At 37.5% G+C, this 1,153,433-nt stretch overlaps 1 protein-coding gene and 2 pseudogenes across 2 annotated transcripts; 2 read left to right on the top strand and 1 right to left on the bottom strand.

Annotated features, from left to right (window-relative positions):
* The first annotated feature begins 212,537 nt into the window (after window positions 1-212,537).
* Window positions 212,538-973,792, top strand: CNTNAP5 (contactin associated protein family member 5). Of its 2 annotated transcripts, none has more exons than XM_063097434.1 (24): window positions 212,538-212,619; window positions 382,394-382,498; window positions 402,021-402,214; window positions 538,844-538,991; window positions 564,683-564,886; window positions 575,114-575,298; window positions 593,680-593,820; window positions 621,326-621,590; window positions 638,114-638,263; window positions 641,134-641,305; window positions 675,421-675,527; window positions 709,364-709,483; window positions 733,435-733,635; window positions 824,270-824,426; window positions 839,122-839,249; window positions 839,427-839,597; window positions 847,892-848,110; window positions 862,356-862,595; window positions 869,455-869,679; window positions 920,361-920,491; window positions 928,668-928,755; window positions 963,941-964,159; window positions 970,554-970,625; window positions 973,596-973,792. In XM_063097434.1, the coding sequence occupies exons 1-24, from the start codon at window positions 212,538-212,540 to the stop codon at window positions 973,790-973,792; spliced, it is 3,921 nt and encodes a 1,306-aa protein (XP_062953504.1). The 2 variants fall into 2 exon arrangements, with proteins under 2 accessions (XP_062953504.1, XP_062953494.1); XM_063097424.1 differs by having other exon boundaries at window positions 593,680-593,823.
* On the top strand, window positions 575,381-576,098 carry LOC134387786 (transcription initiation factor TFIID subunit 13-like; annotated as a pseudogene).
* A 120,033-nt stretch (window positions 973,793-1,093,825) lies between the features above and the next one.
* Window positions 1,093,826-1,095,133, bottom strand: LOC134367437 (zinc finger and SCAN domain-containing protein 4-like; annotated as a pseudogene).
* Window positions 1,095,134-1,153,433: the final 58,300 nt, after the last annotated feature.

The following is a 1,153,433-nucleotide window of genomic DNA, read 5'->3' as shown; positions in this document are numbered from 1 at the left end:
TTTTTGAGAAATTTGTATCAATATTTATAAAGGATATAGGAGTGTAGTTTTCTTTTTTTGTAATGTCTTTGTCTGGCTTTGACATCTGTTTATGTTGACCTCATAGATGAGTCAGAAAGTATTTCATCCCATACAATTCTCTGGAAGAGTTTAAGAAGGACTTATACTACTATTTTAAATATTTGATAGAATTTACTAGTGAAGCCATCTGGTTCAAAGCTTTTCTTTTTTGGGAGAATTTTGATTACTGATTCAAATACCTTATTAGTTATAGACATGTTTAGATTTTTTACTTCTTCATGATTTGCTTTTAATAGTTTGTGATTTTCTGTGGATTTGTCCATTTTATTTAGGATATCAAAATTGTTGGGGTAAAATTGTTCCTAGTATGTTCTTAGGATACTTAGTAAGATCAGTAGGTAATGCACTCACTTTCATTTCCAATTTTAGAAATTTGAATATACTACTTTTATTTTTTTCTTAGTCAATTTCACTAAAGTTTTGTCAATATTTTTGATCTTTTAAAAGAACCAACTTTTGGTTTTATTTTCTATTGTTTTTCTAATCTATTTCATTTATCTCTGGTCTTACTGTTTGTTTTTCTGCTACCTTTATATTTATTCTTTTTTTAGTTCATTCAGGTGTAAAATTAAATTATTGATGAGATATTTCTTTTTTAATGTATATGTTTAGAGTTATAAATTTCCTTCTTATCACTGCTCTTATAACATTCATAAATTTTGATATGTTGTGTTTTTATTTTCACTTGTCTCAGTGCATATTCTAATTTTCCTTGTTATTCCTTCTTTGACCAATTGGTTGTTTAAGGTATGTTATTTAATTTCCACATATTTGTGAATTGTCCATTTTACTTCTGATTATTGATTTCTAGCTTCATTCCATGTGGTCTCAAAAGATATCTTGTAACATTTTTATCTTTTTAAACATTTTGAGACTTGTTTTGTGGCTTAACATATGGTTTATATGCAGAATGCCCATTGTGCACTTAAAAAAAAAAGGTATATTCTATCATTGCCAAATGTAGTGTTTCACATATGTCTGCTAGGTCTACTTTGTTCATAATCTTCTTCAGTCCTCTATTTACTTATTAGATCTTCTTAGATCCTCTGTCTATATATTCTATGTATTATTGAAAGTGGCATATTGAAGTTTCTAACTATTATTATAAAACTGTCTATTTTTCCCTTCAAATCTATCAATTTTTTCTTTATATATTTTGGTGCTCTAATATTCTATGCATATGTGCTTATAATTGTTATATCTTCTTAATGAATTATACTCTTAACAATATATAATGTCTTCTGTTTTATCTTTTAAAAATATTAATTCTGTCTGATATTAGTATACAAACCTAATCTCTCTTTTGTTTACTATTTACATGGAATATCTTTGTGTGTCCCTTAATTTTAGACTATATGTCTTATGGACAGTAGGTGGTTAGACCATGAGAAGTTGTGTATTCCACCAGTCTTTGCATTTTCATTGGATGGTTCAATCCACTTACATTTCAAGTAATTGCTGATAAAAAAAAAGGAATTACATTTGTCATTTTGCTATTTTTTGTATGTATTACAGATTTTTGCCTTTTATTTCCTTCATTACTGCCCTTTATTAGAGTTTAGTTAATTTTTTGTAGTGACACATTTTGATTCCCTTCTCATTTTATTTTGTTGATATTTTAGATATTTTATTCTGGCTACTCTGAGGTTTATATATAACATCCAAAAACTATAACAATCTAATTTGAATTGATGCTAACTTAGCTGTAATTGCATAAAATAATGTACTCCTATTCAGCTGTATTTTTCACTCCTTTATGCTATTTGTGTCACAGTTACATCTTTATATGTGTCCTATAATATATACTTATAATTGTTTGTTATGTATTTGTATTGCAAATTTTATAGAAAATAATAAGCATTGTTACAAAGCAAAATTGCATAATATTCACTTTTTATTTGCTTATGTATTTACTTTTATTATAGGACATCTTTCTACAGCTTTGAGTTGCTGTCTAGCCTCTTTTCATCTCAACTGATGGATTCCCCTTAGCATTTCTATAGGGCAGGTGTAGTGGTAAGATGAACTCTTACAGCTTGTATTTCTTTGAGGATATCATAATTTCTCCTCCAGTTTTGAAGGGCAATTATGTGAGACATAGAATTCTCAGTGACTTTTAAAAAAACAATTTTAATATATCATTCCACTACCATTTTGACTCCAAAATTTCTGATGAAAAATTGGCTGGTAGTGTTGATTCTTTTTCTTTGATATTCAACAGTTTAATTATAATGTGTCTTCATGTATCCTAGAGTTCATTCTACTAGGAGTTTGTGGAGCATCTTGAATTTGTTGATTCATGTATTTCATATAATTTGGGAATTTTTCAGCCATTATTTTTAAAAATATTCTTCTGTCTTTTTTATCTCTCCCTTTTATTTATGGGATTCCAACAATGCATATAGTCGTCTGCTATATGTAATTCCACAGGTCCCTTAGGCTCTCTTCATTTTTCTTCATTCTTTTTCCTTTCTGCATATCAGGCTTGGTGATTTCAATTATCCTATCTTTATGTTTGCTGATTCTTTCTTCTGTTTGTTCAAATCTTATTTTTAACTCCTTTTACATATTTTCCATTTCAGTTGTTACACTTTTAAGTTCAGAAAAAAATTAGCTCCTTTTCATCATTCTTTTTTAGTTGAAACATAATTGAATGTACATATTTCTGGGGTACAGAGTAGAATATCAATACCTGTGTACAATACATGATGATCAAATCAGAATAATTAGTATATTCATCATTATAAAACATAATCATTCTTGTGTCCAGTAACCAATTTCTTACTAAACCTTCTCCCTCTCTCCCACCTCTAGTAACCACAGTTCTGTTCTCTCCTTTTGAAAGTTCAATGTATTATTGTGATTGTTTTTTCTTTCTTTCTTTTATTTTCTTTCTTACTTTTCTGTTTGTTTGTTTGTTTGTTTGTTTGTTTGTTTGTTTATTAGTTGCCATTTATGAATGAGGAAATGTGATATTTCTCTTTCTGTGCCTGGCTTATTTCACTTAGCATAATTTTCTCCAAGCTCATCCATATTGCTGCAAATGGCAGAATTTCACTGTTTTTGATGGTTCAGTAGTATTCCTGTGTGTATACACACAACATTTTCCTTATGTGGTTGTCCAGTGATAGGCTTTTTGTTGGTTCCAACTCTTGTCATAAACATGGAAATGCGGGTATCCCTTCAGCATGATGAATTCCATTCCATTGTGTATATACCCAGTACTGAAATTATTGCATTGAATAGTAGTGTTATCTGTAATCGTTTGAGAAACCACTATACTGTTCTCCATAATGGCTGTGCTAGTTTGCAGTCCCACCAACAGTGTAGGAGGATTCTTCTTTCTCCACATCCTTGTCAGCATTTGTTTTTCTCTGTCTTTTTAATAATAGCTGGTATAACTGGATATATCAGTGTGGTTTTGATTTGTATTTCCCTGATAATTAGTGATACTGAGCATTTTTTCATGTACCTGGTGGCAATTTGTAAGTCTTCCTTTGAGAAATGTCTAAAAAATTTTTTTAACCGTTAAGTTGTTTGAATTTCTTATATATTCTGGATATTAATCCCTAGTCAGATGTATATTTTGCAAATATTTTCTCCTATTATGTAGGTTGTCTTGATTATCTCCTTTGCTGTGAAGAAGCTTTTTAGTTTGATATAATTCCATTTGTTTATTGTTTCTTCCATTGCCTGTGCTTTTGAGGTCCTATTCATTAATTCTTTTCCAAGTCCTACATCATAAATTCTTTCTTATAGGAGTTTTATAGTTTCAGATCTTATATTTAAATCTTCAATCCATTCTGAGTTGATTTTGGTATATGGTGAGAGGTAGGAGTCTAGTTTCATTTTTCAACACATGAATCCAATTTTCTCAGCACCATTAATGAAGAGGTTGCCCATTCCCCAATGTGTGTTCTTGGTGCCTTTGTTGAAGATCAGTTGCCTATGGATATGCTTATTGATTTCTGGGTTCCCAGTCTCTTCCACTGGTTTGCATGTCTGTTTCTATGCCAATACTATGCTGTTTTTTAGCTTTGTAGTATAATTTGAAGTTAGATAGTCTAATGCCTCTGTCTTTACTTATTTCACTAAGGATTGCTTTGGCTATTTAGGGTCCATTGTTATTCCATATGAATGTCAAAATTATTTCTTCTATTTCTGTGAAGAATGCCATTGGTATTTTGATGAGGATCGCATTGAATCTGTAGATTGCTTTGGGTAGTGTGAACATTTTCACAACATTAATTCTTCCTATCCATGAGTATGGAATGTCTTCCCATCTTTTGATATCCTCTTGAATTGCTTTCAGTAGGGAATTGTGGTTCTAATTATAGAGATCTTTCATCTCCTTGGTTAAATTTATTCCTAGATATTTTATTTATTTATTTTGGGGGACCTATTGTAAATGGGCTTGCTTTCTTGATTTTTTTTTTTCTGCTGGTTCATTGCTGGAGTACAGAAATGCTACTTCTTTTTGCATGTTTTTTAGTTACCCTAGCTAATTGTTTGTGTATTTTGTTTATCTTCTCAGAAAAACAACTTTTTGTTTCATTTATTATTTTTTGTGTCTTTTATTTAAGTTTCCTCTGCTCTAATTATTTCTTTCCATCTACTAATTTGGGGATTGAATTCTTCTTCTATTTGAGATTTTTTTTTTTTTTTGAAGTCTTCACCCTTTAGGTATGAGCAGTAACTTATTTATTGCTGTAAACTTCCTTCTTATCATTTCTTTTGCAGTATCCCAGAGGTTTTGGTATGATGTGTCTTTATTTTCATTAGTTTCAAGATTTTTTTTTTTCCGATTTCCTGTTTCTTTCTTCTCTGATCCATAGGTTGTTCAGGAGCATGTTGCTTAATTTTCATGTGTTTGTATAGTTTCCAAGGTTTCTCTTGTTATTGATTTCTAGTTTTAATCTGTTGTGGTCTGAAAAGATACTTGAAATTATTTCAATTTTTAATAATTTGTTGAGACTCGATTTGTGACCTAACATGTGGTCTATCCTGGAGAATATTCCACGTGCTGATGAGAAGAATGTATATTCCATAGTTGTTGTATAAAATGTTCTGTAGATGTCTGAAAAGTCCAGTTTGCCTAAAGTGTAGTTTAAATGCTGTGTTTCTCTGTTAATTTGTTGTCTAAATGATCTGTTTAATGTTGACAGAGGGGTGGTGACGTCCCTAACTGTTGCTGTATTGGGATCTATCTCTCTCTTTAGTTCTAATAGTGTTCGCTTTGTATATCTTGGTGCTCTGATGTTGGATGCATACATATTTGATTGTTGTATCCTCCTGCTGGATAGATCCTTTTATCATTATGTAATGAGCTTCTTTGTCTCTTTTTGTAGATTTTTGTATAAAGTCTATTTTATCTGATATAAGAATATCCACTCCTGCTCATTTTTGGTTTCCATTTGTGTTTTATATCATTTTCCATCCCTTCACATTTAGTCTGTGTGAGCATTTACAGGTGAGAGGAGTTACTTGTGTGCAGCATATAGTTGACCATAGTTTTTTAATACATTCAGCTAGTCTGTGTCTTTTGAATGGGGAATTCAATCCATTTACATTTAAGATTATTATTGAAAGGTATTTTCTTACTCCTGGCATTTTATTGATTTTGTATGATTGTTTTAAATATCTTTTGTTTCTTTTTTCCCTTTTATTGTTTGTCTTAGGTGTTTGTTAGTTTTTTTAAAATGGTAAGATATAATCTATTTCTCTTTCTTATTGGCATATCTGCTCTACTAGTGGGTTTTGTTCTTTCTTGTGTATTCATGGTGGTGATTATTGTTATTTGGATTCCAGATGCAGTACTCCCTTGAAGATTTCTTGCAGGGCTGGTCATGTGGTGGTGAACTCCCAACTTTTGTTTGTCTGACAAATATACTATTTTCCTTCATTTTTGAAGTATAGCCTTTCTGAGTACAGTACTATTGCTTGACAGTTTTTTGTTAGTTTTTTTTGTTGTTTGTTTGGTTGGTTTTTTTTGTTCGTTGACTATATCATCTAATTGTCTCCTGGCCTGAAAGATTTCTGCCAGGAAATCTGCTATTAATCTGAAGGAGGCTCCCTTATAGATAACTTGACTCTCCTCTTTTGCTGTTTACAGAATTCTGTCTTTGTCCTTTACTTTTGACAGTTTGACTACCATGTGCCTCGGTGAGGAAATTTTTGGATTGAATCTGATTGGGGATCTTTGAACCTCTTGAATCTGAAAGTCCATATCTTTCCTAATACTTGGCAAGATTTCTGCTATTATTTTGTTGAATAGGTTTTCCATGCCTTTTCTTTTCTCCTCTTCTGTAACACCCCATAAGTTGGACAATTTGCATGCTCAAGGTCCTCTGAGAGCTCTTTCAGGTTTTCTTCATTTAAAAAAAAATTCTTTTTCTCTTTCATTCTTTTTCTTTTGTCCACCTGGGTTATTTCAAAAACCGTCTTCAAGGTTAGCAATTTTCTTCTGCTTGCTCTAGCCTGTTGTTTAAACTTTCCATTGTATTTTCTATTCACTGAATGAGTCCTTCAGTTCCAGTTATTCTGCTATGTTCTTCTTAAAGGTATCTATCTCTTTATAAAGTTCCTTCTTCTGATCCTTGTTTTTTTTGTTTTTGTTTTTTCATTTTGTTGTGTCAGCTATCTGAGGTTTCTTGTATCTCCTTGAGTTTCCTTAAGATTGCTGCTTGAAATTTCTTTTCAAGCATTTCATAGGTTTCCCGTTGTTTAGGGTCTGGTAATGTAGAATATTGCATTCCTTTGGTGGTGTTCTGCTTTCTCATTTTTTTTCAAATTTCTAGTAGCCCTACATTGATGCCTGGACATCTAGTTGAGCAGTTGTTTCTTCTCATACTCAGGAGTGGCTTTTGAGAAGAGACAGATTCCATCCTGTGGATGTGTATTATATTGACCATTGAGTAGTGTGTTTTAATTTTGGTTCTGGGTAGATGTAATTGTGTAGTCTATGTGTGGTTACTTTGACCATATTCAATGTTAGATTTGTCAGTGAGTGTCACATTGCTTAGGCACTGAGGTACTCAGTAGTTCCTTGCTGAAGTAGGTGACACTGGGAAGGGGTTGTCAAGGTTGTAGGTGAGATCTCAATCTCTTGGGAGAAGTGCCTGTGTGCCCGCCCTGTCACTCCTTGACTGAGGTGGGTGGTCCAGAGCAGCCTCATTGTCACACTGCCTAGTGTTTTGTGACCCTAATAGGTGCTCTGAAGTGGTCTGAAGGTCCTTAGCTTAAATGCATGACCCCAGGCAGAGTTCCTAGGGGATGGGATTAGGACTTTAGGCTTTGAGAGGTGCTCAGTAGCCCCTTCACTACAGTAGGTGACTTAATAGTTTCACTGAGGCTCTGGGCAGATCCCTGTACCTCCAAGGGAGGTGTTGAGGTACTTCATAGCTTTGCTGTTGAAGTAGGTGACACTGAATGGGGTCAGTGCATTCGTGTGGGGGGGCCTGTGCATTCAGCAGGGACACTGGGATGGTCTGCAGCAGCACTGTTGAAGTGGTGCACTCTGGGCAAGGTGTTAGCAGTTTTGGGTGAGACCCTTCACCTCTAAGAATCATGCTCAGGTCCTCTACAGCTGTGCAGCTGGAGTGGTCACTATGGGCAAGGCTGCTATGGTTGTGAACAGGTCCCTGTAACCCTAGAAGTGTTATTGGGACACTCTGGATCTGCTCAACTTTGGGGGTAGGGGGGCTGCCCTGCATTAGTATGCTGGGGGTGTGAATGGACTACTGTATCCCCAAGAGAGATGTCGCACCCCTCTGAGGTCCCCTTGCTGGGGCATGCAGCTCTAGTTGGGATCACTGATGCTTTGGGAGTGCCCAAGAGAGTCATAAAAGTCCTCCTCTATCTCTTGTGACTGCATGAATTGCAAGGGCCCCTCACCAAAGAAGGTAGTGTTTCCGGCAGTCGCTATATACCCTGCACTTTTCTGACTCTGTAAAGTGTGTGTGCCAACCCCTTCCATCCTTAGGGTGGCATCCTCAGTGGACTGGACTGCCTATTCCCAGGGCACAGGACACAATGTTGGCTCAAAGTCTGGGCAACCTGGTGCAATCATGTGGCCACAGGGGAGTGAAACTGCTGCATTGGACCATCTGTTCCCAAGGCACAGGGCCAAAATCAGATCGAGGTTGTTGGAACCAAAACTGGTCTCAAGCTTACTGCAGCAGTCTGAGACCCAAGGAGTGGGAAAAGCTCTGCTTGTGTCCCTCTCCAAGCCAACACAGCTGTGTGTGTCCACAGCAGTTCCCCACACTGAGTATATGGCTGCAAGGGCTGCACAGACTCCTGCGTGTGCTGAGTTGCTGGTCTCCTGACCTTCCTGTGGTCAGAAACTCTGCTCCGGTTTGGGGCTGGGGGAGTGATAGTGACTGAGGATTATTTTGCTGTCTTTGTGACTATCCTGAGTTACTGTACTCACCAGTCTCCACTGCTCCCTCCATGTGTTCCAGCTCTCTTATTTTCCTTGTCCAAGTGCAGCTGCATATTCAATGCATTCTCCATCTCTGTGAGAGAGACAAGCAATGTCTCCTTCTAGTTGGCCATCTTGCTCCTGACTTCTCCTTTGTATAGTTTTTATCTCTTCATTGACAATCTTATTTTTTCCATTTGTTATTCTGTCTTTGTATATGTCTTCATGCAGCTCTTAGAGCATCTTTAATACAGTTTTTAATTTTTTTTTTTATAGTTACTGCAATGTCTCAGCTTTCTCAGGTACATTTTCTTCTGATTTAATTTATCTCTTTGGGCCAAATTTTCTTCTTTCTCTGCATATGTTGTGATTTCTTTTTGTTGAAAACTGGACATTTGAATCTCACAATGAGATAACTCTGGAGATCATGTTCTCCTTGTACCCCGGGGTTTGCTGTTTTGTTTATTGTTTTAGGGTGTCTCTGTGTCAAGTTCAGCCTGAGGTAAAAGCTTAAGTTCTTCTGAGTTATTTTCTTGAGGCTGTGTGTTTTCTGCAGCACACACAGTGGCTTTCTAAAAGCTCTGCATACATCTTTGATATATTTTTTTTAATGAATACCAAAACAGGTGTGGCTCCATAAAATCCACTGGAAGCCACTTTAGCTTCTGTGGATTGACATAGTGGCAGCCAACCTCTGTGCCTTTACTTTTATAATCAAGAGGAATGTGCCATCAGAGCCCAGAACCTGGATATTTGGAGGACGTCTTTATTACTCATGGTGTCTCCAACAAACTACACCAGAATTATGGTTGCTATTCCCACATTTGTCTACCATAGGGCTGTGGGTTGGGGAATGAGTAGTTACTACCATGCTGAAGGCTGAAATTGACCAATATCAACCACAATTTCCCAACCATGCTTTTCCCTTGGAAAATGCCAGCACTCAAACAGAATCCATAGTTCCAAAATGGCCACTTTGGATAGTGTCTGTCTGTGTAAATTATTACTTTGATGTTTCTGTGGGAGAATGAGAATTTGGAGATTCCTGATATGCCATTTTTCTCTTTGCTCACTTTTGAATTTTTCAGATTTCTGCTCAACTACTATCTTATTAAAGAGATCTTCCCTGAAAATTATAAAATAATAACACATACTCTCCCTGGACATGTATGCCCCTATGCTGCTTTTTCTTTCTTACACTAGTCCTCCCTTGCATACTTGTCTATTTATGTATTTATTATTGCTGCCTTCTCTAAAATGAATATTTCATGTGAGCAGTGACATCCTTTCTTTTAACACCACCATAAAGGCAAAGCCCAGGAGAGGGCCTGATGCTCTCTGAGTGCTCAACAAAGATCAGGCCTGGGACACATACCCTTGCTTTTTCTCAACTGCATATGTTCAGGTAAAATAAGTTCATTTCCCTTTTATTTCTCTATTCAGTAGACACCAATTTTCACTCTTTCTAGTTCAATTTCTTCACCTATGTATTGACTTTCAAGTTTAATTCAGGGGATTGGAGCCAGAGCTTAAGCTGTAATTTTTAAATTTAACATTGTGAGAGTTATCAATTGCTTGCTCATCAGTGCGTAAAGTTGATATTTTAAACTTCATTTCATTTGACAAAACTTATCATCTTAAACTTACAGTGAATTCTTACTAAACCAGAAGATATTAAAAACCCAGGGAAATGATAATGAAGAATCTGTTGATTAATATGGATATTCAATATTGTTTGTTAGCACTAGTCAATGTAATTAGAGAAAAAAGAAAATGAGTTCTAAATGTTGATAAGAGACAGTTATCACTAATTTCCATTGTTATAATTGCAATCTATACTATTCAAGACATTAAACTATAATCTATTAAAACTAATGAATGTTTAATAAATTACCAGGATATAAAACAAATGAAAATCAAAGGCTCTCCTATTGAAATAATCAATAACTTTTTTTTAATCATTATACTATGTAGTTGATTTTTCTGAGGCTCTTTACCAGTTCCTCCTTTCCCCCCTCATGTCCCCCTTTCCCACCCCCCGCAACATCGTGTCTTTTCTCTTATCTTAACAAGTTCAAGGAATTATTTGATTGTTCTGTCTTTTTTTTTCCTATTTATTTTGTTTATTTATTTATTTATTTTTATTAGTTTCCACACATAAGTGAGGACATGTGGTATTTCTCTTTCTGTACCTGGCTTATGTCACTTAACATAATTTTCTCTAAGTTCATCCATGTTGCTATAAATGAAAGTATTCTGTTCTTTTTTTACAGCAGACTAGTATTTCATTGTGTAGATATACCACTTTTCCTTATCCATTTGTCCAGTGATGGGCATTTAGGCTGGTTCCAACTCTTGGCTATTGTAAATAGAGCCACAATAAACATGGGAGTGCAGGTATCCCTTTGACATGATGATTTCCATTCCTCTGAGTATATACTCAGCAGTGAGATAGCTAGGTCATATTATAGATCTGTCTGCCATTGAGCAATCTCCATACTATTTTCCATAATGGCTGCATCATTTTATAGTCCCACCAACAGTGTGGGAGGGTTCCCTTTTCTCTGCATCCTTGCTGGCATTTATTATTATCAGTCTTTTGGATATTATCGGGACTAACTGGAGTGAGATGAATCAATAAGAATTTTTAACTTCAAAAGGACACAATTTATAATAAATTAAAAATTATAAGTATTAACAAGCATTCCAAATTAAGTCTAAGGAACTGCTAAACACCAAAAAAAAAAAGAGAACTTAATAAGTGGAATAGTAATGTTTTTACATGAGAAGACTCAATATAAAAATGTTAATTATTCCAAGAAAACCTATAAATTTATATAATCACATTAAAATCTTTGTAGCATTCATTTATAAAATTTGCATAATTATTTATGTAAAACTATTCAATTTTTTAAGTAAAAAAATAAAGAACAGACTAGAAATAAATAAAAAAAATAGAACAGACTAGAAAGTCTAAGATATGCAGAATTGGTTACATAATAATGATGGCATTTCTAATTAATGGCAAATAGATATACTTTTTAATATATATTATTGGGGTATTTAACTAAATATTTATAAAACAAATTTAAATCCTTAACTTACATCATTTTCAAAATAAATGGCAGATGGGTTAAAATCTAATGTTAAAAACAGATTTATAAAAGCATCAGAAAAATTTAGTATATTGCATTGAGCTTTAGGACTAGTAAGATCTTAGCAAGCAAGACAAAAACCCAGATGACATGAAGAAAATAATCAGATATTTGACAATATAAAAAAACTAAAAGAGCTGAGCAGCAAGAATCACAATAAATAAAATGAAAAAGCAAGCCACATACTGAAAGTTGATGCTTTCTACTTATACAGCTAACAGGTAATTAATATCTGAAATTTATAAAAGAATTACACAAATAAAACAAAAAGACAAATCCCTCAAAATTAATGGACAATGAATAAAAACTAACCATTCATAAGACATACATATGACCAATGAAAGTGTGAAAAGATGCCTAACTTCATTAGCAATTAAAGAAAAGTAAATTAAAATAATAAAGTCTATCAGAATTGGAAAAAAAAATTGAATTTGATAATTTGAGTATTGCCATGGAAATAAGGAGACAGAGTGGCTATTTTTATAAATTGTATGTGCAGAGGAAAAAAAATAGTTTAGCATTTGGATTTTTAAATATGCATAGCCTTTGACTCAGAAATTCTGTTTTTCAGAGTGCATTCTGGAAATATGTATGCAGATGAACATAAATGTATTGTGTGTTGTTGTACTGTTTGTCACAGTGAAATTGGAAATAATCTAAGTGAGAATAAACTGAACATAGTAAAACATATTACAACATAGCTGTTATTAGAAATAATATGAAATCATTGAAAGGAATTAAGTCTGTATGTATAGACACAGAAAGTTAGATGAGATTAATGTTAAAAAAAAAAAGCAGTGGTAATACAATACAGATACCAACATCCCATATGTGCCTAGAACAAAAAAGTTTGGAAAGATACAGTCCTAATTATTAAGAGTAGTTACCTCTAAAGTTAGTGTTGGCAGAGAGGGAATGATAATGAGAAAATAGAAAGAGCGCTGAAGGAAAATTATTACTTTTGTTCTACATTCTTCTGTATCATTTGGAATTCTTACTATAAGCATGTATTAGTTCTTTAATTAAAATAAAAAATCTCAATAATTATAAATCAACACTACGTAGTAATAAATATAAACTGAGTAGTGGGAAAAGACAGAGGAGGTCTCAAACTAGTAGAAAAGAAATTCTCAGAAAAGTTTACTGAAAGGTAAAAGCAGAGGGGAAATGTTCTCTGGAAGGCCTGTGCTTTGGAAATGGTTTTCAAGTCATTGCTAGTTATTGTGCTTATTCAATACCCATAGATGAGTATCTCTTAAGTTCCCACTTGCCTGTGTCCTTGCACTTTATCAGAAATTTCTGCATGACAATCCAGAATTTGTCTGTAAGTGTGTGTGTGTCCATAAATTTAAGAATTAGAGATTTAAAAAAGGTATGTTGCTTATTTATTACTTATTATTTCAAGACATTGATTAGGCAGAACCTCTTTGACCTGTATCTCTCCACCTGACTAGCACTGAGGCCTGGTGGTATTTATTTGCAATATAAACTATGGATATTATACAACAAAGGAATTATGTTTCCTTTAGATATGTAACAATTGCTAAAGTGGTTTTGGGTCATTCTGGAAAACCTGAAATCCCTTTGTCTCCATTATATGTGTATTTTTTTTCCCTCTAAGGCCTTTTAGTCTGTACTTGTGAGATTGACTACCAACAGCTCTCCCCAGGTATATTTATTGAATTTAAGAGTTTCATTTTGTTGCCAGACATGTTGCAATTGTGAAGAATGGCAAGAGATAATAGAATACAAATAGAACCAACCTGATTGTGACATCTCTGGAAATGTTTTCCATGGGCCTTAAATTTGAATCTGGGCTTCATTTCAGTCTTAGTGTTGATAGAACAATGAAACACAGATCTTACTAGACAAGGAAAATACTACTCAAATCATCAGGTAGGTGTGTGGCAGGTGGCCGTAAAGGAGTTTGAACTCAATAAATCTAAAAATTCATGCAAAGGGGGAGGCAGGGAGCCTCAGAACATTATTGTCTTAAATGGCATCTGTTCATTTTGCCAACCGCTAAAGGTAAGTTCAAAGCTCTATGACTCTTGAAATAGCTGAAAACACAAGATTTTTCATTTATTTTAGATAAATCCAAGCTAAAAGTGCTGTCTGTCTCTAAAAATCAGTTTCTAACCAAAACTGCTTCTTCATGGCTTAAAAGGGGTTGGTTACAGTGATGCCTTTTTAGTTAAACATTTCTTAAAGAATTAGCATATAAAAATTATGTAGTAGCTGGGAAAATAATAATTCATTTTGCATATCATAGAGATGGGAACACCAACACACATTAGAGGTTGTGTGGCTTGCCTAGAGCCATGGCATATTGGTGGGGGAACTGGGACTAATCCTCAGAATGCTGTGTCTCAAACTCCAGGGCTTTCTTTGGAACCAGCCTGGTTTATCATATCAAAACCTGAAGTTCAGAACTCATTGCCAGATTAGGAGGGACGGGAAGGCTTTATATGAAACAAAGCAATGAACTGAGAAGAAAGAAGACAGAGAGGAAGGGATGTAGATATAAAGGGGAAAATGAGAGTCAGAAAATATGATAAAATTAAAGGAAGGGATCGAAACTAAAAGTAAATCACTTATTAGGTATTATTATGACAATTGACAGAATATAAAGGCTCAAGCACCATTCCTTAATCTGCAATTCACTCCAAAAAACTGTATTCAAGACCCCAGAAAAGAAGACAGACTGCAATCATTTTTCATTCAAATCAATATCATTAAGCATTTCCAAATAATTCAACTTAGTTTTTATAACATAAAAAAGTTAAAAAAAAAAAAAAAGAGAGGAAAGAAAAGAAAGACGTCTGTTCCATACTGCACTCATTTGAAATTTGCTCATGTTATATTTAATTAAATTATGTAAAGCACACACATTTTGGAAACAAGCACAGTTAGTAGGAGCAGAATTGTGTAGCCATGTTTGATAGGAATTTATTAGCAGGGAGTATTCAGGATGCTGTTACCATCGGTCTGTGAGGTTTATGGAGTGTAGATTAATTCAGTGTATTATTAAGCAGAAGTCAGTTCAGAGAGCTTCTCCTGTAAATGGCCAATGACAACAGCTTGCCCTTTTAGCTCTAGCTCTCTGAAATTGTGCTGGAAATGAACTCAGTTGGGAGGCATTCCCCTAAGCGATTTAAAAGAAAGGATTTAGAACTCTCAAATGTATGCTGACTGTGAATAAACTCTCTTCTGAATCCAGAATGGAGAATTTTCTCCTGTAGATAAGATTCCTCAGTGGGGGCAACCCCATCTTCCACCAGCCAGGCAGAGTAATTCAGGAGCACCATAAACACACAGCTAAGACTGTATAATCTAACCATGACATTCTTTCATAAGATATCTGTAAGGCAGGAACCAAGATTTTAATAATGTTTTCCTCCATGTGAAAGCCAATGTCGCTTAATCAGATACAAGGTAAGTTTCCTGAAATTATTCTTTTGATTTTTCGGGCATGCTTGGTGACAGAAAACATAAATTTGATAGAAATTAGCTGAAAGTTTCAGAATGAAGTATGTAAAAAACAATATTTTTCAGAATCTGATTACTACGGCCAAATATATGTGTGTGTCTGTATACACATGCATGTGTACATGTGCATATGTCTGTGTGCACATGGGTGTGTGTCCATTTTTTATTACACCCCACTGTGTAATAATCTGAAGAAGCTAATCAGTAATTGGGGAAGATATTCGTTATATAAAAATATTAGTTAAACATTTGAAATAAAAAGTTCCTCAGTGTGTAGGTAATGTTTGATTGAAATGCAGTTTTCTAGGCCCACATCAGTTTAAACAATTTGAAACCAATGCATGTACCTAATCTTGCCTAGCCATCCACGGCACATATAATTGAGGGAAAATAAAGCTCACTGAGGACACATCTCCATGCAAGATTTTGCCTAGACCCTTCTTACTTTGCTTCTAATGTTTTTGTTCTCTGATTCAGTCCCACTCTGAATTTGAGTAAGATTATTATTCATCTACTAATCATTGAGGTCCAAATACTGTATTAAATAAGAAAGTTATATATATCTTTTAATTTTAAAGTTTTTTTGAGGTATGCCTTATTTTCTAGATTAAAAAGAAAAACGTAACTTGCATGTCGCACACAACCATGACTGAAACCAATTTCTGCTAAGTCTAAAACTTGTGGTTTCCCAGATCTTTACTCTCCGTAATTTAGATGCACGTGAGTAACTTACCTCAATGCCAGCCTCCTGGAAGAGAACACCCTTGCTCTATTTCTATCTTGCTTGGTCTAAAATGTTCTACCTCTACAGAACTGGAGTAGTAAAATATCGAATATATCTGCAATTTCAAATAAATAAAAAAGCTATGTGAATCATGAGACTTTCCTTTTCTGTGCTGTATAATAGACACAGATAAATTCTTTGCTATTGGTGATCCTGCTATGTGTAGGGATGTGCCATGAAAAGGCCACATCATGATGTTTTCATATGAATTATACTAAAATATTATACTCAAGTTGGTGTTCCAAGTTATGTGTCCTGTGGATCCCAAAATGGTAGCTCTATCTACAACTTATGCAAAATAATTTATCAGAGGTAAAGGGATTAATGGTATACATTGGATAAACACTTATCCCTTCATTTAACATTCAACAAATACGTATGGCTATCTACCAATTTAGGCATGTTTTCATGTCTGGGGGTTTAGTGTTGCTTATATTAAGGTTCCTCCCAATCCCGGAAGCCATGCTGGTTAAAAGTTAAATTAAAAGATAAGACTCAAGAAAATAAAAGTATGTCCATTAGTTTCCTTTAGTTCTGGTACAAGAGCAGTCTCGTATTTCTTTTCAGTCTCCATATTAGTGTTTAACAATATAGTTAGTGAGTGATTGGCTATTATCTTGTCTGAAAGCAGATGATTTCAGAATTTAAGCTTTTCTGCTGTTGATAAATGGATTGATTTTACATTATCACGGAGGTTTAGGCATTTCTCTTTATTCACTGTCTATATATTGTTCCTTAACATATTTACTAAATATTCTCTATGTCAGGCATTGCATTTGCTACTGGATATGCATTCTTAATTAAGAGTAATCTTCCTTCTTCTCATAAAAAATAAAATAGCATAGAAGGTTTCAGTTCTACTACATTGGAGATTATCTTTTTTGTGCTGGAAAGAAAAAGCTAGACAAACTGAAAATCACTGACATTTCTTGGACCAATCAGAGAACTGATATTGCAGGTGAACTTTCACCTAAAAATAGGAAGAGAAAAGTTGAATCTTGAGTGCCATAGCTGAGATCTGCTTACTGGGAACATAAACTGCTGAAGAGCCATAAACTGATAGAAATCCTTTAATGGTGATTTTTCCTAGTTGCTGGAAGCCCACTGTGGCCTAATGTGAGAATGAAAAAGTTCTGGGGGCTGTACTCTTATGCGGACCCCCACACTTTTGGGGGCTTTACTTCGAGACTGCCCATCAAGTTCTCACCATGATCTGAGAAAGATGCACTCCAGGCTGGCAGAGGCGGGCAGTGGTAGAAGGAGGAAGGATAATAAATATGAAATATACCCATTGCCTTTTTCTTAACAAAGAAATATTCTCCAAGAGGAAAAATAAACTTTGTCAGAACCTTTTCCTTCTTAATGGAAGGCCATTCATCCCACTCCAGCCCCCTCTAGTCATCTTGTCTTACATAAAATGATGGAGATACATAGTCCAGAGGGATTAGGAATTCAGAGAAATAGATTGGAAATGATGCAGTCAGGTCAAGGAACACAAAGCAAGGGAGAGAACATTTCAACACTGGAGAAAAACTTGTCAAGTTTAAGGGCCCTGAGACACAAGTTGTTTTAGAATACTCTCCTCCCCCACGTCTTACCATGACCCCAACAGAGCTGTAGTAAATATAACAATGGGTTACAGCAGAAAGAGGTGCAAGATGCAGAATCTCTGTGAGAAGAAGTACTTAGGAAAGACTGGAATCAAGAGGGGAAATAAAACAAACAAAAAAACCCCCAAAAAAACCCAGTACATTAGAGGAGTGGGAAGCTTCTGTCACCTACAACTACAGCAAACATTAAACACAGCCCAAGTCCAAGCCCAGATTATCATATATCCTCACACTAAAGGCCTCTGTTTACTTCAGTTGAGATACATGATACACATGTCTGGCTTTTAACAAAATTTTATGAGGCATGTTAAAAGGCAAAAAACAAAACAAAACAAAACAAAATGCAGTGCAAAGAGAAAAAGCAAGCAACAAAGCTAAATTCAGCTATGACACGTCTTGGAATTATCAAACAGGGAATTCAAAACAATTGTAAGTAATTTCCTAAAGGTTCTAATGGAAAAAAAATAGACATCAAAAAGGATAAATAGTTGATGTAATTCTAAGAGAGACTAAAAAAATGTTAAAAATAACTAAAACAAAAACATTGCAATAGAAATGAAAATCCCATTTGATGGGTTTATCATGGCCATGTAAAATATCATTAGACTTAAAGATAGGTCAGTAGAAACTTCCCCAAATCGAATGCAAAGAAACAAACCAAACACTATTGGGAGAAATAAAAAAAGAAAAGAAAAAACAGAACAGAACATCTAAGAACTGTGTGGCAATTTCCTAAAGTGCAATAAATACATGACTTGATACCAGAAATACAAGAAAGAGAGAACAAAACAGAAGAAATATTTGAAGTAATTGTAGCTCAGAATTTTCCAAAATTAATGATAGACCCAAACTACTAGATCTAGGAAACTCAGAGAACACCAACAGGGGTAAATCCCAAAGAAACAAAACACACACACACACACAAAACACCATGATGTATTCAAACTGCAGGAAAAAATAAAGAGAAAATCTTCAAGGAAGTCAGAGGGGGAGAAAAACACCTTACTTAGAGAGGAACAAAGCGTTGGGATTCAGAGGCTGTTACCCCAAAAGATGCTAGAATAAAGCAGCAGCCTCAAGGTCTCTCTGACCTTGACACAACCCATCCAGACACACGCATTCCTGCCTCTCAGTTCTCTGTCTCTCTCCAAAGCACAGAATGGAGCTGTTGCCTTATTTATCTAACATCCATACCCACCAAATAAGAAAACAATGACTTCTAGTCCTTTCCTTCAGTTTTCAATAACTTATCTCATCACAGGAAGAAAGACTGAAGTCTGTCAGCACACCTGGACAGACTTTTGTCACAAGCCACTGTCTTCTGTTTTGTTCCCATTCAGTATTTTGAAGTGAATTGTTTGCCAGTCACTGTTTGCTCTGTGGACCAAAATAGACTTTGTCCCAGGATGGTGTATGTTCTCCAGGCCCATTAAGTTCCCATGCAAATAATTTACTCATAAACCTCCATTCCCTTCCTCTACAAAGAAGGGTATATAAGCATCTGAACCTCATTTGGTTATTGGGTGATCATTTTACAATTCTCCAGTGCTATGCATATTGAAATAAAATTAGTTATGCTTTTTCTCCTAATTAGTCTCTTATCATTGATTTTTAGTGAACCTTCAGGGGATGAAAGGGAAGTCTTCCCTTGACCCCTACAAATGATAAGACCAAGAAGAGAAGGAAGTGGAACATTGACATGCTGACAGGAAAACAAACAAATACTAACCTAGAATTTGTACCCAGCAATAGTATCTTTCAAAAGTAAAAGAGAAAAAAAGACACTCTCTGACAATAACAAGGAAAACCAAAATCCTAAGGAAATTTACCAGCACTAGACCTTCCTTTCAAGAAATAGTAATAGAAATTATTCAGGCTAAAGAAAAATGATATAGGTTAGAAACTCAATCTAAGTAAAAAAAAAAAGAACGTCAGAAACAATAATTGAAGAGAAAACAAATATTTTATTTTTCATTTTCTTAATTTATCTAAAAGGCTACTTTAAAAAAAAGTAATAATAATAAAAATATATTGAAAGATTATAGCTATCAATGTATGAATTTGCTAGGGCTATCATCACAGAATACCTTAAACTGAGAGACTTATATAACAGAAATTTATTTTCTCACAGTTCCAGAGACTAGAAGTTCAAGCTCAAGGTATCAGCAGATTTATTTCCTCCTAAGACTTCTTTCCTTGTCTTGCAGATGAGCAACTACTGTCTGTGTTCTCACATGGCTTCTTCTCTATGTGAGTGCATTCCTGCTGTCTTTCTGTATATTCTAGTCTCTTCTTATAAGGATACTGACTAGTGGATTACTACTGGATTACGGCTCACCCTAATGGCTTCATTTTAACTCAATTACCTCTTTAAAGGACTTATCATCAAATACAGTCGCATTCTGAAGTACTGGGGGTTAGGGCTTCAACATATGAAGTTATTCAATTCATATGAATTTTGGATTCAGTTATTCAGACAATTCAGTCCATAACAAATATGTAGAGTTAGTCAAACGAATGAGAAAAATAAAATTCATGAGATGGAGAGATTGAGAATTCTCTGTTACAAGCTATTGTACTACACAGATAGTACTTTATTATTATCTAAAGATAGATTTACACTAGCAAAAAAAAGGGGATCCATTATAAACTCTAGGTCAAACACTAACTTTAAAAAAAAAATCATTAAAACATTTAAAAGAAGTATGTGATATTTTAAGAAAGGAGATAGAAATGGAACCATGCAAATGCTGAAAACCAGAGGAAAAACAGAAAAAAACAAATGCTACACATAGAAAACAGTAAAAATAAATAAATAAATAAATAAATAAATAAATAAATAAATAAACTATATCAATAATAGCTTCAAATGTGAAGGCTTTACAACAATTAAAAGATAGATTTTAAGAGAAGATAAAAAAGTAAGATTCAAGTACATTTTTTTTTAACAAGGTACCATCTTAAATATAAAGACACAGATATGTTAAAAGTAAAAGGGTGAAGAAAGATATAACATGCTAACATTAATCCAAAGAACAGGAGTGTACATATATTAATTTCAGACAAAGCAGAGTTCAGAGCAAGGAAAATTACCAGGGATAAAGAGGATATTACATAATGATAAAGAGATCAACTATAAGAGGAAATGACAATCCTAAATGTGTCTTCACCAAACAACAAAGAGTCAAAATATATGAGGCAAGAACTGCTAAAGTTGCAAGGAGAAATAAAAAAGAAAATTATGTTTGGGAACTTTAACACACCTCTTTCAGTAATTGTTAGACCAAGAAGGCAGAAAATCAGTAAGGATATAGCTGACCTGTGTGTCATTATTGATCAACTTGATCTAATTGGCATTGTAGAATACTTGATTCAATAAAAGCAGTACTGAGTGCACATTCTTCACAAACTCACACGGAACATTCACAGAGACAGACAATCTTCTGGACTGTAAAAACACACGTGAAATTTTAAAAGAATATAAATCACACACTATGTTTTCAGACCACTATGGAATTAAACTGAAAATTATTAACAGAAAGATAGCTGAAACATTTGCCCCAAATTTGGAGATAAAATAACACAATTCAAAATAGCACATGGGTCAAAGAAAAGGTTTTTTTAAAAAGTGAAAAATAACATGAAGTTAATTAACATGAGAATATAATTTACCAAATTTGTGGGATTCAGTGAGAGCAGTTCTCAGAGAGAAATTTGCAGCATTAAGTATATATATATATATATATATTAGAAAAGAAGAAAATTTAAAAGCAAGAATCTAAGCTTCTACTTTAGGAAACTGGAAATAGAAGAATTTAAGCTGAAAGCAAACAGGAGAAAAGAAATGATAAAAACTAAATGAGAAATCAATTAATGAAAACACAGACACAATATTGAAAATCAACAAAACCAAAGTTCATTTTAAAAGATCATTAAAATTGATAAATCTCTTTCCAGGGAAGCATGGAAGGAAAAAAGAAAGATGATACAAAAATCACCAATATCAGAAATAAAATATGGGTAATCACTACTGATCCCATAAAAATTAAAAAGATAAAAAAACCAATGGTATGAATAAATCTGTGCATCCAAATTTGATAACTTAGGTGGAATGGACAAATTTCTTGAAAGACACAAATTGCCAATACTCATAAAAAGAAATGGGTAACATGAATAGGCCTGTATCTATTACAGAAACAGATGAGGAATAAGGCAAACTGTCCTGTTGCATCATTCCTGTTCAACATCATATTGGAAGTCCTAGCAATTGCAATAAGATGAGAAAAGGACATAAATGGTAAAAAAATATATATATAGGTATTATATCTTTACTCACAGATAGTATGATTTTCTACATGGAAAATCCTAAAGAATCAGCAATAAATATGCCTAGAACTAATAAGAAAGTATAGTGGGGTAGTAACATACAACATTAATATCCAAAAGTTAATTGTTTTCCTGTATAGTAGCAATGAATGATTAGAATTTGAAGTTAAAATAGAAAGAACTATAATAGCAACAGATAAATGAATATTTAGCCATAAATATAACAAAATATGTATAGGGTCTATTTGCAGAAAAACTATAAACACTTCTGATAAATCGAAGAGAATTTAATTAGATGGGAAGATATGTGGTCACAAAGATATGTGGGAAGATAAGGGTCAATATTGTTAAGATTTCAGTTCTTTCAAACTTGTTATATAGATTTTATGCAATCCTAATCAAAATCCCAACAATCTGTTTTGTAGCTGTTGACTGTACTAAGTAAAGTATAAGGAAATACAAGTTAACAATTCTGATACTGCTATACATATGTAATGTAATTAAATAATTCAGTAAACAATAACATTAAAGGTATGTCAAATGGACAAAGGAGCCAAGTGAAAGAATTCCAAACGGCCAAAGCTGAAACTTTTTGAGCAACGAAATTAGTGATGTAGCATAGAATTACAATCCAAAGTATCAAGTAGATATCCATAAATCCATACTGATATAAACAAATGACTGAATAAATAGCAAACGAGAGAAGAGACAAACTCCCATTAGGAAGAATCCCAAATAATTTATGTAGACATTCCACTTTCAAGGAAAGAGAGCATATCTCTCTGCTCTTTAAGCATGGGCTGCACGTAGTGACTTCCTTCTAAAGAATAGAGTTGGGAAAGGGAAAAAATTAGTAACTGCACAATTGAGAAACTTGGCAAATACAACCTCATCCAGGTGATAAGGCTTAACATAAACAGTGATACATTATGTTGATAGTACGTACCCTTGATACATGATGAAAATGACACCCTACTTCTGTGGTCTTCCCCCAAAATGGATAACTCCAGCCTAATAACAAAAAAAGTATCAGACAAATCCCAGGTGAGAGACATTCTACAACACACCTGACCATTAATCCTCAAATCTTCAAGGTCATCAAAAACCAGGAAAGTCTGAGAAATGCTCATAGCCAATAAACTAAGAATACTTAAGACTAAATGTAATGTGGTATCCTGAATGGGATCCTAGAACAGAAAAAGTACAATAGGTATAAAACTAAGTAAATCTGAATAAAGTATAACATTAGTTAATAATAATGCACCCAGGGCCGACCCCGTGGCGCACTCGGGAGAGTGCGGCGCTGGGAGCGCTGCAGCGCTCCCGCCACGGGTTCGGATCCTATACAGGGATGGCCGGTGCGCTCACTGGCTGAGTGCGGTGTGGCCGGTCACAAAAAAGACCAAAAAATAAAAAAATAAAAAAATAAAAAAAAAATAATAATGCACCCAAATTGCCCTATTAATGGTAACAAAAGCACCTTACTAATGTAAGATGTTAATATGTAGAACCAGGTGTGGGGAATATAGGAAACTGAACAAATTTATCACTAGAATACCTACCCTATAGGAAATATTAATATGTTCTTTAGGGAGAAGGAAATATGTAGGTCAGAAACTTGGGTCTATGTAAAAAAAGAAAAAGCATCAAGAAGGAATAAATGAAAATAAAAGAAAATATTTTGTTTCTTTTCTCCATTGATGTAAAATCTAGTAAAGAAACAAACACTGCACAACACAAAGTTTAAAGCCCATAGATAAATATTTAGTTATTAATTTGGCTAAGTTTCATGGGATTGGGGGGCGGTGGGAAACCCAGGGCCCTGTAGTGAGCAAAAGAATTGAGAATTATATGGTAAAATATTTTAGCTTCATAGTATTGACCTCCCCCTTACTTCAGGTTCTCCATGTTTCTTCTCTAATGCACTTTGATTTTTCTTCCAAAAAATACTTTTAAAAGCTCATGAAAGATTTTGTATTATCTTTTAATTCTATTTTTCTTTCTTTTTTTTTTTTCAAAGATGACCGGTAAGGGGATCTCAACCCTTGACTTGGTGTTGTCAGCACCACGCTCAGCCAGTGAGTGAACCAGCCATCCCTATATAGGATCCGAACCCGTGGCCTTGGTGTTATCAGCACCGCTCTCTCCAGAGTGAGCCACAGGCCGGCCCCTTAATTCTATTTTTCAACTAACTTTTTGAAGTACCCTCGTATATGAAATTTATCAGCTTTTAGTATTATCCATAATGATGTTACTCATAAAATAATTACATAAATAAAACTGACAAAGGCTTAGATTTGCAAAAGCAAAATGTTTCATAAATGAAAAACTAACTGAAGAAACATATTGGTAAAATTGCAAACTGCAATCATTGCCCACCCAAAACTAGACTTAATTGAAATAACCAAGCAAAATAAAAGAACTAGACATGGTAAGAAATGTTACTAGCTAAAAATGAAGAGACAGATCAAGACATGATAGTAAAATTTAGAACTGCAAATTTTTACTCAGAAAAATTAGATTTGATAGAAATAATTACCACAAAATAATAAAAATAATGTCAGAGCTATGAAAGATATAATTTCATTAGGGGAAAAGCCTGATTTAATGAATCTAATTTTGTGTATAAAATGCTTGCTATAAAGAACTGAGCATGACAAAAAAAAATTAGTAAAATATAAATAAAATACTAAAAATAAATATAGTTTAATAGAATTATGGGAAAATTAATAAAGTAATTGATGTTAACAGAATTTATTCTAGGTAATATTCTTATAAAAATAACCAATTTTAGTAACATTTTGACAAAAATCTATTAAAAATATTTGTGAAGCTTAGAAATATGAATGCCAAATTTACACCCCAGGTCTTGAAAATAACTATTCATTAAACAAACAAAAAGAAATTTTTACTGAGCATATATTAAAATTAAAACTGTGCTAGGTGCTAGACACTTGGTATTTAAAATAAGCACATAATATTCCATAATATTATTCATCCTTTAAAAAGAAAGAAATCTTGTCATTTGTGACAACCTGGATTAGGTTAAGTAAAATAAATCAAGCACAGAAAGACAAATACAGCATGATGTCACTTACACATGGAATCTACAAAAGATGAACTGCAGAAGTGCAGAGTAGAATAGTGGTTACCAGGGTCTGAAAGCAGGAAGATGGGGGGTAGTTTGAGGAGATATTAGTCAAAGAATAAAAAATTTTAGTTAAATGAAATACCAAGTGATCTCTTGGGTGATGGTATGACTATAATTAATAATGTAGTCTTGAAAATGTTATTTTTTTGTTTTTGACTATATATATTCATGGGGTATAGAGTTGACTGTCAGTATTTGTGTACAGTATGTGATGATCAAATCAATATTGTTAGCATTACAAATTGTAATTATTCCTTTTGTCCCTTACACAATTACTCCCTATCCTCCTTTCCTCCCCCTTTCCAACCTGTAATAACTATAGGTCTGTTATCTCCTTCTGAAAGTTCAATATTTTGTTGTGGCCTTTCTTTCTCCTTCCTTCCTTCCTTCCTTCCTTCCTTCCTTCCTTCCTTCCTTCCTTCCTTCCTTCCTTCCTTCCTTCCTTCCTTCCTTCCTTCCTTCCTTCCTTCCTTCCTTCCTTCCTTCCTTCCTTTCTTCCCCACTATGAATGAGGACATGTGGTATTTCTCTTTCTGTGCCTGGATTATTTCACTTAACATAATTTTCTCCAAGAAAATTGCTAAGAGTAGATTTTAAGTATTCTTACCACGAAAAAAAGATAAAGTATGTGTAAAAATATATATGTCAATCAGTTCTCTTTAGCCATTTCACAAGGTATACATATTTCAAAACAGCATTTGTACATAATAAGTATATACAATTTTTATTAATCAATTAAAACTAACAGATAAAGATATTGCAGAACAAAATTTTTAAAAAAGAAAGAAAAAAAGAAAACAGGCATTATACCTGTCCTCATGAAGCTTAAGATTTATTGGGGGAAATTGGCATTTAAGAGGTAAAACAATAAAAACAATTTTAATAAACACTATAATTAAAAGGGTGGCAAATCCTATATATAAAAAAATAATACACAATGAGAAAAGTTGAGTAGACTTTAGGTGAGAAGGCATTAAGAATTGTCATGAAAAGCTTCACTGAGGAAGGAGTAGATATGTGAGGGATAAGGAGTTAGTTAAAAGAAGATTTTTTAAAAAAGGTTCCAAGCTGTATTAGTCTGTATCTGTTGCTTATAACAAAATACACAGAACTGAGAAGTTTGTAAAGAAAACAAAGTCTATTGTTTAAGGTTTTGGAGAAGTACACTCTGCAGGGACATCTGATGAGGGTCTTCTTTCTTGGTGACTTTAGTGATGTTGGGGTATCAAATTGTGAAATGACAGAGCAGAGAGAGAGAGAGAGAGAGAGAGAGAGAGAGAGAGAGATTCTCTTCTCTCTTCTTTTAAAGCCCTCAGATCCATGCCCCTGACCACCATTTTTAATCCATCCATGATGGCATGGTCCCATAATCCAGTCACCTCTTCAAGGCTCCACCCTTCAGTTACCTTAACAGGATTTTCCACCCTCCTAACAGTCACAGTTTGCACCAAGTTTCTAATACATAAAACTTGGGGGACATAATTCAAGCTTCAGTAAGTTTTGGGGGACATAATTCAGTCCACTACATTCTGCCCCTGGCCCCCCAACACTCGTGTCTTTTCACATGCAAATACATTCATTTCATCCCCAAACTCTTAACTTGTTTCAAATCACAAGTCCAAAGTTTAAAGTCCCATTTGTGAAATTAAAAACAAGTTATCTACTTCCAAGATACAATGATGGGACAAACATAGGGTATGCATTCCCATTCCAAAAGGAAGAAATAGGCCAAAAGAAAGGTGTAATAGTCCCAAACAAGTCCAAAACCCAATCATTAAATCTCAAAACTGGCAAATCATGTACCTTGAGTCCATGTTCCTTGTTCTCTGAGTGCTGGTGTGAAGGTTGGGTCCCCATGTCCTCAGGCATCTCAGCTTCTATGGCTTTCCTGGTCTGAGCTGGCATTGCATGCTGGTAACTCTACAGGTCTGGGGTCTTTGTGGAGGTCCTGCTCTGATGACTCCACTAGGCATGGTGCTGTTGGGGTTTCTCTGCTACAACTCTGACCCCATATTTCTGCTTGGCATTGCTCCAGTGAAGGCTGTCTGCAGTGACTTCATTCCTGCAACAGATCTCTTCCTGGGCCCCCAGAAGTTTTCATACATCCTTTGAAATCAGGGTGGAGGCTCTCAAGCCTTCCCATCTCTGGCATTCTGCGAGCCTGCAGACCTAACACCATGTAGATGCTGCCAAAGCTTCACTCTTGTATTTGCTGAAGCTGCAGGTCCAGCCACACCTGGGGCCAATTTAGCCACAGCTGGAGCAGCCAAAGCAGCTGGAATGGTGGTGCTGGAAGCAGTTTCCTGAGGTGACCCTGGGCAGCGGGCCCATGGTTGGTGCCTCAGGCTTGTTCGCCAAGACCATTTTGTCTCCTGAGGCCTTTGGGCCTGAAATGGAAGGGTTGGCCCCAGAGGTTCTACAATGCCTTCAGGGCATTTTTCTCCTTCTCTTCATAAACCCTTTCCTTTGTACTAATCTTCTTAGCATCACTGCATTTTTCTTCTGAAAATGCTCTCTACTTCTCTACCATATGGCCAGGTTGCAAATTTTCCAAGTCTTCGAACTCTGCTTCCCTTTTAAATTCTGGCTTTACGCCGTCGCTTTGCCACCATAAATCAGTGCAGCCATGCAGCTTCCTTATTGCTTTGCTGCTTAGAAATTTCTTCTGCAAAATACTCTGGTTAACAACTCTGAAGTTCCAACTCAACAAAGTCCTAAGGCATGGACACAATGCAGCCAAATTCCTCACCAGTTCATAGCAAGATCGATCTTTTCCCCAAGTTCCAGTAAGTCTCTTCCCATTTACATCTGAGATCTTCTCAGAATGGCCTTTAGAGTCCATATTTCTGTCAGCATGCTGCTCACCACTATGCAATCAGTCTCTAAGATATTCCAAACTTTCCCCGGTTTTCTTGTCTTCTCGGCTTTTTCTAGCCTGTTCCTCCAAATTCTTCCAACCTCTCCTAAATGCCCAGCTCTAAAGCTCCTTTCACATTTTCAAGTATTTGTTATAAGAACACCTCAGTTCTCTGGTACCAATTCTCTGTATTAGTCCGTTTCTGTTGCTTCTAATAAAATACACAGAACTGGGTAATTTGTAAAGAAAACAAAATGTATTGCTTACAGTTTCAAAATGTGGGAAGTCCACAGTGTACAGAACAGAGCTGGTGAAGGTCTTCTTTGGTGTTGACTTCAGTGACAGTGGGGTATCACATTGTGAAATGGTGGAGCAGAGAGAGCAGAGAAAGACAGATTCTCGTCTCTCTTCTTTTAAAGCCCTCAGAACCACGCCCCTGACCACTGTTTTTGATCCATTCACTACAGCGTGGTACTGCAGTCCAATCACCTCTTCAAGGCTCCATCCTTCAATCACCATAACAGGATTTTCCACCTTCTTAACAGTCACAGTGGGGATCAAGTTTCTGCTACATAAAACTTGGAGGACACAATTCAAGCTTCAGTGAGTTTTAGGGGGACATAATTCGATCCACTACACAAGCCAAAAGAATAGCATATTTGAAAACCTAGAAGAAGGAAATATCTTACCACGTTTGAGCCAAAAAGGTCCATGTGATTTCAGAGTGGTGAGGAAAAACCCATGAGATGGAGCTGGAGAGTAATGCCAAACATTGGACTTACCTGGTGGTGCTGGGCATAACAAGAAGTGCAGGGATTACAAATTATGACTGGAGATAAAAATCTAACGAACTCAGGTTTGAGCAGAAATGTTAATGGAGGTAGGAGTGGGAAGATATTAGAAGTTGAAGACATTTGGATGGAGAATTAAAGTTTGGACATGTTAAATAGGACATGCCTGCATGATATACAAATGGGTTTGCAACTGAGTATCAGTCTGTAGTTTGGAAAAAAATCTGCAGTTACATATAATTTTAGTGCTATGGGCATGTGGGTGGTGTTAAAAGCCAGAGGAATAAATATCTGAGGGAGTAAAAAAGGATGAGAAGAGAATTGAGGGAGAAGGACCAAAAGAGACTGAGAAAATGGCTAAAGCAGCATCAAGGAAACCAACAAAACACATTTTCAAGGTACAGAATGTGGGCAACTATGACAAATACTGCTGAGACTTGATAAAGTTTATGTAGAAGCAATAATGAGGAAAGACCCATAGTCTTAACAATAGTCTTAACAATAGCTACTTTCAGATATGTGGGGGATTTTTTAGCCTTTTTCTGTGATAAATAACAATTACCATTTTAACCATTTCAAATATGCAATTCAATGTCATAAAGTACATTTACATTGTGGTACAACCGTCACCACTATGCATTTCCAGGACTTTTTCATCATCATAAAGTAAAACTCTGTACACACTTAACTTCCAATTATTCCCTTCCCCAACCCCTGGTAACCACTATTCTATTTTCAGTCTCTATAAATTTGACTACTCTGGGTGCATCACATAACTGAGCTAATATCATATCTGTCCTTTCGTGCCTGACTTATTTCACTTAGAATACTGTCTTCAAGATTCACCGATGGTGTAGCATGTATCAGAATTTCATTCCTTCTTAGGCTGAATATTTTTTCATTATTTGCATTATTTGCATATACCACATTTTGGTTATCCATTATTCTGTTGGTAGACAATTGGGTTCGTCCCATCTTTTGGCTATTGTAAATAATGCTGCTATGAACCTTCATATGCAAGTATCTATTTGAGTCCTTGCTTTCAATTATATTGGGTACATACTTTAGTGGATTAAATTATATCCCCCCAAAACTCACTGAAGCTTGAATCGTGTCTCTCAAGTTTTATGTATTAGAAACTTGGCCCCCACTGTGACTGTTAAGAGGGTGGGAAATCCTATTATGGTAATTGAAAGGTGGAGGCTTGAAGAGGTAATTAGATTGTAGGACCATGCCATAGTGAATGGATTAAAAATGGTGGTCAGGAGCATGGTTTGGAGGGTTTTAAAAGGGAAGTAAAAGAGGAGGTTAGTCTCCCTCTGCTTCCATCATCTTGCAATGTGAGACCCCTCGGTCATTGTCACCACCACCAGATGTTTTTCTTGGACTTTGGACTTCTGAGCCTCCGAGACTGTAAGCAATAAACTTTGTTTCTTTATAAAATACCCAGTTCCTTGTATTTTGTTATAAGCAACAGAAATGGGCTAATACAGAAAATTGGTACCAGAGAAGTAAGGTGTTGCTTATAACAAATATTTGAAAATGTGGGAACAGCTTTGGAACTGGGTGTTGAGGAGAGGCTGGAGGAATTTAAAGGAGCAGGTTAGAAAAAGACTAGATGCTGGTGAAGTTTAGAAGGCAAGAAAACCAGGGAAAATTTGCAATGTTTTAGAGACTGGTCAAATGGTGGTGACCAGAATGCTTATGGAAATATGGACTGTAAATACCATTCCAAGGAGGTCTCATATAGAAATAAGAAGGATTTTTTTGGAAACTGGGACAAAGATCACCTTTACTATGAACTGGCAAGGAACTTGGCTGCATTCTGTCCATGACCTAGGACTTTGTGAAAGTTGGAACTTAAGAGTTATTAACCAGAGTATTTGGCAGAAGAAATTTCTAAGCACCAAAGCATTAAGGAAGGTGCATGGCTACTTGTAGCAGACTATGCTGAGTTATGGCAGAAAAGGCATGAATTAAAGCCAGAATTTATAATTCAAAAGAAAGCAGAGGGCAAACAATTGGAAAACTTTCAGCCTGGCCACAAAAGCTATGGTATAGTCCAGGGGCCCTTTACTAAGGAGATGAGTACAGAAGAAAGGGATTGTCAAGAGAAGGGAATAAAGGCACTGAAGGCATTGCAGAAGCCTCTTGAGCCAACCCTTTCATTTCAGGCCCAAAGGCCAGGGAGACAAAATAGTCTTAGAGAACAGGCCAGAGGGACCTTCATGGGCTTGTTGCCCAGGGCTACCAGGGATGCTGCTCCCCACACCAGCACTCTAACTGCTTTGGCTGCTCCATCCATGGCTAAATTGGCCTCCAGTGTGGCTGGACCCACAGCTTTGGTAGATACACACTGGAAGCCTTGGCAGAGTTCACGTGATGTTAGGTCTTCAGGTTCGTAGAATGCCAGAGCTGGGAATGCTTGAGAGGCTCCACCCTGATTTCAAAGGATGTAGGGAAAAGTCTTGCAGCTCAGCAAGAGATCTGTTGCAGGGTGGAGTTACCACAGACAGCCTTCACTAGAGCGATGCCTAGTGGAAACATGGGGTCAGATAAACCTCAACAGAGAAACTCCAACAGCACCATGCCTAGTGGAGCAATGACAGTGGGACCACCACAGAGACCCCAGACCTGTGGAGCTACCAGAGTGGAACAACAGCCTGGGAGAGCTGAAGCATCAACCGAGACCAGGAAAGCCATAGTTACAGACTTGCCTGAGGACTTGGGGACCCAACCCTCAAACCAGGAGCAGAGAAGGTTGAACATAGAATCAAGGTACCTGATTTGCCAGCTTTGAGATTTAATTCCTGCCCTGCTGGGTTTTGTACTTGTTTGGGACCTGTTACCCCTTTCTTTTAAACTATTTCTCTTTTTTTCGAATGGGAATTTGTACCCTATGCTTGTCCTATCATTGTATCTTGGAAGTAGATAACTTTTTTTTAATTCGAAGATGGATCTTTGAACTTTGAACTTCTGAGTTGAAACAAGTTGAGACTTTGGGGATGAAATAAATGTATTTGTACGTGAAAAGGACATGAGTTTTAGGGGGCTAAGGGCAGAATGTAGTGGATTGAATTATGTCCCCCCAATACTCACTGAGGCTGGAATTGTGTCCCCCAAATTTTATGTATTACAACCTTGGCCCCCACTGTGACTGTTGAGAAGGTGGTAATCCTTTTATGGTAATTGAAAGGTGGAGCTGTGTAGAAGTGATTAGATTATAGGACTGTGTAGTAGTGAATGGATTAAAAATAGTCGTCAGGGGCATGGTTTGGAGGGTTTTAAAAGGAATGTGAATGAAGAGGTTAGTCTCTCTCTGCTTTCCCTGCTTACAGAATCTTGCAATGTGATACCCTTGGGTCACTGTCACCATCACCCGATGTGTTCCTTGGACTTTGGACTTCTGAGCCTCCATAACTGTAAGCAATAAGTTTTGTTTTCTTTAAAAAATACCCAGTTCCACATATTTTATTATAAGCAACAGAAACAAACTAATACATGTACCTAGAAGTGGAACTTCTGAATTAAATGGTAATTCTATGTTTAATTTTTGAGGAACTGCCAAACTGTTTGCCGGAGTGGCTGCCCTCTTTTACATTCCCACCAGCAATGCAAAAGGATTCTGATTTTTCCACATCCTTACCAACATTTGTTATTTCCTGTTTTGTTTTGGTTTTTGATAACAGCCACCGTAATGGTTAAGAAATGGTACCTTGTAGTTTTGATTGCATTTCTATAATGATTAGTGATACTGAGGACTCTTTTCATGTGCTTTGTGGTCATTCATATAAATCCTTTGGAGAAATGTCTATTCAAGTCCAGGCCCATTTTTTAATTGTTTTTTTTTTAATTGCTGTTGTATAAATTGTTTATATATTCAGAATAGTAACTCCTTATCAGATATATGATTTACAAATATTTTCTCCCATTGTGTGGGGTACATTTTCAGTCTGCTTACAGTATCTTTTGGTGCAAAAAAGTTTTTAATTTTGATGAAGACAATTTATTCAATTTTTTCTTATGTTAGTTGTGTTGTCTGATCCAAAAAATTATTACAAAAATCAGTCTTATGAAGCTTTTCCCCTTTGTTTTCTTTTAAGAGTTTTAGAGTTTCAGATCTCACTTTTAGCTATTTGATCTGTATTAAATGAATGTGTAAATATGGGTCAAACTTAATTCTTTTTCATGTGGATATTTAGTTTTCACAGCACTATTTCTGGAAAATACTGTCCCTTTCCCATTAAAATATTGGCACTATTGTCAAAAATAATTTTATGATACATTTGAGGGTTTATTTCTGAGCTCTCTGTTCTATTTTATTGGTACGTAGATCTGGCATTATGCCAGTACTACACTGCTTTTACTACTATAGATTTTTAGTAAGTTTTAAAATAAGAACTGTGAGTCTTACAACTTGATTCTTCTTTTCTAAGACTATTTCCACTACTTATGGACCTTTGAGATTCCATATGGATTTCAGGATGAGTTTCTCTATTTCTGAAAAGTCTTCATTGAGATTTTGATAGAGAGTGAAACCATAGGTTGCTTTTGGTAGTACTGTCATCTTAACAGTGTTAAGTCTTCCAGTCCATGAATATGATGTCTTCCCATTTGCCTATATCCTCTTGCATTTCTTTTGGCAATATTTTGTAATTTTCAGTGTACAGTCTTTCATCTCCTTAGTTAAAATCATTGCAAAGTATTTTCTATTTGATGCTATTATTGTAAGTAAGATTTTTTTTAAAAACTTCCTTTTTGGTATACTCATTGTATCTGTATGGAAATGTGGCTGATATTTTGAGTAATGATTTTGTATTCTGCAAATTTGATGTTTGTTCACTAGCTCGAATATTTTTTTTTAGAATCTTTAAAGTTTTCTACATACAAAATCATGCTATCTACAGAGAAAATTTTACTTTCCTTCCAAATTGGATGCCTTTTATTTCTTACTGTTGTCTAATTGCTACAGCTAGAAATTCCAATACTGTTCTTATTAGAATTGGCATGCAGGCATTTTTGTCCTGATACCGATCTTAGGACAAAACTTTAGTCTTTCACTATTGAAAGACTATGGCATTTGCTATGAGTTTTTTATAGTCTTTTTATGTTGCAGGAGTTTCCCTTTGGTCTTAGCTTGTTGAGTATTTTAATAATGAAACGTGTTCTATTTTCTTAAATGCTGTTTCTGAATCTGTTGAGACGATCCTGTTGTTTGTTTGTATTGTTGTAAGGTTTATATATTTATTTATTTTTTCCCTTTATTCTGTTAATGTGATGAAAATCAATAGATTTTCTCGTGGTAAACCATCTTTGCATTGTAGAAATAAACCCAACTTGGCCATGGCGTATAATTCTTTTAATATGCTGATGAATATGGTTTGTTAACATTTTGTTGAAGACTTTCACATTGGTATTTATTATAGATATTGGTCTGTACTTTTCTCACAATGTTTTTGTCTGTATTCAGTATTCAGTACAGTGCTGTCCTCATATAATGAATTAGAAATTCTTTCTTCCTCTGCAATTTTCCAGAATAATTTGAGCAATATTTGTGCAAATTCTTCTTTTAATGTTTGGTACAATTCACCAGTGAAGCTACCTAGTCCAGGGATTTTCCTTTTTGGCAGGTTTTTGATTATTGATTTTATCTCACTTCTGGTTACAAGTCTATTCTTATTTTCTATTTCTTTATGATTCAGTCTTTGTAAGGTTTTACATTTCTAGGAATTTGTCCATTTCATTTAGGTTATTCAATTTGTTTTTGTAGAATGTATTATAGTACTCTTCTATAATATATATATTTTAATATATATATATATATTTTTGGTAGTAATATTCTCACTTGTAGTCCCAAGTTTAGAAATTTGAGTACTTTTTTTTTTTTCTTAGTCATTCTCACTAACATTTGCCAATTTAGTTTATTTTTTTAAAGGACCAACCTCTGGTTTCCTTGATTTTTTCTACTTTCTGTTTTACTTATCTCTGCTCTAATCTCTATTATTTTCTTCCTTCTGCTATTTTGAGTTTACATTGATACTATTTTTCTACTTTCTTAAGGTATAAAGTTAGGTTTCTAAATTGAGATATTTCTTCTTTTTTAACATAAAAAAATTGCTGCTATGCATTTTCTTCTTAGCACTGCTTTCTCTGAATATAATATGTGGTGCTTTTATTTTCATTTGTCAGAAGGAGTTTTCTTATTTCTCCTATAATTGCTTCTTTGACCCAGTGGTGGTTTAAGAATATGTTGTGTTTAATTTCCACATATTAAAAAAAAATATCCTAGTATTTCTACAGTTATTGATTTCAGTTTTATGTCATTGTGATGTAAAAGGATACTTTATATAATATTAATCCTTTAAAATTTGTTAAGACATTTTTTGCATAATATATGGTGAATACTAGACAATAATCCACACTCACTTGAGAAAAAAAATGTGCTTTCTGCTGTTGCTTGGCATTGCGGTCTGTATGTATATATCAGATCCACTTGGTTTATAGTATGGTTCAAGTCCTCTATTTTCTTATTGATCTTCTGTAGGATTGTTCTATTCAGTAAAGAAAGAGGTCTGTTGAAATCTGCAACTATTATTGTTGAGCTGACAATTTCTCCCTTCAATTCTGTCAATCTGTGCTTCGTATAAATTTATTTTCACATTCTAATGTTGAGCTCATATATGTTCATAATTCTTACATCTTATTAGTTAATGGCTCTTTTATCAATATGTAATGTCCTTCTTTGTTTCTTGTAATAGATTTCGACTTAGTGTCTAATTTGCCTATTACTATAGACACCCAAATGTGAGCACATGCTCTCATTGTCTCTCTATTTTTGTTATTATTTTTATAGAATGTCTTTTCTCCATTCTTTCAATTTTAACCTGTTAATGTCTTAGATCTAAAGTGAGTATCTTCTAGACAGTATATAGTTGAAGTGTTTTTTATTTAATCATTTTAAATCCTTTTCACCCATAAAAGTCTTTTTTTAAAAAATTTCCAATGTGTTACCCCTTTGGCCTTAGGCAGTATTATATACAAGCCATCATAGCCCAGTAATTTGGCAGTAAATTCAAATATTAATTCCCTCTTTTTATTTTTATTTTTTAAAACTTTTATTGATTATATACAAAAGCCTTTGTTTTAGACGTTTAATCCATTTACATTTAAAGTAACTAAAACTAAGAAAGAATTTACTTTTGCAATTTTGTTATTTTTGCTTGTTTTTTTATCCCTCATTTTTTAAATTATGTATACAGTTTTATGTGTATAGTTGACTTTTTGTATTGGCATGTTTTGATTCCCTTCTTGTTTCTTTTTGTGTATATTGTATTGATAATTTATTTGTGCTTACTATAGGGATTGCATTACTATTCTAAAGTTATAGTAATCTAATTTTAATTGATAATAACCTAATTTCAGTTTCATGGAAACATTGCTATATAGCTCTGTCCCCCACTATAATGTTAATGCGCTAATTACATATTTTTACATTGTGTACTAACATATAATTATAATTATTTTTATGAATTTATATTTTAAATACTGTAGAAAATAGAGTTAAAAATAAAAATTACAATAATATTGGCTTTTATATTTTCTTATTTATTTATGTTTACCAGAGATTTTTATATCTTCATGCAGGTTCATGTTACTATCTAACATCCTTTCATTTTGTCCTTAAGATCTCCCTTTAACATTTTTTTGCAGAGCAGATCTAGAGTTTAAACTCCATCAGCTTTTGTTTATTTGGGAATGTCTTGATTTCTCCTTCTTTTTTTAGGGGAATTTATTTTTCATTTTATTTTTTTATTTTAACATTCACTTGTACATATTTGAGGGGTACAGTGTGTTGTTTCGATACATGCATAGGCTGCACAATGATTCAATTAGGGTAGATAGCATAGCTTTGTACCTGTTAGTCATGTTTTCCTTAATATAGAAATATTTGGTGACTTTTTTCCCCACTACTTTAAATATATCATCCCACTTTCATAAGTCCTTAGCAATTTTTGCCAAGAAATATGTTTATTATCTTGTTGAGGATCTCTTAATCATGACAAGCCACTTCTCTCTTGCTGCTTTCAATCTTATTTCTTTATATTTGCCTTTTGACTGTTTGGTTATAAAACACCTCAATGTGGATTTCTTTGTGATTGTCCTACTTGGATTTCATAAATCATCTTATATCTGTAGATTCATGTCTTTCTTCAAATTTGGGATGTTTTCATTCTATATTTCTTAAAGTAATCTCTCTACCCCTGTCTCTTATCTCCCTCTGGAACTTTTGTAATGCACGTATTGGTCTACTTGATGGTGGCCCACAAGTCTCTTGGCTTTGTTCACTTTATTTTTTCCTTTCTGTTTTCAGTCTCAATACTTTTGATTGTCCTGTCCTCTGGTTTACTGATTCTGTTTTCTGCCTGCACAAATACACTATTAAACTTCTCTACTAAATTTTTCAATTTAATTGTACTTTTTGGCTCCAGAATTTCTACTTGAATTTATCATCTGTATTTCTTTTCTGATATTCTCATTTTTCTCATGTTGTTTTTCTAATTTCCTTTAGTTCTTTATCTATGTTTTCTTATAGTTCTTTTGGTACATTTAAGATAGTTGTTTTAAGCTCTTTATCTAGTATGTTTGATATTTGTAATTTATCCAGAATGGTTCCTAACAATTTATTTTGTTCTTTTGAATGGACAATGTTTTTCTATTTTTTTTTATATGCCTCATGATTCTTTTGAATGAAAATTGGGCATTTAAGAAAACAGCTTTCTTTTCTAGTTTTTGCAGCCTGGCTTTGTACCAGGGCAGTGCATCACTGATTAGCATGGCATACTCTGAGCCTAAAGATCAGACCACCATAAATGTGTGAAGCATTCTCAGATCTTTTCTGAGCATGTGACTTGGCTGGGTCTGCATGTAACTTTCTCAGTTCTCTGTTATACATGACAATTTTGAAATGACTTAATTTTACAAAGAGTCTCACCCCAGCTCTTCCTCAGTACCTTAGATGGTCAATTGTATGCTCCAACATTATCTCTTGCCTCAGGTAAATGTGGGTCTGTAGTTACCTCACAGCTTTCATGACCACTGGGCACTGCTTTTCCTTGCCTGAGATCTGAGTTAGATGAGACAGAGACCTATCCTTCAGACAACCCCAAGATAGGTTAGAATGTTGCAAATAATGACTGTTCTGCTCTCTCCAGTCCAAGAAAGAGAAATTGGAATTGAACTGCTGCCTCATCCTGACCAAGGACACATTGCACCACAAAGGGAAGGGGATAGGGAAAGGGTGAGTAAAAATGCCATGCAATTTCCTATTATTTTTAAAATGGTCTTTTCTTAATTGGTCAATTGCTTGTTTGCTATAAACCTTTGACTGTTTTCCAGAGATCTTATATAGTTAGTTCATGTAGTTTTTGGTCATTTTTGATGTCTTTATGAGGGGAAGAGCTTGGATCTTCCTAGTCAGCCATTTTGCTGACATGTATCATTTAGCAATAATTATAATCAAGACATTGTGCAGAAACGTGTTGCTGCTGCTGGTGTGTGTGTGTGTGTGTGTGTGTGTGTGTGTGTGCATGCGTGCACGCGCATGTGCTGTTCCTATTAAAAGCATATGTTGAATTCCAACAAATTTTTTTCTATAAGTGGTAAATCTTCTGATCCTTTTGTGCTTCTCTTTGTTGAAATATTGTAATATCAGTTGGTTCAAGTCAATAACCATTTATTGAGCACCAGATAAGTGTCCAGGCATTGCACTGAGAACTAACTATAGAAAGAGAAATAGGATAGAATTAGTATCTAAACATCGTCACAGTGTAATGGTGATACAGCTAGCTCAACACTGTTTACTGTAGTTTAAAAGTTACCATGTAAAAATAACATATAGGAGGTGAAGGTGGGGGATAATAAAGAAGCCATTGTATCACATTATATATGTCATTGTATATAGGGATGTCAGGAAATATTCCCAGAGAAGACAATACTTGAGCCAATTTTTAATATAAATAGTAGTTTTTTGGGAAGAGAATCAAAAAACTGTTAGTGTCTGCAGGAAAAAAAAAAAAAAAACATTATAAAGGTGCATTCTTTTGACAGCCTTGTTGAATCTGAAGAGATTCATTCATTCATTCATTCATTTAACAAGTGTTTACTGAGTTGTTAGCAGGTTTCAGGCACTGCCCTAATTTCTGGGAATGCAGTACTAGAAAACACACAGTATACAACCTTACAAAAGTCAAACTTCATTTGGATAGGAGATGAAAGTTATTTATGAGGTTCTATTTTGGTAATCAGTAAAGTCTTTGTTGAGTAAGTAACATTAGAACAACATCTTATGAGAAATGAAGAAATAAGCTGTGTAAATATCTAGGGATTTATGATCTCTTACCGATGGGACCATAACGGTGGCAATTTTGTAGGTGAAGCATACTTGGCTAATTAAAGAAACAACAAAAATTCCAGTGTGCTTGAGTATTGGAAAAAGTGGAAGAAAATGAGGTCACTGAAGTAAACAGATTTTTTAGCACTTTATTAGCCATCGTAAGATTTTTCAGTAACAGTCTTAAAGTAGATAATAGTAGTGTCATAGGACAGAACAACAGAATGGAAAAATAGTGGTGATTCAAGGAGAAAAGAGTTAGACAGAAACCACATGGCAAAGAGTGGGCAGCTGGGAGTCATTCTGAATTCTATTCTGGATTTTAAACACCCCCCCCAAATAAATATATACATATAAATGTATATTTATATATGAATATACACAGAAAGTGGCAGCACTCAAAGACAACTTGAGAGGGTAGCTTTCACCTCCCCAAATCTCTATGAACACTCCAAAACCATCTCTTACCAGGATGAAGCTTTAAGTGTCCTTGCTATATAATTTTGGCTTCAAAGCTAACCTCTAACTGCACAATTCAACTAGATTGTCACCTCTTAAATCTTTGGATGGAAATTCTTGGTCTGGCATTTGTTTTACTGTGAATCCAAGTAAGAAATGTCAAGGACTTGAGAAATGAACCAATATGAACAAAGTACACGGTCAGGATACCTGCCAAGCAGGGATACCAGAAGAAGTAAGAATTTTGTTATTGGAAGATCCCCCAAAATATTATTTTAGTTTGAATGAGTTTTAATTTTATTTATTTTTGGAGGGGGAGAGTAGGATGTTATAATATTTTCAGTGTTTGTGGCATCTTCAGTTCTTCTATTGGTCTGATATGTGAGTAATAATTGGGACTTACGATGGGGGGAAGCAAAAGATTTAAGTGATTCCGTGAGTACAGAATGGATAATGCCTGTGTTTAGAATAAGATATTCTTGAAGAATATAAAGAGAAAAGTTATACATTCCTTAGATTACCAGATAGAAGGAAAAGAAAATGCCTGCTAGAGGAATTAACCTAAAGCAACTGACCCATATTGATGTGCCTAGGAATACCGTTGAAAAAAATATTTTAAGAGTGTAAGAAAAAAATGTTCAAGCAGTTTGGGACATTCTGGGTTGAGCAAAGTTGTTCAGGTTTCTTTACATAATTTCTTATGGAAGATGCTTCTCAGATCTGTCCATGCACTAATCCTCAATGTGAACAGAGTGTAGCAGATAGCCTCGCCCCTGGTGATAGGATCATCATCCTCTTGTCCTTGGAATATTCATTAGCAGTGAAAGCATTGACTGCAATGTCTAGTGTGAGAAACTTGGAACTGGTGTTTTCTTCAGAAATAGATGGCTAGTTTTACCTTGTCAATCCTCTATAAAGATGATGATTTCCTTGAAAAAGACTCTCCCCAGGGCTATTTACACTAATTTCTTATGTTAGTTTTTCTAAAACTTAGCATTTATTAACTGATTTTGTATATTTCTAGCAGTTAAAGAAGGCTGAAATTGCATATTTTACTAAGAATCCTGACTTTTGCACAAGCTGCTTGCCTCCGTGTTTGTGCACACATGCAGACAGATGAAATATCTGTGATTTATGAAAACACATCTCAGTGTCATTTTAAGTTGGTCATGGTCATTAATCACCTGAGTTATAAGTAAGTAAATGCATTTGTTAATTTGTTTGAAGAATTAGAATTTTTATTAGTGTTCTAGTATAATTGCTACCTGGTAAATATTTAGATTTCTTTTTAATTCTCTGGTATCCAAGAGTTCTTACTTCCCTATAACATAGAAAGAGGGGAAAAAATGATACTAGTGTCTTTTGTCTTGCCTTGGAGAAGTGCTAAAAAAGAAAGAAAGAGAGAGACAAAAGAAAATATTGAAGAACCACTAATTTATATTTGACACAAAAATGGCTGTGTATTAGCAATCCTGGGGGTTTATTTCTGAAATTCAGCGAGCTGTATCCCAATACCCTTATTGAAAGTAGCCATACCCATCTTTTTTGTTACCATCTATATTCTTACCATTTTTTCTTTCTCATCAATGTACGTTCCTACAATTTGGTTTTTAAATTAATTTATTTACCCATTTATTAACTATCATATCTCCCAATAAAGTAAACTTCATAAAGACAGGGATGATGTCATGTTTAGCACTAAATCCCCAGTGCCCAGAACAGTGCACAGGATAGAAAATAATATATATTTGCATGAAGAATAAAAGGGAAGGAGGGAGAGAAGAAAGAAAAGAATGAAAGAAACATAGGGAGAAAGAGTAGAAGACAAAAGAAAGGAAGGAACGCAAGGAAAAAAGGAATGAGGGCAAACATCTTGAACATCTTATACTTCTTTGTGCACTTAATAATTCCCAGCATAGAAATTAGTACAGTGATTTTCATATATAAGCCACTCAGAAAATATTTTTCCATTGATTGAATAAAAGCAGAAACTGCCCAACTGCTTCTAGACTGACAACCTATCAACAACAACCTGGGAGCAAAACTTCAGGATTGTGCCCATCATTTCTCTTTTGCATTCTGTGTTCAGCATGTGCCATCTCTGTACACCTATGGTTCCCTTGCCCTTTGCCCTCCATTCCTACTGCTATCGTTCTCTTCTAGGCCTCCTTGCATGGAGTCAGCCCTAGAGAAATAACCTCCTAACAATTATTTCTTCTTTCTCAAAATCCTGTCCAATTAATCTTCCTTAAGACAGATAATTGATGCCTACCCCAAAGTAAATAAATAAGTAAAACAATTCAAAGGTCCTCAATTATATTCAGAACAAGGCTGAATCTTATTATCCTCACATTATCATTGACTCTGTCACAAAACTTCCCCACCAGCTTTTCTACTTGATTTCTTACTCGTATTGGTAAAGCCTGTGGGCATGGGATAGAGACTAAAGGGGGAAAAAATTCTCTGAGTCCATGAGGTCTTGAGCAAATTAATCACATTTCCTGTGCCTCATTTTTTTACATAAATAAAATGTAGATAAGAAGAGTACCTTTGTTACGTACTTGTTGCAATGATTACGTGCTACAAAAACATGGCTTCCTGGGTTCAAAATCCAGCCTCTCCATATTTACTGTGTAATTTGTATAATTTTGGCAAGTTTCCTAACCTCTCTTTGCCTCAGTTTCTCAGATGTCAAATGGGGATAGTACCTGCTTCATAGTATTTTTACAGGATTAAATGAGTTAAAAGTTTTAAGAATCCTAATACACATAGTTATGTTTACATATGAATATTTGTAATATACGTTCACTGTTAGATGAACTCTCCTATTTAAAAAAAAGAGTTTTACTAGATTTTCCCTTGGCTGCTTCTTTTGCTCATAAGTTATTATCATTATTATTATTATTTTACTGAAGGCCTCCTCTGATACTGCCATCTATGAACATCCTCTGCACTCTGCAGGGATCCTCCATAAAGCCTTTCCTGGTCCCTTATTGGAGTCCTGCTCTCTCTCTACCAATCATAATTTCTCTCTTCTTTAAGATTCTAACCACATGTTGTTGTCTCACAGTATTACTCTTGCCATTAACACGTTATTTAATAATCATTCCTAATTAATTGAGACTTACTTTTTGCAGGCTCTATACTTTTGTTATATAGACAAATAATTTTTAAATTGTGACTACAATGTGACATCAATAAGATGACAGACTGGGAAGCTCTAGGAATTTGGTCCTCCAAGAAAACAGCAGCAACTAAAGATTAGCTAAAATAACTTTATAGAAGGTCTGTAAATCAGTCAAAGATCTGCAGCAACCAAGCAGATGCCCAATAAAAAAAAAAAGTCATGATTTTTTATGTAGAAAACCCTAAAGTTTTACATAAAAAGGAAAATGTTAGAACTAATAAATGAATTCTGGAAAGATACAAGATATAAAATCAATACACCAATATCAATTGCCTTTCCATATGCTAACAGTGAGCAATCTGAAAAGCAAAGTGTAAAAACAATTTCACTAACTATAGCATCAAAAAGAATAAAATATTTCAGAAAAAAAACTTAAGCAAGGAGGAAAAAGGCTTGTACACTAAAACCTAAAAAAAAAAAATATTGCTGAAAGAAATCAGAGGATATACCATTAAATAGAACAATACTCCATGTTCCTGGATTGAAATACTTGAAATTGGTAAGATGTCAGTACTATCCAAAGCAATCTGTAGATTCAGTGATAAGCCTGTCAAAATCCCAACAACATTTATTTTTGATGAAATAGAAAAATCTATTCTAACATTTATGTGGAATCTCAAGGGACCCTGAATAGCCAAAACGATCTTTTTTTTAAAAAAAGAAAGACTTGGAGTCCTTATGCCTCTGAATTTCTAAACTTACTATGAAGCTACAGAAGTCAAAACAGTGTGGTACTGGCATAAAGGCAGACATGCAAACCAATGGAATAGCATAAGCAATCCAGAAAAAAAGCCTCATGTATATGAACAAATGATTCTCATCAAAAGCCCAAGACCATACAATGCTAAATGACCAGTCTTTTTAATAAATGATGCTGGAAAAACTGAGTATTCTCGTACAAAATAGTTAGGTTGGGCCCTTAATTTACTTCATATATAAAAATTAACTTAAAATTGACCAAAGACCTAAATGTAAGAGGTGAAACTACAAAACTCTTAATAAAACATAGAGGAAGATCTTTATGACGTTTGATTTGTTAATGATTTCTTGAACGTGACACCAAAGACAAACAGGACTTTCTCAAAAAAAAAAAAAAAATGTGTGTCAAATGACAATATCAACAGATTAAAAAGGCAACCAAAAGAACTTGAGAAAATATTTTCAAATCACATATCTGATAAGGGATTGATATCCAAATTATATAGATAACTCCTTAAGCTTAACAAAAACAATGACAAATAAAACCAAAATAACCCAATTCAAAAATGGGCAAAGAGCTTAAATAGGCATTTCTTCATAAAAAGTTATATGAATGGTCAATAAGCACATGAAAAGATGTTTAATATAACTAATAATTAGACAAATGCAAATCAAAAAAACAATGAGATTCCACTTTACACCCAGTAAAATGGATCACAATTATCATACTAAACCAAATAGACAAAAAAATAAAATAAAATAAATAACAGAAAATAACAAGTTTTGATAAAGATGTGAAGGAATTGGCACCTTTGTGCATTTCTGGTTAAAATGAAAAATGGTGTAGCTCCTTTGGAAAACTGTTTGGTGGTTCCTCATAAAATTAAACACAGAATTACCATATGTTCAGCATTTCCACTTCTGTGTACATACGCAAAAGAACTGGAGACAAGCACTCAAACAGGTATTTGCTCACTCAAGTTTATAGCAGCGTATTTTTAATAAACAAAACATGGAAGCAATCCTAGTGTCCATTTACAAATGAATGAATAAACAAAACACAAACAATGGATTTTATTCAACCTTAAAATGTAATGAAATTCTGATATATGCTACGATATGAAGGGACCTTGAAAAAATCATACTAAGTGAAATAAGCCAGTCACAAAGGGACAAATATTTTGTGATTCTCCTTATATGAAAGATTTAAAGTAGCAAAATCATATAGATAAGAAATAGAATGGTGGTTGTCAGGGCATGACAAGGAGGGAAATGGGCTGTTATTTTTTAATGAGTACAATATTTTAGTTTCGGAAGATGAAAATATTCTGGAAATAGATGTTGGTGATGGTTGCACAACAATGTGAACACATTTAATACCACTGAACTTTACACTTAAAACCAGTTAAAATGGCAAATTGTATGTTATGTATATTTTACCATAACAAATACCACAACCTGAAAAGGTAACTACTGTAAGGAGCATTATAATTGAGTAAAAGTTGCAAACTCACACACCCTCAGGGACTGGATGATGGAAAACAGTAGAATAGTAAGGATTATGTTACAGCTGGAGAACAGATTTCTCTCTTCATAGCATCGGAATTGATATAAGTACACACCATATCAGCTTAACAAAATAAGACAGTGCACTATATTTAACTAACAAGCCTTAAGTTTAAGACCCTAGTGTAGACTAAAGCGTAAAAAACAAAATAAAAAGGAAAGAGATTAGTTGCAGAAGAAAACCTGTAGCTAGCAATGCCAATGCTAAACACATTCAGCAGAGGGAATGTAGCTCCTCTAGGTGGGAGGCAAGTTTTTCCAGTCAGGCTGGGCCCCACTACAGTGTCCTACAGTAATGTCTCATCCTGCTGCTCTCTGCATCTGGTACAATGCAGAGCAGTCTTTTACTAGATATCAGGTAATATGTATTAAATATATATATTGGATTCTCTCTGCTCAATCACTTCTTGGCATCTGTGCCTGATTCAATCCCTCAACAGCTCATTCTGCTTCTCAGAAGCTAAAGGCCTAAGCTCTAAATTGACAATTCCCCAAATCGCTCTGAAATCCTTTAATGTGCGAATGGTCCAGCATAAACTCTTTTCTGTCTTGCTCTATTCCGGGCTCACATGGACAGCCCTGTGGGGTTAATAATATGTGACATGAAGTGACACTTTTCTTCCCAGTGTTTATAGTTAAAGGGTCATTGTGTAAAAGCAGTACAAATAAACTCACAGGGATAAAAGTCAGTTATGAACAGAGTTGTACTATTATTCATTCCATTCTATCAAATTTTAAGCAAATTTCTACCTATTTCCTTGTCTATTAATAAAGAAAATTATAGAACTCCATCTACAGTTGACTCTTAACGACACTGCCACTTAAAATGTGTTGATTAGCCCATTGTGGAAAGGACCTTAGCAATCCTGCCTCCTGTCTGCTTCAGGAAAAAGTGGCAAGGCTGCCATGTGGCTGTTTTAAGTGATTTCCAAGAGGTGTGCTTAATAGTTTTCTTCCCTTGCTCTTATTTATTATCATTTTGGTGAAATAGGATGTACTGTAATCCTCCCCTATTTCACCTTGCCCACCAGAATTAATATCAAATGCATTTCTTGATTAGATATTTCTGGATTAGATCCACAGCTCTTTGGGGCTTTTTGGAGGGTTCATTCCTGGAGAAAGTTCCACTTCCCTTAACACTGTGCTTACTTATTCCCATTACATTGTCAGAATTTTGATTCAAACAAGGGGTAGTCTGAGCTTGTAGACACTGCTTTGCTTTGCACTGAGTGCTTGGATAGGTTTTCAGTATCATCTGTCATCCTTTTTTGTGTTCTTGATGCCTAATTTTCTAATTCATACCAATATAGTTCTTAACAATCTATAGTTCTTGTAAATGCATTCATATCTTAAGAAGAGAAGAAGTGCAGAATGTAAACACTTCATGTTCAGGATTAAAGACAACATAAATTTGGAATGATTTAAGAGAGGAAAAGCCTTGAAAACGTAACAGGTGAAAGCTGGCCTCGTTCCTTCAGAAGCCAATGTGGTTTAAATATTAGTTTTGGCTTCAGACTATTAGGGGTTAACTCACAGAGTTAATATTTCTAGCTGTGTGACTTTGGGAATGTTGATTATCTTCTCTGTGCCTTACCTTCATTATCTATAAAATAGGGTCATAACAATAGTAACTGCATTAAATCATGTGCTATAAGAGACCAATGAGTCAATTTACATAAAATACATAAAAGGGTATTTGAAAGAAAATAAGAATAAATTTTACCTACAGCCATCAAGTATAGTTTGAAACCAAGCAGACTTGGTTAAAATCTCAAATCTTCTACCTACTTATTTAACAGATAGAGCCTCAGTTTTCTCATCTAAAAAAAAAAGACAAGAAGGTAAGATAAGGAGTCATGAAATAATGTACATAAAAATCTTATTACAGTGGTGGGCATCTAATATGGAATAGCTTTTGATAAATGTGATGATAATACATTTAAAATGAGGCTGGTATAAAGTCAGAACTAAATGTAAGGTTCCCTCTGTCCCTGATCTCCTAACCTCCCACTCGCCCAATGCATTCAATCTGTATAAAAGATGTGATAAATAGAATGAAAAGCAGAACCATTTGACCTGGATTGGCTAAGATGTTTTGTGCTTCAAAATCAACCCACTTTTGAAATTAACAACGGTAATAGTCATCATTTACTAAACATCCTCTTACTGCATCACACGTCATTATGGTGTGTGGTTGTGTCCTAGAAACCTATTATTGCATAATAATCACTGCTTATTTTCTGGTGTGGAAACAAAGGCTCAGACAGTGAACATGCATAGACCACACAGATAATGCCTGGCAGACCCTGGATGTGAAGAGAAGTGACCATACTTTTCATGACACCTGCCCCCAAACTAAAGGAAATGACCTCTGTGAATGTTATGGGTACTTAGGTTTTTATAAATTCTATATTCATTTTTATGCCCCACAGAGTCTTTCTCTAAATTGTTCTCAAATATTGAGACTATTAAAAATAAAAAAGGGAGACAAATTTTATTCTGAAATACAAGCAGAATACCTAGGAAGCAAATTAGCCTATTTAATGAAATGGTGCCTGAGAACAGGCCATAGAACCATCCTGGGCTGGTAATTATGTTGGGAACTGCCAGCTTTCTTTAAGCAAATAGACTGGTTGATGATTATAAAATCATGGCAAGCTCAAAGAAAATTACCCCTGCTGAACAGTTAAAAAAAGACCCCTGAACTGGGCCTCTCCACTCTTAAATATCTGAGGTTGTAGAGAAAATAGCAGCATGCATAATAATATTTTTTCTTTCTAATACTGAGATCCACTGAGGGAGTGAATAATACATAAATTACTGACAGCCCCCTTCATATACTAAGGAGGACTAGGTTGTGATTTTTTTAAAAAATTACAGCCATAAATGATGCCTGAAAACAACTGTAATCTTTGATTAAAAAATAAATAAAATTAAATACAATTTAAAAAATAGTTTTCTCTAGGAATACTTCTCTGGCTTGTCTCTGTATAAACTTCAAAATGCCCCTTTAACTAACAATGCAAGGGGAAAAGATCAAGTTTTAGATACTAATACATAGAAAAATCAGACCTGTTCTGCAAAAGGTTCTTCAGTGTTTGTGTCTATCTAATTGTATTTGTGACCACCCACCTTTAAATTTGGTCAATTGGTAAAATGTATTCAACACCAGCATAGTTCAGTTCAACCACCATTCAGCTTTGACTCTTCTGTCAGGCACCTGCTATTCTTTTCAGCACCGAAGATTCCACAAAGATTATGATGTCATCCTCAACCTCAGGAAGCTGACAGACTGGTCTAGTGAAACCTTTAGTCTGATAGGAATAAGTGTGAAGATTTCCCTTCCACCTGATGTTTGCTTTAGTGAAGGAATATGGAAATAGTTGTAGACCAGTTCTGGTATCAGGACAGGCTGTTGAGATGACCTAGAATTTTATATTGTAGTGTTAATATTCATTTTCTTCTTGTGCTTAGGTCATGTACGTAGGTCTTGGAAAAACTTGGAATGGCTGATGGCAACTGAGGAAATTAATTCATCTGATAAGCTTTTAAAACACATTACAGCCTTTATGAAACATTGCCAAAATTATAATGAAATAGAGAAACTCTGATGTCAGTGTCCCCAACATTACAGTCTAGATAGGTATTGTCACACCACATTCCTAACTTCTATGTATTCCCAGCAATGTTGTAGTTCTATATTCATCCTTTGATGAAAGTGGTTCTTGTTTCTGCTGATTTCATGACTTCTGTTTCAGCTCAAGATTAGGTTCCCAGTAACCCCTTTCCAATCAGCCCTGCTTTTAGCTTCTTTTAATTGCTACAAAACTCCACTGAACATTTGGGGATGTGGAAAGATTAAATTGCAACAATGCAAACAACTTTAAATTGAATATTAGACATATCTACAGTTAAAAATTCACTCTCATTTCCCAAATTGAGACTCCAGATTCTTGCACATCCTCCTCTCTCCTTCAGTGATTTAATCTTCTCAATGAACCCCCATGCTCTGGTATCTGTTTATTTCTGATGCAGATTGTTTTTTTTTTTTAATATTAGTCTTTCTCCCTTTCTTTGCATATGCAGAAGATAATTTAGGCACATAGAGTTACATAGTTACATTCTTTCCCACAAGAACTACTTAATGATATTTCTAAAAGAAAGAGAAATTCTGGGCATTAATTTTAAGATGATATATGGTTTTACTATTCTACAATATGTGAATAAACAAATGATTTAACAATAGAAATAACATATATACCTTGTCTCCCAGATGGACTCTGTATTTCTTGTGAATGAGATTCATATTTTAAACTTCTCTGAATATCTTATCTTATTGAATATAGCACCTTAAACATACTACTGATGAAAAGCAAAGAACGTTCTGCATGCTAAGTGAGCATATGTTGCACTTTTTGTTGAAGCAGCAGAATGTAGGTGGTAGAATTCTATACAGAAAAAAAAAGACTTTGAATTTAGCTTATTGCAGGAATTTGGGATAAACCATTTAACTATTCTGAGCTTCAGTGTTTTCATCCACCAAACTGGTTTTATATGTCACAGGAATGTTGTGAAAATCAAATTAAGTAAATAATCTAAATCTGATTATGTTGTTTTCTTTTCCTTCACACACAGTCTTAGGAATTAAAAAAAAAAAAAAAGGTACAGAATGAAAAGATTTAGTGCTCTCCATGTCCATTATTCAAATGTAAAGGGAAGCTGCCAGTCAGTTGACAGAGTCTGAGTGTTGTGTCTCAGTTGCTCTTCAACCTACTTGGCTTAGTTTCCAGCAGACAATAGTGCATTGACTATGTTTCCAGCCTTTCCAAACTTGACGCTTTAGCATCTGCCCTGCATGCACATGTCAGACACGCTTCATCTTGGGACAACTCAAGAAAATGCTGGCATGGTCAGGCCTTGACCTCCTGCCTCCCTCATCACCTCCTCCCTACCTTGGGAGCAGTTGTCATCCTGGAGCCACACTTTTCAAATGCAAAGCAACCATTCCATATCCCTGACTGCCTCCCGTACTGGGCTCTCAAACTCTGGGCCACCATCCCTCTGCCCTAATCACCCCAGGGCCAGATACCAGACAACTTGAGACAGTCCCTGTGTTCCGGAGCCCATTGCAAGTATTGAAACTAGCTAATCCCAAGTCAGCCGACCCTTCCTTGCCTGTTTCTTACAGCAAATTAACACAATAAGCACTCCTGCCTATGCTTTTTCCTCATTCCTTCTGCCTCCTGACTGACCCTCGCGTGTCCCCCGTGTGGCCCCGCATGATGTGGTGTGCCCCTTCCTCTCGGGAACTGAGACAAAGAATCTTTTTCAATGAAAGTCATCTCCTGAACTGTTGACCTGACTATACCTCAAATTTTGTATAAATACACTATATTTTAAGACAGCATAATTCAGTGAGATGTCAGTGGGAGCATCTGATTCGTACTGTCCATAAATCCAATTGGTCTAAGTTGACTTTTTCTCTTAGCTAGAGTTCTGAAAAAGGATTAGATTGGTCTATAGTTAGCTAGTTTATCTAATTTAAGACAAACTGTCAATATTTGCTCTCGCTGTAACTTAATATTGTTGTATTTATTATTTTTGAATATGTAATCAACATACAAATTCTCATGGAACTCAAAACCAGGGGACAAAACAAACAAACAAGAAACATCTCACAAAGAGATAATAGAAGTAAGTTTTTAGTGTTCTATGACACAATGGGGTGAATATAGTTAACAATAATTTATTGTATTTTGAAAATAGCTAGAAGAGAGGATTTCAAATGTTTCTATCACAAAGAAATGACAAATGTTTGAGACAATATGTAAGCTGATTAATTACTCTGATTCGACCATTACTCACTGGGTATATATATATATATATGTATTGAAATATCACTCTGTTCCCCATAAATATGCACAAATAGTATGTGTTAATTAAAAATTTAAAAAATTATATAATCTGACAAATATATGTAAATTGACATCTGTGAGAACTGCTACAAAGAGTCATGAGATATATAATAAAGTTTTAGCTGTGGTTTGGTGGGTCAGGGAAGCTTCCCTGTGGAAGTGAGACCTGAACTGAAAGCTGAAGGATGAGTAGGAGTGAATGGTGAGGAGGCGTCTCACTTTCCTGTGGGGATGGCAGACCCGAGAGTGGCAAAGAGTCTCCCTGCTTCTCCCTCATCACCCACGAAGAAGCCAGAGAACATGTACATGTTTTTAAAACCCACAGAACTCCTCAACTTGTATAGTTTTGATCTGACATTTAATAATAAAGACACACTTATACCAATTACCAAGCAATGGCTCATGCTAATTATGTTCTGAAATAAAAATATGTAAGTTAATGGTAATAGAATAGTATCGTACTAAAGTTGAGGATGGAACTCATAGGAAATAGAGTAAAATATTTTGTCATGTACTGAAGAGACTTTACAGTGCATGCCATATATGCTCAGTGGGTGGTGACACCTTGTTCATCGATTCATCCATCTGTGAAATATGTACTGAGCAGCTCCTAAGTTACAGAGGCACAGGATGCAATGAAGAGTCAGATTTCCTGTGCTGAAGCATTTGCAGCACAGCTAAAGATACAGAAAAAGAGACACATATTTCAGCTTAAGGAAAACTCTACATAAAGGATCTTTGAGGAGACTCAAGGAGGAAAATTATATCAGACAAGGAGAGTCCCGATGGGCTTTCTGAAGGAAAAGACACTGAAAAGGAGCCTTAAAGAGTAAAATGGTGTTATTCACTTTGAGATTCTTGACACACCTAACACTTGCACAAGGGAGACTGGCGAAGAATACAAGCAAGTGAGAAGACCATGAATATCTTTTAAAGAAACTTTTATATAATTTAATAATCAAAATCTGAGCTGGGTAGCAACTCATTCTTTGTTTCATAGATGACGGTTTGTTGAGCTTTAGAGGGGTCAGGTGACTTGCTAAGGGCTACATAACTAATTAGTTCCTTAGCTAGAGCCAGACTCTGCCTCCTGACTACACAGCATGTGGCAGGAACTGGAGCCATACAGGGAAAGTGGCAGTGGCTGTAATACAATGGTGAGATATTTCAGGGACATGTTCTCATCTTGGAGTTTTTTTCAAGTCTTTGTGCTGCCAAATGTGTTTGAAAATAGATTTGTTTCCCTGTCCCCATGTATCCTCGAAAGGTTATCCTGCAATTGACCCCACTAGGAAAATCCTACAAGTAACAGGAACACATCACTGCAAAGAAGCCAGCTCACCTATGGGGTTACTCAACAGAGAAATCAAAACTTTAAATCAAGGTCAGAAGGATTTTTTAAAAGGCCAGAAACTTAGACAACCACTATTCTATCTTGACTTGTTAGTTTCTTCTTTCCGTAACATATGTTAGCATAATAGAGAAACATTGAAAAAAAAAAGTTGGTTTTTTGTTTGTTTGCTTTTTTTCATTTTGTGCCTAAGGAGCCCATGAACAGCCTGTAAAACCGTCTTAATTTTGTTAGCTGGGACTTCAAAAGAGCTAAGGCAAGTGCTTTTGATAATGCATGATTGTCCCTTACCTACAGAGCACTTGCCTTTGCTCTTACCAGGTAATGTATTCACTCAGAAAATAGTCATTGAGCGTTTACCATAAGTCTTTCCCATCATGTTACCATTTGAGAGATTCCATGGTTCTTGTTCATTGGGAGCTTAATCTCTTTTACGATTGGAGACAGAAAAAAGTAGAAGAACCACCTTTTAATCTATGAAACCTCCCACCAGGGTCAGCCCTGTCTTATAATTCCTATAGGTTTTAGCTCATGTGTCACTTCCTCTTTTCTTGGCCTGGTCTTCCCCAAATAGGTCAAGTGCTCTTCCTCTTTGCTTCAGCATAACTCTGTACTTATTTCAATTACAGCACTGACCACTTCACATTGGGATCATAAGTTTATTTGTCTTTCTCCCCCATTAGGTTGCAAATTTTGGAGGTTAAGGACTATATTTTATTTGTCTCTGCATTCTAAGAATATGGAACATCATAAATATCCAGGCAATGTTGAAATAATAATGATAAAAAACAAACACATTCCAAGCAGATGTACGTTTCATAGGGGTGGGGCTCATGTCATGTTTATGTATGCGTCTAAGAGAATTCTGAACATGACACGGAGGAACAATAAATTTCATAAACAAATGTGAATGAATAGAAAGTAAACTGAGGGGGTTATAATTAACAATAAAAAAGGAAGATATCAAAGTGAACTAAAAAGAAAGAAAGAAAGATAGAATGTGTATAGATAATGAGAAAGCATTAGCTGGGCCTTGGAAGACCCTGAATTTGGGACAGGGATAGAAGGGGCAGAAACTTCAAATAAGAGACTTTTGTAAAGACACATTAGTGAGAATGAATGTAGCATGTTTAAAGAGAGGTTGATTAGAATATTGTCACGTGGGTGGGTAAGTCCAGTCAAACCTACACAAGATTCACAAGCCATAATAACTTACAGGCATTTGGAAGTATCTGACAAGAAACATCAAGTAAATACAGATTAATCCTCCAACTTTAATCAATCAAGCACAGTTATTGCCTAGTGAGGCAATGATAAGCTTCTACAACAATCTTCAGATGATGGTAATGTTTAATTTCCCAATTAATGCTAACCAGAGATTACAGATTTGCTAATGATAGTGCATTCGCATTCAGTAAGACTTACCAATGTACAAAAATCGCAGTTTATATTTTTTTCTGGCAATATCTAAAAATACATTAGGTCTTGTGAACATTACTCAATTTGATGCTGACATTTTAGCCCAACATTTAACTTCTGTTAAAGTCAATTAAACAAATTTATCAAACTGGAATATTTAGATCTTGTCTATTCATGACTATAATATCAGATAAAGTATCTTGAAAAATATAGGAAATACCTTCCTCCAGAAAAACCAGCATCTGTCTTGGAATTAGATAGGTTTTCTTTCAAATATCTGCATTATGACTTACTATCTCAGAAGATATTTGACATTCATGACCCTGATTTTATTCTGTAAATACCTACCTTGCAATGCCTACCTCAAAGGATTGCTGTTAAAATTAAGAAAAAAAAAATATATAGTATTGTTGAGTACAGTATCTGGAATACACTGGATACCAATAAATGCTATTGTATATTATAAATTCATTTATTTATTGCCATTTATGTATTCATTTATTCATTTACTTAAATATATTTTGTGTGGTAACTATTTGTGTTTGGTTCTACTGTGTATGCTACTGATATATCAGTGCATAAAACAGACAAAAATCCCTACATTTATTTGCCTATATTCTGCTAGGTAGAAGGAGAAGAAAAAAGTATCAATTAAATAAAGAAGTCAAATGCATAGTCTCTAAAATAAATGATATTTGCTAGGGAGATAAATGTATGGAGCAGGGAAGCAGATAGGGAGTATCAGAGGTAGAGGAATTACAATTTTAAATAATGTAGACAGGGAGTGACTCCACTCACTAAATGACGACACTGTGTCCAGACTTTTAAGAGGATGAAGGAGGGAGTCATTCAGGTGTCTGAGAGTCAGAGAGCATGCCAGTCAGAGGACAGAGCAAGTGCAACAGGCTTGAGGTGGAGCTGGCCTGGCACAGCCAAGGCCAGCAAGGGAATGGCAAGGTTGGAGCAGAGAAATGTAGGGAGAGCTAAAGATGAACTCAGAGAGGGACTGGGGCCAGCCATTAAAAAAAAATGAATGACTTCAGCTTTATTTCTGAGTGACATGGGAAGAAAGAAGGGAATTGAGCAGAGAGATAACATGATCTGACATCTGACATTTTTTAATAAGGTATTTCTGACTACCCTGTGAAAACAGACTGCATATGAGCAGAAACAACCTGAAAGGTGTTCGATTTAATGCATCGCAGATACATTAGCTGTGGAGTCTGAAAGGAAGAGTAATGTCAAGGATAGCGCTAGGTCTTTGAACTAAATCACTAGAGGAATGGAGTTGCCTTAAGAGGTGCAGACACTCCTCAACTTATGATGGGGTAATGTCTCCGTAAACCCATAGCTCTAAAAGGATAATATCATAAGTTTAAAATGTGTTTAATACACCTAACCTACCAAACACCATACCTTAGCCTAGCCTACCTTAAATGTGTTCACCACACTGATATTAGGGTACAGTTAGGCAAAAGCATCTAACACAATGCCTATATTATAATAATGTATTGAATACTGGACACAGATGGGTGTTTTGTAGACACAGTGGGATGTGAATACACAAAATGATATACAAAGAATGCCAGCAACACAGGACAGTGTAGAATATCAGTTGTTCACCCTCATATCCCATGACTGACCAGGAGCTACAGCTCCAGCATCATGAAAGATCATCATTCCACATATCCCTGCCCCAGGAAAAGATCAAAATTCAAATTCCAAAGTAAAGTTCCTACTGAATGTGTATCACCTTTGCACTGTCGTGAAGTTGAAAAATCGTAAGTCAAACCGTAGTAAGTCCGATACTATCTATATACAGAAGACAGTGGAAAGAGCTATCATGCCCTCCACAGGCTGTGCTTCCCCAAGAAAATGTGGATTCCTCAAAGGCTGTGCCGTGTCTACATTCCTCTGTGTCTTCAACAGGCACAGAAAAAACTGTTGGTCTCTTGTAGCCAGGGGCCAATAAATACTTGAACGGGAAGGGAAGTAACCTTTGTTATAGCCTGTCTGTGTCACCATGCTGTTAGACATTTGACATGCGTTATTTCATTTAATGTTGGGAGGGCTTTGTGACATCAGTTTTATTCTTAAGAAAAACTCAAGAGTTCGAGTAGTCTGTCTACATTTTCCACTGAAATTGCCTGTGACCTCTGGCATCCAAAGCAAAAGATGTTATGATTAATGCACCCCACATCTGTAGGATCAAAACTTCTTATTTTGAGCCCTAGGAGTCTGAATTTTTAACCAGGAAATATGATTCTAATGCGCACTAAAGTTTTAGAATGACTACTCCAAAGCATAACTGGCTGATGGATAAGTAAATAGGAATGAGGTGGTAGAACTCATCGATCCTTTGTGATAACTATAATTGTATTCCATCACTGCTATAGTTCTAGCCATTATTTTATTTACACTTCAAAATTTAGATATGTAAGTCCATAGAACAGATCTACACATAGCTGCTTACTTTACTACTAACAAGATGTGTAAACACAAGTAAATTTAATTTCTCCCTGAATAAGAACAAATTATATATATTAGTCTTGTTGAGAGGATTATATGTAAAACATTGAAACCATACCTCTGTTTACAGATGGGAAAAAATAATTGGCTTACCAGAATATGCTTTTCTTTTGGGGGAAAAAACACTTAAACGCACAGGTAAATCTGCTCTTGATGTCATTCTATAACAACAAGTACTTAAAAGGGTAAAATTAGTAGTTTTTTTTTTTTTTTTTCTAATTTGAAGTAACCAAAATTTCCGACTAATTTCAACCCAAGAGTAGGTATATGTTTTCCTTTAAAAAAACATCAGAATTAAGGATTAACTTTTGAGAGAAAAAGAATTTAATCCATGATAAAGAAACAGATGGTAATTATTACTTAAATAAAATAAAAATAGAGGAGCTATGTTAGTGCTGTTATTCAGACTTTTGTTAATCACTCCCTGTCTGCTACCCACCATGCTCACTTGTTTTGTAAATTAAAAAAACATAGGCCTATCCTGGCTGTGGATTTAGCTCTGCAAACAATCTAGATAGTTTTGATAAAGTTAGGGGTTTAAGAAAATCCTTGCAATATGCTCAGCCATGGCAGTCTGATATTGGAAGTTTGAGTACAGCCTGTGCCTGTGGCCTCTACTTCTAGAGTCAGATCAAGCTTCAGTGGTGTTTTAAGTCCTTCCCTGTGCATCAAGTTCCCACTAAGCTAGGCCTTTATTTATTTACTAAGGTAGAGTTTTCTAATTTGTATTCTCAGGCACACCAGCTCCAGATGATGCTCTGAGGTCAGGAGAGTATAGGAAGTATGTTTTCTATTAGAGTATACCATGTGCTTTAGCAAAACGAAGGGTCTGAGACATCCTGCAATAAATAAATACGTTTAATTTTGTTTAATCTAATGTTACTAGTCTTATTATACCTCAGAACCGTTTTGTCACCCAACACTGCAATGAAACTGGGTATCATAAAGCACACTTGGGAAGCACTGTTGTTCTTAGCTTAATTTGTAGGTAACTCTGACCATAAGTGTCAGCAGGTTTGCTTGAGTATATACAACTACCATATCAGTTCACACTTCCAAGAGTTCCCCAAGTATTTATTCTCAAGAACTGTGAGTTCTATAAACTTTTAACACGGCTTGTCCTCACTAATCCTAGTATGTTACAGACACTCTGGTAGACATGGGCTACTATACAGAACATTATCTCTCAGCAACTCTCAACGATGGAGAATACAAACAGTTAACGATTTCAGTGGAGGTGAAGTTTAATTTGAATAATGCATGTAAAGACCACAGGTGAGTGCTGCAGGTTGGCATATTCTCCACAGTCATTTTCTCCCCTTTCTTATGCCCTTAATACTGGGAAATCCATGTAAGGCGGCAATAGAAAGGCAGACATCAAGACCATGTCTTGGTGAGAACTTGGGACCAACTCCCAAACATGTATTTATGAAAAATAAGCAGGCAGGAACTCAAGTCCAGAGGTGGGTACAAAGTGGTAAGTAGATTCAGGAGCAAAGATGTGAGCATAACAGTGTAGTCCCGAAGAGGACTGGGGGTAGCAGGGTGGGAATAGAAAAGAAGCCCCATCCTCCTCAACTCTTATCCCCCAGTCCCAGAGAAATGAGACTCCCAGGCAGGGAAATTAGTAAGTGAAAGCAGAGAAATGGTTTTGTGAAAAATGTAGCAATGTTCATGGGTTTTAGTGCCAGGAAAAGCAGTTGTCCACCTACTGAAGTGAGAGGAAAACATCAGTGAGTGATGCACAGGAGGTGACCTGATATGTAGACCCTGGCTACTGACTTACCACTTCCCAAATCAGACTCATTTCTGGGAAAGAACTCCAAGTATGAAACCAAAGGGGATCCAGACAGCTGTAAGTCAATTCTCCCAAGGCCAATTTGCTGATATTTCTTAGGCCTCAATGGCCAGCATCGGCACAACCAGGTTAAACAACTTTCCACCCTCTTCCCCCTTGCCCCTCCCAATCTCATGTTAATCAATTTTCCACCCCCATCCCCTTGCCTTTTGAGAACAACCAGAATTTGTGCAAAACAGTTTCTTATGCAAAAATGACCACTCAATGCCCTTCCACTAAGTCAAAACCTTATAAAACTTTTTTAGTCTGTACAGAGATAGGAGCTGATCTGATTCAGTCTCCTCTCCACGTTAGTGGAATAAAGCTTTTGGGCTGAAATAGTGCCTGGCCCAGGGCTCTCTCTCCCCTTTCTCCATCTCGCCAAACCTAACAATATTGATTTGCTGAACATATAAATTGGCTTCATGACCAATGTCTGGCAACCTGTCAGGGAGAAAGAGAACTTCAAACTCCGTCCAGAACAATGGGCTCCAACCTATTAGTCTATAAGCCTGAAGTGGAAGTGGTGAAGGTTATGAGGAGAATCAGGAATAAAAGCAGCATCTTGTAACGCCCCGGAGCAATCACCTCGGGCTGATCTCCACTCTTTCTCCCTAGAAGTCCTGGGCTCAGATATACTCTTGCATACACACACACACACACACATCCTTGGAAACCGAACCGGGACCTTGTTGCTGCTCCTTTGGGTAGAATCCTGTGGTAGCTTTGGGGCAAACTGACCCAAATAGCTTTTAATATACTGTCCAGTAAAGGGGTTATGTGGCAACCTAGTCATTTGAGTAATTATTTTCAGTCAACTAATTTTGGCAAAGTGTTCTGCTTCCATCAAAGTGGGGAGGTCAAAGAAATCTTTCTATGCACTTCCCAATTTTTCTTTTTCTTTTTTCAGGGCGTGTTATGATATAAACAAATAGTAGCCATTGGAGAAGTCTGTTTGCTTGGTTGGCAGAATAAATGTGATTTGACAGTAATAGATTTCAATAATTCTCTCTTCCGGTAGGGCCCAGGTAGAAGATGACTAGCTGCTCCCATCTTCCTAAATTTCCCTACTTTTGTGGTCTACTCAGACATCTTATTGTCACTGATGTGTCTGTGTTAACATTTTTCTTTCTCTTTTCCTCTGTTTCAAATGCTGATTTATTTGTTAAGATGACATAAAGAAATATGGATGATTAAACTAGTTTGTGTTAGGCATGAATGACTCAACTCATTTGATGTACCAATGGATGAATATCACATCTTAATGAAAACCTTCCTGCTAATGATAATAATAGTAAAGAATGTCATCTGCGAATGGGGCAGAAAGTACATGCCTGCCTAGAGTTTTCCATAGTGTATTAATGAACTCTATTTAAGTATCTGTCTTTTGTCCAACTCTGCACAGCTGATATGAAATTTGAGGTAACTTTAAAGGAAAAGAGAGTGGGAGAAAGAGAAATTTGTGTCCAGAATGATCTACATAATTGCTTCAATTCTTTTTACTTTGGATCCTTTTCTCATAACTGGCTGTACTAAGCAAAACTTCTGCAAGAAGCAGAGTAGCAATTTTAACAGAACAGTGGAACTCTAAGAAGTACAGCTAATGCAGAAGCCATATGAAAATAAAGAGCTGTGAGTTTCAATTGTTGCGAAACTAATGCTGCATCCTTATGTCAGAAACGCTAATCAAGTTAAGAGCATCCAGTTCATTTTTCATTTTTTTTCCTTAAGTAACCAAATTAGTCACCCATACAATATTAAATCTCTTGTTCACTTTCCATAAAATGATTTTCTTTATTTTGGAAAAGAAGTTGCTGAAATTAAACAGAGAGTGACACTTAAAGTTACAACTAGTTTTCTTGTAAATGGATGCCTTGATACAGCATATATTTTCCCTTAAATGCAATTGGCCTCACACATATCATATTTCCTGCAGTAAATTTAGTTTTGGTACTCAAAACATAGACATTTCTGCAAATTTTATCGTCCCATATTATCCACTGTAATTTTCTGTCTTTTTGAAGGTTCATTCACTTTGCTAGAAAAGGGTCAAATGAATTGGTTATCCTCTTGCTTATTTAAGTGTGAGTATGAATTTGTGTTGGATAGTTAACAGAGAAGCTGAATTAGAGTTGGGCCAGATTTAGGACCATGCCTCCGCATCACTAAGCTAAATTGGGTTCTAATTCATTGGCTATCACTAAGAGCACCAGAGATTAAGGGAAAGGAGATGATGTGTATAGCAGAGGAGGAAGCTATGCTTCTTGTAATGCAGCCTTGAGATAGACGAGAAAGTTTACATACCGGCTTGTGCTGCTAATAGAGGGCAGGAGGCCGACCTGACTATTACAAAAATGTAGTAGAGAGTAAGCATTCTTTTTGCATTGCTGCATGCTGGGGGTTCATCCTGGAGGGAAGGGTGGCTAGGTAACCCTGCATTTCAGATAAGAAAACAGGATTGCTGCTCTGAGTCTGCTTTTAGTGTGTCATTTCCAATAATGCAAGCAAAAGAAAGACATAAATTTGCACTGCATGTTTATGATTAGTTTCCAAATTACTCTATCTCTGAGGCTATACTTCCTGAGAGAGGAAGGAATGGTTAGTTTTTAGGAGAATTTCATACAAGCTGTTGTTCCAGGGAGCATGACAACTATCTAGATAATGCCTATTTGTTGACTTGAATGCGCATATCTATCATGTTTAAGCATCTCTCTTGGACAGTACAGTACATAGTGCTGCTTTTGGTCTCTTTTTAAAATTTGTTCTTAATGCTTTATGAACCCATCTGATGTATTCTTTCCTTAGGTATTTTAACATCGCTATATAAGCTGCAGCCAAGTAGCTGTTTCTATCCTTTCAGGAAATGCCGACCCTTCCTAGGTATGAGAAAACAGTAATACTTTAATAAATGGCAACAGTATTTTCTTTATCACCTACTTGCTTTCCCACATGTTGCCTTCAGTGATCAGAGTCCTCTAGTGTCTAAACAACATTATAGATACACAGATCACCAGTGCTGTCAGAGCTGCCAAACCCATTGGCAGACTAGATGGTGGTTCCAGTTAGATACTGAAGTTTAATAAATAACATCACACACTGCCCACTGACCTCATAAAAGCATCCAATATCATTACAAGCCTTTCATTTGGCAACTTCTAAGCAGGGTTGGCTGCCATGAGAAGTTCACTGAGAACCTTAGGCTGTTAGATTATTCTGGAAAATTTTATCCACAACTGGCATCTTATAAAACTGCACAAACCACAGCTGGGGCCATCTGAGCCTCAGCACCCCTTTTATTCATCTCCAGTTGGCTTGTCAGCATACCTCTGGTGAAGTGTTTCCTTCTCCCAGTGCTGAAATCCTTTAACTGTCAGCAGATGACAACTTACGAGTGTTTCTGCAAGACTACTTATGTTTTTCTACATACCTTTTCTATTTCAAAATGATTTTTGTTATCTGTTTCATCCTTCTTTTCTATCTCCTGTCATGGGAGATAAACATGGGAGCCCCCAGTTTAACTGGGGTTCCAAGACAGCCAGCAACCCCACTCTAATGAAAAAAAAAAAAGAGGATCTGGATGTGGGTGTTTATGGTGCTCCTTTCACAGGATAGTTCTTTTACCTGGGGGCAGCCTGATACCTAGTTGTATGACCCTTGACCAGTTCCCTCAGTAAGAATCTTGTCTATACTGGCAGATGCCCTTATGGCTTTTGTCTGACCTGTTTTCAGTTTATGCCCACTTGACCATCACTCTGGTTCTGGGAGGTGACATTATGTTCTCTCTGGCATTCTGGGGAAAACCTGGCCTGGGGCATTCCCTCGTTCTTCAGATAGAAGACACAAATTCAATACACTATCACAACAGAAAACTAGTTCAATGATTTATTACATATAGATCCTGGGCAGGGAGGAAGTAAAAATTTGGAAGGGCAGTCCTCCAACCCCAGATCATATGAGTCATGGATGAAGCATCAGGTAGGGAATAAGAGAGAGAGAAACAGAGACAGAAAGAGAGACAGAGACACAGAGAGACAGAAAGAGAGGGACAGAGACAGAGACAGGGAGACAGAGACAGAAAGAGAGGGAGGGAAGGAGGAAGGGAGGCAACTAGCAGTATATATAAAGGAATAGGGTGTGGGTCACTTCAAGTTCATAGGCAAATTCCTGAATGGTCCATTTGGGGGGAAAGCTGGAGCCCAGTTTGCTAGGAAGGGGGAAGTCCCTCTAAGTTCTTATCTCTGGCCACTGGTTTGAGCCATTTGGGTGTGATGTAGAACCAGAAACTGTGTCAAGGGTGACTGAGCCCTGCTTCTGGTGTGAGAAAGTTGAATTTGTATTCAAAATGGATGCTGAGGCAACAAAAAATTATAAGAATTCACTGTATCTCCTCCCCTCTGCTTTTTTTTAATGCTTCTCTTCATTTTTAACTTAAATTTAATACGCACCTACTCTGCATTTATTAATCCAGGAGGTTTACAATCTGTTGCAAATTCCCTTCTATTTTAGAGCAAATGCCCCTCTTCCTTTTAAGGTGAGACTTAAAAGTTCAAAGCAGGTGCCATTTCTTCTGAAAAGTGTATTCTGAACTTTGTAGCCGACGTGGATCCTCCCTTTCTGTGCAATCAGAAACCATATGCTGACCTCTCCCTTCAGCAAACTCTAAGAGAGTTGCCATTTTCTTTTCCACTGCTGAATTCACTCACCTCTGTTCTTTTTGAAAAAAAAGTGGCTGCCTTTGGTCATTCCTGTTCCTCACAGAGCATTAGGCACATAGTGAGTTCTTAATAAATATTTATTAAATTACTGAACACACACACACACACACACACACACACACATGTACACACACACTTGGTTTCTGATTCCTCTCTACCCTTTTCCAAGATCTTGCTGACTGAATTATTTCCTACCTGTGCTTTGAATGCCCCATCTTCCTACCATCTTTTAAATACAAATGTGGTTAATCTTCCTCATTTTAAAATACTTTTTTCTTGACTCTGATAATAACTCAAAATGTCCTACATTGTGCGGACCAATAATTTGTTGTTGTTGTCTGTAATTTATCACCTCTAATTCACCATTCTACTCTAGTGGTTCTCAAAGTGTGGTCCCCAGATCGGTATCATCAGCATCCCCTGTGAACTTGTTAAAATGCAAGTTCTTTACTTCCACCCAAGAACTAGTGGATCAGAACCTTAGGTGGGATCCAGCCATCTGTGTTTGATAAGCCCTCCCAGTCACACCAATGTGTGCTCATGTTTGAGAGATACTGTTCTTCTTGAATTGATTTTCTCAAGGAGGTTTGAGACTCTGACTTATTCGAAATACAACTTTTTCATTCTCCTCCTAATGGATATTTATTAAAAATTTTATCTTATTTTATTTTATTTTATTTTATTTTATTCCTTTTTTTTGAATTATCAATATAAAATTTTTTTTTTAATTTTTATTTTTTAATTTTATTTTGTCGATATACATTGTGGCTGATTATTGCTCCCCATCACCAAAACCTCCCTCCCTCCTCCCTCCCTCCCTCCCCCCCAACAATGTCCTTTCTGTTTGCTTGTCGTATCAACTTCAAATAATTGTAGTTGTTATATCTTCTTCCCCCCCCCGGTTTGTGTGTGTGTGTGTGTGAATTTATATATTAATTTTTAGCTCCCTCCAATAAGTGAGAACATGTGGTATTTCTCTTTCTGTGCCTGACTTGTTTCACTTAATATAATTCTCTCAAGGTCCATCCATGTTGTTGCAAATGGCAGTATTTCATTCGTTTTTATAGCTGAGTAGTATTCCATTGTGTAGATGTACCACATTTTCCGTATCCACTCATCTGATGATGGGCATTTGGGCTGGTTCCAACTCTTGGCTATTGTAAAGAGTGCTGCGATGAACATTGGGGAACAGGTATACCTTCGACTTGATGATTTCCATTCCTCTGGGTATATTCCCAACAGTGGGATAGCTGGGTCGTATGGTAGATCTATCTGCAATTGTTTGAGGAACCTCCATACCATTTTCCATAGAGGCTGCACCATTTTGCAGTCCCACCAACAATGTATGAGAGTTCCTTTTTCTCCACAGCCTCGCCAGCATTTATCGTTCAGAGTCTTTTGGATTTTAGCCATCCTAACTGGGGTTAGATGGTATCTCAATGTGGTTTTGATTTGCATTTCCCGGATGCTGAGTGATGTTGAACACTTTTTCATATGTCTGTTAGCCATTTGTATATCTTCCTTAGAGAAATGCCTACTTAGCTCTTTTGCCCATTTTTTAATTGGGTTGCTTGTTTTCTTCTTGTAAAGTTGTTTGAGTTCCTTATATATTCTGGATATTAATCCTTTGTCAGATATATATTAAATCTCAATGATGAGGCACTCACTACAAACCATGCTTATGACATACAGCTAAAATAGTATTTAGAGAAAAAAAAGTATACGATTAATTGATACTATTAAATGAAAGACTGATTATAGAAGGTTATAGAAGATTTGAACAATCCTATCATGAAGCTTTATATAGCATGGATAGAGGCAACCATATAGCATAGATGTGGACCTAACCAACTATTATAAATTATACATTCTTTTCAAGTGCAGAAGGAGTATCAGTCATGTACATTAAATATGTATTATGTCACAAAGAAAATCTGGAAAAAAAACCAGAATGAATATTATACAGATTTTATTTTCATATCACAATGAAGCAAAATTAGAAACCAGGAATAGGTTTACCTAAATATTTAGAAATTTAAAGCCACTGTAAACACTTATGGAGAAAAATATAAATAATCCCCAATGAACAGAGCTGTTCCACTCAGGGGTGCCAAGGACACCAGACTGAAGAGCAGTGCAAAAGAATGGTCAGAAATAGAAACAGGAAGTACAGACAACATTTATGATTTGTTTAACTTCAAAATAACAAAAGAACATTTAAATCACTTAGTCATAAAAATCGAGTCACTTATAAGGGAAAAAAACAAGTATAGTCTGCCAGAAGGAAGTGAAAGGAAGACAGTGTGGTAGGCAAATAACGGTCCCAGTCAATTTTGCATTGATAAATGACATGACAGACATAATTTAATGTGTAATCTGTGAATGTAGGCTGTGTGCATGCCCGTTTTTTTTTTTTTTTGAGAGAGAAAGAAAAGAGAAAGAACGAAAGAAGGAAGGAAGGAAGGAAGGAAGGAAAGAAAGAAGGAAGAAAGAAAGAAATGACAGGAGAGAAGGAGAGAAGGAAAGAAGGAAAGAAAGAGAGAAAGAAAGAAAATTTAACCAACATAAACAGCGATGGTAAAAGGGCTGTCTTAACTGCAGATGACATGAAGCCACATTTCCAAATATCTATGAACTTTTATTTATTTATATATTTATTTCTCCAGAGAATTTTTTTTTGTAGAAATTTATTTATTTTTTAATTGAAATGTATTGATTGTACGTATTTATGGAGTACAGAGTTATATTTCAATACATGTATACAATCCGTAATGATCAAATCAGGGTATACAGCAAATTCATCATTGCAAAGTTTCTTTGTGATGAGAACATTTGAGCTGCTTTCTTCTATCCATTTGAGGACACACAATAAATTATTGTTAATTACATATGGCTAACACTACTATAGACTTTTAGAACTTATTTTTTCTGACTAGCTGTAATTTTATTTTTATTAATCAGCCTCTTACTATCCCTCCTCCTCCTCCCCTTTCCAGCCTCTACTAACCACAGTTCTATTCTCTTCTAAAAGTTTAACTTTTTTTTTTAATATTTCCCATATGAGTAAGAACATGTAGTATTTATCTTTCTGTGTCTGACTTATTTCACATAACATAATGTCTTCCAGGTTCATCCATGTTGCCACATGACAGCATTTCATTCTTTCTCATGGCTGAGTAGTATTCTATCATGTGTATATATACCACATTTCCTTTATCCATTCATCTGTTGATTGGCATCTAGGTTGATTCCATATCTTGGCTACTGTAAATAGTTCCACAATAAACATGGGGATGCAGATATCTATTAAGTATGCTAACTTATTTTCCATTGGATAAATACCCAGCAGTGAGATTACTGGTCATATGGCAGTTCTCTTTTTAGTTTTTTGAGGAATCTCCATACAGTTTTCCATAATGGCTATACTAATTGACATTTCCATCAACAGTGTATAAGAATTCCCCTTTCTCCGCATCCTCCCTAGCACTTGTTATTTTTTGTCTTTTTGATAATAGCCATTCTAAATGGGGTGAGATAATATCTCATTGCGGCTTTGATTTGCCTTTCCCTGATGATTAGTGAAGTTCAGCATTTCTCCATGTACCCATTGGCCATTTGTATGTCTTCTTTTGAAAAATGTCTATTCAGATTATTTGCCCACTTTTTAATTAGATTATTTGAGGCTTTGCTTTTTTGTTTGTTTTTTGCTATTGAGGTTTTTAAGTTTCTTGTATATTCTGGATATTAATTCCTTGTCAAATGAATAGTTTGTAAATATTTTCTCCCATTCTACTGGTTGCCTCTTTGTGCTGTGGATTGATCTTTTGGTGTGCAGAAACTTTTTAGTTTTATGTAGTCCCATTTGTCCATTTTTGCTTTTAGTGCCTGTCCTTTAGAAGTAGCCTACATAAAATTTTTGCCCACCCCAATGTCTTGCAGTGTTTCTCCTATGTTTTATTCTAGTAGTGTTGTAATTTTATGTCTTCCATTTAAGTTTTTAAACCTTTATGAGTTGATTTGGTAAATGGTGAGAGACAGTGTCTAGTATCTTTTTTCTGAATATGGATATCCAGTTTTCCCAGCACCATTTATTAAAGAGGCTGTCCTCTCCCCAGTGTATGTTTTTGTAAACTTTGTCAAAGATCAGTTGGCTGTAGACACATAGATTTTTATTTCTGGGTTCTCTACTCTGTGTCATTGTCTGTTTTTATGCCACTACCATTTTGTTGTGGTTATTATAGTTTTACAGTAGATTTTGAAATCAGGTTGTGTACTGCCTCCAGCTTTGTTCTTTTTGCTCAGGATTACTTTGGTTATTTGGGGTCTTTTTTTGTTCCATATGAATTTTAGGATGTTTTTTCTATTTCTGTGAAGAATGTCATTGGTATTTTGATAGGAATTGCATTGAGTCTTTAGAACATCTTGGCTAGTATGGTAATTTTGACAGTATTAATTATCACAATTCATGAATGTGGAATTCCTTTCCATTTGTGTGTGTGTGTGTGTGTGTGCATGTGTGTGTGTTCTTTAATTTCTTTCATCAGTGTGTTCTTGATTTTATTATAGACATATTTCACCTTCTTGGTTAAATTTATTCATAGGTATTTTATTTTATTATTTTATTTTATTTTATTTTATTATTTTTTGTAGCTATTATAAATGGGAACACTTTCCTGATTTCTTTTCCCACTACTTCATTACTGTTGTGTAGAAACACTACTGATATGTGTATGTTGATTTTGTATCCTGCAACTTAACTAAATTCAATTACCAGTTCTACAAGTTTTTGGTGGAGTCTTTATATTTTTTATACATAAGATCATGCTATGTGCAAACAGGGACAATTTGACTTCCTCCTTTAGAATTTATATTTCCTTCATTTCTTTCTTTTGCCTAATTGCTACAGTGAGAACTTTCAGTACTATGTTAAACAAGAGCAGTGAGAGTGGGATCAATGTCTTGCTCCTGTTCTTAAAGGAAAAGCTTTCAACGTTTCCTGTCGAAGATGATGTTAGCTGTAGGTTTGTCATATATGACATTTACTGTGTTGTGGTACATTCCTTCTATACCTAATTCATTGAGAGTTTTAAATCATAAAGAAATATCAAATTTTATCAAATTTGAGATGCATCTATTGAGATGATCATATGGTTTTTTTTCTTTCATTTTGTTGATGTGGTAAATCACATTTATTGATTTGCATATGTTGAATCATCCTGCATCCCTATGGTAAATACTACTTGATCATGGTGTATAATCTTTCTGATGTGCTGTTGAATACTGTCTGCTGGTATTTTGTTGAGAATTTTTGCATCTTTATTTATCAGGGAAATTGGCCTGAAGTTTTCTTTTTTTGTTGTGTCCTTGTCTGATTTTGTGTCTGGGTGATACTAACCTTGTAGAATGAGTTCGGGAGAATATATTCTGCTTTGATTTTTTGGAATAGTTGAGAAGAACTGGTATTAAATCTTTTTAAAAGTTTGGTAGAATTCAGCAGTGAAGCCATCTGGCTTTTCTTTATTGGGAGACTGCTGATCAGTGTTTCAATCTCATTACTCATTATTGGTCTTTTCAGGTTTTCTATTTCTTCTTGGTTCAGTCTCGGTACGTTGCATATCTCCAAAAATTTATCCATTTCTCCAGGTTTTTCAATTTGTCAGCCTATAGTTGTTCATAATAGACCCCAATAGTTCTTTGTATTTCTATGGTATCAGTTGTAATGTCTCCTTTTGCTTTTCTGATTTTCATTATTTGGGTCTTATCTCTATTTTTCTTAGTTATTCTAGCTAATGGTTTGTAAATTTTGTTTATCTTTTGCAAGAAGCCAATTTTTCATTTCATTGATCTTTTGTAACATTTTTATTTATTTATTTATTTGTTTGTTTGTTTGTTTGTTTGTTTATTTATTTATTTATTTATTTATTTATTTATTTATTTATTTATTTATTGTTATTTCATTTAGTTCTACTCTAATCTTTATTATTTCTTTTCATCTACTAATTTTGGAATTGGATTTTTCCTGCTTTTCTAGTTCCTTGAGGCACAATGCCATGTGGTTTATTTGAAATCTGTCTACTTTTTGGTGTAAGAGCATATTGCAACATGCTTTCCTCTTAGCATGGCTTTTTCAATATCCACTAGGTTTTGGTTTTCATTTGATTCAAGAAAATTTTTGATTTGCAACTTAATTTCTTCTTTGACCCATTGGTCATTCAGGAATATGTTGTTTAATTTCCACGTATTCTATAGTTTCCAAAGTTTTCCTTGTTAGTAATTTCTAGATTTATTCCCTTGTTGTTGGAAAAGATGCTAGATATGATTTCAATTTTTAAAAATGTGCTGAGGCTTAATTTGTGGCCAAACATGTGCTGTATCCTGGAGAATGATCCATGTGCTGATGAGAAGAATATGTATTCTGACATTGGATGAAAATGTCTATCAGTCCATTTAGTCTATGGTGCAGTTTAAATCCAATGTTTCTTGACTGGTGTTCTTGCCTAGATTATCTGTTCAATATTGAGTGAGAGATGCTGAGGTCCCAAACTATTCCTGCACTGGGATCTATTTCTCCCTTAAACCTAATAATATTTGCTTTATATATCTGAGTGCTCCAGTGGTGAGTGCACATATAATTATTATATTCTCTTCATGAATTGATCCTTTTATCAGTATATAATGTTCTTCCTTGTCTCTTTTTATATATTTTAGTTTTAAAACTATTTTCTCCAATATAATTATAGCTACTTGTGCTAGTTTTGGGTTTCCATTTGCATGGACTATCTTTTTCCATTCCTCACCATTAGTCTATGTGAGTCTTTATAGGTGAAGTGAGTTTCTTGAAAGCAGTGTCTAGTTGGATCTTGTGTGTGTGGTTTTTTTTTTTTTTTTTTTAATGCACTTAAACAGCCAACATCTTTTAAACAGGGAATTTAATCCATTTATATTCAGGATTGTTTTTAATGGTATAGAGCCTTATTCCAGACATTTTGTTAATTTTCTATGGTTGTTTTATATATCTTTTGTTTCTTTCTTATTTATTGTTCATTATTTGATTTTTTTTTTGTGGTAATAAGATAACATATCCTTCTTTTTATCATTTGTGTAGATACTCTACCAGTGAGTTTTATTCTTTCATGTACTATCATCATTGTCAGTATCATTCCTATGCTTCCAAATGTAGAACTCCCTTAAGGATTTTTTTGTAGGGCCATTCGAGTGGTGATGAATTTTCAGTTTTTGTTTCTCTGGGAAAGACATTATTTCTCCTTAACTTAAGGATAGCTTTACTGAGCATGGTATTCTGGGCAGGCAGTGTTTGTCCTTCATAACTTTGAATATATCATCTTACTCTCTCCTGGCCTGTAAGGTTTTTGCTGAGAAATCTGCTGTTAGTCTGATGGGGATTCTCTTTTAGGTCATTTGGCACTTTTCTCTTGCTGTTTTTAGAATTCTCTCTTTGTATTTTACTATTGATAATTTTATTACAATGTGTTTTGGAGAAGACCTTTTTTGGATTAAATGTGTTTGGAGATCTTTGAGCCTCTTGAGTCTGGGAGTACATATCTCTACCAATACTTGGGAAATGTTTGGCTATTACTTCATTAAACAGGTTTTCAATGCCTTTTCCCTTCTCTTTCTTTTCTGAAACACCCATAATATGGATGTTTGTGGGCTGAAAGTTGTTCCATAGATCTTGTAAGCTTCTTCATTTTTTTTTAATTCTTTGTTCTTTTTCTTCGTCTGACTGGGTTATTTCAAATGTCTGTCTTCATGTTCACAAAATCTTTCTTCTGGGCCGGGCCCGTGGCGCACTCGGGAGAGTGCGGCGCTGGGAGCGCGGCAACGCTCCCGTCGTGGGTTCGGATCCTATATAGGAATGGCCGGTGCACTCACTGGCTGAGTGCCGGTCACGAAAAAGACAAAAAAAAAAAATCTTTCTTCTGCTTGACCTAGCCTGTTGCTTAAGCTCTCAGTTGGAATTTTTTTCAATTAATGAATTCTTTAGCTCCAAGATTTCTGCTTAGTTCTTTATACACACACACACACACACACACACACACACACACACACACACACACACACACACATGTTGGGCATCTCTGGTGGCTGCATGGGACCCCAACAGGTTTTTCCTTTCCCTAGAGGGTTTGGGCCAAAGGGATTGCCCTTTTCTCCTGCCGCAGGATGCAGGGAAAAAAGAGATTCCAAGAGATGGGTGAGCAGGCCTCTGCTCTCCCAGATAGGGAACAAACACACATACATGCAGCGGGGGTTCTGTCAGGCAGTTCCGTTTATTGTAAAACAAAAGATCATATTTATATGCTTAGCAGGTGGGGATTTCCAAGCTTAGGCCATTCCTTGAAAAAGTCAAATGTGCACGTGACTTGCCTCTCTATGCTTAGCCCTCCCCCTTAACTTCCCTTGGGTGCCACCTTTTATCTGTTTAGGCCATCTGTTGCTTTTGCTTAGAAAAAGGGCACGGTCAGTCACACACACACACACACACACACACACACACACACACACACACACACACACATACATACATATATGTATATATATACTTTTTTTCCAACATATATATATATATATAATCTGTTGAATTTATCCTTAGGTCATGAATTGATTTTCTGATTTTGTTGTGTTGTCTACCTGGATTTTATGTCTCTTGATCTCTTGTCGAGTTTCCTTAAGATTATTATTTGGAATTCCTTTTCAGGCATGTCATAGGTTCTTTTTCTTTGGGGTCTGGAACTAAACAATTATTGGATTTTTTGGGGGGGTGATGTTTTCTTGTTTTTTCATACTTCTCTTATATCTGTGTTGATATCTAGGCTTCTGATGGAACACTTGCTTCTTCTAATTCTCTACAGGAGATTTTGAAGTGAGAGACTCTTTTCTTTAGATGTTTTCTATAATGTCAGTCAGGTACTGTGTTTTAGATTTGGCTCTAGGTGTGTATAGCAGTGTAGTCTCCACGTGATTTCTTCTACTGTATTCAACATTGGAGTTGTTTGTGCATTCCTCTGTGGCCCAAATACTGGGGAGCTTACCAACTTGTTTCTGGAGTGAGCAACACTGGGTTGAGTTTCTGGGGTCATGAAAAAGCTTTCAGGCTCTTGGAAGAAACCTTGTGGTGTTCTGCAGTTCCTCAGGTGCAATGGGCCTTGAGTAGGCCCACTAGTGCCCCAGCCAGGAGTCTGTGTCCCTGATAGAGGCATCTGTGGTTCTCTGAAGTTCCTCAACTTAAATGAGCAATCTTGAGCAGAATTGCTGGGGCCATGGGTAGGAACTTGGAGTTTGAGGGAGAGAAGGAGGCATTAAGCAGTTCCTCAGCTAAAGTGTATGACTCTGACTGGTGTCACTGTGGCTTTGGGAAGGGCCCCACAACCCCAACAGAGATGCTGGAGTTCTCTGTTGCTCCTCAGCTAAAATTTGGCATGTCTTGGTGTGGCTGTTGAAGCCACCACCAGGATCTTGGACTCCTGAGAGAGACACTTAAGTTCTTTCCAGCCCTTCAGTTGCAGTGAATGACTCTGGGCCAGGTCACTGTGGCAATGGATGGGACTCTGTGCTCCTAAGGGTGCTCTGCAGCTGCTCACCTGGAGGGAGCCAGTCTAGGCAAGGCTGCTATGATTGTGGGTGGGTCCCTATGGCCCCAAGAGTGATGCTAGGAAACTCTCTAACTTCTTAGCTGAATGGGAAACTCTGAGAAAGTTTTCCAGGTCATAATCAGGGACCCTCTGCCCCTAAGAGAGATGCTTGGCAGTTCTGGAGCTTCAACAATGAAGTGGGCTGCTCTGGGTAAAGTCACTGTGGTCATAGGCAGGGCCATTTATCCTCAAAAATGACACGGGGTTTCTCTGCAGCTCATCAGCTGTATTGGGCCCCTCTGGTTATGGTCACTAGTGTGGTGGTCAGGATCCTGAACCCCCAAGAGATGTGATGGGTCACTCTGCATCTCCTCAGCTTGAGTGGCCACTCAGGATAAGGTTGCTGAGATTGTAGGCAGAACACTGCACTCCCACAAGAAACCCTGGCATACTCTCTAGCTTCACTGTTTGAGTGGGCTGCTCTGAGCAAGGTTGCTGCATCATGGGTGGGACCTTACACCCCCAAGAGAAATTCTGGGTTGCTGTGCAGCTCTTCAGCTAGAGTGAGCCATTCTGGGTGATGTCATCAGGGCTGTGGACAGGCCCCTGCACCTGTAAGAGAGACACTGGGTTGCTCTGCAGCTCCTCAGCTGGAGTGGGCCACCCTGTGCAAGGTAGCTGAGGTTGTGAGTGGGCTTCTGTGACTCCAAGAAGGATGCTACGTTTCTCTTTAGCTCCACAGCTGAAGCAGATAACCCTGGGCAGCTTTGCTGGAGATACAGATGGAACTCAGTGCCCCTGAGAGAGGTGCACAGGTACTTTACAGTTTCCTGTCTGGTGTAAGTGGCTCTGGGCAGGTTTTCTGGAGCCATAGTGGGACTCTCTGTCCCTGGGAGAAGTGAACAAGTGCTCCAGTGAAAAGATCAGGGCATCTGGTGGTGGCTAGAGACCCCAATCAGTCAGCTTGCTGGCTCCAGAAAGTGTGAACCCCCTCTTTCCTGGGGGTGATCTCCACACTACACTGGACTGCCTATTCCTAGTGGTGCAGGGTGCCACGTGGGCTCAGTGTCAGAGTCACAGTGTGATGAGGGGGCCTTAGGGCTGTGGAGATGCTGGGGCTATTTGGCACCAGGGCAAAATGTACTCTCATGTTGGCTCCAATCCCCAAATTGTGATGTCCTATGACAACACAGGACCCAGGGGATGAGGGGGCTCAGTGTGAACTTTCTCTGTGGATTAATGCTGTTGTGTGGACTTCCAGCACCTGTCAACACTGGTCTCGTGGCCTACAAGTGCTGTACAGCTCTCTTGTAGCTTGGATTGCAGGCATCCATGGCACAAGCAGGAGCTGTTCAGATTCTCCTTGCCTACCTACAGTAAGAAGTTTATCCTGGCTCTAAGACAATCTTGGTTGGGTGCTTCACTTTTCTTTCTATGCTACCATCACGAGATTCTGAAACTCAGAGGCTCTTCCTCTCTCTTTTGCTGAATTTTTCATTGTTTCCCAACAGCTTTCTTCAATGTGTGATTATCAAATAGTTGTTCTGAATCTTCTTTGTGATAGTAGTGAGAGCTGGGCACCTCTAGTTGTCCACCTATAACCAAAACAGAGAGAGAGAGAGAGAGAGAGAGAGACAGAGACAGAGACAGAGACAGAGAGAGAGACAGAGAGAGAGAGAATTTTAAAGATCAATTTCTTTAAATGGTTTTGGGACTTTTGACCTAAAAATGCTAACAGCTCAACTTCTGGTAATACAGAGCTCCATGGACTTTTAAATGACCCAAGACATTTATCTTCAATCAAGTTTTTTAAAATATAAAGACAATATGCAGACAATACTAATAATGCAAGAACTCAAGGAATATTCCACATGTGATCCATTTTTATAATAGCTTTAGTGTAATGAACTGAGATAAGAAATATAAAAACCCAAATAAATGACTGAGGAAGAAAAAAGTCATGATAAAAAAACAGACAACAACAATAAAAACAACAACAAAAAACTGATAGTAAAGTGTTAATATTCTGAGATACTGAAATCAGAGTAAAACCATCTGGTAATAACAGTCACACAAAATAACACAAATATGCTCATCTCTAACAGTATTAATATTTTTTGAATTAGTTAATAAAAAGTGAAGGTCAGAAGATTGAAGAGTTGAGAAAGCTTATGTTAACTTATTTGTTCATTTCAAAGTAGAGTGAAAATTGTTAAATGTAAAATTGAAGCAGAGGTAAGGTGATATCATTGTAAATGTTAAATGGTTTCCATAGTAAATTTTTAATCAAAATGATGTTTAAAAAATCAATATATCTAAATTGTTTAAATATTTACCTAATTTGAATAATTTTTTGAATTTTATCTTTATTTTTCTGTTATATTCAAGTAAAAATAAATGCAGTGATTTACACTGAGTGGTACAATTTTATTCCATTTTATAAAAGTATTTCTAACTAACTATTAAGCTATTTATGAATATTTAAATGTCTTTCAGTATATATTCATAAAAAGATTTTTAAAATATTGATATGTTTATATTAGATGAAGAAAATGTTTCCCTCTTTTTTTGTACTTTTCAATACTATTGAGTTTTTTTAATAAGAGGAAGAAGTCACTTTTATAAAACTATATTACTTAATGCTTATTAGAAATAATATGTTTACTGTAAAATAAATTTTGAAGACTCCAAGGAAGAGAATACAGGCTTTCTGTATTCATTCCACTTGAAACCCAGTTTATTTTCTTGGCAAATCTTTAGCTTCCTTCCACCATCCTCAGTGTAGAGCTAAAGTAGCCTTTCACATCAAAGGCAAGGCTGTCAAACCCATCTCCTCTGGGCACTGAAATGTGTCAATCAGCATTGAGTTGGTAAATTCAGAATGCGTTATTCAAGTGAGGGCATAGCTACAAAATTTCTTCCACTGATTTCTTTGAAACAAAACAGGGATGCCTCTTACATAAGTGAGTTATGGATATTTAGGAGATGAGCTAATACTGGCAGGGAAGAAAGAAGGCTCATGCAAGGTTCTGATCCAAAGAACTGAAGGTGATGGTACAGAAGTACAAGGCTGTCAAATGGCAATAGGAAGTGCAGGCTTAGGAAGCTCTCATGACTGGCACTATAAATCAGAAACTATAGGACAAGGGACTCTCCAAAGTAGTCTGAGTGGTTTGTGGGATTGGCATGGGTGGAAACATCTCCAAAGGCCACTGGCATGAGCAAGCATCACAGGATGTTATTATTTCCTAGTTAGTAGCTTCTCTTCAATAGACATTAGAGGACTACACCATATGTGCATGTTAGAAATCATCTGATGAAGACTATGATTTGTAGCCATGCAGACAACGTGAAATAGATGTGTATAGTTACCACATATAAATAGATATCAGTAGGCAGTAATTGTATTTTTACCAGAAATTTTAAATATGAGTCTATTACGTTTCTTCCTGTAGTGTTGTATATAATAGTTTTAATATTTCCTTCAAGTTTTGTGGATCTGTGTCATGATAATCAAAGTAAAAGGCACGAATGCATATTTTATTCCATTAAGTATCAAGTATGAAGGAGTTTCAGGACCCTTGGGTATTGACTGAAAGTTCACATATACTAAGAAATCAGAATGATAGAATCACAACTGGTGAAGCAAAAAGTTTCCCAGATAATGCTCTTATACACGTTAAAGTTATACAAACAATTATCAAAGGAAGTTATTTGTTTAGTCTGCATTTATTCCTTTATCAATCATCTTCACATTTTGCAATATTTCTTGCTGTTTAGTAATTTTGGCCCCCCAAATAATGGCAGCAAGTGACAGCACCAGGTGGGGGAGCAAACATGGCCTTGGTGGGAAGAAAAAAAAGTGAACTGAATTCAAATTCCACCACTTAATGGCTGTGTGACCTTGTGCAAAAAAGTCATCTTTTGTGTTACACTTTCCTGGGTAGCAATATGAGTAATAACACCTATTTCATATAGAGGTATGAGAATAATAGGGGGCAAAGCATGCAAAGAATTTAGGATGTGGTTAAATGCTTATAAGTGGCACCTACTAGTGTTGCAATAAACTGCAGAAAAGTAGTATTTGGAAAGTTTTGTGTCTGTAAAGGTTATATGATTTGACATCCCAAAATGCTTACCAATTTTAACATTTTTTATTAGCTTCCTCACTTCATTAGCATATGTAGTGCTTTTGGCACATGCTGCTATTTCTTAGGTAGAGCATTTGCTTGCAGCTTATTTGGCTGACATTTTCAGTTATATCTTAACTATGATTACGCATTCTGTCCCCAAAGTATTAAGTACTCAAAAGCACACTCTTTTTATTTTTTTCATGAAGCAGACATGAATATTATTGCACAGTTGTTGATGACACAAAACAGTCATCAATATGGTTTACTCTTCTAATTTAAATAAGCTATGTGTACTGGCTCAGATTCAACTAGACAAATCTCCATTTCAAGCCCCTAACCTTAAAACAATTTGGATGAAGAGTAAAGCATGGATTGGGACATGTATTCTTCCTGCTTGCAACTTCTTGCCAATTTTAACTTGTCTTACACTTTAAACACCAATGCTCCGACTCAATATCTTACAGTTTTTAAAAATACTCATGTGTGAGTCAATGTGTTAAGTGATTTATACACATTAACATGTTCAATGTTTAACATCAACCTTGTAAGGTTATTATAAGTATGACTGTTTTACAATGAGAAAATGGAGGCTCAGTGGGTTTACCTAAATTTTTCAGTTCTTGCACAGCTAGAAAGTGGCAGAGCTAGACTTTAAATTCAGGTCTTCCTGACTCCCAGACCCAGGGTTTTGATGGCACATAGCATTGCAATCACATGGTTACTAAAAAACTGTTTAGTTTTGCTTTGTTTATGTAACTTTGCATACAAATACCCTTCACTAACTTGCCATTGCCTACTAGATAACAGTCACATGTCTAGATCATTCGCAATCTTAACCCAAAATTGTTTCAGCTTAATAACTGGCTACATCATGGAGGTCAACCTGCATTCTAACAAGGCCATCTCATTCACTCTCTAGCAAGTACCTGGGATCCTTAACTTACTCAAGATTCTTCCATTAAAGGAGAAAAATGTGTTAAACCAAATTTATCCCAAGGCAGGATGATTTCAGATGATGTCACAAAGAAAAGTGATAGTTTGATATAATCCCATTTGTTTATTTATTCTTTTGTCATCTGTGCTTTGAGGGTCTTACTCATAAAGTATTTGCCCAGTCCTGCTCCCTGTAGTGTTTCTCCTATGTTTTCCTTGAAGAGTTTTATAGTTTCAGGTCTTATACTTAAGTCATTCATCTATTTTGAGTTGATTTTGGTATATGCTGAGAGGTACAGGTCTAGATTCATTCTGCTGCAAATGGATGTCCAGTTTTCCCAGCACCATTTCTTGAAGAGACAGTCCTTTCACCAATTTATGCTCTTGTTGCCTTTGCCAAAGATCAGTTGGCTATAAGTTTGTGGGTTGGCTTTTGGGTTCTCTATTCTGTACCATTGGTCCAGGTGTTTCTATTTATGTCAATACCATGCTGTTTTGCTTGCTATAACGTTGTAGTACAATTCTGAAGTTAAGTAGTGTTATATCACTGGCTTTATTTTTTTTTTTTAATTTTTATTTTTTGCTCAAGATTTCTTTGCCTATTCAGGGTCTTTTGTTTTCCTTATGAATGTTAGGGTTGCTTTTTCTATTTCTGTGAAGAATGCCATTGGTAATTTGATGGGGATTGCATTGACTCTCTGGATTGCTTTGGGTGGTATAGACATTTTCATAATGTTAATTCTTCTAATCCAAGAGCATGGGATGTCTTTCCATCTTTTTGTGTCCTCTTTAATTTCTTTCAACAGTGATTGATAGTTTTTGTCGTAGAGATCTTTCATCTCCACAGTTAAATTTGTTCCTAGGTATTTTATTTTTTTGGTGACTATTATAAACGGTCCTTGATTTCTGCTTTTCCTAGTTCAGTGTTGGAGTATACAAATGCTACTGATTTGTGCATATTTGTTTTGTATTCTGTAACTTTACTGAAATTGTTTATCAACTCTAAGAGTTTTTTTGTAGAATCTTTAGGTTTTGTATTAAAGGATCATGTCATCAGCAAACAGAGACAATTTGACTTTGTCTTTCTTGATCTGGAGGCCCTTTATTTCTTTCTCTTCCCTGATTGCTCTGGCTAGTACCTTCAATATTATGTTAAATAGGAGTGGTGAGAGTGGGCATCCTTGTCCTGTTCCTGTTCTGAAGAGAAACGCTTTAAGCTTTTCCCTGTTCAGGATGATATTTGTGGTGGCTTTTATTGTGTAGACATTTTCCTTCTGTACCTAATTTGCTGAGAGTCTTTATCATGAAGAGATGTTGAATTTTGTCAAATGCTTTCTCTGCAACTGTTAAGATAATGATACGGGTCTTGACTCTGATTCTGTTGATGGGATAGGTGTATCACATTTATTGACTTGCATATTTTGAACCATCCTTGCATCCCTGATATGAATCTCACTTGTTTGCAGTATATAATTTTTTGGATGTGCTGCTGTATTCTATTTGCTAATATTTTATTGATAATTTTTGTGTCTATGTTCATCAAAGATATTGACCTGTAGTTTTCTTTTTCTGATGTATCTTTGTATGGTTTTGGTATCATGGTGATACCAGCCTCATAGAATGAGTTTGGGAGAATGGCCTCTGTTTCAACTTTTTGGAATAGTTTAAAGAGAACTGATATTAATTCCTCTATAAAGATTTGGTAGAATTTAGCTATAAAGCCATCCAGTTTATGGCTTTCCTTTATTGGGAGACAGCTGATTACTGCTTCAATCTTGTGTGTTATTGAGTCTGTTCAGGTTTTCTATGACTTCTTGGTTTAGTCTTGGTAGTTTGCTTTTGTCTGGAAACATATCCATTTCCCCCAGATTTTCAAATTTGTCAGTGTATATTTGTTTAAAATAGTCTCTAAATTTGTGTTTGTGTGGTGTTGGTTGTACTGTCTCGTTTTTCATTTCTAATTTTTGTTACTTGGTCTTCTCTCTTCCTTTTATATTAAGTTCAGCCAATGGTTTGTCTATTTTGTTTATCTTCTGAAAAAAACAACTTTTTGTTTCATTGATTGTTTGTATTATTTTGGGTTCTCTATTTTGTTTAGTTCTCTCTGATCTTATTTATTTCTTTCCACTTAAAAACTTTGAAATTGGATTGTTCGTGTTTTTCTAGTTCTTTGAGGTGTAGCATTATGTCATTTGATATATTTCTGTTCTTTTGATGTAAGCATTTATTGCAATAAACCTCTCTTAGTACTGTTTCTGCAGCATGCCTTAGGTTTTGGTATGATGTGTCTTCATTTTCATCAGTTTTGAGAATTTTTGGGATTTCCTGTTTAATTTCTTCTCAGACCCATATGTCATTCAGGAGCATGTTGTTTAATTTCCATGCATTTGTATAGCTTTCAGAGTTTCACTTGTTACTAATTTCTGGTGTTAATCTGTTTTGGTCTGAGGCTTGATTTGTGACCTAACATGTGGTCTAGACTGGAGAATGTTCCATGTGCTAACGAGAAGAATGTATATTCTGTGGTTGTTGGATGAAATGTTATGTAGATATCTGCCAAGTCCAATTGTTCTAAATTGTGGTTTAAAAACTTTATTGCTCTGTTGATTTGTTTCCCAGATGATCTGTCCAATGTTGAGAGAGGGGTATTCAGTTCCCCAAGTACTATCATATTTGGGTCTATCTCTTTCCTTAGGTCTAATAATGTTTGCTTTATACATCTGGGTGCTGCAGCATTGGATACATATATATTTATGATTGTTATGTCTTCTTGCTGTATAGACAAGTGGCCTTCTGTGTCTGTTTTTATAGTTTTTTTGTTTAAAGTCTATTTTATCCAATATAAGAATAGCTACTCCTGCTCATTTATTATTTCCATTTGTGTGACATATCTCTTTCCATCACTTCATTCTTAGTCTGTCTGTCTCTTTACAGGTGAGGTGAGTCTTTTGTAGCCAGCATGTAGTTGTACCTAGCTTTTAGCCAGGCCATGTCTTTTGAGTGGGGAATTTAATACCTTTACATTTAGTGTTGTTAATGATAGGTATTATGTTACTTCTGTCATTTTTTTTTTCATTTGAATGTTTTAAGTATCATTTGTTACTTTCTTTCCCTTTTATTGTTTGTCTTCTGTGTTTGTTGGTTTTTGGAGTTGCTAAGACACAATTTTTCTTCTCATTTGCATTTTGTTCTACCAGTTGGTTTTGTTCATTTTGGTGTATTTTTGATGGTGATTATCATTTTTCAGATTCTGGGTGTAGGACTCCCTTAAGGATTTAATGCAAGGCTTGTTGTGTAGTGGTGAATGCTTGTAGTTTTTGTTTGTCTGAGAAATACACTATTTCCCCTTCATTTCTGAATAATAGCTTTGCTGCGTATAGTATTCTTGGTTAGCTGTTTTTTTTTATTTTAATTTTTATTATTCTTTTTTCCTTTTCTTTTCTTTTAATATTTTGAATATATCATCCCATTCTCTTCTGGCCTATAGAGTTTCTGTCGAGAAGTCTGCTGTTAGTGTAATGGGGACTCCGTTTTAGGTGACTTGACACTTTTCTGTTGCTGTTGTTAGGATTCTCTCTTAGTCTGTGTTGTGCCATTTTGACTATAATGTGCCTCAGAGAGGACCATTTTGAGTTAAATCTGTTTGAGGATCTTTGAGCTTCCTGACTCTGAAGTTCCCTGTTTCTCCCTATGCCTGGGAAATTTTCCATTATTATTTCATTGAATATGTTCTGAATGTCTTTTCATTTCTCTTTCTCCTCAGGAATACCCATGATTTGGATGTTTGTAGACTTAGAGTTGTTTGCTATCTCTTTTAGATTTTCTTCATTTTGTAAAATTATTTTTTTGTCCACCTGAGTTAATTTGAAGAGACTATTTTCAAGATCAGCAATTCTTTTTTTGCTTGCTTTAGTCTGATGCCTAAGCTCTCAATTGTGTTTTTGTTTTGTTCAATGACTCCTTTAGTTTTATGAGTTCTGCTGCATTCTTTTTTAAAGTATTAATCTCTTTGTAAATTTCCTCCTTTTTGTTCAGTTTGTTGTGTTTTCCAACTATGTCTTCCTTTATCTCTTTGAGTTTCCTTAAGATTTTTACTCAGAACTCCTTTTCAGTTATTTCAAGGGTTTCTTGCTCTTTGGGGTCTTGTACTTTAGAGTTATTGTATTCCTTTGGGGCCTCATATTTTCTTTCTTTTTTTTTTTTTCATTTGTAGTTTTCTTTTCTCAATGTTGATGTCTAGTCATCTGGTAGAGCAGCTCTTCTATTATTCTCCTTCCCTGGACTCCATTGGTGACCCTCCCTGTCAATCCAGTCAACTAATTGATGGTCTGCTCACACATTAGCTGTGACTACTGTGGCTGCTGTTGTGGTAACAGGCCACCTTTGCAGCAGCAGTGCTTGTGCAGCTGAACATGGTGGACTTCCTCTGTGGAAGTGGTGGCAGCACGGATGGCTGCAACTGCCTCTCTGGTGTCTGTGGTGTCTGCAGCAGCAATGAGGTTAGCTTGTGAGGGCAGCAGGGGCACCAGCAGCTGAAATTGCCTTCCTTATATCTGAAGTATTCTTGGAGACAGCAGGGTTACTTCATGGTGGCAGCAATGGTGTCAGAGGATGCAGCCTCCTCCCTCATGTTGGTGGAGTCTTCAGCTGTGGTGACTGGCAATCTGCAGGATTGCTGCTATGCAAGGAGCTGTTCTGCAATGGGCAATATTTCTGGGGAGAGACAATGGCTCCAGCAACTGTGGTGGAGATGGCAGTAGACTCATGCCAATTTTTTCTCTTGTTTTAGGTTGTTAGGAGTGTTTGCCCTTCCAGGCCAGAAGCAGAGTCCGAGGCAGCTTTTCCTATAGAAGTTTCTCTCCAAATTGCCAGGGCTGTGTACCCCTGGGAGTGAATCAGGCTTCTTCTTGCCTCAGTGTGAGACCATGGCCAAGAACTTCTGTTTCCTCCCTGTCAGATAAAGTTTTCCCATGAAAGTTCTCACTCACATCCAAAGCTCCTTCCTGGTTTTGGCCTGTCTTTTTAGATTACTTATGACTGAATCTTTTTCTGTATTAATGTAGTTTGTGGGAGTCCACAAACTTGTCTTGGGAAAAGTGGTACAAGTATGAGTGTTTCTTCTGAGAGTGTCCCTGGCTCTCACCATGAAATGATAGATTTTGAATCCATTTTCCTCCCAAAGCTCATGTGGAAACATGATCCCCAATGTGGCAGTGTTGGGAGTGTTTGGGTTATGGGGGTAGATCCCTCATGAACAGATGAATGGGCTGGTGGGGAGGTGGGTAGTGAGTTAGTTCTCACTCTGTTAGTTCCCATGAGAGCTGGTTGTTTAAAGGATACTGGCACCTCTCCCCTCTCTCTCTTACATCGTCTTGCCATGTGATCTGCTTGTACCTGTGGTTTGGCCTGACATTTTCCTCCATGAGTAGAAGTAGCCTAAGGCCCATGCTCATTGCAGCTGTCCCAGAATTGTAAGCCAAATAAACCTCTGTTCTTTATAAATTACCCAATCTCCAGTATTCTGTTACAGCAACACAAAAATTGGCTAATACAAGATCACTAAAGAGAACCCAGACTCCTCCTGCAGTACTCCTTTCCCTTTCGCCAAACTGCAGAGTGGCTCTAATTTTGTTAAATTAACTCCTGAATTTTTGAAATGAAGAAGACAGTGAAAATACAGGAGGAAGCAGGTCAATGTGGTAAAGTCAGGGATGGATAAGAGTTTTGCAGGAATATTGTGAAAAGCAGCCCAGGAAAATCTGCATTCTCTGTAAGAACTCCTTATTTGACATTTAGAATGTATTAGCTTTACATTGATAAAAGTAATCTGATTTCTAAAAGTTTACAAAAAGGGTTTTGTGTGTGTGTGTGTGTGAAATTATGTCTTTTCTATGAAGAAATAGAAATAAAATACTTATAATTTGAAATTGCACTTGGTTGTATGAAGCATAAAAATTAAAAATTAAATTTTTAAACTTTTAGCTTGATACCACATTACCATTGCACTTGCCCACTCTAGTGAACTCTTTTAATAGGCTTAATATACATTTCTGTTATTCCAAATCATTTCGAAATGCATATTTTGTTTGCATGCTTTTTACATTTATATAAATAGTGTATTGTTGCATAGCACATTTTCTCAGTGGTTTTATTAATCACTTAGATTTTAAGATTTATCCATATTTCTATGTGTACACCTAATCTAATGCTTTCAATCAATGCATAAAAGAAATTTTCATCTGTTCATTCTCCTGGTGCTGGCCACATGGTTTCTCACAGTTCTTATTTCATGTACATAACATTGCAATTAACATTTTTTGTATATATTCCTTTATGAACCTGTGTGAAAACTTATTTTAGGTATATATACAATAATATATTTGAGATTCATACCCAGGACTGTAATTTTTAAGTCAAAATATATGCATGTATTTAACATGATCATCAGTTCCTGCCAGGACAGCTGCTCCAGCTCGTATTCCCTGTAGCACTAAAGGAAGGTTTCTGTATCCTCCATTACTGTAAACACTTGGCTTTATCCAACTTTCTAGTCTTTGCCAGATTAATAGGTGTAAGCTGGTGTTTTAAAGGGGTTTTAATGTTAGACAGTGTTATTTTAGCTGTTGTGATACTTTTTGACTGATTTATGTGGATTGCAGCTTTTTAAGTACTCCAAACCTATACTTACATGTAGATTAAAGCAAACAAAGACTATACCAATTGAGAGGAAGATATGTCTTCATTCAACTTTTTTGTTTGTTTGTATTTTGGTTTGGAACACTAGAGAAGATAAAAGTCATGAACTCATGAGGCCACCTGAAAGCTTAGCTCAGTGGTTCTCAACCCTACAATGAATGATACACTTTTGTAATCAATGTTTCATATTCCCCTTTTACTATTTTGAAATAGAACTTATAGATAACCTAATTTATCAACACAATGTTTTTTTAAAAAATATTGCTCCAAGAGTAAAATAGAGGAAAAACAAAAGGAATGCAATTTATAATAAAATAATACACTTTCAATATGTAAATTACCAAGCAGTTCCATAATAGAAGATACAAAGAAATAAATATTTATATCTGAACATAGACTCATAATGAATGCAAAAGCTATAGAAGCTGCCTGAAACAGATGTATTTTATTAGCAATTCAAATATTACATCATTGCTGCTCATGATGTGCCTTTCCAATAGAGTGGACAATACTTGCTAGAATTTATAACAAAGAAGGAACGCCTTGCCTCAATTTATAGGTTAGTTGCATTTCTGAAAAATTCAATAATATTAGAACCCAGCCAAAAAGTATATATATTTTATTTAAATGTAAAATGGAAATAGATTCCAGGATCGACATTTTTGAACAAGTTTTTCCCCTTGCGTTAATTTCTAATAAGATACCTGAAAATGAAGCAGAATGCAGGGAAATTAATTTTACACCAGTCTCCCATGCTGTACAATGTTTATCTTTGCCCATGAAACACCAGCAGCACACCCTTAAACAAAACATCCTGTGGACTTGGAAAAACCACTGTCTTGGACAAATGATCTTTGACACCAAATCTAAACAGAATATCATTGTTTTTAATACAGTGAAGTATTTTAATATAATAAGTCACTAATCAGTTACTGGTTAACGAGTTGAAGCTGAATGAATACCAACTTTTAATTGCTCAGTTCAATTAAATCACATACATAAAACCATGGTTTATGTACATATATATTTTGAAGAATGGAAAAAATTGGCAAAGCCAGGGTGGATCTCCCTCTCAATATCTATGGCAGAGGCAGTAATTGCCAAGAATAGAACACAGAGGTTTTTTATCTTGTTGGGTTTGGATCCAGTCTTGATTCTCTGGCTAGTAGTATAAAATTAATGAAGTTACCCAACTTTTCTAAGCCTCTAACAAAACTTTGAAGACTGGGTTATTGATACTTGCTACACAGCATTGCTGTTTAGCACAAATAAAATAATATATGTACGTACCATCATACCCCAGAGTAGGCAGTCAGTGAATGTCAGTGTACTTCCAATGATGGATGACATTCCTGCAAATGGACCTCGAGTCTCTGACTGTAGAAATTGTGTTTTTCATGCCTTTGTCTCCGTAAGTACACAAGAAATTCTGTTGATTGATCAACTTCTGATTACAGAAGGACAGAATCAGTTAAAGTAAAATCTGCTTTAGAAACTTTAATTTATGGTAGAGCAAATCAGAAAAACACAAGTTAGTGAGAGGAAATATTTAGATTTAAAGAAGGCCAATGAAACTTTTTGGGTATTGGGGTTAAGTCTTTTCTCCCTGATTTATTTTGTAACATTCTGTCAATCTTAGTATGGCAAAATAAATCCAGTTTCATGCTTGATGTCTGATACCATTTGATACACCACACAAGGATGTTGTTTTTAAGTGCTGAATGTATATGTATTTGTGTATTGGGCAGGGCACATTTAAGTGCAGTTCTCTATTTAACTTTATGATGAGTGTGAAGGTTAATTCTAGGTATCAACTTGGTTAGATGAAGGAATGCTGAGAAACCCGGTAAAGCAACCTTTTTAGGTGTGTCCATGAGGGTGTTTCCAGCAGAGATTAGTATGAGAGTCTGAGTGGATTGGGTGGGAAAGACCCACCTTCAATGCAGGTGGGAACCACCCAAGCCACTGGGGGTTGAGAGAGAACAAAGACAGAGGAAAGAGGTGAAGCTCTCTCTCAATCTGCTGGAGCTGGGATACACTCTTCTCTCCTGTCCGTGGACATGAGAGATCAAGACTCTTCAGCTTTTGGGTTCCAGAACCTACACCAAGGACACCATCAGCTTCCCTGGTTTTGAGGCCTGTGGACTTGGGCTGAGCCACACTACTGGCATCCAGTTTATAGACGGCCTATTGTGGAACTTTTCTTCATAGTCACGTGAGCTAATTCCCCTAATAAATCCTTGTCATATAATTGTAACGTATCCTATTGATTCTGTCTCTCTAGAGAATCCTGACTAACACAATGAGCTTTAGATTCTTAAAGTATTTTAGGTCTACTATCTCCTTAATGTGGATGCTGTTCTGGTGTGCTACCTAAAAGTAGATTTTTTTAAAGTAATCACTTGATCTGTCATTTATCATTTATCATATGAAGATGGTCCTAATGTTAGTTTCCAAAAATTCTTTTTGAGAAACCACTCTCGCACAGAAACTACATTTTGATATTTACCTACGTTGTCTTTTAAACAATGAATACATTTTGCAGAAATAGAAGCAGACCCAGAAAGCACATGGACCCTTTAAATAAGTCCTGCAATCTATTGTTGTTGATGAGATACAATATCATAAAGAAAGTACTTACATTCAATTTTCCCTTTGGGAACTGAGGACAATAGCAAGTTTCTCAAAGCACTTATTTAGAGGTTGGAGATCCCTAGGTGAACAGGTAGTAGAAGAGTAAGGCATTATTACTGGAGCACACTGGCTTTTATCTCTTAAAAGGACAGGCTGATCTTTGCCTCTTGTATCCCTGTAGCTGGGCCCAATGAAATGGAGGAGGAGGGCAGGAGGGCGCCAGTGAACAAGTGTGGGGAAGGGAGATGGGCACAGAGAGATGAAAAGAAACTGAAAACTCAAAAGCTTCTTTCCAGAGTAAAAAACAAGAGGCTTATTGCCAACAGACAAATTTCTGAATAGATTTGATGCTCTTTTATCTTGCTGTTGCTTTTCAAAAGTTGAAAGTGTTTGGGGGCAGACACAGCTGTCTGCACCAAGACATTCTGTTTGTTTTAACAGAATGCTGCATTCGAAGTCTCCTAAACAGCAAGAGTTCAGATGACCTTCTGCCTTCACCTGGAGCAGAAAATAATCCAGTCTCACACCTCCATTGCTGCCAAAGTATGTGACTAATTACAGGAGAGGGTTTCTGGGAAGAGGCCAAATGTAACTGAAAATTAGAGAGATAGAGAGGATATTAAGGGCCTGAAATCTGGATAAAGATGTCATGTTGCCAAAGAAATAGGGTGCAATAGGACTAGAGTTGTCACAATGGTAAAGAATAAAAATGGAATGGACCATTGAACTGGTAAATAGGAATGACAAATTTAGAGAAGTCAGGTTAAGCAGACTTTGGGTCAGGGAAGTTTTAATGGATCTGTTGAAATAATTAAGATCAGGAGGACCAGGAAAAACAAAATGAGAGAGAGAGAAATAGAATTTTATCTCTCTACAGATGGATAGATCCTCTTCTAAGCCATTCATTTAAATCAGTTCAGTGGTTTTCAAAATGTTGTCTCTGTCTGAAACACATGGGCATTTCCTGGGTACTTGGCATAAATGTAAATTCTTGGGCTACACTCCAGACCTAGAGTCAGAGCTTCTGGGGGTGGGATCCAGAAATCTGGGCTTTAACAAATCTTTAGAAGATCCTGATGTGCCCTTATACCTGAGATCCTCAGTGTTAGCTTATGACATCTTCACAACAGCTGCAAGCTGAGTATTGTTAAACTTGACTTTGAAGCAAACCTAGTGAGACTAGGGAACCGTGAGAGGTAGCAGCAGGGCTGATATTCACACCCAGATCTGTCTGACTTCCCAACCTGCTTCTTGTCTGATTTTTTTTTCCAATAAGCACTATGAGTATCTAGTAAGAATGTTAAGAAGAAAACAGGTATATACTGAATCAGGCAAGATATGAATGTTCTGTAAATAGTCAATAAGGATTAGACAAGGAGAAAAAAAAAGAACAAAGCAGCAAGGGTTTTAAGATCTGACAAACGGTTCAATTAGAATTGGTTATCTAAGTACTGAGCCAAAAGATTGGAGTAGGTTACCCACGGCAAACAGTTGGATACTGAGCCAAATGCCCTTCCAAGCTAGGGTCTCTCTGGTTAGAGCAATGATTTTCACTGTGCCCTGGACCAACAGCATCCATATCCCTTGGGAAATTGTTAGAAATGCACATTCTGGGCCCAAGAATCAGCAACTCTAGTGAGGCTGAACAGTCTCTACTTTAGTGGACCACTGAGTTGATTGAAATGCACATTAAAGTGAGGGAACAACTGAGTAGAGGTAAAATTGGTCTTCAAGGGAGTATGAATGAGACAGTCAATGGCGTAATTAGTAATAATAGGCTTGCGTGATTGGGGAACATGGAGAGTAAGGCAGTCTATAACATGAAGACAGGGGAAGGAAGAATGAGAAACAGACAGAGGAGCCAGAGAAGAAGAGGAGGAAGAGCTGCAGGTGGATCCCAAGTCTTCCTTTCCTTGGGCGTCTTCTTTTTGCTTGATCAATGCAAACTACATGTCAACGGGTGATTTACTCACTGCTGGTGAAGCAGTTAATGGTGGTGTAATTTTGTTCTTAGTAAGATATTGTACTCTTATTATTTCATGTATTTAACAGAGCTTGAAATTAACACTGTCACCAGAGCGAGACTCATTGATGTCACCTCCAGCCCCTGGCAGAAAATGTCCTCTTCCAGAGGGGAGAAGCAGCCTACTGCTCTTGTATCTGTGGTGACACTTTCAGGGTAGCTGTGTGATAGAATCAGAAAAAATTAGTTTCCTAGGATCATTATCATTTTTGTTAACAGTGCTTGATTGTCAAGGTCTGTAATAACCTTTTTATTTTTTTTTTAGTTTGTGAGTTTATTTTTCTGGTTAGTGAGATTTGTTTTAGAAAAGAACCATGTCTGATGGTCTCACACACTATCAAGCAAAATAAATTTAGAACTCCAACCTGGAACTCTTTTTATATATTCAGATGGGGACACTTTCCCCACAATGCTAGCCCTGATGCCAGGTCACTTTTCCATGGGAGAGGTCATGTGAAATGAGAGGCAAGGCATTTAGCACCTGCAAACATAGGTCTTCAGCCTGTTTACAAACTACACTGCTCTGGAGAAATTTCTTGACCTCTTTAAACCTCTCTTGTCTCCTATGTAAATTGAGAATAAAGAAACCTAATGCAATACTCACTTGTGGGAGTTAAACATGATAAATGTGAACAGACAAATATAATAATAATGTTTACTGAGCACCTACACTGCACTAAATATATATTTTATTCAAATTATATTTAGTTTTTACCCAATAAAGTCTCTAACATTCCCACTGTCATAACTTTAACTGCAGAGAAGAATAAACAATCCCACAACAATCTAGGGTAGAGACGGAGTCCGATGTGGCCGGCATTACGTTTGTATGAAAACATGTATTTTTTGTTGATTTTTAGGGGAATTTTAAATGTAATTCTAGAACAGAATTATGTTTGATTTTATTATATATATGGATATTTATATACAAATTTTATATATGTTTATAATTCTTATGTTTTATATTTTATTATATATATTTATATACTTAAAAAAATACTTATTTCAAGTAAATAAGTAACTAGAGATGTGCTACCTTTATCCCAAGACTTCAGTAATGACTCAAAGATTGTGAATGACACTGACTGGACAGCAGAGCACGTCTCTCCTGCCAGGGACTAGGCTCCAGTGCTGTGTTTGCAATGTCGCGTGGGATGTTCATAATGATCTCATGCGGTAGGACCTACTGTCATCCCACTTTAGAGCTGAAGAAACTGTGCTTAAGAGGTTAAGTAAACTTCCCCACAGTTACTAAGCCTTGAAAGGTGTCAGGACTTGAACCCAGATTGCCTGCTGATAGTCTCTGACCTCTACTTCACCTCTCAGTGGAGATTTTATCCTCCCTTATTTCTTTCCTCTCCTTTGTGTGTCTATTTCTAACCTGATTTCTAAATTGTTTTTCAAAATCTTTCCACATTCTCTATTCTCATTACTTCACCTTTTGTTTAGGATATCCTCACTTGGCAATGCGTTGCAAATAAGAAAGAAATTATTATAACGTGAGTGTTTCTGTAATTAATGGCTAAGGTCAAATCCACTTCTGAAGAAATAGCAAATGACTAGATAAGTAATTAACAGTAAATCGAGCACCATGATAAACATTTTCCACATAAAAAGGCCTTCAATTATTGTTTATTGAATTTAATAAAAGCTGCAAATTAAGAAAGTTAGCAAACTCATTTAGTCATCTTAGAAGAAACTTCCATATTGAATTCTCATGGTAACTGATTATCACCCAAATAGATTTTTTAAAATAAATTTCCTCAAATTTCTTCTGTTGACCCGGGCTGCCAATATAATTTATTTAATTTTATATAACCTGAATCTAATAAAATTGTCTATTTTTTACAATCATTCCACACAAGGTATTTACAAATTTAGACTGATAAATGAACAAGTTAGTTAAATGAGTAGGGTTTGAGGCAGAGTTGGCATATTTAGCAAATAAAAATAAGAAACATTCAGTTAAACTTGTCTTTTACATAAATAATGATTTTTTTAACATAAGCAATATATTTATTTGAGACATTTTTGTATAAAATATTATTTATTGTTTATCTGGAATTCAAATATAACTTGGGGTTCTGTGTTTACCTGGAAACCCTAGGTTGGGGATGTTTATACTCATTCCCTTTTCTAGTTTTTATAGAGTTGTAAAAGTGTTCAGAAAAGAGCACAGTCTACTGAGGTTTCTTACCCATGGTCTGAAAACCACAGAGTCTCAGGCACCTTACACAAAACTAATGAGGTTCTGAGACTCTTGTATGGAAAGCATTTTTCCGAAAGAAAATTATGTACCTCATCAGACATATTTTCCACTCAGAGAGCAATAGTTTTCTCATTTAAGTCTGCCTGTCAGGGAATATTTTGAATGCAGTGATATTTTTAATATCATATTTCACTCAAGGATTTCAAAGTACTTTATAAATAATTACATTATTAATGCCTCTGTGACCCCTGTGAAGTAGCTAGGGGGAATGTATTATTTATAATCACATTGTGGATGGAGAAACTGAGATAAAGAAACTCTTAGTGGTTTGGTCAAGGTCAGGGAATAAAGCCCTGGTGATGCTGAGTACGGAGCTCAAAATCAGTGAGCAGTGCGGTTCTGCACTCTTAGAGCATGGGGGTTTTCATCAGGGATACAACTTGGTCAGACTTTTAAAAAGAGGGCAGCTATAATTACAATAAACTGTAATTATTTTTATGTCCTTCTTTTCCTGTCACTGCTATCTCTCCTGCCCCACTTTTCACATCCCTCAACCTGGCGAGTCTCATGTGTATGAGATGTCACGTGGCATGTGGAAGAGGAGATGAAGTGTTTACTGCAGGACACTAGAAGAATTAGAGTCTGGTCCTGATTTGACTCAGAGGAGCTGGATGACCTCAGGAGACACTGAGTGAGAGCTTAAAGGATGCAGGTATTGGAGCCAAAGTTAGTTTCTATACCAGTCTTGTCACTTCACTATATACATACCCTGAGATATACCCTGACAAAGCCTCCCAAAGTCTCCCAGCTTCAGGGTTCATTTCTCTATTATAAAGATATTAATAGTAATCTGACATGTTGTGCTATTGTAAATGCTATTCATAAAACTCTTAGCAAATCATGAGTGCATATTTTGAGCAAAAAGTGTACTATCTAATATTGTGTATAATTTCTTGTTTCTGGTTCTTGGTGTTATGGGGGAAAAAAAAGATGGGATTAGGATCAAATGATTTCAGAGATCTTCTCTGCTTTAAGATGACATGATTTGATGGATTGGGAGCTTTGAAAAAATTACTGAGGGTCACCATAAAATGGCGCCCAGGCTTATAGGCCAACTCTTAAACAGGCTTCAATTACATGGGTCCTCACTTTATGCACGATGTTGCTGCTACTGATCATACACGTGTCGGGTACAGATAACATGATTTTACACATACATAATGACCCTCTGGTAGCTGGAGATTTATTTCTAGGTTTAAATAGAATCCTTTTATTTCTCGCAAAAAAAGCCCTCATGTCATGGTATTTGCATTCAAGATATTGCTGTGAAAAGCAGGTATCTCTGCCTAGCACCAATTTTGCTGCATGCTGGGTAACAAAAGAATAGTCCTGGACTTTGGAGTTAGACATTCCTTTGACCTTGAGTGGGATTGTTAACTTCTCTGCACCTGAGTCACTTTATATGTAAAATAATGGTAGTTAGACCTAATACATAAGTTTGTCATATCAATTAAATGGCATAGTTAAAAAGTGCCTTTTTCAGTTAATCTCCAGTTTAGTTAAATTTTTTGACAGATTGAAGCTGGAACATCTCATTACAGTGTGTGTCCTTCTAACTGCAGGTCTTTACAGCGTGGTCCACAGTAAAAGAAATACAGAAGTATATTTTTAAAAGGTTAATTCATTCATTCATAAAAAATTTCTCTTTTTCTCTTAAAAATAATACAAGTGTGTTGTTACAAAGAGAACATTTTGCTTAGATTAATTAAAATGTTCTATTCTCTTTTCTTAACAATTCAGCATATGGAAGAATTCTTATTTGATAGGGTATTTCATTTTTCCTTTTACTATTAGTTTATTAATCTTCCTCCCACCATCTGAAATATCAGCTCAATTTACAGTGATATACCAACTGAGAAAAAGAGATTGCTATGGGTTGAATGTGTCCCCAAAAAGTTCCAATGTGTTGGAAACTTGATCCCCATGGTAACAGTGTTAACAGGACGGGAAATTGATTATGGTATTTGAAAACTGGGACCTTTGGGAAGTGAATGGGTCATGAGGACTATGCCCTTGTGAATGAGTTAATCCATTAATGGAGTAATGAGTTAATAGTTCAATGGGTTAGCAGGGAGTAGACTGGTGGCTTTATAAGGAGAGTGAGTGAGCACATTAAATCTCTCTCGCCATGCTCAACATGTGATAATCTGCATTGCCACAGGGCTCTGCAGAGAGTCCTCCTAAATAAGAAGGCCATCACCAGACGCACCCCTCAACCTTGAACATCCTAGCCTTCAAAACTGTAAAAAATAAATTACATTGATTTATAAATTACCCAGTTTCAGGTATTCTAAGTGACAGAAAACTGACTAATACAAAGATAAAATAGGAAACCACAAAACTGGTAGCAAGTTTACACACACACAGACTGGATTAAGAGAAAACCTTACAGTGAAACTGCACATTCTTTTATGTAAACGGCTTACCAAATCCCCAAATAACGACTCACCTTTCAAACTGCATTTCTGCGATAAACATTGGGGAACAGGTATACCTTCGACTTGATGATTTCCATTCCTCTGGGTATATTCCCAACAGTGGGAGAGCTGGGTCGTATGGTAGATCTATCTGCAATTGTTTGAGGAACCTCCATACCATTTTCCACAGAGGCTGCACCATTTTGCAGTCGCAGCACTCTTTACAATAGCCAAGAGTTGGAACCAGCCCAAATGCCCATCATCAGATGAGTGGATACGGAAAATGTGGTACATCTACACAATGGAATACTACTCAGCTATAAAAACGAATGAAATAATGCCATTTGCAACAACATGGATGGACCTTGAGAGAATTATATTAAGTGAAACAAGTCAGGCACAGAAAGAGAAATACCACATGTTCTCACTTATTGGTGGGAGCTAAAAATTAATATATAAATTCACACACACACACACACACACACACACACACACTCTCACACACACACACACACACACACACACACACACACAAAACCGGGGGGGGGGGAGAAGATATAACAACCACAATTATTTGAAGTTGATACGACAAGCAAACAGAAAGGACATTGTTGGGGGGGAGGGGGGGAGGGAGAAGGGAGGGAGGTCTTGGTGATGGGGAGCAATAATCAGCTACAATGTATATCGACAAAATAAAATTAAAAAAATAAAAATAAAAATAAAAAATAAATAAAAATTAAAAAAAACAAACTGCATTTCTGTAATCTCAGGATAGCTTTGATCATGCTATTTTACATCTATCATGTCCCATAGAACTCTAATCTCCTGGCAGAGGGTATTATTGTTAATCAAGGCAGCAAAACACAAGGTCAAAGAGGATGATCGTCTTCCCTGTTGCACTACAAAGGTGCACTGGCTACATCCCCATCCCTCACCTGCCCTTCCCTGGTTGGCTTCCTTGCTGCGGTATCCAGGTCCTATCCCTCAGCCCAGCCCTACCTAACACTGCATCCACCCACCTCGCTTTCTTCCCTGCTGTTCTCTTTTCTCATCCAATAAACTGCCAGGACTGCCTTAACATGGCATGCTGGCTCAGGCCTCTGTGCCTCTGCTTGTGCCATTGTCTCATTTCAGAACATCCGTCCCTTTGACACTTCATCTCCTCTGTGCCTTCTCTACTCAAATTTTTCTGCTACTTTAGATCCTCACCTGGACCTTCCCAGGCTGGTCTAGCACCATTTCTCCTGTAACCTGTGACTCATGACCCCTCCAACAGAGCACCTATCACACTGACTGCCCACGCACTGAGGAAGGTCATGGCTGTCAGGGACATATATATATATATATATTTTTTAATTTTTGAATTCCCAGTGCATGGCACATAAGTGCTAAATATCAGTTGAATGAATGAGCAAATGGGTAAATGGTTGGATAATGAATAGAGATATTTATTGATGTCTTTCCCGAGAATCCTCAAAATGAATCTGTAGGATGACCAGATGAAGAGGCCCTTTTGTGAAGAGCTTGGACCTACAGAGGGAGAGCCTGCAGCATTATGCTTTAATGAATCAAAATGATCTCTCTCAGGAGCCTGAGTGTTAAGACATACAAAGATAGCAAATGTGATGTTGGAGGCACAAACCAGAAAAAATACATAGGGAAAAGGCAGTAGGGTGTGTGCCGTGAATTATGATAAATCATTTGCAGATAAATATACCTGCCTCACAGGATCATTGCAAAAATTAAAGAAATCAGTGCATATTAAGCACTTAGAATGATACCTGGCTCTTAAGAAGCAAACTGTGAAGATTAAAAATAGCAATAATTAGTATATGTGTTATTTAGAATAACAAAACTACACAGAGTTCTGTGAAGACATGCTAACTCTATGCCTGAATTTCCATTCCACTGTATAATCTGCATTGATTTACTGGTCTATTCATTCAAAACATCCATTTGCCACATACATATTGGGTGCCCATGATATCCCAAGCACTCTTCTTGGCATTTTTTTTCTCCTTTTGTCATAAGCTTTCATTGACTGTATTTATTTTTTTAATCTCTCTAGTCTCAGGTAGAAGAATGAATGAGTACAGAATGTTCACCATAATCAACACTTTTTTTTCCTTTCATATCTACATATATACTAGCTTAAACAAGTCTCAGATCCCCTATGAACATTCTGTGTGTAAGTCTCCCAAAAGGCTCCTAATTTTCCCAAAGGTGCTAGTAGACTTTCTGACATCTCCAGGGCCCTTCCCTGAGTAAGATTTCAGTATCTGAGTGAAAACAGAATCAAACTGGGTCCAAGATGTGTGTGACACTTTTTGAATATTAATTGACAAACTTGTATTATTTTCTACTATATGTAGGCAATTCTTTAGGTGCAAGAAATAAAAAGATAAATAAAAATAAATCCAAGGTTGAAGGAGCTCAGTTATAAAAACTATGATAAAACAATGACGAAACATCCATTATACACAGAAGCATAAGCTGTGAGGGGAAAAAAAAAATGAGGGGTGGGAAAGGGACACCTAATGGTAGGGAAAGGAGAAGGTCAAAGATATCTTTCTAAAATGGCAATAGCTAAGATGAGTTTTGTAAAGAGAATCAATGTCAATGAGATAACTAAAGGAGTGGGTAAGGAAAGGAGTAGTTTTCAGACAGAAAAAAATAATGTTTTTGAAAGCAAAAGATATAAAACAGTAAAATGTACCCAAGTGATTATACATACATATTTTAGACTTGCTTAAATGTAATATAAAATACTGTAAGGTGCAGCTATCCTTGTATATTATACAAATCAATTTACAAAAGTTAAAGCTTCAATGGGATATATTTTGATGTGTAAAGTCCAAATTCTTTGATGAAGCAATTTAGCTTTTTATAACTTGACTCCTTCTTATCTCTCTATCTTCATACTCCCTCTTTCCTAACTGTAGTCTTTAGTTTAGGTGTTGGCACATTTTTTTTCCCATAAAGGGCCAAAGAGCAAATATTTTGGGTTTGGTGGCTCATGCCATCTCTTTCACAGCTACTCAACTCTGTTGTTCTGTGAAAGCAGCCATAGGCAATACACAAACACATGGGCATGGCTATATTCTAATAAAACTTTATTAATATACACAGACATTTAAATTTCATGAGATCTCCATATATTATGAATTATTATTATTCTTTTGATTTTTTTTCAATTATTTGAAAATGTGGAAAACTTTATTAGCTCACAAGCCATCAAAAAACAGGCTGTAAGAAGTTTTAGGTATAATATTTTTTATGCTCATTTTTGGTGCCTGGTGGGAGCAGGGGTCCGAACCCATGCCCTCAACTTTGCTGTAAAAAATAATGTATAGAGTTATACAATGTTCATGGATTAAATCACTTAATATTATAAAGATGTCAATTGTTCTGTAGAGTAAATATAAATTCAATGCCAATCCAATAAATGTAAGCCAGGTTTTTTGTTTTTGGAACTAAAATTCTCATGGAAGAGTGATGTTAAAATTCATATGGAAAAATCAAGGGACAGGAACAGACAAGGTAATTTTGAAGAACTGTATGGAAACAAGGCTTTCCCTACCAAATACAAGACATATATTAAAGTTACAAAGGACAACCAGGCAAGCAATAGAGCCAGCTGCCCAGGATCTTGATACAGGAGCTGTGGGCCTTTGCCCCACCCTATCCCACTCCCCCCCCCCAGTGGCAACATCTTAGAATGTACTTATTAGCCATGCGTATTACTGTGGGGTGTGACTTATCTGATCATGCCCTTCAGCAAATTTCTGCTTAGATTCCTCTAATTCATTTTTGAGAGTTCTTTTTGCATTAGGAATGTAAATCTTTGAGTGTTAAATTTATTCCTTATCAACTGACTTCAAATTTATGTTTTCCTTTGTTTCTATGTTGAGAAAATAATTTTCCATCTAAACATTAAATAAGAAAAATTGCATCTCAAAAAAAATAAATAAAAAACAGGCAGTGAGCTGGCTTTGGCTCTAAGACACAGTTTCTTACCCTCTTACAGCAAGTCATTATAACTTAGTTGAGGGCAGGAGCAGGAGTATAACTGCATGGGATTTACTCCTGACTTGGCCACTGTATTAAATGTATGGCCTTGAACTAACTAGAGAAAGCTTAATTAGCTTGCTCAAGGTCATTCCCTGTAGGTGATAGAGAGTCATTTAAAGATTTTAAACAGTGGAATAATCTGATCTGCCTTTTAGAAAAGTTATTATGACTGGATTGTGAATCTTAGATCAGAACAGGTCAGTTGGATAAAGAGAGTAGTAAGGAAGAGTTATAGAATAAGTTCTATTTATTTAGTTTCCTCATTGTTAGATCTTAAATATGAATACATCACATTTAATTGTTATGTATCTTTACTAAACTGCTTTTTTTCTAATATCAGTTGCAATCATAATGTATTTCCCATTACAAAGTAATTAAAGGTCAGCAGTATATGATGACCTTGTCAGTATCATGTTTGACAGAAATGAATTTAGAACCTGAAGATAGGAATGCCTTTGTAAAGTGTTTTTTTACAGGAACACAGACCATCTGTTTCCTTCGGTGATACAGTATCTTGGTCCACAATATGGTTCCACATGAATAATGGAGATTAGTTTTTACAAGCCAGCTTTACCTGTTGCAGCAATGAGTAATAACCCCATGGCCAACCTTGCTTATAAAAAGACAGAAAATGTGTGAAAATAATTTTGTCTCTGAGTGAGATGAATCCAAATTTTGCATGTTAGATTAAAGTCAACATAAGCATAAGGCATGGAGTTTAGAGCTGCTTGTGGTGTTGTGTGAGGGAAAGAGTGTGAACATTGGAGAATGCATGGCTGGGTTGGAAACCAGTTCTAAAATATGCTTTTAATGTGGCCTTAGTCAAATCATTTAGCATCTCTAAGCCTTCATTTCATCTCTATAAAATGAAGATAATTACACATACTTTATAGTATTTGGGTGAAGATTAGTCACTTTACATGCATAAGGTCAAGAATATGGTAAACTACCTAGTACTCAATAATGTATTAATGTATTCAGTAAAATTATTTTTGGAATAATCTCTCTCTCTCTCTCTCTCTCCCCCTCTCTACCTCTCTACCTGTCTATCTCTCTACCTCTCTCTCTATCTCTCTATCTCTCTATCTTTCTCTCTCCTCTGTTTCCCGCTTCTCTTCCTTTTTCTGTCTGTAAAAGGCCATTAAACTTCAGAACCCTTTAAGACTCAGATCTAGGTTAGTATTATTTTTAATCTGTGTGCTAACTCTAGGAGATACTGTTTGTGCCCATGGTATCAAATAATATCTATAACCTCTCTCTATCTATATCTTCTCTCATATATTGTGAGATGACTCACAATATGTGTCATTAACACATATGTCATTTTGTGCTCTAAAACTAAAGCTAAGTGACATCATGACAACTCTCTTTGAATGACTAATCTGACCGTTTATCCTCAAGCCTGGTATTTTCCCTGTGCTTTCTATTGTGTTGTCATTTTACTATCTGTTACACTTTAGCCTAGGCACCTCCTGCTCTCTCGTCCCACATAACTCACCTGCCATCAAGGTTCATCAATTTTCCCCTTAAAATATTTCTTCCTGCCAGAGTTTTTTAACCTTGATGCCACTGATGCTTTGGGATGGATAATTCTTCGTTGTGGGGGGCTGTCTTGCATTGTGAGATGCTTTGCATCACCTCTGGCCTCTGCCCACTAGATGCCAGTAGCACCCTACCACCTTGTTCTGACACACAAAAAATTGTTCCAGATATTGTCAAATGTTTTGGGGTGGGAGTAAAGAGCAAAATTGCTCCCAGTTGAGAACCACAATCCATCTATTTCTGCTCACATCATCTTGATCATATAGACCAAGATTTTATGTTCTCCACTTGGGTGGATAAAATATAAAGTATTTTATATTTTATAAAAGGACACCCACTATGGTCCTCTTTCTCACCATCTGACACTGTGAAGCAGTAGCTTGGTGATTCGGAGTGTGAGTGCTGAAGTCAGCTGCGGTCTGCTCCGTCTTATGTTCATTATGCCATCTTGGACAAGAGAATGACCCTTCTTAAATGTCCTCTTCTTTACAATGGGGATGACAAGGTAAACCTCACGGGGCTGTTGTGAGTATCAAATGTATAATGCATTCATGGCGCTGAGAACAGTACCTGGCACAGTGTATAAACTCAATGAATATGGAGTTATAGTAGCCAGAATGGTCTTTTGAAAACAAAATCCAATAATATCAACTTTTGGCTAGAAAAAAAGCTTCAATTATCTATTTATTTTACTTGACAATTTGTAATTATGCATACTTATGGGGTACAATCTGATGTTTTGCTACGTATGTATGTTGTCTAACGGTTGGGTCAGGGTAGTTAATGTGTCCATCACCTCATGCATTTATCATTTCTTTGTGGCAAAAACATTCAAATTTGTTTTCTGTAGCTGTTATGTAATATACAAAACTTAACCGTTAACCATAGTCACGCTGTTGTGCAACAGAACAGCAGAATTTATTTCTCTTATCTAATTGTAATTTATACTTATTGGCCAACCTTTTCCTGTTTTCCTTCTCCTTCTTTCCTCCCCAATTTCTGGTAACCACTGTTATACTCTGTCTCTATAATATCAACTTTTTTTTTTTTTTAGATTCTACATATGAGTGAGGTCACGTGGTATTTATCTTTATGTGCCTGACCTACTTCACTTAACATAATGACCTCCATGTCCATCTATGTCACTGCAAAGGACAGGATTTCATTCTTTTTGTGGCAAAATAGTATTTTGTTATGTATATATACCACATTTTTTTTTAATCTGTCTAGACAATTAGGTTGATTCCATATCTTGTCCATTGTAAATTGTGCTGCAATAAACATGGGATCACAGCTATTTCTTCAACATACTGACTTCATTATCTTTAGATATGTATACCCAGTAGTGGGATTATTAGATGATGTGGTAGTTTTATTTTTAATTTTTTGAGGAATCTCCATGCTGTTTTCCATAATGGCTGTACTAGCCTACATCCCAACAACAGAATGCAAGTATTCCCTTTCTCCACATCCTTGCTACTTGCTTTCTTCTGTCTTTTTGATAACAGCCATTTTAACTTAAGTGAGATTGTATCTCATTGTTGTTTTGATTTGCGTTTCCCTGATGATTAGTGATATTGAGCATTTTTTAATTTGCCTGTTGTCCATCTGTATGTCTCCTTTTAAGAAATGTCTATTAAGATCCTTTACCCACTTCATACACACGTGCGTGCACACACACACACACACACACACATTGCTGTTGAATTGTTTAAATTCCTTATATATTCTTGATATTAATCACTTGTTGGTTGAATAGTCTGCAAATATTTTTTCCCATTCTGTAGGATGTCTCTTCACTCTGTTAATAGTTTCCTTTGATGTGCAAAAGCTTTTTAGTTTGATGTAACCTAACTTCTATATTTTTGCTTTTACTGCTTGTGCTTTTAGAGTCTTATTTAAAAAATCCTTGTCCAGCCCCTTATTGTGGATAATTTTCTCTATGGTTTCTTCTAAGAGTTTCATAGTTTTGGTTTTAAAGTAAAATTTTTAATTCATTTTGAGTTGAGTTTCATATATGGAGAGAACCAGGGTGAAGTCTTATTCTACTGCAATAGATATCCAGTTTTTCCAGCACCATCTGTTGAAGAGACTGTCTTTTCCCCCACATGTATTCTTAACACCTTTGTCAAAGATCAGTTGTCTGTAGGTCTATGAATTTATTTTTGGGCTCTCTATTCTGTTCTCATATTCTGTGCTGATCTATGTGTCTGATTTTATGCCAGTATCATGCTGTTTTGATTTCTATAGTTTTGTAGTATAATTTGATTATAATATAGTATAATCGAGTAGTCTAATATGTTCAGCTTTGTTCATTTTTCTCAGGATTGTTTATTATCTATGGTCTTTTTTGGTCCTGTATAATTTTAGGATTGTTTGTTCTATTTCAGTGAAGAATGTCATTGGTATTTTGATAAGGATTGCATTAAATCTGTTGATTGCTTTGGGTGGAGTAGCCATTCTAACAATATTGAATCTTTTAATCTGTGAGTATGGGAAATCTTTCCATTTATTTATGTCCCTTTCAATTTCCTTCTTCAAAGTTTTGTAGTTTGCCTTACAGAAGTCTTTCACCTCTACAGGTTTATTTCTAGATATCTTATTTTTTTCTAGTTATTGTAAAAGGAATTGTTTTCTCGATTTTTTTTCCCAGATAGTTTGCTATTGGTATATAGAAATGCTACTGACTTTTGTATGTTGATTTTGTATCCTGCAACTTTACTGAATTTGTTTATTAGTTATAGCAGATTTTTGTGGAGTCTTAAGGGGTTTCTATATAGATCATGTCATCTGCAAACAGGGACAGTTTGACTTCTTTCTTTCCAATATTTAAGCCTTTCTTTCTCTTGTCTAATTGCTCTGTTAGGACTTCGAGTACTATGTCAAATAGAAGTGGGGTAAGTTGGCATCCTTGTCTTGTTCCTGATCTAAGAGGGAAAGCTATCAGCTTTTCCATATTCACTATAATGTTAGCTGTGAGTTTGTCATGTATGGCCTTTATTGTACTGAGATACATACCTAGTATACCTAGTTTGTTAGAAGTTTCTATTATAAAGGAATGTTGAATTTTGTCAAGTGCTTTTTTTTTACATCAATTAAAATGATTCTATAGTTTTTGTCTTTTTTTCTGTTAATGTGATGTATTACATTTATTGATTTGGTTTTAACATAAAGAGTCTTATAGTTGTAATAAATGATTTTAAGATGATAACAACTTAAATTTGGTCTCATGAAAACACTCTAGACCCTCCCTTTACCAAATTATAATTTTGTTTCCTTAATCTATGTTTGTAGCTATTGTATATTCCTTAGCCACTAATTTTAACTGTTGTTGCTTTTTGATGATTTTCACTTTAAATCTTCCTACTAGAGTAATGAAGGATTTACATAGCACTGTTACCTCACTGGGGTGTTCTTGAGTTTGAATTATGAATTCACCACTATAGAGACTTTTATGAATTTTTTTATGTTTTTATGATAGCAATTATCATCTGTTTATTTCCTATTGTAACAGTTCCTTAAACATTTCTTGTAAAGCTGGTCCAGTAGTGATGAATCCCCTCAGGTTTTGTGTGTATGGGAAGGTCTTTATCCTTCATTTATGAAGGATCACTTTGCTAGATAAAGTACTCTTGGCTAACATATTTTTCTTTCTCCACTTTGAATATGTCATCCAATCCTCTCCTGGCCTGAAAGAATTCTGTTGACATACCTGCTGATAGTCTAATGGAGATTTCCTTATACATGCCCTGACACTTTTCTCTTGAAGTTTTTAGAATTCTTTTTTTTTTTTCTTTTATTTTGACAGTTTGAATATAATGTGCCCTGGAGAGGATATTTTTGAATTGAGTCCTACTGGGGACCTTTGAGCTTCCTGAATCTGAAAGTCTGTATCTTTCCCACTGCTTGGGAAGTTTATAGCTATTATTTTTTTTAAATAGGTTTTCTTCTCTTTGAGGAACACCTATTATTCTAACATTTGTTCACTTAATGCTGTCCCATACGTCTCATAGGTTTGCATCATTCTTTTTCATTTTTTTTCCTTTTCCCCTCTTACTGGGCAATTTCGAAAGAACTGTCTTCAAGTTCAGAAATTTTCTTTTCTGCTTCATCTAATCTGTTGTTCAAGCTCTTAATTTTACTTTTTTTATTTTGTTAATTGAAGCCTACAGCTCCAAGATCTCTGCTTGGTTGCTTTTATGATATCTATCTCTGTTAAATTTCTCATTCAGATCATGAATTGTTTTTCTCATTTCATTGAATTATTTGTCTGTATTCTCTTGTATCTCATTGAGTTTCATGAAGATACTTATTTAAAATTCCTTTACAGGTATATTATAACTCTTTTTCTTTGGCATCTGTTTCTAGGGAATTATTGTATTCCTTTGGGATGTCACGTTTCCTTGATTTTTCATATTTTTCTTTTGTGTGTCCCTATTTTGATACCTGCACATCTAATGAAGTAGTTACTTTTCCCAAATCTATGGAGAAGATTACATAAAAATTACTTTTTCCTGTATGTGAGACTAAGTGTTTTTGTCAGATATGTTGCATTGGCTTTGTTTTGGGGTGAACACAGTAGTGTATTCTCTGTGCAGTTTCTTTGGTTGTAATCCTCTTCTGTTACTGATGTCTGCAAATGCCTCAGAGGTCTAGACTATGGGAATTTGTGCCAATACTGGCTCTATTTTGAGACTCTGGGCTGGCTGATGGGCCAGGAGTGTATGGGCCCAGAGGGCCAACTGGCTGTTTGGTAGTCCCTTTGAGGTGCAGAATTGCTGCCTGACAGGCTAGGAATTGGCACATAGCTCTGGGGTTATCTCTCTTAGGGGGAGGTATTCTGCCTGACCAGCTTTGGGGTTGAAAATGATGTACCTGGGTACAGAGCAGGAAGGTCAAGTGGCTCTGCAGAGGCCTTTCAGAGGAATGCATGCCACTGCATGGCCAGAAGCTTGTGTATACAGGTGTAACAGGGTCAGGTAGTTCTACGGAGGCCTGCCAGAGAAGGTAAAGCCACTACCTGATATGCTCTTAAGAAGGGAGCAGGTGTGCATAGGTGTAGCAGGGCCTGACAGCTCTGTGGAGGGATGGCAGATCAGCTGTTGAGCCCAGAGCTCTCCTCAGTGAAACTTTCAAAAGCTTCAATTTGATTACTCTTAAGATAAAAAAAAAAAAAAAAAAATGTAGGATTCCTGACAGGGTGTGCCTGGCATCATCCCTGTTCATTCCCTTAATCTTCTGTTGTACAAACCTCCATCCTGATACCTGCAATCCAAATACCTTGTTTTTGTTTGTGCTGCTTCATTTTTATCCATAATATGTGTAACATGAATCCTTTCGGCCCCATGTCTTTGTGCCTATTGTTGTCTCAGAAATTCCCTTTCCTCCCCTAGCCCTATTATACTCCTTGACTAGATATCCTCTACTCTTTCTCAGCTTTTGGTCCAATCACCACTTCTGCAGAAGAGCCTTATCTGGCTTCTATGGCTTGATTAATTACTTCTATTTTATCAGTCGATAGCACCTCGTACTTATTTTAAACATTAATTAATTTGCTATCATTTGTTTTGTGTGATTCTTCGTTAAGTGTGCACTTTCTCCACTTGACTGTAAATTCTTTGAGAGCAAAACTTTTTAGTGGTGGTAGTGGTGCTGCAAACTTTTTCTTTTTATTTTCTTTTAGTTTTGCTGACTATTAGATCCATATGTAATGTAATTCTGGACTGACATTTAGTAAATAATTCATGTTATATGAAGATATATAAATAGTTTTTATAGCTAATTAAACAACTTTGTAGATATTAGGTTAATGTATGTTGATTTGCAACAAGGATAGATGTCTTTGCTGTTTCCTGAACAAGCAACAAATTAGAAAAAGGCTTATGTGCAGGAAGTTTATCCAAGGATACTTTTTCCAGCCACTATGGGCAACTATGTCTAGATCCTACCAGGAACCATATAGAAGGAAGCTTCAGTTAAAGCAGCTGAGAATTGTCTACCCAGAGAAAAGAAAAGAAGGGTATATATCTACCAGCTCTTATTATTCTTGCTCAAGGGTCCACTACATGGGTGATAACTTCCTTGCACTTGGATTTTTTCACATGCTTTAAAGAAGCTGAGCAGATGTCTGTGGACTTTCCATGTGGCAAAGTCAGAGAAATCCCAGGACAGACAGTGAAAGCTGAGGAGCAAATACTGATGTTTAATAATTTTAATTTATATATCAGGACTTCTAGTGAAGTAAGTCATACATTTTGTATAATTACTGGTTATCTGCTTGCTCATATAATCAACTTTTTCAGCTGAGTTTCTTGTCTTTTCTATTCACAATTTTAGGCGGTCTTTTGTAGAGTAATGGTGTGATACCTCTGTCTCTCATCTTTTCCTAATATAGTCAAGTCTGATAGTATGTTCTTTACATATCGTTCATTTCTCTTACTTCTTATACAAAGACAATGAAATAATTATATTTTTTACTCTAATAATTTTAATTAAGATTTATTATCTTTTTAATGCAAATTTTTGGTCTACTTAGAATTTACCATTGTCCATCTAGGCAATGCATGAGGGATTCAATGACACAGTTCCTCCTCATCCTCACTGTCCTTGCACTGTTTTTTTGTTTGTTTGTTTGTTTTGTTTTGTTTTTAGCCATTCTTATAGATGTGTAGTGATATCTCATCATTGTCTGAATTTGCATTTCCTTATGGCTAAGAATGTTAAAAAATCTTTTCATGTGCTTATTTACATCTATATATTCTGTTCAACAAAATGTGGGGCTTTCTTTTTTCTCTCTGTTTCTTTATTTTTCTTTTTTAACTGTTAAATTTGAGGGTTCTTTATAAATTCTAGCTACTAGTTTTTTGCTGAATATGTTGTTTGCAAATACTTTTCCCAGTCTATAGTTTGTTGTCCATTTTGCAGGTCTTAAACAGAGCAGATATTTTAACTTTTTATGAGTTTTAATCTACCAAATTTTCCTTTTGTATATCTTGTTCTCCCCTTTTCTGGAAGTACTCTCTCCATTTTGTCATTTAGATTCTTATCTACCACCTCAAAATACAAGATGTAACTCATAAATGCCTATTACTTATTATGAAGACCTAACGAAGTTTTATTTTGTTTCCCTTGCTTGTTATATTAATCAGGATTCTCCAGAGAAAGAGAACAGAACCAATAGGAGATAGATAGATAGATAGATAGATAGATAGATAGATAGATAGATAGATAGATAGATAGATAGATGGATGGATGGACGGACGGATAGATGATAGATAGATAGATAGATAGATAGATAGATAGATAGATAGATAGATAGATAGATAGATAGATGATAGATAGACAGACAGATAGATAAACAGATGCATATTAATTTCTTATAAGAATTGGCTAATGAGATTATGAAGGCCAAGAAATCCTGCAGTATGCGGTCTGGCCATCTGCAAGCTGGAGACCCAAGAAAGCTTGTAGTGTAAATTCCAGTCCAAGTTATGAAAGTCTGAGAACCTGGAGTCCAAATGATGTAAATCCCAGTTAGAAGACAGGTGAAGGTCTATGTAGCAGCTCAAGATGTCAGGCTGGGAGAACAAATTCGCCATTCCTCCATCTTTTCTGTTCTATGCGGGCCCTCAACAGATTGGACGATGCTCACCTACACTGGGGAAGGCAATCTTCCTTACTTTTCTACCAATTTAAAAACTAATCTCTTCCTAAAAGACTCACACAGACACACCCAGAAATAATGCTTAACCAAATGCCTTGGCACTGCAGCCAAGTTGATTTCACTAACCATCACATGTTTGACAATAAAAAAAAGCCCATCTATAAACAATCTAAAGATTCATTAAGATAGTCTCTTCCTAGGAATTCCACACAATTGTAGGGCAAAGAGCTCAAACAACCCTTAGCTATTACTACTCAATCACAGGCATAAGGATAAGCACAAGGGGAAAAAAAAAGAGATATTGTATCTTACATATCCTGCTTTTAAATGAAAAAAATAATATTTGTTTGCTATATAACTTTCTATTCTTTTATTTTCAACCAACTTATATCCTTTATTTGAAGTGAATTTCTTGTAGAAAGTATATCTTTGGATAATTTTATTTAATCCACTGCCAATCTGTGTTTTTTGACTTGTGTGTGTCTATGTAAATGTGTGTGTGTGTGTGTATGTATGTTATATATAAATTTTTCATGTATCAGAGGTTAATTTAGCTTTTTAATATTTGTCTTTTGATTATTTTCTATGTTTTTCCTTCTCTGTTTTTCTTTTCTCACTTTTCTGTGAGTTATAAGAACTTTTTTTTATGGATTCCATTTTGATTTACTTGTAGTATTATAGTTTTCTTAAGTAATTTTATAATAGTCATGTAGATATTAAGTGGGTGATTTACTTAATACAAAGTATAGACATTTAGAGTAAAAAGATTACTCCTAAGATAAATTATTCAAAAAAGGAATCTATTTCATTAGATTCAAGGGTTAGAATTTTATACTCTTCCAACATTTTACCTTAGAATCAAATATGATCTAGTATGTGAATGGAATAATCATAGTATTAATCTCCTATTTGATGAAATACTAGAAATTAAGATGAATAAAAAGAAACAGAATGAATAGAGGATTCATTTTTCCTCCCAAAGGATATATAAGCTAACACCAAAAATAAAATATAAATGGGCTTTGAGAACTCTAGGGCAGTTCCAGAGGTGTTAACAACTTGAAGATGATAAGTACTAGATTTGAAAGAGAAAACTCCACAGTAGACATTGTTAGAAATGAAGGGAGACTAACATGAAGGAGAATTAAACTGAAACTTGTCATTAGATGGCAGAAAAGAATAGCAAAGGAGAAGGAGAAACTGTGGCTGGAGTTGAATAGGATTGGAGAGTCAGGGAAAAATTGCTTAAGCCCAGTTGTCAAAGGTAAAGTGCAGAGAAGCAATGGCTTTAAAACTGAAGTCAAGCTGTACTGTATAGTTTTTGGTTTCTTTGATTTAATTGCATTTACGTGAGAAAAAGATTAGTCTTTCTTTTTTCTTTTTTGTTAATTTTAGTATCTTGACTTACTTTTCTGCCACACTCACAATTCTTTTTGGCTCTTATAATAAAACGTCTCTAAAAAGTATTCTCTACTTTTCTACTTGCAGTTTTCAAACAAAATATGCTTCTCTCTCTCTCTCTCTTTCTTTTGCTTACTTTCACTCTTTCTCTCATATGGGCCTCCACTTGCTCCAGCACCATTTCTTGAAAAGGTATCCTTTCTCTTTTGAATTCTTTTTTGTAGCTTTGTCAAAAATCAGTTGAGCATATTTATGTGGGTTTATTTCTCAGCTTTCTGTTCTGTTTCATTCATTTACATTTCTCTCCCTCCACCAACACTACACTGCTTTGATTAGTCTAGATAAATACTAGACATTGAATAAGGGTAGAGTGATTTTTCCTACTTTATGTATTTTTTTATTTGTTTTAGTTGTTCTATTATCTTTGTCTTTGCATGTAAACTTTAGAATGAACTTGTTTTTGTTTCCAAAAGAAAAACAACTTCCTAGGATTTTAGTAGAAATTAAATTAAACCTATAGATAACATTGTAGAGAATTAATATCTTTATTATGCTGAGTCATTCAGTCATGAATATGATGACTTTCCATTTATTTAGGTCTTCTTTTATCTCTTTCATCAGCATTTTGTAATTTTTAGCATACATATTCGATGGGTGTTTTGTTAAGTGTTTACCTAGGCCTAGGTATTTTTTTTTTTTTTTTTTTGGTAAGGGATGAAAGTAGCATTAAGTTTCTAATTTTGGTTTCCACCAATTTATTTTTAGTATATAGACATGCAACTGATTTCTGTGTGTTGATGTTGGATCCTGTGACTTTGCTAAACTCACCTGTTAATTCTGGGATTTTGTTTGTTTTATAGATTTGTTTATATTTTCCAAGTAGACAATCGTGCAATCTACAAATAGACAGACTTTTTTTTTTTTAATCTGTTTTTCAATTTGTATGCCTTTATTTATTTCTTGGTATCATACTACGTTGGCTAGAACTTCCAGTACCACGTTGAATAAAGTGGGGAGAGCAGACATCCTTTTCTTGTTTTCAATTTTAGAGGATAAGAATCCAGTCTTTCACTATTAAGCAGGAAGATAGATTTTTTGGAGATACTCTTCAGAAAGTTGAGGCAATTACTTTATATTCCTAATTTGCTGAGAATTTTTATTATAAATAGGTTTTGAGTTTTGTCAAACGTTTTCTCTGCATTAATTGATGTGATCACATGATGTTTCTTCTTTTGTCTGAAAATTAGTTTATTTGAGTTCTCTGCCATAAAATAACCTTATATTAACACAATTTTTGAAAAATATGTTCACTGTTAAGAAAATTATTTGTTAACCTTTTTTTCCTTAGGGTAAAGATTTCATTTAGTTGTGTGTTGGCTTCTATTCTTTATAATAAGAAGCCAGTTATTATTTCATTTTTGTTCTTCTGGATGAAAAGTATCCATACCCTCAGCTAATTTTCAGATTTTCATTTGATCTTAGATTTTGAGAAGTTTATCTCTGATGTACCTTGGTGTGGTTTTCTTTGTATTTATATTGGTTGGAGTCTGTTGTGCTTCTCGTATCTTTGGGTTAATTTTATTGTTTTATAAAAATCCTAATCCCTTTCACATCTCCTATAGAGACTCCAATTATACATGTACTAGACCATTTAATTAAATTTTCTGTCACAAGTATCAGATGGTCTGTTAATTTTTTTTAAAATTTACTTTTATCTCTGCATTACAGTTCCCTGATCCTTTCGTTCTCTGTCCAGTCTGCTATACAACCCATCAAATAACTTCTTCATTTCTGATGTATTTTTAGTTTTAGACTTTCCATTTGCTTGCTTTTTGTAGTTTCCCTTGTGTTGCTAAGATTTCTTATCTGGTTATTTATATCATCTACTTTTTCTTTTTCCAATTGCTTTTTTTTATAATATATTTATTTTAAAGCCTTCAACCATCTGCTGACTTGCTTGTCTAGTGAGGATCTTGAATTCTTCAGGAGGACTTCGCTTCATTTTATTTTCTTGTATCTGAGTCTTTGCTGTGCTGGTGCCACAAAAAAATGGCCCATGAAAAATAATATAGTGATTTTTACTGACTCATGCTGCAATTGGGGTGCCTCAGAATTCTAATTTCTCACACGAGGCTTCACATGGCCATTAAGTCTAAGCTTAAGTTAGGGTTTTCTTCTTTATCTCTTCAAGCTCTTTACATAGAGATAAAATTATTCCTGGGTCTCTAGTCTTTTAGGGAGATGCTATCCTTTTCTGAGTTTAGTTCACTTATTTCTCTTTGTGTCTTTTGATTTGTCATTAGGTATCTTGTTGCTGTTGTTATAAAGATCAGTGTGCCAGTCTTTTGCAAATCTTACAAGCTAATTAGATGAAGAAAGGTCCATGGTGATATCTTTAATTAAAAGTCTTACCACATTATTCTTCTCAAGTCTCCTCCTGGCTTATTATCTTCTCTAAGCCAAAACCAGAGTCTTTAGAGTGGCCTTCAAAACCAAACAGAACTGGCCTTCTATTAACTATCTGATTTTATCTATGTCTAGTATGTCCACTAAATGCCTTGCTATTTCTCTAATACATTAGGCTCATTCCAACTTCTTTATGTGTATTGTTCCTTCTTGTAGGGATGCTCTTCCCCACTACCAACATGAATTGTCTGTCTGTTTGTTTGTTTTTTAATTTTTTAACAAAACAAAACAAAACAAAATGTAATAGCCACAAAAAGAAAAAAAAATTTTTTAAATAAGAAAAAAGAAAAAAAGAGAAGGAAGGAAGGAAGGAGAGAGAGAGAAAGAGAGAGAGAAGAAAGAAAGAAAGAAAGAAAGAAAGAAAGAAAGAAAGAAAGAAAGAAAGAAAGAAAGAAAGAAAGAAAGAAAGAAAGAAAGAAAGAAAGAAAGAAAGAAAGAAAAAGAAAGAGAAAGAAAGATAGAACCTTCTCACAGTAACTTTTTCTGGCCACACTATTGAAAATTGCACCTTCACCGATTTCAGATATATTTGCTCTCCTCTTTCCCTTCTTTCTTTTTTTCCATAACAATTATTATCCTCTTACCTAAAGTGGTATGATGTATGTGGTGTGTGTGTGTGTGTTCTACTAATTTATTATCTCTTTCTTCCCAATTAAATGTGAGCTTCATACATGCAGGAATTTTTGGCTTTTTTGTTCATTGATTTATCTTCAACAAAGCTAGCACATATTAGATATTCAATAGATATTGTAAAAGAAACATAAAAATTAAAACAACATTTGAACACATGATAGTCTCTCTTCATGTCTTACTTATTAAAACATACTTAGGGATTTGTGACCACTGAGAGAAGCCTGAGTTTTAGATAAGGCATTACGAAGGAAGAAATCCTGGTTAACTTGACAAGTTAAACGTTTTACCAATATTACAGTTACTGAATTCTATTCACCTGGTTTATATGTGTAGCAATACACTTCCTTAGAAATTCTAGGAATACTAAGGAGATTAATGAGGTACGATCTAAAATATTTGCTCCTGAGAAATGTGCTATGTATATGCCTGTGCAATTCTCACTGAAATAAGTTATGAAGCTACATAAGCAAGATATACAATTGATTTGTGAGGAAAACTTAAACAGATTTTGTTTTTAAACCTAATGTGTAGAAAAACAGAAGAGAGGGAAATAATCTTAGTAATTTTTCTCAGACTTCACAACATTAAACCTGTAGGACAACATGAACTATTTGAAAGCATTAATTCCCTGTCTCTGTGTTTTGCCGCTTTTAATTTGATTGTCTCTGCCTGGATTGCCTGCCCATCTTGTCTCTCCATGTGACAGATGCTGGCTGGATCTGGTTTTAGAGCTCCCTGGGCTGCAGGGCAGAGCTCAGGGAGTATGGTCTTTGGCATGTCAGTCCTGCCTTATGATCCAAGTTCCACAACTTAGTGCTGTGGGAATTCTTTGCACCTCAGTTTTCTCATCTAAAAAGTGTGTGATTATTGGTCTCACATGGCTAACATGTGGATTAGAAAAAGCAGGAGTGAAGAACTGTGCACATAATAGGGACACAGATGATGGTAGCTAGTACTGTGATGAACGTTTTCTAAAGGGACCTGTGCTTTGAATTAGTATCAGAAGACTCCATGGAGACTGAACATGCAAAGACTGGTGATACAGCTTCTCCAACTTTTGAAAGACTACTGAGCTTTGGGAACATGCTGGAGAGATTTTATATAAAGTCTGATATACAAAATATTTAATGTATATTTGTTGAATTGAACTAACAGTGAAAATATGAGCTAAAAATTTGGGCATATTTTAAAAAATAATAATCTCAAATAAACTATTTTTACTCATTGAAGTGTTTATGTAAGATATATATGATACATATGCAGTAATTTATTAAACAATTTTAGCCTGAATGCATTGTGCATCTTGTATCAATTGAAAAAAAATCATGTACTTATTAGTTAACATTTGCTGCATTTGCCAGGTTCTTTTATGCACTCAAATGAATAGAAAACATCAAAGCAGCCCAACTCTGTGTGATGGAAGGAGAGGAGAGCACACCTGAAGGGTCAGAAACGACGAGGAGGGAAAGCAGGCTGTTTCAAGTTGATGTGCACACAAGACACATGTTTGTTTGCAAATAGGAAAACTGAGTACGAATGTAAAAATATATACAACTATGCTTCCCAAATACATTTATCATTTCCAGTTGTCTTTGTAATAACCCTATGGAATGGGTTCTATTATTATCCTCATTTTACAAATAAGGAAACTGAGGAACAGAAAAGTTAAATTATTTGTCCCAGTTCACATAGCTGGTAAGTGGTAGAACTAGTTACAAACTTAAAGCAGCCTCACTCCACACCTTTAAGGATGAAGCTTTGCATTTATGAGTATCTGTGTGCTCATATTTTAATCCCTTAGAATAATGCATAAAGTGGTATACTTACTCTTAATGTGTCAATATTCCACAAACCATGATTATGGGGTAGCATTTCCAGGAAGTATTCACCTTTGGACATAGAAGTTGGAGAAAGATTGACCATTAAATTCCTTTCTGTGAGATTGACAGTATTCATTAACATATTGATGTCCTGAGAATACTGCAATAAAAAGAAAACACTTAACTTTAATAGTTAAGTAAACAAACTTTCTCAGATATAGAAATAACATGTTTTTCCTTTGCACATCTGTCAAAAGCCCTTGAAATGGTATCCCCTTAACACCACCTTGAGAATTGTGAATTGAGGTCGTTCTCAAATTAAGACCCAGGGGTGATGCCAACAAATTTCCTTCTACAGAAAGACTCAGTATGCTAATAACCTTGTGGTGCCAGTTTGTGTCTTCATTAACTTCAGAAATTTCTTGACACAGTTTCTGACATAGTCCTCATGCAGATGACATTTTTTGTTTTGTTCTTTGGTTTGTTTGTTTTTTCCAATACTGATCAACCTAGGGAACTTTAGCATGCAGGCTTATGGTATTACAGTAAAACACTTCCAATTAAGTAAACACCATCCCAAGCATTTCTTATCCAGAAGTCTTTTTAAAAAGGTTGCAAATTAAATATTTAATATTTGACATGTTTTAAGATTCCTGGTTGAAAATTCTAAAGAAAAAAAAATTGAAGCTCAAAACTAAATCAGCTTTTTATCTTTTTGTTTCATTATATATATTTTGTTTTATTTTAAAAATATTTAATTGCATTCTTTCTGTCTGTCAAAGAGTGGCACAGCATATGTGCATACATGCACACACATATGACATAAAAATTTGCAATGTTGCTTGGAGATCATGTTGCTTGTTGCAAGTTGAGAAATTTTTGTAACAAAGTTCTGGTAATTTATCACTCCTCTGCTTTTTAGCTAAGATCAAGTGCAAAGTTCTGGTAATCTTATTTATTTATTTATTTATTTATTTATTTGTTTGTTTGTTTAATTATTTTTAGGTTGGTTTCTAACTGGAGAAAAACAGAGTATTTAGAGGCACAGTCTAAGCCAAGTCATCAGCCTTCTTTTTTATTCTTGCAGCTTCTTCTTGAAAATAAGACAGCCAGGTCAGATCCTAAGTATGATCTTGTGAGCTCAAATGTGCTCAAATGAACGGGAATCACAAAACAGCCCAACTCTATCTGAAGAAAAGGGAGCAAGGCACACCTGAAAAGATAGTTGGAAGGGAAGTGATGAGGATGGAATCAGGCTGTGACAAGTTGATGTGCACACTAGACACATGTTCATGTGAGAAGCCGATGAGAATCGAAACATGAGAAAATGTGCAGCAACGGTTTCAGAATACTGCTTTGGTCCCTGGGAAAGTCTCCTTTCATCTCAGTTGCTCAGGTTCTTCATCTGTAAAATGGGCTTTAACATTTTGATTCTGCTTTTAGCTTTATAGCTTGAGCTAATGAACTCCTCCTCATATGTATGCATGGCATATAACCCAGTTCTTTCCAAAGATTTTTAGGTAACTTACTCAAAATGTGAACAGTTAAGAAAAAATAAATTTTGAAAATGAAAACAATATTCAGGACAAAATATTAAGATAAAACCACTAAGCACCTAGAAGCACATGCATACACTAGCGCCTCTCTGGTGCTTAGGGAAAGAAAGGTATTTTTGGTGTCAATCTGTACAATAAACCCTGTGTGGCTGCACACTTTGTACTGGTAACAGCAGGGATGCAGAGTATGACTGTGTGTCATATCTATGTGGATAGTTCTCTCAACCTCTATTCTTTTACTATCATCATAAACATATGTTGCAGCTTTGATGACATCTCTACAGTTAATATCCTAAAGACAAGATATTCAAAATGGCTATTTCTAATAACACTGAGAGAAAAAAGTCAAGTATATATTTTAGTCATTGCTGTTTTTCAAGGTACACATGTTACTTTCTCTGGCCTTCTGCCTCCAAAAATATTAGTATCTGTTTATTGTTCAAATAAATGCAGAGAGCATAACCTCTTCCAGCCCAAAGTTTCTGATTTGGAGGAAAATGAATTGTCTGATTTTAAATACTATTATTTACACTGAAGAGAATACACTGAAGTGACTGTCATAGCTTAATACACTCTCTAATACTCATGCTCAGTAGGAAATGTGTTTTCCACACTCCCTCTTTTAGTAGAGAAGGTGTAGTAGAAAGAACATTCCACCTGCTAGCCTTATGACTCTGATCTTTACATGTCTGATCTCACTGTGCTCATCAGTATAAAAAAATCAATGATGTCTGACTTGCATACATAGTGGTGATTAATAATGAATTTATTTTATCCATTTAAAATTATTTACTAGATTGTTACTATTGTAAGTACCAAGTTAGGCATTAAATCAGATATGGAAAAATATGGTTATTATCTAGTGATAACATTCATGAATCCTGTAAAATAGCTTTTAAATAGTGTTTATTGTCATTATTGCACAGAGAAAATGCTTATATTTTAACAACAAAAAAGGAATATAGTAGGTATTAAGTCTGAATATGTGTGGAAGGCTATGTTGATTACTAATGGAATGTGTCCTCTGCCTTCCACACTTTTCTCATCTGCTTACTGGTATTTGGAGGGATATGTGTCAGAGTCTCTGTAGGTACAATTTACTTGAAATGTAAGAATCTGTATAAGGGAAGCCCCTGATATTTTATTTTCTGCTATGATTTATCTGAATTGTGCACATTTATTCGTAAAAATTCAGGTGGCATTGTGCAAGGCAATCTGATATATACAGCAAAATTACAGAATTTATTTCATATCCTTGTTTGATGGACCAGATGTAAATCCTTAAAATGTTAATTATGAGGTACTATAAAATTACTAATTTGTACAGAGCATTGAATGCAGTACCAAAGGAGGCCCTCTCCAGGCAGACTATAATTACAGAATGACTTCCCCTCTGAATTGAAATTTTTTTTTAAGTCCTCCCTTCCTATGACTAGATGCAGCCTTGACCAGGGCACACAGCTCAGGGAGCTAGCATGTGCTGGATGTCAGCCCCTACTCATTCCCTTGGCTAGGCATCTTTGGACAAGTCTCAAACCACAGGAGAGTATGGTGCCACAAGAATCAAATCCAGTGTAGCAAAAGATTTATTAGAAAAGTAGTAAGGCAATATTGTCCTTAAGATATTCAGAAAAGCTCCTATTAGGCTGGTTTTGTTTGTTTGTTTCTTTGTTTGTTTCCCCAAGAAGGCTTGCTTTATGAAAGATGAAGAAAGAGCAAGTTCATTTTGAAGGATAGGAAGGACTTACATAGGTGGAAAAAGTCATAATGATATTGTTAATTGTGTAGCTGAAACAGGCTGAACAAAAGTAAGAGGAACAGAGAGAGAAATTTGTGAGAACAGCTGGTAAAAGCATTTGGTCGGAACTGATGTTTTGAGAGTGAGAGAAGATAAGGCTGTAAATGCAGCTGGGTGCCAGCTGACAGAGGACTTTGAATATTAGAAAAAAGGATTTAAACTCTCTCCTTTAGGCAACAGAAAATCATTGAAACATTTTGAGAAAATGATTGATATAATTAGAAAGAATAACTTTAGAAAATAGTGCAATGCAAAGACTTTTTCCCCCCATTAAAGTGGAAATTAGTAATGTATGGTTGTTATGGAGAAACGTAAAATTGCAGATAAGTAAATAAAACTACCTCTGATTAAACTACATAGAGATAATGATTTAATGTACTTAAATCTAGATTCATTCTATGCATATAAAATGTGTATATTGCAAAATGGAGTCACAGCATGCATATTTTTGAAATGTTTTGTCATTTAACTACATAATATAGACTTATAATTCAATAAGAAACAGTAGCTTTAAACTTTAATGCACACCTGTTCTAACTCCATAGACATTACACATACACTATACACACACATATGCGCTTGTGTATAAAATATAAATAAAAACAATATAAATGTAAATCTTCATTTGGACACAAGATACAATAGAAGTTCAAAACAAAGAAGGTTAAAATCATGAAAACAAGCAAAATTATCAGAATTTATTAAAGAAAATGGGTAAAGGAAACCCCCCAAAATAATGGGTTTGAAACAAAAAGTAAAAATAATTATAAATATAACTGATATTTGGTAATCAAAATAAGATTGTTTTTTGTATTTGTGTGATATATGACTGGTATTTTGATAGGAACTGTACTGACTGTAGATTTCTTTGGGTAGTATGACATTTTAACAATATTAATTCTCCAGTTCATGAGCATGGAATAACTTTCCATTTATCTCTATCTTTTTTAACTTCTTTCATGTGTACATCACACTGTACCCCATGTTAGTCAGTTTTCTGTTGCTTATAACATAATTCCTGAAACTGAGTAATTTATAAAGAAAAGAAATTGACTTCTTACAACTCTGGAGACTGGGAAGTCCAAGTTCCAGGAGACACTGTCTACTATTCATGGTCTACTCCCATGATAACCCACTCATCCATTAACCCATTAATCCATACATAGCCTAATCCAATCATGAGGCCATGTCTCTGATGATCCAATCACTTCTTAAAGGCCCCATCTTTCAAATATCATAATGGAATTAACCTCTCAATACTGTTGCAATGGGGATTAAGTTTTAACGTTAGTTTGGAAGAATTCAAACAATGGCAAACCTTATAAATATACACAATTACTATTTGTCAATTAAAAAAATAAAAAAGAAATAAAAAGAAATTATAAATAATTTCAAATAAATACATAAACTAGATGAAAATGTCAGCTTATATGAATGTATAAGATTTATAAAACCATACAAATTATTCTAAATCCATTAGAGAAAATAAATCTACAGTAAAAATCATCACAAAATACTAGAATGTTTTATAAGCAAGTATTAGTAAACTGTCTAGAAGGCAATAATTCCTATATTAGAAGAATTTGTTTTCAGAGAAACAAATAATTAATATTTGTTTATTAAACATATTCACTTGCTTAATAAATGAAAGAGAACAGCTAACAAACTTTATAAAGATAAAATAATACTGAAATCAAACAAAATAAGAAGACAAAAAATAAACGAGATCAATTCTCTTTCTGAAAAAAAAATTGATAATAATGAATTATAATAATAGTGAACACTTATAGCACTTCGCCTATATTAATTTATTTAATTTTCAAAAATCTATTTTAAGTTAGGTGTGATTAATTTACATTTTGTGTAGAAAAGACCTGAGTTTTAAAAAGATTAAATACCTTTGTTCATGATCCCACTTACTTGTGAAAGAACCATATCTCAAATTAGGTGATCCAGTCAAAATAATCAGTGCGTATAAACTCATCAGCCTGTGCTCATTTCACCTCCATATCAAATAAAATATGGTAAATAAAACACAATAATATATTTAAATAAAAAAATTAATTAATAAATAAGGTTTATCCCTAGTATACAATGCATTTCAACACATAATATTCTATTAATGAAATACATCTTATTAACAAATTGCAAGATAAAATGTAATAATATCAATAGATGAACATAAACCACTTTAATATCCATAATAGCATCATATTTAATGGTGCAACACTAAAATCTTTCCCTCTATACTCAAGAACAACAGTAGGATGGCCACTCTTGCTACCTCTATTTAATATGTTAGTGCAAGGTCTAGCCAGGGCAATTATTCAGAAAAAGAAATAAAACACTGAGATTGGAAGGAAAGAAATAAAACTGTCTCTATTTGCAGGTGATATGTTTTATTTGCAGAAAGTACTAAGAAATGCACAAAAACTTTAGAGCTAATAAGTGAGTTTAGCAAGGTTGCAGGATATGAGATCAATGTACAAAATCAATTATCATAATTGTAGATACTGGCAGTGAACAATGTGAAAAATGACATTAAGAATAATTTATTTACAATAGCATAGATGAATAAATTATATAGAAATAAATTTAACAAAAGAAGTACATGACTTGTGGAATGAAGACTACAAAATATAATAGAAAGACATTAAAGAAGCACTAAACAAAAGGAACCACATACTATGTTGATGTATTGCAAAATATAAAATTGTTAAAATAAATTCTTTCCAAATTGATTTATATATTTGACATAATTCCTATTAAAACCCAGCTGGGCATTTTTTTTTTTTTTTAGAAGTGGATAAATCCTGAAATTTATATGTGAATGCAAGGGGACAGCCAAAATAATGTTGAAAAAGAAGAACAAAATTGACTTGGGTGAGTGAACTGGCCATCCCTATATAGAGATCCGAACCCGTGGCCTTGGTGTTATCAGCACCACACTCTCCCGAGTGAGCCACAGGCCGGCCCTAGAAGAACAAAATTGGAAGAGTCACACCTCTTGAGTTTAAAACTTACTGCAATGCTACCGCTGTCAAGTTACGGGAATAAGATCAAACAAATAGATTAGTTAAATAAAAATGAGTGTCCAGCAATAAAAGCATAATTTATGGGCAACTGATTTTTGACATGTGTGTCGGGGCAATTCAATGGAAGAAATAATGGTCATTTCAATAAATTTTACTCAGGCAACTATACATCCTCAGGCAAAAGAATGAAGTTGGACTCCTCCTTCACACCATATATTTATATTAAAAACAAAGCAAAACAAAAAAAAACCTCTCACAATTTACCCATAACCTAAACATAAGAGCTAAAACTATAAAACTCTTAGAATAAAAGATTCATGTATTTGTGGCCTTGAATTAGGTAATGGTTTCTTTAGATATATATGACAAGTAATCCAAAACATACAAAAGAAAAATATATAAACTGAATTTAGTCAAAATTAGAAACTTTAGGGCATCAAAGTACAATCTCAAGAATGTAAAACACACACACAGAGAAAGTAAGAAAATATTTGCAATTTCTATATCAGATGAGTCTAATATCCAGAGTATACTAAGAATCTTTAAAACTTAACAGGCAAGACAACAACAACCCAATTTAATATTGGGTAAAGATACAGAAATGGGAATTAAACACATGAGAGCGTGTTCAATGTCACAAATAACCGTGGAAGTGCTAATCAAAACCACAATGAGATTTCAGTACACACCAATTAAAATGTCTATAATCAATAATTCAATTAATAACAAATGTGGTGGGTTAAATTTGATCCCCAAAAGTTCATGTGTTGGAAACCTGATCCGGAATGTATCAGTGTTAAGAGGGTGGGAAATCCGATTACAATATTTGATATTTGAAAGGTAAGGCCTTTGAGAGGTGATTAGATCATGAGGACTATGCCCTTATGAATGGATTAATCGATTCCTGGAGTAATGAGTTAACATGGGTGTGCACTAGTGGCTTTACAAGAAGAGCATAGAAGAGCTCTCCATGTGATGCCGTGTGTCACCACGGGATTCTGTAGCAAGTTCCCACCCAGTAGAAGGCTCTCACAAGATGCACATACTGGATCATGGATTTCTCAGCCTGCAAACCTGCAAGAAATAAACTCCTCATTACACATTACCCAGTTTTTTTTTAAATTTATTAAGAATATTCATGAAATACAAAGCTAATTGTCACCCCTCGTGCCCATGATGTGAGGGCCAGATTCATACTGGGGGCATACCCATTGCCAGAAATTACTTTTGTACCCATCCAAATGTCCCCCAACCTCCCTCCCCATTCCACCTCCCCCCCCACTCTGCTTTGTAGCCCTAGGAATGTTCCCTCTCTCTGTAAGACCACGGCACTACTGTGATCTTTCTTTCTTTCCTTCCTTTCTCTCTTAGCTCCCACATATGAGTGAGCACATGTGGTATTTGTGTATTACATCATGAGCAACAGAAACAAGCTAATACAACAAGTGTTGGCAAGGATGTAGAGAAACTGAAACCCTCATATATGGCTTTTTGGAATATAAAATAGTGTGGCTCCTCTTTAAAACAATTTGGCAATTTCTTAAAAATTTAAATATTAAATTACCACATGAATCAACAATTTCTATCCTAGGTATATGTTCAAGACAATTGAAAAATAAAATATGCTCATATGAAAACATATATGTGTGTGTGTGTGTGTGTATGTATGTGTATGTGTGTCTGTTTGTGTTTATATATATATACAAATATATGAACTGAGAAATAAATAGATAAACAAAATGGGGTATATCCATATCATATAATACTTATTCAGGCATTAAACAATGTATATACACACACACACATAGACACATGCTACACATAGATTAATTTTAAACATTATAATAAGTAAAGGAAGCCAGACATAAAAAGTTACATATAATATAATTTTATTTATATAAATTCCATTTATATGACTTGATCATCATAGATAGATCTAAGAGTCAGAAAACCAGATTGGTGGTTGGCACAAGCTGGGGAAGGGGTAAATGAGGAATAACTACTAGTACTTTTGGGGGGGACCTGGGAGAAGGGGATGATGAAAATGTCATGGGCATTAAGTAGTGGGGATAGTCATACAATTTGTGAATAAACTAAAAACAACAACACTTTACACTTTTAAAAGAGTGAATTTTGTGGTGTGTGAATAATATGTCAATTCAAAAAGACACCAAATGTAAATGTGAAGTATGATCCTGGAATGGACCCTGGATCTGAAAGTTAAATTGCTCTAAAGGACATTATTGGGACAATTGACCAAACTTAAATAAAATCTTTACATTAGATATATTGATATATTAGTATTGCATCAACGTTAAATTTTCTGTTTTGTGATAATTTGGAGAATTCCCCATTGAAGTACTTAGTGTTGAAAGGTCTAGTGTTCGTACTTACTCTCTAATGCTTCAGAGAGAATAACAAATTAAATATGGTAAAATGTCAACAATTGCTGAATCTGGGTGGTGAAAGGTATAAAAAAAGTCTTCTGGTTTTTGTTTTGTTTTGTTTTTGTCACTTTTATTTTTTAAAATGTTGCAAAATAAAAATGCTTGCCATAAAATCAGAAGACAAGTGAAGGGGAAAACAAAACAAAACAAACAAATAACAGCATGAAGGCAAGTCCAATCCATCTAACGGCATATGGATGTGGTCCTTTCTAAAAGGAGAAGTTAAATTCAATGATTCTTTGAGGTTGCTTGAAGCTTTCTCAGCCTGCTATTAACAGTGAATTTATAACCTGTCAGATTAGCTATTGAAAAAAACAATTCTCACTATCCTGTGGGGGTAGGGAAAAAAAAAGCACATTGACATTTATGTGATGAACTCACAAAATTCATTTCACTATCCATGTTTGGATTTATTTGTTTACATTAATGGACTTTTAAAAAGACATGACAATTTTGTGATTCTGAGGAGCTTCAATCAAAGTTTAAGATAAATAAAAAGAATTATGAAATGATAAAATATTATCATTAAATATTGATGCAGAAATTGTGTTTACATTTCCTGGCATTGCTTCGTTTTACATATTATTAGTGGTGTTTCTGAATACCAAATATTAATATGCTATTTTCAAATCTCAGGGTTTTTTTTATTTCTATGATTTATTAGATGATTGTTGACCTAGCTTTAAACTTGAATTTTTCACTGCTACATGATATTAGCTATTCTGAATTTGAGTTTGTCTTAAAGCCAACATAAATTGGAGATGATACTAAAATAATTCATTTTTATCCATACCCAGATTGGGGGGGGGGGCGAAGCCTAATTATTCTCTTGCTTTTTCCAGTATCTCTCTTCTGTTGAAAGATATCTTAAAGCCAGGGCATTGTATTAACACTAAGCTACAAGAGACCAGTATTACCCTTCCATGCCCAGCACCTTTGAGTCATCAGCTCTTACTCTTGCATGTGTTTTTGCTACCACAACAGGGAGTCTGCTTTTGCCTTTCCTGCGCTCCATTTTTCCCATTTCTTCTCCATGTTATAAACTTGTTTCCCATGGAAGGCCTTAGGATACTCATAATAGTTAAGACTTATGTGTTTAATATGCTAGGTGCTACGTTAAGCATTACATCATTTGATTCCAATAAACATTATTTATGTGATTCGCACTAAAATTTGGTGAAGCAGGTGGACTTCTAGTTCTGTCAAGATAGAAAAGAGTCCTCACTCTTTGCAACTAAAAAGCCCTGAGAGCATAAAATAACAAACAAGCAGTGGAAGTCTCTGAAAGTTGGGAAGAGGCAGGCATGCTGCTGAGAGACTTAAGGAATAGCATGACTGTGACTTCCCTGTGTCTCTTTATTGCCCATCTGGGCACTGCATATGCTTCTGATTCTGAACCCTCAACAGACACATACCAGAAAAGCTCCAAGAAAGCCTGTCACCCCCAGCAGAAGGGCCAAGAAAACTAACAACACGAATGAGAAAAGAACATCAATGGATGCCAGCACTGAGATTTATCAGATATTGAATTATGTGATAAGAATTTTAAAGCAGCTATCATAAAAATGTTTCACCAAGCAATTAAAAATAAAACATATTAAAAATTAGAATATCCCAGCAAAGATATAATAAGTATAAAAAACAACAAAAATGGAAACTATAGAACTGAGAAATGCAATACCTGAGATTAAAAAAAAAAAAAAAATCACTGAATGTGTTCAATTGTAGACTGATGATGATAGAGGATAGATTCAGTGAACTGCAGGAGAGACAAGTAGAATTTATGAAATCTGAACAACATAGAGAAAATATACTGGAAAATAAACTAACAGATTCTTAGGTACCTGTAGGGCAGTGGGGAAAAATAAAAGCTATTTTTATATTATTAGATTTCCAGGAGGGGAGAGAGCGAGTAGGACTAAAAAAGCATTCAAAGAAACAATGCCTTAACTTTCCAAATTTGCAAAAGAGATTTAAGTGGCTGAATGAACCAAAAATAGAATAAGACAAGCATCCTACACTATACATTGCATACATTCCATACATTCTACACTATACATCATACATACATTATAATCAAATGTCTACAAACTAAGGACAAAGACAAATGTTGAAAGCAGTCAAAGAGAAACGACACGTTATTTACAGGGCAACAAGAAGAAAAAGTTGAGTAAGAATGGATTTCTCATTTGAAACCAGGGAGGCCAGAAGTGATAGTTTTATATGTTGCAAAACTATTTTTTCATAAATGAAGTAAAAATAAAGATATTCTTAGATAAAAGAAAACTGTGAGATTCTGTTGCTAGCAAACTACCCTTAAAGAATGGCTGATAAAATTTCCTTTAAGAGGAAAAGAAAATAGCAGAAGATGGCTTGGAACTTCAGAAAGAAAGGAAGGATATGTAAATGGGTAGAAATGGAGGTAAATAAAATACACAATCTTACTTCTCACTAGTTTTTAGAATAATATTTGAAGGTTAAAGAAAAAAATTATAAACCCATCTAATATGGACTTTAATATATGTTGAAGAAATACTTAAGACAATTATATTTTTAAAATTTGGAGAGTAAATGCATTTAAATAAAAGTAAGTTTTCTATAGTTGAAGTGCAAAAACTTTGATACCAGTACACTGTGGTAAGCTATGCATAGATATCATTATTCATATAGCAACCAGAAGAAAACTACAAAGCAATATACCAAAGAAAAAATCAAACCAAAACAAACAAACAAACAAAAAATACTGAGTAAATCAAGATAGAATCCCTAAAAAAGCCCTTATAACTCACAAAAATGTAAGAAAAGAGAAATGAAGAAGGAAAAACATAAAATAATCCAAAGACACGTAATAAAATGCCAAATTAAGCTCTTATAATCAATAATTTATATATACACACACACACACATATATACAGAGAGACATGCATACCAGTCATAAAGCACAGATTGTCAGTGGATTAAATAAAATTATCCTAAGATATACTTTCTATAAAAAAATCACTTCAAATAAAGTATATAGATAGGTTGAGAATAAAATAATAGAAAATCATATAGCACACAGACATTATTTTTTGAATAAAAGTAGGAGCTCTCTATATATTAATTTTAATAATATAGACTTCAGAGGAAAGAAAAAAATTACTACAAAGAAAGAAATCACGTAATGATAAAGTATCAATCCAACAGGAAGACATAAAAATCCTAAATGTGCATACTCCAAAACCACATCAGAATCTCAAAATAGCAAAACCTAAAAGAGCTGAAAGAAATAGACAAATCTACAATTGTGGTTGGAGAAGTCAAGACCCTGCTCTCTGCAAATGATAAACTAGTAGACAGAAAATCAGCCAGGACATAGAAAACCTGAATGATATAATAATCCAACAGGATCTAATTGACACATAGAACACTCCATCTAACAAGAACAAAATGCACATTTTTTTTCAAGAGACCATGTAGCATTCACCAAGATAGACCATATCGTGTACCATAAAACAAACCTCAACAAATTTCAATTAATTGAAATCACACAGAGTATGTTTTTACCGGAGTAGAATAAAATTCAAAATGAATAAGAGACAGACAACAGGAAGATCTCTACACATGTGGCAATTAAGCAGCACATTTCTAAATAATCTATAATCAAAGAGGAAGTTTCGAAGCAAATATAAAAATTATTTAGAATTGAGTGTAAAATAAAAATATAATGTATCAGAAAATGTGAGATTAGCTAAGAAGTACCAAAAGGAAATTTTATAGCCCTAAATGATTACATTAGAATATGAAAAAGTCTCACACCAATAATCTAAACTAAAAAGGGTAGGGAGAAAGGGGGACAGTGAGAAGTTGGTTAATGGATCCAAAATTGCAGCTACACAGAAGGAATAAGATCTAGTGTTCTATAGCACTGAAGGTTGACTATAATTAACGATAATTTAATGTACGGTTTCAATTAGCTAGAAGAGAGAACTTTGAATATTCTCAATGGAAAGAAATGATAAATATTTGATATAATTTTTTAAAAATCAGTTGCTTCCAGGGTTTCAGGGGAGGAAGGAAGGGATGAATAGGTAGAGTGCAGAGGACTCTTAGAGCAACGAAACTATTCTGTATGACACTATAATGGTGAACACATGATATTATGCATTTGTCAAAAGCCACAGGACTGTGCAACCCAAAGAGGGAACACTAATGCAAAATTAAGTTAATAATAATATATCGATATTGGTTCAAAATTGTAGCAAATGTAGTACACTAGTACAACATGTTAATAATAGGAGAAACTGTATGTGTTGGTGGGGTTGGTATGAGAACTAGCTATACTTTCAACTCAATTTCTTTGTAAACCAAAAACTGCTATAAAAATAAAGTCTGCCACTTAAAAAAAAGAAAACAAAAGAAAAAAATTAGAAAAAATTAGAAAAAGAAAATAAACCCAGAGCAATAAGGCAGGAAATAATAAAGATAACAACAAAAATCAATGAAATTGAAAAAGGACAGCAATGGAGAAAAATCAAAGTAACAGAAAGCTGGTTTTTCAAAAGAATGGATAAAGTTGATAAGCTTTTAGATAAACTGACCAAGAAAAATAGAAACACAAATTATAAATATCAGGAATAAAACTGGGATACCATTGCAGATCTTATAGCCAGTAAAAGGATAGTAACACAACATTATGAACAACTTTATGTTCATAAATTAAAGAACTTAGAAGAAATAAACCAAATTCCTCAAAAACTTTAAAGTGCAAGAACTAAAACCAAAATGCAATAGAAAACCTAAATCATCTTATACCCACATCAAAAAACTTGTTTAAAATTTAAAACTTCTAAAAAAATATTTAATCCGTAAGTTTTTCCAGGAAAACTTTACAAAACACTTAAAGAAGAATTAATACCATTGTTTTGCAATCTCTTCCAGAAAGGAAGAGGAAGAAATAGAAAAAGGAAGAACTACATCCCAAATCATTTTATGAAGTGGTTATTATTTTGATACCCAAATCAGGTAAAGACAGTACCTCCCCCCAAAAAACAAAAACACTCAGCAACAACAAATTACTACAGATCAATATTCCTCATAGATGAAGAAATTCTCAACAAAATATTAGCAAATTTAATCTAGCAATGTATAAAATAAATTATACGTTACGACCAAGTGGGATTTATTTCAGTTATTCTAGCTAGACTGGCTTAACATTCAAATACCAATCAATGCAACACACTATATAAACAGGCTAAAGCATAGAAATTATATGATGATAGCAATTAAGGCAAAAGCATTTTACAAAATTCAAAACTCATTTGTCTGAAAACTCATAGCAAACTAATCATGAAAGAAAATGCCAAACTGATAAAGAACATTTACAAAAAAATCCTACAGCTTACATTACACTTAATAGTGAAAGTCTGAATGTTTTTGCTCTGATTAAGAAGTCAAGGACACATTACTCTTTTTAACAAAGTGTAGAAGCTCTAGCCACTGCAATAAGGCAAAATAAATAAATAAATAAAAGGAGTAAATGTTGGAAATGAATAAAACTATCCTTCTTTGCAGATAATATGATTATTTATACTGAGATCTAAGGGAATCTAACAACAAAAACCCCTAGGACTAATAGAGTTCAGCAAGGTCAATTGTTATGACTTGTTTGTTTATCATTAGTAGTGGTGTTAGCATATATGTTCTTTTTTAGTATATAGAAATGCAATCAACATATGGAAACTCAAATTAAAAATAAAATATCACATCATTCCAAAGAAAATTAAATTAAAAAAAATAGAATATATATGCTAAACCTGTAGTTGGGTATAGTGATAAAAAGATAACAGGAATGATCCTAGTGGTGATGAAATTGTTTTGTGCTTTCACTGTATTAATATCAGTATTCGGGATGTGATATTTTATTGTTGTTTTGCAAGATGTTACCATCGGTGGAAACTGTATATATTAGTTTGCTAGGTCTACCATAACAAAATGAAACAGACTAGGTGGCTTAAACAACGGGATATTTATTTTCTCATAGTTCTGGAGGCTACAAGGCCAAGATCAAGATATTGGCGGGTTTTATCAGAGGGCTCTCTCCTTGACTTGCTAATGGCTATCTTTTCCTTCTGTCTTCAGGGATGTTTCCTCTATGTGTGTGTCCTAATCTTCTTAGAAGAACATGAGTCAGATTGGATTATGGCCAACCAATATGACCTCATTTTACCATAATTATCTACTTAAAGGCCCTATCTTCAAATACAGTTACATTCTGAGGTATTGCAGGTTAGGACTTTAATGCATGAATTTTGGGGAGACACAATTCATCCCACAACACTGGGTAAAGGGTATATGCACTTTTATATAAATTATTTTCTGTATTATTTCTTATAAGTGCATGTGAATCTATAGTTATCTCAAAATAAATAGCTTAATTTAAAACTTATTGTCTTATTTTAATTATTAAAATAATAATTAAATTTTATAAATTTTATAATTAATAATTATAAAAATTCTTGTCTTAATTTAAAAATGTCACTAAAAATGACATTATTATCATCTTCATTGTACTAAGAAAATAACTGAAGACCAGAGCATATCAACTACTCCCAGGCATTGCAAGGTAGCAACAGAGCTAGGCCTCTAATAAATTTATTTAATCCAAGTATCTAATGAGTATCTGTTGTGTCAAGTGATATACAAGTTTTTAAGATAGAGAGATAAATTGAATATAAGTACCAGTGATAATTATTTTAATGCTCAAGTTGACTGGGCCATGGGTGCCCAGACATTTGGTCAAACATTCTGAGTGTGTCTGTGAGGGTGTCTTAAGATGAGATTAACATATAAATTGGTAAACCGAGTAAAGCAGTTTGCCCTCCCTGATGTAGGTATTCCTCATCCAATCAGTTGAAGGCCAGAATAGAACAAAAAGGTTGACACTCTCCTGAGTAAGAGAGAATTTTTCTTGCCCTCTGGCCTTTGGACTCTCTCTCCTGGGCTTCCAGCTTGCCAGCTCATCCTGCAGATCATGGGACTTCCCAGCCTCCATAATCATATGAGACAATTCTTTATAATAAATATCTTTGTATACATACTATATATGTGTGTGTGTGTGTGTGTGTGTGTGTGTGTGTGTGTGTGTGTGTGTGTGTGTGTATAGTGTATATATACATACTATATATATATGTAACTGCAGACTATACATAATATACTACATATATGTAGATAGAGAAATAGAGAGAGAATCAAATATATATCACATCAGGGTACTTCAAAAAATTCATAAAAATATTTGTAGTGTCTTTTAATTCCATTTTTCCAGCTTTCTGAAGTACCCTCGTGTGTGTGTGTGTGTGTGTGTGTGTGTGTGTGTGTGTGTGTGTGTGTGTTTGCAATATTGTACATACCTTATTGGTATTGGTTCTGTTTCTCTACAGAACCCTCAATAATACAGTAGCCATACCATTCTTCTCAAATTTGGGAGACCCAGTCCTCTTGGGGCTATCCATGTCTGATGAAACACACCTGGGCAGTTGAGTGGTATCATCTTTTACAGCTGTGCTGAAAGTGTTTCATAAGGGTTGGCTGCCAAAGGTAACTACATGCTACTATTGAGTGTTTTGGGCATCTGAAGACCATCTTTCTTTTCTAGCCACTGATATATTTTGGTTATTGTATTAGTCTGTTTTGTGTTGCTATAACAGAATGCCTGAGACTGGGTAATTTATAAAGAACAGAGGTTTATTTGGGTTATGATTCTGGGACAGCTGCATCTGGTGTGGGCCTCAGGCTGCTTCTACTCATGTTGGAAAGTGGCAGGTAGTCCGTGGGTACAAGCAAATTACACAGCTAGAGGAAGTGAGAGCCACGCTCCTTTTAAACAATCAGCTCTTGTGGGAACTAATAAAGTGAGAACTCACTCACTACCCCCATCCATTCATGAAGGATACACCCCTCAAACAGCTTTCAACACTGCCACATTGGGGATCAGATTTTCACATGGGTTCTGGGAAGACAATGCATCCAAACTCCATCAGTTATAAAAACAAGAAAATTGTTGGTCTCAATTTCAGTTCCATGTGGCATGACTGCCTTGATAATTGCTAGATGTTATTCCCCCTCAAGTAAAGTTTTTTCAAGTTAGGTTTTCTAGAAGTGAGTTGCCAATGTTCCCCAAAGTCCTGTGATGAGCAAGGTAGAGGCTGGATAGGCACCCATGATGGCATGACACTATGGAACCAAGCACTGTAAGCAGACATGCACGTAAGGACTGAATAGCACACTCATCCTTTCGCAGCTGCTTTTTCAATTGAGCCTCCCAGTAACTATAGTGCATGCCTTACATCATCCCTATAACATTCTTCAACTAGGAGACACACTGACTCTTTCATCAGAGTTACGACTACTCCCTTTATTATTCAAGCATGCATTTAAAGCAGAATGGCAGAGTTCTTTGATTATACTGAGGGAACCAAACTCTTTAGTATACATTTAACGAACCAAGTCAACAATCTCATTTAGAAGTCTCCAGAGGCAGTCAAATAGTTGAGTAGATAATTATTTGCTTTTCCCTTAGCAATCAAAATTGCCATCATTCAGAGATTCCTGGTTTAGGATGAATGAATATTGATATTAGTCGCTACAATGTCACCATATTATTAATAATCACGTTTTGTGTGCTGGAGATGGACCATACTTGGAGTTTATGAGTTGTGCTGATAAAAACACAGAGTGGGGGTGGAATGGGGACCTGGACATTTGCTTATAAAGTGTGACTGTCCAGGATACAGTCTATGAATACTAGAGCAGTAGATTAGGATTCAGAAAACAGGAGTTATTGTAAGTGTAACTGTGGGAGTAGCCTCTCTCACTGTGCCTTCATTTTTTTCTTCTGCCAAAAAGTGATAATTCCTAGAATTGCCTCCTATCTGATTGCTCTGCTTTTAATTTGGTTCTGGCCCTAAGCTCAATTCACCTTCTACACTCTGTTAGACAATGAATTCTTTAAGAAAAGAATCAGCAAATGATTTCAAATATACAAATACTGGAAGCAATATGAGGCAGATATAATATAGGTTTTTATTTTATCATATAAGAAATAGATAGATGAAATCCTCTTTTTTTCCTCCCATTCTTCCCAGAAAAAGCATGCTTCGAAGTTGGCATGCATCATCTATATGCATGAATCTATATAATTTCACTCTGTATACAAGTTTCCACAATAAGTATACAATTGTTTGGTATGTTTTAAAACTTGCAGTCATGGCAGCTTTCTCTACATGTTCTTCTGCATATTCCTTTCTCTGATATTTTTAATATATATTTTTAGAGATATTTGCATTTTTCTCTGTCTGATATGCTAGTCCTATCATGTAAATATCTGTATAAAATTACTCAGTTGTTCCCTTTCTCACAACGTAAAATTAAGTCTGTCAAGCATCGCAAAAAAGCTTTAAGAACAGCCCCTTTCTGTTTGTCCACAGCTCATTTCTTCCCACTCCCCTGTTCCAGCCCTGAACTGTAGCCCTCTAGAATGAATCATGAAGTTGCCATGCTAAGACTTCTCACAGCCTCTCATTCATATGTCACTCTTTGTTTCTCCCAGACCTCTACCCTTCCTTTCTCCTTTATTACCTGCCTAATTCTCCTTTGCTTTCAAACATCTTTAGTAGGCTAGTCCCCTACAAATCCTCCTGCCATGTGCCCTGAGTTATAGCATATCCCATACCTTTGTCCAATTCTTTGTCTCACTGGGCAATGATCATCAGATTTTGCAATCCAAGTGTAAGCTTTATAAGAACATAAATTATATAAATTATATCTATATCATTGTCCCTAAGACATATGAGGTGCTGAAAAATATTTTATAAATGAGTAAATGTTCTTTCTTTCCCAATGTATATGGTTAAGTCAAAGAGTAACTAAAGCAATGGAAGTGGAATTACTTTGAGGGGCACAACGTTCAATACAAATACAGGGTCATTACAAAGCCATTCTCCTATGGTCAGTGGCCAAAATACTAATATTGCTGAGATTATGTGTCCTTACTGCATTGTGTGGAAATTATTATTATTATTATTTTTTTATTCTCCACAACCCATGCTATCAATAGTGTTACAAAAGTATGCCCAGGATGAGTAACGTGTCTGCAATGATGCTTTATAGCTGCACTGTGTTATCACTCATGGACTCATTGACTGTGAGAGTAGTCCTGGAAGTTGGCAACATTTTGTTCTACTTTAAATTAAAATAGTGCTAGACATCATGTGATTCTGATTGGATACAAATTTATGAGATAATGATCAGTTATTTTGTCTCACTTATTGGTTATAAATCTTGTAATGTTCCCAAATTACTCTCATTAATTACTAAAAAAAAAAAAAAAAAAAAAAAAAAAAAAATAGAAAGATATTTAAATCCCAAACTACACAACCTACAACCATCTGGAATTTTGGGAAAACTGTAGAACGCTTACATTTTCCCTAGCTAATTTTATAGCTGGCCAATGTTTTGGGTCTTTGTGATTTGCAATCAGTCCCCCTACCAACCACTTCCCTCCCTCCTAATCGACACACTTCATTTTTCCAATGCTTACTTCTTATTCCATATGAGATTTAATTTCATACTTTTAAACATGTGTGTCATATTCATTGTGGCCCTTTTGCACAGATTACTTCTCCCATCAAATTGCTCCTTTTTCTCTCACTGGCATCCCTCTTTAAACTTATGCTGTCATCTATTTAATTAAAATATTGTTGTACTAGTTATGAAGCTCCTGTCTCAACTTCAAACCCACTCTTCTATTGTCTGTTGTGTGATGCTGGAGCTGACACTCAAAACTACATTTCTGCTTTGTCAATAGCTCCATTTGTCTCTGACAATAAAGGGATGTGGAGATACCCTGTTTCCTGTTCCTGTAAGGAGCACACCAGCCTTGACTCTTCAATTTGGTGGCTGTTGTTCATAAAACAAACAAACAAAAAAGTGATTGTTCAATTCAATTTTCAGTATTTCCAATATTTGTAGAACTAATGTCATTGTGTCCATTCAGAGGTCCGCCTTCTCAGAGGTTCCATCACCATCGGACTCTTCAAAGACACTGGACACATTCTTAGAAATGGTCAAAACTTACATAATCCCAGCTTCTCCACTTTGTTTTGCCAGCCTGGCTCCTGCCTGGACCCTGCTTGATAGGGAAATTGGTAACAGGAGTAGTCTCAGGGAATGGACCCTCAAAGATGAGATTCAGGGATTGGCTTAATGTGGAACTACACCAACTATTTCTATGAAGAGCCTGACAGAAACTATTTTTAGCTTTGTGGGCCATGAGTTCACCATAACAACTACTCAACTCTGTTGTTATCATATGAAAGAAGTAATAGACAATATGTAAACAGGTGGACATGGCTAGATTTGGCCCCTAGGTTACCTTTTGTAAACCCTAAGTAATGGAAGGTAAAGTCTGGAGACAGTTACTTTAGGCCTGGGTCAGGTGCTAACAGGACAAGTTCTTTGTCTATGAGGAAGTTACACGAAGACCCCTGACATCGAGTTCCTCCTCTCAAGAAGTAGGCCATTGTTATCAAGTATTTCAAATCTATTCTCAATCTCTGTAATTCTTTGAATCTAAGAATTTTTCATTTAACTTCATTATGTATCCTTGAGTAAAGCTGGCATAAAAATCAGTTGTGGCAATGGAATGACAGCATGAGTAGCTTCTTGACCTGCTCCCTGAGTGAAACTGGTAAAAATCTTTAAAAAAAACAACTATGTAAGGCTTCTGGATATAGTCTTGAGAGTAAACAGCAACAAAGACCACAAGAGAAATTTTGGAAACTCATAAATATGTGGAAATTGGAAAACACATACCTAAATAATAAATGGGTCAAAGAAAAAATCAAAATAACAATAATAAAATATACTCTGAGATAAATTAAAATGAAGACACAACATCTCAAAATTTATGAGATGCAGCTAAATCAGTGCTCAGGGGGAAATTTATAGCTATAAATGATCGTGGTAAAAAAGATAAAAGATCTCAAACCAATAACATAAAAGTTCACCTTAAGATACTGAGAAGAAAAAGAACAAGATAAACCTAAAGCAAGCAGATAGAAGAAAATAATAAAAATTAGAGGAAAAATTAATGGAATAGAAAATAGATTTTTTAAAAAAAGAGAGAAAAATCAGTGAAATCAAAGCTGTTTCTTTGAAAATATCAACAAAATTGACAAACCTTTAGCTGTACTGACTAGAAAAAAAAATTGAGAAGACTCAGGTAACTACAGACAAGGAATTACCTGGATTTAATCATCATGCATTGTAGATATGTATTGAAATGTAACTCTGTACTTCATAAATATGCACAATCAATATATGTCAATTAAAAAATAAATTTTAAAAAGTTAAATAAAGTTAAAAAATGAAAGAGGAGGCATTATTAATGATCTTATAAAAATAAAAAGAATTATAAAGAAATACTCTGTAACATTGTATAGTATAATTTAGATAACTTATATGAAATGGATAAATTACTAGAAATACATTACTGAAACTGACTCAAAAGGAAATAGACAATATTTATGAACTGATAAAAAGTAAAGAGATGTATTCATAATATTAATTTTTAGGAAACTACACATGAGGGATTTGTGGGGCAAAGAAGAGAAGCCCAGGTCCAGATGGTTTCACTGCTGAATTCTTCCAAACATTTACAAAATAATTAATACTAATTCCTCATAACGTCTTAGAAAAAATAAAAAAGGAGCAAATGTTTGCCAAGTTCTTCAGTTAGGCTGTTATTACCTTGATATCAAAACCAGACAAAGACATCACAAAAAAAGAAAACAAAACACCACTATGGTTTATGAGTTTAGGTGAAAAATTATCAACAAAACATTAATGAAATAAATCTCTCAGCACATAAAAAAAAAAAAATGTACACCATGACCAAGTAGGCTTTATTCAAGAAAAGTAAAATTCTTTAACATTTGAAAACTAATTTTGCAATATACAAAAGTCTGTGATCAATAGAATACAAAACAAAAACTACATGATTTTCTCAATAAATTCAGAAAAGCCATTTGACTAAATCTACTACACTTTCAGGATAAAACTATCAACAAACTAGAAGGAGAGGGGAACTTCCTTAACCTGATAAACAAACAAACAAAACACTGTAAACATGATACTTAATGGTGAAAGACTGGATGCTTTCTTTCATAAGTTTAGAAACAAAACAAGGATGTCTGATCTCAATATTTGTTTGAACTTTGTGCTAGATATCAGAACCAAGGAAATAAGGGAATAAAAAGAACTAAAAGGTATCTAAACTGGAAAAAGAAAAAGTAAAACTATCTCTATTCATAGATGACATAATCTTGTATGCAGAAAATTCTAAGGAAGCCACCAAAAATCTATAGAACTAAGAAATTAGTTCAGAAAGTTTGCAGGATACAACGTCAGTATACAAATACCAGTTGTGTTTGTATAAACTTGCAGTGAATAATCTGATAGGAAATTTAAGAAAACAATTTCATTTACACTAGTATTAAGATAATAAATAAGAATATATTTTACAAAAGAAGTAAAAAAATAATTATACTCTGAAAACTATAATATTTTTTAAAAAGATATTTAAAAATATCTAAATAGAAATAAACTATATGATATTCATGTTTCAGAAGACTTAACATTGGTAAGATGGCCATACTCTTCAACTGATCTACAGATTCAATGTGACACCCATCAGAATCCTAGATGCCTTCTTTGTAGAAATTTACAGGCTGAGTATTGAGCCTGGAAATAAACCCTGACAATTTATATTTTATAAGGGTGCCAAGACCATTCAGTGGGGAAAGAATAATCTTTTCAACTAATGGTGTTGTAACAACTGGGCAGTCACAAGCAAATGAAAGAAGTTGGACCCTCTCTTCACACTTTATAAGAAATTAACTCAAATAGATCAAAGACCAAAATCAGTAAAATAAAGAGATAAATCTATTATACACAGAAGAAATTATAGTGGTTAATAATCATGACCATTTGCAGCCATTACGGAGAACGGTATGGAGTTTCCATGAACAACTACAGATAGAACTACCATAATAGCCAGCAATTTCAGTGCTGGATATATATCCAAAGGAATGGAAATTAATATGTCGATGAGATACCTGCACTCCCATGTTTATCACAACTCTATTTGGAAAAGCCAAGAGTTGAAACCAAGCTAAATGTCCATTGTTGGATGACTGTATAAGGAAAATGTGATATACACAATGGAATACTACTCTGCCATAAAAAAGAATGAAATTCTGCCATTTGCAGCAACATGGTGAGCTAAGAGACAATCATGTTAAGTGAAATAAGCCAGGCACAGGAAGAGAAATACTGCATGTCCTCACTCATAAGTGGGAGCTAAAAAATAAACAAATAAAAAAAAAAGTTTCAACAATCACAATAATACATTGAACTTTCAAAAAGAGAGAATAGAACTAAGGTTACCAGAAGTGGGAAGAGGAAAGTGAGAGGTAAGGGAGGAATTGGGAAAGAGCCACAAAAAATGATTACATCATATAATGTTGAATATACCAATTATCCTGATTTGAGCATCACATATTGCACACAGGTAATGATACTCAACTCAGTACCCCACAGATATGTGCAACCAACTACATTACAATCTAAAAAAATGAAACACATTTAATCTCTGAACATAAAGGGTAATATCATTGAAGATAATTTGACTACTGTTACTCAGTAGGAGCATTTGTTTCTTGATTTTTTTATTATTGCTATTTTTGTGTTTGGATGAATAAATTTATCTTCAAAAAAAAATCAGGGAACCAGAAAAAGGAGGTAGAATTTTTAGTTTTTACATTTTTACATTTTAAAAATTAATTTAATTTTTGATTGACAGATAAAAATTGTATACCTATATTTGTGATGTACAACATGATCTTTTGATATATTCGTATATTGTGGAGTGGCTAAATCAAGCTAATTAACATATGCATTACTGTGGGGTACCGAATAAGCAAGTTGACAAAGTCCCTACTATTCTAGGGAAGCTAGCAAGGCTGGCATCCCTTTTGCCTACATTCCCCTTCTCCCTCCTTTGAGGTCTGACCTGTGATTGAACCCAGGACTCTGGAACCTTTGTAAATGAGAAACTTATGTTCTTATTTTTTTGATAAGTAGTTTGCTATGAGTCTTCAAGCACCATGGCAGCTGAAAATGTTTTGTTCTATAAATAGCTTGGTAGCAGATATAATTGATTTAATCAATGTGATTTGTTATTTTCACTGGCTTATAAAAAGGAACCTAAAATAAACTAAGATGCCTCACAGGTCAGCAGCCTGCAAAGTCCTCCCAATCCCATAAAATAAATCATGTCTTTCTTCATTTCCCACTGTCTCCCCTCAGGGTATTGGTTGACAACACATTACCTCATATGCTTATCATTTATTTATGGCAAAAACTTAAAATCTACTCTGAGCAATTTTCAAGTATATAATACATTGTTAATAAGTATATTCTCCATGCTGTGCAGTAGATCTCCTGTATTAATTCTTCCTGTCTAACTGAAATTTATCCTTTGACCAACATCTCCCCTACCCAATCTCCCTAAGAAAGTGGAATTTTTGTAATGAGATATCAAATTTTCACAATGAAAACACTCATAAAACGAAAGGGAAAGCGTACATAACATAGGGAAGCAGACCCTGGTCATTAGACAAGGAAAGCTCTTATTTATTTTTTAACTATGAAATCTCTTCAGATTTAATATTTAGAATTTTTAAGGCTATGCATAGCTACTCTAAGAAGGCCTGTTGTCTGTGAATAAAAGAGTATTCTTTGACAAATCAAATTTCTTCATTACTTCTTTGCTAGTTCCCTTCTATTTATTGAAGACTGGAAGGATGAGTTGAAAAGGGATCTATGTTTCAAATGGAAAGATTTTGACACAAAAGGAAAAAGTACAAGAATATGGAAAATAAATGACCAAAGGAATCAACGTATGTATTTATAGTCTTTGGATATCTCTGTATCAACCAGATGGTTGTAAACTTGCAAAACAGTGTATGTCAGTGTGTAGGTTTTAAAACATGATTCAAGCAAACCATAAATAAATAAATAAATAAATAGATAGATAGATAAATAGATAAATAAATAAACAAACAAACAAACAAAGCATGACCTTTGATTCGGCAATGGATTCTTAGATATGACACCAAAAGCAGAAGAAACAAGAAAAAGTAAACAAATTGAACATCATTAAATTTAAAGCTTTTGTGTTTCAAAGAACATTATCAAGAAAGTGAAAATAACAAAGTACAGAATGGAAGATGATACTTTCAAAATCATATATCTAGTAAGGAATTTGTATCTAGAATATGTGAAGAACTCATACAACTCAATAATAAAAAGACAAACCAATTTAAATAATATGCAAAAGAGATCCAAATAGATATTTCTCCCAAAAAGATATACAAATGGCCAAGAAACACATAAAATGATGTTAGAGATTATCAGACAGCAGGAAAGTGCAAATCAAAACCACAATGATATACCACTTCACACTCACTAAGAGGGCTGGAATCAAAAAGTCAGATAATAAGTATTGGCAAGAATGCAGAGAAATCAAAACCCTTGTTTTACTGCTGGTTGAAATGTAGAATGTGCAGCCATATTTTCAAGCTGCTGGCAGTTCCTCAGACAATTGAATGTGGAGTTACCACATAACCCAGCAATTCCCCTCCTAGAAAATTCACTTCCCAAGAGAAATCAAAACACATGTTCACTCAAAAACTTTTACTCAAGTGATTATAGCAGTGTTATGAATAATAGCCAAAAGATGGAAACAAATCAAATGTTCACTAACTAATGAATAGATTTTAAAATGTGGTATATCCATAAAATGGAATATTATTTGCCAATAGAAAAGATGGAATACAGATACCTGTGACATTTTTTTATATAATTGTTTATGCGTGTTTATGGGGTACAAAGCTGGCAGTCATCACTTGTGCCCAAGATGTGATGATCAGATCAATACTCTCAGTATGCCCATTACTCCAAACAGCAATATTCCCTGTGTCAACCACACAATTCCTCCCCAAACTCCCTCGCCCTCCACCCCTGCACCCCTCCACCCCCAGCAACTCTAGGTATGATCTCTCCCTCTGAAAGTCCAAAATGCCCCTGTGATCATTCTTTCTTTCCTTCTTTCTCTCTTAGCTCCCACTTATGAGTGAAGACATGATATTATTGTCTCTGTGCCTGGATTATTTCACTTAACGTAATTTTCTCCAAGCTCATCCATGTTGCTGAAAATAGCAGAATTTCATTCTTTTTTTATGTCTGAGTAGTATTCCATAATGTATATATACCACATTTTCCTTATCTAGTCATCCATAAGTGGGCATTTAGGTTGATTCCATGTCTTGGCTATTGTAAATAGAGCTGTGATGAACATGGGAGTGCAGGTACCTCTTTGATGTGATGATTTCCCATACGGTGTATCAGTCCATTTTTGTGTTGCTATAACAGAATACTTGAGACTGGGTAATTTATAAAAAGAAGTTTATTTGGCTTACAATTCTGGGACAGCAGTGTCTGGTGCAAGCCTCAGGCTGCTTCTATTCGTGGCAGAAAATGGCACACAGGTACAAACATATCACATGGAGAGACAAAGCAAATGAGAAAGAAAGGGGAGGGGTCAGGGTCTTTTAAACTACCAGCTCTCATGGGAAGTAATAAAGTGAGAACTCACTCACTACCCACATGCCCCAGGAAGGTCATTAATCCATTCATGGGTGATCTGCCCCCATAACGCAAACAACTCCCAACACTGCCACATTGGGGATCAGATTTCCACATGAGTTTTGAGGAGACAACACATTCAAGCTCTATCATATGGGTATAGAGCTAGAAGTGTGATTGCTGAATCATATGGTAGATCTATCTGTAGTTGTGTGAGAAACATCCATATGGTTTTCCATAGTTGTTGTACTAATTTACAGTCCCACCAACAGTGTAGGAGTGTTCCCCTCTCTCCATATCCTCGCCAGCATTTGTTATTCTCAGTCTTTTTGGTTGTAGCCAATCTAACTTGGGTGAGATGATATATCAATGTGGTTTTAATTTGCATTTCTCTAATAACAAGTGATGTTGGACATGTTTATTTTTATGTACTTGTTGTCTAGGTGAATGTCTTCCTTCAAAAAATGTCTATTTGGCTCCTTTGCCCATTTTTTAATTAGGTTATTTGGTTTTTTCCTGGTTGTTTGATTTCCTTGTATATTCTGGATATTAATCCCTTGTCAAATGTATAGTTTGCAAATATTTTCTCCCTTTCTGTAGATTGTTGTTGCATTCTGCTGATAGTTTCCTTTGCTGTGCAGAAACTTTTTAGTTTGATGTAGTCCCATTTATTTATTTATTTTCCTTTTGCTGCCTGTGTTTTGGTGTCATATTCCTAAACCATTTGCTTGGTCCTAGTTCCTGAAGTTTTCCCCCTATGTTTTCCATAAGTAGTTTTGTAGTTTCTGGTCTTATATTTAAGTCTTTAGTCCATTTTGAGTTGATTTTGGTATATGGTAAGAGGTACAGATCTAGCTTAATTCTTCTGCATACAGATGTCCAATTTTCTCAGTACCATTTATTGAAGAGGCAGTATTTTTTCCATTGCATGCTCTTGATGCCTTTGTTGAAGATCAGTGAGCTGTAAGTCTGTGGGTTGAGTTCTGGGTTCTCTATTCTGTTCCACAGGTCCATGTGTCTGTTTTTATGACAGTACCATGCTGTTTTGTTTACTACCATTTTATAGCATAGTTTGAAGTCAAGTTGTGCTGTGCTTACAGTTTTTTAATGTATTTATTTGCTCAGGATTGCTTTGCCTATTCAGGTTCTTTTTTGCTATATATGAATGTCAGAATTGTTTTTCTATTTATATTAAGAATGCCATTGTATTTTGACAGGGATTGCATTAAAACTGTAGACCACTTTGGGAGATATGGACATTTTCACAATGTTGATTTTTTCCAATCAAAGAGCATGGAATGTCATTCCATCTTGTTGTGTCTTCTTTTCTATCTTTCTGTATTGATTTGTAGTATTTATTGTACAGATCTTACACCTCCTTGGTTAAATTGATTCCTAAGTATTTTATTTTTTTTAGTGACTATTGTAAATTGGCTGAATTTCTTGACTTCTCTTTCTGTTAGTTTGTTATTGGAGAATACAAACACAACTGATTTTTTTTGTCATTGATTTTATATCCTACAACATAACTGAAATTATTACTCAGCTCTAAGAGTTTTTTGGTAGTGTGTTTAATGTTTACTATAAATAGGATCATGCCATTCTGCAAACAGGACAGTTTGACTTCATCTTTTCTAGTCTGGGTGCCCTTAATTTCTTTCTCTTGCCTGATTGCTTTGGCTAGTATTTCTAACACAATGTTATGTAGGAGTAGTAAAAGTGGGCATCCTTGTCTTGTTATTGCTCTTAAGAAAAAAGCCTTTAGTTTTTCCCCATTCAGAATGATATTGGCACTGGGCTTACTGTAAATGGTTTTTATTGTGATGAGATATTTTCATTCTATAACTACTCTGCTGAAAGTCTTTATCATGAAAATATGTTGACTTTTGTCAAATAGTTTTTTTATTCTTGATTTTGTTGATATTGTATATCATATATTTTAACTTGCATATGTTGAACCATCCTTGCATACCTGGGATGAATCCCACTTGATCATAATGTATAATATTTTTGATGTGTTTTCATATTCTGATTACTAGTATTTTGTTGAGGATTTTTTGCATCTATGTTCATAAGAGCTATTGGCTTATAGTTTTCTTTTTCTGTTGTACCTTTGCCTGGTTTGGGTATCAGGGTGATGCTACCCTCATAGAATGAGCTTGAGAGAGTGGCCTCATTTCAACTTTTTTGAGTACCTTGAAGAGAATTGATATTAAATCCTCTGTAGAGTTTTCATAGAATTCAGCAGCAAAACCATCTAGTCCTGGGCTTTTCTTTGTTGGGGTATATCTTATTACTGCTTCAATCTCTTTTCTTATTATTGGTCTGTTCACGTTTTCTGTATCTTTGTGGCTTAATCTTGGTAGTTTGTATGTTTCCAGAAATGTATTCATTTTCTCCAGGTTTTCAAATATGCTGTTGTGGAGTTGTTTGTAATAGTCTCTAATGATTTTTTGTATTTCTGTGGTATCAGCTGAAATGTCTTCTTTTTAATTTCTAATTTTTGTTTTTTGGGTCTTCTCACGTTTTTTTGTTTGTTTTTGGTTAACATAGCTAATGGTTCTCAATTTTGTTCATCTTCTCAAAAAAGCAAATTTTTGTTTTGTTGATCTTTTCTGTCATTCTTATTTAGTTCTGGTCTGGTCTTAATTATTTATTTCCATCTGCTAACTTTGGTATTGAATTGTTCTTATTTTTTCTAGTTCTTTGAGGTGTAGCTTTAGCTTCTTTATCTGAAATCTTTCTATTTTTTTTTGTGTGTGTGATGTAAGCATTTATTGCTGTAAACTTCCCATTTAGCATTGTTTTTGCAGTATCCACAGGTTTTGATATGATTTGTCTTTATTTTCATTGTTTTCTAGTAGTTTTTTGATGTCCTGTTTAATTTCTTCTTGGACCTACAGCTCATTCAGGACACTGTTGTTTAATTTCCATGTGTTTGTATAAAGTCCTGAATTTTTCTTGTTGTTAATTTCTAGTTTTAAGCCATTGTGGTCTCAAAAGATACTTGAGATGGTTTAAATTTTTTCAGTTATATAGACTTGCTTTGTGAACTAACTTGTGGTCTGTATTGAAGAATGTTCTATATGCTGATGAGAATAATGTATGTTCTGTAGTTGTTGGATAAATTGTTCTGTAGATATCTGCCAGGTCCAATTGCTCTAAAGTACTTTACATCCTTTGTTTCTCTGCTTATTTGTTGCCTGGATGATCTGTCCAATGATGAGAGATGGGTGATCAGGTCCCCCACTCTTATTGTATTAGGATTCATCTCTTTCTTTAGATTTAATAGTCATTGCTTTATATATCTTCATGGATGTTACTGTGGTAGCCAGTTATCCATGCAGTAGTAGAAGCTGTGGTGGTGGCTATTGTGGACCACCTCCATGGAAGCTGTGTGAGGCCTCCTCCAGTAGTGGCAGGGCAGGTTCCTGCCTTCTGTGTGGGTGGGGCAAGGGGGTGGTGGCAGGTGCCCACCTACATGTGACATTTGGATGAAACTTGAAACACTATATTAAGTAAAAGAAGACAGACACAAAAAGTCACCTATTGTATTATTCCATTTCTATGAAATTCCAGAATAGGCAAATGTATAGATAAAGAAAGTACATTGGTGGTTGTTTAGAAGTAGTACAAGGTGAGGTAACAGGGTTGACAGCTAAAGGATATTTTGTTATAATGAAAAATACTCTAAAATTGACTGTGGTGATTGGTATACATCTCTGTGAATATACTGAAAAATCATTGAATCATGCACTTTAAATGGGTGAATTGTATGGCATGTAAATTACATATCAATAAAGCTGTTAAACAAAAAATACAGCTATGATGCAAATCTAGGCAGGGCCTAAGCAAATTGAGTCATCTTAAATTATTGCACATTGTTTAACTGATATGGTTAGTGTAGTCTCTGAATTCAGTTGATTTTTGCAGTTCAGAAGAATCAAAGAGGTAGGGGTTGAGGGTTTCTAGGAGGTGTCATTTTGATCCGCTTAAGGAATATTTGATCTTCACGGTGGTTGATAAGAACAGGGATTGAGGACAGAAGTGCCTGCTTTTTGACTTGTGGAATTTAAAATACCTAATAGCATGGGTTTCTTGGCTTCTGTTGCACGAAATGAGGAACCCTGGCCCATTTAAGTGGGTGAGATGCAGAGATCTTCAGGCTCAGGACCTTTTGCACAGCAAGGCTGTGTGACCCACCAGAGGGCATGCTGGCTGCTGTGCCCACCTTCTCCTTTTAATCAGAAACCACTATTTTCTGTGCCCTCACAGCACCTGAACTTTCATGGTAGTCACCTACCTGTTACTTGTAATAGACTGAAATATTTGTGAGATCTTGTGTGTTAACTCTTATTTCTCCCTGGGAGCTAGATAAATAAAACTGTTCACTTTGCTGCTCTTCCCTATTTGCATCTCCACTCTGTTGGCCATTCCCATTGACTTTGACTTGAGTTATCAACTGGTTTGCTCTGGGCTTAAATTTTCCTCCAACTCAGTAATATTTGGGCAGTGGATCTATTCTAAAAACCGAATTGGTGCATAAAGTCCACTCTGAGATATTTCAGCCAAACTCTGCAATATAAAGCAGTGGGAGCCAGCAGACTTGAAGGACAGGTCCCTGGCCTTGGTGATTGCCTCTGCAGTACTAAGGAGAATCATAGGCTCATGGAAGGCTCTTGATGAATGTGTGATGGACAGAACTGAGATTGTATTGAATACTTGACAAAAACAGTAGGAGAGTTGTTTGGGGGCAAGCAGGCAGGTGTCAACAGGATGCCAGAGTGCCACAATACAGCTGCACTGCATCATTACATCAACAGATAAACATGACTGTGGTACACCAGGATGTAACTACAAAACCATTCCCAGGCTAAGCCGCTTGCTGTGTTTAGTTTTTCTCAAACATTAGACTTATCTGTAATTGCAGGAATCCATATTTGAGACATTTTACTTTGTTACATCTCAACATTAATTTCTTCTGTTGTGGAGTCCTGGATTGCATAGCTATGGGCATTTTAAAAATCAATCCATAAATGAATAAAAATGCTGACTTTTTTTAAAATATGGAGATTGCTTTTATCATTAAAGAATATGTATTTTGTCTCAAATGCTTCCAAACTAGGGAAATAGCCTGTGGGGGTATACTGGGACTTGGGTTGCTTTATTCTTTTTTTCCCCCACCAAATTACAATAAATTACAATAAATGAGAAATTGATGAAGTAATTCATTAAGCATCAAGTCTGAAATTCCAAATGTTCCCTGTGACTATGAATTCAAATCCTATTCAATCTATTTTATTAATTTATTTTATTCAATCATTAATATAGGAAGGGTTATTAAGATTATCACCATTTATAAATTATTACCACTATTTACTAGCTTAGTAAACTTGAGAAGTTGCTAAATTTTTTGTATTTCAGTTGCTTAATCTGTAATATGGAAAGACAAATATGACCCTCTGCATAAGGTAGTTGTGTGAATTAAATGGAGAACAAAGATAAAGCATTTAGCACAATTTCTACCACATGTCAACCATTCATTATATGTAAGCTGCCATTATCATCATTTCTTGAGAAAATGTCAAAAAGGGACTCCACAAATTTTATATTCTTAACAAATATGTATATTCCTTTTTTAATGAACTGCTAGTGATTACAGTGGGTGGGAGGCCACAGGGTGCTGTGATTATGGATGCTGACTTTAGAATCAGGCAAAGCTGGGGTCAGATCCTGGCTCTGCAACTTCTGTATAAATGAAGATGTATTACTGTTAACTCCCTGAAGTCCAGTCTTCCAAGATTAAGATGTGGATAGTATATAATTTTAAATTTGTAGAATTCATGGTATATTTAAAGCATTTAGCATAATGCTCAATTCTCAGGACTTTCCCAATAAATAGTAGTCTATCTTTGCACGTGAGGCCTTTTTACAACTGAGACTTTTTTAAGGTCACAAGAATTTTTCAAACTGTAATTCACATTGTGCATGTGCAAGGCTGTCATTTTACAGCATCACATAGCCATTGTGATACACAAGTGTGAAGGTGTGGTCAAGGACCCGGACCTCCTGGCTTTTGTTTCTTGACTTATTCCATTAAAAACCTGTCCTATACACCCCTTGCAAAAGGGCAGATGGTTTTTCATAACTTCCTGTACACTCATAGCAATCAAAGACATTCAGTTTGGAGAAAATTCATTCACACTTGCTCACAAATATCTCTCACCCATATACATGAGCGATTGATGCAAATATTTAGCCAGCTTCATTGAGAGTAAAAATACCCTTTGAGAAAAAAATTGTTACTACTAATGATGAACTGCCATTCCCATTCTTGGTGATCATGATATAGCTTTTTGCTTTGTTTTGTTATAGGGTCCAATTACAGCAGAGAACAAAGATCTGGATTCAGTCAGTGATGAAAAGTGGGGATTCATGGTGAAAGATGGGAAGAAGACAAGGAGAGCTACCTCTAAGACTCCCACTCACTCATTTAGCTATATATTTACAGTTAAACATATATTTAGTGAAAGAACAAGTCAATCAATCTGGATAACAACTAAAATGGTTTATTTTTATTTGCTTAGCATTCAGATTGGCAGTATATTATTAAGGGAATCCTCAAAAGATCTGGTAAGTCTCCCATGGCTGAAGTTGTGAGGTCAGTTTAAGAAATGCTTTGGAAATCAGGTCCTAGAAAACAGGCTCACCCTTACGGTGGAGTGGTCAGTATCATACATTTGCCTGATAGTCCTCAGTAATGAAGGTCCCTGTTTGTTTACAAAGCAAAACTGCAATGATGGGGTATAATTTTGTAGCCTGCTTTTTGTACTTAAGTTTTCATGGCTATTCTCTTCAAGTAAAGCAGTCACCTTGGAAGACCAAATTAAAATTCTGTGGCTATAAAAGGAAGACTCCATAATGTGCACTAATGTCCATTCATCTCAAACATAATTTTTTTCCATCAAGTCGTATACTTTCTACTTACTGTTGTTTGATTGAAATAAGTAATTAAGGTGCAATTGTTACCAAAATGGTCATAAAATCACATTAATGTCCCTGTTTCAGCATTCTATCTGTCTTGGGACATGAGGTGAGATAGAGATGATATAAACTCTATCAAAGAAAACTGGCAATATGAGTTTATGCTGAATGAAAGTAAGTTTTCTCAAACACTAAAATATATATATATATCCTTCCCCCAAAATGAATGCAAAAATTAAATAATATGTAATATGTAAACATTCCTGATATTCTGTACATGTTATAAATATTAAAGTAAGTGATGATTAAATTCTTTTGAGGAAATAAAAATGATTTTCCAAACTAAGATGAAGTTGTTTGAATACCTTGAGGCCAAATTGATTGCATTTGAAACTGTATTAGTAATAGTATAATGATAGTGATAATAACACCAATAGTAATAATTAGGTGCTAGACATTTCTTTAAATGTTTAATGTGTATTATCACTTTTAATCTTTATGACAATCCAACAACCCAAAGCGGCAGGTATTATCCTTATTCTCACCTTTCAGATGAGAAAGTCTTAGCAGATGTAGGTTAACTGACTTGCCCAGCATCACACAGTTCTTAGCAGCAGAGCCAGAGTTACAATTCAGGCAATCACACTTTATAGTGTCTCCTTTTACCCATCGTGCCGTTTGTATCAATCAGGGCAGGCTAAATTGTGCTTCACTTGGCTCAGAATCTGAGTGGATTGAAGCAATACATATTTCTCACTCAAAGTATATATTCATTCCAGGGCAGGCAGGGGGTCTGCTCTACAAAAGCCTCACTCAGGGCCTTCACCATCTTGAATTGCTTGCCATAAAAATGAGAAGAGAGTGTAGGAAATAGAACATTGGCTTTAATCCCACCCAGATTTGACAAATATCATGTCAGCTTACATGACCAAACCAAGTCACCTGGACATGCCCACTGTCTAGACAGTGTCAAATATAAATTCACCGTGTCTCTGGTATGAGAATAATTGAAATATTGGTAAAAAGCCCTACTAACTTCCACACTAGGAATTAAAAACACACACATATACAAAGGTATTTCATGCATGTGTATGCACACACAGACCCATTCTAAAGCTTTCTGTATATTATGCCAACATATAGAAGCAAGCTGAAAATTTCAGCCAACCATACTTTCTTTATTCCTTCCTTTCTTCCTTCCTCCCTCCCTTTTTTCTTTCCTTCCTTCCTTCCTTCTTATTTCCTTCTATTTCTTTCTTTCTAACAAATTAATCTTTATTGAGGATCAATTTTGTGCTAGTTACTTTGAGAACTGTATGGTAAACTACTGATACAGGATGCCTTTTTTCTAAACATAAATTTGGCCATGCAACAGGTCAAATCCCTTTAGTATGAAGTATAAGAAGTCTAACATCAAACTCCGATATTCAAATTGGTCTGTAACTTGTTAGCTATATCCTGCTAAAGAGCATTATAAATTGATTTTTCACTTTGGTCTACAGATACTCAAAGATATTAAAATAATTGAATACACTTGTCCATTTTCATTCACATAGAAGCATTAAATTTTCTTCTTGCCCATTTTTAAAGCAAATATACTTTTTCGTTACATATCATCTTCATGTACCAGGTGTCAATTTCCTGATAGCTCCAAGTTTTCAATCTCTTCTTTAACTACTTTAAGGAATGTCTAACCTATGAAATAGGCTCTGAGAAAAACCCAGCACACCACCAAATATTTCTGGGGATTTGTGAGGAAGGAATAAATAATTATATTCTTCCAGGGAACTTCTTACTGTAAATTGCTGCCTTAGATTTTTTGGTCTTTTGTTTGTTTGTTTCACTTATTTCCAATATGCCTTTAAGTCCAAATATGGTCCACCACACTGGCTCCTTTTCCATACTCACCCCTAAATACTAAATATAACACTCAGGAATGTTCTAGAAATTTACTGAAAATATATGTTAAAAACAGTATGGCACATCAGAAAATGATATTGTTTTATTTTTATTGGATTTTTGTTTGTTATTATTTTTGTTGTTGGCACTGGAGAACAGAGCTCTATAAGCAAGTAAATGATACTTAAAACTAAATCTTAGACCAGAGCGTTCATGAAAGCCTTTTGGGCGCTCTAACTTCTGCGAATTCTTCACTAGCCATCCCTGCATGAGGAGCACTGATTATCATCTTGTCATTGGATGGCTTCTTCATTCTCTCCTCCTCATCTAGCCATTGCCCTTAACCTACCCCAGTCCTTTCCCCAAACTTCTTTCTGAAGTGGAGAAGTTGTGCCTCATCGTGGTTTCAGTGTCTCCGCCCAGAACACATACTGAAGAATCTTCACTTTCCTATCGCAACACAGCTTCTCCAAGTGTTTTCCTAAACAAACAGCCAAATTCTTTGGAAAGGAATTAGCTCCTTCCCTAGAAGAGAGAGGGACATACAGTCGACTTTTATTTTATATAGATTAAAGATGGTTAAATGGTGATTGGAAATAATGAAACTAAGGCTTACGGCAATGTTTTAACATAATTTTTGAGAAACTCAGAAACATAAAAAAGTGTCATATTGTATAGAAACAACACAGAATTTAACTATTCCAACATGTAATGAACTCTGATATTTTCAATTTCGTTTCATTTTTTATATATTGTTGTGAACATTAAATTGATTTTACAGCCACTAATGGGTTGTATACCTGCAGTTTAGAAAACACTGACTTAAGGAGGTTAAACGAATTAGCTGAAATCAAAGAGCTACTCTGTGTTGCACACAACTCCAACTCTAGTTTGCCCAAATTTAAAATCTATGTGAGAACTATTAAAAACATGAAAGAAAAAGTGTGTCTTCTCCAGGAGATGAACAGTGTATTCATAAGTCTGCAGGAGTTCTCAGTTGACAGAGAAGTAAAGACGCAGCATCCACCTTTCACCCACAGCTGCTCAGGCCTGCCTGTGAAGGTGACTCGATTCCCATTGATAAGAGAAAGCAGACTCAGTGAGGCAGTTAACTTTGAAGATGTTTTTCTTCAACCACTGTTTTAAGGCATTTTGATAAAACTCAACACTGTCTTTAGAACTGTGATCCTTGCACAGTAGCTCATTAGGGCTGTGTGAGTTTTAATAAAAGTGGGAAGAACTGCACAGTTTACTTAACGGGGAAAGTTTAATGCCCTGTCAAGTACATAGAGCAGATTTTTTTTTTCTTAGAATTCCATTAGAACTGAACCAATATTGGATAAAGTACACACACACACACACACACACACACACACACACACATACACATATTACTACCTCACAGACACAGAAATATGATATATGAAGATATTTTATCACCAGTCTCCAAATAGTAAAAAGAAGTGGGACAGGCATAGAATGGGGGAAAATATTTAGGAGGAAAATAGCAAATAGCACTAGCTCCTGTGCCTTGTCCATACTTTAAGCTAAGAGCTACTTCTAGAGCCTGGCTCTCACACTGACAGAGGAAACACATGCATCTGGAGATTAAAAAGAAGACTCCAGATTCACCTGAATGTCTCCACTGTACTGTCACTGAAGGATAAAGGTCCACCTGTAGTAGCTCTCTGTCTTGGGTGATACATTATCTGACTCTGACATGGAATGGTGCTTAAGTCACAAAGAATGGTCCCCATTCTAACATTGGACTCAAGGCAACATGAGTACCAATAGGCAAGGACAGGTAACAGATGGGATAGGTGAGAGATCTTGAAGATATTCATATATATTTCATAATATTTCAAATGTAAATAATAGATTTTTCTATGTCCTTTTTTCTCTTCACAATAAAACAAGAGAGACACAACAGGTCATCTCACAAGACTCCTCAACTGATATTTGAATTTATTCTACTACATTATCCCCAAACAACTAACCAACTATATGTGGTGAAGGACTCCCACTGTTAAAAATAAATAAATAAAACATTTTCAATCTTTTGTGAATTGACACTTTTAAAAATAAAACTTGAATGTTGGGTTAATGTTGACTTCTTTAAAAATTTCTAAACACTTTATTTTTTTCTACTTGGACTGGCAATAAAATTTTACAGCACTGGTCTAATTGGCATTTGAATACCCCCAACGTTACTACAAAGATTATTCTACCTGGAGACAATTCATTGCATTTTCTGAACTGACACAGTGAGAATGAGTCAGGCGTTCAGCTGGTTGATGAAGAAACAGAGATGACTGAGCGTGGAGGCGCTCTCAGCCCAGCTCTGAAAGGTCGGGGTCTGGTGAAGGCTTCCCAGACGGGAGGGTCCAGAGCAGAGTCCTGAGGGAGGAAAGGGGATTACCCAGTGTGACAGGAAGAGAAAGGCTGATGTGAGTAGAACAAAGAGCATGATTAAACATATGAAAATATAAACAAGTACTCAGAAAACTGTAAGGAGTAAAATTTTATTACCAGTCTAAGATAAGCATAGAAAAAGTACAAAAAATGTGTAGAAATTTTTAAAGAAGTGGACATTAGCCCAACATTTGTTTTACCTTAAAAAGTATCAATTAACAAAAGATTGAAAATGTTTTATTTATTTTTAACAGTGGGAGTCCTTCACCAGATATAGTTTGATAGTTAATAATATAGGTGGTCCTTCACCTCATATAGTTTGATAGTTTGATAACAAGAGTTTACGGTGCTCTCTCTCTCTTTATTTCTCTCTTTTTCTTCATTTTATCTGATATACCTTCATACTGGTCTCTCTGTAGCTTCTACTCATTGGTCCTAGGTATACCTGTGGAGACTAATATAAGTTAGGGACTTTTTTATTAACAGTGGCCAGAAGAAAGAAAGAAACACACACACACACACACACACACACACGTGTGTGTGTGTGTGTGTGTGTGTATATATATATATAGAGAGAGAGAGAGAGAAAAGAAAGAGAGGAGATGAATTTGTGGACTTTTATAGAGCTTGGAATTTGTCCAGCTGATCTGATTCAGATCATAAAGCACTGGGACACCCAGACTAATCTCTGCCTTAGCAAACAAATTAAAGTTAATGATTATTTTATGTATCTGTCCTATTTGCCTAAAGGTATTAGAGATCATCAGCATATCAAGTTAGGGTTTTCAGAGAACTTGGATGTTCACGTGAAAAGTAGAAAACCACGGTGAGGACAGTAAAACGATGTGGCAAGTAAAAGTGTCAACTCAGGCATTCTCTGTCAATATGCCAATTATTAGAGAATATTTTTAGTTATACACATGGAATTTTTATCTCTGTATGTTTGCTGTGCTCATTGCTTTTTAGTTCAAAATAAGCCTTAAAGTCAAACATCTTTGTATAAATAAGTAAGACTCAAATTATGTTACTTCATGATAATAATTAACTAGGGTTTGTAGTGTACTTACTGTCTTCCTGGCACTATGCTAGTCCCTTTACACACCTAATCTGATTTAAACCCCAAATAGTCAGTGCCAGGCTCAGTTTACAGCTGAGTACTCGGGCTCAGTGTAGTAAAGCAGTGGCAGAGTGGCACAGCTCTTAGAGGATAGCGATAAATTTTGAACCTGAGTGTGTCTGTTCCCAAACTCCATTTGCTATTCACTAACTACATATCAAGACAATCTAAAGAGGATTTTTTTAAAAAAATGAAAACCAATAAGCACATTGGATAATTTACCTTAAAAAGAGAGATGAGGCTTAGCCTTACTTAGCAGCCTAAGAAGATCGGTGCCCGGAAAGTTCTCCAGATATCCAAGGTGGCGAAGGTTTTCTTACCAACATAATTTAAAGCTAAATATACTGAGAAAGGAGAGCAACTTGGATTTTTTTTTCTTTTTAGAAACATGGAGGTTGGGAAATATATTTACGTTAACTTCTTTTCACTCACCTCTTCCTTCCATCCTGGTGGCCAGCTTGGCAAAAGTTTATCTTTGGCTGTGTGCATTTCTGAACACATTATGTTCTACTGTAGCAGCACCAGACTTTAAGTACTGTATTTTGGTAGTGAAAGAGGTAATGAAGAAAGAGAAGAAGGAAGAGAGGAAAAGAGGAAAAGAGGAAGGAAGGAAGGAAGGAAGGAAGGAAGGAAGGAAGGAAGGAAGGAAGGAAGGAAGGAAGGAAGGAAGGAAGGAAGGAGCAGAAAGGTAACACCACAAACAAAAAGCCCTTTTAATACTAGACAGTGGAATTAGCAAAGAATTATGCTGCCATACTGTTCTTATTATAAAACATACAGATTTCTAAAAACATCCTAATTACTGGGAGAATTTCTTTATTTGAAAACTTCTTTTCATTTTGTTAGTGTAAATGCTGAATATATCTGTTTCTTTTTGTGTATTAACACATACACATAGATTATGTAGTATAATGTAGGAGATATATCCTGGCTATAAGGTCCATTCAAGCATCTTGTAGATCCAGCACTATGTGTTACTTAGCAATATGATGCAACCTGGCCCAGGAATTTCCAACCCTAGTCCAGACATTTCCAGGAGACAAAGCCACCTAAGTACAGGTGCAACTTTCACAAACTTTAAAACAGATCTTATCCTTACAAGAATAGCTTAAATTTCCTCTGTGAAAGAAACACCTGGTAACTGACCTTGACTGAATACAGGTATAAAAAAAGGGGAAGGATCCTCCAAACTCTGAGACTGGTCTCTGGATGAAGACCCTCCAGGTCAGTAGGTCATCTGAGCCCTGATTGTATCTGTCCCATGACACCAGGCTGCTCCTGCTATCCATCTTGTATGAGAGCTGCCAGAATCAGCTGCAAGAGCTTCAGACAGTATCTAAGACTCATCTTTAATGCCAATCGGACCAAGTAGCAGAAGTTACCCATAGGGAAGCTAGTTAACTAAGACCATCCAAACCCTGGTGGATGTGTGTTCACTGAACACGTCACCTCACCATAATCTAGTAAAGTACTTTTAGAGAACAGTACAGTTAGCAAATCTTTTATCAAAATCATGTGAAGAACTGAAATTGATTGTTCAGACTAGCACCATCTAGCCTTTATTCCCTAATCATTGTTTTCCAGAATTGACAAAGACATTAAGAAGCTCTTAGATGACTTCCCCCTGGAACCAGCAGTGATTAATTCTATGGCACCTGACCAGTCGCCACCTTCTCTCAACCTGGAGTCCAGGGCAACAAGTACTTTGTTCTTGGAAGCACACCAAAACGTTACTAGATAACCCCAATTATTAGAAAGAATATACTTGTTACATGCTGCGTGTCTCCCTAAAATTTCCATCTATGGAATGTGCCCCCGAGCAAAACAAAGAGGTCAACCTCCCCCACGCTCACCCAGGACAAGGCTCTTTAAGTTTTTTCTTATTTTGTTAAAAATACATTCAGCAATGTCCCTTCTCTATTTTCACGGGTAATTTTTGGGTAGCTTAAATTTTGTTAGTGTTCTAAATAGATAAGTGTTACCTTTACGATAAAAAGTTTAAAGTCGCCCAGATGAGAGGCATCAAAGCAGGAGCCTATATCTGAAATAAAGACTCAAGCGGGAGTAATTATGAGCTCCTTACACATCTCTAGTTTTCCTGTGTGGCTAGTTAACAATAAACTACTGACCTTTAATTTAACTCACTATTACTGTTTTATTTTAAAACATTCTTACTGTTTTCTTAATCCATGAGTAAAATATATTTTTAAAGAAGAATTTGAAAATGTCAAAAAACATTAGCTTTGCACTAATAAAGAAAGAATGTATTTCAGGATATATGGTTTCGGTTCTATACCTATATATTTTAGGTTTTTAAAAAACTGGGTCATATGACACATGTTTTCAAATCCCTTTTGAAAAGATGTGTGTGTGTGTGTGTGTGTGTATAATTTTTAAAAAATTTTTTTTAATTTTTTTTTTTTTAACCTATGACACCTACTATGTACTATCATGTAGCTTCTATTTATCAGGATTATTTACTTGACTTTCAAGATTTACGTGGGACAGTGTGTAGGTTGGAATAAGGAAAGACAATCTTAAAGAGTTTGGTAAATAAACTTTTGTCACCTTATCCTCTTGATTCACAACATGTTTTTACAACCTTTCAACATATTCTCTTTCTCTTTCTCTCTCATACTCTCACTCCCACCTTTGCATTTCTATATCCAATGAATTTTTATTTTTTTAATTTTATGATTTAATTGTGCATATTTGTGGGGTACAGCGTGTTGTTTCAATACATGCAAAAACTGCACAATGATTCACTTAGAGTAGTTACCATCATTTTGTACCCGTTGATCCATATCAAATGGTTCAATTATGGGGGTCATAGTCTTTCATGATCTGGTGTACTAACTTGATTAAATAGTTGCTCTTTTGAAGAAACTTTAAGAGCTCTTAAAACTTTAATACAAGTGCAAGTTGTTTAAAGACTTTAACTTCAACATATGAGTGATATCATGCAGTATTTGTCTTTTTAAAAAAACTAGTTCTCATAGAAGTAGTGAATAGAATAGTGGTTGAGGGGTGGGCCTGGGGGGATGGGAAGTGGTAGACTAATAGGTACAAAACTGTGCTGTCTATCCTAACTAAATCGTTTTGCAGTATGTGCATGTATTGAAAAAACACAATGCATTGCACAAATATGTACAAATAAATGTTAAAATAAGACTTTAGGTTGCTTTTATTGTTTTAAATCTGGCTGAAATCCATTCCTCTCAAAACAGATTGAATTCTTTTTTTACTATTTTCTAGTTGTAGAAAAATAAACGTTGCAGTAAATTTCTCATAGTTTCAATGATGGCTCATTCTCACTTTAGCAGGCTTTTCCTCAGTGATTGATCTTTCTGAGGTAAGGAAGGCAGTGGCTCTTTGAGGAGAGAGAAAATAAACAAAATGAATGAGCAAATTATATAGCATGTTTAAGGACATAAGTGCTAAGGAGAGAAATAGGAAAAATATCAGATGCAGATAAGGAGTTTTAGAGATAAAATGGTTTTCAAATTTATACAGATGATCAAGGAAAGTCCTTTAAGAAGGTTATGTCTGGGCAATGATTTGAAAGTTGGGAAGGAATTAGCTTTGTAAATATCTAAAAGAAGAACATTCTAGGCAGATGAAAGCACAGGTGCAAAGGCCCTGAGGCACTGGTATTCTTGGCCCATCTGTCCTAGGACCAGCAGGGAGGTGAGTGTGACAAGTGGATGAGCCAGAGAGAGAGTGTTAGTAGGAGATGTGTTTGAAGATATTCCAGGGCACCAGAAATGTGGAGTCTTTGGGCCATTGTGAAGAATCTAATTTTACCGTGAGTGACATGGGGACCTATTTCAGCATTTTCACAGAAGAGTGACACATTTAATTTCTATCTTAAATGAATCATTTTCACAGCTGTGTTAAAGGGTGGCAAGGATAGGAGAACTGATTTAAAATAAGACACTTTTGTGATAGTACAGATGAGAGCTGATAGTGATTTAGAACAACAGGGATAGCAGAGGAGATGATGAAAAGTGGTTGGAATGTGGACCTGTTTGTAAAACAGAACCAGCAGGATGTCTGATGGATTGCATATGACGTGTGAAGGAAATGGAGGGCTGAGCAGGGTCAAGAAATACAGCTAAGACTCTCCTAGCTTCACTACTCTCTTCTGAGGTACATGTAAACCCTTATCCTTTATTAACTGGGGAGCTAAGGCTTAAAATGTAACACAGACAAAGCACAGTAGTCATAGAATGTCATAAACACAGTGGAACATACAAATTACTCACGGTCCTTTATTTTACAGATATAAAAAATAAAGCCCAAAGAAGCAAACCCAATTCCCCTGAATGCTTTATGTTCTTCTCACTACTTATTTTTTAAGTAAACATGTATTAAGTAGAACATACACACAGAAACATATACAAATTGTAAGTGTAGGTGAGATGATGTCCACAACACCTCACATTAAGCCCCTCATCCTGCCTCTTGGTGACTATATTCCCTCCGTTATAATGAGTGCCCTCTGGTCTTCTAAAACCATAGAATTTGCCTGTTTGGGGACTTAAAAAAATAACATCACATGGTATGTCTTTTCATGCAACATTCATTGTTTTCATGAGATTCATATGTTGTAAAGTGTGGTTAGATACATTTTTCATTGCAATAGACCGTTCCATTGTATGCACATACAAGATATTAATCCAGTTGATTGCTGACAAATATTTGAATTGTTCTCTCTCTCTCTCTCTCTCGTGGTTAGTGCTACTATAAATATTCTTGCACATGTTTAATGAATTACTTTTTATTTCTTACGTGGGGTTATATGATGGTATCAATGTAGCTTTCATCTGTCTTCCAATAGCACAATCGTTCCACAAATACATTGTTACTTTATGATTTGGCTTTAGCGTGTGATTCCCCACAACATTAATCAGCTACATTTTATGAAAACAAAAATTTATGTTGCTTTCAAAAATGTGACTTCTGCCAACTCTCTTGTTCTTACTGATTCTCTAAAAGGTGGCAGAATGCTGTTCTTACATAAAAATAATTGGCAGCTACAGAAGATTAAGAAACATATGAGTCCCAAAAGGAGTGGTTTAGCTATTCAGGCTTGGATATGAATTAAAGAATATGGAGGATCAAATACTATTAATCCAAATGAAGATGTTCATTAAAAATAACAGAAATAGTATGGTAAAAAACATAATAATAGCAGTAATAATACAGGCTGTAATTTTATAGAGATAGGTAGCATAGCATAGTGGTTAACAGAATAGGATCTGGATCCAAACTGCTTGATTTAGAATCAACTCTGCCACTTTCTATCTACATGACCTTGCTCTACCTCAGTTTTCCGACCTGTCAAGTGGGAAGAATAATATACCTATTTCAGAGGCTATAGATTGTGAGGTAACATATGAAGGATCAAGAACTGTATTAGAAACATAGTAAGCACTATGCATGTATCATCAAAATCATTGTTACTATTTTTGAGTGCGTACATAGACTATTTCTAATTATTCTTTTCTCAAAACAGCTATAACTAGCCCTAAACTTACATAAAATATCTCTTTTTTTTTTCTGATTTCTAATTCTCTAGTCTTCTGTGCTTAATATGGTTCCTTTTTTAAAAAAAAATGTGCATTTTATCTCATATGTAGTTAATTCTCCCTTTTGATTGCCTCTCTTTATTGGGTACTTTTATTTATCTTATCTCAGTGCATCAAGGGCAAATCTCAATGGAAATATTTCATTGCCATTTTAGAGATTCAGTTATGAAGGCCTACAAAAGCTAAATAAGTTATCCAAAGCTTTACAGCATAAGTAGTCATGTTGGCATGTTCTTTTCTGTAAGCCCAGTGGTCTTCTGCCATTTCTTGCTACCTGCTGTGGCTTAATGGAAAAATTCAATCTTCAGCGGAGTCAGCTATTATGAGCTAGTTTTAATAGGGCTTACTCTGGGTTGGTTGAATACAGATGTTCTAGATCATCATTTCTATACTACATCAATAACAAAGCTTGCCTCTCTTGTCAGTCCAAATTTTGATTTCTAATTTTAGTTATTTTGAGATGCCATAACTGGCAGAGAATTGGTGGAAGAAAACAAATAAAGTAATGCATATAATGGAATAAATATTTCTGTCTTTTCTGTGCAGGACTTTTAGGCTACACTGAAGCTCATTTTAGTTATAATTTAAAAATAGTTAATAGTAAATTGCCAATTCTCGTAAAGACTGAGTAAGCATACACCAATGTTCCTCTCCCACTAAATACAACTAAAAACCTAAACAGAATTCATGGTGAAGCTATCTGAGAAAATGATAGCAGAGGCACTGGAGGAGAAAATGAGATTTTTAACTATCACTAAATTAGCAGTAAGTTTTCCCTTTTTTTCTTTTCTTTCTTCTTCTTCTTTTTTTTTTTTTTCCCTAGTGCAATAGTCAGAAATGGTCACTGGGTGTGGGCAGAAAAAACTTCAAATGTATCTCTGTATTTCTGGTACAAGCAATGAGAAAGGAGCATCTATAGGGCAAAATAACAGAGGAAAGTTCATTAATTTTGATGTTTTTGTTGTTTTTCTCTCCAAACCCCATCTCCAGGAAATCTGGCAGTGGCACAAAAGCAGCAGCAACTGGAAAGACACCTAAAATTTCAGGGGATGAGTATCTATAGTATCAAAAGCGTGGGGAAATTCCCATGCTTTCTTTTTTTTTTTCCTCTCTCTCTCTCCTATCTTCTTGTCATTTGGCCCCAGAGACAGACATGGTCAAAGAAAGTTTGTAACTGAACAAAGAGAATATGCCCTGGTTTTGTTGTCAGAAGATCAAAAGGAGAATCCTCTGGGTTCAATAAAGTGTCAGAGATATTGGAATGTATCTCAAAAAAATAATATCATAAATATATAATAATATTGTATATGAGTTTCTGAGATCATCCCAAATCTGTTCATGCATGGCTCTAAACAACATATCAAATGCTTTGGGAATTGAATGAAAGCATTGACCACTACCCGCATCCCAGACTGGCCATTGAGTGGTGGATTCAGAAAAGATGTGAATAGAACTGTAAAAGCCTTCAAAACTGACTTGACATTAGATCCACAGTTCTCAGGTGTGTAGAAACTTGGCTGGTGAACATAATATGGTCAATTGTCTCCTAAAACATGAAGATCAACATCCTTAACAAGACCCCGAGACTCATAATATAGTATCCAAAATGCCCAGATGTAGTTCAGAACTTCTCAACATACGAAGGAGCATGGAATTCTAACATCTTGCAAGGGAAAAAAAAGTCAATTGATGTCAACTCTAAGGTGATAGAGATGTCAAAATTATCAGAGAAAGATTTTAAAGAGGCTATTATTAACATGATCTGAGAAGTAAGGGTAAATACTTAGGAAACAAAAGTATAGACAATCTCAGAAGATGGGAAATACATTAAAAAATGAAAAAATTATAAATAGCAGACATAATTCCTCAATTACAAAAAATAAATCACTGGATGGGCTCAATGGCAGATAGTGATAACAGAGGAAAGAGTTACTCAACATGAAGATACATGAAAGAACTAACAGATGTAAGGATAATAGAAATTATCCAGCCTGAAAAACAAAGAAAAAAAATTTTTAAAAAAATAAATAAAAGTGCCTCAGTGACCTGTGAGATAAAACTAAAGATCTAACTAACATTGATGTTATCAGAGTACAAGAAGGAGAAAAGAAAGAGCATAACATGAAAATAGAAGATAAATTAAAAAAAAAGAAGAAGAAGAAAGAATAATGGCTGGAAAAATTTGCAAAATGTTTAAATTAAAGGATACAGGAATCTCAGAAAAACATAAACAGGATGAATTAAAAAATATCCATTCTGTGATACATCATAATTAATCTGCTACAGACTTTATTAAAAATCAGGAAAGAATATTGAAATCAGCTAGAGAAATAAAGACTTAGTTATAGAGAAAACTATTTAATGATCGCGGACTTAAAAAAAAAAAAAAAGGCCAGGGAAGACAAAAAACATAAAATATCATTTATAAAGTGCTGAAAGTAAAGAGCTGCCAACTCAGAACCTATATCCACCAAAATATCCTTTAAAAATGAAGGTGTAATAAAGAAGTTCTTAGGCGAGGAAAAACTGATAAAATTTCTCAGCAGCAGACTTTCTCTAAAAGAAATACCAAAGGATGTTGCTCACATGAAAGGGAAATTATATCAAATGGAATCTTGAAACTTCCAGACATGAAGGAAGAGTGACAGAGTGTTAAATAATTGGCTAAGTATAAATAGATTAGTTTTCTCCTCTTAAATTCTGTAAAATATGTAAGCAAAATTATTCCATCGTCTGATAGGTTTTTTTTGTGTGTGTGTGTGTGTGTGTGTGTACATAGACATAATACAAATGGCAAGTACAACAGAATGATAATCTTTCTGCATTTCATCTATATTTTACTTGAAATGATAAAATATAATTTCTAAGTAGACTGTGAAATATTAAGTCTGTAAATTGTAATCTCAAGAAAAACCAGTAAAATACTACACAGGAGTAAAGTAAAAAACATAATAGGTAAACTGAGTGAAAATCTGTGGAAAAAGAAACAGGGGAAACAGAGAAAACAAATAATAACATGAAATACAAGTGTCTTTCATGTAATACACCAAAGGTCAGGCATATTACAGCCCATTTCAAAATATGTGGGTGTCCTAAGCTCAGACTTCCTCACCTATAAACAACCACTGCCCATGCATCACAGTCATCTTTTCTTTTTCATGTTTCCCTGTAGCAATTGGGGCTTGAAAAACTGATATAAAAATGCTATACTGCTATTTCTGTGAGATATGAATTGTCTTTTGTCTCTGAGCCAAGAGTTTAGTGTCCTCTATCAACATCCATGGAAGTAATAGTAGGTTAAATATTAACTTCTAAGCGAACAAAATCTCTGACACTCACAGATCTTGACATAAAGTAACAACATTAGTATGAAACAAAGTATACATCAGACCAAAGAAAGTTACCAAGAATAAAAAGGCATATTACATAATAATAAATGTGTCAATTCACCAACAGGCATGCCAATCCTAAAGAGCTTATACACCTAATAAGAGAGCCTGAAAATACTTGAAGCAAAAATGATAAAACTAAAAAGAAAATAAACAAATCCTCAAATATAGTTGGAGACACCAAGATTCTTCTCTTACTAATAAATATAACAAGTAGACAGAATATCAAAAATGATATATAGGAATCAAAAAACACTACCAAACAAATGGAATCTAACTGACATTCATAGAACACTCTATATAACAATAGCAAAACACAAATCATTTTCAAGTGTACATAAAACTTCCATAAAGATAAATGTCATCATTGGTTATTAAACTAGCATTAATAAATTTTAAACACTTGAAATAAACATTCAGATATATTGCCTGATTATAATAAAATTCAGTTGGAAATTAAAAAGAGAAAGAGTAGTAGAAAATCCACAAATATTTGGATACGAAACAACATATATCGGTATAATCTATTGACCAAAAAGGAAGTCTCAATGGAGATTAGAAAATATTTTTAACCAAACAATAATGAAAATATAATATAAATTTCTGAGATACAACTCAAGCAGTTCTTAGAGGGAAATGTATAGCGTTGCATTATTAAATTAAAAAATAAATGAACAATAAAAACTTCCACCTTAGGAAATTAGAAAGAGAAAAGTTAAATGAACCCAAAGCAAGCAGAAGTAAGGAAGGAATGAAATAATGAAAATAAAAATGTAGAAAAATCAATACAATACAATCAATACAATACAGAAGAAGGAAGATACAAATTACAATGCAGAGAATAGTACTGGGGACAGTAAAGACATTGACAGTATCCCACCGTGACTCTAACCTGGACAATTTGAATGAAATGGAGTAATTTCTTAGATGACTCAAACTACCATGACTTACTCAAGAAGGAATAAATAACAAAGATAACCCTGTTATGCATTTTAAAACTTAAATATCTAGTTAAAATTCTTCACATTAAAAAAACTTTAGAAACAGATGTTTTCACTGAAATATTCTAATAATATTAAAATAATAAATAATAACAATCCTTTACAAACTCTCCCAGGAAATAGAAAAGGAAGCTATACTTTCTAAATCATTTTAGAAGGCCACGAATACCCTGATACATAAACCAAACAAGATAGTACAAGAAAACAAAATCATACAAGAATGTCCCTCATAAAAATAGATGTAAAAATCTTTAAAAAGTGTTAGCAAGTTGAATGTACAATAATGTATTGTAACTAAATGGAGTTTATTAAAGAATTGTAAGGCTGTTTCAACATTCACAAACAATTCAATAGCTTGAAACAGAGTCAAATCTCCCAAACTCATTCTATGAAGCAAACATCACCCTGATACCAAAACCAGGTAAAGATACAACTAAAAAAGAAAACTACAGGCCATTATCCTTAATCTAGTGATTGATGCAAAACCTAGACCACAAAGAAACTAGGCTAAGAGACAGAAACAAATCTGAAAAGTTTTCCTACTATATGATTTCACATAGATGACATTTTCAAAAAGATAAAACTATGGAGAACAGATTAGTAGCTGCCAGCAGTTAAGGCTGGGGAAAGGATGCAACACAAAAGGAGCATGAGGGAGTTTGGGGGAAGAAAGGACTGTACTGCTTCCCAGTTGTGGTGGTTACACTATCCCATACAGGTGTTCAAATTCATAGTGTATGCACCAAAAAAGAAAGTCAACTGTATTTCATGTAAATTTAAAACCTCAAAGTGGAAAAGTAAAAAAACAAAGCAAACCTAAGTTGTTATAGACATATAGGCAAAAATAAATCCAAGAATGACAAATTTATTTATAGCTAGTGACCATATTATCTAATATGAAATTTTGAGTCTCTTTAGAGTACAGTGTAAAGATATCAATCTACTGGAGATTGCCAAAGGTACAGTTTTTCTTTTTTTTTTCTTCCAAATTTTATTTTATTTTGTCAATATACAATGTGGTTGATTATTGTTGCCAGTTACCAAAACCTCCCTCCCTCCTCCCTCTCCGTCCTCCCTCCCGACAATGTTCTTTCTGTTCACTTGTACCAACTTCAAGGAATTGTAATTGTTGTGTCTTCTTCCCTCCCCTCCCCGATTTTTTTGTGTATTTGTTTATTTATTTATTTTTAGCTCCCACAAATAAGTGAAAACGTGATATTTCTCTTTTTGTGCCTGACTTGTTTCACTTAATATAATTCTCTCTATGTCCATCCATGTTGTTGTGAATGGCAGTCTTTCATTCTTTTTTTTACAGCATAGTATTCCATTGTGTAGATATACCACATTTTCCATATCCACTCATCTGACGATGGACATTTGGGCTGGTTCCAAATCTTGGCTATTGTAAAGAGTGCTGCGATTAACATTGGGGAACAGGTGTACCTTCGACTTGATGATTTCCATTCCCCTAGGTATATTCCCAGCAGTGGGATAGCTGGGTCATATGGTAGATCTATCTGCAATTGTTTGAGGAACTTCCATACCATTTTCTATAGAGGCTGCACCATTTTGCAGTCCCACTAACAATGTATGAGAGTTCCTTTTTCTCCACAACCTAACCAGCATTTATTGTTCACAGTCTTTGGGATATTAGCCATCCTAACTGGGGTGAGATGGTATCTCAGTGTGCTTTTGATTTGCATTTCCCGAATGCTGAGTGATGTTGAGCATTTTTTCATATGTCTGTTGGCCATTCGTATATCTCCTTTGAGAAATGCCTATTTAGCTCTTTTGCCCATTTTTTAATTGGGTTCCTTGTTTTTTTTCTTGTAAAGTTGTTTGAGTTTCTTGTATATTCTGGATATTAATCCTTTGTCAGAAGTATATTTTGCAAATATTTTCTCCCACTCTGTTGGTTGTCTTTTAACTTTGTTAATTGTTTCTTTTGTTGTGCAGAAGCTTTTTAGTTTGATATAATCCCATTTGTTTATTTTTTCTTTGGTTGCCCATGCTTTTGGTGTCATATTCATGAAGTATGTGTCCATTCCTATGTCCTGAAGTGGTTCTCCTACGTTTTCTTTAAGAATTTTTATTGTTTCAGTGTGTATATTTAATTCTTTAATCCACTTGAGTTGACTTTAGTATATGGTGAAAGGTATGGGTCTAGTTTCATTCTCCTGCATATTGATATCCAGTTCTCCCAGCACCATTTGCTGAAGAGGTGGTCTCTTCTACATTGTATAGGCTTGGTGCTTTTGTCAAAGATCAGATGGCAGTAAGTGTGTGGGCTGATTTCTGGATTCTCTATTCTATTCCATTGATCAGTGTGTCTGTTTTTATGCCAGTACCATACTGTTTTGGTTATTATAGCTTTGTAGTATAGTTTAAAGTCAGGTAGTGTTATGCCTCCAGCTTAATTTTTTTTTTTTTTTTTTTTTTTTTTTTTGCTCAGCATTGCTTTGGCTGTGTGTGGTCTTTTATTATTCCATATAAATGTCTGGATAGTTTTTTTTTTTTTATCCATTTCTGAAAAAAATATCATTGGAATTTTGATGGGGATTGTGTTGAATCTGTAGATCACTTTGGATACTATGGATATTTTCACAATGTTGATTCTTCCAATCCAAGAGCATGAGATACCTTGCCATCTTCTTGTATCCTCTCAATTTCTCTCAGCAGTAGTTTCTAGTTCTCATTATAGAGATTTTTCACATCCTTGGTTAACTCAATTCCTAAGTATTTTATTTTTTTGGTGGCTATTGTAAATGGGCAAGCTTTCTTGATTTCTCTTTCTGCATGTTCACTATTGGAGAATAGAAATGCAACTGATTTTTGTGTGTTGATTTTGTATCCTGCTACTTTGCTGAAATCATTTATCAACTCCAAGAGTTTTTTTGTAGAGGCTTTAGGCTGTTCGATATATAGGATCATGTCATCTGGAAACAGGGACAGTCTGTCTTCAACTTTTCCAATCTGGATGCCCTTTATTTCCTTCTCTTCTCTGATTGCTCTGGCTAGTACTTCCAACACTATGTTGAATAGGAGTGGTGAGAGTGGGCATCCTTGTCTAGTTCCTTTTCTTAAAGGAAAAGCTTTCAGCTTTTCCCCATTCAGAATGATATTGGCAGTGAGTTTTATCAAAATGGCTGTAATTAGGTTGAGATAAGTTCCATCTATATGTAACTTATAGAGGGTCTTTGTCATGAATGAATGTTGAATATTATCAAATGCTTTTTCATCATCTATAGAGATGATTATATGGTCCTTGTGTTTGATTTTATTGATATGGTGTATCACATTTATTGATTTGTGTATGTTGAACCAACCTTGCATCCCTGGGATGAATCCCACCTGATCGTGGTGAATGATTTTACATATGTGTTGCTGTATTCTGTTAGCTAGTATTTATTGAGGATTTTTGCTGAGAATTTTTCCATCTATATTCATCAAGGATAATGGCCTGTAGTTTTCTTTTTTTGTTGTATCTTTACCTGGTTTTAATATCAGGGTGATTTTTGCTTCATAGAATGAGTCTGGGAGATTTGCCTCTGTTTCAGTCCTTTGGAATAGTTTGTAGAGAATTGGTGTCAATTCCTCTTTGAATGTTTGGTAAAATTCTGCTGTGAATCCATGTGGCCCTGGGCCTTTCTTTGTTGGGAGCCTTCTGATAACAGCTTCAATCTCTTTTATTGTTATTGGTCTGCTCAGATTTTGTACATCTTCTTGGCTTAGTTTTGGTAGTTTGTGTTTGTCCAGAAATTTATCCATTTCTTCCAGATTTTCAAATTTGTTGACATATAGTTGTTTATAGTAGTCTCAAATGATTCCTTGTATTTCAGATGTATCAGTTGTAAAATCACCTTTTTCATTTCTAATTTTTGTTATTTGGGTCTTCTCTCTTCTTTTTTTAGTTAGCCATGCTAATGGTTTGTCAATTTTATTTATCTTTTCAAAAAACCAACTTTTTGATTCATTGATCTTTTGTATCATTTTTGGGGTTTCAATTTCATTAAGTTCTGCTCTGATCTTAATGATTTCTTTCCATCTACTATCTTCGGGTTTGGATTGTTCTTGTTTTTCTAGTTCTTTAAGGTGAAGTATTAGGTTGTTCACTTGCCATCTTTCCATTCTTCTGAAGTGAGCATTTAATGTGATAAATTTCCCCCCTTAGAACTGCTTTTGCAGTATCCCACAGGTTTTGGTATGATGTATCATTGTTTTCATTAGTTTCAATAATTTTTTTGATTTCCTGTTTGATTTCTTCTTGGACCTATATGTCATTAAGAAGAATGCTGTTTAATTTCCATTTGTTTGTATAGTTTCTAGAATTTTGTTTTCTATTGATTTCTAATTTTAATCCATTGTGGTCTGAAAAAATACATGGGATAGTTCCATTTTTTTGGAATTATTTTTAAGACCTTTTTGGGTTGAATACATTTGGGAATCTTGGAGCTTCCTGAATCTGAAGATCTGTGTGTTTTCCAGTAACTGGAAAGTTTTCTGCCACTTTTTTGTTGAATATGTTTTCAATGCAATCTCCTTTTTCCTCCCTTTTTGGAATTCACATGACTTGGATATTTGAGCACTTAAGGTTGTCTGATATCTCTCTCAGATTTTCTTCAATGCCTTTAATTCTTTTTTCTTTTCTTTCTTTTTTTTTTTTTTTTTTTTTTTTTTTTTTTTTTGTCTGCTTGTGTTATTTCAAACAGCCCATATTCAAGGTCAGAAGTTCTCTCTTCTACTTCTTCAAGCCTGCTGGTTAAACTCTCTGTTGTGTTTTTTATTTCACTGAATAAATTCTTCACTTAGGCAAGCTGAGCTACATTCTTTTTCAGGGCATTGATTTCCTTGTACATTTCTTCTTTCAGGTCCTGTATACTTTTCCTCGGTTCATCATGTTGTTTAGTTGAGTTTTCTTGTATCTCATTCAGTTTCCTTAGAATTATCACTTGAAATTCCTTGTCAGACATTTGAAGGGCTTCTTGTTCTAGAGGATCTATAGCTTGACAGTTATTACACTTTGGTGGTGTACTTTCTTGATTTTTCATATTTCTGGTATCTTTCCTTTTATGTTTAGTCATTGTGGCAGGGGATTTCACAGTCCACTGGTTTGACACTATTGTCTGGCTAGGATGTTGCTGGGGTTGCCAATTTGGTATGGCTACCTCAGTGTCTGCTCAGTTGGCCACTAGTGCCTTGTGTGTGTGTTGCCTCAGGTTCGGACTGTCCGGGGAGCCACCTCTCTGGTCAGCATGCACTCGCCCAGGCTGCTGGGTTGTGTGACGGCACCCCAGGGCATGTGGTCTCTGTGGAGCTTCCGCCTCCCCTGCTGGACATCTCCCTGCTCCGTGAGCACTGGGTTGGGCTGGGGATGGAGCTGGGTGGAGGCAGTGAGGCCTACCTGCTGGATCACATGGCAGCACCACAGGGTGTGTGGTCTCTGTGGAGCTTCCACCTACCCTTGGAACTAGAAATTTGAATGGTGCTTTCTAAAGAATCTTCTTGATGTGGTAGATTTATCCATCTTTTCTTGCTCTTGGGAATGCACAGTGCACTCTGGCAGCTTAGAAAATTCTGTATCTGGAGACTCAGAGAACCCAAACAAGGCAAAACTTTCACTGCGAGTGCCCAGGTCGTGCAGTCAGTGAACTGGCGTCTCCGAACTTTTGGCCCATCTGGGGCTTCATCTATTTCTACCTCTGTGGGACCCCCCCAGGTTGCTTCCCTCCATGCATTCCTCTAGTCCTCTAGTTTTTCCAACTATAATATACTTTCAGTTGCTTATAGGGCCTGAAGACCTGAGGTAAGTTGGAATGGCAATGCTAGCCATAAAGACATTGGCACACTGAGTACACTTGTGAAAACATCTACAACTCTTATTGCAGAAACCCTGTTATGAACAAGATAATGATAGAGGCTTTGGGGAAAAGAGACGATACCATCAGCTGAACTCTTACTAGAAGATGGTCTTGAACTACTACATAAAATCCCTTAGTCTTAGCTTCTCCCTTTTACTGACAGTAGTAACAGCTTCACTGAGCTGTTGGGAAGATAACATTTAATCTATACAAAGTGCTTAGAACAGTTCCTGGAATATGGTGAGATACATTATGTGTTAGCTATTACAGTAAGCTGAATAATGGTTTGTCAAATATACCCACATCCTAAGTTCCAGCACCTAGGAATACACTACCTTACATGGCAAAAGGGACTTTGCAGATGTTAAGGGTCTTCAGATTATCCTGAACTATCCAAATGGTCCTCAGATAATGTAAAGGGCTCTTCCATATAAGTGAAAGAAGGATGCAGGAAAGTCAGTGTGAGAACCAGCAAGAGTTTTAAAGATGCTATGAGTTGACATTGAAGATGAAGGAAGGCACAATGGACAAAGAAATGAAGGAGGCCTCTGGAAGCTGGAAAAAGCAAGGAAATTAAATATCCTTTAGAGCCTCCAGAAGGAGTGCAGCCCTGTTGACACCTGGACTTCAGTCTGGTGAAACTTATTTCATATTTGTGAATATCAGAACTGTAAAATAATAAATTTGTGATGTTTTATTTTATTTTATTAGTCATATTTTTACATTCTATGATGTTGTTGTAGAGCAGTTGGGAGGGAGGTAGAGAGGGAAGGGGGAAGGAAATGGGATGGAAGAATGAGGAAGGAGGAGGGGTGGGATTGAGGCCTGTGGCACCCCCAATATTTCCACAGGGGAGAATGGGGGGCTTCCAGTGGTGGCTTGGTCATTGCTGGGCTGGGTGCAGATGTCAGGGGGGTGTGGCAAAAGCCCTCAACTCCCACCATCCCAGCTCGAGAATGTGGGGCCCTTCTTGCTGCAGCTTGGTGGTCATCACTGGGCTGGTTGTGTGTGTTGCGGGGGGCATGGCCAAGGCCCAACGCCCCTACATCACCCTGGCTCAGGAGAGCCCAGGGCACTTCCTGCAGTGGCACAGTGGTCAACCCTGGTGTGGTTGTACTTGTTGAGGGGGTGGGGCCGAGCCCCTCAGCCCCCACCCTTGGGAATGGATGCGGGTGTCAGGGGGCATGGCTAAGGCCCATGGTCCTCCCCGCTTTCTGGCTTGGTAGCCTAGGGAACTTCTGGTCCTCAGTGTTACAGGTGTTCTTTGGTGAAATTAGACCTTTACTAGTTAATATCAAACTTTGGCTCTGGTTATGGGTATTTTGTTCTATGGGTATTTCAGTTCTATGTTGGATTATTTGCTGTTCCCACCACTCAAACTCTGTGCTGGAACTAATTTGTTGTCCTTTGCTTACTTCTAAAATGAGGAACCTTCCTATGGGGACCAGTACTTGAACTCTGTGGTTGAGCTAAATTGCTACTTTTCAGCTGATTCCCTACTTTTTTCTGTACTTTATGTGCAGCTCAGGTTTTAATGGTTGACTTTATAGGTACTTCCGGTTCTAGTAAAATCTGGTGCACCTGGTTTGTGTAGAAACACTGGTCTGGGCCTGAGTCTTTTCATCAAACTTCTCCCCATGCAATTCTATATTCCTGACCAGTCTCTTCTGAGTGGTCCTGCACTGATTGGGGGGCAGATCAGCTGTCCTTGCTATGCCCGAGTGTTCTGCTGGTGGGCCCTTCTCCCCCACCGCCCCTGCTGCAAACACTTCCCTTGGGATGGGCCATGCTCTGGCCCTTTGTGATGACTCACTGGTCTTGGAGTAGCTCATTTTTTTTCAGTTGTTGTGGCTCCGCATTCCTATGTGGACCCATGGGAGCCCTGTTAGTGATCTTGCTGGCCTGGGGGCCAACAAGGCCCTCTTCTCCCCTGCCACCTCCAAGCAACTCCATCTGAAGAGCACAGCTGAGGCTTTTGCCAGCTCCTGCTCCATGCACTCAGCAGCTCCAGCCTGGATGTGGCTGGGATTCAAAAGGTCACAGTGTTTTTTTTTTTCTTTCTCTCGTCATGGCTTTTCCTGCCTCCATGCACTCCATAGGTCTCTCCTCCCCTTCCCCTGAGCTCTAGCAGCCCCAACTTGACTGTCTTTGCTTTTTTATAGTTGTAAATTGGTTGACTTGTGGGAGAGAGTAATGCTGGAAACAGTTTATTCTGCTATGTGGACCAGAAGTCCAAATTTGTGTTGTTTTAAACCACTAAATTTGTTGTAATATGTTACAGCACCAATAGGGAACTCATACAATTATTTAAAGCAAATAAGTTCTTTCTCATTTTACTTCAGTTTATAAAATTGGTATTCTACCACTTTCTAGACACTCTTTCAAATTCCTTATTATCTTTCTTACAGAAAATAGAAGTTTAGAGATCATCCATAAGTACACTCTGTGTGGAGGATAGAAATTTATGCTCTGGAGTTGGCCAAACCAGGATTGAAATCCTGACTCCAACATTTATCATTCCTGTCATTGGAACATGTTGCCTGACTTTGTGTGTGCCTCTTTCCTCATAAACAACATGGGATTAAACAATTGCCTGCCTCATAAGGTTGTTGTAAAAAGTAAGTAAAATATTGCCACAAGTCCTGAGTGGCAATGGAGTATTAGTGGTCATTAAATGAGAACTATTAATATTAGTGGTTATCCAAAACCTTCACTTTAAAGATGAAACTGAAGCCCAGAGAAGGCAAAAGTCTTAACCAAGTCAAATGGCCAGTTTCTAGCATATGCAAGTCTAGATCTACATCATTTTATTTCAAGTCAACTGAAAGCTCTTTGTGTGGTTGACTTTCTGAATATCTTTATTTTCTTTTTTCCTAAGGAAACTTTGAGGAGATAGGGAATGTGTAGTCTAGAAGGCTATGGATCCTAAATGTCTTCTTGCAGAAATCATTATTCTGGACTCTCACTGAAAATTCACATTTCCCTTTTCCAATTTCCTTTATCGTGTAAAAAAGTGTTCTTTTCAAAGTATCCTTTTCAAATCTCAATTAAAAATGAACTCCAAGTGAACTAATTCCTTTCCACTTACAAAAATAATGGTCTCCTATTTTCTTCATCTTCAAATGCCTTCTTCTGAAGTTAAATGAGTCAAATGTTAAATGAGAACAAAATAATTCTCAGGTATGGAATTATGCTTCTCTAAACCTCTTTAAATGAAGAGGCAACAGATTGAATAGGGAGCAGGCCCAGTTAGACCAGGATTCACTGCTATTTGCCACCTGGTGGACATTGGCTCTCACTGCAAAATAATCTCAAATTCTTGCTTTTGAAGAATCTCTGATTAATAACCCTAGCTGCTTGATTGTGTTTTCTGCCAGTGAGGAGAGATCTAAGGATAGGAGGACAGACTGACAGTTATAAGTGTGCTGCAATATTAAAAAATCTATATTCAGTTAGCAATTAGTTCCCTAGCAGATACAATGTGTGAAGTATTCTCAAAAAGAGAGCCTAAATGCTACCCAATGGATCACTATCACTAAACCTGCATTTCCAATGGCTTTAAGTAGAAATGTTCCTTGTGAATACTTTTTTCAGAAACTGTTTATATCCTCCAATGGTGCCACAGCCCTCAGTGTCTATATATTTCAATTTTCTTAAACAGACACAAACAGCCCCTTCCATAACCTAACTCTTCTTTCTACATCTATCTCCATCTTTGATCATTTTCTAATACTTTTCATGTATATTATTTGCTCTAACTGTACTGTATGATTTGTAATTACCTGCTGTGGACTGAGTATTGTGTTCCCCAAAATTCATATGTTAAAACCCTAATCCCAAATGTGATGGGATGTATTTGGAGGTGGGGCCTTTGGAAGGTGATTAGGTCTTGTGAGTGAGCTCTCATAGGGGATTAGTGACTTTAGAAGAGACATAATTTGTTTTCTCTTTACCTCTCTTCACCAAGCGACAATACAGCAAGAAAATGTACATCTGCAAACCAGGAGCCAAATCAGTCAGCCTTGATCTTATATTTCCCAACCTCCAAATCTCTGAGAAATAAATGTCTATTGTTTAAGCTACCTGACCTATGGTATGCTGTTACAGCAGCTCGAGCTAAGACATTACCTGGATGTGCCATGCTGTCACTGTCCCTGCTTTCTTTCCTCTGTGTGTGCTAGTCCCTCTTTCATGGGATGCCCTTTTCTCCACTTTTTTTAGATGTTATATTTTATTTAACCCAAAATGTTTTTCCCCATGCTATCAATAGGCCAAAAAAAAAAAAAAAGTATTTTATATCTTCTTTTTCAGACTGCATTTTCAAAATTCAATATATATTTTATACTTATAGCCCATTTCAATTTAATTAAAACTTTAGTTCTCAGTCATCAGCCATATTTCAAATGCTCAGTGGCCACATGTGACTGAAGCCTCCCTTAGTGGACAGTACAGCACTGCAGGATCCTGAACAGATTCACCCTAACACAGCCATTACTTATGCAGAGATGATAACTGCCTTAAAAAAGTGGCAATAATGTTTCCAGTGCTAAAAGAATTATATCATTCAAATGAAGCATTTTAGGGGTGCTTTGGTAGATTAAAAGGGCCCCTAAGCTAGAACAATATCTTTTTTACTATTTAAATCCCTTGCTTTTATTTCTGGCTATTTTCTATAAATTTTTCCACTCAATTCATTGTATTTGGGCGGGGGGACAGAAAACAGATCCTGACCCTGCAGTCTGGTCTGGAGGGCCCTTCCATGCACCACACCCTCGGATACTATACCCAGATCAATTATCTTGTGTCCTAATTGCCTGTTTGCTTGACTGTCCCTTCCATTTCATTGTGTGCTCTTTGAAGACAGGGACTATACCTTCCTTCTCTGTATTCCCATTGGCATTGTCATCCCTGGCGTAGAGTTATGCTAATAACTATTTATTTAATGAATAGATTAGGCTCTTTCAGCAGAGCTTAGTCAGGTACCAGTCACTAAAAAAATTGTCCAGTTGAATATGATTTGAGGACCACTGAGAGGAAAATGCTTCTGCCTTGCCCCTCAAACTCTATCTGATTCGATCTATCATATTTATTGAGGGTACACTTTGGGATTTTATCTTACAATATGTCTTTAAAGCATTTTTGTCACATCCGTTAAAATCCCAACCTCTTTGGATGGGGTGTGCTTTGAGATGTTATTGGTTATTGGCAAATGTCCTTATAAACAGTCACAGCCAGTGGAACATAAAATCCTTTGGGAGCAAAACAACATGGAGAGGAGAAACTCAAATATCTTGGAAAGAACAGGATAAGCAAAAGAAAAGCAAAAATAGGAAAGTAGTAAAAATGGGTATTTCTAATACCTCAGCTTTGCCTAGCAATAGGTCTACTCCTTGTTCAAGGACCTAACGTAGATATTTTGTTAAACATACAGATATTTATTCAGTTAGAGCTGAATGCAAATCCAAGTTCTGCCATTTCTTAACTCTGTGACTGAGAGAAAGTTATTTATAGTCTCTGAGCTTCATCTTTCCTGGCAGAAAAAAAGGGGACACAGCAATGAATCTTGGAGGGATGTTTAGGGGCATGATATATGCATGATGTGTTTCTTACACCATGCTGGAGACACAGTAGGAACTCAATACATGGTACAATAAAAATCCCTTCTGCACTGTGCTCAAGGCTGTCCATGATCTGGCAGCAATCTACTTATCCAATATTTTGTCCAAATTCTTGCCAACAATAAATGTTAATATCTATTCCCTGCATGTATTTTAGGTATGTGACCACTGTGATTTTCTACATGAAATTCCCATGTCAAAAGTGCTGAGCAGATCACTCTCATGCCTTCCAAATAACAATGGATTGTCGGTAGATTTTAGAGAAAGTGTGGTGATTGGGGTGTTCATTGTGTTTTGGGGTGAGGAAACAGGAACATATCCATATCATTTTGATTTTGGAAACCATATAGTTCACCACCTAAAATGTCTGCCTAAAATACATGCACAGAAAGTTTAGTATACTTCACACTTATTGGATGTCTTCTGTGTACTAGGCTTGGAGCTGCTTTGTCCCTCATCTCTGTCATTACAGGAGGGGAGTTAGCAGTTAAAAATTATGTTAGGTTTTTCTGCAACATCTTTCAATCTCACATGATTTAACTTCTGAATAAAGTTTAACAGCATGCCCAGCCTCAGCACAGGGGTATATCTATTGCTCAAAAGAGACAAACTACATTCCAAGAAACTCTGATATCAACAACAGGAAAAGAATGCCTCAGAAGTTTCATTACAACTGCCAGATATAAGGCTCAAGCACAGAAATTCTACAAGAGTCTTGCTTTATTTGTTAAGAAATCTTCTGATGTAGTTTGGTTTGGCTTGAGTTTGAACTCAGAGGTCATAATACACTGGTCCACCTCAAAATCAAATACAAGTCAATCAAAAATTATCTTTGGTCTGCAGTGTGGGCAGTTGCTAGGGAGGTTTGATGGGGATGTAGTTAAGTCAAAGATGTCTTCCAAGTTGCCTCCATTTCCCCAATGTAATGAATTATGTCCCCCCAAACTCACTGAAGCTTAATTGTGTTCCCCAAGCTTTATGTATTAGAAACTCAGCCCCCACTGTGGTTTTAAGAGGGTGGGAAATCCTATTATGGTAATTGAAAGGTGGAGCTTAAAAGAGATAATTAAATTGTAGGACCATGCCATAGTGAATGGATTAAAAATGGTGGTCAGGGGCATGGTTCTGAGGGCTTTAAAAGAAGAGGAGAGTCTGTTCTCTCTCTCTCTCTCTCTCTGCTCTCTTTACTTCCTCCATCTTGCAGTGTGAGACTTCTGGGTCATAACCAGATGGACTTTGGACTTCCCAGCCTCAGAAACTGTAAGCGATAAATTTCACTTTCTTATAAATCAACCAGTTCAGTGTACTTTGGTATAAGCAAAAAAAGGACTAATACAGAAAACTGGTACCAGAGAAGTGGGGTGTTGCTTATGACAAATACTTGAGAATGTGGAAGCAGCTTTAGAACTGGGTGTTGGGCAAAGTAGGAGTAGTTTGCAGGACTCAGAAGAAGACAAAAAGACAAGGGAAAGTTTGGAATGTCTTAGAGACTGGTTACTTTGTGGTGAGCAGAATGCTGATAGAAATATGGACTGTAAAGACCATTCTAAGGAAGTCTCAGATAGAAATCAGAAGGAGTTTATCGGAAACTGGGGCAAAGATTACCCTTGCTGTGAACTGGTAAGGAATTTGGGTGTGGTGTGTCCATGCCCTAGGACTTTGTGTAAATTAGAACTTAGGAGTTCTGAACCAGAACATTTGGTGGAAGAAATTTCTAATCTGTAAGGCATTAAGGAAGCTGCATGACTACTCGTAACAACCTATGCTGATTTATGACAGAAAATCCATGAGGTAAAGCCAGAATTTAAAAGGGAAGCAGAGTGTAAAGATTTGGAAAATTTGCAGCCTGGCCATGTGGCAGAGAACCAGAGAGAATTTTCAGAAGAAAAATTCAGTGGTGTTAAGAAGATTACCACAAAAGTATGGGATTATCAAGAGAATGGGAAATGGGCCCTGAAGGCATTGCAGAAGCCTCTGGGGCCCACCCTTCCATTTCAGGCCCAAAGGCCTAGGGAGACAGGATGGTCGTAGGAAAAGGCCTGAGGTGCCTTGCATGGACTTGCTGCCCAGGACAACCTTGGGAAGATGCTTCCAGCACCAGCACCCCAGCTGCTCTGGCTGCCCCAGCTGTGGCCCCAGGTGTGGCTGGGCCTGCACTTTGGAAAATACAAGCTGAAAGTCTTGGCAGCATCCATATGTTGTTAGGTCTGCAGGCTCACAAAATTCTAGAGCTGTAGAGGCTTGGGAGCCTCCATCCTGATTTCAGAGTATATATAGAAAAGTCTGAGGGCCCAGGAAGAGATCTGTCACAGTTGTGGAGTCACCACAGACACCTTCACTAGAGCAATGCTGAGTGGAAACATGGGGTCAGAGTTGCAGCAGAGAAACCTCATCAGCATCATGTCTAGTGGAGCCATGAGAGCAGGACCACCATGGAGACCCCAGACCTGTGGAGCTACCAGTGTGCAATGCTAGCCTGAGAGTGCTAAAGCATCACCTGAGACCAGGAAAGCCATAGGAGTGGAACTGCCAGAGGACTTGGGGAACCAACTCCCACACCAGCATGCAGAGGATGTCGAACATGGAGTCAAGTTACATGATTCACCAGCTTTCAGATTTAATGGCTGCCCTGCTGGGTTTTGGATTTGTTTGGGACATGTTAACCCTTTATTTTGGCCTATTTCTCTTTTGGAATGGGAATATGTACCCTATGTTTGTCCCACCATTGTATATTGGAAGTAGATAACTTGTTTTGAGCTTCACAGATGGGACTTTGAACTTTGGACCTTTGAGTTGAAACAAGTTAAGACTTTGGGGACAAAATGAATGTATTTGTATGTGAAAAGGACAAGAGTTTTGGGGGGCCAGGGGTGGGATGTAGTGGATTGAATTATGGCCCCCCAAAACTCACTGAAGCCTAATTGTGTTCCCCAAGCTTTATGTATTAGAAACTTAGCCCCCACTGTGACTTTTAAGAGGATGGGAAATCCTATTACAGTAATTGAAAGGTGGAGCTTTAAAGAAGTGATTAAATTGTAGGACCATACCATAATGATTGGATTAAAAATGGTGGTCAGGGCATGGTTCTGAGGGCTTTAAAAGAAGAGGAGAGTCTGTCTTTCTCTCTCTCTCTGCTCTCTCTGCTTCCACCATCTGACAATGTGAGATGCCTGGGTCACTGTTGCCACCACCAGATGGACCTTGGACTTCCTGCCTGGGAAACCGTAAGGGATAAATTTCATTTTCTTTATAAATTACCCAGTTCTGAGTATTTTGTTATAAGCAACAGAAATGGACTAATACACCCAACACAACTGAAAAAGGACATCTCTACGCATAGCACCTACTTAGCCCATTTGGGGTGTTCACCTCCTCAGGGTTCTGTACTACAATTATTGTTCTAGGATAATAGCCACATGACGGTGTAGACACATCCTTTTCCATCATTTATGATACTAATTAAAGAAATAGTTCACTAGCAACAACTGTTTCTCAGCTTCAGCAGGATTTTGGCTACCATTGCCTTTAGGATTTGCTAAGGAACTTTCTAGCTTCTGAGTCATCTTTGGATAGTATAAGAAGAATACCTTACAAAGAGACAGATAAGACAGCTGAGGAAATCATCAATCAGAGCTACATAATCTGTATCAGAATTTACTGAGTTCATATAAAAATATAAAGATATCTCTTCTTAAAATTCCAGTACTTAAGACATGTACACACACACTCATGCCTTCATGTGGAAACGTATTTGGAAATCCTATGTTTGGCATGTTATACAATATTAGATGCATCTCTAGAAACAACCCTGAGTCCCCTGTGTGGCTAAGTGCTACTACTATTAATTATTTTTTTATCATTCTATTCCTTCCTCTATTAAAAAACAACACATTATATTTAAATTATTATTTATTTTAGTGTAAATCTGTATATGTTCTCAATTTTTGAGATCATGTGCTATGTTTTATTCACCTGAAGTTTCCCTCAGCAAATCACACAGTATTTGGCATACAGGTTGTGCTCAAGAAATATAACTAAAAATGTAAGTAAAAAATAAACTCAAAGTTGAATACATGTTAGAGACATTAACTACTGACAAAAATTTGAGGACAAAGTAATCAGTGTGGGATGATATTGGAAAGGTTACACAAAGGAGTTGAGAATAGGTAGGCTATTAAGGATTTGTAAGAAATTTAAATTTACCCAGTGCCATTTTTAATCATTGATTCATCCATTCACTCAAACACACACACACACACACGCACACACACACACAATTTCTTTCTTGTGTCAAATCTCATAGTGATTTCTGGGGTTAAAGCAATGAATAAGAAAGGCTTTTGAGGACAGGAATGTGTCCTCAAGGAAGGTATAATCTAACCATTTTATCTGCTAGTAATGACATATTAATTTAAATGAATTTCTATTTTTAAAAAAATCCTGAAGAGGAAAAAATATTACTGTCAATTAATAAGTTAGAGCACTAAAACCTGGGGAGTTTAAGTAATATAGCTTATATCTAAAAAGGAGCAAATCTGGTACTCAGACCCAAGACTGTCCCACCCGAAGTCGTTTATCTTTTCTACTGCATCATATTGTTTTCCATAAACAGGAAATGTTGGGTAGGTAAAAGGAACTGAACTGTAGGATGGTGAGAAACATTCCTTTTCTATAATGAAGTGCATAATGGCAAGGACCAATATGGTTTCAGGTGTGATACATTAGGGATCTACTTATTGGCCACTCTGAGCAGCTCCCCCTCTGAGTGGCCAATTTAGGCGCCAAAGCAGTTAAAAATAGGTTCTCTAGACATTTTCCTTTGCTCTCGCTCCAGGAGCTGACCACATCCCCTCTCCTCGCCCCCAATTAGTTCTCGATAAAAAAGCACTTTGGCTATCAGCCATTTTTAGAACCAGGGAAGCAGACTTCAGACCCAGCCTGAGTATAATTCCAAAAACATCCTCATAAGCAGAATGATGTAGAGAGGATAATACTGGCCGGATGGAGAGAGGCTATCTGACAGCATCCTCCACCGTTCATTTCCCATTAGTAACAACGCAGCCAGTTTTCCTGGGCCCGCTCCAACCTGCTAATAGGTGTTCTCTGGGGATGAGCGGGGCCACTGCAGAAGCATCTATGAATCTGGACATTGTTTCTAACAACCTCTTCCTCTGGCTGAGAGGAACCCCTACAGAGCACGTATGGACCAGAGTATTGTTTCTAATAAAGCAGGACCCTACAGAGTTCTAAGCTCTGGGTGACTTCTCCATCCAAATGGAAGAATTCCAGCTTCTTGTCCCTTCTGCCTTCTGTGTTCTCCATAAATGAGGGCATTTACTACGTCATTCCTAGTTCTCTTCTGTTTTCCATTTAAACACTCTCTTTATTAGAGGCACAAGCAATTAATTTAATTCAAAGGTTAACACCAGAGCAATCTAATCTTTCCTCCCCCTCTTCTTATCTGATTTATCCAGGGTTGTAGCTTACATTAGAATCACAGAGAAGGAAAAAGGGAGAAAGCATCAGACCAGTTTTATAACTAGATAAATCAAAGCACAGTTGGGGAGGGCTTAGTATAGTGAATAGAACACTGCATTTTGAGTTGAGATTTTTAGATTTATAACTCAGCAAGACTCTTATCATGATGTTATTTTAGGTAAGTCCCTTACTCTCTCTAGAGTTCAGTTTTCTGATCTGTTGAACAAATGGGATTTTTCGAACTTGAGTGATTATGAGAATCACATGAGATACTTGTAAAAGATAAAGATTTCCGAGACCCTTCTCAGATGTACTAAATCTGAATCTTGAAAGAAGACGAGATCACCCCCAGATGTTGCTTATAGCCAGAGAAGTTTGGAATACTCTGGGTAAATGGGTCCTATTGTCTTGTCCAGCCTTGGCATATTATCCATATCTGACTGTGATTATGAAGCACTATCACATCTGGGTTGCAGATAAACCCACAATAGAGGGTTCAGTATTTTTCTAAAACTCCTTTAAAAGTACCATAATATAACCAAGACATGGTCAGCACTAAACAACCCTGAGAAGCCAAACAACTTTATTTCATATATTGCCCAGACTTCCCTTTGTTTGTTTCTTCTCTGACTCTGCTCCTGTCCTCCATAGTCAAGGTATTTTTTAGTCCATGTGTGAGGAAAATGGAGTCGGTATGGTCAGGCCCCCTCACCTCATATCTGGCTGGGTATGATTCAGCACATCCATTGTAAACAAGTTATATAAGAGTGGTGTAACTGCACATGTGTGCCCATATACTCCTTGGCTTTCTGCCACTATTGCGTGCTTTTGGTATAAAAGATAATGGCTCTGAACTGCTGGCCAGCAGAGCTCACTTCACAATAAAGCATTTCTACCCTGCCATTGGCTGCCAGAATCTTTTTCCAATACCTGATTCATGACCATCGCAGGACAGGGCAGAGGGGTCTGTGAACCAGCCTGACACCATGCTAGTCTTTGCCTTATCTAGACTGACCATCATGTGTGCTAAAAACACTAGTACTTCATCCATCTCTCCTCTTCTGTCCCCTAAAAAACTATTCTCCACTTTATCTCACTAGACAGTGTCTGACAACCTATTTACATTAATGAGTTAATGACTAGATTTGGCATAAACTTATTTCTTTAGGCAGAGTATTTACATTTTAACTAGAGATGTCACTTAAACTTAGCAGAAAGATGTTGTTTAAAATGTTGGATTTTGAACACTGTGTGAAGTATAGCATGGAGGTATGTGGGGCCAATAGGTTGCTTCTGACACACTAAATCACATTACACCATTATGGAAGAAAGGGCATTAATGGGGTTTTATTTTTTAAAACTTTGATGTATATAGAAGATTTATCTCCCAGGCTAAAAGTCTCTCTGCTTCACACACATGAAAAGAAATTTTGCAAATTTAATCAAAAATCCATTTAGTTCTTTCTGATATTACTTACCAAGTTATTCTTTTACCTCAGTTAGGAGCATCTGTGAACCTTAGCTTTTACTGACAATGAAGTCTGATTTCTCCTGGTGCAAATCTACGAATAAATTAGAACCTTATGAAATATGTGCATCTTTAAAAAGTTTAGGAAAGAAATATAATTATGTCAAAACCACACCACAGGTAACCACATTTGAAAATAATATAGTGCAATTTTTTCCTATAAAGCTGAGTGGACACACTTGATTTTTTAAATAATGTTTGCAACATTTAAACCAAATGCTTGAGGATATCCGTGTGTGCAGAATGGAAAACAGTTGACGAATCATATTACTGGAAGAGGCAAAATTTAGAGAAAAATATTTTCATCAGGATTCATCCTACTAAGTTCACATAAAACCGGAATAGAAAGGCCAAGCACAGCTGTTTGGTTCTATAAAGAAATGCATAGTGGCTCAGAGCCCAGGTTCAGCTTACAGACTTCCTGAGTTGGAATGGAGGTGTAACCATCTTTAAACTGTGAGTTACTGGACAATTTAATAAATCCTTAATGCCTTAGTTTCCTCATTTATTAAAAAGAGTATAAAAATATCACCTGTTCAATAGGATTTATAAAAAGAATACCTGAGATCATGCTTATAACAGCTTAGAGTAATGCCCTGTCACCTAGTTGCAACTTAATGTTACTGACAAGTGTTTTTATCATTACTCGATGTTCTTCTTACCCATACAGTTTACTAACTGAGGGCAATGCTGGCAAACACAAGCTCTTAATTCCTGTCTATTTCTTTGGTCCAAATCAAGATCAGGATCGTTACAACATGCCAGATCATAAAGTAAAGTCTTGGGAATCCTTTTTGCTGCAAACATTTAGACCTGGCCAGAGTCCTGTCCTGAGACACCTATTCCAGGCTTCCCCTTCCATCACATCAGTCCAGGATGGCAGAATCCTTCTTGGTCTTCCCTCTAGCTCTCTGCAAAGCAAGAGGAGAAGCTCCAGGGGAAGAGCAAGAAAACTTTCTCCTTGTCCACCATATTTTCCACCAATGAAAAACATGGATGGACATTTTCACTGGTGGTTCAGTTGTGACATTTTACTCTTTGCATGTCTATTTCTCCTTCTTGCCTATTGATTTTAAAGTGAGTGAATGAGCGTGTCCCTTGTTAAGTCAATAACTATCGAGAACCAACTTTGTGATAAGCACCATCCTAGAGACTGAATATTAATCGACAAAAAGAACAAATAGGGCACTTATAGTCAAGAGAGAAAATATATATTTCTCAAAAAATACGTATGTCTAAATAATTACAAGTGTGGGCCGGCCCGTGGCTCACTCGGGAGAGTGTGGTGCTGATAACACCAAGGCCACGGGTTCAGATCCCATATAGGGATGGCCAGTTAGCTCACTGGGTGAGCATGGTGCTGACAACACCAAGACAAGGGTTAAGATCCCCTTACCGGTCATCTATAAAAAATAAATAAATAAATACAAATAATAATAATAATAATTATTATAAGTGTGATCAGTACTACAAAAAAAAAGTAGAGGGGTTATTTTAGGTTATATAGTCAAGGACCCCTCATAAATTCAAGGAGTTTGAGAACAGAATACGTAAGTGGGACTTGTAAAAGACAAGTTGGTGTTAGACATATTAAAATAAAGAGAAAAGTCATTCTATTCAGAGGAAAAGAATATATAAGAAAGCCTTATGAAAGAGGACATAGCAATCAAAATAATTACACATAGAAGGTATTGCAGATGGAAGAGAAGCAGGGTCAGCCCATTTGTGGCATGAGACGCCATGTGAAAGAGTTGAATTTTTCATGACGGCAGTGGAAAATCATTGAAAAGTTTTTACTAAGGTAATTAAAATTTCAGAATTGTGTTTCTAAGAGCTCACTTTGTCTATACTATAGAGAAGTGCCTGGCAAGGGGACAAGTGAATCTATTTAGGAGGCTACTTAAATAGAACATGTAAATTTTTAGGGTGGCTCAGACTGAGGCATATAAGAGAAGGTGAAAAAAAGTCCATGGTTTCCAGAAATATATAGAAATTAGAACTGATAAGATGTGTGTGGGAAAGGGGGAGTGGAGGAAGTTCTGGACTGAAAAACTCAGTAGAGGTTATTGTTTCCTTGCAGTAGGAAACATCAAAGTAAGATAACTGGGACAGGTTGAGTTTGAGTTTTCTCTACTGCATCTAAATGAAGATATTGGACAGGAAGCTGAGTATGTGGGTCTGCAGTTCAGAGGAGTGGTCTTGGCTTAAAACATGATTTTCATCTTCAAAATCATCAGAGTATATGAATTCCCTAGGGAAAGACTGCACAGTGAAAAAATAAAAGAAATGTCAAATATGCAATTTGCTATCAGCAAAGCAGAAAGAAATGAATAGTTTATAGAATCCAAGAACAAAGAGTTATCCATAAAAAAAAAAAAAGAATTGTTGAGTCTTCAATGCTTATGAGAGCCAAGTACATCGAGGATCAGCAGTGCTCAATTGTTTTACCATCATGGAGGCATTGATGACCATATTCAGAGCAATTTTTATAGCTTGCTGTGAGTTGACATGTAAATGGGAAGTAAAAAATCTAGACAGTAAATCTGGAGAATTTTTTTATGTTCTATGAAAAACAGGAGAAAGAGTATGGTACTTAGATGGAGAATTGGGATCAAGGTAATGTATGTTTGAGATTCTAAACATATAACCATATTTAAAATCTGAAGGAGAGGATTTAGTATAAAGGGAAAAGAAAGAAGTTAATACATATCTGAGGGTTTATAAGAAAATAAAATGAACTAAAGAAATGAAAGGATTTTGTTTAATTGGGGAGAAGTGTATCCTCACATGCTTCATTTTACTAGGATAGGAGAAGATAAGGGTACATTAAATTTCTAGTAAAAGTTTTCAGATTCTTCTCTGCAGCTTTCCACTGTCATGGTTTGAGTGAGTGTGGGGCATGTAACTTGTCTTTTTGTTTCATTGGTCTCTGAAACACAATCATCTACATCTACACCCACTATAGAGACAATTGCAAATCATCCTGAGATCCCAAAATTTGACCTTGATGTCCTGGTTGGATATATTCTTGAGCTGTCTCACTTGATAAAGAATTGAATGTGTTCTCTTCTAGAAAATACTAGAAAGTAACTGTGTTGGTTGTCTTTTCACTCTTCTAATTGATTTCTGTGTAGAAGCTTTTTTAGTTTGATATAATCCCACTTGTTTATTTTTCCTTCTCTTGCCTGTGTTTTGGGGGTCATATTCATAAAGTCTGTGCCCAGACCTACTTCCTAAAGTGTTCCCCCCAGGTTTACTTTTAGGATTTTTATACTTTGAGGTGGTATATTTAATTTTTTAATCAATTTTGAGTTGATTTGGGTATATGGTGAGGGGTATGGGTCTAGCTTCATTCTTCAACATATAAATGCCCATTTTTCTAGCACCATTTGTCAAAGAGGCAGTCTTTTCCTCAGTGTGTGTTCTTGATGCCTTCTGTTCTATTGGTCCATGTGTTTTTTTTTTTTTTTTTTTATGTCAGTACCCTTCTGTTTTGGTTACTATAGCTTTACAGTATAGTTTGAAGTCAGGTAACTTATGTTTCCACCTTTATTTTTTTTTTGCTCAGGATTGCTTTGTCTATTCAGGGTTTTTTGTTGTTCTATATGCACGTTAGGATTGTGTTTTCCATTACTGTGAAGAATGTCTTTGGTACTTTGGTGAGGATTGTGTTGAATTTGCAGATCACTTTAGGTTGTATGGACATTTTCACAATGTTAATTCTTCCAATACAAGAGCATGGAAAATCTTTCCATTTTCTTGTGTACTCTCCAATTTCTCTCTACAGGGATTTGTAGTTCTAATCATAGAGTTCTTTCACATCCTCAGTTAAGTTTATTCCTAAGTATTTTATTTTTTTTGGTAACTATAGTAAATGGGCTAGCTTTCTTGATTTCTTTTCTGCTAGTTTATTGTTGGAGTATAACAGTGCTACTGATTTTTCATGTTGCTTTGTATCCCACAACTTTGCTGAAATCTTTGGTGAAATCTTAAGAGTTTTTTGTAGAGTCTTTAGGTTTTTCTATATAGAGAGTCTTGTCATCTGTAAACAGGGTAATTTGATTTCATCTTTTCCAGCTTGGATGCCCTTTATTTCTTTCTCTTCTCTGATTGTCCTGGTTAGTATGTGCAATACTATGTTGTATAGGAGTGGTGAGAGTGAGCATCCTTGTCTTGTTCCTCTTCTTAAGGGAAAAACTTTCAATTTTCCCCATTCAGGCTGATATCGGTAGTGGGTTTCTCACATATTGCTTTAATTATGTTGAAATACTTTCCTTCTATACCTAATCTGTTGGGAGTCTTTATCATAAAAGGATATTGAATTTTGTCATATGTTTTTTCAATGTCTATTGAGATAATTGCATGGTTTTTGCCCTTGATTTTGTTGATATGGTGTATCACATTTGTTTACTTGCACATGTTGAACCATCCTTGCATCCCCAGGATTAATCTCACTTGATTTTAGCATATAACTTTATGGATGTGTTGCTAAATTCTATTTGCTAATATTTTATTAAGGATTTTTGCATCTATATTCATCAAAGACATTGACCTGTAGTTTTCTTTTTTTGTTGTATCTTTGCATATTTGTCTGGTTTGGGTATCAGGGTGATGTTTGCCTCATAGGATGAGTTTGAGAGAATGGCCTCTGTTTCAATTTTTTGGAATAGATTGTAGAGAATTGCTATTAATTCTTCTTTAAAGATTTGGTAGAATTCGGCAGTGAAGCCATCTGGTCTTGAGCTTTTCTTTTTTGGGAGAGTGCTGATTATAGCTACAACATCTTTGATTGTTGTTGGTCTTTTCAGGTTTCCAATGTTTTCTTGGTTCAGTCCTGGCAGTTTGTGTGCGTACAGAAATTTGTTCATTTTCTTCAGGATTTCAAATTTTTGGCTTATAGTTGTTTATAATAGTTTCTAGTGAATCTTTGTATTTCCGTGGTATCGGTTGTAATGTCTCCTTTTTCATTTCTGTTTTTTATTTGGGTCTTCTCTCTCTCTCTCTCTCTCTCTCTCTCTCTCTCTGTCTTTCTCTCTTTTTTTTTTTTTTTTGCTTAGCCTCACTAATGGCTTGTCTATTTTGTTTATCTTCTCAAAAAACAAAACACAGCTTTTTGTTTCATTGATCTTTTATATTGTTCTTTGGGTTTCTAGTTCATTTAGTTCTCTTCTGATCTTAATTATTCCTTCCTGTCTACTAACTTGGGGATGGATTTCCCTTGTTTTACTAGTTCTTTGAAGTGAAGTGTTAGGTTGCTAATTTGTAATCTTTCAATTCTACTGAAGTAAGCATTTATTGCAATACACTTCCATCTTAGTATTGCTTCTGCAGTATCCCACAGCTTTTGGAATGATGCATCATTATTTTCATTAGTTTCAAAAATTTTATGAATTCCTGTTTAATTTATTCTTAAATGCATATGTCATTCAGTAGAATGTTGTTTAATTTCCATGTATTTGTATAGTTTCCAGAGTTTTGTTTGTTGTTGATTTGTAGTTTTAATCCATTGCAGTCTGAAAAAACATGAAATAATTTCAATATTTTTTAAATTTGTCAAAACTTGATTTGTGACCTAACATGTGATCTATCTTGGAGAATGCTCCATGTACTGATGAGAAGAATGTATATTCCATCGTTGTTGAATGAAATGTTCTGTAGATGTCTGCCAAGTCCAATTAGTGTAAAGTGTTGCTTAGATCCTGTGTTTTTCTTCTTATTATTTTTGTTTAGCTGATCTATCCAATGTTGAGAGTGGGGTGTTCACGTCCCCTACTGTTATGGGATTTGGGTCTATTACTTTCTTTATGTCTAATAGTGTTTGGTTTATATTTCTGGCTGCTCTGATGTTGGGAGCATATATATTTGTGATTGTTATGTCTTCTTGCTGGATAGATCCTTTCATCATTATACAGTGGCCTTCTTTATCTCTTTTTGTGTTTTTTTGGTTTAAAGTCTATTTTATCATCAGGTATATGAACAGCTACTTCAGCTCATTTTTGGTTTCTATTTGCTTGATTTTTTTTTTCATTCTTTCACCCTTAGCCTGTGTGTGTCCTTACAGATGTGGTGAGTCTCTTGAAAGCAGCATGTTTGGGGCCTATTTTTTTTAATCCAATCAGCCTATATGTGTCTTTTAAGTGTGGAATTTAATCCCCTTACATTAAGAGTTGTAATTGAAATGTGTTGATTTATTCTTGGCATTTTATGATTTTTGTTTGAATGTTTTAAATATCTTTTGTTCATTTATTTCCATTTTACTGTTTGTCTTCTGTGTTTGTTGGTTTCTCAAAGTGGCAGATAAAATTCTTTTTCCTTTATTGCTTGCATTTTTGTTTTACTGGTGTGTTGTGTTCCTTCTTGAGTATTCATGGTAGTGATAGTTGTTTATCAAGTATCAGGCATAGTACTCCATTGAGAACTTCTTGTAGAGCTGGTCATGTAATGGTGAACTCCCACAGTTTTTGTTTGTCTGAGAAACGTACTATTTGTCCTTCATTTCAGAAGGATAGCTGTGATGGGTACAGCATTCTTGGCTGGCAAATTTTGTCTTTTAGTATTTTGAATATATCATCCCATTCTTTTCTGGGTTTTAGGGTTTTGTTGAAATATCAGCTGTTAGTTTGATGGGGCTTCCTTACAGGTTACTTGACACTTTTCTCTCACAGCTTTTAAGAGTCTGTCTTTGTCTTCAAGCTTTGCAAATTTGACTATAATGTGTCTTGGAGAGGACCCTTTTGAGTTGAATTTGTTTGGGGATCTTTGAGCCTCCTGGATCTGAAGATCTGTATCTCTCCCTACACCTGGGCAGTTTTCCACTATTATTTTGTCAAATATGTTTTCAATGGCTGCCTTTTTCATTTTCCTCCCCTTCTGGAATACCCATGATTCAGATATTTGAGTGCTTAAGGTTGCCTGCTATCTTTCCTAGATTTTCTTTATTTTTTAATTTTTTTGTTGTTGTTGTTTGCCTGAGTTATTTAGAAAAGGCTTTCTTCAAGATCAGAAATTCTTTCTTCTGCTTGTTCTGGCCAGCTCTTTAAGCTCTCTGTTGTGTTTTTCACTTTATTAAAAGAATCCTTCAGCTCCACAAGCTCTGCTACATTCTTTTTTAGGGCATTAATTTCTTTGTGCATTTTCTCCTTCAGGTCTTGGATACTTTTTCTCATTATGTTTTGTCATCTAACTGAGTCTTCTTGTATCTTACTGAGTTTCCTTAGAATTGTTGCTTGAAATCTTTTTCAGCATTTCAAGGACTTCCTGTTCTATAGGAGCTGGTATTTGAGAATTATTATATTCCTTGGTGGTGCCATATTTTCTTTTTTTTATATTTCTAGTATCTGTACTTTGGTGTTTAGTCATCTGATAGAGAAGTTGCTTTTTCTCATACTCTAGAGTGGGGTTTGCAGAGACGGAGTGCCTCTTGTGGATGTGTTTTATAATGATGATCGAATGTGGTGTTTTAATATTGGTTCCAGGTAGATGCAGTAGTGTAGTCTTTATGTAGGTGCTTTGGCATAATTTGGTGGTGGAGTTATGTGAGAGTGCCTCTGTGGCTTAGTCCCTGGAACACTTAGAATTTCTTTGCTGAGTTTGGTGACCCTATGTTGGTTCATCAGGACATGGGCAAGCTCTCAAATTGTGGGGGGTAGCACCTTGGAGTCTCATCAGGTTATGGTGGATGTTCTTGGGTGGGACTGTTGGCACTATGTATAGCTCACTCTGACCCTGAGGGGTGCACTGGGGTATACTAGTGCTCCTCGATTTTAATAGGTGACTCTGGGTGTGTTTTCTCTTTTTACTTTCCTTTTCCCCTAAGCTCCACTGTTGACTGTCCTACTGTCTATGCTGATGAGTGGTCACCAGGTACCTTATTGCTGGAGACCAGCTCCGCAGGATTCTTTGGCCCAGAATAGGTGGTGTGGATTCGGTGAAAAGGAAGAAATGGACCACAGATGTCTAGTGCAAGTGAGGACAATAACCACATGAATCTTGCTTTATTTATATATTTTTTTACTTAATCCTCTACGTAATGATTTATCTTTAATCAAAACATTTTTATTTTGTTTCTATTGAAAAGGAAAGGTCAAAATCTCCCAAAGTACTAATGCTCTGACAAAAATATCTACTCATTCATCAGTAGTTCACCCCGAAGTCTGTGGCTTGTGGCCAGGAACTATACAATAGCAGCATGCTTGGCTTTAAAACGTCAGACTTTCACTCTGAATCATAAACCTTAACCTTCTTAGCTTACAATTTAGCCCCTTTTTAATCTTACTTATACTTACTACACTTAATTTTAATAACATTGATTAGTTATGGTTAAAAAATTAATTTTGGTTATACTCTATATTGATCATTTTAATTTATAATCAAAATCACAATGTTTATACCTTTTATTTCCCTGCCAATAGACTCCGGGAACAGCACAGGGGACAAAGTGAAAAGTTAAATGATCCTACTCAAACTAACAAAAACACACTATATCATTCTTATTATTACTAGGGAAACAACATGTTCTTGGTAAATCAAGTGAAACTGTGGGAGTGGGGAGAAACAAAGAAATCTGTAACTGGTTGATGATCAAATAACTGTAAACACCACTACACTCTGACCCACCACCTCCCTGGGGGATATGGATAGAAATCCAACATAATAACTTCATACCACACATACAAGAGTATGACCACAGCCACAATGGGTCCATGCACACATCACTAACAGGAAAGGTCAGTAGCAAAATTAAATCAAGCCAACCTATACCGGGAACATGCATCAAAAACACCTCTAATACTGACAATGCTTTTTAAATAAGCCAAAAGTTTAGGCTGTTTAATTCTGCGAAGCCTTGTCAAACAACCAAAGGTGAACAAACAGGAAATTCCACAGAGCCGTGTCACACACACAGTACCACCTTGCAGCCTGTTGAACAAGGGATATCACTCCTCAGGCTCTTATGTCATTCCCTATAGCAAGATGGCTCTCAACACCTTATGAGGTATTGCTGACTGCTGTTATGGTAGTGAGCCATCCTTGTGGCAGTAGTTGCTGTAGTGGTGGCTGTCATGGGCCACTCATTCCATACTTGTGTCTGCAGAAGTGACGGGGAGTATTGCTGATGGCACAGTTTCCTGTCTCTCTGGTGGGGCCTCTGTGGTGGCTGGGAGGGTCTCTCAGGGACAGTGCTCTACATTTACTTTCTTGTCTGCCACTCCTTCTACTCGCCTTTCCATTTGAAGATAGTTTATTAGAAAGCTATAGCCTTAATTGTTTTGCTTGTGCCAATTCAGTGGAAAAGTTGAACCTGATTTTTGCCCTGCAATATCTTTATCTCTTGGGAAGTTGTAGCAAGGGATGTGAATGCTATACCTATCTGATTGTTGTCAGGAAGCTGAGTTTAAATTAGCCCCTTTCTCTCAAAGTTCTCTCAATTTTATTTCCCAGTCTTTAGAATCTCACAGATATCTACTCTTCCAATATTATAAAACTGAATCTCTCAAATCACTCTATTCTTTTTTGTTTCTGCCTGACACCTGACCAATTCTTTCCTGAGCTTGTGTATTGTGATACCTTCTCAAATGCACCCTGAAAATATTAGTCCCCATGTGGCATTTATCAACTCATATATGGATCATTAAAAATGCTTCTTAACTTCTCTCCTAGCAAGTAATCTCTCCTGTTGTTAAGGCAGCTTCCAGCATTCTACCAAGTTAAGATCCTGAAAGCACAATTCTGATAACATTTATTTTTAAAAAATACCTTCATATATAACAAAAAGAGCACTTGTATATTGAATACCATTCTGTGCCAGACATAGTTTTATGTGTTAACTCATGTAACTCATCCAGCAATGAGTTAAATAATCAACCCATTCAATTCACAAGGATATCAGACATAAAGAGGTTGTCCAACTTTTTTGGACAGCAATAACTAGCAGAACTAGCCTTTTGGAAATGGGCTGCCTTGATTCCAAAGCATTACATCTCATCATCTCATCTCATTCCATTCTTACCTATGAAAGAGTTAAAATGATGAATATAATATGTAAACTCAAAGCAATTAAACCAACTTGAGTCCTGTGAATGGTTCAGATTTTGCGCTCTGCAGATAAGGTTTGTCTGAATTAAAATGTCTCAGTCCCAGGAACCTTGGTGTCCTTAAGAAGTCACTGAAATTTAACACATCTTCTAGATATATTTAGAAAGTCATATTGTAGGCTTTTTTTATTTCCAAGTTTTTTTTTTCATTTTCTCCTTAATAGAATCCCGCAAAGGATAAATATGGGTGAAATGAGGAAAACCTCCTTCAATTGCAAAAATGACAAGGACACCACACCTCACCCTACAACTTGGTAAGCAGAGTATGAAAAGAGTAACTGAAGGAACAGATAGAAATAACACTTTTGTTTTGTTTTATCTTTTGTTTCTTTTTGCTTTTGTTTTCAATGCAGCTATTTTGTCTTACTCTTCTTTCTCATTTCTTAATTCACTCTGTGATATATTTAGATTTTGTTTAAACAGGCAATACTGTTGTTTAGAACACTGAATTCACACTCTTCCTTTTCCAGTTCCTTCATACTTCTAGAAAAAAACATTGCTTAAAGCTGACATTATATGTTTTAGATCTTAAGGTACTCTAGCTTATCTTCTGAATTTAATCTCTCACTGGCTATCTTTCATAATAAAATACTCAGTAAAATTGAAAAGTAGTCAGTCAATCTGTGCTCATTGTGTCTTAAATAGAGTAGGCATGTGATGTTTATGAAAGGAACAGATAAAATAGTATGAGCTATGATTTTCTTAGTTATCACAGCATTTTGGCCACTCAACCTTTTTTTGCAACTGGTAACAATGGGCCATTTCAGATTTGTTAAAAAATGTATTTTTCAGTTTGTAAAATAATATACAATAGTTATTGATATTATGGAAAAGTCAATAAACTAAAAACATACCATCACTAAAGACAAATACTTCCAGATTTCATGTTCATATATTGAAACAGCTGTGTACATATACCACACATATAATTTTGCATCACGATTTTCTTAAAAATACAAAGAGGCATTTCTAATATCTTTGTAAATATTGTTAATGACTATCATGTTCTGTCTGATCCATCAAACCTTAATTTACTGAATCAATCTGCTATAGTTGAGCATTTATCTGGCTTTAAAATTCCTTTGGTATAAATATAAATGTGTCATTAATATCTTTCTAGTGTATTTTTCTTGGAATCTATCCCCAAAATTGAGATACCTGCGTCAAAGTTTAGTGATGCTTTTATGACTTCAAGTATACATTGTGAGATTGCTTTCCAAAATGATCATAAAATTTAAAAATTTCAACAGTGAATGACTGGTGTTTGTCTCACTATAGCAAATGTTGGAATTGATTGAAGCAAATGACTTCTTTTATTGATGACTAGTTTATTGTAAGCACTAATTCTGTATTTAGCGCTTCATTAACTGCTGCTATTTTTAAAGGTACTCACAGATACGTTATTTTATACATTCTGCTACCCTGGGTTGTTCCTTCTTCCTCTATCCCATCTGGTCTCATCTGCAGATGAGCCCCTCTGCACCATCATGCAGACAAATTCACCTCCCCTATTGCACTGGGACAGGCCAAAGATCTCTAGCTAGCTACCTTTTTTTTTCTGTCAAACACATCCACTATGACGAGTTCTACTAGATCTTTTTAGAATTGTGTCTAGGGCCATACTGATATCAAATACTGATGAGAGCCTAGACAGTCCTTTAAATTACTGGGCTGATTTATTCATGTTACAGAAGGAGAAAACTGAGGAAGGGATCTGCAACAGATTCATGATCACCCAGAAGGCTGCCTCGTATTTATCACTGTTACTAAACCTAGATTGTAAGTGAAGGAGGCAAAGCAAAAGCCCACATGTGTGTCCCACTCATGGCAGATCTGTCTTCTTTGGTCACATGTTGTTATTGTGAAATTCTTCACCATAAACATGCAGTGAAATCTCACTTCTACCTCTCAGTTCTCACAAGAGGTTATCTAAGTTGTGGGCTGATTTCATATTATTAGCCGGTGATAATTAGAATATCAGCATTTTAATTCATTTAGTCATGATTAGTGGCTTTCTTTTGCTCTATGATCTCCATTGCTACATTCTTAAGTTATTTTTTTAGAGTTGGATATAACAACACTACAGAAACTTTTCTAAAGGGAAAATCCCTCAATGCTTCTATTCCAGTATGTCTATTTAAATGTTTGTTTATTCCCATTATTTGTCCATAAGTATACAGAATGTACATATTGCTATTGTTTTGAATCCAAATTGTATGCTAATTTTTTCTTAGCATGACATAAAATATTTAAGTCCACATTTTCTCCATAATTATGATTGATAATTGTTGCATAAGATTTAATTGCTATGTACATACAAAATTTGCCAACCCATGATATTGAATGGGCAGACTATTTTAATACTTTACTCTTAAAAACAAAGCTGAAATGAACATTCTTGTGCACTTTTAAGATTTTGTATTTATGTCCCTTATGATAATCTTCTATATAGAGAAATGTCCCTGTGATCATTTCTCAAGACAGACATCGCAATGTATGAGTACTTTGGCAATTCTTGATGTGTATGTCATAATAATCTTTCCAGAAGACAGTGTATTCCCACTGTTTTCATTTAATTAATTAACAAATATTAATTGTGTATATTTATGGGGTGCAATGTGGTGTTTTATAGTAAAACAATAATAAAATTATTGTTATACTTATAGAGATGTCTAAAACTGCATTATGATTAATCCATTTTGTTGTATGTTTTAAAGTTTCCAGCTTTGTAGAATAATAAGGAAAGCAAATTAGCCAGGTACTAATGCAACACAAGCCCCTGTACTGAGATACAGTTTGGAGGAATAGTTGGTATGTGGTTCCTATCCTCAGAAAACCCTTAATGGAGGCAAATAAGCCAAAATTCAGTCTCTTTTTTCCAGTTCTAAAAGGAAAAATGGAAAAGAATCAGATCAAACTGGAGCTTTAAGTCAGGTCAGAGCTACAAAGGGGTTTCTGGTTTTCTCCTTTCCTCATTTTCACCAAACTAATCCCCAAGCTGGAAATGATTCAGAAGAGAAAACCACCCAAACCATGTGTTTCTCTAACCTCTCAAATTCTGAGCACAATCTGCTGGAGAATACCTGATAAGGATATAAATGTTATTGTGAAACAACAGACATTCTCTTGATGAAGTTGCTAGATCTAGTGAAAACCTCAGATCTTGCCAATTTGTTCACAACTACATGCACAGCCTGTTATGCCCTGTAGTGGATTTTGAATAAAACATTTCCATGCACGTGGCACCACTGAATATGATCTTTTAACCTTTCTGTGCCCAGAAATGTTAAAAGATTATATGTGCCTATTTAGAATATGTGCCTATTTAGAATTCTCTAAGGGTGTTAACCATTGTGGAATTTACTGACAATAAGTGACTAGTTCTTGTGTCAAAGGACTTTTCTTAAGCCACTTCAGGTAAAAAGAATGGTTCATCTAATTATAATCAAAGTGAAAATATCTGCAGGTTGCTCTTTAGAGTTTGACATCTCTTCAAAGAAGTGACTTGACTGCAAAATCATTTGTATTTGGCCAATATCTCTACGTGTTGCTTCAGGAATTTAAGAAGTTAAGAGAAACAATGGTTGGAATTACTCTGCCTTCTAAGCCCCTCCCTGAACTAACCAAATAGTGGGCCCTGCTCTCTTCTGGGCTAAAACTATACATAAGCATATTTCAAAGGGAGAAAACCAAAAATGTGATTGCAAATAATCAGGAGTTAAGACATTTAAGAATACTTTTATATCCTTATTCCTACACACTAACAGTAATATGTATAGTCTTTTCTAAGTATAAATATGAAAATGTCCCTACTTCAGATTAACATTTTGTCTCCTGCACTTAATTCTCCTTTCTGATTAACCAAAATATAGACAATATAGACACATTCACTATGTAATCGTCTCATTGTGTCTGTATGCATACCATGCACACATTTATTCTAGTGTACCAGAATGTCCCAATTTTCTCCAACATATGGCATCCGGACTCATAACTTTGAGCCTTTACTTTTCCCTGGAATTCCCTGCTTTGCTTCTGTGCTAAATAAATTCTTATTCATCAGCTCTGGATTCACCAAAAGTTAGTCCTACTGAGTTTCAGGCAGACAGAGTCCATTTCCTCCTGCTGTAGCTTCTCTTAGTTTATTCCTCATTTATTATATGAGGGTACTTCAAAAAGTTTGTGGAAAAGTAATATTAAAAGATAATATGAATCTTTCCCATGAACTTTTTGAAATAGCCTCATATATTCTGTTGTTTTGTGCCTGCCTCATAATCCACATGTGGGAACATCTTAAAGACAGGAATCATATCTTACTCATTGTATAGTCAGTGCAACTATCACTGGATCTGTCAACTGGTAGGTGTTCAAAATTTTTGGTGAAAGTATAAACTCAAAATTGTTTGACTACTCCTATCCACAGGCTAAACCCACAGCAGAAGGTTCAGAATAATATCAGTGATAGAGTCCCCAGGGCTCTATAATACGCTGTGAACATCAAACAAGTCTGTGGAAATTGCCCAAAGAGAAAATAAGTGTAATGCCTTTATCAATATCCCATGATATGTTGCTGTTAGAATTAACCCACATGTGCAGAAGAGGATGTAATTTCATGTCATGATTGCAAGTCTTGATAATTGTAGCCAACTAACCCACATTCCTAAATCAGTACAAGTGAGGAAATGTGATCTTTGGTAAATCAAACCAAAGTTACCAAAGTCTTTAATTTTTTCTTAGTTACAACACATTATTAAGTGATATCATCTTTCCCTGTTTGCCTCTAACCCATTTGGTCTGGGCTTACTTTATTTTCCTTTTAATAGCAGAACAAATGTCAGTGTGGAGTTATGGAATGGTTCAAAGATGGTGAGTTGAAATAATTAAAATCTGCACACCCACTCCCCTATGAAAAGTTTCATCAAGATTAAATGGGACACGGCCCAGCAGCCACTCAGGTGAGCCAAGAGAGACCAGACCCCGTGGCACTGGGGTCCTGTCCAAGGCCCCGGGGTGGGGGGAAGAGAAGTGTACACAGCCCAGCAGTGGCTGAGGCGAGCCTAGACCAGAGACTTGTGGCACCGGTGTTTCAGTCTAAGGCCCCGAGGGGGAAGGGAAGTCCACACAGCCCAGCAGCCACTGAGGTGAGACAAGATCAGACCCTTGCGGCACCTGCACTGGGGCTCAGTCTAAGACCTGTATGGAAGCACACACAACCCAGCAGCCACCAAGGTGAGCCAAGACCTGCATAGCACCAGAATCCAGTCTAAGTCCCTGAGGTGGAAGGGAAGTACACACAGCCCAGCAGTCACTGAGGTGAGCTGAGACCTGCACAGCACCAGGGGCTCAGTCTACAGCCACAAAAAGCTAGAACAGGATCCAAGGTGGTGTAATATAAATACTGCCACACCTTCTGTCAACACGAGGATGGTTCAGCACCACAGTAGCAGCCAGGGCCACTCTACAGGCAAGCTGCCACTCACTTGACTACATTGACATAAGAAGAGTCACCAGTAGGGCCTGCAAATACAGGAGGAAGTCTTTATCCTCATAGCCAACCCCAGAGTAATAGAAGAAGCAAGTCCTACCAGAGGACCAAATATCAATGAAAAAATACTAGAACTACAAACAAAAAAGAAGATATGACACCACCAACGGAATACAGTAATGCTCAAATTCAATACCCCATAGAACAGGGAATACTTGAAATGTCTGAAAAAGAATTTGGAGTAATGATTGTAAGAAAGCTTGAAGAAATAAAAGAAGAATCAATTAGAGAACACAAGGAAACAAGAAAAAATATCCAGAATATGAAGGAGTAAATTTACAAACAGATTAATACCTTAAAAGAGAATGCAGCAGAACTCCTAGAAATGAAAGATTCACTTATCGAAATAAAAAACAACAGAGAGCTTAAGCAGCAGGATAGAGTAGGCAGAGGAAAGAATTTCAGATCTCAAAGATGGTCTTTTCAAAATAACACAGGCAGACAAAAAGGAAAAGAAAAAAATAATTAAAAATAATGAAGAAAATCTAAGAGAGAGAGCAGACAACCTCAAGTGCTCTAATATCTGAATTGTAGGTATTCCAGAAGGGGATGAGGAAGGAAAAGGTATTGAAGACCTATTCAAGGAAACAATGACAGAAAACCTCCCGGGGATAGAGAGAGATGCAGACCTTCAGATCCTGGAAGATGAAAGGTCCCCAAAGAGATTCAATCCAAAGAAAAGATCTTCTCCAAGACACATTATAGTCAGATTTGGAAAGCTCAAAGACAAAAAGAGAATTCTAAAAGCAGCAAGAGAAAAGTGCCAAGTCACCTACAAAGGAACCCCTATCAGACTAACAGCAGACTTCTCAACTGAAACCCTACAGGCCAGAAGAAAGTGAAATGATATATCCAAAACACAAAAAGAAAAAAATTGCCAGCCAAGAATTCTTTACCCAGCAAGGCTCTCCTTCAGAAATGAGGGAGAAATAGTGTATCTCCCAGGCAAACAAAAATTGTGGGAGTTCACCACCACACAAGCAGCCCTGCAAGAAATTCTCAACGGAGTCCTTCATCTGGAATCTGAATAATGAATGTCACTATCACAGATACACAAGAAAGAGCAAAACCTGCCATTAAAACAAAAATGCCAGTGAGAAAGAGCAAGAAGCTAAATCATGCCACCTCAAATATCCAACTAACATTGAAGAAGAGAAATAAAAGGGGAAGTAATGATCAAAAGATATTTAAAGCATCTAAACAAAAAGCAATTAAATTAAAGGAATTAAACAATATCTGTCAATAACCACCATAAATGTGAATGGATTAAACTCCCCATTCAAAAGGCAAATTGACTGATCAGATTAAAAAACTAGACCTAAGTATGTGCTGTCTTTAAGAGAACCATCTCACATATAGAGACACACATAGAATAAAAATGAAGGGATGGAAAAAGATATACCATGCAAATGGAAACCAAAAATAAGTAGGAGTAGCTATTTTTATATTGGAGAAAATAGACTTTAAACCAAAAAACATAAAAAGAGACAATGAAAGCCACTATATAATGCTAAAAGGATCAATACAGCTAGAAGACACAACAATTATAAATATATATGCACCCAATACCAGAGCACCCAGATATATAAAGCAAACACTCTTACACCTAAAGAAAGAAATAGGCCCTAATACATTAATAATGGGTGACCTGAAAACCCCTCTCTCAGCATGGGACAGATCTTCCATGCAACAAATCAACAAAGAGACACAAAATTTAAACTACATGTTAGACAAACTGGATCTGGCAGATATATACAGACCATTTCATCCAGCAACTAAAGAATACAGTTCCTTCTCATCAGCTCATGGAACATTCTTCAGGATAGACCACATATAAGGTCACAAATCTAGCCTCATTAAATTTTTAAAAATTGAAATCTTTCCAAGTATCTTTTGAGACCACAATGGACTAAAATTGGAAATTAATAATAAGCAAAAATATTGGAAACTATACAAATACATGGAAACTAAGTAATAGGCTCCTGAATGACCTATGGGTCCAAGAAGAAATTAAACAGGAAATCAAAAATTTCTAGAAACTAATGAAAATAAAGATACATTATACCAAAACTTGTGGGATACTGCAAAAGCAGTACTAAGAAGCAGATTTATTGAAATAAATGTTTACATCAAAAGAATGGAAAGACTTCAAATAAACAGCCAAGAACAACACCTCAAAGAACTTGAAAAAGAACAACAATACAAACCTAAAGGTAGTAGATGGAAAGAAATAATTAAGATCAGAGTAAAGTTACATGAAATAGAGACACAAAAAACAATAGAAAAGATCAAGAAAACAAAAAGTTGGTTTTTTGAGAAGATAAATAAAAGACAAGCCCTTAGCTAGGTTAACAAAAAAAAATAAAATAAAATAAAAATAAAGGAAGAGAGAAGACCCAAATAACAAAAATCAGAAATGAAAAAGGAGACATTACAACTGATACCACGGATATGCAAAGAATCATTAGAGACTATTATAAACAACTGTATGACAACAAATATGAAAATCTGGAAGATTTGGATAAGTTTCTAGACACATACAAACTACAAAGACTGAACCAAGAAGAGATAGAAAACTTGAGCAGACCAATAACAAGAAAGGAGATTAAAGCAGTGATTAGCAATCTTCCAACAAAGAAAATTCTGGGTCCAGATGGCTTTACAGCTTAATTCTATCAACTTTTAAAGAGAAGTTAATACCAATTCTCCTCAAACTGTTCCAAACAATGGAAACAGAAGCTTCTCTCCCAAACTCATTCTATGAGGCCAACATAACTCTGACACAAAAAGCCAGATAAAGGCACAACAAAAAAAGAAAATTACAGGCCAATATCCTTGCTGAACCTAGATGCAAAAACACTCAACAAAATATTAGCAATTAGAATAAGCAACATATTAAAAAAATTATACACTATGATCAAGTGAGATTTATCCCAGGGATGCAAGGATGTTTCAACATATGAAAGTCAATAAATGTGATACATCACATCAACAAACTCAAGGACAAAGACCACATGATTATCTCAATAGATGCTGAAAAAAGCATTTGACGAAATTTAACATCCTTCATGATAAAGACTCCTAACAAATTAGATATAGAAGGAAAATATCTCAACACAATAAAAGCCATTTATGACAAGTCCACTGTCAGTATCATTCTGAATGGGGAAAAACTGAGGGCCTTTCTCTTAAGAACAGGAACAAGAAAAGGATACCCACTCTCACCACTTCTATTTAACATAGTACTGAAGGTACTAGCCAGAGGAATCAGGCAAGAGAAAGAAATAAAGGGAATCCAGATTGGAAAAGACAAAGTCAAAATTTCTCTATTTGCAGATGACATGATACTATATATGGAAAAACCTAAGGACTCTATCAGAAAACTCCTACAGCTGGTTAATAACTTCAGTAACATTGCAGGATACAAAATAAATGCCCCCAAATCAGTTGCATTTACATACTCAAATAGTGAACTACCAGAAAGAGAAATAAAGAAAGAAAGCCCATTTACAATTGTCATGAAAAAAAAAAAAAAAAAAAAACTTAGGGATCAATTTAACCAAGGAGGTGAAATACCTCTACAATGAGAACTACAAACCACTTCTGAAAGAAATTAAAGAAGGCACAGAAAGATGGAAAGATATTTCATGCTCTTGGATTGGAAGAATTAACATTGTGAAAATGTCTATATACTACCCAAAGTGATCTATAGATTCAATGCAATCCCCATCAAAATACCAATGACATTCTTCATGGAAATGCAAAAAAACACTCTTACCCTTCATATGGAACAACAGAAGACCCTGAATAGCCAAAGCAATCCTGAGCAAAAAAAATAAAGCCGGAAGCATAACATTACTTGACTTCAAATTATACTACAAAGCTATTTCAACCAAAACAGCATAGTACTGGTATAAAAATAGACATTCAGACCAGTGGAATAGAATTGAGAACCTAGAAATCACCCCTCAGGCTTATAGCCATCTGATATTGGAAAAAGGCAACAAAAATCTACATTGGAGGAAAGTGGTGCTGGGAAAACTGGATATCCATATGCAGAAGAATGAAACTAAATATGCACCTATCAAAATACACCAAAATCAACTCAAAATGGATTAAAGACTTAAGTGTAAGACCTGAAACTGTAACATTACTAAGGGAAAATATAGGTGAAACACTTCAGCAACTAGGTTTGGGAACAGACTTTATGAACATGAGCCCAAAAGCACAAGCAGTAAAAGAAAAATTAAACAAATGGGACTATATCAAACCAAAAAGCATCTGCACAGCAAAGGAAACAACCAACAGAGTGAAATGACAACCTACAGAGTGGGCGAAAAATTTTTGCTAACTATGCATCTGACAAGGGATTAATATCCATAATATACAAGGAACACAAGCAATTATACAGCAAATAAACAAATATCATGATTAAAAAATGGGCAAAGGAGCTGAATAGACATTTTTCAAAGGAAGACATACAGATGGCCAACAGGTACATGAAAAAATGCTCAACATCAGTAGTCATCAAGGAAATGCAAATTAAAACTACACTGAGATACCACCTCACCACAGTTAGACTGGCTATAGTCAAAAAGATGGTGAGTAACAAATGCTAGCAAGGGTATGGAGAGAAGAGAACTCTCCTACACTGTTGCTGGGACTGTAAATTAGTATAATCACTATTATGGAGGTTTCTCAAACAATTACAGATGGATCTTCCACATGATCCAGCAATCCCATTTCTGGGTATATACCCAGAGGAATGGAAATCATCATTTCGAAGGGATACCTGCACTCCCATATTCATGGCAACTCTGTTTACGGTAGCCAAGATAGGGAACCAACTTAAATGTCCATCGATGGACGATTGGATAAGAAAACTGTGGTATATACACGCCATGGAATACTACTCTGCCATAGAAAAGAATGAAATACTCCCATTTGCAACAACATGGATGAACCTGGAGAAACTTAATGATGAGTGAAATAAGCAAAGCACAGAGAGATAAATACCGCATGTGCTCACTCATATGTGGGAGCTAAGAGAGAAAGAAGGAAGGAAAGAAAGACCATAGTAGTGCGTTAGACTTCCAGAGGGAGGGAGCATTCCTTGGGCTACAAAGTGGAGCTGAGGAGAAAGGGGGTGGGAGAGGGAGGTTGGGGATATTTGGATGGGGGACACAATGTATAAATGCAATTTGTGGTAATGTGTATGCTGTCCCTCATATCACGGGCATGAACAGTGACAATCAGCTTCGTGTCTAATGAATATTCATAACCAATAAAAAAAATAAATAAATGCAATAATAAATAAAGATTAAATTGGATACACATTTTTTCATGCACACCCTTCCTCCAAAAGCTAATGAATCCCATAAATCCCATAAATCTGAAGTTGCACACTGGTAATTTATAGACTCTTGCTGAATCTAATTCTCATTTTCTCCCAATGAAAAACTGATAGAAATCCAAGTTGTGAATTTTGAAATCCATTGATCAGATTTTCTGACAAATAGGAAAAGATGGAAATACCATTTTATTAGAATTCCAGGAGTATATCAAAAACATTTTTAAAACACCGACTAAAGTTTCTCCATCCTCAGCATTGCCATGGACAAACGCTTACTGGAGTTGTAAAGGAGAGATGATGCTTTTCTAAACTAGAGATACCATCATACCAAAGAAAGGGTTATTCATGGGAGATGAGGACAGAGTTGGCAAATTCTGGAGATTAAATATTCTTGAGAAATATTTGTTTAGTAAATTTAATACCAAACTTTTGAGTTTCGGCAACTACAATTCTGACTTTCTTCAATCTGTAATCATTTGACAATGAGAGGTGATACTTTTTACTTTTGTTCCAAGGTCCTCTTTGTTTTCCATCTGTCTTTTTCCCCTTATAAAATTTTAAGACGGGCTTTATTGTGCCTACTCGTTTTGGTTGTATTGAAAACAAATTCTCTTGGAGGATGAGGTACTGTCATTCGGATTCAAAAACTTGTTATAATTCTTCAGAAAATAGGCATTGTGTACCAGAAACCAATTGCCAGACAAATGTCAAACACATAAAAAAAAAAAATTGCATTGGCCACATTCTGAATGTCTTGTTTCTCCAAAGGGAATATGATTATCTTTAATATAGATAATGAGTATGATCTTGCTCTACCTATGGAGCTTTGTTATCTGAGAGGCTGTAAATAGTTCCAACCAAGACATGCTGAGAGATGAGGAATTACATTTAATGACACCAAACTACTAATAACAAGAGGCATTCAGTGAGTGCTTCAAGCCCTAAGCATTACATTTAATTTACCTCACCTCTAATTTTCACAACACTTTGTGATTGGCTGTCATCCCATTTTACAGATAAAAATAATTTAAATAATTTGCCTTCCATAGCATACACTTAAAGTGAGGTGAAAACTTAATATGTGCCCAATATTTTGAACACCAGATCTCAAATCCATAACCTGTTATTTCTTTGAGTAAAGTTTAGAAACACTTAAAGTGAAAACAGATGTTGAATGGAGAAGTAACACACTATCTCAGTGTAACTACTAATGCATCTATGAGAATTGGAAATTTATCTGATTAGAAATGACCTGACTGACATTTGGAGCCAAAGAAAAATAAAATATAAAACCACTAACCACTTCTCTCCTTAAAAAAAAAAAAAAACGCAACCCTCCAATACCTTATGCTTCCCACTACAATAAATATAAATATAAAATCCTTCATAATTGTTGGAAAGTCTGACTCTCTGCTAAATCACCTGTTCATTTGGAGGCCAGTAGGAATTCTGGTTGTCTTCCTTCTAGCCATTTTACGTCCTCTCCAAGGTGATTAAACACACAAACACACCATCCCCCACCCATCTTTCTCAGCTCACCTCATAAGTCATTTTTCCTAGGAATCTTTCCTAACCCCAAGACAAGGTCAAGGTCTTTTTCAGGTGTGAGTTCCTAGCATCTTGGAGTTGTACTTGCTCCATGCAATGCAATTGTAATAAGTTGTCTAACCGGGACAAAACATATTAAAATCATGAATATTCATGTACTTTCACGGTGGTTCTCCTTCTCTGCCTGACAACTGTCTGGACTTTCTTGTATTGATCCAAGTGCTGGGTGAGTCAGAGAACTAGAGAAACTGTAGGAGTTTATGGCCATAGAAGGAGAGACGAGAGAGAGAAAGAAAATTATTAAGTAAATGGGGCAAAATATTTAGAAAAAGTGTTTAAAGTAAAAGGTATATGGGAGTTCTTTATACTATTTTTGCAACTTTTCTATAAGATTGGAAGTATGTGATAATAAATACTAAAATGTTAGCATGCATGAAAACATGCAGTACTACTGAGCTGCAGGAGTTTTTTGAAGGTAACAAAGACCGATCAATCATCAGTAATTTCCAGAGATCAGAGAACTTCTCTATGATATTTTATGTTTTAAAGGAAGTGAAATGAGTAATAATTTGAAGATTCAAATTCAGTTTACTCAGCAAAAATGGTTTCAACCCACTTTAATTAGCATTGCTAAGTCTACATAAACAGTCTGTATTTTCTAAAACTTCAGAGGTTATTTTGTTAATCTACTTATCCTGCAGTATCAGCACGTCAACTGGTCTTGATAAAAAATTCTGAATTGATGAGTGAACCATCCTATGTCCTCTATTGTACAGTCCTTCTGTACCTTATATTCTGTTCTAGTATTGCTCTTGGTAGAGTATACCAGGAATCAAAAAACCTTCTGTAAAGAGTCAGATAGTAAATAATTTAGGCTTTGCAGACCATATAGTTTTTGTGGAAACTTCTGAACTCCACAATTGTGGTGAAAAAACAGTTATTGATAATACAAACACATTACTGTGGCTGTGTTAAAAAACAAACAAAAAACTTTATTTATGAGCACCGAAATTTGCATATCATGTAGTTTCCATGTGTCACAAGATATTATTCTTTGCTTGATTCTTTCCAACCACTAAACAGCGTAAAAACCATTCGTAGGTGTGTGCCGTACAAAATCAAGCAGCAGGCTAGTTTCGGCTTGTAGGCCAAGGTTTCCTGATGCCTTGTTTATATCATTTTTATTTATTTATTTTTTGTTTGTATACCAATCCATTTTCTTAAATTGTATAAAGCTTGAGAGCAAATACCGTGTAACCCTAGCATCTTGTTATGCATTGCCAGATTTATACTAGGATCACTAATAAAAAAAAATCTTATGTGAATTCCACTTTAATGAATTCTCATAATAAATTCTTATTGTAAACTTCCCTATTTTAACAATTTTAAATGGAAAATTTCCTAGGTCATATTTATATATTATTTGGCCTTTAAAATAAAGTTTCCTTTATTCCAGAACAAAGGAAAGCATAGTAAGTTTCCCTGCTATTTGAAGGCATTCTTTCTTCTATGCTATGCCATGACCTCCTCCAAAGCACAGATTATGCCTAATTAGGTTAGTACCTGTAGTGCCTCTAACAGGAGTAGCACAGAGAAGGTACTCAGTAAATAGTGATTAAAATGACATGAAAAAAATATAAGTAAAAATGGGCTATCCAGAAAAAATATATAGGATAAATGTCTGTATCTCTAACTCTGAATTTTTTTTTCTAAATTGTATAGCTTCAAATGATTTTAAAAATTCTAAATATTCCATTGTAAGAGGTTGGTGTCATATTTATTTTTAATAATAATAAGAATAACTGAGGTAATAAATTCTATTCAATATGTTGGATTACAAATTTTTATTATTCTTGGTCTTACAGGACTTCTTAATAGAAGCAACGTCAGGGATATAAGCAAAAATTTTAAATAAGTCATCAACAGACTTGTTTTTCTGTTTCTGTTCTTTCTCCTGCATCCGCTCTTCATCTACCCCCAAATGAGCAATAGCTCAGCAATCTATGAAGTTTCCCACACTGCTGCTTCAAATCTGCGCTGCAGTTTTTTCTTCCTACTAGTCAACACACCCCCTGCTGGCTCTAGGCTAACATTCTTTCCACCTTATTAAAAATGCCAATAGAAAGCAAATTATAGATATTTTTCACTATGTTTTCTAAGCTGATTTCAATGCAAAAGGCAGAAAAGGACATTAATGCTAGAAGTTAAGTTACACAATAGAAAAATCCCTTGAAATCAGCTCTTTCTCCTTTCAAATAATTTATTTCCTGAAAAATACACCTTCAGAAAATATTATAATTTTGTAGAAGGGTTTTCATAATAGTAGCTATCACAGATCTCATGTTCAGATGTTAGCCTGACTTACTTAACGATCAGGTGTGCCCCTGGGACAGAACAGATACCTGCTGTTCTTCATTAATTTTCTTTAACAAACTTAGTAATAGCACAATGTTTGTGGAGACAGCTATTCCCTGAGAGACAAAGCAGGACATCAGTAACCCAAAAGAGATTATTTTTTAATAGAAGTCAAATTGTTAGTCATATTTGAGCTCAAAGAAGCAGATTAAAAATACACACAGAGACACAAGGTTTAGTAGATTTATTTTATTTCTGAGCAAGTGGGATACTGAGCAATGACATGATTAGCCAAGATTCTGGAATCAGAAAGTACAGATTTGAATCCTTGTACTTCTACTTAATAACTTTGTGGTTTGCGCATGTTACTTAAATTTCAGGAATCTCAATTCCTCATGTGCCAAATGTAGCTAATAATACTGACTTTAGAATTTTGTCATGAATTCTAAAAAAGAAAACAAAGTCAAAATGCTTACTGCAGGGTGATATTTAACAAACATTATTCTATTTTCCTCTAGAAAACCTAATTAGCAGTGACTTAAACAATAGAGGTATTTATTGCTCCAGAGCAAAAAATAATTCAACGCAGTGATTAAGAATCAGAAAATATCTTTGTTTTTTGCCATCTCAACATCCTAGACATCTCCTCATGTTTCTAAATTGGCTAGTGTATTTACAAACCTCATGCCCTCATGAGATACTGTCCATGCGATGAGGAAAACTGCAGGGATTACAGGCTTTTTGTGCACACTCTTCTCCCTTTTCCCAGAGAAGAACATGTCTTCTTCCCCTTGAGTGTTATTGGTTAGAATTGGGACACACAGCAAGCATCAGATAATCACTCCAAAAGGGGAAAGCAATTGCCATGGCAGGTTTGCTCCAATCATGATTCCTTCACCAGCCTGCTTTGCAATCAAGAAAGAAGTTGAAATTGGCTGTTGATCGGGAAACCGGTAATATCTGCTGCTTTTATGGACTTGAAAAATGTAGGATTGAGTTGTTCCTCTCCTATAAGCACTCATTCCTTATGTTTGTATGTCATCGTCACATCTAAAAATCATGGAGCGTGTGAGAATCTTGAAGACAGAACCAGGTCATCTACAACATCTACTTAAACAGAAGCAAATGATACAAATCTAGGCACATTTGTGTTGCTCAATAAGTTAATGTTGGTTGATTGAATTATTGTGATGCTTTTGAGTAATGAATTATGCATATGTTCTTAGAATGAGTAATCTTTTTAGATGTTTATATTTATTTTTACTCCAAGTATAAATTGGCAAATAAAGTGAATGAGAAATTCAGTAGTTATGGGCTGAATAAACTGTCTTCTTTGGGCTAGGACACAGCATTTACAAGTTTTGTCTGTCTAACAAAAGTATTGTTGTATGTATGATTCTATTGAATATGCATAGAGTCCAAGGCTAGGAATTATCATATTTCACAATTTACAGGTGTGGAAACTGATTCTCAAAGAGATCATGTTATACACTCCAGGTCTCATGCTAGTAAGCTTCAAGGCCAAGACTAATACTCAGGATTTCTGATTCTAAGTTTGGAACTCTTTTCGTTAAATTACTCCAAACAGGTTTCTTCAAAAATGTGATATATATTACAAATGACCTCTTGGTGATTATAGACAGGAGTTCCTTCAGAGAGAGCTAAAGATAACTGAAGATGACATATTATTTTCATTTGCATTTCTGGATGTGGCATGGCTGAGTTTGCACAAATGTGATTATATAAATATTTTAGAGGGTTAACTCATCCTCCCAAAAATAAATTCAAATATTTGAGAAATATAAGACTAGAAGAATAAACTATCAAGATATTATCTCAAACTGCATTTCCATTGATTTTACGTATAGTTGATGTCTTGATTTCCAAGGTATATAAGAATAAATGCCCTCAAAGTTGCTTCTGCATTCTGGGGCAAGGAGCACATTGTGGGGTGGCCATAATCACTTAAAGAGCTGTCAAAGCCTTTCATATACAACATTATTCAGACATCAAATATTTCTTGAAAACATACTGTGTATGCTGAAGACTCAAAGTTAAATGCTAATCAAGAAACCACTCTTGAGAAACCAGTAAGAGTTAGGGAAACATATGTGAGCAGGAATGTTACACAAACATCACTCCTTTGGTGGTAATCAAAAGAGACCTGAAGAGAGAGGTGTTAGCTGAATTTAGACTGGAAAATTCCCTAGCTGGAAGAAGTCCTTGAAAGATGGAAAGAGCAGTATCTGTAAACAGTAAGGCACATGACCAGCTGAGAATCACGCATACCAAGCAGATGTATTGTTCTATTGGCAGGTGGTAGATGACAGAAGATGACTATTTTGATATCAAGAATGAGTATTGTGGTGACAAAATTGAGTTTGAGTTAGAACTAAGAGAGAGAAGTAGTGGGGTGAGGCTCAAGTAAATATTCTTCAAAATGTGGCTGAAGTCTATAGGCCTTAAAATGAAAGTCCACTCTTCTGCAAAAGTAGAATTCTGCCTTCATTAACCCAAGACTTGGTTTTTTTGTTAGGGCAAATACACTTGACCTGAATAACAAGTTTCACAGCCCAGGGTGACTCAAATCCCTTTACCACCAAAAAGGAAAAATAACTGATTCATTACGCCAACTGAAACTTTTCTTTCCCAGAGGGAGCAATCTTTGTCAATTTAAAAACTCCAAGAATATTTATAAGAGATATCTGGCACATTATCACATGCTAATTTGCATTGTTACCTTAACATTTTAATGTGTTTACATCTTATTTTGCTAAATCATTTTTTTGCTCTATGAGAGCAGGAATTTATTTTCTATTCTCTACACAGTAGCATATTACTAGCCACCTACTATAAAGAAAAAAAATAAGGAAAATGAAAACATAAAGAAAAAAAAAGTATGAAAGGAAAAATAATTAACCCAACTTTTTTGCTGCATAAGTATTTTGATAAACTCTATTTTGAACTTATGTGTGGCAATAGAGGTCATCTTTAGTCATTATAACAAATCAAACATAATATGTGAAGTAAAAATAATCCAAAAGTACTGATATTCAAAACACAATAGCCTACTGTGATCATATGTGAACTACTCCTATACATCCCAGGCAATCATATGTTATAGTAACTTTTACTTACAAGGTTTCTAAAGATAAAGGAATAGGATGGGAGGTTTTCATTTTCTGTGCCCTATCAGTTGGGACCATTAATTCTGTGTAATATTTAACACAGACTAAACACTCCTTCTGTATGCCTCACAGGAGGATTACAAATTCAAAGGTGAGCCACTTGTTGAATATTTGAAGGTTGAGATTCCATTTCATGAATGATTCCAATTATTATTAAATATTGGAACTCTGCATTTAGATATCCATATACGGAGATGTCCATTAAGAGGAAAGAAGTGGAGGTGCTCCAGGAAAAATCAAAGGGACAATGAAACACAATTCTACCTATTTTATGTTTTAATTTTGAGAGTCCAGATATAAGTTTGGCTTGAAAAGATATCCAGATTTATCATTTTACAATATAGATGTTTTAGGGTTTCAATTATCTATTTTTCCCCATTCCTTATTAGTATTCAACCTGCTCTATCTATGCAGAACCTTTAAGCCTCTTCAAAACAGGGTGTTCTGCAAATATGAAGTTAGTATTTTATATGGAGTCACATGGGAAGTAAAGGGAGATTATTCAGCTTTATCTGCACCATTTGAAAGGTGGGTTTATCAGGCTAAAAGCTTTACAAAAGAATTTCAATTGGTAAATATCAATCTGGCTGAAAATAGCTTCAATGGTGATTAATATTCCACTGATAATAAAAAACTTGCTGGCAAAATGCCCCCAGAAGATGGCATTGTTTACACTGTTGTCTGAGATGAACAGCTGTTTACCCCTCACTACATTCAGAGCTGCAGTATTCTTACTGAAATGTTAACAAATCTTACACAAATGTCTGCCATTTAAGACTCAAAGTTGCTCTGAGAACAGGTGTGTTTGAGAGAGAGAAAAAAGCTACAACTGTAAATAGAACTTTAAATTAGGTGCAATTTCTATACTATACACTGGGTCCATATATGGACATCTAAATGCAGAGTTCTGATATTTACTAATAATTTGAAGATCGTTCACAGTTTAGTGGCTTCATAATAAAAAATTTTCCTGCCTTTTGATATATATTTGAAGCAAATTTTACTGGCACAAATGATTCATTTAAAGTCATTCTACCATAAAACGAAGCCAACATCTTCTATAATTTTTGAGATATTTTATTTAACTAAACATTTTTCTTTGGAGAGATGTAGAAGGTGGGATGATAGAGCAGGCCATTAAGCTCAGTGACTAAAGACCTGTGTTTTCTGGCTGTCATTTTCTTATTTGGAAAAAAAAAAGAGGTCTTAAACTGTTGATAAGAATATGAAACTAGGGGAAATCTCACACACTGCTACTTGGGGGAAGAGGGGAATAAATTAGTACCCCCCCATTTTATAGAATAACTGTAAATACCTAGCAAAGATAAATATAAGCATCTCCAACAATCCAGAAATTCTACTCCTAAGTATATATGTGAGTAAAACTAAGAGGTACAAGATTGCATTTATTTAGGGGAAAAATTTCTGGAAACAACGTAAAAGGGATAATGGATAAATTTTGGCATATTTACAAAACTAAATACAATACAGCAGTTAAAATAAAAGAACTGGTATTTTATGTATCTAATTGCATACATTTTAAAAATATAATATTAAGTAAAATACAAGATGCAAAACAAATTAGTATGATACCACTTATATGTTGGTTAAAAAGAACCAAAGTAATACTACGTGTTATTGAGGGATGTAAATATGTGTGGTAAAAGTATAAAAACATTATGTATAGGAATGATATACACAAAGTCAATTAAATGTTTATTTCTAGGTATGATGGGAGATAACTGGGATCAGACAAGAATGCAAAAGGGGCTTAAATTATATCTGTAATGTTTTATATCATTTTAAAATGTCTAAGTGTTACATACACTTAGAACATACAAAGCTAAATAATGGTTCATGATATTTCCTACAGACTTTTATGGTTAAACTAATTAGATAGGTGTTGGGTCAGCTTGGGATCCTCAAAAGCCAGGAGTTTGGTGGCAGCCTCTCTGGGCCCTTGGTAGAAGAAAAAGGCAAGTCTAAGCAGCTGGACTTTGAACCACAGCCCCTTCCTCTCTCCAGCCTCTGCCAAAATGGCAGCTCCTTAGGTCACCTCAGCTTTGATATTTTGTGATTCACTGTTCCCCGGGTATAGCTTTTCCCCCCACAACTAAAGCATCTGTTGGGTTAAGCCTTCCCATTGCTCAAGAATCTAGTGACTTACATAATTATTTTCAGTTAGAAGCTTAGAGAGAAGAGGGTCATTTACTTACAACTGGGAGGGCCTTCAGAATTCTTTCTTCTCTAGTGAATAATGGGGCCACTAATCCAGTTGTTATTCAAGTCTCTTTTAGTATTCCAGTGGCGTGAGTTCAGCTCTAACCAAGCCACAAAAAACAAGATAAACCTCAGGAATCATGCATAAGCTGCCTGAAACCTAGCCCAATCTGCAATAGTTATTGAACCAGCAGCTGATGACCAAGGGTTGTCAGGAATCTACAGTGTGTAATAAGTCCGCATAATTGCTACTGTTGGGAGTGGGGAGGGAGATATCAACTTCCTCTGAAGTGGGTAGAGTCTATCAACCCAAACTTGATTGTAAGCTTCACATGGGAGAAATCATCATGGTCCCTCACTTTGTTAAGGTTTGACAGCTTCCTGACAGCTTCTCACAAAAACAAAATAAATTGATTTACGGAAAAGCAGGAGAGTCTCCAGATATAGACTAGAAGCCAAAGATAGAACCAGGGTTTCTCATAGGGATCCTATAGGAAATAGTAGTAACAACAACAACAACAACAACAACAACAACGACAGCAAAAGCCTTCTTTCCCTCTTTATAAATTTAAATCCTTCCAGAGGAGCCCTCAGATTTTGAATCTTATAAGCCAACCCAGGCTTGCACCCTGACTCTCATCACCACGCATATTTGTCTGTCCCTCTCTCCCTTTTCCTCGGATGCCTGTGAACCACCTTGGCTCTGGAACCCAAAGCACCAGCACAGAGCACCTTGCAGTACTTGCCCTAAGCAACGCGCCCACAGCCAGGAGAGAGACACAGACGTGAAAGAATGAGCGATGGGAATAGAGTGCGGGGTCGGGAAAGCAGGGGAGCGGACATAATACTAAACCGCTAATTCAGAAATCCCAATAATATCAATACTCATCAGCCTTCCCTACTAAGGAGCAAATGCAGAAGAAATTAAATAGCATAATTCAAGCCCTGCCTCTCTCACCCTTCCGAAGGGGCAGGGGAGAAGGTATCTCGTTAGCTCATTACAAAGCTTTCCATGGGAAATTCCCTCTTCCTAATGCGTTCTGTCTTCCAACTCCTTTTTGCATTTCTTCGGCAGCGTTCTTCGAAAATCTGTTTTAAATTTCAATGCCTCTACTCGTTTCTCAAACGGGGAGAAGGGAGGAGGACGGAGAGAGGGAGGACAGGGCGGAGAGAGAGAGAATTTCCTTCCCCTTTCCCTTTCCCTCCCAGGTAGCTAAAGCACACCGCAGCAGCAAGGCTGCTGGGGAGGAAACTCGCCAGAGCGGGGCGAAGACCCGCCCAGGCCGCTCTTATAGGCGAGCGCGGGGCGGGCCTGGCCGGGGGCGGTGCCGCGCGGCCCTGCTCGCCTATAAGGAGCTGTCCGCCTCCCGGGTGCTGATTCCAGCTCTCGCGCCCGAAGAGCTGGATCCGGCTGTCCACCGAGCTCGGCGCACGTCTTTGCAATTGGGTTTGGATTTGCACCTTTAAGGAGGGAGGAAGAGCAGGAAGAGGGGGGCAAGGAAGGCGAGTACAGCGAGCGGCAGTTGCGGGGACTGTAGCCTCAGCCGCAGCTCCGGAGAAACCCCTCCCCACCCCCCACGGTTTCGGTGGAGTGTCTGGGCGCGGGATGGAGTGAGAGAGAGAGCGCCTCTCCAAGGGGGGTGGGAGGGGGCCAGGCGGTGCGGAGGAGAGAGAGAGAGAGAAGAAGCCGCCGCGGCTGGCGCCTGCGAAATTGGGATTCGATTGGGAGGGACCGCTCACTCGGGGAAATGGATTCTGTACCACAGCTGACCGGCGTTTTGACTTTGCTGTTCTCCGGCTTGTGGCATTTAGGATTAACAGCGACGAATTGTGAGTACCAAGAGCTGGGGGCGGGTAGGTGAGGTGGAAAATGACAGCATTCAGGAAGACATTCAACTGTCCAAGCGAACTCAATTGTGTCTGCTCTGGGCAGAGAAAACGGGGAAAAAATGCTGATTGGTGTGGTTCCATCACTCCAACCCTCGCAAAAGTTAGCAGAGCTCGAATGAGCCAGCCCTGCTGGATTTCCTGACCCTCTGCCAGAATCGCAAAGTTCGGGGGAGAAGGGAAGGTTCTTTTTCCTTAGCCTCCTGCAGGCTCCGCGTTCTATTTCTGCCTGATTTCAGCCAGAGCTTTTCCCGAGAAGAGCCCCCAATCGGATAGTATGCACTGGGAGCTGAGATTCCAGGGAAAGAGAAGCTCCCAACCACCGACCGCGCTAGATGACAGCCGCTCATCTCTGAATGCGGCTGCCTCAGATTTGCAGTATGTCCAGAGCCCCACAGTACATGGCTTTCCCCTCTGCCCTATGCAGAAGGCTCCAGCTGGGGTATCTTGCAACCAATGGGCATCGGTTTAACAGGATTGGGAGTTTTGGCCTAAGAGTCATGGCCCAGTGTAGTCAACCACAAGATCAATGGCTGCCCTTATTACAGAGGAAGAGCTTTCATGCCCACTCCACCCCCAAAATATTTTTCCCGAACGAACACAAAATGAGTATGCACTAAGTGTGCAAGTCTGTCGTCCAAGCTCAAACCTCAGCAAGTGCAGGGCATTTAATTTAATAGGCAAGAAGGCTGGACACCCGGGGATCCGCCACCTGCACTATGTATTTAAAGAACCCAGTTCGTCAAACTTGAATAAATTGCTAGAGCAATCAGAGGTTCAAGCTCAATTGCTCAGCTGCCTCTGTAGGCAGAGGAGGGGAAGTTTTTCCAGCTCTGGGAACTCCTAAATGAGAAAAAAATGCAATTAAGCCATCTGTGTTGTTTCCAAAGATGGTTTATCAAAATCCTCAAGTTTCTGGGCTTGCTCCCCTACCCCCAATTCCTGCCATGAACCTCAGACATATTACCCATATTAAAACAGTTTTATTTTATGTTTTGTAATCTGAACTATCACTGGAAGAAGAAGGCAGGAAGACTACTTACTACTCAGTTGTCTTTCTACCTCATCCTTCATACCCCCTTAAGTTTAAGAGGACTTTGAGTATCTCTTCCCAGGGAAGACAATTGGACAAAGGTTATTTACTGGAAACAGTCCAAGGCAGAACCAGAGTTTCTATCTGTGATTGGATGGTTTGTAAGTCCAGAATTAGTTAGTGCTAATGCCTTATAAAGATTTTATTAAAGTTTATATTTTAGAGGAGGTCTGAAGAGGTCAACCTCTCTAAAAGGAAGATCCAAAAAACCTTAGTTTAGAAATTATTTCGGGGAATATGTAGGGGCAGGCTAGACCCTGATATTTATTTTGTTTTTCTTTTCTTTTTTTCTTCCTCCTCCTCCTTCCTATCTCCTTCTCTTTCTCCTGTGAAAGTGTTCCCATGGTGCTTTAGAAAAAGATCTAAGTGGTTAGTAAGAGGAAATTTGGCTTGGTGCTGAGTTAGTTTATCCACCTTGTAGAACACTAGGGGTCAGTGTTGTCCTGATGATGCAAAGGTGTGGCAGCAAACTAGCTGTGTTTTCCCCTTAGCACATTTACCTACCCGAAGAGAGTGAATACTTTGAAATTCACAAAGATGGGGGTAAGGAACAAAAATAAAATAGATAGAACACACTCCAGAGGATTATGATTTGAGCTTCCTCATGCAGCACTTTAAGAGCTAGAAAAGCAAGTTTTAGAATGGCATTTTTTAAAATTAATTGAATTATGGTTAATATGTTTTAATAATGCTCATAAAACTTAAATGGCATGAATTTAAGACTCTTGCTTATCATTACTGATGCAGTAGTAAAGCTAATTCTGAACATTTAAAATGAAACTGTGATAATGAGCTTTAGTATTTCATCACTGACAGTTTAATTTCTCCATTTCCAATCAACATTTCAATTGAGTGCATGCTGCTTGCTAAATATTTTGGGGTCAATGTTCTTAAGGAGTAATGACAAATGTCTATTATGCTTTATAAGATGTATTAACTCAGTGAACAATAGGATTGCAGCAGAAAATTACTTCTGAAATCAGTGGTCTTCATTACTAGTGATACAGAATCTCTAATGGAAAAAAAAGGATTACCATTCTACAATTCTTCTAGATTTCTATTTCTCACACTATTTGTTGAACATACAGAGCTTACATTCACTGTTTATCTATACTGTATTAATATTTTATGCATATATTAAGGAATAGCAATTTACTCTTAAATAGTCATTTTTTTTTAGTTTACTTGGAGAAATTATATTTTTCAAGATTATATTTCCTGTATTTTAAAATAATATCTATGTCATTTGTGACAGTAGCCTTGAAAATGAATTATTTACCCAAGATGTTTCATGGTATATAGTTATACCTGTGGACTTTGTTCAAGTAAAAATAACTTTTAATTATTTCCATTATTCCTATAATACTTTGTTGTTATTGTTATTTCTGTGTGGGATGTGTGTGTATGTATGCGTGTGCATTTAATTTTCTCATAATCTGACCAAAACTTAGGCATTTATTTCTAAGAGAAAAATAAATGCTTACCCAATTAGATTTTATAAGTTTCTAATTAAACAAAATTAAAGTCAGTCTAGAAAGACCAGCTACACTATAGACATTATGAATCTGTGCAGAGAACATAATTATCTACTAGTAATAAAAACTCCAGAATTCCCCTATTCTAGATTTTCAGGATATTAAATAGCTACAACACTTCCTTTGGGTTTACCCTGAGGGAATTAGTTAATTTCAAATGTAGATATAATAGGCCAATGTTAAATGAAAAACCATTTTCCATATAATATCAATTCCTTTAACACAAAAAGAAGCAACGTGAATTGATAGTTGGTTAAAGTGAAACCAGTTGTTAGAAGAGCCAAGGAGTTCTAGTCCTAGCTTTGCCACAGCTAAGGGTTCAATTAACCATCAGGTTATTTAACCTTCCATTTCTCAGGCTTGGGTATAAAACAACAGTTGAGAAACATATTTACTCCAAAACAAGACAGTAGCTAACTATGTTACTTAGGAAATTCTTCAAATATTAGGTATGGTGAAAGACTGTTATAATAGAATAACTTGCATTCAGAAGATTGTAGGAATACATGGGACAAATATAGGGTCACTATTCACTTTACTTTTAACAATAAACTATGGCACATGATTATAAAGACTTTTAATTTTGATTAATCAATCACAGTGAATGATCTCCAAGCACCTTATCTAAGTTTGTTTCTACGCATTAGTTCACACAGATACAGCCTTGAGAGAGGAATCCAAAGCTCTTTATTGCAGCCCTTTCATCACACAGAGAATTTAATCTAAGATATATGAGAATGTCAATCTTTATTTGAAGAATTTTCAAATAAAGAGATGCAGTATACCTTGAGTTTTCTGAAGTGTATGTGCAAACCTAATCAATGGGTAACATTATAAATAGTCAAAGATCAAGTTGACCTTTTTTTTTCAGCAGGAAAGTGTCTGTGGTATACTTTTTGTGCCACTTATACTAAGCAGAAGTAAAGGAAGCACTATAATGCTCATTTGAAAGAATCTTAAAGATTTTCCCATTGTTGAATTGGCTTACCTGTGGCAGTCCATGTGAACTCCCTTCCCTTTCTCTTCATATAGCTCCCCATCTCCAAACCAGATTGGTATTTCCACAACTGGAAAGTGTAAATTAAACATTAGATTAGCAATTTCCACAAAAGGGACCAGAATTATGAGAAAATAAGTTTTCATATGAATAGCCTTAATTCTTCCTCCTTTATTCTTGTTCTAATGAAGGACTGCCATCAAAATTGCAGCTTTCTTTTTCTCTGTTCCCCTGCCCAGTTGCATTTGATTTCTTTATTGGTTTCAGTTTTCGTTTGTTGAATTGCTTCACTTTTCAGTGTGTATTTGTTACAAAACAAATTACTGTGAAATCACTCGAAATGTTCTTAAACCTTCAGTTGGTGTTCCAAAGTCTTTTAATTCATATGCCAGAACTCTCCTGAAATATGGACTGTATATATAGTGCCAATTATCCTCATCAGTTAGGAAGGTGGGGAAAGGATCTAGTAACCTGAAAGGTCAGAAGACAACGGTTATTCCCTCAATAGGACTTTAATGAGATGTTTCAGTGTACTCATTTGGAGCCAATAATGAAATTTTAGTTCATAAGAGAAGCTATCTTCATTCATCAGAACTCTGCCACTTTCTGGATAGTGAACTTGTAAGGATTACTTTTTATCCTGATGATCTTGGTTTAGTAAATGAAGGAATAGGGTAAAATTATTATTAAGGTCCTATCTACTTGTAATGTGTTTTTGTCTTTAACTGCTGATGTTGCCTATTGGTCATTCTATTTGGATACTTTTGGGATGACTGTACTTCAAAACTGTAAAGCAATTATAATTAGAATAACAACATAATAAGGTTTTAGCTCCTACCAACTGCTATGCACTTTATATCTCTCAGTTCATGTACTGTGTTCACATAATTTAGCAAGGCAGTATATCTAGGTAGATTTTTGCAGATCTAGATTACAGATGAATAATTTAAGGTTAATAGGAGTTAATGATTTTCCCAAGATCACAAAGCTAAACAATGAAAAAAAAATCAGGATTTGGACTTGTACCTGTCTATCTTTAAAGACCAAACTCTTTGCAAGATATGTAATTCATTCCAATGCATTTCTTCAGACTCTGTGTATAAGCATGTGTGGAAATTTGAAATGGGTTCTCTATGGTTAATTTCTGTATCTGTACCTATAGCAAAGAGCATGTGGGTAGTAGTTCTCACCAGAGACAACTCCTATGTCATACCTTAACAACAACAACAAAAAATGGGTGAGGGTAGCTAAATTTAATACAAATGCTAAACATTACAAGTGCCAAAGATAAGAGTCCTTATATATGGATGAGCACCTGATTCCTTATTTTTCTTTTGTAAGTTTGGATTTTAAAAACTTGATAAGGAGAGAACAAGCCTTGATAAAGACTTGTGAATCTTCCTCCCACATTTACACAAACATATAGCAATAACATGAAAGGCACCTCTGTTAACATCATGTCTTGTAATTCTCTAGATGTCAGAACAAGAAATGTTAATTAAATTCCAATTAAATACTCCATGTCCAAGCACAGAGCTGGCCCTGATCTGGCTCTGCTTTATACTCTAAACTTCATCTCAACCACTCCTCCAATACAACTTTACGGAACTCCTTTACATTCCAAAAATAAGCCATGTTCTCTGACATCTTCTTATATTTATTTGCATAAGCTGCTTGCTTGGTGTAGAGTTCTCTTTCCCATTTTTAATATTCCCTCACTTTCTCCCAACTACACACACACGCACACACACAAATTTTCCCAAGGCTGGATCAAAGTGTCTCTGTACATTACATTTTCATAGCACTTCTTATAATCCTTGTCTCCCCAACTAGGATGCAAAGTTACCTGGTGATCATATTTCATTTGAATGTCTATATCCAGTGCCTAAAACTCTGGGCACATGAATGGATGAGAGAATTAATGAATGGTTTCCTACTAAGAATTTTCACATCTAAACTAAAGTCCTTTCACGGACCTATCACCAGAGTCTTTTAAATTTTATTTCTTTAATATTTATTTTTGTAAACTAATAAGAATTACTTATTAATGTTTTGGAAATGCCAAGAAGATGTCAGCTGTTAAATGAAAGAGCAGAAGTTCATATCACTTCATTGGATGTGAGAGCTGAAGAATGGTCCTTACACCTATAAAAGCCTGCATATCTCAATGACTTCACTTTGGAAATAATGTTATTTATGTGTCACATGGCCTTTTGTTCCTAAAAGTGAAAGCTTCTCTGTCCATCTGACCTCAGTACCTAGTTGGAGCTAATTTTATTAACTTTCTTTATGCAATTTTAATGAGTGTTTCCTGTATACTCTAAAAAATACATAAGCACATTGTTATAAAAATTTTCTATAGCCCAGAGTTAAGCATAAAAAGAAGTTTGGATTATGTTCAGTAGTGTTTTAGTATTAAATTCCTGAAAAAATCTTTTTTGCTGTTGTTATTTTATTGCAAACCTACAAATTACCCTCATAACATGATTCTGAGACTCCCACAACATCTTTTTAAGCTATGGTCAAGAGAAGATTTCAGTGTTAATAGTTTGTGTGTGTTACTCATTTGAAAAAGTTGTTGAGGAAAGGAGCCCCAACTGTAAGTTCACTTTCCTAAACTCAAGTTTTTCTACAATGCTGGAGAAATAATGAGGAGTAAGAAGATATAGTCTATGACTTCATGGAAACGTGAATACTCACTAGCCAGAAAAATACATTATTAATAATGTCTGAGTGATAAATGCTATAATAAAGATAAGGACAGATTTCAATGTAAAGCACAGAATGAGCTTCTCAAACTGGCTGGGCATCAAGGTATGGCCTTTGAGGAAAATGAAATTTAAGCTAGGGCTTAAACAAAGTCAGATTTCACTAGCTGGAGAAATAGAGAGAGGTTTATTGCTTGGCATAGGGATAGAAGAAGAAGCTAGAGAAGCAGGTAAGTATGGGAGTCTTTATTTTTATTTTTAAATCTGTGAAGATTCATTGAACATTTTTGTATGTTTAATTGTCATAATCAGATTTTTGTTTTATAAAAATCACTCTGTAAAGGATAGACTGGAATAAGCCAAGACTTGTGGTAAGAAAACCAGTTGAGATGATTGCAGTAACTCAGGTGATAATTGGTAAGGGCCTAAACAAGGATGTTTAGAGTCTGCAAAGGTCACACAACATCAGAAAGAAAATAATGGCCAAGTAAATTCAATACATGGGATATATAAGCTCATAAACTCACAGAAGGAACAGATTTCTGGTTAAAATGTATTCATAGCTGCTTCCATTGTTTTTGACAAATGAGAGCTATAGATACTAGAAAAGGTGCTCTGTTCTCTGAAATGAAGTTCTTCTCTGGGAATACCAAACAGCCATATTTTCAGTGCAGTATACTTCATATTTGCATGGCATTGTATAGCACATGTTGTCTTTATCCATCATCCTGATGCATCTTCTGGTCTGTAAATTATGCTGGATTTGTCAGCAGAGCGAGAACTAGTCATTAAGGAATGTGTAATTAAACCTCAACATCCCAGTTCTCCTTCTCCCTCTGAAAGGGAGGTAAACCAGCGATCATTGTTTCCACTATCAGTGGCTGCTCAGTGGAAAGAGAAACAAGGGGACATTGAGTGTGCCACAATGATTTGCTGTTGTTGGTAACTGATTTGCTAGTGTAAATTCCATGTTTCTCCATTTCTAATTGCTTTTGTGCATATTCTTGGTCTTTGATTAATGCCATCTGTTCACTGGATCAGTTGAATTGATTGAGTTTTAAAGGATGACAATGTTAATGTTGTGGAGAGAAGGAAAATGAAGGGAAATGCCAGAATATTGCTCATGATGTATATAATTTTTAACTATCCACCTCTGGAAGAAAAATATCTCTCTGAAGACAGTCCAAAGCAAATAGTGGTTCTAAAGAAATTTGCCTAACAGGCAGATGTTTTGTAGGTGTTAGTCTAGGTCATCATTTGCTGAATATGTTTGTCCAGTTCTATATCTCTCTTTCCCTACCTCCCTTTCTCTTGTCTTTACTTCCTCTCTTTCTCTCCCTTTTCTCTATCATGTTGCCAAATAGTTTGTGTTTTACCATTGGCTTTTCCATGAGCTCATGACTGCATTAAGGATTTAAGAGGAGGGGAATAAAATGTCTGCTGACTTCCAGTGCTGCCTTCCTAAATTACGTGGTCACAGTAGCCAAACGTGAAACTTCCCAACAAAGCCTGTTACCAGTGCAGGCCTGCCAGAGATCTGACATGCACAGAGCACTCAGGAAAGCCCACTTGATTTCAACACCCCCACCCATCTGTCCCCAAATAACTCATCTGCCAATTCAATTAATCCCCTGAATCCGTAAATATGGGGGACAAAAATAAAAGCCTTTAAATTCATAGAGATAAGCTTTAGGACACAGAGCCCCACTGAGAGAGAAATGGCAGGAATGCACATCTATACTGAACTGTACCTGACTGAGAGAAGCAGACTCTTTCCAGAAGTGATAGTTTATAGAAGAAGTTATAGAAAGTTTATAGAAGAGATAGTGCTGACTATCTAGAGGAGGAAAAGAGAATGTTCTGAGTTGGCAAAAGGCAAAGAATAGAAATGCACAAATGCTCAAAATGTCCAAGGCAAGTGTTGCCAACTTCCTGTTTTTGCCCAGGCTGACACCCCGCCCCCCCACCCCCCACATCACAAGGCTGAAAGTGCAGCAGATGGGCAAGGGGAGATGGTAAAGAACAATGGGAAGGACATAGGTCACACAGTTCTGAATTGACTTAATTCTCCCTCAGTGAATATTTTTTTATGGATACCAAAATGGACATTGCATAGGCAATGTAAGTATAACAAGAGTTATCTGTATAAAATGCATATGGTGTGGGCATCTAATAATTATACCTGTTATTATAATTATTAATGAATCTCAACAGATTCTCTCATAATCACTTATAATAGAAAGTAGGGCAAAAACAACCTATTTCCATTTTCAAGCATAGAATGGCCCAATTCCCCTTCATCTGGGTAATCAGAGAGCTGAGTAACTGTTAAGACAAATTGAAACTTGTTCTCATTTTAACTCCTATGCCAAAGGGACTGTGAGCAGAGTCTACCTCCATATAACAGAGAAATGTGACTGTTCTGGATTCCTCACTTGGTTCCTTTGCTCTGTCATAGTCCAGTCACTGTGTCCAGGCTTTGTCCGGTGAACCTGCTCACTGAGAAACTCACAAAGGGATCCTCATAAGACAGTCTGAGAAAAAAACATCATATAGATGAGTAAAGAGCATATCTCCTCCAGAAAACTGAGCAGGCCCCTGGAGAAAATGTCAGCATTACAGAATAAGGATCCTTGAACAGACCTTAAGACAATCGTGAGCCTGGACAGAGGTATATGTAATGTATTTAAAGTTCCCTAAGACTGCCATGTGCTGGAGATTCAGGCAGATGGAAGTAGAATCAGAAATTTGGGGAGAGCAGTATTGCCCTTCTGTGTACTGCTGAAGTCTGACTTGGGTGAATAAATAGAAAAGTGGTTTTACGTTCCTGTTGATTTGGGGTTAAGAATTAGGTGCTGGTACCGTAATTGATGAATTATAAAGGCTTACTCCATCCGCAATACCTCATTTATTCATTCACTGATTCCACAAATAACTATGAAATGCCTACTGTTCATCCACTTCTCTGTATATTCATGAAAAGATTTTGTTCATGACAAAACTGTTGGGAAGGACTAGGTTTGCAGTCCACATAGCTGCAGAGGAAACAACACCAAAATATCAATTCAAAACAAAGTCATGGCACTGTGACACCCACGCCATCCCTCGCCACCTCATTCTCTCTCGATGTGTTAAGCATTTCTTTCCCCCTTTCCTGAGTCTTTTCTCTCTGCTTCCTTATCTGCAGTGTTCTTTCCTTTCACTCCAACTTTCCTCCTTTTTGTTCTTCTTTCCTTTTCTCTTTCTTCTTCCTTTCTCTCTTCCCCATATCAGTCTTTCCTTTCTATCTCCTTTCCCTTACTTTGTCTGTTTTAATTAACTTTTCCTTAATGACTTCTTTTTACATTTTATGGCCTAAACTAATGCTTTTCAAACTTTTCCACTGATGCGCTGCTCACTGGAAAAATAGAGTACATGAGAACCCAGGGGATTCTGAGAGCTCAGCTTCAAGTGGCCACTGAAGCATGAAATTTCTTGAATTTTATCTTAAACACTCAAGCAAATTTGCATTCAGCTTCATATTATATCCATGTTTATATTATCATTAAAAATATTTCACCCAAATCTCCAATTAAACTTGGTGAACCAAATTTATTAACTTAACTCATGACAGAGGGCTGCATACCCAGGGACACAGGCTTAAGCTTTTTGGCTCTTTCTTCCTATTTGTGCTTTCCAGGATTCCTATATCAAAGAGAATAACTTCACTGTTTCTCTCCTCATCTCAGAACAGGTTGCTTCATTTCCTATTATCAACTGTTACTGATCTAAGAAATGCAGATAATGATTAATCTATTGATGAGAAGTGTAAAAGACTTATCAATTAACAGGAGGAAAGGGAACCGTCCAGCCTGCTTAGCGAGCAGAAATAGAGATTTTTGGAGGGGCTGTCAGTAAAAAACAAAAATCCCTAGGTCCACCTTATGTCTGTGCAGCCTCCACTACCTTCACCTGGAAGTGTTCTGCCATTTTAATGAGGTTTACCTTTGAGTGAATGAGCTCTGTCAGGTAACAGGATTGGGATCAACGAGGGCAGATTCTTTCTGATTAGAGACAGACTGAAACCACCAGGATATTAAAAGAGAGATTAATGCCTCTCATTCTACAACAATCAGGAACCTTTTGACACAATCAAATGAAATGAAACCAGCAGATTGGAATGTTGGAACAGTGGAGATTATAGATAAAATTAAGTCATATGTTCCTTCCTTGGCAGGGTTTCAAACCTATACGCCATGCCAAGCTTTGGTACTTGCTGAGGTTTTATTCTATTCCTTGCCACCGTCCTGTGGAACAGTTGTTTTTCTCCCCATTCTAGAGTGAGAATATACTAGCTTGGATGATTATGTAATTTACCTAAGATCAAATAGCTAGTAGGCAGTCACACTGGGATTTTAATTCACTTTTCCCTGACTCCAAAATTTATACTTTTTAAAACTTTATCTGCTGTTTTGTTGAACCCACTGCTAAAGGCTGATCTATTCTTAAACATGAGAAGTTCACCCTTGCAGAGCAAGTCCTACTCTCCGATCCAGGGTGAGAATAGCCTTTATATGTCTAGACCCACAAAATCTGCCCCGGTGTACAGGCCATTTTATTCTAACCTCACAGACAGTCCCTTCCCCATATCTAGAAATTACTATGGCAACCAGTTCCTATAGGTCTAACATTACTCATTTCTGTATTACTCATTAAAGCTCCCCATCAACTCTTCTTGTCCAAGCTCTATGCCTGCTACTAACAGCCTTGTGAATTCCATGATAGGTGCCCAGTATAAATGTGTCTATTCCTGTTTTGTGCACACTAGAGATCCTTCTTCCAAAGTGCGGTGTTTTCATCACTACATTCTATTGCATCACCACTAGACTTTGTTAGATGGATGTTCTTTTTTTGTGTGTTTTTCAATTTTGCACTCCCATGTTCATTGCAGCATTATTCATAATGGTCAAGTCATGGAGTCAGCCTGAGTGTCCATCAACAGATAAATTAGTAAATTGTATGTGGTATGTATACAACAGAATATGCATCCTTGTAAAAGAAGGAAACCCTTTCATTTGTAACAACGTAGATGAACCTGGAGGACATTATGCTGAGTGAAACAAGCCATGCACAGAAAGACAAATACCATATGACCTCAGTTATACGTGGAATATGAGAAAGTCAAACTCGTAGAAGCAGAAAGTAGAATGGGTGATGCCAGGGACTGGAGTTGTGGGGATGATGGGGAGACATTGGCCAAAGGGTTTGAAGTTTCATTTAGACAGGAAAAAGAAGTTCTGAAGATCTATTGTATGGTACAGTGACTATAGTTAACAATAATGTATTGTATAACTAAAAATTGATGAGAGGAGGTTTTGAATTTTTTACCAAAAAATATGAGTTGATGGATATGTTAACAAGTTTTCAATCATTTCACATATATACATATATCAAAACAGCATGTCATATATTTTCCAATTAATTAATTAATTAATTAATTAATAGAAATTGGTGCTGATGAGAAAAACCCTATTCATGATACTTAGATCACAGTTTCAAACAAAGCAAAGATTTCAAACAAGGATGGCATTCAGATCTGTGCTCTGTCTTTGGGTTGCAAGGTTTATCCTCAAATCCAGGACTTAACCTCCTTTCACCCAGCAGGGATAGACAGGAGGGTAAGTTTGACAAGTGTGTACCCAATACCATTATGCTTTACTACTGACTGGGGACTGTGATGAGCACCTGCCCTTCTGGCCTCAGAACATTCACCTGGTAGAGGAGGACCAGCATTAATAGCAACTTGCTTTCATTATCAACTGTATGGAAAGCCAGATCAGTAAATTGTTATTATTAAATAACATGAGTTTGTCCCTTCAGCTGGGGTTTTGCTTGGTTTAGTTGTGATGTCTGTCTTTGTGTCTCCTGTGTCCTCTTTTTCAGCTATTGCCTTGACCCAGTGGACCTTCTTCCTTAGTTTTAGAGAAGCTATGTAATTTGTTCAGTGTCCAGTGCTCTACAGTCTTGCCTTTCTACTCCTGTCAAAGGCTGTTATCAAGAAAGAACATAGAATGTCCAGAAGTTGTTCACACTGAGGCAATTAATAAATGCTATGTTCTAGCTCTCTAAAAGAATTAGCATTTTGGGGAGGAGAAGTGGTGTATTAGTGGCTACAAAAATAAGCTATCTATCCTAGGTGAGTCAATGTGTAGTATATGCACATATTGAAACAACAACTGTACCCCAGAAATATGTACAAATAAATACTTTTAAAAAGTTTAAGAAAAGGATTAGCATTTCAAAGAATAAGGCCTTAAATATTTGAACTTTAGTTTAGGAGGAGAAATTTTGGTTTCCTCAATGAAATCTTACATAAAATTTTAGTATATAAAATAAATTGCAAGGAGAGCTGCTCTGGAGAAATCAGGAAGACAAGGCCCAGTATTCCCTCTCATTCTTTATGTAGGTGCCGTGTGAAGACCCCTTCCTTACTCTTACTTGTAGGCATCTCTGCATTCATAACTTCTTGCAAAAGTGATTAGGCATAAGAAGATTTCGAGGAAGAATGAGGCTGTCACCCTTCCTCAATCATGGTCAGTGCCTCACGTGTGTGCAACAGGGCCACCCTGGGTGCCCACCACCTGTGTCTGCCTGCATTCGTTCATGAACTGATGTCCAGGTCACTAAGTATTTTAAATATTACTTCTGCCCTGACTCATATTAAGTAAACAGGTACTTATTTTCAACCCATCCTAAATCTGGTTACTCTTGCTGCTATTTTATGTGAGTGTCGGGCAAGACAATCTTATTGACATTTACCGATTTGAAAAGAAGGTAGCTTGTCAAAAAATTGCCTGCTCACTTTGATCTCCATAGTTCATAGTCAATAACTAGTTTTATTTCAAAGAATTATTTTGTGAAAGTCTTTGAATTATCCACCTCTGTTCTAGACATTCCCTTGGGACCTCCTCAAAAAAAGGGATCTCATGTTAGCTGTGATTAAATTGTCTGTGTATAGCACAGTGAATGGCAAAATAACTATTTGATAAATTGGAGCCACAGACAGGTGAAACGAAATGCAAGCACAAACACGGGCAGCAGGCTGGCATTAGGGACAGTGTAAGGGCAACCCTTGAATGTTGGCACACAGGCCAGTGCACCCTGCACAGTCCAGTGCACCCTGCACAGTCCTGTGCCTCTATCTCCTAACTGTTATGAAAGACATGGACTGTTGTACTCCATCAGTGAAGTCCTCTCAGTGTTTCTTAATGCAAATTAATGCAAATTAACATGAGCAGAAGTAATGGAAATATATAAATGAAACAAAATTGTTGCAAATCAAAATTCAGTTTTGGTTTCTGATTCTGGTTGGACTGCTGATTTTAATCACATTCTTGAGTGTTTGCTTAGAGTTCCATCACCAGAATATCCTTGTATTTAGATGTACATTATGCTCACATATGAAAATCACATCCCCTCTCCCAGTAAATCCCAAATGCTCTTGATCTGTATATTTAATTAAATTTAATATAATAAATAATTTAATGATTTATTCTAGTATATTCTATTTAATACATTATTTAAAATAATTTACAATGGCATATACATGCAGATAAGCATGCACACATTTGATTTATTATTAGTTTTCTTTCATGGTTAATATACCTGGTAGAATTGTACATGAGTATATCCTCTATGTAAACCGTTTGCTCTGGTGACTGTCAAGATTTATTATCCCCCAAGGTCAATATTGACTTGGGTGTCATCTTTGTGAATATTTACCTCTCTAGATAATGAATTTAAATTGGCATTTGGATAGAAATTAATAACTATTTATTTTCTGAAATCAAATGCATTTCACCAAGAAGGTGGATAAATGCTGTTGGAAGGTATGCAGCATGTTTCTCTGTGGCTGCTCTGTTTCAGGGTGGAGTTCAATAAGCATCCTTTGTGTTCTGATTTACTGTGGTTATTTTTATAGCTCTTTCACTTGTTTCTTTTGCCTAATGGACTGAATGTGAACTTCAAATATATTCAGCTTGACATTTCAGTAACGTAATCAGGAGATAGTGATATGTGAGCATATGGATAATAAGTCCACATTGGTTTAATGAGCACCTTGGCCTTGGAATTTATTTACTCAAGCCAAGATACCATTACCTGAGAAACACAAAGCTCCTTTAACAATGATATAACCAAATGAAGAATACAGGAAGAGACATAAAATTACAAAGTAGTTCCTTTGGTTTTGAGATATTGACTCATTGTTTTGGTATAACCTTACAGCATGTCATGTGTCTCGGAAGTATGGTCTGTGTGGCTGTGTGTTTGTGTGTGTATGTGTGTGTATTTGTAATGGTTCTCACTTCTTTACTTCTTTATTAGCAGAAGTCAGTGCCACAAGGTTTTGAGTTTTTGGTAGACATCTTTTAATATATCAAATCAGGTTGAAATTCTTTCTAAAACTGTGAGTCCACAATAGAAATATTTCCTCTTGTTCTTGTCATCACTGTTATATCCATTTTGGTTACTGAGTGTATATATATACACTGAGCAATGTTCCAGCTTAAAAAGAACTGATAAGACATTTAAATAAAAGTATAACAGTGACAGGTGCTCTATGTTATGTATGTATGGAATGCATATATGCTTTTCTATACAAATTTCACACACATTGCATTCTTGGTTTTGTTCTTTACGAACAAGATGGTCTAGTTTAGCTGTCACCTCAGCAAATCTTTTCCCAGCTATTAATCATCTGATAAAGAACTAGCCTTGGGAAAGAATATCATAATTAAACACAGACTGTGGCTAAGTAGTCAAGGGAATGAACCATCGTGAAAATTCATTAGTAAAGTTAATCCAAGAAATATCTAAGTAAATGAAACAAAATCAATTCAAGGGGCAAATGTATAACTTTAGTGACGTTCTCACCTTTGTTGATACATTGTTTGGAGTAAAGATTTCTGTGTTTTTTGAAAAAATATCAATTTTCTTTGGCAAATTCGATTTCAATTATTGGGTTCTTATAGTTAAAGGTTTGTGGTTTTATTGGGAAAAGATATCAATTTGTGTATGGGAAAATAAAAATACCTCATTTGATGGCCAATGAAAGTTCTATTTTATACACTATTCCATCCTTATCTCAGGTTTGAAACTGATGCCAACATGGCACAACTGCTTTGTGGTGCCAGGAAGATTTGATTCCTAGAGGAAGCCAAAGACATCAGCAGGTTTCTTTGTCCATTATTTGCATGTGATTGGGCATACATCTTATGTACAGCACATATATGCACTCATTGTCAGTCATTTCAGTTTATATTTCCCTTTTAAAAATAAATTGAACTGGTATGGTTAGATCTGTGGATTTCAAATCGAAGTGATTTTTGTCCCAGAGGACATGGCAATGTCTGGAGACATTTTTCATTGTCACAAATGGGAGTTTGCTACTGTCATCTAATGGGTAGAGGCCAGGGATGTTGGAATGTAACATCCCACAATGCCCACAGAAGGAAGGCTTTCCTTCACCACAGATACTTTTCTAGCCCAAAATGTCATGATAGCCAAGGTTTTAAAAGCTAGTTTAGATTAACAGTCATTTATCTTTTGTCATGTGTGACTTAAAATTTAAAAAAAGAAATTTTCTCCCAACATCTAGTTATGCAGAAAGAACTTTTTTTATTGAAATAACTGATTGCACATATTGGTGGGGTACAGCATTGAATATCAATACCTGTGTGAAATATGTGATGCTCAAATAAGGATAATTAGTATATTCGACCTTATACATTGTAATCGTTTTTCGTGGGCTTTTACCAATTTCTCACTAACCCTCCTGACCCCCCCTCCCCGCCCCCATTCCCACCTCTGGTGGTCTCAGTCCTGTTCTCTCCCTTTGGAAGTTTTACAAATTATTGTGATTGTTGTATCTTTCTTTTATTTATTTATTTAATTATTTTTAGCTCCCACTTGTGAGTGAGGACATGCAGTATTTCTGTTTTTGTTCCAAGCTTATTTCACTTAATGTAATTTTCTCTAAGTTCATCCATGTTGCCACTATGAATGGCAGAATTTCACTCTTTTTTTTTTATGGCAGAGTAGTATTCCATTGTGTGAATATACCACATTTTCCTTATCCAGTGGTCCATCAATGGACATTTAGGTTGGTTCCTACTCTTAGCTATTGTAAGTAGAGCTGCAATGAACATGGGGGTGAAGGTATCTCTTCCACATGATGATTTCCATTCTTTGGGTACACACCCAGAACTGGGAATATCTGCTTTTTTAAAAAGGCAGGCTATAAAATTAGAAGTCAAAGGCTGCAGAGTTAGAAATGGGACCTTCGAAATTATGTAGTCTGGTCGTAACCTGCTGCCTTAATTTGTTTTGTGTTGCTATAACAGAATACCACAGACTGTGTGATTTATAAGGAAAAGGAATTTCTTTCTTACAATTCTGGATAATGGGAAGCCCAAGGTCAAGGGACTCACATCTGATGAGGCCATTCTTGCTATGTCATTCTGTGGCAGAAGGAGGAAGAGCTAGAGAGTGCATGAGAACAAGGGAGGGCAGAACTCTCTCTTATACCAAATCCACTCTCATGATAATGAGCCCTCTCCAGAAATAATGACATTAATTCATTTACAAAGACAGAACCCTCATGATCTAATCACCTATTAAAGGTCCACCTCTCAGCATTGTTGCATTGGGGGGTAAGTTTCCAACACATGAATTCTGGGGGACACATTCAAGTCAAAGGATCTGCATAACCTACATAAGTCTCCACATTCCTGAAAAGCATTTCAGACAGTTGATTACTACATTCTATATAACTTTCTTTCTTTCTTTTTTTTTTTGTCTTTTTTGTGACCGGCCACACCATGCTCACCCAGTGAGTGCACCGGTCATCCCTATATAGGATCCGAACCCGCGGCGGGAGCTGCTGTGCTCCCAGCGCCGCACTCTCCCGAGTGCGCCATGGGGTCGGCCCTCTATATAACTTTCTAAGTGTAGAAATATGACCTTAGAGGACAGAAGACTTCCTCAACCAAAATTATAATTAATAGGATATTCTTTCTTCCACTGTACCCAAGTCTGCCTCCAAGTATCACCAAACCACTCTCATTAGTTCTGCATACTGTAGCATCTCAAACCAAGTTTCTTCTCTCTTCATTATGATTCTTCTGCAAATAACTAAGGACAGTCATTATCTTTCTCTAGATCTTCATATCTCTTTCTGAATTTTCCATGTAACACAGTTCCTTTGCTTTCAACTCCCCATCATCATGTTCCCTTATTTTTTACATAGTTTGCTTTGTCAATATTGTGCTTAAAATATGATGTCCAATATAGAATGAAATGTTGATGTGTTCTCAACAAACTGTGGGGGCCACAGTGTGATCATAGTAAGAAAAACTGAGTTAGAGAGGAGATTCAGTGGGGTAATATAGCAACATAAACCCTGAAGTCCTCAATGAATCGAGGTAGATTGCACCAAAGAATTGTGTGGCCAAAAGGCTATTAATGTCTCTCCTTTCTCCTCCTCATTCAACTGACATAAATGCATCCCCTCACTTCGCTCAAGGATACCCAGCAAAATTTCATCTAGGGTTTTCTCCTAAAACTATGAGCGAACTATGAACTCTCATCTTACCTCTGTCTACATAAACCTTTTCCATGTACCAGTTCTAGTTCTCTCCTCTCTAGTTTTAATTAATATTGCTTTCCTGTAAACTGTTAAAGCCTATGCAATGTATATCACATCTCTAAGTCCTTATTTATATAATACCATTTACTGACCTATATTTTTCTTTTCATTCACAACTTGTCCAACTGCAATTGAATGTGAAGAATTACATTTCAAACAGTCTCTGTCTATAGTAACAGGAGCTATTGTTATTTACTGCCTACTGTGTGCCAGATCTTATACATTACTGCTAATTCACCCCACAACCCTACATGATTAATCTCATTACTCTTACATGTTAGATGAAGAAACATCTATTTAGAGTAGCTAAGTAATTTGCCCAAGTCCATGAAAGTATTAAATGATTGACCTTAAATTCAACCCTGGTATCTGATTCCAAAACACTGTGTCCTTTGCATTGAGGAGAATATTTTATATCCACATAAGCAGCTGAACTCCTACCAGGTTCTTAAGATATGATTCTGGTTGATTAGATGAAATTGCAACCATTTTATAAGTATATTTTGAGCACTACTTCGAAAGCAGGAACAGATCTTAACTTTCCGTAAAGGAAAACATTCAGCTGTTGAGTGTAAATTGTGGCTGTTTTTCATAGTGGAAGGCAGAGTCTTCAGATCTGGGGGTTGTACCTTCCTGAGGCCATCTTTAAGGAGATGATGGTTTATACTGGCCCCTCGTCAGTAGTTCCCCTGTGTACTTTTACTCTTGATTGAAGGTTTCATAAAGCCATATGGCTGCTGGTATCTCTTCAACTGTCATGATAGTAGATGCTGTGAAGTGATCGTAGCATGTGTGGGGCATAGATCCTTCAGGTGACCTTATATTAGAACCCAGGCTTCTCAGTTGTAGTTATGGTACCACCTTCACCATGGAAGGAAGCAGTGTTAATGCAGAAACACGCACACACACACACACACACACACACACACACACACACACACACACACACACACATCAATAAACAAGGCCTATCTTTCTAGGGAATCGATTTCATTCACAGGTTGAAAAATGCACTTTCTTTTAATATTAAAGAAAATGCAGATATATCCCAGAGTAAAATAGAAAATATCATATAATTTTCTAGTAAAATATGAGATTTCAAACATTTCTCTGGCTTCAAAATGTGTCCCCAGAAGCTTGAGGTTAATGAGTTTACTATTCTCTAACTTAGGGACTTCTTAGGAAAAAAAAACTCATGAAAAGTAGCCCCAAATTAATTTCTATGGGCTTAGGTCAAGTCTTTCAGCAGGCCCTCTAGTTGAAAATGTCTTTCTCCAAACTACTGTTTTCTTTAAGTCTGTTACTAGATAGTGTCACAACATAGAATGATGTTATATTTGTGCATGTCTTAAGCCTTAACACCCTCTAATAAAACAATGCAGTATGTGGGCAATAATAACACTCATCTTTCTTTTTATTCTAAAACCAATTTTTAGGTAATGTCTATTATTGGCTTTATGTGTTGGGGGAGAAAGTGAAATGAGGTGATCTTGACAGAAGGCCCATTCCTGCCCCCGCACACCACCCCACCCTTCCCAAATTTCTTAAAGAAAGTCCTATGCTAGCACTACCTTAGGACTCTTAAGGATTTCCACTTTGTGTTTAGGAGGTACTGTGAATCTCCTGAAATTGTCCACAGATCACTGCATATACGTGTTCATCTTTGCAATTTTCTTTGATAAAGGTCATTATATTTTACCTGATTTCCAAAACACATCCATGGCCCAGAAAAGACGATGAAGAATAGCTCTGAGAGCTTCATTACCCTGAACGTCCTCAGGGAGGAGGAGGGGACAACCCTATTCTAGATGCTGGCAAATGTGTATGAGCAGCATCTCCTTTTCTAGCTCCTGACCGTGTAGGTATGAGTTCTGGGGGGCTAAAAACAGTGAGAAGAAGTCCCCCAAAGGAGAAAATTCGTATAGAATGTAAAAGACAAGGACAAGAAAGAGAAACTTGGGAGATTTTATAATTTTGCCAGTGGCCATGTATGCACATTGCAAACAATTTGGAATTAATAGGAATGGGCATTTTTATTAAAAAGAGGAGAGGTATTTTTTTTTTAATTTTTAAAATTATTTAGAGCCTGTCCCTTTGTCCTTTCTTCCCCCTTCCCCGCCATCTCTTCACAGAAGAGAAAAAGACAGACAAGAACAGCTTAATATCTAGAATTTGCAAGTCTCTGAATATCTACCTGAAAACAGCTGCTTCCTACTGAGAAACCACTGAACCTTAATCATTTCCGTCACATCAGAAGAAACATGGCTGAGGGATCCATTTTTTCCTTCAAATGTCAGGTGCCCACAGCAATTAACTAAACACACTCCTTCCAGGTCAAGTTACAGGATGAGGCACATTTCATACAAGAATAGAAGACAATCGGGTTGTTAATGCTAAGGGGACGTTCTAGAGAGAGAGATGGAAAAGGATTTCACAACTGGTGTGCCTCAATATTCCCAGAGTAATCCTTTGCCTTAGTCAGAGAAAACCAAGAAATGAGGTGGAGGTTGGGCTGGGGAGGTAAAAGTAGCCTTGGGCACACATTTCTCACTAGGTTAACACAGTTCTCACCAGAACAGACTTTAAAATCTTCAATTTTAAGAAATTCCTTTGATACTGAAATCTCAAAACTCCCGAAGACTGAGCTTTGAAAGAGCAGCTTGCTTAAATCATCCATCCTCAGTATCTACATTGGCCTGAGAATTGAGTGCTTACTATATGAGAGCAATAGCAAGACCAAGGAAAATGATGAGGAAGGCCTAGTGTTGAGTTATTTATATTTATTAGCACAGTAATCTTCATAGTCATCCTATGTGGTAAGGATACATTGATCCCTAGTTTACAGATAAGGAAACAGAGGCACAGAGGGGTGAAGTCACTAGCCTAAGGTTACCTAGCAGGAAAGTGGAAATAGCTCAAAGAGTCTGGCTCCAGGGCTCCCGGTCTTCATGTCAGGTCATTGTCATGACCTTCATTTGACAGAGGAGAAAGTGCTATTGGGACAGGTGAAGAAACCTACCCAAGGCTTATCACTGGCATACATAGAGCTTGGCTTTGACCTAGCCCTGTCTGACTACACATGGCTTTCCCCATTCAATGTCACTTCACATAACCAGAATCTTGCATGCCATCATATTGGGATTCACCCAGGGGGGACACTGGTCCCTAACTCTGGTGCCTGAACCCAATCAAGTAGTAAGACTGCTGCCTAGTCTATTGCTCTGGATACAATCCATGCCTCATGTCACAGCCTTCAAGCTATGTAGTTTTCCCCTTTACCCCTGGTACATGCAAGTGCAATCAGTGACTCTGCTCTAAAAGGCATAAGGTATAGACTCCTTACACAGAAATGTAAAGTCTTCCCCAAGCTAGCCCCTGCCTCCCTTGTCAGCCCTATCTTTCCATGCACTCCATGCATATTTATCAAGGGCCTATTACATGAAGACAGTGTGCAGTGGTGGCTGAGAGCCAGCACTGTCCTCATGACACTTAAAGGCCAGTATGAGGGCGACCCAGGGAGTGTTGTGTTGTGTCTCATGCTGTCATTGTTTTCATGCTCTCTCTCTAGAGAATGCATGCACACACACACACACACACACACACACACACACACACGCACAGAAGACTTCTCCTTTAGTTATCTCAGTCATATCTATTCCCAAGGATGTACTGAAACTTTCACTTTTCTCTTCTATTTGGTTCCGTTTCTCTATGTTACTAACACATTCATTCTTCTGTCTGTGTTATAATTTTCTTGTCCTATGCATTTCTCTAATCTTCCCCCAGTTGGCTGCTCCTTGAAGTTCGAGCCACTTACCCATTTTTGTTGTTCCCGTTAAACTGCTGCATGGAGTAACGAGGGCATGATTTAGAGAGTCAAGCAGAACTGGCATCAAATACTTGCTCTACTTTAAGCATATAACCTTGGAAAACCTCTTAACCACCATTTTTCCTGTCAATAAACTGTGAGTTCTTTTCTTCCTGATAGTCTTGAGCACATTCCTGCCAGATGAATGTCGCTTCACAGTTCTTCTTTCCTTTGTCTCTGCATTTAGTAAGTGTTCAGTAAAGTTTTATTGGTTCTTCCTAAGGTATTAACTGAGATTTAAAGTCATAATACTCTTGTTTGCCTGTGATTTCTATTTGGGGCTTTGTTAGGTAGGTTGGGGATTAAGGGATCCATGGACATGCAGGGGTGGTCTATGAATTTGCTTAGATTGTTTGCAAAATTGTTTGTGTGTCCTGTTGTATTCATCATACTTTTAAAGGGCTACAAGTTCAAAAATGACAAGGTTATTAAGTCTTTATCTTTGTTTTTGTAATTATGTTTTCTTTTTAGGCAGCCTTTTATTTCCTCTTTAAACTGATTCACTGAGATAGAAGTGCTGGCAATATGTATGAACAGACACAGAGCTGGTGATACATGGCAAAACCAGTTATTTTGGTCCCAAAGAATCTAAATCATTTTGGATGGCCTAATATGCCTACCAAAATTAACATAATGTTCTTAAATAATATCACTAAGGCAATATTTATGCACATTTATTTTTATGAGCATTATGTAAAATGTTGCATAAAATCAAATACAAGTTTGCTTTTTTCCTTTAATGGCATGGTTTCTCCAAGCTTTTCATATATTTATGTGCATAGGAAAAATCTCTTACACCAGGAAGGAATAGTATTTCCCCCATTTATGTAGCCAAACATCTCATTAGCCAGGACTGTTGTTCTACAGAGGTCATTTTGGAAATAATAATTTGAGGCCATTTTGATTTAGCACTGCTAGTGTCCCTGTGATCCCCTTTCTCTGGTGCCACCACAAGCCTCTGGATTTTTGTCTTTTTATTCTCTTTGAACGTGCTGCAGTGAAGTTGAAGGGAATGTAGTAGAATATTTATTGCCCTCAAGGAACCCTCACCTTCCTCCTCTTCTTTGGAGGCATACTATGCCAAAGAGTCAGGAAGGTGTAGTGCCATATCGGCATTCCAAGAGACGAGCAGAAGCGGTGGTAGATTGTGTCTAAGTCTCAAAGCTAATGTTTTCACAAAGAATGACTCTGTGCTTTATTTTCACCCTGAACAATCAAAAGTCTGGTGTATAACTTCAACTTTCCAGTGTACAGATCCTGTTATACTTCCTGTTGGAGGAAAACATAATAATAAAAACATACCAATTTAGGGGTTAATTGAATCTGAGTTTAAATGCAGGTTCTATCTCTCACTAGCCTTGTGACCCCCTGAGCTTGTTTCCCTATCTGTAATATGATGATAATAACACCTATCCCTTATGATTAAGGAGAAGGTTAAAGGAACTAACTTTTATGTTATACCTGTCATAGGATGATTGGGCTGGTGTAACAAATTACAGTAGAGTGGGTAGCTTGCAAATAATAGACATTTAACTTTCACAGTTCTGGAACCTAGGAAGAACAGGATCAAAGCACCAGGAAATTCAGTGTCTGATAAGGACCCACTTCTTGGTTCATAGGCAGAAATTTTTTTTGCTGTAACTTCACGTGGCAGAAGGAGTAAGGGAGTTCTCTGGGGTCTCTTACAAGAACGTTAATGCCCTCATAAGAAGGGTTCACTCTCAGGAGCTAATAATCCTCTAAAGGTGCTACCTTCTAATATTGTCACCTTGGGGGTTAGGATTTCAATGCAAATTTTGTTGTTTTACAAACATTCAGATCATAAGAATACCTTGAGCATAGTGCTTAACATCTGATAGGTACTCACACAATGATAGGTGCTCTTAATACAATTGCTATTATTAAGAATAAAGAAATAACTAGATTTTATTAGCAAAATCTTAGGAAGGCAGGGAGATGGAGGTATCACAATGACAAGTAACTATACCTCTGTGCTTTCTGGAGCTGTCCTAATTTCAAATTCCCCAGTGCCTGTTGTCTCTTACTCTCTGTTTCTTCCTGTGTTGCCTGCTCTTTCTCCTGATGTGGGGCTTTTGACACACTGGCAGGAAAGCATAGCAGTTTGGACACCTGGTTTCTCTAGAATTCTAGGATAGCACTGTACTTTGATGAAGAATACTTCTGACTCAATTTCAATTTCTCTGAAATATCAATCTCGCAAACTGTCTGCAGCTTTGATTACTCTTAGCATACTCTGCTCCAGGCACTGGCAAGTAATTTATAGGAGGGCCCAGTGCAGAGACACACACTCTCTTCAAATTGCGTTAGTTTTGCATGAAATAGGCACTGGGAGAACATCTCTAATGCTTAATCTTAAGCATATGGAGAATTCTCCCTGACTATAGCATGTTAAATGTTCATGGTTAAAACCTAAAAGAGAAGCACACTCGATCTTTCAGTTAATCTAACATTATAGATAGCTGAGGTGGGATAGGATCAGAGATCATGATGTGTGACAAAATCTTTCCTGGTGGTATTACAGTCTATTTGTGCATCTGCAATAGTTTGAGGACTTAAAAAAAAAAAGTTTGAGGTCCTAAAAATTACAAAACCTAGCTTCCTTTCCATCTCATCTCTCCTCTCCTAAGAACAAACACACACAAACACAGTTTTCAGAAATAAAAACAATATGTCCCATCAGATGCAAACAGGTGATCTAAGGTGTAATTTTTTCCAGACAACGATCTGATGTAAAGACTCCTTCCTAGTAGAAGCCATTATGAAAAAGCCTTCATTTGTTTATCCCAGAGTACGTGGTGCTGCCATTTACATCTAAGGGAACATGTTATTAGCAAGGGCAACATTAGGGTGGTACCAATCACCCACATGTATTGAAAATCATTGTGTGTCTAGTACTATGTTAGAAATTATGGACATTTAAAATGGCATACAATACGTGCATTGATCTTAATGAAACTTACATCTCTTAAAGAAGCTAAGCATAATTTTAGCATTAAATTATGTATGTACTTTGTAACAGGGGAGCAAGAGGCATTAAAAAGAGGGGTTACACAGATCTGAGGTTGATTCCAACCCAAATAATGTGCATATACCCACCTAGCCCCAGTTTTTGCATTTGCAAAATGGCACTAACAATGTTCATCTCAGAGAGCTTTCATGGAGGTCAAACGAAACATCCAATTTCCCTGCCCAACACATAGTATTCACTCAAAAATGCTAGGGCTATTTTCTTTCCTTTTCTTTTCTTAGGGCATTTATTTAGCTACGTGAAGTGGAAGAAGGCTTTTCAAGTTATCTGTGATAAAGACCACTCCCTCCCAAACCCCTCTCTCTAGCCCTATCAATCAAATATCAATACTTTTGTAAAACACAAGATAAATTACGAGAAAAGTAGAAGGAAAAAAAGAAAACACAAGCGGACTTTTTATTATTAGATTTAACATAGATAAAATTATGCATCCAGATTGCTACATGTTTCTAAGAGCTTCCTCTCACATTCTGCACCTATTATCCTGAACAGATTACAAAGGGTCCCTCGGCCCATAGTAGTCTGCAGATTACATTTGGAGTAGCATCAACTGGAAGACAGTGATATGGTTCTTAAATTTAATCTGATTAAGTATAGAACTCATTGAGTTCCTCTACTAGAAACCTTTACTTCAAACCAGTATCAACAGAAAGTCCAACTACCATCTACAAATGATAATAAAAAACTGACCCAAAGAAGTCATCATACACGCAGCCATCAATGATATGAGCAGGGGCGTACTCAGACAAGAGCTAATAAGACACAGCACCAAGATGAAGGAATTATAGGCAGTTTGGACATTTATCATATTCCCTCTCAGACCAGGGAACTAGTATTTATAGTAGATAGAAGGTGGAAATTAATGGAAGAATTTTGCAGTGCAGAACATTAAGTGTTTTACAGATTTCTATGCCAAAGTTTCCATCTGGTAATTATTAAATCCTTTTTGCTTTCTAGAGGGGTGGAGATCAACAGGCTTGTAGTCTGAGCTTCCACCTCCTGCTGCAACTTTCACCTCAATTCAGGAGGATGTATATAAAATGCACACCTGTCCATGTCACTCCTCGTTATGCAGCACAGAAGGCCATTGGCCTGGCTCTGGCTGACCTCTCTGAACTCAGCTTTTCTTCCCAGCTTTGCAATTAGCCCTGAATTTTATGTTCCAATTGTTCTGAACTCTTGGCAGTTCCCAGCCTACACTTCACTGTTTAATACTTTTGTGTCTCCCTTTGTTCATGCAGTTTGTTCTGCTTAGCCAGGCACCAACCCCTCCTTGCCTGGCTGACTTCTAGTTATCCTTCAAGAATTAGTTTGGAAAGTCCTCCAGAATCTCTTCCCTGGCCCTCCCTCCTGTAGGCTGGGCTAGACATCCCTGCCCTGCATGCCCATACATTCCTCTGCGTGCTTTGACCACTGAACCGACCATGTTATTCTGAAACCATCTGTTTGTCCTCCTTTCTTATTCATCAGCAAATGCCCAATAAATGTTTGAGAACTGACCATAACTGAGGTAGCTGTCTGGGCTGTGTTGAGAGACACTGAAGAACAGACCTGCATACTGATAAGCAAAAAACAAAATTTTTGATGAAAATTTGGCTGAAGCAAAGCACAATAAAAAATCAGCAGATTCACCCATCAGTGAAACAAGAAATGTATATTCAGGGTAATCACTGTATGTACCACTTCTACCTCTTTGCCGTGGTTCCCTTTTGATATAAACTTAGTACTTGTACGTGTATGGGCAGCCAGTTGAGCACCATCAGTCTTTAGGGCAAAGGTCTTCACTTTGGATAGGCAAAGAATATGAAAGAGATGAGGCCTGGTCTAGAATAATAGGCAGAACATGAAGTTTAGAGTGGAATTTGGCCTTGCTACTTGTAAGCTTCACAAGCTATTGACCTTTCTGAGTCTTCCTTCCCTCAGCCGAAAAAAAAAACCAAAACCAAAAAGTACAACATGATAGTAACCTACGTCACAGGATTATTTTGAGGGTTAAATGGCATGATTTACATAAACACCTGGTACAATGTCAGGCACAATAAATGGTTGCTATTATGATCAGAGGCAGCTATTTATTTTCCATGTAAAAGCTTGTTTAATGTTACTCTGCTTTTTAATTTCTCACAACCTAATGCTGAATTGCCAGGAAGTAAAATTTGAAGGAATAAACTCTAGAAGGCCCCTTACTCATCTTAAAACCAGCCCTAGAAATTATAACAAACATCTGATCTTAGGAAGTGTTTCTTAGCCTGTCTCCTATGATAAAGACAATGGAAAATCTGAGTTTTTCCAGACTGTGGCAGGCTGTGGAACCCATACTGAGGAATTAGGATGAAACAAAATAAAGCCAAGGGAAGATGTCAAAATGATTTACTAGAGTACAGTGACTTCATATCGGCATTAGAGAGCAATGCAGATCAGACAAGGATTACTTATCATGGTTACAGAGCTTGAAGCACTTCAACTAGCTTACAAGAACACTAAAGAAGCTAAGCAGAGAGCCAAAGAAATTCCTCAATTTGAGCATAAACAAGATGTGTGCCCATTACCATTTCCTGAGAAACTGTGTGCTCTTGGGTTTTTATCCAGATGTTTGGGTTGGCTGTTGCTATATATTTGGGAGAAGGGAGGGTATAGGCAGTTAGGGAATGGGAAAATGCGTATAGTTTTTACAGGAATATGATGGGGAAAAATTAAGCACTGATAAAAACATTAAAAAGCACATTAGAACTGATGTATTAGGGTCCCTGGCCTCATGGAATCTTGTGTCTCTGCCTTCAGCAAAGGTGAACCTAGGGTTATGCTTCAAAAAAGAGCCAGGGTCCCTACAAACTGTTCACTTAGAGCAGCCATCAATGTCACTGCTCCACTCTAATAGCCCGGGTGAAAGTAACTGGAGGTAAGACCTACCAAAAAAAAAAAAAAAAAAAAAAAAGAGGACAGAAAGCATAAGGAAGTAGGAAAATAAAAAAGAAATTTGGAGTTTTATTGCTGCTCAAACGCCAGATTTACTGCAGCAGGTACCTTGGCAGCTCATGACTACTCTTTTCATAGCCCTGAGAGCTACGGAAACTATACAACACACAGCACGCAAGCCCTTTCCTGTTGTTCCTTAGTGAAATCGCCTTTTTTTCACCTGCCCTGGGTGAAAGAAATACCTGCTTTTTCTATTTTCCTTTCTGCAATAGCCCAAGAATTTGTCCCTTGAATTCGAAAAATCATTCCTGCCATTATGACAAACAGCAGTTCTTTCTGTACAGAGGGTCTCTCATTAGAAAGTTAATGTTGATGAATTTCCACAAATAATGTCCCTGAGACAGTTTATAGACTGGAACCAAATGGGTGGGAATGTGAGCTCTGACCCCTCTGCTTCCCACCTGAATGAACTTGGCTGGAATAGACAGAAAATTCCCTGTGTGGAGTGCATGAAGGTTTAACAGACTGTATGGAGATCTCTTTCCAACACAGAGAAGGAGTCAACCAAATGTTCCCCTTCCCCTGAAATAATGAGAAACGGGATATGAATATTCGTAGGTGTAAGGAAGGACGCCAAGGTAAGCCAATGGTGACTTCCTGCTTTTAAAACAGTTGACAGAGGAGGAAGTCTATCTTCTTTATCTAGAGTGGAGTTCTTTCCAGAGACTAAGACTCGTCTAACTCTACGCTCCACCATCGCACAACAGTATCCCTCTCCTCCCCCTCATCTCCTTCAACATCTCCATGCCAAGTTACAGCCTTTGGATAACGCTTTTTCATATTTTCTGTTTTCTCTTTCCTCTTGGCAAGTTCTCACCCTCTTCTCTAATAGCCTACATCCTGCTCAACTTTCACAGTTCACTCCAAGCCTCAAATATTTCTTTAATCCTCCCCATTATGTTCCAGCCCAGTGATTCCTAACCAGTGCTGTATGATCACACACATTGTCAAAAGTTGACATCAGGTTTTCTCATAAGTTACTGAGAGTTATCCAGCTATGGAAACTGAGAATATTCTGTTTCCTTCGTCCCCACTCTGAGCTGGACGATTTAAGCTACCTGGCGGGGTTTCTATATGACCTTGGTCACCTACCATTCCAACATCCTCAAAGGTGTTATTTCAACTTTCATTTCATTGAAGTCCCTCTTTTACCACTAGGCCCCATTAGTTTCACCAAATGTCTCCTAGAGAGATAGAAGCCATCTACCCAGCAGGACCTTCCCAAACTCATCCTCTCCCCATCTAATAACATATTTTTTCTGTCCTCAATTCATTCTTATTCAACATCCCCATATCCACTTATCTACACTGGAAAATCCTGTGTATTAGTCAGGGTTCTCCAGAGAGAAAGAACTAATAGGATGGATAAATAGACAGATAGACAAAAAGATAAATAGACAGACATAGAGATAGATAGAGATAAAATAGGTATAGGTATATGAGGAGGTATTATTAGGAGAATTGGCTCATGCAGTTATGGAGGCTAAGAAGTCCCACCAAAGGCTGTCTGCAAGCTGGAAACCTTTGAATTTTAATAGCATGGCTCAGTCCAAGTCTGAAGACCTGAGAACCTATGGGCCTACTGATGTAAGTCCTAGAGTGCAAAGGCTGGAGAGCCTGAAGTTCTGATGTCCAAGGAGAAGAATAGTGTATCTCAGCTCCAAAAGAGAGACCAATCTGTATTTCCTCTGTTTTTGTTCTATTGGACCCCCCACCTGACTGGATGGTGACACCACCCCCACCACCAATGAGGGCAGATCCTCTGCACTCAGTCTAGTCAGACTCACATGCCAATTTCCTCTGAAAACACCCTCATAAATGCACCCCAAAATAATGCTTTTCTGTTTTTCTAGGCATTCCTTAATCCAGTCAAGTTGACATCTAAATTTAAAGATTACACCCCGTCACTGTCTCCCCTGCACCTCAACTACTCCCTCTCTGCTGGCTCTTTCTCCTTGATTTGAAGCACACTTTTTTTTCCCTTTTTTAATTTTATATCTCTTCATCTCATATTACATTTCCTTTGCTTTCAAAGACAAGGTTTTGGAAAGAATTATTAACATGTAGTTCTATCTTTCCTCCTCTTACATACTCTTTCACTTCTTGGATATGAATACACTGAAATTTTTCTCACTTAAGTTTCTAGGGAGGCAGCCTGTGATAGAGAAACAGTCACAAGTTTCCAGGCTAAGTAGAAGTAAGCCTGAAATCGACCTTTTCCTGTCACTAGCCATGTGAACTTCGATGATTTAACAAATCCCTTTTGTGTCTCATCTTCCATAATAACGGAGTAACTGTCCCTGCTGAGTAGTCATGGTGAGAATACAAAATGATATCATACATCAGGTGGAACTTAGAGGCCATTGGACACTTTGAGTCTTTATAAATCTGCCATTCCAATAGCATTTTCACAGTAAGATAAGTTCCTCTTTTTTTGGCATTCACTTTGCTCTTGCTTTTAGTGATGCCTCTCTCTCCTAATTTTCCTCCTGCCTTTTTCTGGTTATCCCTTCTTGATTTTTTTTCAAGTTACTGTCTTCTCCCAAAACCTATGTTCTCCAAAATTCTGTTGTTGTCTTTGTTTTCTTTGCTTTTTCGTGTTCTTTGACATCCAGACTCTGATGTTAGCTATCAGAAATCGATATGAAGTGATAATTACTCAATTCCCATATCAACATGTTGAGCTCTATTACACCAGCTGACATCACCATTGGGAAGGAGCAGGCACAGAATGTCCATTCTGAGCATATCACTTTCACCAGTCAAGCTCCCACATTCTCCTGCACTCTCTTCCTGTATAACAGCACTATTTTCTGGGAGTCATCTTTGATTCTTTCATCTTCCTTACCCCTATACCTAATAAATTAACAAGTTCATTCTTAATTTATGCATCTATCATTTCTTAATCAGATTATGGCAATAGCTTACTAAGGAGTCACTCTGCCTCTTTTTTTGTGTGTCTAATCCAATGTACAACTTACTTTACCAGATTGAATCTTTAAATAGACAAACATGGCCGGCTCTCCAAGTTAAAATATTTTCAGTAGTTCTTACTCGGCAGTGTTTTTTAGGATTGTGACCCTGTGACTAACAGAAGTGAAAGAGCCCAGAGAGATTTTTTAAAATGCTGATTTTCAGACATCAACTCAGACCTTCTAAGTAGGAATCTCTTGACTGAGTGATGCTTATGCACACCGAAATTTGAGAACATCTAACAGCAGAATAAAGACCAAATTATATAGAATGTGATATAAGTCTTTGCATAATCTAGCTTTGACTGCCTCTGCAATCTCCTCGCCAACCATTCTGCCATATGACTCCCATGCCTGTCTCAGGATCTGGTTCTTCAAGCCATCATGCTTTTGTACAGCATCAACGTTCTTCCACTCCTTATTCACCTACACCTCTTGTTCATCCTTCTAACAATAGCTCACACTAATTCATCTCTCCCTTAGTATGGCTTCCCTGGGACTCTTAACTCACCACCCTTCCAGTCTGAGATAGATCCATCTTCCGTGCTTTCACAGATTGAAGAGCATCAGTAGGTCCCAGATCTTTTCCTCCCTGTGCTATCTACAAGTCAAGCATATTGTTGTACACATCTCACAGTCTTTAGTTGTTTGTTAATTTGCCTATAATTCTCACCAGCTTAGGAGCTTCATAACTCTTAAAAAAGATGCATGGCAGATATTAGGTGCTCAAATATTATTTGTTAATGGAAGAATTATCTCTCTTTAAATCACTATGTCTACCACCTATCTCCTATGGACTAAATTTTCTCCATCAATAACATTCCAAAATTCAAGTGCTAACCTTTTATGGAATGTTTTTATTCTCATGTCCAGTCTTCCTACTTCTAAGCAAATGCTTCTTCTAGCTGTTTCCTGCTGATCCAATCTGCCAGGGATATTTAATTGGCCTCATGCCTAATTCCCCTGGTATTCTGTAAGGCAAATTATTGTCCCACCTATTTTGGTGAAGGAATTATTTCTTGCCATGCAGGTTTTTTTTTTTTTTTTTAAGTTACTGGGGTAAAATTATTATGAACAATATAATTGACAACAATGTTATTGAAATTTTAGCTACCAATATACTTACTGTTCCTTGCTTATATTTTAAGTCTTGGAAATAAAATGTATTTTCAATAATACTATTGTATTTTTTATTTAATAGGTTTATTATCTTCTCTCACATTAAGCAGTAAAAGTTGTCCTTAGAAGTATTATAAAAATTTTCAAAAACTAATGGACTCATTAGATCTGTTTGTATTTTAAAGACACAACTATAAATTGGCTTCACCACTTATTGAATTGATATATATACATCGCATTTCTGTGAGCAATGAGTAAAATAACAGAAGACCTCCAGTCATATGAATGTCCTCAGAAAGTTGTGTGTTTGCTTTTTCTCCCCCAAGACAAGCTGTGAGCTACACTGGAATGAGCACAGCTTTTCAATTCAAACTGAGCAAGTTTAGGTGCTGGTCTATAACTTATTTGCTATGTGATCATGCATAGGGTACTCCTGACCCTCAGGTTTTCTGTCTATAAAATGGACATAATGACATGAACTTTGCAAGGCTGGGGTAGTAGAGTCAAAATAATCTGTAGTGCCTATTATGATACTTGGCATCTAATAAATACATTTCCTGGGTGTTTTATTTGTTTGTCTTTTTGTTTGTCTTTTATCTACTGTCTGTCATGGTGAGAAGCAGATTTGCTTTTCATAGAGCCATTACAAAGGGGTTGAGAAACCCCTATTCTCATCTATCAGGCATGTTTCCATCAGCGTTGAATATCTTCTGTCTGGCTTCATTGTAAAATTATTCAATATCTGTGTGACTCTAGACTTCTTAACAAGGAGGTGAGTTCCTTAGGGCAAGTGTCTGTGAATGCCGATACAGAGTATGTTCAGTAAATAAAAATGTCTGATGGATACAGTAAAAATGCTGGCATGGCATTATGTAAGGGAAGCAGCATTATGCTTGGGATAATAATTTTCCTTCTCACAAGCATAGTTTCCTTGAAATGATGAGGTTATAAATAAAAATGCTTCAAATCTTTTCTGATTCTAGTAGTTCATGATTTGTAAGACTTTTTCTGTAGTTGGCTGATGTCCACAACCTCTAAAGCTTGACACATACGTGTAGCTTACTAGACTTTTATTTTACTGTGTCTAGAGTGGCCCCTTTACCTTTTCAGGATTTGCTCCTTTGAAATTGATGACTCAACAGAGCTCAAAGTGGAATTAAAAGCTGAGAGCTCCCTGTATCCACTTGCTGTACCAGAAATCCACCCTCTATGAAGACATCTGTCATGATTAATCAGGCTAAGCAATTTTCAATAAGGAAAGCATAAGTGAGTTTGTTTTGCTGCAAAAATCTGCCCTGATCACATTAATTTAGAAGGTAGCTGGAGGTGGCAACTTACCAGGTAAAAACAGATTGAGGGACCTATGAAATTACTCAGATGCTCATGGGCAACTCCTCCTGCGATTTGCAGGAGGGCCTACACTTAACATCTGAGAAGAAGAGTTACAGACAAGTCCTGTCAGAAATCACAAACTCAGGTAGTTGAAAGCCTGAACTGCATGTAACCTATTTATGGGTACACCTGTGTGTGTTCCTGCATTCTGAGCCTACACAGGTGTGGAAGGGGCTGCCAGTGGTTTACAAAGAGAATGCAATTTGGCACTTGGCAGACTTTAGTTTGGATCTTGGATCTGCCGCTTACTGGTGTGTGAGCTTCTCCAAGTCACTTCATCTCCGTTTCCACATCTAAAAACTAGAAATGATAAGCTATGTTTCACAGAATTATTATAAGGATTAAGTGAGAGAGAATCCTTTCACATGTATTTGCTAAAAAGAAAAATCGTCACATTTCTCACTCTTCTTGGTAAATACCTAGGTAAGAAGCCTTAACAAGCATTTAAAAATTTGTTATAAAATTATCTGCCTCATAATTTTTCAGTTTAGGAGATTATTACCATGGCAATTTTGCTCCTTTGGTTAAAGCAAGAAATCTCATTGTTAAAATGCAACCTTCTCATTGGGGAGAGATAACATATTACATCATAAGCATTAAATTCAGGTAAACTTTTGGAGGGTCACATACTATGTGCCAGGCACTGTGTTTTGTGTCTATGAATGAGCATTCCAACACCTCATTTGAGTGGCCTTCTCAAAGGCTTGACCTTAGAGAAAGGAAAGTATAATGACAGGAGAAGTAAGGACATATTAGTAATTTAGGGGATTCTCTGGATGCTGTTCCAAAAATTGAGGCTCAAAAAATCTGGAGACATTCCTCATGTGGAACAGTGTGGGTAGCAAGATTTATCTTTGTTTCATTTCAGGTTTTGCTTGGACTGGCCTGTGAGGTATGTATGTCGTATGTAGCTCTATATACCTCCAGATTATGAATTCATCAAGTAAAAGAAAAATTTCTTTATATCTGTGTATTGCCAGTGGATAGCACAAAGTAAGTTCTCTATAAATATTTGTTAAATTAGGTCAAAGTGAGACTTTATATAGAAGAAGATTCCAACAGAGATCTGAAGATCTTTATCTACTTTAGAAAGTAAAAACCACAGCTGTGCATAGTATTTCTAAGAAATTTTACCAACAAGTTCTTATCCACAACTTGTAGATTGGGTTCTTTTGATTCATTTTTGGTATGGTTTCCCCTGATATGATTGTCACAGATGTTTCCGAAAGCCAAGGGATTGAGGTCCAAATTTTTCCTCTTAGAACTTAAGGCCTTTTAAATCAGACTCTCCCCTCTTTAGAAAAACTCTCTTCCAGTCATCCTGATATCTGTGTCTACGCTGTGATTGCAGGTACCCATAGTTCATGCTGTTCCTCTGTGCAGAAGGGCCGGCTCCCCACGCCACCCCCGCCCCCCGCCCCCAGCCAAGCCTAGCCAGTTGCTCCCCTTTAGCCACAGGTAGTTTCAGTTCTTCCAGGGAGTAGCTCCTTATACCATGACAGCCAACCCAGCTCTCTGTCCTCCACCTGTACCTAACCAGCCCCGTGCCATCTAACATTTCCTTAATTGATTGTTCTCTAATTGATTTGTACACAGCAGCTGTACCTCTCCAAATAGATTGGAAACCAATAATGCCTACCTGTGGAACTGTGGTGAGGATTAAATGAGGTAACAAATGAGATAAAGACTAGCTCAATCAATATGGGTTTTGATCACTCTCTTTCTTTTCCTTCTCTAACTCTTCCCATAGAGTCTTAATCTAGACTTTTGGAGATCATTTATTTCAATGTAGATGAGGAAGTATGTTTTACACCAATGCTTCTTGCAATGTTTCACATTATAGAACACACAGAAAATGTAAATATCAGCACAGCCCCCATAGAAAAAAAGGAGAAGTCTGCTCTTGGTCATAAGCTACTGGGACAGAGCCTTGGTCCCTGCTTTTCTACTCAAGAACTAGAAGTACCAATGCCTTGGTCCTTCTGTGACCCATTGGTGGCACATTGACTGCTCAAGCATCTTGGCAGCTGAAAGTAGTATCTACCTGACAAAGAACTTTGCTGTCAGTCTTGCTGGCTTTTACCTTAGTTTGAATTGCTGCCTTCCTCTGTGACCAATGAACCTTTGTTTTGCTTTCCTAAAGAAATTGTGGAAAGTAAGCCTAAACTCTTACTCTTATGAAAAATATTCCTCACATTAAAAATGACCAAGAAGCTCTCAAAGTGCTCTCAAGGTTCTCCTCCTTTTCCTGGAGTTTGGAATCCCATAATTATTCCAGAATCCCACAGTTACTACAAAACCCCAGTTACTCCAGAATTTCACTATTACTCTAGATTCCCACCATTACCCCAAATCCCACAGCTACTCCAGAACCCCACAGTTACTCCAGCATCTCACAGTTAATAGAAAACTCCAATTACTTCAGAACATCACAGGTACTTCAGAACTCACAGCTACTCCAGCATGCCTTATCAAATTTAGTTTTCAGACCTCTCACCTCCCTCGCTCATTCTCCTCCCAGCATTTACTGTGCATAGTGCTTTCTCATCTTCTCAACTAGAGAGAAAATATCATGAAGAAAAGAAATTATTACATTGTCCGAAAGTGCACATGGCACTGTAGTAACTCATGATTGGTCATGATTAATGAGCACCATACATGATTCATTAGTTTTCTACATCTATTATAACAATCATCACAAACTTGATGACTTAATAGTACAAATTTTTGATCTTACAGTTCTGTAGATCAGAAGTCTGACTTAGGTCTCGTAGTGGGGATGAAATCAAGGTGTCATCTGAACTATATTTCTTCTGGAAGCTCTAGGGGAGAATCCATTTCTGCCTTTTCCAGATACTAGAAGATGATTGTGCTCCTTTGTTCATGGCTACATCCCCAACTTCAAGGCCAACAGCATTGGGCTGAGTCCTATTTGCACTGTCGTCCCTCTGGCTCTTTCTCTTCTCCCTTTTCCACTTATTAGCACTCTTGCAATTATACTGGACCAACCCAGGTAACCTAGGATTGTCTCATTTCAAGTTACCTGATTAGCAACCTTAATTTCATCCACAAACTTAATTCCCCTTTGCCACATATCCTAATATATTCAGAGGTTCTTGGTAATAGAATTTTGGTGGTCACCATTCTGCTTACCATATACAGAAACTGCATAGTACATTGGATCCACCAATTAAATGATTTAATATGAATAAAAGACTCAGCACAGTGTGTAGTAAATAATTAGTACTTAATAAATATAGTTTTATCATTACCAATGTGTGTTTCTTTCATTAAATATATCCAGTTTCTTTATTACAAGCAAAATTGGAGCATGGTCCCTTCTACACAAGGTAGACATTGAGAATAAAGTGGGATGCTATACAATGAGAGAATAGTAATGTAGATAACAATTACTGAGGTCCACTGAGTGGTTTTCATTTTCTAGGCACTGTTTTCAGCACTATATATACATTAACTCCTCTACATCTTACAACAATCCTATGATATAGGTATCATTATTATCCCTATTTAGTAGAAGAAAAAGAGGCACAGAGAGTTTAAGTATTTTACCCAAAGTGTTACACCTGAATTCTAACCAACACTGGTTGTCTCTTAAATACAACTGGATGAATGAATGTCTGTATGAATGAATGAGTAAATGATTGAGGGCACTGATCATTTACTGATTGGGAGCACTGATGAGCAAAACTAAATGTGAACACATCTGAGCATCATTTTATTGCTGATAGGGCAGGTATGTCTTACAGAAAGTTCATATGTGGAGATTCAGAAATATACTTAAGATGAAATGGGGCTTTCCAATCAAATTCCCTCAAGTTACCTGGGAAGTCTGTCAGCCTCTCAGAGCTATAATTTCTCACCTGAAGACTTTGACCTCAGACAAAAAGATTAACAACCAAGTCAAACTTCTCATGGTATTTTTTGACTGGGAATCAGATGCCGGAAAGAATATGAAGATTGATCTGACCCAACAGTTTATGAACTAAGTTGACATCAGTTCAAGCCTTGTCTGAGTGAACCCTCTGAGAGGTCTGGGACTGCCAGGGCCACTCTGCTTTGCCACTTCTACTAAGATCTGAGGACATTTCCCTTTCGGTTTTTTGTTTTGTTTTGTTTTGTTTTCCTGAAAATTATATGCTGTTTCCATCTGAAATGCATGCATTAAAACGCCAAGGAAGCCGAGCATAAAACAATGTCAGGTGTGTCTCTTCCTGAGATCCTCCCTGACTGGGCCCTATGGAACAAGGCAGTATTTGCTTTGTTACCGCATTTTCCCTTCAAAGGTGGAAAAATATTTTCTAAAGTAGGGAAGCTTAACTATTATCTTTAATCCATCACTTTTTTTCCCCTACATGAATCTTTCAAAATTTGATTTTGTTTTTGATCAAATTTTCAGTAATCCTTTTAGTTTATATTTACTCTCTGACAAGTATTCATCATTTTATTTTTTCTGATAGAAGATACTCTGACCCTAAATCTATGAGAAAAAGATAATGGGTAGGAAATGGGATTTAGAATGCTTGTTAATTCCCGTATCTTCAAGGCATGTTACTGGCCACTTTATTAGAAGAAGACCCTGGGAAGGATGTTCTACTGGTGCTTTCTTCTTCCAGAAAATGGTACCTACCAAAAAATGAAGTAAAACTTTCCATGGCTATAAGAGTTTGTAATTAGCTTGTAAATCTAACATATGCATACAATTTGACAAATAAGAAAACTAGCTCATGGCTATCCAACTAAATAATATCAGAGTTGGGTTTAGAATGCAATTCATGAATTCACTCTCCCCAGTATATCCAAATTTAACTCAGTATCTCCTCTTTATAACCTGTTCTTTTTCTCCTGAGTTTCTATCTTAATTAGTAACACTATCATCCTAGATCAAGCACACTGAAAAACTCAAAACTCTCCTTTTTCCCTCCCTCCCTCTCCACCACCCTCATATCAAGTTAACATGGATCTGGTTGATTCTAGCTCTGAAATACCTCTCATACTCATCCCTTGCTCTATCTGCTGCTGCCTATTCCAGGGCTTTTTCATCTCTTATTTTGGCTGTTTCCACAGCTTCCTAAAGGACTTAGTACCTTCAGGGTTACCTCATCACTTAATTTCAGCTACAATGTTGTCCAGTACTTATTTTTGTCTTTTTTATTGCAGATTTGATTATGCTGTATATTTGTACCTCAAATTCTGTTTAATATTTATAAGTTATATCTCAAGATCCTCATTCTGCATGCAAGATGCTTCATGATTTGATTTACACTTACACCTACTCCCATCCCATTATGACCACCTGTGTTAGTTCATCTCTGTTGTTTATAACAAAATAGCTGGAACTGGTAAATTTGTAAGAAATGAAACTTATTGCTTACAGTTTCTTAGGCTAGAAAGCCCAAGACACATATCTGTTGATGGCAGCAGTGACCCAGGGGTCTCACATTACAAGATGGTGGAAGCAGAGAGAGAAAAACTCTTCATTTGCTTTCATTTTAAAGCTTTCAGAACCATGCCCCTGACCACCATTATTAATCCACTCACTACTACATGGTCCTACAATCTAGTCACCTCTTGAGGTCCCCACCTTCCAATTACCATAATAGGATTTCCCAACCTCAACACTTACTGTGGGGATTTAAGCTTCAATGAGTTTGGGGGGACATCCAATCTATAGCACCACCCATGAATAAGTAAGGCAATTTGTTTGCACAGGCCTGTGTATCCTTTCCCACCCTCACAATCTACTCCTCTGCACCTTTGTTATACCCTTTCCCTTGGCTTGGGTGCTGTTCTCCATCTTTGCAAGACTACCTCTTATTCTTCTACTTCTTAAAATTGAACTCAGAAGTTCTATCCTCAGGAAGCTGTCTCTGATTCCAGTATGGTCTATATACCTCCCCTCTGTGATTTCCCAGAACTGTGTATACAATGTATATTGGGGGAAATAATGTCTGTTTGTTTTTGTTGTTGTTGTTTAATTCCACACAGGGCCTGAAAAAATAATATAGCCAAATGATGAGCTCAGAAGTAGTAATTTATGAACTCGTAGAAATCACAACACATAGCAAACAGTCATTTAACACTGAATTTGGAGCTAGAAGATAGTTACAATTTCCAGCTGTCACATCTGGTGATATCATCTTAGGTTAATTTATGCACAGCTCTATGTGTCATTTTACCCTTCCATAAAATGGGAATGTTGATGTAGAAAATTTTGAAGGTTCCTCACAACTTTAATATTCTATGATTTTAAATTCTACAATTCTGAATGAAATTATTCCAAAAGTATTTACTGAAACTTTTTTTATGCTTAGCATTGCCAGCCACAAAATAAGAAAGTCTGGTCCATGTTTTTACTAAGTTATGATTTGGAAAGAGAAGTTTAAGATACAGGAAACACTAAATGAGAATTATAAAAGCAATGCAACTGTATTTGACATATAGTACTTAACACATATTTCTAATATTCAGCAAATACTTCTCAAGTTCCTCTATATGCCAGGCTCTATGGTAAGTTCCTGGAATAAAAAGAATAAAAAAGGCAAAGTTGCTATCTAGGATCTATTAAGGCAAATCATTTCCAGGACTGATAATAAACATGGAGCTAAAGCAAGATTCAGATTTCAACAAGAAAATGATTCCATCAAAGCACCATTACACGGGATTTACATGGCATACACATGGGCACAGAACATCTCATCTTAGGTGATTAGTTTAAGGCAAGCATGGTATTTCCATACTGAGTGCTAGAGATTTGTTCAGAGATGCCCATTTTCCATATGCCTATTGGGCCGACGAGATGCAGAGCAAAATTTTCTCAGAAAAAGAAGTCAGGCTCTTTCTCTTGCTGGAAATGACAAAAAAAAAAAAAAAAAAACACATTGTTCCCACTACTACAGACAACGATCTTATAAACACACACAAAACCAGACTTAAGATAAAGCTGGTGCTTGTAGAAAGCAGAGAAGTGTGGAAAGAAACTAAATCCTTGATGATACAACGGAGTGGCTAAATCAGCTACCCCAAAGCCTATTGTTCTTTTAGGCTTCCTGATATCTGGGATACAATATTCTTGCAGCTGAATCTGGGCTTTTACTACTTAGAACAGAAAGAATACAGCTGATACTGACTTCACATATGTATTAAAAGCTGAGAATCAAGAGAATTATCTGACGGAGATCAATAGTTGTAGGATTACCATAATTTCAGGCATGACCAGAAAGGACCAGGCAAGGATCCATAGCCCTTCTTTACCTCATTCACAGCGTCTAATCAATCACAAATCCTGTCAATCTTATGGCCTTAATGCATCTTACATACTTCTCTCCATTTCTATTTACACCAACCAGTCCAAGCCACCTTCTTTGCATACCAAGATTGCAATTGCAGGTTTCTAACTGGTCTCCTACATCCATCCACTTTTCACTCCTCTTTTTTATTCTCTATCATACAAATCTTATATTATCATTTTTTGATTTAAAGGGCATCGTCAATGATAGCTCAATGCTCTTTGATAAAGTAAAAACATCACAAAATGACTTACAAAGGTGTCGATAATTAGGTTTATGATTACCTTTCCCATATTATTATTGACAGTTCCACTACACTACTGTGACTAGACTCTGGGATTTAGCCATTCTGAATTTCCTTGAAATCCTCCTAATGCATGTATGCTCTTACATGGCTTAAGGCCTTCATACATGACTTTCACACTGCCAGGAACGCCATTCCCGCATGTCAATCTACTCCTATTATCCTTCAGTTTCCAGCTACTGCATCACTTTCTGTGGAAAGTCTCTTTTGACTCTACTGTAGATTGCTCCCTACTGCTAGAAGCTCCCATAATCCTTCTGTACTAACCTTATTACACTCTAGTATAACTATTTGTCTGATTATTTTTCTTCATTATTGTACATTCTTGTCTGTCTTGTTCACTATTATGCTCTCTTAGTGCTTATTTATAGTGGATACTCCATACCTATCAAAGAGCTGAATTATACAAGGCCACAGAGAATTAGGCAGACACCCTTAAAAAAGGAGCCTGGTTAGGGCAGATACAGACACTGATGATAAAATAAAAGTGGCTAGAATTTGGGCAGAAGAATAGCAATTAATTACTGAATATTCTGTCCTAAGATTAAGCAAACAAATGGCCAGAGATTGAAGTAGATGGTTAAGAAGCTAATAAGCTGGACTAGCATTCAAAAAACCACAGACACAGCACTGGTACTGCCCCTAATCCAGACCTTGAGCTGTGTGGTTCTTCCTGATGATTCCAATTAGTCCAGCCTAGTCCTTGTACTATGTAAGGGTAATTTATTTAACCTCATTATGAGGGTATAAAGAATAGCAGATCTGCTCATGATTAAAGACGAACCAATGGAGAAATGAATGAGCCACACAGAACTAAGGTCAGATGCCAGCTCCACTAAGTTCAAACTCAGTTACTTTGGTCAAGTTTCTACATCCCCGTGTTCCTGTTTCCACATCTTGAAAGCAGAGCTGATATTAATTTTTTAAAGGGTTGTATAAAACCAGGCTTTATATGCAGAAGAGCAGCTATAATGCCTGAAAGAGTGAAACTTGTCTTATCATACCACAGAAGATCCAGATTTAGAACACTGGAAGAATAGCAGTACCAACTAGCAGAAATAGGAATTCTAGTGCTGAGCAATAGCCACCTTCTCTCATGGTTGGTGTTTGCAGTTTAACATGGTTGAGCTACAGTCCACAAACTAGATGACTCATAATCAAAAGTAAAAAATCCAATTTAGTTCACAGTATTGATACTAATGTTAGTCTCCATCTGGAGTTTTATCAGCTTAAAGTCCATCTGCTTCATAAAGCTAAAAAAGGATGATGTATTCACAGTCTTGTTTTGGTCTCAAATTGAGAAATACTTTCTGAAGCTATTAACAGTAAGTGGATATGCTCTCGAGGTACAATATCAAAGCAGCCAGTGAAGCAATCAGAGGAATTTCTCCCTGTTCCATCCTGTTTCAGTGCTTAGGTTCAGGAAATCTCCACTCAGCTATCACTGGGTATTGGTGTGGTGGTGTCTGCATCTGTGTGTGTAGGGGGGTGGGGTGGCAGGTGAGGTGCAGCATGAGAAAGACAGTAATTCTTCTTTTTCCTAATACCTTGAAGAGGGTTATGGATATTAATAATCAAATTGTGGAATGCTTCTGTTTAATCCAAATGATTTCACTTTAGCCTTGAGCAAAACCAAAGCCCAGATTACTCTTGTAGTAAAAGTAACACAGAGGAGAAATCTAGGATTTCTGACCATGTGGTATGCTTCCATATTGAAGGTCCCTAAAACAATGATAGTATTATATTTTCTCCTAAGGGATGAGGGACTTGGCTACCTAGAAGAATACATGCCATATTATTCAATGCTCAGATGCAGTTGATCAAATGGGATATCATTAGCTTAATAACGGTTTTCAAAGGTGAAAAGAAGTCTTCAGTAGGTTAAATATGCATACCCTAACCTCCAAACATTACAATGTGGAATTCAGTTTGTCTTAGTTTTGACAAAATGTGATAATTTTCTAAGACAGCAGCCTTGTTTTATTCAAATCTGTGTCCCAAATGCTTTGTACTGTGTGGTACTCAATAAATGTTTGTGGATTTGGACTCACCTAACAAGCAAAAAGATACTTGGGATAACATGCAAAATCTAGGAGTGTAGTGTATTATTGCCCTATGGCTCCTTTAACAAATTATCTCAAACTCAGTGGCTCAAAAAGAACAGAAATGTATTCTATCACAGTTCTGGAGGCCAGAAGTTTGAAATCAGTACCTCAAGTCAGATTAAAAGTGTTGGCAAAGATATGCTCCTGGAGGATCTAGAAGAGAATCTGTCTCTTGACTCTTCCAGCTTCTGGAAGCTGCCAGCATTCCTGACCTGTGTCCATATGATTCCCATCTCTACCTCTGTGATCATATTGCCACCTCCTCTTCCACATTTAAAACCTCCCTCTTGCCTTCCTCTTATAAAGATGAATGTAATTTCATTTAGGTCGCACCCAGACAATCCAGGATAATGTCCCCATGTCACCATCAATAAGCTAATCGCATCTGCAAAGACCTTTTTTGCCATATAAGGTAAATTTTTAGCTTCCAGAAATTAGGTCATGGGTATCTTTTGGCGGGAGGAGGTGGCCAGGCATGGCATTTTCAGCCAACTGTTAAGAGTATATAAATTCAACCACAGCTTTTAATCATAGATTGTGCTTTTTAGAAAAAGTATTAAGAGAGAGAAGAGTGAAGGTGTGGTAGAGACTATTATTCAAAATATCCTTTTCTCAACAGAGCTTTGGTGTTTATCAAAATAAGGACTATTAATTTTCCTATAGTCAGACTGATTTAAAAGCTTCAGTGACTCAATATTATTCAATTTCATTATTTGAAATAAGAACCCTACATCTACATTTATCTATAAATAAACTTGCTGGGTATAATCTGGGTATAGACAAACAGTCTATGTAAATGGAGAATTTGAAAAAAAAAATGTATATATATATATAAAACATCCCTTGACATTCGGTAACTCTCATAGGTATGGATCCCTAGGATTTTTCTTTTTGGGGGAGCAGATGGCCAGTATGCGGATGCAAACTTAAACCTTAGATCCCTAGGATTTTTAAACAGGGCTTACTATTCATGATCTATATTTCTCAGTAGAGAATGAGGAGTGGGGGATGGTTAAAGCAGGGATCTGTAAATTTCACTATGCATGTCTAGTATTTACAACAACTATCTTGACATCCGATCTATCAATTATTATGGTTTTATGCAAACTTTGATATTCTTATTTTTTATTAATATTCCTAAGCCTCGTTCACTGTGAGGAAAGCATGGTGCTATCCACTTAACACAGTTTGTCTCATTTGATCTTCATGGCAAAGCAGGAATTTCTCCCTTTATCTGTACAAGCTGAAACTGCACAAAGAAAACTCAAAAATCAACAGGAAAAATTGCAATTGTTTCATGACTTTTAATATCAAACATTAGAAATGTTCTTAAAGTTGGTGATGAATGTACAGGGATGAAAATATAGTAGAACTAATATTTATTTAGTACACTCCAATTTAAGCATATTAGAAACACTGAGAATTAAACTTACCTAAAGTTGTTTGATCAGTGCTCACCTTCTTCTTGTCATATGATTTTCAATACGGGGCAGACATCTTTTCTAAGCCTTGGCGAATTGTCGTACTCCTTTCTAAGTTGGGATCAGCTTCTAACATTTTATCCTTTGCACTTTAAATGTCATAAAATATCTCTGAGAATCCCTTTAATATAAAGTTGTTTGCCATCCTTGGTAACTCTGAGACATTGTCAACTTTCTAGTCACAACCACTTTCCTCGTTTGTGTTGATAAGTTCATCTTCACTAGGTTGCTATGGCTGCATGTCTACAGCCTCTTGAATGGCAGTAAGGTCACCATTCCCAAGATCATTTGTTTCTTTGAAAACTTTATTTGCCTTCAATTTTAATCTCAATTCTAGCTTCATCACTTTTCTTTTTTTTTTTTTTTTTTTTTTTTTGGTGTACTTTGATCTTTGTTTCCTAGTTCTTTTTCTCAGTTATTGATTTTCGTAAAACATCAAATAAATTTACCACCTAGACACAAGGAAGTAACAAAACTACACACTTTTCTGTCTGTGCAGAAACTGAATAGCAGATGCACAGTGACTGATCACTGAGAAACTTTGGAAGAAGTGATGAGATTGGCCACTGACAATGTTATGCATCTGTTATTTATGTGGTGATTTGTGAACTGAAAAGCTAGTAGCAGAATTTTTACTTTATGAAATTATTCACAGTGAATATGCCAGGGTAACTGAAATTTGAACCATATTGTTGGAGGATGTTACTATTTAACTAAACTGTGGTAAATAAAATTTGTGCATCTTGGAAATGTGCAAAGTGAGGACTGCCTGTACCATAAGGTAAGAGCTATTATTTTGCCCATTTTACCAAAAATAAAATTGAGATGGATTAGGATTAAATGATTTACCCAAGGTATTAAGTGGTAAAGCCCATTTTAAAATTCAGGCAGTCTTGCTCTAGATACCACAGCTTAAACTTCACACTCTTTGGCTTCAGGATGGGCCCCAGAGCCTGTCTGCTGATCTTAGTCCACCATACTTCTTGGGGAGGATAGTTCACTGTTAAACAGGTCTAGTTCAGCAAGGACCCTACCTTCTGCTGACATCAGAGCCTCCAGTTTCTCAATTTTCTTGAGGCTCAGTTTCCTTTTCCAAGAAGAATAACAAACTTAAATATTAGAGCTCAGAAAGTAATTACTCATTTGTTCAAAATGTTGGTGCTGGAGTTGGGACCAGCAAAATAAAAAAGAAATCATCCTAGGTAGGAGACCTATAGACCTGCCTGTGAAGGCCAGCTCCAACATCTACCACCTCTGCGACTTAGGGCAAGGCTGAGCAATTCAGTACCTCAAAGTACTTTCTTATAAAATAAGGAAAAGCTCTAACTCTCATTATTACTATCAGTGAGGATAAAAAGATAGTTAAAGTGTCTGGCACACATCAGGCTCAAGCAAAAATCAGGTCTTATTCTTAGTGTTTGGAGGAATGAGACACAGTGATTTGATCAATTATACCTAAAGATTTTTGCTGTTGTTTATCTATCTATCTATCTATCTATCTATCTATCTATCTATCTATCTATCTATCTATCATCTATCTATCTATCTATCTGTTTATTTATTTATCTGTTTATTGCATCCAGAAGTCTTTTATAGTGTCTCCTGCTCCCTGTGCTCCAATCACTGTTGTGAGCAAGGTAACAGACCAATTTACCAACTACACCCTGGGTAACATGTTTCCCAATGAGTCCCAATATGTTCCCTTCAATTTGACAGGTGTAGCCAGAGAATTGTAATTACAACTCTGAATCTTGTTTGGAAGGTGATCCTTGGCAATATGTTGTTCTCCTAAGCCAAGCTGTGTGATAAACCAGAGATAATCTCTCAAATTTAAATTCCAGCTCAGTTTCCTGATATTTGTGGTTTCAAAAATTACTAGGAGGTCTCTCTTAAGAACATCCTATGTACCTGTGGTTCCTTAACAGTTTCTGATCAACTAAGCACATAGGCAAGGATATGTTGACACAGGCCAGTTCTTGCCTCCAAAAATATTTGCTATAGGAACCCTTACCTTTTATCATTTAGGGTCATACTTCGAAACCCTTCCCCTTATTATTTGACCTTTTATTTGTGTTTAGTTTTCTCTGAATGTCGTCATGCCTTGGTTTTGGACTGGTCCTCTTAACTCTCTTTTTCTCTTATTAAACATATGGGTAAATGAAATTTAGGTCTCTGATGTCAGCTTTACAGAAAGTAGGTAGAATCAGGCAATATTCTCTCTGGTTTGTAATAAACTTGACTTAAATAAACTTTCAGGAGTGAGGAAGTTGTCTCTCCTCTAAAGAGCTTAAACTAGTAACTATTCCTGCGGGATACAGGACCACAGAATACAGTGAGGGCATTTGGGCGTGGTTCTCATTTTCTTATACTACCTACTGCAAGGCTGCATGGAGGGCTGAGGAAGCAAAGACAATTAAGTCTAATGTATTATTTGTTGAGTTAATGTAAACAACGTATGCCAACTCCAAAAACCAAATATTAGAAAATACAAAGAAAAAAAAGTAAAGAAAATGCCAAACCAAACCTAGAATTCTACCCTTGAAAGGGCAACTACTCTTTACATTGTAGTATGCAACAATCAAATTGTGTTTTCTTATGATTATACGTGCATTTATTCATGTAGATGATATGTTTACAAATAGGATCATGGTTCACATATTGAATGACCGACTATTGTTTTTATACAATAATAGGTTTTGAACATCTTTCTATACCTGTAAACATATTTTTTTTTATGGGTTTGCAACAGTTGTAACAGACACACTGATTCTTTTGTACACATCCGTAATTATACCCTTCAGATAAACTTCTAGGGAAAAACCTGGATTAATGTCTATAAAAATAATTTAGCTGCACATACGTATGGACTGGCTTGGGTTTGAATTTCAATTCCCCCAGGAACTAGCAGTGTGATATTAGCTCTCAGTTTTGAATTATGTTTTGGCACAAACACATTGGCTTTACCCTTCAAAAGATCATTTTCATACTATGATAGAATCTTCGATTTGGAACAATTTTTGATTTTTGAATATCACTTATATAGTAGGCATTCCACTAGAGAAAGAATATACTTCTGAATCTAATCCCCCCAACCAGTGTTATGTCACTTTTGTATCTTTTAATTCATATTAGTCTGATAGCAAAGACTGAGACAAGAAATTGGGTGCAGGTAGTTTATTTGTGTGACGACACCAGGAAGTAGAAGTCAGGGTGGGATAGAGTGATATAGGGAAGGAGAAAATGTCAACATAAGCCCAATAGAATCTGAAGGCAGCAGGGATTCTTTTGTGTAGGACCTCCAGGAAAAGTGGAAAATAATTTCCAGATTTGTCTTCTCCAAGGATAGGAAGCTGGGAGATTTATTCACTGGCTAAAGCTGTTTCCTTGTACAATAATTTCTCTGAATGAATATAGTTGAATCTAGCAGCTCCGAGAGCTTCAGAAAAGACAGGGCTGGATGCAGAAATGAGACTCCATCACTGTGAGTCTGGGCTCAGATGAAACTGTCCATTGCAATATGACTGAAATCGTAAGTCAGAAAAAGGTATATGATTTGAGGCAGCAGAAACACCTGCTATTTTGGGGAGGATAATTTGACCTCAGAAAGATTAAATAATTTGCCTGAGAACACGCAGTCAGTAATTACCAGATCCAGGCTTCAAACTCAGGTCTTCTGGCTGCAACACCTATCCCACCACACCACACTGCCTCCAAGAAATCACCCTATACTTTCATGGAAGATCCCAGCATTCTGCTCTCCTCCATAGCTGCTTGGGCATAGCACGGTAGCTTGTCCTGTGTATGGCTTGCATAACCTCCATCAACCTCTAAGTCCCCTATAATCTCAGAGTTGGACATAGGGGCTGCATCCTTTTTAACTTTTGCAACTCCTAATCCCCACTTCACAAAGGCAGTGAACTTGTGCGTTTTGAGTCAAGCCGTATATTGCAATTTACTGACATGTTGTGAAATCAGTTAATTGGATCTTGACTAGCATTTAAAATAATGAAATAGATGATCAAAAAATATCAAAAACTGTATGATTTTTATCACTTTATCGAAGGAAAAAATATTATTTACTTTATGCATATGTATGTGTGTATATTTGTGTGTGTACTGAGTCTCTACAAGGAATTTATTTCATATCATGGGTCATGAATAAGAAATTTTGAAAGTCACTGACTCATAGTTTTAAATGTAAGATCCAAAATGTCCAAAATGCCTGGGCTCAAATTCCAGCTCCACCACATACCAGCCAGATACATTTCAGTCTTCCTATCAGTAAAACATAACTAACCTCGAGAGCTGTTGAGAAGAATAAATTACTACACGTAGACATTCCAGAACATTGCCTAGCACATTGAGATCACTTAGTAAATATTACATATTATTGTACATATATAATCAATCTATGAAGTATAAAGTTTGTAATTTTTATTCAGTCTGGAATAACATAGAAGAAAATCAACAGCATGTTCAAGAATTTGAAATGGCATATTATGGGGATTGAATTAAAATAAAAATTTCCTGCAATTTTCTTTGTGTTCTCTCTCAACTGCCCATCACTAGCCAGTGTTCTAGCTCTACAAACACAGTATTCATCATTTTGAACTGTGAATGTCTTAGGAAAATTAATGCAAAATGTTTACATTAGTAAGCTAAATTTCGTTCAAAAATATGCATTTTATTCAGTAGTTTGACAGTTAAATGAGCTGTATAATATGGTCTTTATTCCATAAATAGTCTTGCGGTCTAAACAAATGACTTTCTCATTGCCAGAAACTAAGACAGTATTCGCATACCTTCCAGCTCAGAAAGAACACTGTAAGCTGAGCTTTGTGATGGTGGCAGTGACTTTGGACTACTGTATGACCATGGGGTGTGTTCTGTTTATGTAACCCAGAGTAGTCATTCCAGAATTGATTGCTCATAAATTAATGCAGGGGAACATTGAAAATTATTTTCCAGTTGCGTTGGGCAAATTGCTTAGGAAACACTGAGAGTATCTCTAATTCATCCTGTGAAAAACGCTCCTAGAAAGTGACACTGGATCCAAAGAAAAGTAATTTTGAGAGTACCTGGACTAGAATTTGCTGACTGCTTTTTCTTGGTTGGAACTAAATCCATTGCAATTATTTTTAGTACATCTGCAGCAATTACACAATAAGTTGATTTCTTCCACTCCTTCAGAAATGACCCTGAGATTCTGGAACAACAGGAAAAAATCTAAGAGAGCACTTTTTCCAGAGTCACAACCATAATAGCAGCTCTTTTCCCAGCGTCCTCCATACATTTTTTTTTTTTTTTTTTTTTTCTGACCGGTAAGGGGATCACAACCCTCGGCACGGTGTGGTCTGCACCACGCTCAGCCAGTGAGCGCACCGGCCATCCCTACATAGGATCCGAACCCGCAGCCCCGGCACTACCAGCCCCGCACTCTCCTGAGCGAGTCACGGGGCTGGCCCTCCATACATTTTTTTAATATCTGATTGACCAGTTCTATTGATAAATAGGCATTTGTCTCTAGTAAAAATTCATAGTTGCATCCATAAACAGCCTTCAAAATGGTTTTAGTCATGAACTACTTATACTATTATTTACTTATATTCTTCTTTAAAACTCTGTCTTTTTAGAAATTACGATATTTAGTAGAGGATGTGTATATCCTACTATGAGTAAAATTTTGTGTTGCTAGATGTACCAGTTTTTTTTTTCTAACACACATTTAAATGAGAAAATAATAATATGAAATACATTCGTTCTTATACCAACTAAAATCATCCATGAAAAGCACACTTAGGGAAACACTATAAGTAAGAGAAAATAAGCCTCTATTTGCCTCACCTAACAGCCCTTCAAACACAAGTACCTGCTAATACTTCTCTTCTCCGGACTAAATCCATAATTTTCCTAACTGTTTCTTATATGAAACGATTCCTGACTGTGCTCCATCCTGACTTTGTTTGTCAAAGTAGCTTTCATAATGTGGAAGTTTCTCTAAGGTATTAATTTCTTACTTGGTTCTGGAAAATGGAAGAACTTCCCTACAGCTTCCTTTCTCTTTCTCTTTCTTTCTTTCTTTCTTTCTTTCTTTCTTTCTTTCTTTCTTTCTTTCTTTCTTTCTTTCTTTCTTTCTTTCTTTCTTTCTTTCTTTCTTTCTCTCTCTCTCTCTCTCTCTCTCTCTCTCTCTCTCTCTCTCCCTCCCTCCCTCCCTCCCTCCCTCCCTCCCTCCCTCTCTCTCTTTCTTTCTGTTTCTTTCTTTCATACATTCATTTTATTTTTTTATTTTTTTATTTTCCTTTTTCTTTTTTTTTGGAGGCTGGCTGGTATGTGGACCTGAACCCTTGAACTTGGTATTATAATACCACACTCTACCCTACTTGGCTATCCTGCCAGCCCTACAGCTTCCTATCTAGATCCATAGGCTTAAGGGCTCTCTTCTGATGAGTGTGAATGGATCAGCTGTATGATCGGAATTTCTTACGGTGCTTGAGCTTTCTCTTTATCTTTCTTCAATAAGGGATAGGGAAGTGAGAATTTGTCTTTATATAAAGACACTGGGCAAATATCAAACACAGTTTTTTTCCAAGGAGGTCTAGCATAAGGCAAATGTCCCACCCATTCCCTATTTCAATTACATTTTTAATTTTGAGATCATTGTAGATTACATGCAAGAAATAATACAGAGGTTTTACCAAGTTTTCCCAATGGCAACATCTTGCAAAGCTGTAGTACAAAATCACAACCAGGATAATGACATTAATATAGCTAAAATATAGAAAATTTCTGTCATCTCAAGTTCCCCCATATTTACCTTTTATAGTGAGTTCCCTTCTAACCTCTACTCCTGGCAACCACTAAACTATTCTCCATCCCATAATTTTTGTCAGGTAATGAATGTTATATAAATGGAATCATACAATATTTAACCTTTAGGATTGGCTTTTATCACTTAGCATAATTCTCTGGAGATTCATTCAGTTGCTTATATCAACTCCTTTTTCATTCATTCCTTTCCTTTTTAAATTCATTCCTTATTGTGGCTGAGTAGTTTTGTGGTATGGGTGTGCCACAGTTTGTTTAACCATTCACTTGTCAAAGAAGAAATGGGTTGTTTTCAGTTTGGAGCTATTACAAATAAAGATGATAAAAAAATTATGTATAGGTTTTCTGTATGACCATAATTTTTTATTTCCCTGAAGTAAATGTCAAGGTGAACAATTGCTGGGTCTTGGAAGAGGCATGCATACTTGTTTAAGAACCTGCCAGACTTAATTCCAGATGTCTGCATCATTCTACATTCACACCAGCAATGTGTGAATGGTCCAGTTTCTCCACATCCTGGAGAGCATTTGGTGTTGTAACTATTTTTTTTTTTTTAGATGTTCTGATAGCTACGTAGTGATATCTCCTCATGGCTTTAATTTGCATTTCCCTACTGGATGATGATGTTTACCTTATTTCATGTGCTTAGTTGCCATCTGAACATCTCACTTAGTAAAAGATCTCTTTATGTCTTTTGCCCATTTTCAATTCTATTGTTTACTTACTGTTGAGCTTCAAGAGTTACTTATATATACTAGATACTGGTCATTTGTTGGATATGTCATTCAAAAATATTTTCTCCCAATCTGTAACATGTTTTTCAATCCCATGAATAGGGCTTTTTATAGAGCAAAGTTTTTAATTTGGATAAAGTCCAATTTATCTTTATAGATTATGCACTCTGTCTACTTGCAGATGCCAAAGATTATCTGCCATATTTAATTTTTTTCTTGAAAGACTTACAGTTTTAAAAAATTATCTTTCCTTCACGGAATTGCTTTTGAGCCTTCGTCAAAACTCAGTTGGCGTGTTTGTGTGGATCTGTTTCTGAGTTTTCTTTCTGTTCCATTGATCTATATGTCTACTCCTCCACTAATACTACACAGTCTTGAGCAATGTAGCTGTAAAAGTCTTTAAATCAGGTAAACTGATTTTCTTTCTTTTCCCCCTTCCATCCTTCTTTCCTGCTTTTCTCCTTTCTTTCTTTGTTCTTTTTTCCAAAATTGTTTTAGTTATTTGGGTTCTTTGTGACAAAATTCAGCATCCTTCATGATAAAGAGAAAATTAGGTATATAAAAAAGTATCTCAACACAATAAAAGCCATGTTTTTCACTCTGTTGATTGTTTTCTATGCAGAAGCTTTTCAGTTTGATATAGTCCCATTTGTTTATTTTTTTTCTTTTGTTGCTTGAGCTTTCAGACTCATGTTCATAAAGTCTGTGCCAAGACCTAGTTCCTGAAGTGTATCACCTATATTTAGCCTTAGTAATTTTACAGTTTCAGGTCTTATACTTAAGTCTTTCATCCACTTTGAGTTGATTTCAGTATATGGTGAGAGGTGCATATGTAGTTTCATTCTTCTGCATATGGATATCCAATTTTCCCAGCACCACTTATTGAAGAAGCAGTCTTTTCCCCAATGTTGATTTTTGTTGTCTTTGTCTAATATCAGATGGTTGTAAGCCTGAGGGTTGATTTCTGGGTTCCCAGTTCTGCTTCACTGGTGTGTCTATTTTTGTGCTAGTGCCATGCTGTTTTGGTTACTACAGATTTGTAGTATAATTTGAAGCTTCTGCACAGCAAAGGAAACAATCAACAGAGTGAAATGACAACCTACAGAGTGGGAAAAAAGCTAACTGTGCATTCAACAAAGGGATTAATATCCATAATATACGAGGAACTCAAGTAATTACACAGTAAAAAAACAAATAACCCAATTTAAAAAGGGGCGAAGGAGCTGCATAGACATTTTTCAAAGGAAGAAATACAAATGGCCAATAGGCACATGAAAAAATGCTCAACATGACTAGTCATCAGGGAAATGCAAATTAAAACTACATTGTGATACCACCTCACCCCAGTTAGACTGGTGATAATAAAAAAGATGGTGAATAACAAATGCTGGTGAGGATGTGGAGAGAAGGGAATGCTTATGCACTGTTGGTGGGACAGTAAATTTGTACAACTACTATTGAAAACATTATGGAGGTTTCTCAAACAACTACAAATAGATCTATCATATGATCCAGCAATCCCACTTCTTGGTACATACCCAGAAGAATGGAAATCATCATGTCAAAGGGATACCTGCACTCCCATGTTCATGACAGCTCTGTTTACAATAGCCAAGACATGGAACCAACCTAAATGTCCATCGATGGATGACTGGATAAAGAAACTGTGGTATATATACACCATGGAATACTACTCTGCCATAAAAAAGAAATTCTCCCATTTGCAACAGCATGGATGAGCTTGGAGAAACTTATGTTGAGTGAAATAAGCAAAGCACAGAGGGACAAATAATGTGTGTACTCACTCATAATTGAGAGCTAAGAGATAAAGAAGGAAAGAAAGAAATATCACAGTGGTATGTTGGACTTGCAGAGGGAGAGACATACCTAGGAATACAAAGTGGAGTGGGGAAATGGGGAATGAGGAGGGAGATTGGGGATAATTGGGTGGGGGACACAGGGTACAATCCAAATTGTGGTAATGGGCATGCTGCAACTATGGATGTGGACTTCACATCTAGGGCATGATGGGGGACAATCAGCTTTGTATCTCATGAATATTCATAACCAATTTTTAAAAAGCCATATACAACAAACCTACTACCAGTATCATCCTGAATCAGGAAACGCTTTCAGCTTTTCCATTAAGAACAGGAACAAGACAAGTATGCTCATACTCACAACTCTGATATAACATAGTATTGGAAATACTAGCCAGAGCATCAAGAAAGACAGAGAAATAAAGGTTATCCAGATTGGAAAAGACAAAGTGTAACTGTCCCTGTTTGCAGATGACATGATCTTACATATAGAAAAATCTAAAGTATCTACAAAAAGGCTTGTAGAGCTGATAAATGATTTTAGAAATGTTACAGGCTACAAAATCAACATACAAAAATCAGTAGCTTTTTAATCCTCCCACAGCAAACTAGCAGAAAAATGAAATCAAGAAATCAAGCCCATTTTCAATAATATTTTTCAACCAAAAAAATAAAATACCTAAGAATAAACTTAACCAAATAGGTGAAAGATCTCTACAATGAGAACTACAAATCACTACTAAAAGAAATTAAAGAGGACACAAAAATATGGAAAGGCATTCCATGTTCTTGGATTGGAAGAATAAACATTGTGAAAACATAGTACTGCACAAAGTGATCTGCAGATTCAATGCAATCCCCATCAAAATACCAATGACATTATTCACAGAAATAGAAAAAAAAAATCCTAAAATTTATGTGGAACAACCGAAAATGTCAAATCTTGAGCAAAAGAAAATAAATAAATAAAACTGGAGGCATAACACTACCAGACTTCAAATTATACTACAAAACTATAGTAACCAAATCAGCATGGTACTGGCATAAAAACAGACACTCAGTTCAGTGGAACAGAATACAGAACCCAGAAATAAACCCGCATACTTACAGCCAACTGATCTTTGACAAAAGCAACAAGATCATACATTGGGGAAAAGACTGCCACTTCAATGAATGGTGCTGGGAAAAATGGGCATCCATATGTAGAAGAATGAAATTAGATCTGCGCGTCTTGCCATATAACAAAGCGACTCAAAATTGATTAAAGACTTAAATATAAGACCTGAAACTATAAGACTTTTAAAAGAAAACATATGGGAAACACATCAGGAAGCAGGACTGGGTGAAGACTTTATGAACAAGACTCTAAAGGCATGGGTAACAAAATGATAAATAAACAATTAGGATTATATCAAATTAAAAAGCTTCTTCAAAGCAAAAGAAACAGTTAATAGAACAAAAAGACACCTACAGAATGGGAGAAAATATTTGCAAACTATGCATCAGATATGCATCTGATATGCATCCAGAATATACAAAGAACTCAAACTACTTAACAGTAAAAAAAACAAGTAAACTGTTCAAAAAATTGACATAGGAGCTAAATATACATTTCTCAAAGGAAGACATACAAATGACCAGCAGACACATGAAAAAATGCTCAACATCACTAAGCATCAGGGAAATGCAAGTCAAAACTACATTGAGATATAATCTCACCCCAGTTAGACTAGTCATTATCAAAGAGAATAACAAATGCTGGTGAGTAACAAATGATTCAGAGAGAGAGGAATCCTGCTACACTGTTAGGGGGACTGTAAATTAGTGCAGCCATTATGGAAAATGGTATGGAGTTTTCTCAAACAGCTACAGATTGCACTGCCATATGATCCAGCAATCCCACTACTGAATATATATTTGAAGGAATAGAAATCATCATGTTGAAGGAATACCTACACTCCCATCTTTACTGCAGCTCTATTTACAATAGACAAGAATAGGAACCAATCTAAAAACGTCCATTGATGGATGACTGGATAAGGAAATGTATTACACATACACGGTGGAATACTACTCTGCCATGACAAAGATTGAAATTCTGCCATTCTCAGCAACATAGATGGACTTAGACAAAATTATTTTAAATGAAATAAGCCGGGCACAGAAAGAAAAATACTGTATGTCCTTTCTATGTAAATTTTAGAATAGTCTTGTCTGTATGCAAAAATACCTTGTTGGGAAATTGATAAGAACAGTTAAATCTGTTGTTCTGCATGAAATTCTATCAACTTAGTTGGTAACTACTGTCCCCAGCAACTGAGAGGCCTGGACAAAGAGCATCAGCAGGGGACATACCTTTATTGGTCCCTTAGGGGTTTCCCTGCCTTCACGGTTTGGACTGCAGCATGGCTTCAATGACAAAAATTGCATTATGAAAGTTTAAGTTTTAGAACTTACAGACCTTGAGGGATACACAGCATGCCCAGAGGAGACCGCACACACATGGAGGTCAGAGATTGCAGAGAGCGGGGCGGGGGGGGGGGGGGGGGGGGGGGGGGGGGTCCATAGGCCAACGATGTTAATGATGTTAATGGGTCTAGAATACCATCTAAACAGCTTCCCCACAGGGAGCCTTAAGTGGTGGGTTTGAAAAAAGCAAGCACTAGTTCCAAGAGGTCATGCTGAGACTGAGAGGTGGTCACTTTAGGTTCATGGGAAAATGTCTGAATGGTTTCCTTAAAGGAAGATGAGGGAGAGCTGGGAGCCCAGCCTGCTAGAGTAGAAAGATGCCTCTAAAAGTCTTTATGTCCGGCCACCATCTGGAGCTACTGAAGCAGGGCACAGTACTGCAAACTATGTTAAAAGTGACTGGGCCTTGTTTCTGTTATGAGAAAATTAAACTTTTATTTTATTTTTTTGATGGCTGGCCAGTATAGGGATCCAAAACTTTGACCTTGGTGTTATAACATCTCACTCTAACCAAATGGGCAACCAGTCAGCCCTTAAACTTATATTTTAAAATGTATGTTGAGGCAGCATAAGATTATAAGCACTCATTACACCTGTATATCAATTTGGAAGAATTAACATCTGTACTATATTGAACTTTTCAATCCATGAATAGTGTGGATCTGATATTTGATTTCTTTTATTGGTGTTTTGTAGTTTTTAGGGTATAAGTCCTGTCTATGTTTTGTTTAGATTGTGTCCTAACTACTAATTTTTTGAGTAATTGTAAATGTTATTTTTTTCATATGTGTTCATTTCTAGCATATTTTTTTAAAATGATATTTTTATGTTTATCTTGAATTCTGTGACTTGGTGGAGCTCACTTATTAATTTTAGGAGTTTTTTTTTTGTAGACTCTTGCCTCGTTGCACTGGCTATAATTTCCAGACATTTTTGCTTTGTCTCCCATCTTAAGAGGAAAGCAATCAGTTTTTCATAATTAACTATAATATTAGCCATAGATTTTGCAGATGCTTTTATTGAGTTGAGAGAATTTCCATCCAATTTTAGTTTTGAGAATTTTTATCCTGAATGGGTGTTGAATTTATCAAATGCTTTTACTGCATTGCTGATATTATCATTTTTTTTTCTTTAGTCTGTTAATTTGGTGGTTCACCCTGAATGATCTATGTACAATTATTTTTATATATTGCAGAATTATATCTTCAAATACTTTCTTAAGGATTTTTGCATCTGTATTCATAAAGGAAATGAGGGAAAATATATCTTTATTAGGTGAATTATAAAGTACTCTCCCCTTCTTTTTACAAGAAAAATTGTTTAGAATTTGTGACAATTTTTCTTTAACTGTTTGGCAGAATTTTCCAGTGAAACCATATGAGCCTGGAGACTTGCTTTTTGGGGAAGTTTTAAAAATTATGAATTAAGTTCCTTAATAGTTATAGGACTATCTAGGTGACATATTTTATGTTTGTTGAGTTGTGATATCTTGTGTTTTTTAGAAATTGATCATTCCATCAAGGTTTTAAATTCATGAGGTACAGTTGTTTGTAGTATTCTCTTATTAGCCTTTTGATATCTGTGGTGATATTTCCTTTTTCATTTCTGATATTGGTTCTCCTCTCTTTTGTCAGGTTTGCTAGAGTTTTGTCAATTTTATTGATTTTCTCAAAGAACCAGGTCTTTGCTTCATTGAGTTTTTTTCTGTATTTTTCTTCCAATTTTATTAATTCATTCCTTCCTCTTCCCCTCACTTCTGCTTCCTTTGCTCTCCTTTTTCTAAGGTACTGAGTTTGGATCTTACATTTTTGAGTTGAACTTTTTTTTAGAGCCGGCAGTTGGTCCTGTAGATTTTGCTCTTAACATTACTTTACACAAGTGCAGCAAATTTTGATATGTTGTATTTTCAATCAATTCAATGTATTTTTGATGGCCCTTGAGCCTTCCTCTTTAACCCAATGGATTATTTAGAAGTATCTAATTGATTTCCAAGTGTTTGTAGATTTTTCTATTTCATTCTGTTATTGACAAGTGATGTTATTCCATTGTGGTCAAAGAACACACAATACTTGCTTTCAATTATTTAAAGTTTCTTAAGGTGTGTTTCATGGCCCAATATTTGGTCTATTGTGATATATATTCAGTGGGAACCTGAAACGATTGTATATTTGGCTGTGGTTGGGTAGAGCGCTGGTTGACGGTCTTGCTGAGTTCTTCTGTATCCTTGCTAATATTCTTTCTAGTTGTTCTATCAGTTACTTAAGGAATAACACTTAAGTCCCCAAGTGTAATTGTGCATTTGTTTATTTCTCCTTTCAGTTCTGTCAGTGTTTATTTCAGATATTTTGTAGTTGTGTCATTTGGTGTATACATTTTTATGATTGTTGTGTCTCCTTTGTGTATTGACCCTTTTGTCATCATATGATGTCCCTCTCTGGTTCTTATAATTTTCATCGCTCTGAAGTTCTACTTTATCTGATATCAATATAGCCACTTTTGTTTTCCTTTGATTAATGCTTCCATAATATATCTTTTTCTCTCCTCTTACTTTCTACCTTCTATTTTGTTGTATGTGTAGTCAGGTTCTTGTAAACAGCATGTGTTGGATCATAGTTTATAATCCACCCTGATGATTCCTTTGTTTTAATTGGTGTGTTTAGACCATTTATATTTCATTTCAGTATTGAAATATTAGGATTTAACATTTAATGTTTTGTTTTCTGTGTGTTTTATCTGTTTTTTTTTTCTTTCTTCTCTGTTTACTTTTTATTTCCTACTTATGGATTACTTAAACATTTAGTTAGAAGTCCATTTTGATTTATCTATAGTGCTTTTGAGTGCATCTCTTTACATAGCTTTTTTAGTGGTTGCCAGGTATTACATTATCTATAAGTAACTTCACAGTCTACTGATGTTATGATTTTATCAGTTTGAATGAAGTATAGAAATCTTACTTCTTTGAGTGTTCCTTTACCCTCCCCATTTTGTAACATAATTGTTTTAAACATGAGGGTACTTCAGAAAGTTCATAGAAATTTTTTTTTATCTTTTGATCTATTTTTTCACAAGCTTTTTGAAGTACTCTCATATCTCCTCTTTAGACATTTAGAACCATATTAGATGGTGTTGTAATTTTTGCCTCAAGTGTCAAACATAATTTTAAAAACTCAAGAAAATAAGAAAATCTTATTTTACCTACCCATATTTTTGCTTACTGTGTTCTTTCTTTCTTCTTGATGTTCCAAGGTGTCTTCTTTTATCATTTATTTCGATTTATATAACATAATACAGCCATTGTTTTAGGGTAAGTCTGCTAGTGACAAGTTCTCTTAGTTTTCCTTCACCTGAAAATGTCTTTATTTAGTCTCCATTCTTGAAGGGGATTTTTGCTGGGTAAAGGGTTGTGGTTGACAGTTTTTTTTCTTAAATGCATTAAAAATATGCTACTTCCTTTCTGACCTTCATGGTTTCTCATGAGAAACACACTATCTCTCTGCCTTTTCTCCTTTATGGGTCAGGTGTTATATTTCTCTGACTGCTTTCAAATTTTCTTTGTCTTTAACTTTCAGAAATTTAATTATGATGCTTTTGGTATGGATTTCTTTGGTTCTATTCTATCTAGGGTTTAGTTAGCTTCTGGTATCTGTGGGTTTATGTTTTCTGTCAAATATGGGAAGTTTTCAACCATTATTTAAGTTCTTTATTAGCCCCATTCTTTTTCTCCTCTTTTTCTGGGACTCTGATGACACACATTTTAAATCTTTTGCTATAGCTCTAATAATTTTTTTCAGTCTATTTTCTCTGTGTTTTTCAGATTAGGAATGTTTTATAATTCTATCTTCCAGTTTTCTGACCCTTTCTTTTATCCCTTTTCTCTGCTGTAAAGCCTAGCTGCTGAGATTTTTAGTTAAATTATTTAGTTTTAATATTTTTATTTGATTCTTCTTTATATCTTTTATTTATTTGTTTATACCAATTCTTTGCTAAGGCTCTCTAATTTTTCATTTGTTTCAAGGGTGTTCATAATTGATACTTGAAGCATTTTATCATGGCTGCTTTTGTTTAATTTTGTGTTTATTTTTATTTGATTATACATATTTGTGGGGTATAATTGACTATCAGTATTTGTGTACAATATGTGATGATCAAATCAGGATAGTTGGTATATTCATCATTATAAAACGCACCCATTCTTTGTGTCCATTAACCAACTTCTCCCTAACCTTCCCTTTTACCCCTCCCCCACTCCAATCATGGCTGCTTTTCAATCTCGGTCAGATAATTCTAATATCTGTCATCTTGGCACTGTCTTTTTTTTTTTTTTTTTTTCCGTATTTCATTTATGTTCTTCTTAGTTCTCTGTATAGGAGGGGCTTTGAATTCAAACTTAGATATTTTTATATTATATTAAGATACTCTGGAGCTTATTTAAATCCTCTGTTTAAGTTGGCTTTTTGTTTTTAATATTGTTCTTGAAGTCAAAGCTAGCAGGACCACCTCATAACTTCCACAGAGATATTAGAAATCCAGGTTTTCTACTCAACCTCAATTGGCACCCAACTGGTGGGCGCCCCTTTGCTGCTGAGCATGGGTAGGAATTCTGTCTCCTCATGTAGCCTCCACTGAAACAGTGGGATGGATGGTGGGGGGGGTTCTCATTACCTCATTACTGCCAGTGGAGGGAAGTCCTGACTCCGTACTTGGCCTTCTTTGATACCACACAAGTGCCTCATCACAGTCTCATGTGGGTGGAAGTCCAGGCTCCCCACTCAGTCTTTGCATGGGGGAGATGGAGCCACAGTGTTTTCTGTGCTGTTTGGCCAGACAAAGCAGTTATTGTCTGTAAGTTTTCTCACTTGCTAGGTTGCTCTTTCACTGGCCCTTTGCCTATGGAAGATAGGCTTGTGTTGGAAATTTGGAACTTTTGTTTTTTTGTTCTACCCCCATTGGCATTTCCAGACTTCCAGTTTTTTCAGCTCTAAGTTTGGAATATAAGAGGCAAAAAGAAAACTCAGGGCACTCACCACATTGCCCTTCGTCAGGTCACAAGTTCCCTCGACAGTTTACTATGTTCTCACTAATTTTTAGTCTTCTTATGCTGGCTTTAATTATAATGTCCAGGATTTTCATTTGTACTTAGAGTAATATGGAAAAGCTTGTCTACTCCATACTCTCAAAAGCTTAAGTCTTCCTCTTTTTTTAAGTATAAGAGGAGAAAACAAACATTTTTGTTTAACTACTACACACTGGGCATTTGACTTGGAACATCTCATTTCTTCTTTTTACTGCTCTCCTAGTATTTTCCCAGCTTCACAAATGAGGTGTTCAGGCCTCAGGAAGTTTAAGAAACTCAGATTATACAGATGGAACATGAAGGAGTTAAAATTTTGGGGCAACATGTGACTAACTTACCAGCCCCAATATGCTTTGTACCTTTCTCCAGTGCTCTCTGATATTTTCAAGTAGCAAAATCTTTGCAAAACAGTTTAAGGGAAATAATTTCCAAATGTTAGAGAAACTGTGTGAAGTCTGTTAGAGGAGGTATTGTTTATCAAAATTACAGAATTTGAGAACAAAAAAAATTACCGAAAAGGTAATAATTTGGACTCAAAATATGTCTTCCAGTCCACATCTTGCTTTATGCTGCACTTTCTGATACAATAGAAGGACAACTAATTAACCTATTTTTTACTGATCACATGCTAGTTGAGCACAGCTCTAAAATGGTAACAGTGTTGTCAAGGAGGAAAATGCTTAGAATGCCCTAACCCCACCATTTTTTCAGCCTTCTTAGCTCATTCATGCTTCGAATCTCAGCCTCCAGGATGTGCAGCATTCCTCATACCGCTACAATGTCTCTGTAAGTCTGTCTTACCTCGAGAGTGGGGTAACTGAGGAAAACACTAAATCTTTTCATTTTTATATTCCTAGCACCTGTATCAGCCATTACATAGTAAGGCCTTGAGGAACAATATGGGGTAAAAATACAGATGAGGAAAAGTAAATATAATCAAAAAACAGTATTATCTTATATTTGTGATAAAGTATTTCCTGATTGAGAAATCCTTTATTTTGCAAAAATATTGAAAAAGAACTTAGGATGAATATAAAATTACAGAAATTATCAGTCTTGGCATGCTCTAACTTTTTTTCTGAACTTTCTCAGAAGAGAGAGAGAGAGAGAGAGAGAGAGAGAGAGAGAGAGAGAGAGAGAATTAATTTGGGTGAGGATATTTGTTTTTCTTCAATAAATATGAATAAAGATATAAAGATACTGGCCAGGTGCCAAACACACACACACACACACACACACACACACACACACACACACACACACACGAATAAACAGAAGTTGCTTGCAAAGCACTGCCTGAGGGTAAATTTTACCAGGATACCATGTTGATTAGTTTAGCTGGGGTTGAAGGCAAAACCTTTGGTTTCCCCCATTATCTATGAGACAATAATCAATCAATGTTAAATATTTATTGATTAATTCCTGTATGTTTAACAAAACTCTGCAGGCTAAAGTAACTAAAGAAAAGTAAATACATACTCTTCTTTTATGTTACATATGTCGTACTTGAAATACACTGTTTTTATGGAAGAAATAATGAGAAAAGATACAAGACTACAGGAGTAGGGTATGGCTTGTGTAGGCTATATTATACATCACAGTGGTAACTTTAGAAAGAGAAGAAGGAAATGGGCATTGATGTCTATGATGGATTAGCCATTATTTGAGGCACTTCCCTATGTTATCCTTCAGAAAAACCTTTTAAAATAGACATTATTAATCCCAATTTTTACATACGAGAAATCTGAGACTTTGAGAGACTTGCTTAATGCTACAAACTAACTGAAGGAAGTAGGACTCAAAGGGAGTTTGAAACAAAATCTGTGCTCAGTCAAATACATCGAGCCCATTGTACTAAATAACCAGTAAGAATATAATAAATAATATTGTGTTTTAGTTCTTAAAAGAAGAGAAGAAAAATGAGAGGGAAGAGAAGAAACCATGGAGGAGTGTGGAGATTAAAGGTGTGTAGGGTTTGAATGCATGCAGAAAAGAAAATGTGAGGCCTGGAGAGAGGCACACAGAGATCCCCAAATAGGGAGGGCAGACTAGTCTGCTCAGGAAAGAGACAAAACGGAAAATAAATGAAGCCCCACCCTGTAGGTAGAGTGACATAATGAGTAGGGGAGCATATGCAAGATCTGATAATAGGCAGAATGGATCAGAATAAGAACGTGATTTTAGTACAGAAGAGCAACTTGGGTCTGAGGCAGTACGTTTAGGCCTGGATTTAATAAAGGTGGTGAAAGAGGAGGAGCTGATGCCCTGATACTCCCCAGATCTGGGTGGTGGATGCAGTGTGAGGGAAGGAGAGGGATGACTTGCAGAGCTCAAACTGGGGTGACTGCTAAACCCCGGAAAGAAACATGGTAGGGAAGAAACCTGCAGCTGTGGCCTTGAAGTTTGTGACTCTGGGAATGTTATTTCACCACTCTGAACCTCAGTCTCATCATCAGGAAAATGGGAAATGTGTGACCTGCTCCACAGGGTTGCCAGGAAAATTAAATGAGGTAAAAAGTGTACAGCCTCTGGCCCATCATAGGCTCCCGATAACTGTGAGTTTCTATCCCTGGGTGAATGGCACTGCCTTTCAAAGGGAGAAAGAAGCACGGATGAGTGGAAAGATGAGTTCAACACGGAAGCCTGAACGCGTGTTTGTGTACAGATCCTACACACATTTGGAGGAAGACATTTGATCTGGACCCTAAAACACAACAGGGATCCCCAGTCCGTGCAGTCAGAAAACAAACTCTGTGCTCTGAGATTCTTAGGTAAAAACAGCTCAGATCTGTCTGTGCCTGAGATACTGCAGATGGCTCCTGCTGAGCCAGCTGGCTGAATTGAAAACCCAAAGTAGGTCAAATATGCCCTACCTGAAATTCCTAGAGAATATGGAGCCTTCTGCTTTGCATATGGTATGTACCTGGCCTTTGTAGCATTGTTGTGCCAATCTGGGCTAGTGCCCTTTTGAATTTAGGTGGATGGTATTCCCTACATCACTTTTGATGCCTCCTGATCTTTTCATATGTTTTTTGAGCACCTTCTCCGTTTTTGAACCCCACTATCTCTTTCTGGGCTTTACAACTGTTGCATTACAATAATAGATTATATTACACCCATTATATGGGGAGACCAAGTAACATACAGGGAAGTTAACAAATTTATTTGCGTTCAAGAGACTGTCAGAGCTATGGAACTGTGGAGGAAATTGATATATTAAAAAGACTACTGTCATTAACTACTGTGAGGGCTGGCAAACCTTGCAAAGGATCAGAGGGGAATGTCGCGGGCTCTTCAGGCTATATACCATCCCTGTTACTACTTCTCCTCCTCCTACACCTTCTTTTTCCTTTACAACTCTTTAATAACTAAAAAGTCTTCTCAGCTTCCAGGCTTTACAAACACAGTCCGCAAGTCAAATTTTGCCCAAAGACTATAGTTTGCAAACTCTCAATTAGTTCAATCCTTTCATTGTATAGAGGAGGGGACAAAAAGGCAGATAGGTTTAGTGAGGTGCCCAGGGCTGCCAGCTAGAGAGTGGAGCTGTAGAGCTGGGCTACTCTTCAGGTTTTCTTACACACATTATCCTCCTCACCATAGTTCAATTTCATGGATTCTTTTTAAATGTGGGAAGTAACTTCTTATCTATGTAAAGTCCAACATGGGCCATGCAAAGGGCCATGAAGACTAGGGTACAAAGGCTTGACCCCCAATCTGCACCCCTCTGTATCACTCACTTATTTATAATTTTATACACTACCTTCATCCTCAGAGTGTTTGAGGTGGTGTACAAAAGTACAAATAACCCACAATAATTAAATAAATAATGCAATCACGTAAAACAGGGAATGGTTAACTGTAGGTTGTGAATTTTGCCTTGAGCTTTCTAGTGTTCAGTACAGAGGTCTGCAGTTAGTCACAAAAGCCAGTGGGCATAAGTTTAAAAAGAATCAGCTGTTCATTGAGACATGCATTTTTGTAGCCTTGAGACCTGGAAGACAGTTCTCCAGGGGCTCCATGTGAATAGGGCACTGTATGACAAAGTGACTCAGCTCCACAACTAACCTGGGTGTGATCACAGGAACCTGGGGGGTCACTCAGATTCTGGGAAATCCTAGTTCTTTTGAACATTTTGAAGAGCTTGATTCTCTATGCTCATACTAGATGTCAGTGCCTTTATTTCATGACTTTAACTTTTAGATCTGACAGCTGCAGGGCACAGCACTCCCTGCCCTCTGACCTCTAGCCTCACAGTGGCTAAAAGTTTGAGATAAAGAGAAAGGAGCTAGGGCAGGAGGTGACATCAAGAGCTCACCTCTCTGGCGGTATGACCTAAGCCTGTCCCATTCTTCCTCTGTCCTCATGCTCCAGACCAGGCCAGGCCAGCTCCCAAGGGCAGGGAGGGGTGACAAAACCTGGCCCAGGCAGTGGCCTTAAAAACTCATGTTATTTTTTCTTTAAATTTCCAAAGGCTCTATGCACAGTAAGTACACAGTGGCAGTGGACTTCTTGTCCATTCTGCCCTGACGTCTGCCCATCCCCAACATGGCTGAGGTTTCCAAAGTTTGAGGTCAGAATTTATTGAAGTTTTCATGTACAACTTGGTGGCTGCTTGTCATTCTGTTGACTGATGAGGTGGCTGGCCCAAGATACACAACAGGAAGTGTCTGCGTCCTCCTCCTCTCCATCTCCATCCTGACCTAACATACTTTCCTCCTTCCCTGGCCTGCTTCCTCCTGAAGGAAGATTTTCCTGTTTTTTTCTTTGTTCTGCTTTCTCAACCTCAGTGCATGCAGGCCCTGCTGATTCCTTGTCCTGACTCATGTTACTAGTCATTCAGGGCCTCCCTGCTCTCTAAGCCCTCATTTTTCAAAGACTGCCTTTTTACTCCATCTGCTCTTAGGACCATAGTCCTTATTTTGTTTTCTAGATCTGGATATTTTTCTGCTTTCTGTAAGGTCCACCCCTCAAGTTATGTGGTGCACATACACTGGGAATGGTAACGGGGATCAGCCTTTCATTCAGCGGGTATTAATTGAGCATAACTGGGTCCTGGAATAAAATGGCCAACATGACAAGAACTAGTGATCCTCTTCAAATTACAGACAGCATTATCCACTGAAGTATTTTCAGTCCTGTACATTTAATCATACACCTTATCAAAGTAGTGAAATAATAGACATCTGACTTCTGTTTCCATTTCTACAACCCACACTTTTTTGGGGGGTAGTTTGTATCCCTCTGTCTTCATTAAACATCTGGTCTTGTAATCTTCCAACAACCTTTCATCATATTTCTAGGGATATTTGCAGTATAACTTTATTTACACTCATAGAATGAAAGATGTAACCTCTTGCAAACATAATCCTTGTCAATGGTGGGAATAGGATTGGAGAAAGGAAGCACTTTAGCATAGCACAAATCCAGTTTATGTAAATGGCTGGATTTTACAAGGTCTTTATTTTGTTCATGTTTTTTATTACATAACTATTATTATATAAGAATCTGTGCTGTTTACTGGTTCTAAGGAACTAGACAAGCCTGTATTGAAATCTTATTCTGGTACATTCTTGCTATTTGACTTTGGCAAGTCTCTTGATCTTTCTAATCCCCCGTGTCCTTATCTGTGAAATGGGAAATCAAAATCACTACCTGAGAGCTTGTGGTGATGAATAGTAAATATGCATGAAGCCTCTAGAATAGGCTAGCATGTGATCAGTGTTCGGTAAACAATCCCCATTCTGACTTCTGTCAGTAGATTTTTGACCTGCATTTTGAAGGAATGGTGACTGATGAAACACTGGCACCTCAGTACTGATTTGGTGTGAGATGAATGCTTATGATTTGCAGTAAATGCCTGAATATGAATGATTAGACACTAGATCTTTCAGGTTTGTCTATAACATGATGGGATCTTTTTTTCTTTTAGGAGGAATGCGCACCCAGAGTCACATTTAAAATTATAGTACTTGTGACATTGTTAAGGTAAAACACAACAAAATCACCTAGCAAATCTCTAGTTACAAGTTTTTGTTTCCACACTGTTTCTAATATTGATACTTGGGTATAAGATAGGGAAAACACACATGGATTATATTCAACAGTAATAACACTTCATCTGCATGTCAGCTTGATGGGGGTGAAAATAAAGACGTTTATTTCAGCTCATTATTATCCTGCATGACTTGTATTATTGATATCACAGCCTCAGTGCTCCAAACCAAGTTTGGAAATTTGCAGATGTTACTAAATTGTGGGGAACAACAAATAATGAGGCACAATGCATCTGATGGAGGAGAGATTTGCTTGTTTGGGCACCTCAGTCTAATAGAGACCTAATGGATGGCAGATACAGTTGGTACAGGTAAATGTTGAATAATCAGTTTTGAAACACAGACTAAAGAAAAGGAATGCCTAATGAATTGGAAGTGCTTTAGTACAGTGAATGGAAGAAGGTTGGTGAGTGGTGAGTTATTAGAGGGAATGGTCTGAAAGTGCAAACTCAAATTGTTTCTTCTTAGCAGAGAAGGGCAGAAGTGGTCACCAGAAGTAAGTCACACTTTCCAGGAATCAGTATGTCAGAGAGCTGAAGGAGTGGAGAATTTGGCGTCAGCCCAACAGGCATTTAATTTCTCCTCTTTCATTTTTCAAACTTGTATGATTTGGGACAATTCAATTGATCTATCTGAATCCCATTTCCTTCATCCAAAAATGGAAATAGTATTTGCTAGGATGGTTGAAAAGGTGGTCTCAGGTGAACACTGAATAAAGATCCCTGAAGTGAGAGGGCATCACCCACATTGGAGATGGCATAGATTTCTACACGTATTAGAGCAATGTTCTTGATAGATAGACCTGAAGCTTCATTTTTGTTTGTTTGTTTTAGTCAATAAATTAAAAATCATTTCTAATATATGGAGGAAAAATAAGTTGAGAAAGAAGTCCTTTTTTTCTAAATTAACAAAGGCACTATAGAAACTGGTGGGAGCCCTGAAAGTTACATAGTTCAAGGCATGCATAGTGCCAGGACGTGCTCAGTGTGGGGGCCAGTACAGGCATAAGAGGGGCACTAGCTTTGATGGTGACTCCCCCAAGATAAATGTTTCCCACCTGATAAGAAATGGCTACCTCACCAGGGATTAGTGTGAGCCTATGGAACAGCACAGGGGAAATTAACCCATTGAGGGCCATAGGAATAATCAGCCAGTGTGCACACTGCCCTTCTGGATTCCTGTAGGATGATACTTCAATTTACCTATCTGGCTCTTTCCCTGGAGTGTGAACTTCTGAAGGGCTGGGAGCAAATCTCACTGTCCCTGTTTCCACTTGGTACATTGTTCCTGAATGAGTAGTGAACTCTTCTCTCTTCTGCTGCCTCTCATTGAGGTCATTGTCATATTTCTAGGGTTAGTTCTTTTATTTGCCATTTTCTTTTCATTTTCATACGAATGTTTTTTTCTTCTATTTTTTATTTTTAGCCAACATTTATTGAATGTATACTGGGTGACAGTGATTGTAATAAACACTTGTAATTCTTTTCTTTTTTTAATCTTTAAAACAACTTTATAAGCTAAACACCATTAGTCCCATTTTCTGGGTGAGTAAAGTGATGCTTAGTTAGAAAAACCATAACTGGACCAACATCACATAGTAAGCAGACAGCAAAGCAGAGATTCAAAACTAAGTCTACCTGCCTCTGAACTCCTCTTAAACTCTACTCTTAGAGATCCTTCTCAGGGTTGCCCTGAGTATTCTTCCCCATCCTACTCTGAAAAGTTATGCTGATATTTTCCCATTTTATTTGGTATACACATACTCAAAATATTTACACCTCACTTAGTTTTATTCCATCATGTAACTCGCACATAAATCCAATATCCTTGCCCTGTGAGTATTCAACACTCACTGGTTGTCTTTTGTTCTGATTTTGCTTATATGAATAACCTACCCAATTAACCTGAACTTGCTCACACTATATATCTGCCCATCAAAACTTATCCAAAAGGCCATGTGGGGGCCCTGCTGGAAGGAATTATAGGGAAACCTCTTTAAGCAAGAGTTATGCCTGAGAAAATAGAGTTTGATTCCATCACTCTCATGCAAAAATTTCCAATAGCTCCTTCTTACCAATTTAATTGACTCCATTGCTTTCATCTGAGGGTCCATTCATTCAGGGGATTTAGACACCCTTATCAAGCATATTTCTTTCATACACAAACTCTTTTGCGTGGCCCTCACATATCTATGTCCCTGATTAGCCTACACACTTTTCAGGGATATGAAGCATATCATATTCATTCTAGTGAACCATTTGGTGAACTGTATTCAGTAGCTCTGGGCAAGTTGTTTTCCTTTCTGTGACCCAAATAAGCCAAATCTTTTTATTTATTCACATTATTTTTCTAACTGGACTGTCTCTTCACCTCTCTGTTGTCCAAACATGATGCATTCCCTAATAATAACTAGAATTTTGGCATTATTTTAGAGCTTAGGAAGAATATCCACATATATTGTCTCATCTGATTCTCACAATGTCCCTATAAAAAATGTGTTAAGCATTCTTATTTTTCAGATGAGACACATAGAAGCAGGCAATTTGCCCTGGGAATGCCAAACTAATGAAGGATTGGGTTAAGATTCTAACACAGATATTCCTATTCTAATGTCCATGTTTTAAAGTTCTGTCATGCTGCCTCACCTCAATTCCATCTCCACCAACAAAGCCTTTGCCCTCCTCTCAGTGTCCTCTCCACTCAATGACATCCTTTGATGACACTGAAGAGTATCTGCTTTAGTTCCCTGTCCTTGTTAGTTTATTAACAACTAAATAAGCACACAAAATAAAACAGTACGCATGTTCTGCAAATATAGATTAAAACTTCCATCCTCACCTTTGAATCAAGCCTCGCTTTAAAGACATCCCAGCATCACCATAGTCTGTGCAGTACTTAGCAGGCACCACCTTGCAATGAATGACCTGGTTCTTTGCCACTGTTTTTTTATGCTCTACCTAAAAAATAGTGAAGACAACTTCAGAAGCACAAGCCCACAGTGGGGAGTGGAAGGATCAGCACAACTTAGGGCATTAACGGCAATTAAATTTATTGAGTACTTAGTATGTACTAGAGATGGTTCTAATGATATTACATTTATTGTGTCATTCAATTCTCAAAACAAAACTAAGAGGTGATACACTCTTATTATCCTCAGTTTACAGATAAGAAAACTGAGGCACAGGTAAAAAGCTTGTCCAGGGACAAAACTAATAAGTGTTAGATCTGAAGTATATCTCCAGATAATCCTTCCTCATTATCTTTGTCTGGGATAGTTCACACCTATGGGTCTGTAGAGCACCCAGATACTCTACAGTGTCCGGATGCTTACTTATCATAATGGCCCCCTCAGTTTGTATGTGTGTCATTCACCAGGTAGTGAGATCCCTATGTCCTAGTGTCTAGCACAGCACCCGGCACATGCTAAGTGTCAAAAAGTTACAGATTGAATTATGTATCAGATCCTGAGTATGGTACTTTGAATCCAATTTTAATCTCTACATAACCACATGAGTTTAATATTATCAAGCCTACTTTACAGATGAATTAATGTAAGCACTGAGAAATAAAGTAGTATATTAAAAATTGTGTATAATAAGTGACAGCTAAATAAGTAAATGGTTGGTTCAGGATTTAAACCTAGAATTGTTCAATCTGGAATTGGTTCCTATGTCTGTATAATGTATCACACTGACGTTCTCTGCAAGAATGAGATGTCAATTAGAGTTTTAGAAACGGAGCAAAAGAGTCAAGAGTTATTATTTTTTATTCATGATTCATGATTCTTGATTCAAGATTCATGATCGTTGAATCAATGGAGATGAAAAAAAAAAAACAAAACAAAAAACAAAACAACAACAACAACAACAACAACAACAACAACAACAACAAAATAGAGTAAGAGGGCGAATTTTGAAATGGTTTAGCTAGAAAGTGATAAGGTCCATAGACCTCAGCCAAGCCTGGATCATAGGTACTGGGAAGGTAAAGGAATTCTAGAATAAATCACAAAAATGATGACGCTCAGGATTATAAAAACCATTATTACTCACATTTTTGGTCAGATACCACAACACAATGATGGTTTTAACTACTATAGTGTATATTATTATTTTTCCTTATAACAGCATGTACCATCCTTATTTATTAGAGGAGAAAATGAAGAGAAATTGTGTAACTTGCCCAAATTTACACATACTAAGTAGAAGAAGCAGACTTTAAATTCAAACCCATACTGTCTGGCTTCAGATCCCACACTTACTAACAAGAAACCTCCACTGGCTTGTTAGTGTTGACCTACAAGGAGGTGTTGACTTTTGAATATGTCAACCTGGAGAACAAAAGCTGGAAAACAGCAAAAGAATCCCTGGCAAGGGTAGGCAAAGAATGGTATAAACAGACCAGGTGGGCGTATTTGAAGGTGGCTTAGGAATTTTCACAGTGAATCCCAAGCATCTATCACCACTTCCTTTTCATATATTATTTGGCTCAGGGGTAGGTGCTGAGGAGCAAATCCAAGTAAGGATTTTCTCTGCTTATACAAAAGATCCCCAAGTTTAGTTTGAAAAGTGATTTAATTCAACTATTCACTTACTCCAGTCCTAATAAGCCTATGCACCAGAATGTCTGGAGACTGTGCCAATACTCTCCTGATGTTTAGACTAAGACAGAAACAGCAAGTCGATGTTAATAACATGGGGTACCTAAATGGCCACTCCACATTGATCACGTATTTCAGGCCTTTCTCCAAATAGAAAAGGTTGATTTTATCAGACATGTACTCTTTTAATGTGGATCAGTATTTCTGGCCTATACCAAACATAGCTTCATTGTGCGTGACTTGTCTCTCTTGGGCTGGAGGTGATGTCAGAGGTAGGGTCTGGGGGCCTGATAGTTGGCCTCAGCCCACCCAGTTCTTTAACCTGTGTCTTGACTCCACCACAGGAAAGAATTAAAGGGCAGAGTCACCGTAGAAAATGAGAACAAGTTTAATATAATAGATAAGAAAAACAGGTTCCACAGTGAGAGTGTAGCATAGCTCCAGAGACTGAGCAGGGCCCACACCAAGTTTAACACAAAAATAAGTTCAGTACAGACAGACATCAAGTCTAACACAAAAGCAAGAGAAATGCACTTAAAGTTTAGTACAAAGTGCATGCTGGCTCAAGAGAATGAGCAGCTGCTTGCTGAAAGTAAGTCCAGTACAAAGTAAAGTATACACACCTCAGCCAGAGAAGTGCAGGTTGCCTCCAGGAAAGTGAGCAACAAACCTGCCTTTGGCTGGTATTCAACTGTTATAATTTCTCTATCTAATGAATGTTGAATTAAGGGGAGGTGAGTGGGGGGTCTCCCAGTTATGTAACACTTTATCTTGCACATGCTCAGTCGGTCTCCTTTTGGAGCATGTTCATTGGTCAGATCCTATCACATGCACCAGACATATTCAAGAATATTATGTGCTCTCTATTGAGCATGTACAGCCACTGGATTTGCATAAGCCAGCCCCTTGTGGTTGCATTTTCTCCATGTTGGTGCTGAAAATAGGTCTAATCCACAACAGCAACTTTACTCTAAGGGAGAGCCCAGAAGGGGGCCTTAGACCTCAGGGAGTGGCTGAAAACCCAGAGGCATTTCCTGAACCCCGAGCATCTCATATATCAGTGGGTTTACTGACAGCTACAGCGACACTTGCCTACAGATCTTCCAGAACCCACTGCAGATGTTAGAAACAACCATGATCTTCCCATAAACTGAACAGCTAAAGACTGAGGCTTCCATATCCCCCCCCCACCTCTACCTACAGCACGTTTAAATATGAAGATTTTTAAAAGATGTGGATTTTAAAATCCACTGGATGTTAAAAAGATGTGCCCTTTGAGTTTTCTTTTGCAAATATTCAAAACAATGTCACAGGCTTAGGAACTAATCCATGTCCCTGGGGCCACTTTTTAAAGAAATGAAAAATAATAATTAAACCTCTATCTAAAATAAATGAAAAAACAACCAGCTAAAGCTGCTGAATAATAAAATAAAGATGTTTAAATCATCTTTATGGGATAATTATGTGCTGGACACTGGCTGGTTTTACAGAGCACAGGGCCAGGAGTTAAGTGGCCAGGGTCTTCATCCAAATTCTGCCACTCATTGGCCTTGTGGCCTCACCTCAGACAAACCACTCAATCTCCTTGGGGCTCAGTTTACTTGTCTGCTACAGAAAAATGATAACACTGACAGAGGTCACAGAGGCCAACCTAAAAGCAATGAGAGAGCTAACTATTTTCTGTATGTCTTTCTTTCTACTCTTATTTCATTAATTCAGATAAGAACCAACCCCCATACTCCAGTTCAGGAAAGAAGTTTCCTCTTTCTGGGGAAAGCAGGTTCCTCCATCTATGCTCCGGAACTTACCTTTCATTCTCATGGGGACATCATCTGGACTTGGAAACTTATTTAACTTTTCTGAGCATCAGTTTAATCATCTATAGATTTGGATCAAAAATATTACCTACTTCATAGGACTGTTGTGGTAATAAATGAGGTAAATCAGGTAAGGCACTTAGTACAGTGCCTGGTACATTCAAAGTACACAATAAATGGTAACTTGTATTACTTATGGCTCTTATTTCTCTACATATAACAGATACTCAAGTGTCTTTCATCTTAAATATTTATATATAGTATAAGCATAGTATATTACATACAGTTTAATATAATATATATTATGAAAATATAGTTAATCATAATATCTTATTAATTTTATTAATATATTAATAATATATTAATTATATACAGTCATGTGCCACATAAAGACATTTCAGTCAGCAACTGACCACATATATAATGGTAGACCAATTAGATCATAATGGAGATGAAAAATTCCTATCACTTAATAATGTAGGAGTCCTAACGTCCTAGCTCGATGCATTACATTTTCTATGTACAGTGACATTTTGTACAGGTTTATAGCCTGGAAGCAACAGACTATACCACACAGCCTAAGTTTATCGTAGATGACACCATATGGTTTTGTGTAAGTACACTCTATGATGCTTGAAGAAATTCCTGAAGGCTGCATTTCTCAGAACATATCCCTGTTGTTAAGCTACACATGACTGCATTATAAGTTTATATTATTATAAAGTGCATTTCACGTTTACATTTATACTTTACATATAAGATAAACAGATAGATAGGTATAGATGTAGACAGACATATAGAGGTCTTAACCTCTTTTGACTCACATTCTCTTCTAGCTACTAACTACTTTATTTCTCAACTTTCCAATTTAGCCAAACTTTTTGACCAAGTGGTCAGCTTTTACAATCTTCATTTCTCTTTCTTTTATTAAGGAAAAATACGAGTATAATAAACCCCATGCACTTATATCACACAGCTTCATCAATTATCAAGTCTTGCTTCATCTACCTCACTAACTTTCTGTTTTCTACACTATTTTGAAGCAAATTATTAGACACTGTATAACTTGTTCTTAAATGTCACTTTGTGTCATCAACAGATTTTTTTGTCTCTACTTTTTGAATTTCCATTTACTCTTCAACCTGGGAGCACATGTCCATTCTAGACACAAATGTAATGGACAAGTTCTGGTTCCTTTGTAGTTCTCTGGGGAATATTGCATAGCCACCCTTTCTCAGACATGTGATTTAACCACAACATATTCTGTCTCATTTGCCTCCATTTTATTAGAAGTTTTTTTTCTTTTTCATCAAGGTAGTTAAGGACCTCCACATTGTCAACTCCAATGGGCATTTTTCAGTCATTATACTTTCTGCAGCCTTTTGATACTTTACAGTGAAACTGAACTGGACTAACATTAACATTTAAGGTAACTAGTCTTGTTAATTTTTACTTAATTCTTTAAAATGGGAAGCATTACAGTGTAAAGCATATGACATAGTTCCTGACAGTAGTTAGTATAAAATTAACATTATTTATGTTGCTTGGTTTCCCACTTGGCTGCCATGACACCTCGCTCTAATTGTCTACTTCTAGCCCATCTACTTCTCAGCCATAGGCTATGTAAAGGTTGGTGATTCAGGCATTTGGATTCGGCCCTTATTTCTTGGTGTTCTGTATAGTTGTCTTTGGAAAGAAGATGAGAATAAAATATTACTTTGATTTTCTTGCTAGTGAATCTCTGGTAGAAGAGCCTGAGGTATTCCTACACTATATTCTTAATCCTTCACCCTACACACCAGTGTCGTTTATGTACGGTTGTCTCTGTGTATTTGTTTGGCCTCTCCCATAGGGGAGGGCAAACATAGGCAAACATTCTGCAAATGTTTGGTTACATGTCTAAGAAATTTCTAGAAATGAAATGGTGCGTCAAAACATGAACACTTGTTATTTCTCCCTCTCATTCTCCTTCTTAAGGAAATAAGTCTTATCTTTTGTTCTTATAACCCCCGTGTCTTTGCCCAAGCACCTGGAACACTGGAGTAAATTAACATTGAAACTAGATTATTTTTATATTACCTTTTGAAGCTGAGAGACCATGTGAGGAAAAATGGCAAAGACTTGTTTTTATTACTCTATAGCTGCCAAAAACACTTGTGAATGCCTGTATTAATTCTACTATCAAGTTGAAAGTCCAGAAAGATAGGGTTAGATGTATTTCATTTGGGTTAAAGAAAAGTAACCACGATTTTACCATTATCATCACCATCACACCATCCTTAGATTAACAGAATACATGTAGGTAGATATACTCATTTGCTCCTTTACATACTCATAAAATTTATTTATTAAATTTCTACTTTGCATAGGAAAACCCATTAATTGCTGTAAAAATGTTAAATGGGATTTCTTCCTGGACCTGAAAAGATCAATAAACTGGTATGAGAAACGAGATAGGTAAGCAAATAAAACAATATGTGAAAAATGCCTTAAATTAAATACAAAGAGCAACAGGTGTTTTCAGGGAGTAATCACAGTTATCAGATGTAGAAATCAGGAGAGGCTTGACAGAGTATGTATGAACTGGCCTTCAGCAGAAATAGGCAAGATGGGAGAAAGTGTGAGACTTCTTGTGTGGGCAATAGCATGAGAAAGTAGGGGATTCACGAAAGCAAAGTATGCTCGACACCAGGTGGGTATTTCTATATAATTAGATCATAAGGTCCACATGGACTGTGGTATACATTGAGTCAAGATGCAGATATTACTCAGCTTCAGACAGTCATGAGAACCATAGGAAGTACATGGAACTTGAAAGATGATGGAATATCAGCATCATGTTTTTGTAGGAGAGTGACTGATATGATATAAGAACATGGTCTGTGTATTAGTCCGTTTCTGTTGCTGATAACATAAATACCTTAAACTGGGCTCTTTATAAGAAAATGAAATTTATTGCTTATAGTTGCAAAGGCTGGGAAGTCCAAAGTATAGGGAGTACATTTGGTGAAGGCCTTGGTGGTGGTGATAGTGATCTAGGGGTCTCACATGGCAGAAAATGGTGAAGCAGAGAGCGATTAACCTCTTATGTGCTCTTATTTTAAGGCCCTCAGAACCATGCCGCTGACCACCATTATAAATCCATTCACTACTGCATGGTTCTACAATTTAATCACCTGTTCAAGGCTCCAGCTTTCAATTGCCATAATAGGTCTTCCCACCTCAACAATTAACAGTGGAGATTAAGCCTCAGTGAGGTTGGGGGATTATCCCTTCTACAGCAGTGTGTATATATATGCACGCATAAGTGTACAAAATGAATGGTAGTTTATTAGATTTAAGAGGTTGTATATATCAGAATTATTTACTATATGTTATATAGTCACATCTATGGCAAAACACAACAGTTTTCTATGATTTTGTTTTATCCTCCCCACTGCACCCCAACACAGATTGAAAATGCTGTGGGTGGGCTCTGACCGTTAATGTAAATAAGAGGCTTTAGAAATTATACACAATTCCCCAGGCCCAACATTAGCTTCACTCCATTACTTTCTCTTTCAAAAAAAGCCTAGAAGCTTACCATAGTGATAGCTTTGGTAGTTGGTAGTAGGGTTGCTGTTGTTCTTATTTTTATTTATTTTTGAGTAATTAATACATTCACATTGTACACAGTTAGAAATGTATATAAAGGTACACAGTTAAAAGTCTTTTGACATTCTTTTCCCTAGAAAACCAGATCCTCTCTCTGGGTACAACCAGTTTCCAGGTTGCTGTGTGTTCTTCAGAGATGTTCTACATATACAAGTATACATAGATGTTGCTCCCACCACTGTCCCTCTTTAACACACATGTACCAGCATACAGATGAACTGTTCTGGACCTTGGTTTTTCACTTAACAACATATTTTGGCTGTGCCCTCAGATCAATGCATAAAAACGTCATTTATTTTGAAGATGCACAGTATAAATTGTGTGGTTATAATTTCTTCAACCCATGTTCCACTAATGAACATTTAGATTGTGTCTAAACATTGTCATTAAAAATAATATTGCACTAAATAACTTTGCACATTCAACGTTTTGCAAATGTTTGAATACACGTATAAGAAATTTCTGGAAGTGGGATTGCTGAGTCAAAATATACGAGCACTTGTTATTTTCAGAGATAGTGCCAAATTGTCCACTAGAGAATTTGTACTGATACATACTCTAATCAGCAATTAAGAGTGGCTTTTTCCCCATACTCTCATGAAAACACTATTTTATTAATCTTTCTTATCTATTCTAGTCTAATTAATAAAAGCAACAGCCATCTATAGAAGATAATTCCTCCCACCTTCTACCCCCCTGCCCTCTCAACTCTTCTCCTTTTATTATCTGTATATTGTCAGTGTTTGTAGCATAGTTTGCATTTATGATACTGTTGCTCCTAACGCTCTGTATCATTTCTCAGAAAAGAAGGGTAAAATGCCTACTTTACTCAGTCATGTGTGCATTAGAAGTATGTGGGTACTTTTTAAAGTGTTCAAAATAAGTGATTCACAAATGTAGTCCTTCAGATTATATTAAAAATGGTCTATTTGTCACACAGCATGCTGCTGTTAGTTATACACCAATTTGTGGAAACCCTACAGTGGAGAACCACTTCTCCAGTGTAAATGTAACAGCAATTTCCTTAATACATTTCAGAAACCAAAAAATATTTTTTTTTTTTCTTTCTGAATTGAGTTCATAGAGCTCACGCATGTTCCTTGCAGGAGATATCCTTAGGCTCTCACTCAAGCCCACATCCTCTTTACATTCCCACCATCCTAACAAACCAGAATACTACTGAACCACCATTACACTGAAAGTATAAAATGACAACTTTTGAGAGAAGTATTAAGTGGTAGCTTATACCTTGGCAGCAAGCAAGTGGATCCCCAAAAGCACAGCAATATGAGGTAATCAGGTGCAGCTTCATGAGCTAGCAACCAGTACAGTAACACTGCTCAGAAAGATCCCTACTTGGGGACCCTTGAAATTATTAATAATTTTGTGTCTGTATTTGTGCATTGTAACTGATGTCCCACAGGACAAAGGAGTAGGCACTGGGGGCTTAGAACTTCAGCTCACAGGTGGGTTTTAAACCGCCAGCTTTTTCACCTGTTGATGTCCCAGACCCCACGTAACCTCCTCCTCCCCATCCACACAGCAACAGCAGCCACAATCCCCTCGAGGCATGGGCCTGGGCACATGCACAGGTGAGTTGGGGATGGGCACACATCCCTATGGCATCATGGGGTAAGGTATGACAGGACTGTCCTTTCCCAGGCTGGCAACACTGGGGCACACAGGCTGGTGACTTTGTGGGGGTAAGCCTCTTGCCCACTCTCAATTCAGACAACAATATTCAGATAATTGTGTCCTGTAAAAGAGGTTGCAATCCCTTATGGGTTACCCATCCTCCATGGATTGAGGAGCAGGCCTGAGAGAAGAGGAGATTGACTTCTCCAATCTGGGCCTGATGCGTCTGCTGGGTCGCTGGAGGGAGGGTAAACTGACAGCTGGGGAGTCCAACGTGTCCACTTGCTGAGTCCCAAGGTGGGCCGCCAGGTACATGTGAGGGTGTGCACTCACCAGGTCAGAATCCCCTTGCTTGACAGTGTATGACATTAAATAGCAAATAAAAAACATCATGACAGGTCAAGAGAGATACCAACATGAAAGTTAAGTATTTGTGTATGGATTTTAGCACTTTTAATGCGACTTTTTTCTGGTTTTTGAACAAGGGACCCAGATTTTTATTTTGCACTGGGCTCCTCAAATCATGTATTTGGTCCTGAAAGTAGTTCAAGTACAAGACAATCTTACTAATGGCTGTAACTATTAGGGCATAACTGTGTGACATTATAATAAGTGCTCAAAAGTACTATCATAACTTATTCTCAGAAAGCTCAGTGTGTGGAGGGTGTAGCAATCAACTTTTTAGTCGTTCACTTGCTTCAGTGGGTCATCTCATATGCAGAGCATCTCTCCAGGTTTTGATTCTTTTGCTGTCAGCTCAATGGATGCATCTTAAAACCTGTCTGTGACATCTTCCCATTAAATCGTCTGTATGTGGCATGGACTGCTTCCTTTGTACTGAGCACAGGGCTTCGTATTTAGGAGCAGGGTAGTATATAAAAAGATAGGTAAAATGCTGAATGGCGATTTCATTTTCAAGCCTATCTGTGGACTCTTGTCAATAAATTCACATGCATATATTTGGCACAATATATGGTCCTGGGAAGGAGGGAAGTTAAAATAACAGAAGCCTGTCTTTCAGGAGCTTAGAATCAATTTGGCAGCCAAACACACAGTCACAGTAAAGAAAAATAAACAAATGAAAAATAATAATAATATCCTTGGTGGCTGTCCAATGAACAGCACCATCAAAGAGCCATAGATAAAAAAAGACTGTTTACTGAATACCTGCCATAGGCAAGGCATGGTGTTAGCATTTTATATATGTGATTTATTTTTTTTATTCCACCTATCCTGAGAGAGTGCTATTGGTATTCTCATTCTACAGAAAGTAAAACTGAGGCTCAGATAGCTTAGACTGTTCCCTAGGGTCACACAATCGGTTGACATTCAAAGGCATGAGGTTATGTGACCTCAAAGTATTCTATTCTAAGAGTGTACCTCTCAAGAATAAGTCTCTCTATTTACACAGTACATTTGCCATTCAAAGGACTTTCACATCCATCACCTCCTTTGATCTTCACAGAGGCTCTTGATAGAGAGCTCACCACCAGAGAGGGGAATCGAGGACACAGAGTGGGTAAAGAGCCCAAGTTCATTATCGATGCACAAGTGTTGCTCCTCTGATCTCCCATGATCTCTACTTGTCTGGTAAATGAATGGACTGAAAAATAACTGTATAATCAAAGTGCAATTTGTCCAGGGTGGTACTGTATGAATAATTTATGTAGCATAAATACTGCTGGAAGGAGCACTTAACTAAACCCTTGATCAGATGCCTGTTATTATCTGGCTGGCAGACAACCAAAAAATGAAATGAAATTTGGGCAAATTCCATACACACTTGGGAAAGGCCACAGAGAGCAACGGAAGAACACAAAAAAGAGTGGGAAATCTTGAGAGTTTGGAGTGAATTTGGATTCCTGAGTCTGCTGGAAGCGCATTATGAATACAGGCTAAAGAGTAGCTGTATATCTAAGAATAAAATTACATGTGGTAACTGTGATTGCAGATAAACCGGAGTCTGCTTTCTGGCTGTGATATGGTGGGTGGGTTGCTTCATACATTTTCAGCCTGTCATGACTGATTCTGACATTGTTAACGATCTCAATATCACTTATACACTGATACATATGAGCTTGTTACACTGTGCATTGAGCAATTCATGGAACATAAAATTATTGATCTCTCCTAGAAACTCAAATCATTTTACCCTCATGTCAGGCTCCATAATTGATGTGGATAACTCAAAACAGTCTCCATAAAGAAGCAGCATTACTGGGACAAATCCAGGACAGGCGCAAGAAGAAACGCTAAGCATTCAAAACTCCAAGGCTCAAGGCAGATGATTCATTGGGGGGTGACATAAAATTTTCTATGACACCATGTTGTCTTTCCAGCCCCCTTCTTCACATTCATTGTACAGTGTGTCTCCCTTCCAAATAATAGCTTTTATTTCTGACTTCACAATTTCTCCACACCCAAAGCTCTGAGTCACCAGACTGTGTCTGTTCAGGACTTTTCATCATTCTGTGACCCAGCTCACTCACTGCTGTGGTGCTGGTCCAGGTCTTCACACCTCTGCCCTGGGAGACATCCCCAATGGGCAAGATGGGTTTCTGCCTAGCTAGGTATGAGAGGGTCCTATCTACGGGAGTTTGCTGGAAACTTGTGCTGCCCTCAATATAATGATAGAGTTTCATGTGTCCTCCCAAGCAAATTTTAAAATCCTTGAAGGTAAACATAGGGAGTTTTGATCCATTTGGGCTTGTTCATAAACCTGTCTTGCCAACTTGCCAAGCTGAAAGAACAAAGCAATGTGGTTCGTTGTCTGACTTCTTAAATATTCATAGAGATTACCTTCCTGACTATTAACTTTGGCTCGTCATTCTTTTATATCATTTTCCTTAGTTCTCAAAGACATTGATTTCCACTCCAGCTCCTAATACCTGTCGCAGGTTCTTGTAGCATGGACTATTTGGACATGGATATCCAGGACTGTATTGAACAAGAAACACGGCTCTCCCTCTGACCAGAAGCCCCATACTTTCATCTCACAGGCATTCTGACCAGCTCTCTTGCTCTGAGGACCAATGTTCACTGAGCTAGATTGTCACACTCCCCCTAGAGAGGACGGCAACTAGCTGCTGTGTGGTTTCTCTTACACTTTACTAGCACAGTTAGACTTAGTCTTCCTTGTATGTATCAACTGAGCTCATTCTTTGAAAGATTGCTTTCCTTTTTAATATTGATTCAATTTTATGCTCCTAAAGATAAATTCACAAAACAAAAATATTTAGTTTATTCAGTTTAATAATTTATTATAAAGTGATTACCTAGGTAATCACGTTAAGAAAGCAGGTATCATTCATGTTGAGAAAGAAAACATGGTCAGCACCCACAAGCCCCTGACTGAGTCCTCAAAACCATCACACTCCACTTAAAAGATAAACATTGCCTATACTATTGCAGTAACTATTTTCCTATTTTTCTTTGTAGTTTTACCTCTGCAGCAAGTATTCTTAAACACCATGACTTTAATTCTATAAATAGAACATATTATTTTGTGTTTACCTTCTTTCGTTAAATCTTATGTTCATTTGAGGTCCTTTCAAGTTGTTGTCTGTAGCAATAGTTTTTATTTACATTAATAATTAGGAAAATTCACACTAAGTCAAAATAAGATTCCATATGCAACAGATAGAATGCCTAAAATTTTAGAAACTGATAATGTCAAGAGTTAGAAAGGAGCTGGGGAAATGTAAGTAAATGCAGATACTCAGGAGAAAAGTTTAATACTGACTAAAATTTAAAATGTACATATCCATGTCCTATTACTCAGCAATTATACTCCTATATATGTGTATATATTTCTTCAAAATGCATGCACCTGTTCATAACAGCATTATTGATAGTAGCTAGAAACTGTAAACACTTCAAATGAATATCAACAGTAAAAAAGATAAATTATTTCATATTCATATGATGAATTATTATGTGAGATAAATTTCTGACTTTTAAAGTTTTTTCGTGTATGCACTTTTCTGTAGCCATGCTATAATTCTCACTCACTCAAAAAAAAAAAGTTTATAAAAAACCTTTATTTAACAAATTTAAATAGAAGTATTCTGTACCTCCATGCTTGGAAAATAAAATCCTAGGCCTGCTCAAGTCTTTTGCCTATTTTTCTATAGGATTATATATATGTGCGTGTGTGTGTGTGTGCACGCGTGTGTGTGTGTGTAAAAATAATTTCTACAAATAAAAAATATATGTGTGTATATCACACACACACACACACACACACACACACACACACACATTTTTTTTTTATTTCTAGAAATTATTTTTGTATCTGGATTGGAGCCCTTGGTCTATTATGCATTGCAAATATATTCTCCCATCCTATTGTATGTTTTTTCACTGTCTTAATTAACTTCAAATAGTAAATTCTTAATCTTAATAATCTCATTCAGCAGTATTTTTCTTTATAGCATCTTGTATCTTGTTTACAAAATCATAAGATATTCTATCATCTAGAAGCATTATTGTTTTTACTTTTCACATTTGTGTCTATAATTATTTTTGAACTTATGAGCAGATGATCTGTCACTTTCCATGGGGAGAGAAGGAGGTTATAGGGGGAAGTTCTCTTCTGCCCAATTATTGACACAAAGGAATCAAATAGGAGGGAAGGGATGGCAGGAACAGCAACTGGACATCATAATTTTATTTTATTTTGTCCAGGCACTTAACTCCCAGAGGTGAGCTCTGTTGTTTCCCTTTCTTTCAGTGGCTCGTCTTCTGTGCATGAAGCACCATAGATAGTTTAAGTCATAGTGATCGAGCTCTTCCTATAAGATGAACTGTTTCATTTTTACAGTAATTTAAGTGTAATTTTTTCATTTTTCATTTCATTTATGTGTAACTGTTTCATTTTTACAGTAATTTTTATGTGTGGCCCAGAACCCTTAGACATATTGGGGGTAAGGGTGTTCTACTGAGAATTATTTACTTGTCTATTAATAATTTTCAGATACTAGAGTTTTTATTACGAGTGCATTTAAAAAATATATACATATGTCTTTCATGATGAAGGTCCTCTGTGACATTCTTCCTACATAATCTTCCTTAGTTATGTGTTTCAGAGTTCCATGAGTTTCCCAGTCAAACTTCATCCTTACCTCCGTTATAGCTTGCTGACATTGAACTAGAATCCAGGGTGAAATATGGCAAGCCAGGACTCTTAAGAAAATGAAACACATTTAAAGTTTTAATCACAGATCCCTGAGTTGGTCTTTGGCATGTTTTGCCAATTTTTCCATTTTATTGCCCTTAAAACCTGAGAGGCTGAAATGCTCTCTCCCCTATTTACTTCTCTAAACAAAGCACTACAAACTAATACTGTCAACCTTATTCTCAAAAGTGTTGCTTTAGCTTAAGTTTTCTTTGTTTCCATTTGATTTTCTCACTCAGCTTTGAGAATATGTGAATCAAACCAACAATTTACATCCTCTAGGGTAGAAATCTGAGTCCTACCCTGGTCCCTTATCAAAAATGTTACCTCTCCTCATGCGTTCTAGTCCCACTTTCATACTTGATTTTTTCTATACCTATCTGCCGTACTATATATTTTATTCTATTAATGTCTCTTGCTTGTCTCTCTAAAATCTGTGGAGAAAGAAATTTGATTGTGGTTGGCCCCAGTACCTGTAACAGGGTGTAGCACAGAGCATGTGCTTGATACATTTTCCTGAAGATAATTTATGTCAATTTATAGTGAGATGCACTGACTTCTGAGTTATCCAGGCTAGCATGGGGTAAGGACTTAGGTTGAGAGATGAGGGAAAGACATGTTCAAACATCTGTAATGAACTAGACTAATTTTGTAAGTACTTGGCACAGTGCATTTTCTGATCAAATAGTACTCGTATACCAAAAAGGCCTTATTAAGAGAAATAAATTTCCTTTCATAGCAGCTACTCTTTCACAAACCCTTACAGACCTATTCTCTTGTTCTGCACTCAAGCACAAAGCTAAATTAATAACTTAGGACAGTGGTTTGCAAATGTGAATTCTGAGGCCCCACCCCAGGCTAACTAAATAAGAAACTTTGAGAGTGAGACACAGCAACGTGAGTTTCAACAAGAATTCTGCTGTATGGTCAAGTTTGAGAACAATTGGTCTATGTCTTCTTTTAAAATATAGACCACTTTTTTTTAAACTGTTTTTCTGTCAATCCTTCTAAGATGAAAAAATGAAGATCATGTGACAAATAATTTAGAATATATATATATATTTCTGTGTAAAATATGTGTATATATACACATGTAATGTGTGTGCATACATATATATACACACACACATGTTGTATACACGCACAGAGCATTTAAAAGCCAAACCTATATCCTTCAATGTTACGAAGACTGAGAGCCTTAAAAACTGCAATACCTGTCTCAGATTATCATCGGTGCAAGCTACTTGTCTTGCATTGAACTTAGAAGAGTTGACAAGTCACTCTCAGACCTGCCCTTTCCAGAGGACACCTCTATTACTCGGCAGAGTGAAGCGATGGTGAAGAGAATTCAGAAATAATGAGCCTTGTTTTTTTTAGTAAGGAAGTGACATGACAGCAAGCCATTTCACTTTGTAAACCATCATGTCCCAATCTGCTTGTAGGAATTCTGAGCTTTTGAGAGAACAGAGAGACAGCGTTTTGGAGGAAAACAAGGGCAGTGGAAGGTCAAAAAAAAATAGCTCTCTGATAGAAGCTTGTGCTTCTTAATCCACGCTGCTTGCTGCAGGACTTGTAGAGACCTGCTATGTGACATTTTGGGGAGAGAAGGAAAAGAAAGAGAACCAACATTTGCTAAGTGCCCTCTATGGGCCGCAAATTTACATGCATATCTCCTATAGTCTTCATCATAACCCACATACTAAAAATTACCTCTGCATATTAGAGAAGGGAACGAGGTTCAGAAAATCCATATAATTTGTCAAGCAACATATGTCTAGTAAATCGGGTCAGAAAGATTTAGTTCAAGTCTATCTGGTTCCAAATACTTTTATCAATATAATGCTGCATAGGACCTGGGGTAATGCACAGAGTAGGTGCTCCTCAACCAGGTTGTCCATCACCTCCAAGAGCTTAGTCTACAAAGAACAGAGAAACAAAAGAGGAAAAAAGACAGTGGAGGCAGAAAGGGGGGGGGGCATCAAATGGAAAGAAAGAAAGATGAGCTAGAAAGAACTGGTTTGGTATCCTTAGTGCATGAGAAGTAGCAGGTGAGGAAAAGGAAAAATCCCAAATCTGGCCAAATATTCCTGAAAAACTCAAGACATAAGCTCTATATTAAAAGATGGAAAGAATATTGAATAGACTTAAGAAAAGAGGGTAGCCTTAGTAAAAAAAAAACCAAAAAACTAGAGTTATAAAGAGTTTAGGAACTATCTGGTCTATACAGCTAATTTTATAGGTGAGGAAACTGGGGAGAAGAACAGTCACTCAACCTGCTCCAGACAAACAACTGAGTCATTTCAAGGGCAGAGTCTAGACTGCAGTATAGGCCTTGAGAATTCCAGGCAAGTTTTTAAACACTTCAGTGCAGTTGGGGGAAATGACATGAATGGAAGCGAAATGAGTGTGGTGTGTCTGAAAAAGTCAAAAGACAGGTCTGACATGAAAGAAAAGTAGACACCAATGGAATGGAGAAAACCATGCTGTTTATCTTGTTATAAGACCTTAAAGAAGTCCCTGGACATGCTATCACCTACACTGCAGTCTTGTTCCCAAAGATGCTTTTCTTTTTAAGGTGAAGGTATGTGGCAGTCTCTGTTGGATCTACTATCTTAAAGGTGTGGGTACTAAAGAAAGTGTCCTAATAATTGTTCACCTGTGTAGCAGATTTGGATAACTCAGATGCTCAATGTGTTTCTTGCCTTGGCTACCTTCGTCTTACTGGCAGCAGTTCTGTAGCTTGAAAGAATAGAAGCTTTTGGTGTCGGTGTCACACACACACACACACATGCACACACACAAACACATGCACAAGTACACACACAAGCACAGGCACACACATTGATTACCTTTGTTTTAAATATAATAATTTGAAATCTTTAAATAGCTTCCTCTGAGTGTCTTAACTCAGTCTCATTAGGTACAGACTGACCCTTTAAATCGCACTTCATCAATGCAAACACTTGACTAAAAAGCACACTCCCTCCACAGCTGGTCTGCTAGCACACATGTGTACATTTTTCTTCCCTGCTTTCCATATTTTAGTTCCTGAAATATTTCAGAGGTTTTCTCCTTTTTCTGTATTTTGGTTTCCTTGACGTCAGCACAGCCAAGGCAATCGAGCTGCAGGAGAGAATGCTGGGCATGATTGGTATGTCTGCAGTCAACACAATTATTGCTTATGTCTGGCTTCCAGGACTTTTATCATCATTGAGGAGGTATACAAAACTGAAAGCACATGTCTCTGGTCAAATGCTGAATTACGCTTTAAGAGAGGCTACAGATGGGGAAATTATGAGGTATTTTAAGTCATGAGATGAACCCTAGGAAATGAGCAGAAGAACTTCTTTTCCTCGTCTCCCAATTCTGCCTGAGCTATCCAATGCTCTCAACTTTTATAACCCACATCAAGACCTGAGTTTTCCCTATGCTGCAGCCCATGTTGATCTCCCCTTTATATGAACATCAGCTGAGTTTTACAATGTGTACCAAACAACTTAGCACTTAACGCTAATTAAATGAGGTTAAATAAAATCACTTCTGCAGAAGTGCCTGCTGTGAACTGCATGAGACAGATGCATGGTACTATTACCACCATTAATTAGATTAATTGGCTTTTGTGTGTTCATTTTTCCTCCTCAGCTCTTTTGAATGCTTTCTACTGGAGGTTCCATATCAGCTAATTCCTGATAGGAAGAGAGGAGATACTAAATAGCTATGGATTTATTAAAGATGGAATTAGTTGGTGGGCCAGATTCAAGACTTTTTATACACAGTGGTCTTATTTCTTCCTGCTTCCATTTTCTCCTTGAAAGTACTTACTCATTTTTGCAAAGGGAGCAATGCCAGAATATCCAGCTATATTTAGACAGCAGAAATGAAATAACTGTAACGTGATTGATAACCTTAAGTCCAGGGAAATGATATTACTAATTAAATTGTGAAACATTAGGCAGACTGTCAAGCGCAGATATATTTAAAGTCATAACAGCTCTTGCTTATTTTTAAAGTGTTTGCTTATTGAATGAGTCTGGTAAAATTGTTTCTATTTATCAGACCAAGTATACAGTGCTCATCTCCATAGTATCTGCAAGCATAACAGTCGATCTAAGATAAATCCAGGCCCGAAAGAGCGATTTCTCTTTCATCTCACATTCTCTTTTTCTCTGTAGCCTTTTTGTAAGTATGAACTTCACCTGATTTTAGAATAACAAATTCCAAACTTCACAACATGAAGAAGCAAAAGTGTGTGGTGATATAAGGTAGAAGGAAAAACCACAAGTAACAGAACTGCAATGTGCTGAGTGCCTATTTTGTGCCAGGTCTATTTCAACTTTAGGTCACTGACCTTACCAGTTCCATTTCCCAGATAAGAAAACCAAAGCACAGAGATGTTAGAAAAAAAAAAAAGAACACAAATAACCCTCACCCACTTAACAAGGGGCAGATCACTTTTGAACTGAGAGCTCTTGAATACAATGCCAGTGCTCCTTCATACAAGGCAAATTTCATTTCCTCTGAGCAAACTTTTTCTCCCATGGACTCTACCTTTACATTTATTAAAACCCTGAAATTTGATGATAAGAAAGGCTAAGGAAAAATTCTCTTACATTGAGTAGATGAAGATGTAATTCTTCTACAGAGGTGGTCACATTCAAGAGCTAAATTCTTTTAAAGAATAAATCTCTAAAGCCATTGAAAAGTGAAAGAAACACTGTAGGTTTTAGGGTTAAGCAAATCTTTTATCCCACTGCCAGGTCAGACTGAGAACTGCATGACCACAAGCACATTACTCTTCATCTGTAGGCCTCCTTATCCCCTTCTCTAAAATGGCATAATGATATCCACTTTGCTAGTGTTTAAGAAGATTGGATGGAGATAATTTTAAGATATCTACAGGAAAATAAAGGGAAGTAAAGGGAGGGGTGAAAGTAGGACTTCCCAACATTTCCAAAATTGCATTGAAGTGAGTGTTAGTGTATTCTCTGCTTAAAGATGGCCTTATATATTGCATATTGTACAAATTTTGGGAAACATAACAGGCACATCTTGCTTCAACACATGGTATTTGAACAAAATAAAATCGTGGTTTAAGATGAAAGGCACGAAAATCACATTAAACAGTATTAAGAAAGCCTTAATTGAAGCTCCCACATGATTGCTTTAAAATCTCTTTATCTTAGTTTGTTATTTTCCTATCTGATGTTGGAGGGAAAGGTGGCTGCAGCTGACCCTGTTTGCATTCCAAAAGGTTTTCTGTCACTATCACAAATGAGTAAACTGATACTGTCCCTAATCCTGAGAGCACTATACCAATCACAGTAAATTACATGCACAGAGAAAAAGAAGGGTCTTTTGGCATTAAACCCCAGACTGGAACCTTATCTTCATTCCATATGGATGTTAGCTTTCCAAATTCAAGGCCACAAGCTATTGTTGTAATTAGACTTTGAAACCCTTATTCTGATTTCTTTTCTCTGTTGACAAGGATTTGCTACTTAAAAATACAAATTGCAAATGAATCATCAGGGTCTACATCTGGTCATCTCTCATTTCTTCTCTAAGCTCCAAGAAATTGCCTGTTTTTAGTGTTGAATTTGGGTGGCTTTAAAGTGCCAACACTGATATGAGTGAAGAGAAGAGGGAGTTAGAAAGAATAGCAGACTCCTTTGTCCTTTGGCAGCTGGAGCCCTTCCCAAGATCAGTGCCCAACTACCAAATCTCTGGGCCCACCTGACCCTTAGCCTCAACTCCCACAGCTCTGCTGTTTAGTCCCTGCCTTCATCCAAGATCATCTTTCACATGGAACCTTTGGCCTAACCATTGAATGACTACATAACTTTTGAGAGTGAAAGGGATAAAATTAATTACTGTGCCTGAAAAAGATGCAAAAAACGAAACTTGGCTGGACCAGGCGGAACATCTATTCACCCCAACTATGCAAACCTACTCTCTTTTTTGGATGCACTCATACAGACCTCCGTGAATGCTTCACTGGTGGCTCCAGCATTCTCTTGGCTCTTCTAACACTACCTGTGAGCCCCAGACTCATTTTAATATTTATTTCTTTCAGTTTTATATAATTATTTTCACATACTGTGAAAATATGCCTTATTCTACCACCTAGGTTGCCAACCTTGTCATAGAGATTCTGCTTCTTTAGTGCTTAGCAATGTGCTATGGTCAGAGTAGACCTTCAAACATTGAATAAGTAAATACAGAATGTGCATCAATAAAAACTATTTGTATGGTTTTCCTATCTTTTTTAAATGGAAAGAAGGAAAATTATATTGTTATAACAGTAGCAATCCTCAGACATTTAGACTCCAGGAATAATCCCATATACATGAGTAGCAACAGCCACTTTTGAAGTTTAGTTTTTTAGAAGAATCTAAAAAATCTTAAACACATTATTTAAAGTCAACGGGGCCCCCATTTTCTGATTTGTAAATTGGGCTAAGGAAGCAGATTTTCTCCACCTTACAGCCATACTAGGATGATGCATTTGAAACCATGACCTTATTAAAATCACATTTTGTGAGAAAGGCACCTTGCTCACCCTGTGAAAGAATGTCATAAAGTGCTTCCTGCCAGGACTGTTAAGTCCTCCCAACAATCTTATATCATAGTGTATCAGTTGTGTGGCTATAACAGAATACCTGAGACTGGGTAATTTATAAAGAACAGAGTTTTATTTGGCTTATGATTCTGAGACAGCTGCATCTGGCATGGGCCTCAGGCTGCTTCTACTCATGGCAGATAACGGCAGACAGCCAACGGGTACAAGCAGATCACATGGTGAGAGGAAAGGGGTATGGCCAGGGTCTTTTAAACAACCAGCTCTCACAGGAACTAACAGAATGAGAACTCACTTAGGCCCCCCTCCCACAGGTAGAGCATTAATCCACTCATGAGGGATCTGCCCCCATGATTCAAACAGCTCCCAACACTGCCACATTGGGGATCAGATTTCCACACGAGTTTTGGCAGGGACATCACAACCAAACTCTATCGCATAGGTATTACTAACTTCATTTATGGATGAGGAAATGCAAATGGAAAGTATCTAAATAAGTTAACCAAGTTAGTCACTACCAGAGCTGGGATTTAATCTCAGGTTGATATGACTCTGCAGTCAGAAATTGAATCGCATCCTTGCTTTAGCAAATCCAATGATTTCCTGATAGGTAAGTGACTGGGATTTAATAGTTTGTGAATTAACCTCTGGATTAATTTAGCTCTGCTGGCTCCATGCAGATTCAATCCGAATGTGTTTGACAGTGTAGCTGTAAGACATTGATATTATTTCTTCATTGAGGAAGGTGCGTGTTTCTACGCAAGAGCTAAATTAAAGGCTTTAACAGGGAAAAGAGCCATGCAGGTATGTTATAAGCATTATTTTGTTTTTATATTTTTCCTTCCCACAACACAAGTTTTAGAAAGAAATAGGCCCCTTCTCTTATAAACTGCCCTTTTTAGATGAGCGAGGACAAGGACAATGCTTCACTTAGTTCTGAGTCTTGGCACTGTGCCCCTGGCATAGCAAGCAATGGCTGTGTGTGGAGAATGGATGAAAACCAAGGTCTTGGTGCTCTCCAGGTAAGACCATCAAAGCAGCATGAGCAGAAGTGTATTAATGAAAACCTATAGGGTTTATTGAATATGTTCACTCTCTTCCGAGAAAAAGGATTGCACAGTCCTGCTCTACTTTGGCAGGAAGAAAGGAGAATGTTTAAAGACACTGCACAGGCAGTGCCATTATTAGGTTTAAAGGGGACCCATTCTCAAATTGCACCTGACTAGGAAAGATGCCTTCATTCCGAAGAAACATTCAGATGTCTCCCAGGGTTACAGTCAGAAAAGATACTGCCACAGAGCTGGCATCTCAGAGAATATAAAAACGAGAGGGTGAAGTTAGAGAGACAGAGAGCAGCAGCAAGAGCCCTTCCAGGATTAGCCAAGGACTCAAGAACTATGTTCAACTATCAGGACCTGGAGGAGTAAGCAGCCATCCTAGCATGGAAAAGGCCACAGAATGAACCTCAAATGTGCCCTTACTCAGACTGGAAAATATTCGTCATTTGTCTCTCAGTGGAAAGGACTGGAGATCTGAGAAGAATCCATTGCTGCTCCTTTACTGTTTGCTGAATATAAAAATGCAGAATGTTTCATATATGGCCTGCTGCAGTGAATGGGCGTGGCCATTCTCAGAAGATTCTTCTGCTGGCTTCATAAAGTTCCGAGTTAGTGGCCTGTATTATTGTAGATAGATATTTAAGTGAGGTAAACTATGCTAACTATTGGAGTTAAGATTTTCTTGCACAGAGAAACAAATATTTTCTGTAAAATATGCTCTTACTGTGACTTACATTTATCTGGCTATATTATATAACATGCTTCCAAAGTGAGCCATCTGATTTTATCATTAGAATAATTCAGTGAGGTAAATAGAATAAACTTTATTAACTCCATTTCACAGATCAGCGACTTGGCTAATAAGTGGTAATTGTTGTCATTGCTCCTGGAGCTAGCCAAATACTCAAGCTATAGGAACACTCAATGATTGTGACACAATAATAATAATATAACAATATTACCAATGGCTAATATTTAATGAGCACTCTGTGTTAGGCACTCAGCTAAGAATCATCTCAATTTTTTCCCCTGTGAATTGGAAATATAATTACTGTCCCTGCACTTCATGAGGTTGTGCATCTAACCCAGATGCAAGAATGTGTGAGAGGGCGCCTTGGCATGTTAAACACTATTCAGTAGTGACTGTTCATTCATCAGCCTATCAGCTCTACTAATGAATTTCTCTCTGTAGCTCACCGACCCACCCACTCCTGGCACTCCCATCTGTTCTTCTTTTATCATTAACTTCTTCTCACATTTCTCTTTTTAATTCCTTAACAATACCAATATCAGGAATGATTGCAACAATGCTAATAACAGTGACTTTCTTCGACTGTGGAAGCCTGCCTGGTTTACTAAGCATTTAATATATTTGAGCAGCAAAATATCTCTGGGAAGAGGATACATCAAGTATCATAATTCTAATTTTGAAAAAGTAGTTGAGATTCAGACAGATTGACTCACCATGGTGGCAAAGAGAAATGCACCGAGATTGTTTGACTCTCCTCCATAGCTGCTTCTGCTTCCAGTGTGGCCCTTCTCTCCTCCAAGCCTCTTTTGTCCTAAAAAATACCTAGAAGAACCCCTATGTTTTCTTCAAAGATTGTTGCATCGACAGCTTCTGCAGTGCTACTTGCTGCCCTCAGGTGACGTGAGCTCCCACAGTCTGGAGTTCTCCTACAGTGATCATTTCTAGTTCTACTTATTTTTGGAGGATCCTGTCACATGATTGGGGTCAAGGGTTCATGTTGCCCTCTCCATGCAAATATTCTTCCTCTGCTTATCTCACTGGAGTCTAAGATCCAGCTCAAGTGTCTCCTCTCCTGTGAGATGCCTTTGCCAACACCCTTTTGCAGACGGCTGACCTCTTTGCATCCCTCTTGTATCTAGCACTGACTTTCCTTGAAGTACCAGCAATGCTTTCTTTCCCCTATAGTCAGTCTTCCAACTGGCAGACTACAGGATCCCTGAGAGCCAGAACAACACCTCGGTTGTATTCATGTGTTCACATTCTAGCACTCTAGATGACGAAAAATCAACCCACAGTACATTTTTTTTTAATTTTTAATTTTTTCCACAGTACATGAATGAATAATTTAAGGAAAAAACTGTTTAATCTGTTAAAGGGCAGCGTGTCTATCACTGCTGTAAAGCAGCTGTGCTCTGATGCAAACTGAAGTGGCTAGAGTAGACGTCTCTTTTTCCGTGGATCTTTAATTGCTGTTCTTTCCTGCAACATGACTAGTGTAATGTGCTCATTCTTCCTAAGTTTCACCCAAGCACATTTTGTAAATATATGTGGAGCCTGATTCTAATTTCTTTTTTTTCTTTTTTTTTTTTTTTCTGATTCTAATTTCACTCATTTATGAGGGCCAAAGTTGAGGTGTTGTTGAAGTCTAACCTCCATGCATCTATTTGTTTTTTGGTGGTTCCACATGATGATTAGTTTCCTAAACCTACACTGATTCTCTTTGTGGAGTATAGGGAAAAAATTACAAAGCTGATGAAACTGTCTCCATTAAAAGGAAAGGGGGTAACACAATTAAGAAATATTCTCCAGACTAATTAGCCCATGGAAAAAGAAAAAAAAAAAAAATACTGATAAAGCCTTGCTTGCCATTTGCATTAATGAACTTAGGTTCCAGACAGAAACTACAGGGCCTGTTAATAAAAATTAGTTTGAAAACAACATTGCAATAGGTTTTATTATATGGCAATCTCTTCTTCAGAAAGCTTTCTATTAGTAAAATACCCCCAGCAAGGGGTCTGGCACAATGCTATTTCTACCTCATAAAATCAATATTGTTTACTTCCAGTCAATAAAGCACACTATCTAATAGAACCCAATTGTGCATAGTCCTGGGGCCCGGAAGTCATGTGGATAATTGAAATGAAAGACACAGAAATACAAGTAATTGGCTGTAGTCAGTAGTCCTAATGATCCCTCCCATCCAGTGTTTTAGATATACCTGCATTCCTCAGTCTTAGCAGCCACTATTTTCTAATACTCCTCATGACCTGATGCCTTCCAAGACTCTATTTTCCCAGAGGTAATGTTACATTATAGAAAGATCACTGAGCTTTGTAATCAGATAAACTAGGCTTCAAATTGTGATTTTACCTATTCCTAGTTGTGTGATCTGAGTTTCACGACAGCATTTTGTTTTCCTCATTTATATAATGGGAATAAAAATACCTACTATACAGATTGTTGCGATAATTAAATTCGAGTGAATGGCACAGGGTATGCCAATGTGACAGCACAGCTCCATATTAATTCCCATTCCTTTTCCTAAGAAGCAGTGAGGCCCTCAACAGAAAGACAAGAGACACAAGAAGTAAGAAAGCTGAAAAACTTAAAAACAATATAATTGTTATTTGCATAAGCTGATGAATGGGCACGTTTTTCACTGCTTATTGTGTCTTATACTTGCGACATTTCTGAGAATTCGTATCAGCTGACAAACAGGGCATTTGTCAAGCCAGTTCTAGGTGAGGGCCAGGTGCATGTGCTGAAAGCAACGGGAGCTTGGCTACCAGCCTCCCACCAAAGCCAGCCGCGGGAAAGCAGAGGAACCCGGGCATCTTATACTCTTTGAGGCATCAGTCTTCCCACCTCCTTGAGGAGGATGTAAGCTTGGCTACTTCATTTACTGCGTTTCTATTATGTATGTCTGCACTGGATCAGCAATAACAGGCTTGGAGAAAGACTAGGGAAAAGAAAACAAACAAACAAAAACAAACAAACAAACAAACAAAAAATCTCAAGTCCCCTAAGAAGAACTTACATTTATTAAGAGAGTGTCTGTTTCCCTCTGATGCTGCAAATACTCCATTTCCTCTTGTGGAAATTTTAAGTTTGTCTCACCCTGTAGCTACTTTCACTGCTATTCTTTTCTCCAAGGCTGCTAAACACTGACATTTACATGAAGGTCTATGCCTCTACACACATCCACATCCATGTCAACATCTTTCTCGTCACATAAAATTAGGTGTGAAGATCTAGGTTTTGTTTGTTCATTTTTTAGTTTTATTCTAGTATGTTTACACAGACTCTGATACTTGCCTGTGTCTCTTAATTCACACTGGTCTTTGCCATATGAATTTTGTTTATTCCTTTCCATCCTCGAAAGCTAGGACAAGCACAACATCATGGAGACTTATTGATGGCCTTATATTTATTCACTGTGACATTTTCTGAACTCCTGCACAGTAGATGATTGTGGTGACAACGCACTCTAAATCCAGATGAGGAGTGAGATGAGGAGTGTTGCGATTGTGTCATGCAGCTAATCTAAGGCATGTGGTTTTTACACTTAAAGATGTTGATGCTCATCTTTCAATTAAATACAGTTCGCCCCCCCCTGTTTTTTTTTTCCCTAAGGGTGTAGTCTTGACTTGTAATCCTCTGATCCTCTCAAGGATAGGATCCATGTGTTTTCCATTACATGAATTCCCAGAACTGTAGCTGAATCAATAACAGCCTGAAAAATGGCCCAGGCCTTTATGTTTTGAGCTTCCTCATCACTGCAGCCATAGGGTGAAAACAAAGGAAAGAGGAACTAACAATAGGGGGGGAAAGTGAAATTACAGATATTCCTCAACTTATAATGGGGCTATGATCTGATAAACCCAGTGTAAGGTGAAAATATCATAAGTCAAATATGCATTTAATGCACCTAACCTACTGAACATTATAGCTTAGCCTAGTTTACCTCAAATGTACTCAGTTTATAACATACATTAGCCTACGATTGAGCAAAATCATCTAACACAAAGCCTATTTTATAACAAAGCGTCGTAAATTTCATGCAATTTATTGAATACTGTACTGAAAGTAAAAAACAGAATGAGTGGTCCAAGTCCAGTTTCTATGAAACGCATATCACTTTCACACCATCGTAAAGTCAAAAAATTATTAAGTCCAAACATCAAGTTGGGGACTGTCTGTAGTGTTATCCACAAGACTAAAGAGTGTGCTTGTATTGTGTGTCCACATGTGTATATGTACATGTGTGTGTGAAACACACAAAATCGAGTTTATATTGGAACTGACTGGTTGAAAGGCGTGGACCTCTTTTCTACACATTTCTTAAATGAATTGTCATTTTCTTTACTATCTCCCTTCACTGGGAAACCTCTAGCCATTTCAAAGAACATACTCTTCCTTGAACGTTCCCTGTGTTCTTTTGCCATCGCATATGCTGTTTTGTCCTTTGGAGATGCCCTGTCCCAACTTCTTTGGAGATTTAGGGATAACATCCTCTAAGAGGAGTATCTCCTTCTAATTTAGGCTAGATGAGGAATCCCTCCCGTGGCATCTCCTGACTCTCACTCTTTCCTTCAGCATGATTCATGTTGTTCTGTGTTCTGTGCACATGTCTGTCCTCTTTTCCAGGCCATAAGTTTCTCAAGGACTGGATGGCCCTTTCCATCACCACCTTCCACTGCCTACAGCATGGTCTGACTCAGAATCGGAATTCTATCAGTGTTTTCTGTGAATGTGAAAATGCATGAATATATAAATGAACAAAATGAAGCTGCACATTACAACTTACGATGTGTCGTTTTCTTTGCAGTTTTTTTTTTTCTTTCACATTTGCTCTCCATGTTAATTCTAACCAAATTTTACTTTATATGAATTGAAAAGGAGGGGAAAGAAAGAAAAAAAACATCCTCATTCTGGCTGGATCCACATAGGACTTGGTGTAGCGAAAACACCAGTGAAGCCTTTCGACCTCAAATAGTAATCTAAAGTAAACTCTAAGCCCATTCACTTGGATTTAATAGTTTAAAATTAAATTATAGGTGAGAAGTACAATCATAGAAAACATTCTCATTCATCAGTACTCATGCATTGAACACACACACAAGACATTGCTCTTTTGGGTGCTTTAAGAACTGAAAGATGGAATTAAAACCGGTCTCTAACTTTAAGGAGCTTACATTCTAATAAGGCTTTTTTGACTCGTGTGTATATAAATGCCGTTGCAAGGTGAAGAGGCAGTGTGAGAACATGTAGAGAATGAATGAGTTTGTACTTCCATTGAAGAGAGAGCAAAACTTGAATACGTGGAGGAATTGGTGGTCATTCTGGAGAAGAGACCATGGTATCCAGAGGGCTCTGAACCTGGAGACTGACATTGCTTGCCTGAAATTGGGAGGGTACTGGGCTGTAAGTTCAGAGGGCACACCAAAATGGTACCCTGCCCACTTTTTCTCTACCCCACATGATTCATATTGGGGAGCAACTCTGATTCATTGGAAAATTTCAGCAGTGAGCACATATCTTACCAAAATTAGTTTTTCTTGATGAAAAAAAATGAATTGAAAAGTGTTACTTCAAAGAGGAAAGTTAGAGATTATCTTGCTCTGTGTCAGCATATCACAAAGTTTGTGATCAGAGTTGGATGGGATCCAGACACTGACTGGAGACTGCACATGTCTGAGTTCTCTTCCCCTTCCCTCTACCACGCGTCCTCTCCTCTACTCATCAGCAAGCAGAGGAGAGAAGGTAGCAAGCATAAGCCAAGGCCCACCGGTTCTTAAAAACATTCGTGTTATGATTCCATATGGAGAAATTATCAGTACTTTGTTTTCATTCTGGGTTCTTAACAAGACTTCAATGTAACTGTCCTAGAGGACCTTGTGTTCTTAATGGAGCCGTATTGAAAGAAGTTTGTTTCAATGCCTCATTCACAGATGTTAAGAGACTGTGACTTTCAGAGATAAAATGCATGCCTTTTCATGAAGGCCTTAAGTTTCATTTTTTTTCTCCTGAGGGTTTCTCTAGGATTCACTATTTTATCCCTCAACTGCTACACATAGAGGCTTCATCTCTTCCAGCATGGTAAGAGCATCTAGAGCTAGACAGGAACTGTGCCCTGCGCTTAAAACCAAGTTGAAGAACTAGTCTCTGGGATTAAAAGAAAACCTATTTAATTTGATTATTGACAGAATAATAAGTGGCTCTATTATTTGTATTTAATCTCCTTGCTATGGCATGTAAGAACCCCCATGATTTGAGTTCCAGCTGCTTGCTGTCTCTCTCTCTCTCTCTCTCTCTGTCACACACACACACACACACACACACACACACTCTCACACAGCACTATCTGTCAGCACTCTAGAATTCATCATATATCTAGAATAAACAGGGCCCACCACCAGCAGCCTTTGCGTAGGAAACTCTTCTTCTCTAGAACATCCTCTGACTATTATTAGCCCTTCAGGACTCCCCTTGAGTGCTGTGTATGGAGTCCTCAGACTGGAATAGGTTCCCTTCCACTACATTTCTGCAGCTGTTCAGACTTTCTTTCATCCTGGAACTGAACCTGTGTGGTAATTATTCATTTCCTTGTTTTATTTCAGTGGGTTTTTTGTTTGTTTGTTTGTTTACACCTGTAAGAATGTGAGCCATTCAAACTTTCAAAAGCAAAGGCCATGATTTTTATCTTTAATCAGGAAACCCTCATATATTTCTAACAAAATAAATGAAATATCTAATATAAAGGCCTTCTATTTCCACTGGCACTACAAGACACACACACACCCTGTTGTTCCAAGAGTTAAAAAAACCCCTCAAGATGCCATCTGATCACCTTCATGCCATCGAACAAAGAATTATTCTCATTTGAAAGACACTAAAAACAAGAGAAGTTAAATGAAGAACACTAAATAAAGCCCGGCCCCTGAAAATCAGCAGAACTATCTGGAGCATGACCTGCCTTCCTTGGCAGCGCCTTCTCCCAGCCACCTTTCACCTCCTCAGAGGAAGAAATGAGGCATCTCAACGTGAGCTCTCAGAGATAGTACACTTGTCACATGAAGGAGGCTTCCATTGTTCATGTTCAGTGTTCTCCAGAGAGTGGCAAAGGAAACTCTGGTCTATAATTATCTACTTCCTTTGGTTTCTCATTAGAATGTGTTGTTGCTGAATAGGGATAAGTCTATTTTTGAAAATTCTGTGCTGAATCATTGTTATTAATTATAGGGAAGATTTGATGTTTTGAAGTATATTTAATGGGATTTAGAGCTTCTAATTTCATGGGAAGGATTGACGTGTGATACCTGCTGATAGTAACTGTAAATAGTATATAGGTGACAAAAATTTCCATTGCTGGGGTCCTTGCGTTTGTAGAGCAATTTTCACTGTAAAGGGCCGTTCATGAGCAATATTTTGTTTTATCTTCAGAACAGCCCATTTAAAGCAGAAGGGCAGAGGTCATCGGGCCTGCAAACAAAGAAAGAAAAATGGAGGCACAAAGAGGAGCAGACAGGTATCTGAAAGCAGGAAGTGGGTGCCAGCAATTTTGGTACTGGGCAGGTGTACTTACAGCTGGAAGCACCACTTCAGTTCAGATCTAAGCTGCTAATGCCCAGATGCCACAATGTGCCATAAATCACTCATACTGCCAAATTATGTTCAAAAAAGAGAGAAAAACCTACACAAAAGATACTCCTTTCCTGATATTTCCTGAGAGACAGGCAGGGTGCAGTAATATTAGAAAGATTTCAAGTCACATTTAATTTCTTTCAATGCTAAAGATCTCAATACCCTGGCTCTTTCACCTAGGAGTTCCACTTATAGGAGTCTGCCCTAAATAAATAAAGAAATGTGCACAGATGTATTTTTAATGCGTATATTCATCTCAGAATTATGAAAGCAAACATTTAAAAATGAACTAAATCTTCAACATTAGAAGAATACCTAAATAACTTATACTGTATCCATATGCTGAAATCTTACAAGCTGTTAAAAATCATACTTACAAAGAATATTTCACACAGTGGAAAATGTGACTTAAATTTGAGTAAATAAAGATATACCAAATTGTTAATAGTAGGTGTCTTGTAGGAATGATTTTTGTTTTCTTCTTTTTTTGTATTGGTTATAAAAGTTTTAAATAAACTTATTATTTGAGTAATAAGAAAAAAAGACATTTTAAATTTTATTTATAAAAAACAATGGTCTAAATTAATGTATTATTTTATTCAATGTGATTTATTGAGATCATCTTATGGCCAGTCACTCTTCTTAGGGACTAGAATGTAGCAGTTTCTGCCTTGGAGAGCTCACATTTGACCATAGGATTGAGGGGCTGTGGATTTGGGGGCAGGAGCACAAGGCAGACAATAAATATACCAAGTAAATGACATAGTGTTTATTTAGCAAACACATTATAATGCTTTCTCTGTGCCAGGTGCCACTCTAAGTAATAAAAAGGTAATATGAAAAGGAAAAACAAAATTGTGCAGGGCACAGTGCTTGGAGGAGAGAAAACTACAGTCTTAAAGGAGGTGATCAAAGTAGAATGCATCGAGAAGAGGATGGCATTTGAACAAAACCTTGAAGGAGATGGGAGCCTCAGCCAGGACACCATCATTATTCAAAACCTTCGGGCCAGGTTTGTTTTCAGAATTTTTTACAATTTAGAAAAGTAATTCAGTGCGTGTACTGCATATTATCTAATATCCCAGTGGAGTCTGAGGCAGTGCGCTTAATCAAACACATTAATATTTCTGTAGGGAAACATATGAGTATTCACACAAAGTGAAATAAACAAAGGGTATATTAGCCCACATTAGTTCAGGTTAGGTTTCTCCACCAAATGAACTATGGAAAAGATATTTGATTTTAGTTATTTTTGGACTTCAGAAATGAAAGTAAGGTGCTGTAAAATGGTAAGAAAGGTTATTGAAAATATGTAATTGGAAATAACACTTCATAGTTACTACCATAAGGGTTTACACATTTTGCTCCAGATGTCCTCATGACAGCCCTGCTGCTCATGGAGTGGATGGAAGGGGCTCTTACTAGCTGTGCTCAAGAGCTTTGTATAGCCAGAGGGTGAAATGGCCCAGGCTTCCTATCAGAGGGAATATGCTGCAGAGAGGTATGGGTAGGTTAGCTCTCAATGTTCCTCCACTCAAAGATACTGCAAGTCCATAAATGCATACGTGTATGGCACTGATGTCTGAATGGATATCTTAAACAGTGACTATTCCAAAGGGAGTGCACTGACACAGATAGGTTTGAGAGATGTTGACTAAAGCCAGCCCATAGCATTTGTGAGCATGATGCTGCGAAACGTGATGAACTCATTAAGTGTAAGTCAAGTCAACATCTGAGTGAGTCGAGGCTCCTGGCTACCTTGGCTTTCACCCATACTGCTCATGCCTGGCCCACTCCAAGGCCTCCCAGGTTAATAGTCTCATGTTTCCAAGAGTTAGAAGCTGCTTTATTATATTTTTATTTATTTTTCACTAAATCACTCAGGTGAACATAATTTCCAAAATTTCTAGGACATTGCATGATTTTAAATAATCTCCTTTATTTTGGGTTTACATATCCAAAATGTCAATTCAGAAAATAATTTACTTTGGGAACTCAGATTGTCATGAGGCAGGAATTAGTGTAGTTTTCCTTCCCTGCTTTATTCTTATGTCCCTTCACTGTGCCTATAACAAATCAGGCACTATATATCTATACCTATATGTCTACATCTGTATGTATATGTCTATATTTATGTACATATATGTGGAATAAATGAATATTATCAACAGTTTTCCTTGTATCAAATGAATTGAATTCCTATAAAATTGAGGATGAATATGCTTATTTAATTGTTTGTACTCCTGTTTAATCGCATGTATGGGAGTACTTCAAAAAGTTTGTGGAAGGTACTTCAAAAAGTTCATGGAAAGATTCATATTAACTTGTAATTTTATTTTCCCAAGAACTTTTTGAAATACTCTCCCATTACATATTTCTTTGGAACCCTTTAAGGTCATGAGTGTTTTATTAAATTCCCCTTCATTTGCATTCAACCTATCCAAGCCCCTCCAGTCAGTCTGCTCAAAGCCCCTGCTCCCCTCTTATCATTCTTCCAATCATCACATGTCGGGTCCCTATATTTTACATTCAATCTTGATAAATGAGTAAAGAGAGAATGTAGCCTGTTCAGACATTAAATCTTGATGATTTTTCATTACAGAGAAGAATTAGGTGAAGGAAGTGGAGGAAATTAGTTTGCTACCCTGTGAGCCAAGGTAGTATCTATGACAGAGAAAAGGAGGACAGAAAAAGATTGACTTCATTCTGATGACAGTGAAAATGGAGGCTAATATCACAAATGAGCTGGCTTAAGGGTGGCATTAAATGGATTCGGACTCTCTTTAAGATGTATAACCAGGGAAAATTGCATGATTTTCTGCATCACTTTTCCTTGGCTAAGGAATTTTCCTGAAACAGAAGGGAAAATAAAAAACACCTAACTCCTTGTTTAAGGGCCATCTCTGGTTCTGAGAGCAGGAGTGGAATGAGCAGGGAGAATCCGAGGGAGAAATAACCAGGTCCAGGCTTCCAGTGCTCCTTCCCCTTCTCTGGCCCTGACCATAAAAATAAAATTTCTAGAGTTTTCACAGAGCCAACAAACACTGAACAACTCATATCTGGCCAGGCTACCTGTGCATCATTTGTGGTTACCAAAACAATCCCCTCAGCATTGTGAGCAGCAAGAAGCAGAGTCTTCACCCTCCCAGACCATTCCTGAAGGAGTCCAGGAGGTCACGGCTCTTCATCCTTAGGCCAATGCTCCTGCAGTTTGATCCCTTCTGGCTTGAGAGTTGAAAATCCAGGGCTCTGTCTCTTGTAATATCTCTGAATTACTCAAAAAAATCTTGAACAATGGTGAATTGGGAAAGAAGGTCCTTAGTTCTATACTCTTTCAAAAATACCGTGGAAAGTAAAGGAATGAACTCTCAGTAAGAATATCTATATTTTATTCCCTATAAGGGCCTGTAAAATTTATTTCTGATAAAAAAAAAATACTAGGAACTATATGTTTGCTGTTACATCAAAACATTTACATTTGTTGGAATCTACTCTATTTAAGTCAGTATGTTAATTGTGCTTGAGATGCAGCAATGCAGAATTCTATAAAGTCCAAAGGTGTGCATGTCTCAGCTTTCATTTATTAATTTGTGCATTCTTTTACTCACTTAATCCACAGAAGTTATAGTCACAAACCAAAGTCTAGGCTGATAATGTATAAATTGGCTATTGATATGAATAATGGGAACAAATAATCTGGAGATATTAGACAATGGATTGTCTTAGTTCAGGTGGCTATAACAAAAGTAGACTGGGTGGCTTAAACAATAGACATTTACTTCTCACAGTTCTGGAGGCTGCAAGTCCAAGATCAGGGTCCTGGAAAAATCAGTGTCTACTGAGGGCCCCTTCTTGGTTTACAGATGGTTGCCTTCTCTCTATCCTTACATGGCTGAGAGAGGAAAGCGAGAAAGAGAGAGGAGAGAGAGAGAGAGAGAGAGAGAAGAAACTCTCTTATATCTCTTCTTATAAGGAGACTAATCTCATCTTGAGGGCTCCACCTTCATGACCTGATTACCTCCCAAAGGCCCCACTTTCACATACCTCACAATGGGAATAAGAGTTTCAATATTTGCATTTTGAGGGGATACAAACATCCAGTCTATAGCATGGATATTGGAGAATTATTACTCAGCTACCATTCCTTCTGAAAAGCAATGTATCCTTTTGACATATCCAAGTATATGCAGTCATTTAAAAAAAAAATGCTTATTTAATACCTACTATCTTCCCATGGCCCACACTCTGTCCTGGAGATACACAGGTGAGTAACAGAGACTGAGGATGTGAGAAGTGTCTGAGTAGATGACCTTAAATGGTCCAAGATGTGACTTCCCAGTTAAGACCTCAGAGGGGCAGAATGAGGAAGTTTCCAAGGTTGAGCATATGTCAGGGGCCCATAGGAGATAGTGCCTGCTACTGGAAGAAATCCAGAATAACAGGATCACTGAGTACAAAAGAGAAGCAATCCATGATATGGGGTGAATTGGGCTGGAGCTCAGGACGGAGAGCCTTGTGGCGAGCATCAGGAATTTGGGCTGTACCTAAAAGCAATGCCAAGCCATTGAAGATTCTAAATAGAAGAGCAACAGAAGCACATTGACCCTCCCTGTCCTCAGGTACACCTTGCTCTGCCTTCCCTCCAGGGCAACCAGCCCTTCTCTAAGCATTCTCCCAAGCAGTCTTTCAGACTTGGTAAGTACTGCTAACCTTGTCGAGAGGACTTGGAAGCCTGATGAACCAGCTTTAAAAATTAGCTCTGCTATTTACTAGTTGTGTGATTTTAGACATTACGTTCCTGAGATGTTCTTCCTTAATCGGACCACCTAATGGGCTACTAATTAAGACTATGTTTCAACACTCTAAAAATGCTTTCCTCTGTTGTAGTTGTCATATGAATTTCAATTAAATGTCTCAACTCACTAGGCTTAGGGACTTAAGTGGATTTCCAAGATGAATGCATTTTTTGAAAGAAATAAATATGTATTTCAAGCCTGCTGTGTCTGAGAGATAATTCAGTACCTAGCTCTATGGAGCTGCCTAGTGCAGATGATGATGCACCTTGTCTCCTTAGCCTAGATAATCCATATTTATACTTCTTACCAGGTGAGTGAAGATTTCAGACCCAGGGATCAATAACAATTACTGTTAGTTTAGCCTGGACATACACTGCATGTGTTCACACCAAATGTGCAAGTGTCCTCAGACATATAACAATGCATTAATTATCTGGTGAGCACCAGGCACTTACTGTTATTAAGGGAATTATAGCTTCCTAAAGAGTGGGTGAGAGGATAAGTGGGACAAGGGAAATAAATGTATTGGGCACCCTCCAAAAGTACATTGATGAATACTTCCCATATAGTGACTCAAATTAAATTTGACTGATACTATGTAAAGTGGACGATGGTAAATGCACATTACTCCTAAGGAAGTGGAGCCAGAGAAGGATAAAGCAACTTCCAGATGCGGTCTAGCTCACATAGACCAATGCACATACAGGAGAGCTGTAAAACAGGGCTTGTATGACTTTTCCATCTATGCCCCTTATGTGAGTATTCCTCCATGAAGTGACACAGCAATAAAAGTGGATAATGATTTAGCTGTTATTTTCTGAATGCATACCATATGCTAGGCACTGTTTTAAGTGTATTATATCCATTATCTCATTGCACCCCTCATATAAATCTATTTGCTAGATTCTATTATTATCCAGATTTTACAAATAAGAAAACTGAGATTCAGGCAGGTTAAGCAAAGAGCCCAGGGCCTCAGAATTAATAAGCAACAGAGCTGGGGTCACAGATCTGCTGTGCCAATGCCTTTATAACCATTCCACTTAGAAACAATATTTTAATCACTATATATGCTGTAAAAAACTTAAAACTAATATACCATTCATAGTTGAATTCAGTTAATGAGGATTAGAGAAGGTTTTGTGGAGGGATAGAGCAACAGACATAGTACTGATGGCTGGAGTGAATTCTAAGAGAAAGCAGGGTATTCCAAGAAGCAAGGCAACACAGCACACACGAGGGTGTTGGAGAAGAACATGACAGAGTTGAGGGACTATGAGAACAGACAAGCAAGAATCTAAATTTCAGTTTTTAAGAAAATAGCTGGTAATCCTATGTTATTACAGTATATACTTCTCTTCTTGGCAATCATAATTCTTCGCTAGCTTCCTATTAAAAGAAAGTTGTAACTTAGAAACAAGCAAATGAAAATCATCCTCATTCATCAATGTTTGTTGCTATGGAAACTACTAGTGAAGTTCCATTCAAAATCCTGGAATCAAGGTCATCTAGCCCTCCCTAGGGTTAGCTCTGCTTAGAATATTCTAGGAGTGATTAGCCAACCTAAGAGTACCCTTAGGCTAAGGCTGAAGGTTGAGGTCAGAATTACTGATAGAGGATTTATAAAAACTTAACTCTTCATAATGACAGTTTCAACAATTTATATCACCCACTGATTTTCTGAAGAAGGACTAAAGGATAATGACATACAGCAAAAAAATAGAAAACAAGAAAAAAATAGAGATCAAATATGGGAACAGCATGTGCAATAAATGATGCTTAATAAATATTCAAAATAATAGTCTCTAATAGCCAGAGGGGACATACAATGTTGGTTAGAGGGTGACCCGTGGGCAACAAACCATGCTGAGTTCACATCCTGATGAGGCTGTATGAGAACTGAGTGCAGTGGGGCAGCATCTAGGTCCTTATGGGCTGCAGTAACAGAGTACCACAGACTGGGTGGCTTCAGCCTCACACATTTATTTCTCACAGGTCTGGAGGCTGCAAGTCCAAGATGAAGGAACCAGCAGATTTGGTGTCTGATGAGGGCTCACTTCCTGGTCAGCTTCTCACTGTGTTCTCACATGGAGGAAGGGGTCAGGGAGTGCTCTGGGCCTCTTTGGTAGGAGCATGAATCCCATTCATGAGAACTCTACCTTCATGACCTATCATCTCCCCAAAACCACACTTTTTAATATTATCACATTGGAAATTAGGTTTCAACATATGAACTTTGGAGGGATAGAAACATTCAGTCTATAGCAGGCTGATACATAAAATTTCCAACCTTTAATGTCCTCATCTGAAGAGTAGGGATATGATGCCTCTTAGTTACAGGATTGCTCACTTGTTGGCTTCCCTTGTTATAGAGTGGGCTCCCTCAGGCTGGGATGAACTCCTTAGTTTAGATTCCCCTAGAGAAGACTCTAAGACAAGAATTCAAGTGCAAGGAGTGTGTTTGGGAGATAAAGCAATAGTTGCAGGGGCCAGAGACAGAGAAGGGATAAAGAGCATCACAAAATGGTGTTATCAGCTAATGGAGGTGGGGAAAGGAGGGATTGGACTTTATTTCCACTGGAGAAATACTGAGGGCCAGTGTAAAACTCACATCCCAGAATTATGCCTCATGTGAGGTGAGAGAGTTACCATCCATCCTGGGTTGGAGGATACTTCCAAAGAGTAATAATTTTTCTACACTTCTGTCCTGCCACGTGATAGGCAAAGAAGCCTCCCTTGAGAAGAGAAGCTTTTCAGATGAAGAAAGGCAGGTCGGGCTACAAAGTAGAGTGGGTGGAAAAAGAGAAGGGGGTTGGGGTTAATTGGGTGGGGAACACAGGATACAAATGAAATTTGTGGTAATGAGTATGCTGCCAGTATGAATCTGGTCTTCACATCTTGGGCCCAAGGGGTGGTGATCAGCTTTGTATCTCATGAATATTCATAACCAGTTAAAAAAAAGGAGGCAGGTGCTGTCATGGAAAGCCTGGTACATTGAAGTGCTACAGGGGAGGAGACATGGGTGGATACCCCCAGAGTCTGCTACACTCTCCCTAGCTCAGAGCAGAAGATCAGGCCTCTAGTGTTTACTCCATAAATATCCATCAAATGAATGACCAACAGGAGGAATGCATCCTGTGGCACTGTGTTTCTTTACTTGGTTGCACTTTACAATCAGATGGGGAGCTTTCAAATATCCTGATGTCCAGGTTCCCCTGCAAACCAATTAGATCAGTCTCTGGGGTAAGGCTCAAGTATCAGAATTTTTCAGAGCTCATCAAATAATTTCACTGTGTAGTCAGGACTGCTCTTGTGCAACTAATGCATGAATTCTTTCCACAAAATCCTTGACAGATGGCCATACAAGCCTCTTTTTGTAAATCTTCACGGGGAGGAACTTTGCTATTCTCAGAAACAAACTATTCCCTTTTTTGATGACACTAATTGTTCCAATTTTTTTTTTCCTTATACTGAGCCAAAACCTGCCTCTGTACCTTCCATCAGTCATCCTAGCTCTGCACTTTGGAACAATGCAAAATGAGTTTCTTCCATTTTCTACATGACTGACCTTTAGATATCCAAAGGCAGCAATAATACCCCAACTTGACCTTCGTTTTTACACTCTAAACACTCTCAGCTCCTTCAACAACTGCTATGCAACTTTCTATAATCATATTTGAGTTTGCCAATACCATTTTGATCTTGTGGAATTCTCGACTGAGTCTATGGCTTGTGTCTGCACACGGAAATTTACAGGGGACCCCATGTATTAATGAATAGTGTATGTGTATGTGTATGTGTGTGTGGACCCACATACACACACACATTAAGTGATGGGCCCACTTAAAGCACATGCTTTGTCTCAGCAAGAAAAAATAGGATTTTCACTCTTTCCTTCCCATCTCTCAAAATTTGTCTTTTTTAACCACCTTTATTTTTTCTCTTTTGGTTAATTTGCTTGAATATCTAAAGCCTTGCTTTGTTTTGCAGGGCAATGCAGATGTATGTTTAAAATACATAACATGGAGAGGGAAAGGGTGGAGAAGGTTTGCATCTTAGGTTTGTCACCCATCCTTTTCATGAGTACTAAGAACAGGATTCACAAACTGAAAAGAAGACAAAATAGAAATCAACATATTTACTTTTGAAAGAAAGGAAGTAAATGGCCATGGCACTTCAGGAAAAGGAATTCTTGTCTCATGAGCAGTCTACTACAAATTTGGAGGGACAGCAGCTGAGCCTTTTCTGGGTAAGTGAGATGGAGCAAGCGTTTGATACTCTCAAGACAGTGATCATGCCTGGCCACTCACATCCCACACAAAACAGGATCCCAGCTGGCTTTGCAAAGTGCTTCTAAAAGTGGGTTTGGGGGAAGACAGAGGTGTGGCACATAGTGTAACATGATCTCAGAAAACACAAATAGAATTGGCAGGTAGACACAACCAGCAATCTTGATCTTGAAATAGGATTAAAATTTTTGGACTCTTACAGTCAACTCTGAAAGAACCATGAGGAAACATTTTGGTATCCTGACAGGGCCAAGGGTGGGCAGCAGGAGGGTCAGTAGAATAACATGGGGACAAGAGGAGAGGCTTGAATAAGAGGAGGTCAGTATATCCCCAGCTCTACCACTGATCATCCGGCTGACCCTTGGAGACTGAGTGTCACTTTCGAAGTCTCAGTTTATGCACCTGTGAAGTAAATGAAAATAATCACCATCAGGTCAGTGTCCAGACATGGAACTGCTATAAGAATGCCCAGCACCAGGCCTAGATTGAAGACCCTAGTAAATGTGAGCATTTATCCTAATTGTTAAGAGTTTATAGAGCTAGGAGGTCAAGGTCAAACCCCAGTAACATAACCTAGAGAAGTCACTTACCTCTGTGCCTCAGTTTTCTCTTCTCTAAGATGAGGGTCATAAGAATACCTACCTTGTGGGGTTAGTGTGAGGATAAAATCACCTGATATATGCAGAAAAATGAAGAACTTACTTGCCCTAAAAGGAGGCACTTGGAAATAAACAGCTCATTTTCTTGGATACTGTCATAACTATGTTAGTTTTGGTAATTTTGAAAATAAAGATATCATACTGAAAATCATCAAGGGGAAATATAGAAAGAACATGAGTTCTTGATAATATTGTTAAGCCACTGAATCAAACATTCCTGGAATCAATGTCCCTTTTCTTATTGCATGAGATGATGAAGTTCCTTTTATGTTTAAGCCAATCAATTTGGACTTTTCTGTTGGTGACAACCAAAGCACCCTCGGGAGAGCATTATCCATACCATGGAGAGATTGACGGAGTTGATGAGATAGTGTACAATGTGTAGTGTTTACTTGTTTGTTCCAGATATGTTAGAGTGTTCAACAAATATAGATACCTTTATGATAGCTTTTTCTTTTCTTGTGATAAGAAGACTTCCACTTGTGCCTGTTTCAGACATAACTTTTTTGTTTTCTAGCCATGATATTGCCAGGTGTAATTCATCTTCCCAAGGTATCCCATCAGGGTAAGCATTTGGTGTATCTTTCCATTGATAGGGTGAACCTACAGGTATGGGATAAGTGTGCTAGAGGTATATAGCTTGTGGCCAGTAGCCAGCTCGCTCACTGACAAATGAAATAAGTTGCCCTCAATACCCACAGGAATCTGACAGTTCAACTCCCAACATGTCTCCTTTAAATAAGAATTCCTTAATGGTTATTGCAAATCTGAAGGAGAGAGTCTATGTGAAATGGTTTTAACAGACACTTATGTTTTATAGATTTAAATACTTGCTCTCCATAGTCTTGCCCCCCAAGGGGAACATTGCTTTTAATATTGACATTGCATATGTCTCTTGAAATATAAAACTCACTTTGTGTAAAAACATCAAGCATAGTTGGTTGTTTTCATTCACTCAGGTAAAAGAAGATTTGGGTAATCTCACTTCATGAGTTAGCACTTTGGAACTGTTCTTTTTCTTAATCAGAGGGCTGCAAACTTTTATCTAATGGATCAGATAGTAAATATCATTTGTGTTGCAGGTTATTTGGTCTCGGTCACAGCTATTCAACACTGCTGTTGTGTCAAGAAAGCCATAGGTGATGCTAAAATGAATGAGTGTGACTGTGTTCCAACAAAATCCTATTCACGAAAATGGGGGCAAGGCCAGATTTGGCCTGTGAATCATAGTTTGCCAACCCATATTCTTAATCAATGAGAAGATCCATCTGAACATTGTCCCAGTTTTGTTACTAACCAACTGTGTGATTAAGACATTTAACTTCACTGGGTTCTGTTTTCCTAATTTTAAAAATAAAAGCACTGGACAAGGTAACCCCTAAGTTTCTTTCTACAGCTAATCAATTATGTTCTGTGATTTCTGTGTGATGCTTCAAGGGTATAACTAAAAACTAAGTAAAGATGAAAAAGAAGGTTACAGTCATGTTCCAAATGCAAACACTCAATTCTGAACTTATTACCAAATATCTAGTGGCATGTCCATTTATATGAACGAATCAAGGATTCCAGGGAATTCAAAAGATAAAAAAAATGTTCATTCAAGTTTTGAAGAACTTGAGGAATAAATACATTTGAAGGAGGAGGATAAAAAGGTCTACTACCTACCAAGAGCCTTCCATACACTAAATAATGTAAATAATGTTCCTATTTTTCAAAAATATTTTATTCTTAGAAATAGACTACAGCATACTGTATTGAGAGAGAGAGAGAGAGAGACAGGGAGAGAGAGAGAGAGAGAGACAGAGAGATAAGGAATTGACTCAAATGATTATGGAGACTGAAAAGTCCCAATATCCACTGTTAGGAAGGGAGAGACTTCAGAGAGCTGATGGTATGGTTTTAGCCTGAGTCTGAAGGCCTGAGAATCAAGAGAGATGATGGTGTAGATTTTAGTTAGAGATTGAGTCTGAAGGCAAGAGAAGATAAATGTCAAGCATAGAGAGAGAGAGAGAATATTCTCTCATTCTGTCTTTTTGTTCTATTCGGGGCTTCAGCATATTAAATGAAGCCTGCCCATATTTGGGAGGTCATTCTGCTTTACTCAGCCTACCAATTCAAACATTAATCTCATCCAGAAAAACCCTCGCAGGCACATTCAGCATAATGTTTGATAAAATAGCTGGGCATCCCGTGGCCCAGTCAAGTTGACACATAAAATTAACCAACACAGGTAAATATCATTATTTCTATTTGAGAAAGCTGAGGTTGAGAGCACTTAGGAAACTGTCTCAATCATACACCAAGTAAATGGCAGATCTTTGAATCCATATCTACTAATTCCCAAAGTCATTCTGTTTTTACTCTGTTGTATTCTCTTAGGCGAGTGGAGAAGAAGACTAACATTCTCACCATGGGAATAAAAAAAATATAGTGAAGGAAAGAAATGAGTTAATATTAAGGTCAGTAAATTAACCAGCTGGACCCCTCTTGCTTCTCAATAATAAACTTTTTAACTGCAGATGCCACACACATTAGTCCACCTCTTCCTACTGCTTGCTGTCTCTGTTATTTATTTAGTTAGTTTTATTTTATTTATTTTTTTAAGTTAAGAGCAATTGACCATGGCACATGAGCAACGAGGTATAACAACTGAGCATGCAGGTGTAGAGAATGGCGGTATAATCAAATAAAACTTAAAACAGAGTTAATTTGACACACTCTTAATGATATACATAATGCAGTTTTGAGGCACGGTAATTAGGTATAAATGGTAAGCTGTTGACATAAATGACTGCAATTAGTATTGCTTCTGCACAGGCAAGCCCTGTGTTAAATTTTACATTTCTCACTTTGTTGGTTCTTTGGGATTTATAAATAGTCATCATTGTTTACAGATTTTATAACTGGAGCATGCAAGGCCTTGAAAATTCATGGCCAAAAGGCTATATTTATTTATTTTATTTTATTTGTTGCTTTTATCTTCTGTGTGTACTATGTTCTGCCAGTTGCACAAAGGGTTTGGGAATCAACTGCAAAAACCATATACGATGCAGTAGGAAAACAAATACATATACAATGATAAACAAAACAGGAGGATCAGAGGAAATACCAATGAGAAAAAGAGGTATACACCATAAAAGAAGCCAAAAATTGACTGTGCTTATTGTAGCAATGCCTAGATGATGATAACTTTTGTGAACTGAATGCCTAATACATCAATTTATTTCTAAACATCTTAATAACCCTGAAACATAGATATTCTAATTCTCATTTTATATACAGGTTCAGGGAAATGAAAATATGTTGACTAAGTTCATTTGGCCAGTAAATGAATAGAGCTGAGGTTAAAACTTGGTCTGCATGACTGTGATCTCATCATCCACTTGGAATGAGTGAAAATGAGGAAGATGATTGGGACTAGGATTTGGAGAAAATAAACTTTGAATCCCTGTCATCTAGAATTGTGAGGTAGACAGAGAGGACAGGAGAAGTTGGCAGCCTTGCATGGTCCATGCAAACATATGACACTACTAGGAACCACAGAAAGACCCTCCCAGAGACTAGTAACACTTACCAAGCACTCAGAATTTACTTAAAGATTTATTGACAGGAGGAGGTGTTTCAAAGCTGTATTAAGTATGAGGTGTCAATACCCTGGCATTGTTACATGTTCATTTTAGTGCAGACCTCTTCCTTACTTTAAAAATACATCTATACTTAAAAAAAAAAAAGAAAGAAAAATCTTAAAAGATAATGATCTCTGTGCTCATTGCAAATACAGACTAAGAAAAAAAAAATAAAAAAGAAAAGAAGAATACAAAAACAGATGGTAGCCCTAGATAATGAAAAGCTAATGGTATAATGACCTAGCACTGACCTCCCAAAATTAAAATATGAAAATTATTAAACAGACTGTGACAATCAAATTTTGGAAATCTTTTCAAAATTCACCCATGGATTCAATAGATTATTGTGGGTAATTAGAAAATGTCAAGGGTGAGACAATTTTTGAAATACATTCTTAATTGTATCTTAAGATTTCAATAATTGAGAAGACAAAGTAAACAAATAAGAATGATAAAAGGAAAGGCAGCAAATGCCCATGGCATGTGTGAGCACTGTGACGGCGAAGTTCCCTCAGCTTAGTCCTGTGTCACTCATTACCTGCAAGCCTTGGGTGGGTTACTTTCTCATCTCCTGATGTGTATTCCTCTCTGTAAAAATCCTCCATGGTAAAAGTTAAATAATGAAGTGCACTTTAAGTTCATGGTATCAAGACTGGCACATGATAAGTATTCAATAATGTTGGCTATTTTTACTAAATCATTGAATTAAGAATGCATTTACATGAGTAGTACAACACTGGAGTTGGGATGTGTAAATATGACATTAAAAGAATAACTTTTTCTAGGTAGCATGTTAGTTGCTCTTGAACCCTTTCCTTGTAAACAAATCATATTTTGAACAACAATAAAAAATGTTTAAACCTACATTTAGAGTAGTTATCCCATACTGTATATTTAATTTGTGGCAGGCATTGTACTAAGTACTTTATTGGTATTACTTCATTTAATCTTCTGAATAAAATTACGAGGTAGGTCCTCTTATCATCTACATTTTGCAGACAGTAAATCGAGACACAAAGAGGTTAAGTTACTCACCCAGTGTCTCTTAGGTAAAGGAGGCAGAGCTGGGCTCTACATGCCCACAGACCAGTGTAGCTGGTTTAACTATGGGTCAGTTTTTCTCAAGATGTCAAAAGAATGCAGATAAAACCCTGAGCATTGATTTGGAAATGATGACCCTGGTGTTAAAATTGAGGAAACATGATCCCCCACTTTATTGTCATCCTATATCCATCCACAGTGTGAAATGAAGAGTGAAAAATAGGAATCAAGAGATGGGTAAGATGATGATTATTTTTTAACTAAAATTTTATCTAAAATTAAGTGACGAGAAAAACATAAATTGTTCCCTTTTAGAACAGTAAACTAGGGACTATTTAATTACTATACATCTATGTGAATTAGTCACAATAATAATCACAATACTAGGAAACATACTGTAGAATATATTTCAAGAAATACTTCCTGTGCATGCCACTATGACTTCTTCTCTCTGCACGTCTTCTCATACCTAAATGTCACAAACCAGGATGAAATCCCAAAGATAGGCAAAGTTTGAAACCAAATTTTCTCTAAAGTAAATGATACCCCTCAAAGATGACAAAAGTTGACTTGGTAGCCTCAAGTTACTGGTGAGAGCATATCTCCAAAATATAATTTAACTATAGGCTCTTGAACCCTTACTCCTATGACCACTATAGATTTAGAATTATGAAATTTTTAATTTAGAAACAGACCATAGGGCTTATTTAGTCCCATCCATCCTCTCATTTCACAAACAGGAAAACTGAAGCCTTATAAGGGATTATGAGAAACTAATGGCAGAACCAAATCAGAGTTAACATATCCCGACCCGCAATGTTTGATATTTTGCCCACACCACACTCCCATCACATCCCCCTCCCCCATCAACTACCTCCCCAGGTTGCAATGAGGACAGTGACATGCTGCCTATAGCACTAGGAAACAGAGTATGAAAGTAGTTACTTTGTTTATGTTAAGTTCTGATCATAGGAGACCCTCAGAAGGAAAGCATCTTATCTCTCTACTGACAGTTTTCATTTACTACAAATGTCAAGATGGGATTAGCATGCTTTGAGGAGTCAGGCATGGGGGTCTGAGCCTGATCTACATGAAGACGCTTCAGGACAGAAATGCTGGTTTTCAGGGCTCTTCATTCTACATGAGTTTAAACGACAAATGTTAACCACCTTCCTCTCTTAAAGGTCAAGAAAAGCTACACTGGCTTTGCTTGGAACTCCCATTTTGAAAGCAATGTGGTTTTCTCCTTTATATCGACACTACAGAAAAGCTACTACCTTCTGCGACAGCCTTTACGATTACATGCCTCCCCCATTCTCACCTTGATATCTTCTCTTCGTCTTTCATCTTGTTTTGTTTTTTTTTACGTTAAGAAAAGGAGAAAAAAATAACATTTACTCTTCTTTCATGAAGAATAAATCTCCTTTTTCTTTTATGTTCAAGTTACTGCCTCTGCCTGCATCTTTTGAAAGAATTAAAACCTCTCCTAAAAACATTCACAGCCTGATCGTTTTCATTCTTTGTTTCAAGGTCTATGACTCTGTTCTTCACTTCACTTACTTAGCTAGAATCTAACCAAAACATTCCTTTTCTTGCATTTGTGTTTATCCCTTGTGTTTGTTTTTAGTGGATTTCAAAACATGACTGTTCTCCTTGTGTTTTTGGTCCTGAAAACATTAAAAAATGCATGCCAATTATTAGATGTGTACCTGCATCCCTGAAGTCATTCAGCCATTCACGAAAGGAGATTCGTTCATTTCAGACTTGTTCAGACACCATTGTAACTAACACAGTTGTGAACATGTCAATGCTCCTGCCTTCATGGAACTTACATTCCAGTGAGAGATACAGGATATAAAAAAAAAAATGCATAGGGCCTGGCCGGTTAGCTCAGTTGGTTGAGCATGGATCTGACAATATCAAGGTCCACAGTTTGATCTCTATACTGCCAGCCACCAAAACAAACAAACAAAAACATAAATAATAATATAATTTCAGATAGTTCTAAGTGCAAAAAGAGATATAAACTGAGGTAAGTGCAGGGACTCTATTTTACAGATGTGTATTTCTTTCTTAATAACGTCTCTTTGAGGAAGTGGTATTTGAGCAAACACCTAAACAAAGTGAGAAAGAAGAATTTGGGAGAAAAATGTTCTAAGTGGATGGGGCATACCAAGAGACTAAGACACTCTTGGTTTACTGGGGCATCTACAAGAGTGCCTAGGTGGTTGGAAAGGCAGAAAGGACAGGTAGAGGGAGAGAGGAGGTGTGGACAAAAATGGATTACACAGGGCCACATAAATCATTTGAAAGGATTTGGATTTTATTCTAAGTAACATCAGAAGCTATCAGAGGCTTTTTGAGCAGGGGTTTACATGATGCAGTTTAAACATCCTTAACCTCATCTAGGTGACACTTGGAAGTTAGACCACAGCTGGGGAAGGAGAAGGCACAGGTTTTGTCCTAAGCTACTAAGTGGGTGGGTGGATGGGTGGGGAAGCAGGTTTGTACAGGGAGAAGAAACACTGGTAAACTTTACAACATGCAGTGCAGTGAAGCAGGCCAAACACAAACACTAGAGTCAGACAGAATTTGGCCAGATCCTTGAGATGTAATCCTTACCTGAGCTGACAATATCTGTATATGTATGGATAAGGAGCTTGACCTCAACTGGGAAGCATGGACACTGTGGTCTACCCTACCGGGTGTTGGAAGCCATCACAAGGTGGTTTAAATAGAGTATCTAGCAGAGCAACAATTGTTTTTATAGTAAAAGTCAGGATCTTTTGAGTCAGATCAAGATTTGAATCGTAGCTGAACTAGGCACTTTGCTCAGTTGTGTGATTTTGTGCATTAAGTATACCCTTCGAGGTCCTTTTCCTTTCTCTGCAAAATGTGTCTAACAATGTCCATCTTATGTGATTGTTTTGAGAGGTAAAACCCTGTGTGAAAACACCTGACATAGTGGGTGCAATTTAGTAGCTGCATGATTTTGGATTGATTCCCTTAATCTCTCTTTGGCATGGTTTCTTCTCTAAAATGAAAATGTCTGATTTGTTTGTGAAAATCAAAATAGGAAACATATCTGTAGTTTTCACCAGAACGTCTGGCATGTATTTTTTTTTTTTTAAGAAAAGGAAGGTAATAGAATAATCAGCAAGAGCATCTTTCTCGCACCTCCTCTGCCCCACACATGTGAAACATAACTTAAAGATCTAGTTTCTAAATGGCTTGAGATGCTCAGCTTCATGAGTGTCTGCGATCCTCTTTCTCTGCTTTTGCCTCACTACAACCTTGAGAAGGTGGCATATTACAGGGTCTAAGACACTAGATAGAATCTGAAGTGATCTGTCCCTGCCGTTGTCACTAGCTCTCTGTCCATCTGCCCCTGGATGAGATTCATTCCCTCTCAGCACCATTACAACATTGGTGTCTTCCCTTAATTGAGTCCACACAAATGCCAGTGTCCATTTTGTTTCAGTGCGCTAGGTACTAAAACACATACAAAAATACAAAAAAAAAAAAAAAAAAGGAAAGTTGCTAATATCTTCCCTTTCTCTGGAAATGTGTATAGCTCACAGCAGGAGTCCCACACTGATGGCCCATGGGTGGCTCATGGGTGGTTGATGAGTAAAAATTGTTTATTATTATTTCTTGTATTTAAAATCAGAGATTTTCTGCATTAAAACCCTAGATCATTACCTTCTTTGCTGTTGTTGTTATAATCTTAAAATTTCACAACAATCGTATGGAGCTAATGACAGTGTACCTCTAAAATATTATTCTATTACTACAACATTCTACTTGGTAAACTATGCCTCACATCTCTCTCTCCCTCTTTGAAAACAAAAGATTTCAAATCAGTACTCAGGGACACCCCATTGTTGGTCTTCCCTCCTACCCAAAGACTGCTTTTACTTTTTATTTTTCATTTTTGTTCAAGCTTTGTCTGCTTTATTTCACTACATTAAGTTAAGCAATAAGGCAAAACAGTAACCTGTCGTTCACAGAGGTCAAGTAGTGACTCTCATTCCCAAAAGGGACCAAAATGAGTGTTTCTTCACAAATATGCATGACATTTAGCTCATTATGCCCATAAGCACTCTGAACAAAAGAAAACTTTGGTGAGTGAATCAGATCACAAATCTGAATTAACTTAACCTTAAGTTTCCAAAATTGTAGTTTCTAGTGCTAATGACTGTCTAACTCTTCTGTGGTGGACAATGACTAGCATTTAAAATCTTGCACTTGATCTACTATAAAAAAAGACAACAAATAAAAATTCTAATTGGCCAGCTGTAAGTGTTGAACTGTTTCTAAGAACACACAGAATACCAGCTTGCACTAAAACCTATCTTAAGGAAACATTAAACCAATGGCTCTGTTCTTCTGTAGGTTAATCTGGCTTCTGAAGAAAAACAAAATTCTATGATCAAAAGTGTTTTTGTGTCTGAGTCACACAACAGTAAGGAGACCCGTTACTTGAACATTATTACTTTTGGGAACAAGTAACAGGTACATGCCACAAACGCACGACGTGCAACTGTGTGTAGCCTGTGCAAATGAGTGAGCACATGAAGCTATTCTCTATTTTGATGCCCATTTCCCTCACTGGCTAATATGGAGTAGTGCTTTCACAGTAGGCTCTAGCACGTTCTCATGTTTATTGAAACCAGGCGCAATTCAATGACTGTGTGGCATCTGGCTTTTTCCACGAGGCATGTGCCCTTCATTCAGACACAACTCAACAATCCCTCTGGCTTTCACACCCAGCCTGCTCATGCATCCGTATTACTTAATGAGTATACAGAAAGCTATGAGTATGAAAACTTCGTCGACTACAAGAAATAATACGATATTGACATGAAGACTCCAAATTTCCAGATTCAATAATTCATTTTTCTGGTCGAAACATGAATGTTAAGAATACAGACAAAAATCTCAAAACAGCCCCTTGCTTGGTCTGTGGTTTGCCTGCTTTGCTTCATCACCCTTCGTTTCTATGGCTCAACATCTGTGAGTTTGCAAACAGGACACGGATTGAATTACACGGATGGTTACTCTGTTGAAAACGAATGTGCCGTAATGCTGATTAAAGAGTCACGTGAGAGATTTTATAACAATAATTATACACAGTTCTCATTAGAACCAGGAAGAACCTAAATCACATTTAATAACCTAAAGCTTGGAACTAGTTACACTTACTCACATCAGGATTTAAATACAGGGAACCCAAAAAGGAGGAAATGGACACCACTGCCCGCTAGCCTTAATTTGGTCTCTAACAGGCAGATCAGCTTCAGTTGGTTTATACTGAAGTCTTATCTGATAGAACATTTAGCCAGTTGTTGCCAGTTTTCCATTTTCCCTTGCTTTCTTATCGCCTTTAACTTTTACTTATTCTAAATGGCAGTGTCAGCTATATTATTATGCCAATAATTCAAGCTAATTAACAGAAGCTGCAAAAAGGAAGAGCTCTACTATTTTCAATTTCTGGGATTTCCTTCCATGTAGTAATGACCACCAAAGGGAACAAATGGGACATCTGGGATTTACAATTATAATAGTTATATTGCCAAAGACTATAGAGTCATCGGGAAAGATCAGGGGTCTACAGAATCCAAGAAATTCCCAAGCTGCAGACTCAGTCCACTTCTTTTGTCCTTTGACAAAACTTTCTCAAATCCCTCCCCAAGCTTTGCCTTCTCCCAATATCGAGCAAGCAGCTCAAGTCCTGCTGAGTTCCTAATTCTAGTTCTTTTATATGTTTTTCTCACTGTAGAATCATTTGTATACGGAAGCAATTTATAACCAAGGCAGCAGGGCATGGGCACTGGGAATTATCTAAGGCCTCTGCTCTACATGGTGAAATGTCAATGGACTTTTTCTTTTCTTTCTTTTTCTTTTTCTTTTTTTTTTTTGCTTATCTTGCCTCTTGAATTTATGAATATAAAAACTCTTCATTGTTCTCTTTTTTAATATTATTTTTTTGTCAATCTCCCTTAAATTCTCTAACTTAACATATTCTGTTAAACTTTGCCTCATCTTGCTCTTTCAACATAAAAGATTGCTTATCAATATTCAGAGACATCCTATTGTTGATTTTCCCTCCTACCCAAAAACTTTATTTTTAAGTGAAGTTTTAATATGTATAAAAAAAATCCATACATAGTTCAGTAAAAACTGTGGTTTCTGCTCCTTAGCACATGTTTGAGGGATGGTTTCTGTTTAATATATTTCCATATGTGGCTATAGACTTAAAACTTCAGAGATGTAAAAAGTTTCTTTCGCACTCTCGCATCCGTGTTTAGTTGGCGATTTCAACTCCACTTATCCTCGGGAGATGTCAAGTAAAAAACAAAACTTTTTTTAAAGGTTCTCACTTTTCTCAGCACTGTATAAAAATTCTCAGGGAAAAAAAGAACAAAAAAAAGTTTTCTCACTTCTTTTTAAAAGTATAAACACAAGGTAGCAGGTTTTATGTAGAGAAAGTGATTTCATGTACTCTCTCTCCAGTATTTTGAAAATAATCCCAAGAACTGGAGAACAGGTTGTCTCTTTATGTCTCCTACTAGGAGGGTCACAGAGAGCCTGTCTGGACAGGAACTTCAAGGGCAGCTGAGCTGCTTCTGTGCAGGGCCAGGGTTTCTCCGCAGTGCATCAGGGCCAGCCCAGTATGGCTTCAAGAGTCCTGGAAAGCTCACATCTACAAAGAACTACCTCCGCCTTTTGTGTGCTGGTACTTGCTACGTGAAATCTGTTGAAGAAAGACAAGGAGGATCCCAAGTGGTGCAAGGCCCAAGCAGGGAATGAGAACACATATATGTCAAAACGAAGAAAGGGAGAGATCAATGAAGGAGGAAGGAAATGTGGAGAGGAAGAGAAGAAAGCGAGCCAGGAAGAGGCACATTTCGTTCCAATTCTTCTTGTATTTTGCTGCATGTATGATCTGCGACAAGTCAGTTCCTTGCTGTGAAAGGACAGAAGAGCACCAGCCTCATAAAACTGCTGTGTGGAATAAACAAAGTCCTGCTGTGTGAAGCACATCTATAAATTAGTGAGCATGTGATAATTGGCTTCCTTTTCCTCCCCCTGATGAAGTTTTCCCACTATAAATTATTAATCCTATTAGGGAACAGGAAACTGGAGCTGTGTTTACAGTTCACAGTACAGTGTAGATGGGACTCTCTGACCATTTCCTAAAAGTTTTTATTAGGAGGGTGCCTTGGATTGAATGGACCCCCAAAACTTAATCCCCACTGTAACTGTTGAAGGTGGGGAATCCTATCATGGTAATTGAAAGGTAGGGCCTTAAAGATGTGATTAAATTGATAGTTTAATGGTGGTTGTGGGCATGGTTTTGAGGGCTTTAAGAGGAGAGCGCATGAAGAGCTCTCTCTCTCTCTGCTCTGCCATTTCCCACCATTTGAGACCCTGTGTTTATGTCACGAACACCAGTACCCTCGAGATGTATTCCTTGGACTTTGGACTTCTCAGCCTCTGAAACTGTGAGAAATAATATTTTTTCTTTCTAAATCACCCAATTCCAGGTATTTTGTCATAAGCAACAGAAACAGACTAATACAGAAGGTGAGCAGGCAAAAGGGTTTGCATAGGCCTTGGACTCCTCGAGAGTACAAGGCAAAGCTCCAAGTGAAACTTATTTCCTGACTTTCAGGATTTTCTTAGTAAGGGTTCTGTTTGATTGGCAGTGACCATGGCAAACATAAACTCTCTGTCCCTTCACCCAGATGATTCAGTTTATTGGGTAAAACGTCCTTCATCCGTTAAACATTCAGATGAGCATTGAGGGAAAACGGATCAAACCTGCCCTGATGTGGTTGGAGAAAGAAAACGGTAAATTAAGAAATAGCCTCTTGATTTTTTTCAAACATTTGCAAGAATCTCATGTTGGGATTAGAGTTGGCCTAAGTAGATAGAGCAAGAGAGGAAAGCATTTAGAGTTATTTAGCAGTGTTTATGTTGTGGGAACATTAATATATATTATCACTTTCTCTGTATAAACAGATGAAGTATAAAAAATAAAAATAGCAATGATTAATATCATTATCATTTATTGAAGCTTATTACTCACCAAAACTCAGGCTAAGCATTTATATGTCAATACAGATTGTGAACTGGGAATATGAACTATGTATGAAGCACTTTGAACTTGAGGCAGACTTAAGAAGATCGCTTCATCTGGCTTTCCCCACCCCCCGCATAGCACAGCTAAGAACCACCACAGCCCTTAGAGGGAACGCACAGGGACCCCTACTCCCTCAGTCACGATACACACTTTGGGATCAACAGGCCAGCTATTTCTATCCTCACATTGCCTCCTCTTCTTTCTTCTTTGTTCTCTCCTATGTTTGTTTCACAAGCATGTCCTCTTTCCCACTGATCTGTAAATCTTGAGGGCATAGGGTGTCGATCTCATCATTCAGAGCCCCTGCTCTTGCACAAGCACAATAAGTGGGTAGCACACAGAAAAATCATGGAGGACCCCAGCTGAGGAGGGGCTGCTCTCTCTTTTCATATTGGTTCTGGTGGCTTTGGGGCTCTTATTGGGCTGAGTTTGGGGCTGGCTCAGTGATGGTGGATATGAGGGCTATGGTCAGGAACTGAGAAGCTATTCGCTCACACAAAGGATGAATGGACCTAGAAAGAAGGATCTAATTTATCCATAGGGAAAATTAATTGTGAGGATGGTGGGAAAGCACAAAAAAGGAAAAGACTCCTTTCTGAAAGAAAACTGCAATATGAGGAAGGTTTCTGTAAACTCTTGATTTATCAGTAGAAACCACAAAGCCTTTACATTTGTTGTGAACTTCCAAGGGTCCCTGGACAAAATGTAGTGATTTACTTTTAGAAAAATAATAACTGGTAATGTAATGGTGCACTTTCAGCAAAACCAACCAGAAAAATTTCACTTCTAAGATCCAGGAAACTTAGCCCGTTAGATTTGCAATGCTTCAACAATGAAAATATAATGCCCAATTATTAATTTTTGGTTTGTTTGTTCAAGGTGCAGAACAAGGTGATGGCATATTTAGAATTCTTACTCAGACTAGGTTCCATGTGACTCTGCGGGTGATGTTAAGGAGATCCATATGACAGCAATAGTCCCTGGCTCTAGGTGCCAGGATCCTTTGAGTTGAGCTGAGGTCCAACATTTGCTACACCACATAGATCTTTCTTGTTCTTTTCTTCATGTTGGGAAAGACAGTGGGAAAAAGCCTGGCTGCAAGCAACATCAGTGTTGAGTACATCTACACCCAAGGCCAAACTGATGCTATTTTAGAGAGAGAAGAGGCAGGAAGACAGGAAAGCAGGATAACAAACCAGGACAGGTATACTAAAGGGTGACACGGAGTCTGAGGATGGGAACTGCAAGAACAGAGAGAGGCAGACAGCACATGGAGATAGTTATGAAGAAATCCACTTCCAGACTTTATGTCTGAAATATTATTATTATTATTATTATTATTATTTCCCTGAAAGGGCCTTGGGTTGGCTTCTGTTTCAGTCACCAACATAACCTTTGCTTTTCTCTCCAGGAGTTACCTTGGGAGAAGCCCTATAAGGATTTGACTTGTTCATTTGGCATGATTTAGTACCTGAGTTAGCTTTTCAGAAATCTTGCCAATATTAGCATGGTGTGCAGACACTTCTCAAATGAGTGGCGCCCTGGGACATCAGCAGAGACGCTGCTATTAAATCACACAGCAGTGTCCTCTGCCATTCTATGAAAGGCAGACAAGGGTGCTACAGCTTCTGCATGCCCTCCCCTGAGTAAACAGTGGGGCTTTTCATGGAGTGTCTGGGGTAAACTCCCTCGGTGGTGAGGTGCTTCTGGATGAGCATGTGGTAGAGAGAGTGCAGAGTCCCAGCCAGGGTGACAGCTGTGGGCTGTGTGGGCTATGGCAACTTTTCCCACTGCATGTGCTGCTACCTGCCTCTGTGAGGAAGGGTGCCTTTGGGGGGACATAGACAAGGATTGGTAAGAAGAATGCAAGAGCAGGAAAAAGGGCTGGAAGCACCCACTGATACAGATCATCAGGGAAGAGCAAATAGACAGATGAAGCGGAAAGACAGTACGTAGGGACCTCATGGCCTGTCCCTTCCAGCTATGTGACCTTGCATCAGTTACCCTGACTTCCCTAAATGTTAGCCTCATCGCTCATAAATAGGAAACTCAGCAGGCTTTTGTGGCCATGCTTTAACCCATTAGCCATTTGAGAAGACCCTTACATCCTTTTCCACCTCCTGCACTCCACCATGTCAGTTGATTTTTCCATTTCTAAGTTGCTGAGAACTACAGTAAAACCCCATATGGCTGTCACTCAGATAGAAGGTTATTGCTTTTTCAGAACAGGGATAGAGTTACAACAGGGATATAAAATGTTGGCTTCCACCAAGTAATTTCAGATTTCCTGTTGGCTCCTCTGCCCTCTGCAAATGCTCTCTTTCCCTGCCCACTGGCCTGAAGCTACCTTGTCTCCTTGAACAAGGTCAGATAAAGGAGCTGACGTGCAATTTCTGCTACTTATTAAACACGCAAATCATGGTACCCCAACTGGCCTGTTGCAAATGTCCTTGCATAATTTTGGATTGTTGGGGGCTAACGTAACAAGATCACCACAAACCCACAGCATGTAGCTAATTTAAGCTGTTCTCGAGATATTTAAAACAAAAAAAAAGTGAATAGCTTGTGATGACAGCTCCTGGATGGACACCAAGAGTTGTAAGAAGGCAGAGGAAGGATGAGATTGGCTAACTGACCGTAAGCAGGCATCACCAGAGTCCTTGGGATCATCCCGCTAGCTGAAGAGGTCCTCAGGGGCCATATTATGCACACAGTTCCTGTCATCATCTCAGATGCTTGACCTTCTCCTATCCCTGGTGCTGGGAATTTACTGTTTCTCTACAGTGGAGGCCTGTCCACTAGAGTGAAGGGCGAGGTGTCCTTGCCATACTTGGCATTCAGTAAAGGTCAAGCTTTTATGGTACATGCTACAAGTATTTACATGGGGTAAATACGGAAACAGGGCTCTCTGAGGAAAACATTCCAGAATGGTTTTCTGCGAGCCAAACTTGGTCCTCTTTTACCTTTCTTATCAGCAAGCAAATAGCAAAACTGTGACTCCTCTCCTCACTAAGATGCAAGCCAATCTCTTTCAGTTACTTTACCAGCCCTAGGCTATGTTCATCTGTGATATTCTCAAAGCCTAGCCAGAGAACCTACACATTACTGACACCAAAATACTTAATGATTGAGGAATTAATGGTTTACCAGTCCTGTTTTCTTTTCTCTATAAGGATTTGATTGAATATAGTTCTCATCTCTTTTAAACTTTCAAAGTCTCCATGTCTTTGGTGCCCATTTTAAAAACAAATTATGTAGAGGAAGGCTACAATTTCCCTCTCAAAAACAGCAGTGAAAATAGTAGGTATTCTTAAGATTACTGGTAAAGAAATGCACATTAAGATGAAAGTTATCATTAATTTGGGATAAGTCATTATTAAACAACTACAAAAATATTTATAAATTTGTCTGATGATAAAAGTAACACATGCTCAATTTGAAAGTTTATAAACTACAAAAAAAAAATTAGAACACATGAAACACCTATAATTGAGTAACTGAGTAATAGTGACTTTTAACATTTTTGATATCATGGTCTTTATATGCTGTCTGTCTCTCTCTCTCTTTCTCTCCTTCTCTCGCTCTAAATATAAATATTTATTTATATATAAATATATCACCATTCATTGAGTGTGCATATAAATATATATATATGTACGTGCATGTGTATGTATATATGTATATCTCACACAGTGGGATCTACATATACATATGTTTGTATAGAAGCTTACATATTTATAATCAATTATCCTGATTTTTTTCCCACCTTAACTTGCATTATGATCTTCCTCGTGTCATTGTTGTTCTCAAAAATGTGATTCTGAAACGTTTTTAATTTATAATAATGAAAACTCACACACTAGTTTGACAGTTCTTGAGTCCATAGGAGAGTTCACTACGTCCTTCCCATCTCCATGTCCAGGATCTCTCTCCTTTCCAATCTCGCCATTGCTCCCCACACCCCTGGTCTGAAGGAATAATTGCACTTGCCAGTGCATGCTGCCCTAGACTTCCATTAAATGAGGAACAAACGGCTGTTAAATGAGGAACAATACCCCTTGTTTCACATCTTATTATTGGGGGCCATGAATTAATTTGTGTGAATGAATGAAGGGGAAGGAAATCACCATTTACTAAGCTTGATGATGAAATGACTCTCAAAGTAGAAAGCTCAGAGCTCTGAAGCAGCCGCGCTCTGAAGGGTTTTGTGGTTTCTACACCAGGCAACATTCATGTTTGGGTAGACAGACAGCTATTTATTTCCTTCACAAATGACTGCTGGATTCTCTGTCAGAGGGTGTAATGATAAAATAGAGGTTCTGAGGTCACACAGGTCTGCACTCGAATCCTTCCTCTTACCTGAAAGGTGTGTACAGATATGTCATTTCCTCCTTTTCTATGCGTCATTTTCCTCTCGGCGTTTGAGAGAAATAAATACATGAATGTATGAGCAGTGCCTAGAATGTGCTAGATATTTTTAATCTATGTTCATTCTGTGAAAGCACATGAGCACACGCACACTCACACACACATAGACATACACTTCCCATAGAACCTCACGGCAAGGAGATGCTTGGGGTAAGTGCTATAATGTCCTTCCAATGATTGGATTAAAAATCCTTTCTACTTTCTACATTAGTTTTGTTTGTTTGTTTGTTTGTTTGTTTGTTTTATGGTTTCCTTTTCCTAACTTGTTCGTTTTCTTCAGCATTCATTTCTGTCACCACCTGAGTTACTGTATATAGTAAGCAACCGTCCTTCTTTACTAATGTTTTTCTTTCAATTGAACTCATTGTCCATGTAAAAATTAATACCCTTACCCAAGTCAGGCATCTGCTAAGATATGAAACTGATTCGTTTTTTATTCCTTACTATATATATATTTTTAATGTGTGTGTTGCTCTTCACTACACCTTATCTGCCTTCTTGATATTGTCATTCAGTTTCTAGGAGTATAAACTGAACTAAGCATTGCAGTTATAGTCTGACCAATCTGACCAAAATTTGGCAATTAATTGGCAGTTCCCACATGATGAGATCCCCTATATTAACACCAATGTCTTGCTTGATGTTACAGTGTTAGTGTGCTGTTACAAACTACTATTTATCTTGTGTTCCAATAAGACCCCTAAGTCCACTTTGGCCCATCACTCAGAAGAAGTGCTTATTCTCCATCTTTGATTTGAAATGTTGTTGTTGTAATTGTTGTTGTTGTTGTTGTTGTTGTTGTTGTTGTTGTTGTTATGGTAGTGATAGTTGATTTCTTTTTTTTTTTTTTTTTAGTTTTTTTTTTTTAGTTTTAGTTCTAATCTTCTGAGATTAGGGCCAACTTTTAAGTATCCTACATTTTTCCTTTTAAATTTTTGGTAGTTTGCTAATTGTCATAAGATTGATATATCCTGTAAACAAATGTCAGTAGAAGCAGTTTTAATAAGAAAAAGTATTTTTGAAAAAGTCATCTAAATTTCTGAGCTCTTCCAAGAAAATTGTGCAAAAATGTATCTACCACCCACCCACACCCACTCCTTATAGCACTCTACCTTCCCACAACAACCATCCTCAGCCCCTGACCTTGGCCTTGCATTCAGATGTGCTTATGCTCACTCTCTAACTTCAAGTAGATATTGGTACTGTACACAGAACAGACCAATTTTGTTTAGAGAAGTTTATGAAGGCTTTCTTTCTTTTTCTTCTTCTTTTTATTTTTTAAGTCACAAAACAATGAAGTTAAAGCATTTCATAGAGTGATTACATTATTGTCAGATGCTGCATTCTACAAAACCAGAATTGATCAACATTCAAGATGAAGATGCTTCTTTTAATTATATAAAATGTCAATCTGCAAGTTACATAGAATGGAAGGGGGACATTTTTATTCCATTTCATCCAAAGACAAATGCACTTCCAACCTCCAACTATTAAAATCCAAACCCTGTGGCTGTAGCAGGATTAATAAGACTTTGATGCATTCCTGATAGGTTTGACTTTTAGATTTCAGCAGTTAGCACCATGCCTGTGCGTGATGCTGTTCATCTGCTCATTTCTTCTCCCCTAGGACAAGGCTATTTCAGAATACACATTTTATATTTCCATCAAAACCAGGAAGAGATTCTCTGAAAAACAAATCTGGCTTTTTTTTTTTTCTACCAACATGATTTGGGTGATTCCACAGTGAATGAAAAAGATAAAAAGACATAATTTGAGAAACATTATGACTGTAAATATGGGGAAAAAAGTATTTGGTTTCTGGTCTCTTATCCAACAATTAATTTCATAAAAGAGTATTCTGGTAGCTTACAAACAATGCATGAAAATGCACAACGGTCTTTGACAAGATTTCAAAGAGCCTGTAGGGTTGAGATGATTTCCATCACAGAAAATCAATTTCCTGTAAATGGTGAAGAGGCAAAGATTTTAGGCCAACATCAGATATGGTTCTCGAGAGTCTATTTTCTGCTTGTTTTCTGGAAGCGCTTGATGGAAATTTGAAATAAATATTTTGCCCTATCATTTAATTTCTCTTCTTTTTTTACATCATCATCGGTGATATCAAAGTTAATATTTTATCTATATATTTAGACCCAGTTTTGTTCCAACAGTGCAATACAGTTAAAAAATAAATATTGGATGCTCTTTGTTTGCAATCTGAATATAAATGCTAATGAGAGTGATGAAAAGATAAGATTCAATAATAATTCCCAGTTACACACCTCCAACCCTGTGATTGGCAGGAACCAAAGCCTAAATCTACACAAATTAAAAATAAAATGAGAAGTTTAGAAATATTTAGATAAGGTTAAAATTGCATATAAATTCAAGATGAGTTTTTTAATGACTCATTATAACTGATTCCAACAATAGATAGAAATCATTTAAAGAATTATGATCAGTTTGGTAACGTGTTATGTGTAAAATTATAGTTAGGAAATGTTTCCATTTGCTCGGTTCTGGATTTCAGGAAATGAAAGTAGCCTCCCCTGATCATTCAAGCTCTGCTGTGTAAGTTATAGGAAGTGCCCTCCCCTGCCAGCTCATTTCCTCTTATTGTTCACTTTGAATGGGTCCCTCAGCTTCATTTTTGTGCATCCCTCTCCCTACAGATGCACTGAGACTGGTAAAAGCCAGCAGCTTTCATAAAGAAAAAGCTGGGTCAGAGTCACCCAAGGGCACTGTGAATTCCCCTTCTGTAAGAGAGTGTGAAGGGGAGTTTGGGAGAAGCCAGAACGTTCCTTTATCCAGGTTTACTCATTTAGACTGATACAGGAACAGAAAATAGAGCAGATCTTCTTCTTCACCATTTTAATGTCATGTTATATTTAGTTGAATTTATATATTAATTTTATGTTAATATTATATTTTATATTATGTTTTTTATAAAACCCTTGATATTTCTTTGAATAACCATAGCAACTAGTATAGTACCTTGCTTGGGGGGCTTAATAAATAATTGTGAAATGAATTAAGGTAAGGTGTGCAAGAATTCTTGTGTTCCTAAGTTCCTAAGAGTGATTTTATTATGTTTGTAAATCAAAATTCTGTTATATGGAAATTCTTTCCCTTGTACATAATCAAGCTATGGCAATATAGGATTTCACTTAGTGTATTAAGCATAATGAGGATCTTCTAGGAATAGGTATTTCCTACATGCAAATAAACTTATATCAAGTTTTCCCTTTTTTATTTTTATTTTTATTTATTTTTTATTTTTTAATTTTATTTTGATGATATACATTGTGGCTGATTATTGCTCCCCATCACCAAAACCTCCCTCCCTTCTCCCTCCCCCCTCCCCCCCAACAATGTCCTTTCTGTTTGCTTGTCGTATCAATTTCAAGTAGTTGTGGTTGTTATATCTTCTTCCCCGCCCCCCCCCGTTTTGTGTGTTTGTGTGTGTGTGTGTGTGTGTGTGTGTGTGTGTGTAAATTTATCTATTAATTTTTAGCTCCCACCAATAAGTGAGAACATGTGGTATTTCTCTTTCGGTGCCTGACTTGTTTCACTTAATATAATTCTCTCGTGGTCCATCCATGTTGTTGCAAATGGCAGTATTTCATTCGTTTTTATAACTGAGTAGTATTCCATTGTGTAGATGTACCACATTTTCCGTATCCACTCATCTGATGATGGACATTTGGGCTGGTTCCAACTCTTGGCTATTGTAAAGAGTGCTGCGATGAACATTGGGGAACAGGTATACCTTCGACTTGATGATTTCCATTCCTCTGGGTATATTCCCAGCAGTGGGATAGCTGGGTCGTATGGTAGATCTATCTGCAATTGTTTGAGGAACCTCCATACCATTTTCCATAGAGGCTGCACCATTTTGCAGTCCCACCAACAATGTATGAGAGTTCCTTTTTCTCCGCAACCTTGCCAGCATTTATCGTTCAGAGTCTTTTGGATTTTAGCCATCCTAACTGGGGTTAGATGGTATCTCAGTGTGGTTTTGATTTGCATTTTCCAGATGCTGAGTGATGTTGAGCATTTTTTCATATGTCTGTTGGCCATTTGTATATCTTCCTTAGAGAAATGCCCACTTAGCTCTTTTGCCCATTTTTTAATTGGGTTGCTTGTTTTCTTCTTGTAAAGTTGTTTGAGTTCCTTATATATTCTGGATATTAATCCTTTGTCAGATGTATATTTGGCAAATATTTTCTCCCACTCTGTTGGTTGTCTTTTAACTCTGTTAATTGTTTCTTTTGCTGTGCAGAAGCTTTTTAGTTTGATATAATCCCATTTGTTTATTTTTCCTTTGGTTGCCCATGCTTTTGGGGTCGTATTCATGAAGTCTGTGCCCAGTCCTATTTCCTGCAGTGTTTCTCCTATGTTTTCTTTAAGAAGTTTTATTGTTTCAGGGTGTATATTTAAATCCTTAATCCATTTTGAGTTGATTTTAGTATACGGTGAGAGGTATGGATCTAGTTTCATTCTCCTGCATATGGATATCCAGTTATCCCAGCACCGTTTGCTGAAGAAGCAGTCCCTTCCCCAGTGAATAGGCTTGGTGCCTTTGTCAAAGATCAGATGGCAGTAAGTGTGTGGGTTATTTCTGGATTCTCTATTCTATTCCATTGGTCAGTGTGTCTGTTTTTATGCCAGTACCATACTGTTTTGGTTATTATAGCTTTGTAGTATAGCTTAAAGTCAGGTAGTGTTATGCCTCCAGCTTTATGTTTTTTGCTGAGCATTGCTTTGGCTATGCGTGGTCTTTTATTGTTCCATATAAATGACTGGATAGTTTTTTTCCATTTCTGAGAAAAATGTCTTTGGAATTTTGATGGGGATTGCATTGAATTTGTATATCACTTTGGGTAGTATGGACATTTTCACTATGTTGATTCTTCCAATCCAAGAGCATGGGATATCTTTCCATCTTCTTGTATCCTCTCTAATTTCTCTCAGCAGTGGTTTGTAGTTCTCATTATAGAGATTTTTCACCTCCTTGGTTAACTCAATTCCTAAGTATTTTATTTTTTTGGTGGCTATTGTAAATGGGCAGGCTTTCTTGATTTCTCATTCTGCATGTTCACTATTGGAGAAAAGAAATGCTACTGATTTTTGTGTGTTGATTTTGTATCCTGCTACTGTGCTGAAATCATTTATCAATTCCATCAGTTTTTTTGTAGAGGTTTTAGGCTGTTCGATATATAGGATCATGTCATCTGCAAACAGGGACTGTTTGACTTCATCTTTTCCAATCTGGATGCCCTTTATTTCCTTCTCTTCTCTGATTGCTCTGGCTAGTACTTCCAACACTATGTTGAATAGGAGTGGTGAGAGTGGGCATCCTTGTCTAGTTCCTGTTCTTAAAGGAAAAGCTTTCAGCTTTTGCCCATTCAGGATGATATTGGCTGTGGGTTTGGCATATATGGCTTTAATTATGTTGAGATACTTTCCATCTATACCTAACTTATAGAGGGTCTTTGTCATGAATGAGTGCTGAACTTTATCAAATGCTTTTTCAGCATCTATAGAGATGATCATATGGTCCTTGTGTTTGAGTTTATTAATATGGTGTATCACATTTATTGATTTGCGTATGTTGAACCAACCTTGCATCCCTGGGATGAATCCCACTTGATCATGATGAATAATTTTTTGTATGTGTTGCTGTATTCTGTTTGCTAGTATTTTAGTGAGGATTTTTGCATCTATATTCATCAAGGATATTGGCCTGTAGTTTTCTTTTTTGGTTATATCTTTACCTGGTTTTGGTATCAGGATGATGTTTGCTTCATAGAATGAGTTTGGGAGATTTGCGTCCGTTTCAATCTTTTGGAATAGTTTGTAAAGAATCGGTGTCAATTCCTCTTTGAATGTTTGGTAAAATTCTGCTGTGAATCCATCTGGTCCTGGGCTTTTCTTTGTTGGGAGCCTTCTGATAACAGCTTCAATCTCCTTTATTTTTATTGGTCTGTTCAAATTTTCTACATCTTCATGGTTCATTTTTGAGAGCTTGTGTGTGTCCAGAAATTTATCCATCTCCTCCAGATTTTCAAATTTGTTGGCATATAGTTGTTTATAGTAGTCTCGAATGATTCCTTGTATTTCAGATGAATCAGTTGTAATATCACCTTTTTCATTTCTAATATTTGTTATTTGAGTCTTCTCTCTTCTTTTTTTTGTTAGCCATGCTAATGGTTTGTCAATTTTATTTATCTTTTCAAAAAACCAACTTTTTGATTCGTTGATCTTTTGAATTGTTTTTTGGTTTTCAATTTCATTCAGTTCTGCTCTGATCTTAATGATTTCTTTCTGTCTGCTAACTTTAGGTTTGGATTGTTCTTGTTTTTCTAGTTCTTTAAGGTGAAGTGTTAGGTTGTTCACTTAAGTTTTCCCTTTTTTAAAAAATGTTTAAAATCTTTCTAGCTAGTTACTTATCTCCCAGTATATTTTCATTGTATATCTCATGAAGATATATGATCTAGCAAACAGGTCAGGTAGGGAAGGTTTTCCAGTGAATCACATGAAAATCGTCCAGAACTAAGTGAGAAGGCCTTTCCTTACAGCCCTGGGTCTGATCTTTAGTGTGTGCATGTACTTGAGTAAGTCACTTCCTTTTATATGTGCTATTTCTTTCTTATAAAGCAAATAAAAATTATACATCTCCTTCCCACTTCATGGGCTTATGGTAAGGATCAATTAAGATTATCAAAGCACTTCAAGATGTAGAAAACACTATATGGCTTTAAGATGGTATTATTTATACAGTGGTGATGAAAGTATTCCTTATGCGGCAGACCGATTCTTAAAAACAGAGCAAGATTCTCTCTTCTCCACCTTCAATCTTGATTTAATCAGTAGCTATTCCTGGCTGTTAGATTTTTTGAGATTCAGAGTTGTTAATGGGACAGGAAGGCATGTCATGATTCTATAATGTGTTAGATAGAAAGTCATTCAAACAGCTAAGTATAGTTTGAACTTGATTCTGTAGATTTAATTATCTATAATATAGAGAACATAGGTTTAATATTATACTCTATAGGGGTATTGCTCATAGCACCAAAACATCACCCTGACATTCTCTTCAAAGAATATATGAAAAGGTAATTATTTTACACATAGTTATATACCTCTCCTTAAATGTAATAATAGGTGAAATTACAGTGTCTCATGTAACTCCCTAAATATTTCTTATAGGGAATTGATTGCTCCAATTTTATAGATGACAAAACTGAGTCTCAGAAAGGTGAAGTGACTTGCCAAAGCTCAAACAGCTGTCTGGAAACTCAAATATGACTGCATAACCAATGCACCTTGGCCTCCATTATATCTAGAAAACTTAAAGCTTGTATCAATCAAGTCAATCATGTTAACCCAGACACAAGGAAGCTTTCAAAACTACTTCATCACTGACAAATACAAGAATTATTTTTTTTTTAGTTTCGTCTCTCCTGTTCCTTAACCATCTTATGAGACCAAGTGTTCTGACTTAAGTGTTTGACAGTTACTTAGAAATGTGTTCACCAAAATTTTCTACTGCTTTTACAAGTACCAAGCATCTGCCACGTAGCTTTAAACATTCAGACTCTCACCTGTAAGTCATTCTTTGCCTCTACGGTATTATGCTTTCTCTTTGTTCATCTTCTGCCTATGTCTTTAGTACCAGTAAAGCCACCTTGACTCTGGCATCTTCTCTCCCTTCAATCAGAAGGTTTCTTTCATGTTGGTCCATACCAACGAAGTTATTTCACTATCACACCTCCAAATCTTTCATGCTTAAATTTTGCCTTCCTTACCACTATGGAACCTCTGCATGTGACATGTAGAATTTCTTTTTTATTTTCTTAACTAGCAAATAAATCAGTCAACATGGAAGACTTCCACATTTTTCTTATTCATTTTTGTAATTTGTGCCAGTTTTTCAGTATTTTGGAAAACATCACTATTACCGGGAAGCCTATTGGGTACATCAATATGATTTAGATTCTTCTCTATAGTCATTAAAATACCATATTGCTACTACTGGACATAGTGGCTAGCATTTAGTAAACATTCCATTAGCAATAGAACAAGAGAACAATGCACTTAATGAATGAAATGCATGTCTAAAAATGAAGGGTTGTTTTAAAATTCTATTTCTCTGATTCATGTTATAATGTCGGCTACAAAAAGACATGTTTTATGGTAAACTTGAAAACCTCGAATGGTTTTCCTTCTTAACTGTTTTCAATAAATAGTAAAAATGTATATTTTCCTTCTAAATATATTCATGTCTTATGAAATGCTGAAAATGAAATGCACATTCAATGTGTTGTAATCCAGTGGAATCAATTGATATTGAATTTACATCAGTGTGCTTGTGCTAGGTTGAATAGCTTCCTTTCAGAAACCATCATCCATGACACTAATAATTCCAATGAAATAGTAAACCACTGTTGATCCTTTCTCATTTGGCAAACAGATAAAACACAGTTCGTCTATTGAAACACCCCGTGGTCTCTTTTTATTGTTTATTTTAGGAAAGGTTATTTATTCATGCATTCATTCAAAATACATTTTTTAATGTAATATGCAAGGAACCTCTCAAAGATTAGGGGTAAAGAGATGAAAGATAACATTTTCCATGTCACGGTGTTCACTATTAAGGTGTGGAGGCAGATTAATAGATAATTATGACAGATTATCTTATTAGATCTCAGACAGATAAATGCACAGGTGTTACTACAAAGAGCAGAAGGGAAAACCACTCAAGCCAGGGCATTTGCTAATGGGTAAGGAGTTGCTGGTAGGGTATTGGGGCAGGGGCCGGTAGTGCTGAAGAAGCATCTGAAGAAAAACACCATGTGCAAAAACATACAGAAGACTGGCCCTGAAAACAGATGGGTTGGATTGCATTGGATTTGCATGTCTGAGAGATGGGAATGAGATAAAGCTGGAAATACATGCAGAAACTACTTCAGAAAGGATCATATATGCCTTCTCCAGCTTTGGGGAGTTGGGGAGGAGGGCTTTAAAAATAGAAGAACAGTGTGATTAGATTAGTATTTGGAAGCAGCACTCTGGTTTAAGGTTGCCAGATAAAATACAGTTAAATTTCAGATAAATAATGAATACTTGTTCTTAGTGTAAGTATGTCCCAAATCTTGCAGGTGACATAATTATTCATTGCCATTTTAAAATTCAACTTTAACTGGGCATTCCGTATTTCTGTGTTAAATTTGACAGTCTTACTCTTGTGGCAGTGTGGAGAATGAGTCGGCGTAGACAGGACAAGGCAGAAAGACCAATCTGGGAGACAAGTTATGTAATTCTGGATTCACCTTTTGAATCACAGTGGCAGTGCAACTATATTGTGCTAGAGTTCAGGTTGCAGACCACCCTATTGCCTTGGCTGAAATACAGAGAGAGAGGTACAACCTGAAGAGAAAGGCTGTCTTTAGATCTTAAGAATAAGTCAGTGCATATTTTGGAATGAACAGGAGATTTTAGTGCTTTGGGTTTTACTGGAGCAGTGGCCTTGTGATGGAGACTTATGTTAAACTAGGGAGGAGATGGCATGTCTACTCTGAAGACAGTGGGGGTAAAATAAATACCGTTGTAATAAAACCTAGAATAGAAAGAACTAATGCATTTATCTTGAGTCTCAAAGTTCTCAAACATGTACCATATTGGTGTATGTATGATTTGAACTTTTCAAATTCCTTTCACTCTCATTATTTCCTACCTGCATCACAGTGGCTTTGCGGTCATTGACCCAGGTGACAGTTTTTATCAAATTAACAGGTAAAGAAATCTACACATATTGAAGTGCTCTGCTCACCTCCACTATTAAAATGCCCTCTGCTCTTCAAATCCCAGTTGAAATCCCACATTTCCTATCAAAATTTTCACTGTCCACAATTTGCTCTCCTTGCCACTTACTATGTCAGCATTATTCAGTGCAGCACAAGGTTGCTGTCTGAGACCTTGTTTTGTTTTGCCTTGTGCATTCATAATGCCAGATGTAACCTGCAAAGGGACAAGTTCCTGCATTTCACTGGAAACTTTTATAGTGTCTTAGTGAGTACTGGGCATGTAAAAGACTACAATAAATGTTTGATTATCAGACCAGCAGTGGCAGAACCAGACAAATGAAAGCATCTGCTATCTTGATATGCAGCTCTTGCTCTTTTGGGTTATCCTCAACCCCCTATATATTTCATCCCATGTCAAACCACACAGAGGTATGTTTGAAAGCAAAGCAGACACAAAAGCTGTAGGCCCAGTACTATTTAGAGGATGCTTCATTCATCCTCGGACCTTAATGCAGGATTGAATGCAAAAGACACTAAAGAGACAGTGTCTGTGTAAACTGTACTGTGGTCACCACAGTGCAGTTTAACAGTGTGATAGAGTGAGAGGGTTTGACACCTGGCACACACGTACCCTCCCAGGATGCCCTGCTCCAATCCCTGGCTTTACTTTCACTCACTCTTGGGGGATGTGAGTTCAGTCCTCTCCAACAACTGCCTGGGTTCTGTGCTGTGCTGGGGAGGGGAGTGTGAGCAGGGTCCCTCTGTATGTCAAAGAGGTCAGTCCATCAATTGGTTAATCAGCTTCTAAGTAATGGGCAGTTGCTTGACATTTATGAATGCATTCAAATATTTATTTTATTTATTTGTTAGCATAGGACATATGTGTATACTACTGTAAATAAAATATGTGTAAATTTTATTTGCTATGTATTGTATAGAATGGTCATTTTCATGCTAACCATGCCAGTGTGTAAAGCACAATTCCTTGGAGGACTTGTTAAAACAGAGCTTGCTGGGCCTTAGAGTTTCTGATTTGATTGATCCTGAGTGGGCCAAAGAATTTGCAGTTTTAACAAGTTCCCAGGTGATTCTGATTGTGCTAATCCAAAACCACACTTTGTGAGTTCCACTGATGTAGAAAACATAGTCTTATATTTGTGTGTTTCATGCACACACTGGTTTACATATGTGGACATTTATTGTACAGTTGTATGTTTTGTTTAGAGACACATTAGTGTAAATATTCTTATCTGTATATCTACACATACATATATAAAGATATATAAATAAGATGCTTATACATGGAAACTGTTCATATATGACTATAAATGTAAATAAATGCTTATGAAAGGTTATAAATACAAAGATATAATTGTATGTGTACACACATACATGCATGTTTGTATATAGAAATATAGTTATAAGTATATTTCTAGGTTATGCTTATCCGTGTATGTATATGTATGTCAATTACCAATGTTTCCCTTTTACAACAAAAGCCTTATTAAGTCTAACATCAAATTCCATATTTTATGTTAAACTCATCATCAAAAGCAGTTAAGTGTTCCAACCTGAGGACGGAGATATCTTCATGCTGGCACTGTTAAACTTTATTATTAGGATAATCTTTCCAATTTCCCTGGAGTCTCTGACATATTTGCCATTGTTCACATATGGAAGTGCCAAATTAACCAAGCTCCACATTTTTTCCGAAGCACCACCGTCCTGTTGTAAAATCAAACTCCAACCGTTTCACTTCTTTGCCTTCCTCTAAGAGACTGTGCATTACTCCTGGCAACATTATTGAAAATGTAGTACAAACTCAGTGGGTTATGTGCTCCTGAGTCATGTCTCTTCCCTCTGCTGAAAATGTCTGCTATTTTCAAAGGCAAACTTTGTCTTTGCAGGAGGAGGAAATGTGAACCATGGGTTTGGGGCCTGCCACTTAGGAGGGCAGAGGTGGGAGCAACAGAAGCGAAAGCCCCAGGTTGAACAGATCTCATGGGATGCTCAGTACAGTAGCAGCTTCTCTCTCCCCTCAACCACTATCCTCCATTGCTCCAAAGTTCCTCAAACACAATTAGAGAGAGAGAAGAGTAACCTGGAAGAAAAAAAGAAAAGGTGGGGATACATGTGGATATGCATTGCTAGTCACTCTGTTTCACAGGCATGATCACGCTCTCTTTATATCTCGTGACACCATATTACAAATAATATTATCTTTAATGTATAACTATATTAGGTGAGGTCCAGAGTCTTTTACTATTCTGGAAGAGCCAGAATTTGAGCTAAGATCTGTCTGATTCCAAAGCTTCAATCCAGAAACTTAGATCACTGCTTTCCTAAAACAACCTGCAAGGAAGTGTTGGACAATAAATCAAAATCCCTGTGAATTTATCAAAATGCATGTGTCCCAATGGGATGAATGGAGCAGTAGGAGAGGTTCTAGTGGGCTTTTGACTTTTGAAGCAGTAAAATAAATTTAGAATATGAGGGTCGAGAGGGGAAACATATGTGGTGAGCTGTAGACATTAGCATTTCTCATATCCAAGGTGGCGGGTTGCCCAACTAGGGACCTCCTCTATGAAAATTCTGAGGTTCCTGTACTTTTACATCCACATTGTGTATCAGGGTGTCTAACCTTTGGTAAGTTCACAGCAAGCAGTCATTGAATTAGTTGCCCAGTTGGAGTTGACCATACATTAAGTTCAGCTTCCCCTCCAAGACCTCTAATGAGTAAAACTCTCTTAACAGGGGATAAGGTTTTATTTCACAATCTGTGATAAGGTTAAATGCAAATAAGGCAGAAAAGAAGAAACATATTGACTCAGCACCTGGAAGTATTAGTAATCAATGGCAGATCATCTTCTGAAATTATGGTTTATTAGAGAGGTGGAGGAGGTCACTGAAGAGCTGATCAAAGAGCAGGGGCAGGTACAGAAATGAGAGATTGAGTGGTGTCAAGCAAAATGTGCTGACCTTACTAGTTTCCTGGCATTTGGTGTTTTGAGAAGATTTTCAACAGAGGAAAGGAGAGGGGTGTCTTTTGAAGCTGAGATTCCCTGTGCACAGAAGCTTTCCTGCAGCCTCTCTTTTCAGGTGCATTGCTCTTAGCTTTTGTCACACGAGCAGAAAGGATATCAATGACTTAGTGTAAAAGACAGAGATCCTGAAGGAATGAAAAACAGTGGTAAATGAAGAGTTTTATGAGTAAGCTAAACCAGGGTTTCTAAATTGTGACTGTAATCTTTGGGGAAGTTTGAAAGTCGCCTCCTTTAACAAAACCCAACATGATTCTTGAAATTAGACAACTTAATTGAAAGATTTACTTATAAAATTTTAAAAATGAGAAAGAAATGAGGAGAGAGAGAGAGAAAAATGAGAGAGAGACAAAGTGACTTCAACACTAGCCAGATTTAAGAAGTGGCATCTGCCATTCTGTCATGCTTTGGACCTTCTGCCATGATGAAGAATGAGATTAATCATAGCCTAAGGGATTTCACATCTGGGTGTCTTAAATCTGGCTTAGGTGAATGAACCCAATACCATGAATAATGGGATTTCAGTATTATGAAGACTAAGCATTTTGTGAGTTCTTCACTGTTTCTGCCAAGCAGCCAAACTGAAATTAATCAAAATATTTAGAAAATACAGGCTCTAATTATGGGCATCTTCTAGATAATTAGAAATTGTTTCTAGTTTTAATTCTCATTGTTCAGGCAATAAATATTTATCGAGCACCTGTGTCAGGCATCCTTTTAGGTGTTAGAGATATAGCAGTAAACAAAATAAAAATTCCTGCAGTTGTGGATCTTATATTCTAAATGGAGGGAGATAATCAAAATAAATCAGTAAAATACGTAATATTCTGAATACCTAATATTGTTGAAAATCTTCATGAAGTCTCTTTGTACGCCTCATTAGCCAGTGACTCCAGGAACTACTCTGAGCCTCAATTACTGTAACTCCAGTGCTGTGGTTATAGTATTTACCTCAAAATGTGTTGAGAGTTTGATAGGAGATAATATAAGTGAAAAGAGTGTGAATGTAACTACTGAGGAGGAAAGCCATTGATAATCTACCTTAACATAATTTTATCAATCTAATTAACTCAGATTAACAAAGGAGAAAAATCCCTCTTATTTTGGGATATTTTTTGCTTTGTTTTGTTTCATTTATTTAGTAAACTGGGCAGAGGTCTGCAGCTTAAGAAGTGGCAAAACTTTTGTCAATAGATTGCTAATAAATTGCAAAACACTTTGTGGGGTCTCAGGATTGCAATTCTAAACATGTCGGTCATAATGGGTTCATCTGAAGGGCATAGGGATGCAAGTATAGGAGACTGAGTTGCACTTGCACGGGGAAGGACAGAATAGAACAGGCCGAGTTCACATGCCTGGCTTTTCATCAGCCTCCATGACAGCTTCAAATAAGTCTTTTAACTTCACTAAGCTTTTCTGCATCTGGATAATTGGAAAAATTACCAATTTTTCTGATGATTTTTAGAGACTGAGAATTGAGCCTTCTCTCTAAAGAGAAAAGAAGATACAAAACCTTCATGCTTAAATTAAAAATTACAACTTCACATGTCCTGCTAGGCAATTTTCTTAAGTACTCTTAAGGGTGAGCTTCATCTCTCTTTGTTCCATAATGTGTATATAATATAAAAAATTTATTTTTTTAGTTGTCTGAAAGGGATATGATATAAACCACTATTAGGTTAACAATTGGAAGCAATGATTTTTATGAATAAACTTCAAGGGTATTTAGAGAAGTCTGACAGTTCCTGTTTTATGAGTTAAACACAATAATGGGTAATAGCCAGTGCTCAAGGCTTTACTAGGGAGGATGGGAGTGCAGGTGCCAATTATGAACTTTCCTATATGTGAGCTGAGGACAAAATCAGCAGAGAGATTTTACCATCCTGGCCCAGTGGGGCACTTCTTAGATCAAGTACTCTAATGTTAAAATCAGACATATCCCAACCTTGTAAAAATCACTTCCTGGTAAATCAATTAATCAAAAATGTATGTGGCAAAAGAAAAAGAGTTCAATCAAGGCATTTGGGCTTCTAGAAAAGAGACATGGAAATGGAAATTTTTCACAACAATATCCACTTCTCTTAGGCTGCCTCTTCTTTATTAAAACAGGAATAAGGGCTTTATAGCAGATATCCATGTCATTACTAAGATCATATGATATATAATAAATAATACAGTTATTAACAACATGATATATGAGTACTACATATGTGTATACAGACATTAGTATATATGCATATATATATATCAAATTCCTTGGAATTCCATGTCTGTGGGTATTTTGTTCTAAGTATTTTCTACAACTTTCTTCATTTATATAAACTATTAACTATGTGTTATTTCCCTTGGCCTGGATTTTTCCACCCTTAATATTCTCTGGAAAGATACCACTCAAGGTGTTTATTTTTTATATGGTAAAGATAGATTCCTTCTCATTTATTGGATGATAGTGGTTTAAGCATGACTTTCCATGACATTTTTTATGGGAACTAAAAGTGTTAAATACATAGTTGTGCATTTTGAGGATTGTGTTTTATTTTTAATGGTGTGTTCAAAGAAAAGGCGTTTTTATAAGCAAACAGCAATCTGCACTTGTGTTTTCTGACTAAGGCCTGAAAAAGACTCTGAGTGACCATTTTATGTTACCCCTTTCCTCAAGCCATCATGTATGACCTCATTATGCACATATAATCTTTGGGGTGTGGGGGAAGACCTCTAAGGATGGGGATTCTGTGAACTGCTTTGTTGTATATCCTTCAGGGCGTGCTCGCCCCTTTGGGTTCTTGAACTTCCGCGTGCCCACAGCCCACGTATGCTTCTTTGAGAAGTTTTACTTATTTGGCATTTTTGCTAAACAAACTTCTATGAAATTTCCTCCAGGCTTTGAAAGTATTTAAGAATCTCCTAATTTATGATTAATTACAGAACCATGACATTAGAATCAATCAATATAGTGCAAACAATTAAAACATTTGTATCTCGTGTCAGCGATCCTAAACCAAGACCTTTTCTATGTTCCATCACTTACTTACCTCTACTCCCCCCATCCCAGTGCCAGTCAGAAATTACATAATCTCAGCTTTAGTCTACTTCACCATGGTTTATAACTTTACAAAGTTTAGTACATCGAACTGTCATGTGATTGTTCTTTCATTTGGGATAATTGAGCTTACACAAAATCCACTTTTTAAAGTTAATCTCTTCAATTAAAAAATATAAAGACAACAGATTGATAGGAAATAATCTTACTATGATTTAGCTCAAATGTTCCATTTTACCATTAGAGAAATGCAGTAAAAAGGAAAATAACTTGGCTGAAGTCACAAGGCTTGTAGGGGAAACAAGGATTAAAACTTGAGTCTCTTCTTTCTGGGCTTAATACCACTACACAATTTTGGTCTTTAATTAATTTTGGTTAAAAAAAAAAAAAAAAAGCAGAATCCTCCAAAGAAAAGTTACATGAGTGTACTGTTTATGAAAACTGTGTTTTTTGGCAAATGTTCATGTTGACTGAAATAGATGTCTTGGGTGAAGTCTGGTTTAACAAGTTAGTATGGGTAAATGTGATTATTAATGTGAATGTTAATTTCAATCAGCCTGAAGAACAGATACTCTACCTTTGGTATGAAGTGCCTTTATGATATTAGAATCTGGAAGTCAGTGATTGTTGAGAAAGTAGAGTTTCTGGCCTTACAGAAATCTAGAATATTTGAGGAAGTATTCCCAATAGTAACCACTATCCTGAAAAGTAATTATTGTACTTAAATGGTATTTCCAAGTTAAAAGCAGTAACAAACAGAGGTTGCATGGCATGTTTAAAGGGGATTTACCAGATTTATAAAGGCAAGAGAATTTGTATTTTTTTCTTTTAGTTTGTCTTATAACAAACTTATAACAATTTTTTTCCTGAAATAAATAAAAGGAAGTCTTAATTAGTACTTATAAATGAATAGCATTGGCTCATGTCTTTTATTCAGAATAAAAATTTTTGATGTATCCAGATGCATAATGTAAGATTATACTTATCACTAAATCAATATATTTTTATAGAGTCAAAACTAGACACAGAACTTGTTCTATTTCTTAACCCTCTAACATCTAGAATTTCCCAAGGAATAATTTTAAGCATCTGTAAATAAAAATATCCATTTGAACCATTCTTGATAATAAAATATTAACAAAATATTTTATTTCTTGTTATGCACGTGTGTATCTTGCTTGCTTTACTATATTGAAAGAGGAGTAACTTTTGTTTACAAATGAAATGAATTATTTTGAAACAGGTAGAGGAAATGGGACATTTTTATGTTCAGACAGTGAAACCTCTCAATTGGAGTGAAACTCTCATATTTATATGAGAAATAAAAGAAAAAAAAGGAAAGAGAGGGAGAAAAATTTTGTAAGCATTGGATAGTTTCCTTGGGTGTCTTGATATTAGCGGAAATATTATTTGAAGGCACTTCAGATGATGTTACCAGGAAGGGAGAAGGTTGAACTCATCTTTGGATACTTCGAGGATTGAATGTACAAGATAATGGGATTGTCAATTGTGTCCCTTGAAGGAAATAAAAGGTGAAGTAAATATGGAGCAGAAGGACGCAATTTCAACATTCTTTCATTCATTCAACAAAGAGGCACTGGATGCCCACAATTCACAAACTATAATGGAGAGCATGGTGCAGAAGGTATGGATCCTGCCCACATGAATTTGTAGTCAAGATACGGAGAGAGACAAATAAATAACTGAATATGACAGTACAATTAGGTTAGCTGACAGAGGCAATTATGCAGTATGAGAGATGACAGAGGAAAAACACCTAAAACAAGCTGACCTGACACATGGGTTTGGACATTTTTAGGGGGAAAAAATTGAAGCCCCCTTTAGCAGGCACAAAACATGGTATGGGCAGCCTGCTTCCCGTCCACTGGTCTCCAGTCACTCTCATTGGTGCCCTCTCCTGCCTTCTTTCCTGGGGAGAGTGGCTGTTACAGACTATTCTTGAAAACAATAACTACTGAGGATGTTGAGAATCTATTCAGGTTGAGAGGATGGCAGGGACTTCAAGGAAGAAAAAAACAGCATTCTAAGGTCAAGGAGGTATAAAAGAACTGGCCCATTCAGACAACTGAAAGTTATTTGATGTGGCTGGTCAAAAAAAAGGAGAAAATGGAGAGATCAGGCCAAAGAGTTTACAGGGTCACAGTTGTTATGCTAAAGATTTGAACATTTTTCTTTAAGCTAAGAGAAATCATTGATGAATTTTAACCGGAGTTACACAAAGAGAAACAAAGAATAATCTGCTAATTTGTCACTTAGGGAGAATACAAAACCTCCTTCCTTGGCATGCTTTCAGGAGCTGCTGTCTTTGTGTCTTTAGTTCTGAATGTTCCCAGATGGGCAGGTGGTGTGGGGCCTGCGGAGTTCTTCCATTCTCATGAAAATAACTCCACTGATTAAATGTCCATCAGGACACTTTCTGTTGGCCTTGCAGATCCACAGTCCATACTTCCCCTTCTCTAGCTGTAGGAGTCCAGACTTCATCAGTTGGTTTTCTTTCCCTCTGGCTTCTGTTGGGTCCATTCATGAGAGGCAGGAGGAAGAGATACAGAGGCTTGAGAAAAATGAGGTCAGAATGTTTGTTGCACATTTCATTCCTGCCCCTGCTACTGCAGTTGGCTACTTCTCCCTGGAGTACTCTGTTGTCCCTGCCTGTCTTTCACTCCAACTGCCCTTTGCAACCCTGGCTCCTCTGTCACCCCAGCACAGGAATGAAGCATGCTGACTGCGGCTGACCCAGGGTGGGCTTCCCTCCATGATCCCCACAGCTTCTTTATTCTATTCTCCTTGGTATATTTGGGAGTGCCAGCTGCTTCCTGCTGGCACTCAGACTGATATTGATGTCCAGCAGACATTTCAGACTCATCATGTCAAAACCAAACTCCACAGCACTCTCCACCTGTAGACTTTTCTACTTCATCTCAGTTGTGGCAACTCCATCTCTCCAGTTATCCAACTAAAAGCCTCAGAGTCCGCCCTGACTTCCCGCTTTTCCCTACACACCACACAAAATCCGCAGGAAATCACATGGACTCTACCTTTAAAATTCATCCAGAATCTTCTCCCTTCTCACCAGCAACTTGACTCCACTAGGGGTCAAACCATCATCATCCTTGCCCAGATTAGTGCAGTAGTGCCTTAAATGGTCCCGTCGTCCCCAATAGTCTATTCCCAACATAGCAATTGTGCGACTGCATTATAATATATAATAAATCACAACATTCCTCAGAAACGCCAATCACTGGCTCCTGTCTGAAAAGCCCAGGCCTCTACAGTGGCTGACAGGACCCTCATAATCTCACCTTAATCTCACACAGGCCTCATGTTTCACTTCTCCCTCACCCTCGGATAGCCCCATCGGCTACAACTTGCTGGACTTTTGTCCTGCTGTTCCCACGCCTGCCTGTTTCCTTAGATGGCTACCATCCTCAACTCTTGGTCAAATGTTATGGTCACAAGGAATCCTGCCCTGACCACCTAATTTAATATTGTACTTCATCTCTTGCTTTTCCCAACACTTCTCCTCCTTGTCTTGCTCTATTTTTTCTTTATTTTCTAGCATTTATCATTTTTAAGTATGCATGCTGTAGTATATTAGTTCCTTAGGGCTACCCTCATAAATTACCAAAAATTTGCTGGCTTCCAACAACAGAAATTTATCATCTTGCAGTTCTGGAGGCTAAAAGTTCAAAATCAAAGTGTCAGCAGGGATATGGCTCCTCTAAGCCTCTAGGGGAGAATCCTTCTTTGACTCTTTCAGTTTCTGGTAGGTCCAGGCCTTCCTTGGCTTGTGAAAGTTCTATTTAATTATTTATTTTTAAGGGTTATCAATATTCATGAGATACAAAGCTGATTGTCACCCCTTGTGCCCAAGATGTGAAGGCCAGATCCATACTGGCAGCATGCCCATTACTACAAATTGCAATTGTACTCCATATCCCCCACCCAGATATCCCCAACTTCCCCCTTTGTCCCCCCACCAACTCCACTTTGTATCCATAGGTATGTTCTTTCCTGCAAGTTCAACACACCACTGTGGCCTTTCTTTCCTTCCTTATTTCTCTCTTAGCTCCCACTTATGAGTGAGGACATGTGGTATTTTTCCCTCTGTGCTTTGCTTATTTCACTCAACATAAGTTTCTCCAAGTTCATCCATGTTGTTGCAAATGAGAGAATTTCATTCTTTTTTATGGCAGAGTACTATTCCATGGTGTATATATACCACAGTTTCCTTATCCAGTCACTTGTGAAAGTTTAATTCCAGTCTTAGGCTGTGTCTTCCCATGGTCTTCTCTGAGTGTATATGTCTATACATCCAAATTTCCCTCTTCCTGTAACGACCCCAGTCATACTGGATAAAGCTCCCCCCACATCCCTAATGACCTCACCTTAACTTGATTAAATCTGCAAAGATACTATTTCCAAATAAGGTCATATTCACTGGTTAGGAATTCAGACTTCACTATATCTCTTTTTGAGGGGACGCAATTCAACCTGTAACACATGGTTGGCTTATTTATTATGTTCATTGTTGTCTATCTCCACTGGCTAAGAGTTAGGATATTTGAGGGCAGGGGCACGTCTTTTTTGCTCATTGATGTATTCCAAGCATTTGGGGCTGTGTAGAAAAATAATGATTACTCAATAGATATTTGTTGAATGTAAAGAAAGTCTGAATGACAAGTTGTTTTAAGAATTAATGTGACATGGAATTTTACTCAGCATGAGGGAAAAAAAAGGTCTCTGAAGCTCGGGTTTTGCATTCAAGGACTTGAAAAGCAGACACTGTTATGATTTAGAAAGACAACAAATCACTAACCTTTCAATTGGAAAACAGTAGCGACCTGGACATGTAGGGATCCACATTTTAACTATAATGAGTTATTTTCCTTATTCCACAACCTGTTCATGAAATTTATAACTTTTATTTTAAAACTCATCTCTGTTAAATTTTCCACATCTCAGACCTGAGGCTTGACTGTTTAGCAGATGGTTGATTTGTACCTTGGGGAGGAAGTGAGAGTGGAGAGGGAGGAGATGGAGAAAGGAGGCACAGCAGGGGCTGCCAAACCTCAGCCCTGAGCAGACTTCAGCAAATAAACAGAAGTGGGACCCAGCAGGACCAGGTGTGGAGCTGGCTTTATTGCTGTCCACCAGCCCCGGGTCATAAGTGACCTAATCAACCTCAGCCTGTGTCTCTGGCAATAGCTTTGTGCCTGTTCACTACACATGGACCCATCTTTCACTCATCCCAGGCTTTGGCAGGTGCATCCAGGTCCCTTTATGGGTTCTAGGACATAGCTGCTACAACATCCCTTCATTTCAAATTAGCTCCCAACCCATCTCCTAGCCATTTTCTCCTCAGGGGTACTGAACCTTTCCAACACTTGGTACACCAGTGTGCTGTTCCCACCATCTCCAAATGACTCAACTGTGTTTTACATCAGGGAAGGCCAGCTATGGAGGAACATGAATGTGAACAACCACCTGCCATACATATTAACAAAACCCAAACGTTGTATAGACCTAAACCAGGTAGCACGTACACAGGTGTGTAGTGTGTTCAGATAACCTGATGGGGTCTGGTTTCTCTTGTTTAGAACAAGTGGTCACTTGACGAAGACATAGCCTACTTGCCCTTCATATGCTTCCTTTAGAGCCTGGCTAAAATACTTACAAATACAGTTCTGCAACAGCTAACGACATCTTGGTCAGTGATGGACTGCAAATGCCAAGGTGGTCCCATAAGATTATAATGGAGCTGGAGGTGGGTAATCAGCTATACCATCTAGGTTTGTGTACTCTATGATGTTCACAAAATGACAACATTGCCTAAGGATGTATTTCTTAGGATGTATCCTTGTTGTAAAGTGACGCATGGCCATATGCAAAAGTAGCTTACTTCAAATCAAGCCAGGTACTAATCTATATTATTCAAAAATAAAAGCATATCTATGAAAAAAAAGTTACATAGAAACATATTATTTACTTAGGTTATCACATTATAACAATTTTATAATAATAAAATAATTATAAGATATTATTACATATATTACATATAATATTATATATAATACAACTATATGTAATTGAATATAATATAATCATAATAATTATAGCTCCACTAATTCAGCATTAATCCTCCAAAAAAAAAAAAGGGTGTCTTTTCAATATCAAACACAAAGGGGAAAAATTAATGGATGGACAACATGATGGGTCCTGTGTGCAGACTTGGCCACGCTGGAGAGCTGCCTGGCAGAGAAAGCGCCAGGAGAGAGCTGGAGGACGTGGACGGTCACTCCACAAGGACTTTGCAATTCCTGTATAGAGCATGGATCTAGAGAAATTCTCACCTAGTTTCCTAGAGGAACACCCCTAAGAATGCCCATTGTAGTGCTTTCTTACGTGTTAGGGAGCTTGTGGAAGGTGTAAAATATGGTGAACTTAAACACCGGTACAGTCCGCAGACTTGCTCCATAAAGGGCCTGAGGGTAAATGCTGGCATTCTGAGCCAAAGGATTTCTCTTACACCCTCTGAGCACTGTTTGCAACATTGAAAGCAGCCTCCTAGACAAGATGCAAATGCATGGGGGTGGCTGTGATCCAATAAAATGTCATTTACAAAAACAGGCACTGGGCTGGGTTTGACCTGGACTATAGTTTGTAACCTTCTAATTCCTGTAGAAACCAATTCCGTTTAGAAAAATTCTTTAAAAATCTCAAGTACACATAGCAGGAAAAAAAAAAAAAGTTACCAAGATTAAACAAAACTGTACTATCTACTTTAAGTTAATCATTGTGCAGTATATGCATGTATTGAAATTACACACTGTACCCCATAAATATGTACAAGTAAATGGTAAATGTTAATTTAAAAAATAAAATAAACACACGTTAATCACATATGAATGATTGCTTGTGGAGAATGAGGGTAATATAAAAGGGATTAAGAGATTTTGGGGGGGAGAATAATGAAAACAAACCTAGAAATATAGAATATCGTTAACTCAAGATTTTGTACCTAGGTCCAATTTTATTTTTTCTAAACAAGGGCACAAGAGCTATGGTTTGGGATAAGGATCTTTAATTCACTCGCAATTTTTCAAGAACTGAGGTATTGTGCAGAGTGCAGCCAAATTGCCAATGATAAGTTAGAATAAAATGTGGGCCTCTGGTTTGATGATGTACCTAACTGTGGCTAGGAATCACAGGACTTTGTGCAAAGTCATTTTTAGTGCCCTTTTTTTTTTTGAAAAAATAAATGGCACCAGATAAAAATAGCAGCATTTTTTTTTTCTTGATCAGAAAATAATGATTTGAAAAATGCCCAAGGGAAGAAGAAAATTGTCAAGCTAAATGTACAATAGCTAAAATTGTTAAAGATATGACCTCTGATAGAGAAGTGGAGCTCTGTTTCATCAGAAAACCCTATCCCTTGGTGAGAAGAAGCAGGGATAAGCCTGCTGCAGATGTTAAAAGCAAGGGATTGGGGTCGATTTTGGATTCATGTCCTGGCTCTTCTACTTCAGAGTTACATGACCCTTTGCCAGACTCAATTTCCTCATGTTATAATAAGTATGATAACATCTATCTTGAAGGATTGTTTTGAGGATTAAGGGCTCAATTTTAAAAAGAAATACTCTTATCTTGGAAATCTTACTAATAATTTCCATGGTGAGCAGTTACTAGTTTCTATTGTTTTCCATTTTCCATGCAAAGATAGCATACTCACTAACCCATACCCATTAAAGAGAGCCCTCTGTTGCCACAGAAGTATGGCATATTTGATGGAATATTGCCATGTGTTGTCTTGAACCCCAAAGTATCTGAAAAGCATCCCAGTTCCTATTGTAAATCACAAAACATTTTTACAAGAGATTAATTAAAAAGAAGAGGCAATGTTAGTAAAGTAATACATGAGTTAATTAGCAAATCAGTAAAATAGAAAAGATATACACCACGGTGGTCAAGGTCGCACAGGATCACAGAGGATCCCTCGGTCTCAAAACTCATGTAATTGTCTATGACCTTTCACCTGTCTTACTCCTTCCCAGGCCCCAAGCCTTGGGGGCAGTGTTGCTTCACAGAGAGATTCTGCCCCAATCCAGTTCCCAAGTCTTCTGCCTGTGAGGCAGGCAGTAAGCACACACCTTCAGCAAAGCCTTCAAATGAAATGGTAGGTGGTCTGGATAAATGACATGTTTGCAGTGCCTCAGGTTCCTGAATCATTTCTAAATCATTTATATACTTTCATTCACACATTAAGAATTGCATATCTTCCTATTTTTTTTTATTAAGCTGCAGGTATATAAAAAAATTGTTATGTGTAAGGTATGAATAATAATAATGAATACATATCTATATGCCTTTGACCTCAATTTAGAGAAAATAATGTGCCATCATAAGGAGTATTCCTGTAGACCCCTCTCCAATCCTATTCTCTTTGCTCCCCCCTTGGAGACACCCCACATACTGATACATTTTGTGTTTATTATTACTTTGCTTTCCTTTAAAAAGGTTTTACCACCTACAATTCTACATTTATTTTCCCATGAATTTAAACATCTCATTAATAAAAAAATTCACTGTATCTTCTTACAGGACTTTTTTTCACTCAATATTTTTTTCTTAAGTTCCATTGATGCTGTTGTATGTTGCTGTAGTTTAGTTTCAGTGCTGAATGATTTTCCATTGTAATAATACACAACAGCTTATTTATCCACTCTTCTTAGTGAGTATTTGTGTTTTTAGTGGACTTTAGTTGTCTTCTATAACAAGCAGGGCCATCATGAGCAATTTTGAACATATACTAGTGCAGAGGGGAAACCGTTTGTTTAGAGCATATACCTAGCAATGGGATTTCTTGGTCAAAGGTGCTCATATCTCTAACTTTATTAACAATATCAAATCATTGTGCAAATGTCTGTATGAATTCACATTTAGCAAGCAATATGTAGATGTCTCAGTTGCACTTAATATATAGACTTTGTATTGTTGGAACTTTGTGTCTGTAAATATAGAGTGTGTAAAATGGAATTTCACTTCCATTTTAATTTTATTCTTTCTAAATACTAATAAGATTTTTTTACAGCTTCTGAGCCATTTGCACTTTTTTTTCTTTTTCTTTCTTTTTTTAAGTTTTCTTTCAGATATTTTGAATATTTTGGGGGGGGACATTGCCTTTTTCAAAAAAATCAATTTGTAGAAATTACTTATATATTCTAAATTACTATTTTTTGTTAGTTATATAGTTGCCAAAATTATCTTCCAATCTGAGGCTTGTATTTTTAGCACACACACACACACACACACACACACACACACACACACACACACACACATATAAATTAACAGAAGTTCTTAATTTTTATGTAGGGGAATTAATCTTCTATTTCCTTGATAATTTGAATTCTCTGTATTTTGTTTAGGAAATATTTTTTAGCTTAAAGTTATAAAGATATTATCTTATATTGTTTTCTAAAAATGTTACAGTTTTTCTATCTACATTTAAATCTTTAATCTGTGTGGAATGTATGTTTTTGTGTCTAGAGGAGTAGAAATATATCAAACTTCATGTATTTCCACTTGGATATTTTTTCGGCACCACTAACTATGAAGTCTACTCTTTTCCTGCTGATCTGAAGGACTAATTTTATAATAAATCAACTTTCCATATATTTCTGGGGCTGTGTCTGGTTGCTTTATTTATTGTTTTTACATTAGTAATATTCCATTCCATGCCAATACTCACACTGCCTTCATTGCTACAGATTTTTGAATAATTCGGTTTATATACAAAGATATGTTCACTCATTATCTTCTTCTACTTTAGGAATATCTCACATATTCTTAGGTCTTAACTCTTCTAAACAAACTTCAGAAGAAGCTTGTCGGAGTTAAAAAGGAAAGCAGGCAGTCAGGAAGGAAGAGAAGGAGGATGGAAAAGAAATTTAGACATGGGGTTTGGCCTGGCATGTCAATGAATTTATAGATCTTTTCAGGCAGAATTGCAATTGCAAACTACAACATTGAATCCTGCTCTCCAGGAACAAAGATTTTCTCTCTATTTATTTGCATCTTTCCAAAGGACTTTCCAAAATTTTTGATAATTTTTTCACATGTTTTACTAGATTTAAGCTAAGGTTCTTGGGCCTACTGTAAATCATCTGTTTAAAAATCATATTTTCAATTATTTGCAGCTGGTGTGCATAAACACAATTGATTTTTGTACATTGATTTTATGTGTATCAATTTGATGAACACTTTCATTTATTCAATTATCTCTATGTAGATTGTTTAGGGTTTTCTAAATATACAGTTGAATTATCCACAAATAATTAGAGTTACATATGCTTCCTGCTTTTCAGTCATCAGAAATCATCTTCCGTTATCTTGCACACTCTGGAGGCTAGGCCCTCCAATACAATGTGGAGTAAGAAATGTTTGTGGTGGAAATATTTGCCTTTTCCTAATTCTAAGGGAATACTCTAAATATTTCATCATTAAGGATGATGTTTGTTCTAGATTTGGCATAGATACCTTTGTATATCTAATTTGCTAAAAGTTTTGTCAAGAACAGATGTTTTTTTTATAGGATTTTGAATTTATCTATTAAACTAATTATATTATTTCTCTCTTTTTTTCTTTTATTTTGGTTAATATTGTTGAACAATTTCCTGATGTGAAGCTGTTCTTGTAATGTTGACTATTGCTGAATTCTCTTTAGGATTTACTCTACTTGATAAATTACTGAGCCCTCTTATTAATGTGTATTTCTTTTTGAGTCACCACTGATAGCTTACATTTTTCTCAAAATATTTTCCTTTTCTCTAGATTTTCCAATTTATTGGCACAAACTTGTTCAGACTATCCTCTCAATAACTCTTAAATGCCTCTGCATCTTCAGTCACACCTCATTCTATATTTTCTTGTAATATATAAATAAATAAATGAATAAATAAATAAATAAATAAGTAGATAAAAATACACACACACACACACACACACACACACATTTTAATTGTTGTCAAACCACTGAACATGAAATTTATCCTGATAACAAATTTTTAAATGTTTTTAATGGCACAATGTTGTACTAAAGAGCTTTAGAACTTACTCATCTTGCATCATGGAAGAGCGTTGTATCTGTTGCACAGCAACTCCCATATTTAACCTCTAACTGTATTTAGCAGCTGCAGGCACTTCTGTTCTAATTTGTATTTTTTACCTTTCTACCTGCACCCTGAACCCCTGGGACACAAATTGTCCACACTCTGGCTGCTTCTAATCTGCTTGTCTAACACCTAAATACTGAGTGAAACTTGGATGCCCTGTGGTTTTCGACCCCTCTTATGGAGCCCCCCAACCCATCCTCTGGGACATGGTCATCACCTCTGAGACCCAATAGTCCTCTGGATCCAGCAATGGGGTGTCAGCACTTCTCTCAGCATCTATTTCATCCTAAGGGCTAGGCAGTATCCTGCTATGTTTCATTTTCCCCTCTACCTGGGCTTCCCTCTCAGGAGTGCTCATAGTTGACTAGCATGGCTGAGAAATAAGAATCAATCCAGCTACTCTTCATTTTTGTGGTTTACTCAAATGTCTAGTATAAGACACGGAACCCTGAAGCACCACCCTACCTGCAGGTCACCTCATCCCCTGCTTCCCTCTCAGCCTGGACCACTCTTAGTTATGTGCACTATTTATAAACCTAGCCAAGAAAGGAGAAAACAATATTAAGGTATAACAGTTTCTAATTATTATGGAAATTGTATCAATCAATCAACTAATCAAAAAATATTTGACCATGACTGATGTTCCAGGTATAGACTACATTGCAGGACATTTTGTGATGAAAAAGAAAGGATTAATGTTCTCCCTGGGGGATTGGGGTAATGAGTGAGTTCTGGCTTTATTAGTTCCTGCAGGAGCTGGTTGTTTAAAAGACCCTGGCACCACCTCTCTCTTCTCTTCTCAATCTCTCTCTCTCTCTCTCTCTCTCTCTCTCTCTCTCTCTCTCTCTCTCTCTCTCTCTCTCTCTCTCTCTCCCCCTCCCTCCTTTCCTTCCTCCCTCCCTCTCGCCATGGGATCTGCTTGTACCCACCAGCTGCCTGCCTCTTTACACCATGAGTAGAAGCAACCTGAGGCCTGTGCCAGATGCAGCTGTCCCAGAATCATAAGCCAAATAAACCTCTGTTCTTTATAAATTACCCAGTCTCAGGTATTCTGTTACAGCAACACAAAACTGACTAATACAGTGTCTATGCTGATAATACCCTCTTTTCCTTCCTTCTACCATCCCTTTTCCTTCCAGCATGGGGCTGGGCACACTTGCCAACCTCTCTCTATGTGCTGTCACAGAGTTAGATAGATTCTAGAGGTCCCAGTGGGCTAGTGGGGCAGTTCCATGAAGTAGTAAGATGAGGGAAAGCTAGAGGAGACAGGCCACCAGTGTTCTAGGGCCTTATTGATATAAGGCACCTGAAAGCATGACCCTGAATCAGAATCTGCATCTTATCAAGGTAATTAATGTTACAATAAAGTCTGAAAAGCCCTGTTCCAGAGAGTGCCCATGCCCTAGGAAACCAAAAGTAGGTTCCTGATATAGTAATAGGGGATAGAAGCCAGGTAGATGCTGGAATGGAGTGAAGTATTAAAGAAAGTTGACCATAGTAGGAATTTAATCAGGAGCCACCACTTTTGAAGTCACAGGTTATAGGCAGGGAAAAAAAAGACTGTGCAGTTCAAATATCAATAGATATCAAACATGAGCAAACAACTGAATTTTTCCAACATTTCATTTTTCAAATAGATTCGGTCCAAGTCTGTATGGCAAATATAATGTTTAGTATCAAGTGGTGTGCATTCACATTTTCCTGGTACGCTAAATTTACTCCCAAGTTAAAATCCATTTAAAGAAACCATAATCCTTCCTAACACATCATACAGATTTTAAGGAACTAGACTCTGTGACCCAGTTCATCAAAATGCACTTGAAAAATTCTGTCTGGAACTCTTAGACCAATGCTTCGCTTTAAAGGTTTTATTTTCTTCATTCCGTCTTTTTTCTTCCAAGGCTTGACTCCTAACCACTTGAGATAGAGCTAAAGCTGACAGAGAAAGTGAAAATCCTCTGCCTTCTTTCTTGCCTGGAGGAAATGCTTGGCAGGAGATTTCTGAGCTGCGCTGTCATCAAAGCTAAACTTAACCTTGTTCAGGGAAAGAACCCTTAACTTTCAAACCAACTCCTTGTCAGGACCATTCAACTTGCAAAGTACAATGTTGGGGGGATAAAAAAGGGAGAAAAAAATAGCAATGAACGCATTTCAGTTTGAGGTTATTGAGACTTGAAATGATGACTTCTCATGTTTTGCAATGACATTAAAGTTAAATGTCTTCATTCACAGCCACTTACCACTCCCTTCATCTCCATTAATCTTTGCTCACAGTTTTGAAATACACCACTTTCTGTCTTCAGCAATGAAATGAAATTTTCCTGGGGTTATAATTGCTTTCCAGTATGTGCTTTCTCATGTTATTTGATTGCTAAAGATTTTCTCCAAAATGGAAGATATTTAGTGAATACAACACAATGTATTTTCCTGCTATTTTTAATCTGTTCATGCATAATTTGAAGGGTTGGATGAAGGAAAATGGAAATTGAGCTCATCTGACCGTGACAGATTTGAAAACTCAGAATACAACTTAAACTTTATTGATGCTTTTAAATTACAGCACTCAATACCTGGACACGTCCATATAATATTCATAGCATTTTATATCTTCATAGCTACAGTCAACGTTTGCTTAAGAATCACAATAGTAATTCAGAATGAACATTAGAATATTTTATAAGAAAAAGTAGAACATACTGAAGCATTTTGCCTGGAATAAGGTTTTATTTTTAGCTTGTCCCCCAAAAATCCTTATCTAAAGGCCTGAAATGTCCCAAAAATTATATTCGAGTGCCTGGTAGGTCATTTCATAGAGTCCTGTAGGATCCTATCAGATATCATATGGGTATACTCTCTGGATCACAGAGCAATTGTTGTAATGGACTGTCTGTTGGAACCCACTCTCTCTCTGTTTTCTGAAATGCAAACCTTCTTCAGTGTGCAGAGTCTTAACAAATGGTCCACCACAGTTTAATCAAGTACATTATAGCCAGGATTTTTTATTGAGTTTTATAAAAAGTAGCATTTCCGTGTAATGCATTAAAATCTTTCTAGTGCCTTAGCTTGGATACATTTTGTAAGAATAATAACATATGAAAGAATGTCAAAAACAAAAGAGGTGGGCTTGGGATTTAACCCTGAGCTTGGCCCAATTCCCACCCTTTCAGAGAGGAAAAGGTATGTTAAAAAGAGAATAAATACATAAGGCAGAGCCATCCATCATGAATCAAAAGGAACCAGATGGTGAGTGGGGACCACCCATGCCAGTTTATTGGCCACCCCAGCCAGCAAATAGCTCTTGTCCCCAAAATATAGAAATCCAGGCCAAGAGAGGTCTAGTGATAAATTGGGGGTTGGGGAGAGGCAACAGCTGGTAACTGAAATTGTTTTCACTTCTCAACTTTAAGATCAAACTTATGCACTCTCTAAACATCATTTCCTTACTCAAAAGTATTTACAGAGGCATACAGGATAATCATAATTATATTATAGTTACCATTAATTGAGCATTTTTTTGTGCCAAAGACTGTTCTCTCTGCTGATCATTCATGACAATACTATTTGTCATGATCCCCCTGTGGAGAATAGGCATCATCAGCTTCATTTTCCAGGGAGGGACAGTGCAGCACAGAGAAGGGAATGGATTTGATGAAATTTACCAAACCAGTCAGGTGAACAGCCCAATGTACAAGCAGGGTGATGGGACCCACAGCTGTGAGATTTTCATTCTATTTCATATATTCACACCTGCCGTAGCTTGAGCAATCATCAGACTTCAAGGGCGTACATAATCAGGCTCTTCTCCATATTTTCAGGTGTCTCTCCAACTCTCTCAGAGCCTTAGTTTCTTTACCTTCCAAATGAGAGGGTGTTGAAGACTGGAATAAGCACTTTGGAGGAAAGATGTCTTTTTACCTTCCCAGATGATACTGTGTGACCTTGATACCTCTGCCTCCTCATCTGTCATCTGGTCACCATCATGGCTGTCCTATCTGCCTGAGATGATTTTTACAAAGCTCAAACAACGAAGGCATTTGGAAATTGCATACATATGAGGAATGGCAATGATGACCTCATCAATATTCCCTTCAAGCTCTCACAGTTTTGCTCTCACTTCCCTTTGGGATTCTGGTAAACAAGTCTCTTTACCGTTGTTGACAATTCCCATTTTAGCAAGCTTCCCCGTACCTACCTAGATTATTAGTCCCAATTTAAGTCTGCACTTCCCTTATTGAAACTTCTACTTAATAGATAATTATTGAGCAACTGCTCCATTATCATCACTGTGAAAGACAATGAAGGTAGGAAGATGAGTAACACAAGGTCCCTGCACTCAAAGGTGCATGACATCATCTTCAAAACAAATGCCCATCACTGAGTTTGTCCTCCTCGTGCAAGTGAAGTATGAGACACAAAAGGCCCCAAGATGGGAAAGGTTCTTTTGCCTGGACAAATCAAGACATGCTTCTGGGAGTATTTGCATCTGTGCAGTGAGTCTGAGTTGATGGTTGGGCAAAAGGAATGTGATGTGAGGGCATTCAAGACAGCCGAATGTGGAGGGGCTCAGCAGTGTGGCACAGCATGCCCATAAATTTGTCAATAAGTTGACAAGTCTGAGCACAGACTGAGAAATATGGAGTGTCAGAAGATAAAATAACCAAAAGTCAGATCATGGAATCATGGAAGCAGGATTTTATTCTTTCGGCATAGAGAACTAGTTACTGCCTTAAGTCAAGGTTATCTTTCATTTTTCCTGAATATAGAACTCATTGCTCACCTGTCTTTGGACAATTGCAATTAAGAATGAATCACCTTATAATGACTTATGACTTGCTATCTGGTCATACACACACACACACACACACACACACACACACACATATAGATTTTTGTCTCATGACACTACTTATATCTATCTAAAAGAAAGATGAAGAGCTTTAACTTTGATTTGGAAGTAATTTAAATTTATGGCCATTCATCACCTCTTTTTTGCTTGATTTAAAGATTTGTTAATTATAGAAACTAATTTGTGAACTCTCCAGTTCTCTGGGATAACAAAATAGATAGTCAATGAAACTAGAAGTCTTGATATAATCATTCTTACCTCCCTTTCAGTTCACCAGGTCATGATGATTCTGATACCATATAACTAAATTCCCTTACTTTCTCTCTGTCTCATTCCAACTGCAATTGTTTTAGTTCAGGCCTTTATTATTTCTTTTTTAGTATTTCTACATCCCCTACTGGATCTTCCTGCCACCAGTCTTTTGTCCTATTCCCTTCCCCACCCCAGACATGCATGCACACACACATATGCTCTATTTGACACACCGAAATCAGAGCAAACGTTATAAAATACAAATTGATGTGATTCTCTTGCCCAAAGCAGTCTTTCCCTTGTTTTTTTGTTTGTTTGTTTATTTTTAAGCTTATGATCTAAATATTTTTAGAACTTATGATCTAAATATTTTTAGAGCTTATCATCTAAAATTACAAACACAGCAGGCCCTATTTTCATACGTAAGAACTAGAAAGGAATCCAGATATTTTTTACAGTCTGCTACCCCACCTGCCTCATCCCTTTTAATATTATATAAGAGTCATGCTTCCTAGTCTCCTTAAGATTCACCAGACTGTGAACCAGATTGCATGATGCCTGGAACATTGTGCTGAAGAAATGTTTGTTGAATATAAGAAAAAATATGATAAAACTTAGGAAGTGTATTGTGTTTGGTCTTGGAGCATAGGTAATGCATAAACAGAAAAGTTCTTACTACAGAATTATCCTGTGAATTCTGAACAGATGACAAAAGAAAAAGTTTTAACACCGTCTGGATGGGAAAATTCTGAAAGATATAGTAGAGGCTACAAGGAATATTATTTTCCAAAGACAGTGGTTGGAACAATAGATGATGACCATGAATCTAAGGAATAGAAAATGATAGAAAGTAAAAGGAACTAACCTGTATCCAGTTATATGCCAATCACTGGATTAGATATTTTACATGAATTGTCTCTTTTTGTTCTAACAACAGGCCTGTATATTGTTATTACCTACATTATACATAGAGAAAACTGAGATTAAATAATTTCCCAAAGGACATACATAAGTCAGGATCTGAATTCAGACTGGGCTGGATTCCAATGTCTGAGCTCTTTCCAAATATACTACACCTTTCAGCACACACACACACACACACACACACACACACACACACACACACACACACCCACACACACACACACACACACACCCCGGAAGCCAGATTATAAACTTGAAGGACCATTCTTTCTGTCTCTGGGCTGTCATTATTTTCTCAACTACAAAGATCAATACAGATCAATGTTTGCTCGAATTAATATGTGTTTATCCCATCCATTCATAAACTGTTGCTGTTGACCTCACAGGTTGTGATAGCAATCAGCTAGCCAGTCCACGACTCAAGAATATTTTTAAATCATGCATTTTCCTAAATTCCAATGAGCAGATTGATGACACACAAAGATCTTCGTGTTTCTTTTACACTATCCCTAGACCTCTGCAAATGTGTAAATGTGTATGGATTGATTGAGCTGCACTTTAATATCATGGTTTCCTGAGTAACCAGGATTTTCGGTGTAATTTAGAACCACTAAACATAGGGTCATGATTACTATGGAAAATTCAGCCCATTGCATTAAAAAAGAATACATATCTACTGAGAAAGACAGCCCCAGAAGAGAAATTCTCAACTGAACTGACAATCTTTACAATTCTTCAGTTGTCTCCTATCCCTCATTTTAATATCCTATGAATAATCATTTCAACAATCTACTTTTTTAAAGTAAAAAGACATCATTTATAATTTTTAATTTTAAAAAAATTTTGTCTTCCATATTTTTCCCATGTTTCCAATCTTAACTTTCTGTATCATCCCATTTATTCATTTATTTAGCTTTGCTAAAAAAACAATACATTCTGAATCTGATTTGACAAAGTACTTTGTAACCATGGGTGTGTGTGTGTGTGTGTGTGTGTGTGGTATGAAATGTTAATTGGTGAAAATGAGGAGTGCAGGGGTATATAGAAGCAGAGTTAAATGTAGAATTATTTTGAGTATGTAAATTTTTATTTTTTCGAAGATCTGTTTTTTTCTTAGTCTTTTAAAAAATTCTCCAAAGTAATCTAGCCACCAAGTTTAGCCCCTCTTATTCCAGACATTTTCAATCCCTTTCATCTATGGATCTTACCTTTTCTGCCTCATATGATAAAAAGTTTAATATTTTCTAGCTAATCCAATTAAGCTATGAAGCACCATTCATAATCCTAAAGGTTTAATATTTGAGTTTAGACACTGGGAGGGATGCTTTTGGAGACATGGTCCTTAGCGTTCTGACCAAAGCTGATCCCAGCAACAGGTCCTTTATCCCAACCTCTGCCTGGTGGACCTCACTTTTGACTCTGACCAATATGCAGCACCATCAAAGACACCCTGACTTTATGTTTAGCAGGGACCTATCATGGGCAAAGAACTCCCTCTTTGCTCTTTTATCTTCATAATGCTACCAGGAGGAAACATGTTGAAAGCAGGGTTTTAGAAAGGATGGTAGAGCCTGATGGTAAACTAACTGAGAAGACCATTACAAAAATCACAGATGATATTTGAAAAGACTGAACTAGAATCAAATTGTGGAAAAGAAAAAAAAAAAAGAGTGTAAATCTCAGAGATATTTCTAAGGAAGAAAATGAACAAAACATAATAGGACTTGTGTTTTTTATCCTTTAACTCAAAAAAGATTCATTGAAATTTTATATGCAGTCTCAGATACTAAGTCCTAGGATTAAAAAAAAAAAAAAAAAAAAAAAAAAAAAAAAAAGCCCTGCTTGGCATAACCCTTTATATTCCCCACATCTTAGCAGAGTATGTGTCTCACACGTGAAGGGCTTAAGAAACATTTGTTGGATTAGGTTAAGTCATTGATAAATTGGGTTAAAGGATAGAAAAGGAAAACAATAAAATCAAACAGTCCATTGTGAACAAAATCAAAGCAAAACAAAATAAAATCAGTGACAGTCTGGGAAAAAAATTTGGGGAGCTGAGCAATTTAGGGAAGGCTATTTCAGGGCCATTGAATTTGGGTTGTTAGACATCAATTTACAGGTGTTCTTGAAAATCCAAGAAGAGAAGAGCTATGTTCAAATGAGACAGTCAAGTAGGAGATCAGCTCTTGTAAGTCCATGATACAGACTTGCCATCTTTTTAGGAATTGGAAGCATGTTTTGAGAAGGTGACATGCAGAAAGATTCACACTGACCTGGGTTCACAGCCCAGTTTAGATACTGACTAGCCTGTGAAATGGACAAAGAAACTTGTAGAGTCCTCATCAGTAAAATAAGAATGATAGTCTCCTTCTTGCAGTTGTTGCAGTGACTGCCAACAACTTAGACGGAGAGCTGCACCAGGAAGCTCCCAAAGAAGTGTGGCTGCTGCTGCTAGCTTCTTGTTATACTTTTTGGGTTCACTCATAATGCAATTAATCCTAGCTAGCCATTTATGAGTGAAGGTTAGTAACTTCAAATCAAATCTGTCCTAAAATCTTGAACAGAATCATTTTAAAGCCTGGAATGAATCCCAGAGCCCTCTTGTTAATCCGTAGACAAGACTAACCTCTCTTCTGTATATTCCTGCATCCTTCTGTGGCTGCGTTTATCCATCACTAGTCACTATCACAGTGCAGTAAGTGGTGTTATGTCCATTTCCACCATGTTTGGGGAATTTGCCATAATCTCTTTGACTGTCCTTAAAGCCTGATAGAAAATCTGATACCCAGATGTGTTCATTAAAGTGTGTTGTTGATGGAAAAAAATAAGCAATAACTCCTGCTGTTTTAAAGTTGAAGAATCTGAAATACAGAAAGGTAACATGAGAGTACATTCACAGTGCAGAAGAGGAGGGCCAGGACTCCTGAATCTCAGGCCAGTTGTCCTTTGCACATAAATGTTCATAAACATAAGGAACTTTTAAAAAATATGAATTATCTTTCAATTCAGAGTAGATGCTTGGCATCTTCAACTCAAGGTCGATGTCTTTGACTTTATTCTGTTTTCGCACTGCAAAGAGAAAAACAATGAATATCTAGCAGGTGACCAAAAACCCAAGTACTGTATTAATTTGGAGATGGATGTCAGAATAGAGAGGACTTGACCTTCTTTTCATGACTCATTTTAGAGAGCAATGTTTTCTGTGTCTGCTCATTACTAAGTAATTTATCTTTTAGGGTTTCATGGCAGAGAAGGAGGATAAGGTCAGATTTAAGAGTAATATTGTAGTATTTATTTTTGTTGTTTGCTAAGTGAAATGATAGGTAGCAAGGGGAAAAATAAACGAGGCTAAAAACATGAGTTGTCACTTGTAAGCACCATTGTAGGCACTTCACAAAATACACGCTTTATGTCTTTTGAACAAAGTAGGCCATTAAGTGTGCAATACTAAGAGGAATTTTATCTCACCTATAAATACGACTGAATCTTTTAAGCTCCAAATCCCCATATACAGACAATTTACTGTGGTAATCAAGACGATGCATGCAATTTAACTTCAGTACCATCTGTAACTCTGTTGGTATTTTAATAATAATGAATAAAAATATATGTTGGCAACAAAAAAGTGTTACTTAAAGTAGAATCATCTTAAAGAGTCAATGATAATTTCTTAGAAGCTGCAGAAATGCCATATTTACTCAAAATTCTCTTTAGTGCCTTTACCTTTTAATTAATGTGAAAGAAGACCTTTAGTATTTAACTGCACACATTTATTGAAGAACAATTATCCCCACTTCTTCACATTAAAAGTATCAGACAAAATGCTCGAGTATCCATGTAAATGTTAATAAGAACATGAACGATTTTAAAAATTATTTTTCTTCTTACCTTTTTTCTTTGTTCTTCCTTTTTTGTTTGTTTGACATTTTGGCGGGGGTAAGAGAGAGTGTTGAAGAAGAGATAAAGAAGGCAAGAAAAAATAGAAAAGAAATTTAAATTCTATTAAAAGTTATAGACTATTCTCTATTAATGTTTTCCTGTTGTCTAGGAAATAAAACTATGTCCTTCCTTTTGCAGGAAAAAAAATCATCCATTGAAACAATTATTATGAATAACATAACTATTGGTCACCTGCCTTATGCAGAACTGGCAGTAACTGACCTGGTGGTCACCAGCAGCTAGTGAGGAAACCTGAGTTTTGGTCCAGGTTGGTCCACTAATTAACTGAACAGCCCTGGTGGTCCTGCCATCTCCTTAAGTCCCCATGTCCTCATTTGTAAATGAAGGGCTGGCATTCCACAATTTCAGAGGTTACTTCTAGTTCTAAAATCTTCTTAGACTATGAATGTAAGGTTAAGTAATTTGCAAATGGGACTGGGATTGTTTAAATAGCTGTTGAATGGCATGAACTAGGTGCTTTGGTCACTCCCATAGGTGTGGATTTTTATCTACATGGACAGGGGGTGGGCCAGACGGTGGCCTTTATGTTACAAAAAACCCATAAAGATGACAGTAAAGTTATTAGTTGAAGAAAAATGGAGACTTATGAATCACATGTAAATAGGGTTTGCATTTTAACAGCCTTTTAATTCATCTGATTTTTGCAACAACTCTTTCAGAAAAAAGTCCCATGAAGGAGCTTTTGAAGAGCTCACTTTGAAAATACTTTACTAGGGCAACACATCCGTGAAGTCTGGTTCACTCCTGGAAACGTTTCTCACTACCGTCTGTTGGAAGTTGTGTGTCCCCTTGGAAGCGGACATGAAAGAAGGCTGAGTTCAGGCCCTCAGCACTTGTTTCCCTAAACTTCACACATGCCTTTCCACATGCCCTGATTTCTTCAGCCTTTTCTTTTTTCCATATTAAACACAGATAAACATTCACACACACTTTTGGAGGAACTGAGTGATGGACTCAGCATGGTGCAGACATTGTCAGAGGCTGCGATGCGAGCGAAGCCTGAAATTGAAGGACAGCACGGTTTGTCGACTGAAGCCTGCAGGAGCAGTGGAGCAGATGGCGTTCCTTTTCCTTCCTTCCCAGCCATGTGTTCTGTGTGAGGTCGACCCCATCTCTGCAAGACTGCCAGCTGTAGAGGCGAGGTTGGCCTGCGATGCCATCCTCACACACCTGTCTTCACCTCTTCCACTTCCCCTCCTCTTTTTCTCCTGCTCATCTGGCTGATCATAAACCTTTAGTGCAAAAGAGCTAACTGGGACACCAATTCCTGGGCAAGTGTTGTGGCAAAGAAACCAAGATCCCAGAAATAAAATTGTTAAAACACTTGCTCTCAATTGCAGCAGATAGTACCAGAAATTTATGTACTGCATTCTCTTTTCATTCTGGGCTTTATATTTTAAAGGGGGGCTTATTTTTTTCCCCATCTATTCTTGTTTTGTTTTTAAAATGATTTTATGGCTGGATATGGCAGGGATGACTATTGCAGACAATGGAAATAGAGCTTAGTGTCTTTGAATATATTATCTGGAGTCAGAGTCAAGAGAAGAAACAAATCTAGGAATCAGAATCTCCTAGCTGCAGCCCTCTTCACTATCCCAGCATGTGCGAAATCATAAAATAAAACAAAACAAAAACTGATTATTTTTCTCATTTATGCTAGAACATTCTCCTCTGCTTTAAAATAGGAAACATGTCTGAGTACACACTTTGGATTTAGAATGTTTTTATGGGCAAATCTTTGATTCCCAATGACTAAGGGATAATATGATAAGAGCTCTGGTCTGTTATCAACTTTGGTGAGGTTGTCAGAGGTCTTGACATAGAAATGGAAGAGGAAACTACCTATCTGCTCTGGGGGGGAAGGGTATCTTTCTTTCTTACTGACTTGAAACATTTCCATTTTTATCACTTCTAGGGACAGGAGATCAAAAATCCAGATAGGTCCTCCAAAAACCACTGTTAAAATACACAGAGTCTGAGGGAAAAAGTCCTTAAAAATCTTCTCTAGACCTTTCCATTCATACTGATTGTTTTTCATGATTTTGCTAATTTCCAGAGAAGAACCATTGACCCCAGAGACCAAGATTCCTCCCAGAGGAGGGAACAGTTAGTAAGGAAGATACTAATGGGCAGCTGTTCCCATGGGACCAAGGGGCCCTGGAAACTTAGTCCCCCATAAGGCCACTACTTTGTGAAGAAGGGGACCACATAGGGCTGGAGGAGATAGAAAAGATCACTAGCCTGGAAATCTGGAAGGCTGGTTACCAATCTTACTGGCTTTGATGTAACTCTGGTAAAAATCTCATAAACTTCTTCATCAGTTTATTTATTTATTTACATTGTTTTTTTTCTCAATGGTCTGTGAGCTCCTTGAGGTCTGAGACTCTATTTTACTCAAATCTAACCCCAATGTCTCTCTGAGGACAAGCACAAAGTAGGACCTTATAAATATTTGTTGAACTAAATTAAGTTTAAATAATTAGGTCACTTCTACTTTTGTTGTTCCATGATCATTTTAATAATTTACATTTTTACTCAAGGACCACTATAAGAAGAGGAGAAAAATTAAATTCCATCATTGTTTTTAGAGGGATGTGTGACTTGAATTGACTTGAAATATCTAAAGGGGTACAGCCAATTCTGCTGCAACACAACAGATGGATTTGTAAAAATAACTTGCTAATTGCATAATAAAAACTTTGTAAGAAAGGTTTGTAAAGCCGTAGGTGAAAAGTAGGGTTTAGGGACACAACACTCAAAAATGCTATAAGGACCTAATAAAAAGGATAGTACAGTTTTAGACATGTTAAATTTTTAAGAAGTATATACATACTACAATAAATATGGCACTTTACCTCGAAAAGAGCTGCAGGTTGCTTGTGGAAGTGGGTATCAGAAGGGTTCTGAGTTACTCTAAAATGGTGGAAAGAGGGTTATTTGAAATGGGAGTAGGGTTACAGCTGAAGATGTAGATGAGTCAGGTTCATAACACTGCTGTGAACTTAGATATCATGTTGCTGCCTAATGTGTGTGTGTACATGTATGTACACATGTGCATGTGTGTGCTTTATTTACTCCTGTGGGGCTCATTTTTCTGCATTCATCTGATGTTTCTTTTTAAAAAATTAATTAATTAATTTTTATTTTACATACATATGGGGTACAATGTTGATTTTCAATAATTGTGTACAATGTGTGGTGGTTAGATCAGTATAGTTAGCTTATTCATCATTACAATATGCAATCATTCTTCGTGTCTCTTGACCAATCATCTCATGTTTCTTGATGACAGAACAGGAATAAGCAAATGCGAGAGCTGCATGATGTTCAAATTGCTTCCTAATATATAAATAGTGCAAAAATTTGCCTTATCAAACAAGTGCTTTGAGGTGTGTATGCACCTCCACTCACTTGCATCTTATGCCAAAAGTAAAGACCCCCGAGTTCTGCTTTGCATTCACGAGATGACTGTACTGCTGAGGCACCATTTCTGTGATTTTTATGTCATTCCTCTTCAGTGAGAATCTGGCTCTGTTTTATGTTTGTCAAATACCTCAAAATATTTTTCAAACATTTGTGTCTGGGAAAAACTCAAAATACTCATTGCCAGTTGATTTTTTAAATACACTTAACAAACAAGAATTTAATCCTTATGTTTCTGATTAATTTTCTTGCAATTAGCTGAAATACTGTTCTCTAAGAATTTACTGGATAAACAAGCATAATCCTATGTAAGTGTTCTTTAAAATTATATCAAATAAATTCTTCCTGAAAGCTTTTATTACCATGAAGTTTACTTTGAAACTATTTCAAATTTGTTTTGAATGAGGTATGTCTAGATTTTATGAAGTTATTTTCAATATCCTGCAAGTTCAATTGTGTACAAAATGGAAAAATGGAAAATAATGTTGATACTATTATGTTGACTGATTGATTGATTGATCCTTTCTTTTCTTCCTACCTTTATTTTCTTACCATCCCATTCTCTCAACAAACTTTTATGGAAGGCAGATTATGTACCTGAATCTTTGGTAGGATTCCACAAAGAAGATACAAACACATATGCAAATTATCACAGAACATTTAGGTCACTAACTGTTTTAGTGTGTTTTGTGCTGCTATAACAAAGTAACTGACACTGGCCAATCTATAATGAACAGAAATTTATAGTGTCACAATTATGGAGGCTGTAAAGTCCAATATCTATGAACCAGCATCCGGGAAGGGCCTTCTTGCTTTGTCATCACATGGCAGAAGGTGAGAGAGTGAGAGCAACAGGGAAAGTGAGAACCCATTCCCAAAAACCTTTATTACACACCCATGAGAGTGCAGCCCTCCTGGCAAAATCACTTTTCAGGGTCCTACTTCTTAACACTGTTACAATGGCAATTTAATCTCAACATCACTTTTGGAGGAAACAAACATCCAAACCACAGCCCCAATATGCAAAGAGTGAAGGACAGGGATTGTCAGGGCACCAGTGTCAACCTGGACAGACATATATATGTTTTCAAGAACAGCATTTCTGCCCATCAACAGACTTTGTTTCACAGTTGAACATCATCAAAGAAGCCTTGGAAAGCACACTTACCACATTTAGGAAAGGCTGGAGGGGTAGCTATTAAAGTGAATATCACATTCAAGATTATACAAGATCTGGAACTATTCTCTGTTGCTTCATGGAATAGAGATGAATTATTAGAATGATTGTTTTTTCAAAAACTTTCACACAACTGGGAGTAAGACATTCTAAATTATCATATTTCTCTAGACACAATTATTATACGGGTCCTTGAGGATCAAAGATGAGAGAGGAATTAAACAATGTTCCCATGTAATAGTTTCCTTCTTATAAAATAAGCTCAGTAACAATAATTTGATGCATTGCCTAGGTAGTTGATTATAGAAATGGATGGGTAGTTGAACTTTTGAGTCACACTAACCTGGGTGAGAACTCTGGCTACACTATTTCTTTTTAGTTTTGTAACCTTAGACAACCTACTTGACAAGGAAATTATACCTGTCCATCAGGGTTGTACTGAGAATTAGATACAATAACACATGACTTTATGCAGAGCACGTAGTTAATAAATGATGGTAGTTAATGTCATGACATCTCTCTTCAAGGAATAGCTCTTGCTAATAAAATCTGGTCTCTCTCTTTCTCTCTCATCCCATCATTTTAGACAACTGTGATGACCCATTAGCATCCCTGCTTTCTCCAATGGCTTTTTCCAGTTCCTCAGACCTCACTGGTACTCATAGCCCAGCTCAACTCAACTGGAGAGTTGGTAAGTAGAGTGACCAAAATCTTAAAGCCAAGTGCCGAATAAGCACACAGTGGGTAAATGGAAAAAAGCAAACATTTTCATACACTGGGATCATGTCCCAAAGCAGGGTTCAGAAGATTTGGGAGGGGGGATAGTTAAAATCTAATGCAACCATACTCCCCATCATATAATGCACATTCAAAGTTTACTGAGTCGTATTCCTCCACCCACAGAATTCACGTTTTGCTTATCATAAGAAGCCTTTGTGAAAACTATTAAACAAACAACAACAAAAAAAACCCATTTGCTTTATTTTTACATTTCATGTATCTAACAAAAATATCTACCAAAACATATTATTATGGCAATATGTTTATGGTAATAATAAAGTTTATTAAACATTTCTGTCAATAACTTTAATTTCACCATCAAATTAATATTACTAAAATTTTTTAAAGTAAAATTCTATTCATTAAAAGTAAGAAAATACAAATAATCTGTAATCCTACTGGCTAGAGATAACTGTGGTTAAGTGTCTGGTGTGTAGTTTTACAAAGTGTGATAGATGTAAGAGTAGACACTCTCAACTAGTCTCTAATGTAAAAGGCCTTTAACAAATACTGTATAATGTCTACACAGATATGTTATCATCAGATTTGGATGTTGACTTTTATAATATATACAGAGATAGTTATAGAGAGAGATTTGAACTATTTCAATTTTTAAAGACTTTAAATATCTGATGATATTTGAATATCTGATGAATATTATAAACTTTTTTCTGGGTCAAAAAAATTGTATGCAATTTCAAGAGATCCACTGATCTATTAGAGTTCATATTAATTACTGTTGATTATATTTCCCATTGATATATTAGACCAACTGCATTAGTAGAATTTTCAATGTCAAACCATCTTTGCATTCTGGAATAAGTTCTAATTGGTTGTTGTGTTAATGATATTACTATTTTTAGATGCAAATGATTAAATTTGTTAAAACTTTAATTTATAGTTTTGAATCTCCATTAATAGTGAGATCAACTTGTAGTGTTTATTTGTATATTTGTTGTTTGTTTTGTCCTACATTTTACAGGATTTCTATTATAATGGGATAGGTAATTTAAAAGGTGACAAGCTCCATGGTTTTGTTGGGAAAGTCATTTAATACTTTTTATGGTTCTCAGAGTGTGTGAAGAGTCAGTGGAATTGTTGGGAAAGATAATTTTGCTTCCCATTTTGTTCAGATCACCATAGAACACATTGGTAGCCTGAATAGCCTAAGCTACAGAAAAACCATTGAATTCAGGGAAAAAGATATCTGAGCATTGGTGAAGAAAAACCTGCAAAAAGAATTGCATATTAGGTCCTGGGAGCGGGAATGAGGAGTTCAAAGAGGAGGATAAAGAGAAAGATACTGGGGATTGATTTTTGTGACTTGTTTTCTCCTGATAAACTGGAATAATTGAAATGGCTAAAGAAACCCCTGCAATATAAGAAAGGAATTATTGAACCACCTCCCCTCCTCCCCCCAAAAACGTCATTTATGAATACTATTCTAAAAGGAAAAAAAAAATGACTCATCAAAGACCCCAGTAGGAAAATATTAATAACAATTTTGTACTAATACTGCCTTTTGTTGAATATTCTGCCAAAAATATTCTTAAGCATTTCATCTATGTTACGGTATTTAGTTCTCAAAAAGCTGTTGTAAGGTAGGAATTATTACCTTTTACTTTCAGGAGTGGTTTCTGAGGCTCAGAGGAATTGCATAATTTCCCCAAGATCACACAGGTAAAAAAGCAGAAATGCTTGGATTTAAACTTGAAACATAAGGATACCAGAGATGGAGGGGGAGGGAGGGGGCTTGGGGCGTGATAGGTCAGGTAAAGAGCAGAAAGAAAAATCACGATTTGTAATAATGAATTTGCTAATAATACATAACAAATTAAAAACAAACAAACAAACAAGTAATCTGAATCCAAAGTTTATGCTTATAACCACCACATTACCAAGTCAATTCACAGTACAGGTTGAAGAGGTGTGTAGTAGAAAGAAAAGTGACTGGGAAACTAATCAGTGACCATTTAAATGCTTGCTATAGTACTTATAAATTGTGAGTGTTTGTGTGTCATTTACCTACTTCCAACCTCAGTTTTTACCTTTAATGTTGCCTAATAATCCCTATCTTGCAGCCTGATATGCAGATTGAGCCCAGACTTGCATACCCAAATAATCTTTCTCATTGCAGGGTAGAGAACTGGACTGGAGAGGGGAAGCCCCCTTTTCATTTCAGGAGAAAAACACAGGTTGGCAGATTTTTATACGGTCCCAAAACAGGTCTTCCAGAGACACCCAAATTGTGCAGCAGCAGAAAGCCATTACTGTCCAATAGCTCCTTGGCAGTTTCTGGGGAAACTGTATCTGATCATAGACTAGCTCCTTCCCAGATGGACAGATATTGGCTTGGTACAGATGTCTCTGCTCCAATTTATTTTAATTGTCCTGCTCCTTGGGGAATCCTGAGCCCAAGGCTAGCATGAGTGTGTGCAGAGAGGAGGTTGACTTCTCTCTCTCTCAAGTATAGTCCAAGTCAAGTTAGTTGACACATCCATCACCTCACAGATTTATCTGTGTGTGTGTGTGTGTGTGTGTGTGTGTGTGTGTGTGTGTGTGTGTGTGTGTGTGAGTGACAGAGAGAGAAAGAGAGAGAAAACATAAAATATACTCTCTTAGCAAATTGGAAGTAGAGTATTAACTATAGACACCATGCAGTATTATTTGATCCTCAGAATTTATTCATCTTATAAATGCAGATTTGTCCCTTTGACCAACATCTCTCCATTTTCTCCACTCCCGGTCCCTGACAACCACTATTCTACCCTCTGATTCTATGACTACAAACCTTTAAAATTCCACATAGAAGTGAGAGCATGCAGTATTTGTCTTTCTCTGGTTTATTTCATTTAGCATAATGCTCACCTGGTTTGTCTCTGTTGTTGCAAATGGCAAAATTTTCTTCTCTTTATGACTAGGTAATGTTCCATTGTGTATGTTTTTATCCATTCATCCATTAACATATACTTGGGTTATTTCCATGCTTGGCTGACTGTGAATAATGTTTCAATGAACATGGGAGTACAGATACCTCTTTGAGATATTTGTTTTGTTTTCTTTGGGTATATACCCAGAAGCAGGATTGCTATCTCATATGATATTTCGATTTTTAATTCTCTGAGAAAATTCCATATTGCTTTCAAAATGGCTGTACCAATTTACATTCTCACCACTAGTGCATGAGGATTCCCTTTCCTTCCCACCCACACCAGCACTTACCTCTTTCTTATTGATAAAAGCCATCCTAACAGGAGTGAGGTGATATCTCGTTGTGGCTGTGATTTGCATTTCCCTAGTGGTTAATGATGTTGAACACCTTTTCATGTACCTGTTGGCCATCTGTATGTCTTTTTTTGGAAAATGTCTATTCAAATTTTTTGCCCATGTTTTAATTGGCTTATTTGTTATTATTTGGTTGTTTGTTTTTGCTTTTGAATTGTGTGTGATCCTTATATATTTTCGATATTACCCCTTGTAAGATATATAGTTTGTAAATATTTTCTCCCATTTAATAGGTTGCCTTTTAATTTCATTAATTGTTTTCTATGCTGTACAGAAGATTTTCAGTTTGATATAATCCCACTTGTTTAAGTTTTGCTTTTGTTGCCTGTGTTATTGGTGTAATACCCCCAAAAATGTTATTTACTTTAGAAAGCAATGAGCAATCACTGTGAGTATACTGGGCACTTCTCCACTCTGCCTTTTTCAATACCCAGGGCCTTATCTCATTGTACTCTGCCTTAACTGTTCAAGTCCTAGCATGTGCTTCTTTCTAACAAACTCCTAACAGAACATAATCATGATGACCTGTTTTATTTAGCCTCATTTCCTTCTCTCCCTCAAGAGGGCATGTGAACCTGCCTTCTTTAGTTGTACCACCCAGTACCAAGCCCACGTCTCTTCTAAATGTTTAAGTGCCAGTTTTTACACACACACACACACACACACACACACACACACACACACACACACACACAAGCATCTGTTTTGAACTAAATTTAAACTCTGAAAGATTAGATACCGAGATATACATTCACTTTTTTTGATACCCTGGGGATAGTTTAAAATAGGTGAGTAATAAATACTTGTCAAAGTATGATTTTTCAATAACTTAAAAATATAGCTTACATACAAATATAGAATAAGCACATCAAAAACATTATTCAACTTGTTAAGGAGGAAAACATTAAGATAATTAAGCTAGTATTTTGAGGCACTGGGTATTCAGAGACATTTTTTGAGGAAAGAAAAAATATTAGAATAAAATTACTGGATAGATACAAAACTAGTTAATGTCTGTATTAGTCAGGGTTCTCCAGAGAAAAAGAGCCAGTGGGATGTACATAGCTATATAAGAAGATATTTATTATGGGAAGATGCTCACATGATTATGGAGACCAAGAAGTTCCACAATATGCTTTCTGCAAGCTGCAAAGTCAGGGAAGTCAGTGGTATATTTCAGTCTGAGCACAAAGGCCTGACAACTGGAAGAGTTGATGGTATAATTCTCAATCTGAAGTCAAAGGCCTGAGAATCTGGGGAGCCATTGGTGTAAGCCTCAGTGCCCAAACACCTAAGGTCTGATGTTCAAGGGCAGGAGAAGATGGATGTGCCATGACCAGAACAGATGGACAGAGAGCAAATTTACCTTTTCTCTACCTTTTTGTTCTACCTGGGCCCTCAATGGATTGGATAGTGCCTGCTCACATTTGTGAGGTCAGATCTTTTTCTTACTCAGTCCGCTGATTCAAATGCCAATCTCTTCTGGAAATGCCCTCACAGATATAACCAGAAATAACAATAACACTCTACCAACTATGTGGGTATCTCTTAAAACAGTCAGATTGTGACTTAAAATTAACCATCACAATATCGTACAGGGAAATAAAACTCGGGGATTATAGCTTCTCTGTTGGACATATATTTGTAAGTTAACATGTAACTTTACAGTATCTAAGATCTAATCAACCAAATAGCAAGACCAAGTGGCGGGTGCCTTCTGGTCAATGAAATAGTTATTGGGTGGATTTTTAAAAAATTGCTCCAGGGTGATCTTAATAGGACATACTATACTTCTAATTTTTAAACTTTGGGTAGTTTTTTCTTAACATACTTAACTCATTCGTTTATCACAGTAATTACTTCCTTTTGCTCTATGCCATTCAGCCTTTCCCACACTTGTCAAGGAGCTTCCTCATATTCTACTCAAGATGATATACAAATTGTAAAGCCTTTGACTTCCATAAAACTAAATCTGCCTCAGTAGAATTGAGTGTGCTCAATGGCTTCCTTGTGGCTCATCACTACTGAACTATTTCACGTGGATGAGATCCCACTAAAGTCCTTGGGCAACATTTAAAAATTACCTTTGGCATATATTGAACATGAATGATTAAGGAACACTTTACTCCCAGTGTGTGCTCAGAACTCAAGTATACAACATCGGACCTATACCCAGGGTGCTCAGCTGGCAAGTTTACCATGGCAGAAACCTCGATCAACTCAAAAGGTGAAAGGAACAATATAGGAAGCATGTGCTGGGCAAATGATGTCTGATGAGCTCCCTCCAACTCTGAGGAAAGCAAGTTTAATGAGTTTTGTCAATGACAAACTAATCTTTCTGAGAGAAAACATACCCTTGAAAACAGCTGTTGATCTGAGGTATTGCTGTGCCAGTCAAGATCTGGGCAATCCACCACATGACAAGGGGGATTAGATGGTTAAAGCCCAACTGAAATAGTCTCCACACTGCTATCTCATCTGTGGAAGGGATTTACCAAATGGAATTTTTGTTCTCGCACTTCCACATACCCTTCAGCCTCCATCTCATCACACACAAAGAAAATGAAAAGCAAAAAAGAGAACTAATTACTTTTGAGGGGAAAAAAAGACATAATACATTAAGCTGGGGGTCAGATCACCATTAACTTAGGTTGCCAAGTCAATCTGTATAATTGTGGCTTAGGAAGGATCTGTCTTTGTCAAATGTGATTTGTTTTGTGGCTAGAAAGCTTTTGATCCAGGCTTTAATGTCAGCTGGACTTCTGAGAAGCACTTACTGTCAGCAGGAAGCGTAGGAGCTGGTGGTTCAGCATGAAGCCGCTGAGCAAAGGGTTAGAGCTTCTTGAAAATGAGGGGAAGGATTTAAGTTACTTTATGTGATTAAAAGACTGATAGGAATAGACATCTTCAGCCCCATGGGAGGAAAAACTTGTATTTTTCTTTCCCATTTTTTTTTTCCAAATTCAGTTTGCAAACAATTGCATTTATGATTTGTTTCTTGAAATTTTAATCCTTTTCCTCACTCAATCTATTTTTTGAGATGCTTGACTGTGTAAGTTGAGATTGTGTGTTTCTAGCGTGACAATTTTGTTGCCATGGAGAATTTGATTTCTTATGTCAAGGCATTTTCAGCTTCCTGGGCTCATGGACAGATGAAGAGGATTAAAACCCTTGCCTTTTCTTTGGCATAGAATCCACGCACACACTGCCACCCCACTAGGGCAGCACTACTTACAAAATGCTGAGGACCCGTGCAGGTCTTTGGAAGTGGTTTTCAGTTTAGTGTCATGAGGCTGTCCATGGGGAGCTGGGGATTGGAAACAATGCAGGAATCAGGGTTCATTTGAAAAATTAGCATGGCATCAGCTGTCTAGGGACTTGTTCCACAGAGCCAGGGGAGAATCCTGAGAATCTAACTTTGCAGGCAACAATACAAAGTCTGTTCACTGAAAACAGCACCAGTCTCCCACCTGGATTGGTTGAGCCAGGCATGATGTGGTCATAAACTAATCTGTTTAAAAGACAGTGAGATGTGCAGAAAGTGGTCACTGGAATCTCTCCTTTCTCCTTGAAGTGCCCTTTCCTTCTTTCCAGCACCTGTACTGTCCTAGCAGCCCCAAGCATCGTAAGTATCAAGATCTCTGCTTCCTTTGTCATCTCATATTCGCCTTCGCTACTCTAAGTGTGCTCCGGGGGTGGAAACATGGACATCACCCGGCGGCTTATTAAAAATGCGGAACCTCAGCTTTTACCCAGAACTGCTGGATCAGAGCCTATACCTTAACAACTGTTGCATTTGCACATTAAAATTGAGATGCACTATTCTAGAGCACCCCTAAATCTTCTGTTCCTTTGATTTTCACCTGTATGAAAATAAATCAAATTTGGCTAAGTTATTATGGAAAAGGAACCATGTTAGTAACTTTCTCTCTATATTTTTATCATCATGCCAATACTCTAAGATACTTGGTATTATTCCCATTTTTAAAGATGAAGAAACAGACTTAGGTTAAGTCACTGGCCCAAGAATATACAGTTTGTTTTGGCAGGCCTTGGATTTAAATATATGTTTGTCTAATCCACATCAACTGTATTCATGTTGACCTGAGACCTTAATCTGAATACAGGTGTTGTTGGCATAATAGTCGCTCCTTTTGGGTAAATTTGGCATTTCAACTAGCTTTTCACCTAGGGTTGTTAGTATTTTAATCACAATGACTGGATTTTTGGATATCAAGAGAGAAAGAGATTTGTGTATCTGTGCCTCCCCAGTGCCCTGAAAATCAAATTGTGGCCTAATATGCCCGTGGAAAAAAACTAACCTTGACCTCGATATTTTAATGACGAATGCCCTAGGTCTCTTCTCTTAGGAGGACAGCTATAGATCACTAAGAAATACACAATAGAAATCTTCTGCTGTTTAGTAATAGCCTTGGGACCCTGTCTCAAATTAAGACAAACTCAGTGTGATGGTCCTTTATTCAACCAGGCTAATTGCAAAACAAAACTATGATAGGGGAGAAAGAGACGGATTGTTTGTATACTTTTGCTCATAATAATATAATGCCTCAAAAATTTAAAACATCACCATTTGGCAAAATGAAAGTCATACATCAACTCATGTACTTCACCCTTTTCTTTTTTTCCTGATGACTGGTCACTTCTTTTGAAGGTCCAAGTTGAGATTATTTCTAAGTTGCACTCCATAAAACTCTAGCTCGGTGAATCACCAATCTGCAAACAGGTGAGAGCTTCTTAATTGATCAGTGCATTGTATTTAACTTAAAACATTGTAAGTTAAAAGTATAATAATGGAATTAAGAGCAGGATTATGAGTGACTTATATTTGTCTAGTGACTGGCAATGTATTTTGCAATGTGTGTCACATCAGGAGGAAATAAGATGTGTTTGAATAGCACATTGTATGGCAGATACTCCTACCTTGCTGAACCTGGGATAGTTGGGATCTACAGTATCTGTTTACCCCTCTAGAAGAAGTCTTTCATTTAGACATTATGAAAATGTCATTAAAGAGATGAGCTAAGGATTACAGAATCCGCCAAAGGGAGTGAAAATGGTGACATATAGCAAACTCTAAAGAACCAGAAAAGAGGAGTTGATATAATCTTGCTGTTTTCTTTTATTCTTTCTCCAGAATTCCAATTTTAATGCCCCTTCTCCTATAATGATTCCTTCTTAGTTCCCCTTTTTAGTGTCTCACACTGCACTTAATTATATTCATATATGAAATTGGTTGTTTAAATGGGGACTTTAGTTTTCTAATCAATGTAAGTGTTTGATTTAAAAATAAACACATTTTATCAAAGAATCCTTATCATTTGTTTTGCTGAAGAATTCTCTCCAATGAATTTCTTCCACAAAAATGTCAATAGTAGATAGTATTCTGGCATATCTTTAGTAGTGTGCTTCTGTATATAAATAGGAAATACAGCTCACACTGCTTGAAAAAAATATTAAATTATTGAGATTAGGCACATGGAGATCCAGGGGCATCTGTACTTCTATTTCTGGGACAGGGTGGCTATAAGAGTGTTCACTCTATAATAACATACTATGCTAAACATTTATGTCTTGATATTTTTCTCAGTATCTGTTTTTTTACAATAAAAAATTAAAATAAAATTTGTTACCTAACATAAAGGGAAGTCCACTATGAGGGCGGGCTCCAGGGCTGGAAGATTCAGATCAGTAATGCCACCCTCAGTGTTAGTATCATTCTGGAGCTAACATGCCTGCCCAGCATCTCAGCCAGACACAACAACATTCTGGGAAACAAAGACACCATGGCCTCCTATGGCTTGATTTTAAGCCATCTAAGTGTAATCTCCGGAACAGCAGCATGTTAAACATTATCAAGGAACTTGATAGAAATGCATATCATCTGGACTCCTGCCAGCATATTAAATCGGAAACTCTGGAAACCTGTGTTTTGCCAAGTTCCCCATTGTGATTCTGGTGCTCACTAAAGTTTGAAAACCATTGCTTAGAGTATTGAAACTCTTCCAGAACAACCGTTATCCAAAAGACAGAAAATAACAAATGCTGGTGAAGATGTAGAGAAAGGGAAACGCTCCTACACTGTTGGTGGGACTGTAAATTAGTACAGCCATTATGGAAAACAGTATGGAGGTCCTTCAGACAACTACAGATAGATCTGCCATATGATCCAGCAATCCCACTGCTAGGTATTTGCTCAAAGGAATGAAAATCATCATGTCAAAGGGAGCCTGCACTTCTGTGTTTATCACAGCTGTATTTATAATAGCCAAGGCTGGAACCAACCTAAATGTCCATCAACAGATGACTACATAAGGAGACAATGGAATACTACTCTGCCATTAAAAAAAAAAAATGAAATTCTGCTATTCTCAGAAACATTGATGAACTTAGAGAAAATTATGCTAAGTGAAATAAGCTTGGCAAACAAAGAAAAATGCCGCATGTCCTCATTCTTAAGTGGGAACCAAAAAAATAAAGAAATAAATAAAAAAGAAAGAAAATGATATAACAATAACAATAATTAGTTGAATTTTCAAAAGGAGGGAGTGGAACTGAGGTTACCAGAGGTGGGAAAGGAGGAGGGGGAGGGGATGTTAGTGAGAAATTGGTACAAGGTCACAAAAAATGATTGCATCGTGTAAGAATAAATATAGTAATTATCCTGATTTGAGCATCATGTATTGCATGCAGGTATTGATATTCAATGCTGTACGCATGGATATGTACAATCAATTATGTTTCAATAAAAATAAAATAATAAATAAAATATATACACATTTCTCAATTAAAAAGAAAAAAAAAAAACTCCTCTAAACTCCTCCAAAACCCAAGACCCAGGACTACCCTTCTCCTGCATCACCAGCAGTTCTTCTTCCAAATCCAATAAACCATAATTTGTTCATAAATTCACTCCTGAAAGCAATCATAGTCAATGGGGATGGAATTACCGTGGTTACTTTAGATTACTGTTGTGATATGGAGTAAGAGAATAATCAGCCATGTCTGTAAATATTTGATCTGTCCCTTCTCTCTCCCTCTGGCTTTCTCTGCCACGACTTTGCTCTAACATGGCTTTAGTAAGATGGTTTTTGACTTGCATTCTACTCTCTTTTGAGCTATATTGGGTTATACTGCAAACGAGTAACTTTGATGAAGGTTTTGACTGATTCCAGAGTTCCTCTGTTGTACAAAAGTATACCGAAAATGAAACTTTTAAGGGAACATAATTAAAACCACTCATGTTTAATAATTTTGTCTTCATAGTTGTGGCACCTACAAGTTGACATATATTATCTTATTTGGAACTTAGTAGGGTAGACAGTAACCATATTATTTTTATATAAGTAGGGAAATTACTTGACCAAAGTTACAAAGGTAGAAAGTGACTCTTTTAACTCAAACACCAGACTTAAACTGGGTACTGTATTTCAAACACAAATGCTCCAAGAAACCAAATTAAATTTAGTATGTTCAATTATGTAAAAAGCAACATAGCTCATAAGAGAAAAGTTTTAAGTGGTAATGCCAACAATATAAGATCTGTAGTTTAAAATGACTCCCAATTCCACCTCTCCAATTTTCCCTTCAAAGATCGTGGGAGAGTAATTTTTTTCTCTATATGCCTAAAAACAGGAAGCCTGTTTTATCTTGCTGCTGAATCTACACTGCTTTACTCTTGGTTGGAATTCAATAATTATATATCCATTAAATAGGGTGTAGACAATCCGCTAGAATCCACTAAAAAAAACCCCTTAGGTCTGAACAGCAGATGGGTAGAGTTAGAGTGTATTGATTTGTCAAATTAAAATAGAACTGAGCTTCCACCCATTTTATAAGAAAATTCCCAAGCAGTGCTGCTCAATCCTCCAAGGATGGAAATGCTGTATAACTGTGCCCTCCAACAAGTAGCCACTAATGACACATGGCTATGGAGCATTGAACTGTGGCTAATGTGACTAGAGAACTAAATTTTTAATTTAATCTTAAGTTGAATTACATTCAAATTTAAATATCCACTATCATCTTGAAAAATTAGTTCTGAATGTTCAAGTTTTACATACATGACCTTCCCACCTACATTGCTAAAAATGCCTGGGTGTTTTTATGGATATATTAATCACTGATTAAACCTTGGTCTGCAAGGGGCATTTAAACGGGAGATATCCTCCTTAGGAATGAACTCCAAATCTTCTGACTCCCATCTGCCTTCCTTCTGATCTGCCTCACTTTTTACATAACTTCTAAATTGTGAAATGGGCGGGTAGATATCCCTTCATCCACCAGGGCCTTGATGGTTCCGGTCTTCAAAAGGAAAGATAGTTATTGACATCACAGCAAAACTGCCTGAGTAATGAGCATTCTTTGAGATAATAATATTGTACAGCTTTCTCTCTATAGACAGAGAGAGGCACACAGGTGTGTGGCCAGGTAGACATACTGTCACAGATGCTATAGGTGTCCATATCCCTGAGACTTCACTTCCGTACAGGCCAGCATCTTAGAAGTGAGGCTGAGTGTTCTTTTGAAGCTGAGCTGAGATGGGACTCCTTGCTGAAGTGATTTGGGGAGGGGGCGGGTAGTGCTTTCTGGAGACAGGGGGTGGGGGAAGAAGAATAAAGCAGGGGACAGAGCTAGCAAGAATGTAGTCTCTGCTAAAGTCTAGCTTCCATCAGATGCCAAGAGGAAGTTGGAAGTTGTAGGTTACGGACTGCACCATTAGTCAGTCAGCCTTGAGACAATGGGACCGAACTTTTGAACCAACCTCGTTATCAGTCTCACACGGGCTAAGATGGGGACAGGGAAGTGGTAGCTTCCCAGTCAAGCAGGCTTCTGTTAGGCTGAGGACAAATCTCTGGAAAATGGGAAATCTCTAGTTGTCAGCTAGCACCAGCAGCTAGGGGATAAATCCACCTGCTGACGAGGATCTGGGTGGATCCCAAGAACATCCTCCACAGAATCACTTCCAACCTCAGTAGCTACATCTTCCACTCTCTGCCCCAGGTCTTTTTCTCTGTGTTTTAGACACCAGCCTCCTCTCCAATGGCCTCTAATCAATACCTGACAAAGCTGGTGTGTAAACCCCCCCCCCCCATTTAAAAGAGATAACTCTGCACAGGTGGGATTAAGCTCCCTCACAGGAATGGTGGCTTCATTATGCACAGTGGGTTGGCTTTCTTGCCTTCTCTGTCTCATCTCCCTTATCGTCACCTGATTTCCTGAGATCACTTACCAAATGAGCTACTTGCATCCAAACCCTTATCTCATAATGACTTCCAGGGAACCCAAAACTAAGTCATATCCCAAACCACTCACCCCAGACATTGCTCATGAAACAGCCCTTAACTACGACAGCTGGATCTGATTCAGATCAAAACTCTTCCCTCCCGTATATAAATTTCCTTTCAGGAGCCCCTTTGTTCTTTTCTGCAAACTGATCTCAAACATGGACACTCTATGTTTTCCTACAGGTTTGTATCTTTTTTGAATCCTACAGGGTGTTTTGTCAAGGCCACACTTTTTCAACACCTGGGAGTCTCCTTTTCCCCAAATTAATGTGTGGATAGAAGTGTAGGAGCCCTGACCAGAGCCAGGTTGCAGTACTCAGGTTCTGTCCAGCAGCAGGATGATGTGCAGTGTTCCACCAACAACTTCCCAGACTCACAGCTTCTTGTCCAGCAACAGGTCCTGTTACACATAGAAGATAGAGCTGCAGGGAGAGGGCAGGAAATCCTCTTGAGCATTACAAACATGTTTGTGATGTTGTTATTCTTCTTACACACACTGCAGAATGTTTATGGGAGAGCCTTTTTGCTTTACTCATTACCATTACTAGGTAGCTTTGTCCCTGAAAAATCTCAGACCTTTGCTTACAGAGATTCCAACTGTGTAATAAATAAAGATCAGCTAGTAATTCCAGTCAGAATGCCAGTCATTTGTGGGAATGTGCTAGTATTTTATAGGGTCTTATGCAAGACAGGGAGAAAGATGGACCTGGGAAACTTGTTCCCCATAGGGTTTATTTTAGGGTTAAAAAAATTGGCCAGGCTGTGTGCTTAAAATAGATTAGGTGTGAAAATGCTATGTGTGGGAGGGACTATTTTAGCTCCAGTTGGTCTTGTACTAAATGTTTTTTTTTTTTTTTTTCAATGATAGTTGTGAAATATTGCTTAGTGGAGACCTGTGTATCTGTTTTGTGCCCATTTCCAAAAGGTGACATCAATCAATTCTCATTTCCCTTTCTGAGTTATAAGTGGAAATAAGTGTAGAAACTGAGGAATTTTGCCATTTTCTACCAGTTTCTCTGTTTTGTTCTTAACGCCTATCCCAGCGTGTGAAGTTTGGAATTAAGCACTGGGGATCAGCATCATGGGGTAGAGACTGAGCAGGGACTGACCAGAAGTCAGGAGACCTGGGTTTCTTGCCTTACTTTAAACTTTGCCTAGGGCCGAGCCCGTGGCGCACTTGGTAGAGTGCTGCGCTGGGAGCGCGGTGACGCTCCCGCCGCGGGTTCGGATCCTATATAGGACTGACCGGTGCACTCACTGGCTGAGTGCCGGTCACGAAAAAACGACAAAAAAAAAAAAAAAAAAAAAAAAAAAAAAAACTTTGCCTAGAATTCTTTAATAAGGATCTCTCTCTGTTTGCTTATGACTTTGGTCCCTGTTAAAACCTTGGGCAAGGACTAGAAATCAGAATAATTGGGTTGGACAGCAGTCTCCAGCCATGTAACCTGGATAAGCTAGTTGGCCCTTTGAGGCTGCTTTGTTCCCTAGCAAATGGAAATCAAAAATACTATCATTGATTTTCATAAGATCAAGCAAGACACTAAACATATTGCTAATGTGAATTATGTTTCTAGTGAGAATTTCTATTAGGAGGAAGGAGAGGACAAGAATGACAGTGATTTGCCAGTACTGTTGAGAGGCCATTTGTAGCAGAGGGAAGAGCCTGGGTGCTGGATCCAAATTTCTTAGTTTCTAATCCCCTATTTGCTGTTTACTAATTCTATGATCTTGGAAAAGCTGCCCAACCATTCTGGTTGTGGGATGGAATATATTTGAGAATTTCTCATCTAATGTAACCTCAGGAGCAAAGCTGGGTCTTGAACCAGGTCTCCTGACATATGGTTCAAGATCTCCTTATTCCACCTTTTCTCCAAAAGTCTCCAATAATGCGGTAGATAGAGCATAAAGCTTTGGGTATGCTGGAAATAAAAAAAAAAAAAAAAGACATAGCCTCCAAATAATCCAGGAGCCTGTGTTTCAAAAACTATTGAGATACTATAGATGTTATAAAAATCTGAGGTGAAATTATTTTCCATTAAATTTACTTTTTCCTTTAAATTTAAATTTCCACGAAATGTCTTTAGATTTAAACTGCAGAATTTATGGGAATTTTTGTAGTTAATAGTCATTGATATTTAAGCCACAATTACAGACATCACTGCCTTAGTTAACGTCTTCAATTTGCCAAATATATATATATATATGTGTGTGTGTGTATGTTACACTCCCAATTTAGAGAATAATTCAGGAACAGGGAGGTGGTGTGGGTGCAGTGTGTCTTTAGAGCAACTACAAATGGCATCTTCAGGCCACTCTTATCATTTGCAAAAACACATTTATTGTTTGGTGGAAGGAACAAAATGTTTTCCATAGCAACCATGGCAACCCTGGGTGTGTTGCCGATTAGCTGTAATGCAGGGAGCATCTTCAGCAGCAGGCAGAGTCCTTGGCAATTATCATCCAGATAGCATCCCTCCATTTAAGAGCTTAGGCTGAAGCTCCTGGGTTCAGAAAATTCTTAATTCGATGTGTTAATGAATGCTAACAGCAACTATTCCATTCTGATTCATTTCAAGGGGGGTAAAAGAAGGTTTTTACTGTGGGCAAAAGGGTAATGTGATTTTCTTTAGAAAAATATGAAAAAATATTTTTGGCACTAAATCTCCGTTTTTTGTTTTGATTTGGTTTGATTTGGTTTGGTTTTGGGTCAGTCTATTGTGATTTTGTTCTTTGCAAGATAAAGTTCCCTGTCCTTTTAATTTCATTATTAACATAAACTCTTATGATATGCTATTTTGAACAAATAAAAAAATAATGCTTAAGCATAACTAGGAAGTCTAGTTGTGGACTATGGATGATGAAAGAGAAATGGTTAAGACTTTAAGATTTTCATTTCAAAAACAGTGATGGTCATGCATAAAGTCCTATATTATACCACCAGCTTTCAAATTGCTGTGTATATTCTTTATGAGATAAATCATGTATGACTAATAGGATTCTTAGTTTATAAGAGAAAGACATGCTGCTAATAGAAATAATGATACATGCAAAAAGCATAAAAATATAAAATCACTCATACTTTCATCACTCAGAAGAAATCACTGTATACATTTCTTTGCTATCATGTTTCACATTGTTTGAATTGCACAGTTTTAAAAACTTTGCTTTTTTTTTTTTCACTTAAGAAGAAGGGAGCCCCATTGAAAGAAAGTGAGCCAAGATACTGGGTACCAATCAAGCTTTATTAAAGTAAAAGAATCTGCTGGGCTGCACTCAAAGTGGAAGGCAGCCCCAGGTGTGGGGGTAGGAAAGCGTATATAGGGCACCAAGGGCTGGCTGATACAATCAAGGAGGGGCATCGTGCTAATGTGGAAACTGTGATCAGGATGGAGAACTGCACCCTTGAGGAAGCAAAAGAGTTTCTGTTTAAGTCACAAGGCTTCTCGTAAAGGGAAGTGGGGAGGGGCTTGGTGCTGGAGTGGAAGACAAGGCCAGTGGCTATTTTGTGCTTATTGTGTGCACAATGGTGCTGGCCATGTCAAAAGTCCATGAAATGGACAGCAGGAGAAATTGGGTGGAAATGAAGAGGAAGTTCAGAATAATCTTGAATTTCTTGGAAATGTATGGTCTTCCCCTTCATAAGCCTCCCTGCCAGTTTAGAGAACTGTATGAAGAAGGGTGAGATGGAGAGTGTAACACATTGTGGAAGATAGAGTTGGCAATTACTGAAAATGAACATTGTAACCCATGTGTATGTATAATAAATTATCTTAAAAAAAAAAAAAGTACTTCTGAATCTGGCATCTCATAATCCCCAATTAAATCCTTCTGCCGGTGACTGACTGACTTACTGATTTTCTGGTTTTTATAAACATTTTTTTTAAGGAGTAATCTCAAATAGTTGGGTTTACTCTCATTATGTTTGAATTCTAGGTGCCACTTGCTTTAAACTTGCTGGATCTCGGTTTTCTTAATTATATAATGGGGATAAAAGTATTTACTTCACAGGATATTCTACGCATATTAAAGTAGACTAAACTACATTATCAAATAGACTCCAATATGCAATGGCTAAATCACAAAAGGTATTTAGTTCTCATTCATATTATAGGTTAGTGCAGGTGTTCAAGTAGGCAGGTACTTTCCTCCATGTGGTAATGCAGGGATCCAGAATTGTTTCATGCTGTGTATCTGCCATCATCCAAGGTCTTGTTTCCAACTGCATGTATCAGTGGAGAAGAAGCACACTGGCCTGGAAATGGCACATTTTCACTCATATTATATTGGAAAGAACTTAGCAACATAACTATAAAATCTAGAAAGCTGAAAAATGCCATTAAGCAATGCACTCACTGTAATCCTTTTACTACAGAAGAAAGAGAGAATGGATATTAATGATATATGCCTCTGTATTTGCATCTTGCAAAACATTTAATAAGACGAATTCCACAGTAGGGACCTTTTCTGCATTTGAATGCTTTCAGGGAGTATGAATAAGAAAAAAAAAAAAAAGCTACTAAGGACTATCTCTTTACTGGGATAAAGTCAACAACAACTAGCAGAATGTGAATTATGGCCAGAATAACATCCACCTTATTTCTTCTATCTCCTGTACAGTAGGATGAGAGACTCTGCAGTGAGGGCCAGGGCTCTGAAAATCTCTCAGTTCCCAAGGAAAGATCTAACTGACTACACCCAAGAATGTGGAAAAGTAGATGTTCTTACTCATAATTGGCTGTTAGGAAGGAAGGAAGGAAGGGAGAGAGGGATGGAGGGAGGGATGGAAAGAGGGAAGAAGGAAGGAACGAAGGGAAGAAAGAAAAGACCACAACAATACATCGAAACTTCAGAAGGAGAGAACAAACCTAAGGATACTAGAGATGGGGGGAGGTGGGAGGAGGTTTGGGAAGTGACAGGTCAGACAAAGGGCATAAAGAAATATCATGATTTGTAAGAATGAATATGTTAATAGTAAACTCTAAAAAATGATTTTCAATGACATAGGCTGTATGGAAAAAATTTATTGGTTAACTGGTCTAAATTAAAAATTCAATTAATTCCCCAACTTGATGCCCTGAGACGGTGGTTACTGAAGGCCTTGCTTTCATGCCATCCCTACCACGGTATAAGATGGTCTGTGATAGCTCCCACTCAGGTCTCAGAAGTTTTGTGAACTCCAGGGTCAGCGGAAGTGAGTATTCTTTATTCCTGTGTGAAATGAAAACAGAAAATTTAGGCCAAAAAACTTCCAACTAAGCGAAAGCCAATATTGATGTTCTGTAAAGGTCAAGTGTGACAAATAATAAATTCCAGGCCCAAAAGCCTTTTTTTTTTTACATCTTAGAATGCTCCTGTGTGTCAAGAACACTCAGCCATATGTGGCTGCAAGAATGTGTCAGCCTGTCTCATGTCTCTGAGATTGTGCACGTGCTTTTCCTCTGTCCTGGTTGATTTCTAACCAACTTTCCCTTTTTCTTCCTGAGATGTGGCTACACTTGCCTGTGATTTCAGCTGTACCATCACTATTTTCAGTAGGCCTTTCTGGTCACCTCCTGAGGCATTCTGTCCTTTGTGCTCTTATCATCACCTGTGTTGACTTCTTGTGAGGTTTCTTCCACATCACATTACAATTTTTTGTTCACCTCTCTCTCTGTTTAGCACCCAGCATGCTCCTAGTGCTCAGTGAACATTTGTTGAGTGAATGAATGATATACGTCAAGGGCATAGTCAGCGTTTTTTCATCTTTGTATCCATAGAAAAATATCTGACCCATGGTAGGTTGTTAGCACCTATTTGGAGAGAGAGAAGGAGCAAGGAAAAGAGGGGAGGAAATGAAAGAAGAGATAAAAGAAGGAAGGAAAGGAAGAAAGATAGAGATCAGTAGGGGAGAGTAGAAACAAGACTAGTTCATGTATATCTACAACCAAAGGCTAAAGTTGTAAGAAAGGGATAAACAAAATAAATCCACTAGCAATTCATGAGATGAAAGTCATGATGATGAGTGTGGAGCCAAGGCTAAGGCTGATGTTCTGTCAACATCTCCAATTGTAGCACTCAATCCTGTTCGTGACTCCAAATGTAAAGCTAGGCAACCATGCCAGTTGTTGGGCTCTTTTACCTGCTGGTAATCCTGCACCAACTGGGCCGATTGTTGCACTAGGGCTGGGTCTGGAGCTCCCAGAGCCCTCAAGCCCATTTACAGACTGGGTCACAAATGCTTCATATGCCAGGCTGGGTCACCAGACCCCACACACGCCAGGCTGGGTCCCCAGACCCCTTCACGCAGGTCTATGAGCTAGGAAACTGGCCAAAAGATCCTTGGAAGCTGCAGATTGGAAAGCTGGCTGCACGGGGCAAACACCCGAGGCAGATGCCCACCCGTCTGCATCACTAAAACTTCTCTCTCTCTCTCTCTCTCTCTCTCTCTGAAGAACACAAGAATAGCAACAAAACTAAAAAGATACCTTGGCGCACATGTGCACTAACTCCACACACACGCACAATTTGCTTACAAGGGATGTGCTAAAATCATACCCAACTGGACCTGAGAAGTGGGCCCTGACCAAACTATTCTATTTTCCCAACAATGAGAAAAGAAAGAAAGAAGCTTTGAGTATATAGCATTTGAAATGAGTCTTGAACAATGAGAGGGAATTTGATGGAGGTGGAGGATGGAAATTGGGTCAACAAAGTACCAGGAGGTTAAGTACAGAGACAAGGAAAGGCAGGGAATATTTGGGAGAAAGGCATCTTAGTTGAAGACTGTTTCATTTCTCTTTGACAGCTGAAAGTTGTAGCTATGGGAGACATTACTACAACTCTTTCTCCCTGGTCCTGTTCCAGGAACTGGCGGTTGGTCCCCAGCAGATTCCAATGCTCAACAGTGGCTCCAGATGGACCTGGGAAACAGGGTGGAGATTACAGCAGTGGCCACGCAGGGAAGATACGGAAGCTCTGACTGGGTTACAAGTTATAGCCTGATGTTCAGTGACACAGGACGCAACTGGAAACAGTACAAGCAAGAAGACAGCATCTGGGTAGGACATCTTTTCTCTTCTGATGAATAAAACTGAGATGTGCTAATGGTAACCAGTGAACGTTTCTGTCATTTTCCTAAATCCAGATTGTTGCTAGCTTCATAACTGTTGACAGCCCATTCAGAAATAATTAGACTATGTATAAGTCCTATCTCCAGCATGGCTTCAGTTCCTAGGGAAATCAGGATGTCTGTTGTAAAGAGTTTAGTGTTTTCACCCTTTCCTGGCAACTAGAGTAATTCTCTGACTGAACCTCAGTTCCCTCATCTATAAATAACAGAGAATTCCACCACCAAAATATGATTGTTAATGAGATTGCCTTGATATATTATCTATTTATTAATTTGTTTGTTTATTATGTGTCAATACTTCACATACCTTGTTCTAACCCAATAACTGAGTTACATACGTAACTTGATCAGAGTTGCCCAATTTGTGAATTTTAGCATAGGAATCTGCAGTCAGGTCTGACTTCAAAGCCACTGTGCTGAACTACCTAAGATTTGAAAACAATTGAAAGGGATAAAAATGCAAAACGAATATAAGATTTAGAATTATTCTGTCATTATAAACAATCTTCCAAGATTTGAAAACAATTAAAAAGTTTAAAAATACAAAATAAATGCAAAATTTAGAATTATTCTGTGTTTATAAATACAGATTGGGCGTGAAGGACAATATACAATCTTCAGCTTGGGAGTGAAGGACAGTTTGCTCCCAGTTATGAACTAGAACTTTCCTTCCCCATCTTCCACCCCACACTCTTGACCTCACTGTGTAGGTAAAAATTGTCAGCAGGTTATTACGTGAGGAAAGAAAGGAGGAGAGGCAGATAGCAAAAGTCACCTGGAGGTAGCTTCAGAAACTCATGCAACAAATAAAATAATGTGTTAGTTTATGTTACTTTTAGTTTAGGGGGAAAAAAATCACTATTTTTTTTTTTCTAAACGTGCACAAAAGGTGAAGATTTGGCAATTGATAGCATACTCTTTTCTTCTCAGAATCTCCCTAGTTGTCTCCCCTCTTTAATTAATGACAATTAAAGTTGTAAATTGCTGTTGTTTGCACATGCATATATTTGTGTTGGCCTCACTGCCTTAAAAATCTATTTTAGATTTACTGTTATTAATTAACCGCCTACCCCTCACCTGTGTTTCTAACTGAAAATAGTAGTAAACAGAAGGTTAAGATTAGTCATGACAGACAGACTTTTGAGAATATTATTGTCATCTTTTCTCTGGGTCACTTGCAATATTAGGTTGTACTATTCAGAGGGCATGCATTTTCTTCATTTTAAAAATTGTCTTTTGTGGACTGTTCTACTCTTTTCTCAATTTTGAAGCCCCTGTACATTTTTTCAGGTTTTGCTCTGGTTTGGTTTTTAGTCTGAAATGAGAAATAAGCACACCTTCCATTCTGAGGAACAATTTTAAGGTTTTATGTTGACTTTAGAGGGACAAATAGATGTGGGATTATTTGTTTTCTTTGGCATTTTCAATCAGAATTGGCTGTTTTTCAGATTGAGTTGCAGTTTTGAATTACTTTGTCTAATTTTTTTTTTTTTTTAAGCCCAAGTTTCATTTTCTTCAGGACCAAATGGTCTGCTTTTAGTGTATTCTCTGGATCCAGATGTATTTCAAGAGGTGACAATTTCTCTGGGCTGTGAACAGTTGGCACAAGGCCTCCTACTTCTTTGCCCTTGTTGGTTTATCTGTGTTTCCAAACAATGCCAAGCTCTTTAAAGGCAGGAGCCTCTCTCATATGTCCATGAAGCCCCTGTACCTAATAATATTGGACACATGCAGGGACTAATTTTTGGATGGTTATTGAAAGAACTGCAGAATTACTAGGACTGCCAGAATTGGGGGGTGGGAGGAGGAGACTACCCTCATTCCCTACCTCACACCCTTGACATTGCTAGGCAGATTAAAGATGCTGGGCTGGCAAAGAAGGAAAGGCAAGGGACCACTGTGTGCATCCAGGCAGTAAATTCCAGCTGCAGCTTCCACAAAGATGCTTACAATACCTCAGGACACTTGGGAGAGAGGCAATTTTAGGATCAGCCTCTCAGAAATCATTTGATCCAGGAACATTACAAGTTTCAGTTTAAAGAGTAAAAAGCAGTCACCTTTGGCAGGGACACTATGATAAGTCATGCACAATAATTAGGCTCAGATCTATAAAAATGGCTGTCCACTTGTATTAATATTGTGGAAACTAACGTCTACTGAACTCCTATCACATACCACATCTGTAAGCAAATGCAATTATATATATGTTTGTATGTGTTACTCTATAAAGTCTGGTGATTCAATGTTAACATCTTTGTAAACAAGAGGCTTGAGACTCACAGAGACAGACCCAAGCTCATACAACCAGAAACTGGTGAAAATTGATTGACTTTTCATGCCTTAATTTGGCAGGACTACTCTGTAAGAATAATATTGAACTCTATTATTTAATTAATGTTTCTAAATATAAAAGTAAGAAAGAACCAATAATATCTAACTGTATTTATATATGTAAATAGTGCTCAAACTTTCTGAAACTAAGACTTAGGGCATTTTACAGACACTTCACAGAAATATGTAAAATCTGCCTTGTGGCTAATATTTATTAGAACTTCTATCAGCTTATGGTCTTAGATAAAATAGATTACCTTGAGAGGTTTTCTTTTTACTTTTTATTTTTAATTTCAAATTAGAAGTAAGACTATGTATTCACCAGTGATGAGCCCTATAAACAAGATTAGAGTAATAGCCAAACAAAAGGTTTTTGTAAACCTTCTAAATTGTTCTGTTTAACTTTTTTTAAAAAGTCAGTACCTAAAAACATCAATATCAAATATTGATTTAAGGTTGGTAGAGAATCTCATGAAGGTGGATTCTCACATGGTCTTTTGCAGGTCCTCAATTTTCAGAAGATATGGAGTTTGTAATGCTTTCTTAAATTGCTTTACCAAACAATACAAACATACCACATGCCGTGGATGTGACATCAATTTACCTGCACTCAAGAAATTTATTTTATTTCTCAAAGTTCACTTTAGAACAAGAATTCTGCACACCTTTCCAGTGTGCAGGAGCAAATCTTCATGACCTAAAAATCCAATTTGGAGAGTCCCTGATCTGGCACTGAATAGAATGTTCATGAATGAGGTCAACAGGCAGCTGCTTAGCGATGCATCATGATTTATGAACAAGCCAGAGTCTCCTGCTTCACTAAATAATCGGGCATGAAGGTGTCTCAGGGACAAACTTAGCAACACTTTTTAGAATTTTAGCAGATCCAAAATCTGTTCCTGATTATTGTGTAGACTTGCAAAAACAGTACAAATATTAAGACCTAGCTCTGAGCAGCAATAATAGCCAATGCTTGGTAGAGTGAATGAACTTATTTGGAACAATGGAACCTCTTAATGAAATCCACCCAGAACCTATTACCGGTCATTTTGGAAGATATGCCAGAAGAGACACTTACTGTCCCTGTTATATCCATGAATAACCTTTCAATCCTGAGTTCTCTATATGTGAGTGAGTATACAAATCCTTCAAGAATGTATCTACATATCCTACATACAAAGTGCAGGTGTCTGAAAATGTGTTCCCTTCTATGTGCATTGCCACTTTCCTTTATTTTCTGATATTTATTACTCTTAAATGTCAGCCACATGTGTTCGCGTTTTCATACATGTCTTATTTTTAAGTCATCCACATTTCTTATGATTTTATGTAAGTGAGCCGGGATCCTTTTCATCTTCTCATACCAGACTGAAGTTACTCCATCTTTTCAATATGCTATGAAATTTCAGGGACAATTTTAGTTGTCTTTCTTTTGAGCTTTTTTTCTCTTCCCTTCACCTTTCTGGACAAATTAACTATGCTGAGTATATTAAATCTGGACACAAAATCTTTATATAAGGATCCAAAAATATTATGTGTCTTATTTCCAAAATGTTCCCTAATGGTGCTTATCATTTTGTAGCTATTTTGGCTCAACAACATATTGTACTGATGTTTCTGTTCAGTGAACTCGTGGGTACTTAATAAGTTTTTATTATGACTGGGCAAGAAACAGCTACACGGATTTTCATCCCATAGAGTAGGCTCTACTATTGGGTGTTAAAAGTGTGCTTTATTTATCTCAAAGTTAATTTCCACTGTCAGAGCCCCCAAAACACCATCACACTTCACCATGTTTCTTGGACTTGAAAGGTGATATATATCACAGTTCTCTTTCCTTTTATATACAGGAACTTAACCACAAGAAACCCACAGTGTACAGACACCAAGGAAGGGTCTTCCCTAAGTCCCCTAAGTTATTTTACATTTGATGTACAGATCCCTCTGTCAATCACATTTGGTTTTCAGGTCTTTACTGAAGCATATTGAATAAAATATGTGACTTTCCTCTGCACTTTTACACATTTATGAAAAAACACGTACAAACTCCTTCTGTAATGCAACTCCAACTCATTCCTACTTAGAGACTTTACTGCCACCTAAAAAATTTGATAATTTTTGCATTTTATTTGCGAAAATAACACAAAACAAGAACCAAAAGCAATCTGTGAGAATCCTGGATTATTTAATTTATTTTTCTCCCAAGCATTTGTCTTCTCTAAATACAATCCCTATATTATCAATGATAAGGTTAGGTCCATCTTTGTAGGATTACTTATTTTACTCATCTTTTGCAAATATAATCTAATGGGCCCCTCTTGGGTGCTGGTTCTAGATAAACAATTGCTGCTGGTGAATGCCTCCATATGAAGACATTAGCTGGTTCTGCTTTACCTACATGCTGACTCACATCTTCCAAGTCTCCATTTAATTAGTCCTTTACAATCAGCCTCTACTTGACCATATATTCCAAGATGGTACAGTTTCAATCATTCCTTATGTGATCACATGAGCAGATTTGTGAGAGGCTAAGGCCATAGTAATATGAGCCATTAGAAAAGGAAAAGAAGTTTAGAGAGGTGGGTTGTGCCTAAACCAAGAAACTATGCAAAGCTAGCGTCTATTAAAAAAAAGTGATAGCAGTTCAGAGTACAATATCCAAAAGATTGTAATGAATTTTTTTCATTGCTGCTTGTATCAATATCCCAGGATACCCAATGCAATGCAGCAGCTCCTCTTCATTTGGCATGCAATATGAGTAGGCACTCTGCTAAAGTTATGAAAGACAGTACTTAATTTTACCTTCTAACTTATCCTAATGAGTTATTTCCATTTTAAACAAGAAGAAATTGAGATTTAAAAAGTCGGGGAAACTGGCCTGCATCACATAAGTAGTAAAGCGATGGGGCCCACTTACAAACCCAGCTCTACCTGTCCATAAAGCCAATGCACCTAAATCATTACATAAGAATAGTGCTGATGAGATGAGAATTGAGAACCAATGTGCAGATAAAGGGCTAGTACAACTTGGGCTGGCATTCAGAACACATCTTTCTCAGGTGGGGAGGTAACCTGCTAAGCCAAACCAAATGGAAATTAACATCCCATTTGGACTAAACCAGCATGGTGAACCTCATGGGAAGACTTGGTGAGCATGGAGCTTCCTAGAAGGTATTCCTAACACATTTGATCCTAGTCAATTAGTTTAAGACTTTTCCTGCTAGTGGTTTTGCATTTAGAGGTGTGGACCTAAAGATGTCTACCTTCTCTACTGCAGAATGGTCTTTTGACTCTTTTAAGAACAGCTACACTTCTTTCCTTCCTTGACTTCTTTCCTTCACTTCCACAGTGTCCATACTGCCAGTAGACTGCTTCACTTTAGTCCATTGTCCCTGCATACTCAGCTGCTCTTCACCTGGCTGATTTTAAGCCCCCTCACTAGTCTATCACTCCCCTCTGAATATTCTTTATTTTACTAATGTTCAGTTTATAATTTTTTAGTTCATGATTTTTTCTCTTTCAAAAATCATGTTTCATCTCCCCATGACACATACGCCATCTAGTCTTATATAATCATTTGGCCTTTTCAATATGATGGTCTATGATTTCCTGTAGCTCTCCCGGGTCTGTCTTAGCATGAAGGACTTGCACCTGTTACCCAGCATTTTTCTCACACAGAGGTCAATTGAAACAAGGAATTATACATTTTGGTCATCAGTTCCCCAATTTCATCCTTGAGTGACCTCCAAATTCTCTGGAAGATGCTCTCCCATCTTCATGATTTAAACAGATTTATTCTGCCAATTTGGCCTAGAATATCCTGAGTATTGATCACTGTTTGATATAGTATTTTAAGCCAACCAATTTTAGAGAACAATTTGTGCATGAAAATCTCATTACCATCAACATATATCTTTTAAGCTCTCATTATACACCAAGCACTGTGCTAGATGCTAAGCATACAGAGGGGCTTAAGATGTGATCTCTCCCTTCTCTGGGTGTGCAGAACCTTTAAGGAGACAAATAAATAGCACTGCACACAGCCTATGTGTGTGTGAACAGCACACAGGGCAGTTCACATGCACAAAGCTGTCAGAGAGGGCGTGTCTGGCAGTATGTGAGTGGGAGGGACTTAGATGAGTCAAACCGGAGGGGATCATGTTTAAGTTAATTTGGCTTCTTAGCAAATACAAAAATGCTGCATGACTACAAAAAACTCAGTAAATGTGAGAAGGTAAGAAGAGAAGGGAGGAACATTCACAGCAGGAGAAATTGTATGAAGCAAAATTTTAAAAGAATATGTATAAGTTGTATTTGGGGCAAAAATAATTAATAAATTTAGATAAAAAATATCCCTGGTCAGTGATACAAGATAAATCTGAAGAGAGAGATTAGGTAGAAATTGTAGACTACTAGCACTCCATATCTTCTTTAGCTATAGACCAAAGCAAGTATGCCATTAAATGTTAGACATTTTAACAAATAATGTTTGTTAACACTTTTTCGTTTTAACACTGTTTTGATTAAATAATAAGTACCACATATATGCTATCAAATATATTTGCTAGGATTTTGTTAATAGTTCTCTCTACTGTGCTGTCACACACATATACTTACAAACTTTTAATATAGATATTAATATAGTTGGCTATTAGTTAAAATTCAGTTAGGAACTTAGCATGCCCAGAATCTTGCTGCTGATTGAATGGAGACCACCAATGCAAAAGCAATTTATCACCATGTAACAGACCAACAGAAACAAGGGGCAGAGGGAAATGTGGAGGCTCAGATGAGGGTCAGATTCCGGTTGACAACCGATTGCTCATATGACCTTGAAAATGTCACTTAACCTCTCCGTAGTAGATTTTTCTCCCCACCCCTGGCCCATTGCACCCATTCCTCCACCCTTCCTTGCTCATATTCCTTAGTTTATGGGCCGCCTTGCGTGTGGAAATACAGTGGGAAATACAAGGAGATAAACCTGGGGTTTTGCTATGGATCCAGCTGAGAACAGACTAGTAAAGGCTCTCAAAGTTCAGTATTCTCCTTGAGTCATCCCGGTGGTTCTGTCCTAAGCTCTTTCGCTGACCTTAGATGCTCTCATTGTTGGATGAAGCTCTGCAGCAAAGTGGGGAGGAAACAACTGGCCAATCAGCATTGTGAAAGCAACAGCTGGTCTTTCCCCCTTCATCAGCAGGCTTCTCCCAGCCCTTTGGCTCCTCATTTTAGCCCTTGGAAGTTCCTCACTGATACCCATCTGTTTTCCATCCTTAACGCTAGAATTTGCTGAGATGTTACAGAGAACCTCCCAACATGGGGTCTTGCCTCTTTAAGGAGTAAATGCTCTTGCTCATTTACACATGTGGCATTTAAACACATCACAGAGACAGGGAGTCAATATGTAGTCTTCGGCGTTAATATTCATATGGACACTTTGCAGGGGAGAGCAGATGTTTGCAGTCCCCTACAAACTGGTTGTATCTGTAGTGGGATAGGATCCAACAGTTGATATCAAAGTAAAGAGGATGATCTGCTTACAATTAATTCTCCTAAATCCACTGCTATTAAATTAATCTTATTGTTAAGGTACTTAGTGATTCACAAGAAACTCAACTTCTAATTGTTTTTTCAATATGTATAAACTTGTTAGGTTTTGGGGACACCTACCTTAGATTAGGAAAAATCAGAGTTAATATCTCAGCTTTAGCATGTAGCAAAGCATCAGGCTTTTAAAATATAAATATAAGGAATTATGTTAGCTAGGTATAATGACTAAGAGGAAGAGATCTTTGTAATTACTCTTTATTCATTTATTTTTTAACTACCATGTGCACATTTTTTGTTTGTTTATATTTCTTTCTTGTTGCTGTTATTTTCTTACATAGATTGTCTCAGCTTTGAAGTCTGACAGAGATTCTGTGACTACGACAGATGACTAAAACCCTAGGAGGCTTAGTTTTCTCCTTTGTAAAGTGGGTATAATGAGGGTACTTACCTCATGAGATCTGTGAAGTAGAGACGCTCAAAAATGAGCATGCATCAAAATGTCCCACAGGGACATTTTGTCCACACAGCTTGCTGGGCCCCACCTGCAGAATGTTTGACCCAGTAGGTCTGGGGTGAAGTTCAAAATTTGCATTTATAACAAAATTCCAGGTGATGCTCTTGCTGTTGATTAGGGACCTCACTCTGAGAACCATTGTGCAAACTTTAAATGCATTAATGTAAATTAATGTAAATTTAAGGAACTTTACACAGTTTTTAAAACATAAGGGGCATGGTAACTATTAAAGGCAGGTACATGTTATATACATGGTGAAGATACCCAGAGGACACTGGCTTTCAGAGTTTCCTTTTCTTATATTTTCTTTGTTTTAATTGAAACATAATTGATTGTACATTTCTGTGGGGTACAGAGTTGCATCTCAATACCTGTGTGCAATATGTAATGCTCAAATCAGGATAATTAGTTTATTCAATAGTATACAATGAGCTTTGTATACAAAAGGGAAAGCAAGTTTAATAAGTCAGCCTCTTTCTTTTTTAAAATAAACTAAATGTCTAGTGTAAAATGTAAGTTCTCTTTGTGATTATAGGCAAAGATAGTTACCTAAGCAGCCTCATTAAAGATAATAAGCCCAGAGTCTTGGTGGCAGACAGAAGAACTAGAAGGGGAGTTATTAATGCCCTCCCCCCAAAAGGACTCTGAGCCATTGTTTGATGCCTCGGGTATCTACTTGGTTTTAACCACATGGGAAGATTCCAGGCCTGGCAGGACCTTACGGAGGCAGAGGCTCTCAAGAATTAAAAACAAATATAAAGTTCAAAGGAAAGCAGGCTTCATTGAGTTTATTATTACAATAACAATTGACATTAAGAAGAAAAGCATAATATAGTAACCACAAGTTTCTATTACTGTTAAGTACAGTATAGCTTCCAGTTTTGCTGGCCTTAATGTTAATTGCAAACAAAGATAACTAATGTATAGTCAATGATCATGTGATGCTAATGAAAGTAGAGACCTCTGGCAAAATAGGACTGTGAACAGTAGTTGATCTTGTGTTTTATGTGTCTGACCAATTGCAATTGTGTATGTGGGAGAGTATGTTTCCCTGTGCCTTGTAACCAAAGGGCAGCACTGTTGTCCTGGCAGCTTTCTGAATTAGAGAGAGGAGTTGAATGATTCCACTAAATTTCTCTGTAAACTGGACTTGCCTTGAAAATAGTTATTTAATTTAGTGACTCAAGAATTTTTCAGAAATTAATTCACAAATCTATAGAAAAAGGGAAGTTATTTTTTTCCCCAAGTTATTGGAATTACAGAGAGGGAGACATAAAAATTGGGCTGGAGTTATTTTGACTTGAGCATCATAGGTGTTTTTGTGTGTACCAAGGGAGATGTACTTGCAAAAATTTGTCCTGAAGAATCATGGACCTGTAGCATCCTGTCTTATCTGATTGTAATTTAGGGTATCAAGCAGCTGTTAGGCACATTCTGCATGTAATGAATTAAGGAGGCGTCAAGATTGGAATGTGAAAATTTCTCATCATAGATAAGATAAATGCCTGAGCAGGTACACAGTGAAAGAATATGCACAAATGGGTGTATGGGTGAGAGTGTGCAGTTTTTGACCTGTCAGTCAAATGAGTGCTACAAACTTTTCCCCAGAAGCTATTTATTTTGCTTTTGCAATGATTCGGCCACATTTTTTTCTTATATGTCCCCATTTATTACACACTGCAACAATTGAGGGCCAGAGTTTTGTTAATAGGCTATGAAACAGAATAGAGAAAACTCATGAGATAAAGACCAAGCAGGTACATGAACATGTCAGCACTGTGTGTAAGCAACCCAGCTGACTGTGTGCAGTGCCTTCTGATCCACATCCACGTTCCTCTGAAGGGTGGACACTTTCTGCCGTGTGTTTCCATACCTGGGTTTCCCCAGGCCTTCCCCATCTAGCACATATTCCTGTGAGGTGTTATGTTGAGTTTCAGACATTGTCTATGTGAGTGCTGTAAGTAAACGAGGATTTAAGAATGTATGTGTGTGTGTATGGGGTAAAGACTGAGCCACAGCTTGGGAAAGACATCTGAAGCCACTGTAATAAATAGGTAATTTAAGGAAAGATCCTGTGCTTGCCAGACAAGATCTGCTCGGAGGCCAGTCATGTGACCCCCCTGCTATCAAGCTGGCTGCCCCTACACCACTCATACCTAGAAATATGAGAGCTGCGTTACTGGCGTAGGTGTGCATATGCAAGTGCACTTACAGTGACTTGTAGGTGACGACCAGCTGCTCTGCCAGCTTCTTTCTGAGACTCTCTGGGGAGAGGCAACTCTTCAGGAAGCCCTCGGATCCTGTTTCTCCTTCTTTGGCAGAGATTCTAATCTTTTGCTAATGATTTGATTATTATACACCCCTCCCCCATTCCACATAATGTGTTGGAGTTCTTTTTTTGAGATGGATTTGTCATTTAAGGAATGACATTAAATGACAACTCAATAAATGGCTTTGTCAATTTTGTGTAACGGAAGGCCGAATTATTATCTAAGAAAATGCAAATCTTTCTTTTTTTAACATTGTAGAGAGATTTTTAAAATAACTGCATAGTTACAAAAAAATTTGAGGCGTTTAAGTTTGCAAAATCAATAAGAATATCTTGCAAACTTTTTTTTTTTTTTTCCTGGAAACGTAAAACCTTACAAATGGGCTATTTAAATGTAAAGATGCGAATTAAAACTCTGATGTTTTTAGAAAGTGATCCTAGTATTTAAGCTAGAGTGGATATGTTTTCTTGATGTACACATATATATGAGTATATACATATACAAGTATATACACATATATGTTTATACATATTAGTATTTAAAGATTTATAGGTATATAGGTATTATCAGTTTAAATTATACATATCTATATTTGTAGATTTAAGTCAATTTAAATAAATATGTGGTGCATATATATGTGTGTGCATATACATATATATCTTTAAATCTCAACACGTTTCATCTTGATTTATCTTTTACCATAAAGTCCGTTCTTTCAATTTATTTATTTATTTATTTATTTATTTTTAACCACTTTCATAGCTGTTAGAAGATTTAGAAGATTGTTGCTCTATTTATTTATTAAAATTTTGATGATGGAATTATATGTCACAATAATAGTAACATAAAAATTCTTCCAAATATTGTAAGGTTTTGTTACTAATTCCCAATGTCTTACTGGAGTGTAGAAAACAAAGAGAGACAACACAGTACTTATATCTGCCTTACCCCTGCTCCTATGAACATTGACTGCATTTGGAGACCAGTAATACTGTCACAGACAATATAAGAATATAACAACCAAGCTGGGCTCTAACATTTTGCAATAGAAGTGACATCAACCTTGTCATTAAGGGACAAGAAAAGGTCATGAATTAATTCCTGTCCTCATGAAATGTATGTTAATAGGGATATGTGGAATTTGGTCTACGTATATATCAGAGGCACTGTCTGATGGGTTTGCAGATGAGGTTTTGTTTCATTTTTCTGCTTGTTTAGTATTTTCTTTTCTTTTCTTTTTCTTTTTTTTTTTTTTGGCCTGAGTCTATCTTTCAAGTACTTTAGAAACAATGGTACTAGCACACATATCGAGTGCCTACCATGAGCCACATTTGTGCTGCATGCTCTTACAAACTCAGCCCTACAAAGGAGAGGTTATCCTTACTGAAAGATGAGGCAATAGAGTTCCTGGAGTTAATTACAAGCCCAGCTTCATGATAAGTACAAGGCTGAGATTTGGAAAGGGAACATCTGAACCAAAAGCCCTTGTCCTTCCTGCTGTAAAAGACTCGTTCACAATAAATAAATCCACTACCTACTTGCAAATACAGATATGCCAGATGCTTTACTTTAAAAAGTAACAACCACAATTCTTTGAGACAATCATGAAATTTTGCTCTTTCTCAACAGTATGACCCCTGATAAAAGGACATATGAAGAATTTGTTGAGTGTATTGTTTTGTTATTCAATGACTTGTGTGGTTTCCTTATTTAAACAAACAACAAAGAAGAAGCCAAAGAAGATAATGCATTTTAGAAAGAGGTGGACACTACTTGTCAGAGTACTTGGTAGTGGACACTGAATTAATTGTTTTCCAGTTAGAACTACTTTTGTTTATGCAATAATAGATACAGTGTTGTCAGTAACCTGTAAATGAACTCTATGGATTTAGATAAGAAGATGATGGGAGAAGGAAGATTTTTTATTCAACATGGCTCAGGATTATAATGTTGCATTTTTCTCATTTAATTTAAGTATACTTAATAAAACTCTCCTTTATGAACGGATTCAGAGCATGAACTTTGGATTTAGGTAAATCTGAGTTTGAATCCCTGCTACTTATTAATCATGTCACCCTGAGCAGCTTTTTGGATCACTAAGCCTTAGAGTTCACATAAGTAAAATGTTTACAAAACCTTCATCAGTGATATAAGAATTCACTGAGGTGATCTATGTATCCCGATGTCCCGAACATATAAGAAGGGCTCATATTAGAGATAGTTGAAACCTTATTTGAATGCTGAATATGACGTCATTAGAATCCCAAAGGCACCTTTCTTCCCTTAAAGTACCTTCAAAATATCCCTGCTCTTGCTCCCTGGTGTATTTTCCTAGGCTAGTGCCTTTGCAAATTTAAATGGCCATGGAATGCGAGTGCCTGCTGGTAGGAGAAAGGGGTAAAGCCTCTGTGGCACCTGAACAGTTAAGTGTTTTCCCCTTTGGAGTGATGTGGCTCAAGAGGAGCTCAGTGTGTTCCTGGGATGGGTGAAGCATCTGCCATTTTTGTAGGTGGACATGGGTTACTAAGTAAAGTGACAGAAAATGTAAGTGGGTCTGGAAACCTAGAGGGTAAGGAGTTTAACTGTGAACAGATTTTAAGCCATTGGCATTTTGTTTAAGTCGGTTCCCAGGAGAATCATTTGAGCATAGCTGGAAAATAAAAGCTGGGGACTTGGTGGAGGATGGGATGCCATGTCAGGCATCTTGCTGAAGGCCCAGAATCTCAGGAGTCATCCATCAACATCTCTTCTTGCAGCACTAGGTGATAGCAGTGCTATTGTACGTTCATTTCAGAATGGGCTGGGTAGTCAGTCAAAAAGAGTTAGTCAAAATACTTATTTCCAAAGGGTAAGCTTTTTTTTTTTTTTGTAATTACTTTTTCACTGTAAACATAGATTCCTTAACTTCTTTCTTCTAAATAAAGATATTTTGTAGCAGAGATTCCTGTACAAGCAAATATGTTGTTGCCCAAAGGCTCAAGTAGTAGTAGATTTGGGATGCAGGAGATATATCCCAAAGAAAGGAAGAAGATAGCCAGGAGAGGCCAGGGGATAAGAGATTCTGGACCTAGAAGGGAATGGGAGTAAGGGCTCAAGAAAGATTTGGGAAGTCTTTAAGACACCACATTCAGAATCATCCCAATCTGGTGAGACTTAAAGAACATTTGCAGAGAGGCACCAAGTGCAATTAATGTAGGATTTTCAGTAAGGAATCTATGTTCTGATCCTGATCCTGTCCCTTGCTGTTATGTGTATTTTCAAAACCACTTAATCTCTCTGAGCCTCTAAGGCTGTATCTATTTCAAATGTGTGTAACCAATCCAGGCACATAACAGATAATAAATGTTGGCTTGGAATTAAATGCTACGACATTTTTAATATATACTAGCCAAGTAGGTATTGTGACAAGTCACAAAATTGTGTTGGAAAAAATACATATAACATCCCTAACTGCCCAGGAAATAACAGAAGTGCAATTAGTTTGGCCAAAGCCTAGGACTTCTGTTGAAGACGTAAGAGATAAGCCTGGATAGATATATTGGCTCAGGAAAATATCTTTCTTACACCTGTTGTTCCAGGAAAATTATTAATTGAGCCACTTCTCACTATCAAAAAATGTCTTGGTTTAAATAATAAATTATATGGTCAATGTCTTTCTAGGGGCCACCAATTCAGATTGAGCTAATTATAATTAACTCCCAAAAAAAGAAAACTAAGAAAATGCAGTATTCTTTGAGCATGTGTAACTAGAGGATGGGTAATAATATTAGTTGATGTTAGATAATGTTTACCCCAAAGTTAATTTAGGAGATAGCCAACCTTTTTTTAAACTTAAAGTTTAAGTGTGATGAAAGGGCTATCAATGGATAAAACTTTGGTTGTGAGCCTCCAGTGGTTTTATAAGCTCACGATCTTTAGAAAATTACACAACATCAGAGTGAGCACTAATGCATTTATGGGTAGAAGCCCTAACTTCTAAGGAGTTCCTACAAGAGACTTGTGAAGATCAACACAAAGGATAAGGGGGCTTATCTGCCTCAATTATTTTTTTTAAAAGACAAAATTAGATTATTTTGGAGAAAAATACCCAGTAGTATGTAGATCAGCAAATAAGAGAAGAATGTGCTTGGTTTTAAAACTCCAGAAAAACAAAGTCACTCTTTTGTTCAATGGAAGTGTATATAGAGGCTGTAAGATTAAACTCTCTTCTTTTGGTCACATTTTAACCTGTACATAGATAGTCTTCTTGTAGTGGGTTGAAAGCATCCCCACAAAACTCATGTGTACCTGGAACTTCAGAATATGACCTCATTTGTAAATAGGGTTTTCGCTGATGTAAATAGTGAATGTCTTAAGATTAAATTATCCTGGAATTAAGCTCTAAGTTCGATGACTCTTGTCCTTATCAAAAGAGAAGACACAGAGACACACAGGAAAGGATGTATAAAGAAGAAGGCAGAGACTTGAGTGACTCATCTTTAACACAAAGAATCTAAACATCTGCCAGGAGCTGCCAGAAGCTAGGAAGAGGAAAGGAAGTGTTCTTCACTAGAGCTTTCAGAGAGCATGTGGTCCTGCCAGCACTTTGATTTTGGACTCTGGCCTCCAGAACTGTGGCAGAGTAACTTTCTTTTGTTTTACACCACCCAGTTTGTGTCATTTATTATGACAACCCCAGGAAACTAATGCACTTTGTATGTTATTTAGTGTGTGGCATCTGCTATGACTCTGCAGGTAACTATGAGCTCCTCTACTGGTGTGTGGACAGCCACCATGTGCTGCAACTAGCAGCCCAAGTGCAAAAGCTTCTCGTCTTCCTCCAGCGCAGGTAGCACAAGGCCACCACTGGGCGGTACATCAATAACTGGCTATGCATATTCACATATTCACGCTTCTTTTTCTTTAAGCCTTTGCTCAGGTCACACCCTCACCTGGAATTCTCTTCGATTCTCCCATGACCCCTCAGCACACACGTCTCCACCTCTGGAAATTCTATTTTATCTTTTAAGATCCAATTCAAAAGGGCTGGCTGGTTAGCTCAGTTGGTTAGAGCACGGTGTTGGTAACACCAAGGTCAGGGCTTCAGATCCCCATACCAGCCAGCCACCAAAAATAAACAAATAAATAAATGATCCAGATTAAATCTAACCCTGGACCCACAACAACACTTCTAATTCAATTACTAGTTAATTAAAATAATTATTTTACCTCCTAATTAACTAAAAATAGAAGTGATCTTTTGCATATTTGTGCTCCCTTTCCACTTGGTTGGGTCATCTCTTAGGGCTTGAAGCAATTCTTCTCTATATTTAGTTATAATCCTTCCAAATGTTTCCTCATGTGAGCTAGTCTTGTCCATGCAACTGAATAGGGTGATTTTGGAAAACAGTGGCCAGTCTCATTTTTTATCTATATCTGTATTTCGCCTATACAGTGTAAATATCCAATAGGTATTTGTTGACTGTTTGCCCTGGCTGTCTCATTCCACTGTGATAAAACTGAAATGTTCTCTAAAATTACTTCTCCATCATTACAAATTTGACTTGAAACCATGCAATTAATGCATTTGCTGGGGATTATCTTTTGCCCGTAATTCATTAAAGCTGTCCTCATATAGCACAGATATTCACAGAAACAGCTAAATGTTAGCCCCCAAGTGAGAAAGTCATCCATGCAAATGGCCTAGCATGATGAGAATTCCCACAGCAATGCAGATCTTATTACGACTCTGCTGGGTGGCTACAGATCTAGGGTATGTGCGATGAATGAGCTAACTTGGAGAAGGCAGCCCAGAGTTGTCAGGGAAAAGAAGAGGGTGCAATTCCTCACTAATTTGTTCCCAGCAAACAATTTCCAAAGATTAGCTACATAATAGTGCCCCTAGAATATGCTCTTTGTACATGACCAAAGACCATCTGACAAGCATTTCAAAACAGTAATTGCTGGATTGGTGACACTGCTGAGGAAAGAGGGCTCATTATACTTCATTTGGAAGACTGTGAATATGTTGCATAGATGGGTTACAAGGTTGCATTTGGGCAAAAGGGCTGGACAAATATAAGATGACATTATTGTGCACCATCAGATATCTTAGACATACAGTACGTTCTCTTACCTCTCATTATTTGAAGAATTGGAAAAGATGCTGCATGTTTAAAAGTTCAAGTTCAAATTGGAGCCAGCTGTATATTTGTTACAGGAAAAATCTGATCCTGTGGTTGATATGCAATACTCCAGGAGGGCCCCCACTTAAAAGAAATCCACGAGACAAAAAGCACTATTTCAGTAAGGAAGATTTTGTAATGGTTGCCTTCTAAGACTCACGTACCTTCCTACAAGAATGCAAATATGCATCAGTGGTCATTTCACATTAAACAATCTTGAATAATTTTAAATGCATATGTCAATATCCAGTAATACTCAGAATAACTTACTATGCTTCATAATAAAAACCATTTTGATGAAACAGACAAATTCTTAGCTTTACAAGGAAATGTTAATCCGTTCCTGGAGAGACAAAGAGCTATATACTGAAATTAAATCACTACCCAATGCAAAACACATGGAATCCCTTGCCTGCAGGTCTAACTCCAGGTGAATATAACACATATCATACATGTAAGCACACACATATTACACACTCACACAAATGAAGTGCCATTTTCATATCTTAAATAACTTTGACAAATGTATGTACTGAAGAATTATGCCCTTTCAATATGTCATTTTAAAAGTATCTTAAGAGACATAGTTGTATAATTTTATTTATTTATTTTTCTGTGGGAATACATCCCAAATTGTACAATAAAATTAGAAAGGGCAAGTGATTCCATCACAAATTTCTTTAAGGCAATTTTAAAAATGAAATAGTCATTCTCAAAAGTGATGTACGTCAATGCTAATATCCATGAGGGCCATATTTATCTGATTATTTGGTTAATCTAATAACTGAAGAGGTAGTGAGTTGCCTGTGTTGGGACTCACTTAAATATGGAAGTCTTTAAAATGTCGATATCCTCCCTGCAGAAAACTCTTCAATGAAGTCCTCTCTACCCAAGCTCGCAACTATCTACCCTCCCAGAAGAATTAATCACCTTTGTATTTTCCCACTACCGTTCCATGAAGGGGACGTATCATACTGTATTGTAGTGATCTTTTTATTTGTCTCTGTCTCAAAAAAAGAGTGAGGTTTGAGAGGAGACAGGAACTATAACTTATGTAAAATATCAATAATGATTGATGATAACCATGATAAGGAACAGCAGCAGCAGCAGCAGCAGCAGCAGCAGCAGCAGCAGCAGCAGCAGCAATAGCATTTCCCCATCTCCCTACTCCTGACGCATGTACAAATCTGCCTCATTATGTCCTGAGCTCCCAGAGTCCAGGGTGGTGGCAGAGGGAGCCCCTGTCCCCAGGAGACATCCCACCTGCTGCTGCCTGCTGCAGTGTGTGCCTTGTAACGAGACCACTCTGTACTTGGGAGCTACAGGCAAAATGCTATTTCTGTAGTGACATTTTCTTCCTTGTTGGCTGTTAAAAACAGAGGCTGTTCTGGTACCAGTCCTCATGCTCTTAAATAAGAGAAAATTTTCTGTATATGTACTTGGAGGGGTGCAGGTCCAACCTAAGCAGGATTTTGAAACTGAAAGGGTCAGGGAAGTATGGGCAGATTGGACAAGTACAACTCTTAGTTTCATTATGGTTGTTGTAGCTGCTTATTAATAATTTATAAGCTACCCCATTCTAGGCAAGAGTAAGATACCTGTTTAAAGAGGTGTATAACAGAAAAGTATGGCATAAATCAATGAGAGAATAGTAGAAAAGAAGAAATAATTGTAGACAAAATAAAGCTGGTGTGAGGCTAATGCAACAAATCAGATTGAATACATAGTAGGTTTTCTTATAAGTGTTGTCTTTGCTAGTACTGCTATTGAATATAAAATACCATCACTGTGCAAATTTGGTCCCGTTTTACTTCTAAACTGTAGTCAGATTATCAAACTGGCTAGATACTTTGCAGGTCATTGAAAAGAGACTTATTTTTGTGTGTGTGTATGTGTGTGTGGAAAATATCATGAAATTTCCCTAAAGCATTCTGTGAGGCAGTAATGGGGGTTGGGGGAAAAACTGTTTACCAATGAGGGAGTGGACAAAAATACCCATACCAGGAGACCAGGAGGCAGGAGATGGAGGAGGCAGGTGGAGAGCCATGGACCACACAAGATAAAGCCCTCCTTCAAGAGATTCCTCCTGGACAGAAGCCTTTGTTTTTAAAATATACAGGACATGATCCATATGTATTTATCTTATTCACTACTAGTAAATATGTGCTAAAGGGTCCCCATGGTAAAGTTCAAGGACTGCCCCCTTGTCTCCTACCAAATAAATAAGTGTTTTCATGACTAACTTGTCTTGGTGACCCTGGCCAATTTTTTAAAGATCATACATGACTTGGAGGTTCCTTCCTGTTGACTGACACTCTTTTCTATATGAACAGTGTACCCAAAGTCCTACTGAAGGGAATAAGCAATGCCAGAAAGATACTCATGTATCTGTGAAGCCCTGGCTTCTAATCCCAGCTCCTCCATCACCAAGTCCCCTGTGCCCTTAGCCCTGTTATTTACTTCTTCCTGGCTCAATTTCTTTTTCTGTAAAATGCAAACAGCAATGTCTCTCCTGTCAAATTATTGGGGGATGGGATGGAATGAGACCAAGTCTTGTCCAAGGTAGGGGAGTAGGCTATATAAGGTGTCTGTCACACAGCAGGTGATCAACGAGTGGACTGGCCAATGGACCTTACACTTACTCATTCTGCCACATACAGGAAGATAATGTTTTCACCCCCCAGAAACCCAAATAATGGAAATCAACCTGCCCTTGAGTATCTAGTTACTCAAACCACGCATGTTGACAAGAAACTGAGTTGAATAAAAAAGTGAGTTTATTGTAACCATGTAAATTATTCAGCCTATTCTTGTAAGTAACAAGAATGATTGAGCTCTTCCTATAAAACAACTCAGAAGTAATCCTCTGGTCGAGTCTTTGAGTAAAGAAAGTGATGCCTAAATCTTCATATGCAGATATCAGTCACCATGGCCAATATGAAGATTAGGTCCCAAGATACCAGCACAAGGACCGTTGATCCCTCTGAGGCAACAAGAATGTGAACAGCCAGAGGGTCAGTCCACTCAGGGCTCCTTGGGGAATCTCAAATCAAATGTCTCAGAGATGCAGTACCTGCAGCAAGGCCATAAGGCCAGCAGCAAGACTGAATTTAGGTTGTTGGTTGGAGAGCTGAGACTCACGGGGGGTAGGATGGAATGAGACCGAGTCTTGTCCAAGGTAGGGGGCTCCTGGTTCATCACTTCCAACCATCTCCAGCAGTTTTGTGCACTTACTTCAAGGCCAGAGGCAGAGCAGATGATCAGAGAGCCAAAGGCTGCCCTAGTCATTCTTGTTAATTTGTTTACCTCCTTTATTACACTGGATTCCCCCTATAATACGGTGTGTGTCTATTTGTGCTTGTGAGTGTACGTGTAGGCAGATGTGCCTGTGTGTATGTGAGTCTCTGTGTGACTGGATGTGCATTTGGGGAAGCAACAAACCTTCTTCCTGAGGTAGTTTGTGCTGAAGGCTGCGTGTGGTGTCCATAACACAGACCTCATGAGGGATGCCAGAGTCACTGTTCTCACAAGGACTACGATTAATACCGTCCAGCCTCTCTCACAGTTCTCCAGTAGCACGGCCGTTTCTTCCACACCTATGCATGGAAGGGGCCCTGAGTAAGACTTCCACTGCACACTGCTTTGCCATGCTGAGTCCCTTACGTGAGAACTGTGTGCGTCCAGCACAGTTCATCAATGCTCGTTGGCCTTACCCCTTAGTGTCAATTTCACCTTCTGCCTCCATTAAGGTCCGGATGGATGGTGGGGCACCTCTGCACAGGCCGATTATACTAATAATGGCTCACTGGCTACCCTGATGGGGTCATTATCCCCCCTCGTGTTCACGGGGCACTAATCGCCACTTTAACATCATTGCTTCTGTCCTAATCAATCACTATCCTTTTATATCAGCCATTCTTAGAAATTCTAAAAGAGACTTTGTGCCTGTGCTTCCTGTAAACACATTCAGAGATGAAAGAACAAGGGTACGGAGGGCAATGTGCCTCAGAGAGATTATAGCAAGTTGCAGAAGAGACAGAGGGCCCTCTGGCAAGGTTTTGAGAGGCAGCGAATGAAACGAATTTGTTGGTAGAGGATCCTGACGTGAAATTGGAGCTCTTGCATGTGTATGTGTACACTCTGGCTTATCTAGGTGACAGAGGGCTGGCCTGGGAGCTTGGGACCTGTCTTCTGCTCCAGCAGCTCTGGCTGGACTACACAAAATTAATGGGCCTTCAGGTTTCTATTTGCAGCACGAGAATGGAAAAAAGAACAGTCTGTCAGGCAGGTTTTGGGTCAGTGCAAAGTCAAATATCTGAGCGGATGATCCAGTAACCACAGGGAGACAAATTGCAAAGTCCCACATGTGTCCACTGTTGACAGCCTTCTCTCTGCTCCCACCATACAGACTGTGCTTATGAGTTCAGCCTCTGGAGTCCCCAGATCAGGCTTCCCCCCATTAGCTCTGTGACTTGAGCAAGTTACTTTATCTCACCAAAGCATAGATTTCTCATCAATTAAAAGAAGAAAAATTAGACCCCATATGATTGACATATTAAGCCTTATTCCCAGAGTCTTGTACATGATCAGGGCCAGTGACATTACTTTTATCTATAGAATTGTATGCAAATTTGAGGTATCTTTCACTGTGATATCCCAGCATCACCACGCCTACTTACTAGTTAAGGTTAAGTAGGGTTTTCCAGTCTATATGACAAGAAATGACCATTTTTGAGAACTAAATCTGCATGTAATTAAATTAGATGGGTGAAATCAATCACTTAGCATTTCTGGAAACAATATCAATTTCTTTGTAGACTTCAGAAACCGATTTGGCCCGATTTGGCTCTGGGAAAGAGTTAAATTTCACCTTCCAGAAAAAAGATGAGTACCCCTCAGAATGATTTATGAATAGGTCTCTGATGCATAAAATCTCATTTTCTTTAGTGCATTTGTCAAAAGATTTCCTGATGTGTGTCTTGTGTATGACTTGGTTGGTGTAACCTCCTCAGCCTCTCATGCAGGAGGAGTAATTTTACTGCAACCCTTTCTCGACAGGTCCTGGGATGATCATATTTGAGGGATCTGTTGGTGTTCTTCCTTTAACTCCTGCACTATGAACTTTATATCATGTTTTAGTTCCCTGCATATTAATGCTTGGGTTTCATGTGCAGATGGAGTGAAGCCATAAAATTCAGCCCCTTCAGCCAATTAGGATTCTTCTGACAAGCGACACTTTGTCTTTTGTGTGCTAACAGAGGAATGGTGGAAAGACAGCATCTTGTTTGCCTTTCCAAAAATACACCCCCATAGAATAGAAATTACATACGCTTTTGCTGGCTTAAGCATAATATAGATTTATTATACAGAAAGATAGATGAGAGGGTTTTTTTTTTAACATGCTGTGAAGGCTTTAAAATTATTTACTGTCCTCATTATCATTAGGAAGCAGGCGTTATCTGATCTATCTCTCCAGGTTTTTCTTTATGGGGAAGCTCTATTTTAAGATCCATAATTTTTAAACATTGCCTGCTCTTGCATGGAATATGCACACTGCATGGGGAAGAGTGATGGCTGAGGGATGTCCCATTGACGTCCCCAAAGCGTATTTGAAAAGTTGAGAAAATGTTTTCTAACAGGATGTGAAAATTGAGTTCTGAACAAAGTGGATACTACTCAAAAGAATATTTGGAGAAGAATGACTGCCAAATTTATGTAGTATGAACATTTAAAGTAAAAATTCAAATCCTCACCTTTAGGGTTATGGTGATTAATTTCCATTCCAAATGTAACTCTTCTTATAGGCAAGAAATCCAGTAAATATTCCCCTGAGACCAACAACCCCATGAGCTGTTGGCAGAATTAATAAAGCTGTCAGGATTTCTTTGGGATATTGCATGTCTCCCTGTATGTCATTTAATTGTGAAGTGTAGACATGCATATGGCACATCAGGAAGACTAAATATATTAGTCCTTAGGGCTTCAGCTTCTGTTTCTGTACTCATTTATCAATTCTGATTAAATTAGGAGAGAGCATTTTTATCTAAAAATATATAAAATTTATGTAGTTTTCTAGGAGAATGACTTGCATTGTTTACACAGCACAAGTATCTAGGGAGAAATATATATTTTCTAATACACAGCCTTGGATAATATAAATGTTCTATATATAAGATTATGTTCACAGCTTGGGAGAATTTGGGGAAAATGCTCTTGGCAAGAAAACTGTTTTTAAGAAGAAAGAGTAGAAAACCCAGGAGCAGAGGGAAAATATAAGGCAACTTCTAGTTTCTTGCACTTTAAAATGTGCTGCTTCTAAGGCTGACTCACATCCAAGTGGGACCTCTCTCAGGAAGAGTTTGGGTTTGCAGAGAAAGGGAGCATATAGATTGAGTGTGAAAGGTGTGGTTACATCAAGATCAAGCTCAATTCTTCAAAGCAATGCTTCAGAACTAGTGCAACACATTTAGAAGGAGTTAGTCTGCCCTTTACTGTGTGAACTTGGGGCCGGACACCCACACTGGCTGAAGTTCTCTGTTTTTTGGACATATAGATAATCGGCAAAGACAGGAATGAGTCAGTGTTTTGTGACTGTGGATACCATTTTTGCTTTGAAACAGATAGGGAAGAGGACTGTATTTTAAAAAAGAGTAACAAGAAATGTGTGAGTGTTTGTTAAGTGAACATTATTAAAACTCAGATGTTGTGAGTTTTTTGTTTAGTTTTGTGTTTTTCCTTCCATCTGAGCATCAGTCTGGGGTAAGAGGTTTCTAATTTTTAGTTACTGACCAGTTAGTACATGTGCTGTGTTGTTACAGATGTTATAATATTAAATTTAAGCAGAAGATAGGTATTATAGCCATTTTGTAGATGAAAGGATTGTGGACCGTGGTTCACAGAGAAGAAGAAACCTACTTTGTGCCATACAGTGAGACAGTACTCTCCTGACAATGGGGGACCCACATACCATGTGCCTGTGTATGCAGAAATTATACATCGTGCTAAAAAACTGTTAAATGATTTGTTCTCTCCTGCTTTGTTAGCAAATATACCTTCACAACAATGCAGAAGTCTAGGGTCAATTCAGAACATGTGAACTGCCCCTATCCTTCCACCCCCTCACTCCATCCCTTTCATTATGAGGGGCTGAGCTTACGTTTGCAAATGCTGCCCACACTCCCTCCATGCCCAGGCCTTGGTCCTGTGAGTGCCCACACTAGTCCTGTGGTCTGGCCCATCTTCCTGGAAGAAGTGGGTTTAGAGACATTTGGTCAGGGAATTCTGAGGTCTCTCAGACACCCCAAAACATGGTCTAGACTCGGATGAGGGGGTGGGACGGGCTGGGAGTGGGGAGGGTATGCCCCACGGAATACTCACTGCCCGAGAAACAAGAAAAAGTGGGCCAGAGAGAGCACCCTTTAGAGCAAGGAGCCCAGCAAAACTGGTCTGAAACAAACAAACAAACAAATGAACAAATAAACAAACAAATAAATAAAAAGCAAGGAGCCCAGAAGAGGGGCCCCCTCCTACCCTGGTCTAAGGGAGATGCTACAAGCTGAAAGTAGTGATTAAAAGAAATTGAATTCAAACCAAGATCATGGTATTCAAAAGCTAGTATTTTATCTACTGTATCTTATGACTTTCTAGTCTTTTAAATGAAAATAAAAGGAAAAATAAAAATGTGAACCTGGCTACCTACCTGTTGCAGGAATCCTTTCACAGGAACAACATAAAAGACTTCAAGAATCAGGCCTCAGCTCACAACCCACAGGACCCTCTGTGCCCTTGAGAAGCGGTCACAAGTCCCAAATCAAGGCCCCCACTACACTGAGCAAAAATTAATTCTTTTAGATCTTTTTGATTTGGGCCTCAGGAGCACCCCAATACCACTTATCCACTAGTAGTGCCTAAGATAAGATATTCTGGGCTGTGCCGATTTCCCAGCTGTGCTTCCAGTGAGCGATAGCAGCTCTGGGGCACTTGTGTCTGCAATCACTGGGAAAGAGAGGCCATGATAAGAACCAGGGAGAGGGATTTTTTCACCCACAGTCTGAACACAGAAAGTGATAAGAGAGGAAGGCCTTTGCAGACTGACCACAAAAGCAAGTGCAGGCTGATCAAAAGAGAGCCCTGAATGTAAGAAGATAAGGTGGTTGCACAATTGGTAACCGGCTGTTGGATATCCATCCATTCAAGTCACTACCTTGTCCTACAGCATGCATTGGGGAAAAACATAAAAAAAAAAAATATGTACAATAAAAAATGTCTCACACTTTCCTCTGTTGAAGTAGATCAAAACATCCAGTCAGACTAAAAGAAAACAAGGTAAAAAATTGAGTCAATTGGAAAACTGGGCATTGTCTCGTCACACAGATATCCTACTTACTCAGACCATTTCTACAGATATTAATGAGAACAAACCAGTGCTGGAGTAGAGAAAACATAACAGTTCTAATATTAAACAAAAAATGTACAAGTATAAATAAGTTGCCTATAAATAATTTTAAAAAATCAGATGTTACATCACTCAGTAGGGAATGCGGTGGTGATATTTCATGTATTAGTCTGTTTCTGTTCCTTATAACAGAATACCTGAAACTGGATAACTTATAGAGAAATGAAATGTATTTCTTACAGTTCTGATCTGGGAAGTCCAAAGTCCAGCGTACACATCTGGTGAGGCCCCTCGTCTACAGCGATGCAGTGCATAACGTGGTGAGAATGGGCTGAGTAAGAGTGAGCTAACCTCCTCACTTTCTCTCTTTATAAAGTCATCAGAACCACACCCATCACTCCAGGAATGGATCAATCCATTCAGGAGTGCACAGTCCTCACAATCTAATCCCCTATTAAGGCTCCACCCTTCAAATACCATGATTGGATTTCCTGCCCTCTTAACATGGTTAAAATGGGGGTCAAGTTTCCTATGCCTGAACTGTGGGGGGACACATTTAACCCAGATCACTGCATAAAGACCAGGAGCCCCAGGTGATAAGTGCACCTTTTGAGAGATTGCAGTGAAGATGAAATGACAGAGGTCGAGTTTCCAGGTCAGGGACTGGCAGAAGGTAGGTGGGTGCTCTCCAGTCTTATTCCATACATGCTTGGGGATAGCGCAGGGTCACATCTGTTCAGCAAGCAGAACATTTCAGTTCTGCAAGTTTTGAAGGAGGGGAATGAGAGTGACTGTTGAGTGTGTGACTTGGTAATTTTTAAGTTTGTAGACTAAATGACTCTGTGTGTGCGTGCGTGCGTGTGTGTGTGTGTGTGTGTGTGTGTGTGTGTGTGTGTTTAGACCAAGGCAAAATTTTGCCACATCAAAGTTTCCTATAAAAAATGCTGTGTCAAATATTCACATTCCAAAATGCATTTAAGTGGCCATATCAAAATGACTGAACCAAAATGTCAAATATCCTTTTCCTTCACCCCATCTCTCGCTGTACAAATATGTATATTTATCACATTCTATACCCCCAGGTTTTGGTTTCAAAGATATGATTATCCATCCCACAAAAAAAAAAAAAAAGTAAAAGTAAAACTTTTCTGACTGCTGAATTGTGACAAGGAATGGGTTCTTTTTATATATAGCTATTGATCCTTGCAGCCTGGGAGCTTCTGTCTTGCTCAGAGCCACTGTCCCTATAATCATAAACAACCTCCTGTTGTACTTTACGAATATAATTGTTGAGGGTTTCACTCAAAAAAGTTTAGAAAACACCACCAGGTGACTCTAGGAAAGGGAATGATGAAAATGGATTGAATAAATCAGAGAAAACTTATGGAAGAGGTAGGCTTTAGATGGGCGTCCTTCAGAGGAGCACAGCATTTAAAATTACAGAGGAAAGAGAATAGATTGCAGAAGAGGAGAGTAACGAGAGACACAATCAAGAGTGCACGATGAGAAGGTGCGAAGGAAGTGTCGGGGGGCTGACCTTCCACAGGAGCAGTCAGGGCACGTTCAGGCCATAGGATAACAACACAGGCCATACTGTGGTCCAGGAGGCTTGGGGTGACGTGTGGCTGGTGTGCAAGAAGAGAAAGAGTCTCAGGCAAAGATGTAATGTGATGCAGGTGAAATTTGGGAAAATGCCTCCTTTAACTGCACGCAGGACTGCTGGGAGGAGAAAGAAGTGGAGTCAGGAAAATCGCATAAGGGTCTCTCTGAAGCTACAATTTTCCAGTTTCCACCTATAAGTTTCGCATCAAAAAGACATAGTAATAGTTTTCTCTTTCATTTCAATTGACTTCATGTATTTCTAAAAAAAAAGATTATTTTCTTCTGTTTAAGAAATTCCTCTTGATTTTGGTGTCAGGTTTTAATTGTGTGTGTGCGTGACATAAGCTTATTTTCTATGTCCTGCACATTTGAGACATTGCTATAGATAGCCATCATCAAAAATTAAGCAGAGAAGGAACTTATTTCTGAGATATTTTTAGTTTTCCCAATCCCTGATCTGGACTTCCAGTTTTCATTTATTTTCTTCAGTTCCGATAAGATGGATTGCTATGACTTTTGAAGGAAGTATTCTGCCAGTAAACTTTACTTTTAAATATGTTATGAAAGTGGATTGAAATGGTTTTTAATAGTAACTAGCTGTAGCCTATATATTCCAGGCATTTTTTATACAGAATGTGCTTACAGAAAGGGCATCTAAAGCCTGAGAACTTTGCAGAAACCATCTGCTCTCTCCCTCACCTCTTCGGAGATGGGCAGAAAAGAAACAGAGAGATGGCATGTTAGGCCCTGGAATTTCTGAGTCAAGATAATGGAACTCTGGCTTTATCTTGCCTAAAAGTGGCAGGAATGGGTGAATTAAATAAATTTTAATATAGCAATATTCATTAGCTTTGTACTGATGGCATTGCTTCAGTTCTCTGAGCCTGTTTCCTCTTCTGTAAAATTAGACAATAATATCTATCTTACAGGAGTATTGGAATGATTAAATGTCATGATGTATGTAAATTACCAGTCATAACATAAGTGCTGAATAAACCATACTTGTGCACTATTATTTTATTAATATTAGCCTTGTAAAAATTTGGGGGGAGAAAAGGGGATGGAGAGGAATTGGTAAAGGGGCATGAAAATCAAGTGCAATGTATTTTGAGAAGTAAAATTTTAAAAAATAAAATAAATAAATTTAAAAAGTTAAAAAATAAATAAATAAAGCTTAAAGAAAAAAAGAAACTTTTTAAAAAAGGGAAAAAATGAATTTGGAACATAACACAAAAGATTATTAGGTTCTGTTTGGGGAAGAAAATAATTCAATGCATGAATCTGCTAAAAACTATCTGTAAGTATCAACTATGCAAATGCCTAAGCCTGTAGGTCATTTCCACATGAATCTCAGCTCTCAACCTGTTCTCCAAAAGGAAGTACTGAAATAGAGAGAGAATGGTTCTATTTCTGATACTTATTAGCTGTGCAGCCTTAAGAAAGTCATTAAAATTTTTTGGCAAAGAGATCTATGAGTATTAAATAGGATATAGTGTGTAATTCACCCAGTGTAATACCTCCCACATATTAAACGCTCAGTAAGCCCTGATCCTCTGTGCTTAGCATTTCACTTGTAACATAAGAATGCCACCAGACTTGCCTAGTTATAGTGGGTGATATAGTGAAAGACACTACATATATGTGAGTTAAAATTAAAAGCAATTATCAGAGATCAGAGTCTTGATATGTAACAATGGATGAGCAATGGAAACCCTAATAGCTTGAAGAGAAAAATGAACTTCCAGATTCCCCCTTAGTGAATATATATGCTCTGCTTTATTTTATACTTAATCTGTGAGTGTTTGGGCTTCAGACTTTTTTTCCAGAGTTTTTCTCAGCTGCTGTAACTGATTTCTCCCCACCATCCTCTGACCATAAGAATTGCTGACTAGAACAACCCACTCTATTTCCTGCAGACAGAACAGGTATAAAATATGCCTCCAGGATGGATGTCAGGCTTGCCTCCTGACCCTGGAAAAGAGCAAAGGTAGAGGGTCCCTTAACTCCTGCTTGCCAAGCTGTGACCCCCAGTTCACTCCAGTGTGACTGGAGCTTGGAGCTGGGGTCTCCCCAATGAAGTCCAGAGGGAGTCAAGTGGAGGCACCACTTATAAGATTTTCTTCATAACAAAAATCTATGCTCTTTAAAAATTACTCCTTCTCTTTACAGTAACACTCTTCCAAGTTACATTACTTCTACCAATATTTTAGAGGCTGATACCGAAGCTCAAAAAGTGTAAGTAACTTGACCAAGTGTGTGTGTCCAGTTAGTGGAAGAGCTGGCGAAGGTGTACAGATATTTGTGATTCCAAACCTGTAGACTGGAGTTGGCCAAGAGAAATAGGAAGCAAGCTACATGTGCAGTTTTAAATTTTCTAGTAGCCTCATTCAAAAATAGAAAAGAAACAGTTGACTTTAATTTAATAATATATTTTATTTAAGCTAACATATCCAGATATTACTTCAATATATAACAATACAAAGTCATTAATCAGATAGTTGGCGGGGGGGGGTATATGTATTAATTCTTTAAAACTCAGTGTGAATGTTATATCAAGAGCATATCTTAATTTAGACTAGCCATATGTCAGCTGCTCAATAGCTGCATACTGGACAACCACCCCTTTTAACACCTTTCACATACAGCATCTAAGTTGTGTACCAGACTTTAATTTTCTAATGTTTGTGAAGGCATTAAGGGATCAAAAATGAGAAAAACAAAAGGTCTTCCCTTTATATATTTTCCCTGTTTTTTTCCCCAATAGTAAGTATCTAAATCTCATTATCGGAATATGTGTTCTACTACCATAAACCTCAACCACTTGGTCCAATCAGTTATAGTGGCACACTGGCTTATGAACAACAGACCCCAGGATGCTTATACTTTGACCTAAATTCTTACTTTCAAATACAGTACGAAAAAAAAATCTACAGCCTGAACCCACATTCTGCCTCATTATCTACCTGGCTCTACCATCTCTTGGCTGTTGATACCTCCTATTGTCAGATTTTTGTCTATTTCAATTTCTGACCCACTGTTTTATCTTAATCTCTGTCCTTCTTTTAATGTGTAATCCCTACTCCTCTGGCTGCCTTGCTTCTTGACCCACTGCCTCCCTTATGTTCAGAGAAAAGTACCTCTTTACCATGGATTTCCTAACATGGCATCACACAACTTCCTTGTCTTGTGGGAAGATTCTGTAGTCTTGTCCATGAGCTCTAGTATTCTTGGCAATTGTTGCTTGCTCACTGGGTGTCAGACCTGCACATCCTGCATTATCTGGCTGTTGCTACATGCCTCCCCAGTGACCTACCAAGGACTCAAGCTGTGCACCTGGTTATCAGGCTTTCTCCTCACTTGGAGTCCTCATGTGTCTTGTAGTTGCCTTGCCAAGCTGTGCTGCCAACAGAACTGTCTCCTGTCTGTCAAATGGGGAGGTTTTTGTTTTTGTTTGGGTGTGTGTTTTCCTTAATTTCAAGTGCTACGAATTTTCTCAGAAATAAGCCTAGAATCCTTATTCACCACACTTCACCCTAAAACACTCTGTACTCCTGGGAAATATTTTAAGATCCACAAAAGCCAAAGGTATATGGAACAACTTCTTAAATAAGATCTTACCCTTGAATTTAGATTTACCATGTATAATAGAATACAGGTCTGAAGTTAACAAGTACAGGAAAACTAAGAAATAAAAAGGAAAGTAAACTGATATTCCGAGCTTCAGGGCATGTCAGGCAAGCTTCTGATATGAGATGATTTAAAGACAATAGACTCTAACAGACAAGATTTTTATCTCTAATTTTAACTTAAAAGAAGTATTGACTGATCCAATTAAAAAGTAAATCAAGGAAAAGAAACTGGAGCAGCCTATCTCCCAGTTTGCATCTATGCAAATATGTCCTTTGATTTATTTAAATTATACCAGCATCTAGTAGATGTCAAAATACTTCATCAAAATTTATGCATATTTGAATGATGGGTCCAATCCAAGGAGAGGATATTTGGGTCCAAACTTTCAATATTCCCAGTTCAGAGTCTGGGTGGAAACTACTTTCCTGTTTAGTCTACTTAAATATTTTGAGAAAGTCTAAAGTTGATATTAGTTAAACATGTGACATGCCCTTTTGCTCAAAATTCATCCATGAGAAGGCATTTAGTACTATTCTTTTATGAGCTGTTCAGAGAAAATCTTAATTTGAGAGGTTATTTTTGGCCATTGCACATTTAAAAAATAATACAGACAAGTGAGTACGCACCAGGAGAGAGCACTAGAACAGTAAGCTCATTAAAACCACATCACATGAGAAAGGGTAAAAAAAAATCATAGATGTCCAGTTTGAAGGCTGTTAATCTTACATATTTGTGAGGAGATGAAATGTGGGTCCCACTGGGTCCCATGATCAGAACAAGAAGCCATAAAGAGAAGGGGAGTCAGGAAAATCAACAGAGCAGGCCACGTCCTACAGGTGATGATGCAGACATCAGATGTGGGGAGTTGAATTTAATGACCTTTATAGGTTCCTCCAGACTTGAGATTCTTTTATAAAACATTCCTCTTCCATAAACACAAGTAAAATATAAACGTTGCTTCCTGAAACCCAAACAAGGACAGACTGCTTTTAAACATGTTGGAAAAGGGATGCCTGCAAGTGGGGTGTTTGTAGTATGACCTGGGTTTGTTTTCCCACAAATAATCAGCAGTGCACATGGCACAGAAGGCAAACTTGGCCTGAGCACATTCTGCTGGTCTCATCTCGTTGTATCTGAAGGGGAGAAATCTCAGGCCCTCCTTGGCCTTTGGCAAGGAAGCTTTTATTGATTTCACTCGTCATGAGTAATCTTCAGCCAAAGGAGAGAAATCATAGAAGTCCTAGAAACTGCAAATTCTGGTCCTGAATTTGCCATATTTTCAAAATGTATGTAACAGACAAGAGCTATGCAGAACCCTAAACAGTCTATATGCTTATTCCTGTCTCCAGGAAACCTCACCATTTATTCCTTATGTAAGTGATTGGGAAAAATCAATCCTTATTAACTTTCAACTCCAAAAGTTTTACTATGTATCACTAGGTTACATTAAAATAAATATTAAGCCAACTGTTCTTTTTCATTATCATTGTAATTACCATTATCAGAAATGAGCACATCAGTTAGGAATAGGTTTTTCTGCTATCAAGTACAGTTTTAGTGGGGGGAAGGGGGTATTTGTCTTTTGCAATCAAAAATCTCCTGTCAGGGAATTCAGGGCTGGTAGAGCAGATGTCAAATAACTAACAAATGCAGGAGCTAGGATTTGAATTCAGATTCATCTGCATCCAGGGTTTGTGCATTTTCAGTTATCACCATCTTGTTATACAGAAAAGACCAGCTTCCAGAAACAGGTCATTCCATAACTGACCTCGTTACCTTCCTGCCAATACTCCTAGCAGATGGAACAGCAATATTCTCATTGTGCTAAGCTGTCGGTGCCAATTCTTCCCCTAGCAGACATTTGCAGCATCTTCACTAGATGAGAATAGTGTTAAGAAAGGTGAAGAAAATTTTAGGGTTGAGATGGCATATTTCACAAATACAGATGAATCCAACCCTTAAGTTAGATGGTGTAATTGTTAATTTTAGGTGTCAACTTCAGTAGATTGGGAAATGCATAGAAACCTGGTAAAGCATTATTGTGGGGTGTAGTCTATGAAGGTGTTTCCAGGAGAGATTAGCATGAGACCCTGAGTGGGCTGGGTGGGAAAGATCTGCCCTCAATATAGTGGGCATCCTGCAATCCATTGGAGTCCCAGAGAGAACAAAAATAGGGAAATGATGAATCTTTTGCTTCATCCACTGGAGCTGGGAGACACTCTTCTTTCCTGTTAGTGGAGTCTCTCAAAATCGAGACTCTTCTGCCTTTGGGTTCCAGCATTTATACCACTTGCACCCCCAGCTCTCAGGCCTTTAGCCTCAGACTGAGAATCCCACCATCAGCTTGCCTGGTTCTCAGGCTTCTGGACTTGGAATGAGCCACACTACCGGTATCCAGTTTGCAGACAGCTTATTTTGGGACTTAGCTTTCATAATTGCATAAGCCAATTCCCCTATTAAATCCCTTCTCATTTATTTATATACATATCCTATTGGTTCTGTCCCTCTGGAGAACCCTGACTAATACAGATTTGATAATAAGATCATCAGATTTGCCTAAAATATCTAAGATGATCAGGCCTAATAGACCCAATGCTATATTTAAGGAGAGACATTGAAAATAACAAGTTTGTAATGAGGTATAAGCAGATTCTACTCATTTAATTAATTCTCACCAAAGGAATCACAAATTATTTTCCAAGGAAAAATACTGAAAAAATGTGATAATTCAATAAAAAAGTAAAGCATTTGTTCCTACAGAGATATAATCCAAACAGATTTTTGAAAACATTTACCTTTGCCTAATTATTCATTACAGTCAACTTTATATGGAAATGACAAAATCTTAATGTCCCAGAAGGCAAATTATGTGTTTACTTATCTGTCCACAATGAAATCAAAGCCCTAGATAGGCAGTGACTTTAACATTTTTGGCAAATTAGTAGAAATTTTGAACAAACAGGCCTCATGTGGATGACTGATGCGGTATTTTTACTGAATAATCAACGGTTTAAGATGATGTAGAATAGTTTCATCAAACCCAGTTTTCTCATTCCGACCCATGTTGTCTAACTGAAAAATGGGTGACCTTTAATAAATCACCCAAAGTAAATTGGAAAGATATGCAGCCATCTTGAATTACACCGGCTTCTAGCCCAGGATTTTACCAAAGTTTTGAACAAATCTCTCTTTCTCTCCTCCTTCTTCTAATCCTCCTATTCTTTTCCCACTATTCCCTTTTTAATTATGTTCTAAACTCTTTATAAGGAAACACATACTTCCTTAAAGAATGCTTCTAACATAATTTACTATTGATAAATTTGTTTGTGTCTCAAGTTATGTAGAGTTTGTTTCTGTTCATTCCTTCACTTTTATATTCAACATTTACTGCTAGGTGTCAGTAGTTTAACATCATTCTCTCTGGAGAACTAAAAAAGACAGGGCCTGGAAGCCATGTTATTTCCTACCCCACAGCCACACAAAGCTAACACTGGGTGACCTTACATCCAGCATTTCCCAGGACAGTTCTGGTTAATGCCAATTGTCTACAGATAACTATTTATACTGACTCTTTCATCTTCATATGTTCTAATTTGGAAGATGAATTCTATGGTTTATCCATATTCCTAGTTAAAAATCATGTTTTTTTTAAGTTGGTGACCATGTCAGCCTGTCTTCCCATGTGCAATCTCCAGCAGGTTAAGAAACCTCATATCACACAAGTTGACAAGGTATTGTCATTGTTTGCATAAGGAATTGAGTTCCAACACCTACCAGAAAACAAAGTAAACACCTAAAATGTTCTGTGTCATATTAGTTTGTGTGATATACAAGGTAATGATAGGTAACATTCATTGGCTATGGACTATGTACCAGACTCTATGCTAATGGCCCTCAACTACCATCTAACCCTCAGCAACAACACTAGAGGATGGAAACATTTATCTCCATTCTCTTATCAAGGACACTGAGGTTCTGATCAGTGAAATGAGTTGCCCAGGGGACCCAAAAGTAACCTCACTGGAACTGAACTAGGGGGTGATGTGTAGGGATTCAATGTATTTAAAAAGTGCTACCCATGAATTATTCAGAATCTATTCTCACTTGGCTGTGGATAAAGTGGAGAGAATGATCCAGACTGGAAGGGTACAGGAGGAGTCATGACCATAGTATTTGATGATCTCATGTGGTTCCCCACCCTCTGGTGGAATCTGTTGGGTTTAGGGACTCATCCTAACCTTCTTCATATCCACCCACACCCCTCCTCCTTCCCTTTGGCCTCCCAAACCCTTACATATACACATTATTTCTTTGTAACAAAAAAACAATGTGTATTTAGACTTTTTCTCACACCATTGAGCCTTCTAGCATTTTCCCTCACATAAAACCCAAACATATAACTTAAACATCCATCTATCATTTGCTTGTAGAAAATTTAGTGTTCTCCCATCCATATCAGAGAATTCCTATTGCATGTATTTCAAGACCTGATTGTTGTCCTTAACTTTCATTTTCTTTTAAGTGTCCTAGCCACCTTCTCTGTGATCACTTATTGGCACAGTTTTCCTGCAACAACACTGGCACAGGCTATTTGTTGTATAGAGTGGGATTTTGCTGAAATTTTGGTGACAATGGAGAGTCATCATGGCACCAAAGCGAGACCACAAAACATTGAACATTGGGTGTCATTCACCTTATATTCATCAGCTGTCCTCCAGATCTGGATATCTCACTGGCCTCTCCCTTCGGAGGCCCAAGTTCCTTGCAAATATCATGTCTACAAATCAGGTCCCTTCTTTTATCTCACATTTTTACATGGCACCAGCTCCCTGAAAAAAAAAAAAAAGATTTTATCTAGTTTGAAACACTTCTAAAAATTACAAACAAAAATATCCCTTTGCAACAGAGCAAACATTTCACCTGAAAAGGAGAGTCATCTTTTTTGGTTAATATACCCTGGCCTTTGACTACCTTAATCTAGACCTTTATCTAGACCTTTATCTACCTTTATTCTAGACCTATAGATAGACCTTTATCTATCATAACCAAAATATTCATTAAGCTGTTTCCCTAAATAGAAGAGTAAACTCTTTCCTCTGCTGCCGCTCTGGAACAAGGAAATGCTGAAATCAGCTTTTAAAATAACAATTTTATTCTAATACTGTAAATGAATATTTAATTAATCACTAAAAATGTATTTACTGAGCACCTGTAATACTTTAGCAATGTGGGGAAGATTACAGAGTTATAAAGCAGCATGATATATGGTCCTCAAGAGGCTTTCCAGTCAGCTGAAGAGTACAAATTCTTGAAGAACAGATAAAAAGCAGAGAGAGAGTAATAAAGCTAGCTCTTTTTCTCACATTTCCTTCTTCTACCCTGTTAGAGGAAATTGGTTTGAAAATTAAAAGGAAAGAGTCTATGGAAAGAAACATGTCCTTTAAACTTTAAGTAAATTAATTGAAATGAGTTCAATGTGTATTTATTTTCCAAACCTTTATCCCTTGAGAAAGTGGTGGCAACCAGAGATTTTGCAAAAAGAGTATTTTAAGTTGCTATTCTATGAAATATTTTACTGAGCATGGTCAAAATAGAAAACATAGAATGATTAAAATAACTTTACTGTGGAAAGTTTAAGGTGTTTTTTTTTTTCCCTCAGAAAGAGATATTGTTTTGTTTTTATACACAGGGGTATTTAAAAGATTACCGTCTCTATAAAGCTGGTGTCATCCTGCAAATCAATCCCAAGGAAAAGCCAGCCAATTAGCAAATGTGGATTCTCCTGGGACCAATTAGATAGGAATAGGAGAAATGAGCTTTTGCTTTTTTCAGTAGTGGTTTCAAAACCAGCTGCAGGGGTATTGCTGACCGAGTATGGAAGCCAGATAGGACCTTTTAAGCAAGAAAGTGAAAGACATCTCTTCCAGTGCTGCTTCCCCATGCTCTGGCCAAACCAACAAACCAAGGGCTCTTTGTGGAACTAACCCAAGCACTTTTCCTTGTGCTAACATGTCATTCCTCCCAGGAGCCCTCGTGGCATTTGTCTGTAGACAGGTTATTCCTTTGCTCTCTTTCAGAACGCACATCTCCTATCCTTTCCTCTTCTCCCAGGGTGAATCAGCAGTCCCCCATGTTTGGGATGCAAAGATCTAAGGCAGTGTGGTTTTCAGGTTTTCAAGACAGAGCTGCTTTAAAGCTTATACAAATCACATATATAGGCATTCCAACAAGCATAAGCACACGATAAGGGCAAAACATATCACTGGTGGCAAAACAAAGCGTTTTGAAATCAAACGTACTTGTGTTTCAATTCCAGGTTTTTGGTACACTAGCTGTGGGCCTTGTGTCTACGATTTAGCTACTATGAGTCTCAGCCTACTTACTTTTAAAATGGGAATAACAGTGGGTTCCAAGGTTTAGAAATGATGGGTATAAAGAAGCAGATGAGGTGCTCAGTAAGCGATGGTCATATGGTTGAAATGAAAGTGATATACCTACAGGAGCTATTCTTCCTTTATTCATCTTTGAAATTGGCTGTGATGGATAATTTATGCCCTCTTTGCAAGAGTGTTCACAGCAGCCTGCTCTAACAGATGCAAATCTGTCCATCACATATACTCATAGCACCAAGTAATTCTCTGCAATTGATCACAGCTGAAATTTCCTATTTATTCACATATCTGGTTAAAATGTATCTTCTATCAGATTGTAAACTCCTTCAGGGCAGAAACTTTTTTTATTCTAGGCATGAGCAACCCTTAAGGCGCACAAAGGTGCCTAGTGTATAACTGGCACACTACAGATAACTGATAAAATCAAATCTAAAAATGAACCTTGCAAAAATACTGTCTTTCCATTTCACAGGTGAAAAGGCTGAGACTGTGAAAGAATGATTTTCCTAAAATAACATAGTTAATAAATGGACAAGTTGAGATTCATACCTAATGGTATTCTCTAGAGTTAATATCATTACTATTCAGACAGGTAACATTTTATTATCATCATCTTTTTGATAGATGAATATATAGAAGCACAGGGGATGTTAAGTAAGTTTCCCAGCCAGATGCTTACAGAGTTGGAGCTCACACCCAGGCCCCCAACTAGATGTCCAGTGCTCCTTCCCTCTAGCCTGCTTTCTGGCCACCGTGAAATCCATTCTCAAAATATTCCTTGAGCCTTAACCATACTTTGCAGGCTGCCCAGGATTTGCATGGCCCAAGCAGGAGCAATTCTCTTCCCACCTCCTTCCTGGATGAATTGGCGGAGTCAGTCCTGCCAGAGCCTTGATTTGGCCTGGGTTGGGGAGTTAGGCTCCAGATTCCACCTATTCCAACACTTTGCTGTTCTTGTTTTTTCTAGGGAGCATTTTTGCTCAACATTTCTGTCTGGCAGCCAGGACTTTTCATGATGTAGAAATGCACCTCAGGAGGCATCACAATGGAGGGTGAGAATGTGATGCTGTCAGGAGGTTAAGTAAAAGAGGTTGCACTTACCAGAAGCTCAGGAGCACAGAGGTGAGCCTTCCGACTGTAATATCTGCTGAGGCACTGTCGTGAATGCTGCAGCAGCAGAGATCCTGGCAGAAGTGCCCTTGGACCCTGGTGTGGGCTCTGTGAGTTGTGGGCTCTTGTAAGAAAGGCAGAGATGCAGGCTTCAGTCAAGCACATCAGAAATAAATTCAGGAGACAACAGGAAACCTACTCTGCCTTGACAGTATTAAATTGTGCTGAGGAAATTTGCTTTGCCTACTGAGAATGAAAGAGAGGCTGTCTTAATCTGTTTGGGCTTCTATAACAAAATACCCTTGAGTAGGTGGCTTAAATACAACCAATTTATTTCTCATAGTTCTGGAGGATGGGAAGATCAAGATCAAGGCTCCAGCAGACCTGGTATCTGGTGAGGGCTTTCTGGATCATAGATGGTGCCTTCTAGCTATGTCTTCACATGGTGAAGGGGTGAAGGAGCTCTCAGAGTCTGAAAGGGCATTAATCCCATTCACCCAAAGGCCCCACCTCCTAATACTATGATATTGGTGATTTGGTTTTAACATATGGATACCTGAGGGGACACAAACATTCAGATATCATAGCAGGAGGCTTTTGCTGTGGGCTAGACCAGATCTGGGATGCAACAATATAGCTGAACCCTTATATCAAAAAATTTTTTGGCCCATTCGTAATATATTCAAGCTATCCAACAGCTCCCACAATTTTGTGGCCATCCTGACCCCTATTCAGGAAACCCCAAGTCTTCCCATGATCAAGCACCTAAAATGGACAACTGGGAGCCTCTAGGACCCGTCTAGAAATGGGTTCCCATGCTATAATTCCAGCACCCTTGAGAGCAGACTTGTTAAAGATTTTAAATATTACTCTTGCCCCTTTTGGGACAATTAACCAAACTATTGAAATTGGCCTTATTTGCCTCCCCTTCTAGACTATAAACTTCTTGAGGGCAGGAACTGTGCTTGCTCCACTCTTTTAGCCCTAACCGTCAGCCAGCACAGAGTTTGGAACATCCTATGTTCTCCAGAAATGAAAAGATACAAACAGAATGGCTTTCAGGACAATTTGCTATTTCAAAATAGGTTAGTCGTTGCAGTATGACTATAGATACAATGGTGTGGACGTGTTTTGCTTTTCCACCAGAGACCATGACTAGTTTCAGTTTGTAAGATCTCAGGTAGTATTTGTTCTCTTTGTTGATCATTGTTATCTGAATGCTCTTGTGATACCCAAGTCAGTGCAGTTTCACTAGAGTTCCCCAGATAATTTACTTTCGTGAGCTACAGCCGCCTTGGAAGCTTTCCCTTTCCTTTGCACTCCTGGGAGTATCTGGGACATAGGATGCACTCTCTTTTCATAGAGTTATCTTAAGAAGTGAAACTAATTATATTCTATGTAATGCATACATTTTACAGTAGGAGACTAGATTATATAGAGTCACTTAAAATTTCTGGCCAATTTTTATGGCTTTCGTCTCACCTACACTTTTGGAATTTTGTTCTTCCATGTGCTTATAAATGAAATCCTGAATGTGTAGAATTTAGTAAACTGTCTCAAACATTCACACTTTGCCAGAACATCATTGAATGCAGTGTTTCATCTTTATTAAGACCTTGTTCGGGTACCTTTTCATCCAGAATAATAAAATATATTGTTTTAATACTGTTTTCATGAGTCAATACTTATTATTTATTGATCTTCCACCATACAGCAGGTGCTTTAAATACATTGCCTTTTATTTTGACAACAGTACTCCAAATTATGTATTCTTATCCTCATTTTTACCTATGAAGAAACCAAAAGCCAGAGAGATTAAATAATTTCCCCAAGGCCATCGAGCTACTAATTGGTTTTTCTGGGATTTACCTCTGGTCTGCCTGGCTCCAGCTCGCAAAGACCTTTCCCTTGGTGTTGCCAACATTCCTAATCCCCATAGACTTGTGCCTTCCTGCAGACAGCCTGCTTCCTCTGCCAGGAGGACATTCAACCTTGGGAGCAGGACTAATGTCTTCACACTTATATTCTAGAACAGTTATTCTCAAATTCTGTGGCACCTTAGAATTATCTGGGGAGCTGATAATTATGGATGTTTGAGTCCCACTTCCAGATATCCTGATTTAATTGGTCTGGAACAAGCCTGGGCATCTGGATTTTTGAAAGTTTTCTGGCAATTTGGATGTGAAGCAGAATTAGAACCACTGCTTTAGAGCAGGGCTACTCAAATTTAATATGCATTCAGATCCCTTTTGGATTTGTCACAGAGGATCCTGCTTCAATAGATCTGGGGTTGGGCTCAAGTATTTTCTTTTCCAAACAGCCACCAGTGATACCATGGTGTTGGTCCACATTGCCAGGCCCCAGAATTTCCCCCTTCTCTCTGCATAGCCGGCCCATTCTCCACCCCTCCAGTTTCCTCTTCTCCTGGGGAAAATTCCCCAGTTCACATGTTGGCACTGTGCTCTCAATGTAGCTGCTGTCTTTCAGCAGGCCCACTCAGTCATGTGAAAGCTCTGGTCTCAACTAAAACACTCTGTTAGCTGAGTGGAATAGGGGGTGGCATATAATGAAGTCCAGGTCATAAGTTCAGTGCCCAGGTTTAATGCCCATAGGGAACAGTTAGCTTTACTCCACTCAGAGCCACAGTCTCCAGCCAGCCATGGCACAGATGTGTGTGATTGGCCCTGAGGGATGTGTGCTTCAACCATCACACACAAAATACTCACCAGAAAAGCAGCCAGGGTCTGGTTCCGACTCATACACAGGCCAATAGTATCATCTTAATAGGAAATGAGAATTCAACAATGTTAGCTGTAATTGGGTGTTTACTTGTGCTGGGCACTGCACTAAAATATTTTAGAATTTTCACAGCATCCTGTGAGGTATGTAGTCTCATTATCCCCCTTAGACAGATTAGGAAAGGAGGGTTTTCACCTTCTGATAGCATGCGGCCTGTAAGTAACTTGAAATGTTGGACACTAAGAAGTATAAGTTAGGGGTGATAAATGATTTGTAGCTTTTTAGAGTTGGAAATTTTAAAAAAGTTCTAACCTGGGCCCTGTCTTGCTTCTTTTTTCTCTACATTGTCCCCTCAATTTATAGTGATGATGACTACGTCATTGATTCCTTGTGTTTTTAAGGAAGCAGGAATCAGAGTGTCCCTGTGTGAAAAGAGAAACAAAAAATAAACTGAGCAATCATGTAATATTGGAAGTATTTTACCTACATCCGATATGAACAGCAAGTTTAAAATAAACAGCAGATTTAAAATAAACTGAATACCATAATATGGGTCTGGTCCTTCTGATGTGCCCAACTTTTGGTTTGACATAAGATTCCAAGGTCATACTTCTCAGCTAGTAGCCTAGGAACTTCCCCACTCAGCATCAGGTTTAATCCTAACGGACCTGACTAGTGGAGTCTGCAATATTTCCATAGATTAAAGAAACACTAAGTTGGACATAGATGTTCCCTTTTTAGATTTTTTGTTTTGTTTTGTTTTGTTTTGTCTTGTTACTGGCCAGCATAGGAATTAAACTTTGGACCTTGATGTTATTACAACCACTAAACAACCAACTAACCATTCTAACCAACTAAACAAACAGGACAAACTTAGATGTTCTGTTTTTAAGCAAAACATTCAGGAGGAAGCTACATCTGTTTTGCTTTAGCAATCAACAATATAAACTTTTGAATTTTATGGTGAATATATTGAATATTAAATAATTTTTAAAAATGAAGAAAATTATGATTCCAGTAAGGTCTAAGGACTGTGTAACTTAGTACCAAAGACAAATTGCTAAAAATTAAGTACCAGATAAAACAAATTTTTGGAGACATTTTTTATTAGCTTTCTCTGTTTAGTTTATCAGTTATACTCTCACTCTAAATTAAACCAATCAATTACTTAGCAGGTTTTTATTGATAATTCCATATACTGGGTACCGACTTCAGCCCTGGGAATTGAAAGGGTCAGACATAAGGCCTGCCCACACAGAGATTTGGCCCTTTCTTGTAAATAAAAATTTTTATCTTATTTTTGTAATTGAATGCTTGTTTGCTTCCTGTTTAGAATGTCTTTATCCTGTTTTAATGGAAGACCTATAAACTCTGATAAATACTTTGCTTTTGAGTTAATGCCTTTCAGGGTGTTTCAGGTGATGATAAAGAATGGAACTCATGGATCCCTACAATTTTAACTAAAATACCTCTCTAAACCTCCTTCTTGCAAGTGATTTCTCACTTCCTTCTCCTGCTTTAATTATAGGAATTTTGTCACTCTCTAAAATTATTTATTTACACTTTTACATATCCTGTGCATCTTCCCTGCACTGGATGTAAGTTTTGTGGCCACAGAAGTTTCTGTCTGGAGTGGTGGCATATCAGCAAAGCCAAAAAACAGCCACTGGAAAATAGGAGACACTCAATAAATATTCCTTGATGTTCTTTGAATGAATGAATGAATTGATATTGGCCATGGATGCAATAGAAGATAATTCTGCACTAGATGAGAGGTTAAAAAAAGATGTTTTTTCAGGATCCTCTATCAAATTATAAGCTTTTAAGATTTTACAGTTCAGTTGTTTGATTAACCATAGCAACCATTCTTTGGTTCTGCTATTATATAACCGGGGTGATTATATGGCTAGTGACCCAAGGACACTGTAGTTATATAAAAAAAACACTCAGTATTGGCATTTTGTCTATTGTGTTGTGCTGTGTTTCAGTCTTTAAAGATGTCTGGTGTGTTTTTTTTTTTTTTCATCTTCTGAAGACCATCTTATTAATTATAGACAGCTTTCAATTTTATCAAGGACCCAAAGTTAACGTTCACTGAATTGCTTTAGTAAAGATTGTTTTGAAGGAAATAGATGACCAAACTTTTGTTAACAACAAACTATAGAAATGAATGTATGGAGAGTTTTCAGCTGTTAAAGAGTATGTTACAATAGATATAAAATCTGTTTCATGTAACTTAAAGGTATGGTCGATTAAAAGATTAAGTTTAAGGAACATTAAAACTGTGAGATTGTGAATACAAATTTGTCATCAGTTCCCATAATATTGAAACAAAGTCCTATTGCTTGAAGTGTAAGAAAATTGTTTTGGTTTTAGAAGAAATACAAGGAAATAAAATCCATATATTTCTAACCAATTGCTGCTTATGAAGCCACTATGTTACATTTATTCCTTTTAAATATTACTACAGTCCTGTTAAATAGGTATATCATCACCATTTTACGGATGTAGAAACTGAGAGTCAGAGATATTAAAGAGCTAATGAGAAGATGAATCTGAAATTTGAAACCAGGTATGCTTCCTGTACCATACCCTTTGCCCTCAGCAACACTGCCTCCTGTGGTATAGACTGAAATTATACACAGTAGGAGAGTGATCATTAAAGACGTTAGATGTGTATACACTTTTACACAGTAATGTGGCTTTTGATGAGGTCTACAAACATTTTATGTCTATATACAAAGATTTTATATGTGTGTGTGTGTGTGTGTGTGTGTGTGTGTGTGTGTGTGTGTGTGTGTGGTATATATGGTATATATGGTATATATATATATATACACACACACATATGGCAGCAAGATTTTATTTTCTAATTTATATTTATTCTAAATATCTATAAAAAACAAGGTGCCTTTTTGAATTTGCATTTAGAAAAATTTCCATTGAGTTTTGAGGAGGGCATCAATAAATTTTTGGTGATTGATTCCAAAGGGTGCTAACCATGCTTTCCTCAACTGTCTCTTAAGACTGCTATGAGAAGCAGAATATTAGTCTGGGTGGATCGCTGGTCTGACTCATCATGGCATATTTAAAGATAAACTACCCAAGTCAAATTCAATGTGCCTTTTACTCTTGTAGCAGTTCCTGAAACTCAATTGCTAATAGAATGCCATATTCAAATGGCATTGAGCTATTTAATGTGTTTTCCCCAGTGCTTTGAGTTTGGAAATTACTATATAAATTATTACTACAATTATTTTCCACCTTTATCTGCCAAAAGAAAGGGAAATCAATTCAGTCCACATCTCGACTGCAAGGCTATTATAAAAGATCCATTGTCTGCACCTACTCTGTACATGGATCTTTGAAATTGAACCAAGTGATGCAACATAAATTTTAGAAAAGTGATCTTCAATGCCAGATTGGCCCTGGGACAATTCGAAACATGATTTGGGGACTTCCAATTCAATTTCCATTACTCATAGGTCTTCACCTTTGTTTAGGCAGGTCCCAAATCTAATGTTCTCACCAAATAGCTCTGACATCTTCCACGGGTTACTTGACTTCTCTCTACTCAGTTTCTTTTTGTGTAAAATGGAAACTGTCCCATCTGCAATTCACTGAATGGGAATTTTGTGATTGCTGCTGGTCATAGTGGTGTCATGAGGAACCCATGAGTGTCACATGGTCCTGAACAGCAAGGTTATGTAAAACACAGAAGGGGCCCTCCTTCTGGCTCCACCTCTTACTACAGGAGTTGTAGAGGCCCTGAACCACCATTAAGATTTGGTTTTCTTTTTCTGAAAGTAGGAATAATTATAGATGTCCCCTATGGAGTTGTGGATAGAAAACAAAATAATATTGACATGTGAAGGACTTGCCACAATGACAATCATATAGCGAGTTCTTTGGGGGTGTTAGATGCAACTATGTAAAGATATAGGTGCAAACCATTTTAAATGTTTGTAATTGTTTTTATTTTGTTGATTGATATGATAAAAAACTAGGTATATACACATATTTATTTATGTATGTATTTATTATTGAAAAATTGGTAAAGAGAAAATGTAAGTGTAGACCCATAATTCTATCACTGCTATTTACTACAATTTTCAACTACTGTTAACATTTTGGTGTTTTTCTTTTTCATTTATATTAATTCTATAAGTATTTTTATAGATATAGTCATATATATTTATATAAAGTTTGACGATATCTTCTTCACACAGTAACAAAACGTAAGTACTTAATCTTACTATTACAATACTGGCAACTATTAATATTTTTATTATACTGTAAAAATAATTATACTTATGCATATTTTTCTATTTAAAAACCATATATAGTAAATTAAGTAAATTATAAGCATTTGTATTCAATAGGTCAGAGATAGCCATTATTAACACTTTAAGATATTTTCTTCTAATCTTTTTTTATGTACATAGACCTATGATTTAATCTAAAATGCTACTGATCATAAGACCTACCATTTTTTCTCAAGAATGAAAAAAATACTGCCAAATAAACACTGGTGCAATGCTTCCTCATCACTTAGAACTTTTATTTTGTATGTCTTAAATGACCCTCAAATTATATAGGCAGGCAGAGGTTTTTAATCATAGTAACATTCTAGTGCATACATAAAAAGAAAAAGATGCAAAATAAATTGAATAAAATATTCCTAAAAGTCATCCACATTCTGAGTCTGTCAATCCTGAAAACACTCTGACACATCCATGTCTATGTGTTTAACACGGTATTGTCCCCTGTGCTGCTGCTCTTCCATGCAAACAGTGTTTTTTTTTTTCAGTATTGAATCTTAGTATAATATTTCAAGGCCATTAAAACTAGAAACTAAACTCAAAAATTGTACTACCAGCACTGCATGTAATCCATATAGTGACAAAGATTTGCCTGGCTCTGCCAAAGTCTAAGAAATTTTCTCATGGCCAAGAACAATTCTATGATGGCCAACGGTGAGCTACTGACAAGAAGATGCACCCCAATTTCAGGAGTGCTGCAGTGCAGAAATACATACAAGCTAGAGTTACTGAAGAAAATAACACTGTACATAATTTTTCTCTTAGTGTGTTTTATTTAGTTTTATCTCTCTCTCTCTTTTTTTAAAATTCCTATTCAATATTAAATGGGAACATTTCCCAGTATCTTTAAAACTCATTTAAAAATTTTCTTTCATAGTATTCTGCCAAAAATCCTTAGCTTTTGAAGCTTTTAGAAAATTACAATTACTGAAAACAAAGCTTACAAACAAATATATTGAAAATTATTCCTACAAAATCAAGGGAGGGACTGGACAAATTAAATGATGAATGCTTGAATTTACACAAAACTCAATTTTAAAAATCTATAACTGCATGTTGGAATCTCTCGACTTTTGGTAAGACTTTCGATTTTTATTTAAATAAATTTATATTCAGTATCAAAAGGGAAAGAAGTTGAGAAAGCCTATAATTTTGCATAAATCTAAATCTGATAAAACATTCCAGAGAATCATAGAGGTAATTTACTTAACAAGTTTTATTGTGTAAAAATATTTATCAGAGAAAGATAATATTTCACAAATCTTTATTTGTGAAAGGAGGTTAAAACACTGCATATATAAAATATTTAGGTTTCAATATTTTTTTAATTTTATAAAATAAAAAATTAGGATTAAGAACATCCTCCATTTAGCAAGTTTTGTCTAAATTTGCTGGAAACTTCAGCACCTGTAGGGAGAGCATTTTCATATTTAAAAAAATTATGGTCTACGTAGAATAGACAAATGGACATGTCGACAATTTCCAATGTATAAGTTATAAACTCTAATTTTGAAGAAAAAATACAAGCAATTCTATATAAAAAAAATTATCATACTAATTTTTTTTTCTAAAAAATGCAACAATGAGGTGTTATAGTCAGATAGGACTAAGGCAATGATTAAAAGATATGAATAAGCAGCAATAATTATTATGTTTATTTTGTTTTTGATATTAAAATCATCCACATCAAGCTTTAAATAAAGTATTTAAATGCAGTTAATAATTGCTATTTTTGTTTTTTTAGAAATAATTTTATTTGTAAAAATTGTTTTATTAATTTTCGAAAGGTCATCATAAAAAATCAATTTGTTATTCAGTAAATAAACATTTTAAAAAATATTTTAAAATTTATTTATGCCTGAAAATAATCACTCTTATGGTGTGTAATAAGATATTTAACCCTTCCCCTACTGTAGAGAATTTAGGATGTTGCCATTTCTCCTATTGAATTTAAGAGTAAATGGGTCTCTCTTCATCTGCAATCCTGATCATTTTGTTAAGATAGATTCCAAGTAGTGAAATTTCTGAATCTTATAAAAATTTTTAAACTGAAATGCATTGAAGTCTTTTTAATGGTGCTCTCTGAATATTAAGAAATAAAAATAAAGTCCAATGCATAATCCAATGAATAATTGAAAGAATAACATTATAAAATAGGTTTTAAAAAACAACAGAAAGATCAGTAGCACCTTGTAGTAACATCATATTTAGCAAATTATGTGAATGATACCTGTGAAAATTATTTAAAAATAGTTTGTTTTTTTTTTTTTTTGGTTCAATCAATTAAATTTTAAAATCAAAGGTAGTTTCTGTATATTTGCCAGTTAACAATGTTTGGGGCATTATTCATAACTATTTCACTATCAAGGTAAAGAAGATAGAAATCTTGTCTTTAAGGGATTCTTCTGATAGTGGCTGAAATGCTATCAGAGATAAATACCCTAAATACCTACAAATGTTCTAACAGTGCACCTGAGGACAGAGCGGGGAGGTGACCTGTCCAACCTGCTGGGAAATGGAGCTGGTGACCCACTCTATATGCATGGGGTGGATTTCAAGGGAACTTCAAAAAACTTGAGAACTTGACAGTGGAGCTGAGCCTGGGAGACTGAGTAGTTTGACAGCAGAAATGAGACAGAGTATAAAAATAGAGGGACAACATAGCGCGGTGTATTTGAGGGACCGTAGTGAAGTTGATTTTAGGATACTTGGGGTTGGAGGTGGGACAGGGGTGAGTTGTTCTGGATTAAACTGGGATAAGTCTTAAGTATCCTGCTGTCAGGACTCTCTCTCATTGTATTAAATTGCCTTTCTGTAGCTAAGGCTGGCCCTTGGGCTACTATTCCAGGTAATATATCTATTCATGATATACTTATTGAGATCTTATTTTTCTGTGTACCAGAAACTGTGCAGATTCCCAGAAACAAGGCCTTGGGCACAACAGAGAAGCACAACAGCAATAAAAAAGTAAAATTATAAGGTAATTTTAATGAGAAGTGTTATGAAATAATAAAACAGGGTGAAATTTTAAAGAATGCTTGGGCTGAAGTTAGATGTAGCAATCTTCTGGATTAAGAGGTCAGGGACGGCCTCATGGAGAGGTGATCTGTGGACTGCAGCACAATGCTGAGAAGCGTTGAGCCATCTTTAATACCAGAGGAAAACTGGTCCAGGCAGCAGGAACAACAAAACAACAAGTGCAAATGCCCCAGGGCAAGACCAAGCTTGGTTGAAGAACTGAAAGAGAACCAATGCCCAAAGTTCAGGAGCAGAACAAGAATGAGAAGCCTTCAAGGAAAGCCTGAGAGATAAAGCCTGAGGGTGAAATACGTCAGGAGCTTAGAGGTCATGGTAAGGAGCTTACATTTTATGCTGAATGCTGTGGGCAGCTACTAGAAGTTTCTAGATGGAAGTAACATGATCATAAAATCTTATTTATTTTTCTGAGATAAATAATAAGTTATTCACATGTATGTGAATGTGTGAATCTGGCTCTCTCGTGGAAGGGAGTGCATGCCGCACGTTTTCATCTCAATATAAGGTATCCCTTGGTTATATTTAATATCAGGAAATATAGCTTTGTATAACACTGGAAAGTAGGGCTTGAGTGTTGTCCCCAAATCTATTTTATTCCTTTTGAATAGCTACGAAGTCCATTTTGGATTGCTTTCCACTGAGAAGGATGCTATTCTTCCTCAGGTTTCCATCCCTGGGCTCATTCTGGGCAGTGGTGGGCTGAGTCGCCAGCTGGTGTGGTGAGAGGACAGAACACAGGCTATATTAGTCCATTTTGTGTTGCTTATAACAAAATACTTGGAACCGGGTGATTTACAAAGAAAACAAAATGTATTGCTTACAGTTTCTGAGGCTGGGAAGTCCAAAGTCCATCTGGTGGTGGCGACAGTGACCCAGGGGTCTCACATTTCAAGATGGTAGAAGCAGCGAGAGCAGAGAGAGGGAGAGAGCTTCTCATTCATTCTTTTTAAAGCCCTTTAAACCACTCCCCGACCACCATTTTTCGTCTATTCCCAACTGCGAGTTCCTACAGTCTAATCACCTCTTCAAGGCCCCACCTTTCAATTATGGTAAAGGATCTCTCATCCTCTTAACAGACTCAGTGGGGCCAAGTTTCTAATACATAAAACTTAGGGGACATAATTCAAGCTTCAATGAGTTTTGGGGACACATAATTCAATCCACTACACAGGCCTGCCATGCAGAGGCCTCAGGGTCAGCCTTGTAAACTGGACTACATAATGGAGACTGACAACTTTTCTTTAAGTACATTATCATTTCAGAAAGGAGTTCATTTTCCTTCTGATCGTCCTTCTGTCGGTTTTACTTTGATTGATTTTGCCTCAGCCTTTTTTCAAGGAGGTAATCATCTGCAAGAAATGAGCCACTAAAGGAATTCTGTAGGCAAATAAAAATATCTAAAATTTGTGTGTAATCCTCTCCTGAGTAATGTGTTTGTATATTCAAATAAGGAAGTCTTGAAAAACTGCTATATACACTTACATTGCAGCTTTCTTTTCTATTCATATTTTGGTCTACTGTTTTCTACTCTTTTCTACATGTATGTTTTACTTGCATTGTTCATGTCCTATAGGCTGCTATCCACTTGATTATAATGATAATGAGCATTTATTTCCTGCCATTTGTTAAGTCGTTAATGTTTGCTGCCCAAGACAGAAAAACACCCTTGAAATCTCAATAACTTAAGGCCACAAAGATTTATTTCTCAGGTTACTGCAGATGTGATTGGGTGGCCATCCACCATCTTGTGCTGTGCCAGTTAGAACGAGCACCCTGCAGAGTTGCAACAGCAGGAGAAACAAAACAGAAGGTACACACTGGCTCTCAACTGCCCAGAAATGGCACATGACGCATGCCCTGACATTGCCCTGCGCAGATCTGGCTTCATGGCTCAGTACAATAGAGGACATGAAATGCATGGTGAACATGTTCTATATCACCACCAGCCCTTCTGTCACCAAATATCTGCTGCCCTCCCACACACATACAGTTCCACCTTTTCCTGTGCTTACACTCACTGGACGTGCTACACCATACTTTTGTCATCCATACTTTTGGCAGACATTCCAAAGCCCCATCCCATCACCGTTTCTGCTTCCAAGTCCAGTTGTATGGTACTGTTTTCATAAAGTCTGGATATGTACCTCTCTTGGTACAAAGATCTTGAATTAAAAATAAATAAAAAAATAAAAATAAAAAAATAATATCATCTCCTCTCCTCAACACCTCCTCTCCCCATACACATCTACACATATACATATGCAGTACACATCTGCACATGCACAACAAACATATCAACGCATACACATACACACATACACATCTACACATGCACATCTACATGTACACATCTACACATACACATCTACACATAAATATCTGTACATATGCATCTACACATACACATCTGCACATGCACATACACACATATGCATCTACACAAACACATATGCACATATACATCTACATATCCAGTGTGCAAAGGTGGAACATCAACAAAATAGATGCAATGGGCACTGGTATTCATTCAGTGAGGGGGAGACTGGGAAAGGGGACAGTGCCACACAGTAGTCACTGGTCTGTAGCCATTCTGCAATCCTTCTCAGCAAATGCTGCAATGCCTTCCTACCTTGGAAGACTAACGCTTGATTTACTCTGTAGGAAAACTCCTTTGTCTATCATTATCAGGACTCTCAGACCACTTTCCGGAAGGTTCTTTTTTTCCTATTACCTTCCCTGGCATCAGCAACAATGAGAATTAGGGGGTACATTCATTTTGGGACTATCCACCTTTCTCATCTCACTTCCTGCTCCCAGAAACTTCAGGCCATAAGGAATATTTTAAAGACCACATAGTAAAAGGCTTTTATGGTTCAAACTCATGGTATGTTTGGTAAAATATTTGCCTCAAAAACCTAGAGAACTTCTAGCCACTATGCTCTATGTGACAGTAACCAGTCCCAAAGTTCTTTCTGAAATGTTGATCTTCTGTCTCAGCAACCCTCCTCTGCAAGCCTTTCTCTGTCAACTTAATTGCAAAACACCTACCTGGATCTTTGCACTGAGTTGCTTTCCCTGAGAGGTTTCACTAGGTGGGCCTTTGTTATTCAAAGTCTTTGCAAAACCTCATCATATGCTTTAGCTATCTAGAGGCACTCGGTGTTTTTCCATCAGGAAGCACTCAGATTTCTGTAATCTGTCAATCCCTTTTGTTTCTGCCTTTAATTGGGCAAATTCTTTCCCGAGCTAATCTCTTTCTTCTAATCCTTGCTGAAGACTGCCAGTACTCTATTCTGGTTTTCAGTCTCTTCTCTTAATATATAAGTCTAGTGTGGATATGGTCTACCTTCCAAGTTAATGATTACACTAAATGTTTCACCACTGCCAAGCATACATCTCTTTCCAACTTTCAATAATACATCTCCCTCTTTCCAACTTTCAATATCAGACTCCTTGCCACTCATCAAAGAACCAAATAATAAATTATTAATTTATCCTTCTTCCCTCCCCCCCCCTTACTTGTTTCTTTTTGCAGAAGCATTCACTTCAAGGTACCAATTTCTATATGTTAGTCCAAGTAATTAACACTAACTGTTCACAAAAAATAAATCACAAAAATTTCATGCTAAAGGCAACAATTTATTGCTTCACATTACAGTTGGATGTGGTTGGGGCATTCCTCCTTCATCTTACAGCTTCACCTGGCCTCTAAGATCACAAAAAAACTGGTGAAGGGTAGGACTGATGAATGAAGTGTACTCGTTTGTACTCATCGTGGTCCATAAGTGAAAACCACCACTACCACTTGTGTCTACTTGCTGGAATGAGATGATGTCCCCAATCTAACCTCAAGGGTATCTGGGAAGCTTAGGGAAACACATATAATATATGGTGAGGGTTAGTTCCACGCTATTACAAATCATTTTCCTTTGTAAAACCCCTTTCATATCCATGATTTAATATTAGTTTCAACTTTCTCTCAGAAGTGAGGCAGCAAATCATGCTTCATGCAGTTTTGTGACTGAGAAAAGTGGCGTAGTGACACACCCTGTCTTTGATGACATTGGCTTCAATATCACTTTCTCTCATCTTAGGTTTAGCAAACACAGAAATCTGTTTCCTTATTCTTCAAACACTATCACCCAGCCAAAACTTTCCTACAATCATGAAGGCACATAATCACAAGGAAGCCACATAAGTCCAATAAACTATGACAAGTGCTCAGAGAACCCATACAGAGTCACCTCACTGGGTCTGTGTGGTAGGAAGGCTCTGCTGGAGGAAGGGTGAAGAAACAAGCCATGTGGAGATAGGAGAAGAGGTGTGTGGTTCCAGTCATGCAGCAGAGAGTAGAGAAGGCTCGGGAGAAGAAAAGAGCATGAGTCCTTGGTGTGATGGAGAAGGGTCATGAGGGCTGCAGTGCTGAACATGGAGGAGGCAGCATGGGACAGAACCTGCATGGGCAGCAGGAAGAGAAGGACTGGGAGTCCACATTAAAACTTTGGAGTTCATCCTGAAGACAAAAGATGTAATCAAATTATTGCCAGCAACTGTTCCATTCTTTTGCCTTCTTCCAATACACTGAAGGCTGCAGGACTTGGAAACATGTTTGGTCCTTCATTTATTTTATACAAACACACACACACACACACACACACACACACGTACATAATGTGTATATATTGTCTTGTTACATTTTCCTGCTCATTTTGGTTTCCTACCTTTAGTTCTACCTGCCACTCACACACACACTACTTCATTAAAGCAAGTGGACAGATTCTCCAGCTGCTTCTACAAAGGTAGCCAGAGGAGGAAAGGGTGCCACATGAAAAGAATGGGCTGAACAAAATAGGGCTAACCTTCTCACTTGCTCTCCATACAGAGCCATCAGAACCATGCCCATGACCACCCATTAGACCATCAACCTATTATTCCATGAATGGATCAATCCATTCACTTAGGGCAAGGTCCTCCAAATCTAATCACCTCTCAAAGGTCCTTCCTTTCAAACACCATAATTGGATTTCCCACCTTCTTAACACCATTAAAATGGGGGTCAAGTTTCCAATACGTGAACTTTTGGGGCCACATTTAACCCATAGCACCAAGGGTCACTTCCTGGAATCAACTAAAAGAGGGCAGTACCTGTTTGGACACACAGGGAGGATGTTATGGAAGATAGACAAGTAAATGTATGTATTCAGTCATGGCACACATTTCTTAATGGTGATTTTCAAGGCTAGATGATTTCGCCTTGCAAACTCTTGGACAGATGTTTATAACAGACAGATGAAGCAGCAGTTTACCAATGGCAATAGCCATAGAAATGTATGACCCTTCCCCTGAGGTTAGAAATAGTTGTTGACGTAGCTCACAGCAATCAAGACAGGTATTCAAATGAGAATCAAACAATTGCCAAAATGTCTACTTCTGTCTTCCTATAAAAGATCAACACATTAAATCTGATTGTATGTCTCAGCTATGCATGGCACTAAGTATATAGATTATCTGAAAGAATTGACAGTAGTTGAAAGGGCAGTTTCTTTGGGCTCAGTTGTTTTGAAATGGTAAGGCATGACCTAACAATTGTGACAATAATGACCTAACAGTAGTAACAACACTAATAATAATGGTAATGATAACATATTCTATTTCTGCCAGGACCTATGGTAGGTGCTAGGGATAAATAGTGAACAAGACAAACCAAGGCTCTGATTTTATAAATTGTAGCTCTAGCAACAAGAGTAATTAAGGAAATAATTAAGCAAATCATTAGAAATGTAAGTAATTTCAGTTCCTATGCTAGAAAGGAGAAGTACTTTTTGAAGAGAGAATTCATAATTTGAGCCTTGACCTAGGCTTGGGAACCAAGAAAGTCTTCTCTATAGTGGTGACATTTGTGCTATGATCTGACATATAAGTAACCACAAGGAGAAAATGGAAAAGTGAACTCAGCAAGGGAACAGACTATATGAAATCTCTGAACTAAGAAGTGCTCATTAGAATTGCAGAAGGTCAGAAGAGCCAGGCAGGTCACTTAGATTTCTGAGCTTTGGACATCCATCAAAGAATCTGACGTGGAAAGTGATATGAAGAGATATATCCACCTTTTTTATGTGTCTTTCTATCTACTGCCTTGGTTTGAATGTTCCCCCAAAATTTAGTCCCCACTTTGACAGTGTAAAGAGGGTGGGAAGTCCTATTATGGTAATTGAAAGGTGTGGCTTTGAAAAGATGATTAGATTGTAGGACTATGCCGTAGCGAATGGATTAATAATGGTGGTCAGGGGAATGGTTCTGAGAGCTTTAGAAGAAGAGGATGTAATAATTTCTCTCTGCTTCATCATTTTCTGCCATGTGAGACCCCTGGGTCACTGTCACTACCACCAAGGCCTTCAACAATATGTTGCCTGGACTTTGGATTTCGCATCCTCCAAAAAAGTAAGCAATAAATTTCATTTATAAATTACCCAGTTCCAAAAATTTTGTTATAAGCAACAAAAGTGGACTAATACCTATGTATGTGTAATTTTGGGGGGAGGCAAGATGGTACAGGGATCTGAATCCTTGATGTTAGTGTTAGCAGCACACCCTCCCAAGTGAGCATCTGGTCAGCCTGTTATATCAACTTTTATTATTTATTTATTTATGTATTCATGTATTTATGTATTTATTTATTTATTTATTGGTGGTTGTATATCCCCTTCTAAAAGTATTATTCTGGCTACAGAGTTAATAATGCACTGAGACAAGAGCATTTATGAGAAAACTAGGGACCAAACTAGTGTCAGTCAAGAAATGACAGTGACATCTCTCAGTCCATGACTCTAGATAAAATGGCCAGAGATTTTCTCATCTGCCTTCTATATTTTCAAAAGTATTCTAGAGCCCTAGGTGTCTGTCTGAAGATGACCACAGTCACTCATTCACTCATTCAACCTCCACTTATTGTGCACTGAATCTGTGCGAGGCACTGGGCTTCAGGGAGGGAATGTACTCTGAGACCAGACAACTGCATATGGCAGAATGGATGTTATTTCAAGGATAAGTAAGAGAACAATAGTCACATTGCAAAGGGCACTTAACCAGAAACTGGGGAATCAGAAAGTGTTTCACAAAAGTAATGCTGTAGATACATAGAACTGCAGGAAGAATGAAAATTAGCCAAGTGTCTCTGGTGAGTATGGACTGTTTCCTTTAAGATGTTAGTTTGAGACTTGGGAGAATTGAAGTCAAGACCCTGTCTTAGTGCATTTTCTGTTGCTGTAACTCAATACCACAGAAGGGGTGATTTATAAAAAATAGAGGTTTACATATCTCATGGTTCTGGAGGCTGGGAAGTGCAAGAGTGTCTCACTGGCATCCGGTGAGGTTCATCTTGTGTCAGAAGGTGTCACATGGTGAGAGGGCAAGAGCCTGTGCATCAGCTCAGGTCTTTCTTCTCCTTATAAAGCCACCAGTCTCATCATAGGGGACATGGTCTGATGACATTATCTCATCCTAGTTATCTCTAAAGGCCAAACATCCAATCAACGTATGAATTTTAGGATTAAGTCTCCAACACATGAAATTTGGGAGGCACATTGATACCATAGCAGACCCCAAACCCTATTTTTTTTAATTATGCCATTTTGTAGGACAAAAAAAAGATATTGTGTCTTTATGCCTTTTATTATGATATTATGTCTCATGCCTTATTTTACATCTTATTACTTGCTTAAATATGCCTCTGCTGAGTTCTTATATACTGTTTTTAATCAATCCTTATCTTTCCTGATCAAACTCATCCCTATTCCTTTTCACCCCTCCTCTTTCTTGTGTACAGATCTGTCTCTTTAGTATCTTTTATTAGTCAGAGATCACAAAAGTGCGTTTGACAGAACTACAAATCAACAGCTTAGTACAAGAAAGAACATGATTAGTTCACCTACCTGATAATTTAAGACTATACCAGTTCCAGGCAACTCTGGATACAGAAATCTAATCATGTCTTAGTTACTTGGTCTCTTTCTCCCTCCCACTATGCTCTCAGTCTCTCCCACCATTTCATTCTAATTCACTCTTTCTGGTTCTCACTTCTGCTTCACTCCCATGCAGATCTTTCCACCTGGAGGTGAGCTAGCCACAAGCAGTCCCAGGATTGCAGCCTGACAGTGTAGCAAAAACAGGAGAACATGGTCTCTTCCCCCCCACCCCCCACCAGGTAGTTCTGTGTATTCCAGAACTGAGTTCCATGGGGTCACATTCTGGTCAGAGAGTTAATGACTATAGCTGGGCTATGACCTATGTGGGCAAGCCAGACCTCAGCCATCCACATACCCTAAAAGGGGAGGGGAGTGGCATCTGCTCCACAGATGCCATGGACTGACAGTGGGTACGGTGCAGGTTATCCAGACAGTTTTGAGGTGCCCTTGCCAGAATGGGAAGGATACAGACAGCATCTGCTACACCTCCTCCAGAACATGCCTGCTCAATCTCATCACTGTGTTATTGCAAACTTGGTTTCTCATAAAACTCTATTTCTCCAATGAAGGCAGGAATGAAGAAGTTTGGCTTAATGTGGTTGCTATTTTTAAAAACCTATCATAGTCTGGGTGGCTTAAATAACAAGGCACCAGCATGGTTGGGTTCTTGGTGAGGGCTTTCTTTCTGGTTATATGGTCACATGATCTTTTCTTGCTACACGCATGCTGAGAGAGAGAGATCTTGTGTCTTCCTCTTTTATGAGGACACTAATCCTCATAATCCTCATAATCTAATCTAGCCCTAATTCACTCCCAAAGGACCCACCTCTAGACACCATTGCATTGGGTATTAGAGTTTCAACACAGCAATTTTTGAGGGACACCAACCTTTCATTCATAGCAAAGCTCTGCTTATTGAAATCACCCACATTTTCTACGTCTAGAACTTATCTTGCTGGACATTTCTTCCACCTTTAATTTTTGTCAACAGGATTCAGTATTTTATCTTGGACCTGAAATCTATAGACTTAAAGTCTTTACACTTTGACCTCAGCCATTATTTTTCTATTGGTTGTATTCTTATATCATGTGTGGGGTTCTGGTCATCCTTAGAGAGACTGGGCATTTCCCATTGGGATTATTCTGGAAAGAATAACTCCAAGTACCAGAAACCACGGACTCAGGAGGTAAGAAGACAGAGTCTTGCTTTGTGGGATGAAATGATAAAGACCAAAGATGGCTATGTGTCTGCTAAAGGACAGTGAATGCTCAGTTGCTGCGTCCTGGGTCTCAAGCAAGGAAGGAGAGACACTGGTAGGGAAGAAAATGATGCTTTAACAACCAGATTATATGATTCTTGATACTCACTACTTTCTCTGCCCTTTGGGCCTTCATAGCTTTAGGAGAGTCTTCTCTAAAACCTGGCTGGGAGCTTGTTAGAAATGCAGAATTTCAAGTCCCAGCCCAGGCCTACTGAATCAGGACCTGCGAAATATAGAAAGCTGCCAAGTGATTTGTAAAAACTTTACAATTAGAGAAACACTGCTCTGAAAATTTCAGTCTAAAGTTCACTGTGCTTCAGAGTATAGGGAGAGATTTGAGAGTCTATACTAGGCCCTATAGTATTAATGGGCATAACTCTTTAGCAAGCTCTTCCCATAAGCAAGGTGAATTTCAAGGGAGAAATGTTGGGCCTACATGAATGCCCCTTCCCTGCATGAAAAGTCTCCCTTCTTTGCCAATATTGGAAGGCTCTTTTAAAATAATGTCATATTTTCTTACATATGAGGTCAATATTAATTGTGACCTAATGGTTTCAGTGCCAGTCTTGGCCACTTGGCCACAGCTACAACTCTGCTCTGACCTCCTTTTCCCAGCCTTCCACCCTGGTTTCCAACGTGCTTAGTCATTACCTACTCAGTTAGCAGACTGAATTTATTCAGTTTCTGTTTCTTTTGGAACAGACAGCCAATCCCAGTGTCGCAAAGTAAAATGAAGTGCTAAGAATTTTATTGACTATTTTATACAACAAATGGAATTACCAGAAAGCTCAAACCAAATTAATCGAAAATTAAAGCACAGGAGATTTAAGCCAGAAACTATTTAAACAGGCTTAAAAGGTTACAAGGAAAAAAAAAAAAAGAAAAAAAAGAAACAGGATCAGCTTGTTTGAGCGATAAAATAAGAAGTTAAGCCAAACCAGGGAGAGAAAATTGCCTCTTGACCTATAGATTTATCTCCTAAATGAAGTATCAGTTGATTACTGTTTTTGCAATTAAAAAGTGAGTTCATATATAAATAAGTAGAAAAGCACCAAACTGGCAAACATCTTGTATACTGCACTGAAAAATAATTTTGTAGATTTGAAAAATTTGAAAATAGAGGTTTTGTGAAATAGGATCAGATTGAATTGGCTTCAAATCCCCTGAATCATGTGCCTGTTAGAATAAACCCAGCAAGCTGCTTCAGCTCTGAGTCAGGCTCCATATCTATAAAATGGGAATAGTAATAGAATTTATAAAGGGCTGTTCTGGAGTAAATGAGATTATTTATTTACAGAGCCTGGCATATACTGAAGATATTGAATATAGGAGAATTAGTAATATTGGCGAGGGGGGAGTTTATAGAGGTGTCATGGTAGGAGTGAGAGATTGTTTGATGCTAAGGAACATTGATTTGTCAAATCCACGTAAATTAAAAAAAAAATACCTCTATTTTCATATGTGATCTTCATAACCAACCTTTGGAGTAGGAAAGGTAGATAGTTTTCCAACTTAATAGATGCAGAAGAAACACAAGGAACAATGAGGTTAAGTGATAATTTCAGACCCTCAGCTAGTCCATTGCAGAGCTGGGGTTGAACTCCAGTTTACAGATGATGAAAGTCTGGCCTCTAACCAGAGCTCTGCCTCTTCGAAGGCTCAGCGACTCTGCATCTGATGTGCATTTTGGCTGTGTCACATGGCCCCTGCTCCTCTCCAACCAAGTTTCTCACCAAGATAGTCCAGATGTGGAAGAGAAAAGGAGCTCTGGAAAGAATCACCAGAATACCAGCTCCACAAGGCATGAGATCTTTTCTATTCCACAGATTTATCTGAAGAACCTGAAATAGTGTCTCGCATGTAGTATGAATCGGGAAATTCTTTGGGTTAACCAATAAGCATGTGCTTTTACATTATAAAGTGAAGATGGGTAGCTTATACAGTCTGTCTGCTATAGACAATATTCATCTGCAAGGGGATTTGAATCTCTTACCTTTTATGAACATTAAATATAAGCAGGTGAGTGATTCTCAAATGCTACTTTATACATAAGAATCCCCTGAGGTGCTTGTTGAAGCAGTAGATTTTTATTTCCAGCATCAGAAATGAAGTCAGCTGGTCAAGGTGGTCCCAGGACTAGCTGTTGGTGTTACTGCAGGCATTCGATGGCTACGCACTGAGATCCTCGAGTTAGATTCTAGGAGGAGGTGTGGGCTGTGTGTGTCTGTGTGCACGTACATGGGTATGCACACACATGATTGTGTGCCTGTGTGTTTTGGTGGGTGGAGAAGGAGGGAGGGAAAAGGTGCTAAGTAGGAAAGAACAGATACAAAAGGGTTGGTAAACTTTTCCCCTCTGTTACTAATGACTTTTATCTCTATCTCCCTTCTGAAGGAAAGGTCGAGATTGGCTCATATTGTAACTTCCCATTAGAATTTACCTCCCTTCTTTCCTCCACAGCCCCTTTACTGTGCCCAGACCCTCCCTTAATGAGCCCTTGGAGAACCTGAGAAAAGAAAACAGGCCTCATCAATTTCTCTAATGACGATTTTGAAGGCTTTTTTTTTTTTTAGCTTTGTATTTTTAGGTCTTTTCAAACAATGTTCCTATTAGAAGGTTGTCAAAGGCACCATGGGATTTATGTGTTCTTTCATTAAGAAAAATAGGGAATGATTTCAAGGACAGCATCAAATGTCATAAAAAGAGCTATTTTTAAAGCTATGGATGAGCACACCTAGTTTTATTACGTGGCTAGCCACATTTGCAGTTGGAGCTTGAGGCTGGCAGAAGTGTGGCTGACAGCAGCAGCCTGAAGTGTGAATCCCAAGTCTGACCAGCCCAGGCCCTGTGCAGGTGTCTAGGAAACAGTATATGTAAATATAACTTAGAAGACAAGGGTACTTCAAAAATGTTTGTGGAAAAATGTAATTAAAAGATAGTACAAATCTTTTCGTGGACTTTTTGAGGTCCCCTCGTATGTCCCTGGTAGTTAGAAAGGCATTCAACATGCAGGAGAACCTCAAGTCAGGCATATTACTTTACTGCTCTTAACAGTTTCTTCAGATGACCTTCTCCCCTCCCCCCTAAATCTATGCTGTCACTTTTCTTTGCTACCTATATTAGTTAGCTTGTGCTGCCGTAACAAAATATCATAGATTGGGTGGCTTAGACAACAGAAATTTATTTAGCCAGAGTTCTGAGAAGTTCAAGATCAAGGTGTAGGCTGATTCAGTTCCTGGTGAGTGCTCTTTCTGGCGTATAGATGGCCACCTTCTCACTGTGTCCTCACATGGTCTTTCCTCAGTGCCTGCCCTTGGTGGAGGAAGGGCCAGAGGGAGAGAGAGGAATAAAGGGAGAGAGGGAAAGAGGGAGAGGAAGAGAGGAAAAAGGGGGAGCATGGTGGGAGGGAGAGATATTTTTCTTTTGATAAGGCCACCCATCTTCCTAGATTGGGTCCACATCCTTAAAAATCTCATTTATCCCTAATTACGTCCTAAAAGTCTTATCTCCAAATATGATCACGTTGGAGGTCAAGTCTTCAACTGAACTTGAAATTCTAATTCCCCATACATTTCAGGGAAACACAGTTCAGTTCATAGTGCTACCTGATTCATAGACCTCAGACTTCAGATTCTCCAAACTAAAGTTCCCACAGGAAGAAGTAAACCACATGTACAAGTACTCCAAAGGTCACATGTGTAATTATCCAATAAAACTTGGCAAATAGGCTACTATATGATAAGTCTCTATACTAGACTCTGGGATTACCCAAATTAATAACACATGACCTCCATCCTTTTGGGATCTGACAGGGAGAGACAGACACTTAAAAAGAAAAAAAGTAACAGCAATAAAATACTAAAGATATGATTATAGAAATAGGTTCGTGGTACTGTAGGGTACAAAGGAGGGGTACCTCACTTATGACTGGAAATGAAGATTCCAGAGAGTCTTGAAATAATAGTAGAAAGAGATGTGAAGAGGAAGTGGAAGGCAGTAAACAGCCTGGTACAGTGAAGGCAAGAAACACCTGCAGAGGATTCTAGAAGCTGGATTGGAAGTGACTCGGTCAGCCGTAAAGCCAACATTTCAGGCAGGGTTGGTTTATAGAAGACTTTTATGTCTTGCTGAAGAGCAATTTCTTTGTCCTTGAAGCCTTAAGTCTATTTTAACAATAAAGTACAGTGCTTGTAATGGTAATTGGATTGAAGATGTGTGGGGTTGGAGTGAAAGGGGATTTTGCAAGTGAGTAAGAAGTTAGCATTATAATTGGTAATGATCAGTCCTTTCAATGGGGGACCATTGACTGAATAGGACTCAGGTCTCTGAATGGGCTAGAAATTACTGCGTGTGCATTTCTAGCAATGTATCAAGAACAGTTGTCATTGTTTCTCAATTAACCCTGTGCCATCATCCATATGTAAGAGTCACTTAGGCTTGTACATTCAATTCATACCAAAAATAGTCTATAAGGTAACTATTTCCAATTATTATATGATTAATCACCAGGCAGGGGTGGTTGAAAAAATTCTTTCTAAGCATCAGATCATTAAATATACTTGTAACGAAGGAGGTAAAGTTCGAGAGTATTCCTTACTGCAATAGAACTTGTTCAAGGCATAGTTCCTATATTTTAAGATCATTTGGCACTGGGCTGGTACATCAGACCAGAGACCCACCCAAGAAAGATGTGAACAGCAGCCAAATGAAAATCAAGCTTCAGGGACTCTATTTCTATTCACGGAATTACCTAGAAACCCAAAATTCAGCTTCTGCTCTCACATATCACTCTTTCTCTTTCTTAATATACATTTATTTTTGTTTTTTAACCAAAAGAGAGAGAGAGAGAGAGAGAGAGAGAGAGAGAGAAGACTGTTATTATACCCCTTCCTTCTACCCTTGGCACTTGTCAAGAATTTGAGTTTGTGCTATTGTCTGGATCATTGTTTCTGTGTCTGTGAGAATAAATGAGGATGGTACATACTTTCTAGGCAGGCTAGCCCCAAGACAGTAATTTGTAATACAACAGAGCTATGGGGCAGGCAGGGGGAGTGGTAGTGGTGGGAGGGATTCCAGAAACCTTTAAATCTAGATCATTTCTGTTCTCCATTCAGTAGTTAATGGTGTGCTTGGGACACCAAAATTATTCTTGTGGATGCACTTGGTAGTTTCCTTCATAATGTCATCTTTAGAGTTAGAGCTAAATCCCAGACTTCAATTGTTTTTCTTAATAACTGAAAATATCCTATATTATATTCCTTGTCCTTCAAAGTAGCTTTTGATTTGTTGCCCCAGTGGAACTTTTCAGAAATACTGTGGATGGATGATTTGTAGGAAAAGCTGAGATGGTGTGTATTTTCCAAGTACTTTATTCACAAGGAGTAATGTGATAATGATGCCTTGTTTTCTCAAGCTTTCAGATGTGCCGGCCTGGAGCTGGCAACATGCAATCTCGTACTACTTCATCTGAATTACTGAAATGGGGAATTTCTGTCTGCATTCTATTACTGATTTCCGTGTTTCACAACCTGCAGTTTCCTAGTCTTCAGGCGTAAAGGAAGCATAGCTCAAATTAGAAAGTGCTTTGCCAAAGCCAGTAAGAAGAGCCATTTCTCCTTGATTTGCAGTGTCTCATTTGAATCTCCATAGTGGGCCCTGAGAGACCTATATTTTGTCTTTGGGAGCAGGCACAACACAGAGTTGATTCATGACTTTAGCTGAGGGGACACATTGAGGCACCAACTGACTGAATTATTTTCATGTGGGTAAAGTATTTAGGGACTTCCTCTTGATCATGTCCAGATTCTCCCAGACCAAGCTCAGTATTCCCATTTTGATTTTTAAAATTAATAATATTTATGGGTTTGTTTTTCCATTTATAAAAGTAATACATACCCATTTTATATAATATAAAATATATAAAGGAGGAAATTAAAACCTTTCATAATCTCATCATTATTACTTTGATGTTTTAAAAGCCACCCATATATTAATGATCCAACCATCAATTCACCCATCCATCCATCCACCTGCTCCTGCATATCCTTTTTAAAAAATGAATTTAAGACAGCTTACTTTGTATTATAAAAATGAATAACATCTAATAAATAACAACAAATATATGGTTTTTAGTATCTGTGGTGATTTTTACTTTGAAAATGTTTTTTAAATGTTAAGAGAAACTTACCAGAATGTGAATTTAGTTTATGTCTGCGTATGTAATGTACACAACAGGCAAATAAATCTTTCTCTTTTGTTGCTTGGTTTTGGATTCTGTTTTGCCTGTGTTTTTCTTCCTCCATTAAAAGAAAACTTGATTATGTAATATGTATAATTGGGGGGTTGAAAGTGAACTCAGAGAACATCTGGCCCTGTGATTTTCAAATCTCAGGAGTTCCGAGGAGGTACCTCAGAGGTTGCTTTAGGCCAAGGTGGAAGCCCACAGAACAGAGATCCTCCTAGGCTATCACCAGAGTTGCTTCACTTCCCTGTTTTATAAATATTGTCAGGTTTTGCAAGATGGTGTATTTTCACATTTAGTTTAATTAATTAATTAATTTATTTTTGGTATAAAGGTTTCTCCAGCTTAAAAACAAATGTTGAAAGTGACTGACCTCGTACAACTTCTTACTCAAGTTGGTTGCCCCTCCTACAGAAGGTCTGACAGGTGACCCCTTAGATATTCCTTTATCTCCTCCAGTGATTTTCAGCTCAGCACACAAGTGCAATACCCATACTTCCAAGAGGTGGCCCAAATGGCTCAAGAAAAACCTACCCCTCCTGCCAGTGATGACCACTTTAGGAATTCTTGTGGGCCAAATGCATACATAGCCTGGCAAAAATTTTGCTGGGAGCTCTTGGGAAAGAACGATTTTCATTCTTGAGAAAAAAGAAAAGAAAACACGGCCCCTCTTTTTACCTGCTGATGTGAAGACTGAAATAACTACTGTGACTCACAACCCCAGCCTGAGGATGGGCCGGATAAAAAGGAAGGCAGAGCTGAGACAACTGCAGAGACATGGAAACAGACCCCACCTGAACCTCAACTACTCACTGCCCTACCCCACCTCACCCTCAACTATTAACTGATTTGTTTTATTACCATAATTAGTTGGGCCAGGAGTCCAGTGTTCTGCTCTATTTCTGCTAAGTGATGTAAAATGTGATCCTCACCTGTTCGAACATTCCTGAAGAGGGTAACTAACCCTGGAGTGGGTTAGGTAACCTGCTGAGTGTTGCAGAAGAGAACTGGGCTTGGGTCAGAGCACACAAATGTGATTCCATGTGAAATCAGCTAATTTTTCTCTATGCGAAGTCGCCTAATCCCTCCTCATCTCAATTACCACATTAGTGAAATGGTGATAAGTATCTACAGTATCTAAGCCATAGGATTGCTAAAAGGGTCACACTAAGCATGTAACATGCTATACAGAATCAAAGGTGGCTTTCTCATATTTGTGGTAGCTACAGAGCACTAATCAGAGCTGTCATGTAAGGAGTCGTTACTCTGTGCCAGGGTCTGCATAAATACTTCACGTCCATGCTCACACAAAACTTTATGAAGTAGCTACATGTCCTCAGTTTTATACCTGAAACTCTTAGGACCATATGTGTCTTAGAATCCAAAATGCTGTGGGTTTTAGAAAGGTTACCTGAAGCATGCACATGGTAATGTGCCGTTCCCTGCAGGGACTGGGCAGCACGCTATATCGGCACATTAATATTTCTGCCCAAGAATATGTGACTATTCTTACTAAGTGGCTTCAATTAACACCATAAATGGCCTCAGTTCATTTCAGGGCAGACTTCACCTTCAGATTAAGTTCAGGTCAGATTTTGCAACCAAATGAGTTAATGATAATGCTAATAGTAATGATAGTAATAATAACAGTAATTTTTCAAAACTTTTCAGAAATAAGAATTATAAACTGTGCTCTTATATCCTATTTCACAGATATAAAACTACAGCATGCAAAGGTTAAGCAAACTTCCACAGGTCATTCAGCTTTTCGGTGGAGAAGCTAAGACTGAATCCAGGCTGTCTGCCTCCGGAGACCAGGCTTTTAACCGCTCTGCTAACTGTCGTTTACGAAAGCTACACACCTAGGCTGCACAGTCTCCAACCTGACACTTAATACAATTATCTACATTATCTTTATAAGGAGATATTTGGAACATCAAGCCATGTTAAACAAATTTCAGCAACATGTTTTTGGAATGGAAGTATACCTTTTTCTGCTTATCCATCTTTCACAATTTCTTGTTTTTAAAATGTATTTATTAATATTATTATTTTTTTACATTCTAAGATGTTGTTCCAGAGCAGTGCAGGGGGAAGGGGGAGAGGGGAAGGCAGAAGGATATAGGGTAGGAAAAGAATGAAGTAGGGGGTTGTGGTCGAGGCCCATGGCACCCCCTCATTCCTGCAGGGGAGACCAGGGTCTTCTAGTGGTGGCTCGGTCATTGCTGGTCTGGTTGCAAATGTTGGGAGGGCGTGGTTGAGTCCCTCAGTCCCCTACTTCTCTGATTCAGGAGCCTGGGGCACTTCCTGAAGTGGCTCAGTGGTTGTTGCTGGGCTGGTTGCAGATAGGGGTGTGTGGTTGAGGCCCTCAGCCCTCTACTGCCCTAGTTCAGGAGGCTGGGGTGCTTCCAGTGGTGCCTCAGTGGTTGTCACTGGGATGGGTGTGATGGTCGGGGGGGGGTGTGGCTGAGGCCCATGGCCCTCCCTCCTCCCTGGCTTGGGAACCCAGGGGGCTTCTGGTTCTTCTATGTTTTCTAGACGTTCTATGGTCATGTTAGACCTTTACCAGTTAATATCAAAGTTTGTCTCTGATCTGTGGGTATTTTGTTCTTCCATTCAGTTCTACATTGAATTATTTACTGTTCCCACCACTTAAACTCTATACTGGAACCAATTTGTTGTCCTTTGCTTACTTCTAAAATGGGGGAACTTCCTATGAGACCAAGACTTGAGTCCTGCAGTTGAGTTAAATTGCTGCTTTGCTGCTGATTCCCTGGGGAAGGCTTTTTGGGCAGCTCAGGTTTTAATTGTTGACTTGTATGAAGTTCCAGGTCTTATGAGTTCCAGGACACCCAGGTTGTGTGGAAACTCTGATCTTCGTGTGTGTCTGAGTCTTTTCAGCAAACTGAATCCCCTGAAGTTCTGTATTCCTGACCAGTCTACACTGAGTTGTTCTGTGTTGATTGGGGGGCAGATCGGCTGTCCATGCTGTGCCTCAATGTTGCCTCAGTGGGCCTGTCTCCCCCACTGCCCATACTCCAAACACTTCCCGTGGGGCAAGCCATGTGCTGGTCCCTTGCAATGACTCGCCAACCTCTGAGTGTCTCCTTTTTTCAATAGTTTGTGGCTCCTCGTCCTATGTGGGTCCATGGGAATGCTATTAGTGGTCTTTCTGGCCTGTGGGCCATCAAGGCCCTTTTCTCCCCTGCCACCTCCTAGCAACTTCATAGGAAGGGCACAGCTATGGCTTTTGCCAGCTCTTGCCCCGTGTGCTCACTAGTTCTAACCTTAAACTGCTGGGGCTCAAAATGGTGGGAGCAGTCCTTTCTTTCTCTCAGCGTTGCTTCTTCCACCTCCATGCATTCTGTAGGTCTCTCCTCCTCTTCCCCTGAGCTCTAGCAGCCCCAGCCTGGCTGTTGTTGCTTTTTAATAGCTGTAAGTTGGTTGGTTTGTGGGAAAGAGTGATGCTGGGGATCATCTGTTTTGCCGCCTTGACTGGAAGCAGCTTTCATAATTTCCGTACAACATGTTATTTGGTCTAAAGAGAATTGTACATTTACTAAAGTCTAAGAAAACGTGGGGAGATACAAGCACAAGTACCCACTTGAAGATCATTGAGATCACTGATTTAAAATACACACACGTAATCAAATTCACACACAGACACACACGTGTATACGCCTGTAAATTTATAAAACACATGCATGTGTTTGTGTGTGTGTGCGTGATACCTCTGTGTGGCAGAGCCTGTGCTGGAGATGTCAAGCTAGCAGCATGCTAGACACAGGTAAGTGCAGAGAGCACTCACTTTTATTTAATTGTGGTGTGTGTGGTACAGTTTAGAGTTGAAGTGTGTGCAAACCTTCACAGGAAGAATGAAAAGAAGCCACCACAGGAAGTGCTTCTCGGAAGACACAGCTTTGCAGCCAGACTAGAGAGACGAGCTGAGGCTTCTCTGGAGGAAGTGAAGCCAGGAGAGGGTGTGACATCAGCAGGAAGAGCAGGCACGGGTGGATTCCAGTTCACTATCGCTGGAGTCCAACGCTGCAGGGAGGGACAGTCGACGGGGATGCGATGACAGGGAGAAGTAAACAGGGACAGATCATACAGGCCTCCTTTATTTCTCTGTTAAAGTTAATATCTGAACTTTATTTAATGTTAAGCTAGAAGCCACTGTTAAAATAAGCCTTCAATTTAAACGATATATATTTATACCACCCATTTTTATAAGGCCCTGTGTTTAAAGTATGACTTATATAATCAGTAATTCATCAAAGTATGGATGAATCTGTCACCCATTCCAGATACAGTGCATGGATTTGTGATCAAGAAATAATAAGATAATTATATCACTTGATGCTTCACAGTCAAGCTTTATCATTTTTAAGGAATGTCTAAAATTCCATTAAGTTTAATTGTTGAAGCTATTAATAAACCCAGGGAAGATTTTGAAAAACAGCACTTGCACTTTTACTTTAGTGATTCACATCATGTGTGAGAATAGAAAAAGGATCTTTATAAAATCCTTGGGCAGAATCTTTTACAATATTCTTGCCTATTCCAGTGTTAATCACTAGCTACATAGCCACTCTGTTCCCTAAGCCAGAAACATAGGAGTCTCCTTCACCTTCCACTTCCAATCAATCTGCCATTTCTACCTCCTAAATCTGTCTCCCTCTATTTCTCCCCTATCCCATTACTGCTACCGTAATTACAGAATCCACTCAGCCCATGTTGTCTGTCAAGGTTCAACTCCCCATGAAGCTTTCTCCTCTACTTAGGTGGAACTGATCTCTCCCCTCTTCAGGCCCAGGCCTGAACTTGAACCTCTCAGAACAGTTTTCAGCATGTTTTTCATTACATGTCTGTCTTGTCTGTCTTCCCTCCTGGACCATGAGGACCTGCCTTTGATAGAAGAGACTTTGCTGCGTTCACTTTTCCTTGGCACACTGTACATCATCAGCCAGTACTTGTTCAGTGATTGACAAGATACCTATAAAGGTTTCCTTACTCAGTTATTTAATACCTTAATTTCTGTAAGTGTTTCTTCTTCATTATTATTATTATTATTTAGTATGCTTATTAATACATAAGTCCAAAGCAGATCCAGTTCTTTGCTTTTGGGATTTTCAGCACATCGATAGGGTAAATGGCAAAAATGTGTATAAACAACTAATTTTCTACATGACACCAAGAAAATGAAGAGTTTCTCATTCCCCATGAGATGTATCAAAGACTTTTCTATCAGGATTCTGCCTTCTGGATACCTGAAATTCCAAACTGGGACAGCTCAAGATGGGTGCATGATCTCATATTTCAATTTAGACTTACATATACCAAGAACTTGTCTAAACTGATGTTATTCATCTTGGTAATATTGTGTGCGTGTTTGTTTGTGTGTGGGGGGGTATGTGTGTTGCTATAGACTCCTTTAAAACACTGTATAGTCATTTTTCTTTTTTCGTTTTACTATATCTCTCTCATCTTTATTCTCTAGGTCAGGGTTTCTCCACCTTGACACTATTGACATTTTGAGCCAAACAATCCCTTGCTGTGTGGGCTGCCCTGTGCATTGTAGGGTGTTTAGCAGCATCCAGGGCTTCTAGCCACTAGATACCACCCCAAGTTGTGACAACCAAAAGTGTATCCATATATTATCAAATGGCCTTTGGAGGGCAAAATTGCCCTCAAGTGAAAATAATGCTAAGGCCTAATGGATATCCTTTTATAACTCATTCCACAGTCTTATAACCACATACTAAAAGGAACACATAAGATTTTTAGTTATTCTTTTTTTATAAACCTAAATCCTATTATATCCCTTTCTCTGCTTCCTCCAAATAGATGAATATGGCACTAACTTGTTCTTTTTTAATGTTCACACAATCTTCCATGGTACAGATGTGTTACAGGCTTTTCAGCCAATCCTCCTCCCCTGTAAATGTTCACTCTGATTCTTTTTAGGTCCAAAGGTATAACGCTGCAATAAGCACCTTTGCAGTTATATGCACATGTGCCGTCACTTTTATTTCTATGGTCTACCTTCCCTGGAGTGAAATTTCTACACTGTTAAGTATGTGTCAATTTAATGAAAATGAATGTTCACAGATTGCTTTCCTAAAAGACTGTAACAGTATACATTTTCTCCAGCAATATATGAGAGTATACACTCTTTTTCCTACCTGTCCACCAGCACTAATTGTTAAGGCTCCCTTTTTAATGGGTTCAGAGTGATGTCCCATTGTCATTGTAATTTGCATTTCCCTGACTAACAGTAGTGTAGAAGAGCTGGTTTAATGGAGTATCTAACTGGAACAGCATTACTTCAGACACCTGAGGGGTCCTGCATCACAGCTCCATTGCCCACCTCTGATTTTTGAAGCAGCTGCCTTGGACACTTCTGTACAAGTTCAGATTCACCTCACCTCAAATGCATTAAAATGATGTTCTAGGCTATAAAGCTCTAACCCCTTCATTAAACAAGCTTTCCATGTACAGAAAAAAAAAAATGCAGAGGGATTTGGATATTTTATTCAGTATCATTCAGAGAAAAAAATTCTTTGCTTGTAATTAAATTTTTTTGTGTGTTTTTCCCATTTTTTATGCGGGTATTTATGTGTTGAATGTGTGTGCCCTCCAAAAAGAAAATTTGAGACATGTTCACTGGTTGACTACCCATTTCTGATGCTACATTAAGTATTCTCAGTGTTTAGGAATGTGCCCCAATGGGAAACATGCTCAATTGTGAAAGGAATGGCTGCTGGATTTAGTTGAAGGGAAAATGGAATGCTCTGTGAGGAGATTGGAGTTGCTATGCTCTGGGACCCAGATGAGCAGTCATTCTGGAGCTCTTGTGAAGTCTTTAAAGCAGCTACTGCAATATAGCTCCACGGAGGACAGGCTGGGGGAAATAGGTTTACCACGTAGCAAGGATGCAGGGGAAAGTCATCCTTGAGGCTAAAAATAAAGGAAAAGATTAGAACTTCATTTACTCTGTACTTTTACCATCTAACAAAAGGGGGGGGGGAGATTAGTTCCACTTTGGATATTTTTAATTTTTTTTTTATTGTAAAAGAGCACATGCTCATTACAGAAAGTTTGAAAACAATTTGTAATAGACATCTTGCAGTGTTGATCTAAAGATTATGTTTTTCAATCACGTGTGATTGGAAGTTGGTGGAATTGCCTTCCAGAGTCTGGTGTTAGGTTAATTGTCAGCCCCATTTTTTAATATAGTTTTTGATGTACGTTGTATCTTTTAAAATATGGAAAACAGTAAGTTGCAACAGGTCCTGCTAGAGCCTCCTATATCTGAGGCTCTAAAATTAAATCTAAAATGTGTATGTGATTTTTATAAGCTCTTTTCCTGTTGATTTATTTTCAAAACTAATATGTAAAGACAACAAATTATTCTCATTTGATAGATGGCAAACTCAGAATTTGTCATGCATTGAAAATACTGCACAGGTTAACGATTGCCTTTGTTCCCAGCTTTGTCGGAAGTCAGGTAAGCCATTCACTGACAAGTGGTAGACTGTTACAGGCTTTAAAGCTTATTATCTATAGATACTCAGGTTATTCTAAGAAATTACACTGTATCCAAATATCAGGCAGGACAGGCAGGGAAAGGGGTAAAGGGGTACAGGAGTAAAAAGATACAAAATGGGCTTTGAGAACCTGTATTAAGGCAAAATTAATAATAATCATCATCATCATAACAAATCACAGCCCTAAGTATGTTTGTAAAGTAGTTATTTAGTAGGGCTGGTTTGACCTTGTTTGGGAAGTCTCCTCTGAAAAACTGAATAGTAGATTCACCACATTATTAGCGGCTTTGTAACGACCCTCCTGTGCAGTTGGAATTTTCTGTGTACTACTTGCCTATGGCATTGAAAGCATCACTTCCTCCTGGATCATACAACCTCACCTGGTGGGACTGCAGTCTACCTGCAAACTTATGCTGCCTTGCTGAGATTCCAGGAACTCAAAATTGCTCTTTCAATAAACATTAACTGAGCATGTAATATGTGACTCGCAATGAGCTATGTGCTGTGATACATAAACATTAAGAATAAGACTATGCTCCTTCAGTGGAGGAGACAATCTTATAAACAATCTGGTAAGTTAGTGTTATTATAGGAGTTAAAGTGCAAGGCACAGAGGAGAGAATTGTCATATATGCCCAGGTGTGTCATGAACACATTCGCAGAGGAGGCACTTAATCTGGGGACAGAAGTTCTCATTAAAGTCAAGAATTTACAAAATAGAGATCTCAGGTCTGTAATTATTTTTATCTCTAGCTGCCTGATTTGATCCTAAGATTATAGGGAGGCCCCAAAACAGAATTACTTGGACTAAAGTTGATGCATAACCTCATAAACAAAAGTAATTGAAGTCTTGGTACAAGTGAGAGAATCTTGTGTCTTATGAGTCATGCCATTCAGCAGTATGTCTCTTGCATCAACCAAGCCATCTGAGGAAATCAAGAATAGCAAAGGAAGCAGGGCAGGGTTTCATGTACAGGACGGGATGGCATCTTTGCATGAGGCCCCTGGGAGGTAGAAGCACCCAGCCCATGGGGGAGGCTGTAACCTCATCTGGGTATACATCTAACACAACTTCCACAGCACCTTAGATCACAAGCTAAGGACAGGTGTGTTTTTCATCTAGCCTACTAAATCAAGCTTGCAAAACTGCCTTCTGGGGAGGCTTTGAGAATTAACTAGACTATGCCTGTCAAGAACATGATAGCTGAGGCAGGAAAGCACTACCTCATCATTGCACTGGCTCATTTGATATGCCTCCTTCAACTATTCCAGTTGAAAGTTAAAATAAAGGAAAAATACCATGGCGTGTGTGTGTGTGTGTGTGTGTGTGTGTGTGTGTGTGTGTAAAAGGAAAGATAGAGGAAAGAGGAAACAAGAGAAATTTGAGATTTTAGGAGCAAAGCAAGAAGGAGGAGAACATATTTGTGATAGGATCCGGAAGTCCAATTTGGATTTTTGAGATCTTAATTGAAAGCCTTTGAGTGGGAATGACATAAGCACACAGTTAGTGAAATACCATTTTATTCTAGCTCTAAGTAGGTTAGTTTGAAAATGAATGAAAATAGATGCAGATCATTTATTCTGTAACAGGGTGCTTTGGTCAAATATCTGCATCATTCCAAAATTTGCATGTTGAAATCCTAACCCCCAATGTGGTGGTATTAAGAGGTGGGGCCTTTGGGACGTGATTAGGTCATGGAGGTAGAGGTCTTATGAATGCGATTTGTGCCCCTACAAAAAATACCTCACAGAGCTGCCTTGCCCCTTCTGCCATGTGAGGACACAGCCAGAAGATGCTATGAACCAGGAAGAGGGGAGTCACCAGACACCTAACCTACTGGTGCCCACCTTATCTTGGATTTCCCAGCCTCCAGAACTGTCAGAAATATATTTCTGTTTTTTATAAGCCCCTGAGTTTATGATATTTTGTCATAGAAGCCAAGACAGATTAAGACAGAGCGTTTCCAGGATGAGGTGATGAGAAATTGAACTGGTATTGTGACCACTAACACGGAAAAGAAGAAGCCAATTCACAATCACATTACAGAATCCTGCAAAAGTTTTCTTGCATCAATGATGTGTCTCTGATACAGTGTGTCTCTTTAAAGTAATTTGTTTTTAATTTTTATTTTGGGGGCCTATGGTGAAACTATAAAAAGCATTCGTCTTGGAGTGAAAAACTTTGGCTGTGATCGCCAACTCCAGCACTCATTAACATAATTAAAGACACTGATCAATTCCCTTCACTGCCTGGGCCTCTATTTTCCCATGTCTAAAATGAGTAAGGGAGATGAGGCTATTTCTAAGCTTCCTTCCCAGTCAGATTTTTTATATTCCAACCATTCACATATTACAAATAAGGATAAGGATTTATAACTAGGAATGTAGCTGCCTTTACTCAAATTTATGTAGAGAAATTGAAGAAATTATGTCTGTAAACCTCCACTAGGGGGTGAGTCGTGCTGGGGGACCCCATTCTACTCAGGGCCCTCCGAAGTGAGTTGGACAGTTCAGGGCTTTGTGCAGCAGGGAGCGTGAGCATGAACCACACCAGCCAGAGGCTTAAGATTTAAGTACAGCCACGCTAGCTACAGCAATGAAAACATGAAATGGGGATAAGGAGAACAAATGCAGATAACACACAAGTAATAAGTAGGATTAAATGTTTGCAGACTGTACCAGAGTGAAGCACAGTCATGGGGGAACAGCAACAGAATGTTAAGTTTAGACACAGGAGGGTTTCTTTGTCAGTCAAGGATCATCATGAAAAATGCATCTCCAGGAAGCCTGTTCATGGAGCTTAACTTTTCTGGTAAGCTATGTGTATGGCCTGCACCTAATATGCTTCCTCCTTAAAGTTGTGCTATAATTATAAAGTTTTCAGGATAATTTTTAAAACACTAAACTTGCTTTTTGGCCAAGATCTTGGGGTGTGTGTTTGTGTGTGTCTCTGTGCAGACATGGCATAGTTGTGGGCAGAAACTCTCAATATAAAGCATAAAGGTCTTTCATATGTAGCCCCAACTGTGAGTATAAAGCCTGTGCTAGACAGAGAAGAGACTGTGAATCAATAAGAATAGTACCATATTTGAAGGAACTGTATTAAAGGAATTAAAAACACAAGCTCTGGAGGCAGATTCCATCAGAGCAGAAATCCTTGCTCTCAAATTTATTAATAGATGTGTGACCTAGTACCTGCTTCAGTTTCCTCATCCTCAAAGTGAGAATTTCACAAATATGTATCTTATGAGATTGCTGTGAGAATTAAATGTGTATCCCATGTTAAAAAAAAAAAAATAGAGCAGGGCTTGCCACATAGAATGTGCTCAAAATTGAAAGCTTTTATGCAAAAGCAGTTTTAAAGAGAAACAAAAGCAAAGTTACAGAGATTTTTTTAAAAAGTGGTATATTTTGAAGGACAAAGTATTGCTCTCTTTGTTCATATATCATATATAAGATGAGTGAGTTTTAAAAAGTTCCAACTTTAGAGTAGAAATCCCATAGAGGAAAAGCTGGTTTCTAAATTGTAGATTTGATATTTCTCATCTCTGTTCTTCAGACCAGTAGTTTTGCTTTCACCGCACCCTCCATGCTGGCATCACAGGTACTAGTTGTAATACACTGCCTCGTACGCAGAATTCTTCGTACTCATTCCATTCTTGGTCTTATCCCTGAGCTCTGTCCAAAATCTCTTTTGTTCCCTAGATTAGTTCCTTCTCCCTCCTCATATCCCAGGAGGGTGATTAAAGTCCCCTTCTTTTTATCACTCTCTTTAAATGCTTATGAGCATTGTCCCCTGGCAAGGCCAATCCTCCAAGAACGATACAGAGAAAGAAGTGTGCACTATCTGGGAGAATAAGATTTTTGCTGAAAAGTTCTAATTGTAATCTTTTATTATAGAAGTGTAAGAGAAATGCTAGGGAGGTCTGAAGAAGGAGGCTTTTCATCAGGATCACGTGAAAATAAAAAAATTCAGAGAAAAGGTAGTTGTTGAAACCAAAGGTAGTTGTTGCACATCTGGGGACAGTCAAGCCTTGGTCCTATGGAAGTGGTGGATGGGGAGGAGCTTCTGAGTGAGTAAAAAAAATACATCATGAGCAAGTCCGGGAGAGGAGTGGATGGTCACAGGGGTTATATTCACAGAAGATCTATGACCCTGTCTGTCTGAGATGTGGGGTACATGTGGAGGGACAGAATTAGTTGGGGCTAGAAAGATAAAGAAGAGGATTTTCATCTTGCTGAGTGCCTTATATATATTGAGTATCATCCAATCACACCATAACTTTGAGAGTAAATTTTACACCCATTTTGCATGAAGAAAATCCTTGGAGCATCAAAAATCTTGCTAAATTAAACATTTCTTAGTTAGAAAGTAGTGGCACTCTGACCACCTTGACCAGGAAGGAAGTGTTCTTGTACTTTATTCAATAATGAGTCACGGTAGGACTTTGACAATATTTAAGCAGGAGTGTAAGATGATTAGAGTTGTAGACAAAGAAGACAAATGCCATGGAAGTTTGTTGAGTAGGTTGCAAAAGAAAAATAGAGGCAGGAGACCGTGTGAAGAGTCATACAGTCATACAAGGATATGGTAACTGGGGCCTGAGCTAGCTTGATACTTGTGTGGAAGGAAAGTAGAGGATGACTGTGGCAAATATTTCAGAGTTATAAAGCCCTTCATCTCTAAAGCAATAATGTTCTAAAACTTTAAGCCATGGAAACTTTTGTTATGACTAGTAGGGTTTGAACACACTTATCTTCTATGATATTTTAACTGTGAAAGAATACACATTGTTACCTCCTCTGTGGTGTGATAGTCAGGCTGCTTCTAAGACATGGTTTACTGTCACTCATATTTTCATCTATTATTGTGACCCAAATAAAAACTCAGTGGAAACCAGGACAACATCATAGCAAACTCATTATCAGTTGTGTGGAGGTGGAGACCTGCTGTCATTAGCATGGGGGAGGACAGGTGCTAAACTTCTGACTTTCCTAAAGAAGAATTATACAGCAACATTTTAGACTGAACAGAAATGGAAAGAACTGTTTATGAAAATGTCAGCATTCATAAATAAAGTCATGTAGTGCATGCATTAATGATGTAGATACATATAACTCTCTTTATATGTCTGTCTTTATATTTTCATATGAAGGATTGAAGGGCATACCATCCCAAAATATGCAGCATTGGTATATTGATTATTTCAAGCTGAAAAGATTGAAGAAATTGTAGTTTCAAATGGGGCTAGCTGACCTGTCTTCCTGTATGCAGCTATTATAAAGATTCCTCTGGGAGAGGTGCTTTCCCCATACCAGGATGAGAAAATACCCTTTATCACCAGAGACTGGGAAGTGGGCTTGTAATGGACCTGACTAACAAAGTATATAAGTAAATAAATAACCTTTATCTTCCATTAGCTTCGCACACCCCATGTACCTCCTAATAACTCCCCTAGAATGTGCTTCCCCTAGCCAGAGCCCCTTTGTCTTGCCATTTCTTCACAAATTCATCATCCTTTGACTACAAAGTACACAGGCATCTTGCTACGGCTACTTTGGACTTCACTGTCTTGTGGAGATCCCCATGTACAAGTACAACTTATAAAACCTATGTGCTTTCTCTTGTTAATCTATGTTGTGTTTGTTTAGTTTCTGGATCCAGTCAAGAGCCCACATAAGAGCTAAGAAGGTTGCTGAAGGTGATCTCGCTCTCCCGTGCAAAGAGTAGCCACTATTTTTCGAAGTGTTTTTCATATCTACTGCCTAATTTGCTCATTACAACTAACTGGAGTAGAAAAGAGGAGAAAGTGAGGGCCAAAGAGTCAAAATGATCTTTCCAAGACTCTGCTAAATCTTTGTATACATCAGCTTGACCAGGTTTTCTTACTATGCTCAGCAAAATTATCCTTTCCCTTCCTGTTTCCAGCCTTTTTCCCTCCTACTCACTTACATTTACCCAATCAGCTTGAACTAGTTGCTAAAGTTGAAAAAATACCAATAAAAAAATACCAATTTGTTTGACCTTCCAGTACTCTGAAAACTGCAGAATATGAGACAACTTCCACACTCATCCAAGTGCTGGTTTTAAAACAATAGTTTGCAACACAAATAAATTCAGATCAGTTCTTTTTTTATTTTATTTTTTAATTTTAATTTTTATTGTTAGCATATTTATTAATACAAATTGTGATTTTTCTTTATGCCCTTTACCTAACCTGTCACTCCCAAACCCCCTCCCTCCCCCCATCTCTACTATTCTTAAGTTTGTTCTCTCCTTCTGAAAGTTCAATGTATTATTGTGGTCTTTTCCTCCTCCCTCCCTCCCTCCCTCCCTCCCACCCTCCTTCCCTCCTTTTCTTCCTTCTTTCCTTCCTTCTTTCCTCTCTTTCTTTCCACACAGTTATGAGTGAAAACATGCAGTATTTCTCTTTCCCTGTCTGGCTTATTTCACTTAACATAATTTTCTCCTGACTCATCCATGTTGCTGCAAATGGCAGAATTTCATTCATTTCTATGGCTGAGTAGTATTCTGTTGTGTATATTTACCACATTTTCCTTATCCAATCATCCATCAATGAACACTTAAGTTGGTTCCATATTTTGGCTATTTGTAAATAGAGCTGCAGCATTAGTAAAATTGATAGTCAGCTCTAAGAGTTTTTTGGTAGAGTCTTTAGGCTTTTCTATGTATAAGATCATGTCGTCTTCAAACAAAGACAGTTTGACTTTGTGCTTTCCAATCTGGATGACCTTTATTTCTTTCTCTTTCATGATTGCTCTGACTAGTACTTCCAATACTATGTTAAATAGGAGTGGTGAGATGGGCATCCTCATCTTGTTCCTGTTCTGAAGGGAAAAGCTGAAAGCTTTTCGGACTTTTTCGATTCAGGATGCTACTGGAAATTGCTTCATTGTAAATGGCTTTTATTGTGTCGAGGTAATTTCCTTCTATACCTAATTTGCTGAGAATCTTTACCGTGAAGTGATGTTGAATTTTGTCAAATGTTTTTTCTGCATCTCTGGAGGTAATCATATGGTTTTTGTCCTTGATTTTGTTGATGTGGTGTATGACATGTATTGACTTGCATATGTTGAAACATCCTTGAGTCTCTGGGATGAATCCCACTTGATCATGGTGTGTAATTTTTGATGTGTTGCTCTATTCTGATTGCTAATATTTTGTTGAGGATTTTTCCATCTATGTTAATCAAGGATATTGGCCTGTAATTGTCTTTTTTTGTTGCATCTTTGTCTGGTTTTGGTATCAGGGTGATGCTAGGCTCATAGAATCACTTTGGGAAAATGACTTCTGTTTCAATTTTTTGAAACAGTTTGAAGAGAAGTGATATCAATTCTTCTTTAAAAGTTTGATATAATTCAGCTGTAAGACATCCATTCTCATGCTTTTCTTTGCTGGAAGATTTCTGATTACTGCTTCAATCTCATTGCTTGTTATTGACCTGTTCAGGTTTTCTATTTCTTCTTGGGTCAGTTTTGGCAGTTTGTATGTACCCAGAAATTTATCAATTTCCTCCATGTTTCATATTTGTTGGCATACAGTTGTTTATAATAATATCTAGTGATTCTTCATATTTCTGAGGTATTAGTTCTAACGTCTCCCTTTTCAGTTCTGATTTTTGTTACTTGTGTCTTCTTTCTTTCTTTCTTTCTTTCTTTCTTTCTTTCTTTCTTTCTTTCTTTTTTTTTAGCCTAACTAATGGTTTGTCTACTTTATTTATCTTCTCAAACAACCAACTTTTTGATTCATTGATCTTTTGCATCATTTTATGGGTCTATTTCATTTAGCTCTGCTCTGATCTTAATTATTTTTTTCTGTCTACTATTTTTATCATGGGGTTGTTGTTACTTTTCCAGTTCTTTGTTATGTAGTGTTAGGGTGTTTATTTGAAATCTTTTTGTTCTTTTTAGGTAAGTGTTTATTTCAATAAACTTCCCTCTTAGTATTGCTTTTGCAGTATCTCACAGGTTTTGGTATGATGTACCTTTATTTTCATTAGTTTCAAGAAATTTTTTGATTTCCTATTTAATTTCTTCTTTGACCCATAGGTTATTGAGGAGTCTGTTGTTTACTTTCCATGCACTTTTATAGTTTCCACAGTTTTTCTTGTTATTAATTTCCAGTTTTAATCTATTGTGGTCTGAAAAGATACTTGTAATGATTTCAATTTTTTAAAACTTGCTGAGACTTGATTTGTGCCCTAACATGTGGTCTATCCTGGAGAATGTTCCACGTGTTTATGAGAAGAATGTGTGTTCTATAGTTGTTGTATCAAATGTTCTATAGATGTCTTCCAGGTTTCAATTGGTCTAAGACGTAGTTTAAATCCTGTGTATTTTTGTTAATTTGTTGCCTGAATAATCTGTCTAATGCTGAGAGAAGGGTGTTTAGGTCACCCACTATTATTGTATTAGGGTTTATCTCTTTTTTTTTTTTAGGTCTAAGAGTGTTTGCTTTATGTGTCTGTGTGCTCCAGTATTGGGTGCATACATATTTAAGACAGTTATGTCTTCTAACTGGATAGATCCATTTTTCATTATATAATGGCCTTGTCTCTTTTAATGTTTTCTTGTTTAAAGTCTATTTTATATGATGTAGGAATAGCTACTCTCCTGCTCGTTTTTGCTTTCCATTTGCATGGTATATCTTTTTCCATCCCTTTACTTTTACTTTACATGTGTCTTTATAAGTGCGGTGGGTTTCCTGAAGATAGCATATGGTTGGGTCTAGCTTTTTAATCCAGTCAGTCTATCTGTGTCTTTTGAATGGGGAATTTAATCCATTTATATTTAGGTTTGCTGTTGACAAGTATTGCTTTACTCCTGTCATTATACTGCTTTTTGTTTAGATGCTTTAAATATATTTCTTTTTTCTTTCTTTCGCTTCTATTTTTCATCTTCAATGTTAGTTGGATTTTTGAGGTGTCATGATTTAGCTTCTTTCTCTTTATCTTTGCATTTTGTTTTTTGCTCTCTCCCTTGTGTATCCATAATAGTGATTATCATTTTTATCATTCTAGATGAAGGACTCTTTTGAGTGTTTCTCACAGGGCTGGTAGCATGGCAGTGAACTCCAGTAATTTTTGTTTGTCTGGGAAATAGACTATTTCTTCCTCATTTCTGAAGTATAACCTTGCTGGTTATAGAACTCTTGGCTGGCATTTTTTTTTTTTTCTTTTGGTATTTTTAATATACCATCCCATTTTATTCTGGCTTGTAAGGTTTAAGTTGAGAAGTCTGCTGTTAGTCTGATGCAGGATCCCTTAGAGGTGACACTTTTCTCTTGCTGTTGTTAGAATTGTGTCTTTGTCTTTGAGTTTTGCCAGTTTGATCCTCTTGAATAGGATCTTTTTGGATTCAATCCATTTGAGGATCTTTGGGCTTCCTGGATCTGAAGGTTTGCATCTCTTCCTATACCTGGGAAGTTTTCTGTTATTATTTACTTAAATAGGTTTTCCACACCTTTTCTTTTTTCCTCCCTATGATTCAGCTGTTTGTGCACATGAGGCTGTCTGCTAGCTCTCTTAGATTTTCTTCATTTTTAAAAATTATTTTCTCTTTTTTTTCTGCCTGGGTTATTCAAAAAGAACATTTTCAAGGTCTGAAATTCTTTCTTCTGCTTGCTCTAGCCTGCTACTCAAGCTTTCCATTCTGTTTTTTATATCAATAAGTGAATACTTCAGTTCTAAGAGTTCTGCTACATTCTTTTTTCAGGTATTAATCTCTTTGTAAATTTCCCCCTTCATATCCTGGATATTTTTTCTTGTTTCATTGTGTTCTCTAGTTGATTCTTCTCTTACTTCTTGGAGTCTTCTTAAAATCAGTGCTCAGAATTCCTTTTTCAGACATCTCAAGGTTTACTTTCTCTATGTGGTTTGGCATTTGAGAATTACTATATTCTTTTGGTGGTGTCATATCTTCTTGTTTATTTATTTATTGTTGATGTTTGTCATCTGGTAGGACACTTGTTTCTTCTATTACTCTGGAGTGGGCTTTGAGGGGAAAGACTTTCTCTTCTCTTTGCAGGTTCTGCTGGTGACTCTTCTTGTATCAATGCAGTTGAGTGTGCACCGGGCCACCTCAGACAGTGGATAGGCCTTTCTGGAGTTCAGGTGTGGGCCAGTAGCAGTGGCAGCAGTGGCACATGGCACCAGTGCATACCTGCACTCCCACTCAGGTGGTGGCCAGGCCTCTCCAGGGCTTGGGCATGGACTGATGGTGGTGGCAGTGGCATGTGGGTTTGGAATGCACCTGGGCTCCCACTTGGGTGGTGGGCAGCAACTTCAGATCTGTTCTGAAGTGCGTTGCAAATATTTTGCCATCATAACAATGTGTTAAAGTTTGTTAGTGATTTACTTTGTAAATATTGACTAAGGTGCATTCCAGGTTATTCCAATATTATACCTAGAATGATACTCTCTTTCACTTGCTTACTTGAATTCCAATGTCTTTTCTTGGGTGGGGTTGGGGGAACCACAGCATGACAGAGAGAAAAGTGGGTAACTGCTTCATACCTCAGCACTGGGTAGCTGTCAATGATGTAGTATTATTGGCATTACTTCAAACTCATCAGCAAGGTTGTGAGTTGTGATTGTTATCATACTTTGGTTTCTTTTTCAGTTTATGCATGGATAGATTTTTAGTCTGATGGAAAGCAAGGCAGTAAAGAAAGTGAAATAGTACATCTGTATTACAAATGAGTAAGAACACTATAAACTTATCAGTTAGCGACAGTATAACACTTACAACTTCTAAATGAAATGCAAAAGGGTGATGCAGATGAAAATTTTAATAGTGTTATAGAATCAGTAATATGTTAAAATGTATAACATGTTAAAATTTCAATTCTATTGATTCTAACTTTAAAAATAAACTACCATTGCTTTCTCTTCAATGGCATCTACTTTCTTTCTTAATTAATATTAGATAAAGTGGCGAGTTAGGAAAGATCAAGACTTGATTTTAATAGCTCAAACTATATTTATTTATGAAATAGCACATTTTGAAGTTATTTTATTGCTGATTTCTCTACTCAGTGAAACACTGCTTAGTGTTTATCTTTTCATATAGCATTATATAATACAGTACTGTAATATAATAAATTTGTGTTGTTTTGAGCCACTAAGTTTGTAGTAATTTATTATAACAGCAATACGAAACTAATACAGACATCAAATCTTGAAAGATTTTTTAACTGAATGGGATCAAGGCAGCCTCCAACTCTTTAGGGGGGCATCTGACAGAAGTCAGTCTAAGGCTTTCTCCATAGTGTTTACTATTTCTCTCTCTTCCTAGTTCTTCGTAACTAAAGAACACACCAGAGTCTGAAAGAGTGAAAGGGGAGAGTGTGAGGCCTCTTGTTTGGATGGCTAATGGTTAAGGGCCGTTTACTGACTCAAAAGAAAGCCCACCCCCCACACACACCTTCATTCCTCCTCCCCCCATGCAGAAGGTCAGGTCTAAGAGCACTTCTGGCCCAAGAGGCAGAGGAGGGGAGGGCAGGGGGAGGCTTAAAGAATAGAGCAAAGAAAGCTGTGAAACTGCCCCACGTGGGATGATTCCCCAGAGGTTTTATTCTCAAATTCATTATCCGTGTACTTTTGAGGTGAGCATACCTCACCTCAAAACTGGCCCATACCTCCCAGCACGGGCACCACTCTCTGTGGGTGGTCATGTGATCCCCTTCTGCTCACATACATTCTTTGTCTACATGGTTACCTATCTGACTGGCATTTCTAATTTAACATGATGCTCCAGATGCTCATTCAGAGCTAACATTGTAGATAATGCCCTGTGTTGCCAACAGCTTAGGTGATTAAAAAGTGAATGTGTAAGTGTGTGTATGTTTACATACACACCCACACAGATATAAACACACTCATGCTTGTTTATTCTATCCCTCTTACAGTTTGACCCACAGTAGTTTACTGTATCCACTTAGTTTTTAGTATACAAACCTTACACTTGTTTTGTTAAAATGCTTCTTAATTGCTTTCATTGTTTTTTGATTATATTGTAAAACATCTCTTCAAATTTCAGTTTCAGATTGTTCATTGCTAATATATATAAAAAAACCTAAATTTCCACATAGATATAGTTTTACTTCTTTCTTTCCAATTCGGATGCATTTTATTTCATTTCTTGCCTAATTTCTCTGGCTAGAACTTCCAGTATTATGTTGAATAGAAGTGAGCTGAGTGGACATCCTTGTCTTCTTCCCAAACTTAGAAGAAAAGCTTTCTGTCTTTCATTATGAAGAATGTTGTTAGTTGTGTGTATTTTGTAGATGCCCTATATCAATGTGAATAAGTTTGAGAAATCCTTAAAGAGACTTTCTAATAATGAATCTTAGTTTTGCTGATTATTAAAAATGTGTGATTATTATATTAAATTTAGGAAATGCAGACATGTAGAAAGAACATTTTAAATCAGCCACAAATAAACTGCCTAAATAAAACCATCACTAATATTCAATCTGGTACATACCAGGAAGATGATATTAGATTTCAAGGAGGGCTCCCTAGTTTTCACTTTTGGACATAATGTTGCAAATAATAGAACTGTGCAAAGTATGTTTTTCCATTTTATGAATTATTGCCTAAAAGAAGATTTCCAGAAATGATGTTACAGAATCACAGGACATAAATATTGTGTGTGTGTGTGTGTGTGTGTGACGCTCTCTCTTATCTATCATCTATCCATATATAAAATTCTCTCTGTTTACCTATGTATGGAACTACACATTTAATGTTAAAAATTTATTTTCAAGAATTCATGTTTAAATCTATACTTCTCCCTATAATGTGTATTTTTATTTTTGATGTATTGGCACATTTTGGAATTTTTAAAAATATTTGCTGATTTAAATAGTAGATATTATATAGACCTGTTGCTTTGATTTGACATTTCTAGCTGAAAATATTAGTTTGAGCTCCATATTTTTTTGTTTGTGTGGCATTTGATTTCCTTCCTTTGCAAATTGCTGTTCACATCTTTTCTACATCTGTAGGTTTCTAGTGTTTTCTCTTACATTGTTTGATCCCTGCAGGTAGTAAAAGAAGTAAGCCTTTGTCTACCACACCTGTAAGAAAATTGATTCTTCTCAACATATTACAAATTATACTTTCAATTAAGTGGCATTTCCATCAAAATAGTCAGAATGAGAAATCACATTTATTTCAATGGTGTTTTTATTTATTAGAACACTGTGGGATTTTTTTTTTTTTTCTGTAATAGTCTTAAGAGCTCTCATGCAAACCCCAGAAACCACCCAGCCCTTTTTCATCATTGGGAATCTAATCAAGTGTAGCTGGCTTGTTCACTCACCTGTTTCACAGACTTGTGAAATAACTTCTGGCTATTTCTAAACTTAAATCCACCTTGAAAAGATGAACCTTTCATCCATCGATTGTATCGAAAGGATGAGATCATAGTTCTAAAACAAATTTGTTAGAAAGAGAAAGAATTACAGACTCTTTTAAGTAAGCGTAATACTACCAGGGAACTGGTATCTCTTTCAAATGATGACTGCTTGGAATGCTAGAATATTCATTATATTTTCTGAATACCTGTACATGTAGATTTAGAGTATTTTATGTAAATACAGATTTTTTTTTAATTTTTCATTTTTTCGTTGATCTCCACACTCATAAAATGCTGTTATTTCTTTATATTTCTTCAATAAGTTTACTCAAAGCTATTGATATTTTGCATAACACTTGAAAAACAAACTTTTGTATCTAGAGATTCTGAACAGTCGGGACTTCAGTGACTTTTTAAAAGAAAATGAAAAAAAAAATGTGTAAATTTTTTTGCTCAGTTATCTTATCTGTAATTCCTGAATCAAATTAACAGAAGTTTATTGATACATGTACGTAAGATTGTGTATTTCCCTACCCAAACACAGATGATTCAGAGTAAAATTCCTGGTCCCGGAACACACACGTCATGAAGTCTGCACATCCTAAGAGAGTAGCTCAGAGTGGCTACCTTATGGCCCCCTCTTTCATGGCCTTCTGTATCAGCAGTTTGCCTGATATTAAAAAAAAAAAAAAAATACAGAAAGCCAGGCTTTTGTGTCTCCCCAAAGAAACTACTGCCCTGCACTTCATTAGACAGGTTTTCATTTAAACTTTTCATTTTTCCAAAGACTTCAACTTACACAGGCTTATACTCTTCTGTACCATCCCCAGAGATCACCTTATCTGTACATGGCAGATAGAGTCTTTGATAGTTACATTTCTCTAGAGAAGAGAACAAGTTTTGAACATCAAACCAAGACACTCATTCCTTTGGGGGGATGGGGGAATTATTTGCTGAAATGTTGTAGAAAAGATACTTTCTAAAACCAAAGATATTCTTTGCATTCTTTACCTAACACTATACAGACCCCTGAGAATGCTCTGGTTTTAGGGGGTGATCCCTTTTAGGGCAGCCTTTTTCCTTCACCTCAGTGCCAGGGTTAAAGTCAAGACAGGAGGCAAGTATCGGGACAGCTTTTTCCATTCTGTAAGTATGCACTCTACCTTTGCTGACTGTCTACTGTTTGTCAAGTGCACCTTGTGTGGCAGGCAGGCCAGCCATCCTGGCAGTGTTCTTGCTGGCATGATAGAGCAGTTACAGGGCTTATCTGTAACATCAGCCAAGGACAGGAGAGCCAATGGAAGGTGGAAAGAGTGGTCTCCAGTTAGTATATTAAAGAAGCCCCTCTGAATGGTATTCAAAGCAAGGAGTACGTATTGTGGGTTAGGGAGTGGAGGGAGGTAGTAGTACGAAAAGATTTAGGAAGCAGAAAGAATAGGAAGAAAAGAAGAAGGGAGAATAAGAAAGAAGTGTTCCTCTACATCTACTGAGTAATCTGGCCAGGGGTAGTTAAAGGATCTGGGGCACTGTATAACAATTGTAGGGCCAAAGAATATTTTACTTCGGAATTAAAGAAGATTGATAGTCACTCATTCACTCATTTACCAAATGTCTATTATATTACTTATAATTGAATTTCTGTGATTCCATTACTGAAGCTAAAAGGCAAATACATAATTCTAAGAGTTGGTATTTACATGAAGGAGTAAAAAGGTGTACAGTTTACCATGGTAGCTATAATGACAGAGCGAAGAAACACAGAATCGATACTAAAGTTAATATTGGGAACAGGGAAAGAATTCCCAAAATAAGTGACAACTGAGCTGTACTAGTGAAGTGAAACTATCATGTTAGACTAAATTCCTAGGGAACATCACAGAACTTCTGCTTTTGAATACACAAACAGGAAAGTCACATAAGATAATTATCTGCTACAATGACCTTGCCCCATTTCACTGGATCCATCTGAAATAAACATTGCTGTGAAGATTCATTTTTTTCTACGGCATGGCGTTTTATACTGGTCATCTTGCTGAGGAGAGAATTATCAAGAGAGAAAGACGGGAATTAATATAAAGTGTATGAAGTGGTTATTACGTGTCCAACACTGCTTTACCCCTAGAGAGTCTCATTCACATGGCTGGCTATTCTCTGGATAAATGTTACAATAATTTCACACATGAGGAACAGAGCGTCAGTGAGTTAAGTAGCTTACTGAGGGTTCCTAAAGAAGGTGAGTGCCGGAGCTTTCTATGAACATAGAAGCAGTGCCTGGAAACTGAGAAATGACAGGTCTGGATGAAGATCTTTCAAAGTTCTCAAAATCCAGACATCTGCCACTAACAAGTTATACATGTTTAAAGAAGCCACATGACTTCTTTGAGATTGCATCTACAATCTGCTTTCTAAAGCAAGGATCTCTACACAAAGGCACTGTCAATATAGAGGCATAGAGGAAGTTTTACTTTATTTTTTAGCATCTACAGTGAAAACTGATTTTACCAGCGTATTTCTGAATACAAGTTTAGGCTCCAGGACCTGAATGCATATGCAGGTAAAATTACTCTGCTCATGAGACAAGAAAAAACAATTAGGTGTTGGTTTAGAGTGTGAGTAGAGGCAGCGGGATAATTGAAAGCTGAATATCCATGAATTGACCCTTCTTACAATTCCACAAATTTTTGGTAAAGTTATTGAACTCATAAATTACTTGGGTGTTTTTTTGTTTGTTTGTTTGTTTGTTTGTCTGTTTGTTTTTACAGGAAGGAAAAAACTATAAAGTGTTGGAACTTCATGCCTTGGGCAAGGTGGGGCAGAACTAGAGCAGGATGCACATGCTTATATCTTAGAGAAAGAGGAAGAAATGAGCCCTGGACCCTTGGCAGGGCCACAGAACTGGGGTGTGCCATATTGAGTTAGGTCTCCAGGCAAAGGAGAGCCCTAAGGCACACCTTGCAGAATGCTACAAAGATCCCAGTAGAAAATTGACAGGGGAGGCACATTTTCAATGTAAGCTGATACTGCTGTGAATCAATGAAACAAGGTTCAATAAGAACCCCTCATTCTCAGAGGTTTAGGATGTTGATGTGAAACTAAATTGTCTTTGACTGCTGCTTTTCCAACTTCTCACAAAAACAACAACAAAGGAAGAAGAAAAAAGATGAAGGCCATAACAGCTCCGTAAGAAAGGAGTGTTTCATTTACTCTAATGGCCCAGACCTGGAGTTATTTTTACAAATTAGGAGTCGGGTGGAGCTGGAGTATGAAATGAAATTGTAGGACCATGCCTGCTCTGCAAATAGCCATGCTATTTCCAAATTCACAGGCTCATCCTTAGACAGAGATCTGCCTGGAGATAGCATGTCCTTGGGTCAGGAATGTGATATGTATTTCACACAGAAACCTACACATCTGTCCTTTTGCAGACCTGCTTTGAGGCAGTCAGAGTCAGAGTTTGTACTATTGTCCCTCCCTCCATCTCAGTTACACAGTGCCGCAAACTCTTATGGGATTTCTCACTTCCAGAGCACTGTGGAACAGAAGCAGCAATAACTGTGCAAGCATGGAAAAAGAGAAAGAATCCAGATGTGGAACATTCTATCAGGGACTGGTAGTCTACAACAGGTAAAACCGAGATAGGGCTAGAGACAAGAATGCTCACAAAAGGGCTTTCTGGGCATTGTAGTTTTTATTGTGCTCCATTTCAAAGTGTCACAAAGATATAATGAGGACTGTGTGGTTCACATATCAGTTGAGGAGAGATACCTTTGATAAAAGTTTTGTGAACTGGAAGTGTGTCTAAGAGATACAAATGACAATATGGCATCCATCAGGCAAATGAAAACCATCTACTATTTGAGTAAGAAGAATGGTTTGTGAAAACTCCACAGGATTCCAGAAGGTGTGACCATGACAAAACTAGACATAAGTATTGAAGGGGAAACTAGGGATAAAGAGGCACTACATTGAGATGAAGGAAAAAAATGAGTATTAAATAACAAAGGATTGAAAGGAATTTATTTATTTACTATATTTTATTTATTTATTTATTTGTTTGTTTATTTAGTGGCTGGCTGGTATGGGGATCTGAACCCATGACCATGGTGTTACAAGGCTACACTCAAAGGTCTTTAAAAATGACCAGATAGCATTTATTGTCTCCTTTGCTTGAGGAAGTAAAGAATATACATAACCCTGCAGATATTTAAAACAAAGGTGAACTAAGAACACAAACACAAACAAAAATACTTTAAAAAGCTGGTTCAGAGGACACACAATTTGGAGGTATGGTGATTTGGGATCTTTAGTGATGTCTACTGACAACTCCTCAAAAACAACCAAAAACATACATTGCTTAAGGAAAGGTAAATGTATTGGACTTACTATAATAAGGGAGATCCTCACTTTGTCAGTCTTAGAAGTATCTGGAAGGCAGGGAAAGGTCTACTTAGAAGTTTCAAACCTAAACTGAGTTATTTCAATGCTAATCTTGAAAGACCAGAATACTGCTTGGAACTGGGCAGAATTTGTGACCCAAGGCCTTTGGATTGATTGTTGGACACATAGAATCAAGAACCTTGAAGTGAATCCTGATGGGCAAGCTGTTAGTCTTGATCAAAAAGCTATTTTATCCGGTTCACAGTTTTATCTCACAGAACAACTATTTCCTGGGCCAGCGCTGAGTCACTTTTGCTTATTTTGAGTACTGTTTAACACAGAGACAGAAAATTGTTAGTTTTAGTTCTCAATAGGTAATGCTGTTTTTATTTCTGACTAGATTTTTTTCTTTATTTTTCTCATTTAAAAATATGACCAGATTTTTCCATAGGGAGAGTTTTTGTCATTAATTTTGCAAACTGTAACCCCCTTTTAATTAGCAGAATAAGATCTATTGTCAGTTTAGCAGGTTCATTTCCACTGTGTCTTAGAGATAACTCTTGTTCCCTGAGTTCTTTCTTCTTTAGAAACAGCTATTCTTAAATGAAGTTCGTGTTTTCTGTGCCTTTTATCTGTAATCTGTTATGGCCAATGTCCGACGGGTAAAAGAAATTTGCCCATGAGAACCGGGTGATAGGCAAAGGAAAAGAGTTTATTTCTGGCAGCCAGGGCTACACAGGCCAATCGAGAAGCGCAGCCCGGAGTTGAAACCTCTTGCAGCTTTTATTTTTAGCTAGGCGGGAATTTTTTGCGCCTGACACAATCTAGCCAATGCAAGCAAGCCAGCCGAACATAAGCTAATTTTGTGGTTAGCCCTGTAGCCCCTTCCCACCCTGGATTCCCCATTTATTTTAGCAAGCGATTTGTACAGAAGCAGAATGCATATGTTAAGGTCAGTAGGGGTTTGGGCGTCCCTTAACAAATCTTTTTCCTGATCATTTTTAAATTTTCTGTATAATTTATGTTTTCTCCAAGAAGCCACTGATAGTTCCAAAAAATAAAAATAGACACTTAAAAATGTGTACAAAAGATGACCAGAAGATAAATGTTCCAAAGTGTTGATGAAGTTTGTTTCTCTGAAAAATGGGTCAAGTAGGTGAATTTTAAAAATCTACTGTCCTCATGTTCCATATTCGTTTAAGAAATTGGTATAATTTTTACCATATGTATAAACCCCATTATAATTCTACAAACAATATAATGAAAAGCACATGCCAGCTTTTTGGCCCTCTTTTCCTACCCTTAAATTTTACAAGTTTCCTGTTAGGGCATGGGGCAATGTGTTGGTAGAACTCACAGAGCTGGTCAGTGTGACCACAAGCATGGTCCATCTTTAGTAGAAAATCCTGCTTACTTTTAGTCCTTTTCACAGGTGAACCCAGAGGTTCAGTCTCCAACATCCTCTTGTGAAGTAAGATCTCCTGCTTCCACTTTCAAGACTGAGCTCGAAGTCATAGTAAGCAAAGCATCTGCATAAATGTATGGGTTTTACAGCCAGAGTCCATTTTTTTTTTTCCAAGTTAAGAGATCCAAACACAGAAGTGAACTTTGGAAATTTCTCATTCATATTTAATTGAAATAAAAAAAAAATTTAAAGTTGTGGATATTTAAGAGGAAGGGCGACATTTCCATGATTAGAAAGAATGATCCTGTGAGCCTTGTTTAGCCTTTGAAATATCCAGTGTCAACAGGACAGATGAAATGCCAGGATAATACATCTGCAAATGCAGTGAAAGTGATTATAATTTTCTCTCATGCATTTTATAATTCTGCAGCTGTTAAGCATAGGTGAGAATAAACAATGTTTATAGATGAAACATAGTTAAACAAATTTTCCTCTTTCCAAGTCTTGTCAGTCATACATTATGACCAGATGACGGACTCAAGATTGTTTTATGATTTTTAAACTGTCTTTATTACAATCTTTATAAAATATGATAAAATCATAACACATTCTGTAAAAGATAAAAATAAAAGATTATGTATTGCTTCCATTAAAATATGTACATATTCAATGTTTTTAGCATTTCACTTTAGAAATATACTTTGATGGATGTTGGTCTATAGAATTCCAACACCTTTAATATCATTGCCAAGAAATAGCCAAGTAATACTGAAAGAGATAAGTGTGATGTCTCTACTAAGTACTCTTGGTTTCCAGAATCTTATCTCACTGTTTGGAGTCTTATCATACATTGGACAAATCGCTCTGCTTATTTTTATATTACTCACTACCATTCCAAAGCGTAGGCTTCCACTTTTAAAATCACTGTTTACCACTTTTAGCATGTCTTCCAGCTTCTCTCCCATGGATAGGAGAGTCAGACAAAGGAGACTACTGACCACTGAACTATGAGGGAATAAATGTGATAGCTTTGCTTGTATAACTCTGCTTCACCTGCTGTCAATTTAATTATTCTCAGCCTTCCAGGCCCAGCCCTAGATTTGACCTTCTTGAGAATACATTCTGTAACTTCTCAGGTCAGCTCTTTTAGCTCCATCTACACCACACTGCTAAATAATCAATTCTATACCAAGCGAGCACATACCTCACTCAAGTAATTGCATTCTGACTTGATCTCATCTGTTCTCATGTTTCCAAATGTATGTCTCCAAACTGACTTCCCTTCTGAACTCTACACTGTAGACCTACCTACTTTCTGAACATCTCCCCTGCACCTGCAATGGCTATCCCAAACTCAACACACTTCAAACAGAATAACTCTTTCCAAATTTGCGTCTCTCTTGCTTGGCCTTTGAAACTTTAGTGGATAGCAACTCAGTCCTTCCACAGCTCTGAAACCTTAGATATATCCTGCCTCTTCTCCTACTTTCATGCCTCACAAGAATCTGTCATCTCTACCTTCAGAAATATATACAGAATCATCTATGCAGGATGATTAAGTTCCAGAGACCTAGAGTTGCACAGCTCAGTGCCTATAGTTAGCAAAACTATACTGTGCATTTAAAAAATTGTTAACTGGTTAAGTCTTATGTTAAGTGTTCTTACCAACAAAAAATCAAAAACAAATAAACAAAAAACTCCATACAAGGAAAAGGAACATGAAGAAAATTTTGGAGTTGATAGACATGTCTATACCTCGATTGTGATGATGGTTTTATGGCTGCATGCATCTGTTCAAACTCATCAAATTGATCAAACACATTAAATATATGCAGTTTTGTGTAAATCAATCATGCCTCAATAAGGCTAAGTATGAGGATACTTCAAAAAGTTCACAGGAAAATAGAATTGAAAGATAGAACAAGTCTACAAGTCTTTCCATGAACTTTCTGAAGTATACTTTCATATGCAGAGTCCCCCTAATTTTCACCTCCTCCATAATTATCCACCCTGCTGCAAGCCACTGTCACTTTTCCCATGATTATGTTCCTGCTTCTACCCTTTACCTTCTATTCTTAACACAGAAGCCAGAGGCATTCTTTCGAAGTTTAAATCAGGTTATGGCTCTTCTCTGCTTAGTGCCAGGTTGTGGCTTCCTATTGAACTCTGGGTAGCGTAGGGGCCATGGGAAAACTTCCTCTTCATTCTTGAAGTTTCACTAATAAAAATCACTGACAAATTTAGATCAATATGAAGACAAGGCATAACAATTTTTTTTTTTTAATTTAACATGGTGGGAGGGGGCAAAGCACAGGGAAGTCACATAAGAGTAATGTCCTTGAGGGCATAAATCCATTTTTTCAATTTGTACATCGATGTTTTCTAAGTGTGTGGAAGAATGTCTAGCCCAGAGTAGTTTCTCAGGGAACACTCAGTGAGTAAATGAATGGAAAAAAGAATGAACACACATGGTGATTCTTTATTTCTAAAGCAGGTGACAGGTGCCATAATGCCAGTTAATTTCCTGAGTTAAAATTTCTTGTAATACTCTGGATTCTGACAGTGACCACTTTAAGTTGAATACCAATAAGAACAAAAGGGAAAAAAAAACATAAAATCAAAAAGGGAAAGAGGAGAGAAAGAAAATTAATGGAGGATGACACAGGAGAACTTCACTTTTAAGGGTTGTGAGATGAAGCAAACAATGTGGTTGTCTTCCTGAGTTTCTCCTCATCACCCTTTTTCTTCTCACATGGTGCATAGCATATGTCAGGCAAACTGTAAATGCATACTGAACTAAACTGAAATTCTAGAAGGGACATGAATTAATCACCAACAAGCTATTGGCCTTAGAGTTGACAGAACTCTTCTTAGTGGTTATTGAACGTATTTTTTCCAAAAAATATTAGAAATCTTACTAGATAGTCTGTAAAAAAAATGCGGGGCGGGGTGTTGTTAATGGAGAATCTACAGGAAAACTACTATGGGGAATCTTTGCGTATACTTTGCCACTTCTAAGAAATGCAAATTTCACATTAACATGCTAGGGTTTGTGGATACATTTCTTTGCAGCAGTGAGGAAACTAATTTATCAAAGTTTAGCTTAGTTTGCAAAGTTGAGCGATGTTTTCCAAATGTTGGTGATGCAGAAGACACGGTATTGGAAACATTTAAACGGATGATCCTGCATGTCCCCAACAGTAATACCACAGGGATGCAGAACAAACCACACATGAAGTCCTAAGAGCTCTAGGTTTCTTTTAGAAAATTTTCCTAAGAGCTCTAGGTTTCTTTTAGAAAATTTTCCTAAGAGCTCTAGGTTTCTTTTAGAAAATTTTCCTGAGAAAGTCCTTTCTACTTTGTGGGACTCACCTTAGTTATCCCTAACGTGAAGTTAATAATTAACTTTTCCACCAAAAGGTTGTGAGGATTATATAGGTCAATGCATGTGAAAGACCCCCCAAATTCCCATCTCATAACAGGTTATTAATATAAATGGATGGTTTATCTCAAGATGCCATTCTTAAATCTTAGATTAGTCATCTTTACCAGGAACTCTTGCACTTAGCAGCCAATTATGAGAAGGTGCCTTGGAGCTAATTCAATATATTTCCTATATTCTTAATTTCAAACAGTCCCTGAGAGGCATCTTTAAGTCACCTAACTTTTTCCTTTCTGTTCAACTGCTTGTTTCTCCTGCAATTCCTGGTACATTAAGGGCATGTTTATCATTGGCTTTACTTTGGAGAGATGATCAATAGAGAGGGGACTAGCATGCGCTAGGGGTGAGACCCCATGTATTAGCTGGTTTTCTATTGCTTATAATGAAATATCTGAAATTGGGTAATTTATAAGTAAATAGGTTTATCTCTTACAGTTTTGCAGGCTGGAAAATCCACAGTCCAGAGAACATAAATTGTAAGGGCCTTTTTCTTGGTGGTGATTCTCTACAGCAACGTAGGGTGAGAATGGTATGAGCAAGAGCTTTTCATGTGCTATCCTTATAAAGCCACCAGTTTACACCCATGACAACCCCTGAAGCCATTAACATATTACTCTATGAACAGATCAATCTATTCACAAGGCCACAGGTCTCTTAAAGGCCCCCTTCCACTGCCATACTTGGGGTTTAGTTCCAACATGAACTTGGGGTGACATTCAAATTATAGCATCCCCAATTCTAATCCTGGGTCTTCCCTGTACAAACTACTTGACTTCAGGTCAGGTACTTAGCATCTCTCATCTTAGTCTCAGTACGAACCAATATCCCAGCGCTCATTCTAGGATGTTACTGACAGGCTTCAGTGGACCACAGCGTGTAAACCACCTGCCAGGGTGCCCTGCATCTCACCAAACACACGATGGAAGTACAGACTTTCTTATTTACTGTTATTAATAGTCCTTCTCTTCCTCCTCCTCCTCTTTAAACAGGTATTTCCTGGAGTCGAAATGTATTATGTTTAAAAATATGAGACCCAATCATACTCAATTCCAATTCACATTAAAATTCCCAGGCTAAGACTAATGGAGGCCACTTAGGGGCTTCCATAGGAGAAAGGATGGTATTCCAGGTGCTGTGTCCTTCAAACTTCTAAGTCTGCATCCCAGGAGATGGAAACTAACCCTAGACTGAAGCCCTGTGCCTTGGAATGTGTGTCCCCGCAAAACCTGACCTCCAATGTGGTGGTGTTAAGAGGGTAGAAAATCCTATTACGGTAGTTGAAAGGTGGGGCTTTGAAAAGGTGATTAGATTGTAGGACCATGACATAATGAATAGATCAATAGTGGTTGTCATGGGAGTGGTTCTGAGGGCTTTAAAAGGAGAGCACAAAGAATCAATCTGTCTCTGTTATGCTATTTTACAATGTGATACCCAGCCATCACTGTTGCTACCACCAAGATCTTCACCAAATGTGTGCCCTGGACTTTGGACTTCCCAGCCTCTGAAACTGTAAGCAATAAACGCTGGGGTTTTTTGTTTTGTTTTGTTTTGTTAATAAATCACCCACTTCCAGTTTTGTTATAATCATCAGAAACGGACTATTATACCCTGGATATGGAGGATATGGAGGGAACTTTCCCTAAATAGAAGCAGCAGCCTGAGCTTTGCCCAATTCTACTTCTCCTGTTGTTCTTTCAAAGACAAGCCACAGCAGCATATTTACCAGCCATTTCTTCTTTATTGGCTTGTAACTGGAGTCATAAGCAAGCCCTCAGCCATTTCATGGAAACTCTTGGGCCAGGATAGCTCTTCAAAGTTCTCCAAATTGAGAAAAGGGGGATGAACCTTACTGCAGCCATTCCCCTATACACAGACCAGTCAGGAGGCATGCCTTTGGCCAAGCAGGTTATCTTCTGCTCAGAGCAATGTCCATCGAGGGACTCAGCTGAAAGCTGCCAGCTGTCAACAGCTCATTAGCTGAGGAATGAGACCCTCAGTCCTGAGAGGGGACCTGGACTACAAGCAAAGACACCCACCCCAGGTGGACATTGTAACTGAGTCCATGTTATGTAATATACATGCTTGATGCAAAGTCAGAGAAAAGAAGAAAATAATTGCAAGTTCAGAGTGACCTCTTAGTTTGCACTTAACTCCCAAAGATAATTATTAGTTTCAGTTTGGGACTGTTGCTTCATGAACAGAGACATGTGCATTTAAACTGGTGAACACGAAATGAGGTGACCTTTGTGCAGGGAGTGGAAGGCTTGGTTTCTGTTTCCAGCCAGTTGCTCATGGTGTGACCCTATGAAAGTTGCTAGCCTCTCTGGCCTCTGTTTCACATCTGGAAGCTGTATGTTGGCATAGATTGATTTCTGAGGGCCCTGGGGTTTAAAGTGCATTCTATCTGAACTATAGAAAGGATTTGGCTCCCTGATGTGCTAGAAAATTATAAAATTCTCAAAACCTTCTAAAATGCTAACTCTTTCATTATGGCTGTTTAATGACCTTCACTCAAAGTGCAATTACTTAGGGAAAGAAATCAATTCTTGGATGGGGACTAGCAGATAATTTCTGAATGTGCTTACTATTCACTACTGTGAATCTGATCAGATATTTACTTTCCATCAAATATGTGGCACCTGCATGATGTGGAGCACACAGGGTGTCAACACTCCACACCACATGCTTTTCATATGTGTGCTTATGATTCAGTTATACACAACTATAGGTAATTTTTTTCCATATAAATTATGTTGCAAATACTGGCTAGATTCCCAGACTAGCCCATGAATTAAACTTTTAAGCTTATATTGAAACAAACAATTGCAATTATAAATAGCAAGTTTGAGTAGCACAAGGCTGAGAATTAATATAAAAGAAACACAAAAATATGCCTTTAAATATTAGCTTCTAAAACTTGATTGTAGTAAGAGATATGCAAAATAAAACTACTATGAAATGTTATTTACACTTTTCTGATTAACACACAGATCAAAACATGTCATAATACACAGTATTAGTGACGATATGAGGAGAGCCACTTAGAATGAAAATCTTTGCAACCTCTAAAGAAATCAATTTGGCAATATCTGTCAAAGTTACAAATATGTACTCTCTGACTCAGCAATTTTATTTCTAGAAATTTGTTTCAGAAATATACTTCACATGGGTAAACTCACAGAATAAATTAGTTTAGAGCCTTGTCTATAATAACAAAAGATTGGGAACAAAACAAATGTCTATCACTTACAAGAGTGAAATATAATTGGTTACACAAAGATATAAAAACAAATGAGGAAGCACCTTACATACTGATATGGAAAGACATCCAGAATTTATTAATCATTGAAAAAAGCAAGATGCAAAATATTGTATGTAGTGTATGTTGTATATAGTGTAGAAAAATTCATATGTATATTCATGTATATAGGCATAAGACATCTCTGGAAAGATACAGAAGAAACTGGGCAACATCAGCTCTGGGGAGAGAACAGCTGAGTGGCCAGAAGTTCAGGATCAGGGGAGAAATCATTAAATGAATACCCATTTAATCCTTTACAATTTTTAGCCATGTAAAATTGTCTATTTAAAACAAATAACAATTTTTAAAATAGCTTGACAGCTGGAAGTTTAAGCTAGCTGGAAGTTTAAAGAAAAGCTATTTTAATTAGAAAAGGGAAAAGAGAGGGAGAAGAAATGAGGCTGTGGAGCTCTTGGTGGGCCCCTGGCTAGGTGCACCCATGAGTTCTGGTCAGGCGCCTGGGCTGCCCCTGAGTGCTGGGGAGTGTGGGGAAAGAAGATGACTCTTGAGGAAAAGAAACAAGAGAGCTATCTGCATCCATCCAGTTGTTTGATGAGAGCCAAGGACTTGTAATTGCAGTCTTTAAGTGCCTTTGTATATTTGCATAGAAAAAAACCTTGGAGGCCACTGGGCCTAATGGAAAGAGAACTTGGGTAGCAACCCGTAGACTCTAGATCTAATTGCAAATAGTCAATTGTGTGGTTTTAGTTGAATCATCTAATCTCATGATTTTTAAGTCTGGCTACACATTGGATTTAACAAGGGAGCTTTTAAAAAATATACTCATGTGGTGGTGGCAGGGGTCGGGGGGGCACCAATTAAAACAGAATCTGTAAAGAAGAGACATTGGCATTAATATGTTTTAAAAGCTTCTCACGTTATTCCAAATCAGAGCTAGGGTTAATAACCTTTTTTTTTTTTTTTTTTTTTTTTTTTTTTGCTTCAGTTTTGTAATTTGTCAAATTGTGATTTGTAAGTATCAAACGGCATAATAGATGGGAAATGATATGTTTTAACATCATAAGGTGGTGTTCTAAGAATAAAGACAAGGTTTATAAGAGCTTACAGCAGGGCTTAGCATATAAAAAGTGTACAACAAATGTGATGTGTTTGCATATATCATATATAGGCTTTAAAAATCTCCATGAGACAAATGTAAGAAGGTCCTAATAATACCTACCACGAGTATTCTACCAGCACATGGAAACCCAGTAAACGCAGTTTCCTCAGGCTTAGTAGCAACAGCACAGAAATTTACAATCAGAGCAATCTGGGGTCAGTGCCCACAGCATGGCCAGGGGCACAGTTCAGTTTCCTCCACTATTAGGAGGCCCTAAAAATACTTACTTGGCAAGGTTGTTGGCAAGAAATAGAGACAATGCAGTTGCCCTGGAAGATTTAAAAATAATCATTACTTGCTATAATTAAAGACAATGTATAATGAATATGTAAATAATCTTAGAGATGCTAAAATAAGTATTCTGAGGGAAAAAACAGCATATAAAGAATAGAGAAGAAAAGGGATTCAAACAGTTATCAAGTAAGAAAATACTCCACAAAGGGAAAGAAATGGAAAACCAAAGCTACGTATATGAGTGTCATCCTTCATAAAGGCCAAATTTAGAGTCTGCACTGTAGAGGATGTGCTCTACAGAAAATGAAGGAAAAGCAGCACAAAGGAGAGAAAAGGCTGTGATAGCTGAAAGAAAGATAAGGGACTCTTGGTGGGTTGTGTGTCCTGAGGAAGAAGTCATCATGCATTTGGGTATTCCAGCAACCCCCACTGGAAAGTTCTTCTAGGACTTCTCAAACACAGTGACTTCCACCCCTTCTCAGAGTCACAGGGAGGACAAATAGAACTGCCAGGAGAAACCTGCATAGCCACTCTGGAGACCATGTCATCCTTGAGAGAAAACTGAACTCTCAGAGACTCAGAATATGTTGATCTCCCACCTCACACTGCAGATCAAGGGAGAGGGAACTAGGGAAATAAAGTTGGTTATGGAGTTTGAACTGTTGGTTATGGATTTAGTATTTGATTTTCCAAAATCATGGTTTAGATGCCTATAGCACCGGCACTTGGTTAGAGATTGAACGCACATCATGGGGTATGTAGAGGAGGGAAATATCTTTTTCTCTACCCATCTTAAGTTCATGGCTGAAGCCCTATAATGAAAGACAGATTAACAAGAGAAAAACATATACATTTATTTAATATAACTTTTTATGTGACAGGGGAGACTTCATAAGGAAATGAAGACCTGATGGTACAGTTAAACCTGAGTTTTTCGTTTGTTTGCCTTGTATTGTTTTATAGTAAGTTGGAAGAAGAGTGGATAGTCATGAAAAAATATGATAGTACAAAAAGGCTATGATCTAATAGGAATAAACTGTGGGAAACTTGTCAAGACTGGTTTGTTCAGATTCTTCCCTGTGGCTTCAGAGATAAAGATGCTTCTTTCCTCCAGGTATAGGGAAGGCACCTCTCACACAAGGGAAAGTTCAAAAAATCCTTACTAAGTTTTATGACCCGCTTCAGGGAAAAGGGACAGGAGGCAGGAGTGACCATCCTGCTATTGTTGTTTTCTCTAATTCCTTTAACTTAAAATATTCTAGGACAGCCCGCCCTGAATCCCATCAGGTATGGAAAGAATACAGTTGCTCTGACATCTGCAATGTTACCAGAAGTATCTTAGTCTACCAAAGTGTTGAATGAGGATTTAAAATTGCTAATTGAAGCAACTATTACATACACTAGCTTTTCCTAAAGTGTCTTCTTTGAAAACATTATTACCACAGGATTCAAAGAGCTGATATGGAACACAAGGGTTCCGTGATCCAGTAAGTTTAGAAAATGGGGTATTAAGTATTAAGTATATCAGAACCAGCTTTTATTTTCAACCACTGGGCTTCTCATAGATTTCAGCATGCTAATATGCTTTAAAGATCCCCTCAAAACAGATATAATACATGGTATTTCAAAAATTTGTGGGACTATTGCAACTGAAACACCCTTTGAGAAGTGTTTTAATAACTGGTAAAAATAAAATTGAGTAACAGTAAATGTGAGGGAAGATATGGAAGGATATAAGGAATTATATACATGATTTTAACATGTAATATGTACATCAATTTTCAGCCTGTGGGTAAGGAAGGAAGAGCAAGTGTCTACACCTTTCAGTCTCAATGATGGATTCAATAATATAGGAACTCAGCAGCACTGAGGGAGACCATGTGTCTGAAATTTTTAAATCAGACTGCAAAGGGAGATTTATATCTTATTATTGGAGGTCTATAAATTTTTCTTACTTGGTAAAATCTAACAAACAAGTTGCCTGGGAGCTATTAGTAGCTGACTTCTGACAATGAAGTGAGTCACCCTCAGCATGAAGCTGGACCTATGGACAGTAACAAGGACAGTTGCAAAGAAGTTAAATTCTTGAAGATATGGCAGAATTACTCAATCAACCTTTAAGCTCTTTCTACTTCTGGACTTACTAATATGTGAAGTATTCAATTCCCTTTTACTGAAACCAATTTGATTCAGGTTTCTGTTATTGCAGATAAAATTGTGCAAATTGGCATATCCTCCAAGAATTAATAATATGAAACTCATTAACACAGAATGGAAGATTAACTAAGTCCATAGAGATTAGAAACTTAAAAAAAAAGAAAGAAAGAATTAAATATGCATGTGAGAAAGCATGTGAGAAAGATATGCTACTCTCTGGAATCCCTTAAACCTGATTGTTTAAAGCACACTTGAGAAACTTGTCACACATGTGGAAGACAAAGACAACCAAAATTATATTCTAGAGGGAATAGACTATGATTCAAATTGAAGACAGGGATGTGGCAGTCCAAAGACAGATAACAGAACAGCCACAGATGAAAGATACTGATGTGATAGAAGTGCTTTACTGTTCTTAACATTAGCTTGGAGTCTCAGCTGAGAGAAGAACATTCGATAAATTTTTGATTTGCCTTACAGGCAACTTCTAACTCTTGGAAGGCATAAGGAAGGATGGAGAGAGAACTATTACTTCTTATACATAAGGTGTTTCTTTGTAAATTACAAACAAAGGAAGACATGTGAAAGCACTAAAACTCATCCACAGAAAGCATTCAAGCACACTTATTTAAAAGTGAGCACAATGATGAATCTAAGAAAAAAAATTATAAAGTGTAAAATTGGGAGACAGTTCAAAATGAAATTGTGATTTAAAAAATTATCAGCAGGGGAGCCTCTGGCCTTGGCCATGCCCTCCCGACACACGCAACCAGCCCAGCGAAGACCACCAAGCAGCAGCAAGAAGGGCCCCAGATTCCCAAACTGGGGTGGTGGGGAGCGAGGGCCTTTACCAAACCCCCCTAACATCTGCACCCAGCTCGGCAATGACCAAGTCACCAATAGAAGGCCCCTGGTCTCCCCTGTGGGAATGAGGGGGGGTGCCACAGGCCTCAATCCCACCCCTCCTCCTTTCTCCTACTTCCATCCATTTCCTTCCCCTTTCTTCTCTCCCCCTCCCTCCCAAATGCTCTGCAACATCATAGATTGTAAAAAAATGGTAATATTAAAAATATATATATCAGCAATAACCATGACAAATGAATTGACAAGAAGGAACTAAAGTAGTTGAAATGGTTGCATGTGCAACAATCACAACAGTTCCTTGAACATTTTAAGACAAGTGAACAGATATGATGTGGGGGGGGGAAGTGGGGGGGAAGAAGAGGAACAGGTAAGGGGTCATGAAAATCGACTATAATGTATATTGAGAAGTTAAAATTTAAAAAAAAAAGAAAAGAAATGGTTGCATGCAGAGTTCACTGATTAATTCGGATTGTAGCAAAGTATCTACAAATTATATAAAGACAGACATGTAATAAAAGATAAATAAATGCAAAAACATGGAATAGGATTATAAAAATACTATGTAAAGCCTAACATTCAGAATACTTGAGGTTTTCAAGAAAGTTCAAAGAAAAACAAAATAAAAGCAACATTTTCAATTACGATAAATACATTTTCAGTTATATCAGAAGGAACGTGAGTTTACTTCTAAGTATCTGTCTAAAGGAGGTGATTATAAATGTAAGAAAAAATGTTATACAAAGTTGTTTATTACAGTGTAATTTAAAATGGTACAATATTGAAAGAAAAGGTCTAAAGGTCTAATAATAAAGACAAGAAATTCTAATGAACACAAAAAATTATCTACTATTCTGTTACTAAATTTATATTTGTGAATAAATTTGCATGAAATTACTTTATAATATCATGTTAGATGAAAATAGCAGGATACATTAATATATATTCAGTGTAATCTCACTTTTGTGTGTATATGTATATATTTGTGCATGTGTGCACAGTAGAGATGGTATTTATCTCTGATGGTGGCATTATGGTATATTTATTCTACGATGACCCTATATTGCTTTGTAATAATGGAATTTGATACTATTTTTAAGTAAAGATAAATTTTTAACTTTAATTATAAAATTAAGTTATACTTAAATATGTTAAGAAATAATCATATTAGAGATATACTAATCAATTATATTAGGGTTAATTAATTTGCTTATTGTATTACATAGATTAAAGTAATATAAGAAGGAGAAATATGTTCTGATAGCAACCAAACAGAAAGTGTAAGTTCTGTAGTTTTCCATCAAATAGAAGGAAACTTCAAAAAGTTTATGGAAAATGGAATTAAAAGATAAAAATAAAAACCGTAGATTCTATTTTTCAACATAAGCTCCATCAAGTTCAAGACACTTTTGTAGTTATGATACCAGCTATTTAGATCATTCATAAAGAACCGAAGGAATTTAACCTGGGGGTTTAGCCATGTCAATGTATTCTTTCTTACATTGTTAACTGAGGAAAAACGGGTGCCCTTTAAAGATTTTTTTTTTAATTAGGAAACAAAAAGAAGCTGTAAGGAGTCACATCAGGACTGTAAAGTGGATGCCTAATGATTTTGCCTTGAAACTCTCATAAAATTGTCCTTGTTTAATGAGAGAAATGAGCAGGAGCATTGTCATGGTAAAGAAGAACGCTCTGGTGTAGATTTCTGGGACATTTTTCTGCTAAAGCTTTGGCTAATTTTCTCCAAACACTCTCAAAATCATCACATCTTATTGATCTTTGGCCCTTCAGAATGTCAACAGTGAAAGTGTTTTCAGCATCCTAAAAAATTGTTGCCATGACCTTTGACTGGTCTGCTTTGCTTTGACTGGACTACTTCCACCTGTTGGTAGCTATTGCTTTGACTAAGCTTTGTATTCAGGATTGTACTGGTAAAGCCATGTTTCATCTCTTGCTACAGTTTTTCAAAGAAGTACTTCAGGATCTTGATCCCAATTATTTAAAATTTTCATTGCAAGCCATGCTTTTGTCTGCAGCTGATCTAGGATCAACAGTTTTGGCACCTACCAAGCAAAAAGTTTCCTCAGTTGTAATTTTTCAGTCAGAATTGTGTAAGCTGAGCCAATTGATATGTCTATGGTGTTGGCTATTGTTTCTGTTATTAATTGTTGGTCCTCTTCAATCAGGGCATGAACATGATTAATTTTTTACCAGCAAATTGATATGGATGGTCTGCTGCTGCAGACTTCATCTTCAACATCATTTCATCCTTTCTTAAAATTAGTTATCAATTTGTAAACTGCTGATTTTTTTAGGGGTATTTTCCCTATAAAGTTTTTATGGAGGAAAACTTCAAATTTTTAAAGCATCTGTGATTTCACCAGTCTTTAACAGAATCTTCACCATCAATTTAATGTTTATTCTTTTTTCAATTTTAGCAGAATTCATGTTACTCTGATAGGGTCTCTTTTCAAACTGATGTCATATCCAACTTAGTACCTCAGACTAGATCCTATTCAGACATGTTATAACAAGGTATTATGAGTTTATTTTGGAGCAAAAAATATATTTTTTGCAATCCATGCATTTTTTTAAAAATAATACTCATTTTCCACGAACTTTTTGAAGACCTCTTGTATGATTTTCTTCAAATTGGAAAGGGTTGATCCAACATGGTCAGGAAGGTATTGCACTCTACATAGCAGGAATATTATAAAAGAAATTCTAATTGTTCTAAACGGGTTCACATCTCCTGGTCCTGTTTTCCAAACATGTCACATTTCTGAGTACTGAGTGTGCTAAAAGAAGAAGTCAATACTATTCTCCTCAGGAATTGACAACAGATGTGTTGGAATACTGGAAATGGTCCAAAATAGCTCTCATTTCCAGGAAAGTAAAAACAGTTGAATCCATAAAGTATATGCTAGTGAATGAAATATCCTAGGCAAAATTACAGAATGACTTGTTAATAAATGATGTGTGAGTGCTTAGCAAATAAAATACTGATCACTGCAAGCTAGTAAGAGGGCATCTAGAATAAATCAGACCTATTCCAATAGAAATAAGCACAACTAGTGGCAAGACTTTGGTTTCTAAACACTATTCTCCTATAAATAGAACCAGGGATTCTTGGAGAAGTGATTGGTACCAGAGCTGGGGCAGGGAGAATGCAAGATGGACCTGGATCTTCCTTTGACACACAAAAAAGTAAAGGAGCACTGAAGAAAAGATGGGGACATAACAAAAGGACACAGGAGTTAACCTAAAAGAACTTGCAAAGCTGGAACAATTTGAGAATCAAAATAAATGACCATGACCGTGTTATATTATAGCCCATAGGAAATACCAAATGATATTTATTTATAACATCCTGGTAGAAAGGAAGGAAGGAAGGAAAGAGAGAGAGAGAGAGAGAGAGAGAGAGAGAGAGAGTGGGGAGGGGAGGAAGGAAGGAAGAAAGGAAAAAGAAAGAAAGAAAAAGAGAAAGGGGAACAGCTCCTCCTTAGAGAAGAATTGTAACTAACAATAGTAAAATGAGCAATCACAGTAGAAAATTATGGAGTAAAATTGTTGCAGACAAGAATTATTCTTGGATGCTAAGATTAGTGGGTAAAATTTTGAGGAGAAACATGATATTTGCATAGTCTTAAAGTATCTTCCCAAACATATTTATTAATTACAAAGGGAAAAATAGTAACTTCATCACTAAAGTTCAGATTCCACCATCAGTAAGTGATAAAGATTAACATCACCAATAACGAAGCTTACCATCATCATGATTCCCCATCATGGTGCACAGTCAAGGGCACAATATCACTTCTGTGGCTTCTTGCCAAAAATGTATAAACTCAATCTAATCATTAAAAACACACCAGACAGACCCATGTTGAGGGGGCATTCTTATAAAATAATTGATCAGTAAGTGTTCTTTACATCTGAGGGTAATGAAGGTCAAGAAAAGACTAAAGGACTTTCGTAGATTGGAGGAAACATGACAACTAGTGCAATGTGGGATCCTGGATTGAAACCTGGAACAGAAAAGGGATAGTAATGGAGAAACTGGTAAAATGCAATAAAGCCTATAGTAGAGTTAATAGTATTACACCAGTGTAATTTCTTGGGTTTAGTAATTGTGCTTGGTTATGTAGCTGAGTGGTATACAGATTGTCTGTGTATTGTTTTCATAACATTTATGTAAGTCTAAAATTATTTGGAAGTAAAAAGCTAAAAAAAAAAAAAAAAAAAAAAGCAGATCAGTCCAGATTGACATGTTCTTGGGCATTCCGGTAGACAAAATGAAGAACTGTACTAAATAGTAACACTGATAAACTCAAAAGTGCTGACCACTCAATACTCCAAACACTTTAGTATGCTCATCACCTGGAAAAGGGTGCTCAGGAAGGAATTACAAGGTCATTTCAGACCTTGCCTGCTGATCTATGTCAGCATCAGATTAGGACGAGTATCAGACTTGTACATTTTCTTTTTAAGAAATAAAACTGGAAATAAGGAATAATATGGTAGACAGAAGAACCCAGGTCCTAAAGTTAATTGTATGAATTGAGTTAAAAAAAAAAAAAACGTATTTTAAGAAAAATAAGGGGAATTACTTCCTTTAGTTTAAAAACAACCATCTAAACTAGTACGGAAATTGAAAGATGCAGCCTACTATGAATTCAAGTGCTATAAAATTTGTGAGTGATGGCTGCCACTCATTTAACATAAATGAGGTCTCTTTATCGAAAATCTCTAATAAGGAAAATGGAGCTTTTTATATTATTCCCAAAGGCAGAAGAAGTAGGAGCAAGAATAGAAGTTACTGGGAAGTAAACGCTGGCTCAGAATAAGGCAACCCTTGTAATGGTTATTTATGAAGTTCTGAGTCCCAGGTAAATGGAAGTATTTAGGAAGAGAGGAAAGGCCATTGTTGGAGCTGATGAAGTCAAGATTCGCTGTGCTAGGGCAGCAGTTGTTTTGGGATTCCCTAAGAGTCCATCTAAACTAAAACACCAGAACACTGTGACGTTAGAGTATGCACTTTTTGTGTGTGCATGTGTGTGTGTCTATGCATGTATGTGTAATGCAAAGTTGAATGTGCTAGCAATATTATTATTTTAAAGTTCAGCATGGGGGGGGGCTATCTGGTTGCATAAATGTCTTGTTTTGAGCATGCCATCCATGCTAATATCCAATTTCTCCTACTTTTTAAGAAGATATTTACTCTGGTGTGAGGATCCACAAAGGGTCCAGATGACCTAGCCTTTTTTCTCATAAGCTTAAGAAAGTAATGAGAAATGAATAAGAGTTCGCCAATGAGTCAGGCTCCATGCCTCCAGAGAAGTGCTGGGGAAGGAGCTATTGATTTATTTTCTTCCACTCATTTCCTGTATTTAAATGGAAATATTGATATCTGTAAACAGGTTTCTCCAGGGGTTTTGGGGATTTAAAACTGTGTCTTGTATTTGAATCAAAGTAAGATTTAGATTTTTATGGCATTAAAGTAAGAAGTGTGAGGGATTAAAATAAAAGTCCCCATGAAGAAAGAAGCTGGAAAAGTCTTTGCTAATTGCCTTAAAGCTGCCTCAGAGGCAGCTACGACCAAGGCTTTGGATGATAACGCAGTAGGCAAAACTTAAGCTCACCAAACTAGATAACTAAGAAGGTAGGTATTTGCATTATGAACACCTTCTTCCACTTGAGAAGTAATTATTTAGCTTAGTGGAAGAATTTATTTTTCAAAAAGGGTCTCTCCCCATGCATTTAAAAGTTAGTATGTGGGTCACTCTTACTTAAGGAAAACAATGAGGAGTGTGAAAGATGTAGACACTGAGAATTGCGGAGAAAAATTGTTAGGAGCCGTCAATAATATCTGCAACCAAAAATGGGAATAATGTATCCTGTGATCTTGTTGAGGTATTGTTGACCTCCGTTATCACTGATATTTGTGGAATTAGTTACTCTCTGTTTACACATGAGAGAGAAAAACAGCTTCTCATGTTAGTATGCCATGGAATGAGCTCACTTAGCATATGGATTATCTTGCATAGAAAGATTGTTTCCTCTAATGCCCTATGAAAAATGGCTTCTGCTAATTTTTAAAAAACAGATTTTATTTTTTAGAACAGTTTTAAGTTCACAACAAAATTGAGCAGAAAGTACAGAGATTTTCCATAAGCCCCTGGCTCTTATGCATGTGTAGCCTCCTCTGTTGTCAACATCCTGAACCAGGTGACACATTTGTACAACTGATGAACCCACACTGGCACATCATTATCACCCAGAGCCCATAGTTTACATTAAGTATCTCTTGCTATGCTGTACCTTCTATGGGTTTGGACAAATGTGTAATGGTCTGCTGTCCTAAAATTCTCATGTGTGCCACCTATTCATCTTTTCATCCCCCCAACTGCTGGAAACCATGGGTCCTTTTACTGTCTCGATTGTTTGTCTTTCCCAGAGAGTCAAGTAATTGGAATAATACAGCACGTAGCTTTTTTAGATTGGCTCCTTTCACTTAGTGATATGCATCTAAGGTTCTTCCATGTCTTTTTATGGTTGGATATTTATGTTTTTTAGTGCTGAATGACATTTCATTGTTTGGTTGTACCACAGTTTAATTTACTATTCACCTATTGAAGGACATCTTGGTTATTTCTAAGTATAATCAATTATGAATAAAGCTGCTATAAATATCTATGTGTAGGTTTTGTGTGGACATATGTTTTCAACTCTTTTGGGTTGCTGATAATTTTGTGTTGACTTGGGCATGGCCTCCTTTGTGAAGCTTGGCAGTACCCTGGTGCTGGCCTCCCTGAGAATTCTATACTTGCGAGAGTGTCCTGCATCCAACCCTGGGATTAACTTCTTATTTATTGTAACTACAGCTTGCTAAGTGAAGTCCATGGTGAATTTGTTGGGCAGAAACGTAGATGGCATAGTGTATCCTATGGAATACCTATTCAAAGATAGGAAGAGATGGTCAAGGGACTTGAAATTTAAACACATTGTTCCTAATACCTTGGTAGTGCGAACTTTTTCCTTAAGACTACACATAAATCAGAATTAGAAAGTAAATCAAAGCCATGTTGTTGAGATATCATCTCATACCAGTTAGACTGTCCATTATCAAAAAGACAGAGAATAGCAAATGTTGGAGAGGATGCGGAGAAAGGGGAACCCTCCTCCACTGTTGGTGGGACTGTAAAATGGTGTAACCATTATGGAAAGTGGTATGGAGGTTCCTCAATCAACTACAGATAGATCTGCCATATGACCCAGCAATCCCACTGCTGGGTATATACCCAAAAGAATGGAAACCATCATGTTCAAGGGATACCTGTACTCACATATTTATTGCAGCTCTGTTTACAATAGCCAAGAGTTGGAACCAACCTAAATGTCCATTGATGGATGACTGGACAAGGGAGATGTGGTATATATACACAATGGAATGCTACTCTGCCATAAAAAAGAATGAAATTCTGCCATTTGTGGCAACATGGATGAACTTAGAGAAAATGATGTTAAGTGAAATAAGCCTGGAACAGAAAGAGAAATACCACAGTCTTCATAAGTGGGAGCTAAAACAATAAATGAAAAAAGAAAGATATAGTAATCACAATAATTCATTGAGCTCTCAAAAGAAGAGAACAGAACTGAAGCCACCAGTGGTGGGAAAGGGGGAGAAGGAAGGGGTTAGTGAGAAATTGGTACAGGGCCACAAAGTATGCTTACATTGTGTAATGTTGAATATACTAATTATTCTAATTTGAGCATCATGTACTGCACATAGGTATTGATATTCAACACTGTATCCCACAGATACATACAATCAACTATGTTCCAGTTAAAATAAAAAATTCCCTTCCAAGAGAATTAGGGCCTGTGTTACTATATTTGTTCATTTTGTGTTTGTGTTACTGTTTTTTCTTAAAAATGGTGTTCTGTCATTCTGAACACAGTTTATTTGCTATGTATATCTAGAACTCTTTTACTATTTATTAACTACTGGGATTAATGCAGATTTTGTATACATTTTAATACTTGAAGATATTATTCCAGATATCAATAGCTATAGTTTATTAAGACTAACCATGTGACAAAGATTATATTTTGGACATCATCTCATTTAATCTTAAAAACAATCTTATAAGAAAACAGAAAATCTGGGAGATAAGGAAAGTTGAGCTGGTAATGGCTGGGTTAATGGTCAAAGACAGGTTTCTCTTCCTGCAATGTTTACACTTTTTCACCATACTGGCCAATATTTATTGAATTTGCCCTTGGGGATATCGTAGAGTATAATGCCTGCATATTATGGTAGAGAGAGACAGATAATTGCTCTAATTCTCTGTAAATCTTAGGAGCTTAGACTTAGTCCATTTTCATCTCCATCAAATAAGCATAGTCTTTATAGCACTTGCCATACATAATCATGCATTTGGCACTAAATTACATACTCTTGTACTGCTTCACTGTTTTTCTTTCCATTAGTTTATATCATCTCTTTCCAAATTTGTAATAAGGATTGTATCTAATAAATCTTTCCCCTCCGCTCCCCTTCAAAGCAGTTTCCAAGCTGACAGCCAGTCAGTAAATATTCTCTGAGAGTGTACTAAGTGCAAGGCACTGTTGTAGACTCTGGGGATAGATCAGCAATCAAAACAGTGTCTGTGCCTTCAGGAAATTCATGTTTCACTGGAAACAAACATGCCAAAAACAAACAAGTAATTTTAGCTAATAAAATATGATGTACAAAAAAGTTAACAAGTGATTGATATGATAGCAAACAACCTGGAATATGGAGGAAGTGATATTTCTCTACGGCAGGGAGGGCTGGAATCTCTGAGAATGTGGCATTTGGGCTGAGACTTGACTGTTCAGAAGAGGTAGCTGTGATGGCAAGTGAGTTCTCCCCAGAAGGAACATGAAGTGTGCGGAGAATCTAACCTGAGGAACTAGCTCAGTGTGTTTAGGGGCAGATAAAAGTCCAGTGCCACTGGGTGGCTGGAGGCAAATGCACATGGCAGAGAGAATGGCAGAGAGTCAGGCAGTTTTATTTTCTGCTTGCTTTTTGTTTGTTCTTTGTTTGTAGGATGAGTGTTATCAAAGCATATTTGCATGTGCAAGTAAATGACCCACTACAAAAATAAGACTGATGATGAAGTGGGTAAGTGCAGAAGGGAAGAGTGAACAGGAGAGTTAAGATAAGCCATAAGTGTAAATAGGTTGGCCCTAGGTACTAGAGTAACACTCAGATTGGCTTTCAGCACTGGAAGGAAGGTAGCCTGTGTGCATGGATTCAGGCAGGGTAGCAGCCTGGGGAAGGGTAGATCTGTGTGGGGATGGGTAGATCTAGTCCATTTCTGCTATGTTCTAAAAATGTGAGGGAGTCATCAGCTAAGTGTGAGGGTGAGGAAGGATCATTGGAGATGTGAAGAAAGAGAAGATAGCATGGAATCATCTTCTTAGGGAGTATGAGAATGAATTTATCTAAGGAAACATCACTCAGCAGTTTTAAAAATCTAAACAACAGATTTGAGTCTCAATTTATGTCTTTTTCCAGCTTCATGGTTGTGTAAAAAACTACATAAATCCTTTAGCCTAGTTTACCCATCAATACAATTAAAATAACAATTATTGAGAACATTTGCATAAAAGCCATGAGATGTCAGGTACCTTCATATACACCCTCCAATTTAATCTGTAAAATGGGAATAATTACAACTACTAGAAGACGAGTTATTTGTAGGAACTAGATATTTATATGAAAGGATATTGCAAACTGTGAAAAACTAGGCACTTAAAATATTTTGTAGTCATTATACTTGCCCATAAATCCTACCCCAACCTATTTAGTGTTTGATTGAGTCTTAAGACTTCTTCTGGTTTAATTCCTATATCTGAAGTTTGAAATTAAGTTTGTCTTTCTTTTAAAGCAAGACAAGATACTCAACCCGAGAAAGAGTGCCATTTTTTTTTTTTTTCTTTTTATGTGTTCTTAACATTCTTCAGGTTCGGGCATTTTCTGGAAATAAAATTAGGTATATATTTTAAGATGTCAAGTTTTCAATACACTCCTGCAGACCAACTGCAAAGTTGTTCCCTTTGCTTTGATACCTTCTGCATACACATCTTCATCTAAGCTCCAAGCATCCCAGTTCCAGCCCCACATTCTTATGCCAAGGATCTCAATGGCCTTGTGCATTTCCATGTCACCTTTCGTGCAAGGAGTTTAAAGCACTTGGCAAATATTATCACTGGAGTAATAATGATAGTTCCTTAGGTTTGTATAGCTTCAGCCCTCCCTGGAGCTTACCGTCTGCATTCATATTACCTGATTTACTTTCCCATCACCATACTGAAGCAAACATTAGTATTAGACTTACAGACAGGAAAACCAAAGTCTTGAAAGTTTACAGGCTCAGCTATATCATTTACTTTTAATGTCTTCCTTCCTAACTCTCCAGCTCTAGCAATCTTTTGAGGCCCATTGCAGCTTCTCTGCACCATGAAACCTTCCCTAATAATCACAGTAATGATTGATTCTGTTTCCTATCTACTTACATCACTGATTGACAGCCCATAAACTTTAGTACGACAGTCCAGTGGGAGGCAATATGGTATGATAGCATGGAAAAAAAAAAGAAAAACACATCAGAATAAAACTTGAGTAAACCCCAGCATTTGGTAGCTGTTATTTAAAATCTCTGAGCCTCCATTTCCTTCTTTGCAAAAATTACAGGGCTATTATGAAGGTTAAGGCTGGTTTATGCAAGGTTCCTTACTAACACAGTTCCTACCATGATTAGCACCTGATGAATTATAATTCCTGAGTTATAATCAAGATCTAGTTTATCATTTGCTAATTGATTCATGTGAATATGCTTTTCTCTCCTTGATAATAAGAAGATCCTGCAGAATATGACTGATGTCACATGATAGGAACAGAAATCTTAGGTTTGACTTAGCTTACTTTCATTTTTTCACGTTTTCTAATTAATATAGCCAAGCTACACATTGTCCTTTAGGTAATGCTTTAGCTTTGATGCAAAATCTTTTTTGTGTTGTTCAGCTCTAAATGTACTGCCATTTCTCTTATTATTGCTCCTTTAATCTGTGGTTTATTGTTAGTGGTTTACTGAGTCTCCAGATGTATAATTTTAAAAAATTATTATTTTGCTATATGTATTTCATTGTATTGCACTGTGATGAAATAATACATGTCTATATGTGGTCTATATTTGGAACTTATGAGGTCTCTTTTATGACATTATGCAGGGTATGTGTTTATAACTATTCCAAGTGTGCTGGAGAAGAATGGGTTTTCTTGGTCATACCGAGTTTACATGGTCACATTGCATAAAATGTTACCTGTGCATAGAACTCAGCACTTCATCTCTCTTCTCTTTCTTATATGAAAATATATATTGATGTATTGTTGTAAGTGGAAATCTGGAAATCTACCTGAGCTGTTTTAGAGAGATTTGCTTTAATGTCCAATGTACAATAGAATACAGAAAAATGAAGTAAACTGAGGGTAACAAGGCAGGGAGAAGTAACCACTATATATATGGTCCTTATATACATGGCTTCTTAATCCTCATTTGGGAAAAGCACATTATCTTCAGTGTTAAAGATGAGGAAACTGAAGAGACTTAGAAAAGATAAGTGCATTTCCTGAAGCCCTTAATTTATTCATCTGTGATGTTGGTATTTCAATCCAATTTTAACTGAATACAAAACATATATTCTTCCTCTGACTAAGTAGACAAATAAATAAGTAGGCACACATTAAATAAACTGTGGGTTTCTTGATTTTCAGTTTTGTTCTTCCTCTGCTATTTAATTTCCTCAGTCTTACAACCCTGGCAAGGAAGAGGCAGGGATGATCTCAAAGGGAGGTGTCCCACTGTCCTTTTCTGTTCACCAGCTCTGCTTGCCTTTCTCGTCAGTAACTCCACTCCTGACAGGTGAGACTGTGGACAGGTAGAAGAATCCAGGAGAAGACAGGGATGCCATATGGATTCAGAGATGGGGCACATGCCTCACTAGCTTGAATATTTCCACAGAAGCAGCCAGCACTTAGCAAGTGATTAGAGGTCACTTTGCAAATGGCAGGTACCCAGCCATTAAGCAAGAGGTCCCCTACCTTGCCTCAGTTTTTGTCATAAGAGACATTTTACTTAGACATAAATTGAAGATATAAGTTAGTTTTATATATGTACAAGGAAAGTTAAGCTTAAAAATCAGGAAAAAAAAAAGAAAAAAACCCTGCTGGTGGTGGGTGAGGATGGTTGTTGTGCTTGTTTTCATGACAGATGCATTAATGTGTGAGGAGTAAGTATCACTACTATCAACATTAGATAAATAGTATATGTATCTGTCATTTACTGTGCCAGCCACAGTGCTGAGCACTTTCCCCGCATCATTTCTCTTTACTATTACTTCAGTCCTTGAGGTAGGATTGCTCATTATCCCTGGCACCGATGGCGCATCTAGGTCCTCCATTCTTCTCACTTATCACAATTGTGCAGTATAAGTATTTAAGTAAATTAATTTGCATTATTGACTACCTCCCCCATAAGACTATATCCTCCAGGGAAAGGGCCTGTGTCTTCTTTCTCATAATTCCATCTTCAGTCCTTGTGCAATGCTTGCCACATGAGTATACACTCAAAAGTATTTTTGGGATAGTAAATCTGCTTTTACATACCTTAAAGTAGCAAGTAAGTGGCAGAACCAGTATATAATTGCAGGCCTGCCTGAGAATCTTAACTGCTACGATAAATTAGCATGTGCTTCCTTCTTGAGCAAGAACAACATACATGTTCCTCAAGACCAGTAAAGTGTCCTGTCCCCAAACAGTGCCCTCTGAAGACTCTGGTCCCATACAAGGTCATAGTACACTCCCGATCTCTATCTCTACTTCCTTTTTTATCAGGCTCTGTGATAATGCCTTCATTCTTCCCTGACTCTTGCCTTTTGGCTATGGATTCCTACAGAGGACATCATTCACCCTGCATCTTCATATCATCTAGCAACTAGACAGCACTGATGATTGTTGAGTAAATGAATGAGTGAGTGAATAAGTGAAGAGCCTGGGGTGAGTGCACCAGGAGATGTACAGTCAGTTGACCTTGGGTATTGAGTTGCATTTCCCATAGAGTGATGGATGGTACTGCACTGTCCTTTTCTCTCACATGGTCTACTGCAACCAAATGCCTGCATCTGTGTGATAGCTGCTTAGAATTAAATGAGGCTGCAGGATGATGTTGTTTAAATGTCTCTTCCATTGTGTGAAGGTTATAGGCCAGTAAGGAGAGGAAACCCATGCCCTTAAGAGGCTTGTAATAGAGGTCTCTTCTAAATGAGGAACTAACTTTGTTTGAAAACTCAAATGACAGACTCTTCACATTAAAAATAACCTTGGAAATTGTCCAGCCCAGTTCTGAACTTCTGCAGGAGTCTCTGTTTGTGTAACATCCCTGCAGAGGCTTGGAAATGCTCAGAAAATCTGATATTGCGACCTCATCAAGCACTCTCTTTCTCCTAAGAAAAAGTTTTAGTTATTTAATTGTTCCAAACTGAATTTTTCTTACAAGAAATTCTTCCCATCTGTTCTATTTCTATAGTTTACAACTATGCAAAAGAAGATGCATCCTTCTTCAGCAACTACCTGATGGCAATTTTGATCTTCCCCCAACCCACACTTTGTGTGTTTATCTTAGTACAGCACACCTTAGTACTTTCAGTACTTCTTATGTACTCATTTCAAATATCTTCCTAGACTTGTGCCCTCTTCTGATCATGCTCTATAGCTGCTCCCCTAAAAAGGAGCCACCGCCTGCAATGGACTGAGTGTATGTGTACCCCCCAAAATTATATGCTGCCACCCTAATCCCAATGTGATGGTATTTGAAGGTGGAACCTTTGGAAGGTAATTAGATTGTGAAAGTGAAGCCCTAATGATGGAACTAGTGTCCTTAAAATAAGAGACCAGAAAGCAGGGTTTGTCTTTTTGTACCATGTGATGAGAGAGGGAGAAGATGCTGTCTTTAAATCAGGCACTTTCCGAGAACCTGACTGTGCTGGCACCGTGATCTGGAACTTCCAACCTCCAATGTCCAGGAATGTGAGAAATAAATGCTGTTTAAGCCACCTAGTTTATGGTATTTGGTTATAGCAATCAAGATAAGACCCCCCACCCCTTACCCCCACCCCATGCACTGCAGTTGTGGCATGATAAAGATAAGTACAGAGCCCAACTAGACTGTCAGCTCTTCTGCGAGGGTCAGCACAGCCATGAGTAGACTGTTTTGAATACTATGCCCCACTGCTAATTTTCTTAAAATCCATTATTTCTAATGACAATTTGTTTGTTTGTTTGTTTTAACCCCTGAATTTATACCCCAAGATCAAAATTAGTAGAACAGGGACCAGTCTCAAGTTTCTTCCACAGCCCTCCTATCTTAGCCAGAGTATCCAAGAAAATAAAGTCTGAGTCCAAAACTTTTGGGGGGAATGAAATCCCAGGAAAGCACATTGTGTGAAAAAGGGAGGGAGGCAGAGAAAAGGGGAAAGCCATTATGAAAGGGTGAGATTCCACGTTGGCCACGTCTCCTCAAAGGCTTCAGAGTGGCTTCAGGAAGCTACTGCACTTTCTAACAGTGTGTTCAGGGAATGGAAGAGAAACATTTATCCACCAACTCCATCCTTTACTGATGTGTTAACTCCCCACACATTCAGTTGAGCGTTTATGAGCACAGACTTTAGCCTTAGGCTCTGTGCCACAGGAGCAAGCAGCAAGAGATGTGTGGCTTGGGTGTGAGCCAAGGTGCTGTCAGGTTATGGCTGAGTGGACTGGAGGTCTGGGGGAGCAGCTGCTGCAGAGAGGGACCGCTGGTCTGACATGGTGGCAGACATCGGAGCAGCAACCAGAACGTTGGGAGCTGCTCCAAGTGCTGCTGTGGCTACTGGAGCAGGGGAAGTACATTGCTCCCCAGGGACCTCTGAGTGCAGCCATCGCACTCACAGGGGTTCTACCCTCCCATGTTTAGCAAAAGCCTCAGCTTCTAAGAAGCTTAGGAAGCCAGCTTCAGGTCATGCATCAATTCCCTGGGAAGGCATTCATTCCCTGAACCTTTATTCAAGGCCAGGTGTTAGGGTTATACGGTCTCAAAGCATATACTTGTATATGTTTCATAATCATGTATAGATAAGAAGTGCAAATAGGGAGTTCAAAAATCTAATAAAATACTTTGCTTGAAAAAAATGCATTGCTAAATTTGGGAGAAAAGATTGTCTGCTGGCAATATTAATACAATTTACTGTCCTCCTTTCTTAATGCCAGTTTAAAAACATTCTGCAAGGGTTTTTTTTTTTTTTTTGATGTTGATTATTTACTAATAATAAGAACATAATGCTTAGTGCCTTTTTTACTCATTTAACATTTTTCACATAGTCCCTGGAATGGTTTATTAGACTATAGGTTGTGTCTCTTATCTCCTAAAATGTTTTTGATTCTGTTTTTCAAAGTAGGACCAGTTTTGTTTTTGTCATACAAAAGACATACATATATATTTAACAAGTGTGTTGACCATTCACATAATGAAGATTCTGGTATCAGTTGCTTTGAAACAAGAAACAAGGCACTTCTGCTTTCCACAAGTAGTAGAGATGTCAGTAGATGCAAAGAAGGATCTGCATATCCTTGTTTGTATGTTGCTGTTGTTGTTGTTTTTTGAAAGAATGTATAGAGCAATAACAACAAAAACACATGGATTATCCATGGATGTGAAATCCAACCCAGTGTCTCTTACAGATAAAAATCCAGAGGTGCCCCCTAAGCATGACGAAGTATAGCGAAAGGGGTGTAGACTTGATTCAATCTTCCTATTGAAAGTCTATGTGCTAGACTCTCTTCTTGGCTCCAGATAATCCAACTGCTGATAGTTAACTCTTAGATCCTTCTCTGCCTTCCTTTTTTTCTTTTGTAATTTTTGGCTTCTCATCTGCATCCTCTAACTGACCTGTCTACCAAACAGTTTGGTAGTTAACCCTGATGACTGACTTCTGACTTTCTAAATTTGGTTACATTTCTTCCTGCAATGCAGAAAGTGTTACTTTACAGTACAGGATTCTCTTCTAAAAAGTTGTCATAGCCCACCAGTCATTGCTTCTTTCAGTGGGCCACCACCTGCCAGTCCCAATCAGCTTATGATAAATAAGACCATGGAAGACAAAGGTAAACAGAGACACACTGAAGGATACAAAAGCAGAATATAGTTGGAGGCACCTAATGGAGTAGACTAAAACACCTGGGAGATACCCGTTGTTCTAGCCGCTGAAGCAAAAGCAGCAACATGTTGTGCTGCCTACCTTTCACCTACAGGAACAGAAAAAACACATTCAGATTTGCAGTAAATTAAATACTTTTCCTGTGATTAAACTCAAGAAGGAATTATTTGGTCAAACCCTTATATAAAAACATTCAGTGTCATAATGAGCAATGCTTTAAACAGTAGTTTTACATGAGATGTGTAAATGGTGTTACATAATATATAAAAATGAAGTTCACCAATATTTTTGCACAATAATCACCCTCCATAAAGGCACAGGACTAGAATTGAGACAATTCTAAGAAGATATTTCTGCAAGGGAGACAAAAAGTATTTGTGCTAGACATTGTTTCAGAAAACTGCTTGCTCCTATAATATTCTACGTTGTCCAATGGAAAAGTTAAATTTGAAGACAAACCAGCAAGGGTTTAAATTCTGGTTCTGCATATTAATAGAGATGTGGCTTTGGACAGTTATTAAACTCCACAGGTCTATATTTTCATCAATTAGATGAATATAGAAAAGGCTACCTCACAGAGAGTTCCAAGAAAATTAACTAAAATAATACATTTCTAGTGTGTATTAAACAATCCATTACATAAAATACACAACATTTGTTAAGAAGAATGTATAAAGAGTAAGATATTTCAGAAATTTTAGATATTAGACAATAAAATATTTAGATACATTAAGTAGAATAGGAAATATAGAAAATTTAAAATGGAAAGAAGATGGATTTTTTTTTTTTAATCTTTTTCGTGACCGGTAAGGGGATCGCAACCCTTGGCTTGGTGTCCCCCACACCACGCTCAGCCAGTGAGCATACGGGCCATCCCTATATAGGATCCGAACCCGCGGCGGGAGTGTCGCTGCACTCCCAGCGCCGCACTCTCCCGAGTGCGCCACGGGGTCGGCCCAAAGAAGACGGGTTTGATCATAAAAATGGATGGAATTGCTAAAGTCATCTTGGTGAATTCAACTTATTGACCTGCTCCCGTCACTTCGTACTTGGTGTAATCCAGGCAGTAAAAATAGAAGAAAGCAGACTCCCTCGCTCATTGCCCTCAGCAAATTCCCACTTGCACTGGGCAAGTGCTTATTTGTCAGTTTACTTGACACTTTTCTTTGCAACCTCTAAGTCTTTTGTTTTAACTCTTGTGAAGAAAACTCAAACAAGACCAGTGCCTGTCTTGTTAATACAGAGCACTTGCCATTGTTACCAAAAAGAGAATAGGTGAGACCAGGCACCAGGAATGACAGGTGAAAAAAGCAAGCAGTGAGTGATCAGATGCCACTGAGGCTGACAAAGGTGGGACAGGAGCATGAACAAAGGACACAGAGCAAGGTGACTTCTCCCATCTCTGCTCTGTGCCCAGGAAATTTAAATTGAGACATAAAGATATTTATCACGGGAATCTTTAAAAGGCCCAATTAGCATTTACTATACACCAAGACTGCTTACTGTGAAGAAATGTTAGCAGGAATGAAGAACTATAAAAACTGACAAGAAAAAGGTCAAATAATCTAAACAGGATAAAACGGTATATGCTCAGCAATTACCCCGATGATGGAAAGAAATGTCTTTGACTGCCTTTAAAAAGAAAACAGTTAAAAGATTGTTAATCCTTTAAACCAGTTGTCTTTACAAATCTCTGGGTATAGGCTAGTTAAATGCAATCTCTAAATAACTCAGTAAGTAAGTTCACAAAACCAAAATCTCTTCAGTGGAGACAGAGCTTTCATGCATTTTGATAGCCTCATTGGAAATTAAGACTGAGAATTATATCATAAAGAAGTAAAGCCGTATTGAAATTTATTCATACATCCCTGACATCCCTGTCAGAATCCCTAGTTCCTGCTCTGAATAATTTGTTCAGATATGTTTCCTAAGTATGGCATTTGAATAAATCTGAGTTTTAATTTGCATTTTGTTGTTCTTTGCCAAAAGAGAAAATGAAAGAAAAAAAGAGGGAGGGAGAGAGAGAAGAAAGGAAGGAGGGAGAACAGAACCCACAGCATGCTTTGGTCAGTTTATGTTGGCCACGTGGGTCTTTGGGAATTATGGAGAAGCACTTTTGGTTTAACATTCCTCAGAACTATTCCTTAAATATATGCAGCCATAGACAGACAGTTATGCATACTGACCCCAGGACACTCTTAAAGGTTGTTTAACTGTTTAGTTTTCTGTGTAAACAATTTCCAGATATTAGATTATTTTATTTTTCTGTTACATTTGTAATCTAGGAACTTTATTGTTAGTTTCCTACTATTTAATCTAGTAATAAGCATAGGAGAACCTCGATAAGTAAGCACAGGTTTTGTTAGATTCAAATCAGTACCTATTTACTGCTGTATATGTAGAGTAACATACGGAGAGACTCCCTGTAATGTGTCATGCAGCATCTTCAGATGTCACACTTCCCTTTAATTTCCAAATGACAATTAGCCAAGCCCCCATTTTCCATGGCTACCTTGACTCCTAAATATTTCTGACAGACGCTAAGGAATGCATATCTGCTTTTCAAATCCATCTTGGCTGTTGGCGCTTTGTCTCAGTTGGGATTCCTGGCCTTTTGCTACATCAGAATCTGTTTATTCAGGTCCTGCAAGTGCATATGCAGTCCCTCTCATAATTCTCTAAAGATTAGGTGAGACTTAGCTGTAGGGTTTGGAGATAAGGAGAAGGATTGGGAATGAGTAAAAGGAAATTACAATATAGAAAAGTTTCATACTGATTATGTGTTAAAAACACTAGACCAGTGCCTATTCAGCATCTTGTGCCAGGCTACTTTGCTGGGCATCTTTCTGCTTCAACCATCACAGGACACGCTGTTGCAGAGACCCACTAAACTGCCCCTTCAGGATACTTTATACCAGAGTTCCAAAACTCTAAAACCAAGAGTGTGTACTTCTCCCAACTTACTTACTCTATGGGCTGGTGAAACAGGGGCAGAACTCCGGCTCAGACTTGCTATGGGCTTAGCCTTTATTCAGGGCAGCTATATATCCCATGGTCTCAGGCTTCAGCTCACCCAGAGAGGCATGTGACTTTACTTGGCAAACCAAGAGGCCACTGAAGTGGTGTGTTTTATTTTCCAAAAAACAAGTGTGTAATTTCTCCCTATGTATGAATGGCAAAAACACTGCCAGCTTTGAGCTAGCAGTTTGTCCTGGCTTTTAACCACCAAGATATAAAATATTCAGGGTCATTTAGACAACCCCATTACACTATGTATGGGTTATCAGTTGCATTTTACACATTTCTGTACTTAATTGTCATAGCCATTATGTGCTTTCTCTAGCCATTAATAAAAAGAGGATAAAGAGAATGTAAACAGGAGAGACAGAAATGATCCATCACCGGACCAGCACCGCAAATGCAGATCCTGACAGACAGTGGCTCAGAACACTGTGGAAAGCTTAACCCATTTTGACCCCATCTTGACAAATGGCATATTGTCAACAAGGAGGAGAAGATAAGTAATGAACATGCAATGAGGATTTACTATAGGTAGGGACTTGCTAAGTAATTTACATGAACTTTGCCTTTCATCCTTGTAACAACCCTCTGATATGCCCAGTGTTGTTATTCCCATTTAACAGAGGAGGAAACTAAAGCAAAGAGGTAAAATGACTTGACTTGCCCAGGTCCCACTGTGATGAAGACAGGATTGCAGCTCCTCTGGTTGACCTTTGCCATTTTTGTGTGTCTTTCTGAGACACATATATCCCACTTGCATGCCCAAGGTATCTGTCAATCTCAAAACAGTCTCAGTATTCCATGAAATTGTCAGGGACTTATGTCATGTAAGTCTTTTACTTACTATATATTTTTAAACTCAGCAAAATACTTAATAAGATACTCTGAATCTTATCATGTGATAAATGCTGGGGGAAAAGAGTCTTCCAACAGTTAAATTCACTCAGGAAACATAGGATCTTACAGAGGAAGCAAACATGTCCACTGATAAAGCAAAGGAAGGAACAAAAATGGAAACAGAGAGTGCTGGGGCTGGGCTGTATGAAGTCACACATTAAGCACATGTTTAATGTATAATAAAGCGGATAGTCTGAAATCATTATTTAAACTTAAGAATGAAGCAAAGTATAAACAGGGCTTGAGTGTTCCTCCACGCAGCGAGGTACAAACACATTTATCCAGCATTAATCCTCTACATTCGATACGGAGCATGCAGACCTGCCTGGTATCTCCTCATGGGAGCAGCTGGAGGGGTGATTAATGCCAGCAGTGGAAGCACCCTTGCAAACTATTGGAGCAGGCTAATCAATTCACAGTTCTAGGGGATCATCTTTATTACTGTATAAGAAATGCATTAATAAATATGTTTTAAAAAACAAATGAAATGCAGGCTACAACAAGCATTGTTGTTTTCTTTGTTTCTTTTTAACAATTTGCCAATTTACAAATAGCTTGCTATTTTAAATATACTGTCAGAGTCTTGTTTTCAATTTTGTACTTTTCCTAATGAATAGCTGTCTCTAGATGCTCCAGAAAACCATGAAAATGAGCAAAAATTCACTGAATTTTTGAGTTGAGTAAAGTTACTGGTGATGTGAACTGGAGCTGTAGCTAGATCTTTGTATATATGGACATGATATCTCTGTTAACCTGTCAACAACAACAAGAACAATAATAATAATAATTATAACAAATGCATAATATACATTTGCGGTTAAATCCAGATTCACTGACATTTTGCTCCAGGCCTTTTTGTCTTGAACTGTATCAATCTGCACAGCAAAAGTCTGGTCCTAGACTAAAATATAAAGGATGGAGAGTCATACTTGGGCTACTGACCAGGAGTTAATGTTGGACAGCACTGCATCTTCTTGAGTCTCAGACTCCTTTGTTAGGACATCACTATGTTGAAACAAACAAACAAACAAATAAATAAAAATTTAAAAACCTCTCAGGAATTTTTGTATAAAAGAAAACTTGGATGATGCTCTCGTTGATAGGAGAGGTCAGAGGAGTTCTTTGACATTGAATCTGCATAGTGAGCAAGCTTTTTCTATATTGATTCTATAATTATTTAGTTCAGGTTGGCAATTCTAAAGACCTTCTGTCCCAGTCACTTTGGGCTGTTTAAAACTCGGTGGCTTTAAACACCAGTAATTTATTTGTCACGGATCAGGAGTCGGAGAAGTCCAAGATCAACATTCTGGAAGATACAGCGTCTGGGGACCTTTGCCTGGTGTGTAGATAGATGTCTTCTCTTTTTCCCTTCACATGGTGATGAGCCCTTTACCATGAAGAAAGAGAGAGGGTCAACTATCTTCCTCTTCTTATAGAGATATGAATCCCATCATGTGAGCTCTACCCTCATGAACTGATTACTTCCCAAAGGTACCACCTCCTAATATCATGACATTAGGGGTTAGATTTTCAGTATATGAATTTGGGGGGGGGGGAGGCAGAAAAGTTCAGTCTAACACCTTCTGCCAAATATTATTTTGGGGTCATTATCACTATTATGTGACTCCAGGAACTAATAAGTGTGTGAGCATCTAATATACATAATTCATTTTACACGGTATTATCTCCATTTAATAGATGAAGAAACTAAGATTCTTAAGATGATATGAATAATCTAAGGCTATGCTTTAGACAATGAATGGTCAGAGGTGATTTTCAAGGGTACCTCCCTTCAAAGCCCAGAGGCTTCATGCTGCATCATGAAAGCCAGTGATCCATTGACACATCTTAAGGGGAATCTAGTGATAGTGAAATAAAGAATGAAAAAGTCAGTATCTTTCTAGATACATTAAAAGAACACTGATATCAGCATTCACAGTTATCTTTAGTTCAAAGGAAATAGCTTCATGATAGAAGCTGCCTGGATTAGACCAATAGTTGACTTTTTTTGTGTGCTTAATAACTGAAAACAGGAAATTTTTGTTAGTGACATCCCCTCATTTCTTTGTACTGTGGTCGATCTAAAATTCCATTGAGTTCCTGGGAACAAATACGCATTTCTCACCTTCTGTGTGCTGCAGCTTTTGCAGATGTTAGGGGTACAGAATGAATCAGGGAGATGGTCTCCAAAGGGCTTGATGTCTAGAGAGAGAGACCACTGTAAACACAGTAGCCCTTCATTATCGATGGGGAATAAGACCCAGATCGCCAGCAGATGGCTGAAAACACAGATAGTACTGAACCTGATTGCCACCAATTGAAACACATTTCTGTCATGTCTTCCTTGCACAAATTTAATACTTTATTCATCTTAACTAAGCACTTATCACACACCAGGGCTGTAACAAATTTCTTTTTCCTTCTTCACAATTTCATGGGTGGAAGATCTGTTCTTACTGTAGATCTTAGCAAAATGAGCATAGGTTTTCTTCTTATGAAGTGAAGAACTTTCACCTTTTCACTTAAAGGAAGCACGTTACAGCTTCTCTGACATATGTGAATTGCCAGCATCACTACTCTTGCAATTTGGGGCCATGATGAAGTAAAACGATGGTTCCTTGAACACAAGTTCTACGATGCCATGGCAATCAGCCTGGTAACTGAGATAGCTACTAAGTGACTAACCCCCCGGGGGCGGGTAGTGTGTCATACAGCATGGATCCACTGGACAAAGGGATGATTCACATTCCAGGTGTAGCCATACAAGATTTCATCACACTACTCAGAACAATGGTCAATTTAAAAGTTATAAATTATTTATTTTTGGAATTTTTCATTTAAGATTTTTGGACCATAGTTGATTATGGGTAACTGAAACCATGGAAAGTAAAACCGTGAATGAAGGTGGACTAATGTGCATACATTCCAGACTTTTTGTTGATGTGTTGCTATGACAGAGGAGAGAATGGGGATAAACAAGGACAGCATCACCAGTTTAAAGCAAAGAGGTTTAAAGAGATTTGGAAGAGCACGGCAGAGAACATGCTTAAAGAATGAGTTCGCTGCTGTGTTTGAGGGAACCTCTAGAAGTTTGATGTGGCAGAAGGAGGAAGACGGTAAGGAATGAAAATGCAAGAGAAGGTATGAAAAGCAGAGTGTTTTATAGTCCCTACTAAGAATTTGCACTTGATCTTCAAGGCAGTGAACTCTTGTCAGATTGATTAGACAGGAGCAACATTGGAGGCAAAATGGTTATCTGGAGGCTGTTGCAGTAACTCAGGAAAAAGATGATGCAAGTGGTGGTGGAGACGGAGGGAGGTGAACCATATTCCAGGTATTTACTAAGGTTTTCATTTACTCGGTGCCAGACCTCAGAGTTTTCAGCAAACATCCAGAGATTCTGTCTCAATTCATTAGCCAAACTGGGATCAGAAATTAATTCTCATTAGCATGTAAAAATGTTTCTTCCTTTTTTTATTCTTTTTCCCACTGTGGTTCAAATGTCCCTTTTAAAAATGTGAATGTGCATTTTCCGTAGGAAGGGTCATTGCTTGAGCTACTAAAAATTTAACGGAAAAGCATCAAAAGTCAGCTAAGAGCAGAGATGGAAAAAGGCAGAAGAGAGAAGATCACAAGAAACTTGGCCTATTATATGGTTTTGCTAAAAGCTGATACTGGGCTTGCATCTTCTTTATAGAGTGCTAGTTTGAGATCCAGATGTCAGGAAAATGAATGAATAAAAAAGACAGATGATGTCTTCTTTCATGCCCCCCTTTACAGAGAGAACTTGCTATCTCTTCAAAGGTTCCCATTTGGGGAAGTTAAATTATTTTTGGAGAAAATCTAGTACATGTCAGGTGAGTTGGGGCTTATCTGATGGTGTATACCTTGATATCTGGAAGGGAGTCTGAAAAACTCTGGGGGGAGGGGAATAAGAGTGAGGACGTCCTCGAACATTTTAGTCACCAGCTGGTCCTCATAAAACCAGCACCAAGCTTAGCCTGCTCTATGGTCAATTAAATATGAAGGACAGCTAAAAGCATGCCCCCCAGTCTGTGGGTAGCTTGTGGAATTAGCAAGCTCTTGCTGATAGGCACAGAATGCCATCAAGGAAGAAATATGGACAGTATGTGCTGCCCACTAGCTCCTTTTGATAATTTTATCTTTAGTATCATTCCAATTCCTCCTTGAACTAATGACATTTCATTAAGAAAAATTCTTAAAACTCCTATCCTTTATTTTTCCATGAAAAGCTATGAACAGTAAATTCTACTATTTCACCACTATGTTCATATTTTTAAGGAGCCCTATTCCATCAAGATCCTCCCTGAAAAAATAGCAAGACTCTATAATAATAAAAATAAATTAGGGAATGAATGCTGTGCATTATTCCTTCATTCATTGAACAAATATTTATGGGTCACCTCTCCCGCTTGTGATTCTAAGAGAAGATTCTTCTCTCTTGAAGCTTAAAGAGTCATGGCTGAGAGACACACAAGTGAATATATAGATGTTAATTTGTCAGGTGGTGATAAGTGTAGGAAGGAAAATAAAGTAGGACAGGGAGGTAAATTGTGCTGGAGAGGAGAAAATAACTGACAATATCACCTGTTAGAGACATAACAATGCACACAAACACAGGAAGGGTTGACAAGCTTGACAGTCTTTCCATCCTGATTTTCATTTTTCTCTTTGCCCCAACGCTTTATCCTGAACACACTAGTTAGTCTCTTTCTAGCTCTGGGCTCAGTGCTTTCTGCAATATCTCTCTAACTCCAGGTTCTAAATAGAAGGCCAGGCCCTCCTGTTAACTCCCATGCTCTTAGTTCCGCAGTTTATCAGCGAGAGTTGAGAAAACTTTCTATTTATTTTTCAGAAGGGCAAAGAAATTGCTTCTTTCTGCTTTAGTGGAGTGTGAAAAGTCTGATTTTGCTAAGTGGGTATTTCAGTCTTTTCCAGGCATGCACCATATGGTGGGGCTGCCATACATTGCTGGTGTTATAGCTCTAGGCACAGAGATGGAAACATAAATATATGACATGTTGTCAACAGTCACTTTATTACCCCTTATACTTAACACAGCAGAAGTCACTCAAAATTCAGAACTTCAGAACAAATGTAGCAACATCCATGGAGGAATTTGGTGTCATATGCATACACTCATTTATTTAACAAACATTTATCTTTAGATGCATAACGCCTTAAAGAGTAATTAGTGGTCTAGATCATCCAAGCCAATGAGCCATAATGCCACAATTCTATTCAGCTCTGGGTTGATATACATGATTTCTATATGAGTTTGTCATATTTTATTTTCTACTAACAAATGACCCAGACACTTACAATAATTGTCATAAGGAAGCTGACAGACTACTTGTGTCCATAAGGTTCTTATTGGTTTAGGACGAATTTTGAGGCGCTTAATTGGGAAGCTTCTGTCCAATTCAGTGACGATTGGTTGTTAAAGCTTTAAATATGCAGAGGCCAATGGTCATTTGAGGGTCCTTCATTTGTGTTTTAACATAACTTTATCAAGGCTCTTTCCTGTTGCTATAACTCTTGACATTCAATGAACTCTATTTGTGCATAAGTTACTGATGGAAGAGTTTTAATGCGAATGGTTTACAGGGGTGCACTCTAGTTCATCAAACTAGGAAAATGATGAGGAAATGGGATATAGAAGTAATCATTTTGATTGGGGAAGTGGGAGTGAAAATCCAGATGCTTTGGGGCAAGGTGCTGGTCACTCTGAGGGCACTGGTGCCTCGATTGGTACAGGCACTTAATTGAAGACATCCACCCACAACCTTTGCAGGTTACTGAGTAACTTCTGCTGGCAGTGCTACTATTTCCCATCACTGGGAATAAAATGAGATGTATGTGATAGGTTAGGATGGGGTTCCAGCAGTGTGTTTGGATACTTTATATCTGATAAAATTTGCCGAAGAAATAAATTTAATATGGGTAAATTGATAACAAAGTGGCTAATATTAGGATATTACTTTGGATTTTACTTTCTGAAGTGGCTTCCCCAGGTTTCAGGAGAATTACTAACAGCTAAGTTCAGACAGGAAAACCAGGAGCAAAATGACAAGCTGACTACTGACTGCACAAGAGCATGTGCCATAAAGATGATGCCAGGGATGGGATGAAAATGAGGAAGCACCAGTAGCCAGTTAATTGTATTTCTACTGCCAGAGACAAAGGAGAAAACAAATACATCTTCAGTTCCAGTTCCGCTACAAGAACAGAGAGAGAACACAGATTTGATAGTAATTCCTAAGAAAAGGGAAAAGGACATTAACACAAGACTGTCAACAGCACAGCTCCACCTGAGTGGGCTGCATAAGCCCATGCCCACTCAACTGGGGGGTTGAGATCAGGTGGGAATGACAGTTTTTCTATGACTTTGCCTACATTGTTCCTTTAGTCTAGAGGTCATAACCAGGCAAAGGAGGCAGGGTTGGGAGTAGTGTGGAGCAGACTCCCCTTTTGCCAACTATTAATGTACAACTAGATTCTTATATAATAGTCAGGTTATGAATAGCCTTCTAGACTAATCAAAAAACAGTTCCTATGAAATGGCAAGTCAATACACCACATATGTACTTATCATGATATAGCAGGCACTGCACTACAATCATGGAACAGTAGGAAGAAAAAATAAAATAATTCAATAGTTTTATTCTACTTTTTACTACATAAAATCTATCCTTTTAGAATTTTTCTTAGCCAGCAATAGTGACCAGTGCCTACCACCTACCTCTCTCATTTCCTTTTTTTTTTTTTTTTAGTATTTTATCAGTATACAATGTACTTGATTTTCATGTCCCTTTACCAATTCCTCCCTCCCATCTCCCTCTCCCTCTTCCCACCCATCAACATCATATCTGTTCACTTAAGTTCAAGGAATTGTGATTGTTGTGTCTTCTTCCCTGCCCTCTGCATTTGTTAATTCCATAAATAAGTGAGAACATGTGGCCTTTCTCTTTCTGTGCCTGACTTATTTCACTTAATATAATTTTTCTAAGTCCATCCATGTTGCTGCAAATGGTAGTATTTCATTCTTTTTTATAGCAGAGTAGAATTCCATTGTGTAGATATACTACATTTTCCATATCTGCTCATTTGATGATGTACACTATCTGACTTTAAACTATACTACAAAGCTATAATAACCAAAACAGCGTGGTATTGGCATAAAAACAGACACACAGATCAATGGAATAGAATAGAGAATCCAGAAATTAACCCATACACCTAAAGCCATCTGATCCTTGACAAAGGCACCAAGTCTACACACTGGGGAAGAGACTGTCTCTTCAGCAAATGGTACTGGGAACACTGGATATCCATATGCAGGAGAATGAGACTAGACCCATACCTCTTACCATATACCAAAATCAACTCAAAATGGATTGAAGAATTAAATATACACCCTGAAACAATAAAACTCCTTAAAGAAAACATAGGTGAAACACTCCAGGAAGTAGGATTGGGCACAGACTTCATGAATATGACCCCCAAAGCACAGGCAACCAAAGGAAAAATAAACAAATGGGATTATATCAAACTAAAAAGCTTCTGCACAGCAAAAGAAACAATTAACAGAGTTAAAAGACAACCAACAGAGTGGGAGAAAATATTTGAAAAATATGCATCTGAAAAGGATTAATATTCAGAATATACAATGATCTCATTTCCTTTTTAAAATGCCTGTCTGAAATTCATTTCTGCACATAACCCTGAATAGCAGTTTGGAATACTGGAGCCTCAATGGGTTTATCAATTTTAGTTTTAATTCTGTTGTTTGCATGTTAATTACCCCTTCCCCATATCTTATTATTTGTATCTTCTTAAATAAAATAAAATGCATTTCTAATTAGTTCTGGGCTGCTAGTCCCTCCTGAGCTTTTATTTGCCTCTTTTTGGGAGTAGAGCCTTTTGAATGTCATTCAGAAAAATTAAGTATGATTGGCAAATGCCTGGCATGGAGCTTGAAGGGATTAACAGGTCATTGCTTCAGAATATACTCTCACACAGAGATATTTTTACAAATGTTTTTATTGTAACATTCTCTCTCTCTCTCTCCCCCCCGTCTCTCCCTCTCCACCCTTCCCCACCCCCATAAGAGCATTGCTTGTGTTGGCAAGAACCTATCAAGTGCAATGTCATTTGAATATGTATTAGATGTAAGATTCACAACTGGTCTGGATATTTTATTTTTACCATTTTCTTAATGAGTCAACTGAGATTCAGAAAAGTTACTTTTGTTCCTTTGCTCATTTCTTCACTCTGTCATTTAGCAAGTCTAATAACAATGTGAGCTAGGTTAACATGCTGTTTGTTAATCCACTGATTTTGAAACAAATTCACAGATTTGGCTTGAGTAACTGAAATCTATTTCAACATACCTTCAAGAAATATTGTGTTTCATGCACTGGGCTAGACATTGCAGTCTAAAATAAGATACAATCTATGTCCCCAGGGAATGACAGTCCAAGTGTCTTTCTGGGGATGACAGAGCAAATTAGCAACTTGTTAGGATTAGCACCCAAAGCTCATCTCTTTTCTCTCCCACTCTATTGTTCCTCCTAAAACATACCCTTAGGCAGCATGGTGTGTTTGGCAGAACACCAGATTTGAAATAGACTCTCCCTGAGAATTGCTGATATTCCCCATTAAGGTTGCTGATGTGAAATTTGGCTATTGTACCTATTATTTCTTGCATGGACTGCAGTTTGGTAAATTAATATCATCTGCCTAGTTGCACCTAGATGCTTGCAATCTCGCTGCCAGTAAAAGTCATCAGCATGGGTTGGCTGAATAGGGCATCTTCACTGAATCCAAATAAGTCACTCTGGGAACAGCTAACTCAACCTGTCCATTAGCTCCTGTCTTATCATCACAATTTCTGCCCACTCCATTACCTGCCTAACACAGTTGGGCAAGAGCATTAGCATGTTCATTGTGACCACAGGTTCTCCCATTCATAAGCCAGAATGGTGTTTAATGTCAAGGAAGCAGTGTTGAAGGGGAAGGAACTGAAAGCTGACTTTGACACTCTCCTTTCTTCTACCTCTTGCGTACTCTTCTCCATGACCAATCATGAATATGCTCCTACTGCAATCCCCTTCTATGTGTTTTATTTTATTTTATAATATTTAGCCCATATGTGATGGAAAGTTCTTTGAGAGAAAACATGGGAGAATGAGGTTTTCTTCAAAGAGCAAATGTCACTATCTCTGTGACCATTAGAAGAAACCTGACTTTTCTAAGCCTCAAGTTTTTAACTCCAAGGAAAGAAAGGCAAACTCTTACGCTGTGTTCCTGCATAGCGATAAAATCAATGAACACTATTTTTCTATAACCTTTTGAAAAAAAAAATCAATGAACAATTTTAAGAACCATATGCATGATATTTAGTAATAAAAATATTTATCTCATTACCACTGTATAAGGCCTGTGCCCAAACTCAGTATAATACTACTCGAGATGGGGATGGAGAAAGACCAAAACCATACAAAACCCAAACTACTGAGTAGTGCGTGTGATACTGGTGAGAACTGGACAGGGAAAGTGCTGATTTCACAATGTATTCATACCATTAACCTCTCTGAGTCCCAGGGTCTCACTGGTGAGGTGGGGACACAATATCAACTGACCACACAGTTGTAAAATGTATGGCAATTTCAGAAAAGTTAAATGTGTGTGCATGCATGTGTGTGAGGAATGCCTTCTTTAGAGAGGAAGTGGGCTAAAATTGTCCTTGATGACAAGTAGGACAAAGTGAATTAATATAAACAGAGTACTGGCATGGAGGAGACCCTTGAGAATGTAGCTAAGATAGTGGCCATGGCAATTATTTGGTTGCAGAAACTTGACTTTATTTACATACGGACTTGATAATCAGAATGAAATAAAAGAATCAGTGGATTTTATTCAGAATCTCTATAAGCTAGTCTAAATTTCTGATAATTTCTTGATTAATAAACTTGATTTAGGATTTAGGATCTCACTTAACCTGTCCCAAATTAAGTTTTCCCATCATTAAAATGAAGATAATACAAATCTCTTACCTAACAAAATCAAATGAATTGATGACTTGTCTTTGCAGTCATTTTCTGCCTCACATCATTAAAAAAGTACCGACCTGATTTCTATCATCAGACCTTAGTTCCGCCTGCTCTAGAACTTTATAAGTGCAGAATGATGCAGTATGTTCTCTGGCTCCTTCGGCTCATAATAATGTATTGTTAGTGGTATCAACACTCTGTCACTTTTTATTACTGAGTAGTATTCTAGTCTATTCATATTCTGAATGTAATTTACTATTTTTATTTTTATTTTTATTTTTTTAGCTTTTGGGGGTGGAAAATTAGATTTTTAATTTTATGTCTTTCTCTTAAGTAAAAAGAACTAAAGGCATAAATTTTCCTCTAAGATTTCTTTGGTTATGTTCCACAAATTTTGAGACAATGTTTTCATCATCATTTAACTCAAACACTTTTCTAACCCTAAACAATTTTCTGATTTTAATTTCTATTAAAATTTCTTCTTTGAGGGCAGATCCATGGCTCACTTGGGAGAGTGTGGTGCTGACAACACCAAGTCAAGGGTTAAAATCCCCTTACTGGTATATAAGGAACTCAAACAACTTTACAAGAAGAAAACAAGCAACCCAATTAAAAAATGGGCAAAACAGCTAAGTAGGCATTTCTCTAAGGAAGATATACAAATGGCCAACAGACATATGAAAAAATGCTCAACATCACTCAGCATCCGGGAAATGCAAATCAAAACCACATTGAGATACCATCTAACCCCAGTTAGGATGGCTAAAATCCAAAAGACTATGAACAATAAATGCTGGCGAGGCTGCGGAGAAAAAGGAACTCTCATACATTGTTGGTGGGACTACAAAATGGTGCAGCCTCTATGGAAAATGGTATGGAGGTTCCTTAAACAATTGCAAATAGATCTACCATACTACCCAGCCATCCCACTGTTGGGAATATACCCAGAGGAATGGAAATCATCAAGTCGAAGGTATACCTGTTCCCCAATGTTTATCGCAGCACTCTTTACAATAGCCAAGAGTTGGAACCAGCCCAAATGTCCATCATCAGATGAGTGGATACGGAAAATGTGGTACATCTACACAATGGAATACTACTCAGCTATAAAAACGAATGAAATACTGCCATTTGCAACAACATGGATGGACCTTGAGAGAATTATATTAGGTGAAACAAGTCAGGCACAGAAAGAGAAATACCACATGTTCTCACTTATTGGAGGGAGCTAAAAATTAATATATAAATTCACACACACACACAAACCGGGGGGTGGGGAAGAAGATATAACAACCACAATTATTTGAAGTTGATACAACAAGCAAACAGAAAGGACAATGTTGGGGGGGAGGGGGGGAGGGAGAAGGGAGGGAGGTTTTGGTGATGGGGAGCAATAATCAGCTACAATGTATATCGACAAAATAAAATTTAAAAATAAAAATAAAAAAAATAAAAAAAATAAAAATTTTAAAAAAAAATCCCCTTACTGGTCATCTTTTTTAAAAAGAAAAAAAAAATTCTTCTTTGACCAAGCGTTATTTATATGTGTTGATTAACTTCCAAATACTTCAGGTTTTTATAGATAATTTATTATTATAGATTTATAATTTAGTATAATCATGGTAAAAGAAACCTGTATGATTTCAATTGAGACTTTGCTGTACTGAAGATGCTCGCAGTGAAGGTGCCATGTGCACTTGAAAACAACGTAGAGTCTGCAGTTACTGAGTGGAGCATTCTATGGTTGTCAATTAAGTCAATTTTACTGGTCACATTGTTTGGACCTTTTATATCCTTTCTGATTTTTGCTCTCTTGTATAATTCCATTTATTATACTTCACATCCTTTATGTTTTTGTTGACATATGTTGACATATATTTCTACATGCATTATAAACATCACAATATATTATTTTTCATTTATGAATTAACTTTTAAAATATTTAAGAAAAGAAAGAAAAACAGTTTTTTAAAAAAATATTTATCCACATATTTCCCATTTGTGGGCTTTTCATTCCTTCCTATGCACTGAAAATTCTATCTGGTACTAATTTTTTCAGCTTACGGAACTTATTTTTTGGCATTTTTTGCAGTGGAGGTCTATCAGTAACAAATTAGCTCAGGTTTTGCTTAAATGAAACTGTTTATTTTTTTATTTTGTATTTGAAGTCTGTTCCTATTAGATATAGAAGGCTAGGTTGTCAGTTTCCTACTTTTAGTATATTTTGGTCTCTATTGTTTCTACTGAGAAGTCAGTTGTCATTCTTATTGATGCTTACAGGTTATGTTCAGCAACTGAGATGGCTTTGGGTAGAATGATGGTTTTAGTACATTTAATTGGGCCTTGGAATTCAAGCACTAGGAGACTAAGAAGACATTTTCTTGCTTTTCATCCTAGCCCACAAATTCCTGCTTTGCTAAGTGTCTGATTGTCTTTTATCTTCTGGTGAATTTGGTGAGGGACTTGTTGCAGCTTTGTTTAGTTTAGACTCAATCTGCATCTACCATTAAGTGCTTTTAAGGTGATTTTAGGCTGCTAGCTCCTGGAGGCCCTGTGATCACACACTGCAAACTTTGAGGTCTCATTACTGTGAGACCTCGAGTCTGCTTGGACTTAAAACTACAAACAATATGGCTATGGGATAGCAGGACTTTGAGACTGTGAGAATGCCATCATCAACTGAGAGACAGTGAGATGTAGAAGGACTGAATAAGTTGCTTGCCCAGTGTCATACAATCATGCCTGGATGCTGACTCCTTTAAGTGAGAATCGAGAATTCTTTCACATCAGAAGATACCATATATGAGTTAAGGATGAACTCATACAAAGTATTCCCAGGTCATAAAGTAAATCCTTTTATGTGGAATTATAAAATCAGAATTAAAATATTTTTCAATATGCAGGTACATTTAGCCTACCAATTACACAGAACTCATGAGGGAGCACCCAGTAGCCCTCAGTGTGGATAAGTTCCTGTTGCACATTTGGGTTCAATAGAAGATACTACAGACCCATGGACTTTACATGCCTGGGGAGATGGGATGTGGCACAACTAATCAATAGGAAATCCTGAGTGCTGAGTGGAATGTTCTCTAGTTAGGTTGTAGAAAAACATGATATGCCTTCACTCCATCCAAAACAATGAGAAATCACCAGGACACATCCTCTTTCTTCCTTCCACAAGTATAAAAGTGTTATGGATACAAGCAGATTTAAAAAGGACCAAACTCCACAGGGAGGAGTCATTTTTAGTTGAGCGAGGTAGGGAGGGAAGCTTCATACCTGTGCCAGTTGCTAAAGTTTTGAGCAGGGATGTGGAAGAGCCACCCCACCAAATAAAGTCATTCTTTGATTGGATGAAGAAAAAATGACCAAACCTTTGACACATCTGTAGGGTTATATGTTGGGTTTGAATCTCAAGAAATTCCTCTCCAACAAGTCATTCCCTTATACAAACATTTTGCTGCAGAAGTAGCTGCCAAATAGGAAATGAGCTTCTCCCTTCTTAATAAGCCACCTCGTGATGTATAACAATAGTCATATCAATTGTCTAATCTCAGAGCTATTAGTTAGTGGGTGTTTTGTGTGTAGCAGAAATGTCAGAGATTATTCAAGATTCACAGGTATTATAAACACACAATCAAGGTTAAGGTTGGGGTCTTTGAAAATGTATTCCATTAAATAGACAAAATCCTTTTATTTGGTGTTCACTTTGGCCATTTGAGAAAGCAATGAATTGTCTTTTTATTGATTAGCTTTGATTGCATATCAGCAAGCAGGCTTTATCTATGAATACTTGAAGCTGAAAGGAAGGCAGATGATGATTCATAATGAAGCAAGCAAATGTGTGCTAGCTGACATCCTATCTGAAAGAAGAGGTATGATGGGGATGATGAAAAAGTTCTGGGTGTGGATAGTGGTAGTCATTGCATAATAATATGAATGTGCTTAATGCCTTTGAATTATACAAGGATACTCCAGAAAGTTCATGCAAAAATAGAATTAAGATGCAATAGAAATATTTCCACGAAATTTTTGAAGTCCCCTAACATACTTTAAAGTAGTTAAAATTCTAAAGTCTATGTTATGCATATTTCACTCCAATTTAAAAAAAAATAAATTACATATTAGGTATAAACCTTTGGATTCCATCTGCAGAAAAAAAAAAAAAAATACCCCAATAATCATTCATCCAAATGAAAGCTATGAAGCTTAATGTTAGTGGAATTAACATCTTCTATGCTATGTTCCTTTGCTTAAACATTGCAAGAAAATATGAAAATGAACTACATATAAATCTGAGTTGCATTGTCTCCTTCCTGTAACAGTTAACAATGAAATAGTTGAAGTATGTGAGGCTGTAGAAAGAGCATGGGCTTTGGAATAGGACAACCTTCGAACTGAATCTCAGATCAATTACTAACCAGTTGGGTGATTTGGAGATTTTTTCCCCTTACCCCTTTCACTCTCTAGCCTTCAGTATTTTATCTGTAAACTGGTGATAATGATAACAGAAAGTGCTTAGCCTAGTGGCTGGCCTCAATTAATGGTAACAATTACTTCAGTAAAACCCTTTCCTTCTAAAAGAAGATTGTCGGTTATGTCCCATTTCACAGTGATTATGAACATTAGGAACATTTAACTGTTAAGGTTTTTAGGTGTCATATCTTATGACGTGCTAAGATTGCGTTATTCATAAATGTTGGCGGGGTGGTGGTAGGAGTTTCTTAGAGAATAATGTATGAAATTTCTGAAAAAAATAGCACACATGATGCAGAATTTTCACCCAATTCGGATTTTGTTTGAAATATCTGAGAAAATTAGGATTTCCCCCTGAAGACTTCATGGAGTAATGTATATGGATTTCCATTGATGTTCCATGGTATCACTACCTCACGGGGTCTCCTTTTTCTCTGCAGACCTTTGCGGGGAACATGAATGCCGACAGCGTGGTGCACCATAAGCTACTGCACTCAGTGAGGGCCCGGTTCATTCGCTTTGTGCCGCTGCAATGGAATCCAACTGGAAAGATTGGCATGAGGGTTGAGGTCTATGGATGTTCCTATAGTAAGTATCCACACCTGCTGTTTAACAGTGTTCTGTGTTTGTGAATGGGATTCTCCAGAGTATCAGTTTATCTACACTGAGAATGACAATCATCTTAAAGTTATTTCTAGGTTTTAATAACATGTATATACATATTTAAAAATGTGTAATTCATCCCCAAAGTAGAAAAACTCTTCTATTTAGGGCTGAAGGAACTTGGAGGTGATAATATGATAAAGACGCACAAAAAGTTCAAAGCAAAAAGCTCTTGGTGTTTGAACAACCATTTCTTTTTTGCGATAAAAGAAAAATTTAAACTCAGTTCTTCCGCAGAAGTGGGGTGAGTCATTATAAAGCCTTTTCCTCTCCCCAGAGCCATGAAAGGAAAAATGTTCTCCTTCTTAACCTGTTCTAGAGGAAGAGAAGAAACATTTCAACCCAATGTAACTCATGGAATGTTTCTCTCTTGAAATCACGCTCTGGTTACATTCATCTGTGAATTGTTTGTACTGAATTTAGTGAAATAAGAAAAGCACTGAAGGATCAGTACTTCACCTTGCCCGTAAGGAAGGTTGTAAACATGGGTAGAATTGGCATTCACTCTAGAAAAAAGTCAAAATTATGCAGGGAAGCTTCCTATCCCTATAATTTTGCCCTGCAGGCTCTATATTAAAACCTAAAATTGCATCATAATAAATTGTTTTTTTGCCTTAAGAAATGATATTCTCCTGCTTATATGTGAAAACCTAATGACCCCTAATGAATACCCACATTTGTTCACTAGCATTTTCATCTAAGCTGGTTCAGAAGACTTCTGTTTTTGGTTGCTGGAGTTCCTCATGTATGACACGCTTATACCATATTCCATAGTGAGGTCAGGTGAATATCTGCATCTGAGTCATCTGAAGTGCTCTGTGAAAATGCATTTCTTTAGCTCCATCCCATATCTACTGTATTATGGTTAATGGGAATAAGGTCCCAAAAGCTGAATGTTAACAAATCTTCCATATAAACTATGGACATAGGATGTCTGCTAAAAATAAAGTCCTGCACAGTGGGGATTTACTAGTGAAATGACTGTATTTATCTTGAACAAGGATTTTCAGAAAAAAATGTATTTTAGAATGGATGCATCAACAATTCATTAGTCCCAGTGGGGGCTGCCTTCCTCTCTGACCCTTGCATCACAATGCACAGAACACCACAAGGGTGTATGCTTCCTCTCTCAGGACCTCTGCGGCATCCAGATTTTGTTGTTACCTCATCTCTTATAATAAGTTGTCACTCCTAAGAGGTTTATTTTTATTTTTTTATTGATGATGAATATTCATGAGATACAGAGCTGATCACCCTTCTGCCCATGATGTGATGGCAGATTCATACTGGCAGCATATCCATTACCACGAATTGCATTTGTACCCAGTGTCCCCCACCCAATTATCCCCAACCTTCCTCTCCCTCCCCATCTCCACTCTACTTTGTAGCCCAAGGAATGTTCTCTCCCTCTGCAAGTCCAATGCACTACTGTGGTCTTTCTTTCCTTACGTCATTTTCTCTTAGATCCCACATATGAGTGAGTACATGCAGTACTGATCCTTCAGTGCTTTTCTTATTTCACTAAACGTAAGTTTCTCCAGGCTCATCCATGTTGCAAATGGGAGTATTTTGTTCTCTTTTATGGCACAGTAGTATTCCATGGTGTGTGTGTGTGTGTGTATATATATATATATATATATATATATATATATATATATATACATACACACTACAGTTTCCTTATCCAATCATTCATCGATGGACATTTAGGTTGGTTCCATGTCTTGGCTATTGTAAACAGAGCTGCGATGAACATGGTGAACATGGGAGTGCGAGTATCTCTTTGACATGATGATTTCCATTCCTCTGGGTATATACCCAGAAGTGGGATTACTGGATTGTATGGAAGATCTATCTGTAGTTATATGAGAAATCTCCATACTATTTTCCATAGTGGTTGTGCTAATTTACATTCCCAACAGTGCAGGAGTGTTCCATTCTCTCCACACCCTTGCCAGCACTTGTTATTCACCATCTTTTTGATTATAGCCAGTCTAACTGGGGTGAGGTGGTATCTCAATGTGGTTTTAATTTGTATTTCCCTGATGACTAGCGATGTTGAGAATTTTTTCATGTGCCTTTTGGACATTTGTATGTCTTCCTCTGAAAAATGTCTATTCAGCTCCTTTGCTGATTTTTTAACTGGGTTATTTATTTATTTTTTAATGTATAATTGCTCAAGTCCCTTATATATTATGGATATTAATCCCTTGTTGGATGCATAGTTAGCAAAAATTTTCTCCTACTCTGTAAGTTGTTTTTTCACTCTGTTGATTGTTTCCTTTGCTATGAAGAAGCTTTTTAGTTTGATACAGTCCCGTTTGTTTATTTTTTTGTCTGTTACTGCTTGTGCTTTCAGGCTCATGTTCATAAAGTCTGTGCTCAGACCTAATTGCTGAAGTGTTTCACCTAAATTTTCCCTTAGTAATGTTACAGTTTCAGGCCTTATACTTAAGTCTTTAATCCATTTTTAGTTGATGTTGGTGTATGGTGAGAGGTGCATGTCTATTTTCATTCTTCTGCATATGGATATCCAGTTTTCCCAGCACCACTTGTTGAAGAAGCAATCTTTTCCCCAATGTAGACTTTTGTTGCCTTTGTCCAATATTAGATGGCTCTATGCCTGATGGGTGATTTCTGGGTTCTCAATTCTACTCCACTGGTCTAAATGTCTATTTTTATACCAGTACCATGCTGTTTTGGTTAAAATAGCTTTGTGGTATAATTTAAAGTCAGGCAGTATTATGCCTTCAGCTTTATTTTTTTCCTCCGGATTGCTTTGGCTATGAGAGGCCTTCTGTTGTTCCATATGAAGGGTAAGATTATTTTTTTTTCCATTTCTGTGAAGACTGTCATTGGTATTTTGATGGGAATTACATTGAATCTGCAGGTCACTGTGGGTGGTATAGACATTTTCACAGTATTAATTCTTTCAATCCAAGAGCATGGGATATCTTTCTATCTTTTTGTATCTTCTTTAATTTATTTCAGAAGTGGTTTTAAGTTCTCATTGTAGAGGTCTTTCACTTCCTAGGTTAAATAGATTCCCAGGTATTTTACTTTTTTCTAAACAATTGTAAATGGGCTTAATTTCTTTATATCTCTTTCTGTTAGTTCATTATTTGAGTATATAAATGCAACTGATTTAAGGGCATTTATTTTGTATCCTGCAACATTGCTGAAGTTATTAACCAGCTCTAGGAGTTTTGTGATAGTCTTTAGGTTTTTCTGTATATAGTATCATGTCTTCTACAAACAGGGAAAGTTTGACTTTGTCTTTTCCAATCTGGATTCCCTTTATTCCTTTCTCTTCCTTGATTGCTCTGGCTAGTACCTCCAGTACTATGTTAAATAGAAGTAGTGAGAGTGGGCATCCTTTTCTTTTTCCTGTTCTTAAGGGAAAGACCCTCAGTTTTTCCCTATTCAGAATGATAATGGCAGTGGACTTGTCATAAATGGCTTTTATTGTGTTGAGAAATTTTCCTTCTATACCTAATTTGTTGAGAGTCCTTATCATGAAGGTATGTTGAATTTTATTAAATGCTTTTTCAGCATCTATTGAGATAATCATATGGTCTTTGTCTTTGAGTTTGTTGATGTGATGTATCACATTTATTGATTTTCATATATTGAACCATCCTTGCATCCCTGGGATAAATCCAACTTGATCATAGTGTATATTTTTTTTAAAAATTGCTGTATTCTGATTGCTAAGATTTTGTTGAGGATATTTGCATCCAGGTTTATCAAGGACATTGGCCTGTAATTTTGGGGTTTTTTTGTTGTGTCTTAATCTGGTTTTGGTATCAGAGTTATTTTGGCCTCATAGAATGAGTCTGGAAGAGTAGCGTCTGTTTCCATTGTTTGGAACAGTTTGAGGAGAATTAGTATTAACTCCTCTTTTAAAGTTTGATAGAATTCAGCTGTAAAGCCATCCAGACCCAGCCTTTTCTTTCTTGGAAGATTGATAATTACTGCTTCAATCTCTTTGCTTGCTATTGGTCTGTTCAGGTTTTCTATCTCTTCTTGGTTCAGTCTTGGTAGTTTGTATGTGTCTAGAAAATTATCCATATCTTCCAGATTTTCATATTTGTTTTCATATAGTTGTTTACGATAGTCTCTAATGATTCTTTGAATTTCTGTGGTATCAGTTGTAATGTCTCCCTTTTCATTTCTGATTTTTGTTATTTGGGTCTTCTCTCTCTTTTTTTTTTTTGTTAACCTAGTAATGGTTTGTCTATTTTATTTATCTTCTCAAAAAACCAAGTTTTTGTTTTGTTGATTTTTTTGTTGTTTTTTGAATCTCTATTTCATTTAGTTCTGCTCTGATCTTAATTATTTCTTCCCATCTACTACCTTTAAGTTTGTATTGTGGTTGTTTTTCACGTTCTTTGAGGCATAGTGTTATGTCATTTATTTGAAGTCTTTCTGTTCTTTTGATGTAAGCATTTATTGCAATAAATCTGCCTCTTACTACTGCTTTTACAGTATCCCACAGGTTTTAGTATGATGTATCTTTATTTTCATTACTTTCTAGAAATTTTTGACTTCCTGTTTAATTTCTTCTTTGACCCATAGGTCATCCAGGAGCCTAGTATTTAGTTTCCATGTATTTGTATAGTTTCCAGCATTTTGCTTCTTATTAATTCCCAATTTATTCCATTGTGGTCTGAAAAGATACTTGGAATGATTTCAATTTTTTAAAATTTGCTGAAGCTAGATTTGTGACCTAATATGTGCTCTATCCTGGAGAATGTTCCATGAGCTGATGAAAAGAAAGCAAATTCTTTAGCTGTTGGGTGAAATGTTCTGTCTATATCTGCCAGGTCCAGTTGGTCTAATGTGTAGTTTAATTCCTGTGTCTCTTTGTTGATTTGTTGCCTGGAAGATCTGTCCCATACCGAGAGAGGGGTGTTCAGGTCACCCAATATTAACATATTAGGACCTATTTCTTTCCTTAGGGCTAAGAGTGTTTGCTTTATATATCTGGGTGCTCAAGTATTGGGTGCATATATGTTTATGATTGTATGTCTTCGAGCTAGATTGATCCTTTCATCATTATATAGTGGCCTTCTTTGTCTCTTTTTATGTTTTTTGGTTTAAAGTGTATTTAATCTGATATAAGAATAGCTACTCCTGCTTGGTTTTGGTTTCCATTTTTACATGGTATATCTTTTTCCATACCTTCACTATTAGTCTGTGTGCATCTGTATATGTAAGACAAGTCTCTTGAAGACAGCATATACTTGGGTCTAGCTTTTTAATCCGATCAGTCAATCTTTGTCTTTTGAATGGGGAGTTAAATCCATTCACATTTAGGGTGGTGACTGACAGATATTGTTTAATTCCTGTCATTTAATTGCTTTTTGTTTAGATTTTTAAATATCCTTTGATCTTTACTTCCCCTTTTATTTCTCTTCTTCAATGTTAGTTGGATCTTTGAGGTGACATGGTTTAGCTTCTTGCTATTTCTCACTGGCATTTTTCTTTTAACAGTAGGTTTTGCTCTTTCTGGTGTATCCATGGTAGTGACATTCATTATTTAGATTCCAGATGAAGGACTCCCTTGAAAATATCTTGCAGGGCTGGTCATGTGGTGGTGAACTCACAATTTTTGTTTGTCTGGGAAATACACTATTTTTCCCTCATTTCTGAAGGAGAACCTTGCTGAGTAAAGAATTCTTGGTGGGCATTTTTTAAATTTTATTTTAGTGTTTTGAATATATCCTTCTACTTTCTTCTGGCATTTAGGGTTTCAGTTGAGAAGTCTGCTGTTAGTCTGATAGGGGTTCCCTTATAAGTGACTTGACACTTTTCTCTAGTTGTTTTTAGAATTCTCTCTTTGTCTTTGAGCTTTGCATATTTGACTATAATGTGTCTTGGCAAGGGTCTTTTTGGATGTAATCTGTTTGAGGACTTTTGAGCTTCCTGGATTTGAAGGTCTGCATCTCTCCCAGAGTAGTGGGAAGTTTTCTGTTATTATCCGCTTGAATAGGTTTTCAATACCTTTTCCTTTCTCCTCCCCTTCTTCTGCAATACCCACAATTAGGATGTTGGAGTACTTGAGGTTGTGTGCTATCTCTCTTAGATTTTCCTCATTATGTTTAATTCTTTTTTCTTTTTTCTTTTTTCTTTTTCTTTTGGGTCTGCCTGTGTTATTTCAGAAAGACAATCTTCGAGATCTGAAATTCCTTCTTCTGTTTGTTCTAGACTGCTTCTTAAGCTCTCTGTTGTGTTTTATATTTCAGTAAGTGAATCTTTCATTTCCAGGAGTTCTGCTGAATTCTTTTTAAGGTATTAATCTCTTTGTAAATTTCCTCCATATTCTGGATATTTTTTCTTGTTTCCTTGTGTTCTCTAACTGAGTCCTCTTTTATTTCTTCAAGCTTTCTTAAGATCATTGCTCAGAATTCTTTTTCAGACATTTCAAGGATTCCCTGTTCTATGAGGTCTGGGATTTGAGCATTACTGTATTCCTTTGGTGGTGTCATATTTTCTTGTTTGTTTGTAGTTCTAGTATTTTTTCATTGATGTTTGGTCATCTGGTAGAGGACTTGCTCCTTTTGTTACTCTGGGGTTGGCTATGAGGATAAAGACTTCATCCTCTATTTGCAAGCTCTACTGGTGACTCTTCTTATGTTAGTGTAGTCAAGTGAGTGGCAGGTTGCTTGTAGAGTGGCCCTGGCTGCTACTGTGGTGGTGAACCATCCTTGTGTTGACAGAAGGTGTGGCAGTAGGTATGTCACACCACCTTGGCTCCTGTTCTAGCTTTTCATGGCTGTAGACTGAGCCTATGGTGCTGTGAAGGTCTCAGCTCACCTCAGTGCCTGCTGGCCTGTGTGTGCTTTCCTCTCCCCCACAGGGCCTTAGTCTGGACCCTGGTGCCACAAGGTTCTTGGCTCACCTCAGTGGTTGCTGGGCTGTGCATGCTTCCCTTCCGCCCCGGGGCCTTAGACTGAGCGCTGGTGCCACAAGTGTCTGGTCTCAAGAAGTTTATTTTTAAATACAATATGAAGTTTTCTTGCTGGACAAAAATCTTATTTATATTATTATGCCAGCTATCTGCTTTAGCCCAGCAATCCGATTACTCTTGAACATGTCCTCATAGTTTTGTTTCCTCCCAGTCTAGTCAGTTGTCCTCATTTTACATGCCCATTTTTCACCCACACTAAATGTTCACACAGAATGACTGATAGTGTTAAGTTAAATCATAGACTGTAGTGTTGGAAGACACCAGTAAGCAGCATGTTTAGGTTTTTCTAGTGATGAACCCCTTTGAGGATCTGCTGGCAGCAAAGGAACCACAACTTAGAAATATGCCCACAGTAGCATGCACATTTTTGTACAGTATTAGGAAGCTCAGAGATCTGCTAAACCCCAATTATGGAAAAAGCTAAGAGCTCCTGACTTTGAGGTTGCCCAGTCCTACTTCTCTCCATGTAGGCTCCGTGTCCAGTGCCTCCCTTAGGGAGATAAATTGCCTTCAGGTAAACATTGCCAGTGATGTGAACTTCACCACCTTGGAGAGGAGCTGAACATAGAATGTTCTTCTCTGTGATGAGCCCCAGGTGACACCCTGTAATCTTAGAGGACAAGCCCTGTTGTTTTGGTGCTTCTTTCCTTTGGGGGGAAAAAGAGAACACATCTCTCAGATTTTATCTAAAAGCAATGTTTCAGTATGTCTTCTGCATCCCTTTCAGAATCATAGACTTCTTGTTTTTACTGGATTGTTCCTATAAACATACAACCTTGCTGTATATGCTACAAAAGGAAACAATAACAACAAAACCCCCATGTCCCTGCTTAGCAGCTACCTGTACTTTTCTCCTGTGCACTGAATGGCTTCTCTTTAAAACTTGTCATCAGTTGCTGTCTCTACCTTCTCTCGTTCTTTTCCACTGCAACTCATTCCAAGCAATCTTTTGACATGGGAGGGTCAGCTTAATATGCCATATGCACCTTGGCCAGTCGATAGTCCCCAGTTATTCAGCCAAACACTAATCTAGGTGTTGCTGTGATGTGCTTGATGTCTACAATCCTTTGACTTTAAAGGAGATTATCCTGGATAATCTGGGCTGGGCCTGATTCAATCAGTTGAAAGTTTTCAAGAACAGAACTGAGATTTCCCTGAGGAAGAAGAAATTCCACCTGTGCGCTGCTTCTTCAGCTTCTGCCTGAGAGTTTACAGCCAGTGCTTCCTGATGGCCTGCCGTGTGGATTTCAGACTTTCTCAGCCAGCCTCATAGTTGCATAAGCCAAATCCTTGCAATAAATCTCTTAATATTCATAAATTTCCTAATTGTTCTGTTTCTCTGGGAGAGCCCTGACTAATGAATAATGCTCTATAGAAACAACTCCAGTCAGTATCACTGAAGACTTCCATGTAGCCGAATCCAATGGTCTCTTCTCTTTCCTCCCTGCCCTTAATTTCTCAGCAGTACTTGGTTCAAGTAGCTATTTCTACTTTCAAAAACCTAGCTTTTTCTCTTATCTCACTTGCTACCCCTTGCTCCTTTTCAGGGATTGGTCTCAGCCTTCTAGGACTTTCTATCTACACCCCATGCTTACCTGAATTTACAGAGTTCAGTGAATTTAAATATTATCTATATGTTGGTCACCCCCACATCTGTGTCTCCTGGCCTGACCTCTAAAATTATATATGCAATTGCCTACCTTATTTCTCCACTTCCAAGTATAATAAATATCTCTAATGTGACAAGAGGGGAACTCTTGCTTTCCAGCATACTCAACAACCTGCTCCTTCATGTCCTCCCTCTCTCAGTAAACGGCACCACCATCCATCTACTTGCTTAAGCAAAACCGTGGAAGGCAACCTTGGTTCCTCCTTTTCCATAACTTCTAGTCCTATACGACTATCTACAGTTCACAGTAGCTCTACCAGTTCCTTCCTCCAAAATATTTCCTAAATTCTTGTACTTCTCCCACTTTTGTGAGTAGAGCCTCTGTCGGTACTTATCTAGAGTACTTTAGCCTCCTACCAGGAGTTCCTGCTTCCATGCCACAATCTCCCCAAACCTATTTCCCACAAAGTAGCCAAAGTGATCTTTATAAATAAGAAATGAAGGCATATTATTCTTCTGACAGCTTCACTTAAAATAAAATTGAGTCTCCTTACTGGCAAGTAAAATCCCATGTTGAATGTTCCTGGCCCACCTATTCAACTACTTTTTACTTCACTCTGGACATACGAGCCTTCATGGTGTTCCTGAAATATGCAAGGCTTCTTCTCCTTCAGGGACTTTGCATTGCCCTGGGCACAGAACAACCTTTCCCCAAACTTATGTGGCTGGCTGCTTATGTCAATGTAATTTTCAATTCCAATGTCACCTCTTCACAGGAGTCTACCCTGACCATCCTTGTAAAGCACCCGTACTACTACCTGTGTGCTCACCACTAACCCATGGTTATGCGATGTGCTTTTATTTACTTTGTGGTGCCCAGAACAAAACAGACTCTCATTTGTTTGTTTTTGCTTGTTTATGGTTTGCCTCTCCAAATCTCTGCACTAGAATGTAAGTGGCATGAGACAGGCAACTTGGCTATTAAGTGCCAGCACCTAAAAGAAATAAAGAGGTATTCAATGAATATTTGTTGAATGAATGGAAACATATCAACCCAGCCTCATTCTTTCAGCCTAAGCAGCCAGGTTCTTCTGGAATTACTTGTTAATAAACCCATTGTAGTTTCTAGAGAACTGATTTTGTTGCTATGGACTTATAACTCTTTTTCTCAAAAGTCTAATAAGTTGTTAAAGATTGGTAGACATCTTTTAAAAAAATTAAAACTAGATAGAAAAAACATGTTCTAGTGGTCTACCGTAGTACTAGAAGTCTATAACTAACAATAATTAATTGTATATTTTCAAATGGCTGGAAGAAAGGAGCTCAAGTGCTCTTATCACAAAGAAATGATAAGTTTTTGCTATGATGGATGTGCTAGTTACCCTGATTTGATCATCAATCATTGTATACATGTATGGAAATATAACTCAGTACCCCTGAGATTATAAATATGTGTAATCATTACATGTCAATTAAAAAATAAAAATAAAAGTAAAGAAATCTTATAGCTCTATAATTTGTTAAAACTTAAACCTCTGCCATTTTGGAAGAATCAGCACACCCATTTATTTGTTCATTTATTTATTCACTCACTTGTTTACTCAATCAGTTGAAAACATTTATTTAGCACTTAAGATACCAAGCATCATGCACCGCTCTAGGAAAATAAGAAAATATAAGACCTTTTCCTTGGCTTTTATAAGTCCTGTATTTGTACTTTTAGGGACTTTTTTTTTATTATTGTGTTTCATCAATTCATTGTGAAATTGTTTGCCTGGTGTCTACCTCTTCTGAGTCAACTCTAAGCCTCACAAAGGCAGTGGCCAGGCCTGCCAGGTATCCCCAAGCCAGCCATGGTATTGAGCACACAGTATTCTTTCAGTAAGCATTTGTTGGATGATTGGCATTGTCGATAGTCTAGGATGGGGTAACAGGCATATAAATATAAACATGCAATAAGGGATTATATGTGCCTGATAGAAATCTATAAAGGAGGCAAAGAAGAGTTAGTAAGCAAGTGTCACTGCTGGTATGAGAAAGAGTCAGACAACATCATGTGTCTCAGCTGAGTCTCAAAATCTGAATGATCACTTCCCTGGCAGAAAGGAGCTCCAGGCAGCAGGCAGACTGGCACAAAGGGAAGCTGAGAACAAGCACATGGTTTTGTATGCTTAGTGCACAAGAGGCAAGGAAGGAAAAAGTGTTAAATGAAGTATTTGCCTCTCTCTGCTCTTGGATTTCCCATGCTGTCTATAGCTCCTTTCTGTAGCTTAAAATAGATTTTATCTGGCTTGCAGGAGAAAAGTCATTAAAAAGTATGAGATAGCCTGTACCCATTTCTAACCACTCTTGGGCTTCAATTCTTTCCTATTAAAGTTTGCCTTTCCCAATTTGGAAAGCAGTGTCCTTGTTGAAATCAAAGAAGACTGGTAATTGAGGATTTTTATTGTCTTTCAACCATATGTCAACATTACCAAGTCTGCCCTAATTGGAAGTTTTTGTTTTGTTGTATTTGGTGTTGTTTGTTTCTTTCCTCTTCTTTCTTCAAACCTGGCACACACACACACACACACACACACACACACACACACACACACACACACACACACACACACACACACACACACACACACACACACACACACACACACACACACAAATCCCATGTCTGTAGAGTTCTTTTGCAAGCCCCAGTCTCTTGGTCCCCAGTTCTTTCCTACTACCTTAGCTGCCTATCTTTAACCAAGTTTGCTCCTCATCTTTACTTACTCAGCACTTCAGTAGATGCTCTGATGTCTCCCTGCTTCCTAGACCTTTCTGAAAGGAGCAGTAACTTGTCCCTTTGAGAGCCCCTCATGGCCTTGGAAGGAGTTCACACTTCTCAAATACTTTTGTACTCTAGCCCCTCTCATTTCCTGCATCCCCTATATTTCACTTCCACTCTGTACACATGTATGGTTCCCCAAGCAGACCATGAGCTTCTCTCCCAATTCCATGTTGTCATGTCTGCTGCTGCCTTTTTCTGCAGTATCATCCTTCTCCTTCACCAGGAAACTACATGCATAAGCCAGTTCCAATATCTCCTGCTTTTAAACTCTTTCTGACCTGGGACCTTGTTATAAGGTCCCCTTTCATGTTTTATGCCTCAGTCTTAGGCCTTATCTTGTTGTATTAACATTATCTGCTGCTTCTCTGCCTAATTACCAGTCTGCTCTATAAGGCTGTAGTCATGTCCTACTTCTCCATTCCCTATGTGCTCCTGGAATTTAATAAGTGTTTTTATTATTTTTTTTTTCTTAACTTTTTGGATGCAGAAGTTAGCTATTCCTACTGATTTTTAAAAGTTTTTATTGCATAAAAAATGTACAGTATTCTCTTTAATAGGTGGCCTCCTTTCTTGTGTGTGTGTGTGTGTGTGTGTGTGTGTGTATGTGTACGTATATAGATAGTAAAATATTTGAGTTTATCAGGATGTTCCTTATACATAGGTTTCTTGAAATATCTCACTCCTTTTCTCACTAAATAATTGAGATTATTCATTGTTGCAATTTGCAAATTGAGAGTGTTTGGAGCCTTGTATGCCTATTCTAATATATTCTGTTTTAAAATCTCTCAAGTAAAAGCATGTTTCTATTTTCCCTAAGTATTTACACTTTAAAAATATTTTGTCTTTGATTACCTTCATTCCCCCTTATAAATGCCAGGATGATCTGTTCTATCTCACCAAGGTTCCTGTTGCTTTCATGTCACCAGGGCTGATATTTTGGAGTAGTCACAATGAAGTCCAGAGAAGCAGATTCCTTTTATGTACTCAGACATGACTTTGATCAAGTGGTCTGCTCTTAAAAAGATGAGCCTTCAAGCAAACATTCTTAAATTCTTTGAGCCTCCATTTCTTCATCTGTAAATGACAGTTGTACTTACCTTAAAGACTACGTATGATAATTTAAGTTATTATTGGGCCGACCCCGTGGCTCACTCGGGAGTTATTATGTATAAAGGATTACAAATGGAATCCAGAAAGGAAATATTACCCACATCCTCTGTAGACAAGGGCCCTCTCTCACATTCAGATCTCTGTCTGTTGATGTCTTCACTTCTTTGTCATAGGCACTGGCATCCCAGCTTCCTGTCACCTTCAGTTTCTCTCCTTCTGTGCCCAAGAGTGTGATAAAATGCCATCTCCCATTGCATTTTACAAAGACCAAAATGCAAGGTCCTTTATTATTAAGGTTATTAAGTTATTATTGCCAAATAATTCCATGGAGTAAAATCATTCCATGGTAAACAAAGAAAATGATTTTAACATCCTTACAGATAGTTATTTGGAAGAAGTTATACCCTTTTCTTGCTGTACGTCAAGTTCATTTTGTCCACTACAAGTCTTCCACTTGTGGATATCTGGCAGCTGAGATTGCTGTTATTTTCTCATAAGAATTATTGATGACTTTTTCCATTATAGTTTTCCTCCTGTGTCACCTCTCTTGTCAAATTGATTAGTCTTTGGCCAAACATTTCATCCTGGTTAACCAAATAAATAAAGAACACGGTTGCCGCTGTATTGTTAGGTCAAGAGGAGAAAGAGACACACTTGAAATAAAGATGTCAATACACAATTGTGTAAAAAAAAGGCATCTATTGTAAATACTGCCAGAGAAGAAAAGACGGGGAGATAAGGAGAACCATTCTGAATTGTGTTTAATGAAGACTCTTCCTGGGGGAGAGAGCCAGTATCTTCCCTGTTGGTGGTAATTTTTTCTTCATTAAAGTAGCAATTGTCATAGAAAGGCTGCCATCATTACCCACATTCTCCCGCCTGCTGTCATTTAGCACGCACAGTATTGGGCAACACACACTTCAGACCTCACAGCAATCTTCCAAGTTAGGAATTATTATTTCTATGGGTTATACAAAAAAAACAAACAAACTGAAATTTATAAAAGTGAAGTGACTTTTAGTAAAGTTAAGTAATTTGCATCCCAAGCCAAATACTTCTTCTGAGATCTAAAAATATATATTCATTTGCCTGATTGATTTCTCAATTTATTTCCCAAATAGCTCAAATTTAATATATCCCAGAGGAAACTCTTAAACAGCTTGTACCATCCAACTGCACTCGGTTCTTCCTGCAGTCTTCCGCATCTCAGTAAACATCACCAGTTGCCCAAACTGGACCTGGGGGCCTTTCTTGAAACCTCCTCTCTCCCTTACTTCCCACAGTAAATCCATTAGCAAGTTCTATCAATAACACTTAAATAAATCTTCACAAATGTGTCCTTTTCTTTTCATCTCACAGTCACCAGCCTAATTCAGTTATATCTTCTATTGCCTGAATGTTTAACTCAGCAATTCACTCTCACTCATCCCTTCTTTCAGTCCATTATCCCTGCTACAGCCAGCAGGATCATCATAAAAAACAGAGTTTAGATCCTGCTCCTGAAAAAAAACTTCTCACTGCACTTAGGAAAAGCACAGGCCCTCCAAGGTCTGGTCTCTAAATACTGCACCAGAGTCACCATCCAGCAATTGTCCCTCCCTATCTGGACATAGGCTGATTGGCCATCTGTCCTGTCTTCTATCATGCCAAGAGCTCTCCTAGCTCAAGGCTGTTTTATAAGCCCTCTGTCCAGAGTGTGATCCCCACTAATCTTCTACAGCTCAACTCTTAATCTGTCTCAGCTTTAATATCATTTTTTTTTCACAGAGAGGTGCCTATTGATTCCCAATCTAAAGAAAGTACTCTTGTTTGATTCTTGTTTTTTCTACCTTAAAACATACAATTATTTTTTTTCACAGCATTGACCACCAAATATACATAGAAAAATATATCTGTCATCTATCTATCCATCTGTCTATCTACCTAAAATAGTTATTTACAGGTGTATTTCATTGTTAATTATCTGTCTCACCTACCACATTCTGAGCTTTGTAAGGCCAAGGACCATCTACTTAGATATCCAGTACTCCGCACAGAATAAGGCCCATTTTAATCAATAGTAATTGAATTTGTCGAATGAACAACTTCCCTAAAGTTACACACTCAGGAAGCTTCTTCTGAGGCAGGGTTTGAACTCAGTTCTGTATTTTTCCCATATTCTTGGGCTTACCAGTATGTCCTGTACTGTCAAGAGATGGTATCTGAAAGTCTTTAGTCATGACATGAGGAAATTTTGTTGGAAGGAAGACATCAAAATCAATCTTTTAATACTCAGATTCTCTTTTTTTTTTTTTTTTTTTTACTCACAAGACCAAGATTAGCAACCTACAATTCCTGAGCATATGCAGCTCAGATCCTCCAGGGACAAAGTTTAGCTCTTGCCTAAGCCAAGAGCTCCTGAGCTAGCACATCTCCACTCCTCTATCCCTTACCTACGTTTGCATACCTAATTCTACATAAGAATCACTTTCAGATATATTTTTTAAAATATCTATTCTGGCCACATTTCAACTAAATCATAATCTCTGGGCAGGGTCTTTAGCATAAGTGTTTTTTGTTGTTGTTGCTTCTAGGTAATTGGAATGAAGAGTCAGAATTTAAAACTTGTCTCAAACTTGGCTTCTTATGTAACTGGGACGGTCAGCTCATTCTTAGTCTGCACTGTCACTTTTGTTTCTATGATTGCTAATCTTAAGAATTTTCAATGAAACCTGAAAACTTTTAAAGGCACTATAGAATAATGTTAAACACATGGGTTCTGAACTCAAATCACCAGAGATGGGAACTTGACTTTATCACCTATAAGTTGTACAATCTTGGGCAAATTGGGTCCTCTGTGGACACCAGGTTCTTTTTCTATGAAAAGGGAGGAAGTGCTTGCTTTATGCATGCAAGAGCTTGAAAAAGTACTTGGCATATGATAAGCACTCAAAAAGTGTTAGCTATGATCCTCATCACCTTATCAGATATTTAGGCTTGTCACCAAAATTTTCTTTGCTTCTCCTTCTCCTTCTTATTCAGGACCAAATCATACCTGCATCTCTGATGAAGGAGGTCAGCTTTTTTACACACCACCACCAGGTTCTGAAGGGCTTCAACACCTTCATCGGACCATCTGGAGACTTTAAACTATGTGGAGTTCTCTCTGGGGCTTCTATTTGAATTTCTTTAAATATGGGGAGCTAATCTTTAAAAGCATTATAAATTCTGATAAAGTAAAATGATGTGTCAGGCTTCCCAGTCTCATTAAGAATTATGACCATCTTTTTATACCTGAAGTTACCTCCTCTTCTCACAAGACCTTGTTCCAATATGGTTAATTACTGCCAAGTGGTATCATCCAAAATTCATCAGAGCTGAAATCATATTCTCCTTCCTCAAATGAATCACCTTGTCATCTCAGCTTCACTGCCCTCTTTGTTATTGTTCTCATCATTTGGGGTCATTTGTCACACATGGTAGAGGCCACCACTTGTAAATTTCATCTTTGGCATGCTGAGGAGTATATGGCTCTAACACAGGGAACTTCAGAGGGCCCAGTTCATAGGCATGCCAGCCCTAGGGGCATGGAGGGGCAGGAGGACCACAGTCAGACCTGGGGGCTTGGAGGTTCAATGTGAGCTTCAATGCCAACTTTGGATATCAGAACATTTTAGAGTTGGAAAAATGTCCCAGATCACACATTGCAATTCCTTTGTTCCACAGGTGAGGAAACAGAGTCCCAGAAATGTCATAAAATTAAGTTAATCAATGAATGGGCTCTGCCTACACTTCTTTGTCTTAGTTCATATAGGAATGGCTGAAAACTATGTACAAAGAGGTAAATACACATACATGTACAATAAAAATATGACATAAAAAACACTGCAATCTATCTTAAATCAATCACCTTTTCATAACTTTTCTGATTGACTGAGAATCTGAGAACTTCTTCAAAAGTCAATACACTTTGCTCAGTAGCCCCTCTCTGCTAGGCTTTGGAGATATGGAAATAAATAAGACAATCCCGGCTCTTTAGGAACTCAACAGATTTTCAGAAGCCACAAAAGGCAGACAAATAAATGCTAGTAAATGTGAATGTGAAAGAAACAAAATCTTTTGTAAGGCTGGCAAAGGAGAGGAGAATCCACAATAAGCAATTTTTCCCAGTGTATGGTTTGACTGACTGCATCATTCTGATTCCCTGATCTGTATGCTAATGGCGGTGATTTTACAGGAAACCTTAAAAGGGAAAATGACCTAATAGTTAGATCAACCACTTTATGCAGCAGTGGGTTTCCACACAGTGTCAGGCCTTGACTCCTACAATTTGTTTTACTTTTACCCCCTGCTGAAGTAGTAACAGGAGTGACTCTGCTGCTCCCCGTGGGCTTCCCAGAACTGAGTTCCTTAGATTGTGCCCAGGTAGAATCATTAACAAAGCGTGTTTGATCTCCCCCACACAAGAAACCATGGCAAGTCTTTTTATAGAGAAACACATCAACTAGTATTAGGGGAAAAAAAATAGAAGCTTTCTACTTCAATTTTGATGCTACTGTTTAAATGTTCATCTCTCATGGCACGAACACCCTTTCAAGGAGCAACAATTGTGTGTTGCGGCTGAAGACCACAGACAGTTGTGTGAGGCAAAGAGGCAGCTCATGATTCTCTTGTGCTGTTTCAGAATGAGGGTGCACTGCTTAACATCAGCCTCTGCCTTGACCATTCCTTTCCTTCTGTGAACTTGTGAATGAGATTTGGGAAACATTACCCTATTAACAAAACTTTTTGTTCACCTGTCTACACCTTAGTGGGAGTGATCAATTACTTCTCCCTTAGTGCCCACCTGCACCTTTTACTTGGCGTGACCATATGTGCCAGCTTGCTCTACACGGTTCTGCTCCATGCTTATTGCTCAGCTTAGTTATTTGTAGCTCCTATTTAATTCTCTCAAGTTCCTATTTGAGTAATAAGTTACAGGGACCATAATAACATTTCACCTTTTTGCACACTACTCCACCATAGTAATTCATTTACTATGTCTATGTTACTGTGTGTGAGTCCCTGGGTGGCATCTATGAACCTCAGAGATCAGCACAAGGACCAAAAAGAGTACAGCATATACCCAATACATGCCTATAAACTTAGAATTAAATAAATGAAAGGATATCTACTGGGAGTTTCCTAAAATGAATAACATTATTTTGTTGTAATCTTTGTGGTTAGTGAACAGTCCAGCTGAACCACATATTTTAAGTGTGCTCAGAAATGTCTATGCATCTAACATATCCAAAAAATCTAGACATTTTAAGAAGGCAAGTTTGACTGTCAGAGCTAAAAAAGTATATCTACTGAGGTTAGAATTGTAATTCAGTTTTGAGTGTTTTTGTTACTTTGATTGTTTTTTATGTTGTCTTCTTGAAACCTGTCCTGTTTTTTCACCCACCATCATACATAAAAATGTCAGAAATTTTGTAAGAACAGCTATTCTTAGGAGTTATCACAGTTAGCTTTGGAAACTTTCATTGTTTTTTTTTTTTTAGTTCATCTAAGGTCATCAGAGTTTCTGACAAGGCCTGGAAAAGTCGCAGAATTGGTGAGGAAATCTGTGCAAATTTGAGCTGTCTGTGGAAACCTTAGTGGTTTGTGGATTGCTAGCCAAAGCCCTTGAGTCTTCAGTGCAAGTGTCCGGTCTGAATAATAATCATTTTTCTTATATAATGTATCATGAGATAAGCTTCAAGATGTAATTGTATCGAATATCATGTTTACTGTGAACAACCAAAGAGTCTGAGTGGGACTAATTGTCTCAGGGTGAATCGATAGTTTTTTCTGTCAGCTCTGAGCCTCAGCTTCCGGGCCTGTGGGAAAACAGAGTCCTTGTCACTGGCCCACGCAATAGCCCCTTCTCAGCTCACTTGGGGATTCAAGCTCAGAATTTTTTATTCAGTGGAGACCTTTTTTTCTGCTTTGTTGACAAGCTACCATCATCCATCATATATGCCAGAATATGCCTCCAGATCTCTGTCTTTCTCAGAAAACAATCTGTGACAGCTAGGTCAGCAATTATGGGCCCAGTGGGAAGTCAGACAGCACTGGATTTTTCAGTACCACTGGGATGGAAGGAGGTGAGTGCTAGTTTAATCTTGACCTGAAAGGAGAGGTTGTGAGCTGAAGGACCTGCCCTTATCCTGGGGACTTTTGTGTTCGTGATAGGCCTATTCTTCGTATTCTAGTGAAATCTGCCAATGTATCTTCATCTTAACAAACCACAAATTGAATTGAATTGAGTTTGCAATAATGAGATCCTAAAAATCGATTTCGAGAAAGAGGGAGAAATTGTCCACTCCAGGAAGTAAATATCTAACAGCTGTGTTCTGGGTCACTGGCATTATAGATGAAATAAAGAACTCTGGGGAATGGTCGTCATGAATTAATGTCAGGAAAAACCCCAAAGGACCACATTAGAGTTTATTATCTTGGTAAGAGACAACAAAATTTGGGTAATTCCACTGAGAAAGGGTGGGATAGGAAGTCAGGATTAGAATGCAGGTTGACCATATAAGAAATCAGATGGATTTTCTAAAAAACAAAGAGCTCTGTCTAAAAAAAAAACTTATCATGCATTCTTTTTTCTTTTTTTAATTTAAATGCCTTAACAACTATTTCTCCATTGACCTCAGGGTTTCACTGAATACCATTTTATTTTATTTTCCATAGGACCCTCCATCATAATAAGACCCTTGCTTTTGGCTCCAACCTGTTTACTCCCCACTGCCCTTGGCATCCTACACTTTAGCACAGAGGTTCTCCAACCTCAGTGAGCATCAGGATCACCTGGAGGGCTCTTTAATACACCAATTGCTAAGTCCCATGCCCAGAGTTTCTTTTAATTTAAATATATATTTTTTAATTTTTAAATTTTGATTGACATATAATACTTCTACAAATTTATGGAATATAATGTAATGTTTCAATGCATGTATACATTGTATAATGATCAAATAAGGATAATTAGCATATCTATTACCTCAAACATTTATCATTTTTTTGTGGTAAGAACATTCAAGATTTTCTCTTCCAGCTATTTTGAAATATACAATACATTTCTGTTAACTATAGTCACCCTCCTGTGCAATAGGATGTCAGAAATTATTCCCTCTATTTAATTGTAACTTTATACCTGTTGACCAATATGTCTTCATTGTCCCCTCCCCTCTACCCTCCCCAGTCTGATTCCCTTGGTCTGCAGTGAGGTCCTAAACCCTGTACTTGTAACAAGCTCCCTGGCAGTGCAGCTGGTCCAGGGAGCACACTTCTAGAATCCCTGCTCCAGCAAGTCTGGTTCACTGTAGATCCTAGATTGGACCCCTTGCTCTTTCTCCTCCTTGCCTTGCACATGCAGCTCCTGCCCTCTGCTGGCAATGCCCTCCCCCCACATCTCACCTGCTTGAATTCCATTTATCCATCAGTACTCAGGAGCAGCATCTCTTACTCCTGGACACCCTCCTGACCCTCTGCCTCATCCTGGAGAGGGCTGAGCACCTCTCCTCTGGGCTTCCCCAGCACACAGCTTGCCTCCATTCAATGGATGTGGAATTGTATGTTTGCACTCTCCAGCTCAGCCCTTGAGGCCAAGCCCTCTATGGAGGCAATTCCTGACCATCCTATGCTGTATCCTGGGCCTGCCATGTTAAAGAGACCAAGTAAAGGTTTGAATACAAAAATGCATGAGTGGAGTGAGATGACAAAAATCAACTAGGGTAGAGGGTTGGATCTCAGTAGAGAAAACCAGGAGGGCATTGGACATCTGCCCTAAAGGTGCCTCCCAGGGATCTGTGTGGTTGCTCCAGCCCTCCCAAGAAGAGCCACTGCTCTGAGTGAACTCAGTCTGCAACTGAGGGGCAGGTGCAGAAGAGCAGGGGCCCCAGGGAAATTCATACCAACTTTGAAGGAAAAGAAAACTTCATATTCAACACCAGCCTTTTTTAAAATCACCATCTTCTTTCTTATATACACACTCAGACATACTCATACACACTCTCCAGAGAACATTTTATTCTCACTGTACAAAGTCATTTACATTGCACATAATCCTCACAATGATCCCCAATCTTTTATGAGGAAAATATATGGCTTCAATGTCAAACGACTTATTATTATGTGTGTGTCTTTAGGCAAGGTACATAATCTTTCTGAGCTTTGGATTCCCCATTTTACAAATGGGGAAACAATTTGGCTCTTGCAGTGCTGTTAAGAACGTTAAATAGGTAATATGTGCTAATTAGTGCCTTTTCACCCTGGGGAATGGATTGTTTCATTCAGGGAAAGAAATCTTCATGAGCGTTTTAAAGAAGTTGTGATAGAGAATAGGGAAGACATATTTGGTTTTGCTACTTATTTTCTTGGTACCCTTAAAACTCCTTCTAAGGTGATCACATACATCTCCATCTGCCAATAAAAGCCCATCTCTATGCCCTTATGCACCTTCCAACATAGTTTCTCTTTTTTTTTTCTTTTCTTTTTTTGTATTTTTAAAAGAGACTCTTTCAAAATGCTTGTACAACATGGCTAAAGATTTTGATGTCCATAACCAGACCCCATGCTACAATTAAGTTCCAAATGAGATGATCAGTACAGAGTGATTATAATATCTAATCAGAAAAAAACAACAAACAAACAAACAAAAAGAACCCCAGCATCTAATAAAATGTTTGTTTTAACAGCAACCATATAAAAATATGGGTCTGCATTACTATATTTTAAATTTGCTTTATACAAGTGAAGTTGAGGAGAATACTTTTATTTCCCTTGTGTGTGAGAGAGATATTATTCAGTTGAATAAAATTTTAATCCTTCTTAAAATCTTTAATTTTAACCTCTATTTTTCCATCTGTGAAAAGGCTGATGTACAGAAAATGTGGTATATCTACACAATGGAATACTACTCTGCTATAAAAAAGAATGAAATACTGCCATTTGCAATGACATGGATGGACCTAAAGAGAATTATATTAAGTGAAACGAGTCAGGCACAGAAAGAGAAATATCACATGTTCTCACTTATTTGTGGGAGCTAAAAATAAATAAATAAATACAAAAAAAAAAACAGGGGGGGGGAAGAAGACATATTACAATTCCTTGAAGTTGATACGACAAGCGAACAGAAAGGACATTGTTGGGAGGGAGGGGGGAGGGAGGAGGGAGGGAGGTTTCAGTGATGGGCCACAATAATCAACCACATTGCATATTGACAAAATAAAATAAAATTTGGAAGAAAAAAAAAAGAAAAGAAAAGGCTGATGTATTTCATGTGCAACTTAAATCTGCAAAGGTCGAGGGTGTGTGGTGAGTGCTCTGAGATTGGCAGGGTGTTGCTCTCAGTAGATTTTGGTGGTGTTCACAAGAAGGCTTCCACCCTCTTACCAGGCTAATTCTGTGCTCACTAAAGCGGGTGTCTCATGTCTGCACTGATGAGCATATGTGAGCAATGCAGAGACTACATCTCCAGTAGCTAAGCATGTACCTCCAGAAGGAATTAACCCTTTGAGTGTGAAGGGGCAACTGGGCTCTTAAGGGTGGAGCAGGTGATACAGCAGGAGTCAGGGGACAGTCAGGCAGCACCACCCTGAGTAATTCCTTTGGACTAATAATGGAATGAGGGGATGAAATTTCACTGAATGTCTATGCATTCCCAAGTGTGAGCTCATGTAACTTCCACAATGACTTTGTAGGGTGCGCTTCTATGAGCCTCATTGTACAGTTAGGAGAACTGAATCTCAGATAAATCAAGAAAGCTGCCTCAAGACCACTGATTAGAAAGTAGCAAAACAAGAATTGAAACCTGGGTCTGTTGAACTCCAACAATATTTTTTTGTTCCTGTTCTACCAATTGGCTCAGTTTCTTTTAGGTCTCATGACAACATGGAGATGTGCTTTCTTAGAGGTCATCAACATTTATGTCATCAATTAAGTCACTAGACTAGCCAGTAGTGTGCGGGAATAGAATGCAGACCATAACAGCTGTGACACATGGGGAGGGAGGCAACTGGACTAGAGAAAGGAAGGGGCCAAAGCTCAGGACGTGACTGAAGAACTCAGGCCTTCCTGAGGGGTTCTGTTGTCCAAGGACACCATGGTATGAGATCATAGAAAGTAGATGAATGGGGGAAATAGCAAGATGATGGATATTTTTTATATATATAATTTTTAACATAAACTTTCTTATAATGCACCCTTACAATCAGTTGTAAGTGTAAATGAGTACATTATTATGCACTATTGTAAACAGAAAGAAAGTGAGGCTCACAGTTTTGACATAAACTTGTCTCTAGAGAGGCACTCGGTCAGCAGTAGAGCTTCTGTACCAAGCAGGCTTCTCCCCTTAGCCTAATGTTGCTCCATGGGAGCAAATTTCTTCCATGTTGTTTCACTTCTATGTACATTTCAGACTCTGGGCTGGGGGCTGGTGATCCTCAGCAGGCTCAGAGTGTAGTGATGGCATGAGTGAGTGGACAGAATACACATGATTTGTGGACAGCGACTCTAACATGGAATGATGAGACAGATAGATAAGTGTGCCCACTGCTGTGGGAATAGAAAGTTTACACACTGTATCTGCCTGTGGGAGTGGGACAAATGCATCCATGAATACATATTTGAGTTATTGCTTAAAAGTCACATCTTTTGCTGTGTGTCTCAGCTTGCAGGAAATAACCACACTGAGAACCAGAGATTTTTCTGCCCATTCCTTGCTCCAGTACACTGGCTTTCTGCAGTTCTGTGGTTTTCCACACATTCTAGTGACTCTTGTCTCCCTCCCAGAGACACTGGGTCCATCTCTTTGCCTGGGTAACTCCTATATATTGTTCAAGACCAGTATCCTGCTTGTTTCCTCTAAGACACCCTCTCTGAATCTGCCCCTCTGAGCTGAGTCCATTTCCTTTGCATGTACATTACTCCCTGCTGACGAACACTGTGTGGTCGTTCTGTTCATTGCTGGGCACTAAAGCTCCTAGGACCCAGTTCTTACCACAGAGTCTGGCACAGCAACAGACTAGAAGCAATCAGAAAACAGCACAAATTCATGAAGTACACACCCTGCACACTTGGAGAATTTCAACTAGGGTGTAAGAAGCTAAAATACGGCAGAGCAGGAAACTTGAGACCAACGTGGCATCCTCTAGGCAGTAAACCATTGAATCAAAAAGTGAAAAAGCATTCTTTGGAGAGAGAAGGTAGAGTGATTGCTACTGGAGAGAACTGGTTGGGAACTCAAGGCCCTTTCGTTATCCCAATCACTGCAAATACTCCTACTACCCATTATTGATTTAACACAAACAATGTGCTAGGCCCAATGGCATCATTTTGTGTGTTATCACTTTACATGTATTAGCATATTTAATTCTCACAGCAGTCTTCTCTAATGGCTATAATTATTCCTTTTTTTTTTTTTTTCTTCTGTCTGGTAAGTGGATCGCAACCCTCGGCACAGTGTTGTCTGCGCCACGCTCAGCCAGCGAGCGCACCCGGCCATCCCTCTCCAGGATCTGAACCTGTGTCCTCGGCGCTACCAGTGCCGCACTCTACCGAGTGAGCCACGGGGCCGGCCCATTATTCCCATTTTATAGATGAGGAAATCAAGTCTCATAGAGGTAAAGTGACCCAGCTAACAAGCTGTGACTACCACAGTTTAAAATCCATGATTTATTCTATACCATGATGCTCATTATTCCAAGATTGACGACAGCTGGCTGAATGTAGGCTCCATTTGCTGGAGAAGTCCAATTCAAAGGAGAGGCATAGGTGTACTGACGGGGGTGTGGGGGTGGGGGTGGTTCTGAGAAAGGAGGGAGTTTGTGAATATCTCTGTATCTGGACAGTTTCTTTTTAATGACAAAGGAGTGATCAGTGACCTTGTAGTTAGGATCACTTTGTTATAAAAGAATAAACTGGGAAAAAGTGTTTTGAAACTAAATATAGAAAGTATGATTTCACTTATCTTTTCAGAATTTCATATTTGCAAAGGATGTGTCTGGATTATTGATCAAAAATACTTAATTTATCGTTGTGTATGCTCAAGCTAAAGACTTTCATTGCTCAGCAAATAATGAAAAATTGACTTTTTCTGGGTAGTAGATTTAAAGTAAGAATAACCCCACCCTCTCCACACACCTACTCAACATTGCCTGACCCACATAAGATGGTATATAATAAATGTTTCAAATGATACTTACTTTTCCATTATAAAAGTTTTTTTGTTTCTACTATAAAAGTAATGAAAGCTCATTTTTATAATAAAAGATAGAGAAAAGAATATGAAAATAATCTATAATAAAACCTCCCAAATAAAGTTCTTATTGGCCTTTTGGCATACATTTGTTAGATCTGATTATATCCATCTTCTATATAAGTTTATCTAAATCATGATTACTTGACCTTCTCTTTTTTACTTTGGCAATAATGAATAAGTGTTTCTGTATATAAACACTAAAATGATATCTAGCACAAGCACAGGATAAGAAAGTGATGGCAAGGATGAAATACATTTGCCCTCTTTGCACAAATACTAGGTCTCCCTTTACTGGATATTCTTTTCTGCTGAACCCAGAGGAAGCCTCAGAATCCTTCTCATCACTGGGTTCTAGGAAGGCAGTGCTATTCAACCAGAGTTTGCATAGTAAACTATATCTATTTTTTATCTCTAACCTTGAGACTGAAATGAGATCAAATGGTTCCAACTGTCAGAAGCAAATTAGTGAAAAGGATAAATCACGAGAGGTTATTACAAACCAGGCATCCGACTCAGTAAAGTCTGATGCAGATACTTGTGGTATTCTCACTCTGTCACCTCTAGCACAAGCTAGTATATCACTAATGAGAGCTTTTACTTCTTGGCTGACAATCAGTTCACTTTGACTCAGTGTGGGGTGTTTGCTTGTAAGTGAATAATTTTCCTGAGTCTAATTAGGTTGGGTCTAATCTATATCCTTCCTGTTAATACAGGACTTTGCAGATCTCAAGACCATTCCTGTGGATTAAACAACTAAGATGAGAAACTGGAACACAATCACAAGGATATGCACTGATTTTTCTTCCCTCTCTTCTCTTGTGCCCAGAATCAGACGTTGCCGACTTTGATGGCCGAAGCTCACTTCTGTATAGGTTCAATCAGAAGCTGATGAGCACTCTCAAAGATGTGATCTCCCTGAAGTTCAAGAGTATGCAAGGAGATGGGGTCCTGTTCCACGGAGAAGGTCAACGTGGAGACCACATCACCCTGGAGCTTCAGAAGGGGAGGCTCGCCCTGCACCTCAACTTGGGTAGGGTCAGGCTTTGCCTCTTTCTTTCCCACGTGCAGTGATGGGGAACTCCTTTTTGTAGCAGGTTACAATTCCTGAAACTTCCAGCAAATCAGATGGAAATGACTGGAGTGCAGTCTAGTGACATATTTTTCTTATCTGCATGGTGGTGGAAAAATACTGTGTTTTAAAATGTTTAAGCTATAGATAACATTTTTGACACAACATAATATTGGTATGTGGGGAGAGGTGCAAGCTAATCGTTATGTATTTATTTGTCTATCTGCCTGTTTATCTGTTTACTTCTATTTGTAACTCAAACTCTAAAGTAACTTTAACAGTTTAAACACAGGCATATAGTATAAGGAGGCTCGCTCACAATTTATTCTATTAGATACATTTATAAAGTTAAGTTTCAAGGGAAAAATGGAAGAGATACTTTCTAACTGCTCTTGGTTATTTTTTGGGGGGGCGGGGGTTTGAAATGTGTGAGGGTAAAATATAAGTTTCCAGGCATTATCATGACTTTTTAAGTGAAATCATGTTTCTTTAAGTTCTGTGGCTGTGCCAGAGTGAGCCCCAGACTTACCAAATGCCAGCAAATTTAGCATAGAATGCCCTCTTGCCTTCTGGACATTTAGGATGTGGGCCTCCACTGTGGGTTGGTGTCCCTCACAGCCTGCTTCACCACAGACAGGTCTGCATTTCGTCGTATCCAACTTCCTATCCTATGGAAAGAGGGAGAGGGACTCAGTTCTTTTGAGGTGATCAAAAACACTTTACATATTTTATCAATTAGCAGAAGAGAGAGAAAGAAATAAGAATGGAGGTTAGTGCAGACTTGCCTCCAAAGCCATACAACTTAGGTCTTTATTTTGAGGCATTTTTGAGGGTCTTCTAGGCACCCATTGTAAATATGGGCAGGGGTAGCAGGAAGAACCTCCAGAATTCAAAGTTCAATTCATAAAATTAACACACAATATGTGAAATTAAGTTACACCGAAGACAATTTAGAAGCAGAATCTCACTCAGAAGAGAGAAATAAGATTTGCTGTTACCTTAACTGGTTGTAGTAACATACCTAGGGAAGCAATGCACCAATGAGCTATCCAAAGGTTGGATGTACAAACACTAAACAAACTTGCATCAGTCCATTAGCTGGTCTTCAATTTTCAGGAAAGGAAAAGCTGATGAATGGAGTGTAACCTCCCAATTACAAGTGACTCACACAGCATTGTAGGTTGTGGGTGAAGTTACCATTACTTGCCAATAGTAAAGTCTACTGCTAACACTGTGGAATCTTCCAGTTACTACTATTTAGATTCCCAACTCAGATATGCCATTTCCTATCCAGAGCTTTGCAGAAGCCAGTGTTTTAAACCAGATTCTTTCATGGTATAGCATGATAAAAGTAAAATAGGTATGGTCATGAAACAGCTCTTGTTTTGATTGCAGACATGTGCAATCAAATTATGAATTTTCTGTCAATATATCTGCTATGCTATTTATTATGGGGAAAGTTCCATAACCTCTGATCCTCAGTTTCCTTATTTCTAATCTGGGGCCAATAACAACTAACTTGCAGAATATAGACATAAAAAACAGAAATATTATAATGAATTTTTATGTCATCGAATAAACACGGTTAAGTATCAAAAATAAATAGAAGTTCAATATTACTCATTTATTTATCAAACAGTGTCTGAATGTCTCACCCTGTTTTCTGCCGGTCTTTCTGAAAATAAATGGGCATATTAAGGAGACTAAGATCCGCTTCTTGCTGTAATACATAGATGGCAGAGAAAGTTTTTCTTCTTAAAGTCCATGTGCCCATATTTACAGCCATGGTCGTGATAAAGTAAAACATCACTAAAGAATGATTAAGCAATAAAAATATTTTTATTTGCATTCTAGATAGTTTGGAGATATCTTCATCTTTTTCATCTGCTTATGGAGTTCTTTCATTTCTATGAGTTTACCATAGTTAAGTGTTTACTGTACTTACCTGTTTTAAGCAGTCACCTAGGTTACCTGTTAAATAGCAAAGGTTTCTGTGTTCATCTCCTAGAGAATCACTTCCACAGATAAGTACTTTAGCCTTTCATATCTCAGTTATTGCCAGTGGATCTCTGGATGCACTAAGTAAAGGGGATCAATAATAGCCTTGATTTGCCCATCGTGGGAAATCTGTAATGTAGCTTCCACAAGGGCAAGGATAACATTTTGTCCACTGCTGTATCTCCAGCACCTAGGAGAGCACCTGCCTCAAGTAGGTACCTGAGGAAAATTGAACACATTGTAAAAGAGGTTTCCATTTCAAATTTCAGGGCCCAAAATAGATATTTTTCCCATTGGGTCAAATATCCACAAGTCTGTGCTTCTGACTCCCCCTGAGCCCCTCTCTCCTGCAATCGGGCCTTGATATTTTCAGAATATCCACAATGTGCTAGTATTCTATCCAATTCTCAAAGAAGCCCTATGAGGTAAGAAAACATTAGCCCCAATTTACGGATGTGGAATATTAGGCTCAAAGAGGGTAAAGTTCTCCAATTTATACCAATAGTGGTTGGTATAGCCACTATTAACATCTACTTATATCTAACCAATTTTGTTCTACTATTATTTTTAGATTATAAAATGCATTCCAGTTTTAGAAAACTTGAAAAAATTATAAAAAGATAAGAAAAAATACTTAAAATCCTACAAACTAGTCATCTCTTCTATTAACATTTCAGTGTATTTTAAATGTTTTTCTTAGTTATGAATATGAAATTGTTACATATTATTTAAAACACATGTTCTTTCCCTGTTACCACATAGCCTCCAACGTGAGAAGAGTTCATACCACCCATGATAGGTTTTTTGTTTGTTTGTTGTTTGTTTGTTTGTTTTAAAGAAATGAATCAGGAAGGAGAGAAAAAGAGAGAGGCAAGAGAGAGAGAGTGAGAAACCAAGTTAGTAGGCTAAGGAATGGTGCTGAGCCAATAAAGGGATGGGTTTAGTTTTTCTTTCCCCAGATGACATGGACATACCAGAAGAGTTTCCTTTAGTGACAGTTTTCCAGTGTGCAATGAGAGTTCATTACCTAATCATTGATTTAGCAATTAAGAAAACCAGGCCAAGAATGGAGGGCTTCAGCACCACAGTCAGCTACCGAACTTGGCACCTGGAGACATACACAGTGTGCTGTTCTTTTTTTCAAGTGACACTCTTTGATCACTCTCTGGTTTACCTTATCTAGTTGCTTTTACTGTGTCTGACTTGAGAAAAATCAGCTTAATGATGAAATTTAACTAGGGGATTCCCTTTTGCTTACTTTCTTATGGTAGAATGTTGATTTTTTCCAGAACTGCTATACAAAAAAGGAATTTCTTCTTTTGATTCATAAGGAAGTTAGAGAGATTCCCCTTCCCTCTTTTTACACATCTCATTCAGATTGCCTGTGGCAGTCTGCCCTATGTAGAGTTACAGCAGTCTGAACCCATGCATGCAGGTGGAGAATCAAAGAGCAGAGGCATTACGTGACTGGGGAACTGTTGTAAGAACTAAACAAGACATCAATAGTGCATACAGGTCACTCATCCTTGCAAGAGTTCCGTGCCTTTGAATTGAGGCAGAATGTTTGTGAGATCCTCAGTATATACAGCCATAATAAAGTGAGAATCCTGGAATAGAATAAACATGTGCAAAGCAAGATGTCCTTTGGAGGCCAACTATAGGGTTCAGAGGACAAAGTACTCCATTCTATGACTAACTCATCGAGATACTGGTGAAAGTTCTTCATATTCTCCAAAGAGTCAAATGAACATTTCCTTTAGCGTTTTTGAAATTCAGGCCTTGTGATAAGCCAACTCTCACAAATATAAAATGTTTATCATGTTTCTGGAATTGTGCCATACATTGTGGAAGTTTTTTTCAAGTTGCCATTTTTTGAGAGCCCACGTTTAGGGACTCTATTAAACATTTCAAAATACATTTCATTTGAATCATACAGTAATTCTATAAAGTATATCCAAACCAATTTATGGATAAAGAAACTGATGGTCAGTGATGCCCAGTAATTTCCTCAAGGTCACATAGCTGCATAGCTGTAAGACCTGGGATTAGAAATCTTTCCAATCCTACTCCAATGTCCTGACATTAATCACTAAAATGTTATAAATCTTCATAAAAGAATTATATATTAAATGCCAGGTAGTTGATATTCATGCATTAAATTGTGAGAATGATGAGATCAGGATGAGATAGGGGAGTTTAGGATTAACTTTGAGTGATCTGGAGATTTTATTATTAAGAGTTGAGGAAGATGGGCATTTTGGACAAAGTGTCAATGGGATAAATAAGGTGAACTACATTTTCCATAAATTCTGTCATTCGTGCGATAAGAATTGGTTGAACAAGTACATTAAGTACATGAGGTAAGGCACTGAGCTCTGCACTGAGGGTTAAAAATTGGATTTATCAGACCCTATTTTCAAGGAGCTTTCAGCCTAGTAAAATAATTATTTCTACTTACCTTCTGGCTTTGTAATATTAATTAAAAATGAATTAACTATGCATAATCAAAACCATAAAACATAAATGCACTAAGATAGCATTTTTTAAGATAGCAAAGTCAAAAAAGATAGATAAAAATTCAGAATCAGAGTTGAACAATAATTCCTAAACCTAGAGAGAGCTCTCATTCAGACGAGATCTGGCATGTTCAAGGTGGTATGGCCATAGACGAGAATGCTTTTACTCAACAAAATTTAGAAATTTCCTTATTAAAGACATGTATTTCATTGCCTTGGTGATACATTGAGATTTATTCTAGTTCAAGTGTCAAGTACACTGGAATCATACCGCTTCCTATTAGTTTCTTATTTTATTCAGGGGGTCTCATTTGAGTACTTAGGAGACAATTCATTAGTCCTACGTATTGCCAAACAAGTGTGGAAGGGAGTATCTTAATGACAGTGGCTAGTCTATGAAAGTAAAATGTGCCTTCTCTTTCTGCATCATGTCCTTCTTCTTTAATGCTGTCTCATTTTTCTTTTTCACAGTTTTCTGTTTTCCAATCTGTTTTTGTTTTTGTTTTTGTTTTTTCCTGATACTCTCCATTCCTACTCAGCTACAAAGCTTACATGGGTGTGTGGTGGGAAACAGATAGTAGGAACATAAGTAATGAGGGAGTATGGGAGCGTCACTTTTTCCCAGTAGTGGTAATGGAGAGAATATTAGCTTTGGAGTCAGACAAAACTGGATTGTAATTTGGGTACGTCACCTGGCTTCTTGAAGACTGACCTTTTTGCAGGGTTGTGTTCAGGAAAAATTGAAACAATGTATCTAAATTATTACCTTATGTGAGAAGCTTAATAAATACAAGTGAATACCAATATTGATAGTCTAACAAACTAAAGGTGGGAAAGTCGATTCTGAAGATGAGTTAGCAGCGGGCATCGGGAACTTCCACCTATTCTATCAATAGTAAATCAAGCCCTTTTCAAGAACGACTTTTTTTTTTCTTTTTTTGCTGACATACGGTATTAAACGAGAGAGTTCCCATCCCCTTCTCAGGCTATCTGAAATTCACAGATTGTGAACGTTAAAGTGGCACTCGTGTTTGAACTACTAAGATAAGACCCAGCAAGAAGATTTAATCAAACAAGGCATTTGGGTGAAAACACTGCAATATGCATGCTTTCAACTCAAAAATGTGAGTTCTTAGCAAGGATGAAAGAATCAGCATGTTTATCCACAGCATGTTGAAAGTGGGGGAAGGAAGATAAAAAGATGAAGTTAGGAATGTCTTGCAAACATTTCAAGCTTCCTATGAAAATTGTTATATTCCTTAGAGTCTTAGTTAATACTTACATTGTTTCATTTAAACTATATCTCAAATCACATGAAAACAAGTTTTTATTTACTTAGACATATTTTTTTCTTCTGTTTATAGCTCCAAAGTTAGCTTCTGTATAGTTTTATTGTTTTGTCTTTCATGATTGTCCATGCAGATATTTATCTTGCCTTAATAAATTAGAAACTAGCTAAAACTGGTCATTTAACCTCAAGTACCACTGGGGTAACACTTGAAATAGATATTCCAAGATAAAGAGTTTGATAATTCCTTGAGAATTAAATTTTTATTGTAATTTCTAATAATGGAGATTTCTAGATAAGACGGAATGTTTCCTAGAACCATCCTTCTTTCTTCGTAGATACAATTCTAAATGTCTTTCTTGATGAATGGCAGAAATTTAGTTTTCCTAATTTTTTAACCAAACCAAGTTCACCCAACTTGTTTTAATACAAGATACCTGAGTGTTAGCACAGAATAACTATTGCAGAGGGAAGATAAAATTCATTCATGTCTGCCCCTTTCTGGTTAACTAAAAGGTAACTTGTAATTGAGGAAATAATTTACACACATGGCTTTCAACCATATTTCAGCTATGCAGGATGAGGATTATGTTTTTAATTAACTTCACTTATTTTTATCTTTATAAAAAAAATGTTGCTTATTCTAGAATATAAAAAAAAATATTGTGGTAAACGCATTCCTGAATTGTATCTGCATATAGTGCTTGTCTGTGCCTTTTCACATAGTGGTGCTTAGTCTATATTTATACTTTTCTATTTTAATTTTATATATTTTAAATCAGTAAGGTATCAATTATTAGACATACTATTTATTAAATAATAAGTTTTATTTTATTAGAAAGGGCAGTCACTACTGAATATACACTTGAAATGATATAAGTATTTCATAAATACTATTTCAATGGCTATATAATGTTCCATCTGGTGATTCTACCTAAGTGTACTCAGGTGTTTTTTTCCCCCTCCTTCCGAATTATTGGACATTATTTCTAATTTTTAAATCACTAGCCATTAAAAATTTTTTCAGCACATTTCAGTTTGTTTTCTTGGAATAGATTTTAAGAAAGTGAATTACTAAGTAAAAAATTATGAACAAATTTTTAAGTTTCTCAACGCGTATTGACATATGTTTTTCCAGAAGATTAGTAGGATTCAATTTTTATTATCTTCAGACAATAAAAATACTGGCTCAGTAAATGAACATAAACAAGGAACAATGCTAATCCACTTTTGAGGAAAGGTCAACAAATTGTTTTAAGTATTCATAAAAACTTCATGAACTATTTTGCATAAAATCATGTGTGTTAATTAATGCTCATAGTTTCATTAAATGAAGTAGGTGCAAAGTAGTCACTATCTATTTAGGAACATGTACATTTTTATTCCCCTAAAGTCTTAAAATTATGAGGAGCAGAATTGTTGGATAAAATGACAGTTAACAAACTTTCTGAGCCAAGGTTAAGACATGGGGGGAGGAAGGGCTGACTTTATACCTTGAGGAGAGTAAGGCTGGAGTTACAGATTCTGGCTCTGCCTCCTACACTGATGATGTGTCAGTGGATACAAAGAAGATATGTCGGAAACAACCAATTTGCAAATTTACTACTTGAAGTCTCCAGATTTAAAGATCTCAATCTGTGAGAGAACCTCGGCCTAATCAATGTACAATCCACCTCATGAATTGTTTCTCCGTACATTCATAAGATATACACACTATTTCCTTCCAAAAAAAAAAAAAAAACAACATTACTCAGGGATTTAAAATTAGCCAACTTGAGGAAAATTTGGTAGTCATCTAAAAATATAAATAAGTTAGAACTGTGCTTCACACCATACAACAGAATAAATTCCAAATGAAATGAAGTAAGAAAAACTTGGGAAAATTCCTCAATTATCTCAGAAAGAGTAAAATTTTTAAACTGTCACACAAATCCAAAAGCCATAAAATAAATTAAAAAATGGTTGGATTTTTTTCAACACAAAAGTATGTGAGTGGTAAACAAACAAAAACAGAAAAGCGACATCAAGAAACAAATGAAGAATAGCAAAAAGATATTGCCAAAATTTATATTACAGACAATGGGCTAAATATAAATTAATAAAGTGAACAGAAAAAAATAGGCAAGAGATAGGAGAAGCGAGTCCAAAGCAAAGGAAATAAAAATGAAAAAAAAAAAAATTCAACTTCATTCACATACGAGAAATTCATATTAACGTTACTCTGAAATAGAATTTTTTAGCTATCAGATAGGCAAACTTTGGTTTTCTTTGTTCTGTCTTTTTAAGCGACAGGCGACCTCATGTTAACACCTTATCATTACCTGCACCCCCACCCTTCCGGTGTTCTGTCTACTTAAGCTCCTGGACGCTCCATCTGGATTCCTGCCAACCTTACTGCCAGTCTTGCCTTCTAATCAATTTCTCATACAGCTGCCAAAATAACCTCTCTTATATGTTAATCTGAATTGGTAATCTCTAATTTACTCATTCGTCAATGGCTCCCTTAAAGATAAAATATAAGCTGTATGACCTGGCGCAAAAAGTCCTGGACAGTGGGAGCCATGCCCGCGAGCTCCTGGCACTGTGATGCTGGAATCCCTCTCCACGTTCTGCCCACCTGTGAGCCCTGGGGCGGGCTTCTCCTGACCGTGTAGCCAAGCTCCTCCTTCTGGTCACAGTCAGCCTGTGGCTGCTGTAGAAGGAGGTCTTCACAGCTCCCTACACGACCTTCACAGGGCACTCTGCCCTGATGCTGTCTCCTCATACCACTGGCACACTTTTATCAGTATATTTATTATCTCCATGCTGAGACCTTCAGAGAGGGCAGAATACCTTGTAACTCTGTATACCCTTTATACATCATCTGTCATTACAACCAGCACAAATAGATCGCAATAAATTTTTAAAGAAGGAAGGAAGGAAGGAGAGAGAGAAGGAAGGAAAGGAGTGAGAGAAGTAGAGAGGGAGAGAGAAAAAAAAAGAAAAATATTTATTAACTCATTAGCATAACCCAATAAATGGTGGGAACTCAAAAGCTGTGGAACAAAAAACAATTAATAAACCAAAGAAATAAACTCACCTATTAATTCACCAGCTCTCGTTTTACACTTATAACAAGTTTGATGCCCCCACCTCGCCTTTATATGAAGCAATAAAGTGTTATTCTGTGAAGAAAATAGTGGTTTAGAGCCATAACGGAGGTGAGAGTGAGTAGCCCCCAAGGGACATGGCAGTACCTGCCTCTACAGGTCATGCTGTTGAACAGGGTCTTGTGGTTGTGCTGGGAAAAAACACAGCCTGGGAGAGAGGAGAGAGACATTTAGCTTGCAGTTATTAAGGGGACTTTATAAACAAAACATTCCCCAAATTAAAAATTTTATATATAAGTAATAATTAGTTGTTTAATTGACATTTTGCTGAGGCAAATTCTGCAATGGAAACAAACAAACAAACAAACAAAAAAACACTGTAATCTTTTGGTGGAAGGATACAGCCAGAGAAATGTGTCAATTAGAAGATGGGAAAAGAAGAGGACTTAAAAATGTACCTGTCACCTGAATCTCACATTCTCTCAGGGGAGTCTTCCAACCTCAACCTGGGCTGAATCCTCAACACATAAGACCTGTGTCATGAGCAGTAGTTGTGGTCAGAGTAAAAGGATCAAGCATACCTGGAGACCAGGGTTCAAAATAAAATTCCAGCTGCACTTTTTCTTTCTTTCTTTTCTTTTTTTTTTTTTTTTTTTTTTGGCTGCTGGTGGGTACGGTAGCACGTATGTATGCTTAATGTCACCAAACTTCAGGTTGCTTATTTGCAAAATGTAGATAATAATTTTCCCTTAGAGGATTAAAAGTGTAAGTTGTAACCTTCCTACGTAAGTGCCATTCATACAGCATGTACTCAACAAAGGCAGCTAGAATGATTCTTTCCTCCTTTGCCTTCACACACTGACTTAACTCAACATACCCACTGTCTTTGCTTATCCCAACTTTAACCTTCCTCCAAAGCACAGCTCATGATGTGCTTTCCCCACTCAACAGCTGTTCAAATTCAAGTGTGCATTATTTCTAAAAGTGAAACCCCCTATTTTCAATCTTGTTCATTTGGCCATTTGGATGTAGTTCCTTTTATTATTTTTACTTGTTCAGTTCTTGAAAACATGCCATTTCATGTCTGGAAGAGTATGTGTGCATCAGTTGAACTCAAATGGGTCCTGAAATCTGTGGGCAAAGCCTAATATTCCTGAACAAGCCCAGCACAGTTCTGCACCTGCAGAGACAATCACTCCTTACCTTTAGGATAGAGACAGCAGGACTTCCTTGGAAAACACACATTTAAGGCTGCCCTTGGGCACAGATGCTATCCTACTTTTCTCCCCCTTCACAGATGACAGCAAAGCTCGGCTCAGCAGCAGTCCCCCCTTGGCAACCCTGGGCAGTCTCCTGGACGACCAGCACTGGCACTCGGTCCTCATCGAGCGGGTGGGCAAGCAGGTGAACTTCACCGTGGACAAGCACACACAGCACATCCGGACCAAGGGCGAGGCGGATGCCTTAGACATTGACTATGAGGTGAGTAGACTCTCCCTGAAAATCCCCTGACCCATTGCTCAAGAGCAGTAAGAAAATCAGTAAATGGAGCAATGGAGAGAATATGGGGGACACTGAGGAATCTTCCCCTCCACCTGTGCCAGACAGTCTGCAAGGGGAGGAGTCCAGAGACAGAATCTGAGCAGTGAGCATCAGGAAATGCCTTGGCAGCAATGAAGTAGCCCAGAAGGTGTCAGCTAACTGTGTCAAATCAGCAAGTCTCCTTTTAGATTTTTCCCCGTTTCCTGCCTTTGTCTTTGTACAGTCTCTCGGTTACACACAGTCATTCTTTTTAAAAACAGAAAACGACTTTAATTATCCAGGGTGTTGGAAGAATAGAGAGATTATAAACAACATCTGTGGGAATTTAACAAGCCAGGGGGGCACAGTAAGTTGGTGGGCTGGTGGGCTGGCAGATAAGGAAGAAGACCCTACCTTGGGGAAGAAAATGAAGAAATTGGGTGAGATGCAGAAGGTGGACAGGTAAAAGATAGAAACCTTTTTCTAAAGAAGTACGATGTATGATGTATGGGTTTGACGATGCTCAGAATCCTTATACTGAATCAGTGGATATTTCTGAAGACCTTGTCATAGAGTTCATGACTGAGATGACTCACAAGGCAATGGCAATAGGAAGACAAGATCAAGGAAAAGTTGAAGATGACATCTTTTTGATTCAAAAGGACCCGAGGAAGTTCGCTAGTGTAAAAGACTTGCTTACTATGAATAAACAATTGAAACAAGCTAGAATAGCATTTGATGAAGCAAACTATGGATCTTGACCCCTATTGTACTAAATGAAATTTCATTATCTTCTGGAGAAACCATATATAATAGCTGTATATTTTCTACAATAAGGTTCTGATATTTAGGCATATAAATGAAAGTTTTCAGCCTTTATTTTCATGTTTTCAATTTTAGAGTGATATTTGAGCGTTTAATTGCCTGCCTTTATATGACCATAATTGAGTTACTTATTGGGTTTCAATGACCCAATTGAGTTACTTATTGGGTTTCAATAAGTTAACGTACCTTGCGAACCATGCAGTTCCTTCTGACTTTTTACCATCTAAAGGATGAAGTAGCATTTATGTGTTAGGTATATATGTGCCATTGTAAGCAATGATGTAGCTGTTTAATATGTGAAATACAAATGACATCTCTGACTTTATGATAGCTGAGAAACGTGCTTCATGCATTCTGAAGTTTTTAGACAATAGTCTGAGAGGTTATTAAAGATAGTGAACTGGTTTTTGTTTCTTTTAAGGGGATGATAATATAAGAAAATACAGTTTTTTGTAAGAATATCTATCTATCTTAGGTAAATTGTTTTAATATTCTTCAGGTAAAGAAGTGACTTTTTTTTTTTTGAGAATCTAAAAGTTTCATATGAATGGTTTTGTGTAGGAAGGCTTTTTTGATTTAAAACCTTTGGAGGCTTTTAATGTACAATTTGTTAATTTTTAAAAGAATTCTTCCCCAGATCAGATTAAAGCTTCTAAAAATAAATGTTTCAGTAGCAGGAATGGCATTGCTTAAAAGGCTGATGCCAAGATAAGCATTTGGAGTAGTATTTTATTATTTATTTGTAAATACTTGTTCATTGTGGAAATGTGTACTTGACTAATGCCATATGTGGCTATGGAAACCACTTTTGTAGTTCAGGATATACAGGTTTTGTGGGTATTTAGCTTATTGTTTTAAATTATAATTGCACTTAGCTTAAAATAAGGATTAAAAGTACATTTAAAGACATCATAGAACATTACTCTCTGTGAAACTGAACTTTTTTGTGTGCCGCTTGCAAACATTATCTATAAATCAGTATTTGGAAAAATTTTACTTTCTTAACATTTTTATACAAGGAATAAAATAAGAAAAACAGAAAAAAAAATCTATAGGAATTTAAAACCTGTACTATAGTCACTATTCTTTAGCTATCATTCTGACTCAGACTTTTGACTAATACGAGTGAGAGCTGTTTTTCTTCTGCTCTCTTGTAGCAGAGGCACAGAGAAATGAACCACCTCTGCAGTACACAGAAGGTTGCACAAAGCTCTGCAAACTGGCAGGCAAGCATTAACCATCTTTGCTAGTGGTTCAGTTCATGAAGTACATATTATGCCCCTACTCTACACCAGGTTTTGTGCTGGGCAATAAATATACAGTTTGACTGAGGCAGAGCTCCTGAGATGGAGAAGCTTACAGTCTGATAGCTGAGATAAGCCACTGCAGAACAAGGAGGTGAGTGCTGCAGAGAAGAGAAGCCCTAAGCACTTAGGGCTGAGAATATAGATATTACATGTTTATATAATAATATACTTATATAATTTATATGTTATTATTATATACAATCTTATATTCATATAATATATATTTTAATTACATATAAGCTATATATAATCATGTATTTACATAAAAGAAAGGACACTTGGCTCAACCTAGAAAAATGGAAGAAAGTTTCCAGCAGGTGATGCTGGTATGTTTTGAAAGAAGAATAAGGCCAGTTGGTGCAGAAGATCAGAAGGGCATTCCAAGGCAAACTTCATGAACTATCAAACAGTCCAGCATTTTGGGAGTTTAAAACAATAGGCCAGGAGTGGTGTGTTGGAGTCAGCTTTTATCGATTCATGAGGACTAAATGTTAGACTTTTAGGAATCTTATCAGCTGGCTGGTAAACATAGTCATTACTAAAAATTAAGTTATGTAAACTTGCAATTAAATAAAGTATTTCTAAAAGATAATAAACTTACTGAGTCTTAATTATTTTACTGTGTTACATCTATCTGGCTATCTATCTATCACCTATCTGGTATATGAGCTCTTGAGGTTTATCATGTATATTCTATCTGTGTGGTAAAAATACTCTATATAGGACTGCTACAGCACTTCTCTTCCCAATTCCATGTTCAGTGATATCCCTTTGTAACCTGAAATCCACCATAGTGGAAGTATTCACACCATAGATTTTGACAAACAATGCAAATCAGGGTTTGATTTATTGTTTTGTGCATTGTCTGTACCACAGGTCAGCAAACTACATGTCTGGCTTGTAGCCTGTGTTTCTGTGGCTTGTGGGATAATACTAATTTTAACATATTTAAAGGTTTGTAAAAGAAATAAAGGAATAAAATAAGAATATGAGACATACTGTACGTGACTACAGATAAAAGAGTTCAGAAAAAAATCAGCAAAAGCATTCTATAAGAAGCAAGTGGTTATATGACATTTTCAATAAAGATTTTGTACATTTTATTATTTTTTGTGAATTGCATGCTACACATTGCTTATATCAGTAAAATAATCTTACGCTTGTATATACACACATGCACACATACACACATACATATGTCTGTGCCTGTGTCCCACCCTGGATACCTAGTTTTTAAACCTTTATCAACACACCACTTGAGACACGAAATAGAGATCAAACACAGGAATTAGGCCAGGACCAGGTGATGGAGATGGAGGGGCATGTGAGCCATGCTGAAGAACCAAAATTACGAGAGATGAGGAGCCACTAAAGGATTTTTTGCAGGAGAGTAACATGAGTGAGTTTATGTTTTAGACTAGTAATTCTAAATGTATGGTTCAATAATTCTAAATATATGATTAGTGTCCCATGGAAACTTGTTAAAAATGAAAATACTCAAGCCCCACCCAGACCTACCGAATTAGTAACTCTGGGAGATGGTCTCAGCAATGTGCTCTTAGAAGTTTGATTCTGAGGCTCCCTGAGGACTGAGCACCACTGATTTAGAGCCGTCACCCTGAAGGTTATGTGTAGCTTGGACTAGTAGGTGGGTAGAGGGAAGGGGTTGCTGGACAGAAATAAGAAACCCTCTTAGGAGACAGTTTCAATCACCAGTGAGATAGATAATAGCAGAGTGGAGGTGGAGATGAATAATTGAAAAATTAGAAGCCTCCTTTTTTAAAAAATCACTCTTATGTGCTGTAAGAAAGATCTCTTCTTTTGATCCTAACCTTAGTTTAGTATACTGTGGATAAGATAGGCCATTCATTAACTTCAAAAACTTCTAAAAATAAGTTGTCTTTCTTTGACTCAAAATTCAAGATAACAGGGAGATTTTTCTGAGTTGTTGAAAACTGGAAATCTGTGAATATCAATTGCCCTTCTTTGTCAACTTGTTTAATTGATTGAAAAAACGAAGAGCATGCACAATATTGGAGTTGCCTCAAAGCAAAGAGATATCCTTTATGAACTTGAAGACAACAACAAAAACCCATAAAATCAATTTTAAGTCTCACCATTTCCCCAAATACTTTCCTTCTAATGTCCTAGGATTTCATTCTAAAATGCACCCTGTTGCCTGATTTAACATTTATTTGCAAAACTATGTCTGCCTTCCTATGGTCTCTTGTGTACGGACTCCCTATGAGATCACAGCTGAATGACATTAAAGTGAATGTCAGCATTTAGAGAAATGAAATGCAGTGATGTCACTCACTTTATGAAGTTGGCACCGATTTCTTCAGGGCATGCACAAATGTCTTGGTGCCTTATAAAAAGTGTTCCCTAGAAAAGAAACACCTTGAAATGTTTCTCTGGAGCAATCTCTGCTTCAGGGAAGTCAAGCCTTTTCCAGATTATGCAGCCAGCTTATTCCAATAATCATAAAAGAAGACAGATTGACTTAACACTGGTGTTAGATGTTGGCTATAGTGGAAAACAAGAGTTATGTGTCAGGAGAAGTTTCCAGCCTTTGAAGATTCACCTCAAAGGCTATGTGGAGAGAAAAGAGCATTGCAGGCAAGAGAACTGTGTTCTAACTACCACTTTACCACTGACCAGTTGTATAAAACTGGGGAATGAAAACTTCTAACTTCACTTACAAAGAAGCAAAATTAACCTCCCTGTTGGAAGGAATAGAGCTAAACAAGATATTTAAATCTAAGGTCTATTTTATCACAATGTCATATATTGATCAGGATCTAGGTTATTGATTTGCTTTCTGCCATAGGCCCATATATGAACATAGGAGATCTGGCTACCACCAACTAGAAGGAGAACTGGGTTCACCTCCTTAGTTTCCAATGACCCATTATTAGAGCATGTACTATTGCTCTAGAGCTATACCCTATTGAATTTTATATCAGAGCTAATTATAAGATGCAGACCTATCTGACTTTTCAAATTTTATCATAATGTGCTAATATTTGGTAAGAAAATGTGATATCATTCATTTCTCATCTTAAACTACCTCAAGGATATCCATTAGGCAACATGATGACGTTCTATGAGGAAACTAAGATGAAATTTGCTACACTAAGGTGCATGTAGTTGTCTGCTTCTCTTCTAGCCCAGAAGGAAAACACAGACAAGGGCTCGTAGACTCTCCTGTCAAAAAAATAAGGAGGAGAAAGGATGCAGATCCTTTACTTCTCACTGGCATGTCTTCCCTGTTCACATCACTTAACCCATGTGACTTCTCCAAAGGCTGTCAGAAAGACTGCAGCAGCTCACTTTATTTCCAGCCTGGAGCAGAAGGGTTTTAGAAAAGTGATATTTTTAGGACCTTAGTCCTTCTCTGACATCCTTGTAATCGAAGAAGTCTTTCCTTATCAAGAGTTTTCAGTGACTCTGCTTTACATAGCCATTTTATAAGCACCCAGATTGTTGAAAACATGTTTTAAAAAATATATGATTTATATGTTATCACTTCTTAGATAGGGAAAGGCATTTTACAAAATACAAAACATATTTTAATAAAAATTCTTCGTTAAAGAAAAAGCAAAATAAAAACCCCAACTAGATTAAACTAAAATCTGTAAACATTTAAAAATAAGTATGTCTTCATACATCTTTATAAGTAAAGTTTGTAGAAGTTTTAAAAGAAATGAGATCATATTTTTATAATCTAAGACTGTTGGAAGTCTTTATAAGTATGACATAAATTCCAGGAACATGAAAATAAAATATATGAAAATTTTTGTCTATGTAAATTTTTTTAAACCACATGAGATTTGGCAAAAAATAAATATATAATGATGTCATCCTTTAAATAATAACTTGGAAATGTACTTCCAAATATATCTTAATTTTATTAATAAATATAAAGTTTCTACAAATGAGCTTAAGAACAGGTAATCCAAGGGAAAAATGGGTAAAGAACATAAATATATAAAAAATACAAATGGCTTTCATATATATGAAAAGATGCTGAACTTCACTCATAAAAAACAAGGAATGCCAATTCCTGCTGCAATGATATTTTAAATTTAGATTTTTAAATTTAGAAGACCAACACATTTTAATATACCATGTTGCCAAGGATATGAAGGAACCAGAACTATTCCAAACATTGTTGTTGGCACTGTAATTAATATAATATCAAAGAAAGGGTAATATCATTCACAGTTGGAAACAAGTGCTCTTCAACCTAACAATTCTGTTTCTAGCAATTTATCTTACACCCATAAGCAAAAGTGTGCAATAGGGTATATGCTAGGAAAAATAAAATATTGGGAATTACCTCAAGATCCATCAAAAGGGATTGATTAAAAATTATGGCAGGTTCCATCTGGGAGCAGCTCTGTCTCAACGACCCAGTGACCTTGAACAGACACACATGGGCCATGCAGCCAAAGGCTCACACCGCAGCTGGTCTGAGTCTCTGAAGGATGCCCTGCAATCCTCCTGGAACAACAGAGGACAGAGGCCTGTGAGGAGCTGCTTCCAGGCCATCTCCCTCTCGCCTCCCAACCCTGTGGGAGGCTGTCATGGGACAGTTTCTCATCACCTCCCAGATTCTGATGAGGCATAGGTTTTTCTGCCCTCTCTTCTCAGAATAGAGCTGCATCATACAAAATCATTTTGCTGCAATCTAGAATTGAGTCCTCAGCAATGGGAATCCCAACAGCTAATGTCATGGTCATCTGACCCATTTTGTTTAGGTGTCATCATTTATAGTGTTTGGGACAGGGACCACAGGCAGATGGGCTTGGGCTCATCTCCCATGTGGGTGCTTGATAAATCCACACGAAAGTATAATGCACTCTTTAAAAAGAATGAGGCAGTCCTATATGTTCTGATACAGAGCCATCTCCAACATAAATTGTTAAATGGAAAGAAAAATCAATGTGCGGTGCAGTGTAAATAGTATCTGTCTTTAAAAAATAGAAAATAATATACAAACTTGAAAGCACATATAGACATAGGAATTTCTGAAAAAATACTAAAGCAACAGGTAAGACAGAATTTCAGAGAGTGGCATAAAAGGAGAAGGAAGCCTTAGTTTTATACTATATACAATCTTAACCTTTTTGAATTTTGTTAATGTACGCAAAAAAAATTTTAAGAAACTTAAGCAATAGAAAGAATCCATGATTTAAAACATAGTTCTTTCATTTACTTCTAAAATTCCATGCTCCAATTCATTTTTATTCATAGCTTTTTTTCAAAAGCACTTTCATAATATATAATTTAATTATCTTATTTTAAAAAATTGTATATCTCATCATCTCTACCCCAGCCATAGAGTTTAAGCTCATCATAAAGGTTGAGACTTTCTTTTTTTACTTACATCTATTTCTATAGAATTGTGTCTGGCACTTAAAACACACTCAATAAATCTGTTGAGTAGCTGAACAAATTTTCTTTCTGTGAATTATAAATGATTTCAATTTATGCCCTAAGAAGTTTCTAATAGGTCCCCCATACTCGGAGGTCACCTCTTGCTGCTGCCCTTACCTTTGCTTGGCATTACCTAATGGACACTTCTCTTATAATTCAAGCATGATTAAAGGACTGGCCAGATATAATAAAACTATTTATTTGATGATTAAAATAACTACAGATCATTAGGGAAACTGTTTTCCAGAATATGTGATAGTACAATTGTTATCAATCTTTTTTTTCTTTGGAAATTCATTTGCAAGCTTAAAGTAGAAGATCTACATGGAGGAAAATAAACTGAAGAGAATAAAATAAGAAAAAAAGTTAATAGATGCAAAAATAAAGTAGAAAGGAATAAAAATGGAAGAAAAAAGTGCTCCTATTTTGTGTGGCATTTTGTGATTTTGTTTAACCCCAAAGCAGCCCTGTAAGGGAGTTTATCATCTCTATATAACAAATATAAAACCAAGACAAAGAGATATTTAGGAATTCCTCAATTCCTATTCTCCAGTAGCCACGCCACCAAGTAACAGAAACAGGATTTGAGGTGAGGTCTGTGTGGCTATTAGACCAGAAATCCACCTGGTGACCAGGCTTTCGAGGCAGGGGATTCAATCCCTGGAGATATGAGCACAGACTCAGGGGCTTATCCTGGGCTCTGTCTGCATGCAAGACTTGAAATCACATTACATTTCTTCCTAGTTTTATATTTAAGATTGTTGTGAGTTGTGGACTTGCTAATTTTCTATTTCCTCAAGTTTTATAGCAGTGAAATGGGAGATAAAGACTCTTCTTAAATGTTTATTGAAGTGCACGAATTCTGTTGAATATAATCGAGGAAATATTTCAACACCAGTATTATACAAAAAAATCATTTTTATTAATACAAACTAAAGGAACAAATGATAACATATCTTGTTTTATTTTAGTTGTTCTTTGGGAGATGTAGTACATTTTAATTAGCCTGCTACTTCTAGTGGAAGAGGCTAATAAGACATTTGAAGACTGGATGAATTGGGGCTAAATTACTGTTATCAATAAAATAATATACAGTTAGCCAAGCTCCACTGGGATACTCATAGGGACTGAGGCAAGAGTACAAATAGAGACCCACATACTCTAAATCTAAATATTTAAAGAGTTGCAAATCAAGCTAAAGAACTATTGAATAAAATATGCTCTACTCCTCTCCAGATATACCTTCACAACCATGCCAAATATGTCCAGGCTCTGTCCAAGCTGCAAAAAGCTGCCCCATGGCTACCCCTGAAGAAGGCAGATGAGGGAAGAGAGCAGCGTAGATCCTCAAAGAAGTTTCAAAGCTGTTGAGGCAGGAAACTCTGGGGTGTTGTGTGAGAAAGCCACGGTCTAGAAGAGTGGTGGTCACTTTTTATGGTCACTTCCCCTTGGCTCTCAAACACCATCCTTTGCCAGGTATAATGTTATTGGAAGATAGACATAGCAGAGTTCTTTAGAATGCCAGGTCCACAGCAGTAACCCCTTTTGCCTGGGCAAATGGGGTATACTGAAGTTAGAATTTCCATTGAGATCCTTGCTTGAGTACTGAAATATACATGGTGTAACCCACTGGCCAAAGAACCTAAGGTAAAAATATTACAAATTCATTCAGAATAAAAATGATAAAATATATGTTAGATTTAGTGGGCTGTGTCAGCACCTGATATCTGTGAGTCTGTGAAAAGATACCCTAAACCATAGGCCTAGCAGTTGATCAGATTTGGACCAGCAGCCACAATGACTGCAACCATAACAATGAAAAAGATGGTCTAAATGCAGCTTCTGGTTCAAAACCTGATAGTAGATTAAGGACATAGAGTTGTCCTGTCAATGAAAATAGGAGGTGCTGATTTGTGCTGTTGAGGAAATATTGATGGCTCCTGCTGCTATAATCATGCACCACCTCTCCTTTCCTTTACCTCAAGGGCTGCAGTAGGTTCACAAAAATAGCACAAGCCAGTTTTCTGGTTTCACCTGAGGCAATGGTGCAAAGCGTGCCAGGTTGCTCAGGCAAGAATGGAAGGGTTCTGGGGATGTACAACTTTTAGTTTTAAAAATGGGAAAGTTTCAGAAAAACAGGGACGAGTTGGTCACCTTCACCTGGGCTCTGATTCTTTGAGAAGGTTATTCAATGGAGCCAGAAATAGAAGAAGCTAGAGGGAGACAGTGTGTGTCATGATGAAGACACGGGGCTCTGGACTGAAGGATGTGGAACTCCAGCTCCTCAACCTCGTGGCTGTGAGACCTCGGTCACACTAAACCTCTGTATGCCATCATTTTTCTCAGTTGTGAAGTGAAGGAAATAGTAGTATCCAACTCAAAGCTTAGAGAAAAGATAGTGAAGGCAAGCTCTAAGCATGGTACCCAATATATATATATAAATAAGTAATAAACGCTACTATTGTTATTACTAAAACAAAACCTTGGTCAAAATAGGGTGCTGAGGGTTGAACTGGAGAGGCCAAATCCAGATGAACTGTAGGGTGCACCTGTAGGGCTTCACCCAGAAGCCACAGCCAGACTGTAGGAGGAGGAATGTGGGCCTGGCCATTGGGCAGGAAGTGGGGGTGTGAATGAGTGAAAGAGCGCAGGCACTCTATTAACAGGGTGAGCAAGTGGGACCAGTGCTTTCTTTTATCCAGTATGTGGCTGTATCTGGGTAAAATGTCATTTCCTTTCTGTCCTGGGAGGGAGGGAGAGGACAATTCTCATGCAGAAATGAGGGGCACTGGGAACTTGTGAAAGAATAGATGATAGAAGCAATAATGAAGAGATAATTTGGGGCAAAAACATAATCAACTGCTGCCCCTCAATATGCAACTCCAAATTAGGGGCCAAAAAAAAAAAAATCAGGACATAATATGCACTACAAGCATCTTAAAATAATAAAGATCAGAAGTCCCAAAGATATTACAGACTGAGTCATTGATCAAGTCAAATAGTAGACCCTGGGCAAGACTTGGACTGCTCTCATTTCACTTAGCCTGTATGCTGTTTTCTTCTTTTTTAATCATTTGAATTCAGGCTAATATTTAAAAGTCAAAAGATTTCACCAGAAAGATGAGATTTCTTTACTTATTTGTAGTAGCAGAAATGTATCAACTCTTGACTAGCATTCCAGAGGCTAATGATAGGCTGCTCATCCTGAAGAACCAAAAACTTTCCATGTGGCTCAGCAAATACCTAGCCAGTGCAAGATTTAAAGGTTGAAAAGAAGACAGCAATTTGAATCCGTTTTCATACCTCTTTCGTTACAAAATGTGCTGTCAGAGTAAAAGTGAGACAAATGTTTACAAATGAGAAACTTCAAAAGTATCGGAAATTCAAGTGAGGGAATATACCCAGAAGAATGGAAATCATCAAGTCGAAGGTATACCTGTTCATCACAGCACTCTTTACAATAGCCAAGAGTTGGAACCAGCCCAAATGTCCATCATCAGATGAGTGGATATGGAAAATGTGGTACATCTACACAATGGAATACTACTCAGCTATAAAAACGAATGAAATACTGCCATTTGCAACAACATGGATGGACCTTGAGAGAATTATATGAAGTGAAACAAGTCAGGCACAGAAAGAGAAATACCACATGTTCTCACTTATTGGTGGGAGCTAAAAATTAATATATAAATTCACACACACACACACACACACACACACACACACAAACCGGGGGGGGGGAGAAGATATAACAACCACAATTATTTGAAGTTGATACGACAAGCAAACAGAAAGGACATTGTTGGGGGGGAGGGGGGGAGGGAGAAGGGAGGGAAGTTTTGGTGATGGGGAGCAATAATCAGCCACAATGTATATCGACAAAATAAAATTTTTAAAAAAAATAAATAAATAAATAAATAAATAAATAAAAATTTTAAAAAATAAAAAAAATAAAAAACAGAAAGTAGGTAATTCTTAAGAGAAAAAAAAAGAAAAAAAAAAGAAATTCAAGTGAGATAGAAAGTAGAATGCTCAAAACAGGAAGACTCCACATTTAAATGGGGCCAGAGAAAAAGCCAATAAGGGAGGAATGAACTCATTGCCATGAAAGTAACATCAAAGATGAAAAAAGAGACAAGCAAAAGCCAGACCAAAAGATGAAGAATAAGATCGAAGGAAAGAGAGTGGCAGATTCTGGAACCTCATGCATTTAACATCAAAGCAGACTTTCTTCTGGGACTCATCCCACTGGAACCCACCTGTGACAAAAGCAAATACATCAGGTGAGCAGATAAACTATGTTGTCCAAGACACTGAGACTGTGAGTGAAACTTTGAAGTCTAATACTTGGGTTTGTTGACCACTAAGATTAATGAAAGGCACATCTTGTAATTTGCCAAGACCAAGCAACCAAGGAAGGAAACAAAGAGGCTGAATTTTCAAAAAGGACAATAAGGTGAAAGTAGTTTCAGAAGAAAATTGCTAGTGCTGTTAATTTGTCCAGTACAGCAAACATGTATTTATTCTGTTGTGTTTGAATTATACCTCTTGATATTACATATTCAAAAATGAATAAGATATTATCTGCATCTTTGAGAAAATTTTAAGGGAATAATTCCAGAACATTCAACAGATGTTTATTCGGCATCTACTGTGCACTAGGCACCCTCTTAAGTACTTGGAATTTGTCAACATAAAGAACAAAGATTCCTACACTGCTGGTGCATGCTGACTATCAGAAGAAACAAGCTACAAGCAATAAATATGAAGAGTAAGCAAATTATATAGTAAGTAAGAAGATGACAAATGTTGGGAAGAACAAAAACAGATCAAGGTAAAGGGCTGGGAGTTCAAGGATGGCAGAACAAGGTGCAATTTTGGATATGTCAATCAGGGTAGGCATCATTGAGGTGAAGTCATATGAACAGGGACTTAAAGGAAACAAATGAATTTGCTGTGCTGCCTTCTGGAGAGATCTGGCTCATGGCATGGAGATACTTAGCCTGTAACAAGTGTGTAGTGTATTTAGGCCACTGTCATCACCCAGCTGAGGCCAAAATAAACCTCCTGGATATAATTTTTGCCTTCTCAATCAACCAGTGATATCTTCTTAAATATGATTATTATTTTCCTGCAGAAAATCCTTCAGTAACTTCCCATTCTTTTCAGCCCATCATTCAAAGCGCTTGGCGCATGTCTCCAACTCATCTTGCTAATTTCATTTATAACTTAAAACTCTGGTTTCCTATTCTTTTCATCAAACAAACTACTTTTATTGTTTCCTGAGGGTGGGGAGGGGATCCCTTATTTTGCCCTCTATACTTTTCTTCCCGTACTTTTCTGTAATGTCTATATTCCTAAATGTATGCCTCAAAATCCTGTGATTCTTTAAACTCCATTTCAATGGTTACTTTCTCCAGTTATTTAAAAAATCCCTTCTCCTTCTTTACTTATACAGCACAGTCTGTCCCTTTGTATTGTTCTTATCATACATTGCCTTCCAATCTGTTGGAGGATGGATTTGTCTTTCGCGACTGGCCCTACGTTTTTAGAGGAAAGAGACAGTGTGTGATTTACTCTTAATTCCACTACAGGGCCTTGAATCATTTATACCTCATGGAAAGTAGGCACTCAGCAACTACTTAGTTAATTGTTTGCACTAAAAAATTGGAAATAACTTTTGCAAGTGTTTCTGAGAGTTGATAACAAAATAATATGTATAAAAGAGCTTTTGATTAATGTTAGCTGAAAATAACTACTCAGATAATGCAGATTTTGTTTGAAAAGTTTACGGCAATTGTAAGCTGCCAATCAATGGATGAGCACACGATCTAATAGAATCTGGGTTTACAGCACTGTCTTTTACAATACTGAAGGCCTTTGGACCACTTCATACAGACTGCACCCTGAAATATATTCTCTATTGGTTAACACTGCCCTGACATGAGTGTCTGTATAGCAATTCCAGGATATGGAGGCCCTAGAGCCAGGAAGTGGCTGTTAGTTATCCAGTTATGCTGGCAGATAAATGAACTAATGGACACAGTTAAAGTAGAAAAGCCAATTTTGGGAACTTCGGGGAGAGCCAATCAGAGGCTAGCTGAAGTAAGCAGGAGAATAGCTTGAGAATGATCAATACTAAATTTTTGCAAATAACAGCTGAAATAATTTGGCTGGACCAGGTCATGCACAGCAGTGACCTTTGTATGGATAGCTTGAAAGACATAAACAGAGTTTAGAGAGAGATTTTAATTTTTATCATCAAAGTTTTGATAAATCAGATACAAATATGAATGTAAATGATCCAAGGAATATAATTATTAGTGTATAATTAATAGGTGTATACCAATTATAGCCTACAAGTGTTTGTGAAATATCTTTAAAAATCAATACTTTGTAGGAAAGAAAAATATCAATATATAAAGGAAATTTTTCCAGTCTAACTTATCTGATAAAGAACAAAATCTATAATTCAATTGTACAATTATAACCTAAAATACTCAACTACTTGAAAATCTAAAAATATAAAGCAGGTTAAAAATTTACACTCACACTCAAATGTGCATAAATGCAATTTTGTTTCTTCTCCCTAAATGGATTCAATGTTTTTCACTCTCTGTTTCCCGATGGTAGAAAAATCTAACGTTGATGATGAGTGATAACTAATCAATGCCTATGTAAAACTTACTGCTTTATTGTGTAAATATTGGATTATATTGAGGTTTTCTCTTTTTCTACTTCTTTTCTTTTCCTTGGGCAGATCTCTAGCTGGGTGGCTTGTGTATTCTCTTGCATCAGGGGAGGCATGTCATCCACTTGTCCCACCTTGAAGCATGTAGTCCTACATGGTTTGGAGCCTGAGAATCAAATGTCAGCTTCTGCTGCCAATGTTGTCTGTGGTACCTGCCATGGCCTCAGACCATGAGGTGTAGTTACTTGGACTCTCTCAGCCCTTACCACATTTCCTGAGAGCCTCAGTCCATCCACACTCTTCTTCCTGCTCTCATGGGCCTGGGGACTTTCAGCAGCCTATGTAACACTATCCTAGAGTGGCCAGGTCATTGAGAAGCAGCCCTCAGTCTCTTCTATATTGCCACTTTCCTGAGCTGTTGCTAATCTGCCTCCCCTCCAGCTGTATTGCTCTGGGCCCATGTTTAAGTTAAGACAATTCTAATAGGCTTGCAGCCCTCACTGCTATGAGAATTAGGGCTGAAGTACCTTTGCATGATTTTTAAGATCTACTTGGTGAACTCTATCCACATCCACCCAAACCTTGCTGGGTTTCAACACCCCAGAGGGAACCAGAGAGCAGGTCCCACGCTACCACATAACTCTGCTCTTCTCCTCACCAAATTTCTCCAAAAATCCTCTACCCAGACTAGAAGGAGAGATTGTTCCCCTCAATGTAATAGGAAATTACTATTTTTTTATATATACAGTATTTTCCATACTATTTGGCTTCTGAAAAAGCTCTTTCTTTTTTTCAAATATTGTCCTGAAATCAATATTTTCCTAAAACATGATTGAATGAAATAGTACATTTAAAAAAAATTTAGAAATTGTGAAAGGGGGCCAACATAAAAATAATGAAATTATCATTAAATATTTAAAACTATAAAAATTAATAAGAGTAGCAAATAATCAATTATGCATTTATTTTTACATTGAAAATTTGATTCATGCAAAAAATTCGCAAAGCAAAAATGGCTAATGTTTGAATACTGCAATAAATCAACAAAAAAGATTTTGTAAATTATCAAAAAATAACTTTATGAAATATTTGTAGAAATATGTTCATTGGTAATTTTTTGATTTCCAGAATATTTTCCAAGGTTTATGAATCACACTTATAGCAAAAGATAAAACTCATTTAGTTTTTCTCACAGACAAATATAGTTTCCACCTGAGTACTTGACAAAAGAAAACTAGAAGTCAAACTCACTTACTACTTAAAATATGAGCACATATATTTTATGGCAAATGGGACACGAGTGATTTAATAAGAGAGGATCTATTGATTTATGATCTAGTAATATAATTCTACCCATCAGTAGATTAAAAATTAGATACTCCATATTATATTACATAGATTTTTTTTGAAAAAAATCAATGGATACAAAAGTGCTCATTTTTATTTCAAAGAAAGAAAGAAAGAGTAAAATGGGAGTACAAGAATGTCTCCTTAATGTGGAGTCAGAATTAGCATTGTGTGTATTGGGAAATAGGAGTTTTTGTTTTGTTGTTATTGCGGTTATTGTTTTTTAAGCAAGGTATTATACCATTATTTTGCTTAATACTTCTTTAAAAATTTAGCTAGGTCTTAGGAAGCTTGTGGTATGACAATAAAATTTAAAAAGTATAAAAATTGATTTGAAAAAGAATAAAGTGTTTTACATATGACATATGATCAGACCCTTCACAAATTCAAAGAAATTAGCTTTAAAAAATGATTTAATATAAAAGTATATATGAGACTACTTCAAAAAGTTTGTGTAAAAATAGAATTATAAGATAAGACAAATCTTCCCATGAACTTTTTGAAGGCCACTTGTACAAGTATCCAGACAGAGAAAATAAATCAGCACCAATAGAATGAGTATATCATTTACATGAGAAAAAGTTTCATGAACATAAAAATTCCATATATAGTGCAATTTTTAAAAGCTTGAAATTCATAGGAATTAACTTAATAATTAATATGTGAACTAGGGAAAGAAAAAAATAACCTTATTTGAGGGGCTTTATCAGAATTATTTTTAAAATACAAAAAGACACTGGAGTCTTGGAAAAAACGATGAAATGTTTTTAAACATACCCATTTTTCTCCAAGTAAATATTTTAATGTATATAATCAATTATTAATCAAAATTCCAACAAGCTATTTTAAATAAAAGAATTATGAAATTAAATTTTAAAATAAAATAGATGAAAATATCAAATAATCTTCTTTTAAAAATAAATTAATAGTAAGTAAAAGTAGTTATATACCCAAAGGAATGGAAATCATCCAATTGAAGGGATACCTGCACTCCTATGTTTATTGCAACTCTATTTACAATAGCCAAGAGTTGGAACCAACCTATATATCCATCACTGAATGATTGGATAAGAAAAATGTGGTATATTTCCACAATGGAATTCTACTCTGCCATAAAAAAGAGTGAAATACTGCCATTTGCAGGAACATGAATGAATTTAGAGAAAATCATATTAAATGAAATAAGCCAGGCACACAAAGAGAAAAACTGCATGGACTCACTTCTAAGTGGAAGCTAAAAAATAAATAAATACAAAAAAGAACAAAAGACACAATAATCACAATAATATGTTAAACTTTCAAAAGAAGAGTACAGAACTGAGGTTAACAGAGGTGGGAAAGAGGGAGGGGGAGAGGGATAAGGGAGGAATTAATAAAGGACCATGAAAAATGATTGCATTGTATGATGTTGAATATACTAATTATCCTGATTTGAGCATCATATTGCACACAGGTAATGATATTCAACTCTGTACTCCACAGATATGTACAGCCAATTATGTTACAATAAAAACAAATAAATAAAAAGATTACTTTATCACCCATTGCAGTGCATTAAGAGACATTTTTTTTTTAAATAGTGTGGAAGTGTGGGAAAAAAATAAACATTTATGTTATGTTTATATTATACCAAGTAGCCCTTGGTATATCAGTAGATATTTATGTAAGGAGAAGACATTCTGACTGAGAAAACGCTTCCTCCCAAAGCATCGTGAGAGAGAGAGCAACAGAGAGAGATAGAGAGGTATCTAAACATCGATACAGTTTAAGTACCTGCTGAAGGTGACATTTCAAAATGTGAAAGTGGGGAAAAACTTAGTTACTTATTAAATAACATAACATGATTACAGAAACTATCCTTTTCTCTTGCACAATAGAAAATGTAGTCATAACAAGTCGTATATTTTTTTAGATAATATATTCATTAAAAAGTAAACTGTGTTAATATTTACTGGAATGAAAAGTGGTAAGAAAAAAACTAGTATCCATAACCTTTCCAGAAAGAACCACCATTTACAGTTCAGTGTGTTTCCTCCAGCCTATACAGTATGCACAGCTTTTTGTTGCTAATGTCATAGTTTGCATGCATTTATAACTTGCGTTTTTAAATCAACATTGCACTTATTTCTCATTTTATCACAAATGTTTAATGAGAATTATTACTGGACAGCTAAGTAGCATTGCATCATATTGATTCTTGATTATGTGTCTTACAAAATTGTACAGTACATTTGGATTATTTCCTATTTTTCATCTTTATAGACAACAGTTTGGAAATACTCTTGTTGCATAAGGTTTTCTGGGCACAATGCAGGCTTTTAAATTAGGTCTGTCTGTAGCTGAACAGAAGCATGTTTTGTTTGTACAGTAGCTTTAATATGGCCATATTCTCTAAGATGCTTGCATAAGAGATAAATATAAAGAGGTTGATTTTCTTTTTTCCTTCCTTCTGTAAATTATTGTTTAATTTAGTATTATAAAGGTTCGGAAAGGAAGTGAAAAAAATGGTTTTGTAAAATAAGCCCTTAAGAAGCAAGCAATTACAGTTATTTTTACATGAGCTAATCAGTATCCTTTTAAATGTGTAATCAAGTGGCATCTATAATTATTTGAGCCACTTGGCTCATGCATACAATTGGATCTACTGAAATGCACTTGTTTATTTTCCTCTCTCATTACTTCAGAGCTTATAACTAAGAGTTGATTTCCGTTTTTCCCTCCATAAAGCTTAGTTTTGGAGGAATTCCAGTACCAGGCAAACCAGGGACCTTTTTAAAGAAAAACTTCCATGGATGTATTGAAAACCTTTACTACAATGGAGTAAACATAATTGACCTGGCCAAGAGACGAAAGCATCAGATCTATACTGTGGTAAGTCAACCCATCTTTTTGTCTTGATGGTTTCTACCACTTTGGGGTAAGTCTTGCTTTCACTGCCCTGCCCCCACACCTCTCCATACCATGTTTATTCTGTGTTCTTCAAGGTCCCTTCAGCCTCCCAGGTGACACTGGAGAGCAGGAGGAATGGCAGATACTTAGTCAGTGTGAACTTCATTATTGGGAAAAACAAACATATTAGAGACATCCAGAGAATTCCATTTTTCTGGCTGTGGGTTGTATTTCAGCTGTGGGTTGGACTTTCAGTCTACGCTGGGCTAACATGGATTTCTTCATTATCTTTGGAAAACACAATAGGAGAATTACAGATTCTATTAAATTCTATGGGTTTGTCTACTTATTGCTGATATTAAAAGTAGCTCATTTTGAACAGGCGAGGTTAAACTTTTAGTGTTTTTTAAATTCCTTTGTAGCATTTATTACACCAGCAAATTAAGCAATTTTCTAATTAATTAGTAGTCATCTTCCCTAGTAGACCATGAGTTTCATGAGGGTCAGGGCTGTGTTTTCTTTTTTACTATTGCTGCAAAATACCTCACAGAGTGCCTTGAACATGGTAGGTGCTCAATAAAGATGTTGATGTTTCCAATTATAATTGTGGATTTGACTACTTCTCTTTCCTGTTCTATCAGTTTTTGCTTCTTACATTATTCGTCTCTGTTGCTTGGTACATACACGTTTAGAATTATCATGTGTGTCTGGTGAATTAGCCCTTTTAACATACATAATGTTCTTTGTCTCTGATGATTTTCTTTGCTCCTAAGTTTGTTTTATCTGATATGAATATAGCCACTTCTACTTTCTTTTAATTAATGTTTTCATGATATATCTTTTTACATCCTTTTGTTTTTAACCTGTTTATATCATATTTAAAGTGAGTTTCTTATAGAAAGTGTATAATTTGGTCACATTTTTAAATCCACTGTCTTTTAGTGTACTTTTAATTAGTGTCTTTTAATTCTGCCTTTTAATTAGTGTAATTAGACCACTTACATTTAATGTAATCTATGATGTATTAGGGCTTAAATGCCTGTTTACTTTTTGTTTTCTGTTTGTTCTTTGTTTTTCATTTCTCTCTTGTCTTATCTACCTTCCTTTGTGTTTCTTAAATAATTTTTATAATTCTATTTTGACTTATTTAGTGTTTGAGTATATGTCTGTGTATAGATTTGTTAATGGTTTCCTTAGGTATATTATATATATATATGTATACACACACACACACACACACACACACACACACACACATAAGTTATCACAGTTTACTGGTATAATAATTTTACAAATTTGAGTTAAGTACAGAAGCCTTACTTCATTTTATGTCCCTTTATATTCCCCTGCTTATTATTTGGATGTCTTATTATCTCCTCTCTATTTAGAATCATGTCAGATAATGTTATTTTTGTTTTATTTGAATACTTTTTCATCCCTGTCTTTTTCTCATCTCCTTCCTGAATTTCACTGAAATGAATGCTAGATTTTCTGTTACAATTTCACAAGTGTTTAATTTTCTGTCTATTTTTTCAGTCTATTTTGTATGTTGTTCAAATTATATGATTCCTTTTGTTATGTCTTCAAGTTCACTAAATATCTTCTATAGTCCCTTCATTCTGTTATTGTACCCATTTATTTTTTATGTCTGATATTGTATTTTTTCAGTCATAAAATTTTCATTCAGTTCGTCTTCATATCTTTAATTTTCTTGCTAAGACTTTCTATTTGTTATTGAGACTTTGTATTTTCTTCTTCCTTTCACATGTGTAATTGTTCCTTCAAGCACTTTTATTATAATGGCTGCTTTAAAATGTTTGTCAGGTAATTATAACATCTCTTTCATCTTAGTGTTGGCATCTATTGATTATACTTTTTCATTCAATTTGAAATATTTTGTTTGTTGGTATAAGAGAATTTGATAGAAACCTGGTATTTCAGGTATTACATTATGAATGAATCTTATTTAAACCTTCTGTTCTAACTTTTCCTCTGACACTGTCCAAGCAGGGGATAGGGGGTGTTTTCTTCAGTACAGTTAGTTGGGGATAGAAATCCGGATTCCCCATTTAGCCCCCATTGAACCTAAGAATAGAGGAGCTACTTGTCACTACCAGGTGTGTGAGAGCTCCAGCTTTCCCCTAGGTTTTCCCTGATGCCTCTCTGGCTAGGATGAGTAGGTAAGCCTTATTATTGCCCCCTGTGTGACCTCCAGCAACATTAGTGTGTGTGCTCACGGCAAGGGGTGCCTTGTTATCACTGGACTATAGTGAAAGTACTGACTGTCTACTAAGCCATCTCTGACACCATCCCTGCAGGGAATGGGTGAGATTCCTCATTACTGCTGAGTGGGGTAGAAACTCAGGCTCCCCATGTGGTCTCCACTGATACAACAGGGAGAGACTTGGTACTATCTGACAAGGATTAAATTTCAAGAGCCCTAAATTGGTCTTCCAGGTTGCAGAGATTCCCATGTTGGTCTTCTCTGAAACCACCCTGGTTAGGGTTTGGGGCACCTCATTACAGTGTGGTTAGATGGAAGTGGGGCCATAGTCTTTTCTATGATATTTGGCTTGGGTACAGCATTACTGTTATTGTATAAACATATTTCTGTCTTATTGTGTTGCTTCTTTCCTCATCCTTTGGCTAGAGAGAGCAGGCTTCTAATGGCAAGTTTAAAAAAAAAAATTGTCTGCACCACTTGGTATTTCTAGGTTGTTGATCCTTCAGCAACATGACTAGGACATATAAGGTAAAAAGAAAACCCAGACAACTCTCCACCATGATGTGGCTTGGGTCCCAAAATCTTTGCAGCTGCTCTCTATCTTCTCTGCACCATTCAGAATCTCTTTTGGTTTGTTCAATACATTATTTCAGACGTTTTAATTGTACTTAGCAGGGAGAATAGGCAAAATTATACTACTCCATATTCTCAGAATTGGAATTCCCATAAACTGACATTTAAAAATAAGTAAATACATAGGAGTAGGTCACCCTGTCATTTATAGGCAAAATCTGATTCTCTTTACAATCTGGTTGCTGAATTATCTGTATGAACTATGGTATTTAATTGACCATGTGCTTGTTTTTTTCCCTTGATAAGTGTAAACTATAATAAATAGTTTAAATTTGGGTTGTATATTAACCCATTTTTCTTACAGTTACAAGTGGATTCTAGGGTGTGAAACAGGTTAGCTTGACAGAGAAAACACACTTAGATTAAAAGTTTCCAGTGTTTTAAAAGGTTTATACCAAGTTTCTGATTCCTTCATTTTGGAAGATTTAAGATGGTTCTTTTTTTTTTTTTTTTTTTTTTTTTTGTCTTTTTCGTGACCTGCACTCAGCCAGTGAGTGCACCGGCCATTCCCATATAGGGATTCCGACGCCATTCCCATATAGGATCCGAACCCGCGGCTGGAGCGTCGCCACGCTCCCAGCACCGCACTCTCCCAAGTGCACCACGGGCTCGGCCCTAAGATGGTTCTAAGAAAGTGTTAGACCCCTGACTGGTTCTAGGAGACCCAGTGACATTACTTGTTCTTCTCTGGCTCATGTCCAAGGCGCCTGACAATTCTTTCATTACCCACATGATCTTGGGTTATCCGTCTCCTAATTAAGCCTAAGCACTGGCTTGCTAATGACATTTTTCTTGAGTCAAGAAAATGTCTCCATTTTTCTGGAGATTTGATCCATGGAAAGCACGCTCATGCCCATCGTTTTCCCAGTATTATTTTCAAAGAATATTTTGTAAGATATCAGTTCCTTTGAGTTTAAACTGTGGACCCAGAAAGCTTACTTTGGAATCATACGCTACCAGAAGTTTAGCTTAGACTAAACTTGTCATGAATGTCAAAGGGCAGCACTGTCCATCATCCTGCTAAGGGTTGGTAGAGCAAGTGGAAATACAATAAGCTCATGAAAACATTGCTCACTTCCGTTGTTCATAAACTGGGGCTTGAAAGTATGAGAGCGGAACCTTAGATATAATTAACTAAGATCCCTATGGCAATGTTAATAAAGTAAATCTACATAAATATGCATTAGAAAATATTTCTAATGATTAGATATATTAAATATAGTCACTGATTAAGCAGAGCAGAAAAGGAAAAATAAGGGACAATAAGAAGAGAAAACACGACTTTCTGAATGTTGGCAGTCTCCATCATCTTTTTTCTTTTCTATAATTAAAAATATTTTGACATTTAATTGTACATACTTGTGGGTTACAGTGTGTTGTTTCAGTATGTTCACACACTGCATAATAGTTCACTTAGGGTAGAGAGCAGTTTTCACCCATTAGTCCACCACTTTACCTTCTCTTCCCGTTACCCCCAGCCTCTGCTAACCACTGTTCCACTTTCTACTTCTATGAGAACTATTTTTTGTTTTTTAAGATGCCAAATGAGTGAGATCATGCAGTATTTGTCTTTTTGTGCCTGACTTACTTCACTTAACATGATTTTTTTTTCTAAGATAATAATTAACCTAACTTTAACAAATATTTTGATGATTTTGAAACTACTATAGCACTTACCAAGTTCCTTAAAACTTTGCCAGAATACTTTATACTTCAGGGTTTATTTGACAATGTTGTTAGTATGAGGCATAAAGAATCCATTTAACATGAATGCACTTGGAAAAAATCTCAAGAAAAGTTTTAGCGTGCACGTAGATAACCTTAGTTTTAACCTTCACAATTTAAAGGAAAAATATATATATATATATTATTTTTCTTACAAATTGCTTACATCATTCTGCTTAAATGAATATTCTTACACACACACACACACACACACACACACATACACATTTGCACACCTAGTGTATTTTTTTTTTTTTAAGAATTCCTTGTGGGAAGGAAGGGTTTGCAATATTAAATACTGAAGTACAAACTTTTATTCCTGCAGACAAGCTTAAATTTTTCCCCAAAGACATTGTATCTGCTACAAAACCAGCTTTGCTGCAAGTCACTAAGTCACTGTGGTGCTAAGTAAGGGCTTTTGGAAGGAATGGTGTTTTTATGCTTTTCCAGTATGCACAGACCTTCCTACAGTTACTGAGTCTTAGAAAGTTTAGAGTTTAGGAGATTCAAAGAATCAACAAATCGGGCAGCAGGAGTATGGTAATACCCATGAATTATAAAATGTGTTCCAATGCTCAAGGAAGCCCCAGCCTTTGCCTCATCTAGCACAAGCCTCTCCAGCAGGCTGCATTCAGGCAGCATCCCCACAGCAATCTGTCATCCCTTTCTTGTGGGACCTGCCCAACCTCTGGAGATTTAACAGCTGTTCCATGGGGATAATTCAATTTTGTCTTTATAGCTCGATTTGACTACAAGACGATCCTCCACATCCTGAAATGCAGTAAAACTAACAGCTTAAAGTAGACATAAAATATACCTCACTATTCTTCCTCAAATCCTTCATCCTATGCTAATACAGCACCATTTAATAAACAATCAGAGAGTAAATGGCTCATTGAAGTGTGTATATAGTACCTGTAATGTGGGTTATTATACAAATAATATAAGAAATATGTTGCCCTGATGATAGTTTCCCGAAAATGATTAATTTCATATCTTGCACTCCATAAGGAATGATATGTTCTTTTGAGTCACCCTTTCTGAGTATTATAGTCCCTCTCTCAGAGGCAAGGAGAGTAACATGATTGGCTGAAGTCTCACTCACTCCATTGTAGGTCTTAAAATGATTTTATTTCTTACTTAAAAGAAGAGCATAGTGGAAATGCTCGTGTTGCTTTACTTCGTCTTCAGAAGGGGACAGAAACACAAATGGCTAATAGCAAGATGATGGTTATAGAACTGGCTTTGGAGCTAATTGACTGTGTCAATTAACTTCTGTGTCTTTGTCTCTAAATAACTGAAATCAAGGAATTGAATGGGTGATGACAAATATTAATCGCATAGAATGACACTCCCAACCCCATGCCTGAAATTGCTCAACAATCACAAAATGCTTTTCCACCCATTCTACAAAGAAGCCTAATTGTCTTCTCAATGCGGTGTTCCTGGGGCCCCAGCTTGGTTGAGAGACTAACTCCCTAGGTGCCTAATCCCCACTCCACTATGGGAACTTGGGCATGTTATCAAACTTTGGTATCCTCACATATTAAATGGGGACACTTAAAGTACCTACTTTGAAGAGTTAGTGTGAGGATTAAATATGCTTGTAATGTGTTTGTCACAGTCCATTATCCACAGGAAGTACTCAATACATTGGAGATATTATTAAGTAAAACATTTACTAACCCATTCAATTGAAGTTGGCATGTAAACCAATATTTGTTGGTCATTTTAGATCAATAATTAATGAAGTCACATACAGTTTCCAAATAATAAAATAAGATGAGACATAGCTCATATTCTTTCTTGAATCTGAGATTTAGCTTATTCCCCAAATGTATAAATCATGAAATAGGTTTGGAGTAAATATACTGCAAACATATCCATGTCATTCGTTTGAAGAATTTTGATGACAAGCACAAGTCTAGCTTTGATCAAATGGTAGACTCCTTTAAAAGAAGATATTTAAAACAAGTGCGGTCTTGTGGACTTGGGTATAACAGTCATATGAATAAGTAACAACAGCAGACTTTTGTAAAATACATTGTCTTTTGTTTGCATCTCTGCTATCAGGAGACCCACCGGAGCATGACTGTTTATTTCTTGCAGTTCTGAAGCCAAGAAAACACTCACACTCAGAGATAATAGTGCACACGAGAGCATGCATGTTCATATCTGCACATGCACACCCACACATACTCAGAGTGACACCAATCTTTGCCTTACCTTCCTGTGACCGAGAAGCTCATGAAAATTGCCCAGAGACAACTCCCTATTGTCTAGTGAAGCATATAATCTCTTCAGCTTGTCCCCGGGATCATGTTTTATCTCTGTGAGTATGCTCTGTGATAAATGATACTTTCCCTTGATGGAAGGGACCATTTGAAAAAACAACTAACATATCATGTCTTCTCTCTCCACATTCCAGCTGTCTTGCACTGACACTTAGCCAGGCTGACATTCACATCACTTATGTCTATGCTGTGTGCTCCTCATACTCTGGAAAATTTATATCCAAGTTAGTAGCTTTCTGACCAGTTTCTTCCTTCCTTTCTTTGAAAAAATTAAAATTAAATATTTCAAGGTCATATAAAGAATAATGTAGCTTACTGAAAATTAAAAGATAATAAACTAGTTGTGGAATGGTCTTGTCTTAGTTCATTAGGGCAGCTGTAACAAAATGTCATGAATTAGGTGGTTGATAAACAGCAGAAATGTATTTCTCATATCCCTGAATGCTGGGAAATCATAGGCCAGAGTGCTAGCATGGGCAGGTTCTGGCGAGGTCCCCGCTCCATGTTGCAGACTGTGTCCTCACATGGTGGGAGGGTGAACAAGCTCCCTTGGTCCTATTTTATAAAGACTTTAATCCCATGACCTCATAACATCATCACCTCCTGAAAGCCTCCAACTTCTAATCACAGTGGGGGTTTGATTTTAACATATGAGTTTGGGGGTTGGGGGATACAACTTTCAGTCCATATCAGTCATCCTTTCTGAAAATTGCTTTACCTAAAATTAGTTTTATGACTTTCTAAGCTAACCAGTTCCGTTTGCTTATATGGTGAAATCACTACTTGAAGTGATCAAAGAAAACTGCTTTAGAATGTTTTTTAAAAATCTCTATGTATTTCTTAATGAAAAATTGGAATATACAGAATAGAGCACTCAACCAGCCAGAGAGGAAAACACTGTTCTCATCTAAATATGTTTCATGTTTACATTTTAAATATACATTTATATAGCATAGTGTCACCTTGTGTTGCTTCATCCCCCATGGATTTGTCACCCCACTTCCCCCGGGTGACGGAAATACAAAGGATTACTCAAAGCCCATCTCTTCCGAGCAGTGAGAGATCCCAAAGCAGTTAACTTCCCTGGGACCCTCCAGTGAGAGGCAACCCTTCCTTGGGAAATTAACCCTGAATTGGGGTTCTCTTCCTGCATTTATTTTCCAGACCAGGAAGTTACAGGAAGAGAACATAGGTGGGGTTATAGTTTAACAATATAGGCTGGTAACTTTCAGTGAAACAAGCCAGATGACATTCCAGTAAGGCTATCAACAAAGCCTCCACAAGGTCAATATTTGAAACTGCAAGTCTTTGGAAAACCAGGCCCTGTGAAGTACATATGCTTTATAGTATATTCCACAGCATAGACCATATTTTATTGATAATGCTATGTGTTGCTTTTTATAGTCAATATTTTTCTTAAAGAATTTTAATTGTCTTTAAAATTTTTATGAATAATTTATATGTCTTTATTTATAAACATCATTTAAACATTAAATCAATTCACCATAGCTCATTTAAGAATCTACTGTTTTAAAATTTGAGTTTTTTGACTTTTTATTGCCAAAAATAACATTGAGATTACAATCATGATGTAAAAATAATTTTCTGAAATTTAAAATGGATGACTAGAGGTAATGATTACTGAATGAAAGATTATGGATTTTTGACTCAACCTGTATTGTTTAGTCTGCACCAAGTTCCATGCCCACCCACAGTATATGAAAGACCCTCTTTTTTCTGCAGATTCACCTGATGCTTTCTAGTCATTTGAATATTCAAGGTCCTTTTAAAAGAGTGGGGCTAAATGAAAGTTGAAATCAACTTGAGGTGCTTTTCTTCTATGCAAAACTTCCAGCTAATGAGCTGAGCATGTTTTCTATGCTTTTCCCCCCAATAATAACAGCAATGACAGTTCCTTCATTTGCAGACATCTTGTGTCAGAGAGACATCTTACAGACAATGCCATAGATCACAGTGCTAGTGCCAGGGGGCATTAAATGGAGGGATGACTGATAGAGCTGTAGTCTATTCGTTCTTCTGTCCCTGAAACATCTGTGTGAGTCAGGCAGGGGGCAGACGTTATTATCTGCACTTTATACTAAAAGGTTCCTTATACTCAGGACTAGAGAAAGTCAATGATATATAGTCTGCGGCTGTGTCATTCGCAGTCTTCTTCCTCCTCTTCTGGAAAGCACTATACCATCAGCTTTTATTCATTTTTATTATACATCTATTTTTTCCTAGAGTCCTGAATGACTTTCATGTCAAAGTGAAGAAAAAAAAAATACAAGGCTGGACAGATCTGTGAACAGCACTGTTTACCTGGGTAATGAAGACCAATGAGATATTTCAGAAATGTTCCCTATCTCATTTGCTAATTGCCAAAGAACTCTCTCCTGGGTGTCTCTTGCAATGTAAGAGTTTGGGCAGCAGAATTCTAGCCTTTGGCAAGAGAAAGGCAGGTGGCAGGAGAGGGTGGAGTGTCTCATGGCTCTCAGAGTCTTTAGTCTCTGGTATGTGGCTGCCAGGCTCTTCCTCCTGGGTTGCAGGAGATGGCTGGGAGTCTGTATAGGGATTAAGTGCTTCCCCAGAAACACAGCCTTCTGCTTCCAGTGGCTCTTGTATTCCTCCTAGGTGAATGGAAACTTTTTTGGGGGGATTTCAAAACTGATATAATCAGCTCTTTCAATATACAGAAGTTTGTTTCTGTATATTGAAACTTCTTACCAGTGCTTCTTTACTAGGCAGGCCCAGGCTGCTCACTGTTTCTGGGGCACACTACATGCTTATCCTCTTCTCAGCCTTCTCATTCCGTGTTTCCTCTGTACCAGCTGAGCTGCCTTTCGTTCTTCTTCTCCTCTTCTCTGATCTAGCCTCAAACTAACCATCCTTCTCCAAATGCACAAGTAGGGTTCACATCCTGAAACAGGGTGATGCTCAAAACATGTTGCTCATTCTCAGAATACAGCAGCGTCCTGGAGCCCCCAAGCTGTGTTCACAAGGAAACCCTGAGTTGCTGCATTGTGGGGAGACCCTGTGGGAACTGGATGAAAGCCAGACCAGTCCAAGTTTCAGGGAGACACTAGGAGGTTGGGGCCAGTGGCTACAGAGCAAATAATGTAGAAGACTGAAAATTTTAAAAACAAAACCACCAATAGGGGTTGCTCATGTGAGTCCCCTGTGTGCCTGCCCTGCTTTGTCAACTCCAGTGATTACCAGTGCTTCCTGGAGCACACACTGGGAGGAAGTGCAGGTCCTGTCCAGGGTCTGTGGTCCATAGCAGAATCTGCACTTGAGCAGGGAAGGGAGGAGTGCTGAATGTGCTATGTCCACTGACCCTGTGCAGGTACATTCTGTGTCCCACCTTCTCCTTGGAGCCTCTCCAAACTCTCAGGCTCATAACATTTCCCTTGCTGTGAACCTTATTTATATATAACAAGGCACAACTTGAGCCATCATCACCATCAAAATACAATTATTGATCACCTACTGTGTTCACAGCAATCAATCCTCAGGCCTTCCAGCTGCTCTCCTGGCCACAGTAGATAGCCACCCTCCACTTCTCATCTCACCTGCCTTCATGGTCTGATGGGCACTTTTTGTTTGTTTCATTACCTTGATTACTTTACATGATTCTGGTTTTCTAGGATACTTCCTCTTTACTTTCACCATGCCTCTAGCTCATGCAGCCCAACACTGCCTCTGTCTACCACACCCCAGCCACTGCACTCCAATCGCAAGACTCAAACATTGTTCACAAGAGTTAAGAAAGAAAAATCACAGGTGGAGAAGGTTCAGGAAACAGTTCATCGTTCATGAAAGTGCAGCAATTTGGCGTGGGCTTTGAATAAAAGGTACCCCTAAGGCAATTTTAAGGTGATAAAAAGGTGGTCTAAGTAGGGACATGGTATATGTGAAAGCTTAAGGTGGTCACATGGGAAACAATATGTTTTATTCTAGTCTATTTCTGTGCAAAAGTAATTCCTATCACCCAAAGTATTTTATAAGTTTCACAAAAGAAACAACTTTTGTGTCACTTACAGTATTAAATATGTGATGGTCAGGAAATATACATGGGTGGAGGCACTATGTGTCGAGGAAGAGTGTGATTGTTGCAGGCAGTATAATTAAATCCCAGCATTACCACCTAGTAGATGCAGAATCTGGATGAAGTTACTTAACCTCTTCCTGCTTCAGTGTCTCCATCTGCATGGTAGCGCTAACCAAGCCTACTTTGCATTTACAGAGTGACTCCTAGTATATTATAGGCCTTGAATCACTAACAGCTAATGATATTTTCATAATTAGTTTTATTGTCCCACTCTGCTCACCATTTCTCATTGCTTGTTTCCCATGAAGACCACAGTTCTGTGAGAATCTCTATCCTGTTCTATAAATGGCCTTTTACAAGTACAGCACTGATGGTATTAGATCAGTGACTATTAATATTTTAAAGGGCACACACCCCTTTAAGAATGCAATGAAAACTATGAATACGCTTTATTTTGCATAACATTTTTGAGGTCTCCTTGATGCCCTGAAGTCTATCAGTAGACATCAGGCCAAGAACTCTGGTTTAAATTTTAGATAAGGAGAACTTTATAGATAAAATTAAACTTTTTTTTCTTTGTCTTTACAAGTTCCTAATAATATTCTGTAAGTGTTCCTTTCGAATCACCAGGACCCTGAGTAAGTAGGGACTTGACACTGGATCTTTCCATGTAGCACAGCTGGGCTGTCTTCTTAGAAACCCTTCGTTCACCTTTTGTCACAAGATTCAGAAGATATCTCTATCTGTCAAGGTTCAGATAGACATTTGTAAAGGATTTACATGTATAAAATATATGTAAAAATTATATATATAATGGTCAGAAGGTGGTTAACTACTAAAATGGGTAAAATAGGATTCTAAGGGGTCCAAAAAATAGCAAATGCAAAGAATCAGGTACTTCCTGTAGGTTGAGAGAGACAGTTAAGCAATAAGGAATAAAAAAGCTTCCCCTAACCACCTTCCTGGCTGAGATTCAGCCTTCTTCATGAGGGTGTGGTTACCAAGGGAACTTGAAGCCTGCAGGTAGCAAAGAAACTCACCAAAGAAGTAGTTCAAGCTGCGAGAAGCCAGCACTGAGTAACAATGATGGAGGACAGGAACCTGGAAGTGTCTTCTGACCCCATCACCCTGCAGTGGCCCTCTAGTGCCCCCTACTGACAAGGCCTAACATTTACCAGCTAGCAAAAGAGAACTGTTTACAGGGTCTAACTGCTTTGTTAAGGACCTCGAGAGAATTATATTAAGTGAAACAAGTCAGGCACAGAAAGAGAAATACCACATGTTCTCACTTATTGGTGGGAGCTAAAAATTAATATATAAATTTACACACACACAAAACCGGGGGGGGGGAGAAGATATAACAACCACAATTACTTGAAGTTGATACGACAAGCAAACAGAAAGGACATTGTTGGGGGGGAGGGGGGAGGGAGAAGGGAGGGAGGTTATAGTGATGGGGAGCAATAATCAGCCACAATGTATATCGACAAAATAAAATTTTTTAAAAAAATAGAAAAAAAAAAAAAGCAGGGAAAAGAAAGATAGCTTTGGAGAGAGACTCAGAAATGGATAACCGGAACAACCACTAACTGCTTTTCTTCCTTTACAAATCAAAGTTAAACCCTGGTGGCCTGGAACATCTGGAAGAGGGTTCTGGGAAGGCAAAGAGAAATGTGAATATAGGCGTGACATCAAATGTTGCCTGAGCACAGTCATAGACAACACTAGCATATCTCACAAATTCATGAAGTACAAAAATACTGTATATAAATCTAAGCTCTTGTGATTAGTAAAGTATCAATTTATTCAACCTTGTCAGGACATACATGTTCAATAAAAAATAGTGAAACTACAACTACTCTTATTTACAGGCTCACATAATTTATTACATTAGAAAGAATGTCTCATACTCAGAAAGTTTAGAACACTCTGCTGGAGGACTTGTACTTGAAGCATCCAAACAATTTACTCCCCGACATGAGGATTTATTATGTTGAAATTCTCACAAAAACTTCTTCCTCATATTTTGCCAAAAGATTTTCTTATGCAGCTTACCCTCTTCCTTTGAAATTGTTTTATTTCCCTATCATTTCTTTCTACGTTTTCTCTAATACCATAGTCCAACTCAATCACTGCACTTGTAAGTCAGCCCACTGGGTTATTCAGTCTCCCCAATGGTGGCCCGTTATTACTTCAGTTATTTTCCCTGATGCTGTAACAAGGTCCAAAATTTGCCTTGCTACAGCCAAGGAAGCAAGCCCTTTAAAGGATATTCATGTTTGTCCCTATGGCATCAATATGATCCAGTTGCTAAATATGCATCTTATCCTTAAAAATAATAATGATAGTTAAAAAATGAAAAATAACAGATTGACTGAGTCTTTGAGAAAGTACCTCTGAGGTCAAGAACAAGGCTAAACAGATGTATTTAGCCTCCATAAACTACAGCTGATGTGTTCGATAGAAATCTCATGTCCAAACAGATTTTGGGGTTAGGGCATGTTCTAAAACCCACCATTTACTCCAGTTATATGTGCCACATGTGGACACGTATAAGCAGAGTATATTTGTACAGAATACTGCAAGAACCATGGCTGAAAATTGGATCTTTATCATGGAACATTAAATGTCAGCTTCCCAAAGTGAATGGAAGATTGGACAGCTCCAGAAGTTGTCTTCGGTTTTCTAGGCAAGCTTTGGCAAATATTCTTTATTCCATGAGTGTGGGAACATATATTCTTTCAGATTGCAACAATAGCAAATACTTTTTCCGTAGGATTCCAGTAAACTAGAAAGCAGGTGAATTGAATCAGACTTTCAATTCAGTGTGATGGCTGGCAAAAAGCGCCAAGACAATCTCGACATCTCTTCTTTCATGTTTTTATTCACAAAGTTGAGTGTTTATACCAGGGTTTGGCAATCTATGGCACGTGTGGAAAATTTTCGGCTTGTGACTCAGATATGCTTGCAGCCGTCGTACCCACTATAGAAAGCATTAAGTACCCATGTTTCATAGGAGCCTTGAGATTATTAGGGCTCACACTGCTCTGGGAAAGCACAAGAATCATAGCCCTCTCACCAGTGTAACTGAACAACCAAAATATGAACCAATAAGTATCTTAAAAATAATGTTTTACTCCCATTACTTTTGGAAAAAAATAATGCTTACAGATTATCGGAAATTTGGAAACCACAGAAGAGCAGAAAGAAAAAAAAATCACCTATATTCTCATCAAACGAACTCATAAACAATACTATACAGATATGGATTTTCTGCATGATCTCACTTACAATGAAATCTAATAAAAACAAAGCTTGACTACATAGAAACATGGAGTAGAATGGTGGTTACCAGGAGTGGGGTTGAGGGATAGGGGAATGTGGAGATATCAAAAGCTACAAGGTTTCAGTTATGTAGGATAAGTAAGACTAGGGATCTAATGCTAGCACAAGGACTATAGGTAATAGCATTGTGTTGTTGCTGGAGATTCGCTAAGAGAGTAAATTTTAAGAACTTTTACCACAAAAAAGGTAACTATGTGAGATGATGGATATGTTAACTTGTTTGATTGTAATAACTATTTCACTATGTAACTGCGTATCAAAACATCCTGTTGTACACCTTAAATATTAAATCAATAAAGCATATTTTATTAAAAAAATACTATACAGATGTGGAATTTCTCGTCTTCTACTTAAAAGGACTATTTTTTGGTGTAATTGCTTTTTTCCTTGTTATCAACACTTGAATGAAAATAATAACCTACTGAACATTTAATATGTGCTAGATATACTGTCAACTGATTTTCATAATTATCTATTTTTGTCCTTGAAATAACTCTATCAAAGGGGATAAGAGTGGTTTCATTTTTTAGTTGAGAAAACTAAAGCTCAACAATACTGAAGATACATATCTAGTAAGTGACAAAACTTAGTGTCCATCCAGGGTTCTGATGCTAAATCCTTGCTTACTTAACTGCTGTGATATGCAGTGTTTTTTTTTTTTTTTTTTTTTTTGGTCGTTGGCCAGTCTGGAGATCTGAACATTTGACTTAGGTGTTGTAACACTGAGGACTGAGCTCTAACCAACTGAGCTAACCGCTGGACCTGTGATATGCTTTAATCACATTCTATATTCTGCTCTAATCACTAAATTTCTAAATTTTTACTAAAATAAAATTACATTATGAAAGTGGCAATCAGTAAATGTAGAAAAAGTGAGTGCATTTTTAATAAGAGGAGAAATGAGTAATTTGAATTTTCAGTAAGGAAGTGAGCATACTACAAATAGGAAGTACATAATAAATACTGTATTTATTTATAAGATTAAATATTATTTTTAATTTTATGTTGTGATGATTAGACTAAGAGACATTGGCAGGGTCTGATTAGCTGTGAGAAAGAATGTCTCTCCATTTAGCACTGGAGCATCCTCCAGAAGGAGTCTGATTCTCTCCATACCTAGAGATCTTCACATGTAATTAAGAGGTCCTTTGCCCAGTCTGACTTTTAGCTGCCTGGAGACAGAGAGTTAGACGATGGTGTTGGGGTGCCTTTCCCCCACTGCCCTGATTCAGCAGGGGTGGTGTGGCCTGATTAGAAAGAGCGCTGTGTGAGTGAGAAGTGGGTTCTTCATCCCACTTAGTCACGAGGTAGCTAGTGAAGTTCATCGTGTAAACTTCACCATTCACTTGTTCTTTCTGCTGCTGTCTATGACTGAGAAGGGTTTCTCTAGGTAATCTCTAAAATATCTTTCCATTCAGAGATGTCATTAAAGAGAACCATTTAAATTTCCTTTATCACTGTATTTGTAGTCTACTCAGGCTACCATAACAAGATACCACACACTGGCTTAAACATAAGGTTACTTTCCCACAGTTGCGGAGGCTGAAAGTTGAAGATGAGGGCGTTGGCAGGATTGGTTTCTCTTGAGGGTCTCTTCCTTGACTTGTAGATGGCCATCTGCTCCCTGTGTCTTCACAGTTATATAGGATTAGGGTGAACCCTAACAGCCTCTTTTTATCTGAATCACCTCTTCAAAGGTCCTATCTCCAAATACAGTCTCATTCGAAGGCACTAGGGGCTAGGGCTTCAATTCATGAAATTGGGGCAAGGGGGCACAATTCAACCCACAACAATTACTTAGAGTCTGAAAATCACTTAAAGTACTTGTATCAGCTGTCTGTGAGAACCAACCCCCACCTTCCCAAAATGAAACAAAAACATAGGACTGTCAGCCTCATGAAGTAATCAGATAGCCAGATCCTTCTATCCTCCTGCTTGGACATTCTAATTCCGTTTCTTCCATTCTGAACATTCCAATAGGCTACTGGAACTTGCAGTATTCTATTTTCATGCCAGGCTGCAGAAGAAAGGAACAGGTGAAGACAATAGGGGTATTCCTCCCAGCTGAGTCAGCTCCCTTTCAGAAGCCTTCCAGGAAATCCCATCCACTGCTTCTGCTACACCATGGCTCATGGGCCAGACTCTGTCACCTGACCACACATATCTAGAAGGGAGGTGTGGAAATGTAGTCATCCATTTGGGCACATTATTTCCTCCAATAAATCAGTGACCCACTACCAAGGAAAGCAAAAAGAATGAATTTTTAGTAGGCAACTTGGGATCTCTGCCACAATGTCTTTGAACAATAAAGGTCAGTATATGCGAGTTCTCATATAACAAGTAATACAACTTCTCAGTGTCAGAGTTGGAAAACTCAGTTCAGCCATCACCCTTATAATGGTGCACTGAACGTGAACTCTCCAATATGATAGCCACTGCCATGTTTGGCTATTGAGCATTTGAAGTAAGTATATTTAGTGCAAATTGAAATATATTTTAAGGATAAAATACATGTTAAAATTTGAACACAGTATGAAAGAAGTAGAATGATTTACACAGTAATTAATATTATTGCACAATAATTTTAATATTGATTACATGTTTAAATAGTACTTGTGTGTATTGCGTTAAATAATCCAGTATTAAAATTAAAATTAAGTTAAACTATGTCTTTTTACTTTTTTAAAAATATGGCTACCAGGAAACTTAAAACCACCTAAGTGGCATGCATTATGCTAGATTATATTTATCTATGCTCTCACCACAAATATAAATATTCCAGTAGCCAATTCTCTTTTATTTATTTTTTTTATTTTAAAATAGTTAATTGGAAAAGACTGTATACATATTCAAGGTATATAATGTAATAATCTGAAATACACATATATTGTGTACGATTATCAAAATTAAATTAATTAACCCATCATCACCATCCATTCCATACATTAGATCCTTGGAACTTATTTATCTTATAACTGAAAATTTATACCCTTTGATCAGCAGTCCAACCCCCCAGCCTGTGGCAATCACTGTTCTACTCTCTGCTTCTATCAGCTAGACTTTTTGAGATTCTATGTGTTTGTCTTTCTGTTTCTGGCTTTTTTAATTAACATAATGCCCACTAGATGCACCCGTGTTGTTGCAAATATCAGGATTTCCCTCTTTCTTATGGCTGAGTAATATTTCATTGTATATATTCATACGTACCACAATTTCTTTATCAAATCATCTGTTGAGAGACACTTAGGTCGTTTCCACTTCTGGGCTACTGTGAATAATGCTGCAATGAACGTGGGAGTGCAGATAATCTCTTTGAAATACAGATTTCATTTTCTTTAAATATCCATCCAGAAGTGAAATTGCTAGATTGTATGGTAGGTCTATTTTTAAGCTTTTTAGGAACCTCCATACTGTTTCCATAGTGGCTATGCCAATTTACGTTCCCAGCAACAGTGTACCAGGGTTCCTTTTTCTCTACATCCTTGCCAACACTTATTTGTTATCTCTTGTCTTTTGATTATAGCCATCCTAACAGGTGTGAGGTAATATCTCATTGTGATTTTAATTTGCATTTCCCTAAATGATTAATAATGTTGAACACTCTTTCTTATATGTGTTGGTCATTTATATGTCTTCTTTGGAAAAAATCTCTGTTCAAATCCGTTGCCCATGTTTTAATCATATTGTTTGTTTGTTTGTTTTCTTTTCTTTTGTGTATGTTATTGAGTTGTATAAATTCCTTGCATATTTTTAATATTAACTTTTTATCAAATATAAAATTTGCAATTATTTGCTCCCATTCTATAGGTTGCCTTTTCATTTTGATGATTGTTTCCTTTCCTGTGCAGAAGTTTTTATTCTGATATGAACTGACTTATTTATATTTTCTTTCATTGCTTGTGCTTTTGGTTTCATATCTAATAAGTCATCGCCAAAACCAAGGATCTTTTTCCTGTGTTTTCTTCTTGGAGTTTCATGGCTTCAGATCTTACATTGAGTGACATAAGATAAAGATCCAATTTCATTCTTTTGCAGGTGGATTTACACTTTTCCTAATACCATTTGTTGAAGAAACTATCCTTTCCCAATTGTGCATGGTTTTATTTCTGAGCTTTCAATTGTTTCATTGGTCTGTGTGTATCTTCTATGCCAGTACCATTCTGTTTTGATTTCTGCAGCTTTGTAATATACTTTGAAATCAGTAAGTGTGATGCCTCTAGCTTTGTCATTTTTTCTCATAATAGCCTTGGCTATTTGGGGTCTTTTGTAGTTCTGTGTGAATTTTAGGAGTTTTTTTTTTTCTATTTCTGTGAAGTTTGTCTTCAGAAATTTCATAGGAATTGTGTTAAATATGTAGATCACTTTGGGCAGTATGAACATTGTAATAATATTAATTCTTATCATCCTTGAATATGGGATATCTTTCCATTTTTCAATGCTACTATAAATGAGATGGTTTTCTTTATTCCTTTTTTAAAGGGTTTTTTGTTATTGTATAGAAACACAATTGATTTTTACATGTGGATTTGGTAGCCTGCAACTTTACTGAATTTATCTATTAGTTCTAACAGTTTTTTGGTGGAGTCTAGGATTTTCTCTGTATAAGATTATGTCATATGCAATCAGAGACAATTTTACTTCTTTCCTTATGATTTGGATTCCTTTTATTCATTTTTTACTATTTCCTTCTTGTTAGGGGCTTGGACTTTCAGTGCTTTGTTGAATACAAGTGATGAGAGTGGGTATCCTTGTCTTGTTCCTGATCTTAGATGAAAAGCTTTCAACTTTTCGATGTTGAGTATGATTTTAGCTATAGGCTTGTCTTATATAGCCTTTACTATGTTCAGGTACATTCCTTATATGCCTATATTGTTGAGAATTTTTACTAAAAATCATGCTGATTCTTTTTTTCAAATACTTTTTCTGAATCTATTGAGATGATCATATTTTATCATTTAATCTTCTAATGTGGTATATCACATTTATCATCCTTACTTCTCAGCTTCACTTTATTTAAATTCATTTAATTAGGAAAATTGTAAAATATTTAATTAGAGAGAATTAGATATGTTTCTTTCCATTTTATAAATATTATTGGTAAAATTGAGAAGCTGGTTTTATAATAGACTCATTATTGAAATGAAAATTTGCTTTATTTTCCAGGCCAGCTGGCAGTATTTGTCCTTCATTCATACTTGCCACTTTCCTAATCTTTAGCCCAAAACCAAGAAGACTGTATTATGTTTTCAGAGCTAACAACATTTACTAAAGTAAATTTAGCATTAGAAAACGACCCATATACCTGTGTGGGGGGTAAAAAGTTGTGTTGTTTATGGGCCAAGAAAAGGAGTTTGGAGAAGAAAACATACACACACACACACACACACACACACACACAATCTTCCTTTGGCCTTGCTACCAGAAGGACGTACTTTTTCATGGAATAGACACATCTCCGAAGATTGAAGTAGAAGGGACAAGTGATTCTGAAATCATTCAAGGTAGAAACCATTTAAAAGTAGTGGTCATTGGGTTTAAACCTAGCTGCTTCTATCCCTACCTGGATTAACTGTTGTTATTTCTTTCTCTCAGTAATCTACACTAATGGCCTAATAGTAATTATTAACCCTGAATATTTTTATCATGAATGTTTTCAAATGAATTCTTATATAGAAAACTATTAAACTAAAACTCTTTTTATAAAAGTTATATTTCTTCATTTTAAATATAATGGAAATAGAGAAAACTTTAACTGTGAAAATAAAAGTTGCCATAATTCCATCACCCAGAAAGAGAAGCTATTTAGCAAATTATTCTATATCTATATATTTATATGGGTGTATTTTACCGGATTTATATCTGCAACTTTTTATTTCTTTCATTTAATTTAATATTATAAGAAATTTTCATGCTTAACCATAATGATTTCTACCAAAGGTGGCAAAAGAGTATGTCTATGTATATGCCATAATTTACGTAAAATTCCTATAATTTCAAACCCAATTCTGTATTTTTATAAATAATGGTGTTCAGCATATGTGTCTTAGCCCAATTTTAGATTATTTCCTGAGAACAGATTTTTTCAAGTGAAAGTAGAGTGTCAAAAATGATTGTTAATATTTGTGAACTTCTTGATTTGCATTTCCAAATAGCTTTACATGGTATTTTGTAACAGAAATTAAAGAGTGCTCAGGATAGAGTTGCAGTTTTATCTTCCAATGTAAACTAAGAGGTTTTCAATTTAATCATTGGTCTTTTTTTTTTTTTTTTTTTAATTTCCTCACATCCTCTAACTCCCAAGGTCCTCTTCTGGGTTTTTCTGTAAGTGAAAGGCACCACTATTTGCAAAAGACAAACACTTGGGTGGAGGTGTCATCCCTAGTGCACAGTGAATAAGCACAATATACAGGGCCAGAAACTGAGACACCAACAGGCAGGGAGCCAAAACCGACTCTAAAGCCAAGGAGCTGAACCTGGCGGCTAGTAGATTCGGAAGTGCAAAAAAGAGGCAAAATCAAGAGAATCTCTGAGGCCAGAGGTGGCTTGTTGCTCTCAGTGGATCCCTGTCTGCTGGTGCCTGCAGTGGGCTGCTGCTGACATGCCAGGAGAGAGGGCCCTGTGGGAGACCATCTTGTAAACTGCCCATGTGCCATTAGTGAGGCCTTCCCTCCAGTACTAAAGACACTTCTCTCCTTCAAATGAAACCCTAAGGAGTTCCATCTCTATCCCTGAAGGCCTCCTTTGGCAGAAACAAAATGTTGCCTATGCATGTTGATGCCATGTGGCTAGTCTCCCTTAAACTCCTGAAGTGCATCCTGGCCTTCCTCCCAGTGCTTGTGTTCCCCCATCATCTCTCCCTCTTCTCAACTCCTCTTCTTTCTGTTTATCTTAACAAGCTCAAATCAAAAGGTGTTTCATGAAGACCTGTTACAATGCTTTGTTATGTGCTCTCCCAGTGACATACACGTCTCCTTCACGGCATTCGATCATAGTTGTGATGACATGTGCTGTGACCCCCATCCCACTACTGTGCAAGCCCCAGCTGGGCAGGGTCTGAGCCTGCCCCTGTCTTGAACTGTGTCCTTAGCCATGAGGACTAAGATTGACTCATATGAACTGCTTAATAGATATCTGTTGAACAAATAAATTAAAAAAATGAAGGTGCCTATCTTCCCCTAACTATGAAAAAGAACCTTAATTTTGTCCCCTATGATCTCTGAGTTTGCTAATCAAGAAGATAGTTTTAATAAACAGGGCAGTCTTTCTCCTAGATTTGCTGATAGGATGCCAGTACTGGTAGGAAAAATCAAATTAGAAAAAGTTGTACTCATTTGGAAAATCAAGAACTAGCTTTGAAATCTTTCCCCACAAATTAGATTGAATCAAGATCATTTTCCCCAGCTCCTGAGTGCTGGATTGGCTTTGTTTGATGCCTCATGATTGAAGCTCAGTCTTGCACTGCTGGCTTTATTTTTTGCTCACCAGGGTGTTGTGATGTCTGGATGATGATTAAAACCCAAACAAACACCCACAAAGAAAATGCTTTGTAAATAACTGCTCAGCACAGTAATATTACCCTTGGAAATGGTACATTTAAGAAACTCTAAAACCAGTCAAGGTAAACAGAACTTCAGGCGAGGTCTTCTGTACTTCCTTGGGGTCTTAAAAATGGTTTTCCCGTGTGACAGGACAGCTATGCCTGACATTACTTCCTCTCAAAATCTAACCAAGGGATGTACCTGGATTTCACCCTGACTACATTTGAAGAATCCCAGTAGAAGTAGACTGTCCACCCACCCTCCATCTCCTTCACCCACCCAGGCAATTCTTTCCTCTTGTTTCTGTTTTAGTCACTAGAGTAGATTCAGATTCATCCTGCCTTTAGGCATGGTCTTTTTCCAGCTGACTCCAATCTATGACCTTGGGCCATTTGTCAACAAGGAGTAGTCCCCTATTGCTGTTTTGTTCTTCCCAGGTGACTTGAGCCCAAACCAGAGTCCTACTGCTGAGCTGGTGGGCAGTGTTTGGGAGTTGAAATAAAGCCCCAGGACAAGAGAGTCAGGGAGCAGTACAGACTGATTGAGAATGAGCTACAGACCATTGATTGGCCTTGAATACTCCTCACATGGCTTTTATTTAAAGCTCCTTATTTTCAGGTGATCATTTAGAGCACAGCAGATGATAACTTTCTGGAATATTCCACAATATAGCCAAATGGGTTAAGTCACTAATATTAGGTAGTAATTTGTGTCTTTGGATAGTGAAATAAGTCCAAAAGAAAAAAATGCTCTTGCAAATCCAAAATAACTGGCTAAAGTTTGACTGGTGGAAAAATGCCCAGACATGAGAAATTCCTGTGAGCAATTAATCCTCTATGGCTCACTTTAGCCATAACCTATTGTCTATGCAGCCATCACAAGGTTGGCAAAAAAAGTAAAAATTTTAAAAGAGGGTAGAATTCTAGCAGAGAGATAAGGCAAAGGCAGCACCTAAGTGGGAAATTCCTTTGCTGCTAAGGACTAAAGTTTTCATGCACGCCAGTGACCTCAACTGAAATGAGCAAAGGATTATGTTCTATCATAGAGCTGTGAAATAGGTACAAATTAAGCCATTTGTTAAGAATATCTTTCTTCTCAATTATTCTAGTTCCTAGTCTTAGCTTAGTAAACATCGGCATGTATGCCAAGTGCTGAGACCTGGCTAAAGTACCCAATGACCAGTGAACAAACATAGAGGAGCGTTATCTCACTGTTCAATACATGTCACAGTCTGATGCATCTGTACGCACTCACATTCAGACCATTATGATGTTTCCATCATTGTGTCTGTCAGCAGAGCAGCATCTTCTGAAGTTGTTTCCACTGCAAAAAAAAAGATGTGTCAATTTGTTCTGTAGTCAAATGACAAAGACTTAAATCGTACCGAGTTCTCTCTGTCAGAAGTCTTCGGGAAGGAAAGCCCCCAACGTGATTATCCCACCCATCAGTCATGAGGAGATCATGGCAATTATGACATTACTGCAAGGTCTCCTTTTGGATGGGCCCCTCCACTACGGAGAGAAGCTTTTAGTTGAATGGGTTTTATTGGATTTCAGTCAGTGTTTGACATACCAGGTTTGGTGGCAGACGACCTGGATATGTTTGAAAGGTGGCTGCTGGTCAGAATCTGCTTTTCCTCTCATTGTTTGGTTCTGCTTTTCCTTGCGCAGGCCCTGGATCATCACACAGTTAAGCGACTGCATATAATTTCTCCCATTTTATCATCTCCAAGAATGCTTGAACCACTGTAATTCCTTTTCCAGTTCAGCATTAACCTAGCATTCTCTTTATAACGTACTTTAAGGTGCATTTCCTGGGTAGGGGAACAGGGGAATAGGAAGAATAATCAGTTAATTGATTGTCATACCCTGATAAATATGTTCAAAAACAGCAACATTGGGCTTCTTATTTTTTACATGAAATAATATTATCTTCTGCTTGTTTACTTTTCTAATATATATATAATGTGTGGGCGTGGTGCCAGTGACCAGGGGACATCAGCCAATGTAGGTGACGGCCTATCAGCAGTCAGGGGCTGTCTGCTCTTTCCCGTGTGAAGCCCACTGCACAAGCAGAGGAGACAGGAGCCATGCTTGAGCCTCCTGCTTGGCCGGATCAGCACCTCCTATCAATAGCACCTGCACATTTCTCATGAATTTGTCTACTTTTTCACCTTTTTTCCATTGCTGTTTATATTCGTCAGGGTTCTCCAGAGAAACGGAACCATGATACACACACATACACACACGCATTCATATATGTTAGAATATATCTATACATAAGTATATATATATATGAAAGAGAGAGAAATTGAAATTTATTATAGGGAATTGGCTCACTGGTCACTGGATTAAGGAGTCTGGGGAGTCCTATGATCTGCCACTTATAAGCTGAAGACCCAGGAAGGCCAGTGGTGTAACTCAGTCTGAGTTTGAAGACCTAAGAATCAGGGGAACTGATGGTGTATATCCCAGTCCAACACCTGAAGAAGATATGAGATGTTCCAGCTCAAACAGGTGGGCAGGAAACAAAACAGGGTAAATTCCTCCTTCCTCTTTTTTTTTTGTTCTACTTGGTCTTTTAATAGATAGGATGATGCCCACCCACTCTAGTGGGTATTGGTGCTTCTCCACCTGTTGTAACCTGGTGTGGCACATAGCAGCTGTGTGATGGCAACTTGAGCTGGAAATGCATTCACCTGGTGAGTTGGGTCAGATTTGGTGCAGAAGGAATTTTCCATCCCCTCATATCCCTTCTCTCTTAATTGCCCTTGGATTTACCATTGTAGAACACAGTAGGAGCATGCTTTAAAAGCAATGGAGTTTTAGACAGCTCAAGTGGCTGCATGGGGGCAAAGATAACGGAGGAAAATGTGAAGGGGATGGGGAAAGGAGTGTTGTCTATGGCTAGCCAGGGAACCCATGCAAGGACAGAGAATACAGCCAGTGCATTTCAAAGTTTCCCTGCTGCCTACTGAGCAAGGTATTGACCACCACACAAGGCTTTACCTTAACCAGTAAGAATTCCTGAAGGCATTTATCTGAAATCTTTGCTCCAGAGGTCCAGTCACGGGACCCCATAGATTCTGAGCTTCCCTGCATAGTTCTCAAGTGGTTGAGTCTGTTAATGGATGGAGACCGATGAAAGGAAGCTGCTGGACTTCTTGTCAGATGTGAGTCAACCGATCAAATAAGGAAAGAACCTCAGTTCCTTTAGTCCGCCACTGTCCCGAGGGCAACTTTCCATGACTGTTGATCCAGAGGGCACTCAGAAAAGGGCCTGGGTTGAGCTAAACTTTGGGTTTTAAATCAGCATGGGTAGAAGGTATCTTTACCACATCTTATGCCTTTGCCTTTGTCTTCATCACTACCCCCAATCATTCTGCCTTCTATCTTATACCCACATTGTAATTGTTCTACATTTTACCTTCCACACAGCTTCAAAGATTGGGTACAGCTGCACTCTTGCAAATGTGTTACCACAAGAGATGCTACTGATCTCTGGAATGGAAAAAGGGAAGAAAAGTTGCTACTACCTCCTATTTTCTCTGTAGAGCATTTGTGATTTTGCTTCCTCCAAAAGACAGCCCTGCTACCAGAGTTAGTCGGCTGTCAGTGGGGATGTTTTCATCCTTGAGAGAAAATTCACCAGAAACCCAAAAATGCTAATTAAAACAACTATGTGATACTAGAGCAAGCTGGTAGATTTTTTAAAAATAATGTCCCCCAGAGTAGAGAAGGGAGGGTCATAGATGGTGGCTGAAAGCAAACACTTCTGAGTCAGACAAGCACGGGTTTGACTCCCATTGTCACTGCCAAAGAGGCATATGGCTTTTGTTACGTTATTTATTCTGAGTCCAGTTTGCACATCCTCTAAGTGGAGAAAATAGTGCATTATAACATCGTTGTACAGAATTAACAAGATTCATATGTAAGCATTTAGCCTACTGCCTGGCACAGTGGGGTGGTAAAACTGTGGACCATTTCTTGATGGATATCAGGGGCCTTATATTTGACACGTTAATTAACTTCTGGGGATCTACCCTGAAGAGAACATCTAAACAACTATAACAAATAATTCATGCAAGAATATGCCCATAGCAACACGATTGATGATGAATCGTTAGAAATGTACTATTGGTAGAAGTTTGTTTGGGGACTGCTACTTGTTTTTACAAGACTGTCATATACAAACATGGTTGGGACCTAGGGATGTTTTTCTCCGTGAGAGGTTTTTGGATTTGAACTATTAACCTGCTCTAGGACTGACAGCTGTACTAGATATCTAACTCTGCCATCTGGTCACCTCGGTGGAAAGTTGAATTCAGGCAGCCATTCAAGCTAGAGTGTTCCCTTGTGAAATTCCTGCCTTTTTGCATCAGTGGCAATGGTTTGGGGAGATGCTCTTATAAAGGTGGCTATTTAGTGGCCTTGAAAGGAAACATTAGCAGGGAACATGATGTGTCTATGGCTATTTGAATGAGCTTACCTGAATAAGCTTACTGCATTGTTGTGGAGATTAGTGTTTGGAGCCTAAAGGAGACAAACGGTGGGGATGGAAAATATGCTGTGGATGGCTGTGGAGTTTGCAATGTAAATTTCAAATGGTTTTCATAATATAACACCTATTCACAATTGATAAGGTATTGTCAGGCTTTCTCCTTACTCTTCTATTAGAAGTGACTCCAGCACATGGCTCAGTTGGTCACATATATTCATTTCTTAATTTCCTGAATTTCCTGATGCAGAAGCTAACTCTAGTCATTCTCAGATAAACTCGGACCTGTATTTTCTTAAAGAATAATCTTCTTACTCTTCTTCCTGGCTCTAATCTATACACACTTAATAGTCCCTAAGTCCAGTACTCTCATCCACTCTCTCCCCCATGTTACTGAAAATACTCTAAGTTAAAAATACGGTCAATGTCACTTGACTGTTTCTAAAATTGAATGAAAATGGTTTAGCAAGCATTAAAAGGCTTTCAAATTCTGCTTCTCCTTGGCTTTCTAGCCTAACCTCCTTCATGCTCCCCAGCTGCACTTGCAACTTTGGAAGGACAAGTTTCCTATAATTCCCCAGGGATGCCATTTTAATTTCACCAAGGCTTTGCACACACTGTGCCTTTTGCTGCAACTGCTAGCCAGAGCATACTCGCTCCTCACCTTCCCCACTGTCTTCCGTGCAAGCATCACCTCCCTTGTGAAAGCTTTGCTTGTCTAGTTATTTCTTCTGCCAGACTCCCATGGGAGCTGGTGTCTATCTCTCTTTTAGCACATTCCACATTGTAACAAAGTTTTTCTATGTGTGTCTCTTTATAGACCATCCCAGAGCTTGGCACATAGTTTACTTGCCGTAAGTATTTATTCCATGTGTGAATGTAATTATTTTTATATCTTTGGTTCCCTAGAAAGCGTCGATGCTTCCATTCCCTCCCTTCCGGGAGTCTCAGATGGCCCTCTTTGCAGATAGCACCATGATTCTTAAAACAAGAATGGAAAAACATCTTGCAAGCCTATCTGAGCCAAGCTGACATATTTTTTCTCCCTTTTAGATCTTGCAGTTGAATTGTGGAATGATCCTGAAATTAAGGTCAGCTCCAGGTAGTTGTTTATATCAGCTGTCAGATGGCAGAATAAAAAATGGCTTTTATATGTTTGATTTTTATTGTTTTCCAGGGCAATGTCACTTTTTCCTGCTCCGAACCACAAATTGTTCCCATCACATTTGTCAACTCCAGCAGCAGTTATTTGCTGCTGCCCGGCACTCCCCAAATTGATGGGCTCTCAGTGAGTTTCCAGTTTCGAACATGGAACAGGGATGGTCTGCTTCTGTCCACAGAGCTGTCTGAGGGCTCGGGGACCCTGCTGCTGAGCCTGGAGGGCGGAATCCTGAGACTCATGATTCAGAAAATGACAGAACGCGTCGCTGAAATCCTCACAGGTACCATCTGCTGATGTCCTCTAGGTCCATCTCTTATTCAGTCAAGTCAACAAAAGTTGAGGTTCTGACCAGGACATACAGAAAACAACTACCAGGGATGTAGGGTGGCCCAGAATTCAAAAATGTACTCTAAGTCTGAAAAGGCAGCATTTATTTTTCTTATTAGGAAAAAAAATAAAACAGTGAATTCAGGATAAGCTGTGTACATATTAGCAAGTTCGTTAATTTTCTTGTCCCTCAAAAGTCTCATCAGAGAAGTGTGAATAAGAATGCCTCTCTAGGAGTATTTAACAGAATATTACAGAGCATTTGTAGAACACTCTTCTAGGTCCTTGACAGACACAGCACATGTTATATGAAATCTTCATCATGCTCACCCAAGAAAGGTATCATTTTCTACAATATAAATGAGGAAATGAAGAGTCATAGAAATAACTTCCCAAAATCACATGTTCCTAAGTGATGGAGCTTGAATTTCATCCTGAATTTGTCAGACTCTCTTGTCTCTATTTTTCTCTTAAACCACATTATCATGGTAATTTTTACAGCCCCCAAATTCTATTTCAAGTAGAAGTTAATGAGTTTTAAAAATCATTTTTTTAAAAAAATTTTCAGATATTAAGCAAATACTAGTCCCTATGGCACCTGGGTATGGCAAAACTTTTTAAAATGATCCTCAAATGGCAGAGGTTTGGGAAGCACTAACTTTTACTGCAGTGTAGTATAGATTTTCATGGATAGCAATATGGAACAGTTCTATGAACAACTCATGTTTTTCAGTACTCTGGCTCTTCCAGCTACTGTTTCTTCAATGTGGAATAGTAGAAGCTTCTGCTTCCTTCTCCATCTGTTGTCTTACTAATGTCTCCTGTCCTTCAGTCAGCAGCATGTTTACTTAGTTTACCAGTGTTCCTTGAGGTTAGGCCACATGCCGGGCATTGGGCTAGGGGCTGATAAATGCTGATAGGTCAACAAATCCTCAGAGAAATCTCCCTGAATGAACAGTCTGAATCAAATCCCCCTCTGATGTATACCCTGGGCCAACATCCATCCTGGGTTATACTACAGTACATTTTTCTTTAATTTAAATGTCTTTTTTCTCCACTGAACTTGAGTTTGTTATCCAAATAGATTAGAAAAAATTGAGATAAATAGTGAAGAATATGACTTACTAGTCAAGATCTGATCAGATTGTGGGAGAACCTCAAATCCAATAAGTGAACAAAACTGTCGGTTGAACCCCTGAAAATCGCAGAATGGCCTGGGTCTGGAAATCACAGAGGCATGTTTGAAAGTAACTCTTTTCCTTCCTATTCTGTGGTCTTGGATAAATTTCTTAACTTAAACTGGAGCATATTAGTTATCTATAGCAGCGTAACAAATTACACATTTAGTGGTTGGAAACACTATTTATTATGTCTCAGTTTCCATGAGTCAGGAATCCAGCAGCAACTTGGCTGGGTGATTCTGGCTCAGGGTCTCTCATGAGGCTGCAGTCAAGTTGTTGATGGGATTGTAGTCATCACAACGTGGGAAGATCTGCTCCCAAGCAAACTCACATGGTTGTTGGCAGGCCTCAGAAGATCCTCTTCCAAGCTCATCCTCATAGGCCTGTGCCAGAAGAGAGTGAGAAAAAGCCCCCAACACAGAAGCCACAATTTTTTTACAACTTAATATCAGAAGTGGCATCTCATCACTTCTGCAATACTTTATGTATTAAAAGTGAGTAGATAAATACAGACCGTGCTCAAGTAAGGGGCATTACAGAAGGGCATACATATTAGGAGACACAGATAATCGGGGACCATCTTCGAGGGTGCCTGTCACAGAAAGTGAAAAAAAGTTTTTACTTCACAAGACCATAATGGCAATTAAATGAGATAGCGTATCTCAAATACTTGGCAGGGTGTTGGGAATCTATTTAACAAATTTCTTTTTCTACTAAACTGATTCAAGACCTATAGCTAGAAGGGATCTCCTTCCATAGAGTCAAAAAAGTTGAGTGAATTTGTGCAGTCAGAGGATTTTTTTAAAAATTATTAGATTTCCAGTAATGGTGGTAAGTTAATCACTTAGAATTATATTATTTTTCATGTTCAGAGTTATAAATGTTAAACTTCGACCCTCCCTATTTGAAGAAGAGAAATGTAACCTGGCACTGGGTTGTGTCTCTCTAATCGGTGAGATGTTTGAGTACAGATACTTGTAAGCCTCCGGTCAAAAATGCAGTTTTAATATAGGATAAGCCCTGATGGCATTTTGCTCTAAAGAATCCAGGTGTTGTCTGTATTTTTAACCACATGTCAGTTAACAACGCGTTTATGACCAAGAAAGAGGCTGGTAAAAGCTGCCATGTTACCCAGCTACAGAAAGGGGAAAAAATCATCAGTTATTTCAAACCTGTCTCTCAAGTAAAAGGAAGTTTTAAAAACATGCAGCTCAAACTCCTGAAGCTAGTCTCAGAAAATGCTTGTATAATTCTCTCCCCCAGGAGAATTTCTTGCATTTTGGAAAATTTGAACTTCCTTAATTTTCCTTTGAAATGGATCAAGGTTTTGTGTTTTCTGGCATTTTAGTACCTTAGGGCAAGGCGGCGGGGGGGGGGGGGGGGGGGGCAGGCAAACAAAAAGAATCAAACAAACCCAATTTTTTTCTCCCTGACATTACTGAGGAAACTTGTATTCAAAGTACATGAGATTACATTAGCTTTATAAGAGATGAAAATTCCATATGAACAACAAAAAAATAACAATCGTCCTAATAATTTTTGAGAGACAGCAGGGCAACCCTTGACACATGGTATGTCATGTAAAACAGAACAGAGCAACACATTTTATTAATGGATCAGGGAATCCAGAGAGTCTAAGACTTATCTGAGACTAGTTCAGATGTTTCTGACATTCCAGATCTAAAAGAGGAGGTGGTTCCTGTGGGAAGGACAGCACATTGATACCTGGCACCTTCTCCTTGACCCCAGAGCTTCATACAGAGTGCCTGGCTCTTTGGGGGTGGGGCAGTTACTGGGGGCTCTGCATTGGTGATCCGGGATAGAAGTGCTAACTAAATGCACCCTCCAAATAGAAAGCATCTGAATTTAGTTGCTCTTGGGGATGGAGTTTCAGGAAGATGAAGGGTAACAGTGCAATCCCTTCCTTGTGTTTGTCTTTAGTTTCTATTTCTATCCTCTCCCTTTTTGAAAGACTTATCCATGTGGATGTGAGGAAAGGTTGAGGACCTCAGTTCATTGTATATGATGTGAGAGTGGAACCATCAACCGTTGCAGATCTCCTGCCAGCCAGGCATTGTGCTAGGACCCTGTTATACAGAACTGTAGAAGGGGGAAAAAAAAAAAAAACTTATGAAAGTTTATGAGTTGGTTATTATTATACCAAGACATATAGAAGGAAGTTGAGAATGAGAAATTCAAGTTAAAGTGACCAATGTCATATTCCACTTTTGGCCTTTCGTTCGGATTCCCAAGTTCACAGTCTTTTCACTGCAATATACTACTACTTATATTCATGTTTATACTCTCAGTTGTTTAAACAACTCAGATGTAAGAAACTGTGCTTTAGATGAAATACCTACAGAAAAATGTTCAATAGGCAGTTATGAAAAATAGGCTTTTTAGGATCTAAAGTTGTGTCCTTAAACATTTTACTTGATGATCTTATTTTTGGGTTAAGTGGGATTCACACCAGATGGGGAGACTTCTGGTCTATTTTAGCTAAGGTTACCTTTATAATATTATAAAGTAAAACACTTATATCTATATAGCAATACACACACACAAACACACACAAACATTCGCCAGGTATATATGACATACTTCTTTCAGACTTTTCTTTTGATGCTCAGTAGTGATTCCTCGGTAGGACTATCATCTAAGAACTAAGGCTACTAAGTGGCACAGGGTCTGTCTCAATGTGTGTCTATCTTCTTCCAAAGACTTTGCCCTGTTTTGCACAGCCTTCCCCATTCTAGTCATCCCCTGTGACTCTCGTCCCTTGTGGAAATCCAAGAGCTGCCCTGGAAAAGAGAACACTTTCAAGGAGTCTTACTGCACAGTGAACTTTGTGATTTGCCCTTTCAGGAATCAGAAAATTTATTTAGGCAGGTCTTCAATGAATAAAGAAACACCTGGTTTTCCTACTTTACACATTTCATGCATTTCACACTCTCAGTTCTTTATTGCTTCTCATGGGGCAGCATGGGCCGGGGGCACTCTCACAATGGACATGTGGTCATGAGGGTCTCCCACAATACCGTTTGTTGAGCAGTAGATACCTGCTCCATCTTTTAATGAGGAAAATGGGCCCCATTTTTAAACACTCTTAGAGAGATGCTTAGAATAAAGTTTGTATTGTCCAAACCAATCTGAATTACTAAGAAAGCAAGGCATCTCATAAAGGTAAAGGTGACCACCTGTTTTGTTTTCTCAGGAGGATTAGGGCCAAATGTTTTGAATGCGACATGTAACATTAAGTATTCTGAAGAGAAAAACGGCACCACTATAATTATTTTGAAAGTGAACTGACATTTCAATGTTATTTTTATTTTTCTGATGGAATAATACAAGGCAGTAGGAACAGGAAAAGGAGGTATGGGGCTTCAATCTTTAATTTTTTTTCTATTTCAGTGCTTCTCAAAATGTCAACTCCACACTGAAGTATGAGTCTGGGTGAAAAGTGAATCTGGGCTTTAGCAGTCAGGGCTGCAGCTTAGCTGTGCACTGGACATGAGTGTGCAGGACATGAGCAAGTCTTGTTCTATTAGATCTCACTGCCCTCTTTTGCTAAAGGGGACGGTTGGTCTAGAATCACTGTAGCCCCTTCTAGCCCTTTCTATGAGTTCTTGGAAGAAAACAGTAAGTCAACTCTGTCCCTTCAAGGAAGTTGTCAACCCAAGGGTCTTATTTTGAAAATGGCATAAGTAGCCTGCATTGGAAGTGACTGGGACCAAGCCCCTTGCCAGAGGTCATGCTTCTTAACTTACAGAATGCTGGTGCATTTTGTGAAGTAAGAAAAGCAAACTTGGCCTATTTGATATCATGATTTTTGTGAATGTGAGGCTTGGATGTCCTAGAAAGACCACACTTATGACTCTCAGTGACCAGTAAATAATTAGAAGCCAAATATCCAAATCTGAGAAGTTGTTTTTTGTTTTGGGTTTTTGTGGGGGGGGGGGGTAGTGTAACTTTCTTTAAATCACACTAGAATACTTGGTATGTGTGTGTGTCCATGTTGGTAGATGGCATTATCGGAATATATATATGGTCTTAAAACTATGTTAATAGAGGAACAGTTGTACCTACAGAAGCCATTTCATGTAGAAAGAAAAGACAGAGACATGATAAGGGTCTTTGAATACGGAACAGGCTTTCTTATAGATGAGGATTTGTGTATGTTTATTTGACTTCAGAAAGTAGAACAAAGAGCAATAAGGTCAAATGGCAGAGAGAACACTTTGAATTTTTTATTAGAGAATCTTCTACCCAGAGCTTTCTAGTTGTAGAGTACACTGCCTTGATGTCTCTAGAGGAATCAAACCCAGACTGAAATTTTCAGGATTAAAGATATAGTCTTGGCACAACTGAATGAAATCCAGGAGAGGAAGGAGGAAAATTTCAAATAAAGGGATCACAACCTGGCAGCTGGGCACTACTAAATGATTATTAGCTAAGAAGACAGAAGGTGAAAGCCAGTCCCCTGGGACATAACAGAATCCCTGTACAAAAGGAAACATGTCTAGCAAAGAGCCAGAAATCAACCACATGCTATCCAAAAGTTGAGGTAAATGGCTTTTGGAAAAGCCATCACAGGCCATCCATTTAATTCCTAGGAACAAGTAACAGTGTTCATCATATTTCCTCAACCACCTTATAATTTTCAAGTGTTGCCGTAATTTCATGAATAGCACTAGTTAGTGAGAAGGCATTCCAAAATACCAATTCAGCAGTCCATTCTCTTGGTATTAATTTTCCAAACTCGGAAGACTGCTGTGACTGTCTTGTTCTTTCTCTAGCTCAAGATATGATGAGATTCTAGAAACATAACCTTGGAGCAACAACCATAATGGATGTTTATTTGATTATTATTTGATGTTGACTGTGTTTAAATTGAATAAATCATTCTGTAGCTATGGTCAACACCACCCCACTTATTTTTAGAATTTATCTTAAATGATATTTTCTCAAGAAACTTTTCCAAGGTAGGCTAGGTGTCCTGTTCTCCAGTCTTCTAGTTCTCTTTTGTCACATTTGCCCTAAGTATGTGTACAAGGGTACTTCAGAAAGTTAGTGAAAAAAACAGAACTAAAAGATAATATAAATCTTTCCATGAACTTTTTAAAGTACTCTTGTATATATGTATGTGAGTCTTCTAGGGCTGCCATAACAAAATACCACAGACTAAGTGGCTTAAACAACAGAAATTTATTTTCTCACAGTTATGCCGGCTGGAAGTCCAAGGTCAAGGTGTGGGCAGGGCTGGTGCCTTCTGAGGGCCTCTCTCTTGGCTTGCAGATGAGCCCTGTGTCCCTATGCATGCACATGGTCTTCCCTCTGCGCATGTCTGTATCCTAATATCCTCTTCTTGAAAGCAGGCCACACACATTGAACCTCTATTTACATTAGTTACTTTTTTTAAGGCCTTGACCTTTAAATACAGCTGTATATTTAGGTATTGGTAGTTAGGACTTCACCATATAAATTTTGCAGGACACAACTCAGCTCATAACAATGTATATTAATTGTGTGTCTTTACGCTTGGTTGTTCAATGCCCTTCTCACTACTAGAAGTAAGGATCCATGGGAACAAAAACACTGACTGCCTTGCTCACCATTAGTTGCCCAAGGCCCAGGACTACACTCTGCTTACCATAGGTTCTCTACAACTATTTGCTGCATGTGTGAGCAATGGTCTGAATGAATAAATTAGTGGAGTTGACCTCCAAAGCATTTCTGAAGGATATAATTTTAACAATGAAAGAAGAGTTAGTGATTTTTTTACCTATCATGTTACAACAATTATATGCTGCAGGATGTGTCAAACCCAGGGATGAATTGTACTCAGGATAAGTACCAATTAAATAAAGGCCAGCGGGGCTCCCAGAGGTGGGGAGATGGCCTAGAGAGCTGTATCTTGCAGGAAGGAAGTACTCACCCTGATTAATACTGGTGGCCAGATGGTGATAAGCTACAGCCCTGCAATTAACAGGGCTACTCCCCAAATATTACCCTTTTTCATATAAGCCATTTGTAGCTAGCCACCATCTGCACTTCAAGTAAACATGATGGGTCTGTGAACTTCATCCTCTGCTTCAATTAAGTTGTCGTTAATGCTGCCGTGTTTTAGCTAAGATAATCATGATGAGGAAATCCCATTAGCAAGGGCAAATAAATAGATATCCATGGGCCATGACTGTTAGACCAAGCTGTCTGGTTGAGTTGAGTTAGAGTTTCAAAAGAAAGAAATATGATAAAGCACTTTGTTTCATTGAAAGCCGAGAAAGCAATTGCCTGAACTTCAGGATATCAAGCAGAGGCTGAGAATGTTTACTGAGATAGTGATCTCTTGCACATCTACAGTTTTTTTTTTTTTTTTTTAAGGCTTGAATAATGATGAAGGAAACATTTTATTTCTTAACTTACTCTTCTTTTTCTACCTCTTACTCAATCGAAGAACTGAGTTAGCAGACTTTTATTATTTCAGCAGAATACCAGTCAAATCTGCTGTCCCTTCCCTTACTCCTTTTCTATTTTCTACTTTAACAGTTTTCTCATGTAATTTGCTTTGCTTTCAATTAATTCAGGGAGTTTCTGAAGTGTCTACTCTGCACCAGTGCTATGCTTGAGTCTAGGGATAGATGTAGTACCCTCTGGGAACTCATGGGCACTGATGGGACAGCAAAGGGGCCTTTATAACACAACAGGACATGTGCTCCAGATACTGGGGAAGTACAGAGAGAAGGCTTCAAGAGGGTAAGAAAGGGATGGCTTTCTAGAGGCCAGGACAACACAGCTTGGTTCTGAAGAATGAATAGAATTTGGACAAATGAACAGCAAGGGAAAGGATGCTCCAATCAGAGAAGAGAAACAGGGGAGAACCGGAGGTGTAAGACTCCATGGGAAAGCTTAGGACGCTTGGAGCAAAGAGTGTGAAAGAGGATGGGCAGAAGATGAAGCAGGATTTTGGTCAGGGACACAAGAGTTTGAGCTGTATCTTGAAGAGCATAGGAAAATACCTCTTTGGGATTGAGCTTAATTTTAGCATGTAAATGTTTGAGCTGAGCATTCAAGTCTATATTAGAAAAATAACACCTTTACCATCATCAACAAACATTTCAAAGCTTCCTATCAGACCCTAGTGGATGGCAAATACAGATGTTCTCCACTCATATGCTGATCAAGGGTTTTCAAGATCTAGGTGACCTTGAAATATGAGTCAGGCTTTAGCAACTAGGAAAGGTTTAACCTGTGATTTATGGCCAATGCACAAGAGGGCCCTGCTGCTGACACTTGGTAGTGGAGATTCAGATGATCTGATGTTCAATCAATCAGTGAGCATTTGGACAGGGCAGAATGCTGTGCTGTCGATGCTGAGGGGGAAACCAAAACATGACTCAGCCTCTGACCCCCAGGAACTTGTAATCTCATTGGGGAGATGAGACTTACACAGACAAACTGTTAATTAATTCTACCAGGCAGTACATAATATGAACTAAATGAATAAATCAAACAGTGAATGTCACAGGAATTTAAAAGGAGAAATTGCTAAGCCCTAGTCTAGTCAAGAAAAGCTTGCTTTGTTCATTTCCTGATTTATTAACTTATTCATTCATTCAATCAATCAGTCAATCATTCAGCACTTTGTATAAGCCCTGTACTATTTTAGATGACTGGGATAGAAAGTCAAAAAGCATATGCTCACTGTCCATGTAAGTTAAGAGAGAATGCACTGAGACAAAAACTAGGCCTTGGAGGAGTGAGAGATGGATTTGGATAGTGTGGGAAGTGGAAGGGCAGCATATAGGTGAAGCAGAAGGTGGGAATAGAAGCATCAATTAGTTAAGTGTGTTTATCTGGAGCATAATGAATACACTAGTCCAACTGGAGTAGGGCATTTGTCTAGCCAGAGTTGGGCATACTGGGATATTAGGAAATATTTGGATATTGCTCTATTGGGAAATAGGTTGAGAGGACAGGTAGAGAATTGATTCCAAAAGGGATAGATCAAACTAAGCAGTGTGAGTTTCATTCTCTGGGCTCCATTACCTACTGGAGAAGAATCTTCCATGAGGTTGATAATAACCTTTCTCTTTAGATAGTTTGATCTAGCAAGGTGTGCTGTACCAGAAGGAGGCAGGAGGCTGGGAAAGGAGGGAGGCCATTATGAAAATTACCAGCTATACTGATAAAGAGTAGAATAAATGTAAAAGGGGAATTAGAAGGGTTATGTGAATTCAATCTATCATACATAGGGAAGGGTTAATAGAATTTTACAGTTAATGGATAAATGGTGTCCAAGTAAACACATAACTCAGGCTCAGACTCTAAACTGTAGCAAAGTGGTACTAGTAGTTGTAATATGCTCTTTTACAGTGTGATTGACATATTAAGAGTGCCTTATTCAATCATTTATATATTCCCTACTTTGTTCTCACAAAAATTGAAACTACCTTTGAATTGTTAAGTGAGGGTAGGTATGACAAGACATAGGAAAACAGCTGAATTGATTTACTAGGGAAGATAAAGCCTGAAAACTTCCAAGTCAAGCCAGCAAATTCCATTCTTATTTTATACATGAGGGAACAGGCTTACAAAAATTAAGAAATCTGTCTAAATTCCTAGAAATTATGAGTGGCAGTTTCTTGAGCAAAGAATAACGGGAAAATAAAGGCATCAAGGCAATCTGTTATTTCCGAGGTTGGAAATAGAGCCTTCAGGGACTCTGCTTTGGCCTAGGCTGTGTCTCCCTGCCTGTTTGGGTGTGTCTGCAATGGCCTAGTCCACTCATGATGATGCATAAGGGTCCTGGACAGCCACTCAGTTTCAAAAGTTCATCGACACCTTGAAATACAGGTTATCATCTTCCTTTTCCTTCTGTCTTCAAAGCATTAAAGAAAGACACTAAATAAGATGAAGATTGAAGTGCAAAAGTCTGTTAGACATTTGACTAGATCTTAAGAAAGAGAGAAAGAAGGAGAGAGAGAGAGAGAGAGAGCGCACATGCAAGCAAGAGCCAGAGTATGAGATCATGTCAAGGCTCTGCAATCTCAAAATTATTCTTTTAACCTGATGGTCCTCAGCCAAGGAAGATTTCCCACTCCCGCCCACCCCCAACTTCACCTCTCCCATCCTCTGCCCAGGGGACTTTTGACAATATCTGGAGACATTTTTGGTGCTGGGAGTGGGTGGTTGTTATTGATATCTACTGATCCAGGGGTGCTGCTACATATCCTACACAAGAGGTATACTACAAGACACTCCACCCCAACAAAGAGTTAGCTGGCTCAAAATATCCAGTGCCATTGTTAGGAAATCCTATTTTAACCCAAAACCTGACTCCTGTAAAAAGTCTAGACCCTCACAATATCACTTAACCTCTCTGAGTCTCCATTTCATCAAATGAGAACTATGAATTGCTGTGAGGATCTTATTACAAAAAAGTATTTTAAAAGAAATATTAGATGCTCTGTAACTATTTTTGTGTTTTATCTAGAAAAATAAAATCAAAGTAATAACAGTTGCATTGAAATCCAAGTTCAGACTTAAGTAGACATCTTAAACAAAAGTTGACTCTTACTTTAATTCTTCTTAGAAGCTAGACAATTCGGAAAAAAATAGGATCAAGGTTTGAAGTCAATATTGTTTAAAGAGAAGTTGTCTGGTGGGAATATGAACTGGTATAGCCACTTTGGAAATAGTATCATGGTTCCTCAAAGCGTTAAATATGGAGTAACCACATGACCCACCATTCCATTCCTAGGTGTGCACCTAAGAGAACTGGAAAAATTCACACACAGAAACATGTACACAAATGTTTATAGTAGCATTATTCATAGTAGTCCAAAAGTGAAAACAACCCAATATCCATCAACAGGTGAACGGATAAACAAATTGTGGTATGTCCATACAGTGAAATATTACTCATCCATTAAAAAAAGGTACCAATTCATTCTGTGTGGATTACCCTTGAACACATTATACTAAACAAGAAAAGCCAGTCACAAAATCGAACGTATAGCTTCATTTTATTTAAGTGAATAGGCAGCTCCATAAAAACAGCCAGTAGATTAGTAATTGGCCAGGGCTGGAGGTGGGGGGATGAGGAGATTGGAGGATGGTAGACAAACATTACAAGTTTTGGGGTGACAGAATGTTTTACAGTTGATTGTAGTGATCATTGCATAACTCTTAATATACTAAAAATCATTGAGTTGTACATTTTAAGTAGATGAAATGTGTAGTATGTGAATTTTATCTCAATAAAGCTGTTACCAAAAAGTGAATGCAAAGTCAAATTCAGTACCTGAAAATAAAACTTTAGAGAGCTACTGGGCCATCACAGTGATTCCGGGAGCAAAACAGGGCTGGCTTTATCGATATGGTGAGCAGAAGTAGCACAGCCAGGGTGACTGTTGCATCCCCTCGTATGCTGGCTCTGCCTCTGAGCAGCCGAATGACCCTGGGCAGCCTCTCTGGTTTTCTGTGTCAGCATCTGTAACATGAGAACAATAAACTTAACTTCTAGGATTATTATGAGAATTAGGAATTACATATTTAAAGTGCCTGGGACATTATAGTCATTCAATACTGATAGCTTTTATTATCAGCTATTTTTACAAATAGGCTATGTTTCAAAAGTTCATTTGCAAGTTTGGTTGCAAGGATGGAAACTGTCGCTTTTTTTGTATTCTTCTTTGTGGAGAAAACACTTTAAGTCTTGATTTGAGAAGCACAGAGTAGCCTATTTAACCCTCTCTCTGTAAGGAACCTTTTTTGCTAATACCCCAGGCTGAATTCTGGAGAGGAGCAATGAGGGTAACAGGGAAAAAGAAAAGAAAGTGTCCCGTCCTTCATTTCAGCTTAAACAGTTTGTTAGTTTAAAAAAAAAAAAAACGATTATACAAATTGTACACTCTCTTTCTGGAAACTGAAAATTTTAGTAATGTATAGAATAAAAAGCAAAAATAATTTGTGTTTCTATTATTCTACATCATTCTGGGTTTTTCTCTTTGTGTTAATTTTAACAAAATGGGAATTATGCAGCATATAATACTTAGCCAGAGTTTTTCACTTATTAAGATATAAGTAGCAATTTGGGACATTTTTAATATTAATGACTAAATTATATTTTATATTATAAATATAGCATATTTGATTTAGCTAACCGGCTACTATTGGAAATCTTTGTAGTTGTGAATTTCTGCTATTGTAAATAATGGTATCCTGAGCTATCTTCACTGTAAATTTTGGCTGCAGCTCTGTTACTATTTTAGGATTAAATCTTCAGAATAAGATTTATGGGAAATGAGGTATCACATCCCTACGTTTTCTGTTTCTTATTGGTATATTGCCTTCCAGAAGGAATGTGCAAACTCATACTGCCATGAGCAACACATGAAATTGCCTATTTCCCTTTATACCCACTAACACTGAGGATAACCAGTTTTTATTCTTTGCCAATGTGAGAGATGACAAATAACACCTGAGATTCCTACTAAGTTCAGAAATTTTATGTTTGTCATCAACTAACTCTCTTTCTAGAACCAAGATCCTATCTTTTAAGCCTCAGTTACTAAATCATGCAGGTGCTTAGTACCCCAAATGACCCTAAATACCATGTTCCTCTACCCCAAAGATTTTCCTCATCAAAGTGCTCCTGGTCTCAAAGGTGTTTCTTTCCTGTTCTTATTGGAAGAGTATGTTCTTTCAAAGCTATCTATCTCAGGGGGTTTTGGGAGGAAATAGAATAAATTATCTCTAATTTGCAAATAATTAATAGCACTTCAATCTGAACCTTTAAAAGAGTCTTCCTAATAACAAACCTTGAAGAATCTCTAGGGGTGTTACTTTAGGTCCATTCACAGAATGAAATAGAAAAGAATGCCTGGGTAGAAAGCTAAGGTTTTTAGAGAGGAATATGTCACTTCACATGGCTTGGAATCATCTGGGGTCAGCTTCCCTGAACTAGCCCTGCTTTTCTAGCTTCTTTTCTTTCTTTTCTGAAACCTCTAATGGAGTAGTTCTCAGTCCTGCTGCACAACTGAATCCCTGGGGATCTTTGAACTTTTCAAGGCCTGGGGCCACCCTCAGAAATCTAACTTAATTAACCTGGAGTTGGGCCTAAAAATCTATATTTTCAAAAGCTCTCCAGGTGATTCCTGCATCCAGAACTATTCTAAAAATCCTCCTCTAAAGAGCTAAGGGTTTCACACAGGGAGTGAGGACCATGCAGGAAAAGGTCAAATCAAAAGACCAAAATGAAAAGAAAAGAAAACAACCAACCAAGCACACACTTACTAAGTGATAAGTTTAAAGAGAGAGAGAGAAGAGTAGCGATGTGGAAAGGGGACAGAAAACATAAGCTCATGCTCAGGTCCTGCTAACTCACAGTGAGCAGACTCCTGCTCTCGTGCCAGACTCATCTAAAATGACTAGATGATAGATCTTTAACTAGAGGGGACACTCCTCATGGTGTCCAAATGTACTTTCTTCCCTACTGTATCTTCGATGTCTAGCAGGGTACTTAGCCCTTAATGACTTTGACCTTGTATGTTGAACTAGTTAGTACCTCCCTTTCAGCACAGTTTATAGTTTACTTGCAAATGAGGTTTCATATGTTATGCAGATATATTCAAATAAGTATACAAATGAAAGTGAAAAGAAAAAAACGTACAGTTGGCTGTGCCCCCCAAGTGACTCCAAAGGAAGTCAAACGTTCATTATTACCAGGAAACGCTTGACAGGGCCTCTACTTCATTAACCAAGTCCCTGGGTCAGGACCCATACCCTGGCCGTGTCTGAGGACAACTGCCTTTGGGAGAATGTGGGGCCACCAGGCTGAGAAGTCTTTGGGTTCTCCCCTCAACCCTAAGCAGATGTTCAGCACTGCAGCGGAGACTGTCTTCAAGGGAGCTGGCTGAAATCACAGGAGCTCCCTTACAGCTGGGCTGCTCTGAGCAGATGGGGCTTGGCTGCCCTGGTACAAGTGCAGCCTGGCGCCATGCTCCTCCCTGCGAAGCATCTCCAGCCACTCAAAAGCACAGGGCACAAGCTCTTCACTTGGCACCCTGGGAGCCTGGCAGGCCTCTGCTGTGAGTGTCACAGTGTTCTTCCCAGCTGGCTTCTTAGGGACAGCTTGGCTCTACCAAGACAAGTCTGTTTTATCTCCAAATTGGCTCTTAATCCATCCTTTGCTCTCCATTTTTGCTGCTGCTACTTTAGCTGAGACCCTATCTTTCTGTCTCCTGGGGCCTCCAGAACCATCAGTTTTGCCTCTAGCCTTGACTTTTCCCAGCTCCTATCATCTGTTCTGTGGCCAGAGGATTCTTTGAATGTACACCTCCAGTCCCATTGTTCCCATGCCAAAGACCCCTCATGGACTCCAATGTGCTAAAACAGTGATTTTCATCCCTGGGTACACATTAGAATCACCCAGGGAGGTTTTTAAAAAATGCAGATGCCATATTAGCACATTCCTAGAGATTCTGATAGAATTTGTTTGGGTAAAATGCTCTCTAGAATAATTTGTCAAAGGATATTGTTGAAGCCCCTCTGTAGCCTGGCATGTAAGGGCCCTGGGTGATGGGGTCCTCTCCCTACCTGCCTTCATATTCCTCTCTTCTGCTTCTCATTCCAGACCGTTTTTTCTTTGCACAGGCTCTCTGTCTTCTAAAACTCTTGCTCACTAACTTGCAAACTCTTGCTCATTTTCCAAAACTTCTCTCAGTTATCACCTGCCTCTTCTGTGAAACATTCTTGGGATCCTCACATGGTGTTAGTTAGGGCTTCTTTGTTCTCTGCCTATAAATTACTGTTCCACCCAAAATTGCAAGTGTTAATATTGTTTACCTGCCTTTCTGTCTGCCCCACTAGCTTGAACTCAGAAGATGGCATTTTAATCCTCTTTGCATATATCTCTTTTCAGGATAGAGACCATGGCACTCCCTAGTGCCAGGGACCATTTTGCAGTTGCTGTTCTGCCCATTGTTTTAGCCAACATCACTGCCTACTCATGACTGACATGAACTATTCTGCACAGGCTGCTGTATTAACTGGTGCAATTCTCACAACAGCCTTTTAGTACAATTGTTGTCCCCCCTTTTGCAGGGGAGGAAACTGAGGCAATAAGAAGAAAGGCAACTCAATACATAACAAGGCACAATAAATGACTGTTGAATAAAGAAAGGTTTGACTGTGTGCTCTTATCACAGACAAATCTTTGTGACCAGATGGGTTAATATAACTGTTTCCTTTAGCAGACACTCTGCAGAGACAGGATAGTGTCTTAATAGGTTATAAGCTTTTTAGAGGAAATAGTTGAAATTCTCACGACTAGTTTCCAGTGCAATTTCCTCAATATAGCAGGTAGGTCAGTAATGCAGTGAGCATCAAAGACATGCGAGAGAAAGAACAGGAGAGAGTTGAACTCTGACCATGCACCCACTATGCCCCCAAAATGCCATAGACAATTTCCTGCCTGATCTCATTTGATCTCTTTAACAATAATACAGAGTAGGGATTATAATATTTACAGATGATAAAATCAAAGCCTAGCAAAGACAGGTAAGTTATGCAACGTCACGTAATTAGTTACGGAAAAGGTTGGAATTGAGCTAGTCTGTTCCCTCTCTCCAACAGGAGACTGCCTCTGCCTTGCACATCACTGAAATCTAGCTTTCCTCATCTATGTTAAAAATAATTTACTCTTTACTCAAAGCAGAATATAAGTTGTTTGTAGAAAAGTGAGAAAACTAAAATTCCTATAACCTCCCTACCCAATGATAAAATTGCTAGGATTATTTTGAGTGGTTTTTGTTGTTGTTGTTTGTTTGCTATTTTAGTTTTTCCCTCTGCATTAACACATCAATAGATCAATTAATACATAACATGCTTTTGGCTGTAGTATACATACATTTTTATGTTTTGCTCTTTTGTTTTTAACCTGAACATATCAGAAGTGGTTTAGCAACTTAAAAAAAAAAAAGAAAGAAAGAAAGAAAGAAAGAAAGAAAGAAAGAAAGAAAGAAAGAAAGAAAGAAAGAAAGAAAGAAAGAAAGAAAGAAAGAAAGAAAGAAAGAAAGAAAGAAAAAGACAGAAAAGAAGCCTAGAATTAAGTGGTAAAAAGAGAAAGAAAGATGACTCTTGTGAAACTGCTGGAAGTTTGGCTGGAGCCAAGTGAGGAGCTAGTCCACCCTGAGAAAGCACCTGGAGCACAGCAGCTGGGAAGTGAGACCCACTTTCTCCAAACCTCCCAAAGCAATCATCTCTACACTTGCCCTTCCTGTTTCTCTTGCAGGCAGCAACTTGAATGATGGCTTGTGGCATTCAGTTAGCATCAATGCCAGAAGAAACCGTATCACTCTCACCCTGGATAATGATGCCTCATCCCCAGCTCAGGACACCACCTGGGTGCAGATTTATTCCGGAAATAGCTACTACTTTGGAGGTAAATTCTCCAGTCTTTGAGATTGAAAGTAAAGGGGAGAGGGGGGTGGGGGGGCAGGGATGGAGAATGCAGTGGACAATTATTTCACTATGATGATTCTCTTTGTCAATTGGCCATTCTCTCAGCACACACACACACACACACACACACACACACACACCCTCAAGACCAAAATAGTGAGAAGCAAAATCTCTCACAGCTGTGCAAATAGAAATTATCTAGGTCACTGCTGAGGAAGAAAAGAACTTTAGCTACAAGAGTTGCTGTTACATAACACATCCACAAGAGATTTCTGTAGCCATGCCAAACTCTATGATCACACTGGAAAGGAGAAACTCAGCTGAAAACTTGGGGAAACTGTACCAAGAGTCAGCAGTACCTACAAGAGGAAAAATCAGGAGGAAAGGCACAGCAGCATGCTCAGCCATCTAGACCACTACTCTGCCATGTTGCTTTTTTAGTTCCTTGTCCTCTTTTCCCCACACCCCTAGAGGCTATGCCCATGGAGGGGCAGGTAGAAATGGGGAGGAGCTAGGAGGTCCATGAACTTGTAGCTCCTCATGGAGTAGCCAACTGGAGAGTGTCCTCTCCAATGTTAGGTGAATCCTGGGAACCTTTCCAATGAAGAAAACACAATGGCAAACTGGTGATGGTGAAAAACATATCATCAGGCATCTACTGCATTTTTATAAATGCATATATATATATATATATATTTAGTATTTTAAAGGTATTGCTTTCATTAAAAATTAATATCTAATTTCTTAGTCAGTTGTTTATATTATAGAAACAATCTCTGAAGAGGATTTATCCTCAATGGCTGTCTGACCTTGAGCAAGACATTTAGAGTCCCTCAAGTTCCTTATCTGGAACTTGGGGAAATAAGCTCACCTTCAGAACTGCTGAGAGAATTAGATGAGACTGAGGTTTAAATGTACAGCACAGAGCCTGCTACATGGCAGTGAATGGCCGAACTGGCTTCAGCTCTTATAGGTATGGGCATGGGATGAGGTCTGGGCTACAGTTGCCAGTTCTTCTTCCATTAGGAAATTGAAGAGAAGTATTGTATAAAAGTATGCACTGCAGTCTCTTAAGTAAAATTTACAAATCCCTTTTCTCATACCAATGAAATGTGGTTACAGTTTTGAAATACCAAAGGGACTTTTCACGGGTGCAGTAGACATATTGGAATCTCCTGGGAAGGAATCAGTATGAAGCAATAGATTTGTGGTTTGATTTTAGGGTGAGAGGAAGAGCCTGTGTCCTTCACCTCAAATCTTCTCCACCTGTGCAGGTATAAAAATTTCCTTTAGAAAGGGACTGCACATTCATTCTCTGTAAATGTTTTATGTGTCTCATTTAATTCATGCAGCAACTTTGTGAGGTTGGAAATAGTATCCCCACTTAATAGATAATAAGACTGGTGTTTGTTATAATGAAATAATTTGTGAAAGCCCATAGAGCTAATAAGTAGTAGAGCAAGAATTCAAATCTGGAACTGTGTTCCTCACGGCTCACTAGTGAAAGCAAAAGAATAAGAGAAATTGTAGCATAAAGGCTGCAGAACAAGGGTCTTGGTTTCCCAGAGATGACCTCAGAGACTGTAATTTTTCATTTTATGCAATATTTTAGCAACACAGAGAGAAAAGCAATCTCAAATTTATTTCTGGAGAAAATGTTTTTGAATAATTATGGTACAATAAGCATCTGACATGCCTCAAAGGCAAAATGGCTTGCATCCCCCACGTGAGAAGTGTTCTCAGAGGTAGATTTTAAGGGGTGCTGGGCTTATGAGGCAAAGATTTATCTCTGATTTGAACAGTGTTTAAACAAACGCCCCACAGGTAGACTGTAAACTTAAGGAAGGTGAAAAATGAGTTTCAGTAATAAGAGTCAACTTACATAAATTCTCTCTACAGCTTCAATTAGAAGTTGTAGCATCTCTCTTCATTTTATGCGTGCCTGTGAGCTGTTAACCAGCTGGCGGGCTTCAGCCCAGCACTGACTGTCTATTGGAGATGGCTGAAATAATTCCCAATTATTTATGGGTTATTGCCGTGTTTTCAAGCTTGCATCCCCATATGCTCTGAACCTATTAAAACCATTGGGATGGAGTTTGTAAAGAGCAAAAGCACTCATATCCCTGTGTACTCTACTCCTGCCTTAATGTGAAGTAGATATGCTCTGGTTACAAGCTATGCTAAATCAGTGTAATGTATTTCTTTAAAAGAACACCCTTTAGAAAGGTATGGTGTTAACCTTTCATGTATGCTATTATAGCCCTATAACTACGTGCATTAAACACTTGGTTCCCTTAATGTCTGATTTGCTTTGCATATCACTTCAAAATTCCAGTTATGTTCCTGTGTGTACATTTCTCAGGAACTAAGCCTGTTAATGCCAACAATTAAACAGACAATTACTCTGCCGCCACCCTTACCCAAATCACAATTTCCTTTGAAAGTGTAATTCAGAATTGAATTGTGCATTTAGACGTGTGTTTCAAGACAGAACCAAAATTTCCCAAGTAGTTTCAATATGTGTCTTCTTTGGGATGAGTGAAAGAAGATACCATGCAAAAGAATGGCAAATAACTTACCAATAGATAGGAAAAAAATCAGAACAAGATGTTATAGTATTAGCATTCCCTTTAACACAGTTTTGTTTTCTATACACTGATTGAGTATTCCCCATTTTGTACCAATTCTGTCCCCTCCCCGAGAATACTAGGATTTACAACAAAAGTCTGTGCACTGCTATGAATGAAAAGCACCAAAATAATTAGACCTCAAGGTCTTCCATCAATAGGTCACCAAAGCAATGACTGATCTTTTCAGTATTCTTCTTCATCTCTTTTTTCTGTCCCACAGGGTGCCCTGACAATCTCACCGATTCCCAATGCTTAAATCCCATTAAGGCTTTCCAAGGCTGCATGAGGCTCATCTTTATTGATAACCAGCCCAAGGACCTCATTTCAGTTCAGCAAGGTTCCCTGGGGAATTTTAGTGATTTACACATTGATCTGTGTAGCATCAAAGACAGGTAATTATGGTCTCTTCTCCTCTGTTCTCCCACCCCCTTCCCATTCTCACTGTTCTAAATATGAGTTTTCTTAAGCAAAATTCTAATCCACTGACATTAGCCACATTAGACATAATTGAGTCGCCTAATGGAAAATATTTCTGAAAGGATTTCAGGCCCAGAGAAAAATGGTTTAAATTAGTTGAGTCTCTCTTCATGTTGACTTGCAGTAAATGGGATATGCAAATTAAATCAAAATACAAATTTGTGAAAGGATTACAATTTTATGCATAAACAACATTTGATTACTTTGAAGTTAAGAGTAAAGCAAAAAAGAGGGAGGAATTACTTCTCTCCTAAACCAATTCATTCTTTACTGGAGGGGGTGTCCTTTCTAATACAGGCAAATGAGCATTAGGCCCTCTGGGGATTCTACAACAGATATTTTGGCAGTGCCTGGCAGTAAACTATGACCACTGGGGTTGGCTGATCTTTGCTGTCACTGCCGTCACCCACTGCATCTTTGGCCCTGAGGAGGCCCTACTCTGGCTAGAGAATATCACCACTTCTACAGCACAACCTGCAAATCCAGCAGAATCTCAATTTCTTTCTCCATTTCTTCTGGGTTACGGCTCCTCTTATATTGGAAGTTTCTAGATTCAAAGACCCAATGTAGAAAAACAAAGAGGGTGGATTCTGAATTTTCAGCAAGTTTTACCAGGTTCTCCATGTTTTTTCTCCAATGTCTACTTCCTTCATTGTTCTAAATCTGCTCACTCCAGTCCAAATATCATTTACCGAATGGGTGAATAATACCTATTAAGTGCTTGCTGACGTGTTGGTGATATACAGTATCTCTCATGTTTCATAAGGGAATAAATTATTCATTATGATGAAATGAGATAAATGACCCAGAAATGCACTCTTATTTATAGGACACTTGACAGCAGCAACTTAGTCTAGCCCTGGACAATGAGGTCAAGGTTTTCAAAGGTGATGCTGAACTGAATTTTAAAAGAGGAGGCGAAGGCAGGCTTGGCCTACGGGGTGGAAATGGAGAGGAGACGGAGGGGGACTGGCAGAACACAGAATGCAAAAGGCACAGAAACAGGAGAAAGCATGGCTTGCAAGTATCTCAACAATTCAATGTATACTATTTTTTTCTTTTTTTTTTTTTTTTTTGTCTTTTTCGTGACCAATACTCAGCCAGTGAGTGCACTGGCCATTCCTATATAGGATCCGAACCCGTGGCAGGAGCGTCGCTGCGCTCCCAGCGCCGCACTCTCCTGAGTGCACCACGGGCTCAGCCCCTATTTTTTTCATTTTAAATCTCTAATATGGAGAAGCATTTTACAATTCATGGTACATAACAGTTTCACTGGCAACATTTATTTTTCTTAGTGACATAAAATTATGGTGTCTTACAATGAATGGAGCTGATAAAATATACCTCAGTAGGGATGGTGGGTAGAGCACACGGTGTGAATCTGGCTAGAGATGTGGGCAGGATCAATCATGAGGACCTTCGTGTGCCAGAGAAATATGACTCCATGATCTAGGCAAGAATCAAGGAAGGTGGTCAGATTGGCTGTAAAGCTACGGGAATATGCCAGTTGTCGGGTTGAGGCAATAGTTACATTAATTGTACAGCTAGGCATTATCATAACTAAAGCCAAAATGTATCATTATTTTAGTTATACTAAGTTTCCATTTGTGTTGTCAGGGCTAGGACTCAGACCCTTCAAACCCATTGTACAGACTGGTTCACAAACCCTTCACATGCAGGTCCGTGCTAGGTAATTGGGAAAGATCCTGGGAGCTGTTGGCAGACAACAGGAGCTCAGTCCTCTGCAGAAGCAGCAGAAGCTTACAGCAGCAGTAGCTGCAGTGGTGGTTGTCTGTCAGGGCATCACAGGAACAGTGGCTGCAGCAGCAACAGCAGTGGCTTCCCTGTGGCCCCCCAGGGGGCATCCTGGGGGTGGGGATCCCCTGGATCAGAGCCACTCTTCCTTTATACTTAAGTCCATAACCCAGGACACCTGGGTGCACATGTGCAATTACATTAGACAATAACCAAGGAATGCCTGGGTGCATGTGCATATTTACATCAAAAGTTCAGCAAGATTCTGAACATCTGAGGGGCCCTGACCATTTTCCTTCACTTTCCCTATGTTTGCATAGCAGAAAGAGTACTCAGGAAAAAGTGAGAAAGGTGGATTGGAAGAGAGCTCTTGTCCAGGGGAGCAAAGGTGAGAAGTAGCAGGTGCCCTGGCTGAGTGGCATAGAAATCAGCTTCCCAGAACATAGTCTCTGCTAAGGCTGGGAACAACCAATGTAATTTGGTGGAATTGTGCACGTTTCTCTGTTAATATCACTACACATGGGATCGTCAGCAGATCACACAGACTTCTTAGCTCTTCTGCTTCATTTTTTTTTTCTATTTGACCAGCTGGAAAAGTGTGTAATAAAATGTGTGCTTCATTACAATGTGCTTGTTTAGAGACCTCAGGATAAAAGATATTCCGGGGAATGGTTGCCACCCCTGTAGTCTTTAGTAATGGGGAGGGGAAAGCATTCTATTTCATCAGCTGGTACAGCCTTTTGCAAAGTGTGGAACAATGCAGGGAACACTTATCAATAGAGGACTCTTATGATACCTTAATTTCTAATCAAGGAAGCTCTCATTATTTTTGATTACATGAAAGTCATTGCCATTTACACTGCATCATTACTTTTGTGTAATTGTAGTCTTGTATAATTGTATTACATACAACTGTGTTTTAGTTAATTGTATAATATGGGATTGTGTTTAGTTTAGTGGGGAAATGGTACGTTTTTCTTGATTTACAGAGACAAGAAAACTGTCTCTAACAGAAGGAAAAATTGTGGCAAAAGGCTTTGCTTAATTTATTATTTTTTGAACTTATATTTCACATTTGATTGAGAGGGGAAGGGGTTAGAAGGGAAGGTGATTTGAGTTTCATGTTTTATTTTTAATTTTAAACTAAGTTCAAGAGAAAGTTAATTTCATGGTAAGTGCAAAGTTTTTGCCTTTAAGGAGTTTGCTCCTTGGTGGGGAGAGAGGGGGGAAATAGTCTGGCTGTGGTTTTCCCTATCTGTGCTTCTGTCCAAAAAATCCATGGAGGACAGCCTGAGAGTCCCTTCTTACTCCCAAACTCCTTCCTCCTGGGCTATAGGGACACAGCCTCCCTCCTTGCCTCTCAGTGGCTGTTCTGCCCGACTCCTCCCCTCTCTGCCTCAAAGTGAAGTGGGATCCAGCCCTTCCAGCTTCCCTTTCTTGCTGGCCCCAACTGGGCATCTTACACATTTCAAGGGTCTTAGTGCTGGTCACTGTGGGAAAATCAAATATGGAAAATGCAAAGTAGCCTTCATACAGGAGGCACAAATGTTCTGAAATCTTAAGAGTTTTTTCTAGCAGGGGTTCTTTCGGCAGGTCCCTTGGGGACGGTGCCTAGACTCTGGTGGCTGCTGCCCAGCTTGTACTGTTTGAAAACCACCTTTGAGACATCATCCTGAATAAAAATTGGGAGGGTCCCTTCTCAGGGATTAAAGAACTTCAATTAATTTGCATCTCAATGAGGGGCAAATTACCAAATCATCTGGCCTCTGCAAAGAAGGGAGGTAGGATAACTGGCCTTGTTTACAGCTCTGGCAGCGGGGAAAGTGTTGGCATCAGGCAGCCCCAGTGCATGACAGTCCAAGGAGGCAGAACCGAGCATTCGCAGCACAGCCCATACCCTTCCACTAGTTTTTCCAAACCTCTTGGATACAGTGTGCAGCCACTGTTCCTCTTCTGCAGGCTGACCTCCAGCCTCATGTCCCCTGCATCCCAAGCCCTCATTCTTCTTCAGTTACATCTGTCCACCCCCTTGGGCTTCAAGTAGGCAAGACACAGAATTCTCGTTGAGGAAAGTCACCATCAATAATTGCTTCATTCACAGAACTATTTTATCACACCCTCTGTGGTTCAATCTCACAGGCATTGAGTGAATAAGTGAGACTGCTTACGTATGTCTCTGAGTAGGACAAGACACTGTAGGACCTGCAGGAGCCCTGGAAGTACAGAGGCACTAATATCCCCCTTTTCTAAAAGGGGAAAACTAAGACCAAGAGATGAATGTCAGCTTTTCCAAAGTCTCACAGCATTGAAGTTGCAGTCAAGAATTGAGCATTGCCAGTGTTCTCACCCCTGCACCATCTACCAAACAGGCACCCACCTGAACATGGTAATTACTGTGTGTCAGTGGCTCTACATATGTAACCCCACCTTTTGCCTGATGAGGTAGGTTTCTCAAGTGTATGCAGTATATCATATTCTTTATGAACATTATGTGTCGAATGAGAATCCATTTAAAAGGGGGGCATTCAAAGTGGTGTGCAATGACAGGCAGGGTCTGAGTGAGGGAAGGCAGAGGTGTTTCTTCCCAGCATCCTTGCAGATGAGTCCCAGTAATTCCAGGAACCATGTCCAATACTGCATTGGTCAAGGTCCAAGGCAGGAGAGACCGATTATCAAATGCTGTCTAGGAATTTAAATAGGACATACAATCCAAGGTGTGAAGACAAACCAGAAAGGGTAAATAGAAATGCTGATGTGTAAGCTCTCTGAGGTTGGGGGCAGGGGGGAGTGAAAATTATATCTGGGGAAATTCCTGAATTCCAGTATAGGTGGCAGCGTCTTTGAGAGGCAGTAGGGCACATTTAAATCCCAGCCTACCACTCATCACCTTGAGATATGACATGTTATTTAAACTTTCATCTACATTTTTTCTTTTGCAAAACTGGTATCATAAAACCAACCTTTCCACTGAGTTAAATGAGAGAATGTTGGATGTCAGGTGCTCACTTGCATGTCTAGTGTGCCTTAGCTACTCAGTGTTCACCATGCAAATTCCCGTTGCCAAAAGCATTGCCGACTCTAGTTTCCATGTGGAGAGGAGAGACTTATGACTCCTTCTGACATCCCTCCTACTACTACCATGACATGTGACCTCCCATAGTTTCTGAAGGTGGTCCCCATAGAAATACCTCACACATCCCCTAAAATTGGCTTGCTCTGCAAAACTCCCCTTCGGCTTTGATTCCTATTTGTTCAGAGGACCTGCCCTTCCAGGTCACCAGCCACCGCCCATTAGGAAAATATCCATCAGTTTTGGTGCCAATGTTGTGGTCTTCAGATTTTCCTAAAGCTCTGGTCTCAGGGCCAGGACTAGAGTGAGCATAGAGAGTAAAATTGAAGGAGGCCCTTCCTTCCAGGCTCCTGCACCTACTGACCCCACATTTGCAGCGACCTGATTGTGAAGTCAGAGTCTTTGTCACTCAGTTCCTTCCCTGCTCCTCACTACAAACAAAGCCTCTGATGAAAATGCTTCGATTGTCAGGTGTGCCTAAATGAGGGGGTATTTTGGCTGGAGGAAAGTGGTTTTAGAACAGCTAAAGCTGCCAACAAACATGACTTGCCTTTTTATAATGAGGACAGTCACTTGCTGGCCCCACTGAAAGTTATAGCTTGATTTTTCCTTCTAGACAAATATCACAGGCTTTGGGCACTGGGGTTGCCATTGTAGTGAGAGTGACTCCAAGCCCCAACAATATCATCTACAAACCTTCACAGAGATTGATAGGCACTGATTTCGTATGGCCTTCTGGTGCCCAACTGAGGTTTCGGTGGTCAAAAGTCCCATTCTCTGCCAATTTTCCTCACATGGTGACGTTATTGGGGAGGGTCCTTGAGGTCAACTGTCTCTGGTTTTGCACAGAAGGAAATGGAAATTCCACAGAGAGTGTAAAAGCCAGAAATAGAAGCCAGGACTGTGCTCCTGGGGTCTTTACTATTGCATCCTATGGAAACTTTTTGTTCTAATCCTTTCTAAAATTAAACAACTTATTTTTTCTAAAGAGTGGATCACCTGTTGAATGTTTCATTAAGTTTCTTGCAGCCAAATAAGTTATGAAATGAAGCTTCTGCCTTTCCCCCCAACCCACATCCTTTTAAGAAAAGCATCTGCTGAACACTCTGGTCAAGATTCCTACCTTCCTGTTTCAGGGTTTGGAATGCTGTAAACACTGAAAGTGGGAACGCAGCATGTTGGATAACCTCCCATAAACAGACTCATGCTGAAAATCCACCCTTTGTGTGGGAGTGTGTTAAAAACAGTGGGTAATATAAAAAGAATATATTGCGGGGTAATACATATGTTTTAGTTCTTCTCTAAAATTGAAAGGCTTTGCACTGGGTGCCAGAAAAGCCATTGCAAGGGCAATGCCCACACAATCTGAGCTTCCAACTCTAGAGTGAGAAATGTTACAATATGCTGTTCTCCCTCCACTCGTGGGATGGGGCCAAAACCAAAACAAGATAACTTCTGCTTTTGTTTATCATTTTTGGTCTATTTCATAGAGGAAAAGAAAAAGTTATATTTTTATGTAACAGTTACTGAGCCAGCATCCTCAAAACAGTATTTAATTTAATTCTCTTCATAGTTTTCCATGGTCCACCAAAGTGGTTCTCAAAGTGTGGCCCTCACCTAACAACTTGTTAGAAATGCACTTTCTCAAGCCGGAACCCATAGCTACTAGATCAAAAACTTGGGGGCAGTGGGGCAATCTGTTTTAATAAGTTCCCCAGGTGATCCTAATGCACACTCACATATGAGGACCACTGGTTTTTCCATAATCTCATTTTACAGATAAGACCTCCAGTGCTTAGGGAGGTTCAGTAACTGCCTGAGTTCCCATGTTTAGTATTTGGGGGAGCCAGGATTCAAGTTCAGATTTTGTTGATTCCTCAATCCATATAAATATGGTGTGGCTATTGCCAAATGCCAGAGAAAGAGGAGAAATGGGCTTGGGTGGACAGACAACTCAAGGAAGTTGTCAGGAGGAACTTGAAGAGGGGGCTGGGTTTAGGGAGGTCAAACAGGGGTTTCCCAGGTGCCGTCATGCAGAGAGCATAAGGCTGGGACTGGGAAAGGGGGAGGTATGGGACATTTGTGTGTCTGGATTGGAAGGACTGCATGGCAACTGTGGGTAAAAGAGAAAGTAGCTCAGGGCCAGGGGGAACTTGCCAGCATACGAAAAAAGTTTAAAACCTCAGCAACAGGCCATAACAATAGCTAATCTTTAAGTAATGCTTCCTACTTACTGTGGGCCAAGACATTGCGTGCGTGCGTGCGTGCGTGCGTGTGTGTGTGTGTGTGTGTGTGTGTGTGTATGTTACACTGATACTCACAATAATGCTAGGAATTAGGTAATGTTATTCACTCCAGTTTACAGATAATGAAATTTTCACACAGTAGTGCTAAGTAACTTGCCTGAGGTCACACAGCCCATATGTGGCAGAGCATGGCTATAAACCAGAGAGTTGAGGTGAAGAGATCAGGCCTGTCCTTGCACTGTGAAACCTCTCACCCTGCAGTGGGGAAGCAGCGACATTCTTCAGCAGAATGTGATGTCGAAAATGACGTTTTCATGTCATGTTAAAATCACAAAAGGGGTTTTATTAAAGCAGGAAGAGAAGGGATATGGAGCACCTGGGTGCCTCAGGGTTTATCATCCTGCAGCTATTGTCACAGCCTTGTGAAGGCTTTATCTAGTTATCTGAGCTGATGAAGGAAGAGAGGAGCCTCAGAACTCGCCTGCAACAACTGTCTTGAGGAGCAGACGTTGAGCTGCCTTGGTGAGGGGCTCTCCTTCGCAACTTCTCATTTGCTTTTTAAATGAGAGCTTCCTTCCACCACCTACCCTGCACCTCTTTGTACATCAGTAGGGAAGAGGGGCTTTGGAGGAATATAAAACCTGGAATTAACTGGAATAAGTGACCTTAAACAAGTGTGTCTGTGTTCTGTTGCTAACCTCTCTCTGTGGCTATTTTTCGCAAGAAAAGTAGATCATTATCTTGATGAAATGGTACTTTTCTACCTGTGCACAAGGAAGGTCACCAAGGCACCTTTGATTCACGGAAAATACAGAGTTCCAGCCAAGCCAATGGTGGCACTTCATTCTGGCCCATCACACAGTGGTGAGAATCCTCCCCTACCTACTGCTAATCTGAAATATTGATGCTGAAAACAAAGTCAAAACAATGAGCTGGGAGAGTTATCACAAGCAGTGCTGAAGATAAGGAATTCACTCCCAGAGCTTTAGTTATGAGATTTAAGTTCAATGTGCATGTTCAGGCAGCAGTTAAGGAAACATCTGTCAAAATCTTCAGGTGCCTGGATCATCTCTCCTGAGAAAAACTGTACTAGCTAAGAAATTCAGATGGTTTAGATGACAGAGAAGCCAAGGCAATGTTTGATCTAGATGGAAACAAGAGGAAAAGGTTATGTTAGATTTTCAAATCACTTCTGTGAGGCAGAAACATTTCTAAATTAATAAGAAGAAATAGATTCCTCCTTATTGATCCCTTAACATGATCAATATCCCAATAAGCCATCATCCAAAACCCTGATATGGGCCTTTCATCTGTTCTCCACATTCTCTAAAGAGTGTTCCTTCAACATAGCCAATGTCATATTCATTTTTTCTTCATCTACATTAATGTCCACTCACTGGGCCCTTGAAGCAAATAACCTGTAGCCTTTGACACTATTTTTCTCTAGCCCCAAATTGTTTATTGATGTCTTACTGTAAGCACCATTTATGGACACATTTGGAAGAGAAAAGGAATTTAATACATTTTGAGTTAAGGGAAAAGCAGGTCTGACCTGTGATAAAAGGTTCTTGTTTCTGCAGTGAAAGCTAAATTTAAAATTAGCCCTAGGTTATTTTTATTTTGAATTAAGATATTTCACAGGAAGCTCATAGAACTCAAAGCAGGGCTCATGGGCTGTATTTTGACATGGACTTCTGCATGCTGAGCTGGACCCGTGTGCTCCTGGATCACAGGTGTGGTCAGTACCATATATACCATTCTCTTTAACTCTCACAGTTCCCAAAGGGAATATTAGCCTCCCTGGTTGGCAGACAAGGAAACCAACATTAAGATGAATTTAATAACTTGCCTCAAAATGGAATCAGACTCAGGATTTTGAGCAGTAAAGCCAATGCTGTTTACATTTTAGCTCAAATTTAAACACAGCCAGTCACTTAACCTCCCTTGTATGTCACCTCCCTTAGTTGTCAAATGGGCATCACATCGACATTTTATGATTCTAAGGTGTTAAACAAAAGCAAGGTGCTATTGTTCCTGCCTCCTTCCTGGAGTTTTGGCAAGGATCAACAGACAGCAGATGGATAAAAGTTCCTAAAGTTGAAAGCAAGAGGGACAGAAATGGATGGGGTTCTCTGTATATCAGCAGGCCAGATTTTAGAAAACCCATATTCAGGCAGAAAAGAATAACACTTCACTGAACAATTTACCTACATACGTAACCAACCTTTTTTTAGTTTTAGGACAAGTGATTCATGGTTTCACTTGATTTGAGTTAAAGATTTGAAACCTTCCTTCCAGGTATCGCTTCATCTTGAAAAGATCCCTGCAACATGATTTACTAGGCCCATTGCCAAGCCCTTTTCTCCTAACAGCTTATGTTGAAGAATATAATTTTGACTGTAATAATTAGGTAGGGGGATATCCCTGCTTTGGCTATCAAAATAATACCAGATAGGGTTCTTAAAAACCCCTGTGTTTATAGATTTGACCAAATAATTGTATTGAGAACTGCAGGACCTCACACTCTGACTTGAGAATCACATGTCAATTTCAGCACTTGTTTGCACACATACGTGTGTTTATTCATACACAGTGTAACACTATCCAGTGAGTCCTGATGCATACTTCTGGCTCCTGCTTTCTGAATGCTCATGCTCTGCTACTCTTCCTCTGTGACCACTCGTTCACCATGTCTTTTCTGAATGCCTACTGTGTGCCAGGAAAATCCAAGAGTGAAAAAGGCAGAGAGTCTTGATCTAAGGGTGCATACTGTTGCTTTCCCCTACTCTGGTCTTCTTTGTGTCTTTGGATCAGGGTTCTATTTTTTAACTCTTCATTCATCCATTCGTCTCTCATTTTGGAACATTTCTGCTGTGCCAGGTGCCAGGCAGGAGCTCAGGATATAGTTGAGTGTGAAACACAGTAGACAATCTCTGACTTCAGAAAGCTCCGTGAAAGGACACCGATCTTGACCAAATAATCATGGAAATATACATGTTCCAAATACGATGAGTGTTATGATGCAAATGAACAGAGGACTAGGAGAGAATGTGAGAAGAAGGCTGGTTAATGTTCAGGATGGGGGCAGCATGTCAGGAAAGGGGGATATTATTATCTTTAAACTCTGCAAAAGCAACTGTTCCGAGGTCCCTGTACATCTTCATTTGTGAATTTCTCAGAAGTTTGCATTGTCTAATTCATTCTACAAATCTCTGGCTAATGATTCCGATCTCAATATTCAGCCTTTATGTCCTCTGCTGAAATCACTGTTTGCTGTGGAGGCTAAAGGGCCAACATATTCAAAAGTCTGCTTTCCTTGGAGGGAAGAAACTTTCTAACTAGACTTTTAGTTAAAAACAAATTTCCCAAAATTTCCCAGAACCTGGGTACGCTGGAATTTCTCTGTCTGCCATGAATACACTTCCTTACTTTCTTCTCACCAATCCCCCTACCCCTTCCTTGACTGCCATGGTTAATGGGTTTACTTTCTAGTAATTAATTCCTAATATTATATAGGTTACACCTATACTTAGAAAAATATGAAAAAAAAAGTCTTTCTACTCAAAATTGTAAAGGTAGAAGTGATATTTCAGCTCGCAATTTGGTAAATCCTAAGAATCTGAAAGTGACAAGAAGAATATGCATTTTAAAGGTCATTCCAATTACCATGCTTACTCATGTTAAGCTGCAACTCTGGAGTTTATGTGAGAAGACCCACGCATGGGAGGAAAAGGAGAACATGTGGTTGGCAGGGACCTGAGCAAATAGTAAGGAGAGTAATACAAATTACTGTTGTTTTCAATGATATTAAATAATTCTGAGACATCTGAGAAGTACAGGAAAGCCAAGCTTTGATAAAGAACATGGCAAACCCTCACATTTCCAGAAGCCCATGATTCCATGATGCATTTTCTTCTAATCCACATTTTGCACAATTGTAAGGGGACCCACAAGAAGTGGCCCCAAGGATGAGCTGCTGTTTGCATGAAAATTTCCATTTGCAACTTCTTTGTATTTCACATCACAGTGAATTCATAACACAGCTTTTCTTGATAGATTTATTCTAAATGTAGAACCACTTTTAGAGAGGAAAATGACATAGCTGAGAACTATTCTCTTAGAGGCAGTGTGCCTGGTATCTCTCTCCCACGTCCCTGCATACATATAACTCCAGCTATTCTGAACATCAGATTCTGCATGATGAACATCAGATTCTCCAGCACATGATGAAGCCTGAGGCATTGAACACAAGGATCCAAATCCTCTAGCTTGCCTCTTGAGGTCTCCCTTGGCCTCGCCTCTCCCTTCCTATCCATCTTTATCTCCTGCTATATGAATTCATCATTCCATCCATATGCATTCACTGGGCATCCACTGTGTTCCAGAATGTATATGTACATATACGTGAGGGGTCTTCCGAAAGTTAATGGAAAGATTCTCATTATCTTATCATGCTATTTTTTCATGAACTTTTTGAAGTACCCTTGTATATAATCTCTACCTTCAAGAAGTTCAAGAGCAAGAGAGCTAGACAAGAAACAATAACAACAAAAAAAAAGCAGACATTTTCTACAGCAAGTTTATGGTGCTGAAGGGCATGAAGTTACATCCCAGCTACATTCTGAGAGGCAAGCAGAAATGAAAATTGGAATGGGAAGGGCATTCCAAAAGTGGACCACTGTCTACCCCAAAGCAGCCAGCCTCATTCCAGAATCCAGGCTCTTGTTTCTATTTTGCTTGTCCGGAGATCCCTTCCCAGTTCTATTGTCCAAATTTAGCTCATCTGTCAAAGTCTAGTTCAATACTACATACTCTCTGAAGTCTCCCTGACTGCTCACACTGATCTTTCCTTATTTCAGTGTTTCTGACACTTTCCTTCTGTGTTTCATTTAGCTCCCAACCATCATCGTTACCTATTTTGTATCTGCATTTTGCATTCCCAGAGAAAGTTCTTGATGTCTCCTGATGCATTCAGTTGGGAGCAATTATTTTTTGGGTAATTTAAACCTTTTGGACTTTAACAGCATTTGCTCTCAGTAGCTGAAGATGAACTGCATATGAAAGTTATAAAACACAACATGACTCTTGTTGGGTATAGTGCTGCCTCAAGATACGGAATGAACTTGATACCACTTAATATTTTTGTATACCCAAAACTGTAGAGACTACTGTCCAAGATTTAGGAGTTACAGCTCTTTACCTCTTTCTTATCTTGAATACTTCCCAGTGTCATTCACACCAAATATTGCTCTATGTGAACAGCAAAAGTACCTAATAAAAGCAACACTGGTGCCAGCTGTCATCGTTCACGTGGTGTTAAGTGCTCCTTCTGTAAGCACTAGCTAGCAAGAGTATTTTTGTTTAGCAAGGCCATCATAAAATTAGACAAGCAAACCATAGAAATGTATTTGAGCAATGTAGTCTATAAATAATACAGTGGAAGGAAGCACACAAGCATAATGTCCTTATTACAATCCTGTGCTTTAAGAGAAAAAATGGGGTAGCTCTGCAATAGAAGGCAAATTTGAATGGAAGGCAGCTCTAGAGAGATACGTAAAATGTCTCTGGTGGTTGTTAAAGGATGTCAGCAGTCTCTTGGTAATAAGCTCTGCAGAGGGCACTCTCTGGGTTCAGTGTGCCTCTCAGCAGCTCCTGGAGGCTGTGTTGGGAAAACTTGTGAAGTTGGCATTGTTTACCCAGCAGGAGTAGGATGAAAAAAGCTGTCACTGAAGGGTGCCAATGTGTTTGTCACCTGTGTATCTGAAAGTGAAATTATTAAAGAATAAAGGTTTCATATGAGCCCAGAAAGCAACAGTGGAATCATATACAGTCCATACTCTGTTGCAGTTAATATTTCTTCTTTCTTTCTTTCTTTTACAAAAGCGCCTGGCAGAGCCTTAAACAAGATTGCTGTTATCCATTTGGCTATCACAAACTTGCAAGTATCTTCTAACAGAGACCTGCTTCCAACTTTTGCCAAATGCCATCTAAAACTACTTTATTTAAAAAAATTATATATATATATATATATATATATATATATATATATATATATATATATATATATATATATGGTGTATTTTTTTCTTCTCTTTTGAAGTTTTCCTTTACTTGCTTCAATACTGGACTCTAACTTAAGTCACCTGAGTTTAGTAAAATTCAAGGATAAGCCAGGTTCTAAGCTATGTTTGTTTCTGCAGCTAATTATCTTGTTCAAATCTATGGAAAGCTACATTAAAATATTCAAAAATAAACTATTCTCATTTTACAGAGGAGGAGATTGAAGTTCACAGGTGTTAAATGATTTTCCCAATATTATAAATTTATACTACTTTTTATACTTTTTCCAATATTATATAGTTAGCAAAACAACTTGAGAAATAAAAAAATATATATATTGCCCTTTTAAAATTAAGCTAAACATCTCATAGATCTTAATGGATCAACTTGAAGATAATGGATGGCATCAACATAAGGCTAGGCTCTGGATCAATGCTAATATTTCTAAAGGAAGAATGTACATAAAAGCAGGTTGGTAAAAAGCTGAATCATAAATAAGGGCAATCAAATAGATAAAACTGACTGTAGCTGAAGAACTCATTTAAGACCTCTTTAATATCAGACATTTAAAAAAAGAAAAAAAAAGCCTATTCTCTAGTGCAATATCAAACAGGGCATGTTAGAGATGGCATCAGTTGCACGTGCCTTTTCTCATACTGCTGATTTCAGAGTGGATCAGAATGTTCCTCCTAAGGAATAGACACACCTTACAGTGATGTAACATAAATGTTTGCTTCAGTGAGTCAAATACTATTGGTCTAGACTGTGCCGTGGAACATTTTGTAATAATGAATATGATCTCTTTGATGCTGTTCCACATCTGGTCACTAGTGTTGACCAAGAACTTGAAATGTGGTTATTGTGATTCAGGAACTGAATTTTTAATTTTACTTAATTTCAGGAAGTTTAGATTTAGATAGCCATGTGCGGCTAGTGACTACCCAGTCGGACAGTGCAGGGCTAGTTACCCTTCTAGTACCAGTTCTCATGGATTTTCTGTTTTTCTCATCCATAGTTCAGCAACTTGGGGTTGCACTCCAGGTAAGTCTGAAGATTAGGTTTGGACCTCCCAATTCAGATCTTGTGGGGTGGATGTAATGTCCACTTTAGCAGCTCAGGCTGTGTATCGCCATGAACAATTTCTCCTATGGAGCTTCTTTTCTAAAGACATTTACATCAGAAGAAATAGGATTGTAAGTATTTGACTTAATTTCTCCAAAGATCCTGGCAGAGAAGTGGTTTAACTATTACTAGTTCACAATGTCAAAACTGTTATCATTACTTAAAAAGACAACTTACCTACGTCAAGTGTTCTTTTGCTGTTTCTGTTGACCAGTTCAAAATTACTTTCTAAATTAGGATACGTTGTACACAAACACACATTGTAATCTAAATATAGGCCATCAATAAAGTTTTGGTTTTTATATTTTTTTCTAAAATAAGACAATCTTCATTTTTTAATCCCAAATATTATAGTACATGTTAGAAATGTTAGAATTATTGATAGACCTCCAAAAACTCCTTGCCCAAATCCAAGAAATTTGGAATAAAAGGTACTGTGTCATGAGTTCACTTCCTACTGTGGTTTGATCAATCAGTCTATCAGAGTAGAGGCATAAAACCCAGAAACTCTGTGACTATCCTTGTTCTGATTTTAAGTTTACCTGACAGCTCTCCAACATTTTGCAAATCCATGAAGCTTACCTAAAGGAGAAAAACATATTGATCAGTCTGATGAAAATATTATAGCTTTCAATTTAAATGCAGAAATTGGAATTCTCGTATCACACACCAGTCTCTTATGCCATTTTCTCACACAAGTCACAATCGTGATGACTAATGCTCCTGGGAATCTGTCAGAAGTGAATTTCACGTCTTACCAGGTTGACATCCCACTTGGATCGGATGTTTTCCAAGGTAAAAACTACCTTATGGGATCTCTGTGGCCTGCTAGTTGACTTCACCTGGGTCTTTGTACTAGCACAAATGGCCTCCCACAAAGAAACACGACAGACTGCTGATGTTAACTTAGTATTCTCTTTAATACTAACGATGAGTTAAAAATAATCTGTTCAAGTTCATATGTAATGAAAATTTGGAATCTGCATTTTATCAAACACCCCAGGATATTTATGGGTCAGCCTTTTAGAAATATTTTGTCAGCAGATTAAACACAGATATTTCTTTATTGAGCTCCTCGTAACATAGTGTCATCCCAATTTTTCTTACACAGCGGGGAACTAGACTCCTAGTTCTGCCTAATGTTAATAGTATTCTGTGGACAATGATTTCCTTATTCAAATAAGTTTGAGAAATGCTGGAGTAAGAAAAGTTAAATGGGTTTCTTTACTGCAGGGTTTCTTAATGTGTGTGTGTATGTGCATTCACCAACCTGCCTACAAACTGTGCAGAAGGGGATTCACTGGAAGCATTCACAATTTCACAAATATATATGACTACGAAATTCTTTCCACAAAACTCCTCATCCACATAACACACTTTTTGAATTGCTGCCCTAACGTTAATAGTCAGAGTAGATACCAGGAAACCCCTGGGTTGTTCTTTGTTGGCAGTGGGGCACAAACTCTGGGAGGCTCTAGTGTAGACAGAGTGGTTTCTGATGGTAACATTAACAAGAACTGGAAGGTCATAAGCTGATGCTGGCCTTCACTTTCCCTGCTTCTCTACAAATACTTACCCTTTACGGTAACTTCTTATGCCTCTTTTTCCTTCTCGTTCTAGCAAGGAGGACTGTGCTTTTCATTGGCACATGCCTAGGTTTGTAGCCTGCCTTTGTAACTTCTGTGATCTTAAGTGAGCCACTTGACTTGTGAGCCTCACTTTCCTGGAGATAGTGATATTCGTCTAACAAGGTTGTTTTATTGATTAGTTGAAGTCATTGTTGCAGTAAGTTCAGCACATGTGTCTAGAGATCAACAGGAGGTAGGAACTTCATTTCACATATGTAAATGTTTGGGGGGAAAATGAACCAAGAAAAAGGAGGCAGCAGATGTATCTTTACTCCCCCCCACACACACACTCAAAGTCCCTACAGACAGCACATGGACTGAAAGTTTTTGTACCAACCTCAATTGTAGCAATGGTAGTGTCAGGCAGTACACAGACTCCATGGTAGGGTTTGGGCTCAGTGGGGAAATAGTGTAGTGATAACTGCCATAGAAGTGGGAGGAGGGAGTGAGAACAGGGGGAGCTCCAACTTTTTTCCTAACTCTGCAGGGAAAAATTAAAAACAAAATGAGAGGCGACCTCAGCCATCTGAGAACTGACTGTCAACAGGGCCTTCAATTCCAACTGAATAAAAATGTAGTTGATAAACTGTTAAAGACTGAATTTTGTGGTGTGGATTATTAATTTTGAGAATTTGTTTTTGGGATAGAACTGAAATTAATCCTAAAATGACAAGAAGGATTTTTATTAGAAGGTGAGAGACAATGAAGGCCAGGGGCTTGTGGATTCCTGTGTTACACAGGAAGCCCCTCAGAAGCCACCTGTACCTTGGTCTGTGTGATCTCCCCTTGTGTCATTATGTGGGACTGATCCTCCTTCCGCGCCCTCCATGGTTCTTTGGGAATTTTATATTCTTATATAACTTCTTACCTTGACCAGGTAGACCGATTCGTCCTTGTAGGCAAAACAGAGCCCCTTTCAGCGATTCTCAAATTTGAGATTAGAGAGAAAGGTTCTTTTCTAATAGTGGAGGCCTTAGGCTGCTGAACCCAGCAGTTGACAGCCATATTTCCTGCCACAGGGAGCAAGCTGGAATGCAGGGAGAGTGAAGACGACCCACAGAGAAAGGCAGAGGCCAGGGAGGAGCGAGCCCCCTGACAGAGGTCAAGTTCCCAGGTTAGGCACTTTCAGAGGCCCAGCTGGATCCTGTTCCCCTATTTAGAGTTGTTCAGCTCTCCCTGCATTGTGTGAGTCCATGTCTCTTTCTTTTCCTAATGGCTTAAATTAGGTTTTGACAATTTCCAGCTAAGGTTTTCATTAATATAAGACTTTTTAGTCTATGTTTTTCACACTCTTGTTAGATGCATAAGAACCTCAACAAACTGAAAGGGAAAAAATGTAATGGTGGGAATGAAAGATTCAGTGTTTTCTTTCTTGTTTGTGTTCTCCATAATCTCCACGTGCAAGTGTTGTAGTATCTTAGTTCCAGTTGGATTCAGAACCTGTTTCTAGAACAGACACAAAGTCAGGAGCCAATTAAGTTGTTGACTATACAGAATCATTAACAACAACCTGTGACTGGGCAGTGCCCTGCTGCTGAGAGTGACTCAGGTCCCCCTACCTTGCCTCTTAAGCCCCAGATGCAGATCTTCACTGAAACAAAGTGATGCCTGCTCAGTTTGCTCCAGGAAGCCAGCTTTGTTGCTCAGGTGGACAGGATATTGATGAAACTTAAATGAGCAAAAGATGAAGTGTGACTTCTCTTAGCAACTCCCATGGTTAGCAACAGAGAATGGAAATACCAGATCTGCATAGACCGGCTGAATCACAAACCAAGCTTAGTAATGTGCAGACCAAATTTCTCTCTCCATGAATTGGGGAAAAAACACCCACGTTTTAAAAATAGTAAAAAAAAAAAAAAAGAAAGAAAGAAAGAAAGAAAAGAAAAAGCACGATCTGTGTCTGTGTCACAAACCACCTACAAGTACAGATTACAATAATAATGAGTTCATACTTATTCACATTATATAATGCTCTATTAAATTCTCACAGTGATTCAGACATTTTATTTTTGTCTTGATTTTACAAATGAGGAAACTAAAAGCTCAGAAAGGTGTAAATAATTTCAGATATCACATGGCTAGAAAATGGCAAAATTGTGGTTTAAACTTGGGTCTTTCTAATCTGAAGTCTGGCTTATTTGAATGCACCCCGTCAACTCTGTGAAAGAGCTCGTGCTATATCTCTGCTGGGACAAAAGAAGATAGTCCTGGCCCAGACCTCACTATCCTAATGGAGCCTCCATGCTCAGACATGGCACCCTCAGGTATAGTTCCTAATCCTCTGGTTCTCAAACCCCAGCTCAATTTCAACTTTATTGCATGACCTTTAAAGTGAAAATTAAAGAACGTTGCAATATGCAAAATGAATCAGCATCCTGGGTAATCCAGGCCTTGCTGATGTCTGTTCGTGTTGTCCGAGGATTCTGGAGGCCATGTGAGTGATCACAGAGCAAGGGCCAGCCTGGGCAGAACTAACCTCTGCTGGAAAATAAAACCTGGAGGAAAATAAAACCTGGAGGATTCTGGATAATAAAACCTGGAAGGAGATTGATGTAACCTGTGTCCTTCTTGGCTTGTGAGTGGTTTTCCTTTCTTTTCTATTCTTTTCTTTTTTTTTTTTTATGTACTGAAATCTTTTTATTCTGAGAAATAAAATTTTAGTTCTATCCATAACATATAAGAACAATATTTGAAAATTAAATATTTCTAAACTTGGACTATGAAAACAGTAAAGTGCTTTGACCTAGTAGGTAACAGATTGCAGTGGTGCATTAGCCTCAGCATCCATTTTATTTGTCTATTCTGTTTTGGTCGCTAAATATTGAGAAAATCTTGATTCATGCGCATAAGTAGCTGCCCACTGATAAAAGTTCCGCATACCTTGCCTCGCAATAGCAGATATTTTTCAATAAGACTGATCCAGAAGCATTCAAAAGTAGGAAAATTGCTTTTTTTAAATTTCAAATTTGAGAACTGTGTACATTTCTTAAAAACATAGCAGCCAGATTAATATATAGTCAGTGCTAACACTTCCTATATTTGGTCTTATTTTGATGTCATGTTCTCCCATTCACTTGTTCTTGCATCATCATTACACAGTGGAAAGATCATGTGGCAAGCAGATGTTCCTGAGCTTGGCTGGGTTTAAGTGGATGGGGCTGTGGAGTAGAGATACCCTCCTCTCCTCCTCTCCACCTATGTGGGCCTGAGCAGACCCTATGAGACATGACTTGTGCAGTGTGACATCCTTCCCCCTGGAAAATGCCTCATAAAAATTCACAAGAATACACAGAGAAGGCGGCAGAAGATTTCCATCAGGGTATCCAAAGTTATCCAGGAGCATAAAACTACCATATTTCTAGTGCAGTGTGGTAAAATCTGAAAAGTAAAACATTTGAAAATTATACCATTTTAATTTAAAACTTACAAAGTAATTGCAAATGTTTGCAAAAAGAGACCAAAAACTAGAAAAGGAAAAATAAAATGTAAAAACCCACAATTTGCAACACCCCTGAACCATCTCCACAGAATGGTTTTTGACTGGAGTCTAGAACTTTGCTGTTCAGTGTGGTCTGGAAACTGGCAGCTTTGGCCTTACTTGGTAGCTTATTGTAAATGCAGAACCTCAGCTCAGGCTCCACTCCAGACCAAGTGTATCAGGATCTTCATTTTAATTAAAGTTTGAGAAGCACTGAGCTAAACAATAGAATTATTCACATTTACAGTGTGATCTGAGTGAAGTCCTAGAACTTAAGGATAAGACAATCATAGTAATCTGGAGGGATCTACTGTTTGTGCATTTCTGAATTAACACCAATGTTCCAATCATGGTGCCAACTGTATAATGCTAAACAAAATCATGCTGGCACAAGAAACTCAAAACCCTTTATCTAACTGTTGTGAAATAGAACAACTAGAGCCCCTCTGTAAATTGTGTGGTGTATTTTTATTCTGATGGATAACTTCTAGGCCATTGAGATAAATGGATTGATTAGAGAAATTCAATTTTACCAGATTTAATCAAAATGAACCACATTGGGCTAAGAGGGTGTTCTCTTTCTTTGTGGATTTTCTGCTACATATTATTTTTAATCAACATTTAATTATACACTTTTATGAGATACAGATTAATATTTCAATACATGTATACACTGTGTGATGATCAAATCAAGCTAATTAGCATATTTATCACCACAAACATTTATCATTTCCTTGTGATGAGAACATTTGAACTCTACTAGCCACTTGAAGATATGCAATAAATTATTGTTACTTGTGGACACCTGACAGTGCTATTGAGTACTAGAACTTATGCTTTCTGTCTAGCTGTATTCTTGTATCAGCTAACCAACCTCTCCTTCTTCCTCAGTACATACTATTTTATCATTTGGAGATAGGGGTTATTTAATTATTTATTTTGCTTCTAAAATAGCAACAACTTGCTATTAGTTTCATAGCCTCTGGTTTCTTCTCTGATTAACAATATTAGAATTGATAACACTAACAAATTCCTCTTTTTTTTAAATTTTAACTTCTCAATATACATCATAGTTGATTTTCGTGACCCTTTACCCTTTCCTCTTTCCACCTCTTTCTCCTCTCCCCCACCCACATCATATCTGTTCACTTGTCCTAACAAGTTCAAGGGATGGTTGTGATTTGTTGTGTCTTCTTCTCCCTGCAACCCTTTATTTGTTTTTGTGTTTATTTATTTATTTATTTTTAGCTCCCACAAATAAGTGAGGACATGTGGTATTTCTCTTTCTGTGCCTGACTTGTTTCACTTAATATAATTTTCTCTAAGTCCATCCATGTTGCTGTGAATGGTAGTATTTCATTCTTTTTTATAGCAGAGTAGAATTCCATTGTGTAGATATACCACAGTTTCCTTATCCACTCATCTGATGATGGACATTTGGGCTGATTCCAACTCTTAGCTGTTGTAAATAGTGCTGCAATAAACATGGGAGTACAGGAATCCCTTCAGCATGATGATTTCCATTCCTCTGGGTATATTCCCAGCAGTGGAATAGCTGGGTCATATGGTTGATCTATCTGAAATTGTTTGAGGAAACTTCATACCAGTTTCCATAAAGGCTGCACCATTTTTCAGTCCCACCAGCAGTGTAGGAGGGTTCCTTTTTCTCTGCATTCTCTCCAGCACTTACCATTCTCAGTCTTTTGGATATTAGCCATCCTGACTGGAGAAAGATGATATCTCAAAGAGGTCTTCATTTGCATTTCCCAGATGCTAAGTGATGTTGAACATTTTTTCACATGTCTGTTGGCCATTCATATACTTTCTTTTAAGAAATGCCTATTCAGCTCCTTTGCCCAGTTTTTTAATTGGATTATTTGTTTTTCTGCTGTAAAGTTGTTTTAGTTCCTTGTATATTTTGGATATTAATCCTTTGTCAGATGTGTATTTTGCAAATATTTTCTCCCACTCTGTTGGTTGTTTTTTCACTCTTTTGATTGTTTGTTTTGCTGTGCAGCTTTTTAGCTTGATATTATCCCATTTGCTTATTTTTCCTTTGGATGCCTGTGCTTTTGGAGTCATATTCATAAAGTCTGTACCCACTCCTACTTCCTGGAATGTTTTCCCTATGTTTTCTTTAAAGAGTTTTATTGTTTTAGGATGTATATTTAATTCTTTAATCCATTTTGAGTTGATTTTGGTATATGGTGAGAGATACAGGTCTAGTTTCATTCTCCTACGTATGAATATCCAGTTTTCCCAGCACCATTTGCTGAAGAGGCAGTCTGTTCCCCTGTGTGTAAACTTGGTGCCTTTTTCAAAGATCAGATGGCTATAGGTATATGGGTTGTTTTCTGGGTTCTCTATGCTATTCTATTGATCCGTGTGTCTGTTTTTCTGCTAGTAGCATGCTGTTTTGGTTATTATGTCTTTGTAATATAGTTTAAAGTCAGGTAATGTTATGCCTCCAGCTTTATTTTTATTTTTATTTATTTATTATTATTATTATTATTTATTTTATTTATTTATTTATTTATTTATTTTTTCTCAGGATTGCTTTGGCTATGCGTGGTCCTTTGTTATTCCATATAAATGTCTGGATATTTTTTTCCATATCTGAGAAAAATGTCATTGGAATTTTGATGGGGATTGCATTGAACCTGTAGATCACTTTAGGTAACATGGACATTTTCACAATGTTAATTCTTCTGATCCAAGAGCATGGGATTTCTTTCCGTCTTCTTGTGCCCTCTTTGATTTCTCTCAACAGTAGTTTGTAGCTCCCTTTGTAGAGATTTTTCCCATCATTGCTTAACTTTATTCCTAAGTATTTTATTTTATTGGTGTCTATTGTAAATGGGCTAGCTTTCTTGATTTCTTTTTCTTCATGTTCACTGTTGGAGTATAGAAATGCTGCTAATTTTTGCAGGTTGATTTTGTATTCTGCAACTTTGCTGAAATCATTTATCAACTCTAAGAGTTTTTTTGTAGAGGCTGACAAATTCCTCTTGATTCCAAATATCCTCTGCTCTAAATAACTGGTCTTTGAAGAGCACTGAATGCCTCTTGGTCATAAACTTTAGGCTTGTAGTACAGTAGAGAGATGACCTCCTCCCCTTTGCTGCTCAGTCACCATTGACAGCCAAGGAAATGGGAGAGGCATGCATGCTGTGGGTGTTCAGTGCCTGTTGAAGCCCAGCACTGTTGCTGAGAACACTGCTGTGCGCTGCAAGCTCATTTGACCATCATTGCTCATCTGTTACCTGGGGATCTTCTCTGCAACAATCCACAATTGACTCCCTGCTATGAACTAGACCCTGGAAAATTTAGGAACCTTACTTCTGACACTTTTCTTTTTATTCACTTAATTTCTTAATGTCTACATGTGCTGTAATTACAACAAATTTCAATTATAATGAAGATCCAACTGTGGGTAAAATGGGATTATGGTAATTGTGAGAATGGCGAGGCATAGAAATATGTTTCAAAAGCTTTCAGAGAAGCTATCTGACCAAAACAAGATCAATGCAGTTGGCTGCTAATTAAAGTATACAGACAAAGGAATGCAACCTAGCTGATTTTTAATGTACGAGCTTCATTAAACAGCTTACATTAGTCAGCCTGCATTTTGAGGACTATTGAAAGGTTTTGTTCTTTTGTCTCTAAGGAAAGCACATAGAAATTGAAACTGACCTTCAACTGTATAAAGAAGGGTTACAAATTCTTTAAAAGGGAGGTAACTTCATGGAGTATAAATGCATGCAGAGTCATTTATAGAGAACTATTTATCTGAACATTTGGGAATTTCAAAGGCCTGTCAATAGGTATCCTATTCACTTCAGTCTATTATGGGAAATGGAGAAGAGGGGAATTTAACAGAAAGGAAAAATTATGTCCATAAATTTTTATGTAAGAACATGGGGTACTTTTTAATGTTGGTCTATCCTTTAACAGGAGACTTCCTCTAGGTGGGTTCAAGTTGAGGATATTTTGTGGGGTTAGCATATGTCTAAACAGTGTGTGCCTAAATAACTGCAATACAGAGATAGCCACTGGGCTTATTTTCTCAGAAAAGGGACCTTTAATTTTTACAAGTGACTTTAAAATTTACACAGACCAGTAGAGGGCTATAATGAACGGTGATCATTAGGAGTGTATTACCAGATGGGCTTTGTTCCAAAAGAGAAAGGCCTCACCCATTTAATTTTATTTCCAGAGTTTAATGAGGAGGGTAGAGGTCAATCGGTTAGACCGAGGTTTAAATGCCCACTCTGATTTAACTGGTGATCTGAGAGTTCACTGAGCCTAGGGAATTGTATGCATAAAAGCAGACTCCACTACATACTTCTGTGGCTACTATGAGAACTGAGTCCAGGCCTGCCCCATAACAGGTCTGCCCCCTCACAGGTCCACTGAGCACATTTGCTGCAATACTTTTCTGTCCCCCACCTTTCCAGGCACCCTGTCCTGGCTTCATTTACCCTAACCTCTTCTCTTGTCCAGCTGGTCTCATCCCTGGGCTGAGAATGTGCCTTAGGATAGCTTGACTCTCTTTTTAGAGACCATTTCCTCACAGGATGAGTTTGTCTTTACCATTGTCTAATAGTAAAATTAAATATTTATATACAAAATAAAATATATTTCTCTCCAGTCTTATTGTAAAACCTATGAGCAACCCAGAAATACATAAGAAATATATAAAAAGTGAAACGGTGCTTCTATTCTGACAGTTAGTAACTATTAACAGATTACCAGTTTGGTCTATTTCCTTCTAGACCTTATTCTGTCTACGTAATCAATGGCAATAACAGTAAAAACTACACATTCTACTCTGCAAATTGCTTTTAGTACTTTATGGTGTATTATACATTGAAAGACTTCCCTATATCTTTACATATAGATGTATCTATTCATTTTAGTTGCCTCATAGCATATAGTATGAATATATCATCCTTTATTTAACCATTCCCAAAATTGTGGGAATGTTTTTATTTATAATTTTTAAAACCATTACCAATGATAATACTTTTGCATATATCTTAGTACATGTAAGAAAGTATTTATGGGATATTATTTCAAGAAGTGTTGGGCTGGCTGATTGTCTCAGTTGATTAGAGTACAGCCTTTTAACACCAAAGTCAAAGGTTTGGATCCCCATAACAGCAAGTCAAAACAAACAAACAACAACAACAAAAAAGTAGCATTCTAGGTCAAAGCAGATACATGGTTTAAGTCTTGGAAATGACACTCTGTCAATGGCAATGGCCCTGACATATCACATGAACAGAAAGCAGCATAACATGGAAACACCTGCAAAGCCCCTAAAGAGGCAGTGCATACCAGGAGAAGAAATGGCCAGAAAACGTAAGGAAAAGACTATTCAATATCAAAGAAATAATGCAAATAAAATTAGGTTAACACTTTTCCATAACACTTGCAAGTTAAGAAAGTATAATCAAATCTGAGTTTCCAGTTTTGAGGAAACAGATTCACCTAAATACTGCTTGGGGGAGATTAGGGAATTTGGGAGGAGAATTTGGCAAATAGATTAAACCTAAAACCTGTTCTTTTCACCAAAACTACCCTCTAAAATGACAAAGAAACAGAGGTAGAGAAACTCATATCAGTTCAGTGCTTCAGGTTGTACGAAGGGAAGTTTCTCCCAGGTCAGGCCTCCAGGCATAGTGCAGATGCTGATGGAAGAGCAGAGGCATCCCCAATGTTGCAGGTGGAGAAGGCAGGATCCAATAAAAGAACCATGAGCCAATACAAGCTGATGCAAGGGTTTGGGTCCACAAAGGGTGATTTTGTAGAACCAAAACAGACTGCTCGCAAGCTTTATTTTTGGTTTTAAAGAAGTGATATTGGATTTCTTAAAATACAAATTTAAAATCTTCATTCTGTAAGTTCTCTTTCCTTTTTTTAATTCAGCTTATAAAAACTTATTCTATTTATAGGTCTAGTAGGTTTTAGCAATCAAGTCTAACAGGCTTTTGGAAATGTTTAATCTTGTTTATGGATTTAGTTACTTAAATACCTTCAAACATTTATAACATGTTTTATTTATTTTCAAGTACTTTGATTTACTGCATTAATAATCAGAATGTCACAAATACTTATAAAACTTAAACATCCAGAAAATGAACATTTAGCATTAGTGAACTTAATTCTATGTTAGATCTTCTACTAAGGCAGATTTCAGTTTAAGGTCTATGTAAGTTATCTCACACATTTTAAAGTGAAGTTTACGAGGATCATAAATAGGCCAAATGCTCTTAAGAAATTACAAATACAAAAGAACAATTAAATTTTTCAAAGTTTTACTTCAATTGCAGGCCTGTTCAAAGATTTACTCTTGGCAAGGGAATTTTATAGGAAGAAAGATGTATTAGATAGTCCTTGTTAGACATAGTATTAAAAAAAATTAAAAATCAAAAACCCAATTAATGATTAGTAGACTCCTTCACTTCATGAAAGACTGTTTAAGGTCCTAAATAAAGTTCTTCCCAAAACTGGCAGTCAGGTGACATTGAGTCTTAGTCCTATTAAAATCCATCATAAATATGCTCAAGTATGTTTTTTAACTCAGAAATGTTAATTTCTTCCCAGAAAGATTCTAATTGCATAGTACAAAAGTTTCTGACCAAGACCAGCTCTGGGACCATTTTTCTCTTTCAGTACCCCAAATATTAATACTTCATCCAAAAATATTAATACTATCATTTTGATTATCTTAAAATTTGATATTGAATTCAGAAATCTCTAGCATTAAAAATTGCATACCTAAGGAAGATACTTAATGTGCAAAGTGATGAAGATTTGGGTGGGATCCTTGTTGGTGATTCTGGTGGAGCATCCTGGACTCTATAAGTCTATTTCAAAAACTTCATGAAAAAATAGTACTAAAAGATAACATGAATTTTTCCATGAACTTTTTAAAGTACCCTCATATGTATGGATGCTCAGTCAAAGGCTCCATAATGCCCACAGTGGGCTGGCCAAGAAGCCCTTAGTTCTGCATTCAAAGATCAAAGATGGATCCTGAATGTATTCCCCATTTGCTTAAGAGACAATTATGGACTCAACATTTTTCCATATTTGTGGTATTATTCAACTCTAAAATTTATTTTAAATGATATGCAGTACAACTTTGGATAGCTTAAATGGCTTTGTCTGGCTTGTAGTGATAAGTTATAAGGTCATTCTAATGAAAGTAGGCGGAGCCTAGAACTTTTCCTGTGTTAGTATTAAGAACAAGGAAGCGACCACATTAACTCAGATAGACTTAGAACACATAGAAAAAGTTTCTGTCATCTGAAAAGTATAAAATGCAAGAGTTGGGTAGGGGCAGGGGCCATCTTCTCAGTTACTCTATTTTAAAGATTTCACATATTAGTAGTGAAGAGGAATTCAAAATAGAAGTCAAACATTCCTTTTACACTTCAGAGAATTTATAGAATAAGTTATATATCATCATGCTAATTCTATAATAAATATACAAAAGTACTTCAAAAAGTTTGTGGAAAAATGGAATTAAGAGATAATACAAATCTTTCCTTAGACTTTTATGGCTCCCTTGTATGTTTATTCTCTAGTGTGTTTTTATTTATTCCCAATTAATCCATGTATTATATAGTTAATATTCCCTTTTTCTACCAAAATTATCTTTAATAAATCTAAACTGATAGCTCCAAGTTTTCTAAGAGGGTGTGGAATCAGTGAGGGAGCTATGTAAAGCCCACTGCCCCCTATTTTGGCAGAAGTGATGCCCTAAGATGTATGCCTAGAGATCACTTTTAAGGAGGTACACCTTCTGGCACTTGGTGGAGGGAGAATGCACAATGCTTGAGGGTACAGACTTCAGTGACATGTGCTATGGCTCACTTTCCTGGCTCTGTCACTTCATACTTGGGCAAGTTATTTACCCTCATCTAGTCTCACTCTCTTCATCTATAAAAGTGTAATACTGGTAAAGCAGCATCTCAGCTGAGAGTGTGAGCATGTTCCAAAGTTTTGTTCCATGCTTTTTGGCAAGGGAAAAGCCTTTGAGAAGGCAAAAATCAAGATTAATTCTTGAAGGAGATATTTTGTAGGAGAATAGACAGGAAAATAATGTTTGATTAAAAATTATTGGGATAGCCATAAGGGCTAGGCTAAGTTTATTGCATGTTTGAATATCTGGTTAAATGTAAAAAGAATTAAGCTGAGCTGGATGGGTACATTGAACTTCCCAGCAGACTTTTTATCTCATTAAAATCTATCAAAATTGTTTACAGATTTTATCAGGAATGGTAGGTATTTCCCAGAAGGAGCTCTGTATTAGTCTGTTTATGTTGCTTATAACAAAACACTTGGAACTGGATGATTTGTAAGAAAGTGAAATTTATTGGTTACAGTTTTGGAGGCTGGGAAGTCCACAGCCCAGGAGACTCTTATGGTGAGAATTTTCCTTGGTGGTGGCTTTACAGCAACGCAGGTGTCCCACATGGCAGAAAATGTGGAGCAGAGAGAGAGTTCCTCATGCATTCTCCTCTTGAAGCCCTCAGAATCACACCACTGATCACCATTATTAATCCATTCACTACTGCATGGTCCTGCAACTAATCACCTCTTCAAAGCCTCACCTTTCAATTGCCATAATAGGATTTTCCACCCTCAACGGTAACTGTGGGGATTTAAACTTCAGTGAGGTTGGCGGGGGGGGGGGGGGAGCATCTGATCTATAGCAAGCTTTGAGTTGCATCATATGATAGTGTGCTGCTGTTGATGCAATTTAGAAGACTATTATCTTTCTAAGTACTTAGGTGATAAACTTGTTAGTGTCCGACAGTACAGCTCAACATCCTTGTGTAATCAAAAGGAACTGCCTTGTGTACTTGCATCCCTAAACAGCCACTACAAAAGATGACATTCACAGTATCCAGCTTACTTCTCCACTTATTGAAACCTGAGTTTCTCTCTCCTCTCTCAATTGCTCCTGGCCTCAGCCTGCACAGAAGGTACTTTTCTGTGTATTTGTTTTCTCATCACTTAAAGGAACAACAAAGTGAGACTCTATGGTCTCCTCTCTTTTCCTCTCAGCTCTTATTGTTCTGCACAGGGGCAGATGGGTAATAGCAAATGAGTGAAGGCCTGCTAGGCTGTGGTTAACTGAACAGACTTAGCTAAAAGAAGGCAGTTGCATCTGCCTATTGCACCCCAGAAATGTACATTCATTCATTCATTCGCTTATTCAATCAACAACCATTTATGGAATTCCTACCCTCTTCACTACTTTGGGTATTTTAGTAAACCAAACACAACAACCAATGCCCTCACTGAGCTGACGTTATTTTGCCAAGAGACAAATGACAGATCATAAACTTAATGCGTAAGCAGAACACCCAACATGTCGGAGGGTAATATGTGCTAAATAAAAAAAAAGAAATGGGGTAAGGACAGGGTATTGGAGGTGTACAGTGGAGCTGGGGAGTGGGCCATTTGGACATCTGGGGAAGAACATTCTGGGCAAAGGGAACTTTACTAGAAAACCCTGACAAAGGAACATCCCTGGTATATTTTAGGGACAACAAGAAGGTCAACATGGATGGAGCAATTGTAGAAAAGGGAGAAAAGTAGGGACGGGTTCAGATAGTTAAGGGGGTTGAAGATAGTAAGAACTGGTAGTTCATTTTAAGGATGTTGCTTTTACCCTGATTAAAGTAGGGAGTCACTGGAGAGAGGTTTCATAGGACCTGCCTCTGGTTTTAAAAGGATCCAACCTGTTCTTTTGCTGCAAATTGACTGAGGGGTCAAAGGTGGAAGTTGGGAGAGCAGTTGGTAACAGCTGCAGTTAGTAACTGCAGCTGTTCAGGAGAGAGGTGCTGGTGGCCCAGACCAGAGCAGCGTCAGGGGAGGTGGTGAGAAGTGGTCAGATTCGGGACAGGTTCTGTAGACACAGCCAGCAGGACTTTTTCACACCTTGAATGTGGGTGTGAGAGGAGAGGACCTTCAAGTTTGGGGGCCTGGGCATTGGTAAGGATAGTGTTGCTATCAACTATGATAGTGAAAGATAAGGAGAAGGTGGATAAGGAAGAGGGACGATCAGAAAGTCAGATTTGGACCCGAAGTGTGAAGTGCATGTCTGTTAGACACCCAAAAGGAGCTGCACAACAGGCAGCTGGAGATACCAATCTGGAATTCAAGAGAGAGGACAGACTCAAAACATAAACTTGGAAGTTGCTGGTATGCAGTCATGAGATTTGTTCCAACTGTTTCTCAGTAATTTGATTTTTGTTTAAGAGAAGCCAAAAATTCATATTTCTTCTGTGAAACTTTCCAAATTAAAAACAAACTGACAGACTGCATTTTCTAGAACTATCTTGAATCCCATTGCTTTCATAACACTTTTCCTAGGCCTTATCCACTCCAGTTGGAAACTTCGTTTGGCCAATTTAGAGATAAGTTACAGAGAAATAACCACTCTGATCTTTCTCAAGGAAAACTGTGGGGGTCCTTCTGTTCTTCCTCATGCCCATTTAGATAGAGCATGCTCTGATGAAAACCTGCTTGCCAGGATGCTTGAAACTGGACTTTGATTTAAATTCTCAAAGATTTCTGCCTCTAGTCTACCAAGTGACTCAATCTCCTGGCATCCTATAAAATCCCTTTTCTACTTTGAAGCAGCATGTTTGGCCATCTCTTTTGCTGTGCATCAGCCAAAATTTTAAGAGAAATGTTTTGTTCCTTCATAAATCCTGTGAACAGTCAAACACATCACAAAACAGCAATCATGATGCCCAAACCATATACCTCTGTCAATCGAATTGTGACCACTAATTAGTCCTTGGCTCACTCTGGATGAATCTTCCCACCTTATCAATTACCTGGATGGTCTCCAGCCTCACCTAGCAATGATCATTCTCCTTTGGAAGATGTTTTGATTTGGGAAAAATTATAAATTCTTTTGTCCTGGGGACAATTTTTTTTTCTTCCAATACTAAGTCTTCTCTGTCTTTCTTCCAACCCTTTCTTCATTTCCCTTAAGTCTGTGCACATTCTGCTTCTATATAGAGGCAAAGAAGCTCCAGTGTGTCTGCCATTCTAAGTCTTTACTGGGACACATCACTGCACTGGCTTATCTGGGCTCTTGGAGAGTATAAAGAAAACTGTTGTGTCCACACTGAGAGCTTTCTTTGTTAAATATTGTGCAGCAAAGGAAGCCATATCCATCCAGATCCAGTTATATATGCAATATCATTAGGATTTTAGAAAATAGGTGGTCAGTGTGATTATTTCAGCAATTTTAGTTATGGGCCTCATACCTAAGACTGTGATGCCCTCACACTAACACACTCTGTTCAGTTCAGGGGCTCTATGCTGTTTTCTTTCTGGGTTCCTGTCTTCAGTCCTCAGTTTATGCCAAGTAGAAAAAGAAACAAAACACCAGTTAAAATGAGCTGATTAAAGAATATGGAAATTATACTCATAAAACTGCCCTTTTTAAATAAGCAAATTGAGCTTATGCATCTTTTATTTCAAGGGTCTGCTTTACAGATGAGTTTTTCTAATCACAGTGTGTGTTGAACCAAAATGAACTGAGCTCGAAGGAAGCCCTGCAAGCACTCATCCATTATTTTTCTCATTCTAGTAATATTAGATTTTCCCTTACCCAAGTCCTTTCTCCTTTCCAGAAATACCTCATTGGCTTTTGGAGTGACCATAGACAAGTGAATTTCTAATTTACATTTTTATTGGTGAATTGAGTTTATTCGCACTGCAATACAAGGTCTCTCTGAGGATTACTAAAGATGTGTTCAAAGTGCCCAGATATTTCTTGCTTTCTTCAAGTCTCCCCCTCCACATGACTGATTAGATTTGGCATTCTTCAGTTTTAGAGATACTTTAAAGTGTAGAATATAAGAAAAATGTGTTTTCGTTTATTTTTGTAATTATAGGATGCTGTTTTACAAAAAGTTTAAGATTCTATTAGTTGAAAGGAAAAGAATCCCGACTAGAACTAACCTGAATGAACTGAGACTTTTCCTGGAAAGGTCTCAGGTTATCTCACAGAATCCAATGTAGATTAAAACAGCCAGCTCTCAGGAAGTTCAAGGGTGCAACCAAATCTTCAAAACAACAGGAACCAATCACACAAATATTGTCAGGATTGTCTTCATATCTCCTTTCTGCCGCATGCTGCATGTCAGCATTTTTCTTTTTTTCTGTCTCTCTTTTACTGCAGACAAACTTTCTTCTCATGGCTAAAAACAAAAAACAACAAACAAACAAACAAACAAATAAAAAAAACTCCCCAAAACCCAGACATTTAGAACTTCTGACTTTTCTATTTTATAGCTTCAGCCACCAAAAAGAGGTTGCCCCGAACCTTCTTGGTGCTAAAACCAAAAGAATTATTCTAGGATAAGCATCTACTGGCATCGCTTTGCTAAGCTTTCTATTCCTAAAGCAATTAACATTTTGTTGGGGGAGGGCAGCAACATACCATCATTTGCTAATTATGGAATCTGAGAGAGAGAGAGAGAGAGTGTGTGCTTGTGTGTGTGTGTGTGTGTGTGTGAGAGAGAGAGGGGGGGGGAGGTGAAATGGAATGTAGAGAAATCATATAAGAACGTGGCAGTTCAGAGGGGAAAAAATATGGCAAAAGATAAACTACAGGAGAAGCAGTATTCAGAAGCAGGGAAATGCCAAGATTGCCTCCACCCCAGAACCAAGGAAAAAAAAAATGTGGGGGCAGCTGGGCATTCAAAACAATGCTAGTTTCCCAGGCTGTCCTTCAGGACATGCCTGGAGAGAGTTCCTTACTTGGATATTGTAGTAGAGGACACTGATGCTCCAATTTATGGAACTTCCCCCATAGCAGTGAGTTAGATGGAGACAAGAAGAACTCTCGGTCACCCAAATAGTAAAATAACCTGTTTCTTTTCCTATCCTGCAAGACCAGAAGATGGGGTGGGAATCAAGAGGAAGAGTAGGATGTTTGGAGCAGAAAGAGATCCACTTTTTTTTGTTTGTTTGGTTGGTTTTTGTGAACACATTCCATAGCAAAATTATGGGCTTTTCTTTTCTTTTCTTTTCTTTTTTTTTTTCTTTTCTGTTCTTTAAGCCATAGTTGAATACTATGAACACATACTTTTAGCAAACATAAGCCCTGTCAGCACAATTGTGCCTTTGCTGTGCTGAGCAGAAAATTTTTAATAGTATGCCTGAACCTATGCAGGAATATTAGTTTCTGGGCTTTGAAACACTCATTGCTGGAGGGCTTCCTACCTATATAGGACATTTAGAGTAAATCATCTTACTTTCGTTTGGCTCAGATTCTCAGTGGCTGCATGATGAGCCCATTTATTGTATTATACCAGTTCTGCAACTTCATTGCTTATGTCCTCTCCCTTTTTAAATTAATAGAATTTATTTTTCCTTTACCTTCTCAGAGTCACTGTAAAGATCAGTTTTATGGTGTGGCTTTTACTCTTATTTTTATTTACAACCTTTTTGGAGCAGTTGAGAGGTTAGCACTCAGGGTCAACAGTGTAGAGATTTAAATGGCATAGTATGAGGTGGAGAGGATTACCCAAAGCACCATGTAGTAAATGGCTGAGCTGAGATTTGAACTCAGATATATGTATGCCTAAAGTCCGTGATTTCTATCCAGAAGAAATAAGTATTGCTTTCACTTCCATTAGCCCAAGTAACTCAATATTTTTTCATTTCCACAATCTTTGAAATTTATGCAGTATTTGTTCTATTTTGTTGTAGGCATACTTCATATCTTGAATTTTAAATTAAAGAGTCCCAGTCTATTATAATCATTTTGCTCATATCATTTCTTGAAGTTTTATGATAGCCCACTAATTTTGTGCACTATAGGTTTCTTAAATAAATTTTTAATATTGGACACATATTGATTCACCATTATAAATAACATCATTGTGGATAACGTTAATTAGCATGCATAGTTTTTATATCTTGAATGATATTCTTAAGGTAGACCCATCTAGTGTGATTTCAGGTCAAATTACACAAATATTTTAGAGAGTTTTTAATGTGTGTGGTAAAAAAAAAGTTTTCAGAAGCCATATTGTTTTGACCATAGGTAGTAAAGGCCTTGTTTTAAGAATGGCATTGGCACTTTAAAAAATGATGTAATTTTCTTGCATGTTAAATGAATGGGTATTATCTTTTCAAATTTCATGTTGCCTTTGTGTCATTTAAAATAGATTCCTGGCCATTTCTCAAAAGAGAAGCATAAGGACAGTGACCTCAATTATCTACTCCTTTCCTTTTTCTTTTAAAAATGCAGAACATTTCAAAAGTGTAAAATTATAACCTTTAAATACATTCTGTTCTATAGTAAGTGAAAAACCTTACAGATTAACTTTCAAATTAACTTTAACTCAAAAAGAATTTGCCTCATTATTGGAATCCTTAATTTAAATGCTTAAATCATCTCTGAGACTTTTATTGCCCAATAGTGCATACAAGGTGGACCCAACTCTGATAAAACCATCGCATTATTTTGATGTCATTCAAAAACTGACTTAAGTATAGTAGTATAGCAAATCAATTTCCACTATTAATTCATGCAGTTGGACACAAGATATTTTTTGCTTTCCCCTCTATTTCAACTGATTCAGTTTATTTCATTTGCTTTTGCATTATCTCCTATAAGGTGTTTGCCAAACTACTGTGAACATGGAGGAAGCTGCTCCCAGTCCTGGACCACCTTCCATTGTAACTGCAGTAACACAAGCTACACTGGTGCCACCTGCCATAACTGTGAGTAGATTCATTGTTTGCCCATAGTGAAATGGGCAAAACTCCAGGAATACCATTGTTAATGTCAGGATATATTCAGCACGAGACAGGCACTTTTTATTTATTCATTCAACACATGTTTTTTGAGAGGATATTACACGTCAAACAATTTGGTGGGCACAAAGCATACGTGGATACAAGCCATATCCTTGTGGAGTTAATGATCTATCAGCAAGACAGAAAGAAGTGAGGTAATGTCAATATAGTTAGACAAGTGTTGAGGTAGAGGTAAGAGGTGGTGCTGTAGGCATGCAAGGGAGAACTATTAAGTCAATTGCATTGTCTGGATGAGATTGATGCTGCTGCTGTAAGAAGCAACCTAATGTCTCAAGGGTGTAAATAACAAGTGGCCATGACATACCTCTGTTATGTGCCCATCACACGTTGGTAGGGGGCCTTCTTCCACACTGTCCTCATTTTTGGAAGGTGAGAGAGTTTCCATCATTTGGAATGTTGTCATGGTAAGGAGAAGAAAACACAGGGAAGCATGTGCTAGCTTTTAAAAGCTTCTATCTAGAAGTAGCAAATGTTACTGCTACTCACATTCCATTGGTCAAGTAAAGTCATGTGGTCACACTCTGTTTCAGAAGGGGATAAAGTGCAATCTTACTGTGGAATGTGAGACACCAGAACCCGAGTACTGGTGATAAGTACTGATGATTACCTGTCAATCTCGGGTGTTAGGGAAACTTCAAATACAAGGCCAGAGCTCATCTGGTGGTAGGAATATGGCAGGGAACAAAAGAAAAAAGATACCCAGAAGCAAAAGAACAAATGGAGGCATAAAACATAATGTTTTTTTATAAGAAGTCTGAATTTGCAAATAGTTGTGCCTGGCTGGAGGGTGTGGATGGTGAGGAGAAGTGGTTAAGAGAGGAGGCGGAGAATGAGGCAGGCCAGAACATGCAAATAACAAGGAGTAAGGAATAGGAGATAAATTAATATGAACTCTCTTTCCCATAATGTTACCGTTTGTTGGGACCACTGAACAAAACACAGACAAAGTAGAGAAAGGCTTTCATGTAGAGAATTGTATGCCGAACTGTGAAATGGGCTCTAAGTGTGATTGAGAAAGGCACATCTGAAGGTGCTGGCTGTAGTTGTAGTTTTTATGGAAAACATAAAATTTGAAGTTGGCTTAGAAGATAGAGAGATGGGAAAAGGATCTCCTAGAAAGACAGAAGAGGCCTGGAGTTTTTCTGATGAAGACAGTGAGACAACTCAGAGGCAGATCTCTCCAGTTTTTCTTAAGTTTCTTCTGTTGCTAGACTGGCACTCAGAGACGCAGAAATGGAATGATTGATTCCAGCAGGGCTGAAATCAGACTGATCAAGGATGAACAGTGTTGATACTTCATTCTTGAAAATCTTTCAGCCATTCCATGGCCTCTTCTATGTGCTGGAATGCAGCACTCACCAGTGAAGCCCACAGAGGAGTCTAATCAAGGCAGAGAAGAGATAGTCCAATGGCCATCATGGATTGATGTTGTTATTGCTGCTAGTTGCTTGGGGAAACAAAAAACATTGTCTGGCTTTATAATAAAGTATCTTGTTTTTTTGTTGTTGTTGTTGTTGTTTTGTTTTTATTTATTTATAAATTTGAAATAGTGAAGAGAATACTAGAATGACAGATCGGATTTAAATTTTACCTAGCTCTTGTACTCCAACAAGTACATAACGCTATCACTTCAGAGCTCCTTTTTTTCACAGATCCTGTGTTTTTATTTAAGATTTCCAGTAAATATCAATTCGTAGCCTTTATGGCTAGTTCCAGAAATGCTATCCCCAAGTAAGAAGCCAAGAACAACATATCCTCGTAGAGAAACATTGTAGGGCATGCATGGGACTGTCCAGATTTCGATGGCAGTGCTCTTGCAGGAAGCTCAGTGGCCATCCATTTAAGCCAAAGCCAACCCAAATTTCAGCCAAACCATATTACAACATTCCTATAACATTTAAAGCTTATTCTGTTCACTTTCTCCAAAAGTAATTTAGCAATTTTTTGAGGAGTTCATCACCACTGATGCTGTTCTCCTTTAATTTAGTCCATCCATCAAGCTAAAAATAGATTTCCAATCTTTAAAAAAGTGTGAAGTTGAAAATCAATGGAGGTGAGGTGCTGGGTTTTAAAGGAACACTGTCAAGGCTGATGAGCAAGAGACTCACTCAATTCAGAAAGCCTTAAAAACATCATTCCATTTCGTACTTTTTTTTTTTTTTAACCACATTCCCATTCCCCTTCTGTGAAATTGTTCAGTTCCTAAGCCGTTAGGCTGCAACTTTGTGAAACTCTATCTTTCCTTCTGGGCATCCAGCCAGGACAAATCAGAGGTGCTTGGTATCTGTGATGTTTGGCAAGCACACCTTTGGATGCAGGAGCAATTCAAGAATCTGTCCTCTCTCTGACTAATCTCCCTTCTCTTAGTTGGGTGTGGACAATTGTTTTGAGTCACTTTGTAAACTGAGTGAATCAGTCAATGCTTTCATGCCCTCAACCAATATGTGCTCCCGACATGGGCCATCAGGGGTGAGAGCTGCTGAAATACAGAAGATGGCAAATAGGATACATTCAGGTAAAACAAACAAGCAAACAAGCCTGCAGTCCTGATCTCATGGAAATGGCCAATCTGTGGTATGTTGGGGCATTTTTATTGAAGCAGCTGCTAACAATCAGGGCAATAAATGCAAGGTCTTTGGATTGATAAAACATATATAAAAATATTTAAAACTGAAAATTTCTCGAGGGTTTTTTAGTTCTTTCAAACATTTTAGGATTCTTTTTTCTCCTATTATTAATGTTTTCTAGTAAATGTGAACCAATAAAGCTGACTTAGGACAAAGGCTGACTTCCAGTCTTTGCAGATAAGAGAGGGTACTGGGTGACATGGGTGTCATAGTGGACTCTTCAAGGAATAACAAAATGGGAATTCCCATTGTCTTTAGACACAGCAGGTTGCTTTTGAAAGTAAATATATCTTCACACACCCTTTCAATTTTCTTTCTTCCTTACCTGATGACACATAAAGAACTTGGGTATGCAAAGTTAGTCACTTTTCAAACACGTGCTGTTCAAAACTACCCCTATAAGAAGGGGGGCTGAGTGAGTGGGCAATTCCCATCCAATCTCTGGCAGCTTCCCTATGTGAGAAGGAAACCGGAGACCATCACATACTCCATAAAGTGCCATTGGACACTATTATATCTTCTCTATAAGTTGTTTGGGTTAGGAATCTTCTCCTTTAAGTTCTATTCTATTCTCCAGGAATTACTGAAGTTAAACAAGGTTTGCAGACCAGATTAAGCCCTCGCAACCAACCAAAGTTCAGTGCTTCATACCACCAGAGATAGTTACCATGGCTATTTGTTTTATATTATGTGAAAATTCAGAAGGTTGTATAATTGAGGGCAAACTGCAAATTACTCAGGGTATATCTTAGTTGTGCTATATCATGTTCATTTTGTTAGGAATCCAAATTTAGATAAAAAGAACAGGTTTTGATTGCAGGAGCTTGGGTCATAGATAGATATCATCACAATATAATGATAAAGTGAGATACATAGTATTATTGCCATTTTACAGATGAGGACATTGAGGCCTAGAAAGGTTACATAACTTCTTCAACGTCACACAGCTAGTGAATGCTGAAGCAGGGACTTGAACCAATGGAGTCTGACTGCAGATGCCAAATGCTTAAGCCTTACATCTTTTTTATTCTCCAAAACAGCTAACATATTTGCAAACTTCTGTATATGAACTTGGTTATATACCATATGATATGAGGCAATTATGACATCCTTCATATTGCTTGAGACAAAGTAGGACATTACGACATCATAATTGGAAATGCAGTTCTAGAAAACAGAGATGTGAAAGTTTTTGTGTTCTAGAATAATCATGAACGCTTATGGAAGAAGGTAGAATGAGTTAGGACTTGAAGGGCAGCTAAAATTGGAACAGATATAGGGAAAAGGGAAGCCTATTGAAAACAGGGGGACTGTTAAGAGCTAAGCCATGATGGTAGGAATATACATGCTATGTTTGAAACGATGCAACTGTTTACCTGGCTCAAAAATGGAAAAAATGAATAGCACTATCTTTTCATTCCTGAAGCCCAGATGGAATTCCTGTAAATCACCTTCCCCTAGAGAAAGTAAAAGCTCACTTCCCATTACAGTGAAGGCTTTTCATATGCTATTGCAACATCTGCAAATACCACTTTAGCAACTACATAATAAATAGTTGAATGGCTTTCTTGTTTGTTTGTTTTATTCAACCATTTTAATCTTTTTTTGGGGGGGGGGCAGGAGGGAGGAGGCCTGTGCTGTTTCTAAATATTTGTTATTATAACCAATACTTCAGTGAACATCTTCCTGCTTGAATATTTTTAACTCCACAAATTATATTGTTTACTTGTACCAGCCTCAGAAATGGCTTTGCTAAGTCAACGGTTACAGCTGGTTTTAAGAACCTTGAATCATTTTTCTAGCTCGTTTTCCTAAACTCGTATCACAGTTCACACTCTGATCACCATTTTCTGAGATCTTGTTTCACTTTGCTCTGCCAGAATTGTTCACTACAGGTTTTAAAACTATTCAACATGTTTTTATACTAAAGCATTTTCATATTGAAATGGAACTTATCATTAACCCTCATGCTGAGTTCTCAATGAAGGAAAGGGTGTTTTAGATGACTCGTGCCATAAGGATGAGATTGTTGCCACAGAATTTTCTTTTACAACTGGACAAATCCCTTTTAGAAGCACATCTGTCATCAGTAACTATGCATTTAGTGATTACCCTCACATTGAACAGACTCACTAAGTAATACAAGTGCTTGCTTATCATCCTCTATATACCTCCTATCGAGTGGGGCTATCCTTGATCTTCTAAAATATCTATATCTGATGACATTCACATGGGCCCTCACCATTTCTTAGCCTTTGCTAATCCCTTTTCATAGTGCAGCCTCTTTGACATCCTAACAATGACTTTTAGCTCATTTTTTAGCTTTGCAAGAGGTTGTCAGCTTTTTTTCTCTCCCATGCCTGATATAGTGGTTCTCCTGTTGGACAGTCAATAGCCTGGTATTAATTGGAACCATATCAAGTTGTCCAACTACCAGACTTTACAGTAGTCATCACAGGGGGACAAACTTTTGCTAGTTTAACATTAGGCGTATGGTCCTCTGACTACATGGCATTTGGGTGGTTGGAATGAAAGGTTGGAGAGGGCAGGAGATTCTGGTAATAAGAAGGTTTATTTTAAAACGTAGCTCATATCTCTTAACTCAGGCAACACATATTCTAATATTAGTCCATGGGTTTTCTATAAAGATCTAAAGAAACTTGATCTCCATTCTTAACCCTGGATGCCATCAACAGATTGTTCTCAGCTGCAATTAGACACCTAAAGAAGAAGAAAATGTAAAGTAAAAGCAGTAAGTGGAAGAAGAACGAGGAGGAGGAGGAGGAGGAACAATGACAATGATAATGACAGTAGGAACTGTTGAGTCCACATTCTGCTTTGTGTTACAACACTAAACACGGGCTTTTGTATCATCATGATTTTTATTCATGTTAACTCCCCTACTGAGATTGCAAGTTCCTTTAGGAAAGGAATTGTTTCTTATATTTGTACTAGCCACATCTAAGCCATTGGTTATATGTAGGCATAACATGTAATTGGTGTGAAGTAGCATAAATTAATCAAAAAAAGATAACTCAGTGTGCCCTCCACAAGGACTGGAGGGTGTCTGAATCTCCTCTGGGTCCCTGGCTCCTCTTCTATTCCCTGACACAAAATACCTGTTATGTGTATACATAAATAGCTAAATGAGTTTATGAGTTATGTGCATACAGTGATGTTGAGTTACTGGGGTAAGAGCACTCTCACTTTTTGGGAAAATGAGCAAGGTTTCAGCATAGTTGACCTTTGAGCAGAAGCTTATAGAAGGAGAAAGAAAAGGAGCAAGGAGAACGACATTCCAGGAAGAGTGAGCAACACATGCACAGCGATATGAGGAGTCATGCAACAAACAGGGACTCTGAGACAGCTGGTGTGATGGTTAATTTTAGGTGTCAGTTTGGCTGGATGAAGAAATACCTAAAAGCTTGGTAAAGCATTTTGGGGAGGTGTGTTTGTGATGGTGTTTCCAGAGGAGATTAGTATGTGAGCCTGGACTAGGTGGGAAAATCCACCCTCAATATGGGCAGGTACCATCCAATTGGCTGGAGGCTTGGAAAGAACAAAAACAGAGTAAAAGGCAAATATCTCTCTCTATCCATTGGAACTGAATGCACTCTTCTCTCCTATCCATGAACATCAGAACTTGAAACTCTTCAGCTTTGGGTTCCAGGACTTATACCAGAAGCACCTCCAGGCTCTCAGGCATTTGGCCTCAGAGTGAGAATTAAACCATCTTACGCCATCAGCTTCCCTCATTCTGAGGCTCTCTGACTTGGACGGAGCCATGCTACTGACATTCAGTTTGCAGATGGCCTATCATGGGACTTCTCAGCCTTCATAACTTGAGCTAATCCCCCTATTTAAATCCCCTCTCATATATTTTTATACATATCCTACTGGTTCTGTCTTTCTAAAGAACCTTGACTAATACATCTGGGTCTAAGATGAAATAGGGGAAGAAGGAGATACAGGAAATGCAGTCAGAGTGGAAAGCAGGTGATAAATTTTGAAGGAGTTTGCTTCTCTTCTGGGCAAACAGGAGTCAGCCACAGTTTGCTGGTTTCATTTTAATGCTGGGAATTGAGGTGCTAATATTTTTGTTGCTGTTTGCTTTGTTTATCACCTTTTTGGAAATATAACTGTGATTGTATTGTAGAGCATGTACTGAAGTTGGAAGACGGGGGTGGTAGGGAGACATACTTGATGCTATTTGCAATTGTGTAGGCAGCAAATAGTGAGAGTCAGAACAAGCTAGAAAGAAGAGACCTGATGTGAAAGGTGTGTCTAAAATTGGACCAAGCAGACTTTAAGATAAATTGAACACAGTGGAGAGAAGGATGACTTTTAGCTTTTTAGTTTGGAAGACTTCATGGATGAATAATACAGTGACCAAATCCTCATATCTTACTCATATCTAGTGTCAAATCCATGCCCTACAATTTGTAAGATATAACACCTAGGGCAAGCTAGGTGATCTCTATGTACTTTAACTTCCTTATCTCTTATATGGAGCTAATAATAGCAATCACATCATGGAAATATTACGAGCATTAAGTAAAATAATCTCCATACAGTATTTAGCATGGTGCCTGGCAAATGCAAAGTTCCTGTTCCATGGTAGCTACTATTTGAATAGATAGAGGACATGTAGAAAAAGGAAGGGATTTAGTAGATCCTTGTGGTGCACAGTGTTTGCCTGGAGAGACGCCCACTGTGCTGAAGTAGCTGGAAAAGACTGAGTGAGGTCCAAGGGAAAGATGAGAATCAGTGGGTTTATAGTTTCAGAAGCCTTTTGAGCAGATGTAGTCAATCAGATGTGGTAGATGTGGAATCTGAAAAGGAAAATATTTACCCGAAGAGATACATTTGAAACATGACCAAGCAGGAATGGTGAGAAAAAACAAAGCACTAAGAAAAAAGTGGTAACCTAGGAGGCAGAATAGGGATGTTTTAGTAATAGACTATTCACAGATATATCTAAGTTGTATCCCCCAGATTATTCTTTCATCATAGTAGTTGGTACCTGTTGAATAACTGAGTGGATGTTTTATAAAGAAGTTGGATAACAACACATTAAGGGAAAGAAAAAGGAAAGAAGGAAACCATTTTCTATGACAAGCTATGATTATGGCATTATTGGAATGCACTGGAATTTTCTGTTCCAGGAGAATGTGTTGACTGATGATTATCCTAGGTGTTGTCAGGATCTAGGTGATTTAAAAGCATTTTCTGCCATTGAGATGATTTTACTGTTCTTCAGGAAAAAAAAGACCCACATCATCAAACCAATTAATAAAGAGGTCATGCAAGGTAGTGCATAATTCAGTGCACAGGATGGACTGGAAGGGGACTGCAGGATTGCAGGATCGCAGGATCTGAACTGTATGGTGAAGACTCATTAGAGGAATGATTGGGCTTGTACACAGGGCTGGAGCTGGGTTGACAGAGAAGTCTCAGGAGGGTGTTTCTCAAGGGTGAGCATTAAAGGAAGGACCTGAAACAAGAATGAGTGTGGAGGGTGTTTGAGGTTCCTTTAAGTGACTAGCCTACGGGGAAGGGAATGGACATTTGTCAAGCTCCTTTTATGTGCCATGTACTATACTTGATGCTTTATAGACATTGTCTCACATTCTGAGGCCCCCTCACATTCTTAGCTCTGACGCTGTTTGACTACCGGCAGTTCTTCAAACAACTGGGTCTTCTCATATGCAAATCTCTTGACTGGAAAGACTTCTTACCACTTTCTCTGCTTAAGTAACCTGTCAACTCCTGCAGAAGCCTGCCCAGACCTTTCTTAGATATTGTTCCTTTTTGTTCCTTTAACACCTGCTCACATAGCACCTGTTCCGCTGTATTAAAATTGTCTGTTTGGTTCTAGCTTTCCTATCTAAGTTGCCAGTTGCCAGTTTTCTGTGCATTCATATTTGTATATACTATACTTGCTGACACATAGTAGAAGATCGATGAATGTAAACATTCTTTAATGGTCAAAATGTGTAACGCCACAGAACTGGTGGAAGTGTGATCTGAACTCAGTTCTAGGTGGCTTGAAAGTACTTCCTCTTCACAATACAACATCTCTAAGTGGAAGGAAGAGCAATCTTATATGTTTTATGGAACAAAAAAAGATTTAAAAAGAAAACCAATGCAAAGACTTATCAGAGAGAGGGAGAAATGAAGAATGTGTATTCAACTTGGATAAATTTTCTTCCTTTTGAATGCATCTCAGTGATTTAAGAGTATCCCACAGTCATCTCCTACTTGTTAATTTGTCCTACTTTTCCTTTCCTTCCTCTTTCTTTATGTCTCTCCCTCCATCTTTCCTTGCCCCCTTGTTAATTGAAGCTACAGTAAAGCCAACTTCAATTACACACATTGCGTTGACAAAATGCAAGAAATGTAGTTGCGAGTTTTGGCTTTATTCCAAACACCTAGAAGCATCAAACGATCTCAAAATATGGGAGAAGATAATTAACAAAAGATAATCTAATTGTTGATGTCATCTTCCTTTGGAGAATCATTGATATTTATTTTGAGCATTGAGCAAGAACAATAACCAATTATTTCTAGTGTACTTCAATCAACAGAAGACTTATTGCCAGAGAAATACAAACCTCTAGGATGTCTTATGAGTGAGAAGTAGTCTGGGATATACACACATAATAAACTCAGCAGAAGAAGATATATTTTTCACCTGTTCTTCCACTTTGGAACCAGACAGATCAAGGGCATTGATATTTACCTAGTAACAGAAAAATTACTTTACTTCTTTCAGCCTCGGTTGCTTGATCTCTAAAGTAATAATAATTTCTTTTATTAGTTATTGTGTGGATTAGAGATGAGGAATAGAAAACATCTAGCACAATGTTTGGGATTTAACATTTTCATATTAAATGGTATCTATTATATGTTTAAAATTATTTTTATGAAAGTTTAGGAATATTTTTCATGTAAGAGACATCTGAAGAATTGTCTTTCTATGCTACCAAATCATAAGGCCATAGGAATACTGGAGATTACTAAACAGAGAACAGGTTTGGCATTGGTGTTGCCATCAGTGGAAGACTGAGAGGCACAATGTCACTGACAGAAGCCCAGGCTGGGGCTCAGGAGGCATGAGTTAGAGCCTCTGTGCCACAAATGACTTTAGGCAAGTCATTTACTTTTTGTAACACATGAATCCTCATCAATACAGTGTGGATTATACATGTATTATACATGATAATTAAGAAAGACTTTTTTGATTTGCTCTAGTGGCATGATTTGCAGTGGGTGTATTAAATCACTATGGTGTGTCATAGTCACATGGTACAGTTCCTATTTCTTATCTTAACCATTTTCTAATATTCTAGCCCAGAATAACATTTGCATAAATCCTATAGCCCATCTGTTATCTATGGTTTAGAAAATACTGAGTGACCATTCACATTACTACCTCAAATAACATTTAAAAGTAAAGCAAATTAAAACATGAGGAGTATTTTGTAAGGGTCATAGATTTTTAAAGTTGTTATATCTTCCCCTTGAAGTATTTGGTAGAATTGAATTGCTGTGGTTTTCATTTGGAATGAATCAATTCAAAGAGTAATAAGAGTAAAAAGCAATAAGAGAATAAAGAGATGGTGTGATTAGTTAAAGTAGTTAATCAATTTTATTTTAAACTATGACTGACTTAACTAAATTGTCATGAACTAAAGGAATTCCCAGTGTATTTGGTTTGAATTTTGCAAAAAATATTTTGATTAGGTAATTCAGAGATAAAATTTAGAAAATATTTCTTCATCCATTAAAATTCTATAACACAATAATGCTATGACCTATAGCAAGTTATTTCAACAATTTGAATCTCACTTGTGCCATATTCAAGGGAAAAATAATAGAATTCTGCCTTTTATTGCTATTGGGATAAATTCATGAATCAATGAGCTTGAAATCTCTCTGACAAGTATGATCATAACCCTTCTTTGTAGGTCCTTCTTACATATTTATATCACTTTGCTGCAACCTTGGTAGGGACAAGGCAAGTATTCTTTTCTCTATGGTACAGAAGACAGACATGAGATTCAGAGCAGGGAAGAATGGAGATCCCAAGGACAGTTAGTTACAAGACCCAAGTAGGTCAAAAACCTTAGTATTGTGGCTCATTCCAGGATTCTCTGGCTATATCATGCTCTGGGAAAGTCAGTTGTTAGTGAAACTCCAGGGTTATTTTAAAATTTCATTTTTGTTACTTGATTTCTAAAAGCAATGTTGATTATACCAATTTCTAGCTTCTAATTCTTTAGTTACTCTCCATTCTCTTAATGAAAAAGCCCTTTCTATTTCAGCTCAGGAAATGAGGCCCCTCAGTATTTGGAGCCCTCTTTAGTCACAACCCCCCATTTGTCCACATTGTGGGGTTCTGATCAACTATTCACTCTTTGAACATATTGATGATTTCTTCTTACCACTCCAATGTTTGGCCTTGAAGTTATTTCTGCCTGGAATGTTCTTCCTGACTTGTCTTTCAGATAACTCTCTACTGAACACTCTGCTGGAGTGTCACCTCCACATGCACATGTGGTTGCAGTAATGGACCTTTTGATTTTTCTCTGGCATTAATTTAAGCTCCCTCAGGCCCTTGAAGTCCTTGAGGTCAGGCACTTTGGCTCTCCTTGTTCGTGTCTCTGGCACCTAGCACCAAGTCTGAAATATTGCTCATGCAAAGTAAGTGTTGAGAGAATGCAGTTCCAATTCTCAACTTGTTGGCACTTCCTTGAACATGCTTATATGTCCTCTCCACTGAGGGAAGGTAAAAGGCAATAAATCACGTAATTCTCCACAGCATCTGTTAGGATTTCTCTTTAGCCACCTTGTAGAGAAACTTCCCATTTTTAATTTGATGAAAGAACTGAGGCTCCTGCTTTTGATTCAAAGCATATTTCTTAAAGATCTCCACATCAAGCTCTCATTAGCTCTCAAACCAGCTAGTCAATCATCCTTCAGCTGGCATAGCTGTAGTACACAATTTTAAGATACTTGCATAAATGAAGCTTTTGGATAAGCAAATATATGTAGAAAACATGAAAAGGAAATAAAGCAGTCCATTGTCATAGCAGGACATGCAACTGCATTTATTAGTCTGTCAATGGAGGAGTTGTCAAAGTCAATTTTCAGTAGTGCAGGTTTCCTGCTGTCAGCTAATGTGATGATGGAGACCCTGGCAATCATTCCCTCACTCCTGTCTCTCTGATTCTGTTGTCATGATGGCTGGGAGAGGAAGTGAGTGTTTCTGTCTGCTAACATTTGAATTCATTACTGCATGTTGTCTAAATGGGCACTCAGTGGAAAAACTGTTATATGAAATATGCAGACTAGGGATGCTCGGAGCTCACAGGCAATTTGAGAAAGGACTGTGCTCCCTAGCTTCTACTTAACTGGAGTCTTCAGTCCATTGACATCACAAGGGTATAGTCAAAAGATAAAGAAAAAGAACTTGTTCCGTGTTTCCTTTAGTTTTTGTTTTTATGAAAATTTACCATAAAAAGAGAATTGTTTTTGAAAATTAGGCTGCTTTCAGTTCAATTCTGTTCAATTACAAACTGAATGACTTGGGAAAAATTACTCAACTTCACCAAACCCTGGTTTTCTCATCTCTAAATATGGGAATAGCAATATCTATGTGTCAGGATTTTTTTGGTGATTAAATAAGAGATCACACTTAGAGCACTGGGTATAGTGCTTAAATATGAGGCACTCAATTAAGTTCACTAACTTTGCTTCATCAACCCTTTACACTTCTGTGTTTTCAGATCTTCTGTGGATAACTTTTGGATTAGTGACAAAAGCTGATTTCTATGTTTGGAAGAGACCTCTGAGTACAAGTGGGTTTTCTTATATTCTTCCCCAAGTCAATGCTCTAGAAACAGGTTGATCAATACCTCCTGCTATTACTGTGCTTCTCTGGTAGCTAGAATATTTGTTGCTCTTAGAAGGTGAAATCTACCTTCTAACCTTCTCTAGTTAGTTGTATTTGTGTTCTCAGTGATTGTACTGCAGAAAACCTGTCATTGAAGCCTTCCTCACGGAGTTTTGAGGAGTTCCCTAAAGAAATCACCGTTATTTTTTCCACCACTATCACACGTCAGTCACTTGACATGAAGTATGCCATTGGGCTACATAGTTCCTGAAATCACTGCATTCAGAAAGTACTTAAATGGGCCGAGCCCGTGGCGCACTTGGTAGAGTGCTGCGCTGGGAGCGCGGCGACGCTCCCGCCGCGGGTTCGGATCCTATATAGGACTGACCGGTGCACTCACTGGCTGAGTGCCGGTCACGAAAAAACGACAAAAAAAAAAAAAAAAAAAAAAAAAAAAAAGAAAGTACTTAAATAATAACCAGAGCAAGACATTGCTTTTAGTTATTTTTAATTAGCACATAGCATAGTTAACATTATAAAAATTATAATTAATCTCCAAATCAGTGAACGTAGCTGATCCCACATGTTACTATGGCTCTGCTGTTATGTTAAGATTTTATTGAGATATTTGTTTTCATTCGGCACAAATTCTTGTAAATCTCTCCTGTTTTCAGGTCACTCGTGTGACATATTTATATCAGACATGCATAAATAAATATCTACTCTGGGTCCCACAGTGAACCAAGCATGGTAGGTAGCACTTAGGCAATTGGAGATCTGATTCCTGTTCTCAAAGACTTTAGAATTAGAAGAAATGAAGAAGGGTTGTATTATATACTTAGAAAATAATACAAGATTGTACATGGTTCAAGGCTAAATTTAACATAGGGAATGCCCAACATATAGGCACTGAGCAAGGGGCAAGAGATGAGACATGGAGGGAGAGTGTGCTGGGTAATTCAGGAGTTGAGCTAAACCCTCTAACATAAATGGGATCTGCATAGCCAGAGAAGGTGAGGGAGAATAAGGAATCTAGAGTGACATTAACTTGCTTGGAGTTAGGGTAAGTAAGAAAACTGACTTGATTAGATTGAGCATTCTTATTAATGGAGAACAATGATGATAGACAAAATTGCTATCAGTCAGAGTTCAAGGAGATAAAGAGAACCAGTAGTTAAATTATATTAAGGGAATTATTGCAAGAAATTGGCTTATGCAAAGGAAAAATCCAAAGTGAAAGCCATCAGGAAGGGCAGATTGGAAGTCTTAAGCTACTATCCACAGTCCTAGTATTGACTTTCTTCAGGGAAACCTCAGCTCTGCTCTCAAGGCTTTTCAACTTAAAAGCAGCCACCCACCACCTGCTCCCCAGATTTTCTGGGATAATCTCCCTTACTTAAAGTCAATTGCTTGTGGACTTTAATTACACCTATGAAATACCTTCACAGCAACACCTAAGTTAATATTTGATAGAATAACTGAGGACTATAGTCTAGCCAAGTTGACATATAAAGCTGACCAACACAGTCCACCCATTTGTCAGCTCAGCACCTATTCCTTAAACCATATTAAATTATACTTCTGCCTAACATGTCATACTTCTGCTTAAACAACACAATTATCCTGTGTACAGCTGGTATCACTCAGGTTTATGTAGCACATTAATGATAACACCAGTGATGTTATTTTCCATTGGCCAAGATGCTGAATATGTGATATCTTATGCAATCAAAACACAACTCTTGTTTTGTCTCCTACACTTACTTTAAATTTTACATAGTAGAAACAATTTTTCCCTGCCTTTAGATACAATCTTGGAAAAAAATCAGGGTTTCTCTTCTGATTTTTAGGTGTTACACATTCTTATGAATCCTTTATATTGCAAAACATAGGCTCAATGCAAGACTAAAAAAAGCTTTGTTTAACATAGGCATCAATACCTCAGTATTCACTCAAAGGTGAGATTTCTCTAAAGATCATTTGCTAGATAAGGCTAGTAGCAGGCAAGGACCTATGAGAGGGGAAGAAATTGATGGGTGGAAGTGGCTTTCTTTATTCAGCACAATTCCCTGAAGATTCAGAAGATTCATTCATTCATTCAATTTGCCTTTTTGTTTGTTTTTGCTCAGTAGGTACCATAGCTTGTGATTCTGGACAGAGCAGTTGATTCTTAGCCTGCCCTGTCAGGTTGCTTGCTTTCGTGGCAGGGTCTGATCTATCTGGTAGGTGCTGCCTGGCTTCCCTAATGTCCATTCAAAGGGGAGAGTAGTGCGAGCCCCAGTGGGGAAGTTCACTTCCCCTGGCCGCTTACTGGTAGTGGGCTCCCAATGGATTCCCTTGTTGGCACTGCCATGCCCAGCTTCACCTGGCGTTATCAGAGGTACTCACTTTTGATCTAGTGAGGGGGAAGGGAGGGTGATACCACCTAGAGTGTCTTCTACTGCAGATTAGGGTCATAAGATGTCAGTCTTGAGTCACCTTCTTGGGCCAGGTGGAGAGTGTAGTCTCGGTGCTGCTGTGTTCTCTCTTTGGTACTGAGTGTTCTCCCTTCGGTCCTGAGGTCCCAAACCATGTCCCTTTCCACATGTCAGAGTTCTCCTTGGTTGCGTCTTGCACTATTTTCAAGGCTTATTGTTGTCTATGCTGTCTTGTCTGGACTTGAAAGTTCCTCTGTAGATTTTAAGACTATTTTTAGAGTTTTTAAAAATTTATTAACAAAAAATGCTTGAATTTTTTAAGTTTAAATTTTGAGTAGATACTATGTTCACAGGGCTTTCAAATGAATACATATAAAAAGGCATGCAGTGAAAACCCATTTTACTATCTCTATCTTATATCTGCCTAGACCTGTCCCAGTTTATAACCGGTTAACTCGGTAACATGTATCTTCTACTTGAGTGTCTTTATAGAAGTACAAGCAACTACAAATACATATTACATATGCTGTTTTGTGCTTTGCTTTTTTTCACACAACAATCTATCTCAGAGTTTAACCTCCCATATCAGCACACAGCTTCATCGTTCCTTTTTCAGTTGCTTGAAATTCGATGCAGAGTTGTACCATAATTCATCTGATAGAGCCCCAATTGATAGACTTTTTTAGATATTTTTTTGAATCTCATACAAATAAAACCACAATGAATAAACTTGAACATATGCCATTTCACACACTTACAAGCATATTTGTAGGTTAAATTCCCAGAAGAGCTATTGCTGGGTCAATAGAAACAACATTATTTAAAGACCTGGTGATGCTTAGCAAGTGATAGGGGAGCTCTGTGAATGCTTGGCCCTCATCCTCACAGTCTGCAATATGCCTCGCAGTTGCATTTCATCACTATGCTACAAGCGATGAAATTCTCCCTCTCTCTGTCTCTCTGTCTCTCTCTCACTATGTCTATATGTCCTATGTATGGATATGTGTATGTGTTGGGGAGAGTGATGGATGGGTAGGTGGGTGTAGTCTCTGCCTTTAAAAAGTCTAGAGGACAAAATCTGTTCATGTGAAGTGATTTACAAGGCGACACTTGATTCTTTGTTAAGTAAGTGGGATAGATACAACTGAAGAGTTCAGAATGATATGGGTTGTCCTGGGTCAGGCATCTTTATATAAGGAGTGAAGAGGAGCTCGTCCTTCCAGGATGTGTGTATTTGCATAAGGTGGGAGGGCTGGGGGAATGGACATCACTGGAAGCACGGGGAATGACTGACTCCTCAACGACTGACTCTCACTTAAGGTCATGGAGGGTTGATGGAGATGATAGGAAGGGACACACATTGCTGGCTCGGGGGCCAATGAGGATACTAGGTGGAATGGGTGGACTGTAGTGAAACATTTGCCTGGGAAGAAGCAGAAAGTCGTTCTGGAAGTCACTAGCAATTTGGGGTGGGAATATTTTCTTTTACACTTTCCAACTCTTTAAAATTCTTCTCTGAACAACACGGCTCCCTTTATTTCTCTATTAACAAAGATCACTCCAGGTTTCTTAATTTTAAATTAAAATCATGGCAAAGTGAGAATAGAAGTGAAAGAGGGAAAAAGTGAAAGTTGAAATAACGTCTTTGTAGTAGGCTCTAGTCTCCCCGATCTCCCTGGTTTAAAAAGTCTAATCTTTTAATTAGAAGATAAAGAATAAAATTAAGGCACAGTTTCCCTTATGTGATTCCTCAGCTAAGAAATCAAAGCCCTTTCATTTTCAATTTTGTAGCATGACAACATAAAACAATCTCATTAAAGACTTTGTTGAATATTGGTTGAGGTTAGGCAGAGATCAGGCAACAGTGACTAGGAAAAAGTGAGAGTTTGAGCAAAAATTAGATAATTTCAGATTTAAGTTTTCAGGAAGCTGAAATGGAACAAAAAGGGAAAGAACATGGGTAATGACCAGTCAAGAGACACTCCCTCAAACTCGAAGACCTAGCAGACATGGATAGGTGAACCAATGCCCTGAAATGCGAGCTTCATGGGAATGAATGTGAGGTGGTGATGGCTGAGGTCCCAGCCCACTAAAGAAAGGAAGATTCTGTTATGTATGAACATAATGGATCCACAGGAAGGGAGAGAGGCCAGCTTCCTCAAAGGTGACAATCATGTTGTAGTGTAAATAGTACTACAGGGAACCTATTCTGGAGTCGTAGAAAGAGAAGCATCCTTAAACTGGGGCTCTTTAATAGACAGGGAAGCAGGGGCTTAGAGTAGGATTTTAAATCACTTATTAAAACAGATGATGAAATTTCCCTGTGCATTAAATCTGCCTTGTAATGAATCTTGAAAGGCTGAGATGCAAATGACCTGGAAAAACCTATAAATTGAAGTTGTGCAAATCTGGTGAAGTTTTCAGTGTCAAGGATTTACATGACTTCTAGCATGAGCTTGTTTTCTTCAGGTCAGAAGGTCTTGGTGGCTGTGTTGCTGGTCTGTTGGTTTGTGGTCATGTGATTAGGGAACAGATAGATAGCACATGCACACAGAGCGAACCTCATAGGACACCATGGCAGTGGGAGTGATTTCTGCTTACCTGGCTTTGCCCACTCTGGGGGTCAGCACTTGAGTCTAAGAGGCAGGCTGACTTCCCTGCCAAACCATCCATTTATAATAGTTTTCCAAGGGGAGCTTCAACTCAAGATTTCTAACAAGGACAATAAAAAAACCAAAAAGTAAATCCACAGTCTAGAAGTCAAAAAGCAGGATGAAGACCCTTGGACACCACACAAAGCCAAAGTCAGGAGTCCAGGGCTCCTGCTTACTTGGGAGAGCAGCTTAGACACATCCCTGCAAAATGTTTTCTGCCAATTTTGCTTCATGACCTTGTAAATTGTCGGCTCCTGGTGTTGTGCTCAGTCTGTGCTCTGAACTGGGCTCACACAGCTCAAAACTTATATAATTTGGGGGGACTAATTTACTTTTTTTTTTTCTAAATTAGAATGAGAATATAAATCATTATGAATTACCAATTTTTTAAAAAAGAAAAGTACCAGAGACATTTCCAAATTTTAAAATATTATAATATTTTTATTAACTTCCTAACACAATTTTATAATACTCTTATTTCCTTATGTCTTTTGGCTACTTTGTCTTTGATTGCCTTCTTATATGATAATTTTATTTAAAAAAAATTATAGAAAATAAAGAGGTATTTCAGTTTTTTCTCTAGTGTGGTTGACCAAATCATTTTTTTTTCAAATATTACATGATTGTTTCAAAAAGTTATTTTTTTCAGCTTCTCACCTCATTATTGGTAATGCCACATAAGCTTTAATGAGTGTCGTTGAAATTGGAAATATCCCTGTCAAGTTTCATAAATTAGACATGACATTTAGAAGAATTTCTGTAGAATAGTTTCTGGCTCTGCAGATTTCAAACCTTGCTTCTCCCCTGTGACCTACACACTTCTAGTGCTGGGTGCTGCAACAGACATTTCAATTGCGATATGACCTCTGGATCTGCGCCACTGTGTTATGATGTGGCTGCATTGGCATAGGAAGCAGCCAGGGTATTCATGGAAGCCACTGCTAAATTGCAATGGTTAGCAATAACTTCATTATTTACGTGTAGAAGGCTGCAAACAACATGGTTATATGTCACCAATAGAAATCAAATATATACTCAACACCATAATTTCCCCTAACTGAATCTTAAAAGTTTCTGTGGCTTCGCCTGGCATGAGAAGTGTGACAATGGAAAGGGCTGGGGAAAGAATGGTATTAAACAGTTTCAGGTCAATATCTTATTTTAACTGATTGCAATTAAAATAACTTCCTTTTGCAAAGTCTGGTAGCTTTACAATATGTCAAATGGTTTGGCTGAATTATAATTCAATAATTTTCTTCCTTGTCTATTTCTAGTTAGGGGTACCACAAGAGAGATACTTATAGGAGCTTTGACATGTAGAAGGGAAGCAACAGCTATTCCGTAGTTCACACACACTGTAGCTGATCTGGTGACTCATCTCGCTCGTGCAGGGCAGTGGCTGGGCTGTGAAAATTTTCCAACTTCCTCTAGGTTCTGCTCGAGCATCTCTAACTCCTGAACTGAGTGTGTGTATAGCTTTATGCCAAAAGACCCCAATTTTTGCAGGATTCTCACACCACTAAGACCAAAGACAATAGGAAATTTCACGGGTTTCAGTCTGTCTTCCTGGGCTCCAGCACTTGGTTATGAGTTCTGGCTTTTCCACTCTCCCGCCTCACATCCAAACTACCTTCTCACTGTGGCCTTCAAGCTCCAGCATCCCACATGAAGACAACAGCCTTAAAGAGACAACTTTACCAGCTCCCACAAAGATGTCAGGTCAAATCCTTATAACAGATATATCTGTTCATGGTCTACATATCTGATTGAACCCCCACCGACACATTTTATTTACAAAAATACATAACCCTATAAACACATTGTTAGAACACCGTTTAGGGTTTTGCAAGAAGATCCTGAAACCTAAACTTCTTTAGCTTTATAATAAATTCATCTCCAGCCCAGAGATTTATATCTCAGTTTTCTTGGTGGTCATATTGTTTTATGACAATTAGTATTCTTTGAACACTGTAATAATGATTAACTGCCAATAAGCATTATCCGGTAGGAAGAATACATGTTTTGAATTTAATCTGAAAGTGGGCATTCCACGTTGCACCAACATAAGATATCCTGGGTAAAGAAAGTGAATATCCTCTCAATAAGAGTAACACAGAGCACTTTTGTTGATCTCTTTATGTCAAATACCATTTGGCTGCTCATAGTAAAAGGCACACATTTATCTTAAAGTGTCTTTCTCACAGCTTAGAAAATAGAAATTCACCAATTTATACAGGTAGACAAATTCTTTATGGTGTGCAAATGCAAAATAATAATCTATTTTATCACCATGGCCTCTATACAGAAGATTCTGAACTCATTAACAATGATGATAAAATATAGACAGATGAATACTGTGTAATTATTTGCAAAGATGTCTTCAAAGAACTTTCACTAAGATTGTTCTTATTACTCTGTCTAGTTGAGACCAGTTTTAGAAAATTATGACCACAATATAACTATTTTATGAATTTGTGTTAGTTTTCAGCATTTAGAGGAGAGAACAAGGAGTTTAGAGTCAGAAAACCAACATCAGATTCACAGATATCGCCCTTACCAGCCAGAGTGGCTTTGGGCAAACTCTGATATTGTATGAGCTCATTTGAATTACCCATAAGTAGTGTGAAAGAATAAAATTATTCGGTGATACTCGTAAAAGACTTTGTTCAGGACTATTGTGATAGGTACAGGGACCACTGCCTCAGGGTCTTGCAGTGGAGGAGAGAGATTGGGCTCAACTCTGAATACAACATGGGCAAGTGGGGATTTGTAGCCAAGAAACAGTGTGGGTGTCAGTGGATGAAAAGGTACTATAAGGAAACCTCTTGGGTAAGGAGGATTCTGGCTAAACCCACCTGACAGGATTCTGGAGAAAGATGAAGGATGAGGAACCTGAGCAGATGTTGAAGATGATCAGACATTGAGGATATGTGTTCTGACTAAACTGACGTAGCAGGGCTCTTCCTAAAACTGGATTTTACAAGGAAGTATACAGATGAACCTAGGAGAAGGTTCAGGATTATGACTAAAGTTTGACCAAGCAAAGAATCTATCAAGAGGAATGCTTGCTACCAGGCTTTGCCCTTAGAAATCTTCCAGTAACTGAGCAAAAGTTTAAGGAGCAAGTGTATTGAGAAAGGTAAGCCAACTGAGGTGGTAAGCAACCCCCAAATCTCAGTTGCTTAGGAAAATAAAAGGATTTTTTGTTATTGTTTGTTTTGTTTTGTTTTTTTTTTACCCACATCATACTGCAGTATGGCTGATACATGAAGTTGGGCAGGGACTCAGTAAACTTCTACCTTGTCTCTCAGTTTTCTTTCAAGTCCTTGTGAACCCCCATTCAGCTAGTAGAGGGGGAAGAAAATGAGAATCACATATAGGAAGTTTCTAAGGGCTATATCTGGAAGGGAGGCACCTGTCTCATCCCATTTCTTCTTGAGCAACCCTAACTTGCTAGCCCACACATACCACGCTTTCCTTCCTCTGAGCCCTATACTATGCTGTCACCTCTGTCAAGAAGGCTGCAGGAAGGCTGCAGGAAGGCTGCAAGGGCATTTCTACTCAGCCTGTCCATCCCAGCTCAAATGCCATGTAACTAATGCTGTTTGTAGACCTACTTATCCTCTGTCAAATGAAAACTAGACTTTCTACATGTTCTCATCATAAACTGTGTCAAATCACATTGCAGATATTAACATGTCCATTTCTTGATTATACTGTTTGAGAACAGAAATTTTGGTTGCTCTTCTTAACACACCTAAAAAATAATATACTAGTAATTGCAGAACAGGGATGATATACAGAATACACAACAAAGTGTATAGGAAGGGCACTTGCTAATCAGGGAGATGCCCACCGAATTAGAATATTTGCTGGATTCATGTGGAGTAAACATTTTTCATGAATGAGGGGTAAAAAGAAGAGTAGGGACTAACTATTTTTGAGCACTTACCACGTGTTTAGCTTGGAAATACACTACAACCCTTCCAAAGTAGGCCTATTAATGCCCTTTTATGTTGAAGAAAACTGACATTTAGAAGAGTAATGAGGTCAGGTTTATAAAACTCATAAGTAGCAAAGCCTGGATTTTAATTCAAAACTCCTTGGCTTAAAAACTTCTCTCTTTTTCACTGCACCCCATGTATTCTGCCTTGAGGGGCATTGACATTTTGTTGTGAAGTCAGGGCTGACAGCTATGCAACAAGGAGCAAACCAAACGTGACAGTAATCTGCTTCCAAATATGTGGTCCCAACCAGGAGCTGTAAAGGAAGGGGGACTAGAGCTTGTGGTTCTGGAATGAGCCTCAGGGGACTGGATGTGGCAGGGCTTCTCACACTATTTCAAACCTGGGAGAAAGAGACCGAGCATCCTCACTTAGACTCCCCACTCACCAGACAGTGATTTTTAACAACAAAGCCAAGGATCACTGAGTGAGCTGTGCTATTTTATCTGTAGGGACTATTTTCAAGTTGTATGAGTCAACCAGCAATTTGTACTGATTATCTGATCTGTTCACAACATCCAAACCTTCTGCATTAATGAGGTTTTGTTCTGGGTAAGGTGACAGAAATGACATGACTCGGGGTCACAGAGTCCCAGTGAGCATAAGGAGAGGTCAGCTTAGCCACAATCAAGTAGAGCCTGCAGCAGGGACTAGCCTACTCACAGGGCACATGATTTTACCTCTCTGAGCTGTGGAGGGGTTTTTTTGGTTTTGGTTTTGGGGTTTGTTGTTGTTGTTGTTGTTTTGTTATGTTCTATTTTTGCTTTTTTAAGTGTAATATAAAGAGTAAAGTTATAGTCTCATCTTCAGGTCTTCTTAAAATGTATTTTTTTAGACTCTTCACCTCTTAACCTTTTTAGCAGAGGGATAGGTTAAGTGATGTGTTCAAGTCAGAAGCTCCAAGCAAATGCAAAAACAAATAACCCTATCTGTGGGGAGGGTTTGTCAAAGATTAAGTACCACGACAATCTAAAGGCTTTCTTTGCTATGAATGAGGCTTGCAAGTCATGATTATGTGGATAAATCCTCTCTGGAACCTCAAAGAACTTTCAGGGCTAAGGACAACTGTGTTTGAAAAGCTTACTACAGGGAACACTAGAAAGTTAGTAAATGTTTGCTGGAGATTCTGATATTGAAATAAATCTCTGAATATCATATTTGATTTTTCATATTAAACATATCTGAGGAAAGTGCATGAACCTCTTGCTCTGTGAAGAGGAGAATAGATAGTGGGTAGCCAGGCCTGGGGTCCACCCCCAGCTCCCTGCTGACTGCTGAGACAAGCCAGGCTTGTTCTGAGCCTCCTTTTACTTCTCTGTACAACTGAGGCTCAGTATGGCTGTGTGAGAATAATGGTCCCCTATGTGATGCATCTAAGGCTATGCCTGGAAAAATGTAGGCACTTTGGTATTAAATGGTAACTGTTCTATCATATGGTAACTATAGTATCAGATGCTAACTACTACCATTATGTCTTTAGCTCCATGTGATATATCGATCTGTTCATTTCTATCTCCTTGTGCTAGACACATTTCTCCCCCTAATTTATATGATTCCCTATTGTGTAGTGGGCTCAATTTATATTGAATCTTTGTGTAATTTGAAATGAATATTTGAGTTACAATAATAGATACATTTAAGGCTTAAATATTACCATAATATTTAATCAACCTGTAAATAAGTTTTCCTCCACAGGAAAGGAATACTTCTTTACACACACACACACACACACACACACACACACACACACACACACACACACACACATCTATCTATATATATCTGTATATCAGATATATCTATATATATATGTAGATAGATAGATAGATCGATAGATAGATAGATGTGAATAATTCTTTCCATGTGGGATTCCCATATATATGGGGTCCTAGGTGAGCTAGAGAATAGTTGTCTTCAGATTCTAGTGTGCATAAAAACGTCCCTGCGCACTGCTTAAGCTTGTTTTTTAAAAGACCTGCAATTGCCTCTGGCTAGCTTGAGTCTTCATTCTTCCTCTAGGGGGTGATTGCAGTAATCTTCTCACTTCTCTTCCTTCCCTCAGTCTACCTAATTCCACTCTGGCTTCCAGAGAGGCCTCTCATAAGGCCACATTATCAGTGGCGTTTGAATACAGAGCTCTCAGCCTCCAAAGAAAGACATTGGTTGGTAAAATAATAACATTGTTATCTAAGAGTAGGATCATTTTACGTAAGTTGGAAACATTCTTGACTTACACAGTTACATGATGTCCATTTCCACTAAAAAGAAGTCTCAGATCACTGGAAAAACAAAAGGGAAGAGAAAACGTACAAAGGCTTAGTCAGTTTCCAGAAACCTGTCCCCAGAGATTCAAATTCCTTAGGTCAGGACAGGGTCTAGGAATTTGCATGTCTAGCTGGTACGCTCAGGGTGATGTCAATTGCTGCAGGTCTGAGGACTATACTTGGAGAACCACTGCTTCAGCAGCTGTGCATGTCTGCTGAGGTTGATGCCAACCCGGGACTCAACATACTGATGGCTTTGCTTCCATTTCTACCCGATGGGCTAGACTTACTTTAAATGTGATTTACTGGGAAGGTTTGTATTAAGCATGCTTACATATTTATATTTTAAATATAACGCATTATTAATGATAATTTCTGTAAGTTTTACAGGTTAATGTACGGGATCACAGAGGGTCAGGAAGACATGATGTGTAAAAGGAATATTACACACAAGGATCTCCATTTGTATTCAGCAACTGTTCTGCATTTTGTCTTTCCTTTAATGCTGTAGTTTCTAAGGAGAAAATGAAATCCAGCTGAAGGCTTGGGTGTAGGTGAAACTGGAGACAGGCACAGTCCATTGTCTTTCTCACCTGCCGGAGGTTGTCTGGCCGTCCTGTTGCCTCGATCAGACACCATGGCCCAAATTCAGCAGACACTGGGGCTCTGGTGTTGTGTGTCATGGGATCCTAAAGCACTCTCTGGATCCTGTCCTGTGACCTAACACCCCATCCCTGTGAGTGAAATTGCTGGATTATACCTCCACCTCCTTGTAAACTTATTTTGAAATAATTTATGGTAAGTTGAAAACAAAAAAAGCTCTGGAAGTTCCTGTGTATCACTCACCCAATTTCCTCAGTAGTAACATCTTGCATAAGTGCGGTCAGATATTTCAAAGGAAATTGACATTGGTACAATATACAGAGCTTATTCAGATTGCACCATTTTTACATGTACTTTAACCATGTGTGTGTTTAGTTCTGTGCAATTTTATCACAAGGATCCTCACAACATCCCTTTGTAGCCACATCCACCCTCTCTCATTCCCCATAGCTAACCCCTAGCAACCACAGTCTGGTTCTATTTGCACCAACCTCCTTTTAAGTAATGAAAATGTTACAGAATCTATGTCTATTTTCAGCCTTCTCCAGCTATATGCAGACTGGGGCATCAAAAGATCTATTTTCTAATTCAATCCCCTGACACATTTTTTGAACTAATTTCAGCAATCCCATTAGTTTTAGCATGTCTTTTTCTTTTCTTCATTGAAACAAGGCCAAGGCAAAGTCCCAAAAACCTACTGCACAAGAGGTTTGATAAACTTAATTAAATAAATAGATGCTAAATGCAAAATGCTTCACAAGCATTTACTTAATTACTAGAATTAATTATATCTTATTTATGTCTATAAACTATATACATGTAGATCTGTAGATACATATGCATTCCTATCATAAACATATTGCTGGGGATATAACGAGCTAGAAAAGGAATAGGATTGAAACATTTTTAAGGCCTTTAAAATATGTACTGAGCGAGTTTCTTGTCTATTTCTATAGTTTTACAATAGTAATATAAATGTTGGAGCAGAAAAACAACAGCTCTGACCTTCGTACTTGAAAAGGTGAGGTCTAAATAAAACTATTTTGCTGTCTGAATACTATCATTATCTTTAATGAGAGTGGGCATCACAAGGACATTTCAAATTGTACCTTCGACAATAAATTAGCTGCCAGAACTATATTCAGACTATTTTCCTCAAATATGAAAACACTGGTCAATCTGCTCTGTCCAGCTACATTATGCATTTGCTCATATTAATATAAAAATCTATTCCAAAGAGTCTTAATGTGTCTATCACTTTCTTTTTCATTGAAGAGCACATATCTTTGTGTGAACCCATAATATTAGACCTTCAAATGTAACACTAGGTTGACTAGTTGCTGTTTCTAATGGGGACAGATCTTGCCACTGATAATGCTTCTTCTGTTTTTCCTTCATGTTCTCATCTTCTTACCCACAGAAAATGTGATGGTTCTTCTATAGATGACCTCCAGTGCTAATCTGGAACTTGTGTAAAACATATCAAGTCATTTCACACGTGGCTGACAGAAGTCTTTTTGCCTTGAGCTTTACTAGGTATTGCAGAGAACAAAGAAATTGCCACACAATCCTTTAGTTTAGTTTAGTCCAACTTTTAGCAACAATGGGGACATTCGACTAATATTCTTTAAGTGCTTACCTTTTATATTTTATGAAAAATCCTTGCACTCTTGGAATTAATGGTCTAGCATGGGACACCAAAATGTGAATTCAAGGATTGTACACAGTGATGGGGACAGAAAGAAGACTACCTAATTCAGACTAATTATACAGGAAGGCTTTCTGGGGGAAGAAGCCCTGGAATTTAAAGAACATACATATTACACAGTGTCTGGCTACAACAAGGGCTACTGTGAGGCCAGTGTCATGAATCCTGCTCACAGCACCAATTGTCTAGCTATTAATCCTGTTTGTGACTCCAGTTGTAAAGCTAGGCAACCACACTAGTTGTCATGGCTCTATTACCGGCTGGTAATCCTGCACCGACTGGGCTGATGGTTGAGCTAGGGCTGGGTCTGGAGCTCCCAGACCCCTCAAGCCCATTCATAGACCGGGTCACAAACCCCTCCGTCCCATGCTGGGTCACCAGACCCCTCCACGCAGGTCTATAAGCTAAGCAACTGGCCATGCAGTCCTTGGAAGCTACAGGTCTGGAAAAACAAGGCCACGCAGGGTGGGCGCAAGGCAGTAAACACCAGCCAAAGCGGTGCGCTGTGCAGGACCACTTACTCCACCCACACACACAAAATGTTTAGGGAACGACCCTGAACTGGCTCCGAGGTGAGGGGAGCCTGACCAAATTGTTCCATTTCCCCAACACACGGGCATGCATCACACCTCACCCTTGTCTGTTCTAAGGCTGTTCTCTGCCAAGAAGGAGCCATCCTACTTTCCTAGAGTGAACACCTACTCAACTTTTCAAACTTAGCTAAAAGGTGCTAATCTTTAATGTATCTCTTCAACCTCTGCCGAAAGGTGAGGTGATGATGTAAAATATTTATACAGTATCAAAGTAAAACAAACAGAACAAAGTTTATTCAAACAAGACATGCTTCTCTCCCTCCTCGTTCTTCCCTCTCACTCTCTGTACACATCTTTTGTTAAATGCTGTTTTTATTTTTAAAAAGTAAATACAAATAAATGTATATTCCCCTTCTTAGATAAATATTAGCACATGTTAGCATATTATACATACTTTTCTTCAGCATATTTTTTTTACATACCTATGTATTTTGGAGCTCACCTTATAGTGTTATATGCAGACATGCTTCATTCCTTTACAGCTGAACTGTATACTTACTGTGTAGGTACACCACAGTGTAATGAACGAGTTCTCAGATGATGGACACTGGGTTCAGCTCAGTTTTTTTTTTTTCTAGCACAAATGATATTGTAAATAAACTTTATTAATACACCTTTTTCACCCCACATTTTTTGCCAGTGTTTCTAGGAGTAGGTCATTAGGAGTGCACTATCTGGGTCAAAGTGTAGATTCATTTGTAATTTTGCTATGTATGGTTAAATTCTATATCTAGCATTTGTATGATTTTGCATCCTGTTCAGCCTTATATATATATTAGTGTTCCTCTTCCCCAACAGACTTAGCAATGGACTATGTTGCCAATCTCTTGGATCATTGCTAATCTGATGTAAAAAATGGCATCTCAATGTAATTTTTATTAGCATTAATTTTATTATGAGCAAGCTCAAACTTTCTTTAAATTAATTGGGTTTTAAAAAGTTTTATGAATTGAAATATAATTGTCTGTACACCATAAATATGTATACTTGAACATCTTTTTATTTGTTTTTGATTCATTTGCTTTTATTTTTCTATGGATGTTCTTTCATATTGTCATACAATATTTTTATAAATTGTCATCATTTTGATCTTTATTTTTAATTTAAAAAATATATTAGAAGTGTTAGTGTTTTGTGATATAAATTGTAATTATTTCCAGTTTTTCCAGTTGTCATTTCATTTTGTTTATGATATCTTTTGCCATCCAAAAAATGTTTGTTCATTCATTTAGTTTTTTAACTCTTTTCTTTTTTTATTATTTTTTGTGTGTGTCAGTAAGTTTATCTGTATTTTCTTTTATTGCTTCTGGATTTTGAGTCATTGTTAGTAATGTTTTTGCCCTTCCAGTTTACAAAAAAATGCAGTATTGTTTTCCTCCAGCACATGTATGTATGTTTCCTCTAGCACATGTATTATTTCTGTTAAGTTTAAGACCCTGAATTACTTGAGATCTAGAATCATGTCTTTTTTGTTTGGTTTTCTTAGAGTCCAACCCAGAGTTACTGAAAAATAAGTAGGTTCTCAACAAATGTGTGTGGAATATTTGTTACATAATGTGTTATGTAAGCATGTAGGAAGGACAATTCAGTAAAACAAAAGACCATCTTTGTACTTCCTGCAATAGTTGATGGATTGAACCTGTGTGTTTACCTTCACTTGCTTCTAAATCCATATAAACAATAATAAATGATTTTTCTCTACCATCTCCAAACCAGCAATTCAGTGATGGGGTGATCAGAGGAACCCTGATAATCACTTTTAGGGGTGATTAATTCATGAGTTTGGGTGTTGTTAACTGAATCCATCCATTAAAATATTTCACATCAACTTTTCACCTAATGGTTGAACAGTCCTTGAAAATCATTGTCTAATCCTTTATTTCATTGAGGATTACAAAACAATGATTTTCAAATTCTATTATTTTTGCACTTTTTGGCTTTGCTTATTCTCTAAAGATTTTTTTCTTTTTCTTTTATGTACTATTAGGTAACCTCCAAATACAGTTTATACAAAAAAGGCAGGATATGGTCTCTTCTTCCCAATTTCAGAACAAGAGTTTATTCTCTAGCAACTTCCAGAGATTACCAATGGATTTAAATCAATAGATTGAATAGATAGGTAGATAGATGCTAGTAGATTTTATACATTTAATAATTATAGTAACTATTCTTTTTGATTCCTAAATTGCTCCATCAAATAATCTCTTGTGCCATTTTGACATGATTTCAATCTTTGATAGCTTTCTTGTTTTCAGGCACAAGAAGACATTCACATCTCATTCTGTACTTTTCCTGCTCCAAACATGGAGTTAGCAACAAAAGCCTGTCTTTTAGTGGGAAATTGTATTTAGACAGTGTTATCTGTGCATTAGGTTGCTTCTAGCACTTCAGTGGTCTAAATGTGAAAATAAATCATTTTTAAAAAACCATTAAATAATGAGTTCATACTGATATTACCAACTCTAAGATTGCAGAATTTTATATAAATTTGGATTTTATATTTTACCTTTCATGGCAAAAATATTAGTTTCTGGTGATAATAATATAATTATTAACTTTTTCTTGCTATGTATAATAGTTTCATAATACGATAACTCTACTGTTTTAAAATTGTGTTTTTCATTGTATTTTAAGATTTTTTTTCTTGATAGGATATATCCTATTTTACCCAATTAGTCAAACTACTGTTTTAACATAAAATATGCTTACATTTATGAATTAATAGTAATGCTAAAAATATTCACATTGGTCACTTTTGGAGGAAACCAAGGAAACTAGTATTTTGAAACTGATTAATTAAAAGGAAAGCATTAAACATTTATCTTGCTCTTTCCATAAAATCTTGTAGTTTAGGGGAATCAAATTATTGATAAGGGATGTTTCAGTTAAATAAAATAGTATCCCCACTAATAAATCAGGAAGAAATGGTAGAAGCAGATTAACCACTTCTCAGCTTGTTTGTCTTTGGGCAAAATATTGATATTTCACGAGATCATTTACGGTATCTGTAAATAGGAATGTTTGTTAACAGGCTTTGCCCTTAAGGTCTCTCAGGAACTGAGCCAAAGTTTAAGGAACAAGTATATTAGAAACAGTAAGCTAACTTAGGTAATTAATGACGCCCAAATCTCAATGGCTTAAACAAAATAATATATATATATAGATAGATTTTTTTATGGATGTCTACATAACACTGCAGTGTGACCCTGCTTCATGAAGTCAGGTAGTGAGTGACACAGCCCACTTCTATCCTATAGCTCCATTTCATTTAGGCCCTTGGAATCCTCTATTTAGATTTCGGTTGTCTCAGTGACTTGCATTGATCAGTGGAGCATCATCAAATGTTATGCAGTCAGAGGCCTGTCAAGCACTAGCCAGCTTGCTGCTCTGTGAGCCTTCACCACGTAAAGTCACCTGCTAGAGTATGAGAGACCACATGGGGAAAAACCAAAGCACCCTGACTTGCCATCAGCAAGTCCCGCGCTGACCCAGCAGCTGACTACAGATGCCTGAACTGCCCAGGCTAGGCCCAGCCTAAATTACTGATCTACAGAATCATGAAACCATGGTTGCTTTAGGTCAAGTTTAAAGCGTATGTGTTTGTTTGTATGCAGTAACAGATAACTGGTGCACTGAGAATATAGATGACAGATTAGATAAATATTGGTAATTGCTGAAGATGGTTGGGTGACATCAGGCTCATTTTATTACTCTCTGTGTTCTCTGTACATATTTGAAAGTTTCTGTAATAAAAAGCTAAGAAGAAAATAAGAGGGTACTTCAAAAAGTTCGTGGAAAGTTTCTTATTATCTTTCAATTCTATTTTTCTACAAACATTTTGAAGTATCCATGTACTGAATTTCAATATCACCTAAAAGAATTTCTAATTAAATTTGTTTTCATTTCCTTTCACTGCTTAGGAGTACCTTTTTTTGTGCTATTGTACTTAATTTTGCTTTTTTATATTAACACGGTTTCCAAGTTAAAAATATAAAACATCCTGAAAGGTCTAACTTTCGTCCCCGTCTCATCTCCCCACCCCTTTCTCTCTCTCTCCCCCCATAGGTATCCATTTATATTAATTTTTACTTGAATATTTTTGGAGGCATTTTAGACAATTGTTAGTAAATGTATTCATCTATTTATTTTTTTGGTGGCTGGCTAATGAGAGGATCTGAACCCTTGACCTTGGTATTACAAAGCTGCACTCTAATCAACTGAGCTAACCTGCCAGCCCAATTGTTAGTCAATATAAAGTTAAATTAGTGATGATTTATATATAATGATATGTATGCACACACACTAGGCAAATGAGAGAATAAGGTAATTATTAATTGCAAGAAACACTAGTTTTTTTCAGGAAAGGAAAAGTAATTACATTATATTATGTGGCTAATTGATGAATAGCATTTGTATTGTCATATCACTGTAAACAGTAACCACTGATCTAACTAAAATTATAATACAACTATATTGGAAGCATGGAGAAATGGAAAGTTACTTATATTTTGGGGAGGGTGGGTGAAAAAGGGCTAAGTCCTCATCTTCCATATTGGTAAGTGAATAGATAACTTGTAAAAATGAAGAAAATCAAGAAGTAGCAATAAGGACACTATTTAGAGATACAAAAGAATGAACTAAGAATTAAAAGTCAGCATCTCTGTGAGGAAGGGAGGCGAGGCTATTGGTTTTTCATAACAAACCTTATGATTCTCAATGAAAATTTTTTAAAAATCAAGTAAAAAAAATGTATGAAAAGAATAGGAAACATGGCATGAAATGATGGCATAAAAGTAATAACAGTTCATATTTATCAGGTGCTTTCCATGTGCCATATGTGTATTATGTCTTTGAGTCTTTAGTGTACCTGTACAGTGTGAGGTAGGTTCTTCTTAGACCTATAGCCAGATGAGAATATTAATGCATTGAGAGTTCATTAGCTATTCTATTGCAGTGAATCATTTCAAAACTTAGAATCTGGAAACAGCACATTATCATCTCATAGTTTCTCTGCGTCTGCGGGCAGCTCAGCTGGGTTGTTCTGGCTCAGTCACGCACTTATGATCAAGAGGTCAGTTGGGGCTGCTGTCATTTCAAGGTCTGACTGGGGATCTGCTTCAGCATTCACTTATGTGGCATGTCCCAGAAACTTCCAAGCTCACCATATAGGCCTCTTTACAGGGCTGTCTTATGACATAGCAGTTGGTTTCTACCACTGTGAGTGATCCAGGAGCAACCAAGATGGAAGACACTTTTTTTTTATAATCTTATCTTGTAAATGACATCCATCACTCTGTCAAATTCTATTTGTTAGATCAAGTCAGTAAGTCCAGACCTTTTAGGGGAGGGCATAAATTTATGAAGAGTGCATGAATACCAGGAGGATCCATCACGGGAGTCACCACAGAAGTAACTTGTCCAAGCTCCCATAGGTAGTTAAGTGGTAGCTAGGCCGTACAAAATCACCCAGTTTGATTCCAGGGTTCATGTTCCTAACCACTATGCAACCACCCACGTGCTGTCTGGGTGGTGTTTACCCTTCATGGGACAACAGCAACTCCTTACACATGGTTGTCATTTTGGAAGTGTGGGTGCAGTTAGTGAGGCACCACACACAAAAGAGCTCACTGTCACATGTGTGACACACCCAAATGCGTTATCAGGTCTAGGCAAACATAAATAAGCCTTATGTTATGCTTGATATGTAGGGCACAAACTGTGACACTCCTCCTTACCTCCTGCTTCAGAAAGCATTCAGGAATGCAAGAGAGAATGCCATGAGTATCAGGATAACCTTGAATTCACTCTGATTTATAAAAAGTCCACCCTCTCAGGCTGTAGAACTTTACCGGTAATGAATTATTTGAGGCGCCCCTCACATTTGATTATGACAAACTGCAGCTTCATATTCCTGGGACGGGGCATTAGTCACAAGGGGCAGAAGTGGGCTAAGGTGGTGAGTTTGTGCTATATCTTCAAAGCTGTTGGTAGCCACTGAAGTGTTTTAGGCATGGGAGGTGACATGATTGGATGCGTACTTGCTGCTCTGAGCTACGGCATTTTGTCTGAAGCATAAGACGACATTTTATATTCTCATGCATGAGACAGCAGATGCCTGCTTTACACCCTACCAAATTTATTCATGTTTGAATAATTCATTTAATAAAATTTATGTATTTTTCCAACCTGGATATTGGTCACAGCCCCTGTTTTAGGGCACCTGAGCCTGCTTCTATCTGAGCACCCTGAGACCTTTGTGCTGCCAACCAGGCAGTGAGCTTTCTGAGGCACAGACTGATTGCCTCATCTGTGGTTCTGTCCTCTGGAAACCACCACATCTATGGACACATATTAGGAACTCAGTAAATGCTTGTCAAGTAAAAATAGACTAAGCTTCATTGTGACCCTACTTAGTTACTGCACTGGGTTCTAAGTATATAGAAATAAAACAGTGTCCTTTTATTTTATTACTAAAAAGGAAAAACTCTATGAATGTGTTTTTAAAATTCACTAATCAAACATTTGTTGAATCCCTGCTGTAAAGTGTGGCACTCTGCTAGATACTGGGACGTAATGTCAGATAACACATGGCCACTACTTGTATAGGTCTCTAACCCACTGGGGAGAAAGAATAGTTATGTTTATGATCCTAGCTTACTATACTGTGGGGGCATAGAGGAAGGACATGTAAATCAGCAAAGAGGAGGGCAAAATAAGAGGTAAGTGAAACTTTTGGGGGGGATGCAACCTCTGAGCTGAGTAGAAGAATGGATGAGTTAAGATAAATTGAAGATGACACTCTATCAAGAATGGGAATGCTGGTTTATTAAGGGTTGGGAGAAAAGCTGTGGGTATAAAAGAAGGGAAATAAATAAACATGGAAAGTAAATAGTAGTAGGAGTTACTGAGTCCTACAAAGGGATATACAGAGCCAAGCAAAGTTTCCTCTCTGCTGCCTTTTTCTCTTTTCAGCCATTTACGAGCAGTCCTGTGAGGTGTACAGGCACCAAGGGAACACGGCTGGTTTCTTCTACATCGATTCAGATGGCAGTGGACCGCTGGGACCCCTCCAGGTGTACTGCAATATCACAGGTAAGGGTGAAGAATTTCCACTCACACTTCACCTAGCCACTTTACAGTACAAAACAGTGGAAGGGGACACCTGTATGTATGTGAATTTAAATGATCAACTTCTGGGGTGGGGGTGGAAATGGCATTTTGGTAAATAATACGAATTAGCAGGTAGGTCATTTTCATGAGACAGAGAGAGAAAAAAAAAAAAACTTGCTAATGGTCTTGATAATATTTCACTGAACCAGGAATTAATTACAAGTTAAGAATCCCTAGTCCAAAAATCCAAAATCTGAAATGTTCCAATGAGTATTTCCTTTGAGTATCATGTTGATAATCAAAAAGTTTTGGATTTTTGAGTATTTTGGATTTTGGATTTTTGGATTAGGAATTGTCATCTGGTTTATAATACAAATATTCCAAAATCAAAAAAAACATCCAAAATCCACAACACTTGTGCCCAAGCATTGTGTATAAGGGATACTCAATCTATATTAGATGTTTTCTGCAAGGCTTGCCAAGGACATTTTCTCTCTTGAAAACTCAAAAACAGAAAGAAAAGGAAAACAAACAAATGACAAAACTCAAAATCAGTAGAAAGCTTTGACTCAGGAGTAGGAAAGTTCTATTGATGTCTGGACCGAGGACTATATGACCTGGATGAATCTTATATTCTCTCTGAGCTTCAGTTGTTAATCAGAGAAATGGGAATAATAAGTTCTACCCCCCTAGATTCGTGAGGATTAAATGCAACAGGGTGAATTGGAGCAGCAAGCTAGGCTGGTTATCCCATAGATGCCTTACAAAAAAAGTGAGCTGTGTCCGTTTTCCCTGGCAATCATAACAGCTTGCAACTTCTTTTAAAGTGCAGAAGGACGCAATAAGAGGCTTTTATCACATGGGTTTAGAAATGGCATATGATCACTAATTTACTCTGAAATATAATTGCACAAAGCCAAACCCTGATATAATAGATGTTTAAAAATGCAGCTATGCAAGCACTCCTGCCATTGAGAGCATCATTAATCGGCACATACACTCTTGTTTGTTTCAAGCACTGGTCTTCAGAGATGCCAGCTGCGTAATGTAATGAAGCTGGAAAGTAGGAGGCCTCAGGCCCCAGGCTTCTCTGCAATGAGACAGCCATACTCATGGAACCCTTTCTGTGGCCAGACACTGTCCTGGACCCCAAGGATATGCAGAGAAATAATACACAGTGGCTATTGTTCATGGGGCAGTAAAATTGGTAACACTCTCAAGGAACACCATAAGCAGAAATGCAAGCCAACCATTGCAAGAAATAGTGATTTAGGACTCTTACCAATTTGCCCTCATGAATTCAAAGGGCCACACTTTTTCTGCAGAAAATGCTAATTACCTGGAATTGGATGCCATTTCGTTGCATTTCCATAACATGTTATTTATCCCAAATGGATGTAGCATAGCTGCTTTTCAACAGTCCTATAACATAATTAGATGTTGTGTTACTGTTTTCTTTTCATGGTGTGGTAACCTGTAGTTCAACAACCTGGGCAAGGACTAGGGTTCTCACTGGATGTTGGTTATTTTCAAAACATAATTAACATATGGATTTTTGCTAAAAAGAGGACTCTACAGCCCTAAAAATTCTAATTCAGTAAGCGCACTTTTACTGAGCTTTCCATGTGATTCTGATGCAATTTGTCCCTGGTCCATGCTTTACTAAAAAGTGGAGGAAGTAATTTAGCTACAGAATAAAGCAAAGGAGATAAATGCCCACTACTGAGTGACCAGGTGTGACTTGTAATAATAGAAGTGGTGGTAATGGGTATCAATTACTGAGCTCCAACCATCTCTGGGAACTGAATTGGAAATTTACAAATATCATCCCTTTTAATCCTCACAACAAAAATCAGAGGCAGATATGTTTCATCTCCATCTTACATAGAAGGAAAGAGAATATGAGAATTTTATGACTTGCCCAAGGTAGGAAATTCTGTGACTAACAGTCAAGACTCAAGAAGCAAGTAGAGCCTTGTGGTACAGTAATAATTCATATCACTAAAACATTAATTGATTAGTTTGTATTGCATATGTTTTGCTTTAAACAGTGTTTTCAATTTTTTTTGCTATAAAATAATCTATGTTAATTATAGAAGATTTGAGGGGAAAAAAAAGCATGAAGGAAATGTTATAGTCATCCACAATGCAGAGATAGCCATTGTTATTATATTGTTAGAATGTCCTTGAGACTTTTTTCTATAAATGTACACGTGTGCTTTTTCTATGAATGTATATGTTTTATATTTATATGTGTGTATGTATGTACTTAAATCATAAATTTTAATTTTAATGTTCAACTGTCAACTTTCCCCTATATCATTAAAATGTTTTGAAATTAAAATATATACATTAAATATAGCTTAAAGTTTGTAAGCTCTCTGAAATAATGTAAGTAAAAGACATGAAGGACATGATTGATTCATAGATCTTATTTACATGGAACTTCTCTGCCTCTCCTCAGAACACAGTTCTCTCAGGATTTATGTTTGATAGTTCTTTTCAAGAATGGCTAAATGTGAATGTGTGCTTGCATTTAAAGGTTGCTGTTTTGCTTATGTAATTCTGAAAGAATCAGAGCCTCTGAGTTGTGTCATGAGGTGACAGGCTTGATATGCAAGGTTGGGCGTTTCTTTTGAATATGATGTTTTGGTCACATGCTGTTGCAAAATGTACAGGCTTTTGTTTTAGTTTTTTCCTAAAATGCCTATAAAAATAAAATCAAACTTCTGTATATGCCAAATTGCATAATTCTCATATTTAATTGGGAAACAATTTTCTAATGCATAATAAATGTAATGGTTATCAAATATGCATCTTTCTATTTAGAATTTTAAAATGTTCAATATTCTTAAATAGGAGTGACTTATGACACTATGAAAAGTGTGATAAAATGGTCCAGGAAAGAGAGCGGGGGATGGAGGAACAGGTGAGGGAGAAAGGAACGAAGAAATGGGAGGAAGTCTTGTTGTATATTTTGCTCTGGTTTCTGAAAACACAAGCTTGCTGTCCTCCGTACTTTTCAGTAGTATCACTGGGGTAGTTTACACCATAAGGAATGTAAACAGTGCTAGGAGTCAGGGAACCTGGGTTCTTTTTCTGCACCTGTTCCAGTCAGCCGAGTGTCTGCAGCTCAGTTCACATCTCTAAAATAAGGATCTGGGGCCAGGTGGTCTCACAGCCCTTCCGCCCCTAGAATTCTCTGAGAGAACATTTGAGGTTCCTTAGAAAAGGGAATGGAATGTTTCTCCAAAGAAGTATACAGGTACTTGCAAATGGATGTCCTGAAGCTAAAGACGGGCAAGTTTTAGTGTGGAAAACAGCAAATTTGAATCCCAAATGCCTCCCTCTTTACAATATACCTTGAAGATTGTTAGCTCCCTCTTCCTATAGTCAAGGTAGTACCTAATGTCCTGGGACACTGAAGTCTGTGCATTTCACCTACAAACTAGGAAATTTGGGGGAGGGAAGATCCCGAAATGCTCAAGCAGCAACTGCCTCATGTGATGTGAAGCCGCACAATCTCTGCATGGGGAAAGTAGACCAATTTATTGGGGTAACTTAAAGGGGGTGACTAAGCTGATTGATAAAGTGGACTGAATCTAGACCTTTACAAACTTTTGACAGTGTGTCATATCTGGAACTATGTTCTAAGTTGCTTCACCACTGGACTAGTGGATGGGAGAAGGGAAGGTCCAGTTTTTGAATGGAGGATTGAGTGACGTGATGGATGAGAAAGTTAAAAAGTAAATTTTTGCAGGAATACTCATTTGGTCTACTTTTGACATCTTTATAAATGATTTACAATTTAGTTTGGCTCAATATAATTTTACTCAACATAAATTTGCACATTGTGCAAGATGCTATGGATATGAAAGTGTGTCCACACTCATTTTCTAGGGCTTCTGTAACAAAGTACCACAAATTGGGTGGCTTAAAAAACAGAAATGCATTGTCTCATAGTTCCAGAGGCTAGAAGTCCAAGATCAAGGTGTCAGCAGGTCCATGCTCCCTGTGAAACCTATGGGGGTGAATCCTCCTTTGTCTCTTCCTGGCTTCTGGTTTGTCCAGTTTGGGGCATTCCTTAGCTTGCAGCATCAGCACTCCAGTCTCTGCCTTCCAGATACTGCCACCCTGCCTTCATGTGATGTCACATGGCTTTCTCCCCTCATGTGTCTGTTTTTCTTCTTCTATAAGAACACCTGTCATATTGGATTGAGCCCACCCTAGTGGAATACGACCTCATCTTAACTTGATTACACCTATAAAAGAACTATTTCCAAATAGGTCACTTTCATGGGTATGGAGGGTTAGGACATCAACATATCATTTTGGTGGACAAAATTTAGCATGTAAGAGTATCATTTCAGTAACCCTCACAGACAAATCATGGATAGGACACAGAAACAAAGTATAATGTAAGATCAATGACCGGGTATGCATAGTGTGTGTCAGGAGTGCACAGGGGTCCCCTACCCTGCCTTGTGTGGAGTGAAAGGGTACTGGCAGACAGGCAGTGCCTCTATGGGAGTAGAAGCTGGCTTGCAGAAGTGGTGAAAGGAGGCATTTCCAGGAAAAGAGAATGAATGCAGGAACAAAGTTCCAGAGTCCCTGAAGCCTGCACACTCGTGGGGGCTGTCAAACCCATGAGCTGAGTCGTCAGGTTAGAACACTGAACATCTCATGAAACTATGAATGAATAGAAAGGAAAGGATCAAACTGACGTGAGAAACAGCATGCAAAAACTGTTGAAGACCCATTGCCTAAACTAGAGTTTCCCAGCAAGAAAATCAGCTGCGTCTGATCCAGCAAAATGGAGAAGGAGGAATGATTATACCACAAACAGGTTCTGAGCATGCCTGACTACTTGGCTGGCCCGAAAAAAGAGATGAAGAGCTTTCTGAGCAGTAGCAACGGGATGTCCTCCTCACACCATGCATGCACGTTAGCACTGACCCTCTATCTTGAGGACAGTGGATTTTTCAGATGGCTTGCTCAAATTAGGACTATTTACAAAGATGTGAGAACATAAAAGGAAGTTATGGGGGAGAGGTTGTACCACAGAGCTACTATCAGAGTGGCTGTTGCCACCACCGGGCCTGAAAAAGTGATAGGAAGGGGTGTTGTTAGAGCAGAAAGAGGGTGCATGTGGAGAAGTGGTATCTTGAGACAGCCGTAAACTCCTGTGTGGGGAGCAGCCAGCTCAAGGGGAACGACCACTTTGACATCAATCTTTCCTCACTCCTTCTAGTCTCCTTCCTAAGCTCCCCATTGACCGAACCCACCTAAAGTCCAGAAGACAAGGGCACTTATTGTTGGAATGTTTTCAGTCCACATTTTAGTCTTCCTAGACATAGAGGAGTGTGGAGACGGGTGGATCTGGTAGGGCCAATGGAAAACATACATATTAATTTGCTTACAGAACTATTCAAAGAAGTCTGGGAAAAAATGACAAGAAGCATCAAGGATCAAGGGTGGTGGTGAGGGTAGAGGTCGTTAGTGGAATCCATAAATCATGCAAATAAATGAAGCGTGGATTTGTTTAATAAATTTCAACCTGAACCAGAAAGTGCCTCCCTTTACAGATTAACGGGGGTAAGGGTTAGGATAAATGTAAAAACACACACAGAGAATAACAGACTCAAATAACAAACTGACCCCAAGAGTTGATACAGGCACTCAGTTAATCAATACCTAAGACAAGTAGACAACAAAAAGAAACTCTGACAGAGTAAAATGTAATGTTTTGTCAAAAGGGACTTCTGGGCTCCATGGAACTAGCTGGGGGTAGAAATCTGGACAGGATGCAGAACACTGCAGCTAATGATGGAGAAGTTTGTGATCACCCTTGGCTGCATCAATCTAATTGGGCAAGTAGGGAAAGATGCATTTGAGACAACCAGAAATCCAGAGGGGACTAAAAATTGGTTTGCTGGGTGAAAATGCATACAAAATTGTGTTGCTTGGCTTGTAGACTGTGTGAGATGTCATCGGGAAGTTAAGTTTTTGGCACTGGGATCCATATAAAGGAAAAGGCAGGAGTGGAGAAAAGTCAGGGCACTGTGAGTAGTTGAGATGTGAGAACATCTGAAGTACCTATATAAAAAGTTTGTGTTGAAGAGACAGGAGTACGGGGCTTCTCAGGTGTTACTCTCTTTCCTTGGTGTGAAGGTTAATTTTATGTGTCAACCTGGCTGGGATATGGAGCCCAGATATTTGCTCAAACATTGTTCTGGGTGCTTTCTGTGGAAGTATTTTTTAGATGAGATTAACATTTAAATCAGTGAACTCTGAGTAAAGCAGATTGTCCTCCGTAATGTGGGTGGAACTCATCTGATCTGCTGAAGGCCTTAAAAGAAAAAATACTGATCTCCCCTGCACAAGAAGGAATTCTGCCAGCAGGCATCTTCGGACTTGTACTAAAACTCTTCCCCAAGTCTCCAGCCTCTTGGACTACCCTGCAAATTTTGGACATACTGAGCCTTCACAATCCAATTCTTGAAAAATCTCTCTCTCTGACACACACACACACACACACACACACACACACACACACACACACACACACACACACACACACACACACACACACACACACACCCTGTTCAGTTGGTTCTGTTTCTCTGGAGAACCCTGGCTAACACATTGGGTACCCTCACTCTGGGTCAGGTTCTCTCCTCTGCTCTCTCCTCTCATCTTCTGTAGATTCTTCCATGACACTGATCACAGTGCATTATAACCATCTGTGTTTACTTGTGTGTCTTCACAGAGCCATGAGCTTCTTGTTGGAAAATAACGGACAGGGTTTGATAAAGCCTTAGTTCTACTTTTATATACATTCTAATGAGTCCAGTGTAAATTGAGAAATCACTGCCAACTTGAAGACTAATTTCTACCTTTCTCCTTCTTTTTTTTCCACTTCCCATAACGTACCATAGACTCAGTCCCCATTCTATTAAATCAGTAATAGTTTGAAACTGTGGAAACAGCCTCAGTATTTAATCTAAACTGGACTTATCATTTCTACTCTTGGACTCACAACCTCTTCTGTAAGTCCAAGATAAAAAGTGTCTGTCTGCTCCTCATTGCCTTCGTGATCTTTCGTTGCTGCCCAGCCAATCCAAATCCCTTCTTTTCTTCAAGTGTAGGAATGACTAATGGGAGGGACATAGGTTTTGGAGTCACACTGGGGTTCAAATTCTCGTGCTGGTGTATTCTAGCTGTGTGGGCTTGGACTAGTAGTTTAACATTTCTGGATCTTGGTTGCTTTATCAGTACAATGGAGATGATAAGAACATCTGCCTTTCAGGATGAATGTGGCAATTAGAACATATATGCAAAGTTCCTAACTGCTGGAAGTAGATGGTATGGCCATCAGATAGGGTAGTGCAGTGTCATGGTGTAGTTATTAATTGTACCTTCATTCACTATCACAGTTGTCCACCTATGTCCAGGTTGGATGATGCCTGTAGAGTCAGCCTAGCCATAAAGAGAGCTATCTTCTTTCGCCAGCAATAAAATCTTTACTCCTGCAGTTTCTGTGAGATTCAGAGGATCCAGGAGCATAAAGGGAGCATTTGTGAGGGAAAGTTTCCAATATTGACAAGGCAGAACCAGAAGGGCGAGGCTCTCTGACAAGATTTTCCTTAGAACTTGACATTTAAACTCATTCTACTCAGTTTACATTGTGCCCTTTTTTATGTTAACAGGACATCTTGTCAACACGTTAAAAGAAACTTTTTTAGATGAGCCCTGTTTTTCCTCTGTACAGTACAATTACATATTGATATGCAAAATCGTTTGTCTAGAACAGTTAACAAAAATACATTTATTTCCTATCTTGATGGATGCAATGCCGATTTTATGCATGTGGACCTGCACTGCAATCATCAGGCATTACACGGAATTTGCAAGGAAGATTTAGTCAAATCTCTAAAGCAAAACATGTTTTCCATTCTCAAACAGCTCATAATCCATTTGCAAACCACCTTACACATCTCCCTATCTTATCACCCTAGCTATTATGATGCTCTGTTTCTCACTCCTTTGGCAGCAGCCTCTGTTTTCATTAAAAATCATCAAAGCATGCATAATGGAGTAGGTAGAGAAGCTGCAATTGAGGTCTCTCCAATATTTCTGCACATAATTGTGCAGTGTGAATGTAGGTAATAGATTATCATCCCAGCTATTGACAGACAGAAAGAAATCTATCCACGCGGTTAGGCCTAAATTGTCATCCTTGCTTTCCAAAGTGAGAGCGATGTCAGTGAGTTTGCCTACAAACTTCACACAGGTCTGTCAGTGTAGGGGAATGAAAGTCACCCACAACATAGGATGGGGCCACTCAGTTAAGGAGCATTTATTTCTCCCCAGACTTCTTAGCATGTTGCTAATTTTAGGCATCTGTATTATACCACAAAGTAAGTAGAATTCAGTTGTTTTTGTCATATGCATCTGTAATAAAGTTCTGTGCTGGTATCTCCCTACTGATTTCTACTCCAAAAGACTCCATATCCAACACACACACACACACACACGTGCACTTACACACCAAAAAGGAAGTGTTAACTTCCATTGCCCTACAAAGGGCTTATACAAGAATAAGCTAGGCTTAATTCTGATTTATTTTTATCATAAGTTGGGTAGCCAGCATTACAGAAGTACTGTGCCAAAAAGCTGTCACTTGATTACAGACTGCATAAAATTGTGTTGAATATCTACCGAGCTAATGCAACCTGCATCACTGTGAAGCAGCTGGAATAATTTTCATTTTACTAACGCATTAATGAGGCTAGTACATTGTAGAAACAGGAACCAATTATAGCTGTCTGGATCTAAAGCTTCTGCTCTGTATGCAGTCCTTCTTATCAAAGAGTTGTGAAGCTTGGGAGGCCATATGCATATTTGAATCAATATGCATTGGTTTTCTGCTTTGGCCAGGCATGGATGAGCCACTAAGAATACCAAAATAATTAAGATATGGTCCCCAAACTTCACAGAGTGTATAATCTCATGTCCTTGTAGTAAAAATATGCGCAGGTCTTCAGCCTTCCCCGTTCTGATTCATAATCCAAACAAAAACCAAAATGATCTTTCAAAAACACAGATCTGGCTATGACTCTCCATCACTTTCACCTCTACCTGTGTAGATTAAAAGCTTACAATTTTTGAAGAAGATGGTTGTGAAAATATGTGAACTCATATGCATCAATTAAAAGTCTTAAAACAGTGCTTGTACTTATTACATCCTCTGAATTATTACATTACTATCTGTTGTCATTACTGTCTGTGAGGCCATGAGCAAAATTCTTGATCTTTACACCTTAGTTTCTCTCTCTTTCTCTCTGTAAATGGAGGGTGATGGTAACAGCTTTTTATGGTTGGTATGCAGTCAGTTAAATGAGTTAACATGTAAACAGTGTCAGAGAGTGACTATCACAGAGCAGGTGTTAAAGGAAGCCCAGGACCTCCTCTTTATCTTCTTTCCCCTTCTCTCAGAAACATGTCCACCCACTGTCTTTATGGATACCAGGCTCAGCTCATCCTGGGGAGGAGCCTGCAAGCTGTGTCCCCTGGTAACACAAGCATCGTTTCCTGGCTGCGACTCACTCACGGGTGACATATGTGTTGAGGCTCACTAGCAGTTTAATCGGTTGGAATAATACTTGTATTGTTGCTTATATTTCAGAGGGACAATTTGCCTTCTGTGAATGAAGTGTTTTCCAGAGGACCATTTTAGGCTGAAGCAGAATAGAAATTCAACAGTTCAGAGAAGGGAAGCTTTTTTTAAGTGTCTTTTCTTTTTGTTTAATACGTAATGCTGTCAGCTAAAGTGTGGTGACCAAATAGGGCTTCCAGAAGTTGGGTCTCTTAGGCAAAGTTCAGGAACAGATCTGCATGTGTTAGAGTCCTGAGTTTTAAAGTGGTCTCTTTGGGCTAGCAGCAGACTGCATAATCTCCTGCTAAATTGGGCCATTAAATAAAACTACTAAGTCATAAAGCTGTAGCATTACCCTGAAATTAAAGCATTGTCACCTTTGAATTGCCAAGAATTTTAAAAGGCACTTAGAGAAATTCCTTTCACACATCTCTTAGCAAGACCAGTTGACTCCAACACATGTGGATGAGAACAGAAAGCTCACTTCATTGCAATGTAATTTTCATTCATTTATCTGATCATTCATTCATCCCCCCTTTACTAACCTACTCACTTGTTTCTTGAATTCCTTTATTAATCTCTTATTTACATATTTGTTAATTCTCTCATTTATTTACTTCCTCATTTAATTTTTTTGACATGTTCAGCTACTTATACATTATTCACTCATTCATTCATCAGTCAGTTAATTATTCAGTTGGTCATTCAGAAATTGTCATTCAAGTAAACTTTTGTGTGTTGACTAGACACTGAGTTTACAAAATGAATGAATCTATTCTTGTTCTCAAGTAACTCCCAGTCAGAGGAGGCCGACGTTGTAAGCAGATATTTTACACAGTGCGGAAAACAGGATAGTAGCCAATAGAAGGTACAGAAATAGTGCCAAGGAAGAAGTGGTTGAAGAAAGTGTATGAGGAGAATGGAGATGGTGATCCCGGAAGAGCTACCCTCCAAGCTGAGTTGTGCAGTAGAAGCGGCTTTTATTGAACAGCTGCCAGTATGAGGCGTGATGCTAGTACTTTACATTCATGATGTCATTCTACTTTTCTAGAAACCATGTGAAGAAAGTACCACTCTCTCCATTTTAGAGAGGAAGGCAGTGAAATCTTTGGAGACTAAAAAATATGCCCAGGGTCGCAAAAAGAGCAAACTGTGAAGCCAGGAGTTGAAGCTATAATTGAAGTTATGAGGCTCTGACTCCTAAGCCTGGGTCCTTGGGCCAGGTGACACCTGAAGCAAGGAAAAACCTCTGAAGCAAGGAAAAACCTCTGTGTACAAATAGAATCCCCTGCTGGCCTATACAGCCCCGTTGGTTGGTCACACTCCACTAAGTTGGTCCCTTTCCATTAAGTCAGTGCCATAGTGGAAAGCTTCTCCAGGAAGTGGACCTGAAGACCTGAGGTCTCTATTGAAGCTACTTTACCTCCCTCACTTTCCTCAGCTGTAAAATGGGGATAATTATACCCATGCTTCAAGGTTTTTCTGAGTATTAGATTAAAATTATATAAAGCAGAGGTTCTCAAAGTTTACTTCTCTCAAGAATGAGCTGGGATGAATGTTTAAAATGCCATTTCCTAGGCCTGTTCTCAGCAATATTTATTCAGCAGGTGTAGGATGATGATCAGAAATAGCATGTTTAGCAAGCACCTGAAAATACTGGACCTTAGGACATATCTATACAAGCTCTTGGCATAGAGCATAGCCCTTAGTAGTCCCCTTCCTTAGTCATCTCCCCACTTCTAAGGGAGCCTTAGTCAGTGAGTAAAAGAACTGTTTTTCAGCTCTCAACACTGGGCTTATGCTGTCTCCTTTGTCATGGACCTTTTACAGCACCTTTGGTGGCAGATACCTGGTGAGTCCCTCTTTTTGGTGCAGGGAGGCAGTTTAGTCAACAAAGATTTATTGAGGAGCTGTCTTGGGTGTTCTAAACTACTAGCCCCTATCTCATACTATAATAGTGAAATAAAGCCACCCAGCTCCTAAAGCAATTTCATCTAAGCCATTTTATTTAATTCATACAATTATCCCATAGATACTTAACAGCTGTGGAATCCTGGCCATGCTATTTAACTTCTATCATGCTCAATTTCCTCGTCTGTATAATAGAAATGATCAGTTATTCTTACCTCAATAGGTTGATGTGTGGATTAAATAAAATTAAATGAGCAAATATACCTAATACACCCAGTGCAATATCTGGCATTTTCTAAGAGCTCCAGAAATAGAAGTCATCACCACCCACTACCACCATCATGGGAGGATCTACATGCTAAAGGTAATCAAAACAGGAGTGGTCAAAAAAGTCATAGGAAACATCAGACTTGGATCTGACCTTGGAATGCATATAAGCAAGTTCATAATAAGATTTATTGTACATAACACATACAGTGGTTTATTGCACGTAGCATGCAGTCCTGGACATGAATATCCTCAACCAATGACCCATTCTTAGTTGGACATAGGACACATATCTATTGGTCGGAAACAGTACTTCTAAGTCAAATCAGTTCTAGCCAACATGCACATCATTACCAATGGAAATACCTTAATCTGCAAGCTTCAAGAAATCAGCAACCCACTTGGGAAGTGTCTCCCTCCTTGCTCTGGGCCCATGAAACTTGGGGGTTCTAGCTTGAAACTATACTTGGCATCTGGTTCTTACTTCAGGGCCATATAATGAAGATCACCCACTCGTTCCCCTTAAATACATATCTCGATGGACTAATGACTAATCAGCCCACAATCACACAAAACTGTGCTGTCATGCACTTGGTATTTTTTAATTTGGGGAGATGGCAGGTAAGTACCATGACTCAGCATGACCTAGAAAGGCCTTGATGCTTTCAAATCTGCTGTAGCTGGACTTTAAAGTCAATGTTCTTTATCCACATACCAACCACAAGGTGTTAATTCGTTCCTGCTCATGGGACATAACGCATATACACGCATATACACATGTGAGAGCTAGGACTAGGCAAAAAAGAGCAAAGAGAGGAAAGATCAACCTTGTTGAGTTCAGCAGGATCATGATGTGGAGATGTAATAAGAAGGTGCCCAAGGGCCTGTTGCCTTGTTTGGGGACTCCTGGCTCATCCAGGGATTCTGCTGCAGTGATACAGTTTGGCTAAATAGTTTTCCTGTTGAGAAGAGGGAAAAAAGTGGTAGTCAAAGATGTCTCCCAGAAACCTTGCGTGTTCTTGCCCACTGTTGCTCTGAGCTCCAGATTCCAGGAAGAGATGATGAATCAGTCACTCGAGATATTCCAAAGAATAAAAGAAGCAGCATGTGCTAGCAGCTTGTGATCCCTTGGTTTTGTGAAGTAGTGAGACAAAGAAACCTTTTCCCTATTGCTCTTCTCCTTATGTGGACTCATGTCACAGGGGCACTCATTAGCCTTGCACTCTGAGTGTGCAAGTGTTTGAATGTGTTATCTTTACATCTATTTGTAGAGAAGATTATAGGAGACATAGGGTTGTTGCTGTCTATGGGGACAGTTCGCACATGGGTTTCCAGTGCTGGTTGTGAGGAGTCTGTGCAACTCACTTGCTTTAGTGATAGTTTGCTCTCCTGGAATATCATTCATTCACCTCTTCCTTTAGAGCAATCTCTCATTCTTTTCTGCTATAAACCTCCTGTGTTAAAATTTTCATGGCTCCCTGTTGAGTTCATGTAATCAACAAACATCTTCCAAATCCAGGTTAGTTATTAAGAGAGTGGGCTTGGTTTGGATCCCGACACTGACATTTCCTAGCTTTGTCAAGTGACTTGACTTAGGTGAGGTAAAAACTATTCCTTAGTTTTTTTCACTGTAATTAATAATAGAAACTACTATAAATTTATCTGTGAAGATTTTATGATATAATTGATGCAAACCACAAGAAAAAATGCCTGACATTATATACCCAATATGTGGTAGCTATTATAAGTTATTAGTTTCCTCTCTCTATTCCCAGAAACCTGACTCTGGTTTCTTGGTGTTTCTGGGAATACAGTGATAAAAATCATATTTAACAACTGTTGTAAGCACACAGCACCTGACACACTAAAATCACTCATGAAAATGAATTTAACAGAGTTAATAGATACTTACATTTGAAAATGGATGAGATACTATGGTGGGAATGATTGAATTGTATAATATTTTTTGGGTTTTGGTAGTTATTTGGACAATTAGTCCTTAGTTCTCTGTGTGTGTGCATGTGTGTACGTGTTAGTGTTGGCATAAGAGCACATGTGTATGAATTTTTTGGAGCATAGCAGACTAGTTTTGATCCCTTACCACATGAGAAGCATTGTGACAAGCTCTATCTTATTATCCCCAAAGTTTTTATTCTGAGATGCCAAAACCTATAGGAAAGTTGAAAAAATAGTAAAATAACAGCCATACACACTTCACCTAAATTCTCCAAATGTTAATATTTCGCCATATTTGCATATCTGTGCTATCCCTATCTCTCTCTCATCTTCTCACCTTCTCACATAAATTTTTTGAACCATTTAAAAGTAAGTAGTAGACATACTGAAAATTTAAACCTAAATTACATGTCTTAAAAACAAATATATTCTTTATACAACCACAATACTGAAACCATACATAAGAAAATAAACATTAATTCAATTAATATTATTGAATATATAGTCCATCTTTTTTCTACAATGGTTTTCATATCAGTGTCTCTCTTTTCAAATTTTTATTCAGTGTTCAATCACTATCCACACTTTGGATTCGATTGTCATGTCCCTGTCATCTCCTTTAATCTAGAAGGCCTCCATCACTGACCCATTCTTTTGTTTTCTGGTTTGTTTGTTTGGTTGGATTCCATGATCTTTTTGAAGAGTATAAGTCAGTTGTTATGTAAAATGTTTCATATTGTGGGTTACTTATTTATTCATGTTAGAACACTTTGGCAAGAAAACCTAGACACACGATGTCAGTCTGTCCCATCGTTGGAGATGCTCCCCTCCATCATTTGGCTAAAGTGGTTCTGCCAGTTCTCTGCATCGTGAAGGCAATTTATAATCAGTAAGTTATCTGTAGTGTTTATGTGGACACTAGTGAATATCGTGTTCCCTGACATTTCCTCCCAAACTGTTAATGGTTCTATAATTCTTCTACACTTATAACTGTCATTCCGCATTCTTCTCTCAAGAAGAGCTTTTTCTTTCTTGCCCAGCCTCCACCTTTCTTTGTGTCACTATGGACTCATAAGTTATTTTGTTTTAAAATGTTGTTACTATTATCATCATTATTTTTTTTATGTTTATATATTAACCAGTATAGCTGAGCATGGTCCCTTTAATTCTGCTCCTGTGTCTTTTTTACATGCCCCCCCCCCCTTCATCTTGGAGCATTTTCTTGCTTTCTAGAGCAACAAGAGGTCTCAAGATATAACCTTGAACATTCCGTATCCTAGACCCAGACTCAGCTATTTTCCTAAAGAAGCCTAGTTCCTTTTTGTAGGGAATGGTATTTGGAAATCAAGATCTTGCTGTTAGATTTGCTCACTGTTTCTAGGACCTTTCAGTGGATAGAGTTAGAATGTGTGTGTATGAGTGTAATTTTAAATTATGGGCTCATAAGTTTATGTCTAGTGCAAACCCAGTACCATTAGATTTTTCCTCATCATTCTCTCTTCTGTATATAGCCCTCTTCTCTTACATTGAGAACTAGTCCCAACAACATCAGTATACTTGCTAATTTGCTCTATCCTACAATATACACAAAGTAGTTTCAGAATCACATCAGCAATATCACTATCAATAACAAAGTAAAGCTTAAGATTTCCTTGAATTCTAATTTTTGTCCTTAGAATGTATTCTTCCAAGGATGTATAGTCAGAGAGAATACAGTATTCAAAAGTTATTTGAATTACTTTTATTTTCTTATTTGTGGCTATTTTATCAATTTAATGTACAGTTAGGTTTTTTTTGTTTGTTTCTGTTCAGTATTCAATTTTAGAACTTGGCTTTTCTTCATCCTTTTAATTTAATTTTATATTTTGACTATGTAAAGTATTTTCATGTTACAAAGGTCAAACACACCCCCAGCCCACACACACATGCACCACAGTTGACCCAGAGATGTGTTGTTCTCACTCCTATTGCTTTCACCCTGTTCTTTCCCATCTCCTCTAGATAATCATTTATATTTGTTTGTCCTTCTTCTGTGTATTCACTTTTCTTCTTTATTCCTGCCCAATATATAATATTTTCTTTTGCGTGTCAATACCTTGATTTTGTCACTTTATACAATGGAACTCATTCTAGATCAGTCCACAGAGATCTTATGTATTATTTATTACAGCTGCATTGTACTTCACTGAGTGAGTTAACTATTTTTTATTTGATCAGACACCTATAGATGGATATTTATTTTTTCTCCAATATTCTGCTATTTTCAATAGATGACCTTAGCTGTACAGCAGAATCTCAAGCACATATCTAAACATGCTTTTCTATCATGTATCACTTGCCTGCTGATTTCAAGAGCTGTCACTGAAGTTGGTAGAAATCCTGGTAGTCTGTTAAACATTTAGTTCAGTAGCAAGTGAATACCTAATGTGGGCCAGATGTCAAGCATACAAAGGTTTATGAGACAGTCTTTTCATTTGTAGCACTTGCAGTTAAGCAGGGTAAACTGAGTAAACAGGTTTACTAATAGGGCTTGAATGAGACAAGGAGAGGATGCTGGTGGAGTTAGAAAAGGCTTAGAGGGTGATAAGAGGTGCCTTAGAGGGTGGCACTGGAGATGACATTAGCACTCTGGCAATACCATTTATATTGTGATGAGCTGCAGAGTAGAGGTGTCAGCTGAAAGAAAGATGAATAGTTCTACTCTCCTTTTTTTTTTTTTTTTTTTTTTGACCAGTAAGGGGATCATAACCCTTGGCTCAGTGTCATCTACACCACACTCAGCCAGTGAGCACACCGGCCATCCCTATATGGGATCCGAACCTGTGGCCTCTGCGCTAACAGCACTGCACTCTCCCGAGTGAGCCACGGGGCTGGCCCCTACTCTCCTTTTTGAGTTTTCTCTTTGTCCGTCTCCTCCAGAACCAGAATATAAGCTCCATGAGAGCAGAATAAGTAGACACTCTTACCCTTGGAGAAGGCTTGTCTTCTTTTATTGACCTGGCAAAGGATGCAAATACCACCCTTAGATATCTCTTCTTAGGACTAAAGCAAGCCCATTGCAGTCAGCTCTCTATCTCATAAAATCCTCTGTGTATTTCAATCCTGGCTACTTTGTATCTTTTAAACAAACGGATGGGGACTACTATTTATTATGTACTTGTGTCTCATATATTGGGCTATAATTTCCTACAGTTTATCTCCTTTCATCCATTTGATAAATTGTGAGGTAGGGATCATTTATCATTTGTATTTGGGGAAAGGAGAAGTCAGGAAAAGTTGAGAAGCATGTCTAGCACCACTCAGCTAACAAGTGGCACATCTAGGAATTGACTTTAGGTCTGTGTGAGTCCCAGTTTTATCCTCAGAATGCACCAAAATTGTGTTTGCCGCACTACTAAAGACATAAAAACTTCTAAGAGCAATCAAACTGCATGTTACAGCCTCACAGTTCTTACCTTCAAGAGACTTAGATTTAGGGCTTCCTTTCTCTTCCCTGCCCAAAAGGCTGACACACTGAACATCAGCCAGGGCCGGGAGTGTTGAGGAGGCGACAGCTCCTCTGCTCATCCCTGCCCGCCAGTGCTCCCCCTGCACACGCGCGCACGCACACACACACTCACACACACACTCACACACACACTCACACACACACACTCACACACACACACTCACACACACACACACACACACACACACACACACACACACACACACACACACACACATTTGCTCCAGCCAGATATCTGCCTCAGTGGGAATGCAACACAGGGTAGTCATCCTTTCTCGAACCAGCTGTACACTCCTTGAGCTCAGGGTTCAGAGTGTTATTCAACCTTGCACCCCTCATTCCACCCTTTCCCAGTCTCAAACCTAGTTCTGTGCATACCTTAGACTTTTAAAAAAATATTTTCTTAAACAAATTTGTGAACAACAAATAAACAAATATGATACAGCATTCTTGGGAGTCTGTTCTAAACCACCACCCTCTAAGACCATAAAGCAGATTTCCCAGGTCTCTTTGATCATGCCATCTGTTTGAAAGCAAAGAAAAAGAAAAATAAGCCCCCCAAAAGTTACATAAAAAGTAAAGAAGGAAGTGTAAGGATAAATCAGTCAAGTAGGCTGTCTGCAAGTCGTAAAGCATGGCCGGCGCAGGCAGGTGCAAGAGCGGTAAGTGACGGGGTCCGGCTCCGCGCCCCACCGCGCTGCGTGTCTGTGTCTCCGCCGAGGCGCCGCGCGCGGTGGCCGCAAGAGCAGCAGTAAACCGGTGATGCGCGCTGCCCCTCGCAGCAGAAGGCCAGGCGCTGAAAGCAGCCGCGTGTGCTGTGGTTTTAGGAAGGCAGGGACGGATTCTCGCCTAGGCAGCTGGGCTGGTGCCCATGGCAAGGAAAACAGCTCCTGTGGGAATTCTGCAGCCTTTGAAGAAACTGCAAATCACTTTCCACCAATTGTCTCTCTCCCCTCTAAAGTCTGGGGGGAAGGTGGAATGGACACCCCCACCCAAGTTCGCAGAAGTGTTTCCAATAATGAAACGATCTCTGCGGATCCTTCCTGAATCGCTTCAGCAGAACAGCTCAGCTCTGGTTTGGAGTCAGGTCCCACGCGGACTGTTCTGAAGACGGAGCATTTCCCTGAGCCAGCGCTACCTCGTCTCAGTACCGTGTATTTTGTTCAGTATTCACGGCAGCGGGGCACAGTCGATTGTGTCCAGTTTACAGACGAGGAGACTGAGGCTTGGAGAGGTAATGTTGTCTTCCGTGTTCAGAAATCCAGCGGGTGGCAGACGCGCATTAAAAACCAGGCCTCATGATGGCAAAGTGCAAGCTTCCCTCCGTCACGTCTGCCTCTGTGAACCACCGCGGCCTCTTCCAGGATGGTATTTGCTCAGCAGCCATTGCCTGTGACTTAAATGGGGAGACAAGGGACAAACATATGAAAAATTAAGTAACCATCAATGTAAAATGACAGTAGATATCATAAGACCATAAACAGTAGATGGCAAATGAGCGGTAGAGAGTACTTCGAGGGTTATTTAAACTGTCTTTACCCTTGGCATAGAGAATTCACTTTGTCAACATAGATAACTGTACCAGGAGTGACCTTGGGGACCTTAATATAGACTTGCTTTATTACAATAGGAGTATAAGTGAATTGGCACGCTGTTTACAGGACTATAAGTAGCTCCCCACAGTGATTTCAGTTCAATTAAGCTGGGTATTGACAATCTGTAGACTTCTCTTCCTTCCAAGCATCGTGATACAAAAATTACATTTTTTTTCTGGCTCTGCAAAGAGACAGATATGTGTGTAGAATGAAGTCTTATTAATCAGAGTTATTTGTCTCCTTTTTTACTTTTCTTTTGTTTGTTCTTTTTTCTGAGTGGCGATTCCCATGGTAACGAATAGAACAGCTTATAGCATCTGTAATTACTATTATTAATAATAATAATCACAGGAATAATACCAATCAGATATAATGACAGAAAAAATAATAAAGAAAATTCAATTGTGGCTCTGTATGTAAACAGTTTATAGCTTCTGAAATGAGAGCCAGAGGAAGCAGGTAGTTCACCTAGATACCCAGGATGGAGCGTTGCTCCAGAGCTTTCCTGGGGTGATGACCAGGGAAGATTTTTACAACAGGGATGAGAATACAGAATGTCACAGAATATCACACCATTACTACTCTGCTGGCTCTTTGTACAACTTCTTTTTGTTTTCTCTTGTTGTTATTGTTGTGTGTGTGTGTGTGTGTGTGTGTGTGTGTGTGTGTGCATGTTTTGATCTTATAGCTTGAAACTTCTTTTAAATTTAGACTATTACATAATACATGCATAGAAGATCAGCTTTGGAAATGCAGAAACCGAGAACCCGGTAGAATACAAATGGCGGTAATTAATTAATCCCTTCACTTGACAGAGATATTCTGAAGTTCTAAAGTGCTCAGTTCTAGGGTGGGTTCTGGTAGTCCAAGGAAGAAAGACCCCACTTGACCTGTCAGCTCTGAAGGAAATCAGTGCAGTTTCCATTGGGCAGGTTTTTCTCACCCACACACCACCAATAACCGTGCCCCCAACAGATCTCTGGGCCTCTCTCCCTTACTCCCAATTTCCAGAGTTCTTATAACACCTTGAGACATTTCTCATTCCTGTGTATACAACTTTCTCCCCAAAACATGATAAGCTTTTGGAGGAGGCAGACTGTATTTTCCTCCATGGAAATGGTGGCCAGCATAGCACTAACTGGGCGCATATTTGAACAGAAGAATGAATAATACATTTTACATCCTGGAAGATCTCACAGGTTTATGGAGAGATAGACTTGAAAGCCAAAAATCGCAATTCAATTTGGGAAATGCTTTAATGGCTTATGCAACAAGACACGGTTGTATCTTTGAAGTGCTGCTTTGGAATTTCATAACACATGCCATTTGATGGTACATGTCTTGTAACTTCTTTACACATAAAGATGGCACAATAGCTGGGGTGGCTCTGGGTCATGAGATTATTTATACTCATGCCAGCACATTGGGCTGAATGCTACTTTTAAAAAGCAAATGTTTTAAATATATAATAAATATTACATTACACCAACTAGGATGTTTAGTGAAGTGGCCCTATTTCTCTCCTAAACTAATGATGAATAGGTTCTTGTCTGTTCAAAAGTCTCCAAATGCAGTCCTCTCTTCAGCAGAGAGAAATGGTCTTGGGTAAGCCAATGCACATATACCTTTGAGCAGTTAGAGAAATGAGACTATATTTTTAATTGTGGATCAGATGATGGTGTAGAGTCAAAGTCATGTAAGGGAATAAAATGGGTAGCAAAAGGTAGTATCAGAGGGCAATATTTTTCCAGGTTTCTGAGTTCATGAGTACTAAAAAACAAATGCTGTTGAAAAAAATTCAGGTAATACAAGGGACACAAACAGACACATGAGGCTATTCCACAGTGAAAAGAGGATGAATGAGGTGGTAATAATGTACTATATATAGCAGCAGGTATATTACAAGAATTTGCAGTCCATCATGCTTGTTAACCTCTTTTGCCAGATGGTGTCCCCACCCCCAAATCTCCAAGGAATAAAATCCAGGTTCTCACTCTAATGTTACAGAAAACTGCTAACGTATATGTTCTTAACTCTTTTGAGTGCCAGACAATCTATGTTTCTCTGTAAAACATGACACTGAATCATTACAGTATTACCATGGACGAAATGATTGATATTAATATCCTTGTTTTCCAGTGAGGAATCTTCAGAGCCATTATACAACTTGTTCAATGTTTCACTGCAGATGTGGAGCATAGCACAGATTTCAAAACAGATAGACTTCTTTCTAAAGCCAGGCTTTCTGATGATACCATTGGTATGATTGCTGCTTTTAAAATATTAATGATGAGGAAACTGGCCTTTACAGAAGTAATAATTTGACCAAGATTGCTTATCCAGTAAGTGCTGAGCTGCCACACAAACCTAGATCTTCTGACTTCAGAACCCAAGTTGTGTCCCACTGACTAAATTGACTATCTTGGACATTTAGCTTGTGGGTCCAATTTTAGCTAAGGCCCCCTTGGGAGTGAATCACCACCCCACCCCCATCCACCTAAAAGACTGTTCAAAATGAATCTTACTTGTTTGAAAATTCTTCAGAGCTGACCTTCACATAGACCTTCTGAAGCTAGCACCAACCTTCCCTGCCCTAGGTAAGGCATCAGAAATATCAGTCACCAAAACTGAGTTTCCTGCAGTGGTGTTAACCCCTGCCTATTTAATATACAATCAGCGGTTGGGGCTTCATCTGCATACCTGCCAATGTAGCTGAGGAAAAAAGAAAAAAAGATGAAAAGTGAGAAAAAATAATATTCGGTTACCTCCTTGTTTTCAGTCTTTACACTTTGCCGAGGAGAAAAATAATCAGAGGACCTGGGGCAGCTTTGGGATGAAAGCCAGTTAAGAGGCCCTAGTTTTCAAGCAGTCATCTCCTCATTTTGAGTTTGCAGCTAGGACTTGTGTTGTCTGCCAAGTAAATGTATATATTCATATATAGTGATGTCTACTGTGCTGGGTTGTTGTGAGTTATGGAGATAATATGTGTAAAATGTCCTAGTATGGAGCAATAACATAGCATCTATTATTATAGATTACACAGAATTTTCCTTCTTATATGGATCTTGGGCATTTCAAGGCTGTCCATCTTTATTTCTCTCTCTACAGTATTTCATTATTGAATGATAACTTTTCTTTGGTTATTTTATCAGCATTTTTCTATATTAGTACCAACATTTTTGGAGCTTTTGGCTGATTATCTCTGTAATATTATCTTTAACAGTATAAATCATATCTTATTTTAATTTTCAAAGTCAGAATCCAATAACACTGATTATGTGTGTTTGTTTTTTATGACTATAAAAAAATGTAATCCTTCCTCAATGAAACCCTGGGGACATTAGCTTTATCAATGAGCTGGTTTTAGGAAACAGTCTTAAGATGAGTCAGAATGTTTGAGCAAAATTTAATTTTATGCTGCAAGATGTATTTCTTTTTTTAGAGTTGGGAAATTCTTTAGAGTTAATTAAAACCAAACCCTCTTTTTCTTTCTCCTCCTTCTTCTAATGTGTTGAAACTGAGGTGCAAGGAGATGAAGTGACTGGTCCCAAGTCATGTACAGAGTTAGTGGCAGAGAAAGGATTAACTTGGCATCCGGGAGGTCAGCGCTTTCCTTTCTTCAGCTAAATTATGCCAACAGCCATGGTCCTGCTTCTCAGTAATGCTAAGTAACAGTGGTTACTTTCAGTACATGTGCTCATCATTACTGCCTAACAGATATGCCTTGAGTCATTTATTTACTTTCTGGACTTTAGTTTCCCCATTTGTAAGACTAAGTGGGTGGAAGAGGGAAGAAACCTCATGATTTCTATGCTAGGTTCCTTTTCAGCTCTGAGAGTTTATGAAGAGTAATGATGTAATTATGTGGGTGAGATTCTCAGATGACAAAAGCTTTTCAAGTCTTCCTATTTCCTCTTTTGCTTTATTTGTGAGGATGTTCAGAATTAAATTGCATGTCCAATTGCAGTAAATGTTTTAACCCAGGTTATTATTACAGAGTGTCTGATACATCCCAGATAGTGCCTTACAACTTTATATGTTTGGTTGCTGTTTCATATGAACAGCCCTGCCACAGTATTGCTAATAGTGCTGTATTGCTGGTATTGCTGTCCTGTTTTGTTTCAGTCATCATTGTTGTTTTTTAACTGACTATAAAACTGAGATTCAGAGAAGTGAAATGACTTTTGCAATCCTGTCATTGGCAGAAATAGGTTTCAAATACAGATTTGTCGAGCTCTAAAACTCAAATCCTTCTCTTCTCTCCTTAACTTTCATTCTTTCCTGTATTAGGCAAAACAGGCCCTTCCACTTGGAATTAAAGGTTCTTACCTCTGCATGTTTTTTTACTGTAAAACATTCCAGATATTTTTGGTAAATAGAGGTAATATGGAAAATAAATAAAGAACTGCAATTAAGTATATTTCATGTGCAGTGTAGATCCCAAGCTTGTACAGAGTGGATCACACACATGTACAGTGTGGATCGACCTTGTTGATATATATTTTACAGATACTTTCTATGTGTAGGTCTTATTTTCAACATGATACTTATGATTCTCTGAGAAAGTGATCTAAGCTTATGTTTCTCTTGCAAGGAAGTGTGTGTTAGTAGCTGGAAGTGCAGGCTTTGGAGTCAGATACCCTCAGTTCAAATCCTTACTTAGTCACTTACTTACTAGGTAATCCTGGGTGAGCTGCCTAACTCTCCTATTCACATTTTTCTCATTTTTGACATGGTAGTATTGACTTCTTTCCAATTGAAGTATTCTCAGTTTTACGTGAGATAATGGGTGTGGAATGCTTAGCGTAAAGCCTGTGGAAAAAGGGCTCTGCAAATTTAGCTCTTAACATTAACTCCCATGCTAACTCTGGGTGAAGCTTTATGAGGAACACAATTTCTCTGGCCATGCTTTTGGCATAAGTAAAGCAACTATGTGGTGATGAATTGTAGCATGTTGAGTGATCCATCACACTGCTTCACGCACCTCTTTTGACCTTCCTTCTAACATTTCTTGCTTTGGGTTTTGTTGTCTACGCAGAGGACAAGATCTGGACATCAGTGCAGCACAACAACACAGAGCTGACCCACGTGCAGGGCACCATCCCAGAGAAGCCCTATGCCATGGCCTTGGACTATGGCGGCAGCATGGAGCAGCTAGAGGCCATGATCGATGGCTCAGAGCACTGTGAGCAAGAGGTAGCCTATCACTGCAGGAGGTCCCGCCTGCTCAACACACCAGGTAAGGCTCACACCTGCCCCAGCCCCTCTGCACAGGTCATGCGGGGGATAACCACAGTGGGACAGATGGGCTGCCCCAAACCTAGAACACCAAGGACAGTGTATTTGCCAAAAAGGGGGCTATAGTTACAGTTGCTGACTGTGCAGTGGAGAGAAACGCTGCCTAGAGAGGGCTGGTTATATACTGATCCTGGCTCTGAAACCTGGGGCGTGACATGGAATGAGTTCTGTAGCCTCGCACGCTTTTTTCCACATCTTCAAAAAGAAAATGATGACAACTCCCATCCTGCAACAGGTGTGAGAATGTAGAGTTTCTTGAGAGCAGTGGCACTTAGAGAGAGCACATGAGCTAGGCAGAGAAGGTGTGGTGGTGGGAATGCCGCCATTGCCCCTGGGAGAGGGAATGTAATGCGAGAAAGCACCAAGGATCTCAGCACATTTACCCAAGAGTGAGGCATTCTGTCTGGGGCAGAGCATGCATAAGAGAGAAGGATTAGGCCAGGGAGGCCAGGCAGACAGGCAAGGGCAATGCTCTGTGTCCATGGTATTGATGTTACCTGAAAAGTGGAGGTCTTAATGGAAGTTACTCATTTAAAAAACGAAGTTTGCTTTTAGGAAAAGAAAATGGACTACCCGTATTTATTTATTTTTCTTCTGGCTATTTTTTTTTTTTTTTTTTTTTTTTTAGAGTGAATGGTTGAATTACTAATTAATATGCTTGCAAAAAAAGAGAAGCTTTTAGGATTGCTTACCAAAACCCAAAAGGGTTTTGCCCTGGGAGTTGGTCATTTTTGTGAATGTCAGTCCCTCATTTGTTTTATGGCAGTAAAAAGGCCACAAGGGTGTGGAATATCCAAGGAAAGGTGTCATATCTCTAGCCTCAAGAAGTTTACATTCCAGTGCTTGGAAACTGGGAACTGTGAGAAGCTGGAGAAAAATGGACAATAAAACACCAACCAAGGAAATGTGACAGATGCCTAACTAAATCTAACGTGCTGCCTTGCTGATCTAGAATCTTCAGGGAAGATATCGTTTCACATAAGTGAATTTTCCAGATAACTTTCACTTATCCCTTTAAGCACCAAGAATCTTTTCAAATAATTTTTAACTATTTGAAATGAAAATCTTTTTCAAATAGATTACCCGCTTCTTTGCCTTCCTAAACAGAGAATTCTGAACATAAAATGTAACCTTTTCTTGATGACTCAGGATTATCACTGTGAAAATCAATTACTGTCCTCTCCTTGGATCCAGCTATGCTTGCAGGGCTGATTAGATCAGAGGAGCCAGTTGGTGTCCCTTTTCCCAGTATCTTCAGAAGGTGCTTCCCTGCACAATTCAATGTCTCTGTCTATTTGCGTTTCTCTCTCCCCTGCTGTCCAGCCTGCAGGTGCCACTCTCAGCACTATTCTCAAGGTTCCCATCTCCAGAAATCACCCTACCCATTTTATATTGTGTTGCTTCTAGTTTTCTAAGGATTGGGTTTGGTAGAATTGTAGGACAAATGGGAGTTTCTTTTTTCTGACTATGAGAATTCCTTTAGTCTATGCATTCTGTGATATCAGTTGGGCTATCCCATTGCCTTTGTACATACCTTTTTTTCTTAACTGTCTTAAGTATTTAAATGGAAAGGGTGTGGATTTGGAAGCAGCCATATTGGGAGTGAGAGCTTGACTCTATCACTTACAATTTATGGGACCTTGTGCAAGTTGTTCAGTTCCTGCAGTCTCAATTTCACTGTCTGAAGAATTTTCCAGAAAATCCTGAACTCGTCAGACTGATAGGAGGACTGAAGGAAAGCTGTAGTCTGAACTCCTTGTACCATGCCGGGGACATAGTAGTTGTCCGGTAAACACTAGTGTCCTTGCACACAGCTTTCATCCCAGCATGAAAGGTCCATAATCTGTGCTGTAATGGGAAACAAGCTCAAAGGGAAATTTTATTTCTATTTTAACAGTGTAAACAGAATAATTGTAATAATTATGTCGTAACATAGTTGCTTAGAAAATTCACACACACAGATAATCTCCCCACCTGGATAGAGATTACTTTAACATTCAGATGTGAATCCTTCCAGACTTTTTTCCATGTGTCTATTCACAAAGACAGAATGGGAGCATACTACCCATATGTTTGAGCTGGAAGGTTCTCATGAATCCTCTTTCTCTCAGGGATTCTGAATTAGTGGAGGTAGATGCAGGAGGACAATGGTCAGGTGCATGCAGTATCTGCTTCCCTCTGGTAAACTGGCTCCGAGAATGTGGCATGGACCCCCTTGCCCTTTGGCCTTCATCTCCAGACCAGGCACTGCTTGTTGGGGGCAGAGGGGGCGCTAAGGAGCACTTATTCACCCAGACAGCCCCGTAGAGATGTGACACCCCGCTTACACAATCACTGCAGGGACAGAAGCTTCCTGGACCCCCATGTGGGGGAGCTCACTTCGTGAAACAGGAATGGAGAGAGCAGCGTGCACCCCTGTAGCCACATGGATCCGAGAGCCAGTACCCAGGACACACACCTGTAGGAACGTTTTCTTGGTCTCCCTCATCACTGAGCCACTACATTCCCCATGGGGAGGCCAAGGACAGAAGGGGAGAAGGGAAGAATCCACCTCTTCCTTACCTATCTGTGAGTCTGGGAATGTTAGGCGATTTTCTCCTTTATCAGCTGAATATGGGGTGTATGTATGGATAAGATTCCTCACTCTGTGATACTGTTTTACAACCTGTATTTGTCACATGCAAAAAAAGGTGTGAACTTTCCATGTCAATAAATATGACTTCATGCCATCGTTTTAATTTTTATTAACAATGGAGTATTCTATTATATAGATACTCCGATTAACAAATCTCCTGTTTGGACATTTAAATTGTTTCCATTTTTTACTATTACAAATAGTGCTGCAAGAACATTTTCACATGTAGATCTTTGTGAACATAACTGATTATACCTTCAGGATAAATTCCTTAAGGTGCTATTGTCAGGGCAGAGAGTTCACATATTTTAAAGGCTTTTGCCACATTTACTTCTGCAATGTATCATGATTGTACCAATTTATACTCCCAAGAACACTGTGGGATCAAGTGCCCATTTCCCAGCACTAGGAATTATCATTGTACTTCAACTTTGGCAGTCTAATAAATGAAAAAGTGTACCAAAGACAGTTATAAATATTTTTGTTGTCAATTTTTTAAAAAATGTAGATTGATTCCCTTACTTTATTGGCTACTGCTAACTATTAGCCAAAGTTAGTAGAAGCTATGAAATATTATAAATTGTGGTTGCAGGTGGATTTAAATCAATAAGAAAAGAATGTGGAGGATGACTTCTTGCCATAAATTCTACTCTGTACTATACATAATAGATAATAAAGGGAGAAAATTTAAGAAGGTAAGATGAGAGAAAAATGAAGAAATGTACAAATGGTCACCAATGATGGAGATTTCTTATTTTTGAGGATGTGTGGGCTGTACAATCTTTATCTCTAATTAAAACAACAGATCTGCACAGTAAGGATTATCATGTCCACCTGGTATTTCAGAAAACAGAACCTCAGAGGGAGTAAGATGTCTGTTTAATGTCACACAACTGGGGAAGGGTAGATCTGGTTCTTGCCCCTGGCCTCGCCTGAAGTCATAGCAAGGATGCTGTTTTCGATACATCATGCAAAGCCCCAAAGAGCCAAGAGTTATAAGAAGATGAGGTAGTTAGGGAAAACATGAGTTTATATAAATGTCATTATTGGGTAGGAAAACAGAGATGAAGAATGAAAAGAGCAGCCAGAGCTATCCCTGCTAAGGCCACATAGTTGTAATGGTTGCCTGAGTTGGGCAGACTGCTGGGTAGCGTTACAGGGTTTGCATAGCCCGTGTTGCTCACACACACCTTCGCGGGTGGGTCTTTGCATCACCAGAGCCTCCTTTCACCTGCTGTCACCTCAGGCTTCGGCTATGGTCCCATTTGTTTAGCAGTAGCGGAGGGAGGAGAGTGAAGACAGGCTGACTAAGGTCATGCGTGGTTCACCACTGTATCTTTTTCATTCAGAATGTGACTGAATCATGATACTGCCATTTTCTGACAGTTTCCTCTGATTTTCTTCCCAGAGCTACTGATAAGTGCCAGCCAATGGAATGTGTCACCTGTCTCTTTAGCTGAAGTTTTATATTAGTAACTCTCTCCAATATCTCTCCAAGACATTGGGGTTCATGAGAAAGGTGTCTTTGTAATTCCCATGCGTCTTTGTACTTTCCTTCACTGTGCTCTCAAATTCTACCCTGAGCTTTGTGCAGAGCCTGAGCCCCATGCTACAGAGCACCTTCCAAGACAGGCAGGGGAATCTCCAGCCTGCCAGTGCTCTGCAGAAGCTTGTCACCGGGGGAAGAGGGGCCACTTGACACCAGGGATAAAAGTTGACCTGGTTGAGCCCAGGCCTTTTCTCATGTCAGTACTTCCATAGGAATTTTGCCTGAGGTTGGGGTCCTGAAGGCCACATGTGATGGGCACGTGAAATGAAACAGGACCCAGCTCAGGAAATGCTTACACAAAAGACAAAAGAATAAACATTGAAGCCACAGTCAGGAAGGTGCTTTAATCACATGCACCATTAGTTTCATATTTCCACAACTTCACCCTGGAAAGAAGACAAGATTGAGAGGGGCATAGGAAGGTGATCACATAGGTAAGCCCAGTGCCCAGATCCCTGCTGGGAATGGGCATTGAAAAGCCTGCCTATCCCAAAAGTCTCTTCTAGTAGTCTCCATGGTGCCTACAGTGCCCCACTGGATTTACTCTTTGGGGTGTAATTATCTGATGTACTTAAGTGGTGTAAGTAACTGGTGTATCATTTTGCCCTTACCTCTCTGTGTCATGAAAGTCTTCTAGGGGATACCCTCCCCAATAAAGCTGTGTGCTCTCTAAGGCATAGGTAAGAAGTTACCATTGAAACCATGTGATACTGCTGGAAATTCAGACTCCATTACTTTGAACTCTAATAGCCGTAGGACAGCCTGAGCTGCAGTTTACTTTGGTTTTTCTGAACAGAAAACATTTGCAGAGCAAATCAGTCATGCAAACAAGATTGCCATGAGGACTGAGTTCTTCAGCTAAGGATCTAGTGTCCAGTGGTGCTTCAAAACCCCTGTTTACCTACCAGTAATGGACTGGTTAAAAGTTATTACTATTTGTTCATTCATGTAGTTACCCAAGTGGTTTCTACCTGGAGTCAACTGCTTTACCTAGTTATGTTTCAAAGGAGTTTAAAGGGAAAAAATCCTATTTCTTTTAAAGTATTCGGAAAGTCTTAATTTTCCTCTTTTCCCTTAATTGCAGATACTTCAGTGAGCATATAACAAACTGGCTATACATACCATATATAATATATAATTTAGACTATACTCATATGTTCTATCTATATCATGTATGAATATATATATGTATATATGCTATTTATACACTGTATAGTATATGCTATATAGTATGTATTACAGAATGGTATGTATACTAGTCATATAGTCTTTGTATGTCCAAATAGATCTGTAGATGCACCTGTGCATATAAACCCTCATGTCCACTTGCAATATTTAACTTTCCACGTGTGTAAAACTAATGATTTGGTTTAGAAATCTAAGTTAGGAATTGTGTGATAGAGAAATGGTAAATTATTGATAGAAAAGAAACAGCACATCAAGCTATTCTGGGATTTACTAAACTAAAAATTCTTTGTCCCCAACATATGTACCAAACAAAATCAATTAACAGAATTTACATTTTTCTTTCATACATGAATTATTTATTGAGTATCTATTATGTGCCAGGCACTATTTTGAGCAGTAAAAGTAAAACACCGAAAAAACAGAGTTCCTGCCCACAAGATTGTATAAGGGATGGCAGAAACAAAGAAAATACACACACACACACGCACACACACACACACACACGAGTCAGTTCATGAAAAAACGAGTCAGAAAATTCCAGAAGAATAAGTGCCTGGAGATTGAGCAGATGTGGGGAGCTGCATTTCAGATGGGTGGCAGGAAAGGCCTCTTGCAGGGAGGGGGTTCTAAAGCAGAGACCTGTGTGAAGGAAGGTGGACTGTATGCACAGTTCAGCAGAAGGTTCCCGGCTGAGGAATATAGCAAGAAGGCCAGTGTGACTAGAGGAGGGAACGAGGGTACGAGGAAAATGAGGTAGTGGGTATCCAGAGGGCAGAACATGTAAAGAAGGACCGTGGATTTTATTCAAAGAGTACAGGGAAGTCACTGTAACATTTAAGTAAGGGATTACCCTTTCTCTTCTTCCTATTTCACATCCATAGGCTAGTGTCAGTTTGTGAGTCAGGCTAAAGTATCCATAATTTGCTAGGCATACAGGTACTGCAGGTCACTCTCTATGCCTGGTGAACTGGAAACAACCCTTAGCTCCCTGAAGCCAGAATCACGTCTTCTACCATCCCACGTTCTCACAGTCTAACTCCTGGCTTTCTGTGGAAGTTTAGAGGCTACCTTGGATCACCGCTGATTTATGACACTTCAGTCCTTTCTCACCCAATTAAACTGAGTCAAGACTGTTTTGGCTACTTCGCCCCCATTTCACTGCTGCCAACCCACTCCGCCTACAAATCCCAGAGGTCTGTGTCAGAGAACAGAAATCCTTACGACCCACAGCACCTCCATTCCCTATTTTTCTTTTCTTCCACACTTTCTCCCTTTTTTCTTCCTTCTTTCTTTCCTAGCCATCCTCCCTTCTTTTCTCCACAGACACACACATACACATACGCACATAATGTGTGGGTAGAACTGATCCCAAAGTCCATGGTCCTTTCACTGCACCAGGTTGCCACCACACTGCTAGAAAAAATGTATATTGTCACAGGAACAACACAGTCATAACCTCAAAACTATGCCATGATATTTGGAAGACAAAATATGAGGGATAGTTCTAAATTTCTTTACTAAAAGCTTATTTCGACTTACGTACAACAAGAATTTATAAAGAAACTCATGCTTCCTTATAATACATAACTTTAATGTTACCATGGCTGCTGATGATGTTGGCTCTGGCTGTGGAGTACTTTCTCTCTGCCAGGCATTTCAAACACAGTATTTCATTTATTTCTCTCAGTGGTCTTATGAAGTCTGTACTATCATTCTCAGTTTATCGATGGAAGGGGAGGCTCTGAGAAGTTAGGTCGTTTGCCCAAGTTCTTGCAGCTACTAAATGCTGGATACTGGAATCAAGTACATGTCCCTCCGGTTTTAACCTACATCTGCATTCCAAAGTAATATACAAGGGAAAAAAAAGATATCACAGAGGGAAGTGAAATCATAAAAGAAGGGTTCAGATACCCAGAGAAAAAGTTCTTCTCCTGTTTCTGTTATCAACTGTTATATAGCAAATTGTCATCATACACTGTGATTAACACAGTGATAACCTTCATTTTGCTCATGAATGTGTAATTTGGGCAGGATTTGGCAACTCCACTCTGTACACTTGGGGCATCTTGAAGGCTGTGGCTGGGACCTCCTGAAGGCTCAATCACTCACGTGTCCACGTGTCTGGCAGCTGCTTCTGGCTATTGGCTGGAGACCTCAGTTGAGCGTGTGTCTGGGGCCTCAATTGGACTCACGGCTATTTGTGGCTGTTTGACTTTCTCATAGCATGATGGCTGGGCTTTAGGACAAACATTTCAAGAAAGAGAGTGAGACAGCTGGAACTATATCACATTTTATCACCTAGTTTGGAATCATGCAGCATTACTTCGGCTGCTTTCTACTCATTAGAAGACAGTCACTCAGGCTGGCCCACATTTGGGGAGAGGGAAATCTGATCCCATCTTTTCATGGGACAAGTGTACAGACATGTTTTAAAACAACCATGTCTTCTTAAGAGTTTTGCATGAATAGTGAACTAGCCAAGGAAACACCGTGAATACAGAACAGATTTGGAAGTGAAACCTAGATCTCTCCAAATCTTAGTGTAGTCTCTTAGACTCTAGTGCCTTGTCAGCCATTGGTGAATCAGTCATAATTCAGGCTGAAAATGTGTCAGGCCCTCCATTTTCCCTCTTAGGACTTTCATCACCCTTAAAGTGATATGGCTAATATGTGTTTGTAAGAGTTTGCCATATGCCTTAAATAAACAAAGAGACCATCACTTGAATCAAGTCAGTCCCTTTTATTGTTAGTGAAAGCCACCTTTCCAAATGTCCTTATAATTCACTCTCCATGTTTTACTGGGGACGTAAAATCAAAATTAGAAGTGGGTGGATTTCACAAAGAAAGCACATACCTTAATGAGCTAAAGATGTGGGTGTGTATCTGAGAAAATAAAAATAAAAACAATCCCACACAAATTCAAGAGATGATATGTGCCTGGCCGCAAATGAATTATTTAGACTGTTTATTATTTAAATAAACAAAGTCAATTGCCCAAGAATAAACACTCAGATGCTGCAGAAGATAAAGTTTGTATTTTTCCTTCCACTTTGTGAAAGATCATTTCGTGTACTCTATCTCAAAGGTGTATACAGGAAGAAGAATCCTCTTTTCTAATCTTAAGATATGGTACAGTGGCTCCAACATAAAAAGGACATGAAATTTGGAATCGTAAAACCAGGTCTTAAATTTTGTCTCTTCCACTTACTAGCTGTGATATCTTGAGCAACATACATGAGCTTTCTGAGCCTCAGTTTCCTTTCCTGTTAAATTTAATGAGACAGATGCTGTGTCTTGCATATGGTGTATACTCAAGATATTTCTGTTATTTTAGCCAGTATTTACCACATACCCAGTGAAAAAGGAGAACGTTAGATCCCCTAGCTACCAGCAGAGGGTCTCAGAATCCCACAGTACGTCCAGTGGAAGCGTTAGGTTTTGGAGTTTGAACACTTAACTTTCTGAACTTCAGTTTACTTACATGTAATGTGGTATTTACCTGCCTCTAGTAACACTGTTGATACTAGTAGAGTTAAGTCTATGTTCTCTCCCCACTTCTGCCAACCACTCAAACTCATTCATCTGTCTTTGTTATTGCAACAAATGGTAGCCTCACCTACCGAGTTTCTTAAGGCCAAAATCTAGGACTCAGTTCCCCCTCACCTTCTCCTTTCCCCATCCAATATATCAACAAATGCTCAAACTCACCAGTAACAGCTGGTCTTGACTCCAACTTCCTCTCTCTCATTCCACTTACCTTCAAATCCCCATCACTTCCCCCTCCTGGATAAGTGCAGCTGATTCCTGCTTCCTTTCTTCCACCATCCCGTACCCACAGGGGCTGCCTACAGCTGATATCCTACCCAGCAGCCAACATGATGATCTTTTCAAAATGTGGTTATATAACCTGGCTTTAATCCTTTCCCATTGCCCTGGAAATAGAACCTGGAATCTTCCTCATGGAGCTGCCATCTCACTCCTGGCTCTGCCATTGACTGTATCCTTGAGCAAGTTACTTACATTTTATGGGCCTCAAGTTTCTTCTTTTTAATACTGGAGGGTTATGTTTGATGTTCTCCAAGTATTCTTTCCACCCTGGCACTCCAAGTCTCTATACTGACCAACACAAAGTGAGTTAAAATACATGGCACGGTTTATTACTTTCCCGTCACAGTAATGATCAAGAGGGATTAAAACAAACAAACCAAAACATAAATTAATAAAGGAACTTTTGTGAAACTCTTAAGCCTATATGTAACATAATTACATAGTAGGTGTACTGCTTGACACCTTCGTACTCCTGGTCTTCTCCTCAGAGCATACTTTCCACAAGGCAGTACTGATTGTGGAGACAAGATATGAAACTTCCCCAAGATTGTAAAGAGTCAGGAATAGCAAGGAAAACAATTTCTGACCTCAGGGTATGTACACATCTATTATGATATTTACTTGTAAACATTTTCAGTGGGCTATGGGGTAGATACGGAAATGATATTGTACCAAGTACACAGATGAGGTTAGTGGCTGGACACAGACTTTGGGCTATGGTGGCATCTCTGAGCTGGCTGTTGGTGGAGCCAGGGCTAGAAGCTGGCTTTCCTCCCCACCTGAGTCCTCACTAAACCCTCCCAGAGGGAAAGCAGCAGAGCATGGTGAAGAGCTCGGCTGGTGCAGCTTCACTTGCTTTAGTCTAAGCACCCATTCTGCTACTACCAGCCATGTGCTTCTAGATAAGGTGCTCACCGTCTCTAAGTCTCAGTTTCCCCGTCTCTAAGAATGAGAATGACAAAAGTGACATTAATCATACCCATGTCCTTGGAAGGATAATAAATGTTGGAAAATTGTGCTCTTTATAACTTTTCAGTTTCCCTAAGTTGTTTTAAAATGACATGAACATAATAATTCTTTTTTTTTTTTTTTTTTTTTTTTAAAAGATGACCGGTAAGGGGATCTTAACCCTTGACTTGGTGTTGTCAGCACCACACTCAGCCAGTGAGCGAACCAGCCATCCGTATATGGGATCCGAACCCGGGGCCTTGGTGTTATCAGCACCGCACTCTCCCGAGTGAGCCACGGGCCGGCCCATGAACATAATAATTCTAAACGTAATTTTTACTGTCCTTTCCCTTTTGCTGAGAAGAGGGGGTGGGTGCAGTTTGGCATTTTTATTCTGAACGTGTTTATAAGTCATGCTTTCCTGTATGTGTGTGTGTGTATGTGTGTCTATGTATATGTGTGTGTAGGGTCTGATGAGAAATACCAAGCAGTGTACTTTCCCTACGGTAATACTGATTTTGCAGATAAAGAATGCAAATTCTTGAAATTGGTAAACCATAGTACAGTATGTTACAATAGAAATATTTTAGTCTCTGAAGCAAACAAACAAACAAAACAACTAAATTCTCCCACTCTGCCACTTATTTGCCATAATACATAAACTGAGTCTCTACATCTCATTTTCTTATCTGCAAAACAGGTAACATTTAAACCTATCTTGTAGGCTGTTTCAAGGATTATGAAGGCATATTTAAAGAGGGCTGGCCATAATGGCTGCTGTTATTTAAGAAACCTATGCCTTTGTAGGCAAAGTTAGAGACTACCCTTGTGTGTGTGTGTGTGTGTGTGTGTGTGTGTGTGTGTGTGTATATACGTATATATATATATACGTATATATATATACGTATATATATACGTATATATATATACGTATATATATATATATATATATATATATATATATATATATATATATATATATATATATATGTAAAAGAGGTGCTCTGGAAAGGAGAAATTACTTCTAGTGAGGTAAATCTCAGAGGTTTTCTATGGAAAGGCATCCCTTCTTTTTAGACACAGCATAGGTGGGAGTCATGCTCGGTTGAGGCAAGTGATGGGAAAAGGCATGGAGGTAGGACAGTTCATTCACCCTCAGGTGATGGGGGGGCAGTCAGGTCAACAGGTTGTATTAAAACCCGAGGACAGAGGTCGGAGGTGATAGGGCAGTGAGAGACCAGAGTACAGAGCAGCAGCAGAGGCCAGCACCTGTCTGGCAAATGGTACATTAGAGGCAGGGGACTGATGGAATGTGCCAGAAGAAAGCTATTAAACACTGACAATGGAGGACAGGGGTGACGTGATAATGAGCACTGGAACACAAACTGTGCTTGAGCCTCAGAGGCTCACCTGGGTGCAGAGTAAAGATTCTGAGTAATGGCCACAGAAATGTGGCAGAGGGGATCCCAGTAGCTCCAAGGATGGTTTATGACTAGGAATATCAGACTCTCACACTTTGAAAGGTAAGTATAAAATCATACAGAGGGTCTGGAGCCTCTACAGCTGAGTGCGGAGTACCAGTCAGCAAGGGAGTCAAGACATACTACCACCATCATAACAAGGACAACCCCAACAATCAGGACAACAGCTGCCATTTGCTACCTGCTTCCACTGGGCCAACCATCACTGTAAGATATACACAAACAAAGTGCATAAATACTTAGAGAGATAGGTATATAGACAGATAGATAGATGGATATAAATGTGTGTGTGTATTATATATACACATACAATGTTATTTTCCTAAGACCACTAAATATAGTATTAATTAGTCCAGTTAAATAAATGAGAAAATGGAGACTTAGAGGTGAAATAAGTCACACCAGGTCTTACAGAAAGGATATGGATCCAGGTAGATCTAACTTCAAGCCCATGCTCTTAAAAGTTATAGATATCTGTTAAAAGAGGATAAAGGAAAAGCAGGATCAGGATCTAGGCCCTGTTCTGTGTGATGGGTCTGCCAAATGCAGAGAGATGTGTTCACTGAAAAGAGCATATTTATGTATGACTTATGTAGTTGCTTACATATGTCATATGTAAAAAAAGAGTTTAGTTATATATGCCTGCATATGATATTAATACATGTGTGTATGTGTGTGTGTGTGTGTGTGTGCATGTTTTACACATGGGGTTTTTTGATTTTTTTTTCTGGTTTCTAAATAATCCTTATGGAGGAGGCACTTAAAGTAAGGGAAAGGGAAAAGGAAAGCTGTTTATATTAACCAACATTTTGAATCTAATAGCTGCAATGGACCAGGATTTGTGATAAGTATTTTCAGTTCCTGGTGAAAGTGAATTATAAAAATGTCTCCATTAATCTTTATAATTCCATGAGGCAAAGGTTATTATTGAAGAACAAACTAAGGTTTGGAGATGTTAAGTAAAGTAGGAGTCACATGGCCCTCTCTGTATCTGTAGAATTACACATGAATCTGTTAAATAAACCTGTTACAATTAAATAGTTTCACAGACAGGCAAAAATTATCTTTGCTTGAGTCTGCCACTTCACAAGCTACCTGGATGCTAGTTATGTAACATACTCTTGAACTGAGTCAGTCCTAGAGTGAATTTTTCCCAGTAAACTAGTAATATATAGACACCATCAGAAGTCATTCAAAATCTATCTGAGTAATCATTTTGCAAAATGTCCCCATGAATAGAAAACTAATTCTTTCCCTGAATACGTCACTGATGGGGAAAAGAAGTCAGATAAGGAGAAGATCAGAAATTAAGTTGCTGACACTGTTACAGTCCATCTGTACATTCAGCAGAATTTTTGGATTAGAATTTAGAAAGGATAAGATGTAAGAATATTGGAAAAGTTGCAGAAACTACCTCTGGAGGATTAAGAGAGAGAGGGAGGAGAGAAGGATGAGGGAGGAAGGGAGGGAGGGAGAGAGGGAGGGAGAGAAGAAGGAAGGAAGGAAGGAAGGAAGGAAGGAAGGAAGGAAGGAAGGAAGGAAGGAAGGAAGGAAGGAAGGAAGGAAGGAGAAACCCTCTGGGGAATTGTCTCTGAATTAGGATTCTGTACTCTCTCATTTTTTACCCTGAGTAAAGTTGAGCAGATTTTCAACATGGAGACATAACTGTAGGCAAAGAACCATGTGTGATCTTTCCAAGGACCTCAAGTTATGATGTTGAAAAACAAGAGTCCATGAGAATGGACTCAACTATTCAAAATGACACCATTCACAATGAGTTTCTTAAAGGAATACAGGGATTTGGTGGCAATAGGAGTTCTGAGTTGACAATTTTTTGGGCAGATAAGAGGCACAGAAGACATGAATTTTCTTGGTGGTAAAATTGAAATAAAAATTCCTTTTTCAAGTGAGACTTTTCCAACTCAGTGAGTTCTTCAAAACAGCAACTGGGTCATAATCATTTCTGAATACTTCTAGAGCTGTGTTTAGTGACTGGCACAAAGCAGGTGCTCAAAAAATGTTTCTTGTATGTGAAAACCATGTGAAAGGATAGTCAAAAAATATTTTGAACAATAATTGGCATTCTTATATCAGACAAGAATAAGCTAAAGTATGCTGCAGTAACAAAGAGATAAAACAAACAAACAAAACAAAATCAGAAAATATCAATAGCTTAAAGCAACAAAGTTTCATTTTGCAACTAGGCTGGATATTTATCACAGATTGGCTTGTGGCTCTGCATTATGTTCTCCCTCCAGGACCCAGAATGATGGAATAGCACTTCTCTCAAGTGTTGCTGGCCACCTCAGCAGGGGAAAAGAAGGCTCTGGAATGCTGCAAACCTGCTGCATTCTGGCAGTGATGCCTGCCACTTCTGCTTACAACTCATTGCCCTGAACAAAATACATGCAACCCCAAGGGGACCAGGAAGTATCATGCTACATGTGCCTGGAGGGATAAGAGACAGAAATAATTGGTGCATAGCCTCAATGCCCATCAGCCAATGAGAAAACAGAACAAACAAAAACAGGAAAAAAAGAATAGAAACAAGTCATACCCAAGTGAGAATTGAAACAAAAGGGCATGTTTGCAATATTGTCTTCTCCCTCTTATCTATTATAAGGAATATCATTTTTTAAAGTGGGGCACACCGAAGAAAACTACATAAGACTTCTAAAGTAAGATGAGCTATTTTAAAACCTGTAAGTCTATTTATAAATCTTCATGTAAGCATGAATCTGTATGCTAAAATCAAATATTTGGTTAATTTCAATATTAGCTTTACTATTTAGTTAATATTATAGTTTCAGTGTTAGTTCATGCTAATGTCAACATCAACTGGAGAGCTAATATTTGGAAAGTATTATTTTATTCCCTTTTTTGGAAAAGCAAAGGAAATTTTCAAAATTAACTTTGTAATTAGTTACAAAGCCCTGACATACATGTAGATAAAACTATCTCTATAGACTTGTGGTGGTATGTAGCTAAAACATGATATATATTTTTTAATTAATTTATTTTAATTGACACATTGTAATTGTACATATTTATGGGATACAATTTGATGTTTTAATACATGTACATGTATTAAGATCGGATCAGTATACTCAGTGTATCCATTGCCTCACACATTTTTTTTTTAATTCACACAAACATCCCATTTAATGCTGCTTTTATGTCTGTTGCCTCTGAAATATTTTCCCTGTGTGTGTGTTTGTGCATATGTATAAAATAGCACCCCACAGTGCATGGTTGACATGTTTTCACTCATGCCCTGATCGTCATCCTACTCTCTGGCAGCAGGTGAGCTGGCAGAGCAGGTGGTGCTGAACAGCATGGCCTGTGAGGGCTGCCGCACCATCCTGTGAGCACCCTCGGCCAGGAGTGCTCCAGGAAGCCAGCCTGCACCAGTCCACTCCAGCACTTTGCATTACTTCCCACACTGGCCTCTGCCAGTACTGCATATTTTGTGTTTGGAGGAGCAGTTTAGATCCCTGATGAGTTTCCAAGGTGTTCCTGATGGTGCTTGAACTACAGCAAAGGGACATTATTACTCTGGATGCTAAAATATACATTTGATGGCAGCTTGAGGTACTTTCTGTAAAAAGATGGGGGAAGCATTAAAAAATTACTGGACAGTTAGAGATTGGTAGGAATCCTTTGATACTATAAAGGGCTTTGACCATCTTGGCAGCTGGGGAAGATTAACCAAGGAATGAATGGAAAGAGTTAGAAGAAAAGATGGCCCTGGGCATTTCGTGACTGCAGGCAATTTGAATGCCTCTCCCTAGGGTCTGCTAAGAACATTATAGTGCTGATTGATTAGCACCAGGAAAGCATTCCTACTGCTAAATGGAGAATGCTAGCTCTGTGCTGTCTCAGAGGATTCTTTAATCTGCACGTGCATTCTCCAGGTGCTGCAGAATTCTATGTCCTTGATTTGATAACTTGGGACTCTGGTGTCTTAGTGATACCATGCATTTCACAGTTGGAATATAAGGGTGTCTTTATCTCTGAGCAACATGTTCACGTACATGAGCTTGCTAGGTTGCACCTGCTCCATGATGCTAATTTGGTCAAAGAAAGCAAAATTGCCTCCTCCAGTCATCCATAAATACCCTTGGGTCTTTGGTGGGTGTGTTCTTCCCTGCATCAGGGCAGTGCTAATTTCATTTCTCATCTTCCACCATGCCTGAATACACAGTTTACCTAAAGGTTAAGAATTATGAGTCTAATTAAGAGGATGGAGCAATTCCACTACATTAACATTAATAGTGCATGGAAATCACTCCCCATGGCTTCATTTTTTAAGCAGTAGCCATTTCCATGTCTATTCTCTCTTTCCAGTTTTTTCTTCCTGTACCACTTAATGAAAATCTAATGGTAGCAATGGCACCTACGTTGGTGAAAGAGAAAAAAAATGATAATTGTTCCTACTTGTCTCTCTCATTTCCTCACTAAAGGATGCTAAGAGCAGCATCCTTGAAAAAGGTTTGCTTTACTGATTAAAGGAAATCCTTGGGAGAAAGGGCCCAAAGGATGGGGAATTGTCAAGAAAGCTCTGCTATAGACAAATATGATGGAACTAGTTCATCAAATAATAAAATGTGAACTTTCCTTTCATGCTGGAATTGAAAGGTCATTACAGTAGAGAGTGAATTTTATAAAGGTTAAGTGTAAGTGACTGATGGTGATGTATTTGGGAATTCCCTAGCCTTGTAATACTGTCTGGTATCAGGCTGTCTTGGCCTGCTTCAATTTATACACAACCATTAGGGCTGCCAAGCCATCAGTTAAAGCAGGCTTTAGTCATGCATTTAGCCAGAAAAATCCTCTGGCATCAGGGACTTCCACAGTGAGCAATCCTAGAAGTTCCACTGTTATGGCTTTCCCCTTTGGCCTTTACTGGGGGGAGGAGGGTGGTTGCTTCCCTGAGGAAGGAGCAAGTGCCAGAGTAGCTGAGAAATCTTAAGCAACTGCTCAATGAAAATGATCTGAAGCAGCTGTTTAGCAGTTTAGCATGATGTGCATTCCAGAGGCATTGAGGGGCAAGGAGCAAATTGAGCGTATGTTAAATCATGACTAGAAAGAAAGAAATTACCCAGGAAACTCAGTGGTGTGGAGTGAGGCCTTCATAAATACTTTATTTACCAAGACTTGGCAGGCTCCAGCTTCCCTTCTTCGGTCTTCTTTTTCTTCACAGGCACTCCCTGACACTCTGTGCTTGAGCTCACGGGTTCGCAAAGCATGAACAGGAAGGGTTTATGTGACACATAGATGGACTTTTAAAAAATGTGATAAAAATGTGATTTGTGTCTTTATTTTAACGTGTTAGAAAAAATGTATACAATTAGCATATTAAATCTAATATTTCTAATCTCTTGTTACTACTAAGAGAGTAATGTAAGTTAAAAAAAAAGTTAGTAAACTCAGGGTCAATTAAATTTAAAAAAAAGAAAAAGACATTAAGTAAATGGTAGTGCAGGTAGAAATGGCAACAAACTGAAAGCTGCTTCTGAAATGACTGAAGGTCAGGAAGTGCTAGGACACTCTTCCTTCCCCAGACACACAGGCTCTGTTAGATCACTGAGCCTTACTCGTGCCTGGTTCCTCTCCCTGGTTGCCTTCCCTGTGCAGTGCTGCTGGTGGCCTTCTTCTTTCCATCCCAGCTCTGCCTCTTCCATGAAGACCACTCTGATTCATGCAGGTCGATTCACTGTCTGTTCTCGCTGCTCTTTTTACGTGGTAGTTTATATTTTCATTGTACCATTTATTCACTTTCTCTGTAATCATTTGCATATCCAGAAATGGTATGCAAGTGATACACATTTCTATATCTTCAGTGCGCACTTAGAAGATACTAAGTGATTAGTTTTGAATACACAATTCCTCCAGAACTTCTCTTTTTAAAAGTCACCAATAAGCTCCACAGTTGCCAAATCCCGTGGCAGTACTTGGAGGTCATCTCTTGCTTTACCAACATTTGAGGCAGTTGATCACTTCTTCCTTTTTGAGATACTTGCTTTACTTGACCTGTAGGATGCAGCATTCTCCAGTTTACTCGTCCCTCCCTGGTTGTGATTTCCCTGTCTCCTTAGTTGGATCTTTCTTTTCTCCTTCCTCTAAAACTAGGAGGGGCCTGAGGGCTCAGTCTATGGCTCTCTTCTCTGTCCATGCATTCTCCCTTGGGGTTGCTCTTCAATCACAGTTTGGCAACTGTCAGATTTAGATATCTAGCCCAGATTCCTTTCTGAACACAAGATTCATTTATCTATCTGCTTGCCTTACAATGTCCAAAAATAATTTCCTGATCTTCTTCCACCAAATCTGCTCCTCCAACATTCCTTTACAGCTTTGTAAATAAAAACTCATTCTTCCAGATGCTCAAACCAATAAACCTTGTTTTTGTCCTTGATTCTTTCCCCATATCCTCTCATAATGTTTCTAATCCTACTGGCTATGTTCATAGTAGGTTCAAAATTTAATCACTCTCACCACTACCTTGGTCACTTCTCAGGCCCAACCTATCTCATCAGTCATTGGGATCATTAGGATTACCTCATAAATGGATTTTCTTGCTTATTCCTGCAACACTCTTCAGTTTGTTCTCAACATAGAAGTCAGTGTGTGTTTCTTTCTTACCACAGTGATCCAGTGGCTCCCCACCTCACTCAGATTAAGACCAGTGGCTTCTCAGGTCTTTTGTATTCTGGACCCACTTGATCTCTTTACATCCTTGCTAACACTTGTTATTTTCCCTTTTTATTTTGATTATGGTTATCCTAATAGATATGAAGTGGTATTTAATCGAAGTTTTGACTTGCATTGTCTGATAATTGATGTCCAGAGCCTTTTCACGTACTTGTTGGACATCTGTATATCTTCTTTAGAGAAATGTCTACTCGGGTCCATTGCCCCCTTTTTTAATTGGTTTCTTTGTCTTTCTGTAGTGTTGTAAGAGTTTTCTATATATCCTGGACTGTTATTGGATATATGATTGCAAATATTTTTCTCCCATTCCGTAGATCGTATTTTATCTTTATTGGTTTTGCCCTTTTATGTAGAATTTTTAATTTTTATGAAGCCCAAATTATTTATTTTTACTTTTATTGCTTGTGCTTTTGATGTCAAATGCAAAATCTACCTTAGAGCTTTTACACTTATTGACACTTGCCTGAAAATCTTTTCTTTTCCAATTTCCCATATGCTTTGATCCTTCCCCTCTTATAAAATTTTGTGTAAATATAACCGTCTTAGCAAGGTCTTTTCTGTTCACCTTATTTACAATTTCAACCCTTTTTGGCCAAATCACTCCCTAGCACCCTTTCTTTTTTATTTTCCTCAGCTCTTATTTTCTAATGATATAATTTACTTATGTATATATGCTTCTAGACCTAAGTTCCATAAGGCAGGGATTAGTGTCTGCCTCATACAATATTCTATTTTATTCCCCATGCATAGAGAGGAGGTGCTCCAAATACCTGATTGGCAGGGAAGTTCAGCCTGTCAACAGGAGCCTAATTCTTCCTGTGTATAAGGAGCTTTTTTTGCCTTTCCTGCCTGTCCTTGACTTCAACTGTTACTTCATCATTGGTGTAATTATCAGCCAAATCATCACTATCAAGCAATATTTAGAAAGGTTCCACCTCCTCATGGTGCTAAGCTAAGTACATTTACAGAAGCACACAGCTAGCATATTCCAGGACAGTTGTGATTTAAAAATAAGTTTATTAGGCAGTGTGACCCAGAAATGTAATTTTGGGGTTAAAAATCAGGTTACATTGACTTAAGAAACAGCAACTCTACGTTATTGTTTATAAGCTGAGTGACCTTTTATCAACGTCAGGGTATTTCTGAACTAGTTTTCTCATCTGTAAAATGAGGTTGTTGTGAGCATTAAGGAAAATCATTCCTGAGGGTCAACTCACAATGTGAGCTCTGTTTTTAATTTCATCTGACAGTGAGCCTGGCATGGAATACTTTAAATGGTAGCTATTATTATCGATCTTGAGCTTATTAGTAACTATAACTGTGTTGTCTTAATTTAAGAATGTAAGTACTCAGTCTTAAAGCACTGCATCATCTTAAAAATCAGCACATCTTAAAAAAAATTAACATATGCTCAGAATGTGCTTTCTTAATGGATTTAATTTGGTGATTGCAGTTGTGGCATTGGCACTAATGATGATGATTAAGATGAGCAATTCTGAGTGAAGAATCCACAATTCCTTATAGGGTAATAATAATGCAATGTCATATATAATGTCAAGGTATTTGTGAATTACATTTTTTTCCTCTGGCTCTCAGCTTGATTTTCTAAATATTTTAGCTAATTTACGTTTCTTGAAACCTCATGTATGAGGGTACATCGCAATATTCCCAATGAGCTTTGTTTGTTGGGACCTGCTTTTATACACAATAAAGTGTCTACCAGAATAATAAAAGCACCATCCATTTATTGAATACCTAGCCTGTGCTCAAAAACCAAGATAATTACTATAAGCATTCATATTAGTTAGGGTTCTCCAGAAAAACAGAACCTATGGGATATATTTATACACACATATATGTAAGAGGGGACTTATTAGGGGAATTGGCTCACATGATTATGAGGGCTGAGGAGTCCTTCAATAGGCTGCCTGCAAACTGGATGCTGGTAATGTGGCTTTGTCCAAGTCCAGAAGCCTCAGAACCAGGGAAGCCAATGTTGTGATTCTCAGTTTGAAGCCAAAGGCCTGAAAGCCATGGGTGATGCTGGTGTAAATCCTGGAACCCAAAAGCTAAAGAGTTTTCAGTTCGTATGTCCGTGGACAGGACAGAAGAGTGTATCCCAGTTCAGCAGAAATAGAGTGAGAGATTGGCCTTTTCCTTTGTTTTTGTTCTCTAATGGGTCCCCAGTGGATTGGATTGTGCTCCAAATTGAGGGAGGATCTTTCCTGTGCAGTCCACCCAGGCTGTCATGCTAATCTCTTCTAGAAACACCTTCATCGACACACCCAAAATCATGTTTCTATATATCCCCTGGTCTAGTCACATTAACACCTACAATTAACCATCACAGCATTGTATAATGTAATCATCACACATACTGCTTTTCTGATTTTATAGAGAAGCACCCAAGGCACAAAAGGGAGTGATTTCTTCAGAGTCACACAGCTATAAAGGAAAAAGTGACGATTTTAATCAGTGTCTTGTTTTGTTCTTTTTCTCTGACTCAAAAGCCTCAAAATAGTTTCACAATAAAGAGATGCTGATTTTTAAAAATAGTTTTATTAAGATATATTAAACATTCTGTAAAATTTATTCACTAAAATGTATAATTCAGTGGCTTTTATTATATTCATAGTGTTGGGGCTCAGAAACCGATACCCCAAAATAAGATGCTTTGACATTCCGGACTGAAGATGCAGTCTCAAGATCTCTCTGACCACTCCCTCCCCCATCTCCCAATCCTCTGTCTCTTCAAAAGCACATGATAAATTTGTTCTCTGAAGTTCATCAGTCTCAAGTTCAGACCTGGCAAAGAAAAAAATAATTACATTTGGTCACTTCCCTGAGTTTGATTAATTTAACTCACATCACAGGAAGTCTGTCAACACATCTGGACAGACTTTTGTCAGAAACCATTGTCTTCTATTTCAGTCCAATTCAGTATTTCAAAGAGAATCATTTACCAGCCATTGTCTGCTCTGATGGTCCAAAGAACATTGTCCCAGGTCATTGTATGTTCTCCAAGTCCATTCATTTTACCCTAAAAATCATTTACTCCCACACCCCCATTGCCCCTTTCCCTATAAAGAGGGTGTTTAAGCATCAAGCATCTGGCCCTTTCTTTTTGAGTTTTCATATTTTTTATATGGCTTCCATGCTTATAGGAATTAGTTAAATTTGTTGTGCCATTTCTTCTATTAATCTGCTTTTTGTGAGTTGATTTTCAGCAACTCTTTAGTGGGCAAAGGAAAAACTTCCCCTTGGTCTCTTCAACAGAGTTGCAAACACCACCACAAGCTAATTTTGCATCATTTTAACACCCTGAAAAAATACCCCCTACTTATTATCAGTCATTTCCCATTCCTGCTTCCACCCTGCCATATCCTCCATAATGCCACAATCTTAGTAGTAATATATCCTCTTTCATTCCTGTTTTAGGAATTTTAGTCATCACTGCTTTTTTCTTACTTAGTCCAGATAAGGGTTTATCAAATTTATTGATCTTTTCAAGCAATCAACTTTTGGTTTCATTGATTTTTCTCTATTATTTAGCTATCATCTATTTCATTTATGTATGCTCTAATCTTTATTATTTTCTTCCTTCTAGTTAATTTTGGTTTAGTATGCTCTTCTTTTTCTACTTTCTTAGACTAAAGGTAAGGCTATTCATTTGAGATTTTTATTCTCTCTCTCCCTCTCTCATGCGTGCACGCGCCCGCTTTTTCTTTAGATTCAGCTGTAGATTTCTCTCTAGGCATGCTTTCCTACACCCCCCAAAATTTGGTATGTTTGCTTTTGTTTTTATTTGTCTTAAAATTTTTCTTATTTCCATTGTGGTTTCTCTTCTGACCAATTGGTTAGTTAAGGATGTGCTGTTTAATTTCCACTTATATGTAACTTTTTATTATTTTAATTATTTTAAATTATTTCCTGGCATGTGGTCTACCCTGGAGAATGTTCCATGTGCATTTAGAAGATTATTTATTTTACTGTTGTTATTTGGAGTGCTCTATTAATGTTTGTTAGATCTAGTTGATGTATAGTGTTATTTAAGTCTCCTGTGTTATTGTTGATCGTATGCCTAGTTGTATGCATTATTAACACTGCAGTATTAGATTTTCTAACTACTATTATTTAATTGTTCATCTCTTCAACATTTTCTGCTTTTGCTTTATTATTTTGGGGTTCAGTTGTTAGTAGTATACACATTTATAATTATTGTACTTTCCTTTGATTTTTGTCCCATTATCATTATAAAATGTCCTTTTCTGTCTCCACCCCACCCCCCTTCAGTGTCTGAGTGTATTTGTGATGTGTGCTTGGCCTCCAAGGGGTGGAATGCAGTAGACATTTAAGATGTTGATCTGGCTACCACTTTCCCTTCTCTGATGCTGTGAGCAGGCCTTGGTAGCTGTACATTGACATTTCCAAAGCCAGCAAAAATAAGAATGGACCCTTGACCTAACCTTTAGTTTTTATTTTATTTTACTTTATTTTATTTTATTTTATTTTTATTTTATTTTTACTGAAACATAATTGATTATATATATCTGTGGGGTACAGTGTTAAATATCAATACCTATGTGCAATATGTGATGCTCAAACCGGGATAATTACTTTATCATTATATAATGTAATCATTTTTATGGCCCTTTAACAATTAATCACTCATCTTCTCCCCCTCCCCCTTTCCCTCCTCTGGTGGCTTCAGTTCCATTCTCTCTTTTTGAGAGTTCAATGAATTATTGTGATCATTGTATTTTTCTTTATTCCTTTTTTTCTTTTTTTAGCTCCCACTTATGAATGAGGACATGCAATATTTCTCTGTCTGTGCCTGGCTTATTTTAGCTGTCTTTTAGTTATGTTTACATGGCATATCTCTTGCCATTCATTTATTTTCAACATATTTTTGTCTTTGAATATGACATGTATCTTTCATAGAGAGCATATACCAAATTTGGATCACTTTTTTGGATTTATTCTTTTTTGGATTTATGCCTCTTCCCCCAATCTTTGATTTTTGTCTTTTTTGTTAAATATGTATTTTCTAGTATATCTTTTAAATTTCTTTATTATTTCTCATACTATAATTTTGAGTCTTTTTTTTTTTTTTAACTTGTCATGGGAGGTATAAGTTGCATTTTAATTTAAAACAATCTAGTTTGGCTTAATACTAAATTTCAATAATATACAAAAACTTTACTATAACATACTTTTATTTTTTTGTATTTTCATTGTTATACAAATTACGTCTTGTACATTATAAGCCCATCATTACAATTTTATTTTTATTGCTTTATTGTCTTTTATTTCTTGAGATACTGTAATCGTACATTAATTCTTTAGACATGTTTTTCTTTATTTCTTTGAACACATTTTTAAAAACTGATTTAGTCATTGTCTAATTAGTCCAAAATTTGGGCTTTGTCAAGGACAAATTTTATCATCTATAAACCATACTTCCCTGTTTATAATTCATAATCATTGCTTAAAAATTGGACATTTTAGATAATATAATGCAGCAAGTCTAAAATTCAGATTGTACCCCCCCACACACCCAGGTTTTATTTTTGTCATTGTTTGTTATTGTTATTATTGTTGCTGATGATGTTTGTTTCTTAGCGATTTCACTAGATTACTTCTGAAAAGTCTGTATTCTTTTTTGTGTGTGACTTTTGAGGCTTCTGCTGAGCTAACATTGTTTGCAGCTAATTATTGGGTAGTTTTCCTTAAATGCCCCAGACCAATGAGTCTTCTAAGCTTTGCTGAGGGGCTCTGAGTGTGTGTTGGGCATTACTTCATGTAAACAGTTTACAACTCTTCCTTAGCCTGCACATCCTGCCTATGCAAACCCTTAAGGTCAGCCAGATGTGAAAAAGTAGGACATTTCAGTTCTTTTCTGATCATGTGCAAAACCCTGCACATGTACGTAGCTGTCAAGTTTCTCAGAAATATGCTGGAGCTTCTCAAATCATCCTATCAATATCTCATTCCCTAGTTTTTTCTTCAGCATTTTTCATCAGCCTCTGTTAGTTCCAACTGGCATCACTGCTTCAGGCGGCTGCACTATCAAACAATTGTCACTGACTGTTTCCAACAAATGCCATCAGGATAGGGCTGTGAAGGAGTGAGCTCTGAGTCATGACATATAGAGAGGCCCTGAGAATGAAGCTTTTCAGGAAGATTTGAGAAAGGTCAAAAAGTGAAAATTCTCTGGAGTGGGGCTTTTGAGGAACATACCAAACTCGTTATGCTCGTTTGAATGACTATTAGGCTACTATGTTTTTGAGGCTATAAGTTTTCAAGGCTGCCATGGAGCTGAGGAGAAGAGGATGTATCTGGGACAAGTTAAAGTACCATAATGCCTGCTCTTGCATAGATTCAGCTATTTTTCTTAAATAAATGCTCCTCAGATTGTTACAAGCCTTTGGTTATTTTCCAGAGTTTTGAAGAAGTTAGTTTTTGACAATTTTGGACAACATTATTGCTTTTATGGAGGTACAGATTTTTGGAAGTCCTTTCTCCACAATTCTGGAAGGGCTTCCAAAATGTGAGGGTTTTGGACATAGTATAGGACTTGATGCTCAGCTTTGATAAATGTCATCCTCTATGGTGGGAGCTGGCTGGTTCAATAAGGACTCCTGGTGTGAGAATTGAAAGGTGGAAATCACAGCAGAAACAAACTTTCTGCTAAGCAAAGAAGAGGCTGGGAATGGAATGTGACTGGTCTAGTCATGGCCTTCTCCTCTGACTACTCGCAGTATGGACATTTGGCTTCTCTGGGCTCCTTTCATGCCCTTGTTTGTCTTTACTCTATCACTGATTGCCCAGTACCTTAACTGTTGCTTCTCTATCCCTTCACCAGAAAATGAACTCCCTCAAGGACAGGAAAAATGTCTGATTGCCTCTTTGTCTCCCTGTGGCTTAGCACAACACCTTAGTCTATTATAGACACTCAGTAAATGTTTATAAAATACAAGGAACTACAAACACTTTTCATTTCAGAATCCCAAATATATGACAGGCAGGCCATGGTAAAATCTTTGCTACAGACTTGTTTCAGGCAGAAAAGCTAAGAAGGAACTGTCAGCTCCACACACATCTTTCTTATCAGAGGGAGAAATGCCCAGAGGCAAAGCCACAAAAGACAGGCAGACATTGGCAAGGCACAGGTGTGTCCATCACTTTCTGGGTTGAGCGGCACTTCTATGGCAAGCAAGGTAAATAAACCTGGTAAATGGCAGATCTCCTCAAGGAGCTGAGCTGAACTAAGAACTGGCCCTGGCTGCTGGTGCACACATTGGGAAAGCAGTGTTTGAGACCCAGGAGTCTTATTCTTTCTTGATAGTTATATCTTCCCATGCCACCTCAGTTTCCATTGTTATTGAGAATAATCGTTAACACCATTATCATCTCATTCCTTTTGATTGTAAAGCTCTTCAGAGTTAACAAAGCAATCACATATGGTCAGCCTCCCAGCAGCCCTCTGAGAGACAGAGGACATGCACTCTTTAATCTCGATTTTATAGGTGAGGAAGCTGAAGCCAGTGAATTTTCCCCAAATCATTCATCATGATAAGTGACAGAGTTGATCCTAGAACACAGGTTTCTGGATAATGGCCCCATTCTTACTACTCACTGTTTCAATTGAGTTCAAAGCAAAATGCGTTTCTTCGCTAATTCCTCAGGGTACATGGCTGTCTGTGTTCTCCAGTGGCTCAATATGAACCCAGCTTTGCAGGTGCCTCTTCCTGTCTCCAACACATCTTACGGTATAAATATACTACTGTCTATAGTTCCTAATTTTGAAGCTTTGGAAGAGTAGAAATTATAACCTGACCCTCAAATGGGAATTCAGGGAAAAAAAAAATGTGTAATTTCTTTTTCTTTTTTTTTTTTTGTCTTTTTCGTGACTGGTACTCAGCCAGTGAGAGGACCGGCCATTCCTATATAGGATCTGAACCCGCCGCGGGAGCGTCGCTGCGCTCCCAGTGCTGCACTCTCCTGAGTGCTCCACAGGCTCGGCCCAAATGTGTAATTTCTATTCAGATTTCTTAAAAGCTTCTTTGCCAAATATTTCATTTGTATGAGGGTCAACCAGACTCCTCTCCTTTTTGTCTGTCAAGATTCAGCATAGATGTCAGATATTCTGGGAAGTCATCTAGAGCTCCCCAAACCAGGTTAGGTTCTTCCTTTCTCAGCTGCCATAACATCCTGTTCTTTTTCTTTTCAGAACATTAACATCCCCCTCTGCAACCACTCCTCATAACAATGTATTTACTGTTCCTTTACTGGTCTCAGTCACCTAGGAGAGTGTGATGTTTAGGAAAGCTAAGAATGATTTACTGTGTTCCATTGTATTCCTGTGCCTTGCACAAAGTCTGACACATTGTGGGCCCCCGTAAGTGTTTTCTAAATGACTGGCTGTGATCATTACAGTTATCAGACACAGATCCCGCTCCTGAAGGACCACCTTAGCTAGGGGTTCTCTAGGCCAGTAGCTTCATGTTGAGTAGGTCCAAAATCTGGGTCTCCTCAGTGACATTTTCTGTTGGCTGTTTTTTTGTTTTTTTTTTTTTCTCCTTGTGTATGTGGCAGTCTTTCTTCTTTCATTGCATGTCTCATAATGTTTCATTGAAAATGAGGCATTTTAGATACTATATTGTAACAACTTTATCAGATTTCTCCACACCCCAATGCTTACTGTTGTTGTGGGCTTGTTGCTGTTTTTCTTGCTCCTGCTTCTTCATTCACTGACTTTTCTGGACTATTCTGTATAGTCTGTATTCCCAGCAGTTTGTAGCCTCTGAGTTCTCTGCTAGATTTTGTCTCTGTTTTTTCAGTTCTTGTTTTTGTTTTTCAACCTCAATTCCTAGGGGTTACGTCTGGGTCAGTATAATTTGATAGTCAGCCAATGGTTGGTCAGAAGATTTCTTAAAATGCCTTGTCTTTATATCTTCCATCCTTTGCCAAGGGGTTTATGTGAAAACACAACCTTTGAACTTCAGGAATCTTACAGGACAGACTTAGCTTTCTCCTCCTGCTTGCGCAGGGCCTCAAGGTCAGTCAGGTTAGTGACGGGTTTCTCTTCTTTCTGAGGTCTTTTCAGAGATGTGCACATTTTTGAACATGAATGGGTCCTCAGAGATCACAAGTAAAGGCTTTTCAAAATATTTATGGTCTTTTAGTTCTCCAAGACTTCCTATTAAATTCCACACCAAGTTCTTGTGTGCTCCAACTGAAATCACAATCTTAAGCAACTGAAGATGTTACCAACGATTTGCTCTTGATTTGGTAATGCCCTGGAGTTTGCCCCTCTGCTCCTCAACCCAGCTGAGCTCTGAGTTCAATTAAATAGCCATCACACGGTGAAAACGGAAGTTTGCCAAGGAAATGCCAACGTGGACAAAATGTTGACTGAGCTCTGCTGATGGTGCATTTAGTGGAGCTCCAGAAGTCCTCAAATCTTTTCATTGTCAGCAAGACTCCATCCTTCTGGCTACCTGGACACTGAACTGGGGAGGAAAGAAAGATGGGGACATCACATACTCTCCACTGTCTTCCTGAGGTAAAGTAGCTTCTCCTGGATAGGTAATTTTCAGCCCCTTCTGTTGCTTAAGTTAATTACCAGAGTTCCAAAATGGAACTTGTATTTTCGTTGTTTTAGAGAGAGTGAATTTACCAAGGTCCTTACCCTGCGATTTTGGAAGAGGTGCTGATTTTGTAATTTCGAACTGGGTGAGTGTAGGTGGGTTTCAGAATGAATTGCACCTCCTTACCAGTTACAGAAAAGGATGTAGGCTAATTAGTGATGCAAAAACAGGATATAAGCCATTCAAGTATTTAACAAAATAAGTTGTTTCAATCACTGTGTAAATATTTACTTACATGCAAACACGTAAACAGCTATAATGATCATCATAAACTTTCTTATCTATCTAAAGTGATTTTTAAAGTTTTTGTTATTAGAGGTGGTGGTAATGGTAGTGGTGGCATGAATTTATGTGTATGTATGTGTGTGTGTGTGTGGGGGGGTATTTGTTTTAACCTAAGAAAACTTTATTAGGTTAAATATCAACTATTTGCAGAATCTGAAAGCAATAATTTGGGTGTTTCCTACAGTTAATCTTAATTATTGAGGAGTCTCTGTAAACAGAGCATAGCTGAAGTGTGAATACCTGCTGTTGGGGGGTCAGTGTGCCCCACTCTTTCCTATACATTGTGTAGTCTGCACTTTAGGCTGGTTGGTTGATCCATTGATGGCTTTTTAAACAGGAAAACGTATGAGGCATTTCCCACTGACCTCACTGATGTTTATTTTTCTATTCCATTAATCACCCGAAGTAAGGGAATATTTGTGGTTTTGCTCGTGTTATATTCTGCTTCCCACTGAATTCTGGACACACTAGGTAATATATGTGCTTAGTTTTTCTGCCATTTTCATGAGAGAAAAGAGAAAAAATGTCTTCTAGTCCATCCTGCAAAATGTTGGGCAACTAACATTTATAGACTGACTAATCACCTTACTTTATTAACTGAGTGATGGTTTTATCTACATGATGCCACTGGGGAGGTAGTAAATTTTGAAATGCCACCTTAGACAATTCATTTTCTTTCTCTGCACAGCAGGCTTGGGGATCCTTTGAGCCAAATTGTGTTGAAGAATGTCATGTTTCCAAAGGATAAGGTTTATCTTCCGTGAAACAGACCATTTGCAAAATTAATAGGTAAATTAGCAAAGTGTAACAGCCCATTAGAAACCACTGTCATAGTTTAGAAGCTGGGTTGAGGAAAGGAAGCAAAAGCTAAACGTGTAAACAGAAGTTCCCTGAAATGACAGGAACTATCAGTCTGCGGTGGAGAGCTGTGGCCACTCAAACGAAGCCAGCAAAGTGCTATTAACATGTGGTCCTGTCAGTGTCTGAACACACACTCACCAGGGCAAACTCATGAGCTTTAAGACCCGAGCTAGCACTCTTAGTTACTAAGTATGTGCTAAAAGCCTTATATTGCAGCAAAAGTGCCAGAGCCTATTTTTACTAACCATTTCTTCATTTATTTGAAAAATTTCTGTCGAACACTTGCTGTGTTGAAATTTTAATACCCATTACTCTATGCCAAGACTCTGAGTATGGCCATTTTTTTTTTTTTTTTCGACTTGGAGAGCTAACGCTCTTGTATAGACTGGAAATGGTTGCTTTCCTGCCTTCCTGCCAAAAGTCTGTTGACCATCCTGGCTTAAGGCATGGACTTTGCAATCAGATTGACTGCTTGATACCTGTATGACCTTGAGAAGCTTTTGAGGATTAGTTTCATGAGATGTAAATTGAGCATAATACCACCTTGTGGGGTGATTTTAATTTGTGATGATTAAATAAGAAAAATCTATGCAATAATAATCATAGATAACACTTATTGGATTCTTAATATGTTCCAGGCAGTGTGATAAGATATTTACATGTATTTATGTCGTTTAATTATTATGACAAAAATGTAAGTGAGAATTATTATTATCTACATCTTACATTTTGGGAAACTGATGTTTGAGAGGTCAAACAACTTGCCCAAGGTCACTCAGCAACTGAGAGGTAGAAATGTACCTCAGAGCCATGACATCTGGCCCTAGAGCCTTGAGCTTTAATCACCAGACATTGTTGTCTTTGCAGACAGTAGCCCTCAGCAGATGTCAGGATCCTTCCTTGGCTCTTATTACAACTTCCACCCCTCATATCTGCCATGGGGATTAAAACTCTATCTGAGAACTTTTCTAGCTAACCTCTGAGGTACACATTCTTCAAATTGGTTAATAAAGCCTCTTGATCTTCAAAACGTAAATTACTTGTGAGCTGAGGTGCTTATGGATGAAAATCCCCTTGGATGCTGCTTTTAATTCCAACTGCTAAAGTGCAGGGGTTCATTTCCCTTTTGCATCTCGTATAAATTAAAGACGACAAATCATTTCCATTTTCCTGTCTCAGATCTTGCCTTCTCCACTATTTTGGAGGCTGTGCAGAATAAATACTGTAAAATGGCCCATTTCTGCTTACACTTTATTTCTTAGTACCCACGTAGATCATCTCAATCACCTATAGAAATATTTGTGTCAAAGGCTAAGGCAGCTGATAAAATTTTTTCCTTGTACGTTATGAGTCTGAGTATCCCAGCATCTCTGCATTGAGAGAAAAATAGTTGCATTTGGTGTTTGTGATGACTTGAGGTAGTGAAAATATTTTTACTGCCAACAAAAGCAGTTTTATGGTGTTCAATCCTGAATCACTAAAATCTGGATTTTCAGTAGAGCAAATTGCAATGCTTACAACTGAGGTTTTTTAAAATGAGTGCAATTTATTATCTAGGCAGTCTTCATTGGCAAGTTTGTCTATGTGTTTAATGCCTTTAAAGAGTCTAGAGACACCCAATAGCTAAAATAAGTGTGTGAGTGTGTGTGTGTGTGTGTGTGTGTGTGTGTGTTGAGTGTTCCTGTGAGAACAAATGGTACGTAAGCCAAAATGTTGAGCTCCTAAGCAATGTAAACTTCAGAAGCCTTATGTTGTTATTCTCTAAGAGGTCTCATTTTTGCTGTTGTCACCCTGTACTGCTTTTTAACTTTTTATTCTATAGTTAATTTGCATAGCTTTAAGTCATCTCCACAATTTCATTATGAAGACCTCACAATTATTTTTGAAGCAAGATGATGTAATGGAATGTTGGACCTGGGATTTAAACCTTGGCCCATCTAACTCCAGAGTTTATTTTTATACCACCTTCCATAAAACTTGGTGGGCACTATCCTACTTTTAAATAGACAGTAGTATCTGGGATGGGTGAGGGGATTCAATTCAGTCTTTTATTTGTTAATGTCTTAATTTGTGCACAGCACTTAGCTAACTGCTGGAGGTTGGGGAGAGGTGTGCAGATACTAGATATTTAGAAACCAGTCCCTTTAGTTAAGAAACTTATCATATATTTTGGAAGAGTGAGGGTAGAGAAAGTAGTATGAACTCCAGAAAGATTTGAAGGACAACATGACATTTATATGAATAGTGGAAGGCTGGAGGCAAATTAGTCCTGTGGAAATTTAGTGACCTGGGAATTGAAGTGGTAGAACACTCTGTGAAGGCATGTGACTTAGTAGACATGGCCATTACTCCCCAAAGATGGCCCCCTGCAGAGGGAGAGGACCTGGAACTACAGAGAGAGAGGAAGAGAGAGGGAGAGAGAGAAATAAAGAGAGAACCTGGCCTTCCTTGAGCCATATGTGAACCCAGCCTGTTAACAGTCTCTTTCTACATGTCAGACATGGGGGTGTAGTCATATTGGACGTTCCAACTCCAGCTGCCATGTGGCTGCAGAGTTCAAGAAATTCCAAGCAAGGCTAGAAAAAGAACATCAAGCAGAGACTTAGTCAACCCACAAAATTGTGAAAAATAATTAGTTATTTAATGCCACATTTTTGGGGTGGTTTGTTATGCAGTAGATAAGTGAAACACTGGAGCTTTGAAGCTTAGATAAAATCTGTATAAATAGGCAGGAATCATAAGTGCCAGAAGTTGTGAGAAATAATATGGTATTTATTGATTTCTGGATATAAGTTTTAAATGAAGTATTTAAAATCCCAGATTAATTCTCTAAGTCAGTACTGCCCAATAAAACTTACTCCAATTGTGGAAATATTTTATAACTACACTGTCCAATATGGCTGTGGAACACTTGAAATGTAATTATTGTGAATGAGAACCTTAATTTTTAGTTTTATGTATTTTTAACTAATTTAAATTTAAATTTAACCACATGGGTCTACTATATTGGAGATTACAGCTCTAAAACTTTGGGAGTGAATACATTTGAGTGTTGAATAATGTAATTTTTTTTTTAATCCAATGGTCAAGTTGATGGGATAGGGGTTAGCTGAGTTGGTGGCTATGTCCCTTTTAGATTTGGCATAGGATTGGTTGGATGACTGGTGCAGAACAGGGAATGGGCAGGAGTGGTATAACTACCACTAACACTTTCTATGTCAGTCAAATTTTGGAATGAAGGATTAGGATACTTGTTAAAAATGTCCCACTCCTGCTCCTCTGCTTGAAAGGCCAGAGCACTGCATCGCAAGAAGGCCCCTGGGTGACGTGGGTGCAGGTGCGTTTTCTACATGCAGCTCTTCATTTAATGATTATTCAGCTTATCTAGATGAATGTAGGTGGTGTTAACAGTTAGGTTTTCCTGAAAAGTTATTAAGTATTTAATTAGATATGTTTAAAACTCTTTAGGACCCTTTAAATATCATCTTTAAAAAAAAAAATTAATCTGAAGTGCACTGTTCTGGAAGTTTCATTATGGTTCATAAGTTTGCTTTTCAGCCAGAGTTACATTTTTCTTGTTCCTCTCTTGAGTGCTTAGAGAATATTGACGTGAAATGTGGTTGGTAATCACAGGAAGCAATTTCTACATTCAGAAAGGATGGTACTTCCTGTACATGGAAACTACAGAGAAACCTATATATAAGTGGCAGGCAGGAAGATCTGATCAAGCTATAAAAATTATTTAATGAAAAATAGCCATTTTTCTTTAGAATATACATTCTCTTCTGTAAATCTCCTGATTTTAATGAATGCAGAAGAATTATTTGTAGTTATTCTTCTGTACAATTAGAATACTGAAATGCTGGGAGATACTGTGTCTCCTTAGATTAATTTTGTCCTGTTTTCTTATACTGAGGTAAGCATTTATTTACGAAAATATTTATTCAAAACTTTAGAAATCTGTTTAAGTACATTTTTTCTTGCACTATTTCTGAATTGATGGGGTGCAAATGTATGAAACTGCCATATTCATGAAAAGTGTGCTGGATTCCCAAGGTCATGTGCACTCTAGACCTCAGTATTTTCTTGTAGACATTACAGCTCTGTATTGGTTGCCAACAACAAAAACAACAAAACTCCTTAATTAGCCTTTTTTAAAAATTGAATTACATCCATGAGGCCATGATGGAGCCTTTTGAAAATAACATACTTGAAACTGCTGGCATAATTTTTTTTTCCTTTAACAAGCAGAATCCTGAGGACATTTAGGGCGTCTGGAATAGTTTAATCAGTCAAGTGCCATGGTCTGGTTCATGTTTTAGAGCTCTCCCTTTGGCAGCGACAGTCAGCAGAATGGATTTGAAGGGAGAGGCTGAGGAGAGAGGTAGGTTCAGAGCCTGGGGCCTCAGTCTAAGAGATACTGAGCCTAGCCTAGAATATTGCACAACTGAGGTAGAAGAATGGGCAGATTTCAGGGAAAAGGTCCAGGAAGTCTTGATGACTATTTAAGGAAAAGGAATGTACAGGGAAGTGAGTCAGACAGAATGATCTGGAGTTCTAGGATATGTTGTAGAATGTTAGATTCATGAAACAGGCAAATGATGGTGCAATTAATTTAAAGAAGAGGAAGATTGCCTGATGTGATTGGAAATACCCTGAGTTCAGTTGTTAGCTAGCAAATGTTGCATCTTGGAGGGAAATTATAAAACAAAGATATGAAATACAGAATCAGTTGGACCTGTTGAACAATAATGTATTGCCAAACTGATGAAAAGTCATTACCCGTAAATAATAGCTCACATCTGAGAGTTAATTATCACTGGGTGAGATTATGGGTATCTCATACAGACAAGGTCAATTACCTTATACCTGTTTAAAATGTATTATGAATAATTCACAGGCAAAAGTTAGCTATAAAACATGTTTAAAATAAAGTATGAGAAAAACATTGAATTCAGTGGTAATGTATTTTAATAATAGCAGGCAGATAATTACACGTGAATAATGTTCATACTTAGAATATAAAGAATTACTCATTAGATTGGTCTTCCAAAGTGAACACATCAACCCTTGCCACTCTCCTGCTCCTGAGAACCATCATGTTACTGTTCTTAGTGCCATCACCGTTTCTACTGAGCCTTCCACCACACCCAGCTCAATAGCAGTTTATCAAACATTTCCTCTTTGCTGAAAGTTTATGTTAATTCTTGGGTATGGAGCAGTGAGTAAAACCAGAGCACTGTTCCTCAGTACGCACAGTCTAATGCAGGAGATAAATCAGAGAACAAATAATTTTAAACAAAGTAACAAATATTAGATGGAGGTACTTATAGAAGCCTGGGCCTGAGAATAGGTTCTTCAGAGAGATTAGGTCTGAGCAAGCCTTGAAGGATGAGTGGGAATTAGCCAACCCAAGCTGAGCACAGAAGAATCATGTGGCTATTGTAGGGGGAGAGGGTGGGTCATCAGCAAAGGCTCTGCACCATGAAACAACATTGTGCATACATGTATGTGTGTTCATGTGTGTTCATGTATTGCACATATGCACATGCATGTGTGTACATCTATTTGTAGGTGTGCACAAATGTGTGTATGTGTAGGTGTGCATGTGCAGATGCATGTTTGCATTGTGTGCATGGTGTTTGTTTATATTTTTAAATGTGCGTGTGTGTGCATGGTGTGTGTGTGTGTGTGTGTGTGTGTGTTTGACTGGGCATGGCAGTGGGAACAGAAGTGGCTAAGTACCTCTAGAGTATAGGTCAAAAAGCACTTTAGTCTCTATTTTCGTTCTTAGTTCAATTGGTTTTGCTGTGAACACTTAACTAGAGGCTTCTGTAAGAAGTAAAATTAATATTATTTATTTTCTCTTCTACTTCACCTACTTGTGCCCAATGCAGGACAATGAATGTGCACACTCTTGCAGAATGAAGGGAAGGGGTGCGTGAAGGAGGACAGTGTGAGAGCAGCTGAAAGGAGAAGTTCTGCTTTCCCTCCTCACCCTCCCTCTTTTTTATGACTCTTTCATCTTCACTCATGGGGAAAATTTTCTATAATGAATATACATTACTTGTGTAATTTAAAAAGAATCAAGAGACACTTTAAAAACATGTTTTAAAACCTTATATTCAGAACCAATTGGAATTTGTGCTCAGAATCATAAAGTAAAAAAAAAAAATGTCCATCTATATCTATTAAGAATGTATTAAGTGTCAGTGCAAGGTCTATTATAGCATCTTAAAGCCATTCAGTTCTTGAAGGTCAAGTTAATTCTTTAGATTTGCTCTCAGAACACAGTTTTACTCAGGCAGTCTCACCACCAGTCAGCATGCTCTGTATCAGCTACTCACCTGAACACTCCCCCCATGCACTTTTCTTCCTCTACACCCAAGTCTCCGGAAGCAGTTTTCCTCCTCACTGAGCAGCAAGAATAAACAGAAAATGTCGAAATACATTTTTTTTTCCCCAAGTCGCTATCAATTCTTGCCAGCAATACTGTAAGAGTCTTCTAACAGATATCTCTGTCTCTACTTTCTCATTTCCCTAGTTTCTGTTCTTTGCTCTAGCTTAAATTCTTACCATTCTGAAGTCCTGCATCAGATCACCTTTGCCTCCCTGGTAACCTCTGGAAGTCCTACCACGTCATTCAAGGCCCACCATGACCCTGTTTTCTGCTGGGCTCTCTAACCCTTCTCCTGCCATGCTTCTAGAGTTCTCTTATCCAGCCAAGCTCTTTCTAGCCTTCTCACATGTCCACACCCTTCCCTCTGTCTAGACTTTCCTCATATCCAGTCCATCCTGTCAACCCCTGCCTATTCATTAAGCTTTTGTTCTAACCTGACCTCTTCCTCAAAGCTTTCCTTAAACTCTTCAGACTGAAGCCCCCTCACCATGCTCCCATGGCTCTTTGCTTATTCAAATTTCTAGTCGAAAGTCAATCACTTTGCTGAAATTATTCTTCTTTCAGGGCCATCTATTTCATATTGTGTTGTGGACTTAAAGAGGAAGATGCGTCTGGCTGTACTGGTGACGCTGGCAGATTAGCATAGTGGCTGGCACCTATTTAAAGCTCAATTGATATTTGAGGGATGAAATATTCTTTCCATGCACTCAGTAGTTCCACTTTTCTTTAATTAGACCATGAGCTTCCACGATCTGGGACCTCTTAGGATAAATTATGTGATGTATGTAATAAGTGCCATGGGAGGTTGTCTGCAAAGGTGACCACCAGCCATCCCTTATATTCCTAAATGTGTGTGCTGCTCTTTCCATAAAGAGATGGAATCGATTTTCCTTCCCCATAAGCCTAGGCTGACTTGTTGTTATGATCCACTTTGTGCATGTAACTATGTGCGATTCTCTGTCTAGGCATCAGGAGATCCAACAGCTTTTACTCTTGTGCTCTTGGCATCCAAAAGCCATGTGAAGAGGCATGAGCTAGACCCTTGAATGATGAGAGACCACATGGTGAAGGAAAAGACCCAAAAGTCCTCAGTTGTTCCAACCACCTTAGCAGAGGTGCCAGACATGTGAACGAAGCCATTTGGGACGTTCCAGTGCCACCCACATTCCCAGATGAATGTGGTCACAGCCAATATCACATGTAGAAAAGAATAGCTCAGAAAATGCTCAGAACTTATAAATTGTTTCCAACCAGGGGTCAGCAAACTATAGCTAGCCCATATGGCCCACTGTTTATTTCTATAATTAAAAGTCCATTGGAACACAGCCAGGTGTATTCATTTACACATTGACTACGGCTGATTTTGCTCTACCGGGGGGAAATTGAGTACTTGTGACTGAGATCATATGGCTTTCAAAGCTTAAAATGTATACTATTTGGCCTTTTACAGGAAAATTTGTAGACCCTATTTTAAGACAATGAGTTTGACATAGTTTATCAAAGAGCAAAAGATCAATCAAACAACTGCTTACAGATTTCAGCTGATCCATGGAAGGTGAAGAGGTAAAGAAAGATGTCACATGTAATATGATTTAGAGGTAAATCTTTGATGTACAGTTGTTGATGAGAGTCTAGCAGTCCATGAAGGTTGATGCAAAGAAAAATTAATGGGTTTTTTGGTTTGTTTGTTCTAGATCTTTTTATTTTTCCCATTTTTACTAATGTTGAAAAAGAAAATATTAACACAGACTAAGAGAAATTAAGTAAAAAATGTCCCCTAATTATATGCAGGTGATGGGATTAGGCGGTTGCTTAAGGTGTTATCCTCTCTCATTACCAAATGGAATCGAAGAATGAACTGTTCTGTAGCCAGGAGAGTGAGCTTTAATAGCCTCAGGGAAATGTCCTGGCTGACAAATGGAAATAGGTCTCTTCTGCCTTTGGCTTCTTTTACTCTCTCTCAGCCCTTCCTTATGATTCCCCAAAGAAGACATCCATCTATTCTTTTGAAATGGGAGAATTTTTTTCCTGTGACACATGAATCTTTTTTGTGTGTGAGTTCTGAAATTCTTTGCCTACAAATTTTAGTTTATCGAAAGGAGGCAGCATGGTATGGTGGCAAGAGCATGGGTTTTAGAGCAGCATAGCTACAGGTTCAAAGCCTGGCTGCACCTGGACAGGGCGCTTGAACCTCTCTGTGCGTCACTTTCCTATAAACTTTGAACTAAAATGGAAACACAGTAGGCACATCATAATGCCTTTTTTGTTCTTTTCATAATGAAAATGTATTCTTTGACTATGCTCATACATGGTCTCATTCAACATTCAAAATAAAAATCCCAGTAATATCATTGCTTACCGAGAAAAGTTGAACAGTGATCGCCATTTGTCGAGAATATAATGTGTCCAAGACATTGTGCCAAGCTCTGATATGACAGAGATGAATATAAGTGATAGAAACCTTTTTAATATGAGGAATAAGAGGTGTTAACTATCAGGGCTACCAGGATATGGGGCAGGACTAGGTTTTATTCATTTTTCTGAAATAAGCATGTTAGCAATTGACATCCATGAAGTGCTTGCCATGTCCTAATTCTCAGCACAGTGCATGCATTAGTTACTTTATTCCTGACATCCCTGTGGAATCCAGGGCTCTGACACAGGTGAGCCATAGTGGGCTATACTTTCCCCACTGTCAATCTCATCACTGGCTTGGGCCAATCTATTTTCAATAGACTGAAATCAGTTTCCCCTTGGGATATTTTTAAACCTTTCAACCTAATATATCATATTAAATGATATGATATGGCTAAATCAGACAAACAAAAAATAAGCACAAGAAAGCAGAACAAAATAAAGCCAACCAACTTGACTGTGTTTCCTCACTGCTGGCTCTAGCAGTGGAGGCTGATAAGGGGACGTGAACTTTGAATGACTGTAACTGGACCTACCTGAAGACACTGCTTGCCTGACCCATGGACAATGGGTTTTCTCATAACCAACTGTATACAGACCTATGGGCTCATTCTGTTCTGGCTGAGTGCTGGTTCCCACTGCTGAGTCAGCTACCTGCACGATCTCCCCTTTCCAGCCTTAAAACACCCGGACATCCCCCTCCTCAGAGAATTATGCAGTGAATTTATTCACAAGTGAGTGCTCCCAGGCCCAGAAAGTGAATAGAATTGGCATTTTTTTTTTAAAGTTTGTTTTGTTTTATTTTTAAACTCTAGTAGTCTTTATCTGATTCTTTGAGGAGGCATGAAATGAGGAAGTAATTTCTGTAATGCCACTAGCTTATAATTGGCAAGGCTGGAACTCGAACGCATGCAGTCTGTTTCTAGAATCCACACTCCTGGCCTCTCACTCTGCTCACCTGTATAGAGTCAGACATTGAACACCAAGTTCTTTTCTATGATGAAATGTCAAGTGCTTGGATACAGTTTAGAATGATCTTCTTAGTTGTCTGGTGTGGCAGGAACACTAGTAAAGATAGGAATCACTCACTAAAATACAAGTAAACAGCATAGAGACACAGATTTTTAGTGTCCTCAGCAGTGTAACAGTAATGTTTAACAAGTTCTCCAAAACAACAAGTGTGTTTGTGTATGTGTGTACCTAAGTTTATTATAAATTTACTGATGTAAACGGTGTGTAGCATACAATTTCCATATAATAGTAAAAATATATGTGATTATCATAAATTCCATATAGCCATTTTATTCTCACAGGATGTATTTAATTTTTTGCCAGATTCTGGTATTCTTAGTCAACCTATGATTACAATTGATAAAAGAGTATGACTCTAACACAAATGTCAGTTGATATTTTTGTTAGTGAGTAAAACAAAAGTGAAACAACAAAGGCATATATTGAAATTTCACTCATTTGTCAATGATGTGAGCAACTTCTCTGTTGGATCAGTTATTAGCTTTTGGATACTAGTAGAATATTTTCTTGATTTTTGTGTGTATGTTACTCACAGTGTAATGAATGCAACATACCGCACTTTTAAATTGAATCGGAATTACTAGCATATTCTCCATCAGTTTATATGTCTAGGAAATCAGTAACACAATTAATCATGCCCTCATTTGACCACAATTTCTGTGGTGTGAATATTCTCACCATGGCTGATTTTACCCTACTGAAGTGCCATCACTGAAAATTGAGTTTGGAACAGATGCATAGTAGCTCAGGATTCACAGTTTCTGTAGACAAATAACCCTAGGAACACAGATAATTGTGAAATGCAGTAAAATTATAGTAAAGTGACTAGCTTTGAGTATTCCATTTGTTTTTAATATAATTGTCAATTGTAAGTTTATATAATGTAAGTTTTAATAATGAGAATATTTCATAACTCACTAAATTTGTGAATATTTAGCAATAAGTTCTTTCAAGCCAATACAAGCTGACTGCAGAATACCACTGGGTGTATGCAAAGAATTTAGGTACAGAAAAAATATAATCACTATTGTGAGTTAGAACATACTTAAAGCCAACTGATCTTTGACAAAGGCAGCAAGAACATACATTGGGGAAAAGACCTCCTCATCAATAAATGATGCTGGGAAAATTGGACATCCCTATGCACAAAAATGAAACTGGACCTGTGCCTCTCACCATATACGAAAATCAACTCTAAATGGATTAAAGATTTAAACAAAAGACCTGAAACCATAAAATTACTAAGTGAAAATATAGAGGAAACACTTCAGGTAATAGGACTGGTAAAAGACTTTATGAATAAGAACCCAAAAGCACAAGCAACAAAAGAAAAAAAAAATAAATGAGATTACATCAAACTAAAAAGCTTCTTCACAGCAAAGGACAGTCAACAGAATGGAAAGACAACCTACAGAATGGGAGAAAATATTTGCAAACTATACATCCCATAAGGGATTAATATCCAGAATATGCAAAGAACTCAAACAGCTATACAGTATAAAAACAGATAACCCAATAAAAAAATGGGCAAAGGAGATGAACAGATATTTTTCAATGGAAAACATACAAATGTCCAACAGGTACACGAAAAAATGCTGAGCATCGCTAGTCATCAGACAAATGCAGATCAAAACCACATTGAGATATCATCTCACCCCAGTTAGATGGGCCATCATTAAAATTACCGAGAATAACAAATGCTGGCGAGGATGCAGGGAAAGGGGAACTCTTCTGCACTGTTAGTGGGACTGTAAATTGGTGCAGCCATTATGGAAAACAGAATAGAGTTTTCTCAAACAATTACAGATAGAGCTACCATACGATCCAGCAATCCCACTGCTGGATCATGTGATTCCAAAGGAATGGAAATCATCATGTTGAAGGGATACCTGCACTCCCATTTTCCTTGCAGCTCTATTCACAATAGCCAAGATATGGAGCCAACCTAACGGTTCATTGACAGACAACTGGATAAAGAAAATGTGGTATGTATAAATCATGGAATATACTAATCAGCCATAAAAAAGATTGAAATTCTGCCATTTGCAGCAACATGTATGAGTCTGGAGAAAATTATGTTAAGTGAAATACTGCATATTCTCACTCATAACTGGCTGCTAGGAAGGAAGGAAGGGAGGGTCGAGGGGAGGAGGGAAGAAGAAAGGAATGAAGGAAAGAAAGAAAAGACCACAACAATTTGAACTTTCAGAAGGAGAGAATAAACCTAAGGATGCTTAGAGATGCTTAGAGAAGTGATAGGTCAGGCAAAAGGCATAATCTTGAATGAATAGGCTAATAATGAATAAAAATTTTAAAAATAATTATAAAGTATGCAATTCAGAAAGAAGTAAAATAAAATATACACTCAAACTATCAGACAATTTCAAATCATCAAAAGAGAAGAAGCATCTCCCAAACCTAAGTAGGATGGAAAGGATATATTAGCATATCTAAAGAAAGAATGTGTTAATTGAAAGGGAGGTGACCAGCCTAGAAACCAGAAACCCACGTTAGGTCCAGACGGAGAGAGTTGGGCCAACAGACTGCTAATGCTAATGGCCTCGTTGCCAAGGCTGTCCTTGTAGAGCAGTTGGACAGAAGCATCGCACTCTCAGCTTTTCTCTGGGTGATATTGCAGAGGAGTAGAGAGTGCTGGAAAGTGTCCTAGGTTCTTTGTGTATGATTTCACTTTTAAATGTTAAAGCAAGTTTCCTGAGTACTAGTATTGCTCCCATTTTTAAAATGATAAAACTGAGGTTGAAGACTGGGAAAGTAATTTGCTCAAAATTGCTTATCTGTTAAGAATAGAGCCAGAATGTGAACCTGGAGAACTCCAAAGCCATCACATCACTCTTTTATCCTGAAGACTTAGATAAATTAAAAACATCCTTAGAGATGGGAATCACCTGGGATGGTAGATAAATGTCACAGTATCACTACGGCCTATTCAGATGGCCCAGAAACAGATGGCTAGAATAATTCCTATTAAAAGTGAAGAAATGTTACCATTCAAAAGTTGGGTATGTTAGGGAACGTTTGCTTTTGGGGTTCTGGGGTTGAGGGAGAAAGCTGTTCAAAGTTTTGATGTGCCTTTGCCCAATAACAAGGGTTCCTTTGCTGGTAAGTCAAAGAAGCAGGAATCAGTGATTTAGGATCCCTGATTTCCCCTCTTCCTTCTGCACTTTATCCTAGAACTTTGACTGCCAATTAAATAGAAAGGCTCATAATTTTTCCTATCCTAGAGAAATAACTCCTGTAACATCCATCTCATCTTAAATTCAGTTATTTTATCTTTTTCTTCCTGACTGTCATTAAGAAGTGGTCTTTAAATGACCAGTTAAAAAGCTGATTTTTCCCTGGCAACCATAGTCAGTCATACATTCTTTCTCTTGATGTATTTGGTTTTTGTCTAAATTCAATGAGTTGTATGTTCCCAAAGAGAAATAATGTTGAGTTTATTTAATAATTCCCTAAAATAAGTCCTTCATCAATAAATCAATGAACGTATGAAGACAACCATAGCTCAAGCCAACTTGCTGTCTGTCAGTCCATTTGACTTTTGAAAAAAGTGAGTGAGTCATAGAGTATGTGACGTTTTTCAGTTCTTAAACCGAAACCCAACTTCCGACACCATCACCATTAAACACACACACACACACACACACACACACACACACATGCATGCATGTACACAAATGCATTCCCACAAGTATATTTGCCTTTCAATTTCCACTTTAAGATCTCGTTCAATAAAACAGTTCTTGGTACAGCTAGTATATCATTTTCGGATTAGGTAATTTATTTTCCTATTCAAATTAATGGAAGGTTAGAACTTTGTGGGTGAGTTGGAAAAAACAGAAATGGAATATTTTTCCTATACTCTCACTCAGTAAAAATCAACACAGAATACTGACTTCTGTGACCAGATGTGTGTTGTTTTTTTTTCCCCCATATACCAAGTAATACTGTAGCAGACACCAGTTGGGTATCCTCCAGTTCAATTCTATTCTGACACTGTGGGCCTAGAGATGGCATCAGATCCCACAGGTTGAGGACTCAGTCCCTGAGATTGCTCCCCTCCCCTTTCTGATGCCAATCGCAAACTACAGGCTGCTTTATCTGCTCTTCTGACCACCTGGCAATAAATCGGGGTGCCCACAACCGCTGCCTTGGTCTTGATTAATTTGTTGAGTGGCTCACTGAACTCAGGAAAATATTTACTTGTGTTTACTGGTTTATTATAAAAGAGGGTGTGTCACCCTCCAGGAACCGCCATGAGTTCAGCTGTATGGAAGCTTTCCAAACCCAGGTTTCCTGGTTTTTTTGTTTGTTTGTTCGTTTGTTTTTGTTGTTGTTGTTTTTATGGAGGCTTCATCATAGAGGCATGATTGATTAAATCGTTGGCCACTGTTGATCAACTTTCAGCTCCTCTCTCCTTCCTGAATGTTGGGGTTGGGTGGGTCTGCTTTGTTTTTTCTGGGACTAGCTCCCATACTGAAGCTACTCAGGGTTGCCAGCCATCGGTTAAGTCAATAGCATACAAAAAGACATCACTTTGGAGATTCTAAGAATTTTAGGAGTTTTAAGTAGAGAACAAGGACAAAGGCCAAGTTTATATTTCACAATATCACAGTGCCAAAGTAAGTTTTGTTCCTTTTGATCATCTAATTGCATTATTAAACAGCATCTCAGAAAGGTCATTTAACTTAATCTGAGCCACAGAGCCATGCATCCGCTCAATACCAGGACTGCTCATACAACTAGATGCCTTAATTTTTTTTTAAATAGTCTTTCCTTTTTTAAGAAAAATAACTTTAGATTTACAGAAAGATGGAGACAATAATACACAGGGTTCCCATATACCCTGTATCTAGCTCCCCCTATTATTAACAGCTTACATTTGTATGATGCATTCGTTACAGTTAATAGACTGATATTAATGCATTATCATTGACTAAAGTCCAGAGATTATTTAGATTTCGTTAGTTTTTACCTAATGCCTTTTTCTCTTCCTAGATCCCATCCAGGACACCATGTTACATTTACTTGTCATGTCTCCTTAGGCTCCTCTTGGCTCTGACAGTCTCAGATTGTCCTTGTTTTTGCTAACCTTGACAGTTTTGAGGAGTATTAGTCAGGTGTTTTTGTTGGATGATGCTCTGACTTTTAATCCAATGTTATCTCTTCATTTTCTCAATACTGATTCTTTTTTTCCCCCAGCAACTGCAGCAAGGCCTATCTTATCTTAAGTGAGCAATGTTAATGAGTAATTTGATGGACAGATCTGAAAGGCCATTCCTTAATTTAAAAAAAAAAAAGAAAAGAAAAGAAAAGCCATATCCCTCCAGAAGCCTGTCAAAAGGCCAGCACATCCTCCAATAGTGATGTCTTCATCTGGAAGTGCTCTCTGGAGTGTAGATGCTTCTCAAGCAGCTGTAACACATTAGACCTTTGTCATCTGTTAACAATCTAGCATCATTGCTTTGCCATTCTTTAATTTTTTCTAATTCAGCCTGTGGTCTACCAGACAGTGTTCTATGCACTTGGATTAATTAATTATTGCATTATTATAACAACGTTATGAGCTAAGCTCTTTTATTATCCTCATTCTATATAAGGAAACCAAGGCACATATTAGAACACAGCATACTTCAAAACCCAGAGGGGAGGCAGAGGATGAACTTGTAGAAAAGTAGAAAGCATTTTATCCTAAAGAGGAGTGAGTGGTAGTGATGGGGCCAGCAGGATGAGCAAGGGGCACATTCTGGAGGCCCTTTTAGGCCATGCTAAGGCCATAGGTTTTTTTCTGGAGGAAAGAGGTAATAATGGAAGGGCTATACAAAGGGGTGTGGCCTGATAAGATTTATATTTTAAGGTAATCACTTTCCTGGAGTGTGAAGAATGGGTTTGTCGTGGACAAGACTAGAGCACGGAGTCTATTAGGTAATCCAGGTGCTAGAGATGGTCTGCATGAAGCTGAGGCAAGGGGGGCCTTCAGACCTCACTCACCCTCGTGCTCTAGAGATACTCTTGGAGTTGCACCTGGAAAACTCATAGATTTTTTAAAATTTAATTAATTTATTTAAAATATATTTATTTATTATTATTATTTTATTTATTTGTTTATTTTTTTACATTCTGAGATGTTGGCAGGGAGGGGCACAGGGGAAAAGAAAGAGGGGTAATGTCAAAGGAGGAGAAAGGAGCAAGGCAGGACATGGTCAAGGCCTCTGACACACCCTCATTGTGGATCGTGGATCGGGAGCCCAAGGTACTTCCGATCCTGCTAGGTTTTATAGGTGTTCTTTGACGGTGTAAGACCTTTATTGATTAATATGAGAACTTTGTCTCTTATCTGTGGGTTTTTTGTTTTTTTCTTTCAGTTCTGTGTTGGATTATTAGCAACCCCCACCACTTAAACTCTGTGCTGGATCTAATTTGTTGTCCTTTGATTACTTCTAAAATGGGGAACTTCCTGTGGGAACCGGCACTTGAGTCCTGCAGTTGAGCTAAATTGCTGCTTTGCTGGTGATTGCCTAGGGAAGGCTTTTTGTGCAGCTCAGGTTTTAATGGTTGACTTTGTGAGTACTTCTGGGTCTTGTGAGGTCTGGTATACCTGGGTTGTGTGGAAACTCTGGTCTGGGCCTGAGTCTTTTCAGCAAACTGCTCCCCATGCAGTTCTATATTCCTGACCAGTCTCCGCTGAGTGGTTTTGTACTGACTGGAGGGCAGATCAGCTGTCTTTACTGTGCCCCATTGTTCCCCCTGTGGGCCTGTCTCCCACACTGCTCGTGTTCCAAATACTTCCCATGGGGCGGGCTGTGCGCTGGTCCCTTGTGATGACTTGCAGGCCTCTGAGTGGCTCCTTTTTTCAATTGTCTATGGCCCCTTGCTCCTAGGTGGATCCACAGGAACTCTGTTTTTGCTGTCCTGGGGGCCACCAAGGCCATCTTCTCCCCTGCCACCTCCAAGCAACTTCATATGAAGGGCACAGCTGTGGCTTTTGCCAGCTCCTGCTCCGTGTGCCAGGGCCAGCCTTGAAGCTCAAAGGAGCTCAAAATGGTGGGAGTGATACTTTCTTTCTCACATCGTGGCTTATACTGCCTTCATGAACTCCTTAGGTCTCTCCTCCTCTTCCCCTGATCTCTAGTGGCCCCAGCTTGGCATTTGTTGATTTTTAATAGTAGTAAATTGGTTGATTGTAGGATAGCGTGACCCTGGGGACCATTTATTCTGCCATCTTGATTGGAAGTCCTCAAAACTCACAGATTTTAATATTCCTAAGTGAGTGTGATTGGGATGTGTGTGTTTGTGTGTGTGTGTTTATATGTACATATGTAGTCATCTATCATAGGTTATTTGGTTGATAGCAGATATTAATCATTTCTCATAAACTTTGGTAGGCAAGGGATAGAACATTTTCATATTTTCTTCATTTCAAATGGAACCTGAATCTGAGCTTGCCTGCCAAGAAATACAGTCTGAGTGGTTATTGGATAGTCTTTCCTGAGCATGAGGAGTCAGGAAGTTTCCCATAGTACCCAGTAAAGGAGGAGGGCTTCTGTGCTTCTGTTTATCTCCGTCACTAACATTCCCACCGTCCAGGCAAACGCTTTCATGCTAACTCCTGAGAGGTGTGGGCCAAAATCTTTGTCTCTGCCAGAGGCACTGAGGTGTGGGGTCTGGCTATCCTAGGTTCACCAGGAGCCTTCCCCTCTGATGACTTCCCACCCGCAGGCTGTCAGGAAACCTGCATGAGAGACCCACTCTGTCCTCTTCCCATGGAGGGACTTCTGCTCTCTTCCTCTCACTGTTTCTGCCTGTGTCTCTCCTAAGGAAATGCTGCCAGTGTTCCTAAGGGAATTTTCAATAATGATGGACATGTGTTGTCCAGTATTATAGCCACTAGCTGCATGTGGCTATTGATATCTTAAAATATGGTTATTGCAAACAGGATACTCAATTTTTAATTTTATTTAATTTTAATTAATTTAAATTGAAGTTTAAATAGCCTCATATGGCTCTTAGCTACAATACTTACAGCAAAAGAGAGAGAAAAGCCAGGAAGGAGGTTGCTTTAAGCAGCTTGTGCTATCTGTCTTGCAACTCATCCCTGAGACTGGGAGCATAGTACCAGCTTAGAACAGGGAGGACAAGATATACAGATTGTTATCTCAGTAAATCATCCTGACACAGATATATTCTCTTGCAATCTTACATGCTATGGATGCAGTACCTGTTTACAGGCTGGGGATGGGGCTCAGATTAATAACTGAAGCAGTGTGGGTAGGTTCTCTCCAGGCTGTGTGTTTCCTTTCTTTCCAGCCCCACAGTCCAACTCCTGGAAGCCTGGCCAGAGTGACACAGAGGTTTAGGACATACAGAGTCGGTCTAGGCCAGCTTTAGCATGACTTCACTCAGCAGAACCAAGAGAGCAGGCTGTGCTGTGAAGCGGGATTTCTCAGATGCCCATGGGCTGTGCTGGACGTGCCAACCACCAGCCTCCCTCTCGTGTTGCCTCTTGCTGCTTCTATAACGCATGCTTACAGAGCATGCTCACCGTGCACATCCATAGCAGATCTGTAAGGTAATTTGGTTGAGGTGGCAAAGAATTACTTGGTCATGCCTATAAAGTCATTGCTGGGCTCTCTATACACATTTTTCAGTTTCAGTTTCCTATAATTATTTTTCCTTCCTTCCTTCCTTCCTTTCTTTATTCCTTCTTTCCTTCTTTCCTTCCTTCTTTTGAGGTCTAATTCACACACCCAAAATTCATCACTTTGAAGTGTATGTTTCCGTGGTTCTTAGTATATTCTTAAGGTTGCCCACCTATCACCACTATATAATTCCAAAACATTTTCATCAACCCAAAATGAAACCCCATACGCATTAGCAGTCTCTCTCCACTCTTTTCTTTCCCCCAGTCCCTGGAAACTACTACTTACCTTCTCTCTCTATAGATTTACCTATTCTGGACATTTCATGTAAACGAAACCACACAATATATAGCCTTTTTTTCTGGCTTTTTTCACTTAATATTATGCTTTTGTAATTCATCCATATTGTATCATTTCTCAGTACTTTATTCCTTTTTATGGCTGAATAATATTCCATTGCATGTACATACATTTTTGTTTATCCATTCATCAGTTAATAAACACTTAGTAATCAGGGTTGATATTAAGCCTTAAAAATTTATTTGCTTAATAACATTTATTGATATAAGTATGTGTTTTTTTTAATTTTTGACCTTTGATAACATGTTTTCTGAATTAATTTCCTAATTTTTTGAGGCATCTATCCTCTTTCAAACCACATATTTGGTTCTGGTGTGTTATCTGTTTAATAAACTGCCAGATTTGATTTGCATGATAAAAAATAAATAAACATTTGGGTTATTTCTGCTTTTTGGCTATTATGAGTACTGCTGCTATGACTATCATATACAGTTTTTGTGTGAAGATATGTCTTCAGTTCTCTTGAGTGTATATCTAGGATAAAATGGCTGGATCATATGGTAATTCTGTTTACATTTTTAAGAAATCACCACTTTTTTTTTTTTTTTTTGTAGAGGCTGCACCATTTTACAATTTTACTTGCAGTGTTTGAGGAGTCTAATTTCTCGACATCCTCACTGATACTTGTTATTGTCTATTTTGTTATAGTCATTCTAGTGGATGTGAAATAGTTTCTCATTGTGGTTTGATGTGCATTTTCCTAATGACCATGTTAAAGGATTTGCCATTTTTTTTTTTTTAATTGCGTTACTTTTCTTTGTATTGTTGAGTTGTAGGAGTTCTTTACATATTTTGGATAGTAAACCCTTATCTGGTATATCATTTGAAAATATTTTCTCCAATTCTATGGATTCTTTTAAAATAAATTTTATTGTGTCTATTTAAGGTCCACAACATGATGTTATGTTACATACACATAGTAAAAATGTTACTGTAGAGAAGCAAATTATCAAATCCCTCCTCTCACATAGTTACCCATTTTATTTCTTTGGCAAGACCAGCTAAAATCTACTCATTCAGCATGAATCTCATATATAGTACAATCTTGTTACCTTTAGTTTCCTTGTTGTACATTAGATCTCTAGACTTGTTCATCCTACATATCTGCTACCCATGTGACCTAAATCTTGCCATTTTCTCCCTGCCCTCTGCTAACCCTGGTAACAATTATTTTGCTCTCTGTCTCTGCATGATAGTTTTCTTAGATTCCATACGTAAGTGAGATCGTTCGTATTCTTTTTTCTGTGCCCTGGCTTATTTAGCTTAGCATAATGTCCTCCAGGTTTATCCACGTTGTGGCAAATAGCAAGCTCTTGCTTTTTAAGGATGAATAATATTCCATTGTTTATATGGACCACATATATCTTTATCCATTCACCCACTGATGGACACTTAGGTTGTTTCCGTATCATGGCTACAGTAAGGAATGCTGCAATGAACATGGGAATGCAGATATTTTTATGAGGAGGTGATTTCTTTTCCTTTTGGTATATGTCAAAAAGAGATTGCTGGGTCATATGACAGTTCTCAGCTCTTCTTAAAATTTCTTTAGACACCTCCATACTGTTTTCTAATCTACATTCCCACCAACTGTATACAAAAGTTCTCTTTTTTCCACATCCTCACCAACATTTGTTGTCTTTTGACTTTTTGATAATAGCCATTCAAAAGGGTACAAGGTATTATCTCATAAGGGTTTTGATTTATGTTTCCCTAATAATTAGTGATATTGAGCACTTTTTCATATCCCTGTTGGTTGTTTTTATGTTTTCTTGGGAGAAATATCTATTTGTATCTTTTGCCCATTTTTTAATCAGACTATCTTTTTTCCTTTCATTTTGTTGGATAATTGACTCAAGCAGAATTTCTGATCCTATTTTGTCCTAACATTATAATTATAAAATTTTCACATATATATCCAAACTTAAAAAATCAATTCTACAATTAACATTTTGCCATTTGTGCTTTATCACATACCTGTACGTCTGCTGATGTTATTTTAACTTTTCTTTCAGCTTTTCTGGACATTCTAGTGCAACCCTCCTCCTCTTTCTAAACTTTAATACTTCTTTTTCTGAACAGCCACCAAGGCACCGATCCATTCATGACTAGGGGGAGAAGCACAACAACAAAAACCGAACTGTTCTGCTCAAAATGAGGCCGTTTGTATTAAATATCTGAATCCGAGGGTTTCCATCAGTTGTCATAAGAATTATATTTGGCACGAGCACTTCTGTCCGGCAAATCATTTGGAATTCAGAACTAGGATTCCCTTCCGTGAGCCTATTAGCATTTTCTCCTTTTGCTGGTGAGGGACTTTACAGGTAACCAGAGCCTTTAATGCTGCCCTCGACTTGTGTGCACTCCGACAGCGAAAGTAATCGCTTAGGGATGTGGACATTTTTTTAAAGACTTTGTGAGTGAGAAGTTATCTCCTCTAGTGCCTTATTTTATGTCCCTGAATTTAATAGTGCCAATCCCACGGCCATTGAGTTTACCTGCTTTATTTGCTCTAAAGAGAAAGTTCAGCAGAATTTCAGAAGGGGCTGGGGAATTACATGTCAGGCAATGTCTGCTCTATATCAATTCTGAACAGCACTGGGAAAAGAGAATTGAAATGGAATTTCCCATTATGTAAAAGCGGCTATTAAGAAGATGCAACTGAATTCAAGATGATTGGCAAAGGAATGGGAAACAGCCTTAAAGGGAGCTGGGCACACTTAAAGGGCTTGCTTGCCCTTCTCCCCCATTCTCTCTCCTGGTTCTGCCATTTACTTCAGAGGCTATCAAAAAGTATTGTTTTAATAGTTCTGAATTTATGAAACATTACTATCTGATATGCTGATTTCAACATGTGAACATGAACAGATGTTTACATTATAATGTTAAATGTGCCAGCTGTTCTCATGTCAGAATAGACATCTATGCATTTTATTTAAAAGTAAAACAAAGCTCTCAAACATCCGTATAAATGTAGACTGCCTGCCTACCTGCCTGCCTTCTGTTCTTCCTTTCCTCCCTCCTTCTTCTTCTTCTTCTTCTTCTTCTTCTTCTTCTTCTTCTTCTTCTTCTTCTTCTTCTTCTTCTTCTTCTTCTTCTTCTTCTTCTTCTTCTTCTTCCTCTTCTTCTTCCTCCTCTTCTTCCTCCTCTTCTTCCTCCTCCTCTTCTTCTTCTTCTTTTTCTTCTTCTTCTTCAACTACTAGTAGTACTAGTACTAGTACTACTACTACTACTACTACTACTACTACTACTACTACTACTACTACTACTACTTTTTTTCCCCTTTTGAGAGAATCAAGGTTTCTTGGAACAATGTTTGCTGTTTCTGGATGTGGTATCATGGAAGGTCATAATAGCATCAGCCACATCAGCGAATAACACACTATGATAATCATACACAAAGCAAAATGTAGTTTAAAGGATTTGTCTCAGGTTTAGGTTTGAGCTTTTAGGTCTCTGTCCACAGCTGTGAAAGGCTGGTTACACTCCTGTAGGCAAATGTCCATGTATTTTGACAACTGTCACCATTTGAGCAGCATTGCATTTTTTTTTTAACTTGTGGTACCAAAAAAACAGAAGAATAATGATGTCTCCTATGATATCAGTTTAGTTCTGTATTCTTTATTAAGATAACAACATAAAGTATTTAAGCCTCAATTCAAAGGATTGCCCTGGAGGTAACCGGATCAGCAAAGGTAAAACAGATGACCTCTGACCTTCTGCTGCTGCTGCAAGTGCAGATGCTCCCCAGAGTGCCCTCTGAGGAGCTTCTGTATCTGGACAGGTAGATCAGCATTGAAAACATTATTAATGCCTAAGTGAAGTTTTTTATTTAATTTTTACTTTTTCCTGATTTTTTTTCTAAAGGATTAAATAAACACAATAACAAAGTGTTTGGACAGGAAGTGTGTAACTAATTATATCATTATTCTAGGAACACGCCAGGAGTGATCTCTATTTTCTTAAATCTGTCTATTGGAAGGAAAAGTAGAATATTACACAGTCGTTAAATATGTCTATGCAGCATGTGTTATACTATGTGGATGTGATTTTAAAATATTGTTAATTGATAGTACAGGGTACCTCTTATCTGTTTAATATTATATCAACTCATAAATGTTTGTCCGTGTGTAAACATAGAAAAAAATAATTCAGGAGAAAAAAAAAATAGCAGAATGTCTACAGTTACCTGCTGGTTATGGTGTTATTTGCAGTAGCCTACAAATCACAACATAATCTGGTCGCCTCTGCTCTCACCCATGCCCCAACTCCTACCATCTCTATCTCTCCCCATGTCCACATTCTCCGCGCCTCTGCTGGTTAAACCAGCATGCTTCCCCTTCCTTCAGCACTCAAATTAGCATCTTTGTACCAGCCGGTCCCACTGCCTGAAACCCTCTCCCTGCACATAAGCTGCAAGTGTATTCCCTGACCTCCTTCAGGTTTGACTCAAATACCACTTTTTCTAGGAGGTCTGTCACCATGGAGATCCTCCAGTACAGGACTATCCTGCCTCTTATTCTCCACACACCCAGTCCCGCTGAGTGTCTTCTACTTTTGCTTTTTTTCTTAGTAAATTTTCTTCATTGTATACTATATAATTACATAAAGTTATATACTTCTTTCTTATACACACATACATATGTATTTTTTAAAGTATGAGGGGTGTTTGTGTGTGTATTTGTGTATGTAACTCTCCCTTCCAGAATGTAAATTCCATAAAGGCAAGTTATGTTTGTTCTATGTAAATCTGGTGATGTATTTCCTGTGCTAAGAACAGTATCTGGCATAGAGTTGGCACTCTCTAAATATATGTTGAATGAATGGGGGTTGCATTATGGATGATTTATTATAAGAATAGAGTAACGCAATTTAATAAAATAAATGATTCTCCAAAAGTGGGCAGGGTATGAATAGCGTGAGCAAAATTTTGAGATGTTCATACAATTAGAAACTGACTGGCTTTGTAATGAGTAAGGTAAACCATTAGCACACCATGCTTTAGTATCCTGTCACCTTTATTGATGCTTAGTTTGAGAACATTATAGACTTTCATTGTGGCTCTGCTATGGTTTGAACGTACCCCCAAAACTCATATTGAAACTTAATTCCCAATATGGCAGTATTCAGAGGTGGGATTTTGGAGGTAATTGCATTGTGAGAGCTCTTCCCTCATAAATGGATTGATCCATGAATGGATTAGTAGGTTAATGGTTATATGAATTATCTCAGGAGTGGCACTGGTGGCTTTGTAAGGAGAGCAAGTGAGCACATTTGAATGCTTAGCCCTTTCACTGTGTGATCCCTTGTGTAAACATAAAGACTCAGCAGAGTCCCCACCAGAAAGAAGGCCCTCAACAGATGTGCCCCTCAACCTTGAACTTATAAGCCTCCAAAACTGTAAGAAATAAATTTATTTTATTTTATAAATCACCCAGTTTCAGGTATTCCATTATAAGTCACAGAAAATGGACTGATACAGGCTCTTCCCCTCTAGGCCTCTGATTTTCCCAGGCAAATGGAAAATCTAACAGAGCATTCTGCCCAGGTCTCCTCTTTCCTACCTGCATTACAGGTGCTCATCCCACAAGCCAATAATTAATCTTCATAGGTTTGGCCTTGAAAGTAGAAAATTAAGTAGTGGCAGCTTTGATTCTAGGTTACTGCTTCACATCATCTGAGATTTAATGACTGGTAACAAAGGAAGTTACCCAAAACGCAATTGTCCCTTTTCCAAATGTTAAAAGTGACTGGTTTTGTGTGGCTTGAGGTCAATGCCTTCCCATTGGGAAACAGAAGAAAAGATAGAATTTGAAGTTTTTTGTGGTATCAACTCTTTTGTTCCTCTCAGTCGCACCTAAAACACAGTGCAAAGGACTAATTTCAGAGTAGTTTTATTTTGGGAGAATTAATGTTGGTATGAAAATCTGATAATATGTGTATTTTCTCTCAAAGCATTCCTTGTCAGTCCATTGCTTATTTGTCATGATTTCTGTGGCCCTCAAAGTATCATGGAGTAGAAGAAGAAACTTAGAATTATTCACTGGCATGGAGGAGAGAGGGTGACAGTCCTTCTCAGTAGTGATGTCCAGGGGTGACTTGGTGGTGGGGGCAAAAACACAGAGGTTGGGGAAAGGGCTCCCAATCCTCCAAAAATCTCCATCAAAACCTGAAATAAAGTTTGCTTTTTGATACAGAAAACTGTCATTTTTTCAAGTAAGTGGGAATAAAAACACCTCTAGAAATTATGGCACATTTTTTGAGCTGCATCATATTATCCTATTATCTAAGTAAATCCAGAGTTCAATAAATGTAAATAAAGTTTGAAGGAAAAAATCTCTAACACCTTCTATCTACCCTGTCATTGCTACTTCTTAACTATTTAGGATGTGGATATTCCAGACAAAATAATCACATTTTTACTGTGTCCAGAATTTGCTAGCACACTCAGCCACATGGGAGTAGGTCTCAGAGATGAGAATGAAGGATTCCAGGTGCAGTTCTGCAGTGACTCAGCCCATGGCACTCAGCAGACCTAACACTTCTCTGTCTCACTTTGTTTTTCTATAAAATGATCATCTCTTCCTTTATCTTTCTGGATTAAAAAAATTGATTATAAAAGAAAGGATTCTCTTAGCCTCAAGTATTGTAAATTTCCTTTCAGTACAAGCAGAATTACATAAAATTATTATTCTAATTTGGATATCTTAAAGTATAAATAAGAATGAATAATTTCTCATATACTAGCAATTCTGCAGGATACAATTTAAAATAACTATATCAATGATGTAAACAGAAACTGCTCAAGTGAGTAAAAGAAATTAACATAAGTAACTGTATATTAGACCCAAATGGTATTTTAGTTGTTGTTGTAGTTTTCTAAATCATCTGAGTATTTGGAATTGAGCTTATAATGTTCTTTGAGTTTATAATTAATAAATTGAAAATTCAAGTAGACTTTTTCTTTCACATTTATTATTGCATGAACTAAACTTGAACTCAGATAGTCAAAATGAAGAGGCTTTCATGAAGAAACTGCTTATGGAGGTGTTGGCGGAGAGAAGGCACCCAAACACCAGCAAAAGTAAGAGGTCATCACTACCCTTGGTGCTGAAAGGGAAATAAAGCTGGAGGAGAGGAAGAGGGCTACCAGAGGAAAGCTAGATTCAGTTTAGGGGCTTAATCATTGGTAGTTTTACCAAAGCAGAGAGGAAGTTAGAAAGAAATGCACTGACCTCCATCTCCTCTCATCTTCCATCTGGTGCTTCCTTTGGCCAGCAGACATGGGGTTCTGAAGGTGCAATCTGCAGAGGCAGCCTCTTGGGACACAAAGAAGGGCAAACAAAGGCAGAGAATGTATCTTGGGGATTGGAGGTATAAAGAGAATAACTAGCATAAGAGGCATGTAAATTATGTGGCTGTTTATGATAGTGACAGACACTGGCATTTCTGTGTCTTTGCTGGGGAGTGCATTTCCTGGAGTTCTATAGTGTAAGAATGCTACAAATAGTTCCCTTACTACTCCCTTATTCTTAAAAATGAGTGTGACTCTTTATGGTGGCAGTGGGTTCTTGTATCAACACTTAATGATCATTAACTGTTGCTGTTAATTGCTGAGTTCTCTAAGCCACAATTGCTCAGCAGTTGGCAACTACAGTGAGCCAGCAATTATTTATGCACAGTTTCTCTTTAATGTGGTCTTACCTGACTACATAGAAACTTCTTTCTTCTCTGCACCTTGGGCAGAGGGCCAAGCTTGTGGCATTTTTCTTTGAATACTAAATTGCAGTGCAAACTTACTCAGTTGTCTTAGTTTGTTTTCTGTTGTTGTAACAGAGTACCTGAGAGTGAGTAATTTATGATGAACAGAGATTTATTAGCTCATGGTTATGGAGACTAGCAAGTGCAAGAGCATGGTTACCGCCCCTAGTGAGGGCCTTCTTGCTCTGTCATAACACGGTAAAGGACATCACATGGCAAAAGGGCAAGGGTGTGTATGTCAGCTCTGATCTCTCTTCCTCTACTTATGAAGCCACCAGCCCATCATGGGGCCTCTACCCTGATGAATTTATCTAATCCTAATTACCTCCCAAAGGCCCCACCTCCAATCAACATATGAATTTGGGGATTAAGTTTCCCCAAATTCTGGGTGCATTTTCAAACCATAGCACTTACCATGTGCTGTGTTCACTTCAATGGAATGTGCAACAGAATCTGTCTTGGGCAAAACTGTGAAGTGGGCGGTATATAGCATCATTTTGTGTTTGATATTTCCTCTGCCTCAGCTCCTTCTTTTATTTATTTGTTCATTTCATGATGATTACTAAGAATAGCAAGCTTCTTTGGGCAAACTCTACTGCCATCAGAACTCTCGTTTGCACTGAGATGAAGGTAGAGATCGCAGCTTGAAAAAATACTGCCAGCCTCCCCGGGGGAGGGGTGTGTGTTCATTTTAACAGGCATCATGAATAAAAGTGTCTGCAGAAGCCAAGCAAGTAACATAAATGAAGATATTATTTCTACGAAGACCCATTTTGAGTAAGCAATAAATGTTTAAGAAAATCTTTGCTTTTCTCAAAGATGTCAAGTTGCAATTTGTGTAAAGGTAAAAACATGACATTCATATCAATATAGAGTGAACACGTGTTGAAGATTTATATAACTCATTAATGAAGGAACCAGAAGGGTGATAAAGTTGGCTCAAAGAACACTTGAGGAACAGAGATTTACATAGTCAGTCAGGAAATCATGCTCGATTAGTTTACTTAAAAACTGGTTAGTGTCAGTACGCCATAACTTTTGGAGTTATCTTATCTCTGTTGAACAAAATCCAAAAATTAACATGTCTTTTGGTTCTAATCAATAATAAAGAACACATCAAACAAAGATAAATCCTCTAAAGAAATAATTAATCCCCCAGATAATTGAATAATCTTGTAGAGAATTAAATAATTAATTGGGCTGTTAAACAATGCTTTGTATGACATTGAAAGGGCATCAGTCATCCCTTTGTCTCATTTCCAAGTTTCAGATAACTTTTGTTTACTCTTCCCATCAAGGAATCGAGCGCCAGCCTCCTGTGTGACAAGCAGAGATGCTCACTCACCACTATACTAACCGAGGGGGGAGTCAGACGACTTTTCTTAAGAAAGAAATATACTATCTTCCATGTTTCTTAAATTACATATCCACTCAGGTTTTCTTTGGTTTCACAAAATTGGTAGATTTAAACATTAAAAAAAGAAAATTACTTTCCTTTTAATTCTTCTCAAAATTACAAAAGAAGAAAGGGGGGCAGACCTAAGTAATATTTTTTGCCATCCATGGTAAGTGGATAGATGGTAGCAGATGCTTGACCTCAGCGTCTTTCTACTTGAGCTTATAATTGAGTTTATACTGAAGATGAGGTGGAATGCTGAGGATGATGGAACACAGGCACAGAAAACCCCATGTTTATTCTTAATGGTGCAGCTAGTTTGTGGGAAAGTGGGCCCAGTGTTTCCAGTTCTTATGATTTTCCAAGAGGGCCCAGAAAGTCAGACGCTTATGTTCAATCTCTTGTTTTTTAAATGTGGTCAATTTAATTCAGAAAAATTAAACACACTGTATGGGACAACAATTTCAGGCTACCCCTGGTCAGGAAGTACTATCTTGCAACTTCTTTTTTAAGTTAAATAGAACAAGCTTTGGTGGGGATATTTTAATTCATCATACACCTTTGTGCACAACCTGTGATAGAAAACCAATGGTTTTTCCCTATGTGGATTTGAATCCTCGAACCTAGAATGTTTAAGTCTTTTCAGTCCAACAAGAGGACCTAATGTCCATTGTCTGTGTATCCATCTGTCCATCCATCCATCCAACACATGTCTATTTACTATAGATGATATGTGCTATGCTGAAGGTAAGAAGATAATACAATTCCATCTCTCTTTGACCCTTTGCAGCCAGATTTCTCCATCTCTGACTTTTAATCCTCAGGTAACTCCTTAATCCAGTGCAGGCTGGCTTCTCCCTTTAGAACGTTTCTGAAACTGCCCTTTTCCGAGCAATCTGGGACCACCTCATTGTTAAAAACAGGAGATGTTTCTTAGGCCTTATCCAGCTTGATTTTTCTGTGGCCTTTAAAGCTGTTATGATTTATTTATTTGTTTTTCTAATCTCTCTTGTGGTATCCTGGAAAGTGTGCTCGATTGCTTTTCCTCTTACCACTACCGCACATTAGTCTAGTACATTCCTCTTTCTTCTCTTTATATTCTATATCCTTAATATTTTCAAAACTACCTCCCTCCTTTCCTGTCTCTCTCTGCTTCAGTTCAGACTCTTCTCAATATGTATTAATTGTAACAGTCAAGACACTTTTGACCACAAGCAACAGAAAACAGTGTAAAATTGCTTAAACAAAGGAGATTTATTATCTCATTAATGAAGGTTTTATATTTCAACAGTTCTAGGATCGTTTAGCCTCTCATCGCAGACAAGTTTCTTCCCATTTTTCTGTTTTCCTCAAGCCTCACCCTCATAATGCCCAGATTATATAGAAGCCCCAGCATCTCAACAGAAAGAATAGTATGTTAGTAGAAAAAGGCCTTCCTTACAACTCATGTGAAGTCCCTGGCCTGATATCCTTTTACATCTTATTGGCTGATTTGCACAATATGTCACTGCCTAAAACAATCGCTGCAAGAGAAATTTCAGCACATTAATCTATTTAGACCAGTGATAATTTATTTTTCTTCTGGGACTCACTTCTCTTGCGGCTCATGGAGGGTGGATATATGAGCCAAGCAATAATAGTAGGAGGAGAGGTGGTAGAGTAACAGTAGTAATATTAATAGTAGTGATAGCCAAGCCTGAGAGTGTCAGATGCTATTCTAAGCATTTACTTTTATTACCTCATTTAATTCTCACAACAGCCGTATTTACTAGATGGTAGTGTTATCCCTATTTTACAAAAGTGAAAGCTAAAACTTAGAAAAGTTAAATATTTTAACAAAGATAACATAGTTGCCAGGATTTATACCCAAGCTGCCTGATCACCAAGTTCTGCTCTTATCCACTTTGTTCTATCAAGTATAAATTTTATAAGCATGTGAGAAGGACATGTAGAGGAAGAGTTGCTGGGTGGTGTTTTAGTCTGTTGGAGTTGCTGTAACAGGATACCATAGACTCGGTGGCTTACAAGCAACAGAAACTTATTTCTCACAGTTCTGGAGGCTGGAAGTCCAAGATCAAAGGGCCAATAGATTTGGAGTTTGGTGAAGCCTCTTCCTCATAGACATCACCTTCTCACTGTGTCCTCACGTGGTGGAAGATACTAGGGTCTTTCTGAGGACTCTTTTATAAGGCACTGATCCCATTTGTGAGGGGTCCGCCTTGTGACCTAATCACCTCTCAAAGCCTCCACCTGCAAATACCATCACCTAGGGGGTTAGGATTTCAACATAGGAATAATAGGGGAGGGAGGGTGGCGTGGTGGCCACACACAAACATTCAGACTATAGCAATGGGCTGCCAACTGTGTGCTATATTTCTCCTGCTCTGTCCCCCTAGTGACATGTTTCTTATTTCCAGTCTTGCTCTGCTTCTCACCTCCCTCTCAAACCAGCTTCCATACTGATAGCAGAGGGTTACTTCCAAAACACGAATCTGATCATGTCACTCCTCTGGTGCAAATCTATCAGCACCTCACCGTTACCTCTAGGAGAAACCTCAACCTCTTTATCAGGATGCATGCAGCTCATCACTGTCTGACTCCCCATTTCTCCACCCTATTTAAGAAAAATATCTTTCCTTGAACTCTGTGCTTTTAGTGTTGTCTAATGAGTTACAGCATCCACATCACACCTTATTTTCTCATACTCCCTTGACTTTACATATATGTCTTCCTTTCTTCTTTTCTTTTTCCTTTCTTCCTTCCTTCCTTCTTTCCTTCTTTTCTTTCTTTCTTTCTTTCTTTCTTTCTTTCTTTCTTTCTTTTTCTTTCTTTCTTTCTTTCTCTTTCTTTCTTTCTTTCTTTCTTTCTTTCTTTCTTTCTTTCTTTCTTTCTTTCTTTCTTTCTTTCTTTCTTTCTTTCTTTCTTTCTTTCTTTCTTTCCTTCCTTCCTTCCTTCCTTCCTTCCTTCCTTCCTTCCTTCTTTCTTTCTTTCTTTCTTTCTTTTTTCTTTCTTTTCTTTCTTCCCTCTTTCCTTTCCTCCCCCCGCCCAAGAATATCCTTAGACTCTTCTTTTCCAAGCTTACTATATCACTTTCTCTAGGTTTCCTCCCTGGACATCATTCTGAGTGTGATGAGCTTCATTTTTGCTTCCATAGGGTTCCATGTGTTGTGACATGTTTTATCTGTCTTCTTAATTATCCCTCTCTTCCAAGGCAGTGAAGGCTCCTGAGGGTAGTCACTGTGACTTATTCATTTCTATATCTACAGTGCACCTTTAAGTAAACACTTACTGTATATTTTCATTGAACAAAAACATGGGAGGACCTAACTAAGAAATTAGTAAGGTAATGCAGACATTTGAAATCGGTATTTATATTCAGAGGAAATGCTAAAATAAACCATTGGCTCAAAAATAGACCCCTACCATGGCTGAATGCAATCACTTGATTTAACTAAGTTCTAATCATCTATGTCCATTTTACTTGATGGATTGTCACACATAGTGGATGAAATGTAAGGACTCTTCATGTAATGGAAGAACTGATAAACAGATTTATTCCTTGTTATATTTAATGCACTTCAATTAGCCATAAATCATTTTAAGGTGCTTGAGAAATAAAAATTAAAAAACAAGAACAAAACAAAAACCATGAGCATTGCCATTGTCATTGTGTCTCACTCTGTCCAGAGGGTAGAGAAATAAAAAAATAAGTTGTAGTAGTGTGGTGTGACCCATTCTACCATCAGTGTGCACAAGGGTGGTACAGGAGCCCAGAGAAAGGGTCTAGAATCCATCTAGGGACTAAGGGAAGGTTTGTGGGTTGCTTACTAGAGCAGCTCAGATTAATGAGAAAAAGCATGCATGAGTTAGCTACTAAGAAAGGTGTTCTGAAAAAAAAAAAAAAAAAGAAAGGTGTTCTGGGTAGAGGATAAGGGTATGAATCATCATACCTGCTTTTACTTCAGCACTGCGTCTCCAGTGTTCCCATAGATAACCTTATTTCCCAGCTAATAAACAACTCGGCTGTAGTTGTTTTTAACTATTGTCACTTTGAGAGATGCCTTCTGGGTACCGACAGCTCCTCTGTCCTCATTATATAAACGACCTTTGTAGTCTTCATACTGGATGATTTTCTGATTATGGCCCTCAGTATTTCAGTGTTTCATTTTCTGAGGATATTTTCTGAGAGTGTTGTGAGATACCTTGATCCTCAATTCTTGCGATGAGTACATAACAGTCTTATGATGTTTGGGGTCCAAGACATGCAGGAGGGGTCCTGCTAGTCACTGAAAACATACGATTTAAATCCATGAGCTACTCCAAGCAGACAGTGGGTTACTCCAATATGTGTAAGGTCAGTGCTGGTAGAGAAAGAAATGGTTAGCCAAAGCAAGTAGCTTTGTAAAGTTCACCTGCCCCCTTTCAATGGGACTGGGTCCTCATTTGGTTTGTAGCATTGTTTTCCATCAGGGAAGGGGTGACAGCTTCCATTATTTGTTGATTACAATTTGAAATAAGAATGATGGTGACACTGTGGTGTCTTTTTGGTCCTTTAAAACATTATTTTTATACTCAGAAATAACTATTCAAAATTTAGTTTTAGTTTAAACAATTGGTACTTAATATATTAAAGTTATAGATTTTAAAAACACTTCCTTATGTTTTCAGGTTTACATTAAAATATCATTCCGTTTATAAGTCTAAAAGCTTTTAACAATCATATTTAAGGTGATTTTGAACAAAATGTAGACCTCCTTTCCAAATCTAAACACTTTATATGTTTCAATGTGCATTAATCTAACAGATCTAATTTCCTTTCTAAGAAGTGTAAAACCCTACAATAACACAAATTTTAATTTAATAACACAGGTAATTGATTCCAATTTTCAGCTCGACCTCCAGTTCTCAAATGCTGGGAGAACGTAGGGTGTCTCACAAATCAAGAGGTCCATTTTACTGAACTCTTCTGCCCCCTTCTCCTGCCCTCAAGGGCAACCTGAAATGTTTCTCCTCACTAATGTGCACTTGGACACCTCTGATTTCTTTTCCTCATTTCAGGCCAACCTGACCACATACAAGGACCGAAGTGTTTTGAATTAGAAACGTAGATCTTAGAATATATAATCTAAACAAAGCTTGGGCTGGTAGAGTGAAAACCATCACATCAGTTTTGAATGTTGTGGTGGGCTTCAGGTGAGGTCCCATGTCAGACATGGTTTCAGAGACAAAGGCATCGCCTTCAAGTTGTTATCCAGTTTAAAAATTGCTATAAAAATATATTACTACTATTATTATTTCTTAAAAATGCATGATGAAAATTCGGCACTTATATTTTGGAAAATTTACCTATAGAATGCCTCCATCTGTGAAATTGCTGAATGAATTAAGTGCAGCAGTAGTAGTAGCAGAAGTTATCACTTATGTAATATCTGACAACTCTAAATATTTTTAATGAAATATCATTTTTTCAATGTGTGTTGTTTTTTTAACTACATTGGGTTGCAAACAACTTAAAGGCGGTGAAAAACTTTATATTTCTCTATATTCCTTCATACTTAAAAAAAACAATCAAACACCTATAATGTGCAAAGATCTGTGCTAGATATCAGGAATGTCTAGGTGAATAGAAAATAAAAACAAACACTTTTTTAAGGATAGGTAACTACTAGATGAAAAGCAAATAGGTATTGACTAGCTGATAGATTTTTCTGGCATGCTACCTTAGACTGTTGGTCTCTTTGCAATTTCCAGCAACCTGCAGATAAATATCCATCCCTTGGGAAATCATCTCACTCTAAAATAGGCTGGTCTGGCAAAAGTTATGTGGAATTCCATGCAAGTGCTCCTTTGTCTAATTTCTTCCTTTTACTCATAACCACCCCTGCCTAAATATCCTGGGTGCTTATCCTCTTGAATTGATTCTTAATCTCCAGCTGATCATCCCCCACACTTTATTTTCATTTGGCCAAGCTCCCACTATATAATTATTTTAATCAGGAGCACCATCTCCCTTAACCATAATAGCAAATGATGCCATTTCCAGAGAAGGGTGGAAAATTAAAGTGGTTACAATCCAATTTCATTTGCTTTGTGATGGTGATTCTAAGGGGATGGAGGAAAGGGGAACCACATGCCATGTTGTACAATAATGAAGATCAGAGGCTGCATGCTGCCAGATTGGTATAATTTCTACCCTTTACATTTCAGAATGGAATTATGGAATTTGTATCAGTTTAACATTCGGGGAATACTTGAGTAGTGTTGAATGTCGCACTTTTGTGTGTAGAATAGTAGTGCCTGCCTAGAGGCACTCAATAAATATTGGCTTAAATAGATTGAAACACAGACAAATGTAAAAGCATTAACTTGTCACAGTGTCTTTCCAAACCCTGGTGTGTATAAGTATCATCTGGGGAACTTGCTAAAATGCTGATTTCTAGGCCTTATCCCCAGAAATTCTGACTTCGTCTATGTGACATAATTTAAAGAATTGAATGATGCACCATGCTTAATTTTGTGACAGCTGGTACGTAGATGGCAACTTTTGCAGAATATTGGGGAAATCTGACATCAACAATGTAAGCCAGACTAGTCTGAATGAACTGTGAAACTTAAAGGGAAGTGGGGATGGAATTTTCATAGGTTGCTCTTACCTTCAAGGTAGTTGATTTGTTCCTCTTTAAATTCATGTTTGTTTGACTAATGGATACAAATCCATTAACTCAGTCTTTTAAAGGAGTCAGCGGAGATGGAATGTTCCATAATAAGAGTTAGATACTCATTATCGCCTGGGATATCCAAAGTTTCAAATTGCTTTCCCACTTCCAAAAACAATATTAACATTTGAGTGTAAGTTTAGCCATGTGTGTATGACAACACTAATCACAGGATGCTATTACAGTCTACCCAAACCATTGTTTCATGTATTTGTACCACATAAATTAGAAGATTAATATATACAAAGTGGACAACTGATTGATTGATCTCATGTAAATGCTTCCCAGTCTTGCCACATTCTTACCATTTGAGACATAAAACATGAAAACTTTAAATTACATAAATATAGAAATGCAAAGATAAAGTATTCCTTAATCACCTCTTATGTGCCTGAGAGCTATCCTGTCTGGGTAGCTTGTAATGGGGAAAAATGCCTTTCCTCCTTTCGCTTCATAAGTCCACCTTTCCACCTTGAAAACAGTGTAAAAATTAATCCAACAAGCAACCCATTTTTCATGAGAGGATGCCATCAGTGAATGTCCCTGACCCAAGCTTTTTCTGTATCCTTTCTGTGGCCTTTTCTGACTTTGTCATGATGTAATAGGGTATTAACTGTGGAAGGGAAAAAAGAAAAGAAGAAACCAAACTGTCCATTTATTGGAAAACAAACAAACATATAAGCCCAACAATTGTCTTTATTTATTTATTTATTTTAAGTTTATTTATTAATATTGTTTTTTTTTTTTTTTCCATTCTATGATGTTGTTGCAGAGCACTTGGGAGGAAGGGGCTGAGGGAAAGGGGAAGGAAATAGGGTGGCAGAAGGGGGAAGGAGGAGGGGTGGGGTTAAGTCCCGTGGCAGCCCCCTCATTCCTGCAGGGGAGACCAGAGGGCTTCCAGTGGTGGCTTCATCTGGCTTCATCATTGCTGGGCTGAGCACAGATGTCAGGGGGTATGGCCGAAGCCCTCGTCCCCCACCACCCCAGCTCGGAGTCCGGGGTGCTTCTTGCGGCAGCTTAGTGGTTGTCACCAGGCTGGTTGTGAGTGATAGGGGTCATGGCCAAGGCCCTCAACTCTCCACCACCTTGGCTCAGGAGAGCCTGGGGTGCATCCTGTAGCAGCTCAGTGGTCATAACTTGGCTGGTTGCGGGTGTTAGGGGGGTTGTAGCTGAGGCCCTCGGTCCTCCACTGCCCTGGCTCGAGAGAGCCCAGGGTGCTTCCTGCAGTGGCTCAGTGGTAATCACTTGGCTGGTTGTGGGCATCACGGGGTTGTGGCCAAGGCCCAAAGGCCCCTCAGCCCTAGCTTGCGAGAGCCCAGGGCACTACCTACGGCAGCTTGGTGGTCATCACTGGGCTGGTTGCAGGTGTCTGGGGGCATGGCTGGGGCCCCCAGCCCTTGCCTCTCCCTGGCTTGGTAGCCCAAGTGACTTCCAGTCCTTCAAGGTTTTATAGGTGTTCTTTGGTGATGTGAGACCTTTACTAGTTAATATCAAACTTTGTCTGTGGTCTGTGGGTATTTTGTTTTTTCTTCCAGTATGGATTATTTGCTGTTCCTACCACTTAAACTCTGCACTGGAACTAATTTGTTGTCCTTTACTTACTTCTAAAATGGTGGAACTTCCTGTGGGGACCAGCACTTGAGCTCTGTGGTTGAGCTAAATTATTGCTTTGCTGCTGATTTCCTAGGGAAGGCTTTTTGTGTAGCTCATGTTTTAATGGTTGTCATTATAGGTACTTCCAGATCTCAATGAGATCCAGTACACCTGGGTTGTGTAGAATGGTCTGGGCCTGAGTCTCTTTAGCAAACTGCACCCCCTGCAGTTCTGTATTCCTGACCAGTCTACACAGAATGGTACTGCACTGATTGGGGAGCAGATTAGCTGTCCATGCTGTGCCCCAGTGTTCTCCCACTGGGCCCATCTCCCCCACTGTCTGTGCTGTGCTGCAAACACTTCCCATGGGGCAGGCCATGTGCTGCTCCCTTGCAATGACTCACTGGCCTCTGAGTGGCTCTTTTTTTCAGTTGTTGTGGCTCATCATTCCTATGTGGGTCCATGGGAACCCTGTTAGTAGTCTTACTAGCCTGGGGGCCACCACGACCCTCTTCTCCCCTGCTACCTCCAAGCAACTTCATCCAAAGGGCACAGCTGTCGCTTTTGCCAGCTCCTGCTCTGTGTGCTGACCAGCTCTGGCCTTGAAGCAGCCAGGGCTCGAAATGGTCAGAGTGGTTCTTTCTTTCTCTCATCATGGATTCTCTCACCATCATGCACTCTGTAGGTCTCTCCTCTTCTTGCCCTGATCCCTCGCGGCCCTAACTTGGCTGTCAGTTGTGTTTTTTATAGTTGTAAATTGGTTATTTGTGGGAGAGAGTGATGCTGGGGACTGTCTATTCCACCATCTTGACTGGAAATCCCCCCGACCATTGTCTTTAAATATTCTGATGCTGCTGCTGAAACATTGTTGGTTGATTATGTATGCTAAACTGTTCCTGTTCGTTGTGATGAGTCACTGGACCCTCGCTATATGATAAGTGATATGAGGCCAGTGACTGAAGTGAATGACATGGACTCATTAAAGGTAAGCCAGTGACTTTGCTGACTACAAGTTACTGAGTGCCCCTTCAGTAGAAGAGGAGACAGTGTCCTGTCACGAATGAGTGTATAGATAGATTCTGACAAGGCTAGGTTTAAATTTAGGTTATTTTTCTTATACTTTGGGTTAATTGTCCAACCTTGCTGAGTTTCAATCTCTCCAGCCATAAAGTGGGTATAATAAAACTCTCTTTATAGGACATTAAAAAAGATTAAATAGAATGACATATCTAAATCATCTCCAACAATTACCAGTAAATAATACATACTTAAAAAATATTTAATTTTTCATTTTCTCCTGTGGTGTGCACGCAAATGTTTTTAATTCTGTGCCTGACACAAAGAAATGTCTGATAAATGAGTGAAGTTAAACTTTTCTGTCTCTGGGTGCTCACAATCAAAAGAAATATAGAGCACACAGATAGAGAAGAGCTGAATCAAGTAGGAAGGTTACCACAGAATTGGGGATGGAGAAGATATCATTTCTTCTAATATCTCGTGTACAAAAGGGGGGATTTAAAATGATACTTACCTTTAATTTTCTTTCTGATTGCAACTTCACCACAGAAATGTGGAAAGCTTTTTGCACAAGTTCATTTTCACTGGTTGCATAACAGTTCCTTCTGTGGTTATGTGACCATTGAATTTATAATTCCTCTATTGAGAGCACTTCGATTATATCCTCTAATTTTTTACTCTCTACAATACCATGATGAATATCCCTATCAGAAGAACTTATGAATGATCTTTCGAAGTAGATTTTTAAGACTTTGAGTATTGTCAAATGCCCCTCTGGAAAGTTTGTCTTACTTAACATTTCCATGAAGAATTTAAGAGGGTATATGGCTAAGATTTGGTTACAATTTTGGTGGTAGGCTGTGGTTTGATTTGCCTGAAACAGATGATTTCTTAGGAAAGATTTGTAGACAAAGTTGGAAAGGGTGGATTCTTTGGCTACTGAGATTCTCTCACAGGTGAATTAGGAATTGTGGATAGCCACATCAGCCACTGGGAATGAAATGGGAGTGAGGCTTTTAGCTCAAAGACAGTGTTGAATTATCTGTGAACTTAGCATTGGCTCTGTCCCGCCATGATGCCAAGGCATCTTGGTTCTCATGATGACCCCACATCTTGAGAACAATCCCTAAAACTGGGCTTCAATTCCTTCATCTGTGAGAAGGGGCTTTCTGCTGCCTTGATGTTTTGATTTGACTAATTTATTAGTTGTTTTCAGAGTACGTATCTAAAGTATGTTATCTGCTAAATAGTGTCACTAAAGCTGTTGAAAAACGTATTGGTTTCCTCTTTTGAATATTTTCTGAAAACATGGGCTCCATTTTTCCTAATTGAAGCTACAGTCATGTCTGGTTGCTTCTCCCACTGCCCATTTGGCTCCAATGAGTTCAAAGTGTACAATTGATTTAACCAGAAATAACTGAGCAGCTGATGGTATTTCTGGAAACCATTTCTTTTTTCCAAGACAAAATTTTTAAATGACTCAGAAAATCACTTTTTGTATATTTATTTTAAAAATTTGGAGGTGACTCAACTATTTTAAAAGTTATTTCAGTAGAGTTAGGACATGGAATGAGAAAAGAGAGAGCAAGGAATTTTATTTTATCTGAACAAGTCATGCTGGAAGCCTTAAAAATACATAACACAACACTCAGAAATTAAAATTTCAACTTTAAATCAATTTGTATAGAAAATACATTTGTTGTACTTCTAAATTTTCAAAATGACAAATACATCACTTGTGAACCTAATAATCCTTTATCTATGAAAATGGAATGCTATTTTTTTCAAAAAAGCTAGTGATTACTTTATATTTTACTAGAGCATACTGAGAATGTAATATCTGACCCCTTATTTTTTCTTTAATATGCTCTCTGTGCACTCACGCCTGGTGTCTCTTATGAAGAAAAGTCCTTATAATGACACCAGTCATATTGGATTAGGGCCCCATATGAACAGCATTATTTTAACTGAATTATTTCTTTATTTTATTTCTTTATTTCTTCATTTTAATTTATTTCACTGAAGCATAATTGATTATACATATTTGTAGGGAACACAATTAACTATTAATAGTTGTGTACAATATGTCATGGTCAAATCAGGATAGTCAGCTTACTCATCATTATAATACATAATCATTCTTTGTGTCCATTAACCAATTTCTCATTAATTTCTCATTTACTCCCTATCCCTTCTCTTCCTCATTCCCCTCCACCTTTCCACTTCTAGGAAGCACAGTTCCGTTCTGTCCTTCTATGAGTTCAGTGCATTATTGTGATTGTTTTCTTTCTCTCTCTTTATTGTTTATTTGTTTATTTTTTAATTCATTATTTATATATTCAGAAATAATGTATGAGTGAGGACATAGATTATTTCTCCTTCTGCACCTGGCTTGTTTCACTTAACATACTTTTCTCCAGCCTCATCCATTTTTCTGTGAATGGCAGAATTTCATTCCTTTTTATGGCTGAGTAGTATTCCATTGTGTATATATACCACATTTTCCTTATCCAGTCATCCATTGATGGACATTTAGGTTGGTTCCATAGCCTAGATATTGTAAATAGAGCTGGGTTAAATATGGGAATGCAGGTATCCCTTTGACATGATGATGTGTATTCCTTTGGATATATACCCAGTAGTGAGATTGCTGGATCATATGGTAGTTCTATCTTTTGCTGTTTAAGGAACCTCCATACAGCTCTGCATCATGGCTGTACTAATTTACAATCCCACCAATAGTGCAGAAGGGTTCCTTTTTCTTCACATCCTGGCCAGCATTTGTTATTCTGTCTTTGTGATAATAGCCAGTCTGTCTGGTGTGAGATGACATCCCAAAGTGGTTTTGATTTGCATTTCCCTGATGATTAGTGATGTTGAGCATTTTTTCATGTAACTGTTGGCCATTTGAATGCCCTTCTTTGAGAGATGTTTATTCAACTCCTTTGCCCATTTTTCAATTGGATTATTTGGTTTTTTTTTTACTTGAAGTTGTTTAGGTTTCTTGTATATTCCGGATATTATCTTGTATATTCTGGATATTAACACCCTGTCATTTTTATAGTTTGCAAATATTTTCCCCAATTCGGTAGGTTGTCTTTTTACTCTGTTGATTGTTTCCTTTGCTGTGCAGAAGTTTTTTAGTTTGATGTAATCCCATTTGTTTATTTTTTTCTTTTGTTGTCTGTGCTTTTGGGGTCTTATTATTAAAGTCTTTGCCTGACCCTACATCCTGGAGTGTTTTCCATATGTTTTTTTCAAGGAGTTTTAAAATTTTAGGACTTATATTGAAGTCTTTAATCCATTTTGAGTGGATTTTGGTGTATGGTGAGAGGTATGGGTCTAGTTTCATTTGGCTACATATGGATATCCTGTTTTCCCAGCACCATTTATTGAAGAAACTTTCCTTTCTCCAGTGTATGTTCTTGGTGCTCTTGTCAAAGATCAGTTGGATATAAAGATGTGGGTTGATTTCTGGGTTCTCTACTCTATTCCATTTGTCTAAGTGTCTGTTTTTATGTCAGAACCATAATATTTGGTTACTATAGCTCTGTAATATAATTTGAAGTCAGGAATGTAAGGCCTCTGACTTTTTTTTCCTCAGGATTGCTCTGGTTATTTGGGGTCTTTTCTTGTTCCATATGAATGTTAGGGTTATTTTTTTCTATTTCTGTGAAGAATGTGATTGGTATGTTGATGGGGATCATATTAAATCTGTAGATGATTTTGAGTAGTATGAACTTATTCACTGAATTGATTTTTCCAGTCCATGAACAAGGAATATCTTTCCATCTTTTGGTGTCCTCTATAATTTCTTTCAGCTTTGATTTGTAGTTTTCATTGTAGAGATCTTTTACCTTCTTGGTTAAATTTATTTCAAAGTATTTTATTGTTTTGGGTGGCTATTGGAAATGGGCTTGCTTTCTTTATTTTTTTTTTCTGCTAGTTTGTTGTTGAAGTATAAAAATGCTACTGATTTTTGTATATTGATTTTGTATCCTGTAACATTACTGAATTTGTTTATCAGCTGTAAGAGTTTTTGGTAAAGTCTCTTCAGTTTTCTATACATAGGATCATGACATCTGAAAACAGGGACAATTCAACTTCATCTTTTTCTATTTGAATGCCCTTTCTTTCTCTTTTCTTTTTCTTTCTTTCTCTTTCTTTCTTTCTTTCTCTCTCTTTCTTTCTTTCTCTTTCTCTTTCTTTCTCTATCTTTCTTTCTTTCTTTCTCTCTTTCTTTCTCTATCTTTCTTTCTTTCTTTCTTTCTCTCTTTCTCTCTCTCTTTCTCTCTTTCTTTCTCTCTTTCTCTCTCTTTCTTTCTTTATCTCACTCTTTCTTTCTCTCTCTTTCTCTCTTTCTTTCTCTTTCTCTTTCTTTCTCTCTTTCTTTCTCTCTTTCTCTCTCCCTCTCTCTTTCTCTCTCTCTTTCTTTCTTTCTTTTCTTTCTATTACTCTGGCAAGTACTTCCAGTAGTTTATTAAATGGGAGTGCAAAGAGTGGGCAACCTTGCCTTGTTGCTGTTTTTAAAAGAAAAACTTTCAACTATTCCCCATTCAGGATGATATTGGTGGTGCGTTTGTCATATATGAATTTTATTGTGTTGAAATACCTTCCTTCTATACCTAATTTGTTAAGAGTCTTTATCATCAAAGGATGTTGACTTTTGTCAAACACCTTTTCTGCATCTATTGAGATGATCATATGATTTTTGATCTTGATTTTGTGGTGGTGGTGTATCATGTTTTATGATTTGTGTATGTTGAACCATCCTTCCATCCCTTGGATGAATCCCACTTGATCATGAAGTATAATCTTTTTGATGTGCTGCTGTATTCTGTATGCTATTAATGATTTCTTTGAAGATTTTATCTCCAAATACAGAGACATTCTGAGGTACGGGAGAATGGACTGCAGCATATGAACTTAGGAGAGACACAGTGCAGCCAATAACATTCTGCTCTCTAAACTGCCTCCCCCAAAATTCCTGTCCTCTCACATGTAAAATGCAGTCACCCATCTCAGTAACCCAGAATTCTTAACCCATTTCAGTATCAATTCTAAGTTCCAGATCTCATTTAAATATCATCAGAGGGGGAAGAGAATCAAGATGGCAGAATACATGGTCCCAGTATCTCTCCCTCCCACGATCAACCAATTCACAGCTATTAAAAAACAACAACTTCCAAGCTGGGGCCACTAGAGCTCAGGGGAAGAGGAGAGACTTATGGAGTTCGTGAAAGTGGGAGAAACTGTGATGAGAGAAAGAAGGGACCACTTCAAATGTTTTGAGCCCCAGGAATTTCAAGGCTGGAGCTGATGAGCACACACAGCAAGAGCTGGCAAAAACCACAGATGTGCCCTTTGTGTGAAGTTGCTTGAAGGCTTCAGGGGACAGGTGGGCCTTGGCGCTGCCCAGGCCAGCAAGACCACTAACAGGGTTCATATGGATCCACATATAAGTGAGGAGACACAGACACCTTAAGAAGGAGCCAGAGGTTGGTGAGTCATCACAAGGGACTGGCACATGGTCCATCCCATGGGAAGTGTTTGGAGTGCAGGGGGTAGGGGAGACAGCCCACCAGATGAACACTGGGGCACAGCATGGGCAGGTGGTCCACCCTCCAATCAGCACAGGATTACTCAGTGGAGACTGGTGAGGAGTATATGTCTGTAGGGATGCAGTTTGCTGAAAAATCTCAGGCCCAGACCAGTTTCCCCACAACCCAGGTGTTTTGGACCTGACAAGACCCGGAAATGCTTAAAAGCTCAGCAATTAAAACCTTACCCAGAAAATCAGCAGCAAAGCAGCAATTTAGCTCAACCACAGTATTCAAGTGTTGTACCCCACAGGTACTTCCCCCGTTTGAGAAGTAACCAAAAGACACCAAATTAATCCCAGTGCAAAGTATAAGTGGTGGGGGTAGCTATCAAAAACCTTTCATCTTTTTGATAACAGCCATTCTAATAGGTCTGAGGTGATATCTCATTGTGGTTTTGGTTTGTACTTCCCTGATGATTATTGATGTTGAGTACCTTTTCATATAATTGTTAGCCATTTTTATGTCTAGAACAATGTCTATTCAAGTCCTTTGCTCATGTTTAAGTTGGTGTTTTTGTTCTTTTGCTCTTGAGTTGTTCGAGTTTCTTATATATTTCAGATATTAACCCCTTATGAAATGTATGGTTTGCAAACAGTTTTTCCCATCCTGTAGATTGTCTCTTCACTGTTGTTTGTTGTTTCTTTGCTGTGCAAAAGCTTTTTAGTCTGATGTGATTCTACTTGTCCATTTTTGCTTTTGTTGTCTGTGCTTTTGGGGTCTTATCCAAAAATCATTGTCCAGACTGATGTCAGGAGGATTTTTCCCAGTGTTTACTTTTAGTGACTTTATGTTTCAGGTCTTATGTTTAAGTCATTAATTCATTTTGAATTCATTTTTGTATATGGTGAGATAAGGGTCTAATTTCATTCTCCTTCATATGGATATCCAGCTTTCCTACAAACCTTTTTTAACAACACTCTCCTTTCCCCATTGTGTATTGTTGGCACCCTTGCTGAAGCTCAGTTGACTGTGAATGCATAGACCTACTTGGGGCTCCCTCTTCTGTCATTTTGGTCTATGTGTCTGCTTTTATGCCAATATCATGCTATTTTGTTTATGGCAGTTTTATACTGTATTTTGAAATCAGGATGTGTGACACCTAAAAATTTGTTTTTCCAGGTAAGAGTTTCTTTGGCTATTTTGGTTCTTTTGTGATTCCACATGAATTTTAGGATTTTTTTTCTATTTCTTAACAAATGTTATGGGAATTTTGTTAGTGATTGCATTGGATCTGTAGCTAACTTTGGCTAGTATGGACATTTTAACAATATTATTTCTTCCCATCCATGAGCATAGGACATTTTTTCATTTATTTGTGACTTTACAGTTTTTTCATCAGTGTTTTGTAGTGTTCAGTGTATAGATTGTTTACCTCCTTGGTTAAATTTGCCCCCAAATGTTTTATTATTTTGATGTTATTATAAATGAGATAGATTTATTTATTTCTTTTGCAGTTAGTTTGTTTTTAGTGTACAGAAATGCTACTAATTTTTGTATGTTGATTTTGTATCCTGCAACTTTACTGAATTCTTTTATTATTTCTAAGTTTTTTTTTGTTGTTGTTAGAGTCTTTATGGTTTTATACACATATATGATCATTATACCTGCAAATAGAGACAATTTTACCTTCTTTCTATTCAGTTTGGATGATTTTTCTTTCTTTCTTTCTTTTTTTTTTTTTCCTGATTGTACTGGCTAGGTCTTCTAATACTGTGTTGTATAGAAGTGACAAGAATGGATATGCTTGCCTTGTTCCTTATCTCAGAGAAGAAGCTTTCAGTTTTTCTCTATTGAATATGACCTTAACTGCAGGCTTAACATGTATGGCCCTTATTTTATTGAGGTACATTCCCTCTATACCTAATTTGTTGAGAGTTTTTTTTTTTTTTTCATGAAACAATATTGAATTTTGTCAAATGCTCTTTTTTACCAAGTCAAAAAAATTGCTTGTATTTATATTTGTATTTGTATTTGTTTTTTTGTTAGTTATAAAGGATAATGTAGTGGATTTAATTATGTCCCCACAAAACTCACTGAAGCTTGAATTGTGTCCCCCAAGTTTTATGTATTAGAAACTTATCCCCCACTATGACTGTTAAGAGGGTGGGAAATCCTATTATGATAATTGAAAGGTGGAGTCTTAAAGAGGAGATTGGATTATAGGACCGTGGTAGTGGTCAAGGACATGGTTATGAGGGCTTTAAAAGAAGAGGAGAATCTGTCTATCTCCCTCTGTTCTCTCTGCTTCCACCACCTTGCAATATGAGACCCCTAGGTCACTGTCACCACCACCAGATGGGTTTTGGACTTCCCAGCCTCAAAAACTGTAAGCAATAAATTTCATTTTTTTATAAATCACCCAGTTCAGTGTACTCTGTTAGAAGCAACATAAACAGACTAATGTCAATAACAGAAAACAATAACAACAAATCTGTCAGGATTGTATTAATATTTTCTTATGAATGATAACCAATGTTTGGTTTAAATTAGACATTAATACAAGTATTTGATGAAAATATTTGAAAACTAAAATTCTTAAATAAGAAACTCATATATTTGTGGTGATTTCAAAGAGCCTCCTGAAATTCCCTGATACTTCTCTCACCGGGGGTGAAGTGTGTGTCTCCTTCCCTTAAATGTGAGTGGGCTGGTAATCATCTCATCCACTGAGTTGATCGTATGATTTCTATCCTTCATTCTGTTAATGTGTTGTATCACATTTATTGATATGTGTATGTTGAACCATTCTTTCATCCCAAGGATAAATCTCAATTGTTCAAGGTGTATGATTCTCTTAATGTGTTATTGAATTCAGTTTGCTAGTATTTTGTTGAGGATTTTTTTACATTTATGTCCATCAAGGATGTTGGTCTGTAATTTTCTTTGTCCTCGCCTAGCTTTGGTGTCATGATATAGTTGGCCTTTTAAAATGAGTTCAAAAGTGTTCCCTCCTCTTTAATATTTTGGAAGAAAGAGTTGAGAAAGATTGGTATTAATTCTTTAAATATTTGATAGAATTCACCAGTGCAGTGTGTTTTTTTCTTTTTTGGGAGGTTTTTAGTCACTGATTAAATCTCCCTACTCATTATTGGTCTATTTGAAATTATTGATCATGCCGTAATTAATAACTGTCTCAAATTTTAAAAAGTGAATTGACACAAGTAATATTGTTCCTTCTCTTAAGGAAGTTGACTTGTCTTTGAATACAGAATTTTATTACACACATAATTGTTTTTGAATAAAAAAATGTCCTATACAAGTGGTAGTTATTTATAGCTGAGTTGATCAAAGAAAGCTTCATGAAAGAGGTAACATTTGTCATAAAATTTGAGGCATAGAAATGATAGATTAAAAATTTTGAGATTAGGGCCGACCCCGTGGCTCACTTGGGAGAGTGCGGCACTGGGAGCACCAAGGTCACGGGTTCGGATCCTATATAGGGATGGCCGGTGCACTCACTGGCTGAACGCTGTGAGGGTGACACCAAGCCAAGGGTTACAATCCCCTTACCAGTCACACACACACACACACACACTATATATATATATATATATTTAGAACACACACACTATATATATATATATTTAGAGAGATTATTCTAAATCTCTTCACTTCTTTTGAATGATCCTATTCTGAATTCTGGACTCCACAAAAAGAGAGTTGAATGATTCTCTATAATAAAATTTGTAAACTAAACTGAATAATTATTTATAATCCAATATATAAGCTAAACTCTTTTCTGTTATCCGGTTTCAAATGCCCAATATACTTCGAGTCCTGAAAAGGCCTTCTCACTTGGTTGCTTGGTACTTAGGAGGAGAGCATTTCAGGCTCCCAATTTGTAATCAACAAGGATGTTTCATGGATTCACAATCCAGAAACTTCCAGACTCTACTGGGCCTTTTGGGACCTGACCTGAGAAGTTACATAGTGTCACTTCTCTACTGATCTATGGGCTTCAGCAGTCACCAGCCCACTCCCATTTAAGGGAAGGAGCACACACTTTATCTCCCGATGAGAGGAGTGTTGGAAAATTTCAGGATGCTCTTTGAAATCACCACAGATATATGAGTTTCTTATTTAAGAACTTTAGTCTTCAAATATTTTCATCAAATACTTGTATGAATGTCTAACTTTTAAGCCAAACAGTGGTTAATGATCATAAGAAAATATTAATGGATTTATTAATGATGGATTTGCTGCTGTTGTTCTCTGTTGTCAACATCATCCTTTATCCTTGTTACATGTACAACAAGCAAAAAACAAATACTAAACAATTTTCCTGACTAGGTAAAAAACAGCATTAATGGCAGATGGGATGAATCATGAGAAGCTTAACTGTTATGTCAATGTAGTAAAAACCAAATTTTGTTCTACATATTTGATATCTCTGACACTAGAACACATCTTACAATCATTAACGTATATTTGTTGAACTGGCAACACTTTCTCTTTCTTAGTGTTACATAAAATAATGATGCAGCTTATTATCAATGTCAACCTTTTTTTAATCATATTTAATGAAATATGATAGTCATTATTCACAATTCTGGAATAACCAGAATTACTTAAGATACAATAATACCCTCCATTTTTAGATAATTTCCATATAGGGCTGGGCTATAAACAAATCCTAAATCTTAGCTCTTGCTTGAATTGCACTGTCCTAGTAACCTGTTAACACTCAGAGATTTTTTTTTTTTTAATGTGCTCATTTCTCTAATTTGATTCTAGACTTCTGAGAGCAGCCAACAGTGCATTAGCTATCTGTGTCACATGAAAGGCCCTTTAATTGACTTGCTCCTATTGACTGAGATCCTAGAAGGCAGTCTCTGTTAATGGTGTATTCTGATGGGAGACAAGGAATAGGTTTTCCAGCATCAGAGTTGAGTGCTAATGTAGTATATCATGTTATATTCCAATCACTTAGCTTTTCCAGTGATAGAAACAAAGTGACTTCTCGAAGAATGAAGCCCTGCACCATATTATCTGAAAAAAATATATACCTGGCTGTGAGCAATATAGCTACAAGTATTTTGGTAATAATCCTGTCTTAAATCTTAGGTAAAATAATCCATCTTTTGGAGAATTGGAGTTACATTATGATTGTTTGTTTCACTTCATCTTCTAAAGAGGAAGGTGTTTTGTGCTGTTTACTAGGTATAAGTTTGTGTGTATATGTGTATGTGTAGACATATACAAGGTTACTTCAAAAAGTTCATGGAAAATTTGTATTATCTTTTAACTCTATGTTTCCATGAACTTTGTGAAGTACCCTAGTGTATCTGCAAACCCATATATATCTATTCATTCAATTATTACTAAAGAATTACTGAGTGTCAAATATATGCTGGTATAATCGTTACTAGTCATCTCTGTTCTTAAGTAGCTTACTGTCAACCTCTTGTTACCTCACGTGTTGATCTCTAGCTTTTATGATGTAGAAATGTAGCAACTAGTACATTGTAGCTCCTGACTAAATGCTAGATGATGTTTTCTGTTTTTTATTTAGGAAATTACTTTACATCAACACATACAGTTAATAAGTTATGTAAACTGGTCATTTAATATAATTTTTAAAAATGTAAAGTACTGCTTTAAACGGTATATTCCTGCTCACAGACCAAAATTACCACTTTTATATATTTTCTGACTGTAGAATATCTTTCAGAATAATTAAATGACCTTTGTAGGATATCATGGAGCAGAAAATCCTTGAAGGCAAGGAATCCATAGGCCTGCATTATTTTTTGTTATGTACCCTGCAAATAATCATAAACAGGAGAGTGCTTAATAAGTATTATTCAGATTCGGGGATGTGAAATAGGAGATACGGGCATGAAATCCTATTTTTATTACCATCATTATGCTGATGATCCTCTGGCCACTTCTTTCTGGTCTGTGTAATTGCAGAGTTCTTCATATTTTATTCATCAGGAGAGCTGCTCTGTGCCCATTCTTCTTATGCTGCTGCCTGTGCTGTTTCCAACACTTCCTAATGGGTGTGATCTGTGGGCTCCATCAACTTTCTGTCTATGCCCTGTACAGGCCTCTAATGAATATTAGACTTGCAGCTATCAGTTATGTTTCATGTACAGAAATAAATGAATAGAGGGTTTTTGTTTGTTCATTAGCATTGCAAAAAGCAAACTCACTTTGTCTCCTTCATACTCTCTTTGATGCATTTGCTAACCTATTATAACTGATTTGAAGGAAAACTTGATTCATGTAGGTATTTATATGAAGGGCTATTTGTGGCTTTTTTTTTTCATTTCCCTTTTTTCTTCTTTTTCTATTCTTTTATCATAATTATATAATGCCTATTAACCATCAGCAATAGTATACTGTAGATGAAACTGTGATCCATTCTTGTTGTATCTGTGATCGTATTTATGCATTCAAAATTTTTTTTAAAAAAAGGAAAAAATTCAGAGTTGTTGGAAGTAGATCAAAGAAAGATATGTGGGAAGAGAAGAGGGAATAAGAGACTCAACAATTTTGGGAAAGGAATGGGGGACAGAAAGGAACAAGGGAGAAGAAGGAAAAAGGTAAGATAGGTAAGATAGAAAGGGAGAGAGGGAGAAAGAGAGGGATAGGGAGACAGAGACAGAGAAAATAAAAGAGAAAAAAGGAGAACCAGAGAGAGGACGGAAGGAGAAATAAAAAAGTGAAAAGGGCATTTAGGCAAATTCAGGCAAGAAAGGACATTTAGGGTTGCGTATGTGTGTACGCGTGTGTGTGCGCACGCATGTGTGTTGAGGGGAAAGCAATTCTTAATTGGGTAAGAATATTCAAGAGTCTATTACATAAATATAATATACCCTCCCTCCACCTAGGTTTATTTTTTCAACATCTGGGTGAAAATTCATTATTCATTACTCTGAAGAAGTTTAGTTTCCCATTTTAGTGTATTTTATTTAAAACAAGCAAGGAATAAAAAAAAAGAAAATACATTACACAGCAAATAGCATCCTGTCAGGAATCAGTCTGATAGTTTTCTTCAGTGCTTAGCTGGAAATGTGATTCTTTTTTGTTTTATGATGGCTAAGCTCAAGATAAAATGTTGGAGAAGATTGGAGAGAAAGTTAAAGAGAAAATACATAATTAAATCTTAGTTATCTTATTTCACATTTTTGTCTCTTTTTAGCAACTTTTCAAATTCCCTTGGAAAGTATTAATAGAATAATAAAACTCTATCATAATGCTGCGGTTTGAACATTTTTGCCGCCCATCATTCATGTTGAAATGTAGTCTCCATTGTGATAATATTGGGAGATGGGGCCTTTGGGAGATGATGAGGTCATGAGGGCAGAGCCCTTACAAATAATATTAGTGCCTTTATGAAAGAAGCCTGAAAGAGACCCCTCATCCCTTTCAACATGTGAGGACACAGGAAGAAGCTGTGTTTGGGCCAGAAAGTGGGCCCTCACCAGACATGGAATCAGCCTTCATTATGGACTTCCAGCCTCCAGAACCGTGAGAAATAAATTGCTGATGTTTATAAACCACCCAGTTTATGGCATTTTATTACAGTAGCCCGAATGGACTAAGATGAGTACCAAATTTATTTTTTATAAGAAAAATGTATTGAATTTGGTATTTTCAGCTAAAGAGTATTCATTCCAAACTTTCTACAATTTACAGTCAATGTGTGTTAACTGATCAAACTATAGGAAATATTGAGTGCCTTGCACAGGTATTTCCACCCTCAGTTACACATTTTTCAACACAAAAATCCCACAAAGCATGCCATCACTATGAGTAAATTATAATCTGGTTGACAGACTCATGATATAGATCACATTCGACTTGTCATTGTCTTGATAAATGGTAACTATAACTTGGAGGTGGGTCTATTAACATGAATGATCACAATGGCATTTTGATTAGTAATGAAACATTTACTCCTTTTTCACTTTATTTAACACAATTTATTGAATGCCTTATTTAAGAAAAGATTACAGCTCTTGGGAAACATGTACATATTAATACCTCTCTGGGTACATTTTATATATACGCATATATAATACTATATCTGTACTCATATAAGATAATGGGTAATAAATCTTCAGGATATGTGAGAAGGTATTGGAAAAATCAAATTCCATACATATAATTAGTCTTGATATTGTATAAGGCACTTACAACTCAGTAGTGAAGATAAACCTTGTATTCAATTAACAGAAATAACTCAATATGAGATAGTATTCAATCAATAATTTCCATATCTTTTCAAAGTGCTATACAATTAAGAATGGGAAATACTTTCCACTAAAATGATCAGAGAAGACTTCTTAGAAGAAAAAAAATTTTAAGAAGGGCTTTGAGAGAGAATCAGCATATGTCAAAATGTGGAGGTGTGGAAGTCAACCGTTCCTGCAGGAGATAATTATGTCAGCAGAAAGCAGAAGAAAACAAAACAAGATGTTTTCTTCAAAATGAAGAATAAGCCAGTTTGACTGAAGAAATCAAATTATCATAATCATATATTATGTTCCTGGAACAAGTTTTTTTTCTTTTTTTTGTTTTGTTTTAATGTCATCTGTGGGAAATCCCTCTGGGTTGTTTCTTTTTTCTTGGCATTTAGTCATTTGTTCATCAGCAAATATGTATTTAGGTTCTAGTGCAAACCAGGAACCATTCTATATGTTGAGGATATAATTATGAACAAGTGGTCAAAAGCCCTTGCCCTAATTCCAGTGAGGAGTGACATACAAGGAATATATTAAACAAACCAAAAGCAAACACGAATTACTTCAGGCAGTACTAAGTACTCCTAAGAACATAATGAAAGATTTTGGAGTACTTTAAATAGGGTCAATGGAAAAGAGGTGAGATCTAATTTCAGGATTCAATGATAGAACATGATCTGGCTCTGTAAAGACCATGCGAATATGTTTTTATTAGTATCACTAGTATAATTATACACATCAGCTTTAGCATCCAGATTTATTGCAATTTATTGAAATTCGCAATTTCTATGATTGTGTGGAAATATCAGGTATTTTATTTTATCAACTGTTTCTCATTAATCAATTTTTTAAATATATTAATCAGTATAGGTTAAGCTGTGTTATAGTAATACACATGTTTCACCCCAAGTCTCTGCGGCTTAACACAGTAAAGGCTTTTTTCTTTTCTTATCACAGTTTGATGTGGGTTTGGGAGTCCTTGTTCCCATCACCCTATATCTGGTAATCACTGCTTCCAAGTTTATCATATCAGAGAAATTATGTGATAAATTGAAATTATGTGTTATTCCAACATTGAGTTGTTTCTTTTATCAATTTCTAGAAATTGATCACAGTGTCTCTAAATGGTTTTTATCTGTGAGGCTCACATTATCTTATTATGCTTGTAGCACATTAAAAAGTAAAGAGGTCCATGAGTCTTTGTGAGTCTGAGTGTTCAGACAGGAACCTTGCCTAGAGAGGCCTCAGGGGCCTAGAGCTTTGAGCAGAGCTTTGCCCTTTGTTACTGTGTGATTTTGAACAAGGCATTTAACTTTGCTGAAATTCTTCATTACAATTCTTCAAAAAAAAAAAAAAGCTATCAAAATGAAAAGTATTATTATATTGTCCCACAAAACCTTACATAATGCTAATAGAATCATTTAAGTTGAATCACTTTGTCCACTTCTTTGTCTAATCATGAAGGATCCCTCCGGTACATTCCAGAGAGCTTTGTCTAGTCCAGCTTTAAATGACCCATCAAAGTGACATTTATCATTTGTCTTGAGAGGCAGTATCATTAATCTTTTGTTTCCCCCTCTCTCTTTTGGGCTTACTTCAATTAAATAGGCAGGGAGAAGAAAACATTGAACAACATTATAAAAATGTTAATTCCTAATGTCACTGACTAGCTCTTAATCACACTATTAGACATATGTTCTGAATTAATGATCCTGACCAGCAAGCAGTAAGATCAAGATTGACTTTGATGAATGTCTGCCATTATTTTCTGATATGGGTGAGGTTGTTTTTCTCTCTAACTAAATGTTTCCTTGGAAATGATATTCTACTTAGAAAGGGAGAGTATAAAAAATACTTTCTTTGGTTGACAGAATCTTCTTTCCTAAATCAGTGTTTTGATGATTTGTATTTTTTTCATAAGCGAAAATATTTTGCTGCAATCACTGGTATTGCTTGGCCTTACAACTTTGGTGGCATCTGTCTTCATTCTTATTTTTCAAGCCCATCACGTTTAACTAAGATCAATGAAATAAAACATGTTTGGTATGTGTAGAAATCTTCTTATTCTGAACAGTAGCTTCCTAAAGACGCTGTGGTGAAAATCAGATTCCCTCTCCTTTGTGACTCTTATCTGCACAAACTCTTCCCCCAGGTCACCCTTTGCTAAAGTCCTTCACAGGAAGCCTGTGGTCAAAAGCCATTTCCATGAAGCCCTTCCCAGGACTTCTGGACAAAGGTCATAGTTTCTTCCTCCGGGCTTCCCTAGTCCTTCATTGACTGCTTTATTTTGACACTTACTACACTCTGACTTGCATTACTCTTAGCTGTGTACGTGGCCTTCTTTACTTAGATGTTATGAGCTCCTTTAGGAGCAAAAAGTCTATTAAAATTTATATCATTGATATATCATGCCATAACCCTTACATAGCACAAAATTTTTTAAAAAATCATTAAATGCAATAATAATAATAAATACATTTATATTATATTTAAGTATACTATTTCATAAATTGCATATTTAATCAATTTAAATATAATATGTGCCCACACACACATAAAACTTGCTATCTTGCATCATCCTGTGGTGAAAGCTATGAGAAATGGGTACAAAATCTGGATTGCTTAGGTTACAGTTATATGAACAGCCAAGGGAATAGTTTCTTTAAAGTTCTATGAAGAGTTTCTAACTAAATACACGGCTGGGAGGCACAGGGACTCAAAGACACGAGGCAGGACTATCACTTCCAGGGAAAACTGCTGTCCATATTGCAGGGACAACGAAGCACCATGTTTGAAGGGACAGAAACAGGCATGGGAGTGAGTGTTGCACTGCCAATAATCAGAACAGGATCATAGTGCACCCAGATTGGGTTCATGTAAGGAAAATGTGGAAGGGAGGGCATGGGGAGAAGGTGCTGGGGGTGACTTCCTCAATGACTGCTACAGCACCAGCTAGAACTACTTACATTTATGGGTGGGAAGTTAGAGAATTATCTGAGCCAAACAAAGTCAATGCTTCCCTTTTAATCTTCCTCATCCGTCTGTGTGCCTCTTTATTTATGTTCCTAACCAAATCACAAACACCTTGAAAGTAGGGCCATCACTGATCTTTCTCTGTACTTATTTATAATCCCTGCAGAGTTTTATTTTCATGTGGTTGATATCTACTTTGTATTTAATCTGTTGTTGTCACAGTGATGCTATGTAGCCAGTTGACAAAGTGGCATGCAGCGTTCCACCCTCATCCTCATACTCACTCTCTGCATCCCCTGGGATGTTTATGCCTTGTGTGCCACATTGTGGGGCCCAGGCTGGAGAGGCCATGACTATCTGGGGTATGTTCTCATGGTCATGTCAGAGAAGCTCCCCAAGGGGCAAGTGAAAACATGCATGTCTCTTGAGGTTTAGACTCGAACAGACCCACTGTCATTTCTGGCTACATTCTGTGGGGTACAAAGCACGTAGCAAGAGCAAGACTAACATCGCTGGGGCAGGGATGTCTACTTCACACACGAACCCACCCCCATCACATATATTTGCTGATCACTGTAGACATGTTTGAAGTTGTAAGAGTAAAAGAATTGAAAGCTAAAACTCTTTCTGAGGGCATATCGAGTTTACCAGAATCTAAGACTATGAGCTTACATTCATTCTAAACTTAGAAATGAAATAAAAGAAAACAATAACAACAGTGACAATAACAGCTCAACATAGTAGCACTGTGTCTGTGTATTTACAGACATTTCCAGGTCCATTCTGGTGGTGTCTGGAATTGTGCTTGGACTGTTCATAGCAATGGGAAGAATCCAAATTTTCTCGGCCATAGCTGCAGTTATGACGGGAAGGCTGTTGTGCTTACTGTTTCTCAGGGTGTCAGACCCGAAGTTAAACAATTTCAAGATTAGAGAGGGGTGTCCAATTTGAATTTTGTTCAGCAGCTCTTATTGATTAAGTCATAAAATTGTGCAACTAGTCTGCTTCATGAATTCTCCTGAATTTCTTACATGAGGAAAAATTATAATTTAAACTAAGCATGTACAAGTTGGGTCTGTGCTTATGTCTTCTACAAAATGTATTATGATTTTTCTTTTCTGGAACCATTTCCCTGTAGATTTATGAATGTTCCATTTGAAGAAACCTTCAGAGCAGGGCGGTGTGCTTACGTGCTCGTTAGCAGAATTCCTAGACTTGACCTTCTGTGATATTTTCAATTCAGATATAATACTTTTAGGAAACAGTCATTAAGGAATCTACCCAGACACATGTTTCTGAGGTCACAATTGAGGATGTGATATTGCTCTCCTCCTCTTCCTCTTCTTTTTCCTTCTCTTTCTCTCTCTTACAAACACACACACACACACACACACACACACACACACACACACACACACACACACACACACACACTCCCTCTCTCCAAAACTCACATTCCCTTCATAAGGTATTCTAGAATATGCAGTTTTATTTTTTTATTTCTGTCTTCCTTTGGTTCAATTGTGAGAATTGTTTTTCAATTTCGTGTTGTATTATCTTATTGAGAATAGTTAGAAAAAACAAAAGGCAGCCCATGGCCAGCAATCTAAATTGGAGGCAAAGCACACCTATAAGTCTCTGAAGTAGAGACAGGGATGGAGAAAGAGGACAGATGTTTGAACTTCACCCTTGTGCTGATGAAGAGGGAAAAAGACTCACTGTATTGAAATGAGCCGAGGAAAGTTTTCAGGCAAGGCGTTTTACGGACAAAGCCAAGGCTACACAGCCCTCATGCAGTCTGCTATGCCAAGTGGGTAAAATGATGGTCTTACAAAATTTTCTATTTTATTTTTTTGTCAAATACTCTAGCTACTTTAAAATTCATGGCACAATTCAGGTCCTGGGAAATGAATGTAAAAAACAGTGAGTAAAAACTCAGAAAGGCATTGGACATTTGATGAGAAGGAAGCTACAGGGTATGAACTGTGCCTCTCAGTTCACACATGGTTCACATGTTCTCTGAAACAAAGCCAAACACACTTATGGTTATCTCCTTGACACTTGGAGTGGGGAGATCCTGAAAAGGTCCTAGTTGACATTAAATTCTGCTGCAGCATTATTATTCTGTGGGAATGTGTAATAGGTCAATGATGTTTATTTATTATTTGTGTTCTCTTTATTTTAGTGAATGTTAAGAAATTATCTATCACTTGTAACATTCTTAGTTATTTCTCATAACTTAAATCCCCCCATATATATTTTGCTGAAAGGCCTTAAGTTTTCATGCATTAATTATTTTATCTCAAACCAAAGCATAGTGGTATAACATATGGGTTAAGCTTGTCGACTGTCAGGAAAGAATGCTTGAATTCAAATCCTCATTTTGAACTTTCTAGCAGTATGGCCTCAAGGCAATTACTCAACCCTTCTCTGCCTCAGTTTCTTTATCTGTAAAATAGGGGATGTATTAGTCCATTTCTGTTGCTTATAACAAAATACCTAGAACTGGGTAATTTGTAAAGAAAACAAAATTTATTGCTTACAGTTATAGAGGCTGGTAAGTACAAAGTCCAGGGAACACATCAGGTGGTGATGACAGTGACCCAGGGGTCTCACATGGCAGAAAATGGCAGAGCAGAGAGACTTCCTCATGCAGTCTCCTTTTAAAGCCCTCAGACCCATGCCCCCGACCACCATTATTAATCCATTCACTACAACACAGTACTACAATCCAATCACCTCTTCAGAGCTCCACCTTTCAATTACCATAACAGGATTTCCCACCCTGAACAGTTACAGTGGGGATTAAGTTTTAGGGGGACATTCAACCCATGGCAGGGGATAATAATACCTACCTCATGGGGTTGTGATGATTAAATGGGTGACTATACGTGGAGCACCTTAGAACAGTGCCTGTAATCTACTACTACTCAGTAATGTTTCCCATTGTCATTTTTAGAAGCCTCATGATAAGTATGATTGATCTCTGTTTTGGTGATATCCTATTTGGTGTTAACAGAGGGCCAGTGGTCACCCTCTGAGATAGCTTAGTGCATACTCTAAGCAAATGCTTTCTTAGGAGGGTTTTTTGTTTGTTTGTTTTCTGTTTTAATATATATGCAATCTGAATTTTCCCGGACCTCATTTGTATGCATGAGGTCACATGAAATAATATTTCCAAATGTGTTGAAGTAATGCAAATTTATGCAATTCCTCAATCTTCTTCTATATCCTGTGTACTGGGCACTTTGCCACCTCTCCAAGACCTTCGAAGCTGTAGCTAGGAGTTCATGGTGAGGTCTCCTGAGGGTGTCAGTTCTCCCCTGTTCTTCCTCTTGGCTCTTTTGTGGAAGTCCTTGTAGTGCAGGGCTGCTGGGGCTGTGTATGAAAACACAGCTACCTTGCCAAGCAGCTGGCCTCTTGGCCTCAGGCCCTGGAAGCACAAAGTATCAAGTGAGGTTCCTTCCCACTGTGGACAGAACTGTGTCACACACAGGCAGTGTGGGGTGAACAGATATTTTTCTGTAACAGTAGAAATTCTTCCTAGTTGTCAAAGCAAAACCTTTGCCCATCCACCACCACCACATGGCATAGAGTCCTTTGTTCATCAGAAGCATCTAAGGAGATATATACTTGGGTAAATAAACCCCATTTTATAGAAAAAATTGAGATTTCAGAGGTTTCAAGTATTGGCCCATTGACTATGCATCTGTTCAGCTCCATCATGGACATTTGTCTTGTTCAGGCCTGCCTGTCATCTTTTGACCAGTGTTTCTCTATAAGGGAAAATTCTTGTGGTGAGTCCTGCCTCCATAGCAAAGGTAGAATCTGAATTCCCCCTCTCCTTTCTAGCTGAGACTCAGGCAGGGAGCTTGTACTTTCCCGTCAGACCCCCATGGGAAGCTCTGACTGGGTGCAGGGGCCACAGAGAATTCTCTCTTTGAGGTGACCAGACCTGCTAGCCTGAGATCTTTGCAGGCCAGTGGATATGGTGCCAGCAGCACCTCAGTTTCCTCTGAGTCAGTTTCTTGGCATTTGGTGTTCAGGGGCAGCCAGCCAGGCAGGTCCTCTCATCAGGCCACTCTGAAACTATCAGAATGAATTCTTAGCTTCTAATCAGGAACCTCATCAATATAAGTTCTATTTTACTTGGTTTTTGCTACTTTTTTTTTTTTTTTTTTTTTTTCTGTTAAACCTTCCTATTACAACTTTTTCCATAGGTTGAAAATAGCGGTTTCAAAACCCAGCTGTAGATTTTAGAAAATGCTACCATTTCCCCTTAGGCCTTCCCATTGCCCACGTCCCTTGTCTGTGATGTGGTTTTCCAGATGGCTACATGCAGCTTGCTCACCGTCTTCAAGTTTTGCGCAGAGTTTATCTTTTTGTTGAGATCTTTCCTGACTAGTTCTATTTAAAACTGTAAAATGCCCTGTTTCGCAGCACACTCGATATCCCTAACTTGCTGTATTATTTTCTATACCTCTTATCCTTTTTTAAATACTAGATTATTATATCTTATTATTATTATTATTATCTATTTCTTCTTATTGCAATGTAAACATAGTGAGGACACGATTTATTTGTTTTTGTTTGTTTTGATTTTTTGCTAAGTGATTTATCCCAATTACCTAGAATAGTGCCTGAAATATTATAGCTCCTCAGTAAATATTTGTTGAATGGATGAATATTTTTAATATAATGTTTATAATTATGCTTTATTTATTCATTTATAAAATAACCTTGTGTCAGGAGAATTAATCCAATTTCTCCAATGGCCAAAATTTGCAACAAGGATGTAAATTCTCTTTTTGACTACATTCTTAGAGTCATGAATTAAGACAAATCAAGCCCCTTGTGTGATTCTCAATTTACTACTTTGTACTGCTCTCTCCAGTACTCCACAGGGAAGGAGATACTAAGACAAGGCATCTGGGAAGAGAATTTTGCTGCTTTCATATATACACACATTTATGTATAATTTTATTCTCTCCCTTCCTTTCTCTTCACTTGTTGACAGTCAATCAGTTAAAATAATTTTCAGCCTTTAAAGTAATTGCCAGACTTTAGTAGGAAACTTGATCCGACTGATACAAGATGAGTATGGATTCAAAAAAGAAAGCCCTGAGCTGCTAGTAGAACTTCTAGAGGGTTAAGACAGCAATGAGAATTGGTAAAGCTGCTAGAAGCAACATATCCACCAGAAATTGTATATAAATTGGTTGTTCAGAATTCATGCCATTAATAACAATGCTGTTAATGTGCTTACAGCCTTGGTTGTTTCATAAACAAAAATAATTGATAATGATGTGGAACTTGGCTATGTGGTCTGGATTCTGGATTTTGGTACAAGAGGCCTGGGCAGTGCTGGAAGTGGGAGAGGTTGAGTGATTTCTTCCCGTTCTTGGATCCAAGACCAACATTGGCAAACTTACTTGAATACAAAAGGCTTTACCCTTGTGTTGCCTGGACTCACACACTGGGATGATCTACCTAAGCCTACCCCAGTCCTGAAAGTGCTCTATTTTCTAAACAAACTCGCTGAGTTGAGAGTGTCTTAGCTGAGATGGGATTTAGGAAGAAAAGAAACTCATCTGAAGTATTTTACAATGATTTACAGTTATTTGAAATGAGGGAAAATGGTTTGATACCTTTTAGGATTATTCTTAAAAAGAAGACACTGGTGAGCAGACATCTTTAACTACAATTCTAGCTTCAGGATAATAAAGGGACTTGAAATATTTTAGGCAGAATGGAGAGTGTTATGTTGGAGTGAGTGTAGTCCTTCAGGCTGTATGTTTTGTGAACAAGTGCCCCTAAGATGTTTCTGCTTTTCACAATGGCTTCCTTATCTTTTTCTCATGACCTACAGATTGTTGAAAGCTCCAGATTATCTTTTCTCTTCCTACTCATCTTAGTGACTTCTGTGGGGACATTAGCAGTGGGGGCAGTTCAGAGAAAGTTGTTGCTATCTCTGTATAGGGATTATTTGTAAATTATATGTTTGTAAATGAGTATGTGCATGTAAAATAAAAGTTTGGTTGGGCAAAATTCCAGCCTAATACTATCCTCATGCAAATACTGTTATTGTACTTTAAAATGGTAAATGATGAAAATGGCCCCTAATAAATATTTTTTTTTTTTTCATTTTTAAAATAAGTGCGTTTTAAACAACTATTGTATGCCAGACAGAAACAAGACCATAATTACCAAAGGGAACCCAGGCCTAACACCCTTCAGCCTAATGATGTGTAATGCCTTTATCTCTCTCTAACACCTGTTGTTTTGGATACAATACCATCTTATGAATGATAATCCTAAACTACTGAAATATTCTGGATCATAAAATAAAATCCAACAGGCTTCACCAAATTAAATCTTGTAAAGAAAGAAATTGACAAGGATAAGACTCGAAAATGGTTTTCTGTTAACTATATATAGTTAACTATATAAACTATATATCACCACTTGCACATCAGCTTTGTATGGATTAAACATGACCCTCAGATGGGGTTTGTTTGGCCAACACATTTTTGTTCTTCCCAATGTTTTTATTTTTTCCCCAAATCCTTAAACTTGAAATTTATGACTTCTCTCAAAAAACCAGAAGACATGGTAGCCCTGAGGCTAGTCTTATCAGGACAAAAATCAATGGAAGGCTGGTTAGGACAACCTATCTTACTGAACCAACATGCTCTTCTTCCCCCAATTTCCACTATCCTCATCACTGGCCAGAAAATAAGACACGTCTGGCTAATTTTGGCCCTCGTGCTGTCATTTTCTCTTTGGTAGTTTTAAAAGAATTTTTTTAAATCCACATATTATTATTATTTTGTTTTTTGTCTTAAATTTGGCCCAACTCACTCCATTGTGATAGGTGCCTGATCTGGTAAGAATTTGAGTCTGTTGTCCTGCCTTTGAGCATTGCCATTAATCAATACGAAACTATACAAGTATGAATAATTTTTATGAAGCTGTTTATAGGTACATATATGTGTGTGTGTGTGGATATAGATATAGGTATAGATATAAGTATAGAATGACAGACAGGGACATACAGAAAAAGAGAAAGAAGAAAGAGAGAGAAAGGAAGAAAGAAGAAAGGTGGGGAGGAGAAGGGAAGAAATCAGGCAGGCAGGCAGGAGAGAGGGATGGGGGAGGGGGAAGGAAGGAGGGAAGGAAGGGAGAGAGATTACATACACACACACACACACACACACCCCTGTATGTATTCTTCAAGACATTTTCATCTCAGTTTCTGTGACACCCCCTGTGCTATTTCAGGCTTCCTTTGCCCTGACCTGTGAAATATCTTGTCTTTCAGATGGGATACCATTTACCTGGTGGATCGGGCGGTCCAATGAAAGGCACTCTTACTGGGGAGGTTCTCCTCCTGGGGTCCAGCAGTGTGAATGTGGCCTGGACGAGAGTTGCCTGGACATTCAACACTTTTGCAACTGTGACGCGGACAAAGATGAATGGTAATGAGAATTGCAATCTTTCTGCAGTTATGGAGGAAGGACATTAATTTATGCATGAAATTTCCCCAAAGAGAGAAAGATGTGGATGAGAAATTCAATATGAACTAGGGCTCACTAATGGTTGTGACTGCTCTAACTTTGAAAATGGCCAGATCTAGTACTTTTAGGGCTGTCACTAAGGTTTGTAACATAAAGGCATGTGGTGACATGGCAACGTTCTTATATTCCAAACCTTCCATTTCAAACAAAGGAATGGAATGAAACAATGAACTTTGCAGTTTAGTCAGCATTTCTATGTGTTGAATACAGGTTTTGGGGGAGGGACTGAGGGAAATAGGTACGTGTAATTAAACACTCTGTTTCTTCCATTCTTCCATTTCTGTTTTAGTCATCAGCCTTCTATTTTACTGCCAATAAAAATACAGGAAAGTAAATTTATATTTATTGAGTATCTATTTAATCCTCACGACAACCTTTAAATTCCATATAATTTTCTCACTTTTGCATCTTTAAAGTTGAGAAATATCAACTACAGAGAAGTTAAGTAGCTTTCCCAAGGTCATACATGTCCATGAAATGACAGGTCCAGGAATTGAACTCAGGTGTATGTGGGAGCAGAGGATCTTACTTTCCTACACCAGCTTACTTGTGTTAAGATGAAGTTTAGTTTTCAGTTCCCATGCGCATTACCTCTGCTTTTCCTTTGTCCTTCAGGTGAAATGCTTGTTTTTCACCATATTAATTATGAAAATGTACACAGAACCTTTCCATGCACACTTTAGACCAAATTTAAGCCATTCTTTGGTTTTTCTTGTGCCGTTTTGCTTGCTTCATTAAATGCTGCCTAATTATAATTAAGAACTCCTATGTCAAGCTGCTTTCAACCCAGTTAAAATTTCTTTTAAGTATCTTTCTCTCAGTTTTCAAATTATTAACAACAGAGACTGCTTCAAATGAGATTTAAACTCAAGTCAAAACCTCAGCTCTGCAGGGAAAGAACCAAGCATGTGGCTCCCTGCGGTTCCACAAGGTGTGGACTACCACTTCAGAATACTCTAGGGTGCTTGGACCCCAAGGCAAGTTACCTGAGTGCCTTCTCCTAACCCCAAACTATTTATAAGGGTAAAATCAGGTGCAGTTGACTGGAGGCAGAATGGACTTCTGCTTCTTTGGGCCCCAACTTTGCAATGAATTCTATGACAGCATCATGGATGCCTGCAAATCAAATGTAACTTGTGACCTGGATGGAGACCACATCTCTTTGAACATTGTATAACTCAAGACCTACTCATTTTGAAGTAGACATTTGGTGGTAGGCAGTTGAATGGATGGATTCAGAAAAATTTTGAAGATGAGGAATCATCACAAAATGGCATCTACAAAATTGGGAGACACATGTGGAAGTGTTAGATAATTGTGTTGTCAGGAAAACATATTCAAATTCTTTGCTTCCAGCAGCTTAGGTTTACTCATTTCTTTGATTCATATGTTCACCTTGACTAAGCATGATATTAGTAGACATTATTTGCAGATTTGTAAGTTTGAATGGAAACACCTTCACATAGTTGTGTATAATCAGAGAAGATGATATAGGAAGCAGAAGGTAAAGTAAAAAGCTGTTGAAAGGGGAGGTGTTTCTCCTAGTTTCCCTGACTTTGATTCCCTTCTTGGGTGAATTTTTGATCTTTGCTTACTGTTTCTTTTCCTGCAGTGTAGCCTTTTTTCTTTTTCTTCTGTGTTTAACCTACTGAACACTGCCTCGGGGCTCCTAAGGAACAACTGACCAGGGCCGACTTATTGCACACTGAAGGGCCATGGGGGAGAATGGCATCATGTCAAATAAGCATGCTGGAGTGCTGCTACACTCCCTTCTCTGGAACTTTCCACCATGATCTCTTTTGCTCAGATTCCAGTCTCTCCCTCTTCTGACTGACCTACTAGTTCACTAAACTCTGAACCCCTCATGTGTTGATTTAACTTTATTATCTAAACTATGCTCAGAGGAATTTTTCAAGACCCGTTACTCCAGCTCTGGTGCCATCATGCCTTTGTCACCACACAAGTTATCACATATTTCACGATCCTTTCCATTTTCTTTAGAGCCTGGAAAAAATCCCCATCCTCTGCCACTTTCTATGGCATGTGACCTCCATTAGGACATCAACATTTATTAATAGAGATTGATATTGTTCAACAAACAGTCTACTAAAGGTCAGGAGAAAAGAACTGAACTTTTCTTTGTAAGAATGCCTGCTTTACGCAAGGGTGTCTCAGAGTAGTGTGTTGAGCATCTCAGGACAAATCCAGGTGAGCAGAGATCAGGAAGTTCCTTCTATCATTCTCTTGAGGGACAAAAGGCTGAGATCCTGATTTAACACTTGTAGGTTTCATTCATTGTCTTAAGACAAGTCATAGCCTGTGATAAACCATTTTGGAAAATAATTTATTATGGAAGCAACTGTATGAACTACCCCATCTGACATTTACCTATTTATTACTTATTTACTGAATGCCTACTCAGTACCAGAGGAACAGTCTGCTGTGCAGAGAAAGTCAAGCTCGTTAGAATTCCTTCCTTGAGAAGACCATAGAACAGTGGAAAAAGAAAAGCCAGCTAGTTAGTAATAAATAGATCAGTGTGATAAACTGATCTATTTAACAGAGATAAACACAGGTGTGCTAGGACCTGGGGTAAATATGGTCTGGGTTAGTTAGACTTCAAAGAAAAGTGGTAGTTAAGTTGTGAAGGAACAAAGGAAGTTAGTTAAAGGAATAAAAAAGTGTAGTATACGTCGGGGGAGCCTCCGTGTGCTCAGACAGGGAAATGTGAAGTAATATAACAGTTACTACTTCCCCAAAGCTCATGTATTTTAGTGTGGTTGTTGTACAGTTTTCATGTAAGGAATTAACAGGAGATGAAGGCAGGGAGGAAGAGTGAGTCAGATCATGGAGATCCTCGTATGTGAAATAATGATGAGCTAGATTTGTCTGTACAAGGATTACGATATGCACTCAGACATGAGACCTGGCAGAGCTTTGTGGAAATGTGTTCATTATTTATCTATCCAACTCTATTATTTACTTTGGAAAGAAAATGTACAAAAACTGACAATTATTCACAACGGTGAAATGGTCATGTTAACATTCTTTCAACTTCATTCTTGGCCAATATGTGGTCAAGATGACTTTCCAAACATTTCAAATTTTTGTTTCAGACCAGCATGCCCCTTTTAGTATCAATGGTGTTCTGGGTGCTTTTAAGAAACCTCACCTATTGTTGCCTTGCTAAATTCCTTCAAGTTTCTGCTCTTGAAAAGTGAATCAGAAAACCAACCTCTGCAGCACCTAGTGATAGCAATTTAATGTATTATAATTCCTAGATAATACTGTCACTTAAAAATGCTACTTCTCACAATGAATTGTTCTCAGTGCTTAAATACTGTATCTTGTATTAACATTCCAGTAACTCTTGAGGTTGGCTTCATTATCTCCTTTTCCCAGAAAAGGAAACCAAGGCTCTGGGATGATGAGTGGCTTGTGGAATTAGGGGGCGAAGTTAAGATTCCAGATGAATTCAAGGGTGCTTTTATTGACTACATCAAAGGAGCTGCTAATGTTGGGATTTTGAATCATGGCCAGCCAGTGAGGATGCTGGAGAGAACTCTTCCAGGATCCCTCAAATCACATCCCTCAGCATGCAAGTTCCTTTTTGCTAAGTGTCAAGCTGCTCAGGAAGCCTCACGAAGCAATCTTCCAAGCCTCTGGTGATTGATAATTCTTTGTTCTGATTTAAGAAACTCCTGTAACTAAATAATGTATTGTCATATATTTTAATGCAACCCAAGTAAACAAGGAAAGTGAGTCTGTGTTATGGGATGAGGGATCGGTGAAAGTGGGGCAGCTCAGAAGGTGCAGGTGGGTTGGAGAGAAACAAGAAGTCACTCAACAGACACCAAAACTGCATTTCCTTCTTACTGTAAAAGGAATTCCCAACTGGATATTTGAATCAGGTGCTATGGAGCTGATTTCTTAGGGTTTCCTATCCCAGCCAAAGAACTAAATAGGAAGGAAGGAAGGAGGGAAGGAGGGAGGAAGGGGAGAAGAGAGAGAGAGAGAGAGAGAGAGAGAGATATGAAGGAACTTACTTGAATAATAATTTCAAAGTTAATGACTCTTTGCAAAGGAGCTTCTCTGTTAGTCACACAACCTATAGGAATCCTCCCAATTAGGTATTTTCTGAAACAGCTACTTTAGACTGATGGACCTTTGAGAGTAAGAAAGAAAACTCTGGTGACAGCCTAGCCTACAGTCCCTGGAGACAGCAGAGGAGAGTGCTGGGTTGTGCGGGAGGTGGAAGTGTAGTCATCCAGGTAGAAGGATAAAAGGGGTGGTTGGGGCAGCAAGCTGGGAAGAGAGGAGAACATGCGAAGGGTGCCTCTTGGTGATGACCTGTAACGGGGATGAGGAGTTTTCTCATCCAAACTACTAGGCTGAACTAAAGTGAAGCTCTATTGCTTAACGGTGGAACATTTTTTTATTTATTTTAGAAGTACAGAAGTTTCTATTTGATTTTTAGTGCCTCTGTTCTTTGCCTCTTGCCCTTAGTGTAAAGCGATATGGCACACAATTGGAAGACAAAATGATGTAGGGTCTAAATTCTGGTCATCTGATAATACGAAAAAGGAAACCTATTCTTCCTTTTCTTAAAGAACAGAATTTTTTCAGGGGGTTTTATTTTTATTTTTGGTATATGAAATCCTGGAACTTCAAGGCACTCTTTTAGTCCTTGATTCCACTTCTCCTCCATAGATAAATTATTTAATCAATGTTTCTGATTCACACATGAAGGATGGGTGAATGACTTCTGTTGGACAAATTTTTACTCCTGTGTTTTGGTAGGTCCAGTCATGGCAATTCTAGGATTAACTGACATTTACTTCATAGTTAGCTACTACTCTTCTTTCACAATTTCACAAGAAATATTTACCAAAGTCTAACCTGAACACTTTGAACTGCACATCAATTTTCTTCTATCAAAAGCAGTTGTTTGTTTTTGTGTACCTGGATTATTTCACTTAAGGTTCATCCATGCTGTTGCAAATGACAGGATTTCCTTATTTTGTTAAGGCTGAATAATATTACATTGTGTGTATTTACCACATTTTCTTTCTTTACCCATTAAAGGACACTCAGGTTGTCTCCATGTGAAGTGATAGACATGTTAATTAGCTTGATTTATCCGTTCTAGAATTTATACATATATCAAAACATCGTGCTGTTTACTATAAATATATTTAATTTTTATCTGCTAATTTAAAAAATAATCATTTTTTAAAAAATAGAAGTGATCATCCTGCTCTAAAAATAATCTTTTTATACATTTGCCTTCAAAATGGGATTTTCTCTTTGTAAATGCATGTCTAATCTGGTCCCCAGGACCTTGCCCTTCACAAGAGCCCTTCATTCCCTTCCAATGAGACTTAATGAAATGACACTGGATACATCCAGGGAGTTTAGGGTTTTGCTGTTTCCTCCCCTAGGTTGTTCTTTGATCTCTCAGACTTCCTTTGATTTCCTCAAAACCTCTACCTTTAGATTCCCAGGCTTGGTACAGTCAGGGTGTCTTGTACTAGGTAGTGCCCTGAGGCTGGCCTACAATCCTGAGTCCTGAGAGAAAGAAAATGATCCCCTCAGGGCACACTACAGCTCTATTCCTAATATTTAAAATAATATTGTACGATTGTGGGTAGTTGCATTTCATTATTCATGAGTCTGTTCATGAACTATTCTACTAATTGTTGAGTTTTGGAAGAGACTTTCCTTTAAACAGGCAGGAATTATGCAGGGTTTGTCTGGTTTTTACTCAATCAGTACCTGAATTTTCACATGCATCTATCAATGAAATCAGGGCCAGAACTTTGTGTTGGCTCATGGTAGGTCTTCCATGCACTTACTGCTGAATGAGTGAATGAATAAATGAATGAACAGATGGGGGGATTTCCTTTCTCCCTGTCCCATCATCTACTGGGAAAATATATAACATGAACAGTTATGATTCATGGGTTCTGGAATACAAAACACAGCTATGAAATACTCCTTTTTATAGATGTAGTAAACAATTAAAGATGTAGACAGGTTTCTATTACATCAGTTATATGTCAAGCCCTATAAATATAATATGGCTAAATTGTGTATGAAGTCTCATTATTTGAGCAATTGCAAAACTATTAGAAATAGAACTCAAAGTCAATATGGAGATTATGATTTTGCATTTATGTAGTATATTTTGTACAACATTTTGATTTGGACTACTATTGTATACCAAAATATTATAATTTTACTTAAAAATGCAATGAGACTTTGGCTTATATTTTAATTTACCTACTTAACATGAAGTTTAGGGCTTTACAGACCTGAAAATAGCTCTTACTTATATACAAATCAATTAGATAAGCTGCTTGTCTCTTGTCTTCTCTGTAAATTTTATTACAATTGTCAGTTCTGGTTCATCAAATTTTTACTAATGCAACAAAGGAATTGTTTTTTTCTGATTTTCTTTTTAAATTTTAGGATTTTTTTAAATTAAAAAAGAAATATATTATTATTGTAAAATATTTAGATATTTTAGAAGTATTTAAATAAAAAAATAGAAGCTCTTACCTTATCACCACTTTGAATCCTCTTATTTCAACCCTATTTGCAAAATCGTACTTCTAAAGAAATAGTTGGGTGTTTAGGATATGTCTATATATAAATATTTTTCTATGCATTTACCATATTTATAAATAGATATTTGTTCAATTTTTACTAAATATGAGATAAATTTACACATATTATTCTGCGACTTGCTTCTTCCAAGCAAAATATACCTTGGAAATATTTTTCTTGGCGTCATTAAATAAACATGAATTTAATTCACTGTGTTCATTTTAATGGCTGCAGAGTATTCCATAGTAAGGTTGTATCGTTGCTTATTTTATCATTCCTTTAGGATAAACATTTGGTTTCTAACTTTTCACTATTAGAAACAATGCTGTGATAAAATCTTTAAGTTCTGTTGTCACATTTTTCCATTGTTCAAATTATTATTTCTATTGAGAAGAATCCTAGCTTAAAAGTGCTAGATTATGTGCTTTTCAATTTTGATGTTTGTGTATATATATATAGGTATGTGTACGTATGTGTATATATAAATTGCTGAAGGGACGTAGGTCTTTATACAAACAAGGGAATCAGTTCAGAATTGGCTGCTCTGGCCTGTGGGGTGAAATGATCACTTTGCCACAGGGGTATATTAGAACTCACTAGAATCAGAACACAGCCACACAGGAAGACATTCATTACAACCTCTTTTTGCTAAGAGCTTGCTGGAGCCCTTAGACAGGTGTGGCCACAGAGGGGTGCTTCAATAGGATGGGACACTGCTGATGCTGTGTTGCCCCTCAGTTCCTTTTCTCTGCCTTTGTCTCTTCTTCCCTGCCTGGTGCTGCTTCATGGTCCCTGGAAATGCCTTTGGCTGACTACAAATAAATACCAATGTCTGCATTTATTTTAAAGTGTAGAGTTTTCACCAGGTAGAAGAAGAAGAAGTAATTCTATCTCCTTTGCACATCTGCCTTATAGATATTTCAAGAAAATGTCATCAGGAGATAGATGTAATACACTTAGAATACACACAATTGTGGCTATTTTGTTGTTGTTGTTGCTGGAAGCACCATCCCTTTCTGGATGTAAAGTTTAACGAACCTCTAAGTAATATTTTATTATGTAATGGGATGAACAAATTCTGTATTTGTCTCTTATTAACTATAGAGCCTAAATCATTTAGCATCTCTGAGCTTCAGGTTCCTATTTTATTAAATAATAATAAAAAGGAAGGATATCTATTTCTAGGGAGTACTGGCTAAGTTACCAATAATTTGTGCATCTAGTGATCTAGTGGCATGTAGTCTGTTCTCAAAAATTTGTCACCATTTTTATTATTATTTTCTCTATTTTTACAATGTCTTAAGCAATAAGAGGGAACATTGATTTATAGAAGTTAATCTAATGTCTAAGAAAAGTCTATATACACTATACAATAAAATAAATAACCTAATAGAAGTAATAGCATCCCAGAAAAAAGTTCATTTAACAATCAAAGTCTGGCTAGAGTAAGGAAATAACACTGAGGCCCCCCCTTCCCTAAAACGAGGCTGCCCTCTAAAAGTTTACTAGTAAAAATCACCATGTAATGGATGGATCCGCCGTGAGTAGAAATAAACCAAGAGATTGCTTGTAAATGTGTAACTGAAGAGTTTGTGGCCTCCTAGAACTCCTGTCAAGGTGACCCATGTGTAATCTCAGGGAATGCAGGACTGGAAAATGATTGCAAATTAGTAAAGTGAAACCTAATCAATTGAATTGTATCTTGTGTGGAGAGAGCCTGTGTGAATAGAATAGGGATGGTCAGCCCGAGACCCACCGAGGACAGCTCAAGGACTCAGGCCTGGGTCTTGCCATTTCAGCACTGTCCAGAGATATAGACTAAATGTGAAACACATCAGCTTCCAGTCATGAGAAAGCCGTTCTCTGCAGGTGGAGACCATAGATGGAGTACAGGAGGGTGTGTTGTTTGCAGACAAACACTTTGGCATCTAAATCTGGATTCAAATCCTGGCCTTTCCATTTGTAAATGATTCACCTTGAGAAGTTTTGGAACCTGTCTGAATCTCAGTTTCCTCTCCTGTATAACACAGGTAATTATTATAGCATCATTATAGGGTTGTTCTCCCGATTAAACGAGGTCCTGTGTGAGACTTGACTTCATTGCCCTGATGGCTAGGGAAAGGCAAAGAGGCAGCCTCCACACTCAGTTCCAGGGATGTGAAGTGCTCAGCTGAACCCCCAAACCATCAGTACATCCTAGGAAAGGTAGACCCAAATGCTAGCAGTGCCTCTAACATATGAATCAATTGTTGTAGAAAGAGCTCCTCTCTGTAAAAGGCAATTGTGGTTTTGAATAGCATTTTATTGTCTACTATGTTAAATATTTTGGAGTGTGGATTTCACCTATAAAAGATAGAGCTCTCTTAACAGGTTATTAGCAACAAAATATTAATTATGGTTTACATTTTTAAAATATGTTTCTGGGAGCAGCAGAAAGGAGAATGAGAGGACATAGGAGAGTAGAGAGATTAGAAGCAGGGAGCCAGTTTATGTACCTTGCTAATAAAGCCAGGGCCGAGACTGTGAGGTCTCAGAATAAAACTGAGGCTGGGAGGCTGAGGATAAGGCAGTTGAAAGAGGAAACAGATGGAAGGTGAAAACAGTGGGTGCTGTAAATGAAGAATAAGGAAGGAAGTGAGGAAGAAGGAGAAATAAAGACCAGCATGTCTATGATCTCAGCAACTGGGTGCATGTGGCAAGTCATTCACAGAGGTGAGTCACACAGACAGGTAGGAAGGTAGGACAGCTGATCGACGGGCAAATGACTAGTGAAGGAGATGCGAGCACTTTAGTTTGAGGTACCTATTGACATCCAAGGCAGATGTTTTGTAGACAGTTGAATGAATATATATTCATGAAAAAACGTGTGTGTGTGTGTGTATGTGTGGGTGTGTGTGTGTGTTTGTGTGTGTGTATACCAGGAAAGAAGACCACACTGTAAAATTCCACAGCAAAATAAAGTAAGTTAGGGACTGACAGGTTCCATGGAAGTTAACAATTTTGTGGACAAAATTTCACTGGAGTGAAAGGGGAAAGAAAAGGGTGACTGTTGCAGGTTGAAGAGGAAAAGGGATCAGAGGAAGAAGATAAGATAAAAGAGAGAATGCAGACACTTATCTAAAAGAAATAGAGAAATAAAAAGTTTGGTTCTTTGTGTGTGTGTGTGTGTGTGACTGGTAAGGGGATCGTAACCCTTGGCGTGGTGTCGTCCGCACCGTGCTCAGCCAGTGAGAGGATCCGAACCTGCGGCCTTGGAGCACTGCTGCTCTCCCAGCACCATGCTCTCCCGCATGAGCCACGGGGCTGGCCCAAAAGTTTGGTTCTTAAGAGAAAAGGAGAAAGAGAAGTAACTGGATTGAGAGAAGTAGTAGGGGTGAAGCTTGAAGCATGTGAGCAGAAAGATCCAGAAGAGAGGGAGAAGTTCAAGGATAAAGAGAGCTTAACTGAAAGAAAACATGTTCGAGAAAGTAGGAGAAGGTGGGATTCCACACTCTGGATAAGGTATTAGCTGTGGGCAAGGGGATGGTTTCTCAAACAAAGAGGCAGAGAATCACAGCAGGTACAGATGGTCTGACTCTTTAGTTATCCTTCCCATACTGCGGATTGGTGTTGAGCTTGTTTTCTATATAATATCTACCCATTCTCCTATGAAGAAAACTAAAATTGAGCACACACTAAAGTCAATACACTCATATGAATGAGTATTAGAAATAATTGTACACAGGAAATGAAATTAGGAGAGACAAGGAAGGGAGGATGAATGTAGAATGCTCCCTGTCATTTCTGAGGAGAAACTGGATTTGAATTTTGTGAAATTTGGAGAGTTAGAGAACATGAACAGTTGATTTTTTTTCCCCAGAGAATGAGAGAGAGATATTTGGGACTCACCAGTATCTAAGTGGTGCTGAATCACAAGTGTGTCTATGCAATCCAATAGTTTTGACGTTTAATCTATTTGCTTCCTGAATTGGACTGATCACAATCCAGAAAGGTATATATTTATGGCAATACTGATTTTCTTTCTTCATATGCAGAGCACTTTCAGCAAATTATGCCTCCAAAAACTTCATCTGTGGTCATAATTTTTAAATCAATTGTACACCTATAAATTCTTGATGGCCATTTTAATTTTTTAAGAGTAAAATGACCTTGAGTTAACCTTGGCTGTGTTCATATGCCAAGACCTAATTTTGTTTTCTCACATCTACTTGTGAAGAGACCTGTGGCTTCAAGTTCTTACATTACTTATAGAAAAAATACAATTTCTGAAAATTTTAAATACCCAAATTGTTTTTTCTTTCTCCTTATGTTCCTTACACCGGGAGCTGAACACAAGGATCCATGCACAGTGTGGTCAGTGTGGATGTTATCCTGGTGCCGACTCTGGATATTTGATCACAGCCAGTGCCCGCATTCACTTTTGTTGACAGTCAGGTGACTCTTTAGATCATTTTGAGTTTCTTATCACCTAATTCCCTGGGTCTTTTTATCTGAAAGTCTTAAAAAGGAGGGCAAAAGGGAAATAATAGTCTCTTAAAGCTAAGACGAAGTTCTTGGCAAGCATCCTCATAGCACTTCAGACTTGCAGAGCTGCTTGTGGTCATCTTACTGGCTGTTCCTCCTCGAAGGCCGCAGGAAGTGGAGGGTGCCATGGAACTCACTCAATGGAAGGGTATGTGGAGTCTACTGAGGTTAATATACTCAGATTCACACCAGGTCTTCAAAGGAAGCTGAGGGCTTGAGTTCTTCCTATAATTCTCTCCGTTTGCGGTTCTGTGCATCATGTTTTGTTACTTTGAGTGACTGAAAGAGGGAAGGACATAAAAAGGAGAGAAAACAACATTTCTCTTAATATTTTCAGTCACCCAGATGACTCTACTAAAAGAAGCTTATAGAGCAGCAGTTACCCCAATCGGTGGGTGAGAATAAATGGTGTATATGACATTTCACCACACTTTAATGATACACGGAGAAATCGATAGCTCTCACGTCCACTCTGCTCTTCTGAATTTGTTGAGATCTTAAGATTCAGATAGTTAAACTGAGAGGAGAGTACATTGACTAATTCTGTGCCACACCTTCACTCCTGAGAGTAGTTGAGTTTTTTGCTTGATGCTCATGTTTTTTCTTTACGTCATGCTGAGGTGTTTCTTGAGGAACACACATCCATTCCCTGTGCACTTAAAGCCTCCATAAGCTGAAATCTCTGGCTGGTCTTCTCCTTCATTCCAGCAGTGGGGTTCCTGTTCTTATTTTTCTTTTAAATTTTCTTTGTACTTCATGTTTTTATTTCAAACTTTACTGAGAATCTCAGCAATTATTTATTGAGTCCCTATTCTGTGCTAGTCAGTGTGTTAACTGTTTTATATACATTATCTACTTTGATTTATACAATATCAAATTAGTATTATTATCACCACTTAAAAGATAAGGAGACTAAGACCCAGAGTGACCTCACTAATGTCAAACACCTAGTGCACTGAGATCCCGATGGCAATGGGTCTCCACCGCAAAACAATCATCCGTCAACTGTACTTATGAGGGGCATTGCACATTGCTCCAAAGGAAGTCAAAATCTGCAACATGTTTGCTCCTGGTGTGAAGAAAGTCAAATCTATAACTGTAGACATCCTGACTATCAGTAGGTACCACCATAGTTCGCATCATTTTATGATGACTAAAACCCACCACCACAACCACCACCATCATCCCCAATGTGTTCTACCCATTATTTTGAAATGTTACTCACAGATTGAACAAAAATCAGTCGTATTCTCAATGTGACCCTAAGAGCATGAAAGGATATGTAAGTTCCCCTTAATGGCTGGCTTGCCTATAGGCTGAGCACAGCCTTCACATGGGTTTTATTAGCCCACTCAATGTTGCTTCTGCCATATTTTTTTAAGAATTTTAAATTCATTGCCAAATTTTGAAAATTGAAAAGTATTACATTAATATTGTGGTCTGGCTCATTGGTCTTATATTCATGAGTGGCATAATTACCTGTTGCTAGTTGATATCACTTCCCTGCTTTAGGTGAGACACCTGCTTTGTACCAGTCTCTCTCTTTTCCCCCCTATATGCTTAGTAATGTGCCTTGCATCATCAAACTAAACTTGATTTTTTTCTGTTACTTGGAAGAGACTTTTCTTCTTACAGTGCTATTTGTATATCCCAACACTTTGACACAAGGACATCAAATTGATGTAGAGAGGATGCCAGAGTGTATAAGTGAGGCAGTGGTTAGCATTGATGGACAGACTTCAGAATCCACCACTTTCACCTTGAAAATGAAAATGGAAAAAAAGCTCTATAGTGTTACAGAGTTTCTTCAGGAAAGATCCTGGGTTTGGTTTTCATTCTACTTTGGCTATTTAAGGTTTGCTTTAAAATCTATGCTTGAAGAGATACTGAAGTGTGAAGACTAATATTCATTATGTGTCTATGCAACATTTATAGATGTGCTTTGAAATGGAGACAAAAGCTGTATTCCCATTCTTTGAATGGCCTCTAAGTACAGGTATCCAAGCTGAAGATATTGTATAATGCACATTTTTACGTTTTTGGTCAATAGACATCTAGGGGTATGTATACAGGTGAACATTTGATTTAGTTATAACCAAGATGAATTCATATATGTTTTTCAACAAATCTCATGAGTTGGATGCTAAATCTTAAAATTTAATTTTTCACATGTGCTGTGGAGTATAAGATCTCCAATACAGAGTCATAGCTTGATGTGTAAAAGGATAAATTGACTTGCCAGAGGCTGCACAGAGGTTCAGGGACAAAAAAAAGAGAAGTAAAATAAGTGTCACCACTACCGTTTTTGAGCATTTGCCATAGATCAGGCACCATGCTAAGTGACTATATAATCCCATTTAATCTTCTCAATAACTCCATGATGTAAATGTTAACTCCATTTTAAAATTGAGTACACTGAGGAACTCAGAAATGAAATTATTTGCCCAAGCCAATACAGCTAGGGACTGGGAACCTGCGATTTCAGAAATTTGTATGCTTCTAAAGCTATGTCCTTAAAGACATTGATAGATACTGGCAATACCAGTAATGTGACTTGGTCCCTACCCCTTCTGCAGATAACTTAGGCGAGTTATCTAATATCCCCATGCCTCAGTTTCCTCATTTGCAAATGAGGATAATGGCACCCACTGCATAGGAGTGTTGTGTGGGAAATAATATGCCTATCCCCTAATATATTTCTGGCTCAAAATAGTTATACATTAAATGTTTGTTTCTTACCTCCAGTTTTTACTATCGACCAAACAGTACAGCTAGTAGTGCAGAAACACAACTTAAAAAAAAAAAAGGTAAAAATGCAATGGCTTACTCCTATTATTTTTTAGTTTTCTTCTCAAAAAATGACAAGCCTATTTCCTGTTTGCATAATTAATAAAAACAAAGCCAAAGATGTTAACTATCAAAATATTTAAAACAAAGAACAAATTAAAAAACACCAAACCAGTAACTGTAATGTGCCTAGAGTTAAAAGCTGATAAGAAACACCTAAAGTTGATTAAAACCTGTTGGCAGGTGGCTAAAACAAGTCTTTGGAGTGATTTTCGAGTGGGATTTGTGATGCCTATTTCAAGTTAGTTACTGAGATAGCAGATCTCTTTATGGGAATGAAAGGTGATGTTTAATGTCACATTAGCGCTGCATTGGGCAGGTGGAGTACTCTCAGCCACAAAAAGCAGCAGCGATCTTTATAAACTCTCTGTGATTCTGCAAGCACATTTAGGGAAGATGTAAAAATCCATTTGTTTTTGGAAGCTGGCCAAGGGTTTTGTAATTGACATTCCAGCCTTACACACACTTATGAGATGAAAGGCCTTCTGTTACCCCCCTCCCAGCCCCCATTCCCTGCTCAACCACCCAAATCACTTTTGAAAAGAAGGGTCTTGGCAAAGAGTCCCTAGATTATCCACATTTTGTCCTCTCTTTTTCTTAAATTTATATTTTGCAGGACAAATGATACTGGCTTTCTTTCCTTCAAAGAACACTTGCCTGTCACTCAGATAGTTATCACTGATACCAGCAGATCAAACTCAGAAGCTGCTTGGAGAATTGGTCCCTTGCGTTGCTATGGTGACCGTGAGTACTTAATTGAAAGAAGCTTTCTCTCTGCATTACATGAGCACAAGATGTTTTTACTCCCTTATCCCCTTTCCCTGCAGTGTCCCCTAGTATTGAAAATTATCCACATACCCACTGCTTTCTTATACCCCATTGAAAAGGATGAACCATGCTTAAGGATTTTCTCATTTGCAGGACACTTCTGGAATGCTGTCTCATTTTATACAGAAGCCTCTTACCTCCACTTTCCTACCTTCCATGCGGAATTCAGTGCCGATATTTCCTTCTTTTTTAAAACTACGGCATTATCTGGAGTTTTCCTAGAAAACCTTGGCATTAAAGACTTCATTCGACTTGAAATAAGCTGTAAGTGCCCTCATTTATGAGTTTAATGTAACTGGTCAACAGAACACATTTTAGTCTTATCTTTGCCACCAGTTAGTCTCACTGGATATCTATAAAATTAGCAGTGATAATTTCTAGTTCCTTCTAATGCTTTATGATTTATTATGAGATATCAATGTTTAATCAGTCATTCTCTCATTAAAATATGTGCATTTGAAAAATTCCAGTGAATATCTATCACAGTGTCCATTATCTGATCCAGGGGTATTTTTTGCCTGTGACTTTAATCTTCCACACCACAGGGCTCTTCTGTTAGACTTCCATGGAAAGCTGAAAGGATTATTATTATACATTCTGTTCATATTTGGTTTCTTGCTTTTTTGTTATACTCTTTTCTCCAAAAGTAATTTCCTGACTTAACTGCCACCACTAGAACTTTGTGAGTATACAATCAGAATTCTCATGGTTTCTCTACCACGTCCTGATGAACAGTGGGCTGTGTAACTAGCTTGACGCTAGGACCTGGCTCATCTTTTAACACCCCTTACCCTGTCTCAGTAATAATCAAGAAGAGAATCTAGTAATAGAATTACAGAAGAGGGAATGGTTTATTGTTGAACATTTTATATGTAATCATGCTAATGAAAATGTATAATTCCGGTACAAAAAATAGGGTATTTTTTAATGACATTAATTAATTAATTTATTTTTTATAAAAAGGGAAAAAGAGCATACCTATATATTGGTCTGTTTCAGTAATAGTAATTACATTAACATTTCTGTTCCTATATCTTTACTGCTAGAAATTGGCCACTGACTTTATCAAAATTGATTTTCTACTCAGGTTTATGCTCATAAAAATGTATAATCGTATTTGCCCTTCTATCTTCTCTCATGTTGAGCAAAGCATATTTTTTATTAATTTTAATTCTTTTTCCACATGAAACAGGTATACAAATAGTTAGGCAAGGTTTTAAGCATAAGGGTATATTTGGTAAAGATCCCTTGGAATTTCATTTTACAATAAATTCTAGAAATTGCAATACTGTATATGTCTATTTTTCAGGATTAGCAACTTCCAAGTATCTCTGCAATCAAAAAATTCCACTAAATATTTTCACCAGGAAATTCATCATATATTTCTATCCTATTAAGTAAAAATGTTACAAAGTTCCTAAGGATTTAAAATTGCTTGAGCTTTCTTAGAGTGAAATTTGTATCTCCAGTCCCTGTTGTACTACACATTCATGCATTCAGCAGTAGATTTGAGTTAAAAAATGATAGCACAGTAATTGTAAAGATAAAAAATCAGAACTTGAGTTCATACTCTTGAAAGCAAACACACATATCTGAATCTGCATGTTCAGGAGCCAGTGGTGTATCTGGAGTTCTCTATATTAACTCCCCATCCCAGAATATAATATTTATTAAGTGTTAGATAACAAAATGTACTGATTTGAAGTTTACATATACATTATTAAAAATTAATGGCAACTTTCAGCATCTGTTAAAACTTAGACCAACCAAAGATTTTTTATTTTTTAGTGGAGGAATATTTCATCACTGACATTGCTTAGAATTACTGGTATGTGGTGATAAAATACAGATGCATTGTTAGTTGCTTCTGCTATTGTTTTTATGTTCTCTGCATTTAGCACACCCCCTTCTTGTTTATACACAGGGTAGACTGTACCAACCCCCTTGCCCTTATTATGCCCATGCCCATGAAGACCCAATCTTGTCATTAGGTGCCCCATCCTCTGTGTCTAAGTGGATGGATGTTTTTCTATAGTTTAATTGAGGCAACTGACCCTATCACAGTAATGATGTGACTGCATGAAATACCCTTGAAAGAGTAAGTAATGTCTTAGCAACAGAAATTGGAAATATGAGAGCTTCAGAAAAGGAGACAAAAAGGTTGGAGGAGATAGCGGAGGTGTTTGTTTAAGTCTCCTGCAAATCACCAAGCAGCTAAGTGTTACTTTTGCAGTTACAGCACAATACATACAAGAAAAGAGATCTTCTTAATTGGTAGTTTTAACTTCCTTTTACTCCAACGTTTTAGACTATTAATAGGAGGAAGCTCTTGTGGCTTTGGTGTGAAATAAGAGCCCTCATACCTAAATTGTCCAGGCTTTAAAAATGTGGAGTCGAGTGCCAACTATTTCATAATATGGATATAATAACCTCAATATAAATTTAATAAAAGTCAGAACCCGCAACCTCTTGATTCATTGAAAGCAGCAGCAAATGTCATGGTATATTATTACAATATAATGACTGATGATTTAGTGTTAATTATGTATCAATGTCCAATTTGTTTGCACTTTGTAGTACTGTATCTTGCCCTTTAGCTTGTACCAAATAAAAAAAAGAGTGTTTTTAATGTAGGTTGGTATTAAATTTGGCAAAAATTAAAATCCATTGATGTAATCATTTGGTGTACACTTTATCAACAGATTGGAGAACATATACTTTCTAAAACAAGAAAATTTTATATAAAAACATTCAAAAGTTCAGGCCCTCATATTTCCCAAAATAATTTTATTATTAATATTTAAAAAACAAAAAGCCAAAATTGGAGGATTCTCAGATTCCTTATGCATTTTGGGCAGATGCAATTTTTACCCTGTAAGTTTCATAGCAAGAAACCTCTACAGACTAACTCCTTCCAAAGGAAATGGCCTTTTAACAGATGCGGTTCCTCAGAATAGATTTCCCTGCCATCCCTAAGGACTGTTCCTCTATAACTACCTCAGCAGCAACTTCCAGGGCTGATATATCCAAATTGTTGGACAGGGAACAGCAGATTTCCATGAAATTTTAAATCCATTTCCTTCTGGGTCGCTTCCAACTAAAATATTTGAATTATGTAGCCCCGGGATTAGTCTGTATTCTAGGAAAAGGAAGACATTTCACTATGGTCTCAAGTCTTAGTGAATGTGTTTCAAAGGGGACTGTGAAAAATTTAGCTATTTTAACAATTCTCTCACAGTCTGTGCAGATAAATGTAGTTTGGGGCAGATGAAGGAGAGCAGAAGGAAATGGCCTTGAGACTCAATATGTAGTACGGGAAAGAGCCTGGATTGTAGAACCTGATGTGGATTCAGATTTCTGTTCCTCCAAGTCTATCTGTGAGCCACCTAGGGCAAGTTCTTCACCCCTTTCGGTACTTATTTATGGGACTGGTGACACCCATATGCCAACCACATGTATTTGGCTGCAATTAGCAGAAAACTCAATCTGAACTGGCAGACACAATGATGGGAATTCACTGGTGCTGGAGCATGTGACTCATCCAGAGGATGTGGTACCAGCTTTATTTCTGGTTGGACTCAGCAATTTAACAAAATTGTCAGTGCTCTGACTTTTTTTCTTTCTCTGCTCTGACTTGCTGAGTGTCTACTTCAGCCTAAGGTTAGCTCTCCCTTGTGTGAGAGCTACATCCCAGCCTGTGGGAATCACTTCTTTCCCAGCTGGGTAGGCAATCCTCCTGATGTGAACTCACCTGACTGCCTAGGAACCGATAGCTGTGGCCAGAGAAGTAAAGTCTGCAGATTAGTTTATGCCAGGTCCTGCCCCTACACCTGGTAGTGGGGTAGCTTTCCCTACAACCTGTGCAAAAGTGAAAGAGGGAATAGTTTTCCAAAGAAAACTCTGAGTATTGTTAGAAATGGAGTGATGGTGGTGGGAGTAATTAATTATGATTCCTCTGAGGAAGTTTTCAGGATTGAATTATATAATTCATAAAAAATGTCTAGACAGATGTAGGGAACTAGTAAATCACTATTTTGAAGACACATAAAGTTATTATTTTTAGGTGCAACTGTAATCCTAGTACTGTTTGTGAGCTAATATAGGATATATTACTATCCTATTATTTAAGTGATTGGAATTTAATCTTTTCATTTCTTATTTTAATGTCCTGGCAGCTTTCTAATGATGTTAATTCAGGTGGGATCTATAATCCATCTGAGTGTGAATTAAACAGAAAGAAAATCAAAGACTTCCTGTGTTGTTCAGTGGAAAAAAAAAATCATGTGTGTATATATATATATATATATATAAAGTATGCACACACGAGAGAGAGAGAGAGAGAGAGAGAGAGAGAATTTCTGGATTTCACAGATATAATATTAAGAATATTATCAAATGTGATGTTACCTTGAAGATACTATAGAACTTCAGAGAATAGGAAAAATTAATATTACCAATAATGACATTTTTGGTAAATGGTTTAGCAGTTACTCTGATTAGACACTATATTAAATTTTTGCATTCATTACTTCATTTTGTTTTCAAATCATCCTATCTATGATTATCACTACATTTTACTATATTTATCATTCCTCCATTCATTGTCCACTGGTGTGGATGAAGAATAGGAGACTGGAGAGGGCAGGTCACAAGGCAGGAAGGATTGGGATCCAGGACTCAACCAGACCTCTCTGCTCCTTAGAGCAACCCTATGCCCTGCTTTGCAAAGCTGCCTCAGGAATCAAAAATGTTATGACCCAATAGAACATAGAATTATTTCTTCCACGTTTTGAGGCATGGGACATTCAGGAAGCCCTTGAAATTTTAGGCAAAACTGGATGTGCTTCTTTTCTGGAGAGAGGACCCACAGTTGCCATCAGATCCTCAAAGAGTGCATATCTCCAAAAAAGTTGAGCGATGTTTCATTAAGTTCGTATTTCTCATTTTGCAGATGAATACATGGAAGAGAAGTTAATTGACTACAGTAAGGCTTTGCAACTTCTTTATTGCATAAATGAACACTGAAATCTCTCTCATGCCTCACCCGGGGTGGGAGTTGAGGACACAGAAAGGCAGCTATGTTTCTATCTTCCTGAAACTCAGGGCTGAGCATGGGGAGGACAAGTTCTGGGTGGGCACTAAAAGAATTCTCTAACAGCACAGTGGTGAGTTGTACCCGCCAGGTTTCAAAAAACATCATACAGAAGCCTTTCCTTAGAAGTCTGCTTCTCACCTCCTAGGAGCACTTGGTAGATGCTCTGTTATGGCATTTATGACCTTTTTTTGTCAGTCTTCCCAAAAGTAAACTGTGAGTCCATTTCACTCATCTCTGAATTTACAGCACCTAGAACAGGGTCTGGCTTGAGAAAAAACCCATGTAAAGGCTGAAGTGACTCTTTTGCTTTGTTTTGGATCATGAAAGAGTAGATGGTGAGAGGAGATATTTGTCAGATGGTCATGGGCAGGAGAGGCCAGAGGGTAAGTCCAAAAGAGAGGTAATGCTATCACAGAGTCTCCGGCCTTCAATTACAGGGCCCGTGGGTTATTACCACCCCTCCTGCAGATGAGAGCTAGCTTATGTTTGTGCTCCCCCCCACAACATCACAAGCCAATGTTGGAAGTATCATTCATTCACTCATGTTTTTTCACTTACTTGTTTAAAGACATTTATATTTTATAATCTAGATTTGACTGCCCAAGGGATTGCATGGGTTTTTAGGTTGGAGACTTTGTCATAAGAAGAGTGGTTTAATAAGTGAGCTCTGGAGACATATCACCTGGGTTTAAATCCCGATACCACACCATCCCCACTGGGGCAATTTACTTAGGTACCTGTACCCAGTTCCCTCATCTATAAAGTATTACCTGTCTCATAAGACTGTAGTAAGGCTTAAGTGAGTTGATTCATGAAAAATACTTACAAGAGTGTCTGACTCATGGTCAGCACTCAACAAATATTAACAGTTATTATTGCATTTCACAGTTTCTCTCCCAATTCTAGGAGGGATTCTCCCTCAGTTCTAGGAGGAATGGCTTAAATGTAGTCTTTAATAGTTATTTGAATGAAGTTAAGTGATAATAATTTTAAAAAAGAAAATTATTTTCACGGAAACTAATACCTTGATATGAAGCTAAAAAAGACAAACACAAACAAAAACAAACAAACAGACAGAAAAAAACTAAATAAAATTTCATTTAGTGTCTGCAGTGTAACAATGTTTCAGTGAATAACCCTTTAGTTTGGCGAGAGCTTCTGCCTCCTGTATATGAGTCACAGCGTAGGTGCTGGATATTGCAGTAAATGAGGTGGTCATCTATAGCTTGCAGATATGTGGGGGAGAAAGACAGTAAACAAATCATTATAAAACAGGGGGATACATGTTGGAACAGAGGTAAACACAGACAGGACCATGGAAGTGTTGGGGGGGGGGCGGGCACAGCAGGGATAGCAGACAGACACAGCAGAGCAGCAAACCTTCCATGAAAATGTGCACAGTGCTATTTAATATCCACGAGACCAGCTTTGCAGGAAAGCCTTCAGCAAAACCTTTAATATCTGTTCCCCAAATTCATACCAATCTTTTACCTGTGTTCTATAGAGAGACATAAATGTGGGACCTAGTCATCTCTCAGTTAAGTGTGTGGTTTTGATATGTGCTGGGCTGTGAGACAGCCATTGGTGGTCTGAATAAGGAAAAAGAAAAGCCACTCTCACTCTTATTTAGGCCTTTAATTATTTGTCAGACCATTTGTTCCCTTCAGTTCTGTTTCCTTTAGTGAATAGATTTGTAAGGCAGAGCTAAATTCCCAGGTTGATGAATCCTGTGAGGAGGTAATAGTAACAGTAATAATAGCTATTCCTTGTGGAGCACATACTGTGTGCTAGGCACAGGTCTAAAGAATTCATCAGGATTCATATATAAACAACCTGAAGATTAGGTACTATTTTTGTTACCGTTTTACAGGTGAGAAAACTGAGGCATGGTGGGATTGAAAACTTGCCTGAGGTTGCAGCGGCCCCAGAGTCCGTGCTCTCAATTCCCATCTCTACAGCTTCCACCTTACGCCTCTCCTTCAGGTCAAGGCTCACCATAAAGCAAGCCATTCAAGCTCTGAGTTGCTTGAAATTCTGCATAATGGGGGCTTCTTGTGCTGAGGCTGGCTTTCAGTGAGGATTTAAAGGCTGGGGAGAAAGCTGCCCAGTGTGGTATTTGACCTTTGGCATCTCTGACAATTTAGATCTGGCAGCTGATGACTTGACCAGATAAATTCCCATTACCTGTTTTAGGAGGTGGGAGAGGGGGACAATCACAAAATGCTGAGAAGGAAGGGAAGGTCTGGCATGGAGGCTCCAGTTACTCAAAGGAGACAGTCTTTTCCTCAAACTCAGTCCTGTCCACTTGCCTCAGACTTAGAAAATTTTTGTGTGATAATGGAAAATACAAGATGCTCATATACTCAGTAGGGCAAAAAGGTGAAATATTCTGCTTTTAGAGTCAGAGTCTACTTACTATCTGGGATTCACTGAGCAAATTGTTTATTTACACTTTCGTTTTCTTAGTCATATAATGGGGGTAATGATGCCTTTCTCATAGGGTTGTTTTGAGGATTAAAATGAGAGACTCCACAGTCAGTGCTTAGCATAGTGCCTGGCATGGAGTTGATTGTACCCCCTGTGCTTCCATTTTCATCTGCTTCTCTTAAAAGTTATACCATCATCACCACCCCTATCATTATTACCACCATCACCATCACCATCACCAACGCCACTACCACCATGACCACCATCGTTTTATCATCACCATCACCATCACCAACATCACCATCATCACCACCAGCACCACCATTTCATCATCACCAATATTACTACTCCTGACTGGCTGCCACTTGGATTCTATGTTATATAGATTGTTATAGAGAGGCAGAAAGAGACAGGAAGTAGTCCAGATTGAAGGCACAAGTCTTGGGTTTGATTTCAGGCAATGCCACTTGCAGCAATGTCTCCTTGGACAAGATAATTACACTTTCTGAAATTCCTTTTTAAAAAATAAATGATGGGAATAACATGAATGCTTATGTCACATGCATTAATAAAATATCATGAAGAATCACACTGGGCTTCCCAAGGCATGGGTCTCCTCCTGCAGGACTGGAGCTGCCTGGCTAATTTTGTGTCTACAGATATGCAGGAGGATGCAGATGAAGACAGAATAGACCCAGAAAACCCAAAGTCTTGGCATTGATGCATGTTTATCAGATGTGGCCAAGGTTCCTACCCTGATTCCTGAATTTGCACAATAAGGAGAATGGGGGCTGGGGGGAGATGGCAGGGGAGAGAAAAAACAAAAACAACTTGGAACATGTATACCCTTAGTATTTGGTAGTCGTTACTAATAGTAGTCATTTCATGGTGATTTAATGCTGCAAGGATTTCACAGGAAGTTCTCTCCACATTGACATTAACTTACTATTTTTTTCCCATTCACCCAAAATATGTGTGCACCTGAACACACCAATGACCCCTTTCATCTTCTTCCCATTTTTTCTTTTGGTTTCAGCTCCTTCTGAGATCACTTTTGCCATCGATGTTGGGAATGGCCCAGTAGAGCTTATAGTCCAGTCTCCTTCTCTTCTGAATGACAACCAATGGCATTACGTCCGGGCTGAGAGGAACCTCAAGGAGACCTCGCTCCAGGTGGACAGCCTTCCAAAAAGTACCAGAGAGACTTCGGAGGAGGGCCATTTCCGATTGCAGCTGAACAGCCAGTTGTTTGTAGGTAGGGAACATCTTAAGGCAACCTTTGTGCAAAAATCGCTGTAAGACCACTATATGACCAGGCACAAGGGAAATCGCTCTTTTATTTTAGAACTGAGAAATAATTAAAATATGTCATGAAATATTTCTAATCATAAATTTAATTGTACAAATTATTTCTTTCTGGCTTCATTAGCCACAGCAATAAAAGACTATGCTACCCCTTAACAAATTTGGGGTAGTCTCAGCCTCTTTGTATTTTTTCTCCTTATATATATATATTATCTTAAAATGTCCAAGGACCACTTTTTTTAATTTCTTATAATCAAAATCTCCTATTGGGGAAAGGATGTATCAACTCTTTACACCTTAGTAGGTGTAGACCCTTCCTGGTGATTCCTGATTCCTGATAATTATGGGTAACATTGTTATGACATAGTTGAGCCGTCTCAAAGGGATTTCACTCATCAGTGATATGGCTCAGGGAGGGACTATTTCTTTTAAACTAGGGGTTTCTTCGATACTCCATGAAATCACACCACTTAGATGGCTGCCTTACATTTGCACAGAAAAGCAGCCCTGGCCCTGAGCAGACATCTCTTAGCTAACCATCTTCTCCTTGAGACTCAGCGTCAGCCTGCAACAGGTTGTGCATCTGAACTGGCAGCCACTGCTGTTGGTGGGACTGGAAGGATTCTGTCATCATTCCCTAAGTCTTTCCTCCCTTTCTTCATTCCATAAATAGTCACTGAGCATCTGAAACATGCCAGACACCTTGATGGATGGTAGGGATTGAGAGATGAATTGAGCAATGCCACTGCTTTTCAAGGATCTCATGGAAGTGTGTGTGTGTGTGTGTGTGTGTGTGTGTGTGTGTATGTGTGTGTGTGTGAGTGTGTGTGAGAGAGAGAGAGAGAGAGAGAGAGAGAGAGAGAGAAAGAGAGAATTTCCAAGTAGTTTCCTGGACTAATATGAGGTTGGCCTATATTACAGCTGGAATTTAGAAAGGATTTTTTAGCAGTGGGTTGGGGAGGGCTTGTAAAGCTTTAAAATACAAAATAGAGCTCTAACAGTTAGAGACATTGTAATACTATCAAAGATAAGAATGTGATTTTGTTTAAAACTTGAAGTTCAGAGGCTTAGAACAGTGCTGTAAATATGTAACATAATTTGCCAGTCACCCGGATTTAACTTTCTCTCACTTATCTATCTATTTATTTATTTATTTATACCAACTCCCACATGACATCACTTTACTGCTAGTAAAGAAATGACATCAGCACTCAATAGGCATTTCTTATTTTCTCTCTTTAAATGCAGGTTTATACAACTTTTAACTCAGAGGAAAGTAGTCACTAAAAGCACACAGTCTAGAAGAAAAGATTTAACAGAATGTGAGGGTGTTACATTCTGTCTTCTCAACATGAACCATTTTTTTTTCTCTTGTCATGTTTACATATCCAGCAGAAGCTAAGATAGAAGCTATTAAAAACATTTTAAGATTGCAAATCATTTGCTTAATTAATAACCCATACAAGTGACATGATTTACTATTAAAATATTTTTTGTAATTTATATTGCTGTTTTAATTCTATTTAAACATCACATTTTATCTCTTTAAGGAAGTTTCTAGTCATCAAGATTTAGTATCTTTTTTTGGTGAAATCAATTCAAATATTTTGCAATTTTTATAAATTATATTCCATGCCAAAGTTTAATTTATATTCAGGAAGTATCTATAAGGCTTTCTGGCTGAAAGGTATATATAAAGATGGAATAATCTTTTAACCATCCATGCAGATTTCATGAAGCTATGAAATTATCATATGGACTGAGTATGTGATAAACTTTGTGCAAGTCAAAAGGGAAAAGAGGCAGCTGTGTTTCAGGGAGGGTTTCTATCTCCAAACATTTCAGTTAAATTGATCATAAATGCAATGATCTGTAAGAGCATGTCTGTGGGTCTGGAGGAGATATCTCACTGCAACTGAATCCAAGGTCAGCTGCAGAGCAAGCACCTGCTTCTGCTATGTTTCTCTCCAATAAGTCTCACCTCAGATGTTACCCTGCTCTACTGAATTTGTCTTAATGTACTTGGAGAAGAAGAAAATGCTGTTGGAGGTCATTTCAGTCTGTTGGTTTGCACTTTATTGGTAAGTGTTCAGTGATATGCCTATTTAGAAATGTCAGGTGGTCGAAAAAGCTGAAGTCCCAACATTTCCGTTTTGTATAATTCAATTGTTCAATAAATAAATGAATAAATAAATAAATAATGATCTGTTTGGTTATAGCAGCCAAAATGAAGAATTGTATTCTCTATCATTCAGAAATTTAGATCCATTGGATGTTTACATTTGCTAGGCAGGAAAAGATACTGTTGGTATGAACTTCTTTACTGGTATAGATTGAGTGTGGCATTACTTACACATTAATTTGGGTATGCCTCTCTAAATGCCTTTGGCCACTGAAGGACCTTTCAATCAAAACAGAGCATCATTTGGCATTGCAATCACTAGCACTGCTGCTGTGGTCATGAGTGCTTCCCGAGTATCAGAAACAGACTGCATTTGATAAAATGGCAGTGTCTTCAGCACTGCCCCTGTCATAGGAATGTGACAGGTTGAAGTACTGATACATGAGTCAATACATGCTGAATTACCAGAGTCAATATTTTAACTTCAAGCTGTTTTATCACCGTGATGGGATCATTTGCAACCATGCCTCTTCACTGGTCACATTTCTTTAACAGAGTAGGAGAAACTTTATAACACGTGGCTTTTGAAATGTATGCTGCAAGCATGTGGCAGTTTCACTGTTGGAACTGTGGGTGGTATCACCTCTCTGCTTCATTATTCCTGGTAATGTGTCCATCAGTATGAGCATGAGGCAAGAGAAAGCCCAGAACTACATTGCTGAAAGTGGAATGAGGAGATCAGAGTATGCATTCCAGGTCGGCTGCCAACAAGCCATGAGACCCTGGTATAAAAATAACTAGCCTGAGTGTTCTATTGTCTTTATCTGTAGAAAGAAAGTGAAGAGTCTGCTAACTGACCTTTGGACAATCTGCTATCTGCATGTGTATATTAGCAATGTCGGCCATACATATCCTCATGCCCATGTGCGTGTAACAGCAAAGAAAATGTCCCATTCTCTCCAAATCTGTCCTAACATCTCTCCACATATGCTGCAATTGTAGAGTGGAAATTGTAGAGTGAGTCTCATTTTACGACTCTATTTTATTTTTACTTTTTCTTTTTCTTTCATAGGCCCATTTTTTCACCAACAGCCCAACTGCTCTATTTGTGTCAAAAATAAACTGAAGTTACCCCAAACTTACCACCCTTTGGGAAAAATACTACACCAATTTGATAAATTATAAAATTTGAAGAGACCCCCCAAAATGTTGCTCCTGCTTCCAGGTTTGTAGGGAATCATTGTTCCTGTTTTTAGGTGAAGCACGTCAAACTCAGCCAGGTCAATGGTGAAGCCAGGCTTGCTCAGCATGCACACTAAGATTTGTTGTGCTCCAACAAATCATAAACTCATAATCTGTGGCATAATGTAAACACACAGGTGAGCTGCCACAATCTGTCCATGGAAGAATAACTGATATTTTATCCCTGTAAGTGCCTCGTGAGGATGACTTTCCTGATGCAGGCCAGTAGAATTTTCCATTTAAGATGTAACGTGTCCCATAGCATTCATTATTTTCACATAAAAAGTAATTGTAAAATCACCTTTTGGTATATTTACTACATAAAGGCATTTTTCACAGAGGATGATACTTATCTTTATATCAACAGTAAAACAAAAAGTAAAGAAATGATTGTCTTTTCAGTATTACATACATTTCCAATTATTATGTCTAATTTACCAAAAGAAGTTTTTTCTTCAATGTTAAATAATATGTCAAGTGTAGTTGAATTATCTTTCCTAGTAAAAATTAAATATGTGAATTCTGATGTTCCCTATAATAATTATTTGAGAGAAATTGTTCTGATTAGTTTAAGAAATTGGTAGGATTACCTCAAATACTAGCAGGCAGGTCCCATGAGTGCCTCACTTATTTGCTGCATAACAAACACCTCGAAGAGTACTCAGTAGCCACTTAAAAATGCTTTCATAATGAAAAAAAAAAAAAAAGATGAAGGACCACCTGGTTCCTTATTCATTTTCCTTACCTAATACCGCTGTTCCACAAAAACAAATTCTTATAGTTTGAAGACTTTCTGAAAAAAAACTTGTTTATTTTTATATTTAGGGAAGTGAACAATTGAAACACCCCTTCTGCAAAATTTTGTCTCTTCTTGAAGAAGTTGAGGGTTGGATACGTTTAGCCTGTCCCCATAGCCCACTTTAGTGCTTTTTGTCCTCTAATACTAAGGAAATGTTTTTGCAATGTTTACCTACAACCTCTTCTGCTTTAATTGAAGCTCATTTCATCATATATTAGTCTCTGTTAGCTTGATAATGGGCAATTGAACCAAAATGGAGAGTCTTCTTGCTTTTTTTTAATTTTTTTTTTTTCTTTTGCTGTTGGCCAAACATATCAGAAGTCACATCATCTTTTAAAAGAGAGTACAGTATGGTATCATTTTCTCATGCGGTCCAAAGAGAGAGGCCCTGAAGTTCAGACTGCACCAAAACTCAATGTGATAGTAGTCATTTGATTTTCCTGGCACATCCAATTTTCAACATTTATAACTTAGGAAAGAAGAAAAAAAAAATTAGGAACGTACCATTATGTGGATTTGAGATTTTAAATTATTATATTATAAATTACATTATAAATTATTATATTGTAAAGAAACTCAAGCCAGCTCTCTCTGGACAGTAAAATGGTAACCCCTGCCCATTCAAGGACCTAATCTGAGAGATAATAGAGAGGTGAAAAGTTGCTTCTGCTTTTCCTAAAGCCAAGGTGCCTTTGAGCTAATGTCACTGGGGCATGTTGTGTAGCCATAAGGGAAGCGTCAGGTTGGAAAAGAACAAATCCCAGTGAGGTTGAGGAACGCTGACACTGCAACTGTACCTAGAGCTTGGTGAGACTGCTGTGATTTCTCCAAGTCTTTGGCAACCAAGTTGATGACCCAGAGGAGAAGGTGAGAAAGCCCTGGATGGGAAGAAGATGTGGTCAAAACACTCCACAAAGTGAATATTGGCAGGTTTATCTCAGTTCTCCTTTTGTTGTCAAGTTTTTTCTGATTCTGGGAGAAAGGGATTTGAATTCAAAACCACTTCAGTAGGGAAGGTGATTTTGTAGAAGAGGAGGAAGAAGTGTCATGTTTTATTCAGCTTCTGGCTCTATCATCCATGTCTCAGTTCCTTTCTACTGTGAGTAGAGGGTCTTAGGACCCGGTGGGAGCCCCTGGAAAGTGCTGCCCAGGTCCCTCTTCCAGGAAGGACTCATTGCCCCACAGGGCTGGGAGTGTGGTCAGCAGGCCGTCTTCATATGTCATCTCCTTCAGAAACTGCCTCAGCTGCAGAGAAATGCTTACCAAGGTCATGTGCTTCCCACAGGGGTCATATCCAATGACCGGCTGAAGCCAAGGTATAAGACCCAGCCTTTTTTGCTGAATAAGGAACAACTCTGACTAGTTTTTCTAGCTCCAGCACTCCCACAGTGTCTGTGCTGGGCTGTTTTCAGGTCTTTATGGAAGCTCACTTCCCTTCTGCCCATTTCTACTTTTTTCCTTCTGTCCACAGATGGGGGTCCAGGGACTCCCTCTGAAAAAGACCTTGCATCCTTGATTTCTTCTCCAAACCTGCCTGCTGGAGAACCCAACCTTAGAAACGGATAGATTTCTTGTGCCACCTACACATATACATACACAGACTTGTTTTGAAAAAAAACAAATTAATTTTTTTTAAAGCAATACTTATTCTTTATTGTTCCCAAGTGTTATCCATAAAATAATGCCTCCTCGTCTCCTACTTTCTTCTTCAAAATACTCTTTAACATGAGTGGATTCTTCAGAAAGAGTTTGCATCTTTTATTTCATTATCCTCTCAAGAGCCTGTTTCCCAAACTCGAATGGACCTGCCTCCCCACATGCAATCTACCTGGCAGACTCCTCTTCATTAATGATCCAAATTTTAAAGATTCAGATTAACTGCTTCCTTTTAGGGGAATCTATTCTGGCATACCCCTCCCCCCATGAACACGCTAATCACCCCTCATTGTAATAAACTTATTATCACCTCTCTGTCCTCTCATGATTTCTCTGTGAGCAGACATAGTGTCTAATTTATCCTTACATCCTCTGGGCTTAGTGCAGCTTCTCTGATATATTTAGTGTTCAATAAATATCTAATGAATTAATGAAAGTGAATGAATGCAGGATTCCAAATGTTTGCCGATCCACTACCAGCTTTATGGTTTTAAGCAAGTCACTTACCTTCTCTGACCCTCCGTTATTGCATCTGCCCAACAGGCTTAATAACAATCAATACATCACAAATCAGTTTCAAAGATTAAGTGTGACAGTGGATGTCCATTTCCCACTTGGGATCTCCTATTAAGGGTCATTAAATAAGAATTGCAAGCCAAAGACCATTTCAAATGGGAAATAATTTGTGCCCCCACCTCAGTGGAACAATGAGGCACTGCTTTTGGTTATTTGGGGGATTTGACATTTAAAGGACACACTCAATTGGTATAATAGCTCCTGAGGGAGGGATTCATACTACACTGGATTTTATCCCTTCTCAGAAATCCACAAAATTGTCCCCACACATCAGTGTACCTGATGTGTTAATGACTCAAAAGCTGAGGGTAGGGCCCTTATAATGAGGGAAGTTACAATTGCTGTTTTCTTAGCAGCCAGCTCCAAAGGTAAAGGGATTTTCAAAACCACATCTTCAAATTGTTGTATGGTTCACACATGCTGGCTTCAGAGTTGTTGTTGCCATAATGTTTTATCTTTGCTATCATTTCCTCCATTCTGTTCAATAAAACAGACTTCCTTATGGAGAACTGTGTCTGATCCAGTAGTCAGCATGTGTCCAGGCCAGAGATGGGCCCTCCTCTGTGATTCGACAATATCATTAGTTTCATGAAATCAACTGGGAGCCAACAATGTCACAGGTCTGTGGTGCTGTCTGAGCAGTCCTGACCCTTCCTCAGCTACTGCCCTTCTCTTGGGCTGGGCTAAGAATAAAGCAGTGGCAACAAGGCAGACCATGTTTTATCTTCTAAAAAGCTGAAGTAATTTTACTAAACAAAATTAATTCTTCATTCTCCCAGAAATCAGCCCTGTTCTTTCCTACTTCCTTGTGCAAAAGACTCTTTGACAGCTGGTGGGTTCTTCAGCTGAGTTTGCACCATTTCCAGGGATGGGGAGGAAGCCAGGCAAGCTGTCCAGTCCTGCCCTTCACTTGCTCCTCCATGCCCTTCTCTCTCTTTTTTCCCATATTCTTATTTTGCCATAATGTATTCGAAAACTACTTTCTGAGTGCATGTTCTGTTATCAGCCCTGGGCTAGACAGTGGGCACATGGAGATGAAAAAGATCCATTCGCTGCTTAAGGAGTACAAGCTAAGGGAAGGGAGTGTGATGGATTTTAAAACAGGTCATTTGTGATGTGGTATATGGGGTGGAAATCCAAGGGGGTCTGTGCATGGCAAGGGAAGCGTGGCTTCTGTCTCTACATGGAGGCAATTTCTAGACTCTAGCCCTTGTACATTGTGTAATGATTTCCTGCCTCTGTCTTCCCTGTATGGGAGAAATAAGGTTAATGCAATATATAATCTTCAAAAAAGGTAAATTTACAAGTCATGGGCATATAGAAAATAGCCATTCATAAAAGAATTTATTTATTTTATCAATTAATGACGAAACCAGTAAGATGTTATGACCAGTTCATAGAGCAGCAGAAAATTAGTGTATTTATAAGCAATTTAACAATAAAAAAGGATAAAATTGTTGGGTTATATATAAAACCAGTTGATTTTCAACAGGTCATCTTTGGAGTCATCTGTTATACTGGAAAGAAATAATTTGGATCTCTACAAATATCATCCATGTTTTTTGCTTTATTTCTGAGTTTTAGCTAATTTTTCTGACAACAGAGTTGCTTCTCACATTTGATATGTCCCTAGTCATGTTGCTTCCATCATTTCCACAATGGAAGCTGAGATGAGAAAGAGTACCAAAGTGATTGTCACACAATTGCATAAAAATGTCATGACAATGTTAATGGATTTGATTGTGAAATGTTTGGTCCTAACCTGCTATTGCTACTCTCCTTTTAGTGAATTGTAGGCTCATTTTGTATTTCAAAGTCTTGTGGGTTTACACTTAAAATCACTCTGGGTCAGGTGAGACTGCTAGTAAGGGAATTTTTTTAAAGTTTGTAATTGTAGGCTTTTACTTCATCTACTTATTTCTTCTTTTTATTTTTTTTTATTTGAATTTATCATTACACAATGTAGTTGATTTTCGTGTCCCTTTACCGATTCCTCTTTCCCCCCTACTTATTTCTTTGAATGGGTTTGTAGTTCATCTTCTGGGGTATATGTATCTATTCTGGCACAGTCAGGATTCTGTCAGTTGGAGAGGCAGGATAAAAAAGAAGATAACTGATGGTTTGGTATTTTTTTTATTCAACATGTATATGTTAAATCTGTTGCCACATTAGAATTTAAAATCTAGGTGGTAAATACCCCTGAACTTCTCTATGCTATGGACTTTAGGGAAAGAAGTTTTTATAGAAAACAAGCTGCTCTGTGTTCAGGGACAGAAAAGAGAGGGGGGGGGGAGGGAGGGAGGGAGGAGCAAAGGAAGGAAGGAAGAAAGAGTAGCGCTTCACTAACTTTTGTGAAATAGGAGCCGGAGCAGGCACTTCAGCATTTTTCCTGGAAAGTAGTTCTCAGCAAAGGAGTTCTGCTTTTGAACATGTGCAGAAAAGAGCAGGCACATAGAGGAATAGAGGCTCTTGTCACATACTCAGGGAGGGCACAACGACTTGAGATGTATGTGAAAGCAATGAGCATTTGTCAAGCTGTCACATGGAGGTTTGCTAGGACAGGCTTAGAATGATGATAGTAAAGTTTTTAAGAGTTGATTCTTAGTCAATCCAAGGAAATATCATAATGACCCCACTTAATACCAAGGGCCAACTGAAGAGTTTCATTCAAAATTGCTTCTAGGTAGGCCAGTCAACTAACGGTGTAAGTTGTCAAGAAGAGTGATGTGGAATACAAGTGGATAAATGCATATGTGTATATCACTTGGTGGAAGAAAACATGTAAGAGATCAGAGGAAGAAAGGAGAAAAATCGCCTACTTGTGGTATTGAATCAAGTTGTGTAAAATAATAGTTCATTTTAGGATTTTAGGATACAGAGCCAGATGTGGGCTTTGAAGGTCACCAGATACAGTTTGACTCCTGCCTCTGCCAGTTTAAACCAGTCTGACTCTTGACCCTGGCCAAAGCAATCCATCTGATGCTAAGTTTTCTCAACTATGTACAGATGGTCCCCGATTTACTATGGCTCCACCTACAATATTTCGATTTTATGATGGTGTAAAGCCATCTCAATTTTGAGTAATGTATTTAATAGATTTCATGAGATATTCAACACTTTATTATGCAATAGGCTTTGTATTAGATGATTTTGCCCAACTGTAGGCCAATGGAAGTGTTCTGCACACATTTAAGATAGGCTAGGCTAAGCTATGATGTTCTTTAGGTGAGGTATTAAATGCATTTTCCACTTATAATATTATTGACTTACTATGGGTTTATCAGAATGTAACTCCTATCAAATTCGAGGAGTATCTGTAATGTGAATAACATGAAGAACACCTTTTCAGTATTGAGAATTCAATGAGTTTAGTATAGTTTCTGGCATGCAACTAATATGTTTAAAATTTATTTTTATATTTTTTAGAATTAGAGCCATTGTTTTGATTCCCAAAGAGCTTTCAGAATAAGGCTAAATCTCAAAAATGGCTTTAAGTTGTTCTAAGAATAATGCTACATGTTTTTTGCTCTTTCCACCTTCCAGTGAACTGTACACAAGACAAGATGCAAGCAAGTAAAGAGAAAAGTATGTTAGAGCAAGAGTTGAAAAAATAAATACCTGGAGTGGACGGAACACAATATAAATGAATGAGGTGGTCCCTGTAGCAGAGGGCGCATGCCTTGCCTTAAAGTAGGTGACCCCAGTGCAGCTGGAGCTGAGGTTTGCCACATAGGAAAGCAAGTTGACAGATCTTCTCTGATTTTTCAATGGAAGACTTACTAGAATTTTAAAAATATTTCTTGCTTTGTAAAAATTTGGCAGCTCTATGGAAAATGGTATGGAGGTTCCTCAAACAATTGCAGATAGATCTACCATACGACCCAGCTATCCCACTGTTGGGAATATACCCAGAGGAATGGAAATCATCAAGTCGAAGGTATACCTGTTCCCCAATGTTCATCGCAGCACTCTTTACAATAGCCAAGAGTTGGAACCAGCCCAAATATCCATCATCAGATGAGTGGATAAGGAAAATGTGGTACATCTACACAATGGAATACTACTCAGCTATAAAAACGAATGAAATACTGCCATTTGCAACAACATGGATGGACCTTGAGAGAATTATATTAAGTGAAACAAGTCAGGCACAGAAAGAGAAATACCACATGTTCTCACTTATTGGTGGGAGCTAAAAATTAATATATAAATTCACACACACACACACACACACACAAAACCGGGGGGGGGGGGGAGAAGATATAACAACCACAATTACTTGAAGTTGATACGACAAGCAAACAGAAAGGACATTGTTGGGGGGGAAGGGGGAGGGAGAAGGGAGGGAGGTTTTGGTGATGGGGAGCAATAATCAGCCACAATGTATATCGACAAAATAAAATTTAAAAAGTAAAATTTAAAAAATATATATATATATAAAAAAATTGGCAGCTAATTAAAATAATTAAATACTGGGTGAGCAGTTAAATGAGGGATTAAAAAATGAATGTGTAAGAGTGCAGGTGTGTGTGTTTGTGATTGCAAAGGATGAGTTGGGGAGGCAATAAAGTGTGTGGGGAAGGTAACTACAACATTCACGAAGAGGTCCAAAGTCTAGATAGACTATGTGGCATTGGGGAGCCATAAATGGATCAGAATGCCAGCACTGATGTCAGAGCAGAATATGGGTGAAGGAAGCTTTAGAGGTAAGTGGAGTCCTGGTCTCTCTTGCTGTGTCAGCTGGGCTAAGGAACTTCAGCTTGGTCCTTAAGACAACAACTAGTCTTTGAAGGGCATCAAACAGTAATGGCAGAATCAAATTTGAAAATTTGTATCCATTCTCACTTCAAATTGGTGAGTGGATGGGAGGAATCAGGGCTGAAGACGGAATGTTGTTGCAAGGATTCAGGTAGGGGGAGGCAGACTATACCAGGAGCATGGTTCTGGGTATAGACAGAAGCAGATGGATCCAGAGATACCTGGTAGAGAAAATCCACAGGGCTGGATTAGGGGAGAGAGAAGGAAGTGAGAAGGAAGAGGGAAGATTGTAGCTGCGTTTCTGCACAGTATCTATGTTTCTCCAAAGATTCACACCTCCAACAATATTCTATGCACAGTAGGTGACTATATCAGAGATTGCAGAGAATCAACAACCATTCTGGGTCTGTGTGTTTGTGTTTGTGCAGTGGTGGTGGGGGGCATCTTTTTAAAATTATTATATCCTTTGTTCACATATTACTTTCCATAAAGAAAAAGGAACCTAACTTCCAGTTTTTCTCTTTTGTAAAACAGTCAGGTGAAAACTGGAATTTCATTCATTATGCAGATTCAGTTCATAGCTCATTGTGTCATTGTATTTTGTCAGCATCTGGAATTGAAATGATCCCCTTGATTTGGGAGCATTCTCATCAGGCTCTGTATATCTCAAATCTCAAGAAGTACATTTCTGCCAGGAAAAGCACCCTAGTCACCTTCTTCTCCATTTATAAACTTGTTGACTAAGTCACACGCAGGAAAATGTGCAATAGATCTTGCATTATTCACCTCTGCTAAAAGAAAAATGACACTAACAAGATATATGAAGAGTTATTCAAGTCCACCATGGGGAGCGACTACAAAATAAGGGAAATAAAACAAAAGGAAACATTTGAGTACATAAATTCTTGCCTTTTTATTCTACACAGTCTCTAAGAGAGAAATAATGAAACTTCCTCTGTGACCTGCTTGTGTTTTAATTGATTTATCTTGTGGTTAAAGGAGATTTACTCACCAAAATTGAGACAGACAGGAGAATGCAATTTGGGTTTGGCCTCCTGGCCTGCTTGGGTATCACTTATCAGAAGTGAAATTACAATGCAGGTTTACCATTACTGCAGAACAAGAGACTAGATTTACTTCTTAGGAAAGTTCTGTCTCAGTTTTTGAATGCAGCCAGTGAATGTCATACATACGTAGGATTTATTGGTCTGGTTGCCTGATATGACTCAGGGAAGACCGCACCCCGCCCCCCACACCACACTTCCATCCATTCCTATTTTTAACTATTTTCTTGCCTTTTTGCACCCCACCCACCCTCTGGGCCAGGCCGCCCGATGCCAGAAATTCTTTAGGTTACCTATTCATTCATTTAACTTACAGTTTTGTTTCTTGTTTAATATCTATATACCCTCTTTGAGATAACACTTTGGAATTCCCATCTGATTCACCTTGATGGCTACTTATTTTTATCTGGTCATTTTGCTACACCAAAATTTAATAAAGCTGGAGGATAAGGGGCTAGAAATGAATAAGCTGTATGCGGGAGATCTTAAGGATACAAAAGACGAATGAAAAGTTGGTACTGCCCTTGGTGTTTTTCCATCTGCCGTTTTTTCCTTTTTATTTGTACTTCTGATAGATCTTAAAGACCTACATGTGTCCTTCACTCATCTGTATGTGTGCCTGAGCCCAAGGATTTGAAACAAAACTTCTGTTATTTAAGAGCAAGCTGGACCTCTGTCTTCTTTGGGATCTCTCAGAATTCCCAGCAACAAATAAATGCCTGTTGTTAAGATTTAGCTTAATTTCCTGGCTTTTTTGTGTCTCAACACACATTTTTCTGATATCAGAGGGGTAGGCTGGTAGAATCCTGGATATCCAAGGGGAACAAAACACTCTAAAACTTTGAATCTGCCCTATTCTTGAATAATGTGCAAGGAATATGTTGAGTCTCTCTGAAACCTTCAAGATGTACCTTCAGCAGAAAGTCAGGTTATAATGCTACTCTGTATTCCAGTAGGAGAAATCTGTCTTCCAAATAATAATTTGAGGGTAACTTCTAGCATCAATCAGCACATATATATTAAAGACCTACAGGTTCTAGCCATTGTAAAGGCTCAAGAGGAGGGATATGTGAACAACAATGATTGATCTTAACCAAGCCTTGCCATGAACACACAAAATACACTTACTCCTATTTTACAGATCATTAGCTAAGCCTTAGGTGATTCTGTTGTCAATATGGCTAATCAACGAGAGGTATGGAGTTTGATTCCACTTCTCTCTGGTCCTAAAGTCCACCCTTATTCCAGGCCATGGCACTGTGCTACATTACCATTAGAAATATCTCATGTTCTCACTTATTTGTGGGAGCTAATAAAAATAAATAAGTAAATATACAAATGAATGGGGGTGAGGAGGAAGAAGACACACGATCACAACAGTTCCTTGATTTTGTTAAGACAAGTGAACAGATGTGATGTTGATAGGGGAGAGGAGGGAGAGGAAGGGAGGAAAAGGAGGAATTAGTAAGGGAACATGAAAATCAACTATATCGTATATTGATATATTAAAATAAAAAATAAATAAAATTAAGAAAGAAAAAAAAAAAAAAGAAATCTTGCTACAGTTTTTTTTTAACTTGGTGCACCTAATGGCTTTCTTCTAACTTTGCCAGAAGAGAAAATCCCACTCTGTAGAACTTCAGACAAAAGTTTCCTGTAGACTATGTAAAAACCCATTTTATTTTATTTGCAAGGAACATGGTCATCTAAAGTTTCAACCTTAAACCTGTAAAGTACACAATTCCTCAATAGCTATAGTCTTTCTCCCTATTTGGGTGGGGGTGGGGGGTTCCCAGCCTGGAAGAATATGCTTTTTCCCCAGACTCTTTGAATTTCTAACCTTGGAAACTTCAATGGAAAAGTTCAGTACAGCATGACAAGAGAACCATAGTTAGCTGTCACCAATATCAGTATTAAACATAAAATAATTGAACTCTATAATATTTTCCATTTTTCCCTTTTGTTTTTCACCTCTTAGGGGGAACATCATCAAGACAAAAAGGCTTCCTAGGATGCATCCGCTCCTTACACTTGAATGGGCAAAAACTGGACCTGGAGGAGAGGGCCAAAGTCGCCTCTGGAGTCAGGCCGGGCTGTCCAGGCCACTGCAGCAGCTACGGAAGCATCTGCCACAATGGGGGCAAGTGCGTGGAGAAGCGCAGTGGCTACCTATGCGATTGCACCAATTCGCCTTATGAAGGGCCCTTTTGCAAAAAAGGTACAGAAAGCACTTGTGTTTCTCGTGTGTGAAGTGTAGTATCACCTACAGACTATGGTCAGGTTGTGAGATATCCATGTCCTCAGATAGTCCTCATCGTTTTACTCTCCTGCTGCTGTCCTCTGTTTTGAGACTCTGCATAGCTCCTCAACAAAACTGCATATACTCATTACCATTGTGTGTGTACACTGGCAATGTAGTTGAACCAGCCGAGGGACCTATGGCCAAGGAACCAGCCGGATACCGGAAGAGGTGAACTCTGATTTCTGTTGTGTGAGCTGAATAGTTAGTGACACACTAATATTTCCAGTGCACATTCTTCAGTCAACAAATGTAATCAAAGTATCATATAGTCTAGCCCTGGAGAAGCCTTAGAGATGTTTAAGCCATCTTAAATCATTTTAACAAAGAAAGTATAGGTAAATTGGTATTAATAATATCATGGATCTAGTGAAATCTTTCTGTTCTACAAGTGACATTAGCGAATTTCTGAGGCTTTAAAAGCCCTGCCTGGAGGCTCATGGTTAGTTCTTTGAGGGGCTGGGACTGGAACACAAGTCAAAATTCCTGGCTTGTGTTTTTCTCACATCACTTAATGAACTCAATCATATGAATTCATTACATTAACAAAAGTCAATCATGATGGATATATTCCTTGGACAAAGAGTGATGGTCATGGTGTGAATCCTCTAAATAAATTCAAGATAACTCTAGAAACTATAAAATCTCATTACTCAGTATAAATACTTAGTATTTTTCCATCATAAGGACAAAATATATGGTGTACTATCAATATTTGCAACTTTTAAGTTTATTTTATTGACGGAAAAAAGTTTGTTGAACAAATAATGTTAACAATATTTCAAGAGTAGCATGTAAACTATTAATAAAATATTTTAATCACTCTGAGACATTATTTACATACATACAATGATGGCAACTATAAATAGTTCTTGTCAATTGACTAAAACTCATTTTCCCAGCATCTCTACCAAAAAATGCTTTATTTAGTCCAACTTATTGTTGGAACTTAAAAACAAAAGGAAGAAAAAAAGGCATCTGGTGTTTTCTTAGAAGGATACTATCATTGAAGTTCTCCGTTCATTCATACTGCCCTTCTCCCCAATTAGTTTGAATTGTTTGCTTATTATTGCCTGGAAGCATGTCATGCTCCTTGGGAGAAAATTAATGGTACAAATTTTAGGGCAAACAGTGTATTAGGTCCTACATGGGAGTTTGAGATAAAGCAGGTCCCATCCCAGTAGGCTCTTAACGTGAGCTAAGACAAGCAAAGTGCGACTGGGTTTTCATCTTGGGAAGATCTTTGAATAACTTCACCTGAAAAGTTTGAATGGTGCCTTTAGAGTGGTCCCATGTGCTAGAAGCAGCAAATGCAGGACAAACCCTACCAGGCCCAGCCACTAAAGTACACGAACACTGTTTTACAGTATCTATACCAATGTCTTCTGTAAAGAAAATAAATGAACAGCAGACCTTTCTGCATTTTTCTGAGGACATTATTCAAACATCTCATAGATCATATTATTCTAAATTTAGTCTATTTTTTGTTATTGTTGTTGTTAGCTCCTTTCTCTGAAACAATTTCCATTAATTCTCTTCTGTTCGTACTTCTGTATCTTTCACCTGGATGTGTCAAAACTTTCTCACTGTTCCTTCCCCACATTTTAATTTTGATCCATAAGTTAAATAGACAAATGTATGCTTAGCCTTTTCAGCATGTTTCACATTTCACTATTTCCAAACTTTTCCCTCTTTCTGGTAAATTCTCAAAAATGATTCCCTCTTTATTCAGTAATTGTAATGTATGTAACCCAGGCTTTTTAACCAAGTCTTTTAGCCATGTCAGTTGCCTCTGGGAACTGAAACAGGGAGCCCTCAGCTACAAAGGATGCTCTCTACTTAGGTAGTCCTCCATTCTTCTCACTATGTCATAGCATATTTTAGGGAAATGGTGTGCAAATACGAGAAGTATCTTGGGTGGAATTAGGGACATTTGTTCATTACCAATGCCTGGGCCAGAACCATGGTCCATTGGCCCAATTTCTGTTTCTTATAATGGTATGGAGGAATAATAATCATATAGGTAACTAGTAATTAACTGTAACATATATTTCTTATCTCCAAACCAGTTGGACAGGTATTAATACCTGAATTTAACATATGAGGGGTTCACAGAGGTGTGCTGACTTGCTAACATGTATCAGAGCTGTAGGTCCATCCAACATCTTTTTGGTTCCTTTTTCCTCTTTACAATTCTAATTTTATTCTGTATAAGAATATTGTATTAGAATTCCATTTCTCCAGAAATGTAGCTCTTTGTTTTGGTGTTTGTATCTCTCTTTTTAAATCATAGAGATATAATTTATATACCATAAATCCCACCCTCTTAAAAGGTGTAAAATTCAATGATCTTCAATATATTGCACAACCATCATCACTATCTAATTTCAGAATATTGTCACCATCCCGAAAAGAAATCCCATACCCAACAGCAGCCCCTCCCCACTCACCCCTCCCTCCAGTCCCGGGAAACCACTAATCTACTCTCTGTCTCTATGATTTCCTACTCTGGACCTTTCATATAAATGGAATGATACAGCTTGTGGCTTATTTTTTTGGTCTGGTTTCTTTCACTTAGTATAAAGTCGTCCAGATTCATCCATGTAGCATTTGTGAGTACTTTTTCTTTTCTATTGCAAAAGACTATTCCATAGTGTGGATTAGCCACATCTTCTTTATCCATCCATCAGTTGATGGTTGAGATGGTCCCACTTTTTTGATTATTATCGATAATGCTGCTGTCAACATTCACGTGCACATTATTTTGTGGACATATGTTTTCTGTTCTCTTGGGTGTGTACCCTGAAGTCAGATTGTTGGGTCATAGGCTAATTATATGTTTAACGTTTTGAGGAACTGCCAAACTGTTTTTCAAAGTAGCTGTTCCATTTTACATTCTCCCCAGCAGTGTATGGGAGTTCCAATTTCTCCACATCCTTGCCAACACTTGTGATAAACATCATTTGATAGTAGACATCCCACTGGGTATGAAATGCTATCACATTGTGGTTTTGACTTGAATTTCCCTAATGACTAATGATGTTGAATATTTTTCATGTGCTTATTGTCCATTTCTATATATTCTTTGGAGAACTGTCTCTTCTAATATGTCACCATTTTTTTTTCTTTTTATTGTTCATTTGTAAGAATTCTTTGTATATTCTGAATATAATTTCCTCGTTAGATAGATGATTTGCAAATACTTTCTCCTATTCTATTGGTTGTCTTTTCACTTTCTTCATAGTACCTTTTGAAGCACAAAAGTTTTTAATTCTGATGAAATCCAATTTATCTATTTTTTTTTATTTTGTTGTTTGTGGTTTTAGTATCTTCTCTAAGAAACATTGCCTAATCCAAGTTCATGAAGATTTACACTTATGCTTTATTTTAAGAGTTTTATGGTTTTAGCTTTTATGCTTAGGTTTTTATTCCATTTTGAGTTAATTTTTGTATGTGTTGTGAGGTAGGGGTCCAATTTCATTCTTTCACATGTGTATATCCACTTACACCAACACATTTTTGATGTGTGTTTGTCTTTAGCATTTTAAAAAACACTTGGGATAACTTCTGGCATATAAAATTCCACTAAATGCTTACCATTATTATTGTTTAAGAATTTAATATCATGGCCAATTTTGGACATAAATAATGCTATGGTAAACACATGTATTGATTATTTTCTTAGTAATGGAATTTCAATGAAAAAAATAGTATGTACATTTAGGAACTTTTTATATATTGCCAAAAACCTATCCAAAAATTCTTTAATATTTACATTCCTGCCAATTTATAACATGTTGCTTTTTACTTTTTTATTATAGAAAAATACAACCACGTGCTGCAGTAGAGAGAAAAGTTTAAGAATCCCCGTACATCCATTACCTAGCTTCAACAATTACCTACTCATGACCATTTTTATTTCTTTGATATACTCACCTTCTGTCCTGCTCCTTTATAATTTTGAGGCAAACCATCCCGGATATAATATTATTGTATCTATAGATATTACAATATGCATTGCTGAAAGATAACTACTTATTAAAAACACATATCCACAGGACCATTATCATAAGAAAATGTAATAATACTTTTAAAAAATATTATAAAATATTCACTCAGTGTTTAAATTTCCAATTTTCATTTATTTATAGTTTGCTTGATTTTCTTTTATGTTAATTACAGCCTGCATGATTTCTAGGTAACCTCTAGACTACTCATTGCTCAGGACTGGTCTTTATGTTTGTTCTAATTATAAACCTAATTCTATTTTTCTATTATTATTATTAAGCCAGTTACTATTTATTGAGTTCCTACTATGTGCTGTGCTTTTGCATGCTTACTTGCAGTCTTTTCACCCACCATAAATCTCATCATAAATAGGAATTGAACTCATCCCTATTTATATTTGAGCTACCTGAGGGTAAGAGGGATCCTGTGACAGCTGGGGACAGGCAGTACTTTGTTCCAGCTTCAGGGTAGCTCAGAGACACACACCCTCCCAGTGCAGTCCTGTTTCCTAGGTCCTTCTCAGAATTGATTCCATAATTCAAGGCCCAGTCGGCTTCGAGCTCCTCTTTCAGGTCTTGTCAGTCTGCTCTAGCCCTCAGAGACATCCAACTCTGGGAACCATTGTCTCTGTCACTCATTCATCAAACCCTAGGCTAACCACTGGTTTTTATTTTTTAAACATGTGTCCTACCATCTCAGAACTAATTAGCATAGTTCTTTCTACCAAGTGGGAACTCAAGGGATGTTACTAACACTGACATTGGGCTTGGAGTAGCATCATGGTCATTAGTAATCACCTTCAAGTTAACTTTTTCCATCCATTGAGCCCAGTGGTTTTGGATGTTCAGACTCCTCAATCTATTTGATGAGGAAGCTTAAACTCTTAGATTATGAAACACAAGAAACTGAAAGAATAATGGAGTTCAGGTGTTTTGCTGAATTTAAATTTAAACCAAAATAGACAATATCCAAACTTTAAAAATAATTAGAACTGGGGCTGGGAGAAAAGCAACAGTAGAAATTTGGTTTAACATTTCTAATTACAAAATGCTTTTAATTTTTATTTTTTGTCCTAAGTATAGAAAGTAGTACATATGCCTGTATTTAATATGCCATTCATAACAGAATGCTCTGAATTAGACTTGTGTTTAAGCACACACAAACATCAAATAAAAAAAACCTTTGTTCTGTTAACTAGGAGATGGTCACTCAACATGTGGGCCAAATATACCTGAGGAAATTTCCTTGAGGAAAATGCTTGAATCACACTGATGATTAACCAAAATCCTCACTGTCACAAGTGTCTGCTGCATATTTTTATAATCAGGAGTGGTGATGTTGTAACCTGCATGATAAATACGAAGCACTTTATCCGAACCTTTAATAAAAATGAACTAGTATTCCCAACATGCTAGACAATATGCATAAATATGCAACTTTAATTTTCTGGCACTATTACAGACTGTTCCACAAGGTGGAACAAATTTACAATAGAATTAGGAAGCAAAAGTCAGATTTGATTATGCTCCAGGTGCCACCAACTCAATCAGAGAATTTCATGAAGAATTAGGAACATTCCACATGTCTTCCAGGACAAAAGGAAATTAATCACGCCCATACAAGTTCATGTTTACTATGTGGTTTTTATGGCAGAGGTCGGCTGCCAGAAGTAAGGTGTGTTGCTCTATGAAGCAGCACCATGATACTGCACAGAGATAAAATTAAAAACAAACTCAAGAGCAACCTTGATCCAAGGATAATATCCCAGTATTTGAGGGTTGTGCAATCAATAAACAGACACATTGTATGAAGGCTATTGGGATGCATATAGGTTAAATTTTCTTCTAACGCAGAGAGTCTATGAATTGAACCTATGCCAGGTAACTCTCTTAAGAACTTTATACACATTATCTCATTTATCCACATAGAAACACTGATGAGCTAGGTTATCTCATTTATCCACATAGAAACACTGATGAGCTAGGTGTTATGATTCCCACTCACCAGATGAGATGACAGTCTCCATACGGTTCACTAACTTTCCTGGGACCACACAGCCAGCATGAAATTCAATGACACTACAGACCTAGTGCTAATTCAAACTGTGCTAGTTCCACTAAGCTAAATGGTAACAGTTAGAGTAAGAACATTCTACAAGCAGGAACGGCTGATGGGCAGGTTCCTGCTAATTGAATTTCATCAGTTGGTAGATGCCACGTTTCTCCATGGTGGTGGCACACCTCCATCTAATGTGCTGTGCTATAGAGATTGCTTCCTATAGGATGGCCTGTATGCTCTAGACATCTAAAAGTTGAGTCCAGGTGTTGTATACTTATACCTTTTCTACTGTTTCCACAAAATCCATTTTTACTGTTTCCCTTGGTCTTCACACTTTACCCAACATCACAGAGAATTATTACTGCCCCAAACCCCACATTGCCAATTGCATACTCTCAATAAATTATATGCTAGTCATTCTGCAAGGTATATTGAACTGCACCTAAACTTAAAGAGGCAAACCCAAGCGTTCTCTTCTGGCTACGCAACCTTAGTCAAGGTTCTCAATCTCCGTGAGTCTCAAGTTTCTCATTTGTATATAAGAATAATAACTTCTGCCACTCCAAAATTATCATGGGGAACACATTATATAATTCATGTAAAACCCCTCACATGGTGCCTGGTGCATAGGAAACACTGAACAAGCAGTTATGGCTATCCTGAGTAATTGACTACACGTTCAATGTGTGCTTTCCCCTCTTATGTTTTGCAGAGGTTTCTGCTGTTTTTGAGGCTGGCACGTCGGTAACTTACATGTTTCAAGAGCCCTACCCTGTGACCAAGAATATAAGCTTCTCATCTTCAGCTATTTACACAGATCCAGCTCCATCCAGGGAGAATATTGCGTTTAGCTTTGTGACAGCTCAGGCACCCAGCCTTTTGCTCTTTATCAATTCTTCTTCTCAGGACTTCCTAGCTGTCCTGCTCTGCAAGAATGGTGAGTGCTGATGGCATGAAGCCCGATGGCGTGTCAGACTGGGCTGGAGGGACAGTGCATGCCCTTCACAACCTGCATAATTTCCACCACAAGTTTGTCCCACCTGGGCAGCTTATTTTCACACTTCCAGCCAAACCTTTGATTATATTTTACCTTCATGAGTTGCAATTGGTATTCAGGGCCAGTATCAATTCACTGCTGAAGTCTCAAATGCATTGACTTTAATTCGCTTCAACTGCGTAGCAGTAATTCTTTATTATTTATTCTGTGCTGGAATCCATTAAGTGTAAAGGAGAAGATCATAAGCATATCTGAATTTCAGAAGGACACTTGCCACATATATCCTGTCACCTTTGCTGCAGTCCTCTTTACTAATGGCTTTTAAAACAATGACCATAAATGCAGCTGTATTAGTACAAGTCTATTGTCCAGGTCTTAGAGAGAAGTAGTATATATGAGTTGCACATAACCTTGTAGAATAAGTGGGCTTACTTCTGAGAATAATAGTTTCTTTTGAGGCTTAATTTATTTTTTTATATAATGACACAGTATGGCTTTTGCTATTCTAAAACAGTATTTTATTTGACAAAAGTATACTACTATCATTTTATAAACCAAAATTTTATCACTTCCTTTCTTTTAAAAATTATTCCAATTGATTTAAAATTCACAAATACAGGGCATTTTTTTTTTCACTAACACTAAATAAATGGACTAAATTATTTTTGTAAGGCTATAGTACATTACTTATATTATTTAAGCTTCTGAACTAGTGATAGGCTAAGTACCACAGCACCTAAGGAAGATATCATTTCCCAAATCACTGGGTATCTAATAGAACTTAGGCTCTAGTGTCTAAATTTTTCGTTATTAATTTAAGTAATAGGTGAGAATTAGATTTTAAACAGAATGTAGACTAAATGGAATATGAGCAGACTAGATGATAGAGGGGTGAAACTTCACACAAGGAGCATTGAAAGACCCCGGTGAGGAGGGCTGTTAGGAGCAGTCTCCAGGTTTTCTTCCCATACTGCTTCATTCTTCCCTGCAAGGATGAGGACTCTTGATAGAGTTATGTCTGAGAACACTATTAGATCAAAATCCTATGGGATGAAACAATTGCTAGAATAGGGAAAGAGAGCAAAGATGTGGACATCCCTGTAGCATGATCTCAAAGAACACTGTCCTGCCACCAAGAACATGCCTCCCCTCGTAATATGCTGGTGTCATGAGGTGAGTCTGGGGTTTAGATCTGTCCTGCCCAATTCATGCAGCTGCGTTTCAGGGTGGACTGGGGAGGGGGAGAGACACAGCAGAAAGGAAGCCTGGAGCATGAGGCATACACAGTGCTCTCCTCTCCAGACCTTACGAGGAAACTCTAGAAAAGTCTCTTACTCTACTTTTTCTTGGTTTGTTCTTTGTTTCACTTTGCTTTCCAATTGTGTATGGCATTGAAAGTAAAAACTGGTGTGTGGTCCTAAAGGTAGCATTAGAACTGGGGTGCCTGAGTTGAGTCAGGCCTGAAGCATAATAATAATAATAATAATAATAATAATAATAATAATAATAATAATAATAATAACAGTGGCCCACAGGGTTCACAGGCATTATTAATTCTAAGAGGGGCATGAAAGGGAAGAAGAAAAGGAGAGAGAGACTAGGATGGTGACTGGTCATTTCAAGCCCATCTAGCCTTGGAGAGCCTACAAGAGACAGGGGAAACATTATGGGTTATTAGACCTCCTATTTTTCAGCAGACTTTTATATGATTATGATTAAGATCAATATATCAACTTGTTGAGTCTGAAGCTTTGTTCCATCATGCCTCTGTGACACTGATAAGACTGGCTGAGGACACCAAGGTAGTTAAGCAGGTTCACGTAGGCCAGCCAGCAAGTTCAGGACATAGCCATGACCAGAACCAAGATCTCTCAATAATCAGCTCAGCGATCTTCCTTCTAAACCAGATCTTCCTCTTATGATGTAGTTCAACCGTGGTAAGATGGTCATAGGGCACTAAAGATGTGGATTCCCCCTGCATTAGTCCATTTTCTGTTTCTTAATACAGAATACTTGAAACTGAGTAATTTATAAAGAAATGAAATTTGTTTCTTAGTTTTAAAGGCTAGAAAGTACACAGTCCATGGGGTGCATCTAGTGAGGGTCTTCTTGGTGAGGACTCTCTACAGAGTCCTGTGGCAACACAAGGTATCACGTGGTGAGAATGGCAAGAGCTCATCATGTGCTCTCTTTATAAAGCCACCAGTCCACATCCATGACAACTCATTAATTCATCAACCTGTTATTTTATAAATGGATCAATCTGTTCATGCGAGCACAGTCCTCGTGATCCCATCACTTCCCAGAGACTCCATCTTTCAAATATCATAATTGTATTTCCAACTTTGTTAACACTGTTACAGTGAGGATCAAATTTTCAACAATGAACTTTTGTAGGATACATTTGACACATAGCATTTCACCTCTAGTCCCCAGAGCTCATGTTCTTATCATGTGTAAATACATTCATTCCATCCCTAAGGTCTTAACTATCTCAACACAAAAGTCTGAAGTCTCATTTGTGAAATCAAACAAGTTATCTACTTCCAAGATACAATGTTGGGACAAGCATAAGACAGACATTCCCCTTGTAAAAAGAAGAGGTGAGCCAAAAGGAAGGGGAAACAGGTCCTAACATGTTCAAAACCCAGCACAGAGGGCATTAAATTTTAAAGCTGGAGAATAATCTCCCTTGATTCCATGTCTAGCATCCACTCCACGCTGGTATGGGATTGTACCTCCAAGTCTTCCTGCAGCCCTGCACCTATTGCTTTTCTGGACTCAGCTCATGCTTCAGCTTTCCCAGGCTGGTGTTGTGAGCTGGTAGCTCTACAGTTCTTGGGTCCAGGTGACAGTCCTGCTTTCATGGCTCCAGTAAGCTTGTCCCTGGTGGCGGCTTTCTGATGCAATCTTGACCCCACATTTCCACTTGACATTGCTCTAGTGAAGGCTCTCTGTGGTGACTCTGCCCTGGTGACAAATCTCCTCCTGAACCCCCCAGGCTCTTCCATACGTCCTTTGAAATTTGGGTGGAGGCTGCCATGTTTCTACAGTTCTTGCATTCTGCAAGCCTGCAGACTTAACACCACGTGGATGTCACCAAGGTTTCCAGCTTGTATCTTCTGAAACAGTGGGTCCAGCAGCACCTGGGGCCAATGTAGCTATGGCTGGGAGAGCTGGAAGAGCCTGGGTGTGGAGAGTAGCTTTGCAAGGTGGCCCTGGGCAGCAAGCCCATGGAGGGCATCTCGGACCTGTTCCCAAAAAACACTGTTTCCCTAGGCATCTAGACGTGTGATGGGAAGGGCAACCTCATAGATCTCTGAAATGCCTACAGAATCTTCCTTGTATTCTCTTGATGATTTCTTATTTCTGTCCTGATCTCCCCAGCCAATGGGTCATTGAGCTACACCCTTGGTTTCCTCTTTCAAATACACTTTCTCACTCTTTATGAGGTCAAGCTGATAGTTTTCCAATATTTTACTCTCTGCTTCACTTTGAGTTATAAATTCTGCCTTTATGTCATACTTTCGCTTGCATAAGCCAGAGTAAGCTGTTAGAAGTAGCCACACAGCTGCCTGAATGCTTTGCTGCTTGGATATTTCTTCTGGCAAATACCCTTGTTAATCACTTTTAAGTTCCTGATTCCATTAAACCCTCCAATGTAGATACAATTCAGCTAAGTTCTTTACCAGTTCTTAACAGAGGTGAACTTTGCTACAATTTTCAATAAAGCTCCTTCTCATCTCTATCTGAGACCTCCTCAGAATGGTCTTTACAGTCCATATTTCTGTCAGCATTCTGATAACCACTATTTAACTAGTCTTTAAAATGCTCCAAACTTTCTCTGGTCTTCCTGTCTTCTAAGCTCTCACCAGAATATAGGCCTTCTCTAGCCTGCTGTTCCACATTCTTCCAGCTTCTGTCCAGCACTCAGTTCCAAAGCTGCTTCCACATTTGCAGATATTTGTTATAAGCAACAACCCATTACTCCATGAATGAATTAATCCATTCATGAGAACACAATCCTCATGTTATCGCTGTTCAGTGGGGATCAAGTTTTCAACACATAAACTTTTGGGAGACACATTTGACACATAGCACCCCTGAAATCATCTTTTGGGTATGGCTCCACAGACAAATTAATACTCATCAGGCTTTGCCTGTGAAATTATGGCTGCCATAAACACAGATAAGGCATAACGGGAATAAACTATGTCAAATTGCATACACACACACACACACACACACACACACACACACACACACACACACACACACACACTACTCTATCCTGAGCACTATTGTAATTAATCTTCACAGCACTTAATTCTTATAGCAACCCAGTTTGATTGGTGGTATTAATCTACACACTTTTTTTATAGCTGTAGAAACTGAGGCTTACAGACATGCTCAAAATCTTATAGCAAGTAAGGAGCAAAGCTGAGATTCCACCTCCCTTCCCCAATCTGGTGGCATGTTCTGTAATCTTAACCACATGAGCTAAACAGAGTGGGGTTTTTTTTCTGTAATATTTTAAATAATTTGAATCTATTTAATTGGGAGGGCATCCTTGAATTCCACCCTGTCCCTGTTTTCTTATATCTTGAACCCTTACTTCATTAAAAGCTCTGCCTGATCCTTCAGACATCTGCATTTATTCAAACCCTGACTAAATGCAAGAAGCAAGGAGATACTTGTGCCTTGCTTGTTTGTTCTTTGAAGTTTAGGTCTCAGGGTAAGTTGAAAGCTCAAGTGTGAGTCCTTGCAGCTGAAGCTAACCCACAGGAGACACGTGTTTAAGCTGCAGGTAGTGGTAGAGTGCTACCTGCCGCACTCAGGCTCAGGACACCCCCACCCCACAGTGCTCCAGAAAACCTTCCTGCAATACGCAGTGGTAGAAGATGCCCTGATTTAGAATGCTGGGCACCTCCTGCCATCTTATACCACAGAGATACAACTGAGATATGTGTTCATTCACTCATTCTTTCATTAACTCTCACCTGCAGTGTCAGGGACTGTGGTGACAAGCAAAGATAAGCAGGACATGGGCTGTCTAAAGACGATAAGGAAAAAGAGAGACTCAAAAACTACCTTAAGGGCCGAGCCCGTGGCGCACTCGGGAGAGTGCGGCACTCGGGAGCACGGCGACTCTCCCGCCGTGGGTTCAGATCCTATATAGGAATGGCCAGTGCACTCACTGGCTGAGTGCCGGTCACGACAAAGACAAAAAAAAAAAACCTACCTTAAACGTTTTAGAAGACAATCTAGAAATAGAGGAAAGAAATGTTACCAGTTCTTTCAAGCAATCTAACTAGAAGGTAGATTTTGACTAACATGTAGGATTAATCTTGTAGGAATTCAAGGATTATAACAATGGAATAAAATATCTTGAGTTGGAGTGATTCCTTGTCTTTGGAGGTCTCAAATAATAGTTAAATGACTATTTGTTGGAGATATCATGATAATTTCAGAAGTGGATGAGAGAGAAAAATAATAACCTATGAGTTTCTTTCTCATGTCTTAGATTTTGTGATTCTTTATCCTCTTCTTGTGTAGTCCTTCATTAATATTTCTTTCTGTTAAGGCTTCATTTGTAGACTTTGAAATGCTGCTTTGAGGAATTAAGAATTGATATTCTTACAGCTTGTTTCCAGTTTGTTCGTGGTATTAGACCATTGACCTAATTTCCAGTGGGTCATATGGGGGGGGACTGCATTATAAAGAATTAGGGATATCTATAATGTGACCTTGATACACTGCAGTGAAAAATATGTCCCTGAAAATACTACTAGAAGTTAGGAAGACTTACAAGTTGAAAAAGATCGGGAGAACAAGATAGTAAAAGGTTAACTGGGGAAGGTCTTTATCGGAGTTTTTTTATAAGACTGATTCGCACCTCTCTGAGATGGAGTTAAGCACCTGTTTGTCCAGGTTTCTAAACCTCTTTTTGATTTAAGACATCTTTGGGAATCTATGGGAAATTACGATGAGAGGCCCACTTTTAAAGGACTCCTTTTAGCTCTCCCCTGGAGGATGCAAATGTCGATAGTCAGGTCCTGCAAAGTGTCTCTAATCCCAGCAGGCTGGGTTAAGAAGCCAGGGGGTGGAGTCAAGCAGATAAATTGTGTAAACACTGAACACAATTCGCGGCTTGCCAATGTATTTAATAGAGTTGACCAGGCCAGAGCAGAAAAGATCAATGTGACTCAAAGTCATACTCATAAGTCCCTTCCTGGCAGGGGTTTGATTTAGCAGGTTTGGAATTCTTCCTTGCCCTTTTTAGTTATTCTTGAAATTTCTCCAACTAGAGACGTTCAGGTTAAGCTGCTACCATCTTTTCAAATGAAAACATGTCCTTCTTCCTAAGTGAAGAAAAGGATTTTAATTTCTGGGATTGAAGAGCAGGGGCAGAAAGAGAGGCATTTTGAGGTCAGAAGATTTCAGGAAAGAGAAGGCAGTTGCAGCTCCTTAATCTGGGGCTCTGAGACACAGACAACTTCTCAGAGACTTGGCAATTAGAGGAGAAGGGGCTTTTAAAAGAGGAAAAGGGTCCAGAGAGGGAGATGAGAGTGTTCTAAAGATGCCATTGAGTGATGTCTCTGCCTTCCACAGTACCAGGGAGGAGTCCTTCAAACTTGTCATGGAGCACCTACCAGGAGGCAGATACTATTTTTCGTACCAGAGAGACAGAGTTAAACAGGACCCTTCCCTGTCTTTAAGGAATCTAGTTGGGGACAGACACATAAATAAGGACAACCAGTGCCATAGACACTAGCTAAAAGTCTTTCCAGGTAGATGAGGCAAAGATGACCAATCCTCTCCAGTACAGAAGGTCAGAAAAGGCTTGGGGAGGATGACCACTGAGTTGGGTCATGAGAGATAAATCAGTGTCCTCCAGGCAGATGTTATATTTATAATAAAAATAAGATGCTTCTTTGATTGTTCTTCATTTTCTCCATTTTACTTTCTTGCAGATAAAATACATATACATATATATTTTTATTCCCCATTCAATTCCTTTTTCTACTCTTTTATTATGTCTTTCTCAGCTCCTTGATGGTATAAATAAAAAGTCAAATTTAGAATATGGACTAACTCTAAGGCCATCAATCCATGTTGAAATATTTTGGGTACAAAAGCCAAATGGGACTCCCAGGTCACCTTCCTACGGTGGTTGTTCAGCTGCCCTCCAGCACCAAATGGTTTGTGTGGCTTTGCTTCAGCATTTCCTTTTTATCAATCTTCTTTTTAACGTATACATTCATAAGATGCACTGTCTGCCTTTGTGATTGCACACACCTTGGGGGGAATATTGATGAACTAAGACACTTTATATTTTGGAACAGACGAACTCAAGGGAGTCAGGGATGAGAAGGAATCCAGGGAGGGGCGCTTCAAAGTACAAAACTCAACAGCTGCTAGCCACAGATGGGTTGACCTTAAAACACTTCTGCCACTCCTGCTTTCTCATGGGAGCCCTTCAAAGTTTAACACTGTCTCCTGCCACCCCCTCTCTGACACTAGCATATGCTTGAGTTTCTCACAGCAGCAGAAATCCTGATCAACAGACCCAGAGAAGCATGTCTCAGAAAGCTTGTTTCTTTGGTCTTTCAAAGTCTTGACCACTTCAGTTTCTGAGCTTGTGTCAAGCAACACTTTACTGATTTTGAATTTTGAATTCCCCAAAGTCTTCTGAAATCTCCCAGGCTTTTTTTTTTTTGGTTGTTTCATTGCCTACATTTCTGGGCTTTCCACCAATGTCCTGCTGGGAGACACCAGGTCCTGCTGCCTTCCATCACGTATTTCCCAAAAATATGATTTTGACATCCTGAGACCTCTAGAAGGTGATCAAGAGCCCTCATCCTCACTTCCTCCTAGAGGAAGGACAAGTGATAGGGGCAGGAGCAAATGGCATATCCAGTATCATAGTTATCCCACAGTGCTAAGCGGTGGGCCTGAGAAAAAGAGGCATAATGAGTAGAATTGATTCTGGGTAGTCTTTCATTTCTCTTCTCTTTGCTGTAGGGGCTGCCTTAATTTGTGGTGTGCTCATTAAGACCTTGAAGCTTGCTATGGACTGACCTGTGTCTCCTCTGTCCCCGCTAAATTCACACGTTGAAGCCCTGACCCCCACTGCATCTGTATTTGGAGTAAGGGAGTAATTAGGGTAAATGAGGTTATAAGACTGGAGCCCTGATCTGATAGGATTAGTGTTCTTACACCAGGAGACACCAGAGAACTTTCTGTCACTGCCTTGTGAGGGCTCAGTGAGAGGGTAGCCATAAGACAGGATCAAATGAGATCCTGTGAGTTGATGTACTGCATAGACTGTAAAGTGCAAACTGAAAGAAAGTGAGTCGAAATGCCAGGTACCGATCAAGCTTTATTAAAGGAAAAGAATCTGCCGGGCTGAGCTCAAAGTGAAGGACAGCACCAGGTGTGGGGCTGAGAGAGTGTATATAGGGCATCAAGGGCTGGCTGATACAATCAAGGAGGGGCATTGTGCTAATGTGGAAGCTGTTCAACTGGGGTGGAGAACTGTGCCCTTGAGTAAGCAAAAGGGTTTCTGTTTCTCAGATATCATGAGGTTTCTTGTAAAGGGAAGGGGGGAGGGGTTGTGGCCATTTTGTGCTTGGCCGTTATGTTCAGAACCTATCACAAAGCACCTTTTTTTTTTATTGATAATGGCAATAACATGTATTATCAGCATACTCGGGTCATCAGAGCATAAGTATGAAGGCCAGGATTTAGGATATTTGGGATTAAAATTTAACACAAAAATAAATGAAAATTGCCCAGTGCCTAGAGGCAGAGCACTCCATGAGCAGGACATGACCCTGAGGAAGGAGGAAGACAAGGCACAGGCAGCACACCCTGCTCATTAGCTGGCTGTCACAAGGCACAGGCAGCAGATTTTAATATACGCAAGCATGAAAATGAAAAAAAAAATTAAGAATAACTTTCTCAAATGCTCTCTAACACAGACTTTTGGAGAACTTATCCGATGTTACTAAATGAAAAAAGAGATGTATATATGTAGAGAAAGAGCTATAAACACTGTGGAACAGAGCATATGAGCAGCACTAATGAAGAGTTCTGCTCACAGAAGGGTGGGCTCTGCAAGACACAGTCAAACACAGTCAAACAGAGGAACTCCCCAACTCAGTCCCAACCACACCGTCTGTGGAGCTAGCTGGGCTGCATGTGCCAGTGTCAAGAAAAACCAATGGGGTGGGGGTGAGCGGCTACTGAGACAGTCCTCCAAGTCTCCAAGTCCCTTGGCAAAGAGCAGTAATCAAATGCTAGTACAGAAATAAGGTTAACAAGAATATCAAAATGCAATTAACTCTACAAACATCTATTAATAACTACTGTTTTAATCTGCTATGGCTGCCATAACAAAATACTGCAGACTGGGTGACTTAACACAAATTTGTTTTCTAATAGTTCTGGTGACTGAAAGTCCAAGATCAAGGTGGTGGCAGGGATGGTGTCTGGTGAGGTCTCTCTCCATGGGTTGGCCGCCTTTTCTCTGTGTGCTCAAATGGCCTTTCCTCAGTTCATGAGGAGAGAGAGGAAGGGAAAGAGGGCAGAGAGAGAGAGAGAGAGAGAGAGAGAGAGAGAGAGAGAGAAGGAAGGAGAAAGGGCAGAGAGAGAGAGAGAGAGAGAGAGAGTGAGATATCTAGTGTCTCTTCTTATAAGGACACTAAACCTATAGAATCAGGGCCCTACCCTATGTCCTCATTTAAACTTAATCATTTCCTTAGAAGCCCCATCTCTAGATACAACCACATTGGGAGTTAGGCTTCAACATATGAATTTTCTGGAGACACAAACATTTAGTCCATAACACATACCATGTGCCACATACTGTTCTATGTGCTTATAATAGAAAAATAAATATGATGTACTTGGCTTCAGGGAGATTCTGGAGGTTTGGATCCATATGCAATTCATCTTCATAATGTCAGCATCTAGCAGAATACCTTAGCACATAGTTGGCCAAGAGTATTCTTGGATTGAATTATGTGTTTTGAATCTAGCAGGAGAACAAAGAATACAAGGGTACATCACCAAGTTCCTGGAAAAATCTGTATTACCATTTACTTCTATTTTTCCATGGACTTTCAGAAGTACTCTCATATATTTAGCAAGTGTGGGAATGCCCTGCAGATTCCATGAGAAGACTTCATAGGATTACAGTGAGTAGAGAGGACAGCTCCTTGTGGTGCGTCACAGAGGCTTCTTGGAGAAGATGAGCAGGAATCTAAATTATATTAAATGAGTACTATTGTTCTTCATAATATTCTCTCTGAGATTCCATTCTGCCACCTGTAGTATTTGTATATGCGCAAGAGGCAGAGGGGTCTGGGAATTGGGTCTCTGTGGAGCTGGAATTCTGTGGCTTTATTTTCTGAGGGACTTCTGGATCTTCTCACTTTTTACTTTCTCAGATAAAACAACTCCTCAGAATTTTTCCAAGAATTGAGCCACTATTTATTTTTTCAACAAGCTGGCTGCTTACAACTGGAGTGTGAGAATCAGGAGACTTATTATCAACCCTTGTAATGCTTCATGGTTTGTGAAAAGAGAAAAGGTGTGTGAGGGTTGCCTTGGCTGTTGCTTCTGTAAATTTGGGATGATCATATCAGTCGAGGGTCTCACAGCAGTGTTGTGGGGGATTAATGAGATCCTGTTTGTAAAGGGTTTGGAGGAACTCAGGTGAAACGTGTGGGATAAATACAAAGAAGCCTTATTGCAAGACAGACTAAAGAGCTGGTTGGTTACTGAGCCATCTTTATCTTTTATCTTTTATTTTTTATTTTTTTAAGCCGGGGTGGAGAGAATAGGGAATTGAATGTTTAGCTTTTGGACTAGAACTCTAATTAGAGGTTTACGGATTAAGAAAATAGTTGGAGTGTATGTGAAGAAAGCTTTTCTCAGAGAAAAAAAAAAAAACATGTTTTTATTCTTCTTCTTTGAGCACTTGACCTGTAAATACTTACATCTTGAGATGTGAAACAAATTCAGCAGAAGCCCGAGCTCAGGGCTTATTCAGTTCTCTGTGCAGTTAATTACCTTTTGTTCAGAAACAGGCCTTGAATTAACACTTCTCCTAATTCCAAGTTATTAAAGATGTGTTTCCGCTTTAATAAGTAGCTTGACCTCTCAATGTTAAGAAATGAGGCTCTGGAAATCGGATCCTCTATTCTAAAGCTGCCATGGAGAGATGCATGGGGAATAGTTTTCAACCTTGTGCATTCATTTCACATTTCTGCCACCACCCTCATGAGACCATCCTTTCTCTCCCACCTAGAAGATAGTTTATAGCAACTAATACTTATAAGTGCTGCATGTGTGCCAACATATGGTTTCAGCACTTTGCATACATTAATTCATTTCACTCTCACACAATGACTGTGGGGTTGGTACTAATACTTACCCATTTTACAGATGAGGAAAGTTAGGCCCAGAAAACTTAAATGACTTGTCCAGGAAGACACAGCCAGGAATCAGTGGGGCTGGAAATCAAATCCCATTAATCTCACTTTTTTAATCTGTAAGCTCTTTGGCTCTGTTCTCCAACCTCTCATTGTACTGTGGGTACTGCTCATGTGGAATCTGACATTTCCTCACTGGAATTTTCTCGAAGCTTATCTAAGTTGTGTGCTCTGTCAGGACCACCCTATTTACTTCCTGTAGCCCCCACAGTGCCTTGTTTATAGATCTTCATTTAAACGATGGGCCAGGCAGAAATGATGGGGTGATACATAAAAAGTGCTAAAATTCCACTGAGATATTTAGAAATACATTGCCAATAGATGGCATTGCCACCTATGTCCTTTTATTTGGCAAATCACACTTTGGTGCACACTGAAGCACACAAGACTATCAAGTGGGGAGAAAAAAATATTCTTTATTGGTGCCAGTTTCTGTGATGCAAGTTGCAAGTTGCACCTAGAACCCCACGCTCTGAGAGGACCCAGGTAAATTTGACAGCCATTGTCAACTGAGATGCTGAAGTGAAATAGCACATAGGGACATGCTACTTTCTCAGAACAAATGATTTTAAAATTATTAATAGAGCTCTACAGAATTTTTTTTTGTTCACAGAATAATCACATGTAATAAATGTGTGCTCTTATTCAAACATGGAGGATGAATGTCCAAATTCATCATCTCTCTTTTTTAAACTCCTCCAAAATGACATAAAACAATTAAACAATAAAAAAGGTAGGAACTCAAAAAGACAAAGAGAATAGAAGAGAGCTTAGGGTGGATAAGAAATATCAAGACACTTTTGGAAATTGAAGGACAGATGGATTAGAAAAAATGCCTAGGCCATGGTCTCTGCTGAAGGCACAGGAAAGGAAGGCAGCCTGGGGCAGGCTCAGACCAGGCTGTTCTGCACACTGTAGAGACTGCACTGAGACATGAAGGCAGAGAGAAACTGGGTGAAGTTCACACAGGGAGCTGTTTCATCCAAGTCTTACTTTTCCTTGTCCAGGCAGATAAGCAATTCCTGTCTATCTCTACCCCAGATTTATTCAGGAGGATGTAGAAATGGAACCAAAGGTTGTCCAAAGCTGAGGGCAAGATGGAGACATAGGACTAAAGAGAGAAATTAAATACCATTCTGCACTCCAAGCTTGTGAAGTCCCTAGCCTTATTTTTGTGCCTTGTTCCCAGAGCTTTTACAATGAGACTTCCCCTTTCTCCACACAGGAGATGAGGGTGTTCTTCCATAGAAGAACCGAACAGCCCCATGAAAAATATACATTATAACTAGAATTTTAGAGATGCCAATATTGACAAAAAAATAGAGTACCCATGTGATCTTCTGACAATGAAGCCCACCTGTTGACCAGCTCAGCCCTGGCACATGGAATCTTCATTCCAATCTGTAGTGCTTTGGTCATAAGTGCAAACGCATAACAAGGACCATTTGATTTTTCCATAAATCCTCTAAGAGGAAAGATAAAGAGAAAAGCAAGCAAACAAACAAAGGTACTTGGAGAAAACAGGGATAATGCAGGAGGCAGAAGAAACAGTAAAAACAGTATCTTCAAGAGGCAGAGAATATATAAATCCATGAAACAAGAACATGGCTCTTTAAAACTGGCAACAGTGAGAAAAAACTGGAACTGTGATAGAGGAAATTTTTACAAGTAAACAAAGTTGGAAGATAAAATCTGAGAAATCTCCTAGCACATTGAAACAAAATACGATAAAGTAGACAATACAAGAACAGAAAAAAGTCAGAGGTTCAAAAAGTGCTGTCCAATATCTAACAGGATTTACAGATAGAGAGCATAGATTTGGAGGGGGTATTCTCAAATAAATAATTGAAAATACTTTATGTAATAAAAGAAAATCAATGTAAAAGTTTTTGTCATTACCCAGCACAGTGATCAGAAAAAGACAGAAACCAAGGCAAAGGCAAAATGTTAAATCTCTTAAAGAAAAAGGATCAGAACTCATTACTAAGGTAGAGCATTGTTTGTTGCAGACAGCAAAAAACTATCTACACAATTCTGAGGAAAAATAGTTTTTACACTGGAATCCAGTGTTTAGTCAAATAACAGATATTTGTGATGTCATTTTTTAAGACTTCCTAAATACCTTTATTGGTATGCTACTTGATATACATGTATTAGTTATTTAATACTGCATTAAAAATTACCCCCAAATTTAGCACATTAAAACAACAAACATCACGTTACACAGTTCTGAGAGAGGTAAGAAATATGGGAATGGCTCAGGTAGGTGATGCTAGCTCATGGCCTCTCAGAGGTCAAACTCTTGTCCTGGGCTACAGGAATCTGAAGGGCTCAATAATCTGCTTCCAAGCTCCCTCGTGTGGCTGTTGACAGGAGTTTTCAGGTCTTTGACATGCTGGCTTTTCAACAGGGTTGCTCAAACAGCATGTCAGCTGGCTTCCCCAGAAGATAGAGAGAGAGAGGGAGAACACAAAAGAACAGCTGAGGCAGATATCAATCTTTTAGAACCTAAGCTCGGAAGGTGCATCTAGTACGCTGTGGCAGGGAATTACACAAAAGTAAAAATATCAGGAGGCAAGGATTATTGGAGGCCATCATGGAGGAAGGTCTGCTCCAATGTACTTCACCCAGTTAAATAATACATGAAAAAAGAAAAACCCAGAAATCAGGGAACCAACTATGGAAGAGCCCAGGTGATCTCAAAATAGCAGCTATGCAGAACAACCAGTCGATGTCAGTGGATCTCAGCTGGGCATGGTTTTGCACTCTCCCTCCCCTGAGGGAGATTAGGCAATATCTGGAGACATGATTTTAGCATCAAGATAGGGAGTGATATTGATGTGCAGTGGATAGAAGCTGGGAAAGCTTCAAAACATCTTAAAAATCCAGGATAGACCCTTGACAAAGAATCATCTGGCTCAGAATGTCAGTAGTTTTGAGACTGAGAAAATAAGGTCTAAAGATCTAGAATGAGGCCAAAGAAGAGAGGGCTTTTGGAGAGAGGCCCCTAGAAAAAATATGCAAGTGATAGATACCAGCTTAGGTTGATATTTACATCAGACAAACAATAAGGACGTTGAAAACCAACCTAACCAAATTGTGATATATCTATATTGGAGGCATGGAGAGGGCTCCTTTATGACCAGGTCTAAGAAAGGCAATTTCTTAATAACATTGCTGGAGGGCAAAAGATAATATTTAAAATTGATAAATCAAGAAATAGGAATATATTTAATGAAATAGAGCTAAAGGAAACAAGAAAACTAGAACTAAAAGTAACGGCATGTGAGGAGGAAGGCCTGAGGGTGGGGCAGGGGTTGCTTTCTCATGTTAAGTCTTTCTATACAATTTGACTCTTTAAATGTATTACTTTTATAGGAATGACCGGTGCACTCACTGGCTAAGTGCCGGTCACGAAAAAACGACAAAAAAAAAAAAAAAATGTATTACTTTGATAAAAAAATAATTAAATGCTTGAAATGAGCCCATTGTTAAAATATAAAGAGGTGTACACTTTTGTTAATAGAAAATTAGTTCTCCCCACCAATAAATACTTATGAATATCTAAAAGGATATTATTGGTTGAAGACACGTGAGATGATTATGTACCCAGCTGCATGCATGCCATATTTTGATGTCTCCAATTAATGGAGTCCTTCAATGGATGAATGAAAGAATGAATGGAAGAATGAATGATGGAATGATTTAGTTGGAAACAACAAGTATAACAAACAATTCTACTTTTTTTAAAACAGTTATACACATTTTATTGGAAAAGTTTATGCTAAGGCTGACAAGAAGCTCCTCATTGCCAGATCTATTTAGGCCTTGTCTTCCATGAACTTCCTAGAGCACGGTGTGCTCTTAGAGGAACTCTGATGGCCACTTCTCAGTCTTGTATAGACACCTCACCCTGTGTCTGCCCTTTAAATTTTGACATTCTTGTGGCAGTCTTCCTTTTTTTGGAAGAAAGATACACCTCATCGAGATATCTCATCTACTCCTATGACTTCAACTGGTAATTATATGTATAATGAAGAGCCTTAAGCCTGTATGCCTAGCATGCATCGGACTACTTGGCTTTAAGAGAATTATCCCAGATGCCTAAGGGGACAACTTTACTTGGCTGTCCCCTAGGCCCCTGAAATTCAACATATCCCAAGTTGACCTCAAGATCCACCCTACCACCTTCTCCTTAGCTCCTACCTGAGTTTTCCCTTTCTCAGAGAAATACTCGGGACATTTACCCAAATGTCCAAGTCAGAAACAAGCATCACTCATCCTTTCTCATTCTCGTCCCTCCAGAGTCCATCAATAAACCTTATTCTAATGAACATTTTCGTATTATATTGGGCTGAATGTACTTTCTTAGTCTCTTTTATATCCCTCCAATTCTTTACACTCCCACTTCAGCTATCTTTGGCCACCTTAGTCTTAGAATCAAGTCATTGCCACAGTGTCTGAATATTTCTCCAAAGCTCCAGCCTGTGCCCTTATAATTCATGCTTTATTCTGACCAGGGTGATCTTTTAAAATTTTAAATATGTTCATGTCACTCATTTTCCAGGAGCTTCTCTGGAAATCTCATTTCCCTCAGGCTAATTTCTAAACACTCCTCAGTCTCAGGTTCTTGCTTTCCTATGAAATTTTAACTCTCATTTTTCTCACACCCCACTGTACCCTCTACCTATATTAAATTATGTTCAGATTATTGGATATGTCGTGTTCTATCTTTCCTCTGAATCTTTGCATATTTTGTCACCTTTGCTGGAAACTTTCTCTCATTTTCCTGCCTCCATCCTTCCTTGCCGGGAAACTTATTTCTTCAAATCTCAGTTTAATGTCATTTTCTCTGGGAAGCATCTCTGGTCCCCTTCCAAAGACCACATTAAGTGCCCTCATAATGGGCTGCTGTTGCAATCTATTATAGAAATTGTCACAATCACCGTTAACCTGTTTCCACCAATGTGATACTAATTCCAGGACTCAGTACAGCTGGCCCGGCATATGTGGAGGCCCATGGTCTACACACAATAAGTGTTCCATCATTGTAGACAACTTTTCCTAGTGAAATTGCTTAAGAGCTTCTTTTAAAAACCAGGCACATTTATTTTCCCAAGTAAAAGATCTCTTTTAGAAGCATATTCTAAAGGCTCATCATTAACAGAGTTCACTGTCATATATTTGTGGTGCATTATAGCACATTGAAGAAAGAAGGAGAAAAAATCAAATTGGATAACAATTTTACTTAAAAGCATGAAAACTAAAATGACAGTAAAACTTCAATACATTGTAGATGATAAAAAAAATAAATTACTCTCATCTTCTTATTTCTAATTTTTAATAGATATTTTTCCTCTCAAAGTATGTTAAGAGTCTGAGGAGAAAATATCTTAAAAGAGAGGCAATTTAAAACAGATATAATATGGCATTTTAAAAAAGAGGGAAAAAATGTGACCAAGTTGCCAGTTCCAAAATGGTAATACTGTCAGTTCTTAGGTGTTTGCATTGTCTTCCTCGGGTGAGATCTCTAAAAAGACAAATGAGATTAAAAATAAAGTGCCCGGTAGTTCAAATGAACGCACAACAATAAAGATCAAAGAAACAGTGTACATAATTCTCCTTTCAAGGTCATGATTTTCAGCTCTTCGTAGCAATAACTAAGCAAGCCGGGTGTCCTGTAACAGGGCATTGACATTTGTTGAGTTTTTCAATAAATTGGCAAAGAAAGACTAAATCCATGCAAGATGGGGGATAAATTAGCACACAGCCAAAGGTACGGCAGAAATAAGCATTGGTCTCGTCGCTGAAATATTTTTTGATAAAGTAATAATCCCCCATAATCTCTCTCCAGCTTTAAATAACAGCCGGTCTTTGTGCCGGCAGTTTAATTTTGTTGGCTGCCCTTGTCTTACAAATATATTTAGTGGAGTGTGGAATATCACTTTGTGCTGAAAGCTGAAGCTTTTGTCATACTGAAGCTGGGCAAAGGCAATAAATCAAGGTCAAAGTGAAAAGGAATAGAAATGGGCTATAGGAAACTTATTTCCCCAGAGCGGGCAAGCTTTCTTCTGATGCTAGCAGGTGCATTGCATCAGTCATGTCCTCCCGTTAAGTGCCTATGTTGTAATGACATTGACTTACAACTACATTGCACCCGGGTTGGCATTGCTCCAAAGTGCTTAAGATGCATCTATGGGAAATACATGCTGAAAATAGCATCATGAAATATACAACCCCAGTTTTCTTCTTTTCCTCCTTTAAGATCATTCTTCTCAGGAATTGTCCTGGATGCCCAACCTCTGCTTCTTCCATTTTTTCCTCATTTGTGTCTGACTTACTGATAAATGACTTTGTAAAGGTAAAGGGTCACTATAAATCTAAAATTATAAAACCAGGACTACTGTTCCACATGATGTATGTTTGCTAAGTTGGTTATTGTTGAGAATGAATCATGGAGAAACAGTGTTGAGTGTTTATGGGGTGTTTGTTCTACCTGTAGCAATGTAAATGAATAAAAATCACTATACTAAAAAGCCAGAGATCTGGGTTTTTGTGTTAGTTTCCTATTGCTGAGTAATACTTTTTCACAAACTTAGTGGCTTAAAATGGCACACATTTTTCTCTCAAGTTCCCTTGGGAGAGAAGTCCAGGCATAGGTCCTTTGCTCAGGGTCTCACAGGCTATAATCAAGGTGTTGGATGGGCGGTGGTCTCATCAGAGGCTCCACTGGGGAAACTTTTACTTCCAAACTCTCAGGTGGTGGGCAGAACTCAGTTCCTTGTCGTTTTAGAACCGAGGACTCTGTTTTCTTGCTGGCTATCATCCAAGCTCTGTTCTCACCTCCTAGAGGCCACTACTCTTGTGAACAGTTTCCCCATCGCCCCTGGAATTAACTTGGCATTCCACAGCCAGGAATCATGTTAAATGCCAGGCTCCCTGTGCTGGACAAAGAAGCTCAGGGGATGGTTGTGCACCCTCCTAACACTGACACCTACTCCAAAGACCCCTTCAGACTGACATCTGGATTTTCAAACAGGGCAGGATACTCAATCTGTTGAAGCCTCACTTGTCCCTCAGCTTCCTCCTTCAAACCCCTCTGACCAACCACAACCCAGGAACTATTAGGTAACTGGCTCCCAGAGATGCTTGCTGAAGTTAAAATTGACAATGAACTCATGAAAGACACCTCCAAATCAGTAATTCTCAGATAACCCCTTTCACTTGTAGCTTCAGAATATATTCTGAATCCAAGCCCTGTTGACCACCTCACTGCTACAGGCTTCTGCATGATCCTTCCATGGCTGCCTACTGGGCCTCCCTCCCTCTCCTCCTGTCCCACAACAGCCCATTCTCCACAAGGCACCTAGAGCTATCCTTTCACAATGTGATGAGTCTGATCATGCTATTCCTCTGCTCAAAACTGCAATGATTTTTCTTGTCATGGGGAAGGAAATCTGGGCTTCTTCCTGGACTTAACAGCTCATATAAAATATGGCCCCGACTTCATCCCTCCCGTTTCCATCTGCTTTCATATGTGGCTCACCTACCTCTCATCATTCCCAAATGTGTCCAGCAGCCCACTGCTTTCTTTGGACTTTTCACTAACCTTCTCTCTGCCTGCAGTCCTCTTTTACCAGATGTCATATGGCTCAGTTGCATATAGGTCCCTGTAAAGGTCACCTTGTCTTAGAATCTATATGGGCCCTCAGCAGTAATTCTCCAAGTATGAGCCTGGACCAACAGTATCAGCATTGCCAGGGAACTTGTTGGAAATGCAAATCACCAACTCTGCCCCAGATCTACTGCTATGGTTTGGATGTGGTCTGTCCCCACCAAAATTCATGCTGAAATTTAATTTCCAGTGCAACAGTGTTGAGAGGTGTTGGGTGGTGTTTTGTTTGTGATGATCAGCTTCCGTGAATGGACTGGTGAGCCTCACGCAAGTGAATAAATTCTGTATTAGTTGAGAGTGTGTCGTCAGGGTACTTGGTTCCCTCTCTCTTTTTGTACACTCCTCCTTCCTCTTTCACTTTCTGCCCTGAGTTGAAGAAGCACAAGACCCTCACCAGATGGGATGAAATGCTCCAGCCTCCAGAACCATAAGCCAAGTAAACTTCTTTTCTCAGGTGTTCAGTTATAGCAACACACAACAGATGGAGACACCTACTGATTCCCAATTTCTGAGTATGGGGCCAAACCTTCTCTGTTTTAATCATTCCTCCAGATGATTATAATGGACACTAAATTTTGAGAAGGGCGGATCAGTGCTACAGACACACATGGGTATGTGACTACACTCCAGCACCATGTGGAGGTCTTCAGGACTTGTTCGCTGCATGCCTGCTACTTGTTAGAAATCTAGTATTTCTGGCCTCACACTATGCTTGCTGACTGATTCTTATGCTGTGGGGTTTCTTCTTCCTGCAGAGCACCTGGCTTCTGTCTTATTACCAAGTCATTTGGTGCAACTGTTACAACCGACTATCTGATTGACTTTCAATTATGATTTTATTCCTGGATGATCCTTTTTTCTGTGCTCTGTAGCCTCAGGGCTCATTACTGCCCAACTGCCCATCATCCTTGCTAATACCAGAAACTTAGGCCAGATGCAACCCTCTTCTCAACTGGGTTGGTGGATTTCGATAGAAGTGTCTTGGCCTGAACATTTGTTTCTCATGATTTGTTTTTTTCACATTAAGATTCTTTACCTTCCTTTATTACAACCTTGTCCTATTTAACTCTTCCCTTTATCCTTTGGGACTAGCATCATGGGCAATTTTAACTAGTGTAATAAACAAATAATTATATTCATATTATCATGTATGCAAATCACCTAATGGGCTGATTGCCGTTGCATGAATTGTTCATGGGAAAACATGATGCAGGTATTAGCCGTCTTCCAACTAGATGTAGTATTGCCATTTTTGAAAAGCATTTCTGCATCCAGAAGTCATAAGTCTTTTCTTTAAATAAAGTAAAAAACAAGGCTGCAGACAATGAAGTGAGGGAAACAGATCAACTTCTCATTTCTAGACAAACTCTGAGTCATTTTCCTCTGAATCTGTGATGTTTATATAGTAAATGCAGATGTTATGGGTACTCACTTCAGAGCATTTGCCAAAAGGCTTGGCTTGCATGGGAAACTTTTGTGGGATATTCTGTTAGACTGTGCATGTTTTTCCAGCTGATAGAAAATTTAAATGGAAATACTCAATCTTAAGCAGAAAGTAGAGACATCTCAAGTACAAATGTCAGGAAGATGACATTTGGGAAAAAGTCAATACCTGCTGAGCCCCACCTGTACCTGTGAGTGCCCAACATTGTGTTGAAGTTTGGGGATATAGAGGCAAGTAAATCATACTTTCTGTCCTCAAAGAGCTCATAGTCTTGCAGAATGAAAATAACACAGGAAAAGAAAATGCAATATTTTGTCATAAATGCTGTGATTAATGCAAGCAATAATTTATTACCAAAGCAGGAAAACTTCTGAGAGTACCAGGATGTGCTAATTATAATTTACCCACACAACAGGCATAATTTGGGGCTATTCCTGGCATACCAGTTGTATAGGTACATTTTCTGTTGTTCTTAACAGAATACCTGAGACTGGGTAATTTGTAAAGAAACGTAGTTTACTACTTACAGTTTGAAGGCTTGAAAGTCCACAGTTCAGGAGGCATCTCTGGTGAGGGCCGTCTTTTTGGTGGAGACACTCTAGAGAGTCCTGTGGTGACAAAGGGAATCACATGGTGAGGCCTGACCAGCAGTGCATTTCTATATGCTTGCTTCCTCTCCTTGTAAGGTCCCCAGTCTATTCCCTGATAGCCCATTAAACCATGAATAGATTGATCCATTAATGAGGACATAGTCCTCACAATCTTATCACATCTTAAAGGCCCACCTTTCAAAGACCATATTTGGAATTAAGTTTCAGCATGAGCTTTGAAGGGGAGAAACATTCAAACCATAGCACCAGTTATATAGTCACTCTAGGTACAATTTATAAGCACAGGTATGAGTACGCTTAGAACCAACCTCGCCTTGAGGGATGAATCTGGGAAAGCTACTTAAGACAATAGATCTAGTGCTAAAGAAACTAATATGCTTCCTTGTGCTAATGATCTTTAAAGGCCACTCATTATATATTTATTAACTGTTGTGTTGGGTGTTTGAATCCTCTTCTAAAACTGACCTGTTATCAAATACTTAGTCTCGTTGACTCAACACAATTGCATAACTCACCCTTGCAAAGACATTCACCACACTAGCCCCTTACCCTCTGGATTAAACACAGAGAGAGTTACAGACTAAGTTTTACAAGCATCCATGTTTTAACCCTGACTTTATTTATTGCAAACTAGCCATGCAACTTTTTGCAAATCAGTGAACTTCTCCTGTCACAAGAAGGAAATTATCAGTGTCCCTGTTCACATTGTTTTTTTGGTGCCCTCATCAGGCTAAAGAGTGGTATAGTAAATAAAAATAGGTGGACCTAGTGATTAGTCACAGTTCTGACACCTACAAGCTGGATGGACCTTGGACAAGTCCCTGAACACCTCTGATTCACAGAATCCCCATTTATAATAGCAATAGAACCCTGGAGGGTAGTTGCGTGGACTGAGTTCAGTATGTTTGAAGTGCCTAGCAGGGTGTCACTGCCAAGTCAGTAGTCAGTATGTGGTAATGAGTTGCAGTTATTATTACTGATGTAGTTGCTGACTGCAGCATGGGCCGGCAATGAGTGACAGTTCTGATATTCTTTTAGACAAGTGGCCATGCCCTTTCCAAGAGCCATCTGGGAGTCAGCATTCCTTTTTGCTATCTTTGTGTGTTATTTTCAATTTTCTTGCTAAAATGCCAGAAACAGTTTGCTGCTCATTCCCCTGCTGCATTTCCAAACAGGAAATAGCATGCTTGCTGGCAGGTGCTGGCTGTTTGACTGAAAGAAATAAACAAAAATCTGTGATGACACAGTTTGCTAGAATGTTTTATCCATCGTGTACAGTAGAAGGGGGTTCATTGGTTAGAAGTGTGATCCAAAGAGTGTCCAAGATGGAGCAATCAGTGGAGGCTTTACTCAGTAATGGCATCTGGTGAACGTTGGCATATGAAAACCCATGTCTTGTCAATTACTTAAAATAATACGCTGTCCAAGCATGGCAGTGAGGTCTATGGCAACTCCCATTGACTAGTTATGGCTGCACTGGGAACAATTCTGAAGCCACTATGTCCCCAGTTTGAGGAGGGTATGGTTAGTGGTGTCCACCTGGGATGGCAGGTGAGTGCACCTAAGGTTCACTTATTGTTCTACCAGTCCTAGTGCCTGGCTAATTGCATTTCCTCAGGACTGTCACTCAAACAAAGGATCTAACACATTGTTTATTAATTTATTCATTTTCCAACTGTTCTTGTACTTCCAGATTTAACATACTTTTACAAGATTTAAGATAAGAAACAAAGATTTGTTTAAATTCATATTGTTCTTCCCCACTTTTTTTCTCTCCTGAAAATAATACAGACTTCTCTTCATGTTACAAATATTTCAGCTATTCATATACTCTTAACTACTGTAAAAATGGGAGAATGACCAATAAAGAAGACAATGGTAAAATCTGAAAATTATTAAATAAATGAAGATAATAATTATTTAAACCATGTGCTCTCATATTGAGAGTTCTTGGTAAAAATTCCATGTTCTGCTAAGGTCTACCTATCATCTGTTTTCTTGGGCACAGAACATAGGATATGTGTGATTTATTATCCTTAATGAGGATAACAAGTTTATATTCTTAAAATAATCGGGAAACAGTAATTTATTTGCCTCCAATAGCACTTACTTTCTATATTTTTTTCATGTCCAATAAAAACTTCCTTGTATTCAGAGATAGGTATGTAAGCATTGAGAATGATTCCATATAATTTTTTGTCTTAAAATGCCACTTAAGCTGACTGCTGCAAGAAGGTAACAAGACAAAACTATGAGAAGCCACCACAGAAATTTGATATTGACCATAGAACAGCTCCTTGCACTGTGAGTAGAATGAGATCCTAAGGCCAGCACAAGACTGAAGCAGCATCTTCATGGGAGAGAAATGAATGCATCATAAAGGCTCCCCCTTGCTCTAATATGAGCCCCTTCCCAACTAGAACAGCTTTTGAGATGGGAAACTTGGGGGAGTTATACTTTGTGGCCTGGGGTGGCTGCTGGTCAAAGGTGTTCTTTTACTCTGGAATTGGAGAAGAGGAAGAGGAAATATACTTTTTGTAGTGACCTGCTGTAGTATCTACACTAGGAGTTCTTGGAATGTGGAGCATGACAGAGACCCCTTCAGAATATCCAGGAACCCTTGGAATTAGATCCCTGTGCTTTGTGACTATGGGGATTTTCTGGGCATAGGAAATCTTTTACTAGAATCTCAAAAGTACCCATAACTGTAGAAAAGTAAGAACGTTCAGGAGTCAACTCACACTGGCTTGTTCAGTAAAAGTGAATTTAGGGATTTAAATATCTGTCTTTAATATTCTTGTATTTTAGCATACTCTGCTTTTTTATATAAACAAAATAACTGTATATTATATTAATGCAATTCAGATATTAAAGTCAAATGGTATTTTAAAAAATCTGAATCACTTGAATTTTGAGAACTTACCCAGAGAGTTATGACTTCGTTAAATACTAAAAACTAAAAGAGGTAGCTTAATTTAACAAACGTTGTGACCTTATCTTTATGTTATTTAAAACTGTAATAAAGTATTAACACTGTTGTTTTAATTTTTATTTTCGGGGTTACTAGTGAAGGTAATACTTTAAGTTCATTGCATGGCCTTTTCTCAGAGTTAGTTTGGACCCCACAGATGTTCAGATTTGTTGATAGAGTAGGCTTAGAATTGATAGAAGAGATTAGGGAAGCTCAGAGATGTATATGGTAAGAGCTAAAGAGAGAAGGTGGTGGGATTGGATGGTGAGTGAGGAAATTGTGAGGCACAATTTCCAGCCCCACCTCAGCCCCTGACTGCTTATTCTGGGATGAAGTGCATGCTTCCTTCTTCCATTCTGCTCTTAGGCCAGACAAGGTCTCTTAACACAGAGCTTCTCAAAGTGTGGTCGCTGGACCATAGCATCAGTTTCAATTGGAAACTTGTTAGAAATGCAAATTCTGATGTCTTTATTACCCTCCTCCTGCATTCCCAGATGGAGGAATTGGAAATTCTGGGTTGGGCCCCAGTTCTCTGTGTTTTAACAAGACCTCCAAGTAATTCTGACTACAGTTTAAAAACCATTATTGTAGCCAGGCAATATTTTCTAAACTTCCTGAGACAGAACTCCCCTGGACAGCTGGAAATATGTATGCACACCTTCCCAGACCTCTTCCTGCAGATCTTGATTCAGAGGGCCTGTGATGAGGTCCCAGAAATGTTGATTGTCAAGAGCATCTGTGAGAATTCTTATCATCAGAAAGCTTTGGTGTGACTGGGCGAGCATTCCAGCATGTCACTGGCACACTGCGTGTTACTGATGGGTTACAGGAGTTTTCAGCACAGATTCCCTCAACCCTCACTGTGGCCAGGTGGGTCTGGCACATTTAAGGTCTCCAAGCAGCAAGTCAGTGCACTCCAGTGTCTCTACAGATGTTATGATGAGAAAAGCCCTGAGGCCTTCCAGACCTGAGCTGTTGTCTCCCAGGATAACTTACAGTAAGCGAGACCTTCTTCCCTGACCATGTTCTTTGGAGAGACTTAAGCCACAGCAGCACCTCAGTCCCACTTAATCTGGGCTACACAGGAGGACAAGTATCTGATGACAAAGGGAGGAAGTCAGGGGGACCATATCCCACTCATATTCTTATTTGATTTGTAAATAAAACATCCCTATTTCAGCATTTGCTTTGTGATACTATGTTTTCCTTCTTTATTGCAATTACCAACTAAATGTGATGTATCCTTTCATAAGTAGCTCTATGTCAGGCTGAGAAATATTAATGCTTACTTCACACTGTAATAGAGTAATCTTTAAGGTAGCTGGATCTCTTGTCTGTATTCTGCAGTTTTTCTCCTTCTTCCTTGCTATCTGCTATCTCAGATCAAGGCTTTTAGTTTACAGGGAGCCCTTTAACTTGCAGCCTCTAATTGTCTCTGGTCTTGGCAAACTGGTGTAGTAAACAGTCCCCAAGTCAGCTCTGGAATGCTTTTTTTCTGAATTGTACCCACAGTGGGGTCATAGGCTAGGATGTCAGCCTTGGTTACAGGAGGAATGTTGTCGTTTCACACCTGAGGCTACCATGCCCTAACTTTGCAAGAGCTATTTAATCTCTCAAAGACTGTTTCCATGGCTGTAAAGTTTGATAATAACTTATTTTTTACTTATTTTTTAAAATTTTTTGTTATGAATAAGGACGAATATTCAGAACACCTAAAACCATGCCTGCCACATAGTAGGTTTTCGAAAAACTCAAGTTCCCTCCCCCTCTCAGTTATTTCTAAGCTGCATTTGGACAGGTGAATTTGTCTGAGAAATGGCTTCTCTATAAATATGATGTGTTTGCTTAATTTACCAAATTTACCTACGACCTGCTATGTGTCCTACATACCAACCTGAGAGATAGGAGATGGGTACATGGTTACCTTAAGCAATTCTCACTATATTCCAGGTACCGTATGTTATCCTGTGTGGTAGATACTATTGGTATCATCTAAAATCACAAAACTGAGGTACAGCAGGTTTAAATTATCGGCTAATAAAGTGGCAGATCCAAAATTCACACCAGATACTCTGTCCTAAAATTTGTGTTCTTGACCATTACGGAACAAACTAGCTCAAGTGGTTCAGTCCAGAGCCTACCGCATAGTGTCTTTCATACAAACAACCCTCTCCCATATTCACAAATGATGCTATCCTTAAAAATAAATTTTTAAACCATTGACCGTTGTTTCATCTCACCAGCTGTACTTTCTCTAAAGAGTGAATTTACTGAGCACAATTCCTCAGGGAGAAATGGCTAATTAAGGTGCAGATTTGCTAGCCAGCTGTTCCACAGAGACAGAAGGAGTTCATGTATAAATATCTAGGCTTTCGGGAGAGGAGTCACAGCAGAAGGCCTCTGCAAGCTTCCAGGATGTATTTCTTGTTGGATGGCACTGAAAGCAGAGGCTGGGGCAGCAGAATCTGTAAGTAACAGGGACAGCGGGCTCCCCTAAATCCTGCCAAGGACATGCTGGGCTAAACCATAGCCAAGGATCCAAGTGCACTGTGGCATTGCCAGCACAGCACCACCCACCTACTGAGCAGGTGCTTCCTCAACACCTCCCTCTTGTGTACTTGCTCTAAAGATAGATTTCAAATAACTCACAAGTAACACACCAAAGAAAAGTTAAAAACAAATAAATATACACGAAAAGAAGAAATAAACCATCCTTAATCTCATCACCAAGATAGATAGGCTAAGATTTTAGTTTAGATCCAGCACCCTAGTTACCTATTTATTTGTTAGCAGAGTTGGGAGCAGAGAATTGGGCTAGGACCATAGTTTCTTCACCTGCTTGCTCTGTGAACTTGGGCAAGTTATAAAGCACTTCGACACTTAGTTTCCTCATTTTAAAAATGGAAATAACAATATCTACTCTGAGTAATAGTATTTTCTCATTTTTAAAATGGAAATAATAATATTGATTGTGAAAATTAAATAAGGTAATGTAGATAAAGCACTTAGAATAGTGCTTAAAACAGAGGTCGTAATTAGTAGTAGCTTTTATCTATCTACGTATTGATATAAATACAAATATGATCAGCCTATGCACACTGTTTTAGAATTATCTTCATTTAATATTTTTCTCTAAACATCTTTACATATTGTTATATATTAGCAGATAAATTGTATTAGATTTTATAGTCTGTTACATTTTTTCTTATTTTTAGACATTTAGGTTGATTTTAGCATTTTGCTATCTTTTTTCAAGTGTTATGATCAATCACTGCTGAATATTTGGGGCCCCAATTACTATGCTAGGTAAATTCCTGGATGTGGAATTGCTAAATGTAAGTGTATACAAATTTTTAGGGCTCTAGATATACATTAACAAATTGCCAGGATTATTGTGGAACTTGGCAAATGTCCTTTATGGAACCCCTGACCAAGCTTCTAGAATGCAGAGGAGCTTGCTTAGGGGTGAGCGTCATCCAAGATGACCACATCCAGATCCATGCCAGGAGGTTTGGTGTGGTATTAATGAGGTCTGAGACATAAAATCCTACCTTGGAATGGCATTTAGCACTATGCTGTTTCCAGGCATGGTGCTATGTGTCAGGCCTCTGGAAAATTACTATGTGTTAAATATCTATTATGTATTGTGCAAGGCTGGAATATTGTATTATTTTTGTCAAAATCTAAAAAAAAAAAAAAAAAAAAAAAAAATCTGTGAAATAGGCATTAACATCCTTATTTTGCGGTGAGGGAGCAGAGAAGTTGGGTGACTTGCCAAAACTCAAACTCAAACAGTAAAGAATGACCACCTAACTCTTTCTCTTCTAACTGACCTAACAGAGATTCAAAGAGGGGCTATGCCTCTTGCCGTAGATCACACATACTATTATTAATAAGGACAACACTAACACCATGGCAAACATATTGCCCCTTTCTCTCTCCCCTAGATTATTGAGGACATATCAGAGGAGAGTTGGAACTAAGATTGGCAACCCATGATAAGAAACTGCACCTTTATTCTATGGTCAGCGGTCAACTAGAGAAATATTTAAAGACAGGGAGGGTAGAAAGGAAAAAGATGAGTCACTGGGGAACAGAACATTTTCCAGGGGATGACGATAGGGAAAAAAATGGCTAAAAGCAGACAAAGTTATTTACCTTAGGACTCTCATGAAAGATTCTGGAGTTAATAAATAGTTAGCAACGTGCTTTGTAAAGCTCTGCACAAATGCAGTTGCATATCATTATTATTAGTAGTCAGAAGCTACTACATTAGGACAGATATAGAAATCATAATGTCATCTAAAAAATTAAAGTGACCTCTAAAATGAAATTATTCCAGCCACAGACTGCTTATCTCTTGCAGGTTTTCATCATCAAACACTTATGTTAATTTCATGAACTGTTTATAGAAGGAAGAATTGGAAATGGTGATTTAATTTTCTGTTTGGTTCATAATACTCCGGGAGAGGATTTCTGACACATTTTATCATAATGACTATCACGCTTTTCCCTGCCCATTTTCAAGTAAGCAGAGTCGAGTCGTCTCCCAGCTCAATGTGAATGTGCGCAGTGCTCTCCAGGGATAAGAGTGGATTGCAATGTGCTGTGTCTGTAATAGCTTCCATCCATGTTCTTGAGTACTCTACAAATGAATTCTCCCTATGTCCAGGGGGAATATGCCCTGAGTTGTTTTGAAATCATTTAACTATCTTGCGTGAGTTTCAGTATATAAATATGCTTTTACCAGGAGAGGCCATAATCTCCACTGAAGAGTTATTAATTATACACATACCTCGTGTTTGCATTCCAGCTTTCCCCAGGGAGCTCAAAGCACTTTGCAAATATGAATTGCAAATAATAAATAATGCCTTTGATTTCTAAGACACCCATCTCTAAGGACTTAAGTTTATGCCTTTCTCAGCATTGTAACTTGGCAAAGCCCTTACAACCCAAGGGCAAGTGTAAATGCCTCTCATCTTCCTCTGTAAGAGGAGATTGTGCCGAATTTTATCAAAGTGGAACGTGAATATGTGAAGGAATGACTTTGTAACTGAGATTTGAAAACCAGGTAAGTGATACTAAATGGCTTTCAGAAGGAAAACCATGGCTTTGTACAAACATTGGGCTATCAGAAATTTTTATTGATCAACAGAAAAGAAGAGGAGGAAGGGAATGTTCAAAACATGGTCTAGGATTCCATAATTTCGAGTTAGTTACTGGCTTTGAAGCACATTAGTGACTAACTCCCAACTTTGACTAAAATAACATTTCTCTTCCCACTGAAGGCAGTTATCTAGATGAAATGTATGCAGATCAGATGGCCCTGTTTGTTAATGGCTTGCTCTGTTTTTAGTTGCTCCCTCACCCAGGGAAAGGGGTGGGAGAATTATTTGGGACATTCTTTGGTTGAGCTCAGAATTAAATTGCAATTGAATTAGTATCTAGCAAATGTGATAGTTTAGGCGCAGATTTGCTTACAAAACAGTAAACAAATAAGAACCACTGGTTCCTTTCTATATAAACCTGATTCTCCTAGAAATTCATCTGTTTCGAAATTTCCCTTTCACTAGGCAGAAATTTGAACTTAAAATGAGGATTAGGTCTTTCACAATTCTTCCAGGCTGCCGCCTACCTAGCAAATTGTACACATTCAATTGATATCAATTGGTAATGAGACCAGCACTCCAGACGTCTATTTCAGTGCTCAGCCCCACACTTGCCTCTTTCCAATTCCCTATAGAGTAAATGGAGCTCTTAAATGTGGTGCTGTGTTAAAAGAGCTCTTTTCAGAATCATTTTAACAATGACAAAAATGATGACACAGGGGATCGAGACCAAGTGAAGTAGTGATGATGATTATGATGATGCATTCTTTAATCTGATTCCTTATGGAATTCCTACAAATGCAGCTTCAGAGAGATTAAATAATAGTCATCACAATAATGATTATAAGACTAGTTAACATTTAAGAATGTTATGTTCCAGATATTTTTAAAGTATGTAATATAGCTTTAGCCCTCACCATTTCATGGAGTAGACACTATGATTCTATGCATTCTGCACAGAAGGGAGATGCAGCACTGGGAGTTCATTTGATTTGCCCAGGAGTCTACAGGTAATATCTAGAGGCATTGTGATCTGACCCAGAGAAACTCTTAACCACTGATCTGTCCCACCTCTCAGGAAACATGCTGATGAGCACACAGCCTCAAATTTGAACTAGGCCACCATGTCATGGAACTGTACAATAATTCTGTCATTGAAAGGGTTATGGAAAATCTTATGAAAAAACATGGCTTTTATTCTTGTGCATTCTAACCAGCCTTTCAACTGGAGAGCTCAGAGGAACTAATCTGAAGGCAACGTTCCTAACTTGCTATAAAGCAATGCCTTTTTACACATGGCTCACTTTGAATTAAATAAGGGTGCAGTCTACACAACCTCCTGAGTTCATGGCTCTTAGATCCCCATTTCCCATCTCCACTTACCCCCAAAATTCCAGTCCCACATTTCTTGCTGTGGTTTGCCATCTTTAACAATATTCCCTATAAAAATATAGTGGTTAAAACCAATTTTTCCCCTGCATTGGGAAACCTGCATTTTTTTTCTTTCTATATTCTGTTTTACTTAACGCTATTAATTGATTCCCTCTTTTATTCATTTGATTCATATTTATTAACTACTGTGTGCCAGATAGATACCTTTGAAAAGTTCTGAAGGTGCAGAGATGAGCAAAACAGAATCTCTGTCCTCCTGGAGCCCCGCTCAATTGGAAGAGTCACATATTAATAAAATAGCCACACTAGTAGAAATATAATTGCCGACTGTGCAGTTTCATGTGACAAAATACTATGAAAGAGCTCACATGAAAACAGGCACCAGGGGCCAGTGCTGAGAAGGCCTCCCTGAGGGAGAGGCATTTGAGCTGCCGTCTACACTTGGGCTGGGCTGGCCAAGTGTGTGGAGCTGATACCAGCAGAGGGGATGGCTGGGCAAGGGTTCTCCCACAGGGGCGGATGGTGTGTGGAGGAGCTGGAAAGATGTCTAGCAGCCTCGGAGGAGGAAGGTGAGTGATGGGACTGGAGAGCCCGCTGGGCCCAGACCATCCTTGGACTTGGAATCTAGGCTCATGGCTCTTCTCTTTGCCTTATTGCACACAACCTGTCACCAAATACTGTCCGAAGTTATCTTTTCTCTTATCTAATTTTGCCTGAATGCTACCTATAACCCTTCAGATGATTTACCTCTTTCCATCCCTCTCCACCCTGGGACATCCCTTCATTGAGGACTGAAGGTTTCCTTTCTAACTGTTGCAAAATATATCTTAGAATATTCTGTCCATAAGTACCTTCACTCTCTCGTCAAACACCTGCCTTACAGACCTAAACTCAGGGGGACAGCGTGAAAAGCCCTTTCACATCTGACCCAGCCCAGCTGTACATGGTGAATTAAACTTCCCGTCAGAAACTTTCCCATGTTTCTTTGAACTAGAATACATTTTCAATTCTGAAGTGTTGCTTAGCGAGCTCTACAGATCTTTGCTAAATGTTGGGGAAAACCAAATGTAATTACATTTTTTTTTTCTTTCAAGAAAATCAAACTTGTCTCTTTTTCAACTTTGCCATTAGGGAACAAATGTAATGACGTAGTAAAAAGGTGGCATTAGTTTTGTTTCTATGCAGAGGTTTTCTGAAATGCATTCATTCTTTCATTTGGTTGGTATTTAGGCAGCATCAATTATGTAAAAGGAACAGTGGGGAAAAAATAATAAGATGTAGGTCTCTTTTGGATGGAGTATAGGACACTGGGAGGGCATTCCTGGAAGTACAGCTAACAGACAGGTTGAGATGAGACTAGAGAATACAGGCCAGGGATTGGACTTTATGATTTTGATGCGCAGGGTGGTTTCTTCACAGAGAAGTAACACTGTCAAAGGCATCGTGGAGAAAGGCAGATTTGTTGCTAACATACGCAGAGAAGCTAGAGAAAGGATTGTCAGTGGATCCTAACTCAGGCCGGCCTCCTCTCTTGCCCATTTTATTTTCCCCAGAGCCTGGGGCATTTTCTATGGGTCACATGACACTTATTTTGTTGTAGATGGCTCTCTGGTAGGTGTTAGCTCCGTGAGTCCCAAGGCCCAGAAAAAGACAGGTGCATACTAGGCACTCAGTAAGCACATGCTGGCTGGCTGATGACTAAAGACCTTAGCACATCACAGAACAGGTGGGATTCCAGAGGCAGGACTTGGAGTCCTCTCCCCCACCCACCCAAAAAAGCTCTCCATGTGATTGTTTTTATGACAGTAAACAGGATCCTATATTTATATCCTGATGACTTTGCATTGTGAAAAGTGCCTGAAGTTATTCTTGAGCTAGTTACACTATTTGTTAATGATTTTAGCAAATGGTTTAGGAAATCATCTCTAATTGACCATCATTTATATTTTCATTTATGGAAGTGCCTGAAGCTGTCACTAACTGCTCTGTCTTCTCTGCAGTTGTGAGGCTGCTGGGAGCTAATGGACACTAGGACCAACGAGTGTGGGGACCCTTCTGACCAAGTTACACCTTTCAAATCTTTAAACTTTACAAATCATCATTCTGAACCCAAAAAACATTTTTTTGAAGGCTCATTAAGTGGTGCACACATTCTTAGATGCTGAGGATAGAGTTTAGAACTGGGTATTAAGTACAGTGTGGCCTCACTTCCCTCTATGTGGACATATTTGTGCTGTGGGTCAAATTGCCACCTGCCACCCCCACTCCCTGGAATGACATCATTGGAAAATGTATCACAGCTGCCATCCGCGGCAGTGCTTCTTTTGAAATTATCTTCATAGGTAACATTTAGAAAAAGCAAAATGATGGGTTTTAAAAAAATCATGGCTAGATAGAATTAAGGGCTTCCTTAACAGTCAGAGTTTTGCTTCATATCCCAATTTTTCTGACAAGTATTGTTTTTTATTCCACACAGACATACCTACTTGCCAGCCAACCACAGACATGCACCCCATCCCTTTTATATCTCCCCTGCCTTTGACATGTTCTTTCTTCTAATAAATCCTCTCTTTTCCTCTTGTCCTCATGGCTAGTATTTACAAAGGTACTTCAGAAAGCTTGTGGAAGAATAGAATTGAAAGATAATGCTTATTTTTCCATTAATTTTCTGAAGTTTTTCAAGATCCCAATTCTGGGTTTATCTCCCTTGGTGAGGTTTCTGTGATTTTCCAGTTTCCCTGTTCAGCTCCCACCTCGTGTTCATCTTCACTGAACTGTAATAGTCTGCTTGTTGTTCCAAGTCACTCAGTAGGATGTGGTTATCTTGGGAGGAAGACTGCCTTTCTTCTCTAGATAGTGTTCATTACATCATACCTGGCACATAATGGGTGTTTTATCAATTATCATTTTTATTTTTAAATTTTAATGTATTTTTTCACTGTACATGTTTATGGGGTACAGTTTGTTGTTTCAATACACGCATATGTTGTATAATGATCTAAACAGAATAGTTAGCATATCTATCACCTAAACATTTATCACTTCTTTGTGGTTATAATATTCAAGATCCTCTTTTCTAGCTATCTTAAAATATACAATATAATAATATTAGCTATTGTCACCCTAGGGCACCAGAACTTATTCTATATAACTGTAACTTTACAACTTTGTACCAGTCTACTAATCTCATTCCCTGTCTCTTGTAACTACTTTTCTGCTCTCCATTTATCTTTTCCCTTCTTTTTCAATTATTTTTTTAAATTGACTCATGATAATTGTATATATTTTTGAGGTACAATATGCATTTGTGTACATTCATACTGTGCGCAATGATCATATCAGGGTGCTTAGTATATCCATCATCTTAAACATTTGTCACTTCTTTGTTTTAGGAACATTCAGCATCATCTTGACTAGCTTTTCAAAGATGCACAGTGCTTCATTGTTAACTATAGTCTCCCTATATTATTATAGAACACTAGATCCCATTCTTCCTATATCTCTAATATTTAGTATACTCTGACCACTCTTTTCCCATCCCTTTCCTTCCTCTTGCCCCCATCAGTCTTCAGTAACCACCACATTATTCTCTACTTCTATGATATCAACATTTTTAGCTTTCACTTATGAGTGAGAACATGTGGCATTTCTCTCTCTATGCCTGGCTTATTTCTCTTACCATAATTTTCTTCAAGCTCATCCATGTTGCTGCAAATGGCAGAATTTCATTCTTTTTTATGGCTGGGTAGTATCCCCTTGTGTATGGACACTGTACTTTTCTTATCTAGTCATCCATCACTGGACATTTAGGTTGGTTCCAACTCTTGGCTATTGTAAATAGAGCTGTGATGAACATGAAGATGCAGATACACCTTTGACATGATGATTTCCTTTCCTTTGGGTATATACCCAGCAGGGGAATTGCTGGATCATATGGCAGTTCTATTTGTAGTTGTTTGAGAAATCCCTATACTTTTTTCCGTAGTAGCTATACTAATTTGCATTCCCACCAACAATGTGTAATGTTCCCCTTTCTGCACATTCTCTCCAGCATTTGTTATTTTCTGTCTTTTGGTAATAGCCATTCTAAATGGGGTGAAATGATATCTCATTGTGGTTTGATTTGCATTTATCTGATGATTAACAATGTTCAGCATTTTTTCATATGCCTATTGGCCACTTGTGTGTTTTCCCAAAAGTGTTTGCTCAGCTCCTTTTTCAATTTTTTAATCAGATTACTTGTTTTTTTTACTATTGAGTTGTTTGAGTTCTTTGTATATTTTGGATATTAATCCCTTGTCAGATACATAGTTTGTAAATATTTTCTCCCATTCTGCAGGTTATCTTTTCACTCTGATGATTGTTTCCTTTGTTGTGCAGAAGCTTTAATATAATACCATCTGTTAAATTTGTTTTTGTTACCTGTGTTTCTGAAGTATTATTCATAAAAATTATATACCATGATCAAGTTGGATTTCTCCCAGGGATGTAAGGATGGTTCAACACACAGTAAAATTAATGGAAATCAATAAAAGTAATACATCACATCAACAGAACAAAAGAAAAAAAATATGATCATCTTGATAGATGTGGAAAAAGCATTTGATAAAATCCAACAACAATTCTTGATTAAAACTCTCAACAAATTAGGTATAGATGGAAAGCATATTAATACAATAAAGGCTATTTATGATAATCCCACAGCTAACATCATACTGAATGGGGAAAAGCTGAAGGAGAAATGTAAGAAATGGAACAAGACAAGGATGCCCACTCTCACAACTTCTTTTTTACATAGTATTGGAAGTCCTAACCAGAGCAGTTAGGTAAGAGGTAGAAATAAAGAAAATCCAAATTGGAAGGGAGGAAGTCAAGTTGTCCCTGCTTGTAAATGACATGATTTTGTACATAGAGAAACCTAAAGACTCTCCCCAAAAACTCCTAGACCTGATAAACAAATTCAGTAAAGTTGCAGGATACAAAATCAGCATACAAAAGTCAGTAGTATTTCCATACACCAAAAAGTGAACTAGCAACAAAAGAAATCAAGAAAGCTACCCCATTTACAATGGCAACAACAACAAAAAATACATAGGAATAAATTTAACTAAGGAGGTGAAAGATCTCTACAATGGAAACTATAAAACACTGATTAAAGAAATTTTTAAAAGACACAAATAATGAAAAGACATCCCATGCTAATGCATTGGAAGAATGAATATTGTCAAAATGACCATAATACTACCCAAAGTGATCGACAGATTCAGTGCAATCTCCACCAAACTACCAATGACATACTTCACAGTTAGATCAAACATTCATATGGGATAACAAGAGATCCCAAATGGCCAAAGCAGCCCTGAGCAAAAAGAACAAAGTCGGGGTGTGGGATCACACTCCTTGACTTCAAAATATACTACAAAGCAATAGTGATCAAAACAGCAGAGTACTGGCATAAAAACAAACACATAGACCAAAGAAACAGAATAGAGAATTCAGAAATAAATCCACGTACCCACAGCCAACCGATTTTTGACAAAGGAGCCAAAAAAATATATTGGGGGAAAGACTGCCTCTTCAATAAATGTTGCTGGGAAAATTGGAGATCCTTACACAGAAGAATGAAACTGGATCCCTATCTGTCCCCATATACCTAAATCAAATAAAAATGGGTTAAATGCTTAAATGTATGACCCAAAACTGTAAAACTCCCAAAAGAAAACATGGGGGAAATATTTCAGGACATAGGTCTGGGCAGAGACTTTATGAGTAATACTTCAGAGCACAGGAAAGTAATGGGTGTTGGTGGAGAGCATGCTGTAGTTGAGCCCTGCTCGGGACACCACAGAAATGTAAGAAAATGAACATGAGCTCCTCGTCAGAGAGAAGTAGTGACCTTCAGTAGCATTTCAGCCAACTAGGTAACAAACCACAAACTGCTGCCCGATATTCCTGTAAACTAACATCGCTTTATACTGTCAGCATCTATGGTCATTAAATCTTTTTTAAAATGTTCAAAACACACAATCACTAACATTAGTTCCAAGTATGATAAAGTTTTAAGTTTCATGATCCAAAGCATCTATATTCCAAAGTAAGTGAATCATAAAAACTGAACATAAAATTTACAAAGCTGCCTCATCCTGAATAATCCTTTAAAGACTAATTACTATGTTGAGTCCTAATGACTATCGCCTTCAAACCACAAAAATTATATACAAATAAGAGGAGAAAGTTTGTAAATGTGAGTAAACTGTAAGTGAGTCTCAGAAGAAAGGAAACAGATCTTTAGTAGGTAAAGGATCAGCCATTCTCTCCCATGGAGTTTTGTCGAGCTGCCGTTTACACGCGCTGTGAAGCCTAGATTCAGAGGACAGGCCAGAACGGAGGAACCTGTTTAGTTTCACTCATATACACCAACTGAAAAATAAAAGTTGTCATGCAAGCGTGGCAGTTGGTCTGCATTCATTTTGGGTAATGAGACTCTTTTTCCATGCAAATGAGTTCTGAGTTAAAGGTAAGACAGGTTGTGGAATATTTTGTGCAAACGTAAACAGAAGCACTGAAAATAGAAGAGGATAATTGTTACTTATTAAGGTGCTTAGAATAGGGCTGAATAAAGTAAACCAGAACCCATCCCTGACTAGGCTGGTGGATTTGGTACCCGTGTATTACTTCCTCTGGGAATTTTCAAGGTTATTTTTGAATAAGAAATGAATTGAGCCCTAGAAAACCATCATGGCTCAGTGGATATGGGATTGCTCAGCACACTGAAGTTACTGACTCATGAGAAATTCTCAAATAGCTGAGAATGTTTTCTTTAGTATAACCCATTCTTTTCAGTTCTAATCTTTCCTCACCTTGCCTAAGAGAAACTGTGGAGAACAACCTTAATGTTTACCTTTGCCATGCAAAGTGACTTATCTTCCACAGAGTTTGCAATTTTTTTTAAAGCACAAAATGTCACTTATTTCAGGAAGCTTAAAAATATCATTATATTCTAAATTTGGAGTCATCATTTTTTATTGCTTACTTTACAAATAAAGGTAGAATATATTGAAGATGTAAATGTAATGATTTGATATACATATAAATTGTATAATGATTACCACAATCAAACTAATTAATACATCCATCACCACCCATGCTGTACATTAGATCGCCAAAACTTGTTCATATTATAAGTGAAAATTTGTTCCCTTTGACCAGCATCTCCCCATTTCAGCCCCTGGTACCCGCCATTCTACTCACTGTTATTCCACATATAAGTGAGAACATACAGTGTTTACCTTTCTGTGTCTGGCTTACTTCACTTAGCATAACGTCCTCCAGGGTCATCCACATTGTCACGAATGGAAGGATTTCCTTCTTTTGTATGGTTGAAGAATGTTCCACTGTGTGTGTGTGTGTGTGTGTGTGTGTGTGTGTATTTTGCACAAAATATCCCACAACCCATCTTACTTTTAACTCAAAACTCATTTGCATAGAAAAAGAGTCTCATAAATATATATACCACATTTTATTTATTTATTTATCCCTCAATGGACTATTAGGTTGTTTCCATATCTTGACTACTGTGAAAAATGCTGAAATGAGCATGAGGGTACAGATATCTCTTTGAGGTACTGATTTTATTTCCTTTGGATGTATACCCGGAGATAGGATTGCTGAATCATATGTTAGTTTTATTTTTAATTTGCTGAGAAACCTCCATACTGTTTTTCACAATGGCTGAAACAATTTGCATCCCCAGCAACAGTTTACAGGGTTCTCTTTTCTCCGTACCCTCACTGATACTTGTTGTCTCTTGTCTTTTTGATAATAGATATTCCTAACAGGTGTGAGGTAATATCTCATTGTGGTTTTGATCTACATTTCTCTAATGAGTAATGATATTGAACACCTTTTCGTATACCTGTTGGTTATTTGTATCTTCACTGGAAAAAAAATGTCTATTTATTTCCTTTGCCCATTTTTAAATCAGGTTATTTGTTTTTGCTATTGAGTTGTTTGAATTTCTTATACATTTTGGATATTAACCGCTTATCAGATATAAAGTTTGCAAATATTTTCTCTAATTTTTTGATCTCCTTTTTATTTTGCTGATTTTTTTTCTTCCTTTGCTGTACAGAAGCTTTTTAGTTTGATGTAGTCTTACTTGCTTATGTTTTCTTTTGTTGCCTGTACCTTTTTGGTATCATATCCAAAAAATCATTTCCAAGACCAATGTCAAGGAGCATTTTTCATGTGTTTCCTGCTAGGAGTTTTACGGTTGCACATCTTGCATTCCATTTCAAACTAGTTTTTTTTGTTGTTGTTGTTTTTTAAATACAGTTGCTTGTACATATACATGGAGTGCAAAATTGAATATCATTACCTGTGTGCCATATGTGATGCTCAAATCATGGTAATTAATATATTCAACTTTATATGATATTATCATTTTTCATGGTCCTTAATCAATTCCTCCTTTGCCCTCCTCCCCCTCCCCCTTTTGTACCTCCAGTAACCTCAGTTCTGTTCTCTGCTATTGAAAATTCAATGTATTATTGTTACTGTTGTATCTTTTCTTTCTTCCTTTTTTTATTTGTTTGTTTTTCTTTTTCTTTCTTTCTTTCTTTTTTTTTTTTTTTTTTTTTCAGCTCCCTTCTCTGATTGAGGACATGCAATATTTCTCTTTCTGTGCCTGGCTTATTTCACTTAACATAATTTTCTCTAAGGTAGTAGAGTTCCTCTTTCTGTGCATCCTCACCAGCATTTGTTATTCTCCATCTTTTTGCTAATAGCCAGTCTAACTGGGGTGAGATGATATCTCAATGTGGCTTTGATTTGCATTTCCCTGATGTTGAGCGATGTTGAACATCTTTTCATGTGTATGTTGGCCATCCATATATCTTCCTTTGAGAAATGCCTATTCAGCTCTTTTGCCCATTTTTTATTTGGGTTATTTGTATTTTTACTGTTAAGTTGTTTGAGTTCCTTGCGTATTCTGGCTATTAATCCTTTGTCAGATGCATAGTTTGCAAACATTTTCTCCTGCTCTGAAGGTTGTCTTTTCTCTCTTTTGATCATTTTCCTGTCAACTTAGTTTTTGCATATAAGAAAATAATCTAATTTTATTCTTTTGCATGTGGATATTCAGTTTTTCTAGCAGTATTTATTGAAGAGACTGTACTTTTCCTATAGAGTATTTTTTGATGTTTTTGATGTTAGTTGTCTGTTTATGTGTGAGTTTATTTATGTGCTCTCTATTCTGTTACGTTGGTCTTTGTGTCTTTTTTATGTGAGTACCATATGATTTTGATTAGTGTAGTTTTGTAATATACTTTGAAATCGGTGAGTGTGATGCCTTCAGCTTTGTTATTCTTTCTCAAAAATGTTTTGGCTGTTAAAGAATTTTAGTGGTTCCATATGATTTTAGGATTGTCTGTTTCTATTTCTCTGAAAATTGGCAATGGAATTTTGATAGGAATTGCACTGAATATGTAAGGTATTTGTGGTGGTATGGACATTTTAACAATATTAATTATTCCAATCTATAAACACGGGCTATTTTTTCCATTTAGTTGTGTCTTCTATAATTTCTTTCATCAATGTCTTATCTCCTTGTATGTAACATTTAATTGTGCAAGCAATGATTTAAGGATAAGTGCTGGACAATGGATTTTGACTTCAGAATGGACACAAATCATGTTTTAATGTTTCCTCTGTGAAGTCTAACAAAGTGGGATTATCATATGTCTTCATTTCATTAAATGCTTTATTTATTTATTTGTTTGTTTGTTTGTTTGTTTGTTTATTTATTTATTTATTTACATGCAGTGGGTGCTAAGGAAAGATGCCAAGCATGGCTGTTAACCTTCAGAGGGATGTAAATCACAGTCAAATTATAGGAGGTATCTGCATGAAATGGCTGATGTTTAAATGTCCAACCAGGTTAGACATTCCAATATTTTTTTATATGTAAAATTAATATAAAATACTAATGTGCATGTCATATTTTTTGAGAACTAAATGATGAAATATGAGAAGAGCATTTAAGATAATCCCTGGAACGAAATGGGCAGCCAATGACATTTCAATGGCATTGATTATGACAATAACAGTAGCTAACTAATTTTGCACCAACCCACTTAAATTCATGTCTGCCTAGAACTCAGAATGTGACATTTGGAAATAAGGTCTTAACAAATGTAATTAGATAAATTAAGATGATGCCATATTGGATTTGAGAGTTTTAAATCCAATAACTGGAGATGGAGATGTGGATACAGAGACAAGAGATATATAGGATACAAAAAGGGGAGAAGGCCATGTGACATTATGATAGAGGAAGAAAATTTGAGTGATGCAGCTACAAGTCAAGTAATGCCAAGGATTGTCAGGAACTACCAGAAGCTAAAAAGAGACAGAATTGAATTCTCCTCTAGAGCCCTCAGAGGAAGTGAGGACCTGCAGATACTTTGATTTCAAATCTCCAGCCTCCAGAACTATGTTGTTATAGCAGCCCTAGGAAATTAAACAGATGAAACCAAAACACTGGATGAGATTATCAAGGCTGTGAGTATTGATAAAGAAGAAATGTTTGTATACTGAGCCCTGGAACTTCAACATTAGAGGGTAAAAAGAAATGGAGAAACCAGCAATGGAGAGGGAGAAAAAATGGCCAGTGAAGTAGAAAGGAAATTATGAGAGGGAAATGTTACAAGAGTAAAATGTTTTATAAAGAGAAGAGTGTGACTGTGTTAGATGCTAATAATCGTGAGATGGGAAATGTGAATAGAAAATTGGATTAGGAAAGTTTGTCATTCATGACCTTGGCAATAATAGCCTTGGTGGACACCCAGTGGAGAAATCTGACTGGAGTAAGTTTAAGAAAGAGAAATTTGAGGCAGAAATTATAGATAATGCCTCAGAAGTTTCATTGTAGACCAGAAGAGAGCAGAGCAATATGACAGTAGCTAAGGTTAAGAAAATTGAAGAGGTTTTCTTTTTTTCCCTTTAAGATAGGAAAAATGCTAATGGGAATGATGTAGTAGAGAGAATTAAATTTTAAAAAAACATGTAAAGGAAAAGGGGGTGTTGTTTAAGTGGTGTCTTTGAACAGATTTGAAGGACGAAAAGGAATGGATAGGTTGGCATTAGATGAGAGCCTGAGTAGCTCATGTAAACTGACAGAAAGGAAACCAGAGCACATGTGTTCAGAAATTGACAGGTCAGTAAATATGGTGGCAGGTGTTTGTAGTTCTCTTCTGACTGCTTCAGTTTTCTTAGTGAGGCAAGAGACAAGGTTCTTAGCTAAGAGGAAGAAGAAAGCAGAGTTAGAGGACTAAGAAAGAGAAGAAGGCATTGAATGTTTGCCTGAGCCAATAGTTGAATGAACATAGAAAAATCACTGCGATTGTGAGGACACAGAAAAGGCCCACTTGAAGATGGCAGTCATGAATTTAAGGTGACTATGAGGAGTTCATCTGGTCTGTGTTTTCTTCTGCCAGTGAAGCTGTGCAGAAGTTTAGTAAGCAGTTATGGTTCTACAAAGCAAATGTCCACATTCAATAAGGTAAGAGGGAGTCAAAGGGCTTCAGACTTGAGTGATGGACCTGGCAGTTTGAGCTGGGCAAAGAGAGAAGATGGGACATGAAGGGGTTGAGGAACACTGAGAAGCTGGTGAGATTAATTAATAGTAAGTACTTGCACTAAGTATTGGGGGAGTTCGGGCATTAGAAGAAAGGGAACAGAAAAGGAGGAGGTTGTAGTTAGAAAGTGATATTCTTATCATTAGAATTATGGAGGGGCTGCAATTATTAGCAATAACAAATACTTAAGTCTGATATTAATTTTGATGCACTAATCAGTCATGGCAATTTGAAAAACAGTTAGATGGAGGTGCTCAGGTGAGTGTGCGTGGATACGGAAGGCGTTGCTGTATGGATCACATTGGACCTAAGGCATAAATGAGGAGGAGCTTTCTGGAGAGATCTGTAAGAGGAGCATTTCAGGTGGAGAGAATAGCAGGAACAAAGCCTCTGAGGCAGGAGTGAGCTGGGTACATTAGGGGAACACAAAGTAGGTCAGTAGCAGTTGGAGTTCAAAGTGTGAGAGCAAATGTGGTATGAAGTGAAATCAAAAAGGTACAGGGGGGAAATCATATAAGGCATTGCAAGCTATATCATAGAATTGGATTTTATTCTAAATGCATTGGAGAACCATTAAAACATTTTAAGCAGCAGCATCTGATTTATACGTTAAATACGTGTTTTGAGTGCTGTGTAGAGAATAGATGGTGTGGGGAAATGGGGAGGGAAGACTGAAATCCGAGTGACAAGTTCAAATGTGTTGTCATGGTCCAGGCGTGAGATGGTGGTGGACTGCATTAGGGTGTGCTGGAGGAGCAGGAAAGAGGTACAGAGGTGCAGGGTTTATTTTGTAGAGACCAGAGGGCTGTGGATGACTTGGATGTGGGATGTGTGCAGGGTGCTGGTGAGGGAAACAAAATGAAGGAAGCAAGAATGGCTCCTGGAATTTTGACCTGAGCAATAAGAGAGGTAATAAGACTGGAAGAGGAGCTGGTTGGTGAGGAAGTCTGGTTAGTAGAAACTGAAGGGTGCATTGGAACCTGCATAAGTCTGGGCTTGATAGGGACTAATATGGAATGGAAAGGAATCAGCATGTGGAAGAGCTGCTTCTTTCAAAGTGAAATGGTAAAGCAAGAAACTGGCAATGCTGTGTTAAAGGAAATATGAGAATGGACTTCCACAAGGGTGGTCCAGTGCCTGGACCAGTCTTCCCTTTGATGTTATGAGAGCCAATAGTACTTCCTGTCTTCTCCTTTAGATCTGACATGCACATTGGGATACCCAGGACAACTTTCTTAAAATATCACTTTGTGTAAATTAGTCCAGCCACACTGTGTTTAAAGTTCCTATGGGATCCCTCTTTACAGAAACAAATCCAAATTCTTTGGCATTTCACTCCAGACCTTGAGTGTGGGCTTTCTCCTTGCAACTCTCTCCCAAGTTCCCACTCATCTTGAAGAGTCATCGTCTCCCTATTTTTCAAAATGAGGAGTTTGATTGCTTAGGTGTCTGCTAAGGTTCTCATCAGCTCTATTGGACTACAGTTCTACTGCTTCAGGTGTGGTGAAATCCAGCTACATTGTTCTGCTTATACGAGGGTACTTCAAAAAGTGTGTGGAAAAATAGAATTGAAAGATAATACAAATCTTTCCATGAACTTTTTGAAGTATACTCATATCTCAACACCTGCATAGTTTATCAGGTTTTCTCCATCTAAAATCTACCTTCCTTCAATAAATCTTTTTCTCTGAAAAACTTTCTCTGATTGTCTTAACCTTCGTAACTACACACTGCTTTTCAATTCACAAAACATGCATCCTGTAATGACTATCAAATCATCCACCTTTCCCTCTGCCCATGCATCCAATTCTCTGTCCATCCACTCATGCTTCTATGCAACCGCACACCTCGTTGGAGGCTGCACGGTACACTGGAAAGAGCAAGTACTTTATACACTTTAAAGTTCTGTACTCCTGGGTTTGAATCCCATTTCATTGTGAATACTATTTTATATATATATATATATATATATATATATATATATTTTTTTTTTTTTTTTTTTTTTTTACTTGTGGAGTTATTTTGCCCCTCTGAAATTCCACTTTCTAATCTGAAGATTTGATAAAAAAAAAAAACAACCTTTAGTACCAGGTGAAGTGACTAATGTGTGTGGTAGGCACATCAGAGCAGCAAGTATGACTGTTGCTTTTGTTTCCTTCAACTAGATTATTAACTCTTTAAAGACAGACATCTAGTGTTATAACTATTTGTTTCTCTAGTGTCTTACACACATCAGGCATTGAAGGAATATCCATTTATAATTTTGGAGAAGGATAACCTTCTCCATAGTGGCTGTTTTATTCAACAAATGTCTTCTGGAGATTTAAGATAGGAGGCCCTGTTTTATTCTCTGTACACACAGAGATGAAGAAGCAACTATTCTTCCTACGGGAGCTTAAATTGAAAAGAAGGAGAAAGACAAAAGAGTCATGATAAATTGAGATTGGTATTAAAAGTGAGCACAGTGGCAATGTAGTGTAAGGAAATATATCAGTCTCAAGGGCAAGTGGAGACCTGGTCACATGAACTAGGTGTTAAAGAATGAGGAGGAGCTTTCCAGGCACATAAAGAAGCACAGGTATTTTCAGCTGAGGGGAAAACAAAAACATAACAAAACAAAAACACACCCATGTAGAGACAAGGAGAGGCATATTTTGGGGGGGATGCTGATTGTTCCGGTGTGATTAAGATATGAAAAATACATATGTGATAAAGTTGGAAAGGTAAGGAAAGGGCCTCAAATGTCAGGCTAAGAAGTTAGAATTTATCATGTAGAATTACTAAGACTTAAATATTTTTAAGCACTAGAGTCACATGGCCAAATACATGTTATAATACGCTAATGGCAGTGTGAAAGATAAATTAAAGTAGGAGCACTAGAAGAGTGGGAAAAGGTAAAACAAACAAAAATAATATTCTTAAACAAGTAAGGTACAATAATCTTTACCATAAGTCTGACCAGAAGATGCTGAGGTAGATGTTATTGGGACTTTTCATTTCCAAGTTTCTAGCCCATCATTTTCCATTCTTCTCTGTAGCTGATTGTCAAGCAGCGTATAAATCATGCAATTTTTGCTACAAGGTGCCTGGCTATCCTTTGTGAAGTGTTAGAGTAGCTTTGAAAATAGGTCCAACGTGTCCCAAGGTGAGCATAGTTTCTCTTTAGCCTGCAAGGTCCTTTTCTGAGCCAGTTACACCTGCTTCAATGTGTGCAGAGAGTCCAACGTTAAAGCCTGGCCAAACTCCATCATAAGATTGTCAGATCTGACCTCTGGACACTGGATTGAGAGCTCACAAGGGTCAGGCCTGCGGAGAGGGGCTGTTCTCTGGGCTGTGCCTTGTGGGGTTCAAATGAATGATATAAGAGCCTGCCCGGGCTCTACTGTTTGTGACCAAATTCCATTAGGGCGAGTTATCTCTCTGAAGGGACATGTGTTTTTCACTGTGCTCCCGGGAGACCAAGGAAGCCAAATGAGTTTGTGGCGTGGGGATGGGGTAAAGGGACAGAGGACAGTGGTAGTGGGAGGTTCTCTCTAGGCCCCCACTCCCTCTTCAACTCAAGTAGCTCCACATTTTTCTGTTTTTTTATACTACCCTTCATTGAGTAAAGTGTTTCAATTCAAAACAAATTTGAAAACCAACAGACTATCATATAAGGCAAAACCAGATGTGTGTGTGTGTGTGTGTGTGTGTGTGTGTGTGTGTGTGTGTATATATATATATGTATTTTTTTTTTTTTTTTTTGTCTTTTTCGTGACCGGCACTCAGCCAGTGAGTGCACCGGCCATTCCTATGCAGGATCCGAACCCGCGGCGGGAGCGTCGCCGCGCTCCCAGCGCCGCACTCTCCCGAGTGTGCCACGGGCTCGGCCCCAGATGTATATTTTTTAAAAAGCTGGAATGCTAAACACTGGCAAGAGGCAGAAGGTTCAAAGAAGTTGGTGGGAGTTCAAATCTGCATGAATTGTCTGAGACAGCCTCAGACCCAGGTGGGAAGGAAGCTAACTCAGTGCAGATACTGCTTAACTTCAGATGGGCCACCAGGAATTATCAAATTCCTTTGTCATGGAAAATCCTTCTGATTTTTCACATAGATGTAAGCCCAATGCCAGGCCAATAAACACGAGGGTGAGGCAGTATCCAAGAACAACTGGCCTCTGGACTTACTGAAAATAAGTACCGCTTAGAGTTGTGCTGTTCCAGAGAAGTTACTGCTTTAGGTATAAAATATTTCTAAACTCCATTGAATTATTTTGTCCCATTCTCCCTTCTTTCCTTCCTTCCTTGCCTCCTTCCTTCGGTATTTACTGAGTATTTACCATGGACCAGGCACTGGGAACCCAGGGATGGGTAATATATGTCTTGATCCCAAAGGAGTTCACAGATTTGTCGGGGGGGATAAGAATGTAATTAGACAACACAACCCAGTACGTGCTAGGATAAAAGGTGATCACGGGGACTGTAGGAGCGGAGGAGGGCTTCTTAGAGAAGCCAGGGAAGGCTTGCCTGGGAGGGGTAACATCACGCTGAATTCTAAAGGATGGGAGGGAGTGAACTTAATGAGAAGGGTTGTCATGGAAGGGCATTCTGGGCAGAGATTATCACTTGGGGTCATTGTCCATGGGAAACCTGTGCTGTTTGGAACCAACTAGAGTTAATTTCTAAATCTGACTCCATAACTTACTAAGAAATATGAAGTTATTCACTTCCCAACAACTCTGTTTTTTTACTTGTAAAATGGAGAAAATTAAAAAAATAAAAAGTATTCCAGGTGAAGCTGGGTTGATAAACAGAAACTTAATCATGATGAAATATGTGTGTTAAGCCAAGGGGTTTAACTCTGCCCAAAAAGTGTTGAGCAAGTTGTCAGGATGTGACTGCCCCCCTCTTTGAAGAAGATTCCTCATCATTGTGTTCATACATACATATATATATATATATATATATAGACAGATATATATGTAATAACAGGAATTTTGTCTGAAGACACTGGAAGAAGAAGAAAGTGAAAGAGAAAGAGAATAATTAGCAGCAGCAGCAGCAGCAGAACCTGTACATAACTTGACTGCTCCAACATTAATAGGACCCTTAAAAAATATACAGGGTACTTACTGGTGACAAAAGGTCATCCCATTATAAATATGTTTTTTTTTCCACAAGCATATTTGGAAAGAGGGCCTAACCGAGGGCCTAAAATCAGTTTTATTTTTAATTTCCACATTGTTAATACTTCATCTTTGTTCATATGCATACACAAAATGACATGTGCCCTTTATAACGTAGCAATGTTAATATAGCAGGAATAAAAAAAAAAAAAAAAAGACCAGATAGGAATGCATTACAATGTGTTAGAGCAATCATAGCACACTCTTGGCCAGTATAGTCAGCCCAGTTTCTAGTTTATTGGATTTATACACAGCACCTTTCCTCTGTCGGTCCACTGTTTATGGGATTATAAACCCACAATGTTTACCACTGGGGTAAGCCTGTGGAAGAAGGTGAGGATCAGAGGCTAGGGAGGAAATGGAATTGCATAGATGAAGGAAGCAGAGAAGGGAGAGGAGGGCCTGCACACGGGAATAGCTCTGGGTCCCAGGTTCTGCAGAGAAAAGCAGACATGGCAACACCGGGCAAGAAGCTGAGGGCAATCTGCTGAATCACCAGTGCCTACAGCTGGAGGAGTAGGAATGCCTCTTAGCTCCACAACCAAGTAGCTAAAGAAGAAGCTGGGGTAATTAATGAGCCCCCAGCCCTGACCCCAGACCCTCCTTCATCTTACCCCCATGCCTCACAGAGGACTGGAAGTCAGCCTTTCATGGTGTCAAACTTATTTTGAAAATTTATAGATTGAGTTTTCTTTTCCTCAGAGTCATGTGAAAATGAGTTAGTGAGAGGTTTCAGGATATCACGCTGGGGTTCTTTAAGAGGTATTGATTGCATCAAAAATTCTAAGAGGATGAGAGAAATATTTCTAGAAGAACTAGTAGAGGTGCTTTATCATAAACTGGGATGTTGGGGAAGCTTCAGAAGCTTCTTAAAAGCTTCTCTGTTGAGATTATTGGTACCTGTTACGATGGCGAGGCAGGTGTTAGTAAAGATATATAAAACACAAATGACGTCCAAAATAGAAAAATACATAAAGAACATGTATGTGAGTGTGAATTACACCGTGTCATGGGAAAAGTACAAATAGCTTTAGAATGTGGTATTTATCACCATGCCTGGCACTTAATTATCACTCGCTGATTTACTTTACTAGGTTGAATTAATTATTAAAACACCTAGGTTCTTAGAATTAGGAGCTTGGAAGAGCATGCTGCCCAACAGCCCATGAGTGCTTGAGATAGGCCCTTTCCTATCACAGGCAGGTGGAGTCTCCTTGCTCCATGTCTGCACATGGCACCACCAACCCTGCCCAACTCCTCTCAGCATAAATCAGGCTGCTGCTAGGAAGCTATGATTCATTTTGTGATAAAATAATAATAAAAATTGGAAATCTGAAATAGTCAGAACCAAAAAGAGAACAAACCAGGAAAACAAGGATTAGATGTGGAGAGAGCTTCTTGTTTTGGCTGATTGTGCTCGGTAATGTTGTTATAGCTCCCAAAATATTTTTTCATATTCTGTTTAGGTTATCTCACAATCTTATTTCACATGTATGTATTCTGACATTCCATGAGCAAAAGAATCCAAATACTTGGGTGAGGACTGAGAATCGGCCATGCACAGGTTGATTACTCACAAGCCTCTTGTCTTTTCAGTATTGGCAGTGTAAGAAAAATGGGAGGGCAAAGGAAGGTCAGAGAGATTTTTTTTTTTTTGGAGCATGAGAAATGTTGAGTCACCTTAATACTTCTTGGCTCAAACTTGACTGAATGTTCCTTTTTCCCTAATGGCCATCAGCTTATGACAATGTCCCTCACCTCTAATTGTTTTCTGCCCATACATACAAGGGTACTTGAAAAAGTTCATTGAAAGATTGCACTGTCTTTTCATTCTATTTTTCCACGAACTTTTTAAGATACCTTGTACATCCAGGGAAGAGGTTTTGTCATCTGGAGTGCATGGATTGCAATGACATTAGACTGGATGACTGATGCAGAATGGAAAAGAAGAAAAGTGGTATGGGCTACTCAGCTCAAGTCTCTCAGCCAGTGATTACAGGGAAAGGATTAAAAGTCACAGTGCCAAAGATAAACTAGCCACTCAGTAAATGTCTGCTCCCTATGGCAATTTTCTCATATACAATGGCTTTCAATATGATCCACACTAGAGCTACCATTTTGGATTATGACCTAGTATATTCTCCTTTCTCTCTCTCTCTCTCTCTCTCTCTCTCTCTCTCTCTCTCTCTCTCTCTCTCTCTCCCCCCTCCCTCTCGTGCACACACACACACACACACACACACACACACACACACACACACACAGAGCTGATATACTTCTATCCTTAATATGTCTCCTGGGCTACTCATATTTCCTTTTCAGTTCTGTTCCATTTTGTAAGAAATGCTGAAAGAGACCCAGGAAATTGATTTCCTGATCCGCAATGGATAGTGAACAGCTATTTGAAAAAAACACTGGTCTAATGAAATTTGAATGTCCCAATGAGCCATAAAGGGTTAAAGTGAGTCACCGTGCCCTAACCACAAGACAATCCAGTCAGGGGCATTATACATCAATGGGAAATGACAGAATGGAGTTCTCTGTCTCTTGCTTAAATCTAAAAGGGAGAAGGTAATTAGAAAGAAAGAGAGTTGTAGAAAGTGGTAGGAATTGAAAAAGAATAGAAAAGATCTTAACTCTACCTTATTATAGTTTCACAGTTCAATTACAAAATAGATGTTTTATTTTCAGAACTGTCATTTTGGTTTCTGATAAGACCACACACACACACACACACACACACACACACACACACACACACATTCTAACTTTAATTTTGCAGCTATACACAGAATTTTCTATGTGGACTTTTTTTTTTTTTTTTTTTTTTTTGTCATTTACTCAGCCCGTGAGTGCACCGGTCATTCCTATATAGGATCCGAACCCGCGGTGGGAGCGTCGTCGCGCTCCCAGCGCAGCACTCTACCGAGTGCGCCACGGGCTCGGCCCTCTATGTGGACTTTGATGAACACGTACAATATATTTTAAAAATCTGAATGATGTAAAGATTGAGTATTGGTCCCTAGAAAATGATAATGATCAATTAAAAGACAATCTAATCATACCTTCACATTTTATGGTATATTTTTAATTCTAATCTCTAATATTTTTCTTTCAAGGAAGCTTACAAGTTCGCTATCAGCTAAGCAAGGAAGAAACCCACATATTCACCATTGATGTAGAGAATTTTGCCAACAGAAGGATGCACCACTTGAAGATTAACCGAGAAGGGAGAGAGCTTACTGTACAGGTACCTTCCTTTCCTTCCTCCCACTCAGCCAATGCTCCTTGGCTGTTCGATCAAGCTTCTGTGAGCTTCTACCCGAAGTGAACTGTAGAGCCAAATGCTGAAAATATAGATGTAAGTCACACTTGACCCTCATCTTTGAAGAATAGTGGTTCTCAAGATTTGCTCCCCACTTCCCACTAGCATCAGCATCACCTGGGACCGTGTTAAAAATGCAAATTCTTGGGCCCCACACCACGTAATCAAAAACTATTGAAGAAGAGAAAGCAGCAGGAGATTTTAATGTCTGCTCAAGTTTGATAAACCCTGAACTGGACTGTAGAGAGGAAGATGCACAGGTAAAGGGGCGGTGGCAAGAGCTCTGGGAGAAGTGTGCACAGGTGGTACGGGAGCACTGAGGAGAGCACAGGTCGCATCTAGGTATCAGTACTTGCTTCCTGGAAGAAGTTAGGAGGAAACTGAGTCCTGAAGAGGAGTAGGAGTTGGCTAGGTGGAGAAGGTAGAGGACAGTGTTTAGGAAGGGGGTCCATGTGAACACATGCAAAGCTGTCTGAAAGAGCACAGTGTATGGTAGACATTCTAGGAAGCCCCAGTGGTCTCAGGACAAAAGGCAGGCAGCAGGCGATGGCAGATCACAATTGAGAACAGGCAGAATCCAGATCTTCTCCTTTAGAATCATGACCTCAAGTGAGCCTTTAACTCTGCACAGCAATCACCCCATAGTTTTTATTTCAGTTCGTCCACTCTCTTGCCCTCCTTGATGGCCACTTTAAACTTCCTTCTCTCTCCTTTTATACGTCCAACAATTGCAACCCTGTCTTCACTCTCAGTGGATGATGTTGCTTTCATCTTTCTTGTGAAAATTGCGGCTTTCAGAGGAGAATATTTACACACTCGTAAACATGTGGGTGCCCTACCAGCGTCAGTGTCCTTGTACTCTCTATTCTTCCTGCTGCTGAATGTGAATAGTTCATAGCTTGACCTACTACCTTCCTACCTATGGGCCAGATCTCATACTCTACTGAAGAACATCACTCCAACATTCTCTCTGCCTGTCTTTCCCCCATTTTTTCAGCTTTACCAAATGGCTCTGCAAAACATAAAACAAGCAATTATTACACACATTCATAAAAAACACCACACAACAACAAATAAAAACCCCTCTGGGTCAAAAGAGAAAAATCTCTCTCTTATCTGATTTCATATACTGTCCCATTTTCTCTCTCATTTTATTCTGCAAGTCCTTGGAAATGTTGTGTATATACTTGATCTCCAAATTGTCCCTTCCTTTATCCTAAACCCACATCAACATGATTTTGTCTCTGTGCTGCAGCAAAATTGTACTTCTCAAGACACTGATGGCCTTACCTTATAAAATCCAGGGCTCATGTCTGAGTCTTACCCTTACTTGTCCTCTCAGTAGTTATTGACACAGTGATTGCTTTCTGCTCTTGAGACCTGACTTGAGTCTTGTTTGCTTGCAGGATACCACTCTCGCCTGTTGATCTTTCTGCCTCTGTTGTTGCTCATTCCTGCCTCTTTTTTTGGTACCCCTTATCTCTCCAAACTCTACCCATTGGAGCACCCCAGAACTCCATCTTCAGATTCCTTCTGTTCTGTATCTACACTCACTCCATGGCTCATCTCATTTAATCTCATATTTTTAAATGTCATGTGTATACTGATGAATTAATCCCAAACATATATCTAACTCTAATCCTCTCCATGAATTCCACACCTTATATCCACACCTTATATCTTATAAGCCTACTTGACTTTTTTATTTGGATGTTTGTTAGGTATCTTAATTTAAATGTTATTTAAATAAACACTTAAAACTCAATTACTGAGAATTTCCCCAAACCGCCCTATTCCCCCATAACCTTCCATATCTCAGTTAATGGCAGCTCCATTCTTCTAGCAGCTCAGTATCAAAATTGTGGCGTTGTCTTTGATGTCTCTTTTTCGCTCACATGCCACTTCCTGTTTATCAACGGCTTCTACTTTGCCCCAAGCCACCCTCATTCTTTCCATGGATTATTACTGTTTACAGTTGCTTCTTAATTGACATACCCTTGCTTATCTTTTTATTCTCCTGCTCTCTGTTCTCAGCACAGACGCCAGAGTGATCCCATTAAAAGAGTCAAATCGTGGTACTCTTCTCTCCAAACCCTGCTGGTGGTTTCCCTTCTCACACATAGTAAAAGCCAAAAACCTTGCTGTGGTTTATAAGGATCTCCTTGATCTGACATCCCTGCTCCTTTCCCACAGCTACTACTCTAACCTCATCTACTACATTCCCTCTGTAGCTGGATATTTCCAGAGCCCTTAAACTCACTCACAGTGAGTTTGCTTTGCTGAGAATGCTATTCTCCATGTAACTACATGCCTAGTTCTTATACTTGTTTCAGGACTCGAATAACTCAAAATGTCATTCTGAATGAGACTGTCTCTGATCATCAAATTTAATGCAGCAGTCTATCTCCTTGACTTCAGCCCTACACTCCCCATGACCCTTACCTGCTTTATCTTTTTTCCTCCTAGAACTTAACACTACACGTTATACAATAAACTTTACTTATTTATCAAATTTTCTGTCCTGTCTTCCTCCTCTAGAATGAAGTTTCATGAGAACAGCGATTTTTAACCATTTTCATTACTACAGAAGCCCCCTTTATCAAGCAGTACCTAACATGCAGTAGGTATTCAATAAATATGTGTGAACTAAATGGATGATTTACACAGGGCCTAAGGTACTAGGTGGAGAAGGCAGAATTGGTCTTGTGGAGAGGGGAAGGGAATGCACTGGATTTTAAGTAAGGGAGTACCATGGTCAGGTTTTCACTTTCAGGGGCTCCCTGTGATCACTGCTTGGAAAGATGTATTTGGCAGTGATGAGACCCACAGCAGAGACCAGGCAGGAAGGGATCATGAGGCTTCAGCTAGTGCAGTGTGGGCAGCCATGGCGAGAAAGATTTGGGAGATGTCTTAGGATTAACATCAGTAGCAACTTTGAGATAGGGAATATGAGAGTAGTCAACATTGATCATTGGTTACCTCAATTAGATGGAAGTTTGAGAATGATTGTCAAATATATGGTACAAATAACAAATCCTGGTTGATCGGGATTTAATTGGCTTGCTCTGACATTTGCTCCTGAAATAAGCAGAGAGTAGAGGGGTGAGGGTGGGAGAAGCCTTCTGAGCAAGTTTAGGTTGGGGCCAAATTGGGAGATGGAAGGAATGGGAATAACAATTTCTTGTTTGAATATGTTTTGACTCAGGTGCCAGTGGGACAGCTGGGTGGCATTCTGGTGGCATTCGTACATATGGCTCCCTTTTCCTCCTTCTTTATATTTCTTGCCTTCTTTTCCACAAATGAAACATATAAATAGGATAGTGAGAGAGCAATAAGAGGTATTTCCTTCTCTCTACCATCTAATGAATTTCCACCAATCAATGTATTGCCAGTGATAAGCACATATTGATTGAGAACATACTACCTCCACAGTGCTAAAGGGAGAAGAACTAGAGGCAGTCTTTTTGTTTTTAACATTAAACCAGTTTATTGATATAGTAACATAGCGCACTTGCTTCCCTGATTCTCCCACTCCCCTCACACAATCTAGAGCTCTTCCTCTTTCTCCCTGTAGAACAAACTACTCAGTGAAAACAGAAAAGGGCAGGATACATCTGCATCCCCAGTCCCGCCCCTAAGTCCTGTGGAGCAGTGTCTCCTGCAATACTCAGAACCTGTTAGAGAGGGAGGACAGGCAGATATCACTGTACTCATACCCATACCATCCAGAATAGTCCCAAAGAATAGATTTCCCCACAATCCCTGGCCCTGAATTGCTAAATTCTACTCTTCTCTGCTCTTTATGACCATAGGAAAGATACCTCAAGGCCTGCAGCCAGGAGCAAGAACTCATTTTGATAATTTGAGAACTGGAATTTGGCTAGTGTTGTTTAAGGCTCAGGTGCCTCCAAAAATGCCCTGGTGGTGGAGGTGAACTTCACTTATTATAAATTATTCATAATTAAATATTGTAAATAAGGGTCCTTATTTATAGTGCATTGATAATATTAAGTAGGTTAAACCAGTTTAACCAAATGCCAGCACAATGCTAAGCTTCTTAAGGAAGAAAGGGCTAGACATTTTTGAAGCCAACTAGTTAATTCCTTCCTTTGAGAGATGAAGATTCTGAGGCTGAGAGAGGCATCCCTAGAGAAAGGGAGACTTGGGTGTGAATTCATGCTCTGTCACTTAGATGATATGGGATCACAGACAAGTTACTCACCTCTCTGAGCTTCAGTCTATATATATATATATATATATATATATATATGTATCTATATTTACATCTCTATCTATCTATCTATCTATCTATCTATCTATCTATCTATCTATCTATCTATCTATCTATCTATCTATCTATCTATCTAAGGATGAATGTAACTAAGCTCAGTCAGTTCTGGTAAATATTATATGAAAGAACATAGCTAAAGGACCAAGCATAGAGCCTGACATCTAGGACTTTCTCAAAAACTGTTTCTTCAATTTTCATCCCTTTTAATGACTTGATGAGGTCACTGGATATTCTGAGGTCAGCAAAGCTTCTCTAGGCCAGATTGCAAACCTCGCAATTACAATTAAAGATAAAAGCAATACTAAACCATTAATTAGGCATAAGGAAGTCTAAACAAAACAGTGCATTTTTCATTAACTACTCCAAAGATTGTTTAACTCATATCGTACAGAATAAGGTTCTAAAAAGAAACATTTGTGGTTACCCACCTCCCTTTATTTTGCTTTTCCCCTATGCATTAACTCAGTTTTTCAAATAGGTAATTCAATACCTGAACCAGTGCTAGTGTGCAGGTGCGGACCCCCTGTGCCAGTGCTAGACCCATCCCCAAGCCATCCACAGTCCATCAGTGGCCTCAGGTCTCCTTTGAGTCATCTCACCTTCCTCTCCAAACCTATACAAACACTCATTTTGCTAAAACCTCTTTATTTTATTTATTTATTTTTTTAACTTTTATTTTCTCAATATACATTGTGGTTGATTATTGTTGCCCCTTACCAAAACCTCCCTCCCTCCTCCCTCTCCTCCCTCCCCTCCAACAATGTCCTTTCTGTTTGCTTGTCATATCAACTTCAAGTAATTGTGGTTGTTATGTCTTCTTTCCTCCTCACCCGGTTTTTTTTTTTTTTGTGTGTGTGTGTGTGTGTGTGTGTGTGTGTGTGTGTGTGAATTTATATATTAATTTTTAGCTCCCACCAATAAGTGAGAACATGTGGTATTTCTCTTTCTGTGCCTGACTCGTTTCACTTAATATAATTCTCTCAAGGTCCATCCATGTTGTTGCAAATGGCAGTATTTCATTTGTTTTTATAGCTGAGTAGTATTCCATTGTGTAGATGTACCACATTTTCCGTATCCACTCATCTGATGATGGACATTTGGGCTGGTTCCAACTCTTGGCTATTGTAAAGAGTGCTGCGATGAACATTGGGGAACAGGTATACCTTCGACTTGATGATTTCCATTCCTCTGGGTATATTCCCAACAGTGGGATAGCTGGGTCATATGGTAGATCTATCTGCAATTGTTTGAGGAACCTCCATACCATTTTCCATAGAGGCTGCACCATTTTGCAGTCCCACCAACAATGTATGAGAGTTCCTTTTTCTCCGCAACCTCGCCAGCATTTACCGTTCAGAGTCTTTTGGATTTTAGCCATCCTAACTGGGGTGAGATGGTATCTCAGTGTGGTTTTGATTTGCATTTCCCGGATGCTGAGTGATGTTGAGCATTTTTTCATATGTCTGTTGGCCATTTGTATATCTTCCATAGAGAAATGCCTACTTAGCTCTTTTGCCCATTTTTTAATTGGGTTGCTTATTTTCTTCTTGTAAAGTTGTTTGAGTTCCTTATATATTCTGGATATTAATACTTTGTCAGATGTATATTTTGCAAATATTTTCTCCCACTCTGTTGCTTGTCTTTTAACTCTGTTAATTGTTTCTTTTGCTGTGCAGAAGCTCTTTAGTTTGATATAATCCCATTTGTTTATTTTTCCTTTCGTTGCTTGTGCTTTTGGGGTCGTATTCATGAAGTCTGTGTCCAGTCCTATTTCCTGAAGTGTTTCTCCTATGTTTTCTTTAAGAAGTTTTATTGTTTCAGGGTGTATATTTAAATCCTTAATCCATTTTGAGTTGATTTTAATATATGGTGAGAGGTATGGGTCTAGTTTCATTCTCCTGCATATGAATATGCTAAAACCTCTTTAACTGAGTGTCACTTACCTCCTTCTCTCTGTCATTAGTCATCTGGTTAAAGTGCTAAGGAGCAAGCAAGTTCCCACAAAGCAAAACAGCAGGACAGGAATGACTCCTGTACTTGAACAATTCACTCTTCTTTGTATGACATTCGAGGCCTGTAAATGTTCAGGAAATTGCTTGCAGATGGAAGCTGACCTTATGCAGCCTGGGGAGGAGGTAGGGCAGAAGCTAGAGGAATCTCATCTCAACCTCCTGTTCTAAGAATCCTGCTACTTTTCTCAGTTTAGTGGAAAATTTCCATCCACGTTAACGTCATCTCCTACTTGGGCAACAAAGCATGAGGGGAAGCATACTGCCCCCTGCTGGAAGGGGCTGTTCCAAAGAGAGAATAAGAGGAGGCGGGTGAGAAGCTCTGCAGTAAGACAGGAAGAAAACTCCTTCAGGGCAAGGGCTAAACATGAACTCATGAGCACTAAACAGATATGGATGGGGATCAAATGTACCAAAGACCTTATGTTGTAACTAGACATCCGGGTGTTTTGATGGACTCTGTTTTCACAGCCCACAAGTGAGAAGTGGAAACAATACAATATGTTCATTTATTCACTCAGAGAACTTTGCCATTTTCTATGCTAGACCCTACAGAAAACATATATAGATGTGTAAGGTGTGAACTGTGTCCTCAAACAGCCAACAATTTAGTGGGAAAAACAGATAGATAGATAGATAGATAAGCAGATCATTATAATGCAGTGTCTTAAATGCAAGGTTAAAGATAGAAAAAGCCATGATGAAAACAGAGAAGAGGGTCAATTAATTAACCAAGTCATGGAAGAAAGCTTTCTGAAGGGGACAGACTCTGGGAGCACTTCAAACAGTATCTGGCATGCAGTAGATACTGAAATGTCTGTTGAATGAGTATTCTAGAAATCCAGATATAAAAAGACACAGTATGCATCTACAAGTTACTCAAATGTCTAGAAAGAAGTGACAAATAAAGCATACATGATGTCATGTGGTGGGTGGGCCATGTGACAGTGGGAAATTGCTCTTGTGACATTTTGTGGTCTTGGCCAAATTTTTGATCTCTGTGACATCAGTCTCTCCATCTGTAATGCAGGGATAATAATACCTATCTCGTAGCTTTCTAGAAAGGAATGGGATTTGAAAGATGAATTAGTACTATGTCTCATACACACCACGTGTTCAATAAATAACAAATATCATTACAGTAATATTTAATAGTCAGTGACTTCTGTCATAGGAGAAACCACCACAGGACCAGGAGTTTCCTGGAAGAGGGTCATTCTGACCTAGTGAGTGCAGAAGGAAAGTCATGGCTGGGGGAGATGGGAGGATTAGATATTAGTCCTGAATCTGCTGCCAAACGTTTTTTCCAACTGCAGACCTTGCCCAGTCCTCAGCCACACCTGAATGAGACCAGATCAGAATGAAGGAGCAACAGGGGCAGTGGTGGCCCTAAGGACAACAGGGGAGAAGAGGGAAGAAATAGGGAAAGAGTGCCTGCTTCACATTTAATGTTCATCCTGCTCAGCAAGTTCCTGAGCAGGTTTCATTTGTTTGCTTGTTGGCAGCAAAGAATTTAGCAAGAAAATCTCAGTGCGAAGATAAATACCTCTCAAAAGCTGTATGGAATTTCCCAGGGAAAGAATGCTTGTACAAAAGCCCTTATTTCACAAAGAAGAAAGAAAGGGGTATTTTTGATGTTCTGTGGGAAAATTAAGGAGACATTTCTAATCCCTCTTGAGAGAAAATCCCAGAGGGGGTCTTTACTCTGTGTCCATTTTCAAGCTATTTCCAGATGGGAGAGTTTTATGTCCTTTACCTGAAGACCTCTGCTGATGTGCCTTTGTTTCCTGTTTTTGTGCAGATGGACCAACAACTTATACTCAGTTATAATTTCTCCCCAGAAGCTGAGTTCCAGGTTATAAGGTCACTCACCCTGGGCAAAGTCACAGGTATGTTGTTCTGGTTCATACCTTTCCAAAGGGCTTTGTTAAAATCAATGAATAAATGACTTTTATTGGGATGTTTATTGATTCAAATCTGGGACCTTTTTATCCCATAATATCCAAGATCTGAAACCAAGATTTCTGATACAGGAAATGCTAAGATATATGTGTGGCATTTATATTGACTTTATAGAAGTTTGTGGGAGGTACATTAGTAAAGTAATTAATAAAATAATTATTTTTTATTAATTTGTAAATAATTATTTTTTTATATTTTACTTACATTTACATAATTTTTACTTAAGGAAATTAAGTAAAGAAATTAAAAATTTGAACAACCCAATAATTCATCAACAATTGAAAGAAGATTGTAATCTCCTAATATAGTAGTGGTGTTTCTTTTTTTCTACTGGGTGTTCTATGAATTGTTGCCTTATACATGATGAGGGTGTTTATTAGTTACATGCAAGTTTGAAATTTTTTGTATGTTCTTAATGAATTGAACATTTTATCATATCAAAGTGATTTTTTAACTTTAATAATGTCTTTTAGTGCTTAAATCTATTTTTCCTAATATTAGTTAAAGCTAGTACAGTTTGCTTAGCTCAGTACAAGGGATCTTCAAAATGTTTGTGGAAGCAGTCATAGTAGCTTCTAATTCAATTTTTCAGGAACTTTTTGAAGTACCATCGTATTTGCCTGGTCTACCTTTTCTCATTCTTCTTCTTATAATCTTTCCTTTTCCTTAAGCCTTATGTATGATCTGGAGAAAATACAGCTGAATTTTGATTTTTATATCCAATCTGGCCATCTCTGTTTTTCAAATTGCGAATGTAGTTCCTTTTACATTCTGGGGTTGTTGTATGGTTTAGACTTGTTTCTCCCACCTTGTTTTCTATTTGTCCAGTTTTTCCTGTAATTCTGTCATGTTCTAAATCACAGCACAGTACAGAAAACATTAATAATTCTACGTGTTTTAGGCAGGAATAAATCTAATACATGCTGTTAGTTGCTTACAAAATTGTTGCAGCACTTATGGTGTGGGTTCTTGTTAGAGACTTTTGAAATGACTCCCCAAGAAATTATAAACCGATTAATGAGGAGCAATTACCCACTGATACTAAACAAGGATCCAGAAGCCACAGCGGCCCCAGTACTGCATGTTAATTCACAAGAGGCAGGAGAAAGTCTCTAAAAATGACTGCAGAGAATGATCATGCTACCATGACTTTCCTTGCCAGTAGAAAGAGCTGAAAAGGCAGGAAAATGACTCCTGTTTCACTACAGCCTTCTAGATTCATGAACGGTGTACAATTTCCAGAACATAATGTGAATTCAGAAACCTAGTTATAGTAGGGTCTAGAAAATGTCAATTTTAGTTTCCAAATGGCCATTGAATGAACCAGTCAACAATAACTGACTTCTGGATTTAATTTTGTTTATTTCTGATTCCATTTGCATCCTAGTAATAATCATTGCTATTTTCTGTAGATACCGCTTATTTTGATTTATTAATATAGCCAGTAGTTTATTTCTTCCTCATTATCTCAGACCTTTATCTCAGAATTTTCTGCTTTCTGCCAGATTTGATTTCCTTCTTTCTGAACTAAATCCTTTTGCATTTTTTTTCTGTGTAAGAGTCTCTTGGTTGTAAACTCCTTATCTAAGAAAACGTATTTATGGAATAAAATTTTACTGGGCATACAAGTCAGTATTGGAGGATATTTCACCTGAGACATTAAGAGATTATTCAGAGGTATGATGAAGCCATCTGGCACTGCCATAAGAGCATATTGTATTCCAACTCTGCATGCACCATGTCATAATGGTAGCTTGAAATCAGCCATATTAGGATTGTCTACACAGTGGATGTCAGAAATGCTACAAGTCAGGTCAGGGCTCCCTCACCCCCTCCTGCTGAAGAGCCAGTTTCAAACATTCACTGGCACATCACTGTGCTCTTGTCCTCTGGCTTCAGTGGGTGCTGTCAAAAAGTTTGCTTTGAAAAGTGCTCTGACCACCCCCACCTTCACCATTCACAAGATACTTTTAAAGCCATCTCTTTTTCTTTGATGTTTTGCAATTTTATTATCATGTGTCTGGTTGTAGATTTCTTTTTAAAGTGTCTTACTTCATGTTTTTATGCCTCCTGTATCTATTCATTAGTTCATATGTATCAAGTATCTAGTTAAAATGGATTATTTACATATCTCTATTTATTAGTCTTTTAAAATTCTCAACATATCAAATCTTGCTTCTTCCTTATTATCTATTGAATTTGTTTGGATCTGAATTAGCTAAATCTTAGACTTCTTTTCTATCCTCATATCTCTTACCCTCTTTTTATAATAATTTTTACTCTTTGTTAAAACATTTTGTATTCTGGGCAATTTACTTGGTTTTATCTTCAGTTCACTAATTCTCTTTATTTATGCTTAATCCCATTGAGTAGGTTATTTTTCATTAATTATGTCTTTTATTTCTAAACGTAATATATTGTTATTTTTCAAATATGACTATTAATTCATTAAAATAGTCTGTTGTCCCTGTTCTTCATTATTTTTTTGTCTCTATCTTTTCATGTTTTTAAGCACTCCATTAACAGTCATTGAGTATTTTGTCTCTGATAATTCCAGTATCTGAAGTTTATGGGAATCCAAATCAGATACTTGCTGTTTCTCAACTCTTTCCTATGGTAGCTTGTTTCCGTGTGTGTGTGTGTGTGTGTGTGTGTGTGTGTGTGTGTGTGTGTGTGTGTGTGTGTGTGTGTGTGTGTGTGTGTGTATGTGGTGGGAGGTGGAAATGCACAAACACACATGGCATTCATATTTGGTTGAAGTATGATTTGGTTTATATTTGTGGGAACCCCAAAGATCAAAAACTGTGAAGCTTTCCTCCAGGTAAGATTTGTGTTTACTTCTGCAAGGTGCCAGGAGGTGCTACCAGTTTAGGAGAATTTCAGTTTCTCACTTTGTTTTCTGAACAGAAGACAAGTATAGATTTAAGCTCCTGACATGAGTGAGATTAAGTTAAAGTCTCAGCAGAAATTTTACTATCAATTTCATAATATATAATTTTGTAATTACTTTTATTATTGTTTTGTTTTGTTCTTTTTGTTTCTTTGTTTGTTTTTAAGTCAGAGCCACATCAGAGGCAGACAAGATTTCTGACTATTCCTTGTGATATTAGGTGATTTTTTTTCTGGTCTACTTTTCATTAAATCTTAATATGTAAGTCTCAGATTCAATATCTTCACTTTGCAAGAGATCAAGGCTTGAAATTCTCATTATTTTTCAAAATAATCCAGTTATTTCCCCCAATGCAACCCTAATATTGTTTCATGACTCACTGTCTTTGTTTTACCTTCCCTCTCAAAAAAAAAAAAAAAAAAAAAACCAACTCCCCAAATTTAGGATTTCTCTTTGCTTCCTGAAACTCAGTAAGATATTATAAATATGTTTGTCAGTTTTAATAAAGTAGAATTACTTTTTAGACTATCTAGTCTAATATTGTCCTATCTTACATAGATATATTTTGGATCCTCATTTCAAACAAATAAAAAGAACCTTGGGAAGAGAGATAATTTGGGCTTTCTGACCATAAAGCCCAGCCCTTTTTCACGTCACCTGCTTTGTGTAATGGAAGCTCAAATAACAACCTCCTATTTAAAAAAATAAATAAATCCCTCCATGAATCTTGACACTGTGTATGGCATTTCTATAACCCTTTACCTTTTTGTGTTAAACCAACAATAAGACTGATAGAGTGAAACTTTAAAGCAAGGATACCTTGTCATTTTGCTTCTGATGCTCTGTGATTATCAGGTAAGAAAGAACTGGGTTAAGTTTGAAGAAGGATACACATTAAAATTTCTTCATTTTTCTAAGGGTGCTCAGTACCTACTGAGCTTCCTTCCCATTCACACAGCTGTTAGACAGATATGATTAACTTCAACACTTCTGGTCTATGAAAGGTCTGTAGCTGCAGGTAAGGGGAGACAAGAGGAACATCATGTTATTATTAAGGAGGATCACTAGTCCTAGGGACCATTTGGCAAAAAGGGAGTCAAATCCCTTGCATCAGAAAGAGAGTAGAGTAGGGATAGAGAAAAACAGAAGGGATGGTGCAGAAATGGATAAGTGAAATTAATGAAAAATGCAACCATACTCCACAAGTTTAGAATAGATTACTTTATATGACATTTTCAACTATAAAACAAGGATTTGTAAATTTTATCATAGTAGATACTAAGAGGAAAATGTGTGGTAAATTTAGTATCTCAGTTTTCTTTAGTACCACCAATAGCATTCCATTATGAATCATAAGCAAGTTTGTTCATTTTCTTTTTGTAAGAGAAAGGACCAATTCACTATTCTAGAGGACAGTGATTTAGTACATATTGTATAGTTGCCATAGTGCTATCGATACTATGATGAATAAAACAGTTTCTTTCCTGAAGTTTCCTGTGATGAACCAGACCAGCCCCATGAAAATAGCAGATATAATCACCTACATTAAAACTACATTGTTGGTTCTCTGAATGTTTGTGCTCATTTATGACAAGTCATGGGTATTGCTAAGTTAATTTTTGGTTTACTGATATTCCTGAATTTCAAGGGAGATTACTTGGTTGTGGCCTATCACACCAGTGGTTTTAAGAGAAAGTAACACTGAAAAAAATGTAAAAAAATAAGAGAGCATATTTATGGAATTCATCCATTTGGACAAGATCATCTTTTTCTGGAAAATCACTTTTTCATCTGAAAGCATAGATGTGTATTCCTTAGATTCAAACAAAGTGTGAATTATCTGTGTGTTTGTAAGTCTTTATCTAACTTGATCCTGTCACAAGAGCATGGACAGTGAGACGGATTTAGAAATTCGAAAAGCTCAAAACCTAAAAGAAATTGTGACTTTTTAATTTTGGTTTTATTTTTTCTGATCTTGAATTTCTCTTCTTTACTTTGCTAAAATGTATCATTTTATTGTAAAATAAATCTACTATTTTTTTGGTAGAATTAAGAATTATAGAATTATTGTTTTCCTGAGAAGAGACTTCTTACTGGTCTTCAGGTTTAGAAAGTAGTACGTTTTTAAAATCTGGAAACATGTTAATGTTTAGGTGGGAAGAATTGTAGCACTGCTATTAAACTGTAGCTACCAGCTATAAAAACGAATGAAATACTGCCATTTGCAACAACATGGATGGACCTTGAGAGAATTATATTAAGTGAAACAAGTCAGGCACAGAAAGAGAAATACCACATGTTCTCACTTATTGGAGGGAGCTAAACATTAATATATAAATTCACATACACACATACACACACACACACACACACAAATCGGGGGGGGGAGGGAAGAAGATATAACAACCACAATTATTTGAAGTTGATACAACAAGCAAACAGAAAGGACATTGTTGGGGGGGAGGGAGAAGGGAGGGAGGTTTTGGTGATGGGGAGCATTAATCAGCTACAATGTATATCGACAAAATAAAATTAAAAAAAAAATAATAATAAAAAAAGAAAAAAAAAAATAAATAAACTGTAGCTACCAAATTCTGAATAGACATTAAAATGAGATTTGTACTCAGGGCATGCTGATAGCATTCTCTGTTTATGCAGCCAGTCTTTATTGATTTCCTGCCTACTTGTCAGCTTGATAAGCCAAAGCTCACACCTGGCAGAAACATTATTCTTCTGTTCCGATAGCTGTTTGCCCATGTAGCTAAAAACGTTCACTTGGCCCTAAGAAGCCAGAAAGAAATTTTTTGAGAATTCCTTCTTAAATTGCATAAAATTTACAGCTAATCTGTAAATTGCAGGGCTATCTGTGAGCACTTGCATATTCTTTTGGCCTGTTAAACCAAAGTGAGTTCTGATTGTGTCTATAGAGCAGGGTTCTTTGATTCTCCTCAATCTCTGAGGTTTGACCTTCAAGCCTACTGTCTTCTGCAACATCACAGTTTCATTGAATGAATATTCTGGCTGCTTTTATGTTAAATCTCTTCTCAAGCATCTTGCAGAGGGGAAGCTATGACTGCCATTTTTAGAAAACAGCAGAATTTATGCATATAAATGAGAGGTGTGTACTTTAAAGTGTTCATTTTGGAAGGCTGTACTCTAATTTATTTCTGATTTTTTACACAGTTAGGCCCTTCTTATGGTTCAAATCTGGTGCAGTCAGTACTAAGCTGGGAAGCAAAATTCTAGAGTGAAAGATGCTTAGCTTTTGGGGAGACAAAATGTCACATGTTTATATCACTCTTGCACTTAACCTTATGTGGCCATGGTCAATTTACATAATCTGTTTGTAGTTGCTCATTGGTAAAATGAGGATGGTAACACTTAATTTGTTTAATTCATAAAGCTATGTAAGGATTTCATGAGACGCTTTTTAGCACACACTCAATAAATGTTAACTTAATGGGTTTTTTGTTATTGTTGTTGTTGTTTTTGATTTCTAAAGACTGTAGAAACATGAAGGAGAGCTGATTGCTTTAATGTGTCTGGAAAGATGACTGTAATGGTAACATCCAAAGAGGCACTCAGATGTGTTGTGAAGGGGCATTTCTGATGTGTGGCAAGTCGTGAAGAAGTTAGTGTGACTCGCTATCAATTAGCTGTTTCAAGGTTATATCATACCAGCTTAAACAACAACAATAAAAGAGAATATAATGGTTGTTGACAATGGAGGGTTCAAGGTGTAGAATCTGTTTCAGGTACAGCTGGATTTAGAAGATCAAATATCATGATTCAGTCTTTGTTATTCTCTCTGTCTGTTTCTCACTCCACATTCAACTCTGCTTATCTCTTTGTGGGGTTTCATACTCAGGCAGAATTTCAGCGGCAACAAAGGTGAAATCAGCAATTCCAGGCTTAAATACCTGTTCTGCTTCCCATGTGGAAAGAAAGCTTCTTATTTTTAAAAGTTCCAAATAAACATTCTAGGATTGAGTTTCTGAAGACCTATCTTTGCCACTGACAATCCCAGATTATTTTATTGTCCAGGTGGTTGGAACACACTGCATGGCCATGCCTGGATTATCAACCCCGCTGTGGCTCTGGAGAGGGTAAAGGCATCAGCTCAGTGTTAACCCATGGGAAAGGTTATTTCTCAAAAGGAAGTTGAGCTGCTCTTACCGGAGAATGAGGTGGACTGTGAGGGGGAAAAAATATCAATGATGATCTAATAATACTTCCACTTCACTCATCTGTATTTTGCTTTGTCTCATTTAATCAAGGGAGAAGGCTAGGAATTGTGCATAATTTGGGGAATGGATTTTGCTTGTATACATTAATAATCCAGATATGTTGCAACAGAAAAAATAATAGTTGAAAGATGCTCTTTTAAGAAATTCATGTCACCTTCTTTGGAATAAGTTTAAAGCTTCCCAAGTGACTACTGTAAAAAATAATTTCATTTTAAATGCATAGGTTTCTTAAACAATATTTCACTTTGTTTATGGTCCTATGTAATTATTTAGTAAATAAGATCCTTCCTGACTCAAATTCTAATATTGTGTGTAAGTTTTTTACATCATGTCCAGATGACTCTCAATGATACTGTTTCTCTGAGCAGTAAAAGATTTCAGATTTATTGATCTAATCTGACCTTCTGTATCATGAACTGAATGATGTGTTTTAAAGCATCTTGAACTGTCAGATTTTAGTAACTATCCCAACTTCCTAAACATAAGTCTCGTATTTTTCTACTCTTTAGATAATCAGCATTGAATCGCAACTGGGTCATATAGGATTTTTGTTATTGTTTTCCATGAAAAAATTTAATAGATGATTTAGTGTCTCCTCATGCAACAGGAATGTGTGTTATCTTCTGATTTAAAATGCAATTTTATTTCTGTATCTTAAATGAATCACTTTATGATGGAAGCTGAGGCCCGCTTTGTGATCTGTGCTTCTCTATACAAGTTGTCTGTTTTTGTAAGAGCAAAACCACTCCTTGGACAGCACTGCCTTGAGTTAGTCACTTGATATAATCATTTGTCTGCTGTGTCTATACTAGTAAGTAAAAAACGAATGAAGCAAAGGTATTGAAGATATTTTGTTTCCAAATACAGACTGTCCTCAGCTGGGAGGAGCCATTACTGATCTATTTCTAAGAGCAGTGGCCTTCAAGAAAGTGCCACACTTTACACATCTTTGCCAGGCTGTGTTAGAAAAGGATGTTTTGTGTGGTCACCAGAAGTCACATGGCATGACTATTATTGAGGAAAAGTTCAAATTAGCTATCTTCAAACAAAAATTATTGAACATTACTATGGGCCTTGCAATGTGCTACGCCTTGTAAACAAAAAAAATACATGGTTCCTGATCTAAAGAGCCTGCTTACCTTAAAATTTACTTCTTTCAAAGGAAAGTTAACAGGTGAGGTCAGTAGTATTAAAGTTTTTCAAGGTTTTGGAGTATCTCTTGTAGGCTATACTAAGTACCTGTCTTTCCTCACTGTAACCAAATGATAATACTAACAATAGTATATTCATAGCAAAAAATACTATAATAAAAACTAGTAGTTACTATTAGTATTACAATTTAATACACTGTTGTGGGCCAGGTCTAAGCTCTTTTCTAATGTTAATTCATTTTTTTCACAGCAGCCCAGGGAGATAGATATTATTATTTTTTTTATTTTTATAGATGAGAAAGTTGAGTCACAAAAGTTAAGTGACTTGCCCAATGTCACAAAACTAGTAAGTGATAGATCTGGCATTTAAGGTCAGACACTGTGAATCTGGATTCCACACTCCCAATCAATCCTGCCACATTTTGTTTTTTAAGAGTAGCATGAGTAGTTTCAGACAATGCACATGCTCTTTTTCTACTGAAGGCTCCTGTATCAAAGGCTTGTCTCTTCAGACATGGTTGGCTTAAAAGCAGAACATAGAGTGAGTGAGGCTTTAATCATGGAGGGGGTATAGCACATTTCACATAAGTCAAGCTTTGGAATCAGCCCTGGGTTCAGATCTTAGCCCCATCACTGACCAATGTGACTTAGATACATTACTTAATTCCCTGCACTTCAGTTTTCTTAATTAGAATGCAGGTATATGTTATTATAACACTGTTACTTGGAAAACTAGGTGATAATGTGATGATGTGACTAGCATGATGCCAGACATATAATAGAAGCTCAATAAAGGTGTGATGATGTGACTAGCATGATGCCAGACATTTAATAAAAGCTCAGTAAAGGCTTGCAATAATGTAATAATAATAAGAACAAAGCCACCTCATCCAACCCAGCTCCTTTCCTTTTGAAAAGGGCGTGGGACTCAAAACGCCTTCCAGAGCTAAAGGTGTTCCATAGGGAGGAGAGAAGAAGGCTGCACAACAAAGCTTGAATTTCACTCTTCCCTCCTGCTGTGGGGGAATGACTGGGTGGGGCCGTGTGTGGCCTTCACTCCAGCTGATGATCCGGAATAGTGGGGGTGGGGGGTATATACAATATGTAATGTCTGATGAAACCATCTTAAAAGAGTTAAACCAGAGCAAACCTACTTGACGTTATTTAGTCTTATGTTCTTGGAGGTAAAGCTGCCTCTCATGGGCCATAACCTTGTGATACTTGGTGGCAACAAAGCTTAAAATCATGGTATCTAGCAGATTTTTAAAGACACCAGAATCACCTCCATCCATCTCCTCTTCTCAGCTTGGGGTAAGTATGAGGTTCCAAAGACAGGTCCTGAGTATTATTTATGGTTTTACCATCCTTGTTACCATACTGGCAGGCATATATTAAGTGTTCAATTATGTTTAATAAAGGAAAACATATATGTAAATAAAATGTACAAATGTTAGAGCTGAAGGAACCCACCAGTTCACCATACCATACATTCATGGGCATGCAATAAGCTGCCTCTAGGTCTTGGATGAGGATCTCCGAACTCCCCATACAGTGTTTTTTCTCATAATGGTGCATGGCAGTGAGGTGAAATGAATAGGTTTGGAATCAGATGGTTCTCAACTCAAACCCTATAAAGGTCACTTTCTAGCTCTGTCACTGCTATTTTCACCTCTCTGAGTCTCGGTTTCCTCATCTGTGAAGTAGGAGTAGTAATACTGTGTTTTATTGATTTGTTAGGAAGATCAGAGATAATGTGTGTTAAGTGTCTTTCACCTAGTGGTATTTGAAAACAGCAGCTGTCGTTAATGACATCATAAAACCACACGGGCTATTGATTTTCTTTGGTCTTCTTCCTTGCCAATGGCACTGCTATTGATTTGTTTGCCCTTTGCCTGGGAAATCTGGGCCAGTGCTGTAAATGTCAGTGTTGACAAGGTAATGAAGTGAAGGGGATCGCGCTGAGAATAATGAACTCCCTGCACAGCATTGTAGGGCCCTCTCTCAAGCCTGGTGAGAATGGAAGCACCTAATTGGTCAGAAGCTGAAAGAACCAAGTGGAGCAGGTGCAGATTAGAATTCTAGATACTTTCCTATGTGGGAGGAGGAAGAATTGAGGCTCAAGGAAGGTTGTGTGGCCACTAGTTACTCATTTAGTCTACTGGGATTTTATTTTGTAGGATGCCCTTAATGACAAATTGAGTTTTACAGTTTAAAACAGCTTGAAACTCTTTGCCACTAGGAAGTGATTTTATGTCATTAATCCACTGCTGAGATATTTGACCTGAATCTCTGAATTTTTCTTTTTTAGTTTCACAATTATTATTGCCAGTGATCAGTGTCTGAGCTAGGGTCTTGTGGCTAATATTCCAAAGATCTCTAACTTTTGCTTAATAAAGAGTTGCATTGCCTGCTTTCCAGAGGGGAGAATAAATAAGTAAATCATTCTACCTAGGAAATTTCTGTTTTGAGTACCTTCCCTTAAAATAAACTGCTGCCTACTCTGATCACCCAAAGACTTGGTTATGTGCCTTCTCTTTCCCATTCATTCCTTCACCTTTTTCAAAATGCTTCCATAGAGTGTAATCTTTGCATGTGGCATGCCTCTTTTAAAAGATAGACATTATATAAATTTTTGGAATTAGGAAAATTACTTCCTAGGTACTTCATTCAACGTATACTTCTCAAGACAAGACAAGACGTAGAAGGTAATAAGTGAAAGTATAAAAACTTTAAAGAGCTATAGTCTACAATTCTTTGTTCCTAAAGTGATAAAACATGTCTATGGAGATGACACTTATTTAATAATTGCAATCTGAGTAGTTTTGATAAGTGCAATGCAGATCAAGTATGCTTAGTATTCATAAGAGAGGAGACCATTTCTGGATGGAGTGACCAAGGATAATGTTATGGGGGAGAGCCCTGGCCCTAGTCTTAAAGCACAGGTTTGGTCTCAATAAATAGAATGCATTCTGGGAACGGGAAATGGTGTGAACCAAATAAGATAAAACAGAAAGACAAAGATAGCATGCTAGGAAAAGTATACAGGCCATCTTCAGAGGGTCTGGTACATGCAGGGGAGTAGAAAGACGCAAGGAAAATGGGAAAGTTAAATTGGGAGGATATTACAGAGAACATTCAGGGTTATGCAGACAAGTCCAAATTCTGCTGTATAGACAGGAGAAGGTATTGAAGGGACTGTCATGGTCAGAGCTGCTGTTGGAAGTCTCTCTTGTGGATCACAAGTAGGATGGAGGAGAGAGACTGGTGTGGCATTTATGCTAAGTTGATCATTCAGGTAAGAAAGAACAAGAGTCTGCACCAGTGGGATAGCAAGGGAACTGGGGAGCAGGTGCATGTGAAAGTTGTGAAATAAGAACTAGAAGATTTGGGTAACTCACTGGGTAGGTGGGTGGCAGTGTAAGGAGTACAGGAATGGAGGGGACAAGAGTAAGGGGTAAGAGCTGTAGCTCTGACCAGTGGTTGCAGAGGGAACTCAAACAATTCTGGTCTGGCCTCAGCCCATGTTTCCTAACTTGGGGCACCTATTACAGTGGATTTTAAAGCTGATACTTCATCCTCCTACTTTAAGCCAGATCTCCAGGCCTGCTCAGCTGCTCCTGCATTTGAAAAATCCCTCCCAAGGACAGGGATCATATTTAGATGGGGAGAGTCCAGTCTGGAACCTTCACAGTGGCGATTTCCACATTATCCATAGCTACAAGTGATATGCCTCTCTCCACCTCAGATTTGCTCACAATTCCCTGACTTATATTTCTTATCTATTCATGTAGCTGCCTCTCCAGGGAAAATTGTGGTCTTTGAAGGCAGTAACTTTTTGTTGTCCATATTCTTATCATTCTTACCTCGAAGCCCAGGCCTTTGTGCTCTGTCTGTGCTCCGTATGTGTTTTACAATACGGTTCTCTTGATTAGTGCATTACAGACAGAATACCTGTTTTCAATTCAGGAGATAAATTCCTGTGTTTGTATTCCTGATTTTATAATCCATACTAGGGTGACCAACCACTCTGGTCTGCCCGAGACTGAGGGATTTCCAGGGATGCAGAATTTGGAGGGCTAAAATGAAACAGTACTGAGCAAGGCGGGATGGTTGGTCACTCTAAGCCACACTCAGTTTAAGGGTTTTAAATAGTTTAATAGAACTGGACTCAGGGCTTTGAATACCAGATGATCAACTGAGTCTCATGCTTTTCACAATCACACCTAAATCTAGCAACCACTGTCCCTGCAGGTGTGCAATATGTTCACCCAGGTGAGGCTGGGGAAGGAGTGAGCATGAACCAATCAGCCTACTGACCAGCATTCACTGAGTCCATGCCAGGCTGTGGCACACAGCAGCCAGGTGTTGAGATGACAGGACATGGGTGTGAGGTTGTTTCTGCCCTTAAAAATCCAGCGGTCTGGGTGGGAACCCAAAATTGTGCATAATCAGTAATTATACAATAATTGATCTTTAAGGCATAGAAATTGTATTCTAAGGGAATTTAAAGGCTAGAGAAAGGAGAAATTAAAAACAAAACCATCTGTAACCAGGATGCTGTGCCTGTACTGATCGTGGTGGAGGGCCCAGCCCTTCTGTATGAAGAGTGACACACCATTTCTAGCTTATGCAGAGCAGCAGTGTCTCTCCATTAGAGAGGGGCCATGCAAATACACAGCTGTCAAATGCAGATCCCATCAGCTGCTCTAGATCTCAGAACAGGAAGTCTTGTGTTTATCATCCAATCTAACAAGAGCTCACATTATCTTGGGACCTGTGGAAGTTACCTTTGCATATTGCAGGAGCTGGGGACCTTGGTCATGTGTGTGGTGGAGTGTTTCTCCTAAGATATGAGTGAAACTTGAAACACAGCGACACTAGGCCAGGCTTTTAGAAATTAATATGGGATTTCAAGGTTTATTATATTTTATGATCACTCTGAGTATATTAGTATCCCGTGTGTATGTGTGCACTCACATATGTTCTACTGTGTGTGCATATCTGCATTTATATGTACATGCATGGCCATGTTCACACAACTGCATGTATATGCCTATGTGCACACACGTGTGTATGTGTACATTCATATCTGTGTATGGTGTTTATGCTTGTGCATACATGTGCATGCATGTCCATGTGTGTGCACATGCATATACTTGTATGTCCCCATGTGCATGCATGCATGAAGGTGTATGCATGCGTGGTTGCATATATATGCCTGTGTGTGTCTGTCTCTGTGTTTTGTTTATCTGTGCATAGTCACCTTTCTCAAGTTGCTTTCTCTCTGTTCATTTGATACCTCATTTTCATTAGAGGCTTTCCTCACTATTTCTCGTGATCCTCAGTAGTTTGCTCATGTTTCAGAATGGGGTAGATACCATGCATTGACTGGGAGCTACCCTGAAGAATAGAGCTGGGCCTTTAATTGGAAAATCTCCAATGTCTCTACCTTTAGGCCATTCTTCTTGGGACAGGCAGATTTCCTAGGCAGACTTTCCAATCTCTTGCTTAGAGGAGAGCTTCTGACAGTCATGCTGGAAAATAGAGCTGGTCAGTCTCAATATCTGCTGGGCAAAAGTTCATTTACTTCCCATTTTCCAGTGAAATGAACATCCTTGCCTCAGCTGTGGGCATTTCCCTCACCTGCCTGTCATAGCCCCACAGCCCCATAGACTTATTTATTCATTTCTCTAAGAAGTATGGGTATTTGAGAGTGCATTGTTTAGGCTGGCCAGTTAGTTCAGTTAGTTAGAGCACGGAGGTATAACACCAAGATCATGATTTTGGATCCTGTACTGTCCAGCCACCAAAACAAACAAAAACAACAGGAAAAAAAAAAAAAAAGTCCCAAAACAGAACTATTTTCCCTTTTTCTAAAATTATTATCCTTGTGAGAGGATTGCTACAGAGTTGGCTGAGAGAAAACAAAAAGACTTAGATGCCAAATCTCCTAAATTTAGAACCCACCAGTGTCAGTCAGGCTTCAACCAGAGAAGCATAAACAATTGGTGAAATATGTTGACAGTTATTGAAAAGAACTGGTTCCCATGAGGCTGGGTATGTTGTCTGAAATCCATAGGGCAGGCCATCAGGACGTGCAGGCTGGAACTGTCAGGCATGGGCAGAAGCTGCTTCCCACAAGTGGGATTGCTTCTTCTTCTGGGAAGCCTGAAGAGCCAGTCTGATCTTAAGGCCTTGCAATTGGTTGAATCAAACCTACCCACCCAATTTATCCAGGATAATTTCACATTTACAAAATACCTACATAGCAACACCTGAATTAGTGTTGATTGAATAACTGGGGGGCTGTAACCTAGACAATTTGACACATCAATTAACCATTACACCACTCTGTTTATTTTTATTTTTTTATTCATGTGAAATTCACATAATATAAAATCGACCATTTTAAAGTACAATTCGGTGGCATTTAGTGCATTCACAATGTTATGCAATCATTGCTTCTGTCTAGCTCCAAAACATTTTCTTCACCTGTAAAAGATACACTGTACCCATTAAACAGTCAATCCCCATTCCCCCTCCTCTCAGCCCTTGGCAACTACCAATTTGCTTTCTGTCTCTATTGACTCACCAACTGAGGATATTTTATATAAAAGGAACCATACAATTTGTGACCTTTTGTGTCTGACTTACTTTGCTTAGCATTGTTTTGAGGTTTATAATATTGCAACTTGTATCAGTACTACATTCCTTTTTATGGCTGAATAATATTATACTATATACATATACCAGGGTGTTTTTTTTGTATATTTGTTTGTTTGATCTATTTATTCTTTGATGGACACTTGGTTGCTTCCCTCTTTTCACTATTGTAAATAGGCTGCTGTGACCATGGGTGTATGTGTATTTATTTGAATACCTATTTCCAACTCTTAGGTGTATTTCCAAGAGAGGAATTTTTCCCTTTGGAAAGCCATCAACACTCAAGGGTTAACCAAGTGCAGTGAATCCAGAAGATCATGTTTTGTAACCTGTGTTCTCCACACTCCCACCCCCCTCCTTGTTAATACAAAGAGGTCTTCAAAGATGACCTCTTGTTGCATTTATCCAAATGCACTACCTTTGTGTATCCCTGAGCAGACAACCATACTGCCAAACTTTACCCTACTAAACCTCAAATATCAAATAATTAGGATAAAAACAATCACTGAGTAACATCCCAAGTTCATTCGCTAATATGTGGTTCAAAGAGATTTTGTTAGCCAAAAGACTGCGGACATGTAGTAGGATTGGAGGCGATCATAGAGCTTTGTGACAGTGAGCAGCTACTTAACACCTCTCAGCTGCAAATTCACCCTCTTTGAAATGTCAGGGACTGCCAGATGATCTTTTATATTCTAGTATTGAGCACTGCATAATTTTGTGATATATGGACATTTTATAAACTTTGACTTTGAAAATTCTTATGGCGAAGTCAACCCCAAAGTCATATTTAATACTATTTTTTAAAAAAGGAAATTGAAAGCTAATTTTGTTGACCCAAATAGGTGAATTTCTGGGCTACAGCAAAGGTACTTTTCAATAGCTGCTGAAAAAGAATATGAGCTTTATAATATTCCCAATTAAAACATCAACACATGTTTAATAATTACATATAAAAAGTAGTATGCATATTTTATTTTACATTTTTAGCCTCTGGAATTCCAAGCTGCCTACTCATTGGGCAGCATGACTCCTTACCTTTGTATCTTACACCTTACCTGACCACACATCCTGGTTTTCCCAAGGAAGTGCTTCTTTTATTGATTCCACCCGCTGCAAACACCTGCCCAGCCACTTCACTGTCAGTGACTCTCATTCTCTCATAAAATACATCATTATATCTGTGTGTGGACATCCTTGTCACTTTTCATCTTTTTTCTTTTTCTTGACATTATTGAACAAATATGGAATTTGGAGTCACACACCACCAACTTCATTGGAATTTGGACTCCACAGTGTGGTTGCTTTGCGAATCCTGAAACCTTTTGAACAAAAATTTCGAATTTATATACTCTAGTGATTTGAGTTATGTAAGCTCTCATTTTCACTTTAGGGGTGGCAAGTTGAAGGAATTTGGCACTCAAGGTTTTTCCATGCCAAGGGCTTTAAAGAGGGGAATAAAAGGGATGTCCCAAGAGCTGAGATATGGAACAGGACTCAGGACATCTATTTAGGACTTGCCATTCACCATTGTGCTCTGTAGAGAAAACTCTACAGAGATTTTCTCTGCTCGGTACTTTATCTGATTCTTTCAGAAGATCATAGTGATGTATTTTCTGGGGCCAAAAAGTTTTCTTATGTGCCATTTATATCTACCTTGTATTCCTGTGATTGACTTATTGTAAAGCTTTGATACTTAATAAGAATTCCCTTGTGTGAGGTTAGGGAGGAGAAAATTGGAATCAGGAAAGGCTACAAAATTTGTTGACCTATGTAAGAACTGGATGTGATGGTTAATTTTATGTGTCAGTTTGACAGGGCCATAAGGCCTAAGGTTATTCTGGGTGTTCCTGTGAGGGTGTTTCTGGATGAAATTAACATTTGAATCAGTAGACTGAGTAAAGGAGATTGCCTTCTCCAGCATGGGTGGGCCTCGTCCAATCAGTCAAAGGCCTGAATACAAGGAAAGGCTGAATAACTGGGAACTCCTCTTACATGACTGCTTGAACTGGGACTTTGGTATTTTTCTGCCTTTGGACTCAAACTTAAACATTGGCTCTTCTTGAATCTACAGCTTGCTGGCTTTTGAATTGGAATTTATACCATCAGCTCTCCCAGTCTCCAGCTTGCCTAATGCAGATTCTGGGACTTTTTAACCTCCATGATCCATGTGAGCCAATTTATCTTTCTATCTATCTATCTATCTATCTATCTATCTATCTATCTATCTATCTATCTATCTATCTCATCTTATTGGTTCAGTTTTTCTGGAGAACCCTGACTAATACAGAGGAATTTCAGTTCTGAAACTGCTCCTAGTCATCTGGATGTCTAACAGAAAAATTGACTCCCTCATCTGTAATTGAGATCCTAAACATATTTGATTCATTGGACTCTACTCCTCGAAGCTCTAGAATTCTGAGTCACATCTAAGTTACTAGCAATTGCAGTTTGCATTTTGACATGTCAGTAACCTTGAAGAACACTGAATTCAAAATTTCAGCAGTTACCCTGTGATTCTCAATGTCTTACTTCAGCTCATGGACGAACATCTTCAGTTGTCATAAGTCATGTAAAAACTCCTTCCATCCGGGGCTTTCACAGACACTGAGTGATAAATTACACTCTTTTCTAATGCAGTTAGCCGTATCCCTTGCCTCTTCAAATATTGTCTCTCTACCATTCCATACTGCTGCTTCTGGAAGGAGCTGTTTATTTGTTAAGCATCAGCTGAGAACACATCTGAGCAGTAAGCACTGGAGCTTGCCTGGGTTATGAAGGCAGGAGAGTGCAATGGTGAGAGCATGCACTCTGATGTTGGACAAACAGAGCCTGAAGTTTGTCTCAACCATGGTTAGCTGAAACACCAGCAAGTTCCTCAGTTTATCTGATCTCAGTTTTCTTGTCTGAAGACCAGGACTCATCATTACTACCTACCTACTGGGGTTGTTTTGATGGTTAAATAATAATGTGTGTGGTATGTATGTCTTTCCATTTTTTTGTGTCTTCTTTAATTATGTCTGTAGTGTTTTGTAGTTCTCATTGTAGCGATCTTTCTCTACAATGTGTGTATGTATGTATGTATTGTATGTTTTTACACACTGTTTAGTGCATAGTGGCTGCTTAATATTTAGACACTATATGGAGGCAGTTACAGACAGGAAATTTGAATGTGGAAATGGAAGAAGGAGTTCATGTGAAATTGAGGCTGGAAAGAAAACATGGCAGATGAGAAATTCCATGCATCTTAGTTCTCTTTCTTTTATACCTTTACTCCCTGGCGTGGGGAGTCCCTCTGTAATGCCTGGTTCTGCATAGCCAGGTTGCATGAAGGCTGGAGGTGGAATGGGATATACAGACAGGTCCAGGTCCTGAAAAGCCAAGATTGTTTGTTTCATTATATCTGAAACATAATGGGAAGTCATGGATGGTTTTAATTAGAAAAGAGATGGAATTCTTAAATACAGATGTTTCCTTTGTCTTTTCCTGGAGAGCTCTTTTCTAAGCTATAGTTTTACATTTTTTATTGTAGTATGAAGTATTTTTGTCAGCACTTATTCAACTGTTCTTTGTGATCTAGCTGGTGTTTATTGACTAAACTAAAATGCAAACATTCTTCTTATCTGCCATTGCTAATGCCGTTAATTGCTATGATAGAAATAGTAGTGAATGCTTTTTGTTTCTATTTTCGTAACTTCACATAAGATTTTTCCTCCTGCTTGGTAAATAAATATTTTTTTAGCTTTTATTAAAGTATTCGAGTGATTTAAATAAGAATTATCTCCACTGTTATCTCTGCTGTTTCTAGGATGCTGTGGATAAATATTTTAAAGAGAGTCATGTATTGTTATTTTTTAGTAGAATCGCTGAATTTTAGTAAACCACCTGTTATTGCACCTCAGCTATTTCCTCAGCTCTGTTCACTGATATCTAAGTTCCACAGGGGTAGGATTTGGGGAGTATTTGAAAATGAAATCAAGAAAGCAAGCCCATTTACAATAGTTGCCAAAAAAATAAAATACCTAAGTATCAATTAACCAAGGAGGTGAAAGATCTCTACAATAAGAACTACAAAACACTACAGATGCAATTAAAGAAGACACAAAAAAGTGGAAAGACATACCATGCTCTTGGATGGGAAGAATTAACATCATGAAAATGTCCATTCCGCCCAAAGCAATCTACAGATTCAATGCAATCCCCATCAGAATACCAATGACATTCTTCACAGAAATACAAAAAGCAATCCAAACATTCATAGGGAGCAACAGAAGACCCTGAGTAGCCAAAGCAATCCTAAAATAAAGCCAGAGGCATAACACTACCCATCTTCAAATTATGTTGCAAAGCTATTGTGAGCAAAACAGTGTGGTACTGGCATAAAAACAGACACTCTGATCAATGGAACAGAAGAGAAAACCCAGGAATCAGCGCACATACTTATAGCCAACTGAACTTTGACAAAGGCAGGAAGAACATACATTGGGGGAAAGATTGCCTCTTCAATAAATGGTGCTGGGGAAATTGGATATCCATATGCAGAAAAATGAAACTAGGCATGTACCTCTCAACATCTACCAAAATCAACTCAAAATGGATTAAAGACTTAAATATAAGACCAGAAACCATAAAATTACTAAAGAAAAATATAGGGGAAACACTCCAGGTAGTACAACTGGGCAAAGACTTTATGAACAAGACCCCAAGAGCACAAGCAACAAAATAAATAAATAAATAAATGAGATTATATCAAACTAAAAACCTTCTGCACAGCAAAGGAAGCCATCAACACAGTGGAAAGACAATCTGTGGAATGGTAGAAAATATTTGCAAACTATACATCTGATAAGGGATTAATATTTAGAGTACACAAAGAACTCAAACAACTATATGGTAAAAAGCAAATAATTCAATTAAAAAATGGGTAAAGGAGATGAAAGACATTTTTCAAAGGAAGACATAGAAATGACCAACAGACACGTGAAAAAATGCTCACCATCATTAGTCATCAGAGAAATGCAAATTAAGACCAAATTGAGATATCATCTCACCCCAGTTAGACTGGCCATTATTAAAAAGGCTGAGAATGATAAATACTGCCAAGGATGTGGGAAAAGAGGAACTCTTCTGCACTGTTGGTGGGACTGTAACTTAGCACAGCCATTACAGAGAACAGTATGGAAGTTTCTCAAACAACTACAGATAGAGCTACCATGTAATCCAGCAATCCTACTGCTGGGGATATATCCAGAGGAATGGAAATCATCATGTGGAAGGGATACCTGCACTCCCATGTTCATAGTAGCTCTATTTACAATAGCCGAAATATGGAATCAATTTAATCGTCCATTGACAGATGACAGGATAAAGAAAATGTGGTATATGTACTCAGTGGAATACTACTCAGCAGTTAAAAAAAAAAAAAAAAGCATTCTGCCATTTGCAACAACATGTATGAGTCTGGAGAAAATTATGTTAAGTGAAATAAGCCAGAACAAGAAACAGAAATACCACATGTTCTCATTGATAATGGGCTGCTAGGAAGGAAGGGAGGGAGAGAGGGAAGAAAGAAGGAATGAAGGAAAGAGAGAAAAGACCACAACAATAAGTTGAACTTTCAGAAGGAGAGAACAAACCTAAGGATACTAGAGATGGGGGAGGGAGGGGGTTTGGGAAGTGATAGGTCATGCAAAGGGCATAAAGAAATATCATGATTTGTAAGAATGAATATGCTAATAATAAATAAAAATTTTAAAGAAAAAGTAGTAGAGTTCAGCATAATAACTCTTTGTATTGCTATTTTTATCTTGATTTGAGAAATGAGGAAATGAAGGCTCAGTAAATTGTCCATGTTTACTCCAGCAGATGCTTTCAATACTCTACGCTATCCCCTTGCCTTTGCCATGTCAATGCCAGTTCATTTACACCTTCCAGCACTGGAAATTTTGCTGAAGCCTTCCTCTGGCCACTGAAGGGTGCTTTTCCTGTTTGCATGACAAACCAGAAGTGTCAGGGTTTTAATGTCTGTTGGCAATAACCTCAGCCCATTATAATGTGAGCTAGCATATTAATATCCCAGCTCCCTCGCCATCAGTGGGGTAAGTCTGATGTGTGTGTTTCTCACTGGCTCCTAGAGTTTTTCCAGTGAGATTAGTTCTTGTTACCCACAGTGCTGGTTGGTTTGGCAATGCACCCTTTACATTTCCTTTCCATTCTTATCTTCTCCACCACTCTGCTAATGCTTTCTTCCCAAATCAACTACTCACATTATAATGCCTGCCTTGGGTTCTGCTTCAGAGGGAATTCACACTATAATAGTCACTTGTCTCTTCATTAATTGTCTGAACTGGTGTGCAAAGCCAGATTTGCCTAACTCCAAAGATCATATTTATTCTACTATGCCACAGAGCCTTTAATAAAAGGCATATAAGGCATAAAAGCATTTCACAGAGCTTACAGTCGTAGAGAGACAATAAATTATTGTATGAAGAGAGAAGGGGTAATAAAAAGGCTGAATTGGAGTAATACATTAGCTGAAGGCTAGTTAGAACAGACTTAGTTCTGGGCTGATGAGTAACTACATGGTGGAGATCCACATTGATCAGGGATTGTCCTTCCATAGGTGTATGAGATCAGAAGATAAATATTGTTGAGTATTTGCCATATGCCAGGCAATAAGCTAAGAGCTTTACCTTCCTTATTATACTTAATGCTCACAACAAACATGTGAGGTAGAATTCTGAGTATCCACTGCTGTGTATTAAACTGCCGCATAATTTAGTGGCTTAAGCCGACATCCATTTTACAATATCTCACCACTGTGCGAGTTAGGAATTTGAGCAGAGTCTGGGTTGGGTCTTCAGCTCATTGTAATTAACTGATTTGGTGATATTTAGCCAGGATTGGGCCAGCCTGGAGTGTCTAAATGGATTGGTTCCTGGGCAGGGGCATCTGGAAGGCTGAGCACAGTTGTCCCTTGTCCTTCTCCATTCAGTCTTAGGGACTCTCCACATGGTCTCTCTATCAGGCAGAAGGTTCCAGCCCTCTTGAAGGCTAGTACTAGAAATGGCAGTTCATCTTTCCAATAGGTTTCATGGAAGGAAGCAGTCACAATTCAGCTCATACTTAAGGGGAAGGGAAATAGAACCTGCCTCGATGCAAAGCATGCTATAGATTGCTGCCCTCTTTAATCTACCATATGCAGGAACTATATTCACCTCCATTTTATAGATAAGGGAACCGAGCTCAATGATACCATATAAGTTGTCTAAGGATACATTGCTAGTAAGTGGAAGAATTAAATGTTGAACCCAGGGAGTCTAATTCACTGATAAAAACCTGTACCTAGAGAGGAAACTGGACAATTTTTTAAGTGAAAGGAGGTATAGAGAAGGAAGTTTGTCAGAAAAGAGTCAAGCCAGAGGCTGTTTACAGCCTATAAAATAATTGATATCCTTTCTTGTCTTCTGAATTCAATTCAGTGGGGGGGTTTTTGTTTGTTTGTTTGCTGATTTTGTTTTTGAGGGAGCAATGTTCCCAGTTAAAGCCAGTACATTTCCTAGCCTCTATTAGGTTAAGAATGGCCATGTGACATTGTACGGAACAATGGGTCATAAGCAGAAGTCTCTAGGGTTTTCCAAATGGCCCCACTTAGCAAGTATGTACTTCTTTGCCTTTCGCCCTCCTTGCCTTCTTCTGCCTGTAACATGGGGTGATGGCTGGAGCTCCTAGGCCCTCTCTATCTGTGGATTCCAGCATCTGTGGATTGAACCTACTGTGGAAAAAAAATATTTGAAAAAAATTGTATCTGTACTGAACATGTACAGACTTTTTTTTCTTGGTCATTATTCTCTATACAACACAGTATAATAGCGATTTCCATAGCATTTGCATTGTATTTGCTATTATAAATAATGTAGAGATGATTTAAATTACAAAGGATGATGTGCATATGATATATGCAAATACTGTGCCATTTTATATCAGGACCTTAAGCATCCTTCTAAAGTTCTGGGACCATTCCCCCAGGGGTACTGAGAAATGACTATAAATCTAGAAAAAAATTCCGGGTCAGTAATGATACCTGGAGCTGAGATAACAAGCCTAGACTACCTAACATCAGGGACTAAAATAAACTTTGATTTTATTTGAGCCACTGTTATTATTATTGCTATTTTTCCTAATACAAGCAGTCAAATGTAAATTATAATTTATGGAGATAATTTATGATTTAGTACCCTTTGGAATGAGATGGAGAAAGAAAGAAATGCTACCATTTTAGCCAAATCCAGAAGAATGATGATATAAATTACCTAATGCTGTTACCTAACACTGATGACTGTGAGGGCTGCAGCACCCCTCATGGGTTCCTTGCCCTACAGAGAAGTCAGTGGATGAACTTGTGTTTGTTTACATCTGGGTCATTAAAACCAGTCTAAGCTCTATTATACAGTGGCTACCTCATCATGTATCAAGGAAAACAAGTGAAGAGACAAAACAAAGAAGCATAGGTTAAATCTGAAACAAGAGCTGTAGAGGAGGAATTCTTTGGGCTGCAAAGGAGGGAGCATTCTCTTAAAACTGGCATAGGCAGAAGGTTGCCTTCAGGAGGAGGCTTCTGGGCTGGGGCCACCCCGCACCAGTGAGTGCTTCAGTGTAATTGTGGTGTGCCTGCTCTAAAAGACAAGAAGTCAGCCTTTGTGCAGACAGAATAACCAATGTTTTGTGCTCAGTTCATCCTTGATTCATATTTACTGAATTGAATTTGTGGTGTGGTTTCAAATCCCAGAAATATGCTTCTTCTCTCTCTCTCTTTTTTTTTTTTATGAAGTAGTTGAGGTGTATTTTTAAAATATAAATATGTTATCTTGAAAAAGAGCGCAGTAAGCAATCATCAAACATTATTACCTCGTTAGGTGGCCAGTCAGTTAACATCTCTTTTCGTCAGTGAGAAAGGGAGTTTGGCTCTCTGTAATGGGCAAACTTTGCTGACAGATAAAGATTAGAGTTTAGGCAGTAAATGACCAAATTCTGAGAAAAGTATATAGAACAGGACTTAAAAGTCCCCTCACTGAACATACTCATTCAACAAAAGATATCAAGTCTCTATGCTTGATACACCTAGACCCTTCATCTGCAGTGACTCCACAATTTCCTATGAGACCTTGGATGTGTTATCTAACTTCTCTAAGCCTTAATTTCTTTCATCTATGGCATGGAACTTAATAGTTTCTATCTTCCAAGATTACTGTGGTATAATCATCATTCAAAACTACTCATTTAACTTGAGCATCACAAAGTCTAGTGCATAACTGATTTCCTACGGGTGTTAGCAATTACAACAGGAAGCCAGCGTAGCGTCCTACAGCCTGGGCCTGGGTTTATACAGGTTGATATCAAATCCCTGCTCTAACACTTACTGGCAATTACTTATGGGCATATTATTTAACCTCTTTTGCTTATATTTAAAATGGGCAGTGACACAGAAGATGTTCCAGTGTCATAAGGCACTTAAAGCAGCATTTGGAACATATGAAGCAATCCATTCATCATAGATATTATGCAGGCATTCCTCATTTTATTCAGTACTGCAGGACCATAAAAGTGACCCCACAAGCTGAAACTGGGTAAAGCAATCCTAATTCATAAGAAAAATTATTGTAGTTCCATGACCTTTCAAATTTTTTGTCAAAGCTATTTTATTGTGTTTCCAAGTCTTAAAGCTATTCCGTGCCATTTCTGGCATGATGTTTCACCACTTAATCTGAGAGAACCTCAGTAATTAGTATCTCCTAGTATTATTATAGAGCATACTATAAAAGTTGTCTTGAGTGGTACATAATATTGTTTGGTAGTATGAAATACATGATATAGGTTAGCAACATAATGGAGAAGACTTAGCAGCAAAAGAAAAAAAAAAGAAAAAGAAAAAATATCACTATATATAATCATCACCTATGGGGCAGTTTTGCCTATAGCTGTATTCCATTCAGTCCCCAGAGAATAGCTCTACTTTTTCTTATTGATAACGACCAATTTTAGATTATTCAATTGATAGAGGTCAGTATGACTTATCTAAAATAACTGACTTTGGCCCAGAATCAGGCAAGCAGCAGAGCACACCTAGGGGCCTCAGCAGGATTGGAGGAGAGCCGTCCCCTCCACCTGGAAGCAGGCAAGCAGTAGAGCATGCCTGGTGTCCTAGACAGGAGCCAAAGGCAGCATCCCCTGCCAAGAAGTAGGCAATGAGCATGACAAAAATTTCTGTGTGGTAGCCCTCCATAGCTATCACCAGTGCTACAGCTGATGGAAAAGTGGCTCAACACCACAGCAGTAGCTACAGCCACCATGCAGGTGATCTGCCAGACACTCAACTGCACTGACACAAAGAGAGTCACCAGCAGAGACCAGAAAAAGAAAAACCAACTGCAGAGTAACAGAAGAAGCAACTGCTCTACCAGATGACCAGATATCAATGTAGAGATACTAGAAATACAAAAACCCAAGAATATATGATACCATTAAAAAAAATACAGTAATTCTCAAATATTAGGCCCGATGGAGAAGGAAATGCTTGAAATGACTGAAAAGGAATTTCAAGCAACAATCTTAAGGAAACTCACTGAGATATGAGAAGACTCAGTTAGACAACTTAGTGAAACAAGAAAAAAAAATCCAGGAATCGAAGGAAGAAATTTACAAAGAGATCAATACCTTAAAAAAGAAAGTAACAGAACTCATGGAATTGAAAGATTCACTCAAATAAATAAAAAACACAACCAAGAGCTTAAGCAGTAGGCTAGAACAAGCAAAAGAACAAATTTCTGATCTTAAGGATAGTCTTCCCTAAATAACCCAGGCAGACAAACAAAATTTTTAAAAAAGGAAAAAATGATTTTTTTAGGAATGAGGAAAATCTAAGAGAGCTAGCAGACAACCTTAATAGCACAAACATTTGAATCACAGGTGTTCCAGAAGAGGAGAAAGGAAAAGGCATGGAAAAGCTATTCAATGAAATAATAATGGAAAACTCCCCAGATATAGGGAGAGACTCAACTTTCAGATCCAGGAGACTCAAAGATCTCCAAACAGATTCAACCCAAAAAAGATCCTCTCCAAGATACCTTATAGTCAAACTAGCAAAGCTCAAAGACAGGGAATCTTAAAAGTAGCAAGAGAGGAGCATCAAATCCCCGATAAGGGAGCCCATATCAGGCTAGCAGCAGACTTCCCAGCAGAAATTCTACAGGCTAAAAGAAAATGGGGTAATATATTCAAAATCCTGAAAGAAAAAAGCAGTGCCAGCCAAGAATACTAAACCCAGCAAGGCTATCTTTCAGAAGTGAAGGAGAAATAGTGTATTTTCCAGACAAACAAAAACTGTGGGAGTTCACCAGCACACAACCAGCCCTGCAAGAAATCCTCAAGGGAACCCTGCATCAGAAAAGTGTAAATCACTCATCATACCAGCTATAGTTCTGTTCAAACTATTTGTTTTTTTTATAATTCAGTCTCAGTAAGTGGCATGCTTCTAGAGCTTCATTCATTTCACCTAGATGATCTAATTTGTTGACCAACAATTTTTCATAGTATTCTCATATAACCCTTTTGATTTGCATAAATTTGTTTGTACTGACCACTCTGATTTCTGATTTTATTTATTTGAGTTTTCTCTCCTTTTTCTTAGTCCATCTAGGTAAAGGTTTGTAAATTTTGTGGATTTCATCAAAGTACAAACTTTTGGTTTCATTGATCTTCTCTATTTTTTTTTTTTATCTGTGTTCTAATTCTTATTATTTACTTCCTTTGCTAGGTCTGGGCTTAGTTTTCTCTTTATTTTCTAGTTTCCTAAGGTACAAAGGTGATTATTGATTTGAGATCTTTTTTTTTATTATTAATATATGCTTTTACATTAAACAAATTTCCCTTTAGCAAAAAAGAAAAAAAAAGATTGACAATATATATTTGAATCTAGTTCTGAACTCTCTGTTCTGTTCCATTTATATTGTTGTCTTTAAGCCAATACCACGCTGTTTTAATTGCATGGGTTTATAATAAGTTTTGGAATTGAGTAGTGTTAACTTTCCAAAAATTTTTTCAAAATTGTTTTGACTAATCTAGGTCTTTTGCATTTATTTCCATATGAATTTTAAAGTCAGTTTTTCAATGTTTACAAAAAATAGGATTTTTATTGGAATTGTTCTGAATCTGGAAATAATTTATATCTTAACAATATTAAGTCTTTATAATCCATGAACATGGTATATCATTTAATTTCTTACACCTCTTAATTTTTCACAGCAATGTTTGTAGTTTTCATTGTAGAGGTGTTGCACATCTTTAGTTATTACCCGAAGTATTTTCTAAATGCTGTTGTAGGTATGATTCTTTCTAAAATTACATTTTGTAATTATTTGCTGTTGGCATACATAAATTCAATTGATTTTTTATATTGTCCATTTATCCAAAGATGTGGCTAAATCTACTTATTAGTTTTAGTAACTCTTCAAAGATTTCTTAGGTGTTTTTGCATAAATAATCATCATCTGCAAATAAAGATTATTTTGCTTCAAAGCAAGAAAACAAACAGTACTACTGACTTTTAAACTGAAATATATATGTATATTTTACAAAAATATATATAACAAAATCATATATATGTTGACACCAGAATCTTTACAGAGGTAAATGTGTGACTCATCCAAAATGGCCACCTTTTAAACTAAACATATGCATATATACATACACACACATATATGGTAAAATTTCTTTCAGCTTCCAGAGATTGGATTGCATGTATACCTTTGACAGTGTTATTGCCTAGCCAACATCCCATTTTGGCTTCCTTCCTTCCTCCTAATGGAATTCCAATTTTGTGCAAGTATCCATGCTCTTCTATGAAGTCATATGCTCGTGGGAAGTTTACCTCCATCTGCAATTTCTGAGGATTCCTCCTAATTGGCCTGATCTAGTGATTCTCAAAGTTTGGTCCAAGTGTCATTGAAGTGTGTTTTTGTGTGGGTGGGGGCCTCTTGAGATTCTTTTAAGGGATCCACTCTATCAAAACTATCCTCATGTTCATAATAAATATTGTTTGTCTGTTTCACTATCATATTCTTATACATACAAAGTAAAGTTTTTCAGAGGCTATACTATGTTGCTGTCATCACTGGGATAGCTAATGAAATGTGTGCTGTGGGTTCCTGTTTTAAAACTTTCTCATTTTAATTTCTAATGCAGTAAACATCAATAGATAAAGAAATAGATACAGATATTTCAAATCTCATTAAATTTTTTTAAAGTAGAAAGAAATCTTGAGATCAAAATTCTGAAAACCGCTGGTGTAAGCAAATGACTATGGTTCATTTTCCTTGCCAATGATTGAATTAGGCAGAAAACTGTGACACAATCTGGCCAATTAGAGAAAGTCTGCAAGGTGGCTGAGTGTACGTCGTTCTGAGATAGGATTTTTCATTTCTAAATAGAGACACAGGACAACACCCCCACTTTTTTTTTTTCCTTCTGGACATTGTTGCATCTGAATATGATGCCAGAAACTGCTTTTCACCTTACTACAGCCTGAGAGTGAGATAGTCACAAAGATGGGGAGCCCTGATGTTCTGTGCTGGAGGTCTCCTTGCCTATTACACTGTTATATGGGATAACTAATCCCTGTATTGTTTGGATCCCTGTAAGTTGAATTTCCTGTAACCTGTTATAGAAAGACTCCTAACAAATAAAAATGCATTATGCCTACCTTTGTAAATAATGAAGAAAAAAGACCAAATCACTGAAGCTGTCTAGTATGGCTTGTACTATATGAATATACCTGATTGGGCTGCATTACTACTGATATTAGAAAATATTTATTTTTCCATTCATTAATTCCTTTTACTAAAGTTAACTAAGCACTTATGCTGTGTGTTGGGCACTGTGTACTGGCTGATGGTGAAGGAGACAGGACAAAACAGACTTCCTGAATGCAAGAAGGGTAGAAATCAGTATAATAGCAGTAAGCAAACTGCTTTGGGTCCTTAACTCTACCTATCTCCTCAACATCATCTTTTGTCTTATTTAAGACAGAATTAACTTGAATTTTCAGTGTCTCAAATGTGATGTACTTTCTCTCTATGCCTTGTATGGTCTTTGCTTTGGGTCTGGAACATTATAACCACCCTCTATTCATCATTTATGTGTTTATTTAAATACATTCATTCCAAGCAATCTGTCCTAAGTCAGTGTTTCTCAAAGTGTTGTCCATGAACTATCCATATTGTAATTGCCTAAGAATGTGTTTTAAAAACGCACATTTTCGTGCACCCCCACACCAGACCTGCTGAATGAGTGGTGATCCAGGAATATGCATTTTAATACATTTCCCTGGAAGGAAGTTCTTTTGCATTCTCAGTTTGATCACCTGTGCCCCAGCTTGTACCAGGGTTCCCTTCTGTGCTCCCACAGTCACGCTAATCTCCCTGTACTATAAGATTTATTGCCTGAAATTACTGCTGTTCTGTTCAATTAATTCTACAAAATGACTGGAAGCTCACAGAAATAGGGGGAATGTGTTTGCTACCCATTGTAAGTTCACTGCCAGACACACAGCTATGGTTGTCATAGGTAGCCGATAAATAGATGTAGGTTTTACAGAAGAGGAGCAGAAATTACCCAGAGAGTAAAGGGGCAGAAAAGCCTTCCATAAAGAGAGAACCATGTGTGCCTGTTTAGAGGAGAGCAAGCAGTTCATGTCCTGTGATACGGAGACAGAGCTGGATGGGTGGGTGGGAGTTAGCTAGTGAATGTGAATGATTATCAGTCAGGCTAAGAAGGTGAGGTTTCCTTGCAACTTATCAACAATCGATACCTACAGATAAATGTTAAGCATGGCATAATGGGCGAGTGGGAGATGGTAGGTGTCAAGAGACCTAAGTTCCAAGCTTGAATTGGCCATGACTGATTATAATCTGCTTTTGACAATGACCTGAACTTATGTGCCTTGTTTTTTTCTAACTGGAAATAGGGTATAATTATCTCACCCTTTCTCATTACACAAGGATGTAATATTTACATAGGACATATAAGAATACCAAGAAAAGCATAAAAGCATTGAGCAAATCTCACGTTTGTGTTTGTGTGTATGTGTACATGCATGTGTGCCCATGTGTGTTTAATCCAGCTTGACAGTTCCCTTTTCAGGATTAAAAGATTTATCTTGGACTTTAGGCACTCCTGGTAGTTAAATTTTCAGATTTTTTGCCACTTACCTGAAAACCACAGTGAACTCTAGAAGAAAAAATTATTTTTTACTTCTATAACTGTTCATGTTTTCCATTACCAACTTTTCCCTTTATTCATATTTCATCTTGGTACAATGTTTTACTCTTATAAGCCCTGGTTGTATGGCTCTTCATGGCTTGTATTATGACACTTCAGGATTCAAATGCCATAAATGACTTTTGACATATAGAAAATGTCAGTTTGCATCCTAGAGCAATGTCAGTTTTTAGCAAATTGCTGATCTTTTCTTCTTTTTTTAATATCAAAACACACACACGCACACACAAATCTGCTTGCATAAAATTAGTCTGAATTCACTCTATCACTCTCTTCATGTCAGATTGTCGCCTTGTGAAGAGCATTCTGGGGCTGAGATTGGTTCTATGCTACTTTTCTTGGCATCTCAGATTCACGAGGTTTAATAAGGGAATATAGCTTTACTTTGAAGAAATAAGGGTGTTTGCAAATTAATGTAGAAAATCAAGTTTTGAAATGTCTAAGAAGTTAGTCTATAATAAATTAATCAACTGAATCATGCAAAGTTTGAGGACTATATTTATTCAGTTGTGTGTCATTATGAAGTGGAAATTTAGTGGAAAGATGATGGCAAGCACATCAGAATTTATGTCTTAGTTCTAAGTGAAGTATTACTTAGGCACATTGAGGGGCGTTGAATCCAGGCAAACGAGTTTGGAACTGATGAATGAGGACTTAAAAATACTACTACATCAACTAGGACTACTATTAATAATACTAATGATGATAATGCATTTATTATGAGGAAATGTTGGTCAAAGGACACAAAATTTTGTTAAACAGGAGGAATATGTTCAAGAGGTCTATTGTGCATCATAGTGACGACAGTTAATAACAATACATTTTATATTTGAAAATTGCTAAAAGAGTAGATTTTAAGTGTTCTCACCAGAAAAAAATAGGTGTGTGAGGTAATACATATGTTAAACAGCTTGATCTAGCCATTCCACAATGTATACATATATCAAGACTTTATGTTATACAATATAAATATTGAAAATAAAGAAATAAAAAACATCAAAAAATTCATACATAAACACTGAGCTAAGAATTATATTATTATATTTATTTCCACCATAATGCATATGGCAGGTACTATTATTGCTTTTTTACAGTGGGCAAAACTGAAGCTCTGGAATGGAGAAATGGAAGCCGTATGTGCAAGGGAATGATTCATCAGCTCAGGCTGTCTCACTTCCAACCTGCACCTTGTCCGCATCCCACACTGCTTCTACATCCATATTTGAAGGCAGGCTCTAGAGTCTAAAGAGAGTCAGTAACTGTATTTTGATAATATTTAAAGTATTTTGAGAGGGAGGAACTGAATCAGTTTCAAATGACATTTGGAAAAGCTATAGGTTTTCTTTTGTGAGATACCTGCAGTTTTTCAAAATGGTAGTATATGTTATGAAGAGACATTTTGGAATTCTCTTTGTTCAAATAAGATTTTTATGTGTTAGCAGAAAATATTGGGAACAGAGAGAAAGCAAATAGTGGTGTTTTTCAGTAGTGGGGCCTTCGCGTTCTGCTTCTTCCACCCTCTGAGTGTGTCTTTGTTGTTCGTTCTCTAGCTCAGCATATAAAACAGTCTGCCCACCCCTCTCCTTATGAATCTAAACATAATGTCATCTGAAAGCTGAATTAAATGAATTAGAAAAACGCATTATGTCTTTAGTGTTATACAGAGTTCAATGAATCTTGTGAGGCATGCAACCAAAATAACGTGTGCCTTCCGTAGGTTTTGTAATCTATTTATTTTTAGATAATTTATGTAAAATTATTTTACCCTATTTAGGAGACTTTGGGGGTTGTTTGGGAACCAGCATTACTTAGATAAAGAGTTTGGTATTTAATAGTCATGAAGATTTGGGTTTAAAACTCAGTTCTCCCACGTTACCTCTGGTACATCTTTTAACTTCTCTGAGTCGTACTTCATCTATAAATTTTGGAGGATAATAATATACACCTAGAAATACTTTTTTTTTTTTTTTTTTTTTTTTTTTTTACCGTTAAGGGGATCATAACCCCTGGCTTGGTGTCATCTGCACCACGCTCAGCCAGTGAGTGCACCGACCATCCCCATGTAGGATCTGAACCCGCGGCCTTGGCACTACCAGCGCTGCACTCTCCCGAGTGAGCCATGGGGCCGACCCACACCTAGAAGTACTTTAGAGGGGAATAGATATAGCACTTCTGAAACAACTATTAGTGTGCAGTAGCTACCAAAGGAGTAGTGAATGTTGAGGGTTTTTTTCAGGCTTTAATTAATTAATTTATTTATTTTAGCAAATAATTACTTTCTAAAACGTATTCTTTAACACTGTTTTAACAAACAAAAGTCATTTGGAACCATCTTAACTTTTCTTTCTTTTATTTTATTTATTTATTTTTTATTTTGCCTTTCCATCTATGTAAAAGTGTGAGAAACAGTTTTCCCATGCCTTGTACTAAGAGCGTTTTTTTTTTTCATGCTCTCTTTATTTCTTTTCGGAAACACCTCAATGTCTTCATCCTTATTTTATGTCTAGAGTAAACACACTTCCTTAGAGATAAGACTTTACTCAAAACATTTCTCCCTTTAAGGAGAGAATGTCATTTTCTGGCATTTACCCCAATTCATCTTGGTGCCTATTCTTGTATCTGAAGCTGGTATTTATGATAGTCACTGTGGCGATGTCCTCCAAAGACCTTGGGACCAATATAGGCTTCTTTCAAACCAAGTTCTGGGAATGAGGTCTGGCACTTTTCACTTAGAGCCTTTAGGCATAGCTACAATGACATGACACTTTCCACTGATCTGAAACCCTACAATGCAAAAACTGTGTGCCAGTTTGTACTCCCTGTCTCTTATCTTCTGCCTCTTCCTCTAAATACTTCTGATCTCTAACTCTAGCCTTGCTAACTACCAATCAGTAGCTAATGTGTGTTCTGAAATATAGCTGGGTACATCAAGTTCTGGCGCCACCAGCAAAGAGCATCCAGTCTGTTAAAGCTTTCTGATCTGGAGGACTCTTGCATAACAATGCGTGAGAAGCCTTGTGTGGGACATGGTCTTTTAAAGCTCATAACAAATAAACATATATGATCTTTTCATGAGTGAATAACAAGACCACTGTAGGATATTTATTTGAATATCAGGAAGAAAGCAGTTTCCTCCCACTCCCCAGTGTTCTTTTATTCCCCAGGAAAGGTGACATCTCACAGAATCTCAAGCATGGAGTCATAGGCAAAATAATGGCCCACCAGAATGCCCATGTCCTTATCTCCAGAACCTGTGAATTGTTAGGCTGTGTGTCAAAGAGAAATTAAGGTTGCAAATGGAATTAATGTTGCTAATTAGCTGCATTGAAAATAGGGAGGTTACCTCCTGAATTATCAGGATGAATCCAACTTAACCACAATGGTTTTTAAAAGTGAACAAGAGAAGCAAAAGAAGAGAATTTCAGGTGGATGTGACTATGAAAGAATGGCACAGAGAAATGCAACGCTGCGTACTTTGAAGGTAGAGAAGGGGGCTCTAAGCTGTGCAATGTGGGTGGCTTCTGGGAGCTAGAAAAGGTTAAGAAATGTTTTATCCCCTAGAATTTCTAGAAGAAATGCCGCCTTGTGGGCACCTTGATTTTTAGCCCAGAGAGAGCTGTATCAGACTTCTAACTTATACAACTGCAGAGATAATAAATTTGTGTTTTAAGCTGTTTAAGTTTGTGGTAATTTGACACAGCAGCCACATAAAATTAATACACATGGTTTCTTTCTTTCTCACATAGGAAGAGAGAGATGATAATTTGGTGAAGTTACATGGGTATTAAAGGAAGAGAGTGAAATGAGGAGAATATTTAGAAAAAGCATAATTAAGGGATGTTAATTTCACATTTTCTTCCATATTCTCATCACATCTTTTCCTTAATGCTGCCAACATAATGCATAAAGATCAGCAGAGGTACTCTGACCATTTGTGAATCAAAATAAAATTATAATTTACAGTGATAGAAAAGTCCCTGCCCCCTTCCAGAAAATAAACAGATTATCATAATGAAACAGCCATTTGAACCATCTAGGTATGTTAAAACTATTACACTGTAAGAAAAACATCGTTTATTATGCATTGCAATTTTATGTAATTGCTTCATAGCAATTTGTTCAAATGACCATTTTTAAGAGAAAGAAATGAAATACTGAGTAATCCTACCACAAATTTTTAAGAAAATTAGACATTTGATCTTGCTGTGAATCCCAAATGATTGTATCTTCATCTATTGCAAAGACTCAAAGATACTTTGGGAAGTTGAATGCTTTCATAAAACAACCCATGCTCACCAATCATTTCCAGGGACAGAACCAAACAGGTAGAAACCCTGAACAGAACATGATAAATCTCTGTGAGGACCACTTTGACTTCTAATCTCTCTGTCTACCTCTTTTCACTTTTATTTTTCTTGGTACGTGTTTGAGTGAAATGTTATAATGAGCATTGTCATTTGCTTGCAATAATCACCAGCGCTAATGGTGACAGAGATAATACAAATTCTATAAAACACCTAGAGTATAGAACAGATTTATTGTCTTTGTTACAGTTCATAAAATATGTGTATAAAAATTTAGAAGTTTGAAACACTTTTATCTCAAAGCAGAGATGGTTGTAGCAGTTTTCTATGCATGTTGTTGATATATTATTGCTGCTAGTGGGGGAAGAGTTGAGGAGAGGAGGTGAAGAGAGATAAGGAAGTCTTTTTTTTTTTAATAATTCAGAGAACACCAATGTAATTTCTGTAATTTTAGATATTACTCAAAGAGGATACAAAGCATAATTTGAAAGAAAAAAGATTTCTGATTGTCTTTTACATTGCAGAGACTCTTGGGTTGGATTCTGAAGTCGCTAAAGCAAATGCCCTGGGCTTTGTTGGATGCCTGTCTTCAGTCCAGTACAACCACATATCACCACTGAAGGCAGCCCTGCGCCATGCCACCATCGCACCTGTAACTGTCCAGGGCACCTTGACAGAATCCAGCTGTAGCTCCATGATGGATTCAGATGTGAATGCAGTGACCACTGTGCATTCTTCATCAGGTACATTAGAGAGGATTCCGATGGAGCGTCCATCACTGGAACTATCTTTGTTGTATTCAAAAGTTTCCAGGTTAAAAGATTGGTTATGATTACTCAAGTTCTCACCTTGTATGACTACAGGTGGTTAAAAATCTGACTGGTTTCTTGTGGGTAATTTTTATATATATTTAATATAATTCTTTTAATATATGATCTGAAGAGAAACTGGAGTGCTACTTTTAATAGGATGAGTAAATAGAACTTAATTTGTAGTTGCATATCCTACACATTATATATACACACACACATATACATTGTGTGCATGTGTGTGTCTGATGAGGGCACTTAAGATTGACCCACAGCAAATTTTAAGTAATCAATGCAATATGATTAATTATAGTTATCATGTTGTACTCTAGATCACCAAAACTTATTCATCTTATAATTGAAAGTTTGTGTGCTTTATCACCTCCCCATTTCCTCCATATTCTGTCCCCTGCCAACCATTGTTCTACATTCTAATTCTATGATTTTGACTTTTTCAGATTCCATATGTAAGTGAGATTATACAGTATTTGTCTTGTGCTGTCTGACTCATTTCACTTGACATAATGTCCTCCAGTTTCATCCATGTTGTCATGAACAGCATGATCTCCTTTTTTAAGGCCGAACAATATTCATATATGTATATATGTATATACATGAATATACACATACATGCTAGTGCACACACATATATATACACAACATCATATCTTTATCCATTCATCCGTCTACATTAGTTTGTTTCTGTTTCTTGGCTATTTGTAAATAGTGCTGCAATGAGCAGAAGGGTACAAATAGCTGGAGGTGTTACACTCCCTGATTTCAAACTCTATTGCAAAGCTGTAGTAAACAAAACAGCATGGTATTGGCATAAAAACGGACACATAGACCAGTGAAACAGAATAGAGATCCCAGTAATAAACTTGCACATATATTCTCAACTAATCTTTTGCAAGGGTTCCAAGAATACATAATGGGAAAGGATTGTCTATTCAATAAATGATGCTGGGAAAACTGGATATCCACATATAAAAAAATAAAATTGTATCCTTGTCTTACACCATATGAAATAATCAGCTTGAAATGTATTAAAGCCTTAAATGTAAGACCTGAAACCATAAAACTCCTGAAAGAACAAAGGGAAAAATCTCCTTGACACTGGTCTTGGCAATAATTTTTTTTGGATATGACATCAAAAGTACAGGCAACAAAAGCAAAAATGAACAAGTGGTACTACATTGAACTAAAAAGCTGCACAGTGAAGAAGACAGTCAACAAAATAAAAAGGCAACCTAGGAATGGGAGAAAATATTTACAATCCATATGGGGCTAATATACAGAACATATAAGGAACTCACACAACTTAATAGCAAAAACAGATTACCCAATTAAAAAATAAGCGAAGGACCTGAATATACTTTTTTTCAAAGAAAATCTCAAAGTTGCCAACAGGTGCATGAAAAAGTGCTCAACATTGCTAATCATCAAGGAAATGAAAACCAAAGCCGTAATGAGATATCACCTCATACCTGTTAAGGATGGCTGTTATCAAAAAGACAAGAGATAATGAGTGTTGCTGAGTATGTGCAAAAAAGGGAAACTTTGTATATACTGCTGTGGAAATGCAAATTGGCACAGCCATTATGGAAAACAGTATGGAGATTTCTCAAAAAAATAAAATAAATAAAACTAGAATCCCACTTCTGGGTATGTATCCAAAGGAAATAAAATCAGCCTTTCTTAAATATAGGAAAATCCCACAGGACCATTATTCATATGTCTTCTCTTGCCTTATTGCTCTCTAAAGTACCTTTTCTACCTTTCCGTAGTCACCATCATTCTCGGTGTCTTAAAATGTATGCGAGATTTGTTTTAATTAGATATGATACAGCGACAGACATGGAGAGAGACAAACGCCTTTAAAAGAGGAGTGTATTTCTTACGGTTCTTAACAAGCGGGACACACTGTATCACTCAGAGCCATGTGGGGAAGTACAGAGTCTGTCAGGAGGCAGAAGGAATGAAGAGAGGAGTGGGCGAGGCAGGATAGGCAAGCTGGAGCAAGTTTAGTATCGAATAGTTTGAATAATCTTTGCTATAGGGATGTTCTGTAGTTGTCCAACACCTGGCCCCAAAGTGATTTAAGGCAGGAGAAATATTGGCTCAGTGGGTGCACGTTAGACAAAGGAGTTTGTTGGGGATATTGGCTTTGGACTGATTGGTTTGTATATCAAAAGCATGCTTGCAGGCAAGTTCTTCACTATGTCTAGGAATTAGCTAGCCCTGGAGGGGCTGTCTCTCCCTGGCCAGCAAGGTCTCCAAGATGTCCACACATAATAAAATAAAGAATTTTTTTTTTTAATGTATTAGTATACTGGGTTAAACCTTAGGCATCAAAACATGTCAACAGATTGACATAATATAGATAGAAAAAGTAATAATAATATAGTTTTCATTCAGATTATGCTTTGACATGGTTTTTATATGGGTAAGGGATTATTGCCATATTTTTCTGGGAAGCTTTTCCTAAATGCATGGGATACGTGTTTTGTTCAGATTTTACTGCTAATACTGCTATGTAATATGGGATCTACAATTAGTGGTGGTGAGAAGGCTAGATCTGAGATTTTTTATAAAACTTTCAGGTTACTATGGTGTCGTCCTACCCTCTGCTCATCCCCCAACACACACTAATAACAATGGTAGTAGGTGGTGAAAGACCATTGTTACAAAAGTGCTTGGGTGATTTTCTCTTGAAGCCACAATTATGCCAAAAGTGATGGGTGATAGGTGGTTGATGTGATAGGAAGATAAAAGGTGGGGCATTTTTTTTTTTTATTGCATGTGTCAAAGAATTTTTTTTTTTCTTGAGAACTGTGTTCAGAAATTTGCATTCTGTGTTATATGGCAGGACCCTTAGCCAAGACCCTTAGCCCAGGATCCTCAGTGCCAAAACAGCAAAACTTTGTAAAAAATTAATATGTGCTATGAAACTTTTTGTAATTTAAGTAGGATATTTAAATATGTCCATCCATCTTCTCTTCCCGGAATGGAGTGGATATACTTTACTGCCTTAGGTTTTATCATTTTTATTTTAAAAACCATTTGGAGGTAGGGGTCTTGCACAAGGTTGTTGTGTTTCCCTTTTGCTTCATACACCACACATCTTTTTTTTTTTTTTCTTTTTTTGTGACTGGTAAGGGACTGCAACTTTCGGCACGGTGTGGTCCACACCACGCTCAGCCAGTGAGCGCACCGGCCAACCCCATATAGGATCCGAACCCGCGGCCTCGGCGCTACCAGCGCCACACTCTCCCGAGTGAGCCACAGGGCCAGCCCCACCACACATCTTTTAAGCAGTTACTCTGTCATAACTTCCACTGTTAGTGCAGACACAAAAAAAACCAAGAAATTTTCAAAGTCCCTAAATTCAGAAAACTCAAAATATGGTAGAAGATCATGGTTCAGGGAATTAGGGGATGACACTGAATGTCTGACATCATATCGTAATGCAGTGTGAGTAATGCAGCAACAGAGGTATGAACAGAGTTTCAGGTAGTATAGAACCCAGAGAAAAGAGCAAATAATTCTTTTTGGATGAGCTGGTGATAGATTTATAAAGAATCTGGTTGTGTGCAATGGCCTAGGGAGAAGGATTTTTAGCATTTGGAAGGCAGAATACCAGTACAAGGGAAATACTCATATGTAAGTTGAGTTGTGAATTTCTGGTCAGGTTAGCATATTTAGTAATCAGGGAAAATGCCTCATGGGTAAATCATCAGTTGCAGGTATAGAAGTTTAACATATTTCAAAAATGGAAATGAAATATTATATATATTTATAAACAAACAAACAAACAAATAAATAAATATATATATATGTATATATATATATAGTAGAATATTACAGATATGTAGGTAGGTAAGTAGATAGACATGTATGTAAGCTGAGTCATTCTTTTTATGGGGGGATTACAACTAAAAGATGGCTCTAAATTTGTTAAAGACAATTTAGACATGCTGTGAAGAGTGGAACCACTATTGAAATAGATGAATAACTACCCTGAGTGTTACTTTGCAGATGGTTTTTAACACGCCTGGACATAGACATGGTAATTCTTTACTTTTGTAGTCATGTTACTGAAGGTGTTATTTTATCAGATCTGAAGTGTTGTTAAATAGTGGGGATTTAAAATTAATAAACTGAATTAATCTATATTAATGTATCATCAGCAAGATATGCTAAGAATGGAGAAATCTGGGCTAAAATCAAGGCTTCATTGGTTTATAGTGCTAAAAGTAGTACATGGACTAAATAAGGGAGAAACTAATGTAAGCTGGAGTAAGAAAAAAGCTGTGATTTGAACCTGATGGACGGTTCAGATTTGAATATTTATAAAGAAGCAGGTGTGATGCCAGGAAGGAGGATTAACACAGTGATAGACAAGAACAGCAAGCTTTTGAGGACAGTGAGATGTAGGAGATTTAACAACTAAGTGGTTAGTTTCCCTCCTTCCTTTCTACCTCCCTGCCTTCTGCCTGTCTTCTACCATCCCCCTTCCCACTCTCCATTTCCTCTCCTCTTCTGACTTCTCATTTTCTACCTTCCCTTTGCCTGCCTGCTCTCCCTCAGTCTCACACACACCCCATCATCACCATCACCCACACTGTCATCAATTGATGGCATATGTATATATGTCTACATATGTACACATACATATGTGCATGTGTGCTATCTAAGCATGCAGAGATGATTAATAGTATTTTCAAGTTCCAATCCCGAGTTCTTTCCACCAGACCCATCCTATCAATGCCACCAATCCAGAACACTTGCCCCATGGCCAGCCCCTTCTTTAACTACAATGTAATGTCCTTCCTATTTGACTGCATCAGTTCCAGTTGCATGAATCCTAGGGGAAAAAACCCTGAATACACCACAAACAGCTTAACCCACAATGCTCAGTTCACTCAATCACATAGAAATACTCCAAATATCTTTCATGTGTGTCTATACATGGCAATGTGGCAAGTGCTGCAGTGCATGATATGTAAGACTTGGTCTTTTCCTTCTGAGCTTTGATGCTATGTACATGTTCACACATGTGTGCATGTGTATGTAATAATAAGCAAAATTAGAATAAGAAGCAAGATTTATTGAGCACTTACATTGCATCAGGCACTGTTCTATAAACATTAACCTGTATAATTTTTTTAAAATCTTACAAGGTAGAGACTATTTTTCCATTGTACAGATGAGACAATTTAAATGACACGTGACAACTGTATTGATATCTTGAAGTAGGGCATTAAGAATTACCAAATAATTTACTTATTATGAGCAAAGAAAGGGGATTGAGTTCTGCTGCTGCCTGCTTGTCACCTATCTTGGTATTTTCCCAGAAGAAGTGAGGTAAAATAGAAAAAGCAGTTGGATAGCTTTGGTCTGAATTCTCAGCCCTGTGAATGAGCTGTAGGACTTCGGACAAATTATTTATTTAATGGCTCCAGTCTAGTTTCCTTATCTGTCAAGGGGGAAAAAATAATACTTTTGTTGTAGTCATTTCCCTAGAATTAAGTGATACAACATTAATAATGTTGTGCCATTACAACAATAATAATGATAGTGGCAATTTATTAAGTATGTTGTAGCCACCAGGTCCTGAAAATTTAATACACATTATGTACATACACATAGGCATTATTACCCTCTTTTAATACATGTGCAAATTGATATTTAAAAGTAGATTTTGCTTAGTGTCACCAGACCAGCAAATGTCAGAGCAAGGATTCAGATCCAGATCTGTGTTCCTTTAAACTTGATTCTTTTTTCTTATATGATATGTGGTAATATACATATAGTACATAGGTGCCACATATGTTAATGCACATGTAGTACTATCCATCTCTTATCAGTGAGATTGCTTGGGGGTGCTGTAATTCTTTAGGGCTTTCATCCTTTCCTCTCGAAAGGCTCAGAATCCTCTTGCACTGAAGAAAATGCTCAAGCAGAGAGGCATATGTGCTTGAGGGAAGAAGACATTGTCATGCACAGGAACTGTCTAGCCAAGGAACAGAGGACCTCAGGGGCAGATTGAGGGCATATGGACAGTGTACCACCATTATCTGGTTCAACTTCTTATCCTGCATGTTGTCTGTAAATTAACTTGAGCATGAAACTATGGGTTGTAGGCAGTGTATTTCAAATGTTTTTTTTTGTTTGTGTATCTTTGGGCTCCATGCAACATGCTAACTTACAAGTATTTGAGAGCACCTGGTGTAATACACAGGTGTGTCATCTCATCTCCACATTGTAGACCTCCTGATAGTGCTTTGAGAGAGGAGTGAAGTCTTATGTTTCTGACTCCTTTCAGATCCCTTCGGGAAGACGGATGAGCGGGAACCACTCACCAATGCAGTTCGAAGTGATTCAGCGGTCATTGGAGGTAAACCATGCATTATTGCTGAAAGCAAAAAGACACAAATGATCCTCTCCTTGGGAGAAATTTATCTGAAGCCTTCATTAATATGGCCATACAGCACCCAGAACCCTACGTTACAGTAGTTCCCCCTTTCCCATGGCTTCTCTTTCCACAATTTCAGTTACCCATCATGAACCATGGTCCAAAAATATTAAATTAAAAATTCCAGAAATGATTCACAATTTTAAAATTACATTCCATTTTGAGTAACAAGATGAAATCTTGCACTATCCCTCTCCTTCCCATCTGGGATATGTATTATCCCTTTGTCCAGTGTATCCACACTGGGTATCTACCCACCCAGTAGTCATTAGTAGATGGTCATTTAGTAGCCATCTCAGTTATCACATTGGAAAAATATAATATCTGTAGGAATCATTACTATCCAAAGTTTTCAGGGTCTTGGAACATATTCCCAGCAGATGAGGGGATCTACTATATCTGTAAGACTGTGAGACTTTTTATGAATCATCATGTGTGCTGAGTGATCAAAGGCACCCTCTCCCCCAGCGCAGCAGCTCTGCAGATTCATTCCCCCTCTGGTTCATCAGGCAGCTGAGCTCTGAGTCAACATCTGGAGCATATCCTTACAGACAGGCAGCCTGCATCCTGTTCGTCTCATCCAGTTGTCACTTTTCCTAAAGCACAAACAAAGCAGACCAATAAAATACATATGGGGAAGAAGCCACATTGGGGCAGGACAGATGGGTGAAGCCGCAGTCCTGTCAGTTTTCTCTACCAAGTGATTTGGGCTAGATCTAATGAGCAGGGTGAAGCCCACGGGACTATAGTTACAAATCCAGCAGCACATATGGTTACAGATGCAGATCTTGTCTGCTCTGCTTTGAGCTCAGCTCCCCGTCCCCTCCCTTGCTTTCCATTTTCTCACTACCTCTTGGTCTCACCTCTTTTTTCTGCCTCAGCGTGGCTGTTGCCTGCTGTAGCTTGATTTTTCTATCTGGGTCTTACAACACAGAATGAGTCCCAAGCCTTGTTTGATGTAAGATGCTTGTGAGAGACAGAATTCATTTCCATCCACAAACCATACCCCTATCTGGTACCTTCATCCCTGCCTTCTGTCAGCCTAGATAAACTGAGCCACATCACATGGAGCTCTCCTTTTAAAAGTTAGTATCCATTCATTTAACTTGTATTTAATGAGGCCATCTATGGGTCAGGCCCTGTGCTAAATTGAGGCTTATGGGGATGAAAGACATGGATGTTGTCTGCATAGAACTCACAGCCTGGCTGGGGAGGAGACAAGTAAACAAGCCATACAATCAGTGAATACTGTTCTGAGGAAGGAAGTACAAATGGCAATGGAAGCCCAGGGGAGCACGTTGCAATAAGATTGTAAGGAAGAAAGATTATGACCTTCTCTTAAGGAAGTTCTGAAAATGTCTGACCTGAATTTCTGCTTCAGAGAAGTGGGTCCAACTTGGGTTTTTTTGTTTGTTTGTTTGTTTGTTTGGCATCAAGAAATGTGGGGGGAAATGTACCTATTTCTCATCCTACAATTTTCCATTTGACAAGTGGAGTCTTTTGTGAACGGCTGACTTTTCCCACCCATTTACATGCTCTGTGAATCTCTTAAAGAGTATTTCCTGGAGGTTTGCACAGCCTTTAACTCTGAATATCGCATGCATTGAAGGAGTAGAAACCAGTTCCCTATTTCATCTCCTAAAGCTCACTCATGGGAAGCACTCACTGCCTACCAGTATATTTATAGGTTTGTTAACTTAAGTGGTTTTACTCTGCTTTGTCCTAAAATAGTCGGTGAATATGCCACATAATGATTCAAAATATATGTTTGTGTGTGTGTGTATAAATAAGAAATCTTAATCATAGCCATAGCTCTACAAAAATTTGGTGGAGGACATGCAATCCATATATTTAATTTTCAAATATCCACACTCGTGCAAATCATAATGCAGTCTGTTCCACAATAACTTTCTAAAAGAGACATTTCTCTCCATATCTACTCTCCTTAGAAAGAAAAAACAGAACAGCAGAATGTACAATATATTAGGAATTAATAACCTTTGATTATCATAAATATTTACAAATACTTTAGTGCTAAAATGCCTGCATTTATGTACAGACACATTCTCCCCACTTCCACATTTTTATCACCCCTTTGCTGATAGTGCCTTTTATGTCCCAGTATGCTTCCTGCCAAAAATAGTGGCGAGACCTTAGGGTCATCCAGGACAACTTGCAAAACAGAACCAGTAAAATTACATACAATCAAAATAAGAGGGGATCTGACAGGACTGGGCAGAAGTTTGCCATCTCTATAAACCCTGAGTTTTTCAAGAGCAGAGGCATCCCATCTGTGTGCTCACCTGTGTCTGGTGGGGTGCAGAGCAGTGTAGGAATGCCATAAACTTTTGGTAAGCATATTATTATTAATGAAATGTCTTTTTTTAGCAAAACAAACATATAATATAAAACAAATTTACAACAAGGGAGCATGCATCGGGATGTGAGATATTTAAGTATTGTTTTCTAGGATGCTAAAGGAATTCTAAAATATTTAGGTGCAAGGTAACAAAGCAATGTGCTAATTACAAATGACACATTCTTTAAAGCAGACCTTAAAAAATTACTAAGAAATTCTTTGCTAGTCCATCACCAAATTTATAAGATGACATTTTTAGTCCATTAAACAAAACCTACTTTGATTTAAACTGGCTTTCTCTCAGCTGATCTAAAAGAAGGAGGTTTTATAGTAATTGAAGATGAGGGTATTTCAGCAGGTCATTAATTTCTGGACATGTGGCTTAGTTGTGTGTGTGTGTGTGTGTGTGTGTGTGTGTGTGTGTGTTTGTTTTCCCCCCTCCTAAGTGCCTCCCTTGTCTAGACTGAATCATCTCTCTTGAGCTGATGATCTGTGACAATTTTCTTCTTTCTTCCCTTCCCCTTTCTCTACAGGAGTAATAGCAGTGGTGATATTTATCATCTTCTGTATCATTGGCATCATGACCCGGTTCCTTTACCAGCATAAGCAGTCACAACGCAGTAGCCAGATGAAGGAGAAGGAATATCCTGAAAATTTGGACAGTTCCTTCAGAAATGATATTGACTTGCAAAACACAGTCAGCGAGTGTAAACGGGAATATTTCATCTGAAAAACTGCAGGGTTGCCTAATACTCCTTTTTGTTGTTCGTTTTTTTCTCTCTTTTTCTTCTCTCACCAGTCTTTTAATTTTGGTCATTCTATTTCTCTTTTTCATTTGCCATTTCTTTTTTGGAACAAACCTGCACCCACCACAACCTTGATCCGCTTGACCTAGCCCAGGAGAACAGGCAGCTATGACCACTGCCTTTTTCTCTGACAAACCTATCATGGTGAAAATGACCACACAGGAGACTGCCTTTACTGCTCTAGACAAGGAAGAGACACATCATGTGCACACATGCATATTCAGTTCTGTATCTCCAGTTTCTCAAACGTGTTGTTCAGTTTTGAGCCATTCAGTCTTACAGGCTTACTTTGAACCTGAGCTCTGTGATTTAAGCATATAACAGTCATGTGTGACAAGCTCTTCCACCTCAAGTCCATTTGTACCAGGGAACCCAGGGCAGAGAGAGAAGATCCTAGAGGCCTGGTTTGCTTCAGTAGCATTTGAAAAGGAACAAGAGAGGTGCATTTTGCATTAGTTTGATTTTCTTACCACAGGAACCCCCTTACCCTAACTCGTCCCCCTTTCTCACTATGACTCTTATCCCCTGGGTATTTTCAAATATAGAATTGCTGATAGTAGCGAGCAATTACTTTTGTCCTTTCTGACCACTGTCTCCTGGGGCTGACACTTTAGAGCAGCGCACAATAGCATAAACCTAGCAAAAGCATGGAAATAGTAGCTTGAAACTAGGAGGTAAAAAGAAAGCTGCTAGAAAGTAGATGTTCCATAACTTCAAAAATACCTCCTCCAATTTTGTAAGAAATGTTATTTAGGTATTCCTGGGATTATTATATTGAAGTAAAAATACATATATGTATACACACATTATATATATATCTATATATATATAAGTTGCAGCAGCATAAAAAAATTCAAGTAAAAGTCTCAAATAGTACCTGGTTCAATGCAAAAGCTTAAACCATCTTAACTCAGCTTTAAAACAAAAAGAAAAATGAAGACAAAACAAAAAGGTAAATTAAAATAAAACTGCATGAAAGAAGAGAAATACCAGACTTCTCCCATCCACTCACTAAAGACCTGGTGAAGAAAGTGAATTGAGTTTGCAGGTTTCACATTTTAGAACAGACATAATGAATCCACTTCTGTCCACTATACAGTTGATTTCAGAGGAGCTCTTGGGTTCTGCAGCACATCCCATTTTCAAATCCACTACACACTGTGTATATAAATCCCCTGCCCCACAACACACACACCTCTTCACAGGCTTGAACTCCCAGATGAGGTGTTTACAAAATCACAGGCACTCCTTCAAGCAGGTGTCTTGAGCTTATCTATAAGGTGGTGGTAGAATCCTGATGATTTTGCTGTAGCAATATTCCTAACTCTGTGCCCCGAGCCATCCTGGAGAAAAAGGTAAATGGAAAATAATACAAAACAATGTACATGTTCTAGGTACTGGAAATGCCAATATAATGATCCACAGATCTGGAAAGTATTTGTGGATTCTCTTTACAAAGAAGATTCAATTTGGAAAACAATTACCACATCTCTGTCTGCCGGCTTTGATGGTTAGCAGACATTCCATCTTGTACTTAGTGTGCCTCCTGCCTCTGATTACTTAACATCTCCTGCGTGAGGAAGGTCACTCAGAGGATCTTATTAGCTTCATCCCATTTCAAGTCCACGGCCTTTCCTTCAGTTTCGGAGACTGAGGGGTAAGGATTTAGTTGTAACAACTTTAAGATGTTGTTATAAATACACATTCTCTCCTTAAAATGTTCCATGGATTTTTACTTAATCACTTCATCATCTCCATTGTGTGTGTGTGTGTGTGTGTGTGTGTGTGTGTATGCTTTTTAAAGTAAATTTATCTTAAAGTGATTCTAACAAGGATACCTTTCTTTTTCTTTTAGCTTTAATAAGATGTGTGATTCTTTAATATGATGAAAGATCTTTAAATATTGATTCCTCCTGCCCTTTCATCTCCTTTTTCTGATTTTCACTTTTGAATTTTATATTTCCATAGATAGGCTGTGTAAATCAGCCTTTTGCTTGGCTACATATTCCTTTGTCCCCTGAAATAAAAGTCACCATGAAGTGTAGTGGGTTTAGCCTCAAGCATCTCCAATAATGAAATGGAAAGGAAAAGGGAAGTGTGAGTAATAAAGCTGGAACTCTTCATTATTCAAGTCTCTGTGAAGTGAGGACTATATTCTGTTGACATAGTGTTGACAGAAGAAACAGAGGACTAGCAAAGGCCAATTCAGAGCATTTGATTTTCTCGTCCACTCATATGTGCTTGTAGATTATCCTGTAGATGAAGAATTTGTGAAGCTCCATCCTTATCCTACCTGTACTACAAAACCTCCTGGCATCCTCCCACATGTGCAGACCAGCTGTACATGTACACTATGTCCCGCAGACCTAAAAATGGATGCTAAGCCAGTGCAATCTGCACGTCACTCTTATAAGCAGTCTCAGGGCTAAATCGGAATTATTTTTACAGGGTTGGATTATTTCATAACTCCAGAGAACACTCTAACTTTTACTAGATGCATATGAAATGCAAGCAAGCTATACCCTCCAAAGCATAACACTATTTACAGTTAGAAATAAGTGCTAACTCTACCTATCTCCCCTTGGTAGTAGCAAGATCCACCTAGTTTTAGGCAATTGTTTGATTGTGTGAGTGTTTCCATCCTTGAACAATTATAATCTAAAACTATTCTTTGAAAGCATTTGAATCCCTCCTTAACCACCATTTTTTCTTCCTGACTTCATGCTCTGGGCCAACTGGACCACCGTAATCTCCTTCACTTTAAGCCTCAGTCTTTGGTAACTGCTGTTTACAAAAAGATTTTATGGAATATGGTCACTTTGCAGTGAAACAAAAAATAGTTTTGCAATTTCATATTCTAAGGAGGCTGCTTCATTGACATTATTTTCACCAAACAAATGTATTTATATAAGCAACCATATATATTTGCTTATCCTAAAATATGTATAACACTCACTGCATCATCTGTTGTGTGTGCGGGCTAGATTGCCAGGGTTTCTATGAGAATTTGTGTAGAGAAATAGACATTTGTCATTTCTCTAGATATATTTTTATGAATAGCTTAGCCTCTTCTATTCACTCTCAACTGTACATAGAAAATTTATTTTAAGGATCTTGGGGCTGACTTTTTAAAACAATTTTTGTTCTCTTTAGTAATTGAAGAGGTGGCACTAACCTGACTTCTACCTTTTGTGAGAGCCATGCTCACCACAGGGCAGCAGAAGCAGGATGAAAACAAAAGGGATTGTTCTCTTCTTTTTCTATTCATTCATGAAGTATTTATTGAATGCCCAGCACTCCAGGTGTTATGCTAGGCATTGGTGTACAAATATAAATTATACCTTGTTCTTGATCTTGGGGAGCTCAAAGTGTAGCCGGGGAAGCATATGTTGTTCTAACTGGGGTATATATAAAGTGCTGTACACCGCTGTGTGAAGGTCCTGCACAAATACTTCTATAAAGCGCTTGCTAGAGACGGAAAGAAACTGATAAATTCCTGATAAATATTTATAATTTTGTTTCTTGTTTATCACTTCCACCTTCAGGATTCCTTGTTACCCCTCCTCAAAGCAAACACCTATCTATGCATGTAGATTTCTGTAGAAGGAGATGGGTTGATGTTTTAGGGACATCAAGAAATAGTTTCTGCCTCTGCCCCACTTTTGGGGAGGCTGAATTCTCTACATTCTTAATTCTGATAGGGGGACTCTAAGAGTCTTCCTTCCCAGTAGTTCTATTTGTGGTAGAAAACAGCAACCTCCACGTTGCTTGTCTATTCCCAGTTCTCTTACTGCTGTCTGTTTGTGACCTATTGCATGCCATTGCTCTTCCAGACAATCCTGAGGGTGGCTTTGTTGTTGTCCAGCTCTTCCTAAAACCCTCCTTTGTCCTGATGAACCATTTTGACTCTACTTAGGAAAATCTCTGAGAGCTCAGTAACATCTATCTTTGCATAAATAATTGACTAAAAAGCGTTGTCTCTCTAAGTGAGGTCTCGTCTCTGTGCCCTGGGTGAAATTTTCCAATCCTGAAGGTCATACATGCCCCTGTCTGCAGAATATTAATTCAGTTAGAAGAGCCACACTGGGAGGTACAAACAGACCATATTCTCCAAAATATCTAGGGAGATAAGAATCAAGACTGTTGAATTTTTTCTTAGAAAAGGCCTTGACAGTTTGTCCACCAACTGCCCTGGCATCCTTTGAAGTTGCCCTTTGCTACAATCCACCTAAACCTTATTATGGTAACACCAGCCTCCCAAGAGGCTTCTGAGACACTTGTATATTTCTGCCACTCAGTCTCCCTTCACCTATATGTTTGGACATACTTAGTCCTCAATCGTCCCACAGGTCATGTGTAGACTAAATAAATAAACAGGCTTTACTGTTTCCCCAGATGGCAAAGGCAGTTAATGGAAGAAGGTGCAAGCAAACTCAAAACTTTCAGAATTCTTGCAGGATAATTGAGTGCTATTTCGTGTCTCTCATGCAGTTTGAACATGTTTTCTTTAAAAGACACATCGTGTAATTGAATTACTTCCATGCACTGTTCTTGGATTTTTCCTAACCTCTATTCTCATCCCCTTGCCCACATTTTGACTTGTTAAGCCATCTAGCTTGTAGATTTTGGTCACCCCTAGTTCTCATCTCTGCATTCACAAATTTCAAATAGTCGAACCACCTAAAGGGGAAAAAGTGCAACACACACTCACACACACACACACACACACACACATTGTAAAAATAGGGCTGTTATACAAGAATTCTCCAGGAAATCTTAGATACATATCTATTTGGTAGGGAGAGAAACATTTCCCTTTTGTGTTGATTATTTAAATCCTCATATAAGGTTTTAATAATTAACTGTTTTGCTATTTTTGAGTGTTTTTTTTTTCTCTTATTTTGCACTGAGGTACTCTGAGGAAGAACAGAAAAGCACATTTTCTAGTGAACTATTGTACTTTGTAAGCTAGTTGTCTGTCTTTTATAATGTTTATAGTCTATAGTATGGCTGAGCAGACATGAGCAGGGTGAAGGCAAAATGTGGACCGATGTGTCAACCACACCTGTTGGGGACAGGTCCAGAAGGAAACAGGGCTCGGCAGCAGCTGGTGGTCATGTGAGGTGAAGAAGGGCACTGCTTCCAACACCAATCCATGGCGGTGCTCTTCCCACTTTCCCAGCTCCTAACTCAGGAGTCTCTTTAGTGCATTTGGATCACTGCCTCACACATTAAGGGAAGAGGCAATATCACGGGCTTTGCATGAGTAATTCTTTACTCACCTTTGCATGACATTTTTGACCCTTCTCAGCTCTAGTTTAATCACATCTTTTTTCAAGTTTTTTTATTTCATTAGGATTCTCCCAGGGTGCTTTAGATCTATTACCACAATTATGTGACCTGTCTAGGTTAAGCACCCAGACATAGCTTTAAAGAAAAGAAACTTTCAGAAAGTTCCCTAGGTCCACTATCCTGAATCAGAGCCCCTGTAAGTGAAGGTCCTGAGATCCTGGAATCAGTGTAGCAGTCTTTCTTTCCCCTTTGTTGATGCTGCCACCCACGGGCATGCCATAATGATGAGAGGTATGTTACTCCCCATCCCTGACAGTACATACTGCCAGAGACCCACCATCTAACACTATCTGGGAAGACAGTTTTCTTCAATCCTCCCCAACAGCACAGGAAAACCCTTAACAAAATATCAGGACAACGTAGAAATAGTTCTAGGCCGTGACCAAAGGTGAATTTGATTGTATTAGTGATTATAGCCTGGTCTTATTTTCATTAGCGGCACATTCCCACATGCATCAGATACCAGCAGTAGCCTCAGAGGGCATGAAAAAGGCTCTGGGTGTGCACCAGGAGCATTGCCTTACCATGCAGACCCTTAGAAAGGCCTCCCCACAGGTAGTCACTTCCAGTGCAATTTGAGAGATAACATCAATGAGCATCTGCCTAGTAATACTCTCCCAGAGTCAACCCCATCCCAATAAATTTTCATGAAATATTCACAGTCTCTTCTCGTTGAATGGCAGTATCAACCTGTGTAACCTTGTCCTGCCTTAAATACTCTTTCAAAAAATACCAAAACTTGTTCAAAGCAGCATAGTCTTATTGTGAGAGGGACTTTGTATTTAGTGACCAAGAATTTTCACCTTCTGAATCTGGCAGTTGACAGGCCTTCTGATATCCTGTGCTGTCTTGAACTTACTCTTTCCTTAGAGAACTCATCTATGGCAGGAAGGCAGCCACATGTAAAGAAATATGCATAGCCATGTTTCAATAAAACTTTATTTACAAAAACAGGCAACAGGGCAGATTTGGTTTATGGGTTTCAGTCTGCTAATCCCTAAGAGCATTGCAATGTCTATTTCATATAGGAATTGGGAATGTAGTCTTCCTCTGGCTTGCGGGAGCCTTCCTGTCTGAGGAATGAGAAAGAACAGGGAGATTACTTTTAATAAGTAAGTAATAAAATGCAAAATGACCTCTCCCCAAAATACACACAAGTCATACTCTTCGTTATGGTAAAAGCACAAAGCAAGTCATCTCCCCCATGGATCTGCAGGATTCTAACTTTTCCTTTTGATCTTCTGATTTCTGTTGTTAACACAGAATCCCAAGTGATGTTGCCTCATTCCAAGTCAGTTTTGTAGACCATGTAACATGTCTTAATACACTGTATGGGGAAAAGTAAAAGTTAGCCTTAGATTTCTTTGTTTTCTATGGTTCTCGTTGTACAGAAGAAAGACTTAAACTGTAAATAATGTATATTTAATAAAGAGAGAATTTTGTATGATTTTGTGTGGAAGACAAATGTGCCTTGCTGTGTTTTATTGAATTAATGAAGGGTCAAACAATTAATCCCTGTGTTCCCATTCTCATTCTCTAGACCATTAACTCCCAGAAAACATGACCCATGCAGTTGCTGCAGAAACACAAAACTCCCACTCCCTGGGTTTATTGATTTCAACATGGCTAAAAATGCTGTCTTGGGCTCTCTTATCGCTCAGCAGAGTTAGCTGGACTGCATGGCTGGCTCAAATGTGCACAACAGCAAGCTCATTGATTTGGTAAAAAGTCAAGTTCCAGGTTCTGGAGCCATCTTGGTTTCAGGTGCCCACATAAAGCCAGTAGCCTCTCCTAAACCCTCATCACTGCTGCCTCATAGCAGGCACATTTCTTATCTCACCTTGCCTGCATTTCCTTTTTGCAGAGGATCTTAACCCCACTGGGACTTTATGTGTTTGAGAGACTAAACATAGATTGCTATGAAATAGAACATACTACATGTCATGTTTGTTAAGATTTCTACTGGTGCGGCAGTCAGGGAACACATAGAAATTGAAAACTGACAGGATTTTAAACAGGAGAGTGACAATATCAGATTTACTATTTTTAAAAAACTCACTGCTTAATGGAGAATGAACTATAGGGGAACAGGAGGTGAAGAGGAGAGAACAGTTTGGGGCCATTTCAGAAGCCTGGGGAAGGGTGGTGGTGACTTGGGCTATGGCTATATAGCAAAGATAATAACAGTAGCTAGTTCTAGAAAGAACCAAAAGGGCTTGCTAATGTCCTGGAAAGAAAGTGTAAGGGGTAGAAAAGAATCGAGAAAGACTGATTTTTTTGGTTTATGCCGTGAATAGACATGAGCAGAGATTTTATTTTATTTGGGGGAATAGTGGATATGAATTGAGAAGGGTAGATAATGAGTTTTGTTTGGGATTTTGATAAGTTTGAGATTCCAACTACTCATCAAGAGTAGATGTTTAGTTGGTATCTGGGTTTGTGTTTGCAGTTCAGCAGTGAGGTCTTATCTGGAGAGACACTGAGAGGTGTATGTACATAAGTATATGTACATGTATATGTATATGCATTTATAGGTATAAACATGTATGTGCATATGTGTATATGATTATGTGTGGGTGTGTATGTAAAAGAGAGAGAGACACACACGTACACACACACACACACACACACACTTGTTGAGATCATCTAGGGCATGACTATAGCTAGAAAATAGAGCTGGGAACAATGGTCTTTTATGAGAAGACAAGCCAGACAGTGGAGCTCTCTTTTATGAGAAGACAAGCCAGACAGTGGAGCTCGAAAACATCCACTGAGGAATGAGGAAAACTAGGTAAGTAAGTTGAAGCCCTGACAACAAAGTGTTTCATCAAGGGGAAGTGGAGAGTCATTAAATGTTACTGAGAAGCTACGTCAGATGAGAATGGAAAAACACCATTGGCTTTAGCAAAATCAAGGACTGATGATCCTTTTTAGGACCCCTTAGTGAAAAAGTGGGGAGGGAATACAATTTGGAGTCCACCGAAGGATGAAGAAGGTAAGGGACGATGTGGAATCAGTCTCAAGCCACATAATAGGGTAGAGATGCCTGAATATTGGAGCCAGGCAAATCAGAGTGCAAATCCCATAAAATTCTGTTCCGTAATTTTGTGACTTAAATTAACCACTGTAATCCTTAGACATTTCAGATGAAAATTGGGAAACAAAACAGACAGAAAAACAAATAAACAAAAAACCCATCACAGATGGTGAGAATTAAATGAAATAATGCATAAAAACCATTCAGCAGAGTGCCTGGTAGGTGGGGCCCTTTATAGTGCTATGTGACAGTACTTATTTCTTTACCATTTTCTGATTTATAGAAAACAAATGACACACTTCACACAGAATTAAATAAAGTGAGGTATAGAAAAAGCAGTCATGTTCTGTTCAGCATGGGGGCTCAATAGTCGTTTGCAAGCAAACTGGGCTAGAAATAGGTCTTGGATTCTGGTTCTGGCTCTGTCATTAATTACCTTGAATAAATCATTTGCAGATGACTTATGGAGTGCTTTGAGATGTCCCCTTGAATAAAAGGTCATGATTTTAAATCGTGAAACAAATCAATTAACTTAAAAAAAATTTGCAGTATTTTGTGATTTCAAAAAAATTGACCTTACAGGCTTTTGGCCAGTCATGGCTTCAAATTCCAACACTTCTAATTAGTAACTGAGGGACAGTAAGTAAATAAATGCCTTCTTATCTCTGAGGTTCAATTCTTCATCACTCGAAAACAATTTTAAGTGATAGTCATGTACTCAATAAAAATACTAGTTTCACTCTCTTCTTTATCGTGAGCTTGATTCTAGTCATGTAACAAAATCAGGCAGTAAAATGAAATCCCCTTTTCATATTTGTATTGGTTCAGGCTTAAAAAATAAAAGCAGAGATAGAGTTGACTCTTAGTCCAAACAGAGACATACACTTTGTGTAGAAGAACTCATGCTATTTTTAAATTCTTAAAAGCTTAAACTATGTCTTAGTTCATTTGGGCTGCTATAACAAAATATCATAAACTAGGTGGCTTATGAATGACAGAATTTTTTTTCTTTTAGCTCTGGAGACTGGAGGTCTGAGGTCAGGGTGCCAGCATGGTCAGGTTGCAGTGAGCTCTCTCTTCTGAGTTGCAGATGACAGCCTTCTCAGTTCATCCTCACATGTTGGGAGTGAGGGAGCTCTCTAGGGTTTCTGTTATTAGAGCATTAATCCCATTCATGTGGGCTCCACACCCATGACCTAATCACCTCCCTCAGACTCTACCTTCTAAAACTGTATCTTTAGAGATTAGGATTTTAACATATGAATATGTGGGGAGCAGGAACATTCAGTCCATTGCAAATTGTATATAAATTTATTTTACTTTTCATGATGGCTCAGAAAGAAGGAATTATTCACAGCCTAAATTTGATCAGGTAAATGATCTCATAGTGTCTGCTCATCTGAGCCACAGGCTGGGCTGAAAAGCATTTTGAATGTATGAGAGCAGTGTCTGAGCTCAGAGTGACACCAGCATACTGGGAATGCTGAGAGCCAAGTGCATGAATGTGAAATCCACCCACGGTGAGGAAACATGAGCAGTGATGACAGCGCTGACTATTCAGAAAGGTAAATCCAGTTAAGCTGTGCCCTCTGAAGGGCTTCAAGTGTTCAAAAGGGCTTTAGAGAATTCAAGCCTGTCTTAGAGCATCTCTCTCAACAGCGTGGAGGAGAAATGCCATTGGCTGAGAGAGCACAGGAACATGCTCTGTGAAAGGGCAGACACACAGCTCTCACTTCTCTGACACTTTGGTTTGGAGAATGTGACACCTTGTCCTGTCTCCCAGGATCCTTTGTTGCATGTGAAGTTCTTATTTAAGAAATACTAACATTACTATATGAAGTACTTAGAGTAGTTAAAATCACAGAGATGGAAAGTATTAATGGTGAGTACCAAGGACTGGGGGAAAGGGAAATGGAGAGTTATTATTTGATGGGTACAGAGGTTCAGTTTGGAGACACAAAAAGAGTTCTGGTGATGGATGGTGGTGACGGTCACACTACAATATAAATATGTTCAATACCACTAATCTGTACACTTAAAAGTGGTTAAGATGGTAAATTTTGTTATGTGCATTTTACCACAATAAAAAAATAAGGTGGGGGTTAAAAAAGAAATACTGGCTTTTTAAAGGGAATATTCTCACTGATGTGCAATAATAATAAATAGAACAATAGAATAATTACCATTTGTTGTGGCCCTATTGCATGTCCATTTCTTTATACATGTTACCTTTTACAGTCATAATGAAACCATAGGAGGTAGTAACTTTCTTATTTTGCAGGTAAGGGTACTTAGCCTGAGAAAATTAACTTGCTAAAATTTATGCAGTCTCTCATGTCACAAAACTAGGACTCAATGTCCATTGTGTTAATTATTATCTACATAGCTTTGGAGAAAGCTCTTACCCTATCTATGACAATTTCTCACTGGAAAGTAGGAATGTAAACACCTGTTTTCTAGAATAACATGGGTAGTTAGTGGAGGAGTAAAGATCTAACCCATTTTGCCTTAAACCACACCTAACTATACCCAGCTGCTGCTAGGACTATTTGACGCAATGCCTTCTGGCTCTTGTGCAGCTGCTTTGTTCCAGACTTCTTCTGCTTAATGAAACTTAGAGGGAAATCTCTTTCTAAAAAGACAAACAGGTGCTAAAGAGAGTTGCTAAAGGCCACTTATACCAAATTGAGGCCTTCTCAGGCCAGTTACACTAACCCAGCATTGAAACAGAGACAGCAGCAGGGAGCAATGTGAGACTGTAGAAATTGTTCTATGTCTGCAGGAAACACTCCGTGATGTGCTGACTCTCGGGGCCAATCCTTGTTGAATGGGAACTGTCACTGGTATTTTCCTGGTGTGTGTCTAAAGAGGCAGAATATCCTCTGGAGGAAGAATGCTCACTTAAAGCTAGGACCAATAGGAAACATCTTTTAGCACATAAATTTACAACCAGGTAGAAGATAAATGCTTCCCTCAATAAACACATAGAGAGATCATTCACCACCCACTGCCACCTTGAAATAACCATGGTGCACTCATATGATAGTGGACTCCCATCCTGCGGATCTGTCCCTTGAGTTTCTCTGAAGGAGCTGGTGAGCTTATTAGGCAAACTTGACGATGCAGCATATTGAGGGACTGTGATGGGCTGGATTCCGAACCTTCCACTGACACCTTCTCTGTTGAAGTTCTGAGAAGAAGGCAAACTTACAAACCAAACTGCCAGAAGACAAAGAGAAAGGGATCAACTTGATGCATGTCTGTATATAAGTTCTTTAGCATTTTATCTAACATAAAAAGACATCTTTTTTATTTTGTTATTTTTTAGGATTTGTAACATGGCTTTATGATGTTAATATTTGTAGGGAACGTGAAGGTAAATGGTCAGGGTTCCTCAGATGTTCAGAATCTTGCCAGGCATTGATGTAAATATGCACATGCACCCAGGTGTTCTTTGGTTGTCTGACTCCACCCAGGTGTTCCTGGGTTATCGCACTTAAGTATAAAGGACAAGTGGCTCTGATCCACAGTGCCCTCTGTCCCCAGGATGCACCAGGGGAGTCCATGGGGAGGCCACTACTGCTGCTGGAGGCTGCTGCTACAAGCTATTGCTGCCAAGGTCCCTGGAATGTCTGGGAGGCCACTACCACTGCTGCTGGAAGCTGCTATAAGCTGTTGCTGCTGCTGCTGAGGAATCTGAGGACTGAGCTCACATCATCTGCCAGGGACTCCCAGGACCTTTCCCAATTACCTAGCTTGTGGATCTGTATGTGAGGGGTTGGGTGACCCAGCCTGGCAAGTGAGGGGTTTGTGACCCAGTATGTACAACAGATTTGAATGGTTGGTGGGCCCTAGCCCAACAATTTTATAGTGTGTAATACCACCTCCATTATATATTATGTGAAAGCAACTATTAAATTTTCCCCTAATTTTCTCACTCAGTCAACAAATATTGATGCGGACTTTGAGTGGAATAATGGGAATAATGTTATAATAAGATGGCATCTGCTTCACAAGGGCCACATCCTAGTTGGGGAGGCCAGCAGGAAAACAGCAAGCCTGTGTAGTGGGTGCTCTGGAGAATGACTCAGATCCTAATTAGCACTTACGAGCTGGCCCCTGGCTGAGGGAGATATAGTTTCAGTTGTATGCCGAAGGTCTAGAAGATGATTAGAAGTCAGGTAGATAATAGCACTTGAGAGAAAGGAAACAACATTTGTAAGATGGCACAGAGGCAAGAGCCAGTGCGACAATTCAGGAAATTGTGCACAGCTCAATATGTCCTAGAATAAAGTGAGAAACTTGTTATTCAAAAATGACAGGCAGCACCGCAGACCTAAGAATGACCTTTTACATCAAAGTTTCTGTATTGGGATAAGAAAAGCAAAGGTGACAAATAGGACACATAGAAAAGTGAAATGGAACTATATTTAGGTCACATCATGTTCAAGCAGCATTTGTGTGGAAAACTTCACTCCTTTCCAGCCCTCTCCTTCCCAGTTGCAGGGACAGTTGAATCACTATTTCAAGGTTTGGATGTCTAAGTTGTAATATGAGTATAAAAATATTTACCTTACTGAATTGTTGAGTAATTAATAAAATGAGAAATATAAAAGTATTTTTGTAAACTATACAAAACAATTCAAATATTAGTTATTAGCATTACACCTGCAAGGCAGGAGGAGAAAATATCCATCAGTTGCCATAGAGATTGGAAAATCTTTTCTGAAGATGGACAGATAGTAAATATGTTAGGTTTCAAGGACCAGTCTCTGTTAGAACTACTGAACTCTGTGTTTGCAGTGTGAAAGTGGTCAAGGACACGACATAAATGAAAGGACGTGGCTGGGTTTCAATAGAACTTTATGTATAAAATTTAAAATTTAAACTTTGTATAATGTTCATGTATCATAAAGCATCCTTCTTCTTTCAATTTTTTTTAACCAGTTAAAAATGAAGAAATAATTCTTAGCCTGTGTAATGCACAAAAACAGGCAGTTGGTCTGGTGTGACTCCCAGGCTGTGTTTGGTGACCCTTGAATTAGACAATTATTCATTGACTTTGATTTTAGCCTCTCTTAGCATGGGAAATCTCCATATAAAATATATACTCTTTTACTTTTATAAACTAATATCAAATGTGCACGCAAACTTAGAAAATGAGGTGGAAATGCTGAGAGCTACCTCTCTGAGAGGTGAGGCATTCCAAAAATATAAAGACTGCCTTGAGTTAGCTGAATAGGGAAGGTTTTAAAGCAGAGAGGCTTCTTGCATGACAGCTTTGACAGGAGTGAGCTGGATGACCTCAGTGTCTTGCTTACTTCAGAGTCGCCACAGAAATAAATACAAAAAAAGCAAAACAGCAGAGGTTGTGAATATGCAAATATTTGTTAACCATAAAGGACCTATAAATTTGAGTTATGAGATAAATAAACTCTCTTCTTTGTTGGAATCTTGCTTTTCTGGTGTTTGGGGAACACAAAGGAAGTTAACAACTTTTGCAGAAGTCTCAGGGATATGCCTGAGTTATACAGTTAATTGTACAATCACGTAAATCAGGCTGAGTTACATTAAAGAGAAAACATTGTGGGGAAAGAGAGTTTTGTTTGCTCAGCATAGATGATGCTAAGGTACAAGAATGTCAACAGGACAATTCTAAACTTACAAACGTGTGTGCTTTACACAAGGACTGGGGATGTGGCAAGGTATTGAATCCCTAAATCCTTAGTGACGAATGGCAGGGATTAAGGAGCTGAACCACTCTAACTGGTGGCCTTGTCCCCAGCTCCTGGAATGATGGCCTGATTAGAATGGACATTTTAGGGATAATGGCTCAAATTCTGTAATCCCAGATCTGCATTTTGGAGTTTGGGTAAACAGTACAAATTAAATAGTTAAGCAGAGAACATAAAGAAGTGGAAAGGTTATTTAAGGATGAAATGAAGAAGACTACAGCCGGCCAGACAATGCTAATCAAATGAAGTGAAAAAAAAAAAAAAAAAGGTGTAAATTTACATTAGACTATTTGTCAAAACGTTTTCTGCTCTGCAAGAAAAGAAGCACCCTTAACCCAAAGCCATAAAAGTTCTGAGAACGTATATGACTTCACTTCTCGCTTTTAAAAAAGCTGTATGTGAATTTTTGAGTCGAATAACTTTCAGTTTTGTTGCAAGGCTAAATCTAAATGTTGAAAGATAAAGAACCAGGAGCAATGTCATGTTTAAATGAGAAGAATTGAACACCATGCCTTCCAGGCTTTGCATGGGCTTGGCCATAATCCCTGGCATTGGCCCTGCCTGTCCTTAAGAGGAGAAAGGCAACATTCTAAAAAGTAAAAGTTATAGTCCAGTCAAAAGAGAAAGATCCTAGTGAACAATCAGATAACCCATCTGTTGTAACCTAAAAGGACATGATATGTTAAGGCGTTAGAACACAAGACTCTGAAAACAACAAATCTTTCTAGCCTATTTTGTTTCTTTCAGTGAAAAGGTGCAGGAATGTAGGAACAAGATGAAAACAATAACAGCCATCTATCTTCTTTTCACCAAGACTTTGATTAATTCTATCTCAAAAGACATTTTTCTCAATAAGAGAGGATGGTGCAGACTTGAGTATAATATTTTGGTAGAAGAATGACTGACTTGAAGAGTGATTATCTATAACTCAGTTTGAACTAGGGCCATAAATATTATTTCACAATAATTAGTCCTAGAGGATGTTATATTTTACAATTCATAATAACCCTGCTTAAGAGATTGATAGTATGCTTATCAAATACATAGGTAAATCTCACTACACTTATCTGTTAATATAAAAGAAATAAATATATTTTTAGATGATATGGTACACTAGCCAAAGGCTATTACTGAAAAAATAAAGGTGACAAAAGTTGATGACCTTGAGGGAAGATAGCAAACACTCCTAAATTTAGAAAGGGGAAGGATTTGTACAGGGGGAAAAAAACTGGGATCAACAAAAACCACACCCTTAGTATGAACAGAGGTCAAATAAAGGACTCTTTCTCTATTGGCATTTTTCATATATGTCATAGATATTTGCCCTTCAGCTTTTCTCCTATTGCAACATATGTGTGTCATTGTTATTAGAACCATGCTTGCTAATCATCTGTATCTATGCTTATCTGTCAGTCTCTGAGCTTTTTGAGGGTAGTGCCCAAGCCTCAGTACCATCCCTTATACACTGCTGAGCATGTAGAAGGATTTGGGGTTTCCCCATTAATTTTGGTGAGTGGGTCAATGGTTAAATGTCAGACTAAAACACCATGATGACCTTAGTGAGAAATGTAGGACAGGAGAGGGCTGTGATGAGCGTTCAGGAAATATATAAGGTAATCTAATATATATCTCATAAAATATTTGGGATTTAATAAAGGCAAAAATAAAGAGTAGCATGAATCCCTAAAAACCTTGAAGAAAAGTGAATGATTTGTGTATCCTAAAAAACTTAGCTATTATTCATAGTTTCTTGTCATTGAATATTTGAGGAATAAAGTATATTGTCCAAATGTGGCACTTCAGTGCATGTAGACAAGTTGGAAGAAACTCTGCAGTAAAGAAACCTGATGAACTTTGTTTATTCCACTTCTAACAGTTTTTTTCAGCATGCAACATTTTCTCCCAAACCCCATTAATTATTTTTTTATTCCATGAAAATGGACATTACACTAGACTGAGGTTGAGAAGTTTGACTGGACCCTAGCCTCAAATCTATTTCTGACACATTGTGTGACATTGGCTAAGATACTCCAACTCTCAAGCAATAGAGTTTCCTCTAATGTGAAATGAGAGAGCTGATTCAGAGGAATCCCAGAGTTTTTGCAACTCTCGAGCTTGACCATACTAAATAACATCTAGGCAAGAGGAATCTGCTTCTTTGATACTGACTTTTCATCATGAGTCTAAGTTAATCCAAATAACACATAATAATAGTACTAATGCAGGATGAGACTGAGTACTGATAAAATTAGTCATTTATTTTAAAAGAAAATAGCATAGGCAAAAACATTGTGCCCCGTATATAATCAATCTTCCTTCAAGCTCAGGATGACAATGTTTTAGCAGAAGACACCAAGAAATTCTTTGTGCAAGAAGGTTTACTCAACTACTATGACATAATCCATAAGGTAAAACACACCTCCTCTAATTCCATATATCATCATATCACTATTAATAATCTCCTAGGAGTCTGTTATCTATGAGATCAGAATATCCTTCTTCAACCCATAACTTTATTTAGTTACTAAAACTTGACTAAGTAGTTAATTATATAATTTTGGGTTCTGTGGGTTTTACTAAAACTAATAGCCTGAAAAATAAAGGAAACCTTACTCTTTCCAATATTCAGGTATGAATAGTATCTGTTTTCCCCGGTTCCCCATCAATAGTAGCAGCGGCCTCTTCCGTACCATATGTTAGGCGACTATTTGCCAGGTACTTACTTATACATTATTACTTCAGATTTTTCCAGAATAAGTACAAAGCATTCTCAACTCCATTTTACACACACAGAAACTGAAGATAAGCAAGATGAAGTCAACTGTCTAAGGCCACACTGTTAAAGGGTCAGAATTTGAGCCCAGGTAAGACTGGAGGAATGAGCAGGAGAACACAAGAGGGCCACCTGGAGGTGGCGCAGGGCTCAGGCCCACTGCTGAGCCTTCAGGCTTTGCCTTCCTTCTTGGCCACACCTTGAGGTAAGGAACGGCCTTAGACAGAACTGTTAGGAAGAGTCTGAGACAGAGCCATGGTAATAGGTCACCTCTCTCACCTGGAGTTTTTGTCTCTTTCCATCCTCACAAATGTACACTAAAGACACGTAGTTGGCTTAGTCTGTCCTCATGTCCTTTTGTGAGGAAAAACTTCCCCACTGTGTCCATTCAAATAATAATAACAATAACAATAATAATAATAAATGCTTTTATACTCTGAGAGCCTCACTCTGGGGATGAGAAAAGAGACAAAGAAGAGATAATGGATCAGCAAAATAAACCCAAAAGGAAAAATCAGGATAGTTAGTATTAGGCAAACGAAAATGGAGAAGGGCTTGGTAAATGAGTTCTTTTACAGATTCAGAAATTTAAATAAAAGAGTCTGTCTGATGAGGGCTAGAGTGTCCATTTCAAGGAATACTTTTCTAAACAGCTCTGTGGAGACTGGAACAAGCTACCAGATACGATCACTGTTCTGTTTTAAACAGGTTAGAGATGCTAAATGAAAAGGTTAGGGTGCATTTCTGTACAGACAAGACAGCCCAGAGGTTTGGGAGTAAAATGAGAGGTAGGAAGGATAAAAGTAAGTTATTTGATTGTCAAAGTTCATTTTGTATATTTAAATTATCTCAAATACTAAAGAGACTATCAAAGACTATGATATTGAATTTCAGCAAAGAACAGACAAAGAATTTTGCTCTGAAAGGACATGAAGCCCCTCTAACTGGGCAGAAGTCCCCTGTGAGCTGGGAGGGTCTAGGCAAGCCATTCGCCACCCTGGGCCTCAGTTTCTTCCCCCTTAAGATGAAGGGAATAGACATGATGTACCCTGGGGTTCCTCCCCACTCAAATTTATGAGTTTATGATTCTGTTCCAAGGAAAACAAAAATCTATTGAGAGTTCAAAAAACATTTTCAGAAGATTAGAAGGAGAATCCCAAGATAAAAATTTAATAAACTTCTCATAAAATAAATAAATAAAAGAAATCTTAACATTTATCATGATCAAATTCTAAAGAGGAAATCGTGATCAGTTATATTTTTCTTCCAGCAAAAGAAGCCATAGCAGTGATGATGACCTCTACTACTGAGCTGGTGTTCTACGCCCGGCATTTATGCGTTCTCTCTCATTCTCGCTGTCCCTCTACAAAGTAAGTCATGACATTCTCATTTTGCTGATGAGGAAATTTAGCCTCCAAATGATTGCCTAACCACTCCAGTTATTCCTCTTTTAGTCATTGTTGGAAGGGAGAGAAATCAGACATGAGGTGATTTGATTCCAAATGCCTTGTTCTTCAGGGTAACCAACACCACATAGAGAAAAAAGTAAAAACTTTTCCTTGCCCATCTTGGGGGTCATGGCTGACACTTCTATAACAAAGGCCAGATTAATAAGACAGAAGCGTAACAAATTTATTTTATCAAAGTTTAACATGACACAGAAGTCTTCAGAAATGAAGACCTGAAGGCCCAGGAAAAACTATGTTTTTATGCTAAGTCTGATGAGAGAAGTGGATAGTTGTGGAGACACATGATTAGACAAAAAAGGAGATGATCTGATGATAACAAACCATGGGGACCCAGCAAGGCCTATTTGTTCAGATTCTTTTTTTCTGTCTCTATAAGACCTTCCTACCCACCCACTCCCCAAAATAGGGGACAGGACATTTGTCACATGAGAACCTCAGGGGAAAAGCAGGAGGCCAGAGACCTTCCCAATTATTGTGACTTGCTTTGCGTGAGAGAAATTCTAGTTTCTATGACCCTTTTGGGAGAGGAAGGAAGAGGGAAAATGGAGTGTGGGAAAGGTCAGACCTTGCTTCTGAGGCTCCCATCTCCTTCAGTTCAAAGTACGCAGCAGGCCAGGACACTGTATTTTGGGATATCATGTTCTGAGCTTGACAACCATTATATTCACCTTCTTGTGCCATCTTAAAAGGAGTGTACTAAGACTGCAAAAAGGACACAATCCAGAGATCCAAGTCTGGGGGTCAATAAAAAGCAGCTGGTTGAAATATTTGGTGATTGATTCTGGTCAGGAGTGATCCTAAAATAAACAGTGAGTTGATTGGTGTAAGGATGGAAACACACATTGTCGATAAGTTCGAAAAAGATAAATAGCTAGATAGATGTATAGCTAACTAGATAGATGTATAGCTAACTAGATAGATGGATAGAATAGAAGGATAAGGAAATAAATATCAAACCAAACAAAAAACAACACATTTGTGGAAACCTTAAAATGTTCAATATTGTGCTAAAACTTTTATGTTTATTATCTCCCTTAATACAACAGCCTTGTAGGGTAGGGACTTTTTCATTTATTTATTTTTCTGTTTTTCAGATGAGGAAGCAGAGTCTTAGAGAGTTTAAGCACCAAGGTCGTATAGCTAGGATACAGCAAGGATTTATGGACAGAACTTGAATCCAAATCCCACAATCTCAGACACCGTGTTCTACTTCTCTGCAGCAGCCAGTAGGAAATATACACAGTAAGAAAGCCGGGGCAGAGGTCCTGTCTTCTCAGGCTCAGTGGGTGAGCACTTGCAGACACAGGCCCCTGAGGGGTATGCATGTGAGGCTGGTAATCCATGAAGGGATTAAATGCTTTACTTTGAGTGAAGCATTCAGTCAAAATATCCAACTCAATTACAATGCAAGTTAAAGATTATTGGACCTGATTTCACAGACCCAGAAGCCGAGAAGTAGCCACCTTTCAACAGTGATGGAAAGGACCTACTGTTACAAGAGCTAACTAGTTGGCGAATTATTGAATTTTCAAATATTAGGAGCCTAACCACCACCACCCTTTTTTTCCTTTGTTATTATTATTTTTTTTAACATAGAGGTAAATGGATACTATTATTAAAATAATAAAAAATAAGACAGACACACTGGTGCATGCTGCTGCCCCACTCCATCCCCAGTGAAGCCCCAAGGAAAGTCACAATTGGGGGATTATAGGATCAAGGAGTAGATCATGGAAGAGATCTTGGAGTTCAGATGAGAAAACTGAGAGCTATCATATACGAAGGCATTTCAAAAAGTTTGTAGGAAAACAGAATTAAAAGATAATACAAATCTTTCCATGAACTTTTTGAAGTACCCTTGTAAATTGCTCATTCATCCCCAAATTTGCTACTTAAAATTCATGTAAGTTCAGACAAGATCCTCAACTTGAGAAGATCCTCTAGTGTCTCCTCTGAAAAGGAGAGATCATTATAATAAAGCCTACCACATTGGATTGAATCAAGAATCAAATCAAATAATGAATAGAAGTAAATCACTCTGAATAGCAGCTGGCTCAGAGGAGTGTTCAGGAAGTGTTGCCGTATTCCAGTTCACATAAATGTCTCCTTCCAAGGCCTGTTGAAGTCTCCCTCCTCTGTGAAGCTTCCCACTACTGCTCAGCCCACATGGGACTGCCTTCTTTGGCTACTGAGTATTCTATCCTGCACCAGAAAAGGTACCAGTTAATTATCAGTCCTTAAGTAGTTCATTTAGGTACAAGACTTTGACATTCAGTTATATTCCAGGTTCTCTGCAGAACGTATACAGAAATGTCTGCAGCATCTCCTATATTCTCCACAGCGCCAACTTCAATTCCTAGGTCATAGTAGATATCCCACCGTTAACTTTTAATCGAGTAATTAGCTTTTAAAATTATTTAATCAACTTAAAACCTGGATCTACTTTAAACAGTCAAATTGCTTGAAAAGACTTACAATGAAAATAACATTCTCTGACCCACCCAACTCCCCCGACCCCCCGGCGTTAACTCACTCAAAGCAAACACTTTCAACTATTTCAGTTGTTTCTTCTGGTACCATAGTCTACTTTTCTAAATAACATGTTTACGCTGCTGACTTTTGACTTTTCAATTTTAGGTATCACTACGGTTTTCTTACTGTCGAAAATAAGGATTCAGCTTCCTTACACACTGCCCACCCAGAAGAATTAATGCACAACTGCTGGCTACATCAATATTCACTGTTTATACCATTGTAACTACCTAAATATTTGCTGGCCTAAGCCAATTACTGTACTATAATTAAATGTATTCTCTTATAAATTTCTATTTCCTTGTATGTTCACGGGCTTGGTGGGCTATACAAGTGTCTATCACAAGTTTATTCTTAAACTGCTTGAAATGAGATTCTCCTTTTAATATGCTAAAACGCATCAGGTATGTGGTTTCCTTTTATCCTTGCCTCCTGAAGCCTTTGATCTCACTGCTGGAGTCAAGACTTTTGCTCCCCAGGCCTGTTGCTCAGCTGCTCCCCTGGGCTTTCCTTTCCCCATCAGCCAGGAGATAATAGCCTTGCTTTATTCTGTACTTCTTTCCTTGGCCTGTATACCAGGCTTCCTGCTCCTTGTTCTTTCCCTCATTTTGGAAGAATGTCTTCTGAAAAAAAAACACAGGAAAAAAATGGTTGTCTGAAAAATCTTGATTCTTTTCTCTCATACTTGATTTGTAGCTGAGAGAGGTATAGGATTTTTAGCTGAAAGTATTTTCCCTTAGAATTTGGAAGACATTGCTCCACTGCACTTCCAGCTTCTGGAACAGCAACTGAGGAGTCTTCAGGACATACCAGTTCTTCAGACATTGTGGAATGACTGCTGATTTACCCTTTCTCCAAACTCTTAGGATCTTCCCTTTGCTTCTGTTCTGAAATTTCAGGGTGATATTACTTGATGTGACTGTTTTTCCATTAGTTGTGCTCTGCAAACAGCAAGCTCCTCCAGATGAGGTCTGGAAAAACACGAGCATTTCTCTGAGAAATTCTGCCTGTCTGATGTATCTGCCTATCTTTGTGGAACAAAATAATTTGGGGATATCTGAGTTTGATTCTCTCTCTCTCTCTCTCTCTCTCTCTCTCTCTCTCTTCCTTTCACTGTCTATTTCTGCATCATTTTACCCTTTCTTCAAAATTTTATTTTGAGGTTTCTATTTATGCTATCATTGTATTACTTAATTATCTCAGTGTTTCCTTATTATAGCACCCTGTTCCTCGTGCTTCTTCATTTTCTGTTTTCATCCCTAACAAAATTAACTACATTACAAATATAAGTCTGAGCAAATCTACATTGAGAGTTTGAGCAAATCTAGCAGTTTCACTCAAATTCACATTTTAATATAGTTTTGAGAAAAAGTCATGAGTGCAAACTTGTTTTCAGAAAGGCTGCTCTCTTTCAAACAGATTTGCTCAAACATATTCGTGATGTGGGGTTGAGAAATGCTCCTCCTTAGAGGCTCTGGTCAGACAGCAGCAGGACTGGAGTGAGAGTGGACTTACCCATCCTTCCTCCCTGGGCCTGTTTCACTGCCCTATTCTATGGAAAAGCTGTTAACTAGACTTTATCCCAGCTTATCAGCTGACCCTGCCACATACTGTTAACATAAATGCAGGTCTCAAGAGTACTTGCCAGTTGATCTTTTCTATACTAGGGTTATTTTATGGACTTAATTTTGTCTACTCTAATTCATATGTTGAAACCTACTTGGAGATAGGGCCTTCAGGGAGATAAGTAAGGCTAAATGAAGTCATAATGGTAGGGACCTGATCCAATAGGACTGGTGTCCTAACAAGAAGAGGAAGAGACACTAGATCTCTCTCTCTCTCTCTCTCTCTCTCTCTCTCTCTCTTTCTCCATGTACAGCAAAGAGGCCTTGTAAGAACACAACAAGAAGGTGGCTGTCTACAAGGCAGGAAGAGAGGCCTTACTGGAAACTAACCCTTTAAGTACCTTGATCTTGGACTTCTAGAAGTCAGATCTGTGAGAAAATAAATCTCTGTTGTAGCTACCCAGTCTGTGGTTTTGATATGGCAACTCTAGAAGACTAGCTATCTAGCAATCAAATTAAACTTTTATAAACTTCTTTATGACAATGATATGCCATTTTATGTGGGGTGAATCCAACCACTAATTTCTAAGAATAATCATCTTAGAAGAAAAGGAAGAACATCCATTCTCTCCTTTTGGTGTAATACTTAGTCCCTGTCACTCTCTGGTGGTTCTCAGATAACTGAAATTCTAAAGTTACTTTAGATCCCAATCACAGTCTCACTTCAGAAACTGAAAATGTCCAGAACCAGTTATTAATCAAAACTTACCTAGATTTAAATTGAACACTTCCTTTCTTCCCAAGCAGTGACTGCTGCTGCTGGCTAGAGGGCTGCTTACACTGAGGGGTTAAGGGAGGTACTCTTTTTTGGCCAGAGACGCCTGCCCACAAGCACTCACAGGTCTCTGTCTCCAGTTCTACTACAGGAAGTCAGAAGAGGTAAAGGACTGAAATGCATTGGAGGACCCTCCACACACATTCATTTGAAGAGTGAATTAGTACTGGGTTGGAATTGTTTAAACTTGCTTTTGTGCCATCTGTCTCCAAACCCTGTGGTGCCATACAGATTCCTGTACAAAACCAAACCAAGCAAAATAAAGATGATCACAAAGAAATAGAACATCAGTTACCTCAAATCTGCTGTTTTATGTTACCAGTTGGAATGCTTATTTGATTAAACATTTTAAAAAGTGAAAACTGTGAGGTATAGCATTTTTGTTTCATAAGTACAAAATTTAATTCATACATGAAATGTTGTTCATATATGCATAATATCTTTAAAATAGCAAGTTATCCCTGTGATTGTTTTGATGTATTAATGCTGTAATGTTCACTTTACTTCACTTGTCATGTACTGTTTTATTTTTCATTGGTGTGATTATATAGACAATGTTCATTAAAAGAAGATTTTCACTGTCCATTAGTATGGCCACTTTCTTTGCCATTGACATTATTGGTTTTATTGAATTATTAATATTGCAAATACATTTGTCTTACAAAGGAGAGGATTATTTTTTTAAAAATGACTTGCCATGGTCATAAGTTAGCTGTACCACTGGGGGAAAGAGTAGCATGGTCCTGACTTAGCATCTGGACCCACAGATCTTGTATTAGTCCATATCTGTTGCTTATAACAAAATATCTGGAACTGGGTGATTTGTAAGAAAGTAAAATTTATTGCTTACAATTCTGGAGTCTGGGAAGTTCAAAGTCATGGGAGAACATTTGGTGAAGGACTTGCTCATGGTGACAGTGACCAAAGTGTCTCACATGGCTGAAATGGCAGAGCAAAGAAAGACTAACCTCTCATGTGCTCTTCTTCTAAAGCCCCCTACCACCACTATTAATTCATTCACTACAGCATGGTCCAACAATCTAATCACCTCTTCAAAGCCCCACCTTTCAATTACAGTCATGGATTTCTGACCTTCAATGGTTACAGTGCGAGTTAACCTTCTAATATACTAACTTTGGGGACACAATTCAATCAATCCACAGCAGATCTCTATGCCAGAGAAGCTCATGAAGTTCCTGCCCTCTGCCCACTTGGAGGACCAGCGTCGCCTCCCACTCTGTGCACTTCCCATCTGTGGTTTATTCTAGGCCTGGCATTTCCACAGCAGATTCCTTCATGCCATGTGCCATTGGGCCTGCAGTTTCTCCTAACTGGAATTTCGTTTTCCAATCTGCAACCCAGGTAAACCCTTACAGGGCTTTGAAGACTAGAGACCTTTCTTGTCACTGCTCTAGGAATGATGTTTGGTCTCTCCTCTGTGCCTCATTGCACTCCACAAATACTTTTCTACTGTGCTCACTTTTTAGGTGAACTATTTCAACCATATCCCAAGACTATATAATTAGTTTCTTTTTTTGTGTGAAATATTTCAAATATAGGCAAACGTACAGATAAAAATAACAAGTTCGCGTGTACTCACCAATTACATTTAACAATTTTTGGCTCAGATCCTTAATTAAATATTAATATTTTACTAATAATATTACTAAGGACATAGGCTATAATATATGCCATTGAAAGCTATTTTCCTTCTCTTTTGCATTTCCCTCCATCCACTGGTAAAGGTTACCCATATTCTCATGTTGATATGTATTCACCTGAACAATGTTCTATACATTTGGTATTAATGCATGTGGCCATCAAAATATATTATATATATATATATACACATATTAATTTAGATAAATATATACATATTAACTAAAATATAGTGTTTGTATACATTGTTAAATTGATTTTTCTAATTTCAAATTTCTTTTTTAATTAGAGTAAATGGCTTCATAGTGCTCACTTCCTTTTACTACTTGTTTATTTCCACTCACTATTAAGTTTCAGCTTCTATCCATTTGGATAAGATTTATTACTAAAAGTTATTGTGTAGAACATTCTAGTGTGTGGCAGCAACTTGTCAATTCATTTAATGATGGAAATTTCCAAAATCATGATATCAATTTATTTGCGCACCTTCAGTGCATGGAAGTACTTACTTCTCTACATCTTTGTCAACTTTTGGACTTTTTTATCTTTTTAACACCAGCAACCGGATGGGTTTGAAGTGAAATCTCAGTATTTTAATTTGCATTTTTCCCATGATTATGGATAAGGTTATTTTATGGTATTGAGCACCTGTTCTGTGCCCAGCACTGTTCTCAGCCTCTGGGATACCTCAGTGAATACAGTAGAGGAAGATGTGGGGGAAGAGGACTCAGACAATAAAATATTGCAACAATACATAAGTAAATTAGCAAGTGTATAAGACCTCGAAAATCCGTTACGCACCTATTATTCACAAAATGTCAAATATGCTAATGAAAAATCAGAAGGAAAAAGACTTAACCATATCTACCAGTTGTTTCCTTCTATTTAGAACAATCAAAAGATAATCTTCCTTTCCTAATCAATTTCTTTCATATCAGGCAAAACCCACCCACATTGATGCTAAAATATTATATACCATGACTTTGGTCGGTCTCAATATTTTGGTATGAGAACCTTAGATTAACTTTGAAGAACATTATTTTTACTAGTGACTATAGGAAATAGTCTAGCTATCTATTGCTGTATAACAAACACTCCAAAACAGTAGCTTAACACATTAGCAGTAATATTTTTTGCTCACCAATGTGTGGGTCGATTCAGCTTACCTATGCAGTTCTGACTTGAGGTGTCTCATGCCACTGTAGTCATATGGTCACTGAGGCAGGAGCCCTCACTTTTGGAGACTCTATCCTTCCTATGCCTGCCTTCTGAGCTCGGAGATTCAAACAGCTGGGAGATGAAAGATCTGTGGCTCTCGCGGTGTATCTTTCTCTGCAAGGTCTCTCCACTTGGTCTTTTCAAATGTTTGTCTCAAGATAGTCGGATATCTGGCATGTCAGGTCAGGGCTCCTGGAGCAAGTGTCCCATGATAAACTTGCAATAGCTACATGTCCTTTTTAAAAGTAGCTGTGGAATTCATGCCATGTCATTTTTGTCACTTTCTATTGTTGAGGCAGTCCCAGAATCCCATCCAGGTTCAGGGGAAGGGATTTGACTCTGTCTTTTGATGGCAAGAGTGTCAAAAAATTTGCAAAGGTTTTAAAACCACTGTAATAGCTAATCATGATTACATGACAAAACAACAAATATTTCTACTTAAGCTATGCATTTTGGAAATATCTAAAAAGTCAAGCTTAGAAATTCCACCAGGTATATAGGTACAATGAAAGCAGACAATTTTGTTGACAACACTGTTCAAAGAATATACTTGATAAAGAGAAACTGTCCACCTTAAAATAGTCACTATGATGAGCATTTTATTTCCATCTACATGATTTTACTGTCATAATTTTATCCCAATAAAATAAAAAAGAAAATGAAATAGATCACTGTTATACAAACTATATAAATAGACTTCTACAGACAAGAGCCCTTGAAAAATGTATTGGAGACAAAACAATTTCAGAAAAGACAAGGAATTCAACAAAAAAGTGATACATATTTTACCAAAAAGATATCTCTCTACCTGCATATAGTATCTTATGCTTGAAAATTTTCACTGCACAAATCTTCCATAGCTGATAATAGTAACAGGGATATTACATCAAAATTTATTGAATGTCTTTGGTCTTTAAGGCATTGTGGTAGATACTAAGGATACAAGAAACTTTAGTGCAGATTATCTGTCCTCAAAGGGCTTATAATTTTGTGAAGTGACAATACATAATTAAAAATAACCAGTGATGATAATTAAATAATGATATTTGCAACGACTTCTTTTGGAATGTTTAATGTATGACAAAAACAGTTTAAACACACTGCTTATGACATCTTTTTTATTGCTGGTTAGATTTATTATGTACATGTTTTCTACTCACTTTGCAGCTAAGAAATATTGAAGGTGAGAGATATTGTCACAAAATGAATTCAACAGAGTGCTTTTTAGCCGCTGTACCAAAGTAAGGTCCACATTCAGTGCCAACATGAGTATTAAGGGTGACGCATAATGCTTAGCAGGAAAACTAAGTATCATCTCGATTCAGAGATGGGAAGCACGACCTTTACCTTTGGGGTAGTTAGAAATTATTTGGAGCAGAGACAGTTTGAGCTGACTCTTGGAAGATGATTAGGTGGGATTAGATAACAATGATGTAGTGAAGCGAATGGCTTTAGACTCATGAACAAGGTTTCAAAATTTTATGGCAAGATGGAGAAAAACATTAGAAAGTAATTTTCTGCATAACGTATCATATGGCAGAAAGATCATTTGGAGAAAAAGTAGTAAGAACACTTTGTCTAGTACAGTATATGAGGAATGCCTTAAAAAATATATTTTATTATATATGGCATTCAAATAAGGGTTTGTAGATTTTCTTATAGATCCTTTACGGATTTTGTATTTATTTATTCTGCATAGGTTGGAAATTGATAGTTTATGTGAAACAAAAACTTTGGCATACAGATAGAGGAAACATCCAAACTGCAACAGTGTAACTATTGCTGTGGGTACAGGGAAAAGAATTTTTGCTCTCCTTCCACTTGATCAGAACCTGGAAGGATGTTCTCTGGTGGTTGCAGGCAGCCAAATGGGACCTCAAGAGAGAATCAGACAGTAAGACAAAAATGTGGAGACTAGAAGGGTAAAGGAGAGCTGAGAAATTAGAAAAGTTTCACATTAGTTCTAGAATATGTACAGTCTTGTCACTGAACATTTTACTACATGAGTCTTTTCTTAAACCCATCTGGGTTGGTTTCTGTTGTTAATTTGCAACTAAAAGTTTCCTAAGTGATACACCATCTTAAGATACGGCACCGGCTAATACATAGTATCAAAGTCTGGACACAATCAAACTAACAACATTCATTCTTTCACTCATCATTCATTTACCAAATAGTTCATTTTACTTCCACCTTGTAAATGTATCTAGCATGTAGCTGAAATATACAGAAGAAAAGTGTATTGGCCTTGCCTTAAAAGGTCATAGTCTAGTAGAAAGTTCTCTGTGAAAAAGATTATAATCCAGTGTGATAAATGTTCAATGAAAACAAATGCTAAGAGCAAATATGACCTAAGCCTCGAGCATCCAGATCTGTTTTGCAAAATGAGGAAGATTTCAGTTGGGAAGTTCTACCTACAATGAGACTTAAAGTATGCAAAATATGTGATCATTTCCATCTAATTTACAATATTTTCATCACTGAGTATTTCTGAGGAGATTTATAGCTATATATATATATTTTTTTTTTTTTCATGTCCTCTTCAGAACAATAGTATTGAAAGTAACTTCTGTGAAACAGCATGCTTGGAAACACTTGGTGGTAATAAAACACCAAAACTCCAGGTATTGAGTTCAAGGTATTGACTTAACCACAGGGAGGATGATTGTTGCTGAACAATTTCATAAGGCAGGTGTTGGGCTAGCTTCATTGAAGGTCACCAGCATGTGCTCTGTGGTCTTAGAATGTAGTTCACATCTTTGACATTTAAATGGAACTTTCTTGGAAAACATATGCTTGTTTGTATCTCTCAAAAACAAGGCAAAGTAATGTGCCAGCTTTTTGTCAGATTATCTCTGAGCTAAAGTGGTATTTGACCAGTAAGGTTGGCCTGTGTAGAGTCATCCCAGCTTATTGCATGGTCAGGAACCCTCTAACTCCAGGCCACAAGTATCCAAAACCCAGTGTTTTTGGTCTTTTGCCCTGGAGTTTTGAGAACTCAAAGCTCAGAACTGCAACTAGAGCAGTGAACACAACTTAGTGTCCTGAACACCCACAATATCTTTGATTCTTTTAATTTCTTTTTATTTTTACTTTTGGTTTTATTTTTTCCAATATTTTACTATAAAAATTCTAACACATACAGCAAAATTGGATTGATTTTATAGTGAACACCCTCTAGATTCTACTATTAACATTTTACTGAGCTTGTTTTATCATATGTCTGTCCTTCTGTTCACGAGCATCCCCATCCATTAATCAGTTATATTTTTTTATTTCACAGTAAATTAAATAAATGTGCTTGATAAATACTCCAGCCTTTATATCATTAGCTAGAGTTCAATATTTGTTGATAGTTTTCCATCATTTGAGAGAACATTTACAAATGATGAACTACCTACATGTTACTATCTTTTGCTAAATGTTCACAACTGTATACACTTGACTAACAAAACCCCTATCAATAACTAGACATTAACACTACCTCAGAAAGTTTTTTATGATCTTTCCATGTCATTTCCCACACCACCACCCCAGGCAATCACTACTTTTTTTTTTTTTTTTCACCATAGATAAGATTTGTATATTTTAGGATTTACATAAATGAAATCATCCAGCATGAGGTTTTTCCTATGAGACTTCTTTGGCTCAGCATAATATTTGTGAGTTTCACCCATGTTGTTTTATATATTTCTTTCTTTTTTACAGCTGAATAATACTTTTTGCGTTTCCATATTTTGGCTATCATGCATAAAACTTTCATGAACATATTGTGTTAACTATTTCTCTTGAGTAAACACCTGGCTTTAGAATTGCCCAGGAGGTTTGTGTTTCGTATCATTTCATATTCTTACCAACACTGTAACATTTGCTGTTCCTTATACCTATTGACATTTGCTATTATCAGTTTTTAATTTGGGCCATCCTAATGGGAGGTAGTTGTATCTCACTGTAGTTTTCATTCCTGTTTCTCTCTTGTCTAATAATGTTGAGTGATTTTTCCTATGCTTGTTGGCCATTTTTGTATCTTCTTCTGAGAATATCTGTGGGAAGATTTTGCTAAATTTTTACTGGAGTGGTTGTCTTTTTATTACCAGAATATAAGCAATCTTTATAAATCTTGAAAAAACAGTCCTCTGCCAGAATATTTTTAAAGATATATTTTCACTGTCAGTGGCAAGTTTATTTTCTTAATGATGTATTTAGTGACTGAAAGTTTTTATTTTGTCAACGTACAATTATTTTTATTTTTTCTATTATTCTTCCTATTATATACAGTTGTTTATATTGTGTTAATTCTTTTTTTATTTATTTTTTAATTGAAATATAATTGATTATTGATATTTATATAGATTTCACTGTCAGTATCTCTTCTTTTTGTAATCATAAATTATTTATTTATTTATTTTTACATAATCGATTATACATATCTGTGAGGTACAGAGTTGAATATCATTACCTGAGTGCAATATGTGATGCTCAAATCATTATAATTAGTATTTTCTACAATATACAATGTAATGATTTTTCATGGCCCTTTACTAATTCCTCCCTTAACCTCTTTTTCCCTTCCCCTTTCCCCCCTTTGGTAACCTCAGTTCTGCTCTCTTCTTTCTAAAGTTCAACCTATTGTCATGATTGTTGTATCTTTCTTTCTTTTTTATTTACTTGTTTATGTTTTTAGCTCCCACTTATAAGTGAGGACATGTAGTATTTCTCTTTGTGCTCCTGGCTTAACATAGTTTTCTCCAAGTTGATCCATGTTGCTGCAAATGGGAGTATTTCTTTTTCTTTCTTTCTTTTTTTATGGCAGAGTAGTATTCCATTATATAATTATGCCACATTTTTCTTTGTTATTTTGGTAGGGATTGCATTGAATCTGTAGGTCACTTTGGGTAGTATAGACATTTTTAGAATGTTCATTCTTTCAATCCAAGAGTGTGAAATGTCTTTTCCATCTTTTTGTATCTTCCTTAATTTCCTTAATTTCTTTTGACAGTGATTTGTAGTTTTCATTATAGAGATCTTTCATTTCTTTGGTTAAATTGATTGCCAGGATTTTTCTTTTCTTTCTTTCTTTCTTTCTTTCTTTCTTTCTTTCTTTCTTTCTTTCTTTCTTTCTTTCTTTCTTTCTTTCTTTCTTTCTTTCTTTCTTATTTATTTATTGGTAGCTATTGTAAATGCTTTCTTGATTTCTTTTTCTTCTAGTTCATTGTTGGAGTATAAAAATGTTATTGACTTTTGCATTTTGATTTTGTTTCCTGCAAATTTACTGAAATCATTTATCAACTCTAAGAGGTTTTTTTTTTTTTTTTTTTTTTTTTTTTTTTGTAGAATCTTTAGGCTTTTCTATATATACGATTATGTTATCCACAAACAGGGACAATCTGACTTTGTCTTTTCTAATCTGGATGTCCTTTATTTCTTTCTATTGACTGATCGCTCTGGCTAGTACTTCCAATATTATGTTAAATAGGAGTGGTGAGAGTGGGCATACTTGTCTTGTTCTTGTTCTTGTTCTTAAGGGAAAAGCTTGAGGCTTTTCTGCATTCAGGATGATATTGGCAATTGATTTCTTATATATGGCTTTTATTGTGTTCAGATAGTTTCCTTCTATACATAATTTTCAGAGAGTCTGTATCATGAAGAGATGTTGAATTTTGTCAAATGCTTTTTCTGCCTCTATTGAAGTAATCATATGGCTTTTGTCCTTGATTTTGTTGATGTGGTATTTCACATTTATTGAGTTTTGTATGTTGAACCATCCTTGCATCCCAGGGATGAATCCCACTTGATCATGGTGTATAATATTTTTGATGTGTTGCTGTATTCTGATTGTTAATATTTTGTTGAGGATTTTTGCACCGATATTCATCAAAGATAATGTCCTGTAGTTTCCTATTTTTTGTTGAATCTTTGTCTGGTTTTGGTATCACAGCGATGATGGCATGATACAATGAGTTTGGGGGGAATGGCCTCTGTTTCAGTTATTTTGGAATAATTTGAAGAGAATTGGTATTAATTCTTCTTTAAAGGTTTGGTAAAAGCCATCTTGTACTGGCTTTTTTCTCTGTTCAGAGACTGCTGATTACTGTTTCAATCTCATTGCTTGTTATTGGTCTGTTCAGGTTTTCTATTTCTTGTTGGTTCAGTCTTGTGTTTGTAAGTGTCCAGAAATTTGTCCATTTCCTCCAGATTTTCAAATTTGTTGTCATGTAGTTGTTTATAATAGTCTCTAAAGATTCTTTGTATTTCTGTGGTACCAGATGTAGTGTGTCCTTTTTCATTTCGAGACAAAATCAGATATAAACATAAAGAGTTAAAGTGGTTTGAGCATATATCTGATTTCTAGATATAGATAATCCATTTACTCAATTCTTTTCCTTATTATTATTATTTTTTTAGTTCCATTCATGTGCCAGGTACTTTGCAGGAATACAGTGGTGAACAAAACCAAAAGAACTCTGCCCTAATAGAGTAATACGAAGGGAAATAGGCAGGAAAGAAATTAATTAGTGATGGAGAATGCTACATTAGACAAAATTAGCAGAAAATGCCTCTCTGTTGAATTAATATTTAGACAAAGACTGTAAAAGTAACAAAAGTGACATGACACATTTTGGAGCCCTTACTATGCATCAGATGGACAGTCCTCTTCACCTGTACTATCAAATCATCCCTCACACTGCTTAATAAGACACACTCTCTCTCTCTCTCTCTCTCTCTATATATATATATATATATACACATACATATATATATGTATATATATAAAGGATGTGTGCATATGTGTGTATATATATAGCTAGAGAAAGCTATACCTATATACATATATTATTATACACACACACACACACACACACACACACACACACACACACACACACACACACATCCTATTGGTTATGTTTCCCTGGAGAACCCTAATACATTATGTGCATGTGTGTATATACTGTGTGTGTGTGTGTGTGTGTGTGTGTGTGTGTGTGTGTGTGTGTCTGTGTCTGTGCATGTGTGGTTAGACTCTTTTATGCTTATGAGAAAATCTGATCATTTGCTTACTTGGGTGCCTCTCTGAAAATGGACAGATTATATTTGCCCAAGTGACCTGTGTAGGCTATTATCTATGACTTGAACTGAGCAGAATTTAAAGTACATGCTCAAATAAAAGCTAATGTTGTAGCTCATGAGTAAATATGGCTGATTGACTATACACATCTGACTTTACTCCCTCTTGCAATCTTATTAGACAGTAATATGAGACTATTACTTATCTGCTTGTTTGTTTATTAATAAACACATGAAAAGGGGGAGAATGGCGGAGAGACACAGCAACAATATTTTGGAAGGTGTAAAACACTAGCAATGAGAGATCACTTGCTCAGAAGAAGCATATGGGTGTGTGGGTGGGTGTGAGGGTGTGAATGGAAAAACAACACGATTTACATGGCAGTATCTCTAAGACTGGTGCAGTATCTCAGGGATTGGTTTAAAATATGCTCCTTGAAACAGAAGTAATAGGGTGTTTAGGTGACTAAAATAAAAGATGACTGGTTAGAAGCTGTCGAGAATTAGTTAGGTCTCCAGATCCTTCCCCACTTGCATTCCTGGGTTAGTGTCCTCCTTGATGTCAGTAGAACACTCAAAGTTATTCTTCAAGGAAGCTACAATAAAACCCCTCAAGACAAGGGGAAAGCAAATATTGAATGTAGGAATACCGTGTTGAAGTCACAGCACTAAGTGAAGGTGGTATCCCTGCTGAATGCCAAGAAGCCTGAACTCTGACTCTCCTCAGTGTCCAGCCTTCACCCTTTACTCTCAAGACTGGAAACAATTTTTCTGAGAACTCTGACCAGCCCAACCAAACACATCAGTAAAATCCCCATCAGGCAAGTATATGGTATACACATTCAGTTTAAAGAGAGTTTTTATTTTCCCATAGTTAATTATGATTAGACAACCTAAGATTATTTGGCATCTGAAGAAAGCTTCTAGCATGAAAAATTGAGACAAGATCCAACATACAAAAAAATAAATTGGAGCAGAAGAACAAGACTTCCAATAAATGACTATCAATAAGTGCCTTTTAAGAAATGTGAAAAAGCTTTGCAGTTATGAAGCAAGAAAAGGAACTCAGAAGGAACAGGAATACTCATAGGACAAAAGAACACTTCAAAATTATGCATGCAAAGAACTCAATAGAAGATTGAAATATATAATTAGATGCCTATTGAATACAGAAATCTTTCAGAAAGTAAAGCCAAAAAAAAAAAAAAAAGATGGGGATGGGTAACGGTAAAACAAAGATAAAAAGTTAGATAAACAATCTAGAAATAATAATATGTGCCTAAAACATGTTTCACAATGATTGAGAGAAGAATCAGTAACAAAATGTTTGAAAAATAATCTTTACACACACAGGGCATGAGTGTGCAGAGTAAAAGAGCTCAAGGCACCTGTCTCATTGGATAAAAATAGAACCATGACAAGATGCATCACTAGAAAATATCTAAATGCAAAGAACAAAGAAATAAAGCCTAGAAAGGCAAAAAGAAAACACAGACCTGAGATTTTTTAAAAATCAGCAGTCCATCAGAATGGCTTGAGACTTCTCTCCACCAATGAAAAGAGCAAGATTTAAAAAACTGAAGGAAATTTCTAAAGGGCCACAAAAAATGATTGCATTGTGTAATGACAAATATAGTAACAATCCTGATTTGAACATCACATATTGCACACAGGTATTGATATTCAACACTGTACTCCAGAGATATGTTTGATCAATTGTGTTTCAATAAAAATAAATAAAATAAATAATAAATACAAATAAACATTTGAAGTAAAAATCAATTTTGATTTAGAATTCTGTTGCAAGCTAAATTATCTATCAAGTGACAAGGCATACTAAAGACTTTTTTACAAGATATAATATCTCCAGAAAGGTACCTACCATGCTCCATTTTTACCACGAAGTTAAGGGAGCATGTGCCCCGCCAAAAAGAGAGAATAGACTAAGAAAGAGGAAAAGAGAAGTCCAGTAAAGAGTAGATCCAAAGAAAGTTCCTTTTGTGGTGGTGAAGAAAGAAGCCCACATTACAGCTTTGTACAAGGATTAGAGGGATTTAGTCCACTGTGAAACCAGCCAGAAGTTTTAGAGGAGGTGTTTCCAAGATAACGCTGATATAATACGTGATATGTCAATATCTTAAAAGAGTTTGGGGTGAAGTTAGTAACAAGTCTATAGGAAAAACTAAAAAAAAAAGAACAATAATAAAATAATAATTATTTATTCCAGAAAATATCCAATGTGGTGAAAAATAAAAGTCATCGGTTTACACAATTCAGCTCTAAATAGCATTTAAATTGTCAAATTAATCTAAAAGCTGATGATTCAATTAAATTACAACTCTGTGTTGTTGGGAAGGTGAAAGGAGAGGAAGGCAAAGATTCTGATGTGTGTGAGGGTGTGGGGATGGAGGAAACACAGGTACATCTATTTTAAGATTAAAGACAATTATCCTTCATTGTGGGATATTAATAGCTAATACATAAAAATCAAAATCCAGAAGTAGCAATAGTAGCATGTTATTTGGCCATATTGATGTGAAATAAAAAGAGATTAAAAAACAAAACAACAAAACTCTCTTCCATTGCAAAGGAAGGGGAGAAGGGCAGCAGAATGCCACTTTGGGGCAACAAATCATAGAGAACAAATGTGCATCATCATGGACTGAAAATATTGATTAAAATAAAGTAAAATAAATAAGAATTTACCTGGTGCCAGTCTGCTCTTCCAAGAAATGTCTCAAAAATTTATTCCTTTATTCTTACAAATGGTTTCAAGAGCTCATCTGCTATAATGCCAACGTCATACTGCACACACACTGTATACCTGTCAGAGTTCAGGGCATCTGCAGCCAACTTTAATGGAGCATTTGTTCATGAACACCAAAGAGCAAATATTATGAGCAGCAAACTATAATATTTAATGTGAGTATAGTACAAGAGAAAAAGCCTGGGTTTGAGGGTGAAGTGGCATTATGCTTGATCTGGGACATGGCTTTTACTAGGTGTGTGTGTTAATTTTCCAGGTTCCTGCTGTCCTGAGATAATAAAAATGCAGCAATCAATATGACTTCAGAGCATGAAGTCTGGCTTAAAAAGATTGTTCTTAGCCCTGACCAACTACAGGAAAGATATTGGCAAGTTCAAAAGTCTCAGAACTCTCACTGATATTCCTACATTTAGAAAGAAGTGGATGAAGAGATGTTTTCCCTCTTTTGACTGGAGTGGGAAGGGATTAGAGATAAGTCAGGAAGAAAAAGAAACAGCTCCAAAGGGTAAGCAACAATGCAGGGAGTGAAAATGAGGAGCGTTATTTCTCACACAAAGAGAAATTTGAGTGTTGGGGCATTGAGGCCACACACCTCCTCCCGGGGCAGAGAACTAGCCACGACCCCACTCACATATGCGTATGTCATCTGTTGAAAACATTCGCCTGGACAGGAGAGATAAAGATGGAGCCTGACGGAAGCGGCCAGGGAGTGGCCAAGGAAAGATATTGTTTAAAATTATTGGATAAAAGATATTTCCGCGCTCTTGCTCACCGCATGATTGCAATAGCAAAGCATTAGAGCAAGATGCATGTTCACGTGACCTTTAAGATGATAGGTAGAAGTTAGGAAATCCCCTTGCCATAAGCTTATAAAAGCAGGTGCTTGTGTGGAAATAAACGGAACTGCTTGACGGAACCCCTGCCGCGTCTGGGTGTCTCTCTGTGGGGCTGAATAGGCAGGCAGCATACTCACCTTCCTCCCGGGCTCTGCTGGCCACTCGGGTGGCAGGAGTAATCCTACCGGTTCCCTCTCTTGCTCATCCCGTGGCAGGGAGATAAAAAGGGCTACTGGGAGGTTCGGGGCCTCTGCCCCTGAGCCCCTGCACTTGAGCTCTAAACTGACTAGGGAAAACAAGAGAAGCCTATGAGTATCCTTCCAGTGAAAAGGACTTTCTCTTTCCCAGTTGAATAAATGGAGAGCACAGCCCGGATGTGCTAACAACTTCTAAACACAGCTACTTCTGAATTTTCCTTCTCTTTCTTCACTTATAACACAGTGTATCAAACACAATGTGACCTCAACTGTGTTTGAGTGGGAACACAGACAAGTCAGAGATAAAGGCAGAGGACTTTAGAAGAATTCCCCTAGAATCTCTCAGAGTAAATAGAATTGGAACAAAGCTGCCCATAGTAAATACGAGTAAGAATCAAGACAAGGAAATCATAATGCATGCCAAGTAGAAAAACACAAAGGACACTAAAATAAAAAGGAAGAGAATTATAGCATGCAAGAGCCAAAATACTCCAATTGTAATCAAACAAAATCCTACATACAGAAAATCTTCATTCATTCGTGTTTCATAACCAAAGTAATTTATTACCACTACATCAACAACAGCTAAACAGAAGATCAAAAAGGAAATTGAGGACTTCAACAACACTATAAAAACATAATAATAATAAACCTAGCCCTAACAGATACATATAGAGCACTCCACCCAATGCACATTCTTCTCAAGTACTCCTGAAACAGGATAGCTGATGTTAGGCCACAAAACCAGTCTCAAATAACTTTCTCAAGATTGAAATTGCACAAACCATCTTTTCAACAATTTAATGAAGCTGGAAATCGAAAGGGGGAAAACACAGAAGAAAAATTTGCAAATATGTGAAAATTAAACAAAATATACTTAAGCAACAAATGGATCAAAGGAGAAGTCTTCAGGATTCAGAGGTAGGTAGAGTTTTTAGATGACACCATAAATACAAACCATACAATGAAAAATTGATAAACTGACTATAAAAATCAAAAGTGTTGTTCTCTGTAAGACCTTGTTAGAAGAATAAAATGATATGCTACAGAGTAGGAGGAAATATTTACAAACCACATATCTGATAAAAGACTAGAATCTAGAATTCTCAAAATTCGAGAGTAAAATAAAAAACAATCTAATTAGAAAATGCACTAACAGCATGGAGATTATACAAATGGCCAGTAAGATATTCGACATCACTAGGCATTAGAGATTTGCAAATTAAAACCTCAAAGAGATATCACTACATATTTATCAGAACGGCTGAAATGAAAAACAAGTCGAACAATGCTGTTTAGTAAGAGGAAGAGAAACTGGATCTCTCATACATTGCTGGTGGTAATGTAAAATGATAGCACTCTGGAAAACAGATCGGAAGTTTGTTAAAAATATAAACAGACAAACAAAAAAACTAAACATGCAACTATCATATGACCCAGCAATTGTGTTCCTGGGCATGGATCTCAGATAAGTTGGTCTATATTCACACAAAAACCTGTACACACATGTTTATACCAGCTTTATTTGTAATGTCCTCAAACTGGAAAAATCCAGATGCCTTTTAATGAGTCAATGGTTAGTCAAACTATGGTATGTACATACCAAAGTCTGGAGTACTACTCTGCAATAAAAATAAATGGATTATTAATGCAAGCAACACCTTGGGAGAATCTCCAGAAAGTTATGCTGGATGAAAAAAGCCAATCCTGAAAGGTTACATACTACATGAGTTCATTTATATAACATTCTTTAAATGACAAGATTGCAGAAATGAAGAGCAGATTAGTGTTGCTAGGATTTACAGAAGGGGTGGGGGTGAGAGGGATGTGGGTATAACAATAGAAGAGTAGCATGAGGGATTCTTTTTTTGATGGAGCTATTCAGATAGTGACTGTATCAATGCCAATGTCCTGGTTGTGGTATTATCCTATAGTTGTTATTATTGGGAGAAACTGTGTAAAGGATACAGAGGATCTCTGTATTATTTATTACAACTGCATGTGACTCTTCAATTACCTAAAAACTTTTAAATAGAAATAAGAGTACCATATTTATAAATATTTGATGATAAAATACAGTTTATAAAGAGAAAAAGAAAGAATATCAGAATGAGGATCTCAAGACTATAAAAGTTGTAATAAAGGAAGTAATCGTAAGCATCAAGTCCATTTAACTTATGTTTTAGATGTCTATTTGTTAGCAAACAAACAGTTACTTAAAAGGAAAGCAAATACTATGTTTTATTCAGAATGTGAATTTATATTATTTAAAAGGCGAATTTAATCTGTTTAAAATTTATTGTAAATACTGATACATTGAATTTTTTCTCTAATGTTATTTTATTGTACTGTTATTTATTTGAAAAATCAGTCTTTCCATCTTTACATTAAACTTATCAAATTTGTTTGATTCCTTTTTTCTCTCCCTTCTCCCCCAGATTGTAAGTCTTTCTTTCATTTGCATTATTTTTTAAGGTTGTTCCTAAAATATACCATAGATCTTAAAAAGTTCAGAATTAATATAACCACCAGCAATACAGGAAAGATATAATGCTTTTTACTTGTGCACTATGTTCTAGAGTTTCAGCTCTGCCTTATTTCTAAATCAAACATGAGTCATTTTTTTCAGTAGATGCCTATTTAGTCTCTTTTATTTATGAGTACATGTTTTCTATTCTTGATTTCATCTCATATTACCTTCTTCTTGGTTTGATATCCTTTCTCCTGAACTTCTTTCCATGAGGATTTGTGAACTGTAAGCTTCTGTAGACTGAGAGTACTTTGAACTCGTTCTCATTTCTTAAAAGAATAATAAATTTTTACTGTGGATTTTTAAGGTACACAGCATGATGTTATGGGATACATGTATATAGTAAAAAGGTTACTATAGTGAAGCAAATTATTGTATGTATCATCTCACGTAAGTGCCCAATTGTTTGTTTGTTTTTCTGGCAAAAGCACCTAAAGTCTATTTATTTAACATGAATCCCATATATAGTTCAATTTTTTTGTCTATAGTTTTCATGTTGTACATTAAATCTCTAGCCTTTATTATCCTACATATCTGCTACTTTGTACTCTCTGACCTACATTTCCCTGTTTCCTCTGCCCCTTTCCCCTCACGCCTGGTGACCACCTGTATATTCGATTTTCTTAAAAAATTTCACATATAAATGAAAATTGTTTCTTGTGTGTCTGGCTTATTTCACTTAGCATAATGTCCTCCAGGCTCATCCACATTGTGGCAAATGGTAAGATCTTCTTTTTTAGGGCTGAATAATATTCCATCGTGCATATGTACAGTTTCTCTATCCATTTGTCTGTCAGTGTACACTTAGGTTGTTTCCATATCTTGGCTATTGTAAATAATGCTGCAATAAACATGGGAGTGCAGATGTCCTTATGAGGTGGTTTTCCTTTCAGTGTATACCAAGAAAAGGGATTTCTGGGTCATACAGTAGTTCTTACCCCCACATTTGATGTTCTACTGTTTCACTATGAATTTCCAAGTATGGATTTAATATTATTTGTCTTACTGATGACTTGGCATGTTTCTACTATCCAAGGATTCATGTCTTTCATTGAATCTGGATAATGCTCAGCCATTATCTCTATTATATTGCATTCCTTTCTCTGCATTTTCTCAATTCAATTCCATATCTCCATTGAGTACTTAATGGACTTTACCATTTTATTATCATTGTTTCATTATTGTTTAATTATTTATTTTTTAATCTCTATCTTTCAGTACTGAATTTCAAAAAGGCTTCTCACATCTATTTTCAGATCATCTGTTTCAAAACTGCTGAGAAACTTACCTATTAAATTTTAATTGAGGTGATAGTATCTTCATTCTTAGAAGTTCTAGTTAGTACATTTTAAAAGCTGCCCTGACTTTTATTTTTATAGTGTGCTTTTCTTTCACTCTGATTTCTACTCCATCTTTTATCCCTTTAATAATTTTATGCATGTTTGTTGTGTCTTTCAAATTATTTTATCTCAGGTTCTTTGGGCTATTAATCCTTGGGGATATCAATCCTCTTGTGTTTGTTTTTCTCTCATGACCTATGTGGTTTGAAAGTATTCTTTGTGGGCTCAATAAATTTGGGGATTACTTTTTCTAAAGATATTAATTTATCCTAGGATTATGGAGGAGTATTAAGTGATCTAAGTTCTCCAGGGTTTTCACTGCTCAGAGATGAGTTTTTGTGTTATGTTTTTAGTCTGGAGATTCATATCTACTCTGTGGTGTGTAAATTCTGCCTCTGCATTCATAGGTGTCATAGGCTTGGGTCTCACTGTCTCACAAGAGGTGTTATTTTTTTACTTGACATTTCCTCAGGTCTTTCAATAAGGTGTTTTTAATCTCTTTATCAGCAAGAAGGCAGCTATTCCGGAGTCTTCTTTACTAAGAATCCTTAGTTCCAACTTCATAATGCCTATAGCCATGTCTCTTGCCCAAGGAGGATATTAAAGAGCCAGTTTCTGACTATTAAAGCCAATATCCTCATTAGATATCATCCCTGTTACAGCACCATCAGCTAAGTGTATTAGAAAACTGAGTCACTTTGAAACAAAGTCAGAACCTCAAGTCCTTAATTTGCAGTTGGTATGAGGTGCAAGAAAACATTGGTCAGCTTTGACACTCACCCACAAGAATAATACTTAATAAAATGTGAGAGACTTCTAAATAATATGTTCTTATCTGTTATCTAGTTTTTTAACCATCATTAACAAAAATGTTATAAGAAATATATATTGCAAAATCTTTAAGGTGTTTTTTGTTTATTGACACTGATTTATGCCTACTCATTTTGAAAATTTACATTTTCTGCTTAACAATTATTTTTTTAATTATATGCATTCAAATATCCTCCAACAGGCTCTTTCTCATTTTCTTGCAACTTTTTTGTTTTGTTTGTATTTCACTCTAGCCTCAATTATTATTAATTTAAAATTGTCTTCTTTTATTTATTTATTTATTTTAGCTTTATTTTATTATATTTATTTTTTAATTGGAGCATGATTGATTATGCATAATTTGGGAGGTAAAACATAGAGTACCATTACTTGTATACAACATGTGTTGATCAAATCGATATTATTAGCATGTTCATTATTACAGATTGCAATTATTCCTTATGCACCTTACCCAATCTCTCCCAACCTCCCCAACCCCCACTTCTAGTAACCATAAATTTGTTCTCTCCTTCTGAAAAATCAGCATATTATCGTGGTTCTTTCTTTCTTTCTTTCTTTCTTTCTTTCTTTCTTTCTTTCTTTCTTTCTTTCTTTCTTTCTTTCTTTCTTTCTTTCTTTCTTTCTTTCTTCTTTCCTTCCTTCCTTCCTTCCTTCCTTCCTTCCTTCCTTCCTTCCTTCCTTCTTTCTTTCTTTCTTTTTTTCTTAGCACTCACTTATGAGTAAGAACAGGAGGTATTTTTCTTTCACTGTCTGGCTTATTTTACTTAACATAATTTTCTCCAGACTCATCCATGTTGCTGCAAATGGTGGAATTTCATTCTTTTTAATGAATGAGTAGTATTCCATTGTTTGTGTGTGTGTATGTGTGTCTGTGTATGTATGTATATATATGTGTGTGTGTTTACACCACAGTTTCCTTATCAAGTCATCTACTGATGGACATTTACGTTGGTTCCGTGTTTTGGCTATTGTAAATAAAGCTGTGATGAACATTGGAGAGCAGGTATATCTCTTTGACATGATAATTTCCATTCCTTTGAGTATATACTCAGAAGTGGGATTTCTGGATCATATGGTAGTTCTATCTGTAGTTGTTTCAGAGACCTCCATACTGTTTTCCATAATGGCTGTACTAATTTAAAGTCCCACCAACAGTGTAAAAGAGTTCTCCTTTCTCCACAACTTTATCAGAATTTGTTATTTTGGTGTTTTTAATACTGGCCAATCTAATTGGGGTGAGATTAAAAGAATGAAACTAGACCTGTACCGCTTGCCATATACCAAAATCAACTCAAAATGGATTAAAGAATTAAGTATAAGACCCCAAACCCTAAAGTTACTAAAAGAAAACATAGGAGAAACATTTCAGAAAGTAGGACTAGGCAAAGACTTTATGAATAAGACCCCAAAAGCACAAGCAACAAAAGAAAAATAAATAAATGTGATGATATCAAACTAAAAAGCTTCTGCACAGCAAAGGAAACAATCAACAGAGCAGAAAGACAACCTACAGAATGGGAGAAAATACTCACAAACTATGCATCTGACAAGAGATTAATATCCAGGATATATAAGGAGCTCAAACAACTTCACAGTAAAGAAATCAAATAATTTAATTAAAAAAATGGGCAAAGGAGCTTAATAGACATTTTTCAAAGGAAGACACACAAATGGCCAACAGGCACGTGATAAAGTTGTCTCCTTTTTAAAAGTAAAAGGTACTGAGTTTTAAAAATATCCTCTTGTGATTTCTGCTTGCTTTTCTTCATGTTTTAAAAGTATTATCTGCTTTTTTTATTTTTTAACCTATTATCAGTTTGCAGAACTTCGAAATAAATAGAATAATTTTAACACCAAGGTCATTGCATCAAACCCTTGAGTATTATTTCAACAACTATGGATAGGTAATCATGTGGGCAAGATATTGTGCAGATAATTTTAGATAAAGTATTGACTCCCTTTAGTTTATTAAATAAAATTATATATATGCATATATATCAGCAAATAATTATAATGAAATCATTAGCTGACAATCATCAAAAGTCATAGACAGTGTAAAAAATTAGAACTACTTTCTAACATTTTACTAAGAGGATATTTTCTCATCTTTCACTGGATAAAGAGGAAATCACCACATTACAGTTATGATGAATGATATTAATCTTCATAGAATATTTCCCCTTAAGCCTACAAGAAATTTTATAATGCTTTATGTTCAAATCTTAGAAAAAAATATGGACTGTAAAATCTCCTTCTATTGCATGTAAGCAGACGGCCATGAAAGAAGACAAGCAGTCTCCATGACCCCATGCTGGTCAAGAGAAGAGGCAGGGCCGATGAAAACAGTACAGCCCAGGGTGTTGCAAGAGTGACGTGCAGGTGATAGTGAGACTTTCAACAGCATCAGTGGAGTCAAAACCAACACACAATTAGTAAATAATTTTATAGGGTAAATCAGATTTCCAGATAATTAGGTAAGACTTACAAGGTTAAAAATAGAAATAAGACTTCCGTCTCAAGGCACTGGCCTTTTTAACATTTGAGTTTCCTTTCTGTTTCAGAGATACTATGGTTCACTGAAAGTAGGAACAAGAAAAACAGACAGTGTAGTGGATGACATCGTGATCTGGAGCTCCAGGAATTGATGTGATCAGATTGCTTATTTCTCCTGGCAACTCCATACAGTCAGTAATAACCTTACTTTATATAGAGAGAAACAAAGGCTTACAGGTTAAATAACTTTCCTAAGATCACAAAGTAAGAAGTGAATATAAATCTATCACTACACTTCTGGAACACATTGGCCAATTATCTATTTCTAAGAACGCTAAACATTTAGAAGCTGGTTTTGTCCGAAATTTTTTGAAAAAAATAGGTAGACTAATAGGGATTAGAAAGTTTATTACAGAGAGAGATGGAAACATTTCACATAACTTGATAGAAATATATCTCGTCAAATCAGAATTGTGTAATTAAGACTGATTACTTGGTTTGTTCGCTCTGGGAGTAGACTATTTAATTTACTGTGGTAGTCAGAAGTAATCCACTATGTTCAAACACCCATATCTAATAATATCAGAAAATTCAGTACTTTAAAAAGATAAAAAGTTTAATTGGGAGTGTCTGTACTTGCATTTCAGAATAATTTATGCACCAGTACCACCAACACACTGTAGGAGATATAGTTTTGATACAAACTTTTAGTGCATCTTCCCTAAGAAACAGACAAGAACAAATAATTCCAGTTAAATGTCTGTGTTCTGGTCTTTTTCTAAGCCCTTTTCTCATGTTGTTCATTTGCTTCACTTTGGTCTCACAACAGCGGCAATAAAATTTTTCACTCTCTTGCATTAAGTCTCTTATTAGGATTGCTTGAGCTTTTTTGATTTTTACGTGACCTTCTAAGGAAAGTTCCTTCTACCAATAAGAGTCTCTGTAACCTTGGTTTAGACCAACATGGCCATTTCTTCTCTGTGATGTCTTCATGGCTGGCTGTAGCAAATGATACCTCTATCCTCCCTAGTACGCAAACACTTCATACTCAGGTCAAGTCTGAAAGCAAATTCCATATGGGAAGACAGATGAAGACCACGACATTTCTTGTCTTCTTGTGTGTCATTGGCACATGCCCCTGCAGACTCTTCGTTTCAACAGCAGCTCTAGGAATCGCACACCTGTTTCAAGATAAATTCAAGACAATTCCAAGTAAAGAACATCAGCCTCCTGAATTTTATCATGGCTTAAGTCTCATATATTAAATAATTATATGGGGCTAACAACCATTTAGAAGCAGTGTATAAAGGCTTTATCTCTAATTCTTTTGTAATGAAAGAAAAAAGGGCCTGCAGTTTGCCTCATTAAGATAAAACAGAATAGAATTACTGCTTCATATAAGTGAAGCATATGCACGTACTTGTGTGTGTGTGTGTGTGTGTGTGTGTGTGTGTGTGTGTGTGTGTGTCACATGAGAGAGAGAGTGTGTTGCTCTCATGGGCATGGAAAGAATAGTTTGGTAATGATTCTCAATCAATGAGTAGAGGAATGTTGGGTAGCAACATTGTATTTTCCATTTGGATGCCAATATTTTTATGGAATAGAGTGTATATGTTTCTAATTTTACTCTGCCTCTCTCTATTGTAATCTCATTGAATCAAATTTATAATTGCTCTGAAATAGGGGAGAAATAAGCTTAAAAAAACTCACATTTATCCCCCATCCATGGAGTGATTTAAGATAGTTCCTTATGCCATCCTAAATGTAAAATATTGCAGTTTACATTTTATTTATGGAAGTATAAGTGTGCTAGCAATATTCTTTGCATAAAACAGATGTGTTTTGAGGAAAATATATATTTCCCATGTACCCATTTATAGACATATGGTTTCTCTTGGGAACTGAAAATATTTTCGCTTTTTTTTCCTCTCAAATTCCCTTAGAGGTAATTATCTGCTTACAGCTCTTATTTTCTTTTATAATGAAATAGAAGCATGTGATACAGGTTACTAATTCAGTTAAGGCATGTGGCTTCCCAACTTGAATCTCTTGTTATTAATAAGTAGGATTTTCAGACTTTACTTTTCATTTTCTTGTAAAATGGTATTCAGAATGCAAGGTTAGTTTCTCCCTTATTTCAGGGTTGAAATTCTGTGTCTATTTTTAATCATATATATGCAATCATTTATACGTGTGCAATAAAGATGAACTTTCTGCATGTAAACAAAAAATAAACAAAAATATCTTCCTTTCTCTTAACAGTGCCCATGAATTTACTACCAAAAAATGTGTGAATGTGTATGGATTTCTGTAAGCCACTTCAAATTCTTCATGGTCTTTGGGGCTATGAATATATAAAACATATATAATATTCTAATTTGTAATATATGTATTTATATGTGTGTGTGTATATATACACACGTGTGTGTGTGTATGCCTGTATGTGTATATATGTATATATTAGATGACTAAGACATTTAGTCATCTGTCCAGTCAGAACTGGGAATGACAGGGAAAGAAAAGGAAGGGAGAGACCATGACTTAGTGCATTCATTTTTTCCCTTTTGAATTTCATTCTCGTTTGATCAGATACAGTGTTGTGACTTCCTGTTAGAACATGCACACAGCAGCTTCCCTTCTCACTTGCACTCCAGTCAATGTTCCTCACGTGCTTCCAGCTGCTTGTTCAAAGACTATCCATGCTTGAGAACTAGCTTCTCCCTGAAGAGAGGGTCCATGGAGGCTTCCCAGGGAGGGCAGAGAGCTGCCCCTCCAGTGACTCACACCCAGGACTCGTTGCCCTAGGTTTTGGCTGAGTTCTAACTCATATTTCCCTTTTACTATGTCAGCCACCTGAGCTCTTTGCTGACATTCCTCCTTCCTTGCTTTCCTTTTCTCCCTCCCCTTTTTTCCTTCTTCCTTTTTTTATCTCCTCCCTTCTAATAAAAAATGTCTTGAGTGCTTTCTGCAAAACAAATGAGAAATGCCACCCCCTCCCAGACTCTTTTCCTCTCCTCTCTTAGTCCTAACAAAACTCCATGGCCAGCAGTCCCTTCCAATATCAAGAGATATGGAGCAAAATGTTCAATCATAGGAAACCACCACATTTTCTATCATGACTTAAGAATTGGAATAGCCTCCAACCCTTCTGAAAGAGGAAGGTGGGCGCTCAGCTCCCCAAGGAGAGAAGTGCTAAATCAGGTAAGGAGAAAATGGTGTAAAGATGTAAAACCCTGGCTGAAAAATGGGATCACAGTGCTTTTGTTTTTCTGTCCTTTACCTTAAGAAATTCTTGTTTTATTCTACTAATATCTTTAGAAATGTTAGTTCTCTCCAGACCTGAATTACCAAAAAGCTGGCATTCTATAGAGAGATATCCTAAATAATGTGCTTCAAGAAATGACTATCAAATCTTATCAATATGCCTAGCTCCCCCACACAACACTCTGTCCTCCTATCTATACTCAGCTTAGGTGGAAGACAAAATGCTTCATTTCTTTGTAGTATTCAGTTCTGGGGAAATTGTGTCTTATTGTTTTAAGGGGTGATCCACAGGTAATGAATGCAGCATTGAAGTCGGTCCTGGGGAGTGGAATGAGTCTTGTCTTTTGTGCACACTGTAAGGTAAGCCCTACATGGCCTGCAGAATTCCAGAAGCCCAGAGGCACAGCACAAATGCTGGCATTTCCTTCTGATTGCAGCCTTGTGGACTGCCTCTATTGAACAAGACTGAACATGAACACAGCTAGTCCCTTCTCAGCTTGTCAGCTGCAGCTCAGGTTTTGGGTGAAATGAGGTTTATATTTGCTTTCTCCTTCTCTTCCAGTAGAGGCTTCTTTTATACAAATCATGTGTGTGCATCTCCTTGTACCATTTTAGATTCTTTCTGTCATCTCCATTCTATCTACATTCTAAGAAATATTCATAGACCGAAAGACCTAGGTTAGAGTGTGGACGGGAAAGTTTGAGGTTACAAGTGGACTCAGCACTGGATTTTAGGACAAGTTAGGTCTCTACTGATGATAGCAAAGTTGACTTGCCTCAAAGGTAAGAAATCTCTTGTTCTAGAATTCATCTATGCAGACACCCACATTTTAGTTTAAGTAATATTTCTACATAGGCAGATGAGGGTCTACTTTTGGTAAAATTCTTAAGTTGTAGCAGCGTGCCTGGTCTCTCTTTCCTCTAACTTCTCCGCACATCAGAGCTTTTAAAACTGCTGATGCTCAGCAATCACATTAGAGGCTTTAAGGGTGAAATCCAGGCATAAGTATTTTTTAAGCTCCCCATGTGATTTCAGTGTGCAAGCCAAGTTGAGAGACATTATGTTAAGGAATTTCAGGCATTTGTCATTACATGAGGGTGTATCATGAGGGGAAAGAGAAAATTTACCCAAGGAGTTTAACTCATAATATTTCAGTAAGTGTCAACTTCATTTATACTAAAGTCAATATCCTTGCTTTGATGGGAGCTAGCACTTTGTTAGATTCTCCATGGTTTAGAATAGTGTCCTTGTTTTTGCTGGACTGGAAACTGGGTGTCATGGGTACCCAGTGATAATAGGACTTATGCATCAGTTTATTAATACAGGATAAATGTGTCCATGGGCCTTTCTGTTGGCAAGAATGTTTGTGTTCTCTATGCTAGGCTTGCCAAATATAAAATTATAACATTGACACAAAGGTAATCTTCCAAGAACTTTCATCCAACTGTTCGTGAAACTCAATAATCCCCTGCTGTCTTCTCTGGAAAAAAAAATGTTCTCTAATGTCTAACTTGCTTCTGACTGCAGGGTTACCCTTTCTTCTTGGAGTGTCAAAACAGATACTGCCAGGTCTGCTTATGATAGCAATACCAGATATTGCCTTCTTGCTCACATAACATTTTAGGGACTCTTCTTCACATAGTCTCCCTAAAGGGACCCATCATCACAGCTTAATTAGTTTGTGAGCTGACCCTAGAGGAATCAGCCAAACTATCTTACTTAAGAATCTGGAACTGGGAGAGTGAGTGACATGTAATCACTGATATGATAATGATCAAAAGATATACTTTTTGCTAGAGTAAGTGACCATGGAAAGCAAAAGGCAAAACCTAACGAAGTCATTAGGAGCAAAGAAGGCATATGTAAACTAGAAAAAGCTCATCTTCAGAGAAAAGCAAGGGAGTAAAGTCACTGGGCAGAAAGAAGCAACAAGATGCACTACACCCTAATACATCCTTGAGCTTCCATTACAAAATATTTTATTTATTTTGTTGGTATCTATAAGGTTATGTATCGCCACATCTCAGGCATCTCCATGACAGGTTGGCCATGGTTCATGACATTTTATTATCTGCAACTAAAGAATATTGATGCTAGCATCATCCTTCCATACCTAATTTTCTGCATACTATTCTTCCTCATCCTACAAATGATTGTGTTAGTTTCCTAGGGCTGCTGCATGAAAGTACCACAAACTTTGTGGCTTCAACAACAGAAATTTACTCTCACAGTTCTGGAGCCTAGAATTCTAAAATCATGGTGTCAGCAGAGCCATGCTCCCTGTGAAGCCTCTAGAAAATCCACCTTTGCCTCAACTAGCTTCTTGTGTTTCTCCATCGTGGCATTCCTTGATCAGTAGACATGTTACTTCAGCCTGTCTCCATTTTCACATGGTGCTCTCACCAGTGTTTTTGTGTGTCTGTTTTCTCCTTTTATAAAGACATCAATCATTATATTCAGACACAATCTGATCCAACATGACTTCATCTTAAGTAATTTTATCTATTTCCAAATAAGGTAAAATTCTCAGGTTCAGAGTGGACATGACTTCTAGGGGACAATATTCAACACAGTATAATGATATAATGTATGAAGTTGCTGTCTCTTGAACTTGAGCAACATTGTGTCTCAAGGGACCTTCACACAGGATGTCCATATTGAAGAATGAGGTGGATCTGAGACATGTTTGTTTGCATCTAGTAAGATAGACAGAAAGGTATTTGAAGATGAAGGCAAAATAGGGGTTAGTTTCTCCTTATGGCCAGGAGCAGTATAACATAGAACTATTAGATTGTGGATATTACAGATCTCAAAAATAAGATGAATTTGAATAAAAATAAGATGATAAACTTCTCGAAGTTTATAAAAAGGTGAAACTATAATCCAAAAGCATCTAGGACACTGCAGCATATTTTCTCCAACAGAACAGAATTTAAGTGGATAGTGGTGCACTGTGCGGAAATACCCTCCATCTCATTGTCTGTTTCTTTCAATATTCAACATCCTTCATTTGGATGTGCCACTCTTCACAGACTGTCCTGACAGCAGAGGGCAGGGGCTAAATTTCTATTCTCAATGTTTATACAAGACATTCTTACAGTCACAAATGTGGTGCTACATTCCACTGTAGGTGGCCTCCAGATATTTCTGCATGGATCCCCAAAACTCTATCTACAGAAATCTAAAGAATCAGTCAGACTGCTATAATAAAATCTAGAAAAAACTAAATTTCTGTATTAGGCCCATTCCTTGGTACAATACCTACACTATTAAACTGTACTGCTATTAGAGTTATAATTTGATGATGATGTACTCTTCAACAATGATCTTCTTTTATAACCGCAATTAGAACATTTGTCTTTTCAATGTCTTTCAGCATCTTGTCAAACCCTGAGAGCTCATTAAACATTCATGGACTTGCTGATTGACAGACAAGGAAGAGGAAGACCCATGGGTCACAAAGCATGGGAACTTAATCAAGTCATCAAATATCCACAAATCCTTGCTCTGTGACGTGCCAAAGGCAATACTGAATAAACAGCCCAGCATGCGAATTCCCAGCCCCCTTCTATTGGACTGCATGACTTGTAGCAAATTAATTAAAGTCTTGATTTACTTGCATTTTTGTAACTTGCACCACAATAAAATACAATGAAACATGATAAAATACAGTAACTTATGTACTAAAGCAAGGTGATAGCTACCTGGTATTGAAGATTTATTATAGGTATACTTTGTACCAGGCATATTTACCAAAATGTTTTATTTAATCCTCACAGTAATCCTCAGAGTAGGTATTGTTACTGACATATTGAAGATGATAAAGCTAGAATTCATGTAGGTAGCTTGTCCAAAGTGAGCAAGGCAGTACATGGTGCATCCAGCATTAGGACAGGGGTTGGCTCAATTGGTTAGAGCGCAGCCTTGTAACACCAAGGTCAAGGGTTCAGATCTCTGTACTGGCTGACTTCCAAAAAGAAAAAAAAAAGCCCAGATTAGGACGAAATGTTTTAGAGTAAAATGAATTCTTCATTGGTATGTAATACTTCTTTATGGAGGCTAGGCTAGGTGATCTCCTGAGGCCATTTCTGGCCATAACATCTATAATACTCTAGTGTGTGAGCTGGTATAACACAGACGATTGATTTTTGGTGCATACCACATGAAAGTTTGCAATGGGCATAGCCTATTTTTATTATAACCATCTTTTCTGGGAGAACAGACTACACAGATACAGCATGTCTTTACACCTTCTCTCCCTGGTCTACCATCTTCTTGATGCTCTCTACAACAGCAAGGTTTATTCCCTAACTTTCCCACCTGTATTCCCTCTACCTTTTACCTCATTTTCACAAGTACAAAAATAGTAGCTCACTTAGCTGTCTATATGGTCTAGAAAAAGTCAGGGAAATAGCACATTCTAAATTGTGTCTTATGGAAGCCCTGACATAGGAGTCAGCTTATATGTTCAAGGTACAGATAGAAAGCGTGTTCCTTGAGTGCGTCCATTCATCATTAATGAGATCTTTGTAGCTTAGGACAGAGGGAGGCTAGTGCCCTGAGCCAGTAGAAGAAAGCAAGTCCTGTCTGGGAGCCACTGTGCTATTTATCATTCTGTGGGGCAAAGAGCAGACCTCCAGGCCCAGACCAGTTCAGTCCCTCTCTCCCTGGGGGATCTCAGTAACCCTGAAAGCAATTTAGTTTTGTTTTCAAACAACACATGTGGACTTTCATTGCATACGTTCCAAGCAAAAGTCATGAAATTATACTCAGAATTGCCACAATGCCTTGCAGAAAATTCCAAAGAGGAGAAGAAGTTAACAAAAGGGCTGGTAGAAAGGAATAAGTATTTCAGTTTTTTACTTTAAGCTGACTTTTCATCATTTCCCACAAGGTCACATTCAGAATTCTTTTTGCATTTGGATAGCTTATAGTGGTTGGGTGTTTATTACAGGAAAATGATCACCTTTTCTGCTGCAGCTCAAGTCAAGTCAGTGCAGGTGATGACAATAAGGGAGATGAATGCAAAACCACCTGAGAACTTGCTCCCTGGCAAATCTTAGGATCTGGTAAATCACATTAAACAGAATGCATAGAGAGTCCCTTAATTCCTAAGAAATGATTTTCTTTTTCTCTCTCCCTGAATCTCTACTATCCCTCCCTTTGCAGGAGGGTGATGTTTAAAAAATATGTGATGATATTCAAGGAAATAAACCCCAGAGTAATTCAGGTTAAGTTTATACCTAGGGGAGTCATACATTTTCAGGTTTGAAAAAGCTGATCGGGTCCTAAGGGAGAGTTTGTGCTGTTGTAGTTGACAATGATGTTTTGTTTTTGTTTTTGTTTTAATATGCTTTCCTTGCTCTGAAGGTAATGCATATAATATCCGGCTTGCAAAATAATATTAGAAGTGCCCCACCAGCCAGCTACCCAGAGGCAGACTTCAATCTAGGAAGGGGACTAGAGTGTCTCAGTGACAGTGACAGTTTTATTAAATACTCATTATATTAAAAAAAGGTACTATGCCTCCTGAAGGAACATTCACTCTTACCCTCATATTGTGGTCTGCTAGCATCTGGGGAAATTAATGGACACAAGAGAGTGAAGTTAGTATCTCAATTGGTTTTTATCTAAGAACAAACTCTCTAAGGCAAACCTGAATCTAGTCAAGGTCTGAAAGGTTGTGGGGAGGATCACAAATAATTGTTCAACGCACATCTTCATCATCCTTTGCCATGTAGATATCATATTTTTAACATTTTAAGTGTACACAATCAGTTAAATATTTTTCAGTTGTACTTCCTAAATTCTCCCCCATTAACCCTTGACCTCTGCTCCCACTGCCCTAATTCAGGGTTCAGACTGTATAGGTAACCAGGACATTGTTTCTGCTTTAAGGGATTCACAGTCTCAATCAACAAACAAAGAAGGTCCAGGAGGAATACTGGACTTGCTCATGCTTAGCTTCTATTTGATGGTCACTGAGCTGCCCAAAGCAGATGAAGAGCAGTAGTCAAAGCAAGCCTGACCTCCACATGTGTCTAAGCTGCGAGAGTCATGTCATGTTACAAACTCCAAAGGGTGCTAAGAGGGATGGAAATGAGAGGTTTCTGATACTGTGGAGATCCTGGAACATGTGAATGGGAGTGCAAGGCTGGCAGTAGAGAGAGCAGTTCAGTGGGATCTCAGAACCGTGCCTTGTGGTGGCTGAGGAGGAGGAGATGGACATGCTGACAGGACACCGAAGATGATGCTGCTACACAGTAGAATCGTGGGCAACATCAACTACTCCTGAGGCCCCCGGCTGCACCCAGACCAATTAAACCAGAATCTCTTGGGTGCAGTCCAGGCATCCTTTATGTTCTCCATAGGGCACTGCTTGGCTCTCAGCTTGTCTTATTTCCTCCTTTCTTGCTCCAAGCCCCAGGGATTTGGCCGTATTTCCTCTCCTCCGTGAAATGCCTCTACCTATTCTAACTTAAGAAATTCTTTCCCTTGCAACCATTAACTCTTTCTTTGGTTCTTCTAAATACAAGCACATCAACTCTTTTAATTATGCAGACTTACACCACAAACTAATACGAGATGGCAACTCAACAAGCGTGTATAATGCAACAAGGCTTTAGACCAGGAACCCGGTTCCAGGCGCTGTACAAAATGCTTTCTCTGCATGAGTTCACTGAATTTCACTGACTCCTCACAACTATCCTGTGAAGTAAGAAACTATTCATTCCTTTTTACAGATGAAACAACAGAAGCTTAGAAAAGTTAAGTAATTCTGCAGAGATCATTTAGCAAGTTTGAGATAGAGATTGGGCCTGAATCCAGGTCCGTGTGATTAAAGCCCATAACTTTAAACACAATGTATTAGTCCCTTTCTGTTGCTAATAACAGAATACCTGAAAGTGGGTAACCTACAAAGAAATCAAATTTATTTCTTGCAGTTTGGGAGGCTAGGAAGTCAACGGTCAAGGGGCACATCTGGTTAGGACTTTCTTCTTGGTGAAAACTCTGTACAGGGTTACCAGGTTGTCACATAGTGAGAATGACATAAAAAAAAAGAGCTAATCTTTTCACTTGCTCTCATTATAGAACCATCAGAACCACACCCAAAAGAACCATTAAGCCATCAACCCATTACTCTATGAATGGATGAAAACATTCAAGAGGGCACAGTCCCCATGATCCAATCACCTCTTAAAGGTCCCACCTTCCACCACAATATTGGGACTAAGTTCCAACATGAGCTTGGGGGAGCATTCAGACCACAACACACAATATGACATGGTCTTATGGGAATATAATACGGTAACCGTGAGCTGCTAGGGGCCATCACTGGGTACTGTATTTGCTTCTTACGTTGGGGCTCAAGCCCTAATACAACAGGAATATTTTCACCAACCCTCGGAATGCCACATGGTCCTTCACCAGTCACCTCAACCAGATCATATATTTGAAGCTAAAAACTGAATCCTGACAGAGCAGGGCTAGTATAAGGAAATGTGGGTTTGAGTCAGCGTTCTCTAGTTTTAAACTGTGACCTTAAGTGAGCTCCTTTCCCTGTCTGAACTTTAGTGTGCTCTCTACACAATGAGTATATTTTTGAAAAGCATTGCTAATGAGGGCCAAAGGAGGAAGCATATAAAATGCCTATTAAAATGCAAATGCATAGCATATTCCTAGTAAATGGTGGTAGGTGGGGAAAGTGGGTGGTTTTCACATATGAGGTGCCCCCAGCTGAACCCGGAACATTCCATACACAGACCTCTGCCTGTCCAGGCAGCTGCTGTGGGGCATTCCTCCCATGAGCCTAGAACAGAAACTGCATAAGCCTCAGCACTGGCCCTAGAGGAAACTAGCCCCCACATCCCCTGCTGCACTCAGTGTAGCCAGCCCAGCTTTGTGTCACTTCTCATGTTGGTCACTGTGACTGCTTCTGGCTTTATTGCTTTCTGCCCCACCCCATCTATGCTTCCTTCATTGCTGCTTAACTTTCTCTTAAAAGCAGGTTACCAAGTATGTGAGAACTATTTTGAAGGAGTAATCACTTCTGAATAAACACTCCAGGGATTTGCCACAGGTTCAAGAGTGGAGCTTTAATGCAGGATCTCTGTAGCTGTCATTTTGGTTCCTCAAAGGCCTGTGTACTGCATGCAGAAGGGTGGAAAAGGCCTCTGTGCTTCCCAAACTGAGGACAGCTTCTCCTGAAATTTCCATCTGAGTGCCTTGAGAGAGACAAAACAACATGCAAATGTGGCCTGTCTTCATGTAGTCCAAGTTTAATGGGAAATGATCAGGGTTATTCCTATTTAAAACAAAGTCAAATACACACACACACACACACACATGCCACATACAGACACATACACATGCATACACCAAATTTCATTAATGTTTAAGACAGAATATGAAATTTTAGATATATCTCACACTAGGAATGGGTTATCTATGCTTAAGATCTCACTCTGTGTTTATTTCCAATTGCCTCTGATTTTAAGGGTGTGTATGTACAAAAGACTAGAGGCATTTGGGGAGGTGTGGAGCCAGAGGCCCAGGTGGGCAGGGACAGAAAATGAGTTGTCTTAGTTTCAATTTTTAACTCTGCGACCTATGAGCTGCTTGCAACAAATCACTGATCCTCTGAACTTTGGCATTCTTATACGTAAATATGAGTGCTGTGCTGGCTATTTGGTCTTCTGCCAACCTCCCAGATTCATGTTCACACCTTCTCTGCCCTGTCCAGGCTTCTAGAATGCGGACCTTGTGGACTGTATCCCCAGAGAGATCATGGCAGGGAATCTCAAGGTGGGAGAAGAGAGACATGGCAGGATGTCTCCTGCTCCCTCCTTAGCATATGTGGGGTCTTGGCAGTGGCTACATTTCTCTGTGGCCTTAGCTCCTACTGAACTTAGGAATCCCCTTCCCTAGTTATAAGCCCTTGGACTCCCTTAACCTTGCCCACACCATCTGCACATCATCTTTCATAGAGCCCTTCTCAGTTTTACACTTACTGAGCCATTAATTGTCTGTCCCACCCCAACACACCCTGATGAATACAATACCAATACCTAAAAGTGTTGGGTTGCTGAGGTTATTTATACATGTACAATGCTGAGTGCATTGTTGTTAAATACTGAATAAGTGTTAGCTATTGTTACTTTCTTTGTTTACTTCTGGGTGAGTGACAGATTACAAAGAGACCCTGTATTAGAAGTCACACATGTTAGTATGAACACATCGTTCCTGAAGATTGGCACCACACATGGCTACTCCGTGCCCACAGCCCTGCCCAGGAAAACCAACGTGTGACATCATTTACATTTTCCTTTGGGTTTTCCCTTAGTCTAGCTTCTTGACCTTGGAATATGTGTGTCATCACTTTAGAAAACAGACGTACTTTTTCCTGCCCTCTACACTCCTCACACCTATGGATTACAGAAAAGGTGGCTGGCAGGGTCACACTGAGCTATGAACAAATGACAGAGGAGGGAAATCAGCTTGGCAGGGCTTTCTAAGGACTCAGGAAAAAGAGACAAAGGACTGTATGCCACAAAGACATCAGTACAGAGAATTGAACAACCCAACCACTAGTGTCTCCCTGGAACTCTGTTAATGATGGATGCTAATAAGAGGCTTTTGCAAATCTTTTATTCTTGCCGGTTAAGGATGTATATATTTCATGAATTTCATGTTTTAATTAATGATTTTATGTCCTATATATTACCTTAGCTTATAAATTCAAATAGGCTCTTGGAGGTTCTTCAGGTAGGAAATGCCTTCCATAAATATAAGATTGTTATTAATCTTGATAATTAATATTTAATTTCTAAATGAATAATTAACCCCATTTTAATTCCACCCTTTTATGATATTCCTGGAACTCTTACTTTCTTTCATGTGTCATCCACAGTGCCTCACTCTTCTGGGGTTGCTTTTGCTTTGAAATGTTGTGATTTATGTTACCTTTGAATTCAGTCTTTGTCTCAGTAAAAGCTCCTGTTAGCAAGTCACAGACACAGATTAGGGCTAGTATGAGCAAAAGTGAAAATTATTGAAAGGATGTCATGGAGTGAAAGAATAGTTTTGAAGCCTGAACAGGAGCTAAGGCCAGCCACTGGCCAGACCATCACGCATGTCCCAGCATTCTGTGAGTGGTGGACAACATTGCCCTCATAATTTAATGTAGGCCACCGTGGGAGGTCCTGCTGGGGCCGAACTCTACTGCTGACCCTGGAGACTAGATGTGCTACCACCATCCTCAGCCACCAGGGAGAATCCTCCAGGGTAGCTGCTCTAGGATGTCACGAGCTCCTGGCGTAATGCAGGAGTACATGCGTCTATTGTACGGAGCCTCATTCAACTGGCCATTCTCGGATGAAAGGGAGGCTGAAAGGAACATTTGATCTGTAGTGGGATTTCACTCCAAACAGTCAGAAACTTCACCTGTTGGGACTCCAGGCATGGAAAATTCCTAGTACAGTTTCCTTCTATGCTGTCTTCACCAAGTTGTAGAATAGCCCCAGTTCACATTCCGCAGGTTCTTCGAAATTAACACCACTATTCTCTGTGGTTGTGAAGGACAATGTCCCTCTTTTTGTTGAGGTTGCTTTTCCTTCTTCTTTCTTTGTGTTGGGAACACTGGACATATAGTAATTTCCCAGAGTTTGACTTACTTTTCACATGGTTAAGAGTCTGGGATTTAGCGTCTGACTGTCTGCTTCAGATCTGTTTAAACCCTCCTCAGCTGTATTAACCTCAACCACCCTGTGCCTCACATTCTCCTCCTGAAAATGAAGATAACGATACTATCTACCACATAGAGTGTTTTTGAAGATTAGATGTATTAATACCATGCTACTCAGAGTGTGGTCTATGGACAAGAATAGCTTCAAAGTTGGCAGGGCCCAGTGCAAAATGAAAACGAAGGGATCCTTGTTCAACCATTGTTGGGAATTTCAAGGTGGTGATAGCTGAACAATAAACCAAGCATGGGTCCCTTGGGAGTATGGTATCCTGTCAATCTCATAGGTCACATGTCCATGAAGCAGCTCTTTCTGTGAATGATTGTTAGTTAGTGGTCCAGAAAAAGTGCACACATTAGGAGGAAGCATTTAAATATTTTATAGTAATTTGACATTGTCACGACATCGAAATGTGTGATCAGTGAATATATCTCTTTGAACAGGGTAGAGACTAGTTTAAATGCTGTCAAACTTACTTGTTAAGTTGCATGTGGCACAAGTTTTGCATTGGTCATGACCAGTAGAATTATCATCCAATCACGGCAGACTGAAAATAAGAAAAAAATGGTTGTGACTGATAGTTTGAGAAGCACAAAGCTAATAAATGCAGTATACTTATGACAGTACCTGAAACATAATTGTATGCTCAGAATTACATCAGTTATTGTTATCTGTGATTATTTTTAACACAATTTCTTTAGTTTCTCTGTGTGTGTGTGTGTGTGTGTGTGTGTGTGTGTGTGTGTGTGTGTAGACATGAGATCTGCTTTCTCAGAATTTTTGTTTATTTCAAACTTTACCTAAGTCTTACAAATTCTTCATGACTGTCCACTTCCTATTCAAAACCTTCCTTCCAGTCCTCTCGTCCCTCTAACTGGGGTAGTTATCCCTCATCTGTTGCCACCTGGGCTTATTTGTATATTTTGCTTTTACCGTACTGTAAGGTTATTTTACATGTATTTCTTCATGACCCTACAAAGATTGTGATGTTTTCCTTGAGGGCTAAGAGTGTGTCTCATTCATCTTTGAATGCCTAACTTTTAGCACAGTGTTAGGCTTACAGTAATTGCTAAATAATTGTTCAATAAAAAAAAGGAAGAAAAAGAAACATAGAACAGAATGAAATAAAAAGAATACATGCCACTAACACAAGGACTTAGCTATTTGACCAAGAATTCATTACTTGTCGGATTTGTCTCCTGATTCCCCCATTAGCCACAATTCTTTATCTCTTTCACCTTCTTCAGAATGGTGCAAAACTCCCAGAGCTGTTGAGATTGTGTCTTCAGGAATTGTACCTTTTACAAGTGTATTATTTATCTACTCTTCCTGAAATGTCTGCTTTCCCAAACACTTTCTTTTATCTCCAGGAATTCATTGAGGTTGGAACCAGTATATTCTAATTATTTTGGGCCTATGCAAAGTGACTCATGACTGTTCTGGTAACAGAATTAACACAGAGTTATTTGCATTGGTCACAGTCACAGCACTTAACCTAGATTCAGCCCTGGGTATCTCTTCCTTTGGCTGATTTTGATCTGTGTCCTCCACTGTACTAAACTGTAACTGTAATCATAAGCTTTCAGTGGGTCCTGTGAATTTTTCTAGTGAATTATTGAAAGTGAGAGTGATATTGTTCTTAAAACTGCCAACTATTAAGTTTGGAGGTGACACCATCATCTACAAGACCACCCTTTCTCCTGATGACTACTGCTCTTCTTGGCAATAATAAGCAAGTATTTGTCTGGAAATTAGGCACCATGAGAGCTCATAATTAACCTGACTGATTTGCCAAAGACTCTTTTACAGGGGAATATCCATTTGTATTAAAGGAAAAATATAAAATGATTTATTTATCCTTAACGAAGAATAATGTTTCGTAATTTTTTGTTTGTTTGTTCTATAAATCTATTTTAAACATATAATATGAAATAAAAAATCTTCATAAAAATGTTTATCATAGCATTGCTTATAACAGAGAATATCTATAAAAAATTTAACATCCCAACAATAAATGAGTGGTTAGGTAAATTACGATGTAACCTTTCAATAGAATAGCATGCAGTCATTATTAATAAATTTTACTAATAATGTTTAATTACATGTGAAAATGTTCATGATATGCTGGTAAATAAAAAAGCAGAGTGGGAAATATTATTTACAATATAATCTTACCTCTGATTTTTACTTTACTGCATTTTCTAAATTGCAGGCAACTAGCATGTATATTTTTGTAATAAAATGAGTAAAGTTTATTGCAAGAGCTACTTTAGAGTCAGAAATTTGGCACTGGAGAATTATGCTGAGCTTGGGAAACTAGGGATGGACCATTTTTGTGCTTCTTCAAATTCTTTGTACATTGTGCAAGATGTATCCTTAAAAAGTTTGAGAAACATTTAAAATACTATACTAAGTTTTTATTCTATTATGAAGATGTATGTAAACAGTTTCATTTTAGTCAATAAGGGTACTTCAAAAAGTGCATGAAAAGTTAAGTTAAAAGATAATATGAATCCTCCCATGAACTTTTTGAAGACCACTAATATGGATGTTTCTTTTAATTAAAAAATAAGTTGCTTATCTTGAGGAAAATAATTACAACAGAAAAGATCGCAGACCAAATTTTCCAGTCATTTATTGCACATACAAGATTTCTAGTCAACTTGTTATTTCAAAATTCATGAGATTAAAGCAACAGAAAATACATATGAGAGCCCTCCCGTACAGAGACTGGAGACAACTTTGCAAGAGCCCGTGGTTCTCTATCACACTTTGTTTCTGATAATACCTAGATCATGTAGCAATGCTCAAGGCAGTGCATTTTGGAATCTGCTGTGAGTTATGCAGTTATAACCAAACAAAGTAGCTAAAGATGAGACATTCAACAACAACAGAAAAGAAATTCATGAGATCAACCAACATGAAAATTCTATTAAATTTGATGGTGCAGGTGTAGCACAAACATTTTAGATTTCAAAATTAAAGAAACCCTCCCTCAATGTTTTATTCAAATAAAAACATTACTCTAGAGTTATTGTTCATATCTATCTTGTGGCACTGTGTGATCTTTACCACATCCAGAAGGCCCCAGGCATAGGAACACATACTCCTTTTGAAGAATATAGAAACCTGTCAGGATAAGGAGGAAAAAAAGATCATCAACTAACAACTCTCCTTAAAAATTAAAGGACTAGACTTCCTGTGCCTAGATGTGTTTAAGAGGAAGCCGGATTACGCCTACTAGGAAGAGGCTCAGGACTGGATAAAAGTGTGGCTTAGAAGACTTCTGATACTCCTTTCTGAAGTTATATAGAGGATGCAACAGCAATAGTGGTTGAATGATGATTGAAAGGGCCAGAAGGTGTGTGCATCACCACTCTAAGGACAGACGTTCACAAGGCTTCCCGTGATAGTGATTGTGGAGCTGTGCTGTGTCCATCATGGATGCATGACACTGGAAGACAATCAAGGGTCCACACTAAAATAGACCTTTCTTCCAAGCTAGTGAGGTTACAGAGGTTTAGGGAACTGTCCATGGTTCTGGAGACAGTGGAAGAGTGAGACAAGAATTTCAGTCTTCCAACACTCTCAACAATGTTTCCCCAGACTTTCCATGAAGATGCATTGACTCACCTTACAAAACTGGTGATGAAGAAGTAGTTTGTAATATTATAGGAGTGTTAGAAATAAGAACAAAACAAAGTCAGTTTAGGAAGAATCACAAGCAAACCTTTTTTATTCCAGCCAAAAATAAATTTGTGAAACTTGGTAAGTAAATAAATAGCAATTACCATTTATTCAGCATATGATATTTGCCAGCCTCTCTTTCTCTCTCTCCCTCTCTTCTTCAAAAATAAAGTGTCAATACCCTAAATTTGTTGCTGAGGAAATAAAATTCAGAGTGATTATGTTTATCAGCTGAAAGAGTTTTTTTTTTTTTCATTCTGCACAGCAAAGGAAACAATCAACAGAGTGAAAAGACAACCTACCAAATGGGAGGAAATATTTGAAAACTATGCATCCAACAAAGGATTAATATCCAGAATTTTAAAGAAATTTAATATCCAGATTTTAAAGGAATTCAAACAAATTAATATTAATAATGGTGATAATAATCCAATGAACAAAATGGGCAAAGAAGCTGAATAGACATTTCTCAAAGGAAGACCTACAAATGGCCAATAGGTACATGGAAAAATGCTCAGCATCACTAACCATTAGAGAAATGCAAATCAAAACCACATTGAAATATTATCTCACTACAGTTAGACTGGCTATTATCAAAAAGGCAGAGATTAACAAATGCTGGTGAGGATGTGGAGAACGGGGAACACTTGTACAATTTTATTGTGACTGTAAATTAGTGCAGCCATTATGGAAAACAGTATGGAGGTTTCTCAAACAACTACAGATGGAACTATCATACAAACCAGAAATCGCACTACTGGATATATTCCCAAAGGAATGTAAATTATCACATCTAAAGGATATCTGCTCTCCCATGTATATCTCAGCTCTATTTACAATAGAAAGGTATGCAACCAATCTACATGTCCTTCAACAGATGACTGGATAAGGAAAATGTGGTATGTATACACAATGGTCCATATCATACTTGGCTATAAAAAAGAATGAAATTCTGCTTTTTGCTTCAGCATGGATGAGCTTGGAGAAATTTTTGTTAAGTGATATAAGCCAGACACAGAAAGAGAAATACTGCATGTTCTCACTCATAAGTGGGAGCTAATAAATAAATAAATAAATAAATAAATAAATAAATAAATAAATAAATAAATAAATAAGAGAGAAAGAAATACACAAACAACAATCATGATAATATGTTGAACTTTTAGAAGGACAGAACAGAACTGTGGTTACTAGAGGTGGGAAAGGGGGATGGGAGAGGGGACTGTCAGAAATTGGTTAATGGACATAAAACAGCTAGTAAGAAGAAATAAGTTCTATTGATGTATGTTGAACTAGGCATCTACAATTAACATTAATTTACTGCATGTTATCTAATAACTAGAAGAGAGAAGATCGAAAGTCCTTAACACAAAGAAAATCTTCAACACAAAGAACACAAAATGATTACTTTTTGTAATGATGACTATGCTAATTATCCTGATTTGTTAATAACACATTATACAAAAGTATTGATAGTCAACTCTGTACCCCACAAATATTTATAATCAATCATGTTTCAATAAAAAAATAAAAAACAAATAAAATCTGTACCCTAAAACTGAGACCATGACATCTGACCTCATTTCTCTCAAACCTTCTCTTTCACACTAAGGTGAGGCTGTGGCCAGTAGCAGAATATCAACCATATTCTTCATTATATCTCTATCTTCTATTCCACTGCTTTTTTCCTCCTCAAAAAGTTCCTCTCTCTGCCATAACGCAGCTTGCAATGCTGCATTCAGTTTTCCAACATACTACCCCACTCTCCCCCATACTTTCATGCTAACAATTCCCTCAGTCAGTACCTGGTAGAACAGACATGTGTTCTGCTCCCCACGTTCAGCACAGTTGCACTCTCTGGAATAGGAGTTGAGCAGTATTTATCTGATTTCCATCATTCGCAGCACCTTGGCATGCCCTTTCGAATGCCTTTTTCTCCCCGCCTGAAACCCATTAAGGTAATTGACTTTGTTAATTTTTATTTTAGTTGTAACATAAATTTTACTCCTTAAAGAATGTGACTGCCGGGCTGGTTTTAAAGGATGTTAAGGTGACTGTAATGACAAGTGGTCACACCAGGAAATTACATGGGTGAGTGGTGGGGAGTAAAACTTTCTACTTCAGTGAACATGACAGAAAGGGCTTACCCTCAGGGAGTGACTTAGAATAGAAACTCCCAAGCTCCTCCAGAGAGTGGGAGGTGTGAGATGCAGAAGAGGAAGGCAAAGAGAAGGTCACAGAATATGCTCTCTGGAGATTAAGACAACTGCAGCAATGAAAAGCCCAACAATTTACAAGTAAGTGAAGTGAATGACAAGGTCCTGGAGTCATCAGAGTTAGCTTTGTGTCCTGGCTTCACCCCTTATTTACTGTATAATAGTGAGTAAGATTGGGGACTAGGGCTCATTGTTCGATAGGGACAAATAGCAGAGTGTGGGTGAGGGTGGAGAAGATGAGTTTGCAGATAACATATGGAGCTAGATTTTAAAGAACACTGAGTTAAAATAAAAAATTAATTTGACTAATGACAACATAATCACTTTGTTAGAGGTGCAGAGAATGTTTGTGATGAGTCAGAAAGGAACTAGAAAACAAATTAAAAGGTTAGTGAAACAACCCAGTGTCCTGGAGTAAGATAATAACAGTGGTGGTAGCAGATATGTATAGTGGTAGTAGACAGATATGACAACTGATAAGATAAATCAATTGGATTAGTTGTTTAGATCAAGGATGACTCCCTGTTTTCTGCTTTAGCAACTTGGACTGCCAATAATAACATCAGAAAAGGAGTACATTCTACAGAGGAAAATAAGGAATTATCTTGAGGTCATTTTGACTCAGAGGGCTTGTGTATTGCATATATGGAAGTGATCTGCAGATGGTCATATTTGGATGCGGAATTCAAAAGTATATAATGACTAATGTCATCCCTTGTGGAATAATGTAGCTCTGCCTCTAGGTATGGATTACGGAAGTGTCAAGTGAGATGCAGGTGAAGTCAAGACGCCAGTGATTATCATGGTGCACTTTGCAGTGTAATTTTCAGTATACGTTAATTTCATTCTGCCACGGTTAGTAAGATATGAATGATAAATATCATTATCTCTATTTTATGTGTAAAAGAAATTCTGAAGATTATACAAGTATATTTTCATATTGAAATACAGCAGAAAGTAATAGATTTGGTGATTTTCTGCTGTCCTGATCTGGAGCTGCCCTACCGTAAATGGCAGCAGGTGAGCATCATGTGTAAGAACATCTTCAAATGCTCTTTGATGCTGAAAATTCTGGTTTCACTTCTATGTTCCTGTTTGTACATGATACCCTCTGGCTTTTTACACTCTTGACTTTGAACTGCTTTCTCTCCATTAAGGTCATCATTTTATCTACCCTGTCTTATGAGTATTTGGTTTTTTACATTTGGCAAAAAAATGTCACCATGACTTGGTCTTTTGGCAGAATTCATATTACCAGATCTCATCCAGCTTAATGAGCAAGGGCTAGAAAACTCTAGTGCTTTGTCCCTCAAAAAAATACACTTTTTCTAAAATATTCTATCATAAACTCTGAAGAGATTGTAATTATAGAAGTGAGTGGCTTCTTTCCCTAGGAGGGCATAAAGTCATCCTCAAGGGGTAAAATTGGGGATCAAGAAAAAGAGGTCAAGCCCATAACGTGCATGTTCGGTGATGGTAGATCACCATATTTTCTGTTCTATGGGAAAGAGGTATAGAAAAAGCTTCCCAGACTAAGCCTTTCGTCCACCTGTTTGGCCCAGCCTAAGATGGATGTTGACACAGACCAATCAGCTGTGACTATAGTAGGAAGGACTATGGGCTCCATCAATCTAACCAAGGGATTGGAAGACAGAGATTCTATTCTTAGGAATTCAGTGCATATGCAGGTGTGTTAAATGTGACCTATTTATGTTCATTGCAAAGGCAAACAGTTTCTATACTGTAGTAGCTATCTACGCCAAGAAGAAAGAGAAACTATCATTATAAAACTGAATTGTGTGCACATTATTTTCTAAAGGCTGGTGACAATTTATTTTAATCTCATGAAACTATTCAATTTAAGAAATATTTATAGAGCACCTACCATGTTCTAGGAATTGAGCCCAGCACCTCTCTCTGTTAAATTCTGTGGGAACCCATGGCGATACAAATACTAACAAGAACCAACACTTACCAAAAGCTTACAGCCAGGAATAAAGAGGAGGAAATGAGGAATGACAGAGATAGCTATCACGATCCTTTTCTATTTTACTTTTTTTTAGCTCTACGATGTTTTCCAATTAGGCTACTTTCTGGAGTTAGCAGAGAAATTTTGCAAATATAACAGAGTTTAGCAAATATAACAACACAGATTTGAGGTGTAACACCACAGGCCTATCCATCATATACTGAATAGTAGTAAATATATAGAAAACCAGGAATTTCCTAGACAGCAGATTGATCCTGGAAATGATGCTTAGGGGAAGATACATTGTTTGGCACTTGTGGATGTCTTTGTTTCTTTATTACACATCTTCCCCTGAACTCTATACCAAAGTTTCTGGTATTTCATGTTAGAGCTTCATGTGCATTTCTCCTGGGAAACATTGTTGTACAGTGTACTTAGCTTTTAAAATAGTGCAGCACTATGCTTCTGGTACTATATGAGTCACTATGTCAACTTTGTTAGCCCAGAATGAAAATTAAACCTGATTTAAATATTGTTTCTATGGAATGATGTGTTCAGAGTGTTGTAAGGAGCCTGTCCTACATTAGGGAAACCAACTGGAAGACATCTGTGGCAGGAACTCTATCCATGTATGGTAATCATGGGAAGTTTCTCAGTCCTCATGGCAGAAACATTAATTCCTTCACATTTATTTTAGGTTCCATTAGTGCTCTATGAACTGGATTTTCATGTGAGGATATGCTGCAAGGACAAGAAAATGAAAAAGTTGAGGTTGCCCAGGCACATTCCAAGATAAGGAGGGGAGCACACATCCCACGAGCAATCAGTGATGGTGTATGGGCTATGGGGATAAATGGAGAGTGTTTGAAGCCAATTGACTGGTGCCCAGTTTCTCCCATCAAGGTTTCACAAAAGTAGTAACTACCGAGCAATGAGTCTGCAGGTGATACCTTTTTATTTTAAATTTACACTTTATTTATCTTTCCCATTTCAAAAACACTGTAATATTTATTGCCTGAACTCCAAAGCAATCAATTTACCACACAGTCAACTACAGGAATATGTGCACAGGTCTCTGTTCAATCAGCTGTAACCTTCTAGAAGGCAAGGTACAACCCTGGACATTGCTTCCTCACCTATAAAGCATAGCTCAGTGCCAATGCATGTGCTCAGGGAGTGAATGCTGCATGGGTGAATGTACTTGCCCATGAGCTACTACATTTTATGCAAAACTTAATTTGTTTTTCCAGGTATTCCAGTGGCAATTCCCAAATTCTGCAACTTTTGCTAAAATTGCATGTCTGACACAACCAACCAGTCAGTGAAAAACTGCTGTTATCAAAAAATCAACCAACAGGTGGGAACATTTTGTAGCTTGAGAGGCACAAATAAATTAGCTCCACGTTAGAAAAGACTCCACCCTCATTTTTTAATGGCCCTGACTGCCCCATAAATAAATACATTTGTAGAGGAGTGGTGAAACAATAGACTTCCAAGGGGGATGGGGAGAGATATTTGGGGAGAGGAGAGATTATTAGACAGGCATGACGGAAGAAATGGTACAAATGAGACTAATGAAGCTGGACAGTGGTCTATTTTTCTTTCTATTCTTTGAGATCAAAATGGAGCTGTGTTAACCTACAGACATTTCCACTAGCTTCAGATTCTCGAAGGGCAGAGTAATTGCAGTGGGAACACTGAGAGACATGGAGTACAGGAACCAGAACCTTCTACATTCTCATCTTCAAGTGGAGTCACCACTTACAAGGCAGAAACTTACAGCAGCAAAAACAGAAAAAGTAGATTATGATAGCTTTGTTCAGCCTATGCAATAGCACAAAATTATGTATTTTGATGATGAAACATATTAATTTTAATGTGTGACAATAGTATACATAAAATGTTTGCTTCAAATATGACTACCACCTGTATGACTAAGCGTACATTTCCATATACAGTACACATTAAACAATGCAGAATTAGTAAATTGTTCTTTAATAGTGATTGAATACAACTAGGCATAGATTTTTAAAAGGATGCATAATTTTACTTATCAGATACAAATTTCAACCAATGGTGGGGGAACACCCCTCCCCAAAGGAGATAGTCATTCCAGGGAACACATGGCAATGAGGTTAGTATCAAATAATATATTGAATATTTTGCTATGACCTTATATTTAGAAAATAAATATATATTATTTTCAAAATACAGGCTGTAGAAATTAAGTCCCTCAAAATCTTCTTGATTAGACAAACAAATAAAAATGATTGAGAATAATTAAAATTGAGTGTAAGTTTCTTGTAGGCAGAAACCATGCCTTCTGGTATTTTTATCTCTCCTCTTTATTTATCTTCTTGGCACCAAACAGGCTCATGGCCCCTGCTTGGTAAACTGTGTGGTTGTGACTCATTAAATGTGAGCTACCCCTTGCATCATTTTCAGGCTTAGGCAAGATTTGGGGGACACAGAAATAACTTATTCAAAGCCCTGGCCTCAAGATGTTTATATTTTGGTGGAGAAAACAATTGCATAAACAGACAGTGGAAACATTATGGGGTAAAGTTAAAGCACAGGATGTTGTGGGAGGCAACAAGAATACCCAACTGCTAGGGAGTTAAACAAAAAAATAAAAATAAAATCCTGATAAAATATTTTTTTTTTTCTTTTTGTCTTTTTCGTGACCGGCACACAGCCAGTGAGTGCACTGGACATTCCTATATAGGATCCGAACCCGCAGCGGGAGCGTCGCCGCGCTCCCAGCACCGCACTCTCCCGAGTGCGCCACGGGCTCGGCCCCTTGATAAAATATTTTTATAAACACTCAGCAGCGTAATTATTTAGCAAACGTAAATCAGTAGAGACCACCTATCCTCAGAGGTTGTGTTACAAGGGGATTATGATCATGTTTATGTGCTTTCTTTGTTCTTCTTTCACTGTGAACAAACACTGTTCCCAATCCACACATTAGCTTCTGTGAAAATTGTTGCAATAAATTTGGCAAAATAATTTATGGGTAAGATGTTTTCAAGTGTTTAATTGGAAATATCTTTCCTTCTGCCTTCATTGTGTAGAATATGGAGGCATTATTCAGAACTCTTTCAAGGAAAAATATTTCTAAATCAAATTACTTTTAACGCAATGAGTTTTCTTTTTTTTTCACATGAATAAATATCTCAATTGAGATGTATAAAACCAGTTAGGTCTCTATTTATCACTACTTAGCAACTGAATACTGACTTGCCTTCTCAGCATGAGGCTGAGAACATTGTGCCTGTGATGGAGGCCGCTCTATGTGCAGTTAGGAGGTTGAGATTCACACTCCTTTTTCTGAGAATGTATTGTCTTCTTTCACTTCATTTAATCATTCATTCTTACTGAACAAACAGTACAGTAAGGCATAGTAGTTAAGTCTTCCTGGATTCCAACTGACTCACTTTTAAGTCTAGCTCTTATGAGCAGAGGGACTGAACACACATTACCTGACTTCTCTGTGATGCCATCTCCTCCTCTGTGTACTGCTGGTCATGATAGTATGTTCTGCATGGAATGCAAAAAAGATTGGATGATGTATGGTGAGTGCTGAGAGGAAGTACGGGAAATTACGAAGTCCAATGGCCTGTGGGCTTTGGGCAAGTTCTGTGACCTTTCTCTGCAGGCCACTAGCTGTAAAACGAGGTTAATAATAATGCTTATTCAAAAGTTATGATGATTGAATGAGCTCAGGGCAGTGTCTAGTGTATCACAGGCACTGAATAAACATTTTTAAAAAACAAAACATGTTAGTCTATAACATTTATTATATTTCTTGAATTACTAGTATGGGCCATACACTTTACGTTATCTTTCTTTAATTTTATTTTCACAATGACCTTGTGAAATATTATTATTTACAATTTTACAAATATTATTATTGAGGCCCAAGCTCAGTGGAGTTCATTTACACAGCATCACTCAGTAAATGACCAAGACAGAATATACTTAGAATTGACTGACATCTGAGGTTTTGCTCTATTTTGAACATCAGCTGTAAGAATTCCAGAGAATTCTGTTTTCAATAATAAAAGAAATGAAACTCTTAACCATTGCCGAGACACAATTCTCGAAGTAAAACAAGTCTAATCAAATATTTCTTTCACTTAAACATGATACAGCCGACAGAAGCAATATGCAAATGAGCCGGCACTAAGCAGGTTCTAAGACTGATAGTGAATCTTTGTGGTGCCCTACAGCCAACAGGAGCACTGGGCTTTACTCCTTAGACACAAGAGACAGAGGGATGCTGACTTGAGTGTTTTCCCCAAATTAACTTTCTTTAAGAATCCTAGTACTCCCTGTACATTTTTTAATGGTCTTTATTTGCTTTGTAATGCTTGTGTGTATGTATGAGAAAATGTGCTTGGTTTTTGTGTGATGCCATTTATAAACAGGACCTTGAGGCTAAGCCATTATGGCTGCATTTAGTGAATAATGAATAATAAATGAAAGAGGGAAAGCGTTGAAAGTAAAAAAGTCTGTGAATTCACACATCCTCGATTAAATTAAATGGAGCAAGTCCCTCTCAATTTAAGCAAACTCATCATACAGAATTTAGTATTTATCAAAATGACAAAGTAATAGTTCAAAAGATAAAAAGCAACCATATATTGATCTCCTACTCTGAGCAGGTTACCATCCACATGTTATCTCACATAACCTCTGCACTAATCATGTGAAAGAAATAACTTTTTTCATTATGCACATATCAAAGCAGAAAATTAGAAAGACTGAGTAATCAAGCAAGGCCACACAGCAAGTAATAGTAGTAACAACAACTATTTATTGAGCTATAAGCTCATGTCAAATACTGTTTTAAGTGGGTTTCAAGTATTTCTTCATCATTAATATTTTAATAAATATTCATGGCATGCCTACCATGCACCAGGTATCTTTCAAAACCCTAGGAATACAGCAGCATGCAAAACAGGTTGCCATCAGAGAACTCATCCCCTAGCTGGGAAGACAGTAAACAAATGAGTCCATTTTATGATATAATATTATAGTATATAAATGCTTTGCAGAATAACACACCAGAGGAGGGAAACAGAAAGGGCTAGAGAGGGTACAGTTTAAAATTAGATGGAGAGGGCATCCCTGGGGGAGAAAATTAGAGAATGAATTTTAGCACACAAGATAAAGAAATGTCAGGTTACACCTGTGTAAATCTAGTTGACACACATCACTGCAGCAGAGGATGAAATAAGAACTGGGATCAAGAGCTTGAGAGGTGTACACAGCGAGTGTCAGACCTATGAGCTCACACAGAGCTGCTATGTAGCTTTCATCATTCACCACTATAATATAGTTGTTAAGAATGCATGCTTTAGGAATAGTCCTTCTTGATTTGAATACTGTCTCTAGGGGAGTGCCAAAGGCAAACTATTAAAATTTGCAGTAAATTTCTTTAGTTGTAAGTTGAAGAATAAATAGATTATGCCTGAAATTGGCTGAATGCTTAAGTCCCCTCAAAATTCATATGTTGAAACCCTAACCCTCAAGGTGATATTGTTGGGAGGTGGAGTCTTTGGGAGGTGATTAGGTCATGGGAGCAGAGCCTTCATGAATGAGATTAGTGCCCTTATACAAAGCCAAAGAGAGAAACTTCTCCTTCTACCATGTGAAGACACAGTGAGAAGATACCGTCTGAATCAGAAAGTGAGTCCTCACCAGATACCAAATCTGCCTTGATCTTGGACTTTCAGCTTCCAGAACTATAAGAAATAAGTTCCTGTTATTCATATGCCACCAGTTTATGATACAAGGTTTACTACAAAATGTTCATGAAAAATATGAAATAAAAGGTAGTATAAATCCTTCCATGAACTTTTTGAAGACCTCTAATGTTTTGTTATAGCAGCTCAAATAGACTGAGTCTATGTTTCTTAAAGTGTTGTTGAGGGTTAGTGAGTTCCCTGATCTCACTTGCTACCAATCTCTTTCTCACAGACTCTTCTCCATGCATGCTGCCCCACACTCCATGCTCCTACCCAGTTCTGTTGGGCACACCCTTATTCTGGTGCTTTGCTCCTCTAATTGTCTTTCTTTGGATTACTCTTACCCCAGATTTTATTATGGCTTGTTCAGTCACCTGTTCATGTCTGCTCAAATATTATCTTCTCAGGGAGGCCCTATAAGGAGCTCACCTGAAGTGAGTGCCTTGCAGGGTGATGCTTATTTTCTGAAGGTTCTCTTCCACCTTTTTCATATCTCTAAGCTGGTTAGAAGAGTCATGATTTAGCACAGTGCAAATAAGGACAGACAGTTCTATATCCCGAGGGAAATAACTCCAGACTGAAAAGGAAGAAAACTCCAGCACCTATATAAAAAGACACCAGTAGGAATCAAGAGAAGATGAATGGGAAGGGATCTTGAGAGGGTTGAAGTGGGAGGAGGAGGCTGGGGTATAAATGTGGATAATGCTATGGTTTGAATATCCCTTCAAACTCATGTTTAAACTTAATCCCCAAAGTGACAGTGTTGAGAATGGGGCCTTTTAGTAAGTGATTGGATTGTGAGGGCTCTGCCCTTATGAATGAATTAATCCTTTTATGGGCAAATGGATTAACAGGTTAATGGATTAATGGGTTATCATGGGAGTGGTACTGGCGGCCTTATAGTATGGGAAAGGGATGCCTAAGCTAGCATGTGAGCACACTCTTGAGCTCTAGCCACGCAATGTTCTTCACTGCCTTGGGACTATATGAAGGGTTCCCACCAGGGAGAAGGTCCTCACCAGATGCATCCCCTCAACCTTGGACTTCCCAGCCCCCAAAACTATAAGAAATAAATTCTGGGTTTTTGTTTGTTTGTTTGTTTGTTTGTTTCTTTGTTTGTTTGTTTGTTTGTTTTAAAATAAATTATCATTTCAGGCATTCTGTTAAAGCAACACAAAAATGAACTAATACAGATAGGTAAGAATTTAATGATTTTGGAACAATGGCCTGTGCCTGAAGTTTAACATTGTGGAAAGATCAGCTAGGAGCAGCCTCAGTGTGCAGTGAGGATGGGTCTTTGATGTTTGGGTATGGTCATAGTTAACAGGAAACGCCACTGAGACAGCAGGACTGCAGTGTCAGAGTATTGAGGTAAGGGACAGAGGCATAGGGAGATGAAGGTAAGAAGGTGGTAATCTATTTATTATGTAAAACCAGTAAAACCACTTAGTTATGTTTTTCAGGAAGACTGATAGAGCACACTGATAGAGTGTGTATATGGGTTCAGGATTTTCTCTGTAGGCTGAACCTGACAGCAGCACATGCTGCCATGGATCTGAGCTCCCAAGCATCAATGTAGATGATAGGTAGATAGTATTAATGCTGATAACGGGATCTTGGAATGGCAGATTCCAGGTGATGGCATCTGACCATCAGAGGCAAGAAGTAATTACCAAAACATATAGCAAGGCTAGAGTGACAATGAGAGTAGCTTGTCCCCTGGGATCTGTGGAGATGGCTAATTGATAATGGCAATGAGGCAAGAGAGGTCAGTACTCAACTGTGGCATTATTTAACTTATATAAAAAAGAAGAAAAAAGGAAGGAAGGAAAGAGAAAAGAAAAGAAAAGAGAGGAGAGGAGAGAGAGAAGGAGGAAGAAAGAAAGAATGAGTACAAACTGCTACCCCCAAGGCAGATGACAGTCTACACAGAAAACCATGGTCCCCAATGTTCATAGGCCCATAATTCACTGAGTGAAGGGAAGAGCAGAAGGGAGGATTCTGAAATGCCACTGCAAGTATATATGCTAAATATTCTCAAGATCTTTCTCAAAAGAATTCTGTGGTAATATATCTGACTAAAATTGCACAGGGGAAGAAAGAATACCCAGAATTTTCAAGAATTGTTGGCTTTGAGTTCTGATGTATCACTGACACCAGAGAGACCAGAATCCTCCAGCTAGAAAAACACCTGTTGAGGCCAGTTATTATTGGAGTTCAAGGCCAAGCTATCTCCCAATGGATTCTATCTTTCTCCAGACTGTCCCCGTTATTATTTCCCTAGTCTTCAAGTGTATACTTGGAGTAAATAAAGTTAGTAGCTGGCAGAACCCTCATTTTGGTTTGATCATCTATGGAATAAAAGCCATGATGATAGTATAAACCAAGTGAAGTCCCTGAAATAGCCCTGAGCACCACCCTCCCTCCTCGGCAAGGCATTAAGTCAGAAATGATAATGCATTCTACAGGAATTGCAGAGATTAAGCCACCATTAAAGATTTAAAGCTATAAAGGATGCTGCAGTGTCGCTGCCCAATATAATGACATACAATGTGTTTGTATAGCTCCTGAAAAAAGAAAAAAAAATGGTCTTTAAAATAAAAATGACAGGGGCCTGCTGTAATCTTAGCAAAATGATAGCCATAATTATAGCTACATGCATGATGTGATATTTTTACTGGAACAGATTAACACAGCCTCTAGCCTCTGGCACTTAGCATGCGGCTATTAATCTGGTGAATACACTTGTTTAAGAACACATCAGGCAGGAGGAACAGAGGAAACTTTAATCTATGTGGAAAGAACAGCTATACTAACTGTCCCTGGACATGGTTAATTCTTCTAATTCCTGTCATAGTATAGTACTAACGGACCTTGATCATTATTACAAAATGAGTGCTCATGTCTTCCAAAATTCACATGTTGAAACCTAATGCCCAATATGAGAATATTAGAAAATGGGGCCTTTGGGCTCCAACCTCACAAATGGGATTAGTTCTCTATTAATGGAGGCCCCAGAGAGAACTGTCACCCCTTCCACCATGTGAGGATACAGTGAGAAAGTGCCATCCATGAACCAGGAAGCAGGTCTTTGCTAGATACTGAATCTGCCAGCACCTTGATCTTAGACTTCACAGCCTCCATAACCAAAAGGAATAAATCTCTGTTGTTTATAAGAAATTCAGTCTATACTACTTTTGTTATAGCAGCCTGTAGGACTAAGACAATCATTTTTACTATCTGAAGAACATCTTTCTCATCCACTATACTGGTGACATAATGTTAATAGGACCTGATTAGCAAGTGCTCAAAATACTCTGGTAAGACACAAATGTACCATAAAGAGGGAAATAAACTGAAAAAATAACTTGATGGTCTCCACATAAGTTAACTTTTATAAACCCAGTGGTTTGGGACCCACTAATACATTATGTCTAAGTTGAAAGACAGGCTATTGCCTTTCATACCTGCTATCATCAAGAAGGAGGCATAGCATTTGGTTGGCCTCTGGGGTTTTCAGTAAGCATATTCAGTATTTGGGAACACTGCTCTACCTAACTTAACTGGTAAGTTGAAAGGATGGAAAATTTGAGTAGGGTTCAGAACAAGAGAGGCTCTTCAGCAGGTCTAGTATGGTACGAGCTGCCATGTCACTAAAGTCATGTGACATCACAGGTCGAATGAAGCTAAAAGCATATGAAGTAGATAGAGACGTCATGTGAAGTTGGCAACCTCCAATACAATAGTTGCAGGGCATACCTTTAGGGCTCTAGAACAAGGCCATGCCTATGGTGGTAGAGGACAACTCAATGTTTATAAAGCAGCTCTTGTCATGATATTGGGCTTATAAGAGAGAGTTCTTGACCTTGGAATATCCAGTGACTATGTAACTACAGCTGTTGAAGTCTCAAATAAGGAATGATATATTAATGTTTCAGATAAGGCACCAAGCTCAAGGGTAAGTAGCATTGGGGAAAGATTCTTCAATTGTATGTTCTAAATAAGTTTTTTCCCCAAAAGCTAGAGTCTGTGAAACAAGTGCTGGAAGTAAGACTCCCCTCTCAGCATCATTTATAATGAGTTGTTCTTATGAATTTTGTCCTCTCTTTTCCCACAAACCTGGACTCTGATGTAATAGACAGTCTTGTTTCTGAAACAGATGTGGGCAAACACTTTAATCAGGTAACACAGAAGAGACATTCTACATAACTTGAAGCTATGATTATTATGTGGTCACTATGGGCCCCTCATGCCAGTGGACCAGAAGACAAAAGATGGATTGTTTACTAGTGAGTGCAATTGATGCTGATTACCATTGTGTAGAGTTGCTGCTTCATAATGTGGGCGGTGAAGAGCATATCTCACACTGCTGGTGTTTCATGCCTGATGTTTCCATGCAGGTGTAAGAGTGAAAGAGTTATACTAGCAATCTCAACCAACAAGTTCAAGGCACCTGAGGACATGGAATACTTGGGGAAAAATGTCTGGGTCATTCTCTCCAGGAAATCAAACTAGTCTTGCAGGAGTGAGGGATTCTATAATTTGGGGTGAAAAAGGAATATGATAACAGTCAAGTATTTTTTTTTTCATGTCTAGCTGCAGCAAGAGGAATTCTAGGTTATTCCATTAATCCTTTGTAAGAGGTCTTTGTAGAGATTGTGGCTGGCCATCAACTTGAAGGAGATTCCGTGACAGACTTAATGTAAGGCAAAAAAGGTACTGAGCAGTGCAAGAAAGGGGTTATCTTGCTTCCCTTGCTCATTGCTTTTTACCCTCCAAATCCCATGTCTTATTCTAGCCACTGCTGCAATGACTAGTTCCATCTAAGTGTTAATCAATACACAGAGGTGTACCTTGGACCCTGGTCCATGACTTCTCACTTCCCATCCTGCAGCATGGTATGTCCACAGGAACCTGCTTGTCATTCATTCATCACATGCGTCCAAAAGTAAATGGAGTTAGTACTCATGTGCTCACCTTGACCAATTGTGGGAGGGGGGAAGAAGTCGATGGATAAATGTTTCTTCCCTTAGATCATCAGGCATCTTCTTACTTGTCTAAATGGCCTGTGGTGATGGATTAGTTACTAATGAATTATTTTTCTTTTTCTCCTTTCCTGTTCATTCCCCTGTCCCACATATCTTCTATGTGTGATAAGATGGAAATGTGCTTTTTAAACAGGTCAAAAATTATCTAATAAAGACACTTCAATTTCAGGGTTGGAAGCAGGCGAAGGCCCCTAAAAGAATGCTTCCCCATGCTGTAATTAACCAAGATAATTCAAAATGTCAGTCTCACTACTGCTTCTTTAAAAAGTCCTTTGTTCTGCTTGATCATCTGGAATTTGGATTCGAACCCTCTTCACTCAGGGACACTTTAATGTTTCCATCTAAACCTAATGATTGCCAGAAAGGAACAGGGTTTTCTTGTCAAAGAGGGTAGATTAATATAAAAAGCATCATCTCTTGGAATCAGGAGACCCGAGTCCCAATGGTGGCATTACAACTACTGAGATGAGGACATTGGAGAAATCACTTAACCTCTCACATCCTTCTCCTTCTCCTCAAGAAAATGAAGTCCCAGGGTTACTCTCTGAGGTAATTTAAGAGTCAAAGGTTTGTGGGAAAGGAATTTTCCCGCGTGGACTCAGGTCTATCAAAAAATTAGGAGTGGGTCCAGAAGGAAAAACAAAATATTATCAAAGTAATGTTATTTTTTTGCATGCATCCAGATGAAGAAGAGGGAGAAGTTAGTGCATTTCTCAAATAGCCGTGATGCTTATTATGTTATGGTGGATGCTGTGAAGAAGTTGCGTGACTTTGGCCTTCATGCCCCGAGGGAGGGGATGCAAAGAGCTGTTTATGATTCTGAGTTCTACCCACTTAAAATATTTTATGAGATTCTCTGCATTTGGGCCTAGCCATATCTTAACTATCACAGGCAACTGGCAATTATTTCCTTCTCTAAATCATTTCAACCAAACCATTACACATAAAAAAAAAATTGTAAGTGCATTTCTTCTCTTTGGTTGTATAGGAATACCACATTCTACTGCACTTCACTTTATTGTGCTTTGCAGATTTTGCATTTTTTAGAAATGGAAAGTTTGTGGCAATCCTGTGTCAAGCAAGTCTAGTGCCATTTTTCCAACAGCATGTGCTCATTTTGTGTCTGTGTCTCACATTTTGGTAATTCTCACAGTATTTCAAACATTTCTATTATAATTATATCTGTTATGGTGATCTGTGATCAGTGATCTTAAAAAAAAAAAAAAAAAAAGATGACCGGTAAGGGGATCTTAACCCTTGACTTGGTGTTGTCAGCACCACGCTCTCCCAAGTGAGCCATAGGCCGGCCCTGTGATCAGTGATCTTTGACATTCTTATTGTAATTGTTTTGGGGTGCCAAAAACAGCTCCCGTACAAGACTGCAAACTTAATGGAGAAATGCTGTGTGTTCTCTGACTGCTCCACTCACTGGCCATTTCCTCATCTTTCTCCCTCTCCTTATCCCTCTCTATTCCCTGAGACACAATATTTACATAAGGCCAGTTAATCACTCAAGTGTCCAAGTGAAAGAAAGAGTCACACATCTGTCTCTTTAAATCCAAAGCTAGAACTGCTCACATCCTCTGAGGAAGGCATATCAAAAGCCAAGACTGGCCAAAAGCAAGACATCTTGCACCCAGTGTAGGTAGCTGTGAATGCAAAGAAATAGTTCTTGAAGGAAATTAGAAGTGCTACTCCAGTGAACACACAAATGTTAAGAAGGTGAAACAGCCTTACTGCTGTTATGGAGAAAGTTTTAGTGGTCTGGATAGAATATCAAACCAGGCACAACATTCTCTTAAGCCAAAGCCTAATCCAGAACAAGCTTCTAACTCCCTTCAGTTCTGTGAAGGCTGAGAGAGGTAAGAAAGCTTCAGAAGAAAAGTTTGAAGCTGACAGAGGTGGCATCATAAAGATTAAGGAAAGAAGTTGTTTCCACAACATGAAAGTGCAAGATGAAGCAGAAAGAGCTGGAGCAGGAGCTGCAGCAAGTGACCTAACCAATCTAGCTAAGATCACTGGTGAAGGTGGCTCACTAAACAACAGATTCTGAATGTAGATGAAACAGCCTTCTATTGGAAGATGCTGTCAAGGACTTTCATAGACTTTCTAGGACTTTTCACGGCAAAAGCAAATGTCCAGCATCACTTTCAAAGGACAGGCCCACTCGCGTGTTAGGGGCTGATGCAGCTGGCAGCTTTAAATTGAAGCCAATGCTATCTTATTGTTCTGATAATCCTACAGTCCTCAAGAATTACACTTAATGTACTCTGCCTGTGCTCCATGTATGGAACAACAAAGCCTGAATGATAGCACATCTGTTTACGACACTATTTACTGAATGTTTTAAGCCCACTGTTGAAACCTATGGCTTAGAAAAAAGAGTTTTAAAAAAATATTACTACTCATTGACAAGATACCTGGTCACCCAAGAGCACCGATGAAGATGTGCAAGGAGATTAATGTTGTTTTCATGTCTGCTATCACAATATCCATTCTGCAGCCTATAAATCAAAGAGCAATTCAAATGTAAAGTATTATTACTCAAAAAATACATTTTGTAAGTCTCTGGCTGCCATACATAGATATCCTTCTGATGGATCTGGACAAAGTAAATTGAAAACATTCTGAAAAGGATTCACCTTTCTGTAGTCATTAAGAACATTCATAATTAATGGGGAGGTGTTCATAGTATCAACATTGAAAGAAGTTTATTCCAACCCTCATTAATGACTTTGAGGGATTCAAGACTTCAGAGGAAGAAGTAACTGCAGATTTGGTAGAAATAGCAAGAGAACTAGAATAAGAAGTGGTTCCTGAACATGTGACTGAAATGCTGTAATTTCACAAAACTTTAACAGGTGAGGTGTTGCTTCTTATGTATGAGTGAAGAAAGTGGTTTCATGAGACCAAATCCACTGATGAAGATGTGAACACTGTTGAAATAACAAAAAGGATTTGGAATATGCACAAACTTAGTTGATAGCAGTGGCAGGGTTTGAGAGGTTTGACTTATTTTGAAAGAAGTTCTACTGTGAGTAAAATTGTATCAAAGAGCATTACAGGTTACAGAGAAATCTTTTTTTTAAAAAAAGAGTCAATGTGGTGAACTTTATTGTTGTCTTATTTTAAGAAATTGCCACAGCCATCCCATCCTTTAGCAACCACCACTAGGATCAGTCAGCAGCCATCAACACTGAGGCAAGACCTCCACCAGCTTATGACTCACCGAAGGCTCAGATGATCATTAGTATTTTTAGCAACAAAGAATTTTTAATTAAGAAGTGTACTTTTTTTAGATGTAATGCTATGCTCACTTAATAGACTACTACATACTGTAAAAAAAGAAAACCTTTTATACGAACAGGGAAATCAAAAAATTCATGTGACTCTCCTTATTGTGATATTGGCTTTATTGCGGTAGTCTGAATGGAACCCAAAATGACTTTGAGATATGATATGCCTGTTCTGAAACAGTTCTAGGAGGTAGAAGATGCAGGTCCAGGTATGGGCACTGCCCAATTACTAGATGTTGAGTTTTAGGCAAGCCAAATACTTAAGCATCAGTTGATTGCACCTGCCTCTCCTCTCTTCCACTCAAATTCTTTTCTTGTTCACTCTTCCTCTTTTTCTTACATATCTGCCTAGAAGATAAAGATGTAATTAAATATTGCATACATGATCTGGAATGGAGGAGTGAAAACATTTGTAAATTCACTCCTCCTTAAAAGTACTGACACTCCTCCAAAAATACTGACAAAATTTTTTGAAAATCCAGTTCTCCAGAACTCTGTACATTAACCAAAGGCTTGTAACAATCTGAAAAGTGGTTATTTAAGAAAAAAAAATTAAACCTTGGTAAGAGCAGTGGATTTTGTGCCTTTTCACTTGTCTCATTTCTATTCTCCTCTTTCCAACTCTGCAGCAGCTTTGAAAACAGCAGCCTTACAGCCATTGGAGGGGAAAGACTAGTTTTGGAGACTAAATTTAGTTCTGTTCTCTTAATGGATAAAGCACTTTCTATGTGGATATATCTTCTATGGCATAGCAAGGTGCCAACACTTCGTAGTAGTTGTGATCACAGATCTAATACCCTAGCAGGAGGTAGGCTGAGTAGGGGGGGGGGTAGTTCTATGAAGAAAAATATCTATTAAGGAGGCCTCTCTGCTATAAAGAGTTGTAAAATGTTCTCAAACAATTTAGATGTGCATAAATGCACATTTGGGGGATAATTTTGCACTTCACTCCTTGAGAAAGAAGGAAGAAGATTCTAGGCAGTGCTGGCATCTTGGTGGTTTGAATGTACTGGAAAAACTCATAGAGGAGGGAAATGAGGAAATGGGCGTGTGGGAACTAATTGGTTGTCTGATTGGGTTCATGACCCTCTAAGGATTTTACTTTTCAAATTTTCTGTATGTTTCAGGTTTCTCCACATTTTGTTCCTGAAAGTTGATTTCATTAACTATATCACAATTATCACTTCTTCAGTCACCTTTGAGCAATTTCTCAGTCAATATGGGCATTTGCTACACTTCTAAAGATGTAAGTTTAATTAGTATTCTATTTATTCCCTTTACTAAGCCACGAATGACATTTTTTCTCAGATGGGCCTCATGATCTCATGCAGTTGTAGCAGAACCTGTTACCAGCTCACATCATTTCTCATTTCCCTTTGAAGACTGTGACTGGAACAAGAATTTAATTCAGTTCCACTCAAAAAAACTGACTCCAATGAGAAATGGGCTTCACAGGAAACTCAGTGGTTGACCCTCTGTCACTCTTAGGGACACTCAATCTGTCATTGAACATCAGCTCCTCTCAAGCCTCCTGTTATGCAACCCTTTTATGTCATCCTCTTTCACTTACCCATGAGTTTTTATTTATTTATTTGTTTGTTTGTTTGTTTGTTTATTTATTTATTTGCATCTGTACTTGGAAAACTCCTTGAGAGGTGTGCTCAATCACATATTTCTACACCTTCTATCTATGCATGTACAGTTGAGTTCAGTCATGAGCTGTAGTGTAACCTTTCATCTAGTATCATTCTTGCCTTTCATCCACGAGCATGTTTGCATGTGGGTGAGTAGCCCCTGCTCTAATCTACTCAGGAACCTAGTCTAAATCACTTTGAGTACTTAATTTGTGTCTTCTGCCTTACTTTACAGGCACAAACTCTGGTGCAAAATTCCATTGAAAAAGGCAGACTTTGTCTTTCCCAATAGCTCTCTGGCCCCCAAGTACCCTGCACTTTCCTGTACATTATTAAGAAAGATCCATTAACCTAAAGTGTTTTCCAACATTATCTATAAATTAAGTTTTCACTTCACTCTGATTTGTTTGCTTTTGGCACTTTTTCTGATTGACTTCGCTATTCTTATTATTGCTATTATTACTAATTACTTTAATTATGCATTTTTATTGGTAGCATTTTGGTGATTGGGTAAAGGTATCTCTTGTGAGTTTCCTTTGAATTCTCACCTCTGATATCTTAGTTGAAACCCTTTTGCTAATGCATATTGCCAAAGCCATCTCATTGGTGTTATGTAGTCTACTCTGAATTATACCCCCAATTATAACAGAACAGACTACTGCTTAAAATTTCTCTTCTAATTCTTGTTTCTTTTAGGATAAAGAACTGATGAATTGTCTAATTTTATTCCATTGTGGGTGAAGAGAACATACTTTGTATTATTTTTATCATTTTAAATTTACTATGTTTTGTTTTTTGGCATGGAATATGGTTTGTCTTGGAGAATGCTACATGTGCCCTTGACAAATATGTATATTCTGTTGTTGGTGGGTGGAATATCCTATAGAGGTCTATTAGGACTAATTGGTTTATAGTTTTGCTCTATTCTATTCTGTTTTTGTCCTATTAATTATTGAAGGTTGGGAATTGAAATTTCTAATTATTATTGTTAAACTTCCTGTTTCCCCCTTCATTTCTGTACGTTTTTGCTTTGTACATTTTGTTGTTCTGTTATTAGGTACATATATGTTTATAGTTGTTATATCTTCCTGATAGATTAGCTCTTTTATTCTTCTAAAAGGTGTCTCTTTATCTCTAGTAACATTCTGTTTTACATTCTATTATGTCTTATATGAGAATAGCCACTTCAGCCTTCCTGTTGTTGCTGCTTGCATGGTATGTGTTCCATCCTTTTATTCTAAATCTGTATGCGTTTTTGAATCTGAAACCTTTCTCCTGTAGACAATGTACAGTTAGGTCACGATTTTTCCTGCAGTCTGACAATCTCTGCCTTCTTTTTTGATTGTTTACTTTATTCAAATTTTATATTATTGATATAGTTCAATTTATGTCTGCATTTCAATTTTTGTTTTGTGTATGTCTGATCATTTTTGTCTCTTTCTTATTCCTTTACTGATTTTTTTCACATTAAATGAATAATTTCTATTTTTATATTCTAATTATATTAATGATTTTCTTCACTCTTTCTTTATGGTTGCTGTAGGTTTCACCATATACATCTTATCTTATCAGAATAAGCTGCAGATTTATACTAGATTAATTCCAGCAATTTATGGAAGTTTTGTTCTTATATAGCTCTACTCCATTTTATGGTATTATTATTATACATATTGTATCCATTAATATTATAAACCCAATCATACATTGCTGTAATCATTACTTTACCATCTGTCATTATTTCCTAAGCATATCACATCTTTGCTCCAACTCACCTCCTTTGTGCTATTATTGGCAAATGTGTTACACATATGTAACATTTCTATATGCTATACCTCCAGCAATACCTGATGTACTTATTTATAAACTTGTTTTTAATCAGTTAACAGAATAAATGGAAAATATGCATTTACAGTATCTTTTACAGTTAAATAATTACCTATATTTATCTTTTTAATTGGCACTTTTTGTTTATGCATATGGTTTCAGATTACTATCTGAGTTTATTGGCTTTCTGCATTAACAGCCTTCTTTAGTATTTCTTGTAAGGCAGGAGTGCTAGTTACACAGTGTTTCAGTTTTTATTTATCTGAGGAAGTCTTTATTTTGCCTTTATTTTTAAACAATAGCTTCACTGGATATAGAATTCTGTCTGTAAGGGCTTTGCTTGTTTGTTTTCATTTGAACATTTTGAATATGTTATTTGACTGCCTTCTGGCTACTGCTTCTGCTGAAAATCTTACTGGGTTTCCTTGCAAGTGAAACATTTTCTTTTTCTTGCTATCATAATTTTTTTTCTCCTTGTCTTCAATTCTTAGTGTTTTAACTACGATGTATTGGTTTATGGATTTCTTTATGTCTATACTACCTGGAGTTTATCGATCTCCCTTGATGTATAAGTTACTGTTTCTTATTAAATTTTGGAAGTTTTAAGTTATTATTTATTTAAATATTTTTGTATTCTTTCTCTTTTTCTTGTCTTTCTCATCCTCTCATTATGCCTGTGTTGTTGCCCCACATTTCTCTGAAACTCTGATTTTTCTTCATTCTTTTTTCTTTCTGTTTTTCAGCTTGCATAATCTCCACTGACTTATCTATGTTCAATTTCACTAATTATTTCTTCTGCCAATTCAATATATTTTTGAGCTTCCTAGTTTTTTTTTTTAAATTCAGTCATTATACTTTTAAACTTCAGAGTATCTATTTCATTCTTTTCTATAATTTCTATTTCTATACTGATATTCTTCATTTGGTGTAAGATTGTTGCATATTTCTTTACATCTTTAGTCATACTACCTTTAGTGTTGTGAAGATATTTACAGGGCTGACCTCGCTCACTCAGGAGAGTGCGGCTGGGAGCAGAGCAGCGCTCCCGCTACGGGGGGCCGGTGCGCGCACTGGCTGAGCGCGGAGCTGGGCGACACCAAGCCAAGGGTTGCAATCCCCTTATCAGTCACACACACACACACAAAAAAAGATTTTTACAGTGACTACTTTAAAATCATTTTCTGTTAAATCCAACATCTGGTTTCTTTCACAGGTTGTTTGGTCACCTGCTTTTTTTCCCCATTGGATAGGTTATAATTTCTTCCTTCTTAGCATACTTTAAAAGGTTTTGTTAGAAGCAGGACATTTCAGACAATTCACTGTAGCAAAATTGGGTACTGGCCACTACCCTCTCCTTAGGCATATTATTATTGTCTACTTATTTATTTGTTTAGTTACTAGCTGGATTGTTTTAGTATACCCTCTACAACACTCAGGCATCCAAACACATAATGCTAAGCTTCTGATATTGCTTCTCAGTGATACACATCTTTGCATATGCCCCAATCATTCTGGGAAGACAGTGTTTCTGGATGGGCTCATTCCCATTCTTTCACAAACTATATCCAGTTGCTAAATTCCACTAATAGTCAGCCATTGCTAGCCTTAAGTCTAGGTTGTCCATGCAGGATGCTAATTTCCTTTCCTTTCCTTTATCATGAGATTACTTTAACTCCCAGGAGACTCTCTTTGCAGGCAGGGTGGGAGGATGGGAAAAAGGCACTGGCCTTGGACATCTGTGGAGTACTCTGAGATGTTCAGTCTTGTCTGGGCCTCAGATGCAGCCATCTCTCCACCCTGGCTTCTTCTGAAGCTACACTGTCCACCTACTTCATCTCTCCAGCATCTAGTGTCATGATGTTGTCATCAATGAGCCTTCAATATTCACCTTCAGCTAATGGCTATGCTTTCTCAGGGACTCAGGGAAATCTGACCCTTCCCCTACAATTCTCTGAAACAATAGGAGACAGGGAGCTGCTACTTTGGGCCCTTTCTTTCCCAGTAAGATATCTTGACTCTTCTGTATTCAAACTCCAGAGAAACCCCCAGAAGGCAGATACCTTCCAGGGCTATTGTGCCACAAAGTATACAAGTAACCACTACCCTCAGAACCCAAAACTTAACTAAGAGTTCTGTTCATATTCATCCTCCTTGGAGTACTTCCTAGGGAGAAGAGGAGGTTAGGTACAGGGTCCTTTTTCAGAGATCCCTCCAGTGCCCCTATTATACGTTCTCATTAGCTCTCCCTTTAATCTCCGATCCTAACAATTTCATATCTTCTCTGGGGTGTGTGCATTTCATCTCCAGGTGTTCTTTTAAAATTTCTCATGTGTTGGACCTGGAACTTTGCTTTTTTAAGTGTAAAAGTCAAACATTTGAGGTCTATGTTCCCTTAAACTTAGTGAAGATACTCCTTGAATCTAGCAGCCTGGATTAGGAGGAAATCACTACAAAGGGACTATAGCTTGGAAGAGAGAATTCCTATTGGATATATTTATTTATTCATTCATTCATTCATTCATTCATTCATTCATTCATTCATTTATAATCTGATTATGTGTACATGCTGTTATTCCTTTTGCCTGAATTACTCTCCCCCAACCTATTGGCAAACTCCTAATCATCCTACAAGACCCAGAGCAGGCCTCAGTCCTGTGAAACTTTTATTGTGTACTGCAAAAGATTAGACTACCCCTAACATGTCTCCCCCACTATGTGTGCTTAGACCATTTATTTTTTAACCTTGATATTACTATTGTTCTTCTTGTTGGTGCTGTGCTGTTTGACTTGCCTGGCTTCCATTTTAGACTGTTAGCATTCTGAGTGATGGTTTCAAAGCACTGTTGCTGTGTAATACATGTTTCATGAGCAAATCAAAGGATTAAGACATGAAGGAAAGAATGTCATACTGACAGAATAGAAGTTAAAAAGAAGATGTTGGAGACAGGCATGAGATATGGATTTAGGGCATCGATTATATTAAAATCCTCTTAAAGGAAAAAATAATTCTTTTTTTTTTTTCTTTTCTAAAAGATGACTGGTAAGGGGATCTTAACCCTTGACTTGGTGTTGTCAGCACCACGCTCACCCAGTGAGCTAACCGGCCATCCCTATATGGGATCCGAACCCATGGCCTTGGTATTATCAGCACCGCACTCTCTCTCAAGTGAGCCACGGGCCGGCCCGGAAAAAATAATTCTTAACCTTCAATTTCTAGGAGACAAAAAGGGTTTCATAGAAAACTAGTGCTAATTCTGGAAACAAAATCTACTTAGCTCAGTACAGGATAGTGGATTTGAGAGCGATTGGAAGTCAGGAGACAGGATTCTAGTTCTCACTTTGTCAATAAGCTTTGTACAGATTTCTGGTTTTCATCTGTCAGGGAGAAGAATGGGAAGGCTATTGTGATGAAAGTTGCCTTCAGCTTAAAGTATTAAATTATCCAACTTTTATTTTTTATTTTTATTTTTTTATTGTATATACATGTGGGGTACAATGTTGATTTTCAGTAACTGCATACGATCAATATAGTTGTCTTATTCGTCATTACAATCATTCTTTGTGTCCCTTGACCAATCCTCATTAGCCCCCCTCCCTCTCCCCCTCTCCTCCCCTTTTCCACCTCTAGTTTTCTAAAAGTTCAATGTATTGCTGTGATTGTTGTTTGTTTCTTTCCTTCTCTCTGTCTCTATTGTTCATTTGTTTATTTATGGATTCAGCTCCCAGCTATGAGTGAGAACATGTGGTATTTCTCTTTCTGTACCTGGGTTGTTTCACTTAGGATGATTTTCTCCAGGCTCATCCAAGTTGTTGCAAATGGTAGAATTTCATTTTTTTTTTAAGTCTGAGTAGTATTCCATTGTGTATATATACCACAATTTCCTTATCCAGTTATCCATCAATGGACTTTTAGGTTGGTTCCTTCACCTAGCTATTGTAAATAGAGCTGCAGTAAACATGGGAGTGCAGGTATCCCTTTGACCTGATATTTTCCAGTCCTCTCAATATATCCGCAGGAGTGGGATTGCTGGATCATATGGAAGATCTATCTGTAGTTGCTTAAGGAACCTCCATACTGTTCTCCATTATGGCTGTACTGATTTACTGGGAAAACTAGATAATCATTTGCGGAAGAATGGAACTTGATTCGTACCTTTCACCATATACCAAAATCAACTCAAAAATGGATTAGAGACCTAAATATAAGGCCTGAAACTTTAAAACTTCTAGAAGAAAACATAGGGGAAATGCTCCAGGATTCAGGACTGGGCAATGACTTTATGAGTAATACCCCAAAAGCACAGGCAACAAAAGAAAAAATAAGCAAATGGGATTTGATCAAACTAAAAAGCTTCTGTACAGCAAAGGAAACAGTTGATAGAGTGAAAAGACATCCTAGAGAATGGGAGAAAATATTTGCAAAATATGCATCTGACAAGGGACTAACATCCAGAATATACAAAGAGCTCAGACAACTTTACATCAAAGAACAAATTATCCAACTTTTAAATATCCAGGACTATAAAGTTCAAATGGAGGCAGGATTCTTTTTTTTTTTTTTTTTTTGTCTTTTTGTGACCGGTAAGGGGATCGCAACCCTTGGTGTGGTGTCGCCCGCACCGCGCTCAGCCAGTGAGCGCACCGGCCATTCCTATATAGGATCCGAACCCGCGGCAAGAGCGCTGCTGTGCTCCCAAGCGCTGCACTCTCCCGAGTGTGCCACGGGGCTGGCCCCAGGATTCTATAGCATATCATTGTGCATCTTAGTTCCAGAAGATGTGGAACATTTTCTGGCCTTTCCTACCCACTCATCAAGTACCTCAAAAGCAAGTCATTCACACTGTGGAGTCACTGCTACAGATTCTTTGTTATAACTGATATTTGTTTTTCTTCTTTAATTAACTGTATTTGTAGCCTATGAGGAATGCTTTCTTTGAACAAAGAATCCAAGAAAGCAAGAGGGGCATGGGTGGTTGCCAAAGATTGAGTTTAATGGTCTGGATAGTTTGACTACAGTTCATGATGCAGATTTCTTTCCAAATCAGTGTCCACTGCTGTCACATTGTAGCTTGAAATTGTCTGTGGTGAACACCTCTATGAATATTTATATCACGGAAATCAGTAAAGGAATAAATCTGCCCCCCCCTTTCAGATTACCCCAAAGAGGTAGTTTATTATCACACCCTTGAAATATTTTATACCACTATTTGGTACAAAAAAAAGTTTTGTTATCCATAATAGAAAATGAAAATGTGTCTCAGTTGCAATCAAATTTGTAACACGGCTGTCCTGGAAGTTGCGACTTGAGTTCATAAGTCTTAAAATGAAAGATTTTATTAAATGGTGTCTGAGAAACTTGCAGTGAAACTGATTATGACCTTGGCTTTACAAGAAATATATACTGAAAAGTATTTGCTTGACAACACCCCAAAATTATTTAATAGAAAAAAGCCTAGTTAATATCTCTTAAGAGAACAGATATTGGCTATATTGATATAAGCACACTCCTTTTAAGCAGACTCAGTTATCAACACAGGCAAGAAGAGTTTTTTTCACAGCTTTTTATCCCTTGAATATTTAGTTAAAATTCAATATTTTACCAGTCTTTTATCTAAGTTTAGCTTAACGCCTCGAAATCATTTTGTTATTCATACCCTCTTCTTCTTTTCTTCGTGTGCCTCCTCTGAGATGGCCTGAATCAATTTTGATATGTACTGCAATTAAAAGAATTAATCATGTTTTATTCTCAAATGCTCATTATCTTGATTTTTATTATTATTTCTAGTTTCTTTTTCTTATTTCCCTATTTTTGCATTTGTGTAAAGACCTTGCAGAAAATTATAAGCAATTGATTCTTTTATTTATTTATTTATTTATTTTTGATGCCAAACAATTCCTTCTTCAGTTTGAATGAGCAAGAAGACTGGCCTTGGGCAAAATTACAGAGTAGCTGAAGCTTGTCATCCTCATGCCCTCACTTATCTATTTCAGTAATAACCATAACAAAAAGAATAGAAAACAATAAATAGCCACCACTGATTGAGTTCTTACCACGTGTGATGCACTACTCATTATGGCATTAACCTGATTCTTATCCCAGAGGGCAGCACACTCTGGTCCACATGTGATTTCTCCCATTCTAGCCCCTTGCATTTATACCACCTGAGGAATGGCCAGATTCTTGATCTCAATCCAGCTCCTTCTAGAACTGTTGTTTCATTGCTTCCTAATCCCTCAAACAATCTTACTCCTCCCCCCACCCCCACCAACCTTTCCAGCCTTTCAATGCCCTAATCTCAGGTGCCTTTCACACAGAAAATGACCTGACATACTCATGAGAAAATGTCGTAAGAGAGAGTTTAAACTATTTTAAGAGGAGTCTGTATTTATTAAGAAAGACTGAATAAAATAGAAAACAAAAAACAATGACACATAATAACAGACATTCCCCTATAGATAATCACATAGTTAAGATTCAGTCAACTGTCCTCCTCCCGCATCACAGATTGAACTTTTCAGGAGCAGACCCTGACACAGAATTTGAAGTGTAGGGTGTTCATAGGGATTAACACCTGTGAAAGGAAAACACCTGTGTCATGCAGACCCACAAATCCTCGGCCAAGCTGGTGGGAGCTCTAGAGTGAATATTGGCTGATTAAGTTGTCTCACGTTGACACCCCACGTTGCTCAGTTACCACATGTGGGCCACCCTAGGAACAGCATGTCTTCAGGGGAGGCTGCATTCTACAGCTGGGGTAGACCCTAAAAAAGCTGAGAGCAGCATGCTGTCTGCTGTTGGCCCCTGCAGCCGGGCAGAAGCCCTTTCCTGACCAGTGATCAGGGTGATGCATCTCTCTATGGACCACACCCCATAGTCATCTTGTATTGACAGTTTTCATTAGAGGACAGAAAAATAAAAATGATATAATACTTATCCTTGAGTAATTTGTGATCAAATACATTTTCAGAAGAGTGATAAATTTTACAGTTTGGAGTCCTCCAAAATGTTGCCATTTTATACCTCTGAGTCTTCAGGATGCTTGTTCCTTCTTTCTGAAATTTCCAGAATGCCTACCCTTCTCTCACCTCAGTCAACAAAATATAGAAGTCAGGGCCCCAGGTTACCTGCTGGTTGTTTAAAATCTTGCTTTCTCCCTCCACTGTGGAACTCTTGAAACGGGCTTTTATCTAATTTGGTTCTTCTCAGATAATTATTTGTTTGTGTATCAATGTTGTCACTAGGCTTTGGCCCTTCAAGGGCTGAGGAGATGGCTAAGATATGGGCATTCCATGGGTAGCTACAGAATTCAATAGATAGCAATCTGGAGAAACACACATATCTGAAGTTTAAAAAGAAAGAAAAAAATTTCAGATCCTTCGTTTAGCAAATCTCAGCAGTACTATTTCTCATGTTCTAATTTTCTGAGGACATATGCTGATAGTCCTTCCTAAGTCCTGGGTCTTTGTAGATTCCTCCAAAGCAAAACAGTTGGTGGCTTCAGGAGGTGCTTTGTGGTGCTGGGACAGACATCACACCCTGAGGAAAGTCACACCAGGAGACCCATGGCGCCCACTGTGTCCTAAATTGTCCTGGTATATGAGCTATTGGCACACAGCAAGCCATGTAAAGCGATGCACATGGTTTCTCCTCCAGCAAGGCTTTGTACTGTCGCTAATAAAATAAATTGGGGTGCTAGCGGGGGTGGTGTACAGAGGCAAAAAATGACTGACATCAGTCTGATGGATAATAATCACAGCACAGTGGATTTTGTGGAGCATTTTGAACTGTCCAAACTCCCCTGGCATCTAGCTTTCCTTGGGTCCCAGTAGCATCGTGAGCATGTAGAAGGGCTTATTGTGCCGTATGCACTTGACAGAGAACGGAGGTGGAAGCATGGAGTAGCTTAGTGTGAAGCCCAAACATTGTTCTTTAGATTACCCTGCCTGTCCTGAGTGCAGGTAGATGATCTCCCCTCTGCTCAACGTGGAGAAGGCTCTTCCACACAGCAAAAGCAGCATTGCTCCTGTTTCCTTGTAAGGCTAGACCTACTACATCAAGACTCATCCTTTTTCATCTACTTAACAATTTTGTTTCTGTAATCACCTCCTTTTTTCATATCTCTTTTTTCTTTTATCCCTCTCTTTTTTTACTCTTTTCGTTATGACATTGGGATAACCTTATAAGCAGGCTGTAAGAGCACGCATCCCGAAACAAAATCTCTCACGGCACACCCCTCACCTGTGTTTTTTAATCACTCTTATTCTGAAACGCCTCAAAGGAGTTAACTTCTGTGACTTTACTTCTCCGTTGCTTTTTGCTCCAAGTCACAAAATTAGAATTTTGTCTCTGCCTCTCCGATGGAACTGTTCCTGCTCCTGTAAAGTCACTAATGACTTATGTTTTGTCAAGTTCAATGGTCAGTGCTCAGTTTGTGTCTCAATTAAGCTTTCTGTAACATTCAACCCAGTTGATTATTTACTCCTTCTGCAAATAGCTGCTTTTTCTTTCTGGCTTCTAAGATGCTGTTTTCTTCCTTTTTTTTTTTAAAAAAAAAAAAAAAAAGAACCAACTGATCTTTTTTTTTTTTTTTTTTTTTTTCAGTTTATTTTGCTGAGTCTGCCCTGACTTTACAATTTCTAAAAGTTGAAATGCCAAAGGTCTGAGGTTTAGGCTCCTTATCTTTCTGTCTATATTAATGCCCCGTGGAATCTCATCCAGTCCTATGGCTTATCTGCCATTTATATGTGGAAGAGTCCCAAATATTTTGGATCATAACCAGAAAGGCATTTCTGTGGTAGAGGACTAAAAATGCACAGCACTTAAGTCCTAACAATATAAACAGGTATGGCTAAGTTTGCCCATGATCACCTGATGGCAGCTACATCAGGACCCCCATCTGACTACTAGAGACTGAAGAGGACATCAATTGTAGGAAGCATCTTATTTTAGAGAGATGTTAAAGTGTGATAAAAAAAATGAGCCTTGGAATTAATAAAATATGGCATATTCCTCTGCTTATTCTACATCCTTCCTTAATGGCTAGAAACAACTCAAGGTTACCATGCCCCAAACAGAATTCTCAGCTCACTTCTCTCCAAAATTTACTTCTACTTCAATTTCCCCCAGATCAATTATTAAGAATACCAGTTGCTCAGGCAAAACAAAGAAACGAACAAAAAGCTAGAATAGGAATGAGCTATTTTTCGTATCCCCATATCTTACACACCACAGGCTGAGCTTATCAACAGGTCCGGTCAGTTCTTTCTTTATTAAATATCTCCAATCTCTATGCTTCCCACTCCTCTCGAAGTGCTGCTCTCTTTTCAACAGGATCATCTCTTGTCTAAAGAGCCTACCAATGGCTCTCCCTGTTTCTAGTCCTGAACACAATCTTTCAATGTTAAATAAGACCATAGCCCTCCCCAGCTCACAACACTCCAATGGTTTACCTCACATGTATAATTAAAGCTTAAGTTCTTACATTGACCTTCAAAATCCCACTTGGTCTGTCCCCACCGATCTCCCCATCTTGCATCCTATTGCACCCTAGCTACACCAGCTTTCTCGCTCTTTCTCAACTATGACAGGCTCATTGCTTCTTTAGGCTGCAGAGATTTTTCATATGCTAATACAGCTTCCTGGAATACCCGAATGCCACCTCAAGGCAGGACACTTTTTAAAATTTTTATCCCAATCTCCTCATAAATGTCCCCTTTTATTGATCACTTTAAAGTAAGCCCTCATCCCCCAGCCAGTTTCTGATTCCTTTCTCTGCTTTATTTTCTAGTATAATAACACTTATTTTCACATGCGACATGTTATAAAGCTTTTCACATCCACATCTCTGATATCTAGAACAGTGTCTGTTACCTAGTCGGAACTTAGTAGGCATCAATTTGATGAATACGTACACACTGATCCAGGAACAGAACTATGTTTGAAATCTTGGCTTGCTGCTCTCCAGGTTTTGATCTTTAATTTTTATTTTCTCATCTGTAAAATGGAGAAACAATACTTATTTCATTTTGGGTAACAATTAAAAAAAGATTGTTGATGTCAAGTACTATGTGTAGAGTAACTGCTAACAATTGTCAGTTTTTTATTTACCTGTAATTTCTTCATTTATAAAGCAGACATTGAAATAATAAGAGAACTTTGGAGACTAGTCTGTGAAGTATGAAGCTTTTTATTTTTCCACACAAGCAGGGTGAAAGAAAACTGGAAAGCGTTGTTTTCCAGTCCTTCAGCGATCTGCCCTTTCTTCAAATAGTAAAGGCCAAACAGAGCTTTACCTTATTATATTTTATTTATACTAGGTAATTATAAAGGACGTGTTTCAGATAATACGACAATATTAATTGTTTTCTACAAAAGCCAGAAAAAGAATTGGCCAAAATGCATAATTTGGGGGCATCAACATATTTTATTATATTATATTTTTCTTTTTTCCAATAGTATGGCCCTAAAAAATAAAGAAAAAGATTTATGCAATAGTAAGTTTAGGTCATGTGGATTAAAATTTAGAAATGTGTGGGAATCAAATCACATTTATCTACAATGTGCCAGAAGGGCCTCCAGTCAGCAAACTTTTCTCTATTAACATATCAAATTTACTAAAATCTATTATTAAAAATCAATTCCCTTTGGAATATGAAATTTTTTTGGTTTGACATTGCAAAATAAATTAAAATACACTATTTTACTTTTTTCTATTTCTCTTTCTATTTTACTTTGCTTCTTTTTCTTTCTTTCTTTCTCTCTCTTCTCTGTTTCTCTTTATTTCTTTCTTCCATTTTTTTTTTCAGTGAAGAGTTTTATATTTATTTCACACCTGAGCAGTGAATTTGATTGCTGGGGGATGGGAGAAGTGAATATTAGAATTTCTGCTTGTGTTTATTTTTACAATTTTTTTTTGCTTATTTTACAACTTTCAAATAATTTTAAATTTTAAAGTATTATATACTTAACATATATAACATTTAAATGTTATATGTTATTATTGTATAATTTTATAAAATGTAAATCTTATGTACTGAGTCAATAATTTAGTAGCATATGTACATATTTTAAAATTCGGAACTTTGTAAGTATGTATATAAGTGGTACATGGTCAAAATATTTTCATCAGTCAACAAAATGAGATCTGAATTCTTCTCTATTGCATAGAATCAGATCCTCAGTGGCATTTTTTCTCCTTCTGCAACACCATCATCATACTATTTTATTCTACTTAACACTTAAATAATGCAAAACTTTTTTGAGTTTCCTGAGCACTCGACAGCTCACACCCTCTGCATTTGCACCTCTAGATTCTCTGCCTGGAATCTCTTTTTCTTTTCTGCCTGCAAGTTCTTGTACCAAATCTAGGTGGGACCTCAGCTTCTCTGGGAAGTGTTTCCTGACTTTTTAAACATTTTTTTTTTGGAATATAACTTAGACACCACAAATTTACACATTTAAAGTGTACAATTCAATGGTTTAAGTACATCCACCCAGTTGTGCTCTCCTCACAACTACATAAGTTCAGAAAAGTTTAATCAACCCCCAAAAGAAACCCTGCACCTATTAACAGTGACTCCCTCACTCTTCTCAATTTGAAAGCATACTATAGCCACAGCAATCAAAAGCAGTGTGGTACTAGGCAAAGAATAGACATACACACACACACACACACACACACACGTGTGTGTGTTTATTTATTTATTTTATATTTATATATAACATATATATATTTTGTTTTCAATTAAATATAATGGAAAGTTCAGAAATAAACCCTTGCATATATAGTTAAATGATTGCCAACAAGGGTACCAAGACAATTAAGTGAGAAAAGGACAATCTTTTCAACAAATTGTGCTGGTGTTAACTGGATATCCACATGCAAAAGAACAAAGTTGGACCACAACTTTCTATCTTACACTCTGATTAATTAAAAATGGATTATGGATCTAAATATAAGCCCTTTTGTTTTGAAAATGATATCATCAAGAAAGTGAGAAGACAACCTACAGAATGAGAGAATATATTTGCAAATCATACACTTGATAATAAACTAGTGTCTAGAATATTTAAAAAAAGAGAACTCTTCAATACAATAATAAAAAGATAAATGACCTAATTTAAAATGTGCAAGCAATTTGAATAGACATTTCCACAAAGAAGATATAGAAATGGCCAATAAGCATATGAGCAGATGCTCAACATCATTAGCCATTAGGGAAATGCAAATCAAAATCACAAGATACCTCTTCATATCCACTAGTATGGCTATAATCAGAAACACAAATAATAACACGTGTTGTTGAAGAGGATGTGGAGAAGCTGATATATTCCCATAACCTACTGGTAAGAATGTAAATGGTACAGTCACTTTGGGAAATGGTCTGCCATTTCTTCAAAAGACTAAATAGTAGAGTTACCAAACAAACCAAAGCACCATCAGAGAAAACTAAACACGAAAGTAAAACAAAGGCTTTAATGAAAATAATGTGCCTCCAGTGAGTGTGTTTTCTATGTTCTGAATCTGACTTGTCTCTTAGAACTCAGGGACCTAGAGTATTTTTTTTTTTAATTCCACCATGGTTTTAATAAAGCCAATCAACCTTGGTTTGTTTTTTTTTTTTCTCCTTTTTTACAAATAAAGTAGAGAAAGATCTGCACCCACAAATTTGCAATTGTCGTGCTTACGTTACTTAGTGTTTATGCACATGTATGTGCATTGGTTTCCAACATCTAGTCAGGGAGCATTTCTAGCTATAATACTTAGGGTACTTCAAAATGTTTTTGGAAAAATAGAATTAAAAAGCAATACCAATCTTTTCATGAACTTTTTCAAGTACTTTCATACAGTAGTGAAGCTGTCTTAAAAACATCATCATCATAGCCTCAGTGTCAGTCTTTCCTTATCCTCCTTCACTTTATTCTCTCTTGTACTTTTTCTTTGACCAGAATCCATTTTAAGGAATGTTATCTGATAGTCACTTATATTGAATAAGTGTAAGTAAATGTGCACATTCCCAAGGGACTGAAGCTTTTAGTTAAAACCAGAGTGTCAGAGTTTCAGCAAAGCAATGATGGAAAAATCAAAGGGATAGTGCCTCTGAAATTCCTTCCTGAGGACCATGAGCTTGTCTGTTAATCATAATTGTGTCCTTACCCTCCTCACAAGTCAAATGATATCTTCAGACATATTAAAGTTCTCCTGCACAGAGCCGACAAGTGTAAGTCAACAAAAACATTCAGAAGAGAGAGGCAAAAATATTCCATTTAGATGAGACCTTATCTTTTATTTCCAGCAGGCACATGGCTCGAGGACGTCTAAATCTGTGGTGCATGGAATAAGATTTATTCTTAAGCTTGTGTCAAATAGTACTTGAAAATGTCTATTTGTTCTTCCATTTGAAGTGTGCATGTGTGTTATAAGGGTAGATCTTGGGTAAATTTGCTCAGATGTCAGAATCTCAACCCAACACCAGGCTTAGGTGGGCAGAAGCAATGACCAGTTACACGAACGAACAAAACAACAATCATGAAACATTTTTAAGCTAGCTTGCTCTCTTCTCTTTCGGCTTATTACAATCATTTCTCTCAGAAGTATGATCTTAAAAGCTGGCTACAGCAGACCCACCTCCTTAGATTGAAGGGATCATGGTCCTAATTCTTGGAATTGTGCACAGAGGAAAAATTCCTTAACAGAAATATCCTGTCTGTGTTTATCTCCTACGGTCTGCACTTTGCAGAGAGCTTGTTTAGTGATTGTCAGCTCTGAATCACCTGTGCTGACACAGTGATGGATGGACTTCCCATGTCAGCGAGTAACATCTGCAGCAAACCTCCAGCCAGCTGTGTTTACCGTGAATCTGACACAAACGCCTCTTCCCTACTACTTGACTCCTTTCTTCATGCAGACTCTTGTTATTTGTTTTAAATAAGCCAGTATCAATAAAGGCCTAAACACCTTGGAAGAAAGAAAACAAAACAAAATGCCAGAGGACTTACTGAAAATGAAAGCTGGCCTCCTAAAGTAAAGTTAATCCACTTCAGAAGCATAAATATTCAGTACTGATAAAGGGATCGGGTGAGGCAATGGATAAAGCTATTACGTCGGATACTGGTTGTGGAGAACATAATAATGTCTACCATTTATTAAACAACTATTGTGGGTTTAGTTTTGTAGTACGTAGGAGCTTTACATCCCTGTTACCATCACCATTTATCAAGGGCCTTCCATCCATGTGGTCCTGACCTCGATGTTCCAGGTCTGCTCTATTTGTGTAAGAATAGTCTGCAGTGTGCCTACATCACACTGTGCAGCTATCATTTTATTCTGTGTCAGGTATATATATTGTATTCTATTTGATGCTTCACTCATAAAATGATGACAAAATAGTAATAAACATACTAGACACTATTTCGTAAGTTGTGTCTATGTATGTGGCACTATGCTGAATTACTTTTACATAGGAATGATGATAATGTTGGCCACTATATGATAATCACCTGTTTGCTAAGCGCTGTAGCAGAATTATTCAAACTGGTACAATAAACATGACAAAGTGTTACAATCTAGGAAACTGAGGTTCAGAGATGTTAAATGCATTGCCCAAGGTCACATAGCTAATAAGTTCAGGAGGTTTGAATTGAATCTGGTTAGACTGATTCTGTAATTGGATCTTGTTTCATTGTGCTGCACAGGATGTGTGTGTTTGTGTGACTGTGTGCATGTGTTTGGGTGTGTGCATGAGCACAATGTCATCATTCATTTTATGCTGCTCAACGCATCGGAAACAAATAAAGTCTCTTAACAAAAGACTGATAAACTCACAGCTAACCTTTTAAGAAGTAACTAAAATTACATATTATTTAGAGCTCAGAAAATCCTTAAAAATGGAATCTGATTCATTCAAACCATGATTAAGGTGATGAACTTAATTTGATCTTTAAAATACTATTTTGAAAAGAATATTTTTCTTACCTACTTCATTTATGGGAAATATGAGCTAGAGTTCAACAGCCAAGAATATAGGAATCATACCTATTTTTTTTGTAAATAAATGAAAATGAAACAAAAGTGCAAACTGAATTTCCACAAAGCAAGCCAAGTAAACAGGAACCACCAGGATCAATAGTCTCAAAAAAAAAAAAAAAAAAAAAAAAAAAAAGACCACACACAGTTGTGGTTCTTTCAGGCACTGATAAACTAATCACTGCCATTCTGTTTTATGGGATCAGATCTAACCAACAACTTTATCATTTGTGATAAACGTGCCTATGATAATTATAGTGGCAGTGTTTAACCCAGTCATACACATTAGTACATTCCCAGTGTTCCTAGATCAGAAGGAAAAAGTGTCTTAATGAAAAATATAAGAAATTGAACTAGCATGTTGCCTTGGTCATGATCAACATGTGGTATATTTTAAAAGGGTATTTGTTTTGCTGTTTTCTTTCTGTCTGGACACTTGGGAAATCCCATCTCCCATACCTGGAGACCATCACTCAACGGCAATGCAAGTCCAGCACCCTTGTCTGCCTGAAGTACCCTGAACACTTCGCCGCTCATTAAGTTTTGCTACCTGTCTCATGGATTAATCCTGTGGCTCTTGCCTGAATGTTTTGTTCTAGCCAATGCCCTGCTGTGATTCTTGTGCCCTGACACTGTTATCATTGCTCTTCTGAAAAGATTTTTTAAAATATTTCTCAAAAAAATGTGTCCTTCTTGCCCTTTGCATCAACCCTTTTCTTTTAACTTTGGAAACCCCCTCCCACATTGATCTGTTTGGGTCTAGTTCACCCTAGTAGATAAATATTCCAACTTTTTTGGGGACTTCTCAAAGAGAACCTGATAGTTTCCTTTTCTATCCATCTCACTGACTGTATCCCTCCCATCTCCCAGGCACGCAGAAGCGTCCTTCCTAGGTTGACCTCCTCTGGAGAATCAGTGGCTCGTACTCCCATCTTAGCTGTCTGCCTTCTTTCTCTTTCCACTACACTTTTTGCTCATCCACCTGTCATAGAGGAAACAGATTTGGGAAACTACTCACAGAGATCAAGACACAAGGGCAGTGAGGTGAGGGTGGAAAAGATGTGCTTGCAGGCAAAAGCTACTTTTATTTTTCCTTAAATAATAAGTTATAGGCATCCATTTACTCCTAGGTGAAATCTGAATTAAGTATAATCACTTATTAAAAGGTTTTCTGTAGACTTAAACAGTTTATGAGTCATATCTTAGATATTAGGGAGGAAGACAAGGTGATGGTGTATCAACAAAGAGCTCCATACTAATCAATTGTGCTCATCAGTGTAGCACATTATTCTATTTAATTCTCATTTTAAACCTTTCTTTTTTTTTCTATTTTTTTATTGAAACATAATTGATTGCACATATCTATGGGTTACAGTGTTGAATATCAAATGTGATGCTAAAATCAGGATAATTATTATATTTAGCATTATCCAAGGTAATCATTTTTGTGGTCCTTTACCAATTCCTTGCTAGTCCCGCTTCTCCTCCCCCTTTTCCACCTCTGGTGGCCTCAGTTCTGTCATTTTAAACCTTCGAAGAAGGTGCTAGAATTACCTAGATTCTATGAAGGAGGAAATTAAGAATTAGAGAAGTTTGAAATTGCTCTAAGTTCAGACAGAAAGTAGGCAGATGAACATGGATTCACAGCCAACTCTGTCTCCAAAGATGACATTTTTATCTCATCACACATTTCTTGGGGATGACTTCAGGAAAAATGTGTAAGTTAGCAAAGTATGTTTTTTGTTATAGATACACATTTTCCAAGCCCCCTTTTCTTCTTTATTCAGAATTACACTTCACTTTACCAGGTTCCACATTTACTCAGCCAATAGTGTAATAAGTATCTATGCTTCACATAATTGATTTTAAATCATTGTGCATCCTCCACCAAGGTACAGAAAAACTAGAAATTAAATTTTCACTTAAAGATTACTGAGGGACCAATGATTTCTCAATGAAAGAGAGATACTTGAGAGGCAAAGGGGCCAGCAATTATCACCCGTAGGAGACCGACCATCAACTAAGCATGCATCATTAGACAACTGTGGTTCCAGGAAAGCTAGTGTTGTCTTTTGCAGTACTATAAACTCAGCTTTCAGCACCAGATAGTGAAAGTACCACTTTACTTCATGCCAATTGCATCACAATTCAGAGTAGTGGCAAATTGGATCCTGAATAAAACTCTTTAAAATGACCAAGACAAACTGGAAATGAAGAGACAAAGAGCAACCAAGGAGACAGTTGGTATGCTATTGAGGGCATATAAAAAGAAGAGTTGGGGGTAAAAAGATGGTATTTAGCCTATGACAAAGACTTAGGTTGGCATGATTGATTTCTTTAAATATTTTGTGGCCTGTGTTAAGAAGAAATTGTTGGGACTCTTTCTTTCTTTCTTTTCTTTTGCAGCCTTAAAAAAAGAGCTAAGATCTGTAAGCAGAAATTATTAGGAGCTAGATTTTTGGCTTAGTGGGAGAAAGGATTTCCATATAATTAGTTGCCCTGAAGTGGGATGAACTGTCTAGGGAAACCGTGAATTCCCCATCACTGGAACTGTGCAAGAAGAGGCTACATGGCCACTTATTTATTTGAAATTCATGCATCTGCATCTAGTTTGAAAGTTCATATAGATGACCTAATTTTCCTTTCCATTCCGAAAGCCTATGATTCCATACTTGTCTGTGTGTGTTGCAAGAATGTTTTAATGTGATTACAATAGCCTGAGCCAACACATTTTGGTAGATATATGACCAACTTGGCCATATAACCATATCTATGACCAACTTGGGGGCCTCTTGTTAATTTCAGTATTTTGTTATTTGTTATATACATTTTTGAAGTCTATTATAGTTGGAGTCAATAAATTGGCTCTCTTATGTTGATTGGTGTCTCTAGTCCCAGCCTACCTCCTTCTTCCCACAGAAAGAGAGAGAGAGAGCAGGTCAGCCTTAATGTGTATTAAGGTGAGGCCAAACACTAATCGGGAGAGTCTTTCTTTTCTGCATATAGTCCCAATTTTTTCTATTCTCTTACTATTCACAATTTGTAAAATCATACAATTGTCTTATAGATCAGAGTTGAAAAAGAATTAGGACCACATAGAAGGAAATGCTGAAATGGGTCTGCAGCATGGCAAGGTTGTGGATTCATAGGAAATGAACACACACACACACACACACACACACACACACACACACACACAATAAATTTCAGTTTATTTAGAAAGTAATATAATCTGCTTTCCCCTCCTGTCCACATGAGGCATAGAGCTATAGCTGACAGTTTCTATACTGGTAGGGTCCTGAAAAAAAAAAAAAAAGCAATAAAGAAGTTGAATTTCTGCTAAGTCACTTTCCTTCTAACTTTGGTTTATATCATTTTTCCAGAAGAAATTGTGCTGACAATATACATATTTCCATTTAGTAAACATTTAAAATAAACATTAATACATTAACTCGACATTGCATCTGTCATGAAGTACAATAAAGCGGACGAAAATAGAGTATTATGACATCACTGGCTACTTGAACATATTAAGACCACATATATGATATATGCTGGGTGACTTGAGTCTTAATTATTTTGCTGATGCTTTCCCTTTCTTCCTGTATTTATGTATTTTATTGGTTTTTCTGCATATTTTGTTATCTCATGATTTAAATAGTGCTTTGTCATCTCTTCAGTGCATTATGGATTTTCAGCTCGCTTTGGGCCCCATCAATGTATTGCATTGACATGCAACTCTTCCCAATCTTCTATTGCATGCTCATTTAATTTATCTTCTGTTTATCCTCTTCTCTATATCATTAATAACAGTGACAAATTAAATGCAACCCAGCTCTCATCCCCATAGCACCTCACAGAAAAGCCTCTTGGCTGAATAAGCTTCTATTTATCATCTGACTTTAGATGGAGCACATTGGTCATTTTTCAATCCATGAGATAGTGCTTCAAATAAAAGCCAGGCTGAATTCATGGTTTCCAATTATCTAGTAGAATTTAGACATTTTGGATCTTTTGTCTGTTATTAATGTGAATCATAAGAATACAGGGATGAGGCATTTTGATCTACAGTAATTTGTATTTTCTTCATTATAAATGCATTGTGTTCTTGGAGCAAATACATTTGCCCATATTTTTTCTGTTAATAGTTCTAATGGTTGACATAAAATATTATAGAAGATGATAGTTAGGATTGGATGGTATTTCTACAACTATTAGACTTCTCTTATAATCTTTTTATTGCATATTAGAGACAATTCAGATGCAAATACAGTAGCTTGAGGAATGCATTGGTCATAGCCTTTCTAGATACTCAGTCACCCAACCCTTGCCCAGCTCCCTAGGGAACTCTTATCTGCAATTTATCAGTATATTTGATTGGTCAGTCTTAATTATGCCTCAACTGCCCAATACTTAGAGGAAAGATAGATTTTCTTGCAAAAGATAGAGTGTTGATATTTCTCCCTGTAAGATTATTATTTATTTCCTCTTTTTAAATAAATAAAAATAACAACTTTCCATGACAGTTATGTTTTTTTTCCTTTTTCCGACATTCTTTAAAAAAATCTTTTTATAATTCACCTGTTTGACTAGCAAAAATATTTTTTTTCAATTCAAATTTCTCTGTCAGTAAGATAAAACTATAATTATTTGGAAGATGGTCTTGTTCAATTTTGCCCCTGATTATAAATCAAAATTAAGATGACCATATAACTCATAATAATAATGCAAAATTTTTTAATGCTTTAAGATGCCCAGAAAATGTAAAGAAAATATTAATAAATTCATTTTCATTTATTCTTAACTTATGCACTAAACTACATGTTGAAGAGGAGACTTGTTTGAATCTTACAGAATATTCAGATAAATTATCATGTGAGTTAAGAACAGATGACTACAGTAATTGTAAATAATTTTACTAATATCATATTATTTCACATAAAACCTGGCTAGAAAATAGCATTGTGTCCTCTATGGATTTTTCAATTACTCTGTGATTATGTGGTTTAGTCAAATCAATTTGTGCTTTCTTTGTCTATTTTTATAGAATCTCAAAAGAATATATATTTATACAACATGCATCAGGAAAGAGAATATGTCTTATTTCTACAGAGAAAGAAGTAAATTGGATGATTCAGCCTAAGGTTATCAATAACTTCCATATTATTTGGAATTCCGGAGTGTGTGTGTTGAAGGTTATTATTCTGAATAGTTAAGTTTTCTATATAATCAATACTTTAAAAAATAATAATATAACTTTTGTTTCACTTTTTACAAATCCCTTTACCTGTACTTTTATTCAATTTTATGTAATATTGAACAGTGCTCAGTAATAACAATATTTATATACAAAACATAGCCTGTTTGAAAGGTCAAAGCAGAAAAAGGGCCATGTATATCAGAACAAAGAACAGCAATGAACAAAGGCACGTATTTAAAGTTAGCAATTTTATTTTATGGCATAATCAGAAGACTGTCCACTGGGGAAAATATATGTTAGTTGAAAATGAGACCGGATAAGATAATCTAGTTTACTATTTGGATAGCCTTGACAGTAAGACTGAGATGCACAGATTGCTGTGCTAAGACATAGGGAACCCAGGCTAACTTTTGATATGGTGGATGTGGACAAATAAGAATTTAGAACAATAAGTCAGCTTGGAAGAATTTGGATGTGAGGTGATGTAAAACAGCAGGAGTTGATGACAAATGGTTACAGGGGTGCTCTTTGAAACATTTTTGAAAGGTGAGAGTGGGGGTGTCAATCCCACTTAGAATCTGGGGATATGCACATAAATGCTAATTTTCATACAATTAAGATTTCGTCAAATATCTAAGTGCCAGAACACCAGATTAAGAGGAAAGATGAGTACAAGGGATATTAATACAACAAAATTACCAAAATTGGTGGAAGGCAAACAATTGTTTTAAGATTATTTTAAATTTGGTCCTGAATAACTTAAATAATGTTAGTACCATCATCTGGCATGGAGAAACTCAGAGGAAGTATAATTTTAGGCTTTGATCATGAGTCTGGTTTCACACATGAAGACATTGTTGTAATGAGGAGTCACATAACCATACAAAAGCAAGTACGATAGAGAATAATGGAGTTACTGTTTATTAATTGTTTATGTTACAGGCACAGTTGCAAGCTCATTACTTTTATGAATTCATTTCTTCTCTTCATTAGTCCTAAACCATACATAATACTATTATCCCCTTTATAAGATGACAAAACTAAAGCCCTTGTAGTTAATCCCCCACCATGACATAGCTTGTTAGTGGTAAACTTGGGAATCACACCCAGGAAACTCCTGAGCCTGTTCATTGTATCACTGAGACACAGACACAGGGATGGGATTTTGACAGAAATACATGCAGATAGATTAGAGGCTGGGGCTCAGGTGGGCCACAAGAAGTGCCTATGGCGAAGAGTGAAGCTCATGACATAAAACACTAAGTTTATACAATCCATGGATCAGGAATATGAACAGGACACAGTGGGGAAAGACTGTACTTGCTCCACAGTGTTTGGGGCCTCCACTAGGAAAATACAAATCCTGGAGGGACTCAGAGCTAAATGCTGGAAATCACCCTAAGGTTGGTCACTCCTGTCTGGTGGCCAGTGCTGGCTGTCATCTGGACCTTAGCTAGGCTACAAGGCTGGACATGACAAACAACTTCACCCTGTGGCTTGGCCCCTTCATCACATGGTGGCCAGACTCAAGGGCAAATATGATGCCAAGACAGAGAAAGAACCAAGAAGAAGCTATATCCATTTTATGACCTAGCCTTGGCAGTCACATAGCATGGCTTTTGTTACTTTCTACAGGTCAAAGCAGTCACAAGCCTGACCAAAGGAAGGGGAAATAGTCTCTACTTCTTGATGGGGAGCAACAAAGTTCTGAAATGGTATGAAGGACTGGAAGTATTGTGTCACTTTATAGAAAATATAATCTGTATAAAGTATGGTATAAAACATGCCCACGAGAGTAGCCAGGGTGGGTGATTTGGCATTGGATTTGGATTGATTTATCTCAGGACTATGGTGGGTATAGGGCTCGTACATAAGATAATTCATCAAAGAGCAATGGACATGTGTCACCCATTTGAGAATTTGATAGTTCGGGAAAGAAATAAATACGGTAGTGGCTGGAAAGAAGAGTAAAATCAAGTGAGGTGTTTCTCAAATGTGATCATTTTTAGTTAAAAAAAAAACACAGTGATATAAATAGCAAACAGAGGGAAAAAGTAAGAAATGGAAATGAGCTTTAATGCACCTACAATATTGTGTGTTAAGTGCTTCACCCGTATAATCTCATTTGATCCCTACAACAGGGTAGACATGTATTTTAAAGTCCATTTTATATATAAAAAACTGAAACCATCCAGGTCTGATAACTTTACAGGTTTACAAACAAAGCCATAAAGTTGAGTTTAAGCCAGGCATGACTCCAAAGTATGTGTTTTTTGCAACTGCTACGCCAGCTGCCTGAAGATAACTCTAATCAATCAAATTTCATCACTGCAACAGTTGCTTTCTTAAAATTAGTTTGCAATACGATTTGCAGTCCTGTGTGTCTGGTTTTTGTCCCTCTAGAAAGACTGTCCCAGATTTTATCTCCTTTTTTCTGTTCTCCTTTGATTAGTCAGTCAGAGAGCAAAATGAAAGTAAATAGCAGTGAGCTCTCTTCATCACCGTGTAGAATTGAGTGAGATGCCCAGTATACCTCTAATTCATTGGAGTAAACTACTAGAGTGAGTGAGGGAAGGAAGGATGTGAGAGGCAAACATACTCAGCAAGTGCCTACGATACTCCCTGCATTGTGCTGGGGGATTCATACTACAAGGTCCCTTCCTTTGATTCCCCATATCTGAGGTTTGGACAGGTAAGATATATTGTCTGAAATGACTCATGTAGGTATAGCTGAGCCGTGATTAAGATTTTCAAAATCCAAAGCTCTTTGCATGCTGCCTTTATTGAGAAATGTAATTTTGATTTTTCATTGTGGCAGCTGACCAAAATGAAGTTTTAAAAAATAACCTTTTATATTTGCCAAATTGGTATTAATGCTTTATTTCTCTTAAATTACAAAAATCAAATAATATGTGTAGGACACAATTGTCCATGGGTTCTTTGCATTCCTACACTTATTTTATTATTATTTTTTTTGTCCTTTTCGTGACCGGCACCCAGCCAGTGAGTGCACCGACCATCCCCATATAGGATCCGAACCCGCAGGCGGGAGCGTCGCCCGCTGAGCTCCCAGCGCCGCACTCTCCCGAGTGCGCCGCAGGCTCGGCCCCCTACACTTCTTGAGAGTAGAAGTACTGACAGCTTTTTTCTTCTGGACTGCCTTGTCAGGGATGTTTCTATAGTGAACAGCCTTGGAAGACAGAGATCAGGTCGCCCTCCAGGGAAGAGGACAGGTTACCTTACTGTCTAATGTAACAAAGACCATGTCTCCCTCTGTGACAAATGTTGGGCAGGTTTGCTTGCAGCTCATTATAAATGATTCGGGTTCCCTAAACTCAATGTCTCTCAGCTGCTACATAAACTCACCGCATTGACAACATCCCTCTGGGGCTCTCTGCTTCATCCCTGGATGGGGCGACAAAGAAAACCAACATGATCGTGAAGCTTATTCTGTTGTGCCGTAAGTAAATGTCCCTTGTCTCTGGCCTGGGAGTCTTGTTTCTCCTCTTAGGACCCTGAAGATATAGCAGACTAACTCATTAGTGTGCAAATAAAGTAAAATATTTCACTAGCTATAGTTTTAGACAGGAGATATAATGGATGTTTTTCATTTACTGAGAAATATTTCACCTATTTTCTTCTTTTTATTGATAGGCATCTAATTTTTTCAGAAGAAACCTGGATGGTATTTTCACTAAACAAATTTGCCAAGTAAGACTGGAAATGGGTCCAGGAGATGAGAAAGAATATACATGAGATTGGAAGAAATAAAACCCCTAAGTGAGGCTTAGAAAACCTTTCACAACTAGATCAAACATCAGGAGACCAATTATTCTTGAATATCACATGCAGTTAGTGTCAAGTAATGAAGGAGGATTAACTTTAGGGAACAGCTTGGCCCAGTTGACAAAAGTTTTGCAAGGTCTTTTTCTTTTGCTTTATGTTTAGAAAATGAAAACTACATCACTCTTTAATCTAAAACAATGACTAAATTGAATGTTATGTGCATGTAACTGGAAAAAGATGGAAACATGAGAAAACCCTCTCACTGGCAATTGTGGATTCCCAAATCAGTCTGGACAAGAAAGGAAACAGAAGCCTCATTCCATCAATGTTTAAATACAGGTTGGAAGAAATATATTTAATCTGTGCAGTCTCTTCAGTTTGGACTGGGAAATTACTTCTGTGAGTGTTGCAAAAAGCACATTACTGTTTTATCTGTTTATTTATATTTCTATTACAGAAAATTGGTTGGACTTTTAACTTCAGAATTCACCTGTAATTGAAAAAGGTGTGTATATCAAGCAACTTGTCAACAAAATTTGCCCTTGATTCATACAAAGAGACCACCTAGAGGACACAGTCCTGTGTGAACATTCTTAAGTGGTCATACTAGTTAATAACTGAAATTCACGTGTGGTACATATCAGTATTATGACTAATCAGGAAATCACCTAGTCGCAACACTAAGTAAGTGGATAGCAACAGCTACAGTCCATAGGTCAGGCGCTCATCAGGACAGGCCCTTGCTATTCAAAGTGTTGTCCTTGGCCAGTAGCCTTGTATCTTCTGACTGCTGGAAACGTTACGAATGCAGAAACTCAGGCTCCACCCAGATCCACAGAATCACATTCTGTGTCTTAACAAGACTTCCCAGGTGATTTGTGTATACATGGTAAACTTGGAGAATCACTGGAATAACTAGTATGGATTGATTCAGTCTCTCTCCTACCTCCCGTCATTCTCCACTGTAAGGACAGATATTTCAAAAATTACCAATCTTGTCATAGACCTATCAAATGACACCACAACATTAGGTAACGCCCAGACTCCAGGCTCCGTGATATTCTCTACAAGGTCATCATAGACAGCTCCTGCTTGCCTCTAACGCCAGGCCTTCGCCACCCACTACATTCTCGGAAGCACACATGTAAACACACACGCGCAGTAACGGCCTGTCACTCAAACATGTTAGTTTATAGTACCGTAAACATGCCTCGCCCTGGTGTGCTTACCTGTCTTCACACAGGATACTCCTGCTGCCTGAAATGACTTTTTATGTTTTGTCCTCAGCCAACTATCACAGCTTCTTTCTTCCATCTCTTTTGCTCTCAGGAGCCCTAGTAACTCTCTCAGTCCTCCCGGTTTCTGGACTCTTCCTCCACTTCCTCCCAGCCACTCGCAGCCAGCCTCCTCTCCTTCCCAGACCAGTCTATTTATCTCATGTTACCACACATTGTCCCCAAATTATTTCTTAAACCAACCTTTTCTCAATTCCTTCTTCTACTACCCCCACATACCGAGAGCAACGGTTCTTCCAGAGGGAGCGGATGGTTGTAACTTCCTTGGCGTTCCGCACTTGTTTCCTCTGTGTGTGCTTCGTTACTTAGCGCTATCACCTCTCACCATTCCTATCCCAACCAGACTCAGACCAAACTCACTGCATTGATCAATTTGCGCCCTGCAGCTGAAAATCTAGCCCCTCTATTTTCTGGAAGCTCAATATTACTTGCTTTAAAGATAGAATAAACATTCCATCTTTTCCATAAAACAAGTGTGTCTTGAATACATTAGCCATTTAGAAAATGGGGCACTCAGGGTATTGATCACAGAAAAAATCCAATGTGACAATATATTGCCTTAGATTTTCACTTACTTTTGTGTGTATGTACTGTATGAGAATACATACACATATTTATATATATATGCACACACAAGTGCGCACAAACATACAAATTTGTAAATATATATACATATTTTTTCTTTTCCTTTCCTGCTTCTTAGATTGAAAGTAGCTTGGTAGGGCCTGAGGAAACCACACTCAGAGACTGTACTTCACCGATTCCTCTTTACTGATCATCCATATTTTCTCTTTTCTTAACTTTTTTAAATGTCAAATTAAAAGTATATACATCTATCTCATATGATGTGTTTTTTGAAATATGTATATATTGTGGAGTGGCTAAATTGAGCTAATTAACATATGCATTACCTCATATACTTAACTTTTTTTTTTTTTTTTAGTCCATATTTTCTCTTGAATCTGTCATGTCATTTTTTCTTATCTCTACCCCCTTTGCTTGGATCTATCATTGCTTCTTTCCTGTATTATTAAAATCATCTTCTCATTTGTCCTGCTGTTTCCAACTTCCAAACACCTGCTTAACTCTGACCTTATTATGTTCTTGCCCCAAATCTGTTTCATATTTCACTTTTAGAATGTAGCCCCAACAACTTAGGATGACATACAAAATCCTGTGAGATGTGACTCCTATTCTAGTCTCCAAGTGCTTTTCTTCAAGTGTAAGCACCATGTCCACTGCACTGATCTTGAACTCTCCCACATAAGTCAAACTCTTTCCTTTTTCAGTGTTTTTCCTCAGGTCGTGTGTTTTCTTTTTTCCTGTAACGACCATCCTCTCGTTATCCTCCTGATGAGCTCTTCTTCCTTCAAGATGCAGCCTAATTGCCTCTTAGAAGTATATGTGTATATGATCTTCCCAGGCTGATAGCTACCCTTTCTCTGGTCTCCGAGATCATAATGTGTTTACTGACTTATTGAAGCTTGCCACACCGATTCAATTGTTCATATCTAGGCTATGAGTTCTTGCAGCTTGGAATGTTTTATTCTTAATTAATGCAAGAAGTAGAATAAAATACTTCTTGAATGAATGAATGAATGAGTGATATTCCCTTTTTACATTTTTAGACTTGTCCCTCCTCAGGTAAGGCATTCAGTATCGTAAGCTTCATGTAGTGCACAACTTCCCTCTGCTATGTGTGTGAGGCTAAGAAACATCCATAGTTTTCTTCTTTTATCAGTCAGTTCAGCTGATTCTTGTTTCCAAGCAGAATGATTCAACTGTCTCATAAATCCACGAGTCAGCTTCTCTGCGTACTCTGTCTTTTTTTTTTTTTTTTTTCAATCTTTCTCTCTCTCTTTCCCTTTTGCAAGTCTGCATTCTGGAATTCTTCATACAAAGACTGCACTGCATTTTTTGTGTGACTCAGAAAATTCTCCTCTAATTTTGCCCCATCTGTCTTTCTGAACATCATATTTGAGCTGTATCACCTTGCCTTTTCTCTTTGAATCAGTGAATCTTAGAATGTAAAAGATGGAAGGGACTTCAATAATAAGTGAGTGACACTCTTTCATTTTTGAGATAAGGAAACAAAGGCATTGAAGGTAGAAGAAGTTGGAAACTTGCATTCAGATCCTTTTATCTGCTGTAGTAGTTGTTTTTCATTTCTTTTGGTAGCCCACTATTGTAAACTCCTTCCTATGTCTCAGGAGTCCCCTATTCAAGATTCAGAGTCTGCCTCTTGCTCTAGAACTAAAAATGTCACCTACTAACTGTGACAGCCTTCCAGATTGCTAGGAAGGTCAAGCCTCTTGCATCAGGTTCACACGCCTTAGAGCTTAACTTAGAAGCTAGTGATGTGACTGAGGTGTAACTCGCCAGTTTCCCTGACAGAGGACGAAGCTGAATGGACTTTCCTACAGCAGCAGTTGCAGTGATTTCTGGGGGTTTCCAGTGATGATGGTGCATGATAATGTGACAGCAACCAGTAGTGATAGCACTAGTTTCCCTACTGTGCCAGTTATGTGGCTTGATTTTGATCATCATAAAAGTCTGATTCTCTAGACTTCCTTGAGATCCTATTAATGCATTTGTTTTCTTTTGCAGTCAAAATAAGTCAGTGTTGTTGTTTGTAAGTCTTTAGTTCCAATTAGCTTTTTAGTACTTACTTGCTGCCTAACTTTGTATTTTGTTTGCTAATTTATTGTCTGCTGTTTCCCGTAGAAGTAAGCTACATGAAGGCAGAGACATCATCATTCTTACTTACTATAAAATATCCTCTCTATTATAACAGTACCTGGCTCATAGCATGTGCTTGGTAAATATTTATTAATTAATAAATGAATACAATTTTTTTTCTCTTCTGTGTGTTTTTTTTTTTCCCCCTAAGTTCTCTTTTTTATTTCTCTCAAATACCTTTATTTTTTATTTGGGTGTATGTATTTTGTTTCTGTATTTTTCCAGTTTGTCTTTGTTGTTGTTACATTTATTTTTCTCACATGTCTGGTGACCTCTCAGACATTCATTCATAGTTATGAATGAAGGAAAAGAGGGAAATGTTGACTAGTGTAAGAAACTGTAATGGGCTTCCACTGCTATTGAGTAAGGTCTGTCTATCTGTATGGTTTTGTGTCCGAGGGGAACAAGCCTGTATGTGTGAATGGTCTGTTTAGGATGAAATATTTCACTTTAGTTCCTTAAAAGTGTGGTAGGTATGAGAATACTTAACCCACTTAACACTCCATAATTCCAAAGACTAAGTTGTTATATTAGGTACAAACTAGGAGTTCTGTCTTTATCTGGGCAGATAATAAAATGCCACCAAGTGGGCCTGCTCTCATTTGGATTGCAATATTCTCTGTGGTGCCTGTGGCTCTTCATGGTAGATACATGTGGCAAATCAGTTTGCATCTTGAGCAAAAAGTCCAACAAAGGTATTGTATTAGTCCATTTGTGTTGCTGTAACAGAAATTCCTGAGACTGGGTAATTTATAAAGAACAGAGGCTTATGTGGCTCATGATCCTGGGACAGCTGCATCTGGTGTGGGCCTCAAGCTGATTCTACTCATGGCGGAAAGCGGCAGGCAGCTGGTGGGTACAAGAAGATCACATGGTGAGAGGAAGCGAGAGAGAGACAGAGAGAGAGAGAGAGAGAGAAGGTGCCAGGGTCTTTTTTAAGCAACGAGCTCTTGCGGGAACTAATCCAGCAAGAACTCACTCATTAATCCCCCCTCCCTCTGGGAGAGCATTAATCCATTCGTGAGGGATCCGCCCCCATGTCTCAATCACTTTCCAACACTGCCACATTGGAGATCAAAATTCCTCATGAGTTTTGGAGGAGACAACACATTCAAACTCCATCAGATATTAAAATATGTATCCTTAAATTTCACCCCATTCACTCTGAATAGAACATATAGTAATGGTCTATAAATAATTTTAAATTAATTTCTATAGATGTTCTGGTGGTGTTAGGCTGGTCCAATCTGTGGGTCAGCATTTAGGATGACCTGCCTTATGGAAGATGAAGTCCAAGCTTTTGATCAAAGACTGTCTTCTTTTATTGCATCTCTGAATAGACACCTAACCTCTGCCTATGCATGCTTCTAATAGCTAGTCAATGATCAATAAATATATATTACGAGAAGAGAAGAACAAGGAAGAGAGGGGAGAAAGAAAGTGAAGATTTCTTTAATTACACGATAAATAAGTTTGAGTGCAAGGAGTATAGATGGGGGCTAGAGTAGAATTTTGTCCAGGTGTAAGTCAACCTTTCAGATTATATTTGCCTTAACTATCAAAACAATGAGTTGGCATCATTTAGTCTCTGGGATTCCTTTAGCCCCTCTTCTCACCAACTAAGTAATTTTTTTTTCCTTTCTAGAATGAAAATCCTTTGCAACACATGACACTCATGCCAGTTAATTCAAAGAGTGATTCTCCCTGCCAAGATGGAATGTGATAATTCCATCTTGAATATCAAAATCCAACAGACAGGTAGATGTCTTTGAATCAAAAGGCTGAAAGACACTCAGTGTCACTGCAGCAAACATCAAATGCAATGCCAGGAAAATATTTGATCATGAGTCATAAAGATCTGTTCTGAGTCATGAATTATATTTAGAGGGGGACTGTAAACACACTTTGCTTTCAAGTTTTATATCTTCGGCAGACTCATTTTCTCAGGTGCTAATCTAAAGAGATGTAAATAGCCCAGGAACTGCTTTTTGAAACACAAGCTATAAAATTAATGATCTCTGCCAAAGATTGCCTCATTTCTCATCACGATAAACAAATTGGACATAAAACAGCCTGGCTAGATGTTCCTTTGCAGGTAGAAGAGTGTGTATAGAAGGAGTTCTGGGTAGTGGCAAGTGCTATAACCTTTATTTCAAAAGGGGGAGAGGAGAAGGAAATAAACAAACAGTGCTTTAAATTATATTGATCTCAAAATGATGGGTATTCATTAGTATACCTGAAAGGCAAAAGCCAAGATAATCAAACTCAAGCCTTCCTTGAAAGGTGGATGTATGAAGATTTAATTTGAAAACCATCCCGTTGGCAAGGTAAAAGGGAACCAAGTCTAAGAGATGTGAGGCTGTGAACCTGTCAGCTTGGAGATGATTACTCACTGAGCAGGGGTCTCTGCCAAGGTAGACCCATTTATAATTTATTTCTTTCCTTTGTAAAGTACCCAACTGAATGACAGAATGTGGCAGGACTGCAAGGAATCGACTAGAGACAGAAGTCAGGAACCAAAGTCCTTTATAAGATAAAATAGGAAAGACAAAATATTAAAAGCATTAGAACATAAATTCATTTTTCTAGTCTGCAAAGAAGAGAAGATTAATGTTACTTCATTTCCTAAAATGTGTTATATTAGGAAGGAATGTACACGAAGTGTATATATGAAGGTAGTTTTTTTAACACATAGTCACATAGTCATAGATAAGATTTCCATTTTTCCAAGGGATTCAATTCAGTCATATGTGTTTATTTTTATACAGATGACTATCATTTATTATAGGAAAGCTACGTGTAAAATAGATTAGTTCACCAGAAATATTTGGGGAACTGAATTTGTACGACTTCAATACTCTTAAATTTATTTGTTTTGTGGGCTTAGCATATGATCTGCCCTAAAAAATGTTCCATATATACTTGAAAATGATATATATTCAGCATTAGTTGGGTTGAATAATCTGTACATGTTAGGTCAAGTTGTTGATAGTACTATATTAGTACTATATTCTTGATGATTCTCTGTGTAGTTCTATCAATTATTGATAATGGTGTATTGAAAACTTCAACTATTATTACCAAATTTTCTTTCTTTTTTTAAATCAGTTTCATTTTTGTTTTATGTATTTCAAGTTTCTGTTATTAGGCATAGGTAAATTTGTTATGTCTCCCTTATGGATTGAACCCTCTCAGCAAGGTTCCCTCTCTGTACCTAGTGATACATTTTTTAATAGTCCATTTTGTTTCACATTAATACAGCCATTTATTTGTCTTTTGGTTGCTCTTTCCATAGTATACACTGTTCTGTTGTTTTAAAACAAAAATTTGAAACCTTGAATCTAAGGTTTGTCTTTTAGAGACAGTATATATTTACATGTTCCTCTTTCCCCCCCACCCCCATTAGCTAATATCACCTAACTTTTAGTTGGTCTTTAGTCCATTTTCATATGGATTTAGATTTCACAATTTGCTATTTATTTTGTATATACCTCCTGTATATTTTGTTCCTCTGCTATTTTCTTTATTGCTCTGTTTTCTGTAAAATACACATATTTTAGTGTATCACTTTAAATTTGTTGAAAATTTTACTGGTATTTTAGTTATTTTCTTAGTTATTTCTCCAGGGATTACAATAAGCATCTAAATTTATCACAATCTATTTTCAAAATAATTCTAATGAAACTACATTAAAATATAGAAACTTTTCTACCTCCCCCTACTTTGTGACATGTGACAGATATACATAGAGTTGTAATGTATATATTTAAATATCTTTTCTATCAAATATATCACTACCTAAAATCACTATTTAAAAATAGTGTTATAATTATTGCTTTACATGATTTTATGTCTTATAAAGACATTAAGAGAAGAAATGAGTAAAATATATTTATGTGATCTCTTACATTATTTACCATTTTTGATGCATTTTATTTACTCTTGAGACACCCCGTGGTGACATTTTTTTCCAGCCTGAAGAACTTCCCTTATTACAGTCATTGTTGATGTGGTGCGTTCGGTTTCAGAATCCCCGGCAGACACCAAAATTTGCAGATGCTTAAGTTCCTTATATAAAATCATGTAGTATTTGCATATAGTCTATGCACATCCACATACTTTCAATTATTTTTAGATTATGAATAATACCTATGTAATGTAAATGCTATGTATGTAATTGCTATACTGTATTGTTTTTTATTTGTATTAATTTTTACTGTTGTATTGGGTTTTATTATTTTTATTTTTTCTGAATATTTTCAACCTGCAGTGAGTTGAATCCATGGATGTGGAACCACCATATACGGACAGTCAACTGTATTTCTTATAAGGCAGGTCTGCTAGCAATAAATTCTATCAGCTTTTGTTCATCTAGGAGTGCCTTTGTTTCACCTTCACTTTTGAAGAATAGTTTTGCTGGATATAGAATTCTTGGTTGTCAGCCCACACATTGCTCCACAACACTCTGCATATATCATTCAACTGCCTTGTATCCTTCATCGTTACAGATGAGAAATAAGCTGTTAATTGTTTTGGCGCTTTCCTGTGTATGTTGAGTGATTTTTCTATTGTTGCTTTTAAGGTTCTTTCTTTTCTTTTCAGAGCTTGACTTGAGGTATCTAGGTGTGACTCTTTTTGTATTTATATTATGTTTCTTTGAGCTTTTTGGTGAGTAAGAGAAACTGATGCAAATATGCTGATGTTTATGTTTTCTCTGTTGCAAGAGAATGTTGTCTTCTGCCAGTATCTGGGAAACTGCAACAGGCCAATTAGTTACCTTGTAATAAGTATAAAATTTTAGAAACTTCCCAGTTTGTGACAGTATTCTATTCTATTTGGGTTGTCAATACACTTTTTCTGGATTGATCTATCATGTACTGAGAGTTAGAGATCAATGTTCTTCTAATTCTACTGGGAATGTATATCATTTTATTTCTCTAATTTTGGGTAATGGATTTGGATAATACACAATTTGGTGTAGAGATATTCATAACCATGATATATTCATTATGGATTGAAAACTTTCTTAATCTTAAAAATTATTTTCTTGTGCCCCAAATACAATTATCTTTTTGCTCTATTTTGCATGTAATTATTATGACTTTGCCCTTAGTATCAATATTTCTATATTAAAAAATTTTTTTTAAACTTTTTATATTTTTGTTCATATATAGTGTGCAACTATGTTTCATTTTGTGAACTTGTCAGTCATTCTATTAAAGAGAGTTTGGAAAATTATGGCCTCTAGATCAAATCTGGTAACATCCATTCATTAATATATTATCTTGGCTTCCTTCATGCTAAGATGGAAAACTTCAGTAGTTGCAGCTGAGACCATAAGACCTTCGACACCTAAAATATTCACTATATGGCCCTTTACACAAAAGTTTGAAAAATCATGTTCTCTTTAAATATTTTATGTTGATTGTTTATATTTTGCTTCTTTTATTTTTTATAGTAGTATATGCTCTATTTTTAGTCTCATTTTTTCTCATAATTTAACATTCTGGTTTCAGTTTTTCTAGGCATTACCATTTTAATCATAGATTTATATAATGCACCTGGTTTTCTTTTACCTTAGATACTAGCCCATGATTTTTTAATCTGAGCAATGGCTATATCAATAAACTTTATAATTTTCTATACCTCTTCTTCTACATCCTGTCATCTTCACCATGAATTTTAGCTAGTTATTTTTCTTAGTTCTTCAATTTTTACTTTACTATCTCTAATATTTGGTTTATATTCTTTATATTTTGAAACCACTGTTATTAAAATTGACAAAGTCATTGCAGTTCACTTTAATCTCAGTATTTCTGCTTTCATTCTATCCTATTATTATTCATATTGTCTCTACACTAATGTGGCTTATCAAATGTGCATTCTGTTCTATAGTGATAAATCATATTAAAATTTTTTAGACATAGTTATAAATTTAGATCAATTTTTTGCAAACTGTGAGATATTTTGCTGTTAATCAGACTCCCAGTGTTTCTGTTAATTAAGTTATGTTCTACAGGGTTTTCTTATGAAAGGTTCATGCAAAATGTATTGTCTAATATCTCATATATCCATCAATATTTATCTGTAGCATTTGAGTGGTGGCAGTTTGATTGGCTATGAAGTCATTGATCCACTCTGTACTCGAAAAGTTTGGAGGCATTGTGCAAATATACTCCAAATTTTCATATTACTGTAGAAGTCTAAGACCTATGTCAGATATTCTTTTACTTTTTTGTTTTGTTTTGTTTTTTTACCTTACATATAGCTTGATATTTTAATTTGCCTTAAATCTTCATGTGTTAGTTTCCTAGGGTTGCCATAACAAAATACCATAGACTAGGTGGTGTAAACAATAGAAATTTATTATTTTACAGCCTGGAGGCGGAAAGTCCAAGATTAAGGGGCTGACAGGATTTTTCATCTGATGTCTTTCTACTTGACTTGCAGATGGCCACTGTCTTATTTCCTCTTTACACGGTCTTTCCTCTGTGCACATGTATCCCTGGTATCTCTCTTGTGTGTCCAATCTTCTCTTCTTATAAGAACATCAGACAAATTAGATCAGGACCCACCCTAAGCACATCATTTTAAATTAATAACTTTTACAAAAGCCTTATGCAATTAAATTGTGAGGTGCTAAGAGTTAAGGCTTCAACAACCTTCAATAGTTAATTTACACATTCATTGATTTTTCAAAGATGAAAAATGTTTAATGATCATTTTTATCTTTAATTTTATTCTTTAGGAGAATGGTGTTTGCTTTTAATCTATAGGCTTAAGTCCTTAATTTAAAAAAAAAAATATTCTGGTATTATATCTTGGATTTTCTTCAAACTGTATCCTTTTATTCCCAAAGGACACTAAGTATGCAAATATTGTGTCTTCTCTCTTTCCTGATGGATATTTATTTATAATTTATTTTAATTCATTGTTTATTTCTCCTTATTTATTTTTCCAAAGTGGATTTATTTGCATATTCCATTTAAAGGCATCATAGAGAGTTTATGAACAACTATCACAATCATGAACTACTGTATTTGAAACTTCTTCCATGATTCTGAGAATTTGAGGATATCCCTTATGAAAAATTCAGTAATCATATTTAGTCATCACATATTGCACACAAATACAGGCAATGGACTCTGTAACCTACAAATATGTATAATCAATTATGTTTCAATAAAAAATTAAAAATTAAAATTCAGTAATGTTTTCATTGATTATGCATATTAATAAGGTAAAAAGCTGACTATAACCACCTTTGCCCAAGATATGATGATCACATCAATACTAACAGCAAGCCCTTACCACAAATTGCAATTATGCCAATTACTCCCTCTCCCTCCCCCGCTCCAACGCTGGCACGTCTAGGTATGCTATTTTTCCCTCTGAAAGTCCAATGCACAACTATGGTCTTTCTTCCCTTCCTTCTTCCTCTCTTAGCTTCCACTTATGAGTAAGGACATGCAGTATATTTCCCTTCATGCTTGGCTTATTTGACTCAACATAATTTTCTCCAAGCTCATCCATGTTACTGCCAATGGCAGAATTTCATTTTTTTTATCACCGAGTAGTATTCCATAGTGTATATATACCACATTTTCCTTATCCAGTCATCTTTCAATGGACATTTATGTTGGTTCCATATCCTTGCTGTTGTAAATAGAGCTACAATGAACACGGGAGTGCAGGTATACCTTTGACATCATGATTTTCATTCCTTTGGGTATATACCTAGAAGTGGGACTCCTGGTTCGTATGGTAGATCTACCTGTAGTTGTTTTAGAAAACTCCATACTCTTTTCCATAGTGGTTGTGCTAATTTACAGTCCCACCATCAGTGTAGGAGGATTCCCTTCTTTCCACATCCTTGTCAGCATTTGTTATTCTCAGTCTTTTTGATAATAGCCAGTCTAACTGGGGTGAGATGATATCTCAATGTGGTTTTAATTTGCATTTCCCTGATGATTAGTGATGTTGAACATTTTATTTATTCATTCATTCACTCATTCATTCATTTATTTATTTATTCAACCGATATTTATTGGACATATGAAATGCGTCAGCCACTTTTCTAGGCACTTGGAATACTTTAGGGAACAAAACTTGCAAATTTTATGCCCACCTTAGCCTTTTGTTTTAGTGAGTGAGACAACAAATGGAGAGCTTAATCAGGAAATGACATGCTATATTCTAAATAGGCAAGTACTACGAAAATATACATACACATGTATATATTACACTGGGGCAGTGACTGAGGAATCTTCTGTTGTGGAGGGAAAACACTTGAGTGTAACTTTCTGGTGAATCCTCACATGGCGGTAGTAGATAGATGACCAGCAGTCCTTCTCTGGCAAAAGGAACACATATAGGGCTTCTCTCCTGTCTGGATTCTCTCATGAGCCCGCAGGTTGGTTTTGTGGCAGAAGGACTTTTCACACATGCTGCATGTGAAAGCTTCTCTCTTACTTGAATCATCTGATGCGTGTGAAGGTCTGAAGCTCGGACGAAGCCTTTGTGACACTCAGCACAAACAAATGGCCTCTCATTCCTGTGTCTTCTTTGGTGGGCTAATAAGTGAGAGGATATCTAAAGATATTGGGACATTCCTCACATCTGTATGATTTGAGGGCTCTGTCGAATCTTTCTTGGTACCCCTCACATGTGGAGTTTCTCTTCATGCTCTGGTGGATAGGGACAGGCTGAGGGGATATCTGGTCTGGCTTTGAGAGAAATCTTGGTTTAACCTCCTTAGGGACATTTTGATAAGCGACCATTCCTGGGACTCAGAGGTGTCCAGCCTTGCTCTGCTGGTATTGCGAGGGTTCTCATAAGAAGCATCTTCCTTTTCACGCCTAGTGCAGTTCCCTTGCTGGACAATATGAAGGGAAGATATTTGATTGCCTTGACTATTAACACTGTAATTTACTTGACACATTTTCAAAGAAATGTTTTGGCCATCTTCTTTATCTTTATCTCCTTGCCCTGTTTCTTGGGCAATATCTTGGGGAGTCTGGAAGGGTATTTTAATGTTCTCTTCTGTTGGGGTTTCTGCTAACAACTGTTTTGTGAGATGAACAATGACTTCTTTTAATGGCATATTCTCAGAAAAGAGGGCTTCCTGTCCCTGCATGTGGACATGAATGAAGACAGGTGGCTTCATACAATCATCAGTCAGTACTTCCATTAATTTCTCCAGATTTCTGCCATTCGATTATCATTTCTCTTTCAAAGTGGACCTGTCACTGCAGTGCCCACTAATCATAAACTGCTCTAGGACCAACTGAGAAATAATTTCATCTTTGCTGTGCTTTCATGGCTGCAGCCATAAGTGAAAAAACTCATTGAGTCTTTGTAGTTCCTGCCTCACAAATGAGTTATTGATGTATTGAAATGAGCTGAGCTCAATACAGTGTTTGAGCACTCAGAGATCCCCTCTTCCATCTCGACAGCAGGTCCTTGGGTTGGTTTAAACTCCAGATTTTTGACTCAAGATCATTTCTGAATGGTTCACATTGAAATGAGATTCTGAGCTCTAAAGCCATTCTTAGCAAGAGTTCTCAGAGAGATTCAACTTTGACAATTCAGTCTCTGCTGTCTGTGTCTCTGGGGATCTGTTTCAACAATTAGTAGATGCTTAAAGACTCGTTCTTGGTTGAACTTCAATCTGGGTAATCCTGGGCTGAATGCTAAACTGAACTGTGACTGCCTTTCTGCTCTGGGTTAATCTCATGATGTTGAATATTTTATAAACTACTTTTTGGCCATTTGTATGTCATTCTCTGAATAATTTCTATTCAGCTCTTTTGCCCACTTTTCAATTGGGTTGTTTGTTTGTTTTTTTTACCATGTAGTTGCTTGACTTCCCTGTATATTCTGGATAATAACCCCTGATCATATGTATAGTTGCAAATATATTCTCCCATTCTATAGGTTGTTGTTGCACTCTGTTGATTGTTTCCTTTGCTGTGCACAAGGTTTTTAGTTTGATAAAATCCCATCTGTTTATTTTTTCTTTTGTTGATTATGCTTGTGGGCTCTTATTCATAAAGTCTCAGCCTAGTCCTACTTCTTGAAGTATTTCCTCTCTGTTTTCCATTAGTAGCTTTATAGTTTCAGGTCTCATACTTAAGTCTTTATTCCATTTTGAATTCATTTTAGTATACTGTGAGAGGTGCAGGTCTAGTTTCATTCTTCTGCATATGGATATTCAATTTTTCTAGCACCATTTATTGGAGAGGCAAAAATTTCCCCAATGTCTGTTCCTGATGCCTTTGTCAAAATCAGGTGGCTGTAAATCTGTGGATTGATTTCTGGGTTCTCTGTTCTAGTCCATTGGTCTGCGTGTCTATTTTTATGTCACTACCATACTGTTTTGGTTACTATTGCTTTGTAGTATAATTTTAAGTCAGGCAGTGCTATGCCTTTGGCTTTATTTATTTTGCTCAGGATGCTTTGGCTATTTGGGGGAGTTTTGTTGTTCTGTATGAATGTTAAGATTGTTTTTTTCTGTATCTGTGAAGAATGTCACTGGTATTTTGATGGGGATTGCACTGAATCTGAAGATTGCTTTGGGTAGTATGGACATTTTCACAATGTTGATTCTTCTAATCCAAGAGCATGGAATGTCTTTCCATCTTTTTGTGTCTAATTTCTTTCAGTAGTGATTTGTAGTATTCATTATAGAGATATTTCCCCTCTTTGGTGAAATTGATTCCTAGGTATTTTATTTTGTTGGTGACTATTATAATGGGCTTACTTTGTTGATTTCTCTTTCTGTTAGTTTGCTATTAGAGAATATAAATGCAAATGATTTGGGGGCATTGATTTTGTATCCTGCAACATTATCAAAATTGTTAATCAGCTCTAAGAGTTTTTTTGATAGAGACTTCAGGTTTTTCCTTATATAGGATCATCTCATCTACAAATAGGAACAATTTGTATTTGTCTTTTCCAGTCTGGATGACCTTTATGTTTTTCTCTTGCCTGATTGCTCTATATAGTACTTCCAGTACTATGCTGAATAGAAGTGGTGAGATTGGGCATCCTTTTCTTGTTCCTGCTCTTAAGGGAAAAATCTTCAGCTTTTCCCCATTCAGCATGCTATGGGTGGTAGGCTCATCATAGATGGCTTTTACGGTGTTGAGATACTTTCCTTCTATACTTACTTTGCTGACAGTCTTTATCATGAAAGGATGTTGAATTTTGTTGAATGCTTTTTCTACATGTATCGAGATAATCATATGGTTTTTGTTCTTGATTTTTTGATGTGGTTTATCACATTTATTGACTTGCATATGCTGAACCAACCTTACATCCTTGGGATGAATCCCACTTGATTATGGAGTATAATTTTTTTGATATGTTGCTGTGTTATGATTGCTAGTATTTTGTTGACAATTTTTGCATCTATGTACATCAGAGATATTTGTCAGTAGTTTTCTTTTTTTGCTGTATTTTTGTCTGGTTTTGGTGTCAGTGTCACACTGGCCTCAAAGGATAATTTGAGAGTGAAGTCTCTTTTCAATTTTCTGGAATAGTTTAAACAGAATTGGTATTAATTCCACTTTAAATATTTGATAGAATTCAGCAGTAAAGCCATCTGGTCCTGGGAATTTATTTGTTGGGAGACTGATGATTACTGGTTCAATCTCATTGCTTCTTATTGGTCTGTTAAGGTTCTCTAATGTGTCCATAAATGTAGTCATTTCTCCCAGGTTTTCAAATTTGTTGGCATATAGTTGTTTGTAGTAGTCTGTAATGATATTTTTGTGGTATTTCTGTGGTATAAGTTGTAATGTCTCTTTTTTTATTTCTGATTTTTATTATTTGTGTCTTCTCTCTTCTTCTTTTTTTTTCTTTATACCTAGCTAACAGTTTGTCTATGTTGTTTATCTTTAGAAAAATCTTTTTGTTTCATTTAACTTTTGTATCATTCTTTGGGTCTCTGTATCATTTAGTTCTGCTGTGATCTTAATTATTTCTTTCTACCTACTAACTTTAAGATTATCTTGTTCTTTTTCTAGTTATTTTAGGTGTAGGGTTAGGTTGTTTACTTGAAGTATTTCTATTTTTTTTGATGTAAGCATTTATTGTATAAACTTCCCTCTTAGTACTACTTTTGCAGTATCCCATGTTTTGATATGATGTGTCTTTATATTCTTTGGTGTGTAGAAATTTTTTGATTTCTTGTTTAATTTCTTCTTAAACCCATAGGTCATTCAAGAGCCTGTTGTTTAATTTCCATGTATTTTTATAGTTTTCAGAATTTTTCTTGTTATTTATTTCTAGTTTTAATCCATGTGGCCTAAAACGTAATTGAGATGAATTTTTCTTTTTAAATCATAGAGACTTGATTTATGACCTAACATCTAATCTATCTTGGAGAATGTTCCATGTGCTGATGTGAAGAATGTATATTCTGTAGTTGTATGATTAAATGTTCTGTAGATACCTGCCAAGTCCAATGGGTCCAAGGCATAGTTTAAATCCTGTTTTTCTCTGTTGATTTTTTGCCTGGCGATATGTCCAATGATGAGAGAGGAGTGTTCGGGTCCCACACTATTATCATATTGGAATCTATCTTTTTCTTTAGGTCTAGTAATGTTTTCTTTGCATATCTGGGCTCTCCCATGTTGGGTGCAAATGTAATTATGACTGTTATGTCTTTTTGCTGGATAGATCCCTTTATCATTATACCATGGTCTTCTTTGTCTCTTTTTACAGTTTTTGGTTTAAAGTATCTTTTATCCAACACAAGAATAGCTATGCCTGTTCATTTTTGGTTTCCATTTGCATGGTATATATTTTTCCATCCCTCAGTATTAGCCTGGATGCATCTTTGCTGGTGAGATGAGACTCTTGAAGACAGCATACAGTTGGGTCTAACTTTTTGATCCATTCTGTCAGTCTGTGTCTTGAGTGGGAAATTTAATCCATTTACATTTAGGGCTCTTATTGAGAGGTATTATCTTCTTCCTAGCATTTTATTGTTTCTTGTTTATATGCTTTAAGTATCTTTTGTTCTTTTCTTACCCTTTTCTTATTCTTCCTCATGTTTTTGAGTAAAACACTCAAAAGAGTGCTTGAGATGGTAAGTTTTACCCTTTTTCTTTCTCATTGGCATTTGTATTCTACTAGTGTGTTTTGTTCCTTTTTGTGTATTTGGTAGTGATTATTGGGTTTTTTTGATTCCAGAAGTATTCCCTTGAGAATACCTTGCAGGGCTGGTTGTGTGGAAATGAACTCCTACAGTTTTTTTTTTTTTTTTTAATCTGGAAAATACACTATTTCTCCCTTATTTCTGAAGGATAGCCTTGATGGGTATAGTATTCTTGGCTTGCAGGTTTTTTTTGTTGTTGTTGTTTTCTTTTAGTATTTTGAGTGTATCCCATTTACTTCTTGCCTGTAAAATTTTAGTTGAGAAGTCTGCTGTTAGTCTGATATGGGCTCCCTTTTAAGTGACTTGACATATTTCACTTGCTGCTTTTAGGATTCTGTATTTGTCTTTGAGCTTTGCCATTTTGACTATAATGTGTCTTGGAGAGGATCTTTTTGTATTGAATCTATTTGGGGTTTTTTGAGATTCCTGGAACTAAAGGTCTGTGTCTCTCCCTGTACCTGGGAAGTTTTTCATTATTATTTAATTTAATACATTTACTATGCCTTTACCATCCTCTTCCCCTTCAGGATTGCCCATGATGTGGATATTTGTGCACTTAAGGTTATCTTCTAGCTCTCTTAGAATTTCTTCATATTTTAAAAACGTTTTTTCCTTTCTTTTTTTCTTTTTCCTGCCTAGGTTATTTCATAAAGACCATCTTTGATTTCAGAAATTCTTTCTTCCACTTGTTCTAATCTTCTGCTTAAGCTCTTGATTGTATTTTTTATTTAACTTAATGTTTCTTTCAGTTCCTAGAGTTCTGCTACATTCTTTTTTATGGAATTGATCTCTTTGTAAATTTCCTCCTTCATATCTTGGATATTTTTTCTCATTTCATTTTGTTGTCTAACAGACTCCTTTCTTATCTCATTCAGTTTTCGTAAGATAGTTATTTGGCATTCCTTTGTAGTCACTTCAGTGTTTCCTGTTCTGTGGGGTCTGGTACTTAAAAGTTTCTAAATTCCTTTGGCAGTGTCATATTTTCTGGATTTTTCATATTTCTGGTATTTCTACATTGATTTCTGGTCATCTGCTAGATCAGATGTATCTTCTATTACACTGCAGTGGACTTTTAGGAGAAAGACTTCTTCCTCTATTTCCAGGCCCCTTGAGTGACTTTCCTTGTATCAATGATGTCATATATGCAGTGGGCCACCTGAACGTTGGTTGTGGATGTTACTAAGGCAGCGAGCTGTCCTAGCAGCAGTAGTAGCTGTGGTGGTGGCTGTTGTGATCACCTCTGTTAAAACTGTGTGAAGTCTCTCTGCTGGTGGTAGCATGGGTTTCTCCCTTCCATACGTGCAGGGCAGGTGTGTGCAGTCACTGGCCAGGTTTTCTGCCTGCTTAGAGCTTTCCCTCGTGGTGCTGGTATTAGTGCAGTTCCTGCCTTCCGTGGGGGTTTGGTGGGGCTATACTGGTGGCTGGCAAGATTTTTTGCCTGCCTAGGGCCTCTCCCAATAGTACTGGTGATGGCATGGGTTCCTGTCTTCCTGCAGGTCAACAAGACTGCGCCAGTAGCTGGTTGGTTTTTCTGCCCACCTAGGGCCTCCCCCATATGGCACTGGCCTAGGTTCCAGCCTTCCTCATGGGCTGGGCAAATCTGTGCCCTATTTCTCCTTAATTTTTTGTTTAAATTACTGGCATTCTGTTCTCTAATTTCCTGCTTTTGGTGCAATCTACTTTTTAAAAATGCTACTTCCTAGAGTTTGTTTCTGTGGTGTTTTTTTTTTTTTCTTCCACTTTTTAACTTATATGTCAGTTACTGAACCATCTCTTGCTGTTACTTTGCAAGATAACCCAAAATCTTAAGTACCTCATATTTCATCTCATTGTATTGTCAATTTTTTTTTTTTTTTGGTGACTGTTTCTTCCCTGCTATTCATTTTATTGTCTAACCAACTGTTTCCTTCTAGCATTTCTAGTAGTATTTTTGTACATTGTGTTTTTGCCCCTTTTAGTATTTCCCATGTTTGAATGAAACGTGTTTTTATTGAATCAACTACTTTTAGGAAGTTCATAGGGATGGACTGCAGAAACATCCTGAGCTAGAAGGAATTCTCTCTAGATCACAATGAAGCCAGTTTTTCATGGCCACATTGATTTGGTTTTTACTTCTTCCCAGCCAAATTTACTTCTTCCCAGCTATACAGTTACTCAAAATGAAAATCTCTCTTTTACATCTTGTGTCACAGACTGCTTCCTGCTAAAATGGCTTCTCTGTGTTTTCTCATTCAGTTATGACCCCTTTGTCACCTCCTTATGTGAAAAGGGGTTGAAGAAAGTTTATACCATTGGCACAAACATCCTATTGTTCCCTTTGCTCTACTGTTCTAAACAAGGATGTTGATTTGGGCCTTCAAAGCAAGCTACCTACTCTGGGGAGCTGTGCTTAGTCTCCTCATTTTTCTGAGCACTTCAGCTGTCGGTGTAATCTCATATGTCCCTCCACACTTTTTATTCAGTCTTCAGTGCATTTAGTAGCTCTTGCTTGAGCATCAGGAGGTAATTATGTGTAATTCCTAATTGCATTGAAAGTGTAATTTTAGTTTCTGTTCCATTCTTCTAATTGTTTTGGGGATGTTTTCTTTTCTTTTAATTCTTGAGGAAAATGTGGCAAAAATACCTTTACACACTCTCTTAAATATGAAATAATAATTAATGTATATCATGTAATTCACTTTCTGGGCTCTAGACATTGTTTAATGTACTAAATATCTAGTAACTCATTTAAGTAAAAGTAACTGAACACCTAATTTTGTATATATTCATGTCTATGCATATTCATAGTGGTGAGAGGGTCAAAAGCTTTTGCCAGATTTTCGGAAAAAAAAATCCAGGATTCCAAAATGATTTAAAAATACTGATTTCATAAGTGATATGATTAGCAAATGAAAAGATCTTGAATGTAATCATGCTAGACAGGTTGGTCTGAAAGCCCAGGGGATCAGAAAAATATTGACATTAATTTGCAAATCTAGATATGCAGTAAACATCATCCACAAACTAAGTAAATGTCTGAAATATGACCAAAGCTTATTAGCTATTGTTTCCTTGTTTTAAATGTATGCAGATACATCTGTGGTTAATAAAATACAAATTCATGCTACCTTCTGTTAATGCATGTTTTCTTAATCAATAACAAAGTTAACACTTATTAAGCATTTAAAATAATTTAGGAATTTTTTAAAGTGCTTCTTATGTTTCACTGAAATTCTTAAAACAGCCTTGTGAACTTGGTTTTATTGTGATTACACATTTTTAGAGGTTAAGAGACCAAGGTATAAGAAAGTTGAGTAGTTCTCCAGTGGACATATAACTCATGTGGTAGAGTGAGATCTCAGCCCAGGCTATACATTTTCATGACCTTACTCTTAACCATTATATTAAAATGACTTTTAACATACTCTGAATATTATCCATTAATATTCAAGCTCTGTGAGGTTTTGATTGTTTATTTTTTATATATTGAAACAGAATCCTCATTATAAGAATGCTGAGAAGCTCTATTTGAGTCTGAGTTCAACTTTTGCTGATAGCCAGTGGGTTGTCCCTTGAGCATTTATTTAGGAAACTGATATACAGTGGTGTTTAGAAAATTAACCCAATGGTTTAGAGTGAAGAGAGACTGGCCAGGGAAGACATAGTAATATACCTGCTAAAATGTAGCTGATCTTAAGAAGCAGGATTGACAATGAAAGGAGAAGAAGGGATTTTACAGGATTTAGAACTTATCAATCAATGCAGCACTTCTGAGATTTTACGGAGAAGTGTTACTCAGTGGAGGTGGAGGGAGTGGGGAGTGGACTGAAGTGGTCTTTCGTCTCTTAGCAAAGAAGGACAGTCCATGGCTGCCCCAGAGGGTGTGTGACATTTGCTGTGAATCTAGCCACAAGTCATCTGTGTCTATTCTGTTTCTACCTGCTTTGTTACAGCCTTCATTCCATCTCTTTGTTTTCTTGTCTGCTCAGCATTTTTTCTTGGTTCTTCCAAAAGACAGTTTCTTCATCTTTCCAGTCCACTTTTCAATCTCATCACATGACCTCTTTTCTGGGTCTATATTTGTTTTTGATTGTCCTTGGAGAACTTTATCAACTGGCATAGCCTTGTATTAATGACCCTGTCTCAGTTCTGGTACCTGAGGAAACAGAGAATTAGGAAGGAGTAAATATAGTTGGTAGTTAAACATGTTGACAAAAGATGAATATTGAAATATTATGCAAAAAGAGGGTTTCAAGGCTCATTTAAAGAATCCATAATTATTTCAAAAATTCTCAATGTCACCAATTTTTTTTTAACTTTCATTTCACAGTTGGCCTGAGTTTTACCTAACATGTCATAGCGTAAACTGTTCGTAGCACAGTAGAATGAACAGTCTTATGAAGTACTTAGATCAGAAAGCACAAGCCGATTACAACTGAATTTGTGGCTTTATTTTAAAAGAAAAGGTTGAGTGTTATAATCTATAATGCTTCGTTTCTCTTTTGACGTTATCTGATTCTGTTTCTACTGTGTCTTATCATTAAGAAGTTTAACATAGTGATTTAATTTATTTTTATGGAGTTTCTAGGTGACAGATATTGTTTCAGGCAAATATTGTTTCTAATTTTCATAACAACTGTGTGAGGTAGATATTTTTATCTGCACATTAAGGATGAGAAAACAAGGATTTAGAAAGTGATTGGGGAATTTCTCTATTAAGTTGGTAGTTTGAGCACACATGCTGTATACTAAAATCTCATGAGAATTGCATTAGAAATTTTTTTACAGGCATAAATATAAAATGAAATAGAAAAGGAGACAATGACTATATATATATATATATATATATATATATATATATATATATTTATATATATCTTTTTTTTTTTTTTGCAAGCTGCAGAGCAGACAGATGCATAAAAACTTACTAACAGGTCATCGAGTACTATTCCCTCACCTACCAGTGGAAAAATTAAGAAGCAACTCAGTATATGCAAGAAAGACAGGGTGGGAGGCAGGGGAAAAAAGAGAAAAGAAAAGAAATAAAACCCAAAACATTCATAACATGGATGGTACTTATGAAATTAGATATGAAGAAACCCAGGTATAATTAAAGGTAGAGACACTAAAAGAGGAAATTTACATGAACATTTATAAATAGAAAATCAAGTGAAACATTGTGAAAAATCTGAATACTCTGAACAAAAAAAAATATTCTATAAGTTTATTGAGAGAAACACACACACCCATACACACATATGCTCGCAGTCTCATACAAATAATCAAAAAATAGAAGGGATTCTCATATTCTCAACAGCAACCCTGAATTCTGAAAGACAATGAAGCTAACTTTTAAGCTGGGGACAAGTGCCCCTCAGTCTGGAATTCCATACATATCTTGTATATCAATTTATTTTGAGGTTACAATAAACACCCGAAGGTGTGGGGTGTATTAATATTAATAAAGCAAATGTATTTCACAGGACCTAGCTTCCAAAGCCCTGTAGTTTCAGGTACAGACTAACTTTTTAGAATTACACATAGAAATGTTAAGCTTGTGAAAGACCAAACACTTTCCCCAGGCTAAAGTCTCTGTTGTAGATAAAGAATTGTAACACACCAAAATTGCTGGCTCCAAGGGCATATGTCCTTGGTGCAGCCAAACCTAATGATTATTGCCATGACAATTATCTTACTGCTCTTTTGTAACCACCTATGTTCATTTTCTGTAACTTGCCTGCCTAAAGAATAAATACAGACAGAAGAAAAGAGTTTGGTGTTAATTTTCTGAGGCGGACTGCCTTTCTCTTGAGGATTCCTGGAAATTAACCCCTATGGGCTTCTCACAGCTCAGAAGAAATGGTCTTCGAGTAATCCTTTGCATCTCCGTCACCTTGGGAGAGGTGACAAATGGTGCCCTGTGTGAAGCAGTCTGGCTCCACATATCGGAGACTGACCTGCCAAGCCTTGGAAAGTAAAGGATGTCTGAAATGTATATTTGTGCATCCTAGTAAGGAAATACTCATCCCAGTAAAGGGAATCTTTTCTCTTTCGCTTTTAAAATATGGAAAATTTTTTAACAAAAAGGGAGACTCAACATAAATTACCACTTCAATGTCTCCTTAAAGCAGCCAGCTGTAAAGTAACTGAATGACAGCTTGTAAAACTGTTAGTGGCTATTAGACAACTATATCCTTGGTACCCACAGGAAGGGAGTCTACATAGAAATTCAAAAATGAATTGGTCACTGGTTAATTTATACAATGGGTCTCATCAAGGCTTCCCATCTAACAGTTTGGAATCTATGTCAAGTCACTCTGAGACCTATTCTACACCTTACCAAAAAACAAAGACATGTCTATGTCACAAAAAAAGGCTAAAACTTTATTTTTGTCAGTAACTGAAAAAACTTTAAATTGGACAATCTAAAGTAAAAAAAGTTAATATTTCTTTGCAAAGTTGTTTTTGTTTGAGCATGTTTTCCTTTCTTATCTGCACAATGCTTCTCTTCTCTCTTTAAAGCAGTGGTTCTTTTCTTATCTGCATGTGCTTCTCTTTTTCATCAAAGACTCTGAGGCTTTATGAGAAATGCAGCCATGGTGCCAACCAGAGCTCCTTTTGGGTCTGCTGCTCTTTTCCTGAAAACCCCCAAAGTCAAATGGTTTCATCTATCTGTTTAATAGCTTAGCCCTTAAACTCAGTAACCCATTTGAGATACAAAAGCTAGTCTAAAATCTACCTGTTTTTTTTTTTGTTTTACCTTGCCTTCTCTAAAACAGGGAGAGACCTCACAGATAAGCTTTAAAATTCTTTAGAAACACAATTTAAACCTGTCCTTTTACCAGTGAGTTTTCTATTTTTTCTGTCTTCTTCTTATATTTTAAACAAAACTTATAAAATTTGTACTGTTTCTGTTTATGTCTACATGTATATGTATTTAAATGTATGCTATGTCTACATGCTCATGTCTATATCTGTTTGTATTTTCGGCATGGTACCAAATTGGCTTATAATGAATGCACACTCATTAAATAAGTAAGTATACTTTTCAAGTTCATGTGACTTTAATTTTCTAAATTGTTGATAAAATAGATGTGTATTCAAAATTTGATATAAACCTTTTGCCTAAATTTATTTTTCTGGTCAACACATTTGTGGTATGTTTAATTTGTTTGAGGACCAAATGCTGTAAGAAAACTGGCTTCTGGGCTTCTCCTAAAGCCCTGCACATGTCTTGTTGTTAGCTTGTTTTTGGTTTTAAGACTCTAAATTCTGGATACTAAACAAAGAGCCATGGTGAAGACAGAGGACATAATGTGTCCACAGTACATGGGCCATCAGCTACAGGACAAAACCCAATAGTCTCCTCTTTATCTCAACTCTGCCTCCTGGCCATGCTGGGAGAAACAATGTCTTTTAGACATTATCTTTGTGAATGTTGTCATCTGCTTTCAGTTCCACATGGCCTCTTTGGATTCCACATGTCCCTAAATGCCATGTGGATACTTGGGACCCAGGATGGATAGTGAAAGGAGACCTATGCCCTATATCTCAAAGGCCCTAGTCAACCGTAAATGATAAGGGTATAAATTTAATGCACCAAGTTTTTGGTTGGGAAACTATAAATATTTATTTGGTTGAAACAGCTGAGGCTCAAACTGGGCTTTGTGTAATCTGCTCTGATAAATGGACCCCCCATTTACTAACCTGAATGTATAAAAATGGCCTTATCAGCACACATCTTTGCCTGAGTTTACTATCAAACAGGATTACATTTGTCTTTGGTAGAGGTCTTTTAAGTTGTAAACACTGCCAAAACCAGAAAAACCTTTCTATATATAATTTTTAGACAAATGAGGCCAATTTAACATTGATAGAAAAAAACAAATATGTAAAAAAGAGGTGATTAAAAATAAAAAGCTATGGATGTAAAGATGTAGTTGTAGTTAGAAAGGCTAAGGGAGATAAAATATTTTTATGTAAAAAGGCATCTGGTATAATGTATTCTTGTCCTAGAGTAAAATGACTGGCTATTTAGAAAACAGGAAGTAAAGAATAAAAATCAAAAAGTTTGAGTAAGTCATGATAATGGTTTATATAGGTTAATTTATAAAAGAAATTTTAAAAATTGGCTAAAATTAAAATCAAATTATGTATGTTTTTCTAAAAATTAAACTTTAATATCAAAAGTTCTCTGATATAGATTTAGAATTTGTTCTCCTGCACTGAAACAACCAGATTTACTAAAAGCACTTAATTGCTCTTAATAAAAAATTGTAAAATGTTTTCTTTATCTTTTAGATAACTGGCATAGGAAATTTATTTTATGTTTTATCATGATAATTTCTTGCATTCTCTGCCTTTGAAATCCTTTGTCACTTTGGTTTTATTTTTTGTAGTAATTAGTGATCTTATTCAACTAAGTGTTTTAAGTCTCTGTTATTTGACAAACTTTCCAAAACCAAATTCTAAACACTTGGACTTAAACTAACTTTGGGAGGTTCCCAGGGCACTGGAGCTTCTCAAAGGATATATAAGACATGTGTCAAAACCAATTGGCTTATTTGATAAGTTAGACTATATGGGAAAACATTGTCAGTACTGAGATGTTATGAATATGTGTTCCAAAATTATATAAGATTCTTAAAAATCTATGTCTTATAAAATGCTATCAATCATAATCTTGGTTAAATAATAATTTTAAGTGCTATATCCTAAACTAACAGATACAGTACATTCTAATGAAAAAACTGATGGGCTTGTGAAATTACTCACCAAGGTCAAAACAATAAAAGTTATTTACATAAAACTAATGAACTGATTAAAAAAAATAATTATAGGTTTTTACAATTTTTATTTTGAAACATTGCTCATTAATGTCTTGTTTTCCTGATTTAGGAAAACTCTTTCTCTTAAGCTATCTATAACTGACAGCAGTTTGGTAAAATATGATTTAAAACAGAGATAAAAGCATTTGTTTTCTCCCTATTTGATCCCTCCAAAATTTAAAAACTTTTAGTAGCTTTATGATTATTATTGCAATGTGGCTATTTTCATAAGTTCAATAAAAATTGACTCTCTTTTTAACAGGATATAACTTAAAACTTTGGCTATCAAATAGCATGTCTCTTCTAAGTACCTGACCCCTCTTCATGTTGCACTGATTTGGCCTAACTGCTGTTTCATCTTTCCCCCTGACGTTGGACATGACAACCTGGGAATGAGCCTTCCCAGCACTAAGGGATCTATACAAAGAAAAGTAAAACCTTTTCAATTGGAAAATTGATCATCGATGCTTTTATGAGGAATGCTTTGATTGTAAAGGGGGGAAATATTATCTTGTCTACAAAAGCAGTTCTCTAAAGTTTCACGGCCTTAAGGGGGGTGCTTATGACTTGGATGAAACATCCTGGTCCTAAACAAAAGATTTGTAATTGATCAAAAAAATTTTGTGTCCTGGATGGGTGAATTACAACGACCTCTCTGGACTCAAAATCAACTATTATATGGAACAGAACCCCATTCTAGAGTTTCAACAACTGGCAGTTACACCCCAATTCACACCACCAGGAATGATACCAATGCAATAGCTCTGAGAGACGATGACATCATCAGTCCCCTCCTGGGATAATTTAAAAAGGACTTGCCATGCTAAAATGATACTAACTTTGCTTTAACAAAATGTTTTTTTCTTAACTGTGAACCTTGATCTATAGCTTTCACTTTTTCTTTAAAAAAGGGGGGGGCATATGTGGAGTGTACTAGCATTAATAAAGAAAATGTATTTCACAGGGACTAGCTTCCAAGGCCCTGTAGTTTCAGGTATAGACTAACTTTTCAGAATTACACATAGAAATGTTAAGCTTGCAAAAGACAAAATACTTTCCCCAGGCTAAAGTCTCTGTTGTAGATAAAGAATTGTAACATAGCAAAATTGCTGTCTCCAAGGGCAAATGTCCTTAGTGCAGCCAAACCTAATGATTACTGCCATGACAATTATGTTACTGTTCTTTTGTAACTACCTGTGTTCCTTTTCTGTAACTTGCCTGCCTAAAGAATAAATATGGAGAGAAGAACGGAGTTTGGTGTTAATTTTCTGAGGAGGAATGCCTCTCTCAAGTGTTCCTGGAAATTAACCCCTTTGGGGCTTCTCACTTCTCAGAAAAAATGGACTTTGAGTAATCTTTTACATCTCCATCACCTTGAGAGAGGTGACATGAAAGTCTATAAAATTTTACTTTCCATGCACCTTTTCACAGAAAGATGCTAGGGGATGTCCTCTACCCAAACATAGGAGAGAAACAAAAGGAGAAGAGAGAGAATAGAATATAGAGCTATAAGTCAAGAGAGAGGAAAGTGGCATCTCCAAATTTACATAGAATTCAAGGGTCAGCAAACTTTTTCTATGTAGAGACAGAGAGTAAGTACTCAAGGCTTTGTGGGCCAGATAACTCTGTCATAGGAACACAAGGCAGAATTGACAATAAGTAACAAATTGACAAATAAGTGGCTATGTTTCACTAGAATTTATTTACAAAATCAGGTAGCAGGCAACATTTGGCCTATAGGTTTGCTGACCCCTCCTCTTAGTATAAAATGTACTGTGGGTTCCAAAAGTTACTACAAAAAATAATATCTACAATGTCACATTTTTTATGCCGATTATATGTTGAAATGATAATATTTTGGATATATTAGGTTAAATAGAGTATATTGTTTACTTTTTAAATGTGGCTACTAGAATGTTGAGCTTACATATGTGGCTCCCATCCCATTTCTGCTGGCAGTGCTGTCCATGGTAAGGCTTGTGTTTTAGTCCATTTTGTGTTGCTATAACAGAAATACCTGAGACTGGGTAATTTATAAAGGAAAGAGGTTTATTTGGCTTACAATTCTGGGACAGCTGCATCTGGCATGGGCCTCAGACTGCTTCTACTCACGGTGGAAAGTGGCAGGCAGCCGGCGGGTATAAGCAGATCACATGGCAAGAGGAAGCAAGAGAGAGGAAGCAAGACAGAGAGAGAGAGAAAGTGCCAGGGTCTTTTTAAGCAACGAGCTAATAAAGCGAGAACTCACTCATTAATCCCCCCTCCCCCAGGGAGAGCATTAATCCATTCATGAGGGATCCACCCCCATGACTCAGTCAGTTTCCAACACTGCCACATTGGAGATCAAATTTCCGCATGAGTTTTGGAGGGGACAACACATCCAAACTCCATCAGCTTGTCTATAAAGGGCTCCCATTCTAAACTTGAGCAGATCATAGGTTCCTCGAGTCATTCATTCAAGAGATAAAAGTAATACAATACCAAATGTGACTGAATGGGAGATGGTTTAGAGTTGAACTAATTATGAGTTTATAGAAAAGTAGGCAGCTGAAAAACAGAAAAGAACACCAAACTTCGACTTCAGCAAAACCAAACAAATTGTATAAGGAAGGAAACATAAATGTGGTATAATATGTGCCTCAGTTGTGAATAGTTGCAGTCACATTATCATTGAGATGGAAGCACTGAATTTTCATTTAGTTATGACTTGACTGCAGTGGCATAATTGGGGGGATATGGAAGAAGAACAGGTGTAGGGGTGTGTGTGTGGAGTGTCGTAGAGACAGAGTACCAAGATGCAGAAATCTAATTCTCATACTTCATGGGGAAATGTTACTAAATTTTTTTAAAATAAAAATGAATAATAATAAAGAGCAGCATGATATTTAGAAACAAATACCAAAAGAGTCAGCTGATGCTAAAAGAAAAAATTAGTATCTCACTTGGACAAATAGGAATTGGGATGAGGAAAGTTGGAGTTTGCTGGTTTTTATAATAATCTTTGTAGAATTAATTATGTGATCAATACATGTATATAACTAATAAAAAATAAGCTAAATTATACTAATAAATGGATGAGAATAGAATGTTTAAATATGGAGGAAAGGAAGAAAAGGAAGGAGGGAAGGCAGAAAAGTAGATTATAGAATTCCCGCAGTGTAACATGGCTAATGACTGGGCTAAAGTCTAATCTGATGCAGATTTGTCTGACTTCATTACATGACGCTGACTAAATGCAGAAGTAATTAAAGCAAGATCAATGACAGACAAATTAAAGGTCAGCTTGTTACACAGGCATCAGCAGGAGTTTCAGAGCCTTGTCTGATCGCTTCTCGGCCTTTTGGCTAAGATCAAGTGCAGAGCCTTGTCTGAATCCTATCTTTGTGTCCTTTAATTCCAGGAAAGCAGTCCTAAGCAAAGGACCCTTGCAAAAATCCTGTTCCACCCAATCCAGCCTTTATTAAATTCCCAAAGTTTCCTCCTGAATTTCGAAACTTTATTAGTCTGTTTCTGTTGCTTATAACAGAATACCTGAAACTCAGTAATTTGTGAAGAAACAATATTTATTGCTTATAGTTTCAGAGGCTGGGAAGTCCAAAGCCCAAGGAACAGAGCATGTGAGGGCCTTCCTGTTGGTGGGTGGTGGCTTTGTAGCAATGCAGGTTATCAGAGGGATAAAAGCAAGGGAGAGCTCACCTGATCCCTCACTCTCCTTATAACCATTAAACCATCACCTTATTACTCCATGAATGGATCAATCCATTTACTAGGGCATGGTCCTCACAATCTAATCACCTTTTAAAGCCCCACTTCTCAATTACCATAAAAGGATTTTCCATCCTCAACACTGTTACAGTGGGGATTAGCATGTGAAACTTTGGGGGACATAATTCAACCTATAGTGAAAGCCAGTGTCTCTTTCTGGCTGAGAACTTGTTATGGACTGCCATCACCTCAGTAAGAATATGGATAAAAGGATATTCTGGAGCTATCCCTTACTGTATCTATCCTAATTTCCTGTAAAATTCCTGTTGTTATAGGCACCTCAGAATTCTAGCTTTAGAAGTTTGTGTGGACTTTAATTCTCTCCTCCATATTCCCATCAGAACCCAAAGGTACCCTCAATAATTTTAACAATGTGCTTGTTAGGCAAGTGCAGTTTCCAGAGCATTCCTCCTATTACATCTTCCTTACAGTGCTAAAAAGCCTTTCCTTCTTTCAATGATAGAGCCATGTTCTCTAAGCTTTGCATATTCCAAAATGCTTTCAATTTCCAAGCACATCATGGCTTTTCATTAGCCTGTAATTGTTGTGCTTGCTGTTTTAATTTCCTAGATATTGATTCACCCTTACCTACCTGGTAAACTCATGTGTCTTTCTCTGTTGAAGGTTTTCCTGATTTCTCCCCATTATGTCCCACTGTGGACATCTCTATAGTGACTATCTCTGTTGTGTGCCATGTGAGTGTAGGGAATAGTGCTCACTCTTCTTTTTATCCTTAGTCTTTAGTACAAGGCCTGCACAAAGAAGGCATTCAAAGTTTTTCTCCAACAAGTAATAGTGAAGACAACTTGGGCAGAAAATAGCTAGGAGTGGCAAATGAGTTCACGTCAGCCAGCGGCTTCGTACTGACTAAAGCATTTCTAGTTTGTAGGAAACAAAACGGAGTTGAAATTCATTAATACCTATAGTAAGAAATGTTTGTGGCCTGCAGCCTGATTTGTTTAAGACTGTGGTTTAGGAACACACGTTGAGTAAACAAGTATATAATTTAACTTTAAATAATGATAAGAAAAGAACTACGATTATCCATGCAATGATAGCATTGTGCTATTTTACATTATCAAGTAACTGCATTAGTTTTTCACCCTTGACATGAAACAGAGCATCGAATGAACATCATTCATGTGTTGACAATTCCAAACTCACCTCAACAGTGAAGCAGTGGGCTTTGTGAGTAGTATACCTCTCTCATCTGAAATCAACTGGGCAAATCTGGGACAGACTGGATGCAGTTCAGCAAGCTAGAGATAGGCAGGGTCAAGGCTCTGCATTCTTAACTTCAGCCCTCTTTTGATGTGTAAGCCAAAACAAAAATAAAGGATTTTCATTGGAACAGCAAAGCGTTATGTTTTTGAGCCAGTAAATAGGCTCTTCATTTTCTTTGCATTCCTAAAACTAATTGAGAAAACAGCCCACACAACTTTCATGTTGTAGTCTTATTAACAATTTTAGCCAAGAAAATTTCTGGTCTCTTGCAAAAATGTGGGGAAAGTTTGAAGAGTAACAAATGGCCAGAGTACAAAGTTCACTAAAATCCTGCCACCTATTTCTCTATACCAGAAACACTGGCAATAAATACAGCAAGATTATTGATTCTTGAGGATGTGCTTCTGTTTCTGATTTTGACATTTAGAGAACATGGTTGATTTCTTCCCTTTTGTAGGTATATATATTTTTTAGTTCTTGAAAAATGGAAAATTTCATGGGATTTGAGCTTTCTTTGTGGCATAAATAGATGCAATATTCAGTTGTGTCAATCTTTGTTTAGTTCTTTTAAAAGGTTCAATACAGCTCAAAGCCATTGAAGCAGAAAGTAGTTCATTTATGTATGTCTACACAAACACAGGGACCTGTCCATATTCTAACCGATATCTATACCTAGAATTTATCTTTCTTTTGGTTCCACCATTTTTTCTTTCCTTTACTCACTCCCCTTCATAGACATAGATCTCTCTTACCACATGAAAACGTTTACCTGATCTTTCTTCCCTCTCAAGACAGCATTCCATTTCTTCATCTTTCTCATTCTGGCAAAATGCTTACAGTTCTCATCCCTTTGTGTAATTGCCTTTTACCTCATAACTCACATCCATCCAATTCCTGTCCTCACCATTATTCACTAAATGACCCGCACCTTTTACTTACACATGTCTTGGTCCCCTCTTAGATCTCATGATCTTTAACTTCTTGAATTGAATTATTTAAGCTGATTATACCCTCTTAACAACTTTCCTCCTTTTGCCCTTAAACTGGAGTCTTCCTTCACCCTCTCTAGGTTTCTTCTTCTTTTTTTTTTTCACTTCTCCTCTCTACATGGAATCTTCACTAATGAAATTCTATGATCTTCTCCAATTTTCCACCTGAAATTCTTCCCATAGAAGATCCCATCACTTCAGCACGTGCCTCTGTGCATATACTCCCTCAAAGTTGTTCTCTGTCTCACCCAGCACTAATTCCACTTCACCATCAGCTCATTGCACATTTCTGCTCCGCCATCTCGCCAAGGACAAACAGCCACCTTGTCTTTATGTAAAGATAGAAGGGAAGAAATAACAACAGAATCTGGCTCTATGAGTGAAGGGAGTGTGGATAAAACAATATTTAATTACCACCTAAGTCATGGAAACAATCAACGTTCTTGCTCATTGTTCCTTAGGCCCAGTCAATAATGTGTCAATTCTGGTTTCTCGAACTTCTATCATATCACTAACATCTTTTCATTTTGTTTCCACTGCTACCATTTATTTCACATTTTCTGCCTTATTGCGACACAGCACCCAGACTCATTTGTTGGTCCTTCTCACTTACAATATGTCCTGCATGATGTCACCAAAATATAGGGGTGCTATAGTGGCATCTAGTGGATAGAGGATATTTGTCCTCCAAATTTGGTTTGATGGCACCTTTGCAAATGTATCATCCGTTATTCCCTAATATCAGCCCTACACTCTTCCCAGGCTGTCCATCATTCTTGAAACACGCCTGAAACATTTTGATCTCCCTGCTAAACAGGCAGTTTCCTTTCTTTGCCTTGAGACATAAAAAAAAAATTAAAAAATTTTAAAAATCTTTTAAATCTCCTTCATGAAATCTTAATATAGCCACCCACATCAAACAGTGATCCCTTTTTCTTACAATGTTGAGAATATAAACCCTCGCTGGAGGACCTTGTCTTAGAAAAGCCCTATTGTGCCCCCAGAAAGTAACCTACATATCAAGACAGAAACCATCCAGGACATTTAAAAATACTGAGGAAGATTAAACTAAGAGATGTTCAAATGGAATCAGAAGGAACTGTGCTGATTACTTAGATGGCACAATTTCTAAATCTACCTGAGCCTTTCTTTTAAAATCTAAAAATCACTCCCTATAAAGCTTATTGGCCTATTCTCAGCTTCTTTGTTTTCCTACTGAAAGTCTTCAAGGAAGATGCTGTCATCTCCAACCTACAGTGGCTCTAGAGAGACGGCTGTCCCAGATGATTCCCCCACCCTTTCTCCCTCCCTTTCCCTCTCTCCTTTCTTCCCTGCCCCCCCCCCCCCGCTTTCTTTTTTAAGTGGAACAGAGGTCCTGCAAAATACTCTTAAAAAATATATGCTAGGTTGTTTGGGAGAATTCCACAGAACAATCAGCTTTAGAAATGCTAAGTACTGTATTTCCCATTTGATAATTTATATTACCCAATAGTGTATACTAGGCTTGGCTTCCATGATGCTAGGGGTTAAAACAGAGATAAACAAAACCTAAGCAAGAACCCTTTAACATTACAACAGTGTTTCCAGTTCTAGATGGCAGAGGGCTGACAGAGATGATTACCTCTATTAACAGGGTATAGCCTGGTCCAGAGGAAAGAATGCATTTCTTGGTCTTGAGAACAAGAGGCTTCGAGGCAAAATAGAGAGTGCAGAAGCATTGGCAGTTGGGGATGGAACAGTAGAACAGAGGAATTGAAATGTGGAAGTGAGGGTCTAACTGTGGTGAGAGACCAGCCATCTAACAGGACATGACGTGGTTCTTCCTGTTCATTGAGTTTGTTCCAGGAGGACACACAGCCCAGGTGCTGGTCAGGAGTATGAGGATCATGATATGATCTTGGCTGGAGTGTTTCCAGACAGGAAATCTATGGCCAAAAAAAAGTGTGTGTGGGGGGGAAGCAGAATTAAATTATTGACAAAAATGATGGAACTGAAGAACTGAAGCTGAATTGAATAGTTCTAATCATTTAAAGATACCAATTAAAAGAATGTGGAACATTGGGACTTATCAATGGCTATATAGTAGAAGCACAGAAAAGATTTTTTTAAACCTGTGAATGCTCTGACCTCATTTCAGATCAATGGAATCAGAATCTTTCAGGTGAGGATTAGGCAAATACATTTTTTAAAAAGTTTGCACTGATAATTCAGAATCTTTTTGAGACTTGAGACTGAAGCCCAGAAAAGAGAGCAGAAGTAATGAACTACAATGCCTGCAATGAAGTGATGTAGCAAGAGAGAGTGAAATACATGTTTGAAATTTAATTAGTGGAGCAGTTGAAGGTCATTGTAATTGAAAAGTGCAATAATTGATTGGTGTGTTGGATGGTGAACACACCAGATTTATGGCAAGAAAGGAGAGTGTTTTCAAAATATTCTGTGAAAGACAAGCCATAACCTGTAGAATGAAATGGATAAACAAACAAACATACAAACAAAAAAACAATATTTTTCAATAGCCCTGGGATGTGTGAGAAGAATTAGGAACCAACTTAGTATGGTTTCCTAGAAATGGTAACTTAGACCAGGAGTTACAGAATGGTTTTCTAAGAAGAAGAAAGAAGTGTTTATTTATCAGAGAAATAGGTTTTGGAGGACAGAGTACACAGGGCTCTTAGCACTGTATCTGGTTACTTCTTCCATATGGAGGCACCTAAATTTGAAAGCATCAATCACACTAGGTGTGAGGAAAATAGAATAGTTTAGTCAGGCCCACATTGGGGGTGGTGCAGCACATTATTTGCAAACGGGTTGTGTGTGGGTGGAGTTAGTGTGCATGCCTGCCCATGTATCTTTTTTGTTTTGTTGCTATTCTTGTGTGTTCTGCAGTTTGTGAAGCAGCAGTTGGAGGGTAGAGTTCACATCTAAAAATAGAATATGTTTACTTTTCTGGCAGCTGCTCAGTTTTTCTTTGGGCTTTGCCAGTAGCAGGTGAGTTTCTGAGTTTGTCTTTGGACTGCCTAGCTCTTAGAGGTGTGTGCCGAATAAAGACTATTCTTTCTTGACCCAGGGCTCCAAGGACCTTTTTCAGGTTACCAAGCTCATAGACCTATGTGTGAAGGGTTTGTGACCTATTCTGGACAGTGGGCTTGAGAGGTCTGTGAGCTCCAGACCCTAGCCCTAGCTCTACACTAAGACTAACATAAGGACACTTGGGATACCACGGTCTGGAAAGGGGAAGAAAAAATTCTGCCTATATGAATTTCATCAGGGTTTTTCTCAGAAGAGGCAGTGAACACAGTCTCTGAACTTCAGCTAGTTAAGTTTTTTAGACACAAGAAGTAAGATTGAGGTTGTAACAAGCAATCCCAAGGTTTTAGTGAATAAACAGCAGCATTTTATTTTACTCACAGTCCAGCTTAATAGAAGAGGTTGGGAGTGAGAAGGCTGTGCTGCACTTAGCCATTCAGGGAGCCAGGCTTCTCCTGCGTTATCCTCTGCAGCCAACCAGCCAGTGACCAAAGAGAAAGACTTTGTGGAATCTCCTAATAGTCTTGGAAGTGGTGTCAGCATTTTAGCCCTCTTGCCTTTGGTTAGAAAACACAGAATGGAATTGTGTCCAGGAGCAAACAAAAAGAGTTAAGAATATTAATGATCACCTAGCCTTCTGAGTTACACTATGTAACTTTAGGCAGGTCACTTATCTGGGCCTCAGTGATCTCATCTGTGAGATAAAGATAATTTTAATAATGCCCAGTTCATAGTGTTTTCACAAGAGTTAATGAGTTAAGCTGTAAAATAATGCCTGAAACATATAAGCACTGAATGCATATAATATACTACTATTGAATATACATTATATGCTGGTGTCAGGTACCATATTTTGAGCACAAGTATAAAGTTTTATGCTAAGAATCTTTATATACTACTTTTATCTCCAGAACAACCCTGTGAGGTAGATACCGTAATTAAATTTTATAGTAGAAGAAATAGATACAGAGATCATACAGCCAGTACACAGCCATTTTGGAAGAAATCTAGGACTATCCGACTCTAAATCAACGACCTTTCTAGTACTCCACATTGCTTCTGCATGGAAGTTCTTAATACCTAAGGGACTTGTGTGTATGTGTATGTGTGCATTCATAAGAAACAGTTTATATGCCTATATGTCTCTATAAATAATAGAAAATTATTTATATCCAAAGAATAATTTTCATGCCCACTATATTTTTACCAGTTTATGTATTGTAATTTTAATGAGCAAATGTATTCATAATTTCAGAACTGACTGTGTAGAATGATAGTGAAAATACCTGTAAAACAAAATTCAATTTAGCCTCAGTGATATAACCTACAAAAGTTTTCTTTAAAACAAACCAAAAAGCTACTGAAGAAAATAATTTAGTTAACTATAGATACTGTCCCTACAAAGGGAAATTTGAAGGGCTTCAGTGCTAATATTCTAGGCACTCTATTATAATTTAGGCAAACAGAGCAATTCAAGCAAGATTTGCACATGGCACATTGCTAAAAAAAAAAATAATAATATGAGAGCTCTTTGAGCTTTAAGATTACCCAAGGGGTATTACCAATTTGTTCATGTATACTTTGTAAATGGACAATAAAGGGGTAAAAATATTGGGTAGTCTCTCTCTCTCTCTCTCTCTCTCTCTCTCTCTCTCTCTCTCTCTCTCTCGTCATATATACACATGCACACATGTACACTGTTCTGGATTTAAAAGGTATTTCTGTATCTATATATTTCCATGCTATATTCTTTTATTTGGCATGTCTGATATCTTTTAGTTATGTGCACATTCTTCCAGGCTACACTTAAGACCTACTGTTGAATAGTCCAATCCTGTTTTTACTTGGTAGCATTGTGAGGTAGAAAACTGTCCGTTGCCAAGTGGTTGTAGGTGCCAAGATGTTGATCTCCTTAGTCTTAAAATATCCCAGCAAGGACAGGAGCAGCTGGAACTCCTCCTCCATTTAACCTGGTGTGCTGTACAGACATTATTTTTCAAATGCTTAATGTGAAAAATTTGACTGAGCACTGATATATCCCACACTGACCATCGCTTATTTTTGTCACAGAAAGCTTCCCCCTCCCCCTCACCCCCAACCCTTCAGCACAGTCTTACAATGTCCAGGAAACACACGTTTTATATTTTGACTATCAGAATTCACAAGTTTGTCTGACCTTCTATCATAGTGTGACAGCAAATCAAAGCAGAAACAGCTAAGCAGGTATGATCTTGTAATATTAATACTATTGTGTACTATCAAGTGGCAGCTTTCATAATCCGATCACCAAAAGTCTTTTTTTCAACTTAAAAAAAAAATCTAGTTTAAAATTTCTAATTCTAATCATATCTCTTGAATTCTCTCTCACGAATTACATCTTTGAACTTTTTTTCATGTTTTAAGATAATCTAAAGATGAATCAATTTTTAGCCATTTCCTTTTATTCATCTATTTCATTTGTGTGATTGTCTCAGATACCAGTATTTCTAACTGATTCTTTTGCATAGCTGTGTGTATGACACAATATACTATTTAATCTCTCTGAGGATAGGAATTATCCTTATTATAAAATGCTTTTATTTGACCCACTGACTGATTTTTCTAACAATCTATTTCTTCCACTAATTGCCCTTTTTTCTTGGTTTTAGTACCCTCAAATGTCAGCTGTTAGAGGTATGTTTGTGCCCCTTTGTGTTCTAGAATCCTTTTCTATCATCATTGTAGGTATGTGCTGTGATTATAAATGATTGCCTATGGTGATGATAAGAGATAGGGTGGAAGAGCTGTACTTATGGCAGTAGTTTGCCATCTTAGTGTATGGTCTCTGCACACCTAGTCATTGTACGATTTACATGAAGAAACTATTCTGACTCTATGTGGAGGTTACTTGTGCACCTTCTACCCTCCCCGCATTACCATTCTGACTATTGCTCCAGGAAACTTTTCTGCTCTCACATCAACTGACTGTGAGCTTGAATTCCAAGGGACAATGGCATTTATCTCCTATAAGTAGTAGAAGTCTTATTTTTCTGATTCACTTCCAAGAGCTTTTTATGATTCAGAAATGCCTCAACATTTTGGTTTGCTAATGACATACCCTTTGTTTTCCAAGATATTATATACCATGTTTTCATCTGCTCAGGGGACATTTTTCTAAGTGATATATTTATACACTCAATCCACATGCTTGATTTAAATTATACTTTGTTCTTATGTCTTTCATGTGCTTATTAGAGGGCTTTATTTATTTTTTCTCCCCAACAGTGACTTCAAGTATCCACTCTTTTAGAAAACATGATAATTCTACAAATTATTTCACGTTAGAAACTCCCACTTTCACTCTTACAAAAAATAGGGATAATACCACAAACTTTAGAGCATTGGGAGGAATTTTACATTATAACTGTCATGTGAAAATAACTAGATAGTAACGCTTGCTAAATGCAGCACTCAATCAACGTCAGTTCCCTACCCTGATATTTTCCTATTTTTTTTTTTTTTTTTTATGTATTACTCACCACAAATCAGTTTGTAGTGCTCCTAGGGGCAGGGATCTCTGTTGTACAGTTTTTTGTTAAGCCCAGAAGCATCTAATATAGAACATGTAGTTAAGAAGCACTAGTTGAACAAGTGCCTTATGTAAAAAAATTGTGTTCCAGAAAGTGGCTGTAAGTGCTGAGTACCGAGCACTCACAGGATGACAGGACAGATGAGAGGAGCCGTGTCTTGCTGTGCTTCTGACAGTTTCCTGTGCAAATGCCTAACTCTGCCCTCTCAATTTTGTCCTCTTCTTCACTGTTTCTGTTATCTAAGTAATTGAAAAAAAAAAAAAGATATCAGACTTCTAATTTCGACATCTTTTCACTTCTGGGAAGTGATGAAAGCATACAGAAAAGTTGAGATGTGCATCTAGGGAAGAAAGGACAAGAGCACACATGAAGAAGGCAAGTCGTTTCTGTCACTTGCCCTTATGAAAGGTTGTCTATGAGCTTGCAGGTTGCATGTCAGGACACAGCTTTAATGGTGGCTATTTCGAGAATTCTCTGCCGTAGCTAAAACGTTTGGTTTAAAATAACAGATAACATGGCCCAGCTGCCTTATGCAATTATGAATTCATTAGTGCCCATAACAGGAGACCAAGAGTTAACAGAGGCTCGGGATCCACGGAGAACCTAAGTTTTTCTGCCACTCTGTTCTGCAGTCTACATTGTTGATTCTACCTTAAAGTCTGTTTCTGTTTTGCTCAAGAGAACTTATATTAAGCACGTATCTTGGTTTTTTGTTGTTGTTGCTGCTGTTATGCTAAGGGAAATAAAGCCTGAATTCGTTTAATCTTTCTTTTGTGCACAAAAAAATATGTTTTCTCAAATCTTGTGGCAACCTTGCTTTGCATTTTACTGGCCATATATAGTCTCATGCTTATTTCTGAAAAAATTGTTGTCATTAGTATTTTCTTTAGACCAGAGAAGTGCCCTTCAGACCTGTTTCCCAAATGGCACAGCTGTTACTTTATGTGGCTTAACCATCATGCCCACTACTCATAATAATGTCTTATTATCTTTTGATTAATTTCCTTATTTGCAATTTAAATGCCTTTATTTCTGTTATTTTGTACATGTACAACACACATTTAAAATAGCAGTAACCAAAATTCAGAATTTGGGGTGAGTTTTTAGATACTTGGCAGTTTGGAAATGCTTGAAAATCCAAGAGATCACAGGTCAAATACTTGGATTCAAAATTTAAATGAATTTTTTCATTATCTAAGATTTGCATTATCTATTAATTCAATTTTTTCCACAAAGTTTTTGAAATACCCTCATATATCTTGGGTTATCTGAAGTGTAGAAATGTTAACATCTTTTGGGATTTGATACTTACATAATAGTAAATCCAACATATCCCTTAATCTCTCACTCAAAAATGCACAATATGAGAAGAGATTCTCGGGTGCTATAATTCTCAGACTTTTTAAAAATGTTTTATTACTTCTTTCCATAAGTAAAACTTCGAAATATTTTATGTGCTCTTTGTCAATTTGTTTTGAGCTTTTGTTTGTTTTTTTGTTTGTTTGTTTGTTATTAATTACATTGCTCCCCTCCCCCTACAACCTGCCTGGGAGGAAAATGGTCTGAAGAATTATGGAAAATTTCCTAAAGGAGTAGATATAACCAAAAATTTTACTCACTAAAATAAAATAAAATATTTTATTTTGTTTTTTTAATGTACATTAGAGGTTACCAGAAACTGGGGGAAAGGAATAATGAGATGCTATTGTTTAATGGGTACAGAGTTTATGTTTAGGATGATGGAAAACCTTTGAAAATAGATGGAAACAGTGGTTAAGCAGCATTATGAATGTAAGTAATTCCACACAATTGTATATTTAAAATGCTTAAAATGGCAATCCTTTTTTATATATTGTATATACATAAAATATTTTATATATTTTATTACAATAAAAAATAATGCAGGAAAAATGTTAAGTACATTTCAACACACATGCATTATCTACTTTGTGCTCAGTACAATTCTTGGCACTGAAAATAATGAAAAATAAGACATTGTGTCTGACTTAAAGGAGCTTATAAACTAAAGAAAAAGAGAAACATTAACAGATAATGCATTATAGCACTAGAAATAACATCTTACTATGCAGCAGGGAGAGTTAAGTCTAGGTTACACATGTAGGAGTGGAATTGCTTGGTCATGAGATGTACAAACCTTCAACCTTATTGCTCGTAGATACCTTATAACAGTTCATGGTCTAAAAGCAAAGGGGAAAAATAAGGCAACCAGTGGCTATCAAGGCAGAATACACAGCTGCTAACTGTTTTTCTATTAGGGTGTAACGCAATTCAGTGCCCTTCCAGAGCTGAGACCAGAATCCTACAGGTGTGCCGAATGGGTCCTGACTCTGCCCCAAACCCCATCCTAACCCCTGCTGGGTTATATATATGTTTAACTCAAAAAGCTTAATGGGGTCAGCCACTTGTAAAGCTTGTACTTGCTGTATTGCCCTTTTTGTAGCCTTATAAGCTTGTTCTACTTCCTCAGTCCAATCCCAGAGGGCTCCTTTCTTTGTTAATGCATACAGCGGGTGTGCCATTTGGGCCCTATGGGGTACAAAAGCTCTCCAATACCCCAAAAGTCCCAAATATGTCTGTAGCTGAGCTACAGTTGTGGGTCGAGGATATGCCTGTATCTTATCTATAATAGCTTCTGGGATGACTCTTGTCTTACCTGACCAGACCATTCCCAGGAATTTGACTGACAGCACAGGTCCTTGCACTTTGGCTGTGTTCACAGCCCACCCAACATTGTTCCAAATGACTCAACAGCATAGGAGCTGCCTGGGTTAAATCTGTAAGAGAATCAGAGGTTAGTAACACATCATCAATGTAGTGAAATATTGTAACTGTGCTGGGCCTAGTCCACTTGGGTAGGTCCCCAGCTACCAAATCATGACAGATGGTTGGGCTATGCAGATAACCTTGGGGCAATACTTGAAAGGTCCACTGTCTTCCTCCCAGGTGAAGGCGTACTGATCTTGGCTATCAGCCAAGACTGGAATAGAGAAGATAGCATTTGCAAGGTCCAATACATAATGATAAGTCCCCAGCTGAGTCGTCAGCTGATCCTTCAAGTCATGAACTGAAGGCACAGCTGCATACAAAGGAGACACTACTTTGTTCAGTTCTCGATAGTCTACAGTCATTCTCCAGGTACAATCAGGCTTTTTCACTGGCCATACTGGAGTATTAAATGGGCTATGAGCTGGATGAATAATGCCAACTTTCTCTAATTCCAATATAGTGGCACTTATCTCTGCATGTCCTCCTGGTAGGCAATACTGCTTTACATTAACTACATGGCTTGGCTTGGGTAACACCTGTGGGTCATGTTTAGCATATCCTCACAACATAGGCTTTACTGACTGTATTTGCAGCCGAAACACTCCAACTGTTGATTGCAGGTGCAAACCATAAAGTACATCCATACCCAAGATGTATTCAGCTACAGGAGATATATATACAGTATATACATGAGGAGGTAATCTTCCTATGCCCAATGGCAATGACACAGCTTTGACTTCAGTAGTATGTCCTCCTTAGCCATCTATCTAAGGCCCCTGGAAACTTATCTGGAGTGCCATATATCAGGCTACATTCTGCACCTGTATCCACCAATGCCAAAACATGCTGCACATTCGTCCTTGACCAATATAATGCCTATTCAACATGAGGCCTCCATCCTCACCTGCCCCCAAAAGATGAGCACCTTGGCCTGCTCCCTAATCAGAATGGAACAGTTCATCTGCCTCCTCGGGAGCAACCAAAAAGCCCTTTAAATCCACTGAGCATACCTTGCTACCTGTTTTTGGACATTTGGTGAAACACTGTTCAGGGTGCAATTACTGCCACAAGGAAAACAAGACTGCATTTGGCTGCCAGTCAATTTTTTTTTTTTTTTTTTTTTTTTAATCAACCCCTGCTGTAAGCAAGTCAAGCCACATCTGCTTACAGCTACTGTTGCTTGGTCCCCTCAGGATAAGATCCCGAGCATTTCTTGGAGGTTTGGTCTTAGCCACCTTTCAGACCCCTTTTGCTTGTCTGCTATCCTCTACTTCACCCAAGCCGGCTATCACGGTAGTTACCTCATGCATATTGGTCCAGTATGGCCATCAGTGACCCAAAGGACGTTGATGGGGCATTTTGCAGCACTAAGTCTGTCATGCTGCCTGTAAAATTTTCATCTTCCGAGCCACGAGTGCTCACATTAAACGTGGATTGCCTCATCCCCAGCTCCTGAATGATTTGGACCAGCTCAGCATACGTTTGCCATTTACTAACAATCTTGGACAGTTCTCCAGCATTTGCCTACATGGTTCAGGCAGTTGCCTTCACCCAGTCCATCAAGGAGTGATTACCTCTCCCTTGTGTATATCTGCGGCTATTCTGTAGCTGCTGCCTCAGGGACGGGTGCATGGTGACGGAGGCCAATTTCTCCATGTCCTCACCAGAGCATACCACGCTATCCACCCCTAGGTCCCATAACCACAACAGTGAAGCAGCCAGGATCTCCCCATGTTTTTGCCTGAACTGTCTCCCCAAGTCAACCAGTTCAACGTGGGTATATGGGACATAGGTGGTGAACTGGGTCACCTGTGGATCACCCACTGGTTGTCCATCTAGTCCCATAGGCTTCTTATGTTTCAATTTTTCATGCACAACAGGTCGTGCCTGGAGACCCATGGTTTCCCTCAACTCACCACTGGGTTGACCGTCTTCCCTGGTGTGAGGGGCAGGAGTGGCCAGTTGCTGCACATCATCCTCCAGGACATTTATCCATGCTTCTAACAGCTCTACTTTCTGCCGCAAATCTCGATAAGTTTGCAACATAATGAGTAGCAGCCAGGCTCCGGTCAGCAGAAAAGTGGCCACTGGGCATCACATGCTCATGCTCAAGGACAGCCACATTTCCTCCCCCTCCCAAGGGCTTTTCTGCCATGGTGACTGGCCTATGCTGCCTTGCAGTACAATGTGCAGCAACCAGATCCCAGTCAACAGGAAGGTGGCCATAGGGCAGAGCATATTCAAAATTAGCCACATTTCCTCCTTCTTCCAAGGGCTTTTGGCTCCTGTACCTGTTCAGAATCCTGCTGAGACTATGCCAATTGTCGTGCTCTTTTACTTGCCCATAATCCTGCCCACTGGGCCAATGGTCGAGCTAGGGCTGGGTCTCAAGCTTACAGACCCCTCAAGACTATTGTCCACATGGGGTCACAAACCCTTCACACACCAGGCTGGGTCCACAGACCCTTCACATGCAGCTAAGTAACGAGCAAACAGGTCCTTGGAAGCTGTAACTCTGAGAGCATGTCCACACAGAGTGGATGCCCAAGGCAAACGTCAGCCAGGGTGGTGGCACCACGCATGTGCACTAACTCCACCCACAAACACACAATTTGCTTACAAAGAATGCACTGCACCACCCCCAACCAGATGGGCAGGCAAGGGGAGCTGATTAAATTATTCCATTTTCCCAACAGTCCCTTTTCACATGGTTTTCTTTAAAAGAAAATCACTAAGCACTGCCCACATTTAAGGAGAGGATGCTATGTCCTATCTGCTCAGGGCAGGACATCTAAGTAAATTATTTGGTATTCTTCTGCACAGATTTGCCTCATTTTCCCAAATATTTAAATGTTCAATAATTTATCAATACAAACTTGTACATACTTGTTTCCTCGTTTGGATTATAATTCAAAACTATGTTATTTATTTTGATTGCTTTACCTTTGGCCATCAGAGCAATTTCAGTGGGCTCCTGTGTCATAACCACACTTTTTTTTTCAGTATTCTCTTAATTTTTGGCACTCCAAGATGCTCCAGGCTCATCTTGTATATTTCATGCCCCAGTCCTCAAATCAGCCATTTCTCTAAAGAGGCCTGTTCCTTTTATTGGAGAATTATAATGGAAACCTAAATTTGGGCATTAATGGGTTAGTACTGCTTCTAAGGCCTCATCTGAAAAAGCAAGGAAATGCATTTGTGTATACTAACCATACTCATATCCATGAATATTTATATGTATATAATGATCTGTGTCCATATTAAACTAACCATGAGTTCATATTGACATCCGCAACTCAAACCCATTATGGTATAGATCATCTTAGCCTTTATCCTTGCATATGTAAAGCATTCCACTACAACATGGAGAAAACTGGCACCCGCCGTCCACCATCCATTCATCTAATATTTCAGTTCTAGCATATCTGTATGGAAGTGTCAGAAATTGTTATACTACACCCCTATGATAAACAACTTTGTCAACTAGACTATAGTGCTTATGTAAAGTGCCTTTTAGTCATCCAGAATTCACTCATTTCCGAAGTTACTTAGGCCAGCACCTTTTCTCTCCACCCTCGTTAGCTATCCTCTTCCATACATTTGTAATACTGTTAGATGGTTTTATCACATTATGCATTTCATCCTGGTCTCTCACAACCTCCTAAACGGGTTTTTCAAAAATTTCACGCTTTGAGGCTTACTCTTTGTTCTGTAAAGTTCTATGGGTTTTGACAAATGGATAGCATCATCCATTAATTATTACAGCATCCTAAAGAATAGTTTTACAGCCCCCAAATTGTCCCCTGTTCTCCAGTTCTTCAAGCTTCCCCTTTTTCTCCTAAACCACTAACAACTGAATAACAATTGGAATTGGGCACTATGCAGCATTTTCATATTATTTCTTTAATTTAGCAATCTGCATTGAAGATTTATTCAAATCTTTGTAGGAGTTGAAAGTTCATTTCTTTTTATGGTGAGTGACTTTCCATTACATGAATGTATCACAGTTTGTTTTTCCATTCATCTATTGAAGGTCCTCTTGGTGGCTTCTAGTTTGGGGTGATTAAGAATAAAGCTGTTGAAAACATTCACATGCAACTTTTTATATGAATATAATTTCTCAAAATAGTTGGATAAATACCTGGAAGAACTATTGCTGGATTATATGGTAAGACAATGTTCATACATTAACTGTCTTCCAAAGTGGCTGTGTCATTTTCAATTCTCATACACAATAAATGAGAGTTCCTTTGGCTCCATATTTCCACCAGCAATTGGTAAAGACAGATTTTTGATCTTGGACATTCTAATAGGTGTGCAGTAGTATCTCATTGTTCTAATGTGCATTTCCTGAATAAAAAATAATGTTGAGCCTTTTTTTCTTATGTTTACTTGCTATATTTTACATATTCTTTGGTGAAGTGTCTGTTCAGATCATTTCCTTATTTTAATTTTTTTTAAATTGAAACTAATTTGTACATTTGTAAATTGAGTTGTTTCTTTTCTTATTTTTCTTATAATTGTTTTTGTGTGTTTTTTTCATTTGCTTGTATTTTTATCAGACTTCTGTTTGGCGAATATTTCCTCTCAGTTTGTGGCTTTTGTTTTTATTTTCTTAACAGTCTCTCGCAAGGCAGATGTTTTTAATTTTAATAAAGCCCAAATAAATTTTGCTTTAATGAATTATGCTTTTAATATTGTGTCTAAAAATTGTCACTAATCGAAAGGTTATAAAGATTTTCTCCTGCTTTCTTTGGGAAATTTTGGAGTTTTGCATTTCACATTTAGATTTGTATGGGTTTTTTTGAGGTAATTTTTGTGAAAAGTATAAGATGTGTGTCTAGGTTTTTTGTTTTTGCTTGTTTTTTTTTTTTGTATGTAGACATCCAATTATTACATTTGTTGAAGACACTATCCTTTCTGCACATAACTGCCTTTGTACCTTTATCAAACATCACTTGATTATATAGGTGTGCATTTGTTTCTGGACTCTCTATTCTGTTCCATTGATCTATGTGTCTCTACTTTTGCCATTATCACACTGTCTTGATTATTAAAGCATTAAGTAAGTCTTGATATCAATTTGTTGGAGTCCTCCAATTTTTTTTTCTTTTTCAGTTTTGTGGTGGATCTTCTTTCTTTTGCCTTTCATATATGACTTTAGAATCAGTTTGTTAATAATACAAAATAGCTTGCAGGGATTTCGATTGAGTTAGCGTTAAATCTATAGATTAAGATGAAAATAATTAGCATTTTAACTTCAGTTTTCTAATCTTTAAACATATTTATATTTGTTATGCCTCAATTTATTTAGATCTTCTTTAATGTATTTCATCGGTGTTTTGTATTTTTTCTGTATATAGACCCTGTAATTTTTTACACAAAATTTATACCTAAGATTTCATTTTTGGGGGAACTGCATTTGTAATTTCAAGTTTCAGTAGTATTCTCTTGGTCTATAAGAAAGCAACTGGCCATTGTGTCATTTACACTGTACCCTGCAACTTTGTCATGCTCTCTTTTTAGTCCAAGAGTTTTTGTTGCTGTTGTTGTTTTGTTTGTTTGTTTTTACTATTGTTGTTGTTGATTCTTTGGAATTTTTTATACAACTATCTTCAAATGTGGACAGTTTTATTTCTTTTCTATTTGGTCTGCATTTTATTTCTTTTTCTGGTCTTACTGCAGTTCTTTGGTCTTCTGGTATACGGTTAAATAGAGTGGTGAGAGGGAACATTCTTGCTCTGTGTCCAGTCCTAGGGGACAGGGAGAGTCCATCTTTTCATCATTAAGTGTGAAATAACTGTTGATTTTTCGAGGTGTTCTTCATCAAGTTGAATATATTTTTCCTTTATTCTTAGTTTGCTAAGAAATTTTTTTAAATGTCTTGTCTCCATAACTGATATGATCATATTTTCTTCCTTCTTTAGCTGTCGATGTGATGGATAACATTGATTCATTCTCAAATGTTGAGTCTATCTTGCTTGCTTAGAATAAATTTTACTTTGTCATAATGTATAATCCTTTTTGTACACTGTTAGATTCAACTTTCTAATTTTTGTTGAATATTTTTGCATCTGTATTCATGAGCTATATTAGTTTTACTTCTCTTTCTTGTACTATTTTCATATGGTCCTTGTGTCAGGGTAATGCCAGCCTCATAGAAACGATTAGAAAGTGTTTCTTTTGCTTCTATCTTTTTGAGGAGATTGTGAAGAATTGGTATATTTTATTGTTCTTTAAATATTTGGTAGAATTCACCAGTGGAACCATTTGGGAATGTTGATTTCTTTTTTCAATAATTACTAATTATTGGCTTAATATTTTTATTATAAATAGGATTATTTAAATTATCTGTATCTTATGTGAGGTTGCAACTTTGTGTCTTTCAAGAATTTGTCTAAGTTATCAAATTTGTGACATGGAGTTTTTCATGGTATTCCTACATTATTGTTTTAGTGCCATTGGGCCAGTAGTAATGAACTTGTCTTTATTTCTGATACTGGGAATTTTTGTCTTCTTTTTTTCTTCATTAGCCTGACTAAAGTTTTATCAATTTTATTAATGTTTTCAAATAATCAGATTTTAAGGTCACTGATTTTCTTTATTGTTTCCCACTTTCAATTTCATAATTTTTATTATTAATTTTTTCTTGCTGTTTGGCCTTAAATTGTTCTTCTTTCTCTAGTTTGCAAAGGTGGAAGCTTAGGTTATTGATTTTAAACGCTTTTTTTTCCCCCTAACATATGAATTTAATGCTATACATATCCCCTAAGAACGGCTTTACCTGAATCCCACAAATTTTGGTAAGTTGTATTTTTATTTTTATTCAATGCAAAAGATGTGTTCATTTCTCTTGAGACTTATTCTTTAACCCATGTGTTATTTAGAAATGTGCTGTTAACTTACAAATATTTGGATATCTTCCAGGTATCTTTCTGTTATTGATTTCCAGCTTAACTGCATTCAAATCTAACAACATACTTTGTATAATTTGTATTTTTCAAATTTGTTAATGTGTGCTTTATGGACCAGAATGTGGTGTATGTTGGTGAATGTTCCATGTGAACTTGACATCGTTAGTGCAGTTTAGGTCATCTATATTCTTACTTTTTTCCCCTACTTCGCCTGTCAATTTACTGAAAAAGGGGTGTTGAAAACTGTATTTGCAGTACTGAATTTATCAATTTTTTTCAGAAGACATTATACCACTTCATATGTAGAGCAGGCACTTTGTAATAGAGTATTTCAGTTCCTCCCTCCGTCTAAGACACTGTTGTCATTGATATCACTGATGATTCTCGTGGTCTCTCTGTCTCCCTCTCTCCTTTTCTCTTTCTCTTTCTCTCTGTCTCCCATGTGACAATACAAGAAGAAGATGCTGTCTACAAACCAGGAAGATTGCATTCACCAGACACCATATCTTGTACTTCCCAGCCTTCAGAACTGTGAAAAATAACTTTCTGTTGTGTACGCCTTCCAGTCTGTGGTAATTTTGTTATGGTAGCCAAAACTAAGCCATCCATATCCTGTAATAAAGTAATACATTTTACTGTTATTACTATCAACAATGTTACCTTTTGGTTCAATAAAGAATAACAAAGATATTTTCCTTTCAGTGTTTCTTCTCTGTCATTCTTTCTTTTTTATATAGATCTGACCTTTTAGCCTACATCATTTGCCTCTTTTCTGAAAAATTTTTATTTTATTTTATCTTATCAATATACAATGTAGTTGATTTTCATGTCCATTTACTGATTTTTCCCTCCCTCCTTCCTCCCCCTCTCTTTCCCCCTCCCCCTCCCTTTCCCCCTCCCATCCATCAACATCATATCTGTTCACTTGTCTTAACAAGTTCAAGGAATTGTGACTGTTGTGTCTTCTTCCCTGTCCCCCCATTTATTTATGTATTTATTTATTTTTAGCTCCTACAAATAAGTGAGAACACGTGGTATGTCTCTTTCTGTGCCTGACTTATTTCACTTAATATAATTTTTTCTAAGTCCATCCATGTTGCTGCGAATGGTAATATTTCACTCTTTTTTATGGCAGAGTAGAATTTCATTGTGTAGATATATCACATTTTCTGTATCCACTCATCTTATGATGGACATTTGGGCCCAACTCTTGGCTATTGTAGTAATAATAATAATAATAATAATAATAATAATAATAATAATATTTATTAATAATATTTATTATTATCATCAATATCATCATCATCATCATTATTATTATTATTTCATTAAGGACAAGTCTGCCAGTGATGAATTACCCATTTAAAATCTACAATTTTGCAATGCACAATATATTACTATCTATAATCACTGTGCTGTGCAATATATCACTAAAAATTATTCCTCCATTGTAACTGAAACTTTTACCCTTTGCCCAACATCCCCCTTTGCCAGGCCACCATCTCCTCCATAACCACCATTCTACTTTCCACTTCTATGAGTTCCGCTTTTTTAGATTCCACATACAAATATCAGTGAGATCATGCAGTATTTGTCTTTTTGTGACCAACTTATCTCACTTAGCATAATGTCCTCCAGGTTCATTCTGTTGTTACAAGTGACAAAATTTTCTTATTTTTAAAGGCTGGATAGTAGTCTACTGAGTATATATGTAGACCACATTTTCTTTTCTTTATCCATTCACCCACTGATGGACATGTAGGTTGCTTTCATATCTTGGCTATTGTGAATAGCACTGTACTGAACATGGGTGTGCAGATATCTCCCTAACATAATAATTTGTTCATAAAGCCAGAAATTGGATTACTGGATCATATGGTAGTTATATTTTTAGTTTTTGAGGAACCTCCATACTGTTTTCAGTAATGACTGCACTAATTAACGTTCCTGCGACAGTGTGCAAGGGTTCCCTCTCTCCATACTCTTGCCAACTCATGTTATTTTTGCTTTTTTTTTTCTTTTTCTTTCTTTCTCTTTTTTTTCACCGAAACCATTAGTTCAGACAATGATTTCTTGGCTATAACTCCAAAAGCATGAGTAGCAAAAGTAAAAGTAGACAAATGGGATTGAATAAAACTAAAAGCTTCTACACAGAAAAAAGTCAACAACAGAGTGAAGAGACAAGGCACAGATTGGAGGAACATTTGAAAACCATACTTTGGATAAGGGGCTAATATCCAAAACATATAAGGAACTTAAACAACTCAATACAAAGAAAACAAATGACCTGATTTTACAAATGGGCAAAGGACCTGAATAGACATATCTCAAGAGAAGACATACAAATGACTAACCGACAAAAAAATTCTCAACATCAGTGATCAATCAGGGAAATGCAAATTTATACCACAATCAAATATTACCCACACCTGTTAGAATGGCTATTAATTTTGTGGAGTTTTATTTGTTTTCTGTTTTTTAAAATAAAGTATTTAATTCTTTACAACTGCATAGGGATAATTTTGTTAGATACAGGATTCTAAGTAGGTATATTTGTTTGTTTGTTTTCCTTTTCAAGATATTATATATTTCATTCCCGTCTCTTTTTGCTTGCATGGTTTCAAAGTCCTTTGTAATTATTATCCTTCTTTCTGTTTAAATAAGTTTTCTGCCATCTTCAGCTTCTTTCATTTTTTTTTCCCTTCTCTTTGGTGTCTGCAGTTTGAATGTGATATGCTTTGTTATAATTTTTTTTGGAAATTTATACTGCTTTATATTATTTAAACTTTCCTGAATCTGTAGTGTGGTGCTTACTATTAATTTTGGAACATTCTCTGGCACTATTTCAAATACTTTTTCTTCTCTTTCTAGAATTCCAATTAAATGTAGGTTATACCATTTTAAATTTCTCTACTGTTCTTGAATTTTCTTTCTTGTATCCTCCATTCATTGTTTTTTCTCTTTATATTTAAGTTTGGAAATGTTCTATTTACCTACATAAAATCTCACTTATTCGTTTTGGGGATGTGTGCATTGCAGTCATGAGCCCTGCAAAGACTTCATTTCTGTTACAATACTTTTAATTTGTAGAATGTCTTTTTCATTCTTTCTCAGATGTAAAATTACATCTCTCCATTTACATTACTCATCTAATATTGAATATTATAAAACATTTCCATGAGAACTCTTAGCATATTAATCATATATTATATTTTCTGTCTGGTAATTCCAACATCTATGCCATATCTGAGTCTAGTTCTAATTTTTGCTTTTTCTCTTCACACTTTTTATTTTGGCATGTCCTGTAATTTTTTTTTTTTTATTAAAGGCTTAACATCTAATGTGTAATAACAATTGAGGTAAATTGTGTGAGTGAGAGGATTTATGTTAATTGATAGGAATTTGGTTGCATTTAATGCTTTCTGTATCAGTAAATTCCAGAAGTTTCATATTCCCCTACTGTCCCTGTTTTTCTCTCCCCTGTTTTCTTTGGGTTTTCTTAAGTACTACTTCTTGAGAAGAGTCTGTGCCTTGAGGTAATCCCAGCTATAATCCACTTTAACTTTGGGGGAGCTCTGTTGATGTGGTTTTCGGGTGCATGCAAGGAGAAATGTTCGATAATTTTATGATTAAATGCCAGTCATCTAGTCTGCCCGTGACTCTGGGCTGTGGCCTTCACCAGTGTTTCTCCAATAACATGGTGCTGTAGTGAGACAAAGCCTTCCTTCTATCTTAAAAAAGTCTTTTCCCCTGGAGACTAGATACTCGTTATGGAGAACACTTCAGGTGTATTCCAAAATGATCCCTCTTTTCCTCCCATAGCCAAAACCATGAGAAAATCTTTTTGCAGTCCTTCCTATGAGAACACAGGGGGTTTCTTGGAGCTAAAATCCCTGAGAGTGGAGAATCTCTCTAAGCCTACAACCTCAGGAGTTTCTTACTCTGAAATTAGCCCACACTCACCATCCAGAAATTTATCAAAATTACTATTTCAGTGTTGCTACAACTTTATAGCTCTAGCATCTTCTGCTCCAGGTAAGTAAATCTTGTCTGTGACTGTCTGGATTCACCTGTCTTTTCAGAGTTTGGGGTGGCAGTTTTTCTGTGACCACAGTTTTCTGATGAATGTCAAAAAAAGTCATTGATTTTTAGTTTTTCACCTTTTTTGTTCCAAGCATAGGAAAAATTATTTCCATGTTCTTTGTCAGAGCTAAAAGTAAAAGTCCAAAATAATGATATTTTTAGAAAACTCATTTCAATTTTTTTTGTATTTTAGAAGATCAGTGTGAAGATGCATTCTGGTAAATATGTTCAAGAATGAATACAGAGAAGATAGAATTTAGTGAAATAAATATGAAAAGGTTTAATAAATATATGTATAGAATATATTAAACTACTATGTACATATTCTTAGTGAAATTTGAAGAAATATATGAATGTGTAATTTCTAGGAGTAAATGCAATCGTACACAAAAGGTCATATAAGAAAAGACAGACACATGATAGCTCCAATAAGTGTAAAAGATACTAAGCTATACTACTGTCCTTATAAATGGAGTCTACTTTTGGTGGTTTTACAATTGTTGACTATCAGATCTTCAAGGGCTAGATCATTTCCATGTAATATAAACTCATCCAGGCATGATGTAAATCTCCGTAATCATTTTAACTTTTAAATTTTATTCAAATAAAAATGCTATAGTGTCTATGAACATAGACATGTATGCATTAACACAAAACCTGTTCATTTCACATGCTTTAAACTCAGTTATGAACATTAGTTCTGAAAATCTTTTAAAATTCGGTTACAATATTATTGATAATGAATATTGAATTGGAGGTCCTAGTTAATGTAATAAAGTAAAAAATATCATACGTATAAAATGAAGAGATAAAGTGAGATTGCCATCAGAATAAATTATCATAAAGCTAGAGAAAAGGTTAATCAGTTGACCTTATTAATAGTACATAATGAAATATTTTACTATAGATATTACTCAGCATAGAAAGTTTCTTATACATTAACAAAAATAAATAGAAAACATAACTAGAAAGCAATTTCATTCTATGTCAGAATTAAATTACAGAAAATATCTCATAGTAATTAGGAATAATACAATATCTACATAAAATGGAAAGTAAACACAAAAACTATCATCCAGAGATCATATAGCTGCCAGCCCTTTGGCTGAAAGACTTATTTGATATTTGACTAGCAATGTTAAAAAAAAAAAAAAAAAAGATTTGAATGACTAATACAAATATACATAGTGAACATAGTACTATTTTACAACTTAACACTTCCTGTTTCTTTTTTCCTGGTCAGCTTTTTTTTTTTTTTTTTTTTTTAATGTCACTTTCTTTGACACTAGGGATACTGGTATTTGCTATTCCTGCTATAAATATTTTCTAGAAGGACTAACTATTGACAAAATTTAGTAATAAATTATTTGAAGAAAGGACTCTGTATTTTAAAAATAGTAATTCTCACTGATATGTAATTCCTAAATGCAATAACCCTAATATAATCCCAATAAAAATCCAAACATGGCTTTTCATGCAACTTTACAAGCTGTTGACCCTAAACTTTATATGGAAGAAAAAAAATGCAGAAATAGTTCTGACAATTTTAAAGATGGCTGATGTGGTAGAATTTTCACTACCAGAGAAAGTCACAGTATATATTAACAGAAATTAATGTAATGTGGTATTGGCATAGTAAAGAAGTTGACATTTCTAGAACAAATTTACCATTTCAAATAGATTAAAGAAAAGTGCTCTTTTCAATAAAATTTGGAATCAAGGATTATATATGATTGGTAAAACATACAATTACTCTCTTCGTAAATAGCAAGTTGTTTTTAGAAAGATTTAAATGTGAAAACTTAATCCCAATTCCCAACCCTAAAGAAACTAAGAACAAACATTTGAAGAAAATCTTGGCGAATATATTTGTAATCTTGGAAATAAAATGATATATTTAACTGCAAAATAGAATGAAGAAAACATAATTGGTTAAAATTACTATATTAAAATTTAAACACTGTATTGAAAAAAGACAACAGAGATATCAGGAAAACATATTATCAATATGTGAAAGTGACGAGGAAGTATTATCCAGGATATATGAAAAACTTCTCAAAATACAATCCATTAAAAAAAATACTATGAAGCCTTTACATATAAAAATAAGTGATAGAGTTTGGATGTGTTGTCCCTGCCAAAACTCACATGGAAATCTGATCCCCAAAGTGGCAGTGCTGGCAGCTGTTTGAGTCATGGGGTGGATCCCTCATGAATGGGTTAATGCTCTCGCTGTGGAAGGAAAGCCTGAGTGAGTTCCTGCTCTGTTAGTTCTCGTGAGAGCTGGTTGCTTAAAAGACCCTGGCACCTCCTCTCTCTCTCTTGCTTCCTCTCCCCATTTGATCTGCTTGTACCTGCCAGCTGCTTGCTGCTTTCCACCATGAGAAGAAGCAGCCTGAGGCCCATGTCAGATGCAGCTGTACCAGAATATAAGCCAAGTAAACGTCTGCTCTTTATAAATTACCCAGTCTTAAGTATTTCTGTAATAGCAACACAAACGGACTAATACACTAAGGAAAAATGTTCACGTACATATATCAATTGAAATAACAAAGAATCAGGGTATGATTCCATTCTTTATGCTATGTTTAATATAAAATGTTACAAATATTCAGACGTTATTTTTGTGATTTTAACTTTTATTCTTGATAATACTTTGTGTTTTTGAAATGTTCTAAAATTTGATAGTTATAACTTTTATAACAGCAGAAATATTTTATAAAGTAAAAAGAACTATGGCACTGAATATGAAAACCTGAATATAAGTTCTGGTTTTATTACTATCTGTCTAATGCTGAGAAAATTAATCACACGCTTTGATCCTGAGTTTCCTCATCTCTAAAATAGAGATAGTAATATTTATGTCATTAGGCTATTGTTTAGATTAATATAGGATAATGCAATTAGCATACTAGTCAATTAAAAATAGTATTTCTTTCGACTTCTCCAAAATTAAATATCCAAATTTTGACCAGTACATGTGTTTAGGTAAAAGGTCATATAGCTTCAATTCAAAATTAACTTCCCCTTAACTTTATTCTTTTCTAGTGAGTGTGCATTGACTGAGCTTTCACAAAATAAACAAAGGTCACAGACCTGTTAACCTTTTCAAGTTCCCTTCAGATCTTTTTCCCATGGTAGAAGAGAAAGCAAATGTGAGAAAACCTTATTTGGCTTTTCATCTTCAATGGCTGCCTATTTCCAAGGCTGAAGTTCTAAAGGTGTATATATATATATATATGTATTTGGTTGTTTCATTGTTGTTTATAATTTCCCAATATGACCAGTTTATTTTTTTTCTAATGAAAAAAGCACAACCTCTATACTATTCATATATTTTAAAAGTACTTAAAAATGTAAAGAAGAAATTAAAATTTCCATTATTTCACTTACAGATTTGATAATATTTGTCCAATCTGTGAGAACTCTTTCTGGAAATTAACTTTCCATGAAAATATTCATAGAAATACACACACATATATATACCCATACACATACATACTCATATGTGTGTGTATACATGATACACGTGTGCGTATGTCATATATCTTCTCAGGATGATGTTACATATATGTTAATATTTGATGTATATACCATGGTCTTCATAGATTTTAATTAACAGCATTAGATCTAGGAGTATATAATCAACAAACTGAAGCCAACTCTGCAAATTATTTGATGAAGTTGATGAGAAGATAGTTTACACTTAGTGGCAATTTACTACAAACAGTTCACACAACATCCCTAGGCAGGAGGCATTTTTACTATGTACACTATACAGGTAAGTAACCAGGGGCCTTGGAAGTTGAAGCAATTTTTCCCCAGGTAACATAATTAGTAAGTGGTGAAGCTAGGATGTAAAGACAGACAGTCTGGCTTTAGAGCATGAGATCTTAATCACAATGCCATCACTCACTGATAAATGATAATTAAAAAGTGTTTTCAAAGAGAATCAGTAAATAAATTTAAAAATTCTACTGGTATTAATTGCTCATTAATCAAATTTGCTCTGTGGAAGAAAGCATTTTTATTAAAAGATGTATGCTTGGAATCATGTTAATGTATTTCTTTCATTTAGTTTTTGATAGCCAATCATTTGGACTTTTGCCTGAGTGAGATTGATGATTTTTATAATGCTCATTTCCAAGGAAAATTGTCAAGAATTTACCAAACCAATAGCACTCATATTGATTTGAAAGGCTACTTAACTTTATTAAAAATAAAGTGTTACATGCCAGACAAGTACCCAGGCTACCAAATATAAAATACATATGTAAAAGTTGGAATGCTTACATATTCAGTCTTGAAATATTTCCTATCAGCAGTCCCATATTTTTTTCAAATTTTAATTAAATTAAGTATTCTACTCTACCTAAATATTCCAAATGTTCCTCAATGCGCCAAAGATATATTTTAACTTATGCAAATGGGTAAGTCTCTGGAATATTTATAAATCTGTAATTTAAAAAATGTTTACCCTTAAAAACTTCAGCACATATGTTCTAAAACAAGATTGTATTAGTCCATTTCTGTTGCTTATGGCAAAATACATGGAATAGGGTAATTTGCAAAAAAAAAAAAAATGAAATTTATTGCTTATAGTTTTGGAGACTGGGTAATCCAAAGATCAGGGAAAATATCTGGACACAGTATTCTTTGGTGGTGACTTTACAACAAACAATGCAGGGGTCTCACACTCAGTGGCAAAAATGGTGGAGCAGAGATAGAGAGCTCCTCATGCACTCTCCTTTTGAGGCCCTCAGAACCACACCCACGACCACCATTAAACCATCAATTTAATTACCTCTTCAAGGCCCCACCTTTTAATTGCCATAATAGGATTTTCAACCTTCAACAGTTACAGTGGGGATTAAGTTTGGGGGAACATTCAATCCAAAGCAAAGATCATTTATTTACAATCTACAGTATAGTAATCAAGACCAGATAATTTAACACTGATGCCTTATTGTTGTCTAATGTATAGTTCATAATCAGATTTTGTTAATTATCTTAAAAATTTCATTAACATCTATATTTTCATGCTGTAGGAAATAATCCAGAATTGCATGTTACGTTTAATTAAGATGTCTCTTTAGTCTCCTTTTTATCTGTCATTATTTATCTTTCTTGATGTTGACATTTGTAATAGTACATGAAAATTATTTTGTATGTTATACCTCAGTTTTAGTTCGTCTGATATTATGTTATGTTTAGATTCAAACTATATATTTTGGCAGCAGTATTAAAGGACTGATGTTTTATTTTTCTCAGTGGTTTATACCAAGAGGTATGTGATGTAAATTTGTCCCAATACTGATGGGTTTAGCTGTTATCACATCATAGAATCCCTATCAGTTTTCTCCACCGTCAATATTCTTTTCTAATCAATGTTTTTGGAGATACTTAGAGAGTAATTAATTAATTTTCTAAATATACTATTCCTTCTATATTGTTCTGTTCTGTTTCCATTCTCACCCAATAATTAATAACTAATAAATTATGTCAGTATTGACTCCATGGACTTCTAATTTATTCAATGAGTTATAATCCATTATTATTAACATTCAAATGGTCCAAAATTTGGCTGTTGTGTTTTATTGCTGTTTCTATTATGCCAGCAATATTGCTCTGCTTTCTGAAACAATAAGATCTTTCGATGTCATCTCGTATTTTTATGCTCCAGTCTCTAAAACATCCTTTTCTTCAAGCCACCTGAATCTTTTTACTATAGAGTGGTATTCAGAAGCAAACAGTCAGGTGCAAGGTGTGCTCCTTGCTACTAGTGTGTCAGTATTTTTAGATCCGTGTTGCCAACAGAGCTAGGAAATATGTACATATATATCCATAGTAAACACACATATATATATTCACAAACACATATATACACCTACATATATATTCATGCATATATCAACTTTATCCTCTTATCTCCTGCATTTCTTATGTATATCTACCTGTAATAATTTTTTAAAAATGGGTTCCAATCCAATAACTCAGGGTGCATTCTACCATTCTACTTTCCCTATTTGCAATTCCCTTACCCAAAAGGAGAACCTGGGTCCCTTTATTCTCAGTAGATTTACTCATTTGTCCAATCCTAGAATTCACAGAAGGTAGTTTCATAACTGCTAACATATTCACTGCTAAAAGAAAATCTACTAACTAGCGTTAAATATTTGTTTACAGTTATTTTGGAGGTAAGATTTTTATACCATGAAATGCACAAACATTAAGGGTATAATGTATTGAGTTTGGAAAAAATGTATATCCTTGTAGGTCACACACTTAGTAAGTAATGGAACATTTTTATCATCTGAGAAAACTTCCTTATATTATTTATTTCTAATTAATCTCCTTTGGATCACAGATAACTACTTTTGTTTTGTTTCATGGATATCTTTGTTGTGCCTCTTCTAGGAAATCATATAAATAATGATATTCTTCTGCATCTAGATCTTTTTGTTCAGAATGTTGCCTGTGAGATACAGCCATGATTGCATTTTGCATTTTTTGTATACTCTTTTGTTCTTCATTTATTTGATGAGGTGTATCACATTTATTGATTTTCATATGTTGAAATATCCTTGCATTCTTGGGATAAGTCCTATTTGATCATGCTGTGTGAGTTTTTTCATATGCTGTCAAATTCGGTTTACTAGTGTTTTGTTAAGCATTTTTGCATCTACCTTCATTAGGGATACTGGTTTGTAGTTTTCTTTCATTGTTATTGTTTTGTCCTTGTCTGATTTTTGCATCAAGGTGATACTGACCTCATAAAATGAATTTGGACGAATGCCCTATGCTTTGAAGTTTTGGAAATAGTTTGAGAAGAATTGATATTAATTCTTCTTTAAAAGTATGGTAGAATTCAGCAGTGAAGCCATCCACTCCTAGGTTTTTCTTTGTTGGGAGACTGCTGATTACCGATTCAATCTCAATATGTTTTATTGGTTTGTTCAGATTTTTTATTTCTTCTTGGATCAGTCTTGGTAGGTTGTCTGTGTCCAGAAATTAATCCATTTCCTGTAGTTTTTCCAACTTTTTGGTGTCTAGTTGTTCATAACAGACTCTAATGATTCTTTGCATTTCTGTGTATCAGAAGTATGATGGCTTATTTTTTATTTTTTATTTTCTTTATTTGGGCCTTCTCTCTTTTTAGTTAGTCTAGCTAATGGTTTGACAATTTTGTTTATCTTTTCAAAAAAACATCATTTCATGTGTCTATCTTTTGTACCTTTTTGTCTTTTTTTATTTAGCTTTGCTCTGATATGTATTAGTATTTTTGGTCTACTTATTTTGTGATTAGACTGTTTTTCTTTTTCCAGTTCCTTGAGGTGTAGCATTTTAGATTGTAGGTTGTTTATCAAAAATCTTTCTACCTTTTTTGTTGTAAACACTTATTGCCATAAACTTTCCTCTTAGTACTGCTTTTGCAGTGTCCCATAGATTTTGATATGTTGTGCTTCTGTTTTCCCTTCTTCAAGGAATCATTTGATTTTTCTCTTAATTTCTTCTTTGGCCCACTCTTTCAGGAACATGTTCTTTAATTTATAGGTATTTATGCAGTTTCCAAAGATCTGCTTGTAATTTATTTCTCATTTTAATCTGTTGTGGTCTGAAATGATGCTTGACTTAAATTTTCTTCAATTTGTTGAGTCAATTTTTGGACTAACTTATGGCCTATCTTGGAGAATAATCCATGTGATAATGAGAAGAATGTGTATTCTGCAGTTATTGGATGAAATATTCTCTAAATATCTGTCAGATTCATTTGGCCTATTCATTTTAAATCTAATTCTAAATCTAATGTTTCTTTGTTGATTTTTTGTCTGGATTATCTGTCCAGTGCTGACAGGGGGGTGTAGAAGTCCCCGACTATTATTGTACCGGGTTCTATCTCACCCTTCAGATCCAATATTTGCTTTGTATATGCAGGTGCCCCAATGTTGGATGCATATATATTTACAACTGTTATATCTTCTTGATGACTCAATGCTTTTATTATTAAATAATGCCCTTTTTTGTCTCTTTTCATAGTTGAAAATCTATTTTATCCAATATGAGTTTAGCTATTGCTACTCATTTTCAGTTTTAATTTACATGGAATATCTTTTTCCATCCCTTCACTATTTTTCTATGCATATCTTTATAGGTGAGGTGAGTTTCTTGTAGGTAGTACATAGTTGGGCCTTATTTTTTAAATCTATTCAGCCAGTCCATATCTTTTAAATAGAGAAATTAGTCTTTTTATGTTTGAGGTTGTTATTAAAAGGTGTTGTCTTAATACTGACATTTTGTTAATTGTTTTATAATTGCTTTATATATTTTTTGGTCTGTTTCTCTGTCATCGTTCCTACTTACTGGTTTTTTGTAGTGATAAAATATAATTTCCATAAAGTTTGTATATCTGCTCTACCAGTAAGTTTTATTCCTTCATGTGTTCTCATTATGGAGTTATTGTTCTTTTGTTTCCAGGTGTAGGACTCTCTTAAGGATTTCTTGCAGGGTCAGTATAGTTGTGATAAATTTCCTCAGTTTTTGTTTGCCTGGGAAAGACACTGTTTTACCTTTATTTCTGAAGGATAGCTTTTCTGGGTATAGTATTTTATCTGGGAGGTTTTTTTCTTTCAGTATTTTGAATAAATCTTTCCTGGCCTATAAGGTTTCTACTGAGAAATCTGCTGTTAGTCAGATGGGGATTCCCTTATAGGTGACCTTATACTTTTCTTTGCTGATTTTAGAATTCTCACTTTGTCTTTGACTTTTTACAGTTTGAGCACAGTGTGTCTCAGATAAGACCTTTTTGGGTTAAATTTGTTTGACAATCTTTGAGCCTCTTGTATCTGGAATTTTATATCTCTTCTAAGACTTGGGAAGTTTTCAGCGATTATTTTGTTAAATATGTTATTAATTCCTTTTTTCTTTTGAAACATTTATAATATGGATGTTTGCATACTTAAAGTTGTCCCATAGATTTTAAAGGCTTTCTTGGTGCTTTTCTTTTTCTTTTTTTTTTTTTTTATTCTCATCTGCTTTATTTCTAAAGACTTGTCTTCAAGTTCAGAAATTATTTCTCCTACTTGATCTAGCTTTTTGTTTAAGCTCTCAATATATATTTTTACTTATTTTAAGGAAGGCTTCAGTTTTAGGATTTATTTGGTTCTTTTCTATGATATCTATTTCTGTTAAATTTCTTCTTCAGCTCATGAATCGTTTTTCTGATTTTGTTGTATTGTCTATATGTATTTTCTTCCATCTCTCATTGAGTTTCCTTAAGATTATTATTTGAAATTTATTTTTAGGCATTTCCTAGTTTTTCTTTCATTGGAGTCTAGTACTAGAGTATCGTTTTCCTTTTGAAGCATCATGTTTCTTTGATTTTTTTTTCCCCCACATTTCTTGTATCCCTACATTGATGTCTGGGCCTCTGTTGAAACAGTCACTTCTAATTTTCTGGAGTATCTTTAGAAGGGAGAGACTCTTTCCTATAGATGTCTTCTGTAAAATCAGTTAGTTAAGGTATTTTAGGTTTGGTTCCAGGTGAGCACGATAATATAATCTTCATGTAAGTTCTTCATCTCTATTTGATGTCAAAATTGTCTGTGAGTGCTTTTGTGGCCTAGACATTGGGCACTTGGAAGCTCCTTGCTGGAGTGGGTGGCACGAAGTGGGGTTGCTCAGGCTTCAGGTGGACCCAGAGCTTCTGCGATATGCTCAGTGATTCCTGAGCTAAAGTCAGTGACCATGGATGGGGTGGCTTGGGTTGCCATCAGAACTTCAATGTTACAGGAGAGTCTATGGCATTGGCTCTTCCATTGCTAAAGTGGGCTGGGTTCCAGGGTAATGGGTGAGACTGCAGACCTCTGGAAGAAGCATTGGGTCACTCTGCAGTATCTTAGCTGGAGGTATCAACCCTGGGGAGAAGTCCCTGGGGCTTCAGTCATGACCTTAAACTCCCAGGAGAAGTGCTCAGGTGTTCTGCAGCTCCTCAGCTGAAATAGGTCACACTGGAGGGCTCACTGGTGCTGTGGTCAGGATCCTGTGCTCCTGAGAGAAGCACTCAGTGCTCTGTAGTTCCTCAGCTTAAGTAGGTGGCCCTGAGTAAGACTTCTAGAGCCACACTCAGTACCATGGGCTTCAAGAGAGATATTAGTATGCTCAGCATCTACTCAGCTGAAGTGGACAACTCTGGGTAGGTTCACTGGGACTTTGAAAAGGTCCCTGTGCTCCCAGGAGAGGTGCTGTAGTGCTTGGAAGCTCCATAGCTGGAGTGACAACCCTGAGTGGGGTCTCCAGAGCCACTGCTGGGATCTTGGACTCCCAAGAGAGATGCTAGAGTGCTCTGCAGCTCCTCAGCTGGAGTGGGCAACACTGGGAAAGGTCTCTGGGGCAGTGGACAGGATCCTGCACACCCAGGAGAGATGCTTGTGTGCTCTGTAGATCTTCAGCTGGAATGGGTTACTCTGGGCAAGAATTTTGGAATCATAAGTGGGTACCTTAATTCTTCAAAGAGATGTTGGGGAATTCTGAAACTCTTTACCTGGCATCAGACTCTCTTGACAAAGTTGCTAGTGTCATGAGCAGGACTCTGCACTTGAAAAAGAGATTCTGGGACACTCTGCAGTTTCTCAGCTGGAATGGACCATTCTGGGCCAGGTCACTTGGGTTTTGGGCAAGACCCTATGCCACCAACAGAAACACTGTGGTGCTCAGCAGCTCCCCTGCTGGAGTAGGCCACACTGGGTGAGGTTGCTGAAGTCAAAGGTGAGTCCCTACACCTACAAAAGGGATGTTAGGTTGCTCCTCTACTCCCCAGCTAGGGTGGACATCTCTAGGTAAGGTTGTCAGGATTGTGAGTGGTACTCTGCACCACAGAGAGATGCTGGGTTGTTCTGTAGCTCCTCAGCCAGAGTCGGCCACTATGAGCAAGGCCACTGGAATTGTTGGTGGGACCCTATGTCCCCAAGGCATAGCCTGGGACACTCTGTAGTTCCTCAGCTGAGTAGGCCACTCTGGGGAAGCTCCTCGGCTAGAATAAGCCACCTCGCGCAAGGTGTCTTGTGTCATGGGTGTGCCTTTGCACCCCTAAGAGAGATGCTGAGGTGCTCTGAAGCCCCACAGCTGGGAAGTTTGGCGCTGGGCAGACTCTGTGCTCCCAGATAAAGTGCATGTGCACTCCACAGCTTTTGAGCTGAAGTGGCTCTTGATGGGTTTGCCAGAGATGCAGTGGGACTCTGTGTCCCTGGGAGAGGCACATGGGCACTCCTCCAAAGACGTCAGGGCTGCCAGTGGTGGGAGAAGGCCCCTATTGGTTAGCTCTCAGCTTGTTGAAACTGCAAGCACTGGTTCTCTCTGGGAGTGGTCCTGGGGATGGCCTCCACACTGCACTGGTCTTTCTTTTCCCAGGGGAACAGGGCACCACATGGTCTTGAGTGCTAGAGTCACAGTGTCATGAGGGGACCTTAGGGATGACTATTTGGCCTCAGGGAAAAATCTAATCTGGTATTGTCCCCCATCCCAAAATGGTGACATGCTGTGGGAGGCCAGGGCCTGTAAGGCCATAGAGGCCTTGAACAGCACTGTAGACTAACTGGACCTAACAGACTTATACATAACATACCATTCAACATCACAACACAGTTTTCTCAAGTATACATGAAACATTTTCCAGTATAGATACGTTAGGCCACAAAACAATTTTTGTACAAAACAATTTAAAAAGATGGAAATTATGAAAAGTCTCTTCTCAGAACATGATGAAATTAAATGATATGGATTGAATTGTGTACCCCACATTTTATATATTAGAAGCTTGCTCTCCACTGTGAATGTTGGGAGTGTGAAAAATATTATTATGGTGATTAAAAGGTGGGACTTTAAAGAGGTGATTAGATTATGAGGACTGTGCCTAGTGAATAGATTGATCCATTCACTGAGTAATAAGTTGGTAGATTGATGGTGGTTATGGGCATGGTTCTGATGGCTTTAAAAGGAGCTGGCTGAGAAGATTAGCTCTCTTTCTGCTTTCCCATCTTCTGCCATATGAGGCCCCTGTGTTGCTGTAAAGCCACTGCCAGAGGAGACTCTCATCAGATGTGTTCCCTGGACTTTGGACTTCCCAACCTCTGAAACCATAAGTAATAATTTTTTTTTTCTTACAAATTACCCAGTTCCAGGTATTTTGTTATGAGCCACAGAAACAGAATAATACATGAAAGTAGAAATAAATAAAATAAATACAACTGTAAAATTCTCAAGTATGTAAAAATAAATGCACACTTAAACAACCAATAGTCCAAATAAAAAAAATCATAAGGGAAATTTGAAATTTTGGGGGAGAAATGAAAATGAATACTGTTGCTTTGCCCCCATTTATTTGTCACCACTCTTCCCCTGGATGACAGAGCCACAAAGGATTAGTCAAAGCCCATCTTTTCTGAGCTGTGAGAAGGCCTAAAGTGGTTAATTTCCCAGAACCCTCAAGGGTGAGGCATTCCTCCCATTTGGGAAATTAGCCATGAATTGGGGTTCTCTTCCTGCACTTATTCTCCAGCCCAGGAAGTTACAGCAAGAAACATAGGTGGGGTTATAGTTTAACACTGTAGGCTGGTAACTTTCAGTGAAACAAGCCAGATGACATTCCATAAGGCAGGAAGAGATATGGGTGGGCTTAAAGTTTTAGCAAGTTTAACAATAGAAGCTGGTAACATTCAGTAAAAACAAGTCAGATGACATTCTATTAGGCAATTAAGTGATCCACCAACAAAAGCTTGATTTTAGCAAACATTCTCTCCTTACAGCAATTTCCCAGTATCTTTACATATCAGTCAGTAACCTGTCTGTCTTTGAGTTAGCAACCTTGCTGTGTTACAACTCTTTATCTTACAACAGAGACTCAATAGCCTGGGGAAATTTTCCTGTTTTTTGTAAGTTCAATATTTGAAACTGCAAGGCTTTGGAAAACCAGACCCTGTGAAGTACATTTGCTTTATAGTATACTCCGCAGAATACAACATACCTAAACTTATTTGATGAAGCAAAAGCAGTGGTAAAAAGTGCTTGATAGCTTTGAATGTATATATTTAAAAAGGAAACAAAATCAATTTAATATGCTAACTTTATACTTAAGGGAGTAGAAAATAATGAGCAAACTAAATCTAAAGCTAAGAAGTAGTAGGGAATAATAAAGATTGAAGTGGAAATAAATAAAATCGAGAACAGAGAAACAGTAAAGAAAATCAATAAAACCAAATGTTGGTTATTTCAAAAATTGACAGAATTGATAAAGCTTTAGCTAGAATGATTTTTTTTTAAAAAGAAGTCTACAATACTAAAATTAGGGAAAAAAGTAAGGACATAAAATTTTACATAAATAAAGAAAGATTATAAGATAGTGCTATGAGCTATTGTATGCCAGCTAGACAGATATCTTAGATGAAATAGACAAATTCCTATAAATGCACAATCTGCCTGATGGAGTTTAATCAGGTGAAAAGCCATAAAAACACAAAGTTTTCCAGCAGCCATTTTTTCTTCCAAAGAGTAACTATTCTCAATTTCTTTTCTAATTTTATTTACTTTTCATTGCCTTTAAATATATGTTCTTATTTTTTTTAATAGTTTTGTCCAGGGTTCATAATTATTATAAGCAGGAGGAATAGTCTAATAAAACTACTCTACTGTTACTGGTACACTCTATCTTTAAAATCTCAAAAGCAATACCACTTTATGTACTCCTTATTTAGTCATTAATTTATTTATTTCACTATGTTTATTGAACACATTTAGACATTCTCAAATCATGTTTTTATTAATATTTCAATAATCTATAACAATAACAACTTATTTTTGATAAAAACTAATTGCTGACTACAAGCCATTCATTAATGTCTGAAGTATCTCCACAGAACTTTCTTGTATCACTTTTTGCTTCTCTTGGTGTGGAGTCTTTCAGACTCCCATATCATGCAGAAAATCATTTTCTACTATTAGGGACATTTGCCCCATCATTGGGTAAACACTTCTTAAATTAAGAAAAGCAGGCACAGTACATCCTCCTTTTTTTCATTTGGTGATCTTTGAATCAAATATAAACTCCTTGTATTCTAAATTTTATCCACTATCCCTAGATGCTATAGATGTTTCTGTCAATGTTATAAATGAATGTCATTCAAACAGTGGATCCATACATAATGGTTTTGTGCAATTATTGTCATATCATAGTCCTAAAACCCATTATAATGTACTTTTGATATTTTTGTAATGTGTTAAACTTTTAAATTCAGTAATATAAGCCAGAGTATCTTGCAAAAAATCTGTTGTTTGTTAAAAACTACCAATAATTACAATGATAATAAATAAAGTGGAATAGTTTTTTTAAAAAAGTGACTATTAAGAGAACTTATAGGATAAAATATTCTTGTTTTTACAGAAACAAAAAATTAAGAATATCTATGTATTTGTGTGTATATAAACATATTTACATGTTATGTTGTAAATGTACTAATATACTGATCAGAGTGTGAAATATCAGCCACACATATGCATTACTTTTAAATATTATAGACCTGAAGCAATTTGGCAATATTTACCAAATAATCTGAAATCAGTACTTTCTTTGATCGACTAATGAAGCCTGTGGGATACTTAAACAATAATCCAAGATATAAAGGGTAGTAATACACTTTAAATCAGTGGATGGCCAGCTACTGCTTAAGGGACAAATCTGGCCCCCATATTTTCTTTTAAATAAAGTTTTATGGAAAGACAGCTACACGTTTTCTTGTATGTATTGTCTATTGCAATTTTTGTGCTACAACTTCAGAGTTGAATAGTTGGGACACAGACAATACGGCCAACAAAATCTAAAGTATGTGCCATCTGGCCTTTGACCAAAAGAGTTTGCAGACTCAAACTATCATTTATCAGGGAAAAAAACTGAAAAGAAATTACGTATCTAACAACAAGATACTAGTTGTATAAGTTATAAAATATACTTGAGATATATAATGGTGTAAAAATGAAATTTAGGTTTATACAGAGGTTTTAGTATGAGAAATTGAGTATTTAATGAGAAATTGTACCTGATGCTTTAGTGTTTTCTGTTATGTTACATCCTGCTGTCTCTCTGTGTTAATGTCATAAAACTAAGTGCTTAATGTTAGTAACTGGAAAAGATTCTTGGGTTCAAAAGGTAAAAGCCAGACCTTAAGATTTCAGAAGAAGTGAAAAATCATGAAAATTGAGAAATTAATACACAGTGACAGTGGCTGAAAGGAAACCCTAGACAACTTGAAAATAGTTATATTGAAATAAATTTTACTGATAGTTAACTTTCAAAGTATGTTGACTCAACTGAATTTTGATTGGTCCTAAATGATCCTTTGCATTTGAGCAGGGCTACTTTTGACATTTGCTATTTGACACAATTCTCTGTACCTATGTACACATACATACATGGGTAGGAAGTGGAATAGGTGGGGGAAAGTTCAAGAATAAATAAAGCTATCAAAAGCAATTTTGACCCCAGGGAGCTATATCCTTTGATAGAAGTTACTAACTGTAGCCATTACATTTGTTCAAGTTGAACAATATTGTGTAGGCTGATGCACTAGAAAGCTTGTGGTAGAGGCTTTACATAAGATTTATGTCTTCAGACCACCTGAGATCTCAGAAATTCCCACTCCCACTTTCTTACTCGCACTGTTAACCTCTTTTCTTCCTACTCTAGAGTTGACTTTCTCTACTTCAGCCACCATGGAATTCCTTGTTTCTAAGACATACAAGGCTTTTCTCTCTTGGAATCTTTGCACTTCCTGATCCTTTGGCATGGTCTAGCCCTTCCTCAGCTAGTTTTCTGGTTCATTATTTTTCATTATTTCAGTTCTCAAGTCAAACATCCTTCCTTCAGTGAGGGAATCCTGATCCCTGTATCTGAACAACCTACCTTCACTTTTGCCTTACTGCCACAATTTCCTATCCCATTATCATTAATTTTAGTAATTATTGGTATGTAAAATTATCTTATCTGTTTATTTATGTATTTACATATTTATTAACTCTTTGTTTCTTCCCACTGTACTCTAAGTTCTATCTGAGCAAAGACCTTAAAAATGTTGTTCACCTGTATCAGTGCCTGACATTAAATAAATATGTTCATTGAGGGAGGATCTTATAGATTATTTATTACAACTTTCTTTTCTCTGCTTTTCTTTTTTTTTCTTTTTCTTCTTTACTAAATGAAGAGACTGTATCTCTTGGGCATTTTATTGTCCCACGTGGTTTTCACAGTCATGTCTACTAAGAATAATTTCTAAGTCTCTCTCTATCTCTGTATTAGTCCATTTTTGTATGGCTGTACCAGAATACCCGAGGCTGGGTAATTAATAAAGAACAGAGGTTTATTTGGCTTACAATTCTGGGACAGCTGCATATGGCACAGGCTTCAGTCTGCTTCTACTCATGGCAGAAAAGTGGCAGGAAGTAGTGGGTACAAGCATATCACATGGAGAGAGGAAGCAAGAGAGAGAGAAAGGGGAGGTGTCAGGGTCTTTTAAACAACCAGCTCTCATTGGAACTAATAGAGGGAGAACTCACTCACTACCCCCACCCCCCAGGGAGAGCATTAATCCATTCATGAGGGATCTGCCCCCATGACTCAGCTCCCATCACTGCCACACTTGGGGATCAGATTTCCACATGAGTTTTGGGAGGATAACACATCCAAACTCTGACAAACTCAAATCTTCTTTTAAGGATCAGTCCCAGCAACTTTACGTCATGATCAACTGCCAACCACATGTTTTCAGTGAATTGCCATAGTTTTCTTGCGTTTTTATCAAAGCCATAGTGTTTACCATCCTACCTTTCCTTACATTCCCCATGCAATTGCTTTCATATAGGCTTCCTTATTTTTTCCTTCTTTCTGGGCATAAATCCTTTTACTACTTCTCTTGCCATTAAGCCACTTTTTCCATTCTGTTCCTCACACTGCAGACAGAGTTACTTTTCTACAACACACCAGTAACTATATAACTGCAGTACTTATTTTATAAAAGAGTCAGTCTATGTTTCCTGTAAGTACAGATAATAAAAGCCAAGCACCTCTGTGGCATGTAAAGTCATCTTCCAAAGTTCTCCAACTTCAATTTCAAGTTCATTTCCTGCTGTGCCTTCCTTAGTGTTTTGAGTGTTTTGTCCACAGCCCTCACTTTCAATCAGGTCACACTCCAGTCCCCCTACATGCTCTGGAACCTCCTGCCTCATTTGATGACACCATTCTCTCTGCTTGAGGCTGACCCAGTTTATATAAAAGAAACTGAGAAACTTTCCCTTACTTCTCATTTAGAATTAGCTACTTCCTTCTCTTCTACTACTAAAGGTATCTTTAAAAAAATAAATATCTCCTAACACTAATCAGAGGCAATTCATTTTATAAACATATGTAAGGGGAGATCTGTCGCTCTAGACTAGGGATTCTCAAGGCCAGAACACAGTAATAGTTCTCAATTCATCTTACTCATTGAATATAATCACTGCTTACTTTGAAAACCCAGAACGTCTTACTTAACTCTCGTATGTTCTTTTTAGTATCATCTTACCTAACTAAGCAGCTTCGAAGTTATTTTGAGTACATGACAGTATTTCTCATTTTGCTTTCATCTTGTTGTTTAATCTGCATATAAACATTGAACACCCACTATGTGTCAGCCACTGAAATAGAAACAGGATCAAATAGTAGATAGATACATTGAACATAAGTATAAAGCAATAACGATACAAGTATTACTAAACATTTACTTATAGCTTCTAAGTAGTGTTTCACGTATTATCATTTAATCTTTCTCATCTAATATTTAACTTTCAAATTTTGGGGTACTCTTTCCATTGCCTGTTTCTTCCATTTCTTCCTCCCTTAATCTGGCTGGGCTGATTTGTATTTTGACATAACAGGGTACAGCAAAGGTGTTGCTCAGACATTTCCAGAGAGCTGTAAAGGACTGGCTGCTTCTACATGGGTCTCTTAAAAACCTGAACCTCTACGGAAGAAGGCTGATCCTCATGCTGGAAAGACAATATGGAGATGAAGAGAGGCCTAGCTGAGCCGACCTTCCTAGCTGCAACCATTGAGGCAATAGATGTGAGAAAATTCCTGTCTTGGATGCTCCAGTCTAGCTAAGACTACCAGCAGAAAAGCAAGTTTGCTCAGTTGATGTCACATATCACATGTAGAAGAAGAACCTATCATATGTCATTTAAGTCATTAAGTTTTTTGGTAGTTTGTTGTGATTAGTTACTCAGAACAATTCCTATTTTGTAATAAACAAAGTAGTGAGCAATTTCTTAAGGGTATCCAGCAAGCTAGTAGCCAAATAGAGTTCAAATATTGCCTTGGGCTCTAAATTCTGTGCATTTCTAAACCCTCCTGGATCTACAATACATATGTTTTTACATTTGCCTAAATTATTTAACAAATTGTAGAAATAGAATGGTATTCTAGACGAAAGTTCAGAGTAGAAATATAGAGGGTTGCCAGATTTATTAAATATAAATAAAGATGGTCTAGTTAAATTTCAGTTTCAGGTATTTTTTGAATAAGTATATCCAATGCAATATTTGATACTTATTCACACTAAAAAATTGTTATTTTTCTGATTTAAACTTACATGGGTATCCTTCATCTTATCTGGCAAATCTAAACAGAGAGAAAATAATTAGTACGACTTTGGAAAGTTTTTTGGAGCCCTGAAACGTGATGATCTAATCTATAAAATGAGAGCGACATCATTTATCACACAGAAGAATTGAAGAGAAAAAGTGAGATATTACTAATTCCTAACACTATTTCGGCTATACCTCAGATTTCCTCATACCTCAGAATTCCTAACTCTATTTCTGCCTCAGATACTGGGGAAATGTTAATTCAACTATAAATAGTCTCATTCTAAATCTTTATCTTGACCTTTATTTCTACATATTAGGGTCTCAAAATTCTGTTCTATCCTCTTTAGTTTAATTTCATGACTACCCTAGCCAGATATAAATAAATTATATTAAGAGCTTCTTAGGACCTGTACCATATTTGGGAAAATACATTCAATAATATTCATATTTATGCATATTCAATTTTATATAATGCTATTTTAATATTATTTGATTTAAACCTTTTGAGTATCAACATTTTAACATGACAAAAGTCTCACTGGAGCGAGGCTATTTGACAAGGCCATATAAACAGTAAACACTTTGGGAAAACAGTGAAAGAGTAAGAGGACCTTTGAAACCCCTGCAATACCAAAATACACAACAAATGCCCATCTTCACATTGCTGCCTGCCACGAAGAAATATTACCTTTTTTCCCCTGAAGAACTCCTTTGAGTGTACTACTTTCAAATTTCTGGTGCCAAAAAGTATGTTCTTCAATTATGTTCTATTCTCCGAGACACAGTGAGTGAAAAGTCACAAATTTATTAAATTCACCTCAAAGAATTTGTCTCACATAGATAAAACAGGAT

The sequence above is a fragment of the Cynocephalus volans genome, chromosome 1, assembly GCF_027409185.1.
Source record: "Cynocephalus volans isolate mCynVol1 chromosome 1, mCynVol1.pri, whole genome shotgun sequence".
Taxonomy (NCBI): domain Eukaryota; kingdom Metazoa; phylum Chordata; class Mammalia; order Dermoptera; family Cynocephalidae; genus Cynocephalus; species Cynocephalus volans.
Note: the sequence above shows the minus strand (reverse complement) of the source record. Positions and strands in the feature narration are given on the sequence as shown.

Coding starts and splice junctions, on each gene's coding strand:
- CNTNAP5 (XM_063097424.1), top strand. CDS start 212,538: ATGGATTCTGTACCACAGCTGACCGGCGTTTTGACTTTGCTGTTCTCC. Junction 538,992..564,682: donor GGTCTATGGATGTTCCTATA/GTAAGTATCCAC, acceptor TCTTGTGCCCAG/AATCAGACGTTGCCGACTTT. Junction 928,756..963,940: donor CACCCTGGGCAAAGTCACAG/GTATGTTGTTCT, acceptor TTTACATTGCAG/AGACTCTTGGGTTGGATTCT.